Here is a 1153433-nt window from a genome sequence, read left to right as displayed (position 1 = left end):
TACGTGGAAAGTGGATCCAAGTGGTGCTAGGGCGTGATATTAAACTAAGGAAAAGTGCGTTAATTGCATAGATTCATTTAGCTGCTTTGAAATTCAGTTCCATAGAAGTGATCTGTTACATCTAAGACCTTCAAGCCTTCATTCTTCTGAACTGGGGACCTTCCAGAGTCTGAGCTTCAGCTTTCCTTGACACTGTGGTCCAGTGATCCATCTCTGGTATGAGATGACACTAAGTAAATACCTAGATACATGGACGACTGAGGACCTGGGGCAAAAATGAATAGGGGGCAGACATGCAAATATGTAGGCAGAATCAAAAGAGGCAGAAAAATCTCCTTAACTTGATGAGACGTTATTGGATGGACATGCATGGTGGGGGTAGGGATTTCAGCTTCAACATCCCTGCTACCACAACTCTTCTCCACAGAAAAAGGAAGCAGGACAGTTGTGGCTGCCTTGACGCAGACCCTGATCCCTGCTAGCCTGGGTTTACCTTCATGCTATCCTGCCCTGTAGGAGCTGTAGGACCTGTCTACTGCTGTGGTCTCTGGAGACTTTTCAGTCTGTGTAGCCCACCCAGGGAACTGCCCTCTGAGTGACGATCTGCAGGCATGACACAAGCTGTAGGATGCCCAGCTGTGCTCCATCCCTAGAGGAGCTCAGATACAGTTTGAGTCTTCCAGAGAGGAGATTTCATCACCCTCTGTGACCACGTGAAAACAGGCTTCACCCGTGGGAGGTTCAGAGTCCTCCCTCATCAGAGATTCAGAGGGAGCTGCTGGTGCGGCGACATTAGCAGGGATTATTCCAGAGATGAAAGGAACTGGTCCCGCAGACTAACCCTGATCTACCTCACCTTCATACCCTGTCACAGCCGGTGGTTCCGTCAGTTCTCAGCAACCTCAGACACAAGGTAAAATGTTCCCACACTTTGTGGAGAGGCTTTTCTCTTCTAATCCTCAGTTCTGAATGACAGAACCAGGCAGAAAGGATACATCCAGGATAAACACGTCCAACTTACTGTGTCCTGAATCGTTCAGGTTGTCATCTTCAGTACCAGCTCGCTTCTGCTGAAAAACCTCGCAGCACGGCTGAGCTAGCAGAGATCACAGACTTGCCCTTGAGGAAGCTGGCCTTCCCATGTGGGCACATCTGTATAAGTTCACTTAAGTCATCGCTTTCAGCATCAGTCTTTTGCTCAGATGAAATTCAAAGTGCTTTTCTCCACAGCCACTGACCCAGCCTTGTGAACATGGCCAGCTGTCAGTGACAACCCCAGGACATTAAGTAGATATTTTCCTCCATTAGGAAAGACGCAGATCAAAGCCTCTTCCATATTGGCCATATAGACTCTTTAAAAACTATCCATCTCTTTGGGTCCCGGCACTATACTCCACTATTCTTTCAGAGGAGGAAATGGCTAGGGTATTTGTGATGATCTGGCTGGAGCGTGAATTAGGTGCCTCTGTGTAATGCTGCCCAGTGGCTGTCAGCCACAGCTTGGAAAGCTGAAAGCTCTCCAGCTAATGCATTATTTTCTTGCAGTGATCTCATGTTTAAAGCATCATTTCCTTAGTCTTAGGCTTTCCCACGGGGTCAGTAAATTCCACATTCAAAGAAGATTTTAATTCCTTGGTGAGTGACAAGCTGGAATGGCGATTTGAGGCCTAATCTCACCCTTGAGTGATGAATGGAGCATCTCGTCATTAGTACATCAGACAGACGCAATCAAAGATATGATGGGAATAGCAAACACCAGCAATCTGAGCCAGCTGGAAAACGATAAGACTTGGGATGGTCTCTCCTCCACCCCATCAGCCTGCAGTGGTCTTTGCTGAGCCCTCCCGACCTCCCTTCTACTGGTATAGCATGAAACAGTAGAGATATCTTTCTTTTCCTTTCTCTTCCAGCTCTTTTCCTTCCTTCAGACCCACCATTCCCCAATTTGCCTGGGGAGGAGAAGGGATTAATATTTGAAAGTTGTTGCACTTTATTCATTCCTGTTTATTTCCTTCTCCTTTGAATTGCTTTCCAGCTCCTCGTCTTTCTGCCGAAACATCCTGACATGCTCCTCTTCAATCCCCCTTGCATGTACCACTTGGCATCAGCCCAGCAGAATAAGTACATTTGGGGACACAGTGAAATTAGGGCTCAGCAAGGAAAGGGGGTGGGTGAGATCCCAGAAAAATCCCAGATGCCCATTTTTCCCCAAGATTCTTTTGTCTTACTGAGGATTAATTTCCACCACTCCACCAACTTCTCTGTCTACTTCCTGCCATTATCCTGGGTTCAGCAGTTCCTAGGAATTTAACTTTGCACTTTGGCATAAGATCTACAAATCACCCAGCAACAGCCATGAAGCAACACAAGGCCACCCGTCCCTTACAGTGCCACTGCTCGCGGTGTGATGGAGAAAGGCTTAGTGACAGCGAAGAGGGTTTATCTCCTCAAATCTCTAGGGCACCTGGAAATAGAAATGTCCCCTGCCTTGCCTCTCCAGTGCTGACCCACTGCCTCTCCTTTGAAGCAGATCTCCCTTTCTCTCTCTCCACAGAGGGGCTCTACCTCTGCTTAGTACTGCTGGCTTTTGGCTCCTCTCCATTGGAAGTGATTCTTTAAGTAAGTGGTCCAAACCACTCCCTTTCACGACACCAAGGTACCTCTGCTGTTACCTAGTGGTCAGGCAGGGCTGATTCTTGGTTCATTAAGTCAGGGAGATGGAGGGGATGCATGGGATACTCTTGACTTTCAGGAATCACCATCACTGCCGGGGGCTTTCCTCACCCAGACACCCCACTCTGCATGTCCTGCCTTACCATCTCCCTCCTACACCTTTCCCTTCCCTATTTGTTTCTTCACCTCTCTGTCCTCACAGACAGATAAGACTTATTCAACAGATCCTTGGCAAGCAAAAAAAATTTGCACAGGTAAGATGTACGTGGACTAGTGAAGGTGGTCTTCAAGGGTCAACACCAGGTCTCTCTTCCTCTTGTTCACAGTGCCTCTTTTCCTTCTCGATGAGGTCCTTGAATGCTCGACCTCTCCCACAACTCTGATTTTCAGCAACCAGCACCGCTCTGCTGTCTTCAGTGCCCATCTCCCACACCTTTCCCTTTCACCGCCAGCCGCGTGCTCCCACTTCATCCCACCTGGTAACTCTTCACTCTTTGCCTGTTCCAGTTTCATCAAAGACTCTGCCTCCTTCCTCCCTGCCCTACTGGAAGGACCCTAAAGCTCTGCCATCCCTTTCTATTCTGTCGTCTCTGCTGCTCTGCCGGTCGTCACTTGCCACGGGTAGCTGCTTGCAGACATTTAGTCTACAAAAAGTGAGACAAGTGTGAGAGTGAGATGTTATACAAACAGATAATTAGGGCTGGGCCTCAGCACTATTTTTCAGAGGCAAAAAAGACAGGATTATGTGCAATCTAGCCGTGTTGCCAGCCACTGCAGTACAAGCCAAGTCCCACTTGGAAGCCTTTTGGCTATGAATAATGATTTCAAGCTGACATAACCTGCTAAGATTGTTTAAGCAAAGCACCCTGCTGACAAGGCTACGCAGCTTTAGCCTGGCTCAGGCTGTGAGTAGAACAAGTTCTTGGCTGCTTGCAACAGCCTTGACAAAGCCAAACACAACAGCGTTGCCCTCTGCCTTGGTGTTACAGAGCAAAGTGACATCAGCAAAGCGTGAGCTGGAAATGAGCAGCAAGAAATAACATTGCTGCAGGGCATTGTTACTTCCATTTTTCTGGCTTAGAGTGATTTTAATGATGTGATTTTGTAGTTGCATTAGCAAAGAAGGTTCCACCATTTTATTTATTTAATTTTTCTTCCACTATTTGTTATATTCCACTATAAAGAGAGAACGTTTCTCTGGTTATCACATCTGAATATACAGATGTGATACACATCCTGTATACATCAGGAATACATCTGAGCAGGAGGTGAGCTCTACTTTACCTTGCCCTGTGGAGCCAGAGGTTGATTTCCCCCACAGTGGATAACAGACCCGACTGCGCCTGCCCCTTTAATTTTGACCCAGGTTATCTCTATGTCTCTCAGAACGAAAAAATCTGAGCAAAGTCAGAGTTCAACCAGCTGGGTGAGCAAAACAGGGAAAAGCTGGGACAATAACAAGCGCTCATTCTATTCAAACCGTCTGATGGGATCACCTTGCCTCGCACTGCCAACCTCCTCCGAGCTGCGAGCTGCTGCACACAGCTACTCACAGCAACAGTCCTACTGACAGGGAGAGCTTTCACAGCTCGCTGCTCTCTAAAGTAACATCACAGAGCACTACAAAGTACAGTGTTTGCAAATAAATACAACAACATGCAAACTACCCCTTCCCCCTGCATCTCTTTCTCCTTGCAAACACCAGTGCCTAAAACTTACCTTCAGCTTTTTGCTCAAAGGAGTCAGAGGAAGCAAAAATGTTTTGTCTTTACTGAAGGACATGGGGTTTTTACTTCTGGTTAGCCACCCATCAGAGGTATCTTGGCAATTTTCTTAATTTTCTAAGGACTCTGGAAAAAAAGAAAGAACCTTAAAGAAATCTTCAACAATCTGTAAGCTCAACACCTGGAAGAAAAAATAAAGAACAGTTTAATAGTGCAGTTGGAATAATTTGCAATCCCCTTAACAAATAACATTATCATAGCTTTGCTGAAGTTCATGGCAAACTACCAGCCCAGATGCAAAATTTCCTCACCAGCTCTTAATATAGCAGTGGCGGGAAGGGAAGGAAATGTATTGCCACAGGTGCCACCATCTGCTCCACAGCCTGAAAGGGGAACTTTGTTTTGGAGCTTTATTGGCCCATTCCATGCCCTGCTTTCTGAAATTCAGTGTTCTGTTATTTGCTGGACTTTGATATACTTCAGTGCCAAAGATGAGAAACCGGCAAATAAGTAAAATGTGATGCGGGAGGTTTCTGAAGGCATAAAGAAGAGGTAGGCACCAAACTCCCATCGCTCTTCCCATGGGAGCTTTGCAACAAAGTCCTCTTCGTGGGTCTACCTTCATTTTTTCTTAAATGAAATGAAGCTAGATTGTTTTGTGTCCCTGTGACAAAACTACCTACCTGAAAAATGGTCCCCCCACTACCTCCTTTCTAGAGGCTAAGCTACCACTCGTTGCCTGCGGTGAAACACATTGAAGTTAAAGGCACAAAGTCCACTTTGATTAAAACCTATGCTAGACAGGCAACTACAGCCCTAAATAACAAGGTTAGTATGCCTGTGGATGTGGCCAAAATGAGTTACAACAAGGCCCTCAGATGGGCTGGAGCTAAATCTATGGGTGTAGTCACCTCTACCATGTCTTCCATCAATTCCCCAAGTTCCATCAAGTTCAACTGCTGGCCAGTCCTCTAGCCCTGAAGCCTCACTAATCCAGCACAGCAATCATTCAGCTTCCTCCATAGGGCCTGCTCTGAAGAAGGCAGAGACAAAAAAGCCCTCCAAGACCTCGCAGCAGAGTTCCTCGGGGCCAGAGATTGCGGCTGAGGAAGGAGAACTGCTCCTCACACTAGTACAGGTGGCATTGTGCAGAGGGATGTATTTTTAAAGCAAGTGCACAGTCTTTTATAATCTACCACAAAGCATAGATGCCATCCTGCCTGCAGGCCGGAATATATTACATATTTTTTTATACTGACTGTGTGCACATTATTTTATGGGAATATCAGCACTGCTATGTATGCATGCATGTGTGCGTGGGTGGGTGGTGGGAGACTTCTTTGTCCTTGCTGACTATGGCCTGTACATTGAAAGCCCATTCCTGTTTGGAGTTTAGGATTCAAAAAAGCTAAGAAAAATTAAGATAAAACAGCGACTATCTAGTTTAGACACCACAGTAGTAAAAAACCAACAATAAATGCTAACTTGACAGAGAGGAATGCAGAAAATGGAGCAGAGTCAAAGAGTCATCTTGTTGATTAAAAATTGTTGCCATAAAGATTAAACTGAGAACCCATAAAAGAGCTCCCACTCAGTGTGTAAAAAAGTAAGCAAATGAAGAACCAGAAGTTAAGTCTGTGTAATATTAAACTGATTAAAGATACAAGATGCTACCAAAATACTTGTGCCAGAGAGCAGAAGTCAGAACCTGGGATTCAACTTCCAAGGCGGCAGAGGATCCAGTGGTTCAGATTCAAGCTGTGGTTTAGTGTTTTCTTTATATAAAGGACCTCAGTCTTCTTGCGAAGAGGAGATTATCAGCAGTGGACAGGATATCGCAGAATCATAGAATCATTTAGGTTGGAAAAGACCTTTAAGATCATCGAGTCCAACCATTAACCTAACACTGCCAAGTCCACCGCTAAACCATGTCCCTAAGCATCATGTCTGTATGTCTTTTAAATCCCTCCAGGGATGGTGACTCAACCACATTCCTGGGCAGCCTGTTCCAGTGCCTGATAACCCTTTCGGTGAAGAAATTTTTCCTAATATCCAACCTAAACCTCCCCTGGTGCAACTTGAGGCCGTTTCCTCTTGTCCTATCACTAGTTACTTGATAGAAGAGACCGACCCCATCTCACTACAACCCCCCTTCAGGTAGTTGCAGAGAGCGATAAGGTCTCCCCTCAGCCTCCTTTTCTCCAGGCTGAACAGCCCCAGTTCCCTCAGCTGCTCCTCATCAGACTTGTGCTCCGGACCCCTCACCACCTTCGTTGCCCTTCTCTGGACACACTCCAGCCCCTCCATGTCTTTCCCGTAGTGAGGGGCCCAAAACTGAACACGGTACTCGAGGTGTCACCTCACCAGTGCCCAGTACAGGGGGACGATCACCGCCCTGCTCCTGCTGGCCACGCTATTTCACCAATAAGCTCTAAACAATCAAAACATCCCCTAACATACAGGGCTACCCCACTGCCTCTCCTTCCTTGCCTGCTCCTTCTGAAGAGTTTATAGCTGTGACGGGTTAACCCTGGCTGGACGCCAGGTGCCCACCAGAGCCGTTCTATCACTCCCCCTCCTTCTCAGCTGGACAGGGGAGAGAAAATATAACAAAGAGCTTGTGGGTCGAGATAAGGATAGGAGAGATCACTCACCAATTACCATCACGGGCAAAACAGACTCAGTTTGGGGAAAATTAACTTGATTTATTACAAATCAACCGGAGTAGGGTAATGAGAAATAAAACCAAATCTCAGAACACCTCCCCTCCACCCCTCCCTTCTTCCCGGGCACAACTTCACTCCCGGATTCTCTACCAACCCCCCAGCGGCACAGGGGGACGGGGATGGGGTTTACGGTCAGTTCATCACACGTTATTTTCCGCCTCTTCATCCTCCTCAGGGGGAGGACTCATCACACTCTTCCCCTGCTCCAGCGTGGGGTCCCACCCACGGGAGACAGTCCTCCACGAACTTCTCCAACGTGGGTCCTTCCCACGGGCTGCAGTTCTTCACGAACTGCTCCAGCATGGGTCCTTTCCATGGTGTGCAGTCCTTCAGGCACAGACTGCTCCAGCGTGGGCCCCCCACGGGGTCACAAGTCCTGCCAGAAAACCTGCTCCGTGGGCTCCTCTCTCCACAGATCCGCAGGTCCTGCCAGGAGCCTGCTCCAGCGCAGGGTTCCCACGGGGTCACAGCCTCCTTCGGGAACCCACCTGCTCCGGCGTGGGGTCCTCCACGGGCTGCAGGTGGATATCTGCTCCACCGTGGACCTCCATGGACTGCAGGGGGACAGCCTGCCTCACCATGGTTTTCCCCACGGGCTGCAGGGGAATCTCTGCTCCGGCGCCTGGAGCATCTCCTCCCCTCCTTCTGCACTGACCTTGGTGTCCGCAGGGTTGTTTCTCTTACATGTTCTCACTCCTCTCTCCGGCTGCCGAATACCGCTGTCCCAACTTTTTTTCCTTCTTAAAAATGTTATCACAGAGGCGTTACCACTATCGCTGATTGGCTCGGCCTTGGCCGGCGGTGGGTCCGTCTTAGAGCCAGCTGGTATGGGCTCTCTCGAACACAGGGGAAGCTTCCAGCAGCTTCTTACAGAAGCCACCCCTGTAACCCCCCCCACTACCAAAACCTTGCCACACAAAACCAATACAATAGCCATCCATTGCACCACTCCAGTTGTGCGAGTCTTCCATGATGGCAACTAATGTCATAGTTTTCCTGCTGCACAATGGCTTCCAGATCCTCCTGTTTGTTGCCCACACTGCGTGCATTGGCGTAGATGCATTTCTGTTGGGCTATTGATCCCACCACCTTTTTTGGGGGAGAAGCCCTAATTCCTATGTAACCATTCTCAGGCATTTCCATGGTTTCTAACACAGCAATAACCCTTGCGTCTTTGCTGCTGCATGGATCTCCATTCCCTACCTCCACTGAGACGGAAAACTGAAGGACCTCACTACCACACCATCCCTCAAACGCTGGCATGCTGCCCCAGGCTTATCCCTAGTGAGCCTGGTTTTAACCCTTTCCCCCTTCGCATCTAGTTTAAAGCTCTTTCAATGAGCCCTGCTAACTCCTGGGCAAAGATCCTTTTCCCCCTTTGGGACAGGTGTACCCCATCTGTTGCCAGCAAGCCTGGTATCACATAAAATGAACCATGATTGAAAAACCCAAAATTCTGCCGGTGAAACCAGGCTCGCAGCCAGGTATTGATCTGCTGACTTTTCCTGTTTCTTCCCTCATCATTCCCTGCAACTGGAAGGATAGAGGAGAACACTGCTTGTGCTCCTGAGCCCTTAACCAGTCATCCCAAGGCCCTGAAGTCTCTCTTGATTGCCCTCGGACTTCTTGTTGCAACTTCATTGTTGCCTACCTGAAAAATCAATAATAGATAATAATCCGAGGACCACACCAGGGTAGGAAGCTTTCTCTTCACACCTTTAACCCGGGCCCCAGGGAGGCAGCAGACTTCTCTAAGCAGTTGGTCCGGTCTGCATATTGGGCCTTCTGTTCCCTTCAGAAGGGAGTCTCCTATGACAGTGACCCATCTTTTTTTCTTTATGGAAGCAGTTTTGACGCAGGGCGTAGACTGACTTAACCTCGGCGACACCTCCATGCTAGATGAACCATCATCCTCGCTACTGTTGGGTTCCACTTGCAGAGCCTCGTACCTGTTATACAAGGGCACCTGGGACGGTGGGATCATCACAGACGCTCCTGCTGCGCCGGGTGGGAACTCGTCACCATTGCCGCCTATTCGTTAAGTCACATGTGCCCTTGTTCTTCAGGACTCTGCTCTCCAGCATGTTCTGTTGTCCTAGCTATCTCCAGTGCCTGAGGTTTTCCTCCAGGAGACCTCTTTCGCTTTAGTCCATACAACTTTCTTCACTCAGGCATCAAGGATTCCTTGCACGCAGTCCATGAGCCTTCCTCAGTGTAACATTTTCTCAGTGACCAAAATCCCCCTCAGTCTACAAAAGGTGACATTAGGGCTCTTCTGGGTTCCCCCTTCCATTTCGTCCACGTACCGTGTGATTGCCCCAATAGGGTCTCAGTCCTCCGTCCCCCCAGGGTCACCCTCAGCCCATTCCCCCTGCCCTCCTACTCCCCTGTGTCTCAGTTGCCCCCCACTTTTCCTTAGTCCACTTCCCTCCAGCATCCTCCTACAAACCCTATGCAAGCGGTTCAGGCTTTCTGTGTGCTGACCGGCCAGCCAGCAACCTAAATAATACAAAGAACCGATGAATCCACACCACGCTATTTTGTTCAGTCAGGGAGTCTGTCTCCCCTGTGCTGTCCAGGTTTTCTAGAAATGTAGAACTAAATAGCACCGAGGACTTCACTGTTTCATTAAATTCATTTGGAACTGATCAAAGGGATCTAAAGTTAATAGGAAGGAACTGACAAGACAGCACAACGCCCAGGGGAGCAAAAGCATCTGCATGAGGTCCCCTGATCAGGTCTTACATATGGCTACTGTGTCTACGCCGGTGTTTTTCTGCAGCTGATCTACCTTATATCAAGGCTGCTAGGTTCGGTAGAACCGAACGCTACAAACCTGAGTTTGTAATGTCTAACCCATACGCTTATATGTCAGTGCTCTCTAGACACAAAGGAAATTCTCAAGTGGAAGTTTTGAGAACGTGTGTGTGTTTTTTAGCAAAGTAAATGTTAACACTGGCAAAATTCTAAGTTTTCCATCTTAGATGCCATATTGCTACAAAAACAAATACGTAATGAAATGCAATACCTGTCCTACAGCAAGCCACTCTGAATTCTCCAAGGACAATGAATTTTGACAAAATACTCCTCAGTTTCACAGTCTTCCCCCGTCTCAGGAGAAATTTGGCAAAGCTTAGCCCAATTCCCTGAGACATCTGTTCATTCACATAAAAAGCAAGCTGGAACGGTTTCCCAGCCAAGATATTACCTTCCGAGAAACCAAGGCTCTTTTATTTAAAATCCATGTGAGACAATAGTTGTAGGGAGTTGAATTTCATCATCTCTGTCTGTTCTCATAGCAACCCTGATAAATTGGGCATGAATCCATAGCTGGGAATTGAATTCACACTTTACAGACTATCTGAACCATTTACCCACGTTGCTTTCTTCTGGGAAGGTTTGTGCATTGTCCAATTTTTAATCAGGACCCACTAAGAACAGGCTCATCTCTCCTGAAACCAAACGGCAAGGAGACGGGAACACGATCTGCAGTGCCCAAACCAGAGAAGAGCACTAATCCCTGACCGAGCCATGGAGCAAGGGAAGCTTTTGCACTCTTACGTCGGAGGTCTGCGTGAAATCTTTTTGAAAGACAGGAGAGTTTCCTTAGCATCGCCTCAGCGTGGTGCGGGGAGAACTATTTTCTCGCAGGAGTTATACGGTGCAACACAGGAAGAAGCGGCAGGAGTGACGTGAAGAAGGGGTTCGGGATGGAGGGATGGCTGGAGAGCCGCTGGGGACGTGGGACCTGCGGTGGGACCCACCTGGCCGGACACTCCGAAGCAGAGGCACGGCGGAGTTCAAAGACAGACACATGTGCGGCTGCAGCCCCATCACAGACCACTTAGGGCTGGCCTGACACGTGTCCCCGGCTAGGAGGGAGCCAGAGGGAAGGCGACTGCATGAGGGAGCTGCCAGGCACGGCTGGCGGAGGCGGCTGCAAGAAGAAAAATATTGTGGGGCAATGGAGACGATTGAAGGGCTGCACCTTGAAGGGCAATATTCTGTGAAAGCTGAGGGCTCCCTGGGCTCATGTTGTCCTGGTTTTGGCTGGGATAGACTTAGTTTTCATTCTAGTAGCTGGTACAGTGCTATGTTTTGGGTTCAGTATGAGAAGAATGTGGATAACACACTGATGTTTTCGGTTGTTGCTAAGTAGTGTTTAGACCAAGTCAAGGGTTTTTCAGCTTCTCATGCCCAGCCAGCAAGAAGGCTGGAGGGGCACAAGGAGTTGGGAGGGGACACAGCCAGGGCAGCTGACCCAAACTGGCCAAAAGGGTATTCCATACCGTGTGACATCAGGCCCAGTATATAAACTGGGGGGAGTTGGCCGGAGTGGGGGAATTGCTGCTTGGGAACTAACTGGGCATCAGTCAGCAGGTGGCGAGCAATTGCACTGTGCTTCACTTGTTTCGTATATTCCAATCCTTTTATTATTATTATTGTCATTTTATTATTGTTCTTATTATCATTATTATTTTCTTCCTTTCTGTTCTGTTAAACTGTTCTTATCTTAACCCACAAGTTTTACCATTTTCCTTCCAATTCTCTCCCCCATCCCACCGGGTGGGGAGGGAGCGAGTGAGCGGCTGCACAGTGCTCAGTTGCTGGCTGGGGTTAAACCACGACACATGTATTTCACTGAGGGGAAACTGGGTCGTGTTCAGTAGGATGTTTTAGCCACATCTATTCCCTCAGCATCACAGATGCAGGCAAGACCTCACCGCAGGATTACTGTGAATTAATTACACTGAGAGGAGCTGAAACACAGTGATGTTCCCCTAGTCACTAGGGATATGCTGTGCCTTACCCATCCTGATACCCAACTAAATCCCAGCAGAGAGAAACCTGATGATACTGGAAGGATTTGTGGAGGTGAGGAGGTAATGCTGTCATCCAGGATGGTTTAGATTCAACCCTGAATGAGGGGCAGAGGGTAGGGCAACTGCCTGAGACCATGAGAGATGGCAGGATTTGCATCGAGCTGACTGTGAAATGATGCAATGCACTTTCCTGAAAAAAAAGGAAAGAGCAGCATCAGAAGCTCAGCTGGTGCTGGGGCTTCTGGTGAAAATATTGTGAGGGAGAAAGGAGTGGAGGACGCCGGTGCTTCGTGAAAGACATGTTATTAAATGTCAGACGATCCTGATGTGGAGGAACGGCAGACAGCGTAGCAAGAGGCTATTGCAGCTGCATCCAGATGTCCACAAGTGTTTCAGAATCAAACGGGAGGCTTACAAAGGGGGAAACACAGGCATGCGTCTGAGGACAAGAGTAAAGGAACAACACACCCCGTAGAAAGGCTAAGGCAGCAGCGTAGCTTACTGCTATCAAGCAACACAGGACTAGTAATAAAAGTATTTGTAAATGCATCAAAAGTGAGAGAAGGGCACAAGGAAAGTGCTGGCTATTAGCAGGAAGGAGAACTAATACCAGAAAGTCTGGTAAAGACTGAAGTGTCCAGAGCCGTTTCGTTCAATCGTCACAAAAGTTAAATTTAACCATATTCTGAATGAAATTAATTTTATAGTGGAAACAGGAGTACAGGCATATGGAGGGGGAAGAAAAATTAAGACAGGATAACTAGATGTGGGCAGGTTTGAAATTCACCTCGGGGAGTTTAAGCACCTCTGTGAGCCATGATGTCTCTGACAGCACAGGCAGATGTGCGATGTCCCCGGGGAAGGGAGAAGGACAAACACAGAGGCCAGCCTTTCCATGGAAGAAATGAAGGCACTAGTAGCACTTTTAGGCTACCGGTAATGCCTGAAAGATATGAAAACTTCATCCAGAAATCAGTTGATAGACATGGAGTAGAAAATAAGATGCTAAAGGAAATAACAAGGTGGCAAGCCAACAAGAAACTCCTGCCCTCCCGAGGTCTCCCCCTACCAGACCAGTCTGGGAATGGAAGGAGAAGAGGGATTGGAAGTCGTCACTCATATTTGTTCCTATGCTCTGTGTATGTCTGATGGTAGTCTCCTGTTCCTACTTTGTTCTTCTTTCTCTTCTGAGTTTTCCTGCTCTTCACGGTTTCTTTGTGTCCTACCCTCTTCCCGCTTGCTCACATCCTTCTCTGGTCCTGCATGTTCCTCTAGTCTCCTCGCTTCAATCATGGTTCCCAACTTTTTGCAGCCCCCTTTCTGTCTGCATACATTTCTTCCCATTGTCCTTCCCCTTCCCTCTTTCTAGCTCTGTTTTTATGAATTCTGAATAGGATATTGTTTCCAAGAAAACGTCCCAGCTTTCCAAACCAGAACTATATTTACCTCAAAGCTGAAAATCTTGGTGCTGAAAATCTCACAGCTCAGCAACTCTAAAAGTGGCTTTTAGGAGAGCATTTCTCAAGTGTGGGCAGAGTTTCAATTATTTTTTATCATATTGACATTAATATAAAAAAGTGAAACTTTCAGATTCTAGAAAATAACCTACATGAGATTCTAATAATTTTAAGATACACAAGATCAAATTTTAAAATCTTTTTTACATTTATAGCTTTCAACATTTGAAAAGCCATTTCTAAGCATCTACTTAGAAACTAAGTGCAAACAAGTAGTGTTATTGCAAAACAGTTCTACAAAATATTTTGGTGGTTTTAAGAACATTTTAATCAATATAGTCTGTATTATTTTCTGATTTCCTACAACAATTGATTTATTTTATGGGCATTTATTTATGCTAAAGGTATTTATTCAGCCAGTTGATCATATCCTTTCTTCCTTCCTCAATATAAGGTTTATCTTGAGGATTGATATCTTCTTTTTTGCGATGCACAAACCCATGCGTCTGTCCAGGGTAAATTTTAACTTCATAATCAACTTTACAGTTTTGTTTAAGCTTCTGCTCCAGTAGAGTGACCTGTAACACAGAATGTTCCATGTTGGCCGAGTACGGATTTAACAGGTTATGTATTTATAGTCCTCAAATTGTCCTGGTTTTTTACTTTTGTGGGAGACAGACAGAGCACATCCTTGCTATCATTTTGTATTCTACTAATTTTATACCCAAGTGCATTTCTGTTACTACACTTCCTTTATTTAACTAGGCTTTTTCCTCCAGTAAAATAACAACATGGACTGTATCAAATTGCAAAAAAGTATATGGGTTACTGTAATAATACCTGTAAAGGTAAAAACACCTATTGCTCCGTGTCATGAGAAGGTTAGCATGTAGTGATCTCTGCACAAGTTAATGCTGATAGACCTCACCAAAAAAAAATGGGGCAAGATTTTAAATTAATTTGAAATTGAGGCAGGAGAGGCACAGATGATACAAAATGGGCAGTTCAAAGCTACTGGCATTTTTGGCAGGAAAATTGAAGCCAACACCACTCAGTGAAAGCGTCTCTTCCTCTTTGATCCCCTTGGTAGATAATCATCTTTGTCCAGTCATTCTCCACCTGGGCTCCCCAGGAAGGCTGTTGACAGAGTACCAGAAAGGAGAAGCTCTGCAGGACAGTGGGGGAAGGAAAAGGATAGTCACAGGATTTTTTAATTTTCCTGCAACTAGTGATTCTACCGGTACAGGTGGGGACTTGCTGCTGATTTTATGCACCATCAGTATGATTAAAGAGGGTCTCCTATCTTAAACTTGACAAAAGTCTTCCTTTGGATTCTTGCCCTTTTCCTCCTGGGAACTTTCATATATAATTCCATATTTTGCAACAGCAATAGAAAACATTTTTTAGTGTCACTGTAAAGCTTTTTGATTTGGGGATAAACAACATAAATTTGTGTAGAACTACTGTAAGAGTTAGTGAAAGAGGAAGAAAAGTGCAAATTAGTTTTCTACTTTCTCTTAATTAAATACCAAATTACAAAACAAGCATGAAAAGCATTAAAAAGATAAATATCTCTGATGGGAAACTCACCTGCTCCAATGGGATGTGCTCATCCTTTTCAGCAAAAATGAAGAAGGTGGGATGAAGCAAACTGGATCTGTCCTCAAAGAACCTGATCACTCCTAGGGAAGAAGGAGAGGCATATACAATGAGTCATGCCACTTAAAGTGGTTAAATCACTACCAAAGCTATACGGTCAAAATAAAAGACATTCTGATCAGTTAGAGCTGATCAGTTTGTAGTGGAATCAAACACGCTTTACTTCAAAGTCCCTTTTGCTGTGAAAACTTCCTGTGACTTGGGATGTCATTAAAGGTAGAAAGACCAGCTCTGTCTGAAAAAGTCAGGGAAGAATTGTTACACTTGCCCCATTCTTGTGGTTTTCTTTGGTTATCAGCTTCTGACCACTGTCAGAGACAGGGTCCTGTGAAAAATGGATACTTCAGAGTTGTTCGTCTCTAGCCTGGTATGGCCATTTTTCAGATAATTGTAAATATTCATCATTCCAGATACATAGTTAGGATTTCAGTGTACACATATTTACACTGATATAAATTCTTAACAAACTGATACTGTAATTTTGACTATTCAAATATGTTTAAATTTAAGTAACAGTAAAACTAACTAACTACCACCCTGGCCACTCTTTTCATTACTGAAATTATTACAACAGAAAAGTAAAAAATTAGCAAGTAGCATTGTTGAATTGACTCAGCTGATCAGCAAATCAGTGCAGCCAAATAATGCCCATAAGCTTTCTGGAAAAATACCTTCACCTCAAATGAATATAAATTGCTCTGGGTTATATAGAAGTACAGAGGTTTATAACAAAAATACTAAAGGTAGCGTAAATGCATTAAGAATGGAAGTGTGAGAGTGCAAGGGTCAAAACAGAGAGTTAAGAAATGGTTCATATTAGTAACGAGGGACCACTGCCAGCAGTAGCATTGAGGAATAAGTTATTCATGTCATGACCAGAAGGTCCGCAGCCTGTGCAGCCCCCAGCCCAGACGACTCGTCAGCAAAAGACCCTGCACTCTAACAGAAGGACAGCAAAAAGGTTGCAGCGTATCACTACCACCGTGCCTTTCCCTCTTAGCCCAACAGAGGAATAGCGTACAGACCTGTGCATCAAACAGGTCTTCCAAACAATGAAAACCAGACAGTGGGCAGCAACCTGTCCTGATGATGCTGACTGAGGTAAGCAAGATACTGTGGCAAAGATCCACCTCATAGTAACTGCTGGCTCCTAAAAAATATAAAAGATGTGCCCAGAAACCATTTTGTCATCGCCAGCCAAGAGGAACCTGAGCCATAGTGAGGTCTTGGCATTTGGTGTCCCTCGTACACTATGTTGCACGGAAGCGATCCTGGCCATGCCACTTGAATACGTAGATCTTGCTGGTTATGATTAAGTGCAAAAATGTGAGTGTGCAAAATCAGATTGCTTAAAGATTTTGTATAATAAAAGCACCTCGTTCCATAAGATGTTGCGCTGAGTTTTGTTACAGTAATAGTCCTACAGAATAAGTTCCTGCACCAGTCATACCTGTTTAGAACGTAATAGGTATTTGAGACTTACCATAGAGGGACACCCCCGTCTTTAAATGAGGATTTTTCAGCATCAGATGTTGTACTGCTGCTCCACCCCAGCAAAACCCAATGACACCAATCTTCTTTGCACCACATTGTTCCCTCAGATACTTCAGGATGACATCGACTTCTCTGAGACATGTAAATGAAAGTGAATTAAGGCTCTAGCTCTGTTCCCCTGGCCTCCAAGGTGTCTGCTGCTCAGAGACTGGCTGGGCATCGGTCTGCTTCTGGGAGGTGGTGAGTGACTGCCTTTGCACCGCTCCCGGTTTTTCTCTTTCCTTCACTTATCAAACTGCCTTTATCTCAACCCATGAGTTTTCTTGCTTTGTTCCTCCTATTCTCTCCCCCATCCCTCCTGGGGGGAGTGAGTGAGTGGCAGTATAGGTGCTTGACTGCTGGCTGTGGTCAACCCACAACAGTAGTTTACTATTATTCATTTTTAAAATACAAGAGAAATTCCAGGGGAGAAGACAAAGGAGAAAAATCAGTCTTCCTAGATGACCATTACTAGAACTTAAGGTGATTTTATAAACAGCAGTCCAATTAAGTTCACAAATGGCCATAGTTGCCTTATAGGCTAACACAAATAAAAGTTTAGGAGACACACAGCCAGTCAAGAGCATCCCATTATCACAAACGTGACTCTAGGTGAACTCTCTCTCATCAGGGAGAAAAATATTTTATGAAATTGTGGAAGTCAATTTGAAATTGTTGCTTCAAAATCAGCAGTAACATTAGGCAAGCAAGCTACGTGTCAGATGAAAATGGGAAAAATATAGCTAGAATGGGAAAGTAGTATGCTTTGAACTAGCTGGGATCTGATGGGGAGCAGGACCAATGTTCCCTAGTTAAAGGGTGTTTGGTGACTACCTTTGGACCCTATCTCAAATCCATGGAAGCTGTGCCTACCTGCGGGAACTGAATCAAACCGAAGTGGAATGAGAGAGCTGCACTTTCTAGCCTTTGCTGGTTCTTTTCTTTTGAGTCATGCATCTCAATTCTACTCTCTGCACAGGAAAACAGTGGGGACTCCTATTCTTGTTCAAAGTTCTACTTTTCTCCAAAAAGCACCCCTCACGTAACCATGAGCTTGACCCACGAGCTGCATGAATTTCTATCTGTGGACATCCAGCTGCATTTGACCCGTTAATAATTTAGGATCTAATCCTGCATCTTTACTGAGACAAAAATTCCTACAAAAGAAGGATGGCCACTTGCAGGACAAGGAACAATGGTTATACTTGTCTATTTTGCTGGCATTTCGGGTTTTCAGCCAGTCATTGAAAGTCGCCCAGTCATTAGAAAGTTTCCAAGCTTCTTGTCCCACAAAAAAATCCGGGCAGATGGCTCTGCAAGAAAAATGAAAACATTTTATGCCCATGAAATAGTAGAGAGAAAGGATTAAAGGGAAGTCTGTGGGTACTATACAACAACTTCATTTTGTTGAATATGCATAGAATTTTATCTACATCAAAAAACTATACAAGCAACCCTCACTATTTTTCTATGTCTAATAAGGACACTTAGCATAACTCCCAGATACATTTTGCCCTGTTAAAATTCATTTAGTTTGACAAATTGTTAACTTCAATTGAAAATCTTTAGTGGTTTCCTACCAAATTTAAAAAAAAAAAACAACTACAATTTACATGGTATGTACATTTAGGCTAGAAGGAATGTTAACCCAGTAATACAGGAAAGAGGATACCCAATATGCTTTTCACATATTTGAGAACTTGTTTCTTTCTTTGGCACAAGCTAGTACACTTTACATTCATGGAACAACTTTCAGCTTCTCTGGAATTTTTACCACAACAGCAAAGTTGCACAGGTGCTACATCAGGAGGGAGGAAGCAGGCTGCTTCGGGCTCAAAGACGCAGTGTAAGATTTTTCTCTCTTTTCCCTCTCTTCTTCTGTGCTTGCCTACTATCTTGTTATGGTCGGACTACTCAATTATTTTAGACTTCTTAGACTGTTTTAACAAACAGGAAACTCTTTAGAGAAACATGTAAGGGAAGCCTATGAAATTATTTGTGTTTGTATGGTTTATACAAAAAAAGGAAATAGTTGGTTCAACAAACTTTCTTATTAAAAAGACACTTTGAAAACAGTAGTATTTCTTACATGTATCCATGAGCAGCAAGCATATCAGCCATGTATCTGGTGTTTGGGAGTTGCCATCCAAATATATCATGAATCACAATCACAGCTTTGTCTGTGCTGGCAGGTGGTTTGCAAACGTACGCCTTGATGTGCTCAGCTTGTACTTCCTGCCCACGACTCTCATAGTCAAACCTGTCTCCGATATCACATGGGCAGGGCCTCGATTCGTTAGCCATGTGTGATACTAAAGAACAAAAGATATTCAGTTGTGAATACCACAGCATAACATATCAAAGATCAAAATACAGCGGTATCATAAACTGCTGAATTTTTGCATCATTACAGTCATATTGTGAACATGCTGATTACAGTTAGATCTAAAATGCAACATTAGTCAATAAGCCCATTGGGTTGGGTTTTTATAAATAATAACCTTGCTAGAATTACTTATGTTATGAACTCTTCAGCGGGTACCTGGTACATAACTAGGACTTCCATGCCCTACAGTAAGTAATACAGTAAAAATAAAGTTATGACCAACCAGCCAGGCAACCATCACAAATTAAATAGCGATGAAGCCAGTTCTTTCACTCTTCATCGTGTGTACATCCTTGTCAAGCATGCATAACTTACTTTAGTATAGACTGTAAAGGCTTAATACAGGACTTTGAAGGAAAAAAACCCCACAGCTACTGTGTAGAAAGATATAATTACACTTAGATTAAACGTGATATCTTCCTCCAGAGACTTAAAATATTCCATAGCTGACTTTTTCAGTGTCAAGAAATCCTTTTTCTAAACCAGCTTTAGCCTCAGATGTTGCAGATTTTTGAAAGAGGATACTTAAGGAAGGTGCCAAGAAAAATATACCATCGAAAGCCAGAGTATAAAATCATATCTGCTTAATATTAAATAAGGAATGCGTTCAAACTCCAAGACAGGAAAAAAAAACCTGAACTTAAGGAAAAATTCCTTAAGTTGAGCCAAATGTTTTATCAAGAAGGTAACAGTAGGGTATGGTTAATTTTTTACAAACTATTGCTTAAATGAAAATAAACAAGTAATGCACAAAGACCAAAAAATGTCAGCAGAATCTAACACGGATTTCTGTAGCTCCTTGGTCTCAAGTTAATGATTTTATGCCACCGACCTTAGGTTAACCAACTGGGTGAACTGACTTCATATTGCTGCAAAATGACCCGAATAACTTCTTTGAATATGCACAGAGCATCTCCAAATTATTAAAGAACGTGGAGAGAATTTAGATAAAGCTTTACCTAAACTCTCTACAGGTAAATCGTGTGTACTATCTAAGAAAACTTTGCTAGTGCAAGAACAAGGATGTTCAAACTTGACTATGCCAAATATACTCACAGAGAGAAATGGGAAAAAGCAGGTTACTGAACAGTCCCTGAACTAGTGGGAGTTAAATAGTTGTGGCACTAAAGGAACAGTTTTAGCGAAAGCAAACAAACAAACATACCACCCTACAGCCAGGAGATTTGCACAGATTTCAAGGGATCAAGATGTTCTGGATTTGCAGACTTTAAAATTCAGAATATCCCAAGCAGTGTGAGCAGGGCTAGGGCTGCGGATCTCATAAGACTGCATTTTCACAGATCAATTCAAGACAAGCTGTATCGTATTTGGAAGCTGTATTAACTCTGGGCACATATTTATACTAATCCTCTACTTTTTTTTTTAAATGAGCCACACCTACACATAGGTGGGGGGTTTTTCACATGTTGTACTCACATATAGGACTTCTAATTTAAAATAAGTCTACCAGGAAAAAATGAATTAATAGACGAGCATATAAGACAAAATACAGTTTAAATATATAACAGGAAAGTGCTGATAACTAATTTTCCATTCACAAACTATTTCATTTTGATTAGACTAAAATCAGAAAAGATACAAAACCAGCAACTGAATATTAAAGAAACATGTATTTCCGAACTCTAGAAACACAAACATGATGCCCTTACCAGTCAGTACATCCTTAAAGGCTTTAATTGAAAACATTTCACATTATCTGATAAAATGCAAAGCAACATGTAAAACATGAAATATTTAAAGACGCAGATATAGCAGCTGAGGAAAAGAGCTCCAGACACAAGCCTGCGAGGGGTGGTGTTGGCTTGTATGGTTTATAAGCCATATAGACTTGCAAGCTTTTTAAGCGTAGTCAAAATGTTTCAGTGTTTCTACATTAGTATGCATTACACAAAAACAGTATCTTTTTCCATTTCTAAGATGCTGCTGAAACATTCTTTAAAAATTAATCTCCCTCTCTTACATCCATCAAAGCTATTCTTTTAGGAGGATCTGTAAACCCACAGCCTTGGTGTTTCGCCATCTCCACCTGCAAGCACTTGAGCATTTATTTGAAGACCACACAATAACTTTAGTTTTCAGAAACTCAAACCTACAACCAGAAAAATATAAAGCTATGCTGTGCAGCTCTCTCACTTTCAACACTCTCCTGAGTCCTCCTCCTGAGAGGTCTTCTGCAACTCAGGAGGGAAAATAAAAGGTTTCTGAACCATCAACTCAAACAATTAGGGAAGAAAGTTGCCCCTGATAGCATTTAAATGAGCATGCACTCTTTAAAAAAGCACTTAGATAAAATGAAAGTCCCCTGAACATGCTGAGTCAGACTTGAGCATGCACTTGTTTTACATTTCTCAGGAGGAAAAGCCATGAAAGTTTAAAAAAACCAAACAAAACCCACACATACCTGTAGCACAGCAAGCGTGTGAGATAGTAGAGGCAAGTCGCAGGAGCTCAGCGGGGATGGTTACCACTGAATGTGATCCCAAAAGAAAGTGCTAACTCATAAAATGAAAGCTGTGAGTGCAAGGATCGGGTTTCTTCAAATAAGAGTTACGTAAGTTGCTGCCTTTATCTTTGCATATTGCAGAGTCACGAAGTTAAAAGTTCACTCTTTTTAAAGCCGTTAATTTTATTGGTAGCGTAGGCAGGGTGTGCTACTGTGAGCAGAGCACTGCTGGAGCTGAGTACCAAACCTTCTTTTTAACTTACACAAAATGGTATTAAGGATTGGAGGTCTTTTCTTTTCAGCTTAGGAAACATGTTTACTTAGCAGAGCAATTCATTCAGACAAAACTTTTTTTTTAAAAGAAGGATGTTCCTTTGTTTTCAAAGATGGGGGTAGTATCACTTTTAAAAATGACATTAGCATTATTATTATTATTATTATTATTATTATTATTATTATTATTTCCTTAGACTATTCATCCGTTGGTAAAAGACAGATCTAAAGTCATCAGCAGGGTGAGGTAGTGAAGTAGAGACATCGTTTCAAAGCTCTATACAAGACAAAACTTATTTAGTATAGGAAAAATACTTTCTCTTTCAGAGTGAAAATAAATAACATGTAAAAAGGTAAGTTTTGTAGATTGCTGTACATATTATAGTAAGTGCTTAAAATGCTGATGCATTTTTGTCCTATCACAGGACATTTTATACTTTTTTTTTCCCTTTTGAATTAAAAGTGACTGCCTGATCCTTGTATCCCTCCCATTCTCCTGATTTTCTTTTTATGGGATTATTAGGATTATTCTTTAAAGAGCTTTATCTAAGGATATTAGCAATCCAAAATTCACTCTTTCCTCAGAGGCACACCTAAAAAGTAGCACTAAATGCACATGTTACTCTACCACACTTTTGCCCTGGGAAAGCGATCAGCCTTACAATTTAGTCCCCATACATAAGCTTTGTCAATGCTATTTATTTACAATTCCTAAAATAAAGTCAAATTAATGAAAAAAGCCTACCAAAGAATTCCAGAGTGAAGCCATAAGGTTCAAAACCCAACCCTTTTGTTTCGGTTTGGTTTTTTGGCTTTTCCCACTTGTACACCACAAACAACAAATTATAGCACACAGGGAGCTTAGATACTCCATAGCAACTTCAAAGAACAGTAGTAAAATAAATACGAGAAAAATTGGCAGTTTAAATCATTCCTAGAAAAGAGCAATCACAGCAATGCTTGCAGAACCTTCTGTCCGCTGGAGCTGCTTAACCACATTTCCACTCCCTCCACGTGGCTCCGAAAATTCTTTATACATAAGACTATTCCCCTTTACCTTAATATTAAAATTAAATGTTAGAAATTAAATGGCTTTTGATTTGATTTCCTCTTATTTCATGTTCCTCAACAGGCAACCCATGCAGTTGTTTCACTTAGAGGTCACAACTGAATTCAACACATTCATGCACATGCAGCAGGTTGCACTTTGCACTGTGAACACAGACCTCTTTTGGGTCTCAAGCTTCCAGCTCTTACTCACTGACTTACAGTTTTAGCATGAGGGTTTGGCTGTTCTTGTAGTAACTTCCAGCTACCCTTTCACTTCAAACAAATGCTGCGTCTCCGTCTGTCTGTTGCTTTTTGCTTAGTCACGGTGTTAGTGTTACAGCACACATGCCGTCCTGGCGTGTGTGAATGACTGCTGTTCTCTAAATACATGACCTGATCGTTCTCTTGCACATTAGCTAACCTTCTAGTGCTGATGGAGCTCCATTACCCTGGAGTTATCCAGGTTTTACACAGGCGTCGATAAGGTACAATAAACTTCCAGACCTCTTCATTCTTCTCCTGCAAAAATGTGTTGCGAGAGCTGTATCACCCAGGTGACAGCTGGATTAATGTATTACGTCTAGATGGCATCATATGAAAAGCAACAGCTGGTCGGCAGTCGCAGGCCAGAATTCTCTGAAGACCTCCCCATGGGAAAGATGGGGGGCCATTAGCAGCATGTAAAGGAGAAAAGCATGTATGGGAAAAAGCAAAAGACGTTGAAATCCCATTGAGAGAGAGACGGTTAATGAACAGTTGACTGTTTTTACATGAGACATGCCACGATGTATATTTCTGTGGTAGTATATTTAATTTGAGAGATTGTCATTAGTAAAATTAAGACTTTCCTAAATTACATTTTCTCCCCATTAAATCACACAGAAGTCCTTATCAGTAGCACTGAGAAGGTGAAAAGGGACATACATTCTCATTTTTTTTCTTACAACTTTAGAAGTACCAGCACCCTGTGCAGATACCAGGCAGCTGTTTTCAAACTAATGAACACAAGCCTTTCTCCCCATGAGGCATAATTAAACCATGGAAGTCACTGTCACAGGGTGCACCAGAGGTCAGCATTTCAAGCAGGTTCAAAAAGGGACCGGCAAATCCACAGAGGCTCGGTCCATCGGTGGCCATTCGACGCACTGCTCCAGTGGCAACATCCAGCTCAGGAATCCCCTGAACGGCTGGCTGCCAGGCTGCGGAGTGAGAAGGGAAATTCCCTGCGCAGCCACCGCTGGCCACTGACGGAGGCTGGGTGCTGAGGTAGATGCAACCTTGAGCTGATGCAACACGGAGATTTTTGTTGTATCATCGAAGGAATAATTACGTAACAAGGTACATTATGCAAAAACATGTAACATTTCTTTAAGCAGCGACCATGGCTGTAAGCCACACATTAAAATGCCCTGGCTGCAGACTGCGTTGTACTTCTGAATTCCTAAACTAACCAGGAAATCATCTATAGGGTGTCACAGAACCAAAGGTAATCTGAGCAAGTAGTACCCCATCTGAATAACCTTACCCACAAATTTTGAAACAAGATACGCCCACTTACATCACCTGTTAAACACACATCTGCCACCAGGGTACAAGTCAAAAAAGCCTAGTCTCTCAAAATGAGCTTCACCAAACAATGCATTTGTGTTCCTAAATTTTGGACTTGTGATTTATGTAGAACTTAGATGAACAGTGGCCATAATACGCAAATAGATTAATTTACCATTAGTCTAATTTGTTTCAAGCATTAGGATAAATCTCAGGGAACTGGAGAATATTTCTCAGCTTATTAAAACATGACAGTGCTAGGTGAAGGCTGAGACTTCTTCAAAAGAACGTAATATGAAAGTATCAATTAGAATCTACTGACAAAAACTTCTAAACTATTCTGTTTGGTTATTTCTTTAATTTCTATTTCAACAAACTCTCCCCCCAATTTTCTAAAATGTGTTATCAAAAATCTCCCCAGTGTATTACATAATTGCATTACAAATTAAGTTGCTTGCTCTTCTATTAATGTATTTATTCAGCCAGTTGATCATATCCTTTCTTCCTCCCTCAATATAAGGCTTATCCTGAGGATTGATATCTTCTCTTCTGCGATGTATAAAACCATGAGTTTGTCCAGGATAAATTTTAACTTCATAACTGACTTTACAATTTTTCTTCAGCTTCTGCTCCAGCAAGGTGACCTGTAAAGTATAGCAGTACTGTAGTACTGTACTAGTAGTAGTAGCTGTATTAATATAGCCATATTCCATGCTGCCACTCCTCATCTTATTCATGATTCAACTCCCTAATTTATCAATCAGGCTAAACACTAATAATCAAGCTCCATATAGGCAAAACAAAAAGTGAAATTATATAAAGAAAAACCACCTTTGCAGTAAAAATTTGTTAGACTATAAAGGCAGGTCCAACAATCTGCAAAGATACGGATATAACAAAAGTATTTCCTATATGTGAAATATATGACAATACTAAATCAACTGAACAAAAAGCTTCTAACAGACGCCTATGGATGCCATTTGGCGTGTCCTACATGGTTTATGGGTTCCTAGGACCAATAGAAAATGGTGTCATACAGCAAAGGATAGGTCCTCAAGTAGGGTACTCCAAAACAGCAATGAGATTTTGATAAAACTTTGTTACCTGGATTACTAGCCATACTTTTACAAAAGAAAGAGACTTAAGGAAAAAAAAAAAAATCTAGTTTTCATTCTTTGCCTGGGTTACATTAGCTTTTCTATGTCTAGCTCCATTTTTCTGCTTTTTTTTTTTGCCCTTCAAGCACTGTTATGAGGCTGAGTTTTGACTCCCAATTCAGGATGCAAATTTAAACATGCAGAAATGAAAGAAGACGGAGGTTATCAGCATACTTGATGAATGGGAATGAAGTCATCTTTTTCAGCAAAAATGAAAAATGTAGGGTTCAGGAGATTGGATATATCATCAGAATCCTTGATTAGTCCTAGAAAACATTAAAGAAACCAAAAAGCTCTTCAATTGACTTTTAAGGTGAAATCCAGATTCAAATACAGCACTCTGCTTCTGCAGTGAAAAGTTTTCAAGTCTCATGAATATGTAGCTATACATACTAGCTTTACTTTCAAGCTACTGTAACCATGGCTCCTAGAAGAATACCCTCCTAGATCAAAACTCTATTTAAGCCGGTCTCTTAAGAGACAGACTGAATATCTGAATTAATAAGACTTGAAAGATGCCTTCTGTGCATACAAGCTTGAGTTCTTTTGAGCTGACTGTGAAAGTCAATGCTTTAGTAAGCAGTTCAAAATTTACATTCTGAGAACGTCAGCAAAGGGCAGCTGAGCTATCCCAGCTTCTTGAGCAGAGCATAAAAGGAAAGCTGGTGTTAAAATAACCACAATCTAACTTTACAGAGCACCTAGACCAAAAATAACACTCTCTGCTCCCGGGTGAAGTTCTAGCTCTGCAGCATGCAGAGCAGTAGTAAACAGGAAAAGGGAGCTAAACTGGGAAAGTGACCGAAGGGCAACATCTATGAAATAAAGATATGGCTGCTATGACCTATTCTGAAACTAGGAACAAATATCCTTACCACCATCTTCTTTGCATAATATCCTTCCTACTCTGCTGAAAATATCTCTCTTCATCAGCTGACAGCCTGATTTAAAGAAATAATGCTAGATCAAGTACTTAAGGTACACAATATACATATGCATGTATACCTGCTTGTATTGCATCCTTGTATTTACCTACCATTGTGAGATACACCAGCCTTTAATTCTGGGTATGTCATCATCAGGTGACGTACAGCAATACCACCCCAGCAAAAACCAACCACCCCTAATTTCTTTGCACCACACTGTTCCTTTAAATATTTCAGGACAGCATCAGCTTCTCTGTAACATATAAGCAAATGCAAATTAAGCACCCATAGTAAAACCAGTATTTGAAAATATGAAAAGAAAATATAGAGATGCATGAAAGTGTCCCCATATCACACTGCTACTATATTTTCTTTCACATACTTTAAACAAATCATTATTTCAGACAAATATTAGGGGTTGCTAATCTGAAATCGTCAGAGAAAAAAAAGAACTGAATGGAATTAAATAAAAACACAACATGAATAACATAGATGGAAGGAAACTTAAAGGGATGGAAAGTAGATGATTGATTAAACACCCACCTAAGAGTTTAAAAAGCTTAAAATTCTCTGAGAAGCTGGATGAATTTTTGCTTTGTAAATGTAGATAGAAAAAGTAATAAAGACCTCTCTAGAGAATACTATGCATTAGACAGCCAAAATGCTGACAATAACTTTAAGTTAGTATCTGAGATATTTCCTGTAGGAAAGTCAGTGTAGCAAACATGGTAGATGTTTTCAGAATTTACAGTGTAGCTTGAAATACACCTTGCCCAGAAGCTGTATTCTGAAAACACCCATTTACCCCTGAAGCAGGTGTCACCATGCAGAGGCAGGAAAGAGAAAGTAGCGGTGGGACAGAGGTAGCAGTTAAGTCTTTTAGATCACCTCAAGGCTATATTTTCAGCCCCGATTCCTTGCCCCCTGGGGCATGCAAGCTATGTACATCATCGATACATCAGCCTTGCAAATACCATGTTATCTGCCAACACACAAACACACACAGAAGCAAATTAAGTGCCAAAAAATTCTTTCTTCACTGGAGCTGACACTTGAAACATGTGAATCGCCTGTAAGAAATGCCAGGCAGAGCCCAACCCTTCCTTCCCATTGCAGCGGAGAGGGGACAGATTCCAAACTAAAAAGTTTCCACAACAACTGACCCCTCCGAGACAGGAGTTCTCTGGAAATGATTCAGTTATGTCTCCCATAACCTTCTCACCAAATAGCTAAGCCCAGCAACCTTCAACGCAGCTACTGCCAACAGTCCAAGACATTTGCTCTCCCAGGAAGTTAATTAATTTGGTCTAATTAGTCTGACCCCTTCTCAGTATTGTCTTGCCAACAGCTTCCTTCTGTGTTATTAAGGCAGCACAGCACCTCTGCCAGTGACAGGTCTTTGCTGATAAATGCGCACGGGAGGGGAAGACATGATACTCCTCCTGGCTCCCAGCGCCCTGTTCCCCAGGGAGCCGCTGGCCCTCACTGCGCCCCGACAACAGATGACCCAGCCATCAGCTACCTGGGGCCAGTTACACCGTGCTGGGCAAGTATTGAGGCACAATCAAAAACTCTTTTCTTCTTTCCGTACAACATCTTAAAGTATCAGTCTGTTACACTCGGTGAGACTGAAGATGAGAATTATGCTTTCTCACTGCTTGTGTCACTGGCCATTTTTAAACCACATTTTTTGAGGCAGAGGAAGCAACTTGCAGTCTCTGTTATCAACATCGGATGACAAAACTCTTCATGAGAGAGTTGTCCTTGAACGCTGTTCAAGGCAAAATAAAAGGTCACAGATTCCATCCACTTCTAAGGAGTCATTAAAAAAGGCCACTTTCACTGATAGATCAGCTGCATCCAATCTCAAACAAAAAAAAGGGGGGGGGGGGGGGAGAGCAATATCTGACAGCAGCAGGCAATGTGATATCCAGCTCCCTGACATCTTACTTGTTTATTTTCCTGGCATCTCGAGTTTTCAGCCAATCATCAAACTTGGACCAGTCATCAGAAGGCTTCCAAGCTTCTCTTCCTACATAAAAGTCTGGGCAGATGGCTCTGCATACACAGACACACACACAAAAGTCAAAATTGAATTAATCACACTGAGATTTTTGTGGCCCTTCATAGCATGGGAAGTTTCTATCCAGGCATAATTTTGTTTTGATTTTTTTTTTCCTGAGAAAGCAATGTTTTTAAATATCATTGTTAACTATTCTACAGAAATGCCTACGAGCTTTAGAAACATTTATGGGTATCTATATAGGCTTTTTGCAATGACTAAACTGCATAATACAATTTGTGCTACAAAGCTGGAAAATATGAATATTTTTATCCCTAGTATTTTATCTGTTTTGAGTACATAATTTGAAACTATACACAGTAAAACAACAGATTATCTTGTAAAAGATGATCAATCTAGGTCCTCATTACAACAATTTTGGATTTTGCATACAACATAATACCATTTAACATAAATCCATCATTAATGGCTTCCATTTAAACAATTACATAAAATAATTATTTACAGAGCACACCATGAGGCTTACTTATGAGCTAGGAAAAAAAAATCACAAACACCTGATGGACTGAGGTCGGCAAAGAAGAAGTGAAGGGAAAACATGTGGCAAGAAAGGGAGGAGTGTTTTACCGCGGACATCATTTGGTGACTGGAAAAAGGGAAGTACAGCAAGAGTCCACCCAGTACTAAAGAGTTCCAGCATCACAGGGTTGCCCAAACCCTGGCTCAGGATGACCTCGGCTGAAACGTGTTGTGTGACCAGCAGCAGAGTTGTGATAGTGGATAATTCAGTCTCCTCGTGCAAAAGGAAACAAGCAGGTACTCCGGTGGCTGCTGTCACTAGGTCACCCCCCGATGCTGCTGTGTGTTCTCCCAAGCCCAGCACACAGGGAAGCAATGGGATCCCTGGGAAACTGCAATCATCTTTCACTTATTAAATGCCTTTGGCTCTCTCCAGCCTCAGACACACAGCGTGTATATCAATGATCATGGTGAAACGACTGGATCAGTTTGGCCTGAAGTACACAAAAGTATGTTGCAAGCATTTTTATTTTTTTACTGTGTTTGATTACTTCTGTGAAAAAACAGTGACATCCACAGCATACTTGTGTTTGGAAAGGTATGGGCAAAATTGCACAGCCTTTGGATAAGTACCTGTAAGAAAGGCTACGTATTCCTTTGAAAGTGAACCTTCCCAAGCCCACATAGAAGAACAGGTTCTTCCCCACTCAATCTAGCCTGATAAGACACTACAAGCCATCAGTGTTAATGTGGTCTCTGAAATACAGCTCTCATGGCTCCTTATCCCATACTGCACTAGGAAAAAATCCAGCTATTTTCCTCTCAATAAACTTTGGTGCACCAGTTCAGCAGCATCTTGAAGCAATCAGGGAAGACACACATGGCCTCTCTTCATTCAGACACTGCTGCCTGAAGACTCTCAGCTCTCCTCCTGCCTAGAGCAGTGGAAACACCAGCCTTCTTTCCTTGACCGCTGCAGTATTAGCAGTATAGGTGGAGGGAAAGAAGGTATTACAAAAAGAAGTATGACGTGGCATGTATAACAGGGAAAAATTAGAGGAAGTAAGGTAGTGTGGAGAAATACCAATTCATCAGACACTGGGTACTTTTAACTGAGCAGACTCTTACTGTAATAAGGAAGCTCACTGTCATACTAGCTATTTGCCAGTATGCTGCACAGCATGAAAGGTGTATGTCCAGCCTCACGTTGAGAATGACTGCATTTGGTCACAACACAAACATACTTTCAATCATGGAGCAGAATAGGGGATGTCAAGTCCTCAGGAAAGACAATAGCAAGGAGCAGACTATAGACCAATTCATTGTTCCAGAGTATCAGAAAACCCTAATCCTCACAAAGGTAGTATCTTTCTCTCGCAGAGACACAGAGCTCCTTTCAGCTGCACAGACAAATCTCAGCCACATCGCAACTGTCAGCTGACATCTGACTTCCCTCATGCTTCATAGGCAGGGAGCATTAAAGGCAGCATCTCTCAAAACCAGAGCACTACAGAATTAGGTGGAGGTTTGCTTTTTGGAACTGCAGGCCAGTCCCAACCCTGTATGAATGTTTATAATGTATACTGCAAATACAGTAACTTGCAGCATACCCAGTTACTGCAAGATGTTGCTGCATTTTGGAATTTAACTGCTGTAGGGCACCGAAAACGAGTGGGAAAGATTTGCAGGGGGGGAGAGGATTCTATTTAATACCCCATGTGTGCACGTGAGTCATTCATATGCACAGATTCAATGTGCGTATTCAATATCGTATTCGAAATGTATGACATTCATTCATGTTTCTGCTGATAACAATTTTTTAAAATCCCATCATATAACTTAGCTTGAATGAGTTTATTTTAAAAAGACTTCTAAAAGCAGAATACACACTTCTGTTTCAGAACACACTATTTTTTAAAGCCATCTCACATTGCTGGGAAAATTATCAGAATTGCTTTTTACTGCATCATGTTTTCAATATTCTACACATTCTACATGTGCAGTCACTTCTTCTGTAAACAGCAAAGGATGAAGGAAGCATGCTGTGCTCTGCAACATTTCACAGCAATGTTCCTTTGTGGTTTTGTATTACGGAAATATATCACTCAGACTGCCCTGGTAATAGTTTCCTCTCGTGTATGGGAATAACACTTCTAATGTAAGGCTAGAAATCATAAAGAGTGGGATTTCTTGGAGAAGAAAAGATTTCTTACATGTATCCATGAGCAGCAAGCATATCAGCCATGTATCTGGTGTTTGGGAGTTGCCATCCAAATATATCATGAATCACAATCACAGCTTTGTCTGTGCTGGCAGGTGGTTTGCAAACGTACGCCTTGATGTGCTCAGCTTGTACTTCCTGCCCACGACTCTCATAGTCAAACCTGTCTCCGATATCACATGGGCAGGGCCTCGATTCGTTAGCCATCTAGGAATCTGCAGGAAAGCAAAAAGGAAAAACAGTAATATAATTTATTTGCAGTACAGCTGTGATTATGGGTCATAGTCTTCACTCAGTCCCCACGGTCCCCTCCAGACACCTAGTAACACCCACTGGATACTGCAAGGTTAGAAGTGAAAGTTCCAGGTGTTTATTGTAAACAGGCTCTTGACACCAACCCTCCCTGGTTGCCATAAATATTCATGAATTCCAGGTCAGTCAGCGTAACCCAGGAGTGCAGTCAGGCCAGAAGAAGGGTTTACGTCAGCCCACCATTCCTAGCTTTGTGCCTGGAGCAATACAGCATGTGATAACCACATTTCCATGTGATGTCCCCACATGCTGTGCTCCATAACTGTTCCTCTCATGTGGTCTTACAGCTCCTCCTCACAGGCTGGCACCTGGTAACCTCTTGCTGTTACTCCTGTCAGACCCCCCTGTCAGCATGCTGCTTTTCTGACTACTTTTTCCCTTCAAGTTTTCATTGTGCATGTCCCCTTTCCCTTCCTCCATGGGGAATCCAAGGCTGCTGCTGCTGCTGCCTACATGGACTTTGCTGGTCCCTTGCATCCCCTGCTGCATACAGCCCTTCCCCAGGGAACCCACCCATCATTAACCGGCATCTCTAAAAGTTCTGATAAATCAGCTTGAAGAAGGTCAATCAGCAGAGGGTATTCTCTGAGAGTTACACACTATGTAATCTGAACTGAGAGCCGTCAGAGGAATAGAGACACATACGCCAGTGTTGTGCATATAACATATCCTCGTACACCACAGATAGGTAACTTCTCTGGAGGTATACGTTTTAAAGGACAAACTGGAAACTACTGCATTTCTCCTCAAGCGAAGAAAGGTTTCCGAAGAGTTTATGATGTAAGAGGTCTTCTCAGAAGATTCCCTCAAACTCAGTTTAATTTCTTGCTCCTTTTGACAGGAGATAGGCCACTGTAGCAACTTTTTAAACCCAATTAACTTTTGGTGCCCCCTACTCTTCCCCCTCCACCAAGCAGCAGGTGGTCACACACAAAGCCTTTTTTCTACCCTGGTCTGAGAAGCCGTTTAACCTAGCTCTGCCGCCACTCTTAACCAATCAAAATGGCACTGTTTGCTTATTAACAAGAGCTAGTCTCTCTTCCTGTGTAAATGCATGCATTGGAACAATTCCTTGGCCTGGCTGGTCCCCTTACTAAAGTGAAATGCAGCATGCTGGCAATAAAAATCAAATGCACTCTAATGCTTAACTATTTTTTGTTAGGAATATATCTTAACCATTTATCCCCTTCCAGATTTTCTAATTCAAACAGATGCTAAATAAGACCTTTAATACACTTCCAGTACTCCCTCCCCTCTTCAGTTTCTCTGCTACAAATGTGTGTAACGTGGTACCAAAAACCAAACAGGAAAACACAGTGAACACCAAAACAAAGTACTCCAAATCCTGCCTCTTTACACCAGTTATGCTCTTTTCACAGGACAATGCACTTTGGGGCGATACATGGAGAGGTTCCCAGCACCGAGAACTGGTCCCCTTTAAGGAGATCTCTCAACGGTGCCTTTTTTGAACAAAGCTGGTCTCCTGACCTTCTGCAATCAATCACCACATAATCCCCAAAAGATGCAGCTGGATCTTAACCTGCCAGTTAGACTGACTGTAGCTTTGCCAGTGTTACAATGAGGCAGAAGGACCTTTTCCAAATCTCAGGCAAAGCAAAGGCATGAGACTTCAAAAACACTCTGTATAACTGACCAGACTTAGAACAACTCTCCTACCGTTGTGCTTGCTGACTGTTTTCCTCCACAAGCGGTTCATCTGAGCGGCAAGCTGACAAAAACTGATTTCTATTTAAGTAAAACACTTGTTCCTTTTAAAATAAATCTGTTTAAAAATACACGTTGAAGCACAAGCTGTGTTTAAACAAAAATAACAGTATTGCCAAGTTTTAATAAACAACATGCTGCATCAATAGGTTTTTTTAAAAACATAATGACTCAAAGATTGTTTACACATTATTCACAGAAAGGGGTAAATCATCTTGTACTGCTAAGGCTATCCCTACAAACATGTCAAAATTCACAGCATAACCTTTCTTTGAACATAGTGAATGCTTGGTAAAAAATACTAATTAAACTCACATGGATGCAGATTTTCAAAAGTATGTAAGAGCAGTTCACAGATGGGATTAATAGAGATATTGAGCAGACCATAAGGAAAACACTTTTTTCTCCCCACACCCCATAGAATTTATCTGGTGCAGCTAAAATACGTTTAAATAAAAATTGCAAGAACCTAGGATTTTAAAGGTTGCTTATTAATTGAATTCTAATTTTCACCTATATGTAATTCAATCGCCACAAATTTAGTGAGCAGAAGGTCGTTAGTTTAGGAATCTGTTTGTATTTGCAGTTTAGATCAGCTCTTTGCACTTCTGACATCAGCTTTTTGCATTTGTGAAACTTCAAATGAAATACAGTTCAAACTTGTCGCAGCTCAGACACATGAAGGCTTTTAACATATCAACTACTCAGGCTTGATCTCCACCTAAGAAATCAGCTGCATTGCCATCTCCTTTGACTTTTCTTTCGAAGCTTTATGAAGTGTGAATTTCATCATGACTTTAAAATGCTGCATGCCTTGTCTTTCTTCAAAAAATTACTCGCTACACTTCACAGTCTCACAGTTTTAGACACTTTGTCACATTTTATCAAGCCCACATACGACATATTTACAGCCCAGATCTGGCATTTCCATTGCCTTGATTTACCCTTCCCATTTTCAAGATTTAGGCTGTCACATAAGCCCCCTCTATAAAGTAAAACCAAATAGCAAAATGATTTTGGTAAGGCCCAGGCAGATAGTCCAACCTGTGGACTTCTAATACTGTGGCCATAGCACAACAGCATTTGTGCTGTTCTCCCACCCACAGTGGCGAGCCTGGGGCTACAGCATCAACACAGAAATAGGTAACAAGACTTAAAACAGCTCTAGTTTGAAACACTTCTCTGCCTTCTCCTTCATCCCTCTATTTATTCTTCCCATTGCTCAGAAACACCTCATCAACCCTTTTCCTGCTTCCCCGATGGCAAGTCATCAAGGTGGCAACTCCCTGTTTTCTCATCTAGCGAGCTGTGATCCTCAAGTGATAGATAGGAGTGCCAGACATGAAACTGGAAGAAATGGTCTCCACAATAGTCCGTACTATAGCAGAGGCTTCTCCTACCTTTAAAGAGCACTGGCAATGCTTGGATGGCAGAAGTTCAGATTTACTAGTTGCTATTTTTTGAATGCTACTTCTTCAGTGATGTGTATTTGGGTTGCCTAAGGTGCGTCCCCTCTCAATTGAGTTTTAGTTTGCTGAGTCATTTTAATGTGATTTTGCACTATTTGGCTGATCAAGTTAAAATAACAGAGAATTGCAAGGAGATTAATTCAGCATTTTGGAACTAATGCTGTTTGTCACGGTTAAAATTCCCTTAAGCAGCTCAGTACACCTCTATTTATATTTGTTTATAGGAGAAAAAAAATCTTACTCATGATGAGCAAGCAGAAACAGAATACCCTCAGGGTACAATTCAAATCATGCTTCTTCCAACTCACTGGCTTATCAAGTTTTAATGATTCCCCAAGGCAATCTGATTTTGCCACGTACAGGAGATAAACCTATAAACATTCAGTAGCGCGAAATAAAATGCAGGGTGTGACAATGTTGTACCACAGACAGGGCTCCCTCTGAATAACTACAGACTCCTAGGGAAGAGGTGACATTCCACCTTTTATCAGCTTTTATAGCTGCAGTGCCTCGCTGCACACAGAGACAACGTTCAGCAGCTTTGCTCACTACAGCTTCCCACTTACTAGGAAGCCAGGTTTCCTCTGACAGTGGTGTACCTTTACTGCAGGATTTGACAGGGACCATTCAGAGTGTTGATTATTGTAATTAGAGCCAAACTCGCTAAAGGTCTTCTTCGTGACAATCAAGGAGAGGGGCCCCATCTTGTGGACGTTTCTTGGAGAGTGTATGGCTGTGAAGCTGTTAACCACGGTGCTCTTAATGCAGTGCTGAAAAGCCAGCTATGATAGCAATCTGCATCAGATCTCACCTGAACTAGAGCTATGTCTGGGCCGAGCAGCTAGGGCTTATGCACAGAAAAGGCCTCCTTTCTTTCTCTGGAGTGAAACCATCCTCCCCTTTCCCGCAGGAGTGAGGAATCCGGCCTCAATCCGGTCATTAAACGCCTGGAGGAAAGCTTATGGACTGCCTGCAAACTCCTTACCTGCACACTGCGGAGGGGGGATGAGGGCAGAGGGGAATGAACCGGGATGAAGTCAGGGCATCCACCACCACCGAGGTCTACCAACCAAGCCTGGGAACAATTTATCAGGGGCCCCAGGAGCCGTGGCCGCATGCTGTGAACAGCAGGAGAGCCTGGATCCCCAGCGTGGCTGGAGACACCCTACACCAGCCCTGACGACCCAGGCTCAGCGGATTTGGAGAAGAGTACAGGCAGGCTTTCACACCTCTTCTATAAACTCTGTCTACACAACCTGCAGCTGCATCCCACACGTGCTATCCTACAGCTACTGCGCCCGGCTCGTTAGCTTCATCTAAGGAAACTCCCCACTGAATGCTTATTTTTAAAAAGCTGTGTAGTATTTGGGAAAACAAACAGGAGAAAAGCTTCTGCGCATGCGATGTGTGTTTCTAGCCCACTTCAAACAGCTTTTTAACACCAGCAACGCAACTGGCATTTTTCAGTTCAGGACAAGCTACAGCAGACGCTGCTTTCCCAGCTCCCTCAAATTTCTGTTTTCCTGATCAGCAAAAGCTTCATCATGCTCGCCCCTCCCCTCCTACGAAAATGACGTTACGTATGGCGCTGCCTTCACAAACCCACAATACTCAGAGAGTTTTTTTGAGGTCGTGAGGGCACACGGGGACAGGAGCAGTGCCAAGGGCCTGCAGCTCTCCTTGGGGAACGCTGCAGGATCGGGACCTGGACATTTGGCTACACAAGATACAGCTAGTGACCTGGTACGGCCATCTGGGGACATGGGCTAACACAGACTCAGGTTATCAGGCAGCAAGCACCGGGTCGGCATGGGGATTTCAGGGGGTCGGAGGGGGTTTGGGGTTGAAGGTGCCTCTACAAGTCACCTCATCCAACCTCCTGCCGTGGGCCGGGGCAGCTTCTAAGCTTCCCCGATTGCTGAAGGCTTCACCCTGAGGGGTTCTGGAACCCTCCAGCGAGGGAGTGATAGCGTATTTCCATACATTCTGTATGGTACCTCTAAATATTTGGATGGTTTTAATATTTTGTATCAGCTGTGGAAACTGGTTTGCTGCTAGGTAACTGTAAAAGTGAGATTTGGTAAATAATTATTAGAAATCTTATACTAACACTATGATTGAAACAATAGACAAAAGTATAGCCAAGCAATTAACTAGCAGAGGTAGTTACTCATAAGTTTTGCAGTTCTTTGCTCTTATGACTAGATGTTCCTGTAGGCTAGATGAGAACAATGCTGAAACTGACCACATGTGATTATTGAAACTGCGTTAAGCTTCAAGATCAAAGAACAAGGACAAGAATAAAGACTTCAAGGACAGCCAACAAGAACTTCAAATGGGTCGGTGGTCGCAAAAGCAGCCCTTCGACTCAAATGGATCCTTCATTGCGCATGATCGGATGAAGGCAGTCCTGAAAGAATCAGTTGCAATTATTTTTATGTATATGTATACTAATCTGATTAATAGGCAATTAGTTATTCTATATAATCTGTTAGTGCTAAAGCTGTGGCACGCACGCTAGGTGGAACTATCCCCCGTGCACCCAGCGCTGCAATGAAGATGCCTGCTTTCTAAAACTCCAAAACGAGCCTTGGAGAGTTTCTTCGACCAGCTTTGCAGTATCGGGAGATTCCACCACTTCCCAGAGCAGGCTGCTCCAGAGCTCGGCTGTGAAACATCCTCCCTGCCTCACAGCTCTGCGCTTCCCCTCACGCCGGCCGCCTCCTCCACCGACCCCGCGGAGGGCGAAGGCGGCAGCAGCCCGGGGTCCCCTCAGCCCCCCGCCCCCGGCCCGGCCGCCCCGAGTGCCCGGCCCTGCAGCCTCCGGCCCTGCTCCCCGCTTTCCCGCGTCTTTCTCCTCAGGAGGGACCCAAGCCGCGCTCCCGCCTGCCCGGCCCCTGAGGGGGGCAGCCCTTACCGCTCGCCCCGGCGGCCGGGATCCGGAGCGGGGAGGGCTCTGGGCAACCTCTCCCCCCGCCGGGTGAACGGCTTAGGGGAGGCTCTGGCGGGATCGGTCCCCGCTCCCAGAGCTTTGGGCCATAATGGCGGGTGGGCAGGCGGGCGCCGGAGGGGGGGGCTGCCCCGGCCTCGGGTGGCAAAGTGTGTGTGTGGAGGGGGGATTGGCAACACCTAATGAGAAGAGAATCGTTTAGGTTGGAAAAGACCTCTAAGGTCATTGAGTCCAACCATCAACCCAACACCACCATGCCCACTAAACCGTGTCCTGAAGTGCCACGTCTACACGTTTTTTGAACGCCTCCAGGGATGGTGACTCAACCACATTCCCGGGCAGCCTGTTCCAGTGCCTGATAACCCTTTCGGTGAAGAAATTTTTCCTAATATCCAACCTAAACCTCCCCTGGTGCAACTTGAGGCCGTTTCTTCTTGTCCTATCGCTTGTTACTTGGGAGAAGAGACCGACCCCACATCACTACAACCCCCCTTCAGGTAGTTGCAGAGAGCGATAAGGTCTCCCCTCAGCCTCCTTTTCTCCAGGCTGAACAGCCCCAGTTTCCTCAGCCGCTCCTCATCAGACTTGTGCTCCAGACCCTTCACCACCTTCGTTGCCCTTCTCTGGACACACTCCAGCCCCTCCATGTCTTTCCCGTAGTGAGGGGCCCAAAACTGAACACGGTACTCGAGGTGTCACCTCACCAGTGCCCAGTACAGGGGGATGATCACCGCCCTGCTCCTGCTGGCCACGCTATTTCTGACACAGGCCAGGATGCTGCTGGCCTTCTTGGCCACCTGGGCACACTGCCGGCTCATATTCAGCCGGCTGTCGACCAGCACTTCTCCAGGTCCCCCCAGTACCACCTGAAACCTGGTCTAGAGTCCCAAAGCATATCCAGGGAGGTACTTAAAAACCACACATGCGTTATTTTTCTCTTATCCTTCTGTCGCGGTGTTGGAGGAAATTTATTTCAGCAGGTCGGCACTTGGTTGCGGAAGCTGCCGTGGCCAGCTTGGCAGAAGCATGGCACCCCAGCGAGAAGGTCAGCCATGGGAGATACCCCTGTGCTCACAACAGGACAGCTCTCTTGGCTGTAACACAACGCTTACAGTTTCAAGTTTCATTCTCTCTAACTACAAGCATCCTCCATCAACATGTCTATAGCCATACCTCCATTGATACAGCTGCCCAAAAGGCAAAGACAGACGTGCTGATGTCCACGCAGGTGTTGACCGGCGGGCCAGATTGCTGAGCATCATGCAGTTTGTCCGGTGCCTCTGATTTCGTGACACCTCTCCTCACAGCAGTATTGTTTAACATACTCTGTCTGTTGAGGTACGTGGACAACCCTGACCCTATAGTTGCTCCGATAGGATAGCAATGTGTGAAACTGCCAAACATTCCTGCTGGCAAAGGGAAAGTAATATTCATGCAGATAGCTAGCCTTGATTTATGGCTACATTGACAGGGTGAAAAACTGAGAGATGCTGTAGAAAATAAAAAGGGACGCGGGTCCCTTAGAGGATTTCTGAGTAAACACAAGTTGCCAAGTCATTACCAAGGCAATGAAATAAAAAAATACCAAAAAAAAAAATACCAAAAAAAAAAAAAAGGTCAGCAGGTCAACAAAACTGGGGCCAGTGCGGTAAGAGTAAACAGGGATGTTTATTGTTGTTTATATGTTGTGTACTTGGGAGGAGATAAGGGGGATATAGGGGAAGAACTTGAGAGAGGACAAGGGGTATAATGTAAAGCAAACAATATAATCAGGACTGAGCGTGGGTACCTATTTGTCAGCCCTGTGCCTGATCACCACAGTTTGGACCAGGACAATAAACCCACTGTTTCCACAGCGTTCGTGCCTGGGTTACTTCTGCAGCCAGGAGGGACTGGTTATGTTTTTCCCTGATGTCGATGAAGGAATACTAGAAGTGCCCTCTTTAGCATTGCCAAGGGAATACCTGGAGGTTGCCACCTAACAACATCACTCCTTCCTAACTCCTTAACATAGCCAAGTGTTTGTTTCACGCCTGGGAAATTCTGCTCAGTACAGCAGTAGATCTGAGACAAATGCCCTGTAGTTAATAAAAAAAAAGTCTGTATGTAAAACCAGGGTATTTCCATGTTAACACCTATGACCACCAATCATCATACCAAAACAAAGCATGAAGCTACTCAGGTAAAGTCATGATGAAGTCATGCTCGCTAGCAAAGACAAATGGATAAACAGTATCGTTACTATTGATGTCATAATGCAGAAAAATGAAGCAAATACAAAGCAAGATAAATTCAAGCAACTTTTTAATGCCTAATCGTCCTTTAGTCCAGCTTTGATTTCACAATCGTGTAAAAAAATAATTAAGAACTTTAAATTAAAATGTTCCTATTTCTGTTTATGACAATTTTCAAAACCAGATAGTTCTCCCTTGACTGTTTTCTTCTCTCAAATCAAACACTGATATTGAAGCCTAGTATTACTTTATGCTTTTGTCAAATAAACATTTTGAGCCAATCAATCATATCCTTTCTAGCTTCTTCAATATAAGGTTTATCATCAGGTTTCATATCTTCTGGCTTCAATTGTGCAAACCCATGAACTTGTCCAGGATAAACTTTAATTTTATATGCAACTTTACAGTACTGTTTCAACTTCTCCTCCAATAAGGTGATCTGTAAAAGAAAGAGTTTTTCCATTATGTTATGGGTTTTTTCTATTACATTTGCCAAACTTGCTCTTTCTCCTATCTCTACACCTTTGTCTTTTCTCCACTGTCACACTTGAAGCAGGTTCTGTGGCTCAAGAGATGAGAAAACCCCTCTTTGGAATATAAGACTGAAACATTTTCTAAAAGTATGGGTGAGTCTAAGAACCTCAACAGTTACTGCAAAGATGGTTTGGTAAATGTTATTGCCATAAAGGAACAGGTCCATTTCTATTCAGAGACGTAGGCTTGTAACCTAATTTTAAGCTCTGATCTTGAGATAACATATTCCGTAAACCTCAGTGACTCTCAGTCCAAAATATTTTGATAGGCTTAGTAACAGAGTTTAAGAAAACAGAGGGGTTTTTTTAGTTTACTATATAACAAAAAGACACTGCTCCTGCACAATCTTTTGGTGATAAGTACACACATGCTTGCACACAGAGAGTACTAACCATATGATTATATACAAGTGTAGACACATTTTTGTGTGCATTTCCATTAAAAAGTCAGAAAATAGGAGGATGAACACTTATTTTGCCCCTGCAAGCTCAATTCTACCCATTGTGCGGATTAGAGTCAGTATTGTAATTTATTTCATGTTTACTTTTTTTTTTTCCTCCCACAGAGCTCTTTATTGCTCAGTGCAGAAAACAATGTATTTGAGGACTTGGGGGTTTTTTAATGCAAGAATTTTTCTTACACAGTCTGCGCAGGTAGCTCAGAGAGAAAGCTTCAGGAGAAAAAGATATAGTTTCAATGTGTAACACATGATGGAAAAAAAACATATTTATGAAAATTGTGCCCCTGGGAAAAAGACACTTTCACCATAAAAAGGGGACAGGGAGTGAAGGATTTGTTTTCCTGTGCAGAGGAGACACATATTTGAGGTACAGATCAACATCCTGAATAACACAGTTCGAAGTAAATACCATCTGGCTTCTGCATTCCCAGAGCACCCTGCCAGTTCCCCAGTAAGACCCAACTCCGTCACAGCCAACTATGCTAGAGGTGGTATGCTATCCTTGTCACTGAAGAGAAAGAATTTATGCACAGAAGAGGGCACCAGTTTCCTACCCATATATTTATCCAGCCTCTCAGATACACTTACAACAGGGGTTATATCAGAACGTAGCTGGCAGCCAGCAGTCAAAAGAGTGTCCACGAGTTGTCGTCATCATAGTTAAAATTCACGCCCACTCTTCTGACACAGTTAATTTTGTCGTCTCGTACCAAAATCAATTAGTCATTGGTCCACATCATCAGAAAGTTCAGTTACTAAGCTGAAATTACTTTTTTTCCATTCAGTGTCCAAATTCAGTAGTTTAACTACCTGTTCTCTCATCCATAGCATTAGTATCCCAATTTTTGAGATGTTTGGCTCATACCAGTTGGAACTCCCTGCCCAGTTTCACACTCTGCTTGTCCAGCCACTCAGAGACCAACAACTGCTCTTTACTGCATTTCTCACCTCAAAAAAGAAGCTTTGAATAACCTAAGCAAGGTATGGGGGAAATTGAAATATAAGCAAAACAATCCAGCCTGTCTGATTTTTCGTATCTGAAAATGGTTTCTAACAAAGTAGGATTTCTGTGTGGGATGAAAGAACTATGGGAAAAGAAGAAGAATTTCCAATACAACAGCTTACCTGGTTGTAAGAAATAGTGTGGTCTTTCTCACCAAAAATGAAAAATGTGGGATTTAGTAAATTGTATCTTTCTTCAGAGTCCCTAATAATTCCTACAATGTTTTTGAGAAACAGTCTGTTAGTGAGGTTAACGTTCTTGCAAGATAAATGGCAAATTAAAAGACAAAATTTCTATTTAGGTTTACTCATTATGTGCATTTTTTAGATCAGGACAGTTTCTATTTGGATGGAGAAAAAAAGCATTTGGAAAATATATTTCCCCACTCTCCAAGCACTAAAAAAAAAGATTAGAAAATTACTGTGCAAAAGGAAGCAATTTTTTTTCTGGTTCACAGCATTCTTAAATGTTTATACCAATATAGCATATTGCTGAAATAACCATAATTAAAATCTGCAACTCACCTTTGAGTCAAGCATTTACAGAAATTCTTACAAAGCAATAACTAGAGTTACAAACTATGCGTAGTCATGTGAGCCCATGTAAGTTTTCGTGTGTTCTACACTACCATAGAGGGACACCCCAGCGGTTAATTGAGGATTTTTCAGCATCAAGTGATGTACTGCCATTCCACCCCAGGAAAACCCAACGATACCAATCTTCTTTGCACCGCATTGTTCCTTTAGATACTTCAAGACAACATCAGCTTCCCTAAGACATATAAACAAAAGTAAACTAAGGAATCTATTGCAGAATCAATACTTGACAATTTAAGTAGTAAATTAAAAGAGATACAGGAATTTTTCTGCATCTGCACCCCCAATCATTTAAAACACAGAATACTTAAGAAACACATTTCAGCCCAGATCAGTGGCTTCTATTCTTAAATGGGAGTTAACAACCCTGGTCCTAGTTTAGGGAAGTACAGGTGTAGGTACTTAAATACTTACCTGAAGAGTGACCTGCTCCTTTGTTTTCAAAAGAAGCAAATTTTTAATTGAATCACTTTGTCTAGGACAGGACAACTAAAGACAAGACATATCTGCAAGTAGAACAACATCTTGCATTATGGATTGTAGGAATAGATAAGCTTCACTGTGCTATCTCTCCAGAGTCTACCTATTTAGATAAAGATTTATCTTGAGTATGTCATTCCTGTTGCATGAGTTAATATTAAAATATCCTACCAAGCCCACATGCAATAATACTATACTAAAGTAGCAATTACTCAAAATTAAACCATCAGTAACTATAATGTTTAAAAAAACAGGTATTGCATGAGGTATAATGCAAAAAATATGCAAATTTTTTTTTAATGTAGGCCAGAGCAGGTAATTTTTTTTTTAATTGCTAACTCCTTAGGTCTCAATAGTTTTATCTTTTTTATTATCTACCAAGTTTTAAATTAATTTTAAATGCAGACTGCATATACTAATAACTATATTTTCAAATATTATGCACATTAGCACGGTCGTCACAGGTTTGCTTAGGCTGACAAAAAAGCAGTACGAGAGTGACACAATCAGGAGATCGTGTCCTAGGCCTGTAGCGTGTGCGCTGTGAATGGATGAGCTCTCTCAGATTTGATTTGTTTGGAAGGGTACTAAGTCATGGGTGTGTTTCATTCTTTGTGCTCTGAAAGAGAGATGGATCTGACCTTGAGGGCAGCTACAAGCGAACCGCCAAAAGACAGCACAGGCATGTCCTTGAGGGCTTAATTAAGACAGTGCTCACATATCTGCTCACTCTTTGGAGTAGGATTTTTTACAGGTGTGTTAGTCATTTGTCTTTTCAAAAAATTCAGTCACAGCTTCTGCAACTATATGGTCAAAAGCTTTGCTGAGAGATGTTGAAGTTAGCCTGTGACCACTGGGATCTCTTGAAAAGTTCAGAAGAATATTTGTGGCTTACAAGACAATAGCTGAGTAATAGGGTGTCACTGCCTCACTATCATCTTCTGAAGTTTTAGGCTGTGGTGATAGATGCTGAAGAAACAGTAATGCCTCCCATAATTCAGGGAAGCCTTGTTACAGGCACTGCTGGGCTCTACAGATAGTGGGCCCTCTATTTCACATTGAGAAAAACAGTATCGTTGATCAGATATATCTTAGGTTTTGGGCAGTCTTGCAAAGCTTGATCTGGTACTGCTCAGGAGAATATCATCTGCACCTATCATTATCTACAAGGCAGAAAGCAAGATGGGCAAGTGACACCTGGCAGATAACATGAGCAGTTGTGGAGGAGTTTTCCTCTGTATCTTGAGGAACTGGAGGCAGAGTCAGCACTTGTGGGTGAGAGTGCTGAGTATTTCATAGCCTGTGAAACACTGGCTATGAGCCTCTGCGGTCAGTATGATATAGTTAGAAAAGGGGCCAGGAAAACAAGATGGGGACAATAAGCAGAGGGCTGGATGGAGCAGATGGTCCTTTCCAAATCCGAGCCAAGATAGTGCCCAGAACCACAGCAGAACCTCCCAGAATAAGCAATTGTGTGCGTGCAGGCAGCTTGCCCTGCTGTGAGATGCCACCTTTAACATTTCATATAAATTCCTCTCGTTTGCTAGATGCTCTTTAAAGTTCAAGTACAAATATGCATCTTACTTGTCTACTTTCATAGGATCATGATCTTTCATCCAGTCAGCAAAGTCAGCCCAGTGATCAGTAGTTTTCCAGGGGTCTGTTCCCTTGAAGAAGTCTGGGCAGATGGTTCTGTGTGAGACATGGAATCAAGTCAACTTTCACATCCAGGTGGGGAGAATCTGTGAACGTCTAAATGGGTCTTAATGATTTGTCTACTCCAGAGTACACATCTACATGGTTACTACCTGAATCATATTCTACTTATCCTGTTCTGGCAGTCAGCAGAGCTAAAAGTGTATGTCTTCCTATGAAAAAAAAAAAAAAATACAACCCACAAATAAACTCTCATTATTTCCTTAGACTTACTTAATACAAAAGTAAAGGGATTAAGCAGCCCTCCTGATTCTGTACAAACACATATATATCTCTTTGCTAGTAAAAGCTAAAGCAACTGTTCAAAAGGTTTGGTTCTGAAAAGCTTATACAACTTAAAGATACATACCAACATTTATCTTTTAATCACCCATGCTGCCACGTAAGCACAAACACTGGCACTTTGTGACTCTCCTTGTGGCCTTGTGCTCAGGTAGCCATTTTTCATGGGTCAATTTTAGTGGCTTTGATGGCCTCAGGGACACATTTTGTCCCTTTGCATTTTTACTTGCTTAGACCGAAATGGTATAGTTGCCCTATGTGTATGGGAAACACCATATGCTGTGCTTAGCTTTGGGCCTGGTGATCTATCAATGCATTTAAAAGGAAGATAGGAAAGACAGTCGCTTACATGTATCCATGACCTGCAATCAAATCGACTATGTATCTAATGTCTGGGAACAGCCATCCAAATATATCATGAATCACAATCACAGCTTTGTCTGTGAAAAAAGATGGTCTACAAACATATGCATTGATGTGCTCAATTTGTACTTCATGTCCAAGGCATCCATAAGGAGATCTTTCTCCAGTACCATATAGAAAAGGATCAGCCATTTGGAAACCTAAAAAAAAAGAAAAAAAAAAAGAGAGCAAGAAAGTCAACACAATCTGTTAACACAAATTATTAAGGGCAAATAAAGGCAAATACGATATGCAGAAAGTAGTTCGATAACTTCTGTAGGTAACATTGACATCCTTGTCTGAAAGGAGAAAGTAGAAAAAAGCAAAAGCCATGTTCCAGTGCCGAATGTCTCTTAGTCTGTTATCTGTCACTAAGCTGAGAATGAAGAGAAATACCAAACGCAAAGTTATAAAATTACAGACAACCTGCACATGTAGGTCCTGACTCTCACATTTGTTTTGCTCCCGTGCCACTCTGTCAGCACTGGTGTGAAGCAGTACGGCTTAAAGATGTCACTCTCTCCCCAGGTGTGGGGCCATTATGCATGTCTTCATGGGGAATCCCGTGCTGGTTTCTCTGAATTACGTGATGGGTGAGGACCACAGCACTCAACGGCTACAGAAAAGTACAGTGTTCAGTGCTTCTCTCAGTGCTGGCGCCTGCGAACTAACCTGCGATTTCAGTAGCAGCACGACAGCTGTTCTGGGAGCCCATGTATCGGGCACAATCAGTGAAGGACGGCAGTACAGATTTGTAAATTAAGATTCCAATGCCTTGGGCCCTTATGCCCTGGAAAGGGATTGCAAGAAAACAAGCAGATATGCAAATCTCATTCAAAATATGTGAGAGTATTTGGTTTTGTCCCATCTCCAAAAATAGCAATTACAGACAACGTAGCTCCGCTAGGGAGATTGAAGTCAAAAGCTGTTCTGACTTCCTGTGTCAGGAGCTTGGAATGGACTCTGTGCAAAAAGTAGAACGTGATCCTGTAATTAAAAGTAGTGTTATAATGCATCTATACTAGGAATCCAATTAAGTCTGCAGGGGCAGTGTTAATAGTAGCATTTCCTTGTCATCTGCTGACTTTGAAACTGTCCTTGGGGATGCAGTACACACACCTGCGTATACATTATGACTGTCTCTGCTTCATCATTTCTACATCAGCCTATTACTTCTGTTTGAGTTGTAACACATACTTCAGAAAGCTGTTTAGTCATCATGGAAGAATGGCAAATTCTGGTAAAAATGTATACCTTCCTCAGCTCTCCATTAGCCACAGCAGTGGAGAACTGAGTAATGGGAAATCTCACCAGGGCAATATGGACACATTTGGAACCATGGTGCAGTCAGACTGAAGAACAGAGAGTCGATGCCGCAGAGACTCACCGCTTGCTTGTGCCTACACAGCACTTCCCAGCTTGCGTGATTAATACAGGCTCAATAACAGCATCCAAATTTTATATGCATTTAGACTGCCTTATACCCAAGATAATCAGCCTTCCTGATGTACAGCGCAGAGACACTGCTCTTCTTCATCCCAACCCTGGGGCTGCTGTCACCAGATCTGGCAAGGCCAGCACTGAGTTTGAGCAAATATGCCTGGTTACAACCATAACCCCTGGCTGGTAGAGTGGGGTGTAGAGGTACAGGAACTGGGTGAACGTAGCTTTACTGCTAGAATCAAGCTGCTTCAGAAATAGCCATGAGGTGGATGATCTCACATCGTTAGTAATCCCCTGTGCTGATAACTGAGAGCTGATTACATTTGTTAATTGTTCTCCCACCTTTCTCAACATCTGAATGTCAGGGTCGGTACTAGGAAGCATAAAGTAGCCTGACCTTCAGGACTAAAACCTCCGTGGCTTTGCCATCGTATGAAAGTGGAAGTTGTAACACACATCGGAGAGTATCTCTTAGTTTAAGCTCCCCAAAATAGGCCTGAAAATGCTTGAGAGATGTCTGTTCATGCAAAAGTGCTCCCTACCTCTTTTTTTTTAGCCTAAGATGAATGAGCTTGTTGAAGTGCAAGAGACTGCCTGGAGAATTCACAGGCACTCCCAAAGATAGCTAACACTACTGGCTTCTGAGATGGCAGCCACAATCTTACTCCACTAAGGTCTTTTGTTCGGAAGGGCACAACCTATGGTGTCCCCTTCAAGGAAGTAGTGTTTAGGAGGCATTAAGTTTTGCAATAGTTGTGAAACAACCTACTCCTTATCTGTTGGTTGCTCCCCAGAAATCATTTCTTTAGCCTATCTTGATTGTTGCCTAGCCAGCTGGCTCTCCTCCAGGCACCAGGCTGCGGAGAACCTCAGTAATCGGCAGCCACACCTGAACTGCTTAGAAGTCTTTGATGGGATCCTGTTCAGTCAGCTTTATTTGTTCCCACCCACTTTGTCCCACGCAACATGGTGTGGCGAAGCAACAAGCCAGGATATTTCCTACCTGTCCTGTCTCACCTCATTCCCTCTTCCCACCAGTTTCAGCCATTACACTTTTCCTTTTCCTGCTTTCCCTGTGGCACACTTCCAAGCAGGCAGCATCTTGCCTTTATGCCCTGCTCCTCATCGCTAAGCTGCAGCACAGAAGAGATGCGGGGCCTGGTGGGAAGCTACAAACGGGAAAAACTGACTGCTGCGAACAGGGAAAAAAGACTCATATCCATGAGCCTGCTGTTATCCTTCTGCTTGTTAAGAGAAGGCCTTCTTATAGCTTCTCCGTCTCACCAGTGGTCCTGCTCTTCCTTGGGTGTCTTGACACCACTTACCTTTCGTGCAAGTAACTTAAAAACTGAGGAGAATTGTTTACTATTATCACAAGGCAAAGGTGGGCTCCCTTGGGTGGTCGGACAGATGCGAACTACATTTTTAGGGAGCAACAAATCACATGGTTAAATCCTGCTGTGTCTTAAGTTTTCAATAGGAAAAAACAAACCCCTATTGGAAGGTGAGGCTGAAAATCTTTAAAAAACAATCAGATAAAAACAGGGGCAAAGATAGTCCTAAGGATAATCCCCACTTCTCAGAAAGTGTGTGAGAGCACGTGATCTCAAAGTGCTGTGCTGTTTGGCAGGACCTTGAACTAGTGATGCCAAGATGTGACATCTCTGCCTTTTTCCTGGGTCCAGTGATAACATTTTAAATGCCAGCAGTAATTTATTTCAATCGTAAGTGCTCCAATGGACCAAACAAGGATAAGAATGGGAATTCATTACCATAAGGGCAAAAGAAATTATTATGGTCCTTTAATGTGGTCTTGCTACTGATGGACATAAAATGGTTACCAGTGTCTTCAGAACTATTGCTGTGCCACAGCTTGCAGCAAGGACTCAAAATAAAATCCAGTCTTTCCCAAAGTTGACACCCTTTATCTTCACCTTATCTGCTCCCTAATGCTTGTCTTTGTGCATTTTTTTACTGAAGCCAAAATAAAAGTCTCTCTCTAAAGGAGTGGATTTTGCTGAATGTTTCGTGCCTTCTCAAAGAGCTGCATCTAATTGCTTAGCAAATTCAGATTTCTCCCTTTCAGCACAGTTAAAAGTAGTTAGCCTTTCTCTGCTGCCAACTCAGCCTTTGTGGACCAGTTTGCCATCACATACCTGGAGTACAGGATCCTGTTTTATCCCAGCTCGCTGCTTCTGCTCAGTGAGATGCCAGCTAGATTTCTCTAAACACGAAAAGAAGAAAACCCGTTCTGCTGACAGCTGTGCTCCTGCTGCTGCCCATCCAGTTTCCAGGTGCTCTTCAACTCAGACTCAACTGCAGACTTTGGGATTGGGAGGTGAGGAGGAGAGGCTTAGCACAGGAGTCATCCCAACCGGAACGGGTGGGGACAGATCGTGCAGAGCGGCAGGGTGCAGCAGGCTCCATCCACATCAGGTGCCTCTTACTCTACCTTTTATTTATTTATTTTTTAAGGAGTTTAGAAAGCAAGATGCACACAAACACTATACTGCACTTTTTTTTTTTTTCCCATCTCTCTAAATATGTGTAATTCCTAACAAAGCAGTATAGAGAAGTTGCAACGAGGCTGCTGAGTCTTATTATCAGCACACTTCAGTCTTCTGGGAAAATTGCCTTTCCAGACCGGTACACTACAAAGCAAATGATGTGTGTGATGCAGCCATTTAAGACACTGAAGAATCTTTAGACCTCTGCATTTATAGCTGAGACTTTTAGCATCAGTGGTGCATTTGCTGATGCATTGTTAAATTCAGAGATGCATTTTCTTACAGTATATTCATGCACTTCTATTGTCCATCATAAATTTCTTTAATGGAATTTGTGCCGAATTAAGATGAATCTGTCCTAGCAAACTTGCAGCATAAAAATATTATGGAATTCTCCCTAGCACACAGATTAAACATATTACAGCCACACCCACAAGTATTCCCAACAAGTCCAAAAGTGTTCCAGGTAATTTCTGATTAGACTTGCTTTCAACAAGTTAGAAGCATTTGAGTCTGAGCTGGCTGTTATTGATGGCAGCTCGTTGAAATTTTCCATTTCTATTTCCATAACGGCCTTGTATGCAAGGAACATTAGCTTAGCCCTCAGGCTGATGTCTACTACAGCTTTAATTTTTTCTCTGCGTGTGCACGTGGTTTGTGTGTGTGTGCACGTTGTGGGGGAGGAATGAGAGAGACAAAAGTGCTCAAGGAAAATTATAATGTCATTTCAAGTCAAAGACCAATAAAGAAATTTTGATCCTAAACGTATATGACAAACAAGTGCCACAGTCACTCTCTAGATCCTCAGCAGTACTCTGTGTGGTAGTGACCACTGTGTAAGCTGAGGACTATGTAAAACAGGTGATGGTTGGAATCAGTTCACCAAACTTCAGACATTTACAATGAGGATGTCTACATGTCAGCAAGGTGTCTACACTCCCATAGCTGTCATCGAGATTTAGGGTATGATTCACACTTTATGGGTGTCTTCTTTAAAATGAAATGGATAGTCCCCTAGATGCCACCAACTGTGCTGATCTCGGAGTTTAATGGCAGCCTACCCACCTAGTGCAGGTGTACATTGCTGTGCTGAGTGCATCATCACTCAGGTAAGACGAGTCCCACCTCTGTGTGCTGCGGGAGCTACATGCAACTCAAAATTAAGGTTTATCATGACCAGACAGAGGGTGTTTGACCTGTCATACCGGTCAGTAGCTTTGCACAGCACAACTGTGTAAGAAACCATTAAAAAGATTGCTTGTGTTGCAAGGGAGGGAGTGGGGAGACTTGACTGAAAAGATCTGGTTTATACTTTGATATTAATGGCACCTTGCTTGAGCATGTCTAACCCCACCTGGGTGGCCTTGCTGTACTCAGATCCACGAGGCTGAAGTACTACTGTCCTCCTAACCCCCAGAACTTGGGTCTGGCCAAGCTGCAGTCCCCTGTGGAACAGACTGGGCCAGCAGAAGCAGACATCTGATCCCACGTGCGTCTCACGGCTGTAAATCCTGTCTTCGTGCCCAGCATCTCTAATTGAGGGTGGTTAGGGGGAAAGGAGACCAAAGGACTCGCTCTGCTGTAATGCAAGCCTTTGCCTGCACACTGTGATTATGTTTGACCTGCAAACCCTAAATCAATTAGATGTCCCATACTTGAAGAGACTGTCTCTTTCCCCATAAGATATAATCACCTCTGTAATGGGCTCAGGATTATGGAGTTCATTGCACACATGCATTTCCTACAGTCTTAAGCAACTTATACATTTATTTTTTTAAGCCAGCTGTGAACATCTCTATTTCTAGGGTTTTCAAAAATAAAAAAAAAAGGAAGAAGACAGACGAGGGTTGGAATGAGCACAAGAGATTCACTTGTTCAAACACACAGTGGTCAAATTTCTCCTTCGCCTGAAACACACAGCTGTTTTTTGGTTGGTTTTTTGGTTGGTTTTTTTTCCTGAAAGGTTTGCACCAATACTCCTCCAATTGCTCCCCCTGGTTTTATAGAAATTGGCGTGGAATAAAACCCCAAAGTAAATCCTCATGGCTGTTGGCTGCATTTCTAGCTGTATGTTAACATAAGAAACAAGATCCTAGGACATGCAAACCTGCTGTCCCCAGGCAAAATAGAAAGGTATTCTCTCCCAGACAACTACTGATAGGTAAAAACCCAGAAAGGCAAGTACTCTGCTGGCATCTAGTGCAGAAATGAAAGAGTCCAACAGAGAGACCAATGGACAGGCTTAAACATGTCCCATTCACTGTCACCTGGTATGGTATTGGGAGTGCTGCTGGTAGCAACAGACTTGTCAGAAAGTTGACATCATTACAAATGTTATATTTATGTTGTGAAAAACCTGTTCGAAGCGCCTGTGACGAGTGATGCTCTGCTTGCAACCTAGAAGCTGCAGACGAGGCAAGAGGGATGGCGAGGCTCCCCTCTCCTCTTGCGCGGGTCCTGCCAGCAATCGCAGCCTTGTTTCGGGGTCACCACGGCTGAGGGTACCTCGTGAGGAACGGGTGGGGAGGGTCTCAGGGAGGGTTAGCGGAGAGGCACGGTGGGACGGGGTCCGCACAGCTCAGCTCTGCGGGGCCAGCTGGAACGCCAGGGAGGGCTCTGTACCCAGCACCTGCCCTGAGAGCAAGAGGCATCCTTTGGGACTCGGGTGGCTACAGGAGGGGAGCATAGCTAGTCCCTCGCACACAACTTCACTGGAAAGAGAGGGCTTAATTAGCGGGCTTGTAATTTGGAGCTGGGTTTGGGGCTTTTGTTTCTGTATGTTATTCCGGTTCCTTTCCCTTCATCCAGTAAAAAGCTGCCTACCTAAACTTATATACTGAGTCATCACCTAGGAGTGAAGAAATACAGTTTTAACAAATCTGATTTCTTTTTCCAGGTTTCTAGCTTCGGTCTCTAGTCAGTGTTTGAATAAGATCCTTGGAAATTGAGCCAGCCTTTGTTATTGCCTGTGAAGGCCCGGCGGGAGGTTTACATGCACCGATACCTTCACTGCCATCGGTGGAAAACTAGTCTTACACTTACAGTTTTGTTCTCTACCGTTTACCTAGCGTTGTACTCTGGAGTTTGTGGCTGCCTTTGCCTGGAGCATTAAAAGAAATCTCCAGGAATCCTCTGATTTGGTTAGCAGTGAGCCATATCCCCGCTCTTTCCCATGCTTCCACACCGTGTGTCTAAGAAGAAAGGCTCCGAAGCCTCTCCTGTGTGGGAGTGACCTTATCTGCTTCATCTGGTGCAGCACTGGCAGGCATGGCTGTGTTCCCTGCACCGAGCAGAGCACCCGCCACTCCTCGCAGGGCACCAGGACCCGGCCGGGGTGATCGCTGCTTCTTTGCATCTCTCGACATGCTCCCACTCCCCTGTGCTTTTTTTAGCTGCTAAAAAATAATAGACCGAATCTGGCATCGTCTCTCCCCTTTGGCCATCCCCCCCTTTCCTGACTTTCCACTCCCTCTCTGCTCTCCCATCTTTCTGTCCTTTGCATTCCATCTCTGTAAGTTGTTTGAAGCTGCCGGTGTCAATTGGTTTCTGGTTGTCCCTTTTAATGTCCCTCTGGGTGTCCCGTTTTTCTTTTGGGTAGGCTAGGGTCAGCTCTCAGAGCATACAGCTCCTTTCCTCCCTCAAATCAAAAGTATGGCTCTGACCGCAGGGACAGAAGGATGACCTGCAAAAAAAATGTTTTCAAGACGTATGTTGCTAATTTGCTTGTTGGCATGTAGAACTGGTGGACCCAACAGCTTCTGGGTTTCTGGTTTGGATTAATTTTTACCTAAAATACATTGTAAATGTTTAGTCTCAAATTTCTTATTTTTTGCTGAAAGAGCATGTGGGATTTCAGAGGGTGTGTTTTGTGAACTTTATAGAAAAAGGGTGGAGTATAACTTTAATTATGCCAAAGCAATAACAGGAAAACTATTTTAATATTGCGGATGACATGCAAAGAGGCGTATTAAAATTACCTAACACTCTCCAGGTGTTTCTAGGTTATTTAGTAGCTCGTCACTGTATTGAAAAACACTTCTATTGGAATTTCAGTACAAGGCACACGATTCCAAATATTACAAATAATAATGAATATTAATAGCAAGATATAGGGAAAATAATAAATTTTAGAGCAATGTCTCAAAAACAGGTACCCAAGATCAGAGGCAGCATCATTGTTGCACTGCACACTATAAATAGAGACATGAGCAAGACAATAGAATTAACATTACATGGATAATTGCATGGATTAAGGGCTTATTTCCTTACCTAAAAACTTGAACATCTATTTTTCGCATGACTTAAGAACATGTCTAATTTTTTTTCTTCCGAGATATTTTGTCTTCTTCTCTAAAACTACGAAAATTTGGAATCCTGAAATGACTAAAAAGCATTTTCCTTTCAGTTATCCACCCTTCAGACTACTACCTTCAAGGATGAATTCATTCCACATATTTAGTCATTGAAAGCTGAATTTTGCATGCAGAATTTTCCCCATGAAATGTTGATTTAAAAATACATATATTTGGTCTGTTTTGCACCAGGGCACAAGTCCTTTTTTTTTTTCTTTTTTTTTTTCCCCCTTTTCTTGGTATGAGTTGTCTCCTTAAACAAAACTCATCTAATGCTCATTTTTTATTTCAGGAACTTTCTGGGATTAATGAGCTGGAAGAGGGTCATTTTGTTTGCTTGGAATTGAGGCTGTGTTTGCACTAAGATATAAACACAATTTCATTCTTCAGTACAAGTAAGTTGCCTTGGACAAAAAGCTGCACCTTGTGCCAGTAGAATTTACCCCGCTTTTCAGAAGAGGCAACTTTCATGAGTAGAAATCTGGCTGCTCCTCTGTAAACTCCCAGTGTGCACTTGAACAGTTTGATCTGGCTGAGATTTTTCCAAGAGATCCTTTTTAAAGCCAAGAGGACCCCCAGATTTCTTCTTACATATGATCCCACATAAGCTATACATCTTCTAGATGAACATGTAAGGGTTTTTTCCTAACTGGAAGAAGGGAAAATGCTTGTTTGCTACTGTCACTGATCAATCAACAATTCTGGCAAAAATTACTATACTAAATCAGTGTTTTAAACTCCAAAATTTTAAACAGAGTGCCAGGAAAAAAAACCCTTCTTCCCATGTTTGCTCGACTTTAGAAGTCCTGTTTTGCAAACGTGTCTATGCATTGCTAATCTTGGACTGGATCCAGGCAGCTTTGGACTGTGTCCCACAAAGCAATACAGACACCCAAGTGCAACATCAAAGCAGCAAGTTTAAGGGAAGTAAATATAAGAGGTCCTAATTATATTACAAAGTAATTACCACACATAAATCAGTTCAGAGCAATCAAGGTACTTTATTGAATATATTTGCAGAGAGCACCTGTTCTTACCCTTTATTCTGAAGCGAAATAATGAACTTTGGCCTAGCAGAAAGAAATTACATTTCAGTGTAATCCTGCAAATTGTCGAGTCTGTGCTGGCGGTGAGCGTACCTACCCTACGGTCCATGCCAGTTTCACAAAATCAGTTTCTACGAGTCCCTGGGCACGCGCTGGAGCAAACACGTAATGGAGGCTCTGGGGAGAAAGGGTCCGGGCAGGGAAGACCCCAGCCCATCCTGTGTGTCTCCTGCCCGGGGCAGGCACGGGCAGACACACGGACAACGTCGTGCGTTCCATGTGGAAGGGAACGCTTGGACCGGGGAGCCCAAGGAGACCGCAGCCCCTGCCCACCCTGCCTGGTTTGGAGGGGACATCTGCTGCGTGAGCCGTTGGGCATCACGATGTCGAAGGGGTTCTCTGCCCCTGCCCACCCGGACAATTAAAACTTTTGCGAGGGCTATTTGTGCCGAAGCAGCTGTGCCAACAAAGAGCGAACTCCCAAGCTCGCTCTTCCACGCGACGTTTGTGAACTAGCACATTTCAAATGGGAGGTTTCGGCAAGTAGAAAGCATGAGCTTAAACAGGACGCTTCGAGGCGTTATCAGATTTGTTCTTCAGGGCTGACATGAGCACCTCCAGTCCTGACAATTTCCAGCGTCCTACTTCCTCCTGGTCCGAAACAAATGGACCTCAGTTGCCTGACGGACCCATAGCAAGATCTTGGGGAGCTGACAAGTTATGGGCTGTGAGGCAAAAAGCTTACGGCCACCTTACTCAGTCCTTCAAGAGGTTCCTCGCTAAGGTGCTTTGATTTTCCCCTTTTTTTTTCCCCAGGAAGCTACAGAGATGCTGGCCTGTCCGTACTGGTCCCAGCAGCTGCTGTAAGGCAGGCCCCTTCCAGAGCCCTGCCTTGAGCTGCAGCTCAAACCTCGGGCCAGGCTCACCTCTTCATTACAGCCTGTTCTCCTGGTTCAGGAGGAAAAAACAACCCAAACCTGAAACCCTTCCCCAGCAAGCTGGAACCAAATCCCCAGTCACCCGCCTCTCTTCAAAGAGACCAGCAGTCTGCACCACAACATATTAGCTTCCCCAGATCCGCCGGCTTGCTTGTAGGTTTGCTTGGGGAGCCGAGATCCATTTTTTTGGAGTGAAATCACTACTTGCTTCTACCAAGCCAGGCCCCAGTGGGTTTCCTTTCCTCCTTGTGCAAACCTTCTTGTAAGCCCAGATACAAGCAACGAACAAGTTCTCCAGGGTGTGGGTGACCTTCTGGCTTGTTATCTGGATAAAGAGGGAGAGGGGAAGAAGGGAAATTAGCCATCTTCTCCGCAGAAGGAATTCATAGTGTGCCATCTCTACCATCAGATACTCTTTCTCATGAGAGAGTGATAGATTGACATTAATGGGATAGCATTTGTCTGAATGTCCATACAAAAAATAAAACTTGGATATAAAGGAGATGATAGGAATAACGCTGTGGGAGGAAGTCTTGGATAGGCTGATCCTGAAAGAAGGGCCCAGGATTTACTATTCAAGACATATGCCCTCAGTGTGGCCTTGAAGATTTAACATAAATATGCAAGGTCAGAGATCCATGTTCAAGCTACTGCTCCACTCATTGGTGCTCATTGGCGTGGAGACTGCCGTACCCACACGGCTACTTCTTACCCTCTGTCTTCTCTGGGAGATCCTGCCTTTGTACAGCCACCCGTGTTTTCATGTGAGCAGGAACCAGAAGCCTGATTCCTCTCGTTCCAGTCAGATACCAGTATACTATTAGCTATTCCAACACCCCCTCTCCGGTTTTAACGAGAAATCGGTGCCTGCTGCTCATCTCTTCCCCTGCAACTTCTTCAAAAGTGGCACCAAAACTGAATTTTGATCACATGGATTTTTCTGATGATATGTATTTATCCTAAAAAAAATCACAGCCAGCTCATTTCAGTTCCTCAGAGTTAAAAGCCATGGTTTAGCCGAGCACAACCGTTTCTGTATATTATGCAACTATCGTGATAAGTTCTTTCCTGTGAGAAAAGACATAAATGCCAGTATTTTCCAACTTAAAGCTCTGAGAGTTAAATTAATTCCCAGGGACAACTACATATTATGTGAGTTGAGAGAAAGAGTGAGCATGGCATGACTCAGAAGAACAGCAATGAAACTGCACATTCCTCAGTGAACTTGTAAATTATGCAAATAGAAAGTCAGAAATTAAACAACAGACTCCTGCCTTGGCATTTGTAATTAAGGCTCTTCATTACCACGCAACATGCTTTTATTATATAGGTTTGTTAAAAGGCCTGCTTTATGTTTTCTGCTTTGATGGGATAAAAAGATTTGCAGAGTTTGGGAAACAACTGGTTTCCCTAAATGCAAACTAGATTCTGCATGTTTCACCTGGGTACAGTTCAGAGTAATTTTTTATGTGTTTATGTTCACCTTTCAGGCAGTTGAACTACTGGCAGTCATGTTACTCACTCCTGGAAACCTCCCAGAGAATCTGCAGACTTCAAAGGCTGTTAAGAATTCTTCATATTCTTTAGATATGGTATCTTTTTGAGGAAATCTTCTTTCTGTGATCTCCCAACAGCAGCTGAAAGCCAATAATTATAACCTCCTTGTCACACATGTAGCCTTCTTGTCTCTTGTACTGAATGGCTCTCCATTTATCTTAACTACAAATTTTACAAAGAGGAAAATTTTTTTTCTCAATTTGTTTTTTTTCTGAAAACAGGGAATATATGGGGTTTTCCAGCTTGTTGTCTTCTGATTTAAAAAAAAAATATTAACATGACTGAGATGCTGAAGAAGCAGCCAAGCTCAGAAGAGCCAAGCCAGTACAGGTCCCAACTCTACAACACACACCACTTTCCCAAGGCCCCACTCACTTTATTCCCTGGGCTCCAGGAGGGACTTTGATTTGTCCGTGGAGCACAACACTAAATACATATGGTAATTTTGTAGGTACAATGCATTTAGGATGGACATCCAGGCAAGTGAAAAACGTGCATCTTTCAGCTTCCAACTTTCCTTAAAATATGGTCTTATTAAATAACTGAAAATGAGTAGGCAAAGAATCTTATTGAGTGTCTGTGATTATATGTGATACTAAAGTGCAGGACATTAGTAAATCCCTTTGAGAAATTAACAGAGATTAATATAGTAACTGGAATATAGCAAGTAGGGAAAGTGTGATGGAAAAAAAGATGGAAAAGTCACTGAACTGTAATTACATTTTAGTGTATGGTTTGTTGCTCTGCATGTTATACATGTGGGTTTTCAAAACCAGAAAGGGGTCTTTAATGTCTTTCTTCTCATGTGTCTTTTGGTGACAATGTAAATTCAACCCTTTTTTGGTCATGCTAGCTGATCTGTAATTGATCTGACATCCAAAATCTACAAGCAGATCAAAAGTATACTGCAGGTCCAAGAACATTTCAGGTATAATCATGAAAGACATAGTAATATAAATACATGGACTTATTTAACATAAGCATACATTTTCAAAACCCCATTTTGGACTGCAGTGAGAAAATCTAAAGCAGAAAACCAAGCGCAAGCTCTCTTTGCTGTACAGATTTCCAGTTCATCCACCTTCGCAGATCCCCGTTGCTCGGACGAACCAGAGAGCTCTGGGTCCCCTCTCTCTTGACCTGCTTGGATCTTCCTCCTGCCACCGCAAGAAAAAGGCTGCTGGTGAGAACACCTCCACTCACACAGGCGTGCTGCTCAGTCGGACTGTGCTGTCAGGCTGCCAGGCTAGATCTGATCCTTTACGGCCAGGCTCACACAACAGCCTCCACGCGTAAGACCATTCGGTGTGTCCGGGCTGGAGCGCTCCCGCACCCCGTCCCTGCCTCCTTCCTGGTGGGGACCTAAAGCCTCTCTTTTCCCCTTGACTTTGGACTGCTTGGTACTGCCAACAGGACGTTTTAGCAGGTAGCGGTTTAGACAGAATTTCCTAGATATGAACCAAAAATTCAGTGAATGCCATTGGGGCGACAGTGACCCCTCGTCAATAAGGCAAGGTTAGAAACTCCCGGCACGTTCTTCCCACATCACCCCGAAGAGAGGGACAAGGGCCAGTCCCTGGGGCAGGAGCAGGGACTGCTCCCCACAGGGGCTCAAGGAGGGGACCACTTTCTGCAGCTGACTGGAGGCAGAGACCCTCCGCCGCTGGCACATCGGCCGGGCGCTCCTGGGGGAACCGCTAAGTCACCAGATCTTTCTCCCCAGCCACCTCCAGTCCCAGCTGAGCCCAGGCAACGGCTGACCCAGCTCAAGGGGTTCTGGCAGTCGTGGGATGTGATCTGGGGGTTATTCAGGTGAAGATACAGCAAGATACGGCAGCCTGAGGCAGGACAGCAGATCGGCAGCCCCTGGCGATGTTCAGCTGCCACTGGTGCTGGCAAGGCGCGGGGCAGCTGTGCAAGGTGCTGCTTCAGATGTTGAAGGCTTCAGACACCCAGAAATGCCCTGGGGGCCCTCAGGTAATAGGCTTAATCACGGGGCAGCATTCGAGGCAAAAGGTTTCCCAACATCGAGGCAAAAGGTTTCCCAACATCGGCAGCTGCTCACTTCACGGCCCATCAAATTGCCAGATGGCCCCAGCCGGGTGCATACCACCATGGTCCCTGCCTGGCTGGCCCCAAAGATGCTCCACCTCCTCTGGCACCCTCTTCTCAAAGTCTCTAAACCACCTCCTGGGGCTGGAGCAGAGGAACCCTCTTGTGGCACCCATATGGAGCTCTGTCACCTCTCTGGATCTGCCCATGCTCCTGCTCCGGGTCTCCAGGTCTCTGTTGCCATGAGGGACTTTCACTGCACGTTCCATAATCTTTCTGGGGACTTAGATCAGGCTGACTGACCTGTAGTTCCCTGGATTCTCCTTCTTCGCCTTGAAGATGGCTGTGATGCTTGCCGCCTTCCCTTTTTCAAGGGCCTCCCCTATCACCCGTTCTTGACTCCCACTCTCTCCCAGCCCCTCTCCTCTCCAGCCCCCTGTACGCACACCCCTCCTGGCTCGCCACGCTCATCTTGGCCGTGCTGTTCACCACAACCCTTTCCACCACGCTTTGCAGCTGTACAGCTCCTGGCTGTTCTCCCCGCACCCCTGCACGGTAGGACGCTGCTACAGAGGAGAAACGTGATTTGCCCAGCTCCAGCTTACGCCCATCGGGAGTGAGATTGAGGGAGGAAAAGAGAGGTGTCCATGAGCCTTTGCTTTCCTTGAAGCTACTGTGAGGTTCAGGCTTCCTGGAGAACTCCCTGATCTTTGCTGCATAGAATTCTCCCCTGCCCTTCCATAGATGCAGGATCAGGAGGAACTGGCTCAGGGGAACGAGGAGATAATGCATCCCCTCAAAAGGCTATAAATAATTTGAAGACCCCTGCTTTCCTTTCTGCTAGAAGATTAGTGAGAGAAGAGGAGAAAGGAGGAAGGGAACCAAACCTGAAGATCCAGGGAAAAATGAAAGAGAAGGAGAACCCCATTCGCCACCCTGAATATAAAAGTCCTGACTGGAAAATTTCGTACGGGTTTCTGACAGCCATTTGTGTTCTCAGGGCTCAGCTGATAATGAATCGGAAAATACAGGCTCTCGGAAGACTCTTCCTTCTGAAGTGGGGGTAAACTAGACACTCACTTCTAAAGCAGGGACTTTCCCCGATGTTCTCATTTGAAAAGGACAGATTCCAAACAGGCTTGTTCTCAGGAGCTGAACGGGGATGCTGAGCTGAACTGCTCGGATACTCTTCAGACCCTCTGAGGACAAGGCTGTGAGAAAGAAACCCCACGCACTGCCATTTCTGTGTGTGTCATCATCCTTGTGAGATGACTCTTTCTTTAGCACCTTTAACCAGGCTGAGGCCCGGGCAGAGGCCCATCTGGACATCACAACTGCATTAAAAAATGAGTATAACAAAATGTTTAATTGAACCACAAAGAAGAGTCAAGAAAATGTCAATTTTGAGTACTAAATGTGTTTGATTTTCCATGTCAGTCACCCACCTGAAAATCTACGTCACTGAGCCAAGCATTTTTCTCTCCTCTTTAGACATCAAAAGCATTAAGTGTTTTTTTCACTGTATTCGCTGACCCTACGCTGAAGGCAGGACACACAGCAAATACGTTATTGCCATAGGGAAACATGCAAAAGCTGGCTTTCATGCCCAAATTCGCAGTGTGCAAGCTACAGTGAAGTGAATGTTAACTGCAGAAATCAGACAACCTCACAAAACAGAGGTCATCGACTCTGATCAACCTGTAATAACTCTGACCTTTAGACCATAGTTCACTTTTCTCTGGCTATCCTTTTTCCTGTTGCTGCAAATGTTTGAGAAAAAGTAATGTCGAGTCATTAGAAATGTAAGTTCTTCCGTATTTCCCTCTAGTCAGTGCAGGAGAAGCAGGGGCAGTAACACAGGTGTCATTACAGAAAGTATTTGTGGTGACTATGTGGGTCATTCTCCACAACAGACACATTCTCTTTTTGGCAACGCTCACACTTTTAAATGAAGTAGAACTGAACCCTGTCCTGAGGAGTTCAATTTGATTTGGTTGGCAGTCCTAACCTCTCATAACATCTGGAAGGTCCAGAAGAAGGTTTCTGGGAAAATAAGATTGCTCCTGCTGAATACTGAGGATAATCCCTAACTGCTGTCATCTGTAAGGATATTTTCACAGATTTTTAAAGACATGAGAACCAACATGTCCTCAGCAGTCATTTGACAATGGTAACGTGTTTCACACCACACCCTCTATTACCAAGGAGAACAAGGAGTATAAAAAAAAAAAAAAATCATTCTAATCTAATGACACAAATATCTATCTAAAAGGTTCACTTGAAGTTGGTGGAAGCGTTTTAGGTAAAGAACCGTATGCCTCCAATGATACTACAGTTATTAGGAATGGGATATTCCCGAAGATGAATACAGCCCTTTTTTTTCTTGTTTTGAACCCAGGAGTCCTTCACCGAGCAACAGCAGCCACAGAGCTCTGAATCCCAAGTAGACTAATAACAGCCATCGGCTCCACTCTCAGCATGACAGCGGGATCCCAACCAAGTTGATAGGGCCTATGTTTTAAACAGAAAATCCACTGTAACCAATACACATGGGAAGATCCCTGCTGCGTTTAAGCAATGTAGTTTGGTGATGCGCATGCTGCAGACATTGAGAAGAGTCGTGAAGTTCCGCAAATACTTTTTTTAATGTGTGGAAACAGGTATGTGTCAGTCATCCAAGTATTACCTAGCTTCCTGAAATCTAGACATATAGAAACAGCCTTGATTTTGTTCTCAGTCAAACCTGTTAAACAGTGATTTCTCCTGTAATATCATTTCAGACTAGGTTTCTTATACTCTAGCAAAACCTCACCTCTCACTGAAAATGCTAGCAGGCATAGTTTCTTTCTTGGGTGAAATGTTAATAATCCATAGAACAAACCCCGGTGCATAGCCAAGCATCTCCTCAGAAATGTTTTCTAAAATAAGCAGATCCGGAGCCTATGTCGTGGCTGTGTCTGATAGTGCTGAGCCATTCTGTCCATCCCTAAATTTCCGTTCGGTGCAGTACTGCTACGCGTTTTATAGCACAGAGCAGGTGTGCAAAACTTGTCACAAGTCACATTTTCGTTCAGGAAGCTTGATTCCTCAGGTAGCGACTACTGGAAGGAAACACAGCGGTCCGTACTGAGGCTTCAGAGCCAGGATTTAGCACCAGTGCACCAGCCCGGGCCACCCTCCCAGTGCAGGAGCAACCACCATCGCATGGGCAGCACGTCTGAGGCGACTTCTGTCCGTCTCCGTGCCAGGAATCCGCTGGCACAGCAGCTACCTGCGGGTTAGGGGCAGCTTGAGGAGACACCGTGGCAAAACGGCCGGTCACCAGGAAAAACGTCCTCCTAAGGTCCTGTGGCGGACGGGCAAGATCCCGGGTGGCAGTGGCTTTCACCGTGTGGTTTTGTAGCCCACAGACCTTTCTGCTTTCCGATTGCGCCGGGGTAATTTTTTGCAGACCATCCTTTGCGCCACATACCAGAGTGCCTGCTCTAACGGCTTCTCTCCTGCCGTGGAAAAGTAAGTAGACCTCCCTAGCAGTGGTGCATCGGTTATTTAGGAACCAGATACATGTTCACCCCAAATACTGCCTGTTTTTTTAAGATAAACTAGCGTCCATTTGGTTTTCCTTAAGATAATCCATTACTTTTTCCACATTTCTGTAACTTGCTGTTCATAACCAGCTGAACCATTTTTGGCGGTGAGAGTCAGACGGACAGCTGAGGAAAAGAACTAGGGCAGCACTGAAAAAATCAAACAACTGGTTAAGAAAATAAGTGTGTTTTGAAACGTTCAGCTAAAGAAAGACTGAAAAGAACCAGCTTTTGCTGTTTGGCTTTTTCAATGCTCCGAACTTTAAAAATAACGCTAAAAACTTAAGGGGATCATTTTTATGAAGTCATTTTAAAATGAGAGAAAAGATGGAAATGTCATAGTACAAATGCTGGATAGTTTCAATTTTGCAATATTTATTTCGTATTCTTTTAAGAGAGCTTTTGAAAAAAAAAGACAATAGATTTTCTAAGCAATTAAATGTTACAAAACCAAAATGTTTTACCGAAATAAAACCATGTTCAAAAGAATCTTGTCCTTTTTCTGCTCCTCCCACCCACTCTAAATATGGCCTTCCTTTTGCCATAACCTTCGGTGATTTGGGGTCACATCTATGACTGTCTTTGGTTTTCACCTGTAAAATTTCCATATTTCCCCTGCTATCCAGATAATAACTTATCTGGAGCAGATTTTTATTTTTTTTTCCCAGTATGTTTGTTCTGTGCCTGTTGGCACTAATTCTTGACCTTGATGACAGTCAGAAGCTAATAACAATCTCCCAACAACCTCCACTGTACCAAAAATGAAAAACTACTTAATCCGTGGGTATTTCTCAGGCGAAGAACACCTAACATATTACCAAATAGACAAGGATTAATAACATGTTCACCAAAAACACCAAGGAGGCTGAAGGAGAGAGATTTAATTTAATTTCACTTACAATAAAATATTCAATTTTTTTCTTTTCTGTTTAAATTATAATGGCCTGCCTTCAACTCATGTTTACTGTAAGCTGTTGCGTAGCCCATACTGCAACAACCAGTAAGAACAAAATTTTGGGATTAATTTTCTCTAAATGCTGATAAGATGGTATACATGTAATGTTTATTAGGTAATTTAAATGGCTGAATAGATAGGTACAGGCAGGAATGAAATTATTTGCTGGCAACATATAGTGACTCACTTCAAAAGCTTTCATCTAATTTAAAATCCTACCATGAAAGACCGAAATTGGAGAATTATATGCATTAATCTTGCCATGGCCTTTTGAATGTGAATGGTAATTTAGAGACTTTTATATGACATCTAATTTATATTTATCACAGTAGAGTAACAACAATGGTTACATGTTTGGGAAATAGAGAGTGGGAATTGCGAATGCACCTGGAAATTGAAGTGCCCCATTTCTTGTTTTTTTCATCTGTTTTTTTCATCAATTTTTCCTCGTTCAGACAAATTGAATATACTGGCATTTCTCATATCCTCAGTACTATGCTGGCACTTTTTTAATATCCCAAGATAATTTGTCAAGATGAAAGTGATAAACTGATTTTTTTTTTTTTTTTTGAAGTGGGAGTTTTTTCACCTTGCCTTTCTGAAAGGGAAGACACAGAAGAGCTGAATATGATAGCCTAGCCCACACAGGTTTTATTGCAGAACTTTGCAGCCACTGGAGAGCCACACTAAGCCACCACATTTTCCTGAATTTTTTTTGCTTACACAGGCCAGTATCATATAACCCACCAGCTTGAAGGCGGTAGTCCTGAAGGTACTACCGTGCTTAAAGTTGTTGGAAAAAAAGAGTTATAAAATTGTAACTTGGGCATGTGCCACCTCTGCGCTGTAAGTCCAGACTTGAACTACCATCCACCCTAGTGCTGACGTGATGGCCGAAGGCTTCGACTCGCTCATCAACCAGAGGGGTTAAAATAGCGGCCACGATGGAAAACTAAAATAATACACACAGGTGTTTCGTCAGTGTAGAATTTCTCTTTACCCTTAATAAAATGGACTTCTGTTTTCTTCTTTAATAAGATTCTTGCCAACTCACCAGAGACCATCTGGTGACTTTCGGCGCAGCCGGCAGAGTACAAGGCTTTAACGTACGCCGCCGCAGCGACTTAGGGCAGCAAGACCTGAAAACATCAATGATTAAGCTAAAAAGAGCTTTTTGTGTTTTACTGAAGAGTTTATTAGTTCTGTTGGAAATTTTGGGCTTGGGAAGGAGAGATGGGATTTGAAGAAGACCACAGGTAACAACATCCTGCCAAGGAGGAGGAAGAGGAGGAGGAGGAGGAAAGGGAGGAGGAGGAAAGGGAGGAAGAGGAAAGGGAGGAGGAAAGGGAGGAGGAAAGGGAGGAAAAGAGGAGGAAAAGAGGAGGAAAAAAGGGAGGAGGAGGAGGAGAAGGAGGAGGAAAAGGAGGAGAAAAGGAGGAGGAGGAGGAGGAGGAGGAAAAGGAGGAAAAAAGGAGAAGGAGGAGGAAAAGGAGGAGGAAGAGGAAAAGGAGGAGGAAAAGGAAAAGGAGGAGGAAAAGGAAAAGGAGGAGGAAAGGGAGGAGGAAAGGGAGGAGGAAAGGGAGGAGGAAAGGGAGGGAGGAGGAGAAGGAGGAAAAAAGGAGGAGGAAAGGGAGGAGGAAAGGGAGGAGGAAAGGGAGGGAGGAGGAGAAGGAGGAGGAAAAGGAGGAAAAAAGGAGGAGGAGGAGGAAAAGGAGGAGGAAAAGAAAGAAGAAGAGGAAGAGGAGGAGGACGTCTCTTTCCAGGGCCAGGAGAAAACACGCCCGCGTCCTGCGGGTTTTGGTGTGGGGCAGAAGCCAGAGCCGGTTTGGGCTGTACCCCGTCTGACCCCCGTCCTCCCCCCGGTACAGCCGCTGCCCCCACCACGGACCACTCCGTCCCGTGTCCCCCCCCCCTCCGTGGCCACCAGCCCCCCCCTCCCGCTCGCCCGCCCCCGCCCCGCCCCCCTCCCGCTCGTCCCCGCCCTCAGAGGCGTGGCCAAGAGGCAGTCGCCCCGCCCCCTCCCCGGGCCTCCCGGGTCCTCCACTCCCCGCCAGGCGGCGCCCGCGACCGGCGCGGCGCTCTAGCCCTCACGCCCGCTCTTAGTACGCTCTCCCCGGGCGCCCGCCCGGCGCGGTCACACCACTCGCTCTCCCGGCGCTGCGTCAGCCAGACAAAATGGAGACCGCTGAGGAAGGTACGGCCGTCCCTCGGCGCCCGACGCTAAACCTTCCCCAATCCTCACCTCCCTCCCTCCGGCCCCGAGCGGGGGCTCTGCCCCTGCCGCCCCTTAGGCCAGGGGGAGGGGGAGCCGCCCTGGGCCCGCTGGGCGGGCCTCGGGCTCTTGACGCCCTGAGGGGGCTTCGCGTACCGGGGCTGCAGGTGCCCGGGCCTCCGCGCCGTCCCCGTGTGTCCCCCCCCGCTCCCCTCCGCTTCCTTCACCGGGGCTGGTGAGCAGGCTGGGGCCCCTTATATAACGGCGGAGGCCGGGCCCGGCTGAGGGGGGGAGTGTCGGTTACCGGTCACCGGTGGTGGCCCGGGCGGCGGGGACCCGCCGGCGGCTTCTTCCACCGGCTGGGGCTTCGCTGGAGGGGGGGGTGGTTCGGGGGCGAGACGGAGGTTTTGTGAAAGGAAATGCCGGCGCTGGAAGGTAGAAGGTGGGGGGTGCTGTGTGGGGGCGGCGAGGGAGGCTGGGAGGGGGCTGAACCCCCCCCAAAACCCTCAAACCCACACCCCCACCCCCGACCCCAGGTCCGGCAGACTCTGTCGTACCCGGCCCCGTAACTCGGCCAGGTCTAAATTTCCACTCTACCGGCCGAAGGGCGATGGCAGCTGCTGCACCTTTGTCAAGGTTAACTTTGTTACCTGTGCTGGAAAACCGCCCTGCAAAAGTGAAATAGGAAAGCGACGCAGCAGCTGGCACGTTTCTCTGTCTCTTCTACGAGAGACTAGTACGTCGTAACTTGCCTTGAAAAAGGAAGTTGTCGGAGGGATCGCGGTCATGTTTTTTTAACGTGTAGTTTCCATCTTGAAGGGTATTGCTTTGCTTGAGATCGAATGTGGATATGTTTCGTCAGCACTTTTGCTCTGCTCAGATAATGTTGAGGAACTACGTAGTTCAAGCTGATAAGGCAGACCTTTCATAAACCAGGACTTCATATTGTAGCGTAAACCAAAATAAATACAGGATGTGCCTTGTGCTGTGTTTCTGGCAGTGTTTGAGCTTTGTTTGTGGTCTTAAGCGATAACTACAAATATATATTGCGGTAGCAAGACAGTTCCAAGGAAAGTCTTTTGTGTCTTGGCTTTCGTTACTTTGGCATCGTTTCGAATGTAGCTTTTTATCTAGTGGCGCTTGATTTTCCAGCTTGAGAGGATTAAAAAGGAAAAAAAAGCTGGAAAAATGTGAAACACCGGGTGAAATAAGACAGCACCTTTGTAGAAATGTCCCGTGGGCTGTGCTGTAGACATCTTTAGTACTTATGAAAACAGATGGTGTATCAAAATACTAGCGTTTTTAAAATCTAACAACTTTTAAAACCGCTTGCTGCAACTCTGTTGGGCCTGTGCAGACCAACAGTTACTTACACTGATGAATTCAGCACAGTGAAACTTGGATTGCTTGGCCTCTGGTTGACCAGAAAACCTGGATTATTGCACACTGTGAAGCGGATACTCAGAAATGACCTGCCGTTGAGTTCCCACCACTCCTTTAGTTGGTAAATCCATCTCGGTGGATTTAATTCGAACAGCCTGGTTGATAATTTGTTACAGGCCGTTAACAGTGGTGGTCTTTGGTCATACCTGCTTTTACAGGACTTAAGTAGGTGAACAGAGAGACCAGGAAGAGAAGGAAGAGGGGGCTGTTAGTTACATCCTAGGGCATAGTCTCCTTCAGCTAAACCTTTGCGTTAAACTCTACGCTTGGAATTTGGACTTTTCTGGTTTTATATATATATACACACACACACACAAGCACATATATGTGTAGCCTTAGATACTATATTCTAGTCTTATCAATGTTACCGTCAAAAGCTCCCAGTAGTAGGATGAAAGTAACTAATCTATATACTCACCTTCCATAAATACCACTAGAATGTAACAACTTCATCTACAGTTTCAAACTTCAGTTCCCACTATTAGAATTTCAGGATACTTGCCAGCACGCTGAAGAGGCTTCCCAAGGTTAGAAAGCTTTACGGACGAGTAGCAGAAAAGACGGCGTTAGCGCCTTAAGAAAGCGGAAATCCGTGCTCTAATCTTATCGTGCGCCTGAACTTCTGCTGCAAAGCATCAGATGGGCTTTCCTAACTATTGATAACCCATTGACGATATTATGGCCATTGTGTTTCTGAGGCGTTTCGTGCTTGACTGAGTTGTGTTGTGGAGCTAGGAAACTCAACTGGATGGTGAGAGCTCAGATAAGAGAGGCAGTTCAGGGTAATAACAGTCAGACCTAAGTGGCAGCATCTTTGCCTCGGAATGAATGTGAGAATTGCTTCTCCGTAGCACCTGAAAGCACCAGGTACCAGGTTTTGGTGATGAGAGGTACTTCTGTTTCTTTCTAGTTAAATCAGTTTGTTGCTAAATAACATAATCTTCACTTTTGGATATTACAGTGGTGAACATTCAGTCAAGAGGGGTGATAGGCAGAGAATCATTCTCTGGGGGAACAAAAAAGGGCTGTATTACCCAAGGTCATTCTTTCCAAAACACACGCATATGAAGAACGAGGTGCAAGTAGACAAATAGCATCTATTGCACAGTGGAATTCCCTCTGAACATGATGGTAGGTCATAAGGTGCATAGCTTTACATGTTGACCCTCAGCAGGGTTTATTGATTTGAAGCTATTGGCTGCTTGACAGTCCAGATTGTTACACTCATAATATGTTTATTTGGATTTACAAAACAAGTGGGAATATCTAGGAATTCTCGTAGCCTTTGAAAAAATAAAATTTAAGTTTAACTTATTTTAGTAAGCTAACAGAGGAAATCCTTTTCCAAATAAAGAATTAATTTGCTTTCAGTAAAGAAAATTATATTTTTTCCCAACAGTCTTGAGAGTAAGTGTCTTAAGAATAAGTCTGGTGAAAGCCAATGGACCATTAACAAGTGGGCTCAGAGAGCTATGGGGGTCTTTCAGAGAACAGTGTGCTTTTAACTTGCTTTCTTTGGTGCCAGAGAATATTCTTAAAGCAGCGGTTTCACATCCCATCTCTTGTGCTGGCTCCAGTGCTTGTCTGACCCTCAGTGAGGCTGATCCTGCGTACAAAGTTGTCAACTTACTGCAGCAAAATAGCTCTGTTCGAAAGAATGCTGGAGAGAGGTGGGCATGCCACAGCTAGTGGGTAGGTCCTGCCTGTCAGTTGAAGAGACCTGTCCAGTGCAGCCGTCCGGAAATACTCTTTGTGATAAAAGAACCATTTGTTAGATGATACAGCGGTTCTGGTTGTTCTTGTCGGCAGACAAACCAGGGGCTCCTGATGTTTGCAACGATACGTCGTTGCTCGATCTGGCTGTGGCAGAAGTACTCTTTATGTCTCTTTGTAGCATCATGGATGTGGTGTTGAATGCATGTTTCTGTTAATTCTAGGTTTTCGGCCTGCGTGGATGAATTCGAATATCTCTATAGATAGAAAATTATTTTTTTCTTTGGAATCACTTGCATTCTTATGCTCTATGTGTAGAAACTGTTCTAATACTGTGCAAACTATGGGTATGGTCATATTGTGACATCTTTGTAGAAAAACACTCATATTTTAATGTTTGATACCTTTTGGAACTTTTTGTAGGAAAACCTTAGCTTTCAGAGATTTCAACCCAGAACAAAGGTGATTCAGACTTGAAATTGCATATTTTCAGTATTCTTACATCAGCACTTTAAGCTGGTATTTTTCTAACAAAGATCTCTGATGTGTATCTGTTACACTCTTGCAGGTTTGCTGGATGGTGGTTGATAGAGAAATAATTAACAAAAGAGAAAATTCTAAACTTAAACCTTCTATTTTTTCTGTGACATTTTATGTTCATTTCCTTAAAAGAAGTAAAAGGAGGAGTAAAGGGAAGATACCATGCATCTGTCAATAAGTAAATAAAATACTTGATTTTTATTTATATTTAGTTGTGTGTTTAAAAGTTCTGGATAACTGAATGGTGTTAAAATAAACATCTCATCTTTAGAGGGAGAGGTTTACACTCACTTCTTTGTCCACAAAACATCTTGCAATCTTTATTTGTAAGAAAATGTTCCCACACCTTCTTTCTTCACTATTTTTGACTATTGAAATATTATTGAAATTGAAATAAGAAATAGAAAATGTCTTTCCTTTTGTGATTGGACTGTAGACTGCTAGATGGATGGCCTTATTCAACTTGGGTAGCAAACTCACAAAATACCTATTTCTGTTTATTATGGTGGGTTTTCTTCCCTTTCATCCAGAGCACTAAGGAACATCCATGTTAGGTTCAAGAGTAGCAAATGGCGTGTTTAAGTCATTGTTAGACATTAGTAAATCTCCTCTGCTCAGCCTCCCTTTAAATTGTTCAAAACTCAGATGGAATTTTCCCATTTCAAAGTCTCCACTTTCAGGAAGATTATCCTTAACAATCTATGTGTTGGTTTAGTGATAACTTTTTTAGGCAAAGAGCACCTCTGCATGTAGTTTTACTGTGTCTATTTCCTGGAAGTCTTAGAAATATAAGACGACATGTTTGGGGTTTTTTTATAACATGATCAGGCAGATAACATTCTTGTTGCTTTTTCAGGTGATCTCCCAGTCTTCATGTCTTGCATCAGATGAAATCTGTCTTTTCATCCTCTTCCAATTTATTCTGGCTTCATTTTGCTACATGGCAAAGTTTCAAGAATATAATTGTATAATTTGTCTTGTAAATTTGAGTTCTTTAAGCAGTAGTGTAATAAGCTTAATGTCCTTGTCAGCAGATATATGCAGAGTCTGTCGGTCTGAAGGAACGCCTGAGAAACCCCTGTATCATCCGTGTGTGTGTACTGGCAGTATTAAATTTATTCATCAGGAATGGTGAGTTCTGTGTTTGCTGAGGTTTTATTAATGTGTTTTATTAAAAAAAAATTATTATGTTTCTAAAAACAATACTTCCTAAGTCTTCACGTTAACTAGTAAGAAAATCCAATTTTCAGCAGAAATACGTTAGAGGGTTTGATGTTTTTACGTGATGGCTCATTACAGTTCACAAAGAATTTAGTAATTATATATGAAAAGAAACTACTGATAATTGTTTGTGTTTAGGACTACAGTTCTGCTCGTATGTCAGCTTTATGAAAACTAAGCAGAAAAATCAGTATGTTGGGGCTTTTTCTGCCCACTTTTATAGTTGTGAATAAAAAGAACATCTAACCTCATAGCAAGAAAAAAAAAATACCCTAGTACTTTTTGGTCATTTTGTGGTATATGTTGGATCAGGGAAATGCTAAAGTGAAAACTGTGTTTCTGGTCTATAGCACACATTCCTTTTGATGGTATTTTAATAGCCATTCTTTCACAAATGCAACAGTTCTAAATCTTAGCTGTGTGCGTATATGTGTCATATCTTGAAATATTTATAAGGATTTGTGTCACTAGTGGGTGTCTATGTCAGGATATATGCTTTGAGTTATTAGCCTTTTTAATAACATACTGAAAGAATATACTTTATCAGTAATTTAAGTGATGTAATTGAAGAGTTACTGTTACTTGTAGTCAGCTTACCCTTTTTACTTTTTGAAACTTACTTGATGGCCTAAATGGACTTAATAAACATGCTAATTTAGGTCCTGCTTGCTAGTACCAGTATCCTGATTTATGTTTGGAAACAGAGAATCGGTGTGTTTTCCTTAATGGAGGGATAAGGTGGGGAGATGTAATAGCGTGTATTAATACAATAACTTTTTATTGCAGCTTAGTTCAGTGGCTTAAACACAGCAGAAAAGAATACTGTGAATTATGTAAGCACAGATTTGCTTTCACACCAAGTAAGTATGTTTTACTGCTATTTTTTCAGAATTTCTTTTTTTCTCTTGGTACAGATGAAGTGATTACTTTTTCATTCAGCGTGATAGATCCAAACTTGTGTTTTAACTTCTATATTCTTGTTTCAATTGCTGTTCTTATGCATATTATTGCAGACTGTGTGAATTGTTTAAGTAATGGATAATCTGGTTCTTTCATAATCTTAGGTGAGCCGTAAAAGAAGTATTATTCTGTACGTTTTCTGACTGCCTCAGTCCCATTCTTTTGTTGCCAACATTACAGCGTATGCCATGTTTTCAGCTTCATTGATAAATTTGAGTGTTTGGAAGTCTGAATGTTAAGGTGAAACCACAGCAAAATTTTAATTTGAAAACCAGTGTTCAGTTACCTTTGAACTATCCACCTGCAACACTACCACCTGACTTTTGTCAGTTTCAGTTCAAACAATCTTGACAGATAATGCAAATGATAATTATTCCACTTGCATTTCAGTCAAGATACAATAACTACCCAGCACTACATCACCATTTGTTAGATTCAACTAGATAAGTTAGGCAATTTACGATGAAGAATGGCTGTATCTTTGTATAGTTCCCAGAGGATTCTTAATTCCATTTTAACCACCAGTAGCAGAAAAAAGTGAGGTCCTTTGCCTTGGTGGCGGACTAGGCTCATTATTTAGTATTGCCAACTTACTGCCTGTTGAACAGGTAAAGTGGTTCTTTTGCTACATATTTTTTACGTTAAGTTTATTTGTGCTGATTTATTCTTTACAGCTGCTGAGCTCGGTTCTTCATGGTGCAGATACGTAATTTTTTTTTTTTTTTTAACCTGATGAGTATCTGCATTGTAGAAGCTGTCTTGAGTTGGGAAGGATGATGAGGTTTGACTATTTTAGGTGTGTGGTACAATAAAAATCAAAGGTTCTTTTCAGGGTAGCTGGTCCCAGTTAGAAGGATGGAGGGCTCATCCCATCCCTGCTCCCCTCTCACCTTTTTTGTTTGTTTGGTTTTTTTACTAGTTTTGTACATTGGTAGAGAAAACTGAGGCTGAACAGCCAGATGGTTTAGTTCATATATCTTCTGTTCCAAAACTCCCGTAATCTACCTTCTTTCTGTATATTGAACCTCAGACTTTTCCATTTCTGCCAACAATTAATTAAACACATTAGACCATTTTTTAAATGATCAGCAGTGAAATGTACAATACTAACTCTGTCTTACCCCTGTGAGGGGAACAGCATATTTTATGTTGATCACAGCAATGCTTTCAGGTGATTCTTTTTAAATACTACAGAGACCTGCATAAGAAATGTAAGCTGTCATCTGCTTGCAGGTTTTATTTGTTAAACATTTTTATAAAGGCATTATATTGCTTCTTTTTGGAAGCTTTGCGAATGAAGAGTGATCCCTGGTTCTGGAGCTCCCTGCAAGCTAATTAACCACTTTCAAAATTGCTTTCTGATACTAGGTCCTCTACAGAATTTAGTGCGCAAGACCAGAAAACTGCATTTCACTGATTTACTAGCTGTTAAGAAGAAAGAAGACTTTCTAGTTTTGTATGAAAAAAAAGACAAAAGTGTAAAGTGTTGTGGTTTAACCCCAGCCAGCAACTGAACACCACACAGCCGCTCACTCACTCCCCCCCCCACCCAGCGGGATGGGGGAGAAAATCGGGAAAAGAAGCAAAACCCGTGGGTTGAGATAAGAACGGTTTAATAGAACAGAAAAGAAGAAACTAATAATGATAATGATAACACTAATAAAATGACAACAGCAATAATGAAAGGATTGGAATGTACAAATGATGCGCAGTGTAATTGCTCACCACCTGCCGACCGACACCCAGCTAGTCCCCGAGCAGCGATTCTCCGCCCCCACTTCCCAGTTCCTATACTAAATGGGATGTCACATGGTATGGAATACCCCGTTGGCCAGTTTGGGTCAGGTGCTCTGGCTGTGTCCTGTGCCAACTTCTTGTGCCCCTCCAGCTTTCCCACTGGCTGGGGATGAGAAGCTGAAAAATCCTTGACATTAGACTAAACACTACTGAGCAACAACTGAAAACATCAGTGTTATCAACATTCTTCTCATACTGAACTCAAAACATAGCACTGTACCAGCTACTAGGAAGACAGTTAACTCTATCCCAGCTGAAACCAGGACAAGTGTTTTCCCTAGAATATAGAGAAAAGAGGATGAGAAGATCTAAATGAAATGCACTTTATACGTGTGTTACTATTGATACTAGAAAGCTTATTCATTGCCCTTATCAACAGAGGTGTTCCTGCAGTTTAATCCTTGACTGACATAGCTGTTACCAGCACAGCTTGTAATGTAGTTGCAGATTACAGACACATAAGAAAACATAATTGAATTACTGTGGCTTAACAAGTTACCATTTGTCATAGGAGCCTTGAAACTGGTAGTAAGTGAACCTCTTTCTTCCCCATGTAATAGAGTACTTTCTCCACATTCAGCTGCTAGCAAAGGTCTACTTATCTTCCTGTCACACACTGGCCACTCCCCAGACTGAGCACCCTCTGCTGATAATGTTTTCTTCTTGGCTTTCCACATCGTACGACATGCTTTTTTCTTTTTTTACCAGGCTGCACACAGTGGTAGCGTGGGTCATGTACCCAGCACAGGTTCCTCCAGCCCTCTCTACCCAGTGTGTCCTGTTCCATTGTTTCCCTTGCACGCGACACTCATGCAGTTATGGTTTCCTTGGTTTCTCTTATCCCCCTTTATTTGGAAGATAACGTGGATGTCCAGTCTGGAAGCTGTATCTGCTTGTGGGAGCTGAGAGAGTGAGTCACAGGTGCAGGAGAGAAAATGATAAGGCAGAGGTGGGATTAATGTATATGCCAGTCATCCAGAACAAAGCTGGACCTGGCCTGTAACCATGCCAGGTTTAAAACACTTTCAGATAAGTTAATTCACCATGGGATGTGGTCAGATAAATGCATGTACATAATTGGTATCTGTGCTTCAAAGGACAGGCACTAAGTTGAGAATAACGGTGCAGTAATACCAGCAACTCTGCTTTTAGTTTAGCTTGGATGGTTTGTTAAGGCTGTTGCTGTGATTCTGTCAAAAGTGCTCCTTTGCTAATATAACTTTTTGCATATGGAGCATTCATAAAATATTCCTAGAGCATATATTCTTTAAGTTCTGTAACATCTTGTGCCTTCTTTAGCACCTGAACTACTAGGTTAGGTACTATTTGGAAGGAAGGAAGGAAAGAGTAGAAGGTTCAACTTGCATCTTGGCAGGAGTACAAAGGAACTGATTTTTCTTTTGAATAATAGCATCATTCTCTAAAAATGTTTGGTCATGTAGGCAAATGACTCGATTTTCAAATGCACACTTTGAAGCTAAATTTTATGTGTTTTAAAATTCATTCCTTTTCTGCATTTCTTCAAGTTATGGATTAATACAACTGTTTAAAAAAAAAGTAGCTTTGGACTATTTTTGAGTCAAGGGGCTTGTTCATTTTAAACTCATATGTTTTCTTTCTGAGTTTTTAAAGAGCAACTACTCTATATTTTTCTTCTCCCCACACATGTACTTTTCTTGATGTTACACTAAACATTCATAAGCACTGACCCGTGAAAGAAGGTGAGGCTGTATTTCCCATGAGAAGATAGTTTTCAAAACTTCTCTTTTCTGTAGAAGGTAAAGTTAACATAAATATTTTCAAAAATACAAACATGGAAGTAGACTTAGCCTGATCTTTGGCTGGAGATTGGGATGGGTTCATTCCTCTGCTTCCTAAGCAGCTGCATTGCTGATAAGTGGTCGATACAATGTCACAAGCTTAGTTAATACAAAGATTGTAAAATGGAAGGAAGCCACATGGGTAGGATGTTCTTGAGTTTATAAATTATTATAATCTGATAAAAACTTTTGATTTATGCATGCAAAGATACTAATTTAAGGCTTGCATGCACTTGGACCTTGCTGTTTGTATTGTTGTAATCCTGGTTTGTTATTGTTCGTTCTTGTTGTTTGCCATGTTTGTTCATGTGTAACAGTTAATATGAAAGTTTGTTGGATCAGGAACTATTTGTTCCTGTGAATCATTTGGATTGATTGAGCTCCTAAGCTATCCTATAGCACACTGAGATTCTCCATGTTAAATACTTACAGTTGTTGGTTTGTGGGTTTTTTTTTTAAATTAATCCATAAGCCTGGATACTTTTTTGATCATCTTAAAACCTTCTGGATGTGTCTAGCATATCTAGCTTAATGTGAAAGAGTTCATGGTTCACGGATTTTAAGGCAAAGAAAAATGAGTATTACTCTGACATAATTGTGAAATACTAAATTATATATTAATATATTTAAGTAACTTGTGCAAAAACCATCACTTAGTAATTGCATGTTGTTTGTAGTAACACTTAGTAAATTAAGTTCCAAACTTTTGGATCTTTAATTTTGTACAAAATTATCTGTAAGAAGCTATGTAATTATACTAAAATGAGTGACCCATTTTGTTGGGCTCATCATTAAAGTACTTAAGATTTTATTGAAAGATATAATGGGCTAATTTTTTTACCTCTTCATTTTGACAGTCTTTAATACAGTAGTTTGTAGCTTCAGCATTTCTAGGAAGTCTAGTTTGGAAAAACGTAAACTTCTGAAACAAAATACTACATGCTGGCACAGAATTTGACATGTCTGCTGCCAGCTCCAGAGTGCAGAGTAAACATGCAGTTGAGTTACATGTGAGTGTCGTTTTGTTTGTTTTCTTAGACCCATGGCTTACATGAGAAGGGGTGATGTTTTTCTCCTTTTACCTTAGCAGTCTGGAGCAAAGTCTGTATATGTCTCAAGAGTGTAAAACATAGAAACATAAAATGGTTTGGGTTGGAAGGGTCTTTTGAAGATCATCTAGCCCAACCTAAAGAATAACTCACAACCCCTGTTTTACCAAACCAGTGCTTTAACCCATGAGCTATAAAACACATGGTTTTTACTTATGAGTTATATAGTCTTATTTCATTATCAGTGCACAAGGATGGCTGAGGTAGCATATAAATGGCTTGCAGGTGTAACAGGAAATACAAAATCTGTGGGTAAGAGGACTGTAAATATGGAGATTCTGTGAAGTAGGCTAAATGACAGTTTTACCTAATCAAAGAAAGAGGTTTTGCTCGCTTCCACACTAGGCATGCACCTGTTAAGTTATGAGCAGATAAATAGGCTGACTTGGATGGGGAAAGAGCGAGAAATGAAATGGGATACAGTTGTATTGTGACAGCTGTGGAGAAAAATAAGACTATTAAAAAAATTTAAGCCTTCGTAATAAATAGTAGTAGGGTTTTTTTGATACAGCATATGTCAGAAGGCTGTTGCTTTTTTAGTGTCTTTGTGCAGCTCTGCTTCCCTCCGTGGAAGGTAAGATGATGCACTATAGGAAGGGACTCATGGGAGGCATGAAATCTGTAGGTATAACATAAACTGGGAAAATACATTTAGGATCTTTATTTCCTTCTAGGGGGAAGATTTGCATTTTCAAAATGCTACTGGCCAGTAACACGAAAACTACAGACAGCTTTCCATAGTATTTTATACTAGTCCATAATGATTATATATCTGATTTCTCCACAAACGTTTGAGCGTTTCAGAAAATATGACTTTTTACCTTGTGGCGGAACTAGCCATAAATGGGGGAGGTAAACATATTTAAACCTGCACAACCGATTCTCATTCATTGGGAGTAAGCCCTTAGGAGACAGGGAAGGTCTGGGACCGTTGCTTTGGGACCAGTTACAGGTTGCTGATGATTCGTTGTGGAGGTGGGTTTGTACAGGGATTCTACTGCTGGTGTGGGACAGGAAAGAGGAGCAAGAGAATTTCAGGATTAGGAAGAGCCTCATATTCTCTCTGCATTGGTCGTTTTTTCTGTTGTGCAGCTGGCATTTATAACTACAGAGAGTGCCAGTGCTCCTGATGTTGCTGCTTCTTTTTTTCTTTTTTCATTTTGTAATACAAGCAACACAAGTGAAGTCTGAAACGATCCAGGTTTACTAATGTTTATAATTATCATTACATACTACATTATCATAACAGAACATACAGGTATTCAAAAAGCCCCTGTTATTGCTCAGATACTGCTCTGATGAGAGCTCCTTTCTGTACTGCCCATGTCATGACTAAGTATCTCTCCTGTCTCCTTGCAAGGGAAATTGTGTGGGCAGTATAGTTTTCATTTGGATTAAGTTTTGGTACTTTGAAAAGATTGGGAAAGGGAGGTTAAATTGAAAGTGTTAGCTAGTTTGTTTTATTTCTTCATAAGTTTGGTGGGAATTATAGCATTCAGGTTCAGCAGATTGTTACTATTGTGTTTGTCAAAGTAGAGTTGTGTGATGTTTGTACTAAATAGCCTCTGAGGAAATTGGAATGATGAGGAAGCTTCCTGTAATAAACTTAAAGGTATCACTTTGGTAAGCTAGAGCATTGGGAACTTCTTTTTTCCACTTTCCTGTTATGGATTTTTTTTTTTTTTGTCAGCTGAAATCTATTGACAGACTGTTTCCCTGAAAACTACTAAATGTTATTGTCTGCTTTCTTCCTTATTTTTTCTAGGAGAAGGAAAATTTCTGAAGACAGCCTTATGTTTTTCCTACCTTATTTCTGTCAGCATAATAGCAGATTTTTGTCCTGAGCTGTCTGCTTTGGAGAAGCAAAATTAATATTTGTGTTCCTGAAAGAGTTAGGCTTACAGGGCGGGGGGAGAGGGTAGAACAAAACCCCACCCCCAGAAAACAACCAGCCAAACAAACAAATAAAACCCCACCCAAATCTAGCATTCACAAGTAAAATAGCAGTTATGCTGCACAGGTGTGACCTGAGTATCCAAAAAACTTTCTAGTAGTTTTCCCATGGCCTGGACAGCTCAAAGAAGTTGAACTAAAGTTATGAAAGCTCACTTATGCTCAGCCATAGTCTGTCTGAATTTCATGCTGTAAAAGAAAAAAACTATTGCTTTAATTGGCCTCTAGTAGAGAGATTTTTATTTGGAGGAACTGTGGTAAATAATGCAGTAAATTGATTTGTCAAACTGAGTTAGGAAAGATCACTGGGATGCGAGTTGAGGGATGGAGGAAGGATGAGGAGGACAAGTGTGCGAAAGGGAATGAAGAGGATGTATACTGCGGTGGCAGGGGTCAAAGTCTCAGGCCTCTCAGTGGTAGTGGGGGGTGGATAAAAAGGGGTGGAATGTGCAGAGAAAATGGCAGTAGATGACAGACACAAGTGGGGGGATTAGCCATGAAGATCACTGGCAGCAAGCTTCAGTGCTGTAGTGTGCTTGCACACCAGGGATTCCTGTCGTGCTGGGAATTTTTGCATTTCACCCACCTGAATGTTGTAGGACATAGAATGGCTTTATCTTATCATCGTGGTATAAAGCTTCGAGAGGTACAAGTGTGGCAAAGCAGAGGAAGAACAGCAGTCTTGCCCCCACACACCCCTGTCCTGCCCCCAGCTCCTGAAATCATCAAAAATCACCAAATTGTTAAAATTTGGGGGGTGTAGCTTGTCTTCTCTGAGTAGTAGCTCCATTGTGCATTTATTTGAATGCTCTGTTGTAATCCTAAAGCCTTTAAAAAAATGAGTATGTACAGGTGCTAACATTTATAACCACTTCAGGTGTACTGAGTTAGGATGGGCATTCTTTTTTACAGTCCCCTGTGTGAATGTTCAGAAATTCCTGAAAGATGCATTTTTAAAAAAACTTTAAACCTTCCTAACTTCCCCCTAACAAATAAATCATTAATGCAAAGTTAATGTTTTCCTTGTAGTCTCTGTTGCAGTTCCAAAGTGTTGATCAAAATATATTTTTTTGAAAATGAAAAAAATATGCCTGAAAGTATCTGCTGAGTTCAGTTTTGTCTGAGTCATACCATAAATGTGTAACAAATATACTGTAGGTAGGTATTCTTTTAGCACCCTAAACAAAGGTCTGCTTCTCTTCTGTCATAATTTTCCAGAACGTTTGTTCAGTGTGAGCTGAGAGATCACTAGTAAGTCTTCACTTGACATTTTCAATGGTACTACCAAATTGTATACTAAATCTGTTTCTGTAATAAGAAAATTGTAAATTGGTAGACAGTGTCAAAATACGTTTGTGTCCTGCTTTCAGTTTACTGCTCTGTGTTCTCACAGCTACACTTCCCTAGTGTTATATTTTTAGTCCTTTTTTTTATGAGTTCCAGTTCTTGCCAGATACCTGACAACTAAGAACCTTTGAAATTTAAAACCAGTTACTATTTGTCTTATGGTTACTGTTTTGTTGTTACTTTGTGTCAAATATAAATTTGTGGTTACTGTTTTGTTGTTACTTTGTGTCAAATATAATCTTATGGTTACTGTTTTGTTACTTTGTGTCAAATATAATCTCATGGTTATTGTTTTGTTACTTTGTGTCAAATATAATCCAGGTGGTGTTCAAATGCACCGAACTCTCCACATTCTTTGGGTACTTCTGCATGTTGATACTGCTTTTCTATGTTCTTGGGTTCACTTTACAATACAGAAACTTAGGGAAATGTCCCTGGAGAGAAAAGAAGTTTCTTCTCCTGTAGAGGCTTCCTCTCTGAGATTAGTAAAAGGATTATTAAGAATGTAGGTAAAGGTAGCAGGGATGTTCATTAGAGAAAAGGTGGGATGCAGGTAGATTGCATGAAGCAGTATTTCGCAGACTTCTAAGTCAAAGGATTGTCCATGAGAGGGGAGCAAAACTTTTCCCTAGTAGTTCTTAGAAAAATTGAGTTTCCTTATGTGGTTAAAAGTATGTGATGTTTTAAGAAATAGTCCATTAATTGAATGTGTTAAAGTCTTCAAGTTCAGCTGTTTCCAACATAGCTGTTAAACATCCAGGCAGCAACGTCTCTGTGCAACTCCTAACTGTAGTTTATTTTCTTTATTCAAATCTGATACTGATGCTGTGTATTAGCACTTCCTGGCATCCATATAAGTGTGTAGAAGCTAGCTAAATCTAATGAAAATGTTAGAGATAGGTGTTTTCTAATTGTTTGCAAAAGCAGCAGCCCTGTCAGTGTTTTTCTTGGCTTTTGAGTAGGGACAGGTTTATGTAATACATAGGTGTTGAATTTAAAAAGTCAACAAAATGTACTATTATGAAAATGTCTATGCAGGCTGGGAGATTTGCATTATGTTCTGTAACAGGAGTGATCTTAGAAGAAATCTTGCATGGTATAAAATAGATATCTGTTGAAAATAAAAGTCATTCTGTGTAAATTTCAATGTCTGTAGATGCTTAATCAATTCTCTTCAGTTTTCCTGGCTGTGTGGTGCTTTCATTTTGCTGATTTTTTTTTTTTTGTGCTGTTGCATTGCAAGTGGAATCTAAATTATCTAGCACAAACAAATTGACAGTATGCAAAATTGCTAGTTGCTCTTGTTCCTTGTGCTCTTTCCTTGAACTCAGTTTAGAAATAACAGACAGGGATATCTTTGAGGTAATGCTGAGTGGGAGGGCTACTGAATTTAGAATCTGCTTTTCTTTACAGGCTTGAGCTTATTTTGAGATAATCAGAGTTTACAGTTGATAAATAAAGCTATTAAGAAAACTTCTCCAAGTGAAAAATTAGCATGGAGTTTATTAATTTTCCCATTCCACTCAGCACACAATGTAACAAATGTGTCATGTGAAGCTTGGGGGTTTTTGTTATTTGTTTCAGGTCATCTCTTGGGAATCTATAAAATGTGCTTATTCTTCTAGTAAGCTTTTGCCAAATACAAACATTTTGCAGTTGTCAGGACTTCTACATAAATGCTTCTTTAAAGGAAGAACTGTTTCATAAGTGCCTTTTCTACACAGTTTATTCCCCAGATATGCCTTCACGGCTTCCAATCCAAGACATCTTTGCTGGACTGGTTACGAGTATTGGCACAGCAATACGATACTGGTTTCATTATACACTTGTGGCCTTTGCATGGTTGGGAGTAGTACCTCTTACTGCATGTAAGTATTCATTTTTTGTGCTGTAATACTATTATACGCAGGAAAATATGCCACTTCCTGCAACAAAGTTTTGCAAGACCATTGTTGGTTTATTAAAAAAAATAATCATAAATTCAAAAACATTATTTCACTTATTTTCAGTCAGAAGTTCTAGCTATTTGACTCTTAAGCCAGTGTGCAATGCAGGAAGGTGTTAAGAGATAGGAGAAAATGCATAAAAGGGCTTTTAAACTTATTCCAGTAAAATCCCTCTTTTCAAGTATCTTTAAAATCTACATGGAAGTTTTTATTTGATACAATTTAGTAATATTAGGGTAGAAGAATTGTCCTGGTTTTTCTAACCATCTATAAATGAAAGTGCAATACTTTTTTTTTAGTATGAAAAGTGAAATTCCTTTACAGCCATACATAAATTGATTAGTAAAACTCCTCTTAAAAAATAGTAAACAAAGGCCTATAAGTAGTAAAGGAATTTAGCAGAAAGAGAGCACACATTTAAATTGCTGTAGTATCCAGTTTGAAATTCACTTTTCAAATACAAATGGAAAGAGAACTATTGATGTTTCAACAAGCCAAAAATACAGAGAAGATGAAAAAAAGCAAAAGGGATATAGTGTTCAGTCAAGGAAATGATTGGAAGTGCGTCTTTACAAACAGTAATATACCCCTTGAACAACAGAGCAGAGAGCCACTAAATGCATCTCCCTAGACAGTTTCTCAGTATGTTCTGTGCTTTTATTTGTAGCTGTCACTGGCTTAGTTTGAGAATAGCACAATACTGGCATCAGTTATAAAAGAGTGATCCTATTTCTGCAGCCTGTCTTTCCTGTGCAAGAAAAAGAGTTTTTCTGGGCATGTAGTAAGCAAGATTTACAAACTGCTCTGCATTAAAATTAAAAAGTATTTCAAATTTCTTTCTTGGGTTTTTAGATGAATCTTGGTTTTCTACCATTGTCTTTCAAAATACAAATCTTGTACACTTTTCTCACTAAAGTGCTGAAGGACAGCAAAGTCATACTTAATAGATGAATTAAGGTAGTTACGTTTCATAACTGTCTGAAAACCTGATGCCAGCTCTTCAGTAATGCTGAAACGTTACCAGAGGTCACCACCTATACCTTAGTTATATAAGACTTGTTTGGTTTTTTTACAAATGTCATTTTTGGATTTTAATACTCATTTACTAAGCCAATGTGACTGACTTAAGATTTTTATTTACGAGTGACCATTTTTTTTTACTTTAATTTGTGTCTCTAACATTGCACCTGTACCCCTGTTTATGGATTCGTTTAAGGATTAATGTGTGAAGGGTAACATATTAGCACAGGAAGATACCCAACATGGTAGAACCATTCAGTCTAACAAACCTTGAAAAATCCATTTACTGTTGAAATTTGTCAGGGTCTGTCTCATGGATGTGATTTTGTATAGGTCTTGTCTTCTTACATTAAATGCCTTTAATGTAATCTTTAATTTTCTGTAATATTTAAATACTTCTTAATGTAATCTTTTTGCCTTCCCTGTTTCAGTCATATGGCTCACATAATTGTGTGTGGCTGGCTTCACAAGGAAGTATTCTCATAATTTTATATCCAGAAGAAAGAGGTGCAGCATAAAAAACTTGTCAGACATATCAAAGGAGATGTATGGTTGAACAAATCTGTCTTGCAGATTAACATGCTAGTTGTGCAATTATCCCATTGTGGGATAAATTCTACATTCTTTTTTCATAATTTCACTTCTTTATTGCATATCCATCTTATATGGTTGAGTAAAAGGAATTTATCTCTTACCCTCAGCCTAAACCCAGCAGGCTCTGATATGCTGTTGCTATTCTGTTAGCACAAAACATATTTACAGTAGTGGAAGAAAAAAAGCCAGTTATATAATTTGCTATGGTCTGTTCAGAGAAGTAGGATTAATTGGGCCAATTTAATCCAAAGTGGTTTTATTCTCTGTAATAATTGTATTTAGCTGCATGGTCCCTAGAGTGAAATACCTGAGGTACCTATATACAGTACGTGGGGTAAGGAACAGATGTGCACACTGAGTAAAGCGAATGTGAACGCTAAGGCAGCAGGAAATGCTGGAGTGGGAGTTGGGTTGTCTGAAGTGCCTCCTTTATCTCAAATCTGAGAAATCACTGTTCGCACTCCGATATGGCGTATGAATGTATTTTTCTGGAGTGATTCAGTTGCCATTTAAAAAAAACAAAAGACAATATAGCTGAAGAGAATGGTTGTATTCATGTTTCATGTAATTGTGTAGAGATTAAACTTGTAGAGATGTGTAACAGAACTACTTAAATTGGCACGAGTAAATTGGAATTGCGTATGTGAGCACCACAAGAACCATCAGAAGAAGGGCTAAAAGGAGTATTTGCTGTTTGCCAGAGAGCACTGTATATGTGATTTCATTCAAATCAAGAGGGAAAATAAACAGACTAAAGATAAGGTGTCAAGCAGATGAAGAACAAGACTGGGGTTATAAGATATACAGATAAGGAAAACAGGAGAACTGTGAATTTTGCCTCAGGCTCAAGAGGGTGAAGCAAAACAATGAGGCAAAGATCCCAAATGGCATCTACACATGAAGGGTATGAAAGGAAGTCTAAAATCAGTTCATAAATGCCAATCAAGAATAATCGAAGAGATACGATGAGGATTTACTAGCTGGTGTCCTTTGTCTTTAGTGTTGTCCACAAATGATCCTGTCCAGACCACTTGGACATACAAGTCTCGGTGCTTGTATAAGAGAGAGCAAGTGAAATCTGTGAGGGAAAAATAGCTTACTTAGAGATCAGTTTGCTTAGAGATTTTGCGTAATAAAATCCCCTTCCTATTCCATAACATCTAGCAATGAGTTTTGTTACAGTGGTTTCCGACCAGTGTAGTGTAATTGGAAGTTATAAGGCTTGTGTTCCTTGACTTTTTCAGCGTGGCAGAGTTCACAGCGGTATCTTGCCCCTTTGAAATTCCCCCACCACGTAGCTAGATGGTAGGCAGAGGCAAACTATTGAAGCTCACTGGCAGCAGAGGATCAGTATCATCTTGCTAAATTTGATTCAGTGACTGTTCAATATAAAATGTGTAAGTAGTACTGACTACAGTGAGACTGAACATTTTCATTAGATCAGCTACAGCCATTGTCTCTTTTGTGTTCTAACTTGCTCTAGACCTTTGAATTTGTATTATTATTTTCTGTCCAATGTCAGAACTTCAGTGGGAGGGGTGGATAGCACTGGGGATATAAGTGTTAACTTCTTCCAAGTGCTATATTATGTCCTATATAAAGGGTGAGCATGAACAGTAGACCTTTTGGGCATTTCTGGTGGATTGATTCATGAGAGAGATAGAAAGTTTATGTTTCTACAAGTTCCAAACAGGTTTATCCACGAGGTAATAACTGAGCTATTTATTCTAGGTCACAGAAACCATAGTGTGCCAGCATATACTTGGGTACCTATTCCACCTAAAGGGTGGAATGAGAATCTTAAAAATTGCATTTCTGGGTGTGGGTGCCTTACGTCTTCCCTCATCCTGTTCTGAGCCTCTGTGTCATCCTCCTATGAATCTGAACCAAATTTTCTGAAGTAGACTGTATACATTGATAACCTCCTTTTAAGATTAGGCGACTGAAGAATTGTGCTAAAAAGCTAACATTAACTAGCATCAAGAATTAATCCATAAAACAAATATTTAAAACAGATAATGAAATGGTGAGACTCCTTGCTACAAGACGTCATAATACCAAAAGTTTATATAGGTTCAAAAAATGATTGAACAAATTAATGGGGGAAAAAAAATCCATCAAGAATTAATTAGCACTGAGATATTATGGCACAGGAACTGAGCTGCTTTGCGTGAAGCATATGAGAATGTACTGAGGAAGTATTGCTGCAAGTATCTTTAACCTGTTTCCGTATTCTTCCTTGGGCATCTGTTGGTGTGACCAGTGCTGGAGGCAGGTCTAGATAAATCTTGGGTCTAACCTAGTATGGCAATTCTTACTCTTTGAATGTATACTTAATCAAGAACGTTCAGCTAAAATAAATACAGCTTTGTTCCGTGTTGTATATCGTCTTGAGTTCTGTTAGTTCACTGGAAGTTGACTTTTTTTTTTTTCCTTGTCATAAATTTAGTTAGGACACCAGATAAAAAGAGGATACCTGTGGTCCTTTCCAAGTGATGCTATAACCAAAATCGAATTTATACCATGCTTCTGTTTCTTCATGCAGGTCGTATCTACAAGTGCTTGTTTACTGGCTCTGTGAGCTCACTACTGACACTGCCATTAGATATTCTGTCAACGTAAGTACTTAAACAGTCTGATACAAATAACTTTTCTAGTCAGATTACTGTGAAAATGGTTGCTTTGGAACTTAGTGTCCCTTTCTTCCAGTTATGCTTGTTATCTTCCATCATCTTAGGCAAGCAGCTGCCTATCACCCTTTGCATAACAAGATGTATGGCCAACAGTATTACAGTAGAAATAATTTCACTTTGAAGTTCTGTTATTCAGGTGTTTGGAGCTGGAAAACTGACTTTACAAAATGGGCCCTGGTTAATGAAGACTTGTATTTGATGTCAAGAAAACTTACACTGCAAAATTACACTTAATAATTAAAAAAAATAATTTCCTACAGTTTAAATCAGATGCCACATAGTAGAATATTAATATATATTGCTGATAATGTTAGTGTCACATTCCGTTTGCATTGTTACATTTTTATATTCTGAATTTAATTTTATCTATCCTGGGTCTCTTAAGTGATAGGGATTTTTTTTTTAATCGGATTGCCGTCTAGCTGACACTTAGATTTTAATGCTTCAATCACCATATGCTATTGAATACTGTCAATCTTTGTCTTTTTCAAATCAATTTTACTTAAAGAATCAGTAAATACCAACACAACAGAGTTTCAGGCTGGTTCTTACTTTTTTCATTATCTTGAACCTGAGGAACTGAAACTCAGTTCGAGTAGAATCAGTTGCACATCAAGCAAATTTTGAATGAATGTCCTGTGTGGTTCAGCTAAGTCAACTCAGTTGGGCTATTTGATTTGAGACATCAGGTCATGTTACTTTTAGTTAATTTTTATTAATGGAAAGAGATGCTCACTTGAAATTAGTAACAGTATTTTTCCTGTTATCTTCGTTATCTTCCAGTAAGTGTAGATTTTATTTTTATTTTTCTGAGAAGAATCTGAAACAACTGAACCTAGAGCACCTCTTCTCATGTCTTTTACAGTCTAGGGAGAAAATAAAGGACTCAAGTATGTGTCAGATTTTAATGGCATGTGAAGCTCTGCTTTGACATGAATTTCTTTTACAGAGTCAATTTCAATACCGTCTTGTGTCATCTTTTCATTTTGGACTTCTTGTCCCCATGGTATTCACTGTGCTGTGCAGGCACGAGTGTCTGTGCGGCTGCATGGAGAGCCAGACTGATACCTCTTTGGGGATGGCAGAGTGCTATGGTGGCATATTTCTTACTTAAAGAACGTATGGTAGTTGGTTAGCTTCCCGAGTAAATTCACCATGGTCAAGGAGTAGTGCAAGGGTGGAAACAAGTGGGAGGGGGCACCTGGAATTAGGAACGAGGATTGCTTAAGCCAATTTAAGTATCTCTTGCATTGCATGAAACCCTAGTTTCAGTTGGCTAACTGAACTTTGTTTTGCTGCTGCTTTACAGTTATGTATGACTCGGTAGATTAGGATTTTTTAAAGTATAGAGATAATATCTGGGGTAAAAGACTACCTGAAATGTAGAGCAGTTCCATTCTTTCAGTTAGGGTAGCTCAGCAGATAAAATACTTCAGTGGACTGGATATTATGCATCTAGACATTTAAACAGACCTTTTACTGTAGCAAGTCATTTACTTAGTGACTGTTTGGTTTCTATTGCTGTTCCTGAAGATTGTTTTTCCTGAACTACTCTTGAAGCTTTTCTTCTTATTCAGTCAGATCCTGTTTTGCAGGAATATGTATGTTTAAACAGTAGTAATTTCACAAACCAAACCAGAAGGAAATAAAACCTTTTCCAAAATCAGTGTTTATCTTGGCACTTAAAACCATTTGTACACAGGTACATACAACCTTCCTAAAAGAAAGCACCTTTGAACAGATTTTTTTAAATTAAATAAAAATTATGTCTAGATACTTTCTTTACCTAGACATATAAATAAATACAGCTTTTTGCACAAATACCGGTTTATTTGTTGATTTGGACTAAGAGGATCTGTTTGTAGTAGTTAATGACTAAATTTAGTCTTATTAGCAAAATATATTTGTCATTAATATTTGGGGTTTATCTTTCTTTAACAGGGAGAACTTACTGGCTGACTGTTTGCAGGGCTGTTTTGTGGTAACATGCACTCTGTGTGCATTTATCAGCCTGGTTTGGTTACGTGAACAGATCGTCCATGGAGGAGCACCACAGTGGTTGGAACAAAATCAGCAACAGCCACTCAATGGCGTTGGTCAACAAAATGAGGTAAAACTTAACTGCTCAGTAGTTCATGATAAATTTAGAAAATGTTTTTTTGTGAATAAATACATTATCGGAACCCAACGGTAACGTTGTCTTACTGCAGGGTATCTTTATTTGCACATTAGCAGAAGTTGAACATGTGTGCCTGTATAAACTCAGCGACATCACTGTTACATTTTTGAAGTTCTGTAAAATGGAATGTTAATGGATTTGTTATAGTTTTTGTAAAGTAATTTTAACATTTAGATTCTTATGTCTGTATCTTTACACTTTTTAAAGATAATTTTGTGCATATAAAGCCACAGTAAATGAAGATGCAGCTTGCTTTTATTTTGTCTTTTTCATAACTATTTCAGTAGTTCATGAGGTAACAATTCACTGTTCTCAAAGCAGTTGGAGGTTTTGTTGAAACATCTGAAGCTGGAGCTTCTCTGCCCTCCCCCCACCACACACACATGCACCCCTTTAGTGCTTACAGGAGCCTCTTGGGCAGGAGAAGAGATGATACAAGGAATACGTGCATGGGGGAAGTAGTTAGAATTTTGTGTTCTTTTGTAATAAGTGTCAATTTTTTGTAGACAGAGATCCTCAGCTTGATGACTGACTTGAGTTGTCCTTGAATTATTGTCTTTCTAATATAATGATAGTTTTTATAAGATCAAGAGAGTTCCCCTCTACTGAGCACTGGTGAGACCACATCTGGAGTGCTGTGTCCAGTTCTAGACTGCCCCAGTACAAAAGAGACATGGGCATACTGGAGTGAGTGCAGTGAAGAGCCAACAAAAATGGTTAAAGGACTGGAGCATCATACATACGATGAGAGGCTGAGAGAGCTGGAACTGTTCAGCCGGGAGATGAGAATGCTCAGGGTGGCCTGATGGGAGGACGTAAAGAAGACAGAGCCAGAGTCTTCTTGGTAGTATTGAGTGACAGGACAACAGGCAGTAGCCTCAAAAAACAGGAAATTCCATTTAGACAAAAAAACCCAAACAAACAACAAACTGACAACAGATGGTTTGGTGGTTTGGTTTTTTTTTCTTTAAGTGTGATCAACTACTGGAACAGGTTGCTCAGAGAGGTTGTGAAGTCTCCCATCTCCGGAGTTACTCAAAAGCCAACGGGAAACAGCACTGAGCAACCTGCTGTAGCTGACCCTACTTTGAGTAGGTGGGTTGACTAGATGGTCTCTAGAGGCCCTTTCCAACCTCAGCTACTCTGTGAAGAAGTCTGAATGTTTCCCTTCCTCTTTTAAAAGGTTTAGTGGTCCCAAAGGTAATGCTTATCTAAAGAAAATACAGTATTAACATTTTTTTAATACTATTCATTTTTTCTATATACAGTATAAAAGTATTGAGAAAGGTTGATCAATTTGACTCAATACTAAATCCTGTTTCTGCAGGCTCAGGCTGTTGTAAATGGAGGTGTTGAAAACGCTGTGCTTGATCAACCTGCTAACGCAGCTGCTGAGAACGTAGTTGTAGGTGAGAACCCTGAAATTCAAGAAGAACAAGTAGATGAAGAGGAGGAAGATAATGAAGATGAAGAAGATGCTGTAGTAGAAGATGCAGCAGATGCAAACAATGGAGCACAAGGTAACAGGTGACTCAAAACAGTAATGTTCTAGTTCTTTTCAAATATAAATGAAACCATTGAAAATAGAACTGTCATAATTCAAGGAAGCTGTGTAAATTCCCACTTCAGCTTATTTATCTTGTTTTTGCAAATTTCATCTATTTGTTTTGAGTGCTGAAGCATTTGCTTGCTGAAAAGCTATCAGCAGTTATGAGTTGAATGTTAGGTACTTAAGTCTTTGTTCATTTAAAACATAGCATGGAGTTGTTACATCTTGTTTTGGGTGAGTCTAACAGCTGTAAAAATGGCCATTGTCTCCTCAGATGACATGAACTGGAATGCTTTGGAATGGGATCGAGCAGCAGAAGAGCTTACTTGGGAGCGAGTGAGTAAGAATCATTTTCTTGAATTGAATAATTCAGACTCATACTTGAGATGATTTGTAGTATTGCTGTGTTAAAATCCATTTGGGATAGATTTGGATACCGTTGTCTAGTGTGAAAACTATCAGTAGGAGGCTTTAGTGACCTAAAAAAGTCATTGTACTAAAACCAAAATGTGTTATGCTACTTGTTAACTATCCAAAAGGCATTTCTTTGATTTGAAATATAGTAGCAGCTTAAAACATATTTTAGCACAGACTATTCTGAAGTCTTCAACTTGGTCAGGTTTAGAAATGAATTTCAGCTTGCATTGAGGGTGCTCGGCCAGATTAGGAGCACATAGGTGTTGCATTATATATAGCTTAATGCTTAATTTTTGTATTCATGGAAATATTAAAGAAAAGAGAGAACCAGATATTTTGGTTAATTTACTTGATTTACATATTTGCAAAAGGCAAATGTATTTCTTAAAAAATGATGGAGCATTTTAATGTAACATTGCTTCTGTTTTGTTTATAGATCACAAATTCTGTAATTGCAGCATGAGATGCGTGTACACTGTAATCATAGAGTAGTGTAGAGACTCAAGAATAGTTTTTTGTATCTAGTTTAGAAGTAGCCAGCCTCTGAGTTCAAAGCTTACCACGTGCAGCAAAGTCTACCTGAAGGTAGATAGAGCAGCTTCATGTCATTTACCAGCGTCACTAGTGCCTATGGCATACAGTTGTAAAGCTAGTCACTGTATTCCTAGGCTGTGATATAGTTGTTGCCTTGATTGCAGTGTAGTAGAAATACAGTTTTCATCATGAGGGACAGGTCTTGATCTTTGTTTTGTATCTAGTGAAAACTTCTTAGTTTGCTTGAAAGAGATGTTGTGAAAAAGGGCATACATAAATTCCAGTTTCTGAACTATTCTACTGTATGTCTCAAGACAAGTGTGTTATATTTATGTGCTGGGAAATGTTGATGTAGTCCTAATTGAAAATATTTTGATGCCTCTTCATGAATACGGAAATCAACTTCAAACTCTCATAACTATTTCCAATCCTATGTGCTGGCATAGGCAATAGACATCTAGTTGGCATTGAGTATTGAACGTGGGGTAGGCTTTTCTGCTATTTCATCTTGTGATAATAGCAAGCAAGCTTTCCGAATTTTCAAAAATATTTGCATTTTGGTTTACTTTGTAAATATGTCCAACTTTAATATCTTGCAACTTAGTGCAAAATCCTGGTACAAAATAGCCTTGAACCTGGTACTTTATGGCAGTAATCATGGACTAGGAGTGTCTGGATTGAAATAGTAAGAAATGATTGAAGTGGGGGGGAAAGGAGTTGTTTGTTTTGTTTTTTTTTAATAGATGCTCTATTTTTGGCTGTTGGGTGGATGCTTCCCGTAACAGCTGTGCAGAGTGATGGAGGATTTGTTTCCTGTCTTCCCTAGCTGTAAACCAATTCTGTTCTAAACTTAATAACATACAGTATAGAAACATTATCCTGTTACTAGTTGCTTTTACACATTGAATGTAAAATACTAACCATAGACTTTTTGCAGTGCAACATAAACTGATACTTTGCAATTAGGAAGAAAAAAAAATTTGCTTTTGTATTTTAATATTGAGCTGTTTGAACATGTTTTTGAATAACAGTTCAATCACTAAAATCTTTTGTAAATACAAAACTTTGTCAGAGTCTTCAAAGTCTTGGAGAGAAATAGCCTATATATTTGTTGATTATATGTTTCATTTGCCATATATAAATACATGTATGTTAAGATATTCCACATGTATATCACTACCTTTGATCAACTGAGTTTACTCTGTTGAACAAGAACTTAGTTTCTATCTTTATCTTTAAGAATTTATGTCTAGGTTCAGTTGGTTGAGCAATAAAAAAAAGCTTTTGACTGTATTGGACATTAAAAGTTGGTGTGAAAGGGGCTTCTATGAGGCTTATTTTAGATGCATGTGGCTTAGTTTTTCTGATGAGTAAATAAAGTTAACTTTCTTATCCTCACAGATGCTTGGACTTGATGGATCTCTGGTTTTTTTAGTAAGTGAAATCCTGCATTTCAAGAATTTCTATAGAAGGCGCTTTAAAAAAAGTAAACTATATTTTTAAAAATTACATCATTCTATTTGAAATCCCTATTTTCATATGATATATATTCTTTAAAGAGACTTTCATATGATGTCATGTTCAAGCAAACTGTCTTTTTTAGGAGTTACACAGAGTAGAGTTGTGTGTGTGCGTGGCATAAAAGTGGAATTTCTTAAAAGACATAGGTAACTTTGGGTCACATACTCCACTCTAAATAAAAACTAGACACTGTAAAAAAGCATACACTGAAAATTCATATCTGTTCTAGCCTTAAGTTTTGCTCTTTGTTGCGATTAAAATAGTGTCTTCATTGAGACTTCTCTAATTTGCCCTAATACCACCAGAACACTACCAGTGAATTTTTAGTGCAGACTAGATTTTAAAATTTAAGATCCTTAGTTATGTTTCTTGACTTTATTTAGGGTTTTGTTTTGGGGTTGTTTGTGGGGTTGGTTATTTTTTTTTTTTTTTCTCCTCTTGAATGTTATTTTAATTGATACCAGTATCAAATCTTTTTTTAAAAAAATCTTCACAGTAGTCAGGCTGTCTTGTGGAGCATGGATCTTTTAAATTTGTTCCAAAAATCTTTTATGATGATGATAATTTAGCAAAGCAATCCTAAAAAGGCTATTGGCTTTTTAACACTTATTTGTGTGTGTTGATTATCTCCATGACAAACTCTTACATACATAATGTATATCTTCTAGTGGGCTTTCTTATAGTTGATTTGAAGGGCTCTCTCTGCTGCCCATCCTACCTGACTGCAGAGATGTCTAACTCTGACTTGAGGGTCAGGGGAGAGACAGTGCAAAGAGTCAATGGCAACAAAACTTGAACCTATCACAGCTATGTTCATTGGGTATATCATCTGCCAGATCACTTATTTTAAAAAGAGAAGTCTTTTATATTTTAAAGGGAGAATAGATCTATGCTCTTTTCCAGCAGTATTTTACTTTATTTAATACTTTATTTAAAATTTTACTTTATTTAATGTGTGAAGGAATACAGTTCTTAAATAGGAATGTGTTTATTAGATACTGTGGTGGATAAATGTCTCATGTCTGAAATAAATGTCTTAGTTTAATGTCTCCTGTTTAATATAATGTAGCTTATTATGTCATTGGTGATTTACCTTAAATATTAATATCAAAAGGATTAAAATTCCAGTTTACTTATGGCTGAGTTCACATCTTAGCTAAAAATAATATTAAAAGAGACGTGCTGTCATTTCTAGTGAGAGCTGTCAGTTTTGTTAATGGGTTTCCTGTGACAAAGTCTAGTTGTTAAAAGTTCAGATTAACATTTCCTTATCTGTAAAACAAATATCCACATACATTTCATGTAATTGTTTTTAAGAGCAGAACTATTTATATTGATTTTAAAGTAAAAGCTTATTTTTACAAAATAAGAGTGTTAAAGCTAATATAAGTGCTCTTATCTAGGTAAATGTCTGTGAATGTAAAAAGATGCTTTCATAATCTGTCCTGTGTGTTTTGGTCTTTGTGTTAGAGCAAATTTCTTGGCTCTAACCTGAGATGTGCGAGATGTGCAAGTTCTAGTAATAATAGGCAGTTGAAATAAGAAGTTTAGATACAAAAGTAAAGTCACTTATTGAAATGACTGATATTTATGTACTGTTTCCTTCTCGTATTCTTCCCTCCTTCCCCCATACTCCTTGCAGGAACATGTCTTTTGGGTGGTATCTTTAAATACGTTGTTCATACTTGTGTTTGGTAAGTACCATTTGCTCTTAGGTTTTAAAAAGATCCTTCTTTGTGAAGTGATAATACAGGTTAATTTCAAGGCTGTTCTCTCAGAGTAAATGAAGTTGTGACATCTGAAAATGGAACCACAAACAAACTGGGAATATGAATAATAAATCTTTATTGCTTCTAGTTTTGTCATTTTAATTCCTTTAAGTGAATAGGATTAAAATAGGAAATCTACCAAAATCTTAATGTTGTCAACCAAAGCACAGAAAAAAAAAAGTTTGCAATATTGTTAAATTGAAGGAGGAACCTCCTGGAATTTAATTTATGAGCAAATGTAAATAGTAAATTCTAATCAGTGGTGTATTTTGCTTTATTTTCCTTTCTCATTCCTGTAGATGCTGAGGCTGAAATGCAACTTTAAATGTTTGCAAGACTCTTTCTATTTCTAGTACAAGACAGGAATATTTCCATGTTCCGATTCCATGTATAGTTAGTGCTAGGACATAAAATTGTCACAACTTAAAAAAAAATTTAAAAATCCCCAAACTGTAAGTGTATATTTATCAATCATTTGAACCCTAAAAGAAAAGGGTAAAATGCCTGCCACCTTATAAATAGCAGTAAGCTCCCACTTGAGAGTTTCTGGAATTCCTATTTTATATTTACTGCTTATAATATGTAGGGTAAATTTGCTTTTCTGCTCTGGTTTTACTGCAGAAAGGTAATTGGTAACAAATTTAGAATATATAGTTTTTTTGTTTGTTTTTTTTTTTTTAAGAACCTCCTGAGAGGCAGTAGACTGTGATTCAGGTTTGTGGGGGTTTTTTTTGTACCTTCTACCTGTTGAGTGACATGGTAGAGTAACAGCTCTGCCCTGTGCCGAAGTTTTGCCTGTTTTGCTGCTAACAGAAGCTTTTCGATTATGGTGCTTGAGCTCATTAGTGTTGTTAATTTGACACAACTGTGTGCAGAAGCAGCAGCATTTTAGTGACAAGATAGAGCATTTTATAGACTTGAAGAGGTACCGGACACAAAATTTCACTTACTCTGAATTATCAGTTTAGAAAGGGATTGGTTATGTTGCTTTGGTTTTTTGAGTGGTCTTTCTTGGCAGAAGAGTTTGAGCCTTAAAAACTGAAGTTATACTGTAGATAAGAAATTTTTGCTGGCAAAGTAAAGCTCATAATACTGAACCAGTGATTTGAGCATCTGGTTACTGAAACGAATCAGCAGATCAAAAGGAAATAAAAAGAATTATCATGTATATTTGATTCACAAAAAATATAACTGTTCTAATAAGAGTTGGAAAATACTAGAATTATTTCTTTCTGATAATTAGTCTGTTTTAATCTGTAGTTATCAGAATTTTATTAGGTTTTTTAGCTGCTATAAAATTTAGGCTTTTTTAATAAGTAGATAATAACTATCAAATTTCTAAATCCTTGGTTTAAATTCAATAATAAGCGAGTAATAAGAATAATTAATAAGGTTGTCACATAGATGTGTTTTCAGTAGCTCTATGTGTGCTTTAACAGGTGGGAAACTAACAAGTAGAGAAGGGGAATGACTTTCCCAAGCAAGTGAGCAGGAGATCTGGGAATTTAATTTGTGCTGCTCAAGCCTATTTTTAGTATCTTTCCCACGAAGTAGTACTGCCTAATTTACAACTGCCAAATCTCTAGTTATTCGTAATTACAGTCCTGGTGAGTTCAAATGTCACAGGAGATACTTTCTAGAAGATAAAGCAGAAGGAAGGCATTTGGAACCTTAATTACAGGTCCAGAAATTCTCCTATGATGTTCTCTTGGACAAGTTAATTAAGTTTGACTTAATTCATATTTTCTATAGCTCATTTTTGTACTTGCAGAGGAGTTTGTACTGCTTCATACTTTTAAAGAAAAGGGATCTGTTAGAAATTCTCTTTTAAAGAAAGTTATTTAAAAAACATGATAAACTGTGCACTCTAATCTCATAAAACACAGTCAAAAAGATATGACTTTTAAGTCTGAGCCTGATGTCTATAGGAGTTATGTGACTTTTTTTTTTTTTATCTCACTTTTCGTTCTCTTGTTCTTAACGGGCAGGAAGAGCTCAAGTCCTCCTTTTATCTTTTACATTTTTGCTATTCCCAGTAACTGCTGGTTTCTCTGAGAGGGACATAGATTAAAACTTTCTCATCGTTGATTAGGGTAATACAAGTCCTGCTGAATCTTTTCCTAGTTTTTTTTACATATTGGTCATACAGGAATGAGGAGGATAGAAAAAATCATCAGGCTTTTCATTTGAGGGTATGTTTAGTCTACAGTAGTCCCCAGAGTGGATTATCATGATATAGTGAACGCAATATAGGTGAAGATAAAAGCTTGCAGTTACTGCCGCCCTTTACTTCCTATTGACTCCCTCCCTCTACTCCTGTAGGAAAGTGATGTTGAATTCTGTAGTCCTTCGTAGGTCAGTTAGAAGACCAGAGAGTGAGCTAAAACAACTACTTGATCCTGCAAATACACAGGTGTCCAAAAATGGGGAAAGTGCTGTGTGTTTTAATTCATTCCTCCTGAGACCGCAGAATTGGCGAGAGTTCGTTCTCGGGAATGATGATGGTTCTTAGTGCATTAATTCCAAGTAAAAGACTTCTCAGTTGCTCATCACCCCTTCACTGGAGCATCGTCTTGCTCTCCCTCATCTTCTTTTCCCTTTGCAGATTTCTGCAGGGCTTGCATTTTTCACAGTATTCTTAAGAACTAAAGCACTAAAACTGAAACCTTGCTAAAGCAAGTCCCATCTGTCCAAGCTGTAAAATGGCTACTTAAGTCTTTTAGTGCATGAGAAAGAGTGAATATACAGAACAGGTTCCTACAGCAGTCTGAGACCGATACCACCCTAGTACGTAAGACTGAGAAATTGAATTAATTTACACACAGCAAGATGAGCTAAGAAGGAAAAGAATGTCCTCTTATTCTGTGTAGTTTTATATTGTTTGTAGTCTTTCAGTGTGAATTCTGATCTGATTTTCAATGTTTGTAAATTTATAGAAATATAACACTTGCAAATATTAGCACAAAGTAATTTTTTTTAGTTGTTTTCACCAAATTGATGCAAAGTAGAATAATTACCATGTTACAATACACATCCTGCAAATAAGGCTCCATTTAGCCGTTTTCATGGCCATTTTTTCTGCTTCTTTCTGCTTATGTTATGCAGCATTTTGTCCGTACCACATCGGTCACTTCTCCATTGTTGGCCTGGGCTTTGAGGAATATGTAAGTACTGTTCTATAATCTCAAAATGAAAAAAAATGCCGCTATTTATTTCATCACAATATTTTTGTAGCATCCTTCCACTTTCATTTGTGATCACAAAAGTAACCTGGAGTGTCTCTTTTCTCCTTAAACCTTTTTAAATCTGTGACTAAAAAATTTCTGTCACTCTTTCCCACTTCCTCCATTATTTACATTTCAAGTGAGGTTTCCTCCTTTTACAAAAAAATGCATACTTTTTTTTTTTAACAGCCTCTTCTTCCTCATGTACATTTTTAATTTGTCTACTGAGTAATTTTCATAGCTGATGATAATAGGTAGTGAAAGCTAGGAGGTAGTGAGGTAGTGTAAGGTGACACTTTTTGTTTCGTATATACAGGTTGTTTCATGTTTGAAGAAAGTAGTTGTTAGACTTTTCCAGTAAATGTAAATATCTTCTACTCTTGATGGAGATACCAAAGAAGTAGTAGGTTATTAAAATATGTAAAAACTAAAGAAACTTATTGCCATTCTTGAAGAGTTGAGATAGGGAATTTATCTTAATTACATAAAAAGGAGATGTAATCTTTTAAGAGACTGATAAATTTTCCCTTTTTTTCTGTCCCCTCCAGGTTCAAGCATCTCATTTTGAAGGCCTGATTACAACTATAGTCGGATATGTTCTGCTAGCAGTGACTCTAATTGTTTGTCATGTATCCTTTTGTCAGTAATTACCTGGTTCAGATTTTACATCTAAATCATTTTTCTGGCTATATTTTGAGGAGACACAGACGTGATGCAGATGCAATTAATTTACCATTTTGCTCTGCTCTTTTGGTGAAATTAGAAGAAAAGGTCTCTCCTGTTTTCTTGGACATTTAAAAGTTGTCAGTGTGACTGCATTCTTCAGAACACTTGCACATGTTTAACAACACAAAATCATAGGCTTTTATGCTTGCTTGAAGGCCTCCAACTAAATTTTGAAGGTCTGTCTGAGAAGATGAGTGTAGAACCATTTTTTTTCCTCACTGCCCTTATACTATTGCTGTGGGCTACATAGTTGCAGTAGAAAGAGAAATGAGATTATGAAAATACATAGCGTACGATGGGAAATTTATTCACATCTGTTTGATTCTGCCAGATCTTTAGAGTGTGGATTGTTTCCGTTTCTCTTTTATGTCTCTGAACCACTGAGAGTTTGCAGCAAGGATTTCTTTCAGGTGGTAACCCTCATTATCACAGAGAAAATTAAGTCACGGCAGAGCTAGAAGGATATGGTCACAGGTAAAAAGTCTGCGTTCCAGGGGCATGTTTTTAAAGGGACTACGCCTACTTCAATTTGAAAGAATAAATGTTTGTTAGCAATTTTCTGTTCAAGACTACGCAAAGCTAACATCAACTTTAGACCTTGCTATACCAATGTGCAGTGCAAATGTGGTAAAACAGTTGATTGGCATGCCTCTGTTTTGCCTCCTAAAAGAAAACCAAAAAAAAAAAAACCCAAACTGTAATATGTATCCAGCTTTTCTTGGAAAAGGTGAGAATTTGTTTCAGATAGCATGAAAAGGAAAGCTACCATTTAAGGTAGGCCTTCAGTTTTGAAACTTGCTTACTCGCGGCAGACGTTTTCAAAGGCAACTCTTTGTTTCTTGATAAAACTTTCAGATGCTTAATTTAAGAAAGGTGGTAGTACTATTATTTATGTATTTATTCTTTTATTTTAGATGCATGTTTGGGGGGGTTATCCAGCACATCAGGTTGTGACTTCCAGAGTCACAGCCAATTTTGAAAATAGAGCCCTGATAAAGTAGATACTTCGTATTTCACTTTTGCCTTTTATAAAATTTCCTGTAGCTAAAAGCCATGTAATAATAGTGTTTCATATGAATCAAACCATGTTATAAAGTATTTTTCAGTATTATTTTCTTGACAAAACTATTCAGGGTTTGGCTGCACTTGTTAAGTTCCAGCGATCACGTCGTTTATTAGGAGTTTGCTATATTGTTGTCAAGGTAATCCTATTTTTTTGTGTGTAGGAAAAACCACTCTTAATTTAAGCTTACATTATAATGTTCTTAGCAATTTCTGTTAAACTAGTGAGATGTTCTTTTCTCTTTTCCTAAAGGTTTCCTTGTTAGTGGTTGTTGAAATTGGTGTATTTCCTCTCATCTGTGGCTGGTGGCTGGATATATGCTCTTTGGTAAGAATGGAAATAAGTGGGATAAAATCTTTTTTAACAGTGTTTATATTAAAGGAAAAAAAGTTCTGATGAGAAGAGAGTTGTTGATAGGAGTTTGACAGCAGTCTTCTGTTTTTATAAACAGCGTTTCCAGAGGGAAAGGGGTTTTTAGGTACTGCTTAATGCTAATTTTGTTTTCCGTTATGTTACTAAATACAAATTAACATGCTATGATTAAAATAACAAGATCCTGATCCTTTTTACTGCATTTACAAGACCACTGTGATAATGAACTTACAGGCAAACTTATGTACTAAATAAGCCTCTTTATGTAGCCATCTTATGTGAAATGGTAACAACTTCATATTTTAATATTTGTCCAATCTCTTTCTGTTTTGAACAAGATACATACTGTGTTTGGAATTGAGAAGGACAGCTTTTCTGTCCTGAAAAAAAAATTAAGTGATTAATTTCAAATGGGGAAAATTAATTTCTTCTAGCCTTAGTAGAAATAGAATTTTACTTAAGGGAATAAGTATTTGCTTCCATCACGACCACTTTGTTTGAACTGATTTATAACTTATGTAGTGTATGTTAGCGTTAGAGTTGACTTCTTTCTTCTTTCTGTCAGAAGAAAGAAATTGATCTTTATTTGCTGTTCTTACAGTAAATTATTCCCTTTTTCTAATTAAATGCTATAATTATTTATTAGTTAGCATGAGGCAGGCATTTAAATGCCTAGTAGTATATATTAACTACGGTAAACAAAATGAGTAACTGTGTAGGTTTGCCAAACTTTATTCATATTTGTTTATTACTTACCTTCTAGGAGATGTTTGATGCCACTTTGAAAGACAGAGAATTGAGCTTTCAGTCTGCCCCAGGTACCACAATGTTTCTGCACTGGTTAGTTGGAATGGTTTACGTCTTTTATTTTGCATCCTTCATTCTTTTACTGAGAGAGGTAAGTCTATAAGAACAGGATTGGTATGTAACATAGAGAAGCTTGCGTGTTGAACTTAGTTAAATCTTTCACATGTGGGTATTGCTGCTACTGTGTTTTGTGTGTGTATGTTGGATTTCAGCCTTATGTAAAAAAGGCCACACTGATACTGCGGTGGGAAATGATGATTTAGAGTATATTTTACTTAGATTTTTTTAGTTTACAAAGAGTTCTTAAACACGGGTGTTGCCTTCAAAGGAATCTAAATACATTTCAGTTGTTTAAGATTGATTAATACTTAAAAATTAAGCTTGTAATTGGTTATTGCTTCTCTACTTCTCTATGATAATGCTTCCTTTGTTCTATTTCTGTACCATATTGTTGAACCTTGTTCAACAAATACCCCTATTATGTTTAAAACTTATTTGCTGCAGCAGTGTTATCCAAAGTGAAAAACAAAGGATACAAAGATAATTTTCTCTTCATATATTGTTTTCTATTCCCTACTTCAGGTATTGAGACCTGGTGTCTTATGGTTTCTCAGGAATTTGAATGATCCAGACTTTAATCCTGTGCAGGAAATGATTCACTTGCCCATTTATAGACATCTCAGGAGGTTTATCTTATCAGTGGTAAGGACTTTTCTCAAAAATTTCTTTATTTGGAAAGAGAATTTCATACATTAGCTCCCGTATATGCTACTGCATATTTAAGGAAAAACATTTTCACTGTGAAGGTGATTAGACACTGGAACAGGTTGCCAACACATTCTGTGTCTTGAGATACTCAAAACTCAACTGGATAAGGTTCTGAGCAACCTGATGTAACTGGGTCTGCTCAGAGCAGAGGGCTGGGCTAGTTTACCTCTGGAGGTCCCTTCCAAACCAAATTTTTCTGTGATATCTTCTTATGCAAAATCACAGGAAATGTTTGTGTATTCAGACAGCAAGTGTTTATTATTATGGATATTGTATATCACGTAACTCTTTTCATGATGCTCTTAGTTATTGCACTAAACATTGTGCATCCAGTTCAGCTGAAGTAGTGCAGCAGAGGTAGAGTAACTTTCTGGTTAAGTTTTGATTTGGATTGTGCTGATCTAGCCAGTGGTGTCTGTTTCCAGGTTATCATTGTAAGATATTGAAAACAATGGAAGTTTTTCCTTTTTGCTTGTTTGTCTGAAGTTTGCCTAGCATGCAGTAAGGGAAGTGTCTTGGGCTGTCTTTGACATAAGTGTCATGTCAACTGTGAAAACTGATACATCAGAAACTTTATTATTTGATGTACTGTATTAATACAGCTAAAGTGCTTGGAGCAGTGAAAGCTCATAGAGAGATCTTAGTTCTATTAGAGAGCCCTTCAGTACGTGAGAGGAGCTGACCTGTCCACCTTTCAGAGTATTTTCTCCTTAGATAATCATAATGCTTTAGCTGCCTGAAACTTTTGTGTCACAGCAAGTGGCCCAAATATAAGCAAAGATCTGCTTGTTACTAAAAGTCTTAGAGATAGGTTCTCGTACTGTTGGAACTGGCAGTTACTTGAACTTCATCTTTTGATTTGCTTAGCTAATTAATTCAGAACTTTTACCAGCCTTATGCTAGAAAATGGGACCCAGAATGGTGATCATTTACAGCTTACCGTTTCAAAAAACAAGTCACATTTTTCAAGTTGTGTTTCTTTCTCAATATTTTTAAGAAATTTCTTGTGTAGAACATAAGCTATTAAGTTTCAAGAAGAACGGGATTTGATTTTTCTTTTTTACATAGTTAAATACACAATTTTTTTTGCATTTTTATTCTCTAGCAGTGTGTTTGAGAAGTGTAAAAATATGTTTAAAATGTACTTGATCTTTAGTTTGGTTCCTTAAGGAAACAGGGTTTATAAAAGTGCATGGTCTTCACGCACCTCATCTCCCCTACTAAGTTTTGATCTTTCAGGCAATTTAAAATGTGAGGAAATAGAAGCTGAAAGATCTTTTGAGGCTTCTACATGTGGCTTGAAAACTCAGCCACTAAGAAAAGAGAGGAATCCAAAATTAGTAATCCCAGTGCTGGGGGAGAGGGAAGAAAGTAGAACTGTCTGACATTATCCTAACTGTCAGCTGGCCAGTCAGTGCTTATTCAGCTGCAGTCCTGCTTGGCGAGGGCATCGCAGCGTACCGGTCTACCTGGGCTGGTGTGAATTTTCTTCACAGTGGCCCATGTCCTTCTGCGCTTTGGATTAGTGGCTTGAAACAGCGTTGCTAACATACCGGTCTTTTGGCTATGGCTGAACGGTGCTTGCACAGCATCAAGGCTTTTCTTCTTCCCTGCTCTGCCCTGCTCCCTCACCCCTCCAGTGAATAAGCTGGGGGTTGGCCAGGGGGTATACGTGGGACTGCTGACCCAAACTGACCAAAGGGGTGTTCCATACCATATGACGTCGTGCTCAGCAGTGAAAGCTGTGGGAAAGGAGGAGGAAGGGGGGGATGCTCATGGTTATGGCATTTGTCCTCCTGAGCAACTGTTGACATGTGCTGATGCCCTGCTTTCCAGGCGGTCGCTAATCGTCTGTCTGCTGATGGGAAGCAGTGACCGAATTCCCCTTTTTGTTTTGCTTGCGCGCACAGCTTTTGCCTTCTCTATTAAACTGGCATTATCTCAATCCACGAGTCTTCTTGGCTTCCTTCTATTTTCTCCCCATTCAGATGGAGAGGTGAATGAGCGAGGAGCTGGGTAGATGTTTGGCTGTTAGCCAGGCCTAACCCACCACACACAGGAAACACATCAGAGAGATGGGTGGGAAACTAGGTTTGGTTGGTTCTGCAATCTGGACTAAGTTGTTTAACTTCCTTGTTGCAGATCGTCTTTGGATCAATTGTACTGCTCATGCTCTGGCTTCCTATACGCATTATTAAGTATCTCCTGCCTAACTTTCTTCCATATAATGTTATGCTCTACAGGTAAGCATTTAATTTTAAAAAGATGGTTTTTTCAGTCTCCCTATAACTAGAAAAAAGTGTATTTTGGCTCTTTGAGCATTAATGTGACATCGTTTGGTATGTTATTTTGTTTGTTTTCAATTAATCTGAACTTCATTGTTCTAGAAAAGTAAAAAGATAAAGGATGTGGATACATCACACAATTTGTCAAATAAAAAGCTACTAAGAAAAATAGAAGGCATTTTGTATTACTTCCACAATGATAACTATTTGGCTTTTATATGCCCTCAAAACACTTTCCCCTTCAGCTTTTCAGTAGTGAAGTTGCTGCCATGTTTGTTTTGCACATCCATTCCTGACTATCACTGCTTCAAGAATAAAAGAATACCTGTAACTGCATTTCTTTTTAATGATAACAGTATCTTTCTAAGTAATAATTGAAACAGCAATGATAGAAGCAAATAGAAGAGCAAATCATATTCTCTGATATAATCTTTCTCCACATTTTTTCGTAAATTTCTTGTGCGCCTAAGTGCCTAAACACTCATGAACACTTAACCCGTGTGCTAAGAGTAGTATATAAGGAAAAATGTCTGCAAAAACCGAAGAATTGTTTCTATTGGCGTGCAATATGTTTTTTTATTGTGGTGGTGTTAATATGATTCAGTGTAAAAGATTACTATCAGAATGTTCCTTATGTTTGACTTTCTGCCCTCCCCATTCTTTCTAGTGATGCTCCAGTAAGTGAACTTTCCCTAGAGCTCCTTTTGCTTCAGGTGGTGCTTCCAGCTTTGCTAGAACAAGGTCATACAAGACAGTGGTTGAAAGGTCTTGTACGAGCATGGACTGTTACTGCTGGATATTTGCTGTAAGTACAGAAAGCCAAAGTCAACTACAAGCGTTATGTCCAGCTTAGCCTTTTAACATGAAAGCAGCATGCTTTCAAGAGAGTTATCCCAACAAGTAGCTTTAATAGCTATTTTACAGATAAATAAATGATGTAAAACTTCTATAGTGATTTCCTGTGGAAGTACCTTCTCCTAAGCAGTAGTTTTACCTACTTCCGGACTAGTCTTTGACAAGTAATTCTTTTGGCACACTGTTACAGCATTTACTTAGTAAAAAATCTGTAAAAGTATGACTAACAGCTTGTTGACTTCCTATTATATGGAAAAATGAAAGAGGTAAGTGTCAGCAGAGCATTTCCATGAGTTATCAAAATAAAACGTGTGTGCACATCTTGCATTTCTTACTGTAAGAAGGGGAAAAAAAAAAGGGAAAATTATTTAGCACATTAAGCTGAAGAAGTGAATACTTTTAAATTGAGGATTTTAAAGTTAAAAGTTCGGTCTCTAAAGAAGGATAAAACTGTAATCTTTGTCAGCTGAAGTAAATGATTATACACAGTGAGGCTCGCTATTTTACATTGCCAGGCAGAGTTCTAGCACTTGAAATTACTTTTTAGTTTGTATGTTGTTTGCCAAATTGGTCAAGAAAAAAATAAGGTTGATTTTGGTTTTGTAAAGTTTTAAATTTAGCTTCAAAGTATATTGGCATTCTCCCACCATTCCTTGCTCATTGTGGGTTGTGCCAATGCAGCACTATTAGGGTGAAGATTTATTTATTCTTTGCTAAGTTGTGTCTCTGAGACTCTGAGAAAATGAATGAAAGTCTTTGTTTTTCCACTGCAATCCAAAATGTTTATTTTAGCTTCTCATAAGGAAACTCTCCCCACCCCTGTTCTCTTAGTTTGCATTTTGCAAAGTTATTTTTTTAATTAATTTGTCCATATTTTGATAGTGTTTAAGTATGATGCAAGAAGAGAATTTTGGAGACGATGATAGAAATGGCTTTGCCTTCTCTCTTGCAGCTATTAAGAACAATTGTGAAATATCTCTTCAGCGATTTTAGTTGAGCAAAGATGAAAATCTTCTCCTCTGCTTTTTTTTAAAAAGCAAACTGCTGTGAAAATGTTTTCATAGTCTGCCAATAGAATACCTGTATGCGTCTTACTGGTAATGCAAATTCTGCTAAAGCTGAGGAAAATTAACTTCTAAATGTTCATACTGGGTTTGGGGTTTTTTTGGATCAAACTCAAATTTATCCATCTGCTAATGATGTATGCAGGAAATATCAACAGAATTCTTTTTAAAGTAGATTGACTCTTTCTAGGATTGATGTTCTTAGAAAGTTGTGAACAGGTTTTGAGCAATTTAGAATCTTCTTGAAAGACTGCCTGACTGTACTTTCAAAAACATGTCTATCACAATACAGTACTGTCCTTGTACAGTTTAGGTTTGAAGGCAATTGTTTCAAATAAAGCTTAGTAGCTGTAAAATAAAAGCTGTCAGTTGAGCTGCCTGCTTACATGAACTATCAATGCAATTTTCCTTTTATATGCACAACTTTAATACCAGATGTTATTTTTAAAGCAAACAGATACATGATCTTTATTTGTGGCTGCATTCCCACTGTTGTGATCTGCATCCACACTAGCATTTTTCTTCTAAATTCTGTTTAGGATGACATTGAGTACATTACCAGAAAATGGTTTATTTTACTTTATCAAGCTTCTGCCAGTACTCCCGAATAAGTTTTGTACAACTTGTAGTCATTCTGAGTAGGCCTGTCTTTCTGTAAGATCTCATTCATATCAAACAGAACAAAACTGAGATTTTGATTGTTACAGAGATCTCCATTCTTACCTACTTGGTGACCAGGAAGAGAATGAAAACAATGCAAACCAGCAGCCTAACAACCAGCATGCTCGCAATAATAATGCCATTCCAGTTGTGGGAGAAGGTCTTCATGCAGCCCATCAAGCCATACTTCAACAAGGAGGACCTGTGGGTTTCCAGCCTTATCGCAGGCCTTTAAAATTCCCGCTCAGGGTAGGTATATCTAACACATTAAGAGAAAAGGGAAAGGCATTTGAAAAACGGGTATAATTTTTCTTGTAAGAAAGATTTGACCCACATGTTATCAGAAGTCAAGTGCTGGGTCATGTTGTTTTGTGTTTCGTGCAGTTTGCACCTTTCTAAAAAGTAGACTTAGTTATTCTCACGTACAGCTTTTTTCAGCCCGTAACTTAAGACCTTCAGTTACCATTTTATTTATAGATCACATACGTGTTGTGTATTATCTATTAGTTCACGTCTTATTTTCCTAACGGTTAGTACTGGAGAGAAATATAATAACCCCCCAGCAAAAAGGTAGTTTGGGAGTGTCTTTAACAAGGTATGGCTTTCAAGAGGGCATACTTCAGTCTTGTAGCCGAAGTATATTTTAAACTATTTTGCTTTATTAGGAAATTAAATGGAGAACTTCCGTTGCATCTATATTAAACACAGGAAGATGTTACAATACTTGGAAAGTTCTAAATACCCACAATTAGGAAGGAGATGTTGTTGGCAAATACTTAAATTTCTAGAATAATGTATAGGTCAAACTAGATAAATTGTTTTGTTGTTACCAGAACTGTTATATTTGAGTTAATCAAATATACACTTAAACACAGCTCGTCTACAGTAGTTTCAGGTATAGCTCAAGAATGGGAGTAATGGCTAAAGTTAGAACAGTGTAGTATTGCTTCTGAATTTTCCTTAAAATGCTGAATCTACCAGAATTCTCATAACAGTACAAAATGAAGCTTTTTTTCTCCCCCCCCCCCCCCCCCAAATCTCAACCTAGTAGAACTGAAAGCAAATTTGAAAGTATTTTAGAATTTCAAAACTGCTGAGCTTCTGGGTGTTTGAAGTTGGGGTTCTTTTTGAGGGGTGGGGATGTTACTTCCCTCCACTGCTGTTTTTACCCTCTAAAATGGCTCTCCACAGGAATGCATGAGCTACAACACTGTTGTAGAGGAAACAGTGGGACGAAGTAGCTCAGGGGGTGAAAAGGCTAGGGAAGCAGAACAAATTTGCCCCTCTCGTTTGGTCATAACAGGAAGTCAAAGCACGCTCTCTGACTGAGACCAATTTAATCAAGCATAAATATGCACTTACTGCTGAAAGGAGCGGTGCCAGTCTTCTTTCCATGGCAATTGCTCGTTTCTTCCCTTCTTAGCATGAATGCCTGTGCTAGAACATACACATGATGAGCTGGAACAGGAAACTGGTCCAGCTGAAAACTGGGGTAATAGGCAGAAGGCATTGCTTAGACATGTTTGAAAGTTCAGATAAGCCTTTATAGTGTTATTTTTAAAGAAAATGGGATACTTGTGTGACATTTTCACTTAAACTGAGTCAAGTTCCTATGAAGCTGGACAGACAGGTTAATTGAAATTAGTTCCCTGATTGGCTGCTAAGGAGGTAATTAAAATGGATTCTCACTGTGACCTGGCAATATGTAACAACTGTAATGTGGACATGCTGTTTTCAAGGAAGGGGTGTGTTAACCTAGGGACTCATTAAATCCTTTCTAGAGCTACCTTTGCATGGGTTATTTTATTTTCGTGGATGCCTCTGGATAAGGACAGGTGCTGAAATTTTCTCCCTCTCTCAAACCATTGCATAGTATAAGCTTTCAGTAATTTGGGGTGCTGACCTTGAGCCCGGTGATAACTAAGCAGTTTCATGTTCAGCTGTCAAAGACTGTTTTTCCTGGTCTACTTACCTTCATCTAGACATTTTAAGTTCTTCTTTGGAGACTTCTGTAGAATGTAGAAATACAAAAAAAATCTGATTTAACTGAATTCCATTGTTTTCATCAAGAGATGCTTGCGCCATCTCAAACACATGGTAGCTCACCGATACGATTCTATGTCCCTGGTTCCACTTGTTTGAAATATGTAAATACTGGAATTCAGGATCACTGTAAGTGCTTCAGTTGTGATTTTTGGTATATTGACCTTGGTTCTACTTGGATAGGTTCATCTTATGAAAAATGTGTCTCCCGCACAGATTTCCACTATGGAGCAATACTGTATTTTAATTACTTTCTCAATTTGATTTTAAGCATTTGAGAAGGAAAAAAAAGTGTAAACATCTGATCTTTTCTACATTTTCATTAAATCTTTTCATTTTAACCAAGTTGTAAGAACCTAGAAGAAGGTGGTTTATATTCAGTTTTTATTACATATGAATGTTTTCCACTAGAACTCACTCATCATGTCCATATGGATTAAGGAAGCAATAAGAACTGATCCTTCATGTTATTTCAGTTACAAATAAGCATGTAAAACTCTGGGTTTGATTATTTTTTTCCCCCCCCCAAAATTTAATTAAGTACATACTGTTAATCTCAAACAAAAAGATCAGATTGGGGTTTTTTTAATTATTCTACATAAAAACCTATCATCGGTTTTTGTGGGTGGGTTTCTTATTGCCAACTTATTTATACAGTGACACATCAGTTCGTATTTAAACATTCTGGTTTAGCTACCTTTCTAGGATGGTTCATGTTTTTTTATATGTTTTTTTGGCTTTGGTTAAGTAACTTTCTTATAAACTGTTTCTCTTTTTTTTCCTCTTTCAGATATTTCTTCTGATTGTTTTCATGTGCATAACATTACTGATTGCTAGTCTTATCTGCCTTACCTTACCAGGTAAGTCTCTTATTGTAAAACAGATTAAAAACAACTCGGCATGTTGCTGTGCTCAAGAATAGCAGATGTTTTGAAACCATTGTTTAAAGTTAAAAGGAGAAAACATGGAAAATTGTCTCATTTTTAATGGTACATCATCAAATCATAATCATCTAGAATCTAAACAGTAGAGATAATACCTGTATTTAACTGACAGAGGTTGCCATTTCCTTTGTTTTGTTGTAGAATAATTTTCTTTTAAGGGCAGGGCTCCAAGCGCTGAGACAATCTCTGTAGTAGTATTGAGAGAAAGAGAGAATTGGAACTCTTGCACCTGCTTTACCATTTAGAGAAGGAAAATATATAGGTTGTTACCAGGTCTTCTACAGTTATCTTTTATTAAAGGTGTCGTCATGACAAGTCACTAGAAGACTTTGAATTGATGTACATGGCACTTCCCAAATATATATGAATAAGTACTTTAACCAAATCAAAAGCACTTTGTAGGGGTTTTTTTAAATAATTTGGAATAAATTAAGATGTGTAAACTCATTTAAATTTTATAACCTGGCTACCGTAGTACCATGTAATTTTTACTGCCTTGTATTAATGCTCCTAAAGTCAATAATGTGTTGAAATCAGAGTTATGAATTTTGTGATGGTTTTAATAGTAGCACATAAAATAATTCCACTGTAATACTAGGGAACAGAAACACTATTAAAAAAATGAAATGTGGCAAATGAGTCTCCCATTTTTGTCAGAGAGCTTCAGAAGCTCCATCAGTAAGACTTAAAAAATTATATGAGGCAGTGAAATAACCCAAATATAGCTCATAAGATTTAAGTTCAGGCTTATGCACTAATCCATTATTGCCTTTGCAGTTATGAAGATTAGTGTTTAGGCTCCGAACAGTGCAGTATTCACTACTTTGTTTTGCTGCAGTTCAGATCACGCTGCTGGTGTAATGAAATTTTGGGGGGGGGGGAAATTCTACGTATGTATTTGGCATCATCTCTGTAACTATTTACACATTTGTGCCTTATGGGTATAGTACCAAAATACTGTTCTATGCTGAATACCTTTTGTGCATTGATATTTAACAATAAATTTGATTAAGTGTTTTTTTTAATAGGCATCCTTCCTTAATAAATCAAAAAGCATTACTCTATTTAACAGTGTTTGTGTTTTCAGTATTTGCTGGTCGATGGTTAATGTCATTTTGGACGGGGACTGCCAAAATCCATGAACTGTACACAGCTGCTTGTGGTCTTTATGTCTGTTGGCTAACTATCCGAGCAGTGACAGTGCTGGTCGCCTGGATGCCGCAGGGGCGTAGAGTGATTTTTCAGAAGGTCAAAGAATGGTCTCTCATGGTGAGTCTTGAGAAAAATTTTTACTGAATTATCAAAAAAGTAGCTAACAAAACTTGTTTCATTTTTGCTTGCAGGTTTTACTCTGTAACATATACTACATTTTACTTCTCAGACCATTTTGAAGCTTTTGCAGCTTACATTACCGTTGCATAGGCTAACTGTATTTTTGGAAGCCATTTGGCACAATGCTAAGCAATCAGTGTAAATAAGTTTGCATATATATGTTTATATATACGTGTATGCATTATATTATCCCATATGTGATGTGTGCTCAAATGCATTTACATTTACACATATACTTGGAAGCTTAACTATTACTCATTTAGCAACTTGACATTACCAAATAAAAAAAACTAGTAAAGCTGATAGGTGATGATGGTGCCTCTGCAAAGTAGCTTGATGCATATTTTCAGAAAGATCTTTATGATTTGTCAGATCTTTGTGTTGTTCAAATTAATATTTTTAAAGAAAATACCCCTTTTTATTACCAGTTCAGATTCGTGCCATGGCAACAAATTTACATCCTACCTTTTTATCTTGGTTTTGGTTTTGAGGATTTCTATAGTAGATTTTTTGCGTAAGTATAGTACTTCTAAACATTCATTGCATAAATGGCATCTTGTGATGGACATTCTTGCGTGCTTATTGGACTATTGCAGATAGAAGAGCAGTGTAAGTGTGTGTTTCATGTATTGCCATGTTTCCGAAATATCTCTTCCATCATTTTCATTTAGGAAATCTTAAGCTTGTTTAAGAAAATTCAGAGCTAAAATGTAATGTTCTACTTGTCCTTTGTCCCTTCTCCTGATCATGTTAATAAAGTCAGACTAGTTTTGTATCTGATTTTTGGATGATGCATGTAAATTAAGAGAATTCTAAAATAAAGACTCAAGAGTGGTTGTTCTGAGTCTCTCATTTTTAAGTCAGAAATATTCCATTATGACTGAATTTTTAAGGTTTGGTTTCCACTAGAAAAAATCAGCAGTTTTGGAAAGATTCTTCTCTAATTTTCCAACGTACAAAAATACTCGATATAGTGAAGTGCCATTGGATAGTATTCCCTACTGATAAGTCACAGGTAATTTTATGGTTTAAAACTATGGACACCAGTAGTATGTACAGTCATGCCTTTTTCTGGAGGGGGCATGGAATAGGACCCAATCTTGACATGCATTGCAAAACTATGTATGTAATAAAAAAATATTTCTAGGGGTGTATATGTATGAATTAAAGGTCTGTGTAGTTTTATTCTCCAGCTTTATCTGTTTGTGTAGTTTAAGTTATATTTTGAAGTTTAAACAAAAAGAATCCTTTGATAAACACTAATTAGATGTCTTGGTTTTTTTAGATAATGAAGACATTAATAGTGGCTATACTGTTAGCTGGTGTGGTTCCACTTTTGCTCGGTCTTCTGTTTGAACTGGTCATCGTTGCACCTTTGAGAGTTCCTTTGGATCAAACACCTCTATTCTATCCTTGGCAGGTCAGTTGATCCCATTCTTCTTCTGCTGTTGATACATTTCTTTACTTAGAAGTAAGGAGTATGGTAGTTCTTGTTTCATGTTGATTCAGTGCTTCAGAGCATTTTCCATAATTATGTTTCTGTGTGGCAGAGAAAAGACAGCCAGCCAGTCTGGATGTGAGGATTATTTAAACCAAAAAGATATGCTTAGGAATTTTAAGTATGAAAAGCTGAACTTTGTGGGATGACATCAGAGGATCTTTGCATTTCAGTGATCAGATGGACACTTTTTCCAGCAGTATAATTGTAAAGTTATGTAAAGAAGTTAGTATAGCTGTATGGGCGTATGCACAGACATACATCTTCTCTCTGACCTTTCCGGAAAGCTCTCCGTCTACAGTTATGCGGCAAGAGGTTCAGCTGATCTTTTTCTTCCATACAAGGTTTTAATTCAGTGGTGATACACACTATGAAGGAATTTTGATATACTTTAGGATCATTCTGATTTTAGCTTGAGATGTCAAATCATTAATACAAGATTTTTGAGGTAGTAGCATTTTGTTTTTCTTCAGTCAAGTCTCACAGGTTAAGTAAGTGCAAACTTTTTTCCTGCAAGTTGGTGGAAGAAATGAAGGTACAGTGGATTGAGTGACAAATGCTTGCATCACCTAGGCCGAATTATGAAAGATCTTGTAACTGAAGAGAAGCCCCAACTGAGGGAACCATAACTCAAAAGATCTAGAATGCATATTACTAAACAACAAGAAAGTGTTCAGGGACAGTGATTTTTCTGAGCTGCCCACAAACAAGCTTTCATTTACTTTCAGTATCCAAATGTTTGAAAGCCATAATACAAAGAAGAATTTGACTGCTAATTTAGATATTCCGTTATTTTATAATACAAGTATACTTTGGAGGTGTCTGTTCAAGTAAATGACTAATAAGTCAGGATGTCATATGATTGCAGTGGTAGACTATCATGGTTTCCATACAGTTTTGGAAAGAATTTGTAATGCTAGAGATTCTAAAAATTCTTAATTTTTCATGTTACTTCTTTAAAAGTTTGGAATTAAATATACCGAAAGATTTTATTTTCATGTGGCAGAGCTTCCTCAAAATACTGGATTGGAGGGATTTGAGACTTGTTCGAAATTAACAAGGAGCTGTTGGTATTGAGAATAATCTCCATTTTTCACAAAAGAGAATAGTTACACAAAGGTTATATGCTTGAGAAAACATGAAGCAACTTTAACACTGACTCATCTTTAACAAGTTTTTAAATTTTTGAACATATGTGGGGTAATAGATGTTAACAAAGGCTGTCTTTTTAAATAATTGGTGAAAGAAAATATATTTCCCCAGCAGTTTAAGAAAGTTAATTAACCTATAATGTCTTAAGTCTTAACAGTTCTGTAGCTGTTTATTCTGCCCTGTCAACCTATACTTTGCATTCTATTTTTGGTGGTTTTTATTGAAGAATCTTTTACAAATATTTGTACTGCAGAAAGGATTGATTCGTGATGTGCAGTGTTTACTAGAAGCCTGTAGTTATACTGTGGTTTTTTTAATTCCAGTGCCATAATAATTTTGGTATATGTTAAAGCATAAATTTTCATCTGAATAGTATGATGTTCTTTTGTGAAGAGCATTGCCTTGCTTTGTTTAGCTTTTCTCACATCAGGTAGGGTTTTGTGAACAATTAAAATGTATAAGAAGAAAAAAATCCTTGTTCCCTGACTTGTGCCAGCATCTTTGTATCTTGTTTCACTTCATTTTTAAAGGAATCAAAGTAACTTATTTCTAGGTAAATGTTTCCAGTGTTAATTAGTTTGTACCAGAATGTTAGTCTGTTGCTTTAAGTAAGTGTAATGCTTTTATTTTGTGTTTGCCTTTGGTTTAATAGTAGTAGCTGATTTTCCTGGTTGCAGGGAGCTGAGTATTTTACACGTATCAGTTAAGCTTGAGAGCATCCTCTTTTTCGTAGGAGTTTGCAGAAGATGTCAGCTCTTTTTAACAATGTCCTGTGTAAATAGAAAAGTAACTATCTTTTCACTTATATGTAATATTAACAAGTTGCTCTAAAAGCTTTTGGTTGTCAAACTATTTAAAAATGTGTTAATGCTAACAGTCCATTTTTACAAAATTAGGACTGGGCTCTTGGAGTTCTGCATGCCAAAATAATTGCTGCCATAACACTGATGGGTCCCCAGTGGTGGCTGAAAACTGTTATTGAACAGGTAGGAAAAAATTGTCCATGTGAATTATCAGTATAATACATTTTGAATGTTTTTTGAATGTGCGAGTCAGAAAACGGAGTTACTGTTGTAGTAATGGAGTAATTTGAGTAACTGAGTAAAACTCAGCTAGTCTTCTAGAATCCTTTTAAATTGTGTAGCTTAATCCATTTAGGTACACTTAGCAATAAAACAAAAATAAACCTCAGAAATCTGAAATCAAGAAAATCCTGCATAAATGTATATCAAATTTTATCAGGTTTGTATTAAAGTGAGAAAGATCATTATTTCTTCAGGTAAATTCACATGTGTCCAAATATTGGACGTTATTTGTGTCCACCACTCAAGAACAGAGAACTTCTGCCTTCTCCAGAGCTGTAGAGATTTCTGCATTCATAGATGAGTGCATATGAAAGACACCGTTTCCATTCCCCTTTGATTATTAAGCAAGACAAGACAGAACAGTTTCTGTGAGCACTCTTGAGTCACATGGCCTGTTGCTTACTTTGACAGAAGTATTTTTTTTCTTGATTATAACCTTTAAGTTCTATGCTCGTCGTCTCAATAAGGTATCTCAGTTGTTTGTCGGAAAGTAACTTTTCAGCCCTGCACTGTATGTAATGGCCGTGATGCGTGTCCTGACCTCTGTACAAAAGGTGGCTCTCTTGGTTAAGTGTAGCGTGTAGTCCCAGTTATTAAACCATTTCCTGATCACTTTAGGTGTCACACTGGAGAAATGTAGTCTTAGTTCTGCAAGTACCTTTTGATGCATACCGCAGCTCTTCCTTCCAGTTTGAATGCTCTCTCTGGGCCTGTTTGTTACACACACACTCTCCTGAGCCATCCTTAGAGATGGTTACGTCCAGGCTGTGGGACGGAGGCCATCGTCTAGCTGTTTGTGGTAGCCATTTGAAACCGGTCTTTTCTCATGATTAGTCGTGTTAAGACCTTAGCCCCTGGTAGTAGCTGCAGCAACTCAAGAATTGTGGAGGCTCTGTCTTCAGGCACAGACTCCACATGCAGAGGCCCTGGCCTGCCCAACCAAGTACAAAACAAGATCCTATTTTCTGCCCGTGTTACCAAATTTAATAGATTTGCTCTGTTAGCATACACGGGATCCTCTTTCAGCAAGTTAACAGCACAAAGCGATCCCAGGTCACCCACAAAACCACCATCCGCAGCTCTATTTAATGATCTTTCAGCTGGTCTCTTGGACTCCTACAACCAAATCACAACACTATTCCAGATTAAGTTGCTCTCCTGGGCACTATTTAAATGATGTCCTGGAACCCTCGTGATGTAGATTGGCACAGAGTTTTTCCTTCTTTGACTGTGGCCATCACTGTTTTCCACAAGTTGGGAACACCTGTTTCCTCTCATAAGGAGACTTGTGTAAAACCTTGTAATTATTACTGTAAGCGCAAAGCATGGCTTTCTTGATTGATTCATTCTACTTCTAATTTCTTCTTCTTAGGTGTATGCAAATGGGATTCGTAACATTGATTTACACTTCATAATCCGTAAACTGGCAGCACCCGTAATCTCTGTTCTGTTACTTTCCCTGTGTGTACCGTACATCATAGCTTCTGGTGTTGTGCCTTTATTAGGTATGTATACATTGACAATACCTGTTTATCATCTAATGGTTTAGAGCAATGTAAATATATCTGTGGAAATAAAACTTGAAGCTCTAGGTTATTTAAAAAAAACAAAAAACCAAAGAAAAACAACAAAACCCCCACTATTCTGCCAGCAAATGTAAATACTTAAGGATTGCTGTATCATCTTAAAATTTTGGGATTTTTTTGAGAAATGCAATACATTATTCTGATTATCTTTTTAATAAACTATAGTGCAGAATACATCAAGAGAATGGGACTGCATAATATCTAACAGCAGAAATGTAGGTATCTAGCTAGTTTGGGAAAGGGATAGTTAATTCACTTCTTTGGACAATCAACATTTAATTTTAGTCTCTCTTTAAGAGCTATACTGAGCTGAGGACATCTTTGACTTGTCAGGTTCTAAAGGAAGCTTAGAACAGGTGAAAGTACTGGTTCGGTTTTGAGGTTTTCATTCAGTAATAAAATGTAAACTGTAAATATAGGGTGTTGGGGTTTGGGTTTGGTTTTTTGGGGTTTTTTTTTTTTTTACTTTCCTGTCTTCTCATAATTGAGGGAAATAATTTTATTAGAAGCAGGGTAGATGTGCTTTTTCATTGATAGTTGTCTTTTGCTAGTTGGTTTTGATGTTACCAACATGTTCAAGAAGTCCCATTTTATTCTTCAACCTCTCACTTGAATGCAGGTATTTATAGTGTCAACTTTTCTCTGATACGAGGTATACAGAAGTTAATAAGCAAGAAGAGCTGATAGGCCCAGTTCTTTTTTTACTGTGGATTTTCACTGTGTTAATGGAAAACTTTCAGCTTTAATGCTTCACGTGAAAAAAAGAACAGCAGCCGTCATGTTGGATCTCTGACATAAAGGGATATGTTATTTATTTCACAGCCCTTCTACTGAAGTTACAGTATAACAAAAAGTATAGAAGCAGATACAGAAGAAGAAATGTGTGTGTTACTTTAGCAACGTTAGATTACGTGAGGGTTGTGTTTTGTTTTGTAGGAGTTACTGCTGAAATGCAAAACCTAGTTCAGCGACGGATTTATCCTTTTCTGCTTATGGTGGTGGTTTTGATGGGAATTCTCTCCTTCCAAGTCCGCCAGTTCAAGCGCCTTTATGAACATATTAAAAATGACAAGTGAGTATATAGTGTGGGGTTTTTAATTTTTCCACTTTAAATTATGATAACTTCAGATTGAATTCAGGTGTTGTAGGTACTTCAGGCTAAAAAGGTTTTTAAGAAGCTTTCTAGACAACTGACCCTCTGAGGCAGACCTAAACCGTTCTTGGCAAATGTTTTATCTGTGGTTCAGGTAGACAAACACAGGAATAGACTGTCTTTACAAATGGAAGATACTCCCCTACGTCTAACTTGAATGTGTTCTACCACAAATGAAGCTGATTGCTTGTCTCCCCTTCTGTAGTTGTGAAGGACAAGTGAACATAATGATTATGACATATCTGGAAGTCAAATAGTCTCAGTCTACTGCTTAAAAACCATTTCTCCAACCTTTTCTGCATAACTGTTATTCTTCCTACTTGTTAGTCCAATTAAACTGTTAAAGAATGTTCGGTTGATTGGATAGTTTGTCCTCACCAAATTTTGTACTGTTTTCTGATGTTTTCAGTAATTATTACTCTGTATTACCCAGATGCCTGATAAAATACTAATTTTCCCAGTGTTTTTTCTGGTTATCCTGCTTAGTTTTGAAGCTTTTTTTGTGTTATCTTATTACCTTATTTTTTGTGTTACCCTAATTACATTATGCCTTGGTTATTTAGAAAAATAAGTTTTGGACCACAGCAACTAGTCTTCCTAGGCTTCTTTTGTATTGAAAAGGAGTAAATGAGTTTGTTGTGTTCGTGTCCTGAGTAACCCTAGAACAGTTTTGCTTTCCACTGACCACAAAAGGAGTCAAACCTAAAATAAACTTCTTTGAACCTTAAATGTTAGGAAGTGACTGATACATTGTGTTTGGTGTAAATGTGAAATTAATAGGCTCTAGAAATATTAAGAGAGTTGTAACTAAAATTAAACTGTCAGCAGATCAATTTTTATTTTAGCACCTTTTATTTGATCAGCTGATTTAAATCCTGTTCCCCACCTGCCTTCATAACATGTTCTGTAGTATTTGGCCTACTGTAATATGTGTAGCTGGTATTTATAGTTACAAATGGGTTTGGACTTAAACATTAGTATTTTTCAGGCAGAATGTGTATTGAATTGCAAGTTGCATTAATGTTACATGTTGCTTTCTTGTGTACATAAGGCATGTAAACAGTATACAAAGCTGTGAAAATATATCTAAGTGAAAATTACTTTGATATTAAATGAACTTACTAGATGTTATAACCATCCTTGTAGACAGGAAGTTTGTACAACTTAAGTTAATGATCTAATTTCAGGAAGTAAGCAAACGTAGTCATGCTAGCCAGTAGCAATTAATTAAATCTCTCATGTAACAAATTTCAAAACCATATAGAAGTTTTTGTGACATTCTAAAATGTACAAGAAATGTGTGATGGTTGGTTGGTTATGGTACCGTGAGAAGAGGAGCGGTGGTGAAAAAGCTTCTAAAGGAAATGGCAGGTTTCAGGGGAAGAATTCATAGGTGTATATGGCCCTTCTACAGGCAGAACTAGCATACAAGTAGGAAGCATGGAAAGAAATTTAGGTGGCAAAAAAGTAGGAGTGTGAAACAATGATATAGAGGAAGTAAGGAATAGTGTGAAAGGTAGGAAGACTGCGAAGCTGAGGAGAGGGTAAGATGTTGAAACAGAATTTAAATAAAGGAATCTCGCAGCCCTTAAGCTTGTCATGGAGTCGCGTGAGGATATTTTCTCTCCCTTTAAGAAAGATTGAGCTACAGTAAAAGTTCTTCCTTTACAATATTTACTTTTTTCAACCAGGGTGTTTTTCATTGGATATGTTTGCTGAGCCTCTCTTAATCTTACCCAATGCATGTTCTGCATTGTGGCAGATTCTTTTTTGAACTTAGAACCTCATTAGCACTCCTTTTGGGTTTGTATGTGAGTTGTTGTTCCAGATGTTCAAGTGGCAGTGGTTCAAACAGACACTGCGAAGATGCTCTTAAAAGTATCATCCAGCAAAAGGAGCTGGGTATATAAATAATGCAAACACACTCTTTGTATTTCATATCTTCATTCAGCTTATGTATGTCTGAATTGTATGGCTACCAAAGTTAGGGCTGTGAACACAAACCTGTAGCGCCTGTATTCCATTATGAAATGCCTGAATGTTGAGAAAAGAGATGAGGATGATTGAAGACCACTTAGGGGTGCGGGATCACTTGTAGAATAACTTTTATTGAAATGAAACAGCTACTTCTGCAGCAAAGGAGACAGAGTGGATTTGTGTTACAGTATTGTATTAACTTTTGTTAACTCCTCTCTGTTTTCACTATAATCCCAGGTACCTTGTTGGGCAACGACTTGTGAATTACGAACGAAAGTCTGGTAAACAAGGCACATCAACAACTCCACCTCAGTCTTCACAAGAATAGATGGTCATATTAAACATCTTGACCTTCCCTTTGCCTTTACATGTCCTTTTTTTCATAGACTCTTCTTCAGTCTTCGGATATCTCTCCCAGTAATACTCTCAGCAGTGTTTTGGCTTCTGTTAGTAGCATCCATATGGCAGTTAAGGCTCTGTTCCTTATCTGCATTTTCTGATGTTATCAATGCTGTCTGAGGTCTGTATATGTGTAAATAGAAGTATCCTGACACCCTAAAACCTTGGATTAAAAAGAATGTGCATTGTACATCTTTAAAAAAGTATATTAATTTATTAAATCTAGTTGTCACTTTATTTTGGACTGCTGTTCTGTTGACAATGTGCCACAAAGCAATAGTGCGAAGAGGCAAGATGTTTTTATAAAATTTGGAGCTACTTTATGGTGTTCATAACAGTTCTTATTGTAGTAATATAGTATGATTTTTCATGAGTGGAAGGGCCACACAGAGAATATCAAAAGTAAATAACTGTCTTACAGTCAGCAATGAAGTGGCTGTGGTGAGAACATAATGAACTATGTATCTTGCTGTCAAGTCTTTTTTATTATTTTGTATAACACCAAAGCTGTTGTACATTTTTCTATTGCCTGATTGTTTTTCATGTGTCTGAGTTTGTAATATTGTACAGTTGCTGTTAAATCAAGAAAATATTTCCTCTTCTGAGAATTCAGATATACTTGTTGAGGCTCAGCTGGGTTTTTCTGTTTGGCTGAGGGGTGGGGGGTTGGCTTTGGGAATCAGGATTTCCTGAATTGAAACAGTAAGTAAAAACTTTACTAAGGCTAGGTGATGAAAGCATTTAAAGGTACCAAGGAAAATTAGATAGTTTCACAACTTAAGTTGTAGCCAATTTCTTATCAATAACAGAATTTTTCAGGACCTCAAGGAGGGATGAACCTTATCTGATGTGTTTGCACAGAAACAAAGAGCATAGTGTAAGCAACATTCTGACGTGGTCCTTAATTAAAGAATTTGAAATCTTTTTTTCTGTAAGTTACCAAAGTTGCAAATTGTGGTATGAATTTTATATTGCACAATTACTTTTAAAAAAAAAAAAAAAAAGGACCCACAACAACAACAGAAAAATCTCTTTTGTTTCAGAATTGGTCACTGTGAATTTTTACAGGAATAATACTGAGGAAGTGATTCATCATGTACCATTTATTGCCTGTGAGGCAGGGAAATACATATGCTATTAAACAGGCAAGGAAAAGTTAGCAGATCTCTTTGCAAGGACACAGTCACACAAGAGCCACCAAATCAAGTCTGTGTTATTTCTATATGTAGATAGAGTTATTTTGCAGTAATGTTTGGGGGTTTTTTATGTAGATATTTTAAAGAAAATACGTAACAGTATCGCAAAGCTTTAAGTAGCATCAAATCACATGCTTAGATTGCAGTATATTTCCTAGATTAAATGGGGGAAATGTGAGTATCCATTGCAGTAATCAGAAAATTGATGGAACATTTAACTTGCTACTCAGTACACTGTCCTTCAGTATTCTGTACTTAATCATATGTGTATATAATTAATACTTGAGAATCTGGCAGGTGCTTTGAGAGTGTCATCTCCTTTTATTGATGTTGCATCTCTGATCTGATGTGTTTTGAGCTAATGTGGTCCAGGCTGTGATGGTGGTAGTTCATTTTTTGGTGTCTGGACTCATGTTCTAAGGCAGTGAGCACAAGCCAAATGCATCTGAATCTAGTGGCAGGGGGATTGGGCTGTCACTATCAGAAGGTCAGAAACTACTGTTTTACAGAATTACTGTTGTCCTGATGGTTTTGAACCACAAATATTACCCTTTGCAGTAATTTACTAGGAAATTTCCAGTGAAATGACATCATAGAAAAAACAGCCAAAATATTTCTCTCATTCACTGTTGCTGACTAAATGCTAAATTGAGTATTCGCCCTATATATTTTTGATGTGCATAGATATTGCATTTGACTACTTACAGTGGTGTACATTGTGGGACAGAGATATTTTCACAATATTAAATTTACTGGTAACATATGTTCTTACTGATGCCAAGATTCTCTTTGACCTATCTTTCGTAAACAGTTCCAAAATGGTCTTGCCACTCAAATATTGCGAGCACTACTGTGCATCATGCAGAATTTGCAGTAGTGTGGTTCTTGTAACTTTGTGTTTTTATCCAGACAAACTGGTCTTAACATTAAAATTTATTAAGAAAAAGCCTTTGTGCTGTTTCTTATTACTGTTATTTTACAAGTCATGACAAAAAACCTCAATCGGGCCAGTCATGTAATGTGAACTGTAGCTTTTTTAATGTAGCTTACATTATCTGTATTCGCTCTTTGTTACAGAGAACTCGTTTCAAATCAAACTGTTGTCCTTGCTTTTGCACTGCTTTACAGATCCCGGGCGAAGTGAAGTTTGTTTTTGAAACTGTCCATTGTGAACTTTCAAAAAAATCTCATCTCCTTATTTTCACCTGTTTTGGGAAAGAAGATGGAGGTTGTATAGAACAAGAATTAAATAACACTACTTTTTTTATTGTTTAAATTTTAATAGTTTGCCTTATTGTGCTGTGTGTACTCCTCTGGCACAGAAACTTGATTGTAAGTGAACTAACTGGCTGTTACCGAGACAGCTGATGAGCTCTGTACCAGTGGCTTCCACCTGTGCTAGAGTAATACAGCATGCAGTGGTCTTGCATTACTCTTCAAGTGGGAGAAATTCTGTGTGTGTGCGTGCTTTCACCACAATTTGTGCTGACCTTGGGTCTTGAACGAAGGGGTTGGAGGTGTGTACTGGCTTAATCGTGTCCCTTTTGCGATGGTGAGAATCTAATGCTGTTGGTAGTTCTACAGACCTTCACCCAAGAACTGTCAGATGGCTCCGTAGCTATCTTGTGCACACTGAAAGAAGTTAATTGCAGCATGGCTTTGACTGGTTTTTACACAGATGATTTTATATTGATTAAAAATAGTTAAAACTCTGCATCCTTCCTCTGACTCCCCCTTCTCCACTGGGTAAAGCCCAAGTTACTTGTTTTCATTTCTGAGGGCCCTCTGGAACCTGTAACTATTTTCTGTCAGTAACTTCCTCGGTAAGATGCCAGCTCCCAGCACCAATTACAGTATTCACGTCACTTTTCAGCTGAGTGCGTTAACTCTTTCCTTGCTTTCCCCTAAGCTTGAGCAAAGGTCTGCGTACAAATCTGCACAGCAGCCCCAGTATTCTTCAGAGAACTCTGTAAAAAGCCCTTTACCTTACAAAGCACGAATGACTGGTTTGTCGATTCCACTGCCTGGTGTGCTGATCAGTGTCATTTTGTTTCCTCGTGCTCCACTGCCTGTCCGTTCGTCTATATATAGGTTGGAAATTCTTTGTGGCAGGGTCAGTGTTCTTGCTCTGCTTGCCTTGCGGATGGGCACTGTACAGCCCGAGCAATGAGTGGGGTTCTTAGCAGAAATGATGATACAGATAATAAAAACATTGAGCAGGGAACTGAATCTTGGTAGTATGATGAAGTTCGGGATGGAAAAAAAGGAAGCTGTCTTCTGAAACAGATAAGGAAACAATTTTTACAAAGCTTAATGGTACGTTAGAGCTCTCTTACTCTGATATTTCAGTTCTTAATTAGATTAACTGGAACTAAAGAATTGCATAGTTAACAGCAATCTTAAGTCTATGATTATTCCACACAAGCTATGCTTCTGGTTTTAAGTGCTTCATTTAGAAGTCACCATAAATTGAGAAACGATATGCCAAAATCAGTTACTCAATAATGGGAATTTTTAGAAGGTGGTATTTCTAAAGGTCAAATACTGTTCCGAAATAAACTGAATTATTTGAATTCAGTATAATACTGAGGGATGGAGCGATGGCAAGGTAGTTTCACAACTCTGCACATCAGTTTTGCTGCTTATATGCTCACTTGCTGTTACCTCTTACTTGTTGAGTAGCGGCCAGCGCCAAAGCAGCATAGGTGCCTTCCCCCCCACCCCGTGTAAGGAGAAATCAAACATATCTGGAGTTGTCTGACATCAGGGCGGGGGGGGGGGGGCACTTAACGTTACTTCTCTGGTTTATGTTAAATCGCTTGGCTTTCGAGGAGTGTTTCTGTTCCTGGAAAACAACACTAGTTTTACCTAGAGAGAAGAGACTTCCTTGTTGCTTACGAAAATAGAGAACACTGCAAAGCTTGTTATTTATTTATGTTGAATAGAATTTATGTATTAGAACCTAAACAGTGAAGATCTGCGTTGGTGTGCCACATTCAGCAGGTGCAAATTCCATAAATGACCTGGGGAAGTTCAGTAAGGGATGTCCTGGATCTGAAAATGCCGCTGCATTAGAATGCAACATACAGGGGATATTTTGGCTAGTTGTGACCAGCAGTCGAGGAAGTAGGAAGCAGCAGAAGAATTTTGAAGCTTGAAATCAGGCAATGCTGCTATAAAGCAACAATAGGTCCATGGATATACTTTTAAATGCTCTTTATGTAACAGAGTAATTGGTAAAATGCATGGGGGGAAGTACTCGGTGTCTAGGAAGAATCTGAGATACTTCCACTGAAGCTACGCTTGGTGTAGTTACTACCTGTGTTTTCATAGAGTTTGATCAGCTTTTTCTTAAAGTAAATTGTTCAGGCCTTACTACCTTTATAACTTTGGGCCAAGATTCTCAATGTGACCCATCAATGTCTCTCTCACTCTGCCTTTCTGTGATCTCTTTTTCTTCCTCATTGAAGGGATTTGTTGACCTAATGGCCACATTGGCTGCATAATCCAGAGTTTTCTTAAACTACCTTGCGTTAACCTGCTTGTAATTTTATAACAACTGTTGTCACACCACCAAGCCTCAAAACTGAAGCCTCCCTGCCTCACCTACCTCTTGATCTTAATTGTACTCACCAACTATCTCGGAGGTAATTCCATTCTTTATTATTTGTTATGCTGTCTTAGTCTTTTCTCTTTTCTATCCATGAATTACTGTAAAGTTTAAGCAGATGTTTTAGTGTAATTACATGTGAGAAGCATGCTCCTCTTAGCTAAAAATAAAGAGTTCCCTGACCTTTTAAAAAGGACTCGATATCCCAATATGCCAAACTGAAAACAACGTGAGTGATTATGCACATACTTTGTGTACTGTTAACACAGGAGTAATGAGTAGAAAATGTGCGGTACATCTGGTTCTGCTTATAAACCAGGAGACTGCGTAGTAAGGATGATTGTAACTCATGTCACTGCAGGTTTTTGTCACCCTGTTCCAGCCCGTGTCCGTCCCCCCCCCCCCCCCCCAGTTAAATATATGATGATCTCTGGGCAGCTGGGGTCAAAGGAGAGAAGAGAGCAGTACCCATGCTCCTCTTTCTGCAAGGAGCAAGCAGCACATCCCCCAGAGGTTTTTTTATTACTTGATGCAGTATGTCTTGTTAATTTTTGTTACGTGTAAGCATTTATACAAAGATCAATTTAGTCAAGCCTTTATAGATTAAGCATGTTCTGGAGCAGCACGCGATTAATTGGTCTGCTATTTTCCAGTTATTTTTCACTCTTACATGAAAGTTTCAGCCTTTTGCTTTTTCCACCAGTTTGCAATTCTTATAAAATAACATGTTTTAAGAATGCACAGTTTTTCATTAAATACTCATAGAAAAACTTTCCACCTACATGCTGCTGTTTCTCATAATACCGTCTGGCAGCTTTATGCATGATTTTGCTGCGCTGGACCGAATAGTGGGAAGCATTGAGGGTATGATATTTACTTTTTGAGCATTTTTAGGATAGTTCCAAGTGTGTCCAAGGACTGTGTCTGAGAGAGAATATGAAACTTGCCATTTACCTGTTATCCCGAGACACCTTTGAAAAACTGCATTGTGAAATTAATTAAATTCCATTCTGTAAACCCCTGCAGGATAATGTTTTGCTACAGGTATATTTTGCTACAGAGTTCTTAATTGTTTTAAAGCATCTACCCGTTTAAAGAAGAGGTATGTCATGCTATGTCAGAAGCTTGCTGTTTTCATGTAGTTGCAGGAATCTGCGAAGTATTTCGAGGCCCAATACTTGCCGTGTAGCCTACGCAGAGTATTCATGGTTTATGAAAGATTAAACAGCTGTTAAAATGTGTGCTTTTTGTTTTACAGAGACCACCGTTTTATCTTTGTCCTGCGCGGCCTTACATGTTCATCGGCGGGGACGTAACGTGGATTAAGAAGAGCTGGCTTTGAGTCAGACTGCGTTCTTTCACAGTAACCGTTTGGCCTGTTTCAAGCGTGCAGCGCCTGCGTCCATGTCTGCGGAGCGACGAAGGCTTTCTGGAGCGGATAATCCTACGATGATGTTCACCCGAGCGCTTTTACGGCCCGCGTTGGAGGGGACGCTGCTTTATAACGAAGAGACGTGCTAGCGTCTTTACAGAGGACGCCATTCAGGTTACCGCCGGTGCTAGTTTTATCCGTCGCTGTGGGAAGAGCGGAGGTCTCGGAGGCTTTGAGGCAGACAAGGCGCTTGGCTCCGTGGTGTTTGGGACCGGGTTTGGAGCAGCGGGGGAAGCGGCCGGCCCCGGCCGTACGCTGCGCGGTGGGGAGAGTCCCTTGGCGGTCCCGCTGTCCTCCGCGTCCGGGCCTGCGGAGGCCGACCAGGAGGGGTGCCTGTGGCTGAGGCGTCCTTGGAAGCCGCAGCTCCCGTAACGGGAAATTTTAGGGAACGCGTTGCCCTATACCTCTTCCTATACATCTCATCCGAGCCTGGAGAGGAGGAGGTACGAGAGAGCCCGAGGCAGGGCGGACGCGAACCGAGGGGAAGCATCGCCATGGGGGGGGGGGGGGGGGAAACACACGACACGCAGGGGTTTGCTGAGGGGTGGGCTGAGCTGCCCGACGGGCTTCGACCCCGACAGGGTCTTTCTAGAAACTTCCCGAAAAGAGCTGGAAGGCAGCCGTTCCTCTTGCGTTTTCGAGAACGTTGCCAACAACCCTCCCTCCCCGGGGCGGGCCTCGGTCTCCTTTCCCGCGTTGCCCGGGCAGCGGGGCCGCCCAGCGGGGCGGGTGAGGGGACGGGGAGGACGCTGAGGAGGAGAAGGAGGAGGAGGAGGAGGAGGCGGCCTCTGAGGGGTCGCATCGGCCGGCTGGGTGCTCCCCACAGCCGCGGCCCGGCCCGCGTCCTCCGGCCGTTGTGGGCTCGGGCTTTGTAGCCGGAACGGCCGGGGCCGGTTTGGGGTGAGGGAAGGGAAAAACGGGCAACGGGAGCTGAACGGAGGGGGGGGGGGGGGTGTGAGAGAGGAACGGCGGGCGAAGGGCGGGTACGGCGGGGGGGGGGGGGGGGGGGGGGGCAGCGGCCTGCCGGCCCTCGCCAGGCCGCGGTGTGTGTGCGGGAGGTTCCCTCCGAACATCGGGAAACGCTTTTTATTTATCGTGAGGGTGACCGGGCGCCGGCACAGGTTGCCCAGGGAGGTTGGGGAGGTCTCCGTCCTCGGAGAAATTCAAAAGCCGCCCGGACACGGCCCTGGGCAGCCGGCTCTGGGGGGCCCGGGTGATCCCCGGCGGTCCCTGCCACCCTCAGACCTTCCCTGAGACTCTCTGATTAATGGCTTACTATGGAAAAGCAGGTCTCACGCTTTTTTTTTTCCCCTTCTCTCTACTTTTTCCGATTAGTTTTTTTACTCTTTTCTTTGGCTGCTTCCCAAGGGCGCGTGCACACGCACGTGTTCCTTCCTCAAGGCTTTTCTGTTCTCTAGCTTATCCTGAAATCCCCAACTTCTTGCTTTCAGTTTCAGTCCCTCGGCTAGAGCTGCGGTTTTGAATCGTTGCTGAAAGTGCGTGACCAATGTAGTAATTAAATGCACACTCTGAAGTCTGTCCCCGATGCAAATTTGCTGCACTGGAGTAATGAAGATGCTGTGCCCCATCTGCGTTTTTCCAGAAATGAAGTTCTAAGCATGGTTTGATCCTCAAAGGAGCCTTGAGTCACAGCAGACCCATTCCTCCATCACTGACTTTTAATTTTTTTTTTTTTTTTCCCCAATACAGGAAAATTCACATGATAGGGGGAGAAAGACACCTGCCAGATCCTCTTATTTTCATCTTAAAAAATTAAAAATAAAAAATCTAAAGGGATAAAGGATGCTGTTACATTGATTCCTTTCTCTATGCCGTTGCTTTTACTGCTTTTCCCTTCTGCAAACAGCTGATATGTTTTCAGCTCTTGTTGCTAAATCAACTGAAGTAGGCTGTAGTTTGTCCTTGAAAAGATGAGGAGAGTGCCCGGATTTCCCACCAAACATGCTCCATTGCTATAATGGGAGAAGGACCATACAATAACCTACGTGTCTCCCTTCTTTTGGATCCTGGGAAACAGGATTCCTTGCAGCAAATAAGTTACATCCTGAATGAGACAAACCTAACTCTAGAGCTGTATGAGCAAAGTGCTATGTGTAGTTGCAGCACATGTGAATGTTTTGTTCAGCACTGTAATTTTTTTGATGTAAAGTCTGCCAGGAGCACAAATTAGTAACTTTTTGCTACAGCGTTTTTTGAATACGTAAACACAGTAGGAACTTGGTAATCTGCAAGTAAGTCTGTTGGTTCTTTAGTAGCCCCAGCTGTCGAGTAGGACGGGAGGGAGTTTGGGTACAAACACTGTTGGCCCCCGTGTCCACATGCAGTTTTTCATTCGCATTCTGCATCTGTGAACTGCTGTTTTATTATTCTTTCTTTCAGGTCCTTGTAACTGAACACAAACGGACCATGCCTCCTCCAGAAACCATGTTTTGTGCTCAGCAGATCAAAATCCCCCCTGAGCTACCTGATATTCTGAAGCAATTTACTAAAGCTGCTATTAGGACTCAACCTCATGATGTTTTGCAGTGGGCAGCTGCGTAAGTATGACGTTCACGTAACGATGTAGTGCTATGCGTATGGACCCACAAAATCTCACTGCTCCTGTTTATTGTACGGTGGAGCTGGCTTTGAATGTTAAACCAACCTTGTTATTGCATACACGCTTCTGTTCATTAATGCAGCATGTAAATGTTTTAAAAACAGTGTAGTACTTGATTTGTTTTCTGTTTCATTGAGGTTTAGGACTGGCGTATTTCTGGAACAGTTTGATTTCCATACAGAAAAATGCATCTTAATTTTTTTGATATTAATTTCTCTGTCCTGAAGACCAAACTTTTTTTTTTTTCCTCTCCTCTCACGTGAGACTTAATTCTTGGAATTTAAAGGAAACCTAGAAAATAGCTTTCTAATTCTTAAGCTTGCTTAGGTTTCTTTTTTTTGTTTCCAGGAACAAAACTAGGGAGTCTCCTTAAATGTTACTGAAATAGGAAAAGAGCCTGAAAAGTTGCAACTTTTAGGTGATAGTCCCCATAATAAATCTCTCACTGTAAAGTTGATTTAACATGTTTAAATGTTTCTTCTTTAACTGCTTTTTTTTCTTTTACCTCAACCCCTCACTATCACTTTTTCCTGTCCTACGGTTTGTGTGGACAAGCTCTTGAAAGGTATCTGTGAGGTGTTCTCAGTTGGGGGGACTGAAAAACACCCATACTGTGTACATGAGGGAGGGGAGGCTGTTTACAAAGCCAGACGGGAGTCTGACTTGTCCATTAAAAAGAAAAACTGGGGCAGAGCAAGGTCTGAACCTGGGAGCCACGCAAGGCAGAGCAAAGCTGTGGTTTCACATGCGCTCTTGGTGTTGCAGTGCTTGACCCTGTGAATAATCAGATGGGGAAATGGATCCAGCTGAAAAATAGCCCAGGTGTTACATGTACATACATACTGTGCATTTATTTCTGTACAGTCACACTAACTCAGTTCTGCAGTGCTGCTTGCTGTGCATTTTGGCACGTATTTGCACAGCATGGGATAGCCTGGGCACAGACATGGGTGACCAGGGCAGACGAGGGAGGATGAGTGGAGAAACCCTTAAATGAGACCTACCACTGACTGAATGAAAACTAAGTTTTCCTTGCATGGTTCAGATTGCTGGCCAGTTACGGCAGAGGTGGTTGCTCTTAAGGCTGTGGCAGCCTTATAATTAAAAGGATGTGCATCTAATTCCCTGTCTGCTCTAGTCTTAAATTTTATTTTGGAGTGGACAGAAATAGCAGAAAGGCTGACAAGGGAGTTGCAGCATAAATAGCCAGTTGTGCTTTTCAGGCAGCATGTGAGGGGAATGTTAAGCAAATGAGCCCTCAGGTGCTCCTCAATCAAATGGGAAAAACCTGCATTTTGGTTTGCAAGCACACTCTGATGTTAATAAATCGTGCTCTGCCTTTGCCAACAAGGGCTGAGTCTATCATGCACAAAATAAGTTAAATGCCTTAAGAATTATTAGAATGTCGTAAAAAGGAGCGTGTAAAGCCTAAAGATTGAGGTTTCTGCTAAAAAGAAAGGTGGTATCTGGGTACGGGGAGATGGGAGTTGTGTGTGCGGGCAGCTAGCCGAATGCTGCCACTCCTGCACAGGAGCGTGCGGATTCATTGACTGAACTGTCCGAGCGTTCACTTCTGTGCAGCCACGGGCATTGAAGTGTGTTGCTCTTCCCATTCACTTAGGTATTTCTCAGCGCTGTCAAAAGGCGAGCCCCTTCCTGTGAAGGAGAGGATTGAAATGCCTTTAGCAGCAGAGAAAACAGATGCTGGTTTGACCCCAGGACTCCTTAAAGTCTTGCACAAACAGGTACAAACAGGCCTTTATCAAATGCACAATGCTATTGAGGAATGCTGATGCGTTGGGGATGATTGGGGAAGACTGAATGTCAAGTATTTGATATATTTTGGGGAGAGACTGCGTTCTTAGTTTCATTCTGGTTTTCAGAGTTCTTATTGCGGTACCATGATTTCCTTTAAAGCTTTCTCCCAAAGGCATGGTGAATGTTGCAGAACTGAAGGAAAAATGGAAGCACTTGTGCTTGCCAGAGGAGCAGCTGAAAGCCATCCTGCAGCTGGGCAACTTTGGCAAGGAGGTGGAATGGATGAAGGTTCTGGCACTTGGGTGCAGCGTGCTCGGCGGGGTACGTTCACAGCAGGAGCCCTCGTTTCCAAACGCAGACGGTCATATATGATCATATATGAGGTAGACCAAAGAACAATTAAGGCAAGTGGACTTTGGGGAATGGTGATTGCTTTTGCAGCAGCTGGCAAAGCAGCTTGCCTGTTTACTTCTCTTCCCCACCAGCTTTTGGTCCGGGGAGCTTAACCAGAGTGAGGGCTGAGTCCTCAGTTTACTGGGATGGCAGTAGAAGAGCAAGCATGTCCGTGGGGAGCTTGGACCATGAGAGAGAGGATGATAGAGGAATGATGCTTATGGCGTTGGTGTAAATGTCCGTAGAGGAGAACTGGAGGGAGAAATTAAAACATCAATTTTTAATTGATTGTGTAGTCAATTAAATTTTCACAGAAGCAGTTAATGTTACTAAATCTACATTTAATTCTTTTAATGTCAGTAATAGAGTCTCAGGAGAGCGTTTCAACAGAATGAGAGATTATAAAACACACTAAGCTGATGTTCTTCTGAAGTATAATACTTCTAATGATTTCTGCAGTAGGGAAGAAGGGGTACTAAAAAGAAAATCCATGTTAAATAATATTTTGAGAATGTTGCAATATCGGGAAGCCCTGAATGTTGACCTGTCCTGGTGATGCAATTGTGCGTGTGTGTATTTTTATTCATTTCAACTGTGTATTTCTTGATTCCAATCCGCCTCCCAACATGATTTTGTAATTTGGGCTCTTAATTTAAAAAAAAGTAACAGCAACATTACTAATTTAAAAAAAAAAAAATCAAAACAAAAACAGAGTCACAGGAACATCATTCTGATGCAGCTAGACAGACTAAATTTACATCCATCTATTCATCCTTTCAGATACTAAGTGAATGATTTGATTTCAGCTCTACAAAATGAAACCTAAACTTCAGTTTCCTAAACCAGAGAGGAGGACACACACACAAGAAATTGACGTTCATTTCCTGCAGCTGTAAATTGTGTTCATAGTTGAATAAGGTCACAGTTAAGATACAAGAGTAGACAGGTATGAACTACTTAAGAACACCAGTCACCTGAAGTATCTTTCTGTAAAGCACTGATGTGTTTTTACAGCCTTGGAGAAATGACCACATGGGTAGCCTGTTAAATTGTCTTTCAAAGGTGGCAAAATTAATGTGAATAAATAACTTTGCTGCATTGTAAGAGACAGAGGGTGGCAGCTTGCAGTGGCAGGAGCAGGAAGGGCAGTAGAGGGGTAGCAGACTGCGGAGGGTAGTCTGCCGTCACGTAACCAGCTGCCTCTCCTTCCCCAGAGAGGGCTCCTGGGAAGGAATTACATTGAATAAAACTGCTAAAGGGTTATAAAATGACACTTCTCTGGCCTGTGTTTGAGATCTGGAACAGGTATTGCATTTATTTCAAATATTGCTGTCCTACTGTTAGGAAATACTTATCTTTTTACAAAGTCATCGCTTGCTTGTTAATGAAGAGGTAAGGATAAATTTTGAAAAAATATTACTATGTGGGTTAAAAAAAGGGCTGTGGATCTGTTGGTTTTGGGGTTTTTTTTTTTCTTTGTTTTGATGGCATCCAACCAGTCTTTGACTCAATGAAGCTCAATGTTGAATTTTTCCCCACGTTTCCGTGTATAGCTCAGCATACGTAGGGCACTGGATTGTAGACACTATTGAATAAAGGATTTTTTCAAAGTAGATTTGGAACTAATACTTTGAGGCATGTTTGTTTTTAAGGGAACTCAGATGTTACTGGGCTTTGACTAAACTGAAATATTCTTGAAATGCTTTTTGCTTTTCTACTAACTACTAAAATGGAACTTGCATACAAATAGGGAGAACAGTAAATATCAGCACTCCTAAAAATTAATATCATAATAAAAATCATCAAACCCATATACATTTTCTGGGGTTTGTAGATTTGTCTGTCTTAAATGCTGCTGAGAATTCATTTAGATCCATTGAGATAATAAACACACAGACACATATATATATATATATCTCACTAGGTATAGTAGTGTTGGAGCTTTTGCAGTAGCAGAACAGAGCAATTGGGCCGTATTGGAGACAGACCTCAGATTACCCCATGCAATCTTTAAATATGATGGGATTATGGTATTTTTTACTCCTGTCTCCACTAGAACTTCGTTACTGTTTCCATCCCTGGACCTGCACTGGAGGGTAAATTTGGGGTTGAAAACTAGGTAATGATGATAAAGCCTTCACCTCATTTACACTCACTTTTAGTGGCTTACAGTGTGGATTTTGTCATGGTATGCAAAGGATGTTCATGGCTCTGATACTGTTCCTCTCATTTCTTGAATCCCCTGCAGTCCTTACTGAGTTCAATGAAACATGCCTGCGAAATCTTAACAAGGGACCCAGAAGGTGGAGCGGCTCGCGTTCCCTTCGAAACGTTCTCGTTCCTTTACTCGTATTTGGCCAGTATCGATGGAGAGATACCAGAGGAGAAAACTGAAGCGTTCCTCCATGGAATTAAAGAACAAGCGTAAGTAAAAATCCATGCATGGAATTTTACTGTATTGATTGCCTCTGGGTTCTCCATAAACCTTTAATTTCAGGTGAATAGTCTATCTTCACTTCGGGCGTAGCCATGATGACAGGAGTAAAGGTTGACTAAGGTTGTATCAAAAGTGTAGATGTTTCTTGTTAAGTGGTCAGCCTCAGGGTTTGAACTGTCAAATGATAAATTGTTATTTATCCATCTTTCTTTGAAATATTGAAATCACTATCTAGTGGTATAATTTTCCCTGTAGGAAGCAACTATATACAGGTTTGTATCACCTGCATATTACTGGTACTGGAACCAGCAGCATCTTACGGGCTGCTCTTTTGATTTAACATAGATCATAAACCAGAGAGAGAAATTGGGAGTTCCTACTTGAGGTCCGAAGTTTCTATTGTGTTTCTCCTGAATTACTTCTCCCTAGTAGTGTTCTTGAGAAAACATCTAGCATGCACTTGGTCTTAAATGGTTTGGCTCTTCAATTTTTGTAGTGCTAGCTATGGTAAGTTGTCCTTCTTGGAATGGTCTTGGTGTTGGTTGCCTTCAGCTGATTTAAAGGACAAAGGCAGGACATAGTCCCCCCTGAACCCTTCACCCTGGTTTGCTATTTGTACAGGTACGCTTCTAGTCCGTTGTGTTCCTCTTTCTGCTTGCTCTGAGGTTGGTTTATAGTTTGGTATCAGTCTTGTCCGTAAGTGATGAACTGATGCAGTTCTTCCCGGCAGCAGACGTGCGGGTTGAAGGTTAAGCAAAACCTCACCGCCTGGCTATGTTTCGCTGTCACTGACAGCTGTGTTCAGGTCTTCTCTGTGCAATCTTTGGCTTGCTTCATAATGAAAAGGCAACCCTGTTCTCACCTCTTGACTTCATTGAGTAGTTTGTTAGCAAATGGTGGTTTGCCCCGATATTATTAGGTGTCCTTCTTAGAGGATTGGGTAGAGAATCCCCTGTTGATGATCGGTCCGTTCAAGTGCCATTTTCTGATGTGCTATTGCCATCGTTGGTGCTCACACCTCATTTGTTCTGAATACTTCTGGACACCTGTGCTTCATGATGATCAACAGGGTATGCGCATAGTTTGGCTACCTCTTTTCTTGAGCACACCAACGCTATTCTGTTGCTTTAGACTGATGACGTTTTTGTCAACTTCTACAACAGCAATAACTTAAAATTCATAGGCTTGTACTAACAGCTCTGCTAACTAGGCCTAACTCATGCTAACTGCTACAGGTGAAAATCTCATCTCTAGTAGGCTTTGATTGGTTATGTATGTGAAGTCTCATGCCCACAAAATTCAGTGTCAGAACCTCTTAACTTTTGAGCAGATGGAGGAAAAGATCTATCAAGATACTGCATATATTCCTGCTAGAATTAGCATGGAATTAGCATTAGGAATGTATGAAAATGACAGTGTCTTCATGCCAGCTCTCAGTGATAAACTCCCACTCATTTTATCCATAGTCACACATAGGGGACACAAAATGCACTTTATTTTTTTAACCAATTTTAAAAGATCTGTAACAACAGGCTTGTCCTCTGAGTGCTGCCTGTGTGGCATGTTTGCATACAGATACTTACTCTTCCTACAATCTGGCTGGAATTGGTCTTTCTCTCTGTGGTGGGCTGACTCTGGCTGGAGGCCAGGTGCCCACCAAAGCTGCTCTCTCACTGCCCTCCTCAGCTGGACTTGGGGGGGGGAGAGAAAATATAATGAAAGGCTTGTGGGTCGAGATAAGGGCAGGGAGAGATCACTCACCAATTACTGTCACAGGCAAAACAGACTCCACTTGGGGAAATTAGCTTCATTTATTACCAATCTGTAATTTATTACAAATTTTAAAAACACCTTCCCCCCGCCCCTCCCTCTTTCCCAGGCTTAACTCCACTCCTGATTTTCTCTACCTACCCCCCCAGCAACGCAGGGGGATGGGGAATGTGGGTTGGGGTCAGTTCATCACACCTTGTCTCTGCTGCTCCTTCCTTCTCAGGGGAGGACTCCTCACTCTTCCCCTGCTAAACTGTGGGGTCCCTCCCACGGGAGACAGTCCTCCACGAACCTCTCCAACATGAGTCCTTCCCACGGGCTGCAGTCCTTCAGGCACAGCCTGCTCCAGCGTGGGTCCCCCACAGGATCACAAGTCCTGCCAGCAAACCCGCTCCAGCGCAGTCTTCCCAGGGAGTCACAGCCTCCTTCGGGAACCCACCTGTTCCGGCGTGGGGTCCTCCCCGGGCTGCAGGTGGAGATCTGCTCCACCGTGGACCTCCCTGGGCTGCAGGGGGACAGCCTGCCTCACCGTGGTCTTCATCACCACAGGCTGCAGGGGAATCTCTGCTCCGGTGCCTGGAGCATCTCCTCCCCTCCTCCTGCACTGACCTGGGGTCTGCAGGGCTGGGGCTCTCACATCTTCTCACTCCTCTGTAGCTGCAGTTGCACAGGTTTGGTTTTTTCCCCCTTCCTAAATCTGTTCTCCCAGAAGCACTACCACCGTTGCTGATGGGCTCAGCCTTGGCCAGCAGCGGGTCTGTCTTGGAGTCAGCTGGCATTGGTTCCGTGGGACATGGGGGGAGCGTCTAGCAGCTTCTCACAGAGGCCACCCCTGTAACCCCCCCACTACCAAAACCTTGCCACGCAAACCCAACTTAGATTGCTACCAGCTCCACGTCCACGGGAGCTCAAAAATGTGCAAGCACACAAATGAGCTGACTTGTTTTGTCATTACAGTTACCAGATTGACAATTTTTAGTAAGAACCACTTTTTAATCACACCGCTCTTCCTTGTGGTTCACATAAACCTCCGTTGTATCTTGTCCAACACACTAGGATTTACCATGTTAAAGTGTTGTTCTAAAACATTTGGTTTGTTCCTTTCCAGTGACCAACAAACCGGCATGGTGCTGCTTAGAAACTTTCTGACCCAGCCCTCAAGACTGTTTTGATCAAGCCTACTCTTCAGCACCAGGTGAGAGGAAAAAACCCAAACAAATAAATACAGGCAAGAAAATAATTTGTGTTCAAAGGACTGATACTTGCACATTACAATACAAGAAGATCCTCTTCTCTGGCACTGCTTTATCCCACTCCTGCAATCGCCCTTCAGTGGATGTTAATTGAATACGTGGTTATACTGTTCTCCTGTCTCCCAAATACTGATGCTCACACCTAGGGTGTGATACCTTCTACTCGGTATAAACGGGTGAGTGAAGGTATCTGGTATGGATCTTCCTACCTGTACTTCATAAGTGATTGATTGATTGTAAGAAAAGAAGTAAAACACAGGATTACATTGAGAGAAGACGGGACAGCTGTAATTGGTGCATTTCTCATTACACTTCTGGTAGCACTGACTTTTTTTTGACTCCTACACAAATACAGCTTGTCTTTTGACTGCCTTGTCTGCATGAACACACTCTACTGAACAAATAGTTTTACGAAGCCTTACTCAAGAAAGGACTGCAATGGTTCTGTATTGTTTCCCCTCTCATTAGGACCCTTTCAGAATTTAAGTATCTTTTCCCATTCTTAGATGGACTTGTCTAATTAAGGATCTGTTTTAAAGTACATCTTGTCTTCTGACAGGAAAAGCTACTGCATTTGTCATGTAGGTGAGGAATGCCTGCCACAGAGTTCAGCTTGGGTTTGAGTTGAACAGCTGTAGTAGACTTCTGTACCTAAATCAATTGGAACTAGACTAAGTAGTGACAGGTAATCACACTTAATTGCAGAAATGATTGAGGTAAGAGACAGGATACTAGCAGCTTACACTAAAACTGGAGAGTCCATTGCCAGGGAAGGCCAAACCCAGGAGCATATGGAGCACCGTTTCCTGGCAACTTGCTCAAAGAGAAGGAAGTACTGTAGGAAAGATGGATCTGCAAGCTTGTTCTTTTATAGTCGCTGACTTCATGGAGGTGACAAGCTTGGCTGATGATGACTGACCTTGCTGTAGTAGCTTGTGTGAGGAATTAACAGAACTAGAAGTTGGTATGATAAAAATCTCACTGAAGTTAAGTAAGTGGAATCCTCGTGCACACCCTTACTACATACCTGCACATCTTACATCTAACTGTTTTATCAGCCTCTATCACTAACACTTGTACGTTAGTCTACAGCATGGGAACTCCTCCTAGTTATTTCTGGAAGGAAATGGGTATTGCAGTCAGCAATATTACACTCCCCACTAGTTTCTGTGGAGAGCTAGGTCCTTGTCATCTTTGCCAGATGACACTGATCCTAAATTTCTTTGAGCATGAGCTTGGGAACAGTAACTTTCCCATTCTTGTCCTTTCACCACTAGCTGCAGCTGAAGACTCTGAAGTCTGCCCTCTGGTACCTACTGTAACTGGGCAGTAAGTGCTGTCCTTGCAGAACACAGCTCCCTGAGATGACAGTGTCGAGTGGGAGGGTAGGAGAGGAGCTCTCTTCATGCCCCTTCCATTTGTAATTGATCTGAGACTCCAGGGATGAGCTCTGTTCTACATCCACTAACTGTGGGCCAGGAAGGCAAATCAGTACAGCCTCTCACAGATTTCATTCTCAGTCTTATCAGACTAAACTCAAATAGATGAGATCAATATAATTTATGAATAGATGCATTAGTGTTACAGATTTACACACTTTCTGGTATATACTGCTTTCATCCTGACAAACCTTAACACGATTCCATTTTTGTCTCCAAGCACAGCTGTGATGCAACACCAATATTATGTACAAAGTGTTACTGTCCCTGGCACAACAGCAGTAACAGTAGTTCCTGCACAAGTAATTTTTTGAAAAGCTGACAAAATAATCAGGTTCTTGTTTCTACTTTCTTCTTTTATGGCTGTGATACTTGTCTTCATCCCTGAAACAAAACCACAAACATTGTGTGGGCTGTTAGGCTCAGACTGACAGAAGCTGAAGGAAAATAAAAAACTAATTTGGAAAATGAACCACTTTCATTAAATGTAATCATGTCCTCTTCTAAGGAAAGAAAGTAAACTACTTTAAGACAGTTTATTTCCCATGCTGTTTTAAGCAAAGCCTTGTTATGCAATGTCATAGTGGCAATTAATTTAGGATGAATCGCATCACTGCATAATGAAGCCAATTTTGAGAGAAGCAATCATCCCCATCCCTGCAGTAGTTATCTACAGCATTTCTTCTGCATGACATTTAAGTCTTTGCTCAAACCCAGGTCCCACACACCTACGGTCTTGCTGATACAAATGTGCCCTTGTTGATGGTATTAGGTGTGGCCTAGATTTGTTTTCTTTCACCTAAAAGTATGTCCAGAACTACTGAAGAGCAACAGCATTGTTTTGAAGCATCTGCCATGGAAAAGCTAGTCAAGTGATCGTACGTCTATATGTTATTAGTGAAACAAATAACCCTACTGACTAAGTCCCAGTGCAACCTAGAGCAGAAATCAGCATTAGACAGGACGAGCATACTTAGTTGGTTAAATGGACAATACGTCCCCCTCTGCGTATGCTAATCAAGGAGTAAAACAGCCTGTGACAGTACTGCGCTAATCCTGTAGCCTGCTGTTGGAAGTGTCACCTTTCAGATGTGAGAGTAAATTCTGAAGTCTGGATCACAGTTTCTGATCTCACAGCACGTTCTGATTAGTATCAGTAGCCTCATGACACTGGCTTGTTATACAGTATATGAGATGAGCCTAGCTTTTAAATGGGGCTAGATGCTCTAATTCTCTGCACTAAATTCTCATAGACAATGGCTACGGCTGCCTGATTCAGAAGCAGGAGTCAGCTGTCACTATTGATGCTCACCTCTCTCTTTTTCTCCGAGAATCTCTGTCTTTGCCTCTTTCACGACTCCGTTTTCGTTTATTTGGACTCCTGCTGGCCTCTCTCCTGTGTCTGCTGCGTTCAGTATCCTTACAGCTTCCTCCAGACTGCCGTGAGTCCACTGAAGCTGACCGCCGGTCTTCCTTTCTGAAAAAAAGGTTATTGATTTTATTCAATAAAAATAGTTTCACAGTCATTATTGTGTTCAGTATCAGTTTTGTAATATAATGACCTACTAACAGTGTAAGACAGAGGACATACATACCTTTTATTAAGCCTCTCTATCTCCCTAAGAAATACAATACCTCCCAAAAGAGGCCCCAAGTCCACGCTCTTATAGGTGCACATCTCGGCACACTGTTTAATCCAGTTATTTCTTACAAACACTGCCCCTCAGTCTCATCACCTCTGCTCATGAAAGAGACAACAGTAGAAGCAGTTCACTCTCTTTTGCTTTAAATCCCTGACTCTTCAACCACCTGCCTTAAGCTGCTACCTACAGTCAGAGAACCCAGCAAGCCTGATCTCCTGTATGTTTTTTACATTTACCTCCATTTTAATGCTGAAAACAAACAGCTCAAGTGTCACCTTTTAGTTAGTTTGTTTCAACAACACGTTCATCTCAAAGATCTCCTGAAGAAGCACAAATAGACTCTCACTAGGTCATGATTCCATTATTTCAGCAGCAAACATCTGGAAGAGCATGCAGCGTTGCTTGACACAGGAAGAAATATGTATACATAAACCACATTCCCAGTTAGCACAGCAGCATTCCCATTGATAAGAACTGTAAAGGGTCCCCAGATTTAGTAAGTTATGAAAACCTTTTCTCTGAGGTATTTCATATTATATCTACCATAGCATTTCCTGTCACATGGTAGGGAAGTGGAAGAAATTGTGTACTTGTATTTTCAAGTGTCCTTCTGTTCCCAGCTATCACATATATATGCAGCGTTTGGACACCGGAGGAGTGCTATTCATTCCCCAGCTCCACCAGAAACTACCTGTTCCCCTGGATCCCTTGGAACTTGCCTCCTTACCCCTGAAAGAAAGGTAGTAATTCATTTTTCCCCATCTTTCATGCAGCCAGAGCTTCTCAAGCAAGAGTGTAACAGAATTAGTATAAAATAAACCGTGCATATCTCTCAGCCAAGGTTGGTGTATGTCCTATTAGAAAGGGGTAATAGGATAACATTACAGGCTATCTGGCTGCTGACATCCTGGAGGAATTTGCGAACTGTGACATACCTTCCTGAAGATTTTGACTTCCCTCCTTCACATGTCTCTGCATTATCCAGCCTATTCTCCTCCTGCCAGTGATTGCTGAGTTCTTCCATATGCACACCAATCACATCCCGAATCACCTGCAGATTAAGACAGATTAAAACCAAACAACACAAAAAGCAGCATGTCATGGTAGTGGCCTGAACTAGCAACTAGACAGCAGAAGGTAAACATCTCAAAAAAACCCAAACAAACAAACAAAAACAAAACAAAACCAAACAAAAAAAACCAAACCAAAAAAACCCAAAACCCCACCAACCCCCAAACCCTATACATTAGATGTTTGAACAGAAAGTCTTATTTGCAGAAACAAGTATTTCAGCATAAATTTAAATAGCACCATTTTACAATAGACAGTCAACTGTATCTTGCTGGCATTTTCACATTCAAAATTTCATAGTCAGAAATGCTCCTGTTATTTGTAACTTGCTGCAACAAACCAAAAAGACTCCTCTGTAGTTTGCAACTCTATTAAGGCAGGGTACAAGAAGCAGAAAGAGAGACATTTTCTTTGTCTGAAAGGGTATATCATTGTTTATGCTAATAGACAACAAGGACTTTTGTGCAAAAAACCTCTTTATTTTCAGATCTCACCTCAGTGTAAGACTTCTTTGTTATATGAACATTCTTAGCCCTGTATGACTGCCGCCGCCTTTTGTAGTCTCGCATTTCAGCCAGAATTTCAAGATGGGACTTCGGACCTTTCTGACTATCATCTAGCAAAAAATTGGAAGTAAAACAAATGGTAGTTAGCAGGACATTAGCACCTGCAGGTACGCAAGTCTAGTGCTTTAGTACTAAAAGTCTGAAACATAAAATGTATTGTGTTCTTTCTGAAGTTTCTCTGGTATTTAGTAACTATTATGAATTTATCACAAGCTTCCTCTCCAACCTTCTTGCTAGCTGTTTACACAAAACTAAAAAGCCACCAAGCAAATGTTATTATGTGATCTCAGTCTCCCAGCAGTGATCCAAATCAATATATGGGCTTGAGATTTGGTCAAATGCCTACAAAATACCGGCCATAAACACAGATGCTTATGTTGCACTTCGTACAAACTGGCATGACACAACAGGGATGAGAGGCCTCAGTCCAATACACCCAACTGCCAACCTTTCTTGTTCAGCTTTTACTCTTAAGTGATCTTTAATCTCATCACCTCTTATAACAAATACTGTTCCAAGCTGCGCAGTAAGTTGGCAACATTAAGCAACCTGAAGTCAGTTACAGCAAAGACAAAAGATCCATCCACTCAGATACAAACGCATGTCCAGAGCAGAGCACTGAGGCTCAGAAGGAAAACATGAAGGATAGCAAACTAGTGTTTTCTGATGCCAAGTCTTCATTGTGGCTTTTAAGAACAGTATGCTTTTCACAATAAAAATAGCACAAGCAATTCTGTTTGGCTTTCGACAAAACTCATCTAACTACACAAAGTGAAAGTTCTGAGCCATAAATTCAACAACAGATTGTTCTTCAAACCTTGGGTGATTTTCGCTGCTAAATCCACAAAGAGATCGCTGTCATTCTCCGTTATTTGGGATCTAGACCTCTGTTTCTTTGTTTCCTCAACAACATAATCATAAAGAGCAAGGCGATCAGCTTGAGTCAGGTCACAGGTAAAACGCTTGTGATTTTGAGGAACTTCTACAGGCAGTAATGAGTAAGATCCTGGAGGTTGAACAGACAGCTGTTACTAGTAAAACAGCATAGTTATGCAGGAAAACACTGAGAAGCAAAACAAACAAACAATGCAGTAAACACCCATGCTGTTTTCATCCTTCCCCAACATACCTGTAAGAAGTTTCATCCTTCTTAATTTGAAAGGATAAAAATTGCTCAAAGAAAAAAAAAAAAAGGCCCAAATCCTTCCCCTGCCCCCTGCAGGCTGTATAACCTCTCTTGACTGCTTACACTGTTAGTTACAGGTTTACATATACTTTGAAGGGATCATACTAAATTAGGTCAAAAGGACACTCTGTATTGTCCCATCAATTTCAGCTCTTGGCTTAGATGATAAAGCAAGAGAGAGGAGGCTGCAGCTCTAACTTGTGGGTTTGTCTTACTCCTAAAATTTTCTGTAAAGTACTAGCTGCAAAATACCTGTTGTTCTGCCAGCAAGAATGAAAGCTTCTAGGAGATTAGATAACTGGGCACTGTGCAGATCAGTCTCACTCACACTGTCACTTTCTCTACAGAGCTTTTATAATAGACTGCCACAGAAATTTATAGCTAAAAGGGCCACAAAGGCACTTTCAAAACACTCCAGATGATTAGCTCAGATAACTAACTTTCGATTTACGAAAACAAACACAGTGACTGCACACTCTTCTTTCCCCAAATGATCAAGCCGGTACTCACTCTTCCCATTCCCCAGTTAAAACACATATCCTCCAAACAGCAATAAATCCATTCTCAATTCATTGCAACAGCAGCAAAGTGACTTCCCTACAGATACCGGTTGCAGTATTCCACGATATTGCCTGCAGAAAACCATTTTACTCGCAAACATTCAACTTCCCAGAAACCATTGACCCGACCTCCGTACTCCTGCTCCCCACAAGGCACGACCCCACACAGACATAGGTCTCCAGGCAGACAGAGGAGCCAACGCATATGACACGGTGTATGCAGGAGCCTTCCCAACAGCAAAGCTGCTGCTTCTCTAGATTATTCAGCACCTACTTAACAGAAGCTGGGCAATCTCTCACATCCTGCTTTCACTAAAGACACCAAAGAAGAGGAAGAAGAGCCACAATAACCCTACAACAACAAACCTAAAATACCAGATTTCCTCATTACTGTACTTGGAGTCTAAAGCAGAACTTTTCTAATCCGAACTACAGATTTAAACACGAACACTAGAATTTTATTTTCAAAATGTACTGTTCTGACAGGGTCATAGAAGCCCATAAAAGCACCCTAATAGTTACGTACTTGTGATTTTACAAGAATGTCACAACTTGTGATTAACACCAGCTTTCCTGTCCTATTATACGGCTATTCTAATAGTCTAAATATGGTTAGAATTTTTTAAAAGCAAAGAAAGAAAATTACTTCCTTTGATACAGTTAGTCAAAAGGAAATTTACAATGGAAAAATACTTTGCATTTGTTTCTGTTGCCAAAGACTTTAAATTAAACAAACAATTCCAAGTCAGCAAATCTTACACTAGGCCAAGACACCACAATGAAAACCACCCCAGTACAGTTTTAGTGTTATCTTCAGAGAAACACAAGCTTGCAGTGAAAACCGGATAGCAAACACTGGCATCTAGTGGCTCACTGATGCAGCTCTGCGATGCACCACCTGATAAAGGGTTTATCTGTTTCTTCTCTACTTGGATGTGCTTGTGTCAAATTAATGAGTTACCACTTCCCTCCAGAGGAAATGCACCCGACATGCTCCAAGCGCAGTGCCCATCACAGGAAAGCTCCTTCCCAAGCAACTGACCGTTAAGGCTCCATTTGCTATGCCAGCAAAACAAAGACAACATGAAAAACTATGCCTGAGCAAGCGCTGCTGTATTTGACTTGTCAGGAAAGCAGAACAAATGCACTCGTCCTCCTGCACATGTATGTTTACCAAACTAAAGGACTACAGACAGTAAATGCTGTATCTTTCAGGTGTTGCAGTAATTTCCAAACCATATGCTGCAGCTCTACACTGGTTTCTATAGGCAGCCCTACTTTTCTACTCTGTCTTGGTCTGAACTCTCAAAAAGAAGCATTGCTCAGTCTTAACCTGGTCCCCAGACTGGTCACAAAACCCACTGAAAAATGAAACATAAAGGAACAAATGAGCTGAGAGCAGTGGCAAAGGACAACATCATATTTGCAGACGTGTCAGCATATTTCTTATACAACCTCTTAAGACAGTCTTGAAACAATCCAACATAGGAATACGCATGTGTTTGGGTTTTGATCTGAGGAGTTGTGGACAAGCACATACAGCTCTCATCTAGCAATTAATCCTTAAACAAAACATTACATGAAGAACAAGGCTGGAGGCAGCATTAGAAGAGTTTGAGCCACAAAGAGCACAAGGATAATATCAGAAAATGCAGGCAGAAAGTAAAGCGTAGGTAGTGGGATGGGAAGTGAAGGACTAGCGCTTTAAGAAACGCCTGAATTTTGCAGTGGTGATTTTCCAGTCCTGAAAAGAACTATAGGCATGAGCACAACAGACTCAAATTCTCTCATCTAGTTGCCCGGAGTAGAGAAAGTAGTTATGCTCCAAAATAGACAAGGGAAGGAATATTAAAAATAAGTAAAAAAAATTCCTCACAGCAGTTCACAACTAGAACGAAGGAAGCTGCGAGAGTGGAGACAAGAGCAGCTCTCCACATGAGAGCTGACAAAGTTGTCTCAGTATCTGCTTGCTACTTACCTTCACTGTAGCCTGTGCCTTCTTTCGCACTTTGAGCTCTAGCTTGCTTAACAATGTGAAACTGTAGATCTTTATCTGCAGACAGAGAAGACAAAAATATCACAGAACTTTTACATCAAGTACTTGGTAGGGTTAGTCTTTATTCCCTAACGTCTATTATGAGATTTACGGTATGTTACGGAACATCGTAGTTTTATGCATGCATAAGGGACGGTTTGAACTAAAAATACCATTTTAAACTATTCCATATTTGAACTGAGGGGAGGGGAAAAAAAAAACGGAAGTATTTCTGGGTTACAGGGATATGAAAAAATAAATGTATGTATATTGCAACTCTGTTCTGTACCATTACTATATTCCCAAATTCCATGGCCAGTTTTTTCCACCTTCTAAGCGTGCGTTTTAATACACTCTGCGCTTGATGCAAGGAGAACATAGGAAGAACCTGGCAAATAACCTAAGAGGAAAAAAAACATCCTTGGACATGAAGATGAAAACAGCGAAGTAACCTACAGAGCAGAACTGCACAGCGACAGAGCATAACACGGGTAAATTAAGACAAAGTACAATGTTGAGAAAATAAACCTCCTGATGGAAACACTCGGGGTTTTTAGGAGGCCTTAGAGAGTTTACAGCTGACCAGGCAGTGGGGTGTGCTACTGCGAGGACCTGGACCCTGCCCCATGGGGTCTCCCCTCGGCCCCTCATCCTCTGCCCCTTCCCTGGGGTCTCCCCTCAGTCCCATCCTCTTCCCCCCCACCCCAGGTCTCCCCTCAGCCCCAGCTGCCCCCACACACACCCCGGGTCTCCCCTCAGCCCCATCCTCTGCCCCGCCGGGGGGGGGCTGCCCCGTCAGGCACAGCCCCCGCTGCCGCTCACCCATGGCGACGGTGGGAACCTTGAGGTTTTCGTAGAAGAAGCTGGAGTCGTACATCTCAGCCTGCCGGACCAAGCGGCTCAGTCAAGGCCCCGGAGCCGACACCGGGCTCCCCCCCCCCCGCCCGGCCCTCCGCTCAGCCGGGCGGGCGATACCCCCGGGCCAGAAGCGCCAGCCCCGGGCCGGGTGAGCCCCCCCCCCCCCCGCCCGCCCGCCCGCCCCACCTCCTCCTCGGCGGAGTAGCCCATCTTGCGGAGCCGGCAGGACGCGGCGTGCCTCTCTAGCGACGCCCGGGGGACGCGGTGATGGACGTCGTAGGGGCACGGCACCCGCTCTACCTGTGGGCGGGACACGGGTCAGCCCGCACCACCACCGCCGCCCCATTCCCATTCCCCGGTGCCGCCGCCTCACCGTGTCCCCCAGCCACAGGGCGCAGGGAGCCGCCATCTTTAATGAGGGCACTCCTCCCACAGAGCGGGATGTAGCTGCGGCGCCATCTTGCCCGCCGGCGGGTTGTGGTGGAGAAGACACGCTGCGGCCGGCAGCCCGGCTCCTTCCTAGCTGCGGGGAGTGAGCGGCAGCAGCGGCTGCAGCAGCCGCCCCGGCGCGGCTGGAAACCCGAGAAAAGAGCCGCCGGGGGTGGGATGGGGTCGGGGGGAAGGCGCCCCGGGGTGCGCTCGCTGTCTGCCCGCCCGTCCGTCCGTCCACCCGCCCGTCCGTCCGTCCACCCGCCGGCCCGCAGCGCGCCGAGCGGGGGGTAATGGCGCCGCCTACCGGCGGGAGGGGGCAACGGCGGCGCCCCGGTGCCCGAAATGGCGGTCGGGGGGAACGCGACCTCTGAGGGACAGCGGGGGCGGCCCGGGGAAGGGGCTCCGGCTGGCCGGGACCTGTTTCCTTTCCGAGCACAGCTCGGGTCTCCCCGGGCGCTTCAAGCCCCGTGCCTGTCAGCGAGGGGGCAGGGGGAACGTCGGCCTCCTCGACGCCATCCAGCCCCTGGCGCCCATTTAGCTCACGCAGCAGGAGGAACACGGTGCAAGATGGCAGCTCCCCCCGCTCCCTGAGGGGATCCGTAAGGAGCAGGCTGCGCGGTGCAGGGCCGGGGTGTGCGTTTCTCCCCAGCACCGCTCCGTGGGATGGGGGGAGCCGGGTGGCTGCGGCGTAGTACCTCAGGGAGGCCTAGCCCCATTGCTTGGCCAAAATGGCGACAGCCTTCCCCTGGAGACTGAGGGAGCGTTGGGACTCGGTAAGGCTGCAACGTAGGATGAGGAAAGAACGTCTGTCCTAAGGAATAAATTTCACATGATTGACATTTGTGCTTGCCTATTTTTGTCGTCGATGAGAAAAGCACATATGACTGGAAGGAAGAGCGGGTTTAACGAGGCAGCGTGGGGGGAAGCAGCACGACAGATGTAGCTGCCAGAATGACTCTTGTACATCTGCTTTCCTTAGCGGATTACAGCCCTTTCTCTCCTGCACGGTGAATTTGAGACTCAGCTGGGATTTTAGCCCTTTGAGAGATTTGCTGTCTCTAGCTATGTTTGCCTGAGGATCTTTGACTTCACGCGATACAGAATTCTTACAGTGAAGACTCCCCAGCTGCCCTTGCGATTTCGTCTGTGCTGTTCTAGCGTACGCTCACTAACGTTAGCACGTTCTACCAAAAGACTAATAAGAATAGCTGGGCAAAATTGTTCTGACCATCTCCACTGGAAAAATACCATTTCTTCAAAATTATGAAAGTCAAGGTTGACAAAGTATCCAAGCAGATTTTTTAAGAGTAAAGATTAAACAACATTTTGATTCTGTTTACTTATAAATTGATTGTTAAGAATTGTTGCCGAAATCCGGAATAAAACTCCTTAACAGCAATGAGAAGTTAAGAAGCAGGCACTCCTTTATTGCAGCGCTGGGCACACGGGGGATCGCTCCACCTATCGTGTGCACCTGTCTTGTCTAACGATACAGTTAAATACACACCTGTTATACATATTCATTAAGTTTCTGGGAAATGTTATACATAATCATCAACTTTCCAGTAAATCATTAGCATATGTATATGTCTCTTCACGCAGGCGCAGCAAAGGTCTCTGGTGGTCTTCAGAAGCCCTCTGGTGGTCTTTCATAGTCTTCCTCACTTGTCCGCTTGTTGACCTCCTTTAGCTGATTCTGCGCAGTATGATTCTCATCACTATCTATATTAGTTTGCATAAAAATGTATACTATGTTCTCTTTTGAAATCCAACCTTTTCAATGATTGGTCTTTCAGTTTGTTATCAAAATGGGAAAGGTGGGGAGTTTTCAAGAAGCGAATCTTCTTGGCTTCAGCTAAAAGTACAGTACTGCACATTCTTTAAGTTCTTTATCTACTATGGTTACACCCCACAACTCTATATTCCTAATATTTCAGTTGTAATCAGATTTGATTTCTTTTAAAATGTAACAGAATCACGATCAGAATAGATGTTTTGCTCTACTCAACAACAACATTTTGAAAGATTCAAAATGATCCTAGGTGTTTCTTTTCCTTTAAAAAAACAGTTCCCGGGGATCATGAAACAATCCAAAAACACTGTATCTTCTTTTTTTTTTCCCCTGGCCTTTATGGGTTTGGGGAAATGCCTGAGGAACAAACCACAGGGATGAATGTTTTCCTTTCTAGAGCTCTGGGAGAAGCCTCCGTCCTGTGATAGAGCACATCAGTTAGGAGGCAGCTTGCGCTAGGACGTCTGGCCTCCCGACATCCAGGTAACGTTACAGCTCACCCACGCTGGGCAGCAGAGACGTGCCTTGACTCATCAAAAAAAGGCTGTCACACAGAGACCGAGTGCTCAGCAGATAGCGTCTAGGTCGCCGTCTGGGGCCCAGAGAGACGTACCCACAATACTCGGGCTCTGGAGAGGAGCAGAAACCCTCTTCAGGGTCCTCAAAACTGTCTCACGGATGCATTAGCGCAGGGCCTGGAACACCACAGGGCTAAGATTAAGCCTCTGAAATGGGTTTACAAGAAAATCGAGGGCAGTACAGCAAGATGCTGTGAAGCAGGGGTAAGATCCTTCTTCCATGAGCTGCTTTGCCACTATGTATTCTGGCTGCAAACTTCCCAGGAGCAAACTGACTGATGGGAGACAAAGGCCATCGGCTTACCGCTTTACCGCTTTTCCTTCCAGGCAATGGCACGCTTACATTGGTTTCCCATCAAATAAGGAGTGGGATTGCCACAGGCTTTCAGCTACATCATCTTTGCCGGCTGATTGTCTCCAGTCTGTGGCATACCCTCTTCTGCACCCCAGCACCGTGCTGGCTGCAGCCCAACAACGTTGTGACTTTGTCATCAAACAACGTGGTTAATAACTACGAGGTTAATAAACCTCCAGGTTTAACACATCTTGGTCTCTGTGGTCCTTTCTGAGGAGGAAAGAGGAAACTCCACATCTGCATTTCCCCAGGCAGGACTGCTGCCTGGTCGCAGCTTCCCAGAACTGAACGTGAGTATGGCCCGGGCCCTTTGCAGAGCTGCAATGCTGAGCGTGCCGGTAGTGTGGTGTTTTTCTAGAGGCTCGCTCTGGGCAATATTGATCTGCAGAGAGAGTCTCTGTGGGAACCAGCCCCAGGTATCCTCACAGTGCAGCAGAACAGTCCTGAACTGCAGGGTAAGCAGAAGGTACAACAGGGAAGTAGCATATACGTTGTGCCAACGTAAAGACCATACAGCGCTCCTGGAGAACTCCTTAAACATACCGCCTTGTGTCCTCCTCCAGATGGAATTTATACTGCTAGATAATCTGGCTGTTGGCACATTGGGGACCACCTAGCTTGGGACCATACCCTGAGGCAGGAACACAGGTTCAGTGATCCCAACCCAACAAAGCTAGAGTGCCAGGCTGAAACCGTGCTGAAATCACACTGCTCTTACAGTCCAAACCTTTCTGATGGGTATCCACCGAGTGGGAGGCTCATCCTGAGCAACAAAACCCTTCCCCACACGGATTACACGGGGAGGAGCATCCCTCACCCACGGCTTGTATTTGTTTTTTCCTTCACTGATAACAAAAGCTTGCAGGCTTTCTGCAGCCACTTACTTATTTAGAAGTATGTTGACTCCTTGAATAAAATTAATTTTTCTCTAATGTGGAAGAGAAGACAGTTTTCATATTTAGCATTCCTTCTATTCCTTAGATACAAAGCTTTACTTAGAGTTGTGTTCACAGTTCCTCTTGGAAATGAGGGAAAAAAAAAAGTGAAAGCTCAAATTACTCATTCTTTTAAACATGCTTCTGGTAAAGGTAAATAAAATAACCATTATAACAGCTTTCTCAGGCCTTACCATGTTCAGCATGCACATTTCTGGATGGGGAAAGGGCCAGGGAGCAGGGGAAAGCAAGCTGAAGGACGAGAAGAAACTTCTCAGGTCTACCCAAAAGCCAAAATGGAAGCAGCCTGGCTTATGGCCCCAGACAGCCCATGCAGGCCTGGCAGACAGAAAAGACAGCTTTCAACTGTGACAGATTTTTGCTGGGCTCCACCCCAGCGTATTTGGCAAAGTTGCGACCAAGTTCTCTGCATCTAGCCTAGCAAAGGGTATGGAGTAAGCAGCCAGCGCCTGGCAGACCACAATCTGTCCTGCAGCAGGGGATTACTCTCTCAGGGCATACGCTGTGCAGAAACCGCCTCATCCCCAGGGGGGCTTAAACCGCAACCGCTTCGTTAACACCCGTTCGACCGCAGAAACAGGGGTCGTTGAATAGGGAGGCCGGGGGTCCCAGCACCCCGATGGTAAGATTGCCCGCGCTCATCTCGGAGCAGCTCTGCTAGTTTGCCTTTGCAGTGATGCTGCCTCTTCGCCCTTGCCCCCGGAGCCCACGTGTCAAACTCGTTTTCTCCAGGGAAGGGAGATGTGGCATCCAGGCTGATAGCATGGGCATCACTCAGCAAAAGCTACTCAACTAGAGAGAGATTTTGTAACAATGAAGCACACAGACACTTGAATTTCTTTTTTTTTTTTTTGTCATTGCTGCTATTACTCCCTGCTATCTTGTACTTCAGCTAAGACACCACACTCAAAATCCGTACCACAGATTTCAGCTGAATCAGCTTCGTTATCTGTGGTACGTGAGGTGAATTTCTGTAGCGCTCATGAACCAGTTTATAGAAATATTCTTCATGGCATAGGCAAATTTTTCAAGATTCCTTTCACCAGACCCCTGACCAGAGTTTAATTTTCATCGTTTGCCCTCTGAATTCTAGTTTTGTTACCCTTCCAGCTCGTCCCAAAGCACTGGTGTGGAGCAGTACAGGTGCTGCTGGCAACCAGAGAAGTCAGAGACTGCTCAGACCTCACTGATTCCTCTGCTAGGGGAACGCAGCTGATTTATTCCTTCAGCTGTGTACCACTCAGAGCCTGCTGCAAGTCCTTGGCTCCTGGATCTTGATGCTTATTCTTTCGTAGCTTAGTCCAGTTCACAATTACAGCCTGAGGTGTATTTTACAAACTGCAGTGTACTGGACGCTTCCAAATTGATTTACAGGCAGCAACTCTAGCATCTGTTAATGCTTTATTGATTCCTCTTTCTGTATCTCCATGTGATCTCTCATGGATTCATCAGATTTAGATCAGTTTATCAGGATGGTATCATCCTTATCTTTAAAGATAAAGCAATTGAAAGCTTGGTGTTGCCCCCATGTGCCAGATTCATACGGAAGCTACATAACCATCTGTGCTTAAACACAGTGACAAGACGTATTGCTGCAGGAATATTGATGGAAAACATTCTCACTTGACAGAGCTGGAAATTCACCGTTAAACAGCCAGAAGTAAATCCAATGTCTTCTTGCACACTGAAGTTTTAATATGTGCATTTTCGAGCTTGCGTGGGTTTTTCTGTTTAAGCCCTCGCACCTTCACAGTTGGTGCGCTGCGATCCTTGATCCTTTGCCTGCTCCCCCTGCCCTTCCATCGCTCTGCACTTTCCGACCGGGCAGTCCCTGCTGCCTGCTCGGAGCCGAGGTTCCTCACCTGCCTTTGCCTCCCGGGGTCGTTAATGGCCTGATGGGCACAGTCTGGCATCTGCTTTCAGCACATTCATTTATTTAACACCCGTTGTGATTAAGCATAATCCCTGCGAAGAACAAGAGCCTCTTCCACGCCTTTTGTCACAAAGACTACCGAGACACGAACCGACTAAACCAAAATCTGGCCGAGACTCCGTAACTGTGGAAACTGGCAACTTCTGGCTAGCGACTTGGCCCCTGCTCGTGCTTAGCCGTGCCAGAGCCCCGCACGCCGCAGGCTGGAGACCCTTCCAGCGCGGGGCTGCTTGCGCTCTTTGCCAGGAAGCACAGAGGAGCCTGCGATTTTCTTTTAAAAAGCACGCTGTCGATGCCCAATTGATGCCTGCTTGAAATTGAGGGAGAAGAATGTACTCATCCGCTTGCTGTTTCCATGTGTCAGTCTTCCTGAGGACTCTTTCCAGCTCCATGCTTGACGTGAGGCTGCGTAATCGTCCCAGCCAGGAGCTGGGATGCTGCCTCAGCTGCTGAGCAGCCTCGTCTCGCCTGGAGATAGCTCCCTGCTAGCGAGCGCGGGCTGAGCAAGAGAGACCGGGGCTGCAAAGCCACCGCCGAGGTCAGCCAGCCGATGCCGATGAAGAGGCTGCCTGACATCAGGCATAACTCCGACAGAGACACGCGTCCCTCCTGGCAATTCCCGCAGGCGCTCTGGATGACATGCAGCCTCAGGCTGCGGCCCCGAAGGCATCAGCGCCAGGGCAGGCGTAGCGGGTTTGGGAGAGGCGGAGAGGAAAGCTGGAGCGGGGCCTCCCGTGTCAAGGTCATAAAGCAGGATTTTAGATGAAGGTGCTGGGTGTGTTTGTCGGAGGTGGTCGCTTACCAGTGCTGCTTCTCTGGGAAGCTCCGAGAGCAGGGTCTGAGTGCCCGGCGGGCAGAGGACAGCAGAGGCACTGATAACACGCGGCCACCTCCAAAAAATACAGGCTTTACTCCCTCCGCTTCGTTTTCCACAGTAACAGGTCCGCACCCCAGAGCAAGAGCTAATGAATTAAGTCTTTGCTGATTTGTTATGTGGCTGAACAGCGTTACCCAAATTACATTTCCCTCCCTCTGTGAACGCATCTAAGGCTACAGCAGCGGATGAATGCTGCTCCACGTGTCACTGCCCATGGGTGGCCGTTGCCCCTGCCTGGCGTGCATTAATAGGATTGTATTTCCTCAGCACGGGGAACCTGCCCAGCGGATCACCCGCCAAAGATCAGCTGGAGCAAGCCATCCCCTCGCCGCCCACCCAACCCTTTGTCAACGGGAGACATGGAAGTGCCTTCCAGGGAAGGACACCATCCCTCCCTTTGTGCCACCTCTGAAGCACCTCGCGCTGCCAGGCGAGCCAGCTGAGTCGCATCCCTCCGTCGCTGCACCGCGGCCGGCTGGAGCCCTTCCATGCTCCGGCAGACGAACCGCCGCACGGGGCAAGGCGACGGGGAGCCGACATGGCACAGACCTTACAGCACTCTCAGCGCTTCGCGCCACTTCAAAAGCTGTAGAGCAACGCAGAAGACGCGTGCCAACTGCATGTTTCAGTTGTGCTGAAGTCCCCCTCGCATTTGCCATGTGGGCATGTCCTAAGCGTGTCCCACTCCGTGCTGGTACAGGGAACATCACCTCCTCCCTTGGGGGCCCCGTGTACGCCCCAGTCCCCGGGGAATCCTCGCCTGCATGGGGCCAGCGGTCGAGGTGCGGACACATGGATTAAGCTGCCTGCTTTTGCTGCATCTGCAGACTTGCACAGCTTTAGAGGTCGTTTTGAAAACGTGGCCTATCATGTTCAGCACTATTAGTGCAGTGAATAATGATAGCTGTCCCTAGGTATTGCCATTTCTTCTCATAAAGGTGTGTGAAACAAGCAATATTACTTTAACCTGAAGTAACATTTCAAAGGAAGTCCACAGGAAGGAGAAACTTGCTCACCCACAACATTTTCTTTGCAAACAAGAGTCAGCAGATGCAGTGAGAAGCCAGGTTTTATAACAAGCTTAATATTCTGGGTGTGGATTTGCAAGTGCTGCCCACAAGCATCCTTCCTCTTGCAGGAGGATTAGCACAGGGGATTACAGATGCCCTTTGAAGAGACTGGCATATGCTCAGATGGTCACACCATCTCAGGCTTCCCAAGCGCGTGGGGGTGGAGAGAAAGAGAAAGCAAGCACAGGGGAGAAACGGAGATCCTGCTCAGTAATTGCCAATGGGGAAAACACAGTGTGGTTTTAGTTCTCTCAGGGACTCATAATTCAAGATCACCATATTTGTTGAGCTCATCAGTGATGGGATTTCATCAGGCTCAGCACAAAAACTGCACCCCAGCGGCGTCACGTTTGGAAGCTCAACCTCTCGGCTGAGACACAAAACAGAAGTGCTGCTTGCTTGTGGTCAGAAACGGTCCTCAGGCACTCATGCATGCTTGAATTAGTGTCAAACTCCACGTCTTGGCCAGTTTCTCTTGACTCTACACACGCACACGAGTCATTACGAGTTTGCAGTTAAAGCACTGCGCTCACCACACACGCACTGCACTCTCCACATCCCTCTGTTCCTCGGTGCAGGCTTCTCTCCATCCTCTGTTGCTTCTTTGCAGGCTTTCCTCCATTTCCTCCCCGGTCAGACCCATGGTTTTGCGGTCATCCCCACCCATCACGCCAGCAGCTGCATGGTCCTGGGTCTTTCTGATTCTGTTCACCGATATTCAAAACCTTCACTGAAAAGCAGGAACTGCTCCACCGTGCTGTTACGATATCACCTCCAAACAAGAGATGTTCCCCAGTCAAGCAAAACACACCGTTTTGCTCAGTCCATTGTTATTTTTGCAGTTCTGAACCATACTGCCGCGCATCCTCTAGCACGCGCTTTGTCTCTCACAACAAGGCACGGCCTTGCAAAGCAAGCAGTGGTCTGGCTGTAGTGCGAAGGAAAAGCACCCACCCTCACCCACTTCACCAGGCGCGTCTTCCACCCCAGCACACGCTTCCCTGTGAGTAAGCATGAAGAGCATGAAGAATAAGGTTATTTTCTTTTAATGGTTGTTTACTCTGCTTTCCAGACACTCAGGCAGAACTTCGCTTGTGCTGTTCTTCATGCCTGTCAAATGCACTGTGCAGTGAAGCGTCTCACCTCAGATATATCTCTCGCGCACCACAGCAGAAGCAATATAGAAACACTAATAGGACATATCTTAAGACAACAGCTCCATTCACATCGGCAAAAGCTGTTAGCAAAGCCAAAGCACGTCAATAATCAATCCAGGGCCCACCTAATACATACACACAGTCGTAAGCTGTGTTAAAAGAGCAGCTTTAAAACTACAGCATTTCAGCTGCAAACTCTAAGGTAGGAAAAGCCAGATTTGTAGCTGAGGGTCCACGTGCGGTGCTGCAGCCTCTCACGTCTGCAGCACGCACGGAGAACGGCAGTGCCTTGGCGGGTGGGCGGCAGATCGTACCCATACCTATTGTACGTGGTAACGCCCCGGCAGAACGCGCTGAATTCAGATATCACGCACACGGCTGTGAATTACAAAATTATCTGTAAGGCTGCTGGGCACCAGGACTGCGCCAGTCTATTCCTGGCTCCGGCAGCAGAGTCTTCATGGGTACGGCCATGATTACAAGCAGGATAAGCGAGAGCCCACAGCGGGAAGGGCACCCTCCGAAAATCTCGGTGGGTGCCTCTGGGGGATTTGGAGGTGTTCTGCAAGCCATACCTCCATCCTGAACCTCGCAGGGACTGCCTTCTTGCTAAAGTGAGAGGAAGGTTATTTACACGTCTTATGTGAATGGAGATGCAGCCAGGGAAGTCAGGATACCTTAATTCCATCTTGCCTTTCCTAGGCTGTAGGTGGCTACGTAGGAAACCAGAAGAGTCGTCGGGTAGAAACACCGATTTAAACCAGATACTTGTGCAAGGTATAGTAGTGTTATCTCTGCTCAGAGTTCCTCACTCAGTATTGGAAAAAAGCAACTGCTTCTGTATACCACTGAAAAATGCAAGATCCTGCAAACCAGGCTTTATTTTTTGGTTGCAGACATAAACCCCAGAGCTGAAGATTCAGGATCCCATTCCCTGATACCTGGGCTTCTCCCTGGTTCCTCCTGGGATTCCGCAGGTGCAATTGCCCAGGCAGCAGCTGCAGGGCAGGAGGCAAAGAGCCCCTTGGGTACCTCCTCTGTCTCCTCGCCCTGGGATCTGTAGGGGCAGCAGTGCAGCAACTGGTAAGCACACAATTACTAGGAAAACAAACAAACAAACAAACACAAAAAAAAACCCCTTAGCTGTGGCTCATCTTGCTTATAGAAAGCAAAAGCATGCTTCAGGTTGCACCCAGGGCTCGTCACTGCTCACAGCCTGGTCACACTGATAAATGAGAAGGCTGCCACCAGTTTACCCCAGTAAGTAATACTTGGCGTAAGAGCCAAACACCAATCGATCCTTTCTTAGAAATCCTAGCTGTCCATGGCAGCTGCAAAGCTAAAAAGCATCTGGTGCCAAAGCTGCCCAGGGCAGAGGGCAGCAGTACTCGCCAAGCACCTCAGGATGCTTTCACAGAGAAGCAGCTTGTGTCAAGCATGAGAGGAGAAGAGCAGAGGGAGGTTTTGGGATGGGAACAGCTCTGGAAACGCTTCCCTTGCCACAGCCCGGCACCAGGTGGGTCCGTGAAAACTACAGCAAAGCCCCACGGCTCCAGCTGGCAGCACGGGGCACACCGAGGGGCTCCCTTTCCTCAAATAAAGTGTCTGCAGCTTTGTCTTGTGACCCCGGCTCTTCTTTGTCACATCCCTGCCTGCTGCAGGCAGTCGTAGGGGATCTCACACCTCGCTGCCTGGGAAAGGCATAGCAACACGGATGCAGTGATAATTCTGGTAATGAAACAGCTGCACAAGCCCTTTCCTTAGCTCCTGGAGGGGTCTGGTGTCTTTACATCACCAGGGGTAGCCCTCAAACTTCTCCCAGCATAAACCCGGAGCACATCCTTCGCCCTGCCTTTTCCCATTTTATTTTGGGGTTTTCTTCCCCAACCCCACGAGGGACCCTGGAAACTTTCCCTGTCCCACCAGCAGCTCAGTGCCCTCGATCTCCCACTGTCCCGGGAGCCCGGCAGAAGCCCCAGGAGCAGACGGGGACAGCGGGGCTGCAGGCAGGTACCGGCGGTCTGGCTGTAAGAGGGTGGGCAGGAGAGACATAGCGGCTCTCCCGGCCAACCTGAGCCAGCAGTGCCCTACTCCCAGCCAAAATGGAAACACTTCCAGGCTGACATTTGCATTTCGCCTGCGTTTTTCCTCTCTGGGGCTATGAAAAAGAGATACAAGAAGGTTTCAGCTGGAGGAGCTTGTGCCAAACTCGGACTGAAGGCACCGCGGGACAGGCAGAATGGCTGCGCTCTGGCAAATCCCACAGCAGTACCATGCCACGAGCAATTCTGCAAAACCCCCATTTCCTGCAGCCAGCAAGTGGACTTTTTGCGCCTTGAAAATTAACATCTCAAATTAAGATCGCTCCTGTGCTTGTCAATGGTTTGGCCTATTGCAACACTATTTCAGACAACACAGATGTTATTAGAACTTGTCAGCTATTCCTTGGTCTTCCCCCCCCCAGTTTGAAATGTGAATTGTTTAAAGCCCAGAGGATTTCACAGGACTCTGTTCGTTGTGACAAAATGACAATGTAAGTGAGGCAAGGTTCCTCCAGTTTGGCATTGCTCTTCTGTTTCTGAACTATTGCTTCTAAAAATCTTCCCCACAGTAGCAATTCCCCAGTCCAGCATTCTCTAGCTCTTGCTCAGTCTGAAATTAGTAAAAAAAAAAAAAACCAAAACAAAAAACACACAGCAATTTCCAGAAACAAAACAGGCCTCCAGGTTCATCTGTCTGGAGATATTTTTCAAGAGGCTCCTAGGAATTTTCTAATATCTCTCATTTCCCTTATACTTCTCCAGCCTCACTCATGACCTGTATGAGTTAGAAGCCAGAGATTTTTAAATTAAATAGAAAATCCCCAAGGAAATGAGACAGATTTTTCAGTATATATTATACACATATATATAATGTATATTTATAAATTATATATTATTTATGTACATATTTAAAAGGTCAACAGTGTGTATATATACATACATATGTATGAATGTATGTGCATATATGCATAAAAGGTCAACAGTATAAGTAAAGAGAGTCTCTGTATTTTTAGCTGTTCTGTCTAATTGAAAAAATACTGGAGGTCACCTAGGATGGCAGTAAAGGCTTGTAATCATTACCCTCTTCTGCAGGTTTTATAGGCTTACCTGCAGAAGCCTTCCAGCTTTAGAGAAAATCCCCCTACACCCTTTTTCCACTAAGCCCGGTAAAGTCAACAATACTCTTCTTCATGGGCTGTTTTCCACCTAATTGGGGGGAGTGGGGGGAACACCAACTGCAGATTACAGTATGATTTTCTCCAAACCACCCTAATTCAAAATGAACTAAAGGGCCTGTGTGAAACCAATCAAGGAAAAAAAAAAAAAAGTGTGGATAACAGATGGTCCCACAGTTAGGGGAAGCTCTGAAATGAGCTCAACCAGACCAAGCTATTAGAAGCTTCCAAACAAATAGGCCAAATTAGCTGCTGCTAAATACTGGAATCATTATCAAATATACAAATCTGCCTGTAAATGAGACGGTGTTTCTACTGAAAGCAAGACTAAAAAGTACAACCTCCTTATTCTGCATATTTACCATGAGTGCCTTTATGAAAAGCATACATTGCTGTTTGCTTAAGTGCCAATAGTGAACTTTTATAACATACTTTTTTGTCCTGTCAGCCCAATACAGGTGCGAAACCAAGAAATGCTTGGTTTATCCTTCTTACTAGGAGGTAGAAAAATCTGGTTGCAGTTAATCTTACTCATATTCCTGTATTCACACCTTATCTAAAGATCGATTAAGGCCCCGATCCAGCAAAACAACAAAAGCACACTTAGATTCAAACAAGCCTTGCTTTGTAGCTGCAGTGACTCCAAATCAATGGGACAAGACACACTGACAGCCCATGCTGGAGCACGTCTGGGCACAACCTGCCAAATTCTGTGTGTTCCAACATCCTCGGGAGAGCCTCAGGCTGCGCGGACAGCCAGCAGCAGAAGCAGGACTCGGCTACGACCGACTGTGCCAGAGGATGAACTTTGGGATTTTGAACAAAGTTTGTGGTCACTACCTCTCCCTCCTCCTGCAAATGTAGAACGGTCAGTGCAACGTGCCAAGTCTTGAATTCTCCTCTTGTTGCATTTTTTTTACCAGTTTCCTAAGGGCATGAGGTCACCGTGACCATAGTCACCATATTCAGTACATCACTGTTTTACCTCCTTCCCCCAAATATACCAGAGTCGTGATTTGAATTTAAAGTTGACAAATTGGAGAAACAGACTAAAAAAAAAAAAAGGATGAAATTTTGTCAAGACAAGTGCAAAGCACTACCCTTGGGCAGGAATAACCAATTTAATAAGCACAAATTGGGACCAAATAGCTTAGGAAGTGTTGAAGAAAAGTTTCTGGGGATTACAGTGGACCATAAACTTAACACAAGCCTGTGGCAGACTGCTGTGCAATAGGTGAGCACTCTGCAGGACTGTATGAACAGGAGACTAGTGAACAAGACCTACAAGTAATCCTGCAAGTACTTTTTATTTTCTGTTGAGCACTTGTAAGGCCCCTGCCAGAGGTACGTGCCTAGATTGGACGCTGTCCTTCAAAAATGAAGAGATCTGGAATAAACTGATGTCAGAGAGGCTGTAGAAACTCCAGTGCTAAAAACTTGTAAGTACAGATCAGCTAAATACTGAACTGACATCAGTAATGTTTACTCCTGCACTCATGTGGGTGGCATCCCGGACTTCTCATCACCTCTGTGGTGACCAACCATAAACCACGTGTTGGTGGGACAATGAGGCTTCATGTGCTCAGGCTATGCATGGAAACCCTTGCTTTTCGCTGGTGGTCAGAGCACAGTATCTTCGATACCTGTGTGTTTGAACTTCAGAAGACAGTATTATCCAGGTAACTAGCATCATCATGCTTGTGTTAAGGGGGTCAGAGAATCCCTTAAGTGCAAGAGAAAAATCCTCAGAGAGGGAGGAAAAGCAGAGTCACCAAAAATCTCTTCTCTTACAGAAACCTGGGAGCAGCATCAGGGAAAAATCTTGTTGGAAAAGAAAGCAATGCTTTAAATCACCTGGGCATTTGTTTTTTTTTACATGGAAAGCCTTTAGACAGTAGAAGCATGCTACAGCAGGCCCCTGTCAGTTCTCCTATCTCCATTTCACACGTTGTGATTTGGAGGCAATAAGGAAGATTGCTGTGCCGCTCCTCTGCGCGGGCACTGATGGCAGGGGTCTTTGCTGTGTTCCCCTGCAACAGGATTCATCGCTGCTCTGCAAAACACTGTGCAGGTAAAATGCAAAGGTACAGCAACGCAGATTAGCTAACGAGATTATGCTCTTGGTTTCCCTAATGGCGAAGGGTCACAGGAGATCAGGGACGTTCCTGCCTGACCACGCGTTGCTAAAGAGAGACTTCCACAAAACGGTTTCTTAACAACATGCCACCCGAGTCCCTCGCAGATGTGCTTGGCTTTACCCTTCTAATCTCAGCAGCAGGAAGGAAAATCTGACTGCAATTAATCTTACTTGACGAACGGAGAGCGGAGCCAGAGAGACAGCAGGGCGTGCTGAAGGGAGCGATCCGGCTGGGATGAGAATTCCGCCTGACCTGACCGGGACTCCCCGGGGAGCATTCCTTCAGGTGCAGGTGGGTTACACCTCCCCTTGCAGCCCTGAGTAAAACCACCACAAGCACCCATAAAGCAAGCACGCTTTTGTTCCAGTTCTTGCTCAACTCTGTAACTACCAACACAGTCAATAAATATTATCACTTTTGCAAATGAGTCAGATTCTGTATTATGTACCGTGTTACAGTGCTGTCAATGTCTACTCCTCCCATGCTGCTGCATGCAGGGCGGCACTCTGGCTCTTTCACACTGAAAAGGAGATATTGTGGTAGCAAAAAGTGAGACTTGGCGAGCAGCACTGCTATTGCGCACATCAGGCTGGACCGGGGGTAAGGAGAAAAGCAGACAGTGGGGAAAGTATAATATTGCACAGTATGAGTAGTATTCCGAGATCTCATCTTCTATGTATGTAGCAGTACAAATAACTTCTAAGTGCTGGTATGAGAGAAAAAATATTCTTTCATATATACATGCATGAGAATGTATATATGACAAAGAATGAGAAACAACATATCACCACATAGCACAAAGTAAATTGCAGTTGATACGTAGATTTTTTTTTTTTTTTTACAGGGAACAGAGAATGGTTTTATACCTATACTTTTATTGAAAAGACTATGAAGGGACAGACTAAACTGCTTATCATGCTCACCTTAACTATTCCTTTTCTTTTAAATGCACACAGTTTAAGTTGCTATATGTATTGCTTTATGTACTTTTCACTGATCATGTTGGAAGGTAAACTTGCCCTGGAATAATTGATTATCTCACCTGTAAGTAGCACAAAGGCTAATACAAAGATTTTTGCTCTTTTCAAGCTGTGATAACCAATATGATGGCTTTTTCTAAATCACTGTTTTAATGGTTTAGCCATTTCAAAATATGTTCAACTGTTTTGCTGTCTTGTTTTGAAGCTCGTTATTTCCCAGCTGGGAATATAGCAGGCTGTGGGCTGAGGCAGCTGGCAGATGGACAGAGAGGAAGAACTGCCATCCCTCAACAGGCAACACCCACACTTGCTGGGGAATTGGTTTCCTCAAAGCACAGCCCCAATTTAGGTTAGCTGGCAGCAATTCAGTTTTGAAGAAGTCCTATGATACCCAGTGTTAAAAGAAACAGAGTCAAGAGCTCCAAGATGTATTGCTACATCTCACCCACCTTCAGAGCAGCAAAAACCCCTACAATACATGACAGATTACCAAAACTCTGTCACAAGTGAAGATGCTATTTTCCCTCCTCACACTTCATTTTCTTATGTTTTAAGCTGTGCACATTCAGAACTAATGAAAAAACCCACACAGCTAATTTTCATTTTGGCATGATAGCTGCATCGAATGCTTGATACAGTGGAAATACCAGCTACTCCAGTCAAGCTTTTTTTTTTGGGGGGGGGGGTGGGGGGTGGGGGGGAGAAGGAAGTCCAGGCACTCTTTTAGAGGTCTAAGAAAAGAAGTAGTCAGAGTGGACTTCCGAGTGATGAAACATGGGGATTCCCAAGGGCTATTTTAATTGGTGCTATCTACAACAGCAGCAATAAACAGGGCTTATTCTGACCTTCCACTTCAGAAATTGTTTGACTACACAGCTGGAAAAGCGAGTTTCTTGTGCACATGTGCTCTGTGTTCCAAAATACAGAAGAAAGTGCTCACAGTGCATGTGGGACTTGACTGTGCAGTTTTCACAGAGGCAGCAGAACAAGGGAGCGGGCTGGAGGACCCCAAGGCTGGGCCATGAGCACTGCTGCTGGACCAGCACCTCAGTTTTGGCTGGGGTCCGGAGCCCCATCCCCGCTGCCCCTCATCCCCTCCAAGTGAGCCCTCATTCAGCTGGTGTCAAACTGTGGTGACAGTCCAGAGAATGGCAACTGCACTTTTAAAAACAGACAAAAAAAAAATCAGATGGCAAAATTCCCCTTCCGCTATCACCAACCTGTTGGCATAAAAGAAAGCAGAGTGTTGTGCCTTCACCAACATTAGCCACTACGAACGAACAAAATTCATGACTTCTCTTAGAGATCTATCCTGCAGTAAAGTTGGTACTGCTGAATTATGGTAATTATTTCCTAATGACAATTTTTAGACTGCTAGTAAGATCAGTGTTTTAGGGGCTTCTGTCTGTCCAGTCGGAAGGCAGAAACTACAGGCACTTTAGGCAAGTTGTTCATTTCTCTGTACTCTCAGGGCAGTTGCCAGCTGTAAATAACCATTTCCATGTTAAGCAAAAGGCCCAGTATATCCCAGAGACTTTCTGGGATTTACAGGGACTCATCACAACAGTATTCACTTGGCAATCACAGTGGGTTGTTGGGGCTGCCCTACTCTTCCTCAAGTGAAAGCTGCCTCGACGAGAAAATAAAGCATATTAGCTAAATTTAAAAATGAGCACTGGGTCCTCCTAGGCAATTTTCAGTTATGCTCTAGGAATGCCATAGTCCTGTGACTGACTGCTCCCATGCAACTGACTGTGTCGGCATTGCATACAGATTAAGAAATGCACTCATACGCTGTAAGTTACAGGACTAGAGCCTTAGACTTTAAATCCTGCAGGACAGGAGGCCCATTTGAGCAGGAGTTATATAGAATGCATAATAAAAGCCCTATGCACAGCATAATAACAGCCTACTATGTCTACTCATTATTACTGATGATCATATTATAGTATTATTAACAATTTGCTTTATGCCAAAGTTTCCCCAGAAAGCATCTGGATTGTTGAAGGCACTAAAGAGTTTTCCTTTGCTATCCTAACCTGTGGCAAACACTAAAACATTGTAAAAAAGCAACACACCAGCATTTGTCATCCTCTTATTAAAAGGCACTTTCTTAGGGGGAGGTTAATTATTTAACAAGCAATTTAATTCACCTCATCAACCCATTTCGCTTGGTCTTCTGCAGCTGGCTGCTCCAGGCTGCTATGCCAGCTCCATGCAGCCTCGGTGTCCCCAGCTGCTAGAGCTGTCACCCGCTCGGCCCCGGGCACCGGCCCTGCCACCATCCTGCAGAGCACCATCCCCAGCACCATCCATCCCCAGCACATCGCTCACCTGCACCAGCGAAAGAGCTCCCAGGCACTGGAGAGGCGAGTGGGAGACTGATCCCATCAGTCTGGATGCAGCCACGTGGTTTTGGGAGGTGGGAGGGAAGAACTGTATGCACGCACACTGGACCATGTCAATTAGGCTCAAAAACCAGGACTTGACCTGTTTTAGTGACTGCCACGGACGTTGCTCGTGGGTGTCGGTGCAGTGCAGTGCCATGCTCTCGCCTTCCACCTCTTAGCATCTGAGCACACTACCACCCTGACCAGAGCCCTCATCTTCCCAGATGTCCAGACCTGGGACACAAGTCTACATTTTGGCATGCATTTCGGCTTTTTATTCCCCCCCCCCCCCCCCCCCCCCCCCCCAAGCACAGCAGAGGGAAAGCTTGCATCTGCACTACGACCCCTTGAACAACCTTTCAAGCGAACTCCTCTCTGCAGAATTGGGGGAATGGCAACAGGTACGGCCACATGTCTCTCACCCGATCCTACCACCAGCAGCCCTTGCTGTAACATCACACAAGATGGCTCTAGGGTCCTTAACAGGAATAGATTTATTAAGAGTGATGTAGGGACCCTCACACAGCCAGTTTGGGATTGCATCTGTCCCCATTTAAAAAAAAAAACCCTCAAGAAAATATGTTTGCATGTAGCAGGAACCTACTTTCAGCAGGTGCCTGAGCCTGGGCTGCCCTTGGAGCAACGCAGGGACACCGCATCATACAGGTGATAGTCAGCAAAATGGAAGGTAAAGCAAGAGGGCAGCGATAGCCCCAAGCATGTTTAGGGGGGCATGGAATTGTAGCATCCCACCTGCTGACTTCTCTCCCATCTGATCCTTCCAGCACCTGCTCTGATTTTAAAACAGTTAAAATTGATCAGGATTTTTTTTATCCTCCCAGACCTTTTTCATAAGTCTTCCTTGATCAGCATGAGCAGACCCCTATCTTGTGCCTTTGCTGGGAAAAGACCATTTCTCTAAAATTTAGAGCAACTCTCTTTCCATGGAAGAGCACTGTTGACTCTGTGAGCATTGGTGTTCAAGTCCAACACAGAGTAAAAGGATGGATTAGGCAACAGACTGCCTTTCAAAGAGGAACCTGTGGTTTGAAAACAGGTAAGTATTGAGACCCCCAAGAGCAGTTTATACCCAAGCTGGACATAAATGCATTTTCTAATCCAATGCACTGTATTCTACTCCTAAACTTATTGTAAAAATTATAGAAAGGAAAAAATGCTTTAAACAGCCATTATAAACTGTTAAGCATACGTTAGCAAAACAGTATTGTGCCTAAGAGACAACCAGAGTCCTATGAAAGAATCAAGGGAAAAGTTAACAGCACCAGAAAGAAAACTCACTGCTGTGGAAATTGGTCATTAGCAATATGGCAGTACTACAGCAGTTCAGCCAGATGTCCAATTTGACTGTCAGCCTGCTGGTTGTGACCATTTTCAGGATGTGGCTGGTTGTAATAAATCACTTTTTTTTTCTTAACACTGTAGGTTAAATCCTGATCACTTTTAGAATCTGTTACCAGTAAAGAAATAGCATACTTGAACAGTAAAAATAAACCGTTACTCACAAGGTTCAAGATGGACCTATACATTATTTAGTTACCTTTTCAACAGTATCCTGAATTAAGGTTTATATGTTGTTTGTAACTAAGAGCATGTTAACTGCACATGATCAGAACATTTGTTCAAGCTTAGTAAAAAGCCAATGGACTTGATTAATAAGTACCTGCTGAAGTACTCTCTTTAATCAGAAACCTCATGTCAATTGTTTTAATACATCAAAGATCAGGAGAAACGGAGGTTCACCCATTAGCTTATTAGCAGCATTCAAACCTTGTCTGCTTCTGCACTACAAATGTCACTTCGGTAGATTAAAGAATTTCTTGGTTCCTAATCCAGATGTTATTTTCTCAAGGAGCTTTCAGGAAAGGAGGGCTTGTAGCTAGTGGAAAGGTCTTATCTGTATTTCTAAAGTGGATCATAAATATATTGTGTGCCCTGGGGGAGCTCATTATGCTGTTGGTTGCTTCACTTTCCTCAAAGAAACTGAGTACATCTTATTTACTGTAGGGATTATTTCATCAATACCTGTAAACAAAAGAAATCTTCAATGGAAGATAAGACCCAAGTACTATTTCTTTTCTCTTTAGAAAATTTTTGGAGCATAATGATACAAAGTTAAATTTAAAACAGATAAAATTTTATAATTTTGCTTCTAAGTGAAGTATATTTTCCAGACTTGGCTCTGTTTGCTGATGTTGAGCCTATGTGTCAGCCCCAAATTAACGTAAACTCACTGTACCATTGACAATACGGCCACCTCTATTTTTAGGATCATCACTCTAACGAAGGCCAAACCACTGGGGCTGCCAAGTGGCTGCCCATGTGATGCAATGGGACCATCTATAGCACATTACATGGGAGGCTACACCTCTGTGTTAGTCTCTCAGCTTGTGCTGTAGTCAGGCAAAGGGTGTTTTTAATGCTCTAAGGACTGCTTTTCAGACACACTCTTCTCTGTGCAACTAACAGGCTCAGACGGCTCCATCTGTAATGAGCCTATTCTCATTAGAGTATTGTCTCAAGGTAGCACGCTGCAAATTTACTTTTCTGATGCAGTCAAAAATTTGAAGTGAAATCAAACCGTGAAGTACCACAGTAATGTTTAATACATTTCTAGTCTGCTGCAGGGCTTTCTGATGGCAAGTAATGGGAAGAATCACAGAAGGGTTAAGGTTGGAAGGGACCTCTGGAGATAATCTGGTCCAACCCCCTGATCAAGACAGGGTCATCTGGAGCAGGCTGCCCAGGACCATGTCCAGACAGCTTCTGAATATCTCCAGGAACCCCACAACCTCCCTGGGCAACCTGTGCCAGCACTCAGTCACCCTCACAGTAAAAAAGTCTTTCCTGATGTTCAGAGGGAACCTCCTGCATTTCAATTTGTGCCCACTGCCTCTGGCCCTGTCACCAGGCTCCACTGAGAAGAGCCTGGCTCCATCTTCTTAACACACTCCCTTGAGATATTTATATATTGCTAAGATGACCCCTGAGCCTTCTCCTCTCCAGGCTGAAGAGTCTCAGCTCACTCAGCCTTTCCTCTTTTGGAAGAGATGCTCCAGTCCCTTCGTCATCTTCGTAACCCCTCCACTGGGCTCTCTCCAGCATGCCTACATCTCTCATACTGAGGACCCCAGCACTGGACAGTGTACCAGGTTTGGGCTCACCACCACCAAGGAGAGAGGAAGGATCACCTCCCTTGACCTGCTGACAACGCTTTGCTTAATGCAGCCCAGGGTACCATTTGCCACCTTTGCAGCACAGGCACATTGCTGGCTCACGGTCAACTTGGTGTCCACCAGCACGCCCAGGACCTTTTCTGCAAAGCTGCTTTCCAGCTGGGTGGCCCCCAGCATGTACTGGTGCAAGGGGTTGTTCCTCCCCAGCAAGGTGCAGGACTTTGCACATCCCCTTGTTGAACTTTGAGGTGTCTGTCATCCCATTTCTCCAGCCTGTCAAGGTCCCTCTGGATGGCAGCACAACCCTCTGACATATCTGCACTCTGCCCCATCACCCATATCGTTAATGATGTTGAACAGGAATGGACCCAGTACTGACCCCAGGGGGTACACTGCTAATTACTGGCCTCCAACTAGACTTTGTGCCATTGATCACCACTCCCTAGACCCAGCCATTCAGCCAGGTTTTCAATCCACCTCACTGCTCATCCAGCCCATCATCAGCTTCTCTATGACAGTCTTTTGGCAGACAGCATCAAAAGCCATATTGAAGTCTAGGTAGACAATATCCACTGCTCTGTCCTCATCTACGAGGCCAGTCCTTTCATCATAGTTTATCAAGTTGGTCTCATGGTTATAGAGCCCAAAACAGTTGCCAACACCAGCTCCGCAGCAAATTATTGACCTGTATTATCAGTGCCTTCCTCCTCCTCATGCCCTTTCCCCTCACCAGAAGGCTCTTAAGCACCACCTGGGCCACCATGCCTTTGACTACTACCCCTAGAGCTCTGTCATCACTTTTGATACCATCCAGGCTTCCCTGGCAGTATCATTTGTGTCCGTGCAAAACAACAGCAGGGCATAGTAGTCGGAGGGTTGGAAGAGCTTCAGCAGTCCCTCCACAGCGTCCCCAGTCCTGGTCCCCAGCAGCAGCAAACCTTTCTAGATGATGGGTCGGGTCAAGAGATGGGTGACTCTGTCCCCTGCAGCAGGGAGTCACCTGTTTACATGGACTCACCGTTTCTTCCAGGTGGTCTTGCATGGTTTAGGGTCAGGTGGACCAGATCCTTTGCTTGAAGGCATATCTGGCTCCTCTTCAACTTTGAGGGTGGTGAACATATTTTGCAGTTGTAAGCCCTTACATGGGGCAGGAGCCTCTCCCTTGGTGCCAGAGGTTACCAGCTTCCATCCTTCCCATTCCCCAGCAGCTGCACTTACCTTAATACTAGGGGTGGACACTGCCTATTTCTCTGCTGCAGTTGCGGCATGGGGTTCTTCAAGCTGCTGCATCTCGGAGAAGACCCTGTTTATCTCCCTTTCCATCCTCTCTGATGCTGCGCAGCCTGCTCCCTTCCTCCTGTAGCTCCTCCACTTGGCAGCACAGTTCCTCCAAGATGGCACGCATCCTGCAGGACATCGGAGAGAAACCCCAGGTACTCCCTGCGGCCCAGGACTTGGAGGGCTGCATCTTCTGTCCAGACCCCAGCCTGCACCAAAGCCTCTGCCCTAGCAGGGACAGCTGGGCAGACTGCCCCGTGGCACATCACCACCATAACCGAGACTGTCACAACAGCACAAATCCAACCGAGGTCCCCTTCCTCATGCTCCGCTGCACAAACCACTGCCTCTAGGAGCTGTGCTTTGGGCCACGGCTCTTTTATAGTCCTCTCCTGAGCACCGGCTAAAGGGTGCTTCGCCCCACCACTGCCCTAATTGGAGGCAGCTGCAACAAGGGCTGCAGGCAGCTAATCATGCTCATTAGAAGCTGCTAGAGCTTCCTCGGCCCCATACCCTGGTGGTTCCCCTTCCCTGGTCCTTGCCTGGCAGCAGCAGGCACCCTCCGGTTTCTCAGAGGGTTCCCAGGCGTACCCAATGGTCCTGCGACCTTGTCCCCCGAAGGTCCAGAAGCTCCCAAAGCAGAACGCAGAGACTGCTGCCCAAACAGCTGCCTTTGCGGTCTGCACCCAAGAGTATCTTGCTAAAATCTCCAGGCACTTGTTTCTACAGACATTTGTGTGCTCTGTGTGTCTTAAGTATGCATTTAATCTGTGTGAATAACCTAAAAATGTATCATGTATATATATGTAAATGTGTTTTTTATATATGTATGTAAGTCTAATATATATATACACATTTCAGGCCCCCTTACGTATTTGAGATGTAGGCAGCCTCAATCACTGATTGGTGTCCTCGATATGTTCAACTGCCCATTGTCAGAGCCGTGCATAAACATTTCGGGAGAGCGTGCTTAAACTCTCTTTGTGTTTGGGACCCAAAAGACAGCTGGGTATGCAAAAGGTGAGACTCTAGGGAGTTTAAACATTGCAGCGTAAGAATAGCTGCACTGCGTCAGACCAATGGTCTATCTGAAAGTGTCCTATAGCAGATGCCTATAGGGGAGCGCAGGGGCAGGGCGAGCAGGTATAGGTATTTCCTCAGCCTCCAGAGGTCTGTGCAGCAGAGAGGGTCTCCCTAACTCACTTTATAACCCCTCTGCCCAACCATAGAGTCAGGCTGGGATGCGTTAGGATTTATTCACAAATTCAGCTTCTTTGACCACCAGAATCATTCAGGGTTTACTGACAGCCATTAAAACCAAGCGAGCTACATGTTTTCTCTTTTAGAGCTATCCTTAGGGTATTTAATTAAAAAGAGGCTCCTGACCAAAAGAATGATCATCAGATTATCTTTCTTGAAAGCACTGCTGTGAAAGAACGTAATTGCTTGCAAAGACTTATCCCGTAACACGTTCTTCTATTATAAAAGCCATTTCCCTCCACATTCCAGGTATTCTGCCAAGGAACGAAGAACCATAGCTGTTTATATGGCTTTTTTCCTCTGTATAGTGTTTTAAGATGATTTGACAAAAAACATTTTTTTTGCTTCTTCATTAAAGCAGAAATTAAGCTCTTGTCTCTCATGAAAGGCTGTGATGACCAGGTTAATACTGAATTGTCAGTCACTTTCTTGAGAACAGAGTTAAAAAAAGAGAAGACTCAAACTGCTTATACGTGTTAGTTTGTTTTATTTTTATTATGCTTACTTAACTTAAGCGTGTAAGGAACACCGTGGAGAAATCCCATCGTCGTTAGGATCCAATTCAAAAAAATCATGTTTGTAGAAACAGCATTATTGGTGTTCCACTTGCCTTGCAATTCAGTCATTTGTCCATGACGCTTCCGCATGTCACATTCATTAATGCATTTCTCCTTTAACACATCTGTGAATTGCTATTATTCACTTGTTTATAGCTGGAGAAATGAGGTCCAGAAAGAGCAGGCCATCCACCTATAGCCACACAGAAAGTCTCCGCAGCGTGAACCTCAATCATGGTCTCAAGCTAATGTGTTAATTAACCGCTGGGACATCCCGACTCACCACCCACCAGCCCTGAAAACATGCTCTTACAACGGAAAGCCCAAGCTACTCTCTTCACAGACCTCAACCGAGCTGTTTGACAAATAGAATTTCTGTTCCACAATGAAATTCTGGCATTTTCAACTTTGAATTTTTATATTACTATTTAATACATAATACCACTCCTCTTGTTCTCCCGAGTGCGGTACGGTGGCTAGCGGTGTTCCCAGACCTCCCTCCGGTATACCTCAGTAGCTGTGGGTTCAGCTAGGTTACATTAACCTTGGCTTAATCCATCACCATCACTTGGGTAACAGCACAGTTATTATCAAATACTCAGTGTGGTCTTCTTTCTCCTGGAAAGAGATTTTTACTTTCTTAGATGGCCCCTTGGCTGATATAATTCTATAAGAACCTGGAACAATATGTTCTTCGCTAAATTTGTCATACAATAACCTCGACAACATTGCATCAGATCAATGTCCAGTTTCCCTCATTTATGCCCCCAAAACAGTGCCTTTGGGTAAACTGTGTCTTTCATCATTCAGCGTTTGACAACGGCAACTTTATTCACCACACTGAGAAGGAAACATTTTGGTTACTCCATATATAGCAAACATCCTAGAGAATTATTCCTAGATTAAGCATTAGGAAAGCTGGTAGTGAAAGGTCTTGTTTCACTGGACAACTAATTACACTTGCTGGGGATGGCAGCTTAAAGAGTAATGTAAACAAACAGCGATGCAGCAATTCCCTTCAGGACACGCCATGTGCAATTCTGTAGTGAACAAAGTCAGCTGAGACCCTCTTGGCCAAAATGTCATTAGTGACATTAAGAAAATGCCAGTGCTTACTGATTTATGCAAAGTCCAGGGACTCATCAGAACTTGAGAAAATGTTGCCTGTAAATTTTAAGTCCACTAAAATGCAGTTTCATATAGTTTTTGCAACTATTCTTGTCATTCCCACACTTCAGCCTAAAACAAACAAAAAAATGTCATGATTTCTTACTTGATTCAGCCACTGAACTATGAATACATTTATTTACACTGGAACAGCAGACTTCATGCCGTAAGGGTGCTAGAAGATTAAAAAAGTGACCTTTTTTTAACAATTTAAATCCCACGTGCCTCTACAGGGAGCATCTAGTTACACCAGTCTTTCTCGTTCACTCACAGTTTGCATGCGTACTCTTTAGCGCCTTTGCTCCCTGCCCTTAGATGAATCCTGAATAGTTCAGACCACCAGCAGCCCCCAAATAATTTGTACAAGAAACATGTCATTATCCCTCTTTTGTGCCACTGAGGTCTGCGGCACTGGCAGAGCTGCAATACTCCGGCTTACTGCTAAAAAGCTAGGTAGGGTTTTTATTCCTTAATTTTGGGTGGCCACAGTGCAGTACCTCTATCTGGGCCAGGTGTAGGATCCACCTAAAGCCATCGGTGGAAAGTGGAGTCACACCTAGTCTCCACTGACTGTCCTCGCAAGACTCCACGGGCTGTGGCTGGAGCCCACGTAATTCTCTCAGATGCAGATAGAGGTACCTCATGCCCTTGGGGACACAGCAGAGCATCCCACCTCCCTCCCAGCTGCTGTGTCAGAAGGGTAGGGGTATGCTGGGGGCCCCGTGTTGTATCTGACTACACATCATCTCAGGTAAAAATCCTAAGCTTCATGCAACGTGGATGTGGGGAGCTCATCGCCATTTAGATCACTGACTTTCTCCTGTCCCAGTGTGAAATCTTTTACTGTAGACACGGCCTATGCTGTTTGTTTCCCTAAAGTTAAATAAAAAGTATCCCATCTGCTTCTGCTCTGTTGATCTTATCAATCATATATAGCCACAAAGCAATCTAGAAAGGTTTTTCACAGCTATTGTTGGAGCTGGTTTGTGTGTGCTGTGTAGCAGGAGCAGAAAAGCTGCAGATGCCCTACCCTCGCTAAAACATGCCTATCTGCAATCAGAGAAAATTGAACCTCAAAGCAAATTCCCAAGTCTTTTTTTTACTCAACATTCGTTGTATTTCTTTGTGACTTCATGTCACGGCTTACTCCATTCTCCTCTACATCCAGATGATTCAGTTCTTCCCAGATTTCTTTACATGCCTCTAAATTGACCACTGGATGTCTGACCATACTGCTCCCACAGTTAACCACACCAGGGACTTGCTGGAGCATCTCTCAACCCCTGGCCTTCACACCCGTTTCCTTTCTAAAAAAACCCAAAACAGAGTCGAGGAAAAAACTGGTGCATGGCTTAGCCCCGTACTGGAGCAGATGGATCATGCACCCAAACCCAAAACTTCAGAACACTTCACCAGACTGAAACTCTCTGCTCTGGTTCTTGGAATGTTTTCCCCCATCAGGCACTACAGCTGATATTGCAAGATTGTCTTTTAAGCGGAGAAGAGAGAACAGTTCCCTGCTTGGATACACTCCAAAGGTAAATTGCTTTATTCTCACCTATAAACCAGACCTGAAATGGGGATGGTCAAACAGCTCTAAGGGCAATCCCTTTTTCTAGGGATCTCAGGCCAACACTAAGGTCCAGTGCATGAAGAACTGGGTACAATGGAGTAGCAACAGAGTAAGCAAACTCCATTTACAGCAGCCTTTCCAAGGAGCATGGTTTCTCCAAACAACTTTATAGCATCTAAATATTAAGAAGGCACACAATGTAGCTACTCATACATAAATTAAAATAATTTGGAAGACTAGCACCACCAGCCCATATTTGTCTCGACAGTCTTGGGTTCATCTTGTCTGTTCCTGAATCATTTTTCTTTACATCACAAAATCTGGAATGACTGAACATCCTTGCAAAATCTGTGACTATTTCACTAGTTGCTACAGCTTTTCCTTATTTTCAAAAAAATCCCTTTTCTATTCAGCTTCTACAACTTTAAGCAGAGGAACTGCTCTTCTTTTCCTTTTCAATTTTCTTTGAATGTCATTTACCCATGATTCTGTTAGGAATAAAGCATAGTTAAATGAATTTCTTTTGTCTGTGGTTAATATAAGCAGAATTAATATAATTGAGATGGGAGTTCCAAATCCAACGTGCCTTTCAATTCCTTTCAATTATGTTTCATTAAAATTACCCTATGTCATTGGTAACAGTTATGTCAGGTTTATATGCCAAGGAGAGAAGCCAGCTTCAAATGACAATTTTCTACCATACCAAAAACATAACATTTCTGTAACTACATTACTGAGCATCTATATTATTATTCATCAGATGCAAATTTCTTTATGTCATTCCAGAGTAACTAAATGCATTATTCCTTAACAAAAGTCTTGGATGCACCTCTTAGTTTGTGCATGACTTGCTTACATTGTTTTAACTTACAATCAGTAACCCTCTACATCTTCGCATTCAAATGAGAGACTATTTTTGGGACACCGACAGGAATTGCACATCACTTAATTCTGCTCTAGTAATATTTGAATCATTTAGGGGAGTAGTCATCTTGACAAAAACTGTGCAAATCTGATCCAGTCATGGTGTGAGGAATTCCTTTCCAGAGATGTCAAGGCCATCAGAAGCTGTGTAATTAGCAGCATTGATAATTTTTGGATTTCATGTTGCTTACACTTTTATGAAAATCTTTGTAAGAGCTCTCCATAACCTGTTAACAAAAGTTGTAGACAATAAGATTGTATGCATGCAAAATGAGTTTCGTTCTATTGTTTTCTCTGGTTTTATCACCTGAATCCTATTTCCTCTGAATCTTGTGATTTTCTAATTTTGTTTACTGCTATGGTAAACGTTCTCTTTTAATTACTTTCTCTCTACATGGCACACAGACATCACTGAAAAGCTCAATACAGAGAAGATTTGCAAGCTATTCTAAGAAAAAAACCCTGAAGAAGATCCGAAATCCAGTGAAGTCTGTGAAAAAACTCCCTCCCCCTGTCCTTTGGAACGGGTCCCAAATGAGGTGCTGCACTTTTGTGCCAGACTTCCCCTCACCAAAGGAAAGCAACAGTGACCTGCCTCCAGCTTTTGTTCGTTGCAGAAAGCACTGGAGAAGAGATGGTAACACCTCGGCTTCTCCCTCAAACACTCCAAATGATGAGCCCAACACGTTTATGCAGGAATGTACGTGAGCGCTTATACGCCAGCCCTGTTCTTAGAGACTCTCACTGTAGGAAAATGAGAAAATAAACTACTTAACTGTGCAAGTAATTTCAGCCGGAGACGATTATCCATCTGCTAATACAGTACAGCCTGGAAGCTTTGCCAATGACAGATTAAGGTCAAACGAATGATCATTCCTACGAGATACGCTCCTCTTCCTAAACGTATTTTTCTTTCATTATGTTGTGAAATGCTGATCAAAGAGCCTATAATAATGTTATATAAATTTCTTGTAGTGAAGCTACAGCAAGTTTCTGGAATCACACAGGGGTCCGGACAAGCCAGGCAGTATGTTTAAGACAGAGACTCTGGTCTCAAGAGCTTACAGGCCAAAAAGGCAAACCACAGGAAAAACTGCAGAAAGAAAGTGCTACTATTTCAATTTACAGGGGCAGAACTAAAGCAGAGGGCTTGTGGGAATGGGGCAGACAAGGTTTGCAGACACCGAAATGGCAGTGGCAACTCAACTTTAAAGCCTGTGTCCAGTGACAGGGTGAGGCTGAAACTCCCCCGTGGTATGCCTAAGAATATTTTCCCCGAACTTCACTTTGTGCTGACTTGTTTTTTTGCAAAAGCACTTTTTCTAAAAGGCTTTTAAAGATCAGCTTGAGACAGCTTTGAAAACCCCAACCTGCACGGCTGTGCACACGCACAGACACACACAAACTGCATGCAGCTGAAGAGAAGGTCTTAGTACGGAAAGTGTTAAGCAAACCGAGTGACAGGGACTGCTACTTCTGCAGCCCAAAATATAAGACATCAGAGACAGACAGGTGATCAGCAGTATTTAATTTTATGACTGGAAGGTTACACAAAGGTAATTCAGGCATGTTTCAGATTCAGACACAGGTCTTAAGTACTAAATAGGTAAGCCTCGTTCACTCAGGCACATTGCTCAAGAGTTTTAAGTCTTTGCACAAGCTGTCTTGTCTTTTACCACTGCTCTGACCAAGGGAAAATGCTCTTTCCTCAAAGCCAGCCACAGAATCTGTAAATTAAGGATTCTAACACTGATCTCTTTTTTTTTTTGTGTAGAGCAGTTTAATACCTACTGATGAGAAGTGCTGCCTGGAAGCTGGGTACCGTTACGTAAACCGAGCACCCTCATGCCAGTAATCCGCAGATGTCTCACAAATTCTTGTGTAACGAACTGGCAGGCGTGGTGCGTACGTTGCCTCCTCTCGAAGAAGCTGCTTTGCACAGAGGATAAGAGCCTACTTAGCCTGTCCACGGTAGCTGAGCTCCGACAGTGCTCCATCTGTGCCGCACACGGCACAGGTAGGAAAAACAATAGCATGTCACTGCCTAATTAGGGACCGCAGCGCAATGCCAGGCACATGAGGAATCATGATTAAAACCGTTCTGAGCTATGCTTTTGAAGGGGCGGGGGGGCTGGTAAAAATAGGAGTTTGCTGAAAGTGAAGGCACTCTGGCAGAAATTTGGATTTTTTTAAGGTAGTTCAGAAACTATTTTAGTTCCCATTTCTCCTCAACTTTCATACTTCCCGGTAAAAAAAGGAGAAAAAGGGAATAATAGGAGAAGTGAAGTAAAGTCTGACTTTTTAAAGAGACTGGTTCACTGTGAAACAAATTTTGTCACACACTAAAAAAAGTTTTTTCAAAGGAGATGAAGCACAAAGAGACAGGGGTCATGAGCTTAGAGCACACTGCTGGAGGTGCTTAGGACCTGGATTTTGTCAGTGCATATAAGGCAAACAATTTAAATGTATCTAGATACCTAACACACGTGCCTAATTACCTTCATCTTTCCCTTAAGAATTTCACAGGATGCTCGCTTTCTGCAGCATAGGTATGTTTCAGTTGCAGCAGTGAATGCTCAGTATTTTTGAAAAAATGGATCAAGGGCTTTGAAAAGAAGGAATCAAGACCCTCTGAAAACCAGGAACACACAGCTAGTGATCACTAGTCAGCTTGGTTCAAAGGGCTGAAAGACAACACTGCTGGGAAAAAGAATTCATCATAATATTTATGGAAAGTCAGCTTTCAGAGAGGATACCAGAGTTTTTTAACATGCCAGAACAGCAGACTTGTCCTTTCTTTTTTTCCCTTCTTGAAAGTATCAAACCAAATTAGGGTAAAAAAACCCCAAAGTCATAAAAGTAATCTTCCTAAAACCTAAGGAATTTGGCCTGAGCATTTAAAACTTGATGTTTTTTTAAGTAACAGAACAGGGTTCCTTATAATGGGCAAGTGTTAAGCTGTCTTCATTACCTCAGGAACCAAGAGGCCGAATCTCTGTTATGGAAGGCTTGATATTGATCTGAAGCTGCAGAAACTTCTCTCTTCAAGTCCTGCGCAGATCTACAGCTAATGAAACCTGTTCCCCACTAATGAAAGGCTCATCATATGAAATCACTTTATTATGTCCTTGGACCACACATGAAAAGCTTGCAATACAGGAACTGAAATTAAGGGTAGATACAGAAGAGTAGCCAAGAACTTGTTGGGTTATAGATGTTGGACTGCCTATTATTTCTGAAGATTATTCTGCCTATATAGCAGAATAATGGGGCAATACAGTGTGGGAGTGCCTGTTGTACTACTAACCCATAAATATGTTCCTCACCAGCACTGTCAGCCAGGTGTACTTCCAAACCACTGATTCCTAACCGCTAAATTTCAAAGTATGTAGAATTTTTACTAATTAATAACTAACTTGTGAAGTGTTGTGGTTTAACCCCAGCCAGCAACCAAGCACCACGCAGCCGCTCACTCCCTCCTCCCAGTGGGATGGGGAGGAGAATCGACAAAAAGAAGTAAAGCTTGTGGGTTGACATAAGAATGGTTTAAGAACTAAAGTAAAATAAAATATAATAATAACATTATTAATAAATAATAATAATAATAATAATAATAATAATAATAGCAATGAAAAGAAATACAACCAAAAAAAAGAAGGAGAAACAAACCCCAAGAAAAGACAAGTGATGCACAACACAATTGCTCACCACCTGCTGAGTGATGCGGGAGCAGCGATCCGCCCCTCCCGGCCAACTGCCCCCAGTTTCTATACTGAACATGAGGGTCCGTGGTATGGAATATCCCTTTGGCTGGTTCGGGTCAGCTCTCCTGGCCGTGCTCCCTCCCAGCTCCTTGTGCACCTGCTTGCTGGCAGACCATGGGAAACTGAAAAATCCTTAACTTAGGATAAACGCTACTTAGCAACAACTAAAACATCAGCGTGTTATCAACATTCTTCTCAGGCTAACTCTAAAACACACTGTACCAGCCACTAAGCAGAAAATTAACTCTATCCCAGCCGAAACCAGGACACGACGTCACTGAGATACTATCAAGCTGTAACCTTCAGCAAGCACTGGCAAAGTGGGATCTGTATCCCAGATTGCAGCAGAATTAGCTCAGACAGGCGACAAATTTGGGGGCTACTCCCAATCTGTGCATCGTTTTGTAGGAAATGTATCACAGTGGATTCACAGATTTCAAGGACCGTCACAGTGAAGCTTTTGAAGATCCTGTACTTGGCAACAGAAATCACCAGATCATCTTCAAAATCATCAGGTATTTAAAATAGCAGACTTATTATTCCTTTTACGCACCTTTCTAGTTTAGAAATGTGATTTCCAGATAAGCAGGTGATTTCAGGAGCTGTGACTTTCAGCAAAAAATAGGAGCATCACAAGACCCCATTGGAAACCGAGACAGCTGGTTATGTAGGACCATGGCCTATTCCTATTATTCACAGGGATTCCTCCCACCGGTATGTATCTCATTCTCAAAAGTTACTCCCAGTGGATTTCAAAGCTTTTCAAAGCCCATTAATGCGTCTTTCAACATCAGCCTTTGCTAAAACCTCCCCTGTAACCCTCCAGTTGTGTCAGCAGCCTCCCTGGCCACGTGGACCTGGGTGGTAATCCCTATTTCGGAGTCCCCAGCCTTGGGCACGTTATTGGTATGGACACGCAGAAGGCAGTCCTCCTCATCCTCTCCAGAGGAATGAGGAACCTTTGCCGGCACCGCGCCTTGCTTCCCGACCGGACCAGAGGAGCACCACCAGAGAAATGTGCCCCTGCTCCACATTAGCTCAAATGCTGTAATTTACAAAGCACGTATCTATTGACCTAACGAATGGTTAAAATTCATTTTCTCTCAAATCCCTGCTGACAGGGCAGGTGTACTCTGCTGAGTAGCCCCTGCCTGGTGTGGGTTTGAGCTGTGGTGCCGTGCTGGGGAGGTCTCCTTACTCAGCCCATCCCACCCGCTCTTCCTCCACCCCAGAGGAAGCAAACCCACCCATTGCACGAAGCCGGGTGTTTCGTTGACAGGGGCTTTGCACCATCCGTGCCGAGCCGACACAGCACCAGGCGGAAAGAGAAACGCTACCCATCGCAGCACCGGTGCCGGCGCGCTTGGCACACGCAGCCCAAAATGACTCACTCCGAAACATTGAAATGGGGAAATTATGTGTGAATGGAATTTGGCTCTCACAGCCCTCAGCTCTGTGTCTCTCACAACTCTGAAGTGTTTTAAAGTGTTATTAATGCATCTGCCTTACCTGCTAAGGGATTTACTAGGCGGAGGTAAGCCCAGCTGGGGTGAAGAGCATGGAGGATGCCACTAGCAGGAACGCTGAATCCCAGTAAACAGCTACTGCTGTCCCTCTGGAGAGAAGGAGGCTGTAAATAACCTGCTGAGGGGCCAGCCAGGAGACGTGGCTCTCGCCCTGGGTGCATGACGTGTCTGTCTCCCCTCAGTCCCCCTCACCAGGCTGAGCCCCAGCCCTCCTCCCCATCCCCGGAGGGACGGTGCTGGCCTCCCTCCTCGCTCTCCTGGCCGCAAAATCACCTGGAAAGCTCGCTCTGCGAGTGTCGGGAGCCTTCTGACTGCGCCATTCAGATTCTTAGGAATACCTTCTGTGGTATAAAACCAGTGACACCTGCTGAAAACACACGTACGATCCAAGGTATACCCATTACCCAAGACTCTGCCCATTTTACACCTTTGCGTCTTGCTACAGAAGTTGTCCCAACGGCATCAGCAAAGGATCGTCTCCTCAGAAAGACAGTGGTGCTTCGCAAGCATAAAAACAATTGAATCTCACCAAGATTGCTGAAGCAAGTCCTCATTTAAATGACAATATTTCTTAGCTATTTAAAAGGCATTTCATTATCTTTCACAACTATCATTCTAAAAAACCCAGGTTTTTTTACAGAAACACAGGGGATGCTTTCGGTTCTAACACAAGGAAAGCTTTATAGGTAGCCCAGTTCCAGAGTTAGGTTTAATATGGGCAAGAAAAAGACAAATTTGTAAAACTAAATGTTAGAACCCTACTTTTTTTCAGTATTGAAAAAGGTATTTTTAATCTAGCTAAGAACAAAAGAGAGGTGCAGCAGAAGGGTTTTTAAGCTGAAGGCCATGTCACTGGTTTTGGTTGGCAAAAACTTCTCTCTTGTTTAACTTTAGAGCACGCCGTACAGCATAGCACAATGCAAACTCTTGCAGTAGTGCCGACAGTTTTGTTATGGCTAGAATGGGTTGCCCTATGTCAGTAACCTTATTTGAAGATATTTACCTTTACCACAAAAATTAACAACAGTCTTTCTTTTTTAAATATGTTGTATCCTATTATTCCCGAAACAACATTTTCAGTAGAGTTTGCAATCAAACACAGCTCAATATACAAGTCCCTGCTGGTAAATTTCATTGCTAGGTGATAAGCAAGATGCCATTTTTATAAACCAACCAACAACAAAATTAAATCAGCTTGCTAGCAAGTTCTCAGTTCTCTCTTACTATTTTGTAAATAAAATTTCTAAAAAAAGTCAAGGTTTGTTTTTCCTGTTTGCATTCTAAAACGGCATTTTTTCCCAGATCAATTAGTTCACACTGAGCCCTTGTACCAATTATGCTTCATTATGGTGCTTGTACTGCTAATATGCTAACCGATGTAATGACACTTTTAAGAGTAATATAACAAAATGCATTCACAATTAAGGCAATGCATGTACCTTTCCTGGACTGCCAAAATACCGTCTCCAGGCTTCCGATGGGAGAATTATCATCTGTCTCAGCAGCGGCTCCCAGCTTGTGTTCCCCCTCACTGACTGGCCACGTGTGGGGCAGAACACGGTCAGGATGCTCAGTGGCTCCTGGCAGGACATGCCACCTCCAGGCAATAACCAGAAAGGAGATACCCGACTTGGCTCTCACTCCTCGGCCAGGGGAAGAGAAATAGGCAGCAGGAGCGGGAGTCAGATCACGTGAATGCAGAGATAAGGTAAAGGAAGCGCCCGTCTTCTTCCACACTGATTACTAAATTAGGCAGCATAACGATATTTTCTGTATCACGTCTGCTGAAAATGGAAAAACCTCTGCTTTGGCCACATGCCTTGATGTGGGGGCGAAGACTAAAAGGGCCAATCAGTCCAAAATATTCAAGTTTTACAGTGAAAACCCCCAACTTTTAAGAGGCCTACAAAATCCATGGATTCATGCGATGCATTTGGAGGGCCATGTGGTCAGCACTTCATTAACAAATTGCCCATTAGCAAAGAGAACACACCAGTCATGCTGCTCCTGGTCTGCATCACCGCTCGCCGCCGTACTCTGGACTCCCTTTCAAACAGGACTGCGTGGATGTGGGAAAGAATTGAGACCAAACCCTCTTCAAGAGAGCTGCATTGTCTGGCCCTGTCCTTGCCCTACTACTGTCCTCTGGAAAAGCAAGATGCTCTTTCTTCCCTCTTCTCCATCAGGAAAGTGCATGTTTTCTTCTCTTCCACAACTACCCACAAAGCAGATACCTTTTTTTTTCCTTTTGCGTGCAAGTTCCTTCATCAATGTGAGACAGACCGTAGTGAAGGAAACCGAAGAAACCGAGATACAACTTAAGAGCAACCAAGATATTTAAGGAAAATTTCCTCCTAAAATCTTGGTACTACACAAGTGCAAATAAACAGAGGGGGGTAATGTAAATGCAGATACCTACTGCTGAACGTAAGACAAAACTCCAAAACCTGAAGAGATGCAGGATATCTTTGACTGTGACCTAACATTGCCCTAATCATTAAAGCAAGAACATTTCACTTGGTTACAACACTTCTGGCATATAAATAAGTCTTCAGATTTCCAGGATTCCCGAGAATGTGCGGTCCTGTTGATTTTGTAGGTTTCAAAAGTTTGCAATTCATGTCACTAGCTATTGAAGTCCAACCACGGCTTTTAAATTGGAAGACGTTGACCTTGACCTCTTTATTTCAGTTTCAGCAATTGAAAAGCAGAGATAACAATATTTACCTATCTCAGTGTCTTCTGATTATTAATTGCTGCTTCTGAAACATAGTTTGACTATGGAAACGCCATCCCTCGATGCTGCCTTCTTCCAGAGGAAGTTAAAGACTTTCATGTTGCTGGACATGCAAGTAGCAATCAAAAGGAAATCACGCTAGACTCATAGGATGTTTCCAAAGAAAATACAACCATGCAGAAGCATCTATTTCCTTTACTGAATCAATAACAGACTTTATTTGGAGTTGTAAAGAAAATCCAGGCAACAAGAACAGTGCAGGAAGGAGATACTGGACTCTCCATTTGGTATTACTTGTTAACTAGCTCCGTATAGGGGGTCAGAAAGACCCCCCCCCCCCATGCCCTCTATGGCATAGTATGCTTTGACCAGTGACAGCTCTTCATTTTAATACACTATATCCATACGGAGGAGTATGGATAGTAACAGAAGTGAAACCAATGGAACTGCGTAGAATTTACCACAAAAGTGTAGTCAGTGTTATCTACTGACTTACCCCTCTAACTTCTTCTGTAGCAAATTAATGGAAATGTATGTTGATAAGAAGAATTCTGATAAAAAGAGATGCAAGAGAGTGAGTAAGATATTTAAAATTGCTTAAATAATGATCACATGTGAGGTATGGTTTCTAAAGAGGTGTGTTTTACAGGTAATCTGCTTTCACTTGAGCATCTCCTGGGATAAGTCCCATGATGTTTGTGATTTGTGAATATTGCATTATGAAAACACCAAGAAACAAGGGAACCATTGGGTGAGATAAGCATCTATTTATTTTTAAGCCGGCAGTATGGCAATTTAAATGATTTCAGGAAAACATTAAATAAATAATCTCCTTGAAGAGCATTGCATTTCTGCAAAGATGAAAATGAGTATGATCCTATTAAAGACAAGGAAGCCTAATAGATATGTGCACAGTATGAAAATAATAATAGCCCCCCCAGTTAGTCTGTAAGTTTCTAAAATGTTTTCAAACCGCACACATCTCTATCAGGGCACTAATTGTCTAAATCGCTTAAATACACGCACAAAGCCTTTCCAGAATATTTAAGCATATTTGTCTTACAATACAAGCCTCTAGTTAATCGTATGATTGCATACTCCGGTGAAATGCCAGTTAACATCAGAAAAAACAGTTTTCTCAGGAAGAGGTGGGAGAGGAAGAACAAGAAATCCTCCGAGCACAATCCATTGCACATACAAGGAATCACATTTCCAAATATAGGGTCTTATTATTTTGATGCTGTAGGAAGAAACAAATGCAAACTCTGAAATCCTGTGCTGAAGCAACAAACTGGTCTTGGATCCACGTGGCCTTGCTGGAGACCACTTTGTTTCTCAGTGTCCTGGTTTATATTTAAGAATGTAGAAGAAAGAGTCGGAGAAAAATCCAATATACTTAATATAATAACTGTGTTTGTCACAATGTGCCATTCATAGTATTTGCTGGCCAGCATTCATTATGTTCTGGAAAGAGAAATAGTTCCACGATGACCACTTGTAGCCCTGGATGGAGCTACACCATATGTATTTCTCCAACGGTCTCAGTGAGGAGCCATACCCTATTCCCCATCTGCCCAGCTATACAGATTTGGACAAGCCTTTTAAACCATGAGTCATTTATAGTATTTGAGTAGTGCCAAAATGAGACATCTGTATGTTTGACATTCTATTATACAATGCTTTGCTGCATTTGAATAGTCTCTAATTCAATTTCAGCACCTATAAAATGAGCATGGTATTCACCTTTACAACATGAGCTGAGAGGCTTTGCTGAAACTTGCCGCTCAATGCAAGTTATATTCTAAAGCATTCCAAAATTCTCACAGGAGGGCAGATAATAAAATGAGATGCTATATACGAATAAATCATGGCAGCAAAACTTCTAGATTTCCCCTTTAATTTCTCTACTTGGTGAAGTTATTTCCGTTTCTGATTTTGTATCAATGTTTCTCCTGTACTGGATTGCATTAGATAGCGGTGTCCAACCCCCAGTTTGAATTAGACAAAACTGAAATAGAAAGAGGATTAAAAACATAATATTTCAGAAATAGAAACTGGGTCACATATTACGGCTTTCTCTGGGGTTTGCCAGAAAAATTAGAATTAGGATGAATTCAGCACTGACTTCTTTACAGTTTACTGATGCGGGACAACAGTAAGGATAGATGGACATGTATCTGTGGTACTTCCACGGCCTGAAGTCAAACGCCACCTGACCCTCTATAAAACTGTAATGTCCTTAGGTCCCAAACATCCCAGGGGTAGACAGATGTACCATTGTTGTCATTCAGGAGCAAAACTTCAGGGATGGAAAGGCTTGAAGCTCCCACAGTTGTGCAGGAAATCTGTAGAAGCGGAGCGAACTGATCTTAAGCTTCAGAAGTGCAAGGGTAGATGTGCTACATGCTTTCTCCGTATGGAATAGCATCAGCAGGCTTATTCATACCAGTATCAAACCAACCTATTTTTGGTTGCATAATTCGCCAATAAAGGAAGAGGAATAATTTTAGGAAAATGTGAAGCAAATGCATGGTTTATGGCCTGTATGTGGAAAGAAATTCCTTTAGGGAGGAACAAAAGATTTTGGTACAAAGATAACATTAACTATTTATTTTAGATACCCGAGTGACACATTTTTCACACATGTATGTGGGGAGTCCTCTGCTACACTAGAGTTCAAAAATGAAATAACAGTTCACAAATAAATTCTCATGCACACTAATCCAGACAAAAAAACGTGATCATCCAATAATTATAATCTAGTAATGGAATATATATGGGATTTTTTTCCCCTAATCATTTTTATACATGTATTAATTTTTAGTATTGTGTTCTTTTGGTAAAAGATATCAAAATACAGGAAAAGAAAACTAAACTTTCCATTTGAGGAACACTTTGCTCTCCTACTCTCAATCTTTGTTAGTCTTCGCCCAATGAAAAAGAGAGCCACTGACATTTCAAACAATGACTGTTTCCACATTGTTATGTGCTTGTGTAGCATTTTAAGAAATAATATGCAAAGTAAAAAAAGAAAAAAGAAGTATTTTGAAGCGGAGATTTCTGTAATCCACTCTTCAGAGATAGCAGAGCCCTGGACAAAGATTTTATGCAAACTTCTGTTTTCCCTCAGTATTTTAATAAAGCAACATCTGAACAATAACCATAAATTTTCGTCAGTTGTCTCCTGACAAATTCGCTAAGTCAGAAACGAAGAGAAATATGAAAACAAAAGTTCCATGCTGGAGAATTCTTGAGAAGCCTCAAGGATCTTTACTGTCAACAGAGTCTACAGTAGCATATATTTGAAAAGAGCAGCTCTGTGGGAGGTTGAGGTCTATCCCTCTCTCCCCCCTTCACTTGCATTTGCTCCTCCACTGTCAGCCTTCTACCTACCACCTTCAAAAATATCAAAACAACATATAAAAGCACAACATGAGCATATTTGGTGTGCCTTACCAATGCTACAGCAGTTGTTCTTTACAGTCCTGAGGAAATAATCCAAAAAGAGTTCATTAAGTGGCTTCCAAACTTCCTCCTGTGAAGCTGAGCCCTGCCAACCAGTGCAGAGGTGGTAGGTGCACACCTTCCAGGTGCTCCTGGCCGTCAGGGACTGCCCTACCTGCTCAGAACTAGCACAATTTACCTTGAGAAATCTGCCTGCTGCTAACCGCTGCTATCCTCTGGGAGCTTAGCACTGGCAGGGCTTGCAAGGTTCGGCTACAAGCTAAGCCGAGATCACCTAGACCCAATACCGCGCCTTGAGGAAATAATCTTTTCCTAGAATAGGCAATGCTTTAGATTTCAAGTAGAAACAAAATACAGGTTCATACCAAAAGCAGAACTCCAATTATTTTCAGTCATAGCTAGTAAATGAAATTGAATGAACTAGTATCAACTTTTTACACTTAACGTCCCTTCATTGTACGAACTGCACAGACACACCAACGGGCTGGTATTACAGATACTTTAAACAACATTTAATCTGACTGAGCACCAGCTGGAAAATACCAGCAACTGAGAAAACACTAACATTTAGCAAGACGATTGCTAATATTTCTTATTCTCTGGCTCCACTCTCATCATTCAGCTCAAGCCTTTGGTTTCCAGGAAACATATTGCAACTTCCACCCGTAGCTCCTTAGCAGATGTTACTTCTCAGATCAAGCAGGATTTCACATCAAATCTTGGCCAGAGCTTAGGAAAATGGAGGCTCCAACTCTGCTCCTTCCAAAGGACTTTGTAAGTGGGGTGGTCTTAGCCAGTTCTGCTGACTCTGTTCGTTTGTAAGTGCTTCCCCCCGCCCCCCAAATCAGGTAAATACGAAACCAAATGCTGTCTGTCTTTGGCTCTTTCTAATTGACGGGAAACGTTTCCTCAGTGATCTCTTCAACTTAATTCTTAGTCTTTACCTGGAATGTCGTCTTCACGCGTACCTCACCAACAGTAAAGCACAAATACAGTACATCACCTGATGTCTTTTGGCTAGGTTAATTGCACTTTTATGCCTCACAGCAGCTAGTCTGTTTACAGCCCTGCTACAGCCCTAGCAAAGCATCCAAATCAAAAGTACATTATTTGGCATAATAAACAAGGGGTTGGATTTGTTAGTCTGCCAGCCCTGCCAAGAACTTGGCAACTCCAGAAACCAGTTTGCTTACATCTGTGCCTAAATATTGTATTGAGACTGACTTCAAGCAGCCAGTTTTTGAAGCTGCAACCAGTCTCTTTTGAGGACCAATGCCAGGTGTGGAGGCAGTAATGCTGAAAGTGCAAATTGCTATCAGTCTGTCCAGAAAAATCCAAAAGATGCTGTCAGTAAAAAGCAATACCCCATCCCTTTTAGCGCCTTGTTTCCCTCAGTGCCCATGTTTCCTCCACGGACCACCTGTTGGGACCCTTGGCATGGACCAGGTTAGTGTTGGGGTGATGTTGGCTTGGGTCACGCCACCAAACCCACTCCCCACATTGGCCTTTTGGGGGTTTCAGCTTCTCTCCCGTCAGTGAAGATGGGCAGATTGCTCGAGGGAGGTTTCCTTGTGCTCTGAATCATTCCTTTGGTAGCTCTGGTGGAAGTGCTGTGAAAGAGAGGTCCTAGCATCCACAGAGACATCTTCTATGTGTCTCAAAAAAAAAAAAAGAGCTTTCACAAGCTGTTCAACAGAGAAGGAAAGGAAGGGAGTGAGACGGCTCTTATGTTTAATAGTGTGGTGTTGCTACAACTGCTGGTGCTGCCAGGTGACGATATGCTGCTCCATCCTTTCATGTCCTCCCAGCATAAACCTACAAATCAATGGGCGAGGAGCCAAATGGCTGCAGAAAAACCTATCTATCTGAGGCACAAGCGAGAATTTATAAAACCCCCGAATCACTGAAACTGCTTAAGTTGCCGATTTGTGAGAATACACTGGGAAGGTACATAAACAGCCTTAATGCCTTACTGACAAACGCTACCTAAGCCTCAGAATCTTGTCTGGTAGGTTTTTACAGGCAGATAAACTAAGGAAGAGAGAAATACCCTCAGAATTTCAAAAGTGAGTGCATAGATGTCAGATGGGTAAGAATAAAATATAAACAGACTTCTTGTTGATCAGAAATTTCAGATACCTAAACAACATAAGCAACCAAAACTAAGTGGGGTTTTTTTATTTTATTTTATTAAGGAAACCAATGCTTTTGTTCTGACTAGATTTCATTTTTAAGAATACTGGCAATAGCTTTCAATGTGTTGTGAATTTTTTCCTCAGGTTAAATTATTGAATGTGAGAAGGACACCTAACACTCACTGAATCTTCATAGTAATTTTACTATTGCACATGAATCTCATTAAATCTCAGTCTCAGAACCGTTTATAAATGGAATGGCTTACAAACCTTAATGAGGCGAATTGGGGGCACCCGATGCTATAGTCATTCCAAAAATTGATTTCTTCAAGCAAAGCTTTGTCTGCGTAGGGACAGGTGGGATCTCCTCTGGATATTTTAATTTCCTGCCTTGTTAATTCCCAGCAATAAATTTTGATGAGATACTGATGATGATAATGACTAATAATTCTGGGCTATTTGCTTTAAGATGATAATGTTTATTTCTTTGCTTTTATTACAAAGTTTATAAATACCAGCATTTAACTTCAGTGATGTTAACTGGTATCTTTTCCAGATGAAAGGTTTGAGGCTGTCCTCTTACAAATGCCACAAAACCGGCTTTTTTTGATAATTTGAAAGCATTTGCAGACATATTCTATGGCCTTTCTTCGCATCGTTTTAATTTGATTTGCACACTGAAGCACAAATGACAAGAAACCCTGTTTGCCACATACAAACTGTGTCACTGAAAGAACCGAGAAACCAGGCATAATCTGTTTTAAATCCATAACCGTGCCCAAGCAGACTAGCCTTGGTGGGAGCCTCTATGCTGAACAGATAAATGGCTGCAGCACCACCTTAGGGAACCACGTCATGGTTTATGTCCAATTAGCTGCACCTTTCTGTGGTAGCTTATTGTCAAGCTGCACGGAGATCAAATAATTTGAACTACAGTCTCAATGGCAGTTGTAAAAGTGAAAAATTCAATGGGAAACACAGTATCTGCTCTGTACTAGCCTGACACCTTGCTTTGAAAGCTCAAGCAATATAGCACTATTCTTTCAGAGAAAGGATGAAAGTGTCAGGCTCAGGTGAAAGAAAACAGTTTCCAACTCTGAGGTCCCCACAGACTCACTGCAGCTGTGGGAGCAAACTGATTTCATTTCTCCCCCATTAATAAGCTGATAAGGTAAACACTGAACACAGGAAAAAACAGGATGAATTTTCATAATCAAAAATTTTTTTCCTATATGGAAATAACTGTTGTTTCCTTCTAATTAGAATTAGGGGTTTTCAGGGGTTTTTTGCTATTCAAAGTTACTCTGCCTGCATCTTTGTTCACATATCTAATAATTTTTTTTAAAAAACAATCCAGTAAATAAAGTAAATCTTTATTCTTGTCAAATTATTTTATAAAACAGAAGCAAAACAAGTACACCTGATGAATCGGTTCTTACAGGCGAGCTGAATCTTCATCCTCCCCCACCCCCCAATTTTTGCTCCCCTCTAGTTAGAATTATTTTTTTTTATTTTTCTGCTATTCAAAGTTACTACAAGCCAAAAGTCTTCCTGAGCTATTACAATGAGATCAGGCTGAGAACAACGCAAATGCTCCCTGCCAGCTGCAGGGTCTCAAGGAAAAATGAAGTTCTTCCAAAATACAAGTGCTACCCTAAGAAATAGCATCTGTTGAGCAGATCATTGGCCGCACTAACTGAGTAGGAAATAAAAAGTTAACTGAATGAGCCCTTAGGCTTTGTGAATGCAAATATTTAAGAAATTGATAGGCAATAAGAGTAAAAAGTTAATCCTTTGGAGCTCTCATGCTGCGATTAAAGCCAGCTCTGAAGCATTCGATTTGGGAACAGACACATACAGCAGTGTCGGTGTAAGGGCCTCTCTTTACAGAAGGCAAGAAGTGGAGACCGGCAGCATCAGCGTGAACGTGGCTGGTAATATACATCAGCTGTGATCTCAGAGGGCCTGGAGGTGAGAGAGTAGTTTAATCCCCTTTCTTCCCAGTTTAGCTTCTTTGCAGAAGCAGCCAATCAGGGAGCTATTTATTACTAATTCTGATTTCAGATATCCTTCTGCTGGGTGCTGGGCTAACCCCACCAGTTAGAGATCAGCAAGAAGCCACTGGGCTCTCTATCACCGGTGACGTCTGGTTCACAAGGCGTTTTCTCGAAGGACTGTAAGCACCTGCTCCTCGGGCCCCTTTACTCACAGTTACATTTTACTTTCCGTTCACACCTCCTTTTAACGTAAAAAGGGTCTATTGTACTCTGCCTTACCTCATGCAGAAATACCAGCTCGTTTCTCTCCCGTCAGACAGACAGGGACCTGGAGCCTGGACGTTCGCCTGCCGAAGCACATCATAGATGCGAGGTTCGCCCCAAAACGCTGTTGAAGAAACCAGAGAGCCTGTTTTGTTGGCCGAAGGGCTTTCCCCCACCGTTTCCCTGCCCGTGGACGGTGCTAATCCGTGGCGTTTGAAAGGGAAAAAGGTTTCAGAAGCGCCGTGACGGAGCGGGAGCTCAATTTACACGCGCATTATTCCTCTCAACCCCATCTCCAAAGGCCCCCATAAAAAGCACGTGTGCCTGACACCTCTGCAGCTGGCAAACTGCAGATTTAAACGACTGGCTTGCTCTAAGGCTCTCCCTCGAAGCACAGAAGTGCTGCACCATCACTTCCCTCAGTGTATTTGTCTTGAAAAGTGAATTCGAGCAATATTCGGGAAAACTTTCCCTGACACCGCTGCCGCCGCGGCTTTCGGGACCAGGCGACCCGCGACGGAGGAGGCCCGGCGGCCGCCTCTGCCCCCCCACACCCCCCCCGGGCCGCTCTCCCACCCGCGGCCGGCCTCGCCGTGGGCTATCTCCGGCCCGGCAGAGCTGCCGCCGCCGAGAGAGGCGAAGCCCGCCGCCTGAGGCGGGAAGGAGGCCCGGCGGCGCGGCGGGTCCCCGCCTGAGGAGCCTGCAGCTCCTCTCTGGAAGCGCAGGTGTTTTCCCGCCCGCCGCGCCTGAGGGGCGGCCGCCCGCCCGCCCGCCCCTGATGACAGCGCGCTAAGCCCGAGCCCCGATCTCCTCCAAAGAGATGCTGAGCGGATTACGGGGCAGGAGTTCGGCAACTCTCTCCTCTCCCCAGACCTGCCCTGCCCGCCTCTCCCCGCTTACCGCAGCCGTCGCTCTGCCGGTGGTCAACGACCCCCCCCACCACCGGCCCCCGGGGGAGAACCCCGGCGGCAGCATGCCCCGGCCCGGGGGCGGCCGGCCGCTGGGCTGCCGCAGGGCGACCCGCGGGAGGAGCCTGAGCCTTGCCTGAGGGCTGGAGGGGTCCCTTGCCCGCCGCCCCGGTTTGTTCGCGCGGGGAAGAAGCCGAGGCTCCCCGCGGCCGGCGGGCGAGGGAGGGAGGCCCGGCGGAGCCGCTAGCCGCGGTGCCGGGCAGCCCTCGGGGCGGAGGGGAGCTGCCGGCTCCCGGCCCCGGGGCCGACATGGTACTGCTGTCGGGGGACGGGGAGCAGCTGGCCGGGGAGCGGGTCTGCCCCGCGCCGGCGGCGGAGAAGGAGATGCCGGGCGCTGAGGCGGAGAGCGGCCCCGAGGAGGGGGCGGCGGGGACTGCCGCCGAGGGGCCGGAGGAGGAGGAGGAGGAAGAGGACTGCGAGGAGTACGAGGACTTCTCCGAGCTGCCCGACACCTGCAGCATCGCCTCGGACGACTCCTTCTACCCGCCGAGGGGGCTGGAGGACGACGAGGAGGAGGAGGAGGACCGCTGGTCCCTGGAGCGGGGGGAGCCCGACAGCCCCGAGGCGCTCAGCCTCTTCCGAGCCTGCTGCACCAACAACGCCGTCGTGCTCAAGGCGCTCATCCGCCAAGGCCCCGAGGAGGAGGAGGTGCGGGAGACCGACCGCAACCGCCGGGTGAGCATCCCGCGCCCTGCCGGCCCCCCCCCCCGCCCCCGGTCCGGTGTAAGGGAGGAGGGAGAGGCTGAAATTCCCGTTTTCCTGCCGTCAGGTTTGAGCTGGGTCTCGCTCTCCCGCAGGTTACTGGGGAGAGGGAGCGGGCGGCATCGCCGGGAGCGGCCGTTCTTCTGCGGGGCTCGGCCGTCCTCCTTGCTGGGCGGTCCGTCCCAGGCAGGACTGCGCGGTTCTCACCTTCAGAATTCGAACAGCTCGTCAAAGTTTGTGTTTCCCTTCTATTTTGGGTTTTTTTTTTTTTGTTTAGCACCCCCCCCCCCCCGAAATATAAGTTTTCTCCCGGTTCCTGGAACGCCAAGCAGGGCTCCTGTGCTAAAACCAGACTTTTTGGGGTTCTGCTGGTATTCGGTTTGTTGCTGGTGAACTCTTTGGGGGTTTTGTGTCAGTAGAAGGTTTGTGGCTCGGGTTTTGCCTGTTCCTTGGTTAATCGCAGGGACAGAAGTGTACTTCACTGAATCAGGTGACAACTTGGGAAAGATTTCCTGCTGAATGTGTAACTAACTGAGATGTTTTAGCAACAATATTGACGATTAACAAGGGCAACTCCTCTCACTACTATTACTACAACTTACATTAAAACTAAGAAACTTTTACTTGTAGTCTGCATGAACAGTCTCCAAAATATGTTCTGTGACTAGTCTGTGACAGGAGCTTTTGGAAAGAAAGTCTGAGTTATTTTAATTGGGCGAATGACGTGACATTCTGGCAACATAAGTGGTCTTTACATCACAAATAATGCAATAATTTGGGTTTGGTGCTGTTTGGAGAGGGGCTTTTCTTATGTCTTGGACATATGTACTTGTAGGATTTTTCCTACAAGTATCTTTACTTCCCCCCCTCAAAGGATTGTTTTTAATACAGGTTTTTAGTGATCTGATTCACTGTAAATTTCTGCAAAAGATACAAGTACAAAAAGTTGTATTAACACATCTGAGGGGGCAGCGACCTATGGCGTGGGGGTGGGAACAAGCAGCATAGGCTAGAAATGTTTTAAATCAACTTTTCTGCCCAGGACAACATACGATGTAGTTATCCTCTTAGTCGGTAACATGTGAGATCCGAACGTATGTTACAGGAGATTTTGAAGATCCTGCAGATACATCAATCCTATATATGAGGTCTAGGCCTGAGCTGGAGCCCAAACCCAGCCCTGACATTGCGTGGACACTCGCCCCTGCCGAGGTCCATCGATTCCCTGTGTCTCAAGCGTGCGAGGGTGGGGGAGGTTTGGCCCCACTGTACGTGTGGCATAAAAGACCAAGTCCCCCCATGGCTGCCCTTTCTGGAAGGGTGGCCCTCCCACCCAGCAGAAGGCACGCAACTGGCTGTGAAGCTGCCGGCATCCTCCGTCTCAGGGCTGGGGTCCTGGGGGACCGAGTCAAGGGGTACGAAGAAATTCAGCGTAGGCATCAGCCCTCATCCCCCAGCAGCTCCTTCTGCAGAGGTGTTCAGATCAGGGTGGTGAAAAGAGTGAATTTACCTGGTTGGACAGTCCTCCCTACACCATCCCACTTGCCCAAAAGCAAGTTACTACTCTTTATCTCTCCAGCTTCCCAGAAAAGAAACAAAATTGTAGCTTGAATCCAAACTGAAAGTTCCTCCTATTTGTTCATACTGTTAAAAAAAAAAAAATTCTCTGCTTAAGCAAATATTCCGTTTGACCTGAAATTAAACTTCGACATCAAATTCTGTTTTCTGCATTTTTTATGAAAACCAAGTAAAAGAAGTTCTGGGATTCAGCAACTTCTGGAAGCCTCATGAATGATGTGGGAGGCATGAGTTCAGTTTCTCTGTCTGCCTCCCTCACAGAAGTGCCCTAACCACAGTGGTACGGAACAGGACAATCTATCATTTCCAGACAGATGTGAATGGGATGGAGAAACCTTTCTGCTGGGAAACTGAAACTTTAGGTGTGACTGCAGTCCCGACATCCCCACAGGGGACATCAAGGCAAATTCACATTATTTTGCAAAGGAAAACCACCTTTTTCAGAGAACTTCACCTGGCAAAAGGGAAGTTTCGCTCAGGTCTTTTATCGTCCTTTCTGTGGAATTTTTGTAGCTCTTGAATTTGCCTGTCAAATAAAGTCATTGGACATTATCCATAAACAAAACTTAATTTTACTGCCAAAAAGTAACTGAACGAATTACGTATACCGCTTGTGCTAATGACATTTTTCAGTTGCTAAAACTTGTACTGTTGGCTTTCAGTATCTTCTTTCGCTGGGATAATGTTTTTTTGCAATGCTATCTTGCATGCATTTATTGGAAAGGTTTTTGGTTTTGTGGTTTTTTTAACACTGTAAACAAATAAGCTGAACTTTTGTTTCCTCTAAGTTTTTGTTTCTTTTCTGTGAGGCAGGAGAGGGAAGGAAGGATAACTTGCTTTTTGAGAAGCGGGATGGTGAAGGGAGGGCTGTCCAACTGAGTATATTAACTATTTTCACAATCCTGATCTGATAACCTCTGTTAAGTATGTACAGTATGGTTTCATTTTCACAATTTAAAAATTAGTTTTCTTTAAAATAGACGAAGCATGTAACAGGTTATGGTAGTAAGACAATACTGTATTTTGATTCTGAAAGTAATTAAACTCAACTCGCAAAACATAACATGAAGAAGAAACTTCCTAACGGTTAAATTCTTTAAATGAATTTGGGCACAAACAGCTGGAGTTTTACTATTGCTTTGTTTTCAGATTTTTACCTTGTCCCTAAAGTGTAAATGTATAAATTTGAGATTCAGAAGGAATTATTTCCAAAAATGCTAAGATCCATAGGTGACCTTACTTATTTTCCTCCATTATTTTTATCGAAATTCATCAGTTCTCTCTTTCGAGTCAACTTGCCAGGGCTGGGTAGTGGGTTTTTGTGGGGTTTCTGCAGAAGCGTATTTTTCCCATGGTCTGTTTGTGAGCTGTTGAACCTCCCCGCCAGGCACAGGTTTTCATTAAATTCACCTTCCTGCAGTAAGACAGACTCCACAACATCCGCTTTATTACTCACCACATGTAGCCTGAAGACCGCTACCTTCCCTGTCTCGTTTTCATTACCGTCGAGACAACAACAGTTTATATATCATTGTCTGTATAGGATCCCCAAAGGGTTGATCCCCGCGTCTTTGGTTGCACCGCTGTCTGCATATGGAGTCCCAAAAGGCTGGCTTGGTACTGCTCGTTTCCTCTCCTTGCCAAATCTAATACTGAAATATTTGGAAAAACAAGTATGACAGCATGTAATATACTAATTGTAGATCATGCAGGGCAGCGTCTCATTCATTAACGTTGATGGATTTACCTGCCTCACACTGGCAATGAAGAGGGATTTGCAAATATATATGAGAAAATAAAATCGTGGCTCCGGTAGAATCTCCTGATCTGGCTGAGACCAGAGTGTGATCCGGAAAACATCGCTGCTTTTCTCCACATGCTGAGAGGTCTGGTTTTGCCTCCTTACTAGCCACATTTCCAGAATTTCAGATATTTGCATCTCATAAGTTTTAACACCTCTTCATATTAGATCTTGCCTGGAGACCAGTATTATATATACTCAGAAAGACAGAGTTTCAAAATCTGGTGTTACCTAACCACAGAATGAAAGCAAATTTAGAAATTTGCCATGACAATAGAGGAGGCAATAAGGGATGGGAGGGAGAGAGAAGACGGCAAAGCACATTCTCATGCCAGATTGAAAATAATCACTTCAGCTCATCCATAGAGAGGTTTTGTGTTAACCATCCACGTGGTATAGTCTGTATTAGTAGGTATTCTGTAACTCTGTATTTTAGAGTTGATATATGTGCGAAAATACTCTATTGAGTCTTTTGCAGCTTTTCATTTTTTATGTCATTGTTCAATGATTCTTTCATCCAGTTCCATTGGTAGCTAGGAACCAATCTGCAGTTAAACAGTTTACTGTTGCAAGTATACCATTATATAGTGGAGATCGTACATTTGTGATCTTCGTTTTGCTGCTTTAAAAGGTGTGGAGACAAAATAACCTTTGTGGCTCAGCTTGTAAGCTCTTTCTTCTCCTTTCCGAAAATATTCCTAAGTCCATATATGAGCACAGTTAACTTTTCCCGTTAATGCTTTATACAGGATGCTGATGATCAGTACTGCTCTGCAGTAACTTTTCCTTTGAGGCAGGTAGTTCTGCAGCTCTGTCACCAAGCGGGCCTGGATTTGTTTGGTTTTTTCTCCTCTCCTTCTTCTGCTGAAGGAAGAAAACAGAGTTTGGAAGGCTATTATTGCTCTTCTTGATCTAAATTTCTTTTGATTTCCCCTCTTGTGATGCTTAGTAGAAAAAAACAAATGAAGAATTACCATGGGAGGGAGAACGATGCATCAAAATCTTGGAAGTTGCTGCTACTGAATAAACAAAAATAAAGTAGAGATGTCCTGGCTAGAAGCCTACTTGAAACGCTTGTGAGAACGTAGGGTTCTGTCAGCTGTGGAAGTAAGCCCAGAGAAGCAAGAACAGGAGGGAAGTTTCCCGGGGGGGGCAGTTCACACCGCAGGGTAGTGCATGAATTCGGAAGGTGGTTCCCCTGCTCTCCTTCTTTCCTCAGCAGGAGAGTTTTAGGGCTGGGCTCCTAAAATTGTGATGGGCTGAGAAGGACAGGGAGCCAGTGGTTCAGTTCCCACTTCCTGGGTGAGGGAACGCTGTGCTGGATAATGCTTTTCTAGAAAGCCACGTATCACAAAAAGCACCAGAGCTTGTGTAACACTCCATTAACCTGTTTTTATTATTTTTGTTATCTTCACAATGCTAACTTGTAAAAATAAAGAAGGAGGAGCGCAGCATTTTGTGATGAGGGATAAAGATCTCCCTGTCACATGTTGCTTTTCAGTTGTCATGGCACACAGCTTAAGTCATCCCATGTCAGAAGAAGGATTTGAAGAATGTCATCTGCTACAGTGCTGGGAACTTTTTTCATATTTTCATAGGCAGTTTCAGTTCCCTCATATTCTCTCAGACAAGGAATTCTCACGGAGGGATTGTATTGAAACTTAACATCGTGACACTAAAGCATGAAAGGGAATTTTTTAGGGTGGAAATAATTTTAAAAAGACCCTAACAGTAAAAGTAATCTAATTTAAATCCTTCCAAAAAGTACAGAAATACCAAAACCCACTAAAAAAAAGTCCCTGAAAATACGTATGTGTTTAAAAAGGAAGTGAGCGAGCAAGGCAAGGCAAGGAATAGTAGATGTCAAAATACAGAAGCTGCTCAAAACAAATTGGGAATCCTTCAAATACTGTAATTACAACTCGAGGGAAACCACCAGAAAGGAGTAGATAGAGCATGGAAAATATGAAGTCCGTTGGTTAAGAAGGAATTCAGTGAGTTAACCAGAGTGCGGACCAGATTGATACAGATAGGAGCTTGGAGGCGTTGTCAGAAGAGCGTGGGCAGGTTAGCTGTCTGCCTGCCCTTGTCTGTGTTCATCTGAAGTGTTAGGTGAGTAATGCCTTTGTAAATCTGGCACAAGAACATATCCTTTAAAATAGCTTAACTGAAGAAGAAGTATATGCACGGAACGTGATTGCTATGGAATAAAGAGAAAAATTAATAAGGACCATGGAGTGCTTAGACATAAAGAATTGAAATGCAGGTCTGTAGCAGACCCCTGGAAATGCGTGACCAGACCTGCTGCATCCTCTGTGCAGTTGGCAGGTAGTAAGGTATAATTTGTACTTAGGGTCAAAAGCGGCATTAGTTAACAGATGTAACTCTTACAGAAATTGATAGATACAGATTTGAAGACCTCATCCATATCAGAAAGTTGTACAAGTTTAATCCAGTTTCAAGTGACACAGCTTTTAGAGAAACCAAATGAAGAGCACTTTCCTTGAAGAATTTTGACAAATTGCTTAATGCAAAGTGTACGGAACAGAAGGGATGTTTTTAGCCTGACAGTAGCCCAGAAGTAAAGGTCATAGCAATCTTTTGTTCTAGTTTAAGCAGTGTTTCATGTTAGTATCTTAAATCAAGTGTTTGGACTTGCAGAGCTCTTCAGAGATGCAGCAATGACCCTGGTTACCCAGCTGAGCACAGGTTGGCTCCAGATATAATAAAATGTAGCTGCATTTAAAAATCTAATGATAGTCTAACAAAACTGGTTGTCTGGTCCATCTGTCATCAATATTTATGACAGATCTGTAATGGTGTCTTTAACAGAACGTGTCTGTAACACAGGTAAGAAACGTGACCTCAGGATGCCTTACTGCATTCTTCCAGGAGAATCGCTGAGGTTTATTTCACAGTGCACAATGTGACATGCTAATTCCTTCATCCCATTACGAAATGCAAATTTATATTCTTGTGGAGGAATTACTCAAGAAGGAATATTGGCACTAATATTCTCCCTTAAAGGTTCCTAAGATCCTTTCCCTGAAATTTTATTGAGGCAGAAATTCAAGATTTACCTAAATTTGGGATTCTTGTAGTTTGGTATTTTAAAAAGGTTATTTGGAAGTAATGTGCAGGCATTGTAGATATGTAGGCAACTTCAGACAAAAGTTTTGCAATTTTTGATGCTGAAGCTGCAAAAAAGAGTAGGTCTAAAAGAACTTAAGAGGGAGAAAGGAGCTTCAGAAAAGTCCATGAAGAGCAATCGTCTTTAGAAAAGTCAGGTTTAAATCCTGCAATAAAGGCGATAGAAGAAGAAAGTGACATTGCTCTCCTTATTGCTTATGGTGGGACTGAAGTCTCCCATGCAGAAGACTTGGGTTTTTAACTGCAGCCAGATTCAGGATAAGAAAACTCTAGAAACACCCTGGGACATGAAAAAGAACGTTATTTTTCCTTTTTTTTTTCTGTAAATACCAGTAAGTCATTGCCTGGTACCTCGTCTATCAAGGCTTTAGGTCTCGAGGCAGGTTCTCTGAGGAAGAAAGAATAAATGGTCCCATCTCAGGCACTGGGCTCAGAGCTGTCTGCTAAGAAGCACGGCAGGAGTGATGGATTCAGGTGCCAGCTGCAAGGGGCAGCAGATCCCCAGTGCTACATGTTTCAGCATCATTAGGATCTTAACTTTTGAGTTCCCTTCATGTCCTTTGGTCCCGCTGGTGGTGGAAGAGGTGGTGGGGGCTGTGGCTCCTGGAGGACCAGAGTCAGCGCTCGCTGCCAGGTGGAAAGGCAGGGATGGGGATGCTCAGCCCCTCGTTGGGTAGTGCCCTTTTCGGAGAAGCGGGACTTGCTTGGTTTTCACTCAGTCAGGCTTGTCACTGGGTTTCAGGGGATGTTTCAAAAAGGCTTTTGAGATAGGTTCACTTTGGCATATGCCACAGGAACCACTCGTCGTCTTATTAATTTTAGTCACATGGTCTTCTGTGTGTGCTTGGGAATAATGTAAACTACGAAAATAAATACTAACAAAAGTTGAACAAGGAGAAGTAATCAAAGTATCTATTTGGTTCTACCCAGAAATTTCAGCAGGTACTATTGCATTCAGAATCTGTTCTACTACTCAAGAAGATACAGACTGAAAGATAAAAAGCCCCAAAGCCCTGTTATACATTTTGGTAATGATTACCGTGTAATGGAGACCCAAAAAAATCAGGTGATTTATCGTAACACTATTATGTGTTGGGAGTACTTCATCTTCACAGAGGAGAACGATGGTGAGACTGAGTAGTAACTCTTGTTTGACTTTACAGGTGTTGGTTGCTTCATGCCAGATGAGCCTAATGTGCATCAGGTTTCTTTTAAATTACATTTCATTAAAACGCGTTTTTCTTCTCCTAAAGAAAAGTGATACGTGATCACTAAGTAAGACTCACTGTTAATTTTGAAATAAAGTTTGATTTGGAAAGCATCAGCAGCCTTTTACTTGCAGAAGATCCCACTAGATGAGCACGGGCTGTGAGGAAACCACCTCTGGCAGGAGAGCACGTCCACCCTACTCGGAGTTATCCTCTCAGGAGTGGACCAACAGTGTCCACACGGCTGGCACATGGCCCGGGTTTTCTGTGAGTCCCAAGTGGTTCTCCTAATTTGCCTTTTTTTTAGGCTTTTCAATTTAAAGTGCCCAAACTAGCATCATTTGAAAGGACAGGTGATATTTCCTGCTGTGTTATAGTTCTGGAAATCATTAACTGCGCCAATACTAACATCGGTATAATACTTATTGGCAAATGCTGTGTGCTTATTTCAGATACGATGAGATAGCTTTCAGGTAGGATGACATAGCTAACATGATGCTCCAGTTTTTCCCAAATTAGTGGTTCTGTCATTAATTTCGGTACCTTTTCCAATTCTCATACTCTGTTTATACAAGTCCTTCCGTTCTGGGTAGTTCTTTAGCAATTGACATAAAAAGTATATTGCCTGCTAAGGATTTTGCTGCATATTCTTCCTATATTGCCTGTCGTTGCTCTGTGGAATTAGGTTTAACTTTTGTGACTGATGTATCGTTGAACAAAGGCCACTTACTAAAAACTGCTAGTAGATTTTTTAAATAGAAAAGAAAATCTCTAGAGGATGTGGAAGCAATGTAGAACTCCCACGGGCTTTATTGGAGACAGGAGTTCACCTTCAATGTTTTCATAAATAAAGTTACTCTCAGAAGGTTACCCTTTTAAATTATCTAAAATGTTATGCCACATAGGTTTGAATTTACCTATTTCTAAGGGTTCTTTCATTAAAAACAAAAATGAAAACCCTTGAACCTGGGCTAAATATAATCCTGTAGCATACCTAGTGTGTCACAATAAGAAATAATTAAGTACCGAAGGAAGAGGATGGTTGTCACAGAGTCTGTAGTGGCACATCTGGCAGCGAATTAGCAATTCAAATTGTATCCACTGTGGGAAAAACCCACAATGTGGAAATAGTTCCCGTTTTTCAATTCTATTATTTTCTATTATGTCTGTTAAATTCCACAGGGAGCAATTTGAAAGCAAGCTGATGCAAAACGGGAATGACTCACGGTCAGGCTTTTGTTGCTTCACACATTTCAGATGTATAACATTTTGAAGCCTGATCCTGCAATACCCTCTCACATATGTGGGGTTTGGCGTTTTTTTTTTTTGTCTTTTGCCTCTTAGTACCTGAGGCCCAATCTTTGGGACAGCCTGTGTGTAGACAGACTGGCTGTTGATGACGAGAGATGCTGCCAGCCGCAGCTCAGAATTGGGCTCATGGGGAAGTTTTGTCTCTCACGTAAGCCATTGTTACTAGTTTTCTGAAGTGGAAAACTGGCAGATAACTGAACATATTGAACGCGTTCATAAAAGCAGCCTTTCAGGGGCATTTGGCTTTTTTTTTTTTTTTTTAGAAAACCTAGGTATCTTGCTGTTTGTAGCTCATAGGAAAAAAGGCTCAGCAGACCTGTTTACCATTTGATTGGGATATAGGGGAAGGCTAGCCATGTGTTCATAAAAGCGTCTTTAGGTGTGGGTGAGAGGAAAGGGAAGGCTGTCTTTGGAAGGAGGTAGGGTACTTCTGCGTATCTTGAAGTATTACATGGGTTTGAAAGGTTTCAAGAGAAGGCAGAGTCAAAGCTCAAGTCCATAAAGGAGTTCATCTGAAATATTTTTCTCTCTACAAAGAAAGACTTTCTATAAAGAGCATGAAACAGCAATAGCTTCTTAGACAAAGAGTATAGTATAATAAGTATTGGTTGGTTTAGGAAAATGAAATACCACAGATATTAATGAAACCATAGTGTCTAGACTTACAAAGCCCCTCCGAGCTCCTAGAAAGTGCGAGCACAATAGAATAGTTTTCTGGTTGCACTGAGACAAGCAGTGCTGCGTAGTAAATGCCGAGATGTACGGACCGACGGCAGCCAAAGGAAACCTTTGGCTGGGAAGCAAGATTTTTTTTCTGATACCCATATCAGAGATGATGCTCTGCGGCACGGCTTCAGCAGAACCCCCTGCACCGAAATTCCAGCCTGGAACGAAACCCACAGTCGTTCCCGGAGGGCAGCTCGGTCAGTGGTTTGATGGTGAGGTGGCGGTGAAACTGCTTGCCGTTTCATGGGTGACGGGGGAGAAAGCGCTTAATTTCAAGGACCCTGGGAATGGAGCAAAAACGTCTACCTCACACCGCAGGGGCAGAAAACCAGGGCAATGCCCCGAGCAGAGACCGTCCCGCAGGCTGCAAGCGGTGGCTGTGCAGAAAGGCTCGGGCGGCTCCGGGGTCCCCCATTAACCCCCCGCCAGCACCAGCCGGGGGTCCTGCCGTCGTTTATGCAAGGTGGGACTGAATCTTCCTTGCCAGCTATTGAAAGGAGGCTGTCGTTGGTTGTGCTTTGTTTTGTTTTTTCTGCTCTGCTGCTGTACAGTCCGTGGGTGTTTCCCAGCCTGGAAAGTTCTTCCTCCAGTGAGGATGCAACAGGGATGGCCACGAGTGAAGACATCCATGAGCAGAACTGCCTGTGGAACCCGAACTGAGTATAGGTACATGATAATCTTGTTAGCACCTTACCTGAATTAAAATAGCATGTAATGCAGTTTATTGAAGTCAGGTGTCTTGGTACATTTACAGTGCTTACCTCCATACAAGTTCCCATGAAGTGTATTGGATCCATTACATACATGTGGAAAACTCCCTGCAAAAGCAAGATAACTAAATGTGACAGGTGAGAGCTGCCTCACCAAATTCCACCTGTTGCAATAAACGCAGTTGCCTGAAGACTTTGAAAAAGTTGCTTTTGAATGTTAAAAATATAATCAGATACTGCAGTCCTTTCCCACCATCCGTTACCTCCCAATCACCCTGTTAGTGATACGCATGAATCAAACATTGAAATATTTAATACTCAGACGAGACATTTTAGAAGCAGTAAGCAGTATCAGCATCCCGGAACAAAAAGAAAGAAAAAAAGAAAGAGACGTGGTGAATAAATGTCAGGCCTTCTCTGAAAATTTATCACCCAAATTATTTTCCTCTAAGGTGCAAGGTTGTGAGATGTCTTTCACTTACTATTGTAATTTTTTCTTTCTGTGGGCATATTTAGCTCGACCTACTTTATGTTTATTACAGTCGGCGCAGTTGATTTATGGGCAGAGGCTCAGATGGGTGTGGGTAGAGCTGAGGTATTTTGGTGTACATCTATGGGATTGTTACTGTGCATTTCACAGATGACAAACGTGCAGCAAACTGGTCATCCTCTGAAGATCTGAGTTCAAGTAAGAAGGAAAAAAAAAACACCTGAAAGATTCTAGTAAGGCGATGCTGTTCCCCAGTGCTTCTCATATCTCAGGTCTAGCACCCTCTTTCCTGCTGTCATTAAAGCAGTGAAATCGCCTAGCTACCAGGTGTCAGCAAAAAATACTATGATCTTTCTTTCTTTGGGGTCTCCTTTGGCATCGGAGGAGCAACCTCACGGCGGGCTGCGTCGGCGCGGGACCCGGGGCACAGAGCCCCCGACCCGCGGGCGCCTGCTCGCCTCGCCGCGTCCCGCTCGGGTCCCAGGCACCGCGTCTGCCGGGGCAGAGGGTCGGGGGCTATGCCTGCTCGCGGGGCCGCGTTCACGGGGGTTATCACCTGAAAAGTACAGATCACAGTTCTGTAATTAATATCCTTTGTAAGCCAGTCTACCGTCATTCATCTGCCAACCTGCAGAGCTTGAAAATTTAGGTCAAATATATCCATGGAATAAAACTCGTGGTTTGAGAATTTAAAAATGAGAAGAATAGATTCATTGTTTTGAGAATTTAAAAAAACCCAGTAATCAGTACTAGTGTTTTTGTAATGCAAAATTGTAATTGTAATTGCAGTTGGTGAGTTTAATGTGTATATCGGCCCTTCCCTGTTTACTCCCTGCCATCCACAAATCACATTCCTCTGGGGAGGAGGTTTTTAAAATAGCGCTTAGGTACCCAGTTCAGACTTGTCTAAAAATACCATATTTTCCACTTCCTCATGTAATAAATAGTACAGTGTTTGCATCAGTTCTGATTTATCACTAAATTGTTAGTGTGTGTCTTAAAGGAAATAAGAATTAGAGCAAAGCCTATACAATTTGGCAGCTTATCAGTCACAGGGGAAAGGGCAAGTGAGGATTGTTCATGTGATACAAGAACTAACAAAAACTTTCAAATGTTATCATTACTTTCACAGACTCAATTCTCTTCTTCCCACAGCTGTCTCCTGTTGTTTCCTTTCAGATTTTAAGGTCTTCAGGTAGTGTATATGGAAAGAATCTACCTCATTATTGGCGCTACTGCAATCAATAATATCATTCCAAAATACATGATTTTGAAGTCTACCTGTATTGGCTGAATCATTTTAAGATCATTGCTACAAAGCGATATCTATTAGTATAATCATGTTATTTACAACAGTTCTACTGTGCAAATATCCAGTATGAGATTTATAAACATTAAGGAGAAGAAGGTGATTTTTGGCTGTAGGATTTTGATACTAATGTTAGTTAGTATCATCAGTTAATTGCAACAAGCCTTTATTTTGGATATTTGCTATTGTTTGTTTCTTTCCAGAGGTGGATTGAAGGAGTCGGACTCTGAAGGTAACAGGAAACATCCTGCCCATAATTTTTAGGTAGAAATCCAAAGACCAGACCTTCTGCTCTTAAAAATATTCCGTATCGGCAAGTAGCATTCTCTCATTTTGTGGCAGAGAAATAGAAAAACAACTCCAAACATGTAGCAAAACATTTGAAAATTATCTGTTTTGGGGGAAAACATGTTACTGCTTCCAGGTGCCTGAAAACTGAGGGAGAAAAATGTAAGTTTTACCATTCTTCCACTGCTGCTCTGTGATCTTTTTAGCTAATAGAGAGAGAGAGTTCTTAGAAAATCTGGGATAAGGAACTGCAACAGTTGGTCAGTAATTGTAAACCTTCTAAATATGTTAGCTTCCACTCCTCATGGAAAAGAAAAGAAGAAAAAAACCCCAGTATCTTCTGAGATCATGAGAAAGATGCTTTGCCTGATGAACTGTTAAGTGGCAGGTGATCATACTTGTTCATGTTTTTTGGATTTAATTTCACTTCTGTAAAATTTTGCCTTTCTCATCGGTGCGAGTGAAGGAAGATCTTAACAAAGCTTCGTGTTGTTTTTACTACACTGCAGCTTTTCTGCACAGACCTTAGTCACCTTAATTCCTATTGAATTAAAAATAAAAGCCAGTGGAAACTGTCAGCTTCACAGCCTATCTCCAGATCAAGGCATTTTGAAAGAGTGATGAATATTTTAGTAGAAGTGATGGGGAAACCAGAAATTACTTAGAAAATCGATTATATATTCTCTGAAAAGATTTTAAATCTCTCTAAGCTTGCTGGAGTTTTTGTCCTTAAGCAAATATTTAGGCCAGCGATATCTGATGCAGGAAGACACGTACTGATTGAGGTTTCTCATGCCACAAATAATTTGAGACGAATGAATGAAGATGTATGGAAAGTAAAATGCTATTAAATCAGTAATTTTCCAATCTAGGTGTAAAAGCTATTCTTGCATATGAACTTAAAAAAGAGAAGGAAATCATAAGTTGTCAGTCTTCCAACAGAGGCAAGACCTTGATTTTTCCTCCCTGTGCTTTCTAATTTCCAGGTGAGTAGGATAAGCTAGCACACACTTTTTTTAAGAGGGGGGGGGAACCCCTGACTCCAAAATAGAAAAGATCATAACCTGAAAGAGTCTTTGAAACCATTAAGGTATACATCTCCTTCATTTTACTGCTCCTGTATGAGTCATTGCCTTTGTGTACCAATGCAATTTCATCTGACCTGTATGTCTTTCCTGAGACATAGGAGGGGTTTTTGGCTCTCATTTGGTAGAGTTGGGCACAGTCTGGTGGGCTTTTGTAGCAAGTGGAAAGTTCTCAGTGAAATAAAGGGCTCAGAGAAGAACAGTTTCTGGATTGTTTGACTGAAACTGTTCTATAAAGTGGATATATTGTATTAATGAATTAGCAGTTTTTTACAACGGCTGGTCATCTCTAGTAATTCAAGACATTTGAATATAAATGTGAAATTGCTCCTCCCTCTTTTTTCCAGATATTTAGTTCTATCTTCTTTACTTCAAATTAACAGTATATTAATGTTCAATCCCTCCTTATGTTTCTTTATTATTTAGATGAATGGGGTGTATTCATTAGAAGATGAGATTCTTAGATCCAAAGACAGAGGCAGAAGATGCCTTCCTGCCTTTATTGTATGGAGCTAGACACTCAGCTTAGATAAACAGGGTAGTCACAGGCTCCGTAGGAGAGGAAAGACTACACCGATGGCAGGTAGAGCCTCACTTAGCTCTTGCCACCAGGTAATGACATACAGTACGAGCATGTGCTGCATTTGCTTATGAAACTTAAATTGCAGTACTGTAGTTGACTTGAGACAGATAAGATGGTAATGCTACTGTCTCTCACTTGGACATTCTAAGTATGATTTTCACCTTTGCCAAACTGCCTGCTCATACACTGATACCTGTTACAGCTGCAGTGGATGATGAGTCTGTATTTAGCCAGTAGAGATAACAAAAGAGAGAAATTTAAAATGGGAATGCACACTCTAAAAAAAAGCTGCTTTAGAACCACAGTCTTTGGGATTTTTAAAAAGTTCAATCTACAAAAAACAGTGAGCTACCAGAGGAAAAAAGGTCCCTCTGAACAGATTGATTCCATGTCACAGTGTGTGTTTTCTCAAACAAAAAACCAGGCCGAGCCTCTTGCAGATTAACATTGTTGTGGACGAGCCCATTCCCTAAATACAGCACTAAATTAATGTGAGGCTACTCAATAGGACTTGCAAGCCAGCAGCAGCAGTGTTCTTGATTTAGCCAAGTGCTAGTCTTTGATCTCTCAGAAATATAATTCTGCCTTTTGTTAAAACACATGCACTTTTCACAGGGTGATGCTAAACCTTCGGGAAGGAACCATTCTTTAATGGGAAGTCAGAGGCATGCTGGATGTTCTGTCCAGTGGCTGTAGGCAGCCTATCAGTTACTTTATTCCTAAAATAGACAGAGCCATAGTTTGATGGGTTTTATAGTAGGAGTTAGTTCTTGCTCTCTAACCAGCCATGAACATTACAGTCATCAGTGTAGGTCACAGGAGCGCAGCCCTCTTTGCCCTTGACCAAAGTATATTTACATAAAAACCGGAAAAGTCCTACTAAAACATAATCCACATGTTCTGCTGTAATTTAAAATGTGATCATAGTCATCTGTGTTTCTAACAGTTATAAAAGATGAAAAACTTGGGCATAAAATTTATACTCTTTAGTATTAGCAATGCTAGCTCAATACGCATTACTTGAAAATTACATACTTTGTTTGAAGGTAGTGTTTTTACCCAGAACTGAAAATCTCCAGTGTTCAGGGGCTGTGAATTTATCAAGGCTGTGTTTAAAAAATTACAGTTATTAGTGCTTCTTCTCTCTTTCTTTGTGGAGACCCACTTTTCAGTGCAATCTGTGGAGCACCAGTAATAAGCAGCCCATAGGTAGGAGTGAAAGACTTCTTACAAAGTCATGAACTGTGGCACTTTCCTCCAAGTTTCACAAGCCTGAATCCAAGGTGTAATACAAAAACCCAGGTTTTGGCCTCCAGCATGGTCTTCTGTGATATTCCACAGTAGCTGCATTGCATGGAGCTGGGGGATTACAGGATTGCAACCCTTTAGGATCACGAGAGTTGACACTAATCCCTACATAGCAAAATCCACTCCAGGTCTCTGAGTGAAAAACAGACACCTCCCATCGATTCACCACAGATGCACCTATTGCTCAAAAAGTTTCTTTTCTAGGGAAAAGCAGGAGACCTGTTTCATATTTATGCACAAAGAAATCTTTTGCCTTGTTAGAGCTGGGGAAAAAACAGGAAGGGGCATAACTGAGGTGGAAACCAGTCCAGGTAAAACCAGATGCATATCCTAGATAAAGGAAGCTCTTCCCTTGTGGAAAGCCTAATGATAAGGGCTTTCAAGAACCTTTTTGCTCTTACAGCTTCTGTAGCTCAAAGGGGGAGGAAATAGGCTGGTACTTTTGTGTGTGGTATTATGCAGCGTTGTGTGTAGCGTGCAGGCAGTCCCCCATCTCTGGTGTCCCAAGAAGGGTAAGTGGTTGCTCTTCTTGGTGACCATAGGGCCTCTGCAAGGAAGAGCTTTGACCCTGATGGGGTTTTTTGTTCATCAAGTTGATTTCCTTTTGAGGAAAGAGACCTTTTTTTTTTTTTTTTTCCAGTGGCAGATGAGCCACTGATGGACAGACCTCTTCCTGGGCTCACTCTTTACAAGGTTTGGGTCTGGTACGATTCCCCAACAGAGATGCTCAGAGAAACACAAGCAAAATGAATGTACAGAAGTTGGAGGAAAGGAACTGAAAAGGTTCCTAAAGGTACCTAAAGGTCTTGCGTGGTGAGAGTGCGCTGGTTCCAAGTCACATCAGGTTTGGGTTATGCTGTTATATGATCCATCTTTGACTATCATTTTGTTTAGCTCTTCGGGGTTTTCCCTTCTGAAAAGAAAACCAACCCCAAAATGCTTCAATGATATAATTGATAGGAAGACTATTACTGTAACATCGGATTTTGAAATGATCTGGGAATTGAGGGATTGTCCAAAATGTTTTCCATATAATTATTTCCACAAAAGGTACAGTTTGAGCCTTGTTACAAACTCTTTCTTTCAGTGGTTCTCAAACCCATTGCAGCTTTGTATAGCAATTGGCTGGAGGAGCAGGAGCTCCCAGCCTCATATTTTCACAGGAGGAAGCAGTCAGCGCTTCGCTGTTTTAAATCTATTGCTAGCTGGAAACACCTGTTCCAAGCAAAGCGTAATAATATGCTGTTCACTTAAGGCTCCGGAAATACCTTATCCTTGTTCACAGGATGGTTTACAACCCTTGGAAGCCTTGCTGAACATTGCATAGCAAGCCAGTGAAAGACAATGAAATGAAATTAAAATGAGCTCACCGTTTGCTGGGGCAGGATCCTGATGTTGGTGGGAGTCTGTCATGTTGCCTCCCCCAGCCCTCCTAAGTGCAGACATGGGATTTGTGGTAGAAATGCCTTCAGGGTTTACATCAGGCTCCCCCCTTAAAGTTCAGTACGTCATTTACATTGTTTTCTGAAGTCAGCCCTCTCACTTCTTTCTTATAAATATCTCTTCCCTTACTTTTAAGCCAGAGTGACCTGCATCTAGCACAGATATCAAAAAACAGGCATAGCAAAGAGGGATCTATAAACTTGGCTGCCATATATCATGTGTTATTACTGTCAACACTATCAAAACTTAGCACTAACATTTGACAGTATTAACACTGATTAGTATGTGCTATACAAACAGGAAAGCTAGGATTAGTAAGGCTGCATTATTTGTCAGGGATCATCACTATTTAGTAGTTGTACCTAACATGACAGTCTAATAAACTGAAAATGTGAAACTTAACCTGATAAAAATTGTGTTATTTCCCCTACCACCTTCCCACAGTATTTTCTGTCCTTTACAGCCAGGCATCCCATAAACAGAACACAAAACCCTTTTCTGAAAATGGAATCCTGGGCTGATTTGCCATGTTACTGAATCCTGAGACAACTTCCATTTAACATATGGATAATGATGATAAGTTCAACTAGGTGACCTGTCAGTTCATTTTATGTGTTATTTTTATTAAACGATATTTCCTTAAAGTTTCCTTACATATTCCTGTACTAAAGTTATACCTCATTCACTTCTGTTGTGACCAGATCTCACATACATTGCAAAGCTTAATTTTGGACTGATTGGACTACATCAAGTGTCACTTCTGTTTTCAGTTGTAGGGAAACGATCCCAGTTTCCTCTCTTTCCCTATAAACTTCTTTATTCTGTATATTGCTTTGTTGCACAACAGTCTGCTGTCACTAACAAAGGCAATTCTACCTGATGAAACTTCAGATGGGTGCATTCCTACTAAAGTCTTACCAGCTGTCACTGCAAAATGATACATTATTTTAACAAAATTGATCTTGAGCATGAATGTGTACACCTGCTAACATCCTGAGCACATATTTTTAAAAATATATACCTATATTTCAATGGAATTGCATTAAATTTCCTAACTCAAGCGCCTCAACGTTAAAATATGCCTGTTAGTTGTAGCTGCTACTAGCTCTTGTTCACATGTTCAGGTCTTCAATTCTTTGTTTCAAGCTGAGGTTCAGAGAGGAAAGAACAATAAAAGATTTTTCATGTGACAAGTCCAGTTGCTGCTGTTTTTAGAAGTATCACCTAGCGTCATCTTAACTCATAGCAAAACAGCTGGCAGTGCAGCCCAGGCCTCCTGCAACTCAGTCGACGCAGTGTCCCTCCGCTCATGTTTTTTTGCAGGGCTGTTTCCACTGCTAGATGTAATTAATCCTGAGTGCCCTCTGCTTCTGGCCGCCTCCTGCAGCGAAAAGGGCGGCCGCGAGGACGCGATACAGCGAGGAACGGAGTGGCCCTTTTCTCTGGTGGGTGGTTGGGAGAGGAGATGCCAGCGACCCTTGGCTGTGGGTCAGGCTATACAGTCAAAAAAGGTCTCTTGTACTTCGGCAGCCCTCCAGCCCTTTGGACATGGTGTGATTTGGGGGGAGGCACGTGTGGGGGATGCTGCGGGTGAGAGAGGAGCTGCCTTCTGCGGCCCCTGGAGCATCCCTGGGGGAACAAGGTGTGATGAAGGGCTCCTGAGCCCTTCTGGCTCTTCGGTCATCCCCTACCCCCAGCTTTGGTTGAGGGACCCCATCTCTCAGTATTGCCATATGATAAAAAAATCTGTTTCCTATATATCCCACCCACTGGAATGTCTCTGGTTACATGGCACGTGTTTATTTGCCTTGTGTGTCCCTTCTGGCCCCTGGCAGTAGCTCCCCGAGGTTTCTGCCAGCTGCTTACATCACTAGTGACGCTGAAACCGATTCAGACAACGTACTTGTTAGTAAACAAGGAAAGTCACACTAATGTTATTAACTTTTCTTGTTGGCTGATTTATTACACAAGTGGCCCTGGTTTTCTTTGTTGTGTAACGCGAGCTTTTGCAGGCAGAATAAAATGAACTTCCCTGGGACTATCTTTAGAGGTGATCACGGAGATTTGGATTAGAATAGATTAAGTAAGGACTTCTGCAGAGATGATACATATACTAAGGTATACGTTTACTTAAAAGACATGTGGCCTCACTGGTACAAGAGGCGTTTCCAAAATAAGAAAAGTCGAACATATCCCACAAAATATGGGGGGGAGAAGACGGGGGGTTGTCACCTGCGTGCCCACGGACTGGCCCGTGTTTTTAGCTAGCAGAGTGCAATTCCCGCTGCGAAACGAACCTGTGAGCACTCATAACGCTGTGAAGCAAAGGTGGCAATTTTGTGCCTTCAGTATTGAGGCCCTGGAAGGGGCAGTGCTGTTTAAGCTTGCTTTTGGATGCAGGATGGTGCTTCAGGCTACTGTGCTCCTCTGCAGAGGAGGCAAAGAGGTTTTTTGCACGCCGCTGCTCCGTCCCTGCTCGAATACTCTCTTGTCCTTGTCTGATCGCTTCCCCTGGCAAAATCAGCATCTCCCCCTTGCTCCCCTCCCAGGCACGCAGGCTTTTGTCCAAGCAATAGTCGGACAAAATTAATCTAAATTCCCAGCTCTTTTTTTGTCGCTTTCCCAATATAAATTTGTATGTGACTAAGGTGTTGCAGCCCTTTCTCTAAAAGGTCAGCCTAAATTATTTTGTGCAGATAACATTAAAGCTTATGTGCTTGATGGATTTCTGTAGCACATAAACACCACTTTTCATGGGACTGATGACCTGAATAATTACCTCATTTCAGTCGCCGTTGATCTAATCAGCTAAACCAATTATAATATAAGCTCAAGCCATTTATGAAAGTTTCTCAGATTGCTTTATGCAGACTGGAAGGTTTTGTGCATTATACACAAACTAGCATATAGCAGACAGTGATGCTCAGCGCTAAATGTTGCTCTTTTTTAGTACAGTGTATATTTAGAATCCCGTTAACCCAAGTTTCACAGAGTTGCAGAGTTTTTAGTGGAGATCAGAATTTCCCTCAAATAATTTTGGGAAATTTATTTTGAAATACTTGACATGTTGTGGGGTTTTTTTTTGCTTTGTATGTATGTGAATTATATTATAGTGAGTGATAGTTATATATAGTTCTAATAGTAAGTTACATATAACAAAATATTAAATGTATGAATTATTATTTTAGTAAATCAACAAGTTTGAACACAGCTTTGTATTCCTTTATGTTTTATTGGTCTTCCATTTCTATTACTCATGATATTGTTTGTGTAATATGCTTTTAACTTAGACATAATTTTCATAGCTGTCCCTGCATGTGATTGTGGATTACAATGAATCGTTATCTCATTTAATTCAATTGCATGCAGTTTTAATCATTGCTGTTAAACCAATCTTGCAGAACTGTCATTAATACTTACAGATGCGTGCAAAGCAAACTGGACAGTTGTTTATCACGATGCTTATGAAAAGCAATGGGTAATGTCAATTTAGTCTTTTGCCAGCCCCATTTTTGTCTGGGATAATAGGCGAAAAGCTATAATAAGCTGTTTTCATTCTCAACATCTTGGTGGAAAACAAGTTGCCTGAAGAGATCTTTTTAAAAGCTAAAATAATTGCATGCTGTATGTGATTTGCTCTGCTGTTCAGCTTGAGTTAGTTATTGATCCTCTAGTATTTCTTGTGATCTCTATTATCTGTAACGATCTGGTGTACAAATAGCCTTACATCTGTAATTTTGTCATAACATCTGATTTATAAAATTGTCTCCTGAAATTTCCATGACCTCACTTAATCAGACGCATTGTTATGTCATTAGCCAACAGAGCTGAGCAAAAAGTTTATTTTTATAGTGGCAGCATTATTCCAGGTTTACATGAAATCAAAGGCACATGAAGAAATAGCAGTTTAGAATGAATAAAGAGTTTCCCAAGACTATTTTACTCCAAACACACACATTTCAAGTTTATGCTTTTGTAGGGAATTTTAATACAATACTTTTAGTCTGATTATAGAAGAGCACTGTGAAACTCTGACAATTTGTAGGCATGACTTGAGGAAGATGTTGCTACATCTCATTAACTTCAGGTAGTTCCATGCCTGAAATGTCCATTTAAGTACACTGGGATGAAATTAAGAGAATTAGTTATACTTTATTTAGATACTTTATTTAGAATATACAGAAAATAAGTAATTTATCCCAGACTGACTGTTTTGCCATATACTCTAAATAAAGTAGTATTAAACTTGCTCTTCCATTTCAAAACAAAGGGAGATCTTTCAAAACTGTGCTGGTTACATAAAAAAAAGATATGTCATATACTATAGAAAACCTGTGGGGAAGCTCTGTGAAATGCCAAATATTCCACAGAGGAAAGACAGAGCTCTCAACACCTGGCAGTATTATGGCTTCTACTTGGAAAAAACTCTGTTACTGAGCTGAATTTCAACCCCCTCCCCCTCTTATGCAGAAAAATCTGTAGTAAATGTTAATGTAGTTGATGTGATGGATGACCCATGTTTTCTTGTTTGTCAGGCAGAGTCTGTATGTGATACTCGAAAAATGAAATAGGATCTGTTGCAAAACCCAGAGAAGCCAGCAGGCCCAGTCTCCTGTAATGAAGAAATCCCCTTTCCTACAGTCCAAAGGCATCAGTGCCTTTTGATGTTTAAGGTCTCTTCCGCGCAGAGGATCAAAGCAGATTCTTTTTGCTTGTTCTGTTTCACTGGGCTGGGAGAACCAGACGGGCAGCAGCCCTGGACACGGATCGGAAGAGAGCAGGTCTTAGCTAACGCAACAGCCCTTGGAAAGCAGGGATACTGTGCTTGCATGCTGTGATGTACATACAGTTATTCCTTCTAACAATTGATTATTATTAGATATTAATGGGAACAGTTTGAGTTGTTACCATGATTTAAAGTAAGTGGTGGTTTAGGACATATGAAAGGGAGGAGAGGCAAAGGGATGCAGTTGAAGGAGAAGGGTTGAAGTCTTAGGAAAAGTACATGCATTTAAGAATTATCAATCTCCTTCTAAAGCTTTCACATATAGTAAATATGTCTGAGAACTGATCTTACTGACAAAATTCAGTAATATTCAATTTTAAAAAAATATTTTTTTTTTTCCAAATACACTGAGCACTTCACAATAGCACTATGACCCTTCATATGAAGAACAGAATAATTGATGCCTTGGTAGAACACTAATGAGATGAAATGTCCTCCCTTTTCTGAGGATAACCAGATTAATCAGGTTCAGAATATTCTCGCTAAAATTCATTTACACTGCTTTACTTTTATCTTTTAAAAAAACATTACGCACACAGCTGTATTTTCCTGCAGACTGCTGTGATACAGGCTACTGCTTTACCAATTGCTTCAAAAAGCAGTTTGCTGAAGGCAGTTTTGCATCAGTTATATTTATTAATTGAGACTGTTGAAAGAGTTTGTAATATATTGTGGCTATGGATAATAATATTTATTGGTACATGGAGTTAAAGATTCCAGACTAATAACTCGTGTTGCGATTGATTGATTGTGCATCCTGGCTAATCTGCTTGTACTAACTTTCAGCAAGCAGAATACAGACAGGGCCAGAAATGGATGCAAAGAGAAAAAAAGAAAAAAAAAAAAAAGGCAACCTGAAACCACAAATTATCGTGGTATCATTGGGAAATAACCGTTGAATCCAGGGGTGTATTGCAATTTTCATTCTAAAGCTGTAGCCTCCTGGACCTCATTTCAATATCTGATGCATTTGGAGGAGTTACGCAGAGGAAAGCTGTCCCTTGGCGACTGGCCTGTCTCAGCCACCTCCATAAGAAACACACACAACCGGTGAGGGTAACCAGAGAGCACTTGCATCGGCTTTACGGCCCTGGATGGTGTTGGGAACCATGTGGTGGTAAAACGGCTTCGTTTTATGTCCTCCTGCGATTGCTCATTTTGCTTCTCAACCAGGGAGTGCTGGGCACGCTCCGTCAAACACCAGGTTCTCACACATCTTATCTGACCCACTTCAGATTCATACAACTGTCCTTCAAAAATGATTTTCCATGCTTCTGCATTATGTAATCCCTCAGAAAACTTCTGCTCTCCCTTGCCTTTCCTTATCCTTAAGCAAGCAGTTTTTAATAGCATTTTTGGAAAACAAACTTCAGAAAATATTGATACCTAAGTAATCCTTCTGATTTGTAAACTCCGAACGGTGAAGGAGGTTGGCTGTTTTTGAAGTCATTTGTGTCTCATGTCTGCTGAAATCAGAATGCCAGTGTGTGTTAGATGCGTTAGATCCCATCTGATGGAGGTACCCCCTAAAAATAGGACAGAAGTCCCTAAATACTGTAATGCAAAAGCCTATCGCAAAAAAGAGCTAATGTTTGTTGTTTGTTTTACTGTTTTTCTTTTAAAGAGAGTAAAAAATGAACTTTTTTTTTTTTTTAAGCATCTGGTAAATATTTTTAGAATACAAAAATGTCCTGTGAAAATATCTTTCAGATACTGAGTGAAACAGTTCTTCCATTAGAGATAACTACTTTAAGTTATTCTTAAGGCTTTTTGAAAATACCACTCTCTTCAAAAATGCTAGTTTTTTCAGTGAACAATAGGATCCCCCTTCTTATTTTCAAGAATTTTAGGTCTCCAAACTATTGTATACTTAGTTTTCTGCTGTCATTAGTAACTGACATTTTACTGAATGACGGGGTGATGTGTTAAATCTGCAGCATTTTTGGACTTGTAAAGACCTATATCCTGAACATCAAGTGAAAAATGGAATTATTAAAGAACTAAAATAATGCTCAAGTCCTTACCAAGTGGACACTGACACAATTTTTTTTAAAGCTAAGAATGATTACATTGTAGTAAAACTTGGATTAACCTGAACAATCCCACCAGGAGAGTACGTAGGTTTTAGTGAATGTTGTTTCAGGTCATACATACATACATACATACATATATATGTACGTATACATACATACACATATATATATATATGACTTTAAGCAGAATACTCTGTACAATTTCAATAGAATGGTTTGAAGTATTACAGGTTCTTCACAAGGAAATGGAGATGCTCTTCATAAAGCAGTGGTGGGTGTTGCTTCATACTGAGGACAAGAGTGAGTTGAGAATAAAAGAAATCAGAGTAATAATTTTATTAAAAGTTGTAATTGAGAAATACCCTACATAGGCTGTGAGCATCCCAAAGAGTTGGCATGGCCTCTGTATCTCAGTGAAGCTGTTTGCCACCTAAGCCAAAAGGACTATCCGGAATTACAATGACACAGGACACTGAAATATTAACTAAGTAGTTATAATGACAATAAATCAGAAGCCACATTTGTCATTTGGAGAACTTCTCTGTCTCAGTAGTGTCCATGGGGAAAAGAAATAAAGAGAATGTTTAGGCAAGAGCCGCGTAGAAAGATGATGGAGAAGTCAGGGCGGGCCATTCAGTTTTCATAACGAGGTTCTCCTTCTTGCTAGTCTTTTGTGGTTATGAACTTGCAGCATGTCCGCGTGAGTGCGTTTTAGGCAGCAGGGTTAGCAGAGAGGCTGAGATTTGTGTCTCTGCCCTTATCTTTTCCACAGTCAGATGCTGATGCTGCGCTCAAGAAAAGCGAGTCGTGCGTTGTCAGTGAAGAGGGAGCGCAGGGAGCACTGATTTATCTGCACTTGCCCTCCTCTACACCCATCAGCCTCCTGCACATGAACACTGGGCTGCCCGAGTAATCCTGAAGACCGGAGATAATGGTTTTAATCCTAGTGATCAAGTGAGCAGCCAGGATTAAGTACTGTAGTTCCATTTAATTAACGGCAAGTGTATTTTGCTGTATTTTAGGGAAGCTGTCAGTTTGCTGCTGTGGAGTGAAACGCTGTCTGGGTACCAAGCGGAGTTATAACGTTTACCTCCTGGCTTGACTTCCTCCTGGAAGTTTTACAGCTTCCAGCTGTCATAAAGCACATTAAACAGGAACTCCAAAAGCAATTTCATTTTATTTATGATTATAAAAAAGGTCTAGTTCTAATGGGAAACCTGAAGTATTTAAAGATAGCAACAGGCAGCATGAACACAACTCCTGCCTACCACTTCCCCTTCAGGGAACAAGTAGTTGTCTTCCAGAGAATTAATATTCAGAGCAGGTCCAGTTCCTCTTACCTGCTGGGTTCATTTTATTATATAATAAAATCTGATTTATTCTCATTTGGATATAGAGGATATAGCCATATAAGCATAAGCCATTTATAAACAGTTACTTTCCAAGTAGCGTAATATAATACCTACTCTCCTAGGTATTTCTGAGGAATACCAAATATTACTTGCCAAAGGACAGAGATAAAAAGCGGTGTTTTGGATCTGAACATTGTGCCTGGAGCTAATCCCTATTTATGCTGATATCTTTTCAGTTCTTCAGTCTGAAAAAAAGGATAAATAAAAAAGCAGACTAGTGTGCTCCTCAGTGAACTTTTCTGAGTCTGGTAAACCTAACTCTCTCTTTATATTTTACTTACAGAATGGTCTTATTGTTGCCTGTTACCAAGGTTACGTGGATATTGTAATAGCCTTAGCACAATGCCCTCACCTTGATGTGAACTGGCAGGACAACGAAGGGAACACTGCTCTCATTACATCTGCACAGGCAGGTAAGGCTCTTTGTTTCACCTCTTACATACAGGGTCTTAGGAAGAATGTGTGTTGTGGCTATTATTTTTAGGATTTTTTAAGAGCCCTAAAAGAAATTGGTCTGTGTAAAATAATCCTGGCCAAGCCTGCTCCCAAGTAAGTTTGTCATGATTTTCTTTGAACTAATTAATCTACAGTAATATTTATCCAATGGATTAAGACAGAAAAAGCTATACATTTCTAGTAGATGCCGTTAACTATTTTAACTTAAAGAAAATCTTGCCCCAAGTGTGCAGTACTATACTGCTTTGTTCCTTTAAGCTTATTTTCCTGTGTTTGCTCTGGCAAGCAACCAGTGAACGTTGTGCTCATGTAATGTGCTGTATTAATGCTGGTAGCATCTCTTTTCTCATGCTTGTTGCACCTACCTCAGTGGGTCTGTAGTAATTGCTGACTGTAGGAAAATGTATCATCATCAAGAAATATCTTAGCTGCTAAGACATCCTTCAACCACTCCATACTTAAAAGCCAAAAATCCCCTTTTTGCATAGTCTCAGCAGGATTCAGTGTTTGCCAATGCTGCTTTTATAACAGACTGATTATATTGACATCGACCATGTTAATCCTGATGCAGACTGGAGTGAGAGGAGAGTTTATCCCCAGGTTTTCTTTTACCCCACCCAGCATGGTAATATTCAGTGAACAAGTGTAACAGATCACATAAATGTAAGAGATGCTCCCAAAAGAGTTGCTACTTTCAAGTGTACAGTTAAAAAGCAATCAGTCAATTATTTCTGTTAAAACTGAAACACTGTGCTTTAACCTTTAACGGAAGCTGTAGTTTTCTCTTATAAGTGTTAACAAAGTGCTAAAGCATGTAAATCAGGAAAAATTTGACCAAGGAGGCCATCACTTTGTAGTCTAAAAGCTGTTCCAAGGGCTGCCTGGCTCTGTGTCCATGGTTTCCTTTGCATCCCTCAAGCGTGCTCCTCAAAGGCAATCACTTTACAAGGAAATGCATACCCGGTCTTTATCATGTCTTCCCACTGATGAAGAATATGGGATGTTCGTAGGAGCTTACGGGACATAGCATTCCCTCCCAGACCCTGGCTGGCTGGAGGAAGCAAATTTCCATCAGGCAACGTCAATGGACATTACAAGCCATGTGTAAAGATTGGAGCAGTTCGGTTTTGATGTTAATTAAGTAATATTGCCACTAGACATTACCAAACTTTGCTTTGTGTTGTACCAAAAAGTGAACTCTGCTAAAGAAGTCACTGCGAGATGGGTCTTGAATACTGGAATAAAGAACTGTGACCACAGGAGTCACATTGATAACAAAGTCATGAGTACAGTAGCTTTCCAAAGAAAGTAGAGAAGGCTCCAAAACTCTAACCTACTTTTATTTATCTGCCCTAATATAAATTTGGACTGTAAAAGGTTTAACTCTGACTCCTTCCTGACCTTTATAACTCATGATAATGAGCTCAGAGTTAATCCAGAGGGCTGACGTTGACTTGACACTCTCTGCCAGTACTTGCTATTGATCCCCAAAGCAACTGGAAATGCCTATAGTCAGCAGAAGCTTATATGAACTCCTAACAACTTGGATGTTTTCCCCCGCCTATGATAATCCTGAGCTACAGTGTTGACACCAGTTATTCAATTCATTAGCACAAGATACTGCTGTAGTGTTAATAGAGATTACTGTGAGGTTAACATTGCAACCAGAGGAGCTACAGTGCAATAGATGCTGCTTAATTATTGCTGAATGTTAAGTAATAACACTGAGCAGTGTATTACAAAGAACTGAAAGCAAAGCTTATGTGAGCTTTCTTTTAGTGGAGGATTTATTTGTTGGGGTTTTTTTAACTTTAGGCCATGAAAATAATAATATTTTTGCGAAATCAATTATTCTGAGAGATAGCTGTTATTTATACCAAAAGTACTGGTTTTCCTGTGGAAAGTCTAATAGCAAATCCACAGTATTTCAGTTAATTGTAAAGTGATATCAGAAGGTGCTGCCATTTTTGTTATGACCCGGTGACCAGGTAGGCCATCACGTACGGCCAGACCCTGAAGAAGAGCTGGATGGGAAAGAGGCTGCGGTCCTGAGGGATCCTTCCTTGTGTTTCAGAGGCTGCGTCCGTAACACGAGGTACAGATACCAAGGGAGATGACAGGGAGGCCTCTTTACTTTTGCTAGAGGAGTTTAAAATCCACACTTGCCTATGCCGTTTCATGACTGCCCAGACATAATGCTCAAATCTGAGCATCAGCTTGAATTAAATAGAATTATCTTAAGGACCAGCTAGAGTCTCAGAAGATAAGTGAATTCAGTTCCTCATATTGCTTTTGATAATTTAAGATTCTCATCCTTCAAAGAAAGTATCTAAAGCTGAGGTTTTTTGCATGGGCTGACCTGAGAAAGATAGGTTGGAGGGATCAGTGAAAAGCAGTACTAACTATTATTAGTATAGAAAAATAACCACAAAGTGCTCTGCTTAGTGTGTTTCAGGTTTGAAATTGGTCTGTTCACTTGCTTTCTCAGTATTTCTTACAGATGTGGGATCCCTTCTCAAAGAGAGCTTGCTTTCCAAAACTGTAAATTTGTTGCAGCGTGCAGCAGGTAGTGCCCAGAAATGGGTGGTGATGCTGTAAAAGCAGAAGCAAAATCATTAATCTGCAGTACAAGGACAATGCAGAAAAAATGGGAGTTGGATTCAAAGAAAAGACTGAAATAACAAGTGGAAAGAAAGGAAGGAAGGAGAGTGGTTTAAAAAAAAAAGAGGAAAATTGCATTAAAATTTTTTTCGCAGTTCTGCTGCTGCTGAGGATATAGCTACATCAGTGGCAGTGTACGGTGACTGGCACACACTGGTGTTTAGAGGGAGTCATATTTGCTCACAAAATATAGGTGTTTTATGTTACAGGGACCAGCTTGGGCCAAGGCTGTAGAGCTGGGAACACAAAATCAGAAGTTACCCCAGTTTCTGTTTATTACGGGAGACACAAGAACACAAACACCTAAAGCATCCAGAGGATAAAAGGTTCTGGATGTCTTCGGTTCCATCCATCCGTCAGAAAGCATTCACCACCCATAGACCAAACACAGACTTTTTTCAGGTACAATTCGAAACTGTGATGTTATATGACAGAGCATCTTCCTTAATATGCAGCTTATCCTTCTGCCTGTATTACATAGATTATTAGCTAATATTGTCATCATTATAGGCATTTCCTCTGTGGCAGCAATTAAGTGAATTAAGCTATTACAGACATCTGTGCTGATCTTTAAATATGGCTCACAAGGCAAAGAAGTGTACCCTTAGCATGCCAGTTCTGGTAGCAGATAGATCTGGCTTACAAACAGCAAGAGCCTGATACGAATTCAGTATCTCCAAACTGGCTGAGGCCAGGCTAATTTATTTTAGAGCTGCATACAGCTTTCATAGCAAACTTTAAATCACAGAATACTCACCTAGTTTACAATTTAGATACACTCTTCTAGTTCACCCAGATGAAGGAGAACTGCAGCAAACTTTATGGCCTTAAATCAAAAGCGTATGACAGGGTTTGAACAAAAACTTGGCAGCTCTGAGTTTTGCTTTGAATTTGATATCTGTTTGAACTAGAAATTTGAAGCAAACCTCAGAGGAGAGAAGCTCCTGCAGATTAAAACTGAAGTGGTTTTCAGGAATCCGTGAGACACAAAACTTCCGAGAATCACAAACCTCTTCGTTTTCTTTGTTACTTTTTTGCTGGTATTTTTTCTGTCTCATTTGAGGCCGTCCGCAGTCCCCTGGAGGGTTTTGGCTGAGCAAGGTCTTTCAGGATTGACTCTTAGGATCATCTCAGATTTGCAAAATGTCTCTTACTGCAGCTATACTTTTGGCAAAGGGAAGAACATCTTTAGTAATGTAATAACTGCTGAAAAATCTTCCATCTTACTATTTCTCCTTGTTTCAGTTCCTGTCTCTGGTTTCTGTGGTCAAAAAGCAGTATTTCAGCTGTTCCAAAACCTTCATGAAGACACACAATGTACATCAGTGAAACAGAGCATGTCCTGCAAAACAAGTTGGGCACAAAGATTCTCCCAGTAGTAACCGATACCCTGCTACGATTTGATATTATGCCATAAAGTCAGCGAAGCTGAAGCCTCTCTATTGAGTAAGCAGGACCAGGTCACTTGAGCTTGCCCTGAACCCAGTTCCCTTTTGCTTTGTTCAGCTTGTTGCAGTTTGCCGTATCTTTGTATTTCATTTGCATCAGACTGTGCAAGGTACAAGGAGCTCCTTACTTGGTTTTCTCTGACTCTGGCGTTGTTAAGCTGACCTGCGCTATCTCTATATCTGCTCAGGTTTCAGGAGAGTTTCCAGTTATGCAGCAGGGCAGCAGAGTCCAGCAAATTCTCAGAGATAAAGAGTAACACCTAGAAAGCATCTTAAATAACTGGTAGAGGTTCTATTAACTTGCTTGCCAAAGTGAATGCAGGACTGTGTTGGTACAAAGCAACTGCTGATGAAATCTGCACCAGATGTGACACTATAGACTTTTAAAATTGTCCCGTATGAATTATAATCTGCTTCAGTAACATTTCTAGGTGAATTTGAATGACATGCGTCACAGAATATTCAGCTGGACTGCAGAGTGAGATGAGAGAATATTTTTACAGCTCCTAGTAATTAAATTGTGATTGTTGCAGCTGCCTGACAGACTGCATTATTTTATAAAGCATCAAGGCATCATAAAATGAATGACAAGTGAAGGGAAAACTATTTTGAATGAGTCATAATGGCACTAGATATTTGTCTTGTTCTGATAGTCCAATTATAAAGACATGATGTTTTAATTGGTCTTCCAACCATTTAGCCAGAGATGTCTCTAACTACTCAGTACGCCCTTGCAGACACCAGTTGTCCTGGCATACAAGGCACACAAATGGCAACAACAGTTGCCTTTAGAAACAGAACTTAAGTAAGTCAGTCATTAATTTTACTACCAAAACTGAACATCATCCCCATTTTCCTGTCACTGGAGAGTAGACAAGTGGCTTTACACTATCAGATGTAAAAATAAAAATGTGGGCTTCTACACAAAACACTCCTTTGTCTCGTATCAGGCCTGGCATGGTTCATGCATATTATTGGCTGGAGTGTAATCGCTTTTAGTGTAATCACTTTTTAATGAAGCACCATGATTGTAAGGCTCAAATTTACCAGGGGAGGGAAAAAGCTGAACCTTTGCAGTCAGTTTCCCCCGGTGACGGGCCTTCCTTCCATAAGCTGTAGGAATTCCCTTTGCGGTGCAGCTCACTGAGTCAAGAAACTGAGCCCCTTTGCAACCTCAGAGTGACCATCTCTGGTCTTCATTTATTGCCTTATCTTAAAGTGGCTTTTCAGAGAGGAGAGCAACTTGAGAGAAGGTGGGAACCCAGGTTTCCAGTCTCCTATCCCAAGACTCTGGTCACAAGTCAGCGCCACTTAACCCTAAGGGTGATGACTGCAATGAGCAGGAGAAGATACAAGGAAAAGAGATCTTATTAATTATTGGCATTTTTCCAGTTATCAAGCCTGCAGGAGTAATTTTTGGTTTAACCTTGAGACAGCGCTTTAATTCTGTGACATATTTTCTCTGCTTTTTCATTTCTTCAAAGGGCACATAACCATTACAAACTATTTGTTGAACTATTTTCCTGGGCTTGATATTGAGAAGAGGAATGCGTTTGGATTCACGGCACTGATGAAATCTGCGATGCAGGGCCGAACTGAATGCGTGAAAGCCTTGATGTTGGCAGGTAGGCAAAATGCTTTGCTGCTTCTTCGTCATCATCTAACTGTAAATACTAGACAGCCACATGCAAACACCAAGAAGAAAATTGGCTCTTGTTTACTCTGAGAGGTGTGGTGCAGCCTCACCTGGAAATGGGTGCAGCTTTTAAATAAGTCATAGACAAGGCAGTGAAGCCACGTGCCGCAGGTGCAGGAGCGCTCAGTTTGCCTGATGCTGGCAGATGCTAGTTCAGAATTTTCCAGTGCCCATTATAAAGTATCACTTAAAATGAAACTTCAATCCCAAGACCTTATGATTTGCCAAATTGACCTTACAGTGTCATGGCTTTCTATTATTATCCCTGGAGATCTGATGGAAGCTTGTTCTTTCTGTTTTGGTCACTAGAAGCTATTTCATAACCTTTCCATCTTTGTAGATAACTCAGTCCTTGTTATGCTACTTCTTGTACAAAAAGTATTGCTATCAAAGTTCACTATGTGGTTGCTGCCTCTGGTATCTGAATAGCCACCTTCTCGTTTTCATGATTCATAAGAAAACAGAATAGTGGGGAAAACAAACCTTTAGCCAGCCAGAAAATGGCTTTGTTAGCCTCCATATCGAGTTTACCTACAGAAAGTTGTATCACCCTGTTTGTGCATCAGAGATAGTGAGGATACCAAAGATTATCCATTGGCTAAGGAGGTGTAGAGTTAATATACTCTGCATTTCTAAATTGGAGTTTGTATACATGTTTTGGTGAGTATTTTGCAGGTCCTCACATTTTCAGCTCAAAATAGGGGCCACAGAGGAAGTGTGGTAAATTGCCTGCATCCATTTTAATATCTGATTATTTTTTAGCACTGTACAGTCTGGTGAAATGTAGAGGGGGGGGGAGCTGTTCATTCAGAATGGATTTAGAAGCAGTTCGGGGCTTAAGGGATACTGAGTGACTGCTGACAATACAGTGCTAGTTTGCTGAAGAAGGTGAAAGAAATTGCTATGAAAAGATTTGGTGAACAAATCAATTTCACAAATAAACCAGCAAAATTCTAAGTTAAAACATAAGACTGTATGGAAATACAGGGGGAAAACACCCATAATCAGCTGTGGGTCTGCTTGCATAGCTACAAAGCAGGTATGTGTCTTTAAAAAAGAGTTACAGCCGGGAGGTTTTTAAACCCAGTATCTGTTTAGTGGCTTGGATAAGACCTCTGTTGACAGGCACCTACTTACAGCAGTGCAGGAGGTCAGTAAAGGAAAATAACTCACCTTTCTAGCCGCCTAAGCATGGATTTAACACAGTCAGATGGGGAAGAGGTAACGGCAACATGTGACAGATGGTTGGAGCTGGATTGTCAAAGTGACTGCTCTTTCTGAAATTTGAGTTCCTGGAGGGTGGCCAAGGTCAATCACTACAAGATTAAGGCGCTCTGAGACACTTGGCCATAATGTTGCTCTTTCAAAGTGAGTCTTTGGAACATGTGAATTTGCTATTCGTGAGTGCACAGCGAGTAAGGGGGCAACCCAGTCGCTCATCGGCAGTTTGTCACAGGCTGCTGCGCTGCCAGGACCGCGCTGCTGCCAGCATTCAGCAAGCGAGCCAGCCTGAGTGGGAGCACAGAAATGCCGGTTGTAATTCATGTGTCAAGCCCTGCTGTAATCTCCAGTGTAAACTCAGCGCTGCTTTAGTAAAGTCGTCGGAGTGGCTGTGGATCTGGAGACTGGGCTTTAAATACTGCGTATAAAACAGGTTGGTAACAGATGCCTGAGCTCGTTCACTCCCTGTCTTTAAACTCCGGATGTCAGTTTTGCATCTCAAGGGACATTAAACCTTCTTAATCAAATAGGATATTGATAACCCAAAGGAGCATGTGCATTCAAACTAGTTGTGCTGAAAATGATCTTCAGGGCAACTTTTGCAGGCAAATCAAGGCACGTGGCAAATGCAGTTTTCTTAAAAGAAAACCTGTAGGCTATACTCACACTGAAATGACAATTGGTTCAATAAGACTGCTATTGCATTTAAAAAGGGACGTGACTATTCATGTCTCTTCCAGATGAGGCATTCTGCTGAATGACAAGTTTGTTCAGAAATGTCTCCTGATTTGTGCAGAAAATCAATACCACTACAGTACATCACGCCTTAGAAGAGACTTTGTGATACAAGGTACAAAGTCAGCATCGATTTCTGTTGAAAGATCAGGATTTCAATACTCTGTAGTATTGTTTTCTGAGATAAAGTTTCCAAAACACCTGGGGATTCGTCTGTCGGGGAGCAGCAGGAGTGGGCTTCTCCTCAAAAGGAGGTGAGCCAAGGGTGACAGCAAGGCACACAGAGGCACTGGCCTCATCAACAAAGTCGCTCCTCGAAGAAACGGAATAGGGCTGGTGACAGTAACCAGGATCAGCCAGTACTGCAGTGATCGCCAGGCAAGTCTGTGGTGATAAGACAAGGCCGTGGTGACAAGGCAAGTCTATAGAGGCAAGGTAGGTCTGAGGTCAAAACAAGAAATTAAGTCTGTGAGTAAGGGTCCAAATCAGCAAGGCACGTGGCCAGGCGCAGGCATAGCTGCAACGTATCTCGGGCAAGGACCAGAGCTGAGCGTCTGAGCTTCAGTGCAGCCCCCAAGCAAAGGGAGGGAGTCCCCAGTGAGCGCTTTCTCACACAGCTCTTTTTGCACAACTCTGATCCAGGGTCTCACAGCTGCACCGTATCAGAGCTGGCATGTCTTTTTCTTGAAAAAAAACAGTAAGCAGCTGTCTATACCTCTTCCTTGTTTACAAGCAGAGCATACTGTCCATTAAAATTTATATTTGGGGACAATTCCACTAGCTGCTGTTCTTCCTTTGGTAAATCCTTGCCTGTTACGTGTACAACAAAGAAACAACTTCCATGTAATCTGCCACATTCCCAGTCGGCTCTAGTGGGAAGGCATGCAGACCCAGGCAAGCGTTAAGAAGGGGACAGGACAAGAGGCTAGCCTGAGATGGGAGAGATTGAGGGGTGGGAAGTTTGGGTAGGATGGTTCAAAACCAGGCTGGTGGAGCAGGAGGACATGTCTTTGCACGTCTTTGTTCCTCCCCTCACTGGTGTGTCTGTAGCTTCTGCAATCATGAACTTTGTCAAGCCCTGCTGCCTTTGAGATCTCGTAATCCTTTCTTCAGTCCACAGCTAACGAACTCTTTGATTTGCTTCACTCTTCCTCCTCTTGGCCTCCTCTCTGCCTTCCAGTCTGGACCCTGTGCTTGACTCCCTGCAGTGCCCCTGTGCTTTCTCTCTGAGTGGTCCTTTCTGCAAATATCACTTAAATTACACTTAAACTGGGATCAGCTTTTTTGCTTAGGGTGTCTCCATCCACATTCACTCTTGGACCGTGTCTTTAGCATCCTCTTTTTAGGGATTTTCTCAGAGACTTAGGAATCAACTAGTACTTAATGGAGTTAAAACTGAGCTTTTGATCACTTTCCCCATGCTCTCCTTTTTCCTCTGTTTTTCTGTAATGACAAAACATCCTTTGCGGGGAAGGTTATACTGGACCCATTGCAAACTGGTTCCCAGTTACCATTCCTTATATCTAGTCCCCCTTATGCTAGTTTGAAATGCTGTCACCGAGATAGTCCACCCTGAAAAAGATAATTTGTTATGATGTTTTTCCGGCCTTTTCCTCAGGTCTCGGTCTCTGGACATCTCCCTCTTCCAAAGCAATGGGAGAGAATGTCTTTTCTTTTGTGACAAGACCTGCGTAGGTCAGTTTTTTGTTGGCTGTTGGAAAATGGTGCTTCAGCTGACAGAGAAGCCCTTCAAGAAGTCAAACGTTGTAGCCTGTTCATATCCCAGCTTGCAACTCTTTCAAGAAACCCAGAAATTATCTACAGGGCAAGTGATAACGTGTAAACGACAACTGAATGTTAAAGAGCTCAGTTATGTTGAAAGCAGCTGGGCAAAGTGCCTGTGCCTGTCCCAGGGAATGTGCTGCAGAGCTGCTGAACAAAGTCTACATTCTGGAGAGTGCAAAGCTCCCTCTGAGACCAGCTGAAGTTTAAAGGCAGAATATAAAACAAAGGATTTGCAGCTTAAGAACGTGACTGCCTGAAACCAGAGAGTATTCACTCATACTCATTCTCCTATGGATTTCATTCACTCACCCACATACCCATATACTCTAAAACATGAAGATGTGTGTGCCCAGGTGGTATGTTCAGGATCACTTGGGTGTGATGCAGAGGATATGATGCTGGCTGTCAAGTCCTCGACACGTCTCTGAGTGTCTTTTTGATTGGTGACACCAAGCTAGTTTTTGGACAGATCTTTTGTACCCTTTCGCATTCACCAGCTGTAATGTGTTGGGTGTTTGCAACAGTGTCTTGCTGACTTCAGCTTCCAAAAACACTTGTTGCTGCTCGTTGTTCTGCAGCGATTCTTCCAAAGGTGCACTCTGTATTGAGCTTCCTCTGTCCTTTACAGAGCTCTTCTATGTGAGCAGAACTAGGCACGTGCCATCCTCATTGACAAATGCCCATGGTCCCACCCTAATACCATAACTGAGAGGAATTCCCTGCAATTTTCTGGTTGCCAGGGAATGTGGCAGCATTGGATATAGTACTACAGAAGTTGTAAAAGATACAGTAGAGCAGACTAGGATGCTTGCTCCTCCTGTTACTCTTGTACCCTCTCTTCAGGCAGCCAGATGCCCTGAAGAAGAATTGTGTAACCCCACTTGAAAGCAAAAGAGTGAAGAACAAGGGCAGAAGCCCATGTGAGGGGGCTTATAGGAACATGGAGAGATCAAAAGGAAGGCAAAGCTGGAAAAGGACGCAGAAATATATGAGAGGAAAGAATGGTGATGGGGATAGATGTCAGAATTGGATGGGTAAAGATCATAAACTAGGCATGGGGACACACAGGCTGAAAGATAATAACCACTAGAAATCATTTCCTTCCAGGACCTAACACTGTACTTCAAATGTCAACGCCTCCACTGTCTAGCGTGTCCCAGTCGCCTCTTATGGCTGGTCCACTTGGTGATAATAGCATGTTTTTGCTAACAAGTACTTCATTTCCTCGGGGGTGGTTCTCTAAGGGAGATGAGAACAGCTGTTCTGGGCTCAGACTGAAGGTCCATCTCGCCCATTATCTACTCTCTGACTTGTAGGGAAACTTTCCTTGTATTTAATCACTCTTGTCACCATCCTCTTGACTTTCCCTAATTCTGCAGTGTCCTTTCAGAGATAAGAGATCCTGAATTGTACACCTAGTGTTTTCTCTATTTTTTCCTTTTTTCCCCTACTTTTTCTCTATTTTTTAATGCTTTTCTAGAAATTCCTTGTATTTTATTTGCTATTTTCACCCCTAGTGAGCACTGTGTTGATATTTTCATGGAACTTCTGATGATTAGCTCAAGATCTCTCTTCTAAGTGGCAGCGATCAGTGCAAAGCCCATTATTCTGTATGGGAAGGATTTTTGTGTACAGAATTGTTTCTTTCCATGTTCCTCACTTTTCTTGCGAGCTCAAGTGAATGGATTTTAAAATGGCAGGCAACATTCAACACAGTTGAAATTCATTATGTCATTCTTTGCATTGTTTTCAGAGAATTTCATATATGCAGCCTGAATTTCTTTTTATTATTATTTTTTTAAATAAATCAGGAGTTCAGAAAGTCAGGAGCCTGATCTCTCCTTATTGCATGTTCATTTTGACACAAATATTATTGTGTGGCTGTCCTGGTTTCGGCAGGGATAGAGTTAATTTTCTTCCTAGTAGCTGGTATAGTGCTATGTTTTGGATTTAGGATGAGAAGAATGTTGATAACACACTGATGTTTTCAGCTGTCACCAAGTAGTGTTTATACCAAGTCAGGGGTTTTTCAGCTTCTCATGCCCGGCCAGCAAGAAGGCTGGAGGGGACACAGCCAGGGCAGCTGACCCAAACTGGCCAAAGGGATATTCCATACCGTGTGACATCAGCCCCAGTATATAAACTGGGGGGGACTTGGCCTGGGGGGGATCGCCGCTTGGGAACTAACTGGGCATCGGTCGGCGGGTGGTGAGCAATTGCATTGAGCATCACTTGTATATTCCAATCCTTTTATTATTACTATTGTCATTTTATTAGTGTTATCATCATTGTTAGTTTCTTCTTTTCTGTTCTATTAAACCGTTCTTATCTTAACTCAGGAGTTTTGGGGCTTTTTTCCCCAATTCTCTCCCCCGTCCCACTGCGTGGAGGGGGGAAGTGAGTGAGCAGCTGCGTGGTGCTGAGTTGCTGGCTGGGGTTAAACCACAACAGTGTTGTATGTGACATTTTCTTGCAGGGATCTGCCTGATTCAACTCTGATCATAGCAACAAAAGCGTGGGCAGTTTCATTAAGTAACACTAACTGTTTTTCTTTTCTTTGAGGGGCAAATGTTCATGCGACTGATCCAAGCCGTGGACTGACTTCGTGGGAATGGGCTTGTTACACAGGAAGATCAGAGTCTGCCTTCATCATGCAAAAGCTGATGGACAGGCCATGCCCGGAACAGTTTTGTGATCAATATAAACCAGAATGGCCAAAGATGAAGGAACTTCTTGCCAAGGCTGCAGAGCCGAAAAGCTGTTTGCAGAGGATTTCTGAGTGCATGAGGGCAGCTCTCCCATTCCGGTCTTTCTATGGCCCAGAAGAAGACGGGGTCCTCGACCACATGGTGAAGGTGACAACAAGCTTGGGCAGTCCTTTCATTGCTCTGTCATGCCGGACTGTGTGCCCAGGGAGCCCGCCTTCTGTGGGGAAACGCAGACTGGCTGTGCAAGAAATCCTTAGGAAGCAGAGAGCCGAGGAGATCCGATCTCAGGACAAAGATCACTTTAGCAGCTACGAGAAGCTGTTTCAGAACTCCAAGGTCACACTGATCCCCAAGAAGAAGGACCGGCGAGCCAGCTTGCAGCCCATCAGCCTTGCAGTCTCTCAAGTGAATACCATAGCTACTAGGAAAGCCAGCCTCTTGCCGCTCCACCTACTTAGACGGAGCAGCGTCAGGCCGGGATTTGTCATCCCCAAAGTCCGTATCAGCAAAGCTCCTCCACCCACCTTCCAGCCAGAAAAGGCGAGAAGGAGGAGCAGTGCGAAGGATGACCCTTATTTGCAGATTCCCAAATGGAGATACAAGGAGCTAAAAGAAGAGCGGAAGAAGGCGGAGGAACAGGAGAAGAAAAAAGCAGCAGAGGCTCAAAAGCAGAGGCAGGTGTCTCCTGCCAGATGCAGGACCTGATTTAAGGGCAATTGCTTGGAAGGTTTTAGAGCCGTTAGTCTTGTTATCTGAGCAAGATAACAGACTGAATGCCTTCGTGCATGCCCACTGCTCACGGAGCTGGAATACTGAGTAATGGCCTTTAAGGTGCAGAAACAGGGCAAGGGCTATGCCACAGTGTGTCTGATGGTGGAGCAGGAAGGTATTTTCAGGTGGAGGACTTAATAAGTTTACCTGTCTGCCGTTGATGGGAAGTTTTAAGTGGTGCAGTCCTTTTGCGGTTTCCTTTTTTTTCCAGTTCCAGGTGAATGACTGAGAAACAGCTTGAAAAACAACGTGGGTGTGAAAGGACCATATTTTGTGTTTGTTCATTTTGTAAGGGACAAAATTAAGGAGTTGTGCTTTTGACACTAGACATTCCTCCCTCTCCTTGCTTAGGTAGACGTATTGCAAGGTTTTATAGTAATAATGTGACATTTAAAACATACCACAGTGCTGGTGGGCAGTGAAAATCCAGGTCTACAATTGCTTTGAATATACTAAGCACTTTAATTCCAGTAATCAAAGTTTAAGGCAGGATAGCTATGAAACTGTACAGCTCCATACAGTCTGTATGGATGCAGTTCTTAATGCTATTGTTTGTTCTGTTGAATATAAAAAGGGCCGCATATGAAATATTTCTGTGATTGAGGTATTCACATCCTCTGCAGGTATAAATCAGGGGCAGGGACTGATTTCTTTGGAGCAACAGAGAAGCTGAGCTAATTTTTGCATGCTACCATCACCTAAGATTTGCTTCCCCCATTAAGTTTCCCTGTATCTGCTATCTGTTGTCTCCTCTTTAGTCTCAGGGAATTTTTTGTCATTGCATTTAACTGTGAAATAAGGGAGGTGGTGAGCCACAGGTGGGCTTTTTTTTAGGTTGAGGTTTAAGTTCCTGTGAAAAAAACACACCAGGTTTATTGTGAGCCTTTCCAGATTATAGCCAGGACAGGAAAATTATGCAGCTTCCAGAAGTTCAAGCAATTTTCCCAGGTATTAAGTCCAGCCATATGCTATGAACATCCAGTCAGAGATGCAGTATCAGGCAGCTTGGTCACTAATGTTTGGAAATGGTGGCCAGATGTTGTTGGGAGCTGTGGTAGTACGCCTCTGGGTGCCCAGAGAGGGCAGTACTTCACCCCTCTGTCTCAACACTGGGAGAAAACCTTCCGTAGTATGTAAGTGCATCTCAAAGTGGCAGTTCCCACAGGTTGCTGCAGGTTCTTGTGGTCCACCTTAAGGCTTCGTTTGGTTTGACCAGCAGTCAGTCTGAACGGCATGCCAAACCCCGGCAAATTCTGATAAGGAAGGGCTGTAAACCTGCTGCTTGCTGAAGAAAGACCACATTCATAAAAGTAGAGGTCAAACGCAAACAGCAAGTCACACAGCATGTGCTCAGGCTATGTTTTTGCTCAGGCTTTGCTCCCGTTTGAAATGAAACGTGCTGCAGTGTGTTCTCCTGATGGTGTTGCTCTGCCGGAGCCCAGGCAGACCCCAGCTGCTGCTGTCACCAGCTTCTCCCTTCAATTAAAGAGAGGGAAGATTTCTCCATCCTTTACTCCCACAGGACAAAGGCTGGCCACAGTCTCACTGAACTTGTAATGAAACTGTGCGTGTCATGGGAGAAATAAATTCAGTTGACTGAAAACTAGCACCCAGATTGGTATTGCTAGCCAGCATCTGCGGGGTCAGGGTTATGGCAGATGTATGAAACAAGGATTTTTCCACACAGCCTGTTCTTTGTACCTCTTGCTGGAATAGCTGTGCTGGCTAGGCTCAATTGCCAGGTAGCCTCCCAGGTCAGAGTTGGAGGAATATGCACCCTGCTAATAAACCTCCCCAGCCCTGTGGATATAAAGAGGATTTTAGTCTGTGACTGCATCAGTGCTGTGCAGTTCACAGGCACCAATTTTGTAATGGATTTGGTGTGACCAGAGTATAAGCTGAACTCATTTCTTTGGAGAGTAGGAAGACAATCTTTTAGCTGTCTGTGGCAAAGATATCAGGATGGATTTTGAATTGATACACTGGATTGAATGGTTTAACTATTAATTTTTGTTTACTGCCAACCCAGTGTACTGAAGATTTAGCATTCAGATTCAGTACCTGAAAAGCAACCTGTGCTGCAGGTGAACACTTGAATTTGCACTCTCAGTATCCCTTGCAGGAGACATACAATTGACAGGTGCTCTCAGGGATTAACGTACAGTATGTTAGAATTAGGGGCTGAAAATGAAGCCTGTTTTCTAACCCTTTGTACTTTACTGTGCATATATGTATAAACATGTGATATTTCCATTAAAAGAGGCACAAGCTGTTAAACTTATTTGGTGACCTTATTCTTCAGAGTGGTTTGGGGATGCTGCCTTTCACTTTTCAGTAGACCAAAAAGCCCACCCACTTTCACCAGTGGACTAATCAGCACCATCTGAAAGCAGTTTGGTTTCCCTGGAAGGAGCTATTGTGGGTTAACTTCCACTCCTTGTGAATTTTTCCCTAGGAGCAAAAGAAAACCACTACATTTGTCCCGACATAGGGCTTTGGCTGGCCATCTCGGTGGGGAGAGAAGCCATTGCTTTGATGACCCATGGCCACATTGCTCTGCTGCAAGCAGGCAGTCCCCCGGCATCCTTACGGACTGCGTGGCTCCATTTTGTGCATCTCTGTAAAGCTTTGCACGTGCTAGGTTGGGAAGTGCAGGCACAGGACTGTGTCTCCTCATTGCCTTCCTCCCCTGCTGCCTCACTGCCCCCCTGCTCCGGCCGTCTTACTCCTCCTCCTCGTCACCATCCTCATCCAAAGTGCTGGGCCTCTCGTTCGTTTTTTTTTTTATTGTCTGTCTGAAGGGTCTGCAGGTTGCAGCGGGCAAAGCTCCCGCAAAATGTGCTTCTAGAAACCTGCAGCAAATGGACCATAGTGGGGCAGGAGGCACGCCTGGCTCTCCTCCAGCCGTCCGTCCCCCTTGAGCTGCTGCTGCTGCCGAGGAGGATTTGATTTCTGTTGGATTTCAGCACAAATGGAGTGGTTTGGTTTGTGTTTTGTTGCTTTTTGTTTTTTTTCCCCAAGACAGCTGTAACTGTGAAATGCCAAGCGATACCAGCTGTACTTCAGCTGGCTCCTGGTCACTCGAACAGGACAGTTTACCTCCTAAAAAACAGCACGGGAACCCTTGGCAGCACCTCCTGGCAGCTGGAGCCCCTGAGGGAAGGCAGAGGTGCTGCTGCGGGAGGATGCTCCCGCAGAGGGGAAGGGGACACCGATTCCTAGGGCAGAGGAAGGTTTTCCACCTGCCTTCCTTCGGTGCCAGGCTGCAGTCCGGCATGTTAGCAGGAACGGTGCTCCTGAGCGTTGTGCCTGAAGCTGGAGCACAGGCTGCGTCTGCCTTCACAGCCACTGCTTGTCTCGGTACACTGCGAGCTTTGGCATGACGGCCAGCCTCTCGTCATCTGATGCTCACTCGCCGGGAAGCACCCAGCCTGACGGGCTGACTTCTGCAGTAAGCAACAGGGATTTAATATAGCGATGGTGGAAAATGAAATCCCAAGCGCTTCCCGATGCTCTCTAGAATGATATTGTGCTCTCCTCTCTGGAGAGCTATGGTGTTGCGAGGAGAAGACCACGCAAGTTTTTTCAGGTGGGAACGCAGAATTACGTGCAATTGGCTCCTCACGTCACTACGTGTTAGTCATTTGGGTTTTCTTTATGCCAATGAAAACTGTTTCTTAAGCCTTGACAAAAATCCTCCCTGGGCCTCTTCAATGAATGCCTTTTTCATAATAGTCCTGAATGCTCTTGCTCTCCTGCTAAGGGACAGGTATTAGAGCAGCCGGTAAAAAACCACACTGAATAGAAAAACGGCAACATTCTTTGAAGGTATTTCTTTTTTAAACACCTGCATTTCAGCAGGAAACTTCCAAAAGCTGTGACTGAAATCGGGATCCACTATGCAGGATATGCCACTTTGCAAACGGTCTGAACCGAAGCCTGCTCTTTTTTTGCCATAATTCACGCGATGCAGCCTGGTTTTGCTAGGTCTGCTCGTTGTGCCTCTCGACGAAAGACTCCCCAGTTCGGTTAGACACCCGGAGGCTGCAGGTGGGCACCAAGCTGGGAAGGGCAGTCAGGTCCCTCTGTCCTGCCCACGCATTCCTGCTTGCCCCCAGCACACCCGGCGTTTTGCTGGATTAGTATTCTGCCAATTTAACGAGCTAGACAGAACGACGGGAGCCGGTGCGGGGGAGCAGGGAAGGGAAGGGGCAAGATGTCGTCGCGCGGAGCCAGCGCTCGCCCCAGGCTGTGCCCGAAGCGGCAAGGAAGATCTCCCCGCCACAGGCTGGGCCGCTCCAGAAAACATCCCGCTGTGCGACACGCGGAGGGGACACGCTCTTTGTTTGTTATCTCTTCCGAACCCCGAGGAAAGGGGCTTGGACTGGTTTGCAGATGGTGAGGAAAATTACAGCCTGTAAGTAGGGCAGAAAGATTTGTAGGAAATGGGAATTATCCTCACATTTTTTCTTCCCTTTAAATTATCACAGGTAGAATTACAAACCCATATGGCCATTTGCTTCATTACTTAGATAATTACTCACCCAGGGAGTGTATTCAGCAGAGAGAGCAGCTGAGCGGCCAGGCCACCTTCTTCTTGAGGCAGGCGAAAACTGGACTGACAGTTCCGCAGACTCTCCATATATAGTAAATTTTGCAACTAAATCTTTGAATTCCAAGTCACTGAAAACTGCTAAACCAGCATTATCAGAGATAACAGCGGGCAGAGATAATCCCTGGAAGAGTGGACAAGAGGTAATGGAGGCAGTGAGGGGGAAAGAAAATATGTCAATGTCTATGGTGTGACTCTGATTTAAAACAAGATTGGCTTTTTGACCCAATTTTTTCTGACTGTTGTGTAGACAAGAGTTAAAAGCAGCCACAAAAGCTGCTCTGGTCTGCTAAGGAATATATTATTTAAAAAGAAAGTGATTCAATGTGACCGTCCTTCAGCATCTCCTCCATTTTTGGTGAGTTACCTTGCACTCAGGGAGTGCAAAGGTGTTGAAAATGGGTGCTTTAAGCGACGAGGAAAGCCAGTTTCCCAGCATTCTCTTTTGACGTTTTTTACTCAGCAATGACTTTAGACAGAGTTGTAAAAGACTTGCTCTGAGGTTGGGGAAAATGCCTCCAACAGCATCTTGAAAATAAGAAAGTCAGATAAACCTGTCACCCACCAGGCTGGCCACCCGGGACCCTCTCTAGACAGTAGAGTAACCCGTCTACCAACACGTTATGAGTCAAGGTGAGTACAAAAATCAAAATAATAACCCATAACGGGGAACATCATTTAGGTCCTCCCCTGTGTACCTGTGCTAAATATGTTCAAGGTGCCCAGGCCTGCCCTTTGGAGAAGCAGCGCTGGCCGGGGGAGCTGAAGACCAGAGGCAGAGTGGTGGCAGGCTGTCTGTAGGACACACACAGATCAAACAGCGAAAAACCCGAAATCGGCTCATTCAGAATAGGAAACGTCAAGCAGTCATTTTCATTATGGACATATTCCTTAAGTGAGTCCCAAGATTGCTCCTCTCTGTTAATAGGGAGGCCAAGAGGTCATTTCTAGGGTGGTAAACACAAACCAGGGCTTCAAATATTCTGTGAGGCAAAGGCTTCCTCAGAAATAAACCTCAGAAATAAAACTCCTCAGCTGCATAACTAACTCACACAGGGATAGTCCTGTATCAGCTCAGTTTGACTGGATCGCCCCCAGGAGCTGTAAAGGTTGTCTACCTGATGGTCCTGGAGACACCCTTTCTCGAGGATCTCCCCCCAGCCCAAATGAAAAAAAAAAAAAGCAAAAGTGCTCCTCATGCCCAGGTACCATGTCTCTCATACCACCTCTGCTTGTGGAAGGTCAAGGGGGGGGTTATTTCCAGGGAAAGCCAGTTTGGAAAGTCCACCAAGGAACAGGACAGGGAAATTGTATTCGGAGTCGTAGTGTTTGAAGTGTTTCTGACCACAGCTCTCAAGTCATCCAAGTAAACAAAAAATATAATATATTCATAGATACCTCCAAAGGTATTACAGGCTGTCATGGTATTACAAAGGAGGCCTGGCGAATGCCACGTGGCAAACGAGAAGGGCCAACTCCTCTTGCTTTGGAGAACAGGAATTTTCTTCTGCCTGGAGAATTCTGATGTACAGCTAAATACAGCATTAAGGAAAAAAACCTCATAAACTCTGGACCCTTTTTACTTTGGCTGTGGAGCTGCTGACCACTGAGAAGCATAAATGATGTCAGTCAGAGCTATGCTTAGACCAAGATGTGTTTTACAGTGCTAAATACACTAAATAAGGACATCCCAAACCTGGCAAACTGAATGCCCCAAATCAGTTCCCTACCTATAAAATACCTATATAATTAAGTTATATTAGTTATACATGATACTAAATTAAACCACACCCACAAAACCACCTATTGGTAACATAGTCATACATATATGTCATTCATAGATAAAGTAATAGATACTATATGTATATAACATTATATATATTCATATATGTTTAGAAATTTTAAAAATATATACATATAAAAAGCCTCTCACCTGCCAGTGATAATGTGAAGCACTCAAATACATTAACGATGGCCGTCTCTAAGAAAGCTAGTGTTAAATAATTGTTCTGTAAGAGGAAGAAATCATCCAGGGTATAATATGGAGGCTACAAAGAGAAAACAGACCAGCTGCCTTTTCACTGAACACTATGGAGCGCTTGCATGGGAAGAGGCAGGGGATTCTGTGAAAAATCGTACTTCATCGGGTAATTAAAGTTATTATGCATATTAATTTTGCCTAGTCAGGTTTAAATCTGGCACTTCTCTCGGCACATTTGAATTTACAATGTTCGTAGCATTCTTTTATGGCTGTAATACTGTGCAGAGGTTTGTGGATAATTAGTGGGTCAAATGCTGCTGTTTCAGTCCACTCCTGGGAAAACAGAAGAGGCTGGGAAAATGGGTTCAGGTAGTTCCTTTTCCCCTTCCCGTCATAGCGGCTTCCCACATGAACGATAGTCTGCTACTTTGCCCAAGCCCTTCCTCCCAAACAAATAAAAAATAAACAGAAACCCTCAAGAGGCAGATGTGAAAAATCCTGGATGCATTCAGTGATTTCTCATAAGGCACTGATCAAACAGCGAGCTCTTGTAAATGTCGATCAAGAAAGGGGTACAGGAACCACTGGAACGTCTCTGCTCCATCTGCGTGCCTATGGTATTCTTACTTTTGGTGCCACAGTAACCGAAATCTGCTCAGGGCGGTGTTAACCACCAAAGGTGCTTTCTGAATCTCGCTACGCAGCCTTCTACTGACAGAGCTGATAAAATATTTACTTTCCAACTGCATCCAGCAACAGGAGCTAAGTTTTCCTCGTGCTTGCTGCCATCAAACTGAAGGCAGCTTCTTGAAGGAGCCGGTAGCGTGGGGATGCTCTGCATTCTTGCGTGACAGTGTTAATGGGACACAAATCAATAAGCGATGCCGTTAAGTAATGGCCCCACTAAAAGTTCTGCTCCAAAACAAGGTGAAAACAGTGTTTCAAAAGAATATACAAACATAGTTGTATTGAAAGCAGGCGTGCTGTATTATCAGCTTGGCTGCTTTCCCAGGGAAGTGTAGCGGAATAGTTGTCACTCAGGATTCACCCAGTTTCCGTGCAAGGGATATGTGGTCTTTGACCACCCGGTATCCTTTTCCAAAAGCTGCAATCTCAGCGTCCTGAAGTGTATCATTGTAAGTGAAGTAAACCAATATTTGTTTGGTAAGCAATAGAATGGAACAGACCAGTCATGTTAAACCAAATTTTGCTTTGTTTTGCTCTCGAAAATTTGTTTAGCAAACTCAAATCTGACTAACATGCTCAGTTAAAAAAATACTTTGTGGATGTTTTACATGGTCACTTTTTCACCTGCGGTTTGTGAAAACCATGGGTTTTATTCTTCATATGATTGACTGTATTAGCCTTTTTTTTACGTTCATGGGCACAATGAGCAGTGTTTGCCTGTGGTTTCCCAGCCACCACGAGGCTGCCTTCTGCAAGAGCCTTTTTAGGCTTATGTAGGGTTTTCTGCACCAGCACTCCTGAGAGTCTGCATCTGCTCTTTGCTAGAAGAAACTGTGTCAGCCGGCGAGCCACGAGAACCAGACTTTGTCGTGGGACAGCGGTCGTCTCAGTCACGGTGACTGATGGGCACTAGTTTTTGTTGTACGCTGAAACTGGGTTCTCCACGTTCTTGGGTAATCACTTGCCCAACAACTTGCCCATTTATGAACCTTAAATACCCTGAACTGCCTTAGGGTTTCCATGACTGATAAGCTATTGTGCTCAAGAAAGCCAAGGGTAAAGTGCTGGACTTAAACTGCATGTCAGCTGTCCAAAGAAGAAATAGCCACGTATCATGGTGAGGTCTTGTCAAAAAGAGTTGAACTGGTCTAACTGAAAAGTTAAGCTGAACAAATGTGCACAGGTTCTCTTGGGTTGGCTTTAATCAGGCCAGTATTCACTTGGCTTAATCAGTCAGAACCAGCTTGAGGTTAAAGCAATGTAAATCATCCATCCTCAAATTGGAGTTTCCACCCAGAGAGCTGTGGCAATTTAACTAACCAGTTTTCAGCGGGGAGTGCTGCCCTGCCGCTGGGCCCTATCCTGGACCCGCGGGAAGGCTCTGTCCTGAGCTCTCTGCCGACCCATTCTGGTTTCCTTGCACCTTTCATTTTCCCAACAGGACAGTCTGGTACTTCTTTCTCTTCTCCAGCTCGTCGTTAATGAGCTCTCGCATGCACAGCAGAGCCAATGGCACCTCCTGGGGCAGTTCAGTGCCTCTTGCTCACCTTCGGCTAATTACCAGTCTCACTTTCATTAACGTGGCTCGCAACTGCCGGAGACCCTTCCCCTCGCACAGTCCCAGCACCACGCTGCAGCTTCACTCCACTGTTCGGATTTGGGAAACTTTAAACCCCTGCACGCGGCGCTGGGTGAGAACCGCACCGTCACCGATCTCCGCAGAGAACCGCTCTCTTCCCGTCAAGTAAAACACTGGCTTAATCTTTAATTCAGGGCTGTCTTTTGAGGATCACAGCCCCAGCTCAGGAACAAAGTGAGCCTGACAACCGTCAGAGGCAGAAGATGAAATATTAATCCATGCTTTCGTGACATCCAGGCTGGATTACAGTAATTCCCTGTCTGCAGGTCTTCCCAAGGCCGCCTCCTACAAAACACAGCTTGTACAGAAGCCAGCCATGAGATTGAACCATGTACTGCAGCAAACAGCCCACCTCCCAGACACTAAGTTGGGGCTTGCTTAGAGACCTCTGTTCCTTCTTTATCTCCAGGTGTGCTCTTCAGCTGCCAGGTGTAGAGCACATCCATCATAACTGTAGCTATTTTTAGTCACTAAAAAAAGTCTCAGCTTCAGGATGTGTCTACCTGCTCAAGAAAGAAAAAAAACTGCAGAAAATCTATAAACATGGTAAGCAAAATCTACAAACATGGTAGGCAAGCTCTGGCTCTTTCCCTCCTAAGCCCATCATCCCAGGATACAGGACATGTGCTATACTGGTCGCCCTTCTTCTTTCAGGGGATTGAGTGGTATTTCCTCGGGGCAAAAATTAGTTAAATTGAAAAAGCAACAAAATCAGGCTGTTGTGAAGAGCTGTGTTGTACACCAGTCAGCTAGGATATGACCCAAGTAAAGAGAATGTGAGGTTGGATGAGAGAAAGGAAACCAACACCACAGGGGGATACGGCTGAAGAAAACACCGAGGGAAGAAAACAGATTAAAGGCAATGTCACCGTCCGGGTATTTCCTGAAGCATCAAAGCTGCGGCTGTTCTGTGCTGGCACATGCTGGATCAAGGGCAGGGCTTGTTCTAGCCAGACTTGCTTGTCTCTCTGTGCCTCAGTTTCCCCATCAATTAAACAGAAATATTTTCCTAAATTCCAAGTTAACTCATAAGGTCAGCTCTTGGTTATCAGGTAATGAGGGAAAAGGATGGGGGAAACCCCACAGAAGCAAAACCACATAATGAAAACTATGTCAAGCAAATGGAGCACATCATCTATTGGGTTTGGAAAACCACGTGAAGTTCTTTACAGATGGTAGAGGCAGTTTGGACGGCAGGGGCCAGAGTGGAGCCTGGGGCGATCCCGATGGTGGTCTGCAGATGTCAACTGATGGCGAGGCCGGACACATCCAGAACATAGATCATCTGCTGCTCACAGCTGGAGCTGAACCCGTACAGCTTCTGAAGGCAAAGAAATGCGAGAGTGCTCACGCATTCCTCACGGTATAGATATATACCACTAAAGGTATCACCCTTCAAAACCCATAAAAAATTTAAGTACTTCCCTCGGAGTAACAGGAAGCCGACAGTCTCTTTGGCCTGTTTTTCCCACCAAGTGCTTTCCTTAGGTAAAGGAGTATTTGCTGTATGGCAAAAAGTAGACTGAAAGCTTTGCCTAGAAATGCAAGACTAAAAAAGTTTTGCATCATATACCACCGTCACGCCCTACTTTTCTGAAGACTTCCAGCTTTTGGAGATTCCAGTGGGCTATTTAACAGATTTATGAAGTTATGAAGGAGAAAGCCAGGTCCATGCAGTCTAAACGCCATTAAATCCCTGTGTCGCCATTTCCCGTTAGCTGGGCTTTTCTGAAAGCCTCATGCCAGCCGAGCGGACACATCAGGGAACGACACTTAGAAGGAATTTAAATGAACCCAGGGCAGAGGGGAGGAGGCAGAGGCAGCAGCAGCAACCCGGCAGCAGCAGCAAGTCAAACAAAGCCAATTTCTAATTTAACAGTGATAATCCCCCACCAGAGTTATTTAAAAATCACATTAATGTATGGACATGAATCTTCTCATACAATTGTGGGTTTGCACCCACCCGAAATAGCCTTTGGATTTCTAGGCTCAGGGAAGAGCAGAAGAAAGCAGAATTTCCTTCGCTCATGGCCTGAAGGTCTCTCCCCCGTGCCAGAGCAGGCATGCCAGTCACATCAGTTATCAAACCCAACCCAACCAGGTGATAATAAAGCTTATGAAATGAGTATGAGATGCTCTGAGCACGCATTGATAAATGCTTTTGGAGAATAGCAGCTATTTCACTACTTCTAGTCTGGGCAAGATTGCTTTTTAAACAGGCTGTGCAGTATTCAAGCATCAGCTTGTCTCAATTCCTTTGAACTTGTCCTTAAACGTAGCTGAGGCAGCTGATGTTTGGACGGGATTGTAAAAACTTCCCCGGCACCGAGAGAGAGTCACGAGTGAGTGTGAAGCAGAAGGTGGTAAACCAGGTACTGGGGACACCACAGCCGGCGGAGCCCAAACCCTGTCCCAGGCTGGAGGAAACGCAGCACTTTCTCATCCGATTCATACAAAGTTATTGAACTAAATATAAAAATAAATACTATGGTCAGTACAGTAGTCAGACATCTTATTTTGATACGAACTTGATTGTGTTTTACCCTGCTTTCAGCTTCAGTTTTAATGATACTGCTAATTGCCAACTTTGGGGTTCAGAGCCAACAATCCCATTAAGATGCCCGGAGTCCTTTTTTCTTAGAGTTTCAGGCAGCCTGCAAACCTGTGTATCGATGCACTGGTTACACTGCTCACATTTTCAAGATAGCATCAAGAAAACGCTAGCAGTGGGAAGGAGCAGAAGTGGAAATTCTTGAGCACCGCACTGCACCCAGACCCCTGCAGCAAGGTCTGCACCTGTGAAATACTTTGGGAGCCACTCATACCTTTCCTAGGATTCCTTGCAAATGGTTTCTGCTAATTTCAATTATATCGGCATCTTTCCTTCGAGATAATATCTGCCGAGTTAGGCAGTGAATGCTGGGATGCTGGCAGGGCATGTAGCTATTTAAAGGCTTTTTCACATCTGTTTTCACAGGCAAGCCCTATTAAATTGTAACAATAACCACATGCATTTTACTGATAAGCAATCAATTTCCATGAAAGATAACAAAAGCCTCCACTGAAACGGGCTAGAAATCCAGATCCCTTCAAATCTGAGTCCATATTCTAAACACCACGCTCTAGGCATGGCTGTAAACTCTGCTTATGGAGGGACTCAACGTGTGCTGTCGTCGGGTTCCTCGTAAGCATCACCGGCAGACGCAGTCGCGTGTGGTGTGTCACCCCCCCTGTTTTCTGTCTGCTGCAAACTGAAAACACACCCCGTGGTCCAGAACCAAACGCTTTTGTTCCCCCCTCTCCCGTCAGCTCCTCACCAGCAACAAGCCTCGAGACTCCCCTGCAGAACGGTGCCCGACAGCTGGATGCCGCGGCTCACCAGAACCGCCCCACGTGCTGGGGCTCCCCGAGCTGTCTGACCCCCCAAGACCACCCAAGGCAATAGCTCTCCGAACTCCTACATCAATAACACTCGGGTGTAAACCTCGGAGACCCTCACCGAGGAAGGGCGCAGAGATCAGAGTCCGGTCTTCCATGCTGGTCTCTGGCCAAGACCCGGGGCTGCCCACCGCATCATCCGTACCGCTGACTGGGACGGAACAACACAGGGAGACTCACCTCTGATACGAAAGGCCGTCGAGAGCACTCAAAACCACTTTCTGATACTTCATAACCTCTTCTAGGCTTTGTCGGTGCTCAAAGGCAGCCTTGAAAACTTTTTCTTTGAGTAACTCTTTGGTTTTTAACCTGATGTACAGATGTCTGTCGTGCCCAGACTCTCCCAACTCAGCCGACTCCAGGGGAAATTTCTGAGCAAGCCAAAGGCTCCTTGTTGGCGTTACTGTTTCTCCCTTGCCGAGAGGCTGTCTATCTGCGATGTCGGCAGCAGCGATGCGCAGCCAGGAGCATGCCTAGCTCCCTCCAGGAGCGCAGCTCCAGCGGTCAGAAGTTTCAGGGAAGCGGGACGGGGGAGTTTGAGACAGAGGTCACCAGAAGACTGTGCAAGACAGCGTGGTGACCTCTTCTGCGAGACCTTAAGGGAAGGGCGAAGATGGGATCTGTGCTTACAGAAAGGATGAGGCCAGGAAAGCGAAAGCCACTAGGCACTCACATGTGTATTTCTCCCTGTCGCAGCCGTTGCAGCCACAAAAATATATGCTCGTGATTTGCTCACTCCCAGCACCTTAGACAAAGCAATCTTGCATAATTACGTGAGCTGTATTCACTTCTGAATGGCACCTTCCTTAAGAGGTTTCATTTCTGCTCCTTCCAGCCCCAACTTCAACCTTTCCAGGGTGCGTCTCCAAGAAGGCTGTAGCATTTCCCTCTCAAAATATCAAGGTTAGATCCGCCCAGCCGCTACCATGATCTTTTGCTACTATCTTCCCCAAATTCTGTTCGTCTGCCAAACCAGCCCTCAGTGAATCCACAGAAAACGCCTGCGTGGCTCTCCGCATTCAGTGGCGGTTTTAGGGAGTGAAAAGCTGCACGTTCAGCCTGAGGGCTCTCCCCGGGATGCTCTCCCAGCCCCTGCTCCTGGTCGCCTCCCCACACCTGGACAAGCTCTCACCTCTAAGAAGCCTAGCCCACCGCAAAACAGCACCAGTCGCTCTACCAAATTTCACCTGTGAGTTTGCAAGGCACGCGCAGGAGCCCGGCCACGGCGCGGCACAACGGCCTGTCCCTGAGAGCGGCAGCACTGGCAGCGAGATGCCCGCAGATGGGACAGACCTCTGCGTTATACACGGCTGCCTCTGAGTGACTCCAGGTCCGACAGGTTTTTCTTACAAGTCCAGTCCCTCCTCCTACCCCTCGGCTGATGTTCTCGCAGAATCTTTCTGTCTCTCTTTCTTTTCTCCCTTGTTGTTGCTGATGGGAAGGGCTGTGAAGCCAGAAGAAGTTCCACGCAAATCTGCACTGACCACCCTGAAGTGATGCCCCGGCCAACGCCAGCAGATGCTGCGCTGGGATCAAAGATTTGCTCTTAAGAAGCATTTCTGTTAAGTTTGCAGAGTGAAAACAAGTTCACCTCTCCTTTTACACTTGAAGAGCTTTTGCTGCACGGGTGATGGAAAGCAAAGTCTTCAGCTGTGTTGTTATTAATGCCAGCAAATATGGCTGAAAATACACAGGGCTCATATTCATTGCTTGTAGCTTATATTACCCGTTAGAACTATAATGCCATCAAAGTAATATTCTCCATTTACATCAGCTCTAGCATTTTACCTTGAGTACATATTATAAGCTATCAAAATGCAGTGGCCCATAATGAACACAGAGGTGCCATCTTTATTTAGACACCTTTCAGGGTAGTAGTGCTAGGTCACTAATGCTATTTAGAATTGCTTCTCAGGGTAATTGGTACATCTCTTCTTCCTGAAGTGCTGCACTTTAATCTTTTCACACTACAATCTCAGCTCCTTACAAAGAGCCACAGAGATATTTGTATTTTCAGAACATAAAGGACAATAAATCAAGAGTGAAGTTCCTGCTTGATTCTGACTATTAAAAGCATTTCACTAGTATCTCCAGGCTGAGCAGATATCTTGCCAATTGCTTTGCAGTCTTGCTTGATTATAGGCAAAGCACCACGTAAGTAAAGGACAAACTGCAGAGCAGTAACCCTGGGACTGCTTTTGTAAATTAACATGGGGTTTACATCATTCCTCAAAGAGTGGCTGTGGTAGGGCTTATGTTTGCTTCTGCTGAGACGTACTGTACACTCGTTTATTAGGAACTGCAAAATTAGGATATTTTCCCCTAGTTATTAAAATCAGGTAATACTGAATTATACAACATGTATGTGTAAAGATGTACGTGTACACCTGTGTGTTATAATAGTGATTTTTTTTCCCCTTCCTATCTAGGAAGCTAATTGACTCTGAAGCGTTTTGCTCAACTGTTTTCAAAATAACTCAGGTTTTCACTCATACCATCTTTTCTTCTAAACTTGCTATTCCAGCAAGGAACACTGCACAGACAGGTGCTCCTTCTTCCAAGGAGCAATGTTGAATTCCAGTCCCCTATTTTTGAAACCATGGGGCCTACACAATGACAGGCTGGGCTCATATTTTACATGACAAATTTCATTTCACTCCCCAAAGCCAGGGCTTTACAACACATTTGTGAGTAAGCAAAAAGCCCAGAAACCAACGTTAAAAAAGCCGCAGAACTGAAGATGGGACATAGTCATCTAACACTGACATTCCTCTGCAGAGCTCCACAAACACAACTTGCATAAAGGAAAGCAAAGTCTTTTCCTCCAGCATCTTTCCGGCTGGTATGCCTTACAGTGTTTGAGAAGAGAGACATTTGGAGGTCCCTACCTCATGTAAAATATCTAGTTTGACACTCCAGTCCTGCAAAATAAATCTGAAGTTACCTTAATTTCTTGGAGACTGACACTGAAGTTAACAGGACTCTGTAAACACAAAGGAGAAATCCTCTCTGAAAGACTGGTGGCCTGCATGGGGTGGGAAAATAATCTGCCTTGAAGGAACCTACATCTGTAGGAATCCTAAATCTCCCAGGAGAGGTCTGCTTAGATGCCATTGGTAGCATTTTCTATACCTTTTAAGGTACAGATTCTGCCTTTTAACCTGCTCCCTCTGAATAAAGTCATACCTGTTGCAAAGGACTGTGCACGACGACAGCCAGGAAAAAAACTGTGTCTGTAAACAAACTGAACAGACGAACCTAGGAGAGAGGAATATTGTGAATCATGATAAATAATCAGATCACGCTCTATACTCTCTATAAATATTTATCTGAGCAACAACTGGCTAACAGTGAACCAGCTATTAGCATGCAAAGTAGAGCGCTCGTACTATGAAGTATAGGTTTCCAGCGTGTAGATTGTAGGAGCTATGTGGCATGGTGAAAAGTGAGGCCGTGTGTTTAACGAACGTCCTCATAATAAGCTCAGCTGAAAGGCTTATTTAAGGCTTCAGCCTTTCATTCCAGACCCTTCCAGCTGTCACAATTGTCACATCGGCAGCCGGCTAATGTTTATTCTGTTCTGGGTGATAAATCAGGCCCTAAAAGAGAATTCTTGCATTTGCTATTCATTATCTTTTATCCAGAGAGTAGGAATTAGGTAAGGAATCAGCTTCTAATGTAGGTTTTTTTATTAGCAACTCAGATTTAACATAGTGAAGAGGTGTTCACCCAAACTGTGTGTTCCAAGGAATCTGATCTCATGTTGCTTAATGCCTCTGGGATGAATAAAATATTACATCTTAGTTTCTAAAATTGACTGTTCTCTTTCTTTGTAGGTACACACACACCAGAATATTAATTAGGTCTCAGTTCAGTTAGAATATGTCTCAATTCCACATCCTACAGGCACATACACCCAGTGCTGGCTTTCGCAGAGAAGAGAGATGATGATACATATTTCTTTATGCTAAACCTTGTAGGTTAAAAGAACCAGAAGTTTGTTAAAATGTTTGCATTTGCAGATTTTCCTTATCCCAAGGTCTCTCCCATGCAAAAACATTCAAGGACATGTAGATTTACAAATCAATGAATTGTACTTTCAGTATATAATTAGGCAGTGGAAATTGAGGTCACTGAGCAGCATAAGAAACGGTCAGTATCCAGTTCTGAAACGAGATGATAGCTCAGTTTCTTTTCTCTCATCGTCTTCTAACGACAGTTTCACAGAGCACAACTGAATCCAGTTCTGTGCTGATCCACTTACTATTCTAGTTTTAATACTTGAGGGTTTACCGCTTTAGTCACAGCTCCTGTTCACTGCAGATTTAAACACATCAAGAAAAGATAAAACGAACTGTGGAACGTTCCACCAAGCACGTGCCACAGCCCGCTGGTCTTCAAGAGACAAAGCTACGAGACCTTTCGCATCCTCCGAGTTCCCCACCACCCCGTTAGAAACCCAGCCGACCACCCTGCCCCGCAGACAGACCGGCTCGGAGCTGCCCCTCGGAGCGGAGAACTGGAGCTCCGTGCGTCTGCGGTGCTTGGGTAACGCGTGCCAGGACAACAGTGGGAGGTGAAGACCAGCTCCGAACGTCTGCCCTGTCCTGCTGCCTCAGGGCTTCTATCCCCGCGTCGTGGTTTAACCCCAGCCGGCAACTCAGCACCACACAGCTGCTCACTCACTTCCCCCCACCCAGTGGGATGGGGGAGAGAATCGGGGGAAAAAACCCCCAAACTCCTGGGTTAAGATAAGAACGGTTTAATAGAACAGAAAAGAAGAAACTATCAATGATGATAACACTAACAAAATGACAATAGTAATAATAAAAGGATTGGAATATACAAGTGATGCTCAATGCAATTGCTCACCACTCACCGACCGATGCCCAGTTAGTTCCCGAGCAGCAGGACCTGCACCCCCCAGGCGAAGTTCCCCCAGTTTATATACTGGGCATGACGTCACACGGTATGGAATACCCCTTTGGCCAGTTTGGGTCAGCTGCCCTGGCTGTGTTCCCTCCCAATTCCTTGTGCCCCTCCAGCCTTCTTGTTGGCTGGGCATGAGAAGCTGAAAAACCCCTGACTTGGTATAAACACTACTTGGCAACAACTGAAAACAGCAGTGTGTTATCAACATTCTTCTCATCCTAAATCCAAAACATAGCACTATACCAGCTACTAGGAAGAAAATTAACTCTATCCCAGCCAAAACCAGGACACCCTACCCCTGTCCCCCACCTTCTGGGTCTTCCCTGGCAGCTGAAGGCTCGCCTCCCTCCCTCGTGAACCGCTTCTGTGGGCTCTGCCTTTACGCCTTGACCTTCATCAGCATTAGGAGTCCCTCAGCAGGAACCCGCTGTCCATGGCTCCCGTTTGTGAAAATCGGCTCTGAATTCACAGAAACAATCACGGATTAAAGCAGCTTTTTAGAGAAATGAACCACGAGGTCACAGCAGAACTCAAACAAGTGGAAGCTTAATCCTCACTGCAGTGACACATCACTTAAAAAATGAAATGAAGCCTAAGATTAGGTGTACATGACTTTAGAAATAAAGCTTTTTTTTTAAAATACTAAGCAGAGTTTTCAGATTTACAGTTTCAGTTTACAGTAAGTGTAAAACAGGACGTAAACTGATGCCTCTTCCTTCAGACCCAAACCCTGGCATGCTGGCACAGTTTTACTCAGAAAGGCATCGAACGTATCTGTGGTTTCAGTCACGTCTGAAACGTGACGAGACACTAGTTATTTCATCTGCTGGCAGCATGCAGAGATTACCAGTTAACTTTTGCTTTTCATTTGAACTAAAACCGCTGTTCTGCATTTAAGAGATGCTTCTGGTTTAAGAGGGAAGCCAGGTTAGTCGCTGTGCTCTCCAGTACACTTGCTCCTCTGTATGTAAGAAAGTGATGTCATTATCCTTCTCAACATGGTATCGGACATCCATTACACCCGAGACAGCCTACCAAAAATGGCTTGTAAGATGTTATTTTACATACCTTCATAACCTGCCACTTGTTTGCCAGCCAGAAAGAAGGATAAAAAACATTTTGCTGAACCAGCTTTAGTCACAACAATGTGAGAATATACCAAAGGTAATACATGTGTCCTTACCGTTGGCTATAGAGAGCTCGCAGCTCGTTAACAGCTAAACAATTTTTATAATCCTTAAAATCACTGTGGATTACAAATGCTTTTCTTTTTCTAAAGCCGTGAGTGACCTACAGAATGCCAGCCACTCGAGTTTTCTAAAAATACCTCCAATGCAAGCTGGGCAGCACAGATTATATTACAGAGCTTCTTTCAAGGTCACTTGCAAGATCTATGCTTGCAATAGCTTTACTATCTGCGTTTCAGTTTTGTCCCTGGCAGCATTGGGAGCGTGTTTTGCAAAAAATCATCAGCAACCATGCATGCCCATCAGCTCCAAGCAGCAATAAATTACATTTTCAGAAAAAGGCATTGTATTCTTTTTCTCACCTCCGATCAGCATCCTGAAGGGAAGGGAAACAGTCTTTGCAGCAGAACTGACTCTGTTCGTGGAGTGCTTTGTCAAATACAACCCATTCCACCTCTCCTCTCAGGCTTCCTATCTAAATACTAGTGCTACCATTTTATGAAAAGACTCAAAAAATAGTATACACTAGATGCAGTCTCTTCTCTGACGGGGGATGAGGAAAACCAATAAATACACGTTCTTGAAGGAGACCCAAGAACACAGCGACAAGCAAAATACAAACCTCCACCCTCCTCAGAAAAAAGTATGCATGCCAGAGACGTGATAGAGAAAAAAAGAATTCTTTAGGAAAGCCAATCATCAGGTACTTAGTAATTACCTTTACTAATTTTACATAATACAATCATGCATAGCACTTACCAAAGGTTACAACTACAATGCAGATCTATTTTACCCATCTGCTGAAGAAATCTGATGACTTACCGTTGTAGACTTGACTCAGTTTCTTCTCATTGAGGCTCCTCCACTCACTATGATCTGCATTCCTCTTTTACTGACAGAGCAGATAATGGTAGCTGTAACCAGTTATATTCAAGTGTATTTATCTTGTGAGGAAGATGTTTGTGTGCAAAGAAGTTCAACTAAAACAGAGATGTCGTCTTAAAATTCTTTACATCATTGCAGCATCTGACCAGCAACATCTCTTCCTGCTGCAAAAGTAACTGTACCCTTACTGACACCTCCACATTTTCTAAAATTAACATATCTTAATCCTATAGCTAAAGGCATTGGCCTAAACTTAAATCTCATTTTAAACTTGATATACCTAAATCTGAAGGGGACATGAGACGTGGTTTATAAACACACCTCCCCCCCCCACCCACAAAGATGGCAAGTATTCAGAATAACGTTATTCCAAAGGCACAAAAACATATGTCCAATCCATCCCCTTCACCTTTGTATGAAACAGATTGCTGTGAGTATTTTCATTAAACAGCCAGGAGCATGTGATGATCATACTACCATGGATAAAAGTACAAGACTTATGTTTCAAGACATCCAATGACAAAAAGGGTAAACCATACTGTTGAAACTAGAAGTAAAAAATTTCTAACTACTAATAACATTTGCAATACTGCTGACTGCTATCATGGAACTTGGAATTATTATGGACAACTCAACCAACAGCATGCCAGACATAGTGCACATGTATTTTCCCCCAAAAGACAACATTTTTTGAATAATGTAGCACGTAAAGGAGGCTGATGCGAGACCTTATCGCTCTCTGCAACTACCTGAAAGGAGGTTGGAGCGAGGTGGGGTCAGTCTCTTCTATTAACTAGTGATAGGACAAGAGGAAATGGCCTCAAGTTGCACCAGGGGAGGTTTAGGTTGGATATTAGGAAAAATTTCTTCACCAAAAGGGTTATCAAGCATTGGAACAGGCTGCCCGGGGAAGTGGTTGAGTCACCATCCCTGGAGGGATTTAAAAGACGTGTAGATGTGGCGTTTAGGGACATGGTTTAGTGGTGGACTTGGCAGTGTTAGGTTAATGGTTGGACTCGATGATCTTAAGGGTCTTTTCCAACCTAAATGAGCCTATGATTCTATGAGTGCACAGTCTAAGGATGTAACATTGCAATAGTCCCAGGGCACTAAATCTATCGTATCTGCACCATACCACACATATTTGTTGTATTATTTACACACTACACATATGCTAAATATAGGATGCCCAAAGTATCAGAAAGCTTCCAGAAACGCGGCAGTCATTTCTCCAAAATCTTTTGTGAATCACTTGTGTTATGGCATGCCCTATGTAATGTTAACTGCAGTTTGAGAAGCTTGCCACCTCTTCTGATTACAATACTTCCTTTTTCTGAAAGAAGATTAGAACCTGAAAAGCAATGGAAAATGTTAAATTTCATTTCCTTTACCGTACTGATTTATTACCAGGCTTAGATTCTATAGCTTCGCAAAGATAGAGTGAGGATCTTCAATTTCATAGTGGAAAACAGCAACTCCCTTTCTAGCTGGTAGCATCTATTTTTTATTTTAAATGAGACTGGACTATCTAAAACAGCTCATCCACTGCATCATAAAACTTCCTAATAAATTTCACTATCTATAAAACGTTGATTAGTCATGCAGCATACTGTAATAAGATCCCATAAACCCAACAAAACCGCACCCTGCTGATTTACTTTGTGCTTACAGAAAAAAGAGGCCAATATACAACTTCATGCTTTATTGTTGCATTATTGCCACATTGACAATTACAGAAAATTTCTTTTGCAATCATTTCAAGGTAACATCTGAACAGCTCCTGTGCTTGTATGTTATCGTAACATATTTTAAAAGCATCAATAACCATCAGTAGGCAATCCAGATCACCAGTTATGATTCTTTATTTTGGGCAAGGTAACGCTTTGGTAAGGACACCTATGTATAAACATAGATACCTCCCAACAATATACAATATGCTTTCATACAGAGACGTTTTCTAACCGTATAGGAATTCCTGCGCTCTAAAAGCCACTAAAGCTATCTTGAGAGTCATACTCCATTGTATAAAGTTACATATCCATCTAACTAATCAAAGACAAAATTCAGGTATTGTCTATATGTGCTGTATATATTGCATTAACAACCAGGAGCAGTAGTTCGTAATTCAAAAGCATCCATGTTCCTAACTTTTAGTATTAGAATGGAAATGTGGTGTTGCTTTCAGAAGCATTTCTACCAGCTACTACTAGAGACAGAGTAGAGGTACCCAGCCCCACCGAATTGTGTGCTTCTACGCTGAGGTACGTTTAGTTTTCCACTGCAGTCAATGGAGTCGAGAGTTGTCCAGCTCATCTTGAAAGACTTCCATTTGGTCAAAGACGCCGTACCTAAAGTCTACCAACTGTCTTGACTACATCACCATTGACTACAGCTGGAGTCTAGACACTACTTCAGACGTAGGCACAAGACCAGGAGAGCTCAGTCCCATCCAGCTCACTCTCCAGCCAGCAGCTACCAGTACCAAGGGACTGTGATGATCTGCTTCACTGCTGACGCAGCACACTGACAGCTACTGGCTGCACCATCAAGGAGATGCCACTGCTTTCTGTCCTGAATCTGCAAACGTTCCTGCCAACAAATTACCTCATGCAGATATTCCACGAGGCTCAACGATGCTACCCTCATGAATGAGTTACTCATGTGTGAACCACTTGTATGCTCATGAGCAGCTACAAACAAGGCCTCAGACGTACCGACATCAGAAACAGAAAGCCTATTTTAAAAATTATGCATATTCTAATACAGAATAATTCTTATAAACAATGCTTATTCCTTAAGGCAAGTACGGTTATCTAATTAAACTGACAATAAGGACTGCATACAAAGGTTGTACATCCTTCCTTAGGTGTAGAACAAATATATCCATGCATATCTTTTGCAAAACATCATTTCCATTTCAAGCCTATGAAGAGATGGAAATGCCAGGTCCCTCTCACCCCCATAAAGTGAGTTCTTCCATTTGTGAAATGGGCCATATTTCACATGAGTTTGTTGTTTTAAATCAGCTACTCAGGGAATGATTATTTCATCTGCAGAAATTTTAAAAAATACTATTTTTAAAACTCTCCTCACTGGTTTTCTATACTATTTGATTTTAAACATAAATGAACTACTAAAGCCCCAAGTGACCCTGAACTTTCACTGATTTGCCAGGGGAATGTTTGCAGCACTAGCTCCGGTACCCACTTTTTTGACGTTATTAGAAGTTTTATAAACCTAGAGAGTACTCAAGGCCATACCGTATTTATAGTCAGTTAAAAACAGAAGTACCCTCGAAAAATGTAGGTGGAATGTTTCGAAAATTACTTTCCTGGGTTTTACAGAGATGAGTTGCAGAAGGAAAATGATGGAGCTAAGTGACTTTGAACTGTGCAATCAAAAGATTTAATTATGTGGCCAAAACTAATCCGATTGCTCTATTTGAAAAGTAACTTTTTTATTCACTCATATCACTACTGTCCTTATTCACAGTAAGGCCACTAGGAAAAAATATGGTGTGTAACAGAGGTTGGGTCATAAAGTTAAACATATTTACTAATGGTATTTCTTAGTTTCAAACAGTGATCTCAAACTGTAAGTTAAAAAAGAAAACAGATTTTTCGCCAGTTTATTTTAAGTTCAATTCTGGAGGGTCCTGAGCTCCTTCAGCTTGTTATTGGAATTGAGAAATCACCACCTCATAAAAATACAGCCCACAGCGAGACCCATGAGATCACAAATCAGTTGCCTACAGCAGCAGTGTTCTTGTAACTCCAATTTCTTTCCCCTCTCCATACCCACAGATCTCCAAATGGAAGAACCTCAACAAGACTGTGTGAGTGCAAAGGGGTGTAAAGAAGATTCAGCCGGATCTCTGCCCACTTGAGAATGTTTTTGGGCCCTTTTATGATCTCACTAGTTGAAATCAGAGGGCACGGTCACTGGGGTGTAACACCGTAGCATACTGAAGATCTGCAAGGGTTCTACATAATCAGGACAACCACTGACTTCTGCCTCAACACACACGACAAACTCCCTCCAGATAGTAAAGGTACCAGTACAAAAGGGCTAGTCTTCCTTACCGGCTTAGCATAAAAACTACATTAACTATCTGCTATTGCGATGCCACAACTGAAAGTACAAGTTTTAAGCTCATTAATCATATCATTCATACTAAAGTTTTATCTTGGCAATAAGAAAATCTTATAAAAACCCACTCCTGATCAGCAAATACTTAATAGAGAATTTTCCATCTGGGGTAACAACTGAACAATGTCTTCATTCTTATTAACCTTTGAGAATTGAAGGAACAGCATATTATTTTAGAGGTCAACTTTATTGATTCGACAGTGTGAATCCTAAAGGGTTTTCACCTTCTCTTGAAAACTTATTCACTGACGGCAGTTTGGCTGAGATTTTGATGGAGAGCTCACTTGCGAGGCTGGTGGATGTGCTGTTTGACGTGTTGCGGGTGAGGAAGCTTTTCCACGGAAGGATGTGGTTTCTGATGAGCCACCTGAGCTGCAGCTGGAGGGAAGTCCTTATCACCCTGTTCAAAGAACACACCAGGAAAAATTTAAGAGATCTTAAAAGCGTACTTTCCCATCCAAGTGGATGTAAGTTTTTAGAAATGTGAAAAGCAGATGGAAAACAGTGTTGCACGTTACTCTGGTACACATCCTATCTCGCCATTCTTTTAGCCAACTTCAAAATTTCTCATACACAAGTTTCACTTCGTCCAAATTACACACACCATCCGAGAACACAGTATCTTAAAGGGATCAAAGGGAAAAAAAAAACCCAAACATTCCTATCTTCAGTGCTTAAAAGCTCCTCGTGCTAAGCCACTTTCACTGGCTCTGTATGGTCAGATCTCCTTGACCTGTTTGGTTTTCACAAAGCAACCAGAAAGAGGAGACTATTTTACAAATAAGGTAAGGCAGTGTGAAAAACTACCTGCACAAAAAACCCTACTGTAGGAATGCCAGTTCTGTAGGAAGAAAGGCAGGATCTAAAACTACTTTGGACTGAAATCTTAAGGGTGGCTGGCTTTTAAGTTTAACATGCTCTTTTAACCAGGTCTGCTAGTGTTAGTTCTCACGTGCTGCTGTTGGGCAGGCTCAGTTCGGGTGTAACCCTTAGGCCACCAGTTTACAACTGTCGTTTCTAGGGTCAGTCCCACGAGGTTTTCAAAAAGCAATGGGGAACAACTACTGCCAGTGCTCAGTGACAGGGGGAGGAGAACAGCACCACAACTTCCCTCTTTAGAAACTGGGACAAACATATCATAAGCCAGAAACTCCCTGCATTCCATCGGCTCATGGGGCGACAACCTTACACAGAGGTATTTTGTACAAAGCTGACATCTCAGATGGCCTGTTCCACACCTGACCCCATTTCGATCTACTCCAAATTCTTCCTTTTCTGTTCTAACTTTTTTTTTTTTTAATCTTGATAACTAGGTTAACTTTTTACGTTTTTTCACTTTTTTCTCTATTCCAAGTTGCTTCCAATTTTCAAAGATCTCCTCTTCTCAGACTTGACATTTCCTACTTTCTTTGGCCCTGATGCTGCTGTTTGCCTTTTCCATACCTCTCTGACCCCTCACACCTCGTTGTCTCAAACGGGTGATGTGAATGCAGCTCTTCTATGACTTGTGAGTACCGTAACGGTTGAGCAGATGACAGAGTCAGTCTGTAAACGTTAGCAGGAAATGCCTATCTTTGAATCGAAGCATCGTAGAATAATTCAGGTTGGAAAGGACCTCAGGATGTCTCTAGCCCAACCTCCTGCTCAAAGCAGAGCTAGCTTTGAGATCAGACCAACTTACTCAAGGTTTATTATCCAGTTTGGTCTTGAAAACCTCTAAGGACAGAGACTGAATAGCCCCTCCAGGCAACCTGCTCCATTGCCTGAATGTCCTCACAGTGAAAAGGTTTATTTTTTTATGTCTAGTCAGGCCCTTCCATTTCAATTTGTGTTTGTTTCTTGTCTGCCTGCCACGCACCACTCCAAACAGCCTGGCTCCATCTTCTTGATAACTTCCTTGTAGATGTGGGAAGGCTACTGTTAGGACCTCCCAAAACCATCTCTTCTCCATGCTAAACAAGACCTGTTCCCTCAGCCTCTCCTCCAGCTCCCTGAGCATCTTAGTGGCCCTCCACTGAACTCGCTCTGGTTTATCGACACCTTTCATACACCGGGGTGGCCGAAACTGGACGAACTATTCCATATGTGGTCTAAAGCCTGCTGAGCAGAGGGGGAGAATCCCTTCCTTCGATCTACCAGCTACTTCCCAGTTAATGTTGGCTTTCTTGCTGTCTTCCATGCAGCTGGTTCGTGTCCAGCTGCTGCCTGCCATTCTTCCAGCCTGTCCAGGTCCCTCTGAGTAGCAGCCCTGCCCTCAAACTTATTACCTGTTCCTCTCAGTTTGGTGCCACCCACAAACCTGATGAGGAGCCTTCTGTCTGATAAAGACATTAAACAGGACACGTCACAGTATATAAAGCTCTGCCTGACACCAATGAGAACTATTAAATACCAGGAATCTTGAAAATATAATTGAAAAATTATTCTGGGTTCAGAAAGGCATTGCTAGGTGTTGTTTATTACATAGAGAAGAAATTTTGATACATGTTTGGGAGCTATAAAGTCTCAGAAAATCATAGAACAATTTTGCTCTTCACAGGTTAATAAAAAAACCTGTAGCTGACAGCTTACTGAAGATAAGTATAGTACCCTATCAAGTAATTGATTAGCTAAAGAAGAGCTGAGTTACAAAATTAAGACAATAGTTTATTTCCATTTTGAATCTTTTGCACGCCTACTGAACTGGGGGCCTGTGTTTTTTATGTCTGAGATTTCCTAAGTCACTCATAAGAAAAATATCACTACCCTACAACTGTTAAAGTGCTATCAACATTACTAAACATTAATGCAGTAATTAGTTAGAAGTAATCAGGCATCTAAATGCCTAAATAGGTATCCACCTTGGTGCAGACGGAGGTCCAGGAAATACAGCAGTGCCTGTCTACTACCCTTACGGGCTAGGGAAAATGGCATCAGCTCGCTCTTTCCACCTACGTGACCTGACACAACCACAGCATCTTAGAGTAAACCACATTACACACCCCAGTGATCTAAGGCCATCACGGTAAAGGTACCCATCATGTAAAGCCACAATAAAAACCCTGTCACAACGCACAAGGCATGAATTACTGGTCATATGATTAATGGCTAGTTAATACTAATGATTTAGGTTATGGATTTGCAGGTCCTGCCTGCTGTTAAAATCCAGGGAGTAACACCTTGAATCCCAAGTACCTCAAGGCACATCTGGCAGCTGAAACACGTATCTTCAAACATGTCTCCTTACAGGCAGGAGTGTCGCTCCTCCTCACAGATCAAGCTATAGCAGCAGACTTAACATGCAACCGCTTTCAAAGGAAATGAATGCTGTAATATCTAGCTTAGATATGAAAAGAAGATCCAATAAACTTAAAGTGCTAAAATTCAAAGTAAAACGGTGGAAGTAATTTCAAGAAATAACTTCAATTTCACACAAAACCAAAAAGAATGCTCAAAGGGACTTAACACAAATATACAAAACACAAAGCCTCTTCTCATAAAAGAGGAATGGGAATGAAAAAGATTAATTTTGCTCTGATCAGTGATAATTCTGAAAAGCCATAATTTTTCTATGACTGAAAGAAATTTAATGATAATCTTACCCTAGCAATGACACCAGAGATGAAAACTGTTGGTTTAGGCGGGCTGAAAAAAATAAGAGGGATTATTTGTATAAATTATTTAGAAGGTAAAAATGAAAAATACATCACACATACAATGCAAAAAAGAGTGGCATTTCTGGCAATTAATGAATATTTCAAATAGACAAGACAAATTTCCTCTTCACATGACTATTGTCTTACTAGTACTTACTGCAGCCAAGAACAGACCTGTAGGTTTTGGCTGCTATTACTTCACATTAATTGTGACACAGCAGTAAAAGGCTAGTCCAACAACACTCTGTTCCTTACTTAAGGCTGAGAGTCTTTGTTTGTTTGCATTGGTTTCTTAATCCTCAAATTTTATATATAAGCTGCCAGCAGTACTTTAGGCTTAGTATATTTGTATTGCAACAATGAAAACTGTAGTTGGACTAAACTTACTGCTGTGATGGAGAATAAAATAAAATTCAAGTTTATATCTGTCAATCAAATGGATTAAGATTCTGAGCCTCAGAAAAAACAACACCCAGTACTTTAAATCATAGATTTTCAAGCAGATACTTATCTACTCTATTACATAGAAGGAGAATCATGTCTGCAATAAAACAGATGTTAAAAAACATAAAGCAAAGGCTGCCTTGCTTTTTCACTTGCAGCCCTCCCTCCATGCCAACAGGAACAGACTCTCCACAGGTAGAATTTGACTCTGAAGCTTGGTCAGCACGAGCAACCAGTTTCCCTGGGCCACCCATCTACTGAGCTGACCACCTCTACACGGAGACCAAAGCGCAGCCACGGCTACCAGCTCATCCCTGGTGGTGGGCATTGCCACAGTGCCTAAATTATGACTAGTCAGCCACTTCAGTGGTCTCCTGGGCAAGGAAAACCATAAATCTGCACGGAGTCTGCAGAATGATGGAGACCAGGAGCTCCAGAAAATCTCCACAATAGAGGTAATACTTCTGTGAGAAAACCATGTAACCTGGGGCATTGCAAAGGGAAGGAGAGCGCGGAGGTGAAGTTGTGCCTCCCTCTGAGCATGTCCATAACCAAGGACTGGGAGCAGGTGGGTCATTACCTTGGACCACAAGAAGGGTCCCTACCCTGTGAGATTATGGCTGATGAGGTTGGAACAACACAAAGCAAACACAAATCAAGTGATTTATTAGAGGAATGATACTGATTATTACGATGCATTTTACAACTACACAGCTTGTAAAGATTTATTAATATGATGTTATATGAAGTTAAGGTAACAAGCAGCACAGTATTACAACTTGATATAATGGTCTAATAAATATTACCTAAGCCCTGTTTAAGTCACGGTATTGCTACACAGTCTCTGAACACCCTAGTTATTTAACAAGCCTCATCATCCCTTCTAGAAATTTTTAAAAAGTCAGAAAGAGAAAGACAGGATTAGAAAAAAGGGAGAAAGGAAGGAAGTTCTGCTCTAAAATACCTCCATTTAAGAGTACCAGTGATATTTCCTGCAGTAAGAAAGCATATTTTGATAACTATATTAGACTTCTTCAATCTCATTTTCTGTTAGTACAAACTAGTAGCAAGCAAAGATCAATAGCAAAACACTCTCATTTTATTCTAATTGTACTAAGCCAATTAGTATGTTACAGCCTCCACGAGATTTCCTGGATGCCGAGTAACAAATAACTCTGACACAACACAGATGTACTGCAGTGGCTCAAGGTACCATTCATAAACAAACACCATGACATTATAAAGGAAATGAACAGTAAATGGAAAAAAAATGTGTGGCAAGTTACTCTTCAACTATACATGGAATCTGGCTTTAGTAACACTCAGAGAAACAATTATTTGTTTGACATTGCATTATTAACAATATTGGAGAGTGAGAAATTCAAATCAGATGGATTTTTTTCCTTATATTCTTACCATGACCTTTCAGTGTTCACTATTCTTGGATGATGCATGAAATTCAGATCAACATTTCCCAAAAAGAGCACGTATTTACCGAACGTGCTACGGCTTGTCTGCCCACCACTACACTGTATTATCTGCTGTGTGTTTCATACTTCTTGCTTTAAAAACAAGTGAAATGCTCCATTGTTTTGGCCAAAAATGACAACCGGAAGGAATCTCTTGCATAACGGTTGTTTCAAACACAGCTTTTCCCGCTGCAAATTGCAAAATCTTCTCAGAAACCCTGGTCTCTTGTTTGAAATGTCATGCTATTAATATTCAAAGGACCCAAACTTGCAAGTGCTAAGTTCCCCAGGTACACAATAGAGCTGGACAGAGTTAGAATATTTGGTACATTTCCGTACTTATTTTTACTTAGTTGTATGTTCTTTTGTCTAAGGAATTAGGCTGAAGATCCTATAAAGATCATTTTCATATTCAGTTGAGCTAAAATCCAGTCTGAGGTTTATGTTTCAGGTAGTACCGCAGAAGCAGCTAGCCTATCTTTATAAGGAAGACACAAATCAGCAATACCACCTTCCTGGTAAAAACTATATCCTTCAGATATAAAGCATTTATCTTGAACTCTGTCATGAAATAACGTATTTACCCTTGTTTATATGCAATTGTTCTGTGACTGTCTTCTTTAGCTGCATTGTCTTAGAAACAGGACACGAATTAGGACTATCCCACGGGTACGTGGTAGGCACTGAAACACCTCACACTAACTTGCCTAGGGTTCATGTGGAACATTGGAGGATAGCACAGGGCAATTCACTGACACATAGGGAGCAACCTAATGGGAAATCAGAGTTGCAAGAATATATCTACACCCAGATGCAGCTGGAACAGATTTGTCCTTGACTTCCACCCTTCTTTGTAATTTCCGTGGATTTTTGACCGGACTCTTCTCACTTTACTCTAGATTTCCAACTTTGAAAATGGAAGAACTGATGGGAATGCTGACCTGGCTTCCAGCTCAAGCACCTCTACCCTCCAGCCACAAAGATCTTTTACAGAAATCCTGGCATTCATTTCTGGCTGACCCAAAGTTCCCACACTCGGCTGTGGGCACACACTGTAATGAGGCTTCACCTCTCTGCTTAACTGATTTACAAAGGCAAAATGCTTCACTCCTACGGAAGACACACCAGCCTATTAGGAAGCTCATTTTCATGCATTAATTATTCCCCAGCAGGGAAAAAGACAGAAAGCTGGCCAGAAATGCGAATGATTGAGTGTGTCTGTATTTATGTTCTATGTTAAAGCCACTGGCTTTCCCCCCATTTTTACTAGATGACATTGTCCCAGAGAATATCTTTACAAATTTAATATTATCAGTTATCTTTGATGATCTATAGAACCAGAATCAGGCCAGAGCATATATAATCACACATCTATACTAATGAAGAATTCAACATATCAGAGAAAGGCCTGGATAATCAGTCACTGATTCACGCTTTAATTTCATTCTTAATGAGAGAAATCTTTCTACAGATGAATTTCTTCGCAATAAATTCAGTCTCTCCTGCCAGACTCCCAAACTATTGGCTTTTGTGGACCCATATTAGCTGCCAGGACCATAACTCCGTAATTGCGCTCTGGGACATCTACTGGGACTGCAGTGTTGCAACATCACTCATTATCTTTCCCAAGAACCTACCGAAAATAGAAACAAAAATGGGAGAATATGTGCAGGCTATCATCGCTACATTTGTAAAACACTTTCAAGTGCTTTAAATTCTATTGGTGTTTCATGCAAAGCACAACCTACATTTCCAGTATTTTGTAAGCTGTGATGGTTGCTTTGAGGATATACTTAATCTGATAGAAATCGGCTTGACAGATGTTGTTTTGAAGATGCAGCATTCCTTTGTCTCGCCGTTGGTAAACAAGAAAGCAAAAAAATTACTTTCTGACAAAAACCGATTTTGTTTATACGTGTATGTGCTTTACAGCTACTTAATGCACACATTTATTTAAAGTTAAACGATAGCCATAGCCGATATTGTGTAAGGAATACAATGGCAAGCTTGCCAAGACTGCCTAGTGTGTGTGCCAATACTTTCACAGCAAATCCTTATTTTATTATAACATATGGAGAAAAAGAACACATCTGTTAAGATCTGAGTGTTCAAAGAACTTACCCTGATTTTACATGTGCAGTGCTGCTAAGAACTGCACCTGTTTAACATCAGACTCTCTACTGGATTCATTTATCCCAATTGTAATCAAATAAAATAAAGATTTCTATTATTTCATAATACTTAGCTTAAATAAGATCTTTATCTGACATTGCAAGTAAATCACAAAGAAAACGGAATACTTGAAAAGATCATTAACTAGATGAAATGAGGCATTAACATTAATAATACTAAAATCTTATGCCTTCACCTTAGAGGGATTAGTTGAACTGAAGTCTGACAGACATACTGTAAAGACCAACACAGCAACATCGGAATTACTGTGAAATTTCCTACAGGCCACAGAACATACATATGGAAGATGAGTATTTATCCAACTGCGTTTAAAACAGAGAAACTGAACAAATTAGTTTTCTAAGTTAACAGGGAATTTTATAGCTATTAACTATCTATATATGCAGTCTATGTGCACACACACGTGCAGAGGCTATGCATGTATACATATATAGATTACACAGATTCACAGCTGTTTAAGAGCGGTCCCAAATGCAGGAAAGAGTGTAGCACGTTCCCACAGGTGCACAGGGGATGAACGCTTGCAGCCACTCTCCTGTTTGCAGCACCTGAATTGCCTACCGCACCATTACCTGATGGGATGGATCGGAATCTGATGCCAATGTCCAATGGCAGGTTGAATGGCAGATCCGATCTGGAGGAAGGACTATAAGCATCGCTCACAGTGCGATCCAAACCAAAAGCTTACGCTTAGCTTACCAGGAAATACAACGACGCATATGTATCATTCCTTTCCACGTGAGCTATAAAAGCTCCTGAAAAGGGAAATGGGTCTTCCTGCAGCCAGCCGGTATAGAAGGCTAGTGCTCCATGTTCACTGGTGATCAGAAAAATCAAAACAACATGCTAAGACAAATAAAGAATGAGAAAAAGCAATGGTAAAAATAGTACCTCACTGTATACCTCATTTAAAATACTGTATTCAGTCCAGGAACACCGTAAGTAAAGAATTAGAGCAGAAACAAAGGTAGAAAAAATAGCCGAGAGAGCATGAAGAACCTTCTGTATGAGGCAAGAGCTAAGAACTATTTACATGCAGTATACAAAAGAGGGGAGAATACTGTTCCCATTTACTTTCTCTATAGTGTAAGTAGAAAGTGACACTTGAAGAAAGCAGAAGACATACATTTAAAACTAATAATAGCAGATACCTTTAAAATACCAGAGAATTAAATGCAGAACCTCCTGAAAATAAGGCAACATCAAGATCAAGACTTTAGTGAGATTCAGAACCAGAATTAGACATTTATATGACACAAACCCATTCACATCAGTTAGGATAGAAATGTGTAAAAGTTATATGAATGCTGATGTTCCAGGGCTCCAGTTATCCTTGAACTGATCAGGACCACAAAGAAATCTCTTCTGTGCAGAAGTTAAACTTTGATATGTCATTACCCTTTCTGCCTTCAATTAAATATCATAAGAGATTATTTTCCCAATACATCTGATTCATTCAAAATTCACCTCCATACTATAAATCAGGGTATGAGCACAGTCTCAAGATTCCCATTATGCCAACATTTAAAATGGGTTAGCCTACTTTAAAAAGGAAAGAACTGCAGAGATGCAAGGCTTTTGTTAGGCTAGAAGATTTTTTTTGTCAAAATAGGTAAAAAAAAGTTAACATTATGGGAATGATTCATATTTGTCTTTTCCTACTCGTGGGAATTAATGATGTATCTTAGTGCTGGTGATCACCTTTTGCTGTTTAAGTGGGTCTGGCAAACAGACACATGAAATATATAAGTAACAGCATGAGGTGTTTTTCAAAGACTTAGGAACCACAAATCATGTCATAATTTTTAACTACCAAAGAGTAACGGTGGAGTATGTAATTCAGTGTTTCCTTCTTTTAATCGAATAATCCAGTGGCGTGTACTGCGACTCTTAGTTGGCCTCTAGCTGCGGAAAGCAAAGGAGAAATTTCCACGACAGGGTGTGAACCAAAGAGGTGCCTAGGCAGAACACGGAGCTGCGCCCAACTCCCCGAACGACCAGGCAAAGGCAGCGTGCAGACAGCACGCCCCTTGCCCCTCCAGCACCCCGAAACAGCAGGGACTTGAAAAATGAGCAGAACCTTCTACTGAGCAGCTTTCCCTTTATTTCCTTGCTCATTTCCAATAAACATATCACTCACTCTCATTAACAAGTTGCTTAGGCAAGCAAAATGAAAAATATATATGAAATAGCATGATCTGCAGTTACCCACTGTTCCCCAACCTGTTCCCTAATTAGAGCAAGTTTTGCTATTTTCTGCCTTGTCCTGGAATGATATTCACTCCATGAACAGAAAGTTCTCCAAATATTCTGAGCAGAATTTCATCTTCAGTCAACAAAACTTCAGACTTTAATCCTACCCTTATCTTTCTGGAATTAAAAGCATTTTGGCCAGTTGTTCGAACCATCCAGCTTAATCTCCAAGGTTGCTTAGGAATTCATGTTTTCTGGTTATGAAACATGAAAGCTAGCTAGTCTTGGTTTCAGTCTAATGCCTCCTTAAAGATGTCCAGATACTTCTTTATAGGGGTGCTTATCTGAATTTACATAGTTGCCTTTGATTTTGGCATTGTCTGTGAAAATACATTCCAAGATGATTAGAAACACACCAAGATGATTAAAACCACATTTCTCAGCAACAGAGTAAATAAAACTAACAAGCACACTGCTCATCAGCTTGCCTGAAATACTTTCCCATCGGTTATAATACTTCTGGTTATTAATTTTCTGGACAGAAAAGTAATAATTAGTCTGACTGACTACCATAGGGAAATATTCTAGCTGATTGCATGGGGACATACAGTAGCTGACATTCTATGATAATTTATCCTGTTGAGGTCATTTATTTATCTGCTATAGTTTTCCAACCTTTAAGATCACCCACAGGATGGCACTGTTGAACCTGTATCGTGTACAGTAAGTAAGGAACAACCTCAAAAAAATCCAGGTGCTGCGGCAAATACTGAAACAAGTAAAAAGCAATACTTCCCCTTGATGCCAAATCTTGACAAAATGCAGTATGTATATACACACACGCACACAAATTCATACACAAACCTACAGACATTACTTTTGGAAAACAATTTTTATGTCACTATGTATTAGTCTGTGCCCCGATATACCCATGAGACAGCTTCCACTCTGCTAAATTGTTCCTCTTCTTATGAAGACAAAATTAATGCAAGTTTGAAGGAAGAACTCAATGCCCTATCAGTAAATTTTAATGACTATTTGTTTTGCTATTCACATACAAGCAAATTGGGCATCCTGATCTTTTAATGAGGTGGTAAATCACTGGCCATTATATTTAATAGCAACTGATTGACATTCATTGTTCTCACACTCACTGTCAAGGTATTGCAGCATATGGCCTGATTAATCTCACCGGCCTCTCATTCATCTTTGTTTTTAGTACATGTGTTAGCCATAAAAGAAAATTATTTAAGAAAGATATCCACCATCTCTTATCTGTATTGTTGTACATGACACTGCTATCGGAGAATAAATTTCTCTTTCATGCCTTCTTCTGATCACAAAATGAAGATTTATGTATTTCACCTTTTCTGTAGACTCAGAGGATTTACAACTGCTGGTTCATTTATTAGGGTTCAACCCTGTTATTGCAGTATCTACATTAGCTCTTAGTGAACATCAATGACAAACTTCTCACAGGCAGTGACTGCAGCGCTAGCCCACTTACTTAATATCCATAGCAACTTAACTGTGGAAAAATGAGCGCTACGAAAACCGACATAAAGCAAGCAGTACTTAAATGGTGACACAACTCAAAGGAAACTCTAAAATAAGGAATGAAGTAGGGTAGACTTCAAGCATTTGCAAAACGGCCAGCAAAGACCATGGAGCAAAGGGGGGAGAGTTCAAGTGCTGAGGTATATCCCCGTGCCTGTTCCCATGACAGTAACACACTTCCAAACCAAGACTATCATGACCGTGGGCCTGCACTGCGGTGTCTCAGCTACAGAGACACATCAGCCAGTTGCAGCACTGCTGTAGCTCCTCCATCTCCCAGCAGATGAAAGATGGAGTGGAACTGGAAAAGCAGTATGACACTGTACTAGAAATACATCATGTCAGTGCAATGAAGGAGACACAGAAGGTAGAAGCTAATGAGAAGCTGAAAATCTTCTTACTCATGCCCGGGTGAATCTGTGTTTGTCTCGGAGACACACAGCAGTGGCCCAGAATTTCCCAACCTTTCCTGTTAGAGTTCGTACCTGGATCTTGCTTTCTGATGTCTCAAGCCATTAATCATTCCGTAGATGCGCACCTTTCACTTTCCTACTGCTTTGAACAATTGCAATATTGTTTCTTGTTACCCCAAACTACACTGCAGACACAAAGTCAAATGTGCATGCATGTGTCTGCACGTGCACAAATACCACATCATCTTCCACAGCCACAACACTGTTGTGAGGAGTCTTCTCAACCCAATTTTACACCACGCATTCTGTGTGGTTTCCATTCTGCAGTCGCACCCTACTGTAACGTGACACTCTCCAAAGCAAATGCAGGCTGAAATCAGCCTTTTTTCACTTCTGTGGCTGTTCACAGCTCCACCCACAGCAGAACAGACCATGATGAAGTTCTTGCCCATTTCAACAGGCCATTCCTGGGAAGGCTCTGAGCACGATAAAGGGTGTTGTGGAAGGTCATGAAGACACTCTGATAGTATCAGATCCTATGCTGAAGATTGTGTGAACTGGCTGCATTGGCCAGGAACTTGCTTTAGTTCAAACCCTGCCAAAGTTATCGACAATTCTCCCTGTTCTCTGGTGGCAATTGGCATTTCTAGAGGCATAAATCTTGTCATAGGAGTAAGAGATGAGTAAATCCTGGAACCTGGAATTCTTCTTAATTCAGACATAGAAAACAAAGAAAACATTCTTTCAGTATGCAATCTTGTTATTTAGAGGTCATAAAGGAGGACCAGAAGACAGAATTAAAACATGTTTTCAACTTAACAGTTTACTTCTAATAGTAAGAAGCCCCTTAATCCCTAATAAACTCAGCCCAGCTAGGTTTTTAATGGGACAAAAGACAAGGAACAAAGTTCTCTAAAAGGGATTCAGACACAAGTGTGTCTTTGTTTAAATGAACTTGGAGAAATTTAATTCCTCCACAGAGAAACTGACCTCCGTTGACCTGAGAGGAAGCAACCGCTTCATTCCTCTACTACCATTACTACACCCGCTGCTGAGCTGTGGTGGTCAGAAAGGCAGCATCTTCATTTTCCATCTAGAAACATCCAGTCACTTGAACAACCAGAAGAGGCTGTTTCTTCCTTCCAGATTTACCTTAAGGGTTTCATCTAGAAGGTCAACATCAGGTATTACGACAATCAGCTGCAAAACTTCCACTGTCAATGGGACTGGCACTTGGTACCAAGAAAATACACAGAAAATGTCCTTGAAGAAATTAATAGCAATGGGATTGAAAGCATTACAGTCTGAAGGAGTTCAAGAAGAGTTCTTAGATGGTAAGCTTTCACTCCGTGTGAAATAAACATCTAGCTTTTTAAAGTGATAATAAATGCCATGACAATGCAAATGGGTAACTGATCAATGCGCTGTTAAATCTGAATATAGTTCTATAGTAGTACCCGTTCAACTACAAACTCCTGAATGTCAATACCACTAGTGATTTTTCTGTTAATCTAACAAAGACTGCTAATTTCCTAGTTCAGTCTGTTAGATCTGTCACATCCTGGTGCTCCATTTGTTTGAAAGGCTTTTAATTGCTTTAATAACAGCTAAAGCAGTTCATTTCCTTAAAGTACTATAGCACCTGCAAGATGGCAGCTAACCGCTTGGCAACATCACCTTCTACCATACAGAACAGGGTTAGATTACATTTTTTCTGTTTGTGATGCACATGTAGCTTTGCTTCTTCACTTGCTTCTACAGGACAACTAGATCAGTCTCCCTGAGGAATGAAAACAAAACAAGCATACACAGCCTCAGCTGAGTTTACATTTCTTAAACAGCAGCAATGCTGTTGGTAGTTTATACTGGTAGTTTGTACCAGTATTTTATGCTGGTCATTTCCATGCTGAGCACAACAGAGAAGAAAAAGACACTAAAAATGACTCATTTTACTTTATCCACTACCTGGTGGCACAGTTGAGGCTAGAGTGCTGTCTAAAGTTATGTTTCTGTAGTTCTAGCTGAAGGGTGTCCTCAGCAAGAACACAGTTTTTCCGAACAACTGCCAAGTGGTAGTACCTCTGGCCACTGTCTGGTGTTATAACAAGTGACAATATAATAATAGGAGTTGACTTAAGAAATCATTAGCCTACTCACCTCTGAAATCAGGGACAATGGGTGTAAGTAAAATGTACTACTTATTTCGAAAATAAAGCGTACGTATCTAAGTATCAATTTAGGTTGGATTAACAAAAAAGAATTTTTTTCTAAAGATTCCTTGATTCCTCTGTATGCTTCAAAAAGCCATTTCTGTCATCCTTTGTGTACTTTGAGATATAAACATTTTAATTAATAGCTTTTTATTTGCTAATGAACCAGGATATACCTTTTGTAGAAATCTATTAACATGCAAATGCAGAGATCTCTTCTGATTAAGAAGGTCATTTTTACTCTACGTAGTTCAACAGAGTAATGGAGTCCCAGAACATCAGTGTGAAAATTAATGAAAATGTAAGACACCGCAATCAGATTTTCAAAAAATTTAAAAGTGGAAATACTAATTGCCACAATAAGTGCACCTTACAACCAAGTGTGCACATTTGTAAATGCTATACTGCATATCTTTTCATAATGTGGTATGACTTACTGACAGCTTATTCTTCTGAAATTTTCACATTTTGAAGAAACATTTTGTAAATATGAGACATTTCCACTACAAAAATTTATTTCCCATTATTTATCTGTTGGTTCCATTATATTTTCTTATTTCCCTTCCCACCATTAAGACTCCCCGATCTGCTGGGATGTACAGCTAAATATCTGTGTAACACTGACTCTTTATTTTAAGAATTCAGTATAAAACACATCCCCATTTAGCTTTCATTACAAAAGCAAGCGGTTAGAGGGAGCTCAAGATCTGCAGGAGCAGGAACCAGAGGAAATTTTATAATGGTACTTTTTGGCAGAGGGTACAAGGGAGGTGATAATCCTGTCCTCCTCTCCATCCTCTCCACCTCTAACTACCTCTAACAGCCTCTAAGCCCTCAAGGGCTAATTCCCAAACCAAGTTTTTTCATTTGTTTTTAATAACAACACATTAACTGTGCACAATGGCAAGTTCATCACCAAATTGTTAATTTTCTAAGGAGTGATGACTTTGGATAACATATCTCCAAAGCCGGTGCTTTCCCGAGAAAACATCTCTCTAATTTACAGCATAATCACTTCACATGTAAATAGAGAAGATCAGGAATTTGGAACCTGTAGCAACCAAATTTTGCTGCAGGCTGGAGCGTAAGATAATGCACTGCCTGATTCAGCTGAACTCTTCTGAATTCACATGATCTTAGAAGCAGCTGAAAACCTCTGCAACAAGAAGTCTTAAAAATACCTTAGAGGAACTGCACCATTTTGGATCTTAACTTTCTCCTTTTTTTATCAAAGACTTCGGGAGACAATTACAGATATACTGGCCTGAGATTGCTAAGTCAAAGAACACCAAGAAAGGATTCAAATGGTTAACCTGCTCACATCAGGAAAACATACCATGAAAGGGTGTGAACAGTGAGAGACAGAGACAGTAGAAATCATACTGATAGAAATACATGTATCTGAGAAAGGTCTCACACTCCATTAAGGCTCTAAATTCTGGTTTGGTAACTTACAATACAGATAAATCTTAAAAATTGGGCACCAAAAAAAAATCCAAGTTTTGATTTAACTGAAAATTAGAGATATTTGAATTTTTTATTCAGATGAGACAAAATTCTGAAAGATAAAATAGCAAAGGTCAACGGAAAGCAACAAAGCTAGATGTAACGATAATGTATTTTGGGAAATGGTGTCTATCTATGGTTACTTCTCCTCAGTCTCACGGTGATTCCCAGAGCACATACCACATGGTAGGTGCTAATCAAGCGGTGAGGCCGGACTATAATTCAGGCTGCTCCCAGACACATAAAGTTATGGTCCAATGAATATCTAGTCTCTGATAGGGGCTCAAAAAACCAATCACATGGATTACTACTGGTTTTGCTCACAACCAGATAGTTATGCTTAAGAACTTAAAATAAGAATACAAGAAGCCAAATTAATGCCCGATACATTTACTGCTTGTACTTGTTTTCACTTACAATCCTCCTTATTTCCAAAGATCACATTTTATAAACTGATATGTGTGAACTTTTGACCAGCAAGCAAATTTGCACACTCTTTTCATGTCAAATACCTACCCATTCATTCTGAGTTTATCACCGTGAAAAAAGCAAAAAGAGCAGTGTAAAGAGAACGTCCTTAATTTATCAAAAGGCCAAACCATTTTCTAATTTTCATCCTCTATATTTATGGCAAAACTTTGTATTAACCAATGTGGCATTCCTATTATTAACCCGCACTTTCAAGAGAGAAGACAGACCTCTTGTGTATACTTGCTCTGAATACTTGCTGCTATGACATTAAAATTGACAGAAGGGTATTGGGCTCCTGTCATATTTATTTAAAATCTTTATACAGAAGAAGTCCATGGAGACATACCCTAGGCACCCAGATGATAGCAATGCTATTGCTGCAACATAATGGCCAGCTGCAAACTGAAATTTAATTTCATTTTTGTCTATCAGAGGGATCTCTTGTAGCTACTTTCAGTTGCAAAGACAGACAAATTTCCACAAATTTTACAGCAGCAATCCTCGTTCATAACTAACACATCAAGAGAAGTAGAAAGTAAAAAAGCATACAGGAGCTTTAAACAAGAAAAGCAAGCTTTGTTGTGAAGCTCTGCTGTGAAGAATGGTAGCATTTCCTGATGCAACATGGAGAGGATAATAGCACAATCCACAGTTCAGCAAAAACACGGTGCAATCATGATACTTGATCTGTGAGTGGAAGTAAGAATAGAAGGGCCCATTCTTTCCAAGGACAGATAGTTCAAGAATTTTGTGAGTACTGGGCAGAAGTACAGTAGGAGACGAAACTGTAGAGGCAAGGGGAGGGAAAGGATGGGGAAAAGGGAGGGAAAAAAAGGGAAGAAAAAAGGGGGATCCTCTCCTTTGGCAGTACTGCTGAACAAGTATGAGGAAAAATTTCCCAAAACACAGTGGAGGTGTAAGCTCCTGTGACAGGCAGAAGAGACACCCAGGGACACACTTCATGTTACAAGAACTAGGTATCTTGTTTTGTAGACAATAGTAATACTAGAGAAAGCACGTGAAAAGACAATGCAAAAATGCCATTGATTTGCCCATGAAGTGCTTTGATGTAGATACCGCAGGGTATCAGTAACAGGCACAATGCCATGGGCTTACCGCCTCATGCACACAAAGAGCTCAGCTATGACCTCGTTAAGCGTACAAAGGGAGACAACACTGGTGCACAGATATTCTCTCTCCTCCCCCCTTTCTCTGTGGGTGGGATAACTACAGTCACATGTATGCGATTCCCCCCATCTCATTTTATTGATGTCACACAGAGAAATGATCCAAGAGTCTTGTAGCCTATGCAGAGACAAAGGAGTACTCTCATTCTCTTGAAAGAGCACCAAAAGACAGATTTGCAACTCCTATGAAAAGCACTGATACGACATCAGCAGTAATGAACCACCAGGCATCTACGTACGAGTTCTGGTACCTCTGCTATTTCCAGAACCCTAGCTTCCATATAGACCCGTGGAGATCCTCAATCTTGTATGAATCAAAAGTTTATGACTTGAGCATTTGAAATAGGAAGCCCACAACTGTCCACAGCAGAAGAAAAACACATGGGAAATTGCCCGCTGACTGTATCTGCTCTGTGCTGGCATGGTACAACCATGATGTGCGATAGAAATGATATACCCAGCATTGTGTCAAAGGCGGAGCTACGATGGTCCATGGAAGTAACAGAAGTCATGCTGATTTTAGTCTGCATTCGCTCTGCAGAGCTTCAAGTAACAGTAGGGTGTTAATGCAGAATGGAAGCACTACAGAAAACATGAGCTAAGCCAATTCACCATTAAAAAAGTCCACCCTGAAGTAATTGCTGGCTGTCTTCCTCTAGGTCTCACAGACTGGCAAGCAGCCTCTCGGAACTTTCTCATCAACCAATCAATGTTCAGAAAGTCTCATTTTGATTTCACTTAGTGTTATCTCACTGTCACTCTGGGCATACGAAGCAATTTGATCAGCTGTTACCCTTTCTTTTAGGTATGGTAATTTGAGGAACAAATTAATTAAAAACTTAAACCAGGCTGACAGGTGTGACTATTCAGTAGTGGTTTTTTAATGGAAATGCATATTTAGAACTTCAGGAAGGCTTGTAATTATTTCAGGTAGGTCAGGTTTTGGATCAGATCAAAATATTAACATAGCAATGTGAAGGTATAATTTGGTGGTGGTTTTGTCCTTGGAAAACCTAAGGAAAACCTATTCAGTATCTCAGCTATCGTGCACATAATGCAACAGTTTCAAAAGCAGTTTGTAAACTTGAAGCCTGGGTATTTTCATTAACATACAGTGCTGCGATTTCCAAAGGGATTAGGCATTCACAATTTCACTTGATTTAAACAGGAACACTGTACCTCTGAACACTGAGCGACGAGTATCAAGTGAGAAACCACTTCTGAATTTTCAGTAGAATGCGTCACTTAGCCTGCATAACCACTGTCAAAGCAGCATGACAAAAGGCAAACATCTGATATAATCCTTGGGGAAAATGTGAAAAGAATTTGAGCATGAATGCACAAATTAAACAGGACAGAGCAGAAAAGCTGGTTGTCCACCACCTCACACGTGATCTTGGTTTTTAGTCTATATAGTCTAGTTTTCAATAGCTAACCGGTATTTTTCTATAAACAGTTTGGTTGTAATGATAAGGAAACACAATATTGTGCAAAATGTGGACTTGGCAGCCCAGAAGATCATAGTCCTTTTAAGTACAGAACAGGCAATGCAAGCAGAGGCCAACTCAAACACCACTGACAATGTGACCTTGTCCCTGGACCTGCACTTCAGTATCTTCCCTCGTAGTTTATCTGACTGCAGCTTAGGCTCTGTTAGCAGTGCCCATAAACAGATGCCAGGCCACACGTAACACACTCATCACTACAGTGATGCACTGGTTCAGTCCTTAGGGCAGCCTATCTCTGGAGGTTCAAATGCCCATGGCAGTTGTTTCACTCTGAAGATCACTGGCTTTTTCTTCCTTTGTGGAGCATGTCACTGCATATATATATTTTTTGCACACCAAACGCACTCACCTGACACTGGCGGTCTGTTGATCAGAACTCAGATCAGACAGTTTGGACCAGTAAAGTTGTAGAGATAACCAAGAGGTGGTTCCCCGTTGCCCCATCAACCCAATTTGTAACATCTGGGGATGCTTGCGTAAGGCATCACTCTCAAAAGGCGAGGTGGCTCTCCTGGATCATCCAGTCTCCAGCACACGCTGCTTGGGTGGCTTCTCCCGGGCAGTGGCACAAAGGACAAGTGCTTCCTCTAAGACCACTCTTACTAAAGGTCTGCCACTACACTTTAGATTGATTTAAAATTGCTGTCTGGGATTATATCGCTCCTTTAATCTAAGTCTCTTAAGTCTGCTCAGAGCATTGGAAACACTCATTCCTAACCTATTCCCTGGACATACTATTTACAGAGTTCATAAAACAAAACTCTCTTCAATGATTGTGTGCATTTTGAGAACTAGAAGAGCCAAGCCTAAAAGACAAACAGCACTGAAAGAACTAGTAAAACAAATTACAGAACTGTAATTACAGAGCAGTCCACAACAGAACCACAGAAGGTCTGAGGTTGGCAGGAACCTCTAGAGATCACCTGGTCCTGCCCCCCTGCTCAAGCTGGGCCACCCAGAGCCGGTTGCCCACGACCATGTCCAAGCCGCTTTTGAGTATCTCCAAGGATCGAGACTCCACAACCTCCCCGGGCAACCTGTGCTTCGTCACTCTCACAGTGAACCTCCTGTGTTTCAGTTTGTGCTCATTGCCTCTGGTCCTGTCACTGGGCACCACTGAAAAGAGCCTGGCTCCATCTTCTTTGCACCCTCCTTTCAGCTATTTATACATATTGATAAGCTCTCCCTGAGCCTTCTCTTCTCCAGGCCAAACAGTCCCAGCTCTTTCAACCTCTCTTCATAGGAGAGATGCTCCAGTCTCTGAATCATCTTTGTGGCCCTTCGCTGACTGGATTCTCTCCAGTAGTTCCAACTCTCTCCTGTACTGAGGAGCCCAGAACTGGACACCATCCTCTGGCATACTAGCCACTCCTCCCAGTTTGGTGTCATCTGCAACCTTGCTGTGGGTACGCTCTGCCCCACCACCCAGACCATTAATGAAGATGTTGAACAGGACTGGACCAGACCCAGTACTGACCCCAGGGGAACACGGTAATTACTGGCCTCCAACTAGACTTCGTGCCATTGATCACCACTCTTTGGGCCCGGCCATTCAGCCAGTTTTCAACTGACCTCGCTTCTGCTCATCCAGCCCATACTTCCATCATATCCTCTCTATGAAGATCTTAAGGTAGACAGCACTGAAAGCCTTACCAAAGTCTAGGCAGACAATATCCAAGGCTCTCCACTCATCTACCAATCCGCTATTTTCATCACAGAAGTTTATCAAGTTTGTCAAGCGTGACTTCCCTTTAGTGAATCCATGCTGACTATTCCTGTCACCTTTTTGTCCTTAGTGCCTGGAAATGGTTTCCGGGATTAGCTGCCCTATCACCTTCCCAGGGACTGAGGTGAGGCTGACCAGCCTGTAGCTCCCTGGCTCTTCCTGACTGCCTTTGCCGAAGTGCTTATAAACATTGGGAATTTTCTTCTTTCCTTTGTTGAAAGAAATACAATTCTTACTCTAGGAGTTTCTCTTAAGTGCTTCAAGAAAACAAAAAAGCTACTGTAAGGGTGGGACTGAAATGTAAAAATTATGAATAAGGTATGTTCTTCTTCAAAAGATTTTATTTTCATTTATCTTTTAACTTACCTGAACTTTTAAGTGTCAAATACAGTTCTATATAGAGCAATCAAAACTTTTTAAGTTGAGACATATACATCAGATTATGCAGTGATTATTCTGCAATAAATACCAAAGATAATTACAGAACTATGAACTCATGAAGTGATCATGATATCCACATTTACTTTTTTATGGTTTAGAATTAACTATGTGCATGTACATTCCTTTATGAAAAGCAGCAGAACAGCGAATTTCAGCAGTATTACATTTGCCCCTCTAAAGAAACTTTTGATGTAGATAATAACTTTTAAGACCTTATCTATAAAAATAGTTTTTACGTAGTGCTATTTGCACAATAGAATTCCATTTCCTCCTTCCTTGCATTTATGAACTCAACTTCTGTGTAAAACAATTGAATGATTCTAATATCCTCATCTAACAGATAAGAGACTTCTGGGGTATGGAAACTTCAGGGATTATTATATGGAGACATATTTGAAGTAAGGGGTACATGTAACACTAAAAAAGTACTGTATCGCTGATATAAGGTCTAGATAAACCTTGAGCTCCTTAAACGTCCTGGGGAAGATTTGTGTAAAATTCCTGGAAGGTAAACAAATTGGGAAACATGGGCATCTACAGTAAACACTGTTCATCTTCACAGAAACTGTGTGGATTAAGAGACATTAAAAACTTAACAGAAGACTGGTGAACTTGTGACTCAGCAGCATCTTGGTCAAGTCCTGTGAAAATTAACCTGTAAGCTGATTTTTTTTTTTTCATTAGCATTTTCACCCCAAAACAAGGTACAAAGCTGCCCAAGGGTTGGCTGATTGCTGTTTAACTCCACTCCGTGGGAGACCAGAGTCATGACAGAGGAAGCGAAGTCTCTCTCAGAGTTACCACAGTAAATTACAAATATGAAGACTTCAAAAATTCAGTTCTGAGAGCAGAGAATAGGGAACCACTGATAAAAGTGACACCATAAAAATAATTCTAAAACTGCAATAAATACACATAGCCAAACAAATGAAATTATTGCCTAGGAACTGTCTTTTACTTTAGTGGGCCTGGGATGCTTCACCCTGTTTCTAGCTTGGACACAGGAACATGCAACATCCCCTTAAAAAGGTATACATAATACCCTTCACATCAAAGCTTACTCCGGCTGAGATGATTTCCATAGCCAGGAAAAAAAATGCACATTTCCTAAGTTAGACCAATATCAACACTTCAAATAACAAGTTTCTCTTACTATAAGACACAGGGCCAACTTTTTCCTATTGAAAACACAAAGCTTTGAATCAAAATTTCCGTCCATGACAAGTTATCCTCATGTTTACAGAAAGTCCAGATCTTTAGACCTTACTATCTGATGAAAAAACACACTAAGGCAACTGCAGGCCTTCTATTTTTCTGTGTACTCAGGTCTATTAATCCAATGCAAAAAAAAAAAAAAAAAATCCAATGCATAGCTGGACGGCTATGCCTGTGCTGTACTTTGGCAACATTAGTTCATGCACTGCAAATAACTTTCTTGAACTATGAGAGCTTCATCCAAGATAATGTCTGACTTGGTGAGAATGAATCCCTTATCCACGGCAAGAAGTGCTCTCTGAGATGCTGAACTGTTTGGTTGCAACAGACAGATGATAATCTCATGTTCTATATTACAATCATCTGAATTCCAAAAAACCCAAGAAAAATTACCTCTCTTTCTCCCAGGTACCTTAAGATCAGGGGACTGATTAGCTAGGATTTGTTTTCTGGGATCAACTGGTTCTTGGAGTTCATCAGCTAAGGGAAGATAAATGCAAAAAAGATAAAGACTTTGAAGAGATGTACAACAGAAGTCACGGGGTGGGACTTAAATGACATTACTCACTGGAACACCTCTAGCTATACAGAAGTCAGAGCATATTACCTCTTAACTTTTTAAAAATTCATCCTGACACTTCTTGAAATATTCATGCATGACTGACAGCAGAACCGAGGCAGTTCCCAGCAGGACTTGACTTCCTCCACAGCAACAAGGTTGCCTACCCTCTGCAGGTCAAAGAAATCTCTACCACAAAAAGTGATGATCCTCTGGAAAACAGGGATGTAGCCCAGTGGTTTGAATAACTAGCTTCAAAGGAAGGTAAGTTCTTCTGCCATACTGAGAGTAGAAGCAACTTCAAGAAGCAGTAGCATTGCCACAGCTTATGGGAGAGTCTCAACTGCCACTTCTTTGTCAAGAACGTTCCCTCTGGCATTTTGTGTGTGGCAAAAAACTGTGAGGTCTCGAGGTGACAGCATTGTTCCCATGCTGGCCTAAGGACACGGGCAAGGCAAGATGTGTAGGCATCTTCAGGTGTGTAACAGAAGTCTGAATATTTCAAATACATAAAGGTCCACAAGACCAAAAGCTCGTCTAAATTTCCAGCTATGTTAGAAGGTCTAATGAGATACACCATCTGTGCTTGTAGATAAAGCATTTCTGCTTGCACGTATTTGCTACACACGTGCTAAGGCAGAGCAAATACCGTTCACCCTGTACAAGATTCCTCAAAGCTTCATGGGCCAAATGGGACTGTCCTACAATTTTGGCAGACAGCAATATCCCAAAAAACAACACATAAAATGCCAGCTATGCTTTATCATCATTGCTTCTATGTGTTGTCCCTATTTTACACTGTTACAGAGGAAAATCCCAGGAGATCTGAGTGCAGAAAATACGAGCTTCACAGGCGAGGCAGGAACAGATGAAGACAAAAAAGACAAAAGATTGGGATTTGTGAAAGATAGGTAAAGACACCTGAAGCTAAAGCAGAGAGAAACCTAACACAGAGTGCTGAGTGATAAAACACAGGCTATAGATGATGAGGCTGAAGAAGAGATCAGACTAAGTTTTACAACAATACACCTCATTTCTCTCCTGGAGCCCTGGTGAACAGCAAGCTGAACATGAGCCAGCAGTCTTCCCTGGCAGCATTTAAAGCCGGCAGTATTTTGTGCTGGAGATTATCCCCCTCTGCTAAGCACTCACTAGACCACAGCTGGATTACTGCGTCCAGTTCTGGATCCCCAACATAAGACATCAATAAAGCGGAGTGAGCTCAGTGAGGGCCAGCAGGATGCTCAGGGTGTTGGACCACTTACCCTGTGAGGAAAGGCTCAGGGAACTGGGTTTGTTCAGCCTGCAGGAACGAAGGCTTTGGGGAAATCTAACAGCAGCCTGCCAATGCCTATAAGGAGGTTATCAAGAAGACAGAGCCAGGCTCTAAACAGTGGTGCGTGGTTGCAGGATGAGAGACGAGGAGGGTAAAGCTGAAAAAAGGGAGGTTCAGATTGGCTGTAAGGAGAAACTTACCATGAGGACAGTCGAGTAGTAGAACAGGTTGCTCATAGGGATTGTGTAGCCTCTATCTTTGAAGGTTTTCAAGACCTGGCTGAATAAAGCCTTGAGTATTCATTCCGGTCTGACTTCATAGTTAACCCTGCTATGAGCCTAGACTGGAGATCTCTTGAGGTCCTCTCCAACCTGAACTATCCTATGATCCAGAGCCCGGACTGTGTTCACAAGATGCTGTGGTTTATAAGAAGCTTGGAAGTATACTACTTTAAACCAAGCAATCTGCACCTGGCAATTTGTTTCTAACAGTGACCAATAGCAAACCTTTAGCAAAAGTGCTAATGACTAAAGAAAGGATACAGTGATTGTTTCCCTGCTATTCATCTCAACAACTGCTCTATGTCTTTGTCTATTCCCATCCAGCCTGGCAATCAGTTGAGAGATTTCTAAAGTCTCGCCATTGCCTTTGCTGTCAGCATACATTGGAAATCATCTCCAAAATTAACTTACACTCCCATCTAGCTTGCATCCAGGTAGAAAACAAAATTCTGCTAATGGTATGGACATTTTTTAAAATCAAAGAGGCTGTGAAACTGAGAGAAGAGTGGGATGAAGGTGTGTATGAACTGGATGTCACTTAATGGAATTTAGGTAATTCTACTCAGTTTGTCTACTAATAAACAGAATTCACAAACTCCATTGAATGCTCAACACATTTCTTTTATACTTTACCCTCATATAACCCTGTCTTGCTTCAGCAAACAGAACAGACCTCTGGTGATGAATGAGGATTATGCAGAAGGAGATCCCCTTGCTGTAACAGTTGGAAAGGGTTTAGCAAATAAGCTAGGGAATGCTCAAGAGAGAAAACATCTAGGGCTAACTGAGTCCAGTGATGTCCCAGAGAAGGTGCCAAAGCTATATGTAGCCAATCACACAACCAAACTTTTCACAGACTATACTTTTTTTTTTTTTTTATGGCGTCCAACTTGACATCCTCGATTGAAAGAAAGGGTGGCCAACGCAAATAAAGGCAAGAGGAGCTATGGTTGGAAGATACAAAAAGTTACATGCACGCTCAGTATTCTAATATGACTGGGTCTTAGGGTGAAGCTGGCCAGTCAATTAATTGCACTGTCTGCACTTTAACATTAAACTCAGCCTCTTCATACCTTAAGAATGTTTTAAAAATAAACTGATGCTGGAAGCACCACTTATAAGCACCATGAAAAAGCCCATAAGGAAATTATTCAGAGACTGCTGTGAAAAAAGATTTTTAAAGTGTAATAAATAGGAACTAGAGCCACAGGAAATTCAATAGGGATTATAAAAGGTTGAGTGGGTAGCTGCTTAATGGCATAAATTCTGTGAAATAAAGCAAGTTCCGAAGAAAACTTGGAGAGCTGATCATGCAGCTGAAGTCTGTCACTGAATATATAGATGGGAACAGTTTTAACCCTAATTCTTAGGTTTGGATTTTTTTGTGGGTGTTTTGTTTGTTTGAAGTCTTACTGTTACTTTAAGACAACTTTTGCACATATGAAGCTTCTGACTGGTATCATTTAAGTGTGATGGTCTAACAATTAAGAGAGAGTTAGGTCTGAAACAGTTGTTATTAAATTCACAAACGTGTCTGAAAGAACAGACAGGTTTTCCACAGCTCCTGCTGCTATTAGAAGCACCAAACCAAAGCTCAATGAACGTTAAGTAGATTTTTTTTAAGCTTAGTTGAATCTAGTAATATTACTCAGGCTATTTGAAATCTTTCTTGCACCAGGGTAAGGAAAAGGAAGATAGCTTTTTTTGTTCTTCTGAAGATCACCTTCACAAGGGGTGCGTGGTTGCACATAGCTCTTTGGATGGTAAGCCTGCATGGGATGAAATCTTCTGCAAGTTTGCTTTTAGAAGGCAAAGTGGGAAAACAGATTTCATCACACAGCATCATACTGACCATCACACTGATGAAGATTTGTAGATTGTTATATTCACTGAGAATATTAGTTACTTAAGCCAGAAAGGTAAGTGACAGTAGTAATGAGCTGTCATCCTCTGCACTGGCCAGCACTGCATGAGGTAAGGACACTCTGCTAATATCTTGTGTTTAGTTCCTGGCCACAAAGGAGCAGCAGAATTAGAAGCAAATATGCTTTTCTGCACTCCATTCTGTTTCTGAAGTTTAATCCCTTCTGCCGTTCCACTTTGAATCTTGATTTTGATCTCCTCCTTCCTCTCCCCCTTTCTACCTATCTCCCTATTAATTTCAGCAGGCCTCTCACTCAGTTTTCTGCCCTACCCAGTACAGTCCAGGTGTCTCTCTCATACTTAGATAACTCCACCTTCCCATTATCTTTTCAGACAATTACAATCTTTTCTTCCAAGAGCCGCCTCCTACTCCCTGAACCTCCCTTCTTTGTCCTAGAAAGATATTCATCCCCTCAGGATCTTTAATTCTTCCCCTTATTATCTAGCTCTGATAAATTACTGCTTGGAGACTTTAGTCCCTGGATATTTCTACAGTCAGGATCCTTTGCTGATTTACTTCTTGTTGCAGGATCAAAAAGGAACTTCAGGAAGCTGCCCTGCTGCCGCTAACCAGTACCCCTCCGGAGCTGACAGCAGATTGCAAAAAGAGAGAGAAAAAAGCAATTCTTCAGGAAAGAAAAAAAATGCCAACATGTATTTAAGTGTCAACTTAACTTGAAAGTTCTGCTAAAAATCTTTCTGGTACTGTTGTGCAGTTTTGGCCACTGTCACAAGGCAAGAGCTGATAAATGTTATGTCGCTTCAGAAAATCTAAACAACTGCTAGAACAAAGCAAAGATAAGAAACTGGTGGCAGCAGTAAAGACAGCTGCCTACAAAGACAGCACTTAATCCAGATTGGTGCCTGAAGTCTTACCTTCCTGAGAAACCATTGTCTTTTCTATTTCAAAGCCAGTCTCACAGCAGTGTTTGGCAAGCTTAATTCTGGAAAGAACCGACTGCATTCTGTGACTGCCTAAAAGGTAATGTCTAATTACACTAGTTTGAAGCGATAACAATAAAACTTTGATGATTCATACAATTGGTTCCAAGTTTATTTATGCCAGTTGCCAAGCAGTTCTTTTCAGTCTTTGCTTTGATCAGAGAAAGTGACCTTTCTGTCCTTTTAATACCAACTGTAACATAAGCTTGCAATTAGTTCTTTAAAGTTCAAGTGATTCTAATGAAATCTCTTATGACCAAAAATGCAAATTAATGCTTTAGTTCTACATCTTGATAGTTTAGGGAATTTGGATTGCTCTCTGTCCCAGATACACTAGAGTAGGGAAGAAAATATTAACAGGACCAAAACCATCAGGATAAACATACTAACATGTCACCAGAACTAGCAATATTTTTATGCCTATGTTAATTAGCAAAGATTATGAAACAGGAGTACAACAGTTTTTTAAAGCATTTGCTGAAAAGAACACAAAAACTTGCATTATTTCTACATAAGCAAAATTTATAGGCAGTTGTTCCTAAAAACATGCATGTTGCAGCTCTTCCTTTCGCAGTAAGTCAAACAACAGTTAAGTGATAGAGCTGAAACCAATTTTGGTACCAACGTATTTATCGCATTTCCCAGCACATCAAGCTGTCAGAATAACAATTAGTTTCATTTTGAATTAAAACTGACAGGCAGTCCCTTGGTGAAAGAACATGTGTTAATTTAACTAAAACACATACCTTTTCTCTTTCAAAATACCTACTCCATCAAGCATACAGCTTTTGCTAGGTGGTACTGCTCTTCCTGTCATTCCACAAATTCTTACTGTGAACACAGCAAACCTCTAACTTACCCTCAGGTGGTACACAAAACAAAGATTTTCTCCCGTCCCTAAAAAAGCAGACATGAAATCTGGACTTAGGTGTTCCTGTCATTCACTAGCGTAACTGCTAATACTGTATAAAAACAGAATGGGAGAGAGAACTTCTCTTATGTTAGCCTGTTAATTGAGGATGACAACATCCTCTGAGGAACTGACAGTTAATTCTTAGACAGATTATTCATCTATCCGTGCCCTTACCCTTTTGCAACTGAGGTCTACAAAGTGGCTCCAGGATTGAGTAACAATAACCCAAGTAACACGGTAAAGATGCTCGATGCTTAGCTACCAGAAACCAAGGACACCGAAGGACAGCTATCTTCCCATACCCAAGCAAAAAGAAACACTGAAAGAAATGCCAGCAAAATTAGCCTTGAAGACTTGGTATTTTTAATTCAGCATCAGCCAGTGTTCCTTCCCATTCACAGGCTCATCTTGCCTTAGGAAGGGGTGTCAGATACACAACAGTAAGCAAACCACACAAGAATCTGATTATAAGGAAATTTCTTCCTGCTGTATCACAGGGAGGCTGGCATTTTTTGAGGAAGATAGTTTATACATAAATGAGTCTATTAACATGGCTACTGTGAGTTTTTCTTTTTAAACCCTCCAAAGCTCTTGTTTGCAATGACATCAAGTTTTTAGGTCAAATGTGCTTCAGCTAAACATTCTTTCTTTGGTTGGACTTTTAAAAACACAGTTATAAGCTATCCAATGGTCTGAAATTTCACCCCACAAAATAGAAAACAACATCAGTAAAGTATTACCTGTAGACATAGAATCACAGAATGGTTTGGGTTGGAAGGGACCTTTAAAGCTTATGTAGGCCAACCTCCCCCACCACGGGCAGGGACATCTTTAAGGTTGCTTTGATGAGGTCGCTCAGAGCCCCGTCCAACCTGATTTTGAACACTTCCAACGATGAGGCATCCACAGCTTCTCTACGCAACCTGTTCCAGTGCCTCACCACCCTCATTGTAAAAAAAATTCTTCCTTGTATCTAATCTAAAGCTGCCCTCTTTCAGTTTAAAACCATGCCCCTTGTCCTGTCACTACAGGCCCTATTAAAATGTCTGTCCCCATCTTTCTTACAAGCCCCCTTTAAGCACTGGCAGGCTGCTATAAGGTCTCCCTGGAGCCTTCTCTTCTCCAGGCTGAACAACCCCAACTCTTTCAGCCTTTCCTCATAGGAGAGGTGCTCCAGCCCCCTGATCATCTTGGTGGCCCTCCTCTGGACCCGATCCAACAGGTCCATGTCTCTCCCGTGCTGAGGACCCCAGAGCTGGACACAGGAAAAGAATCGTTCAAAGCCAGCACCTCCAAACCTCTGCTTACCCTAAGAGTGTAACAGCAACCCAACTGCCTTGCAGGGCTCCTCAACAATACCTCATCTCACCTGCGCTGAGTCGAGGCCAGCCTGCTGTCCTTAAAACATGCCCGAGTCCCTGAAGAATTTGTTCACGTATTACCCAGAGCAGGAGACACTGCAGATACCCGTGGATAAAATCTAAACCCGCCCCTGGGGCAAAAGAACAATTGCCTGCAATTCCTCTTGGATGATCACGGAGAGGTGGGAACACAGTCCAACAGTATTTCACAACCCATTTTTTTCAGAGGCTGCTTATAGAAGTAAACATTTATGCTGCTTTTGTTTACTATGACGAGATCATAAATTAACACAGTTGTAGTTTCTAACTCACAATAGGGCTCGTATAAACAGAATTATTCACCTCTACAGAAACATGATCGGAGTGTCAGCTTTGTCCCCCCACAAGGCTCTTAATTCTTTTCTCCTCAAGAAGGTATCTCAAGTTGGAGTTAGCAGTATAGTCTGGAAGTCCAAAAGCACTACAAGCTGGTTCCTGGCTGGCCCGGAAAGTAAACACAGAGCTCAAACTCTGTCTGTCAATAACCTCAGGCCACAAATTCCTCCTAGCTGGTGGAAGTGGGAGAAGGAGGTTAATGCACATTCTGGCTGCAGCCTGGTCTTCAGTCATTTGATCTGCTAACCAGCACAAAACCGTGTTAGCCCACAGCCAGGGCTCCAGGGTGAAGCTTGCAACAGAGGCAGAGCTACCGCTACAGGAGAGAGATTTAACTGTTTTACCAGTTGTCTGACTCCACTGACAGCACACTGTCTCTACCTCCACCTTTCCTTCTCTCCTCACTGCCATGCCAGAGATGGGAATCTAGATGGCAAGGTACCACATGAATATTTCAGACAGTAACCAGACTGCCAGCCGCTCAGAAGTGTTTCAGCGTGTGAGGCGAGGCAGAGACTACAGTGCAAATGAAGGTTTCTTCATCAGTTTCTCACGCTGCTGTGTTATTCAATCATAAAAAAAACCATCTCCACATACACACGGACCAGTCAGTTTGCTGGAAGATCTACCAACAAAACTTCAGTGATATCTCTGTAGCTCAACTGAGAAAGGCCACATGATAAGTATTTCCTTTTATTACCTTCTATTTTCACTGGATGTTCCAGTCTTGTGTTATGGAAGAGGGTAAATAGAAGCATCCCACACCACCTCTCTACATGATTTACTGATAATTCTATTAGATCCTTCTTATTTCATAGTACTACGGAATAATCTTAATTGGAAGGACTTTGTAAGTGATCAGTCCAACCTCCTGCTCAAAGTGGGGCAACCTTGCTGTCCCTTGACCTGTCAACTTTTGAGTACCTCCAAGGATGAGGATTCCAAAACTCTCCGGGCACCTTTTTCAGTGGGTGACCATCATCATCAATATGGTGGGTTTTTTCCTCCTTGTGTCAAGTCATAATTTCCCTTGCTGCCATTTGCAGCTGTTGACTTTTACCCTTTCATTGTGGACTTCGGGGAAAAGTCCACTTCCATCTTCTCTGTAACTGCTACATTAAGTAGTTTATTTACCAGATAATGTGGTGATCAGGTTCCCTAAAAGGACTTACTTCTCCTTGCCTGTTTCAAATGCATTTTGAAAACACCGGTACAAGACACCAGTTCCTTTGACCAACCTCTGTTTCGCTGAAGTGCTAAGTAAGGTACACTAGTAGGCAAGAATAGCTTGACTTTCGCTTTCTTAAACTACTCTTTCATGTCATTTTATCACTGGTGTACCTGTGCCCAGCCTTGCCGCCCGCCGTCCCAGCTCAATGACCCCTCTCCCCAGGCTCTAGCCCTGTCTCGCTGCCTTGCCTGCTTCGGCGACGGCAGCCGCCCCGGGGACCAGCCATCCCTGCCGGGGTGCTGTGGGGCTGCGTGTTTTCTCCAGCAGCCGCTCCTGCCATAACTGCTACTCCACTTGCAGTATCTTTCACTAGATACCGCTAGTGCTACGAGTATTTTTCGACTAAAGAAGTTGTTGGATTCCCTGCAAAGGCTTTTATTACCATAGCTGGTTTCCAGTTTATGCCCAGTCCAAAAGATCTCTTGCTTTTGACAACATGCTATCCTCCTTAAGAGGCTTTGATTTAAGAGAATAATCAAGAGTAATTTTCCCACCTGAAAACCTACCCAGTGTCATGTAACAATGTCCTGGTTTCAGCTGGGATAGAGTTAACTGTCTTCCTAGTAGCTGGTACAGTGCTATGTTTTGAGTTCAGTATGCGAAGAATGTTGATAACACTGATGTTTTCAGTTGTTGCTCAGTAGTGTTTAGACTAATGTCAAGGATTTTTCAGCTTCTCATGCCCAGCCAGCGAGAAAGCTGGAGGGGCACAAGAAGTTGGCACAGGACACAGCCAGGGCACCTGACCCAAACTGGCCAACGGTGTATTCCATACCATGTGACGTCCCATCCAGTATAGGAACGGGGAAGTGGGGGCAGGGGAATCACCGCTCGGGGGGACTGGTGTCGGTCGGCGGGTGGTGAGCAATTGCACTGCACATCATTTGTACATTCCAATCCTTTCATTATTGCTGTTGTCATTTTATTAGTGTTATCATTATCATTACTAGTTTCTTCTGTTCTATTAAACTGTTCTTATCTCAACCCACAGGTTTTGCTTCTTTTCCTGATTTTTCTCCCCCATCCCACTGGGTGGGGGGGAGTGAGTGAGCGGCTGCGTGGTGTTTAGTTGCTGGCCAGGGTTAAACCACGACAAACAAAAAGCGAACTCCCACATGGATTAACAGAAATAAGGCTCACTGCTCTTGTCAGGCTTACCTTTATGTTGCAATAGTAGCCACCAGTTTTGCCTCTCCCTCCCCTAGCCATCAACTCCTCCCTTGGTTAAGACTGGGGAAGATTAGGAAAACCAAAATAATGGAGGTTCTCTCTTATTGCGCATCCTTACAGGGCAGAGCTCCGAACCGTGGTGGTGTGAGGACTGAAGTGAGCAGCCAGGTCCTTCCTGAGATCAGCTTCAGGTCGGGTTTGAACTTTGAGCCGGGTGGTCGTGATTGTGTTCCCAGAACGCAGTACCACCCACAGCCCAAACACCAGTCCACAGCACTCACCAGCCTTGCTGACGCCCCCTCAGTTAAATGCCCTACCAATGGTGAGGAACTCCAGAAGGACATCACTAAACTCTGCAAAAAGAAGTTCTGGACTACAAAAGCCCCTGGAAAATTCATGGAAAATAGTTTGTTGAGGGCTACTAAACACAAGGACACAAGAGGCCACATGTTTTCACAAGACTCTTCTTGCCTCAGGAAATGCTGCTATTGCTCTAGCTTAAAGAGATTTACTTTTTAACACCGTTGAAGAAGCGCCTCTGGTCCCAACTACTGCGTGGGCACGTGACAGACATCACTTCTGATTGTTTCAGGATTGTTTGTAATTACCAGCTGACGAGCGCTACCACGGAAGTCAATATTTATGCTGCCAATACTACTTGTACCAAATGTGAACTCTTCCAGGACATTGTCTCCAAAACATCACTTCCAAATTATTTCAAGAAGCCTAGCAGCAGATGGACCACAGACTTGCATCCTAAATGAAAATTATCACACCAGGAGTGCAGGGGGCTGAAGAGAAGCTCATTATTGAGTACGAAAAGTCACGAACATCAAGTACTACACACTGAATTAAAGCAACTCTACTCTGCATAAAGATTTTTCAGGCTTCTTCCCATACAGCCATATTTCACCTCTTCCAACAGTTTACTTTAGTGAAGTGAAAGTAAGTGACGGATGTACAGAACCGAATTAAACTTTTAGATCAATACCATTCATGTCTTGACATCTATCCAAAGACTGACTAGTCTCACTAGAATTTATTTGCGGAGACTATGCTGCTTAGACTAACATGTGGCACTTAAATTTTTCATCTATATTTACCAGGTTGTTTTCTCAATTTTCAACTGGAAAAACACAGACATTTCTCCACAAAATCTCTGCCAGGTTTGTGGTAAAATTCTTTTTTTCAGACAACTCTTACATTTCCTTCCTTTTCCATATTTTGAAAGCTAAAACATATTTTTTAGGTGGGGGGTTTTCCCCCCTTTTTAGTCTAACTGATTTTGGCAGACCATGAATCATCAACTAACACTGCAACTCTTATCTCCTTTCATCTTAAGAAAGAGGAAATCAAACTGAAAAATGTACAAATCAAGGCTCTTCTCCTCTCTTTGTTTTTCATTCTTTTCCTGTATCTGCTAGAAAAGCTCAGTCTATATGCCCATGACTATAGCCTGAAGAAACCAGGAAACAATTAATCATATCTAATTTATGCCACATATTACAGATAATGGATACAAATCTAAGCAAAGCCTAGGAGAGTTAAGGTGCTAACTCATACACTGCTATGCCAAAACTGAACTCCTGGAAGTATTCCTTGGCAATCAAATCTTAAAAAACAAACCAAACCAAACAAACTTATATGTATGTCTTGAATTCTACCACCCCCAGACTAATTCTCAGAATCTAGCTAGACAAGATTTCCTGAGGTACTGTAAACTGTATCAGGGTTATGTCTGAGCAATTAGATTTACATTTTCTCTAGCCCTTTTGCCTAGGGAATCTTGCAAGATTAAAGGTATTAATAATATCATGTGCAACAGCAGTGAATCCAGAGAATAACACTGCTTTTGAGGTGTTCCCTGAATTTGCTAGAGAGCCTACAGATATGCTACAGACTAAAAAGGCATAGGATACAGAGACCAGATCCTCAACTAAGGCTACGGCGGCAGGCCTGTCGACATCAGCTGAGAGTCTAGCCTACTCATGCTGCTTACAACAGGGTTAAGAAAAGCAGCAATTTGCTAGAATAATTTAGGATTCAGTTTTAAAATGACTTCCTAGAAGGTGCTCTGATGCAGGCTTCCAAATTTTCAAGTCCCTAAAAATCAATCACAAATGTTCTGCAAACTACTGCAGCAGCACTACTGGATTGCCTCCATAATCAACTAATGCTACCACGGCCACTGAGAAGCCAAATTCCCGAGTACTTGTCTTACTCAGGTTCAATACATCAATCTTTCATGAGATCACCATTTCCTCCCAACACGCATATGTCTCCCCTGAAATGGCAACTGATCTTAACTTCAAGCCAGTCTACAATTAGCTGTACAGCGTTAGACCACATATTCACCTTGCTGACTCTCAGCGCCCAGCAGTGAACACATGGGGAAGGAGATGGAGCATGCAGAAGAGTGCTCCTGAGAGCACTCTCCAGAAATCTGCTGCCCAGGAACTTCCCAAGCCAGAGGCTGTGTCCTTGTATTTAGTAGCCCTCAACAAACGATCTTCTGTGAATTTTCCAGTGGCTTTTGTAATCCAAAACTACTTGCAGAGTTTAGTGATGTCCTTCTGGAGTTCCTCACCATTGGTAGGGCATTTAACTAAGCAAAACAGCTCTGTATCACCTGCAGACTTGAAGATTTCACTGTTTACTTCCTTGTTAAGGTCACTGACAACAATCAATGCTTTCACTGTTTGCATATATGAAGTCATATGTCTACCATTTCCATGAATTTAGCTTTTGTTTATTCATTCAAATCCTAACACATGAATATTTCCCCAGAAGCTTGGCCCAACACTGCGTTCTCTACTGAAAGGTGAGATGGGCTATGGAATCTCACGGCAGTAAACACTCGTGGAAATTATGGCACGCTAAACATAAACCGTGAAGATTCAATAACTCCAATGTTCGCACACATCAGCATAAAGGCTGTGAAAATCTGAGATGACTTCTGATACAAAGTTCTTTGTACAGACACTTTGTCCCATTTGATCATCTTCTTTTTCACCACATCGTGTAGTAACATAATTAAGTTCAAACAAAAACAAATGAATGCCACTTATCTCACAGAAGCTATTTACTTGCCAAGGTTCTCCCTTAAATACATACAAAGAAATAACTTAGAAAAGGAAATATTAAAAACAAGCAAATAAAGAGTTAATTTGTTTCAGCAATGTGAATGCTGAATTAGATTCAACATATGATCTATTACTTAATTCCTTTGTTTGCATATTTTTGCATGCCACCTAGTGAGTGTAATAGTGTTAGAAAACTTGGGCTCAGCATTTTCTAGAAAGAAAATGCGTGGGTTTTCAAGGTAAAGTTACCCCAAAATAGAGGTTATATATGTTGGCTAAATTTTTGATGCGACTGGTATTAAAATCTGAACAAATGATCAAGTCAAGAAGAAACCTTCAGGCTATTTGGTATGCGCAGAATTAAAAAAAAATGCAAACAAGGCTCCTCATTAAATAAACTGAGTTACCATGGGATATGGCAGAAGACACTCTCGAGGATCAGAAACTGGAAATAAAGCATAGCAATAAATCAAATATCATTATGATGGAGGTTAACGGTGAGTTCCTGCAAGAATCTTGAAAAGAGATCTAAATAGCGAGATGACAATATATGCTAATGTTAGTGAATTATTCAGAACAAAAAAACCCCATAATGTATACAGTTACAAGGGATCTCAGACGAACGATGGAACAATAAAGTGAAAGATGGCACCTTGATAAATGCAGAATATACACACTGGGAAAAACAATCCTAACTGTATGTATATAATGATGGGCTCTAGAACAGTTATTAAACTGAAAAACAAATGTCGGAATCACCGTGAAAAGATTTTTGAAATCAGCAGCTTAATACCCTAAAGGCAGTTAAAAAGACAACTGGAACATAAGAACAATTAAGAGAAGGAAAAGAAATAGAAAAATCGAACTATGCCAGTGTGTAAGTCTGCAGTATGCTTTTACCTGCCACACTGCAATTCTAATTATCCCACCACAAAAACAAACAAAAAGATAAAAGAGAACTCGAGGAAAAATAAACAGTAGAGAGGAGAAGGTAAAACAAATACAGTTATTCACTATTTCTTAGTATGTAAGACTTGGAGAGCACAGGAAAAAGTTACCAGACAAGTAAAAAGAAAACACTTTCTGCAGCATACACTACTTAGACTGTGGTGCTACCTCCACAGGAAGACAATTATCAAGGTAAGAAATGTATGTATGCTCAAAAGAGGGCTTCAGAAATAGGAACTAGGTCCAATGGCAGTAATTTAATATGATTAGCAAGTTTCTAAGCAGTAATTTGGATTGCTAGATGCTGCGTTTGTTCATCGGGCTCATTCTACACCGGCCCTTCTTGTACACTGTCCCGAAGTACCATCTGCTGAGGAGTGCTGCACAGGCAGGCAAGAACAGAGCGAGCTCCGTGCTGGCCCTGCATAGCCATTCATGTTCTTTAAAACAGAAGAGGAAGGAAGAGGTTATAATGAGGTTATGACTCCCCCTTTCCTTCATTGTATTAATGTTCTTTATTGTTCTAGAAGACATGACAACAGGCAGGGACAAGTATGAACTATACAGCATCTTAAAAAGCCATTAGCTAATAACCCTACATAAATTTTAAAAAAGTGCCAGACAGGAAGACAAAATCTGGTGCATTAACTGTGAGCAGTTATCTTCCCTTTCCTCCTCCTATTGGCAGGGGAAAACAGTGTACATTAACTTGGTGAATTTCCTCTTCTCAGTAAAAGGCATTAAAACCTGAAAGAATCATCAAAGCAATAAAAAAAACCCCAATCTTCTAGCCTATTTTGTATGCACAGATTTTAAAAAACATTCCAGCAAGACCCCTCATTAAACTGAGTTACCATGGGATACAGCAGGAGACAATCTTGAGGATCAGAAACTGGAACAGCCAAACAGAAAAATGACATATCACTGCTTTAAAACAGATATGACTATTACAGATCTACTTCTATTAGAACTAGGCAGCTCCTAACCACCATTTTTATTTATTTCTCAGTCTGACACAGAAAATATAAGAGCGCCAAGTCCTGATCATCAGACCAGCCAAGTTGTTAGTCAGCTCTGCATAGGAGGAGGAACATGTACACAGAGGTCTCTCAACATTAGAGCTCTTTTCAGAAAAAAAAAAAAAGAAGTAATTTGAGGAAAATACAACAGCAAGAGGACAACTGGCAATCACTAACTAATACAGAAATAATTCCAAGGGTAAGACACAGCATGAAATAAGAACATGAAGACTGGGAAACAAGGTGTCATAAAGGGAGATCCCTCCAAAGGGCAGCAGCAGGAATAAAGAATACATTATCAGCAGAACTGCCAGTTTTCTGTAATTGTACTTGCTTACAAGCTATGAAGGAAAAATGTAGTATTAGCTTCAAAGCCACCTAGAGGTCATCCAAACCATCCCGATACAGGGAAGGAACCAGAACAGCCGGTGTTATCAGCCAGAAGGCCTATGTTTAGAGAAAACAGCAGAACGTGAAGCTCCACTCCTTAGACGCTTTTGAGGTTCTGGCATTTTTTTTCCCATTGTAAACTGGAACAAGAATAAAATCTTTCAAACACACCAGCAGAAACAGAACTGTGTAATGTCTGGAAACAGGAAATTAATTCTACAGCAGTTTTCAAAGCAGTAAATAAGAATGCTAAATTTCATTTAGTCAAAAGCTTTCTAAATAGCCTTATGTGGAAGAATATGTGGTAATGTTATTAGTGTCACTGTTGATATAAAACAGCATACACATAGCTACATACACTTTTCCTCTACAATCACAAGTTAGCCTGATCCCAGAAATAAAAGAAGAATCACAGAAGTGTAAAAATACCCAGTTCAGTTACTGAAATTTCATTCTACCACCTGCAATACAAAAGCAACATTTTAACAAACAAGCCAAATGGGGTTGTGCATTAACTGGTCAGTTAATTCATTAGTGCCCCACGAAGTCAAAAGTCTAATACATTGCATGCAAATAAGTTGCTTATTAGCAATAATAACATGTTGCTTATTAGCAAATATGCTAATATGTTGCATGCAAGAATAAAAGATTTAAAAAAAAAAAAAATTATCTAGCGATGGCAGCTTTCATAAGTAAAGCAATGCAGAGTACTCTTGATCATCCTAATAACCACCAAACAGTAAACACAGTTTATCAATGCAGGTTCTAAACGCTAATATGAGGTTACAGTCTCAGGAGATTGGCTATCAGGACTGGAGGACAATCAAGCTCAGTATCAATGTTTAAGGTGTACAAGGATATGCACACACAGTAATGAAATTTTGCTTACTGAATTATTTTGAAGACTTTCAGTAGTTCCAAATACTCTCAAAAGAAACACTACAACTTAAGCTGTTCTAGCAAAAAATAGCCTAGCTCTTCCATTGTAATACCTAGAGCTCTGCTTTTTTTTTTTTTTTTTTTTTAATCAAAAAGAAGGGTTTAGAGTAGGCTTTGGGAAGCAGTGACAAACGTTCAGCACTGCAAAGTACCAAAAAAAAAAAAAAAAAGCAAGCATCTGTCTTAAATAGAGTCCTCTGTCATTTTTCCAGAGTGAAATTGTGATGGGTTAACCCTGGCTGGATGCCAGGTGCCCACCAGAGCTGTTCTATCACTCCCCCTCCTTCTCAGCTGGACAGGGGCGAGAAAATATAACAAAGAGCTTGTGGGTCGAGATAAGAATAGGAGAGATCACTCACCAATTACTGTCACGGGCAAAACAGACTCAGTTTGGGGAAAAATTAACTCGATTTATTACAAATCAACCGGAGTAGGGTAATGAGAAATAAAACCAAATCTCAGAACACCTTCCCTCCACCCCTCCCTTCTTCCTGGGCACAACTTCACTCCCGGATTCTCTACCACCCCCCCAGCGGCACAGGGGGACGGGGATGGGGTTTACGGTCAGTTCATCACACGTTATTTTCTGCCGCTTCATCCTCCTCAGGGGGAGGACTCATCACACTCTTCCCCTGCTCCAGCGTGGGGTCCCACCCACGGGAGACAGTCCTCCACGAACTTCTCCAACGTGGGTCCTTCCCACGGGCTGCAGTTCTTCACGAACTGCTCCAGCATGGGTCCTTTCCACGGTGTGCAGTCCTTCAGGCACAGACTGCTCCAGCGTGGGCCCCCCACGGGGTCACAAGTCCTGCCAGAAAATCTGCTCTGTGGGCTCCTCTCTCCACAGATCCGCAGGTCCTGCCAGGAGCCTGCTCCAGCGCGGGGTTCCCACGGGGTCACAGCCTCCTTCGGGAACCCACCTGCTCCGGCGTGGGGTCCTCCACGGGCTGCAGGTGGAGATCTGCTCCACCGTGGACCTCCATGGACTGCAGGGGGACAGCCTGCCTCACCATGGTCTTCACCACGGGCTGCAGGGGAATCTCTGCTCTGGCGCCTGGAGCATCTCCTCCCCCTCCTTCTTCACTGACCTTGGTGTCCGCAGGGTTGTTTCTCTTACATGTTCTCACTCCTCTCTCCGGCTGCTGAAATACCGCCGTCCCAACTTTTTTCCTTCTTAAAAATGTTATCACAGAGGCGTTACCACTATCGCTGATTGGCTCGGCCTTGGCCGGCGGCGGGTCTGTCTTAGAGCCGGCTGGTATGGGCTCTGTCGAACACAGGGGAAGCTTCCAGCAGCTTCTTACAGAAGCCACCCCTGTAACCCCACCCGCTACCAAAACCTTGCCACACAAAACCAATACAGAAATTTATAATTTGAAGACACCGAACCCAGTCATACCCTCAGCGTATCATCATTCACAATCTTAATGCTACCTCCCCCCCAGCCTGGACAGGATCCCAAGGCAAGCACCAGGAACTCAGTCTGAACGAAAGCCTCGAGACTCGGGGAAGGCAGAGTCCACCTGCTGCAAAAGACACCACTGGGACTCTAGGACTGCCTGATTCGGTACTGCAGTCTGGGGTGTTAGACGAAGCATGCCATAGGTCTCTCCATAATTGAGCTAGCCTAGCATTTAATTATGGCTCTAACAATCTGTACAAAAAAAAAAAAAAAAGTTAGATTTCAAGATCATTAGGGAAAAGAATGAACCACTTTGGTTGTACCCCACAGCAACAAAACCAACTCCTCTTTGAACGCATTAACAGCCCCAGGCTCACCATGTTATATATATTCTAAGGAATGAGTCCCAGAGAAACTGAAACTCATCAGAACTAAGATTTGTGTGAATGTTGCTGAAGTGTTTTTTACTAATTGCCATTTATTTAACAGGATACCTGTGACCAAGATGCAATCATTGAAATGTTACAATAAAATCAGAAGGCAGCAAGCCTATTGCAGCGAACACTTTCCCATCAAGTAATGTGCTGCAATGAACAGCTCTATCAACTGCTACGGCACACTAAATAAGACTCTGATGATAATACAACAATGTTTTCAGCATCGTCTTTAATTAACTCTTGTGTACCTCCTGCTTCTAGTACCAGTGTCCTGGGAGCAGCCAAGTGGAATTCCCTCCTGTTTGGCCCAGTGACAGTTAACAAATGATAATTCTAAGTTTACTTTAATATTAAATTGCTTCAAAGTTCGGTGCCTGATGCAGCTGAGGCAGAAGAAACTTAAGGGAGAGGAAGGTGCTACTTGAAAAACTAGATCCCCCTCCTTGGCACACATGGTGTCAATCTCACACACCTCCTACTCATTTTCAGCTCATGGTGACTTCACTTCAAACATAGGTTTTTTATTCTAAATAAACGAGTAGCATCTGGTCCTCTGGCACCTTTTTCTAGTAGAAATTAATACCTTTAGCTTTAGAAATGCTCTCAGTGTTGCCAAACACTTAAATAACAGAGATTTGGGCTTAGCTGGCATAATGAAAAGGATCTGATTATACTTTGGGGTTTGGAAATTTTTGTGTTTTATAATGCCTATGTAATATCTGTTTCAATACTGTCTGTGCCTTTAAACTGGCATGGTGACCTTCATCCCATGCATTCCAATACTTCAGAAGGATACCAAGAGAAAAGCACAAAGCAAAATGGCACCACTCAAGCTATTAGCTTAAGATATTTTACTTTTCCGTACAGACGTGGAATGCTGTGCTAACTAAGCTGTGCCACTCACAAGATACTACTTCCCATCCATTTTTCTCTCGCATATGAGTAAGCTTTTCTCACTTTCCTCATCACACAGAATACAAATTATAGACTTTCATTCTTTTAAAATCTTTTTCTTACACCAGCTTGGCTGACAATTCAACTCAGCTTTCCAGCTAATTTCATAAGACAGCATATGTTTCTTTGGGACCAAACCCGGCTCTCGCTGAGCTGGATGGCATATCTTCTGTTCACTTTGAGGGGGGGAAATATCAGATCATTTTTAGTTCTTTCACACATGCACGAAGTACTTCAGGAATATGAAAAGAGCTATCCCTATAATGTCATAACTAGCACTTACACTGATGGATTTATCAACTTACTGCTTCAATCATCAAGAAATACGGGAAGCATGAAACAGTCTTTCAGAAGACTCACATCTTCCTGTATGAGAATGCTTCATTCATAATCTTGTCTAGCTTTTTCTCCATTCCCTACATTCACAGATATTGTCACTTCTTAAATGGAGATATTCGCAGCCTCTCTTCTTGCTTTACAGTAGTTCTGCATTTAAAAATCAGTATTACATATTCTATTCTCTGTACTTATAGTTAAATCTATAACCGTATATGCATTTGATAAGGTTCAACACAGGTCATAGCAATTACTTTGCTACTTCTCCAAGTAACCGGTCATCTGCAGAAGGTATTGTCCTGAAAATCACATGAAAATTGCTAATATTGGTTTTGGGTTTTATAATTAAACAAATTATGCATATATAAACTTTAGTAGACTTGAGCATCTGCTAGTCATAAAAACTCTATGCAAAAGATTAAGACATGAAGATGAATAATGAGGTGGGAAAATGCATTGAAGGCAATATCACTTATGAAAAGGAGAAGAGCATGACACTATTAAGAAGCTATTCCCTTAACTGTGAAGTGAATTTAAGTCCAAAATAATAAAGATAAGAAAGAGGAAGAAAAAAAAAAAAGGCACTATCCATCGAATTTGTTGGGAAAATAAAGATGTTTTGGAAAAGGTAGGAAGCTATTTCCCTCATTGCGCTATGTTCTGTATTCTGCTTAATATTACAAAAATACAGTTGCAAATTTTTTACAGCTCTTTTGCCAGCAGAACTTCCTTTTTGCCTTTGGAATATTTCATTAAGTAAAGAAAAAGTTACAGTCACACCAAACTCTGGTATGACAATGGGATAACGCCCAACGTTTTCATCTTTCCCAGAAACTGCAAGCATGGTGTTCACAGCCAGGTTGCTTCTTCATTGCATTTCCCCCAGACATTTCACCCTCTAAGGCCAACTGCCTCCACCTCTGAGTAATGAGAGCCCAAAGGCCAAAGACATGAATAAAAGCCCTCAAAAGTCATATCCATTATATTTAATCAAGCTTCAGCTTTTATATGGTCTAGCATAAAATGGCAATATACAGTCTGTGAACATAATCTTTGTGTAAAGGCACCTCAGCTCACAGAGGTAACAGAATCAGGCCCCCAAAAGAGGGGAAAAAAAAGAGGTGGTTAGAGAACTGGTGGAAGAAACGTGAATTCTGTCAAAGCAAAGGATCTGGACGTTGATGACAGATGCTTGTACGTGGTATCAGTTCACTCCTTCAGACCTGTCTCCGCTGTCACAATAGCCCAAGAGAGCTTTTAAGCCAACACGTAAGTGGCCCTGCTGCCAGAAAGGGAGACTCAGTCAGTCCTCTACCCACCAAAGTTGCACATTTCCTCTTCAAAAACTTAAGCAGAAGATGTAGCAGCCTATCTGTCCTGACCTGTCTCTTTCTTTTAACCTTAAATATTCACCATGCCAAGTCAATGCCTGCTTGCTTTCCCAGTATTTTGGTTTTATAGATGCATGAACACAGGTAAAGATGTGTTTATCTTGGTGAACTACACAGGAGAAACACTAATGGGCTATTCACTCTGAATATGTATGGAAGTACAAAGCTACCTGTTCATGGGGGTTTGATTTCCGTGTTTAACAAGCTGTAAAGTATCTTACTTTTTTTTTTTTTTTTTTTGCTTAGAACTCCCAAGATTTCCCTTTGACAAACACCTGTTGACTCTACAACAGACAACATTAGAACTAACTGGACTGAAACATCTTCATCCATGACAGAAACTACAGGACTTGTGTGCAAGCCAACCGAACACTGGACGTCATTTCCCAGGTCTTAGCTGTGCCGAAGGGCAGCTATTCCCAAGTTAAAGGGTCAGGACTTTGACTCTACAGTTTCTGCCCCAGCTAAATAACCAGAAAAACAGGGTGAAATACAAAGAGTAGAAATAGTTACAAGTGTTTCCATATTTGCGGTGTAAACAAACATGCAAACCTGCTCTAATGGCTTAGTTGTATAATCTACTTTCTATTTTTTAAATTCTGTCAGAAGTTTGGACAACAAGGGTCATTACAAGGCAAAAATTAAATATATTTCAATGACAGCAGAATCTTCAGTGGCAATTGAAAAATGGAAATAATGCCTGTGGCTTATTTCTTGTCAGTTGCAACAGAGCAAAGTGAGGGAAAGGAAAAACAAATTTACTCTTGAATGAAAGTATATACCTGCAGCCTAAGTTTTTGAGATTTCCACCATACTTCTAAAAGAAAAAAAGCAGGTGCAGTTTAACTAGCATATTCAGACTTAACAAGTAACACAGATACACCTGAAGGATAACAGGAGCCTTCGACAACTCCTCTCTCACCATGTAACTGAGTAAGTACCAAGACAGGCTCTTTGACATACGGACACCCATATGCTCATTAGCATGATTTTGCTTTTGAATCGCCACATTCTAAATTGCCCTCTTAATTTTTTTTTTTTTCTTTTGCCCAATGAATACAGCTAAGGCCAATATGCACATCCTAAACTGAATTAAAATCCAGGCTGTATGATTTATTCTTTCTAGAGCTAATGGGAAAGCCAGACATAATGCTGGATTCACAAGCTCCAGGTAAGTTTAAGATAGAAAACACAGACCTTTTACATATGCGTACTGAGAAACCACTCTACTGTATTTATAGTCAGTAATTAAATCACTGTAATTACCCACTTTGTTTCAGAAATATAACAAAAGAGAAGAGTCTTTAGACATAAAAGCTGTTGCAGTTTACCCTGTTTGTTAAAAGACAAAATGAGCCAGATATTTGCTTTAAATATTCTTTTTTTAAATCCAGATGCTGATATATAATTATAGTTTCTTCTTCTTGAGGTCCCAGAGTGACAATTAATGAAGCTCTCGTGCGAAACTGAACAAGCAGTTCTCACTTCAAATTATCTGTCTTTCAGGAGTATTTATTATGGCTAGAGTCAGATGCTGGTACAGGACCATGCATGATATTGCAAATCTCAGTTAAACATGCATTAGTGGGCTTCTAATAAAGCCCAGGACTATGAGCAGCCTACTTATTCCAGATACCTTCTATGACAACACACAGTCCTGAAAAATGATGTTTCTATTCATAACCCTACTTCCAATTATATGTTTCACCTTCATCTACCATCACAAAAAAAACCTTCCAGCAGCAATCGGAATGACTGTCAATCAACCAAAACTGCAACCATATCCAAAAAACAGATCAACACAAGTCTTAAGCAATTACAGAAACATAAGAAAATCAGTAAGAGATCAGACCAGAAGTTCATCCAGCCAGTATCCTATCTCCAACCAGGCTGATCAAAATCACTCTTGTCTTGAAGAACATGTGGGCCGAGGACCCCACCTCACACCCAAGTTTACCGCTGATGTCTTGACCACAGTGGTGCCACTGGCTTTGGATGCCACACACAGTTTTTTAGTTCACCTAACCCAAATGATGCAAGCCCTCCCTTCTTTCACTGAGTCTCCTCCATATAATCACCTCCAACCATTCCTCTTTAAGTAAAACTGTACTTATACCAGACATATAAAATTATTTCCATACTGCTCAAGGCTGAGAACTGCCTTGTAGGAAAAGTTTAAATTTGTATAAAATCATCTTACCACATATTGTTTTAAGGGATCACAAATCACTATTATGACAAGTCAGGCTACCATTTCACAAAATGGTAGGTTGTCATAACAAATTTATTTTAGGAAACAGAACTGAATAAAATACTTTGCAGAGTAAATTACAGTAACTGGATTGCAAGTTGCTAACCAAATGAGAAAAAGAAATGTCAAAGAAGATATACCTGGTGAATGTAACTTTAAAGTCACCTTTATCACAGCACAGTTAGCTACTTCAGGGGTGTTTACCTCTATCAGCTTTGTTTACATTAAGACTAGAAACACTGACCCAATGTCTTTTTCTGCACGCATGCTGCAAAACCAATGCCAGCTGTCTCCGAAGCCACAAATACTACCATGAACTCTAGCTGAAAGCTTTCTTGCTGAGCAGCTGCTCAGATCTGTGTCATCGTGGTGAGGACATGTGCTCTCGGAGCTCCCACGGAACCCTGGGAGAGCTTGAAATCTTCTGCCTCGATTTACTGCCAATTCCACTAATGTGTCCTCAACTAAGAGGACAATGAGATTAAAATAATCACTCAATCATCCTAGCCTCCCTCTTGACACACACACACACAAATTACTCTCCTCTGTTTTATTATTTTCTCTCACATCACTGTCAGCTGCTCCTATCACCTGATATGAATTGCGTGAAGGGCTGTTTGCTTCTTTTGACTTTGAATGCAATAGGGAGTAGAGATTGCATCATATCAATGATACTACCTTAAAATGGCAAGGACTGAAAACATGAGAGTAGAAAGTTAAAAAACCAGATGTCTCTGCATCTGCTTAGCAAAGGGACATAAAATATCAGCTAGCAAAGACCAAAAAGTACATATATATTGGTGCCAGAGAAAGCAGAACAGAATGCTGGAGGCCTCTTCTCCTCCTGATAAACCCATCCCCATCTCCTGATAAACCTCTGTCTGCAGGCAACAGAAATCCAAGTGTTCTAGAAGGGCACTGTGAATCACCAGGAGCTGACACAGAGACTCCAGGGGACTGCACCTTCCAACAAAAAAGCAGCTGACATGCTGCAAACATAATTTAATTTTGACAAACAACAACTTTATGTACTATGGCCTGTGGAGTTTGCTTATTCTGTCTATGGCTAAATAACTTCTTGCTTGCACTACAGCTTGTATCGCCATCGGAGCTGTACAAGTATTCTCACAGGGGCCTTCAACAGGCACATTAAACCCTTCCCCTCGCAGACACAAAGGTTCCCCAGTTCTACCAGGAAACAACTTCTCTCAGACTTGTAAAGCAACTTAACAGTTTTGTTTTATAATTCATGCTGGTTCCATCTAACTATGCTTGCTCCTTCTGTCCCTCCTGCCACTATCCTTCTCAAGAGGATTAAATCAAAGAAAGAAAAGTTCAGACCGATGCTTTTTGTGTTAATACACAGGCTCAAGAATAACTGTATGCACAAGTGCCTAATACAGACCGATAATGTATCCTCTACAAGAAAACTAAAGCAAAGAGCACATTCTAAGTGCACATTTTGACAATAAGCTGATGAGGTGGCCGAGGGAATGGATTTTATGAGGTGCAACAGCTAACTATTCCCTAGTTAGTAAGGTAACTCCAGAGCTCATTAAACTTTCTCCTCTGCCTTTAAAGCATAAAAATCGCCCACGGACCTGCTTTACAATATTAATATACAGTGCATATTTATTAGCATCTTAAGATCAGAAGCGCACTCCCCCTCCAAATCGTTCTGTTGGCCAGGCTTTGTTTTGCATTGTGGATTGGTGTCAGGGCACCTGACCTGGACTCCCTGCAGATGACGCTAAACTGGAACACGCAGTCCAAGGAGACACCTAACACATGCCAGCTGGGCTTGGTCTTTCAGTCCAGGAGACCAGACTAAGTAGTCTCCAAAACACACGCAGCATGAACATGAAGGCCTCAGCACTGACTGTTTCCCCCTGCAGACCTGCTTCTATTGTGCCACAGCACCTGCTAAAGCAGACACAGCCACAAATATCAAGGTTAAATTTTAACTTTTCCCTACACTATTTGAGTGAAAGGGGAAAATTATAATCTTGTTTGAAGAAAGGAATAAAGCAGATAGCTATATTGTAACAGAGATCTGTGAACAGGCCTAAGAAGTCTTCTCACTTGGATACTAATGAGATTCCCTCACCAGGAGGTTGGTATGGCAAGGAAATATAAGAATAAGCAGGTATATAACACTGTACTGGGTCTGGCTGAGATGGAGTTAATTTTCCCCATAGCAGCCCTCATAGTGTTGTGTTGTGTATTGGTAGCTAGAAAGGTGTTGATAACACACCGGCATTTCGGCTGCCGCTGAGCAGTGCTCGCACAGCGTCAAGGCTGTCTCTCCGACATTCTCCCCTCACCAGTAGGCTGGGGGTGGGCAGGATCTCGGGAGGGGACACAGCCAGGACAGCTGACCCAAACCGACCAAAGGGGTATTCCATACCGTATGACATCTGCTCAGCAATAAAAGCTAAGAGAAAGGAGGAGGAGGGGAGGCATTCGTTATTATGACGTTTTTCTTCCGGAGCAACTGCTATGTGTACTGAAGCCCTGCTTCCCGGAAAGTGGCTGGACATCACCTGCTGATGTGAAGTGGAGAATAAATCTATTGTTTTCCTTTGCTTCCATGCACGGCCTTTGCTTTTGCTTTATTAAACTGCCTTTATCTTGACCCTCCAGTTTTTTCCATCTTATTTTCCAGCCCCCAAAGCCCAGCTGAGGAGGGGAGTGATACAGCAGCTTGGTGGGCACCTGGCATCCAACCAGGATCAACCCACCACAAACACGCCTTAAATAAAAGGACGTATCCCCAAGCAAAGTTTAAATTAACCACAGGATATGATTCCTTCCTTTGGACAAAACTGGACTGCAGTACAGACTCTGTTCCAACTCATGTGCCACTGAACAGAAATACAAGATGACCAACGTGGTTAATGAAGAAATGGCATAAAGTTTTATTTTCCTGCCTCTGATTTGAATATATTAATTAAAATTACTTTTCCCTTCTCATAAACATGTTTCCTATTCAAGTTGTGATTTAGTAAACACGTTTGTTCTTGTTTATACAGACATTTTCACAATACTTATTTATTACCATTGTTTTAAATGTAAAATAAACATCATGTGAGTCAGTCTGCTTACCAAAGCACAAGAATGGTGCTCTGTTGTTTTTTCTTTTTGCCATGAGCAAATAGCAAGGACAAACCCATGCAGTAAGCTAGTACATAAAGATTTCAGGTAAATATAGTCTTGGCTACAAAGAAGAACAGCTAGCCAAGGAAAGCAGCACAAAACCAGGTGGTTTTTGTATGAACAGAATTACAGCAACAGTCCACTGAACCTCCCTGCTTTCACTTCTACACAGCAGTTATCTGATAAATCTAGTTAAAACTGCTAAGTAACTGCTGTCTATCTTGGTATCCTCCACTGCTAAAACTGCTAGATTCCCACCTAAAATAAAAGCAGATAATATTCATAGCATTTATTTTTACTTGTCTTTTAAAAAGCACCATATTGTCAAATACCTCACGGAGAAAGGAGTATGGGCCAAAGGGTAGAAGGAATCACCCAGCACACAGCAAGACCACCTCATACACAGATTGACAGCCTAATGCCTGTGTCCAAATGTGCCTAGCCTCTATGTTTCTGCACAGTCTGAAATAATGTTCAGAGATTTTAGGAAAGCTGGTGTTTTACTTTAACTGTACCTTTTTTTCTAACCTTCTCTTACCTGACAGGATCATTTAAAGGAAGCTCAGTAAGGTAAAAATTCCCAAACTCCCCAATTCTCCTGAAGGAGCGTGTAACTTGCTACCACTTTAAATTAATTTTATGATACAAACCCAACTGTATCGTTGGTTTGCTATCCGCAAGGAAAACAAACTGGTGATAAAGTTCAAGGTCATGGAAATTCACTGTAGCACATGCACCAAATCAAAGGGCTCACCTGCTGGTTTCCCAGTCTTGGTCATCCTTATCTTTTTCTTCTTTGGCATCAGAATTGTGTGGGTGTTTCTGCACAATCCGCATCCCACCAGCTTTCACTGGAACGAATATTAGAGACACACAACAAACCTCAGTCAAATCAGCATAAGTGAAGAACATTTTAAAGATGACCCTCTCCCTCTTCCCCCCTACTATTTTGCAGAGTAGTTTAATAGTAATCACATTTTGAAAACGGGGCCCAAAGTGTTTAAAAGTGGCGAGCCTGAGAAACAGCTACTTCAGGACCGCATCTGCCATTCTCCTTCACATCATGCCATCTTTGCTCATCCTGAGAAGTTGCAGCTCATTTTACCACCTGCTTCAAATACCATTTTAGAAAACTCAACTCTCTTTTAACTCTCCTACCAACACCCCTACCAACTTGCAGCAGTCAGAAGAAATGGAGGCAATGGCTTGCGTAACACTACACAAAAAGCCACAAACACAAACGTCAAATACTCCCACAAAACAAGAAGGGCTGAAGAACCTTACTTGTCATTTCAAGTTAAAACCTACAGCCATAATAACAGTATTTATACGAAGTACTACTTCACGAACTGTGTAATAAAAAGCAAAGTTAGGAGGACTGTTAACTTGCATTTAGAACAGAGCATTTTGTTTTGCAAAACATAAGCATTTACCACATTTCAAATCCTTGTCATGATTTAGTTTTAGAAATGACGCAAACGTGAAAACATCCCTTTGAAACACAAAACAAGAAGTGAAAGCAAATCCACTTCTGTTCATGATTTATCCCCTCCAGAGTGAAATATAAGGTAGGAACCAAGCCAGGCCTAACACTGCAGCTACTAAGCAGAGAAACAGGCAGGCTGCTCTTGATCTGCTTTCTGTTTTAATATTGTACTTTTTTTTTTTTTTTTGCTTCAACCATTGCTATACATGCTTAGAGGACAGCACAGGATAAGACGATGCATCTTGTTAGCTAATTCAACGGGTTACATTGCCCTTAGTAACCACATCAGAAAACTACTGTAGCAGTCAGGAGTCAATAAAACCACCTACAGATGCGTCGGTTTGTGTTTCACATTGCCGCGACACGGTAAGTCTGTGGACAGCCTCGGCAGAGATGTCACAGCCCCAGCAAGCAGGATGCCAGAGCAGCACTCAGGAGGAGCCGAAGCGGCTTGCCAGGGCGGCTCAGGGAAGCTGTACTTCTGACAGCCCTCCCGGTTCCAGTCCCCGAGGGATTAAGGCACCTCACAGCAGTTCAGTGCTAACCCCTGAAACCTAGGAACAGCTTTAGTTCTCAGCTCCTAACCAGGACAGCGAGGGCAAGGACACTCCCGTGCACGAATTTTACAGCCTGTGTGAAGGCAAGCAGTAAAGAGAAAGTGACCTGCCTTAGGAGAAAGTGACAGCTCTTGGGCCCTGGGATTTTTTATATAGATTTCAAACTTTGTGTAATATTTGAAAGATAAACTTCTGATTCAATAAAGGACATTAACTAAAGGCAGGCAATCAATAGACAAAACCAAAGAAACGCCTTTTAAAACCTATCAAAACTGTGTCTCCTTATCATGCATTAAAAAAAACCAAACCAAACCAAAAAAACCCACACTAACCATTTTGTGTTCTCTCTCCAGCATAAAACTTACAATACTTAAACTGGAAAGAAATGTTCCACATGGGACAAGGAAAGACAGAAAGGTTAGGCAACAAAGAAATGTACTTTTAAAAATAAAACAAAAATTAAAATTCCTATTAATTTTTCTTTATGCAAACTCCATAGAAATTTAAGGTTGTTTGCAAAAGCAAGCACTCTGAGTTCTGTCAAGTGCTGTCTTGTTCTAACATCTCAGTTAATCAAACTGATTGGTATGTTTTATTTACATTAATTCATAAATTTAACATCACTGCACAATCAGTTCTTATTAGTTTCCCTTCAAATTACTTTTTGTGGAAGATGCTGTCTCCACAGCAACGTCTGCCAGGTTACAAACAGCAGTTCTGGACAATGCACACAAGCTTTCACACTCTTCACCATTTAACAGAAAACTAAAGAAAACAATACCCGAAGGTTTAGTGCTAATTTAGCTGATCTAAAATCTCTCTCCTCTCATATTGTATATCAGCAGGCCACCAGCCACTTATTTTCTCTTTATCTGTCACTGGCAAAGATATGCAGCTAACACGTTCAGATTTGTCTGTAGAATTAACAGGGATTAAAAAGCAAATAACCAAACAATTAAAAGGCATAATAGTGACTGACCAATGCAGTAACTTAATAATTTTAATAATCTGATTTTTTGCACCAATATCAACAGGCAAAGAAAGTATGGGCAGCTAAAAGTATGCATTAGTGCATAACTGAATAACCTTTAGTAATTCAGGGTTACTGTGCAGATCTGGGAAACCAAACAAAGAATCCAGCAAACAACTGCAGTAATAATGTGTATTTCTGAGGCCAGAAGTGAAATAATTAGATCAGCAACCTGTACATACAGCTGATGTACATCTCCGCCACCCATGACACAGCATGCTCATACCCAATCTAGTTTCAAGAGAAAGAAAAACCCACTCCATTTGTGAGATTTTCTTGGGACTTATGAGGATTCATCTATTTCTTACTTGCCTAGCATTTACTACATAATTTGACAGATGCTTACCATGGTGATTTTGTCACTTAAAAGTCATCGGGGATCGCCTGCCAGCATGCTCCAAGAAGAGCAACTGCGCAAGTCTGTTTGCCTTACTGCTGGGTAAGAGCTGAGTTTTGGATTTTAATTATTACCTGGCATGTTTCCCTCCCAGCCCCCCAAGAGGCAGACAGGACTGTCTTGTTTGTCCTGTGAACGCCAGCCTGCGTTCCTCTTAAGGGTATGACTACTCCTTTTGGAAATGTATTAAACAACCGTGTTAATCAATTACTACTCAAGACGATCTGGAGTCGGTAAACATTCTCAGTCTATTTACCTTTTTTTTTTTTCCCCCACTGCTGTGCTTCTTCAGGACTGCTCCCAGTTTCTGAGACTGAACTCTGCAATAAACCCCGAGTCGCAGCAAGCACCAAGCACCTAGAGAAGCACCGCAGCTCAGCGACAGCTCTGGCCCCAGCTCGCCCAGGCTGCAGACCCGAGGCAGTCCTTCCCGGGGAAACCTTCCAGCTCAACCCAAATTGCCCGCTGGTCACAGCAACCGGACAGGAACTTTGAGAAATCCAAAGTATAACCAAGAGCTTTAGCAGCTTCCCGTTTTCCTTGAGTATAGTATTAAATATTAAGAAAAAATCTGTTTCTCATGAACTGTATAATAACAGACTGCATTACATCGATAAGATGTATGAAAAGCCAGGACTGAGGGAAACGCAAAATAGGCCGTTCTGCAAGCTGAAGGGAGTGGAGCATACATTAGTGTCTGACAAAACAGGAACAGAAGTGAGAGTTATTATATACCTTCATTTCACAGAAATCTTGGCTCAGAGCTATATTTTTTTAATGTAGGAAAAAGCACATAACTATTTTCACAAACCTATTGTAAAGCTTCATAAATAAACTATTAACACAATCACCTTGCTTTATTCCTCCGCAGTATCTACCAGAAGAAATGAACAGCTAAAAGCATAATTATGCAGACCTCTTTAGACAGGCTGCAAGCTGTACAAACCTAATCAGCAATGTATTTGATACATTGATCTCACTGGTAGACGGATATTTAATAAAGCTTAAGCTGGGGCCCTCTTAAGTTTCAGAAAGGAGTTCAAAGTTGCTTCATGCATCCTGTTACCAGCCTGAGGTCTTGAGGCTTCTTTCCATTTCATTATCCTTTGTCTTTTCAAGTGCTTTTCTTGTCTTCCCCCCCCATATGAAAGATCAATGCAGAGAGGAAGCGAACAGACTGCACGCAGTCAGTAAGCAAGGGCTAACAGTGCATATGAAAAACAATGGATTTGTCAATTCTGCTTTAATTTGGCGATCCAAATCCTTCCTAACCTTTATGTGTCCAATTCATACTCAGTGGGGTAAGACACATCCGTAATTACAGGCAGGGCTTGTTATACAACATACACAGCAAAACCAGAGCTTTTAAGCCATTAGTCAAAAGAGATCCCCTATTCACATCTTTCCCTTGCTAGGAACTTGCCTGGTTATTCATGAACACTATTACACCTGTATTTATGTAGTCATCTTTTATTAATTTTTTTAAGAATTTTTTACTTTCATTTTATTAAAACTTGCTTGCAAACTGCCCTATTGAATTATATTATCATCCAAGAATCTAAACTGGCTTGAGATAGAGGATTAAAACATAGCTTCAGCCCCCAGAGTAAATATAAAGTGTCTCTAGTCAGCACATTTATTGCGGATTTTCAAAGTATTAAAAGACCACAGGGCCACTTTCCTCTGCCAACCAGCTCAGAACCATCTTTTTTCAGAAACGACCTGAAGATACTGTAAAGCATTAGTTTTTTTCTGGCCTCAAAGACAGACTTGGTGATTGCCTTCCTTCTGAAGCTGAATTGGTGCATACTCCCAAAAACCCCTCAGGGATGCTAATGATCTTAAAAGGCATGCAGCTGAAAAAGTTCTTCAGTTCATATGTGGATGCATGTTTTACAAAGAAAAAAAAATAATAATACTGAAATACTCTGACAGCAAGGGAAACCTGTACTGTACTCCAGTTGTGCTTTTGTACCGTGCGTCGCTAGTTTCTCACATGGCCTACAGAGGCTCACTTCAGGTCTTTAAAAAATTCCACCTCTTTGAAAAGACAGGTTTTGAAGCAAAACTCTCAAACATGCAACAACATCTGAAAGTACAGTTACAAAGCATCTAAATGAAAATATCCGCCATTTATGCTTCGTTCCCTTACCATTGATGGTGCAGAAGGAAGACACAGCTAAACCACCCTATGGTCTTAACCATCCCTTCACACCGAAGCTGAAGTTTACCTGACCTGAAGGTGAGCCAGCTTGAGGAGCTACGGTGGCAAAAGCTGTCAACATTGGGAAAGGTGCTTTGGTTTGGTTCCCTGAACCAGCTAACCAGGAGGTCTGGTAAGAACTAATAATACCATGACACGGCAGGCTGCAGAACTGGGACGACTCTGCTCAGCCAGGAGATCAGCTTAACTGTACTGCTGAACTGTATTTGCCATGCAAAGCCAAGCCATTATTTCTCACTTCTATTCTCTATTTAAAGGAATTTCAGGTCCTCATTATGAGAAGAGCAGAATTCAATTAGGGTTCAAAAATTGTTTCCTAATGTAGCTTTAAATCCCATCGATCGATTTGAATATAAAACTGACACCCTGTGAATTAAGAATTTCACGATTTTTTTGACTGAAACACTTAAAAAAAGAGAAAAGCCAACTATTCCAGCGGGACACACTGCAAGACACATGAAAAGTTGCCGGTACAGGGACCAAAGTCCCCTTTTTTAAGAAAACTGTAATGAAGAATAAGAAAAACGAACTAGCGGAACGTGAAGGAACAAGACAACGCGGATACTGCGAGTCACTGAACCCCAGCCGCATACAGAGAGGAGCCGACGCAGACCGACGTCCCACCGAAGCAGCTCCTACCCCGACCACCCGTGACCACCCAGCAGCGGGTGGAAGGTGCCGGAGCTCCTTGGCCGGGCAGCTAAGCAAGCCGCTTGACTTGCTTCCGACCCTGCCAGCCTCCAGAATTAAAGCTAGGTACCTGCAGCCCGCTCTGGCCCTCGCACCATAACGCCCACAGGCAAAATGGAGGCACGGAGTACTACTATACATCTGCCGTTCGCCTGTTCGCAGGGCAGCTCGCCCCGTGGCCGTGAGGTGGCCGAGACCACTCCTTTCCCCTTCCCGCCCTTGCCCAGCCCCAGGCGGCGGTTCCCCGGGCCTCCACCGCCTTTCGAGGCCGGGATGCCCTCACGGAGGAGGACAACGCTATCCGCCTTACAAGCTGGCAACGCCGAAGGGTTTGTCCGCAACCAGGGAGCTCCTCCGGGGCGAGCGGGGCAGGGAGACTCGTGTGTCCCCCCCCGGTCACTGGCGAAGGCTGCCGGAGGGCAGTGAGGGGGGAAAGAGGGCGAGCAGCAGAGCAGAGATCCCGAGGGGACCCTCGCACACCTCCCGCTGCCGGAGGGCCGGATCAGTCGTTGCTTTGGAGCGGGGAAATGCGGGGAAATGCGGGGACACCCCCCCCTCCCTCCCCCGGGTCTCACACACACACCCGCCCCCGGCAGCAGCGGCTGGGGGACCCGGCCGAGCCCGCCCTCACCCTCCTCACCCCGGCGCCCGCAAGACTTCGCGGGGAACCGGGCTCTCCCGGAGGGGCTCGCCCCCCCCCCCCGCTACCTTCCCCCCGACCCCGTCCCGTCCCCGGGGAGTGAGAAGAGAAAGAGCGGAGAGACGGGAACCGGCGGCTGTACCAGCAGGAGGGTGTCCGGCCCGCGTCTCTGCTTTCTCTTTGGGAGGCGAAGACATTTTTTTACTGTGGCAGCGGCCCCGCCACCGGCCACCCGCTCCCCGACGCCGAGCAACGGCCGAGCGACCAGCCCGGCCTGCCCTCCCCTTCTTCCCTTCCCCGCGCGGCGCGGCCCCGCTCCCGCCCTGTCAACGTGGCCGCCGGGCGCCGCCGCCATGGACGCGCCCACCGAGGGCGTTCCCGCCCTTGCGCCTTCTTCTCCTCCTCCGCCTTCTCCGCCGAGGTGCTGCCGCCACAGAACGGGGCGGGCAGCGGGTGAGGGGAACCGGGGAATGGCCGGTGCGGGGCCGGGCTCGGTGCGGGGCCCTGCGGTCTGCCGCCTCCGGGACCCTCCGCCGCGGCCTGCGGCCGTGACAGGGCGCGGGCGACACGGCCGGTCCCTGTCACAGCGCCCGCTTGCTTGCTCCTTCGGTCCGGTTTCCAGCCCCTCTCTCTGTTTATTTCTCTATTTGTTTACCTGCTTGTTTTATTTTTTTAAAAAATTTCTCGTCATCCTGTGTGCCACCGCTCAGTGTGAAGTCAGTGTTGCGAAACTGCCGCCCGCCTGACGCCTGCCTTTCCTTTTTTTATTATTTTTTTTTTTTTCCTCCCCCTGAGCAATATGAATTCATCTTACTTCACGTAACCGGCTCCTGCAGCAGACTGCCTTCAAATCCCCTTCGGATAGCATGTGGAATTTTAGAGGGTAGTGGTACCTTGTTATTTAATTGCTCTGAGGAGACGGCGCAGGCAGTTAACAGCCTGAATTACGTCCTTGTACACTTCAAATAGTACTTTTCCTTAGTGACTAATTGGCAGTTCACCTCTTCCACTTTAGTTAGTTCTGCCAAACCAGGTGTGTGTGACGTGGCACGTATGGCACTCATCTCGCCTGCACTTCAGGTCTTCTTACCTTTTTCTTTGAAATCACAGTGCCGATTCGCACCGGTTTTAAGAAATTTTTCAAACGCTTCAGTTACATTTTCCGAGTGATGTGGAAAGACACAGAGCGTGATCTCTAAATTAATTATATTGGCAGCGAAGTGTAAACCATACAGGCTGTTCTGGTTTTCTTTTATAATTTGACATCAGGAAAGCAAGTCCCCCAACAGATGAGTGGGTGGTGGTTGGAAGTTGAACCCCCCGAAAGTGCTGTAGTAATGCGTCATCCCAGGTATGTTATAGGGAAATTAATGTAGTAATATTTTAGTTATTTGCTATCCCTCTTTGTTACAATTGTATTACCACCGTCAAAATATAAGTGATGGGTAAATATATGGGGGGTTTTTGGCAACAGTCCAAAATATAATCACTTCATAGTATCCTTAACAGCCTGCATGAATAAATGTTATAAAAATGCTGTAACTAAGTTCTTGCATTTTGCTGCTGGGTAATTTCAATTTCTTACACATATGGCACTTTAGAGTCTCAGATTATATTTTCAGCTCTGTCACCTTCTGTGTAGCCTAACACAAATGACTCCAATTCCCTTTCCAGTCTCTGTCAAAGTCTATTCAGATTAGAATTTTTTCTAGGGCAGAATTATCTCCTAAATGGAGATTTTAATGCTTGTTTGTCTACTGTCCTCTGGATTTTAATTCAAAGATTATATTGTCAGTTATTCTTGGTTTTCCCAGGTATGTTTGGTTTGATTTTCCTGTGCTGGTTACCGGAGATGGTATGAATTTTTGCTGTTGCAGGTTTAATCTAGACCAGCTGTTACAGAATTGAAATTAAAGAAGATGTGCTTTATGACATTGAAACCCCCAGAAGTTAATGTTTTTTCTCTACAAATCAGTAATAATTTCATCTTTCCATGCAAAGATTTGGTATGTGGAGGTGCACTGCGAGGAAGAATTACATCAAAGATGTGTTTTAGCTGTTTTTGCAAAAGCTGGCAACATTTCTTAACGTTACAAGACTTTGCATATCACTATTAACACAAGTACTTGTGTGAAGGCTCACTGTGGCTTCACAGCTAAAATACGACATCTGTCCTGAGTATGTCTCAGAAACGCAGGGCTGAAACAGGGTATTTCCTGCAAATGCAGCTCTGCATCGGGTTTGGAAGTTGGGATCCCAAGGCAAACCGTTCTGGCGCAGGAGGAGCAAGGACTGGAAGAGGGGAAGAGAGATGGAAACAGGAAAAAAACAAGGCGCAGGAGGACTTGGCCTGAGCGGACAAGGAGATGAGGACAAGAAGTTGAGTAGGGGGTGCTGGAGAGGTGACGTGAGAATTGCAGAAGCAGAGCGAGTGCCACGGTGGGAGATAAGAAACATCTTTCTCAAGCAATGAAGTGGAAGGCAGCCTGGCTGGGTGACACGAGGATGAGAAGCCCAGGGGGAGGGAGGAAAAACTGAAGGTAGGTCAGGCAGGAGTGAGCGCATAGAAGATCAGGCTTGCAGGAGGGAGAGGGAAGGATCTTCGCTGCCTTCCAGAGCCTGGAGGTTCTCAGACCTGGCTATATTTGTCAGTACATGTAATTACTCATTTCCTCAAGCAACAGGGGCCTGTGCAAATGCTAAGTTTCTGTGCTTGCAGAAGAATTATATAGGTGTCAGTATGATACCATAGGATAGAATTTCGTGTCCAGTTATTTATTCCATTATTGTTTTTAAAATGTTGCAAGAAAAGCAAAAAGGAGACCAAAATCCCAAATAAAAAAAAAAAAAAAAAAAAAGAGAGATTTGTAAAATCAAGCACCTAAATGAGGAGATGCCGTAAAGGTTGTCAGTGAGATTTCACTTTTGTGAAACAGTGATGGTTTCTTTGGCAGATCTAAGGCAACATGCATTTCTCTGGCTAGTGACGGTGCTGTAATATTAGTAGCAATGTCCTTCCCGATTGTGCCAATGTACAAGAAATACAGGGATCTTCTCAATTAATGACGGGCATTAAAATGCCAGGAGTTGTCAGTCACTTTGTTGTTTCCAGCAGTCTGTACCAGCATGCACAAATGGGAGCAACTGTGGGAAACTTAAGCGGAAAACAGGCAGAGATTTTACAAAAAGTTGGCCGTGGAGTCACTTCCTTTGCCAAATCAGCCCCGCCTGGTGCTGACACCCCTTTCCCAGAGACTGGAGCAAAGGCGAGTCTCTACTGGAAAAGCAGTGAACGACAGCATCACAAGACAGGGCACTGAAATGCAGCAGCACCGTGAGGGAAGAGTAAATAAATCAGGCTGCTTAGAATATTTTTATTTCATGTTTAAACGTGTTTTGAAGACTGGCGGATGTTTTAGAATAAGAGCATTTTTATGAAGCAGAAGCATTCCACAGCACAGGTCTTCAATTAGTAGGTAAGAGCTCATAATAGACATCTCAAATATCTGTGACATTACCCAGCACAACCAAGAAACAGTACTCTCCAGCTACTACTAATTTGAACTAAAATAGCAAGCAGAAAGAAGCTACGTCTTCTGTGGTGACAGTGCAGGCGAGAACCCAGCTCCCGCATTAAAAAAAAAACAACCAAAAATAGGAAAAAAGCCCTTTACAGATCCTAAAGGCTAAGTTAAAAAAAAACACGCAAAGAGTTTAGATAGGAAAGTATGCAAAAGCGTGCATATGAAAACTATTTTCAGTGGCAGTTGGCCCTTCACAGCACTTTTGACGGTAATACTAGGTTCTTATTTTTGTGCTTTATAGCCCAAAGTATGTTCAGTAAGCAGTCTGTTTTAAAAATAGGCAGTCTGTTGAACTATGGTTAGGACACCATTTATGTCTATTTTGAAAATACTTCACAGTACTTAACAGATGGCTGCAATTTTAGAGCTTTCACTCGGGGCCTGCAGCAAAGCTTTGTGTTCTTTCTGAAAATACTGAAACACATAGAAAAGATGTTTCTGGGTTCAAGTCAGAGGGAAATTATATTAGTGCAACCTAGGGTCACTCAGTGCTTAAAAGGCAGCTAAAAGTTTTGCCACTGGACTTCAGCTGTCCTTTCCAGCACACATATGCACACGCATGCTGTAAATCCCGGGAAGCATGATAAACTGCTCTGTGGTTAGCTATAGGGTGAGCAAAACTCTCTCAGTGAATAGGTTTTTGCCAAATTTATAGATAAGCATCAAGTCAATGAAAACTACTTTTATTTTTATAATGTATCCAAAATAGTTTTGCCTGAAAAGTTAGTTGTTTTGAAAGTTGGGCTATTTTGTTTCAACAACATGTTTTAAGATTCTGCTTTTTTGAAGATTAAAACCAACTGAGAAACTAAATGATTTTCCTCTTCCCCCCCCGCCCCAGTCAGTTAATAAAAATATCGGTTCTCCACATAGTTCTAATCCTTTGTGACATTTTTAGGGTAGCATGGTAGTTTCTGAGAAATGATAAACCAAAGGGTTTGCTTTGGATTTTGATCCTTCACTTTGACTTTTTGAGTTTGCAGATTTTTACTTGTATACGTCACTACCCACTATTTAAAACAATGGGTTTACAGTCTGGTACAGTCACAAGATGGGAAAGTTCCCTGCTTTTCTACTTCCATTGAAATATGTAAAGCTTTTAGCAAAAGCCAGATAATGGTTGTTTCAGTTCTGTCCACTGCTACTCCAGATTAAGAAAAGTGTGCCGGTTTTAAGACTATGGTTTGCTTGGAAATCTTCAGAGATTGTGTGGGCTGCCATCCACCAAAAAGGTGATTTTGTTATAATGTGCAGATGTGGGAAAACAGTTTGTGTGAGAAAATAAGCAAACAAATCTGGGGCAAGGAGTAACGTGCTTTAGTAACAATTTTCCACCCTTACCCTTACTGACTGTTGTTGCGTTGACTCATTAAAGTCACTTGGGTTGCCAGTGTTTGCTGGTTTCTCCGTATCTTGACGATCTGATTGATTCCATGTTGTAACTCTGACTGCACTGTTACTCTGACAAGGAACACAAATTTATTTGCTCACTGGATTTACTAATTCAGTTTTCCAGGAAAACCCATATAATTCATTTTTTTCTTTAGAATTAGAGTAAGTTCCCACTGGGGCAAAGATATAAATCTGTGGAGTGTTAAAAGTTACTGAATTGGATTGTAATGTAACTGTAAAACTCAAAGGCTCTTTTATCTTAGTGCTTTGTTAAATTTCCTTGGAAATGTTTCTGCTAAAAAGTGGACAACAGGTCTATCTCATCAGAAGGGTGGAATGATGTTTTCATGAAGAAGTGTTGCAACCTTACATTGCCACTCTTACATTTTATTGTCATAAAGTTCAGACTTCTAAGCTGTTACCAAACATTAAATCAGCACAAAAAGCAATTTCTCAGTATGATGAATTACTGCTGAGATGTGAATCAAATTCAGGAGGTTTGTAGCAAATTAAAAAGTTGCTCTGTGTGCCTTTTTCACAAAAGCATTCTGGTTTTCTGTGAATAATTATCTTAGATGCAATTACTACTTTTTATGTTTGCTTCTCCCCACTGTTGTTTACACTATTATTTTAGCTGTTAAGTTTTAGACATGGTGCATGCTAGAGTGACATAATTTGTAGGAGGTTTCTTTTCTTTCAAGAACAGTTACAGGTTGTTATTTGCCATACAGCTGAAGTAGAAATTTATATTTACTTCATGGGAGAAATCTGCCTTTAAGGAAAACCCAGATGGAAACCACTATCACAATATGGCCTCACATTAAGCTAAAATTTAGTGCTTTTCATTAAAATGCTTATAAACATCTCTACCACTATATACTAAAAGGAAAATAAAACAAAGTAAAGTTAATAAACCCCTGGAGTTTCCAGAGACCTTGCTCTTACAAAATACCGCTCTTCGTTCTTCCTCCAATTCAGCGCAATTCAGTTCTGCCTTAGGACACTACTCACAGTGAGAATACTATAGAAGTATTCTGATATGGAAGATTAATAAAGCAATTTATAGATTCAAATGAAGGAAGGGAGGAGGACAGAGGGAAGAAGAGAGAGGGAAAGAGAAAGAAAGAAGGAAAGTAAGAAGGGAAGGAGAGAGGGAGGAAGGAAGATGTCTAGTGCAACAGGGAAAATAAAAGCCATCCTTTGGAGTTTTTTCATCCAAAGATCTCAACATTCTGTATAAAGGCCATCATTTTCCTTATCCCCTGCCTTACAGTGTGTAAATGGAAGTACAGAGAGGTAAAAAGAAGTTGCCAAAGCCAAACTAGCAGCAGAGATGAAAACAGAAGCCAGGCCTCTTGTGGCACAGTTCTCTCTCCATTAAGCCTCATTAGTCTGGGACTTAATAAAGAAATTGCTTATTTTATCATTATAGATAATGGGCACATTACTGCTGCCTAGTTAGAGAGGGTCTTACTCTTCTAGCTCGGTAGACGACAAGGCTTCCCGCCACACAAGTGTGAGCACGCAACAGCAAACAGGGTTTTTGGAGTCACATGGCAGCTTCAGTGTCAGTGGGAACGGGGACTGTGATTGCTCCTGGGAGCTACTGGTACGGCTCCCAAATGAGGCTCAAGAGAATTAAGTGGTGTACTCAGCTTTGGGGCTTACCACTTCTCTGTTCCCCCGTTTCTCATCCCATTCTGTCTTTGAGATTGCAACCGATTTGGACCTGTGCAAGCTGTGCTATTTCAATAAAGGCAAGAATTAATATTGGTTCAAAAGTGACAATGAAAAAAAGTCAAGTTAATTTAAATTATTAGTGTTGCCAAGCACATTGGATTTGGTGTGGGGTTTTTTTCTACATTTTATTTCTAAAAACAGTTAACATCAGACTGCGGGGGTTTTTGTGGTTGTGATGGGAACCGAGAACCTGGCTGACTGCAAGCCTTGCAGTAAGCACTCGTTACAGAATTGATGGTTGCTTAGTGTCCGTATTTTGTATTTAGGGTCAGATACCACATCCATGGTAAATAACACCAAACTTCACTGATTTCAGTATCTTCAGGTTCCTTCTATTCTTTCATAGACACTCTTCCTGGCTTCAGAGGGAGTTTTGCATGTACCCAAGTATGGACAGTTGGCCCTAACTTCTAGGAAATAACCTTTTAAGACTGTCGGGTTGACTGTTACAGGTGCTGAACAGCTGCTGTTAACACCAGCTCATCATAGGTAAGCACTTTTCAGTACCTGACAGGGTGGCTGTCTTGGAGCTTAGGCACAAGCAGCCACTTCTAAGAGACGATTGAAGTTGGTACTCAGCTTCCCACAGTAACAGTGCCCGACACAGGCTTTATCTGATCCCGCTTTAGCCTCCTAAGAGATAGCCAGACCTATTCTAAAAAACACTTTTTCTTCTGGAAGAGCCTTAGTGCATTAGTTTCAGACCTTTGGTAGTTGACCTAAGATTTCTGTTAACTTTGCAGCAAATGTATCAATTGCAAAGTTCAGGTCTTTACCCTATGCATTATTTATTTATGTTCCTTCCAGAGAACATTAAGTCATAGGCAACAAGAAATTATATATTGTGGTGTATATTTAGTCCAAATGTGTCGTTGTCTAGAGTAATGTAGTCGGTTTTTAATCTTTGAACTGATCTTAACACATAGCTCAGTTGTAAATCTACCCAATAATTTTCCTTTAGAAACACTACTTTACGTTACAGAGGGAACTAATTGCTAAACAGCAAAAATCCCTTTTCAACTGAATTCTAGATGCCAGATTTCCAACTATAATTCTTCTTCATTCTTATTAGAAGGAGTCTGAGTGTGTCAACATTCTTATTGATGTTTTCTGCTGAATGCTTTGTTATAAACTGAACATAATTAAATGTAAGTAGACTGGTATTTCATCACAGCTCAAGGGTATAAGGCTAACACATTCTTTCTGCTGTTATCTCTCCAGTCCTCTTTCTTCTTACTTGAAAAGAATGCAAAGTATCAGCATTCTTTAGGGTTGGGAAGTCTTATGACCTCTCCTTAGGAAACTGCAGCGTTTGAACAATGGTGGAAGGGTTGTTTTGCTTCTCAGTTGTATTCCAGAATTATGTCAGTTTTAATGAGTATATTTTCAAAATACTTGCTGGCTGAGAGCTAAAGGTTATAGGATGTTATTAAAGTATGCATCTATATTTTATTTTTCTTTACACAAAGATTCGGTTTGTTTACCAGTTTTAAATTTTTTCCACTTGTCCAGACTACATAATTTAAATTAATTTATTTTAGTTGCTAGTATTACAATTTTTATACTTTTCACAGAAGCCTAGTTTTATGTTCAACAATTATCCCATGTTAAGTGTTTATCAACATATCATTAGAAGGTTTTTCATGCTTGTACTGGGTCTGGCTGGGATGGAGGTGATTCTCGTCATAGCAGCCCTTATGGTGTTGTGTTTTGGATTTGAGACCAAACCAGTGTTGATAACACAGCAGTGTTTTGGCTATTGCTGAGCAGTGCTTACACAGTGTCAAGGCTTTTTCTTTCTCCCACTCTGTGCCCCCCAGTGAGTGGGAGAAAGGAAGGGAGCGAGCAGCTGTGTGGGTGCTTGGCTGTTGGCCCAGGTCAGTCCACCACAATGCTGTACTCTGGGAAGCTGAGTACTGACTTCACTCGTCTCTTAGGAGTGGCTGCTTGTGCCTAAGCTCCAAGACAGCCACCCGGTCAGGTACGGAAAGGTGCTGACCTATGACAAGCTTGTGTTAATGGCAGCTGTTCCGCACCTGCAGCGATGGCTACGGACTGACTTTCTCTAGTAGATGTTGCCAGGCCCTGCTTGAGGAGGAAATCCGTATTGTGCTACATATGCGTTGTAGAGGTCATTTTCCTCCGCAATTACCTTCCCTGAGAACCTCAAAAGCTCCTCAGAATGTGCTTTTATAGGGTCTCCATATCTTTGGTGCAAAATAGGCCTGCATCCCTTGACTTGACCCTTACTGAGGATCCATAGGTGCAAAGGCGTTGCCCTGAGCAATCCACTGGCTGAGGAGCTAGTTTCCCAAACTGGCCTGAAACTGAACTGAATTGTCTCAGATAGATACGTTTACTCAGGCCTCCTATGTCCTTATTTGGAATAAGGTGTAATACCATCAGCACTGAACCACAGACTCCTTACAAGTTTGTGTTATGGTGAATCATGTTGCTCGTTAACAGATAAGCCTCTTTTGTATATGACCATCAAATTTCGCAGTGGTTAGTGCACTGTGCCTTTGTGCAATCGCTACAACTACGTGTACCAGATGTAAGTGTCCCCCAGCAGCTCCTGCAACTGCTTGAATGATCCTTCTTGGCCCCCTTGCCCTTCTAATTTCTGTCCGCTCCTCCTGTGGCACCATGGGTTGCGCCTATGTCGGCGTCTACCTTGTTTACCTTCCCAAGGCAGCTTCTGCGCAGAAACCTGCCGTCCTCTTATGTGGCCATAGGGACTTCTTACCTCCCTGCTACCACAGTCCGCTACCACATCGTTGCCTACGACTCTCCTTTCTTCCCTCCCTTTCCAGCAAAGTCCTGAGGACAGTAAGCTACCAGAGGCTTTCCACTTCCCATTTCACTGCCTGTACTGCATTTTGATGAATTACCAGAAGCTGTACTGGCCACTGAGCAACCTATTGACATTGCTTTCTTGAAGAAATACTGTCCCTGGATCTTGAATCCCAGCAAATTGAAATCATGATGGTGAGCTGGTAATAGCTGAAATACCAATTTGGTGTTACAATTTGCAAGCCATGTTACAAGGCCGTGGGGAAGAATGACTGATGCTGCTAGGTCAAGGAAAATGTGTATCAAAGAACTAATCGAGGGTCACTACCATCATTTATGGACACTGCGAGGGTAAGAGGGGGGCTGAATGGATCGTTTGGAATTCATCACATCCTTTTGTCAATATCTGTCCTAGAGGAGTAAAGGGACCCATAATCCTCTTTGCAGCCACTTCATTTATTATTTTTTTATAGGCCATTTCTTTCCAACCCTTTACTGATTTTAAATTCTTGGCTGTTAAAGTACTCCTGGTTCCCCCTCAAGGACAACTCTGCTAGAAATATTGTCTCTTATGGTCATCCTGAAACGCAGCCTCAAGTTCATTCAGATTAACTGGGAAAGTTCTGGCTCCCCAAGCTACCTCATACTTCTGCCCAAGGATTAGTGCTCCTTCCTTGCCCTTTTCATCTACTCCTTATCATCCTGCTTGCCCTTTTTCATAGCAAAAACTTAATCTTAGTTTCCAAACCTGCACAGCAGTGTGAAAGTTTATAAGCTGCCTAAAAGACAGCGCTCTACATTGAAACTGAACTTCACTTCTGCTGTCATTATCAACAGCCACAAGTCACACTTCGCTCCACTGTCCCCTCTCCATCAGTTAATTCTTGTCTAAATTCAATCACAGGCTAAAAGTGCATCCTTCAAAAGATTCTATAGGGCCTGCCTCTGCTTCTGTAATGCTTGTTGCTAGCTCTGGCTTCTCCTTTCTCTGCCCTATTGCTACCTTTTCCCAATGCGGCAGTGAAAATAGCTCTGTATGGTCCCGTTCCAAATGTCTTCCCAGAAGATTAGCCAGTCCTCCGTTTTGCTACCAACTCTGAACACCTGATGGCAATCCCTCCACCAACAGGTTATTCAGGAAGAAATGCCCTGTTTCTTTGCTCTGCTCAGTCCCATACGTTAGTTAAATACCTGTTGTTTTGCCTGCCTCCTGTTCCCATAATCTTGTTTGTCCTTTGGAGACAATGCTGGAATAAAGTTCTGCTGCATCAAACTCACCCTCAGCAAATGAAATATATATGAAAATGATCTAGCTGCTTTTTAGTCTCATGGGCACTTCTTATATCTCATGAATCCCAAGTCTGTAGGGAAAAAACAAAATGAAAAATCCCAAACAAAAAATCTCGCCCAATCATCGAGTGCTTCCACTCCATCTGTGGCCGGTCGCCCACACTCCTTGTCCCCCCTGGGCATCTCTGCTGTCCCCTCAGCTGTGAGGGGCTTTACCCTGGACATCTGCTCAGCAAATGCTGAGACTCCAGCAAAGGTAGCCTGTGCCTGGAGGACTCGTCTCTTCCTGCGGTGGCCTTGGGGTGCTGCTGCAACGTCTGAGAAGTGCTGCGTGAGAGCCTGCGTGCTGCACTGACCCCAATTCGCTGCATCATGGACCAAAAGTGAATCAAACCCCGTGCTACGAATGTAGCTGTCAGCTGGGGATGCTCTTCAGACATCCCGTGCCTGACTTACCCTGCGGGGTAGAGCTCAGTTGCCTCTGGTCCAGTGGTCATATCTGATAGACAGCTGTGGCGTAGAACCTTGTTATGTTTGTATAAAACATGAGTGAAGCCTTACGTGAAATAAAACCTTCTGATTAAAGAGATAATACACACTGACCTTCAGAAGTATTTTTGGTTTTGATGAGGGAGGAAGAGAATTGTATCGGTGATAAACTGATTAACAGTTTGCTAATGCTCAAGCCTAGGTGGCTATGTCTGGTTTGCCAAAAAGAAAGCAGCATTTTCAAAGAGGCAAGGGCAATTAATAGTCAAGAAAAAGATCCAAAAAGTGAAGGATCACCTTTCACTTCAGAAGTGAAGGTGCAGAATTTTGTGGGAGGAGAAACTTGATTTTGAACACATCCTTAAAATGTCTTTAAAGGAATGTATTATGAAAGGTAACATTCCTCCCTGAGCCAAGATCCCCTTCCACGACCCCAACCTGAGAACATAGTTATTTCAAGGCTGGATCCTCAGTCAAGAGGATGTGAATTTCTAACAGTCTCGCAGCTGCCTCGTAATGGGTGAGAAGAAACTTTAGACCCAATATAAATAATGACCGAAGATCTGCATGCGTTTTCCATTTCCTTTTGGCACTTTGACTTTAGAAAATTTTGCAACCACCTATTTAAATTCTGTAGGCAAACATTTTTCTTCTCTCTTACTTTAGGCTGGCTTGAATTACGGATGATTTAATGGTAAATAGCTAATGACTTAATCCCATAGGTGCAGCTAACCTTAGAACCAGTTTACTGGAATATTCTTGCAATGCCCAGCATCCCAATGCATTTTTTTTCCTTTCTGGAGCTTGTCAAATAGGGGTTTAAGTAGAAGAAGCATTTTCTGGTGACTGGTGCTAGTCAGGGAAGCAGCAGAATAGTGGAGGAGAATGCTTAACCCAAGAATTCTGCCAGTTTGGATGTCAAAGTATTTCCTAACACTGAATGAAAGGATTTTTTAAATGTCGAGTTTCATAAAGTGAAAGGTATGCAGCACTGTGAGAAGCAGTAGGAAAATGATCTGTTATAAATATTTGAACTCTTGCTGAGGTATCTTTTCTCCTTTGTCCTCCCTGGAATAGCTAAAACTAACATCTCTATTGAGCTTAAATAACCGGGTCAATCAACTATTGAACACAGAGCATTTGTCGCCTAGAGGAATAAATAATTAATGTAGCCTCACTCATCTGATATCAAAGGGAAGGGAATGTAATAGCAAATATGCCTATGCATAAGGGGAAAAAAAGACAATAGTAACATCCTATCAGGTCTGCTTAAGTGGTTCACACACACAAACCAGAGCTGAGGGTGCAAACTGAATTGCCTAGTGAAAATAAGCAGACTGAGAAACCAGAAGAATTTCTTTTGCTGGGAAGAGGAGTGAGATGAAGGCAGAAAAGATTTCTGAGCTTGTTCAAAAGGAAGCAAGGAAAGTATTTCCAGCTGAAGATTTCGGACTTAGAGATGAAATCACTGCTGCTAAGCTTGGCTGTTCTCTAAGGTAATGAAAGATTCAGGCTTGTTGTATTTCTGTAACTTCTTCAGTATATCCTGCCTCTGAATATAACTTAGGCAAATCTAGAGGTAGAAATCCATTTCATTTTCTACTCACTGTCAGAATATTTCTTTTTAATGGTTCTTTCTCTATTAAAAGGCAAGAATGTGTTGGGGGAAAAAAAATATATATTCTGAAGATATTCCTAGAAGCTTGGTTACATTTTTGAAGGGAGATGTTGTAATCTAAATGTTGAAAAGTGCTCTAGAGCCAGTACAATCCACAGAGACAGTGTGGAAAAAGCAGGGTAAAAAGGGGAACAGGAACTGGTGAATAGGAAGTGTAAGCACAAGAACATTTTTGGAGATAGTTGAGGTCCCCAGAAGATGCAGAGAAATTTATGCAAATTTCTGTTTTGGGAAACAACTAAAAAACTGCTTGCAATCAGAGACAGGAGTGTGGAAAAGATGGGGAACTGACAGTACAGAGGAAAAAATACTCTAGGGGACTGTATATACTTTTTTCTTATCTTACTGTGTACAGTTTAAAGCCTTTTCTCCATGAGAAAGTTGCGCCAGTCTGTTTAGGTATGCAGTTTTAAATAAATACGACAGACATTTCTGTTTGAGCTTAAACCAATTTCTTTTATTTTTAATTCAGGACAATGAAACATTTGCATATGCTATACCAAGTAAGAAGGTCTACATGAGAATTTACATTAGTTAAACTAGATTGGTTTAAAACCTGGTTTAAATTAAATCAGTGTATCTTTCTGTTGTAAAGAAGGCTTTCAGCATGTGCACTGTCCACATCAGAGACAAAGCTGATAAAAGTATTTCACTGCTGAGAAGGTACAACTGAGGATTCACCATTTTTCAGAGTATTACTTTGCTTAATTGTAAAATTAAGAAAAGTCGACTGCCTTATAGAACACCCCCCCCCCAACAAATAGGAAGTTCCGCATACACAGCATGAAATCGGACCACAAAATCAGGTATTAAAGACATTGAAAGACAGAAGGGCCCGTTCAACAAGCAGCATTAAGGAAAGCCAAGATCATTGATAGAGGCAGAGAAACATCACATTTAGCTTGGTGAAGAAACCAGTTGACAAATTCAGAGAATTTAAAGCATGTCATGTTTATCACTCTGAAAGACGAAGGAAGATTCAGCGACATGTCTTTGTTTTTAAGGGATTGAAGCAAAGTCGGAAAGGCTGCCGGGTTTGCGTGTCGTAGGCAAAGAAGAGCAGACACAAAGTCATGTTCATCCCTGCTCTGTTCAGCACGTAAGAGGACTGCAATCTGGATTTCAAAAAAATCAATGTCACATTCTGCTGCGAGGTGGGTGGATCATTGAAAATCTGTTGTAGGAGAAGGAAACAGAACTCCTTTTTCAATAGGCTGACATAGAGATTTTCTCTTCTCCAGCAGTTCATGTATCTTTGTAAAAACATAGTAATCAGCAGAAGGGAGTCTGGGTAGAAGGCAGACTGTACAGATCTAGGAAATAATGCGAAGTACAGAATTTGAGAAGAAACAAAGGGCAAATTTTGCAATAATTTTACTGAAAAATTTTCTCCTCTTTCAACCATTTGTATGTTGTAATGAGGTGACCATGAGAGAAATATGAAAAGGTAAAGCATATAGGATTCTTTCAGTAACACAGAATGGCAGTGAAGGGAAAAAAGCAACTCTGGTAATAAATGTAAGCTAGGAAGAGGAAGAAGGCATAGCTGAGAAATAAGAGAATCCATGGACTAAAAATACCTAGTGGTAGTAGTAGGAGACCATTACATGGCTGACTGCAGACTAATTGCATTTGTTCAGTCATTGTGAAAATGGATACAGATGGGATGCACAAGTTTGGAAATACCCTACTGTTAAAGAGAAAATAAAGCAAATGTTACGTGATAAGCCATTACCTAAGATGATGTTGTTGGAGAGAACTCAGAAGATCATATGTCTAAAATACTCTTTTCTGCTTTAGCAGCTCTTTTAATTAATTTTTACTGATTTTTTTTTACATCAAAAAGAAATGTAGGATGGTGATTGGGGGAAAAAAGGAGGCAGCAGACCTTAGTGAGATAGGTTTTCTTAGTCTGCCACTGACTGAAGTAACATGGCACTTCCTTGCTTGAAACAGAACTTAGTTTTGTGAAAATCTGTTAAGAGTTGGTTGCAGAGCTTCAGTGGCTCAATGAGTATTTTGCATTTTCTTCACCGTTGTGGTATTGCAAGTTCTTACTGGGATGCCTTTGAAGGCACAGTCCAGATTTTACAAGCTTTTTCTAAGTAGAAGCAGCTGTGGAAACAGCTGATATCAAAGTTAACAATTCCTCAGAGGTCTGAATACATTCCAGATTAAAAGGGAGAAAAAGAAAAGCCCAGACCAGTCTTTTGTAACTGGTTTTCATATACTGATAGTACACCTAGTGGCAACCTAGTGGACTCACAGCTGTTATTCCCAAGTGCTCTGATTTTATTACGTGGTTCCTGGAAAGTTACATCGGGTCCCAGCAAACCTTGTATTGGTCAGAGGGAAAGCATAAAGTAATAAAAACTCTGTTTCAAGCTGTGTAAACAACATAGCAAAGTCCTACTTAGTTCTCAAAATAGTAGGAGATGGCTGATGTATGCCAGCGAGGAAATCTTCCTTGCCAGTTAGTGTCCATCATTTCCCACAGTTCAGACAGATTTACCAGTCGGAGACACTGGACAGCCTTTGGGCCAGATGGCTGGCACGTCATTCTCCGCAGCTGAAGAAGGATGCATGTTACCTTTCGTTAGAGAAATCCTAAGATGCACTTGGCAGCGCCTTCCTCTGAGCAGGGTGACTGTGACATTTTGTGTAGGTCTATTACACTTTCCATCTCCACATCCGAGGTAAATCAGCTTCACTGCATGCACTTTTGTGTTTATTTGTCTCTGAGAAACACCCTGACACAAAACTAGTACAGTTTCTTGCAAAACCCTTTGAGGCTGCTGGATAAAAGCAGAAGGAAAATGCAAAAGACGTTTTGTGGATAGATTTAAGTCTGAAGATTAAAATACTACCGCATGGTGAGCAACACTGAGGCATTTATGGTACTTCTTTAGGCTCTGTCAGTTACCCAAATAAAAAGTTGGAAGTGCAGGCCCCTGAGCTCTAGTAATTTAACACAAATTTTCATTCATTTTGCCTAAATTGCTACAATCTTAGGCAAGCCACATTAATTAGATAAGCCTGGGGAACTCTCTGTATTGCAGCAGGAAGAACCTGTAAGAAAGGACCTTACGGCCTTTGGAGAAAATTCTAGAAAACCACAGGAAAGGTTAAATTCATACCGCAGAAACTCAGAAAATTGAATTGTCAGGGGAAAAAAGAGCTTGGGAAGAAAGGAACAATAGGGAGGGGGCGACAGAGGCAGTGATAATAGTTTCAATATCATTTAGAAGAAGGAAGAGGTGAGGCAGAGCAGTATACACCAAAGAATTGTGTCTGAAGCTTCACAAGTCAGAAGGAAAAGCTCACACACTTGCTACCAGCAATCCATGGTTCTCACATTTAGCTGAGAGCAACAGGGGAGACGGAAAAAAGCACTCCTGTGGGTACATAACTAAGAAAGTTTGGAGAGCATTACTATTCACTCTGTGAAAGACAGATATTAAATATTTAAATCAATTTAAATGCAACTGTTCTGTTCTAAGTCAGAGAAAATCCGCAAGCGCATCAAAGACGCATGAGGATTTTGGTAGCAGGCTTTCCAAGGAAAGGACCCAAAAAGCAATTACCTGAGATGTAATATTTAAGCATCCGTCAGCCATGTCTGAAAACCAGGTGCTTAAGCTGGTATGACAAAGCCATTGCCCAAACGTGTGGGCTGTGGCTGCAAAGGAGAGGCTCTAATTAGTATTCACTGATGTGTGTCCTATACAATCCCAGCCTCGGAGGCCTTCGTGTGTTCTCCCGTCTGAGCCTACAGCAGACTAAGCAGAGGTGCCTAAACCAGGCTACGTTTCTCACGGTGTCACTAAAACCGTGGCTAGTCTGGCCGAGCGAGAGCCGAGGTTCCCGGTGGGATGGCTGGAAGGTGGAGGTTGCTCGGCAAGTACAAGAACAGCATGTTATGGAAGTGTTGCACAAGCAGTCACCGTTAATGCTATAATCTTACCTAGTGTTTTATCGTTTATCGAAAGTCCTTGCGTCAAGATTTGCACGTTTACAGGAACCTCTTACTTGTTTCATTTTACCGTATTCAGCTGCCTGTATATTTTATTGTGTCTTTTTTTGCCCTGGAACGATGTGGTGGTGTGTTGGTTGGCCGTGTCCAACTTAACAGCTGGCTATTCCCTTGTGTTCAGATTAATTATTGCCCTTCATCAATGCACGGCCCAAAGTTACTAGCTGCTGGCTGGGCTGGGGCTGCCGGTTTCCCTGCTCCTCTGCTGGTGACCAGGCTTGAATGATGGCACCCACGGGTTCGTTACCTGCCTGAAAGCCCCTCTGCAAGTGATTAATAGGTGGTGACTGCCCGCCTGAGCTAGGAGGACCAGCTCTGCTCTCCCGCTGTCTCCCGCTGCTTTTATCCCAGCAAGGTTGTCCTTGCTGCCTCACTAGCTGACCCGGGATGGCCGGAGCTGCGGCGAGCCGTCGGTCTTCTCCCTCACGGTATTCAATGGTTGATTCTGCGACGTTTCTTTCGCCATGTGCTGCGTGTATGTTCAGAGCAAACCAAACTGCCGTTCAAGGCTCTGAACGTTTCAATGAGTGAGCCATCCCCTTGGGTATCATGTAATCTTTTCGTGAGTCAAGTTTATTGGTTGGGGGACATTGTTGGGAAGAAGATCCAGAGCAGCAGGATTCACCGTGTGACTGAAATAATGTCTGGGCAGAAGCTGCCTGGAAGCTTGACGTGATAGCAGCTTTAACTTTCATCTGGGGAGGTGAAATACAAGCCTGACAGTGTATTCTTGCCTGAGTCCAAAAGTTTATTTGGACATGGAGCCATGCTGATGATGGCTTCTGGCAGTCATGATAAGTGGTAGCTTGTGGTCAGGCTGAGATGCCTCCCTGCTGCGCATAGCTTCATCAGTTTGTGGTATTTACTAAAAATTCGCTCTTCACGATAAAATTTCATTTGTATCTTTTCTCATTATGCCTTTGATATTTGATTTATTTAGAGTTTCTGTACTTGAATATTTCATTGTTGTGCTTAATCACCCCTCAATAACTAACATTTACAGATCTTCAGGGACTTCCCTATCTTCAGAGAAAGCATTGACCAGCTGCATTTTTTAACATAGTACCACAGTCTCACAGAAGTTAATTAAATACCCAATTAATTTAAATTGTGAAAATATAAATGGGCCTTTTTCTCTCAAATTACTCTGCTAAGTAGTTATTATCTAGCAAAGTCGTTATTTAGTTAGTACATTTTATTTCAGAAAATTCTTTACAGTAATTGCCCTGTCTCATTTCAAGATGTAGTATATACTCTTAGTCTTCATATCTTGCCAAACATTTTTCTTGCTTCCATGACATTTCCTACTATATATATGTCCTGATAGTTGGATCATATGTCTGGTAAATTGAGCAGAAGCTTCGAGTGGCATGACTTACTTTTTCATGGCACCAGTCCTTAGGTCATACAAATAATGTGTCTTTCACTGGTTAAAAAAAGAATTGCAAGGGTGGCAGGTTTTAGGAGGGGTTCCTGAGACCATTATTCCTATTGTAAAGCACTGACTTTTAGTAAGACAGACTCTCCAGACTTTATGGAAAATTAATGAGTGAGAAATAGAACTGAATAGAAGATGAGTATTAGTTTGATATGCACTGCATGGCAAATTCCAGCAAGTTAGAAAGAAGAGCAGCTGGGTGGATGGCATATGTACCTACGAGTCTGGTTTAGTTCTCTGCACCATGATATCTGAGGTGGCCTTAAGCAAGTCACTTAAGAATAATTCTTTGGAGAGAATCAGTTATGTGCCATATTGCCTGATGTCATAGCTCTTAAGTTTGAGGTACGCAGTCACCTCTCACTAGGAGACAGAAATCAAAGATCCCACTTCCTCCGGTGCTTGAGGAAGGTTCAAATCCACATCAGTGGTTTTCTACGAGAATATTCCCAACACTGAACAGTTCGTTATCGTAATGGAAGGGAGCAGGAGAGACCGTTCCTTCTGGGACATGCCTCTTGGCTGTACTGGCTGGAGCACACTTAACTTAAGGATCCATATTATAGTTAGAGACAATTGCTCAGCCGCAGTGACATCTCTACCAATACACTAAACAGGGCTAAAGAGTATTCTGTGGCCCTGAACTTTGTAGACCTGGCCTGGCTTGGCCTGAGTGTATCCATGACATAGCAACTAGCCTTAAGGCTCTTCCATGGGGTGCTTCTGTGGCTCTGGGATGTAAATATTATGTTTCTGCCTATCTTTTAGCTCATAGTGTCTGCAACAGTGAGTGCTGTAACACAGCCTGTCATTGCTGAAATAGCAGGTATGTGTTGCATGCATTATGGTGTGGCGTGGCAGCATATAAAAATGTTTGAGATTGCACAGTCACCTGCAATCGCACGGAAGGACAGTGAAGGCCAGACAAATGTGGCACAGTCTTGTCCGTGCTGCCTAGTGCTCTCCTTCTTTGGTTTAGCTGTCTCCGAGGCTGCGGGTAGGCATGGGCAGCCCCATGCTAGGGATGCGCTAACAATGAGGCAGTAGGAACAGAATAAGGCAGCCACAGAGTGCTTGAACATGCCTCTAAATACTGTTCTAGTAAGATGCACTAGCATAGCCAAAAAAGGATCAGTCCATGTACGAGAGCAAAACTTTAAGCATCTGAGTAGCATGACTGCTGGAAACAAAAATGCTCATTGGAGTAGAAAGGAGCTTTTAAGAATTAGGTGCTTAAATTGATTTCTGGCCTTCCTGTGCCTCAGCTTATCAGCACTGAGGGTAATCACATGCCCCTCTACTCAGTGTTGTGAGGATGAATAACATAATGATTTTACAGGATTCAGGAAAAAAAAAAAAAAAAAAGAGGGCCAAACAAGGACTTCGAGTACTTTGACCATGAGAACAGTAATGCAGTTTGACTGCAGTAATATCCTGCAGTGTTGTAGACTATATCTCAGCTCTGTCAACCACAATTAACTGCAGTATTGTGAATTGACCATAGTGTTGTGTTGAAATTTTCCAATTCTGGATGCCTCCGTAGCCATTTGGATGGTCACTGAAGCAGTAGTATGTGCCTAAACCTGGTTCCTCTGATATGACTGTTGATGAGGGTACCAACAATTGATATACATCATTATCCTTGCCCTCCCTCCTTTCGTCCGAATCTCCCACATTACTCACCAAAGTCCTCAAAGTATAGCATGTTAGCCTCCGAGGTGCGCTGACGTCCCAGGTGGGCCAGGCTCTCTCTGCTTCACACTGTAAGCTACACGACAACCCTATGAAGTGGAACCCCCTTCAGCCTCCCAAAACTGGAGGTTCATTGCAGAGTCATGTGTTCGCCCCTTCCCAGGCTAGGCTTAGTTCACCTCATTGTATGCTGGATAGCAATCTGTCTGATGCCAGCATTTGACTGCTGTTAAGTGCTGGCAGAAATCCCAATTAGTTGTTTTTTCCCTCCGTAGACCAGAGAAAATACTTTAGATGTCCTCTAGTGTGTTGCTTTTGGAGTGCCTTTAAATCTTCTGAGCTTTATGGAGCCCCTCTCCTTCAGGCTTTGGTGCTGCTTGTGTAATGTATTACTGCTTCCAACCACCATTCCCTTTGAAGGACACACCATAGAAGAACTTGGTCTTTTGCCCAAGCACATAACATCGTGTTGTGGTTTAACCCGGCAGGCAGCTAAACATCATGCAGCCATTTGCTCTCTCCCCCGCAGTGGGATGGGGGAGAGAATCAGAAAAAAGGTAAAACTCGTGGGTTGAGATAAACACAGTTTAATAGGACAGAAAAGGAAGAGGAAAATAACAACAACAACAACAACAATAATAATAATAATAATAATGAAAGAATATACAAAACAAGTGATGCACAGTGCAATTCCTCACCACCCACTGACTGATGCCCAGCCAGTCCCCCCTGGCCAACTCCCCCCATTTTTGTTGTTCAGCATGACATCATATGGTATGGAATATCCCTTTGGCCAGTTTTGGGTCAGCTGCCCTGGCTGTGTCCCCTCCCAGTTTCTTGTGCACCCCCAGCCTCTGCTGCCTGGGCAGTATGAGAAGCTGAAAAATCCTTGGCTTAGTGCACGCACTGCTCAGCAACAACTAAACCATCAGTGTGTTATCAACATTCTTCTCATCCTAAATCCAAGCCACAGCACTGTACCAGCTACTAGGAAGAAAATTAACTCTATCCCAGCCGAAAACAGGGCACACGGCAACATTTTAGTTTAGAAACATGAAGGCCTTTGCTTGGGGTCACTGGCAACTTTGTGAAGTAGCAAAAGGGTTAATAACTTCAGTGTTTGAACTGGAGGATGTGGACTGTGTTGCGGGGAAACGGGATCTCTGGTTTTGGGAGCTACGTGCTCATTTCCAAGGTGACGTACATCTGTGAAAGTACTCTGTACTGTTCCTCACAGGAGCAAAAGCTACTAATGCTGGACCAACAGACTTGGAGTAAGGCCCTGGGCATGGTCTGAGACCTTTCCTCCCCTCCCCTGATAAAAGGCAGCTCCGCTTAAAGCTCCCTCAGACTTAAGCACCCTGGCAGCTTTGCAGCTTCACGGAGAAACGCTGCAAAGGCTGAGCCCTGCTGGAAGCCTGGCACTGCCGCCACCCAGAGCTCCTTGGGACGTCTTTTGGGGAGGAATTGTTCAGTTGTATGCGTGCCAGTCGTGCCACGACATCGGCCCTCGGGGCCAGAGCAGAGGGGATCTGGGTGACGATGGGGTCCAGGAATGAGAAAGAGTCATTACTGCACTGTGGTGGGCAGTATGCTGACACTGTAGTGAGGGCTGCGGCCGTCCTTCATCTCATCTGGTCTCACTCTGTCCCCCATGTACAAGATAGAGTTGAAAAGGACCTTACCAGTTGATTTCCAGACAGGGAATGGCCTGGCAGCAGGGAAGAGTGCCTTCTAGCCCAAATCATGCTTCAAGGAGCCAGCCTCCCTGCCGTGTCCCCCCCGCTCCTCTCCCAACCTCTATGCCCGTGTAATGCAGCCCCAGGACGTGACCCGACACGTAGCGGAGAGCGGGGACCCAAAAATCTGTAGCACTGGGAAGATTCATCGCAGTTACAGACTGGATTACCTTCTTGGAAACTCGCCCCTGCAAACTGAGCTTCAACAGCCATCATTTCTGAGGTTAACTTTTCAATGCTCCGATTTCCCACCTCTCCTGAAGTTGAAGGACTAGCTTCAGATTGGCTTTCTGCTTTAAAAGAGAAAGTTTCTGTACAGCAGCTCTGGACTGACTTTCTGCAAATGGGAGTTGTTTGGCGGCGTGACTGTCTTTGTGAAGGGAATTTTTGAAACTGTCATTGCTCCAGTGGAGAGATCTGGAGTGTAAATTGTTTAGCAATTGGTTAGTTGATCATCAGCTGGTATGCTTTTCAATTCTGCTCCCATTGTAATACTTGGCAGCTTCGCAGTTTAAATGGCCTCTGCTAGATTTCTAAACTATGCTTTAATAGAGCACGAAGTCTAGTCGTGGCCGCGGCAGTGCGGATTAGGCAGCTGTGGTTAGATAACTGATGCTTAGTCTCGGTGGAGTAAGTCTATCAGAAATCAAAGCTATCCGACACCAAGTTCAGTTTTATTGCTTTTTTTTCAAATGTGTGAAAAACTTCTTTGTACTCAGAGGCAATTTTATCAAATTTTCAGTCCCTCACTGCACAAAAAAAATCCCTCTGGCTGAAAAAAAAAAAGAAAAAAACATTCCGTAGTAGTATTTTCTCTGAGATTTAAGATTAACAGTTCTACTACAGGAACTGTACCAGTTGCTACTTTTCTACCATTAAACTGGGTGACATGGCTTTTACAGTTCAAAGGCAATTTTGGTATAATGGAGATAATTCCCCATAAATTTAATGCAAATTCAAATTTTTAATTAGCAGTATTTTATATTTTATATATCATTATTCTAGACAACTTCAGGAAAACCAAGTAAAATATAAGCATATAAATATCTTTATTTTTGCAGATAATATTATCAGAATGATAATAGGCTACGTGGATCACAGTAATGTATTGGTGTTATAATGTCTGTGGCCATTTCAGATGTAGAGTTTCAGGTTTTTAATAAGTTGACCTGAAGATCTTTTTAAGCTGGAGAAAGCTGTGTATTAAACATACAGTGCTAACTTAAGGATATAAAATGGAGTTACAGTCTTGCCAGAAGCAAAATTCTACTGCAGTGACAAGAGGCTTTTACTACTGTACATGTCCTACATTTTGTAAACAGTGAGAAAGATTACTATAATGATACTTGGTAAACTTGGCATCAGTATACAAATGAAAATTTAAAAGATAATGTATTGTTCTCTACAATTCTATGCAGTCTAATATATGCACTTTAGCCTTCCCTTTTGAATCTGTCTGCTGACTAACTCATCAATCCTCTGAAAATTATTGCAAGAATTGTCCCTCAAATGATGATAAATCTGATGCCTGTTATGCGTGGATGTTATTTTCAGTGTTTTCAATGAAAATGCAAGATGTTCTCCTAAGGATTCTGCAAGCAGTAATTCAGCTAAAAATCTGTTAAACACTGTGAATTGTTTAAATTTTAAGATGCTATAATATGACAAATATTAGATCTTACAGAATCTTTTTGTAACTAAAGACCGAGTCTTTATGGAATAGTTAGCAATGTTTGATAGAAGTTGTCGAAACCCCTAGACTCTTGATTTTGTTTTCATCAGGTACTACTGAATCATGTGTCTGCTTTTAGAAGTCTTTTGAAATAAGCTTAGCTTTTACAAACTTGGTTTACTTCAGCTTTAGTAAGGCTTTTGGCAATGTATCCCGTAACACCCTCATAGACAAGCTGATGAAGTACAAGTCAGACGAGTAGACAGCGAGGTGGATTGAAAACTGGCTGAACTGCTGAGCTGAAAGGGTAGTGATCCGTGGCACGAAGTCCAGCAGGAGACCAGTCACTAGTGGTGGGTCCCAGGGTCAATAGTGGGTCCGATACTGTTTAACCTCTTCATTACTGACCTGGATGATGGGACTGAGCGCACACTTGTCAGGCTTGCAGATAACACAAAATTGGGAGCAGTGGTTAATAGTACACAGGCTTGCACATCACAGAAGCAGCTTGTCAGGAACCTCGAGAGGAACCTCCTGGAGTCCAACAAAGGAAAATGCCATGTCCTACACCTGGGGAGGAATAACCCCATGCACTAGTACAGGCTAGGGGCCAACCGTCTGGAAAGCAGCTTGGCAGAGAAGGACCTGGTGGACAAGAAGTTGAGCACAAACCGGCAGTGTGCCTTTGAAGCAAACAAAGCCAACAGCACCCTGGGCTGCATTAGGAAGACCATTGCCAGCAGGTTGGTGGGGATGATCCTTTCCCTCTGCTCAGCACTGGTGAGGCCACAGCTGGAGTGCTGGGTTCACTTCTGGGCTCCCCAGTACAAGAAAGACACGGACTTACTGGAGCAAGACTGAAGAGCCACAAAGGTGATTAAGGGACTGGAGCATCTCTCATATGAGGAGAAGGTGAGAGAGCTGGGACTGTTCAGCCTGAAGAAGAGATGGTTTGGGGGGGATCTCATCAATGTATATAAATACCTGAAAGGAGGATGTAGACATGATGGAGCCAGACTTTTCTCTAGTGCCCAGTGACAGGACAAGAGGCAATGGGCACAAACTGACACACAGGAAATTCTACTTAAACCTAAGAAAAACACTTTTTTACTGTGAGGCTGAGTAAGCACTGGAACAGGTAGTCCAGAGAGGTTGTGGAGTCTCCGTCCGTGGAGATATCAAAAGCTGACTGGACATGATCCTGAGCAACCTGCTGTAGGTGGCTCTGTTTTGAGCTGGGGGTTTGGACTAAAGAATATTCAGAGGTCTTTCCAGACTCGGTGATTGTCTGATTCAGTGATTCTGATTTATCTCAGTTTCCAAGGTGTGTTATTGTATCTCGCAGGGACACTACAAGAGATGATGAAGGCTGTGAGGTGCTTAAACACTGCAGTAATAGTATGAGAACTTACCTATAAAGTCAAGTTTTGAAAATATAGTTTTCCCTGTAGTGTATTGAACAAAGAAGAGGCTGTTGATGTCCTCCTTCATGCTTAAATACATTGCTCACTGAACCCTGTGCAGTTTCAGGTGTTTTAAGTACAGTCATTTGCGATTTGCTCAGTAACGGAGATACGGTTCAGGCTGTCCAGGCACATTTAAGAAATGTATCAGGAACTTAAAATGACATGGAGTCAGTACAGTGAGTGCTATACTAAGAGTTTTCCATCTTTGTTTTCTGTCATGTTTTAGCAATCATTTCGTAGACTGCACTGCCAAAATTCAATTCTGGTACAAATGGAATCCATTTATTTATTTATTTGTTGTAAGAGAAAATTGACTTTGGTATATAGTCTAAGTAACACAATAGAAAAATTCCACAATTTGAAATCCTAATGTTAAGTTGCATTGTGTTATTGTTTTCCTGTCACAGCATATCTCATCATTGCCAAGCAGGGTACATTTCTGTAATGCCATGGCAGATTCTCAGTGGAATGGAGTTTTTATCTATCCATGTTAATGAATGGTTTAATAATACAGTAAGAAAGACTACTCTCATAAAATGCTTTAATGATGGATGTCAGAACAGTTTCTGGAATGGATTTGTTTTAACAAAGGCAAATGTGCTTCCTCAGGCATCTGTGGGATTGCTGCTAATAAAAGGAATGAACATCATTAAATTGGTAACATCATGTGCCTACGCTTTTATTATCCTTACTTTTTCTTTTATTACGTTTTACTAGATGTTTTTGAAACATGAATTGTAAAATACTCTTTGTCACATTTATCAGTAGAGTTGAAGAACCTGTGTTCATTGCAGTGTTGTTCCCCACAGCGTGTTCCCCTTGTAGCATGTATTTAAATGTATCTAAGCCACACGCACACAGAGGTGAGAAGATGGACACTGCCTATTAGACTGGTGTTCCCTGGGAATAATCAATAGCAAATGATGATGCTATTAAAAAATGCAACCACTGTTCTGTATTTGAGTGAGAGTGTCATAAGCTTTTTTTTTTTTAATTGTTTGACTGGTAAGTCATGGCTGCATTTTGAACCCAAGCTGGAATAAAGGCTCTACCAGGCAATTTAGATTATTATCCTAAAGTACTAAGGACCTGAACTTTCTTCTTAGTGTTTCAGTAAAGATACAATTAGAAAAGCTATGTGTATTTTTTTCTGATACCACACACAGAAACAAGATAGGTGTGGAAAGGAGAAGTCCTGAGTAAAAGTAGGAAAAGGAGAACAGATTTAAGGACAGTACAGATTTTTTCACAGTACTGAAACTCCTTAGGATTATAAAATAGCAACTTTTGTTGAATGTTTCCTGCTGTAATGTTACACTAGTCCCTAAAATCATGTACAAACCAATTTTAATTAGCAGTCAATACCTGCAAAATTTCTAGCCTTTCATTTGCTTGCTGAAGTAGAAAAAAAGTTGTGAATTACGTTTATCTTGTATAAAAACATATTTATGTTACGTATGTCCTGTGTACATCATAGGTGATGCACTTGGGAGCCAGTCTTTCCTCCATGCATGAAACTCTCATTTATTTGAGCATAGTAAACCTCAGATTAAATTATTTATTCAGTCTCCCATTACTGTGTTTTTGCTGCGTGGGAACCAAGCAGTTGCAAGATTACATGAAATATATTTCAGTTCAAGTCTGAAATCCTACCTCTGGCAGTGGCCAGCACCTGGTGCATCAGAGGAGGGCAGCAAACGAACAAAACAAAATCTGTAGTTCAGCTATCTGATTGTGTACTACTAAACATCTAGGGGAGAAATTTCATCTTCATTCTTGCTAAGATCATTATTAGACCTGGAGCAAGAGACATGAATGCCCCTGTTTCTAATATTTATGTCCTAATTTTGTCCAAAATGAATTTTTGGAAACCTACTGCTGGTAAAAGAAGGATCTAATGTAATATCTACATATAATATATGTACATATGTATGCCTATCAATTAAAAAATATATATATGTAGGTATATCAAGTAAAACACAAGCAGAATACTATATAATTTTAGTCAGGCATAAGATATTTATTCTGAGAAATCTTCCACATTGTTAGTTTCATTGATGAAAATAACATTTAAAGGTCAATTGCAAATTGTTTTTAAAGTATTCCATTTCTGCAGTTTTTTGCCTTGACAGCTGTACTCTAAAGCTTTGACAAGTTTCCAGGGGAACTAATGGCTACAAATGTGACTGATAATTGAATAACACAATTTTATTTCCTAATGGTACTACTAAATCTAATTGGCACAATGCACTTCCTGAAATCTTCGTGTCTTTAAAAAGTGACTCTTCTTTCTTCACTTCTATAAGAAACACATAATTAGTCCTCATTATTACACAGAATTATGATTTCTCCTTTCTCCTACCACTCTAGAAGGCTGGAAAAAGATGTTTACAAGCAGACCCACATAACTACTTGGACAGGATTTAGATATCTAAGACCAGTCCTCAAAAAGCTGTGCTCTGCTCACGCCTAACTCCCTCAAAGTTACTTTTTTTTTTTTTTTTTTTAATATTCATATTATGCACGGACTTCTGCTTGTGAGCAAACTTAGAATTGTCTCAGTCTTGACAGGGCAGAGCCTCTCAAAACCTATTAATGCATAAACCTGGTTAGCAGCCGTTAGACAGGTACTTGGCCACTATTTTGCCAGAGGGACCCTGTGAACAGGCACTGCCTAAGTGCGTTTAATGGCTGGTTATCTGCTCGGAGGACAGCGGCGGCTGCTATTTTTCTCCACTTCCACTCTCTTCTCCTCAGTGGCTCTACGGTCAGTGCATTGGCTCAGGCAATCTGAATTTAAGTCCCTGCTTTTGCTTCGCAGAAGCTGGTTTTTAGAAGCCAGCTTTGGCGAGAAATATGTTATACAATTTGCGCCTTTTCTGTATTTAAAGCCTCTCAAAAATGTCCTGTAATTGAATAAATTGAGCACTTCATCTTGGAAAATGGCAAATTTTTAACAGATTTTATGATTTCCTCTGGTATTTCATGTATCCAGAAACTCTAAGGCTTCTGTCATCCAAACAGGTTCCCTGAAAGCAGGAGTTATTCCCACTTTACTATGCTAATCTACCAATGCTGTTTTTCTTGGGAAGGTCATTTTCCATGACATCTTAAGGCTTGAGCTCCCCGCTAAAAATAGCAACAGGGATCTCAGACGTGCCAGTCATTTTTGCAAGGCAGCTTTTTAATAACAGACCAGCTGCAGGAGGCGCAGATATCTGCAGAGCAAACCCTCCTGCATCTTCTAGGGAAGGATGGGAAGGGAAGCCAAGACGGCTGTGCCCGGCGCGAGGAAGCACCGAGGTCCTAAAAGAGGCCTGGATGGGAGACAGGGTATAAACCAAAAGCCCTGGAGATAGGGGAAAGGAGGTCAGCCGGTGGCAGACGAAGAAGGAACCACTAGTAGGGTACCTAGAGAGGCATCAGACAAAGCGAGCTGGTGGCAAGTTCACAACAAACACATGGAGCCAATTTCTCATCCATCGTGTAGCTCACCTTCCAAACACCTTTCCGTCAGATGGTGTGAATGTTGGAAGTTTCTCTGAGTTAAGAGTCAACTGGACAATTCTGGGGGGGGGGAGAAAATTAATAAACTGAAAGTTATCGAGTATCAAGTCACCACATCTGGCTCAGGTGGTCCCTAAGTCATAAGCTGTGGAATGCTGGGAGAGAATTTGGGGAAACGGCATGCTGTTGCAATCAACATCTCGTTATAGGCATATATGTGGAACCAAGAATTTATTGTTAGCCCAGTTAATGTTTTAACAGTCTATTTGTAAAAATTATGTAGTTAATATAAGAAAGCCTCATTAATAATGCCGTTAAAATTGTTATACAAGAAAACTTATTGAAACCTACCCCTTTTCTCTGGTGTTGTGTTCACCCTTCTGATGTCCCTCCGGGTGCCAAAATAAAGACTTGAGCCTTCCTCCAGATGAATGGTGGGGGTCAGAACAAGTCATCAGCATCCTCAGGTCTCAGCTGGGCGCGGTGCGATGTCCGTGACGGGGGTGTCCCTCTCTCCTCAGTCTTGGGGTCCCCTCTGGGCTATTTTCATAAGTTTTCCTATCACAGCCTGCCTCCTTCTCCCTGCTTCCCAGGCAAACTTTAGTTGCCGCACGCTGCCCTCCCCAGCCCCGTTATCCCGGAGGGGCTGGGTTTTTTCCAGCAGGGACTAGGTAGGGATGCCAGCCCCCCGCCCCAGGCATTCCCAGAGCGAAGCCAGCACAGGGAGGGCAGAGGCACGTGGCCACCAGGCAATTGCGGCCACGGCTAAAACCAGCTCCTGCCAAGGCTGGGCCAGACATGTCCCGAGACGCCGGTGCTGCCAGCTGCCCACCAAGCCTCTGGCCTTCTGGGTTGCAATATGCTTGCCCTGTTTTCTCCTCTGCCCTAAGTTTTGGTCAATTTTTCCTAGTTTTGGTCATTCTCACAAATAAGATACAGATTGTTGGACTTTTGGATCAACCTAGTACAACTGCTCTTATTTGCCAACGCAAGGCTCCTTCTCCTGTTTATGGCTGATTAGCTGAGGGAAGGCGTCATGAAGGGTGAATCAGATCCCCAAAATTCACACTGGATCTTTCTGTTCCTTCATCCCTAGTCAACGGATATTCTACAGAGCAGCTGGAATGCTGCCCGGCAGAAAAGGACCTGGGGGTGATGGTCAACAGCCGGCTGAAGATGAGCCGGCAGTGTGCCCAGGTGGCCAAGAAGGCCAGCGGCATCCTGGCCTGTGTCAGGAATAGCGTGGCCAGCAGGAGCAGGGCGGTGATCGTCCCCCTGTACTGGGCACTGGTGAGGTGACACCTCGAGGACCGTGTTCGGTTTTGGGCCCCTCACTACGGAAAAGACATGGAGGGGCTGGAGCGTGTCCAGAGAAGGGCAACGAAGGTGGTGAAGGGTCCGGAGCACAAGTCTGATGAGGAGCGGCTGAGGGAACTGGGGTTGTTCAGCCTGGAGAAAAGGAGGCTGAGGGGAGACCTTATCGCTCTCTGCAACTACCTGAAGGGGGGTTGTAGCGAGGTGGGGTTGGTCTCTTCTATCGAGTAACTAGTGATAGGACGAGAGGAAACGGCCTCAAGTTGTGCCAGGGGAGGTTTAGATTGGATATTGTGAAAAATTTCTTCACCAAAAGAGTTATCAGGAATTGGAACAGGCTGCCCAGAGAAGTGGTTGAGTCACCATCCCTGGAGGTGTTTAAAAGACATATAGATGTGGTGCTTAGGGACACGGTTTAGTGTTGGACTTGGCAGTGTTAGGTTCACAGTTGGACTTAATGATCTTATGGTCTTTTCCAGCCTAAATGGTTCTGTGATTCTCTGATTCTACTTCTGCAAAGCCTTGAGCCAGCTCTGCCTCACGTTAGAAATGTGGGATTCATATCACGTCTTTATTCAAGCATCATCATCTATTTTACTCAAGCAAATTCCCTCAGAAATCAATGAAGTAAAAGCTTTGGAGTTTGCAATAGTTGCAATAAAAATAGCAGTTAATAAATAAGCCTTCAGGATGTCCACAGTGCTTTCGAAAAAGATGAGTCTTTCCTCTTTATACTAAACTTAATATTTTCCTTACTACAGAAGGCCATGTGTCAAAACAAGACTACAGCCTGCCACTAAACCAAGGCACACAACTTCATGAATAAAACTTTCAGAACACACAATTTTGATTGTGCAAGTATTGACAAAAGTAGAGAAGATAGGGAAGGGACATCAGCCTCCTCCGATGTACAGGGCAAGTCACCAGATCATGGTGAAGGATACTCCTGCCAGACCTCCTTCAGCATTGGCAGTGCTCCGATTTTGCTCCAATTTTAGTGTCCTTTGTCTTTTTGTCTTTTCTCAATCAGCACAGTATGTCAAACCCTCCAGGTGCGGAGAGGTCTACGGCCACATGTACACTCCTCTTCCAGGAGAGCTCCTGGGCTTCTGAGCCATAAAACCACCATGATTCTGCTTTGATAATAAGCTTTAGCCTCAGTAGTTTGCTACATTTTTCTCCATTCTTTGCTACTCTTCTTTAAAATCAAATTTAAATTAAAAGCAAGGAAAAGGAAAGACTAAATTTTTTTAGTTATTCCTGGACTGTTTGGCTAGAGTTATGCTGTCAAACCCAGATCAATAATCACATCTGACAACTTCAGGTGAAGGTTTATGCTTGACTAAGGGGAAATAAAATAAAAGTTAGTATAGAAGGAATTTATTTGCAGAATGATCATTTTTCTCCATTACCTTACATAGAGGTGTCACAGAGATAGACTGCATACAAGACACTGAAGAGTACTAAAAAGGCCACAAAGTGTTTATTTATAGACAGCTGAAATATTTCCCAGAGGCCTAAATTAACTGCAGTACCCTTTTTATCCTAGTGTAAATGGACTCTGATGTTAAAGGCAGAAGCTAGCCCCTAATATACATTTAAGTGATCTTCATCACTTCTCACATCAGAAAATTCCTCCTTTTTTATTTTTTCAACAGCACACAAATATCTTTCCATTTCAGCAGACAGCAGAGGCAGAAAAAAGGCTCAGGGGCAGGTGTGTGCCTGGCAGAAAGGACACAGAGTTGCTTTAGTGATTGAAATTTTGCCCTATTTAACAGCACTGAGAGAGGCTCAGCAGTGAATTTCCTTAAGAGCAAAACCCCTCACTCTGTCTAGATAAATTCCCAGCCTGTAAAGGCTGTAGAGGAATTAAAGTACAATTCCAAGTGGTCTTTAGATGTTTTTTTCTTACAGTTAGTATGTAAACTTTGCACAATAGCACTCCAACAAGTCCTGCATCTCACTAACTACAAGACACGGGAATACTACTGTTATTATTGCTACTACTATTCCGAGTGCTTTAACTGTTGACAAATTAAAATAGTAATCCCATTGCGTTAGTTTTGCACTGAAGTGTAGCGTTCAGGTTAAGATGATGCTTGATACATCTCTCTGGAATCAGCATCTTCCTTAATGTTTTGAAACGACAAACACAGATGCATTTCTTTTAGCTGATCTTTGTGCTTGCTGAAGGCTGTATATCTTCTTATTTTTGTTAAAAGGCATTTCAAGGTTTGCCAGTAATTATTTGTTGTTGATACAAACGTTAATGTTCAAAATCCGCGCCTCATTTCCAATGCATCTGCATACAACATTTTTAGAGCAAGTCCATAAATTTGTGAAATTTCTTGCTCTGCCCATTCAACATGGTGGGAACCAGCTACTTTTACCAGGCACTCTGCTTGGTAACTGAGAAAAGCAGTTCCTACATTGAGAAGCAGGCAAGAATTCTTTCTTCTTTTGAGGTTATTTATAAAATAATTTATTTTTCAACCCCATGCAGGCACTCAGGATAGAGTGAGGTTCTACTTTGTGGGAAGGTTTATGAAGCAGAAGTACATCCTATATCCTAAAAATATTTCTAGTCCAGTGCTCCAGCCACATTGGTATTTATGTTTCTACTTTGGTGGGGCCCTAATGTCAAGCACATGCAGGAGTGCTTGAAGGACCGGACCAAGCTAAAGTAAGAGCCAAGAATAAGCATAAAGATCAACAGAGAGGTGGGGAAGACAGGCAGAACAAAAATATAAGCATGTGGTAAGAGAAAACATCTGTGAGAAGTAAGATGGTTGGGTTTTATTTTTGATTTAATTGAAAAATACCAGATGTAACCTATGGAAAATGCTACAACTAGGAAAAATAAAAAGTTATTAATGAAAGGCATATTTCTGCCATGAGTTTCATCAGAAGTTGCTACAAATACTTGGCCTTCCTCTAACATAATTCATATTTTTATTTTCTAGGGTCTTGGCAGATACGTGAAGCAAATCGCAACCACACTGAAGCTTTACTCATTCAGGCGACCTTTTGCAAAACAGATGACATTGGAGATGCCCCAGATAAAAGAAATCCAATTCAATAAATGTAGCATGCTCCATTATTTGATGTAGTCCAACCTGAAATAAACAAGGTCCTGATTCTCTATCATTAAAAAAATAGTAATCCCAGAACACTTCTAGCAGGAGAAGAAGCTTGTGTTGATAATGTCTCACTTCTGCTTACCTATGTCAGAGAAAAATTAATTCAAGCTGGAACGGATGCTGGAAAGAAGGTCTATTAGAATTATGAGAAAAAGAAAGGTTAACAGACAGAAGACTATTCAAAGGGCATTGTTAGGAAAAGGAGTATGAATGTTCTCTAAAAAAACATCAGGGTGCAGGGTATGATATCAGGAGAGAAGAACTACTTAAAATATTGGACAAGTAGGAGAGGTGTTCACTGGAGCACTTGACCAGGATTCAAAAGACTCAGCTTCAGCTGCATCCCCATTGAAATGTGGATAGTGACCTGCAGTTTCTTTCTGCCCAAGCAGGTACCCAAATCCGTAGGTGAGAGGCATGTTTATTCTCTCTCCAGTAGTTTCACATGAAGCGGAACTAGTGTAAGAGAAGAAACAGAGTGTGCCCCACAGTCTTTTACACCAGAATGCTGCAGCCTCGTGGCTTCCCAGTTATTGCACCCCCAAAAATTATGAATGCTCCAGCTTCTTCCCAAGAAGAAGTTGAGAAAAGGTTGTTTTAGCAAAATATATCCTTTTACAGAGCCTTCATCTCCAATGCAATATAACACACTCCGCTTTGGTAAGGCTTGTATTTCTTTGGGGATTTCTGGAGCTGGATGGTCAAAACATTTTCCTTCATAAGAGGTATAACAAGAGAGAACTGAACCAGAAGCTCCCGGTTCAGTAACTGAGTTGTCACATACAATCTATTTCTGTCCTCTTTTTTCTGTGAGATACTGCCTTCGGCACCGGACCCTGGGAAAGGATGCAGGAGCCTGAAGGGAGCCAGGCACCTTCCTCTTCGTTAGGGAAAGGCATCCAGGCTCTAAAGAGGGCAAAATGTAAGACAGACATCTCTGCTTTTTTTTTCCTTTTTGGTTAGGTAAGCTAGCTGCCTGGCAGAGCCAGCCAGCTGGCTTGTATGGATCCCTTAGGCACGTATCCGTCTCCATGGATTATACAGAGAACCTAAGCCTGAAAAAACTTCTGTATTCTACCTTGTTGATGGCTTCATGACACCAGTATGCAAGATTTAAGAGTATGAGAAGAAAAAGTTGTGACAGATGTTAGTCAAGTTGCTTCATGCTCTACTGGAAGGTCCTCAGATGACAGAGTGTAGCCTAGTTTATAAATTTCTGGATGCTGATGGTAGAGATCATATAAGGCCATGGTTTAATGGAGGTTCTTGCTTACATAAATCTAGCTGTAAATCTTGCAGTCCAGTTGAGGTTATTGTACAGAACACATCTTTATTCTATTTTACAATCTATCTTATACTTTCGGTGTGTATATACATAGCCTGTAAATTCAATACATAGAATCATAGAATCGTAGAAACATTTAGGTTGGAAAAGACCTTCAAGATCATCGAGTCCAACCATCAACCATGCCCACTAAACCATGTCCTGAAATACCCTGTCCACTCGCTTTTTGAATACCTCCGGGGATGGTGACTCAACCACTTCCCTGGGCAGCCTGTTCCAATGTCTGACAACCCTCTCAGTAAAAAAATTTTTCCTAATATCTAACCTAAATCTCCCTTGCCTCAACTTGAGGCCGTTTCTTCTCGTCCTATCTCCAGCCACCTGACAGAAGAGACCAGCATCAGTGTTCAGATGACTAGAGGCCAAGATGTTCTGATCTCAGTATAAACTTTTCATTGTTTTGTCACAACAAACTTGTTAGTCTAAAAAGCAGACACTGAACACAGTGCCACTAGCTTTGCCTTGATGCTTTTTTTCTCATGTCCCATTTTCCCAAAACACACAGCAAAGTTATAAAAAATTGAAAAGTAGAACTATTAACGAGTCTCAGCCAACATGACAGTTTTTTCTTTTTTTTCTGTGCATCAAAGAACCATGCTTTTTTTTTTTTTTCAGTGTAGCACAGTTCCTTGAGGCATCTAATCATAGAAATGTTGGCTCCAGTCAAGGAAAGAGAGTGAAGTGTTTAGCCCAACCTAAGTCAAAACCTATCGAAAAATCTCTGTCAAGAACATAGTCTAATGCCGCATTCCTTGACCACGCTTTCTTTCTGAGCAGTCTGCCGGTAGCGTTGTAATTTGCAGCCAGATCTCAGAATTCCCAGAAGATGGCTGCCAGAACTGGTGAGCAGCTAAAAAGAGCATCAAAGGTAAAATTACTAACACTATAGTTGAAATGGTGTGTGAAAATCTGGAATAAAAAAAGGTCATTAACTTTGAGACTGTTGCCAGAGCAAAGGCAGTGTAACGAGCACTACAGATGATTCAAAATTGGGGGGTTTAGTTTTGTTCCTAAAATAGTATGCAGATTACCTTTTGAATGTCGTCTTTTTACAGTCTTGTTTGTGAGTAATCCTGTGAGCAGCTGTTTAGCCCAACACTTTGAGCAAAGAGCCCAAATGACCGACCTGATGTAACCTCTTTCCAGCTACTACCCCTCGTCTAGACTGAGGTCAGAGACCGACACTACTCTACAATGGCTGGAGTTAATGAATAGATTATTTTCTCTCCCTGTTTTTAGGACTTCACTGAAAAAATACCGGTGAATAGCCAAGCTGTAGATGAAAGTAATAAAGCCCTTACTACATAAAAGGACAGACAGGAAGTAATTCATTATGCCTGAGATGTGCAAGGCTGCATTGCAAATTAAACACAAAGGATTTTACTACGTGATATTTCACATGTATTTGATTCTTTCATACACACGCTTAAAACCTTTGGATGTTCCAACTTTTTCCTTACAGATAAGCCCATCTCCTGAATGTTGGATTGCTTTAGGACATGGGCAGTTTGTAGCTGGAAGTGTACCTTCCAGCCTGCACCATTACACAGACAACTCTCTAAATTAGACTTGGGCACGGTTTCTACGAGTGGTTTCTAGGAAAAGGAGAACATTGCCTAATTTGAATTTTGTTTTCCATGAGTTGACATTCTTTTGTATTATTACAGCTGAGGCTTCACAAATGTAGAAAGCACAATTTTGCTTCAGCATGTCAGAACACAGCCTCATATCTGGGTCCTCTTGTGCACTGCTGCTTAATTGCCAAATCTGTAGTAACCCTTCTTTGCTATAGTCAGTATATGCCTTACTACTATGCACTAATGACAGTTACAATTAATTAGGTTCTAGTGTTTCTGAGGGAAAGTAGACATTTTTTTATCTCATTCGAATCTTGAAGTATTCAGGGTGATGAGGCACTGGGCCAGGTTACCCAGAAGGGTTGTGGCTGCCCCATCCCTGGCAGTGTTGAAGGCCAGGTTGGATGGGGCTCTGAGCAACCTGGTGTGGTGGAAGGTGTCCCTGCCCATGGCAGGGGGGTTGGAACCAGATGATCTTTAAGGTCCCTTCCAACACAAACCATTCCACGATACTGTGATTCTATAAAAAGGCTTACGGGACACTCTGGAAGGAAACTTTTCTTTTTTGTGGAGCCTCATGTGGAAATCAACATCTTTCTTAGTCAATGTGTTTCGGTGGTGCATTTTGGATCACAAAGGCGGTCTAAGAGAACGGTTTGGTGCAGTTTTGGACCAAATCCCATTTCCATTTACCAGCTTTTGGTAATTTCTTGGTATGGCTTAGGTGCACAGAAAATAGATCTACTTGGAGAAAACTCAACTGGAAGCTCTTCTTCAAAAATCACTCTAACACTTAAATGGGGGAATCAAGTTCTGAACTACTGGGTGGGATGCGTCCAATTTCCCAGCATAACAATTTTTCTTTAGAAAGTTTTGAACCACACATGTAGTAAAAGCACTTGGGCCAGGGGATGAGGCTAAGTTTAATCTGAATTAAATTTCCTGTGAAGGAACAGCAAGAGCAGGACGCTCCACAAGGGAAGGCGAGCTGAGGATGATGGTGGGCAGGCAGGGGCAGCATCCTCAAGGATAAGAGGGGCAGAGTAATACACCTGAACAAGAAGAGCAGAGCAGTAACGAGGTTCAGCTGACAACGATCACCAAAACCATCTGTAGTGATGAAGCAGACCTGAGGTCTAGGCAGGAGGTCACATCAGCAAGGCAGGATCAGGATCAGGATCAGGATCAGGATCAGGATCAGGATCAGGATCAGGAGGATACATGGCTGGGCACAGGTGTACCTACCATGTAGCTCAGGCAAGGAGCAAGGGCCTGAGCTGAAACGCAGCTCCTGAGCATGGGGTGCAGCCCCAGACGAGGCTTCTCACAGCTCTTTCTCACAGCATAGCTGTTTTCACAGCAGAATAATGCAAGGTTTCAACTGCCACACCGTATCAGAGGTGATCCTGAACAGAAGATGCTAAACCCTGCTTAGTGAGGGAAGATGTTACAGGTCTTGTTGGTGCACGCGTGACCAATTTAACCCAGGACTTGCAGGTTCTTCCAGACAGGAGGAGGCTCTATGACCTTTACAAACCAAGCAGGGGCTGAGGTTAGTGAACTGTGAGATAGCGATGCAAAGAAGATTTGTAGGTAACTTCATGTTCTGTCCCTCATTCTCCTGTCACATTTGAGGACTCCCTCCTGACTCTCTTGTCTCTTCCTCTCTGTTGCTGTTTTGTTCTCTGATCACCCAGATATTTGTTTCATCTTGCCAGAAACTGATAAGCATTTCATTAAGCAGGTCGTATCTGGGGTTTTACCTCTTCTCACATGGAGGAAGACGCCACCAGGTTCAGGGGGCTTTTCCCAAGCAGTCTAGTTAGCTGCTCTGGGCCAGCAGGAGTGAAGGCTTTCCAAAGAAATGAGAGGACACGCTCATTTTTGTCTGCAGAAAGAAAGAGAGCCCTTGCTGAGTTTTCTGTGCCGTGAAGAATTTCTGCCTTAGCCTGAGATTAGCTGAGGCTCAAGTTAACTTTGTTCAAAACTTAGCCTGTCCCACAGAAATTCAGCCTTTTACAGGACTTAGGCCCATGTTAAATACTCCCACAACAGTCTCAGGACCAGACTAATTTTCCCTCATTCCTTATTTTGTTGTGAAGTATCATGTAATTCCAACTCAAGCAGTGTGCTTATGCTAGTAAACTGAAATCTAGATGAGTTTTTTCCTTTTTAAAGCGTCACGTAGGTGTGAGAGACTGACAGAGTTAATGTCTCAAACATTGTGGTGGGGCAAGTTCTGCTTAAGGACTAACTGCAGAATAACAAACTCTGCCTAGCAAGGAGCCCTGGGTGAAAAGAAGCCCATGAGCAGCAGGAGGGGAGGCTGTGCAGGAGGGTGCACAGCTCCCTGGTCTGATGTGCTGAGCAGGGCAGCTCACCATGGATGGCAAAAGATCACGTCTGTAGGGAAGGGGAAGCTACTCCCCAAATGACCCCCAAGCCCACGGCCCAAAGGCTACCTAATTAGCCTAATGAGTTTGAGTGCCCACCTGAAGGAGGGGCAAGGATGATAAAAGGACACCAACTGAAGCCCCAGGTGTGCAAGCCCACTGGAACTGGACCTGTTGGCTGACTGGACCAATGCCGGATCCAGGACTGGTGAAACCTTTTTCTTCTCTCTCTCTCTTTCCCTTTTCCATAATCCCTACGTGTCATCCCTTTAGACATAAACCGTTGACCGAGTCTGGGACTAGGAGTGGATCCAGCTGCCCCTGGGCTCCTCGCTGAGAAGGAGTCTAGAAAGCGAGGGGGTCCGCTCTGAATGTCATGACTCAACGGGAGGGCTCACCTTATTGACTTCCCTGAACTGATTCCCAAATAAGCAAGGCCTGTAGTATATGTGTGGTGATGTATGGTTAGCACATGTTACACAGTTTACCGACATAGTTTCATGCCAGTTTTTGTTGTGAGCATACCAATTTTGGTGGTGAGCATGCCAATTCTTGTTGTGAGCAAATAAAAATTGAGTTTTGTGAGTTAAAGGATCCCTGGTGTCGTTTCACCTTAATCCTGGCATGGGAATCGGCAAACCTGAGTCATCGTCCTGAGAAATTGAGATGTGACAGTAGGATCATGAAATCATTAGCATGTGAGATCATCTTGCTGTCAGTACATCACCTACAGTTGGCCTGGTTTGCTCTTTTCCCATCCACCATGGTAAGGTTGGCATTCGAGGTGCATGCCACCACACTCTTCTGACAAAATGCCAGTGAAGTAATTCCAGAGCAACTCCACTGACTCCAGTGGAAGTAGGAAGTGTCCAGTGCCTTTGAAAATCAAGCTCCTTATTTAAAGACTTAACTCCGGGCATGCAAGTCTCAGTAAAGCTTACCCTTCAGTCATGAAATCAGAGGATGATAAAGGGGTACGGAAGAGAAGCGCGGGAGAATGATACAGTGCAGAGACCTGGAAGCTGTTAGGCACACAAAGAAAAAAGAGGAAAGAACTGTGAAACTGGCTTTGAAAGAGGTTTGGGGGAATGATTTGAAAGTCACAGCCCCTCTTTCAGGCAAGTTGTCCCAGCTGGATTTCAAAATTTGATAGATACCCTAAATTCTTAAGGTTTGAAGTCCTTGTTATAGACCTACTGGTAGAAAAATTTCAGGAAGTGTTCCCAGTATTCCCAGCTAATCTAACTGTCTTGGGCAAGAGAGTGCCAGGCAATTTAGATTTCCAGTTCTCACTTAGGGTGAAGACAATTGTACAAAACCCAGCAGTGACAGAGATGTTTAAATGAGGTAATCTGATGAACAAGAATAGAAAATCTTTTATTATGGGTGGAACTTTCAGCCTAAAGACTGCAGTGTATATACGTGGGAAGGAACAGAGAGGATGATAAATAAGAGCAGAATTAATTCTGGTTTTGCTGTCCAAGTCAAGCTGGTGAATTTGAGAGCTGTTCTACTGTTTGTATTATTACCACATGCCATGATTAGATTCATTGATGTCAGGATGTCACAACAAATTCAGGCCTCTAAAACAAAGCAAGTTTTACTTTTAGTCTGTTTGTGATACAGGTAAGGGCCTTTGAAGTGCACCATTTTCTGCCACAAAGGTAAACAGGGTATAAATATATACACAGAGACAGACATTCCCTGGTAAACAGACCTTTTTGAGGTGGATCTGCCAACTGTTGATCATCTTAGCGGTGGAAGGTGTCTGTGGTCGCTCAATAGGCTTCAACAATTATTTTGTAAAGTGACAGCTCCTTCAGAATCCCCCTCACCTTCTGCGTGTGTTTGTACTCAGCTCTGAGTCATTGCTGCATGATGTGGTTTTTATATCTGGGAAGTCAGTCCGCTTCTATCCCATGACAGGCGTAGTCTGCCAATAGCATAGTGTGATTTCCCCGACGTGCAAAGGCCGACACGCCAATGACATCCCGCTTATTAATGCTGCAAGGACTGGGAAATAATTATTCTGGGTTTGCAGTTATTCGACCTTCTGCCCTACTCTTCTCCTCTGCGAGTGTGTGTACATGTGTTTGAGTGTGTGTGTGATTTTAAGGAACTTGGAAGCAGCTCCATTTGTGCTGAAGACTCGATCTGTGAAACAGGTTTCTGAATTAGCCCAGGCTAAGAAAGAGTAGATGAAAGATGAGGGGATGGAACAGCACAATTGTGAAATCTTCCTTTTCCTCCGTTGACTTAGTGGTGGGTTATGACTTCCCAGTCTGTTCCTCAGCCATTTGGTAGAGCTAATATGATGGCATATTTTTAGTTAATCAGTAATTATTATATTAATATAAACTGCAGTTTGTGAAATGTAGTGAAAAAGCTCAATGTGTCAATGTGTTAAACAAAGGTGCTAAAGCACTCCATGAGTTTGAAGCTTCAATTATTTCCTTATTTACTAGGCGTAGTACTCTCAGGTTAGGCCTGAAAAACAAAAATAATAGCATAGACTGATGTGGCTCATGCAGGGTAGCAATGCCCATGATATAACCAAGTCCTCACACTAAATACACAATGTCCTAGTAACATCTATGATTAGTGTGGGAACAAAAAAAAAAGGTGTCTTACCAGGGAAGGAACTACAGGCTAGTTACTAAATTGTTTTGTCTCCAGAGTCTAAATGGTTTTTGTTTTCAGCCTTGCTTGGTTATTAAGAAATCCAAGTAAATGTTTGATAATTCATTAATACTTGAATTATATTATTTTGCAACATATCGTTAGTTTAGATATTTAATACATTGTACATGCATGAGGTTGAAGGCAAAGACACATTTATGCTAGGAGAACAAATCAGATATTAAGAGTTTCTAGAATCATTCCCATGCATCGAAATCATAAAAGGGCAAAGTTGAAGTGCTCTGTAAGCTACAAGAATTTATTTCATAGCTAAATTAACACTTTAAAGCTAAAAGTATTATTTTATAGCGACAAATTTTTCTCTCCTGCTAAGAATTCTTTTGTGTGAATAGTTTGACATAGGAGATAACGGCCAGTTCAACAGCACCGGTGCTGACCCTGCTTCCCTTATTTGAGATGAAATAAGTCACTGAGGCCTGACCAAGCCTTCCTGCACTCTCAGGACTCCAAAGGATGAAATATGCTATTTGGCTGGAGTAGCCCCTGGCATTTACAGTTTTTGCAATCAACAAAGGCTGCTGCTGCCAAAAAGATTACTTTCCATAGCCTCGCTAATGCTTGGGAGCCTGTGTAGAACAATCTGCATCCTGCAGTACACACACAAGTCATGGCCACAATAACCCAGAGAAACTCTCTAGCACTCGTGACTTAGTGAAATCTTGTTTCAAGCTAATCTGCAACCAGAATGCGATCATCATCTTCACTCTCAGCTGCCCTGTCTCTGATAGAGAGTGCCAGGGACCTGAAGTGCACATCTGAGGCAGCTTCAGGCCAACGTGCAAAATTCTCTCCTACAGAAAATCCCTCTAATGAGAACTTAGTGACTTGCTGAACTTTCTGCTTGGAGGGATATTATCCATGTTTCCTCTTGAAAGAATTAAATCCTCCCTTTTGAAACTCTAAAGCCTCTATAATGCAGTAATCATCGCAGCTGTAAGTGATAGTGACAGATGGTCTCAGATGCTATGACCCTAAAAAGTAATAAATTCAAGGGTATCAGTGAGCCGGTCTTCTTAAATGTAAGGCTTAAAAAGTGGTAATTTGCCACTGACTTTGCTGTAGTTTCCAGAGGTTTCAAAATGGAAATTCCTGTTTAAAAATGCCTTCTTAAACAGTAAATTCTACCTGATCATAATTGAAGAATTGCCTTGTGATTCCAGAAGCTACAGTATCTGAGGAGGCTCTGCATGGCACAGAGTCTTCTGAGCATATCAGTTTGCAGGACCGAAGCTTTTCTGAGCTACCACTGAAGGGAAAGATTTGAACAGCCATGCAAATAACATCTGAAAGATCTGGTGTGCTTTGCTAAGGCACAGAGGTTTTAATGGCATGCTCATTGCCTAGGGGCCACATTTTTAGGTGCTCACTGAGCTGCCTGGATGTTGCCTTGCTACACAAATCTTTGCTCACAGACTCATGGGAGTCCTCTTGGAGAAAAGTCCTGCCCAGCAAAAAGCCATCAGTCTTGCTGCAATTTAGCAGCGACTTTGTGTCCTTGTGGCGACAGTTTTATTTAGGATACATTCATATCTAAAGATCTCGAAGTAGCTTAAAAGTAAAAAAAAACCCAAACTAAGAGAACATGTGAGGACCATCAAAGCAGAGAAACCCTGTGAAAGAAAAGGAAATATTTTTAACCCTTCTGCCGCTGAAGTTCCCCCCTTTTTTATGTGTCAAGCACAGAAAAGCTTTACATGTGGACTTTGCCATCTTCCTAACCCTTACCCTAACTTCTCAAAATCAACAGGGCAGAAAATGAGCGAGTATATGGCACCCGTGTTCCTAACACACCCTTTTGGGGTATGACAGGCTCCGTAAAGATGCTGTAAAATCAGCCGTAACTAGACAAAGTCCCACGGTGGGTACGGCCCTAGGCAAAGTAGCCGTCTGCCTTCTGGTTAAAGCCACGGGGAAGCAAAATGGTCACTGGGGAGGAGATTCACGGTATTTGCCTACGCTCAGTCCTAAAATGCCGGGCTGGGGGCTGCTGCTGCTGCCCAGAGGTACCAGTCTCTCTCTGTGGGATGGGGACCCTGGGTCCCCCCAGCAGTCGTGGTTGCCACCTCCCTCCATTCCTGCTCCCAGGCAGCCCTACAAGTAGCAAGCCCAACTCTGCAGGACTCTTTTTTTTTTAATGATGAGTGGTTGGTGTTGGTCTGTCGTCCTTGGGGGAGAAAAATTTGATTTTTGCGTATATTTCCTACGCCTTGAGCTACCCCTGCTTACGCGTGTCACGGCTGGAGCCTGATGATAGAGATCATTTAGAACTTGGAAGATACCTAGTTCATAAATAAAATATCGGCTATACAAATCTATGTAACGCTTCTCTGTGAAGTAGTTTAGATTGCCTGAGACAAGCTCAAAGGAAACTAAGTTGTTACATCACCTGTAGCGCATACCATAATCCCCCACAACCCCAGATGCGCGTCTCCCCGTGATCAGAGTTTTCTGGAGGAAACTTCAGCTTGCTGAGGGTTGTGAGCCTTCCAGAGCGTCCTTAACCAAACTCCCTGTGCTTCATACTCATATGCCAACCACCACTAACGGTGGTGTCGTGAAATGGAAAAATGAGGCAGGATACATCAGGCGTCCCCTGATGCTTCCCCTAGCCGTGCTCAGTGCCTCCTGGGGAAGGACACTCTTCTGCTCCATCCAGAGGCTCCTCCTGGCTCCGACTGCAGCAGGCTGTGGAATGAGGTAATGCACGTTGCGTAGTAAACCACAAACACCGCAGATGTCAACTGCCAAAGCTAATCGCTTCCTTCGGTTGTCTCTCTGCTGTTTTCGTGGGTCTGCGTGCAAGAAATGGCATGCATTAATACTGACAGTGTCTGTTAGAAATACTGATTCTACGAACAAAGGCCATAATAAACACCTGTGCTAACACACAGGTAACAAAGAGACTTCACTCACAGAAAAAGAGCAGGACAAATAATCAAGCAAACTGTACATAAGCACCTAGAAGATAGTGACGTGAGGTGGCACATCCAACATGGACTTCCAGTCTGTTTTTATTTTATGCCAGAATTACAGGTCTTGAGTATACGGAGGAAGCGTCAGATTTCATATTTCTTGACTTTAGGAAGATATTGCCTTCCATTACAGCCTATAAGTAAGTTAAAGAAACATGGACTACTACTTGAATTAATTTTATACGAGGGAAAAACTGTCTAGGAAATGAGACACTGGCATAACAACAATTCACTGTCAAAATGGGAGAAAATATGTCAAGCAGCCTCCCACTAAAGGTTGATACACTAAGGGTATCCAGTGTTTTTTAACATTTTCATGAATGGTCTGGATCAGGAAGTTTGGGAACAGATAGTGGCACGGTGGAAGCAATGGAAGGGAAAGTATGACTACTGAATCTGCAGATGGTGTCAAACTAGGAATGATGTTAGAGGACAAGTTTAGGATTCCAAATAATTTTGTAGAAGTGGAGAAATATTCTGCAAAGACAGGGTACCATTCAGTAATGAGAAGTAATACACTTAGGCAGGAACAATCCTTTATGTAAACAGAGGAGGAGCAAGAACTGGCAAGAAATCATTCTGCAGAAAAAAAAAGTTTTATAGTGAAGAACATAAGTCAGCAGTGTCATGTTATTGCCAAAAAAAAAAAAAAGGCACTAAAGCCACTATACTGAAAGGTATTTTCTATTCTTATTTCTCTATATATAAGTAGATAAAGAAAGGATTATAGCTTAAAAGACTGAATTCCACTGTAGTCAGCATTGCCAGGGTCTCAGCAGGAGTACTATGTCCACTTTTGGTGACATGCTTTAAAAAGGATGTGTAAAAAACCATTGCAGAGAGAACAATGAAAGCACTGGAAAACATCACCTACAGGAAAAAGTTAAGTCAGTTGAGGCTATTTAATCTAGAGAGGAAAATGTCAAGGACAGGCGTAATAACAGTCTTCGGATATGTAAAGATGCTGCAAAAAGCAAGTAACTAAGCTCTTCTCTATGTCTGTAATAGGCAGGGGATAAAGTAATAGGTTTAAACTCAGGAGGGAAGATTCAGGTTAGACATCTGGATATCAGGCATACTACATGTTCCCACAGAAAGAAGAAAATTTAAGTAAGTCAATCGAGGTTGATTTATCTCAGCAAGGGGACTGCACATAATGGGGACTCGGGGAATGATCAAAACTTTCCTGACAATTACTGAATTTGATGCTACTCTACTGATGCCAAGGAATGAGAGAAATAGAGGAAATAATACAAGTTGTGATGTGGAGAGAGGAAGGGTGTGGAGTACAGTGTAAATAACATTGCAGAAGGAAGATTAAAGAGAAGAAGTAGGAGTCAGTAGGTGAGAGGAAGCAATGGGGAATAAATTAAGGTGGTGAGGGGAAAGTGAGGATGCACGCAGAAGATAAAAAGGTGAGGATGGGGTTGAGAAAGAGAGGACCTGGCACAGAATCCAATCCTAGCTGGATCCCTTTAGAGGTCTGGGGTATAGACACAGAGAGATGATCAGAAAGATTTATTGCCTCCCAGACTTTGCCAGACCACGCTGCTTTCCAGACACTTCCCCACAGTCCTCTGTTTGCGTTCTTCTGCGTTCGGCGATGACCATGAAACCGACTGGCAAAGAGTTGCATCGCTTTCTTCTTCCTCGTTTTCTCACAGCAGTTCATTGCACAGCCCCGAGACTTCTCAGTCACTGTTCTCAGAGATCAACATTTCAGCAAACCCGGCCCTTTCTGTGCTTGGTTTTGGGTACCAAGGAACTAATTACTCTGGGAAGTTTAATAATGAGCATCACGTAGGAATTCTCCAGCAGGAGGTTGGGGGATACAGTACATTTCTCCATGGCACCACTCCACTGGCTCATCCTTTCTTTTTACTGCTGCAGGCCCCTTCTTTACCCACCCCATACTTCCCAAAAGCTGCAACATGGAAATCAAGGGTGCTACAGGAAAAAGCGTAGTTTGTTGGTTGGGTGCCTCGTCCATCTGCACACAGCCTGCTCGCGCTTCAGGCACTGCACAGCCACCAAGGCGCAGGAGCTGGACGTCCCAGTAATACTTCTGAGGGTCTGGCAGTACCACGCTAGTATCTTTTACTGCTACTGTAGTATAAATATAAAATAATCAGCATAAACTTGCAGGGTACAGTTATTATACTTGAAGAAAGGATATATAGGGAAGTCGTGGTTTAATCGCTGCCAACAACTCAGCACCACGCAGCTGCTCACTCACTTCCCCCCCACCCAGTGGGAGGAGAGAATCGAGGAAAAAAAAAAAAGTAAAATCAGGGGAAAAAAGTAAAACTCGTGGGCTGAGATAAAGACAGTTTAATAGGACAAAAAAGAAGAAAATAATAATGATAATAAAATTACAATAATAATAATAATAGAAGAATTGGAATATACAAAACAAGTGCTGCACAATGCAATTGCTCATCACTTGCAATCAATGCCCAGTTAGTTCCCCGGCAGCGATCCCCCAGGCCAACTCCCCCCAGTTTATATACTGGGCATGACGTCACACGGTATGGAATATCCCTTTGGCCAGTTTGTGTCAGCTGCCCTGGCTGTGTCCCCTCTTAACTCCTTGTGCCCCTCCAGCCTTCTTGCTGGCTGGGCATGAGAAGCTGAAAAACCCTTGACTTGGTATAAACACTACTTGGCAACAACTGAAAACAGCAGTGTGTTATCCACATTCTTCTCATCCTAAACCCAAACCATAACACTATACCAGCTGTTAGAACAAAAATTAACTATATTCCAGCTGAAACCAGGACAAGGAAGTATAAATAGCACAGAGATGGTTGCCTCTTTTATGCAGGTAGTTATGTGCTCCCACTTTTTCTGTGGGAGTGGAGAAGGATCACCAGCCATGATGATTTCTTTGTGCAATGCTAGTGTCAGTGGCAAAATGGCAGGGAGGAGAACCGTCAAACAGCATGCAAGAGGGAAAAAATGTCTGAGCAATTTGCTTCCCGTGGCACAAAGTGTAGTGTTGCATCTTTGGACTGCCAAACATTTTAACTGCTAAGATGACACAGAGGAGGCATTTAGAGTTTGTTGCAAAACCCACAAGTTCTTAAAAATATGTTTCCCCATTAATGTTTTCAGCCACATGTCTGTTATTCATTTATCAGCTAATTCTCTGCAGGTGCATTGTCTTGGAACTACAACTTGTCTCCCCCCCGACCCCTCAGCAACACTGCTTAATGTGATGAACAATGTTGTCATGATGAGTTTCAGTAATTTTCCTCTAGCCAATAATTCATTGAATTACAGCCAGACTAGAGGAACTTTATGGAATTAGAAAGAGCCCCCAACAAATCCTTCTGTGAGAGAAGGAACCGAGCACTCTGGTGCTTTATTGCCCAGGAAAGGGGTAAGATGATGGTGACACCAATTTAAAGAAGTCACAAGCCCAGACCTTCTAAGGTCATTGGGGGCTGGGGAGATGTTACTATAAGCCAACGTTTTTCATCATCTTACGAAAAAAATTATACATGAAAAATACAGAAGCCTCCAGTTTTTATGAAGCCCTGTTCCTCATGCCTTTTTTTCCTTTAGGGAATGCGTTCTAGCTGGATTACCATTAACATCAGTATACTTTTTCAATGCAGGTTGTTTAGCTTAGTAGCAAAATTCAGAGAAAAAAATCCTTGTAATGGACATTAAGGTCGGTCAGGCTGAAGAGGAAGTCATGAACACAAGCAAAACAAGGTAAAAAGGGCAAACTAATAGCCAACAAATAGCCTCCAAATCTTGTGCGCACTAAAGCTCTCAGAGGCTGAACCCAAAGCCCTACTTCTGTCATTCTGCCCTTTTGGGCCTGTTGTATCCTCACATTTAAGACTATTTCCTAATCACAAGGGAAGGAACAATGAAACTGGAGAACCCTGAGGTCCCAGCAACCATACAGTGCCTCTCCCCACATCCTGGACTGACACGGAAGAGCATCCCTAGTGTACAAAGAAAATGTGCTAATGAGCTTATTTCCCCCCCCTCAGAGATAAAAGATAGCTTTCCTGAAAGGGAGTTGCTGTTAGAAGCTGCCATTGAAGTAAAGCAGCAGCAAGCAGCAGGTTGCCATCATTTCTGGATTTCACTGAGACCAGAGGAAATAATTTTCTTGTTGTGAACAGCAGATAAAGTTCTGCATTTGAAAACAAAATTCAGAAGTCTTACAATATAAATGTAGCCCTCTGCTTTCACTTCGTTAAACAAGTTCTCTCCCCTTTCTTTTCCCCGCTAGCAAGAATGCACTGCTTTGCTAATACTTCCTCACACAGGGATTATGAACTCTCAGCTCTCAGCCTTCCTCCACTTTTTCAGCAGTAATTTTCAAAAAAAGATGAAAGCACTTGAAAGCATTTGTTAGATGTCCCAGGGTATTTCCTCCATGTCGGAAATGGGAGAGGTTCCAATGAGCACAAAATAGATCTTGGTTTCAACAGGGTCTTCATTAACAGGAAGGCTATCTAACGCTACCTTTTTTTTTTTTTAATTTAATTTTTGTCTTAGTGATGGTTTGTGTTTACTTTATACAGATTCAGCAATCCTTAAAAAGAAAGTTATGTTGTCTACCCTTCCCAGGAATGGAGAACCGTGTTTCACGACTGGAAAAAACCAAGCTACTCAAGGCTCATTGCACATAGCTAGAGAGAGCAGTTTTTAATATCCCCCAACACACTACTTGTCATTGAGTTAGACAGATTTTTAGAAAGAAGATGGTACATGAAGGAATAAATATGAAATAACAGTACAGCAGGCACAGTGTTCTCGCAAGGATGGCTCAAGTGAGCTACCCTGCATAACTAGCTATTTAAAGACGGAAGGCTGCGCAGCATTGCAGGATTGGTACTGGACAAGAAAGCCCAATGCTTCTACGTGTCAATGTGACAAGAAAAGCAGGGGATGGATAGAGTGACCCGGGGTGCTGTGTCCTGCCGTTTGCCCTGGCGGTGCGGTACAGCCAGAGGCTTCCCTGGATGAACAACGTCCAAGGACCCCGCTCCTTCATTTCTCCCGGCTGTACGACAAGCCGGTGGCAAGGATGCGCCCTCAGTCTACCTGCACCATCCCTGCGGTGCCTGCGGATCCCGTGACTGCATCAGGGTGTTTGAAATGATATACTTGCAGTCGATGACGAAGAGCTTTCTGAAGCATGAAGGTATTGCCTTGGAGCAGTAGGCCAGCTTGTGCTCTACACGCTCCGCTTTAGGGGTGAAAATACTGCAGAGACAGCAGACCTTGTGCTCCAGTTCACCAAAGAGTCCAACCTAAAGTACGTGAAGTTACTCTAGTAGATGAGCTTGTGCTGAGCAGAAGTAGAACCAGTGCCTGCTGCAGATGGAAGGAGGTATATCGTTAAGGTATATCAGGACAGCTCCAGACACTAAATCAACGTTGGAATTGACTCAGTAATTTCTGTACATATTTGAATCCGTTATCTCACCATTCTTTTGGAGTTTATCACATTTTTAACCTACATTATGTGGTTGGTTGCCTGCATGCAAATATGTCTTTTGATACATATTATGTAGATGTGGAATACTGTATAATACATAGTGGTACTGCTGTGCTAGGCAGAGATTTTCTTGTTGCACTTAATATGCAAATAGCAATTGATGGACTGTTTCAATACTACCAAACCCATTAAAATGCAAACTGCAATTTCAGTTATTACAGGAGACAGTACTGTGAAGGTGTTTGGTTGTGCAGAGTTTGCTCAAAAAATTAAAGTTCAACATAATGTTGCTTTCATATGAAAAAAAAAAAATCCCTCTGATTTTGTGTGAGAGAGGTTATTCACAAAAGCTTAAAAAACTCACTCAAGTTGTTTTTTGGTTGGTTAGATTTTTTTGTTTGTTTATTTGTTTCCCACCTAGGTTTCACTAGCAGGTGTTTTCATTAATTTAGGAAAATCAAATAAAGCTGTGGTTCTGACAGCCATTCACGATCCAGTATGGTCAGGGGCATACAGTTAGAGGGAGTTGGGCTTGTGTAGTCTGGAAGAGAGGAAAATAAGGGGCTATGTAATAGGTGCCCACAGCTACTTCAGAGAAAGTCACAAAGATGGGGGACACAAATTATGCATAGCAGTCACAGATGGTACAGCGAGGTGCAAAGGACACCCGTTGTGGCTTGGGATGTTCAGATGGACTTGAGGAAAAACTTCTTCACTAAGAGGTCAGTGCAGCACACTGCAGCTTACCTGGGAATGTGGGAAACCCTGAAGATTTTCGAGAACTGGCCTGGCAAAGCCATGGCTGACCTGATATTATATTGGTGATACTTTTGCTTTGAGTGGCATGTTGGACTAGACAGCCTTTAGAGGTCCCTTCCTACCAACATGACTCTGATTCTTTCATCTGCTTGCCAGCTTCTAGTACAAATGAAGGTTTTTGTACCATCAGCAATCACAAAGCCATTCTAGATCATCTATCCACACAGACTATAAGCACAATGTTAATTTCCCAGAAGAACTGTATTACATTTTCCCTGATTAGGATTATTCCAACAGTTCATTTTTCAATTTTACCTTCTCCTTTAGGCTCTTGAGGCACAGCATGTCCAAAATAAGGGTGCTTTCCTGAAACAAGGATATATACAATAACATTTCTGCCTTCCTCAAAAAGAAAAGTTAATATAGGTCTTCTCATGATTGTTGTTATATTGAACAAGAGTGACTAAACGCTGTTGGTTTTTTGCATAATGAGAACATTTGGCAGTGCCAAAACATCTTTCACTACTGTGTCCGTTGCTACCCATAGTAAGAGCAAGTCATTGCCTTAATGAATGGGCAGCCTAAGGCAGACAAAGAATGGAAGAAAGGGAGTATATATAGTGGAAAACTGAGATAGGGAGAGATGCCATGATTCACAGAAGTTTTCTTAGAATGGGGAAAGATGAGCTATTAGATAAATGCTGTTCTCCAAAGGTCTAGCTCAGTACTACTACAACATAGCTATCTTCCAATAATTGTTAAAACTGGTGGGTTGGTGGCTTGTTTGTTTTTTTTTTTTTTCCCAATAATGAATAGAGTGGAGTTTTCAGAAAATCATATTCTTCAGCCTCCGAGGGAAAATAGACACTTTCATAATGCTTTTGATGAAGTGTCCTGGGTCTCTGCCCCCGCTGCCTGCTGCACAGGCAGAGAAACTCCCACAGATTGTTTCATAAAGAACTGCAGACAAGTTTTGGTGACAGCTTTATTTCATTCACTGCCTTGGAGAGTGTATCCACATTGCCCAGGGCAGAGGCACAACTCAGTGGCAAATAACTGAACTCACAGTTCATGGTTGAATATTCTAACAGTGGAGTCATGCCTGACTCATTTATAAGTGGGGAAAAACAGTATCGTCAGCAAAAAACCTGTGGATGTAAAGCTATGGCTTGCAGTGTACAAATGCAGGAAAGAGTCCCCAGTGAGTCCTGAGCTGGTTTGTTTCTCGGGTTTAGCTGATCTGACAGATTTTTCTTGCGCAGTTCTGTAGTTGCTGTAAGCCAAAAGTGAACACCAAGGCCAGACATCTCACACATTGTTTCCTCCTTTAGGGATTCCAGATTCTGTTCAAAGCCCACCTCTTCACTTCTGCATATGGAGGTAAAGTGCTGCCTACAACTTAGTGCTTAAGTAAGTAAGTGCACCAGTAGTAGGTACGTTACAAAACCAAAATCAACTTTTCCATGTGGCTGGAGAACAGCATAGATAAAACTTTTTGGACAAGAGGAAGATGTTGGTGTGGGTACTGTAATAATATGCACAGTCATATGTTCTCACACATCCTCACAATTACGGAGAAGTTTCTGGAAAGCTTAATGAGAATATGGCAATTTCTATTTTTCTGTAATGTAAAGCAGAGCAGGTTTACGAAATCCACGTGCCCCAAAGCCCTTGTTCGGCTCACTAGTTCCTGTGAGAGAACATATGATGTATGCCTAACCTTGCAAGAGGAGTGATCTGCATGGGTTTAAAAAGCGACTGGACAAAATCATGGTAGAAACAGCCCATTCACAACTACTGACTCTAGAGACACCAGTTGTGCTTCAGGAAGTCCCTAGAGGGATGCCGATTTACTGGAAGATGTTTACACTCAGAATCTATTTCCACTCAAACCCTTGTTATTGGCAAAAAGGGAACACAGTTTAGCTTCAGCCCTATTCATGTTTTAGCAGTCTAATAGTACAAATTACTAGTGCGTTTACAATAACATGCACTCTGAGTCCAAATTTAATATAGAGAATCCTCATTGGTAATATAGTTAAAATTGTTTTACAAGAAGATTTATTGACATCGCCTCCTTTTCTCTGATGGTCTGAAGGACCTTCCAAGGTCCCTCTAGGTGCTAAGGTCAAGGACCTGAGTGTCCCTCATGAAAAATGGCATGGGGTTGCAACAAGCCATCAGTGTCCTTAGGTCTTTGCTGGGAGCGGTGTGATGACTGCGGCAGGATTCCCTTTCTCCCCCGTAAATACAGACGGAGCCAAGAGCCAGTGTCCTCTCAGCTCTACATGATGCCAGTGCCTCTCGTCCTCCTGCATTTATAGAACAACCACCTAAAAAGCACATTTTTAGCAGGGAAGCATCCTGGTTTGTGCTTCCTTTTGTCTGAGGGTCTGACGGAACACAGGCTAGTGGTGGACCTGAAGGAAGACGGGCAGCGTTAGTGAGATGTGTGAGAGAGTTTGCAGAGCTGAGGGCATTTTGTGGCAGGGTGAGGAGCATGACGTGCTGCTGAACATGTGGTGGGAGGCCAGGGAGGGTGAGGTTAGTGTAGGAGTGATGGGTAGGCAATGTGGGAGAGCTGAGATGGTGATGGTTCCTCATGTAAACATCACCTTATATCAAGAGGAGATCCATTACAGATTTTAGTAAAGTCTTTAACATATGCCCGATTGACTCATCATAGAGCTCTTGTGAGGGTACCCAATAGGAGTTTACATCTCTCAGCTGAAGACTGATGAATGCAAACCCTAAATTATGTAATAAAAATTATAACCTGAAAAAATAGGTTACATTGTATCCCGACTGAGTCTTTTTTTTGTGCCTGCTGAAACATGAAGGTTTTTATATAGCAGCATGAATCATTCCAATGTGGACATAAAAGTGACAACTTTTCTTCATTACTTTTGCCTTTCCTCTACTAATTGTAGTGCACTTTTAAAGAGTACATTTTAGCAGGCGATGACAGTACTTGTTGGGAAACCCAAATCCTCGTAGCCTCTGTCTCCTTTCTCTTCCTGTGACAACGTCGCGGTAGTGGCAGGATGTCTTTGTCCCGCTCCTCGAACAAGTGCAATCCTTTCCTTATGGAGTTAGGGCACTGACAAATTCTTACTCATGACTTTGCTTGTCAAGTCTTTTCTCCGCAGAGAATCATTTACATGTTGCAGAGTACTTCTTTTATTCTACAATGCATTCGCATGTCTAGGGATACATCCATCATGGGAATGAAGCGGAGTAGCTCCAGTGACATCAGTGATTCAGATTTTGTAAATCAGTATTAATCTGACCCATCCTGACTTTTTGATACATTGTGTATTAAAATTGTATATCGAATCCAAATATTTATTTTCACAGATTGGAATGGTAAGAAACTGCTGTCTGAATGCTTATTTTGGAATATGCTTTTTTGGAATACTTGTTGAAGCTATTGATCCAAAAAGAGTAGGGTGATAGGTCTGCATTTTTATATACTGCATGTTACCTCCGTAAGCCAATTGATCTAAACAATCTGCTACACGCTGAAGCATGACTCTTTCAGTGTTAACTGTTACTTTACGTCTGTTATTAAATTACTTTCTAAATGAGATATGTCTGATTAAATAATTTTAAAGACCAAACAAACAGCTCCAAATTTGATTAATTTGCTATTCATGAGTCACACTGAAGTCAGAAGAGGCTTTGTTTAGCAGCAAATTGATATTAAACAATGCAAGTTCATATTCATACAGTATCACTGAGAACCCAGTAGAGAATATGCCTTAGTTTCTGACTGATAAAGAATAAATCATCACGTTTGCCAGTTTCTTCTTGCCTGTACTGTAAAAAAGTTAGGAATATTTACACTGAATTCAGTGTGGTTGCTGAGATGCAAAACTTGTAATCAACAGAAGAAAAAGGTCCATACTCCTTGTAATGTAAACTGTCCCCTCATTTTTTTTGCAGAAAGATGAAGATGACTACAGTGGAATTACATTGATGTGTATTATCATGAGAGAAGGGTCAGGCCTTGACATTCCTGAGATTAATGAAAGGCAGCAGTTAAGGCTGCCATCAGTCACATTATTGTGCTTTTTTCTTGCCTTTTTTCCCCTCGGAAGTCTTATTTTGAAAGCCTCGGCTCCTGGAATCATGAGACTATACTAAGCTTTTGCCTTTCTTTTTAAGACAATTTTTAAAGTCTAGGAGACCGCTGGACATCAAGGGTTGCCTGTGGTGTTACTCGTGTTTGTAGTTAACACCACAAACAATGACCCCACAAACATAACGTCTTGACCCTTCCAGTTGGAGGAAAGGAGAACCAGCTCACATGGCTGCCTCCACTCAGTGATGCTTTCCAAGCTCACTTGAATGCCTTCTTGTTTGCCAGGTGTTTGCCATTATCTTGTCCTTTTCTTCCCATGTGAATTTAGCAACATTTGTGTTTTAAATGTCTATATCTAGCATAAGTATTGTCCTTTATTTTATTAATCCTGTAGAGTGAGATGGAAGGCCATGGCTAGCAACTGTACTGACACTGGATATCACTAAACATAATCATGGAATTTCTGCTTTATTGTCCTAAAAGACAGATCCTTGGTTTAAGGACGGTCATGTAAGCTCCCTTCATAGTTAACAGAAAAGAAAATAGGCACCTCCAGAAGTCAATTCATCCAATACTAAGACGAATCCCTCTTTATTACATAGGAAGCCTAAATAACTAACTTAAACTAAATGCCTCATAAATGGCTGCAGTTTGATGGGATGTGTCTCACCCCTGTGTCTGAGGAAGAAAAGAGCTGCAACCCCTACAGACTGAAATTCAACATGGTGCATAATATTCTTAATGGGGAATACTTGAAAATTCATCACTGATAACTCATCCAGAATTGCAACAACAGGTCACTGAATTGCTATTTATAGCGAAGCTTATTATCATTTATCCTACTCAGGTTGAGTGACCTTGGAATTTTTGCTCATCAGACCCTTGAAATTTCATTTATTGCCTAGTCTCTGGCAAGGGAAGGAGTCCAGCTACATGCTCTGATTGCTAATGCAAGCAGTAGAAGCACTATTCACTCCAGCGCTCCAGCTCTTCATTTTGGCTTTTTACCATTGCCCAATGTTGATAGCGAGGTGTTACTGACAGTCCCGCTTTCTAAAGAATGGAGGAGCTACTGAGCTTCAACCTAGCACAGCTGCTGCTGTCTAAAGTTTCTTCTGTCCTTCCCCCCTGCTTTTAATTCTTCTTGTCTCTTTCCATCAGGGGCACCATGAACAAAGCTTTCAAGACAGGGTGCCACAGCCCAGAATATAGATATGAAGATACAGCTATAGAAAACATAAAACTGTGTACCATGCAGAGAACTCCCTTCATTCTGATCAAAAAAGCGTAACCTCCCCCTCTACTCCAGGGAGACCAACTTTTGTTGTTGTTTTCTATCCAGTGCAGAGGACTTTTTTTTTTTTTTGTAAAATGATGTGATTTCCCACATAGTGGAAAATGGGGTTTCCAGGCAGTTGCACATGTAGTAGATAAATGTGCAGACACAGTGGTACAAGCTAAGGTGACGGGGCATTCTGGCTCTTGCTGACTTAGACGGGCATGACCTTGCAGCTACAATAACACCCTTCCTGTGAATGCATTTTGTGCACAACTGGCTATAGCTTATAAAATGCAAACATAAACATAAGAAAACCAACATGAGTAGTCCTGCCAGTGAACTACTGGTAGCATCAGGGGGCTAGAACTTTTTTCTCCTGAAGTTTCCCAATTTTGAGGCAATTTTTTAACTGAAGACATTTTTAAGCATTCTTTAGTCATACATGGCTATATTCTCAACACCTCAGTGCACAAAGTTCTTGAAGTTAATTTTGGTTTATATCTGATCTCCAAGCGGTCATATCACTTTTCTCCAGGACCGCAGCGTGCAACCACAGAATGTCCCATTTGTTCTTTTTGGGCTGCAAAGGCTTCATTGCAGGGGCCACGTGATGTGCCAGCTTAGCTCTTTCAGCTGCAGCCTTGGATGGAAGTGCGTGTTGACACAAATTTCATGGAGATATTCAAGTCCTTTTTGTGTGTAGACCAGTAACCAATTATTCAAGCCAGGATTCCTTTTGGAAGTTAGGCAAGGCTATCAAGACAGCAAGAACATAGCTGCTCACACTTACATATTAAATCCTCCAGTCTGTCCCAAACCTTCTTTCCAATTTTCTGCAAATTGGCTTTACCTGCTGGTTGTCTGCAATAATTGATGGCTTTTACTGGAGAAGGAAAAATATCTAAGAGGAAAAATTTTCTTTAAATGCTTCTAGATACGTCATGATGAAACGCAGTCAAGCAGACCTGAAGATTATCCCATAAAACTTTTCCAGTTTATTCAGCTTGCAATGACACTGAGCGGGGAGATGTAGAAGGATTTTATGGCCACAGCCAGCAAGAAAGGTATGAGTGCTTTGTGATTAAAACCGAGCCCTGAAAGCCAGGCTTTACATACAAAGCAGCAGCCTAGGTTCCCAGAAGGGACTGCTCTTCTCAGCAGCATGTGAAGCTTCCTTGAGGAAGCACTAAAAGAGCAGGACACAGAAAAAAGCCTTCCTTCCACACCACTAGTATTCCTGGGAAGTGCTCTCTTCTTTACTCGTCACACAAAATATACAGGTTAGCACACCAAAGGCTTACAAATAATACTGAGATTTTAATTTTACGAGGGCATTTACTCTTTCATTTCACACACCACTCATTTAATTCCTCAAAATTTTCACTTTACTTCTTCCCTCTTCTGCAATGTGGAATAGGTAGTATAAAAGAAAAATAGGTTCCTGTTATTTTCAGATCAGCTCTCTATGCTTTCCTTCGTTGTTTTAAATGGTATCCATTTCTTTGTCTTATGCACTGTGTAATATGCAGTCTCTGTGGACTCCGCAAATCATTTTCTGTAATGTCTACTGAAAGGTAAACTACTCAAAGTGCGGCATAATCTTTCCAAGCCTGACTCCTTCATTTTGAAAAAGCATATATAAAGATAACTAAATGGTATGCCGCATGGGGCTTATTCATAACCTAATCAGGCAGTTTCAAATTTGAAACACATTATTCCAACAGCAGCTTATGTAGGTAGTTGCTCATCATTAAGAAAATAGATATTCTGGTTGTTGCTGGATATTATGCCATCCACATTCTCTCTGCTTTGTGGATCAATGGAGAATTCCCGACTCCAGGCACTTCTTTCCTGTCCCATACAGTTTAAGCAGGTCAGCTGCTTGTAGGCTGTGTTCAGAGAATCTCATCTTCAGATGTTTGAGCTGCTGTGTGTTCAGAGGGAAGTCCTCCTGACGACCACCTCTCAGGAGATCCACTCAGGACCTGGGTAGATTACTTCAGACGTACGAGTGGAATCAGCCAGATAACAAAGTTTTCTGTATCTCTGGATGCTCTTCAGGTATTTTTTTATTTCATTCCTTTGATCATTATTTTGAAGACTCAGATTGTTTCCAAACACCCAGCAGTTATGCTCTTCTGCATTTGCAAATAACGTTTCATAACAACTTCAAATACCCAGTCATGTTGGGAAGAAACTGTGACCCTACAATGCTCTCTGCTTTCCAACGTACTATATTGAATAGCAGCTTTTAATTTTTCAGTGAGAGCCCAGACCCTTCATCTTTAGAGAGTCAGGACTCATGATTTGAGATGAAAGAAAATCACTGTTATAGATTGGCTTTATAAACCTCCTAGGCCATTTGTATTCTGCCTACATGTGCACAGTGTATCCTTGTCCCTCTTGCATGACAGCAAACATGCACCAAATTGCATAAATATATAAATACATAAATAATACATAAAAACATTTCTTCACTTTTTCCCTCACTCCTTTCAATCTACGCTTTGCATGTGCTATCTGTACACAGCTCCTAGTAAATCACTCTAATCCGAAAAGGCCCATGCATCATTTGGTGTTCACCAGCCCAGCGTGATATTAGTCATAAACATATAAACACATGCAGCTTCATGCCGCCTGCTGCTGCATGTAAAAGCCACTTTGCAGCAGCAGCGGGATACAGAGACAGATCCTTTTTTGCAAATGCACAGGAGACTGCCACCTGGACATAAGGGGAATAACCTTTAGATTTACAGCAGTACGTAACTTATTGTGGCTCCATGGCACAGATGCATATGCATATGAGACAGTACATTACAGCATTTTTTAGATCCTGTTTAATTTCCCTTTCTCACTAGCCAGGTTATTTGCTTGGTCATTGTAGCTATAGAACAGTATATGCTTATAGTTTTGAATTTCAGTCTCCAAACAAGATGATCCTGCTACAAGCAGATATGGAAGACAATATCCCAGATGAAAAAAAAGTATATAAAAGGAATACTGAGAGATGGGACTAGTGTTTGTTTGGTTTTTTGGTTTTTTTTTATTGACTGCCCTGCTCTGTTCATTTCTACTTTGCATTAATGGTAAAAGATAGGTATTTTCTTGCAAAACTGAGCTTATCTAGAAAGAGTTTGATGTTACACATTTGGTTTAACTGTATGTTTGACACCATTAACAGCTGGATGTTTACTGCTTGATATATGGTCCTAAAATTTACTATGAAGAACAGCGTAAGCGCAAGTCAAACTTTAACAAGCAAAAGGGCACGTGCTTGAGACTCATATTAGTCACATCTCGGCGTCCTGGAAGCTACATTGCCAATTCTTGTTCTTGGCTTTGGTCTCCTTCGTGGCATTATGGGCCTAAATACTATTTGCACTGCTGAAAGGCATTTTTTATTTTTTATTCATTTATTTTTCTCAGGAGCACAGAAAAGTGACATCTTTCTAACAAGTAGGCCTACAACCACAGAGCACTTTAAAGAGAAAATATGCTAAACATCGCCCAGGCTTAGCAGTAATGACATTAGCTTACTAGCAGCCCGCAAAAACATTCTCATATAACAATCTGTCCAGAGATCACAAATCAACGACACTTCACTTGAAAGCAGACCTGAAACTGTACCCTTTCAGCTGAAAATATGTTAAACATTGTTCAGGAAGACTGATTAGACTTAATGTCAGTAAACTTACAGACTAACTTAACCAGCTTCCCTGTCCACCAATGTGTTGCTCCATATGTCCGAACCTACAGCAGAGAAGTGTCTCGAGAGACAGCAACACGTTTTGTGCTCTGAGGCATCCGTCATGGCTGGGGCTGGGCTCTGCCTCCTGAAACGCTTGCACCAGTGCCTGCAAATCCGTTCCCATCCAAACGAGCCTGCCTACCAGAGTCATTCAACCACTCCGGCTGGCAGCAAAACGTGGACTTGGTAGTCTGAGGTCTTACAAATTGCAAGCCTTCCCTTGAAGCCAGTCGGTCGCCAGACAGATGATGGAAGGTGCGCAGCCGAGACAAGCTATTAGAAAGCATCTAATGGTACGGGAGCTGTAGCACTGTCAACAAACATCATATGCAATGCCTTGGTTTATTCTCTACGAAGGAAGACTTGATAAATGTGTACAAGAGCACTGAGACACAGCAGTGCCGTTTGCCTTGCTTTTTCACGGCACTGAATGAAAGCCTAGACAAGCAAGTTCCTTGGGAGTGAATGGGAGATGTCGTTACACGCATTCACATAGCTGCCAAGAGCGTTGATTTGTGCATCTGTTTGGTCCATGGCTAAGAGGCCTGTACTTGACTGAAAGACCGATCATGCTTTGCTTCTTCCCCAGAAAACTGACTTAAAAAAAAGCTTCCTAAAATCGTCTAAAATATAGATGAAACCACTTTTTGTCCCTGTAATAGGGCAGGCAATCTTTCTTCTTTAAGAGATAGTGGGGCTTAAGGCCAATCCCCAGTATGCTCCATGATGTGACCCCTTTAATGCAACAGATGTTTAAAGGTGCCATAGGCAAGCCGGGGAAGGAAAGCCAACGGTTAATCAAAGAGCAGCCCCAGATCAAAAGAAAAGTCCAGCTGGCAACTCATTTCAGAGGGGGTTTTTTTGGCAGTTGCAAGGCTATCTGTATTGCCTCTGCTCAGACACTCCTTCTTCATGCAAAAGAGCAGCTGATGAGTGGAAGTCAAGTTTGGGGAAAAATCTTGTGATGTGGAAAGACTAGCAGAGAAAGGATTTTCCTCAGCAGGGTTTGTAAGATGACTTCTTAGAGTAGAAAGTTATGTTGATATTCTGGATGCTGTTTCAGTATTAGCAAGAAATGGGTGTCAGGGAGCCTGCAAGAGTATGAAGTTGGACCATAGTCCCAGAACTGAACAGTATCTTCAGGACTGTATTTGGCTAAATTTGATGTGTGGGACCTGAACCTGATCCTCTTGACTAAAATGGCCTTTGGCCTCTTGATCTGTGTACTTGGTTGAACTGCCCTCCTCATAACTTTTTCTCCTGAAGTAGATAGAAAAAAAAATCTCTCTTGCTTAGCACCTCCTGCAAGACTGTGATCTAAAGGAAAACTTTGAATATTTGTTAATATTTTATGAAATATATATTATGAATATATAATTAGGAAATATTTGAATGTTGAGTTGTAATTATGTAAATATGCAATATACAAGTATGTGATATACTGTATATCTATATGATAAGAAATTACAAAGCTTTACAAAGAACAAAAAAACCCAGCAAAAACTCAGGCACCTTTGATTTGCTTTTCAGGTTATCTTTTATCAGTGCTTTTATTGCTTTCAACCTTCCTTGGAAAACAGTTCACAGCAGACCATGATTTCTAAGGCTTAAATGAATTCTTTTGAATACTTTTGTAACCCCTTTTTACTTCCATCTTCCAAAACCTGCTGTGGCTCCCTAGCCCTTAAAAATGTTTCTTGCTTTTTTAGACAAAAAATTGTTTCTAGGCACACTTTTCATTCTTTTTTGATTCACTTTTGTATATTCCTACTCTCTCTTTGATATACACAGTGTAGCTGGGCCAGGCAGGGGCTTCTTTGGGGCAATATTTATTAAACCTACTCATAGCCTTCATGCACCTGTTCCAGCACCTGAGTATTTGAAAGGATAAGTGCTGTGATAAGTGGTATAGTGTTTGCAAGAAGCCCTAGTTATGTATGAAAACACTTCTACAGATAAAGAACAAGGTAGAAATGCATGGACATGTATGCAGCTGGTCCCCATAGACCTGGTTGAGATTTTGATTGGTTTGGAAGAGGAATGGAAATGAGCACAATATGTCGCTCCATATTTTAGAAATGCTTGTGAAGAACTCCAAACTCTAGTTTGGTAACTCCGAAAGAATACAATACCCCATTGTTTCTGGATATTCTGAAATTTCATCAAAAACTGGGAGTAATTTTTAATGACAGAATGAAGCAGCTACTTCAGGCATACTTTGTATATCAAGCCCCACATAGTTTCTATATGAAATAAAAATTTCTGACTGGGAAGTTAGACTATACAAAGAAAAAGACAAGAGTGCAATATAAAAAAACTTTCAGAAATGCCACAGGTCTTGCTCTCCTTGCCTTGAGGAGCCCAATCAGACTTTATTACTTTGTTTCTAAAAGAACATAAGTGAAATAGAAGTGGTTGGCTTGTGAAGGGCAACAGGAGACCAGAGAGCTGGAGCTGCTGCCTGTGTGAAGGGAGTTGGAAATGACCATGGCTATTACTGGAAAGAGCATTAAGAGAAGATAGGACAAGGGAACATATAAAATAATTTTGCATCTCAGGACAGACAGCTACAACTCAGGAAAGACATCTTGGAGCCATTACTGACTGTTTTCCAAAATCATTGACCTGCTGTGCATCAGCAGCCAGAAAAGCCAGCACAACTCTGGGCATCATCAGGAAAAGTATGGGAAACGCCACATTTCGAGAAGGACGTGGTGGGGTTAGAGAAGATACGGAGAAGAGAAACAGCAGCGATCAAAGGGATGCAGGGGTTGCTTCATGAGGCGAGACTAAAGAGGCTGCGGCTCTTCAGTGAGTAGAGGAGACGAAGAGGGAATACGACTGAGGTTTACAAAATTGGCACAAAGGCAGCAGATGAGGCAAATGCAGGCTGTTAACCAGATCCTATGAAGTGTTGGCACTGGGGATGCTCGAGGAAACTAGCAGGAGACTGGTTTAAAACAGAGAAATGAAAGTACCTCTCTGGGCGGTGGGCCGTGAGCACCGGGGTTTGCTGCTGCGGGATGCTGTGGGGTCCAAAGGGGAGAGGGGAATTGCCAAATTCAGGGTCTGCAGGTCCGCGCACATGTGTTAAAGGGAACAAGCAAGGCTCTGTACCCTCTAACATCTCTTACACACAGTCCCCAATGCTGGAGGGGTGCAAGGAGGGTGGACAGCAGAAAGTGGCAGTCATGCGCCACTTCTAAGAGGTGGACTGGTATTCTGAACCCATCGGGCATTTTGTACATTCTTAATGCATAATATAGTAAAGGGTAATTGGGAGATCTCATTACCACCGTTTTATAAAATGTAAGCAAGGGGACACTTTATTTATTCCGTTATCAGCAAAATATAAACAAAAAATAGACATTGTTTTGCATATTCCAGATTCATGGGAATAATCGTGAACGACATGGAGTTAAGTAGGTCATCCAGCCCAGACACGAGCCTATCCACCAATTAGGGTAACATCAAGAGGAGTATTTGTCAGCTAATCCCTGAAGACAGGAAGAAATTCTTTCTGTGTATAATTTGTTAATCACAGTATGACTTGGGTTGGTTTGTTTGTTTTCTGGCACAGTTATTCTCTTGCCCATGTGGAAGACGGGAATTAATTCACAGCGTATTGCTGTCACTTTCTACAAGGGCAAAGACTTTAAAGGGCAGGCGGTGGAAGCTAACTTCCATAAATGCAAATGCATTTACTTCTGCTTCCTTAACTGTGGCAATTAGGAATTCAGGAAAGGTTGCTGTGTTCAGTTCCTTCAATGCACAGATTTTGGCTCACAAAAGAAAGCTGATGGACTTCATTAAGCAGGTATATTTGTAAGCTTCCTTCATGTAAACATTTTCTTGAGTCTGTATCTCTCCAATGGTCACGTCTGTCAGCTTTTGCTGTTTCTTATTATTATCTGCCACTGTATGGAGTCATTTCTCTTTTGCTTTTATATTAGAGCAGCTTGAGGACCCATACTGCCAGAGCTGAGCTCCGTGCTACTGAGAGACAATGAACCATGACCAGTAAAATCTCCAGTAGCACAAGTGAAGTCCTCAATCTAATGGTTGGAAAACATTTTAGAATTGCAAAACAGGAATGAAACCCCAGCTTGTGACAAGCTGGTTTTGTATGAATACACTAATTTTTACAACTTCTTACCCTGATAGAAAACCCAGGCTTTCAACAGCCAAATTAATAGAAGTTATAGGGGGTTATTGCTATTTTCTCTCTAATTCTAGATTGCATCCACTCTTGTATTTAACAAGATCAGGTAAGATCTAAGATGGCACTTCTAGCCACTTCATGAAAGAGACTTTTTAAAAAAACTTTCAGTTTCTAGTTTAATAAAGCCTTGAAGATTTAGACCTGTTTTGCTGTTCTGTTTTTCCTCCTCTCCATGACCCTCTTATTTAACACGGATATTGTACTATGAGAGCCTCTTAATGTGGGGCTTTAAAAGTTACTGCGCAGTAATGTTGCCAAGAGCTGTTCCTAGCACTGAATCTCTAACTTAAAAGGGAATGACTGAAAACTCACCTACCATATTACCTCCATGTCAAGTCACAACTGTAAGAAATGTTTTGCTGCAACTTTGATTTTGAGAGACTTTAATTGCTACTGATGTTTCTAGAAGACATGTGATTGTTTCCCCTGTAGCCTCAACAAATTAGTACTGGGGCAGGGGAGGGGGGACAACCAAAAAAACCCAGCAAAAAACCTACCTAGAGAAACAGCATGGAAAGCGTGAAGAAGCACTTAAAATCTCCAGCAAAGCTGAGTCTCTCCAGAAGCCTGGAGGACACCAGGGAGACTGAAAGCAGCCCCTTGCTCTGGGTCTGCAAAGAGCAGCTGCCAACACGAATGACACAGAGGGTGCCTTCAGTTTTTAATTCTGATGTTTTTACTAGTGTTCAGTTAACTGCAGATCTGTGTTACAGACACGTGAATGGTATTGCCTGTGTTTACACAAAACAGGTATTGCCTGTGTATTACAAACAAAATAATTTGCGACTGACTTAAGGCTAAGGAACATATTCTGCAATGTTGTCAAAAAAACCAAACAGCAAAAAAAGAAGTTTATCTTGGCATCCTAGTTACTGTCATCACCCAAGAAAAGCAAGAGAACATACAGGTAGCACAAGCGTTGTAGGGGTTCAGCCCACACGCAGGTGAGAGTCACGTCAGACAAATCCATTCTGCAAAGTCACAAGCAATGTCACCTCCAAATTCCAGAAAAAGGGGAGCAAAGGTGGCTGGGTTTGCCTGATGAGACCTTAGCAACAGCTGTAGTTTTGAAAGTAGAAGTCCCAGATGCACTGATGTCAGAGCAGAGACCCTGCAGTTTGTAAGAGGCTACTGCACAGATGAGCCATCAGGCTCCAGGTAATGCAAACTACGTAAGGACTCCAATTTTACAGTGTGACGATTTTTTTATTCTTGACTGCTGCTGTTAGATTCGTTCGTGAGAGAGAAGGAGAAGGTTTTTGTCACGAGCCAGCGGTTATAGGTCTCTGAGTTTTGGGGATGCTCACGATCTGGGTGCAGTGCTGTGAAAGAGAGCTAGCGCACTCCTTGGTTACCCTTCAACGGGAGCACAAGGTTGGGGGCAGGGGATGGGCTGAATGTTCCCAAAAGAAAGGCTGGAGCCCTCCAGATATGTTTCTTGGAAGCGGTGCTGCCCAGAGACATTACAGAGCAAGGACACGTAAATTGAAGTCTAATGGGACCAAGGCCCTTCAGCATTTACCACCTTATGCTCAAAACCGCATGTGACAGGACTCCAGATGGTGTACAAATGTGAGGAGGATTTGCCTGGACCCTTTCCTGCGGTGAATTCCCCAAGCAGCTTTAAAACTCAGAAAAGCCCGGGTTCATTACAATACAAAACTCCACTGCTTACGTTTGTGAATGGAGACGGCCCAAAAGTACCGATGGGGTTGCATCACCAGAAAGGGGACAGCCAAGGAGAAGGGTAAAGATGTGGCAGGAATAGTGAGTATTCAATCAAATTTGTGTTGTTTTTTTCAAGTACCTGTAAGATTTCAGCTGTCATTAATTTGAGTTGGTGTTGGAAATATTCCCCCAACTACTTCTCAATGTCTAAATAGTAGGGGTTTTTTTAGAGAAAACTTTCTGGTTTTAATTAAGCTCAAAATGTTGGCTTCAGGGCTGGTTTTCAACTCCTGCCTTCCTTCCATACTGCCCTTCTAAAGAGATCTTCCTCTAAGTAGCCTCACAATGTCATCATCTCCATGTTGTAAGACTGTGGTAATTAGTTGAATCTTTGCTGAGTTTGTGGAAATCTTGTGAGTGAAGTCATTATAATAGAGTTTAGTGTTTCAGCCCCTTGCTTTCATTTGCAAGATTATTGGCTTGATAAAAGAAACAGATTTTGACAATGTAATGGCTGTAGATACTTGAAAAACTGCCTCCAAGTTGTTTTCTTAGTTAAGTGTGCAGTAAATTGTGGAGAACAGTGACATTGTGGGTAGGAAGTCCAGGGATATTGTGATAAGTAGGTACCCTTCAGCTTACGTGATAAAGCACACACTGCCATCAATTTAGTTACCAGACCCCAGCTGTGGCTAAACTCATCTATTTGCATCTCGTTACCACTTTTTGTGGGTTCAAATTTGCTTTTAGTTTTTTTAACAAAAGGATCTGCCTTCTCTATTCTATTCAGTAGTGATTCAGACGAGGTAAAGTAAGTTGTGAATTTCAGACCCAAAGAAATTCAGTGTTATTAATAAAAGCACAAACTTAAGGATCTTTAGAAACAATGTCTTCAGTTTCCTCCTATGAAAAGTACAATCTCAGAAAGATAAATCCATCCCAGGCAAATTGGGCATCTGCCAATGCAGCTGTCTGAGTAGACTATTTCAAGTAAAATGCTTTGATAGAGTAGGTAATAAACTGGTGCTGGAAGGGGCACAATGAGAACAAAAGAAAAGGTGGATGTGTTTGCAATAAAAGCCAGATGATGGGGAAGCCAAACAAGTATTGAGTGAGTCAGAGCCTGGCTGAGAGGTATACCAGGTGTTAATGGGCTCCAGTGACTGAAGTGACTTTTGAACCAAAAGGTATGAAAAAGTCAGGCCAGGGTAGGGAAGGCTGCCTGCTTAACTTCCCCCTTAAGCATTGGATGATGGGAAAAGACAGACAATTAAAGATTAACTTGGATTCAGTATTGGAACTGGAATTCAAAATTAATATGTTTTAATTTCCAGTAATGATATCCAAGGATATGTAATGGTGTTTAAATAAGAGAGTCTGTAGACCAGTCTTGTTCATCTGTCTTGATAAGAGAGTTAATGGTGGGAGCCAAAGACAATTTATCTGCGTATCTGCTAAAACCTGTTTATTTCGTGTAGCGATTGATTTCAGACTTGAAAGTCTTAGAGCCCTTATGGCTAAATAAAATAACTCAGTGCAAAAGGTGAAGTATGCAAATGATTCTGTGACAATTGTAGCTCTTTTTCTGTTAGCAAATTATTTGCCAACAGGCTATGAATTTTGAATTTGTTCCAAAACCAATTTCAACATAATTTTTGCATAATTTTTGTCAGCTTGCCATGATGAGTATTCATTGTTTATTTGTGCCATATGAATATTCATTCAAATTTGCAATGATTCTCTCTACTGATTTGGCAAGTCATATAAGCAAATAATTCATTGAATATGTGTGATTTTTAAATACATCTTTGGTCTGAGGTCTACCAAGAGCATTGCAGCACTGAGAAAGTTTTTCATCCAGACACTCTTAGAAGTATTTGTGTAAGTGCCTCTGATGTTTGGCTTTTCATAAAACTTCATTAAACCATTATCCCCAACTTGCCACCTTGGTGCTACAGCACAGGGTCCATCACAGCTTTGCATAGCTGCTGAAGCTTGAACTACTGATTTAATAGTTTATTCATAGACTGAATAGCCTATAATATACATAATTTAAGATTTGGTAAACCATCTTGTCTTACCTATAGGCATGGCTGTGTTAAGAGGAGTTACACGCTCATGCAAGATGCAAGCTTTCAACTAAAGCTCTTAAAGGCAACTAGCAGGTTAGCAAGGAGACGCCAAGTATAGCATAATGAGGATTATGTGCTGATTATGTTTAATGCTGATGATTTTGATTTAATTATCCAATTTTCTGACAGAAAAAATATAAAAATGAAAATGGATATTCAAATGGAAATGGATTTCAGAAACAAGAACTTTTCAGTTTTCCATTGCCTCCTGTCTTCTTACTGTACTTACACATTTCATTTTGTATTTTAAAACAAGGGAGAAACTAGCTAAAAGTACATGTCTGTGTAATACTTCCTCTGCTGCCTTCACAATTTTTTTTTATGTCTGCCAAGACCACAAAGAAATCATAAGGCAATTGTGAGGCTTTTCTTCTGACTTTGAATTGGTAATGACACACAGATAGTCTCGTGGTAGCCTTTTCAAGAACATTTTCCATCTGAAAAAAGTGTTGATAAAAAGGTAGTAAAAGAGATCCACAGATATTGCAACGGGCTAGTGAGGTTCAAGCATTTCTTTGACAAAATTTTCAGGCAGCATATTGCGAAATTCTCTGCAATGATTCATTCTAGAGCTATTTTCCAGTTTACAGTTTCCACGACAGTTTGAGTAGAATAAAACCCGGGAACAAAATAAAAATAAAGGGACGATAAAATTTCTTCACCTTGGGTTATACTTAGTGTTTGGCAGACTGAGAAATTTATCGTGCAACTGGAATGATGAGTTTCTATTTTCATAATTGTCTGTGTGTGATAAGGTATTTAAAAAAATAGAACATGCTGGATGCAAAACAAATGCATTAGAATTACTGGTTTATATGTCTTCGGTTCACTTTGTTGGCCATTTGGTATAAGGAAAAATCATTAAGCCTTATGGCCAGGTTCATTGCTATAGTCTGCAGGTGAAAAGGGACAATAAGCATGGCTTGACTAACTGTTTAACATGATTTACCTTTTACTTGGATTAATGGAGCATATTGCTTAATTTCCTGCTCAATATCCTGCTTTATTCTTAAAGCAGGTAGGAACTGGTACTCAAAGCATGCAGGGGGTCTGGAACTGGCAATCAGACACCTGCTGTGTGTGGGACTGAATGTGTGTGTGTCTGTATATATAGACAAACATATATATAAAAATGTGTATGCATATATGCCTGTATCTGTGTGCACATGCATGTAGAAGCAAATATGCATGCATATTCCAGATCTTCAGAATAAAACCCCAAATTAACCAGCTAATACATTCCGCTTAAGAGTTTTCTCTGATTTCACTGCTAATATTTCCATGTGGGTTTTTTTGTTTTGAAAATAAGCAAGCAATCTCCTGTCTGAACCTCCCCCAGTCACATTATCTTGCCAGACAAGACAAAATTTCTCTTCTTTATTTTCCATGTCATGTTCTTTCTCAAAGAATCATCCCCATCTCCTTCTCCAAAATCACAGGGCTCTGACAGCTGTCTACTTTGAACTGATTTTTTTTTTTTCTGGAAATACAGCATTCCTGGCAGTCCAACACCCTGTACTGTGGCTGCTTTGTAGTTTTTAAATTCTTCTCCATCCTCCACACCCATTAGTCACATTCTCTTCCCTGTGGTGGATCTCTCTAAGTTTGTCTTGGTCACCATGATGAATTTACCCTGTGCTGGTTAATGATGTACTCACAGAGTCAATTCATAAAACTAAGTTAGGTATTTATTAAGAGCCGTGATGGAGAGGTACAATTGCACCTGCCTTCTAGCAGTGTGTACACAGACTTCAAATCATGCCCTCCTCAGACTTGGATTCTCCAATTCCCATGCAGCTCAGTAGCTGATTTGAAAAATAGCTTGTAAGGGCTTGGATTTCTCACAGTTCTTCTCCTATCAGTATATCACTATCATATCTGGATGGCACCACTATAAAGCCACCTGTGAAGCAATACGTATTTAATATTTTGCAGTGGGGCAACTGGCCTTAAGACAGCATCTCAAAAGTGTTCTATTGACCTGCGCAATTAGCGTGGTGTTTGCGATATAATCATCTAGTTAATTAGCTTTGCTAGAAATCCCATCGATGCTCCTCCTTCCAATAAAGAAAAATGCCTTGGAGGGAAGTCTTTCATCTGCTTTCCAACAGAATTAGTGAACATTCAAGCAATATTTTATGTATTGTTGTATGTGAAAGAAACGTGTCTTGGAGAAATTAATTGTAAAATCTAAGTAAAACCTGCCCAAGCCTGCGGCCTCCCACTTCTTTACTGACAGTTACAGGCTCAATAAGCAAAAGCACAACCGCACTCCTGAACTTAATATAGCTAAGAATGGTTGGGCTTGTGCATGGAGCAATAGCAAGGCCCAAACTCTTCCCTTCTCCAAAGAGAAAAGGAAAAGCCCATCTGTTTCAAGTGGTCTGAGGCAATTCTCCAAGGGTGGGCAGCGAGTGACTTCTCCCACATGATTGCAGCAAAAAAGGCAGCAAGCTGACAGCCAGCTCGGATGGATCTTTCAATTAAAAACCATGGCTTTTTTTCTGAAAATATAAATTGTTCTCTTTTAGACAGTAGTTAAGTCTTCAAAGCATGTGTTCAGAGAGGTTAGTAAAATCTATTTCTGTGCGAATGACATGAGACTTTTGCAAAGTGCTGAAAAAATATTTAACTACAAAAGAAAGCTGAGGACTCTGTCTTCTCACAATTATACCCAAGTCTCCAGAAGTTCATTGACTTAATTACTGTCAAGAACTGTTTGAACAGTTTTGAGCATAGGGTCGAAACTACAGATGATAATTGCTCTCGTTTGAGTGTGATACCGTGCTACAATCAGGATTTTTAGATTATGCAGTATAAGTGAGCAAGAGAAACTGAGGCTGTTTGTCAAGCAAAGGCATTTCCCAGCGTGTCCTGCTTCCCAGCTCTTCTTATTTCTCCCAACAGGGGTTGTTCAAAAACTCATTGCAGATTTCCTCTGTGTATCCATCTTGTTTTGCAAGGGCACCAGGACGTTGAAGCATCTTCCTGCTATGAAAGAGGGACGTGACCCTGGGGAGCAGGACGGGGCATACTGCAGGGTTGGCAGGCTAGACTGAGTGCTGTGACCATCATTTTCTCATTCTAGTATTGATCTTTGCAATCTTGGCGGTCCAAATTTCTGTCTGTGATGTTTTTATGTATCTGTAGATAACATGCATTAAGATCTAATTGGGTTGGATTATTAACAACATCAGAATTATGTTAAGACAGCTGCTAAAATAAATACTTATGTACCTAATATGCACACACACACATGAACTATGAATATCTATAAAATACATACGTATATGAATGACAATGCATAATTCCTTAATAGCACTCTTTAAACACTTTTAAAATGTTCTGTACTTAATTTTATTTTCACTTTATCTCTGAACGTCAGCTTTAACCTTGGCTTTCAATGTTTTGGCTTTCTTATTTCAAAAAACCTACAACTTTGTTGTAATGTTAACAGAGCTGGTTGTTGGTTGGGTTTTTTTTCATTAGAAGGGGAACTTTGCTTTGAAAATGAGGTTATTATTTATAGATTCCAAGCCAGGTGCTGTAAATAGACATCAACATGATATGATATAAAATGGAAATAAAATTTGAGAGAGCAGGAGCTCTGTTCTCAGAGAACTAGAAACTAAATCTTTTAAATATTTCAAAGTTTTTATTTTTTTGTGAGTAACAATAAACAAAGTTATACACCTGCATATTGGTCATATAGTCAAGTTTAGGACTGACTTTACGAGGAACCTGCCTATTGGTTTGAAATGTAATAATTAAATAATAATAATAATTAAAGTCAGCATTTCTGATGTTTGTGTTCGTATTATAACAAAAAGCATTAGGTTTAAGTCATCATTTATCCCTTATGAAACTCTGAAATGATTAAGCATCACCCAGTCAGGAGTCAAGCGCAGCGAACCCTCCAGCTGCAAGAGAGAGCAGACCACAACCTCTCCTTTAATGGAACGTGTTGAATGGTGCTAATTACACAAGACTTACCCAAATCTTAGCGGGAAACAACCATCTTTGGGTGGCTGGGGAGAATCAGTTTCCTTTCCTGCAAGTTCCTTATGGCTTTGATTTAGGTGGTTTCCAGGGTTTTCAAGTTTTCGGTTGGGAAAGAAACAGTTTCCCGTCCTGGCCAGCAAGAGCAACACCCAGAACCTGTCCCTGTTTTATGTGTCTGCAACTTCTCTGCAAGTGTTTTCAGCACTGATGGTCCTTCTGACCTGGGCTGTCACTCAGAACAGTTGGACCAAGGGTCAGACCTATGCAAAGCACGTGTCCTGTAGGAGACGTAGGTACAACACCTCTCCTCCGTGACGACACAAGAAGCGAAGACTCACTCAGATGGATCTTCCCTGGCAGCCTGAAAACAGTGACAGTTTCTAGACCCAAAAGGGGCCATTTCCCTGGAAATGGGGGTCTTAGCAGCACGCATTGCATGCTTCTCTCAAAGAGAAATGCCATTTGATTATCAAAAAGCGAAAAAGAAAAGCTGGAAATGGAGACCAGTCTACAATGCAGTGTTTCCATACTGAAATAGCATCCTCCACGAGAGACGTCGCTTGCCATGTCAGATGTTTTATGACTGAGGTGCTAACCTCTGACTGCGGGTTCTGTTGGAAAAGTCAGCAGACCCTTACCTAGAGCCAAGCAAGGTCACTTCTATAATATGTAGAAAAAAAGGAATGTCACTTGGCCCAAACTGGATGAGACTCATAAATAGTGAATAACTTGAAGCAAAATATTTTCTTAAGCTCAATATAAAAAATTCCCATCCTGTGGTCAAATACATGAGAAGTTCAAAATTTCAGACAAGAAGTACTTGCGCCCAGAGTATGTTATCTGTTGTCAGTATAATATACGTCAGATATCAGAGAAAGGACTGCTTGGTGAGCCTGAAAGCTATAAAAGTCTCAACGGAGAAATTACAAGCCTCTTTACTGAGCAGTGTCTAATATTACATCTGAGGTAACATAAAAGCAACACAGGAAAACCCCACCACATCGATATGCACCCAGCTGAGCTGTAGTGCCCTGCATTGCTCCACACCAGATTTTCATCATCGTCCCGTCTCTTGCTCCCGCTCGCTACCGGTCAGAACAACATTACGAAACAGGAATGTCATACAAAAGTTTTTGAGGTTTTAAATATCATGTCTGGCATTTGGGCTCAAGGGAGTGAACATAATCAGGTCAACTTTAGGGAAAAAAAGTAGGTTTAAGCAGAAATTCCACTGATTTACCTGAAAGAGATGGAGAAAAGGAAACTGTGGGCTGTGTTCACCTTCAGGGTCCAGAGGCACATTTTGCCCCTTAAAAACTGAGCCAGGAGTTAGGACTCTGATCCTAGAAATAGTGCACAGCCCTGTGCAGCTTAACACCTACAAATGGTCCCGCTGAGCCGTGGGTATCTTCACGTAGGCAGTGGTACTCACATGCAGAATTATCTGCAGGATCAAGCCCAAATGATCAGTGGCAGTCCCAGACATGGCATCCGTAATTCCCGTTTCTCAGGCCTAGTTCTAACCACCAGAAGGCCAGAAAATGAGCAAGCCTGCTGTCCTAATTATACAGTGAATTGTGCTCTTAATCACTGTAAAATTGTTTAAATCATAATAAAAAAACAGATTTACACAGCTTCCCCTGCCCCAAAACGTGTCTTATTTCATTTTTTCCTCACTGACCCTGAAAGCTGTTTCATCTTCATGTTTTTCCAGGCCCCGACATGCATTTGGAGAGAAATAAGTGTTCTCAAATTGGGAAAGCTTGGTCAGTTCCTATTTGCTGATTAAAACTGAAAAAAGTTTAGCCTTGACTTTGGTCCTTTAAAAATTAAGCTCTTGTGCATGAATGTTGTTGTTGCTGTTGTCGTTAAAATATTCTAAGTATGCCTCCAAAAATCTCCTAAAAGTGAAACTAACATCTGGTGCAGGAACTTCCACGCCAACATTTAGCCTCATGGCAATGCATGTTTTAGCCTGAATTTCACCTCAAAATGAAAAGGCAGAGGGGACAGCAGTGATTCAGGACCTGTCAGGTTATGCTTACCTGTCAGGTTTCTTTCTATCATCTGCCAACTAATTAAGGTAACCTTGTCAAAGAATTAAATTAACACTCGAATGAAATGACAGAGCTTTAGATGTTCTGGCTAGAGGTTATCCCATTTCTCTCTTCTTGGCTGCAAGTGGCTGTTGCACACATGCTTTCTGCTGCCCCACTGTAATTATTTTCCGTTGCAACACTGAGACGTTGCAAAGATGATTAATCTTTTCTCTTCTTCAGAAAGCCAATCTTTTTCTCTGCTTTCTTGTTGAATTTTATGCACCGTAGCCAGACAAAACAAGGGTTGCACAGTGGAAGGGTTTTGGGTAGTCAAAACACGACGTAGTGAGTCACGATATGGTGCCCAGTTTCTCTGGCTTTACTACAAACATACTGTGCAGCCCTCAGCTCTTTGGTAGGAGATGTATTTCATGAAAAAAGATCAGGGACCCATTTGTCAAAAGGAACTCATGTTTGCTAACGAGATCTTCTGAAAAATAAATCTGTCCATGAAAATTATATTTGAAGCTTTAAAGTGCTGAGCATTCTACAAAATTTGTTAAATGCTTGTTAGGCTTACCTGTGTGCTTTGCATTACCTTGATTCTTCATCCATGTACCAGTGTCTTGCCACTTACAGACATTTGGGGGAAAGGAATTCATTGCTATCTAGAATACCATCACAACCTCAGAAAAATCACTAAGACAAACCCATTGGGTGGGCAAGGACGTATCTTATTGTGTACATGTAACCCCCATTTTCCAGGCAGTCTTAACACCACCTCTGAGATCTGTGATCTGTTAAGTACAATTAAGGTAAATGGTACAGGCTAGGAACTATAGGTAAGTTTTCTGCAGAAAGTCCGCAGTGCTAGCACTGGAGCTGAATTGGATAATAAAGTAGACTTGTTTATGAAAAACTCAAGTAAAAGAGTCTGTTGAGTTGAAAAGATGGGGACGATCCCTTGAACAGTGAAAATATGACAAGCAAAAAAGGAAGCCAAAGCAGCAGTGTCAGCTAAAAGTGGAGTTAGCAGTGAATTTTGCAGCTCTCTAGGGAGGGGAAGACTCAAGACATAGAAAAAAAATCGTTTGCAGGCTTATCCAGGCAAGAGAACAAATGATAAGGGATATGAACACACTTGCTTATGTTAGAGGTAAATAAGGTATATTGGAAATGAATGCTGAATTAATTAGCAATGCTTGGAGTGATTATTTTGCAAGAGTAGCACATGAAGAGAATGCAGGAGAGGAATTAAATCATGTAAATCCAACTGGGATGAGGTTGGCTGTATTTAGAAGGAGCAAGTCATAAAAGCAGGTAGGACTATGAAAGTGAGGAAAGTCTCCTGATGAAGTGCCAAGGCTGAAGTGACTTGTTATGGAAGGCATGTTTGATTGCTTTCCTAAGTCTGAGAAAGTACTAAACCAATGTTGTAAAAGCTTTGCAGAGTATACATTTAAATGTAGAGGAGTATTAAGCTCAGCACAAATTATCCAAGTGAAATGGTGCTGCAGAATATGAAGTCTTGGCATAGACTACTGGAAGCATCTGTGGAGAGACTGAAATTTAGATGTGTTAGACAGTTTCATGGTAGGAAGGAGTGGAAAGCTTGCTGTATGTATTTTCTTGGAAATTTAGAGAAAAGAGGCAGCTACTAGAATGGTCTTTGTAGAAATGGGAAAGGGACACGCTCATGTAATGAGAACAAGCAAGCTGGTTTGTAGAACTTTGTATGTACCACCTCCACCCAAAAAAGGTGCTCAAAAGTGAGAAAATATGATGAGAACTAGCACAGAACATGCTATTACTTAGTGAGATGCAAAAGCTTGTGATGGCATATTAGCTAATGTTAACGACGGCAACACTTTCTTACGTAGACGTGAGTTAGAGAGAGTGTTGGTAAGACTGAAGCCTTGGTAGGTGGTGGAAGGCATCCTCTACAAATGAAAGCAAAGGACAAGACCTTAAAGGAAGCAGTTCTAATACTTCTTTCTGATCTCTTTCATTGCACCTTAGCTCTGTGGTGTAAGTAAGTGCAGCTCAGATTGACTATTCTTTAAAGATAGCCTCAGCCTGGGAAATCAGTAGACTTCAATTTCTGGAAAGAATGCTATATCTAGTTGATCAAATGGTTGGCTGCTCTGTGACAGGAAAAAGGAAGAAAAAGGGGATTTTAGTTCAGGTTGTTCCAGTCAAAGACAAGCGGGGGGATAAGAAAAAAAGGCTGAACTTTGTTTGGGTGGCATATATGCACCTCAGGACAGTATTAGTAGGACAGACCTAAAACGACAGTGAAAGAGATAATGGTAGGAGAGGCCATAGACCTCACATTCAGACAGGATTTAGCAGCAAGTAAATTTGTAGTTGGCTACAGACACATTAGAGAAACCTGCAAATGTTGCTAACTCCAACCAAGGAAAACTGTACGACAGAAGAACTTTCATGATTTTTGCTTCTTCTCTAAAAGGTCTGTCATTATCAAGAAGTACCGTACCCTTCCAGAATACAAAACAGGAGGAAATGTATTTGGCTGCTCCAACACAGGGAAATAACCTGTATTATAGACATGTTCAGTTTCCTTGTCTTTTCATAGGAAAAATGCAGTCTGTACGTATGCAAAGCATATGTGTAGACAGACAGTAGAGTGTCTCTTTGGTTCTCCCACCTGCCTTTTGAAGCATTCAAAGAGCTTTGTTCAACACCTTCTACACTCAAGTTTACGACCACATCAATCTGATTACGACCATCAGTCAGGCTGCGTGTTAAATCCTGCAGAAGACAGATGTCATATTGTCCACTTTAGCACTTTTACTGCTAGGGAAAAGGGGCTGAAAGCTGGGTCTAAAAGCTGGATTTTTCAAATGAAGAGTTTACAGCATTTAGCGTATCCTTGACTTGTTCTGCATACTGCCACCAAATATTGGCTTTGCGATGCTTGGGTTTTTGTGATGTGGTTTTGTGTGTGGGTAATCCATGCCCTCCCAGGTCAGCTCAATAGATACAGCATGGTATTTAAGTATTAGGTATTCTCGTGACGATTTTCTTTTACAGACATCTACTGGAAGATAAAAGCCTTTGAAAGAGAGCTCGCTCTTCAAGCTGTTAACCCTGTGACTAGCTACTGCCTTGTTAGTTCTCTAATAAGTTACATATTATTTTGGTCTCTGTAATTATTTTCTCTAACACTAATCTAGCTTACAGTTGGCATCAAAAGCCATGGATTTCACTCACACTGTTTTTCTACGAGAAGAAACAAGTCTTTAATATGCAAATTGAAGCAGCAAAGTTGGATGAACTTAGTCAGTGTGTCCTTGAAAGAAAGAAAGGCTTTTATGAAAACCTCAAGGTTACAGCTATGTTTCTAAGCACGATGAAAAAGCTACTTAACCCTTTAGAACAGATAAGGGGGAAGATCGTTTCCTCATGAAAAAGAAATTATTCTTGTGTAGGATATTAACAAAAAATGGGAGCTAAATTAGTGGGAGGGATGATATGCGGAAACTGAACTGTAATTTTGACAAATGCTACAGCCTTATCTTTCTTATTTTGTTGGACAAAATGCACATTCAACCTCTAGTCAAGATGGTAAAAGAAGCTGTCCTCATAGACACGTTGCAGGAATCCATCTGGAAAATGTCTTGACAAAAGAAGTCTTTCTATGCTAACATGTGTTTGTTAGAATCAGCAAATACAATTGACTTCAGGTACATGGCTGTAAAACGATAGTGGCCCATAAGCTTTGAAGCCTGACATGGGATACTGCCATACAGATTCTTCAGAGTTTGCAATGCAGTCCCAGGCAAGGAAGATTTTCCTAATGAGTGTGGTTTCCTTTCAGGACTGAAGAGCAATACTGACTTACTGAAATTTATAAAAACTCTCTTTGACAAGTCCCTGCATGTGTGCATTTCAAACAACACGTATCTAGCCAAAAAGCTCAATTAAAATGGAAGTTTGCCTTAATTCAGAACTTATTCCTCCAGCCTATATCGCGTCTGGGGAATCCAAAACAAGAGATGCTCCCTGCAACACGAAATGTTTATTGACCATGATCGACTGGATGAGCGAGTGAATTCTGGAACCAAGCTTTACCCAGGATGAAGAGCTCTAGGCACTCTCTGATGTCAATCCAGTGTTAGGATCTCATTTTTACTTTTATGAAGATAACTAAGACAGTCTTATAAAGAACAGAGCTCCACTGTCTATTGAACTTTATGAATTGATCTTTGATGCTTCCTGAAAGCAATAGCAAGCTAGTTATGCATTATTTGATTATCACTGGAAGGCAAAAATATCTTTAGCAAATTAATAGAAATTGCAGACAAAGGGTTTTTTTTCCAGAAAAATCAATATAGTCCATATTATACTACTTAGCTCTATCAACATTAAGGAAATTAAATAAGTAAATAATACAAATCAATTATCAAACACATAAAAGTAACATTCATCATCCTTTCAAGAGACAATAACAGCATAAAGAGCACAAATAAGAAAAAACAGTATTTGATCTCATCTACCTACACTGAATTCTGTCTCTGTTTTAAAGCATCTGTCCTAATCAGTCAGCTTCAGCAGGCCATAGGGTGCTCTCATTCTGCTTTTAGAAAACTGAGATCAAGAAGGAAGGCTGAATATAGCGAAATCCCCCCCCCGCGATCAATTATGATACTGTCATTGTCTCCTGAAGATCGCCTCAGCTGGACCTAGCCTTCAACAGGGCTTTTGCTCCACAGGCTGCTGAGTCCTTTCCCATCATATTCCAGCATGAAGGAATGCCATGCGGCATTTTCCTCTCCTGAAAGCCTTTGATTTGATTGAAGATTGACTCTGCATTAGCAGATGTGCCCAAGGAATTTTTCATTTCCAGCAAAAAGTAAGCCAAAACCAAAGTTGAGCAGCTGTGTGACTTTGACAGCTAAGAACCGACTGAAGCAATATCTTATTAAAATAATCTTTGAGGTCCTTACCTATAAATTCACAGCCATAGGTGTTCTGGGGAGAAGCAACTCCCTTTCTGGTGAGTTTTCATTCTGGGACGAGCACAGATGCTACGCTGTTTTACAGCTCTTGGGTACTGCCTGTGCTCCACAACAACCACTTGACGATACTTCTCGATTCTTGATGTAATTTCAGCAAGATCTTACACATGTGAAGAACAGCCACACGTTCAGAGCTAAGCTAATTTTCCTTCCTTTAGCTCGCCAGGCCTGATGAATGTCGGACAGGAGCTCCTTCCGTCCAGAGCATCCTCTTCTGGTATCCCTCCCGTGGGGGAAAAAAGCAGTATATCATCTCCCTCACATACCTGCTGTTAACCAGGTTAACGTCCAGTCCCTGTTCCTTCCCCCCAGGTTGCCTGGCTAATGGGCACATCCCTGCTCAGTAAAGCGTACCAGCTTGGCCTTGGACGCAGCTCATGTCCTCCTTTCCTCACTTACCACATGCCTTAATCTACAACTGTTTAATTGGTTATACCTTATCCCTCCTGTATTTGGATGAGTATTTTCGCTCGTGCTGGCTGCTGACACCGCACAATTGCGCAAGGCTCAGCAAAACCTCAGCTAAGACACATAAATACTAAGATGGCCAAAGAAAGATGGATAACAGAGTTGCTGTTACAAAAGTTTCTAGGATGATTTTTGCAAATATTGCTAAGATCTGTTCAAGACCAGACAAATCCAGACGAGGCCTGAGGCTTAATACATTCTCCTATTGTTGTAAAGCTTAAAACTTACTATTAATACAAATGCATCATTTCCTTTAATATTATTACTGCTTGACAGCCTTGCTGACCTTGGCCTATCTCTGTCCCAATGCCTGAGCTCCGTGAAGTCTTGGTTCCCCCGCTGCTCTCCTTATCTCCCGCACCTCTGCCACGGCCACCCGTGCATGGGACGAGCCGCGTTTCTGCCCTGCCACCACCCAGACGTGGCCACTCGCCAGGACCGTGCCGGAGGACAAACTGCAAAGCCCGCGTCAGTCCCATCTCCTCCGGGACAGTCGGAGTGGCCGGTGCCTCCCGTCCTGAGCAAAGGTACCGAAAAACACAGCAAACCGCCCGTCCGGCTTAGCAGGCAGCTGTACAGCCTTGTGCAAAGACCTGACAGACTCAGTGCACCTCTGCCCCTCCTGTATTCACGCTGCCTTTCGTCCCTCTCTGTGATTAGGGCAGCAATCTTTCCAGAGGGCACTTTAAAGGGTCTCAGGGCCTTTGCCTTGCAAGTCCCTTCAAACTGGTTTGACTTCATTAAGCCTCAGTTCGCTTCCCGGTGGCCGTATTTCTTATCTTGCTGATTGACCCAGGTACAATAACCAGCCAAGTCTGCAAGGACTTGATTTGCAGTAACTGGAGCAGCAGATACATTTAAGGGGGTTGCTAGTAAAACACTGGCTTCAGCACCCTTCAGAGGCATGGGGAAAAGATTTAAACTGAAAACTTTTTTGCAACCGATAAGCTAAATTTCTCTCTTTGCCATGGTGCACCCATTGCCTTCGAATATTTTATTGAAAGGGAGAAAAATGGGGACCTAACAAGGAGATGAACACAGCAACTAAGTGTGCCCCACGCTGTTCCTTGCTCTGCCAGCTACTCCAGCCAGCTCTGCTAGCTGTTTCTGTTATTTCACCTTGCCACAAAACTGATATATCGCTTAGGACCCGTGAAGTCCTTTTGCATAGAGGACACTCCTGGAACAGCTTCTTCACTTTACAGTTGACTCCATAAGCAAAAAAATACTGTGTTTGATACTTTTCTTTTTTTTAGAGTGTAGCTTTTGCATCCCAGGACTGGCTGCTATTGTTTTATCTTAGAGCAATTACTCACCCCAGGCACCTAACTGGCCTGGCCACCCACACACCTACAGCTACAAACCCTTCTCTGCTTTACCGCGTGTTATCTTTTTCAGCAGAAATGCCTCCCAAGCGCAGTGATACGACAAGTGCCAGCTATCCCTGGCCCAGGCCAGCCCCACTGGTCACTCCACTTACCTCTCCTTCTCTCTACCACATCTTCATAGACTACTTCTCCCTTTTTTAACTCCTTTTCCCCTCTGGAATAATTTTGCAGGCAGGATTGCTTGCTTTTAGGCATCTGCCAGTAGATCTATCCAGATGGCACAGAAGAGCAAGGAGCACCTGGCACATCATAGTTAATAGTGTCTGAATTACCCCATGTTTCCAGTGGGTTTGTCTAAGTTGAAATTGCCTCAGAGTGTTTCTGCTGTAAAAAAAAATTTCCTCTTCCATTGCCTTTGTAGCCAAAACCACATAAGGAAACCACATTGGAGCCCCCACACTGAAAAAACTCGAGCTAAGATGTCATGAAACAGTTTTAGATGCTCCTAGTTCCAGGCAGTGATTTATTTCAAATAGCGGGTTGGGGCAGTCGCATCCCCTTTCTGCTCTTGCAGCCCTGCGTGGGGGGGGGGATGAAGGTCTTGGAGGAAGGATTGTGGGTTCAGTTGTGGCAAGACACAGACCTGCTGTTTTGCTTCCCAAACACATACCTCTTTGCTGAGATTTCATGAAAATATTGTTGGCCATACTGTGGGGCTCCACCGGTGCCTTGATAGATGGCCTTGCGAGAGGCGGTAAGTGCCATCAGCAAGGCACAGAGTAAATCCCTGGAAGCAAAACAGTCCCAGTCTTTCTGGGATAATTCATGATTTCTGGACATGGTATTGGAAACACAGTAAAAGATCATATAGTTAATTTCCCAGTTTTTACATCCCTTAGTTCAGTGGGTCAGCCTTAGCTGTGACTGAAGTTGTTCTGGTTTATAAAACTGCTTTTATTTTTAAAATCAAAGTTAATACAGCAGACAAACATCACACTTGAGCTGTGGCATGGCAGAGACAAGACGAATGACAGTCATCATCTGTCACTTTAGGAAGCAGCTCCAAAATCCTCCTGTCTTTTAACACCTGTTTAACCTTAATTTTGCTGATTTGCACAGTCATTAATTAACTACATATAGTATACACAACTACCCTGATAGATCTGGAATTTCACAGTCTATTAGAGCACATAATTTGCTTTACATCACAGTGTTGTTAAACCAAATCATTATCGTAACCTACACATACACATCAAATTTTAGGAAGTCAAAACAACTTGTTGCCAACTGTTTTTCAATTATACATATTAACATCACATTTCTTTTTACTTTGTCAAAACACATTCCACAGATAGTTAACATCAAAAATGTTATTGCCTTAAACCCTAATTATGGAAAGTAAAAAGAAACAAGTCAAAAAAAGCCCAAACCACAGACCGTAGCTGTGGGAAGGGTGGCTCGCACTTTTCCCTATGTTAACAACTGCAGCTTTAATTCTCCTGGTCTCTGGCTTTACATTCCCTTCCTACTAATTGAAAAGACATTACTGATGCCCTCCCTGCTCAGGCAGGCTGCAACCTCCTGCGCAAACACCTTCTCGCTGTTTGCCCAGAGCTGAGCCCAGCTCAGGGCCATGAGCTGCTGCCCACGCTTTAATGCGCCGGCAAAGCAGACCTATTTAAAGTTTCCAGTGGTTTTTATTTTAAAATTTGAGCAAAAAGCAAATTTTGTTCAGGACACATAATTATTAGTTTTTACTAACTGAGGTTTTTTTTTTTTTTCTCCATCACAGATAAGCATTGACTGCAAGAGCAGAATGAGTTGCTGACACGCAAGCGTTGGCTCTGCACCTGGGTTTTGGTAGTCGGAGTGGATCATAACAACTGTTACATTATTAAAATGTGCCCTGGTTTCAGCTGGGATAGAGTTAATTTTCTTTCTAGTAGCTGGTACAGTGTTATGTTTTGGATTCGGTATGAGAAGAATGTTGATAACAGACTGCTGTTTTCAGCTGTTGCTAAGTAAAGTTTAGACTAAGTCAGGGGTTTTTCAGCTTCTCATGCCCAGCATGAAGCCCAGCAAGAAGGCTGGAGGGGCACAAGGAGTTGGGAGGGGACACAGCCAGGGCAGCTGACCCAAACTGGCCAAAGGGGTATTCCATACCATGGGACGTCATGCCCAGTATATAAACTGGGGGGAGTTGGCCTGCGGGGGGATCGCTGCTCAGGAGCTAACTGGGCATAAGTTGGTGAGTGGTGAGCAAGTGCATTGTGCGTCACTTGTTTTGTACATTCCAATTCTTTTGTTATTATTATTGTCATTTTATTATCATTATTATTATCATTATTAGTTTCTTCCTTTCTGTTCTATTAGACTGTTCTTATTTCAACCCACGAGTTTTGGGGTTTTTTTTCCCCAATCCCACTGGGTGGAGGGGGGAGTGAGTGAGCAGCTGCGTGGGGCTTAATTGCCAGCTGGGGTTAAACCACAACAAAAAAGAACCCAGAGGGAAAAAAAAAAAAGAAAACCCAAACAGGTGACCTCTTAAACTATTCTAACTGAAGGTAAATCAAACACCTCACAGGGAAGGCCCCAGGCTGAGCTGCAGCAGGAAGGCAAAGCAGTGGTGCCCGGTCGATGCCGAGCCCCCCGAAGCTGCGGCACCCGCCAGCACTCGCTCCTCACCTCTGGCACTTGGGTCCCGCCAAGGACTAAGATGCCTCTGCCCGATTTTGCCCCCCGTTGCCGTCCCTCGGTCAGCCACGTGCTGGCCCACGGGCAGCCACTTTTTTTTGTTTGTTTTTTTCTTTCCCACGCTGGCCATAACGGTAATAATAAGGTAATAACGGACTGTGTCTGTACACAGTAGCCTGAATTCTCTGCCACACATTTTTCTCTTCAGCCTTGATGTGTTTAGCTATCATCGTGACGTGTTTAGTCATCAACATTTTCTGCCTTTATAACATTCATGTAAAAGAAGTAAATTATGTAAAAAAGCAAGCCCCATAGCCACTGGGCTATGTATAAATGAAAAGGCTTATGTGAATTAATATTTTAATTGACTTTGTGAAAAATAGTGAATCAGCAAACCACTGCTATTTTGCTGTCCTAGCTTTAGTGGCAAGCTTCAGATTTTTGCCTGTCTGGAAAAGAAAGGTATTTCTGTGTCTGAAACTACTCATCTGGCTACTGAAATTAACTGCTACAGTCAGTCACTGCAAGTGCTTTTTATCTATGTCACTCTCTCAAAGCAGTGAAAATAAAATTACAGAGAGCCAAAGGCTCTACAGTAAATTTTGACAGACAGGTACTAGCAAATAACTTGGTTTTTTTCTCCTTTTAGCTATTAGAAGGTTGGAGCCTTTGGCGTGCTGGCAAGAGCAGCCTCGATGTGCTCATCCTTTGAGCAGTTTGCGCCAGTTCTTCACCTGTTTTCACTTTGGGCCTGATCCATGGCTTGGTGAAGCTGATGGAAGTCTTTCCAGGGACTTCTGTGGGCTTTAAAATTAGTCGTAGGCGAAAGGTTTACGCCTTGCAAGAGTTTAGTGTGCGCTTTCTTCTGGCAAAGCAAACCCAATGCTCACAGAGGAAGGAAACTGCTTTTAAAATTGAATTAAAAATACTAAGGTGAGTTCGACTGGGAATTAAGTTGAAGAATAATGCATTGGCGTGGTGTCTTGCTAGAGCACTGTGCCTGGCTACCACCAGTATTCATGCATGTGCCTTGCGGAGGATTGTGGCGTGCCAGCCCAGTCGAGATGGTGCAAAACCCGGGGCGGGGGAGAAAAACTGGAATTGCTTGCGTTAGATGGAGTTGTTCGGCTTGGTCCTCGGAGGAGCGGAGCAAGAGTTAGGAGCAAGTGCTCCTTCAACCCCTTTGCCTGGGGATGAAACTCAAATCTCCCGCTTTCAGCCTAAATGTCTGAAACTGGCTTTTGGCTGCTATTTAAAGACTGGCTCGTCCCCTGGAGAAGAGCCGGCACTGCACAGCCCTTCAGCAGATGTTGGTGCACATCTGGCCTCCAGGCAAAACGCTGCCCTTCAAGTGGCTGGAGCCGCTCCTAAGCAAACCCAGTGCCAGCACCGGCAGCGTTCGGCCACTCAGACACACACCTGTACCGGGTATTGCCCGGCTGACAGGAACGGGCCTTTGGAATTTGGGTCCTTGATGGGATTGTCCCTCGTGCGCACCGTGTCCGTGTACCTTCCAGGGGAGGGACCGCACTCTGCCCTTGAGGCTGGTGGGGCAAGGGGGGAGGTTTGCAAAAATTTGCCTCTGTTTTAGCTGCCTAATGACTTTTTGACCTAGTCTTAAAGTCTTGGACCAAGTCTTTGAGCAAGAGTCTCATCCCTCGCTCCTTCCCAGCAGTAAGCAGCCGCTGCCCTCATGCCCGGCATCTGCTGCTGGCTGGAGCTGGAAGTGCCCAACGGCGACCCGGGATTTCCCTCTGCTGCTCCTTCCCACTTTTCTAGCACAAAGCTTTATGTGCAGTGTGTTGCTGCTATTCAACGTTCAGTACATCAGCTTGTTAGTAATACTCGATAATCTCAGTGCATAAATCTCCCGTTGGGTCCATTCCACCGTTACTAATTATGGGCGTGTATCTGTCTTCATGCACAAGCTCCGAGTTTCTGTATTTTTAGCCTCCTTGTTTGTCCCCCCCCCCGGTTTGGACTGCTGTCTCCATCCCCCCCACTCCTCTCACGGCTCCCCGTGATACAAGCGGTAACGCTCAACTCCGAGCTCGCTCTGCCTGCTGGCAGGAGAGGATGAGTAACGGGGGCGGAGGAGCTGAGAAAGCCTCCCTTGCAGAGCCTGTGCGTGCCAAGGTATAAAAAAATTAAGTCGGCACTTCCGATTGGAGTTGCGAGTCTCCCTGGTGAGCCGCTTTTACGGCGTGTTCCTGTCCAGTGGCACCAGCCTTGGAAATTTTTAGTCTTTTCTACAGGTGTAGATAAACTCTCTGTCTCTGTAAGCGGTGGCAGCTGAGCTCTTGCAGCCATAATTAGGGGTGAATTGGGCGTTCTTCTCAAAAATACCTTTCCCTTTTGCTTGCCGTTGTGCTCATAAACCTGGTGGAGAGGGAGGGGGGAGTGAATGACTTGAGAGCTGAAAGTTAGCGATCCGACTCATATTTAAAATAAACACATGGCAAGGGTTTGTTGGCTGTGTGAAGCTAGGCATCAATCGATGGAGTCAGCTTCTGGGTTTAAACATATTGCACTATGACCAGCGATTCTCCACAATACAGTAGGATTTATTAATAGAAAATATGTCAATATGAGTTTGTCTTTGTACATGTTAGCAACATGTACAGTGAAACACATTTTTTTTTTATCTCAATCTATATTGTTATAGTTCTTTTGTGTTATCTGACATAACCATTTATATTTTGGGCTTAAATATGTTATTTGTCAAAATGTACTTTCAGTGTTAATATACCTTTAAAATCATAGTTTATCTTTTAAATAGTGAATTCATTCTTTTTTCAAATCAATATTGCTCATGTTAGTGCAAATTTGTTAATCTTGAGATAGGTTAACCATTCCTTCCAGACCATAAACAGCATTTAATAAAACAGTGAGATTTATATAGCTCTACACAGCTGAACAAGATTCTAATACGAAGCTTGTTAAAAAAAAAAAATCCGACATTTTACAGTACATCAATTGCATTTTATACATTTTTTTTTGGAACAGTTTTTTGTTTCTTCTCTATTTCTGTGTGTGATCTAGTACAAGAATGAAGGGAACAGCAATAGGTAATGATAATTTCCTCAATATTAAAAAGAATGCATCATATATATCTTGCTCGGTATGGCAGCAGTGTTGGATTTCCAAGCCTGGAAAGGAAGCCGGGTAATTCAACACCTTCTCAAAACTCAGTACAGCAAGAGTGAACGTTACCAGTCGGAGCACTTGCCACTACAGAAGAATGGAAACAAAACAACACAAAAGTATAGACAAAAGGTATTTTATGCCACTTCATCGATCCAGAATCTCTCACTTGAGCAATGGTCAACATTTGACTCCAAGTAATTCCTAAGAGCTGAAAGGGGGCAACGTGGGCACTTCATTAGTTTGAAGAACGGAAATAAATCCAACTTACAATAACCTCCTGTCCTAAGAACTTCAAACAGAATGACGGATCCCCTTGGCCTGTTGGCAATCCCGCGCCTGGAGAACTGCACCAGCCTGGTGGTTATCAGGCAGTCAAGAAGAACTTCAAGTTGCGAGTGACATTCTTTATTAAAAAAAAGTTTTTATACTGAAAAGGTGCTTTGTTCAAAAGAGCACTGCAAATGTCACTTATCTTATTAAAATCAATGTAATAAATAAAATATAAACAACTTGTGTCCAAAACTATGAATAATATTTGTATCTACCTCACTATACATCTGGCCCACTGTGCCCCTCCCCCCCCCCTTCCTTACATTTTTTAAAAATTTTTTTGCATGCGATTTTTTTCCCCGTTTACTACAAAGAGCAGATAAGGTTACATATCGTACACTGGGAAAAGCTGCCAAAAAGATTAAACTATAGTCCTAGATTACCAATAAACCAATTCTACGTCACAATACCCGCCTGCATGAACTACTGGGGCTGCATCCTATAGAGCAGGCGATGACTTGCGAGAGACTTCTCCCCCTGCGCACAGCCAGAAGTGTGCCAGGTGATGTTAAGACTATTACAATGACTAATCACAGAAATGTTTGCAACCTAAAACAAATTCCTTAACTGTCATTTAAGCAATTTACAACTACTCCGTTTGTGGTGGGTCTTAGGCTGTGAAAACTGTACGCTGAACTGTTGCCTGAATCAAAGAAATGCTAAATGCTTTTTTTTTTTACTGCCAGAATCCCAAGAGCTAAGATGAATATGCCAGCTCTTCTGGCCTCCTAGCCTACCTTCCTTTTTCTTTTTTATTTTAATTAAAAAAAATTCTCTGTCCCTTACATTTTTTATTTTTTAGGGTTTTACTTTAAATGCACAGAAATGGTCAGTATCTTTCACATTTGAGGAATGCATTCGGGGTGTTGGGTTTTCTTTTTGGTATGGGTTAAAATAAATGATTGTCCTAATGGTTCAGGAGTTGGACCCTTCTGTAGCCTGAATAGTTTGGAGACTCCAGACTTAAGTCTGTTGGGTCTTTGTTTTCCATTCCCTCAGGGAGATGGCAAGATCAAACTCTGCCTTCCTCGAGCACTTGCTGGTTGGTGGCTGAAGAGTAATGAAATTTCCTCGAGAGAAGATCAAGAGATGCTATTTTAAAGAAAATGGCATCTAAGGGTGAAGGAGTCAGTGAAAAATATCCGATAACCCCTTCCTTTGTGAGTATGTGGCCTAACAAGTTCGAATTGCTATCAATGGTTAAGAAAGTGAGTAAGAGAAAGCACATACTGGAGTTTCCACTGTTTAAAAAAACTGAAAATCAAACAAAAATTGAAGCTGGAACAAGGAAAACATTGGATGAAAAGAAGTCTTACGCCACACAAACACACACACTCAAACACACACACGCACACAGAATACTATGCATACGTGGACACACACAAGTAAGAATGTGTATTTGTATGGTAGGTTCTTGGAAATAGACATTCTTAGCAAATATGGATGACAGATCAATTGTAATTTATTTTCTTTTAACACTGTATCATCATAAAGAAAACTGGTATAAATGAAAAAAATCTATTTCAAATATCTACATCTAAAATTTTAGGCAGTGAAAAAGCACTTCGTTGACAAGGAGTGTGGAATGATGAATGTTAATTGTCAGAAACTGCTGAATGCCTTTTTTTTTTTTAGTTGCCACAAACAAATTCACATATCAGAACAAACAATACTGCTAAATATTCCTTTTTGGGTTTTTTTGATTTTTTTTGATTTTTTTTTTTTTGTTAAAACGCACCGGGGAAAAGAAAACAAAAAACTGGAAATTCATACATCTTTCAAAATTTGAAATTGAAGCAATATTTAGAACCATAGATGAAGAAACACTGTGGCATTGGTGTAATATACACAATGCACTTGTTTTTTTTTTTTATCTGTAATGTACATCAAATACTTTACAACAATGCATTAACAAAAGGCAAGAAACATCTTGCTGTACAGAGGAAACCCCAAATGCAACTTGAAGCCTAGATTCACAATGAATGAGGATATTAAACAAAGTGTGAGAAGCTGTTCCCCATAAAGTATGTACGCTGCTCAGTTACTTGTGCTTAACTCTTGACCCACATCCACTGTCATGTTCTCCCTCCTTCCTTCAGCCACATTCAACATACAGCACCGAACTTTAGACTCTACAGGCTAACGGTAAAGTTGCCCCACACTGTAAAATATATATATATATATTTCTTTCTAATTACTCCCAGGTTTAGCTTTCATATCTTTTAGCCCTCTAAAAAAATCTCTTAATTTTTTCCATACTGGCTATCTGGGCCTTCCTATGGAACAGGCTTTAACAAACTAAATTTGCAGGAAAAAAAATGTCTTGTGGTATGCATGCACATGCACAGTTCCTGGAGCTTTTGTATCTGCCCAAGTCTCAAACCCAGGAGTCGGGAGAGGCTGGATAGTGGCTTGTTTCATAGTTAAGTTCACTATAGGGACGAGCAGCTGAATAGAAGTCGACGTAGTTGCCAGTTGACTTTAGTCCCAGGTGCATGTTGTATTCGCTTGCAGGTGGACGATGATGCACTTGGTCCTCAAAGAAGGACTCATCGTAGTTTCTCGTTGAATTCTGAAACGGCTGATATGGTTCATAATCTTTTCTGCTGGGCTCCTGTGGAACTGGCTGTGTTGAAACCTGAAAGACAGTGATACCCACAGCTTGTTAGATACAACTTATTGTGGGCAACCGGATGGAAGAAGGAGTAAATCTCACATTTATCATGCTGGAAAAATCAAAGTTGTGCATTATCTTAACATCTGCTCAAGGTATTGCTTGGTAGGGAATTAATTCCAGACCTTTGCCTTGTCCTTCTATTTATTTACCTTTATTTATTTAATATTGTTATCAAATACATTTATTATTTAATATTATTGCTGCTAAAGATGCTGATTTACTTCAAAAGTAGTTCAAGCAGCATAGCTTACAGTTACTTTCATAACTATAATCTGTGTATAACTTTCTGACTATTTTGCAGCTATATAATGCAAACATTGGTGGCCAAAACTCAGCCTTGAAGAATCTGAATGGAAGTGATATACACTCCAAAGATGCTAAACATTTTGCAGCTGCTTTTGCCAGAAGTAAGATTTAGGGTGACACCGTATCCTTAAGAACCATTTATAGTCTTCAGGGCACTGACACGAGAAAATTTCAAGCTAAGTGCCCTGAAATGTGTTCTTCTGCTACTGTTAAGCAGAACCCTCTTCTTACCACCTCCTCAACGCTTCCTGCCGGCAATTTTGGGTTGCTGCTACATTCCAGCAAGTTGCCCTGAAGCTGAAATATTTATGATATGCAGAAAAAAAAAAATCTCAGGCGGTCCCCTAACCTAAGTTTGTCACAAAGTTTTTTTTCAGACAGCCCTAGCGAGACTCTGTTTTTATAGCTGGGACTTAATAAAAATCTGAAATGTATAAGCGCATGCTAAGTGTTTTAGTGGACCGCTACCTTTCGCTCTATGCCACCTCTATATATTTGGGCAGACTTTGTGACTGCAAAATGATACAGCCTTTCAATCCTCAAATGGTCGTCACTGGGAATATTGGTGCTCAGACACTTGTGTCAGAAGACTTTGCAGATTCTGCTGACTCTGCAAGAGTTAGTAATGCTCCTTCAAGAAGAGAGGAACAGTTGCACTGCTATGTCCCAAACTCTGCGATATTCTTTCAAAGCATGTCTGTATTGGACTCTACGCGTGATCTTACGAGACTGGGCCCAATACTAGAACTGCACAAGGGAGCATAACTCTTCTAGTTTCTATTTCTAGTACTGCTATCAAGGTGTACAGGACCTTCAGCCCCTCATTTCATTTTACATATTCAAACACAGGTGTTTAATTTTGGACACAGGAGAAAAATTCTATACGAAGCAACCTATTTATATGCCAAAAAGGTAGAGATGGTCGATTTTTGAAGTAGAAAACAGGGGACTGAAGTAGTATTTCTGGGTTCTTTTTAGCTAAAATCATTCTTTCTGATATGTCAATCATAAATCTGACATTTCATTGAGAAAGCAAGTAGGAAAAGGTGGAAAATTGATTTTGGTTTTGCGTTTTTTTTTGTTTTGTTTTCACTTAAACTCTCACCCACAAAATCAAATTAGTTGATTCATGACTGCAGTTAGAATGCACCTGCTGTTACAAAACCTTATACCCTTATTTTCTCTAAAAACTGTATTAACTAGAAGGGCTTCATCTCTTTAAATGCAATAAAAGCAGAAACACCTTCATGCACTGAACTGGCTCACAAAAAGAAAGAATATGGTGCACCACAGGAAATACTGGCTAATTAAAAAAAACAATAAAGAGAAATGGGGACAAACAATAGCGGAAACTCTCTTCACCTTAATTTTGTGGATTAAAACTGAAATACCAGTCTCTTAAATTGAAATTTCAGGTAACCCAGTAAAAATTTTCACAGAAAAATCTTTTTTTATAAATTTTACTAAATATTCATCTAGCTGTCTAATACTAGTAACAGTTTTCAGTGCTTTTCTTAAATGTTTTTGGCCTCATTTCTCTAGTTGAAGAATGCTGTGACCTTTGGATGTTACACAGGGAAGTTGTGAAAATATTAAGGAGTTGTAGTAACTAAGGATAAAGTAGCATTACATATAATCATTAAACAAAAGTGTATGGCTGCAGAAAATTGTCTGTTTCCCGGGGACTGAGGAAATACTATACTGGAAATACCAGCCATATGGACGCCGTACATGTCAGTACTGCAACAGCCCTTTTTCTGTGAGTGCATTAGCTTGGCACCCATGCTACCAATTACATTTTTGCAATGCCCACCTTATCCAGATGCACTTATTGCTTTCTGATTTTCAGGAACAGGACACTGTAAAAGAGTCCCAACGCTCTAGACTGAATGGCTTGGGTGTATATATGTGGGAAAGCATCCTTGCTGATGAAATGCTAGTTTTTCCCTTGCTCATACCCCAATGCATACATTAAAAAACAAACAAAAAGCCTTGTTGCAGTCATGCTAAATGGCAAATCTGAGGGCTGTACACATAAGTACAGTGCGCATGCCTCTGCAAGAGATACAGGGGTTCTTTCTCCAGGTCTGTTCAATACTTGAGTTTTTACTAGGATGCCTTAGCACATGAGCTGTGCGGTGTTAGCAGTGGTGTTGAATTTTAGGATGGCTATACTCAAGTAACGAGATGTGGCCAGACTTCACCAAATTCACTGACATGGGACATCACGAGGTACCAGAGCCAGTAAAAGTGCCCACTAACATTAGCTTGGGTTTTGTAGCCTGCGTCACGCATATCCAGAACTTTAGAGGCATGCAGGTCCCAAGCCCCTCTTGACTTCATTATGAGTTACAGTCTTAAACAGCTTGGATAATTTTTACGCATATGCTGTCATAACTTGTTGGACATTTTTGAAACTTGGGCTGAAATTATCCATTAGCATAAAGAACATAGCTTGTTTGAAGCCAGTGGAATTGCTAGCATTTGTGCAAGCAGGTGACTCAGTTCCTCTAATCTAGATTTATCAGTCTTTCTGATATTTTTCTTCACGTCCATATAAGATGTTACACCGGTCTTTTGCCATCTGAACAGTAACATTTTAGTCTCCGTACTTACCTGGTTATGTTTGATATCTTCAGCAGGTGCACCATACGAATTCCTGTACAAAGTTGAGATTCCAGTGTTCTGAGCTGGAGAGAGAAAAAATGGAGGAAAAAGCAGGTTTACCAAACATACCTCTTTGGCCTCAAAGCGAATTCTTAAGGCTCCATTAAATACATTATACAATGCCTGTTCCCACCCCCCCAAATCTTTAAAAGCATCTGCAGACTTCTATTTTCTCTTCCTCCCAATAAACTGTCATAATCTTTGCTTTGGTGTACATGCATGTACGTGGGATACATTTATTAATGGTAACAGGCGCTATGTCATGTTCATACCAATCTCATGCACTTCACATATAAATCAACAAAATAAGTTCATGTACAGCTAGCATTCAGTAATATATTTCAGGTTATATATGGGATTTTATATCACACACACTGAACAGGTAACAGTTGTAAATATTGAGACTAAGAAACATTTCAGTCCTTTCACTTCAGTTGGAAGATGTGGATTATTTATCCTACAGTGCTTTTGCTATACTATGAAATTATTCAAAGAAAAAGTGATTAAGTGCAACTGAAAAATGAGTTATGCTGAAGAGGTCTGGCCATGGTCTCAAATCCACGAACTGCTGTCACTTTCTTCTCAGATGTCCTACTACTAAAATACATGGACAAAACTGAGCCATGAGTTTGAAATCAGAAGTAATTCTAAAGACAAGCATAATATACAGTTTTGCAAAAATTTATCTCCTTCCCACCCTGCCCCCAAAAACCACATAAAAAGCTGAGGATTTTCCCTGCAAAGCTGACTTCACTGATCACTTTGATTTGGCTATCCAGCTGAAGCTTAGTTTGCTGGTAGAACTAGAAAGATTGTAGTTATTTCTCATATTTGAAAGAATATGAGGGTAGTATTTTGTGTGGCTGCTGTGCACTGTTCTTACTGGGCATGCGTTCTTAACTTTCCAGACATTATAACCAATGATTTGATGCTGTCGTGAGGACTCTCATTATAAAAGCACGTGCCTGAAAGTAAAAATTGAGCAGCTGTGAATCAGTCCTCAGTGGAACTGAAACACGTTGCTCACACGACTTCTCTCAGGTCTCTGTGCCATGATACAAAATCGGGAGGCACCAAGAGTTGCTTTTAATACCTTCACAACTCAAAAAATTTGAGGGTGAGGATGGAGCATCAGAGCTGAAAGCTGGGTATGGGATCCATGCTAGTCACATCACTGAGAAGAACCACAGTTACTGAAGAAGTAACCACTCTTTCTTCCTTCGGCAATCTGCTAGCATGGACCCCAGCATGTACAGCTGCCTCTCTGGAGAAGGGAATGGCACGGTCTTTGGTCAAAGTTGACTGTAATACGCCAATTCTGATCTTCACATCTGCCACGGGTTCCATGCTGAGGGTATAAATTTTGTCAGAGTTTTTTTGTCAGAGTCTGGTGCGCTGCTCCATGTTGCTGCTTTATAGATCTCAGATGGTGTTCTTAAAGATCTCCAGTGTGTTCCTGAAGCAGGATAGACGGCTTGTATGGTGGGGTGATGAGCCCTAACAGCTGGGAAAAGAGATTTTTCACTTCATAACCATTAACTAATAGGGGTGAAAAAACTCCTGTTTCTCGAAGAGCTGGATGCAGTTACTGAGACAGTGCATAGTCCTGCGTAGGAAATGGAGAAGAGCTCTGGAGGTCTCCAAGGATTGCAGCAGGATCCTTTCTTTGAAGGTGGGAAGAATACGAACTCTAGTAACAGATGCTGGTTGGTCTTTTCCAGTGGTAGGTACTCTTAATCCCACCTGTGTGCTAATAGGTGGTAACAGATGGGAATGATGACTGCTTGAGTAGTTTGTCTTTGGTCATGGATGTTAGTGCCGAAGGGTCAATCTGCAGAGGTTCTGTTCAGGCTGCATTTTGTCACCTAACTTGAGTGATGTATGAGACTTGGCTGTTATTTCAGTGGGTTTTTATATTCCAGCTGCATCCTCTGCTTTAGTGTTATGAAAATCTCCCTCCTGATGACAGTCTTTGGTATTAGAGGAGTCTGCATCAGCATTGCTATTTATGGTGCATCTCACAACAGCATGACTCTCAGTAGTACAACTGCCAGATCTTTCCTTGATAGCATCTTTTTAATGCTGTTTTTCTGAGTTTTTTGCTTGTCCCATGAAGTGCTGGCAGAAGTTGGGTTATACAAATTCCTCTTCTCAAGACCAGAAGATACTCAAGAGTTAGTGTTTCAGCTACCCATTTTGTGAAGTGCTACTTTTTGAAAAAAATGCAAGTGACATTCAGTGTGTTGGACTCTCATAAACAGAGGAAGAACTTCTTGTAACCGTTTTGTTTTCACCTATATAAATGGCAAGGTAAGTGGGGTTGAAGTTTCACGCATGCATGTTTTTAGTCAGGCATGACTGAACATACTCAGTCTAGACAGGACTTAATGGTTGTTTGATGTCAAGACTAAAAGACTGGTATAAGGTACAACGTCTGAGGGTTTTGTGAAGAATCTGATGAAAAACAGCAAACTGGACACATACTAATTTGTATGTTGTTCCTACAGGCAATCAGAGAGACTTTAAGGAGGGTCATGGCCTTTCCATCTTTTTACAGGTATATAAAAAGGCATATGGTACATATGTGCCACTAATAGCCATGACTAATAGTCCAGAGTTGGTGCATAGCTGTCCAATGCACTACTGTGACATTTGCACTGATGTGCTCAGAATCGTCACATGCCAGATTGAAGACTTACAGTCTCCCAGATCCCATATTCTGTGATGGAAAATGGATAGTATCAGCTTACGAAAAAAGCTGCAAGGTCTGCGTTGCTGATTTCACTGCAGTGGTGTGGATACAAATTCCTAAGCTTAAAATGCAAAAAAAAAAAGTGTAGTATTCTTTTCTTAGTGTAATAAAAACAAAGACACATCAAACGGTTGGAGATGAATGCCAAGAGTTCAAGAACAGGAAATCTTGGCTTAGTCTAGGTGGGAAGCTGAGATAATTCTGGCTCTGGAGGAAATGTAAGTCAAGCAATGTAGCTGCTAGCAACGCATGCAGCCCCGCTCCAGTACCTGCTTCTGAACACGCAGGCGGCATCCCTGGGAACTCCATTCCCGCTCTGCCATGCTTCAGTGAGCAGTTGACTCTTGCTGTCCAAAAGCAGAGGGCAAATATAAAAGAAAGAAGGGAGAAAATGAGCTAGACGGATGGACAGATATTGTGTGGTTAGTATCTGATTTTTGGTGTTAATATCGTATACGTACCATCATAGTAAAATTATCAAACAGAGAGGAAGAGAGGTTAAGGAAATAATATTCTTTTTTAAAACATGGCAAGAGAAGGGAAAGGGGTACAAGGAGTAAGAGATGGAGATTTCCAGCAGCCACCCTTCCTTACAGAGATGTGAGAATTGTAGCTGCAGATGAAATGATTTGAGGAGTGACAACTGCGGGTGTGTATGCGTGTATTTGATGCAGTATCTAACCATCAGTACATGATAGTACTGAAGAGGTATTTTTTACTAGGGAAAATTGTGAAGGTTCTAAAATGAGTACTGTGATCAACCTGTAGTACTTTGTGGTTGCACTGCATAAAGAACATTATAGAAAAATACCTTCCTTTTTTCCTTGTTCAGTTTTCAAGGTGATATTAGTTAAAAAAAAAAAAAAATCACATAGCTCCCCACAGCAGTTTTCTGCAAAGCTGACAACAGCTTTGAAAATTACGTCACTCAGTGGTTTATGTGACAAAGATATCACTGACTGAAGCCGTCCCCCCACTTGATTCATAGTTTAACATTCAGCTTTCAGTTCCTGTAAGTACTTATTCTGAACACGTTTACAGACACTTTGAAATAAGAAGGTGCTAGCCTTTTGCCCTCAGAAACACAGACTGATAGTAAGAAAGGAAAGCTCAGCTGGACAGGTAGTCATCCTCATCTGGTACTGCGTAACCCACTTTTTCTGCTATAAGCAGCAGGACCCCATTTTCTAAAATTTAGTTCAAGACAGTAAAGGAAAATGCTTCTGTGCCTCACCGATCTCAGCTAAGAGAGATCATTACTTGTCACTACCGCTGCCATCTTCCTGCATGGTGAAAGATGAGGTAAGGGCATGAGAAAAGATTACAGTGTATTATGGTTTCTTAAAGTAATAATAAGTTCCAAGTAGCCCGAGCATCCGTAGCTACTGTAAGATGATGGTGGTTGTTTGTGTTCTGAACGTGCAGGGACTTGCAAGTAAGTTTAAATAACAAAAGTAAAGATGATTGATTCTTGACAACCAAAAGAAAATGAATTAATCAGAAGGTGGTTTTGCTGGTAGCAGTGAAGATACAGGGTGCAGACCGTGATGCACATACTAGTTCAGTGAGGGAACTAACAAAGCAGAAGAAACTTTAGAGTAGGAGTCCCATGATAGGATACAGTAACCTTATCTTCCCTGTTCTGAAGGAAAACACCATGGCATAAATAACATTATCACATGCACTTATAGTTCCTGGTTTTTAAAAAGGAATATAATAGTTTTTTGTCTTAAAAATATACTTTAGGTGATAAAATTTTATTATTGGTTATTATTTTCTACAGAGAAGAGAAGATGGATAGTAAATATACAAGGCATCATAAACCTGCGAAGGGAAGAGGGCAATGAGAACTTTGAAATTGTTCCTCTATTTTTTAGCTGTCCTTGTGAAATCAATAGAAGTTATCATCTTCAGCCAAACTGTTTACTTCACAGATTCTCCATTTTTCCCAGAGGTTTCCTGACAACTCCCCACAATGGCAAGAAGCCAACATTTCTACTACGAAAATCCATCAAAAAACATTCATTCCAGTCCCAGCCAAGAGGTCATAAAACTTTTGAACTATAAACTGAGAAGAGCTTTGGAGAAGAGCATGGAGACAGTCATTGATAAATTGGGACTACAGCTGTGGCTCTACGTTCTGTGTAAATCCGTAAGTCAAGGAAAGCTTTGTGTAATACATCAGCTTGGCACAAAATACAGGAGCAGCTCAAAATATGTATACGCCAGGTGGAACCTGAAAAAACATTTATCTAAGTCCCATAGGCTCTGTGGATGTATTAGCTGCAATGCACTGTCTGATGCACAAAATGAAATACAGGCATTGCAATGAACTTGCTACACAAATTTATATTAGACCAGCCAAGTAAAGCCAAAATGTCTCACAATTAAAATCACAAATACCGACTTTATATTGTTCTTTAATGAAATATTTATTATTTAATGAGCTACAAATATGTTACACAAATTTCATGTTGAACGTTGACGAGCAATACTCCTGTCATTTTCTTCTGTTCTTAAAATGGTGCTTAATTTGAGCTCAGACCAAATGAGCAGAGATTTGGAGATCTGAAAGAGAGAGAAAGTGATTTGTTAATTCCATATTCATTTGTACAATGGTCATGTAAGATTGTGAAATATTATTACACTTTGATTTTGGTTTTGTTTTTTCTCACTGAGCTCAGTAGCTGGAAAAACAGTCGATAGCTGAGCATGATGCTGAGAGTTTCAAGTTTCCTTACTAAAAGACCACCCAAAAGATCAATAAAAACAGACAATATACAAGCAGATGTTAAAGGAAAACACGATGCAAAAATCAAAGTGGAGCAAAGGTTGCTGGGGAAGCACAAACTTCACACTCCAAAAATTATATTGAAAGAGAAAGGAAACAAGGGAAACAGGAATGGGAGAAGAAAAACACTGCAGTAAAAGACAAAATGAAAAGGACTGGGGAAAAAGAAAACCCCAATTTTTTTAATGTGTGGAGAGAGACAGGACTATCTGCAAAGAAACACATTTTTTCCACATGGAAACACTTTTTTGGTGAACCTTCTGATATAATCTGGTAGTCTAAATTTGCAGATACAGCTAGAACAAATACTAATGTTTCTGCCTTTTCAGCCTGCTGCTCTTACTCCTCAGATTCCCTCTTCATGGATCCTTGAGAAAGTGCTGAATAAACTGCAGTCCTGTCCTTCACAATCACACAAGTAAGGACCACTGAAGTGTTTTAGAGAACCACCTTGTGCAGCGACTATCAAACACTCAAAATACTACAGATACATAAAATGCAGTACCTTGACTAAATCTGCTGCAATCTCACGTAGTACCCTGCAGATGTTGTTCAGGACACTCATCATTTCTGTGGTTTCCAAACGCTCTTCACTGTCATTCCTCTTCTTCAGATTTTCACTTTCATGCTAATTAATGTTCCGTATTGCATCATCACACAAATTCAAAGGCTGGCCTTTAGGTTTTGATTACACAATAGCGTGTAACGCGGTAGATGCAGTATGAGTATCATCATATCCTGAATCCGGTCTTGAAAGCTAGTATGGATGGCTTGACGCTGAGTCAGCACGTTCCCAGCGTCCCCAGTGAGCTGGGGAACACAAAGACAACCCATTCTGGCATCCTCTGAGCAAGACCTCGACGGAGGGCATGGGTGAAGGTAACAGGCACTCAGAAAGTGCAGAGAGACTTCTCACTTGATTTTTCACTTGCCTGGAGGGAGCATTTGGAGAAGAGGACACCGTGCTGCTCGGCACTATATAAATCCAACAAAACGTTCAACAGAGGTTATGTAAGCCTGTGCAATGGTGATGGAGACCAACATGTGTTTTGCAAGAGAATTAATGAAGAGGTGCAGTACTGGGCAAAGCACTCAAAATCTTGTAATTACTGAAATGCTAACAGGTTAATGAGCTCACCAGGGGAGAGAGGCCTTCAGTGAAACCTGCAATAGATGCCATAACATACACAGAGAAAATTGTTGCATTTAAATCAGCCCAGCTGAGAAAGTAACACGGATAGACTTTACAAACAGCTACCAAATTTCCTAGGAATGAACGATGTGCAAAATAAGCTAACTGGACCTGGAAAGCCATTCCCTGCAAAAGACAGACGTTAGGGATCACTGCACGTGCTCAACCACTGTCAAGTTTGCAGAAACACTAGTTAATTCAAAGTGATGTACCAACTTCCTTCTGAGATGAAAACAAACGTAAAATTAAAAAGAAATGTAAAATTGATTTTAGAGCCTTTCTTCCATGAAGAAACATGGTCTTCACAAATCATTTTCACGTAGTATTGTATTCATTAAGATAAAATATCTCTTCAGCTGTTTTTCTTAAGGTGGCTACAACTTTGGAATCAACCAAAGCAGTTGACTCTTTTCTGTAGTACAGTAAACCCAGCCAAGCCTATAAAATCAGCGGTCTATCACAGCTGATTTTTACGTATGCCATGCAAGCATAATCTCACCTGTCATGGTGTCTTTCCTAGAAGTGTGTTCTCCCTTATTTCCATGGTAAGTGGCGTTTGTTCCAGTTGATTCATAGTCTGTTTTTCTTTCTTTTAGGCTGATCATTTCCCGAGGTGAGGCTGGGGCACTTGCTAGATCACAAAAATGGATTTATTTTTTCTTGCCACATATGACTGAATGTAGTGTTTAACTCTAGAGTAAACAATTCAGTAAAGTTTATATTTGTTAGCATACTAACAATAAGCTGTTTGGAGAAACACTACCACATTACAGAGGAAAAGAAAAGGTGCTGTTATTTCAAGTACAGGACAAATGTATTCATGAGACAATCAACTCCGACATAATTTTCTCTTTGAATGTTCTACTTTCTTCACTTACACCCAACATCTAAGATGACGATTATGAAAATAGTACAACAATAATAATTCTTTTTTCCTTTAGCTTTTCAATTTCTTTAACTTGTCAAAATTTTCTGGTATAGGTACTTCCATTTTTTTCTCAAAATGGTTAATTTATTTCTGTTGAAAAGACCGTTAACTTTCAACTGTGTGGAAAAAACCTTATAAAATGGTTTCTTCCCTTCTCTGTTGAAAACAAACAAACCAATTAAATTATTTTAATGGAGACGGGAAGAAAAGAAAGGTGTTTTTCATAGAAAACATATAGCAAAGAATGCCTAACACTTAAAGGTAACTCAGATAATTTCTCTGTCTTTAAATATCTATGTATGAACAATTGCCATTAAAACAACAACTGCTACTTTAAGGTATTATTAAAACTAAATCCTTCATCAACTCATAGTATGGCTGAAAGGAGGAAAGTACGAGGTGACTAGGAGGAGAACTGGGTTTGTACTTGATTCTCACGCACTGCAGAATTAAAACTGGGGATTGCTTTTAAATTGCTTGTCAATAGTGATGTGATTCTAAAGCTGATAATCCAGCAGATATAAAGAAACATGACATTAAATTACCAAATCAGCTAATGGCAACTTGAGTCTAACAGGGAACAAAACAGAATGCAAACCTTGAAAAAGTTGCTAACACAGGGATGCATTTTGTTTCGCATACTCTGGTAATGCTTTTAAGCACTCTGGTGTTTTGAACAAACTTGATTGATAAAGACAAAACCATCTCTCTCTGTTCCCTGTGGGAATTCTCTCTCTCCTCCCATGTGAGAACAACTGCTTTCTGGCAAGGGTTAAAATCCAGAGGCGCCCTCTTTCAGAGTTTTTACTAGAAGCAGACATAAAATCATTGGTTGACATTAGACTGAAAAGTGGTATCAAGTTTTTCTGCCTTTATTCTTAAAGGGCACAGAAAAGAAGACAGAGCTCTCTACGCTAGCTTAAGCATCTTATCACCAAGTCCTAGGGATGGATGGTACATTGTGAGTTCATTTACTTCAACTCTTTACCCCAAGGTAGGATCCAGTATACCAAAATAATTCTTGACAGATTTTCATCTAAAACTAAAGATCTCTAATGACAGAGATCACATAACTGCTCCAAGCAGTCTGTTCCAGTGCTTTGTTTCCCTACTGTTAGGAAATGTTCCCTGATGTCTAGCCTGACTCCTTGCTGCTCATTATTTCCATTTGTCTGCTATGAAAGTAGACAAAGTTCATGTCGTTCCTCTTCACAGCTGGCTGTTACGTGCTTGAGTACTTGGTGCGTACCTCTTCCCGCTGCCCCCATCTTGTGTCTCTCTTATTCGAGTTAAACAATTACAGTCCATTCAGTGTGTCCTCATATCCTGATTTCTCCATCTCCCGACTCGTGTGCAACTGACAAAATCCCTAAATCATTTCTAAATAACTTTTGTCTAGCCAGATATTCTCCTTAGAATTTATTTGTAAAGGATTGGATCTTTTTTTCCCTTTGGACAGTATCTCCAATTTCTCAGGATCACTCTGAGTTCCAATAATGTCCTTCAAGGTATATGAGTTTCTCCCAGGTTTATGTCACCAGCAGAGGTAATAGGCATCCTTTGTATATTATCTGGGTCATTAATGAAACCACTGAAGAGTACTGGGCCCAAGGCAAATCTCCAAGCAAAGCATTCTTCCATTTTGGCAATAAGCAATACCCATTCTTTGTGAATGGCTTTCAGTCAGTTTTGTATTTACCACACATGAAATTTTCTCGACTGTTTGCTAGCTTGCCCTAGCTTGCCTATAAAAATCTTGTGGGAAGGAGTCTTACTAATTACAGTAGATTTCATTTACTGACTTTTTCCACAAAGCGCTTTAACTATGTTGTAGCAGGAGTTCAGGTGGATTTTGTAAGAACAAGTTGTATCGAACCAATGTCTGGATTTGACACGGATACTACCAGACAGACTGTAACTTATACTACTATGTAGAAATAGATACTCCTAGAGTTAAGCAGTATCTTATGTTCTTACTAAATTTGAGGTGCTCAGACTGTGATTATTTGTTCCAGCAATCTTCTAGAATGAAGTTCAGCTGACTGGTCTGTAATTACATGGGCTCCTCTTCCTTCAGAAACAGCCACTATATTTGTCCTTTTCCAGTCTTAGGATAACTGATGATGGCAGTAAGTTTTCATCCAAAATTTAAGTATGTTCATAGAGTCATAGAATCATATGGGTTTGGGTTGGAAGGGACCTTACAGATCATCTAGTTCCAACCCCCCTGCCATGGGCAGGGACACCTTCCACTAGACCAGGTTGCTCCAAGCCCCATCCAACCTGGCCTTCAACACTGCCAGGGATGGGGCAGCCACAGCCTCTCTGGGCAACCTGGTCCAGTGCCTCACCACCCTCACAGGGAAGAACTTCTTCCTTACATCTACTCTAAATCTGCCCTCTTTCAGTTTAAAGCCATTACCTCTTGTCCTATCACTACATACCCTTGTAAAATTCCCTTCCCAGCTTTCCTGTAGGCCCCCTTTAGGTACTGGCAGGCTGCTCTAAGGTCTGCCTGGAGCCTTCTCTTCTCCAGGCAGAACAAGCCCAACTCTCTCAGTCTGTCTTAAATATGATGGATAGTGGCTTAGCCACTTCATCCACCAGTTCCCTCAGGACCTGCAGATGCAAATCCTCATCAGGCCCCATGGACTTGTGCACCTTCATGATCATTAGATGGTCTCGAACCTGATCTTCTCCTACAGTGGGTGGTTCTTCATTCTCCCAGTCCCTGCCTTTGCCTTCTGCAACTTGGGCGGTGTGGCTGGAGCACTTACCAGTGAAGACTGAGGCAAAAAAGTTGTTGAGTAACTCAGCCTTCTCCATGTCCCAGGTAACCAGGTCTCCAGTTTCCTTCTGGAGAGGGCCCACATTTTCCCTTGTCTTCCTTTTATCACCAACCTACCTATAGAAACTTTTCTTGTTGCCCTTGACATCCCTGGCCAGATTTAATTCTATCAGGGCTTTAGCTTTCCTAACCTGATCCCTGGCTGCTCGGACAATTTCTCTGTATTTCTCCCAGGCTACCTGTCCTTGCTTCCACCCTCTGTAGGCTTCCTTTTTGTGTTTGAGTTTGTCCAGGAGCTCCTTGTTCATCCACGCAGGCATCCTAGTGTTTTTGCCTGACTTCCTCTCTGTTGGGTTGCATCGCTCCTGAGCTTGGAGGAGGTGACCCTTGAATATCAACCAGCTTTCTTGGGCCCCTCTTCGCTCCGGGGCTGTATCCCATGGTGCTCTGCCAAGCAGATCCCTGAAGAGGCCAAACTCTGCTCTCCTGAAGTCCTGGGTTGTGAACTTGCTGTGTGCCCTCCTCGCTGCCCTAAGGATCTTGAACTCCACCATTTCATGGTGACTGCAGCCAAGGCTGCCCTTGAGCTTCACATTCCCCACCAGCCCCTCCTTGTTGGTGAGAACAAGGTCCAGCATAGCACCTCTCCTTGTTGGCTCCTCTATCACTTGGAGAAGGAAGTTGTCATCAACGCATTCCAGGAACCTCCCGGATTGCTTATGCCCTGCTGTGTTGTCCCTCCAACAGATATCAGGGTGGTTGAAGTCCCCCATAAGGCCCAGGGCTTGTGAATGTGAGGCTGCTCCTGTCTGTCTATAGAGGGCCTTATCTGCTTGGTCTTCCTGGTCGGGTGGCCTGCAGTAGACCCCCACTATAATGTCACCTGTCCCTGCCCTCCCTTTTCATCCTGACCCATAAGCTCTCGGCTGGCTCCTCATCCATCCCCAGGCAGAGCTCCATGCACTCCAGTTGGTCATTGACATAGAGGGTGATCCTCCCTCCTCGTCTTCCCTGCCTGTCCTTCCTAAAGAGCCTATATCCTTCCATTCCAACATTCCAGTCATAGGAACCATCCCACCACATCTCCATAATGCTAATAAGATCATAGCCCTGCAGGCGTGCACACATCTCTAACTCTTCTTGTTTATTTCCCATGCTATGTGTGTTTGCACAGAGGCATTTAAGTTGGGCCTCCGATGAAGCTGACTTACTGGCTGGAGGGGCTGGAATTCCTTTGTGCTGCTCTTCAGGTGCTCTCCCGCTGACCTGTGATCCCTCTCCAGGCTCTGGGCATCTATTGCCGGCATTGGCATCAAACTGGTAGGAGTGGGATGGATCGAGTTTCCCCTCCCCCTGCAAATTTAGTTTAAAGACCTCTTCACCAGCTCGGCAAGCCTATAACCAAAGATGTTTTTCCCCTTGTCCAACAGATGGACCCCATCAGCCTCCAGCAGACCAGGTTTCTCACAGCAAGTCCCATGGTCTAAGTAGCCAAACCCCTGGCTGTGGCACCAGTCCTGTCACCATTTGTTGATTTGCTTCGACTGGCCCTTTCAAACCCTTTGACTGGGAGGACTGATGAAAAAACTACCTGTGCTCCAGAGTCCCTCACCACCGCTCCCAGGGCTCTGTAATCCTTCCTGATACTCGTCAGACTGCTCCCGGCTGTATCACTGGTGCCCACGTGAAACAACAGCAACCGATTAATACTCAGTGGACCATAGGAGGCTTGGTAGTCTCTCGGTGACACCCCTGATACGAGCCCCCGGTGAGCAGCACACCTCTCTACGGAGCGCGTCGGGTCGGCAGATGGGTGCTGCCGTACCTCTTGGAAGAGAGTCGTCGTTCTGGGGAAGGCAATCTGGATTTTCCCTTACTGGTAGTGACGGACACAATTGCTTGAATGTTTTGACTTAGGAGGAGACTACAGGAGGGTTAGCGAAGGAAAATTGTCAGATAGGTTTTTTGGCGTAATTGTTCAGAACTCAGTATACTTTGGGTAGTATAGTGTTTCCTAATAATTTATATTTTTTCAAAAATCAATTTAATTGATTTCACCTGTTTTGACAACAGTGCCTCTGAAGGTCAGACATGAATAAATAAACCACCTCAAACTCCATTTTTTTTGCTCTTCTGCTTTGAAGATACTAATTTAGTCAAATTAATAGGAATTACAAAACCGTTGGTGGATGGGAGCCTACTGTTTATGACTGTAAAGATAAAATTCAGTATTAGAGAAGGGACAAGCTTCTGAAACACTTGGATAATTTAAACACTGCTATCAAACATTAGTTGTCTGAGGCAAATCTGTCGTTATTTGACTTTAAAATGCCTGTTGAGCTAATATACAGCTGAGCAATTACTAACTGGCCTGTGATGTAAGAGCAGTGGGATAACATGGAAATAATGAAAGGACTTTACTGTTGTTTGAGTGAGGTCGTAGCACTATGAATGGGAGCTACTGCACTGAAAATTAAGTGTCACCTAATTAAAAATTAGGCCCGACGCCTTGTTTTAGTTGTGCTGGTTGTTGTTCAGGGAGCGGATGGGGCTGCCTCGCTCCGCTCCAGTGTCTCTCCTGATGGGACGGCTCTTTCCTGTTCAGTCTGCGGAGCGGCGAAGCGGTTCTGCAAGGGCACCTCAGGCTTCGGGGAAAGTCTCTTCCCCCTGCTGCTCCTTGCCGTTGCAAACTTCCATTCTTCCGCATTATCAGCCCCCCCTCCCTTCCGTGTGTGCCGGTGGGGGAGGTTTTGGCTATTTGGCCGTGGGTCCAGTGCAGACTGCGTTTGGAACCAGCTTCTCAGCTTCCCCGATGTTACACAGCCTTCTCACCGCCTCCTGCAGCTCACCCTCCTGCTGCAGGGGGTTCTCCACCTGGGCGAACCCCCCCGGTCACCACGATCCCCTGCTCCGCTGCGGAATGCGCCTGTGCCGGAGTCGGTCGCCTCGGCCGGTCTTCTTTAAGCAATACAGTTCTTTAAGTAATAGAGTCACAGAAGTGAGGAGGCAGTCCTGGCAAGAGACAGAACTCGAGTGCCTTGCACTTACAGTCAAAATGAGATTTTGGAGAAGGATAAAAGGAACAAGAACCCTTCGTGGACGTGTGCAATGACAGATTTTGAAAACTGAATAGCAGCTCTTACTGTACTTCTGGCTACAATTTCAAATTTCCTCAGTGGTTATCCTGCAGGACTAAGATGCAGCTTTTAGATAATTAACAAAACATTTTTCTTAAAAAACAAAACTATGGCACAATGCTGATGGCAATAATCAGTTTGGCCAGTTTTAATCCCAAACTCTTGGTACACCTACGGAATGACAACATTTGACTGAACAAGTAGTAAAAAGCCCATTGAAAGGATGACTGTTTCACTCTGTTTATCTTAGAAGATTTTCACTCGGAATGGTTTTATCTAACCAAGGTATGTTCTACCTTAGAATAAGCTGAGGAGAAAATGCCCAGATTTCTGAATAGAAAAATTAATTAACACTGTGGCATAAGTTGAGATACTTACATTAATTCATTGTATGGATCATATGGAATTAATGATAGCTGGTGTAAATATGCCATCTACGTTACATGAAGACCCGTCGTTAACCTTTTGTGAAGCTTCTACATGCATGTGTATGCACACCTATATGCACATACACATACAATCAGAATAAAAGCTGACAAAAAAGTCATGTGGCTCCTTCAACTTCTGCTAAGTGCGCAGAGTGGTCATAAACAACATAGCGGTTTTCAGGACTAGCAAAGTGAGTAACAGAATTTCCTCATGCTGCTAATGGACACCACTGCCCTGAGATCTAGTCAGGTAATCCCAATCAGGAAAACACTGCATAAGAATGCATAACACAAAGTTATGGAATATTCTTTTTGCTGTAAAACGTTACAAGGTGTAAACAACAACAACAAAAATTCCTGTTTTGAACAGATAATTTAGGTAAGAGTAAAGAATATATTTTGTGCCCTTCCACCGTTGCTAACAACAAATCCGGATGCCAGTGGCATTGCTTAAAGAAGGAAAATGACAGTGATGGATTACCTCCGTCTTTACTTCAGTCCTGAAAGCCTGGTCTTACCTGAGCGGTTGTTAGGAGACATGCGCACGGGAGAGATGGAGGGCGTGCGTGATGAAGAGTACGGTCTTTGCCGATCCCTTTCTATTGTTGAAGATGAGGCTACAAAGTGATACTGCGACCATCCGTCCTGCAACATCAAACATTGCGACAGCAGTCAACGAAAACGCCATGCAGTTCCCCATTTTATGCACAGAGTATTTTCCTCTAATGTTTTCACTATGTATATACAAGTAGGCTACTGTCTTTTTCCTGCCACTGGGTGGCAAATATTCTTAGCAGTGCAGGATAAAACGTGCCTACTGTACTGACACACCAGAAGAAAAATTAAAATGCAGAAAGTTCTATAAAATAACACATTTGAGAAAGCCTCAAATTATGAAAGCACTGAACAACTTTTTAATCTACTTGTTTAATAGTTCTGTCTTTTTCCATGCCTCTATTTTCACATCGCAAATGGCATTCTGGCTATACAATAATCCAAATCACAAGACTGCTTGTTTTCATGGTGAAAATCAGTTTTTGCTTTAAATCATTTCTATCTTACGATGAAATTTTGGAGTAAGTAGATGGGGAAGCTCCAGGATTGTCAAAATTATTGCAACTATTTGGGTATCTATAGTCTAGTTACATTAACTGCCCATTTGTTCACATGTGAGGGAAAAAGAATCAATGCATTTTCTTTGTTGCATTTTTCTCCAAGATGTACAGAAAGAAATTCTATTCCTTCTATTTAAAACTGTGGTAATGGGGATGTATTTAAAAAAAAAAGAAACAAAGTAATACAAACACTAGAAACAGCTGGTTCAGAAATGAAAAAGGAGAGTTTAAATCATTCATGTTTTGTTCCTGTACCATAATTTAATGCAATAATCCAAAATAATGTACCTCACATTTTTAAAAGGATATTAAAAATAGTTTGCAAGTATCATGAGACAATAAATTGACTTTTGCTAGTGCTCTTATTAAATGACAGTATTTCAAATGTCTTAAAGTATTGATAGGTTTTAATTGTCTTTATCACTGCTTAATGTTAAATCTGAATCAGCACCACAGAGTTTTCCCAGTCTCGCACTGAAGGCATAAGCCTTTTAAAAATGCCTACTTTCTGTTGGGCTCAGTGGCAATTGAATCAAGTACCTGGCATGGCGCTAAACAAAATTTTTGCAATGAAATGCTGAATAGAAATAAACACAATAAAATATTACCAAAACCCAGTTGGAATTTTCCTCTTGCTTAAAGAAGAATTATTCTCCATTGAGGTAGTAAAGTCTATTCCCACGCCCTACCTCAGGCTACTCCAGACATCCAACGCTGAATCCCCCCCCCATCCTCTGCCTTTGCCCAAGGCATCTCTCTGACTTTGTTCTCTCCACAGAAACCACAGGCACCTGGCTCGTGGAATTGCATGAGAAAATGGCTTGAAAATCCCCCTTCCACTAAACTTTTAGGAAAGAGAACTCAGCAAGAGTGTGACAAAGGAGCAGGAAAGAAGATACTCATACTTGATGTAGAGGGAAATGTTATAAGTAAATTAGGATAGACAGAAGTGACACCTAACTACAGATTCTGAATATCTATACTCCTTACATAACACATTTGTATCAACATGCGTGTATCTCGGTCGTAATTTCAAAGGAAAAAAAAAAGGAAGAGCGAAGTCTGGGCCATGGCTTTCATAGCAGAGTCAGGACTTTCCCTAGAGTTGATAGTGAGCGATTGTCCACGGAGGTCACTCATGTTTAGGACACTCCACTGAACTGCACCTCATATTTCATGACAGTCATAGAGGAAAATATAAGGAAGAAAACCCGTTAATTAATAAAAAAATAGTAAGAGTAACTTGAAAAAAGAAATAGTTAATCTTTAATACCACTTGCTTAAACCAAAATCTTCTATATCCAGTCTTTCATTTCCAACAAGCAGCTTCTACACAAGCCACGTCCTCCAATCTAGAGGGAGGATCAATGAGAATGCAAACAAAAACATCTGTAAAGCCCTAACTTCTTAATGTTAAATCAAATTGGAAATTATTAGAAACTTTTCTATACATATATATAGTATGTATAGATAAAATATATATATATATATTTTTAAGAAGAACTAATAGTTTATAGCTATCATTATAATGAATAGCTTAAGTCTAATAAACTTATCCAAGCATTAAGACTGTAAATAACATAGTTAGCATTATTTTTACATCTCCTGTTAATAATAACTGGCATGGTGATTTCTCTACTATAAAAATGAAGTAGCAAACATGTGACAAGCCCACGCCTTTATCCCGATGAAGAAAAATGGTTCCCTTCTTCCTCCTTCTCTGGGGTCAGAAGTTCCTACCAGAAAGGTGACTATCTATAATACACTCTGTTACTTTTCTGATAGTTTATTTTCTTTTAAACAGACCGCTGAAGAGGAAGATACCAAGAGGACAGCCTCTAGATCTGATAAAAGGAGATGGAATGGACTATTTATTACTGTCTGCCTGAAAAAGGATACATCAGCCATGCTTACATTGTGCAAGTCAGAAATACTTCCAGCTTTGTGGATCTGGATACATGCATGGCCAGGTACACTCTCCTTTTGCACCCTTGCTCCCCTCAAATAAATCCCTGGCATGCGGGTCAGAAAAAAAGTGACCTGAATCTTCCCCTAAGCCTTTCTTCCTGTTGTCTAATCCATCTGTATTGTTTACATTAATACCTGGACCCTGGTTCTGATGGGAAGTGGATGAAATAAATCCCCGTTATCTGCATGGTCCCACGGACTCTACAGGAATAGCGCATGGCACCAGTTTTATTATGCAGAACATCCACAGGTACTTTGTCAACGTTGCTTCCTCAGAAACAGCGTTGCAGGGTGCCTCAAGAGTGAGGGAGCAAAACCCAGCTGTAGTTGGGATGCTGGCAATAGCATTCTTCCATGCAGCAGATGTTCTTCCTTCTCCTCCCTGCAAATTTTTGTTTTTTCTCTCTGACAAGAGTGGCCCCCATAATGAGGTCTTCAAATAAAATCTGCTACAAACTTTCAAGTTTGCAAGCCCGATCAGCTCAATAAAAGTCAGGCAAACAATAAACTCTAACACAAGTATTGCGGTGACTTGGCATTGCTTTGGACTAAACAAGCCATATTGCTATCACTGTACGACAACCTCTGTGCTGTTTTTCAACAGCATTACAGGCAGCTCCCAGACCTCACAGTATTTCAAAACCCTAATACTTTTAAGTCATCTATCTTTAGCTCTCTTCTGCCGCAAGGAACAAGCTTCTTTCCTTGGAAAGGTAAACAGTTTGTAACAAATTCATTAAAACTATCCCCATCAACAATTCCAAAAGCTATTAGTGTTAAATATTGAAACTAATTTTTAAGAGCCTAAATGGAGTATTTTCAATTTAATGCCAAGATAAATACCACCTGACGTGATGGCTGCTTTCATTAGTTTGTTTCAGCTCTAGTGCCTGTAATGAAATTTAATTAAATTGATTTGGGTACTTAAAGGTACAGTATATAGCAGTGTCCTGCAGAGAAGAAAGCTAACTCAAAAGCAAAGTGTGTGAGGCTGCATTTCAGAAACTAATTTACCAGCCACAAACATGATCTAGGAGAGGAAGAATAAGACAAAAAGATCGGACAAACTGGCAAGAAATTCAATGCAATTCTGTTACAGAATGGATGCATTTGTTAACTGGCAGCAATTAATTAATAGGTGGCAACTGCACACTACAGGAGGGCACAGAACCACCAGAGTACAGAAATACCATTATTCCTCCTTATTGTATCTTCCAAGGTACCTTCTACTGGGCATTTCTCTATATTTTGACTATAATGAATATATATATTCTCCCTCAGTTATACTCCATAAAGTCCAGATGTTAAAGCTTGATTGGCAGTGGCATGTTTCTGATGATACGTTCTTGGGAAAGCTGCAGGGATTAGATTTGGGGCAGGGGTTGGATAACCACTGTAGAAAACAAAAGTGATATTGTAGTCTCACTGATCACCTTTTACTGGGCTTAAGGAGTCAACAGGTCCTTTGTCTTCCTTTGGTCATTGTCTTCCTTTAAGTCATTTTGAAAATAAATAATTTTCTTCAAGTCCATGGGAAATAATTATTTTGCCAGGGTGACTAAACTTACTGTGCCAAACACCTATTGCATAGGTATCTTATGAAAATATAATTTGGGTTTTCCACATTATTCTTTTTGTGTTTAAAATACAGGGAAAAAGAGGAAGCAGTTTACTATTGTGTTCGCAAGAATTTCAAATTTTCAGAACTCCCTGGTAGCAGAGTCCTTGACCTGAGGAGATGATTTACAGAGGTAGGTGATATCAGATAAACCATTGTCTCACTTGCAGTACAGTAATGCTATGAGGACTGAAGGAAATTAAGCCCTGATGGGAACTGACACCATGATGACACAACGGGGAACCAGAGCTCCTGCCTGAAGAATTCACAGACAAGAGAGGAAAGAGAGGGGACCAGATACGCTGAGGTGGCCAAGGAATGGGTGCCAGAGTCGGGGACGGAGCACCGACGTTGCCAGCCTCGGTGCGGTGCCCAGCCTGGATGACCTCACGGCATCCACTCAGAAAGAAACCCCAAATCAGCTCGTATGCTAATAGCCATACGGCAAAAATAAAAAAAAGCCCTACCCTGACTGGTTATGCTGGCCAGCTGCTAAGAAGACACTGACTTAAAAAGCACTAATTGGTTTAGAAAAACTGTATGGTGGCTGCATGCACATCAGTATCTTTCAAGGCTGAAGAGCGTGGTCTGCACTGACTCCTGGCCACTGATGTCCTAACATTGTCAGGAAGAAAGAGGGCAACTTCTTGGAAGCAGAGAAATCCCACTAGGGAAAAGAAACAAAAATGATGCAACAGATCCAATAATGAAACAGCTAAAACCTGAGAAACTACAGAGAATGTTGTGTCCTGCCTCCCCCAAGTTTACAAACTCTCCAGCATGCTACTTCTTGCTTCAGGCCTGATCCTCTTGGGACTTGATTTAATAGACTTTTTTCCGAATGACGTGAAGCATACAGGTCCAGACTTGTTTTGGCATCCTAGTTCCTTACCTGTAAGCCAGCACTTTACTGGTTCCAGGATATTAATTGTAATAACAACTGCTCCTGTAATGGCAATAAGCTGTAAAAATGTGAAATTTTGATAGGCAACCACTTGCAGGAATTGGTAACTAGACCCACCATGGAGTTAGAAGTAGGTGACACAGCAACAAGGCAAAGTGCCTGTAAGTACGTAATGTAGGATCTACTCGCTTTGAAACTCAGCCAGACATTACTCTGAGTTGCTGGTGTTGCTTCTTTCACAAGCTGAAGCACTGCTGTCAGGTTAAATGAAACGTCCTCACTGGTGTGCACCAGTGTGACACTGTCTAGAGTAAAAGATAAATCTGATGTGAATTAAGTCAAGGCTCATCAGACTTACACAGGTCTGGGCAATTCTTCACTGGGAATTTGTTGTCACGACGCTAATAAGACATAACAGAAATTAGAATTGGATCAAATTATCTACATACATTGGCATATGAAAGTTATGTGCATGACTTGACTGCAGTGAGAAATCTAAAATGGTAACAAGGTTGGGGTGATCCATGTATGTATCTCACGGACCTTTTAAATGGGAGTTTTGAAAAACGTGGTTTAAATGTCCACCAACCACCAGACTTATCATTAGGCTTTACAACCTAATTTCCCAGTGCTTCTGAACAGAGATACCAAGCCTGACTTCTCTCCCTGTGCCAGCCCCATGGTAGCGGAGGCTAACCACCCCCACCAACACACCTGAGTATGGAGTGTGCTAGCAGGACTGCTCCCTGCGTGCCACCGAAGTAGCTGACGAGGAAATGTCAGCGGCTGAAGGAGAGATGGAGAGACGGCCGTTCTCTAAAAAAAGCCCCCGCCTTTGTACTGGACGTGTGTTTATTTTGGAAGAGGGATTTCAACTAAATTCTTATAACTTCAACAACTCTAGAATCACTCTTGAAAAACAAACCAACTAGTTTTAGGTAAACTATCTAATTTAAAAATGGTACTCTCTCATTTTTTCTTTGAATTTACACTGCCAAATCCTATTATCAGTAAAGGATTCCTGAAAGGATTGTCCTTTCTGGATTTGCTTGCGTTGTTTCCAGGAAAACTCAAAACCAGTAGAGAATTCCTGGGCATTGATCTGCTTTATGATGATACTACTTCCCTGATGTTTTTCTACTGTCATCAGCTAAGCTACAAACAATTATAAGCAGTATATTGACATTTTTACCTTTAGGATTTTGTCTTATGCTTCCAGAGTGGTAACTCAAGATATGTTGTTGAAGAGAGGAGTAGGGATTGAGCCCGGAAGATCCTGGCGTTCTCCCAGCTTACACATCAGCGGTTGCTGTTTGGGTTAAATCCTTCAAACTAATTCTGCATTAAGTCTGCAAGTGGAAATCTGGAGTATTTTCAGTGCCTTCAAAAGACAAAGGTCTGCTGACTCCAATTGTCCTGCTTCCCCTCCCCTCCCAGAGTTACGAGCCAGGCCCTCGAAATGAACAGATACAAAGTGAAGACGCGGATCATTGAAGCTCATCTTAATTTGAGGATTTTAGTAGTTATGTTTATAGTCTTATTTCCACAGCTTGTGAACACCAGAAAATTACCTAAACCGGAGAAATTATTCAAGTTTGGGGGATTTAAAAATATTGTAATAATTTGGATAAAAGCGCAGGAATTGCTCACGGTACGACCACTTAGCCGAAGTGATTAAAGAACACAGAGTTTGCTTCCCGTGCCTTCTGATGATGATGATGCCAGTGACTTACTGGTTACAGGTGACGTTGGGAGCACAACGCCAGCCACTGCGTGAGCCTGGGAGGAAGGCCACTCGCTCCTCCCTTGCACAGACATAACCGAGTTTGGAGGACGGAGACCCTGCGGGGAGCACGCCGGGAGCAGCGCCGTCGCTTGAACCAAGGCGAAGAGCACCCGTCTCTCCCGGGGGCTCTGGTCCCCCCGCCCCAGCTCCCGACGCTCCCTCGAATACACGCACAGGCACCGCTTCAGTCTCCTTTCTTACGGTACGCGGTGGCCTTGACCCTTTTTTACTCTGAATTTCAATGTACAAATGGCTTTTACTTATAAGTGACCACTTCTGCATCTAAGACACAGCAGAAGTTCAATTGCTTAAGAAGCTGAAAGAGAAATACGTATCTAGGGCAGCGGGAGGCTTAAAGAAGGGCTCCTAGTCAGAGAGTCATTAACCACAGCAAAACTGTCTGGCGCTGGATGAGGATTATTAAGTTTTCTGTAGGCTCTTTAAAATGACATTTTCAGAACCAGTGGTTAAACTCATTCTTTTCAAAACGAGACATGTACCTCCCAGCCTCCATCTCAGCTTCTCTGAAAGCAAAGCCATTCTCCTATTGTCCGCGTTCCACCCCAAAATCATTTGGAATATTTTCTCTCCCTGTTTTTTCTTTGTCATCGCAGAGCCTGAGGTACTATATACTTCTGAGAGTATCACCCAATTTTTTTCTTTCAAAATCCCACAGGTGGCCTTGGCCAGTTTTCTCTTTTTCAGATGCTTTTTTTTTGTGTGCAGCGTTATCATCTTCTAATCACGTATCTTCTACCATAATTTTACATCTCATCCCTTGATTTTAGCTATGAAAAGACACATGATAAGGGAGAGATATGTTAATTACTTGTCAAATCTATCCAAGTGAGAAACAGCTAGGTAACTATCCCTGGTTGTTTTATATAGTGCAACTCCAGGATGTTTCAGGAAATCACTGAGGCATTGCTTTACCTATCCATAATTAATTATTGATTTCGTGTTGTGCAAGTTGTGAAGATGACAAGACCTAATCTGATGAATAAAATAGCTATAAGAAAAGGGAATCGTATGTGAGGCAAAGCATGAAGGACAAGACTTCAGATACGGCAGAGTTCATTATTCATTTTGCTGAGGTTATATGCAGCTAGATAATAAACCTTTCAAAACACTGCAATAAAATGAAATAAATTCATTTTTCAAAGCATCACTTTGCCTCTTAAACAGAAATAAAACTGTTTTAATATATTTTAGAGGAAATGAAGGCAGTATTTGGCCCTTCAGCTAGAATTTCTGTTCTTCTCCTATTTTCCCCTGCATAAGGTAAATAAGCTGTAATTTGTTAGAATCACAAAGAACTAGTTTTGCTTGTATCTTGTATGCACAAAAAAATTTGCATCCAAGAAAGTGTTTACAATAATTATTGACTTGCATTGTCATTTTCATTCCAGTAATGCCATTTCACCCATCTTCACATGTTTATGCCCTAGAAATGCAAGCTCTGGCTCCTGGCCACAAAATCTCAGAGGCAGGACAAATACTACTTTATGCTCAGGGTCAGTTTCTTAAGCCTAATGTCCTTACAAAGTCTAGAAACTAATCACCACCTCTTACTCTTACTTTTCATGCATTAAGCCATAAAATCAACCAATTACAACTCTTCTATTATACCTGTGAACATAAAACATGAAAAAAAAATCATTATCAGAATAAAATTTGCACCGTTGTCTCTTATGGTGAAGAACATGGTAGGACTGATGATACTGACTGTGACCGAGAGCCACTAGGACTTTGTGCTTCCTGAAGAGAGGCACTGTGGCTGAAAATTGGGGATCATTTTATTCAAACGTGTAGCTGCCTGACAAACAAGGAATCAGCACCCCTTTGGAAAAATCACTAGATAAACTCATGCTAAAAGTTCTTGCATAAATACACTTAAATGAGGGAGTTAGAGATCTGAGTTTGCTAAGCTGTATGAGTTTTAAGGATATGCTGCTTTGAACATCTAGTTTACCAACACATTTAGACATTAATAATGAGAAATGCCTATTCTTTTTTACTGAAATACCTTTAAGAATTTTTGATTCGGTAAATAAGAGCTTTAGTATTGTCAGCTCAAACAGGAACAAACTATTGGACCAAAGCCTACAACTCTCATTTTAGAGGAACCACAACTTTCTCTAAAAGCACTTTGTAAAATTAAAAGTAATAAAAACAATTTAGAAACTGCCAGGGAAACTTTTCATTTCTACTTTCTGCAGGATGAAGAAGCTATAGCTCTTTTATCAAGACAAACTGTATCGGCTAGTAAATGAAGTAAAAAAACTCAGAACAAAGCACACATACTACAAAAGAGACTCATTTCAAAATACAAGGTTTCTTTCTTCGAGTCTGAAATAGCAGATATATTTAGGCCATTTTTGAGTTCTGTTAGCAGTTTTAGGAAGAGAGGAGGGTAGAAACGATAAGGACTTCCCGGCAATTTTTCCCCCACCCATTATTAGATCACGGAGAACATCAAAGTACCGAAAGTAGGATATTGATGCACCAGCTTAATATTTCATTGAACTTTGATTGAATTCACATGTACTGGCCATGTTAAACACTTTTAACCTCCTTACAGGACCTAGAAGAATGAGGATGACGATAGCATAAGTACAGCAACACAGAGGAGCATCAGCAAAAAGGTGCCCAGTTTTATGCATCAGACCATCACAGCTAGACTATTTACCTCTGAAAAGAAAATATGCTTTGATTCCCATAGTAATAAATTTAATTTGACTTCCATCCCCTCTGTGCTGCTTGCATATGCTATTACTAATAGTAAAAGTTCTATTGATCTGATTAATTTGCAAAACCATAAGCAGCCATCCAACACACCCATTCAAGTTTGCTGGCAGAAACTGAGTTTCTCGCCCATAGTCTTTACTACACATGTGTTTTTATCTGTGTCTGAACCTACATATGCAAACATCAAGCATACAAGTTAATTAAAAATGCTATTTTGTTCTGAATGGTAGAAATCATGTTCCTTGAATGAATTTTGGAGAAAAAGATTGACATGAATTAAAAATGGTTTCTCTTGGCATGTATCTTTAAAAGACTTTTGAAAGTCTTTAAAAAGACTTTCGGATTATTTTCAGTATTGTAGCTCTGAATCCAGCTAAACTTTGCTTGCCATTAATTAATGTTATTTATATTTGTTTTAAAATATTTAATGCATTATTTAAGTGGACTAAAAATGTTCCCAGTCCCAAAAGACATGCAGATAATCTTCTTAGGTATCTACTTTGTATTCAAATATTAAAATCCAACCTTATTCTGACGAACCGTACTTCTGAGAAGAAAAATTCTGTAGATGTGACCTTCCACCTATGCATAACCCTCCAGATTCTGGATGCCTACTCGTACCTCTACCCTAAGGATATTTCAGAAACTTCAGTTATACAATTCCCTTCAGAAAGAAGGCTCCAAGTCAAAGATATTGACTCTTGGGCTGCATTTTAAATTTTCTTTTCTTCAGAGAAGTTCAAAGGGTGGAGTACTTTAGAGACAGACTTTACACAACTATGAGATTAAATTTCTCTCTTCTAAATCTGTACTTAGCAACCTTAAAATGGACTTGGGTTTTCGAGTGAAAAACACCTAGTTGTTCCCACATAAGTCAACTAGACCTTACCACAAGACTCACTACCAATGCTGAGGATGCTTTAGCATCACATAAATGTATGGCTCATCCTAGAGAACTGCGTGGACAAACTTTGATTCTTTTTGTATTTGTTTAGCATCTCTTGAATCTAGTAGGTTTTGGATGAGAACGGTGTCAGCTTCCATGCACTTCTTACTGATAATTTAGAAGAATTACTGCTAAGTTTGGTTGTTGAATTACCGCTTGCTACAATGCTCAATGTTAAAGGAAAGCACTATCATGCCTTTAAGGCCCTTATGGGAAAAGCAACAGTCAAGCATAGCTGCAGATACTTTCTAAGCTCATACCTCACACCATGAAGGTTTATTCCTTTATGTATTCTCAAATTCCCTTTGTTCAGACATCATGCTTAAAGGCAGCATCCTCTACATCCATGCTGTGTTGTAAGTTTTACATACACCCTCCCCATTTGTGTATACATATACGCACATATTGGTATTTTACCAGCAAAAATGCAGAGACGTCATCACACAGACATACAAGTATTTGCAAGAAGTGCAAAAAAACACCATTAGTTTGGCTTTAATTGTGCTTAGTCATCATATCTGATTTTTTCAGATACCATTCAGGAAAAAAGCCCGCACCAAAATAGTGTAAGGATGGGTAAGGTCTGGCTGCAGCTACACAGCACTCTTTTCAAGAAAATACTATCACCAGTATTGAATCTTCAGTTCAGCACAGACTGTATCTTAGATTACTGCTACTATTTTAAATACCATAGTAAACATGGAAAATGTTTTAGAAAGAAACATATAAATACTGAAACAACTGAGACATGCCTAAAGGAATGGTAGGTGATACTGCATAGTACATAAACCTTTGTTGAGAGTATCACAAAGAATTTAACTATGTAAAATGCAAAATGATTGAAATAAATGATGGAATTCAGAAGCATAAAATGTTTGAAAATATCTCCCTCTAACAATTGATGCAGAAACACAAGTTTTGATACTCCATCATGTGTTGTCATTGTCCTAAAGGTAAGAACATCAGTATTTTGGATTCCAAAAGATTTTCTACCCTCTTTAGGCCAAGTAAAATATAAAAAAAAAATTGTAATTAAAGAATGGCAATCCCTTCTCTTTCTAGTATTGTCTGATACTGTTAATAAACTCAAAGTGGGTTAGAAGGAATGAGGAAAAATATTACTTGATATGATGGATAAGCTAGGAAAGTCAGAACATGATCTACTTGACTGCACAAGTGAAATGATAACTATTTGCATTAAAATAAAATTGAAATAACATTCAGTTTGACTTAGCATTTTGTAATATTTTAGATATAAATCTTGTCTTTTTTTCTAAATAGTTTTTAAAAACTAGTCAAGTGATTTAGAATGAATATACAGCTAGGTGAAGGCACTTAATATATTGGTGTTATGCCAGAACCCCTTTCCTCCTCTGCCCTTTTCTGTTTAAAAATTCCAGCACGGTTTATACACCATTTTTTCCATGTGTGAATACTTCTGAATACTTCTGCGTATGCCAAAGTTTTTACCTGTATAGCTCAGCTCAATTTATTTGCACAATTTCCTCTTTAGGCTTCATGCTATGTAAATTTCTATTGCATAGACAAACACGATATTATTTAAGCAGGCAACTGGCAATGACAGCCACAAATGTTAAAATTTACTTGACAAAGTTTTGAATGATTCTTAAAAAACCAGCCCCTTGGAAGGCCTATGCAGTCAAAAGGGGAAGTAAGTTAAATGATAAGTTTATACTATACAGTGATGCTGCCTAGTGCTAACGATGTTGAAAAAAGTAACATCAAGGTAAAGAGAAAAACAAAATTCCAGACGAATGTATCATTCCTCACTGAAGAGGTTTTGTGTCTCTAAGAAAGAATGTGAAAAGATTAACAGATTATTCTTTGGTCTGCAGCTACTACCTGTTATTTCCTGCAGAACAGAAAATACACCTTTACTTTCATGAAGAAATACTTCATATTTGCATGTGCATTGGGAAAGGCAAACCTATCTTACATGAACACTGGAAACTAATATACAGCATAAAATGTAGAATTAATAATAATTCAACACACACACATGAAAATACTAACTTTTTCTCCAGTACTGAAAGCAATGATGATTTCATGATTGAGTGTTTAACAAGATTGCCATTTGATAAAAAGCTGCATTTAAAATGCTCACTTAAATGTGAATAACATGTTTTTAGGCAAGGAAGACTGCAACAGAAAGAAAAAAAGAAAGTATATATTTGAAGACTGTAATTTTTTTTGCTATGTTGGTTATAGAATCTCTATCTTCTAAAATTACTCAGATGATGCTTTAAAAAGGCTTGAATATGTTAATTCCACAGAAAAGGTCCACATTTCCTTTATTTCAAATCAATTTAGGAATTTGCTTAATTCCTGATTAACAAAAGAAAGTAATGTCATATATAAAATGATGAAATGCTGGGCGTTTTAAATATCACATTCCTGTTAGCTAAAGATTAAAAGGATTTACCCTAACCTTGAAAGATATTTATGTCTAAAGTACTTAAATGAGATCTTCTGTGATGTCTTCTCTCTTCCAGGCAAACTTAGTAGAAAAAAAAAGCCCTGAAAGAAAGAGCATTACTACTGTGTCCTGTGTGACCAGCAAAACCATGTAAATTCCTATTTTCTCTAAATATTTTATCAGAAATAATGCACACACACACACACACACATAAAGGTTTCTCCATGGATTTACTTAATGTTGTGCATATGTAGAAGGTATTTTGTTTTTGCAATAATGCCACAGAGTGATGTTGTATTATGAAAAAAATATTAGGAGGAAAACAAAAGACTACACTTGGTTAAGGAAAAGGAATTTTAGTACCTAAAATGAAATAGTACCTATAATAAAAAAATGCCCAGTCGTGCTAATTCTTATCAACTGTACTTATGTTTGAAGGAAATCTCCATTGCTCTTATTAATAGAGATTTTTGAAAATTAGCATTTTAAGAATTTAATTGACTCCAGGACACACTGATTTTTCTACAGATATCCTAGTTTACCTGGGATCCTCTTACTGAAATATGCAGCTAGTGCTTTTGTCCTAGAGATGCCACTGGGCCAGAAAAGAAAGCACAGTGCTTGATAAATTCAACCCGCTATTGCGACATAGTGCTTATCAATAACTGCCTTTCTATTTGAAAGGTTCAGACAATCAAAAACGAGATTACAGAAATGCTAGAAAGCTTGTCAGGGAACTGAATGTAATGCACATGTCCCCCTCTCTGGTGTATGCTGTCCTCAGAGAGAGCAAAACTCTGCACCCCTTCCTCACGCAGCTGAAATGAATGGGACTGCTCTCCCGAGTGAGGCGAGACGCTTTCCATCTAGAACCTACAGCGTTCAGTAAATTAAACTGTATAATTTAAAAATATAATCTCTAGTAAGGCTTTGTTACTTTTGATTCCAACGTCGCCTGTAGAACTCTTTTGGGTACAAATCTCAGTATGCACGAAACACAACAATTCAACACTGGTCAGCTGACAGCCAGAATACCTGGGTTGGGGAATAGATTCTGGTTTCTTGGCTCTGGGAGAGCGTATGCTGAGCGTGCCATGACCCAGAGTGGTGGGTTGGTGAAAATCCTCTGTCATCAGTCACACTGAAGCTTGGGGCCGCCCACTGCCATAAATCAATCAATCAGTCAATCATTTATTAATCAGGTACTTGCATTTTCATAGTTAATATAAAAATGGGCTCTAGACAATGCCTTCTCTGTGATGATAATCTAGCTTTATATTACAGTGGGGGTTTAACTTAAATTAATCCATCCTTTTTCTGAAAGGGTGACATATTCATCTGAAAAAGGCCTTGCCAATTGTACAGAAATAAATTAAGCCCTGCTGAAAGATCAGCACTGCGAAATAGATATGCTCATGAACAATTTGAGCACATGAATAGTTCCTTCAAGTCAAGCCACTTTTTTTGAGGAACTATTATGTTCTGGATTTGGAATTTAGATCCTTAGTGTAGGGTTTAAGTTCTGCACAGACCTTTTCACTAGATAAATGTCCTGGTTTCAGCTGGGATAGAGTTAACTGTCTTCCTAGTAGCTGGTACAGTGCTATGTTTTGAGTTCAGTATGTGAAGAATGTTGATAACACTGATGTTTTCAGTTGTTGCTCAGTAGTGTTTAGACTAATGTCAAGGATTTTTCAGCTTCTCATGCCCAGCCAGTGAGAAAGCTGGAGGGGCACAAGAAGTTGGCACAGGACACAGCCAGGGCACCTGACCCAAACTGGCCAACGGTGTATTCCATACCATGTGACGTCCCATCCAGTTTAGGAACGGGGAAGTGGGAGGGGGCAGGGATTCACCGCTCGGGGACTGGCTGGGTGTCGGTCGGCGGGTGGTGAGCAATTGCACTGTGCATCATTTGTACATTCCAATCCTTTCATTATTGCTGTTGTCATTTTATTAGTGTTATCATTATCATTATTAGTTTCTTCTTTTCTGTTCTATTAAACCGTTCTTATCTCAACCCACGGGTTTTGCTTCTTTTCCCGATTTTCTCCCCCATCCCACTGAGTGGGGGGGAGTGAGTGAGCGGCTGCGTGGTGTTTAGTTGCTGGCTGGGGTTAAACCACGACAGTCCTTTTTGGCGCCCAACGTGGGGCACGAAGGGTTGAGATAACGACAAACCTGACCAGAGCTTGTTAAAACAAATTTGTTATAAGCATTCATTATATCGGTCTAATAGTCGCTGGTCATTATGTTGATTTATGTGTTCTTAGAGTTGTTGCTCTGGTTTTTAAAGTTCTGTTATGTATCACCTCGCTTGCTGTATATAGTCCCTCTTCTGCTGCTTATCATCCGTGGGAGGTGGATTAAGGTTTTCGCTTTGATGTATTGTATAACACTGGTTTATGGTATGATAAAGTCGTCAGCTGTGGGATTAATCCAGTACTTGCACCCAGCATTGTCACCTTTATACTGTGGAAGCCATCTGTGGGAAACTATTAATAATTATACCATTTACCTTTCCTCCTTGGAAAACCAGTCTATGGGTGGGATACCTTTCTTCCCCTCTCCTTTCTCCTTCAGTCCAGTTACAATGGTGTTTGAGAATTTTGAAAAATTTGAATACTCTTGGGATGTTGGGACCAGCACGGTCCTAGCCCTACTGCTAGGAATTAGCATGCTTCTGAATGTGGTTCAGCTCTCGTTTAAGGTTAAACAACTATTTAAGAAAATCACCCAGAGATCTGCCCCAAGGCTGGATAATTATGAGTGGCAGGGTGTGTGGGGTAGTATGGGCAAGTACCTAGAAAAGTGGGCACCTCCAATGTTTTGGAAATTCACCCCTGAACAAGTGCAGAATCCAGAAGAACTAGTAAAATATTTGGAAAAGGTATGCTGTCACCCCGGCAGCTCCAGAGAGATACAAATTACTGCAACGTGCTGGGGCCTGGCCCATGCCTATCGAGCCCTGTTCGACACCACTCAGTACCCTCAAGGGGAAGAGAAGGTCTCTGGACCTAACAACAAAACGATGAGCACTGCGGTCACTCAAACCTCGGCAACGGGCACTGCGGCCCCTCCAGCCCCGGCGACGAGCACTGTGGCTACCCAAACCTCAGCGACAGGCACTGCAGCCCCTCCAGCCTCGGCAATGAGCACGGCAGCTACCCAAACCTCGGCAACAGACACTGCGGTTATCCAAGACCCAGCGAGCGGTACTGCAACTGAACCAGGGGACCAACCTGCACCAGTATCAGTTGCCCCCGTACAGAAAAAGAAATATACAAAAAAATCAGTTCACTTAGCGAAGGATGAAGGCGAACCAGGGTCATCACGGGAACAGGAGGAAGAGGCAGAACCAGAGGTAATAACCCGGTCCCTATCCTTGAGTGAGCTGCGGGATATGCGAAAAGATTTTGGCCGCCGTATAGGTGAGCATATTATCACCTGGCTCCTCCGATGCTGGGACAATGGGGCTAATAGCTTGGAATTAGAAGGTAGGGAAGCCAAGCAACTGGGATCGCTTGCCAGGGAAGGTGGCATTGACAAGGCAATTGGAAGAGGGACACAAGCCATTAGCCTCTGGAGGCGACTCCTGTCAAGTGTGAAGGAAAGGTACCCCTTTAAGGAAGATGTTATATGTCAATCAAGCAAGTGGACAACCATGGAAAAAGGTATCCAATATCTGAGGGAATTAGCTGTGCTAGAGACAATTCATCATGATCCGGACAACCCACAATTACCCAAAGATCCAGACGAAGTCCAATGCACACGACCCATGTGGCGGAAGTTTGTACGGAGCGCACCATCGTCCTATGCCAACTCACTGGCAATAATGACCTGGAAAGACGAAGAGGCACCGACAGTGGATGAAGTGGCTCGCCAACTCCGTCAATACGAAGAAAATCTCTCCTCCTCCCTACAAGCCTGCATTTCGGCTGTGGAGAAGCTGTCCGAGGATTTCCAGCAATTCAAAGAGGAGATGTCCTGTTGCCCACCTGTAAGGACCAATGTCTCAGCTATTAGGAGTGAGCGCTCCTCTGCCCAAGAGAGAGAATATAGAAGGTACACACCGCGAGGTGCCCTGTGGTTTTACTTATGTGATCGTGGAGAGGACATGAGGAAATGGGATGGAAAACCTACCTCGGTCCTAAATGCACGGGTACGTGAGCTGCGAGGAAAAAACACCACAAAAGGGGATTCTACCAGGAAAAATGCCGCTCCGGTTTCCAAACAGAGTAGAAGGGCTGATCTTATTTCTGATCCTCTTGAAGGGACTTCTGAGCCAATTTTACGAGAAGTGAATACTGGATACTCTGACCGGAATTAGAGGGGCCCTGCCTCCAGCCAGGTGGAGGAAAGGGATAACCGGGTCTATTGGACTGTGTGGATTCGATGGCCTAGCACGTTAGACCCACAGGAGTATAAGGCTCTAGTAGACACCGGCGCACAGTGTACTTTAATGCCATCAAGTTATGAAGGGGCAGAACCCATTTCTATTTCTGGTGTGACAGGGGGATCCCAAGACTTAACTGTATTGGAAGCTGAAGTAAGTCTAACTGGGAATGAATGGCAGAAACACCCCATTGTGACTGGTCCAGAGGCTCCGTGCATCCTTGGCATAGACTATCTCAGGAGAGGGTATTTTAAGGACCCAAAGGGGTATCGATGGGCTTTTGGTATAGCTGCCTTGGAGACGGAGGGCACGGAACAGCTGTCTACCCTGCCTGGTCTCTCTCAAGACCCTTCTATTGTGGGGTTGCTGAGGGTTGAAGAACAACAAGTACCAATTGCTACCACGACGGTGCACCGGCGGCAATATCGCACCAACCGAGACTCTCTGATTCCCATCCACAAGTTGATTCGCCAGCTGGAGAGCCAAGGAGTGATCAGCAAAACTCGCTCACCTTTTAATAGTCCCATATGGCCCGTGCGAAAGTCTAATGGGGAGTGGAGACTAACAGTTGACTATCGCGGCCTGAATGAAGTTACGCCACCGCTGAGTGCTGCTGTTCCAGATATGCTAGAACTTCAATACGAACTAGAGTCAAAGGCAGCCAAGTGGTATGCTACAATTGACATTGCTAATGCGTTTTTCTCAATCCCTCTGGCAGCAGAGTGTCGTCCACAATTTGCCTTTACTTGGAGGGGTGTCCAGTACACTTGGAATCGATTGCCCCAGGGGTGGAAACACAGCCCCACTATTTGCCATGGACTAATCCTGACTGCACTGGAAAAAGGTGAAGCTCCGGAACACCTGCAATACATTGATGACATCATCGTATGGGGCAACACGGCAGAAGAAGTCTTTGAGAAAGGGAAGAAAATAATCCAAATCCTTCTGAAAGCCGGTTTTGCCATAAAAGAAAGTAAGGTCAAGGGACCTGCACGGGAGATCCAGTTTTTAGGAATAAAATGGCAAGACGGGCGTCGTCAGATCCCAATGGATGTGATTAACAAAATAGCAGCTATGTCTCCACCAACTAATAAAAAGGAAACACAGGCCTTCTTAGGTGTCGTGGGCTTTTGGAGAATGCATATTCCAAATTACAGTCTGATTGTAAGCCCTCTCTATCAAGTGACCCGAAAGAAGAATGATTTTCAATGGGGCCCTGAGCAACAACAAGCCTTTGAACAAATTAAGAGGGAGATTGTTCACGCAGTAGCCCTTGGACCAGTCCGGACAGGACAAGATGTTAAAAATGTGCTCTATACTGCAGCTGGGGAGAATGGCCCTACCTGGAGCCTCTGGCAGAAAGCACCTGGGGAGACCCGAGGCCGACCCCTGGGGTTTTGGAGTCGAGGATATCGGGGATCCGAAGCTCGCTATACTCCAACTGAAAAAGAGATATTGGCAGCATATGAAGGAGTTCAAGCTGCCTCAGAAGTGGTTGGTACTGAAACACAGCTCCTCTTAGCACCCCGACTGCCAGTGCTGGGCTGGATGTTCAAAGGGAGGGTCTCCTCTACACATCACGCGACTGATGCCACGTGGTGTAAGTGGATTGCACTGATCACACAACGGGCTCGCATAGGAAACCCCAGTCGCCCAGGAATTTTGGAAGTGATCACGGACTGGCCAGAAGGCAAAGATTTTGGAATGTCGCCAGAGGAGGAGGTGGCACGTGCTGAAGAGGCCCCGCTGTATAATAAACTGCCAGAAAATGAGAGGCAATATGCCCTGTTCACTGACGGATCCTGTCGCATCGTGGGAAAGCATCGGAGGTGGAAAGCTGCCGTATGGAGTCCTACACGACAAGTTGCAGAAACTGCTGAAGGAGAAGGTGAATCGAGTCAGTTTGCAGAGGTGAAAGCCATCCAGCTAGCATTAGATATTGCTGAAAGAGAGAAGTGGCCAGTGCTCTATCTCTATACTGACTCATGGATGGTGGCAAATGCCCTGTGGGGGTGGCTACAGCAATGGAAGCAGAGCAACTGGCAGCGCAGAGGTAAACCCATCTGGGCTGCCGCACTGTGGCAAGATATTGCATCCCGGCTAGAGAATCTGGTTGTAAAAGTACGTCATGTAGATGCTCACATACCCAAGAGTCGGGCCACTGAAGAACATCAAAACAACCAACAGGTGGATCAGGCTGCCAAGATTGAAGTGGCTCAGGTGGACCTGGACTGGCAACATAAGGGTGAGCTATTTATGGCTCGGTGGGCCCATGATGCTTCAGGCCATCAGGGAAGAGATGCAACATATAGATGGGCTCGTGACCGAGGGGTGGACTTGACCATGGACACTATTGCACAGGTTATCCATGAATGTGAAACATGTGCTGCAATTAAGCAAGCCAAATGGTTAAAGGCCCTGTGGTATGGAGGGCGATGGCTGAAATATAAATATGGAGAAGCCTGGCAGATTGACTATATCACACTCCCACAAACTCGCCAAGGCAAGCGCTATGTGCTCACGGTGGTGGAAGCAACCACCGGGTGGCTGGAAACATATTCTGTGCCCCATGCCACCGCCCGGAACACTATCCTGGGCCTAGAAAAGCAAGTCTTGTGGCGACATGGCACCCCAGAACGAATTGAGTCAGACAACGGGACTCATTTCCGAAACAACCTCATAGACACCTGGGCCAAAGAGCATGGCATTGAGTGGGTGTATCATATGCCCTATCATGCACCAGCCTCTGGGAAAATTGAGCGATACAATGGACTGTTAAAGACTACATTGAGAGCAATGGGGGGTGGAACTTTCAAACATTGGGATACACATTTAGCAAAAGCCACCTGGTTAGTCAACACCAGAGGATCTGCCAATCGGGGTGGCCCTGCCCAGTCAGAATTTTTACGTACTGTAGAAGGGGATAAAGTCCCTGTAGTGCACATAAAAAATATGTTAGGGAAGACAGTCTGGGTTACTCCTGCCTCAGGCAAAGGTAAACCCATTCGTGGGATTGCTTTTGCTCAAGGGCCTGGGTGCACTTGGTGGGTGATGCGAAAAGATGGGGAAGTCCGATGTGTGCCTCAAGGGGATTTAATTTTAGGTGAGAACAGCCAGAATTAAACTGTATATTAGTTGCTATATAACCCTGCTACTGTATGTTATCCTTACTATAATTATGTGCTATATCCATAGTACTATAGTAAGAATCACTTAGATCAAGCAAGAAAAGAACTGTGATAAAACTGAGCAAAGCGCAGTAGTGATGGAACCAGAACTGACTCCAGCATGCAACAATCCAATGGTACACACCATCCTCCTGCTGCGCCAAATGTCACCTGCTTGTCACACTGCACTGAAGCCCAATTCTGCTCTACCGACTGAGAGGACTTTGCACCATCCCTCCTGCCCAGAAAAGACTGGTATGACAGATGGAGCCCAGAGTCGGAAACTAAATGAACTCAATGAACATGACCCATGAACTAAAGGAATGATATCTCTGTGTGTGTATACATATATATATATCATTGCTCATATGTCTTAAAGGAATGGAAAGGTGATGATTGATCAGGATGTAACTAAAGGTATGGGAACTGTGCATGACGTCAATGGTATAGAATAAGAGGTGGATACTGTCCTGGTTTCAGCTGGGATAGAGTTAACTGTCTTCCTAGTAGCTGGTACAGTGCTATGTTTTGAGTTCAGTATGCGAAGAATGTTGATAACACTGATGTTTTCAGTTGTTGCTCAGTAGTGTTTAGACTAATGTCAAGGATTTTTCAGCTTCTCATGCCCAGCCAGTGAGAAAGCTGGAGGGGCACAAGAAGTTGGCACAGGACACAGCCAGGGCACCTGACCCAAACTGGCCAACGGTGTATTCCATACCATGTGACGTCCCATCCAGTTTAGGAACGGGGAAGTGGGAGGGGGCAGGGATTCACCGCTCGGGGACTGGCTGGGTGTCGGTCGGCGGGTGGTGAGCAATTGCACTGTGCATCATTTGTACATTCCAATCCTTTCATTATTGCTGTTGTCATTTTATTAGTGTTATCATTATCATTATTAGTTTCTTCTTTTCTGTTCTATTAAACCGTTCTTATCTCAACCCACGGGTTTTGCTTCTTTTCCCGATTTTCTCCCCCATCCCACTGAGTGGGGGGGAGTGAGTGAGCGGCTGCGTGGTGTTTAGTTGCTGGCTGGGGTTAAACCAGCATCTTTTTGGGGGATGTCTGACTGACGATAACCTTACCAGGAGAAAATCCAAATGATGTGTTCCAAATCTACACGATAGCACGATGTAATTAACATTTTTAAAGGGTGAGTAGGTATATTTTCCTTAAGAAAGGACTTTAGATGCTAAAACTCCCTGACTAGGGTTTTGAAGTTTATTGCTGGCAATTTTCATGGAACATTTAGCCATAAAGGACCTTCTCATAGAGTCATCATTTTATTATTCTGAAAGTCACATGAAAAGAGAGTCCTCTTCTGGATCTGGACTGGCTTAACTGCTTCTAAAGCTTCGGGCAATTCCAAATATCTTTTCCAGCCAATGACAGACAAGGCCATCTTCAGAGTGACTACTCTGACTTCATTAACTGCCTATCAGAATAGTTTCCCTGTTGTAGATGGCACACTACACGCTGAAGGACGATCACCTTTAACAGACTCCCTGGTTTCAAATAATTGGTTGTATTTTTATTCATATGGCAGGAGAATAGGACAAACATTTCTATTAGTCCATGCAGAACAGAAACCTACGATAAAAAATGGGAAAGAAAAATAATTTCTACGAATCCATTGTGATCTCTACTTATATACTGGAAGACAGAATAAGTGTAAACATAATGATAGAATGTAAACATATTTTGTTGGAGCCTAAGTGGTTAGGCAAAGCAAACCAATTAATAGAAAACATATTCTTCCTGACAGTTCCTCCAGCTCTTTAATATTACACACATTTAATGCTAATTGAAGCTTGCTTTTAGCTAATAAACTTTCCTTCATGTTAAGCTCATTTAGCACAACCCTTTTGCTCAAATTTCCTCATGTAATTTAACAAGCTATCTGTGTTTAAGAGTAGTTGGTTATTTTCTTGAATATTGAGACAGATAAGAGTTTACCAGCTAATGGAAATCTGCTCTTTTACAGTCACACCTGTATTTTCAAAGGTGTCCCCAAATCTTCAACCAGCTAATACCCTAGAGACTGGAGCAGGGTCCAGTGTTCCCGACTTGGAAACGGGTGTCTTCAAAGAATCACCATAGTAGCTCCTTCCACCTTGCTTAGGTGGCTAAACATAAAAGGGACAGCACCTCTCTCCAGAGACTGTAAGCAGCACTTGATTCTCCTGCTGACCGTAGAGGTTTACCAAGGTGCTTGAAGAAGAGGGGTGTACCATGAGTCTGAAGCACAGGGACAAGCAGGATAGATCCTCTACCTGTTTTTTCGTGAGTGCTGAGCGACTGACCCATCCATGGGGCTATGGCCCATGTGACCGTTAAGCACTTTTGAAAATCAGATTTTAAGTATTTTGGAATAGACTCACGAAAACAGAGGCAGATAAATGATCACTTATGAAAATACGTCTTGCTTGTAAAAAACAAGTTTTAAAATGACATGACATTAAAGTCACTCTTTGGGAGACAGTATTTCATCCACTGATGAAAAATGTTGATGATCACCTCTTTTTTACTTGTGAAGCTTTAGTGGTATTTAGAAATTAATCACACTAAATAATCTAAACGCTGTTTATATGGGACTGAACCCGAACCTTGTTTTCCTCTTGGTGGGACTCTTTTTCAGATTAGATTTCTGTTTCAGCTATTGCTCAGCAAACAGAGCAGTATATCCTGCGAACTCTTCCATGATGAAGGACCTGCAACTTAAACTTCTGGGATGGCTTGGCAACTCCCTTACTTCAAGACTAAATTCATTGCTTCCTCTTGGTCTCTCAAATTTTTTTTTTCTATAATTTTAGGACCAGAAACATTTCTGCATTTTGTAACTTTTTCTTGTTGGACTATGTTAGGATAGTGCCCAAGTAACCATACCAGGGAGTGAAATCTTCTTTTTTCCCTAAAGCACAAGCTTACAAAGCTTTGTTTACTACAAAGTAAACACTGTCACCTCACTCACAAATCTGAACGCTGACTATTTACCTTCTGTGCCTTTTCCACGCCAGTCCAGCCTAACAAGTCTATGTGTCCCACTAAAGCCACAACACAGCTATGAACTGGAAATCCTGGTACACGGGATAGAACGTCTCAGTGGTGGGTACAGGGCGTGAGATAGCTCTGCAAACACAGAGCATAAGGTATTGTGGACTTACAGAGCTTTCCAAGTGGAAACTGAGACAATAAAGGCAATGCCTCTTCCACCTTGAGCTTGCAGCTCAGGCTGTGAGAAGTTAGAAGTCTACCCATCATTCTCCTGAGCCAGAAAAGCTACAGTCTCCGCCTAAGCATGCTCTTCAGAGAATAAAAACCTATTTGAGAAGAGAGACCAACAGTTCAAAGAGTGCAACTCCTCTTGCATTAGCTGTTAATAAATGGGCACTATGTTCCTGCTCCATCAAACCGAATGAAAGCAACGCACAAACCTTCAGTCTTATTTTTTATAGGATCTTGGGAATCCCAGGACACGCTGGATGCTGCAGATTAGTGAGCCTGTCTCCCAGGTAATGTTCCAGCTCTTGCTTTTGGGGCCTTACAGAAAGGACCTATGAAATCAATAGGGCCTTCTCATTGCTTTCATTGGGAGCAGAATCAGCCCACTGCAGAGATGTTCCTGGGTACCAGAACTCAGAACTCCAGGCTGTTGGAGCTACGTTGCTTGCAGGGTTTGTTCTGTCCTCCTGCTCTGCCCTTCTGTTTAAACACAGCATATGGGCTAGCCTGAAACTCTTTTTCCAGAAACACTTATATCTGTAGCTTAACGTGGCTTACTAGACTTAATTTTCTATGCCTCTCATCTCACTGACTTGTAGAATAATTTTGCATTTTTCAGGATAAAAAAGATGGATAGGACCTTAAAATTTTGTGTTGTTAAAAGATACTGTTTGCATTCTTAGCCAGATAGACTATGACCCTGAGACAGGGTATATTGCTTGATTTGGTCAATGAAGTTAACTGAGTTGTTGCAGTTGCTGCTGCAGTTTTTGGCTTTGAATGGCCCAGAGGAACAGGCAATGTCTCTCAGACACCGAGCGGCACAGTGAAATTTGCGCGCACTACGATTCTTCTTAAGTACCACAGCTGAAGCTGGCACCCTGAAATCTGTTAAATTTGGGCTGCTTTTTATGCAACAGCCAATTCTGACAGTGTCCTTAGAGGCTGCTTCACTTAGGTTTCACTCCATAGGCATATTAATGTTATAGCCTTGGTTAAAGCTGAAGAGCTTGCTCACCCATGCTGGGACTGGAGCTTGCAAGAAGCATTGCATATACCCTGCTTAGGGCAGCCCCGCTGCTGTCAGCGGGTGGGGGACTGGTTTCGGACTCCCCCGCTTCTTTCCACTTCACGGCCAGCAGCTTTTCGGGGAGTGCTGCAAGTGGGAAATTGGTGCCTATGCACTTCTTGGCTTTTGGTCCTTCAGAGGTGCGGCAAGTCATTAGGTGACCACACCAATCCCCAACTCTGGATGGACCTTCTGTCAGTGCAGTTTATATTCTGCCAGCTATGGGATGATTCCTGTGATGTTGAGCAAAATTAGAAAAGTGAAAGAGGTTTTCATTTTGTTGCTGATGCCATCATATTTGGACTAAATATACTGACTGTTACTGTATCAGCAGTAAACATACATTGCCTTCTTTCCACATTGATACAAAGGATAATTCTTCTATTCTTTTTACCTCTCCTTACTTACTCTACTGTAAACATGTCGCTCTAAAATACACCACAATTCAAAATATTTCGTTACACTGTTTCTGAAACAGTAAGGTAAGTGCCGCTGCTTTTTCTTAAATGCGATGTGATGCCAGCAATTTCCTTGTATTACAGTACAAAACTGTGCCTCTCTGTAGGCCACCAATTCTTTGAAAGTAATTGTATATATACTTCAGTACATAGGAAGAAATTGCTGATGGTTATGCAATGGGATTTACCTGCACTTTAAAAAAGGCTGTGCAAGTGCAAGATACTGCCAAGTGCTGATCATATTATACTGTCAGCTGCATGTTCACTTGTTTTTACTAGCATACGTATCTTAATGGGACAAAATAAAGATTGCATTGACACAGTATCTTTATATTACATAACTAGCTGACTGTTAGTATAATGCAAACTTTTCTCATTTTCCTATCATAAAAACATTATTTTCCCAACAGTGGTGAAACTCAGCCAGCCAGCATAAGTCAGCCTACTATAGGCAAGTTTAATAAATATGATGACTTTATAAAATTACTGTATGTCTTTTAACAAACAGGAGTATTTTAAATTAACTATCTGAACATTTTGATTAAAAGAAACCATATCTATACAAGGCTTAGCAGCATGTATAATGGCATGTAATGAGTATACAAATACGTAGCAGAGAGTGACCTTCATTTTAAGATTTTGTGAAGCCTGTAGGAATTAGCCAATATAGAGAGTAATAAAATGCTTTCTGACAATATAGACAATCTGTCTGCTACGAATGTCCTGGAAGCTACCTCAAAGGCTAGCCTGCCCTATTTTCCATACCACAAGCACGTATTTGTGGCCACAGAAAATGTTCTTTTAAGCACGCAAGGTACTTAGTACCCAAGCATGCTTAGTACATAAGTACATTACCAGGCATTCACATTGGCAGCCAACAGAATGTCCTTTAGGTAGCAGTATACTCAGAAGCCATACAGCATACAGATTCCCTCATGCACGGAGCAACCCCAGAAACTGCTTTTCCGTCACAGCATACATATACAGACAGAAGGTTGGAAATGAGCCAGACACTGTAAGAACCTCTAAGAGATTACGGTGCAATAAAGTTCAGCCTCTCCGGTGCAGCCACCCACATGCACAGAAGTCAGGCTATGCACACTTCCAGTGTGTTACTGCCTTGCGTCAGGAAAAGCCTATTCTAGCTCATGTTTGTTCCCACCTCTTAATGGGACAGTTGAGTACCAGCTCGTTACTTGGAACGTCTTCGCATATGGTATCCCTAGGGCTGCCAAGGATGACAGAAAATACTGGAAGTGAACAATGGGAGAGACTCAATAATCATCTTCCTTACTCCTCAGACTTGACACAAGCAGGGCTGAGGCATGCAAAAGAACAGCATTTCAAACAGAAGGTCAGCTTCTGCCAGTCTGAGATCTGGTGCATATATTTCATGTAACTAAGTTCTTTTCTTGTGCAAAATACATACAACACAGACTACGCCACCGCGAACCTTCCCTACTTCACCATTCTTATGCCTCAGCCTTAACTAGGACCTGAGCTTTTGTGCCACACAAAGTCTTAGCTCTCTGCTGAGATTACAAATACAGATATCAATTAGATAAGCTGTGAAATTCCATGTAGCAAGAAGACCTCTGAGAACTAAATCTGCAGGCTGATACTCCCATGGAATGTAATTTAGTTTGGAAATACTCAGCAAGAATTACTTTAAATGTTGTCATTTACTAAGTAGACACTTATGTTTTAAAAGCTATATAGGATGTTGTTTCACAGAATCATATTACCATATTGCAATTCATTTTTAAGAGGTTAGCAGGCCTGTGGGAATGGGATGGTACTACAGACTCCATAGGCTGTCTGAAAACCAAGTATATGATGCTACTGTCTGCCAGCTGATTGAAAGTGAAGCTATCAAGTTTCAGCCCAGTGCCACATGTAACTGGTCCCTAAGCACCCCTCCTTCAGATACTCTTGTTTACAATCTCATGAGGAAATTTGGGAGCTGAAGGGCTGGAAATCTGGTAATCTCCTCAGGACAGGGTGGGGAGGTGTAAGAAGAAAAGGTACAGTAGGAGAGCTTGCATAGGTTTGTTCGCTCTTCGGGGCTGTCAGATCCAGCATTTTTTTGTATGAATTGTTTTGAAAATCAAATTCACATCCCCTTTTCACCACCACACATATTTTCGAAAGGTATTTCTATGTTAAAAGTAGAAATGAGAGAAAAACTCATAGCTCCAAGTATCTGAAATTTTAAACTCGAGGTGAGTTTCCAGTCACATAAATGTTTTGGTCTAAAGTCTCTCAGCCCCCAAATTTGGGTAACCATACAAAAGATGACAAAGCTAGAAAAAACCCAAGCCTTACCTTCTTGTAGAGACTTCTCAGGTCTCTGTACTGCCACATACTATTGAGGACCTGAGATGCTGCTTTCACCACTTTTGGCGAATGCCTGTTACACACATATATTAAAAAGGGAGAGAGAAAGAAAGAAAGAGTGAGAAAGAGACTGTTAAGTACAGGACTCCATTCACCCCAATTTTCAAATGCATCGCTATGGATTTAAACCCACAATTAAAGTGTTTCAAATGTACCATAAGAACTTTGGTTGACATCTTGGAGACCAATGTGTTTTTAAGCAAGGGCAATACATGTTATTTCTATAGTACTAATTATTCAGTGAGGAGCAAAACGTGTGCTCCTCCGACCACTGAGAACAAGGATTCATGCTGAGAGCATAGTAAGAAGAACGGGAGAGGTAGCAATTGGCAAAATTGTTGAGGAGCCAAGTGGTATTATGTACATCTAAGAAGACGTCCTGGCTACAACTTTTGGCATAAAGGACAAGAAGTTAGAGCCAGAGTTTCTTTCTCTATAAGCTGCCAAACTTCAACTCTTGACAGTGTGCTCAATGCATTAAGCGCCTCTTAGCAGTGGCCAAAAGAAACACTCTAGATGGGTGATGAGCACTGCTTTTGAAGTGCAGAGCCAAGATGCAGAAATACAACTGATTACAAAAAGTCATAAGAAATTTCATTAGGAATCCAAATTAGGACTTGCATCTTGCTCACACCATTACCCTTTAATGACGACAATACAATGTCATGTTGAAAACCATATATAACTTCACAGGGACTTTCTCTTCAGAAAGGTTTTGACAGAAGCTCTAAACTAGTGTTACAGTCAGTTGGAGTCATATATTCCTCTTGGGATAGGTAACTTTAAAAAAACTCTAAAAAAATAATATCAGAGAGTATTCAGCTCAGTGAAGAAGGGTCAAATAGAAAAGGGCGGGGAAGATAACCCAGCCCACTGAGGAAGCACACACTGTGCTGTACCAAGAATACACATAAAGCAGTAGAGCGCTAGAAAACCTTGCAAAGGCCAAAGTCTGGAGTGAGGCTTGATGGAGTTCAGGGCGGTCATTTAGGCGATTCATGTTTTACTCAGAAAAGGCACATGGATTGCAAAACCAAAGAGAAACCAGAAAACCGGCAGCGTATGTTACTGGTTTGGGCGGGAAGTCTTCTCAGGGGTCAGGCTCTGGGGCATCCTGTGGTCTCTGAGAAGGACCACAGGTAGGCTGACACTCACGCTGGTAAAGCAATGGTCATGACACAACTGATTCAATTACCTTATACAGTATTTTCCCAGTAATTTATCTGGTGCTTTTTTTTTTCCCTTTTCTTCCATTTCTTGCCCAGAGTACAGCAGTAGGTGGGTAATTGGTGCATAAACAGGAATTTGATGAACGCTTTCAAGCATAATTGTCTTTATTATACTCCCAGCTGTACTGGCTAGTGGGGTGCTGGTAGCACGGAGTAACCAGGAAAATAACTGCGCCGACCATATTGTGAGCGTTGAGGAGAAACATGAACTATGCAAAGCCGATATGGGCTTGGCCAATGTGACCTTACGAACACCAGTTCTCTCGTGCTGTCCTACAGGGAAAGCGCTCAAGCCCTGGGCATGTTCCAAAGGCTCGCAGGGGCCAGCCCCACACTCCTGGCACCGATACATACCAGGATGCATGGCCAGGGTAGTATCCTGCACTTGTAGAAGCAGAGGCTTCATACCAGACAAGATAATATCATACTGAAGTGTTTTACTGCATTAAAGCGAGCATGCCAGAATTTCCTGTCAGTCCAATGACCGGGAATTCTGATTTGTAAACAATGGATTACCTATAAGAAACCAAACCAAAGCAATAGTGCGCAATACTAACAACTCTGAAAGCTGAAAAATGGAACTTTCACTTAAGATGGGCATTTGTAGCACTGTGAGTTGACAGGTTTTCTTCTTCTAGAACTGTGTAACCTGTGCCAGTAATAACACAGGACCGCAACTCAAAGTACTTGAGAGGAGGGATACGTATCATGATCTGGGAGGGCGTTTTGGAATTACTCAACACTACCTGGGCTAAATACCTTCATTCAACATAGATATGTCTTTCACAGTTATGAGGGATACTTAGACAGGGAATTATACCCTTGGATCCTCCTAAAACTGCCCATGATACTCTGAAAATTCCAGACTCAAGAGGTATTAATAATCTCTGCCAGATAACGAACAGGTAGACAAATGCATTATTCTGAGGAAAGACACATTCAACTTAAGAGAAATGGATATGAACCTGCTTGCAATATCAGTACATTTGATCTAGAAAATATAAATCAAAATTTTAAATAGATTTAATAATAATAAAAATGCAAATGTAAATAAATTGGCAGAGCATGGGGAGCTCCCACAACTGGAATCACACACTTTGTTACGCTACTACTTTTTACCCCTTACAATTAGAACGTGAGAATGTTTCAATAATGAATTTGGTATGAAAAGAAAAGGGTGACAATAGAGGAAAAGAAATGTGATTAAATTATATTGGCAATGCTCCGATCACATAGGTGAGCATAAGTTCTCATACCAAATGTAGGGTGCATAAATCTTTCCTTCAGGTTGTGGCCTGGCTTTGTGGGGCTCTTTTAGAGCTCTGATGCTGCAGTAGGCTGTGTGATGACAGCTTCGAGTAGGTGGACTGATGGGTTTTGTGCACTACAGTGAAGGCTTTTTGTTTTCAAACTGCCATAGTCCCATTGCACTATACTTCTGCAGGTTGACAAATATGAGAACCAGGCTATCTGTTTTAGGCAAAAGAAGGATAAAGAGTGAACTCTTCATGAAGAGTGCGTACATAGGAAAACAGACAAGATGAAACCATAGCTGCTCTGAAAATGGCACAGTCGTGTGTAAGATTTTTGCATGTTTTGGTGCCTCACAAAGTAGCCTGCAGGTATCCTAACGCTCCCTCAGAAGCGAGGTGCTAGGAAAATCCACGGATCCATTTTTCTACTCTGCCCCACCTCACCAGCAAGCTGGTGGCAAGGAAAAGGGTGCTGTGAAGAGGGACAATGACTTTACATTCTTCACTCCCAGAGCAAAAGGAGCAGTTACAGAACTGCGGTGAGGTCCCTTCCTTTCACAGGATCCCTCCACCTGCATGTCACCCCTTCTGCAGGGTGCAATCCAGCAGCTCTGGTCCCTAATGTTTATCAGGATCTTCTGGAAGTGCTTAGAGGTTGTGGTTACTGTAGATAATTACTCTTCCTTAAACTGCACACGCGGTGCACTCCATGCACTGCAGATGGTACATTAAAAATAAACCACAGCAGAGACTTTTGCCATTGGTATTGTCTGTTTCTTGTCACCCTTCACACTGGGCATATGATTTCTGATGAAACTAAACAATTCAACTCACGATTGCACAGAGGAGGCAAACACATTCAGGACTAGCAATAACTACTGGAGATGTTAAAAAGGTGCAAGGTGATTTGCAAAACATACTTGTCTCCTTTACTCTTAGATATGCCAACCAGTTTCTCAATGCCGCCTGCGTCTCGTAAGGCCTTGGCATTCTCCATGTTTTTAGTGATGACTTCATGCAGAGTGCAGCAAATGGCAGTAACGGTGTCATCAGACATGGCCTTGCTTGCTGAGCTGTTGCTGTTGTTAGCGCCTGGCAGTCGGTGGACCAGATCCCTCATGGCATACTTGCCTTTGTTGAAAGAAAATGAAGGGAGAATTCAGAAGATACAGCAATAAAGGGGGACGGAGAAGAAGTACAGGGAAAACACGCAAGACTATTAGCACCATTTGCATCATTGCATGTAATCTAATTGGCTAGTGATACTACTTTGGAGCAAGCCACATTTATACGATTGCATGTTCAAGCATTTCACACATTAGGGACTCCTAATTTCCATACTACATCACTTGGAGACTTTGGATATGGCTACATCATGCCCTTAGGAGAATGAAACGATGATAGTAAAAGCCAAGTATATGTACAAAAATAACCTGAACCCCCAACTTACAGAACTTGGCAAGTCCTCATCTCCCACCACACAACTCGTAACTTGTTACGATAAGTAAAATGTGCATCAGTTGTTAAAAACACTACAGTGAATGCAAAGCCAATGACGTGGTTATTTGTGAAAAAGTCTTCTCTGAAGGAGCAGTTTCACTGTACAAGGTTAATTCTCTACTGCGTGCAGTAATTTAACTGGGTCCATTAGTGTTTCTTAGACTTTATTGCTCAGAGTGGACACCATCTTTTCCACACATCCTTAGTTGTATGGATGGTACTGACCAGAAAGGGAGCCTTTCTGACATCTATTCCCGTCTGATATTTAGTAAGGAGTTTATATAACACTAACCTCCAGAACTTAAAATATCCTAAAATGAAAGGTGTAATGAATTTTTAAAATGCTTACATTGAACTGAAGACATGAAAAAGAAATTCTGTTGATTATGGTTGCACTGAATGATCTTAAAGGTCTTTTCCAACCTAAATGATTCTATGATTATTATAACTTCTTTCACGTTTAAATGAACAAAGGGTTTTTTTTGCAAAAATTGTGCCTGAAAGAAATGTAGTGCTTGTGAAAAGAACACAAGAACAGCCTCTGAGAATTTTTTTATATATATCTATAGTATAAATGTAAATATATATAAATGTAGGGTAGGGTTAGCACTGCCACAGATATATGAGAAGCCTCACACCAGTTCTAGAGGGTCACTATTATGGTAAAATGGCTGCTCAGTCCTTCAGTGTGATGAAGACAAGATCAGAGAGGGCGAGGGCCTGGTGAAGTTGTTGCTGAGGTCAGTGAAACAACTCCAAATCACCTTCAGTGCAGCTGTGCTAGGAATTTGCATACAGCAATCATCATGAGTGTATCATGCAGGATGAAAAGGACAGGAAAACTGGGAAAAATAAATATAATTAGTAATCTAATCTACATCACATTTTATGAATGAAATAATCAGGTATGATTATTGTATATAATATGATAATTTAATCAGATTTGTTGATAAATTGAAAAAGTTCTGATCAATTAGTATTTATGAGTACTTATTAAAAATCTTATTTCTGAATTCATAAACTGAGTTGTGTGCATCCATATTTGAAAGCTGAGGTAAGAGGAAAATCACATCTTTTAACTACGAAATGTAAAACTATTTTTATTTCTCACAATTTTGCCTGCTGTGGTAGAAATACAGCCAGTCATTTGGAACAGAATATTCATAATACAGATAAAAACTAAAATTTCCGTACTGAAATGATAAACCTAAAGGCTATCAAATAGATTTGGTGGTAACGTGAGATCTTAGAAACTACTCACTCTTTATCACGTAAAAACATTCCTGATTATAAAAAGCATAACATTACCCACAAAATGTGTGCAGTAGGATTTGAATCTTACTGGTGTGCTGCAATACAAATACAAATCTTGTCCTCAAACATTTTTATTTCTTTGCACTTAATATTTAATTAGCCATTTGCATCATTAACTTTTCAGCAGTATTATTACTATCAGATGTAGTACAGATGTTAAGACCACTTTCTCTTTCAGAAATAGTTTGTCTGAGCAAACTGAAAATCTTTTTTTCCCCTACACATATATGAAACACTGTTCGAGAACAGCCTGAAATACTATTTACATCTGCATCTGTTTGATCTATGTGACATGAACACATTAATAGTTGCTTATCACTTACAGTGATTACTTCAGTCTGTAGCATATAGGAAATTAAGCTTGTGTATCAAAAAAATAAAATAAACCATGATTTGCTGTAGCTTTTACTCTTCTAATGCAGTGCCTGCCACCAGTTAGGAGTACGTACAAGTAGATAAACCAGATCAGTGAGACTTTCCGCTTTACTCTGTACGCACATCCAGAACAGACCAATGTTCCTTTTTCCTTTTGTACCTCACTTGAAGTGCAACGGAGTGTCTCACCACCTCAGTCCTCTGATGGAACCAGAAGACAGTGATCATTCCATCAGGAGCCAAAGACTGTGTCCCTTAGCACTGGCTGTAAGGAAATCCGGATGGCTGCCCCAAGCAGATTTCATTCCTGGAACTGACCTGGTATTCATACCAGTACACATGCCTAGACACACAAGATGCTTCTTACAATAAACAAAAGCTTTGGAGCTATCAGGAAAAGCTCAGTAGGAAAATGAAAAAAAAACCCCACCCCACAATCAAGCACGGTATAAGCATTCCGGACATGTTAATGCTCGACGGTTCTAACATTTCTGCTGCGCACACCCTTAAGTTAGGCATGAGAAGATCAGATCAGTATTAGATACTTCAAAACAATAAACCAGGCTTTTTATAGATGATGCATAACAGTGCGACAGTACAGCATCCCTTATTCTGAGCGGCTGTAGTAATTCCAGCTCAATACTACTATTCAATTCTTAATCGGTTGCATATTTAAACTAAAATATATTCTAAGTGGGTTTTTTTGTTTTTGTCACGCCCCCTGCCCCCAAGAATTGCATCAAATTTAGTCTTTGGCTAGAAAGTGCCAGAAGCCCCACAGCGCACATTTTGTCGACCGAAAACCTAGCCAGCGTATTGCAGCTGTGGCAGCTGTGCAAGCTGGTGTCCAGTTTGGAGACGTCCCTGTCAGAACCTGTAAGGACAACACCGGGCCCCTAGTCCTGCCCGGGGGGGGGACACGGGGTTCCTCCTCCCTGCCCTGTCCCCGCGGTGCAGCGAAAACCAGAACTGCCACCTCCCACCAAAGCTGCTCGCATGTGCGGGGAAAGCATCTGACCGCGCAGACGGGCGTCCCGGCTCAACGTGTCCTTCCAGAGGCTCACCAGAAAAAGGTGGCACGCCGGGCTCCCAGAAGAGGCGAGTGGCTGGGCTATAGCGATGATCTAAGCCGCTGTTTACATGGTCTTAAAATCTATTAACAAGTGTAACTGTTAACGTATCTGCTGTGGGTTTAGTACTTCAAACGCTTTGTTAGCTATTTGGAAATACATTTGGGATGAGAAAACCCCCTGCCTTAGCCATAAAAAATGTGTCTTTAATTCAAAACGTATGAACTTATATTGAAAAAGACGTAAATTTAATATAGAGTTGACTGATGAAAGTTAAAAGTTAAGGACTATTCTTTATAATGCTGAAAAGCTTCCACAGTAACTTGCTTGCATTCTAAATGTGTTTTCTAAAACTATACATATAGTTAGTTAATAAATTACTGTACTTCATTCACAAAAAAAAAAAAATCAATTGTCAGTTAACTTCTCTTACCTCAGTTATGTTCCTGCTGCTTTACAATAGACATGAAGGAGAGAAAAGTCATGTTTTCTAGCATTAGCGATAGAAGAAACCCTGCTCTAGTTTAGAGTGGTCTAAATGTTGAGTAATGCTAATGAAAGCACAGCTACTGCTACATCAGCCCAACACAGCTGACAACACAGGTGAGCCTTGACTTTGCATTAGCCTATGTTACAACCTGCAGAGCGTTTGCATTTCGAATTATTTTTTCAACGTTAAGAAGCTCTTCTGGAAGCAGACTGAAACGTATGATGGAAACTAGTCTTGTAATGTCAGCAAAGTTTTATCTAGCACTACTAGTAGGAAGGCTGGGGAATTCGACTTGCAGTTCAGGAAGCCTCCCTGAGCTGAAAGAAGAACTGATGAGGGTCCTGGGAAGAGAGGAGCACGTGTGTGAGAATGATATTAAAAATAAATAGCATTGTTAATTTTCATTAGGGTTCATACAGAACTGCTTTGATCTACAAATAAATTGATTTTTTATTTGAGCAACATTACACATTATAAGACCCAAAACTGATTTGATGTTTTAAAGAGGATTTACATAATATGATTAAACATAACCACCAGCTTGACAAGGAAAAAAGAAATCATATTTATTTGCTCAATTTCGCTCATAAAGGAGTGAATTTCACTTTCATAACGGAAGGAAGAAAGGCATTAGACAGCCATAATTTGGGGGCCGTGTCACAGGAAAGGGGTTGTCCTGTAGGTGTTTGGGACAGCATTTTTCTGATGCTATACAAGTTATTCTTCTAAGGCAAGACTTCCATCACCTTTATACTGAGAGCAGGATTCGTCTATCACTACACACTAAGTCTTTGACTGTAAGATGATAACGTTTGCTTACTAAACATTTCAACAATGCAGATTTAAGATCTTTTCCTTTGCATGATAAAGTCTCATTAGCACCTTAGTACATGCCTCCATTACTTAATTCAGGAAACTTTGTCCTTCATAGGATCAAACTGATAGCTGTCCTAAGAAAGATTCTGCCTTCGGAGGAAAACAATAGAGCAAGCTATTCTTCTGGTAGATTTAACAGGAGTAAAATCATTACAGGTAAGGTTCCACTTCTGGAAATATTTCCCTACTATTGCCTTGAGACAAAATCACTGCTGATGTAACCCCATTGACTTCATTTCCATTTTCACTCATCTCTGAAAAATGACTTTGACACATTGGCACATTTATTAAATAGTGGTGACATGGTTCCTAGTTTGAGAGAACAAGACTAGGAAAATTAACCTACTGATAACACAAGAAACCTCAAACAGATATTAATTCAAACTAAGAACCCTGTCCTTGAGGTAGAGCTTGCTCTAATAAAAGTAATACCTCACCATTTTTTTCCATTCAAAGATGCTCATTAATTCACATTGTGTAGCTAGATAATATAAAAATAGCAAAATGCCACCATATTTTGTTGTAATGCTACAGATATCCTATTCCAGAACTACTGGGGTCTGTATGTCATAATATATGTGAATTTTGTTCTCTTTGTTCTAACATGTGCGCTCCACTTGAATTTCCAGATGTGTGTGTTTTTGTGTGGTTTCATCATCCTTGTGTTTTTAATGCCATCCAACTTCAATATTTCACAGTCTTTATGCAAAGAATATTACTGGGAGAGCTTTTATTATTACTTTCAATCATTACTTAATAAATGTGCCAAAACTGTCTACTTAATTCCGATGGAACAAATTTTGATCGTGAGTCAGTATATTCAACTGATAGTCTAATAAATTAGAGCATATTTATCACATGATAGCAGTGGCAGACATACCACTACTGTATTTGATAAACAGTTCATTTGTGCACCATGCTTTCTCTTGTCAGATACTGTTGCTTTAAGGTGTAATTATCGATAATCACTATTGGCACTAGTGTAGCACCTGAAAGTGCCCCTCAGGGTCCAGCTGTCGCTGTTCCAGAGGAACCCCGTCCCTTCTCTGAACACTGCAAATCTTCTAGGACATACTGAGGTGCAAGACGGGGTGTAAGAGCCCCCCCAAAAGTGAATAGGCTTAGTACGATATGTAGCAAACTCTGGAGTTGAACCGCCTAGACAGTATGAAGTATTTTGTAGGCATCAGGGCAGCTGTGAATCCCACGTGATTTAAGAGGGTAAAGGTTTGTTAGTTTTCATAGGGAGATCTTCTTCTGCCACTAAGAAACTCGAGGGGGAAAAACTACCCTGAATTTTAAAGGCAAAATAGGTTAAGAGGTAAGAAATGCTGTCAGACTGGGTCTTGGAGCCAAACGCTTGTAGTTTTTTGTGGAGGAAGCAAACCCGAGAAGATGAAGCAGGGTAATGCCAGAGCTGTTGGGGCAGCAGCAAAGGCAGCAGGGGGAAGGAGACAAAGTTGTATTTTTGAAAGCAAGAAAAGCTGCAGTACTGGGGTTGAGACACTCGTCCCTGAGTAGACGATTACTCCTCAGACTTTGGGGAGCACCAGGAAAGGTGTAGGTCAGTCAAGAACAAGAAATAATCAACCTGATGTGGCAACGTTGGTTTATAAAGGAGGACCCCTATTCCAGAAGACAGAGCAGCACAAACTGAAGTAAGGGTAATTAGCCACCACAAAGTTTAATGCCCTCTCACTCAGCACTGAATGACCTGACTGCTTCCACACAGGTTTTCTACTACAACCACTGAGCCAGCGACTTTGCTATCCAGCCCACTCCATAACATATAGTCCCTAGCGCTGCCGACTGCAGCGTACATTGCATGTGAAGGAACTGTAAGTCCCAACAGTTTGTACACAGCAACTCTCTCTTCCCTTTGCCTGGTGACTTCTGGTCTGACACCATTTCAGCTGTTGGCAGAGCAGATTTATGAAACTCAAAGGCAGTGGCTACTGTCAAACCCACGTGGTCTGACCAGCGCTAGCTAACGGTCTGCGGTGTTGCTCACCACAACAGATCACTTTCTTGTTCCTAAGACCACCGTGCATGAAGTAGTATTGGAAGAGGAAAGTGCAAAAAAAACTTGAGCAGTGAGACTGAAAAGCATGTGCCCGAAAAGCATGGGCCCCATCACTTCTAGCAAGCGTCAGAGAACAAAGGATTTTGGATCAGTTTGGGATTTAGGTGTAAAAGGAAAGATAAAAGCATTTTTAGGCACGTAGCGGGCAATTCATGTGCCCAAACACAGGGGGCTAACGCAGTTTCAAATTCCCTTGGATACCTGAGATACTTGCACAACTAGTAGACCTATGGAAGATGCACAGCCTTCTGGAAAAGCAGATGGAGACAAGGTAGGATATGCTATCATCTTTAATGTTTAATGCTTATCTTTAGGCACCTGAATCTCATTCTCAATGTTTGGCCAAAAATGTTATTTAGGTACCCAAGTCCTTTTACTTCTTATGTTAGGGATGTGCACAAACATTTGTAATCTCTGCAACTTCAGAGTAAATGCACATGAGGGCATTTCACTACATAATGTTAACTGACTATAGTCCTGCAATTATCCCTATCCAAAAAATTATCATCTCAGCTCAATCATTTGTAAGGGAATGAGTGATGAGTTAACTTAGACTGGTTTGAGTAAGCATCTCAAAACTCATGGGCTGGAGCCACTGCTTTAGCTGCTTCACATTAAGCCTAGCCTGCCAATTAAGCTGGGATAATGAGTGCTTTGAGCTGGAGAACAATTCTGGGTTTCACCTCCTTGCAGGTTTATTTGAACTTAAATTTTAAGACTCTGTGGAGATAAATTATTTTTGGAGAAGACAGAAGGAATAAAACCCGTTACACACATATACCCTCCTGTGCCCCCAAGCACCCAGGTGCACTTTGCTCAAGGCTGCTGAGACAGAACAAAAGATCAGGTGGAGGTCTCAGATTCTCTCTTCCCCTCAGAAAAATGATACGCACTTTTCACTTTTCCACCACCTCTGATGACAGGCAGCGAGATTTCAAGATATAAGATTGGTATTCGGTATGGAGCATGACAAAGAGGAACAATATCTTCCCTGATGCATTGTATGTGATGTGCCATTCATTGGGTTTCTTTTTTTCAAATCTTTTTTATCAAGAATAAATTCAGCCATAGGTAGTGTAGCATATAAAGCCCTACAGGGAGCAGGAACAGTCATCTTTTACAGTTTCAGGGAAGAAACCCTCAAACTTTCATAGAGAGATGAAAGTACATGAACTACCAATATCTGTGTTGGCAATGTGAATTGAGATTTGCTTGTAAAAGAATCAAATATCTAAAAGGGTAACCAATATAGAAGCTTTTATCTTTTTAAAAAGATTAAGGATGCTGGTTCTATATTTTGCAAGAGAAAGGTATGGCATGAGAAGAACCAGGAATGACAAAGGGCACAGCCATAACAGGGATGGAAGAGCAGTATGTATAGAAGCTAGAAGCATTGGACAAACACAAAAGAGAAGCATTTTGCTATTTTCACCCTGAACATGCCATGGGAAATCACAACTGGGTGTAATGCAATCACCACTTTTCAGCAGATTGCTTTCTCACATCCACGATCCTTCACAGATTTTCTTTCCTGCAGCAGCATTTTAACCTAGCCACCTTCCTCCTTCAGCTTGTCTGCTTCCAGAAATGTAACTTTTCCATTTCATGTATTTCCTGCTTCCCTGTGGCTGATCATTTTTCTTGCTTTCAACTCACCTTCTCAGGGCTGCCCCCTCCTCCCCGTATTACACAACTGATATTTTTTCTTCCTTGAGCTGTACCCCCTCAGCCCTTTGGGTCTTAACCACTAAGCTTTCATGTTCCTTTGCCATCTCTTGCATATCCAATATTTAAGTGTATATCTCTGCATCTGCCTTGTCTGCCAAGCTTTTCCATTCTCTCCTCATACTGGTTTAAACACTTTCAGTTCGATGCTCAGCTAGATCCTGTTTTTGTCACACCCCTGCATGCCGATGACCCCCCGTCCAGGCTCCTGCTCTTTAATGTTCTGAACTAAAGGAAATTTTAGCTAGCTTACAAGCACAGATTTTAGACTTGAAAATACCAGTCTGTTTAAAAGGTATTGCTCTTGTACTACTCTTGTTGTCTCTCTTGTATAACTCAGTTCCGTAGACAACTATCTATTTAATCTACTGTTGCTCCTAATACTGATTTTACTCCTCTCTCAACGGAACACTTTCATATTCTGCGTTTCTCTCACACAGCAAGACTGCAGATATTCAGGCTTTATATTAGCAGTTGTCTGAAAACCTAGAGATTAAAGAACTTTCAGGGCTCTTTAGCTGGCTGTAAACTGCTAATTCATACAGCATATCCGTCCCAACACGTGCTATAAAGGCTAGATCCGTGTCTACACTTTGCATACAGAAGCACTTCAGCTGGCTCCATCGGAGCTAATGCCAAAACTAGAGCAGTGTATTGAGACCCTGCTGTACATCTCTGCCTCTTTCATCTTTGCTGCTGTCTTTCTGGCAGTTGTCATAGGACACATGCTGCCACAGAGAAGTGGATTCCTGGACAAACTAGCTCTCCTTTGGGGGAGTAGATGTTTGCAGCAGAAGAGCCAGAAAACTGGTACATAAATATATTTATGGGTACCATGGCCAAATGGAATTTCTGTTTCTTAATGGCACCTGTCACACAGCATAGTGGACGGCTTCTATTTTAAATGTTAATCCATATATCAGCTGAGCAACCTCTATCCCCTCTCTCTCATGCTGGAGAGGCAAACCAACCATCAAACACAGGCAGCCCAGCTCAGGTTGCATTCTCTGACTTGCAACCTGGTTTTGGAAGATGAATTTGGGAAGAGGTATAAGTGTTAATTTGTTGACTGTCTCACCCACACTGGCACTATAAAAATGAGTCAGTTCAAGCCCAGCTTGACCCGGCAGGTCTGTTGACCCAATAGGCCAAACAACTACTGGGTCCACAGAAGGAGAAAATTCTCCACCAATAAGCTTCTATTTGTCACCCTCAGCAGTGAAGGAAGCAGCATTTTTTAAGGTAAACTGTCACAAACCCACTGCTCTTTTGTTGTTCCCCCTCTGCTGGCCAGAAAAAAGGATTTGGGTGGTGGCTTTGGCTGTCCCCCTTGCAGTCTTAGCTTTGGTAGGTTGGCTGAGAACACAAATGACAGACCCAGGCTTTATTGTTCTTGGATCCAAGGAATCTGATCTCGCATGCTTGGGTTTTATATCCAGAATGGATGGAGGCCATGTGGGCAATCACTCAAATAATTTCCTTTTTAATTCATTTTGTTTACATTTCCTGCCAGATATACAAACTGGAAAAGGCATGGAAAGGAGTTGTTAGCCTACCTATTGACCCAGGTAGTGCAAATATATCTAATTAATCAGCTCCTTTACACACCGCCAGATTTATTTCTCATTTAGACTGCACTGTCATCTTTCCTTTCATCTTTCCACTGGCCCAAGGTAAAAAAGATTCTGCAAAGGGAAGTGGTTCCTCAGTTTAATTGCTGCAGGCTAAGTTTTCTGATTACTGGAGCTGGTTTCAGTCCCTTGCTATCCTCTTCCCTGCTCCCTGCAGAGAATAGAGCTTTGGAAGGCTGAATTTTAAAAAATGTAGTCATTTAATTAATGTTATGATTAATCAGTGTTTCTAAAGTGCTTTGAAGAGGAAAAGTGCTATGTGAGTGTTGAGTGGAATTTTAGTTTTATCTGTATTATTTTCTGAGATAGGATAATATTTTGTTAATAGTCTGATTCAAGGGACTTTAAATTAGGCCATAATGAAGAAATAAGAATGTAATCTCTTTTTGGAAAAATAAGTTTAGGCTTCAAGATCTATGCCCTGATCCAACACCCATTGAAATTAATGAGCCTGTCTACCAATGTCAAAAGGTATTAAACTGGATTCATAAAGAAGTAGCTTTTCTTTTCTACTTTGGTTTTTACTTCTTGTCCAAAACAGAACAAGATTCTGACAGGAGACTGCTGTAGCCAGAGTGAATTGCAGCTAGACGTTATCCTGCTTTAACTGTCCATGAAGCCATTACTCTTTATTTGCTACTATTTTTCTTCTTCTTCACACATGCTATAATATTGCCTGAAACTCATGAGCATATTTGTCCCCATTGTATGGTCTGAAAGACTGATTATTTTTGCATGCTTTTATATACAGTTATGACAACATCATGGTGAAATGTACAAAAATGTTTGGAGATGTACATTAAAATATTAAGAGAAATAAAACCAAAACGGATCCTCTTGATATATTCTGTTATTATTAAAGGTTAAATAAAATGCATAGATGTAAATGTGTTAGCTCAATAAACATAAATCTTGGTAAAGCGCTAGAGTCATCTGAAAACAACTTTTCCAACAAATATCAAACCCACTCCAGGTCATACTGCACTGTTCATATATTCCTTAATTACTGCAATGTTCAAACATTTCTTAAGTCATCACCATGAAAACTCTACATGGAGAAGTTAAGATAATTAATCTGTGCATGATGGCAAAACAACAATACTGAGGATACATATCAGTATTTCACATTGCTTTATTGTGCACCATACAATAAAATAATTTATATTTAATAACAAAATCCTGGTTAGTATCTCAGGCTCAGTGAAACCATACACTAACTTCACAGATGTCAATGTCTGGGAGAAGGACAGAAGGGAAAAGAAAAAGAAAAAGTATAGCAACAGAAAAAGTGCTAACTGTTTAAAAAATATTTTTAAAATCTTCAAAGACAATTTATCCATGAAAAGGTAAGAGTACAGTACAGTATTTGCTTTTCTCCTGCAATTTGGAATTGTTAGCAAAGACCTCATGAAGACACAGTGTCCATCTATTGAACTGCTAATGCATGAGTGTAACTAAACCAGACCATACAAAGGTCTGCCGTAGTAATGAAGGTATAGGTGCATTTATTAGAAGTAGGGTCTCTCACACTGGTCATGCAGTTAAGTGGGCAGGTAGTCAGTTTTACTAGGTATTTTTTAGAGGTCAATTAATTTTGCAGGTAGTACTAATGTTCTGACTCAGTTTAATTCCTGTTCTCAACAGAGTGCTTTGTGTTCTTAGCAACACAGTCACTGGAAAAGAGCAAATTATATTGCAATTTTATATTCTAATTCACCTGAAGCTACTACAATTTAAAGCCTGAATACAGTAGGTATGTAAGCAAGGATATGGTGCAGAATGAAAATAAGCTTTGTGTTCTCATGAGAAGGGCAAACATGCATCTGATAACCTTCCTTAACTAATGCATATTATTTTTTGTTTCGACTACAACATGACTAGTTTTTACATTTCTCATAAAAAACTTCCTCAGATCTTCTTAGTTGTACAGCTCATTATTACCTATGTTTCAAGAAATTGTGACAAATGAACCCTAGTCCCGACTCCTCCATCAGAGTACAGATCTACTAGAGCACAGTTCTGTTTGTGCTTCCTCAAGAGGTGGGAGTCAAAGGGTTCACAATGTGACTTGGTTTTGGGTTGTGCTACTGCTGTTCCTTTCAAGGTAACAGCTCCAGGTGGCATCTTCAGGCTAGTAGCTGATCAAGTCTTTTCTCTAGCGGCCCTCAAAGAAACCTTGCCTGCAGACATCCATTTGAACTTGCTCAGTGTCAATAAATTATTGCTTTTTTAACGTGAGTCACAGCTGCTCACCTACATCTGAGTAACAAAAGGAGGGAGGATTCTCAGGACTGTGCACTCACCGAATTTCCTTCTCTTACCTCCATGGGGACGCAATTGCCCACACGGCAAGAGTAAGAGAGTCCACATGTTAGACTTGATATGTTAGACTCGATCTCTTTCTTGGAGATCAAGTTGGACCGAGGAGATCTGCTTAAGGCAAAGCCCATAACCTCTTATCCTTCAAGTTCATCTCTCTCAGGCCTCTGCAACGTTGGCTGATCTCTTCTGCTCCCAAAGAGAAGAGGAGAATTGCACAAGTCTTCCAAAAGTCTTCTCCTCTCTTCAGACTTGGGGAAACGAAGAATCTGCCAGGGAGCAGCTGGCTCCCTGGCTCCACGTGCCTTATTCTAAATGATCAGTGCGCTCTGGAAGACTAGAGCAGAGCCAGAGTGAAAGTTTTACAAGTCCTCAGCAGCCTTGCTACTTCCCTGCGACATGGCAGAACATAAACTACACTCTGCATTGCAGGGGAAGGATGGGAGATCAGGGTTGAAGTGCTAGTAAAAGGTTTGACTTAACAACAAGAAAAAAGCAAAGCTGAAAAATAAATGCTCTCGGTCAAATAGAACAGGCATGAGGTCGGATACAATGATGACCTCCTAACCACAGGATATTCAGACGACAATATTCCCAAAGGTAAACTATTTCTTGATAGACTGCTCCACTGCAAATGATAAATTAAGTTTGCAGAATAACCTGTTCCCTTTGTGAGAGCAACCGTTGTTGTCTGTGTCACCTTGAAAAATTTTGCACACAAATAAATATATGACTTTGCATATACTCATGCTAATAGAACCATTTTCCTCTAATTAAAATTAGCACTCTGATTATTTGCTAGAATAATCCTGAGTTATGAAATCCAAATAATGTATAAAACATATCACTTTAAGAGCACCCTGAGTAGCACACAATCTAAGAGATCCTGTAACTTTTCTCCTGAGAGGAGTAAGTAATGAGGCAATTTATTTTCCTCATGTTGCACATTAGCTCTACCAAACAGCAGGTGAACTCTGAACACCACCACTGCACATTCTTTTGGTACATGGAGCTGAATTACTGCCTTATGCTGCAAAATCTGTAAACTTGGGCTAGGAGCTTTTTTATCTTTCTTAAGGTTGCAGAGGACTTCTCAGGATTTTGAGAAGAAAAGGAAATTCAGAGCCTGTATATTGAATAAAATGCAAGGACAGCCATAAACTAACAGAGTCAATCACTGATTAATTAAAAGACTAAGTTCCCTATGTTAGAAAGATAAGCCCACCTCTGCTCCTGTTCCCCAAAGGGCTAAGTGTATAAAACCGAGGTGCAACCATGCATGAATGAGGTGCCTAGCTTACTCATGCTTGAACTGTGGACCTTGATACTTCTGGTAGCAAAAATGAAACAAAAATTGATGCAAATAATATCCTTATAAATCATAGAACGCTTGAGGTTGTCAGGATCCTGTAGAGATTATCTAAACCAACCCCTCTGCTCCAAGTAGGGTCAGCTTAGTGTTTTCTTATATTCCGATGGAATTTCCTGCATTTCAATTTGTGCCCATGACCCCTTGTTCTGACACTGGGCACCACCAAGAAGAGTGTGGCTCTGTCCTCCCCACACCCCCCCACCAGGCATTTAGGCACATGGATAAGATCCCCCTGCGCCTCCTCTTCTCCAGGCTGAATGGTCCCTGACCTCTCGGCTGCTCCTCCCAGCAGAGATGCTCCAGTCCCTTCATCACCCTTGAGGCCCTTCACTGGACTTTCTCCACTATGCCCATGTCTCTCCCATACTGGGGAGCCCAGAACTGGACGCAGCACTCCAGATGTGGCCTCACCAGAGCTGAGCAGAGGGGGATGATCACCTCCCTCGACCTGCTGGCAACACTCCTCACGCAGCCCAGGAGGCTGTTGGCCCATTTTGCTGCTGGGGCACGCCACTGACTTATGGATTTTTTCAGATTTCTCTTGGCAATTAAAGCGATGGCGATATAGTCGGTACAGTGAATGCGAGACCATGTTTTTTAAGCCCTTACCCTAACCCCAAGCCCTCGTAACCCTCACCCCGGCACCCTCCTCTAATCCCCAACACCGAGCCCTGCCGCAAAGCCAAAGACCAAACCCCTAACCCTTTACCTTACCCCCACCCTAACCCCTTGCCCTGCTCGCTAGCCTTAAACCGCCGTCCCCAGCCCTAACCCTTGCTCTCACTCCTCCCGAATCCCCCAACCTACACCCTAACAGCTCACCGCGGTCCCTTCGCAGAACCCCCAACCCTCACCCGAAGCCCTTCTCCGACTCCACAGCCTAACCCCTCTCCCCGAAAGCCAAGCTCCCCCCCCGCCTCACCCTCACCCCGTGCAGAGGCTCACAACCTGAGCCTGAGCCGTTCTCCTTGTCCCTGCGCCTTCACCCCCTCTCCCGACCCCAGCCCTCGGGCGCCCGTGCCCGGGAGGTTGGCAGAGGCGCCGGGGGGGGGAGAGCCGCGCCGTCGAGGCAGAGATGGGGACAGGCGACCTTGTGGCTGCACGGATTCAGGTGAAGGGACGTCGACCGTGGGACCACGTTTGTTAAGCCTTTACAATAACGCTGACCGCTAACCCTAAGCCTGACTCCTAACTCCCACCTCGGCCCCCACCCCAATCCCAAAATCTAATCCCCGACGCCGGTACCACAAAGTCCGAGCCCGTGACAAAAACCAATAATGAACAATCTGGTAAAAGAAGAAAATAAATTGCCACAACAAATATTTATAACTGTCGAAAAAGACCGCAGTTTTTTTAGCGTGATCTTGCTCTCATAAAGCTGAGCCGGAGCAGCGAGGTGGGGCTTCATTTATTACTGTCTCCAGCAAACATTAGTCTTCGCTATGTGAGAAAATGAAAGATTTTGCTCCCGTTAGCCACGGTGTTTCTGCAGCACAAGCTGGTTCCCAGCTTATTTGACTTAGCAGAAACACCCAATTAAAATTCCTGCCTATGAATCAAATCCAGTTTAAAGCAGCTGGAGGATAGTGATGGATCTGATGCAATGCACTAGCAAATGGCACTGGTCCTCCCTTCGACAATTATGCTAAATACTCTATTTAAATGGCATCACTAAACTCAATGGATCTTAAGTATCATAGCCCTACTCTTCAAAAAAATTCCACTCAGATAAATGAAACTTCTGAGAAAAATATGAGGCAAGGAGAGAGAATATTAGTATTGGCATATCAGCTTTTGAATGAGATGCAGTTAGCAGCAATATCATGCAGCCACGCGTTTCTTTAAACATGAGCTCCTTATCTAATATAATCAGCAATACAGAAATATCTGCAGTCATGTTGTATGAAATTTATAGCGGACAAACCATACTGAAAAGATTCTTTAAAAATCATTAATATAAAGCACACTCTTACCACTTATGTGATATTCTATTGGATATTTCTTAGTTTTCAGATTTATTGACATGCATATTCTTATCTTTGAAAATGTCTGGAATATATCCTCAGTACATATTTATTTCAAATATTAAAAGTAAACATCCTGGAGAATATCTTGGAACCTGACCGACTTCTGAGCTATGAAATCCTCTTCTGAAAACAAATTAAAGTAGATAAATCTGTCATTTATGTTCAAGTTCTCTTTGTCCTGGAATTATTTTTCCTTTCAGAGACTGAGTCAGATAATGCTCTCCTTATAATTCATAGAAGTATTTGGGTTTAGATACACATGAAAGAATGTTTGTATTAGTATCAAGTAAATTTCATAATTACAACTAGAATCAGAATAACTGAGGTTGGAAAGGACATCTGCAGTTTGTCTAGTTCAACCTCCCTGCCCAAAGCAAATGCAAAACCAACGCAATGCAAAAACATCACAAGAGACAACTGCACTATCAGTAGGAGAAGACTGTTTAAAAAATACATGTATTATACCTGAAATAGTTGACATAATAGACTGGATGGCACATATAGTCCCTTTGCTGCTCTCCTCCTAAAAAGGCTAGCATACATAACAAAATAAATATTTAAATATCATGCATGTGTCTCTTCATGTATGTACATGCGTGCTTAGTCTCTTCTCCCAGAACAATTTTTAAACAGAATTTTGCCTACATAAAGACCACAATGGACTGCATTCTTTCTGATATGAATATATTCTGGGATATGAGGGCAGCCAGAGTATGCAAGTGGAAAGATTAGCTAATACAGAGCAGAAAATATGTATTTATTGATAGAACAGGAATAGAAATTAAGATGGTTTCTACGTATTGGTACACGCACATAGTACTACGCAGCTGCAGATGCCCTTAAAACCCAAATCTATCTTCAACACAAACCACTAGCACATAAAGTTTTTAAATTAATCCATGTTTTAGCTGTCTCAAAAACCTATGCTTCTTTTCTTTTGTCATGGCAGTTGAAACTTGATGCTACTTTTCAAACATTTTGTAATTTGGGAGAAAAGTGGGCATGAGAGTATGTCCCTGGAAGGAATACAGTGCTAGAGCAGCTGCAGTTTACTCTCACGATGTTAGTCTTTATCCCTGCAGACATGCAGCCTGCAGGAATGAAGAACAATACAGAAAGAAATGAAGAGCGGGCTATGCAAAATCGTGCCAGCAGTAACATGGGGTCCCTTATAAGGTTTCAAGAGGGTTTTTTGGGGGGTATTCTATTAGTAGTTTGCACTATTAAAATGCAAATGCAGCAGTAAAATATGGTATATTTGTGCATTTTGTGGTTAAAAGAAAATACCCTGTTGCAGAAGGTCCCATGGAGGAAAGCTCACTTGTCATGACATCATTGAGAGTAGTCTCACATAACACTCTCGTGAGAAAGCTAACAAGAACTGCTGCAAATAGGATGAAAAATGTTTGGATGGTGCAATTCAGAACAGTTACCAAGGTTTCATCATTGAAATAGAAGCATGTATCAAACGCATTCTGTAGAAAATGTATGAAGTAAGTTCTGTGGACAATCTTCTGTCCTGGGTCTATATCCATCCAGTGTCACAGTCAGTGGTATGGATGGTGAAAGAGAGAAGGACAGGGGCTGAAAAATGTTTGAAGGCTGGTTTAGAATTCAGTTCTCTTGATTTAAGAAGATGGAATTCATCAAAGGCAAATGGTTAATATAACACACTGGCAGGAGAAATACAGAATGAAGAACAACCCACTGAGTAATAATTCTGCAGAAAAGGATCAGAAAGCCTGAGAGGATGACGAGATAGGCATGTGTTACAAGATGGGTTGCTGTGAGAAAGACAGCTATACTGGAGTGTATTAACAATTATTCCTGGCAGAACATACAGAGAATATGTTCCTCTCTGCAAAGCTTATGGAGGAATACCACAAGTAGTCTGAATTCTGAACTTCGGGAAAGATAAGGACCAACTAGATTGAGTTCAAATGAAAGCAGCAAGAATAGCTAGGAAGACAGACCAAACTGACTGCTGTCTCAGCTTCAATAATATTTTCAACTACTCTCACTATACCTCTTCAATCTGTAAACAAGGTATAATGCTGTCTTCTTTGTGGTACCATACTGCAGTGGCATCATTCTTACTGATTGTCTTCACGAATGACTAGATATATGGCAGAGAAAGCTTCTATTGGAGGCTGCAGATGATAAAGACAAGAGAGAAAAAGCAGGGTACCTGAACATATGGCCCCATTGCATGTTCAGGATGAGGTCTTCATATGGCCTACTTAAAGAAGTGGAACAAAGAAAATTGAGAGTCAAGTGTCCAAAATCAGAAGATTTTAAAGAAATGGTTCAGCTGGTATTTTTTGTGGTTTCTGAATTTACACTTGCAAGCTTCTCTTTCTGGCCTTGAAATAGAGTGGTTCAGTTTGTGTGTAAGGTCCATCTCAGTTTCACATTATTTACTCGGTCAGCTAACTTAATATTTAGAAGTGGTTAATTAGGACTGAGACACAATTTGCTCCAACAAGGTAGTTTGGATCCCCAGGAAGAGACTTGTTCTGCCAGGTTTCAGGGTCACAATATGGCAGGCACAGCTCCACTGGCTTCAGGAATTTTAGTCCGTGAGGCCCACATATTACCAAGTGGCTAAGAAGCGTTTCACCTTTCTCTTTGTCCAAAGGTGGAAGTATACTGTTGCCTCTGCAGACTTTGAAATAGATTTCTTGCTCTATTCTCTCTGGAATGGCTCCTTGTGGTACAAAAATACTAACTCCAGTCTCTATGGAGCTCAATACACCACCACTGCTGTTAAATACACCTCTTGCTGTGGCTGCAACAGCGTGTCCGTCGTCTTCCCTCTCATCCTTGAATGCTGAAGGGCTTACAGGAATGGCTTTAGGCACAGCATTAACATTATTTGGTTGATATTTAGGCTTGTCAAACCTGTACGGTGAAGGTATCCATTCCACTGTTGAACTCAGGAGGCTGCTATGAGCTGTGTGCTTTCCAAATTGGTTGATGAGAATCGGGAGATTTTGATGGGAACTCTGATTTATGTTGCGCTTCATTTGTCAAAAGATTATGTTTGGGTTTAGGACTTTCAAACTTGCGCTCAAAGGGCCTTGCAGCACTAGTGTAAGGTTTTCTTGTAAAGCAGCTGTAAGAAGGAGTGACTGTTTTCTGAATCTGTTAGTTCCTTTAACAGGGCCTTTGTCGGTGAAGCTTTTCTGGGGATAAAAAGTGGACTGCACAGTGTCCTCTCTAGAGGATCTGAAAATTGCTGGGTTATTCTGAGGTGGAAGAGGGTCAGACACAGAGTTAACTTCAGAAAGTGCAGTGTGATGTGCTGGGAGAGACAGACCAGGACTATAAATTGAATGAGGTTGTGTACTGAAGGAGTAGGAAGAGGAGGGATTGGTTCATAGCGCTTTTCGCCAACAGGCCTATCCATTGATTCAGCAGCAGTAGGTTTCCCCTTAGAATACTTCATGAAATTCCATTGATTTTGCAAATGTATTGGTTCAGTGGGCTCAGAATGATGGCTGGCAGGAACCTGCGCAGACAGCTTATTTTCAGAACTCCTGCAATCAAAGTGTGAGAGCTGCTTTCGATAATACTCTTAATTTTCTTCAGGATCATAATGATTTGAGACCTTCACTTGAGGTCTCTGTGGTTCAGGGGCCCTGTAAATATACTTCTTAGATGAAGTACCCTTTTAGCTTGTGAATGAGTGTGATACACTGGCTGGAAGATAAGGTAACATGATCTTGCAAAAGGGATGAACCACTTAACTTTCTGGTATTGGGAAGAAAGGAAAAAAAGAGGTAGGTCCAAGAAAAGAAGTGAGATGAGAGAAATGGCATATTCAGCAACCTGGGTCACCAGATCCAGGTCTCTGAATCTGTTTTCTTTGTATTTTCAAACCGCACAATTCCCCAAGTTCATTTGACCACCATTCTTCTTTTCTTACTCTCCCTGTTGTCTGCTCCCTTTCCTTCAGGATCAGGAGAAGCAGAAAGCAGAGACATCTTATCTCCTTCCACTCCTCTTCATAATCCAGGGAATATTCTTTCTCTTTGTTCACAGCCTTCAGGTGACTTGGCAATCCTATCCCAGCCGAAACCAAGACACCTGGCTTCTGGGTCAGCTGCTGCCATTGCCAGATGGAGCAAGTGCCTGCTCTTACTCACCTATCGTGCAAGGGTTATGCACACACCGAAGGGCCAAAACTCAAGAGCACTGCTCTTTCTAGCAAGATTACTGTGTGAACAGCTCATCTTGAATGCTTTCTCTTGGGTTCCTGCTGCAATCTAATCTAGGCTGTGTCCCAGGACTGGTAATAAAGCAAGCTCATGTCATCCTAACTTTCAAATTAGTACCGCTGCTTCTGAAAGTACTTCCATCAATTTTGTAATAATGACGCGCTTTTTACAATGCCTTTTAGCTGATGATGTCTAGGCATTTTCTGCACATTAATTGTTCCTGACAATGACAAAGAGACATGTGATTATTCATTCACAGTTATGGAAACCAAGGCAAGACAGGCCAATGACCAACTCAAGAAGCCATCTAAGACTTCATGGTTTTCCTCCTCAGGAATAACTGAACAAACCTAGAGAACAAGTTAACTCTTCCAACTTCTAGATGTGATTTTATTGTGTTTTCTTTCTAAACCATTTAATTCTCTTACTTTGTTTACTTCAGTGGCAATTCTACAACAAATCTCCAGTCACGGAGCTCCTAATTGCAGTATCTTATTAGTACTGCCAGGCTAATAGGTACCAATCTCTTAAGTTTTAAGTAGATTTTAGAATAAAAAGGGTAATGAGAGAGACAACATTTGATTTCCGTAAGAATGTGGAAATGGTTGCAACAAAGCTAATCTCTGAGTCTTAATCAATTTTTGTCTTGTTTGAAGCTTGAACTAAAGGTGCAGTTCTCTTTCTCTTTTTAATAACTTTGCCTCAGCTTTGAAGTTTCTGTAAGCTGAGGATAGCTTATCAGAAAAGTCCCAGTGAATGAAAGATGCTTAAATAGGGCTACAAGTGAATGAGATGAATTTCAGTCTCCCTAGGAAGAGGCTGAGCTCTTCAGTATAAGGCATATACATATTCGATCCCAAGGAAGAAGAATGGATTTAACTACAGCGGATAATGCACAAAAATCCACCCTCAGAACCTCCATCTCAAAGGCTTTGCTCGTGATGTACTCGGTATCTTGGATTGTTAGTGCCTCACAAGAGAGAAGGAGACATGCCCTTTTCTTTTGGGCTTGATTTAGACATTGCAGTACAGTATTGTACAACAGGGGATAACACCTTTAACTGCTGAAGATTTAATACCTATATAGGGAAATTATACACGCTGGCTTGCCAGCTTATCTGATATCCTCATATTCCAAAGGAGCCTGCTTTTGTCTGGCTGAGGAACACAGCTTATCTGTTTTGTTATTCTAATTTTCAAGTAAAGACATGAAGGAATTACCAAAACTGGTTTTTTTGGGGGGGGGGTGGGGGTGGGGAAGGAGGGTTCATAGTAACGTAACAGTTTACAATGGTGCAATAATACTACGCTAGGACTCATGGTGGCTGGATTCTAACAAAATAAAACAACTGTCAGGGTGTGGGCAGACATCCAGTATGCAAGTGTGAAAATTTATCAGATAATGACCACATTTTGAGCCTCACAAGCACTACTGGGCCAAGTCAGAGCTTTCCACCCCTCAGGTCGGCTGCTCACGTGACTTGAGTTCGTTCTGTTTAACAAAAGTTTGCCTGTAAAAGGAAAAAGTGATTTTTTGCTCACCCAGCTCATTTTGACCAATAAGTCAGGCAGTGCTGACTCACACAAGTGGTGTGACTGTAGACACGATGTGTTAATGAGAGGCTGGGGGGAGCCTAGGAGCAGGAATATCTTCTGCCACTGACTGCCTCAGGGTGAGTTACCATGTCTTAGGTGAGGGAACTCTAGTTTCCTAAACATGCTAACTCAATCAACTGAGAACCTATAATTTTAGAGTGAAAATAGAAATTCCACTATTAAAAAAAGGAACTGTTTTACAGAATGTGTTTAACATGAATTTATTTCTATTAAATACACATAGTGGGGAAAGTGCAACACTTTCAAAGGATGAAAGTGACTTAACTGGCATTCAACTCCATTTTTCTGAATAAACTATTAGTCCCTTTAAAACAGTCTGCTTAGAGCCTATGTCATGACTGAAAATAGAAATTCAGACCTTTAATTCACATTAAGCACCTAAAAATTTTACCCAGATATTATTAACATGGTAAAAACCAGTTGTACTTTCACTTTCCCTGCTCTCATACTTAACTAATCAATTTAAAGTAGACCTCACTGTTGACATTGTTATGATGATTAGCACCTATGCAGCCTACTCACTCTACCTTAAGAATGCTGCTTTGTTACTCTGAGTTGAATCCTGCTTCTCAGGTATTTAATGGAAAAATTCCTTTTAGCTTTCATGAGAGTAAGATTAAGCTGACAGCTAGAAGATTTTATTCTGGTTGTTGCAATTGTGTGCCATAATATGTGTTTTCTAAATGAATGGAGTATGTTTCTATATGCATGTGGACTCCCCAACACAGCTTCCCTTCCTCTTTGGTGCAGGTAAAGGGTTGGATTAAAACCTACCTACCTACATACATACAAACACACACATATATATTTTGTGTGTATATATTCATGTATATAAAGATTAAGTTAAAGACACTCTATGTCAATTTAATATGGGGATAATTTTGCAGGTGATATACAGAGGTGAAGTTGAAGAAAGTTACATTAAAGGAGAGAATGAAAATGCCTTTGGACATTACAGTGTTTTGTGCTACATTTCTGACGATGACTAATTTTTTCCATGTATCTGCAATAATTTAAAATTCATGTTACTGCTATATAATTGAATTATATATCAGATCAGAATCTATTAGTCTACATGTGATTACTAACACTAGTTTAATAATGGGCATCACTACTGAACACTAGGGAAACTACATTTATTTCCACTGATTTTAAAGTAACCAATTCCAAAGACAAAGTTAAAGACATTCCACAGTATTACCCTTTTAAAATCTGCCAGTACAATGCCTTACTAAAAACGCAACACTTTGAGCTATTATTATAATTCCCTCTCTGGTAAATAAAGCAAACTTCCGTGTCTGAGTGAATTTAGTGGCAATTGTCCTATTTTGGCCTTGATTCCACAACAAGATGATTTGACTGGTCCTTATACATTGTCACACTGAAATTGTGGTTTAACAGTTGGTGAAACTTGTCCTGAAGTAACTTAAGTATATGCAATGATGTCACTGAGGTTAAACACATTTAAATCATGTTTATCCACTTTTAATTTAGGAATTACAGAGTTTACTCTGCAAGGCTTGAAATAACGAACATGTCAGCTTATCCATTTCTTGCTCACTATAGCATTCTTACTGAGATTTTGAACAGATAAGTGGATGATATGGTGGGTGGAAAACTGGCTGGACCGCTGGGCTCGAAAGGTGGTGATCGCCAGTATGAAATCCAACTGGCAGATGGTTACTAGTGGCATCCCACAGGTGGTGATACTGGGGGCAATATTTTTTAACATCTTCATTAACAACCTGAATGATAGGATAGAAAGCATTCTCAGAAAGACTGTGGACAATATGATGCTGGGACAAGTAGTCAATATACTGGAAGGCAGGACTGCTATTCAGATGGACAGCTGGACAGGAACCTCAAAGCTCAACAAAGGAAAATGTAAAGTCCTACACTCCAGATAAAATAATCCCCTGCACCAGCACAGGCTGGGGGTCAACTAGTTGGAAAGCAGGTTTTCAAAAAAAAAGCGAAACCGAGGGATGCTGGTGGACGAGTTGAGCATGAGTCCACAATGTGCCCCTGCAGCAAAGAAGGCCAACCACATCCCAGGCTGTATTAGATGGAGTCTAGACAACCAATCACAGAAATTATTCTTTCTCTAGACTCAAATGATTTTGCCTCTAGACTGCATCAAGAGTACCACATCCAGTTTTGGTCTCCCCAGTACAAGAAAGACATTGCAATATTGGAACAAGTCCAGTGGAGCACCGCAAAGACAGTCAGGAAGCTGGAACACATGGCATACAAGAACTGCATTTTCTGGGCCTTAAGAGAAGGTTAAGGAGAGATCTTACTGTTGGCTACAACTACTTAATGGGATGGTGTAGAGAAGATGGAGTCAGGCTCATCTGAGAATTCCACAGTCTAAGAAAAAGAAGCAAAAGACACAAGTCGGAACACAGGAAATTCCAACTGATAAAAGGAAGAGAATTTTTACTATGAGGGTGGTCAAACAATGCAACAGGTTGCCTAGGGAGGTTGAGGAATCTCCATCCCTTCACCAACTGGACAAGGACCTGAGCAACCTGCTCTTACTGGACCCTCCCTTGCCCAGGAGGTTGGACTAGCTGACCTCTCGAGGTCCCTTCCAAGCCCAATGGATTCAGTAAGATCAGATTCTGTCTTTTGTTGCACTGGCAGACTAAAGTCTTCCCTGCAGACGGAGACAGTGAGTTTATTTTTTAAATGCATTTTCTTAAGTTACCCAGTTAACTTACTTTTCTAGGCTTACATGGACTAAAAGGAGGCAAACTGGCACAAGATCATCTAGTACCCACATGAATTTCAAAGTATATGTATCCTAGACTGTTAGCAATTACTTAACAGTTCAGACTGCCCAGAAAGACAAGTAACTTTTGAATTGTATTGGTGATTCCTTCCCTGTACATTCATCAGGGTTTATAAAGCACCTGCAAAAAGGTAGATTTTATTTCCATTTCTTTCTGTAGGGCAGGGCTCCACAATCTACTGAAAATTCTCAAAGCGATCTCTTTGGAGGTGGTTCTCTGATTAAGTTTCTTCAAAATCTTCATTCTGGAGTATAGGAGGGATCATATCTAAAATATTCAATTATCTAGTTTCTTTTAAAAAAAGAAATGCCTTCAATTCTAAGTTTGAACAAAGTGCTGTATTCTTTTGTCTTAACCTGATCTTTCAATTTGCACTACACATATTACACTTCTACACAAAAAGCATGGGTTTAAGCAGTAATGCATGTAAATGCTTTCTTACATCAATTCCTGAAGTGTGATCTATCATTATAAAGTACTTCCAACCCAAACTATTCTATGATTCTACATTATACATACACAAAATTGCTAACTCTAGGGGGTAGTCACTGTATCTTTTTCATGTTCGCACAATCCCTTGCATAACGCAGCCACAAGAGGAAGCAAAGGGAAAATGAAAAACATAATAATACTAAAGATTGTATCAGTAATACCAGATTTCAAACAATTTCATAGAGATGCCACGGAGACATCAATGGGGCTTTGAAGCTGATTCTAAGGGTTCTCTAGGCTTTCCTTGGGAGGAAAACTACATTTCTTTATTTTTGTTTAATTGAGCCCATTGACATATTAAGTACCAGAATCACAGTCTTACCTTACGGAATTATGATAATAAGGCCCCTCAGCATATTGATTATTTCCTCACTTATCTCAGATGATGAGAATTTGTTACCCTTCTAATATTTTGTGACTGCATATTACAAAACTGCTGCTATTCAGTCCCATCAGTTATAAGCATGAAACAGCAGATTTGGATTTTTTTTTAAATTGCATGTTAAGTAGGGGTGCAAGCTGATTTAGTCTGAGACCTATTCAACTAGTATCCAAAAGAACCCCAGAAGCAAGCAGAAAGCTAACACATAGTGACAGTGCTTCCAGCCAGTCTCGGACAGTACCTTTTTAGAGATACTACACGCATGTAAAGGTACAATGTTCATGAGGAAATGCAAAAATTCATCTGTAAAGGCTGCAGCAAAAGACCATTATTCTGCTTCTTGTAATCAAAGTATATTTGAAGTTTTAATAATGTCATCTGAAACAAGAGCCTTTAACACTAAAACCCATAATAAATGATGGAAACAACTAGTGTATGACTTAGTTCTTACAAGCAAGCAAATCCTACATCAAAGTACTTAATGAAGAACAATTATTCTGTAAGAAAACAGCGGTATCTGAAGATGCCATGCAGAAAGCAACAAGTATGAGACTGAGTTCCCTTTTTATAACTGTCAAAGACTAAAATAACACTAGGATCACCCACATTTTGGCACAGAATGCATATAACCCAACAAAGAAATGCAGTCACCTTCTGGGTATAGTGGGGCAACTGCTAACAACCAAGAATGTTGTGTAAGCACCTAATGGTCAGGAAGGGAAAGAAAAACTAAATTCAATTTAACTGCGTTGAGATTTAGTTACAATGCCAATTGTAAGAATCCGGACATCCGTGCTGTTTCCTAATCTTGCATGCTTTGAACACCGACTCTCTGATATCTTTTACCTTTGTCATATTTTTATCCTGGGAAAAACGAGACATTTTACAGTGCAAATATTTATCTAACTGATTATGACAAACATCTGTGTTGCATATCCTACAGGTATTTCACTTCTGTGTTAGCCTGCATCATGTCAGCATAGCCCTGTGCAGGGGCACAGAAATCTTTTAGGTCTCTGCAATCTGAGTTTTCTACCAGTGTCACCTTTGTGAAGGGTGTTTGGGTTTTGTCCTTAACATTCTTCCTTTTTAAGCAACCACCACTCTGAAACATGCAGAAGACAAGTTTGGGGACACTGAAATAGAAGTCTGAGTGTCTCAAAAGCCACATGTGGGGAGAGGGACATTGTGTACCGCCACTTCACCTGTCAACGTCTAACTAGGGAACTAGGATTGTATGAAATTTTGCAAGAACAACCGCGTTAATTTAGAAAGTGCAAGGATGTAGATGCACAGAGAAAATTACTATTAATATGACTGGAAGCAATCTCTATATAGCTTAAATTTAACAGACACACATTCATCCCCCCCTTTTTTTTTAATTTTTTGCATTTCTCAGCTTCACCTCCAACATCCTTTGGAACTACAATGCCCCAGTCCTATTCCCAGGGTTTTCACATGTGAGAAGGAAAGGACGTTACTTTCCTCTGTCAAATGTTAATTCACCTGCCATGTTCTACTCTCTTTCACCGACATTTGTCATGAATAGGACAGGAGTTCTAGTTTCTTCAAAGAAAAGTGCTGTCAGTAAAAAATGCCATATATGTAATTTCTATCATTTGAAAATCACTTAAGTTGATAAGGATTTCAGGAGAAAAGGTTATTTTGCATCTTACATAGAATAAAACTAGATCACTGTTCCATGAATCAGGGCTGATACAGAACAGGCTGGAAACATCTGTTTTGATACACTTATCTGTTAATGTAAGGCTGTCACAAAACTTGGATTTTGAAAACCGCTTTGCAGATTTAGGATAATTCCTCATGGATTTAAAAGTACTTTTAAAATTACTTTGGCAGTTTGTGACATTTGTATTTCTACCTTTGCATGTTTTATGGAATATGCGACTGAATTATATGCACTTTTTAAATCGGAACTCTGAATTTTCAAAAGATAAGTAGCACTTCTCAGCATGAACATACTGAGAAACAGAGATGAAAATTAATATTGAATTGTTTGAAATGTCAATCTTCTGAGTGAGAAAAGTGGATACAGTTACAGTTTAATTGCTTTCTACCTTGTGCAGAAGAACAGAACCAAACAGAAATTGTTTATCTCAAAATGTAAGGTGCAGGTTGGGGCACTTTCTTATGTGTGAAATGCACATCAATGAAGCGAAAAGGCACATCTGTTGGCTGCTGCTTGTTTTCTGGTGGCGGTGTTTTAGGCAGCCACACTGAATCTAGGCTTTCCTGGGCCACCTCCATAAGATTTTGCAACTTTTGTGACTTGCACTCAGCATTTAACCTTAAGTAATACTGAATGTGAATACAAACTTATAAAAACTATACTAAAGGCCTTAAGGTTTATAAACCTTGTAACATTATATGGCATCATTTAAAATTACCACTATCATCTAGATAAGCTGTCATGGTGCAATACTGAAGATCATTCTCTTGAGACTCTGGCATTTAAAATAGAAACACGGGCATTTTCCAGACATTTACCCACAGGTTATTCTACTACGATGAACAGCTGACCTAGGGTTGTGCTTAGTATTTGTGAGGCATCTTGATCTTATTTTATGGAGGTGAAATGCTGCGTGATTCAATGAGTTGGCATTACAATGAAAAACAGATCTGTGAAAGTTATCCTAGATCTGAGCCTCTATACAGTTATTTCTGTTGTTTTGAGTGACAATGAAAAATTGTAGTGCTTTTTCACTAATTGCCCTTGCAAAATCTACCGAGCTAATTAAAGGGAAGCAGGACAGAACTTGTTCTGCATTATCAGAACACCTTCTGATGGGAGACTGCTTGCTTATATTGTCACCCCAAAGTTAGCCATCGAGTCTGTGGCTGCTCCTCTAGGTTCTCACACAGGACCCATTCCACCACAAGATCCAAGACTTTAGCTGATAGAGGTAAGTGGGATGAACACGTAGAGGTGCCATTTTCTCTGTGCTGTCCACAGCAGAAGCCTACCTGACTAGCTGAAACACCAGTTTTTTTAGATGGTACACAGTAGAGAAAAATCCCCCCAAATCCAGACAGTCATACTTAGGCAATAGAGAAGTTCAGATGTAAAAGACTTAATCTAGCCTTGAAAATGCTTGATCTTGACTTTGATACTAAAAATGAGAATTCATTTTTACCAATCCCATTTTTCCCCCTAAATCCCTTCACTTGAGAATGTTACTTAGAAAGAAATGACTGAGGAAGGAAAACTTTCCTAACCTCTATAACCACCAGGTCTGCTTGTCAGAAACATATTTGAGATAAACGGGAGCAAAAGGCAAAGCACAAGTGGCTAAAGGCACATGGAAAGTCAAAATCTCCTTGACACAAGGCTTTTACACTGTAATGGAAAAAATATTTAACATTTAAACTTTTATCAGTTTAAATTCTCAGCTAACTTTATGTATACAACACTAGAAACCAGGGAGTCTGGACTTTGCATATAGGTGTTATAAAACATCAAAGCTTAATTATGCATTTACCACCTTAACTAACGTGTTTCTCTTCATTGATACAGAGTAAGGAGCACCAGCTCTTGCTGCGTGACCATATCTTCCATTTCCTAAATCAACTTCTTGATGACAGCCTCTTCTTATTCAGGTATCTGTGTATTGTAATATAGGTTTTGCACAGCTCAACCATTAAACACAAGTGAAGTGCAATAAAAACTGTCACAAATTAAACAAATTGCAGCATATATTCTGTCTTCACCTTCTTCTGAAGAAATGTCTACGATTCCTGCTTAATGCTTTCTGGCATCTTGTGCATTGCAAATTTATGCCAATTTAACATTTCAGTGACTAAGATACTTTATAAGTCAATTAGAAACTCAACAAAAAAATTCATCTCTTTCAGATCCTTGAGATCTGTGTGTGAGAAATTCAGAAGTGCTCAAGTTTAAAAAGGAGAGAAAACTGCATATAGACACTCTAAGTGGGATGAAAGCTGCATATTTGATTTAATCATCTCCCAACCCATCCCCATATTCTCTATCAATGTACATTACTAGGACTTAGAATTTCTTACAGCTGCTGTTCTTGTAACTACAAAACTGAACACTGTTCTCACTTGGATTTATTACTAATACTGAAACAAACTTACGGTCTTAAAATGAGGCCATGTTCTAAGATAGGAGATCCCCATGTAGTTATTTATGCTCCAGAAGTCATGTTCTGCTGTGAGAATGCAAATACTTGTTTCTGACATGTTTTCAGCCTAACAGCTGAAAGCAAATCTTTCCAAATGTGAATCAATATCACACTTTGAAATAACATACCTGGCCCTGCTTTGAGTGCAAGGCTGGGCAAGATGACCTCCTGAGGTTCCTTCCAACCTGAATTATTCTGCGAGTCTAACAATTCATTAGAGGTGTGAATTCCTGATATATATTTCAATCCAACTTTCTCAAGTTTAGCAATAAAACTTTGAAACAAACACCAGTTATTTCAGGCACCCAGATAGATCCACATTGCTCATGAGATGAAAAGGCACACACTCAGCAGCAATTTACGTGTTCCCTAGAATTTTTTCATCAGTCAACAATAGTGAGACAGTAATATAGGGTGAGATCCATTTTATCGCATGTTAGATAAAATAAATCACTTTCTGGGAGTCTCTCTCTCTCAGTCAACTATAAGGGAGTCTAATACAGGTACCTTATATTGGACATGAACTTTTAGACACCTAGCAAGATTAAGCAGGTTTCAACACACATTAAGTAACAATTTAATTGATATGCTATCGTTGAATTCTGTGTATATCTTATAACTGCATTACCAACAGATGAGTAGTGAATTGAGAATAATTCAGTACTGACATCTTGTAGCCCCCAACTCAGGAACAATTATTAAAAAATGACCCCTGCTACAGGCCCTGTTTCAGGACTTGATTCAAAACCTTCTGAAGGCAGCAGAAATTGTACCACTAACATAACTATCTGAATCATGCTTTTACAGCGATAGCCACAAAAAGGATGTCTTAAGTATTGCAACACTTCCATTTATCTCATCAAACTCCCTAGAATCTAGAGCCCTAAACAGACACACGGATTCTCTACACATTTCAAGGGAAGAGACACATAACGACATATCTTCTACACAGGACAAGAAGTCAACAAAAACCTTTAAGTGGAATTGTCCTTTTTATTCAAGGGTGAGTGATCAAAATACTTCCAGTCTCTAAAAACATCTTTTATTTAACCACAAAAATACTGGCCAAGAGGCCAAGAGAAAGAATGGTGCTCTTGAATTACTAGTACAATACTTCTCTCAATCAACAATGACCCAAAATAGCATTAGAAACCACCGTCAGGATAAGAGAAAACTGATAGAAAGACCTGAAGCACAAAACTGTGTATTGAAATTTTAGAAATTTTACCTCCAGCTCTGCGTTCACCCCAAAGCCCGTACCCTGTGGGCTTATATTAGTATTGCATTTCATACGGTTTAGTGATAAGTTCCAAATTGTACTTCAAGAGGGCAAATCCTATATTGTACATATTCTGCTGTATATGAATAGTGACAAATTTCTCATCTGGGGCAGCTTGAAAAATCAGCTTAACTCTTCTGAAAGACCACCTACTGCACTTTAAAATGCCACAGTAATTGTAATTTAAAATCAAAGGTAAATGCTGTGCATATACAAGAACAACGCAAATGCAAATTTTGGGGACAGAGATTCATCCTTGAAAAATTTCACTGACAGGGACAGTCTGTACCTGCTTTTGTAGGTAGAATAACAAGTCACATAGTTTTCAATTAACTGTAGATTTCATATTCTCTTTTGTTAAAGAGGTCATGGATGGCAGCCGAGAGGAAAACTGCTGGCTGTGTTTCAGATAAAAGAAAAGACGAAGCTGGCTCGTTCCTCAGGATCAAATGGGGAATCTTGGTTCGGAAAGCCTTCTCCCATGCACAGTGAGGAGAGGGAATAGCAAGAAGGGAGGTTGCTGCACCAGTGCTGGCTGGGAGACTCTATGGAGGAAAAGAGATTTTATCTAAAGTAGGACACAGGTCTACAGTGTAGGCTCAGATGATGCACAGAAACTTTCCTAGAAGCCCAGAGGACTGTGTGGAAGGTGTCTGAATCAGAAAGCCACTGAAGATTGCTGGAGCAGGCTGCAAGGAAACAATTCATCCTGCAAAGATGTTGTTTACAGAAGACGGCTTTATTTTTAAGCCTTTCTGCTCTGCCCAGCTGATCCAAGTTTCCTCTATTTAAAGAAAAAAACCTTATACTAAGTTAGCAATTTTTTGACATCATTCCAAGAAAGTCTGGCTTTAGAGAATAAAAGTCTGTAGGTGCGCCTACTGTAGGGAAGATGGTGGCACTGCTCTGGTGCGAGGTGCTGGCACTGCCAGAAGCAGCAGGTCTGCAGGTAATCCTCAAGTTAAAAACGACATTCCTGGGGGAGGGAAAATAATGCCATATCCTCAAATTAAGGCACCTATATAGCGCTGAGGGACACAGAAGGGTAGGTTTGTTATTCTACTTTCCCCTCCTCCCCCCTTTTTCGAGAGAGAGAGGGGGAAACATAAAGGAAGAAGGAAGGAACATGGGGATGACATAAGTGCACAGAGGTCATCAACAAAGGTCTTAGAGGACCTGTGGGATAAAAGTGATTTTCTTCTATCTAAATGACTAATCAAAAGCAAAAAAATGTAGGTTTTGGCCAACTTGGAGGCATCTAGTGGGGCTGGGGGGGGAAGTTAATGGCCCCCTGGAGAAGCTTAGCAGGGACAGAACCTGCTTCGAGGAAAGAAAACAAGCCTTCCAAAAAGCTTAAAGAGCATGTGAGAAGAAGCAGGAAGATGCTGGGGTACCAGAGGGACAGAGGGGCACTGTGCAGCCTAGACCTCGGAGACCAAAGAAGAACAAACCAGGCACTATCAGTAGTGGGTCTTCTCAAGACCCACAGCACCACTTCCCTCCACTGTGGCACTGCTGGGAGACAGAGGAGGCTGATAAACCTTCCCATGGGGTGCACCCTTGGGAAGCAACACAGAGTGGGTACTATTTCATGCAGACGAGGGTCCTGAAAGGCAAGTGGAAAATGAACGTGGTCTGACTGTGACCAGGAATGCACACTGGGTGCTGGATTATCTAGTGCCAGTACTAAGTAGGCCAGGTTTGCCATGTCTTTGAGTGCGGTTTAATTTTGGGAAGGAGAAAAATGAATCTGCCCGCTGTCTCTGCCTAGAGACACACGGCATAATGCAAAAGCGATGGAGAAGGAGAAAAAAGAGGGTCCTTTTAAGGACATGGAGCGTGCCTGAAATGAAACCCAGGAAGAAGACCTCACTATGAACAAAGAAAATGCTGTTACAGGGATGGCTCAGATAAATTACAAAAGAAGCCTGACACCAACCTGTAGCAATATAACAACACACTTGATAGATCTGTGTGAAAAACAGACTGGTCAGTTCAATGAAGTCTAGAAAGAAACTTCTGGCCATTTAAAAGAAGTGTCTTTTTGTTTGTTTTGTAGTTCGGTACAGGTGAGTCTGGATTTCAGCAAGCTTTCTGATGTATTTGCCAGGTGCCTCAACACTGATTTATGGGCTGCTTGGCAGCAGCACAAAGAAATATTTCATTCTCTGGCACATTTCAGTAAAAATTTGTCAGCCGGGAATGGAGCCACAGCACAACTGAAAAGAAAGCTTTATAGATGCATTAAAAAACCCCAACCAACTCAATTCTACTTATGTAATTTTACTATATATACAGTTGGAAAATTCACCTTTAAAAAAGGTTATCTTAAGGGGCAAATTCCAGTTTGTGAGGCAGAGTTTGTCACCACAAGAATATGATGCATAAACAAAAACTGCAAAGGGGAAAGATAAACAGGAGGTCAATTCTGCTTAGGCAGAAAGATGCTGGAGCGACTAACCTGAAGAAGCCCCTTCTGAGTCCTCCTTTCCATAACAACAGTTAAGGCACTGTACAACGTGTGGAACTGTAATCACAAAAAATGGACCACCTACAACCTGAGTTGAAATCCTTGACCATTCCAGGTGTTTAGCATTTCTGAAAATCAGCACTATGATAGATCCTATTTGCTAAAATATATTCAGGAACAAGAGAAATAATGACTGTTATTACTGTTTCTTTGAAGTTCAATGATGAAAGCCAAAGAAATGAACATATAAAGATCACAGCTGAAATGGTTCAGGAATTACAGTCATAACTTCCCTGTCATATGGGCGTGTTTAAACTGCAGCAAATTTGTATTGCAGTTATGAAGTACAATTCCCCAGAATCACCCCACGAATAACTTAAATCTGAGCAGCACTGTACAACCATTACAAGTTGGCTACATAAATAAATTTATTAGGTAATTATTTTCAACAGACTTTTCCCACCTTTTTAAAATTCATCTTTGTTTATGTCACATGTTCTTCAAGAATTTAATAAAATATTAAAATGTTGAGGTTGTGCAAGCTTGCTATCCATAATTTATCCAGTATTTTGAGTGGCACATCATATTAAGACAGCTGAATTTCATATGTATAGCCTTACTTTCCTAAATGAAATTTTCAGATTTGGGAAGGAAATAAAACTTTCAATTAAAAAATAATAATCAGAGCACAGAAAAGGCAACCATATATAGTCTAACTCATGGCATTAGAAACCACATTTATACTCTGTAAATTCAACTGTAAAGAGTTTTTTGTGATGTCAATAAGTAGGGATAAGAGGTTATAGAAGATAACTCAGTATGAACGTGGTTTGTGAACCCTGTAGAGGAAGTCCCACAAATAAAGGAATAAGATGTTAAATAATAGAGACTATGACATGCTGTAGACTGAACGTGGAGGTGGGATCATGAGAGAAAAAAAAAGGGCTGTTATTAATCCAGATTAGACGGCCTGTTATACTTGCTTCAGCAGTAATTTCTACTTTAAAATGCCTAGAAAACAACAAAAACACACTAAGAACACATATGCAGCATCCTGCTTCCCAAAAGCTGAACACAATACATAGAACAAATCTAATTTCATGCCAATTTTATCAGCTATAATATGAGCAAAAGCTGAACAAGCAGGCTGGTCTTGAAGGTAAAGCATCAGTCTTGAGTTCAATCCCTGGGCAACCACAGCACATTTACACTACTCACCAACCTCTACCTCTATTTGCTTTACAACATTTTGTCAGTGAATTCTCTTTAGTTCGTACAATATGTGAGAAGAGTGATTGCCTTGTTTTAACAACTTGCAGAGCACTGCTGTCATGCAGCACTAACCCTGAGATAGCACTGGATACAAATAATAAAATATTATGATCAAAGTATCTATTTGTGGAATTCTGTAATTAAAAGCAGAGGAGGAGTAGCATGCTGTCATGATAACAAATTAACAAGTTAGCAAAAATGAATAAAAAATATGCTCTTAATGTACAGAAGAAGTAGAAATCATTTTGTCATGACTGTTGAAATAGTTCAAAATCAAGGAAGTGATTATTTTTCGAAGACAGAACATGAAATAAAAATTCAACGATCCACAGTGTTTGGATGAATTTCAGCTAAAAAACCCCACCAAAACCCCAAACAAGATAAAAAACCTCCAAACCCCCAAGATGTTTGCTCACCATACCATCAGAATTCAAGGGCAACAATGATTTATGTAAATTATTGTCCTCTTCCTTAACTGCATATGTGTTTGTGAATCAAGCATCTCCCACTTCTCTTGCTGGAGCTACTAATCTGCCCAGTAAACTCCTGGAACCATCTTAAAATCTTTATGATTTGTCACTTCATGACCCCAAAATTACTTGCGGCAGATAATCTGAGGATCAGGAGTGGCTGCTCTGCTTAGATCCTTGATCTGGAAGATGCAAGTGCTACTGCCAGCCTAGGAACGAAGTGCTAAAGCAGAACAAAGCCATTGCTTTTCTTCTGCAGATTACAGTATGACAGATCATGAAACATTGCATGATGTTTAATTAATTTAACAATTCCTTGCAATATAGCACTAAGCTGTCATATAAAACCTGAATATGACACATCAGAGAAAGAATTAAAGAAACTGTGCTAGAAATGTGAGAATAATTGTTTTCATTGTGCTCATTCTGCTGCAAACTGGAAAAAAAAACCCAACAAAAAAACCAAACCCACGGAATATATAGATTGTTTGGAAAGAACATACCTATTAACTCCTTATTTCTGACATCTAAGGCCATGTTTCGTAAAGCTGTAGCAACTGCACATACCACCCGGTCATTGTCTATTCGAAGCAGCTCCACCAGGATTGGCAATCCTTTTTCTTTGCGGACAGCGGCACGGATGTACACTGACCACTGTGAAGACACATGGGAGAGCGTGAAGAAGAAAGTGAGAAACCCACTACGGAAAGCAAGGCATCTGAGTTTCTAACAGATACAGAGTAAGGGGTAACAGACACATGTGGATTTAAACTCAAAAGACAGGAAATAATTGTATTTATGATGCTAGGCAACCACTTGATTTGGAAGTCTGCACTGATTTTTTATGGTGGCAGAGAAATTAAGTGATGAATTGACTTTACTCCTAGCACACCTGGTTACATTTTTACAGCCCAAGCCTGCAGGCCACTGGCTTTGCATCAGCATTTCCTATGCAACATCTAATGGTGCTTGTTCACTGCTAAAACAACAAAATTTATATTACAAAATATATATTACAAAACACTTTCAAGAGGTTTCTTTGTTATTAGTATAAGAACCACACGGTCTAAACCCATGAAAATGCTGTTGTAATTTCTCTTGTGATTGTCAACTTGTTCAGAAGGAAAAATGAGGACAACTATATGTCTGGTTTTGGCACCTGTAGTGGTCCTAACCGGGAGACTAATGTACGTCGAGGAGTTAGAGATTCACGGTAAGAGTTGACCCAAGGGAGGCGCAGGCCTGTGCTGTGCCGTCCTGCGTGTACCACATGGCTGCGGGATAAACCCCGTGGCTGATCATATTGGAGAAGCCTGTTGGCATCTCCCACTTGGCAGCTGGTCATGACACCACTGGCATGCCCTTGTCTTTATCTCAAAGCGAAGCAGCACGTTCTCAGTATTGTTTGACAGTAGAAATGATGAATAGAGTTGTTTAAGAACATCCTCTAAGAGCTCTAAAGACTATCATGCCAGTGAACCTCTCCATGGATGGGATCTGTGCGGTGTGCCGTGACTAGGAGGTCCATCCAATGCTGTACAACTTGGGGTTCCCAGCACCTGAAGGGATGAAAGACTAACTATGCTATCCTCTTTTTCATTCCACTGTTGGGTCCAGGAGTTGGAAAAAATGTAAACAAGACCAAAACTGTGACCTTGTGGTTTTAAAATCTACGGGTATTGCCAAATTTGAGATGTTTGAACACCTGCAGGAGGCGCAAGTCTTCTCAGCACAGCCCGCTTCAAAACAAGCCATCTGCTAGGCATATATTCCTCCCCACATCCTGAACTCCTCTCTGGAATTTTCATAAAGTTCACATTCGTGCCCCTTGTACCGATAGTTGAAGGAATTTACTGAAGCAGAGCTTCTCCCTCCTTTTAGTGCTATGGCATGGATGCTTATCCTACTATTGTACCTGGAAGGTGAAGACAAAATTCTGGAAGCCCTTAGCCTTTGAAATATTGCAAATATTTCAGAAACTAGGACGATAAGGCTTAGGATTTTCAGATCATGATGACCCTTCTCTTTTGACAAACCTTCCTTAAAGAACAGTTAGATCACACCTTAAAGAACAGTTACATCGCAATAGTGTTCCTCCATAAACAGAAAGAGTAAAAACAAATTCCAGGAGATAGAGCATTAGAAAAAGGTAAGCACGCTCACTGTCAGCAGACTATGCTTAACCTCGGCATAGGGCCTCTACTTACCACAGCTGAAGTGCTCACTTTAAATGCTAGCATCTGTTTATACTATAGACAGGTGCCCTGAATAGCAAAAGCCAGAATATATTTTATGATAAGAAAAGTAAATACGGAGACAGACAAGGGCTGCAGTGTTGCACTATCTGGAGTACAAATGCATTTCAGGTGATGTCATTCAGGGGAAATTGGGAAAAAGGAAAAGAAACCAGCATTTAAAGAATATTATTTTATTATTTCTCCTCTGTAGTAACTATGCATAACAAAAGCCAGCTGGCTGGACTTTGCTGTAGATAAAAGTGATAATGGTTACGATAAGCTTTCAAGTCAGGTAAATGGGACATGGGGTTCTCGGCATCACTGAGCACGGTAATGTAATACATCTAAAATGTAAATGTGCCATCATTTTCTGCAGCGAAGCAAATAGCTCTTAGGTGAGAGAAGTGGTAGCAGCATTCTTGATTGATCTTCTTCTGTGCTTTCTGCCCCAGTCTCTTCTCTAGAACCAGCGTATCGGATGATCATCAGAAAAAAACTAAAACACATCTTAAGGATCAGTGAGTTTAACAGAAAGTATCTGCTGAAAAATAATTTCTTTCCTATACCTTGATTTTAATGGGGTATTAAATATAAGGGATGCTATGAAACCACCAAATTAATCTTTCTAAGCTTCCTGTTTTAATAAACACATATTTACCTGCCAGTTAAACACACTCTCACCCGCAGCTGGGAGTACCCAAAGCAATAGCTCTTTGCGCTGAAAAACTCCCATCACTGTATTTCCTACGCCTCTCCCAGGGGAGGCCTCCGCCGTGTCTGCTGTGATTACAAGGTGACTGCCGGAGTGAGAGTTCGTGGTAGCAGTGAGACTATTCTGAGAAAGGAGTGAGCCTGTCTGGTTGAGTAAGAGTTCAAGCTAGCAGACAGTGTACTGAAAGGTGCTGTCTTCATTGCGAAAGGACATCACGGATGTAGCACCTCCAATACGGATTACATGGGGAATCACTTGGGGTGTTTGGTGCTTTAAAAAAACTTATTCGTGTCTATTCAATACCAGAGAGAATCTAAAATGATCTTACAGATTATTCACTATATTATAAAACCCTCCATATTAAACCCCTCAGTAAACAGTTTTCCTTTCATTTTTTTTAGTCAGCTAGCAAGGGAAAACACAAGCACTTGTTTTATGAAACCCAGGTTTACAATGGACTTCCTGGGTTGTAGTCTTTTCATCATCCATTCCAAAACAAAAGTTTAAAAGAAACAAATTAAGAAAGTTTTTTTAACTCTAGGGAGAGTAGAAGACATTGTAGGAGAAACACTGGAATAACTTAGTATGAAAAAAACAGAAAATATAAACCTCCTTAGTGAAAAAATGACATGCAAGCCTTCAGCATCTGTAATGAACCAATTATTTTGATCACAATAGTAAAAAATACAGCTCCAAAGTTTTCATAGGGGAAAAATCCAGATATAATGTCTCACAGACGCACATATGCACACACATACATAAACCAAGGGGAGAAAGAGAGGAAAGTATGTACGAAACCTCTCCTCTCCCCTGCACATTCCTCTCCCCCCAGCTCTCTTTTTCCAGAGGATGTCATCCGCTTGGGGAGAAGTTCACAGACTCCTCAATGTGTGATTTGCTATCATTTCATCTGCGTTTTCAAGTCATGCACCTTAGGCAGAAAGACAGAAATGTCTATTAATTGTTTCAACAGTCTCTGGAGAACTTCCCATGTGGAAAGTGGTAAGAGCTGTCTGTATCTCTTTCCTTAAGCTGCCAATTAGGACAAGTCTCTGCAAGCAATCACGTTGCGCTGTGCGGATTTCAGGAACGCTCAAATTGAGATGCCTCAAAACAGCTATTTTATTCTCGCAGAGAATGGAAAAATTGATTTGCTCTTGCGTATACTGATGATCCTTTTGTTTGCCTAAAGCTGTCATGAAATGCACCCGTGTTTCCACATTGCAGGTCAATTGCTAATATGAGCTCAGTGAAGTACAAAAGAGAAGAGATGAAAAATCATAAAAAAGAAGAGACAAAGGGTTTGTTGCCTTTCAGTAGGTAAATGAGGCACTCTGCCAATATACTTAACCATCCTGTTATTCCACAAATCAGTGGCAGTGTCAACGATCAAATAGCTGTTCAGTTTGTAAAGAGAAAGGGCTCCTATGGGAACAGCAAACACTTTAGAGGGAACAAGGAGCCAAAAAATAAAATAAAATCATTATTGTTGCATCAGATTGTGGCTAAATTATCAGAGACAAGCACGGGAGCCAAAATCTGTGCATGAATACTCTTAACAGGTAACTGAATTTGGGGGGCATAACTACTATACATCACTTTGAAGGTACCTCATGCATCTTTCTGTCCACTCTCATTAGTAGTTCCCTTTTTATTTTTGTCATAGTAATTAAGTAGAAAAAGACAGTAAACCGGAAAATTATTTTTTTAGTTTGTCACAGTTATTATAAAGGACCGTTTCCAGAGCTGAACGCCTCTAGGGATTAAGATTACATTAGGCTGAAACTCAACAGAGCAATAATTAATCTAGATAAGACTTACTTATTTTTTTCAGAAAAATTAAAAAGCATGTAGGCAGTTAACTCCTTTTAGTGTTTCATATGGTTTTCTTTATTCTCCTACGAATCACCACCACAGGAGACCAAACCAAAAAATGAAGACATTTCCGGCACAAAATGAAAAGGAAAAAAACCCCACCAAAATAAACCTACAATCCCCCTGCCAAGGAATACCAACAATTGTATATGCTTGATATTTTGAATGGATTCACTTTCCTGCCACTGACATCAGTGTTACTGGAGTACCTTGAGAATATTTCACCATCACATACTTCAGTTTTGACCAGAATTTGCATTGCTTTGGTACAGTTCAACAATGTGACTCAAAGACTATTGAGATACCAAACATTAAAGGGAATTGCTGCGGCATAAACTGCAAAATGAAAGCCAAATCAGGGCAGCAAGCATGACAAAGCAAACTAAATTACCAACAGAACCAGGAAGATTAGAGAGACTCAGAATTTGCTAGGAGAGGCTTAGAAAGGGGCTGCCTGCTAACAGTGGAACAATAGACCATGGAAGAGAACTGCATGTTAGTGAGTAATCAAAGATCAGTGAGTAATCAAAGATCAGTATTCCTCTTTGTCTGATCATACTTAATGTAATACATGCATCAGGAAAAAAAAGATAATATTTTTACATTTTTACATTCCACTTAGAAAATTACAGATCTACTTTACTCAAATAACTCTGCTGGGATCCCTGAGAAGTCACACCACCTGACAGAGAGCAAGGCTCTGAAAACTTGGTTATCTTTTTGCAATTTCTGAAGAGACCAAGCACTTCCCAGGGACTTTCTTCTCCCTGACTGCAGTGTTCTGTTCTCAGAAATGATCCCATCTGGTAGGCCACCAGTAAGTTCTCTACATCTTTGCACTGGGACAAGAGAAAAGTATTAATTGGTTACTGTCCTCTTGCTCCATGACCTTACTCAAGTTTAAAGAGAAAGGAAAAAATCTGGTGGGTAAAGGTATACAGTTAAATAAATAAATTAGAGAAAACAAAAATGGTGTTAACAGAAGATACCTTAAGTGTTTGAGAAAGGTAAAGTTCGGAAGGAACTGCCCTCGCACGCCATCATTCTTGGTTCTGCAGTACAAGTATGTACTGTGTATTCAAAATGATCTGAGAACCATTACAATGACTTTTCCAAACACTGTACCTAATATCATTAAAAAAGAAAGGCTTTGAGACAAAAGCGACACATCTCATGGGACGCAAACTGACTGAATGTAGTAAGGGGTTACTTTGAGCATGAATTGACCATGAGCTACTGTGCTCCTGCTCCACAAACTGATGTCCATGCTGATCTCCTCATGATGTCTGTGATAGGGGTGTTTGCAGCAGCAGGTCTTGCTTCTTGAATGTTGTCCTGTCCCTTGAATCTTGTCTTCCTTCCTATAGAGCCAATACATTTCCCTGTATTAATTGATACTGCTTCCTCTACGGGGGAGGATTCCACCCAGGTAAGAATTCCTGACAGAATAAAGGATTGGTTATTTTAAAAGTTTGCCTTTGTTAACTATATGATGTGTTATAAGCCGTCTTCTCCCTCCTATCACATAAGGATTCATAATATTAGTATTTTGGAGAAAATGAATGCAAGCCTTTTCACTATAATCCAAAAAACTTTCTTCTGGAATAGCCTGATGAAACTCCAAAGGGTTAATATGCAAATAACTAGAGTAATCAGAAAAGTCTGGCAAGGAACCCACAATATGTCCTTGCCTGATAAGAGGAAGATTGATAACCCAGATGTCTGCTATTTTAGACAATAATTACTCATTATCTGCAAGTGTCTGGATGGTAAGGAGCATGAAACTCTTTTCATACTACTCTTTGAAGTAGCTGCGCTGACCTTGTGACTGAATCAGTCCCTTTTATGTTTTCAGTTTCCTTATCTAATAATTTACTTAATGGAGCTCTTGCTCCCATGAGAGTCAGATTTCTCCAGGACGGAATTAAGAAAATAAATGTAGTTGCTTGCCTAAGGAACAAAGACCGAGATTGCATCTAGCTATCTCCAGAGATTAGGCCAATGACCCATAAACCCCATTCACATGGGTATTGTACCTGTTGGGGATCAAAGGCAGGGACATTCAGTTGTCTAACCAAAGAGCTTTATCATTCCCTGCTGAGTATGATCAAACATGGAAGTGAAAGGAAAGGAGGTAGAAAGAACTAGCTAAGGAATCCTACGGCCTCACACGACTGCAAGACTGAAATAGAGCAGCACTTGTTTCTGATGTTAAGGAGCCCAAGGAGAAGTAAGAAGGAGGGGTCAGCAGAACTGCCACCTCGGACTTCTGGAGGGCAGGCTGGCCAGTTTGGGGGACCCATTGACAGAGTCCCTTGGGAGGCAGTCCTGAAGGGCGAAGGAGTCCAGGAAGGCTGGACGTTCTTCAAAAAGGAAATCTTAAAGGCGCAGGAACAGGCCGTCCCCATGTGCCAAAAGACGAGCTGGTGGGGAAGATGACTGGCCTGACTGAGCAGAGAGCTTTGGCTGGAACTCAGGAAAAAAAAATAGAGTTTATGACCTTTGGAAGAAGGGGCAGGCAACTCAGGGGCAGACGACACCAAGTTGGGTGGGAGTGTTGATCTGCTTGAGAGTAGGAAGGTTCTACAGAAGGGTCTGGAAAGATGGGCCGAGGCCAGTTGTATGAGGTTCAACAAGGCCAAGTGCCAGGTCCTGCACTTGGGTCACAGCAACCCCATGCAGCGCTACAGGCTTGGGGAAGAGCAGCTGGAAAGCTGCCCGGTGGAAAAGGACCTGGGGGTGATGGTCAACAGCCGGCTGAATATGAGCCGGCAGTGCGCCCAGGTGGCCAAGAAGGCCAACGGCATCCTGGCCTGTGTCAGAAACAGTGTGGCCAGCAGGAGCAGGGTGGTGATCGTCCCCCTGTACTGGGCACTGGTGAGGTGATACCTTGAGTACCGTGTTTGGTTTTGGGCCCCTCACTGCAGGAAAGACATGGAGGGGCTGGAGCGTGTCCAGAGAAGGGCGACGAAGGTGGTGAAGGGTCCGGAGCACAAGACTTATGAGGAGTGGCTGAGGGAACTGGGGCTGTTCAGCCTGGAGAAAAGGAGGCTGAGGGGAGACCTTATCGCTCTCTGCAACTACCTGAAGGGGGGTTGTAGTGAGGTGGGGTCAGTCTCTTCTCCCAAGTAACAAGTGATAGGACGAGAAGAAACAGCCTCAAGTTGCACCAGGGGAGGTTTAGGTTGGATATTAGGAAAAAATTTCTTCAGTGAAAGGGTTGTCAAGCATCGGAACAGGCTGCCCAGGGAAGTGGTTGAGTCACCATCCTTGGAGGGATTTAAAAGACATTCGGACGTGATGCTTAGGGACATGGTTTAGTGGCAGATTTGGCAGTGGTGGGTTAACGTCTGGACTCAATGATCTTAAATGTCTCTTCCAACCTAAACGATTCTATTATTCTATGAACAGACTCTCAGGAAAATGAAGCTGGTCATACTGTCATTAAAGCAAATGAGGATAATTTGTAAAGCCTGCAAACTGGGACAGAAGACTGGGCGCACAGAAGGGACTAACCAAGGCCCAGAGGAGGTGTGCTGCCTGTTCTAATGTAAGCCATTACATTGCCAACAGAAACATAGCAGATCTTGTTTTCTGTTTTCAAAAGGTATGTATTACCTATACACGTTATGATAATATTTTAGAAACAAACCAGGACCATATGAATGAAGAAATTATTTTTAAGGGGTTGACAAAACTAAGGAAATCCTACTTGTGGTGACATCTCTGTGTTTTTAACTGCATGTAATAGAAAAGATAATATTGTAGGACCAGAGGCAATGGGAACAAACTGAAACACAGGAGGTTTGCACCAGGAAATGCTTTTTCGCTGTGAGGGTGACTGAGCACTGGCACAGGTTGCCCAGAGTGGTTGTGAAGTCTCCAGCCTTGGAGACAGTCAAAAAACTGTCTAGACAAGGTCTGAGGAAACCAGCTCTAGGTGACCCTGCTTGAGCACAGGGTTGGACCAGATGACCTCCCAAGGTCCTTGCCAACCTCACCCATCCTGTGATTCTATGAGTTCACAGCAGCAGGTATTGCAGAAATGTCTCTCGCAGATAAACTGACATCAGCCTAAATTTAGCTGTCAGATACATATAGACAGACATAGTGATATACAGATATCCTAGTGTCTCCTTTCTTCCTGAGAGGGAGATTCTGTTCAGAAGGGATGTAACCTTGGATTCTTGACATCATTAACTCTAGGACATTTTGCATATAACTTTTTACATGCTCAGTAGATTTAATGTATTAATAGCCTATTGACCAAGGTGAAAACTAAAAAGAACTTTCCACTTTTATTCCCACCATCTAAGGAAAAATACCAATGCCAGACTACATATAAAAAGATCTATGGAGATTTCCTTTTACGGGATGAGTCTTGTAATTTTATACCTTGTAATTTTTTTAATCCAAGGTATTAAAATAAATAATGATATGAGGTTGCAGAAAGGACTTCAGGTTTGAAGTGTTACAGTGAGAGAAATTTCTTAATAAGCAGGCAAGTATTTTCAGAATACAGCTGAGTGAGTCAGCAAACCTATTTTTATTTGTGTGTTTTTGCACAAACTTGGTTAAACCCAGATTAAGTGGCAAAGAAAACTAACAGAGCTCCCAATGAAAGTCGATACCTAATGGGAAGTAAAGAGTCTCCACTGCTTCCAAAGGTGTGTCTCAAGCCTTACTCGCTCAGGGAAAACTCCAGCTAAGCTTGATGAGGAATGTATTTGCCTAGATTTTTAATTCATATTGCTAAGCAGCTTTAAAATACAAGTTCATATTAACTATAATTAGAAAAAGTCTACTTTTGGAAAAAAAAAATATCTCGGAGTGGTGATGAAAGAAAGCAAAACCAAAAGCAATGGCCGGCCTTTTTATGTGTTGCTCCTTCTACCTGTAGGAAGTTTAGGATACAGCGAAATTACCCCGGTTATGATTTGATGGGAGAAAATATCTTGGGAAGCAATGACTCCCCTCAAACAGAAACCCACCCAGCCCCAAGGAGCAGCTGACTTCTGCAGAAGCGGGTAGGTGTCTGCACGTACAGCGCTGACAACCCGACCGTAGGTTGGATGTGTCCTTCCTTGGAGTGCCTACTGCTCGTGGCCATTGAGCCCAACCGGAGGGGGACGTGCAGTGACCGACCGCTAGTATCACAGACCACCGTGCAAAGCAGTAGTCAGACCTTAAACAAAGTGGTATCCTGGCAGCGATGTGGAAAACTAATTTGTCAAATCTCCCCCAAAGGCTTACATATTTGGCTGTCTCCATATATATTATTCCAGAAGGGCCATTTGTATTTTGCATAGATGCATCAAGTAAGCACATGAATAAAAAAAGAGAGATCTGTGAGGATACGCGTGTACTTTTCCATGAAAGAAATGGGTTTGGTTCCTTCAGATTCCAATACCGGTGTCCTCCCTATATAATGACATCTTGGTGCCGAAGAGCGAGATGAACGAATTTCCACATTCACTTGAAACAGCCTCTTCCAAAATGAGTTCTGCTTTGTGTATAAGCTGTCAATCTCTTCTTCAGAATATACATCAAAGTCAAGACACACAGATGTGATCTATCCCAGGTTAAATTCTCACATTGAAAATATCCTTCCTCACACCTCAGATCAGTACCCTGTTTTAATGGTAAACTTTCATTTGGACCTGTTAATGTATTTGTCACCAATATGCTCCTTTTTTGATTCGCTATAAATTGTCTTGGTTCTAACAATAATTGCACAGACAAAATATTGTCCTAGCCATTGTAAAAAAAACAAGCTTACTTTGCAGATAGGTAATATATGGCAAGACTTTGGTCCAAAGCTTGACATAGAAAAATTATATGCAAATATATGTATGTCACACTTTTTTCTTTTTTGTTAGTTTTTGGCTTTAGAAGGAATTCCTGCAACTGAAACAGTGCTAAATATGTCCTACAGATTAAGATTTATTATGTGCATGTGTTGATTTTATGTGTGTGTATCAATGAGAAACTATTTTACTTGAAATAATGAAAACTTTCAGCCTCTCTCAGCTATTAATCCTTAAAGCTACGTACTGCTGCTTTCTTTTTGTGTTTGAAATTTTCGAAAGCAGTCTAGGGGATTTAGAGACATATTATCTGTTAATTCTAGTGGCAGACATTTATCTAAATCCCCTACACAGTTTTTTATTTTTTAAAAATTATTCAAGCTTCCTTTTATCTGCTCACTTTCCCTTCATAACAGCATTGGCTAAGCTCTGCCTGTGGTAAAAGCGTTACCTCTGGGTCACCAAAGATGATTAGACAGCTTTATACCAGAGGAACCAAAAGGGTGAAACAGCTAGGAAAGAATTATGCAAGTGTATCAACGGCACTGTATTTTTTTCCAGAAGAGACCGTATCTTCGGAAGTGTGGGAGCATGCCTGGTACACTGGCTGCCTCATATATTCTGGGATTCTTCTGGCATTAAAATAATGCTAATTGGAAAAACCCCACAATTGCCATTGCTATTAATATTAATAGCAACGTTACTTATTTTCATGCAGTTTGCTCTTTTTCTCTCTTTCAGCCCATCACAAAGTTCTTCTTGAAAGATTTCAAGTTAAAAAAAAAAAAAAATCTTTTCCCATTCTTTATACAATTACAATTTCTTGGAGGAACTAAAAAAATGAAAATCTCCCTTTGGAATAACCTCTTCCTTTAAGAGTTTTCTGTCTTTTATTTCAGTCATTTTCTATCCAGAAGACTGCAGCAGTGGAAAAGAGAGGTCAAAAGGTGGAAACATCAATGCTTATGTAATCCCCAAAGAGGATTATTCCCCTCACAAAACTGGCTAGTATGACATGTGAAATTAAGGATATTCATTCTGTGTCTGCACATCACTTGTAATGGAATTGGTGAATCTTTAGAAAAACAGAGCAACATGAGAACAACTGAGCTCTTCCCATGGTATCAGTGCAGATAGTATTAAAGTTCAAATCAGTTTTTCTAACCCGGCACCTGCCAAAGATTTCTGTGGAGCTTTTCTTCTTCTCCCTGTACACTTCTGCCAACTAAAGGATGACAGGTATACAATTTATTAGAAATGGGAGAAGGGGCACCACTTGGATTTTAGCACTCCTATTAGTCCCGGCAAATATGTATGCATTGTTTTCTCATTTGGACCAGGACTACACCCATTCCCAGATGGATAAAACACATTTATCCTGTTTCTGTGCCAGGATTACACAATCTGATGTGGTCTACAATACGAGAATAATAAAAGCGTAATGATTTTCAGGCGCAGTGTATACGTAGCATTTCGTAGGACAAAAATCACTGGACAGATAATTTGTTACTCATTTCATGTCACTGAAAGCAATAGTCAAAGGCATTTTATAAGTTTGGTGGAACACAGTGCTCAAAAAAATAAAAAAAAATCACACGCCGCTGAAGATCTACTGAATGTGCCAAATCAACTTCCAATAAGACTTTATGGGAAAAAAGCGCAATTTATTAGCGTCAGGACTAACATTTCAAAATGAATGCCTAATTAAAATGGTATTTACATATACTAATGCGTAACTGCTTAAAATCAAACAGGATACCTTCTGAGACGTAACTTTGATAACTGCGTTTCCCCATACATGCGTGTTTTCATAGTAAATGAGAAAAATTCACACTGAGAGTTAACTTAAAATCAATGCATTATATTTATACAATTCACCCAATCAAACCAGTTTACCATGAGGAAAGCAATGAAAGAATTGCCCTAAAAAGAAAACCTGGCTCAACTGTTATCTTGAATTTTACTGATTTGTTCCAAATTTAGAGTATTTTCAAAACCTAATAAATGAGTTCTTAAATTTTTTTCTCAATTCACTGCAAATAATACATGAGAGAAAAATGGATCTTTTGAATATAATTGAAAAGTGGGATTAGATGGAATAAAGTGCCTTGATTGAGCATTTCCTTGCTCATTGTACATATTTAATCATATTGTCCATGTATTTTAATAATGTCTCATATTTTTAAAAAGTAGATGGTAAGATTACTTGTGCCGGTGTCACATCATTTATATTTTGCTCTCCTCTCGCCTGGTTTCTCTTAAGAGAGAGAATGTCAACCAGTTTCTGCAGTGACAAAACAATACGGTTTCATTTGATTGTCACTGGTGATATTTTTGGCTCATTTTTCATGGCTCTGTCACCCAGATTCATAAAGAAGTTGCTGCTCCTCATTTGGATATTGGTTTTCAGCGGCAATTTTTCATACTTGACTTGACCAATATGATTTTCACTGCTGTCTGCTGATTTCTGTTATGACATGACTATCTGTATCAATTCAGAGGACTTAAAATACTATCTCAAATCTGACTGCAGATAGTTCTGTGAAAACAGAAGGTTACTCCACTACCAGGAGCATTCAGATACATATTTATCACCAATTTGCTGTTATCTGTAGGGGTTTTTCCGAATTGAAAAAGAAATATGTATCAGGTTAACATTCCTACCTTCCAACTCCCAGCAGCCAAGTTCTGCAGTGCCCCTGCTGCCCCCTCCAGCGTGTCTGGATTTGAGCACTCAGAAAGAAGTGTGAGGTAGGGTTTGACTATTGAAGGGTGCCACAGCATCTGGATTCCTTTGGGTGGTTCTGCACAGTCTGGGAGAGGTCCTACGCCATCCCACTGTTGGAAAGTAGAAATCAGATTGTCAGCAAGGAACGGCGAAATACTCGAGAATTGCCTCAGTTGAGGCTGTAACCTCTGTGTGTGCGTGTGCAAAGGCATCTGCCTGCAAGCAGCCGTTCTCAACTTCAGCATATGTGGTTCTTCATAGAGAAACCAAATTTCCTACTCAACACTCCTTACAGAAGAGCTATAGCATTGGCAGAAATCACAGTGTTTTAGCTAGCTGACGTAACAAAACCACTTTTCACTGGATGTATTTTTTTGGGTGGGAACACAAGCCCAATGAACGTGAACGTATCTTAAGAGGCAAATCTAGAACTTGCATGGGAAGAAGAGATTTTCCTTTTCCACATCCTGCTCAGTTCTCCGCATCCTCTCTCTTCTCCTGAGGGAAAAAACAACACAAACCACTACTGTGGAAAACTAAATCATTCAAGGCCATGAGCCCTCCATCCCCTGAAAGGCCCAAGCGAGACAAGTCTTCCTCAACTGCGTAACTTCTTCTGGCTTCTCACTGCGTGAGTGCCGGCGGCATGCGACCATACAGCCAGCCAGCCGTATGGTCTGAGGTTCCGATGTAGTCAGCAGAACCTCTCACAAAACAGACTTTCCATCTCATCACATAGTTTTGCCATGAAAACAGTCTGATATCCAAAATGGGCAACATTAATACCTGGACACCAAGCAGGTTATTGCACGAACCCCACTCTTACCAGAAAGAGAAACTTTATTTCAGGAGAACAGTGACTCACTTCTCCAGTGGAACGCACAATACTTGCACCTAAGCATGAAACATCTTAAAAGAAGGAAATTCAAGGACTTTTTTTTTGTTTTTTAAACAAAAGTAAGGTGTGGAATGGACTTTTAATGAAATTTTAAATGTGATTTCTGTCTATATATGTAAAGTATATTTTGCTTTGCTTTGTACAGGTAAAGGGATTTAGAAAATTCATAGCCTTAATACCACTGTTAGGAACAAGCCTCGACTTTTTAATAATTTATTTTCTAACACCTCTGACATGTCCAGATTGTATGATACAATACAAAATAAACCTTTTAATGCTTTGGGTTAGAGCTTACTGTGATTATGTAGATAAAAAACATGTATCATAACATTAAACATCTACTAGACATACAAAGACAGCACAAGCCAAATTAATTCCTTGTTTAGATCTGCAACAGTTAATTTAATTAGTTATGAGTCAAACAACACAACAATACTTGTACTGGGAAAGACCTAGAATCTTTCATTTTCAGGAAGTATCAATCATAATTTTGTTTAAGCTAACTTTAAAAATCTACATATAGTTTAAGGGACAATCAATCAAGTCTTATCTAATAACAACTAACATAACTTAATTTTAACAAGGTCTTACCAGATTACTACCATTGAGAATGAAAACCACCATTTTTTTCTAAATTAAAGCAGAACAAACACCAAAGCGGAAAGCTAGTGGGTCCATTTAATACACAGGAGCAGAAAACCAGAAAGATGCTCAGTTATGAAACTCACTGCACTGGACAAAAGTTATCATAGTTTAGAAGAACTGGCACAGCAATACTCAGTGGTGGTTGAGAAACTACAGGAAAATTGCCTTCTGGAGAAACAATCCCTTTAAATGACACTATTATAGGGCTGTGCCTTTGAATTTTTTAATACATTTCTGCCTTTAAACCAATAGGTTGATTTCACTGCATGTGACTGTTCTCCTCTTTTCTCCATATAAATCACCATCCTTGCCAGAAATGACTTCTCCTCAGCTCATAAAAAATACATTAAAACCTGCTTCTTATTTTAACTCTCGGAATTCAATCATTTGCACTGTCAGAATTTCTTGGAAAACAAATGAGAAACATATCTTACAGGTCAAACCTGACCTCACACCAGATTTAGACTTTGTACCTTAGTAAGTCCACTAATGAATGACTTGGGATATCCAAGGGCACACATTCAGGTCTTCATCCATCTCATTCCAATCCATTGCACGAATTATGGATGCGTTATGCAACTGAGCAGTGTTTGCACAGGGTATTTACTATATTATTTCAGGGAAAAAAGTACATATAATGTACCAAATGTATCAGATCTTTTGTGCATATGTGGGGATGTAACTTTTTTTTAAACTTGGGTATTTACACTCTTACGATCCCAAGGACTGCTGAAAATCAGCTGATACAAATAGAGCTGTAAATATGTTCATGCTGTGCTGGTACATACAAAACACTGGAAATTATACTTGCAGATAAATTAATATTTAATATGGTTTTGCCATTCTGCCCAGTAACGAGAAAACATTAAAAAAAAAAAAAAAAGTGAGACAGATTACTCTATTTCCCTGCCCTTCTTGTGACTCACTTTTAGCACAACTGCATTAATTTATCACCAGCTGCGGAGGAATACCTTTTTCTCAAGACACTGTGATGCCTCACAGTCCCTGTAAGGGTGACGGAAGCCTTTGGTACCGCACATGCATGTGCAGTGATGACGGAGTAAATCCAGCGACAGCGGATAATGTCCCGTGCTATTCTTCAGACGTGGTGCCGCTGCCGACCATGCAGAACATACGTGCTGCCCCTACGGCAGCCTCTTCGAGGTCGTGCGATAAAGGGTGACAGCACTGTAGCCGCTTTCTAGGAGGTAGAGGGCACGAGCAACTGCGACCCGTCACGTACTCCTTGTCTCCGTGTTTCAGCTCCTCTCTGCTCCTGCACGTGTGGACTTGGCTAACTCTTCACTGAAGGGCTTAATGGCTTCTGGCATCTTCTGTGCCGAGACCAGCGCCTGCAGCCGTGTAGCCCGACAGTTGCAGGGCATGCAGGACTGATACAGGTCAGAAAAGAAGCTATTGCAAAGGAGGTTTACCTGATCTTCACCCATTTATTTCGTATTTCATAAATACAAGCATCAATTGACTCAGTGAAAAAAATATTACGAAACGGTATTACAGTCCATTTTCTCAAACGGTGGCTAAGGCAGGGCAGAAGTTGCTTTGTAGTTCACATTGCTCAATATTAATGAACCGAGGCAGCGTGCTAAACAACTCTACCCAGTGAATTACTGGAACAGTTACTGTATTGTTGCAGACCATCAGGAATGATCAGTAAGGTCTATTTGAGGTAGGCTGTGGATGTAATTACTCTTCCTAGCTTATGCTAAGGAAGAAAAAAAGTCATAAACAAATATTCCTTCCAGGCTTCCCTCCTTCAGCTGAAATTACCCACATATATTGTGGTAGAAGCTGACAAACTGTTTGTTATGTGGGTGAGATACAAATCTCTCATTTCCTGAAACTGGTGCAAAGAAAAGATGAAAGTCAAGAAGAATAAAAAGCCAAATATAAAGATCTTCAAGAACAACAGACTTTTGAGAGTAAGAGTACTCTAATAAAGATTCCAAAGTTTTCACGTTACTATGGAACTTCGAGAGGAGAAAAACATCACTCATCAAGATGCTCCTCTGTGCTGCACAACAGACTATCTACCACCTTCTTTCTCATTTTAATAAAAGCAAATCCATGTTTATAGTGTAATTGTACTGAATACCAGGGAAGGCTTCAACTCAGTAAGAGAAGTGCACTCTCTGTATTTTGGTTTTTGTACTAACAACCTCAAGTTGGTGGGGTTTGTCATTAAGGAGTATCACACAACAAGACGCTTTCCTCTGATAACAAGACAACAGTGTTATATTTTCATTTTTAAAATATGAGTACTTTCCCCCAGCCTGTGCAAAATACCACTACTTAAAAAAGAAAGTCTAGGAAAAAACTCAAAAAAATCCCAGCAATGCCTAAAACCATCTTTGTCTCTCTTCAATGATCCAGACATTTGAGATAGTCTGATAAGCTGTAGCTATGCTTTTTGTAGCAGCAGTGACAAAATTTATATCAGCAATTAAACAGTGGTTACCAAAAGCATTTTTGAAATGCCAAAGACTTTTAAACTACCAGGCCCCCTAAGAGGACAATGATTTCTCACCCTGCAGATCTTAGTGGGTGTGGCAGTGTATGCCAGCTGTCCTTAGGCATATCAGTCCAACAACCTCTTTTGGAAACCCTTGTCCAAGAGATGTGTTGACCAATGCTGTCAAGAGCAGAAATCTAAAGTCAAGCAACAAAAATTCATCAAAATCACAGAGCTTGCTTTCAGGGGTGATGGGAATCCATGCAGCTGATACATAAGGAGGCAGAAATGCCACTACTTAAAGCAAGTCAAATTTCAGTTTAGACATCCAGGCCTAAAGAAAGGTGGTGAATATAAATGAAGGTGTCGACTGACAGAGAGCCTACAGGAGTAGGGTGGGAGAGGGCAGAGCTGCTGCGGTCCAGCAACACGTAGTCCCAACAAAACTGGGCAATTTTTGGATACGGTTTATTGCATAAATAACAGTAACCTCCCCAAGCTGATGTAACCACAGTTACAATTTTGGGAAAGGTGTTTGGAATGCGTTCAAAGCATTCCAATGTTTTGAATCTTTATTATTAATCTGAGATAAGAATAAATCCAAATTATACTTCAGATTATATATTACATTCTTAAAATAATTGTCGATGCCTTTATTCAACTTTTTTTTATATTATTACGCTTAGCTAAGAAAAATAATTTTATTCGATTTGTGCATTTTGTCTTCGCTTAAAACCAGACCCCTCCCAAATAAACCAGGATGGAGTTCAATCCAGGGACAACAGTCCTTGGCATCTCACTACATCTCCTTCTCCTCACTCCTCTCCTCTCCATACAAAGCTGAAGCTAATGGGCTTTGCGCTGTATTCCACAAATTGACAAATAGAAATTATATTTAATAACCCCGTAGTTTTGACTTTGAAAACAACTTGGTCATACATGATACTGAGAGATTCCCAGGGTATATGAGATGTTTCTGTGTAGGCAAGCAAGAATTTAGAAATGGTCTCTAAGGAGCTCTGTAAGGAGCTGCTTGAGATGGCAAGAAGTCAACTAATCAACACTTGGCATAGCCACCTTGTGCAAGACAAGGAAGCAACAAGGGAAATAACATCCTTCCTGAGCAGAACATACTGGCAACACAGCCTTTCGTCCCTAATCTCAGTTTAGATGATTAGCTAAACCCAGATTGAAATATGCTTGGTAAAATAGTGGTCTCACCACATGAAAAGGTACATCTGACAGCTTTATTTTTTATTCTTTTTGAAATATTATTGCCTTAAACCTGCTATTTCACCTGGATAGAAGAATTTACAGCCCATTTAGCAAGCATGCTGAAGAGGTGTGCCAGTCAATTCATAATGATATATAACTTGAAATGTTGCTGTTATACCTTAAGGCTCCTGACAGAAGGTGAAAGAGAAGGTCAGGTTCATTTCAAAAGTGTCACTTCCAATCAAAAATCAGATTTCGGGCTAGATTCTGGGTTGACAAGAATGATCACAGATGGGGAACTCAAGAGGAGCGTGAAGCTAAGAAGTCAGCCTGTTTCTTCTTAGTGAAGAAAGGAAAAGAAATGACATAGTGCCACATGTGTATATAATGGGCTGCATAAGAGATAAAGTAAGGATTAATGGCAGCTCCCTGGTTCTTTTACTGAAATTGGACCATACACCTTATTTTCCCTAACTGCTTTTCGTCATAACCCTTGTTTCTCATACAGCTCGAAGAATAAACCTGTTGGCAGCAGTGAGCATACCAACAGGAGCGACAAAATTTTCAGCAGTAGAAAAATTAGTTTCCATCTGAAGAGTGACATGATACATGGCAGAGAGGTCAATGTCTACAATGTCCTAGTCGGAGATGAAGGCCTCTACAGCTGGGGAGCTTTGAGGGGTGAGGGCTCAGTAACAGCTGACCACAGGGTAAACAGCAGAGAAAATATATTGAACAGCAGCAACAGCAGGGAATTACAGTCCTTGGGGTCTGAGATAGGAATAAAGTCAGTGAGTCTCACTTATTTCTCCTGAGGCCTTTACAGAAGTTTTGCTTTCTGTTTTTCCATAGATAATACCAACACTCTACCTGGCTTTTATTGCAAATCTTTAGAAGTTCTTGGTCTCTTTCAGCATTAAACTTGCGTGACAAAGCTTATGCCTCAGGAACCTGTCTGAGCTCTGGTAAACCACCAAAGAGAGGAATGACTGTGGGCTCTTTTAACACCACCCACCTTTAGTTTGAAACGAGGAGAACACTTGTTTCCCATGATCCTAAGGGAGCTCCTTAAGTAAAGTCATTTGAAAGGTGGCACTAGACTTAACTATGACCTGAACAAAGAAACATCTCTTATTTGATTTCAAGATATAGAAAAGTTGCCATTGGTATAGAAAACTGATGTCATTAATGAAAAATATATTCCAATTTGTTCTTGAAAGGCCTTTCAAAGAAAACCACATTTTATATTACCACTCAGTTCTATTCTTCTCAAGTAACTTATGTGCGACTACAACTGAAATATTACCTAGAGAAATAGGGATAATTGTTTCCTAAATTATAAACCAAAGAAATTAACTTCTACTTTCTTTACAGAGAAAACCAATGAGAAAGTGACTTTAATGTTACAGAAAGTTTCTCCTGTTTTATGGTTTAAGAAACAAACTCCCTAGCTGTGTATGGGACTTTTTTTTTTAAGTATACAAAACTGCAACTGCATCCACAGCTGCTGTCTAAAATGGATACATCTGGTTTTACTGTCCAATTACAGTAGTTTTGCTACTAGTAGCTTTTAGTCAAGTTGAACACTTATTTAAAAATTAATGACCACCCCATTAATACCCATATCAGTCACTTCAGGAGGAGTTTAAGAAAATACACACTTGAGAGCTAAGTGAAGGACTGAAGAAGTATACTGTAAAAGGAAAATTTCAAAATTGCATTCACTAAAATCTGAACATTCTTCCCCATGCTATTTTGTAAACCTTATCTTCTGAGGAAGACTGAAACAGTCAATTTTATTACACGAGAACCCCACGCGCGGCCAAAAAAAGAACGATACCTATACCCTCAACACATATTTTCTGGGGACAAAGTGTAGCAGGCTGCAGAACTGGAAACTGCTCCCCTGTACTGAGGTGTCACAACTCTTAGAGATGTGTCTGTGCCCTGTGCTTCGCCTGACGGGAAAGGCAAAACTCTCAAGTATTAAAGGAATCACACAGGTAAATGACTGGAGTTTTAATACTGGGCTGAACTCCACTTTGTGTATCTGTCAGCGACAACAATAGTAAGCCCAAAGAAAGATTTGTTTTTATGTTTGTGAAGAACTTTTCTGCCAGGTAACTAGGTTTGTATTGTCTAGTGTGCACGATGTATTAAAAGTAGCCTGAAGCTCGATGCCATCTCTTCACAGGGCACCCGGTAACTGACTACTTTTAATATACTTATCATCTTCCATTTCTTTGAGGTTTCCTTCCACAGGTTCCACATCCATGGTGGTGTACAGTGCTTTCAGTGTTTCAGATGTGGATCATTGCATGCTACGAAGATTCCACAGGTATGCCTTCGTTATTTACATGTAAAGCACTGTCTATCATTAGCATCATCTTCAGAACTATATTATATTTCAGAGCATAAAAGCTTCCCTGCTGAGGCACTTAAAGGAATGAGCGCTCTAAAAATAGCATCCCGAGGAGAGCACGAGATCTCTTCTGAGGGACAGAACAAGCAGCAGGTAGCAGCTTAAGCACTGCAATTGAAAAGAGATTATGAAAGGCATTACCTGGAAAAATTTAGAAGTCTTGCAGAAAAAGATGAGATTACTGTAAAAAAGTATGTACACATGCAATACACGGGGCAGCAGTCAGCACATAGGGAGACAACCCATGGTGAAAGGACACGTGAAAATGTTCTCCTGCAAAAAGTGTTGATGAACTTAAGTTCAGATGGGTGAATTCTGACTAACCTGAGGAATGCAAGATGATCCTGTTGTTAGAGACTCTTGCCTGGAAAAAAACAATCCCAAAAGAACACCCAAGAATACTGATTTTTCTTGACACACACAGAAACAGTAACCAGAGTATTCCTGACTGTGACACAGTCCAGAAGAAGAAAATGATCTGGGTTTCCAGTTACTCCTACTTTTCAGTGGCATGAATCTACTGGGGTCCTGAAAAACTGCAAGACAATGACAGAGCCAAAGAAGCAGAAAGAACTTTTTTTTTTTTTTTTTTTTTTTTTACATAATCGGAGTGGGTGGTTTCCAGAAAGAAAGCCAACTTAATATACTTGGGTACTCATTTTTGAAAAAATAAATGGACAAAAAAATTACCTTTACCCTTACCCCAGTTTGAGTAGGAGGTCAAGCTCTACACTATTAATATAAAGGCACAGTTACATGAAAAACATTCTTCTGTTTTTCTTTTCCATTTATGAGGGTAACTTGGGAGAGCTGTTTCCGGCACGGTGATCTTGCCGATAGACCTCAGTCACATTTGTTTTTAGCAACATTCTAGTTAACTCGGTAACATTTTAAAATATGTTTGTTATGGTCAACAACAGCCAAGGATCATGGGGTGAGAATAACACACTCTGCAGAAGGCTCACAAGGCTCCCTTAAACTCCTGAACTGAATAATAGCCACAGGTGAGAACTGGTATATAGCAAGATGGGGTAGGCTGTCCAGATTTAAAGGAAATGAGATGAAAGGAGAAAAATAATTAGAAAAATATTTCTAGTGTTTGTAAGGCAAAGTGGTCCTGTGCACCACAAAATTAGTTCTGGGAACAGTTAATTTATTTCCTTGCCGCAGAAAAGCCTAGTGAACATAAACTGGAAAATATGTGCATAGTTTCACTTTTCTTTGGATTTTAAAAATTATATTAAACCCTTCCATTAGACAAACACAAGCAGATCTGAAGAGACCTTTACCATGCTGCATGCTGATAATGAACACTCATAGAAACAGACTAAAGATATCTAAGAGCAGGCAGAAGCACATATATTGTAAAGGAAATGAGCCAAAAGAGATTAGTTCTTTAGCCTGGAGGAGGAGAAAGATCTTTTATAGGGAACCTTTAAAGTACAGAGAAGCCTGACAGGAACATTGAAACAGGGGTACAGAGTTACAAGTATGAACCCGAGATCCAGAAATCACAGAAGGAATATAAAAGGAAGAGTTAAAAAAGACTTTATATAGCGTGTGTGCACACGCGCGCGTTGGTAAACAGAGCATCAAAGGAGAAAGGCGAGTTGCAGCGTGACCCATTCATATCCAGACATGCTATTTTTGTTCCCGCACTGCGAGTGTAGCGTGTGGGAACTGTTAATTCAGGAACAGGTATGATGACTGTTTTATGGGGTAAAATTAGTTTGCTTTGGCACTTTTTATCTCACTGTAGCCTAATACAGGAATCACAACAAAAGGCCATAATAAATTCCAGTTATCTGATGACTGCAGTGTTTAACTAGAAGAGTAGGTGAAATTAAAGTCTTACTAGTCATGAGTGCTGTGTTTTTCAGTTCCTGAATCTTAGCTTGTTAACAATCCTATAACTTTTCCACATTAACACAATTTGCCTTTACGAACTCAGGAATGTTTTCGATACTGGTTTACATAATTTGTTCAAATACCCTGTGCACCTAATTGCTTACTCAAATGAATATTTTCTTTGAGCAATCTGAAACAGAAATAAATGGCAATGGAAAAGACTAAGTCTAGGAAGAGATGGAGAACTACCTGTTGCCAGCACAAGCCATTTGAAAAAAGTTCATATATCAGTAGCCATTCTCATTGCTGTTTAGCATGTGTACTGATACAACAATGTCCTTCTCCATAATACCACTGTCAGCATTCCCCGAATTTTAAGTTGTTAATGGGAAAACAAGGAGATAAGCACACTTTGAAAGCCAACGCACCTAAAATAAAAACCCGCAGCACCTCAAATAACTTGAGGAAATGATCAAGACTGTACTTTTCAAACTTTGTTTGGTAACGACACTAAATATGTCAAAATATGCATGCTTTTTTAACACTCACTTGTATTGCTTGATTCGGTCCTGTACAGTTTTCTTTCAACATGTAGAGACAGAGTACAAGACTAACTTTGAAGCACGGAAGTATACAAATATAAGCTCGAATTTTGCTTGCATCAAGGCCTCTCTACACGCGTGTGGCTGTGTGTAAGTACAGTGTAAAGTACATGCAGATTACATCTGAATGTTAAGACTTACGCCTTTCATTATAAATGGCTTCCTTTAATAGACTGAGCATTTTGCAGCATTCATGGGGGTCACAGTGTACCCATGACTACAGTTTCCAGGTGCCACCATGTAATGTGCAACTTTCTCAAGCAAACATATTTTGTTAATCCAGAGCCATACTCTGCTTTAAGCTCTCAGCTAATTAACAAAGGTAATGGTTTTGTATATTACGCATCATGCGCTTTATTTCTAATACAGTGCATTAATTATTTATATTTTAAATGATGGGCACTTCAACTACTCACAATGCAGCTGCAAGTAACTCTCATTACCTGATCCTGTGATTTCTTTTTCTTCTTCTTCTTCCCCCAGCACCCTGAACTCTCTGCGTCTTTTCCATTGGCATCACCACAGAGTAATCCATCAAGTTCATCTGTTCCCATCTGCTGTCCCTGAGATGTTTCTGCAGCTAGCCTGTATGAGAGGTTCCTCAAAATGCACACACAGTTTTCAACGGTCTGAAAAGTGTGACAAAAAACCCAAACAAAACAGAAAACAAAACCAGAAAGAAGTTAAAATCCTTTCCTTGCTCACTCTGTATACAAAGCAGAAGAAATATCATCGTTCTTTGCACATACATTCTCCCAGCACAATTTTTATTTGCTCATTTCCGAGTGCTCCCCAGGTAATGACAGCTTAAGAGATTTAGTAATTTGTATGGAAAGAAACCCGTAGTCTGGACAATATTTTTCTGGGAGTTTTTTTTACTGTCGTTCTGAATTCCACACTGGAGCCCATGTGAAACAAGCTGGGGTAAAAAGTGATCAAGAGAACCTGAACACCCCCACACAGAACGACAGCAAATTCCCACCTCAGTGAACAGAAAATGCTACAAACAGAAAATGGCAATAGGTTCTCTGTTTGGTTTGTTTTTTCTTTTTTTAAACCAGAAATAACCTTTTTTCCTGGCATAAATTCTATGTAAATTACCAGAAAAAATGGGACCCGAATTCTGTTTCACAGGTACTTGTAGCATGAACAGATGCTGTTTCTCGAGTCCAAGAAGTAAGACTAGAAATCTCAGAGTCGTGCTGCTTTTACTGCTTCCAGCCAGGCTGCAGATACTCGTGGGCAGCCTTCCCCTTTCACCCATTTGCCCCCTAATAGGCTGTGCTGTGCCTTCTGTAGAAGATGCTGGCAGGAATCCAGACAGGGAGCGAGAGACCCAGTGGAGGAAGATTCACTGATAATTCAACATAATTTCTGCAAGCCTAAAAGAAGGTCAGTTCAGGCTTACTTGAAGTCTACCTCATTTAGTTGGTTCAAGTGGCTTGACTATTCCTAATATGAAGGATATGAGCTTAATTTTCTGGAGGCAGGGAAAGCATGTTTAAAAAAGCCAGTCTGTACCTACCTATATTTATTTCAACTGTTCCTAATGCTCCACAGAGATAAAAAGCGATAGTCACTACATCCCAGCTCTGTTGCTCCATTAACCCAGAACGGAATGACTGAGGCTTTCGGCTCTGTCTTACTCTGCCATGTTCACTAGCGAGGCAAACGCATGGGGCTTCATTTACTTTCATATACCATAGGAGCTTATGCCAGGTATGCATTTAGCACATAGGTTTTGCGATGACTTTAAGTTCCAGAGATGATATTGAACTCAGACTCATCTATGCAGGAGTATTTATTTATTAACATAGATGAAATCTCACGTTACACTTGTAACTAATTTGAAATCTCCAGCCAAATATATAAACACATATAGAAATATATATATGTGTGTGTAGAAAGTGCGCACCTTTCATACTTGAAAGCTTTGCAGACCTCATAGTGACCATATATTTTTTAAAAAGTTTGCCGCCTCTTTTACTTTTCTTTAACATTTCCATATGTGAATTTTATTCACTCTTGCTAATATTTACTTCTGCACAGGCACAGCTTGCTGAAGTTGAAGCTTTGCATTTGTTGATTAGGGTTCTAAATTTTAATTCCCCTTTTTACAAATAACAGTTTTTGCACTTAAAACACACATTATGTCAAAAACAAATAAAGCTGAATCCACTGTGAGGACAATGTTACCTCAAACTAAAAACTGATAAGCAAACTTCCAAGGCTCAAATGCAACTGACACCTTCTTCACTACGGTGAACTCCTACAAGCCAAGAGAGCTGGTTCTAGCCATGCGGCTGGACAGACTTCACTCCTCCTTCACTTGTAGCTTTGAACTTTCAAGGGTCCTTCTATTCCTCATTCCTTTTTCAGTTTCATCATAAGGGGACTAAATACGAGTTCAATAGTCTTTCTACTTTAATAGATCAAATTAAAACTATGAACAGTAACTTTGTCAGGTAAACCTAAGTCACTCACTTTCAACGCTTTAACTTGAATTAGCATAGCTTTTTCTTATTACACATTTATAAGAAACACTGCCGCTAAGATGGTCATAAGCTGCCAAGATTTACGCACTCTTAACTTTAACAACAACTCCGCATGCGCTTGCAAGTCCCCCATCCTCCGTCAGAGCCTGCAAGAGCAGGGACCTGTTTTTCAGCGTTTCAGTTTTTAGTCACTAACAGTACTACAAAATTATCTAATAGGGCAGTTGCTGCTTTCCAGATGCCATGATGTTTGTAACTTCATTTTAAAGTTCAATTTTTTGTTATAATAGCACTATTTTTGAAACTAGATTAAAAAGCGATTTAAAGTCAGTTATTTAAATATTTATTTAATTATAATTACATGCTAGTTTAGGATAAAGATACAAGGTAAGAGGCTACACTGTGGTGGTTTGTATTTAGCTGCACAACTGCTTTACGTCATACCGTTAGAAACCTGTTAGACAGGAGGTTAAAACTACTAAGGCAGGGAAAACACTTTTTCTCTCATTTCTTCCTCTGTGTATGACTTTGCCTGCAGTTTTTCCAAGTCATACCAGCTACAAATGAGAGTACAAACAGCACAGTCTATATCAACAAGATGAGGCAAACCAGGGAGCTTACTGTGCTCCCCATTTAGCCCTTCTAACAGTAAAACAATCTTGAAATCAGTTGGGTCACCTACAAAGAAACTGCTGAAAAAGGAGAAGCTGAGCTGTCAGATGAGGCATAAACTGACTTCCTCCCTCCTCCTCCTCCTCCTCCAACGAAGCCCCTCTAACTTCTCCGTTCTGTCAGGCAAGCCGAGCCGGGGAGCTTCAAAACAGTCCCCAGTCCAGCTCAGCCCACAGACAACTATCTGTGAAGGATCGTTTGGAAATACAAACCCAGCAGGCTTTGAAACTTTGCTGTGTAAAAGGCTGCGCTCCTGCGATTTGTAGGGGTTTGCAAATGGACCGAGGTTGCCCTAGAGCAGCAACAGTAATTAATTTAGCACCAGATACTGAAAGCAGAAGACATTTGAAAGTAGCCTTTTTCTCCTTCTCTGGAATACTTTAATGTATTCAAAATCTTCAATTTGTAAATGCTAGAAGTCTTTTTAATTAGGCCATGCCTTTCACCTTTGGAGAAGCACGTTCATATCCGGGTACTCTCAGAGAAGTAAAGTTGACATAAAAATGCATCTTAAAACAGTTGTTATTGAAAGCATTCATTGATTCTCTTCAAAGTAGAAATAATATTGGTTGTACTGCAAAACTGCCTATTAATTGCCCCCCCCCCCCTTTTTTGGGGGGGGGGGGGTTTGTTTGCCTTATAAGCCTAGCTCACTGTTATTAGATCTGTCTCATACTGGGTACTGAAAATCAATTTTAAGGCAAACTTGGCAGAGCAACGTAAGGAGCTTTATGTGTAATATGATGTATTTGCTCTTCTTAAACCAGTATTGTATTTTCTCCTTTAATAATCCAAGTGAGAAGATGACCGTGCACACTACACGGGTAGACACAAATCCAATACCTGGCACACAAAAATACACAGCTCAACAGAAGGAAAAGATGGACTGAGTTACGCTTTGCCAAGGCACCCCTCACAATGCATTTTTTAAAAAAACCCTGTCACTTTATATTCCTGATGTACCCTGTGTACCTGGATTTCTTGCTCCTGAAAAGACAAAGATGACAAACCTTACTATCAATTTCACTGCTCCCCAGAGCAGACTGGATCACGTACAGCAATGCATCCGTCAGGCCGTCACACTCCCTCATCCTTCTGCGGGCCTCCTCTCCAGCAGAGCTGACATTCCTGCAAGGCAACAGCAAGGGTCACCACTCCCCCCCCCAAAACCGCCTCGCAATTAACATACAGAGAAAACACTTGTTTTATTTTCTCCTTTCATCAGTTCAGAGCTGTGAATAATGAAGACAGCTGCGAATGAGCTCAGGAAAGGTAACGCAGAGGGGGACAAGTGGAAGTCATCAGGTCCTCCACAAGAAGGGGCTGAGTGGCCAAGCAGCATGTGCCCACCTCAGCTGGGAGACTCGTGGCCTGCTAAAATTTGGAGAAGGGCTGATCATTTTTCTTCCGTTTGTTTTTTTTTTTTAAATAGGTTTTCCAGTAGTGAGCTGTTTTGAAAAGGTGCATATGTACATATAAATCAGGCTTTAAAAAGTCTAGAGGTTTTGCCAAAGAAATCTCCTAGGATCTCAAGAGCCCAGTAGTCAGGGCTCTTAACCTGAGAGAAAAATATTATCAAAGCATAACATAAAACACCTGGTGTTGCTTGCTTCTCATTTTACATGAGTGTTTCCTTTTCTTTCTCATTTTGAGAGAACATTAATGCCTCAATCTTCTCTTTATGTAGTTATTCACAAGTTGTTTTACATTGCAAAATTTAAAACCTCAGCTTATTATAATAATTGTGTTCCTCAGACAGGGCCAGAGGGCCTTCTGAACACGTTTATAAAACCACAATTAAAACAAAATTCACTGCATAACATAATGTGTCATAAAGTTCAAAATATTGATATCTAAAGAAACAAATATGTATCAATGAGCATATATAAACAGAATCTATGCTTGCTAACATCAAGTCTCCCTGAGAAAAAACTGCATTCAAATTTGCACAGTGGTTTTGATTTGGAAATGGGTGAATTAGCCATCTCAGGAACAGGGTAAAACTTTTCACAGTCTCCTTCGGTAGGGGAAGACAACCCTCTGCCGAGGTGGTTCACCTGCAGCTCCTCTCTCCCCTCTACTGAAGTTGATACAAAGGAAGAACAGAAAGGAGCACACCAGCCCTACGTACTTGATGCCAACGTACGGAAGCGGGAGGGAGGAGGGCATCGGCCCTTTGATTTGGGAAGAAGGCAAGGCACTTTCTTCCTCTTACGCCATTTTCAATTGCCTTTGCATTAAAGATGGAAAAAGGACGAGAATCCTGGGAGGGGGGAATGAATTTTAGATGGAGGAAGGTGAGAGGACTTAAGGATAGGTTTCCTTTCAATTCTTTCTTTGCTCTACCTACTTCATCCTGTTCTGCCTCCCTATCACGTAAAAAAACCCCATTTCTGTTCCCCCAAAGCACCAAAGAGTTTTCCTAATCAAATAATCTTATAACTGGACAATCCCCCAGCCCCTCCAATGCAGGTTCCTAATTGATTCTGCTCCCTAAACACACACGATTTTCCATCTATACTTGCATCCCCACACAGCCCTCATTAGTTCTGCTCTCCCACACACCAGCTGCCCCAATTAACTCAACACTGTTCCCTTCACCTCTGCAGACAGCTCGACAAAATCCATACAGCCCAGGAGCACTAGAATGAATTCCTTTGTCTCCCTAGCACACAAATTCATGCTTTCCATTCTCCTTGAGACTCCCCAGTTCACCCCACATTACACATCAGAAGTGTGCCCTTCAGAATGGCTTGCAAGTTTTGTGTTGTCTTGTTCTTCTGGTCCCTGACCTCCATATCTCTTCCCCTCTCTCTCTGCTGCTGTAAGAGCAACAAAAGACAGGGTTTCCTCCAGCTCTGTCATCCAGGAACTGGGGTCTGGAGAGCATCAGCTGGAAAAAGTCTTCCACTGGCTCTCCCTTTGAAGTGATGGAAACCTTTTGACTCCCTTTGGGTGACAAAAATCAGAAGGGAATATTATAGAGCATGGTTTTCCCCAAACAGTGCCCATACCCTATATTTGCAGGGCTGTGGACTCTGCCTCAAGTGTAGTCTGAGTAGACTGTCCCCTTATTAAAGGCAACAGCTCCACCTGAAATTCCAGAAGGGCAGCACATGTGGGAAAAGCAGAATCATGGATCTGAAAAGTGCATTGCGGGGTGGGCAGTGAGGAAAAGGGGGATTAGTGGACTTCTTTTATCTGAAATTCTACTCTCCCACCCTCCAGAAAGACGAAGATAAAGATAGAGAAAGAGAGTGGTATCCAGCCCTGAAAGAATAACTGCACAAATTACAATAGGATGCTGAGGAAGTGTTCTCAGCACACTACCTTTCCTTGCACCACTATCAAGAAGAAAAAGAAAAAAAAAAAGCTGAAATACTACTGAATCCTTTCAAACAGAACTAGATGTAACAGTCTGTACTAACATCATGTGTCCAACTTCTCCATTTTCTGCAGTTACATATACTGAGTGCAAGCTTTCAAAATATATAGACTTAGACAGTGGTAGAAACAGAGATACATTCTCCATGATCTTTTCACTGAGGTGATTTCTCCTTCTCTCTAGCATGGCCAAACACATGTCACATTGACTCTCCAGAGCCTGCAGAGACTGGCAGCCTCTCAGCTCCTCTCCAAGTTCACCAGAAACTCCTCAGCGAGACAGCAACGCAGACACCCTTATAGTCCCTGAGCTGTGAGCTGTCTGCCTCATTCATTTCCAGCCAAACGAAGAATACGAGGCCTCTCTACCAAGTAACACAGACACACTAGGCGCTCATCTCGCGCAGACAATGCGTTTCGTTGCCCCGCGTGGAGGAGCTGTCGAGTTCAGTTCCTCTGTTTGTCATCCTTCCTCATTAGGCTCCAGTTGCTTCTGTAATCAGGAGATGGATATACCGAATTCCCATGACTGCTTTTCCTTTTCTTTTAAAAGTCTCTGTCTAGTTTCTGCACTGACTCATAGCTCCTACAGCCCTCCACAGATTTGGCTTATTTATTTACTCGGGAAACAGCTTAAAAAACAAGACAAATCCAAACCTTGCATCAACTTTTTGGCAGAAATAATCATTTGGTTATTTAAAAAGAAACACATCCCATTATCTAACTATTCCCATTTCAGCTCTATTGAAGGAATTGTTAACTAAGATCTTTCACAGAAGGTCTCTAATACCACCACGTTCAGGCTATGTCATTCTGAGAAAGAGAAGCAAGTTCCAGATTACGTGAGCTGTCCAAGAAAATGCACTGCCATCTTAATTTTCTTATTTCTCATTGTTAACTAGAACACGCTGTAGCTGTCAGTGTGACAGGGAGTAAAACATGGTATGTCATTTGTGAATTTACAGGTCATGGTGCAAACCTTAAACTGGAGCATTAGTAGTATCTACTGTTGGTAAAATGTCCCACTAAGTAAGCACGTATTTCTCCAGTGTTGGTCTGAAACCATGTTTTCTGGATTTTTTAAAGAGATGTGGAGATACAATTCACAGGTTTTCAGGAAAAAAAATATTTGTCTATCATAAAGGCAGCCCAGCAAAACCTTGACTGCCTGGTAAATTTTGATTCTTTGTGGAAACTCTACTCACAGGGTGTATGTGAGTTGTGGGCTGACATTTTTAATCTAACAGGACGAGGAGTCCTTTAGACCTCCATAAACCAGTAAAATCAATTTCAACTGGAATCCAGTCACACAGGAATACCAAGAATACAGAGTGCTGAAGAATAACTCTCAGTTTGGTCAGAAGGTCCCACTCAGACCTCCAAAAACCAGCTAACGTAAACAGCTTCTTCTCAGGAGAGGAACACCAGGAACAGATAGTCAGAACAAGAGCTCAGAGCCGTGGCTCATCAAACTGCTGTTTTCTGCACAAATGGCAGACTGATTTTGCTAATAATCTAGGAATGGAAAGAGAACTACAATAATCCAGCTTCAGTTTTATGGGTAGATGTGTCACAGCTATCATGTCATCACCTGATAACTACCAGCAGGCACGATCCCCCAAACATACCTAAGGGGTGTCAATCCAATGCTCTAGGGATATGACGTGGTATAAAGGAATGCAACACATACCCGATCCCTGTCAACCCTGGCACTTACCTCAGTTATTCAATTTAATTGGTGGGATCTGAGGTAGGGGAAGATGGGAGGTGCCAAGGAATTTCTTTGTCCTTTAGGGTCATTTTCCATACGCGCATACAAACCGTGGGAGGTTACGAGCAATATCCTGATGACTCCAGGATAACTGAGTTCACCTGCCTTATCCAGGGGAGGGACACAGAATTGTACGGAAAGATCATCCAGAAAGCCAGTGTGCTGAGAGACATGCCCTCTGGATATGGAAATATTTAGCAAGCTGTTGACATTACTCCCAGTGGCAGCTCTCAAAATCTGAAAGACAGAATTAAACTATCTACAGAAGCAACTGCCCTCCTTAAGCATGCTCAGGTCACATCACGTAGTATGAGTCCCAGCTGTTTCTATGAGCATTCAGGCTCTTTGCTGCAAGGGTCTAATATAGTAACACAGGCAGCAAAAACAAGCAACCAGCACCATGCACATAATCAGCAAGTGTGCTCAGAGTCATCAGCAGTCCCTTGACAGCTATACAATTTTAAGGGCTTTATATAAAGGAGTAGACCTTGAGTCACATTGGCTTATCTGCAAGTATTCAGTGCAGCCTTTGGACATAGAGCAAATAGATTAGCTGTAGTAGTTACGGTTACTACTCTAACTTTTAGACAAATTCAAATTTTTTTATCATTATTTGTACACTAGGACTTTTTAAAATCATCCTTTACTGCTGGAAACTAAACTAGCTGATAAGAGTAGCTATTTCTCAGACAATATACAAATTTAAACAAGGCAGTGAGACAAAAAGTAAGAAAACACAAGATGGTTCATCTTCATTATTAAGAGTTTCTTAGTGTTAGGCTTTTAGTTACTACAAAATCAGCTTATTGTTTGGAAGTAATAATAAATTAAAATCGATTTTTCAGTCACTGCCACAGATCTTCCTTGCAATTTTGCCTGACTTGAATGACAGTTCAATGCAGTATTAGCAAGATTAGCAAGATTTCTTCTTGCTAAATGTTCTCAGTACCAGTTATAGCCTTCTTTATCTATAAGTTGGTCTTCAGAGGAGTAATAATTTATCAGTCCTGCATGTAGATTAACACAGGTTTGGGGGCAAATTCTCTCTTATTAATTAGAATAGCTCAACTGTAATTAAAGAAGGATGACCATTTTATATCAAGAAGGAATTTGGCCCAGATCTTTCTCTCTTGGGTATTCATTTCACTTTAAGAGCGTACTTTGCAACTAGACAAACACCTGACAGTCCGAGGTGGATACAGTCTTGGTTATTAACCTTTCTATCAAATGCTGTGACAATGTGATTTAGCTTTGATTATTCAGCCATACCTTTCATTTTCAAAACATGAGAGCAATCAGCCTACCAAGTCAAGCACTCAACAGGTAGCTTTTACTGCTGTGCTTCTGCATGTCCAATCCTTAGGCTAAATGCGCTGTTTTTAACGACCGCTCTGTGTGATCTGTGAAGCAATTGACTTCTTTTGGCTATTTTGCTGTGTTTTGAAGAGATACATGGTGGAAAAGAACGTGAACTGCTATAAACATCTTAAAAGAAATTGTCTCCCTAAAACCAAACCAACAAAATTTTATGGCCTAAAATATTTCTGGGAAGCGTTCACGGTCCAATCAACCATAGCCTCATCTGAAAGAAACAAAAAATGTTTCCAACTCCCCCTCTCCCCTTTCGCTTTGTGGTTTCACTTGAAGCGCAACTTCGATTTAAATACGGCGCGCAGAACTACGTGTAGCGTGTTCGGGAAATGTGTGAAATCATGGTATAAAAAAATCCCGCCTGAGGCACGCTTCTGATTTGACATTGCACTTCTCTAAAAATCACTGCGCTCACGAATGCCCAGCTGCTTAAGCCCACGCAGCGTCTAATGCAGCCCCCGCGGGAGGCGGCCGCCAGTTTGGCGGCGTCGGTTCAGCTGGCGGAGCCGAGGCGCTGCGCCACGCACTGCCCTTGGGAGCGGCGGCGGCTGGGGGCGCGCGCCGAGGGCTGGCGGGGAACGTCTGCAGGCGGTCCTCTGCGCTCACGGCGGTGACATCGCCCGGCGGAGCTGTGCGTGCGTCGGACTTCGAAGGCACACGGGCGTGGGGTGGGGTGGGGTGTGGGGTGTGGTGTGCAGTGTGTGGTGTGCAGTGTGGTGTGCGGTGTGGTGTGTGTGGTGTGGTGTGTGGTGTGGTGTGTGGTGTGGTGTGGTGTGTGGTGTGTGTGGTGTGGTTGCGGTGTGTGTGGTGTGGTGTGTGGTGTGGTGCGTGTGGTGTGGTGTGGTGTGTCGTGTGGTGTGGTGTGTGTGGTGTGGTGTGCGGTGTGGTGCGTGGTGCGGTGTAGTGTGGTGCGGTGTGCGGTGTGGTGGGGTGTGCGGTGTGGTGCGATGCGTGGTGCAGTGCGTGGTGCAGTGCGGTGTGGTGCGTGGTGTGGTGCGGTGTGGTGTGGTGTGTGGTGCCGTGCGTGGTGCGGTGCGTTGTGCGGTGCGGTGCGTGGTGCGGTGTGTGGTGCAGTGTGGTGTGGTGCGGTGTGTAGTGTGGTGTGGTGTAGTGTGGTGCGGTGTGTGGTGCCGTGCGGTGCGTGGTGCGGTGCAGTGCGTGGTGCGGTGTAGTGTGTGTTGCACTGTGGCACGGTGCGTGGTGCGGTGCAGTGCATGGTGCCGTGCGTGGTGCCGTGCGGTGTGTGGTGCGGTGCGTGGTGCGGTGCAGTGCGTGGTGCAGTGTAGTGTGGTGCGGTGTGGTGTGCGGTGCGGTGTGTGGTGCGGCGCGTGGTGCGGTGTAGTGTGGTGCAGTGTGGTGTGCGGTGTGGTGTGCGTGCGGTGCGTGGTGCGGTGTAGTGTGGTGCAGTGTGGTGCGGTGCGGTGTGCGGTGCGGTGCGTAGTGCGGTGTAGTGTGGTGCGGTGTAGTGTGGTGCGGTGTGGTGTGCGGTGCGTTGCGGTGCGTGGTGTGGTGTGGTGCGTTGCATGGTGCGGCGTGGTGCGGTGTGTGGCGCGGTGCATGGCGGCCCCGTCCATCAGCCAAGCGCCCCGAGCTGCTGGCTGAGGGCCGGAGCCGGGCACCACCCCGGCGGGGAGGAGAAGCAGACTTCTGCTGGCAGCAGCGTCTTTCCTCTCCCCCTCACCCGAGGGAGCACAACACACCGCCCAGCCCTCAGACCTCCCAATGGCTGCCTTTTCTGCGGAAAAGCACCGGGTTGTGCGAATTTAAATGAGAAGGTATCCGGTGTGATTCAACCATCACTTTTGCTTCAGCGTAGACTGTAGTCGGCCGGTAGCGCCTCGCAGATCTTAGGAGGCCAGCATCTGAATATCTAACGGTAGCGTCCTAACCGTGCCATAACCACGGTGTACAGCCTCTCAGTCCAAACCACTTTGGTATCTCAGGACCAGAAGAATGTAAATACAACAGCATGTCGAAAAATGCTATAAACGATAGCAAGCCATAACAAGATGCAGAACTAGTGGACGTAAGAATAAAGAAGATATGCTGGGAGGAGTCAAAAGGGCTGATTCGCAATCCTACCTTTGCACTCTGAAGATGAAATGCATAAGCAATAAGCATGTTGGATAAGGGACAGGTTGATTGATAGCATTTATTTCACTTTTCAAAAGACTTTTGACAAGATGTCTAACAAACGCACTTTAACGAGAATAAGCAACCATGGGAAGATGGATAGATAATTGTTAATATAGGAAATAAATGGTCAGTTCTCACAGTGGAGGGTGGTCACCAGCGGAGTGATTTATTCCTAAACCTATCAGAAACAGGAGATGAACAATGAAATGAAAGTTTGCTGAAGATACTAAGTTATTCAGAGCAATAAGCTAAGTGCTAACAGGGAAGTACTGCATGACTTTAAAATTAATGCACATAAATGTAAAGTGATGTACATGAGAAAAAAATGCCATATATTCCTGGTTTTACTTACAATACATTGGTCTCAGAACTGACCACTGAGACCTCGGAATTATAACAGACATCCATGAAGAGATAGCTCAATACTTCAACAGCAGCCAAATGAGCAATAATGGACGGTAAGGCATATAAGGCAAGCAACATAAACTAAACCAGAGTATACCACTGTATGCACCGTCCTTATTGTGGTGTGCAGTTCTGATCACCTCATCTCAAAAATGATTCGGCAGAACTGGAAAAGATTCAGAGGAATCCAAACCACATTAGGAAGAATTTAGTAAGCCAGAACCCAGCAGGTTGAAAGAGTGACAGGTAACGGGATCCGGAGAATATAATAAAAATTCATGAAGTCATCATGGTCACGGAGAAGGTAGATAGAAATCAACTTTTAATTTCAGTTGAAAACTGGGTGTCACCAGATGGAACCAGACAAGGAAGGCTTAAAACAAAAAAGCGATGGTAGTTGAGTGAAGTTGAGCTGTAGACGTTGTGCCCAAAAGAAGCTGTGGCTGACAAAAGTGTATATGGGCTCAAAGGGAGGCAAGTTCACAGAAGAGAAATTTATGAAGAGTTATTAAATCCCCCCAAAATCACGTCTGTTTCAGGAAGACTGGGAGCCAGCAAGAAGTTGGTAGAGCAAAGGGGATAAGTGAACCTGAAAAGGCATCAGCCTCACGAATTCAGAATCTTGGCTTTAACCCTGAAAACTGCTTTGGGTGTCTTCTTTTGATCTTACGTACAAACGAAACACCAAGATGTCACTCAGTTTCCCAGCGAGAACAGGCAATCTGACTAGCTGTCCGACAGCTGGAGAAGAAAGAGGAGATTTCAGCATTTCAGCAATGGCTTCTGAATCGGTACTCAGAGCTGATGGTCTGAGAGACACATGCTTCCTAACTTGTGTTAAATGATATTATTTTGTACAGCAATAAACACAGCTGGGTGTGGAAGAAGAAAGGATGTGGACAGTCCGGAGAGGTTTCTGGTCCCCCGCTGCTCGTACTGGAAGAAATGGAGGTGCAGCTGGAAGGCACAGGAGAGCAGCCGGTGAGGACGCAGAAGGTCACTCTGAAGGAGCCACAAGAGCTGGCTCTCACCAGCTTCTCCTCGACGGCCTCTCCTCACGGCTGACCAACTCAGCACAGACGCCGGTCCAGCCGCGTTGTTTCTCGCACCTGAATTAAGCGTTCCAGCGTCAGCTCGGGCGCTCCTGTCCTACAGAACCGCTTGCCAGAGGACGCTGCAGCTTTTAACGTTCACGTGGACCCAAGAGCAACAGGACAAATCCATGGAGGAGGATGCCACCGAGGCTGTTAAATGCAGGCGTCACCCCCCCCTCCATTGCCAGCACCCGCAGAAACACCTACGTGGCTGGTGGGAGCGTACCCTGAGGAAGTATTACTGGCCTAATTTCTTCTGCCCTCGTTATCTACTCTGGTCACTGTGAAAACTCAAAAATATTGTGTCAGGTGCTTCAGTATTGTAAAGTAGTCTCTCCTGATTTTTCATTTTCCTGCTCAGCTTGTTATCTTATTCAGAACAAAACCGTTGATCAGACATAAACGGCCTTCAATTAACCTCATTCTACCTATTATTTATCAGATTATTTTCTTCAAATGCTTACAAATTGGTCTGTTTTGATGTTCTTAATTGCCTTCCTCTACATTAACTGCTCAAGCAATTTCTAAAGTATTAAAATTCAGGTTATTTGTTCATCATTTCTATGTCTATTTTTCTCCTCCACTAAAAGATGAAGACTGTATTTGTCCTGTGTAGTCCTGTGAGAAAGTCTCTGTCTTGCATGAGCTGCACTAGCAAAAATACTTCCACATGAAGAAAAATATCCCTCTTCTTATTTTTTGCAGGCCATATTCTCAGGAAAAGCTTGGCATTACAACTGCATTCATAACAACAATTGAAAAGAAGCAGGCAAAATGCTTTAGAGTTCAGAATAGGCATCAAAGAAATATACTATCTGTAAAACACAGTAATTTACTAAGTGTTTGAAAATACTATTCTGACTGTATTTATCAGCATGTTTTACACTGCTGAGATCACTTTATAAAATCCTTTGAATGTTACTTCTGTAATATAATTTTGATTTTGTAAAGAAAAATCACTCTCCTTCAGCCAAAATTTTAACATATACAACAGCTGGGGAAAAGGATTTTCTTTCATACCTGAAACTTGTGAAAAGGAAGTTAGTCAACTTCACATACTGTGTGAAATTTCTTGCCACTCTCTGAGGTATTTGACCTTGGTTTAGCTTAAGAACAACGAGTGCTAACAAATGGAAACAAAACCCTCTTGGTTTTGACAGTTCTTTCCCCTTGACTTATTCCCAGCGTAGCTCGTGTGCTTTTCAGGGATACACGCGAGCCCCTTTTCTATACACTCAGAAATATTTTGAATGCCTGAGTTGATTATGATAAAAGTGCAACTTCAGAATCCAACATGGGGCCAAAATGCATTCCTGACCTGCTTCCAGGTTTTACCTGAAATTGTTTAGTGCTAGCAGGCACGTCCTAGCTACTGAGGATATATTTGTCTCCAGAGTAGTAGGAAAGGACCAGACCATCACATAAAATTAACAGTTAAAAACAAGCACGATGCTTTTCCAAGTGGAGCAGTTTGCTTATTTAATAAAACTCCCAAATCAAAAAATCTGTGAAAAAGTTTCACAAGTATAGTTTTTGGAATCAGAAAAAACCCAGCAGAAAACAGACTTTGGGTTATGGTTTCTGAAGTTTATTTGTTAACTATCTTGCTTTCTTAAAGGACTAGTTTGTGCATCCTTTCTTCCTTCTGTCGAGAAATTATGAACCCAGGAAGTCCTGAGAGTTTATACTCTCTGGAGTCATCCTCTGCTCCATTTTAATAAGGCACTCAGAATCGGATCTCCCCTGTGCTCAGAAGAAGGCTTCACTGAAAGGATATGGCTGTGCTACCCCACAGAAGCAAAAAGGAAAGTGATTTGAAGCCTAATATCTACATTTAGATTTTCTCAGTCATTTGACTGTCTTGGATTCCGGTAATTCTCAATTGTTGTCCATGGGTTCTCTTAATTGTCCATTATACAAGCAAAAAGTATTTTAATTAGTAAAGTATAGGTCCCTATCTTGCTGATGTTATTACCTGGGTCTCCTTTTTGGTTTGTACGTACAAATGAAACACCAAGGAGTCAGTCAGCCTCCCAGAGAAAACAGGCAGTTTAAATATCCAATGAATAGCCTGTTACGTGGAAGAAAGTCCATATGCCAAACAGACCCATTGGCCATACATTTGAAGGACCTCCTGCAGTTTTAGACACACAAATTCAGCTGAGGGCAACCAAACTTGTGCCGTAAAAAGCCCTGTGCCACAACTGTCAAATTCCTTCTACAAGAGGACGCAAAAAGGACGAATCTGTGACTCAGGTATAAACCCAGTAATTTTACAGTCATCTGGGCAGGCAATTACATTCCCAAATAAGTAGACACTTTGAATTGGCAGCAAGCTAAAATGAGATCTCCTAGTTCGATGATATACGGACGTGAGTGCGCGTCTATGTAAATACAAAAGCTGTATCTTAAAAAAAAAAGAAAAATAACAACAGAGCTTATTTCATACATATTAACTCAGAATAGCATCTGTGTGAGGGCAAACTACTTTAAATCTTGGGACAGGATCTCATGACACTGTCACTTTGGTTTCTCACTCTGTGTTAGACAAGCATTCTACTTGGGCCAGATGACAATTCAGATGTGACTTTCTAGTTTTACAAATTCAAAAATAAATAATGCCATTACATATGCATTCTGGGTTCCATTTTGACATGAGATTGCATTTTTTATGTTCTAATTTTCACTTTTCCATTTGTTATGCTGATTTTTAAATTGACCCTTTTGTCACCGAACCAAACCAATGAGATTTGGATCAGGTATTACAACACACTGCATATTCCTCTTGTATACTTCAGTAGGCACCTAAGCTCAGTAAGTCTGTTTGCATGTGCCCTTGAGTTTGAGATATTTAAAAGCATTATTAGTAATGTGCTTCTTCTCAGGCCTTATAAATCAAAATATTGGTAAGTTATACAGTTCTTTTGCTTTGGTTTTAGAATGAAGTGAAAAAGATAATCACCAAAATCAGACCACAAACAATGTAAATAGTTATATTTAGCAGAGTTACCAGTCTGAAAATCCTATGAATAAAGATGAGATTTACCAGAAAAAAATATATGACTCGCAATAAGCAATCCTATCAACCTTAAGGAACAAACAAATAGGATTGTGATTGCTTAAGTAAGATGATTCCCCTAACCTACAAAGCAGTCTCCCTCTCACATCTGAGTTTCAAGTGCCTTCCTGCATCTATTTTACAGTCTTGAAAAAGCATTATCAGTGCAGAGCCTTGAGAAGAAAGGATGGTAAATCGGCTTTGGTTGTTGACTAATCAGATGAGCACAATTAATTACAGCACCAATCAGTTCATTAGATTATTAGGTTCATCTCTTTCTGATCAGCTACTTAGAAATTTTAATACAGAGGATAAGAAGTCACAAAGCAGAACACTCATTAGAATATTAGAAAGTATGAAACGCTACTCTGTATGAAACACATTAAGTTATGGCATAGCTTAGAAAAGTAGAAGTCAAGTGCTTTTCAACTGTGTGTATAGTGATACTCTCAGTGAATTGACTGCTATGGACATTTCTCTGGCTGGAGTCTCTCTCCAAACTTGAGAGGTGTCTTCCTCCTCTACCAAACTAAAAATCCTTAGAAATGCTGTCTTCTGTCTCATTTCTGCCCACCCCTAGTCTAGACTACTTACTAGTGTAATAGTTCTACCTGTTGTTTTACTGTCATTATCCACGTGCTCTATATTACCAGCACTCGCATCACAATTTTCAGTTAGGCATCTCAATATTCATTTATTATTTGCTCACGTTATTTCTTTCTAGTCACATAATTCATTATACGATACTGTTCCTGTGAAATTGCATTTTATTATTTCTAGAACAATCTCTACCCTCAATTTTCTTATTTTTATGCTTTAACTCCATTAAAAACATCAAGGTATCTATGCTGCTTCCCACTAATAACATCTCACAGTTTTATGATTTTTTTAAGCTAAATACCTGTAAAAAAAATCTTATTATCATAAATTGCCTAAATTGTTAAAGAAAATATAATGTGATGCAAACTAAATTATAATTCTTATGCTTTGGCTAAATGTGCCTTCAGCATAAGAAATAAATATGTATGTTCATGTCCTATTTTCATGACAGTTAACCTGAAATTGCCAGAGTGTGTATCCTACCTCAGAATATGTCACTTCATCATATCTCCAAACGGCTTTATGGGCATACTGAGAGATGATGAAAGAACTGACCCTCTAGGGTGCCCTTCAGCCTAATGAGTCATTGTGCATCATTGCTGCTTGAAATAACCTGTAAAAAAAGAAGGGAATCACTCTACCACAACCCTACTTATCCCCACCTAGTCCATGCCATATAAAACGATGAACAAGCACTCTCTGCTACTAGCACTGTTGTCAGTGCTCTCTACCCCTTTGGCTTATACCCCAGGGATGGTGTCTGACAACTTGGCTCTTCTGCCGAAACGAACCTCTTACAAAACCCTACGCTGCCCTGACGCTGTTGTATGTCACAGTAACTGCTCAGGGGGCAGAGATGACTTATTGGCAGAGATTTCATTTTTCCCTTTTCATTTTAACACATACCCTTTGAGTCAATTCACTTGTTCAAGTAAAAACCAAATTCAAACTTCCCATTGGTGCCTGAAGATGCTCGTGAAACTCTCGCATGAATAGCAGGCTCTCTTCTTCCACTTTGTAATCTGCTTTGCCATGAAATGTACTATTATGCTTGCCTTCAGATATTTTACCATCCCATCTGCAAATGTATACATTTAGCATGTTACTGTATTTGCTTCATCCTGATTCGTCCTACAAATTGAACCAAAACACTTGTATGCGGTGAAAGAAGAGGACAATCCCCCCCCAACCATTCTCCTCCCAAAAACAGACTTTGCAGGAGCTGTGTGTATCTGCCTGAGTAAAGGCTTCTGCACAATCATTGTGTTCATTATCTCGTGATCACTTCCGTGCATCCTCTTTCCATCAAGCCTCACCTTACACAGGGGCTTTACTATACATTTTTTGGGCCAAGGGGCGGAGTGTATTGGTGGTCTAAAAACCCACGACTGACCACCAACAAAAAAAAGACTGGGGGGAGAATTATACAAACTGAAAAACCAGACAAAGTTGAGAGCCGGTTTCAAGTACAAAGTTACTGATGCTGCAGCAAACTTCAGCCCCAATCTCACGATAATTATCCCACGTGTCCTGGGTTCAGCTGGGATAGAGTTAATTTTTACAGGAACCTGGGAGGTGGGGGGGGCGGCATAGCCGGGGCAGCCGACCTGAACTAGCCAAGGAGCTATTCCATACCATGTGACATCATGCTCAGTATATAAATGGGGAGTGGGCCGGGGGGAGGGCTGGGGACTTTCGGTGGCGGAGCATCTGGTTCCGGGTGGTGAGCAGTTGCACTGTGCATCACTCTTTTTGTATATTCTTTCATTAGTACCGTTGTTGTTGTTGTAACTTTTTTTTGTGTTGTCCCAGTAAACTGCCCTTGTCTCAACCCTCGAGGTTCCAGGTTTTTTTTCTTTTCTCTCCTCCGTCTCCTCCCTATCCCACCGGAGGGGGGCGGGAGGAGTGAGCGAGCGGCTGCGTGGTCCTTTGTTACTGGCTGGGCTGAAACCACAACACCCCGCTAAGGGATTTCTGCACTTGTGACTACTCTTTAGTTGACAGATAAGCACTCCCTGAGTGACAGATACTCAGCACCATCAGACTTGCTCCCGTGTGACCTCCTTTTACAACACACCCAGCGTACAAACCTCACCTCTAACACAGTGCTTCGACTGCAGTGGTGTTATGCCTGGCAAGAGTTTCATCCTTTGCATGCTTTGTGTGCCAGTCAGAGACCAAATTAGCAAAAAGGTAATTACAGCTTATAAAGGTGTCTGTTCTTTTATGAATAAACACTCATTCTAATTTTGTAATTATTATTTTACCGTTCTCCGTTAATTGTCAGTTACTCAACAACATAGCTTCCTCTGGTACAGTGCAAACACAATTCCCAGAATTACAGTAAAATTTGCTATATTAGGTGTAAAAGAGTGCAAATTATTTAATACAACTTTAGGAAGCTCAGTGCTTATTCCCCAGCTCTGAGCTGATTTCCATTGCCAAATCTTGCTGCAATAAATATGCTAATACCAAATACTAGTGGATATTTTTTTCCCTTCCTGAACAGGTGGCTCTGGTAAAATGACACTCCATCAAGACGGTAACTGCGTGAATCAAGTATCGCAATGTTCCAGTTCCTTGTGCTTGAGTTATCTTTCTGCCCAGAGCAGGAGGGATGCAGAAGGCCCATGTGATCGTAACTGATAAACTACCTGTCTGTTTTGTGCAAGATGATTCATTTACGGACACTGCACTGAGAAAGGCAAAATTACCCTGCAATTTATTAATTATTATTAAAGTCATTCCTACCACTTCTGTATTACTTGATTTACCTCATTTTTTTATACACCTACCTACTCACCTGCCAGCTTTACATACCAGTGCCCATGGCCCAGGACCCCCCTGCAGCCGAGCCCGGACCCCCGTCCCTGTCCCAGCGATGCTGCAGCAGTGCTGGTCCCCAGCCCTGTTTCTGGCTCGCTGTTTGGGTTTCCTGCCTCGACCTTGGACCTGGCTTGATCCCCGCCATTGCCCGATGCTCCCTGGAGTGCCAACAGGACCCACTGCTGTCCCCCCAACTCTGCTCCCCGGGCTGAGCCCACTGGTGAGGGCATTGCCTGTCCGTGTTGCAGCCACACTCAGCTCCCCGCTCGCCCACCCTGGGGAGCAGCCCTGCTCCTGCTGCTCCCTGACACAATTCATTAGGTAGCTGACTCTCAGTTTTGCTATACTGGTCTTGATATTCCTTCTCTTTCCGCTGCTAAAGCCACTGAGGACGGAGCAGTGCTTTTGGTTCAATGTCTATTATTCTGAATGCCCTAAGACCTGCGTACTTAACTGTACCAGGCTGAAATTCATTGGCCTCTGCGAGTGCAAAGTGTATGGTCTCCGTCTGAGATCCCCTGAATCTCAGCTCCTCAATAAACCAAAAGCTGTCGTGTTTAAAATCAGCTGTTCATATAATTGTATGTATGCATAGACTGGAAGGTGACGTCAGTCCCCTATTTTCCTCTCCATCCTGCGCATTTTGTTCTACGGGATGTTATGCTGCTGGGGGCCCTTCACCTTCCCGTACCACACGGGGTACAGGTATTGGAGGGGCCTCAGCCGAGGCTCAGCCTCTCTTCCCCACCGTAATCAGGATCAGATGGCGACTTGGGCTTTGCTGGGCACAAACGCCTCTCCCTGCATCTTTGGGTGCTGGCAGCAGGTCCGTGTCCCTCTGAGCACAGCTCTGAGAACAGACTTCTTGGCTGTATGAAACCACACCAGCGTTTAGATAAGGAAAGAGCTGTACACCCCCATCCAGAAACACCCGCTGGCACCGATGGGTGCCACCAAACACACCAGGAACATGCAGGCACTGTACGGACTCTTCTGCTGGAGGAAGCTTATGGAAAAGTTATCTGAATTTCATACGCAGTATTTATTTTGCACTAACTTCCTCTGGGGACACATGGTCTACCGTGACAGTATTCATAGGGAGAATTACTGAGAAACAACTATTCTGCAGTTCTTTGCTTTCTGCTCTTCCACTGTGTAGACAAGTCCCTAAGACAAAACTCTTGGTTACAACACCCAAGCTGTAACCCATACTCAGCTTCGATTTAATTTTTAAGCCTACTTCCCACCAACCCTATCTGCACTCTTGGCTGATCATTTCACCTAAAATTTTGCCCTCAGCATCATGGTATTAAGCCACCACTGTCATGAATGTCATCCGCTCTCTGAGAATCTCCATGGAAAGCAGCACCCCGGCAGACAGAAAACACAAGCCTCGGTGTTTACCCACAACTTCTGCGGCTGTGCCGGGCTGCTCCGACTACTGCCTCCGCCGCCAGTGGTACTGCTGAGACGGCTGCAGCCAGAGCCACTTGAAATCACGTAGGTGAATGCTGGAATTTCAGTCCACACAGTGAAATCTTTTCTCAGAACATGCCTAATTACGCTGAGCTGTTTATAATTCAGACAGCAAGATCTCGTACATCTGCCTTTGCTCTTTGCTATAGCCTCCTACAGCAATCGTTTCATGACATTCAGTATGCCTCCCTCCCCCTTTCCCCAAATAAAAGTGCTTTAGACCACTTAGGTCTTCAATTTACACATTTATAACCCAAACTCCGCTTGAGGAGTGGCACTACAACCTGCCCCAGAAGATTCAGGCAGCCTGTCATACCGTAAACTTGCTTTAGAAATCTACCCCATTAACTGAACGAAGCATGACAGCCAAAAAAAGCTGCCGTGCCAGAGAAGTTGATTGCTACTATTAATACCCAGAAAGAACAGCAGTAACAAGCATAAACTCTGAAACTACTTCAGAGATCAAGTGCAACCATTTTTGTTTATTTCGCCGAATGATGAAGTCAATCTGAAATAAACAGCAAGGAGTTCGGGAAGTAGTTCAGTATTCAAGTTCAGAGAACTCCAGAAAAATATGGAAGTATCAATGAGATCGAAAAATGACACCTAAATGTTCCAAAGTTATACTAGTTAGGAAAAGTAATTAATGAAAAATCCACTGGGTTTCCCCTATCTCCATTCTTTCAAAAAATGTAATATTAATATTTTGCATAGAATTTTGAAGTTTGATCCCAATTTTGAGGGGATTTAATTGATTTGAGAGACTTGCAAATAGCACTTTAGACACGGTGCTTGTAATGGTCAATACTTTTTTCTGACTGCAATTTCATCTTGATGAAAAAATTATGAACAGCAGCTTGTAACTGCAATTCTGAGATCGTCTATTTAAGTAAACTTCTTATTACATATGTCCAATGCCATAAGTACGCATTTCAATTTAAAATCCCATCAAAATACCACTTACTAATTCACAGAACTTTATTTACTTCATAAACTATTCTATGATTTAAGATTAGTCCTAACAAAAATGAAGAGAAACCAAATGAACACTCATTAACCTACACTACTGTAATTGAAAAACAACGTTTCAAATACAAATCTTTCTCTAGCTGTTTGGTTGACGTTTGAAAGTAATCATACTTGCAATTGCTAATCAGTTCATCATTATGAATTATAAAATACTTACATAACAGTATGGTTAGAAAGTCAAGCACTGGAAACTTAACACCCCAATGAAGCAGGCCTCTGCAACGGTAACTCAACCCCCTTTTACAGAATGATCGCGATACGTTGTCTACACTGTCACTTTTCACCCCCACAAGACTCATGCCACATCCACTGCACAGGATGGACTTTTTTGAGGTGAATCAGAGTTACGCTGTAGAAGGGGCTGGTTTCTGTTAGCCTGCTCGCCTCTGTCGGCAAGTTCTCCGTGCCAATGCAAGGGGAGAGAAGTAATGACCCTGAGAAAGGAGAGACGGGAATTTTGTTCTCTTCCAGATTTTGTTTCAGAGCTTCCAATTCCTGTATTCCTCCTTTTCCACGGGCTGGACTTGGAACTCTGGAGTCACTCACAGCATCTCAGAAATGTTGGTTGGCAGGAATGGGTGGGAAGTCATCCAAGTCCAGCCTGCTGCCCGAGGAAGGACTATCATCAACACAAGACAAGGTCAGTGGTTTTGTTAGAGAGCCTTGAAGACATCAAAGGATGGACATCCCGCCACCTCTCCGTTCCAGTGTTGCACTACCTTCCTGGTAAAGCAAAATGTCCCCTCTGAACCTTCCAAGCTGAAACTTGTGTCCTCTTCCCTGCACCCTCTCCAGTTTCCGAACATCTCTGTTGAACTGGGTGGGCCCAAAGCTGGACACAGTATCGCAGAGGTGGCCACACCAGTACCCAGTAAAGGGGGAAAAACTTGCAGGGACCTGCTGGCCACCGATATACCCCACTCTGCCATATGCATGATGAGAACACATTGTTGGCTCATATTTGGTTTGGTGTCCTCTATAAAGCCCAGTTCCTTTTTAAAAGGGGTGCTGCTCAGCCACAGGGTTTCCAGCCTGTACTGATAAAACACTTAATAAAGTGATAATACTTTGCATCAGTTCTCTCCCTTCATCCACATGGCCAGACACTTTATCGCAGAAGGCAATAGCACTCATTAACCATGATTTGCCACTGGCAAATCCATGCTGACTGTTCCCCCTTCACATGTTTGGAAATGGATTCCAAAACCCCATGGTTTCTCCAGGGTTTGAAGTAATGGTGGTCCCCAGACTGTCCTTTTTGTTCTCCTCAAAGACAGATAAATTTTTAGTCTTTCTCTAGTCCTCAGACACCTCCGCCAAACACCAGCATGATAGGTGCCTCACAACCGTATCGACCAGCTTCTTCTGCAGCACCCTTGGGTAAATCCCATCCAGTTTCATGGATTGGAATATATCTTTTTTTTTCTCCAAACAGTCCTTAACCTGTTGCTTGCCCATTGCTGGCTTCTCTTTCTCCTTCCTAAAACACGATGAAATGTACGGGAGTCTAAGAGCAGGACTTGCCTGATAAGACTGAGGCACAAAAGGTGGTGAGTTCTTCAGTCTTTTCCCTTTTGTCCATCATTAATCAGTCTTCCCCACGCATCAATGGACTCGCATGCCCCTCAACTTCTTTCTGCTTTCAGGATACATATGCCTGTAAAATTCCCTGCTGTGATCCTTTATGTCCCCAGTTAGCTCCAGCTGGGCTTTGATCTTCCTCATTTCAACCCCAAGGGCAGAACCAAGGCTTTTCATACTCCTTTGTTGTTCTGCTTTCCACTCCTTGGTTTCTTCTTGTGCTTCAGGAAGCTTTCTGTTTACCCAAGTGAGCCTTCTGCCATAATTCCCAGTTTTCCTGCACAACAGGGTGGTTTGTTCCCAAGTTCTCACTGAGGTGGCTTTTTTTCTTTTAAATTCTGTGAGCACCCTTCTCCTATGAAGCAGCTCCACAGAGGCTTCAAAAACCATTGAAGCTGTGACTGCCACAGATACGTTGGTGCTGCTGTCAGGAGGAATGATCAAAGCATAGGCAGGTATGGTTAACAACCAAAGCTAAAACGCAAAGTTTGCCACTACCGTTGAGAATAACAATCTAAATGCATAGTCCAGGCCCACAGGAGGTTCACACCAAATGCAATAGTCCGTACTGCTGGCTGAACATGCTGCTGTAGGTGTGCTCCTACCCCGTGCTGCCAGTGAGCCTTCCAGTTCTACGGCCGCCATCAGCCCTGCGCCCTGCCTGGGTACCCAGGACTGATGACGGCAGCGTTGCTTTGAGTGAGACGGTGGCAGGAATTGTGCTGAGGCCACTAAATTCATTTCGCACGAACTATGAAAAGAGCAGAGCAAACTCCAAACTGGCACCTGCTGGCCACTGTTCTGTTTCTCACTGCAGATTCTGAGCACGAACAAATATTTATTATTGATAAGATAGGTTAATCATTTATTTTTTACTGAACACATGAACTACACAAAGTAAACAGCACAAGGACAGACCTCCAACAGAGAGGAGTAAATGTGAAATGATTAAGCAGGAAAGGAATGAATAAGCTTAGATGCCTGCCAAGAGTCACATTCCCAAAATTGCTGCATGCCTCCACCAAGGAAAACTCCAGCTATTCAGATGGCATTGTAAACACGATCAATCTCCTCCTTTCTTGCTTTCTATAAGAATGAGAAAGAAGGAAAGAAGGAAAGAAAAGGTACTATTGGTATTATTGGAAACCAAGAAGAAAACTGGTGGATAGTGTCACTATTACCCTCATGATAATAAATTCCTGCACTTGATTTAAGAATGGGAGCCATTAGGTTAGCTTGGCTTATAAGGAGCAATGGAAGTCAATTACTTTTGCTGTGTGGCAGCTACCTCCAAGGTTTTTGATAGATGAAGGCCAGTACATGACAGCTATCAAAGTATTAAATATATTCCAGTTCCTGCATATTTGTTTTTACCTTTTATGTCTGATAATACCAGATGTGGTTTGAATTAGCATCCCCCAAACTCTCTGTGTACTAACTAGAAAATAATTTGAGTACCCTTACATAGAGTGAGATATATTTACTTTGCTAAAGCATGATCAATTAAAGTCCTCATGTACTTGTAGGAGAGGAAACAAAAATCATATCTAGGGACTATGATACTTTCACTTTGTAAACTCTAAATCTTTAGAGTTTACAGTATAAAGATCATGTACAATAATGATCTACCCAAGCCCTTGAAGAATGGCTGACTACATAACACATCCACTAGCAATAAAACATAATGATAGGGCTCGTGCTACAAAAACCTAATGTTTGTTTACATAAATTAGCCCCCATTTAGTAATTATACTGTATGTCTGCCATAAGGTCAAGCAAAATGTAACCCTGGCAGAAGCAATACTGCATGCATTATAGTCTAGACAGAGATATGTTGGAGAATTATGGGGGATAATTAATCAGTTAATGCTTTCCATGTGTTTCATGATGTGTGGAGCCATGATTCTAGAATAAAATTTTTGTGCTAATGCAGTCACTTTCCACTTTCTTAAAAGAAATACTACCAACTGCTGTTATTCAGGCCAAGGACTACAGTAAAAAGAAAGTATATAGCTATATAAACACATACAAACCCCCACACAGATGCATATATGTCTCTCTTTCTGGTTTATTAGGAAGTAATGATATATTTTCATTATAGATAATAATAATATCAAAGTATTTAAAGTACCTATACATTTGGAAGAGCAAATGGTAAAACAAACTGATTATTTAGAGGTCATCTGTGTATACACAAATGTGACGTATAGCGGTAGTATGCCTCTAAAGAACCAGTACTTCATTCAGGTGCCCTGTTAAGCAAACTACCTAAAACAAGTCATAAATTGCTTTTATAATCAAGGGAAGGTGATAGATTTTCTTGAACTCCTCCAAGGTGGAGATGCAGCGTTCAGTCAGCGGCGAGGCCTGCAGAGGCGACGGTAAGTCGGCGGCTAAGCGCTAGATTGAGGCAGACAGGGAGGTTCCCGAGGCCCGGGAGCGCCGGGGAAGGGCAGAGGGACCCGGCCGGAGCCGGCGGCTCTCGCGGGAGAGGCTGACGCGGCGTGGGCGTTGCCAGGGGCAACCGCGGGAGATTTGAACGGCCCTGAGGAGCGCGGCGAACAGGATGGGCAAACAGGGCGTGGCGCGTCAGAAAGGGCGTGGCGCGGCAGTTGGCGCAGGCAGGGCGTGCAGGTAGAGCACAGCCCCCCCCTCTTCCCAGCTCGAGCAGGCTGCTCAAGTGGTGGTTGTCGGCCCAGAGGGAGACCCAGGTATGGTTGCCACTCGGGGGAAAGCCATTGTTAGGAAAAATATGGCAACGCAGACAGGTCCCACGTAAACATGCAGCTGTCCAGGTCTCTGGCTGCAGGGAGTGCCTGAGTCTATCAGAAATGATGGAGGTCAGCGGGGACACCTCTTCTGTGAGGTGTGACCAGGTGAGTGATTTGCTCAGCCTGGTGGTAGAGCTGAAGGAGGAAGTGGAAAGGTTGAGGAGTATCAGGGAGTATGAGAGGGAGATAGATTGGTGGGCCCACACCCTACCATCCCTGAGGCAGGGGCAGCAGATGGAGACTCCGCAAGAAGCGGAGGTTCCCCTGCCCTCCTGCCACCAGGCAGGAGGGGACCTAAGAGATGGAGGGGAATGGATACAGGTCCCTGCTCGGGGAGGCAGGCGAATCTGCTCCCGGTCTCCCTCACCTTCCCAGTTGCCCCTACTCAACAGGTATGGGGCTCTGGAACTTGAGGACCAGGCCAGTGAAGATCAGGGTGTAGATGAAGCCCTATCTAGGGAGGTGCCTAAGCCCAGTCGGGCATCCCCACGCATTCTCACATCCTCAGAAAAAAGAAAAAGGAGGGTAATTGTTGTAGGCGACTCCCTCTTAAGGGGGACAGAGGGCCCGATATGCAGACCTGACCCATCCCACCGGGAAGTCTGCTGCCTCCCTGGGGCCCGGGTAAAAGACATTACCAGGAAACTCCCTGGTCTGGTTCGGACCTCTGATTATTACCCATTGCTGGTTGTGCAGGTTGGCAGTGATGAGATTGCAGAGAGGAATCCAAAGGCAATCGAAAGGGATTTCAGGGCGCTGGGACGATTAGTAGAAAGATCGGGAGCACAGGTAGTGTTCTCCTCAATCCCTTCAGTGGCAGGGAAATACACTGAAAGGAACAGGAAAACACACCTGGTCAATACGTGGCTCGGAGGCTGGTGCCATAGGTGGAATTTTGGGTTTTTTGATCATGGGGAGACTTACACAGCACCGGGCTTGCTAGCGACAGATGGTGTCCAGCTGTCTCAAAGGGGTAAGAGAATCCTTGCTCATGAGATGGCAGGGCTCATAGAAAGGGCTTTAAACTAGGTTCGAAGGGGGCAAGGGATAAAACTAGGTGCACCAGAGATGAGCCTGGGGGCAGCGTGCCGATGTTAGGGGTGGATTCGATGACCCAGCTCAAATGCATCTATGCCAACGCACGCAGCATGGGCAATAAACAGGAGGAGCTGGAAGCCATTGTGCAGCAGGATAGATATGACTTAGTCGCCATCACGGAAACATGGTGGGATGACTCCCATGACTGGAGTGCTGCAATGGATGGCTACAAGCTCTTCAGAAGGGACAGGCAAGGTAGAAGAGGTGGTGGGGTGGCTGTTTATGTTAGGGAATGTTTTGACTGTTCAGAGCTACACGATTCTGATGACAAGGTGGAGTGCTTATGGGTGAGGATGAGAGGGAAAGCCAATAAGACAGATATTGTGCTGGGAGTCTGTTATAGACCGCCTGACCAGGTTGAAGAGACGGATGAATCGTTCTACAAGCGGCTGGCAGTAGTCTCAGAATCGTGTGCCCTTGTCCTTGTGGGGGACTTTAACTTTCCAGACATCTGCTGGAAATACAACACAGCAGCGAGTAAACAATCTAGGAGGTTCCTGGAGTGTGTGGAAGATAACTTCTTGACACAGCTGGTGGGTGAGCCAACCAGGGGAGGAGCCTTGCTAGACCTGTTGTTTACGAACAGGGAAGGACTGGTGGGAGGTGTGATGGTTGGAGGCCATCTTGGGCTTAGTGACCATGAAATGGTAGAATTTTCAATTCTTGGTGAGGCAAAGAAGGTGGTCAGCAAAACCACCACTATGGACTTCTGGAGGGCTAACTTTGGCCTCTTCAAGGCACTGGTTGAGAGAGTCCCTTGGGAGACGGTCCTTAAGGGCAAAGGGGTCCAGGAGGGATGGACATTCTTTAAAAAGGAAATCTTAATGGCTCAGGACCAGGCTATTCCCATGTGCCGCAAGTCAAACCGCCAAGGAAAACGACCGGCCTGGCTGAATGGGGAGCTTTTGCTAGGACTTAAGAAAAAAAGGAGAGTTTATAATCTCTGGAGGAAAGGGCGGGCAACTTGGGAGGAGTACAGGGATCTTGTTAGATCATACAGAGAGAAAATTAGAAAGGCAAAAGCTCAGCTAGAACTAAATCTGGCCACTATCATAAGGGACAACAAAAAATGTTTTTACAAATATGTTAACAGTAAAAAGAATCCCAAGGAGAATATCTATCCTTTAATGGATACAGAAGGGAACATAGCAACCAGTGAGTGATGAGGAAAAGGCCGAGGTACTTAATACCTTCTTTGCCTCAGTCTTTAATAGTGAGTCCAATCATCCTCAGGGTACTCCAACTCATGAGCTGGAAGGTAAGGATGAAGAGCATAACATACCCCCCTTAATCCAGGAGGAATTAGTTAGGGACCTGTTACGCCATCTGGACACTCACAAATCTATGGGACCTGATGGGATCCATCCAAGAGTACTGAGGGAACTGGCAGAGGTCCTTGCCAAGCCACTCTCTATCATCTATCAGCGTTCCTGGTCAACAGGGGAGGTCCCAGAGGACTGGAGGCTTGCCAATGTGACTCCCATTTATAAGAAGGGTCGGAGGGAGGATCCGGGGAACTACAGGCCTGTCAGCCTGACCTCGGTACCGGGAAAGATTATGGAACGGTTTGTCTTGAGAGCACTCACACGGCAGCTCCAGGATAAGAGGGGGATCAGGCCCAGTCAGCATGGGTTTACGAAAGGCAGGTCCTGCTTGACCAACCTGATCTCCTTCTATGACCGGGTGACCCGCCTAGTGGATGAGGGAAAGGCTGTGGATGTTATTTTCCTAGACTTCAGCAAGGCCTTTGACACTGTCTCTCATGGCATACTCCTTGAGAAGCTGGCGTCTTGTGGCCTGGATAAGTGCACTATTCACTGGGTGAAAAACTGGCTGGATGGCCGAGCCCAGAGGGTAGTGGTGAATGGGGTGAAATCCAGTTGGCGGCGGGTCACTAGTGGTGTTCCCCAGGGCTCGGTGTTGGGCCCTGTTCTGTTTAATATCTTTATTGATGATTTGGATGAGGGGATTGAGTGCACCCTCAGCAAGTTTGCAGACGACACCAAGTTGGGAGGCAGGGTCGATCTGCTTGAGGGTAGGGAGGCTCTACAAAGGGATCTGGACAGGCTGGATCGATGGGCTGAGGCCAATTGTATGAAGTTTAACACGGCCAAGTGCCGGGTCCTGCACTTCGGTCACGGCAACCCCATGCAGCGCTACAGGCTTGGGGAAGAGTGGCTGGAAAGCTGCCCGGCAGAGAAAGACCTGGGGGTGCTGGTTGACAGCCGGCTGAATATGAGCCAGCAGTGTGCCCAGGTGGCCAAGAAGGCCAATCGCATCCTAGCCTGTATCAGGAACAGTGTGGCCAGCAGGAACAGGGAGGTGGTTGTTCCCCTGTACTCAGCACTGGTGAGGCCGCACCTCAAGTACTGTGTTCAGTTTTGGGCCCCTCACTACAGGAAAGACATTGAGCTGCTAGAGCGTGTCCAGAGAAGGGCAACCAAGTTGGTGAGGGGCCTTGAGCACAAGTCTTATGAGGAGCGGCTGAGGGATCTGGGGTTGTTCAGTCTAGAAAAGAGGAGGCTGAGGGGAGACCTTATCGCTCTCTACAACTACCTGAAAGGGGGTTGTGGTGAGGTGGGTGTTGGTCTTTTCTGTCAGGTGTCTGGAGATAGGACAAGAGGAAATGGCCTCAAGTTGAGGCAAGGGAGATTTAGGTTAGATATTAGGAAAAATTTTTTTACTGAGAGGGTTGTCAAACATTGGAATGGGCTGCCCAGGGAAGTCGTTGAGTCACCATCCCTGGAGGTATTCAAAAAGTGAGTGGACAGGGTACTCCAGGGCATGGTTTAGGGGGCATGGTTAATGGTTGGACTTGATGATCTTGAAGGTCTTTTCCAACCGAAATGATTCTATGATTCTATTCTATGATTCTATGCTGCCTACTTAACTTTGGGTACCTCAGTTTTCTGAATTAAAACCCAAATGAAGAAAAACCTCAATCAAAAAAAGAAAAAAGAAAAAAGGGTTCTGGGAAATGTGGGATTAATTCAGTGCCCAAAGACTCTTTTAGTTCACTTTTCTACAATCTAACTGAAGGCAAACCCCAAATTACTGGTCCTCTCAGAAGTAAAGCCAAACCAAAACAAAGCAAGTACATTTTTCCTGTAAAACCTATTAAAAATCCCCCCATTGTTCCTGTCTATCATGTAAAATCTCAGTTCAGAAAAACGCATCATTCACGTGAATTTCCCTCTCCCCCGTTTCAGCGCTGGTGATCCTGGAGGCAGCCACGCTCCAGCTGATTTTGCTGGCGGATCCTGTGCCTGCGTATCCGCTGTCCTCAGTAAGCCCCGCAACCTAGTGACAGGGAAGGGTGACACGATTGTGCCAAGGAGCGGGCTAAGGATGACTACGCTTGCTTTCAAGACAGATTATGAGATCTCCCTTGTTTCTGTGGGGTTACAAAACTTAAATACTTCTGAGGTGACAAGCTGTGCCCAAGGCCATCGACCTCAAGTGCTCTCCGGTGCAGCCCGGAGCGCAGCCAGACCGCGAGCACAAGCAGCTAACCGTAACACGTAAGTAACTACCAAGAGTACAGACGACATTGTGTATTTTCTCGTATTTGCATAGATTAGAAGACATTCCTTCTTAGCATGAAGGCTGGCAACCAAAGACAGCAATCAAAATCAATCAATTTGACCACTCTACTGAAAAACGACGTCCTCAACACAAATTAATTATATAAAGTGAACCCAGGGAATTAAACGAATATTTTTTTGGCAAATAAAATATTTTTATTTTCTATTTTATTATGTATTTTTACTTCATTAGGGGATTAAAAAAACCCCAAACCGCCCATATTTGTATATGCACAATACTTACGTTGTGCCCTTTCACAACTATCGCTTTTGAAACACTTTCCAAGTATTGTACTTCTGTGCATAGTAAATCAGATATAAAGATGGATGAATGACAGCAGGGGAAGAGGAGGAGGTATTTCACAATGCTACTGTCCTTCAAGAGAAAACGCTAAAGCTGTAACCAACTAACTGTAATAAATGAGTACCTGACAAAAAGAAATGAGCTGTGAAAGTAAAAAAGCTACATTAGGATGAATATTTCAGAAGTACTTTGTTACGGAAATCCTCTGTATGTAGTGTGCAATCCTAGCTAAAAACACGATCAGGCAGATGTTAAATATTTTCATATAGTACATGCAGATGCAGTTAAAAGACAGGATTATTATTATTTTTTTTTTAAAAGAATGTGCTCTTTCCAAAGGAAACTTTCTCAACAGTAGTAAAGAACTTGAAAATACAATATGAAGCTAATTTAGGGAAGGCAATAGGAAAAAACCCCTAAACCCCACAAACCTCTAATATCCTTGTTTCACTCATTTTTATAGAGGGAAGTCTTCCACCCTCCCTGCCGTATTAGACAGAAACTTAGCACAGACTTTGCTGGCAGAAGACGGGAAAATCCTCTCGTCCTGCTCTGTTGTTGCCTTTCTGAGGCTGTGTGCGTTATCAGTGAGCTGTAGCTGGAAATCAGCATCACCTCGCCCCAGCTTTGCACCCTCTCACTCCACGTGTGTGTTAGTTTTTTATCATGCCCAGAGAAATATTCAAATTGGATAAAACTGATGAAACTGAATTAGCGACGGGCATCACATGCTTTTTACTTCAGTCTTTATAAAAGTCTCCGTTTACCCCCAAATTAACTGTCCACTTTGCTAATCCTCTCAGAAAGGGGGAAATCCATTTTATTGCAAGTAATGGACTTCCTCGTTCTTTCTCAAAGTGTCCTTAGTAGATTGTCCTCTCTGCTCAAGGAATAATCTTACAAAGTGCTAAAGCTCCTCTATGGAGATGACAATAAGAGCACAAGCCCAACACTGGCCGGGCAAAGTTTCCCAAAAGACGACATCCAGAAACGATCTGCTCCTTTTCAGTCTTCAGCTCAGACATGGTGAGTGCACTGTAAACTAAGCAGGCTTGGCAGTCTGCAGCCTATTTCATCGCAGCCCCCAAGAGCTGTATTTCTATTTATTTACTTCATCAGGAGGCTTCCTGAGAAAATATTTCCAAACCAGATAAAAGTAACGAAGTTTGTAAGTGTGGTTAGTGGGGACGGCGGGTCTGAGGGGTTCAGTGCTAAGGACAGTACCGGAGAGCGTTTCTCACGAGCTCTCAGCAGCTCACCAACTTGTGGAAATGTGGAATGCCATCAAAGCCTTCTCGCAGGAAAAGACTTGAGTGCTGGCTCAACTTGAGCTGCTGGCATTAATTACTCTTGCGCTTGAAGTGAGGCAGTTCACATGCCCAAAACATTCTGAAAGGGGGTGATAAAATGTTTACCCTGAGATGTTGGCTGGCTTATCCAGAAGCACGAAGCAAGCTCAGCGTACTTCAAACAGGTATCTCTACTGAAAATCCTCAGACTGAGCAAAGAGACCAAATGATCTGCTCACTCCTGGGGGAAGTTTCTTCAGATTTGAAGCAGTCTGTCGTAAGATAACGAGGGAAAGCTGCGGAATTACACCCTGCCTTTCCTTCACTATGCAGAGCCGTGTGTTTTCACGTCTTCCTTTTTCATACTGCCTAGTAGCGCTAACAGTTTTAAGAGGAGAACAGCTACTTAATATTCAAATCAAGCGATGAGCACCGAAGAACCTGAACCTGACCCAATATTATTTTATTATCTGTGGTGGAATTGAGTGGGTATACAAACACTGGATGATTGTGTTTCTCATCTTCCTTGGGGAAATAAACCATCATCCTCCATCATCAGTCACCACGACCATGAGTGGTGCTACAGAATTGTCACAATCAGTTTTTCTCTCGTGCTGAGACAAATAATAATTTCTGTGGAGCCAGACTGTAGCAGTTTTTCAAAGTCCCCATTCGAAAAGGACTATCCAGGATTTTGGACAATCAGCAAAGCAACAACAGAGGTACACTGGGGTTCCCATGACACCTATGGCCCTTGTGATTCTTTCTTTCCAACGGGCCCAGAGAGAATTGGCTCCGTCTCTTCAGCTTCCCACGCAGTAACTGCACGGACACACTGACACGTTCTAAAATACACGCGGTGCCATGCAGGCTTGGGGACTCTTCCCAAACAGAAAATAGCTGTGCTGCTGTGATACCCAGCTCTGCAGCTGGCCAGCGAGAAAGAAGCTCGTTATAGTTGGCTGGGCTTGGAGTCAGCTCAAATCAAGTCAGCAGGCCACCAAGATTCAGATCGCACTTCACTACAGCGTCTGCCAAGCTGAACACTCACTGCTGCATAAACGAAAACTCTTCTGAAATGACCCCCCTCCCCCAGAATCTAAGCCCTTTCACAAAACAATTTCATTTTCTTCAGAGCATTCACATCCACGCAGCTGAAACCTCCGACAGAAGGAAATGTAAATTAACACTACCTAACCATGCAAATGTGAGGGGACATTTGATTTTCACATTGGGCACTTGTTAACAGCAAGCATTCAACCTGAAAGGAATTAAAACCACCAAAAGCTGGGAAAATAGTCATTCAAAACATACTTGAAATAGTCAACACATCTCTAATCCAAGGCTAGGGTCCACTATAAGCCATTCAGCCTAAGAGGCAGCAGTTGACGGTTTTGTCATCGTCGCTGAGCCTAAGAATATCGTAAGATGAAAGCAAAGGTACTGAGGCGCATCCATTCTTTACATACGTGTGTGTATAATTTCCAGCAACAGTAAATTAGTAAATTACAGGAAGAACACACTCCTGCCATAGCAACAAGTAAGTATTTATAACTGTATGCCACCCAGTTTTGGTTTTTTTCCCTAAAAAACCCACATACATTCATGTTAAAGAGAATAAAAGATCGTAGTTGAAGAATAGGAACTAAATTTCAGCTAGGTCCTAAATTATCAGACTGTGACATACAGGTCCAATATTTCTAAGTTGTATCCAAACATGAAGCCCCGTTGAAATCTGAATGAGTTTTCCTGTTTGCTCACGGATCACATAAATAATATTTTGAAGATGGATGTTGACAGATCACTTACCTCAGTGCAAAATCAATACACTGGGAGTTCCTTCTGCATTTGAAGGCAGATTTAGGCAGAGCAGCCCAGCATCTCTTATCAGATATAAAGATGAAGGAAGGAGGTATGCCGTCGAAACTTGTTAATGTGCTTTTCAGTACAGGAGAGCAAAAAGTGTCTGGAATTATGCTGTACTATTTTTCAGACCAAAGGAGATTACAAAAGGCATTCCATAGCATCAGTTTAAAAACAAAATTTCTGGTGGAGATTTTGATCAACTTGAGCCCACAATGAACTTCCAAAGATATGTGGAATCTGTAGCATCAGTTTGATAGGTTGAAATAATGCTTTTACCAGAAATGCTGAAAAAGCATTAAACTTCAGAGTGCTGTTTGAATACCACTGCTATAATTAATACAGTACGACCTTGTATAAACCTTATAAATTTGTTCATGAATATGCAGAGTGGGAGTAAGTGCACTGTGAAGAAAAAGTGGGGTGCTTAAGTATCTGACACAGCTACACATTTAATTCTGTTGGTACCTTTCCCTCGAGTATCTTCTAAATAAAAATATTACAGCAGCAATCAGAGTACACTGATCTATTCATACTAAAATCTCCCCCCCCCAAATCTTAACATTAGATTTTTATTTCAGCTACACTTCTGAACGATCGCAGCATTCAGTAAGGAACAATCTCTCTCATATCTTGCAGAAATTCGCCTCCGAAACTTTATGCTGAACTGGGATGCAATCATTGTAGCCTCTCAGACTGGTTTGTGACTTTTTTCTAGACTGGACCTTTCAGCTTCTTTGAAAAGGTGAAATACATTTTCCACTGCAGACTGGCTCTCACTCATCTGTGATTCTTCCCATTTTGGTTTGTGGTTGAAAGACTAGGAATATGGCCGTGAACATTTACACCTGAGCTAGTGAAAGTTTTAGCCTTTTTAAAAATGCGTTTTGCATAGTTCATGCCCATGAAAGCAGCCTGTCTGAAAGTTTTGAATCAGGGTGCCTGAAATTTGACACTTAAACTCATTATCAACAACATCAAAACTACAAATGATTTTCAGAGCTGGTAAGTCAGTGACAGTCTAGAAACACTCAAAGCCTCTAAAAACCAGACTCCTATATAGACACCTACTCCTTGATTAAAATGCCTGCCATTAGGTAAATGCTACTTAGAGTTTACTCCTTTCTAACTTGTTTTAAAAGACAAGAAACTGCAGTTTAGCTCATTTTTCCCCCTGTGAATTATGTTCCTGTATGGTACTCTGGGTGGCATTATCAAACTTACTAAAGACAGTTTTTCAAAATTCATCGTGTACAAGTAATATAGAACTTCTGAGCTAATGCATTTAAAAGTAAGCAATATGTTATTCAGCTTTAACCTGGAAAGACAAGATGTAGAAGCTGTGATCAAGATACCTTCATTTATATTAAATTGGAAATTATCTGGCAATCATTTGTACAGTACATGACAGGAATCCTTTTCGGTTTCTTCAAAATAATGGAGAGTTGACATTAGCCCTCAGTTCCACCACAGCTTGTTGTTGCTGGGACCAAGAAGCATGAATGATATAATTTTAATAAGAATTTAAGTTTTAGTGAAAAGGGATTGAACTTCACAAAATGAGACATTAAAGCTAAGCTTTTCCTTAGCTTCTTGACAAGGCTTTCCTCTGCACTTACTTCCAACTCCAGGTCCTAGAGAAATTCCCAAGCTGAGAAGAGCTCTCAGCAGAGCGTGGGTTTGTTTAACAATGGACACACCAGTATAGCCAGTATAACTCTGGAGTTTAAGAACACTCTAACTTGATTCAACATCCTAGTTGTGGCCGAGTGAGGTTTAACACATGGTATGCAACTCTGTAGACTATGTTAAATATAACATGTGTTTCACCACAACACGGCCATAGAATGTAGCTAGATAATTGGCATCAAATCTGCTGATCTGATGGTCCTTGGATGTTAATTACACCAGCTTTGTAATTTTAATAGCTCAAAATGCTTTAAAAAGACAAGAACAGTGGTGATCACCCCTTTCTCCAGCATAAGACTGTATCTGAAGAGGCTAAGAAGAGGAAAAATTGCAGGCTTGGATTTGGACAGCTTCCCCTCTACAAATGGAGAACCCTGCCCCAGTATCCCTCCAGGTACTTGTGTCTCTCCCATGGCTCTTGCTTGCTGGAACTGCTTGTAGTAAAAGTCCATCCCTTGAGTAGGCTGCCAGGGGAAATACACAGTTAATGTGAGTTTTGTCCTAACTTTGGATTCTGACAGGCCTCTTAATGGAGCGTGGGCTTTCTGTTACCTGATGCACAAGACTGCCAGGTCAGCCTGAGGAGAGCTCCTGGGCTCTGGAAAAAGCAAGAGAAAGACTGACATGGGTTGGCAAGTCCAACATCTCTGTATCCACTAGAGCATACACAGGGATGGACAAAATGTGACTATTCTCTTGATAGGAGAATCCTAAAACCAGCAGCAAAGGTCCTGGACCTACTGCAAGAAGCCGGCTCCATTTATACCCCACTGAAGATATTCAGAGCTTGCAACAGTCAGTAAAGACAGAAACATATTTTAGCTTCAATAATCAGCCCTTTTATATCTGTATGTATACACACATAAACACACACATACACATGCACATACGTACATGTATCAGTTCAGTTTCTTAAGAAACATGTTTCACACATATATAAGAAAGTTTCTTCATATATATGCATGTTTCTTTACAAACTAAACAGATGATGAATAATACAGTCTGTGCTATTTATTTTATGCTGCTCCCACATCTTCTTTTGCCAGAATGCAGCAGAACATTATATTCAAAACTGATTACAGAAGTTCCTAAGAATAGGGATCAATAGATGTTGGCTGCTTAGAAGTGAACTGGAGGAGAAATAAGATGGTGGAATAAATGCATTAGCTGTAAGTGTGTGTGAAGCAGATCATTCATCCACAAAACAGTTAAAAACACTTGATATTCAGGCTTCACAGTTAACACAAATTGTTTTAACAAGGTAATTTTGTCCTTCCACAAGTTGATCTATCCAGAAAAAAAACTACTGGGTCAGTTACATTCAGTTCATGTTTTAAAAGCACTTTTCCCCTTTGCTTTTCTACTCTTAGAGCTTCCTACATATTTTTTTCAACTGAAAAATAATTCATGGTATTTTGTGAAAGGTTTGACAAGCATGAAAGTACGAAGTATGAGAATTTGAAAGGTATGGGGCTTTATAAACAACATCTACTTGAATTACTCTCCCATACAATTTCTAATCAACTAATGGGGGGGGATATAAATATTTTAATAGATCTTTGATTTTCACAATTGCCCCTGTACCCTCAGTTTATTATGAAAAATTAAATGGAACAAGGAGGAAAGAAAAAGACAGCATTTTTATGATTGTGCATCTAAAACCAGATCAGAATCTTAAAACAGTAAATTCTTAAAATTCTTTTAAGTCCTCAGATGAGATTCTATTAACTTAAATTCATCGAAGAAACCCCAAGGTTCCAGACTGTACATCAGGACAAAAACTCTTGAAAAGATTTTTGTCTGGGATTCTTTCAGACTGTCTTTGTCCTGGACAGAGATCTACTTTTGTGTTAAGTAAGCTTGACGCTTCAGGTTAAGACAACATTATGCAATGTGTCTCCTGTTGATTTTTAAATTTCAGATTAGGGATTGTAAACACCCCCTATAAACAACTGGGATTCCAAATTCAGTTTTCACCTGACTTTCCCTAGTAAGTCTAAATGAATCAGAAACTATAAACCAAAGATACAGTATTTCTCTAACCCAAATAAAGCAGTCACAGCTGAAATCTGAAAGGAAAAAAGAAGTCAAACTTTCACAGAACCTACTGAGGTAAGGTACTAGTATCTCAGTGGGGAGGCAAGTAAATTGGGTGATTACTCTTAACACATGTCACACTGAGGTCTGGCAATTTATGAAAGATTAAGATTAAATTTACAAGTGATAGGTATAACAATGTACTTAGAGCTTTGAAATATCTAAACCATTTCAAAGTATTCAAGTTATGTAAAATTAATCAGTACAATATTGTATTAAAGCTATTTTCTTTTTTCAAATCACAAAAGTATGCAAAGTGCATTTTGTAAATAATGTCTTTAAGGAAAAAAGAAAACAGGAAAAGAAGGTCTGATGTTGCTGCTGTCTTTAATATGATTTCATACTGATTTCAGCTGGATTACTGTGTGACTGGAGTTGCAGACTTAAGAACTTGGTTAAGAATGATAATGAAAAAGCAGATGAGAGTACTAAAAATTGTAGTTAACAAGCAACTTTTTAACTGAAAAAGCATAAGAAACTCTCATCAAGAAACTGAGAAAAGGGAAGATCAGCAGAAAGAATAATAACTCAAATACTATAGTGAAAAAACACAAAGATCTGACTATTCCTATATAATGGCCATTGCAAACTACTTAATAGTATTGTATATGGGATGGATTCTACTACAGCACCTCTCAGATATTATGTAAAGTTTTCAGCAGTGAATGCATCAGAAAACCAAAGGCATGGAAGACTGACCGCCCTCCCACCCCAAATCCCCCTGGCATATTTGCTAGCATTAAACCTTATATAATACAACCTGATGTCCCTAAATCTGTCAACATTACAGATTCAGAAACATTTGTCAAGTATTCTAAACTACTTTTCCTGTGATACTGAGCATCATCCCTGATAATCCTGACACAAATGAATTTTAACCAGCGTCCCTTCAAAAACCAGCTCTCGCAAAAGGAGAAAAAGAAAACAGCAGAGGACAACCAAACCAAAGTCTTAGAAGAAATTCTGCCATGGAAGATGACAACGGACTTTCCCTTTACCAGATGAACACAGCACTACCTTAGCCAGCAACCACATCACATCTTCTTGATTTACATCACCTCCCTTGTCAGTGAGATCTTGAAATGGAAATACGAGGCTTGTAACTAGTCACAAGTGGCAAGTGTTGAGAGCTGTTCAGTTTATTGGGGGTGCTGGGTATTTAAGGAACGCTGGCTAAGGTACTACCTGCACAGAGCATGCGCTATTCCGGTCATCTCCACTCTCCAAGCTCTTCTTTCTGATATTCGCTGTTTCCTCCAGCCTACAGACCCATCACCTTACATGAATTCAACACAAGAATCCAGTTACCATCTCAGACGTCAACTTACACTTTTCTCTCTTGCACAAACACAAACTTGACGTTTTGTTCAGAGAGAGAGATTTTCAACAGCGACTGGGGAAAGGTAAATAAGCAAGTTCCCGCCGGTGTGAAGCAAAAGTAAGTTCAACCCTCTCCAAATGTTCTGGCTCTGCCAAAGAGCATCCACACAGACTAAGTGGGATGAAATTGGCTACGGAAGATGGATGAAGGCCAAATAAATACCTAAAGCTGTTAGAGAGGACAGAAAGATGCATCTGGGAAATAGGGAGGGTTTGATATCAGAAAGATATTAAAAAGCCATACTATGGTTGAAGGGCCTGGGTTTAGAAGGAGGACCAACCTGCTCAGGACAGCCGTTTGAGCTGCTGCTACAGCTACCTGGGAACGATTCAAGAGTTATAATATGCACAGTCTTTTGCAGGCAGATATGAGCTTATTTTGCACGAGCTGACCAGAAGCCATTCTGCTATGACAGCATACCATCAAGCACTTGGTAGTAAGCCTTGCTGCAAAGCAGTGTGTATTAGATCAGGCAACGTACCATTCTCACGTGGCCCCAAGTCCTCAGGCTGACCCAGAGTGCAGGCTACAGTAAGCTCACATCAGTTTGCAAATGGGCATGCACATACCCTCACACACAAAAAAAAAAAAAGAAAAAAAAGAAAAAAAAAAAGGAAAGATTTCAAGACCAATGTGCAACAAATCCATCAACTATGAGGTAGGAAGAACTGAGGTTTGCAGGATCAGGGACGGACATCAGTCCCTGAGAAGCAGTTGGGAAAAATTAACAGGCAGACAGAGCTTATGGCGTGGGGAGACAAACACCGGACATGCCCGTTCAGAGAAGGGGCACCGTGAAGCCCCAAATTTATAACGGACAGCAGCTCTTTAATTGAGACAGGTTAAACATCGGAAGTGTGAGACATATAACATGGTACAGGTCTTTAAGGAATGACTTCTGTCACAGTGATTTGAGTAACTTTTTTTCTAGCCATTTGAACGCAATGCAACACAATTATACTACCAAACTCTTTTCAAAATCAATACAACTCAGGTACAAATGCCTAGCTTCAGTCACATATCCCAACATAGCTGGTATTCACATATACATACCTGCATTTAAGTCCAATACAAGTATACTTGCAACATGGATGTAATTACCTTCTATCTTTCATTCTCTTCCGATTACATACAAACAGTCAATAATAATTACAACTTTTTCCCTTAAACTTTTCAAATATTACTTCTGAAAGGGAGACATTTCATTTGATGAAACAGCACAAAGACAGAAAGGGGCTTGCTATAGATATGTAAACAATACTGCTATTTTACTTTGCTTCCTATCAATGTTTTTCTATTTAGCTCGTTGATGGGTATCTGCTTTGGATGCAGCATACAACATAGATTGTATTACCGATACATACTATTCACCTAACAATTTTCCTGTGATGTATGTAAAAATATAACTAATCAATTTTCATGTCTCTGAGACAGATTACAGATTCTCCAATATATAAGGAGAAAAAAAAATCAATGCTTAAAAGAACTTGCCTAATATGTTAAAGTATTTCAACAAAATGATATGGATTGGAATTCAGAAATTGCTACGACTCAATCCTTTTGTAAGGTTTTGTCAGAACTGAAACTCCTCTTACTCATCCTATTTTCATTCTCACATCTACAGTGATTTTTACAGATCATATTGCACATATTTATATAAGTACACCTTGGTGTTGCATATACAAGTTTGGCATACAAATATAAACATAAATAAGTATCATACTTGCTGAGGATCTATTTAAGTATTCTAGCTGCACAATGTTAAATTGGTTGGTCTCTTATTGAAATCCATTTCTCATCTTCACAGAGCAGAAAAAATCCACTTTATATATTTATTGTAACTCCAGGAATGGCATCTGCAACCCGTAAGGCACGTTACTTTTTGTGAGCATCTTCATTCCTTTTTGTGCTGATTAAATTGGGTATAATAGTGAGAATATATTGACTTCATTTAAGCAACTAGGGAAATAGGACAAATCTACAGGAGAAAAACATCTGTAATATACAAGCTTGAATGAGAAGACTGGTCAAAGCTGCTAAGAAAAGAAAAAGAGGAAACGCACAGCAGCGCTTGTAGAGATTGTTTTTTGAATGGCCTGAGGCTTGTTTTCTAATTAATTTCCAACTTTAAGTTTACAGCACTGAAAGTCATCGTCTTTGCTGACACACAAACTAATTATTTACTTTACAGGTGCCTAAGCATGAGAAATACCAATTCAAGCCAAAGCGAGATGACTGAGGAAAAGCAAAGGTTTTGCAGGACTCACCTTAGGCACCCAGTGGCATTGCGCAGCACCTGCGATGAATGCAGTTGTATTTTATGATCATCCTGGAGCGGAGAGTTTTCCCATCCAGAGTGAGGGATGATCACTGCATTGGTCAACACTGCGAGGGCATCCTGGATGATTGGCATTTTCAGTGCATCACAGGAGGATAGATTCCAGAGAACTCCTATAAAAAAAGCAAATTACTAATAATTAACACTTCTGCAAAAAAGATTGAAGAGTTTTCGTTTTTAAAAAAAACACCACCACACTTCATAGCATTGGTGTGCTTAATGAGGCTGTTTCTGTCAAGGAAAAAAAGACTACATTGAGAATGGGCCTGAATGATACCTGCACATTTTTGCAGTGAGAATACAGCTTTGGATACACAACAAGTAATCACAGCAACATTGGAAATTTCTCAGAGCTAACCCTAAAAACTGAGCAGCTGGTTATGATCTAGGCCTATTTAGGCTGTGAACCACATGTGGAATGAAAGAGTATTACATGTCTTTTTTTAGGGCTTGGACTTCAGATTTCTTCCTTCTAAATAAAATTAATAAAAACCTAGGGCAAAAAATAGGTTCTGATTTACACTAAGACTACCACTCTTGATGGATATGCATCGAGAAAACAAACCCCCAACCCCGGGATCTTCAATGTAATGAAAGTAACTGTCTAGGCTAGTCGGTACCATAAGCAAAAAGACTTCCTTCACAACCTGATACAGTAGTATGGTATTATCCCGGCCTTCAACAAGTCATTTTTTATTTTGTAAATATTTTACCATACAAAGTGACAGAATACTGCTGATTTTGCACAGAAACAACAAGCTTAATGGTGCAACTCACAAGGAGATTTACTGGAATTTAAAAAAAAAAACCCTTCTGTTAAAATTCATAATGTGCCAAAGAAAAGGAACAGCAATCAAGAGCCAAGCTTTCGGAGCACGGCCGCAAGGATCAGGGCCACTGCAGATGTCCCCCCCAGAAAGCAGGCAAGCAGCTGCTGGGGGCAGAACAGACCCCGCTTTTCGTTCCCTTGTATATTGGCTGGAAAAGCGCGTTTGATTTTTGTGCCGCGCCAAGAGCCTGCTGCTGCCGGGCGGCTACTAGTGCTGGGGGAAGCCGGAGGGCAATACGCTGCTCTGAAGGAGCAGTGGGCTTTATTTTAGCCCAGCGTCTTCCCAGGAGCAGCTAGAAGAGCAAGCCTGCCTCTTCCTCCCCTCTCCTTGCCAACAAACGTCCTCTTCTCCGGAGTCCGACCCTCCTCCTCCGTCCTTTCCTTCCTGCAGTGACAGCAGCCTGGCCCCCACCCGACTTTGTGCGGCAGAATTGAGTTTTGCCTTTATGGCTATCGAGTCTTGAACCAACACAGACAAAGATTATCATCATCGTATACACGAGGTTACAAATAGGAACATGACACTATGAAAACCCAAAGCGAGTGGTGGCAGGAGGAAACTGCTAAAGACCTTACGAACCTCTACTCAGACATTTATAAATATAAACAGCAAGAACACCACTTGCTCAAGCCTTGCTTTAGCATTCTGTGTTTTGAAGGAGAGGTGTAATTAACAGGAATCAACCTACATTTTTAGGTTTCCCTTTAATTACCTCTATGGGGAGACTGTTTCAGTTATACAATTTCATGTTTTAATTATTTTATACGGAACTGTATGCAATGACAGTTATGCAGCTTAATGTAAAAAGTTTGCTTAGCATACTAATACCCCCCCCCCAACTTAAAATAATCTGTATGTGGTAAACAGGCAGAAACTGTCAGACTTTAGCTACAGACTGAAAAACAAAACAAAACAAAACAAAAAAGCAGAAATAAGAATACAGTTCATTTTTTAATTTAAGAATTGCTGCTTTAAAGGGAAAAGACTCTTTGTCTGAATTCTGTTCTCAATGCCTTTCTGAAAAGTAGTACCATATTTAAAGGAATAAAGATATTCATATTCGCTTTTCTATGACCTGTTCTTGGTAAGCTTTATTGGCACATCTACTGTTCCTGAAATACCTAGCATTTTGCTGGTTTTAGTCAGTACAAACAACAATGTGGTTGCCTTTTTTCTACTTTATCTAGACAGGTGTAAATGATGTGCATGGTATAGAAGTAGAGAATCAGAATGCAAATCTTTCCCCCTTCAAGGTCCAATTCAGTTCTTAGGCAAGACAATGTGTTGCCTCTTTGTGAAGAAGTCCTATTTTGGAATAGTGCTTTGATGGCAACAAAACAGTGCTTTGGGCTGCAAGAACTAGTCATAAACTGGAAAAGCAGAAAAAAAAAATACAAAAGAAGCAAACATAAGAGCCCTGTCTAGCAAAATGCTTCAATATGTGTATGTCTACGCTATTTTCTATTCACTCTAGGTTCTCGCTAATTAAAAGTAAACTCACATAAACATGATGATAAGTTGGTATTCAGCAATAGTTGAGATGCCCGGAACTAATTCTTCAGCCCTTTTTCTCTATTTAAAATCCACTTGACACTGCACACGAGCTTTTGCTCCATAAACTGCCACAGTAACAGGCGAGCTCCAAATCCAAATAAAAACCTACATATTCACCCAAGAGCCAAAAAGTGGGGTCTGGTTTCACTAACTGGAAATTAGTGAATTCCTCTTCACAGTAAGAGGATGAAGGGCTCACCAGACTAAATTAGCTGTCCTGCCTTCTCCTAAAATGATTGTAAGTCAAGGCAGAATCAAGCAAAACAGCACTGCCCGGTAAGCCTGACACCGTCTTCAAAGTTTGTGCACCACACACACTGTTTTAAGGAGTAAGATAATCTTCTTCTACCCTAGAACAATGTGTTTTATCTAGTTTTAAGTCTTTGAATACTACCAACCACATTAATGAAAAAAACAATTTTATTCTGACAAGTTATAATTTATTCTCACAAGCAGTAGAGTCTGCTACTTGCTGAGGTTGCCATTTTAAGTGCCTCCTTGTACCCTTCCTTAATTAAGGATTTGCAATTACGAAAGGGCACTGGCAATTCTCTTCCCATTACTTTTGCTGAGGATGACCTGGAGCTAGATTTATGTCGGGTCTAAGAAGATGATCCATTGCCTTGACTTTGCAAGGGAAAGCGATAAAAAAATAAGTCTTTTACCTGAGGCACCTTCCATTATGGAGCTACCTCTTCTCCATATGACTCTGAACATATTTTTCAAGCACGTATGCATTACGTGCCCTTTAAGACTATAGTAAGGAGCGGGTCACTGAGACCATTTGCCACCTTACTCTGAAAGCCCTGACTGAATCGGGTTTCCGAGCACAATAAGCAAGTCTGGAATAGCCTCAGAGGTGCCTCACCTGCCTCCCAAATCTTTTGTGTGTCATCAGCTGCCCACAGGAAGGGAAGGGACCGGACTCGGTGTACCAGTGGTTCCTCACGAATAGTGGGACCCATCCTGCTGTACATGTATTGGAAGAGAGCTGTTAATCCAACAACTCAATAGTCCAACTCAACAGTTTAGCATCTCTAGACTGACTCTTGGGAGAGAAGGGGAAATAAGGAACTAATCAGATCAGTGTTGAACATCTCTTACTCAGTCACTTGCGTTCATAGTATCTTATCTCCTCCTTGCTTTTAAGGTTGTGAGGCATTCAGAGTAGGCATTTTGTCTCCCCATTTGCAGATCACTTTAGGTTATGTTGGATGCTTCTCAGAAAGAGAAAAATAGCTACACCAGACTGATCATGTCTATTTGCAGGTTGAAGTTTTTCACCCTTACATATAACAAACTGAAGTGCGTGGAAAAACTATCTTGCAATCTCATTTTGAATTTAAAACTAAGGAAAAACTGGTATTGAAAGCATTCAGCTGGTTCCAGTTGGAAGATGGATTTTGGGTCTGAGTACCAATTACCAGACCTGCAGACATCAGATGACGGACTCTTAGAGCTCAGTCTAAGGGAATGCTTTCTATGGAGATCTTGCTGTACCAAGTTACATCTTCTTGAGTAGCTTACCAGAGGTCATCCATCTACTACGTTCAACAGGTTATTTAACACACTAAATAGAAATCATCTTTTCTAAGAAGATGTTTCACAGATAAAGACAATCAAATTTAAAAACTGGTTATAAATTTTGAAAAAATTTATCATCAACCTTTTCAAAGACATAACTGTATGGATATGTACAGTTCATAAGGAAAACTACACATAGATCTTAGTTAAGGCAATTTAAGTTTGTAACTACTGGAAGAGGGAACTGAGAAAACCTTCATTTATCTTTCTTTTAGCCAAAGTCCAGAAGATTAAAGACAAGACCAACCCTTTTAGAAGCGTAGTCCAGGCTGATGAGACTACTGCTGTTACTACCGCTTAGCACACAGCACTTATCCACCATGCTTTCAGCTTAGAAGCCACACTCATTTTTACATAAATTAATTTAAGCTATTGCAATAGATACCGCATCACTTACCCTAAAGAAAGCAGGTGAAATATTTTAAAAATCTGAAGTCACTCAATTTAATGGAGCAGTCTGAGCCAAAACACCATCATCTCTGACTCAGGCTAGAGGTCAAACTCATCCCGATTAAACTCTTCAATGCATTTTTTAACCAGTGTTTTACTTAGAACTGGTGCTCACGGATGCGTATCTGTGGTCAGATATAGTCAGATATAACTGAAGACTTGATGAGCCACATGTTATCACAGAATCATAGAATGGTTTGGGTTGGAAGGGACCTTAAAGATCATCTAGTTCCAACACCTTCCACCAGACCAGGTTGCTCAGAGCCCCATCCAACCTGGCCTTGAACACTGCCAGGGATGGGGCAGCCACAGCCTCTCTGGGCAACCTGGTCCAGTGCCTCACCACCCTCACAGGGAAGAACTTCTTCCTTACATCTACTCTAAATCTACCCTCTTTCAGTTTAAAGCCATTACCCCTTGTCCTATCACTACATGCCCTTGGTAAAAGTATCCATATTCCATTCAAAGTTAAGAGAATAGAGATCATATACTTCCACGCAAAAAATATCACCCTAGCAAGACAGCATTTGTAAAATCAGCAAAGTCTAAACGATTATTCAGTCCATGATTTAATGCTACCTCAAATTATGACTTTTATATATATAAACAAGCCTCTTAGGACAACTTAAGACTACAAACATAAATGGAAACCAAGAAACTGGAAAAGTCAGCTTTTCCAAAGAGCATTGCCCCTGCCACACTGCCACTACGTATTACATTTTTTTTATTGTGCTGCAAAAGACATACTTTGCCAAATAAATTATAGGGTAAAAGGACTGTAAGAAAATAAATATTACTGGGAGAAACAAGACTTTGATTCTTCTCAATTTGGTATATTTAAGTCAACCTTAAATTTATACTAAGATTTTGCTTATTTAATTTTCTTTGTAAAAATAAAAATCTGAAAGTCTTCCAACTCGTCTAGGTTTTTCTCTTCCATCTTAATTTAATAGTTTGGTCATGGACTGATGCAGAATGCCATTTGGTAGTGCTGGGAAATGCACCCCAGGAAGAGCAAACACGGCGTTGGCAGGCTTTTTTGTTTATACGCTGAAGGCACATGGGTACTACAGGGAGTTTCCCTCTTGAACGTGACAATTAAGATTGAAATCTGAGAGCTAAATACCCTGCACAGAAGCCAAGCACACGGGATCTTTTGCCGGAGTCCTTAGGAAAAGCATCTTCTACCCCAAGCTCTCAAGTGCCAGAAAAGTAATTTGCTGGCTCTCACGGCAGCTCTGGCACTCGGAGCCCCTGGAATTGCAACGCTGCTCCGCAGAGCTGGATCCGCTCCCGGGCAGCAGGGTGTGGGCTGCCAATGTATCCCAGCACTTCGCTGGAAAGATGCTGAATACCAACTGCAACACTGCTTAATACAAGTGCAGTAAGACTTCACACCCAGCTCAGCCGTCAAGGTGAGGAATTGGTCTCGGTAACAGACTTTCTGCAGGAAAGAAAAAGTGGCTGATTTGGATTCTGGCACCTGAACAATTCACAGCTCGTAAGACAGCTCCTTAAAAGCACACTATAAAAATAAGTTTAAAATTGGCATAAGAGAGGAGGAAGTTTCACCAATTTTCTTGAAATAATTTTTTATCTGGTTACTGAATGAATACCTATGCGTACTTTCCTGCAATTCACTTATTTACATGCACAGAGGTGGTTTTCTATCTGTTTATGAGATGACCCATGAAAAGTGCAAATTGTGGAAGAATGGGTTTCAGTAAAAGTCATAAGCAGGCAGGAGTTTAAGGAACAGTAAGCGAAGCTACAGCCAGATGAATTTTCTTCCCTTTGCAGCCACTCATAGCCTTACAAAACAAAAACTTCCAAAGAGAATAAAGATTATTGTTTGTTTTTTTTTTAATTACGAACAAACACAGCTTGATCTTGACTACATATAAGTACATGACTACATAAAATCTAAGTAATATAAGCATTTTTTCTGAAAAGCTAACTCTTTCTTTCTCAATTGCCGCTCTTTTCATTCCAAAATTACATCTAGGATTTTATTAAAAGAAAGAGGAGGGACCAGCTTTAATAGTGCTTGCAAACAAATTCTGTCCAAATGCTATTGCATTAAATGAAAAAGTCTGTATTCTTCTCATGGGACTGAATTTTGACCTAATGCTGCTCTCTTTCTGCTGTACACTTTAAAATAACGTATAACTGTGGAAGGGAAGAACTGTAAGACAAGAATGTTAGACAGTTATTAGCTTTACTGTTAGACAGTAGAGGAATTACTAGAAGAGTTGACTTAAGTTATTGTGGAATGACCAGTGGTTCCTCCTTAACTTGTTTTCCTAACTGATGAAATTAAACTGGTCCCATAAAACACAGAAGCCAAACTGAAAGCAATTAATTCTAAGTGAGAGAAACACAGGAAAAAAAGAAATCAACTGTGTTCAAACAAAATTTCACCCTAAGACACGACTAATGGCAATATCATTCCCAATTAAATACTTCATCAGAAAAATCTAATATCTAATCTAATATCTAAAATCAAAAATCTACATGCAAAATGAAAGGCTCAGTGGATGGTTGCTAAAAAAAAATAAAAAAAAAAATAAAAAGAGGAAACTCTTATTGACTAGCCAAATCTTAAAATTGTTATCCAAGATAAAGACAGCACTGAAAATAAGATTATCTGGGAGGGAAGAAGGGAGGTTGGTCTCTGAACCTAAAAATAAAAAAATAAAATTAGTGGCCACAGTGAAAAAAGTAATTTCACCACAAAATGAAAATGTTTCAGCACCTCCCGCAACGTTCCTTTTGTAAACAAAAAAGTGAAATATTCAGATCTGTTTCTAAACAAAAACTATTTTCAAACTAAAATTTAAGTATTCTGTGTTGCAAATGGCAAACATTTCAAACTACAGAGTGGTTTTAAACTGCAAGTGTTTTAATACTCCATCATTCAGGCAGGGGCATCAAAATCATATGCCCAGCTGAATTTTTCCAAAGGTTTACTACTTGCTGAAAAAGTTCAATGCAGCTGTTATGTCAAGCCATATGCTGCAACAGATGTCATCTATTTATCACTCCAGATTGCTGTGTTTGGTATTTCCTCTTAAACTTCGATTTGACCAAAGTAAAAAAAAAAAAGAAAAAATGAAAATCATTGATGTAGTATATTAAACGAGCAAATTGTGAAATCGGTTTCATTGCCATATGAATCAAAACAACTTGAATGAATTTTCCACGGAAGACGCATCTCACTGATCATACAAGGGAAAAATAGTTATTTCCCATTTAGACATGGGAGTTGATGTGGTTCATACATGGGAGTGATCCCAGTGCCAGAGAGAAAAGGAGAGCAAAAAGAAACCACCATGGGTTTTGTGCTGGAACTGGGTGTGGTAAATTCAGGACAAATGAATGGGAATTTGCCTGGGAAGCAGGCAGAAGCAATGGGAAAATTGCTGAAACCATCACGCTGCTCCCAGCCGAGCCCCCGGCACCCGGTGACTTGTTCTGGCTCTCCCCCCTTCAGGCACTGCAGGTTTGTATTGCTGTTGTATCAGGACGTTCCCTTTTACCTCTAACACTACTTTGAATGTAACACCTTACACAATAAATCGGTGCCTCAGCCTGTTGCTAAGAAAGCAGGGCGGAAGATTTTAGAAAGCATCTATTTTAAAACCTCTCCGGATTTAACCGGGGGCAGCAGGAGCTGAAGTAGTTAATCTGATAATTCGGAAAAAGTTGAGAATGACCTTTCATGAATCCAAGAAATCCTATCAGTGGGGTTTCCCATTTTCACAGCCAAAATAGTGACTGCATATTGAGAAAGGGGGCAAAGATTGTTTTATAATTAGACAGTAAATTGTAATAGATTTTGTACCAAACGATTCAGTTGAACTGTCAATATTGTTTGCATAAGTGTTATTTGATAAGACAGCATCACTTCTGAAGCAAAATTACACAATTTACTAAATTACTTTTAGATTTGCCGCTACATGTGAGCTATAAATAGGATGTGTTTTGAATGGCTCTGGAATTTCTTGAAGATGTCGTAGCCTACAGGTTGGAAATCAGCTTCCCAACAAACTATGGGTGTAAGCTGTACAGCCTTTTACCTTCCTGGTTCGCAAGGAAAATGGCTACGAAAATTTGGTGTTTCAGTAAATGATTGCAAAATGGGTTCATAGGAAGACTTTATAAAATGCCAGTTAATTACTGCTCTGAATTTGTTTGGAAATCACTCCCACATTTCTAGAAATGACAACAATGTTTTCTGTAGGTGATGCTAAAATCTAAAACGTAACCTTTGCCAGACTGCAGAACCGTACTGTGAAGTACAACGGTGTTCCTCCTAACACGGCTGTGCCTTGTTATAACACATGCACTGACTGTGAAATGTCAGCTTATTAGCCTGGAGAAGTACAAATAGGTATTTAAAATATTTTCTAAAAATTATGATGATGCAATAGTGATTTTTGAAGACTCTCTATAAACCTTAAAGTGACTGATTACTGGGGTGGAAAAGCAGAGTAGCCCCGTAGCCCACTACCCATGCCATCGCCGTTGCTAGTAAGAGGCCAGGGGGTTTGTACCACCGCGGGGAGACCTCCGAGGTTGAGTTGCTTGAAGTTGTGTTGGGGCACTTGGACCTTTAGCTTGATTAGCGACCGCTTCTGCAGACCAAGTGGCTTCCTTTGTTTTGCTTTTGCTTAGCTTTGCATAATGGTGTGGCATAAGCTTCATTTTATCAAGGTAGCACTAACAAGTAGTTCTTCTGCGTTCAACAAATCCTTGGTTTCCTTTTTACCTTATAACAAGATTTTAAATGTAACAGCAAGAAATCATAAGCTATTCTGTGCAAAGTTTGAGCTGTGAGATGAACGCATGTTTTTACTGCAATCTGAGACTTGCAGATTTGACAGAGTTTGGCGTTTTATATGAAATTCTCACTGGCTCACAAAACCCAGGGCAGAGGTTGAAGCATACCCTGATTAAAAGCATCTCGAGCAATGGGAGGGAGTAAAACTATTATGTAACCTTTGGGAACTGAAAAGGCTTTTCTACGTGAAGAAAGAAATCCCGAAGAAACTATAATATGTAATTCCTCCTTCAGCCTTTGGCTTCAATCCAGAGTAAAGAGATACGAATTTTCAGCACACACAGAATTTTGTTCATGTTGAAAACAACTGTTATTTAAAACACCTAATTAGAAATAAATTAGTACAAAAGATTTAATCAACTTTTAAAATTGATTGTGGTAGGATATTGTACTTACAATTATATCCACTTCAAGAAAGAGTAGGAAAGATTTATTAGAGCTACTACCCTTCAAATCTCCCTTTTGAATGAAAAGCATTTCAAACATACAAGCAAATTTTAGTGCCTAAGGAAGTTGATATGAAAATTGTGAATCTTATCCTAAATCTATTATTTAAAAAATAATTAAGTTTAATGTCTGTAAGTCACCTGCCTCTGTGCTTGGTAAGTTCCTCGAAGCACTCGTTTAAAGTTCTCACAGAGAATTTGCTTATCTGCAGAGGAGAAACTAAGCAAGAAATGAATGAACATCTTTTCTTGCCAAAATCAAAACAAGAACTTCTGAAAGCTGTGTTTTGTGCTAGCAGTTATCTATCTCCACGCTTCACCTTCCTAATTTCCTTGACTTGACAGGACACAGTGATTGGATGTTGGAGGCGGAGGAGAGGTTAATTCACAGAGCTGCATCTTAAGAGGCATTTGTATACTTTCTGCATTTATCCCATGTCTCCATTTTCTTTAACTACATAGATTATGAGCCCCAAATGATATTTGGCAGTCTTATTCTCTTAGCTAAGCATATATTGAACCAGATTTACGTCAACCTTGTAGCAGCAGTATTGCCATGGTTACGCCATCACGACAATTTAAGCACATAGATGGCTTTTCACGTTGTCTGTTCGAAAAGTTTGCGATATCCAGGATACGTTACCTGAAACTAAACCTATTATATCTTTATAATCTAATTGTCAGTTAATGTAATGCTGAAATCCTCTCTTTGGTTCCAAAAGCACCCCACTTTACACATTTATCTTCCTACCTATCTTTTTATACTAAATATCAAAAGCTGCTAATTAATTAGGCCTTTCACTGGCCAGGCTTCCTTACACTTGCATTGCTCCATTATGAAACTTGAATATAATTAAGAAATGGGATATTTAATATGATCAACACTAGAACGACATCTAATACAAACCTGCCAAAAAAAGGGATATAATAGAGATTTTAAGAATTACATCAAGGTGAAATACTGTAAGAATGCAACTCATGGAAGAGTTTAATTCTTCTTTACTGAAGTCTGTGGGAAAGTCACCTCAGAGTGGGATAAAACAGCCTTCACTCATTTTCAAATCAAATTTCCAAAGAGCAATAGGGTTACAAATAGTTGCCACCTCTAAATGAATGTTTATATCACAATAAAATTTCACATCTGTGTTTACACACTCCAGTAACTAAGCTAATGTCAAGGGCACTTTTGCAGAAAATTATTAAATTGATAAACTGCTTCAAGATCCTAAGTACTAAATAGTCAGCCCTTCGCCATAATATTGTTAAATATGATTTACTATACAAAAAATCACAAGTGTAATACCTTACGAAGTCCAATTAGAAAATAACATCACAAATAGGAAACAACTGCAGGTGTGTGATTTTGACTTTGGGACCCCCCAACAGAAGAATTGCCATTGTACTAGGAAGTTAAAAATTTTAAATTACTGGCCAGAATTACCTAAAAAAAAAACCCAAAACCAAACCATAATAAATCTTCCACTGAAGTAAGCCAAAAGGTCCATTTAAATAGAATACTCCCTTAAACCTGCTTTACACATCACTGCAGGCTCACTAACTTGCAATTACACTGATTAGCAAAGACACATGCAAGGCTCAAAGGGACCTTCTGGAGTGTCTTGACCAACTTGCCAACAATTTATGCACATACTAATAAACAGCATGCAATCAAAAAAAGGTTTAAACTGCAGCAGTTACCTCAAACCAGATAGATATAAGGAGGACAACAAATAATTGCTTTCAGTAACGCTGACAGACTATCAATAAGGTTATAAATACCTCATTAGAAACATGTGGCATCCACTAAAAATGGAACAGAAATGTAAAGCAACTACGTAATAATGTTGCATAACATGGGTGACAACAAAGGACCAACCAAGCCAAAACACAAACTGGCCACAGCTGAAATTAAAGACAACACTAATGAATATCAGAATCCAAAATCTGGGAAGTAAATGAAAAATTTTTCCTGTCCAACCCGACCATGGGCCAAATACACTTGGACAACTAGTGCTTCTTTGAAAGGAACATTATGTACAAAACATCTTATAATTTTTTGCAGGAATGGAATATATGCTTTTTGATTCAGCGAATAAAAATGTGAATGAAGTATACAGAGTCTACATCTATCTATCTACGTATACTATGTATGTATAGCGTTAGATAGTTTATGTTTTTTTAAGATTTTTTTTTTTTTGGTAAATGTGATAATTTTCATAATTCATATATTTTCAGTAGACAATAGTTAAATCTCTGACACCTTAATGTCAACCAAAATAAGCAGCAGGCTGGCTGCCAGCACAGGAAAAAACAATTTCCCCTGTCATTATTTATAGCCATATTTCTTTATCATCATGTGCTTTCTAAAAGTGGATCATCCACTTTTACTTTTCAATCAAATACAGTATATACAGTTTGAAAACGGGTGATACAGTCATATAAGAGGCCTCTTTAAACAGAGTTGTTTCTAATTCGGCTAGCTTATTGTTCATAGGCAGAAAGGGTTTCTAGTTGTGATGGATTTTGTTTGTCAAAATGAGAAGAATAGCAGTTTAAATCATTCGGTCTGAGACAGGTACCCAGTTGTCAGAAGGAGCTGATGGAATGAGGAGCAAGCAGAGGTTGAATCTAGCAACAGCTGCTTGACCTCACCTTCTCCGCAAGGCATCAACGGGATTCCTGTGTTATCCTTGCTAACACTTCACATTTTTCACTTTTTTTTTTGTTGTTATAGTAAAACAAATAGAAAGAATGCTAAAATAGAACTTTGTGGAAGGGTTCATAATTAACTTGGGAAAGGCAACAGAATCAGAAATCAGCTACTCATTGTCATTATTAACAAGTGAAAACATTTTTTTCTACCATCTGCAGGATCTGTGCTAATTTTGTACTGTGTTCTTGTCTATTTATATTTATTAGGAAAATGTTAACATTTAATTATTTTAAAATAGAAGCCTTTTCTTTTTTTCCCATTAACAGGAGCTACTGTGGGAACCAGTAGCACAGAGTTGGGGTGAAAAGATGGCTAAATTAAGTACGGGGCATCCAGCTTATACCAATTTCTTTTCATTTACAGACGAACATGAAACAAGATATTGTAATGCAGGTTCTCCTTGAGTCTCTGGAAATTACCAGAGGCTGTAGGACATGCTTAAATATCTAGCTCTATCAGAGTATTTCACTTCTGCATAAATGTATATATTCATTGGTATACCTCAGTTTATCCAGGTTCTTCTAGTAAAAAACAGTGACTGTGGAAGTGTTTCTGGAAAAGTAATCTTTCTGTATCTTAGGAAGTATTGCCTGGGCATTACCACCACTTAATTTCCTAACAGCCAGGCAGCACACTTCCCTCATGGCTTCTACATGGGAGCCTGCACCGAAACCGTTTGCTCCACGTGAGAAAGCCTCGAAGCTCTATCACTTTGCCATAATGTTTGGTTTGTGCCATCCAAAAATTTGAGCGTGGTAAGGTTTTCCAATATTAGCCTGAGACCTCTGCTACTGAGGAGGAAAAAGACGAGATAAAGGAAAAAGTGAAAAACTCTGTTTCGGAGAGATTATGGCAGAAAGAAATCTCTGGAAAAGAGGAAAAGCCACAAATGGTGCCGAAGGCAATCCTGACAAGCAAGGAGCTACTGGGATGGAAAGCTGGTCTGCAGGTTTAAATACCCTTCCAAAACCAGTCTGGAGATAGCTGGAAATTGAAATTATAATCTCCTTAGAGGAAAGCAACAAGAAGGAAGAAAATGTGCATGTTTGAGGAAGGAACTAAGAACTTTCGCTCTGGCGGGCGCGTGCGTCACGGTATGTGGGGCAGGCGATGAATGCTCCGCTACTGTTCAGACAAATTGAGCTGCTAAAAACCTCTCCTGCCCATATTTCTTCCCTCGCAGCTGAGTGCCTACTCAGAGTGATTCACACCTTCGTCTTGCCAGATTTCTGGACAGGTCATTTAGACTTGATAGGCTCAGTTCCCCATCTGTACAACCGAGATAATGACACTTCCCCAGCTAAGAGAAGCGCTCTGGGGACAAATGCTGGAGGAGTATTTCGGGGCGGCGATGACAGAGCCTGTATGAATTCCTGAGGCAGGAACTTTGTGCCCTCTCTAAAAGTAACAAGAAGAGCTTTTATGTAGACAGGATGCACAATGAACACGAGATGGAAAGGCTCAAGGTATTATGTTTACTCCTAAAACACCATTTGCTATTATCTTCTCTTCAGGCTATGGTGGCACTACTGAAATAATTATCTTCCTTGCCACCTCAACTCAGGAAAGCTGACGGAAAGCAGAAGGAACTTCTTTTATTTTCCTTTGTACCCACGACCAAGCCAATTTTTTTCATTACTGAGGCAGCTGCTGCAGGAGCTATCTTTCCTTCCCCAGAAAGGAGAGAGGGAAGGAATTTAACTGGGGTAGCTGTCACACTACAACACTTTACACAAAAGCAAATGAGAACTGATTCAGATGTGCGATTGCAGCCTGTTTCCTAAGAGATGGCAAGATGGGAGGCGCAGCTATGAGCCTTGCTTTGAAAAGGAGCTTTGAAAACGCTACCGCTACCAGGTTTGCATTTTCAAAGCAAGGGCCAGTGATTTGCATTGTTGAAAGGCACAAAACTCAGCCAGGGCAAGCAGTGGCCTTCTGGGATGTACCAACTACTAAAACCAAAGAAATGATACAAAACCAGGCCCAGGAGTAAAATCTTGAACTACCACTGACTTCACTCCATTCCTTGGGGTCACCACCTTGCTCTGCTCCCCTTTCACAGATGTCCAGCACTCTGGATGCTCACCATCCCTGGGAGCTGCATCTACCCGTGGAAAGGCTGGTTACTGCCTACCATTGACGGTCAGAACCTCCTCTTCTCGGCAGTAACAGTTTGAGGGCATGCTAGCACACACATCTCTTCTTTCTATGGGAATTCAGGGAAATTTAACCACATACTGTGCAATAAAAGGCATGTAAACTGTAACCTGGAATCTTTTCTTTAAATGACCTAATGACATGATGCGTTCCATCTACAGACAGCATGGGAAGTGCCACTGCGACTGCTGAGGTGTACTGCTGATGTTCATTAGCAGTTTGCCACTTACTACTCAGAATAAATCGGCAGAATGTTCCCTGGAGCCAGGACACAGACAACATAACCAAGAGACAAACAAGTATGTTGAATCCAAAGCGGTGGTTACACTTTATTAGATCTGTCAGTAATTCTGTCACTCTGCAGGAGGCACCATCCGAGCTTGTGTAACCCAGTAGCTCTGCCTCATTAATCCCGCCTAACAAGTACAAGGTGATAGTTGTTGTGACTAAGAAGCAAAATTAAATATAAAAATCTACATTTAATAAACGCCATGCAGTTTATTCAGACACCCTCAAAGAAGGAATCTGGAGTCAACCAAAGGATGATAATCTTATCAGCTCTATCTTAAATGAGGCCTGACCCACAAGGGTAAGTAATTTCTGCAGAAGCATAGATGATAGCATGTACTCTGATGCTTCTATGACAGAAATGAGAACTTCTCGTACATATTTTAGTCGGAAAATCATAATGGAAATACAGGCATTGTGAAATAGGATAATGAAAAGATTTTAAGATGTTTTATTTGTAGCATTAAACTAATCACCGCATTGATATTAGCAATCACATAGAATGAAATCACAAAGTGAAAAATCAAAAAAACCATCTAGCTTCTGTTTTGCATTTTAAATAGGATAGCTTAGGGGCAAGGGGAAAAAAATCTCCAAACACTTCACATCAGTGCTGTTTGCCAGCATTTCTGTGTTTCTGGGAAAAAAAACCAAAACCAACAACACCCAAACACAAAACACCACCCCGAATTTCATAAGGGAAAAAGTCTGCACAACCTTAAAAAGATCAGATTCTACTATATCAAGAAAAGAAACAGACTCTACCACTACCTGCACGCCCTGTTTCTAACATACATCACATAGCATGCTACCAAATTTCAGCAAAAAAGGCTCCAGAAGATGACGCTGTCCATCTCTCCAACATGCTTTTCCATTTTCTCATCAGAACCACAAGAAAGGTAACAAAACCCCAAACAAATCCTCCTTCTCACTATATAGGATATGAAAGAAACGAATAACAGCTTCTAAGAAAATTCAGTAAAATCTGACTTCTGCATGTCCAGCCTTACACCAGACAAGAGGGAGAGCAGAGGATTCCCACCACAACACATCTGTGTACTGAGCACATCTCCTGCAAAAGCATTCATGGCTAACCAAGAACAAAGTGACCAGCAACTTTAAGCATAAACCATGCCTACATCTGTAAATTGTCTGCGTGATACTGAATAACGCTGTTCATACATTACATATATCCAAAGGGCTTGAAAGTGTTTTGTTACGGCACAGAAGATGGTAATAACGTAAAGAGTTACCGATGGAGCAAGTGGCACGCAGCGCAGAACTGTGCTTGCAGGGCCTATATAGAGTTTGAACAAAAAATATTGAAAGATTCAAACCTGTGACCAGTTCTCTGATTTCCAAATCTGTAGTCTTGCGGAGTAACCGTACTAATGCTGGGATACCACCACAGTTTTTCAGAGCAATTTTGTTGTCATCATTTGCCTTCCCATAAACCAAGTTTCTCAAAGCTCCACAGGCACTACGGTGGACTTCTGTCATCCGATGGTCCAATAGGTCCACCAGTAATTGTATTCCGCCTTGTCTTCTTATCTGAAACAGGCCAAAGCGATAATCATAAAATTAGGGAGTGAACACTGGTATTATATATGCTATCCAATGTAATTAAGCGGTGGTTTATGCAGGCTATGCGCCAGCAAAGGTATGCTGGTAGCCCCGCAAAGCTGCTATGTCACACTGCTTTGAGTCCTCGTTTTATTTTTTCAGTGGCAACATAACTGTACAATGACAAACCTGAACCTCTGTAAAAGCAGCCAGAAGTTAGTCAACGGTGTCACGTCATCAAGATTTCTCAAAGTTCAGCAAGATTTGCCTTGGCAAGGGTTTCTCCTGTGCTGGAGAAACATCATCTGCTTCGGAGTGTAACACATCACAAGCTAGAGGAAAAACCACAAGACTATGGCAAACAAAAAAAAAAAAGCACTTACTGTAATAAAGTTTTTAGGAGTCCCTCCTTTTACATTTAATTACTGGGAATATGAGCAGCTACTGCAGTCTCTGTAAGGATGTTATATCAACAGAACTGAGAAAAGCAAAGATGAAAGGAAAAGGAGGAAGTTTGCACAAACATAAAGATGAGGATGATGGATAAATCATGGGAAGCTTGTTCTATTACGATTGAGGGAGACCCTTAAGTGATGCAGGAACAGAAGTCTTATTCATTCCTAAGGTGGCCTACAAAACAAATTTCTAACACAATATCTTATATAAAATATCATTCTAGAAAAAGCACAAAAATGATTGAGGCAAATGATCAAGAAGGTCAAGAATACCAAGAAGAATTTATTATAAAATCTGTTTGCAACAAATCTATCTTTATTGCTCTCTGGCACTATTTGCTCCTGAAACAGTAACCAGTCTTGGACCTAATTTTAAGAAACTAGATTGATTCGCAACTAACATCCAAGAAGTACAATGCTTTAGCTTCAGGCAAGTTATATAGACATCTCTGTCAAAAAGTTTCTCCATCTATGGTGTTGGCTAAGGTGCAAAGCAAGCCAGGCACTTCAGCTGGCCATTTTACCACCTCTAGTAATATTTTGCCTAAGACAGTAAAACAAAGACAATTAGAGAGTGTTTGCAAAACTGTAGGAAAAGGTGAAACATTAATTTTAGAATCAAAGTTTATGATGAAAAAGTTTTGAAATCTTTGTGAAGTTGTTCTTGCATGGGGCACTCTGCAGGGGGGAGGCTTGGGAGTAGGAAATGATTAAACAAAACATGCTAAAATTTATTAGAAATTCATGTTCTATCAACTAACTTCAAAATATTTAAGTACAACCGATGTATGGCGTTTCATGAATCTAACACATGCTTCAACAAGGCCAAGTGCCGGGTCCTGCACTTGGGTCACAGCAACCCCATGCAGCGCTACAGGCTTGGGGAAGAGCAGCTGGAAAGCTGCCCGGTGGAAAAGGACCTGGGGGTGATGGTCGACAGCCGGCTGAATATGAGCCGGCAGTGTGCCCAGGTGGCCAAGAAGGCCAGCGGCATCCTGGCCTGTGTCAGAAATAGCGTGGCCAGCAGGAGCAGGGTGGTGATCGTCCCCCTGTGCTGGGCACTGGTGAGGTGACACCTCGAGTACCGTGTTCGGTTTTGGGCCCCTCACTGCAGGAAAGACATGGAGGGGCTGGAGCGTGTCCAGAGAAGGGCAACGAAGGTGGTGAGGGGTCCGGTGCACAAGACTTATGAGGAGTGGCTGAGGGAACTGGGGTTGTTCAGCCTGGAGAAAAGGAGGCTGAGGGGAGACCTTATCGCTCTCTGCAACTACCTGAAAGTAGGTTGTAGTGACATGGGGTCGGTCTCTTCTATCGAGTAACAAGCGATAGGACAAGAAGAAATGGCCTCAAGTTGCACCAGGGGAGGTTTAGGTTGGATATTGTGAAAAATTTCTTCACCAAAAGGGTTGTCAAGCACTGGAACAAGCACTGCTTAGGGAAGTGGTTGAGTCACCATCCCTGGAGGGATTTAAAAGATGTGTAGATGTGGTGCTTAGGGACATGGTTTAGTGGTGGACTTGGCAGTGTTAGGTTAACGGTTGGACTCAATGATCTTAAAGGTCTTTTCCAACCTAAATGATTCTATGATTCACTGCAAATAAAGACTGAAAAATGATTCAGCCTTTGAGGTTCCAAAATCGAGCTGTACAAAATTACTCACTGATAAGTTCTCTCTTTCTTCTACCGGCTTATCTGGCATATTCCTGTTTTTGTAATAACAGCAAGACCCAGTAATAAAGCAGTTTTGTAGTTAAAAAGCGTATATACTGAGATATTACAGTATTAAATTAGATTGTTTTAATGTATATACAGTTACAACACAGCTTTCAGCTAAATGCCGAAGTGATAGTGTTTTAACTAAGATATTTTCCCTTAAATAGGCATTATATCAGTATATCATGTCCAACATTGAGCAATACGCAGGTCACCTGGAAGACTACAGTAGCTGGCACTACATGGAGAGTGCAGAGATGTAAATGGACATCGATAAAATATATCAAATTCAGGTAGAAAAGTTCATTAATCTTTTTGAGAGTCCATGCTTTTACTGCTCAGAGAAACCATGACATCCTTCAGTTCAGAAACCAGAAAAACAGATTAAAGGTGTTGCAATACATCTCACTGGTCAAAACTTTACCCACGTGAACAGGATGACTCGCAATGAAATCATTTGCCCTTTCCAAGTCGGGAACAATTTACCAAGTTTCTCTAGGAGGGGTAGGGAGTGAGGCTTGTTTGTTTGCTTGTTTTTACAATCCATCACCATTTAATCTTCAGATTAAAATACATTTGCTTCCCCTACTAAGGAGATTTTCAAAACCAAGCATACTACATGAAGAGCCTCCTACATGACAAAATAGATGACATTTACTGAAACAGACTAGGAACAAAAAATTATGCATCAGTTCTACAAAAGGTGAATCAACCACTGAGCTTCACACTTCAACCTCTGAAAAGAAACAAGATCTGATAGAAGAAAGAACACGGCTAAAAAATACACGAGTTGTTCTGGTGTGATGAGTAATAACAGGAACGACAGAATGAAAACATGCCTGCTGATCTTTGTGAATTATATTTTTAAAGCACAATATGCTGAATGAATATTTTAATTGCTTCGCTGCTAAAAAAAAGATTAAGAATGAGAAAAAGTATTAACTTTGTAGCAAAACTCATTCTGTGTACTACAATTCAGCTGAAGACTCAAAGGGCTCTGCCTCTGTTCAGAGGCACGCTGTGCCTCGGCTGTTTTCCCCACTCTCCCTCTTGGACACAGCCAAGTGGCATCTCATGCACCTCAGCAGTTTCTCTTGTGGATGCTCTCAGGTGACAAGTTTTGCTACCTTCTGCTCATTTCTAAGGGAAAATGTGTGGTTCTGCCACGTTCAGCCGGTATTCCTGAGCTGCACCTTCCCTCTTCAGTCATAGTATCTGACAGCACACTAGTATTCAGCTCACGCAGCTCCTCCTCTCCCAGGAACATAAAGTCAGCAGCAGACTGAAGTGATTCAAAACTACTTTCTTAAAAGCAAGCGCATTAAATATTCATCTAAAATGCATTTCTGTCAGAAAAAAAAATGGGTAATACAACAGAAATGAAATAGAAGTTACATAACACTTTACCTAACTTGACAAAATTTCTTAAATTCTACTGAAGAACGAACCTATTCTTGCCTGGGCAAGACAAGACTTATTTTGCAAACTTTCTTTGCATTTCTAGGCTCAGAGACTTGGCAAAGTAGCTGTGTCATGCAGGCAGAGATGAAGCCGATGCTTCACAACAGGGAGCTCAGTTCCCGATGCTGTTCTGTATCTGGACTACTGTCTTGCTTCGGTTTTATTTTTTCCAGTATCCCATTGCTCACCAGAAGTCTCACGCCATCTTTGTGTTTCCATCACATATCTACATAGCTGTTTAATTCTATATTCTCCAGGAGGTTTAACTATGCCTGACAAATTGTGAGACTGTGATGGATGTTACCACAATCTATTTACATTTATGGAAACTGAGGCAAAGGAGATGAATTATTCAAGTCCTTTATGGAGTTAAGAGCTGCAGCCTGGAGGACAATTCTGACCTAGCATGTCTCTTGGGGCAGATCTGAACCGAGCTAAGTTGTCACAGCTCCAGCGAGTTCAGCAGTGCTACTGCCAAATGTCTTTGCCTTGCCAAGGATACTGGGATGGGTGGATAAGCAGCAATTTGCACCAATGGGGCACCAAATCCCACTCCCCCAAAGGACTTTCGATAGATACTTCTGTCTCTCTCCTGACTTTATAGGAAGAGAACATTTCTTAAGGAGATATTTATTGACATATCAGTGGCTGCTGCCTTACTACATCTAGGAGAAAAAGAAAATAGAATATGCCACAATCTGCTTGCCTACTACAATCAAATAAACAGCATAGTACCAAGTTGTCAGGAGATACAGGGGATGAACCCTGTTCTCACACAGACCAATTCCAGAGTAGCCACTTATCCTGGTTTCGGCTGGGATAGAGTTAATTTTCTTCCTAGTAGCTGGTATAGCGCTATGTTTTGGGTTCAGTATGAGAAGAATGTTGAAAACACACTGCTGTTTTCAGTTGTCGCCAAGTCTTGTTCATACCAAGTCAGGGGTTTTTCAGCTTCTCATGCCCAGCCAGCAAGAAGGCTGGAGGGGCACAAGGAGCTGGGAGGGGACACAGCCAGGGCAGCTGACCCAAACTGGCCAAAGGGACATTCCATGCCATGGGATGTCATGCCCAGTATATAAACTGGGGGAGTTGGCTGGGGGGGATCGCTGCTGGGGAACTAACTGGGCATCGGTCGGTGAGTGGTGAGCAATTGCACTGTGCATCACTTGTTTTTTATATTCCAATTCTTTTATTATTGTTATTGTAATTTTATTATTATTATTATCATTATTACTTTCTTCCTTTCTGTCCTACTAAACTCAACCCACGAGTTTTACATTTTTCCTTCCGATTCTCTCCCCCATCCCACTGGGTGGGGGGAAGTGAGTGAGCAGCTGTGTGGTGCTTAGTTGCTGGCTGGGGTTAAACCATGACACCACTTCTGAAGTCAAAAGAATGACCTTCAACTCTGCAGCACAACTGAGTTCGCCCAGTCATATCATAAATTTATTCTTCCCATCTTGAATATATTGTCCCTTTTTTATGCCGTCTCTTCTCAAAAAAAAAAAAAAAAAAAAGAGAGAGGAACAGGCTAGAAGTATTAAAAATGCTGGGTGAATCTGTTGCAGTGTTTCTCATGACTCTTTTAATCCATGGACACTGTTAATTTCTGAATGTTCTTCCTTTTTTTTTTTTCTCACTAGAAATATTTTGTCTTCGGAATACGCAGTTAGAGAGATGTTAAATAAATAAAACAGGCTGCGTTCTTTCACACGTGGCATTATGGAGTGTATGGCAAATCCTATCAGGCCCAGGAATCCCAGCATGCATAAGCCTGAATTCATTCCGCTGAGCTTTCCTAATAAATTAGGAATCTACGCTGTGCAGTGTAAACCTATGCTGATCAAACTGAAAACTGAAAGAAGAGATACATGAATTTTGCCACAGAAAATTTTCCATGGAAGAATGCACGGAGCTGCTTTTGTTCGATGAATCACGTGTTTTCTTTTTCCAGGAAATTTTTTAACTTTCCTTTTAAAGTTGGCCTTCCACCATTAACGTTACTGTCTACTTGCTGGTCAGAAGCACTTGCTCTGGTCAAGTCCCGCGATGCCACGACAGACAGACAGGACAGGACAAGGTGCCAGACTCTCTGGTCCACAGACCAGGTGTCAGCTTGATATACCAGAGTCTTCTCCTCTGGCATCCTATGAAGTTTGTTTTTGCATTGCATCTGAGAACATATTTGTATCCACACTATGCAGATACAAAGGCAATTTGGACTTGAGAAAGGGTTCAGACCAGTGCTGGAGACAGTGAAGATGTTAATTACGTTCCTAGTAACGAGAGCGTGGATGTCTCATGCCAAGAGCCTTTGAGAAACGTAATTTATCAGTTTCGAGGCTGGCCTTTGATTCAATGGTGTTTACCACAACAAATTTTCCATTACAGTGGACTGTTAGATAATCTACCAGGAGTTACACGTGACCAGCCTGAAGCATATGCATTGGTAAAACAAGCCAATAATACATTGATGATATGTCTGAAACAATACAGATATACTTGATTACTGTATGATTTTAGCATATAAATTCTTTGACAGCTTGCTCTTCTAATTCAATACAAGAGATTGGATGGATGTGTGGAAAGAAAAGAAATGTAGGATGTGAAGGGTATGAAGATACCTGGAGAGCTATTTTGTGAAGACATCTGGTCAATGGCTGTCCAGCATATAAACAGAGATGAGACAGGAAAAGTAATGAACCACACTTAGGCACGCAAACCCTACAGAACAAGAGACAACACCAAAGACCAGGTCTGCGAGGTCGCTGGTTGACGGGCTGCTGAAGCAACCGCTTCAAGGCTCGCGGAGGTTCAGCCTGGGCTCTGTTAAGTGGTCAGGGGATGTGGGGCACGCAGGGAGGAATGAATGAGAAGGTCATCACGGGTCCTGCGGGAAAGAGCGTGCTCATGGGATGCTTTCAAGGGATTGTGGCAATGTGCAAAACTTACAGGATGTTTAGCAGAAGGGCAAAGGTAGGAAAAGGGAGACATCCAAACGCCTGGGGGAGGAACGGGATGAGAAAATGCACACAAGGGCGTGATGAAAGGGGCTGGTCATGTATAAATAAGTTGCACTTCAGTATGCTTGTCCAGCCAAACCCTGTGCCTGATCACTGCAGCCTGGGTTGTGTCTTCTTCTTAAACCTCATTCCTAACAATTTTCCTCGACGAGGACAGTCTACCTTCTGGATTGGCGTAATGCTAGTGAACCTCGAGCTGATGAGCAGGACAGGAGATGTGGGGAAGAGCTATCAGAGACACCATGGATCTAGGGGACAGATACCGGCGAGACCAGGGTCTGAGGATGTGCTACTAGGCAGACCAGAGGTCTGAGCCAGCTACCAGAGACCTCTGTGCCTGCCTGTGTGTGAGATGAGACCTGCCAGCAAGCTTTGAGCCTGATTAGCTGGATATCGAGCACCACGTATTATCGTTTGTGTTTGCGTGAGCGCTGCTTTCTGTGCATGGGGTGCCTGTGCAGGCATTGTTCTCCTGTTTGTTTGTGTTGGTCTGTTGTGTGATCTAAGCTTCTTTAATATATGTACCTAACAAAATTAATAGGGAGGCTTTTATTTCTAGGATGACCTGTATCTGATTAATTCCTTGTACATTTATTGTACTGGTTTTGTAGATATGTAATCTAGGTTAGTATATACTACACTATACTTGCAATTTTAACTGGGTTACATGTTCAGCCTTATAACATGTTTACTGAAGGATACAGAACAAGAGAAACCACCAGCTGGCTTGTTAAGCTAGGCTAACGGAGAAGTGCCCTCCTTCTGATGCAATGCCATAACACGTCCTGCTTCGTTTCCAAGCAGCAGTTAAGAGTTTGGTCCCGATCACTCTGAAGACTACCAACACTAATCCCACAGATGGGAGGAGATGGTTCACACAGCATTCAAGCACTACTCTTATACAAAGGATATGTTGGAGTCAGCGGATCAAATACAGAGCTCAATTAAGAAAAAATCCAGGTACCTCTCCCGAGGTATATTTAGCTCCCCTTGGGAAAGATGTCTGGATCTACAGCTCTCAACATATTCTCCCTGCTTTGTATTACACTGGTTAAATATAACCTTTACTATTTTTGAGACTGCTCTGGTCAAAGGATACTTTGCTCCAAAAAGAACTGACAGAAGGACAATTTATGAACATGGGACCTCTCAGGAAAAATAAGTAAAATACTAAAGTGTAAGTATTGTAAGAAATATTGCTGCCGCCTTAATTTACTTTTCATGACAAATGCATGCCAAAGCTTGCACAAATCGTAACACAGCTTGAAACAGAATTATTGTCAGATGTAAGCAGTAACAGCATTACAGTCCATGACCTTAATTGACAAAACATGCTACCTGTCACCGATTCAGCACGGAAGCCACGCTGTTCCTCCAGGCTCTGTTTAAAGTCTAACAATCAGATGTGAAAACCCGACTGACTTGCTTCCCTGGGGATGGGGAAGGTTTGCCTGAAAAGTGAGGATAACCAGGACTGTCAGACTGAGCAGAATTCATGCTTTGACTTACAATCAAAAGTATTATTTTCTCACATTTAGAAGGACAGAAAACTTCTCAAATGTGAACAAAATCTAGGTGGGTGACCTTTCTTCATATCAAGGTATGAGAAAACTGGCTGTGGAATCCGGCTGTTCCTTATGGCTTTGCAACAGCAGAAGCAAAGTCAAAGCAAATACACATTAGCTGTTTTGACTATTACTATGGTTTTGAACTCCATTTTGAAATAAAAATTATTCTATTCCTCCCAGCAGCGAAGAAGAGAAGCAAAACCCTTTCTTTCAATCACTGCATAATGGAAATTGCCTCTTCTATCCCTTGGAAGGCTGTAAAAATCAGAGCTAGAGATACAAAAAGGAAGAAAAGTGAAGCTTCAAGTTTTAAACAGTTTAGCCAAAGACTGTTAGATAACGAAGTATTCCAACACAGCCTAAAAATACTGCTGTGATAGAAACCAAAACACCCTTCCTCTTCTATTTATACTCAGCAAGTGGGTATCTGAGATATTGTTCAAGTTTTGCAAGTAGGTATAACTGGAACATCCTCTTCTGCATTTAATTCTGACTACCCTGCCTTACAAAGTAAAATATAATGGAAACAGAAGAGAATTAAGAATACATGACAAAAATTGTTAGACTGACAGAGTGATAAAGTATTTTTCTAAAATAACACAATCTCCTCTTCCCAATAAGACATTAAGCATTCAACTATTAACAGCTCCGCAGTCCTAATTCAAAGATTAATTCATGGTTAAATGCTTACTTGCCACAGTTTTCTTAATAATCACTTTTGAGTAACTCTTCATCCAAAGGAGGTGACAGAAATCTAACAACAATCAAGCCTTTTTAGACATCATAGATATTAATTGCCAGCTTAATTGACATAATGCACTGCATCATCCACCCCTTATTCTGTGACATTCCCACTATTAAGAAAGCATGTTTCAATATATCAAAAATACAAGAGTTTAAACCCATGGAATTACTTTTAACGCCACTGTGTTACATATGGAACAGAACTAAAAAATAACTGACTGCTAGCACAGGTGACGGTGTATATCCAACAAACCCCAAATTAAAAGGACAATTCAATTTAAGTCTGCTTCTGGAAATTTTTAGTAACAGTTGGTTTTAATGTTTTTAGATGCCAGTTTTCTAACTAGCAGAGTAAGTGCTTATTATTTCACAGGCAAATGAATTCCGATCAATTTTGTTCCACGGGTGCGGGAAGGAGAAGCTCCAAGTGAGCAGAACCAAATGTCAAAAGCATTCTGAAGCGGTGGCAGGCAGAGCAGCGTTCCGGAGACGCTCCTTGACCACCCTGCTCCCCTCAGGCTCAGCGTTCGAGCAGCCCGCAGTGCCTGCACAGAGCAGGGCACTGCAGAAAGTCCGAGCGCCCGCTGCCCACACAGCAACTCGACCGCGCTGACCCGTTATACGCAGCACCCATGAAATTAGTACATTTCTAGATTCCTTTACTGCAATTCCAAATCCTCTCCAGGAGACCTCTCCGTTACTTATCTTTGCCTTCTTTACACTACTCAAATGCCTTTCATCTAAGAGGAAAAAACCACTGTTTTTCAGAGAAGGGTTTGGAAGATGGGCAGCCTCATTGCTAGCTGGTTTCAGAGGGCTGATTCCTAAAACTTAAAATGGATGTGAAGGGAAGAAAATGAATCTCCATCAAAACAGAATATGGGAATAGTATTTAGTGCAATATGTCTCTTAAGATAAATGTACCGGTTCAAACTTTAAATCCTCTCCACTTTTTCTTCTGATGTGCCTACGGAACAGCAGGTAGGCAATAGAAAATCTGTACATTGCAAACACACAAGACGTATTACAGACAAATTTACCCGTAACATCATAGGGTAATTTGGTCTCATTAGCAAAGTAATTTGCTACAAGTTTAAAAAAGTGCTGAGCAATTTTAGCTTAAAATAGAGTGGAATGTTATGCGTTAGCTCCGAAGTCTAATTTGTTACAGGAATCTAAATCAGGGTTTGGATCTAGGTCCCATTTAAGAATGGTTTTGTCATTAGGGCATGTTAGATCAGACACAAAGGCAACATAAAGCTGTGAACAGGCATAACTTAAATAAATTCAACCACTGGTACATATACAATGTTCTGCTTTAAGTTAAATAAGAATTGTTCCCTGCGTGCTAAACTGCAGCACGTGGAGAAGGACGGGAATCTTTTTTCTGCGTCCGTAGAAATCAGGTAGGTGTTTGGAGGAATGGTTGTGAGACACATGAGGACACACAGCAGAGGGTCAATACTCAGAAGCTTTTCTTCTGGGAGTGGATATTCTATTTCTGTTACCCAGTACACATTTGTTTTTTCCCTGTGTCTCTTAAGTGACCTTCTTTAGATCCTGGGATGTATGTGTGGGGTTAACAGAGACTCGAAAACATGTTCTGAACAGGAGGAGACTCGAAATCATGTTCTAAAATTGCCCTGAAAAGGTACGAATAAACGTGCTGCTTTCTCAGTCAGTAAACCTTAATGTATTCTGCACCGTGATACATTTTGTTTTTCATGCTTGGTAGGAAGGCTATGCCTGTTATAAATCAAGGTTTTAGCATGATTTTATTTTTTACTAAAAAAATCTCCGGCTAGGTGGAAGTTACCTACAATAGTAAAGCAGTTTACCCTAATACTCTTAAAAACCATTAAATTTGTAGGCTGACACAAGCATCCTATTCTAAATCTAAACATCAAGCATTAATGGGATCATCCAACTAACACTCCTAACTGCAGGTGCAGAGATGACCTAAAGTGCTTGTCTGACTGTGAAGGTATCAGAAAAGCAATTTTCAATCCCAGTGTTGAAAGCAGCATCTCCTAAAATGAACAGATCGGCATTGTCCTGCTCTAACCAAGCTTCTCAGCTTTTTAATCACTGGGGGTATAAACTAACACCGAGGAACACACACTTACTTGATTTTAATTCGGAATCTTTGATTTTCAAAACACTCAAAGAAGGCACAATACTAAAGAAGGTTCAGCAGTATGCACTTTCTAGATAATGCAACAGTAATATTAATTCAGGATGCAAAAGACACTGGCATTACTCAAGCACTGATCTAGTACTGTCTGAAGTTAAATGAAAAATGATGATTAATGCCAAGGGTTTGGATCATTTACTTCCTGGTATTTAAAAAGAATTAAGTATCTATCTGAGGATGAAGGATTACATCTATTATTGGGGAAAAAAATCAACATACATGCTTCACCTAAGAACATCCTGGTATTCCTATAGCCAGATTTCTAGTGAAGTTAAACAAGATACAGAAAAAGTCAACAATTTTTTTATGTAAAGAAAAAATAATCTTTTTAGACAAATGCAGTAGGTCAGTACTTCAAATATTCTAACAGTAACAGAGGACATCAACTTAGTGTTAGATAAAAATTTCTGAAGCTGTAGTTAACTATATTCAGTTAAGTGTATTATTAGTGGGATTTAGTCAGTCTGAACATCAAATACCATCTTGGAACAAGGCAGTCACCAAGAAGACCACAGAAAATTCCTTTTTTTCAGTCATTTAAGCCCAAACAACAGAACAACTCTATCTGACATTTCAAAATTCAGAAAGACTGGAAATTCAAAAAGATCCTTCTTTGACGGTTGCTGTAGCTATCTCAGACAGCTATCTCTGCCTCCCAGAATAAACAACAGGCCACTTCTCAGATTAAAAATATATTTACAGTTTTTTAGATCAAGCACCATGCTGCCCCCCGACGACCTCTGCTCCCCTGACATTTTCTACTGCGATTTAAACAAGAGGTGTTCTCTCCTTATAACCGATGGATTATCTTCCAACGAATCTCCCAGTCACATGAGTATTTTCTGTCTTAAAGCTGAAGTATCTGGGGGGCCAGTTACAGCCTCAAAAGCTAATGAATGCATTTGCACAACATCTCTCTTTGGTAGGAATTTTTGCTAACAGAAACTCAGGCATATAAAATTAAATTATTTGCCTAAGGTCACAAAGGCAGGTTGTGGCACAGCTACAACTACGACCTGTAATTTAAGAGTTCCAGTGCAAAGTTGCACTGCAGAATCTTTCCTCCGTCTCCCCATTTACATGAGTATTATAAATGGAGTAAAAGTCAGCCTCATACCTAATGTACTTTGTAATACCCACAGTTCAATATGCAAAATTATCTCTATACGTATAAAAGTATGTATTGTAATAAGTATGTGTGTATACATACATATATATATTTGCACTGGTTTGAATATTATTTTTTTCCCCTTCATCTAGCTCAGTTTCTCTTTGCCTTCTAAAATCCACAACTTTCTTCTGTTTTTTTTCTAAATCTCCTATACTCTTTGAAATAGGGGAGGACCACAACTTCACGCAGTGTCCAGGACCTGTGTAACACAGACTTGCAGAAGGCTCCAGCAATGTTCTCCGTTTCGCTCTCTATTGCTTTCCTGACACTTAATCTTCCATTTGCTTGCTGGACTGCCAATAAGCTTCAGATGATGCTTTCCAAAAGCTGTCCAGCATAACTCAAGACCTCTCTTTTTCAATCACCAGAATACAGAAAAAGCATACAGAAATGAAAAATAACCATCAAAAGTAGTGCCACCTCACTGCCAATGGACTAACTCTGCTTAAGACTCTATAAAGCTTGTGAGTTGCAGCAATTTTTCCGTTGTTCCTGGACATAAAAATAGCAAAGTAGCACCCAAACCCCTGCAATACTTTTGTGTGTGGAGTAAGGAGCGTGTCCCTTTCTGCAGGACCTTGCTTGGTTAACCCTGTGCCTGCAGCAGTGGAGCGAACGGCAGCATTCCCACCCGCTCTCCGGCAACTGTGGGAGCAGCAACAGCTCAAATAGAAGGGCCTGATTCGGACCTACTGTGTCATTTATTGTTTTGCATGAACTACTTTATATATGTTAAATGAGCCTTATAGAGGGCATTACAATCCCGACTTTTTATATAGATGAGTATGCAGGAAGAAATCTAATCTCTCTGTGAAACTAAAAACCGTTATTATATTCCAAATAACTTTTCAAGCCATATCTCACAGATCTAATGCATTTCCATATCTGCCTGAACCAAGGTCTCTACGAGATACCAACCTTAGAAATGTCAGCCATTTATCAGTGAGTTGTACTTTTCTGGGACAAGGAGAAGGAGAGGATCTGGCCCACAACCAGTAGAAAATGTACAAATCTTCAGAATTTCAAAATAGATAATTTTTTATATCTTGTTTTTAATGGTATTCTTTTTTTTTTATTCCTTATGTGGTATGAGTCATACTCTGAGTTATACTGGTGTAAACCCTAGAAGAGCAGGATTGACTTCAGCAGCATTGCTCTAAGTTTACTCTGAGATTACATTAAGGACTCTGTTTCAAGCGACGTCAAATAGTTTTCTGCAGTGGCTGGATAGACAGGTAGGCATTTTAATTTTAGAGCCTTAGGTGTCCTTATGCCGCTACAAACCTGTGCCTTCTGCTGCAACCACTCTCGGTAGCTTAGTAACAGCCATCTCTCTGTATTTTTAAACTCATTTTGGAGATCATCTGATGGCCTTTACCTTAGAAGTTTCATTTGGCATGGTGTTTTTATCAGGACTACAATTCACCTTATTGAAATCATTCTGCTGCCAACCTTTTTAGTACAGATATGTTGAGAAAGCATCAAATTACAGATATTGATATCGATCTAGGTTATTTTATTTCTATATACAGTGTGCAAAGTCTTACTGTGGCTTGCTGGATGATGAGAACAGTAATAAAAAAAAATATGCTCTACAACAAGAAAGTAATCCTTTGCATTCACACATCAGCCTAATAAATCAGAGAAGCAATTGGCAGAAGAGTTATGAATAGAAAGAAATCCATGGCACATAGAGTAGAACATTATACTGCTTGAAAAAGTTGCAAATATATTTACTGCCCATTCAAAATGTGGGAACATCATGTCACTTATGTCAAATGACACTGTCTTTCAGTGTGTATTACCTTTCCTTCCCTACCACCTAATATTTTCAAATACAAAAGACACAGCTTTTACAAATGTTTTAATACGACCGGGACTTTTTCTCCTCAGACCAGTGGAGAGAGATTCACGACACAGTGCCATGTTCTTCCTGCATCTACTGCATACTATAGAAAGCAGCACGAAGGCATTCATCTTGCGTACATAATATCCTTTTTTTTCCCCTCCCTCTAAACTGCGTGAAAAGCATTATCACCAGATGTTCACTTCTGAATTTTCTGGCTAATTGAATTTATGGCCTAAAATTCTCCTCTATGTGGCTACTCATTCAGAGGCAAACTCTGGCTGTCCAGAGCTGCAGAAACTAGAAACGTTTAGCCAGTGTTCTCACCTCCTGCGAGGCAGACACTGCAGGAGCGAGTGCTAAACCCAGACAAACAGGAGATCTCGGCAGGTTTTGTTCAAGACCTCGCTCACTCCCTTCCACCCACAAGAAGATCAGTGCCAGGCCCCTAACCGGCCGCGAAACAGAGGTCAAACTCCAGATCCCCAAAATGTTTGCAGTGTAGCGCATAAACAGGATAGTCCAGGCAACAACAGCAAAGCTGCAATTACCCGCATGCAGCATGGACAGCCATCAATAATTTAAAAAAATTATTTTGGCTTGCTTTGGCTCTAAATAATCATTGCTGGCTATTTATTAGTATTATAGAAAAATGCATCTTAAAGAGGAACTTCTGGGAAGAGTGGGCAAAACTTTGTCCATTTGGCTGTTCCCTGGACAGGGAATAACTGGGCAGTGGGGGGAGGAGGAACATGAAAGCAGTGTAAAGTAGTGTGTGGGGTAAAAATACCGATCCATATTCTCAATATGAAGCCCTGCATTTTGTAAACTAATAATGTTTTCAGTCACTTTGTAAATTCATTCGATTCAGTCTCTGTCAGACGAGAGAGAATGATGTCATGTTACAAAACGACTGAAAAGAGGAAGGCAGCAAGCAGAATGTCTTTAAGTTTTGCTTATCTAGCATTAACTCAGAAAAAAACAACCACAACTAGACGTTCCACTACATTTATGAAATAATATACTCTTGCTTATTTATTTTTAAAAACGTCACTTTACAGGACTGATACTTTATTCCCAGTTGAGGCTATTTTTCAAAAGGAATAATTTTGAAATGTGAATGCAATAAACCCAAAGCATTAATCAAGATCCTTAGCAGAGCAGAGGAGTAAAAGACAAGAACTGGCCCTCGCAATCTGCCACTGCTTTGCTGTGCAGGCTTCAGTTAAACATCCTAACTCTTCAATTTCCTCTTTTAACCAAATGTTCCTCCTGTGGGGCTTGTCATTAATTCATTTATTGAACAACTGTAATATTCTCCCAATCTTAAATCAAGTGAAATATATGCCAGGTGCACAGTAAATCATTATTATAATTCAGGCACAGTATCCTGATGATGAAATCAAGAATAACCATGGTTAAATGACCCCAGAGGGATCCCAGAGTACAAAATGCCACTCCTTCTGTGCTACAGAAAGCGGAGATTGTGGGGCCATAGCACAGCACTCTGTGACATCCATTAATACTCAGTCTTAATAAATGTAAAGACTGTGCACAAAACAAAGACATGCACTCTATCATCAGAAGAGATAAATGTCATAAAATGAGAATGCATAAATTAGATGGTGGAACTGAACGGAGAAATGCATGCAGAAATGCTGTTGAAAGCAAGACTATCAGTTTAAGATTTAATTCCCTGATAGAAGGTGGGCTTTTATGACTTTTTTTTTTTTTTTTTTTTAAGTGAAAAGGCCTATCATTTTATAGATAACCATGTTTCTGGAATTTATTAGCAAAGTAAGGACAATTTATTAGCAACAAAAACCCAGACATATATTCTGCTAAATATTATTTAGTAACTCAGTGTTGGACTCTAGATTGTGAGAGAAACGGAATTACAATACTTTAATGCTAGTGAATAAAAGCATGGGTTTTATTAGCATTATTCTAAATAATAATGTTTTAAGACCATTAAGGGTGTAAGTGGACTTAAAAACAGTGTTAACATAGACTGCTGTGTCAAGACCAATGCAGCCATTTCTGCCTCATCTGTTATAGTTAATATTAAAGAGGAAAAATGTTCAGCCACAGGCTTGTATGACAGGCAATGAGTTGGTGCTTCTTTGATTCACACAACTCAAACTAAAAGCAGAGAGAGGGTATCATGGAGATAGCATAAAGGGACATCTGAAGCAGAGATATTAGACACTTCAAACTAGCACTGTAGTTTCTGAAATGCTATCGAATATACTCTCTTGGACACCTATCAACAGAGAATGGCTTGAAGTGCAGAAATCATTGTTTTACTCAGGAGAAACAGACCATACATCTGCTTTCCTTAACACAGAAAAACATCTCAAGCCGCTGGCTGCTGGAATAAATAAAATGGAAAGGAGCAAAGAGATTACGAGAGGTTACATAGGTCCGAAGATGGGATCAAAGGAGGCTGATGATTTAAAAAACATAAAAAGCAAGCAGCAATAGCAGAAAGCAAAGGTTGCTTTCAAAAAATCTTCTCCTATGGAAAGAAGGTGAGACAAGCCATAGTTAGTCTATTGGAGCAATGAGATCTTGATCATGGGATAAAAAGGGCTTTGTTTCTATAAATCTAACAAAGTAGAGGATTCATCCTTCATCTGTTCCAGGTATGTGTTTTATGAATCTTCCAATGGGCCAGGGGAAAAGATGCCTTCAGCCCCTACATCCCACTCCAAATTAACGTGACTGCAAGAATGCCGCAAGATGCACGGTGCCAGGCAAACTGGAGACAGAAAGACCACCGGGACACAGCCTCGCACCCTCCCCTCTCAACCCGAGGGATGGGAGAAAGCGGTGATTTAGGACACCATGTAAGAGCCTGCCACCGGCGAGGATCCAGCATCGTGTGTCCAGCCCCGTGGAGCGTGAACCACTGCTGTCTCCTTCGGGCACCTTTCCACCTCCTGAAGCAGCCGCTGGTGAAACAAGAAGTACCCGAGAGCCCTACAACAGACGACCGGGACAATCCTCTTCCACCTTTGCGGCTCCACCAGGGCACACCTCTGCTTTCACGTACATCCATGTCAAAGAGCAGGATTTGGCATTTTTGGCACTGAGTACATCATAAAAGCGGCCAGAATGAAAGCAAAGACGGACAGCCCTCACAAATGTTTTCAACCCGAAACGGCACAGGCGTTCATATTGACGGGTTGTTGCCAACTTACCACCCTTGAGAAGAATAAAAGGAAATAATCAAAGTAGAGTAAAATTCTCATCCCCATTTTACAGGGTCATGCAGGGCCAAAAATGGACCTAGGGCTTGAAACTTAGTCAAGTGCTTTCAGGATAAACCCATTTTATTTCAGGTATATTCAGGTATACAGCTTTCACTTAATCTGTTCATCATTTATGACATCTTCACATATTTACCCCATCTTTCTCTTCTCTCTCTGGCTACAATGAAACATAAATAGGTAATTTTTTCCATCACAGCATCATAGAGTGGATTTGAACCATAGGTATGCTAGAGAAAGGTAAAATAACAGATACTCAAATTGATCAAATTAGCTGTTCTTGTCACAGTTTGGGTTTGTAATTATTATCATTTCCCCAGTTGACCAAGTCTCCTTTGACAATTACAGGTCAGTTATTTTACATTTTGCAGTTACTTCTCATGTAAGCTACATGCAGTACACCACAAATACTGTAACAGTGTAGCCTCTGTTGGTTGAAATACATTCTTCAAGTGCCACCAGTTCAAAAGCTCTTTGCAAAAATAACATTAAAAAGATAAGTAAGCCTTGAGGAGGAATGAAAAACGGCATTCCTCATGCTAAAGAAAAAAAAAAATCTTGAACGAAATGGGATAAGAAGCAATCATAAAGTTGTTTGTGTACTTTGTCTTACTGTGAAGAGTAAGACTCTGCAGTGCTGTTGATGGTTGTGCATGGAAGTTACAGCTAACTTTCTTTCAGTGTAAAATCATATCCTTGAATGACAGGGTGCAAGGAGTGGAATGTCTTGTTGGAGAAACTATTCCAGTAATGCAAACTAAGACAATTTACAAAAGACAAATTAAAGGGTCATTTCCAAACATACTTTGAGAGTAAAATAGTAAAAAAACCCCAACCAAATAGCATTTTGTATATGAATAACAGGCAGTAAAAACCCCCAGCCTATACTGCAAAACAACACAGCATCTGTTGATTGACTTCTTAGAAAACAGACTAGAGGTCAGTAAGAACCTGGAGGTTAGGTACTGTAAAATCATCATTAATGAGGCTTTATAAAATAAAAAAATTAAATTCTTACATAAAGACTGTTTCTGGGTACATCACTGGGTGCTGCTTTACTTCATTAGAGTAACTTCTACCAGTAAAAGCTACACAAAAAGTGTATTTGAAAGGGACTGTTTGACATTTACTTGCACAGGTGAGTACAATTGCCCAGGGTGATGGGGAGATAGACCCAAGCTGTCCTGCATGCAGTAATCTCAACATAGGTAAGCGAAAGCACGAACATCTCAGTGCTCATTTTGAGCATCAGGTGCAGGCATGCACCCCTACATATAAACAATCATCGTTAAAACAGTAAATTCCTTGTGAAGCCATTTAGGGAAATATTTCTCACACTGTGAGATTTTACCTGTACAGATCTTTAACATATGAAAATTATGGTTATCAAAGTACTAATAAAATGTTTATAACTGAACAGGGAAGTATACTTTCTCCAAAAGTATGCAGTTATTGTCTGCACTAAAATGCACTCTCAACATATGTTTTAGAGTCTCCCTGCAATTTTTACGTTACTTTTCAGTATTGCCTATGAGATACTTCTTTCATTTAAATTAAATACCATGTCTATATCATCTTGCATGCAGAGATTAAAGGAGTTTACCTAAAGTCTTTAATGGAAAACTGACAGTATCATCACTGGACAAGCCGGATTCCAGCCTTTAACTGAAGAGATTTTAGAGGAAAAAGAAAGAGAGAAGAGGAAGGATATGGGAAGGTGAATGCAAAACAATGATTCTTCTTCAAACGTATAGGAAAAGAAAGGTACTCTGTTTTCTCTGGGACCCCTTATGGAAACAGAGGTGAATCTTGCAGGACACTGTAGAAACAAAATCAAGATATCCTTCAAGGACGAGGAGAGCACCTCCACCCCCCCTTCTGGATCCTTCAAATGTTACGGAGTGAAGAATTCTGTCGGTGTTAGCCAGCAGGTCTAAAAGCAACATCACGGACTGTTTCTCCATCACCCCACACTAAGTGTAAGTATTCCTTGGGAGAAAGCCATGCTAGAAACAGGCACGTATGTATCCTTGCCCATCATGGATCTAGCAGTACTATGGATGACATTGAAGTTACTACAACACTGCAATTATGTGAATTATAATGAAGATAAACAAGAGGTTAATACACTCTATGCCCGCTGCCTGACATGTGAAAGAGCGGTGGTACTGTGTTGAAAGAGTTCTGGGCACACTCTGAAGAACTCACAAAAGAAGATGCAGAAATACCTTAAGTTTAATGACAAAAATGAATGTGAATGATGGTTTTGAGCAAGTTGGGAAAATAAATGCTTTCAGCGTGCAATCACTGAGTTTTTAGAACTCCATGCAATAACGTCTGGACTGATACTTTTCTTCTGAAGGGAGTGTATGGGAATGCTCTTCAAGATAAAGAGGAAACTGTCTGATCCAGTGATGTTTATTAAGGATGCAAGGGAACGCTTCAGGCAGGACAGTTCAGCAGTTACTGTTCTTTTATTTGGCATCCCTGCACGATTTTCCTGAGAGAAGAACCTCAAGTGTTGTGGTTTTGATGGCAAAAATTAATTTCTTAGCTTGCAGAAAGAAGTCATTGGTGCCAAAACCCCCGAGTGACCTGTTACACCTTTGCAGCTGATGGCAGGCTGCCGTCTTCCAGAAGGGCAAAACGGTGATGGCGTGTGAAACTGCACAACTCAGTCCTTTGATATGGTGACCTCATACAAAGGAGTAAGATGTCATTATAGGAAGAAAAAATGCTGTGGAAGAATGAATCCTGTGTTTAATAGAATGTGCTCTTTTAAAGAAATGTTCTCTGCTGAGTATTTTAAAACGCTTCTCTTTTCCTATATCCCCTGTCTGTTCCTCCTTGGCATCCAGGACCTGCTACTCTGGCTCTGCGCACAATCCCACCGTTGTTGGTGTGTGTAAGAGCCCTCTCCTAAGGAGAAAATACCATCTGAAAGGGCCTTCTTGTGCTCTTCTGCCTGAGCAACTTTTCATTTGCCTTCAAACATCTGACCAAAACTTCTTCCCTCCTTTCCTTTTCCCTTTTAGTTGCACTCTTCACTGGCATCAGTGAAAGAACAACTTATATAATGAATTGCTAAAGTATTCTGAGATTCTGAATTTCAGAATCATTATGCCTAACTGTAATGGGCTGCCTGGCAATTTTTACAACCTTTAGCCTTCTGCCTCCCTATGTCCCTTTTCACATAGGTGAGACCTTCAGCGAGGATTGGTCACTGCTCGACAGGAGATGAAAAATCCAGCTATCAGACATTAGCAGAAATAATCCCATTTCTTCAACTCCATTCTAACGTCTGCTGCACCACCTAACCAACAAGGACCGGGAGTAAAGGTAGAGAATGAGAAGCGCTACTGACAGCAGATGTAGTGCCTGCCTTGCAGTCAGCAATGCTTAAGGAGACTCAGAAGTAGCACTTGCGGAAAACTTTCAGGTAAGAGCAGTAGTTACAATCATACTTTAAAATAAAGACTAGCACTGAACGGTTTTGAACAGCATAGAAGCGGCAGCATCTGCAAGAAATCACAACACCCTCTCTATCAATGGTCAGCGTCTGTCTCATTTACCTGTCACTGTACTGGGATGTTCAAGGCTGGAAGGGGAAAAATAAAAATTCTACTAGAAATACAAAACCTAATTCAATCCAGAAGTTTTTTTTGTGAAAAAGTAAATGACTTCTGTCACCTTAGTAGCCAGCTTGAAGCATCTTTACATAAACAGTTAACAACTTTGTTTGAAAGTCCTTTAGGTTAGAAAAGGGCACTTGCAGACCTCATTGCTACGTAAAAGACTGAGCAGGGCATTTACGCTTATGTAGCGATAAAGGTACATTTAGAGTAATGTAATCAAATTCAGAAGTACACCTGTGATCAACATGTGTTTTAGAAATAACGCCTAGCATAAAGAACACAGTCACGAAGGGAAAAAGATCTCTCATTTCCCTAGCCATACTTCAAGCATTTTTGACTGAATTTCTTTTTCATAGTTGTCTTCTACAGAGTACTTCCACTTCTTTTTCTTGGGGGGGAGAGAGGAAGCAAGGGGTAGTGTTCCACACTTCAGTCACAGAAATTAAAATATTTTAGAAGAGAAAAACATAATGGTAAAACCATGAGGTGCTAGGAATCTCAGAAATGCATATAGTCATAGCTGCTATTTTCTACTTCTGTCTGAATTTTAGTTGATACTGTTCTACTCAAAAGGAATATAAAGGCTTTTGTCCTACCGAGTACACGAGGAGAAATTTTGTACAAATCCCACTAAACTATTAGGAGAGCAGGACAACTTTACCACTACGCAAAAACAAAACTGGAAGATGGAAAGAATGGTCAGGTTCAGAGGACAGATCATTAATCACCCTTTTGGTAGGCAACAGTATAAATCATGCTTAAAATAATCCAAAAAAGTATTTCAGGTGAGTTATTTCCAGAAACTCTGGATAAAATAGCCATTAATTGCAGTGTGACAATTCGATGCTCACCAGTGATAAAGGTAAATGAATGTTATTTTTTTTCTGTCAGATAACTCCAGAGTTGAAACTTTAACAACTGCATTACATTTCAAATTCAATGCAACCAGTAAACAAACTAAGTTGTTGCATAATATTACTTATTCTGTGTGTGCGTACGTTCAAGTGCATGTTACACATTAACACTTAACAAGTTATTTAGTGAATTCAGTTTACTCTTTCTTCAGTGCCTGGCAGGAGTATGAAATACCAGCAGTTTTCTGAACTTACATGTTCCTATGTTTGTCCTTTCTCCAGGGTTGGAAAGACCACCAACACAGTTTTCTCTCTTTAGTCCAAGTCATTTGCTATGCTGAAGCTAGGCATTTGGTAAATGAGCAGTTTTCTGCGCTTCAAAAGAATTGGAATTTTTCAGCTTTGTAATCACAAACTTACACCTGAACTTCCAAAATTTGTGATTACTAATTTGACAAGAGGTTGCAAAGAAAATAAAAATTAGGATGTGTCCTGGTGCTTCTTTTCCCTGCACCTTGTGTCCGAGCTGGCGCGTCTCCCTGCGACTGCGTGCGGCAGGACACGCGTGCTGCTTTTCGTGAAGAAGGAATCGGATATTACATGTGGTCATTCTCAGACAGGGGAGAACTGGCCACAACACACAACTGCGACACAAATGCTTTGCAGAAGAGTGAATTTTGATAGCAGTTCTTATTATTTAGGTGTTAGTTCAACTCATAATTCAGACACATCCTTAACAGCTAGCACAGGAGTTGTCCCAGGCAGGTTTAACAGCACCACTCGAGTTCCTCTGGCTAGGCATAAGCCTAATAAGAATCTGGGATATCTGCTGTGATATCCCCTGATCAAAAGGATTTTGATCGAACTCCTCGCACAAAAGGTTCCTCAAGAAATTCTTATTCAGTGGAGAGCTCAAGCAGACCCTAAGCTCACTACCGAGCCCTCTGGGTAGATCCTGATTCCAATAAACAAACAGAAACCATGTAAGCACTCTGCTGAATCATGGCCTAAACACAACAGGACTTATCGTTAAATACTATAGGTTCGTAGATAGATAGATACAGATAGAGATAAAATAGTTTGCTAAGTTGGATGCTGTAGTCTAAAAATCTTCACAAAGCATTAGAAAAGTATACAATACATCTCATTTTTTGTCATCTTAGAGAAATCCACATAGCAGAAGTTTGAAAGCATGTTCGCAGGTGGACTGTTCAGAAAAAAAAACGTATTTTCACTTGTTTCCAAAGACAGTTTACATATTATTGAGTGAGGAATATATCAAAGCCCTGAATAGTAACAAATGAACGGGGGGAAATCCTCATTTTATCTGTTATCCTCTTTCAGAGAAGAAGCTCAGAGAGCTGTCTGCTGCTCCACTGTTTTATATACTTACCTTCACCCTCCCAGCTCCTGAGCCTGAAGCTTACAAAGGCTGATGTCCTAGTGGGATGGGTTAGATCAACAACAATCAGTCTTCTTTTTCCATAAGTGGTTAGCAACAAAAATCAAACCATCTTCTCCCCTCAAATGTCCTAGCTACCTAAGGGCTCTCAATCTATGGCTAACAGGAGGAAGCACAGATTGTACAGTGAATAAATTGCTCTAGTCATTTAACTGCCTTTCTCAGAGATTAATCAATTCTTTTACTGAAAAACCAATTTGTAAATAAGGATGAGAAAAGAGTATGGGGAAAGTGTGTAGTTAAAATTTTCAGCAATTCCTGTAACAGACTTCTCTTTTCCAGCACACAAACGTTCTTCATTTTTACATTCATGTAAATATTTTTTTAATTATTATTTCTAAGATGTCTGAGGTGATGTACGCAACCAGTGCAGCTCTGCCAGTGCCAGCAGACCCCATATTTACTTGCTCACTTGGGAATTTCCTCAGCATGAAAAAGCCTAGAAGGGAAAAATGCTGTAGCCGGATAGATCCAGAGTGGTACGTGCTGAGGGTGAGGATAATGAAGCACTAGCAAGCCAGCATCACTGCTCAGTTCTGGCAAATAAGCAATAGCAGATCTTGATCTCGGTTTACCTTTACATGCCAGGCTAAAAGATGCCAGTACAGGCACAGATTTATGTGCACGCCACATGTCCCTGATTAGCAGTATCTCTGAGAGGGCCAGGGGAGGCAGCTGGGGCTGGTAACAGCTTCACTCATTCAATTTTAATTGACTCCTGCGTGTTTGTCAGATCCTTCAGAGCTGCCTTCCTTCTGTTTCAACTTGTGCCAAAAGCTGAACTGGTCCCATTAACCGCAGGGAACAAGCAAGCAAGAAGTACCGATCAGCTACAGGTACAGAACAAAGTCTATATTGCTGTTTGAATTACATTTTAGATACAATCTGCACTGAATTTCAAGATCATAGACCAACGATCACAGTTCAAGCTGCAAACCCAGTGAAATTAAACTCTATTCACACAATCATACATTAAAGCAGGCTTTGATTCAGAATCCTTTTGCTTAATTTTCATCTTCTGTGTATGTATTTAGTGTCCAAATCTCTCTCTCTGAAAATCCTAAGGAAATGCCCATATGCTTCAGTAAGATCAAGACTATACCACTAGCTGTTTACTGAACAACTATTGATACAGTGTTTAAATGGTATGCAATCAATCAAAATATTCAAAACGAAACAAAAAAAATGAGTGACAATAATATTTTATGCATTTTTTACTTTCTCTGATGGTAACAAATGACTTAAGTGAAAGCTTGAGTAGAATGGGTCCAGACATATACACATGATTTCTCTTGTAACTCTTTTTAAAGTACATATAAATAATTGGTGATGGTAACTGGCAGAAAGCATCACTGCTGAAAAAAGGGTTTATAAATCTTACCTCTGCTTTTATTTTATTGTCTCCAAAACAGAGGTGTTGTAAGTAGGCTGCAGCATTGGACTGTACTGAGGGAAACTGATGCTGTAACATCTGTATAACTTCTGGAAGCTCTGGATCTCGCCATCCGAACTCTCTGTGTGAAAACAAACAAGAATGATTCATCAAAAATTCTGCTATTAGTGGATAAATGTGGCAACAGTTGGGTCAACGAAGACGACAGACACGTCTAAGTAAAATCTTGATTTTTTTTTTTCCCCATTATTTTAAAGCAAACATTAAATCAAATAGAAGCTATTTTTCATTTTAAAGTGTACTTGTCTGCAAAAAAAAAACCAGGTTACATAAAGTTTAATTACAGTAAATAACTTTATGGAGTTAGGTCTCTAGCTGCTAAAGTTTCCTAAATAAAAATGGCTATATGAAATCTTAATATAAGAAAAGAAAGAAAATACATGCTCATACCATTATACTGTCCTCTATTAAAATGTGGAGGCTGGAATCAGAACCACAAATGATTTTCTACGAAATGCTAGTTTGTCAAAAAGTCCTTTTTACGTACTGCAGTCTTTGTTTGATATAAATTGGTATCTTACATAGCAAGCAATGACCGATTTTGTCTTCTGGTTTATTTTTTCCAGATACGGTCCATGCTCAATGTAAAACTGTTACACAGTTCTGGCTGTGCTTGAGCAGGCGGTCGGACCAGATGACCTCCAGAGGTCCCTGCCAACCTCAGCCCTTCTGTGATTCTGTAATTTTACAATTATACAAAGCACACTTATACATCAGATTACTTTTAAAACTTCATTCATTCTACTCAATCTAAAGCAGCTAGGCAAATATAAAGACTCGGTCTTTGCACTTTTCTTTAATCCTACAAAGCATGAAACACCATTAGCATCAAATCAAACAACTGAATCCAAGTGTGTTGAACAAGTCCCAGCAGGTATTCTGCAGCTTCCAGAACTGAACTTAAAATCAATCTGTCACTTCAGGTAAATTTCCCCCCTTCTGTGTTTAAGGGTAAAAGCATTCATGGACTTTGTGTTCCAAGAGCCAGAGATGCACGCAGCCACTCTGCATAAGATACTTAATTCTCACACGCCTTTTCCCTAAGAGCTATTTTCTTGTGCGATAGAAATATTTTGACCATCTTCCATCTAATGCTACACATACAAGGTAATAGACGGAAATCAGGGGAAAAAAGTGACTTGTGAAAAAGTTTGTAGGTTCTCTGTTGCAGTTACCATGATCACCTGGGAGTTCATTGCCAAAAAACCCACAAGAGCTGTTGCAGAGTCCAACTATAACATTTGAAAAAATACTCCTGATTATTAGTTACCTTCCCAAATTCTAGGGATTCTGCTGCACTGAGGCCAAGCATACATCACTGGGGGAATTCACAGTAGCTCTGCAGTCTGTCTCAAGTAAAATTAGGCATCTCACACTAAGCACAAGAGTTCTCCAAGACATTTCATTGAAACAAGGGTCATTTTACAATAATAATGAATTACTACAGAACAGAGGTATTGTCTGTTCTCTTCTCATACGGGTTGTTTGCCAAATTAAGAATTGTCATTATAATTGCATCTTTATGAAGATCCAGAATATAAATAGGAGATATAAAAAAATACACTCAGAATTTCATCACCTATTTCTCTTCTGACATAACAGATGTTAACTCATGAATATTAAATTTCACATTAAATGTTTAATACAAAGAAACCATGCAGATGTAATAATAAATCACATACGGACTATTCCAGTGAGTCTTTAGATGATATAGACTGTTGGGAAGCTTCTACAAGAGACCTTTTGCATATGTCAGAAAGATCTTAACATTGAATTGGTATTTTGAAAAGTCAGACAACATTGTAAAAGGTATCAGGGAAGGCTAGAAACCTCGGCAGCCGAAGATGGCAAACACCCCATTTTCTGTGTATACCAGCTTACTATGACTCTGTTAACAGGTGAAAAGGAAGTGATTCTTTGGTTGAGCACTTATTGCTGTTTAAGAATAGCTAGTACAATCCCATAAACAAATCATAAATTGACAGAGGTGATGGAAACAATGTTATTTGATGTGTTAGCTTCCTCTTGTATTTGCTTTCTTACTGTTAACCATGTTAACACTCGTTAATAGGTTCTTCAAACATATTAGACCTGCTGCATATATACATGGCTCTCAGCCAACCAAAGACACCTTCCAGAATATTTTTTAAAATAAAAATAAAAAATGAAAACCCAAAACCCACCAACCTTACTGAGGACAAATTAATTATCCTACCTCCACTTCTAATTTATTCTCATTTTCAATCCCAGATGCCAAGTGCAGGTGTTGGTATTTTGGAGACGATACAAAATAACTGAAGAAAACAGCTTGTATGACAAGACAACGAGGAAGAACATTTGAAATGAGTTGTTTTACACCAAATAACTATACTGCAAAGTGTTGGTACTTCTATCACCAAATTCTCTTCCAAAGGAATTTTCCTCCTTCATAATATGTGTATTACCTGAACAGAAAACAACCAACCCCAAAGCCCGTGACCTGCAGCAGCACAGCACGGACCCTGACAACCAGCTCTTCTGCCTCTTCTCCTGGAATCCAGGCCAGAACAGGCAATGAGGGGGCAAAAAGGAAAAGGTCCCTTCGTCAAAGCTACAGTTAATTGCTCTGATGAACCTCCAGTCTTAACGTGGTACTTACATATGAAAACAAGACTGTGCCTAGTCCTCCCCTCTGATCTCCCAGAAGAAAAGTTAGCAAATAAGTGATGTATGAATACTTGTTGGAAATGATTGCGTGCACATTGCACGTAAGTAGAAAATTAATTCAGAAAAGTAACCCTTAGCAATGAATACTGAGTTTGTCATGTAACCCGTTTTAGGAGAGATAATGAACAAAGCAGGGAAAAAAGTTTAAAAATTTAGCCCCAGTATGCACTGCCATTTCAAGCAGATGGTCTCTAAGATGATTATATTTTTAGCAGTTTCTAAATGAAATACGGTAGCTATATAATACAAACAAAAACTTCTGTCAACAGTTAAGGCTGCTTGAATAATTGTGATAATTTTAGAAGCCTTCAGGGCAAGAAGGACTAGTTTCCAAGGGTTTAAATTTTTCATTTGTTTTATACAAGTCTCTTATAGGTGGAAAAAAAGTGAGCTAGAAAAACAAGAGGCTTTTTTTTTTTTTTTTAAGAACTGCAAGCTTGTGGCTCTATTAACAACATTTACTTGAAAAATTGAAATACTGATTTTTTTTTTTTTTTAAAGTTGGCTTATTTTTGGAAAGTTAGGAAGGCTACTTAATGAAGTCAACTGGCAGAAGTCTTGAGAAGGGAGGAAGACTGGAATTTCTTGAAGACAAAGGTACAAAACGATCTGGAACATTTTGTATACATGTGGGGGAACTTTTAGGCCATGACTCCAAGCATACCTATATGACAAAAAATACATATTAAAATAGAGAGTCAAACAAAAAGTAAGATGAAAAAACTAGTAGGGAAGGGAGGTGTGTTATAGAAGTCAAGAGCGGGAATAAACTGGGTTGCACCCTGGAAAAGTAATTGAAATTAGATAGCAAAGTATCTTTACTGCCTACCAACAAAAAGCAGTAGTAGGGTCAGTACTTGATCAAGATAAGGGTCAGATTAAAGGAAGGGAGAAGGATAATGAAAATCAAATCTACCTCCAATTCTGAGGAACATCTGATATTGTGCCACATGGAAATCAGTTAAACTGGCAACATACGAGGATCCAATCCCTAGCACAATTATACAGTAGAACTAAGCAAAATTTGAAACTGTAGTGTATATCCTAAATAAACACTAGCTGAGCCTGTGTCCTTTATTAACATCCCCACGCTTACAAAATCTGAGCAAGGCTATCCACACAGATGGTGAAACAAGCCAGAAGGCTGGAGTAAATCAGAGGAGGTGCATGGCATGCAATTTCTGAGAATGCTAACAAAGCATCTGTGTAGTTGATCCAAAAATGAAGAGTAAGCTAGCATCTGCACATGCAAGACCTTCTGCTATTGCCTACGTTTCCCTTGGAACACCAATGCCAAAGCTGTTCGGGTCAGCTAAAGGCTTCTGGTGGTGGTGTGGGTTTTCCACAAGAAAGTCACAGCTGTGCAAGAACTTCAGCATTTGCCGTGCACTCCAAATATTTCGGCAGGTTGTAAAAGTGCATTATTTCTAGGAAGCGTCCTCATCTGAGGAGACTGACCAAAGAACGCCAAGGTGTTCCACCTTCTTTCTTTGATGGAAACTGTGCTCTAGGAATGTAGGATTGGTCTCGTTTTGAATCCTGCAGAAGGTTTTAGCTTGAAGTGGTGACTAAGGCAGATGTTCCATGGATTACAGCAGGCTGCTGTTCCAGGGCTGGAAGAGGACCCAAAGGGGAACATGGAGTTATATGTAAGCTGGCAATATGTATGCCTAGAGTATCACAATAGGCTACATTTTATCTGTGAACAACTGAAGAGAATCAACAAGGAGCTGGACATGAGGCACAACTACTCCGAAATTAAGCAGCAGAAGCGGTAGCACCAAGAAATCCAGGCTGACTTGGGTACAGCAAGTATTGCATCGAAACCAATTCCTCCTCCTGCAGTCATATCACATGCACATGTCAGAAAGTAAAGCAGATGCAGACTTAAAAAAGTTTGTTAGTAACACAGGTGAGTGCACTGGCTATGTGGATCACTTAAAGGTGCTGCTGAATACAGAGTATGTACTGCATCTGAATATTTGCTTGAATTATGTCAGAATTTTCTTCTTCTGCTATAGCAAATGCTGATGACACACAGAAAAGCAAAACCAAAACTCCTGCTACATCTATACCTGCACTGATTTTAAAAAGGCTACAAAATAAGTTTTAAAAGCATAGGTCTCCAACTGGTAACTAAGGCGTTTATGCAGCATTGGAGAAGCAGGTGTGATGGCTCTGTCCACTCTCCATCCATTGGTCACAGGGAATCTCACGAGAGCTTGGGTTTTTATTTCTGATTTACATTATTAGAGCAGAACATTCACATCTAATCAAGCAGTTGGCACAGGCAAGCACTGACACCCAGAGCTATTCCCGTCTCAGCAGCATTCCCCAAAGGCAGCGCCGTGAAGACGCCTGCTATAAAGAACCATATGCTTGACAAAGCCTGAACTACCACCAAGCATTTATCAAAGAAAGAGAACGCACAATTTTTAGTTATACTTATTACAAAACTGTATGTTTAAACCAGACTGGTCCGTATGCGCCCGCCTGCCTCAATACGCATGCATATATGTGAGACATTCTTAGACTGGTGAGGGAGAGGTTTTCATATATGAAGTGCTGCTCCAAGGCAAAGACATTACAATCTGATTGGAAGGACTGGAAGGATACTTTTCCTAGATTTCTAACTCGTATACATTGTGGCATTGCTAATGCCAGTCTTCAAAACTTTCTGCTGAACTTCTGCCTGCAGAGATGTACCCTTCTGTTTGCTTCGCCCCACCCCATATTCAATAAATAAAGCCTGAAAATCTCTTTTGCCTCGTTTCTGAAAGGAGAGCTGCGAGAATGGTTTTCTGGTAGTACTAGGAAAAAAACAAACTACATGTAGCTCAGGATCAAACACGAGGAGAACTAATCAAGAGCCAAGAGGAGATCAAAGAAAGAACTATCTCCCATGTTTAAAGGGAGAAATTTACTTCTATTAAAAATATTTGGAAGGGAATATACCAATACTACAGGAATCTCTCTCTCAGGAGTTTATCCTAGTACATTTAAAAAGAGCAAAGACAAGATGTTAAATTTAACTGGTAAAAAAAATAAAAAAATACTTAAACATAATCCACAGACAAGGACTATGATATAAAGAGGAAGAAGCCATCTAACAGCTCGTTCCCTCATTTTCTTTCTGTGATTCTATAACAGCTGGTCAAACAAAAGTGAACATGTACTTATTACACTTAATTTATTGGGAGTTAAATTTGAAGTATTTCCTTAAAGTATTTTCCCTTTTCAAACATACTTTATGATATGCAAGCACATACATAAACACAGATCGTCAGCCCTGTCTGAATGATCTGCTACACTTCAAGAGGAGGCAGAACTACTATATTTGCTTTGAAAATGTAACACATGAACACTGGGTACCTTTAGCACACAATTTTAGGAAATAAAATACAGAGATGTCAATCTCTGTTCCACTCACCCTGGAAAACCCTCAAAACCCTTCACCATATTGTCTTCTCTAGTCAAACCTGGCCAAAGAAGAGTACAACAAGCAACAACAGCAGGTTTGGGCTTAATACAACCCCCTTAGGGCAGCAATGAAGCCTCCTCAGCAGAGAGCTCCCTGTACTTCTCTTTTGTCCTTTCAAGAAAGATAAACCAAACCCAGACTACTGGAAAAGTTAGGAACGAAATAATCTGACATAGTTAAGGCTAAATTTGGAAGCACCAGAAGTAAGGACAGAGAAGAGGCACCGCAGATGTATCTTCTATGAAGAAAAATGTAAGTTCTAATGAAACAAAGAAGTCCATCTGTGCTGTTGTTTATTCCAACCTGAAAACCGCAGCCTGTGTGGGGTGCTCTGTATGACTGACGCAAATGCATCCAGTGTCACACGATCAGAGTAAATGTAAACATCTCGCCAAACCTGCCATTCTTGAATCTCACAAATCTTCACCATTTGTTTCTTCCTCTAATGGAGTTCTAGACACTTTCTGAAGAGCTGCTGGCGCTAGAGCAGCATGCTTGCCAAATGGCTTTGTAACATGAAAAAACAATTGCAATAACCTCTTCATTGCTGGATTGCTTAATTTTTTTTTTTTTTTAATACATGCACAACTGTAAATTTGATTTGCAGGCAAAAAGTTGTACGAATGGTACAAATGGAATCAGAAAGAGGAGAAAGCATTTCACTACAGATTCTAATGATGCTTGAGGTATGGGAAACATTTATTTCAGAGCTTGTCAGCATTGAGCAGGCAAACGTTAGAGAGATATGCTTGGCCCAACAGTTACTGATTTTCATTTGAGTAACACACCGGAGCTACTTACCCAGGCAGACTGTGACCTGTTAGTAGGCGCAGTGTTAGAATATTATCTGCCATACCTGGCCACACTTTACTCGATCAATAATTTCACTGATGCAAATGGGGAACACTTTGCATTCTGGCAATGTACTATTTAAATATTTAAGTGTATAATACATGAGCAGTCAACAACATTTGACTGCACTTCAATATATACTTTATTTTTAGCTAAGCATGTAGCTTACATCTTCCCTTGATTTCAAACTTAGCACAGCTGAATGTGAAACAGCTGTACAAATGTTTGGCAATCCTGCAGAAAACCTGGGTGCTGCTCTTGGGTTATGACATTTCCCTTGGTTTACGCTTCTGTGTGGCTTAAACTAGAACCACCATGCAGTAGTGCTTACACAGATTCATCACAAATGTGGTTTTTACAATGTATTTGTGTCTGCTAACGAGGTGCAGAGGAGGCTGTGCTGTGGCAGGCGCACAGGATTCCTGCCCAGCGCTGCCAAGCAGCGATGGAGATGCTCAGCGTGTCCCAGGTCTTCACCAGAAACATAAACCTGAGGGCTCAGGGCTCATCCAGTACTTCAAAAAATCACCTCTCCGATACAGCAATGGGCTAAAACTGACTTGTACAACGGCAAATATACCCTCCTGCAGTTCTGCCTTTGTGTCCTTTATATGTTCTCCAATAAGGCATCACTTTTCTGTTTTGACATTACTACCTGTGATTTAGACTTTAAAATAAGAAAACCATAAGAAATGAGCTTGTGAAGAGGCAAGATGAGAACTGCTTCAACATAACAAAAATGGTCTGGAGCTGAACTGTCTGTAGATTTCTTGAACATTTTCACTTTAAGAGGAAAAGATTTTGAAGATGATACAGTTGAGTAAAGATTACCTGACACTGGCCCACGTGGTAATATTTACAGCTCTAGGTTACTGCCTCCAATTCAACGTGATTACATTCAGAGGTACAAGCATTATCTGCTCAAGGTTACCCCGATTTCTTTTACAAATGTCTTTTTAATTGAAATGTATTTATGAACCTTTATGAAATAATCTTTCACGCTATTGGTACTGATCTATAAATATTTAATTCCCTCACTCCCAGTGAAAAAAGAGTTGCCTGTGTCCTGAGGTAGCCATAACCTGCTGTAGCTGGTATAATTTTATCTCTCGTCTAGACTGTGGGGTTGGGAGCAGAGAAAAATTAGGGACTTTGGTGCTTTAGGACACCTTTAATTTTGCCATTTTTACTATTTGGTTTGTTTAGTGTTTTGTTTGTTTGTTTGTTTTCTGTTAGAAAGTGGCATTTGTATTTTGGGGCTGCTGAGCTGAAACAGTCTTGAAAATCTTGTTTATCTCTTCCTCTGCAGGCATTTGCATATACAGGGACTGCTTCTGCAAAGGCGAGTAAGAGGCGAATTAGGTAAGCTATCATGAAGTCTTTAAGCTGCCTAATTTATCCCCTTTCTCCCTGCAATGCATAACATTTTTCTGACCCCCTATTACAGATGGGCCTTACAGTAGCTTAATACATTGCAGCTGTGAAAATATGCCAAGTTAACCCTTTCCTGAGAGACCAGCTTACACTTGCTCCTCTCCATCTACAGGAGTTCACACTTCACAGGGAAGATTTCAGAAGATTGTGAAATGTTGTTCACTGGCAGAACAGCTGCTACAGATGTGGATATGTTTTCCTCATAGATCAGAAAGGTGGAAATGTAGACAGGAGATTAAAGCAGTAGACAGACCGGAGGGATTCCACAGCCTTGACTCTGTCATTGACTTACTTTGTCAGACACAGTCATTTACTTTAATGCCTTTCTCTGAGGTTTGATAGATTCTCTGTCTCTGGAGACCTGTAAATCAAAATTGTCTCCTTTTCTAGAACTAGTGTTCCCATCCAGAGGCTCTTAAACCTTTCTGTATTTCCACAACAAAAGAAAAAAGCTTTTGAGGTCCTGCTTCCATCTGGCCATATAGAAACGTATGCTTTCTAAAGAACAAACATTACTCCACAGAACCCTGAATTTCCTAGGAAAATGGGAGGAGCACTTTAGAGAGGAAGATACTTATTTTATTTCCCTACATGCATCAGAACACCTAACCATTGCAGCTATAAAAAAAGAGAGCAAAAAGCAGCAGGAACACTTTCGCATTAGCCTAACAGCACCAATGTTAACAATTCAAACCACGCTCATCTGCAGGAGAGGAAGCTGGCACACACAATACTCCCTGAAAGTCTCAGAGCATCCATTGTATTTCTTGAAATAACCAGCACCATAAGAGTTCCTAAAACGTTTTGGTGCATTCCACCTCTCTCGAGTCAAAGCTTTTAATGCCACATTATTAAGCACAATGAGTTTCATGATAACCGACGTGACAACACATGGATTGTCTCTCCCCGTTGCTCTCTTTGCCTGATCAAGCTTCTGGCCCCAGCAGATCTCCCGAGTTGCGTGGCAGTGACAGAAGAACTGCTTCTATGCTTTTCCAGCAGGGACGACTGAAAATCAAGCTTTTTCAAGCTTGGCAAAATAAAAAAGCAATGAAACTGCATGTTTCCCTCCTATCTGCAAATAAAAAGCTTGGACAGATCGCCATCTGGGTAACCTGCAGACTGCCATGGGAAAGCAGGGACCGCTACCACCAGAAACTGGGTATTTTCTATGTATGCAAACAGCAGACAATGGTAAATGCCAACGGTGCATACGGTTGAGCACAAGCTGCAGAAGTACTTTTTACAGCTGGGGTGGGGGCAAGAAAAGGGTGTCCATCTGAAGTATTAAAAAGTATTAATCCTAAATATCTCATGCTATCTCATTCCTTAGTGGTCACTCCATCGAGCACACTACTGGCTTCCTTTGTTGCTGCGAAGCAGCAGCTCTCACCTTATCTCCACACATAGATGCCCAGGCATCGTTCTTATCTATGTAACACTTTGCAGCACTCCCTGTCTTCCCCAGCGCAGTAAACTCTTCAGAGAAGACATTCTTTTGATGCTTAAATAATGAATATTAAATGATAAAACTTAAAAGTGACTCAAAATATCATACAAATTGATAAGCCCCAGAATTTGCCAAGAAACACCAAGTCTGGAAAGCCAAGAGAAAAAGCCGCATAAATTTCTAATACTGAATTAAAAAAACACAAACAACAAACCATTCTCATCTTCTTTTCTTACAACTAGACTCCAATCTTTTAGAGAAACAGAGGAACTAATTCTGTTCATTAAAGTTGCAAGCTGTACAGTTCTATAAATGCACTTGAATTTGATCTTCTTGTCAAAGGGAAATACAGACTAATGGCTTTTCCTTGCTGCCTTTATTTTGGTTTTCATTAAGCATGAAAAAACTGACCTCTGGCACGCTAGCTTGATGCATCTCAATGTGCAACCACCAAAACAATGTAATAATGCAAGATACACTTGACGCTCAGGAGACAGAAAGTTCATGGGATCAATAACGAGAGTCAAATTGTTAAAAAATTGCTCAAATGGAAAGCTGTTGGATGGAAGGAAAAATATCCACCAGTAATGAGTAGTGACAGTCAAATATTGCTACTTCCCATCACATGCTTTTCATCTACTTCAAAGCACTGTAGAAATTCTAGGGAACTCTCCTAATGCAGATATCATCATCTTCATGTCAGGCATGGGTAAAGAGAGACAGCGCTTACGTGCCTCTCTCACAGGGGAAGAATCAAAAAAATTGGCAAAAGTTCGAAGAGCCACTATTAAATCCTCAGCCCTAGTTTTAAACTCTCTGAACCAAATACACTGATTCACTGTTAGCTGACTGCAAAAGGTTTTCAAGAATATAAAAATGCAGAGGATCTGGTCAGCATTTCAGGGGAGCGCAGGACAAGAAGAGACCTTCGGGCCATCAAAGCCAATTTCTGACTGCCAAGTCACCTGCTACTCGGCACGTATGCTGCAGCATACATTGCTCAAGCTAAAGATGGCCTCGTGTAGGGAAATTTTAACCAACCTCAGATTTTGTTGACCCTAACAACAGTTTCAGATTGTAAATGAAAAAAAAAGACAAAAAAGTTGTCACACATATCCACTCAGAAGGAGCGCTTTTTTGTTGCTGTTGTTTCTAACAGGGTATTTCAATCTTGTCCTATTCTACTCAAAGCACCAACAAACATAATACGTATCCCACTTTTCAAAGTACTAAATCAGAAAACAAGGCTGTATTTCTGCACTTGCAGGGGGAAGTAAATGGAGAAAGGATGGTTTCGAGCTGGGTATCTAGCATGGTAACATCTCTGTTCAGGCCACAGGATAACCCAGCGAGTCTCCACAATGACCCAAAAGCCAGCAGAAGACTGACGAGCTCATCAATGGACAGATATGATTAACAGAAAGTACTACCAGTGCTCTACAACACCAGGGAAATCCACAACCCTCAACTGCTGTGTCAGAGGCAAAACCAGACCAAGAACAGCGTGTCTTACCTAAAAAAACAATGCAAAGGCTGAACCAGAGAAAAAATATTTTCCATGGACGATACTCAGAGTTTAGTGCAGAAGTAGGCTGTAGATTTTAAATAAACGTAAAATAGACATCTCATGTATATTTGATAGTTTTACATCAGTAAAATGCAACTCACAGAAAAACATCCTTTGAACGGGGAAAACCAGTTCCTCCCTTAGCTGCCATCCTATCAGGTTACAACTGGGACATGACTTTTCTATCCTTGACAAAAAGAATGCGGCTGCAGACTGTTCTGCACAGCACTTCTACAGAAATATTTCCAGCTGAACTGTGAAACACTGTATATACCTAATAAATCCACGGCAGAAAATAATCACGCTATTGATTCTGGGCAATTGCCCTTATTAACAAATGAGAGAAATACTGCCAAGGATCTGTCATTTAGAAATCAGAATCAATATCTTAAAGAAGGTTTTGAAACTTGAATATATTAAGGGAAAGTATGTGCCTCAATCTATCAGAAATCTTTCCTCAGCCTGTGGAAGTACAGCTACATACAGAAGGACGGTACTCGTACGGTACTTACTTGTATGGTACTTATTTCCATGCAACACGTTCTGGGTGGGATTTTTCATCTGATACACTGAATTCCAGTGTCTGTTACCTTCACCTATCCAAGAATTTAGCTGGTGTGATACCCTGCAATATATTCTGCCAACCGCAAGAACTACAGACTGTGAATTGCACCTTTCCCTTCTTCACTTCAGAGCTAATTCCTTTCCAGACTTTGGGTAACCTTGTCCCCCTAAATTTCCTTATTTAAGCTGAAAGGACAATGCCACTGCTTCCGACTTTGAAACTGTCCTCTATGTGCTCAGCTTACAGCATCGACTCCAGCTACAAAACCCTCCAGTATTTACATCCTATAGCTCTAACATGAATGATCGCCTCAGCCATCAGCGACTGACCTCAGATCATGGTTACATACAACTAAGCAACTGATACCACAGCTGTTTATAAAATAGATTTCTGGTACGTTTAGAATTAAAAGTAGTTTAAACTGTGGTTAAAGACTTGAGCATTGATTCTGCAGTATGCGCAAGTTATGTAGCATGTGTACCCTATATGAATCTATTCACTTTTGAGTAGATTATCACTTCAGAAATTAGATTTTGCTCTAAAACGCTCCCAAAAATGAATAGTGGGTTCATTTGCTAGACTGATGAAAACTATAATGAGAGGCGGTTCCAGTCATCTCTATCAACCCTCACTCACAGACACTGAACCCATTCTGATAACCATTTATTTCCTTCCCTCTCCTCCCGAGATACACTCAGATCAGGGGCTGGACAGCATAACCTGTGTTACAGAAGACGCGAGCGTGCTCGCACAGAAAAGACACAAGGACTCTCTGTCTAGGCTGGCAATCAACTCCCTGTCAAACACGATACAGAAGCAGCCTTTGATTTTTTTTTTTTCTCCCCTTCCCTTTCCTTTTTTAATAGCCACTGATGTCTGCAGGCAGAAAAAATATGTTTCTTACACATGCTTAATTTTACATTTCTGGTCATTTTAGGACAAATCTGTATGATTTTGAAATTCATATTTCAAATTGCTACTGCAAATTTCAAAGTCAAGTTCAAACACAACTAAGTCCACAGATTTTCAGCTGTGTTGTCTGCACAAGGGGAGCCTGGGAGTGGGAAAAGTCTGAGATATTTTTAGGTCCGTGTCAATACTTGCCGTTCATAAGTTTTCTTCTAATGGCAAATATGAATTCACATAGGAGCCGGTGTTCTTGATATAATTTGATAAAAATGAAACTGATATCTATTTTCATTAAAACTCAGTGTGGAAAAGCTGTGGAACTGTTCTGCAACAGAGGATATTATATCTGGTGTTATTTATTTATTAGTGGAGAAATCACTATATAGGCTATTGAAATGATTTTTCTCCATTTCATAAAAGTATCTCCCTCTTCTAGGTTTTTTCATTTGAGCAGAAAGGAAGGTGATCATACAGCAAAGCTCTGTAGGCAACATTGCAGACAAAGTTCAGAGCACATCACACTTCAGTTTGAGATTGCACTTTTTAACCACCACTTTAATTTATCCTGAAGTCTCTTTCACTCTTAAGTCAATGAAAGAAATATTATGCTCAGAGGTGGCCTATAAAGAATTTCTGTATATGAATTTACATGCACAAATCAAATGACTATATTAGATTTTCCCAGAAGCTGATGCTAATTTACATAAAGGAGAATGTTCTGCAGCCTTCTTTTCACACTCGGGAATGTCTGAGACGTACAGCAAACATGGGTATTTTTGGAAGACACAAAATTACATGTTTGTTGGCACACTCCTCAAGGCTTTCAGTCTTCCAGATAGAGGTCAAGTAATTCTGCGTTCTTTGGTTTTCAGTACTTTATCGCAACTATGCACCTGCAATATTCTAAGTGGTATTTAGTGTGTAGAGTGTCCAGTGTGTAAGTGCTTAGCTCTTTCCCCCCTTAAAACATACTAAATACAAATTTCAGCTTGCTGATGAACACAAAAAATAGCTATGCACAGCAAATAAAGTCTCTACCTTCATTTGCTAGGTAATGAGATCCAAAATATTTTACCTTTTGTGGAGAGCACAAGACACCCTGATGTTGTAATCACTTTAGTATGAATTACAGATACGTTAACTGTCAAACTGTCAACCATACATTTTACTTGTACAATGTATATTTTAAGTAGAAATAAAGTTAAGTGTGTTAATTAGCTACTTGTGCCCTTTGTAATTTCAGAATAGGAAAACTCAAAAAAATTCCAGCAAAACAATAATTAAAGAGAGATTCAGAGTACACATCCTATTGGCTTTACAATATATCCATTTCTCAAGCTTTTGTATAACTGATTACATCTTTTTTTTTTAACTTCTGTGAGTAAACAGCAAAACTAATTAGCTGCACACTATTAAGTTAATGCACATTTATCTACAACAATTCAATTCTGACTGTGAAATAATCTTTCTAGACCATAATTACACTCCAGCTTAATTAGCATAATTTCCACAGCACATTCTTCAATAAAGAAGCTGACATAAGGGTGAGTCTTAAATACGAAGGATATTCTAGACAAGCAGAATAAAGGACACAGGCAGAGCTGCATTAAACACCTACTACATTATCAAGATAGTACACTTAGAACACGAATTCCATACTACCATGACCTATCACAAGCATCTGAAGATGCTTTCGCAGAAGATAAGCAAAACACTAAAGGGCTTGAGAAGCCCCTCAGCCGCTTCACTAGAAGCGGTCCCACGTCCCTCGCAGCTCCTTCGTCCCCTGTCACTGCAGCTCATCCCCCTCACCGAGGGCAGCCGCGGATTACTCGTCGTCATCCCATCCAGAGTACTAGCTCCCTTCACAATGAAAACGCACGTGGTCTTGCATCTCTTACACTAATTTCAGCGCGGGCCATCAATTCCCACTGAAGAGGGTCGCTGGAGGTGAAAAGGCAGATGGGTCTCCAGGCTCGTTGAGTCTTCGGTTTGCTGGTGAGGATTTAGCAACGAGAATCCCAGTTAGTAGCAACTGGGTCTCTTATGGAGACTTTATTCCCTGGTACTCGGGCTGACGACACCGAACGAGTTTTCTATGGGCCAAAGTGGACAACGCGTACGTGGAAGTATGTGGACAACCCGAGAACTGCTGTGCTTGATGTGGAGATGAAGTTTTGGAGGACGGGCCCTGCATCCCCGCAGCGACCCTCTGACTCATCTTGTTCTTCTCGCGCCTAAGCCCGCAGCGCGCTGGCTGTCGGCGTACGTCAGATTTATACGTCTGGGCTATGAAATGTAACCTCGACCGTAACACAAACGGCCGCCAGCCTCTCCTGACAGTCAAGAACTAAAATGAAAAAACCACCTCCTTGTGTCTTCATCTAACTGTTTCTAACTAATGGTAGTTTAAAATGAACTGTTATCTGAAGGGCTCTTGGCTTCTGTGAAGGATTTTGACTAAATATATGCTGTTGGTGATGATGTCCTTGTGCTATTCCACAGTTACGAATGGTATAAAGATAATTTCACCTGTGAAGGATTACCATTTATTGTGTGAGACGATGAAAGACACTAAGATTTTCAAAATCACCAAGGTGATTTAAAGCCAAAGTCCTATTTTTGTGTAACCTCATAAAGGATTTTAAATTAATCAGGTTTCCAAAATGCCTAAGACTCTCCTGAAAATGTAGACTTCAGCTTTTAAATCACACAGGCAGTTTTAATAACTTTACTCGCTCTAATTAACTTTTTATTTTGAGGTTAGTACTATAAAGCCAGACCAGGACCAAAACGATCTCTGCATACTAATCAGTCACTGACTCCTGCTGCTGAAATGTAACATGTGAGGAGATGTCCTAAAAATTCACCACAAATTCAGAGCAACGGAAACCGATAAATCAGTTCTTGGAGAAAAGCAAATCGGCAATACCTATTTCAACTTACTGTTTTCTTAGGAATACATATAACTAGGCAAACTCTGCTTGATTAGAATTTAAGATAAGGAAATACATCATAAACGAGGTTATAAAATAACTTTTATTTTTATTCAGACGTATAACTGATGCATCAACTACTGTCTCCAGACTATATAAACGCACCCAGTTCAAGGGGTGTCAAAAGCACAAGGAAAACTGAAGATGCTCCAGAAGCTGCTCCGCTGCTCGTTCTGCCTTTCCCCCCCTCGGGAGTGATGCAATCTGATTTTGAAGCAGCCCCCCCTCTTTGGCAGAAGCAGGGAGAGAGGCAGCGAGGAGGCCACGGCAAACTAGTTCTGCACCTGCAAAACCTGCCTGGCCTTTGAGCCCCGGGCTGCTTAGGAGGACGCTCCAGTACCAGCCAGGTCTGCTTAGGGCCACAGCTTTGCAGCTCCCACTGGTTTGCAAGACAAAGCCAACAGCGGCTGAGCCGTTTCTTTAAAGCCACCCCTTCGAACTGGGAACTAAAAGCTAGCTTGTCAGAAGCCAAGTAATAACCTTTTCTAGACGGTTAACTTTTCTTGTTACAGTTAAGACCAGAATACACAAGCGGTAAAAATAGTCCTAATTTTCAACAGACTTTAATTACTTTTGCTAATAAAATTTCACTTTAGCTATCTGTTTAAAATCAGGTTATCTAAAAAGATACTAAGGTAGCCGAGGTTATCAAAAGATGCCAATGATTTTGGCTGCCAAACTACAGGGGCCTGGCTGTAAGTGGGTCTTTGTCAAACTGTACACCCCAAATTAGCGCACCTAAAATTACTAGCCAATTTTGAAAATCTTGGTCTGCTATGTTTGTCGTCTTTTTTCTCCTTGACAGTTATTTAGCTCTGCCAATTTCTCCTTCCAGAGCATCAGAGCACTGAGAAGAGAAGAAAGAAATTCAGCTTCAGCCTTCAGTCCTGCCGCTTTGAGTCAGGAGATAGAGTTATGGCTTGAAGACATGAGATAAAAGCAAAGCAATATACTCACAGTCACAAACTCAATGAATTAAACTAAGAAAAAAAACCCCTGTAGGTCAGGCAGAGATCATGCAGAGTAAGCACAGCAAGAGACAAGGAAATAGGAGGCATAAATGCATTGTTATCTTTTCCATGTCATTTCATCTCTCTATACGTCTGGTTTGCTACCTATATAAAAAGGTCCTTCTGAAAGGCTCTTCTGAAAGATTTTTGAGAGCTTGCTATAAAAATCACTAACTCCAGGGCAAAATGTTATTACCAGTGCTGCCATAGAGGTGCAAAGTATCACCGAGACTTGGATGGTTTTAAAGAGGGTAAAGATCTAAGACAAAAAGAACCATCAGGAGTACAATTTGTTAAGCAAGCACTGTACAAAAAGAAAATGAGAGAAGCTTAGTAAGAGGCAATTTGTTTCACATGCCCAAAGAGGTTCTGTTTTTCATTTATGTTGTCGGGTGTTCTCCTCTTGCCCTAAAAATTGAATTTCCTTGAATAGGTTCCTCATATCCCTGTCTTGAGAAATGATGCTGATTGGAGAATATATACACAATACATATCTAAAGAGAGGCTTAAAAAAAATTCCCCAGCTTATTATAAAATAATCCCCGTGCATGCAGCTGCAAGAATGGTCAATCGCAAATACTCACTGAGGATAGCACTTAATAAAATGACACCTTAAGTCAGCATTTTACCTGTTCTGTTACCAAGATGTCAATAAAATACATGAATGCCTCTCACAGCTGAACTGTTGCGGAGGTTTCATGACTTTCAGCAAGTTAGACTTGCTCTTGGTTTTTAATGTGATAATGGAATGACTCCTCGATGCCGAGATGTGAAAAGGAAGACCCATCTGCCTGAAAAGTTGGATTTTACTTTACATACTCTCAATGGCAATTTTATGGCAGATCTTGAACGGGTCTGGGATGTGCAAACGGTATAGCCGAGTATTTATCTGATACCACTCACCAGACTCACCGATACCCATCAGTCTTTATTGCCATCTATTCAGCTCATTTGTTTACCAACGGGTATACATCTAAATACTATTCCCACCACCTTCCACAAAAACACTTTCACCATCCACTATAACCAGGTAAGAAGCTTACGTTTCTGGAGAATGCTGCTAGCCTTGGCAGTGATCTCTCTCTGGGTCAACAAGGGATAATAACATTTTGAACTGTCAAAATTTTAGCTATCAACATGATTGCTCAGCACTAGACTTACTTTTCAGACATTTGAATTTTTATGTATTGAAGCCATATACTTACATGGCATGTTTTATTCTATTCTAAGTGATAACAAAATTAAATTATCAAAAGAGTTTCTTTTTTAATTGAAATTCATTACCGAGTATTTTATTAATTGCAATTTATGTGTTAGAGATTGATACTGCATTTTGTCCAATGTACTTTTTTCATAAATGGTATCTACAAGCATACAAGGCACAGCATCAGACTCTCAGGGGCCTGCTTCATGGGGAAAGTACAATGTCAATGAGGGAGAACCAGAAACGCGATATGTACTTTTCTGTTATCCTGGAGAAGACTTTTGAGAGTTGGAGACCAAATATGCTGCGTGCCTATTTCATGAGTAATTAACCGATCCTGGAAGGAGGACACAAGTTAGAAGTGCTCTGGGGTATTGATTAAAAAGTAACACTAAACCAGGAAATAGGTAACTGAACTAATCGAGCCATTTTCAATCTTCTTTTATTGACAGTTCTGGTAAGTAATTGTTAAGAACACATTTATTACCGCATTAAACCTGCTCCTGTGTCTTTCCAAAACTATCTTCAGTTGACTGTAAAACTCATGAGCCAAACAAAGTTTCCCTAACTTTAAGAGTAAATTGACAAACTGCAGGCCTACATTCTTCCTGCCTTCTGCACATTTCAGAGTAAGGATTTGAAGGAAAAAACTGCTCAAAAAGGCACGCTGTGAGGTAAAGTTATGAGCTTTGCACATTTAAAACATACCCACTGCCTGTTCCTGTGGTGGGTTGCCAAATGCCCATCATCTCCAGGTATGACTGACCTGATTGACAGGCAGTTCCCTACACATCAAAGTGTTAAATCCCAGAACTATACCATAGTTTGCTGTGATAATTCAGCATAATCTAACCAGTCCAAAGCCCCATTTGAACTCAGGAGAAGGCAACACTCAGACAAATTACCCTCCATGACTACCTCATGCCATGGGAACTGCAGAGAAGAGGAGAAGTCAGCCGGGAGCCTGCCCAAGCTGCGGAATGTTCCTCCAGAAGGAAACCTGCATCTGCCCACCCAAACCATGACTGGATCAGAGATGCACTGACTGAAGTAGCTGCTGAAAAGATCAGAGCAGTTTCAGCAAATCCCACTTTGTAGAGATAACAGCTCATGAAATTTTAAAGAGCAATGAAATTGCTCTTTACAATAGAAGAAAAAAAAAAGGCATGGCACCCACCGCTATGTAACACCAAAGCTGCAGAATGTCACATCTCTCCCTCTATTCTAAAACCTTCAGAGGTTTTCTAGAGTCATGTAAAAACCTTGAGGTGTTTTTAACATTTGTAATGAAGTCTCAGAAGTTAAAAATCCATGAGAATTCAAACACTTTCTAGACCTGTAATGGAGGTAGAGTACTAAGCAATAATGATGAATATTTTCATGTTGTCTATTTTGAACCAACACTGCATAATGATGTCTTAAGGCTCACCGTTGCGGAAACTCAGATGGGGTATCAGAAGTGAGTAAGACCATCCAGCACACAACTGAGTGACAATGACAGTGATATACCTTATAAAACCTTATGGTTCTCTGTGAGATTCATTTGGCAGTGCTGGAAGCTAAGGACTAGCCAAAGGACTATACAGAAAAATTAAATAATGACTTGCTTTCTGTAAAGACTTGGTTTAAGGTATATTCAGGGCAAGCTGGCCTTCAAGTATCTGTTGATACCCAAATTCCCATTTCAAAGGTAAGCATAGAGATGGTAAACAGTCAAAAACCCCCCCAGCTATTCTCCCTTCCCCAAAAGAAAACAAAAACCCTATATAAGGACCTGCTCTAAGAATGTTGTCCTACCACTGGTAGATGAAAGGACCTGGAAAAGATAACAATACATTTATGCAGAGCAGGGAGTTACCAGATTTTAACTCTGTAGGATCCAGTAAGAGAAGCAGTGATTAGCTGCAGAACGCTGCAGTCCTGGGACAGCTTTCTGAACCACGCAGGCAGAGGATGCCAAGGCTGCACCAGCAGCTCCTATGAAAGCGGTGCCAGAAAACATCCCCAAGGAGCACTGAAATGTGCAGTCAGCCTGGAAAATGCATGCTGCATGAAGTTTTCTTCAGTTAATCACTAGGATTTCTGCATTTCCCTATGACCTTCTACTCTAGCTTTTAGTCTTTAAACAGAGTATTTGCTTTCCATATAGTAGTTCTGCTACTGTTTTTATTTCAGTAAAGGATGTGAAAGTAGCAGAGATCAGTTTTCTTCTCCTTTAAATAGTGATCAATCTTAGGTACAGATACAGAAAACCTTAGAAGTTACAGACACTTCATTCTTTCTTTCTAAAATCTTTCCACGCACATTGAAACCGACAATTAATAGTGGAAATTTTGTGGAAATATCAGTATACTAGAAGATAATGAGGTCCAACTGCCTAGTCAGGCACAGAAATAGGGGGAAAAAAATACAGCATCACCAGCTTTACCATCAACTAGCTTTAAAAAAGCAGAAACCTGTACACTGGAGGTTAAGCAAAAGAAGAACAAAACCAAAAGATGTCTTTCTGCACCGTTCAACTGGACCCTGCAGATCTAAAGTTTTTCTAACATATATTTAACATGTCTTTTCTATTTTATGAGAAAAATAGATGTAAAAACATTTATTTTAGTTTATATATGACACTGATACTCAAACACTTTTCATATTTTTAAGCTAACTCAAGAACAGAGAGTCCTCTGAAGTGGATGAAAAAACAGCATCTAATACATACAACACGGCAGTTAAAAAAAAATATCTTTGCAACAGGAAGGAGGTCAAGCTGATACTACCATTGCACAGAAGAGCCGTGTCCGTACAAAGCATTCTAACACGGGCTGTTGACACTCAGGAACAAGAGAGCTGTGTCCTGCTTCACAAAACTGAGTTAAGGACAGCCAGTTTTTGGAAGGAGGCCACAGCTTTGCATATGCAATATTTATTAGAGAGTATTCTGAATTTGGAATTATTTCAGCTGTCTGTTGTTGATACAGCACGTGCTTATGTAAGTTTTCTTTTTTCAATGAGAAAACAAGAGGAATGGTATATGCCATTAACGCTTCTATATCCAAATTTTTCTTTCAGACTGTACATTTGTGGCTGTGACCATGAATTCAAATCAGGTTTAAGACACTTGCATAGGGAGCTATTTAGCTCTTAAATGTTTCTTAGCCCTGGCTATATATGAAGCATAAATGCAAGTATTTACAGTTCTTGGTAATAAAATGAAAAGTCTGCCCATTAAATTTTTTGTTTCTTTCTCACTGTAATAAAATAATATACAAACCTGATATAACTAATAAGATTTTTAAAAACATTATCATTAAGTATAGCACAGAAGATATCAACACGTTTTTATTTGAATCAGTGCAATATAGATAGTATCAGTCAGTCACAGTATGGTAACCACTGAACTCGGCAGATTTTAAGCTTCTGACAGCTTACCAGGTATTTTTCTTAATGGAACTTCAGTTCAGTTCAAGTGTTTGGCCACACAGCTCTTTCGCCACCCAGTGCCAAGGAAAATTTGGGATCAGCGTATCACACTAAAACCTGCAGTGGGGTAGCTGCTGGCATTTCGCCTCAGTGGGGCAACGCGTGTATTTTAACTCCCAGAGCTACTCAACGCTGAGCACACGCCATTTGTGTGCAATGACATTCTGTTAGCAAACTGCACTACTGAGCAATCCCAACTTTATTAGATTCTTAAATCCTAATTTGTTTCAGGTTGACATGACATAGTATGTTTCGGCTCCTGCTGTTAGTGATATTGTTGCAATGAAGAAAAAAACTCCATCTGTATCTTCCCACACAGTCAATGACTGTGAGAATCTGTGTGCTAATGGATTTTTTTGCTGCTCTGGAGTGTGAAGACATTAAAATTTCTCTCTACCACAAACAGCATGAATGAGTATTTAGATTTTCTAGTAGGGGTTGGGGTTTTTTTGGTAGTGTTTTCATTGTACAAGCTTACATTTTATCTAGACAATTATGTTTTTCTAAAATCTTCAGTCTTATCCTACATTTTTAAATGTCGAACGCTGCTGTGGATCACATAGCTGGGTCGTTGTACTTGTTTATAAATCAAATGTTTTAAGTTAGACTGGCACTGTTGGGACAGTATGGGAAATGGCCGTTGGTCGTGGAGAACCACAGATGTGATCCGAAAGGCTATTTGGGGCACACTTGTTAACATCATTTAGGGCTCTTAAAGCAAAAACTCAGATGACAGATGTAAGGACTAACACTTCCATGGAAGAAAGGACACCATGTGGTAAATCTGGATAATTGAATTTAATAAAAAAGGTCTAACTTTATGAGTGGAAAGACTCTTTAGTAAGAAAATATGGCTTAGTGGTGGGTTAGATTTTAAGAAGACTTTGTGAAGTCTGCATATGGACTAAAACCTTTTATTCCACCAGAAACTAAGGCCCATAGTTTTGACAACAGCAGTAGCAGAAGAACGGGCACTCTCTGATTCTCTTGGTGCATGACATAACAACACCTTTTGCCTCTAAAAATAATATGAAATATATAAATTAATCCACTGCTTATTTTACTCGCAAATGGTAATATTAACCCACATTATGTTCAGAATGATGAAATGGTTGTCATCAAGGTTTTTGGCTTGAAGATCTCGGTTACTTCAACAAAACCAAGATCTCTGCCTATTCTCTGGAAGTTTTCAGTAGGAAGGTCTGATGAAGAGAAAGAGACCTGCAACAGGCAGATATTATTGGCAAATTCAGGAGGCAATTCAGGACTTACTATCTGAAATGCTAAGGAACTTGCTAAGCTAAATCAAAGCTGTCAAAAGCGCCATGCTGAGTTATATGTTACAAAGTAGGAAAAACCATTCTGGGTCAGGCTAATGGTTCATCTCAGCCACCTCTTCCAAGCACCTCCTTCTTTTTATTGTTGTTATTGGCCACTGAACAGCCATTTTAATGGAGCGACCCATTACCACCACAAGATCCTTGTTCATGCCTGGTATCGGGTTAAAACACACCACTGTGTATATGAAGTCATGATTTTTTTCAACATACATCACTTCATATTTACCCAAAATTAATTTCATCTGATTTTGGTGTGGCACCACAATTTTTTTTCTTTAAAAAGCATATTTACTTTCTCACACCACATCATACTAATAGGTGAGCTCATCACTTCTGTTCTTGATTGCCACTTCTATTAGTTTGATGCAAATGTGATACAGATCTGAGCTGCCTAGACCTACTTTGAAGCCCGTTTAGAAAACAGGCATCCCATGAGACATTTTCTGGGGGCTAAAAGAGCAACACACCATAGCCTTCAGTGTGGCTGTTTTGTTTCTGAGTGCTCTTACTACTCTTGAATGAACATCATCTAGTCCTGGCAATTTGTTATGCCTAATTTGATATTTGCTCCCCATGTTTTACCACTGATACCAGATTTTGAGATAGGTCCTAGGATAAGCTCTTTTCTCCCTCCCTTAAAAAGGACAATGAGGTAAAGTGAAAACTTTTCACTTGCTCTTCAGATGTTTTGATGGAAATTGCTGTGCTGGCAGGGAAATTCAGGAAGAAATAAATGTTCCCCTAGTGTAACAAACACTGTGATTCACAGGTTGAATTGACTATTGGCAAAGTCTGCACAAGCAATCCAACAGTGAGAGCATTTTCACTGAACTGCTTTATTACATTTCTAAGCTTTGCCTACCTTGATTTCAGGGTGTCAGACTCCAAAAACTTGTATCATTTCAACTGATCGCAAGCGATATTTTCCCAGTTAAAGACCTGGCCATAGATTGGGAACTGGTATATACGTCTATGCCATTAAGAACTGGGAGGATCGGATCCGAGGCAGTGCAGGCTAAGGCAGCAATTAAGTCAACAGCTAGCAGTTACAGTGCTTACTGTTTCTCAGAGCTACATGACCGAATGGCGGATCATCTCTTAAGCAGCAAAGGAAACCTGGAAATTTTCTTTGTAAATCCGAGCATATGAGAGAAGGGGAAACCTGGAAGCCTTACAGACCAAGATTACCCTCTCAGTCATTGTCACGAGAGGAGTAGTAAACCAAGAGATTGAGATGGATGCTTGGAAATGTTTATCCTGTATTACAGATGCTATGATGTAAAACCCCATACCAGACTCACCGAATCTAGCAGGTTTAGTGCATCACTTTGTGGACAATCCCCAAAACCTGCTTTTTTTTTTTTTTAAAAAGTATTTTAGTAAAGGTTAGGACTTGCTATTATGTCAGAATTTCAAGTTAGTTTTCATAAAAATGCATTTATTGTGAATTTTAAAATTTAACAAATAAAAATTCTCATTTCTTATTATGTTCTATCTCCTCCACAAGTGACAAACCACTTTGACATATGAATCAGTCTCACATCTATTCACTATGCAGATTCACTTTGTGATTAATGATGTTTAAATGTTGCATTCACATTCTTCCTACTTCTAAAAATTGCCTAATTATTACAGTTGTAGAAAATCTTTTAAGAAAAATCAAAATCAGAGAAGACATCTCTGGTTCGGAATTTCATTGATAATTTGAGAAATACTTTGTATCCACTGGACAATGGGCTGGGATTAGGGAACCAGTTTCCAGATTTGAGAACACTGGTTTCATTTATGGCTCAGTGCATATCAAGGAAAAAAAGATCAAATTTAATGTGGTGTCTAAAAAATAAAATTTATCAAGATTTTTGAATGCAAAATTTGAAACAAAATTCAAGGTTAATGGCCAGACAATGAAAAACACTTTAATTCTAAATACTATGAATCAGAACATCTTACTAGTCCTGTCTTGTGCTTCTTCACATAAAATTTGGAAATATTATAGGGGAGAGGTAAAAAAATGTGTAAGTCGGATTGAGGCACTTGCAGCATTCCAAGTTCTTCTGTCTCCTCAAGGAATTATGCAGACGCAGATCATGTTCAGCACACAAGTCTTGGCAAACCTTGCTGTCTTAGTAAGAAGCAGATTCTTTCCTGACAGGATGTATAATGCGGATTAACAACATGATGAAAAAAGAGCTAGCTAAAAGAACACAAGCACAAGACTAAACATTATGGTAGCTTCTGGAACAATGTATTAAAAGAAAGAAGAAAAGAATCTGATTTTTAGAGGAGCTACGCTCTCCGTATTGAGCTGTGCAAGCATGTGGCACTTCTGGAGTGTAATTCCCTTCTAATGTACTGTTCATCTCTTCACTAATAGCTCACTTCTCATACATTGAACTTTGGCTTTGTTTTTCCTGCTTTGGTCTTTTCATTGAAAAATGTCATGAACTGGATTGTGAGAAGTTAAATTATAAAAGTAATCCCAATTACATATTTTAATACTCATTTTAAGTTAATGAGAAACTTCATAAATTTCTTTTTGAACAGCAACAAAGGTTTATGTGATCTGCTTCTCCATTATTTTCAGATTTTGCAATTTGCTTCTTCAATGAAGAGTAAAAATTTGATTTAGATAAACACAATTATTTACATTCTTTCAGCAAATGTTTCTCAGATGAACTGGAAAACAATTACACTCTGGAGACGCAAAGGAATAGTAAAATTCTTCCAAACAGCAATCCATACAGAAAATTTTAATTAGCTTTTGCTTTACTGTGTTAAAGTTAATGCAGAGAGGGTGCCTGTCCATCTTCTGACTAATTCTGAAGAATATTTTCTTGCATGTTATCCTGTTTAGCTTTCAAGTAATACATTTTTTTTGCACATGACCATAGAAAAGAGTCTTGCAAACTACTGTAGCTCAAATATCATACCTCTAAAATATCTGATTTGCTGTCCACTACCATTTGTCACCATTACTTTTTCACATTCTTTTTCAAACACATTATCAATTTGTATGTAAATATGAGTATTTTACTTATTGACTCTTCTAATTCTTTTATATTTCTCTTTTATTCTCCTGAGGTACTGCAAGGAAGGCTTCCAAACAAGAATCGTGCATGGCTTTCATTGCTATGCTTCCTCACTCCCTCTTCCACTTTGTTAATAAGGACATCTCATTTAGAATGATCAGATACAGATATTCTTTTCAAAAAAAGTATTTTTCCACAACCTAAACCACAAGCTTTAATAATCATGCCTAGTTTAAAGCCTTTCAACAAGCTCTTGGAATAGATGACAACACTCGAACTGAGAATATGTGAATTAATTTAAGTCACATTTCATGAGGCACAGTATGAAATGCAAAACTAAATCCTAACAGATTTCATATAAATATATAAACCCCCCAACATACTACTAAAATATTAAAATTGCCAGACTGAGGATTTGGAGGCTAAGAAACACCAAAATTAGAGATCTCTATGCAGTTTTCTGTAGTACAAACAAACATCAAGACAATCATAATGAAACAATGGTCACAGAAGATTTATGATTGCTGGAAATTTATAATTAAAGTCTGAAACAGTCTTTTAGGAAAACATCCAGGCTATGAATTAATAAGTATAGCAAGTTAAACCAGGGATAAGTAAATGAATTGATGTTTTAAGTCTCATATATTGGAAAAACTCATGTAATTTACACATCTATATGTCAAAGTCTGTTCCGTTGGAACACTGCTGAATCATTCAGTGTTCAGCAGCTACATATCCTTCCTTACGCAAAACTCATTCTGACACAAGATATCTTTGAAAACACAAGTCATCTATTCTGAGCAGAAGAAAACAGAATAATGCACTATTATACTGCAACCGAGCACAGGTATGTAGCCACACTAATGGAAAACAAAACATGGCAGTGAAAGCTCAGGAAGATTTTCTGTGAAATACCTGAAGGACCACAATAGCTACTCACAGCTTAGGATGCTTCAAGCCAATTGCAGAATTAACCCACAGAACTGCCTTTAGTTAAACTGGGAGTTTCTTGGTATAACAGGGTAAGAGCGCGCATGCACTTTGCTTATTTGTGTCAAGGATGATGGAATTTTGCTCCAGTGGTCTTAAGTGGTTAAAGCTATCCAGTCCAGTGAGGCCGAGGTCAGTTTCTGGTAGCAATAAACTGTCCAGAATATCCTCCATAGTCTCACTCAACTTCAGAGAAGGGAACTACAGAAGAACAAAAAGACTGTCGTACTAAAAAGGGTAGCTAAGATACTTAATGCAGTATGAATGCTCCCTTAGGACACCATAAGGAAAGCACTATGGTAGGGCAAATCACCTATCAAAAGGAGACTGACGAAAGGTAAAAAGGAGCTAAAAAGACGAGAAAAGTTAATTTTCAAGAAGTGCTTCTGAGGTCTTTGAAATCTGTTCATCTAAAAAGCACACAAGCTAGTGAAGCTGGAGAATGAAGGAGAATTCAAGAGTGGGCTTAGATTATCAGCTCGAGATAAGCATAGTGAAATGACGTGATTCTACCTACAGGCAGATAAAACAGCAAAACCTGTCCCAAGTGTGGTGTAGTGAAGGGGAATTCAGAAGGCATCTGAAGCACTGATTGCATCACATCCATGAGATGACTCAGTAATGGAAGTACCATTTGCATAGAGGTGAAGGATAACAGCAACGTAGTATTTAAATTGTTTTGTGACATGCCAAGTCAATAAGAATCTATGAATGGAAAGCTTTAGGAATTTTTGTGCATTTCTCATTTTGTTCCAAGAGCTGAAAACACTTTATAAACATCAATTTACTGAGATGGATAAAAAGGTATAGTTTAAGAACGAAGTCAACATCTGAACTAGGACTCAACAGTTACCTAACACAGTTTCCAAATGCTCAGAAGAGCACATCATTATTTCAGTGTAAGGCTAGAACAGACTTTGGAGCTAGCTAATAATCTCACAGAAGGAACAAATAAAGCCAGAGACTGTTAATGATTAAAAAGAGTCAGGGCTTTGGATTTTCTCTCTCTCTGCTGCCCCTCCCCTACCATCACTCTGGGCTCAGAAGCTGACTCAAAAGGCAAAGCTACCCTCACCCGTTGCGTTCCCAGCACCATTCTTAGAAAGGCTGCACCTGAACATGCATCTGGCACATGCCTGCAAAAATGATAAAATCTGAAGAGATGGAAGCACGAGCTGGTAGGAGGAGAAAAAAATAGTACAAGTTAAAGTGAGAGTCGCATTAAGAACTCTTTGCTGAACTAATCACCATTTTCTAATCTTTGTTATTCTAACTAGTGACTGTATGCGGTAAAATGAGATCACTGGCATACATTAATCAGTGAATATAATTTAGAAAAAGGCACGCTGAAATAAATGTCTACTGACCATCATGAATGACTATTAACAATCACAGTATTTTAACTACTTTTTCAACCCTCTAGTAACTACTTTTTATTGAAATCATAACCACGTACTTTGTGAAACTCAAACGTATGCTTCCAAAATACACTCAGATTATACTTTAATCCCAGCTAAACGCCCTTTCCATACCTCGTATTCAAAAAAGGCCCCAAATCCTCTTTGTTACTGAACAAGTCATCAAACTTCTATGATAACAACTGGGCGACCAGTTGAAATGCCAGACAAATTACTGAGCCATTTTTGTGGATTTCTGGCACTGATGCTACCTCTATCAAGTTGATGTTCACCAACATCAATTCAGAGTGAGAGAAAAGATACCAAGATCATTAGGTGCCATCTTGAAACACGAAATCACCTGTACTGCAGCTGAGTTAACTTGGATAATATCTGGAACGCTCAATACGGAGCTAGCACACATTTCTGAAGTACGTAAGCCTCTGATTAAAATGATTTTGACTTGTTAGATATGGTCACATTTGATCTTCTGTATTTAGTCTACTTTAGTGAAGTATGTGGAAATAAACTACACATAGGTAAACAACTAAATCCAAGCTCTACTCTATTTTCATAAAGACTTCCTATATATATTGTATGTTAATACATTTTTATTTTTACCCCAAGTAAATCACAACACATAGAAACCTGAAAAGCAATTCTAACTTGGGTCATTGCTTGAACTCTCTTTATTTCTTTCCTGTTGAATCAGGCTGATGTGATCTTATGTCCAACCACTGCAAATGTGGAGAGGAGACTCTTGGTTACTCCAGGGAAAATACCAAGACACAAAAATTCACCCATAACAATACTAGAGAGAACACTGGGTCCCTGATATTCTTTCAACCGTCTGGGATTTTTCATCCTAAGAGGCAAAAATCTTACTGATACTTTAACATTTTCATAGCGACTGAGCAGTTTTGGCTTGAGGAATCATTGCATTTTGAATGACAACCAAAGAGATTATAGAAAAAGTAAAAATATGAAACTGAAAACTAGCACATATCAGGTAAGTTTCTTAATCTGACTGGAGAAAAGGAATTTTTTAAAGCTAACCTCAAAAACTGTAAAACCAACTAAGAGAAATTTCCAGATTATCTGGATTATCTTTCAAAATAAAGAGGATTACCCTCGTTAATAAATGCACATGAAGCTTGCCTTTTCAATAATTATTTGCCTATTGTTATACCAGCTGATCAATTTCTTTCATTTAATTACTATGGTGCTAGATTTTTTAAGTACATTTTCCAACTTCTTCACGTATTACCCCCACTTAGATACAATCACAGCGAGATGTTCTAAGATGCCACGCAACAGCTCCTCAAACAGCAGCTCCATGATTTCAAGCAATACAAAGGTCATGTGCAATAGAAATGAAACCACATCAGAAATTTATTATTAAATCTGTAATCCGAAGTTGTTTTCTTAGATATACACTCCTGAATCTGTAACTGTATTATTATTGTGAATTAAAATAATTTCTTAAGTGCATGACTATTATTCTAGAGCAAACCCTACAGGAAGTAACTCATAGAAATGTTATGTTACATGTGCTATGTAAAAAGCTGTCCAGCTTACTGTGCAATGACTGTTTCTTTAAAAAAAAAAAAATATTCATAAGAAATTGTAACAGGAACACAGCATGCAATGGCTGTTGAACTTTCCTGTAGGATTCGTTTAAAATAGAAAAACAATTTGCTATCAACAACAGCATTATATCTTCATTTTCTGAATTGGTATTTATTATTATTAATTTAACATTTAACGAATTCGTACTTATTAAATCTTAAGCTAACATTAGTTGCTAAATGCTAAGAAGTGCTTGTTCAATACATATTATAGAAGCAAAGTTTTAAGATGCTATAGGGAGTAAAACCAGCAAGACATAATAGCAAATATCAAGCAAATGTCAAGTACAACCCCAAACGCAGCAGAGAGGTTATTTAATTATTCTCTATTTTTTATATCTACTGACTGTTTGAACAAAAGTTTTAAAAGAAATAGATGAAAACACATGCGAGGAAAGTAGATCACAGAGTTTAAGCTCTGAAATTATTCTATTGGGCCACTGATTTATTTTTCATTTTTTAGAAAGATAAAACCCAAATCACTCTTCCGCACAGAATGGAAGTACTAAGGAAGAAAGGCATATTATTAGGCACAAAGATACCTGTTGCTGAAATACAGCACTTCCCAGACAGCAGACACAAGGGAAATTCTGGTCTCTGTCTATCCCCCAGATTCATTCACCACAGTGTTGGCAGGCAAGTACTTGATGCCTGAAAGAATATCAGTGCAAGAAATACACTTGGCATTCTGAACCGCTGTAAAACCGCTCCAGTTACACTGCTAGCTAGCCTTGTGCTGATGAACTGCTGTGTGACTTAGCTTTGTTTTCCTGTTAACTGCTCTTCACATTTTTAAACGTGTTCAGATGCCATTTTCACATTGCAAAATGGCCAAATTCAACAGCTGCCTGTAGCCTCTGTTCTGCTTAAGACTCCAGATTACTTTAACCGTCCTGCTAACTTTCCAGAATGTTCTTACAGCAGTGGCAGATTAAGCCATATGTCAGTTTTCTTTTTTCCCTGTGCAGTTTTAACACAGCCCTTGAACTTTGATTTGTTTAAGCGGAGAGCAACTGATTACTAACATTACAAATCACTACAAGCACAAAGTCTATGTTCGCTCAGAACTGTCCCAGGGCCTCGTAGTCTTCCTTAAATCCCAATTTGACCTGCTTCCACCCTCTGCAAAACAGCAACACGTCTCTGCGGTGAAGGGCAGCTCCTTCTCCCCTCATCCATGAGCGGACGGCTCTGGAAGGCAGCTCTCTGTGCTCCCATCCTGCAGCCAGCGAGAAGGAATCCCAAGGGTCTCTTCTAGTACCATTATTTCCTACATGACTTTCTCTGTCTTTAAATAAATAAATTTGGCTCATTTCCCCTTAATTACATTAGTTTGTAATTTCCAAGTCAAATACTATTTTGCCTTTTTTTTTTTTTAAATAAAAAAATAATTGTGCCAAATCACATTGTCCTCTGCCCTGACTGGTAACTTCAAGATTCTTCAATTTATAAGATTCCATCTATGCAAAACAAAGCACAAAATTAAAGTTAGCATATGTTTGCGTTCTTTCCGAATTAATAATGAAGACAGAGAGTGGGATTGTTCCCAGCGTCGAGCTCCTGGCACCATATGCTTTGCTGTCTATCCCTACATCGCTGTCTTATCTTTTATTCTTTAAACAGTGTTTAGGTTTTTTTTTGGCCCTATGAGATCAAATTTTTATTTCAGCTACTGTGAATTCATGACAGACAGCATCAAACGCTACACAGACACACAAAAACTACATCTCCTCTATCTATTCCAGACAGTCCATATTTTTTTCATTTTTCTCAGGTTTGAAGAGTATCATTGAAAGAGTCTTCAATCTTTCAGTACATGAATGTTACAGGCATGAATTTTACACAAAGAAACAAAGCACAAATGAGATTCAGTTATCACTGGAAACCTGGTTCAAGTTCCTCAAATTCCAGACATATGTCCTTATTAATACTGATCTACTTGTAAAACTAATAAACAAGGAGAATTAAGGCTAATCAACTGATTTATTGTTGGCATTTGATCCTCAGCTTTTGTCACAGGACAACAGCTGCAACAACCAGAAAAAACCCTCAAGTTTTAATACTGAACGGACCTCAAGCCAAGATTACTTATGTTGGTGTAACAAACAGTAAGTAAAAAGCTTGAGGAACTCACCACTGAGCTCCAGCATAACAAGGATGGGTACATGAGATGGAAGTGAGGACAGGCTATGGAAGGAGGAATGCAGAAATACTGCCTGGACATGCATGGGTGCCGTTAGGAAAGCTAAAGATGGGCTTGAGTTGAGATGTGCAAGCACCGTCAACGGCAATGAGAACAGCTCCTGTTGCTACATTAACAGTAAAAGGATGAACGAGGAAAATGCAAGCTCGTTGCTAAATCAGTATTCACAGGCACAGACAAGGTCGAGGTAGCCGATGGCTTCTTTGTCTTAGGCTTCACCAACAAGGTGAAGGGTCCTATGGGTTCCCAGGGTTCTATGTCTGGAGCAAGGGTTCAAGGAGGAGAGAAACTATCAGCAGAAGAGGAGGATCAGTTCAGGGATTACTTGACAAATTTAAACCCATCCAAGCCCATGGGACTAGAGAGGATGCATGTGATGGTGCTGAGGGAGCTTGCTGATGACACTGGAAGGCTGCTCTCTGTCGTGGCATGGAGATTGGCTAAGGTTCTCAATAACTGGAAAAAAGAAAATATTACACTGGTATTTAAAAAGTGGCAAGATGACAAACCAGGGTACTACAGGCTAGTAAGTCTTTCTTTGGCACCTGGAAAAATCATGGAGTAAGTTGTCTTGAAAGACACTTCTAAGAACATGAATTAGTAGTACTTTATCCGGAATAGCGAGTCAAGGGTAATCATGTTTGACAACATTACCTTCTGTAATGAACTAACTAGATCTGTGGATTAAGAGAGCCGTGAATATCATCCACCTTGATTTTAGCAAGGCCTTGACATGGTGTCCCACAGCATCCCTGTATCTAAGCTGGGATGCTATCCGGTTAAGCGGAAATAATTTGTACTCAACCCGAAAGCTTGTTACAAGTGGAGCTTCTCAGGGATCTATTCTGGGACCTATCCTCTTTAATCTTTATTAAAGACATAGAGGAGAAAACAAAATGAACTCCCATCAAGTTTGTGGACAATATCAAATTGAAGAACAGTAGTCATAGAAACACAGAAAACTAAGTTGGAGGGAAACTCGGTAAGTCATTTAGTCCACGCCCCACTCAAAGCAGGTCTAGTTAGACCAGGCTCTGCAGGACCTTATCCAGCTGAGTCCTGGATATCTCCAAAAGATGGAGATTTCACAAATGCTGTGGATGTGCTCCAATACTTGAACTGCATGACAGAAACATAAGTCTTTGTATTTAATCCAAAATTCCTGTGTTCCAACTAGCGCCTGCTGTCTCTTATCCTATCTGGGTGCAACTTTGAGAGCTGCATGGACAAACTTGAGGGCAGGTGTGCCATCCAGAGGGACCTGGACAGACTGGAGGAACGGGCCAGCAAGAACCTTATGACATACAAGATAGACAAATGCAAATCCTGCTTCTAGGAATAAACACCTGCAATGGTACAGGCTGGGAAATAGGTTGCCTAGGGAGGCTGCAGAATCCCTGTGCTTGGAGCTTTTCAAGGCACACCTAGACAAAGCCCTGAGCAACCTGGTCTAAATTTGGTGCTGACCTTGTACTGAGAAGACAGTTGGATTAGGACCTCCCAAGGGATTCCAAGGGGAAAAATTCTACAATTCTAACTAGCTCTTTTCAAGAAAGCACTAACCTGGTCATTGGAACAACAACAAAAAATACACAACAACAAAAATGCTAGTGGGATAGCCATCTTCTATTTGGCCAATATAAAGTTTTTCTAGTTAGAATTAACATTGCATTACCAAACAGTCTTAGTGCTCATATACTGCAGAGTTATTAAAACAGTACTAAGTTGTTTCCACTTTAATGATTCAAGGATTTAACAGTGTTTACTCCATGAGATATAAAGCATTGATTTCTTTCTATCATGGCACATAATTTCTACAGCAACATGTAAGTAACAAACTCAGCTCTTCATCCTTTAGTAGCAGACATGGTGAGAATATGCCATTTTTCTGCTTAATAGAACTGATAAAAAAGGACTTAAAATTTTGTTATTCTTCCTTTTTTTGAGAGAGAACGGAAGATTTTCTTAACGTAGATGGCCAATCTAACCATATCACATATATGCTTCTAGTTTCTTGGACAGCACTAGTACAGAAATAAAACTCATCGAATGTGTTTCATTTACCTTTAATTTCAGAGAAATACATGCACCAATTCCAAAAACCTCATTAGCATTAATGAGTCTTTGCAGAAGCAAATCTCTTGAACTGATAATGACTAGTTGTGTAAGAAAGGACTAGTCACATGAGAAAGGAACACCAAATACTTTCCATCTCAAATGTTTCGCCTTAAGAAGTATGTTTGTGTCATCTGATGATGACTGAACAGGGAAAGATTTAATGTGAATGTCTTTTTATAATTAAGCAACAGGCTAAGCAATACAAACTGTTTCTTCATATTAAAAATATTTTAAACAACCCAATTATATTACATGAACCACTCAAGCTACTCGGAAGCTCTGTGTAATTGCAGCTACTCATAGCACTAAGGTGACTTGCTCAATGGGATTAGAGGGGCAAATGAAAACATTAAGTAGTTTAAAACATCTTTTTGTCATAACAAGCACTTGCCTCTCAAGGATTCCCTGGCCTATTGAAAAAAAAATAATTTCAGCAGTGATTAATATTTGCCTATTCCCATACAAATAGGAAGAAAAACAAGACGTAAAAGATGCTTAAGCCTCTCTTATTAAGAATATTTAACTTCTGAAGTATTTATAAAACAACACGTTTATGATGTTTAAGAAAAAAAAAAAGAAAAAAATACCAAAGTGAAAATTTTATTCCAGTTTATGGCAAAATTTCTATTAAATTCTTTCTTTGATCAGTACCAGCATGAAGACACAGGACAAAAAAATTATAAACCCAATTACCTTTCCATAATTAATTACTGCAAGTAGTTGATTTTAGAAATGCGTAATGTACATTAAATAGTAAATCACATAAACTATGTAAACTGATTACTATTTGTCATTCTTTTTTTTTTTTTTTTCATGTAAGTGGAAGGTTATTCAGAGGTTTCACACGACAGAGCTACAGGTTTTCAGCCCCTGAGGCTAAAACATGGGCTTTAGGTATAGAGATATACCCAATACTCCAATTTCAAATTTGTATTTAGTAGTGATCATCCTTAAATTGCCTTTTGAAATGGAAGACTGTCAATTTTTTTTTTAAGCATATTTACCATTTAACTACTACTTCCCTTATAAAATACTCAGATGCTTTATACATTAGACATTTCTACATTAATGGAAGTTACCAAAGTGCTTTGAACATGTAAACTATGATGAAATATGACAATAGTACACTTCAACTTAATCTTGACCTTTTTTCTCTCTGGCCTCTGTCCCACGTTATGCCAGTAAGAAAGAATCCAATGCGGTTTTCCTAAAGCATGGACAAATTTTTCTGTCAGAACTGTGTGTTGCACTTCACCATAATCTACTGTGGTAGTGGAATAAGATGTGAATTATTGTCCTGGCTTTGGCTGGAATAAAGTTAATTTTCTTCCTAGTAGCTGGTATGGTGCTGCATTTTGGATTTAGGATGAGAAGAATGTTGATAACACACTGATGTTTTCAGTTGTTGCTGAGCAGTGCATGCACTAAGCCAAGGATTTTTCAGCTTCTCATACTGCCCAGCCAGCAAGAAGGCTGGAGGGGCACAAGGAGTTGGGAGGGGACACAGCCAGGGCAGCTGACCCAAACTGGCCAAAGGGGTATTCCATACCGTGCGACGTCATGCCCAGTATATAAACTGGGGGGAGTTGGCCTGGGGGGCTCCATGGCTCGGGGACTGGCTGGGCATCAGTCAGCAGTTGGTGAGCAATTGCACTGTGCATCACTTGTTTTGTATATTCTCTTATTACTATCATTATTATTTTCCCTTCCTTGCCTGTCCTATTAAACTGTTTTATCTCAACCCCTGAGTTTTACTTTTTTTTTGCCCCGATTCTCTCCCTCATCCCACTGCGGGGGGCAGTGAGCAAGTGGCCCCATGGTGCTTAATTGCCAGCTGGGGTTAAACCATGACAATTATGAAATGACACTATCTGACAAACACGTCTGGAGCTGTCAGCTAGCTACAATAACAAGTACTTTGTAACATCTGCCTCATACGTGTTTCCTGGTTTGCTCCTTAGAGATAAAAAAGATTATCAAGGATTTGCAGTTCTGTACATTTAGTTGCCAAAAGTCTATTTTAAAGAAAATTTGGCTGTCTTTGTTCTATTAATCCCTAAACACTATTGGTATTTCAGAACCAACAATCAGAAATGGTAAAGCAGAATGTCAGTGAAAGGACAGCAGTACCATGAGCTCTTTGCCAAGCGTGAATACTAATTTCACAGCATCAGTCCCTCTGGGAAAAAACATATATTATATATAGTTATAGTGTATACATGTAAGATATAAAAATACATATACTGTATGTATATTAAAATATATGCATACAACTATACATATATATGCATGTATGTATAGGTACAAACATAACTATATACAACTTCCTGCAGTAGTATGTATTAAGAGGAGCAGAGTCATCAAACTCTATGGTACTTATGCATCTGTTTACTCTGCTAATATGTGAAAACTTATCCTGGGTGCTGGATTTGATCCCTTCCTTTAACATGCCATTAGGATTCATACATTAAATTCATTCTGCAGTGTTCTTATAAATACAAGATGCGTAACAGGTGATTATTATCTACCAAAATCCACAAGTAGCAGGGAAAAAGCCCAAGCCCTCTATGAGGAAAGAAATGCATTTTGATACTGAGTCCATAGCATAAACCTGCGTTTGAAACTTGCTATGATTTGGGCCCACAATCAGACTAAGCTTGCATTGTAGTCAGTCAATTCTAAATAGAATTAAAAGCCCTGTTACTAAGGAAAACCACATACTGTGATCCTAGAGGAAGGTAATACATCTCTAGCTGAAACTGCAGAAAGGTTTACTGTATCTTTGTTTGAAGTGCTGATCACAGCTGCTGGGACTTGTCTCGCATCAAACACACAAGAGTCATTTAGGTTGGATGACAAAAACCTATTGGGTTACTTCTACAAGATGAAACACTGCAGCAAGTAGTTATCAATGCTGGCAGAAATGTTTTGCTTGTTATTTTGTTCAGAGGGGACCAGGGAACCTCAGATTCATCATTATTTGTTCCATAGTCCACGTTCTTTGTATTCAAGGAAAACTGCGAGTAACATATCCAGACTGAACACATTCTTTCATAGATGTTAAATTAAACTCCTAATACGTTTTAAAAATGAAATTAGAAGATGTAATTACTCTTAAGTTAATACTATGTTGTGAAATAACTATTAGGTACACACTCAGAACGGGCCTTCAAATAGATTGGTCATGGGTGCATATGAGACTGACAAATCCTGATGAAAACTGCAGTGAAATAAAGACATCCGTAACAGTGCATTAAATCTCAGATAACCTTAATTCTGTGGAATCTTAATGAAGATTTTGCTTTTTCGCCTGATGTTAATGCCTGCACAGAATGGAATTTACCTTTCATGCTCACAGTGACAGCTGATTCTCCACCCCTTTTGGTCACCCTGTGGTCCTGGTGAGAGATGTTAGAGCAGCAGGCTGCACAGTGAAGTTCTCGCTAAGATTCAGGGGAAAAAGCTGTCTCTGGTCTCCCATACGTGATCTGGAGGAACCAAGCCTATGGATCGGAGGGCAGCTCAGAAACCAGATCCAGTCACATCTCGCATGTTTTCCCCGTTCATTACCCGAAGCACGCTGCAATACCGTGTCTGAAGCACGCTGCGATATCATGTCTGGAACTGAACACCTCTTCTAGGCTCCTAGTATTACTTGACCACCTAGAAAGCAGCTGTGATTCTTGACATTAAACAGTACCCTCCACATCCTAGCCAGCAAGTGAGCATAGACCGTAACTCTGCTGCTGTCAAGTACCCATCAGCTCAAGTGCTCGAGCACAGGCAATTCCCGTCAAGGGACATTATGACTCCCTATGACAGAAGCCCTCCCGTCCCCCTGCCAACGTTGAAGATAAGCCTTTTAAAAAGATAATACCAAAAATTATTTCACTGAAAAGCATGCGGCAGCCTGTATGCAAACAAGCAGATGGAGAAAGGAGGCAACCTTCATTTGCATAACAACTTTAACTTGAAATGCTTTGCAAACACAGCATTAACAGCATGTAATATATCATTGTTACTATAGTGGCATCCCCAAATAGCACCGATGGGATCTAGGCCTTGTTATAAGATGTACTCTATAAATGTATATGCAGGCACATAAACCACACTTTAAAAAACCTTTCACCTATTACAGAATACCATCTACCGCAACTGACTGCAACATAAGCAAAGAGAACAGATGGCAACTGTAAACAAATTTTACAGATAGCTAAACGGCTCCTAATTATATCAGTTTTGAGATCTCCTGTCACACCTTCCCAATTTATAGTACAGAGCCCCCTTAACCTCCCTGTAAAAATATCTATAGACTCCCTGCTCTCAGTCCAATGCTTTCTCTATCAACTGGAGTTTTTCCTTGCTCCCTCTATTCTTCCAGAAGGTATGGAAAAGGGTTTCCCTTAGCTACCACCCAAATTGGGAAAAGACTGGACAAAATAGCAGCTCAAGTAAAATCCACAGTAGCAGTAAGGTAATGTTTCTCTGCAGTCTTGCCTTAATATTGCCTCCTTGTGCAGCAGTACCTCATTAAGTCTTGACCAGCCTCTCAAAGAGCCAAGGAACTGGGGCCTCAGGTGGTCACTGACTCAAGTCTCCTGCCATGGGTAAAGGTGGCAGGACAGCACCCGAGTGTTGCCGTCTCCCTGCCTCCTCATCTGGGTATCGCTGTTCCCTACTACTCCCCCCCACCAGTTCTAATAGACAATTAGTGATCAGTTACGAGAGACTACTTCAGCTCTTATTATTTTCATTGTTTGTCTTTACGGAAGAAAGTCTAAAGCTAACTACTATCTTGTAGAGAAAAAAAATGGATCTTTTGTTACCTACAAGGGACGTTTCTAGGTGGCGACCATGAGTAAAGTCCTGAAAAGCACCATCCTAATTTAAGAGCTTGAGTCTTAGCTTTCAGAAAACTGAATGTCTAAGAACTGCATCATATATCATTATTATAATTGGGGGTTCTATGCTCTTTTCCCCCAGAAAAAAGGAACATGCACGTTAACAGGAACCACATACACAGATCCAGGTTGGAAACACACTCCTTTCTGTTCACAAAGCGAGCGAGTACATACACCTTTTCTTGGCGCCATGACACAAAGCATCAGTTACATGCAGAAAGAGAAAGAGCGCACACACCTTAGGTCCAGTGCTGTCCTGAAACAAGATTATGCTGAGCTCATTCACTGTCATACCTATGCGAAGCCTGCAGCTGCGTTTGGTTACTAATCTTCAGTCTAGTTCAACAATGGAAGTTTTTCTTTTATCTGTCATTGTGAAAGTGTACATAATTTGAATCATACTCTTCATTCTGAAACGCTTCACAAAGAGTTTGTTTGCATTAAGTCCAAGTTATTATCATAATACCTTTCATTTCATTATCAGTGCTGTGTTCTAGCAATAGTTTTAAACTGAGACATTACGCTGACGGATGTATTCCACACTGATTACTTGTGAGACATAGAAACACAAGAAACCCAGCCTAAATGAAACACACACATTAGGGAAAAAGTGCTCAACAACCTTTAAGCAAGCAGAACAAAAAAATGCTGTTCATATACACCAGCACTTGTGTTATGCTTATTTCTTTTCTTAGCAGGTGTATTAGGAATGCTACGTCCCTGAATTGAGTTTAAAACCTAGTACATCTTATAAAATTCCATCAAAGCCTTAGTAACTGAGGGAAACATTATTCTTCCATGGGAAGCATTGAAAAGTATCAGATCTGAGTCTAGTTCAGGGACTCTCTGTCTTCCCGTGCCAGCCTTCCTGTCCAAGGACAATGAGAAACAATAATGAGTTGGGTTCAGATTGTAGCAAGGTGAACATGAAATCATCTGAAATTTAAACTGGTTTAAGCTGCAGCTGATTAGAAAACCAATGGATATAAATAGGGAATACAGAAAGTATTTAAAGAGCACTGGAAGATGATGGATGATGATCCAGCAAGGAACAGAATGCTTTCATGAAGAATAAAGACAGAACAAACAACTGTGCAGGGACAAAAGGGCAGCTATCAACAATCAAAGTCCAAGCTCTTGGCACATTTGCCCACTGCTTGATACTGTGTTAGTTCCTTGCTTCCCACCTTGTTCTCCTTTTTAAGAAAGTTTACCCTGCCTTTGAGTACTCCATGTAAGAATATAAAGTATAGCAAAGAGGCCTTTGCTCATGGAACAGTAAGCCAGTAACTATTCTCTAGCAACAGACTGTAACAGCCACAACTAACTGCTCTGTATTTCACATCATCAACACCACTTTCTCTCCTAGACTCTAAAAAACTTCGATTAATATATCTCAAATTCTTCAAATACATATGTGTGTGTATATACACACACATGCAGAGACACATAAAGTTGTAATTTTTTCTGAAATATATCAGTCCAGTCAAACAGCTGACAAGGATGATTGGAGTCACCCTTGGATCAGTGTGTAAGCAAACTCATCAGAAAATTAAGGTTGGAAGTGACATCCGAAGATCATCTAGGCCTACCTCTTGTTCAAAGCAGGGTGAGCTTCAGACCAGGTTGCCCAGGGCTTAAACTTGACATGTCTTGAAAATCTCCAAGGATGGGAACTGCAGCACCTCTCTGGGCAACCTCTTCCACTGCTGGAGTCTCCTTGTCATAAAAAAGTTTTTCCTATATCAGGTCTGCACCTCTCCCGTTTCAACCTTTGCCTCCCTCTTGTCCTTCTACCACACACCACTGTGAAAACTCTTCTCAGTAAACACCCTCTTAGGCACTGGAAAGCCATCTTTAGGTCCCCCCAAAGCCTCCTCTCTCATGCTGTCTTCATCGGACACATGTTTTAGCCCCCTGCCCATTTTCGGTGCCCCCTCCGCTGGACTCACTCCAGTTTGTTGATGTCTCTCCTGTATCGGGTGGGTTGTGTGGGCAAAACTGGGTGCAGTAGTTTACATGTGGCCAAACAAGTCCTGGCTAGAGAGGGATAATCACTTCCCTGATGTCCTGGCTGTGCTCCTGTTAATGCGGCCCAGGGCACTGCTGGCCGTCCCCGCAGCCAGATGCAGGACTTGGCATCTGTCCTCCTTGAATTTCCTAAAGTTCGGCCGCTGGGCCATTCCTACAGCCTGTCTAGGTCTCTCTGGACAGCAGCCCTACCCTCAAGGCTATCAAACTGGTCAGCCTAATTAGGTGTCACCTGCAAATTTGAGTAGAGCATTCTCTGTTACTTCCACCAGGTTACCGACAAAGACATTAAGCAGGACAGGTCCCAGGATATCTCACTTGCTACTGGTCTTCAGTATGTCCTTTAATCACTGCCTTCTGAGCCTGATCATAAAACCAGCTTTGTACCCATCAAGCTCTTGTCCCATCCAGACCATAGTGTCCTAACACAGATAAAAGAATACTGTTGGAGACAGTCTTGAAAGCTTTGCTGAAGTCAGAGTAAATGACATGCACTGCTATTCTCCCATCCTCTAATCTAGTCAGTTTATCAGGGAAGCCAAGCAGGCTGGTCAGGTGTGATTTACCCCAAGTAAATCCATGGTGACTGCTTCTAATCTTCTTTTCCTTCACATGCCCATCACTTTTACCAGAAAGACCCACTACATGAGACAGGTCACTTCATAGTCCCATTTCATTAACTCCATGGGCACATAATTTTAAAAACACCTAATCTAAAAAAAAAAATAGTAATTCTGATGACAATGGATGTTTTGTGTGGCGAATACTCCCCCCAAACCAATCCACTGTCACTAATTAACTTCTCTCTCAAGGTTCTAAAGCCTTTTAAGAAACAGAAAATTGTTCTATAAAAAGGCAGGCAATATAAGAATGTATTCTACAGACATAGAAAATAGGCCTAAAAGTTCTAAAAATTTATTCAAAAGCCAAGTAAATATAATATATGAAAAGAAAGTACTTGTTCTCTGTTTATTTACAGAAGGTAAACACAATATAATATTCCCCACATCTCACATGAACAATGCAAAAAAGTTATATAGGCTGGAATTCTCAGCCTCTGATTTTTGTTAGTGTTTTGTTTCTAAATATATATCCATCAAATAGATATCAGTAATGGAAATACTAAGACATGCCATTTCTTTTGTCTTTCCATGTGACTCAGTGTTAACATTAAGTAAGACTGATCTTTGAAATTCAGTGCATAATTTAAAATATCAAAAAGATTTAAACAGCTTGCAGATAAGCCCCTTCCCTATCGTGCTCAGATAAACAGCATAGCTCTATTCATCTGTTGAAGACAGGTTAGACTCAGACCAACTTGAACTATGTCAGGCAGTGACATAAAACCACAGGAACCGAAACTCCAAGCCCAGACAGGGTGGGTGCACTGTTAGGACTACACTACCAGTCACCAGCCAGAAGGGTGACAGAAACTGTGACAGGCACAGGAAAAACAGAAATCCTGAGGAGGCAAACCCCACACTCCTAACAAGCTGTACATCTAGACCATTGAAAGGGGGAAGGTGGTGCTAACATTAATTTTTAGACACCAGCAAAGTTATCACATGGAAGGGCCAGTCTTTGCTAATCCACGTAGGGAGTGTAATGTCTGTGTTGGTCCTCACTTCTGCAAAGGTCTAGTCCACAATATCACAGTCAATAAGCCATCTACCAAGAAATCAAGAAGTATACACAGATCAAATATCTTTGCAGGAGCAAAACCCCAAGAAAATCACTACAGTTCTGTTTGATTTCAAGGAGAGGAATCACATTAGAATGAAGCAGCTTGCTAAAAAGAGGTTAAGAAGAGCAGCTAATGGTCTCTCTACCATCTGTCAAGATTTAGCACTGTTTAGTACACTATACTGAAGTTTGAGATAAGTTAATATAAACTAAAAAGAAGTTACTATGGCTAAACAGCAGGGAAAAGGGCATAATTAGAGACGAAGAAAGCAGTCTTCAGAAAACCTGGAATTGTATTTAAATGAGGAAAAGAAAATATCAGGAACTAACAGGTCAAATATAGAAAATGAGGCAGGTCAAAAGAGCGGCCAAAACAGTAGCTCAAGAACAACTTTCAGAAGCTATAAAAGCCAATGATAAATCCTTTTTCAAGCACACACCAAGAGTTGAAAACACTCCTGAGGAGTATGTGTCCAAAATGCAAGGTATAAAAATAACATTTGTGAAGAGGAAGGCAAAAGGAGAGGAACTGCACATGTTATTTCTATGTTCAATGTGAGAAAATTCGACAAGCTCTTTCAAAGGAACTTGCTAAGAAAATGGTCTCAAACTCAATGCCACAGAGAAGGGAATGGAACAGCTGGATGAAACACAGAACAACAGAAGTGCCAGGTCCAGCTGTTGAAGGAGGTAGTTGAGAGGACTGCCTGGGAAACTGCCCTCAGGGACAAGGCAGCAGAACAGAGCTGGCAGATCTTTAAGGATGCTTTCCATACAACACGAGAGCTCTCGATCCCCAGGTGTAAGAAGTCAGGAAAGGAAGGCAAGAGACCGGCATTGGTGAGTCGAGACCTGCTGGTCAAACAAAGGGGCAAGAAGGAAATGCACAGGCCATGGAAGCAGGGACAGGTATCCTGGGAAGAGTATAGGATTGATGTCCAGCTGTGTAGGGATGGGGTGAGGAAGGCCAAGGCGGAGCTGCAGCTGAACTTGGGAAGGGATACAAAGAATAATAAGAAGGGCTTCTACAGGTATGTCAGCCAGAAAAAGGAAGGTCAAAGAAAGCGTACCCCTCTGATGAACATGACTGGCAAACTGGTAACAACAGATGAAGAGAAGGCTGAGGTACTCAACTTTTTTGCCTCAGTCTTCACTGGCAACCTCTCTTCCCACACCTCTTGAGTGGATGGACTGCAAGACGGGGACTGGGGGAGCAAAGTCCCTCCCACTGCAAGAGAAGATCTGGTTCGTGACCACCTGAACATACCTAAGTCTATGGAACCTGACAAGATGCATCCTAGAGTTCTGAAGGAATTGGCTCATGTAGTTGCCAAGCCACTCTCCATGATATTTGAAAAGTCATGGCAGTCAGGTGAAGTCCCCAGTGACTAGAAAAAGGGAAACATTGGACCCATTTTCAAAAAGGATAGAAAGGAGCACCCTGGGAACTACCTACCTATCAGCCTCACCTCTGTGCCTGGGAAGATCATGGAACAGATCCTCCTAGAAGCTATGCTAAGGCACAGGGAGGACAAGGAGGTGATTTGAGACAGCCAGCATGGCTTCACCAAGGGCAACCCTTGCCTGACCAACCAAGTGGCCTTCTATGCTGGAATGACTACATCAGTGGACAAGGGAAGAGCTACAGATGTCATCTATCTGAACTTCTATAAGGCCTTTCACACGGTGCCCCACAAAACCCTTCTCTCTAAATTGGAGAGATACGGATTTGACAGACGGATTGAAGAGGATGAGGAAATAGTTGGATGGTCGTATGCAGAGGGTAGTGGTCAACAGCTCAATGTCCAGATGGAGATCAGTGACCAGTGGTGTCCCTCAGGGGTCCGTATTAGGACCAGTACTGTTTAACACCTTCATCAATGACATAGACAGTGGGATTGAGCACACCCTCCGCAAGTCTGCAGACAACACCAAGCTGAGCGGTGTGGTTAACACACCCGAGGGATGGGATGCCATCCAGAGGGACCTGGACAAGCCTGAGAAGTGAGCCCATGTGAACTTCATGAGGTTCAACAAAACCAAGGGCAAGGTCCTGCACATGGGTCAGGACAACCCCTGGTATCAATACAGGCTGGGGGATGAAGGCATCGAGAGCAGCCCGGCAAGGAAGGACTTGGGGGTACTGGTGGATGAAAAGCTGGACATGAGCCGGCAATGTGTGTTTGCAGCCCAGAAAGCCAACCCTATCCTGGGCTGCATCCCAAGCAGCGTGGGCAGCAGGTCGAGGGAGGGGATTCTGCCCCTCTGCTCCGCTCTGGTGAGACCCACCTGCAGTCCTGCATCCAGCTCTGGGGTCCTCAGCACGGGAGAGACATGGACCTGTTGGAGTGGGTCCAGAGGAGGGCCACCAAGATGATCCAAGCGCTGGAACACCTCTCCTATCAGGAAAGGCTGAGAGAGTTGGGGTTGTTCAGCCTGGAGAAGAGAAGGCTCTGGGGAGACCTTATAGCAGCCTGCCAGTGCTTAAAGGGGGCTTGTAAGAAAGATGGGGACAGACTTTTTAGTAGGGCCTGTTGCGATAGGACAAGGGGTAATGGTTTTAAACTAAAAGAAGGTAGATTCAGACTAGATATAAGGAAGAAATATTTTTCGATAAGGATGGTGAAACACTGGAACAGGTTGCCCAGAGAGGTGGTAGATGCCCCATCCCTGGAACCATTCCAGGTCAGGTTGGATGGGGCTCTGAGCAACCTGATCTAGTTGAAGATGTCTCTGCTCATTGCAGGGGGTTGGATTAAATGACCTTTAAAGGTCCCTTCCAATCCTAACTATTCTATGATTTTAAGATGGCATGTGCCCCGACACAGCAAAAGAATGCAAGAATGAAATAAGGGAACCGCTAGCTGGAAAGTGCAACCTCCTGCTTAAAAATATATGTGTATTAAGTAACTGGGAGGCGGATAAAGTTATGCTAATTAAAAAAGAACAATGTCGCAGGGGATATGTGGGGAACCACAGGCCTGTAAAACCCTGGCCAAATTTTTAGAAACTATTCTAAAAAACTGAATTAATGAGCACATGCAACCACACGAGACACAGGAATCTTGTGGAAAAGCCAAGGAGTGCATTATTACTCAAAAAAGAGCAAAAAACATGGATTATAACAGAGTTCTAAGAAAGTATCAGGTCAATACTCAAACATCTGTGAAATCAATAGCAATGTGAATTATTAGGAAAACAATATAAGACAAAGGAGTCATCATCATTATGTTAACATACATATCTATGGTACACCTGTATCTTGAATGCTGTGCATGGTTCCAATCTCCCTCTCACAAAAATAATGAAGTAAACCTTAATAACAATAGAGAAGGCTGGCAGGGAGCACTAGAAGTTAAGGAACAGCTTCTATAGCGTACACTACCAAAAACACAGGGAATGCCTCAACCTGGAAAAGCAGTGAGTTACAGGATGTGTGGCAGAGACCTACACAATTATGAGCGACATAGAAAAGGGGAATTTGGATCTATTTTTTATAGCTATGTGCAGTATAAGAACTAAGGGACATCAAATGAAACTCAGGTGGAAGTTTCCAAAGAAATCTTTACACGAGGTGCATATAAGCTGAAAAACTCCTTGCCACATGATGGATGTTAAAGTTTACACGTGTTCAGAGAGCGATTAGGCACGTTCAGGAATAACAGGTCAATAAAGGAGCACTAAGTGTAAAGCTGCCAGGTTCCTGGCTTATCGTACTTGGTGGGGACGGCAAAAGCATTCTGCATAACAGCAGCAGGCTTGCTCTGTCCTCTTCCCCAGGCACCTTAGTGTTGGCCTCTGTCAGAGGGGATACAGGGCTCAACAGACCTTTGATCAAACTTAGAATTGTAATTCTGATTTTAGGTTGCTTTCTCTTCAAGAACGCTACAATTGTACAGACCCCATTTAAAATTTCAGATAGAAGTCAACAGCAATTTGAGAGGAGGGGAAAAAAAAAAACCAAACCTCTCTTGCACACTTAATAGTGGTATAAAAAGCATAGTGTAAGCAGCCACTGTGTAACAGATGGATATATATCCACTTTAACAATACTGCTTTGGGTACTGTTATTTCACACCAGTTCTTATAACCTCAGCTGCCCTTGCACCCTATGATAAAGGCAAATCATGCAGTACATGCACATTTAAAACCTAATGAAGACAATCTCATTAAATAAAAAAGGATGCATAAAAGATCTACACTGGAAAATAATTAGGGAAGTTAGCACAATATTTAATTGTGCACTTTTTAGATGTAGTTTGATTAGCAGTACCTTGTCTTAAAAAGGGTCTGTAAGTCAGCTTCTCTCTCAGCTCTTACGTGGCAACTGATTTTACCAACATCAGCATTAGTGAATTCAAAGCCTTGGAGAGCATGATGATGCTCTTCCTTGGCTACACTTATAACTTTGGCCAGTCAAAACAAATGCCGGTAGGAAGACATTCCTGGTGAAAGGTGAAGAAAGAATAAGAAAATAGCATCCACCCTTTTTTAAAGCATAAGTTATTAATGGAAATTTTTATGTGGTTTAAAAATTATTATTCAAAATAAATGGCCTCCATCAAACCAAATGCTATTTTTTAAAGTGTCCACGGTACCTGATTACATCCACTCCGAACACTGATCACAGTAAGTGTCCAAGGTTCTCACTTTCAGTCCACCTCCACAGTCCTTGCAAACACCTCAGACAATCCAGTCTTATTCTTAGGACCACAGAGCTGGGTCACACCCTCTTTATCTTCTCCCTCCAAGAAGGCCTAAACCAGTTTCCCTTCTTCTCCTTTCACTAAGGGACCGGTCTACAGCGCACATACCTCAAGCAAACTTCACAACCAGATACACCATACATACATCCAGCATGGTGATGCACGTCAGCAAAGCCTTCTGAAGAGAAACAAGCTTAATACCTCAAGAATAGCCCCCTCCATACAAGCTTATGCTGCTTTCAGGATTGCTTCTTCCTTATTTATCTTTCTATGACTAGCGTCGTGCCCATAAGTGTAAATAAGCTGTAAATGCTGCTTTTGCATCTAGCTGTGTAGATACCACTAGTGTATAGAGTAATATTCCATCCTGAAGGTCCTTCAGAGAAGGATTTTCCAGGAAGATGTCGTGTTCTTTGCCACTTTATTACTGCCTACATATGAATTTTGGCTAGGAGTCTCTTTTTTTGCTGAAAAGTGTGAGGTACTTGAAAAGATGTTTTGACTCTGGCCTGAGAAAATGTCTGGTCGGGGATGGCCCTGCTTCACTAAGCTCCAAGCTGAAACATGCTGACTCGACTCACTCTACAGCAGCTATCATGGGAGATTTATACAGCAGTGAAGTAACGACAAACCCTCAACATCATCTTCCCTGAGCAGAATGAGGGTAGACAAGCTGAGGAGCGATTGTAGCAAAGCTGTTCTACTTCAGGTTCTGAATCTGCACAGAGCAGCTCTTCTGATTGATCCATTAACATTCTTTAAAGCTGCTGGCCGAGCAGGAAAGAGAAGTTGTCCTAGAACAGGAGGTCTCAGTGTCACAGTAGCTCACCTTGAGGCAACCACACAGCCACACTTGTTCTTTCTCAGTGAAGAACAACCTTTGTAAAAAGTCAGAGAGATACTATGCTACCTGGTTTCCACGTTACGCACCCAAATTCAAGTCTAGAGATCCAGTAATTACGTCGGTCGAAGCTGAGCGACAGGCAGCGTAGCAGGCATGTATTTCAATTGTGACTAAGAGAGTGCAACCCTGCCAGTGTAGCTTGGAGCCCTCAGGTCATTCGGACCTTACTGGGTCCCCGTGCAAACCAACCAGGTGGTGCTGACTTACAGGCAGCTTCACTTGCACCAGGGCTGAACTCCCTCTGCTCATTTTGCCAGGGGTAACGCTTCAGTCTGTAGCGCTGGACTTGTTTCCTCTCCCTACAGCAAAACAGCTTCTGGGGCCAGGATCTTTAGATCAGTCACATTGTTCTTAAATGACGCAATCAAAATAGGCAATCTAGAGATAAAACTCAGTGAAGAATAATGTACTAGAAAAACTACAGTAATTTTAAAAAGCATTCCCTAGTAACATCTTGTAATAAAAAGACAGGAGGCCACATAGCTAAAAAGCTTCCTAAGAATTATCAGTCTAAAAACCTTGAAGATTTATTTATTTCGATTTGTGTATAATATAATAAAAATAATTAACATTTTGGAAGCTTATAAACTACTTTAACCTATATAAGGTAAGAAATGCTAAGAATCGACACGAGCCATTTTCCCTTTTGGGTTTTATACAAGCAAAGTCTGTAAGCAGGGCACAAAAAAAATACTGTGGTGGGAGGGTGTAAGAGACAGATGATGGGGAAGCCCCCTTAGGGAAGCTGATTTTAATACAGATCTTGCACTGTACTCCACAGTGTTAGAAAAAACGAGTAAATTGTTTTATCATCTAAAAGCCCAGATGGCCACCAAGGAACAGTTGTTCAAGATAAACTCTAGTATCCCACAGGATTTTCAGTTTAATAATAAGAAGCCAATTATAAATCTGAAAAAGCCAACTCTTTTTTTGATCTGAAGTCTAGTTCATCTTTTTCAGTGTATGGAGAGAGAGATATAGGTATCAGAAGAAATTAGCACACTACAACTCATGGATAATTTTCAGTGTGCTGTACGACAAACATGAAAGTCTCGTGGTGGCTACTTTTCAAATGAGATGATATTCCCATCCTGTATGGCAAACGCTCTTAAACACCAGAACTTGTAACAAGGAACATAATTAAAACCGCTGGGTTTGTTGGGTTTTGTTTTGGTTTGGTTTTTTTAATTCAAATGACAGTGTTCAGCCTTTTCACCCTTAGATTTTTTTTTTAAGGAGCAATAGCCTACCTGCATGTCTGCATTTAACCTGTGGCCAAAATGATAGGCATATAGCATGAACCCAATAGGTTTTTTGTGGAAGCCAGGCAACAAGATTTCATATGCAGTACAGTTGCTTTTTCGCCACGCGATCTTACAATCATGCATGGTTGAACAATGCAACTACTTGGAAGGCTACTCACAATTCATTTGTACAAAAGACAGTACCGCTATTCCCAGACCTCTATGGAGACAAAGCAGGTAATTAACCACCATAAAGCCAAGCAGACACAGTTTATAATCAAACTCTGTCAAGCAATCTAAAAAATAAACACAAACACACACACACAAAAACCCAAGCAAAAACCTTTAAGAAGGCACTTTCAACCAGTGAAAATAAATCCCAAATAAAATATTCCAGGTCAACCCCTTATCCCACTTTGAAAAAAACTATCAACAATTACAGGACGAGTTCACCCTGAGGCATCTCTCTAGTAAAGTGCTGTATGTGAACTAGAAGTATGAGGTAATATGAATTCCTGCCTGTTTCAATGAGTTAAGATAATATTACCTCAAGAAATTTCCAAGGAATTTTCCAATTAGCAGATAAGGGAATTAAGGACAATAGGTAAATGTCACTGGGCCTGAAGCAATGGGTGACAATAAAACCAACATGGATCATGGCTTTGCAAGCATGGCTGTGGAATAACTAGCAAGAACACATGAAAGGGATGATGTAAAAAAATATGACTTATCTCAAAGTACTGGAAATAAAATTCCAATCTGTATCAAAAATTAGTGTTTATAGCAATCAGAAAAGCAGCGTTTTGTTTCATGGGTAAGGTTGAAACAGGAAAACACCTAAACAAAAACTATTATGTACTAAATCATGACTGATTTTTACAAGCCAAACTGGATCAATATATGCTGGGGCTGCACAGCAGCATGAAGGCCATCCTGTGACATGACACAGGATGAGTTCTGTAACAGACAGTACAAACGAAAGACGAGGGCTGCCACATGCCTTTTTTAGGCCCCCTTTTCCTTCTCTGTAGTTTCCTTCCATCACATCCTTTCTTGGACTTCTAAGTTAAGCCTGTTTCTGTGATACACACACACGCACATACATACCCACACGCATATGTGTATCACTCCCCTGAGTACCATCGGTCTTCTGCTGAAGACAACAGTTGAAAGTAAGGTTCATAGAATTTGCAGAATCAGAACCAACCCACGCTAGAAATAATATACTCTGTAAATGCAGTTGTGCATTCAAATACTGTCCTCTGGAAGTCCCAGAGACAGGTATCTTTCTTTCACATACAGCAAATAGATTTTCTTGACAATCTATGACAACTTTCGTTGGAGAATTCAGTAATTTCAGACCGCTCACAAGCTAGAGTTTATGCTCACAATTCAAACTAGCTTTCAGCTATAGCTGCCTCACCTACCCACTGAGACAGCAATTGATAGCTGAATTTTTCGGATTGCTTTGCAGAACAATCTTGGTTCTGCATATTGTTATCAAAATTCAGGCTGACTGGCTCAGGTTTGCATTATATTATTCACGCTGCCTGCAGAACTGTTACCTGTAATGTACGCTTACCTTTAGTGAAAAGTGGCATCATCTTCAACACGAGGAACTTAAAGAGGGGTTGAAAACAATTTCTGTTCTGTTTTACATCTGTGGACCAGTAAATTTTAGAGCGTTTCTTGTGAATCAGATACTATACCTTCCGTTGCAGGTGAATTATGATCAAGTATTCAAACAAAAAAGGTAAATTTTGTAAATAAAATGGAGATCTCTTCTCACAAGATCTGTGAAACACTCAGGCATTTATACAATCTAACCTCCTTTAAAAAAGCTGGGTAAATTAAATTCATATAAATATGTTGGTATGAACCAGTTTAAATAAGTAAATGATTACAATTAATTAATAAAGTCATTAATTTTCAAGCAATACAGGTTGCTCTGATAGGGACTTACTGGCAACAGCTACACCTCAGCAATATGTAAACCAAAAAGTAACTCTGATTTTACTTATGTAGCTTATTCTTAGCTCTGCTATCCTGAGTACTCATGACACTCACAAAACCTTTACATCAGTATGATCAACTTGATATCAAAAGAATTACTCATGTAAGTGACTGCAAGCAGGGATTAACCTTTCCTTCAAAGACATCTCAGACGTGGTTTGTTACTGCATCACTTTTCCCTCCCACCCCAATCAGGTTCCATGGAAATGAACATCTGATTGCCAGAAACTGCAAGGATTTAGAGGTTTGCCCCAGTTTTGCCTATTATGTCTTATTTACTACACCAGAAACAAAACTTTGGCAAACAGTGGATGAAATTTCTTGTCAAGTTAGTAGCTCCTACTTCACAGAAAAGTGTAAACTGTCATCAAAACAAACAGCAAAGTTGAAATTATACAGTAAATCAGCTTGCAAAGAAGAAAGCTGTCGTATATGAAAGTATTGAGAAACCTCCTCATCTCAGCATTTTATACTCTAGATACTCCTTAGATACTCTCTATGCTCAAATTCTATTAAACAAAAGCTTTATTCATGTATTTGAAAGCACAGCTTAATATTTTAGAATGCAAAGATTGAAATGCAATTATATGACTCCTCCTTTAGTCATAAAAAGCTGTAGAAGGGCACATTCCTTACTGAATGCATCTATGTGCTTCTTCGACCATATAAAAATAAAAAGACAAAACATAGAACAAATTGAAATTTGTTTGAAATAATTTAGAATATGGAAATTGTTTTGTAAATTCAGAATGGAGACGCAAAGACAATTCATCTCAGAACACATTAAAATAACTTTAAACCAGCAAACATTCAGGAATGCCATATGTTAATAATTCATGGGTTTGTATTATCTTCAACTTTACTAATCTGTTGCAACGAGAACTCTTAGACCCCTCAGTGAGTACCCTTCTGTGGGGAAAGGCAGACTTCATCTCTTGTTCTTGTTTTTTTTGAAGTGTAGAATTCTTCTGCAGGATTTCCAAAGTTACTGAGACCCTCAGCTTGATATAACCTAAAGCAAGTAACTGTAACGTCAAGTCATTGCTTTCAGGTCAGCCTTAATTCTGAAAATCTTCATTAGCTTTCCATGACAGAAGATTCCCGATTCCTGCTTTTTTTTTTTCTTTTCCATATGGCATTCCATATGGCATACCATAAATTGCACGTCTCTTCAATTCTGCTCCAGCCTTATTACAATTTGTGGCATAGACGGGGGAGGGAGGAAGGCAAAAAAAGGCATCCTAAGCACTCCCAGCTAGCTTAAAGACCAAGTAACCTAATGTGAAAAAAATTATTTCCTACCTATAAAATAAACGCCAACCATGTTATGATCAGGTTTTGTGTGCCTTTTTAGTTGTCAATATAATATGCCTACACTCACTAAACTCTAAGGTGAAGCGAGGATAAATTTTTTAATTATATAATATACAACCAGTAACTTTGATAAATGAAATCCAGACATCGTTTCCAGTGTTGTTTCCCAGAAGTCTGATACACCCAAAGGGCTTCTACCATTAACTAATCCATAAATAATTTCTCAACAGCAGCTTACTGTCAACACTCACAGCTTCTTCTACCAATTCCAACATGGTTCTCCCTGTTAGACCTCCTCCTGAAAACTTCAGGCTCCTTCCAGCTAGAAAACTGCCAGTAAGAAAAACTCAAATATTAAGTCGGGGACCAAAGTTTGATATAACATAGGCATACTGCGTGTAGTATAGCAAGGAATATGCCCCCAGCGAGTATGTGCCTCTCTTCCGCTATCAAATTTAAGTTGTAACTTGCCTTGTGAGTTATTCTGAATGATGAGGCATTAAAGTCTTACACTTCACAGCCGAAGTACCATCACACTGCCTCTTCCACCCTTCCTTGCATGTAAGCAAATAAGAGTTCAGCTTCACTCTCCTAGCTCCTCACAGCACTTTACGTAGCCATAGTGAAATTCTGTTCTGAATTCCTCCTCTTTCATCAGAGGAGTTAGTATTTATACCAAGAAAAAATAATTTTGCATCCTGCTTTGTGAGGGGAAAAAAAAAAAAAGGTACGCACACAAAACAAAGGGATGGAATTCCCACTCGAAGCAGAGAACGCTTTAGAGTCAAAACCCATGGCTGGCGAGATGGCCGCACACCCTGGCACACTGCACATTACTAGAGGCTCTATAAATGATAAGAAAGGGGAAATAAAGGCATACACCAATTGCCATTCCAAGGAAGCATTATTTGACAGGACACATGCATGCTACAATTCCCCCAAACGTTAGATAGAAATTTCCATGTCCTGCAGGTCATGCTTCAAATTTGAAGAGTTCAGAAGCCTAGGAGACAGAAATACCTCTTAGGATTAATACAGCAGGAAGCAAATTTACAACTAGGAATATTGCTCTTGGAGGTCACATGCAAGTCTACTTTACTGTAGGTCTTAAGCATTTTTCTGCTTTTCCCTTTGACAAATTTATAAGAAACATATCCATGTCAATCTTCTGACCATTTTAATTCATACTAGTTTTATATCTGTCACTCTCCTACATATTTTTAGTTACTTGTTAGAGATCACTCAACGACGTCTAGTTAAAGTGTCAAACAAGAGAACATGACAGGAAGAAAATATCTATTCTAAGAACTTCAGAGACTAAAGTCCTTGGTTTGCAGGTGAGGTAACACACAAGCAGGATTCTTCACTTGACTCTTATTAGGTTTGTACTATGACACGTTTTTTGAGATTCCCCAGCATTACCCAAAAAACCCACGGAAAATTTGCTTTTATTACTTCGCCTAATTTCTCGAGCTTTCATGGAGAGTAGTCTTCTCTAATAGGTTGTAAAACATAATTCTCCATTAAGCATGTTGGGAGTCTGCTTCCTACCCAAAAGAAGGAAGCATCTTCTTATGTAATGCAACATGCAATCATTTTAAGTTATTCCACAACTCCTCAGCCAAAGTGATTTTAGCCCTAAAAAGTAAAATTAAAACCCCAGTCAGGAATAATTGTCCTTAACCCCCCCTCCCTCCCTAGTTCTGCTCAATTCAAACATAAAGCCAAAATGAAACAGTACCATGTCAGCCAACAATTAAATGTCATTTGAAAAATAGTAACTTTGCAGTCCTATATGGCAAACTGCTGTTTTCACAAGGAAAGATTTGGTCACATATATGTATTTAATACAAAGAGTATTATTACTCTTTAAAAAGTAATAAATGTTAGAGTATTAATACTCATAAAAGTTTAGGCAAGTTCAGGTCTTATTCATAGGTATTCCAAGATGAGCAACATCTCCTAGCAAGCTAGGACTAAACCAAAACCTATTTACTCCCTTACCTCTTTTGAACTGGAAAGCTACTTTCTTTTTTATCATAAACTCAGTCATGAAACAGAGAACTTCAGTCTTACACATTGGCTCTACTGGGGTAGAGCTTCCAAATATCACACCCCTAGTAAGATGCCAGGCTTTCTTAGACATACCAGCTGACATAAACCAAGTCAGAAGAGTCCTTGTCACTTCAGAATTACACTTGCTTATCACATATTTTGGTTCTTCATATAATATGCATGCAGAAGTAATTTGGCGCAGCAGTGTTGGTCTGGTTGATCACCGAACCAGATTTGTGTTAGTGTACGCAGTGTCTGAAGTGTTGAGCTACAACAACTCAGTAAAGTGGAAGCAGGGCAATAAAAACTATTCTTTTTTAAATACGCAAGATTACTTTTATTTGTTTTAAACAAGCATCCATACTTACACTGTATTTGAAACCATGGAAGAGACATGAAATTGTCTGCAACTTACCTGTTACTAAAATACTGAAAACAAACACGTCTGTTCATAGAAATGTCTGTCAGTGAAAGGTATAATAAATACAGCCGAACCAAAACGATACTGCTGTTTCCACTTTATAATCAAGCAAATCCCAAAGGCATCAATAAAACTAACTGCTGCAATTGAATTTAGGTATGTCAGATTTGCAGCTCCTGAGCTCATAATTCCAAAGCAGACAGAAAAGGTACTTTGGACTGACCAGTACGAGTATATGGGCAATGACTCTACCTGAAGTAAACACTAATAACAACCATATATCCTTTCTGAAGATGACACTGGACAGACCGTGTCCTTTGAACATGAGGCTGCTGCGTGAAAAGTGCTGGAGAAGCTGAGGTCTACATCAGGCCAAGTGCTTACCGACACTTACACAATGAATTTCAGCAGCAGCCAACTGTATTGGCAAGGAGATTCCACTCAACGCTGTACCTATAATACTGTTTCTTATAAAACAAAGCAATCTGACATGCCTTGGAACAAAAATCACGCCCTGCTCCTGTGCCCCATATCCCCACCTACACACACACGCTTCATGCCATACAGCACTATGCCATGTATACGTGGATTATGGATTCTATATATGTATACATAGTATATATAATTTTTTTTACTTATATATGTGTATTTATACTATATACACAAAGACTGAAGTTCCTACAAACTGCCTAAAGGTTGTAGGTTGGGTAGAGCCGGGAGGTCTTCCAGCGTCCTGTCACTGTGGAAAATCCTGTGCTTTACGTTTCTGCTTTCCAAGACATTCCACGGCCAGCATGTGCTCAAGCTAAAAGCCCTACTTAATACTATATACATACATATATACACAAACATATATTTTTATGTATATATAGTAAGCTAAGCTTAGAAAATGCTAAGTGTGGAGTGGTAAAGAAAACAGATTCCCCCCCCCCCCCCCCCAAGTTAGTTAACTAGACTTAATACTTGACCATTTAGATTGTTAGCCCATTTGAAAGATGTGGGTTTTTGTTATTCTAGCAACCAAGCTTTAACAGACATTTTGATTTTTACAAGATGACAGCGTGAGCTTGTTGAGTATAGTTGGCTACACTTTCCACACAGTTTTCATTGATGTCCAAGGTCCTTCAGAGTTCTGCCTTCTGCTGCACTCTTTGAAATGCTCTTTTAACACCAACCTTGAGCACGTATTTGTCCACACCTTCCAAAAAGATTTTTGCAATTTTCACACAGCATCCTTCCTACAGGCTTTCACAGTTGACCTGTCCAGAAAGAAACTACCACTTTTCCTAATCCTTGCGTTTTCTACTGAGACACACTTACCAGAATAAGAGTGAAATATGACTGCATTAAAAGCAGTCCGGGGATACCAATAATTATTTGTTGTGCAGAATAAAAGCTTTCAACTGATTCAGAGGAGTAAACCATAGAACCATAGAATGGTTTGGGTTGGAAGGGACCTTAAAGATCATCTGGTTCCAACCCCCCTGCCATGGGCAGGGACACCTTCCACCAGACCAGGTTGCTCCAAGCCCCATCCAACCTGGCCTTCAACACTGCCAGGGATGGGGCAGCCACAGCCTCTCTGGGCAACCTGGTCCAGTGCCTCACCACCCTCAGAGTGAGGAACTTCTTCCTTACATCTACTCTAAATCTACCCTCTTTCAGTTTAAAGCCATTACACCTTGTCCTATCACTACATGCCCTTGTAAAAAGTCCCTCCCCATCTTTCCTGTAGGCCCCCTTTAGGTACTGGCAGGCTGTATAAGGTCTCCCTGGAGCCTTCTCTTCTCCAGGCTGAACAGTCCCAACTCTCTCAGCCTGTCTTCACAGGAGAGGTGCTCCAGCCCTCTGATCATCTTGGTGGCCTCCTCTGGACTCCATCCAACAAAACCATGTCCTTCTTATGTAAATCTATTGACATAATTAAACAATTTATTAACCCTGCCTTCCTTTCTACTTTCTCTTGTTCTTCATCAGTCCACCTTTCTGCATTTCATTTCAAATTGAACACGAGTTTTTTGGAAGAAAGATGTGCAATTTTATGTAACCATAGCATGTACAGCAAAATGAAACCACTGGACCATTTAAATACGAGCAAGATGTGCAGAAACAGCAGCACAAATTGATGTTTTTACCTTTGTTTTACATACTAAAAAGTAATGCAGGCCAGTAATTCACCAAGCACTTTTCATAGCCTCCATTCCGAGTTGCACCTTCTCACGGGAGTTGCATCGTTATTGCTATCACGTGCATATATTGAAAGAAATACATAAATCTTCACACCAGTCTCCTTTTCAATGGGATCCTGAGAGAATTCAGTATTACAAAGCCTAAATTTTACATGGGTTTGGGGAGAACAAGGAAGCAAATGTTCTTTCCCAAAATGTTCTTTCCCAGAGGTAAACGAAACGAAGTCAGAGATCGTATTTTTTACAATGCTACAACACTCAGCTGAAAGCAGCCATCTCTCTTCCCTCTGAGCTTTCTGAACACTCAGTCGGTCTTTGAATTCCCAGAAAACTCAAAAGCTACATCTACTCTGTTTAGTTTCCATTCTTTTTTCTGGCTTTTATTTCAAAAGAGCATTATTATTCTTCTGAAGTTACTAACCAAACCCAAATGCCAGCATGTGAAAACTACTACTTGCTCTACTAAAAGTTTATTTGCTTTTCTTTTTTACTACTCAGAAATGAATTCAAACTTCAGTTCTCCTAGAAAAATCTAAAACATGTTTCTCTATAGGTTTAATTAAAATTTTAAAGCTGGATCCATGATGTCCAGATTGAAATAAAATCCTTACTCTACAGAGATGTTGGCAGTAAAAAATACTTCTCTTGTTACACTGACATCTTCACATTTGAGTGAGAATTTACTTTAATAGACAGTTATTATGCAAGAAATGTTATTTTCTTGTTTGAATAAAGCAGTTTTACCTGTTTGAAAGTAGAAAAAAAAAAAACCAGAACTGCTTCTAGCTGTTGTGAATAGGCTGAGAGACTCAGCTGTTGCATTTAACAGAGGTACAGGGAAACTACAAGAGCATTTTAGGGGAAACAGGCCGAGAAAGTTTTCTCTCTCTATTTCTCATTGCACATATTTCTTGAACTTGACAACAGTGCCTTTTAAACATTTTTCCCCTACATAAGTGGTTTCACAAAGTGGAGAAAAATATATTGGTAAAACCCCAGTCTCTGCCTCTACTGAGAACAAATGAACAACCTCAAACTACCATCACTGAATTCTGAAATTCACTAGTTTTCATCTTAATCTAATAAAATGTCATTTGAAAGTTTTATCACCTTAATTTTCTTATGAAAACTAACAGGGCTTCAAAAATAAAAATTTGCCTCAACCATCTGTTGATCAAGACTCACTGTCAAATTTCCATTCAGAAATTTCTTTGCATTGTTGCGTTTACTCCAAACTTACATTACAAAGTAAATGGAATTTCCTCTTTGAAAAGACTGCAAGATTTAGCTTATATTGCTTATATCCGGCACAGCTGAGACCGCCATGAGCTCAGCTTTCCCAAAAAGCCTGCGATACCACGGAACTAAATCAATACCACGTGCAGAGAATTCCATTTTCCAAAGAAGTGTAAAATGTTAGAGAAGTGAGCTCATAAATAGTTTATTTTAAAATGTTTCTGAAACTATTTTGTGCATTTCATTATCCTTCAGGCTACACTGAAATTGTCAACACAAGCGTGACGGGCTACCTTCACTATTTTGCACGTCTCAGCTGTCACCCACCAGCTTTATCATTCCTCTGCCATCCATTCTAGTCTTAATTGTATGGAGGCAATATAAATAATGCCCTGAAATAAATTTTAGAGAGATTGATGCATACATTGGTTTCCTGATTTTTTTTTCCCCATAAACACTCCTCTGAAGGAAAACAGCTCCATCAGTTCTTCCCTTCACCCTTCCAAAACACTTTTTTTTTTCCCCTTTTAGCAATGAAGTGCAGACTTTTCCTCCTCACAGATTTTTGAAAAACAGCTCAGAAGCTGATGACGCCTATCCCATTCTTACTGCTAATTAAAAAAAAAAAAAAACAAAACCAACAAAAAATATCCCCAAAACCACAACACAAACAGATCACTGAAACAGAGTGAAAATTAGCCATGTTTAACATGGCTAAAAAGCAAAATCTAAACCAAATTCTGTTTTTAAAATAACAAAAGGAAAGAAGATGTAAGTTCTACCAGACAGCTTTATGTCAATGAATATGTAACAGAACAAGAATAAGGCTTCTGCATTCACATTTCAAGTTATTCTGAGAAGCTGTTCACTTTATTATTATGACGCAAATCTGGCTTAGTAATAAACCTCCTGGGGATTAGGAACTATTAGGCTCGGTTTCACTGTACCCGTGTGTACAACCAATATGATTGCAAGCATGTATGGAGTGACAAACAGGTTCCTCACAGAAAGTATTTCCACCTAGCTGACTTGAAAACTGAATCAGCGAGAACCCGTAACTGGAAAGGAAAAGGTGGAGAGGTGTTCAGCATGCATTTTGAGACACCAGCTTTTGAATTTCTCTGTGAAAGTGACATGCGCACATTTGCGGACGAGGAAATTTCATTTAGGAAATTCCCCCTGCGAAAAGGCAGCCCCCCTTCTTTCTATACAGCATAACCAAACTGCTCGAAAGTCTCTCTTAGCAGACCCAAGAAGTGGACCCCCACTTTTACTGAAATAACTTACATAATCTTACATATTTCGGAAGGAAGCTTGGTGCAGCACTTCCCTCTTGTGTGGTTTTGTTTGTTTGTTTGGTTTGGTTTTTGTTTTTTTGGTTTTGGGGGTTTTTGGGGGGGGGGGTTTGTTTTTTTTTTTGTTTTGTTTTTTTTTTTGTTTTTTTTTCAGGAGGGGAGTAAACTGGGCAGAAACGGGAAGGTAACAGATTGTTGCTGGAGCCGTGCCACAGAAAATGCAGCGGCTGACAGGATCTGTTATCCCTTAGCTGCTGCGGATAAAACCTTTACACAGTTTAGGATGAAATTTCATTAAAAAAAATGTAGCTGCTGACAAATGAAAAAAACATCCACTAGAGACGACTATGCAAAGAAGATTTCATCCTGCAGAGAAGATTTTACATATTTAAAAGAATTTCTACATACATGAGAGGAAAAGCTTTGCCTAAACAGAGGTTCTGCAATTTGGCTACCCATGGCAAACTCCGTTCTCAGGTAGGATGGTAAAGCCAAAGGAGACATCACACCCCCTTCTCCCACTTTTTCGTGAAAAAGCTATCTAACATAAAAACATCTAACGGATCCTCTATGCGCCAATTTGCTTGCAGCCAGAGCTTTACAAGACATTTGGCAACTACTCCGATGCAGAAAAATGTCAAGACTTCCCTGTTAAAAGCTACTGGAAGGAATCACAGAACTATACAGAAAACTCCAAAGGCATAAAAAAGGTAACCCCTTACAAAAGCCAACTTCTTGCAGGGAAAAAAAAAAAAACAAACCAAAACACTGCCATCCAGCCTCTCTCTGCTGCTGGCGAGCCGCTGCCGGCGATCCCCGGCTCCGCAGCCAGCACGGCTCTGCCCTCGCTAATACACGGGGCACGGGATCAGCAGGTCTCCGGTCAGCGCTGTTGCCCCACGCGGTCAGCTCCACGGGCAGGTCCCCTGCGAGGAGCACGCCAGCGGGCACCACGGTCATGGCCCGTCCCCATGTCACCTTGTGGCCGAGGAAAAGTAGCGTGGCTGTTTTCCACCCGCCTCAGCACCTCACTAGTGGGAAAATCCCAGGTCACGGACATTACACCCAACGTCTTACACATCCGACCCAGGTGACTTAAGGTCAGTTCTTTGCCAGAAATTGTTTGATATGTGAAGGTCACGCGATATTCTGTGCTTCGACCATCTACAAACCAAGAACAGGAGAACTCCATACTGCAAAACTGTTGTGGGAATGATCTTGCTGATTTTTGGAGGCATAGAGAAGTCCCGGGTAGAAATCATATTGGTGTTTCCACAAGGAGATAGCCAGGACTGTGGAACTGCAAACACTGCGGTAGTTTGCAGTGGTTTCAAAGAAGTTGTTGAGCCTGAATATCTCAAGGACAATGAAATTACATAAAAAGCAGCTATAGAAAATTCAATTTCTGAATCTTTCCAGGGCTCACAGGGAGTCAAGAAGAGGGACCACTTTTCATACCAGTAAGAAGAGCTGGAACAAGGGAGGCTGACTGATCAGCACAGCTTCTGAGAGAGGGTAACACAGAAACGCGACACGATCCCGACTAACAGGAAGGTAAGAGAGTTGCGGGTACTAAGAAACTGCATTACACCTCTGTTGTCAGTATTCATTCCTCCCACCTCCACCAGCACACGATCGCTTTTCTTTAGCCTCATCAGCTATCGGGGCCAAACTTTCAAACTAAGTTTTTTCATCAAACAGCACAAACCCAAAAGTCAGCCCTCGTCTTTGAAATGTAGTATATGAACCAAATACATCATGTCCCAGTATGGAACAAAAAAGCTAACTCCGAATGATTTTTAAAGAGTAAAAAACTAAATCAAAATACTTTATTCTTTAAACTTATGTATCTTTTGCTCATTTCCTGAAGTAAATTACTTGTTTTACCTTGGGACAGAGTTTGCACAGCTCTTCCTTTCCCCACACATGCCTTCCTCCTCCATATTTTTATCTTTGGTATATTCAGGAAATCTAGAGACCTCACTCTGTCCTTCTTTGGGCTAAGAAAACCTTCCCATTTCTTTCCAGGTCTTCAGCTATCCAGATCCCTCCACTTCATTGCATGGTAAGGATAAATGTGACCCCCAAATTATTAGAGGCGGGTGGAAAGCTGAACAACAAGTGATCCCACTGTTGCTGCAGTGGCTTAAAGAAATAACCAACTAACCAAAAGAAAACCAAACCAACAAGTAAAAAGAACAAGTATTTCACAGTAAGTCTAGAGACTAGGAGTTTCCTTGGCAACAATGGCTGTAGGATTTCTATGGGATCAGTGGTGGCTTTTGCTTCCTAGGAAACCACTTGCTTAATGCTAAGAACTGTGATGCACCTCTGAACCTCACTTGTTCATCGAGCTCCGGGAGTGGGGCAGTGGAGCGCGGTGAGGAAGAAAGATCAAAGTGAAGGTGGTGGAGATCGCCAGAGGAACGGCGATGCACCAGAGAAAGAAAGGCTAGGGACTGGACTTCACGTCAGGCTCTGATCCCGAGTGAGCTGGCAGAGATCGGTCTATTCCCATCTAACATATTTAATCTACACAGACCCAGGGTTCTTAAAGTCAGGTTCTTAATATATAAAAGCTATAAATTTCTGTTAGAAACTCATAGAAGTTGTTGATCATTCTTTCCCTTCATTTTTAGCTCAACTCTACACTGGAAACATTATTTCGGCAAACTCTTGGTGTTACTCTCTTACACAAATCTCCTGCACTCTCAATGATGCATTTTGTACAACAGCTACAAAATTAGCTGGCTTTTGTTTCCTGCTTATAAAATAGTTGTGCAACACCACACAGAGGTCCAGCTTCAGAAACTAACAACCTCTGCATAGCAGTTTATGTCTCAGTGTTGAGTATGATTTTTCCATTGCTTTTTTAAATGAGAACATTTGAGACTGTGTGTCCTGGTTTTAGCAAGATTCTTCAAAATTTTCCCCATTCATCTTCTGCACCTAACACATTTCCCTCCCCTCCCTCCTATCATGTTTCCCATGGAAGTAAGAGCAAGATTATCCCTTGAATTTCAAAGCACCTTACAAATTTAACTTACTTTCAACATCCCTGTAAACAGTAAGATCATTATTACCCATTTGGCTGATGAGATGTCCAAGAGCTACTACTGAGAAGCTTCTCATGTGGTTTATCTTGCCAGGAGATCGTAACAGCTTACATGAGCCCACTAAAGCCTGAAAGTATGGTTCTTCCCCATGTTTTTAATGTCTGGTTGGAGAATATACTTACAACATTTTCTGGCTCTTACAGTCTGTCATCACAGAAAGGCACCACGCAGATTTTGCATCTGTCAAAGTTTGCAAATGAGCCACAGGATACTGAGCAAAATGTGTGGCAAACAAAGGCAGAAACTGCATTGAGATGTATATTCACCATTAGAAGCTCCGTTATGCCATTCAGGAAGCAGAAGCAAGCTATGGACAGCATGAGGATGAGGTACACTGTCCACCTGCTTCTTCCTGGATGAATGAAGCCATTAAAATATGCAACGGATTAACAAAGAAACAGTGGAAAGGGCTTTGTTGCTGTTCTTCAAGTGACAGACCAGCATTATTGGAGGGGTGGGGGATAAATAATAAAATTCTCTCCTTTTTGGACATTGGTCTCATCTCTCCCCCAGTTATTAGATGTGCACTTAACAACACTACGTGGAACTCCTGCCACTGTCCTCCTGAATGCCCTGCATCATTGACAAGTACCTAAGTGGCCTTTCACTTCTCTCCCTCCAGCAAAGGAAAGGAATTACCTTTCCTCTGGTGGAGGGAGAGGATTGCAAGAGCTAAACTTCCAGATCAAAACAAGAGACGAGGCATCATCTCTCTTAAAATTATACCCTGTATACCACATAAATAACCTACCAAATAAAATGGCTACATATAACCTGTTCTACTCTGCTGATGGTTTAGGAACTGTAAGCACTTCTGGACTGACTCATTAATCAAACTACATAGACCAGTACCGCCCGTGTTACTGTGATATATGGAAATTGTGATGTTCTGTGATTACAGTAGGGCAGGTTTGTTAATGATAGGATCAGATTTCTTTAAAGATAGGATGGCAACAAAATGGAGTGGCCTCCTGCACTGTCAATACAATGCCATAGAGGAGAGAAAGTGGGTACTAGTGCTTCATGAGCTAAAAGCACAGACACTTTATTCCTGTACAGTACACTTCTCTTTTTTTTTTTTTTTTGTTGTGGGTGTGTGTTTGTTTGTTTTTTCCAAGCACTTCTCTCAGAGAAAGGAGGTTGATAAACAACACGGGGCAAATTCTAGAGAGAAAAAAAATAGCAAATACAGGTGGATGCTTGTGTGCATACTGAATTGTATTTGCTGCACCATGAAATAACTCCACCTATGTCCAGTGCCTCCCCAGCCATTTATAAACCACCTCAGTGTAAAGAGTGGAAAGACAGAAACTGTTGGCATATACAGCAATGTGCTCAAATACACACAAAATTAAGTTTTCCAAGTTCTGGGTACCACTCCTACTTTACCACAAGTTGACACTTGTGCGGACCAGCTAGCTCCTCGTTTATTTTGCCAAAAATGCTCAAGCCAGAACTAAACATTCTCTAGGAAAGTCTTTTCCAGCCAAGGTTTCCAGCTCAGTAAGTCTCCTGAAGTCCCAAATCCCAGTTAGCAGATTGTAGGATAGCCTATAGATTTCCACCTCACCTATTATAAGGAATCAGGCTTCATCCTTAGTTACCTACATCAGAAAGCGGAAACAGATTGCTGTTTATTTTATCATACCCGCTACATTTTCTCAAAACTGTTTTGTGCACTAAGTAAAAATTCAGGCTTTCTATGCAGAAAGGATCTGTATGAGGAATTGCAATTTGCTCCAGACTTGCTATTCTTGAATTGGGTGTATGTTTGCGCTCTTTAGACGCTCCAATTTTCTTTTCTTTTAGGGTCAGTCTTTCATACTTAGAGGAGTATAGATTAAAGCCTGAGAGACTGAACAATTTTTATGTAATGAAAATAAGCCAGGTATTTCCTTGCTGAATAAAAGATATACTTAAACACAGAGCTACAAAATGAGCACTCTCAAACACCTTCCACTTGGTTCTACCAATACAAGGGGCCTGGCCCATGTAAATTTGATGCAAAAAATTCTTAGCAGGGTGTTAGTAGGACCTAGGAAGTTGAATCATTTACTTCTGGAGGTAAGCCTATATTGCCGAACATTTACACGCTCCGATACACTAGAAGTATGTTTCCCATGGCTTCCCCACCACCTTTGGAGAATCACCTCCCCCTTTACCCTTCATTTCAGATAAGGGTGAGAGGGAACTTTGAAAACTCTTGAGTGAGAGGAGAGCTGCCTATCACACATTGTGTCATGCAAAAGCAGGGAGGTACATCTGCAAGCCCTGTTCTGTCTCATCCAGACCAGGAATATGAACTTCAGTCTTCTACCTCCTGGGTTAGAGAGTCATGCCAGAGACCCACCAACACCACCAAGGGCCCTCCGGATTCTGAAAATCCAAGCCCACATCTCAGGACTGACCACAGCAGTGCTGCACAGCATTGCCACCAGCTGCACTGTAGTCCCAGCAAGGCCTTCTACCCCGCCAGAAGTTTCTTTCTGAAGGTGACAACCCTTCCCAAAGAAGTTACCAGACATGTTCCCACCAAGATGTCCAGCCTCCCACACATGCCGGTTTACACTACTATTTGCTTACCTCGTTACACTGTTCGAGTGCCTGGTTACTATTCAGATTTACAGTAGATTAACTCTATTAACACTGAGACAATCCTTGGAACAAAGTGAGATTAAATATATGGTGAAGACTCCTGCAGAAACATTTATCTTTTAACAGGCCATGTTCCAAACTCTGTGTGCTAATCTCATAAGCAGTTTTACCAGAGCACAGAAATTTATCTAGAATTTATTTTACTTCTATCTCTTTTCCTACAGAAAAAGAAAGATCTCTAGCTTGTATTTTGCAAATGGAGCATATTGGGCATGGGGGGGGGAGTTAAAAAAAAAAAAGAAAAAAAGATGAGTTTTGAAACTTGTAGTTCATACAAAATGTTCTGATCTAATTTATTTCCTTTCATAAGTGGAAAGAAAACCAATTTAAAAGTTTAGAAGATAGACAGCACATCATCTTCTGCTTAGGAGGAAATTAAGGCCAGCAGAGGTAATGAAATGGAAAGTTGACTGTGAAAGTGCAGAACAGAGCAGAAACATCGCAGGGTATTACAGTTAAATCATGCAATACCTGAAAAACTCTGTCTCTATGCTGACCAATACCCAGACAGATCTAAAGGTGCGAACCACTACGAGATAGCTGGTTTAAAATTATTATTTTTTCTTGTAAAGTTGCTCCGTGATTCTACTGCTAGTGGGTTCTTGCGGGGTGTTTTTTGTTTTGGTTTGTTTGTTTGTTTTTTTAGAACAAGAGCCCAATCATTATTTCAGTCTGCTCTATAATGAAGAATGAACCCTTTACAGTTTCATTCACCAAATCACCCCATTTCTTCTGAATAAGTAGTTTTAAGGGTTCTGAAACACATATCTTGAGAAAGGGGATGCCATAAAGGAAAATTGTAAGTGTGGATCAATGTAATTCAATGCAATATGAAAATGGACATTTGAAGTCTGAAATTCATTTTGGTAGCCTAAATGGAGTGTATTCCACATAATTCTTGCTGTTAACTTGGCTTCTTGACAGCTTCTTTGCAGAAGATGTGTGCATACTGGCGTGTAAATAAAAGCAGGTAAGAGAAAGTCACAAAACAATGAAGGAAATGTGTTGACTCAACCCATCAAACCAGACACAGTGAGTCCGTAAAGAAGCAAAACCACTGTTACCACAAAACTTCATTGGCATGTACTGAACTAAAGGACGTGAAAATTACGTATTTTTCATCTGTTATGCAGCAAGTGTGATTTATCAGCAGTGGAACATGTACATAGTTTCTTAGTAGGTTAAAAACTCAAAAAATAAGTAATTTACACACATTTAGAGTAAAAATTGGAAGGCACACAGACTGACAAATGGATACCAACATTTCCGTTTTTAGGGCTCACCAGTTCCCCTGAAGTCTAGGAATGGACAATCCTTAGATAATTTGTTGGTGCCAAGAGACAGATTAATCTTTCTAAAGTGAAAGTAGGCTGGAAAATATCCCATATATTTCCAATACTTTAAAATACTCATGACTTCTCTCATTCACAGTTCATTAGCAACCAAAAGCAAGACAATAATTAGAAAATAAATATTGTAGTCTTTTCCTCCCTATGCCACTTTTTCATGTAAGAGATTATGGCATGAAACATTTATATCACAGCCCTACTGCATACTTCTCTTCCTTCTCTGACATGAAGTAAATATAAAAGAATGCTCTGAAGAATCAATCTGTAAATTATCTTTGATATTCAACCTTTCCATTTTCCATATGCAAAACTTAAGTTTCATTTCTGACCGGTGATAAGGGGCTTATTTCCTTTTGAAATAATAAAGCCTCAGACTCTCTGCCAGCATAGATGTATAGTTTTTACTACCTGTTATATGAGCTCGTATCAGCTAACAGTCTACCTGCATAAATTAAAAATTATCCCCTACCACAAACTTGATAATAAATATCCTGATACTTTTTAAAAATAGCTTTTGTCCTAAACTTTAAGTTAATGAACATTAAACTGCATTTTATGACAGCTGAATGATGCAGAACAGATGTTGAGCTAAAATTTCATTTGCCGAATGTCGGCTCAGAACACGTAAGTAAAACTGGAGTATTAGTAATCCAAACTACATGGTAAAAACAATGGAAAAAATTGTCAACTACATCTGGGACTTCAGATGGAAATTCTGCCTGAACCAAAGATTCCAGAAAATAATGTTCAGTTTTAGGAACTCTAATTGCTTATTAGGATGAGTACGTTCTCTTCTGGGTATCTATTTCTCATCTTGAGCTGACTGACATATAGCAAATGCTAATCAAAAGCCTGCAATTAGTATATGTTTGTCTTGCAGGTTTTCCTCTGCCAGTGAGCCGTTGTTTGGACCTCTGATTGGACAAGCAGGCTCAGTGTCTGAAAATGATGCCTGCCATCCCCTTCCACGATTCATGTCAGTCACAAAAAACCCCAACCAAGCAGCCAACCAAAGCAGCAATACGTCTGCAAGGAAACTCAAAACTTAACAGTTGACAAAGTCCATCTGCTGACCAACATAATTTTTTTTTTCTTGCTGTGTAAGGTATAAATGATAACCCTTTGAGGAATACAATGCAATGTAACACAGCCATTGGAAGTTTTGTATTTGGGCCATGTTTTCCTTTTCCTAATTAAAGCCAGTACTTCTAATTATACCTCCCACGTGCTATCCTAAATAATTTCTGTCCTTCTGTAATATTTTTTCAAGCATCTGGAAAGTCTTCTGTCCTCTCCTTTCCACACATGTCATTTATCCACATTTTTGCAATCTATCCATAGAAATCACCATGTTAAAAGTCTCCTGATTGCTTTTGTTGCTTTTCTCCAAACTCCTTCCAATTTTTCAATGTCTTTCCAACAGCTGAATGATCAGCAACTGCTGGAGGCCACAGATAGTTTCACAAGCCAGTCTGCCTAGGTGGACTATACCTTCTGGGGACTACAGCATAACATAAGCAGGTGTGCTTTAAGAATTATTCAAACCAACAAGTCAAGGCAGCAATACTAAGCAAGAGACACCACACACAGTCCGTGGATCAAATGAACCAGATGAAGAGTAATGCAAACCTCTTTTACAGAAGTTATTTTGTGCGAAACTCCAATCCATCTAACAGTAATTAGTAATAATATTTAATGATCCCCTCTAAAGAGTTTATGAAGTCCAATTTATACCTGGATGACTGCTTGCTCCTATGTTACCTACCAAAATCAATACTCATGAATGCACAAATGGTATCACAAGACAAGAAAGAACCAAAAAGCAAGCAAATGAAAAATTTGCAAGAGAAAATCTTCTTTTACAAGCACATATCCTAAACATTAACTGACTAACAGTTGTGAAGTGATAGCAGATAACCTATTCTTAAAAAGATATTATGTCTAGGACCTGTCGAGGTACTGTAAATATGTCTTTCCTGTCTACAGGGAATAGTGCCTTCGACATCATCATGCTTTTCTCCCAAGAACATTACATATAGATTACAGTCATTTCTCCTCTGGTTTAGTGCACTTCTAATATAATTTTCTTTAAGTTTGAACACAAGACCATTATAAAGCAAAGCTCTTTTTCCTCCACAGGCTTTTATATTCTGGAACACAAATATATCAAAATACCAAGGTTTCCGAAAGAGACTATTTCCCTCTGGTTATCAGTGTTTGCTCTTGGACAGGGGGAAGAAGGGGAGGAATTCAATTTATATTTTTTCAAATTTCTGGAGGAAAAGCTAAGGAAAAAAAAAAAAAGGTTGAAGACAGAAGTTTTCTCAACAAGTAAAAGTGCAATGGCAGAAGTAGCTGCAAGCAGTGATATTTCTGATGTAACATAAAATTTAGCTGCAGTTGTATTCCCAGTTTGAGAGACGGAGAGAACTGCTATAATGCTCAACCAGTAGAGAGATCAGGTTGTGAATATTTGGGGTTTAATGCAGGGAAAGAAGTCTTTTCAAATTGTTGCTTAAACACCTCCAGCATTTTTGCTGGAGGCAAATTTTATCATTAAATTACACATAGCAAAAATAAATAAGTCATACCATCTGCCATAGAAAAACCTTGTATAAATTAACACTTTCAACAAGTTTAAACTTAAGTTACAAAAGAGACTTGCTTTCTTTTCCATCAGAAAAATAAACAAAATCACCAAGTGCATTGAGGATTACAGTTAGCATTTCCATTGCTGTTATCATGGAAGTCAAATTATTTGCCAGAAAACCCTCTCTCTCTAATCCATCTGCCTGCTTGGGCTATGTATGGCTATAAAGTTTCCTCCTTGCACCTTCCCTAGGTATACGAGGATGGTCATGCCTTGCAGCAACATTAAAAGTTGTGTTATATATTTAAAAAGCATGCACAGTAACAACCATTTCTGCAAAGCTGTAATACATACATTCTTATTACCACATACTGGCATTGCAAGCCTGCACAATACACAGCATAAAGCACAAGCCTGATTACGTGTAGCTTCCACCTTGCTCAGTCTCATTGCCCAATACCAAGATACCCTTTTCTACAGCTTTTATGAATATTAACTGCAGACAAACCAAGAACTGTAACAACTTCTGCTCAAGGAACAACTTGAAAATTCAATCCACAACGCTTACAGAGCCCAAAGAGTCATACCACTCCTCCCATTTTCAGAGAGAATTACTTTTCATATGCTTTTGAGGGGTGGCACTACTGAAAGCAGGCTAAACACACACGTTCAAGACCACACCTATCATTTTGTTTCACAGAAGAGCTCATGAGAGCCTTCTAAGGTAAAGCATTAGGACAAAGCTGTTATGCATACAAAATCTTTCATGTACAGTCACAGGGTTTTGTTTTTTGGTTTTCGTGTTTTTTGGTTTTTGGTTTTTTTTAATATTCAACAGCAGAAACATACAAAGCAAACCGCAATTACAAACCTCTGCACAAGCAAGAAATAGTAGACAATGAAGGTTTCACCCACCTGGGATCTTTCTGAATGCTATCAATGGAAGGTGACCTAGCCAAGGTCCCTTCAGGTGGGATGGCTGGCCCAGATTTGCTGTATGGTGATTCAACAGAAGGACAATACTGCAGCTGTCGGTAGGGGTCTGCGTAATTGGAGGCTGGGCCGGCCGCATAGCTGGCCCTCTGGAAGGTCGCTGTTGCGTTCTGTGTGCCGTGTTGACTGCCTGTGCGCTGTAAGGGTACGGAGTCGACACCAGGGGAAGATGGGGCTACGACAGGAAAGTAGGGACAAAGTAAAAAATTGAGGACCTGTTCACAGAAATGGTTAACCAGGTCTAGGCAGAGGAAAAAAAAAAACCAAACCAAAACACACACATATAAAACAGGGGTTCAAAAAGAATGAGAAAAAAACAAACAAACAACATTATCATTTTCAAAACCATTGAAGTAAATAACTGTCAAATGAATTTCTAAATGACATGCCACTTCTGGACTAGAAGACCTTTACACCAGTTAAACAGACCGTAGCAGTGCTTTTCGCTTGGGGTTTTAACTGCACTAACCTGAAATGAAAAAAGTGCAGAAAAAACATGGCAATAGTCAAGCTAAGATTCACAACCACCACCGAGTGAGGCTTTTGCAGTCCTTACAGGGGTGGAAGTCAGTCAGATCCACCAGTAGAAGGAGGGTCAAACCAGGCTGAAGAGTCCAAATTGAGACATATGGCTCTATGGCAGAAGCAGCAGATAGCCATAGCCATCCCAAATTTGTAGTCCTGGTATCCATAAAGCAGGTAAAACCAGGCACCTGCTACTGAGAGTTGCTGCATACGCTTTGTTAACTCATTTTCTGCATATTTCACCCTAAGGAAGACTTAGGGTGCTGCTAACTCAAGTCTGAAAAAGAGCTAAGCACAAGGTGATCACGTAGATGTCTTAATGCACGCCTGCAACGGCTGTGCTCACACACCGCAGCTCAAGATTAATGCATTACCGGTTTTGAGCAGCTTAACCAATAGATTTAAACTGACTTAATGCTTTTGCGACTCAAAAATCTTATTAATCTCTCTTGTAGCCCATTATCTTTCTGTTGCAGCACCATGTACTGGAGATCCAGTCTGCTTTCTGGTTCTTATTAAACATGCAATGTTTTTGAACCAAAGTCCAGTTAATGGCAAGTGGATTATCACTGTAAAGGTCAGAGGACCAATATCCACATGGTCTTTGGCCTGGAAACAAATACAAATTAAATGCTGGCTCTGCTCCGAAGGAAATTCAAACTGTTTGAAGTGGCACGTGAACTCATGGTGCCTCCCATTTCCCCCTGTCCCAAGACAACAAGAATACTGTCACCAACAGGAGTGGGCCCGGGTCCGGGACTATTTTTAGCTGCGTCAAATTCATATGCTAAATTGTAGGCAAAACCGCATATTCAAGAGACAGGTTTTTCGTAATAGATTTCCCAATCATTTTTCATTAACATGCACATTAAAAAAAAAAAAAATTAATATATTATAGGTCCATGAAAGGGACTTTAAGCATTTTATCTCAAAGTGTCATCAAATGAAATACAGTGAGCTTTAAACACAATTACAGCAGTTTTGTCTGACCTAGTACTTGTCAAAGTTACAACACCTGAAAACTTTAAATTTGTATCAAATCTTTGCCTTATTTGTAATTTTTTCTTATGGTTCTGAAATATATAATTTTACTGTAACAAGTATCTTCTTACAACTTTGTTACAAACATAGATAAGTGGGATCACCCTCTATCTACTGCCTCATCATTGGGAGTGTTGAAGGCCAGGTTGGATGGGGCTCTGAGCAACCTGGTGCGGTGGAAGGTGTCCCTGCTCATGGCAGGGGGGTTGGAACCAGATGATCTGTAAGGTCCCTTCCAACCCAAACCATTCTATGGTTCTATGATTATGTTAACTTACTTATATACCAATGTTTTACAAGTATTGCTTTTGTTTAATTGCTAGTAAATATTTCCTTAATAAATGAGCAGTAAGACACATACAGAACTTTTCATAAAACTGCATCAGTTAAAATGCAATAACAGTATTAACATATCGAAACATCCCATGCACAAATCATGCTAAATTCAGTGTTAGGAAGACACAAGGAAAACATCACATTTTAACAGAAAATACACACAGTTCAAAACCAAAATTTGGTGCCTTGTGAAAAAAAGAGTAAAAAAACAAGTTAGAGAAAACACTGGAAATATTTTCAAGTGAAAAAGCAAAAATGTAATTGTATACTGACATAGCATACTCTTATGTACTGTCACTCTGCAGAATATGCTGCTAGCTTTTGACACATTATATGGGGAATTGCAAAAAACCCTACAACACTAATACTGCTGAAAACAAGAACTTCATTGTAATGTAGATTGCTTTGCAAAATATTCCACTGTATTTCCCTTCCCCTCCTTTACAAGACAGTTCAATGGAAATCGTGGTTTTTTTTAAATTATTTGAAAACTTTTTTTTCTATTTTCTCCTTTGTCTTGTTATCAAAATAGGTATTTATATGAACTGAAACTAGCTGTCACCCTAACACTTACATGCTTTTTGAGTCACTCTGATTCATTTCTCAAATTACCTTCCTAGCAGACTGTTACTTCCTTTTGAATTTTATCACAATGAACACAGAAGTGCTATAGTCAGAATATAAGAATGAGATAAATCTATGACTTAGTTAAACATCCACAAATAAGCTTGTTCGGCTAGTGTTACCCAGGTCAATTAAAAGACAAACAAAAAAAACCCAAACAACTAACACCTCAGAGCAACTTCTACATCTAACTTGACTACAGCCACCTTCATGGACTGTAAAATGGTTAAGCTTTAGCAGACATTTTTACATGAATAATTTCACGTAAAACTAAAGCAAAGCCATCTACTACCAATACATTACTCTTGCTTAAACAAATCCTTTTGGCAGCCAGACTTACTGACTGAAGTGTGATTCTTTAGGCTATGGCAAACTTTCCGGCTATCGAGATCTCCCTTCTCTTTAGCTATTAAAACAGCTGTAGTGATTATGTCCATTAAAATAAATAAATTCAGAAGTCCATTTGCCTCACCCAGCAACAGTAAATCTTCAGTGAGCACAGGGGCATCCAGAAGGCACACACTTGGAGTGGACCAGAAAGTGTTCGCGTACCAGCTACGTTTGCAGATGGTCACGCAACCTTTTTATGTGGTTTTAAATGGAAGACACCCCTTTCTCTAACTTCCACATTTGACTCCTCTCAAATCCAAGCCAGCTACACCTTGCCCAGAATCAGCTCAGCCTGGGTAAGACACAACACTGCTTTGACTAGGATCAGGGGTTTGCCCCAGCAAGGGAAGAGAGGGGTGGGAAGGAGTTGTAAGAGAAGTGCTGTTTCTGGAGAAATGGGCTGCTTTCCCTTCTCCCAGCACCAGCCCAGCCTTCCTGAGGTCTGGCCTGGTTGAAGCAGGATCATGGCCGAGTCATGTTCTTGCCCTGGGTCTACGACAGAACCTATTCTGCCTCTGCATAAAGGTAAAACCAGAAGTCATAACCAGACTGTCAAGAAGAAGGTCGAGTTTTGTGGACACCTTGACACCTCATTGATTTAACAAGAAGCTTGGAGGTCAAGGCGCCCACAACACTAGACCTGCTTCTGGTCTTCAAAAGTCCCAAAACTGACAAGGAGATCAAGATTAAAATCAAAGAAACAAAGGGCCTCAAAAGCTTACTTACCTTGTATCTTGCTTTACCTAAGTGACCACCCGTGAAAGCATTGTTTTTAATAGTGACTGCTGCCCCCACTTTTTAAAACCTACATGGAAATTCAATGGGTGATGCCAGGTAAGTAAGTCTCTGGAGTTCTGCTCTGCTCTTTTTGCAGTGGTCAGCCTACCTGCGGCTCCTTCCCGGGACTGCTCTGCCTTGCAGCGGCACGGGGAGCGGGCGACTGCCATCCAGCTGCCCCTTCCAAGCGCCCGCTCCGCACAGACGAGTGGGGCTCGTAGGGACCGCAACCTGCGACCCTGAGGTGGGCTCACACTGGCGGCAGGGTCACGGCACCCGCTCTCTGCTGCGGCGAGCAGACACCGAGTGGAGCAAATAACATGCTCAGCAGTAGGCCAATAAACCTCTATACGTTCATGAAATTTTAAATTTCAATGTAAGAACCATGCTTGAAGAGGAGAATTTTAATTTGGGGTTGAGGAAAGGGTTTCCTTGAGAATTTCCAAAGTGAACATTTCACACTGTGCAAATCAAGAACTATAGTCTCAGTGAAGAGATTTCGGTTTGTCACCTAAAGACTTAAGATCTTGTTTTAATTTGCAAAATCATTAATACCTTAAAAATACCGTATCGTCTTCAACCCTTCACTACTGCAGCACCAAAACCACATCCCCAGGAAACAGAGCATCTGAGGTACCACACAGACATTTAATATGTTCTTACAAACCTTTGCCAAAGAGAAAGAAAAGCCCCTGTTAAGTACAGTGAAAACCCTCCAAAGACCTGATGTGTGCCCTGATCATGGTTCTCTTGATTGCAGAAATAGCATATAGAAAAGCCAGCCTTTATAATTTTCTACGGCTTTTGCATAGTATTAACAAAGATACAGCAACTTTTATATTAATGCTGAAAATTTAGGAGTACCACTAAATATGCTCACAGGCTCACAATGAGATATTCAACTTAGAAAGTCACTTTCAGATTTTGTATCTTCTTTTTAAATCTATGACATCTCTAGAAACAACTAACAAAACCCCAAAAGAAAGAACACATCAAGGTAGGCAGGGATACTATAGCACCATACCCAAGTTTCTTAGGGAGACCAAATTCACATAAAAACTGCTTAAAAGTTCAGACTTTCTAGAAGTCAGAGGCCATTTTGCCCAGTTAACATAGATAGGATCAGACCTTCAAAAAGGATAAACTCATTTATGAGACTTATCTTGCTACGCTTTCTTGCTGAAAATTACTTGGCTGATGCTGCTGTTTGATTTGTGGGTATTACCTTGCAAAATTTTCCTCTTATTATTCTATATTAGACATTCAGTTCCTGTGTTAACCTTCTCCTTGGGCCTTTCATGCAGATTTTACAATTCTTTACTTTTATTCTTCACTGATTTGCACCTGCAGTTGATTCTTACTGTCATGTGAAAAGTTGAAAATTGAATCCCAGTAAGATATCCCTTCAGTGCAAGGTATGTCCACCATCCCTTCATGAGTTCATAAATGATACAAATGCAGTGCATTCTGTTGGTAGCAAATATATAGGAAGATTTATAGAACAGATACTTTTCCCATCTAATACACCATAAAAATAACAGTGCATTCTCTGGCAATTAGAAAACAGAATTCATCAAGTTTGGGGGATACAAACACTTTTTATCTCTAAGTGTTAAGTGAGTGTTTTAGAGCATGCACCAGCTTTTTTGCAATAGGAGTTTAACAAAATAGATTATGATCAAGCTAGGAGCAAATCAGCAATCCAAAGTAATGAGCAGAAGCAGAGAAGTTTAACACTGTTCAAGATGTATGATAATATGTATATAATAATAATAAATTTGCTTAGCAGTTACTTTTAGCAGCACTTTCCCACATTGGAAGTGTAAGATTTTAGAGAAATACATGGTTGGGGGAACCTGAAAATATTTACAGAAATAAAAAAAAATAAAATTTAAAAAAAAAAAAAAGGAAAAATGTTGGTATTAGCAACCACCTCCAAGGTAGTTAAGATTTTATGAAGGCACTATCATATCCTCTGTTCAAAGTACAAATGCACAAGGAATTTCATACTTTAAACATGCAAACCGAGAGCAGAACAAACAAAAAAACACTAAAGGATTTCAACATACAAGGCTCCAATTTAGATTTAAAATACTGAGGACCTTACGCAAATATCAACACCACAGAAGTCCTACGTAGCTTGGCAACTTTGCCTCAACTTCTCCTAGTCGAAACAGGAAAAACACAGTCAAAACTACCACAACTTCCTATTCCTCATTTTCCATTTTCTCCCCCCTCACTTCTCTGCACTTTTTTTTTGTCCTATTTAGTTGGAGCTTTGATTGTAAGATCAGCAATCTCCAAATTCTCAGCCAGAGAGAAATAAGAAGAACGTGTAAGCAAATCTTCCCTTGCGTCCTCACAGGACAGTCTCCATCCAGCCAGCCTTTGGCTCTCAACACATCAACTTTTTAGGGCTTCCAGGATCTCATCGAACTCCACACAGTCAACTGGAAAAGCCTCTTTTCACTCTATTAGCTCCATGTCCTCTCCCTCTCTCAGGGATTTCTAGTTATGCTTCAAAGACTCAGCTAGTCTTGTTTCCCCTAATTTTCTGCTGGCTCCAGCTTTCTCCAGATGCTCATATTTTGTGTATATCAGGGAAAATACAACCTCCTTCCCTTCAGTCAGTTCCACCATGCTCAGCTCAGCGCCTTCAACAGCCGGGCATGGCAAATAGCCAGTCTCCCTGCTGTCCCAGGTATATCTTTTTAAGGGAACGTAACATGCTGTACAGGGCAAATGCAAGGAAACAAAAGAAATAGATACTGAACAGCATGGTACTTAGCAAAAAAGGTCTCTTTTCCACCCACAAACATGTCAGTCACAATTTCCTCAGGTACTGGTTATACCTGGCTGTCACACCTACTTGTGTGTCTACACTCTGGTGCAAACACATATTCAGTAATACTTTTATCATCAGGTGTTTCCCTGACATGGTAAGAAGGAAGCTTTTTGTCATGGCAACATCCCTGTTTCTTCCAGATGGCATCACAGGAGGTTTACATTGTTCATACTTTCCTATCCCATCTTCAAAACCAGGGGTAGCTGTTTAGCTGCTATGCTATTATTTCTACGGGAAATAGTCAGTGCCTCTCTGAATTAGTTAACAGGTTCCTTCCCACCACTGGCAGCTGCAGAGTACTAAGCCTAATGAAGATCATAAACATACTCAAAGTGATTGTACGCCCCAGTAATGAATTATTACCCATTCACTATTTGATTCTTTCAAAAATCTTAAAATCATCTCCTGACCACCGCTGTATTTACACGCCACTGTTTTGCGGGAGAACAACTCCTTGCTTCACAGAAACCAAGGAAACATCACTCGTGCTCTGCATATTATCGTGTTCAATAAATCCTCTTCCAATGCAAAACCTGACAATCTTTGAAGACTGAAGAACTGAAGTTACTACTGCACTGATGCATCCTTTCATTTTGATTTTCTAAGAGCGTTCTTTAGATCTGACACTAATTGTTACAATAAGACTGAACATTCCTTTGCTTAGAAACTGATGTTTTTCCATAATGCAGAAGGAATTAATTGGTGAAAGAAAATACTGCTTCCTCAGTTTCTGAGCTATTCCTCTGTTTACGGAACAGCTGGTATCTGGTTACTTTGAAGGCTCTTTTTGTCTGTATTGTTCCACTTCAGTTTGCACATTCTCACATTGTCTGTGTCTTAGCTTCCTTTTCATGCTTATTTTTTGTTAGAAATACATACCTTTTTCTCCTTTTATTGAACAGTTCCATTGGGGGAAGATGTATAACTGCCATTATCTAACCCTTAGCATATGGAATAATTTTCTTAATCACCAATTTAGACTTGACATTTCTTTACTAGTAATTATTTTATTTATGGGTTCAAGTATGTGATTAGCTGGTATCAATCTGAAATCACCTAGTTCCATTAGGGTCAGCAATGGAAGCAAATACATACCTTATGAACAGTCATCTATAAGGATTTTTGTACCTCTAAAGCAAATTTTAATGAAGAAATAGGTAGATGAGTAATTCAGTGAGCAGCAACGGTGAAAGTTTGTATCTTAGAAATTTGTATTCCAGTTCAATAGATATGGTGCCTGAGATGAATGAGTTCCGATCCAAGTTTATTTGCAGCTGTGTTTGATGTGACTTCAGTGAAACCTGAAGTCAAAACTTCCACTAATATATGCAACTTTCATTCTCAGACTCAGCTTGTAGCATGTTTCAGCGATGCTGCTCTGCACAAGAAAAGCGGTGCGTTCACACGATGTGATAATCGGATGCCAACTTTGGCTGCCAAAGGTGTTATGCCAAGATCTTTTCTCAGACTGTCTCTTGTCTCTCTGAGTTGCATCCCTCAATTTGGGGAGAACATGCAGTTTAATTCATTTGTTACGTGAGCCTTTAAACAGAGAAAGTAACAACTGTCAAGGCCCTTAAAAGCAACTGCCCTTCCAGAATTTGAGATGCTAAAATTCATCATGCTAGTTTTCTCACTGGAGTCAAAACTCAACTCTGAGCAATGGCACTATACAAAGACATACACATCACTTTCCTCCTCTTTGTAGTACTACATGGTTTCACATTGCGTGTGTGGGACAATGACCATAACAATTATAAAACCTGATCACAGCAAAACCACACAGACCATACCACTGCGCACAGACTAGCCCTACTGCAACTAATTTTCTGGTTTCACTCCAAATTCACCTTCTCTTGAAATCCCTCTGTTAAAAGTTTCCTGTCCAGCTGGCCAACATAAAACAGAACACATGGAGGAAAGTCACAATTGTTATTAAAAAAAATGTATAAATATTATGAGACAATAACAGATTAACAGCCTGCACTGCATCATGCTACAGCCATCAAGCACACGGATGTCTTCTCCTTCAGATTTTGACTTCTCCCTATTTAGTACACTATAATCCCAAGTAATAAAATGGTTACTAACTGGTATTTTTTAGAACACCTCACTGAGCTTCAGCTATTTTAATTAATAGTTTCCATTCTGGAGTAGAGAGTTATTTTACTATTAAGTTAACCACATTTGTATTCCAGTGCCAGACCATGTGATATGTACACCTTAAACATGAATGTAAGATCTGCCAAAGATAGTTTGAAAGTTGCTGGACCCATTATAGTAAAAACTAACATCTTTGAATACTTGCTGTACTCGTAGAAACTCCAAACCTGCATGTAAACTGCTGAAATTATGATAGAGGAAGAGACTATCTCTAAAAGTAGACAGTCTTTTATATATATATATAAAAAAAAAAAAGATTACAGCTTAAGTTAAAAAAATGAAAATAATGGGCTGGTGATTTTTAAAAGAGTGCCTTTAAATAAAATGCTGCAGAAAGAATGATCCTCTCACAAAAGCATTAGTTGTCTTGAAGGCATTACTGGGTAGTTACCTCAGGCACAGCATTGTGTTTTTGTTCAGCAAAGATTTACAAGAAGGAGATTTATGAAAGGTGTTTGAATTGCTTCTTATTTCATGAATGACAACCTTGTTTTTCTACACAACACCGAAGTAAATAAAAGAGAATGGACATAGTCCTGCATTACTGAAGTCTAATGTGACCAGGCTTTAACCTGAGACTACACCTGTACAGTAAATAGATGATAAATACACAGACAGTTTCTGGCACAGAGCAGACACTGTATTTTCTTGAGAGTGGCAGACGAGATTTACAGGGTATGTACTTCCCTGACCAAGATTTTATAATCACACTTCTCCCTCAACAGGTGGCAAAAGTCAAGGGACATCCAAGAAGCATTCAGACACGCTCTAAGCTGTCCTTCTATCAAAAAAGAAGACTTAGAAAATACATGGGACAAACCAGAAGCCTCTGGAAGTATCCTGTTCATGGACAGAGGAAGGAGGCTGCAGATACTGACCATCTTGAAAGGTTTCTATTCTGAGCAGTGGGGAAATCTGGGCTGCCTTCAGATGGGTACAACTCCTCTATGGAACCCAACCATGGGCTCAATACTTTGAAGCTACAAATATCTTATAGTGGAGAAGCATTTCTCCAAGTAAGGGGGACATTGCTCACAGATTACAAAGGTGGTTCTGCAGGGTTTGCACCTCCTGCCGCTTCCCTCCTCCTCACATTGCTCTTGTTCACCGCTTTACAGCGACCACTAGATACCACTGAAGTTGATAACAATGTCTGTTATTATACTCCTGCCGAAATTTTAACAGGAAGGAAATTAGAAGAAAGTATTATTTTTTTTTTTTCTCCTCAGATAAGATGCCACTGTACCTGGAAAAAGAATCACCTAAATGCATATATGCAATAATATAACACAGATAAGGCTATACCAGACACCCTGGATCCATTGAATGAAATGGGATTATGACTTCGCATTGCTTTGAGGTAACTTGTTATTCACTATGTAGACCACTAAGGTATTTTGTGCTCAATTTACTTTGTACTGAAGATTTGTTCCCTGCTTGTTTCCTATAATTCTGCCTCCCAAAGCAATGTTATCAAGTAGACGTCAGCTAGGAATACAGGTCTATTATCATAACATTACCAAACTAATAGAGAGGCAGTGGTAGGAATAATTTTTCTTTTTAATTTCCCTGAAAACATTATGTCCTATAGCCGGAACTCCATGCTGTGTGATGTACCAGCATGATCCTCAATTTATCTACAGCTGTGGCATCACAGTATGCCCCTGCACAGCACATCACCTTGTGACAAAACAAAAAACAAACCAAACAAACCTGTCCCCCAACCAGAAAAAAAAAACAAAAAACAAAACAACCTAAGCAAAAAGAAGCGATGTTTGGTATTTATAACCTAACTATTGCACTTTAGGACTGAACAAAAACTAAATAAAGATTTGAGAAGCAGTGTAATGGACAAAGGGTTTAATCCAAATGGGGCAAGTCAAAGCTGATTTTTCTGTTACTCCTCCTTTCTGTCTGAAGTGACAACTTTAAAGCCAAATAAAGAAAAATATATTTGACACCAAGGTTGCCTTTTTACTTTTAAATGAAGTATTTGTAATACAGGAACTAGCACATAACAGGTAGCTTTTTATTAATAGCTAGATGATGCTCTGAAACCAAAGTAAAACGATATCAACATGCTCATTGCTGCTCACTGTAAGAATCTGAAAATACCTAACTGCATGTATATAGGAAAAAATTTTTTTTTTTTCCTCTAACCTCCTTAAAATTCCTTTTATGCATTAATCTGAAGTCTAGGGAATGACAAGCGATATATCTGGTTAACTAAATTCCAGTCCCATGCCGAGAGACAATACTAACACAACCTGAGAAAGGATGAGATAGTTGTGGGGCATCCAGGATATGAACTGCCCTGCAGAACCTCTCACTGGTGATGTGCCAAGGCTCAAACTCAGACTCTGACTCCCAGAACTGAAGTTATGTTTGCACACCTTGCAGGTGTACAAAGCTGTGAACCAAGCCCTCTATATAGGATTCATCATGACATTAAAATTGGGAGTCCCACAAAGTCATTTCTACAACGTCTCATTTCAACATAAGAATGCTGTGTTAATTTTCTAAATTTTTTTCAGCATGTTTAAGTCATAGACAACTTCAGTGATTTGACATAGCTAAAGAAAACAACTTACCAAGGGACCACTTCCTATAAGGTATTGTAAATGACTATCCAAAAGATCTCTCTCAAAGTTAAAAAAAAACCAAAACAATTCTCATATTTGTTTAGATGTCATCTGAATACTGAATACCAAGGGCAAGGTCCTGCACATGGGTCGGGGCAACCCCTGGTATCAATACAGGCTGGGGGATGAAGGGATTGAAAGCAGCCCAGCAGGGAAGGACTTGGGGGTACTGGTGGATGAAAAGCTGGACACGAGCTGGCAACGTGCGCTCGCAGCCCAGAAAGCCAACCCTATCCTGGGCTGCATCCCAAGCCACGTGGCCAGTAGGTCGAGGGAGAGGATTCTGCCCCTCTGCTCCGCTCTGGTGAGACCCACCTGCAGTACTGCGTCCAGCTCTGGGGTCCTCAGCACAGGAGAGACATGGACCTGTTGGAGTGGGTCCAGAGGAGGGCCACCAAGATGATCCAAGCGCTGGAACACCTCTCCTATCAGGAAAGGCTGAGAGAGTTGGGGTTGTTCAGCCTGGAGAAGAGAAGGCTCTGGGGAGACCTTATAGCAGCCTGCCAGTGCTTAAAGGGGGCTTGTAAGAAAGATGGGGACAGACTTTTTAGTAGGGCCTGCTGCGATAGGACAAGGGGTAATGGTTTTAAACTAAAAGAGGGTAGATTCAGACTAGATATAAGGAAGAAATATTTTACGATAAGGATGGTGAAACACTGGCAGAGGTTGCCCGGAGAGGTGGTAGATGCCCCATCCCTGGAATCATTCCAGGTCAAGTTGGACGGGGCTCTGAGCAACCTGATCTAGTTGAAGATGTCTCTGCTTATGGCAGGGGGGTCGGACTAGATGGTCTTTGGAGTTCCCCTTCCAACCCAAACTATTCTGTGTTTCTATGATACTGTTATAAACTACTTCATAACCACTAAAAAAGAAAAACCTTAAAAGGCTAGAAGTTTAAGGTTAAAAACGGTTAAAAACCAGTTTATCTGTAAAAGCAGATACAGAAAAACACTATCAGTTTGTGATGCCACACAACTGCAATAAAGCAGGTTTAATTCTTGAAAGAAGAGTAAATCACTATAGGATACAGATGTCTAACTTTTTTCACCTGGCTAATTTTTCCAATATTAGAAAATTGTTTCACAATATGAAAAAATCTTCACCTTGAAATAATGACTCCTAAAAATATCAAACATATCCAATACTTTATTACATATGAAGATAAATATTTACAGTCTTGTGAAGATGACGTACTTTGGCTCAATTCACCCATCCTTTGTAGCCTCGTGCTCCTTTTATAAGGGACAACAAAAGAGCTAAGAGACATGACAAAATGTTGAGAATCAAAGAAAGCTTAAGCTGGACAAACATAAAAAACACGCAGGAAGTGAAGTACTTGGGTATTTGGAAGCAGCATTAAGCAGCCCATGCAACACCCCTCTCCATCCTTGCTGCAAAAATTTCAATTGGGAAAAAAAAATTGACTTGCACCTACCCAGCAGTTACTGTTCCCACAGCCCGCTGGCTCCCTTGCTGGCAAGGCAGAGCCGTCCGGCAGCAGGGCAGCACTCCCTCCCAGGGCAAGGCAAGGGTCTGCCGGCAGCAGAAGGCAGGCAGGGCACAGGCAAGGAGCTGGCAGCTGGTGCAGCTTTCCAGCAGCAGCTCCACAATGCCAGACTTCGGTCTACCAGGTCAACGGGATGGAAGTTCAAATGGGTTGAGCGTGCGGGTGCCTTTCCTACAGGGAGGGAGACGCCGGGGAGTGGGGGCAAACGGCATGTGAACCTGGCACTGAGGAGAGGAGGCGATCGGACACCGAAGAGCTGGGACTGCCCTGCTTTACTTGTGCCACACAAACGAGGAGAGGAGGAGGAGGAGGAGGAGGTCAGAGCCATTTGAGCACCCACAAGCAACAAAACTAGCAACCTCCCCTCCCTGCAAAAAACCAAACCCAAACAAACGAACAGTGCAATCAATTTTGTATGGGCTTTTCTTGTCTTGGGTGGCAGAAAAAGGGGGTTTTGCTTCTCCCTCTCCTGCTTCTCCTTTTAGGTCCTGAATAGAGACCTGATCCTCACCATAGGCACCTCGTAAGATGGAACAAGGAGGCAGAAGAGAGAAACAGCGCAGCCGTGTTTTGAGAAAGCCACCAGCTCAGTGACAAGAGAAGGAATGCCAATTTTCCTTGTAAATCTTCCCCTCAGACACTGCTTAACCTCCAGGACAGCAAAAGCCCAGGCCAAGTGCAGCAGAGGCAAAGCAGCAAGCACCAGCATGGCCGCCTGGGTCCCCTTCCTATCCCTGCATCACAGCACATCTGGTCTCTGAAGAAGGACTGGACTCCAGGAGCAACGGCTGCCCCTACCCCACTGAAGCAAGACGCACATTTACAGGAGAAGGACAACGTTACAAATAACCAGGCACAGTTCTTGAAATAAGGCATCCCTTGGTGCAGACTCCTTTCCTTCAGCAAATGAAGAACCAGGCAGGAGCAGGAAGGCAGGCAGAGAAGAGGAGGACAGCATCTATCCAGAAACACAACAGTATTTCTCACCTTCAGCAGTTTTTCCCAAGCCACATCACAGCACAATGAGATACAGTTTTTCCCTGCCGCTGGTAAGTGCTCGAACAGAAACCGTGGCCAGGAGCAACCGATAACTTCCCTCTGAAAACTCTTCCCTCCCTCTTCACTCTCCACGGCTCTCCTGACAGCTCTCTCCCTCTGCACAGAAACCCAGCTTGCAAAAAGCCACATTTCTGGTTTGCACCTGCCATCACGAATTTCACAGGCCTCTTCTCTTCGATCAGCACTCTCCACCACGGCACCCAGGAGGCAGCACAGCCTGCGGCAGCACAGCTTTTGCTAACAGACAGCTCAGAAATGGCGATGCACTGGTGGAACCACCCAAGCATCAGCGGGAGGAACCTTGGGGAAACCTGGCCTGAAGAAGAAGAGGCCAACAGAGAAGCTGGAGGCCAGCCTGGCAACCTCCTGCACATGCAGGGACATCAGGCAGCTTCGGAGGCAACAGGAGAAGTGCTGCAGGAGTGCCCCTGCCCCAGGCACGCTCCCCGATGGATAACCCGCTGCAAAAGCATGCTTGATAAACCCTTCAAGTCCTGCACTAAGCCACTCTTCAGAGGCAATGCAACCTTTGACTGCTTATCTTTTCACTCTTCAACCTCCTTTCAATAAATCTTCCGTTTCAAGGTCCTATTTAATTTCAGCAGTATCAACCACAGACCCTACTCATCTTTTCCTAACCCTTTCCCCCTCTCTCTGGGAAGCACAGAAGAGTCCTCACGGTGCCTTGCGTGCCCTGTCTTCATCAAGGAGGCACTTCAGCTCTGCACACCCAGCTCTCAAAACTAAAGCCAACTGATGCCTAACCACACAACGCTGCCGGACTTCCCACGATCGGGCTGCGTCACGAAGGGGCAGTGACCTTCAGGGGCCAGAAGCAGAGACCGTCCGCAGGCCGTGCATCCCTTGGCAAACCTTGAGCTTTCTTCAAGGCCGTCAAGGGTCCTCTGGTGCCAATGAGATGCGTACGTCCTTCCTTCGCAGAGTTGAGGAGGACAGGTTCGCTCCTCCAGTGTAACTGCTGGTTCATCCTTCCCACTTGTGTGAGGTTAGGGACAAAGATACTCACTCGCAGTCCCTGAAACCAGTCAGTGCTCTTAAAGCATGAGCACTCTACAAGTTTTGTGGTCTAAGTGTCCACAGCTCACCAGCAGCACCAGTGCGTTTAAGCAGCAGCACTTACTTCATCTGATAAAGCCCCAGTAGGGAGTTCAGAACAAGCACAAACCTCCCATTCACCACCCCTCCCTCCCAGACCACTGGAGACAGCACTCTTTCAAGGCTTTTAAATAACTTTATCTGGAAATCACATCCTTTTTACAGAAGAGGGCTCATCTCTTTCACTGAGGGATCACAACGAAAGCAAGTGTCATTACGAGCATCCAGACAGAGTGCTGGCAGCCTCCGGAGCGCGATGGCAACCGGTCCCACAGACTCCACGGCTGCCGAAGCCGTGCTCGCCTGCTGCAGGTCAGCACCGACAGCCCAGAACCCGAGCAGCAAAGCCGCTTTCTCCTCAAGGCAGCTACGGAAATCCCAGGCTTGCAACATAGTGACATTTTGCCTGCTTGGACTTGTTTCATGTTTAATGTGAATTAAATGCCAGTAACTAAGGACTAAATCCCTAGTCCAAACTTCTAATTCTGCAAACAAGCGAACCATCGCCGATTCTGTGTCCCACTCTGGCTGAAAGGCAAACCTTCCCCCATCTTAAGTAATAGCCCTCTTCAAATTCCAGCGGTGTCCGTGTAAACATCCCATCAGATAAGGTTATCTCTACTCCTATTAACTTAGGATTCAAATTAATAATGCAAGGCCTTTAGGTTTATAAGGAAAATAAGTAACGCACCTGCCTGGACAAATATTATTAGTGTTATTTAGTTGGGTTACAAATACAAGTTGTAAGGTGCTATTCAGTAAGTAAATTAATTCATTATTTATATTATGTCGGATTACTCCCTCCAAGCATGTCTTTTGTGGATTCCCATTTCAAAAGGAGAATTTCATGTTTCTTGCTACTTTTAGTGCAAAAGTTTGGGCTGGTACTTTTTAATATGAGAGAAGGCATTACCCTTTGAAGGCCAAAAGGGATTGTTAAGTAATGGTTACCGACCAAAAAAGCCTATGCAGCTACTGCTGTCAAGTTTGAAGGATTATTTTTAGCTTAGACAGCATGACAGCAACACACCCGGTCATAATTTAAACCACAAAGTGATGAAGAATTCATCCTGCCCCTATCTAAAGTTATGCTAGTAAGGGAGATGTTCAGTAAGCTCCTACTATTTTGTACCTTCTGCAATATGTAGCCCTTACTGCAGAACTATCATCATGCACTTCATTCACGAGTGAAATAGAGGAAAATACAAAAGTTAAAAAAACCCCAACAACAAAAAGCCCCACCGCCACCCAAAAAACACTGACTAAATAGAACAAAGTTAATTTAGTTTACCCCGTGGAGAAATTTTAGCTTATTGAATTCTGCTCACTGAATGTTGATTCACCTAGAGGATGAAAAACTCTGAGTGGGCTTTATCCTTAGTTGTGTAAACATTCCTGAATGTAATAAGTATTTAAGAGCTCACAAAAGAGAAAGATGTGATGTCTATATTAAAAAATAAAAAGTTTCCATTCTGTGAGTCACTTAATCTTCCACATTAAGTGAAGTTTTCAAATTCAGGAAGAATGTTCTCTTTTTTAAAAAAACAAACAAACAAAACAAAACACAAAAGTAAATGGTTTGCAAGTATAACTACCGTAATTTTTTTTTTTTTTTATAATGGGCAATGTTAGCTGCAGAGAAAAAAAAAAATGCAGGTTTTGGACAAAGTCCTTAGACTAAGTCTGCCTTCCCTTTTTTTTTTTCCCCATCAGATGGGGAAAACCATGCACCATCTTCATGATTAAAGGTACTGTGGTAATAGACAAAAGAATGTGAACTATTGTCTACAAAGGAGCACACTGAAGTCTTAAAGCTCCCCACAACCCCCTCCCACCCCTGTGCAATTCACACACACAGAAGATACAGGCTACGAACCCTTGGCACACGCCTTCAAGGAGTACACGGCAATCTACATCCCTTATAGCTGAGATCAAATAGTCAAGACAAATAGCTATTCAGCCCTACAATAAAAAAACCCACTTAACCCAATGAAGAAATAAAAAGTTCTGTGTGCCAAACTTCAGCTGAACTCCTTCCCCTCCTTTCTGCTAATCCCAGAAAAATTGTATGGTCTCCACCAGAAAAGATATGTTCCTACAGGCCTCTGTGGTAGAGGCAGGAGACGACCAAGAGCTGATCCGATCCAGCCCAAAATTCCCCCTGAGCGCTGACAGCTCTTCAGCCTGGCTGTGTGAAAGGCTGACAGCATTTGCAGCTAACAGCTATTGATGGGGCAATGGAATAATTGGCCTGGCACTCATCCACCTGCTTTTATTTCCCCTGACCCTGATGACAGGGGTGGAGGGGGAAGGCGAGGGAGGATCAACCCAACACAAAGCTGGACTGATGGGGTCGTTCTTCAGAACGAGCCTGGAGCAACGTTCAAACCCATATCCCAAACGCCAAAACAAAATTCACCTTCATAGGGCACATTTCTGCTACCCAAATCAGCATTATTTTTTTTAGCTTTTCCTCTTCCCTTCTGAAAACCCATCTTCAGGTATTACCCACTAACATCCCGCATCCCAGTTTCATTCACGATAATTGTGATCTACGCTGACAGATTTTCCTTCCTTATGGAGGTGTCGTGAAGATAACAGTCACAAGACCGCCTGCTACCTCAGCACAGAGAACCGAGGGATATTTTGCAAGCAAAACAAGAAACCCTCTTCAGGGCATGACTGGGAAAGAGAGCACCATATAGCAAATATGAGGCAGCCACATGTGAAACACAAGGCTTAAAAGTTCAATATAAATAGATGCTTCAGTCACTATCACTACCTCCACTGCTCAGTGATTTAGGTAGAGGTCTTGTCCCCTTCATGCAAAGAATAGCAATCTGTTCTCATATACACATATGACTCTACACAAAACATATACTATGATAGTTTCTTTAACAGGAAGGAAATGGTGTAATGGTGTTCTTCAAAAAGTATAAAGCTGTTACAGGTATTTAACTATTCTGTGGAAAAACTTCTTTTTAAGGATTTTCTCCTGTACCTTTAACACCCAGAACTTGTGTAAAGCAACAGAAATTTTTGGACATGCAAAAACTGCCAGCTTTGCCCTTGGAGAAACGGTTTTAAAAATAAAAAAAATAAAGTTTTAAAAGAAAGCAAAGTATCTTGCTCCAAAAAGTACCCTTAACTTTTTCTTGATGAAAAAAGGGAGTGACCTGAGGATGGACATAATCTTCCCTCTTTGATCAACACAAAGATAAAACACCAGAAATACTTACAATTCCTAAGGCAAGTTCTTTCTACATCTGCTTTAGGCTATTTTGGCTGTAGCATTTATGTACTCTAATTATTTTGTGCATTAAATACCATAAATATCCTTGTTGATTTGTGATCTATTTGTGGGTTCCAACATACAGCTGTATTTCATTTGGTTGAGAGGACATTCTGCAAGTAGGACTTGTACACCAATGCATTTCATGGACAATCATTATTATTTATGGATAAACCAGTGATGCTAACAGCTTTTCTCTATGCCATCGTTCAATTTTATGTCTGTGTACCTATACCTAAGTGTTCCTCTGTAGGAGAGGGGAAGAACATTTACTTATGATTCACTTCGAAAGCAAGTGAACAATCCTTTAGCTTCACGTGGAAGGAACTTGGCAGTCCCTTTGCAACACACAAAATACCTTTGCAAGCAAAAAACCCCTGGCAATTTCTTCAGAGGCAACAGATTTTTCTCAAAGACAATACACAAGATTAATAAAAATATTCTCTCTCTCCTTATGAGTAAGCCCCCTCCCCAAATTAGCTTAACCTACTGTACATACTGCACAACATTAAGTAGTTCTCCATTTTGTGCATGCCTTTGGGGTTCTATTGATAGCTGTCATCTGCACGAGGTATTTTGTTTGACTGGCATGCACGTAATACATTTTGTTTAGCACATCGGAAAGAGAAGAAGAATTAGTACTGAAGATTAAGGTATATTTCACAAAAAGACAATCATGCAAGTTACATCCACCTACCTGTACTAGTGCGATATGTGCCTGTGTGTGCTGGTTGCAGAGGGTCCCCCTGGCTCTGGCTGAGACTCCTCATAGGGGGCTTCTGATAAACTCTGTCTTCGTAAATAGGATCTATATGGTGTTCTGGAGACTGCAGTGCCCTTAACTCGGAGCCAAGGTGGCTGTGCTGGCTGCTGTAAGATGCCCGAGACCCAGCTGCAAACAGATTTATGAGAGACATTTAAGAGCGAGAAAAAAAAGTGACAAATACAGGATCTGACTTTATTAAAAGTTTACTTGAAAGTAGCACTTAAACACAAACCCCAAACAAAAGAAAGAAATAAATATTTTCAATATACAAATAGAAACAGCATGCAAGGGCAGCAACAGCTCCAGTTAATCACTTTAGTTGCATCATCCAGCTGCCTGCCTCTACTCCAAAACCTCATTTCCTCCAAGGAAACTACATATTTTGAAGAGATAGATATCATGATATCATCTCTTCTTAAACAGAGACCAAAAAAACCCAATGCAAAAAAATTTTTAAAAACCCAAACAAACAAAAAAACCCGCTGCACAATCCAGGAATGCCCAAGAGCAAAGGGGTCCACAGAAGAAGGGAGGAGAAGAAAGGAGCAGCAGTCAGAACTAGTTACACATGTTATCCCCATATCTTAAGACCTACAGATGAAATAAGCTAAAGCTCATGAATAGATGTAGTTACATGAAGGCTGATCTTTTTGCTGCTTCACTACAGTACAATGGAACGGTCGTGCCTTATCAACATTTTGCCGTCAACAGTTTAAAAAAATCATATTGTTAAGACTTTCTACAACTTAAATATCCTTGAGGATGAATAAATTAAATGTGCCTTCTGGAAAATGTATTTTAAGGATACAGGTTTGGGGTTTTTTTTATTTTTTTGGTAAATAACAAGATTAACTGGGATTGTATTAAAACATTTTCTTATTCTACTATTAAAAATATTATTTTCTGTCATGATCTTTTAAAAAAAAGAGATTTGTATATTTCCAGCTGTGGTTACTTTTGTCACTTGAATCCCTCTGTCACTTAGGTACTTAAGTTCTGTGGTCCATTAGCAAGGTTCCCAAGGAGCGGCACGGGGAAGCTATACAATAATTACACATTTTGAAGGCAAGAATCAAGCAAGTACGCAAGCGACACCTGACAAAGGTTAGGTCTATATCACAAAGTGGTAACACGTTATTTAAATGTTTAGAAAAACAAAGATAAAACTACTACACCTCTTACTGATACTCGCGTGAGGTTAAAATCCTGGATGTGGGTGATGTTCTACTAGCTTAGCTTGTACTGCTCAGACCATCAGTGTATCCATTCCTACCTCATTCATTGTGTCAGCAGTGGTTTTGTTGCATAAACAAACACTAAATATTTTTAAAATGTAAAGCACAGATATAAAGTAATGTGCGATAGCAACATAGGATAGAAACGAGAAAGATACAGACATAACATTACTTAAACTTTAATACAAATTGTCTGGAGGAAAAGAGTAATTTATTCCATTTCTTTCTTTCTAATCAGCTTGTGCCATATACGTGTTTTCTTCCGAATTTTTCAACGTACGTGCATGCTTTCACTGCAATACCCTATTTGCATATTTTTCCCTTCAAACATTTTTCAGACTGACTTGCCATTAGCACACCACTGAAAGTAATTCTGTTGTTCCCCTTACTAGAAAGTCTGCCAAGAATCCCAAAGACATATTTTATCTGTAACTACTGCAATTACCCAGGAAGTTGATATTACTATTACAGAATTAAATTCTTCATGGTCCACATTTTCAAAATGCTCTTTAACCCTGCATCTCTGAGAATGAGTCTCAGAACAGCTGAACAGCTCCACCAAAGTCTAGTATCCTTCAGAGTGGCCTAAAATACAGCCTGTTATTATTATGTCCAAATTTCACTGTGCACTTGGTTCAATCTGTATTCAGAGAAAAAAATATGGAAGAATCGAGGGCAACATTTCAGAGGTTTGACAGCACATCAACAAACCAGACTTGCTACAGAATAAAGAATTATACCCCCTTCTGTAAGTACGACAATTCTTTTGTCCATTTACAAATTAATAATGCTCTTTGGAACAATAGATTTTCTTAATCCTGCTTCCAGTGAACCGAAAGATTTTTCCCACCAAATTTAGTGGCAATATAACCCAAATATTAAAATGTTCTCAAACACTTATGCTAGTCTTCTGGTGAGGTGGGGTTAATTCAGTCTCCTTCGTACTCTACCAATAGTTCTGAATCTGCAAGTGCTAATACCAGTCTAATACTAAATGGAAGCTTAGTATTAGCTTATTATGCTAATATTAAACAGAGGTTTATTTGCATACTGCACATGTAACCGTAACACTACTGTACTAAACAATAAACATATGTAAAACCTGAGAAACTTCTTGACGAAAACACATTAATGTTCAAGGAAACACGGCAAGGAAGATGTGACAAACAATAAAATAAAACCAGCAAAACTTGCCCGAGAACAGCTAAATGGCAATCTAGAAATAACTTGAAGCCACCTGAACAACAAGATTATGCGTAAACACCCCCAAAAAAGTTTGGGAGTTAAAACTCTATCAGTGAGTAACTGCCACTATTCCTCTAACATTTCATGAAAACAAAGATTTCAACAGGTAACTAAAATATTTTCATGTTAAAAACATAGACGCTCTCAAATCTCAGAGATTAAGGCCATCAGAACATGAATGTACTTGTTAAATCATGTCTCAAACACCTTTAGTTTCAAGCAAAAGTGATGCTTCTCTACAGACCACAATATGCAATTTTACTACACTACTTCCAAATTATCAGATATCAACACAAAACACTAGCACCCTTTAAAGGTCTTAAATCTAGTTTTAAAAAAAAAGACAAAACCCAGAAAATTTAAAAAAAGATGGAACAGTACCATCATTTTTAATGGTTCGTTTAAGTTGGTATTTCAAAAACTGGAATAGCACATTCTGTTTTCAATTAAAATCTCTGTTCCATTGCTCTTAAAATTTGTACATGTATTAATTTATTCAAGTTTCAACTTAGGAGCAACAGGTTTTTATTGCATGTTTTATTTAAATATTAAAATCAACTAACCAATAGCTATTATACCAACAGTCATCTTTGTTGCCGTGCTGTATCATATCCAGTAAAGCTCACACAGATAACTTTAAGAAAAACTAACACACTATTACAGCTGAAGTCAAGAAAAGAGTTGTGGATTTTTATATCAATAAAAAAAAGCGGGGGGGGCGGGGCATGATGGATTTCAGACAACTGCATCCTACCTCATGTACACACTCAGCTCCTCCACCGTATTCTGCCGCTACTTTGGAAGACACTGGGAAGACCGGTAAGATAATCGATCAAAACAAAGACTGTGAACTCAAAGAATTGATGCCACTGAGAAAGCGAGAGGTATAACATGCCTCCTGCCTGCATCTTGGCTTAGCAGCAAACAGCTACATCCTTTACAACCTGAAGCTGCAAGCTGATCTGTATCACCTGCTTCAAAAAACCCTGTATTAATGCAGTCTAAAGCTCACAGAGGTCAGAAAAGCAACAAGGTCAGAACGGAAAAGCAGCAATCAATATACTACCAGGAAGCAATAAAACATCGGATTACCAAGGCCCGTTAGCGTTCTCACGTTCAAGGAGGCTCATCGCCCTCAGAAGTGGTTTCTTGAAGGCACGAACACATGCCATGAACACATGGCTGGCCCCAAACTGCATGTGTCCAAACCCTGTTCTCAACCAGCCGTCCCCCCTTCACCCCACTAATCACGCTGCACCGCTCTGGGCTGCTGGAAACCGAAGCCGCGATGTGCATCAGGGCCACACACAACTCCCACGTATTTTGGAATTGGACTCGTCTCCCCTCCCTGGCCAACCTGTCGCTAGCAGCAATGCTATTTTTCCCTTGGGGAAGCAGAAGGCATCAAGCCCATTTCAAAGACAAGCCTACGTACAAGTTCAAAGACAACTCATTATTAAATTTACAGTTCTGCAAGCCATTACTTACAGATGATGTATTTAGCATCAGAGTAGACACAGAACTCTTATGATGATAGTTGTGAAGGAGTAGGTTTTTTTCTCCCATCTAGATTAAAAAAAAACCAAAACCCCAAAACACTGAGAAGAGTTAAACCATCATTTAGGGACTGAAGAAACCACTTGAAAATTAATTCCTCAAATAGCCCAATCTGTAGTTTGACAAAAGGCCAAGAAGTTATTTGATTGCAATTCCAGAGATGCATCACAGCAGAAAGTATAGAGAAGACTAAAAGGCTCTGAAATAGCCGAGAGGCATCAAAAGTGAAGCAGACAAAGAGAAAAAAAAAAATAATCCCCTAATTAAAATAGGGTACATTTATTTTTTTTAAACAGAAACTGATTAACTATAAGAACAAAGCATACAGAAGAGAGAGTCTTCTCTGTCTTCTGAAGTCTCCAAGACTACAACCTGATAGAAAGTGGAATGCCCCTTCTCCTGCGTCTCTGTGGAGCTTGTAAAAGTGGACTGTGGTCAGGCTTCAGCATGGGTGTCTTGTGAGCCCCAGCCAGGTGAACCAGATTAGGGCAATGATGATAACCTAGAGCTGGCCAGTTTTACCAGATGAAGATACCACATTCCTACAACTTTTGCTCTCCTCCCACATTCTTGAGGGGCAATAGAAAGAACCCAGAAGACTGCAGTCCTACCTAATGGGATCAAAAAGACAATCTCCACCTTTTACACTTAAACCCCCCCCCACCCTACTACATGAAGGTTTCCAAATTATTCAGATATGTTCCTTGGTAGTATAGGGAAATGGTTGTTTCCTAGGAGAATGCTCCTTTTTGACAAAGTCTCACTTTCCACAGGAAGAAAAATACTGTAATCAGACAAGTGTAACGTGAGAGAAATACAAAAAATAATCCCTAATTGCTCTTCAGACCTTGTGCAGGCTGTCATGGAAATAAATACAACAGACACATCTGAAAGACGCTGCTAATCTGACACTTTAGGTTAATAAAGTAAACCACTATATTGACAGCATTTGTCATTTCAGGAAACCAAAGACATTAAAACTATTCAAATGAATGGATACATAGGCATTTGCATATGCTTTAATAAAGCCTGAACAGTTTTTATTTGTGCCCCTTGTGAAAGCCTTTCCAACCAGTCATCCTATCTTGCTGCAGCGCTAAGAAGGAGCCCCACAAACTCATGATACTCTCTAAGCATCTCTAACAGCAAAAGCATACAGTACTGCCCTCATTGGAAACACGAAACATGGAAGTGATCATCTCAACATGAAGAAAAACATCCAGATTTGACCACATAAACCATTCAGCCCTCATTTAGCAATCCTCCATCACAAAATTTATCCATCAAGAGTCCTGTTAAGCAGTCCCCTTATGTCTATGACACAAACATCATTAATGAGGTATGAGCTGAGAATGAAGCTCAATGACCATTCTATTACCATTTACCAGTAACATGTTTACACTACTTAACTTGGTTAAAACCCCACACATTTCAACACAGAGTAGATCTCTGGCTACTTGAGGCTCTAAGTATCAAGCTCTGATTCTGAACACACTACAACACATTGCACTCAGGAGATTTGATTTTCTAACAAAGAGGATTGACCATCCACAACTGGCTGTATAGATTTTTAATTTCAAATATAATGACAACATTGCTCATGTACTTTGTACCGAGTTTTCCTTAGATTACAAGTTTTTGAAAAAAACAAAACAAAACAAACAAACAACAACAAAAACCAACCCCACATGATGGTAAAATTGTAATCTGCCCATCAGTGAGATAAGAGACTGCAGGCACAGAAACTAAAAGAGAACCACAGCAATTTTGTAGCTTTGGTATGTTGCATGCTTTTCAGAGGACTGAAAGAACTTTTTGATTTAAATGGCACATCGGGGCTGAAAACCCATTTTGACATTAATTTCTTAGATGCTTGCCCTGAAATGCTACTGTCCTTATAAAAAAAGTATAAATTATACAGTACATCAGGTCATAGCTTCACTGCAATTCTGAAAAAGCAGCATGTGAGAAAGAGGACATGAACAGTAGGATTTTTACTCTGAACTCATATGTAATAAAACCTATTTTACAGACACTAACCTGGTTTACTTTACGTAGTAAAGAAGTTGATGTGAACCCAAGTGCAGAATTAGAAGTGAACACGGCGGAGAAGGAGAAAGAAGTCAAACATTGATAGAGTTTTGATATTGACCTTTTTTTGCCAGTAATTTATGCAAAAACATCTTCAAAATGCTTGTCTGAATACATGCATCTTCTACTCACAACGTTGGAAAAGGACAGTATGATCTACAACAAATGTTACTATAAATAAAACTAATAAAACTCAGATAATGGGAATACACCAGCACTGTGTGATGAAAAGTTCAGTACCGAAAAGAAGAAAACATATCTAACCCAAGTACTGAAAGCAAATACAAATTGTTAAGACATGACAGATGGTTAAATTAACCAGTAAGACATGACGGGCCATATGGCAGTACCAGCTAATGCACACCTTGGGTATGTCAGCTTCTGCCCCTAGCATACCAACGATCTGCATTCACCAGAACCAAAACACAATCTGGAGTGAATTCCTTTTAATTGGGTTTAGATTTGTCTTAAACACAGGTTTCTCACCTGTTCAGATTCTACACACACACAAAAAGTATCAGTTTGGGTCTGAAGTTTTTCTTTCCCCAAATATTGAAATTAAAGATAAACTAATGAAAGTTCAGAATTAAACTTTTTTTTGTCTTTATACTCTTTTTCCATTCTCACTACACTATTCTGTCTGTGAGTCAGGACAATTTGTAGAAATAAAGAAGGAAATAAAACCATCACTGAATTGACTGATTACACATGGTGCCTTTCAACTTACACCAAACTCTGGACACCCAGAAAAAACATGGATGTGCTACTTCGGCATCCCCGGTCCACACTACAGGACATCACCACAAACCAAGTATATGCTACAACATACAAGCCCCCAAAACTGAAAGAACAGACTTGCCTCACCTGTCAGTATCTTAGACTGTTTTTCTTCAGTTTTTCTACTTAAAATATTGAAGTGTAATATGATGCGTGGCCTGGAGCGTTTCTTGTAAACTATCATTGCACTGGCAAACTTATTAGCAGTTTCACTGTCAGGATACTGTCACGTTCAGCAGTATGGCTCACACTGTGCCGTTTCCCAGACATAATTTGTCCATTAACCAGATTAAGTATCTTAGGAAACTCTCCTCAAAACAGATTGGCTTTGGCTGCTTAAGGGACAGTGCAAAACCAGCCTCTGACCTAGGGTTAGCACTTTTCACATCAGTGCTAAAAATAAAGAAGGGGGGAGGGGGTGGGGTGCAGGCGGGAAGGATTACACTTTAAGTGTAATAAACAGGCCCAAAATAAACTTTAAAAATCATTTGATAAAGCTTACTATGGCTTCTAAGAACTATCTGGATAATTTTTATTCCATTTAAACTAGTTTTTAACCAAATATTGAAATTAATTATACTCTTAAGTATATTTAAAAGAGAAATAAAGCTGAAAATATTTTCTTAAGCTGTCCATGTTTACTTTTTAGACATGCAATGTGACTGCAAAGTACTGTATCATTTATTTTAATTCTACAAGTCTAGGAAAAAAAGAAAAAAAAAAACCCACATCATAAATTTATGTTTCCTCACAAGCATTTTCTTTTTCCTGCTCCTGTCCTTATTCTGTTGAAAAGCATGCACCTGCTTAAAACATTTTATCAAAAAATAAATTGTTAGTGGAAGAAGAGAAGTGTGACTGGGAGCAAAGAGATAAGAGGCAAAGATAGCCAGGAAGAAACAGCAGATTAAGTGTGACAGACAAGTTCAGGGAGATAATTCCCATTTCATTTCTGATCTAGGGAACTGTCACTGAAGAAAGAACAAAAACCAAGAACTCCCCCAAACCAATCGCTACCACACAACAACAACTTGCCTTCAGCAAGGCAGAAAAATGATAGATAATTTTTTTTTTAAAATTTTTTTTTAATTCTTAACTGAATGGTCACATTTCGTGCTTTCCCCCGCCCCTCCCTCTTCTCTTAAGCTCTGCCTCTTCCCTTCCCCTCAACCCTGCAAATTTTACAAAAAAGGGGAAAGAAGTCCTATGCACGAATGGGAACAGATACCGCTATCCAGCGCTACAAATCACTGTTCCCAACTTTCCTGCTCACTAACCGCTTCAGGGACTGTGGGTTGAGTGCCTCAGCAGTAGCATGACATTATCAAGCGACAATGCCAAGCAGCTGCGCATAGGCTGTTTGGATAGCTCAACACAGCTTCACGACAATTGAATATAATATCAAGCCTTTGTAGCAGAATAGATCTTCTTTGAAGTTTTGCTGAACATCTTCACCTTACAAAAGATAAAAGTTTATTGTTTCAAATTTTGAACTGTAAAAGCTTGTGTTGCACCATGGGCTCTATGCTAAAGCAGGTGTTGCGGCAAAACTTTCAGCTCAGCAAGTAAAGGAACAGAAATATTAGTGTATCTGGTGAGACATGCCCCAACAGTAAATATCCAGAAAAAAACCCCAACAACTTCCATGGGATATTTTGCAAAACCCTACAGTTAACACTTCTCTGACAAGGATTGCAAATCAAAAGGAAGAACAGTGCATCTGAAATTCCCCAAAGCTTGGTCCTCCTTCCTCCCCGAGGCACAAAGCTGTACCCAGGCAGACTTGGGGGCCCAATTTCTGCCTGCTCAGCAGCAATGTAGACTGAACATCCAAAACCCCATAGGTCTTTGTACGGCTAGAGACCGCTTCCAGCAGCATCGGTGATATGCTAAAAAGCATTGCTGCCTCCAGCAAAACGAATCAGGCACTATTCCGCTGATGCCCGCCAGTGAAAACTTACATTTTCTGATCGTGTTTAACATCGTGGAAAAGCACAGCATCTAAAAAACCCAGCAACTCGCAACCCTTCCCCCACACCGAGCATCAGCTCAGTCAACCTTGAACAGAGCAAGTTCTCACAGCAGCTCTGGTGCAGGGGGAAGGGGAAAGCCTTTCCGCACCGACTCCTCCCTGCATGCGGAACAGAAAGAATATCTAGAGCTTAAATCCAGCTAGAAGTGAAAGTCTCAAGATCAGCACAGAAAATTCATTAAGGAGCGTGCTCTGTGGGACAGTGGTTCCCAAAGGGCAAACGGTCGCTGTGTAACACCGTGGCAGGGGTAACACCAGAAAACAAAACTCACTTGGGTAATGAAGCGTCAAGTCCATCCAACTACAGTATTCCTCAACTGGCTTTTGCTGGGCAACCTGAATTTTTGATCTAATTGTACTGTCACTCCTGGGAGTTCACAGTTCCAACAGGTGGTATTCCTGCTAACAGGGAAATGAATCCTGACCATGCATGCATCTTAATTTATGACGAATATTGCACATACTTCTTTTGCAAACCTATGTTCCAGTCTCTGATACATGCAGTTGAAATCCAAGACACCACATCTGGGGTTTGCTCACAGAAGAGTGTTTGCAACTTAGCTTTTGTAATTCCTTTTACAATGAGATTGCATATTATTAGACGCGTGAGCAATATTAACTTCTGGAGATTTTTATCTCTAACACTTTGTACTCAAACTTGCATTTCACTGAGAGAATGGAGAAAAGCATCAGATAGCATTTGTTCTTTTATGTAAAGTCATCTTTGACAGAATATTAAACACTTTCTGCTCCCAGCGGCTTTCTCCTCCTCAGTGAGCATTTGCTTGCAATCCCCAGTTTCTAGAATTCACCAAGACCCGAGGTATAAGTCTGTGACGTTCCAGCAGAAAAAAACCAGTGTTGTCTTTCTCTCAATGCCACATTCAAGAAAGGGAAGATCTCTTTGGATATTCTGTAACACACTGTATTACTCCTCAAGCTTTCATTACCCATTTGAGACTCATCGCATTTAAAATACGAGAGTGAAAACATCAAGCTTTCATTAAATGTATACATTATCAATCTGAATACAATCTAACTAAAGAATTTAGTTATGCCTGTAAAAAAGTTTAAACTGGCAATTATCCACTTTTACAATTATGTTCAATAGATTATCATTGCACTATTCAAGCTGGTTTTAGGTTGTTCCCTTTACGTATACATCGAGACCTCTGCTAAAACACTTAAAATAATCTCCTATTATTAAAGTCATTATAACCTAAAGCAATTCTAACAGGCTTGCTCTAAATAAAAGAAATAAAAGAAATGCTGAATGTAGAGACAAAGAAAAGAACACTGTTAACACTATGATCATGAGGAGCTTAAGGACTTAAGCAAAGTTTATGCTGGAGTAGTCATCACATCCCACAAAATAAAGTTTTCTCTTTCAATATCACACAACAGTAAGCATTTAGCATCCAAATTCCAAAAACTCAGAAAAATATCTTACGTAAATCCTTCCACAATAAGCAGCAAGTGAAAAAGAAAATGTATGGCTATGGATTTTTTTCCAGGAACTTATTTAAAGATTTAAAAAAAAAAAAAAAGAGAGACAAGAAAAGAAAAGAAACAAAACCAGCACAACAGACTTCGCGATGTGCCATTAATCTCACAAATTCAGATTATCCCTGAAAAGCATGGCAAGGAAAGGACCATAAGCTGAAAGAGTCCTGTCACTCAAGCAGAGAGTCCATGCTAAAAAGAAACGGCTGTGACAAATGCTGCATGAGACAAATGGTGACAGAAGGTCACCAGCAAAAGGAAAGCAGACCTAAGATAAGAAACATAAGAAATGTGTTCACAGCAGTTTGCAATAAACTACTGGGAAGGTTCAGCTTCAAGAAGGGCTTTAACAGTACCTTCAATTAGAAGGATGAGATGCATATTACTCCAAAGGCGACAAACACTTGAGGGCTTCTGAACTGTCCTACAATTAGTTCCTGGTTATTCATAAATGCAAATTGACATAATTTGCATGTCAAACGGATGTCTCACCTGTGAAGCCAACACTTCCAGGATCACATGGCTGGCTGAAGACATTTGCCCCAAGCTTTGCCTGATTTTACAAAAGCAGTCTGAAACCTACTGCAGACCAAGAAAAGCAGTGATGTGCAATCCACCACAATCTTGATAAACTTCAGAGAAGAAGAGATTCGCAGTTAAGACAGTTAATTCTTGAATTCCCAGACTCACAAGATAGGATCTTAAGCAGGGCAGGGCACAAATTAGATCACTTTGGAGAAGACCGCTCAGTTATGGTCAGCGGTAGCTTCAGAGCTTGCCAAAAGCAGCTCAAGGTGCAACACAGACAAGGATGACACGAGCTAGACAGGAACTGCAACTTCAGACTGAAAGAAATGCAAAATTTTGATGAATAAGCCTTGAAAACTTTGAAGCTTGGTCAGAGACCAGACAAAGTGCAATCATGGCTCAGGGGTCACTCTATCTTCAAGATGGCTACCAGTTTTAATTCTTCGAGGGAAAACTGAAGAGCATTAGCTCACAAAGATCCTCCAGCCAAACACATCACAGCTGGTTAGTCAAAGCCCTAAAAGCAAAGCGTGCTGGTGAGAACAAGCCACATATATGATACCTTTTGTCCTCAGTCCCTCCTTAGTCTGGTGCTACTATCTTAAAAGCTGCCAGGGACTTGGCTGATCTTGTCTTTGGAAAAAAGGCTAGCAAATCCTTCAACAAATTACTTATTCTTACCAGGATTCAGAGTCTTGATGTATAACCTCCATTTACTAATGGCAACTACGTAAGCTAGCAGCCTTTGCTCTGTCAAGAAAAGAGGGAAACACACCAAGTCAGGTCTGTGTACAACAGGCTTCTTAATTTCTTGATTGTCCAGGCAGATCAGTTCAGAAGAGAAGAGGGCTGGAAAGAGTTCCACTTGCCCAGAGAGGGTCACAGTTACCGTATGCAGTTCCCCAGACGAGCTGCTAACGGTACGTAACACTCCCAATTTTGCTTGTTGTGTGATTAGGCCATAAAATATTCTATTAAGTTCCTAATATAGGTGGCTGAGATGTAGTGTAGTCAAGGTCACCCAGGTCTTTTCCTACTCTTGTTTTCAGCCAAAGATCCCTAATTTTTAACTAGCTATTAGGTGCATTATTAGCTCAGCTCCAATTCTGTTCTTTCCCTCTGATCTGCAAAACTCTTTCTACACAGGATTTATCTTCCTTTCTTCAGAAAATGCCTCCTAATATTCCGCTATCAAAAAGTTTCCTTGGCATATTTCAGGGTTTTGTGCTGAGATAATAAAATAAAAAAGTATTTTTCAAGTGGCCAAAAGAGTTCTCCTTGGGGGACTTTATTAGTAGCATCCTTCCTTTCCATTAATTTGATTTTCAAAATGACAAAGTGACAATGCTCCTTTGCCCAGGACCTTGCCCACCTACACTCTTGCAAGAAAATCCATCTTCTCCAGCTTAACTAAACATTTCCCAAGTGGCACTACAGAGAATGAGTGCTCAGAGCCCTGAAAGGAAATAGAAAGACATCAGATACAGCCTAAGAAAAGGTCAGTAAGGAGGTTATTCCAGTACAATCCGGTTTTGGTGAACTCATGTTGCAAATTATCCCATTAACCATTTACCACCTTCATGTCTTGCATTATCCTTTCTATCAGTTTTTGTTGTAATGTCCAACAAAGCACCGTGATTAGCTGGTCTACAATTGTTCTTTTACTCAGTCCTCCCTTTCTTCAGGGGATATTAAGCCCAAACATGCAAAGGAAGGGCTGTTGTCTCATCTCCCACCACCTTCTCTCCCCCCCCACCAAAAATACCTGAAAGAGTCCAACTCACCCGCTGTGGCAGATCATGCTCCCAGCACTTTCATACAAAGCCTTTGAAGAGCTTATGGCACCTTTTGGTGAGCAATATAAACACAATTGCATCCCTGCTGAACCGGGATGCTCAGGGAAGGTAAAGGTGGGGGAAGGACCCCGTGGAGAGGAGTCCTTTTGCTCTCCAGTCGCAGGAAATCTGTCCCAGTATCAGAGGGCCACATTGCTCCTTCTCCACCCTTGCTTTCCTCCCAGGCAACACTCTTTAAACCCAGAGAGAGCTTTAGTCCTATGATCAAAAGGTTTTACTGCCCGAGAGCAGCACAGCTGGCTGTCTGATAAAAAGGAATGGTTTGCACCTGGGTTGGAGGGGGAGGGTAAGAGGCCGTAAGGCAAGATGCAGACACACACTATGGAAGAGATAAATACAGAAAAGCGTATGCAAAAATTTCCTCAGAAAAGTGAGGGTTGCCTGAGATTTAAGACCACTTACATTCAAACTAATATGGCACTTTTTTTCTATTCTTCACTCACACGCTACAAGTTGCAACTTGATGTACTCATTAAAAACCTATGTCATCCAACTGGCACTTCATATGCCGTGCCTTATAATTGTAAGATTAGTCATCACTTGGTCCTTCTCATTTCAGCATATTAAATTCTGACTTTTGCTTCTACCCACTTATGATAATACACAGTTCCGTGAATTCATTATCATTAGACAATATCTCTCTGCCCTCCGTAATATCATTTTTTATAAAAACAGAAAGTAACCTGTCTGTTCTGGGTCCATACCTAGGTGATCTTCAAGTTTGACCCTACGATTACAGAAAAATTGCCTCATTTATCTCCCATGATTGCTCATGGAGTGAATTTGGACCAGTGTCGTTTCTGGCAGCCACCACTGATGGTTAATGTATTTCACCTGTGAGCACTCTGCATCTCAGCATGGGCAGCTACAGGCACCTCCCCACCCAGTTTTTGGCCTTAAATAAAGGGAGCCTTCCTCAACTCCGCCCTTTGCAATCTTCTTTCTGCCATAGTTAATCACTTTTGATCAGAGGCACCTGCACCGCTTTAAAGCTGGTGTGTGCACACAACCACTAAAAGTCTATTAGATATCCCAAGAAATGAAGGCTTACCTTACTGACGAGCTGTGTACTGACTTTCTAGATCTCAGCTACTCCATCTACTGCCAACAGTTTGTGTGCCACAGCGAGTGGAAAGGATGAAGTTTTCCACCACAGTAAAAATGAAGGGCAGGTTCCCACTTCTATTAAATACCTGAAGACCATGAGGCACTAAAGATTTCCGTTGCTATTTACTGAGACTTTAGTGACAAATGTTTCCAGGCTATTGGATAAGGCCTTGCAATGGGGTTTCAGATCCCGAGGGAGCTACAACTTCCACATGTGCCTTCTCTGCCCAGTGCACAAGCCAGACAAACATAAACATCCCAAATTAGATCATACAGGACAAGCAGCTATTTTCACCACAAAGGCCTGAGCATCAGAAATTTGAGTTGAAGGGGACCTTCCCCTTGCCCAATACTCCCTGTCCCGTACAACAGCACTCCCTTCCACTCTGAACGAGCGAGTTCAAGGCCAAAGACATTTGGGAGGTCCCAGAATCACGCTCCTGGCAACTGAAGAGAAAAACAGGTACGGGAGGACACTGTTCAGACCTGATGGCAAAAGGGGTGGTAACGGGCACAGACAAGACTCGGCCTCACTAGCATGCCCTCAAGACCCAAAAGTTTGGGCATATCATACATAGTTCATGAGGCCCCAGCCTCCTCCTGTAATCTTACATACTAAAAATAATACAAATCAACATAAGAAAGACACGGCTATATGAATCAGGAGTGCCAACACTGGCTGTTGTATTTCCATTGCTCTGGACAAAAGTTCCAAAAAGTTAGGTTCCCAAAACACTGCTCTTTGACTTCATATATTTCATTGGATTTCAGTAGCCAAGAAAAATTGACCACAGAATTCCAGCCCCTTGGATTAAGCATCTTTCTGCTACAGACACTGACTCTTCTCTGCTAGCTTTTTGCCAACTTCAACTCCTTCTTGTGCTTCTTTTCAGCAGGTATATAAGCACAGACTTCTTAAACTCTGCTCTGATGCTTAAGAAATTCTTTCCGGTGGCTTGCAGGCTTCCATTTGAATCCTGGCCTTCTTAGGTACACTGCTAAAGTTCAGGACCAGAGGCCAGAAACTGCACGCCAGGTTGTGCAGTTACAAGAAACAGCACAGGCTTCAGTAGTGACCAGAAGCATATTGGATGTTACATTCACCTAAAAGCCCAGAAACAGCCGCTGCCCGCTCAGTTTCCCACAGTCATTCAGTCAAAATACTTGCAGCTTCATACCAGTTGAATTTATTTTCAGCAATGCTGCAGACTGGTCGTCTTTGCCTAAAAGCTCGTTATTTTGCAATGTTATTTCATTTTACACCCCTCGGAAAGATCATCGGGAGGATCAGTCAAACAATTTCCCTTACCAAGAACAGGAAGCAAAGGGAAAGGTTATCCTCAGTACAAGAACAGGACCTGTTTGTAGCGTTTGCTCACACGGGAAGTCAAAGCTCAAGTTCATTAGCTCAGAAATGTATCCACGTACATGGGGCCTCCGTATTTGGAAAAATCATGGCAATAGTATGATATTTCAAAGACATCCATCTTATTCCTTCTGCTTTGGATTTTTTGACTGTCCATTTTGGATACCTTGCCCAAGCTGGAATTGAGCACTATTGTAAATGTTTCAGTTGTAACAATTAATGACATAATTATCGCTGAAGGAATAGGGAGAAGTAGAACTAGCAGCAAAGAAAAGCAAAGTGAACATCCAGTTGTGTATTTGTATCAGCTCCAAGACCAACATCAGCACTTCTAACCTCCAGGTTACAACACGGAAACAAATAACTTAGTATCAGAAAGATACCAAGTTATAAGTCTCTGATTAATATCTGAAATATTACTGGATGCCTCAAAATCTTCTGTTTTGTTTTCTCATCTGGAGGAAAGAGTCTCAAAACAAACAAGGAGTAGAAGGAGAAAAAATATCCTAGGACTGCACTGTCTGTCCCAGAAAAAAAGGGCATTAACAATGTTCTCATGTGCAAAGGTTCTGACAGCAGATAAAGGAATTTTCTAGCTAATAAAAACAAACAAAAAAAAAACTTGGAAAAAAATCTATAGAAAACTATTTTGGTTAAAAATAACAAAGCAATTTTGTTCACCCTATAAAAGAAATACTCACAGGATTCTGTAAAAAACCAAGAAAAATAATGAAGAGAAACAACTGAGTGTCCTTTTTGTTATCATCAATCACATTGATAGTCCAAGTCCCAGAGCTTATCTTAAAGCCAAAAAATCCAAAGATTTTCCTCCCTTACCTGTCCAAAGAAGTACAACTGCACATCACACCTAGACTTTTTTATTAGCTCAGCCCTGTGCGTCAGGTGGGGATTTTAAGGCATAGAGAACTTTTAATTCTGGGGTGACTCAGATCCTCTTTGGTGTGGGTTAACACTTTGCTTGTACCTTCCTTACCCATAGTGCCCTGCCCAAAAGCTGAATGATGATGTACGTGGTGAAGTCTTGTCTGCATTTGTGAACGTCGGTGGGAATTCGGGTTTGGTGCAGTCTAAAAAGCAAATTTTACTTTCATACAGTTTAAATCCCTCAAAGAGGCTAATCTGGACGGAAGTTAGCACTAACATTGATTTTAATACTATCTAACTCTGCTAAGAGTTATTTCTCCCCCATGTAGAGGTATGAAAGAAGGGGGTGGATGCTTGTAATGCTCATAAGCAGTAATGCAGCCATTCTAGCACAAATATATAGTACAGCGTGATTTACTGGAGAACTGTGACACTCAACCAGACAATTTTTTTTGTGAAGATGTCAATGAACCAGTGATATATAGATGATCCAATATTTTCATGCAGTTGAAAGGAAATCTAAATCCATGCTAGTGGTAATGTATATCAGTTATCCCATACACAGTTGCATAAGCTGATCTGTTCTGTGCCCATATGATTGCACACTGAAATGCTAAAACATGTCAACACTCACCATCAAATAGCAGTCCTGCCATAAACCTCAACAGGAAACCAGGGTTCAACATGTCATATGCAATCAAAAGCGTACAGAAGGAGAAAGGGCAAAGGAAGGTCCCCAGCAAAGAGGGAGAAGAGTGAGACAAGACAGATGAAGGAGCAGAAGGAACCGGTTAAGACTCTGATAAACTTAGAACCCTTTCCTCAATAAAGAGTGGAAAGCATATTTTATATATTAACCCATGCCACATTTTTATAAACCAGTGCTATTTTAGTATTAATACTACACATGCATACAAACAGTCTACCTCAGAAAGGACAAACTCCTTTTGATTTCACAGAGGCCTGAAGGAAGATTCTGTTTGCAAACACGAGGTTGAGCACTGAAGTTTTCAGCAGTGGCACAGGGCTGTCTTGAAGGATGCTGCAGCTCTTATTTCAGCGGAACATGTCACTGCTACATGAAGAATAGCTGTGTGATACTCTTTCCACCTAACATTACACAAAGTGATTCACACCAACACTCATTTCTTAAACCTAACCTTTTAGTACAGCTGACGGAGCATGATGCACTCTTCAAACGCACTTATTTTCTTTCTAGTTTCCTGTAATAAAGCGATGTATAAAATTACCTGCCATTGCCTCAGGTGTCCCTAGTCTTCCCTAAGCCAGGATGAAGAGGCAGGAGCGGCTCTGCAACACCAGGGCAGCTCCCCTGTCGCATAACCTGCGGCACAAACTACCTCACCAACACCCTTTCACCGCCTCCTCCGCCTTTGCTCCTAAGCAAGCCCTCTACTCCTTTAGTACCATCTGTCTGACTCTGGGCAGCAGGAGATGCTTCGGAGGACCGTGAAGACTGTGAAGATGACCTGCCTCCTGAAAGGGTTTTCCCATGTTTCTGCCGCTTGCTGTCCTACATGCTCCTCCTTCCAGGCAAAACGGGCTGCTTTGGTGAGTTTGGCTCCCAGCAGCGCTCTGCAGCTCGGTCCAGGTCTGGAAGCTGCAAGTAGGCATTTACAAACTGTGCTTTCTGGATTCAGATTCCTGCTTGAACAGACAGTCGAGTATGCTTTGGAGCAGCGCGGATTGGAAAACTACTTCCAAAACTGTAACTGCAGCTCATAGCAATGAAACAGCTAGACTAAGAACAAACACGGCAAGTGTACACTCACAAGAACCACTATATACACACGTACACACATACCCCTAGACGCACACGCTTGGCAATGGTAACAGCTCAAGTATAACTAGACTAAAACCCGTTTCTGAAGACGTTTCTAAGGTTACTCGGTTAAAACTGAGTCACTGCATGCTGTTGCATGTCTTACTTTAAATTCAGGATGCAGTCTAAGAATTGCCATTTTCATAACTTCAAGTTGTTTCATAATCAAGTTTGTAGGAAATTAATATAAATAATGCCATCTCATCAATTAAGTCTTACACTGATTCAGTTTTGGGCAATCTATGTTGCTAGTGTACATTTTCAGTTACAATTTTTTTTTAAAATTGATCATATCTGAAGGTCTTCTCTTTTAAACATCTAACCCCGGTACGGCTATCGTTTGGTTTGTTTAGCACACTGAGACCCAGTAGTATTCATGAACTAGATAGCTCCAGTACAAGTTTCTAATATCATGCAAAAAAATTAAAACAAATGCATTATTTGTATTACAAATAATTATTTTTGCTTCCCGGAGACAGAAGAAGATTACTTTGAGTAACATCATCCCTGTGATGACACATACATACCAATGCAACTTCACATTAATCACAGTAGGCAAACCATCAATCAGTGCTATGTGACAACTATTCTCCACTCCTCCTCCAAACAACCCATCTTTGGATGTTGTGAACAAGAAGCAAAAATCTCATTTATTGAACATTAGCTTTTCAACATACAATTGCTCACTCTCCTTCTCATTTGGGCTTGATTTCTAACACAATGACTAGAAAACTCCTGCGATAATATCATAAATACTTACAGCTTAAATACCAAACCTGTTATGAGCAAAAATGCCTATAGAAAAAAAAAAAATTCAGATTGCCTTAGTAGTATCCATAACATCTGATCCTGGCTAACTCTAAAGCATACGTTACTTTTAAGCCTCTGTGTAGTGCACTGACTTCAGTGAATCCAGTGAAAGTCTGGAAGATTAGTCAGGCACTTAACACTGCTAGCAAATGTGTAACTCCGGGAGGGCGGGAGGCCATGAGGAACATGCTAAAGAATGGCAATGGAAAATAACGGGTAGGAGGACACAATAGGGAACTTTTGCAAAAGAATGGGTCATGTGATAGAGCTCCTTTCAAGGACTAGTTGAAAGGCATGTCACCACTGTGGAAAAAAAAGTTGTTTTTTTTTTTTTTAAAGTAGCACAACTATCTCTGCATGTCTGTCACCTAATACTTATTCACGTTACAGGACTTCCCCTTTGCTATGAAATAAGACACCGAGATTTTTTTGCATATCTTAAAAGCAAATCCCTATGAGATACAGTAACTCAGAAGCTCGTTATGCTTGCTCTGACCAGCACAACACTTGGAAAAGTTAGTGTTGCTTTACCAATTTTTACAAACTTAATAGCAAGTTCAAATGATCAATCACTATTCCCCTCCCATACTAACATCCACACAAAAACACACCAGTCATTTCCTAAATGCACGTATCTATAAGCTTTTCTTTCACCCGGGCCGTAATCAGTGACAAGCAACTCCTCGCAGCGGGTCCTAAAAAGGGGCAGGGCAGGAAGTACCTACCTTACGCAAGACGCAGAAGCCTTATCAAAAGCTTTTATTTAAAAGGAATCCAAAAAAATGAATGCCAGTTTCTTAAACTTTTTTTCAAATCACAGTAGAAAACCCCATTAGGAACGCCTGTACAACCATTATTGGCCAAAAAGCCCCCAAAAGTCCAAATCCATGCCGCAACTTGGGTCTAGCGTAGGACGAACAGCTTCTCTAACACTGTAGCACTTCAGAGTCATTATGATGGGCCTTAAGCCCTACAGAACAAGTTTTGACTCAGGTGTCCTGACAGCTTTAATGCAGCAATGCTATAAAAGATGCCTTCTTCAAAAACCAAAACCAAAACCCCAGCACAATACAAATTCCAATGCTAAAAACTACACAAAGAGAAACATGGACTGTGCCTGTTTGTTAGAAACTTCCCGAAGCAAAGACTTCCACCCTGGAACAAAGGTAAAGAAAAATCAGGGAAATCACTGGTAGTTCATACCCACAGGTATGCAAGTTTGAAATTGAATTATCCTCTGTTCCTTTGACGCTGACAGTTCCCTCCATGCCTATTTAGGCTCAAACAACTCTTGCTACAGGATGAAGTTGCAAAACCCCCTCAAACACAAAGTCTGTGTCAATTCTACATTTCCGCTTTACTCTACAAAGGCAGTGTTTAATACCTGTGGCCAACAGTGTGCTGGGCCACAGCGGGGAGAAGTTATACTAATATAATTGTTAAATAAACCACTTTGTAATTTGAGACTGAATAATTGACAGCAGGCTTGACACAAGTGCCCCGAGACCTCGATTTTGGCATCATTTAGCGACACTATCTCTTTACACATTCCGAACTTCAAAAATAGTGTTAGATAAACAAACAAACAAACAAAAAGTTTTCAAATCCCTGCCCTTTAAATAGGAAACAAAACCCCATCAAACAGTTCTTACAAGGAGATATGTTAATACTATATTTTATTATCAGTTAATTTAATCTGTATGTTTAGACACACTGGAATTATATAGGATGCCAACAACTGCTGGAGCGGGGGGGGGGGGGCGGGGGGGGAAGATGGGTGAGAGGAGAAAGGGGGGATGAGAAGAGGTTTTAACTCCGGTGCGAAACTTGTGTACCTGCCTGATCAACACAGCCAAACCTCCTTATGTATCCTATTTATCTTCAAATCTATTTATGTCACGCAAGAGAACATATGAGCATAGCAGCTGTTACTATAGCAATGAAACTGGAAATTTTGAGAACACAAAAAAACCCACCCCTGAAGGATGCTCAGTTTAGCAGAGGGATGGTTTAGGGAGCAGCGCACCAGTATCTCACTTCCAGGGTCTGTTCAAAGTCTGCGGTTACAGGGACGTTAAATCAGCCGTAACAGCCTATTCCCTCAAGAGCACTCGGAGACAAATAACCGCTGCTTATTACTCGGCACAACTTGGAACACCGGGAGCTCCTGCTAAGTAACCCCAAACTTGTCCAGCACCCCAGAACCGCCCGTAAATGCGGGGAAGAGTGGTTCTCTGCCAAAGGCTCACGGTTTTTGATCGCGGCGGCCGAGGGATTCACCATAGTAACATACAACCCCCCCCCCCGCCCCGAACCGTGGGCAGGAGCTCGGCGCCCAGCGCTGCCAGCCCCGCACCCTCCTGACACCAGGGCAGGGCCAGCCCGGTACCGGGCAGGCGGGACGAGCCGCCACAAGTCGGGGACTTTCTCAGGGAAGCAGGCGGCCGGCCGGCCTCTCCCCACTTACCGCTGCCGGCATCACAACCACCTTCGTCCCCCAGCCCCCCCAAAAACCGCTTTCTCTAGCAACCCCCCCCCCCCCCCGCTCCTCCGCCTCCTCGCCCCGGGAAGGGGCCGCCTTCCCCCCCCCTCCAACCTCCCCTCCGCGGCGGCACCGCGCATCCCTCCATCCCTCCCTCCCTCCGCATCCCCCGCTCCGCTCCGCGGGCGCGGAGCCGAGGCGCTGCCGGCCGCCGCTTACCTGCGAGGGAGCCGGGTCTCTGCAGGGTGGCGGTGGCGTACAGCTCCTGGGAGTGCTTGCTGTACTGCTCGGCAGCGTGAACCAGCCGCTTGGTAGGCGACAGGGTGGCGTAAGTGCCGATGGTGGAGCTTAACTGGTGGATAGGAGAGGAGGAAAGGTTAGACTGGGCGGCGGGCGGGGAGGTCACTCGGATGGGGGACGGCGACAGCCCCGCCGAGGAGACGACGATGTTGATGGGCGAGCTGGTGCTGTAGGACTTGGCCAGGCGGCTGGGGGACTGCTTCGGGGAGGAGGAGAGGCGCTGCGCGCCGGCGTAGGCGGCTCCCTCGGCGGCGGAGCCGGCCCGCGGCAGCTTGGTGGTGGGGGAACCGCCGGGCTGGGCGGGCAGCGGGGAGCTCACCCGCTGCGCCGGCAGCGTGGAGCTGGCGTAGTAGAGCGCGGCGGCGTGCTGGGGTTCGGGCAGGTGGAAGGCGCTGCCGTGGCTGGGCGCGAAGGGTTCCCGCGCTTGCGGGGCGGAGGCGGCGACGGCGGCAGCGGGCGGCAACGGCGGCGGCGGAGGCTCCGGACCGCCCGGGTGGGCGCCGCGGCCCCCCGGGCCCTGCTGCGGGAAGGAAAGGAGAAGGCAGAGGCGTCAGCTGCGGGGTTGTGTTTGTGAGGGAAAGGGGGGGGGGGGTCGCTCGGCGGAGGACCCCGTCCCCGCGCAGCCCCCTCTTCAGGCGGGCCGGCGCCCCGGGGGAATTCAGGGACCTGTTCAATCTGCGAAAAGCGTCCCCGGCCTCGGAGGGGAAAAACCGGCGTCAGGACTGCGCCTCACGGCGGACGGCGCCGGGGAGGGGGGGGGGGGGGGGGCTCGTCCTGGGAAAAGGCGCTCACGTCCCTTCTCTTAACCCAGGCACAGATCAGCCCGCCTTTGAGCAAATAAATAGGTAATAAACAGATACACACACACCCCCTCCCGCTCCCCCCCACCCCGAGTTTTACTCTGCGCACGGCAGAGGAGAGCAGCTGAAGCCACGGAAAGGGGCTCAGAAAAGCCTCACAGAAAAGCCACCCGTGTCCCCACCAGGGGAGGCCCCACGCCGCCCCCGCCTCAGCCCCGTCCCGGCGGGAAGGAGCCGGGGGGGGGGGCGGCAGCACGGCGGGCGGGGTCGCCTGGTCCTGCCCCGGGCCCCAGCCAGCGGGGGAATCTGCCTCGGGATGGCGGCAGCGGAGCGCACCGCGCCAAGTTCCCCTTAAGACCCGTCATCGGGGGCGGCGGGGAGCCAAAAAATCTGTTAGGAATTGCAGTTCGGTGCCTGAGCCGCTTCTGGAGCGGCGGAGGACGGTGCTCGCCCTCCCAGGCAGGCGGCTTCCCCCTTCTGAGGGGGGGGATCTTCGGCTCAAGAGATCGGCTGCGAATCCGGAAACATTAAAATCCTCTAGGAAGCGCACCCCGCGGTGAGCGAGGGCTCAGCGCTCTGTTGGAAGACGCGCTCCCGTTTCGGATACTCTTTTCTTTTGGTTTGTTTCTTTCTGGTTACGCAGGGGGTTTACTTGACACCTCAAAGCGCTCCGGAGCCCGGGAGCGGACGGTGCAGTTCCAATCGGTCTGACCGGTGCTTCGCCCAAACACACACCTCTTGGCTACTGATCTCCTTCGCCAGAAAAGCCTTGAAAATGCGAGTAATGAATTTTGTGACTCTGTTCAGAGAGGTGTGGTGAATGCCGACAGCAGCGTTGTTTCACATTTAAAGAGCAATGTGGTTTCTTAGTAGCATCCTACAGGCAAAAAACAAGTAAACAAAAGCACCATGTTCCTGGTACGAAACTTGATTCATTTTCACTGGGATACCCAATGAAGGATTTGGTCAGGAACTGAGGACAAGGTAAGACGACTAATCGGAGCAAAGAATAAATGAGGTTCAAAAGGCCAGAACCGTGTAATTCTCCCTATGTACGCCCACTGGAAATTTTTCTGTCCTTTTCTTTCTTTCACTTTTGAAGCCCCGCCCCTCATCTTAAATGCTTTGCATGGGGGGGGGGGAAGAACATGTATTTTTCTAGAGATGGACAAGAAGCAGGGCTTTGGAGGAGCTGCTCCTGGTGCTTTGCTACCCGTTGTTAGTAGCATGGAAGCTACCAGCACTCACAGCGTTCGGGCATCTCGAAGGGAGCGCTGCCAGACCCAAACCTTGCTGGCTGCAGGAGGTTTTGCACCCCAAAGAGCAGCAGCCTTACAGAGAAATGTCACGTAAGCTGTTCCCTCCAGCTGTTCTGTATAGTAGGTCCCCGGCGGGCCAGGGGATCACAGACATAAGTAAGTAGCCTGCTTGCTCTTGAGTTGGACTGTCCTGATTGCGGCCGCGAGTTACAAACACCACAGCATCAAGTACGAGCCTTGAAATTTTCATAAATGGCCAACGAGCTCAAGTGGCTGATTTGAAAGACTCCTAACAAAAACCAGGAAGGCAAACTGTGGGAACGTCAATGAACTTTTAAAAGCTGCTTTGGTGCTGAGCTACTTACCGTCTCTGCTTTAAACGGGAAAGAAGGGCTAATCTGCAACTGACTGTCCAATAATGTATTTGACAGGAGTACAGTTTTCATTTTCCGGGTTTAACAAACTGTAACATGGTAACAACTTTTATAAAACATAAACAGGCTGGCAAGATTTAAGACAACATGAGACAGAGCAAGTTTTGCACACGATGGAAGGTCGTTTGAACCAGCTACCTTATCAATTGATACTCGTTAATAAATTTTACTTTTTGGACTGTTAAGTGGCATAATAATGTATTTTGTAATATTCAACATTGTTCCAAAATACAGTCTTCTGCAATGTTACCAGTGTCTTCTGCAACACACTGCTAACACACTGGAAGCTTAGACAGTTTGTCATTGATCACAAGGATTTTAGGCAAGCACTGTCACCATGTATACAAAATTTCTTTTTCTAATCTACTTCTACGCTGCTTGATGTGTCAAGGATTTAGAGTAATTAATTTCAAGTAAACCAGTATTATCCCATATTCCTAATAAACCTCTATAAAGCTGCAGGCATTCTGCAAGTACTAATTCAAAACCCCCCAAAATCCCCCTTCACGATTGTCTGTTATAGGGCAGAAGGTGTAGTGGCGGGACACAAGAGTTAAATGCTTAATTAAAAATGCAGTGTATAGCACTTCCTAAAAAGCTAAGCATTTGCTCTGTGTGAAGGAGAGAACTTTTGGATGAACAGATTGCAATGAAAACATTAGCATGCAGTATTTTCTAGGATGTGACTAATCTCAGACCCGTCTTAAATTTACTGTGAGGTTCTTCTGTTTTTTTCAAAGGGCCAAGTGTACAGTCACATTCTCCACTCGTGTTTTCAGATGCAAAATGTGTTTTAGTTTCTCCCTGTGTTTCTCCATGTCTGTTGCTTAAGACAACCACACAGACCTGTCATGGTTCATCCTGCAATGTGGCATTATACTTCATGAGGAAGAATGAAATGGTACAATGGTATTTTTCCCTTATTTTTCCATTTATCCATTATTGTTGTCAACCTGATAATGAAGCTGTGTTTAAAGTAATAAACCAAGAGCAAATTTGCTTCCCATTTGTTATATCCTCCTGCATCAATCTCTTTCGTAGATGTGAACAAAAATCAAAAACTTTCTTACTACAGCTCTATCAGTATCTATCCTAAGACTCAGAGGTTTAATTTTCCCAAAGAAAAGGAGCCCGATTTGCTTATTTGGATTCAATATATGGATGCTGATATATACTTTTTAACAGCAGAAATGTGTGGAAGAACAGGAGAACATTAACAGAGCTATGAAAATATTTTCTTTCCCATTTAATCTTACTAGAAAGATCATTCTCTACTTATATGGACAAAACAAGATCTGCAGAGCTCTGTACAGAAAATTACTGAGGGTGTCCTGTTAGGTTACAGAAGACTAGAGAACAGTCTAACTGTTGTTTGTCTGCCATAATTCATGCATTTAATGTGCTACATTTCAGGACATCAGCTTTTTTTTTTTCTTCTTTTTACAATTCCAATTGAACACTTAAATCAGGACTTTAACTGGAAAAGATTAAATGAAAGACTGCAATACAAGATTTCTGCTTTATGAAGTGGAATTGAGAGGGGCACATGACGGTGTTGAATTATTTGTTCTGCCGAAAATTTTTTCACGGATAAGGAATTACAAAATCCTAGATGGCTAGACAGCTTAAGCAAAACTTTGAGGCCAGCTGCTGATTACTGAAACATCAGCATGTTGATTCTTGGAGATTGCTCCCAGAGGGAAAAACGGTGTGTAAGACCAGCAAAACCTGAATGGCAAAAGTCTTAGAGAACAAGATAACTGCTATGAATATCTTAGCAGGTGCAGCAGATCTGTTCAGTGTATCATCTAAAATCCCTTCAAACTATTTTATTCTTGGGCATGCCAAAACACAAAACCAAAACCTGGTAGGTTTTGTGCATCTATGCTTCATAATTCACAGGTGCTAAGGAACACAACTTCTGTCAGTGGAACCACCTGAGTCTTAGAAACAGAACTCAGAACAGAGAAGGCTTCAGAGTCATTTCTTGGGAATGAGATAATGATACAGTTTCCAGAAAAATGCTGGAAAATTTGAATCACGGTACCAGTTACCCTTAAGAAATGCCAATTTGCGCTCAACGACCTGTATACTTCTCTGACAGATAATAGAAGAAACTGAAAATTTATGTTACATTTGAGTAAGTCTGCATGCCCATCTTAGGTCTGGATGAACTTGTATTCACAAGCATTTTTAGTTCAGCATTAAATGCCAGCACCAGTTTTTAGCTCGTTTTGCTCGCTGGAACTTTCAGGGATCGCTTGGCCCTTAAAATCTCAAACAAGGTCATCTCTGATGAATATGAACATAGTCATATGCAGTACACTGTTGCCCATGAGAAGAGCCTTTCTCTTGGTTCTAGGGAGGATTTTCCAATTGGATGCTGAAGTTGTGTCAAGGACATCCTCCAGGCTGCTTTGGCTTCTTGAATATTGGCAGGTGTTGCCAGCCCTAAGCAGCAAACTTGATCATCCTTTCTAGGGTTTTTCGAGAGACACAGGTGGTCTTCTAAGGGTCCAGCTCTATTTCACAAGCTCAGTGATCCTCTGTGCTCTTTCAGTGACTGCAAGACTTGCCAGTCTATTGAGGGCTATTTTTTTTCTGTCAGCCCAAAGAACCTTCCATATGGCTTCACTCGAGGTACCACTCTGCTCTGGTCCAATGCCTCTATCAGCACTCTTCTACAAAGGGCAGAAGAGGGTATGGAAAATGCTTAACATTCTCTAGTCTTCAGGATGCAGACATCAGTCCTTGGGCAGCACCTGTGGAAGGGTCTTTCTTCCGCAGGACGGCTTTGCTGTCATTTATAAGTTCCTGACCTAACTAGGATGATGCTACCTATGTTCAAATGCACTTATATGGTAATAGATGCCAGACTATACTTTTGGATCCCTCAAATGTGGCCTATTCCATCTGTTTCTCCTGTTTTTATCACAAAGGTCATGGCTACACTGTGTTTGCAAAATACACCCCAACACGGTTATGGAAACTTGTCAGCCTACCTGATCCTAGTTTCAAAGGGCATACGTATAGATTAAGGTAGGTAATACCATTGTAGTCTTCTACATCCACAAACAGAATTGTGTGAGACCCTTTCAGAGTGTCCAGAGATGGTCAACCTCTGGTTTTAAAGCAGCAATGAAAGCTGAATCATTACCTACTGTAGGATCAAACCAGTATTACGCAGATCAGTTCTTCCCTACCACAGCCTCTACTAGTGAATTGTTCTCTGTGAGTGTCATAATAAGAGCGATCCGTCTAAGATTTCATCTGCTTCCTTTGATGACAGAAAAATTCTCATGTTTGTATTTGGAATCCAGTTTTAAACACATCATCATCTGCCACGTCCTAACAGAAGTGAAGTCCTTAGTTTAGATTTTGTCTGGGTAGATGATCAAGCAGCCTATCACCTTGTGGCACAGATGACTGACGGTAGGAAGAGCCATGAGTCTAACTGAAAAAGGCCAGTATACAGTTTTTGCTTGACAACTGAACATGTTCTTGTACTCATCTACTAATATTCTAAAGAGGGCTCGTGAGGTGTGGTGGTCTGATGAATGACAAACTTATGACTTGTTTATAGGAAAAAGGAGACAAATTAGAAAATGAACTGTTAAATGATTTTTCAAGGCTTTTTTTTTTTAATTACTTTTATTTTTCACCTACTTTTTGTTTTTAAGGGTTTTCAAATTCTGTGCGAGCTTGTTCAGCCCAGAAGCTTCAGGAGCATTGGATAATATGCAGTAGGGATTTACCTCTGTTGCTGCGTCAGCCTCTGAAAAGACCTCAGCATCACCAGAAACTATAAAAGTCCTCATCCAGAAACGTAAACTAGTTTCACTTCCTTTCCCTTGCCCTTGCAAATACAGGGCAGAGCATGTGGAAAACCACTATTTGTAGTGGTTATCTACAACATAAGCTGACCATTCTCAAGATGACAGCAGACCCAATCAATCAGTTGTTCACAAATGACGTTGTCCAAACAGAAGATTCACTTTTGACCAACTCATCTGCAAAATCTGCTACTTTTTGTAATAAAAGCCACAACTGACTCTTCACAAATAACCTTAATCAATTAATACAGGATATATCAGGGTCTGGACACCAAGTTTGAAAAGGTGTTTTCAGTGGGGAAACAGTAATTCCCTGCCAGAGGAGCAGTTGTTGCTAAGAAATCCTATTCCAGTAGCATTCAAAAGACAAGTTTTGTGTTCTAAAGTACTCAAAGCAGTGGAAAAACTCTATGATCTATAATGAAGTCCTCCAAATTGACAAAAATGTTAGATTGCACTTTGCAGCACTATACAGGAAGTCCCAAGACTAATTAGTTTCTCTTTTTTATACAATTGCATTTTCAGAAATTGTTCTTGCTGTCACAGCTGGTCTTGGGACTATTTACATATTTTTTCCATGCATTTGGGCTATCGTTCATGTTCAGAGATAGCTATATTCCTTGCACACAAATACCAAAGGAAATTATCACAATCTGAGCAGTTTTGACTCCTGAGGCTTGTTTTAATTATAATAGGGATAGCAAAACAATTCTAAGCATTGACTTTTTTTCTCCTTAACTGTGGGATCAGCAATGGTCATATTCAGAACTTTTTAATTTTAACTTTTGACTCTTCCTCTTCTTGTTTACCTCTTTAAAAACTTCCTTTGTATGCTTTTTATGGTATTAATTCATAGTTCATATGACAGTTTGTTAATATTTCCAAGATACATTTTAATTGACCTGAAGCTGTCAAGCATCCTTTGCAGGATGATGGTGTGAAAAATTATTATGTTCTGTGAGTTATTTTCCTGTAGGAACATGTACCATACAATCTGGAGGAACACAGGAAGAAAACTTATTTTCTGCCCTCTCGTGCCAAGAAAAAAAAAGGATAGGAAAGGTTGCCTTATATACTTACTAGTTACCTTTCTGAAGGTAACCAGTTCTTGGTGAAGTAGATGGTTCATGAGAGCTTTTCAGATCTAAGCAATGGCTGTTCAGTGTAACTTCAGTGAAAGAAATCTAGATCATTAATTTTTTCCCCTCTCCATAAATCCAACCTTTTCTATCAATGAGTATGATAAAATTTATATTAAGAGTATCACTACTTCTAACCCCTAGACAATTGCACACTTTGCTCCCTTCCTGCCTTTTTTTTCTTCTTTTTTTTAGATTCTTTCTCCTTCCCCTCTCATTTCTTTTTTTTTTTTGTTTCTGTTGCTCTGTTGCTCTCATAACCTGTTCCTTTTCCATCGTCTTACTTTTTCTAGCCTCCTTGAAGAATGCATCACACCCTTTCAGGCTAACCCCCAGGGTACGATGCTTTTTACAAAGCACAAGTCCTGATGACATCTGCCCAGGCTACAACTGGATATTATAGCCTCCTTTTTTCTTTCTAGCTGGAATCTTGCTCTCCTGCTGGCCCCAATCCCAAAGAACATCAGGGAGGTCCTCTTTGGTAAACACAGAAAAACCCTGAGGCCTTACCACTATGCAGGCTCATTTTAAACCCTTTATAGAAGAAAAAAAGTACCTACTCAATTTGAAATTAAATTTAACTGTGCTTTATCTCATTTTTCAGTCTTAGAGGACAGGGAGCTTTTCTGAGCAAATTGAGAGAATAGAATATTGTATGTCTCTCGGTATCCCACAAGCTGTGCAATGACTATATAATACTCGAAATCTCTTTGCAATTTACAGCTTTGAAATTCAAATAGTGCTCACTTCTACACAATCCTGAGATACAAAGTGTCCCAGCGTCACACTGAGATGGTCTGCTTTGGTGGGGTGGTTAACATCCAAACAGAGAAAATAACCTGAGCTGACCAACGAAACCCAGTCGGACTTTATTTACGTACAGAAGTGTGAACACTTCTAGAAATTTTTGTCTAAACTGAAGCTTAACTTCCCAGTGAGAGGCTTTGATGTTGCAGTGAAAAGCACAGAAGGTGAGAGGGTTACGTGTCAGAGCCAGGAGGGATCGTTTAGACAGGAAGAGAGATTGATAAAGTTTTCATGAGTATCTGAAACAATCTTTCAAAATGTTTGAAACATACAGGCGCTGTCTGGTTAAGTTGCTTGTCTTACAATAAGGGGGGAAAAAAAGGCAAAAAACGTGATTCTTACCCTTGGGATTAGGCCACGGCACCAGGCGACACATGGTATCCCAAGCAGGTTTCACATCTGGTGTCAGCCTGGCTGTGTTTTTGTTTGCTGGCACTTACTGCTTTCAGTAATATCCCGATACCAACGCAGGGAGGTCCTAGACCTCAGTTAGGGCTCCTAATCAGCAGCCACAGAAATTTTTGAACCTAAGTGCCTAAACATGCTAACATCAAAGTACATGTGCAAGCAAATAAGTAAAACTGGCATGTAAATCTCCTTTTTAATCAGGATCATTTTATTACTATGCAAATCAACCCGCTTCAGACTTATGAAAATCAAGGCGGTAACTCCACCCCGCTGCAGATGCGCTGAACAAGACAGAAAGTAAAGGCAGACATTCACGCGCCGGCGGGCACCGAACAGCTCTGTTTAAACTGGGAGCCAGCCCACACCATTTCAGGTGCGAGAGACCCTGCCTGCTGAGGACACGTACCTGGCTGTAGCTCTGGATGGCACCTCTGGCCTGACCGCTGCGGGCCGGGAGCTGGGCGGCTGCTGTTTCGCCCAGGGCGAGGGTCTGGTTGCTGTGGTAGCTGGCCGAGTACTGGAAGGATCCTTCGGGTTTGGAATTGAGCTGGAGCGTGCTCTGGGAGAGGAGGCTGGGCCCTGCGGGGACAGGATTTGAGAACAGTCAGAAAGTCTCAGTGAAGGAGCATACCTGTATTATCTGTTGAGCGAGCCTCGAAATTATCAGATGTATGTAGCTTCAGCTTTTCAGTTTGGCTTTTCAGTAATAAAATTCACATACATCAAATTGTTTCTTTACCACTCGGTCGTCATTATTATTGTGTTCAAGTTACAGACCACATTGCTTTCTTTGCAAAAAACGTATGGTTTTGACCGGTTGTGCTGGTTTTGGCTGGGATAGAGTTAATGTTCTTCATAGTAGCTAGTATGGGGCTATGTTTTAGATTTGTGCGGAAAACAGCGTTGGTAACAGAGGGATGTTTCCGTTACTGCTGGGCAGTGCTTGCCCAGAGTCAAGGACTGTTCTGCTTCTCCCCCCACCCCACCAGCGAGGAGGCTGGGGGGGCACAAGGAGTCGGGGGGGGACGTAGCCGGGACAGCTGACCCCGACTGACCCCAGGGATATTCCACACCATAGGACGTCATGTTCAGTGTAGAAAGCTGGGGGAAGAAGAAGGAGGGGGGGGATATTCAGGGTGGTGTTTGTCTTCCCAAGTCACCGTTCCTTAGCATGCTGGAGCCCGGCTTTCCTGGAGGTGGCTAACACCTGCCTGCCAGTGGGAAGTGGTGAACGGATTCCTGGTTTTGCTTTGCTTGTGTGCGCGGCTTTTGATTTCCCTATTAAACTGTCTTTATCTCAACCCACGAGTTTTCTTCCTTTTACCCTTCCGATTCTCTCCCCCATCCTGCTGTGAGGGAGGTGAGTGAGCGGCTGTGTGGGGCTTAGCTGTCGGCTGGGGTTAAACCACGACACCGGTGAAGAAATTCTAACCCTAAACAATCCCAACCATACTATTTGATAAAGAAGTCTTGTTTTCAGCTCAGAATAGTTGATGAGTTTTCTTTTTTCCTAAGAATAAGCCTTGTTTATTTCACTTAATTATATCCAGTCGTTCTGCATGGGAAATACTAACTTGTCCCTCCCTGGGCCCCCGGCACATTAGATCTATTGATTACTGCCACTCCGTCCTGTACACACGGTGACGTAATACTTTGGTGCCTGTAGGGATGGATGGCAGCCTTTAAAATATTAATAGCTCCTCTCATCATGTAGGACTCACCCGGATCTCAGTGAATCTTTGATGACTGTTTTCTCAGCCTATCCTATCTTCCCCATCACAGCACTGCGCGGCAGGAGAGCCAAGTGCAGGCAGCGAGCTTAAATTGGGGCTGCCAGACTGAAGGGCATGTCGGGAGTGTGAACAGTAACACTTTCCACAGCTACTTCGTTGTTCTGTGAAAGTAAAACATGTTCTAATATTCATTAGGTTCGCGTACAATCGATTTAGCTGATGATGTGAGTGTGTATCAGAGAGGGAAAGGCTCTTCCCACACTGCGCTCTCGTGTGGTTTAGACACGACCTCCCACAACCGCTTTAAATGGTGAACTCATTCCGTCTCCCTACACGAAGAGCTACATTAAAGAATACCCACCTAATCCATCCCTATGCCTTCACTGATCTCAGCCTCTTCTGATTTTAAATAAACTAGCTTACTCTTCCACGGTGTCTGGGCCCAGCAAGTGAAATCCAAGAGGAGAGGAAAGAAGAGGGTTATGCCTTGGCCACTGCACGAGTTACAGAGAAGTCCACCTTCGACCCAACAGCTATAATCTACAGCATACTCAGCGGCTCCATGGGGATGGGAGGTTCATCTTCTGGTCAGCACTTAGAAGCTCGCGAGAGCATAGAAGGTGACACAAACCTCAAGGGATGCGAAATGATTATGTTGATTTTGCTCCTACAGAACAGTTCAGTTTTAAAAAGACTCACAATGGCAAAATTCCAATGAATTTTACCAGAAATAACTCCCAGTAGATTCCTGATACAAAGGCCAAATTTTATGACCTTTAAGTCTTTGCTACGAGCAAGTACAGCTGCTGCGAAAAGATTTCCACTTAGAAAACATGCAAACAACCCCACCCCCAAATTAACACAGAGAGTATTTTTCCCCCTAGCCTGTTTCTCAGAAATGGGAGAACCATTATAACTGGTATTTTCCAAAATCCAACCCGAACCGCTTGAATTATAAACAAGTCGTAGTAGGCTATGTGATGTGGAAGTGTTTGCATCTAAGTGTAGTCTGGGATTATGACACTATTTTACATATCAACACAATTTATACTGCAAAATCAATTGCATTCATCAGAATATTCCAGATATAGGACCAATTTAGAAAGTAAGTTCTGGTCCTTGTATTTTCCTTACAAGTACAGAAGGAGGCAGGGCTCCATGCATGCTGTGAGGTTATTAAAAATGTATCACAGCCATAGGAGAGCTGAATTTAATCCTGCATGGGTGCTTATAAATCCAACATTTGGTAGCTTTCCATTCCCTGACTCTGCAAATAGGGTTTACTAAGCATTTTCCATTTAACTGGTTTTGTTGCAAATTTTGTTCTTTAATGAAAGAAATATTTTCACAGATTTTTTTAAAGAGCGTAAAGAAAATACAGGCTTAGTTTTAAAATATATCTGTAGACTTTATTTTAATCTTTTGGATTTTGAATTTTCACTGAGAATTTGCCTGTGATCAAGTGACATGATTAAGTTCAGAAAATTCACAAAAGCATAACTTTCCCAGGAGGGGCAAAAGTTGCAGCAGGAAAGCAATTTTTGTGCACGAAAGTGTTTGTACTCATTCTGAAAGCAATTATGCTATGACATTTCTAAAGCTTAAATAATGATTAAACTATCACATGCTATGAACCCAATATGTTTAAATTTTCATTGCATCTGGCTTTCAAGTGTTCCTTTCATATTAACTATGGCTCACTAGGGGATTTATGTAGCCAGCTAGAATCACATACATGGGTTCCCTGCACCATTTAGCCTAAACAATTCCATGCACTTTAAGAAACTTATCCAAACCATAGAAGAAAATTCTTAGTAAAAAGTTTGGAGCACATGGTTTTTAAGTTCACTAACTACTGCATAGCAATTTTTATTTTGTACCTTAACAAGCAGTAATGAACAATTAAAACGTACATACATTTCAATAAAGTAATTACAAAGTCATTTGAGAGAGAGAGATTTAAATTTTAAATAAGCCCACATTTCTCAAGCAAACGTAGAATAGAGCTGCGGCTGCTCACCTATAAATAACTCAGTTTAAGCCAAGTGTACAAACGACAAGATACATTTGAGATCAATCAGCATGATCTTGAAAAAGCACAAGTTCCTTTTTCAGGATTTAGGGACTACAAGTAGTCCCATCTTGTCTGATAGGGAAAAGATGGATTGCTTTTCTCATTAACATTCTTGAGATTTCAATTTGAAGGCAAACCCAAACCTTCTGAAGAGCTCGCAGCTCACCCAGAAGAGATGTGGTTTGTCTGTGTACTTCTATATACTGATGGCTCTTGACAACAAACTGCTGTTTCTTCCTGGCAAAAATTTAAACTCTGTTGTGTTGATGTAAGAAAGTGTCCATGCAACTATTTTTCCTTTGTTTTCAGAAGAGTTAAGGCAGCTGGAAATTCTTTATTTTCAGTTAGGGACTGGAAATCACTAGTTAACTACTAGAACAATTCAGTCTTCTTTGTTCCCTTAATGCTACATAATTAACCACCAATCTTCAATTTAAAATAAGCTTGAAAACAAACACTTCCAGCTTCATAAGGTTTAGTTTAGCAAATACAAAGGATTTGTAGTATTGCTTTAAAAATTCATACTACATTTTGTTTCTATTTGGGGCACGGGGAAGACATAACTACCTGTTTTCACCTATGTTTTTTCACCACCACATAAAAAAATCTATTTGCCTTGTGAAAGAATATTAGTGTTGGATTATTCATAGTGGATAGTACCGAATTTTCACTGATTCAGTCAGGGCCACTTTCCTCCTGTATTAAAATAGTACAGATATGAGTACAAATTCAGGAAACTAAGTCAGAGCCATCATACTGCAAGAGACGCCACTGTGGACTAACTTCAAAAGATGGAGCAGGGTATAGTAATTAACTCTTTAATTTCTCTCCAGTTTGGTGGACACATACTGCAGACAATACCTTCCTCTTCCTCTTAACCTCGAGCAGAGCAGTGTGCAAGGCTCCCCGTCTTCCTCACCGTGGCTGCGGTAACCCGTCTCAGTAAGGAGCTCGAAGGAGAGGGAGAGGGAGTGCATCTTGCTTGGGATGCAGACAAAGTGCACTTAAGCTGGGGAAAGCCTGCTGCCTTCCTGCCACACCGCGTTCCACGAAATAACCATAGCCCGGCATTACACTGAACGGGCCGCGTTGCATATGGCCGTAAAGGTCAAGTGGTGAGTTACGGGCTCCATCACGAGCCGTTGGAGAAGGAGAGCTTCCACAGCATCTTCCTGCTCCTCTCAAGGGGGGGTCAGGGAAGCGGGCTGGGGCTGCTCCGGGGCCCCTCACCTGGCAGGGACAGGATTTCTTCACGGCCCGCTGTTTTTCTGTCTGAATAGCGATACAACGTGCAATGCCACAGTAAGGTGCAGGGTAGCTATTTAAAAACCAAACCAAGGAAGGGAGTGGTCTTCAACAATGAGCTTATTATTAATTCAAGGACATCACAGTAACAGTTGATTACGGGAAACCAAAGGGACACAAAGAATCCAGGTTACTACTATCATCCATGGCTGGGTCAAAAATGGGATAAAAATTGAAATTATGAAAACATTTGTCCTTTTATTTTAAAGAGCAATATTTTCTTTGGAAATAAAATCTTTCGCCTGTTGTTTCTGCTCTCTTCAGACCACCTCCTCTTCCTTCTTCCATCATTCAGTGTAAACCCCAAACCAACCAAGCAAAAAAAAAAAAAAGATCACAACCTAAAACTTTCATTTTGAATATTTTTTTAAAATAAATTATTCTTGAACAGCAAGTGTTTGCATGCAGAAATACTTTATATGGCTGTTTCAGAACAGCAGAATACTAGGATGCTTCTCAGTACCTGCATGTACTACTGTTCTAGCTCTACCAGTGCTTGCTTAGGCAATGAAAAATCAGTTACAAGTATAGAACAAATACACATAAACTTCTAATTATTCTACTTCATGCAAGCATTGACAAGATATTACAGACCAGTAAGTAAAAAAAAAAAAAAAGAAAGAAGAATATTAATACAACAGTAAGATTCCACCACTATAATTATTTTACCTTATTTCTCTATTTAGGCCATCCCTTAGATATCCCTTTTTTCAAACCACACGTCGCAGCATACTTAAAACAAGACAAAAGAACCTTTCCATTATGTGAAAAAAGTGTATTTTGCTTTTAAATAATATCCTGTTCCTCTGCATAAAAATTTATATTCACTTGTGCAACTGACTTTATACCTACATTTCATCAGAACAATCCAACGTATACATTGCAGAAAAAAAGGTCCATTTTTGTATGCTCAGAAACTGCCAAGTGCTAAGGCTACTATATTCAAATCCATCGGAATATGCTTGCCTGTTTCAGTAGGAGTCAAATCAGCTTTTAAGATATTCCAAGTGTATTGAAGTGGTGCATGCTAACAGAGAAAATGTACCAACTGAACGTACAGTATAAAATCAATTTTTAACAAACACAATGCCGGTAAAAGAGTAGCTATATTATTAGAAAAGTTTGGCAGATCAACTATGTCAGCAGCACTGCTCCAAATTTTGAAAGCATGTTTCTTTCTGCTAGTCCTCCTGCGACAAGAGGGGATTCAATGCTCCCTGGCATTGCCAGACTCCAAGAGTACAGCACGTAGCTTTCCTCACTTGCTTGGAAGCAAACCCCAAGAGAAAGAAGCTGGGTGCTCAGCTGCCCACTGTGATCCACAGCCCCGGGCGACGTGATGCCCAAATTAAGCAGAGAAAGGATTACATTTAAAAATGAAAATAAAAAAAAAAGGCAAGAAACAAAGACCAAAGTGCACCGGCACAGTACTGCATTTTGATTCAACAAATAGTCGTTAATGCCGACTGGAGCTTCAGTGAGAGATTACAAAAAATAGGCATCAGCACTGACAGTCATAGAAAAGCCAGGGAACTTGGTTGGGAATCAGAGCCGGCGAGTCATCACATGTTTTCTTCCCTTCCCCCAGAGGGTAGGTAGGGCCTTTTCTGGTGAGCATGCAAGGAGCGGAGCTCACCCGAATCGTATCCCATAGCGGTCATAAGCAGAAGAGTATCTCACGTAAGAAACTCAGTAGGAACTTGGGCTCTAAGGAGCTTACCAGCGTCGGAAGTTAAGCAGTTTTCTAAGTGCTGAGAGACTGGTCCAGTACCCTTACACCAATTAGGGATGGGGGGGCAAAGAAGAACATCCTATTAAATTTCGCTATTTGTAATATTACTAGGTTATGAGTGAGGATTTAAAAACAAACACACGATGTAAAGTCTGACAAGATTTAAGTACAATCAGTATTTGTGATATGTATTTTTACCTACAGGACAGCAAGTTAAGGTAGTAGGAATCTGTGGATTAACTCCATTATGAACTCGGAGAACTTTGTATTTTTTCTGTCTTATACTGCACTGCCATTGCTGGGTCACAGAGCTAAATAGCCAGATGAATGTGAGATTCTTGTAAAGGAGGAACTCCCAAAAAGAAACCAAAGGAATTGTTCCCTGTGGGGATATCAATGGCAGGCTATCTCTAGTGTCTGCCAGTCAAACAGCTGAAAAGTTACTCCCGTTTCCTAAGCCTTAGACTGCAGTATCTCACAGAATGCCTCACAAATCGTAGCTTCGCAGTATGTAGTAATCAAACATTATACTTAGCAATAGTATGGTCAATCTTCAAAATAACAACAAAAAAGGTTGAATTATGAAACAGGACTAATATATCACATTACAGAGCAGAATTTATCGTGGAACAAGTATTCAATAATACATTATCTGCTAGTGGTACAATTATAAAATAATTACCATATAATGACAAGTTACATACAGTACTATATTATTACAAGATAAGGGCATGATTAATTCAGTATTCTGAATCTATGCAATAATTATTTCTGAATTGGCTAAAATAATTATGCTACAAACTACAGAAACATATACCTAGTCAGCCTCCATGAGATAATTGCATGCTTGTTACTTGGTTTGTCATGTTAACTTCCCAACACAAATATCATGCAAGTGAAAGGAGAATGATTTTTTTCTCTCCTTAAGAGTTGAAGTCAGTTGGCTTACCGAGGCACATTTCCTCCTCCAAGTAAGTAGTAAAGTGGAACACTACTATTGTGTTACACATTTCCATTTGGTCAGTCATCTATTGCGATGCCAGTTCTAATTGACAAAGGAGATAGACCAAAACGTGCTTGAACGAATATTTAATTAGCTCCCGTACCAATTATAAACAACACTTCACTCACCTTTGATCAACTGATAGAAGTAGTAATGATAAATTATAGAGTAAGTGTAAATAAAGAGGGTTTAATTAGTGTAATTAATCACTTCACACATTCTTCAACCTGCTTTGCTCATTTGGGTAACAGTTGAAAGAAAGCATGAGCAAAACTCCTTTAATGTCCTTTAAACTTTCATTTACAGAGTTAATAGGTTGAGGTGCCTCACATCCCAGCGAGAGGAACCATCTCCTAACTATTAGTATATGCCTAATTAAGGATTTCAGATACCAAGAAGTCATCACTTACTGTTTCTTCTGCCTCTCAGGTCACTTCATTTGAGCATGAAATATTGATTCCTATCCTACAACCTACTTTTTTATTAGTTCATTTAAGTGTGTGTACTCACGGTAAGTAGTTGCTAATCGCTCCTAAAGCTGGGTTGTATTTGTTGCCCAGTTTTGCAAAGGAATGGATGACTAAAAAAGATGTAATAAAATAAAAGATCATGTTAGGTGTCTGTGAAGTGGTCACTCAGTTTCTGAGTGTTCAGCTGTATTTGGGATGCTGGAGGAATCCTGGAACTAGACTGAAAGAACAATAAAACCAGGAATAGATCCTGATGGTAACCTGCCAGCGTCCTTCCACAGTATTTGACAGTAAAGAAGAGGGGTTGATGGTTAAAGACAAGGTGGACGGACCCATTCCTAGCGATACTAAATTCTTTGGCATCACACTGGTATATGCTGTTTTCCAATTCCTGCTCCCAGAATTAAGCTGCATATCTGGCTGGGACCCAGAGTAAACTTTCCCTCCAAATCGGAAGGGTAAGGAACGTACGTTTGTTTGTTTTAAACCCCTCCGTTGCAGTCTGGCCTATTTTTGAGGTCATCTGAAACATTCTTTGAAGACACTCTCTCTTGCTGAGATGATTTAGGATGGTTTTAGAAAGTGGAGGAATTGAGTGAGGGGAAGGGAAGCCCTACAAGTGTCCAGGGGGTGGCAAGGAGCAGCCACCTTGCTGCTGAAGTACAGATCTCTCTCCCCTCTTCCCCATTTTCTAGTCTCCGGGGAAGCTGCAAAAAGTGCAGGCGGAAGCAGTGGCGGCAGGGGGCAATTGTGGGGGAAAACCCTGGGAACTAGATGAGAGACCTTTGTGGCTATCATAAAAAGAAAACCCTTTCTTAATTACAGGCAGAAAAAAGGAGAGGTTAAACTAAAGCAAAACTTAAGGTCTGCAGATGAAAACAAATCCTGTCAGCGACGACTGGTCAAACAGATTCTGTAGGAAAAGGACTTCCAAGCCAACTGTAAGTCAGATCTCAAACAGAAGATAACAAATAGCTATAATATAACAATAGTAATAAGCATTGCCCCCATTCTCCCTCCAAATCTAGAATAGTACTAGGAAAATATTTCAAGATCTACCTTCTAGGAGATATTAAATATTAAAGATATCAGTACCTTTATATTACAAGAAAAAATGCCAAGGCTGCAATATAACAAAGGTATTCCATACCCTAAAAATGAAGAGAGTTGGAAAAAAAAAAGGGGGGGGGGGGACAAATGCATACTTAAAATGAAGAAATAAAGGATAATACTTCATATGCTAAATCACAAGCAGCTCCCTTGTTACGAAACAAACACATCTCTTTAGATGAGAGGCAGCAATTCTTAAATGAGTACACTGAAAACAAACTTGTTTTACAAAAACCACAAGTAATTTGTATGCAATACCATGCTCTACCAGCATTAAGAGGGCTATGTTCTACCTACAAATACAGAAAAGGGCTTTAGTGTTGCTACAGAACCTATTCTTAGGTACTGGAAAATAGGATTTGGTGGAATGCATTCAGAAATGTAGACTAAGTTCATTTCTATCCAAGAATTCTATATATGATATACATCTGGAGAAATGATGCAAAAACTAGGCTGATACCATTATGTAAGGGAACAATACAAGGATATCCCTTCTAACTCTCTTTCCGACCTAATTACTATTGGAATGAAAGATGAACCCTTTATTTCAAGAGTAAGTGAACTGGGAATAGAAAATAGTTTCATTAGATGCTGATTATCTTCTGCTTTTTACACAAGATACAGATTCTGCCATTATTGTAAGAGGAAAACAGAGGTGTTGGCTAGGATTTGAAATAACATCACTACTCCAAGGGATAGCAAAGCACCACAAATGTCCACAAGAAGTAGTAGAAAAACATAAGACCTGAAGTGCATAGAAAAAAATAAGGCCTGCATCCCACCCCAAGAATAAATGGTTCTTTTCTGATTACTGAAAGATTTTTTTTTTTGATGGTCATATTGAAATCCCAGAGTCAGGGCAGGGGGGATAGCACCAATGTCTAATTCAGAGAGGACGCCTGACACTACCATGTTTCCAACTACTGCATAACACTAATTAAGTGCCTCCAAATAAGAGGAATCCCTGTGCAATTAAGTGAGGACTACAGAGTAGGAAATGTGATCTCCTTTTAGTGTTTGGCAGAATCATGTTTCAAAACTTTGGCACTCGCTAAATATTGCCCGGTGGTTAAAATTTGCTAACTGTGCACCTGTGAGGGACAGGAAAAAAATCAGAGAGAAATAAGTAGCTCTTCAATAGCTGAGCTTAGTAAGGAAGTACTTAACGGGGAAGAATTTCATTAGGGATAGATAACTTTCATGGCAAAAATTTGTAGGCAATATATTATAAAGCTAATAGAATTTCCAGTGAGTTTACATAAAAGTCTTCTGGAGGTTAGGAAACATGTTGCAAATATGAAATACTAGCAGACTCATGGAACAAGGCAACACAGCAAAGCCTAAGCAATCCTGACGTAACAGGGTAACTTCAGTGTTATTTACTCAGATAGTGTATGTTTTGTTTTCTATACGGTACCACACATCGCATTACTCCAGATGTTTGTATGAAATATAATACAGCCAGATCTTCTTTCATAAGCAATACTTGGTAATGTTTGACAGTAGGAAAAAATCTCGAGTTCTGTTACTAATGAGATAAATTACTGAAGATGCTAGAGAACAAGCCCTGAAGACATGCCCTGAGCAAGAATAGGTTTATACATATTTAAGCTCAGAATACAGAAGTTGCGCTTGTTTTCGGGGTTTTTTTTAATAGAAAAAGCTGATTAAAACCAAGGATAACCTACTACTGCAAATTTTAAATGACCCCAGGATTAAACAACTTCTTTTGTAGAAGATTAATCATATTTTATGAAATCGCTTGCTAAACTCAGCAGAGATACCGAAATCAGATAGTCTCTGAAAGAGATAATTTATCATTGGCCATTAGGATGATGTGCTTTACAGGAACAATAGATAGAAACAACGCAGGAACAAGATGGGCAGCAACGATAATAACTAAATTACATTTCTGCGCTACGGAGGACACAAAGAGGAAAAATAATATCCTCCAGCCTTACACCTAGGGATATCTAAGGATGATCTGGAGCTCTTTTGGCAGTAAAATTTCTGCTGGCACTTGTTACACCTCCGTGAGAAGCCTCTGCCAACAAAACCCTGTCAGTGGCCTAAGGTAGACGCGATGTGAATTGCATGAAGAATATAAATCACTTCTTTCCACAAATGGCGTGATTTGCTGATGGTGATGATGTTACTTCTGTGAAACTCTGCAGGTGGTATACAATACTAGGAGTGCCAGAAGTCACACAATACTTCACAGTAACAGAATTTTGCTATCTGTTAAAAGATCAGACTGTGGAACCACAGCAGAACAGTACCTGAACGGGGCTTCTGGATGGGATTAGATACATTTCTGAATGTGACCGCAAGAAGAAACTTGCATGCAGGAGGAGGCATTGCATGCAGCGACAGACAGCAAGCTCCAACTCAGAAGGAACTGTCATGTCTCCATTTGGGAAACGCTGAATTTTGGCATAAATAATTCTTATTTTTTAATTTCTGTTTTCATTATCAGTCTCCCATTTTGCAAAGAATAACTACATTTAAAATGGAATGTGTGCTTTGTTTACAGAAAAAAAAGCCAAGTAAATTAAGAACATATTTTGCATGATTAAATCCTAATCTTTTGGAAGTATTTTATACCTTTGAAGACCAGCTGTGAATGTCAAGTGTTCCTAGTCACCCTCTGTGCCTAGCACAGCCTTAAGCTGTTATTCATAGTATTAAACTAATGTGTTCCCTTTTTATTTCTAGCAAATAAAATCAGATGGTTATAGACATCACACAAACAGGACTCACATGGAAGCTGAATGCATTATCAGAAATTAGAAAAATTAGACAAATCTCTTTGGACAGACCTAAATTAGACTGTTGAAAAATAGCAATAATAATTAAAAAAAGCGCCTACCAGCTTCTCACTATAAAGCACATAAAACTACTCATAGATATATGGATCTAATACAAAAGGTATCAGTAGATCTATTACGCTACTTTGTTGTTCTATGAACTTAACTACTAGCACAAAACAGGTTTCCTCTTCTCGTGCAAAGTAGAACTCCATTTTTTGCTGACCTTTGACAGGCTTAAGTCTTGAATCTGTTCTGTCCACAAAGGAAAATGGCTATTTGGTCTCTGAGGCGAGCCAGTTCAGAATGTGTTTAGCGCTGCCTCAGAAGTCAATTAAAAAGTGAGTCAAAAAGGTCAAAATTTTATGACAAATCTTCTTCATCTGCCGAAACCTCCTCTGCCATAAAGCAGAAAGTACACCCTTTTGCTTCTGCTTTCTCTTTCTGTGTCCACAAATGTGCACTACTCTCTGCTCTCATGCTGTACTCAGAAAATGCACTTCTCTATTTATAAGGCCAGAATGGAAAAAACAGAGGAAACTCCCTACTCTGCGTTACAGAAGTCACAAAAATCCTACTTTATTGAGAGCTACGTAAACTGCACGTAGCACAAAAGAAATCAAACCTAAACCCATACCTGCCAAAATTTTCTGTTCCGTGTACCTCGTTTTACACAGGCTAACAAGCCAACTACCTCTTTTCCAAGGCTGCATCTACACACCGCTTATGCCCACGAGCTGGCATTGGCAGATCCCAGAACGACGCGGCTCTTGGCACTCCTGACTGTGCCGAGCGCGCGGGCGCTGGCGTGCCACTAAGGCAGGGGTAGGGTGAGCGGTTTATCAGTCTGTCGTGAGGATGTGGGTGCATTTGTTTCCTGGCCCGTACTACAGGCACAATATTTACTGATGTTCTTTTGCGTTGTAGGTTTGGATGCCAAAAGTCTTTCTTTGTTCTGCTCCTACAGACGCTACCATAAGTCACTGTCATTTTCTAATGAGTTTCAGTAACTGCTTCCTGCGGTGGATGAGGGAACACCTGGTTGCCTGTGCAGGATTTGTGTTTGCCACAGGCTAAGCATTACAAGCTGATTGCTACCTCCTCTCCATCTTTGATGTTGCTACTAATTGTTCCTGCTTTCCTGGTCTCGACTCTCACCTTTCCATTTCCACCCTCCATGTATGTTTTACCTGCTGTTACCGCTCCTGTGTTAATCTGACATTCACATTTTGTACTACAGTGATAAAGCTAGATTGTGAGGGGCTGTTTTCTTTAGGCAAGGATTTTAAGTCAGTTGCGCAGCACGAAATGACACCGGGTTTCAAAGTCGGATTCATCTCAGGACAAGCAAGCTCAGAGATATGAAGTAATACTGTGATATCAGTATGGAATTTATACATAAAAGCACATTTCATCATGTAGACATAACCAGAAAGAAGAAAACTCCAAGAAACATGCTGCAGGTGAAAGGACATTGAAACAAAAAAATCAGCCTATAGGCTGCTGTACGGAAATGGAGGGAAATCAGAAATGACTTACTTGCAACGCTGTCATAGTGTTACCTCTGGACTCCTAACATGACACACCAAGAAGCAATGTGGATTCGCTTGAAGGAATGTAAGCATGTAAAAAGTGAGGCTAGCAAGGCCACTCTTACACAGAAAATTGCGCTTGGGTTTTGGGAGGTTTTCTGCCTCTGAGGATGATTCATCATCTGTTTTGGGGACAAGACACTGAGGCTTTATCTCATGATGTGTGAGGACAGAAAAGATAAAGGAACCGGAGAAAGAAAAGACGGAATTGAAACAAGAAGGGAAGCAACAGACATAAGGATGCCGTAAGACAGTAATGGGTGGTTTAGGGAAAGATGGGACAGCAAGAAAAGGCGAGAGAGCGCAGGGGAGGAGAGGCCTAGGGAGAGAGACTAAGATGGCGTGAGCGTCCCTGGCTGGAGGTTCCTTCCTGAGGAGAGGAAATTGCAAGAGGCAGCCTGGAGCAGTTTAGGTTCAATCACAGGGGCACGTACGGGACCGTCACATTTTGGGCAGTACTTCTGCCAGGGGCTTCTAGCGCTTTCTCCCTAGAAGCCTATCAGCCCCCCCCCGACACCCTACCAATCTACAGGAGGGCCGCAGAAGAATGGAGGCAACTGAAGCTCTGCACAGGAGGGTGCCCACAGCTGCCACCCCTGAGGAATGAGGGAAAGCAGAAGCTGCTTCCCTGAAGGCTGATGGTTCCTTCAGCCCTCACCAGGCCTCCTGCTTGCGAACAACCACGCGTGAACTTGAAGGCCGGCAGCAAACCAAAGCAGAACGAGATCAGCTGGACCTGAGCCACAGACCCGAACGCTCCATGCCAGAAGCCCACGGTGGACCGTGGCTGGTGAAGCGGATACCAAAGCCTGCCAGGAATCCCGTGGTGAGAGCCCATCCTGGGGCTCCGCACCTAAGGTTGGCTCTTTGCAGTGGTCTCCTCCTGCCTGCATAAGGGAAGAGACCGAAAACTTCACTCACGCTCTTAAAGCGAGAAGACCAACATGAATTTAACAGGATGCGATATGTCAGCAACAAAGACGTGGCTGTTTTACCTGGCCCTTACCATCCTGATACCCGTGGCAAGAGCAGAGGTGATGGAGTACTGAATGACAGTGTTTAGCTACATCTTTTCATCCGATGCTATTCTCGATACCTTTGAACTCTGCCTCTGACAGAGGATGAAAACAATAAAGTCCAAGTGCAGGATGCTCAGAATTGATGGAGCATTTCCTGAGGCAGCGCTGGCTATAAACACTGATGCTGAGATGTAAGAGCTGGCTCTCAGGTCAAAGCAACTCTTAATGTCTTAGCGGGGTCAGTGATGAATATACAGAAACTTTACATATGTCAGCTATTTTGTAAAGACATTAATCACCTGCTGAGGACCACTCCTGGAAGCAGGTCTCGGTGTTTGCTACCAGCCAGTGGCTATTACAATGTTAAATGACATGATAATTATTTCATGCTCACACTTAGGGTGACTAGGGCCAGAAAGGGGAGGTGGATGAAGGAAACAACATCTTATCCCCATTTCTCAGAAATCAAAGTATTTAACAACAACTTCAAAAGACTGAACTCGACCCACAGTTGAGACAATTTCTGTACAACTTTCTCTGTGAGAATATACAATGAATAATGGTGAAAACAGCCTTTAACAAAGGGTGTTCACCTTTCAGAAGATTTACCCCATTACAAATTGGGCAAAGATGACTTCAAAACCCCAAAGTTTTGAAGCCAAGATACTGAAAAGGCTTGTATTAGAAGAGATGGATGGAATAGAGAGAGGCATCCAAAATGTCCAACCATAAATACTTACCCTCAATATATTACAATACTGACAGAAGTTTCATCAATAAATCAAAATTTCCTCAGACCTCATAGTCCGAGAGATTTATCTGGAGCTAAGATCTGCTGAGCCAGACAACTGCCAGGTCTGCATTAATGCAGCAGAAAGAAAGGTGCTGTGACCCGTGTTATGCACTTCTGCAGCTCCTACTCCAAAGACTCCAGTCCTAAAATGAAAGAGGGGCACGCACATTTCCTAGGTGTTCTTCAGTTCTGAAACGTACTCAAAGAGCACATGATTTTATTAGTGTGTATTGCCAGTACTCCAGACAATACTCCAACAAGTAGTGTTTACCAGGAGATCCCATGAGAATACCTCCTTTGTGTGCCCAAAGAATGACTCAGCTGGATCGCCCAGGCTTTCAGAGCGGATAATGAAATGGAAATAACTTCATCTATCAACAAATTGTGAGGTCCACTGATGCCAAATTTCATCTCATTGAGCATGTCAGCCATCTGACAGGTGGCAATTTCACAAAGCAAGGGCTATGGGATGGGAAACACATAAACACACATCCTTTTACACATTCATTGTGTAAATAGTGCCTTTTTGTTTCAATCCATTTTCAATATCTGAATAAAGCAGATGATAAAGGATGAAAATCGGAAAGGTTGAACAAGGAGTGCTCTTTCAAACGGGGACATCTGCTTTCACACTGAGTAAGGAGGATCTCTTATTGTAAAAAATTGCTGAAACAAAACTGAAATAAGAGCTTAGCCCATTTTTTTAGCCTCAGAATTAGACAGGTTATTTAAGTGAAAACCACATCTGTCTAATAAAACAGCTATATATAATTTCATGTGATAAAAATAATCTGTTCTTGTAACATAAGTCATTCTTCAGATAAAAAAAATCAACATCTAAATGGTACTACTACCCATTTGTGCTGCATTTTGGGCAAACAGTTTCAAGTGACTAAGAGAGTTAATATGTTGTGGGATTGAGTCCTTAGTGGTGAGCCATGCTTTTTTCTTTCCCAGAAGGACTGAGACATCCTTAACTGCCTGCATTTCTGTCAACATGTAGCCTCAGTTAAGTGCACTCTGAAATGGTGTTAGCTAAGAAGACAGTGTTATTTAATCTACACTGCATTTATTCCCTTATCAGTGCGCTGAATTCTGTAATTAATCTGGAGAACCAGGACAATAGGGTCACAGATATAAATAAAAAAACATTCGGAAATTTAGGGGGAAAAAATTGGACTACTGGCAATGTCAGGTGGGAAAAACTTCAATTCCAATATAAACCACTTATTTTTAAATTGAAATTTAAAATGTAGCATTTTAAAAATATCAGACAATTGGAAGACTGATTCAAGAGGTTTTCTGATCTATGTCAACAAGAACTCTGTGGCTGCAGTCTGCAGTATCGATTTAGAGAGCAAAGAAGGATGGTTGCCACATGAAGTGATTAAGCAAGTGAAAAATAGTGAAACGATTCCGTTTCAGTTAGAAACTTAAACACCAAAAGCTCCATAAATCTGCCCCATAATCCTTTTAAGACCGGTCTTATGCTCATTTTGTGGAGACGGAAGCAAAGGAAATAGCATGAAAGATTTAAGTATAGATACCTTAAATTAAAATTAGAGACTTCTGGATTAGGAGACATTTGAGCCTGTGGTTTAAGTTAGGAAGACAGTGCCAATGGATTTGCTCAGTAATCTCAGCAGTCCATCTAACCCTCATTTTGCTAATGCCATGACAGAGGGAATAACCGTTGCCTCTCTCCACTGCTGTAGCCTGTAAGGATTCAGTGTAGTCTGTAAGGATTCAATGGGCTTCAGCTAATTATCTCAGAAATAGTTTTGATGCTGGTATCACGGCAGTCCTCTGCTGTGCCATGCTAATGACCCACAGGGATAGGGGTACAGGGGAACTAGTAGGAGGGAAAGAAATACAGGACCAATACATTCCTCTTGTTCCACATTTATCTCACTTGTACACTAGCCATCTGTAAAATGCAAATTTACAAACATTGGCAGGAAAAGGCAGTTTGGTCCTTAACGATTGCTCAGAGGCCTCCAGTTTCTCTGTGTGGAAAAGGATGGATGTCTGTCTGGGGGCCTCAGGCAGTTCATCAGGACCTTTCCCACTTATCTGCAGGCCAGACTGTGACCTTATCAAGCCTTAATGACAAATCTCCTCAGCAATCACCCTTCTTCACTCAGAGACTTGTGTACCTGTGTTTACTCTCCTTCCTTCCATGAAGCTTTTCAATTGTTCTTACATGTAATGGGGAAAAAAGAAGAAAACAAAACTAACAAACAAAAAAGGAGGTGTACTGACTAGGTAATAAAAGGAATGAATCTGAAGTAGTTGTGTGATTTTGAGACAGTGGTGATGGGAAGGGGAGGAAAAAAGTGTCTTGTTTCCTTCATCCCCCATCTTTCCAAGCTCTCTAATGTGAAATACTAATTTTTGATCTCCACAATACGTACTCAGCCCTTGCAAAATGTTTTTTTTCCCCATGTCTTTCCCCACTAAATTAACCAATTCTGCCACGAAAATACCTTTCCTGAGCTACAGGCACTATTCAGTACCACTGTGTCTTATGTCTGTCTGAAACTTCCCTAGTATTATCTCTGTCCTGAACTAAATTTCGCTCCCCTGCACGTTTCCTTCCCCAGTGATTTCAGGACCTACACTTACTGTGCATTCCTGTCTCTCTCCCGTGGCTCATCTCCAGTGTCTTATATTGTGATTAGCTTGGCTCTCACATGTCCGGTCTTTCCCCTGATCCTATTGAAAGTGACAGTTATTTATCTTCATTTGTGCAAAAGCAGTATTTTTGAGTTCCCATCAAAAAGAGATAATGGTGGAGGGAAGAAATAGTTTCAGGGAGGAGCCACCAGCTCTGCAGTCAGCTCCAGGCTGCCATGCTGGCTGTTACAGCGATGTACAGCAGGGAGGAGGATGGATCGGATCGAGTGCCCTCACAGTGACACGGAGGGACCAGGCTGGTCCCTAGGACACACCGTAGCTAATGGCTACTGCCGCTAGCAGCAGCCTGTACCTGCCCACCCTCAGGGACCAAGGGTACGCGTGGACCGCCGTCGTTCTGCTGGTGACATCCCCACAAACACTTAGGACAAGCTGAAGTCCCCTCTGAGTCCACAAAAACTATGCCAGGTCATGTTTGATGTAAACTGGAGTGATGCAGTTGTGGCAGATCTATAGGACCGTAAAGATAAAGAGAAATCACGGCAGCACAGGGAACTGGACCACGGAGATGCAGGTTCAGGTGTTAACTCCGCTGCAGCTTCTTGTGTAATTCTGGAAGTTTCCTTACTTTTTGTTTGTTTGCTTGTAACTGGAAACACATGGTTTTGGGAAGCCAATTTATACTGAGTTGGGACAGAAGAAAGAGATGGGCAACAGTGCAGGAGTTCCCCTCAGATGCATATGACCTTGTCCCAGGGTCAGCACAACCACAGAAAACTTGCATGAGAGCATGCAGCAGTTATGAGTCTGCCCATCTTTGATAATAATTACTTTAAAAACAGTGATCGCTCTGCTTGCATTTTGCCAAATTAATAAAAGCTTTATATGTTTCTATTTTTTTATTTGCTGATTCACACTCAGTAAAGATAATTAGTGAGCATCTCTATTAGCGATACAGAACCCCTCCTGTGTAAGCCCCCTTCATGTGACTTGTCCCATTAGCCTTTTTTCATGGCTTTTATTTGCTACTAAAGGAATAGCACATGTGAAGTGATGTTTGGGATTTAGAGTATTATAAAAGCTGCCTGCTATGTCATGACTTTTGAAAACTAATTCTGAGAAAATCAGAGTGCATGAAACCAAATCGTAAGGATTCTGACTACCACACTAATCCTCTACAAAGGCAGAGCTACCGATAGATTAACTCATTAGACTAGATGCACACCGTTCAGAAAAAGAAGCTGTGGTCACATCCCTGGGCAGGCTTTCATATGATGGTTTAAAAGTCTGCCTCAACCAGACTAGAATTGCCACGGCAGGCTGGAAACGCTGTCCTCAGAGTCTGCCTTGTTACTTAAAATACAGCTATGCAGTCAAGCTGCAGAAGTAAACATAACTAAAATTGTAAAATTAAGAGCTCAAAAGTTAGGAAATGCCAGACTAAGCTGCCTTTTCTGAATCATCGCTCTTCCCCTCCTTCCTTGTTTTATGGCCAGTCCACACAATACAAAACAAAACTATTCAGTGTTTTGTAGTTGCCTCATTTTTTACTGCATGACCTCAGACCTTCACTGAAAAATGTCCAATACAAAGAAAAAAACAATAACAGCACCCTGCTGGATTATTCTATGACACTCAACGTTTACTTCAAATACATCAAAATAATGATTTTTAGAATACCTGTAAAGTGGGACATTTACATAGATCTCATTTCCTATTTGGAGGTTGAAGGAATTAAGACCTAAAGTGTCTATGAAGTACAAATGCTGTGTGTGAGGCACTTTAGAGCGAGTTTTAAACTTCCTTTCATATCATGCTTCATGTACCTGAGACTGGTTCCACAGTGTCCAGTTACAGCCGTTTGTTCTCAGCACACCTGTGAACTAGCAGGGAACACCTAAAACTAAGCGTCAGTAGAAGATACTTTGAATGATTTCACAACTATAACATCAGAACTTCAGGACACGAAGGAGGGATACAATTAAATTTTAAGTGCAGAGCTGAACTGTTAAATACGAGATTTTTGTCTGCATTTAGTATGTGTGTTCTACTCATTGCTTAGAGAAGTCAGAAGCACTCCAGATGAAATCCCCCTCCAGTCTGCTGTGCAATCTGAGCCTTAGCTTTGGGGTAAATGAGGCATGGACAAAAAATGTACAAAACAGGGCGTGATAATAATTGTGTTACAATGCAGTCATGAGAAATTTGTATTACGTTATACAGACAGCCTTGACTTTGGTACTTTTGGCTTCGCAAACACGGTAACATTTTAACTGTCTGATGTGTTTGTGATATTTTACTCTAAATTGAAAAAAGACCCCCAAACCAAAAAGAAAATCCAGTATATGACATCCTAATTACATTTATGAGTGATTAGCAGAACTGCAAGTGTTAGCTTTGGCATGTATATCTGATTCTTAATTAAAACCATAAATGGCAAATAGCAATCTAGTTTCATTACGCGGTGGGCCTGGAGCAGAGGAGTATGGGGCGCTGCGACAAAAGGCTTCACAGATATTTCCTGACAATGAAGCAGATCAAGCTTGCGGCTCTGTGGGGGAGCCTGCTCCCTTGTGAGCACACGCACCTGCCTGTTCTCTCCAAACCTATGTTTCTTAGGGACAGCTATTGCCCTGTCCATAAGTCTATCACTATTTCCTTTCTCGAATGTCGTTCTCATCACCCTGTTGTTCCCTCTCTTTGCACTTAACTCCTGATCCCATGAACAAACCATCCAACCAAGCAAATTCAGCTTTCAACTTTCTGACTGGACCTCCTGCCTCAACAAATCTCATTTCCTTCCCTGCTGGTCCCCCACACAATGCATCTCTACTGCTCCTCTTCTCCATCACTCTTTTCCATTTGCCCACGTTCCTTATTCTCCTTCCCATCTATATACATTCCTATTTGTGTCTTATCTTTTTGTGATACTCCCCAGAATTTGCTTTAGTACTAGTTTTCTTCATGTACCCAGACTTCTCTCCATCTACCATCTTCATCTTTCCCTAACATTTTTTCTTAGTTTCCATCTTTTCAGCCAGTTCCTGCCAGTTTCCCATCCAAGCTAGCCCCTCCCTGGGCTTTTGTAGTGGTGATGCTGAAGTCTTGTGACATGACTTTATAGTATAGTACAGCAATACTGCAATTATAAAATATTTTCCTTAAAATATATGCCATGTTTGGTTTTTTACCCCACAAACTAGCAGTGAGATTCTCTCACAAACAAACCCAGAAGTTAACTTGCAAAGGCGAGGAGGCAATTCACTGCTCGCAACCACTTTTTCTCCTGCCGATACCAGAAAATAATCAAGAAAAACACTGTAAGATATGCATTCAGTTTTAAAGCATGACATGTTACAAATATGTCTGGGTTCTAAAAAACACGTTTCTAGCAACTTACTTTCACTGGCTGAATAGTCTTGTGGGTCGAGTATCCCTGATTCCTGCAGTGATCTAATACAGGAGTCCACCAGCTCCAGACCAGTGGTGAGTTCATCTTCTATATCCTTCTGACCATCTGTAATAAAATTAACAACATAAAAATGTAGAAGAAAGGCAAAAGGTGAAATCAGTTACAAGACAAAAGGTAAAACCAGTTACATGTGACTAAGCATTCACAGCTGATGAAGGAATGGAGAGCACACCAAGATCACATATTCAGAGGAAACTAAGCATATTGAAAATTACACCACCCTTTGCAAGCATGGCCTTGGGTTAATAAAAGCAAAATTAGAAACTTCAGGTCTAGTCTTAAAAAAAGTTAGAGACACGGTTAGCAATGCCCCCTCTCAAAACTCTACGTTAGTCTTGGTGTTCTTTTTGTCAACCTTAACAACTTTTGCAAAATTTTGCCAGTTTTTAAGTAGGGCTTTCACACACTAGCAATGAAAAAAAAAAAAATACTGCATAAATAAATGTTGTTTTCTCCTCCATCTTTGTTAGGGAATATGATCATTCTGGGAGAGAATAAATGTAACACATATATGTAGATAAGAACATTACCTTGTGTTTGCCAGTGAAACTGCTCTTCTGTTGAACTGAAAAGAGAAAAAAAAAAGTGTTAATTTCATATTAAATGATTCAGTAGTATGCCATCAATATTCAGATCTAAGTCTGTTCTGAAGGAACTGATTTAAGAATAAAGAAACTGACTTAAGAATAAATAACATAGTTAAAATATATCAAGTATGATTTTACATATTTTTGTAATGAATGACTTGCACAGCATTCATTCAGCAGGAGGGAAGCATCTTCACTTTTTAATTAAGTAATTTAGAACATGCATATAGAAACTGCCCTCTTAGTCTTGATATACAAATTAAATTATTTCAAAGCAAAAATATTAACATTTTGCAACTTTTTTTGATCCTTCTATTTGTCTGATTTTCTATTTTTATAGACAAAGTTATAAATTGTTTTCTCAAGTGAACAGTTACATGTGATTTCTAAAAGAAATTACGAGTATGACTCCTGGTTTTACTGATCATTATGTGCATTTTTATATTATTCAAATGTGTAGCTAAGTTAATTCAATTGGCCTACACAAGAGAGTAAATTTAGATGTGTTTGTGCTTCTATGTACAAGCACTTAAGCAATGGAAGGTCTTAATTTTAAAATAATGAGCATGCACACCAGAGGATGGGTTAGGTAGGGGTTTGTGCTATAAAATGAACGATATAGTCAAAGGAAAGATAAAATGAATAATATATTCAATTAGGCAATGAGTACACTTTCCTCCGAGGCATGATCTGTTTATGCTTCAGTATAGGTCTTTCTCACATGCCAAGAATACAAAACAGATCGAAGTTACTCAGTAATAATCATTCTTTTGACAACAGTGAACTGATTATTGTAGTCATAATGAAAACATTTTTCTGTACATTTTTACAATATATTTATAGGGGAGAACAAAATCACCTGTTACATTGGTAAAAAAAACAAAGACAAATTATTTTAACTTTTCAAGCTATAAATGTATTTCTTTCTGATGTTGAGAATAAATGCTCTTTGTAATGGGTAAATGGATTTTAAATCTTGTTTTCCCTTTTCCCAACAGATGCTGGATCTCTTATGAATATGTGAGTATAGCTCCTAGTATCTATGTTCTGAACAAGGATAATGCTTCTTTTTGGAGGTCTCTTCTTATAGGAAAAGAACTTGGGTGAAATATTTATCAGATTTGATAAGTGTTAAAAAAAGGATAATTGCCTAATTGGCATATAAATAGTTCTAAAGGACAACTTAATTTCTAGCTGGTAGCAAAAGTGTTAACCTGACAAATTCAAATCTATACATCATTATCTATTTCCAAATATCTACCATCTGTGGTTTATATTGACTCACTGTAGTGGGATTTCATAGATTAAGAACCCAGCCCTTTGATGAGATACTCAACTAAAATGCTTGCATTCAAGTCCACTGAAGTTAATAATATCGAAGATAAACATAGCCAGAGTCCTCTGGCAAGTAATAATGGCAAAGTGCTAAACTGGAAGAAATACTTTAATTTAAATTACCTTTTCAAATGGAGCCCTAGTGGGTGGTGACTAGGTATGGTGGCTCTTTTTGAAATATTACTTCTTCCAATTTGAAATTCCTTTTGCCTGATTTTCAAAATCATTAAACAACTGCAGCTTCAGCTGACACACCGGGACTTGAGAGCGATCTTCCTTTCTGGAATTCACATCATCTATAATAAGCAATTTATTACTTTCCGCTATACAGTCCCTCTTCTAGTATCCAGATTTCTATGTGATAGATACCACCTCAAAAGACAGAAAAAAATGTAGCATCTCAGGTGGCATTCTTGCAGAATGAATTACTAAATGTTGCTGGCAAGAACATACTGATGTAAAAGACTGTGCCACCTCATCAAAATCAGTGAGAAAGGAAAATCAAGTCTCTGCATAAAGAGTGAATTATCATTTCCAGGAATTCCAGCTTAGCCCTTCTTAAGCAGTAAATTTGTATAAAATGTAGAAGTTCATTACTGACATAGTACAGACAGTATTAAATGAATCACTAGTGGCTGATGAATAGTGATCCCTAATATCACTAGTCTGACTTCCATAGAAACAGTTTAATGTATTCACCTTAACAACTCTTAGATGGGAAGGTCTAAAAAAGGATTGCAATAAATTTTGACTATATTTTGGCTTTTCCAGTTTTAGTCAGGCTTCTCCTCACATCTGCTGTAATGGTCTTTTAATAAATACTGTAACTTTCATAGTCAATGTAACGGATTCACCATCAAAATTTTTATCCTAATGCTACCTTCTTATTCAACATGTGGAATATGGAACAGGCTGCCCAGGGAGGTGGTGGAGTCACCATCCCTGGAGGGATTTAAAAGATGTGTAGATGCAGCACTTAGGGACACGGTTTAGTGGTGGATTTGCCAGTGTTAGGTTTACGGTTGGACTCAATGATCTTAAAGGTCTTTTCCAAACTAAATGATTCTATGAGTCTAGAATAACAGTGTATTTGCTCCTACAAGATATCAATATATTCTGGTATGAAAAGAGTGCTGGTCTCCCTAGTTAACTTCACACTTCTTAGCTTTTGAATGGTCCGATGTAGTTGCCCATTACAGTTCCCATTTCTTGGTTACAAAGAGATGCCTCGGTCTTGCAGACAAACATGTAAAGGGTTTCCCTAGAAAAATCTTATTAGAATTTGACATAGTTTAAATTTAGATATGCTGCTTTTTTTCACTTTTTTTTTTTTAATCATAACTTTTTTTTTAAAAATGAGCTTTTCCTGCTTTTGGCCTGAAAAGGATTCCCGACTGAAGCAACCTGACGTGTCTGTGCAGGAAGCCTTTAGGCTGTCACACAACTGTGCCAAATCTGCTTGAGAGAATAAAAGTGCTTTTTTTTTGTGCTTTTCCAGCTTCACAAGAGATCAGTACAAATGACTGTATACTCACATCAATTACATGAAAAGACCAAAAAAAAAAATTAACTGAAGTATTCCCCCTAATAAATTTTTCAGCACATTCAGCAAAATAAAGCTTTCTGCTTCATAGTTTTTCTAAAGAAAAGGTTTTAAATTCATTATCAACTGCTTTTCTGCACATTCCTATGCCTCATTATGTAAGTTTGCAAACTCTACCAACTTCGACTCAGGAAGCTGAGCAATAAAATACTTTATTGAGAAGTTGTGAATTATGGAAATCTGCACCAACCTTAGAGTTCGAGGAGGGAGGAGAGAGTTTTTAACCAGAATTACATTAGTATAGTATTAGAAAATGATAGCATAGAACATAAATGAGCTGAGAACTCAGGCAGGTATAATTATTACCTCCCTTAACCCAAAACCAGGAGAATAATTATGATTTATTTGCTGTATTCTTCTTTCATTATTAATAGTCGTTGCATCCCATACCTACTTCAAATGTTCTAGTACAAGTAAGACGACCATTCTACTTAATTCTATTTGAGTGATATAAAGAATCCTGCATCACCACTCAACTATACAAAAGTTTGATTCTTCTATACTGATATTGTCTTTGGAAAATAGGATTTATTGAAGGAAAATCCCAGGGAAGCAGAATAACTTAAGAATGAGAAGCTAATGCTAAAAAACAAACAAACAAACAAACAAAAAACCCAACCAAGCAACCAAAACAAGAATGTTGTCATATGTTTAGTTCTGGATGTTCATCTTGAAGCTAATGAACCTATCTTCTGTAAGGATGCACCTTTAATAACCACTTATGCAAGGAAATATTCCAGTAAAAGTCGTTTTATCTCCCTCGGCAAGGATAAGCAAAGTAAATATCCACAGAGTGGTCATCTTGATTCCAGCTGAACTCACATGTTCCCTTTTCTGCATGCATGTAATAAAAGCACTGAAGTAGCAAGAAACCTTCTACGTGTGACCTTGCATGCTAGGAGGATGGAAGGCAAATGAGCACAGCACGCTGCAGGGAGCTTGTTTTGGGGAACATCACATGAAGAGAGTGCTCGGGGAGCTCTACCTGCCTCTGCACAATGTGGAAAGATCAGAAGCACAAAGCGTTGCAAAAATGCAGAGTTTCTATGGCCAGCAAAGGATGTCAGACTATTACCAGCAATCTGGTTACATCAAGTTTATCCCTTTTCAGGCATGGATAAAAATCCCAGTCTGAGCTACAGTATGTCTATCGACAAGCAAGAAATCGGGCATTTGGGAGCAAGGGCAACTTGATAGGAACCCAGAATGGCAAGATGGTCTCTGTGGAGACAATGGTACCGTCGCACAACTGCCAGCACCAGCAGAACAAGGTGAGCTACATATGACCATCCAAGGCCTCTTCCCACAATTTACGTGAGTCAAAAGCAGGTTTGGTGGCGTACAGGTGAATGCTCACAGTGACACCAAAATACCGCTTTCCTGGACCACGCTCACGAGCCACGTTTCTGTAAGAGTAACCAGAACCCTCAGGGGAGGTAACTCAGAGGTGCGGAAGGCTGTTGAGCACTTAGGGAGGAGAAAAACTGCCTGAGACATCCTCAGACAGCATTGCCACAGAGCTTGTACAAACACCCAAGGATTTGCTTTCAAAGCAGGTGCCGGGGAGCAGCAAGGGCACCTTGGACTCCGCTGACTCCGGGAAGTCGGGATGTGCCCGTGGCCCTGGCAGCAGGGACAACGGTGGGGCAAAGGCAACTTACATCAAACCCCCAGTCCAACACGCGCATTTTGCACACTACCGGGTCGCAGCGCTACCTGCAGAATCGCTTGGGTTTAGTTTTAGACAACACATGGCCTAATGTGAGATCTGACTCCCTTTGGATGAATGCCTCTTGATAGCTTCTGAACCATTCAGGGCAAGATGGAGGCGCACTGCGCTGTACACACTTCTCCTAGCATAGTATTTATTACGCAGCCTGTGGAAATTCATTTTTCTTATCCTGTGCACCAGTATACATCAGTGAACGTGCACATCGGGTCATATGATTTGGTTATTCAAGTCCTGTGCCTTACTGCTGCTTGGAAGAGCAAAGACCATAGGAAAGAAACTCAGTTCCTGCTGGGAAGGGATGTAGGTCTTCTTTCATTCTCTCTTTCTGGCACACATCTTGATTTGTCATGGACCCTGCATACAGGCTGCCACAGCAAACTCACACTTTTGTATTCCTTTACTTATCCAAGAAATGTCTGTGTGCCTCTTCTTTTTGTGAAGTCATTCAGTTTACAGTTGTGACTTATTTTTGGAGAAAGTGCTATAGCTATCTGCTACACAAAAATATTTCTTTTTATTGTTTTCTAAAACAATTCATGAAATTATATCTAACACCACTATAGAACAGCTATGAAAGGATTTTTACAAGGACTTGTATCAGCACATGATCTTTTCAATTATTTCTGCAATGGAGCCACACAAACATCACTGTATATAATTACAGGCAGATACTGTCTCACTGATTTTTAAATTGCTATTCTGTTTGTGGAACGTGGAAGAATAAAGATTCAGAAGCATTTCACAAAAAGCAAGGAGGTTGAGAAACTAATATTCCATCTAAAGCAAAAGAGAAGCAGATTTTAAATCAGCAGTATACTTCAGCTTATCTGCAAAACAGTAAACAATCTTTAGTATCAACTATCGGGGGGGGGGGGAGACTTAAGAATAAATTTTACATGAAATAATCCCATGAAAAAGTACCAACCCCTCAATAAATTGCCACAGAAAAGATCAACCCCCAAGTGCAATTTTTTTTTGTTGCCCAATTTAAAATTACGTCAAAATCTCTGACTTCAGTAGTCACCTCTATAGATGTGACACAGTAACCTCTCTCAAATATTTAATCACACTCTATTAGTCAGCTGTGGTATCAGCTCGGCTACCGTATCAAGAAGTCCTTTTGATGTTCCAACAAACCTCATCTAATACCCTACAATGATCCTGGAAAATGTAAAAAAACCCAACAAACCTAAATAAAGAAACAACTACCTCCACAAATCCACACATATTTTACTGATGGCTTCTCTTCTGTACCCTATGAATTTTAAACTGACTTTTTAAATTATTACAAACCACTTCTTAGCTGTAGATGCCAGAAAACCATTCAGGTGGTTAATTCCCACCTTTATTAGAAAGGCCTTGCTACAAGTTCCTACAGAGAAAGAGAATTGTCTATTTTTTTCCCCAGACAAATCATTGTTACTCCCTAGGTTTTACAAAATCAATAGCAGAACCTTATGTCTGTGGTATGAACGTTTTGTGCTTCTTTCCAATGAAGCAGGGAAATATTTGCAGCCAAATTTTCAAAGAGGTCCCAAAATCAATGCTTTCCTCTTCATTTAATACTTGCAGAAGTTTGCAGACATGATTTTCCTTTAAAAGCAACTTTTTAACTGCTCTAGGCCTATATATCCTATTTTCCTATACTGATTGTGCTTAATAATAACTGTTCTATTTCTTCTTATTTAAATGTGGTTTAAAGTTCAGTGGGCTACACTGCTAAGAGCACAATTTAAGTACAGAGCATGCACAGAAAGCCAGCAGCAGTCCTGCGTTCCACACAACGCGCTGCTTATGTGCTCACAAAGCGGGCAGCAAAGGCTGCTATTTAATGGAGAGAGCATAATAGAGTCTGTTTCCCTGTAGTTTTTGACCGTCACTCCTGAAACGGTCAACAAGTGTATCAATTATAGCAATTATTTTTTTTTGACTGAATTAATTTCACACATACCAACCCCCCAAAATCATTTACTGAAGTCTTGATTGAACTTAGCCAGCTAGAAACAAACCCCTTGCTACTTAGCTTGCAATACCAGCCAGTTTCCTTTAGTTTCAGTTCTGCAGATAGTTACTGGTGTGACACTGAAGACAGAGAATCCTTTCACAGCGGGAGCCTGCGAAGCTCTACTATTCCAAGGAAAAGAATTTGCAGGACAACACAGGCGAGTACTTGTTATATTCAATTTAACTTTAAACTTGGAAGCAATGACAGCGTTAGGGAAACAAGTATTATAGGATTGCCCTATTCTTACTCTTCCCTCTGTGTCCATTTCTTTCCCCTATGTATCCCAGACAGGATACTGGGCTAGACAGACCCTAACTCTGAATCAATACAACCATTCTTTTATTCTTATTTAGAGAAGATAAAATCAAATCAAATTACTTCATTTTGTACTTTCCTTTGATTAACTAATTAAGAAAAAGGATAGTGGTTTACAAAAACAATGAATTAGCTCAGGGCTGGATTTCTGCTAAGGTAATAATGTTAGTTCTTCCTGTTTGCTTCAAACCTATTTTTATTTGAGAAAGAAGCTCACTTCCAAAAAAACTGAACTACCTCAACAGCACCAGCTTTAGAATAGAATAGAATAGAAAAGAATAGAATAGAATAGAATATTTCAGTTGGAAGGGACCTACAACGATCATCTAGTCCAACTGCCTGACCAATTCAGGGCTGACCAAGTTAAAGGATGTTGTTAAGGGCATTGTCCAAATGCCTCTTAAACACTGACAGGCTTGGGCCATCGACCACCTCTCTAGGAAGCCTGTTCCAGTGTTTGACCACCCTCTTGGTAAAGAAATGCTTCCTCATGTCCAGCCTAAACCTGCCCTGGCGCAGCTTTGAACCATTCCCATGCGTCCTCTCACTGGATCCCAGGGAGAAGAGCTCAGCACCTTCCTCTCTACTTGCCTTCCTCAGGAAGCTGGAGAGAGCAATGAGGTCACCCCTCAGCCTCCTTTAAATTTTAAATTTTGCCACTCCTCCAAAGTATAGCAGTTTAGATAGTAGTGTGCTATCATATTTCTTCAGCCCCAGTGGTGATATTTGGATCTGATCCAAACCACACAAGCATCTAAAATAATATTTGGAAGGAACTTAAGTGCTCAAGAAATAAATCAGAAATTGCAAATTAGAGAAAGGCAATAGTGGAAAGGTAGAATCATCTCTGCCTTGAGGCAACTGAGCAGTTTGGTGCCTAAATCACAACACAGCCTATCAGTACCCATAAAACTGTACTCTTCAAGCATGCCTTACAGACAGCATTGCACAGAAAATATGGTAATGGTTGTCATGCTTTAAAGAAAACAACACAACACCCTGAAAGATCAAATGAGGTCTAGCTTCTTCTCTCACTCTTCCCCCACTAGTTCAGTTATTAAAGCACTTGTGCACAATGTGATAGAACTAGATACAATCCTGTTTTATTCACTTGTGAGAAATCAAAGCAATATCTAAGCTGAGTGTGACCATCAGGCTATTCTCTATCTTTCCTATGAATCCTCAATCCTGTATAGAAAACAACACACTATTTTAGTGAAGGAACTCCATTATAAAAGATGTCACCGCTGCTACCTTCTCTTTGCACCAAGTTTTGAAAGATGGCTTCAGAGAAAGGGTGCAAGGCAGTAATACCCACAAAAGGAAAGACAGTTTCCCAGTGGAGCAGAAAAAGGCACTGAAGATCCAGAGATGAGACTGAATTTCATGTAAGGTACCTTAAAGATCCTGCCCAACGTTTTGATGTAGGGTAAGAAATACTCAGTGAATTGAGATCGATTCTGTTCTGAGGCACACAGTTCCTTGTGCACTGTATGAGCACTATAGGAACTCAACCCTAATGATGGATGCATGCAGACAATCACCTAAAAATAAGCATTACAACACACTTTTTCAGTACCTTTTTGGTTCTGGTCTTTGGTACCAGAACATTCATTTCTAAAGAAATATGCTGCAATATAAATAAAATTCCTTTACGGAAACCGACTTCTGTACCTGAAGATACTGCAATATTTCTTCCTAGGATAGCTAACTGCTAGAGCCGGTAAAACCCAGCAGTAACATGAAGTTCCTCATCTTCTCATTACAAACTGCACAAGGACACCCCTTCAGCACAAGACTTAATCCTTAACATGCAGATCAAGCCGAGAGCCTCATGCTGACCATTGTTTCAGGTAAATTATTTTAAGTATGACCATGCTTTTATATGACTATTTCAGCTACAATATTTATTCTGTGTTGTCCTTGATAACTAATAAGAAAGTGATTTTCTCTAGATTTTGAGGGATGATTCATTTCGAGTTCAGCACTTCCTTAGGGAAATGATGCAGACAGAAGCCAGACGGCCTCTACCTTGAAGAAAGCGCATTCCACACAGGAAACTCCCAACACACACATAGCCTGTCACTGTGTGAAATCACACATCACAGCCCTTACCAGTTCCTCTCCCCTACAGCCTCTTCACATTAGCTTCACTCAGCTCCTTCCAAGAAACCCCTTCAGGGCTCTTCACCTTCACCTCTTTCCATGTAAACAACTCTCTCCTTTTCTTTCCATTCCTTCTCCCCTCCTACAGAACAAAACACTGAGCCAGGATGTTTCTTCTTTACTTAGCTGATGATTTTGCTATTCCCTTTCCTGCAGCTTATGCCTGTTTGGGCCAGGAGCAAACTTCTACCGTGCTGATGTAGTAGCGGGAAGTCCCCTGCATCTAACAAAGAATATTCTTAATGTTAATATTACAGTTTGAATTTTGACACTGCATGGTAGTCACCTCTACCTTACATGTTGTCTTTTATTTCTGTATTCTCCACCAGATGTCCGGACATGAAACATTGCCATGAACCAGAAGAAGACTCTGCAGGGAGCAGGAAAGATTTTGTTGATCCTTTTTAAGGGAAGATTAAGTAAACGATTTGAGGTGTACATTTAAAAAGCCAAGTTTAATAGATGTGTTGAACAAATTATTTTCTGTTGAGATGAGGGAGGAATAATCATAGCATAACTCAGGTTGGAATGACCTCTGGGCATCATTTGGTCCAGTCCCCACTTAAAGCTGGGCTAACGTCAGAGTACTATCCTGCACATAATGTTGTAGCAAGGCATGCGACAGACTCCTTCAGTATTGTGCTGTTCAGAATTTGTTTAGTTATTTCTCATTTTTTAAGAGAGAACAGAAAAACTGATAAAAGATGGAAGTTAAAAGAGTTTGGTGAGCTCTTAGATGAGACAACTGAAGTCTGAAAAGGGAGCACAACTGTCTTTTATAATGCAGCAAGGCTAAAACACAGGAGAAAAAGAAGTAATCAGAGGAAGCATACAGGTGGGACAAGAACAAACAGGTTTAAACTGGTTGTTGAAATTTTTGGTGGAAATTTAAAAAAAGTACTAAAACATCATGGAAGGAGCCGTCCCCACCCAATTTGAGCTGAGGTGGCAAAACCATTTGTGCTCTTAGAATGCTGTTTGGTAAGTTCATTAGAAAGAGCTGATGTTAGTTTCAGCTTCGAGGAACTGGACTACATCCCAGGATGGTCCCTCCAGTTCTGTATTTGAAATAATCTTAATCTGCGATGCTGGCAACTTGGTGATTGCTACATAAAGTACACAACTGCATAAATTAATGCCTCGTACCACCAGAAACAATGGAGAAACACAGTTGTTCTAGAAGCAGGCAGTACCAAAAATCACATAAGCAAAAAAAGATGAGTCTTCATTTAACATTTCAGCGGATGAATGTAAAGGCAGCAGAGAACTACTTTCTAACCTAAAATGTTGGATGAATGTAAAAGTAATTTGGCCTATTAGGTGGGTGATAAGCAGCTGGGTCAACCCCTGAACAATTGCTATTGATTTATGATTTTAACTATGGGAGTGAAAATTCTTATTTGTAAACTGTCTGTTTGTATACAGAGTTGACAAATTATCCAAGTAACTAAAATGGCACATGGTAATAACAGCTATTTAGCTATATGGATAACCTTTAATCACACATTCATTATGGAAAATGACTAAAATTATATTAATGCAAGCTGACAAAAAATAAATGTAACCTTTAGACAGATTTGGAGCTTTGCTGTAAGCACATAGTCTTTTTATTCTGGCTTTTTCCACCGCTAAGGCTCAGAGGGGAAAACGAGAATCAGTTCCCTAAGAAAATAGTATTTGTTCCATTATTCATTGCCTACCAGTGACTAAAGAAATACAACACAGGAGACACCATGCATGTAAAACCAGGCTCATAAGTCAGAAATTTGGTAAAGACAGATGTAAGAAATACATTATAATTCTATTTTTAAAAAGAGAATGTAGGCATTAAAGAGAATATTCCTAAAGAGTAAAAGGATACCTTTGTAGAAGCTTGAAGAAAATGATCTTCCAGATATCATACTAGCAACGCTGAGAGCAGTAATATTTTGAATTACCTTTATTCTTAGCAGAATATTACAATATAAAATGTTGTGCAAGTTACTTGAAACAGTCCTTTGAAATTTTGTTTTGTTAACAAAAGGATGAAATCACCTTTCTACTTAAATATACTTTACATCCAGAACATGAAGTTTCACAAGATAGTTAAATATTGAATCTTTTCATCTTGGTATATGTACATAATCTACACATTTCAATACTGAGATAAAACTTTGCAAGAGAACTTTGGCAATGTGATTTCCTGATCCTGTGTGCACCGATGTGTACTTTAAGGTCTGCCAGCCAGGTAAACCATGAAGGGCTGTACTAGTAGTAAGAGTTAGACTGAAAATCAGATAAAATCAAAAGACAAGTGCTTGGAAGTTCTACTCACGACTTCTTTCTTCTGTTTGGCTTTTCCATAACCTATCTATTGCTCACTGTCTGCATATCGAAACAAGTACCAAATTCCTTGTCTGCGCCTATTATCATGCAGCTGATTTTGCTACAGCTGAGTGGCACATTTGTTTCCTAAACCTTGTTGTACTTCAGCTCTCTCACTCCTCTTGTGTGCAATCCCACTAATATTCACGAAAAACAAAAGCATACCCCTGAATTTCCATATTATTGTTCCTTTAAGCTGCCCAAAAGACCATCTTTGTCTCCACAAATTGGGGAGACCAAAGCGGAGAGGAAATTGGACCAGTAGTGAAAGCTACTTGTTACTTAATTATTGCAAAATTTTCCAATGCAAATCTGGCCCTAATATAGTAGAAGAGTGACTTCACAAATCTTAGAGGTTCTCATGTTGCGTTCCAAAAAAAAGATAGGAGGCTTAGCTATATGCTTTTATCACTTGTAAAAATTTCAGACACCAGTTAGTCTATCACTTAGGGTAGCACTGAGGTCATATCTCAGAACCTCTCAATAGAAGAATTCAACTGCTGAGATGGCTTGCTTGATAAAACCAAATTCTACCTACTGCAGTCCTCAAAGCATTTCAAATTAGAAAAGTTGTAACACTTTAAAGTGTTAAGATAGGGCACTGATCTTCATTCTGCTCAAGGGGCCATCTACTACTTTCTGGAAGGTCTGTATAATTATGCAGAAAAATGTTAAACTGTATCAGGTTAAATAAAAGCACTAATTTTCTCTGCTGACTCTGCTGAAAAAGCAGACAAGGGAAATTAAACACAGATCTCAAGTAACTAGCTGAGCTTTACATTGGCAGATAGATTTTTTTAAAAGCCTTTTGTTTTGGTGAAAAGGTTCCTGAACCATAGAAAAATTAAGCTCTTGGCCACCTATGCAAATCCCTCTCTAGGATACCTCAACACCACTTGTTCAAAACAACTCATTAAAATTCTTTCTTCCCCATGGCTGATAGATCCAGAATCCAGTTAGTTTTAACTAGAGCTCTTGCCACCCAGTAATACTTTTCCCTCTGTGCCCATCCTAATCACATGTTCCATCATCAGAAAAATTACATATACATAATGTAACAGCTACCAGCTTTGCATTTATTTTAGCTTTCTTTTCTCTGATTACACTAAATCAAATTTTGAGGGGTTCTGTCGTGGTTTTGGCTGGGATAGAGTTAATTTTCTGCTTAGTAGCTGGTACAGTGTGTTTTGGATTTAGCCTGAGAAGAATGTTGATAACACGCTGATGTTTTATTTGTTGCTAAATAGCGTTTATCCTAAATTAAGGATTTTTCAGTTTCCCGTGCTCTGCCAGCAGCAGGTGCACAAGGAGCTGGGAGGGAGCACGGCCAGGAGAGCTGACCCGAACCAGCCAAAGGGATATTCCATACCACGGACCCTCATGTTCAGTATAGAAACTGGAGGGAGTTGGCCGGGAGGGGCGGATCGCTGCCCCCGCATCACTCAGCGGGTGGTGAGCAATTGTGTTGTGCATCACTTGTCTTTTCTTGGGGTTTATTTCTCTCTCTTTTTGTTATCTTCTATTATTATAATTATGATAATAATAATAATAATTATTATTATTATTATTACATTTTTATTTCAGTTATTAAACTGTTCTTATCTCAACCCATAAATTTTACTTTTTTTTTTCCAGTTCTCCCCATCCCACCGGAGGTGGGGAGGGAGTGAGCAGCTGCGTGGTGCTTAGTTACTGGCTGGGGTTAAACCACGACAGGTTCTCAATTGAGATATCCCATCATTTTGCTAACTCTGCAACTTCTTTCTCTTTAAATATCTTAATCTAGGTTTAAAAGCTAATTGTAAAATTGACAATTTTACAGTACTTGTTCAGTGAATCTCAGAAATAGCCTGATCAAAAAGCTAAATCTGTTTTCATTGGCAAAACAGAGCTAATATGAAAAGTGAGGAGACTGATTTTTTATTTTTTTTTTTCTCCCTGAATATGAATCACATAAAATCTGTTCTGGACTTGACTAAATTAATTTCTCACACTATAGAAATGCTAAAGATCATAGGTGAAAACAATTAAGAAAGCAATGTGTTTTGTGGCCATTTTGAGGAAGAACAGTATTTGTAAGTTAGCTTAAGGGCAGTCAGTGCCAAAAGCAGAGACAGACTTTTACTCCCAACCATGTAGTTCAAACCTCTGCTCAAAGCAGGGTCGATGAGCACTGATTGGGAGGTATTAACAGTCTTCAACTCTTAAAAATTGTGTCCAGATCTTAATGTTTTTCCATTTTAAAGAACATAATGAATAAGGAAAAAGTCTATAAAGAAAACATGAAAAGACCCACTGATAAAGAAAATTTTAAGAATCTCTAGTGGTCTAACAATTTCAACAATTTTTTGTGTTGAACAATATAGTTCAACACAAAACTGTACAGGACAACTGTAGAGTTTTGACTGCAATACAGGACAATGTTGCAGTTAGGATGGGACTGGAATAAAAGTGACCTCTAGAGCGCCAAAAATTGTATCTGGCCTGTTTTCAGTAAGAACGATGTTCTACTGAGGGATCATAGTAAGGAGAATTCAAAGAATACAGTATACTCTACATCTCATGATGAACTATATAATCTCCAGTCCAAAATTGAAATAACTATGATAATCGTGGATTTTATTCATCCATCAAGCTTGGGATGGCACTTTCCAAATAGACATTACAAAGAATTGTACCTTTTTAAGACTGGGGGAAAGAAACTAAACCAACCAGAACTCAAGCCTAGGCTGACTTCCAAAGTTAAAAATGTGCTAATAATTCAAATTGCAATGGTCAACAGGAAAAGAAATAAATGCACTTGATTTTATTAAGGTTTCACACAGCACATAAAATGGTAAATTTCTCTCGAAGAGTAAAAAAAGGAAATGTAGATCTAATACATCTGGAATTCCATCAGGCATTTAACCCATTATCAGATGACATTGCAAAGTTAATAGCTTAAAAAATAAAGTGTGAAACAGTACAAGATTTGAACAGTGGGCGTAAAAAAGGCCAGACAAGAGACAACCGGTGGTGTTAAACTGAAGCTGAGCAAGGGAAATGATGCAGAAGTACTCAAAAATCAGTCCTGGGGGAATATACTTTTCCACAGGAATGTGTAAGACAAATTCAGCCAGTTTGAAGAGGAGGCAAGATCAGTACCTGAAATGTATTAAAGCAGTCTTCTGATACCAGGTAAGACTGAATTTTTGTTCCTTAGGTTAATTCCAGCCTCATCTTACCATGACTTGGATTCAATTTTTTCACGAAATTAAGACTGAAAATTGTCTTCCTTCTCCTTGGACAAGTACTTATTCTTTTTTTGCTCCATAATGAAAAAGAAGGAAATGTTTTATGAGCAGGTTGTTGAAAGAATGCAGGAATTCTGAACATACTTTATGGTCATCTATGAAATAGAACTTATAATAGCAATACAGTTTCTACTATTCATAAATAGGTCTTTAATGAACTACTCCAAAATGTACTGCCAATAATATGGATAGTCAAATGGAGAGACATTGAGGAAACCCAGCTTTACTACAATTACCACTACATGCATAAAACAGTAAGTTAAAACATTAGTTGGTCCAGTATATTTATTAATTTTTTTATTCAACATGGAAACATTGCAATTGAAAGAGAAAAAACCCATAGGACAGCAAAGAATAGGCACAAAGCTGTATTAGAAGCATAGCTATTTGTTTCTATAAGCACCGTAGTATATGCACATGTCCCATCTGCACATTGCAGCATATTTTCATCCTCCAGGATGACAAATACAAGTTAGTTTTAATTCCAGATTCCAAGCTTCAAGGAAAATAAATGCCTCTAGCCTCAGAGAAAGCAGTTCTTCATCTCTGTATATATATGTGTGTACAAACATATAGGTACATAGGCATAGTATTGACCCATTCAAGTACTTGAGAATTATACATCTTTGTATGAATCTTTATATTAAATCTAATGTTTTTTTATATATATATTTTTTTTAAGTGCCTGAAACAAAATTTGGCAATTATAAACATTCAAATGATTCCCTAACACGCTCATTTACAGAAGTCAACATTTTAATTATCATGATGTCAATATCTTGTAGCTGTTTATAAAGACTTGTATCTAAAAGTAAATACTATTAGGCAAATTGCATGTGAAGTTTAGGTGATGCACACTAATAGTGGGTAGAAGTTTTCTGTCCTATTTTTCCATCAGTCATTGTTTTCACCACTGACAGATTAAATTTGAAAACATGTTCTTCTGCAGCACTGTGAGCCCAAAACACCTTTAATGTTTCCATACTACAAGGAAAAACTATCTCCTCAAAGACTCACGTGCCCTACGAAGTCTGCTTTACAATAGCAGAAGCGCTTTGAAGAATTAATGCACAATTAAAAAAAAAAAAAAAAAAGAGAGTAGTCTGCACAAGACTACAGGTACCGCTCCATCACAGCCTGACTCCGCTGTGTGCCCGGTGAGTGCCAGGCAGCTGCAGAGCTGGAGACCCCGGGAAGAGACGGGCTCAGCATGACTGCCGGCACCCTCGCCTGCCTTGTGAACAGGGCAAGCTGACCCGGCGCTGGGGGAATCCAGGAACACCCAAGCACATGAGTGAGCATAGCTAGCATCAGTACTAGGGGAGAAGGATCAAGGACTTCCCAGTAAATCTAGAGGAGGAAAACTCTCCTACAGCAGACGGGGTTTGTAGAAATGGTGGCTTGACTGCCTAGTTCATTCCTGTCCACCCCAACCCAACCCAACCCAACAGGGTCTTCTGACAGAACTGCAATTCTGCTGCTAACTGCACCTCTACTAGAAGTGCTATCTTTCTGAAAAGCTTTAACATGAGTTGTTTCAGGGTTTTTTAGATCTTTTGTGTTTTTAGAACTATTATCTCCTCCTCCCATCTTCTGCCTATTACAAAAAGCATTAATGGAACCTGTGACAAGACCGAGCACACTAGCATCCCAAACACTATTTATCCAGTGGATAAATACATTTATCTCAAACAGTTCATGGATCGTTTCATTTCTTCCTAAGCAGTTCAGATTTTACTCAAATCAGTAGGAGCTGGAGAGGGCAGCGTACTATGCAAGTGAGGTTGCCCATAAAACATGACATTAAAAATGGTGATTAAGTAACTTGACTCCAAATACATGAAGCAGCTATGTTTTGAGCATGTCAGTACTTACATTAGACACATAAATTTAACTTCTGTAAACTTAGAGCCAAAGCAGCTTGGAAAAAAACAGGTGGCTTGCTCTGGCTTGTACAGTGTGCTCAGCATCACTGCTGGTGTCCTCCTAACCAGAACACTACGGCTAAGAAGCCTGGCTGCATTTAAAATCCAGTCTGAAGTTGCGTTTCAGACAAGAAAAAGAGAAGCAAAGTGTAACCCCTATTTTTACTTCTAAACTGTGAAAATATAACCTGGAATCACTGGGAAGCAGAAGCAGCAGCCCATGATACCATCTTCTCGGGGTTGAAGTACATTTTTGGCAAAATATTTGAAAGGAAAGGATTGTTTCAATATCCTCTTCAGCAGAGGGCAACAAGACATACATGGCATCGCCTGAAAAGCAACTGAAACTCGACAGCAAGCCTTCCTTCACTGCAGTTCACTCTTCAGAGCTCTGACACAAGGTATGCATGTGACACATAGGGCAACCTTTCTCACAGCTACAGAAGAAAAACCTGCCCAGAACAAATGGGGCACTATCTAAAGTGTAGAGCTATCTGACAGAAGATGGCCTTCTTCCCCTTTTTCCTTCAAGACATTTATAAGTTTATATTAGAGCAAAGAATAACCTAAGACTTCTGTAAAAAAAAAAACCAAACCAAAACCAAAAACATTCCTTGTCAGTCTATGACTTGCTACAGGGCACTTGACATAGTTACCGTGTGTGGCAAATTCAACCGCACGGGGACTGATGACCACACACTTATTCTGTAGTTTTCACTTCCTTCCAAAGGGCTCAAGCTTATCTGTTTACACAAATGAATTCATGACACCTGCCCTGTTATTTTATGAAAGCGTTGACCACTTGAAAATGAGTCCACAGAAAGCCATGCCCTACCATGACGTGGATTATACCTGCCCTCAATTCATCCTTCCTTCTCTCCATATCCCCAATTGCCCCGGCCCTATTTTGCATCTTACCTGCCCCTGGCAGGAACCCCCCAGTTCCCACTGTCAGATTCCATATTGCTCCACTGCAGTGTACATTACTTGGGTGAGCATCTTAACTTACTGTATCAGAACAAAAGCAAAATCATACATTATGCAAACAACTTTCAAAAGAAAGATCCTTTTTGCAGCGTGAACTGCTACTTGTCATCTAACCACCTCTGTTTTATGTGGGAAAAGAGTCACTACATAGCAGACGGAATTAATTACGATATAGCTTTATTGTATGGCGTTGCTGACAGCATTTTGTAGAGACACATGGAAGTATGTGACTAATTTGGATTTATACCTATGTCTACTACACAGGAAAGTAAGTTTGAACCAAACAAAGGCAGAACTGTGGACAAGACCCATGAGAACTGTTTTGACACTCTCATAATGATGTGCTTCTGGGGAGTATGAAGATCTAACAAGTCACCATCGGGGAAATGGAAAGGTCCCTGTTCTCCACCAGCAGCCCAGCAGAAAAAAGCATCATAGCTTTTCTGTGGCAGCATTTCATCCCAGCTCACTGAAGAGAGCTGTGCCAGAGAACTGCGATGGCGGGCTTCTCCGTCAGCCAAGGGGAGCCATCGGCCAAGGGTGACCACAGCGCAGACACTGCACTACTGCAAATACTTTTCTGAGCCTATCGCACTTAATTCAATGCATTTCCATTTCCTTCTCGTTCAGTGACAAACTGAATGTGGGTAAAATGCTCTCCACTGGAGTGCCAAATAATAGTGCCTTCCTTACCAGCACGAACTCCTCTCAACTTCTCAGGCAAATACACTGGCAAGGGCCAGCACACCTTGCTGGTCCCACTCATGCAGTATGTACCAGCAGCTAGTCTGCATCACAGCCATACTCTTTGGCTATGGAAGTCACGGGCTGCTAAACCTAACACAAAACTATTTTCCCTTCAAACTGGCCAAATCTATGTAGCAAGTTCTACACATACTTACAGCAGGAAGAATATTTGAATAATTCTGTAAGACTAGAATATGGCCCAATCAGTAGCTAAGAGGGTTTTTTTATTGTTTTTTTTTTAAATTTATTTCTGAAGCTACCATTACTCCACACATCACAGTGTGAATCATATTTAAAATTAATTTAACCTTATAAATATTCCAGTCATAAACATTTTTTTCTCTCTTTCCAGTTTTAAATTCTAGTCTACCATTTTATCAATTTCCAGCTTTAAGGTTGTGAGTAATACTTTGATTTTTATACAAATGGATTACTGGATCCACAGCTGTCAGCACAATTATGGCCAAGACCTTTGTAGCCTGAACCAAACTACAGAAACATTTAAATAGAGCCTACTTAAACAAATAACTAATAGATGACTATTCTTGACAAAAATAACATATCTCCAAGAAGATGGTTATTTAATAGGCTTTTATTGTCCATTAAGTATGAACTCTGACATTGTGAACTATTATGTATAGACATATGTAGGATACAGTTTAAGCACAGCAGCAGTAATTTCAAGATGTATGTCCTAAACTTTCTCTAAAGCAATGCATATAAAAAACATTTAAACAGAATGAGCTACATACTTCACTTCAGAATCAAATACAGATACTAGTAAATTTAAGAGAGGTTACGTGTGTGAGGTAGAAGGCGCATATAGTGAAAACCAGAAACACATGGTAGAGGTTATTTCCTTTTCAGTGAGCCAGACCCAAACCTAATAAATTTGGTGCTTAAAATGAAGTCACAGTGAAACCTTGCATATGGAAACCCTACATTTATATATGTATTCATAACTAGTCTCACCTAAGTTTCCAAGTCCAATATCCTTTACATCCAAACTGCTGTTCTGGACCCCTGTGTCAGTCTGTGGGAAATTAAGAAGCACTCTTCAGTTGTTTGTGTGCAGCACATCTATCCCCTCTCTTCACCAATTCAAGGGAAAGGCAGCTGGGTGAAAATACCACATGGATTAGCACCAGTGTGGAGATGAGCATTTTGACCATCGAAATTTAATTATGTAGATGTCGTGGTTTAACCCCAGCCAGCAACTAAACACCACGCAGCCGCTCACTCACTCCCCCTCACCCAGTGGGATGGGGGAGAAAATCGGGAAAAGAAGCAAAACCCGTGGGTTGAGATAAGAACGGTTTAATAGAACAGAAAAGAAGAAACTAATAATGAAAATGATAACACTAATAAAATGACAACAGCAATAATGAAAGGATTGGAATGTACAAATGATGCGCAGTGCAATTGCTCACCACCCGCCGACCGACACCCAGCCAGTCCCCGAGCGGCGAATCCCTGCCCCCCCACTTCCCCGTTCCTAAACTGGATGGGACGTCACATGGTATGGAATACACCGTTGGCCAGTTTGGGTCAGGTGCCCTGGCTGTGTCCTGTGCCAACTTCTTGTGCCCCTCCAGCTTTCTCACTGGCTGGGCATGAGAAGCTGAAAAATCCTTGACATTAGTCTAAACACTACTGAGCAACAACTGAAAACATCAGTGTTATCAACATTCTTCGCTCTGAACTCAAAACATAGCACTGTACCAGCTACTAGGAAGACAGTTAACTCTATCCCAGCTGAAACCAGGACAGTATCCACCCCTTATTCTATACCATTGACGTCATGCACAGTTCCCATACCTTTAGTTACATCCTGATCAATCATCACCTTTCCATTCCTTTAAGACATATGAGCAATGATATATATATATGTATACACACACAGAGATATCATTCTTTTAGTTCATGGGTCATGTTCATAAAATGTTCATTGAGTTCATTTAGTTTCTGACTCTGGGCTCCATCTGTCACACCAGTCTTTCTGGGCAGGAGGGATGGTGCAAAGTCCTCTCAGTCGGTAGAGCAGAATTGGGCTTCAGTGCAGTGTGACAAGCAGGTGACATTTGGCGCAGCAGGAGGATGGTGTGCACTGTTGGATTGTTGCATGCTGGAGTCAATTCTGGTTCCATCACTACTGCGCTTTGCTCAGTTTTATCACAGTTCTTTTCTTGCTTGATCTAAGTGATTCTTACTATAGTACTATGGATATAGCACATAATTATAGTAAGGATAACATACAGTAGCAGGGTTATATAGCAACTAATATACAGTTTAATTCTGGCTGTTCTCACCTAAAATTAAATCCCCTTGAGGCACACATCGGACTTCCCCATCTTTTCGCATCACCCACCAAGTGCACCCAGGCCCTTGAGCAAAAGCAATCCCACGAATGGGTTTACCTTTGCCTGAGGCAGGAGTAACCCAGACTGTCTTCCCTAACATATTTTTTATGTGCACTACAGGGACTTTATCCCCTTCTACAGTACGTAAAAATTCTGACTGGGCAGGGCCACCCCGATTGGCAGATCCTCTGGTGTTGACTAACCAGGTGGCTTTTGCTAAATGTGTATCCCAATGTTTGAAAGTTCCACCCCCCATTGCTCTCAATGTAGTCTTTAACAGTCCATTGTATCGCTCAATTTTCCCAGAGGCTGGTGCGTGATAGGGGATATGATACACCCACTCAATGCCATGCTCTTTGGCCCAGGTGTCTATGAGGTTGTTTCGGAAATGAGTCCCGTTGTCTGACTCAATTCGTTCTGGGGTGCCATGTCGCCACAAGACTTGCTTTTCTAGGCCCAGGATAGTGTTCCGGGCGGTGGCATGGGGCACAGAATATGTTTCCAGCCACCCGGTGGTTGCTTCCACCATCGTGAGCACATAGCGCTTGCCTTGGCGAGTTTGTGGGAGTGTGATATAGTCAATCTGCCAGGCTTCTCCATATTTATATTTCAGCCATCGCCCTCCATACCACAGGGGCTTTAACCGCTTGGCTTGCTTAATTGCAGCACATGTTTCACATTCATGGATAACCTGTGCAATAGTGTCCATGGTCAAGTCCACCCCTCGGTCACGAGCCCATCTATATGTTGCATCTCTTCCCTGATGGCCTGAAGCATCATGGGCCCACCGAGCCATAAATAGCTCACCCTTATGTTGCCAGTCCAGGTCCACCTGAGCCACTTCAATCTTGGCAGCCTGATCCACCTGTTGGTTGTTTTGATGTTCTTCAGTGGCCCGACTCTTGGGTATGTGAGCATCTACGTGACGTACTTTTACAACCAGATTCTCTAGCCGGGATGCAATATCTTGCCACAGTGCGGCAGCCCAGATGGGTTTACCTCTGCGCTGCCAGTTGCTCTGCTTCCATTGCTGTAGCCACCCCCACAGGGCATTTGCCACCATCCATGAGTCAGTATAGAGATAGAGCACTGGCCACTTCTCTCTTTCAGCAATATCTAATGCTAGCTGGATGGCTTTCACCTCTGCAAACTGACTCGATTCACCTTCTCCTTCAGCAGTTTCTGCAACTTGTTGTGTAGGACTCCATACGGCAGCTTTCCACCTCTGATGCTTTCCCACGATGCGACAGGATCCGTCAGTGAACAGGGCATATTGCCTCTCATTTTCTGGCAGTTTATTATACAGCGGGGCCTCTTCAGCCCGTGTCACCTCCTCCTCTGGCGACATTCCAAAATCTTTGCCTTCTGGCCAGTCCGTGATCACTTCCAAAATTCCTGGGCAACTGGGGTTTCCTATGCGAGCCCGTTGTGTGATCAGTGCAATCCACTTACTCCACGTGGCATCAGTCGCGTGATGTGTAGAGGAGACCCTCCCTTTGAACATCCAGCCCAGCACTGGCAGTCGGGGTGCTAAGAGGAGCTGTGTTTCAGTACCAACAACTTCTGAGGCAGCTTGAACTCCTTCATATGCTGCCAATATCTCTTTTTCAGTTGGAGTATAGCGAGCTTCGGATCCCCGATATCCTCGACTCCAAAACCCCAGGGGTCGGCCTCGGGTCTCCCCAGGTGCTTTCTGCCAGAGGCTCCAGGTAGGGCCATTCTCCCCAGCTGCAGTATAGAGCACATTTTTAACATCTTGTCCTGTCCGGACTGGTCCAAGGGCTACTGCGTGAACAATCTCCCTCTTAATTTGTTCAAAGGCTTGTTGTTGCTCAGGGCCCCATTGAAAATCATTCTTCTTTCAGGTCACTTGATAGAGAGGGCTTACAATCAGACTGTAATTTGGAATATGCATTCTCCAAAAGCCCACGACACCTAAGAAGGCCTGTGTTTCCTTTTTATTAGTTGGTGGAGACATAGCTGCTATTTTGTTAATCACATCCATTGGGATCTGACGACGCCCGTCTTGCCATTTTATTCCTAAAAACTGGATCTCCCGTGCAGGTCCCTTGACCTTACTTTCTTTTATGGCAAAACCGGCTTTCAGAAGGATTTGGATTATTTTCTTCCCTTTCTCAAAGACTTCTTCTGCCGTGTTGCCCCATACGATGATGTCATCAATGTATTGCAGGTGTTCCGGAGCTTCACCTTTTTCCAGTGCAGTCTGGATTAGTCCATGGCAAATGGTGGGGCTGTGTTTCCACCCCTGGGGCAATCGATTCCAAGTGTACTGGACACCCCTCCAAGTAAAGGCAAATTGTGGACGACACTCTGCTGCCAGAGGGATTGAGAAAAACGCATTAGCAATGTCAATTGTAGCATACCACTTGGCTGCCTTTGACTCTAGTTCGTATTGAAGTTCTAGCATATCTGGAACGGCAGCACTCAGCGGTGGCGTAACTTCATTCAGGCCGCGATAGTCAACTGTTAGTCTCCACTCCCCATTAGACTTTCGCACGGGCCATATGGGACTATTAAAAGGTGAGCGAGTTTTGCTGATCACTCCTTGGCTCTCCAGTTGGCGAATCAACTTGTGGATGGGAATCAGAGAGTCTCAGTTGGTGCGATATTGCCGCCGGTGCACCGTCATGGTAGCAATTGGTACTTGTTGTTCTTCAACCCTCAGCAACCCCACAATAGAAGGGTCTTGAGAGAGACCAGGCAGGGTAGACAGCTGTTCCGTGCCCTCCGTCTCCAAGGCAGCTATACCAAAAGCCCATCGATACCCCTTTGGGTCCTTAAAATACCCTCTCCTGAGACAGTCTATGCCAAGGATGCACGGAGCCTCTGGACCAGTCACAATGGGGTGTTTCTGCCATTCATTCCCAGTTAGGCTTACTTCAGCTTCCAATACAGTTAACTCTTGGGATCCCCCTGTCACACCAGAAATAGAAATGGGTTCTGGCCCTTCATAACTTGATGGCATTAAAGTACACTGTGCGCCGGTGTCTACTAGAGCCTTATACTCCTGTGGGTCTAACGTGCCAGGCCATCGAATCCACACAGTCCAATAGACCCGGTTATCCCTTTCCTCCACCTGGCTGGAGGCAGGGCCCCTCTAATTCTGGTCAGAGTATCCAGTATTCACTTCTCGTAAAATTGGCTCAGAAGTCCCTTCAAGAGGATCAGAAAAAAGATCAGCCCTTCTACTCTGTTTGGAAACCGGAGCGGCATTTTTCCTGGTAGAATCCCCTTTTGTGGTGTTTTTTCCTCGCAGCTCACGTACCCGTGCATTTAGGACCGAGGTAGGTTTTCCATCCCATTTCCTCATGTCCTCTCCACGATCACATAAGTAAAACCACAGGGCACCTCGCGGTGTGTACCTTCTATATTCTCTCTCTTGGGCAGAGGAGCGCTCACTCCTAATAGCTGAGACATTGGTCCTTACAGGTGGGCAACAGGACATCTCCTCTTTGAATTGCTGGAAATCCTCGGACAGCTTCTCCACAGCCGAAATGCAGGCTTGTAGGGAGGAGGAGAGATTTTCTTCGTATTGACGGAGTTGGCGAGCCACTTCATCCACTGTCGGTGCCTCTTCGTCTTTCCAGGTCATTATTGCCAGCGAGTTGGCATAGGACGATGGTGCGCTCCGTACAAACTTCCGCCACATGGGTCGTGTGCATTGGACTTCGTCTGGATCTTTGGGTAATTGTGGGTTGTCCGGATCATGATGAATTGTCTCTAGCACAGCTAATTCCCTCAGATATTGGATACCTTTTTCCATGGTTGTCCACTTGCTTAATTGACATATAACATCTTCCTTAAAGGGGTACCTTTCCTTCACACTTGACAGGAGTCGCCTCCAGAGGCTAATGGCTTGTGTCCCTCTTCCAATTGCCTTGTCAATGCCACCTTCCCTGGCAAGCGATCCCAGTTGCTTGGCTTCCCTACCTTCTAATTCCAAGCTATTAGCCCCATTGTCCCAGCATCGGAGCAGCCAGGTGATAATATGCTCACCTATACGGCGGCCAAAATCTTTTCGCATATCCCGCAGCTCACTCAAGGATAGGGACCGGGTTATTACCTCTGGTTCTGCCTCTTCCTCCTGTTCCCGTGATGACCCTGGTTCGCCTTCATCCTTCGCTAAGCGAACTGATTTTTTTGTATATTTCTTTTTCTGTACGGGGGCAACTGATACTGGTGCAGGTTGGTCCGCTGGTTCAGTTGCAGTACCGCTCGCCGGGTCTTGGATAACCGCAGTGTCTGTTGCCGAGGTTTGGGTAGCTGCCATGCTCATTGCTGAGGCTGGAGGGGCTGCAGTGCCTGTCGCTGAGGTTTGGATAGCCACAGTGCTCGTCGCCGGGGCTGGAGGGGCCGCAGTGCCCGTTGCCGAGGTTTGAGTGACCGCAGTGCTCATTGTTTTGTTGTTAGGTCCAGAGACCTTCTCTTCCCCTTGAGGGTACTGAGTGGTGTCGAACAGGGCTCGATAGGCATGGGCCAGGCCCCAGCACGTTGCAGTAATTTGTCTCTCTCTGGAGCTGCCGGGGTGACAGCATACCTTTTCCAAATATTTTACTAGTTCTTCTGGATTCTGCACTTGTTCAGGGGTGAATTTCCAAAACACTGGAGGTGCCCACTTTTCTAGGTACTTGCCCATACTACCCCACACACCCTGCCACTCATAATTATCCAGCCTTGGGGCAGATCTCTGGGTGATTTTCTTAAATAGTTGTTTAACCTTAAACGAGAGCTGAACCACATTCAGAAGCATGCTAATTCCTAGCAGTAGGGCTAGGACCATGCTGGTCCCAACATCCCAAGAGTATTCAAATTTTTCAAAATTCTCAAACACCATTGTAACTGGACTGAAGGAGAAAGGAGAGGGGAAGAAAGGTATCCCACCCATAGACTGGTTTTCCAAGGAGGAAAGGTAAATGGTATAATTATTAATAGTTTCCCACAGATGGCTTCCACAGTATAAAGGTGACAATGCTGAGTGCAAGTACCGGATTAATCCCACAGCCGACGACTTTATCATACCATAAACCAGTGTTATACAATACATCAAAGCGAAAACCTTAATCCACCTCCCACGGATGATAAGCAGCAGAAGAGGGACTACATACAGCAAGCGAGGTGATACATAATAGAACTTTAAAAACCAGAGCAACAACTCTAAGAACACATAAATCAACATAATGACCAGCGACTATTAGACCGATATAATGAATGCTTATAACAAATTTGTTTTAACAAGCTCTGGTCAGGTTTGTCGTTATCTCAACCCTTCGTGCCCCACGTTGGGCGCCAAAAAGGACTGTCGTGGTTTAACCCCAGCCAGCAACTAAACACCACGCAGCCGCTCACTCACTCCCCCTCACCCAGTGGGATGGGGGAGAAAGTCAGGAAAAGAAGCAAAACCCGTGGGTTGAGATAAGAACGGTTTAATAGAACAGAAAAGAAGAAACTAATAATGATAATGATAACACCAATAAAATGACAACAGCAATAATGAAAGGATTGGAATGTACAAATGATGCACAGTGCAATTGCTCACCACCTGCCGACCGACACCCAGCCAGTCCCCGAGCGGCGAATCCCTGCCCCCCCACTTCCCCGTTCCTATACTGGATGGGACGTCACATGGTATGGAATACCCCGTTGGCCAGTTTGGGTCAGGTGCCCTGGCTGTGTCCTGTGCCAGCTTCTTGTGCCCCTCCAGCTTTCTCACTGGCTGGGCATGAGAAGCTGAAAAATCCTTGACATTAGTCTAAACACTACTGAGCAACAACTGAAAACATCAGTGTTATCAACATTCTTCGCATACTGAACTCAAAACATAGCACTGTACCAGCTACTAGGAAGACAGTTAACTCTATCCCAGCTGAAACCAGGACAGCAGATGATAGGACAGAGTGCAGCCTCAGCAAGTTTACAGATGACGCAAAATTGTGTTTGGGAGACCAGAGGCTTGTGCTGCCGTTCAGAGAGACCTCGACAGACTGAAGAATCGGGTTGACAGAAACCTCACGAAGTTCAACAAGGGGTGTGCCATGTAAAAAAACACCTGGGGAGGAACAACCCCACGCACCAGCACAGGCTGGGGTCTAATCAGCTAGAAAGCAGCTTTGCAGAGAAGGACCTGGCGGTCCTGTTGGATAGGAAGCGGAACATAAGCCGGCAGCGTGCCCTTGCAGGAAAAGGTGGCCAACAGCATTAGGAAAACCATCAGGACTGGGCTGAGGGAGGGGATCCTTGCCCTCTGCTCAGCGCTGGTGAGGCCACAGCTGGCACACTGCGTCCAGTTCTGGGCTCCCCAGGACCTAAGAGACATAGACATACTGGAGTGGGTCCAGTGAAGGGCCACAAAGATGACAAAAATTGCAGTGGAGCCTCTGCCATACAAGGAAAGGCTGAGAGAGGTGGGAAGGCTTCAAGAAGGGAAGGCTGAGGGGGATCTTATCGATGTGTGTAAATACCTGATGGGAGGGAGCCAAGAAGATGGAGCCAGGCCTCTCAGTGGTAGCAAGTGAGTGGACAAAAGGCAACGAGCACAAATTAAAACAGAAGGAAATCCACTTAAACATGAGGAAAAACTTTTTTACAGTTAGTACATTAGAACAGGCTGGTCAGAGGGGTTGTGGAGCCTCCATCTTCCAACCCAACTGGACACAACCTTGAGCAACCTGCTCTAGTTGACCCCGCTTCGAGCTGTGAGGTTGGAGCAGAAACCTCCAGAGGTGTCTTGCGACCTCAACCATTTGGTGATTTTACATCAGAATTCCAAAAAGATGGAGCATATTGGGATCTCTATGTGATTTTGCAAATACCTGGTTTTGTAAAGGAACAGAGAGAAAGTGAAAACAGTTTCTAGATTGCCTGATTACCTGAAAACAATGTTACCAAGACCGGATAAATTCTGAAACAGAATTTAAACCCAGGTATGGTGAAAACTGCAAAACAAAAGCAAATAAATTAACAAAACCCCTGAAGATCATCATCTTCAACCTCTACATGCAACCTTGTGGCCAGGTGCAACACAAAGAAAGTAAGAAACTTTACACTCTGCACTTAATCCCTGCAGCTATTGTAGAAAAGCTGAGCTTACCTACCTGGCTTCTTATTAGGCACAATGAAAACTAAAAATCAGACATCAAGAATGTCTTGTCCTTTCTGTAAATTTCACTGCTTCAGCTTTCCTCCCGAGGCACTGAAAGTAAAAGCTGAAGTGGAGTTGAAAGATACTGGAGTCATAGCTAAACTTACCCTAAGCGAGTGTCCCCGACAGCAGCGGTCTTTGACCCTCCAGCCCGGGCCCGGTTCAGTTCCCGGTTCCCCAGCACGTGTCCCTCAGCATGCAGTGAAGAAGCGTGGTTCCCCATTACTCGTTCGAGCAGTCTGCAAATTCTACCTGTCCCGTTTTCCCCTGGCTGAAGCTGAAGTGCTATTTGTCCCTGCCGACATACGTATGTAGCTATACATCATAAGGAGTTAATGCACAAAACTGCACTTGCCATTAGAATACGGGGATGTTACCGGCAGGTACGGCACTCTCAGACTACTTAAGGACATATGGCTTCGTTTCAATCTAGTACTGAGGTTCCATACAAGGAAGAAAATGTCATGTAAGTTATCCTTATAAGCTTTTCTGAAATAAGACTCTAACTTTGCTATAAGTACAATGGCATATCTTCATTTAAAATAATATTAATGTCATTAATCAACTATAGTAATAATTTTTAATCACTTATTAATAAGTATACAGTTTTGTAACTATGTATTTTATTCAGCTGTCAATAACCTGCTCATATCTAAACTTGTCTTATTTACATTGTTCTACATGTTCAAAGAACCACAAATTTTCTTATTTTCCATCTTAGCTATTGTATTTTTCCACAATTAAGTCCCATCCCTTCTGCCTGCTGTCTTGCTGTTTGCTATCACAATCAGAGACCTAATTAAGAAGACTTTGTATCATTAGTTTTCAAATTAAAAATATTTGGAAGACAACATAGAGACATTTTTCAGAAGACAGAAAGTGATGTTCACAGTTGCAAAATAAAATCCAACCCCAAGCAAGTCTTAGAAAAGAACCTGAACAGAACCACACTGTGCTGGAACTCAGGTTCTTCTGAGTTTCAGAACTCAAAAGGGTGATTGCCCCATTGTCTAATCGTCAACTGGAAGGAAGAAAGGGAGATTTGACTTCAAACTAAGAAGACATCCTGAAAATAAGAGATGCTTGCAGCTCCCAAAAAACCTTGCCAGCATATATCAACTTAGCTGGATCATAAGCAAGCATCGGAAATACCATTTCTATTTTCAGAACATCATGCATCCAGGATGAAAGCTGGGTTCCTCCCACATCTAAATTGCTCAGTAAATCTTATATTTCAAGAACAGTCTTATGATAAATGTCAATTTTGTGCTAACTGCATTCTGCAAATATTTAAATTGAGACGTGTACAAAAAACAGATAAGGAAGATTTTTTTTAAACTGAGGATGCACCTTGGCCAAGCAAGAAAAACATTTAAGCCATGAGCTACAGGTTAACATTCAGTCCAGACTGAGTTGGGAAAAGATATTTTTGCATACCTTTGAGATGTGTCAAAAAAAAATATTTCATACAAGTGGAATGCTTAAACATGAAGCTATGTGATACTACAAAATAATTACAGTTGGAACTTGGGGAAAAAATTAATAGACAGATGGTCTCCACTTTCTACTCTGAAAAGTAAAAAAAAAAAAAAAAAAGATGATGATGATTCTAATCCCTACACAGGAAACTATTTTTAAATTACAGATTTTTCTAATGTATTAAAAAATAATCTGTTCAAATCAGATATACACAGAAAACAAAAACCTTGTAGAAATTTTCTGCAAATGTTGATTTAAGTTAAAATAATCATTATCTGACACTTGTGCTATTAGAAATCTTTTCTTTCATGAAAAGCACGGTGCCAGCACTCCCTTCCCGTCAGAACAGCAGTTGCTACTAAATAGCATCTTTTGTATCTGAGTTATGTCAGTATAGAAAAAAAAAATTTACAACTCTGAGACAAACTTGCTTATCATTTAAAACAATCACAACATTGTACTATTAGGTTCTAAACCTCAGAACTGAATAAATACATACCATGATTACTCCTTCTCTAAAACTGCCTGATTTTTTATAGCTATGTTCTTCTAGTGCACTCAGCAGGGCACAGGCAAATGATAGGATAAGGATCTCATTCTATTGTCTAAATTGGAATCCAAATTGGAAAGACTGCCTCCTCAGCTAGCTGGTCTGTGGATTAGAATTGAGTGGGTAGTTTCAGATCAATTTCTCCACAGACAAAAATAATAATAAGTAAAGAAAGATACCTTGTTTATCAGTCTTAGTTCAGCACATGGCAGGCCTGGAGATGTTCTCCGTCTCTATCACAAGACATCCCAGAGTATATTCTTGAAAATAATCATGCTTACCAAATAGTACATGAATATTCAGAGCATTTTCATCTTTCCTATACTTTATGTCCTCTTTATAAAGTCAATATATTTCTGTTGTTTCTGGATATTCGTGATGTATTAAGGTAAATCAGAGGCAATTAAAACAAATACTATACATGGAAATTTCCAGTTTTGTAGCTGAATCAAGTAACAAAGGCCGAAATCGGAGTGGTACATAATAAGTATTGCTGGTAGAAAGGCATCTATCAGAAGTCAGGAGAAAGCTACCGAAGATGCAAATACTGAGTTTCTCTCGCTTGCAAAATATTGTCAAATCAGTATGACAGTGCATGCACAGCTGTACATAAATGTTTAGTAATGATGCTGGCAACATTGCAAGAAAAAAAACAGTAAGGATGGAATAAGTGCCTCCAGAGTTAACTTGACAGAAAAAAAGGATTTTTCTGCAGAGATCCATAGATATTAAATATTACAATTGGTTATTGAATTTTAATTTTTTTAAAGTATCTGAAGGCATTTTACAGCATAATGATTATGAGGAGGCCAAAGAGAATTTTGGCTAAAAAATTCAAACTGCGTAATCGGGTTGAGAATAAATATAAACTGTCTGAAGGGTTTTTTTTAAATGAAAAAAATCAAGGGAATATTTTTTGGAGAACATTACTTACTACCCAGTGTTTCTTAAGCTCCAACTGCAAATATCTATAACATATTCAAAAGATGAAACCATCACATTTTATTTGCTCCACAGAATTCATGTCTCTCCTTGGGTGTCATTTGCTGGATTAAAAGATTAAGGTAAGAAATTTATATTTGAACTAAATGTTTCAACAGGCAACTTTGGACAGGGTGGGAATCTTGAATTCCTCTATCGCTAGAGAGAATAAACTCCTAAGAGAAGTAACAAGCATTACTCTGTGGTGGATCAAAATTTTGAAGGGAAGAAGCCAAGCTCTGCCAGTGTTCACAAGTGTTTCCTTAAAGCTAAGGAATGGTGAGATATACCATCACTGTATGTCTTATTCACAAAAGTCAGAAAACTGGCATTTACAAGTAACCCCATCCTGTTTTACAAAGGCAAAAGACCATTTGTTGAACAGTTACCAGCAAGGACATACTGAAGGGTAGAAGCTATGCTGTTCAGATGAAAAGCCTGTTTTCTCCGGCTCATGTCTCTGAATATTATATATTTTTAAGTTACTTATTGTGAGTACCATATAACTTAATCAGGCTAATCACCATTGAGTATCACAAAGTGCTGTGATGCTGTATTGTTTTTTCCTTATGAGCACACTCGCCAGGAAAAATAAAAGTGATTATATGTAGAGTTCCCACCAATGTGAACTATATGCATATACAAATACTTTAATTGTCATATTTTATTTTTGCTAGAGCTGTAATATTGACACTAGCATTATCTACCTGTTCCCAGTTCCTTAAGTATTTTGGACAATTTCACATAAACAAAAAGAATGGTACCTCATCCTGTTAAATTGGCAAAATTGTGCTTTTTTTCGATGATGGAAGAAAGAATGTCATTGAAAAAGAAAAAACAAAAAGGTCTTGGGTTTATTATAAATTACTCTAACAACTGTTCCTCTCAATGTCAAATACAATATCACTTACCAGACTTGGCAAAAATATGCAAATCTTTGTATTTACAGTTTGGGGGGGATCATGACCCTATCAGCAGCCTTCCAGAGAAGTCCCTGTACCCTTTCATCTCTAGATTTTATACCGTGTGTTAATCCAAGCCATATGGCTCCTACCTACATCTCCTTAGCTGAACTCCTGAACAGGGCTGTCAAGTAAGGACAGCCTGCTTAGGTGTGTGACCCCTCCACAACGGATCCTCAAGTGTAACTCAGTCAAGCAGTAAATATATTACAGGCTGTAGGAATTGCAGAACTTACTGCTGTGTCCCTTTGTCAAGCACGGTATAGGAACTATGGTCTCCTAATACTATGTCTGGTGGTTAAAAAAAAAAAAGGAAACTGGCCTCCTTTCCCCTCAGAACTAGATACTGACACCAACATTTTGGACACCGTGCACTCCTGCAGGCGTATTACAAGCTACAGAAACAGGTTTGTCTCAACTGAAAAGCAATTATGACACTCTCTGATTTGAATGAGAGAATCTAATATATTATACAGTCCAAACTATTTGATAGTTTGAATAATGAAAAAGAGAAGATTGGATTTTTTAATGGAAACAGGAAAATTTAATACAGAAAACCCTTTATTCAATTAACAGGTTAATTTATTCCAGGATCTTTTAAAAAGAATGCTGAATTATTTACAATGGATAGACAATGCAACATCTTACAAAGCTATAGCATGTGAAGGGCAGTTACAGTAATTCCAATCCTGGTTCATTTGCCTGTGATCGCAAATGCTGATTACAAAGCCCTGCTGTCTCAATGAATTTCAAAAAAGCTCAAGGTTAATCTCTTACACAATTTACACTTTGAAAATGTTAAGATTCACAATGAAATTTAAACCATACAGTCTAATTAGTAACTTATATTTAAGCCTGTATCCTGGTAAAACACTTAACAATTGTAAACCTAACGACTGCAAGTTTACTTAGCACGTAATATTCTACAAGATACAACCTCAACAAAAAATTACATCCCAACTCATGTTTCATCCATATGTACTTGGAATCTTAAATGAAGAACAAGTTACTGGTATGTCCTGGTTTCAGCTGGGATAGAGTTAACTGTCTTCCTAGTAGCTGGTACAGTGCTATGTTTTGAGTTCAGTATGCGAAGAATGTTGACAACACTGATGTTTTCAGTTGTTGCTCAGTAGTGTTTAGACTAATGTCAAGGATTTTTCAGCTTCTCATGCCCAGCCAGTGAGAAAGCTGGAGGGGCACAAGAAGTTGGCACAGGACACAGCCAGGGCACCTGACCCAAACTGGCCAACGGGGTATTCCATACCATGTGACGTCCCATCTAGTATAGGAACAGGGAAGTGGGGGCAGGGATTCGCCGCTCGGGGACTGGCGGGGTGTCGGTCGGCGGGTGGTGAGCAATTGCACTGCGCATCATTTGTACATTCCAATCCTTTCATTATTGCTGTTGTCATTTTATTGGTGTTATCATTATCATTATTAGTTTCTTCTTTTTCTGTTCTATTAACCGTTCTTATCTCAACCCACGGGTTTTGCTTCTTTTCCTGATTTTCTCCCCCATCCCACTGGGTGGGGGGGAGTGAGTGAGCGGCTGCGTGGTGTTTAGTTGCTGGCTGGGGTTAAACCACGACATGGTACAACTCAACAAAGTACCCTTAAGTTTCTCCCTGCCTCATCAGGCTTTAGACTCTGTAGCTACTTTGTTCACATCACTTGTAGTCTAGTTATTAGACCATCTCTTGGTTCAAACTGCAAATTGGTCTAGCAAATACCGGCAAAAAAAAGTATATTATTCTAAGCATAAATTCTGATGTAAATGATGCCCGATTAACAGCTGTTGAAGCTCAAATTCTGTTGTGGGGTTATATACAAGAGCCAGGAGAAACAACAGCAGACTAAGATATCTGTGCTCTCCTCACATTGGGAAGACAGATCAAATCTGGATGAAAGATTTTTACAATTTTTGCTTTAGTCTACCTTATTATTCTTCCATTTGCTGAAACTATTGATGGGTCTATTAAGATATTTTCCGTTTGCATTGACCAAGCAAGAGCTGGTCCCGAATGTCAGTCAATATGACTTTACTGAGAATAGGTATTATCAAACCAATTTGATTGCCTTAGATCTAAAGTTCCGATTTTTAAAAGTAACGGTAGATACGGTTTCCACAATGCCACTTTGATTAATATTTTCAGTTAAGAACTAGGACTGGGCAGAATCAGAGCACATGTAGAGAAATGGCCGACATCTTCAGTAGCAAATGGCGACAGTTTTGGGATAGCTAACATTATTTTCATTGATGAGCTGGAACTAAGCATTATAATGACTTTATAAAGCCTGCTGATGACTGGAATTGGCAAAATTGTTAGATACAACGGGAACAAGTAGAAAGACTGATTGTGATTACTTTCCTAGGTATGAATGTGTTTTATTACAGCCAAAAGAAGAATAATTCATTAAACAATAATGAATTCTGGTCTTTCCTGCAGAATGGAGAATGCATCTTGGAAAACCAGTGACAGAGGATTTTAGGTGTCACGGTTAAACATCTAGCTAGTTGAGAGTGGTATGCTGTGGCAGAAAGAGCTAATATAAAAACCTTGGATGTAAAAAGAGAATACAAAATACTGGAGAAAATTCTATTTTGGGAGAAGGCTTTCAGAAATATACTTGGTATTTAAATATTGCTTACAGAGATCAAATTCAAAAGGGGTCATTGAAAGGACTGGAGAAGAAAGTGAAGAATAATACAAATTAAACTGACGAAAATGCCTCCGTATGACCTGTATGATTAAAAAGCTTAGTTTAATCAGTTAATCAAGAAGATTGAGAGGTTGTCTGATTACAATATATATGAAACTATTTCTCCCAGTCAGGGCACTAGGGTTTTCTTCTAGCACAGAAAGCGTAACAGGAGAGCATTACAATAGCAAACTCTTCTTTTGAAAATCTGACATAAATATTCATGAAGATAGCTAACTACTAGAGCTACAAACTACCAAGGGCACTAACAGACTCTCCATCCCTTAATGCCTATAAACCAGGAGTTTGCATTTCTCTGAAAATTATGTTAAGGTAAACATGTGTTACTCAAATACATATAGGCTGACTGAAATTAAATGACTTAAGGTAAGTGAGAGGTCAGATCCGAACACTTAAAGGGTCATTTCTGTCCATGAAACTTTTAAAGACTGCACCCAATGCATATCTGTGTATCAGGGAAAATGGTCTATCTGTGCACAGAATTTAGTGATTATGCTGAAAACCAGAAAAACAAAGTCAAAGGTTAGATACAATTTTAGCCATTGATACTTAGTAAGTAGATTCTTGAACTTCAGCAGCATCTATAATGTTCCGATGGACATGGCCTAGACTTCACATTCAACTTCTCTCCTGCGTCTCCTCCACCCCACCAGAATTCTGCTCCACCTGAAAATCCAACAGCCTGAAACTCGGTCTTTGGGACTGACTAATTGCATAAGAAAGGCAATTAGTTTGTACACTATAGTGCCCAAGTGCTCTATGAACACCCGAACAAGCTAGACCTAATTTATAAAAAAAGCTCAGTTTCTGCTCTATAAAGTATCAAAATGATATGACAATGGATGAAGGAGGAGGGAAGAGGTGAGAAAGGAAGGAAAAGGGGCACCATGAAGTGGCTTTTCTTATGCTGCCTAGACTGTCTTCCAGTTCTCTGTGACAGTCTTCCAGTTCTCATTATCAACCTTTTCTCTAACGATCAGAGAATGCTTTCAGTTCTATACAGTGACCATAACAGAGTACAAGGAAGTCATCTGATTTTTGCAGCCCCCACACAAATACAGCAGATATCTGAGCTGACAACTAGATAAGCTGAAAATTAGACTCTGGACCTTAGCAAACAGCTTGTCCTATCCCTCCGCATAGAGTCTTATATGAACATTTTTAAAGGACGAAAGTGCAACAATGCATATGTTGGAATCATTTAAGTCTTGTACGTACTTGCGTAAGAGGTTTAGACTATTTACATCAAGTTCTCTTAATTCTCAGGTAGATACAGAATGAATAAATGTTTTTAGCTGCCATAGGAAATTATGAATTAATGGGAAATCAGGAAATAATGATCAAATAAGGTCCTAAAATTCATAGCTGCAGATTAAGTGTCTATTCTTTATTTCTGATTTCACTTAAAGCATTATTTTAATCACAAACACATACGTATGCTCTTCCATGTAGCTCATGAAATTGGCTGGATGATTACAAAGACTTAAAGATGAAGTGCACTACAACGGATTATTCTAACACTTCATTGGTTTCAGATAGCTGCAGGGCTTTGACAGCTGATACTTGGCAGATGTGCTTCCATTTTAATACTGTTTATCTCCAAGTGATCTACTTCAAGGCATTTGGTCTTTTATTTGGAATGTGTGATTGTCTTCTGTAGGATCAGGCTAACCCTATGTAACCACTAGACTGAATGCACTGAACTAGAACTGTTAACTGTATAAAACCTGTAGACTTAGCTTGTAAAACCTTAAAAACAGGATTCATAAGGATAATTAATCTTATGGCATCTGGCTTGAATGCTAATGCTTAATATTTTGCAGGCTTTGATTTTCTTTTTCATGCTAGAGATTTGTGTGCTGTCACATGAGCATTCTTCTCTGTGATGTTCTTTCTGTGAGAGTAACTACTAACTTTCTGGTTTGTCCTCTTCTCATTTTAGAAAAAGCTGGGGGTAGAAGGAAATTACCATTCCTCCTCATAAGCCTTATACTCACTCCAGTCTGCTGTCTTGAGCAACTAAAGTAATTTCTTGGTTAATTTATTCTTACAGCCCATGCGAAGCTAGGTATACTTGTGGGTAATGGGCACAGCTCTCTGCTGTCCTGGACTTCAGTAAAAGACGTGTTTGTCTAAGTCACAATTACCTTTTTTTTCCCCCAAGGGCCACAAGTGCCACTTGAAGAATATTCTTAAAACAGGAATACTCAAGTCTGACATTTGTGTGTTGCCACCAGCACACTAGCAGTGATGTGTAAGAAAGACCACACCCACGGGTCCATGGCTGATGATTAAAAGAAAAAACACAAACCTTCTTGACAGAAAGTCTGTTACTTTAAAAAAATCACCACATTTGATAGATAAAAAGTGGTTAAAATCCTAACCACTACTTTAGGATATGAATATTTTGCGCAGTAAAACTGCTTCAAATTCTGTAAGAGCTGAGTTGAGAAAACTCCCTTTACTTCAAGGCACCCTGGATAGAGGCTAGAAACTTTCGCCTCACCAGGCCACTTTTACTGAACAACCTTCAGAGAAACAGTAACCTCTAACAACAATTTCAGTTACACAAACCGTATTCTTATCTTCCCACAACAAAAGACCCACTGTTTTCTTTTACCTAGGATCAGAGCAATGACAATTAAGACATCTTTCCATTTATATTAATATATTTGTTTACCCAAATAAAATTTCACTTTTAGCAAACATGGGGTTGGCCATAAGGAGAGGGGGGGAGCTTTACATATTAAATGTTGATGTCTCAGTCCTTGAAACCACGGTACAGAAACAGTCCTGGAAGCACAGATGGGAATACAGGTACCTCCCCAGCTGTCAGAATAATGTTCCTTGACCTCTTTCCACTCTAATGAATCTTCAGTTCTGTGTATAGTAGAACAGCCATCACAGGAAGTATAAAAATAAATCTCAGTGAAAATAATTTATATGTCTGGCCATTGGAAAATTTTCCTAGCAGATTGGGGAAATGAATTGAACTTGGCTCATGCATTTTCTGCCTCAAGCACCAAACACCTTTTCTGGTGGCCTTTTGGAGATGTGTGGAAGGTATCTGGTACATTTTTTAATAGACAGGAAAAGATTTAGGCCAGTGTGCCTCAGGCGGACAGAATTGACCTCCTGAAGCTTGCCGTGATGGTCCTAAAATGTGACTAGATGTGTACAGCTGCGTTCTAATATGCTGTGAATTCAGGTGATGCCCCATTCAGTATGCTGACTGTTTCAGATCACACTGAGAAGCTCTTAACCTCATGTGGTTTAGCTCACAGCCACAGTAAATTAAAGACAAGTTATGTCCATAGTAACCAGCACTTACACTCTCCGGGGCTCAGCGCACTCAAGAAAAACTCCAGACATAACCAAGGACACTCAGCAGACGCCTGAGAGAGACATCCGCTAACTCCACTGCTCTATGCATCTATCTGTCCAAACCACAGACGCCAAGATGAGCTTACAGACCCTTACGTACATGAAATTAAAGGTATCAACATAAACATGAGTTGCAATCAAATGTAAACACACTAAAAGCTGTGAACCTTTCCACAGTTGTCCAAAAGGTTATCATTATTATTATCATTATTATTATTATTATTATTATTATGGCCTTAAAAATATTTGGCTGTGTGGCCTCAGTATAACAACTTATCCTGAGTTGGACTTACACTATTTTTCTGGACATTGAGAATTACAAAGAATCTGTTTTTAATACCCTTCAAGCATTTCATGACAAATCTTGAAGCCAAAACTGCATTTTTACTGAGCTAAAATTCCACTCATCCTCAAAGCTTTTATCAAAGCTGTAGGATTTGACCCTCAGCTAATAGATGCCAGAAGAGATATGTGCACAAATTTTCAACACAGGAAAACAAGACAGGTAAGTCCATGACAGCTAGGCAGAAAAAAATGAACAGATCATCCCTTAGAGTTATTTTGAGAAGCAAAATGGAAAAAGAACCAAAACTTTTGTTTTGCTTTATACTACAAGTTATTCAATGTTACACTTAACTTCATGACCACTATACAACCAGGAACTATAGATTTTGTCTCAAACTGGTGTGTTCTACCACTGTGACACAGGTTCTTGCATCAGCTGCTTATTGTTTTTAAGGTTCTGTGTGAATGCAGTGTTTAGACATCAGGTCATCATATCTATGTTAAAGGAAACTTACATATCATGGTCATCCTATCTATGTTAAAGGAAACTTTGGGGAGAGCCAGCGCATTTGCCTTGATTGTTCCAAAACAGTAATTTGGTATTACTAGGTAAGTTTTAGATAACACATTCCTTTTCTATCTAAAGTTTCTTTACAGGTGGACCCTCTAGCACTTTTACTTGATTTTCTGCTGTGGTAGCAACGTTACTTGAATTAAAACGTTAGAAACTTTGGCAACCTTATGAAGACTAAAGAATTTTTTTCTTTCTAAAGCATAAATCCATAAATAGGATGTGCTGTGATTTTAGCCTTCAGTACACAGATATCCAAAGGTCCTGCACTTGAAACATGGGATTTAAAAGTGCTCTGAACTTTCAAATCTCCTGTTGAATGCATTTGTGATTACAGACAGTTGAATGCATATAATGAATACTTGATTCCTCTTTACCACTTTATACTCTGCACTAACCTGTGCTTAGTTATATTATTTCTGCCAAAAGGATGCTTCATGATATTACCCCAGTCTGAAGTAATTCAAACCTTAAAGCAATTACTAATGCTGCTGTCACTTCTATAATGTTTGTTATAAAAATTAACAGTTGCTATATATGTGTTCTCTTAGATAAACAGGTAGGAATGTTAAGATTATGAACCTAGTAAGTATTAAAATGAACGTATACTAAGACTTAGTTGCTCTGGTTAAAGATGGCACTTTTTTAAAAAAAGAGATAGGAGAAAACACATTAGAATACATTGATAACTTCCAAGTGACTTGGCAGAGGAAATGGGTTTTTGTTTTCGTAATGAGAAAAATCACCCAGCTGTATTTTAGGCCTATTTTTAACTAACTGCAGACAACAACAACTTCACTTCAAAGGATCCATTTTATGTCTTTTCGTATGTAAGTTCTGGGGAAAAAAATTGGACCTGTGATGTAAAGAGCAAAAAATACCCGTAAGCATATTACCCTCTCTCCCCTAGCTGAACTTGAGATTTACTTTCCAACAAACTTTCTTACATCCTTCCCTATCTCGAAAGTCTTAGACCTCAGTCATAGTCCTACATTTATAATTCATTTAAAACTGCTGTAGCAAATCTTTTGGGAATTAAGAACCACAACGCCAATGCAGTCATTTCACTAGTTTTCCTTGTATTTAAAAATTTTAATTGCAACGGGATATAATTGTACTATTCCTGCTTCTCACCTATTTACAGAACAGACTGATGTAAGAGAACGGTCCGATATGGTACTTTACATAGAAGATAGAACGTCTTCCACCATTTTCAACATCTGAGAAATGCACCTTCTTACACAATAAATGAATAAGAAAATATTTTAGGCTATTTTAAAGTTAAAATTAAGCATTATATTGAATTGAGAAACAATCATTTTTTGTTCCAATAATTTCTATGTTTTCGATACAGCTGTATTTATAGGACCACAGAGCAGGATTGTTGAAACTGGCTTACGTTAATATTCAAATGATGCCCACTTGATTTACCTCACTAAATAAGCTCCCATCTTTCCACACTACAAAAGAGAAGGGGTGCTGTGGTTTAACCCCAGCCAGCAACTAAGCACCACGCAGCCGCTCACTCACTGCCCCCCCGCCCCCAATGAGATGGGGGAGAGAATTGGGAAAAAAGTAAAACTTGTGGGTTGAGATAAGAACAGTTTAATAGGACAGAAAGGAAGAAACTAATAATGATAATAACAACAATAATAAAATGACAATAATAATAAAAGAATTGGAATATACAAAACAAGTGATGCACAATGCAATTGCTCACCACTCGCTGATCGATGCCCAGTTAGTTCCCGAGCAGCGATCCCCCCCAGGCCAACTCCCCCCAGTTTATATACTGGGCGTGACGTCACATGGTATGGAATACCCCTTTGGCCAGTTGGGGTCAGCTGCCCTGGCTGTGTCCCCTCCCAACTCCTTGTGCCCCTCCAGCCTTCTTGCTGTCAGGGCATGAGAAGCTGAAAAACCCCTGACTTGGTATAAACACTACTTGGCGACAACTGAAAACATCAGTGTGTTATCAACATTCTTCTCATCCTAAATCCAAAACATAGCAGTATACCAGCTACTAGAAGGAAAGTTAACTCTATCCCAGCTGAAACCAGGACAAGGGGTTAAAAAAAAAAAATGTTTCTAACTATCATTTCTCTTAGAAAGAAAGACCACAGAGGGAAAGTTTGATTGCTATTTATCAGCAGGGCTTTTGTTCCTGTCCCTTCTAACAGGACAGTGGCCGAGCATTCTTGCACCTTCTTCTCCTGGAAAGTCACTGTTCCCCCCAGAATACTTTAAGCATTTATTCAGTTATCACCTGCTCTTCTTGGACTTAAAAAGTAGAAAATTAGACCTGATAGAATATCTCTTTTGGCTCTAAAGGGATAGCATCCAGACACAGCAGACCTGAATCTCTAGTTTCTTGGCTCATTTGAAGACATTCCCTTGAATAGGTGACAACTGTACCTTAAGCACAGCGCATCATTTTTATTAGAGAAGCAATGTAATTTCCAACGGGATAAACATTTGGCAGCATAGATTTTGTAATGTTTGCTATGCTGTGGTCCTTTCTACTAACGCAAGGGACATCTACAGGCATGAACATGAATATGCAGTGTTCACTCTTAACCACTTTTATCCTTTCTGGAATGGAGATTCCTATCCCAGTTGTAAACATACTACTGCTCGTAGAAAGGAAAATTAGGAACCATAAACACCTTCCTTTATACATTTCACTGACACACATCAATGCTTGCCTCGAGAAGTGAAAGAATGCCATTTACTTCAGCAAAGTAGAGCTGGCAAACCTTACAGCAGTAAGCTATTTTGTTGTGGTGGAACTGTTTTCCCCTCTTCTTTTCCAAACTATTGCCTATTCTCACAGATAATTAGCTTGACATTTCCATCACAGTATTAACATGAGTTGCAGCCTGGGAAATAATAGTAAGAAAAAGAACACAAGCTGAGAATGCAAAAAAGCTGCAAGAAGTGTGGCTCGGAGAGTAACTGTTGGAAGCACATGTATGAAACATGAGGCCACAGGGGCCAGCTTACAATCAGTAAAATGCAGATCATGTTTAAGCTCCAGACAAGGTGACATCAATTTGAAACACGTGTTCATAATTGCAGAGGGAGGGGAAAAAAGAGCACTGGGGTTCTACAGCTTTTTTAAGGTATTACTCAGATGAATACTGTGTTCTGCTACTTGAGAGTCCTGCTAACTGCACAGCTAAGCTGAAAAAGTACTGGGTCTAAGAAGAAAATGATTTATGGCAATACCTTACTGTTATTATGTACCAAAAGTGACTGAGTATGCCTTGCAGTCATTTCTTAGGGTATGTAAGAGACATGAAGATTCACATTGAAGACCAGCAGGAGACCAGCTTTTATGACAATCTTTGATCTAAACCTCACCCTCTAAACCATTCAGATCCTAGTACAATGTCTATTTTTCTGCATTCAAGCAAGGCACGCTTTGAGAGGAGAGGTAATTTATTAGAACAGCCATTGCAGATGGCACAAAAGCCCCGTCTTTGAGTCCTACACCACCACTTCCACTTTGTCTTCACAGAACCTTTCATGTTCGTGGTAGCACTCCCGGTAAATGAAGTTAAAATTGCCAAGAGAACTTCAGCTGCTGACTGGGTGACTTCACTGAAAGCTTTCAGATCAGAACAGAAGTATACCAGAGATCTTAGATGGTCTTCACATTATTTGACATTTCAGCCCTTAGAATAGGATTTAAATAGTAAAATTCTAAGGAAAATAATTCAGAGAAAGGTCTCAAATCTCTCATTAGCTTTCTTAGATGGAACAGAAAACTGTTTAAAGTAAATGCAGATTAGGAATGCGGGAGTTTCCGTGCTAATTGATTTGGAAGAGGTACTAATGCTAGTCAGAAAATCAAGATTTAAGACTACATCACACTTGGATATGTAAAAGCCAATGAAAAACCCAAGAACAAACTTACCGCAAATTGTTCAAGTCCCAGAACTAATTTTAAAGTAGGTTGAGGATGAAATGCATTAATCTTGAAGGAAGCTAGGGGGGGTAAATGCACTCCACTTGTTTACTGAAATAAGAATACTTGTCTGTAATTTTCTGACACAGTAACATTTTATTTTGGGAACTAAGTACATCACTAACCATGATTACAATTACTGATCATCAGTGATTGATACATCACTGATCATGATTGCAACTATTATAAACTGTGATATATTTGCCAGAAGGGAAAAAATATTTGAACAGCAAGTCCATGTATGATTTTTTTCACCTATGGCAAATAACTTCCTGAATAAAAAGAGAAGGAGCATTTGTTGCTCAGTTTACAAATAGATTTGAGACACTGGAATACAATACTCTGAGGAAGTAATCATAACAGTATCAGGTCATCTGGTAAGCAGCTTTACCAGTACTAAATCGATTGAGGTTAATAATTACTTCACTCAAATCGACACGTTGTATTATTTGTACCAGCAACTATTACAATTAGTAGGATTTCCCACACATGCCATCCCTTTAAAAAAGTTACTTTAAAATGTTTCTTTCACTGTTTGCATATAAATTATAGGAAGGAGAGAACATCTCTTTTCACTGTGTAATAATTTGTGGATATTGAAACTTGCAGGATATCCTGATATTTTTATTGCAGAGGCAATGATACTGACTTTCTGAATTCTAGTTAATTATTTCAGATCTTACAGCTCTCTCAATGATTTTAAAGCATTTCTATGCATCTCTTCCCTTTCTGTAAACCTACTGTTTCCTCTATCTTTATTTTACATAAATTTCTTGCTCTGAAATTAATAAATGTATTTTATTTTTTTTTATTTTACCAACCCTCTAACCCTAGGACTAATCAGTCTTTCAGGTAGCATTCATACCTGTGGCCAGGTACAGGATTTGAAGCCAGTGTCCTCAGTTAAGGACACTGTCCTTTAGACAGTCACCAATGAACTTTCCTTAGTAAAGGTAAATTGGATTATGGATTATCCAATCTCATTTGGGAGTAGCCCATTTTATTTCCATAGTGAACAGATCAACAATGCCTCCCTAAGCCCCACTCCTCCAGTTCAACTACGTCAAATTAAAAAGTGGAAATCACACCATCAGACAGTTTGTCACCTAAAGTAATACGGGATCAAGAAGAAATTTCCTTTTGAGACACTAAAACCACCTATGTGAGATTTATTTGGTTTTGTCTTCCCCTTCTGTCCTTTTTTCAGAGCAGCAAGAGAATGGAAACTGTGCAGCGAGACAAGCAGCATTATACATTGCACTAGCTCTTTTGGTCAGATGGCCTAAGGAAGCTCTCAGAGGAAAGCGTGGTTACAGGCTGCAACCTTCGAAGCCGTGGGAAAATGTGCAGAGGCCTTCACACCCAGCTGAGACCTCAACCCTTTGACCAGCTCATTCCCTAGATGGATGGTAGCATTTCAGTACTTGTCTTCAGTCTGCCCTAGACATGGCTTACATCTTTATATGGACATACTGTGTTACAAATAAATCTGCAGCCGATCAGTCACTCCTGTAAGACTCTTCATTTCTGCCCTGGATCGCATCTCTGTTCCAGGCTCTCCCCTCAGAACCTTCCTGTTACACCAAAACACAAACATAACTTACTGAACCAACACAACCTTATGCAGGTCAGCATTTCCTGCATCCCTCAGTGAAACTGAAGATGAATGCAATGCAGGAGAAGCCCTGGCAGCTGCTTTGTCAATTTGAAAGCCAAGTGAGGAGAAAAAATAGCTTAGGAGTTTCAGATTAAGAAATAACACAGTATTTTTGCAGAATTAGTTGGATGTGGATTAATTTCTTACACAGCAGTCTACATTTTTTTCTTACAGTAAGGAGATGAATTGTATGTGATGACTATATATATGAACATCTCTTTTATATTATACAACTGAGATCTACATAACCTGATGCTGACTGCTACATCTTAGTAATATATGTGCATGTGAGTGTGTAACTGTGTTTTCAAGGCCTATCATAAATCTACAAGTCACATTCAGTGACAAACACGCCAGGAAAACACTGCTAGGTACGCCACCAAGAACCTACATTCAATTAATTCTTCTCTTTGCTAAGGCTTCACAGCTGAATCAGAGTAGATGTAAGACATCACACACCACACAGACATAATTCAAAGCTGTCGAGACAAAGCCTTTTGTAAGCTAGGAAGAAGTAGACAGACCTACATAAAAGCCTTGACTTGGTGGAAATGTGCTTCCTCCTGTTAACTTTTCCCTTTCCTCACAAGGGTGTACGGGACACACGGTAATAGCGGACACAGCTATCGAGTCCTGCCTTAGGATCCAGCTTGCCCACTTCAAAGGTCGGAGCTTATGGTTGTAGTGAGCGACAGCAACGCTTATTCAAGTATTGCTACTGGCGAATCCAAGAAAGCGTGCACCCAACCAATTTTACCCACTTTAAGATCAAGAAGGAAGCCGGTGTAAGACCAGGGCCCTGAATGCATCTTTCATGATGTAAGACCTTAGTCCCTGAACCCAGCCTGCATCAGCTCAGTACTAGAGGCCTCAACTTTCTTTCATTGAAGTCAATGACAAAACTTTTCAAAACATGCAACAGTCTACCTAAAGATAAGAAAATCATAGCACATCTTTTTCTTTTGCATTCTGTAAGACTTTGTGACTTCCCATATTTTTCTCTCAATTCTTTCCCTTTAATCATGGCAGCTATTTAACTCAGATAAATAGATTTTGTACCTGTGATTCCAAATTAGCAGTATCTAATTTTTATGTGGTTATTTGCTATGAAATTCAAACATTAACCATTTATGGGACACCCCTGAGGAGAGTGACTGTATACATATTCCAGAAAACAAAATGATTCACATATATGGACTCAAATATATACTTCTGTACTTCATATCATATATAATTTTCTCTTCATAGTCCTAGTATAATTCACATTTAAAGTCTTAACTTTGTTCTGCAAAGAAGCCCTAGAGCTGCAAGAGAGGGGATGGTGACTTCTTCCAACCACAGCAACAAATTAAATTGCCTAAACCCCAAACGTATACTCCAGCAGTAAAAGGCTGCCTGCAAGAAAAGTGAACAAGATCACACATACAGAGTTCTTTCCATTCACTTATTGAGACTGGACTACTAAGATTTATGTTTTGTAATTAAATTGCACGAGAGCTATTAGAGATTCTGGGTAAGTAGCTCCAAAGAGTTTAAACAACTGATGAAATCTTTCCAACTTATTATGATTCCTCATAAAGGAACTTTATGACATACTTTTTTCTGAACTTGCACTGAGGGAAGATGAACCAGAAATCACACTGATGACGTAGAAGACATTTGAGAACTTGACTTCTCTAAAAAGAGAGCGTGCACAATGGTTGATTTAACACATAAGATTGTGTTTACAGATGTTACTATGGGGTTTATATTTATTTATTTATTTTTAGACTATGCCTAGCCAAAAATTGCAAAGAGTGCCTGAGAGACAGAAGGGAAGTGTGGCTATTCCATAGGCATCCATTAAGCTTTTTCCTCTCAAATGGCATAGTCCTGCTGGAGTGAAGAATACAGCATAACTGGATTAATAAAATTTTAATATGCCTTACAATTAAATAACTTGTATTGAAGCTACATTGTGGATAAATGTATTTTCCACTGACTTCAGCATTAGTTTATGCTGAAGTTTCTTTAGCCTAGTGACATTTGAAAGCAGCAAGTTTTATTTCCGAGAGAAATTGCCAGAGCTTACTCTATTATGATTTGACATTTACATCGCAGCCATAGCCTGCAGCTCCAGCCAAGATCAAATCCCCACTGTTCATGCACATCTAAATGTATGGTCCCTGCTCCAGAGAATTTAAATCTGAGGTCACTTGCTAAGCCAGCTACACAAAACCAGAGAATCTAAATAACAAATTACCAACGTAGCCATTTAGACAACTACAACCCCGAGGTTGGTTGTGCTGGTTTTGGCTGGGATAGAGTTAATTTTCTTCATAGTAGCTAGTACTGACACAGAAAAGCCTGAATAAGGATTTTTGCTCCCCACAGCGAAACTACTGTTTGTATGCAGCCCACATAATCTGGGTAAATATGCTTTCTAAGATGGAAACCAAACAACATAGATTTGTTGTGTGGCCTAATATTTGAATATAGTAGTTTTTCCTGTGCATAAACGTCATGCTATGATTCAGACCACTGAGAAAGGGTCATTAATTTAGAATTCAATTTATTTTACTTGTACATGAAAGGTTTGCATTACCGATTTTGCTGAAGTTTTATTATATTTGCTTTGATGAAGGCATACTTCTTAGAAAGATAGGTTTTCATTTTCCATTTTAAAAATGCAGGACTTGTTGAAGCCTGGACTCGTGCCTGTCTTTCGATTGTGAAATATACCTTCACTTGATTCTTATTTCACCAAGACTGTACAAATTTTGAAAGGCTGTCTGCAAGCCAAAGACCTTGATATTTTTCTTAATGCCAAGGCAACTAAACAGTGAACTGTTCAGCTCTGCTTCTGTATTTGTTGCTTTTAGCCCCTTCTAAGATCCCTTTCTCATCTCCTACCCTACAATATGCTCACATATATTCAAAAATTAAAAATACGTATCAAACACACAGCTGTCAATACTTAATCCTTTAAGTTATTGTACCTTGCCTAAAGTCTACTGCTTGATGCAATTGTGCTGCCTGCCAGAGTTGTGAGCACTCAGCATCCAAAATTCCATTGTATCCTACTTGGGAAGCTCACACAGTGGGATGCTGATGAGGTTTCACAACTCTCCTGCATTCTGTCTCCCATGCATAGGTGTTCTTTGCAAGAAATTCTCTGGTGTCAGGTAAACACCTCCAGGCACTAACAGCATTACAGAAGCAGTACTTTCTCAATCAGTGTAGCAGCAATTGCTGGAGACCCAACCTGTTCTAATTCTGCACCAACTAAAGTAAGACCCATTCTTTCTTACGCAAGATTTCCTTAAGCATGTTAATGAAAGATCTTGCCATCTGAAACACTTTTTGAAACAAAATCTATTGCATCTATTGCTTCTTTCTTCGGAAGCATATCACATATAGAGGTTCTCTACAGTATGTATTTTCAACTGTTTTCTTCAAGACTGTTAGACTGCCACTATATACAGTATTCTCTTCTGTACTCAGCTTGTTGTTTACACGTGGAAAGACAGTGGGGCTTTTTTGTAATTGTATTCATATTTTGTAATTTATTTGCAAACTACTTCTCTGAACACTTAGGAGAATCTAAAGACTTGTTTTTTAAGGCTGGAGTTTTCACTTTAACTCTCTCCTTTTGCTTTCATATGCTGCATTTGACATTCCTTCATCACTTCATATCAGGAAAAGAAAAATGAGAAAGGTGGATATTTTGCTCAAATATAATTTTGTAGAGGTTTGTATTTTTTTTATTTTTTCGGGGGGGGGGTATAAATGTTAGAATTTAATCCTACTATCTATAAAGAGGCTAAAAAGTTTAGCCTAAAAGCCAAAAAACTTTACATTCCAGTATTTATAATGTGAATTTACTTATTAGAATTTCCTTTTCCTTCCTCTGCAATTAAGTTTGCATATTTTCTGTTAAAAGAATGCTTTCTTATTAATCCAAATCTAAATTAAATTCTTGAGTTAACTTTTACTGTTACACTTGGAATACCTTTTGCAATGCTATTTAAATTCCTTTAGTGCCTGACTGCACATCTCTGTTGTGAAGGACTTTATTGGTTAGTTGGACATACTTCAAGTCCCATTAAAGATTATTCAGGATTTTGTTTCACTAGTTATTCTTCCACCAGTGAACACAAACTATTTTGTTGTACCTTTCACCGATCTTGATTTGATCAATTTTATGCTTTCAGGTCTTTGTTTCAAGTCATTTGCCAATTAAGTTGCTCAAATATTTCCTTATTTATTAAAAGTGGCTGCATTTTCTGCTTAGTTAGCAATAGTGGATGAACCTATTATGAATACATAATGAATTAAAATAATGACTGAGTCCTTAACTATTATTATCATTTACTCTGATTTGGTTTATATCAAGACCCTTAATTAGCCATAGTGGAATCCTTTGAACTCTAAAGGTTATGGAGAAACTGAGATGCCACTTTCAAGTTAGTGAAGCTCTGGAAGGCTTTTAGGCTTCGTGGTGAATTTAAAATCCAGTATTACTGTCACAAAGCTCTTGTTACTATATGGTCTGAATACATTTCAAACACAGCCACTAACAGAATTGATGTCTCTGTCCCTGGCCTGGCCTGCAGACAGGCCTGTTAACCTTCGTTCAGGTAAACACCTTCCAAGTGTTCTCCCACTTGTCTTCAACTGTGAAAGTCTGTTGGACTCTGAAGTCCTTCAAAAGGTTCAAATTCTCCTGAGGCTTCTACTTCATTAACGATAGCACCCTCCCACTCACAAAAGAGGGAAGGGAACGTCAAGAGGAAAAGACAGCATCTCTTCAGCCCAATTGCAAACAGTTCTTTTTTGCAAATTTTGGCCTTTTCGAATGCAGAAAACTCAGGTGAGGGTCACTAAGGAAAGAAGAGTTGCTCATTTCAGTTGGCCTCCCTACTGTCATCCCTGTGATTTTACTTCACACATACCCACAGCAGTGTTAAGCCATGGTGACCCTTCTTTAGCGTTGCCACTTAACGAACATTGATTGCATAACAAGGCTTTTTGCTTCATTTTCTGCTTCGTTTTTTGAAAATGTACCTAAGGTGTACAAACATCTTATTATAATGCCTGTAATATCTACTTGCAGTTTTTTCAACTAGATGCTGCTAATAAAGTCTTCTGTTAGCATGGTTGGTCAATTTATGAGCTGCCCAGACATGTCAGGACCACAAGAGGCCTTGCTGTCCCTGACCAGTCTCCTCTGGGGTTCCCCCCACCTGCCCGGCCATGGGCCCCGCTGAGCCAGGCCCACCCATGGACCCACGTCCCAGCCCACCCATGGGCCAACATCCCAGCCCACCCACGGACCCACGTCCCAGCCCGGCTGTGGCCCATCCCCATCTCCAGGGAGGTGCCCGGTGCCTGGGGCTGGGGTTGCCCCCCCTGCCCCCTAACTGCCCTGCTTGATCGAGCAACTTGTGAGTTTGATACCAGCCCTAATCCACCACCTTTTTGCTGTCATCAGTGCAAAGCCAAGCCTGCAACAAGAAGCTCACGGGCAATAGGCCCCCTCGTAATTTGTGCCAATGAAAACAGCAATAACGCGGTAAGGCACAGATGCTACGGTTCTTTAAAAAACAACCCCAAACTTATCAATTCAGCCGTTTGCCTTGGGTATCACTCCAGCACATTATCTCCTAACTACCTTAGCTTTGTGCAGAAGACTTCCTGGCGAGACCATTTCTGCATCTGAAGAAACGGTTTTCACTGACGATTTAAAATTATCAGTGTGCAGTTTGGCAAATTTGACCGTAGGAGCTGCCTGGTGACAGCCACTTCCACAGCAGTTGCAAAAAGAAATGTTGAAATAGCATGACTCTAATTCTGAATACGGCTAATCATTTGGGTTATACATTTTCTGTGTAAGAAAAAACCTAAGTGCTTATTTTAAAATAATGACGGTCTATTCCACTCAGCAGCACTGCTGTAAGACCAAGTCAGGTGAGCACTGAAAGACCAGTAGTGCCAGAATAGGCATGTTTTCTCATGACAATACTGATTTCTTAGCAGATATGTGGTAAGGTATTTTGTCAAATAATGCTAAAAAAAAGTTCAGGCCCATGAACTTTCACCTTTTTTTCTGAATGTTTAGGCGTACACAGATATGTGATTCTCATAATGTCACTCAGAATGATAAGTTTTTTGTAATCTATCTTGGCAAGAGTGAAGGTGCTAAAAAATTAATTGCAACCCCCGAAACTCAAAGATCAAGCAGCATATTGGTTGTTTATTTTTTCTTGCAAAATGACAGTAAGAGGTGATCTGAAGGTCAGTTTGCTAGAAATGGATGTTAATTCTAGGAGGGTCAAGCTAAATTTTCTTGCTTTTCAACATGACCAAATCTGGAATGAGAAATTTTCACACTGCAGCCATATGCATATTATTGACTTCTTTAAATATAAACCAAAAAATGCTCACGTTTATACGCAGAATATCAAACCTCACACTGTATCACAACCTGTTTCATTTATTATTCAAATACTTCATTTGTAGTTTGAATTTTTATTCTGTCATCCTTTGCAGATGTCTACTACTTGCTAATAAAATCACTTAAAAATACAGTATGGAAAGAAAATTAGTTAATTAAAAAGTTTTGAGTCTCTGTATATGCACAGTGGTATAACATGACCATTACAGTGTAAGAAACAAAGTTATTTTATACAGCCTATGGACAATTACTAAAACCGCTAACAATCTCTCGACAATGTTAATAATTCTTTGATGGATATGTCCCCTTGGGTTTTTCTTTGGATTAAACTGAAGTGATTAATGTTCATTTCAGAGAGGTAGAAGGCATTTAAAACCACTGGTAAAGAAACCACTAGATGTGGACAGTTCAGTGTCCTATATTCTAAAACACCTTGCCTGGAGAGGAAAAAAAATGTTTTCTGGAGTAAAAATGGAATAGAAATAATTGCAGGGCAGCAAAGCAAATAATGAAGCGAGATTGCTCAGTCACACTGATCAAAGCAGCCCTGTGGCATTTAAATATTCACTGGCGTTCCTCTGTCTGCTAGGCTTTTCCTGCTGCAGAGATGACACAGCATTATGCAAATCTGCAGTGGTAAAAGACAATTTGCATTAGCAGCAAGGCTGCTAACTTTAATAGGTCTCTTGTTAAGAAAGACCTATTCAGTGAATGGTGAAAGTGCGTACCAGGTATGATGGGAAAAGTTCAATACTGTTATTGACAGATGTACCACTTAGTGCAGATTGTGCACACAGAATATTAAAAGCAGTGCTGCCATCTCTTGGTTGTTTTTGGCTGTAGTAAACATGTACTTATTCACCACATATTGAAAAAAAACCAACCTGCAGAAATGAATGCCACACGACACTGGTCACGCAATGTCCAAGCTACAGGACATGAAAGGGTAACATTCGCATAGTTCAGTAAATGGGGCTACCCCCACAGACTAAGCTCATGCCTCCCTATTGGCCATATAGATGTTTATACAGTGGTGGCGTTTTTCTCCTCTCTTCTTGCCTCTGGGGTAATTTTACTTCCTAAAAAAAGATCACATTTGGAGTAGACAGAAAGGAAACATCTCAGAGAACATTTAAGATGTTACCTGTTAAATTATAAGCCTAAAAGCATATGAGTCCTGCAGGGAAGATATCTGATGGGATTCAGGTTTTTTTACTCAGGAGAATATATAAGTGTTTTACATTTATATTTAAAATATATACAAATTTATTTATAGATACAAGAATGTATAAGCAATATAGTGGCCCTGTTACATTGGAGGAATAAAAATCAATTTGATCAATACTGCACAGACATTGGGTCCCGCCCTTCTGGCAGAATCTGAAAGGCAAAATTTGCCAATGAACTGCCAGGATCAGAGCCCTGTAGTCTCTTTCCTTATAGATTTCAACCCCCCTGATATGCAAACAAGGGTTGTGTTGTATTTCCTTCCATAGGAAAAATATAATAAATCATGGTGCAACAGAAACCTGCATACCGTCTCTCTTACAAATTAACACTCCTAATACTCTTAAAATAGATGCTTACTGCTGTAGCCCTATTCACCCAAATTTTTGCTTGGATATAAAGTTTTGAGACCCCTAAAATCTTTCAGTCTAAATTACTTTTTAAGACACTCCAAAGAAACAGAACTTGTGTATATATAATACTTGTGTTGAGCATTTTATTCCTATAACTCAGGCCTCTCATATGTCCTTAGTTGTAAATCTAAAGCTTGAGTCAGTTACTGGTCGTCCTAAAAACCTGGTTAAAATGTTTTCAAGAGCAAATTCAGTAGGCATACAAATAGCGTAAGTCACAAAATTCAAAAGCACTTTCTGAAAACTTTATCTCATTTAGGTTTGATTTCTTCATTTAGATTGAAAATTATATACACGAAAGAAAAAAAAATCTGTTATTCTTACTTCAGCAATGAAATGAAGGTGGACCATTAGCTACTTTGTTACCTTTGTGGGGCTTGCCTTTGCTTATCATGAAACTGTAAAGAAATTAAGGTTGGAAAGGACCTCTGGAGATCATTTAGCCCAACTCTTTGCTTGGAGCAGGTCCAACTAGATCAGGTTACTCAGGGTTCCGTTCAGGTGAGGATTCAATATCTCTGACGATGAAGATCCCACAACCAAACTGTGCACTGTTCCCAAACCTTACCACTCTTGTGGTGAAAATAAAAAAAGTCATAATATCTAATCAGAATTGCTCATGTTGCAGTTTGTGTCCATTGTCTTTCATTCTGTCACTGCTGGCTCACATCTCACATGCTGTCCACCAGGTCCCCCAAGCTGCTTTCTATCCAGGCAGCCCCATCCCGTACTGTTGGATGGGGTTATTCCATTTCAGATGCAGGACTTAAACTGCGTGCAAAATGGAGAAAATCACAGGACATAAAGGACAATTGTCACAAGTGATTGAATGGAGTACAGGGTGGAAGGGTAATAATGAAACATAGTCTTTCCATTGAATACCCACATTTTTACAGCAGCTATTCAGCAGCTCAGTTCTTTGTAACCTAGGGTGCAGATGCAGGATGGCAGAGGCATCAGATTATCACTTATCTGATGTAGCATGACACCCAAGTAACGAATCGCAATTTATAATACAACTCTGTCACAGCTTACTCCTGCTTTGTTTCTGCATGGGTAACTCACGACTCCTCAGCTGCTTTTAGATTTGGATATATGTGATGCAGGTAAGCACTCTGTGGTACTGGAGCCCCTCTGTATGTAGTAAGGGAAAGAGAAGCCAAAACACAAAAGGGGAAAAAAACCCCCATGATTAACAGCATTTAAAATCTGCCATTGATCAAACTAAGACATTCTGCCTATAGCTGCAAAAGTAGGCTAGCAATTAATATGTCAGGTACCATAGGAGTAGGAGAGAAATGCTCTGGTACTGAGCTGCATGGAAACAAAGCCAAAAACTTCGGTACGCTGTCCAAACTTAACTGATTAAAACTCTTTATCTCAATATCAGGAAATCCTGTATTATATATCAATATTGATACAATCGAGCAATTTAACTGGTGCACAAAGTCAGTAATTTATTTTTTTTCTTTCAAGATTCCAGATTTTTTATCTATGTGGACGTAAGCAAAGATTGCCTTTATGTGAAGAAACTCATACCTAAGGCTGAATGGAAACACCCACCTACTCAGCTGAGGTTTTGACCTGACATGAGCAAAATAAAAAAGGATCCTTAAGTCCAAAGTTTGCTTAACTATTTAAAACCTGAGAAGTTGCAATGGAATCAAGAAAGAGAGGGATATACCATTCTGAACCTACTTTCCAAATATTATTACACCAAATGTTCAATAATAAAAATGGTAAGTGGTCCTTGATCAGATTATATTGACTAGTCACACACATGACAACAGAAACAGATAAGCTGTGGAAGATGTATTATTACATTATGTTACGTACAAATTTTACTTCTAGGTGACCATTAAGAAGAATATATAATCAGCTTTTCTAGTCAAATAAATAATGTTGGTTAGGAGAACTGTTTAAAATAATTTAAAAAGAAACCATGAGTAATGCTTTTTAAGATATTATATGCTTGTTGCAATATTTTACTATAAAATTCAAGCACCATTTGCTCTGCAAATTAGTGTTTCAAGTTAACAAGTGGCACCCAAAGGGCATAGCCTTGTAGTAAGGAAGTCACCAGATATAAGAGCTATAACTGTTCAGCCTGGAGAAGAGAAGGCTTAGGGACGATCTTATCAATGTATATCAATGCCTGAAGGGAGGGTACAAAGAAGAGGGAGCCAGGCTCTTTCCAGTGGTGCCCAGTGACAGGACCAGAGGCAACGGGCACAAACTGAAACACAGGAGGTGCTGTATGAACATCAGGAAACACTTTTTTTGCTATGAGGGTGACCGAGCACTGGCACAGGTTGCCCAGAGAGGTTGCAGCATCTCCATCCTTGGAGACATTCAAGAGCCATCTGGACATGGTTATAGGCAAGTGGCTCTAGGTGGGCCTGCTTGAGAGGTCCCTTCCAACCTCAACCATCCCATAATACCACGTAGGCAGAGGATAACTTGCACATAATATGGCACTGGTGTCACAGTACCAAAAGCAAGCATACTGTACTAACCCTAGGGAGCTGATGACAATATGTAACCATCAAAATATTTGAAGACATTCTCCAAGCTATAAAGAATCATTTCTGTATGACAGTTACTTCTGTAGGTTTCCAGGGCATTATGTTCACTAGTTTCAATAACATTTGGGTCATAAATTAATCAATTCTCTGGAGACGGACACTAGAATTGCCATTAACAAGAATGGTAATTACTACAGTGTTTTATGTACTATTGACATTCCACAAGTATATAATCTATCTAACTATGAATTTTTATAATAGTATCAGTCTCTGACAATGCTTTTGTCTTGCATCACTTTAGTTACAATATCTAACCCTGGTAGTTTATCTGATGGAACCACCAATAACCTGGAACTAAGTTTTCTACTTACTTTTTGATGAAACACCTCTACTCTCACCAGTGCAGCGACATACTGTCAGGATTGTGACTGATGGTCATAATATGGAATTATCAGTGTCCTGTCACTCTGTCACTTCCTTTACAAAACATGCTAGACAGTAGAATTTGCCCAGTTGCTCACCACCCATACAATGTTTGATATATAATAATCATGATCCTCTAAAGACATCTTTCTTGTCACTGAGGCACTAGAAAGGAAAACATTCCAACAAAACCAGTCCAGAAATGTGAGCAGGTAGAAATATATAATGCTCTAATGATGTGTTTCTGATAACAGGTTCTTCTTCCCTGAAAACCAATGCAGACAATACTGAAAACGTGCCCTAGAACTCTTCAGAAAAGGTTTCTCAAAGCTTTGCTCATGGAGGCCCATTTTATGGGGGGGACAGTGTGCCAAAGGGTAATGCAGTATTCACCTGTAATTTAATACTGTGGGGTTTTTTCCAGTACCATCCCTAAAAGCTTCTCAGGCTGCAATATGGGAATGCTTGATAGTTAGTATTACTCAATACTTTTACTGAATCTCATTTTTCTGTAATGTGTTATCATTGGGGATTTTCTTAGGAATCATATTGATGATTTTTCCTATTTTTATTTAGAAAAATGGGGACATCCCCTAATTCAAGGGACATTTTCAGAAATTACACAAACACATTTATTTATGTAAGAGAAACATCAAAATACAGGTTGAGGGCAGAACTGCTAAAAGGGAGAATAAAATGCAGTATCTCTGTTACCGCTCTTTTATTCACAACAGGTACTATCTCACTGCTCTTCGCTAATATACATTCATGGTTTTCTCATCTTGTACCTAAACTAAGACTGCCTTGCACAATGTATAAAGTTCCATTAATGATGGTTTTGTCCTATATAAGCTCGGAGGGAATATTGCTCTTCCTAAATAAAGATGTCAATAGTTTTGAGTTTAAAAGGTTTAAACACAGCAGTACTTTTATCATCCATGAAGTGTCCAATAATAACGGCTTAGCTATTGAAATGATTAACATGTGAGAGAAGACAGAGAATGTTGCCCTCATGAAAACTTCCTTAGTGCAGCCCATTTCTCACCTTAAATTCACAAAATGTCCTATTTTAGAAACCCAGCATGGCTTCCAGGACTCAACACAGCTCTTGGCTATGCTGTAAACCCTATGTCCACATGCAGGCTCTGGAGTCTCTGCATCCTCCAGTGTCATGACTCCAATCAATCCAGGCAGTATCAGTTCTTTCTGTCTGTCTGTTAACCACAAGAGTTTCCTTAAAAAGAAATCGGTTGGTATGGAGACATCTACAGAAAAGGAAAATCCATCAAAATTTTGTCACTTTCTTTCACATCACCATTATAAGGCTAATAGAGAGTGGTACATTTTGTACTATTTATCCCTATCCCTTTCTCTGCACTTCTCACAAGTGAGTTCCCCAGCTATAATGAAGATGAAAAATAAGATGTGGTCCTAGAAATTCCAAGATGAAAGAGTCTGTTAGAAAAAGATGAAATTTTCTTTAATTTCCAGTGTTAACCCATCGTAATATACTATTTGAGGTCAATTCACTTTCCTAGAACATCTGGGAGGCATGTTCCACAGCTAGGAACCTTTTACAGACAAGTTTCGACAGGCTTGCCACCTTTAAGGATGAGTTTTAAGCTTAAGAGCTTATGTTATCCACAGCTGCGATAAGGATAAAAGTAATCTTTCTAACAGCTAGGTACCAGTCCTCTTTGATAGTGGCCCCATGGTACATTTTCTCCTAGGGCCTCATTTGAAAAAAGATCTGAACCTGTCTCAGGCAAGGTTGCTAACTGGAAGACAGAGAAGAAAACCTGCAAGAAGGGAAGTGAAAACATTTTCAGGAACGTGAATGAGGCCCATTTTACTGCAACATGTGCCTCCATCCTCCAGGACAGAAAGAAGTGTTTGCCACGGATGTGGTAATGATTTTAACATATCTATGTATTTTCAATGTTTTTGCTCTACAGCTGTCTTATCCTACTTCCCTACAGTGCTAATGTACAATGTGCCTTTTCAGGAAAATACATGTGTCCAGATCTACGGAGCTTAAATTCTAACTGTGAATCAAAGAGGAAATTATAGTTGCGTTGTGGCTGGGTATCAGGGCTCTGTCTGTGTGCGCACCCAGGACTTTAGTCGTCAGTTCCCTGGGATGACCAGGAGCTGCCAGACTTGGGCAAACACAACTGAGACCCTGGGCTGATTTAAGCCAGTGGACTGACTGATCTCCAAGCTGGCTGTTTTTTAACAAATGTCCTGTCCATGAGTATCTGTGCAACAAGTATATCCAGCTGATCAGATACTCTGGAATCAGGAAGGAACATTTCTCAATTAGGGTGAAAATTGCTAAAGGCTGTTTTCTCTTCCCTGCCCCACCTCCCTGGAGAACAGAAAGACATTTAGATTACTTAACAGAGATGTATTAGTATTCTCAACCAAAATGGCTTGTCTCAACTTACTGCTACACCCTGTACAGAAAACAACTATTCTCAGATGAAAATACTGCCCAGAGTATTGCTGAGAGAGCCCTCTGACTATCCAGGAAGACCTCAAAGCATCACATGGGGGTGACCTTTTCACTTACCAGAAGGAAAGAGGACAATTAAAAGACACATCACAATCACATGAACTGGCTGATTTTGACAAAATCACAGCCCACTGCTTAAAACCTGTGTTAGTATCTAAGACTTCAACTCTAAGTCCAGTGCAGACTCACATGCTTAAATGTAAATTGGGAGTCAAGGTAGCACCAAGAACAGCTGATTTTTGCCGAGGAACTGGAAAGTCAGCTGGTCACTTCAGGTACAAGAAACCCATAGCAAGAGGCTGTCCAAGCAGAAGCTAAGGATCTAATTGAAGAGCCTGAAGCTATCATTTCTTCAAAAGAGATTGTTTCATCAAGGCAATACTAGGTGAAAGATGAGACCTAAACCAATATGTAATTCAAAACACAGCAAATAATAGATTTACACATTTAGTCCAGAAGGAGTAGTTGAACTAAGGCTGCTTGACAAATCACATCTATCACCGGACTGACCACATAATCAATGGAGAAATAAAATCCTGAAATAACCATTAACCAGAAAGGGTTAAAAGAATCTCCAGACCGGTATGCATACTTAGATGCAACTAAAGCTGTGTTTGTAACATTATTAGGCACTAACCTATGCAGAGGAAAGGTCTCAATAGATCCTCATTTATATCATCCTCCACTAGGCCAGGAGCTATTACATCTTGCACATCTTTAATAGGCCTTGTAATCACATAAATCTTCATTTTTTTCTAAAACTCTAAAGGGCACATATATAATTATCTATAGTAGACCTATAATGAAACAGCTTTCTTTAAAAAACACTTCCAGTTCAATTTCTAATAAACCATTTTTCTTACGAAATTCATGAGTAGCAACTTCACCCTTTACTACGTACACATCATCCTGGATCATGTGAGATTATTCTACTGTTTATTAGACATCAATTGACCTTGGAATAACACCCTCCTCAGAAATAATTTCAGTGAATGAAATTATGTTTAGCAATACATGAAAGACCTAGACAGTTCTGATGAGAGAGAGTCTACAGCTTAATAGAGGTCCAAGTTTGGGGAATTGCATTACCACTTGCATCAGCCTAAATGATCCTGCAACAGCCGTCTCACATTGACTCAGCTTGCAGATTTATGCACTCTGTAGCAAAGAACCAGTCTTATCACAGCTCATCCACTATCAAGTGTTTGGAAAAGATAAGAATGCATTTGCATTTTTAATGATGGTTCAATGTCTTGACTTCTTTGGAGATGCTACACTGACAAATACAAATTATAGCTGCAAACATTCACTTCCTCTAGGCTTACTACATATATTTTGGGGATATATTTCTTCAATAAAGATCAAGTACTTGTATGGCACCAATTGACACAGGTGAGTAATTACGCGGTATTTAAAGTTATATTAGTTCTTTGACGGACTATTTTATTATATCCTACAACCTCCTTGGTCGAAGGATTACAAGCTTTATTTGCATTCCAAGTCCACCCTTTCGGTAACAGAGATCACTAAAAAGGGTTGTCAATTGATATCCACAACATAGAAATTAATTTTCTCCACTCCTTCTTTTCCTCCTTGTTCTGCCCTCATCAGGAAAATATGCATGGAAGTCTGAAATAGTCCACATTCATTTGCTAAATTACCTAGTTATTACTGATAGCCATTGGGCACACTTTTATAGGGCTATGTGCTTTGTTTGGTTTTAACAGATCCCCACCATTTGACCAAACGTCCTTGTTCAAAAAACTGTAATAAAATGAATATATGACAGTCTGATAGAAAAACATTCACAAAAAGTTGATCTAAGATACTGTGAATGACCTATGCACTACATATTTGCCTTTAATTTGCCATATATAAATATCAGAATACTACTTTCTTACTACAAAGGTATCTTAAAAAGTGATGTAAATCTCCTGAGAAACTAAGCTGAGGTGAAGAAGAATTAGCAAACATAAGGGACTTTCAAGGTGTTTTATGTTAATTAAGCATTTCGTTCCGATACATTTCCAGGAATGTACACTGAGTTTATGTGATTTCTTAAGTCTGTACGCATAGTTGTATATATCCTGAATTAAACACTAGTCACTCACTTTAAAGATGTCAACTTCTTATACTGTGTGACTATGGAACATTAACCACCCCTGCTCAAATCTCAATTGATTAACAAGGCACCACATCTTTTGAAGGATTTGTTAAGGCATGGTAGATAAAGGCATTTATCTAAATTCCACGCTGACATGCGCAATATGCAACTTCACTGAAGGATTTGTATTTAAATCAGCTGAAACATCTTGTATCATCACATGTGTTTTACAGCAGCTATTTCAGAAGTGCAACAGCAAATTCCTGGAGGAGCTTCCATAGAAAACAACAGCAGCAGAAGAAAGAGGTTGTGCAGCACTCCTTCCACATGGTTAACTTATTTACAATTCCATTATACACTATAGTATGTTCCACTATACTGACAGCTATATGTAATTCTCATTCACACTAATGCTTTCGTTTTATACCAAAGACACAAAAAGTGGAAGTAATTCACTGTTGACAGAATATACTGTAGGAGACTAGACTATGTTTTGCTGTAACAGTGATGGACAAACAGTTCAGTGGATAAGGAATTGGCTGGATGGTTGTATCCAGAGGGTAGTGGTCAACAGCTCAATGTCCAGATGGAGATCAGTGACCAGTGGTGTCCCTCAGGGGTCCGTATTAGGACCAGTACTGTTTAACACCTTCATCAATGACACAGACAGTGGGATTGAGTGCACCCTCCACAAGTCTGCAGACAACAACAAGCTGAGCAGTGTGGTTGACACACCTAAGGGATGCGATGCCATCCAGAGGGACCTGGACAAGCCTGAGAAGTGAGCCCATGTGAACCTCATGAGGTTCAACAAGGCCAAGGGCAAGGTCCTGTACAGGGGTCGGGACAACCCCTGGTATCAATACAGGCTGGGGGATGAAGGCATCGAGAGCAGCCCGGCAAGGAAGGACTTGGGGGTACTGGTGGATGAAAAGCTGGACATGAGCCGGCAATGTGCACTCGCAGCCCAGAAAGCCAACCCTATCCTGGGCTGCATCCCAAGCAGCGTGGGCAGCAGGTCGAGGGAGGGGATTCTGCCCCTCTGCTCCGCTCTGGTGAGACCCACCTGCAGTCCTGCATCCAGCTCTGGGGTCCTCAGCACGGGAGAGACATAGACCTGTTGGAGTGGGTCCAGAGGAGGGCCACCAAGATGATCGGGGGCTGGAGCACCTCTCCTATGAGGAAAGGCTGAAAGAGTTGGGGTTGTTCAGCCTGGAGAAGAGAAGGCTCCAGGGAGACCTTAGAGCAGCCCCCCAGTACTTAAAGGGGGCCTACAGGAAAGCTGGAGAGGGACTTTTTGCAAGGGCATGTAGTGATAGGACAAGGGGTAATGGCTTTAAACTGAAAGAGGGCAGATTTAGGTTAGATGTAAGGAAGAAGTTCTTCCCTGTGAGGGTGGTGAGGCACTGGACCAGGTTGCCAAGAGAGGCTGTGGCTGCCCCATCCCTGGCAGTGTTCAAGGCCAGGTTGGATGGGGCTTGGAGCAACCTGGTCTGGTGTGAGGTGTTGGAACTAGATGATCTTTAAGGTCCCTTCCAACCCAAACCATTCTGTGATTCTATGATTCTACGATAATGAAAACTAACAGCTGAATGTGACTTGTGAAATTTAAGAAACTTTCACAAGATATGTCTGAAAATACAGGCATACATCAGGATGCAGCATTTTATTACAGTATAAAACTTGCCCCAGTATTACCTACTCTATTATTAAACACAATACTTAAAGCAGTAAAACAGTGCTATTTCACAAGCCTGTATCTAAATGGAAAACTTGGTAATACCCAGTTAGGCTAATTAATGTGTGTTCATCAAGAGTGGATTAAAAAAAAATACATATTTGTTGTGATGTATATTTAGTATTTGCTAACAGCATATTTGTTAGCAAACAATGTACTTGTTTCCTTAGACTTCTATTTCTTAATTTCTAGGTTTTTCCTCAGAACTGAAACCTTTTCCTTCAGTTCTATATCCTATCCTCCTACCACATAATTTTATTTATCATTTATTATCATTTTATTTGCATTCTCAGACATTCATATCTTACATTAAAAACTTCATATTTCTACAACTATTTTTGTTTTCTCATGAGAGACTCATTTGCATCTAAGATGATATATCAAATTCTCTAGCTTCGAAAGAGGCTTAAAGTAATTAGGCCTGTAACTCTTCCTTAAAATCAACAGGAATTGATAAACTTATCAAGACTTCATTGAAAATCTTAATCAGAAGATTAATTTATTAATTTTAAAACTTTTTCTTCATTTACCTAATGTACTTTGTATGTCCAATTTTAGTTCTTGATCACATTAGCCATAATCTTTTTCTCCCATACTTTTACAACTCTTTTTTCTATTTTACATCGTTTTCTCTTTGCGCTTCCCCATATTTTTTACATTCGCTCCACATTTCCATTTCATTTATGCACAAGACACAATGACAAGTGTATGCCTGTGTATGTAGCACATGTGTGTGCCTGTGTGAGGCAGAGAATATGCTCATGCCTTTTAGGATAACTGAGAAAACCATTTCTCTGGCTCAGTGCTCTCAGCTCCACACAAAATGATATCACAAACTAAGTCTCTATTCTTCTACATCTTTCCAGCAATGATTAGACAGATATCTTATTGCTGTACTGAAAAATGGTTCATCCACAGACATCCCTCCCCACCCTGCAAAGAAAAGAAAGAAAGAAGAAAGTACAGACTTGGAATTGCAAAACTGAAGTTAAATTGCACAGTTCATTCCAACTTGTGAAACCAGTGAAGCAAAACCAGATGCTTTAAGCATTTTCTTCAGTTCCACACTGAGCCCCCGCACCCTTTAGACCTTTGTGCTGCTAGTAGATCTATTCTTGGTTGCTTTTTATCACCAATGCATTTAATTTTTTTTTTTAAATTTATTGAAGATTTTTTTCTACTGGTAGCTTTTGCATTCCTCCAGACTGATGTTAAATAAAGAATGACAGGCAATGTCCACAGTATAGTACACATTACCGTATGTATCAGAAATTTTTATCTGTAAGGTAAACTATTCACAATACACTAGAGACCGTGTAAACTTAATCTGAGTCACTGTGGCAATAATACCTCCTTATTTTGGTCAAAATATTTCAGTGCAACATTTGAACTATTTCAAAAATGCAATCAAAGAAGTCTCAGTGGTTGCTGTCAATGTCTTCTGCTTTTAGTAAAATATAGATGGAGTCATTCATGTCCGATTATCTGACTTGAAAGACAACAAAATTACGCATAGCTCTGGTGTCCCAATACCTCTTCAGGGTGCTGAGGAAGGTTGCCTTCTTTCTGAGGCAACCAGAACAGTGCTGCTGAAAGCCTCTACCTCCACCACTTAGTTAACTAATAGGTTTAAATAGCATTGGTCCCTGCACTCAGGAGTTTTTTGAATTAATTCAATTTCCTCCCTTTGACCTCTATGATGGAACATTAGTAAGTCTGCAGGGGGTGAAACAAGGCATTAGTATTGTTCTTCAACCGTTTTTAATTTTTAAGCAGATTTTAGACAGCCAACCTTAAGACTGCAGTAGCACATCTTTCTGCATTCAAATGCAAGTATTGTACCCAAGCACTAACTAAATACATTGATAAAACAGAATAAAATTTGACGTTTGGGAAAGGAAGAATTGCTACTAAATAAAATTTTTAGAGTGGCATAAAATTCTGACTTTAATAGAAGGAATAAATCAACCAGTGTATATTTTGATATTTAATTGTGTGCCCTGCAGCACAGCATCTGCGTACAAACTAGAATTTTACTAGAAAACAAGAAAACACTTTCAGTAAACACAAGCAGTTAAGAAATATGAAAATCACTTATGGAGAAAGGAATTATACACATTCTGGAACCAATAAAAAGCTGGTAGAAATGAAGTTTCCCAAGCAGTTCTTAACAGTTGTCTTGATCGAGAGAGTTTGAGTTCGGCATACCCAGTAGCAGATGTATGAAAGACAACTCTCTTTCTCAGACAAACAGGAGTCATGAACAGAGGTTTAAGTTTCCAAGAATTTAAAATTCCTTGAAACCATTTCATGATTTTTCTTGTCACAGTATCTTCCTCTACTTCCTGATATAACATTTCGGTATTTTAGAACTTCAACTGAGATATAAAATAGATATCTACTGTTCACTTATGTTTCACTCATTTAGGTCCTCTAGAAGAAGAGCAAAATTTTTACTGAGATACTGACAATACAATGGAAAGGACAAATAAATGAAGTAACAGGAAAATAAACAGCTTCAACCATTTCCCTTGTGTGTTCTTTACAGTATTTAAAAATTTGAGATAGCTTAAGGGTCCACATTGGATAACCAGTTTTGCATGTTACTGGTGGAGTGTCCTTCAGATCCTCAAAAGGAACATGTTTGTTATGCTGCAAAGTGTGTTTTTCAAATAAAAATCCTGCCAGTCTGGGGCTTCATGCTGAGCATACACACATCAGTGATGAAGTTTCAATTAACTGATCCAGGACAGAGCTCCTAAGGAGGTCAAGATAACTCCCTGTCTGATGGATTTACTTGAAGGCTATAGACTCAATGGCCACCAACACATTTAATGTCAGTATTTCAGTGTTTTGGAAGTGTCCCAAATTCACTGCTGTCAGACACAGCTATAACTTCAGTGAAATCCACAAACTTCCATGCAATTTTCAGTGGTTAATTTGTTACCTTGACAGACAAGAGTGCCTGTTGAAACATGACTGAGTTTTGTAATGTCCACCACTAATGACATTTACAAGGCAGCAAAACCACAAAATGGGATTACACAGTAAATAACATCACAAAAACTAAATATTGCTCATGGCAGTGGAACCTCTGTGTACAGAGAATAATGACAAACTGAAGTCAAACAGTCATGCATGAAATTTACTACAGCTAATTTCTCAGAAATGTAAGGTTTTCTGTTTTCTCCTCAATACAAACCCATTGCTCCAATTACAGTCCACACTCACAATTTACACTTCCCCTCTCTTGACAACCCACAGTCAGACAGCGTTCTTGAACTAGTTTATTATCTTGAAATATGGATTTTAAAAAATCCTCTTTCTTAAAGCCATGACACTTCTGGAAGTCACTACTGGCAAATAAATCAGCTATTCCCCTTGAGGCATGTGGGCTGAAGAGCAAGATTTTGAGTTGTCAGCTGTAGCCTCAAGAGTGATAACTGAAAGAGTTTCAACTTCTGTTTGATTGTAACTGCAGGGTTAAACCAGGAAAATTCCAGCGCAGAAATAGCACTCGAAGATACACTTAACTTGAAACAAATGTTATTAGTTCTTCTATTGAATCAAGGCCTTACTGTTTCTCTCCTGAATTACAGAAAGGATTACATTCAAGTCCCTTTGTTGCATCCATCACTGGGTGTAAAAGTAAAATGAACAGCAGTTAATCTTTAAAGAAAGAAAAGTTTCTCAAAACTAAAGGCATTCTCCATACATACTCATACCTATTTCTCTTTCTTCTTTGTAGAATCACCTCAAGTTGTGTGACTTTAGAAGTTATTCAAACTCATTTTATCATATCACTGTCATGCTGAAATAGACAGTTACAAGAAGCATAATTTTATATTTTTTCTGTTGTTACGTTGTAGCCATTCTCAGCTTTTCTCCTGCTGACCCCTAACATATAACCGGAGCAGTCATCAATAAATATTATAGCTATTTCTTCAAACATGAAATACAGCCATACACTACTATCCCACTACTTGTTCTTTTGAACTAGACATTTTTAGTAAACTCCTTTTTTTTCTCCTCTCAAGTCAGAAAAATTACTACAAGCAATAAGCATAATCTACAATATGCATAATTGCATCCCATGTCATGGGTCAAGCTGCTATTCAGTCAAAGGTATTTTCCTAATGTCACAGGATCATAGAACGGTTTGGGTTGGGAGGGACCTTTAAAAATCATCTCGTTTCAACTAGGTGACAATGAGATGGACTAGATGTCCAGACTGATGACAATTACTACTGGCAAAATTAAACAGATGGATATTTACAGAGACTTAAAGGGACAAGAAATTAAAAAAATAATAAAATTAGAAATATTTTTAAAATGAAAATTCTTTAAAAGCTGAGCAACTTCTATCAACTTTTCCTTGTAATTTTGCCTGCTCATCTCTTTATCTAAAAAAAATTATTTTTTTCTCTTCTCCTTTTGAGTTTTCATCTTCATGCTTTATTCTTTTTCTGCATATGTAAGTTCCGATCCTGCTGCAAAACCAGGATTTATCGACATACATGACAAGATGAAGTGGTCATCTTGTACAGGTATGGTCAAACACAAGCCAAGCCGATTAAAAATAATTCTTCACTCTTCATAAAGGTGAAATGCTGCAAATTATATGCCTGAGAGCCTCCCTGAACCTCTACTGGCATGGAAGAAAACATCAGCACTGGAATTAAAATGGGAAGTCATACCTTCTGAACTATTGTCATGGGGTGCCAAAATACTCACACATTAGTTACTTTTAATAGGCTTCTTTTTTTTTCTACATGTCTGTAAGCACTGATGCCCTTTCCTCTGAAAGACGGTTCAGAGTCCCGGTGTAAAATGATGAATCTAACTGATTTCCTGGATGTCTACAGTAGCTGGTTGCTCAAAAAAAATTCTAATGTTTCCCAAGAGCTTTGGACCTATTGCATGTTCAGAGTGCTTTTGAAAAGCTTTGGCCCTACTACACATGTGCAGGTACAGACTAGACTTCATGTACTGTGGATGTTGTGTGTGACTTCCTCTTGATGAAAAGAGCAATAATGCTAAATATAGGCTCAGTCACTGAAGCACAAAACCAACTAAAATGTGCATTTTGTAAGGAACAGCATTATCACATGTCCACCGTTTCCCAAATAAATGTGGAATTCTTTTGAAGCATCAAGTCAAAGAGGGTATGCAAAGAAAGTGAAGGTAAAAAGTGTTGCAAAAAGAGTAGCACATTTGAACGCTTCAAGCCTATCATTCAAACACTTGGCGAAACATTTTTTCTCTCCTTCAAATTGCACTATGCCCTTTTGCCTTCATTTCCATACTGCACTTTAATATCTTTGAAACTTAAGTGAGTCTGCAACCTAATACAGGGTTAACAATGAGTATTTAAGAGACATTATCATGGATAACCATTTGTTCAAATAAAAGCAGCATCAAATAAGTTTGTTGCACCTTTCCAAATTGGGTCCCTAAAGTGCAAACGTTCAAATCAAGAACTATTTGCCAGTGGACTTTAATCTCTTCCAGAGGATGCTATCACCTTAGAAGACAAAGTGGCCGTTTTTGAAAAAGACCTGCTTTGTTAATAAAGCAGGACAAGGAGAGAAAACTGAGTAGAAGTGGCCTAGAAATCCAAGCTATTAAGTTCAAAGCCCAAGGGCTTCAAAACTGATGTGTACAGTGGGGGAAAGGTTAATTTCTTCTGTATATTTTGTATCCCACTTTTTCCTGGTCTAGTTTCAGAAATCACTTCACAAAATCTGAGCTCAAATTTTTAAAATACAATTGATGTCTTCAGAGAGTAGACTGGCATCTTAGTTTCTATTTGGCCACTTTGAAAGATCTAGATATGGCATAAAATTTATAGTTAATTGTTAATTAACAATATCAAAGAGCTGTTTAAAAAAAAAAGAAACAAAAAACCTTTCAACATATAATTTCTAGAGTCGTTTCAATTATGTAGCTATGTGGGATTTCTCTCCAAGTGAAGAAACCCTTTCTCTTGTTCCTTGTTTTTGAATGAGCTGGCATCACCTTGTCTTCAGCAGGGCAGCGTAAACTAAATGTAAAAAGAGGCCATTGATTTTTACTCTGTTTTTATAGTATACTCTTTTGCTCAAGATTTTACACATGCAATGCCTTACTTTAGCAAAGGAGCAAAAAACATTTCAGGAAATTTCAAAGATAAATTTTTAGACACATTTTTGTTACAGTTTTCTACTTGGCTTTGTTGCCCTTTTGTTGCCCATTCTTCTGTACTTAGAGTTCAGCTGAACCTTCTTTTTTTGTGGAAAATTAAGCCCATGCAATTCTGCTTTTTGCTTTGTCTCCTAGTGTTATCACAGGTAATGGCAACTACGTAGCCCTGAAGATTTTATAGTTTAAACATCACTGATGGAAATCACAAAATATTTTGTTAAGAGTTTAGGAAAAATAAACAAGAGAAGTGTTTTCTTTAAACATCAACCTGAAATAGGGCACTGAATCACTTATTAGTTTGAGTAGCTAAATAATATCTTTTTCAGAATATATATGAAACTGATCAAATGGTTCAATTACCATCAGGATCTAGACACACAGTCTGTAAGTAAGAACAAAAACAAAGAAACATGCAGGGAGTCCAGGTGTCCAGTGAGGTTTTAAAAACAGATGCTTAAAATTAATACTGTGGTAAATATTATTTTTGCTTCAACAGTTTACCAATGCTTAATTTCTTTTGAATGCAATAACATTTAAACTGTACCATGTGTCAGAATTCAAAAGAATCTTTTAAGCACATTAAGTTCTGTTTTCCAAACATTTGCGGGGTGGAGGGTATTGGCAAGGAGCAGGATAGTGGAAAAAACTTAGGATTAAAGGGCTTGTATTTTACTTTTTTAAAAGTCTATTCTATGAAGTTTGTTAGCAACAGGTAATAATTTTCTGTACTTATTTAAGGACTTCTGAAGTTAAAAGAACACTGCCAAACTAACAATTCGAAAATGTGCAGACAAAATGGGGGTACCAACAGACACTTTGCTCACAGCCAAACTGTAAAGTAATAAAGGAGAAAAAAAAACCAGCCAAGCTAAAAAGGTATGCAACTTGAAGTATTTCTACCAATTATTTACCGGATAGATATTTGACAAATTCATCTTACTCAAGTTGTGAAGATGTACAAAAGATTCAAAACGTAATGTCGGTGTCAGCTTTCTAGTGAAAAACCCATCAAGCCGCAGTCCCGACAGCCATTCAAGCCGCTTCTGCCTCGGCTGGTGAGACACTCCGAAAAGTCACTCCAGCAACCATTCAGCACAGGGCACCTTTTCTCGTTTCCCCGCACTAGCAAGTTTCTGTAGCACACAGACCCTTATTAGCAGATGTGGCGTAACACCATGCAGAGGGCAGTCACTGAGAAAAGCTGTCGGAGTTGCTCTGGGCCACTGAGGAAAACCTTCTGTAATCCTGTGCTCGGAATTAGGAATTTTTCTCCCCCATTTATTGTCTCTGGAGAAGCAGTGTGAAATTACACAAAAAACTAGGGTAGCTTGCTCGAATGAAGAAATAGCAGCTTTATGAAGTGCCAGTTACCAGCAAACCCATATCACGAGTAGTATTAAAGTGTTCTTCTCTCTGATTGTCTAGTGCTAACAGTAGGCCTTTACATTCAAGAATAATTAAGGCTGCAGCCTGTTATTCCTGAAGTCAAGGGCAGCTTTGTTCTGCCTCGGCCTGAACTGTGATTTAGAATTGCTGGAAAGCAACAAGCAGCTGCACGCTAAGTAATTCAGCGGCTGTTGGGGAAAACTATCATCATATACCTCTGCGAGGCTTCAGCTCGGGGGGTACGCCAAGCTCGCTGAAGGGGCCGGGCTGGCCAGGTAGCGGGACTGCAGCTGAGGGCTGGAGGCTCTGCCTCCCCGCCGGGACACCCAGCCACGCTGCTGAAAGACAGATCACAGCGGGACGCGAGCTGTGGGGGCAAGGGACCCCGGGGCAGCCCGGCATCGGGGGTGAACAGAGGGGAAATGCAGCAAGCCATGGTGTAGGGGGGGAATGTTCACAGTTCCCTACAACGCAAGGTCACCGGCTGGCTTAAAGCAAGCCCAGGAGGACTAATTCACTGTACCACGACACAGTGGGAACCACTTCCATTTCTATGCTGTTTTTCCCAGTCACTTGGAATTTTCTCTATGTATTTAAAAGATAAGTATTCTAGCTTGCCCACCCCCCCGCATTTAAAAGCCTTTTTGGTCTTCTTTGGAGAGCTCATTTTAAGGAAGACTAGGCTTATTCATGTCACTCGAGATCTCGTCACAACCTCCTACAATGCGCATCTTCCAACGGCAAGATAGCTTCCGTAAAACCAAGGTTCTGTTCTGATGCGCGGTTTTCAAAACAGCTACCACATAATTTTTGGCTTAATGTCTTTTCCTCTAGGAAGCTACAAATGCAAAGATGGGGTGGTGGGTTCTTATAAAACAGGAGTTGGAGTACTGGAATGGTATCATCTCATTGTCAGAAAGACTTTATCCTGCATATGCATTTCAGGACCCTTATCCTTGACAATAAGCTACTACTTCTACGAATCATTTGGGTGTCTAAACACTTCCAGATTTTGTAGAATTTTTTCCAAAAATAATTGAGGCTGCATATCCCTTAACAACTCTTAAACTGCTAAAACACCGTTTTCACAAATTAAAGTCAACAAAATGTTCTGTATTAACTGTAATAATCCTGGAATTTGGCAGGCTTGCTTGAATGCACTCACCATTTCAAAATAAAACTTTCCAAGTGTACTTAAGTGGAACAGTTAAAAAACCACACATGCAGCAAAAATGTTTTAACTTGGCATGCAAATCATGTACCTCTCAGAACAAGTACCTAGACAACAATTTTACAGCTACAAATAGGTTTTCTTCATGCCCTGTTTTGCCTTTGGAAAAAAAAAAAAAGTCCAACTTTTATTCCTGACAAGTATGTATTAACCTAAGTATCAAAGTAAATTGTACTATATAAATATCTTGAAATTATTTTCCTTACTATGAAATAACCTTTTTTTCCTACTCACTCCTTTCCAGTGCATCATTAATGTAGTCAGAAAAATAAATAAATAAAAACGAGTGAACAAAAATGACTGAGACATCCATTGTAGATCTCCACTGAACATACAGACAGTTTTGATTTAAAGGAGTTTGTGTTTGTACTGAACTGCTTTGTGCTGTGTCATTGCTCTGTGCTGCTTTTGGCTATTTCTCGCTACCTTTCTGCATGACGGAAGGGCTGCTGTTACAGTAAATAGATCTCAACACCTGCCAGAGTTCATGTTGATCACAAAAGTTCAACATTGTCCCAAGACATTATCAGAATAACTGGAAATCTCTCGTTAAGGTAATTATTGAATTGCAGAGGAACAACAGCAGAGAAAATAAGAAAAAAACTGAGCCTTAACAGCAGCCGGTGCCTTTAGCTGGGGTGAACGCCTTAGAAACTTTGAAGCGGAAAAATACCCCAGCAGTTCCCTGCAGACTCCCTGCCGAATGTCCCCATTATGTACAGAAAGCTTTGCACAGGCCTTACATAAAACACTGCCTTGATTTGAGTAATGAGGTCCACAAAAACATGACACTAAATATCTATTCTGTTACGTCCTGGAGGCAAGTCACACTTGTCAGCAAGTGCCAAAAGAGGTATCGTTACACCTCCGAAATTCTGCCCGCTGAAGTATGCCCGGGCCCCAAAAATCTTCAGGTCCAAGAGCTGAGAGCATAAGCCCATCAGGGCAGATGAGCCCGCTCCAGCAGACAAAAACTACCCCATGCTTCCCAGCTGTAGAAACGGGAAGCCCTTCCCAATGCTAGTGTGTAGAAGCAATGGCACGGGAGGTGCAGCTTGCCCACAGCAATGCAAGGCATCGCAGTCAACTTGCTCTGCTCTAAATGCCCACAAGACACTTCCTTGAAAAATCTTCCTCCAGCATTTTTGCTGCTCCACGAAATTTACTACTAAGGTGTTAGACTTGGAGGGCTAGTCCTAAAAAATGAATACATAGGGAGCCTTCATTTATCCCTTTGGTATTTTGTTTCAGACCACATGAATGGATGATGTCACTTGTGCTAATCCTGAGGTCAGCATCTGTGCCAGATCCGGTAAATTCAATATTCGAGGTCTCGTTAATGGTTTACGGAAACTTCTTTGCTGGAGGTATTTGGAGTGTAAATAAGGAGAGGGGAGGAGTCCCTGTCCTACCCTGAGCTTTCATGGGTTGCCTTGACCTGCATGAGTCAGGAAAGTGATTAACAGAGGCACCCCACAGAGACCACCTGGCTTGCCTTCTACAATTCCTTACCTACTGCCTTCCCCGTGGCAGAAGAGGGCGGGGTGGTCTATGGACAGTGATTTTCTGTAAGAAGAAAAGATACAGCTTTGCTGATAAAAGCACATCCAGGGGCCTGAAGATCTTAAAAATATTTCCTTTACATTTGCTCTGTGGCAGGAATAAGCTGCTCTGCCTACAGGTACTTCAAAGAAAATGGCAGTCTCTGGAACACAGTTTCATGTCTGCCTTGTCACTAATTGACACGTACGGTCTGCCTCTGAGTTCGTACAGAGCAGAGATTAAATGTCATAGATTTGTGGATAAACAGTATGGACAAGCAGGAATATACTTGTCCTATATTGTTGTTTTAAATTTTTTAATAGTTCTTGCTCATTTCACATGCTACAGAAGATATCCCAGTAGATTGTCTTTGGAGGTGTATCAGGAATGTTCTTACTTGGTTAATACTTAGTAAAAAGAGCATATATTCTCATCACCATTATATAGGACAGAGAGATGTCCAGTGAACTGCCAGGACTGCCACGCGCTCTAGTCCAGCTTTGTGCTGCAAAGGCCAGCCCTGAGACGCCTTGGCCAGGCTTGAAGAGCTTTTCAAGAGAAAGCTGGAAGAAGACTCAGCGGCTGCCCTACCCTTTGCGCAGGAATGGCTCTTGAGCTGAGGTTGTCGTGCTTGACCCTCACCTGAGCTACGCTGCAGCTGCACTGCATGTGCCTCTGCCTGGCCAGGTACCCCACTGTCCCAGACCCAGACTAACCTCCCAGTTTGACCTGGGAACCACCTCATCACTGGGATCTTGCCTGGTGATCACTGGACTCCAGCTGACCCGCGTTACTGTCTCTGGGCTTACCTTGACCGCAACTCGCTGACTTTCGTTCCCGGCTTCACCTCAGACCTGCCTCATCACCACAAACCTGTCCGACCTCTTCACTGAACCTTGTGTGATCTCTCCTCTCCTCTGAATCTCCTTCCTGCCTCCAGACCTGCCCTGCTTGGGTCCCGTGGGATCGGGTCCCGTGGGATCAGGTCCCACGGGATCAGGCCCCGGCTGGCGAGCCCCCTGCTCCGCCGGGCTCGTTAGCACGCTCTGCCCCCGGCTCCCCACCCCTGAGGGCCAGCCGTCCCTCGCCGGGGCTGACGGTAATGCTGGAACTGGGAGTACAGACCGGATACCCACAAAATAAAGGTCTGGCAGCTTGTTAGAGCCCTGCTGAGTTGGAAAGAGAATCCAAGAGCATCCTGTTAAGTGGTAAGAAATACTATTTTGTACTCAAACACTGTAGCCTTTGTAAGGGATGCTGGCAGAGCAGCAAAGTAAAAACTCTCGAACAGTCATTTCAAAAGCAGAATTTATACTCCTTCAGCTTGACATTGAGCAAAAAAGAACCTCGGCTCCCCGCAACTGTTTGTGGTGTGGGATGATCCCACACGACAGGAACAGACTGCCAATGCACTGATTAGCCTCATCACAAAGGAAGTCTTCTGGGGATCAAATTTTAGTACCGGGCCAGTTAAACAGCAATTGAACATAACCACTGAATTACAGTATCACCATCTGAATGACATCAAAAGCAAAGTCACATACACAAGAAAACTGTACAATATTCCCTCCACCCTGAGCAAAACTTAACATTAAGGAGAAAATACAATAATTTTGACAAAGAAACAAGTGATACGCTGTAGCACACAATACAGAGATGAAGATAGCGTCCAAAATCCTGTTCCAGTCAATCAAAATATTCAGAGCACTTTAAATTCTTAATAGAGAAACAATTTTGTCAGATAAAGAGTCATCTAGAGGCAGCGTGGTCCTGAGCATTGACTGTGAACACTCAGTGCCACGCAGTAACTAACATTTACTGTAGATTATAACACCTATCCCGACACTGGCATTTGACAAGTGAACAATTTGACAAATTTGCATTTTCTGATTCTGAGTTGCCAATTTTAAAGTTGCCCCATACAAGATAACAGAATATGTTCTTCCCTTCCTTCTGTTAGTTCACAACTTAAAATAACACCATAGATCAAATCCTGGTACTTGACGTAGGCATCAAAACTTTTATCTCCCACAGCGATGGTAGGAATGCACAAGTTCTTAGAACCATGGCTTGACAAAAGAAGAAGGGAGAAATCGGAGAAAATATGGGCCAGCTAATTGTCCTTCATGCTTTTCCACTGCAACACATTTGAGCTCATTAGATGCATCTCTTAGCCTACTCTGGATACATAAAACCAGAGCCACAGGTACAGAGCCCTGGAGACAGCTGCTGAGCTGACTTTGTGAACCTGTTCTAGCACTGTCCTCACAGAACAGCCTGTGGCTCCTCTGCTACCACTGTACGTGACAGCAAGTACAGCCAAACATAGCACAGAGAAGCCCAACCTCACTGAGAGTGGTGTTTCTATGGTCAGGGAAGAAATGAGAAAGCTCAGCTAGCTCAAAACAAAGGCACAGCAGCCACCGAGGAAAGGGGGGCCCTCGGCCCCCAGAATGCAAGCAATTCAAGTGCTTGGGCAGCAGGTCAGCAACAGGGAATGCCTTCAAACATTGCCACAATAGATTCTGAGTTATAATTTAAACTTTCTCCCTCCCCTTTACCTTTCTTGGTCCCTTCCCCCAATCTCGGCATTTCAATTACAGCTCAATAGGAACATCTTTTCAGCAATTTCAGAGCTGAATTAGCCTGGCTGTGCTTTCCATGCCCAGAGCAAAAAGACCTAGACAAGGGAAGAGCCAGTATGTGCAAGGTACGTGTCCTCTTCGGAGATTTAAGTATTGAGTTTGAGCAGTCGTCCCTGGATCACTTACTCTGCCACAATAAGCATCCTTGAGATTAATCTAACCATCAAAAGAAAGCTGGATATGCACTAGGATTTTTCCGAAAAGGCACAGCAGTGACCTTTTCCTAAAAAAAAAAAAAAAAAAAAAAAAAAAAATTTAACAAAGCCTCTCCATCAGTGACACTTATATTACTTGGTATTTTCACACAGAACCTAAAATATGTGTGGGTATTGAGTCATATTTTTTGAGCTCAATTTACCAATAAGTTAAAGTGATGACTGGGGTGAGAAATTAATCTTTTCTGAAAGATAATCAAAATGCATCTAAGTTAAGTACTTGCTTTACTGTACCAATATCAAACAAAATTATTATTACTTTTACCAGTCATTTAATACAGTGGAATCAAAATCCCTGCACTGTAGCCTTAATGCAAAACTTGTTTCTCTCATTTTGAATACATGTTTTGGCTCATCTGTTATTTTTGCTGATAAATTCTTCAACTCCTAGAAAGGAAACAGCAGGAGGCTACAGTCACAGACTGAATACCAAATTCAACTGTCTTCTCTTAAGTTTATCCAAAATATAACAAATGCACAGGTGAAATATCACTTTTCATTATGATGTAGCTTACAGGTGCCTTGATGTGACACAACAAAATCTATTACCGCAAGGGAACAGGAGTGGAGAGGTCTGTATGCTTTCAGAGACATATACATAACATGATTAGGAACTTCTTTTTGAGAATATCTAGCATAATACAATCCATTTATTTATTTTTACATTTAATTTCTTAATACTTTAAACTGCATAATAATTTTGAACCATTCTTAGAGCTGATCCATCCTGTTTACAGAATGACACAAACGTTTGTAGAAAAATATCACCTGACCATGTTATTAAGGATTGTGACTTATAAAGTATAAAATACTGTTACCTTGGGTAACCTATAACACAGATGCCCAACTGACTCCATAAATATGGCATCAGGCTGAGATCCATGCAGATCAACAGTCTGATGGGGCTCTCTAAATCGGCTCTGCAATCTTCTGAATTAATAGAGTAGTTGACAGATTTGAAGGCTGGTACGCTCTGCCTGTATCAAGACTGGACATACTTTCCCAAGAGACACTTGCTGACGGCAAGGAATGGGAACGTGCAGGATCAATCCTGGACTCCACCCCACTCTCTGGAAGGATATTTGTTCCTACTCCACAAAGCTCCTCTGCCTTTTCTCCAAGCCTGACCTCCTCTGCTTTATAGTGCCAAGCTGTTTTTCTCAGTCCTACCTCCTCCCCAGCTCTGACTTCTTAATCCACAACTACTCCATACACTTAACTGACTCTGGTATTCATTTCTCGGGGTGGGGAGTGTCAGACCCCATCTCCCTGCATAGCAACATGTAGGTTCGCTTCTGAGCATTTTCCTCCAGTCTGATTATAACTCCAGCGTCTTTGTCTTTTCCTTCAGCCTTTCTCCCATAGCTATGTAAATATGATTTTTGCCATCACTAGCAGAAGGCCAGAGGCTTGGTGGGCAGCTGGCAGCACCGGCGTCTCACGATGTGCCTGGCCCAGCCTTGGCAGGAGCTGGTTTTAGCCGCGGCAGCAATTGCCTGGTGGCCACGTGCCTGTGCCCTCCCTGCGCTGGCTTCGCTCTGGGAATGCCCGGGGCGGGGGGCTGGCATCCCTACCTAGTCCCTGCTGGAAAAAACCCAGCCCCTCCGGGATAACGGGGCTGGGGACGGCAGTGTGCGGCTCCTAAAGTTTGCCTGGGAAGCAGGGAGAAGGAGGCAGGCTGTGGTAAGAAGTTACATAAAAATATCCCCAAAGAGAGCCAAGACTGAGGAGAAAGGGAGGCCCACCATGAACCTCCCCCAGCAAAGACCTCAGGCTGCTGAAAACTAATTCTAACTGTCCCCTCTTTCCTCTTCAGAAAGACTGACACTGGCAGCGCCAGGACCCAGAGGAACATTGGAAGAATGCACATAGCAGCACAGTGAAGGGGCAGCTACTTGAAAGCTTCTCTTGTATACAAATTTAAAAGATATTTTAAATTAGTTTTTTTCTTATCTAGTTAATTTGGACTTTTAGACCATTGAAATATTTATATGGCTAACAAGAGGTTCCTGTTTGTACATATATGGTGTTTTCCCTTTTGGTGATAACAAGATTTTGAGTCTAACATTCATCATTTTGTGCTGAAACACGTTTTCCCCATCTTTAATCTCATATGCCTACCCACTTCCTTTGGCTCCCATCCACCTATCCCAGTTCCTTTTATAATCTCAGGTTACTTTTTTCTTAAGTTTTGGTACACCACTGGCTTCCTGTGTTTGCTCAGCCAGTCCTACTGCACCCTCTCCTGCTCCTAACTTACCCTCCTTACCCTGCTGCTGCATTCCTGAGCCTCACACTGCTGAACATCCCTTTACCTTTCTCTGCCTCCTCTTCATTCCTAGTTTTGCTCTATTCAGTTCCTTGTTTCCCCTTTTCTCATAAAATAGTAACAAAACACAAGGAGAGCCAGATGAAGACAAGTAGGAGAGGTCCGGAGGCCTGTGATTTCCACACAGAGCAGACCCTTCTGAACGTCAGAAAAAGGGTCACGGGCTGCATCCACCCTCCCCACGTTCATCAAGGGGATGCAAAGGGAAGGGGGGTTCTCCTGCTGCTTTGGAGAGGCTGTAGCTATTAGTGTGAAGGATCAAGAGCCTAGGACAACCAGAGATTGACTTGTTTGCTCAGGTGAGAAAGAGAAAGGACTTGGGAACAAGGAATTCATCAATTCCGTCTCATAAGTTTTTGAAAGATGATATTTACCTATATTTAAAACCAGGTTTTCCTACAGTATCTGCTCTTCCTATTTGAACTGTAATTGATCCACATGCCTTTTTCCCACCTAAGCCAGATGCTACACTTACCCATGCTGCAGTCCCAAGCCCATGACGTCCAAAGGGTTTAGGTTTGAGAGTGGCAGTTTTGCTTTTTTCAAATTTGAAGAAAAAAAAAATCATGGCAGAGAAAGAAAACGTATATCTATTAGGAGCAAATCGTGTTCAGTGAAAAAAAGATGTAGAATTGGACGTGGAACCCTCCAAGCAATTCTGCTCTGCCTTCAAGAACAGAGAAGGCTGTCATTAAACTACTCCACTGAAAATGATTTATACTGGCCATTATAGTAAAAGACCAGGATGCAGCCTTGCAGCTCTACACCCACACTTCCTCTTCTTTCTGTTTAGAAAAGGTTTGCAGAGCTGTAACAGCTCTACATAACTGTCCCTTTCTTCCCTGTTCCTTTAGGACCCTCCAAGGGGCCTGAGATTCAGTGCCCATTGGTGCACATCAGGTGTTAGTGCATCGGTCTTCTGGAGAAAAAAAACCAAGCCAGACACTGCACTGAGCAGCTAACGCAGTTGAGAGCACAGTTTCAGACGAAGTTGTTCTGCGTTTGGAAACTCTTCTTTGAAAGGTAACCCTGAGAGATAGGACAACGTGTGGAAGTTTTTGAAAACATGAGTCTAGAAGTCATGAAAAACAGGAATAGGACACCTGGACTGTAGGCCCTCATCAGAGGTCCCACAAGATGTTTGGGCGTTCGGCCTATTTAGTTCATCATTAGAGGATTTCCACCATACTGTATGGTCGAGAACTGGCTTAGAAACTTTTCCTCAGAGCTGGCTCCTACACCTGTAGGAATGGCCATGCCCCTGCTGTCTCCTCTGTAACGGGTACATCAGTCAAACCGAATACATCACGGAAGTACCATCACTTCCCACCATATTCACTCCTTTTACATAGCACTTACCTCTTAAATGATGTCAGTCCTCTGACATGCCGTACTATTTTGCTGCAATTTTAGCTAAAGGATGATGAGAAATATGAACTGTCAGGTTTTGAACGCGCCTATTTTTTTTTAACTGAAGCAACGGCCTCAGCATTATTTAATTACAAATTTTGTTTTGGTTGTACCATCAACGTATATTCTGGAATATACCCACATTTACTGACAAAGTAGCTGTTTTCATTCATGTCATGATAAAATGGCTTCAATAAAAATAATTAGGTAGCTATGGCACTTATATGCACAACATTAACATTTACATATACACATTCAGATGTGTTATTCTCTACAATGAAGCAAGAAACCCTGGGATCTTATAACGGCTTCATATTGAGGGGCAGCCAAAGCTCAGACCAAAACAACTGGAGAGAAGCAGGTTTAAAGCACTGAAATTTCCTACCTAAGGATAATGTTAATGATGATAATGATTTATACTGTACTGCAGGGACATGTATATTTCTATGCTACTAAAATAAGAAAAGAAAAATTATAGTTGGCTCAGTTTTAATTTTTCAGACTTAGCTCTTTTTTTCATCTGGTTTAGGAAAAAAATTGTTAATATGCAGGAGAGAGACTCCGAAGCAAGCTGTAGAAAGGTGTGTAGTAGCTTTGGGATTGAAGCAGGGAGCAGCCTTGGATCAAAAACGATTCTCTGTGAATAGTGTATACATACACACGCAAAGGCAGGAAAAAAGAGGAATCATCCACACAGGTTCAGAGGCCCAGCTATGCTTTCCATTGCCCTGATTCTGGAAAATGGGAAAGCAGCCGCACGGTGGTCACTGCCCGGTCGGTGCCAGCAGCTGGGTTCCAGTGCCCACTCACAACAGGGGATAAAGGCGCAGAGAGGTGCCTTGGGTTAGTTTCTTCTTGGACTACGCTTGAATTGTTCTGCCATGCTTACGCTGCTTTTTCAGTTGGATGAAACTCAGAAGTGCAACCAGAAGAGGCCCTTAGAGCAGTGTGACCCGACACTATGGGGACAGAACGGTTCTTCGGGGATCCTAGGCAGAATGATGATGGCACCAGGGGTCAGGAGCAGGGGGTACCAGTCACAAATAAATGTAGGTCCTCCTTGAAGTCTGCAAAATTTAGCCTGTGCTAAAATGTTATGTATGCAAATTCTCTGTAAATTATGACCACATAAGGGGAATGTTTTTTGTAATCCAAATATATGATGACTCTAAAGCTTGTTCTAGCACAATCCTTAAGCACTTTTCAGAAGTACTGCCTTGGTAATTCCTGTGTAAAGCTCCATCACACAAACTAATATACTTCGATATAACCTGTCACAACCTTGCTGGACATACCCACATGGATATTTTCCCCTGGAGAAAAATCATTTCGGTTTCATGAATGGTAACCATGGAAATATCAGACCAGCCAAGGTTTCAGAAGCCAGATTTGTTTATCAGATTTCAGTTTCCTAAAGCATGTTTAATATAACGGATATAACAAACATCAAGTACATTAAATTGTCCAAGCATTTAGTTATAGTCATTTGACAAAAACCTGAACTGTCCTAGCTACAAGCTCTCAACAAGTGCAGGATATAACTAAGGCCAAAGGATCTTCCTCGGTATCTGCTTCTTTCCTGAATGCTCTATCAGTGTGTTGGATGCATTGTACTGTTGAACACAATGCATAAACATTATCTGCTATTTTCACTAAACGTGTGTGTGGTTAGCTATCTTTCCTGGCTGCTGCACTCAGATTTAGAGCAATTATACGGAGGGAGGAGGAAGGGCTTCCAGGGTGAGGCAGAGAGAGAGAAATGCACAGAGGGGAAAGGCCCTGCTCAGAGCAGAAAGCAGACCTCAGCCATACTGCAGAGAAATCCCTGGAAAAAAAAAAGAAAAACCCAAACCCTTAGGAGCCTAGAGGGATTGTATGGTATCTCTTCAACCCAGAAAAACCGCTGAAAGCTGCTAGTGTACAAGCAGAAAGAAACAACTTACAGTACATGAATACAAAGGGCAGACTTGATTTTAGAACTTTTGACTTTAATCTGCCTATACACCAGCACTGAGACTTCCCAATTTCGAGAACTAACGTGCTCTAATTAGATAACCTTATTTCTAAACAAAATGTATATTTAGGGAATAGAATACTCTCCTGCCTTTTGGTATGTTTATTGTAAAGTAAGGTGAGAGGAGTTCCAGCAGGAGGCTCAGATTCAATCATAGACTGAGCAGTGTTTTAATATGGTATTTTAAGTAGGGTTTTTTTCCCTTAGAAAAAGACAAGTGGATTGGGAAGAAAGCAGAGAATGTGAGTTTTGTGAAGAACAGGCAGAAAAATACAATGTACAATTTCTATTTTTATCATCTTTACCAACTACAGACAGACAAAAACAAAAAATAGGTAAGAGAATTGACTTCATAGTAAAACTGATCTAAAGATTTTGGAAAGACCAATAAAAGAAGCACAACCTTAGTGGTACATTTGCTACTTTATCTGCCTATGAAAATCATACTGATATATAACAGTTTGCTACTACTTTCTGAAATTCTTCCATTCTTTCGAGAAGGTCAACAAACAAAATGAGGACAGCTAAATACAGAGCCAGTGTTTGTCCATTTGTCAGGAAAGACCTCCACAAGACACCTGAAAACATTTATTATCACTGCAAAAAACCCTGAATGATTTGGGGAATTCCACCACATTTTTTAAACAGTGAATCCTCAGCTGTGTGAATTCTCAACCAGCAGCAACAGTGATAATCTTCTCTGAATAAACTTACATGCTTCTCCTTCAGGGTGTAGTTTCATATTATACTTAATTCAATCTAACAGCAGGCAGAGGCCAGAGGGGGTGGACCTGCTTTCTCCCTGCTTTTCTGCCTCTTCCCTTCTGTTAAATTTAGCAATTGTGCAACTCTATAGTGACTCCCGTCAGCTTGCTGATCTGAGGGAAAACTCGCAGGTTTTCATGAGTTAGCTTTCCCTCCAAGCAGGGAAGATTTACTGTGACAAGTCAAACTCAGAAAAGGAAGCAGAAGGAGCACACAAAAAGTGATGTGAGACAAAGAACGCTATCATAGGTAACTTAAATTGCTCTGGATAGGGTAATGAAATGGAAATGACATTAAAGATACTACTGTATAGCAATGTAATGTTAACACATTCATTTCGAGCACAGCCTACCTATACATTTATAGAGTATCATAAGCAAACTGAAAAGCAAGTTCTGTGTCACTGTCACTATCACAGCCAGTCTGCAAGTGCAGTCATCTCGTTCAAAGCTCACAGAGAACAAATACATTGTCACTTGGCTGCAATACTTGGTAAAAACTGACAATGCTATCTATCAGGGAAGCAGTATACATTTTCTGCAGGTGAAGCACTGGAATACATTCAGAAAGGCTTTTCAGGTCTAATTATTTCAGAGAACACTTAAATAGTCGCCATTAAATAATTCGTGGCCTTTTGATTTATACAGTTCTCCTTTAAATGTACTCTCTAAAAATGTCTGTCAAAGCCTCATATTTACAGTCAGTAGCTTCCATTGAAAAGTGATCTTTCCTCAACACCAATTACATTTTATTACACAGTTATCCTACGTACAAGGGAGCAATGATTGGTGCCTTGTTACAGTACAGTAACTGTCACTGCTATTTCTTTATCATTATACAAGAACAACCATAACTTAAAAGTTTCAAGTGCAAAACAAAGATTAAAACAATGAAAAATTTGTAACTGAAGCAGGAACCAAAATGAACAGTTGGTGTTCTTAGCAGAGTTTGGAGTTAGGAGAGATTTTTGTACTTTCCGGATGATAAACAGCACTTCAACACTTAAGAACAGTCGCAGAGGCCCACAAAACCACAGAAACGAGGGGTATATCAGAGCCTGTGGACCCAGGAGTGTTTCCTAACTGTTGGGACTGACTGCAACCAGACTACCGGTTACAATGAGATAGGAACGCGTGCTATGAGCCCACACACCTTGGCTTCCACTTCAAAGAAACTTGGCTAAATGAACAGTGATAGAACTACAACCAGACACCCAGAACTCCATGCCTGGACAACTGGTGGACAAGTGCAATGAGACACAGTGACCCTGCAGGGTAAATACAGCCAGTCACTACAGAAACCTTTAAGTGGCTGACCACTCTATTCCCCAAAACAGAGTTATCTATCAGCATGCAGCCTGCAGTTAGTCTCAGTGTGTTCAGACTCTGCAGGGCTGAAACTCAATTTTCTCTCTAAACTGCCACAGGAATCAGGTGTTCAATAACAAGACTATTCTAAAAGTATACATTCAAAATATTAGTAATTAAAAACAATGAGTTCCACATGAAAGATATTTTATTATAATCCCTTAAATTAAAAAAAAAATAGTTTGCATTTTTTAATCAAGAAGACAGCTTAAATATAATAACGTAAATTTCGTAAGGGGAGCAATTCACAGTATCCAAAATATCATAACTTTGAATGTAATGAGCACTATCTTTAATAGTTATGAATTATTTGGAACACTTGAGCTTTTAGCTTTATTTAGTTACTACATGTTCAAAATCTCAGAGGAAATCTGGAAATCACCGAAGGACTCACAATACCCTTTTAAAGAAACACCTGATATTATTTTCATTAATTAAAAGCATGATTTTGATTCTGGGAAACAGAAAAGAAGCAGCTATTTATGTAAAATATATTTCCTGTAGTAAATATTCTGTAGCTTATGAACTTAGCTGAAATATTAAAAAAAAACATATGCTGCCACACTGAAACAAATTTATTTGAGCAGTATGACATTTCTCTTCTTTTAGTAATACTCTGAAATCCCTACGGTTGCTATAACTTCTAATAATGTAGTGACTTTGTTTTAATCTTGATATTCCCTGTATTTCTTTTTTTAAACATCAGCACTATTTAAAAAATCCAATGCAGTTGAAACTGGCATTTGAAGGCATTGAACTGTGTTAAAAAAGTAAGCAATGCCATCTTAGATGCTCTATTTTCCATAAGAGTCTGTTTGTCCTCATGTATTTGAATCTTTTTTTCTTAACGTTAATAGTTTTGCCCCCTGATACTACCAAAAGGCCATCAAGATGACAGTGGAAGAGATAAGAAAAGTTACACTGACTGTGCATAATGTCCTGTCAAATATGTAAAGGAACTTCATTCCACGTTCATTGCTCCTTCCCCATTTCTTTCATTGCAAGCTTTCTTCTCGAAGAGAATAGGCCAAGCTTTTCTGAGCAGTAGTTGACAGTGAAGCTTTCCCATCAGGCTTCATGCTATCATATAGCAAACCCATAGACCTAAAAGATCCTAGTTTTAGAAAGTCTCCAACTTAAAAATAAAGGAGGTATCATAGTGTGACAATCTTGGCAGAGCATTGATGCCACAGAAGAGAATGGATGCCTTGGCAGAACTGAATGCTTCATTCAGCCACTGAAATCTTCCCTTCCTCCATGCAAATAAAGCTTTTTTTTTTTCTTTTTTTTCTCCCATTACACTGCATGCGAGACCATCTAACGAAGGAACTGAAAGAAGGAAATCAACTTGTCTCCATGGGGTATGACATCTAGGTCCCATCCTTTTAAGAAGCATGACAATTCAACAGAGAAGTAAAACTTCAGTATCTATCTCTGTACAAACTGTGCCATAAAAAGCAATTAAGATTTCACCTTTCTGATATAAAAATGGTCTAACAGAAAATTACCTTGAATTTCTGTCTTGAAACTATTCAAAATCTTATTCCTACAGATTTGCAAGGGGCTGAAGTTCCACAAAAGAGAACTTGTAATCTAATGCAGATCATTTAAATTTAGCTGTGATTGTATTGGCCTTTTCAAAGCATCTGCATTCTCTTGCAATTCCATCTTATGAGAAGGACCAATGTCAAACCAATGCTCTAAGGTGGTTTTTTTTAAGATTAACCTCTAACCATGGCATAGTAAGTCAAAGTAGATACTGCCAAGCTTGTGAAAATCAATATAGAAGCAAATCTACAGAATGTACATTTAACCATACATTTAGTATCTTTATTTTTACTTCCATAGTTCTTTTCCATAAGGATGATGCAACAGTTCCACTAGCAATTTCAATAGCCAAAATCAAAGGTCATTTTCTAAGTTCTTTACCCAAGCAATACCTTTGAAATTAATGAGAGTTCACTGAATTAAAGACCAGCTGCAGGATTTGTATCTTCCATTAAAAGGCCTCCTGCCTGCTTACAAGTCACATTGCACAGTATTCCTCTTTGAGATTTGGCTGCAGTAAAATTAAACATCACTCGAAATGGATTTAATGATTTAATTTTTTTAACAAATTACTTGCAAACTTTAGCGATGTTGGTGCAATACTTTCAGACTGAGCAATTCAAAGGAGCCTAAGGGAGGAAGGCAAGCACATTTCATTGAAACGGATAAATGTCAGCTGCAATAAGTGCACGTGTTTGCATATGATATTCTATTATCAAGAAATATAGCATGTAATATTTCTGACAGACCTTCACGGAAGTACTTTATTCACTGAGATTGCAAGCACCTATGAAAGCGTTATCATCTTTTCCAAACTTTACTACCTCTAGTCTTGCAGCCCCAGATTCTGACCTGGGAACAATTATTGAATGGAATATGTTAGCAGAGCACAGAGGAGACTATGTACATATTTTTCATCGTCATGAAGTGATGATAAAGCTTAAGGACACAAAGTGATTGATTATTCCTGCAGAAGCAAAGAATGAGATACCTCCAAAAGCCAAAAGAGAAAGACAGAAGGGGATTCTGATTTAACTGAAGACAATAGATTGGAAAGTCCCCTATCTATTCCTAAATCAGCTGAGAACCAGAGATGATCAACAGAGAAAAAAAATCTCTGTCCTTTTAGACACATCTTATTTTTCAGAGAGGGTTAACTGGTAAGGAATTACAGTAATTAAGACTTCAGGGCCCTTGGGTCTTGAAACTCATGAATATGACATCACTCTGGTAAAATAAATTATTTACCTCGTCAGACATTCCAGGGTGGCAAAACCATTGAATCATACAGAATAGATCACTGCTCATCAAAAGACCTACACCTTTCTAGTATCAATAAAAGAGAAAAGGAGGGAGAGAAGGAACAGCTATAAATATGACAAGAAGCTAAATCAGAACTGAAATGTTAAGAAAAATATCTAAGTAGTAGAAAATATTAGATTGCAAGAGGCCAGAAAATTATATTAAGAATATCAAGTCATGTTTTATACCCCCAAAAAAGTAAATAGCGGATTAATTATAATTCCTCCTTGCTTCCACCATCAGCTATGTTGAATAAGAAACAAAACAGCAGCTCAGAACTAAAGCACAAGGATGCCTGCTGGGGGTTTGTAATGCAAGAATAGGTCAATATGACCAGCTGATGCAGCACTGGAGCAGGAAGGTCCTGCTCGACCCAAGGTCATTTCAGTTACTATCTGTCTTGGCGCAACCAGTCCTGATCCAACTACCAATCTGATCTGTGTTAGACTTCATCCTACATCACGCACTAAACAGGAAATGCTTCTCGAAGTTTCTCTGATGAAAGATACCTACAGTTATATTTCGCAAGCTAAATTCAAGCCACTTGAACTCTGAACAGCAGAACAGTAACATCAAAACAACTTATTCCTGTGTACAATTTGAACAAAAAAGCAAAATAAACCTTTAAAATCCTATCTTAATCATTGGATTAGATTAAGACGATTTAACATTATTACTGCTTAGCATCACTTAATATAGCTTTAAATTTTAACAGCATGAAGTAAAAAAAAATAGTAGATCCAAAAATCTATACCCCAGGCTGGTTGCACTCTTAATTAATGATGTGCTACTATTAAAATACTCAGATAAATGTACTACTGTTTTTCACTAAAGTCAGCATTAATGCAGAAAGCTGTACATTAACCATAGTATCTTTCTAAATGACTAGCCACAATTATATCTCTTCACTGTGTATATACTGCGTTATTTTAAACAAAACAAAAGTCATCCATAGCCTATATTTTCAGCAAATGCTTTCAATAATCAAAACCTGACAAGGGTTCTATTATGCATGGTAACAGGGCTATCTTTAACTTTTACTCATCGAGGAATAAAAAACATGCTTATTTAAACATAGTTGATGTTAGGAGGTTCATGTCACAGATTCTCTTAACAACGTGAACAAGGGCATTTAGTGTAACTACATCAACATCCCTTTAGAATCATAGAATCATTTCGGTTGGAAAAGACCTTCAAGATCATCAAGTCCAACCATTAACCATGCCCCCTAAACCATGCCCTGGAGTACCCTATCCACTCGCTTTTTGAATACCTCCAGGGATGGTGACTCAACGACTTCCCTGGGCAGCCCATTCCAATGTTTGACAACCCTCTCAGTAAAAAAATTTTTCCTAATATCTAACCTAAATCTCCCTTGCCTCAACTTGAGGCCATTTCCTCTTGTCCTATCTCCAGACACCTGACAGAAGAGACCAACACCCTCCTCACTACAACCCCCTTTCAGGTAGTTGTAGAGAGCGATAAGGTCTCCCCCCTCAGCCTCCTCTTTTCTAGACTGAACAACCCCAGATCCCTCAGCCGCTCCTCATAAGACTTGTGCTCAAGGCCCCTCACCAACTTTCTGATGTTAGGTCTTTTTTTTAAGCTGAATATAAACTGTCTTCTAAATTCATTGCAAAGGAATAAAGCAACATATTATCAGTGCCTCACTGCAGAAACAGAGATTAATCTTGAAACAGCTGTGTATGTTAATAATGTAAATAAATAAATTTAGAGGCATTAACGGATTTTATTGTATTTTTATTTTGTTCCTTTCTCTGCAATATGGATAAGTAAAGACAAGCTAAGTGATTTAAGTGGAAACCTATGTAAAAATTAAAGCAGAAGGCATGGAAAAGATTTTTAGTTAATTCTTCATTTCATAGGCGCTAAGAATAAAGTTTTATTAGTAAAGTCAGCCGTAGCAATGTTTACACCGATTTAAAACACAGTTCAGAATCAGAACAAAATTGAGTTGTAGTACAATAAGATTCTTATAGTGGTGAGGGTAACACACAATCTTTTGCTATTTCTATAACTTCTGATTAGAGGCAACAATAAAGACTCAAGGATGGTGAAGGCCTTGAAAAGTCTTTAACTTCAAATGTAAATGCTACTGCCTTCTTAATTACAGCACTATTTGAAAACACTGCAGGAAGGGAAGTCGAGAGGAAAAGAAGGGAGAAGAGGTGGAGGAAAGAAGAACACCCAATAATAAAAGTACCTACTTTTATTACTACTCTTCCAACATCTAACGTCAAGTATTTTTTAAAATCAGAAAAAAAAACTGGGAAACTTAAATCATAGAACCATAGAATGATTTGGGTTGGAAGGGACCTTACAGATCATCTAGTTCCAACCCCCCTGCCATGGGCAGGGACACCTTCCACCAGACCAGGTTGCTCCAAGCCCCATCCAACCTGGCCTTGAACACTGCCAGAGATGGGGCAGCCACAGCCTCTCTGGGCAACCTGGTCCAGTGCCTCACCACCCTCACAGGGAAGAACTTCTTCCTTACATCTACTCTAAATCTACCCTCTTTCAGTTTAAAGCCATTACCCCTTGTCCTATCACTACATGCCCTTGTAAAAAGTCCCTCTCCAGCTTTCCTGTAGGCCCCCTTTAAGTACTGGCAGGCTGCTATAAGGTCTCCCTGGAGCCTTCTCTTCTCCAGGCTGAACAACCCCAACTCTCTCAGTCTTTCCTCATAGGAGAGGTGCTCCAGCCCCCTGATCATCTTGGTGGCCCTCCTCTGGACCCGCTCCAACAGGTCCATGTCCTTATGCTGAGGACCCCAGAGCTGGATGCAGGACTGCAGGTGGGTCTCACCAGAGCGGAGCAGAGGGGCAGAATCCCCTCCCTCGACCTGCTGCCCACGCTGCTTGGGATGCAGCCCAGGATAGGGTTGGCTTTCTGGGCTCCGAGTGCACATTGCCAGGTCGTGTTGAGCTTCTTGTCAACCAACACCCCCAAGTCCTCCTCCTCAGGGCTGCTCTCAATCCATTCTCCACTCAGCCTGTATTTATGGTTGGGATTGCCCCAACCCCTGTGCAGGACCTTGCACTTGGCCTTGCTGAACCTCATAAGGTTCGCACAGGCCCACCTCTCAAGCCTGTCAACAGACTTCTGGATGGCATCCCTTCCCTCCAGCATGTCGACCGCACCACACAGCTTGGTGTCGTCAGCAAACTTGCTGAGGGTGCACTCAATCCCACTGTCCATGTCACCGACAAAGATGTCAAACAGTGCCGGTCCTAATACTAACCCCTGAGGAACACCACTCATCGGTGGTCTCCACTTGGAAATCAAGTGCAATCATCCAGCCAAGTCCTTATCCACCGAGTGGTCCATCTGTTAAACCCATGTCTCTGTTTCAGACTTAGTTCTGTAATTTACTGCATAAGCTACACCTCCCTTTTCAAGAGCAGATTTATAAACACCATTATGTGTGGATAAGCTATATCTCTTTTGCTCGTTTATTCAACAGGATTAACATGGACTGGACAGAGAAAATTAGAAAGCTTTTTACAAAAGCTTTTCATATATGAAGTCACTTATGCCCTGACGTTTACCTATTCCTAGGAAGGAAAGTGTAATATACTGTGATGTAATATATTTAGCAGACTAGGATAGAAAGTGGAGGTGATGATTACTTTGAATTATTAATAGGGTCTTCTGTTCTCATCAGCAACTTGCAATGATTATTTCCTCCTAACGGCTACATTTATCAATTCACCTCCACTACATTTCGTTGACAAATTATTTGGCCATGAACTTCCAAAGATCTGCCAGAGCTTTCTGTTAATCAACTAGAAGGGGAAAATTGGATAGTTGAACTACAAAGCACTGATTATAATTGGATCAGTCATATAAGTGTAATAAAGAAAATTCTTGTAATGTTCTATATCTACTAGTCTAGCATTTTGACTAAAAGTGACTCTATATAGACTAATTCTTCCAGATCAATGTTGTTGAAATGCTGTTATTGTATTAGGTTGAAGTGGTTGAAATGGGTTTAGATTAAAATACTACTTAGAAACTGGTTTTTAGAATAAACAAATTTCATGATGAGTAATATAAAAGTAAAAAGGAATGATTAACTGCATTATACCATCCCAACTACATATGCCTCAGCTTACAGAAGGGAAGGTATTCCAGCACAAGCAACTACTTGCCTTTGGAGGGCAAGATCACATAAGTACTAGGAATTAAATCCTAGGTGCAACACTAACTTACTGTGAAGATAACTGTGCATGTATTATTCAGTAAACCCATAAACCTGAGCCAAAAATTAAGGATTAATGATGTCTCTCTTTTACACTGGGAGACTGGGGAAAAAAAGGCAGTAACAGAAGGGGGAAAAGAAGAAAACTACAACCGTGGTGTGGCTGTTGCTGCTGCATTCTCTATACAGTGTCCAATACTGTGAAAGGAAGACTGCAGCCTTCAGATGGCCTAGATGAGGGGGAAACTCCCATCAGCCCCGTTATCCTTCCCTCACGGCCCTACAGCTTCCTTGCCATCAGCCGGCAAAGGTATCTTGCCAACGCTGCTGTCTTTGACTCCTTTCTTGCAGGGCCTGTCCTAAAGCAGGGTTGCTTCTACCAGGTTTCAATCAGACACCTCAGCGGGAAAGTTATTACCACTGTGAGATTAGTAGTCCTCCATCCCAGTGGTCTCCAAAGTGGGGTGTGCACACGCCAGGCATTGTACAAGACAAGTCACTGGAATGCAGGAAGCAAATATTTTTGTACCATAAATACATAAAAGAAAACAACAAATAGTGTTTATTTCATTTTTCTCATCCCTTTTTAATTTCTGCTTTTGTTTATGTTTTATAAGGTTGATAATATCTTAGTACGGTTGTACATGTATATATATAATCTATAAATACCTATATATTGTGGGTACATGCTCAAAAATGTTTTACTGATGGGGTGCACGATCAAAAACATTTGGAGAGCACTGCTCTAACCCAGCAGGGAGGCTGGTGCAGAAACACTGGCCAGAATCCACAGAACCTTCTACCAAGTTAGTCCTCTTGAAACTGGTATCTGATTTGGGGGGGGAGGAATGCCATTGCTGTGAAGCTAGCTGAAGCCCCCACTGAAGCTAGAACATTTCTACCAAATATTGGAGACCTATAATTTTTTTCTTTTTTCTGATAAGCTTTGAAGAAAGTATTTTTATCATCTAAGCTAAAGACATGCCTTTCATGCTAGTCACTGGCTCCTGTTAGCCATTCATGAATATAGTCACAAACATCAGTAGCTATATTGGAAACCTTTAAGGTAACTTTCACAGGATATTTGAAATTCGGCAAACTTCACACTGTACTCAGTTTGATGCTAATCCTATTGCAGCTATATTCACAGCCATCTGTGTGATAACATTTATGGTGAAGACTTTCAAAATAAAATGCAGAAGGAAGATTTAAATGAAAACAAAACACAACTATTTAATCTTGATCTAGTTTTTTCAAGGTAACAGAGCAGATATAAATGTAAAAGTTGTACTATATCTTCCTTCTCTTTACCTGGGGAGTTGGAGGATATTGCTCTATAGAGAGTGAAGAAGTAGAGAGCTTGTGTGCAAGAGTCTTTTTTAAATCTTTCTTTGTGCAAACGAGCAGTGTGGAGGATCAAGGTGAAAACAAAAGGGGTAGAGGAAAGCCAGAAGGAGGCAGAGTATTTATTCACAATTAGCAGTAACTGAGACTACATCTACTATGAGCTGAAAGCATGAGGTATTTATAAGACCCTTTCAGTTTAATGTATTAAAATCTATAAAATCTTCCTTAACTGCTGAAATGGCAACATGCCTAGAGAGCATGTAACATTAGCCGTTCAAAGTACGTTGCTAACCAATTGTGAGACGGCTGTGGAAACAGAACTGTGTTCATTCATGCCATTCCTGGAATTCAGCTAAATATATTAGTACTACTTCCTGTGCACTTTTGATATTCAATATGCTCAAGTATCAAGGAATGTATAGCACAGTTTCTGCTACAGAGCAATCACAGTTGTAGCAGCACCATTAAGATGTTTATGTCAGTCTCTCAGAAGAAGCATACAGACAACACAAGGAAAATCAGACCAATTCCTGTGCAAATTATCACATATGAGCAAGGGGAAATTACCTAATAATTAAGAGTAATAGCACTGTTAATTTCTAAAGTAAGGGAAAAAAGACCAGAAAAAACCCGAACCCCAATCTTTTCAAAGTGAACTGGTAAATCTTAAATTTCCTGTATGAAACACTACAGCTAAATACAACAAAATGATTTTTTTTTATCAAGACAGATCGTGGCAAGACACAGGATCCACTTTCAATGTGACAGAAGAAATTACTACTGTTGAGAGGAGTATATTTTTGAAAGCTGTGACTGACGGGAAGTCTACAACTTCCACCAGTGCATTTTTATTGAAAATCCTCAGTTTCTTAAAAGATTGCATCAGAAAACAACTATGCTTTTATTAAAACCAAGAACCCAAACAAAGCCAGCTTAATGCAAAAGTAATTTAGTCATTTGCTAGGGACAGATAAACTAGCCTGGATGACGCCTTGGCAGGAAGCATTAGTAACTGTTCCCGTATCTGGATTGGTGAAAGGTGATCAGGACTTGCCAAAGCAAGGAAGGTGCCGAGAGCAGGAGGTAAGGGCTTTATTTTGGCAAATTGCAGTGTTTAGTGAGTTAGGTGGAATATAAACTTAGGCAATGGAGAAGAAAGGTATCAAAAGAGAGGATGCTCAAGACAGAAGTCAAGGTCACCTACACAAGTTCAGATGTTGAGAAGCAGAAGATAGGGGTGGTGATGGGAGATAAAATACTATGCCTGACTGCAATATTTCTCTGAAAAACAACACAAAATTGAATTTGTTTCCTCAAGAACAGAAACAAGATAGGCTTTGTCTTCATCTGTGGAACGAGAAAAAATTGGTTTGTCTGGAGTTCTGGGAAGCCTCCAGCTGGCTGCATTTTGACTTACTCCTTGTACAAATGCATTGTTACACAACTTTTGTTTCATGACAGTTTCATTTCTAAACTGCTCTGGGGATAAATCATGTTTGTGTGGAGGGACGCTGTTGTCTACAGGACCAATGGAGTTTTATAACTTGCAAAATGTGCATCAGAAAAGAACTAGCTATCTGCTTATAATAGCTGAAGGCAATCCAGTGGAATTGTATCAACTTCTGCTGCCTAATTCTGTTGTTGTAAAGATTCGTTTGAATCCCTGTCAGGTATTGTCTGCTTCTCATTTCTCTGTACAGCCCTCCAGATATGCAGGGATCCTAATAACCAGATCAGGAACTGACATATAGGTGTGATGACTACTCATAGCAGCAAATGAAGCCAGTAAGAACGCTTCAGCAATTAGTCCTAGATTTCTCAGATTGAGTAGCCAGGATAAACGAGTATTTTCAGCTTTCATCTTTGGTCCTCCAGCTGTAAGCAGGGCATAAATATGGTTCCCTGACTCCTCTACTTTATCCTCCTGTCCTGCTCTTCTCTAGACTCTGCCCCTGTTTCATTTTCCTCACCCTGCACCATCCCAGTCTTCATTTCTCAGACCCTCTGGTTCTGGTGTGTGACCATTAAATACAAATCTTCAATTTTTAGACTGAATCTGGGTTCTTCCAGATGCCTCATCCATGTTTTGAATATAGGTTCCTCCCTCTCAACTTTTCCCCCCATACACGCATGTTAACTGGGATGCTAAATGCACCTGGAGGTCTGCTTCTTGACCTCTTGCCGTTGGACTCGGAAGGACCCCTCCTTACCCTGACAACACGGAGGGAAGTATGGGATAACACTGGAGAGTCTTCCATCCCAGCTCCAGTATTCTGCCCCATCATACACCAAGTAAGGTAGATGGCACCAAGCGTTGCAGGAAAATAGGGATTTATCTCTGTAACTATGTGCAAAGGTGTGTTTAGTTCCTCTGTTAATAGCAAGGCCTTTTGGTATAAATCTATAACAACAACAATGAAGATGATGATCAGTTGAAATCCCTTCAAAACCTCAGTATGTGCATCTTGAGAAGGAAATACTCAACCTGGAAGGTGCGGCTGGGCAAAATAAGGAACAACTGAAATCTTGGTTTAATAAAAACCAGCAGGCAACATTAATGACAGATACTACTACAGTCTCTGTCCACGATTCCTCAGGACTGACTCCTTGAAGCACCTTGGATACCTTACTTCCATTTCAGTGTTTGATGTCAAGTGCCCGTGGCCATTAAAAACTGTCACCATGTTACAGAATTTGTTCTCAGCCGTGAACTGGCTACTTCTAAGATACCACAAAAATGGTATCTAGTACTGTTGACCCACAAGCTGCAAGCACTAAAACCGAACCTTCCTGGCCAAGTTTTATCAAACTTTCCTGCAAACACTCTAAATTCAAGAACTTTATAATAGCAAGGCACTTTCCCTCAGCATTATCCTCAATCTTGTTTTCCTCCAAACCTATCCAAACCCATTTCAACATCTGATAAATAAGGATGGGGACAAAAAGAATGCTGTCAAATTATTGAAGTAGAGCCCAGCAAGGTATCATAAAAAGGAGAGCTAGAAGGCCTGTAGATAAATAGTCTTGCCATTCATGTCCCATTGTTGGTAGATATTCTACATGTCCTTAAGCTTCAAATGATAGTTTTTATGGTCTCCTTAGGCAATCTATTACAGTGCTTATCCATCCCTAATGGTAAACTGTATTGCTCTAATTTTTCAACAAATGGCTTGTCAAAAGTAGTCTGAACACAGAACCTCACTCTGTAAGACATAACCAAGTTTTACATTAACAACAACGTATTTCCCAAGATCAGTACTTCCATGTTTATTTCAAATCAGTGCAATAGTCAAGTGTCAGGCTTGCAATAACACATTTAAATTGTGAATGCAATAATTGGGAAGAGTTTTCAGGTATCTTAGTGTCATGCCAGAAGTGCACTAAGGTAGAGAATACACTGTTAAGTACAGTCTTCATTGGCTTACATATCAGTAAATGTTGGTATGTAAAGTATCTGCTGTTTTTTCTGTTGTCGTCATTCTGCTTTTTTGTGACTTTGTTTTTTCTTTTTTCTGATATTAGTGAAACAGAAGAAATAATGAAAGACTTGAGCTAATTCAGAGAAAATCTAAGTGACATCTGAATCTGGCAGCTCCAGATAAGGCTTTCAGCCTATATGACCTTTTCTTAGGCCACTAGAGAGAAAAATATCTATATCTTTATTGTCATAGCTTCTCTACAGTAACTTTGATGAGATTAAAACAAAATCTGATACCTTAATTTCATAAACATGCCAGTGTTAGGAGTTTGGCAATGCTGAATTTTACTGTGTTACTGCTCTCATAGAGGTGATATCTCAGGAAGGTGCTTGGCAAGCAGAAGAAGAGGGAGAGCATCTGTGGAGGGGGTGTTTTAAAAGTCTTGTTGGAGTTGGTGCCTTCAGAGACATATCTCTCTGGGAATGATATGACCCATAACACTCTTGTAAAAGATATGGATGTACAGTAAAAAAAGAAAATTACACCAAACCTGATTGCTTGGACATTTGCTGGATATTTGCCTTTCAGAAACAGAAGCTTATCTGCTGCAAAACTGTGAAACTCGTTAGTTCCCTGTAGAGGATCAACAGGACTAATCTGTTTTCTTGATGTGCCTCATTGTGGAGAACCAGCACAAAGCCCCCACAAATGTTATATTAATGGAAATAAAAAAAAGTTGTACAATCTTTTACTTTATCTCATTTTCTTGCTTTCTTCTCGCAGTATTTTTTTTTTTAACCATTTCCCTAAATACTGGACTTTCATACAGTGAGTACGGACAGGCTCAAACTTAATCTTCTATCAGGTTGCTCTGAATGAGCAGTTCACAAATCTGATATTTTAATCCAATAATCTGTCAATCTGCGCAATACAATTAACTAATCACATTATTAATATGAATTGTACCAACTGTTCTAACCACAATTTATTTTCTTCAAATCTTCCTTTTTTGGTAGTGGTCTCAAACTAATTTATTGACCAAGTCTAACAGGATACAGAGTTCATCACCTTTCAGGTCTCTACATCTCATAGCCAAAAGATCAAGAGATAGCAAGTACAAGGTGAAACAGGAGTATTGAAAATATTAACCTCAGTATTTCCCTGATCACTTTCTCTTAATTCTAAAACATATTCTTTGACCTGGACACTTTTACATGTGGTGGTACACATGAAGCTAGCAACATCAACTATTGATGTCAAACTGGCATAGGAAATTAGGCTTGGTACATTGTAATAGTATCACAACAAGCAGAATCTGTCCATTCCATTTCTTGACAACTTACTGTATTTCACAAAACTCTTATTTCTAAGTAAAGATTTCAGAAGTGTCTAACTGCTGTGTTTAGGCATGTAAATCAGTAGTCTGGTTTTCAGAAGTGCTGGGTTCCAGCTATGACCTCGCAGACATGCATTAGCACAGTGACCATCACCTATCAGCTAGCAACCCAACACCTAGAAAGTTACCAATGATTTTTGTGGTAGGTAAGGAGATTGCTGGAGAAGATGAATGGTATGGCAGAGAATCGCTAAATGACTTAGCTAAGCTATAGACTGAAAACTGACATGGGAGAAAAAGGTCACTGTAATAAAGTGGCCAAGCATTCAAACCACATTGTTCATTCTTAGTTGTGGTCTGACAAAGGCTGCTTCAGTTTCTTTTCTTCTAAGATTATCCAAATGAACTCCTTAAGGATTTTGAATGTAACAAAAATACCATCTCTTCAACTTCTAAGAAAAACTGTCTGTTGTTTATAACCCACTCTTCTTTAGCCCATGTGTCTTCATAGCTGGGTCCTTGCTTTGTTACTTGGTCTTAGCCAACTGAAGAATATTTTGAGTTGATGCAAGTCTAGACAGTCACACTTGGCCCTTAGAAATTTCATTCCATGACTCTGAGGTTTGGCTGGCTGCTCCTTCAAGTTCAATGCAGACTGTGTACAAACTCATGTATCTCGCTAGTCTGCATACAAACTAGAGATTTCCAATTTTTTATTGCAATTCCTTTGCCTGCTGTACCCTGAATTCTCTGACACCTTCCCTTCTTGATTAAGTGTAGTTGCTCTTCAGGAGTGGAGCAATTTGCATCTTTCTTTCTAAAGGGTTCCACCTGACCTGGTCACTTCCAGCAACATACAATTGTTGTGAGATAATTGGGGGGGGGGGGGGGGGAACCACCAAACAACAAAACCCTCCACAAAATGCTGTCTTACCACAGCTAAATATATTCAGATTTGTCGAAGTTGTGAGGCACATTTTCAGAAATTCACATTTTCAAAAACCTCCCTGCTTTTATTGCCATTTTTTACTTTATTTCAGCTAAACTTTTTTATTAATTCAGTTGACAAAAGTTTGTCCAAGCATGTCTTGTTAAGCTTTACACAATCCACAGTGAAGATGAGCAACAGTGTGTGACAAAACTTTAAGTTTATTCAGCTTCTGAACTACTGAGCAAACACACATTCCAGAATGAGATTAATTTTGGAGCTACAGCATTTGCTGTCAAAAGCTTAGTCAAAATCTTCTCTGTCCACTGGTGAAATGCCAATCTTCTTAAAGAACATCACTTTTAAAAATCTGACTACATTTCTTGAATGTAGTGACTACTAATACCATGCTATTGGCTTATGTTTAAAAAAGCAAGTACAAAAATTACACTTGGCATTTTCATAAGTAATGGTAAATTACGGATCCCTTTTATTTCTGCTCTGAAATAACTGTTGTGCATTTTTTTCTTTTTAGAAGTTAACTTTCTAATTTACATTTAATTAAAAGGGGGGGTTAATTTTTGTTTTAAATTTAGAAGCTTCCCAGTAGCCCTTGGAGACATCACTGTAAGCAAAGCAATGTGAAAAAGATTAACATGTTTAACTGATAACATGTTGAATTGATGAAGAACCACAATGCAGGCAAAACAGTTTCTGATATGATGGTGTATAAATTTTACTTGAAAGCTGTATTATTTTCTAAATGTGACTGTTGATCAAACTCTTTGCATGTGAACAACTGTTCTGCTTTCATAATATAACAGAAACATATCTTTTTCTTTTGGCTCATATTTTGCTCTATAGTCCACACTAACCATGTATTTTTCAGCTTTGGTTTTTTAATACTTACATTCACTCACAGGGAAAAGCAAACCATGTGTTCATTAGTTTAGATTAGAGAGAGGTTTTTTTCTGAAACACTTGAAGAATTTGATGTAAAAAAAAAAAAAGAGAATTCTAATACAACTATTTTGCTAGTATTTATAATAAATAATAATAAAAAGCAGAGACAAACTTAGGTGGGAAGAGGAAGTCATGTTTTTAGTATCTCCAAGGACGGAAACTCTACAACCTCTCAGTGCAGCCTGTTCCAGTGTTTAACCAAACTCATGGTGAAAAATGTTTTCCTTATGTCTGGTCAGACATTTCCGTGTTCCAACTTGTGTCTGTCACCTCTCACTCTACCACAATGCACCTCTGAGAACAGTCCCACACTGTCTTCTCTACGTCCTCCCATTACCTGGTTGTAGACAGAAGAAAGACCCCTACTGACCCTTCTGTTACGGCTAAACCCCCTTGTTCCCTCAGCCTCTTCTCACACACCATGTGCTCTCTAGCCTCCAACCTTCTTGGCAGCCCTGCACTGAACTTGCTCAGCATGCTAATGTCTTTCTCATACTGGGGAGCCCAAAACTGGATACGGTACTCAAGACGTAGCCTCATGAGTTTCAAACAGCAGAGAGGAATCACTTGCCTTGGTTTGCTGGCTACACTTTTGCTACTGCAGCCCAGGATGCAGCTGGCCGCCTTTGCTGCAAGGACACACTGCTGACTCATGTTCCGTTTGTTGTTGAAGAGGTCCTGCAAGTCTTTTTCTGTAAAGCTGTTTTCTATCTATACAGCCCCTGGCTATGTTGTGACATGGGGTTATTGCATCCTAGATGCAGGAATTTGCATTTGCTTTCATTTATACGTTTTAACTTCGTAAGGTTCCACTCAGCTCATTTCTCCAGCCTGTGCATCCTCACCTCTACTGGGCTACTGGATTTGTCAATCCCTAATATTAAATATCTACAAAGACTATTATATATACTTCTACCATAAGTAGCCTAAATTAGATCCAACACCTGCAGCTGGAAAACTTTAAAGGAAAACTTTATAACTGCAATTTTATTTACTTGACCAACACAGTGAAAATTGTCTACCTATGCCACAGTGCATTCCATCTCTCTCTTCAATGTTCTTGAAATGAAGGGTCACACGGGCTTATCAGTTAGACTTGCTGGGCATTTTTTCAAGGAATTTGCAAAAATTGTATCCTCCTAAGTAAAACACCAGTTTCCCTAGTACTAAAGTGTGAATAATATATGCATCTCCAAGAGAGAACTACATTGAAGAAAGCATATACAAAGCAGGTAATGCAATTCAGTAAATCAGATTATATTTTTGCTACCTGTAAAATACAGAAACTTTAGCATGTTGCTTAGGACACTCATGCACAAATACCAGTCTTTTCAGGAGACTTTTAATAGCAAATGGCAAATCACTTCTACTAATTTCGGGGCGGGGGGGCAGTTGAAATTCAGTTGAGAAAAATTCTATTGCCTGACCAATTTGCAAACTGTATGTTCAAAGAAAAAGAGTAGGCTATGGTTGAGCTACATTCCTGACTTCAAACAGTAAGGCTCCATCAAAAAATAAGTAAACAAACATAAAACAGTGACAAAGAACGCAAAACAGAAACTTATTTTAAAGTTTTAAGGATTTACTAACAAGTAAGTACAGTTCTTCAATGAAGTCCAAAGAATATTTGTTTGTGTAAAGACACAGATTCCATATATGTTACATGTATATGCATGCAATCTATTTTCTTGCTTGTTCAGTCTTTCCATTCTGTGGCACTATTTTGCCTGAATTTTTTCAAAAGAAAACATGAAAACATGTAGCTGAGTCTTCAAAGTGCCTCAGAGATTTTGTTTTCATCTCTGGAAGGCAAAAAAAACCCAAGCTGAATTTCATCAGCTTCTGTTTTGAGGAACTACATGATGTGGTCATGGGAAATCCAGAAATTTGAAATATATTAATATGTGCTTAAAATTATCAGAGACCGAAGACCTCAAAGATATGCAGCCATCTAATTGCCTTCCATAAAAAAGGGAGTGACAGACTGATGGATCTGGCCCAGAATGAATAAGCACCTCAGCCAGAGGGATGGAGCAGTGTAGAACATGACTTGGCTCCTTATGCAATGTGTGATGAAATTTTAATATTCAGCAGGCTGAGTAATGAACTGCTCAGAGTGTGCCAACAGGGAAACACTGTGGCATGGAAGAGTTCCCTAAGTTTTGTCCTACTTCATGGTCTAAGCATTTTATTCAGCTTTATCAGAAGCCATTAATTCTCCCTTTGATTCACAGCCAAGAACCTGTTCCTGAAGAGAAGGCACTCGAGTTCTTTTGGTACAATTCCTAGTGACTATATTCCCCTAACCCTCTAAAAAATGACTACCGAGCAAGGATATGACAAATAAAATTTACTTTGGGTATTGTGATGGGGCCCAGCTGTGAGATCGGTAGGCACAGAAATGATGAACACTATTAGAGCTGTAGTGTTTCCTTGCATGCCCAAAATCAATTCAAGGTTAGCGAATGGTCCTGTGGAAGAGCTGAGCGTTTGTGTCCCTTCAGTTGAGCAAGACCTGTCGCAATCAGAGCTTTGGATAGAGCAGTCAGTTCTGGCTAATCCAATCTCTTCCGAACAAACCGGCACATCTACAGGCAAACCACAGTACAGAGAGAGCACGTTGTATCACAGAACTCCAAATGCCAGATTCCTTCCTGGCTGCTTAGACCTGCCTCTCACCAGGCTTGATCTATCTGAGCTATGGAGCTATACCAGTGTGAGATACAGTGATTCCCGCTATGGATCTAGGCTGCATAATTCTGTGCAGAGTTGCATTGTGCTCTGCAAATTCACCTCACATTACTTTCTGGATCCCGATTTCTGTGACAAGAACAGGTTATGTAGCAGGTCCTTAAGGACTGAAAATTGAGCCACATGGAGCTTCACGGTACAGCTGGATACACAAGTCCTTATGGGCAAGCGTCAAATATGTGAGATGAGTACAGAAAGTAAAATTGAAGCCAGAAATAACAGCACTTTAGCATGTTCCTAAAAAGCTGGTTTGAAGGGCACAATCTTAAGACATACAGGAAGACTCCATGAAACTACTATCCCAAGGAGGTAAAGCTGAGATCGTTTTTCCTGATATCTCCACAATGAAGGGCACTATAAGTACTTGTTCTGTATATCTCCAGTTGTTTTAAGATGTTAGACCAAGATATGGCAGAAAACACCACTGTAAGCTGTTTTAGCCCAACTAAAATTGCAAATATGAATAGCTGCTCCATGTACTAGTTTTAGATACTTGGGTACTAACAGACGTAGGTAACAAATATTAACAAGAAAAATTCCTTTTAGATATTTTGAGTGAATTATTTTACAGCAGAAAAAAAAAAAAAATCCTAATATTAAAATATGCTGATTACAATCAGTCCAGTTTGATTATTCCGTGATAAGGAAATGCATCTGAATAATAAACCTAGGTGTCATCAGACAACAGTGACATCACTGAAGGATGTATATTCACTTTAGCTGGAGACCTACAGGTAGGACTTCACTTTGAATAATGACAGTATTTAAAATAAATGCAATTGATTCAAAGATTGTTTTAAAAAGCTCTTTATCAGTAAAAGCTTAGTAATAACAGCTGTAAGTTCTGATTTTAGTTTGTGTTCCACCACAAAAGCATGCTTAAAACAGTTAATTAATTATTCGGTAGCTGAATAAAGATGGCAAAATCTTTGAATTACCCTGTATCAGTAATAAACTTATTTTTAAAGGATTTACTATTTGTCACAAAATTATTCGCCTTGTTTTAAAGCAGGTATGTCTAAAAAGCTTAGCTTCACAGGGGGTCATATCTATGACAAAAAATATTTTTAAGCAAGCCTCTTCTGCCCCCACAGACTCCAAAACACTTTAAGAAGTTAGATGCTTTCTTCTTAACACATATTATCCCACTACATAAATCTTCCAAGTCTTTGTCTTACTTTACTAGATCAAAGGAACATTCTCAAATCTGGATGAGCACTGGAAAGCCAGCACAGCAGCCAGACTGATTGATATTTGACTTCACTTAATATTTGTGTTAGTTCTACCCTCTCCCATAATGATTTAGTATTTTTAAAACTAACAGAAAATTAAAGCTCATTTAATATGTATGGGAGAAACAAAAACCCAACACAAACAATATTGGATTATTACTGATTTCCTTTTTAAATTACTTGTGAAGTCTAAGAACAGCTACCTAATTGTAAGCTTTCGATGTTATCTTTTGGACAACAGTATTTCAAGTATTTCTTAAAATGTTTTTAGTTGAAATGCTACAAATTTTAAACACTCATACGTAAAACATTTCAAAGGTGAATTACAGACATCGAAAATTTGCATGAGATCTCCTCACTTATTCCAGGTACTAGTTTATTCCACAGTGAAATTAGCAGTCAAAATACTAAACTCCTCAAATAACTGGAGTCTCTTAAGAAACAGCTGAATGACGTTGATATGACTGATGACTCAAAAATATAACCTTACCAATAGGAAAGAAGATCCCCAAGAGAACATTTCCTTCCAAACAAGAAATTTCCCAACCTCCATATCACTGGCTGGAAGAATCCTAAGATAATAGTATTATTCAAACATAGTTCAGATAGCTTTTTTGAAATGCAGAAATCAAAAGTGCTGGGGGAGTCCACTTAAGGTGCAAATACAGTGCTGTAATGCATTGCCAAATATTACTTACCCTGTGCTTAAATAATTCTAAGTAATATACTTTCTCTAATGTTAATATAAGTCTAGTTGGTGGGGAAGATTACATAGAATAAAGTAAAATTTTTATCTTAGGGAGTTAATTATCACTTGATTTATTAAGAATGTTTATATTTAAGTCAACTTCATGTACAGCTTCTGCTGAATTAGTGAAAGATTCTTCTGACTTCTACCATTTTAATTGAACTGTGACATTCAGTATTTTTGTTGCATATTTCGCATTCTACTGAATAATTATTTCCTACTTATCATGGAAAATAATAATTTATTTGATTGAAGTGTAGTCTGAATTGCTTAAACTGAGGAGGAGTTTCTTCCAGTAGTGATAGATACTTTCTGTAGTTTTTCTACTAGTATCACACAGAACTTGGCACTAAGCTTGGCATATCATACTTAATCTTATGTACTCAAACGATATCACACTTAATGTTTCCACTGATAAAAACAGAAGATGTGTCTATACAACATATTTTTTTCTTGATCCTTGAAACTCAAGTATTATCATCTTTCATTTATTAGGTTTACCTGAGAAAACAAAGAAACTAGTATTGAGAAGCTCAAAACAACAAACTCTTTACTCGCACCAAACTGACCAAGACATCAGCTTCCTTTTGTTACAATTTCTTAAATAATCTCACCATCATCCAAACAATGTACCAGGACAATTTCTTAAATTGAAGAAAGCCAATGTTTAAAAAAAGAGAGTGACTCATATCTTATCATTACATTTTTATGTCAGGTCAGTAGCTTTAAGTAATTATCTCTAAAGCTTTTAATACCTTGAATGATGAAATTATGATAAAACAGGTTCACAAAACTTATCAATACATCTCTGCAAATATGAAGTTAAAAAGCTCTGGGCAAAAATGACAGCTGTATTGGTAGTGGAAACAGGAGTTTTGCTGTCAATCCATTCAGACTACAGCAAATCAGTGAATTCCAAATGTGACTACTATTTTGTTACTGGACAAACCAGACACCAAATTGCATGAAATTAAGCCTCTTGAAATTTTCTTTTTAAAAAGCAGATCGAAATGCAAATTTTCAAACTCTACTAAAATCTCATGCTCCCTGGTGTACAATTTTTTTACAAGAAGATGATCAATCTTGTTCTCAGTGATAATTTCTAACAGCAACAAAATTCATTACATTACAAGGAAATTAACAGTTCGTACATTACCTAATGCTGCTCATGCTTCCAGTTTCTGATCCAAGCTTACATCTCTCCAGCTGGCTAGCTACAATCTGACGTTCAGCCTCAAGTTCCCGAGTCAGTCTCTCGAACTGCAGTTCCTGAAAAAATAAATGAAACCATTTGTTTTGACTTCTCTTGAGATTAAGAAGGAATTTCAGTACATAAAATTATAATTTGTGCAGGAACTCTTAGTATAATATCTTATAGGAAAGCTTTTTTTTTTTTTTTAAACACATTCACAGTTAAAATTTTTGTGGTAACACCTACTGGTTCCTTCATTCACTGTAATGATATATGTCGTAGAATGAGACGGTTTATCAGGAATGGAATTTCCAAATACATTAAACAATTTAGGCCTACATCAAAATCATTCGTGGTTCATATAGAACTCTTAGTAGCATACAAATGTGTTCTTAACAAGCTGATCTAAGTATGATCACAATGAGAACAATTTGTGTTACTGAAAAAAGATATGAAGTTCTGCAGATGATCATGTGGTGACAAAAGCTTTTGTGCTCAAAAAGACACCATCACAGTGCACACTAGTGAAATAAACTAAACTGAAGGTGTGTTGTTATGGTCTGAACACAGTTTAATTTCTGCATTTAATGATGCGCAGAAGGGAAACTCAAGTAGTTTTCAACAAAAGCCGTGTTATAAAGCCTACCACTAATTGAATGTATTTCCTTTTATTCTGTCAAGGAAGCCAAACTGGTCCCGCCAGATAAGGTTTATCCACAGAGCTTATAAATGTACTTCTAAAGAGGTTTTGGTTTTATACACAAGAGAATATTTTTTTAATTAGAAGGAAAAAAAAAAAAAAGAAGCAAAACCAATAGAAGTATAATCTCCACTATTCCTTAAAGAGCTACGTTTCCCACGTATGGTTGCAGTAGTTTTATCAAATACAAAATTGAAGCACTTTTAGGGAATTATGTTTGTGGTAAATTTCCCCAAAGTTGCTGCCCTTTCATTAAGTCATTTTCACAGGTAAACAGAAACAGCTCTTGCTGAGAAGAGAAGGGAAGAACTATCTGCTACCTAAAACCTCTGACCAAGAAGCCAAGGGTAAATGGAGGCACTAAACTTTTCAAATCTCTGAAATGAGGCAAACCATAACTGAAATGGAAGAAGGAAATGGCTGGTGGTTGTTCTACCTAATTCAGCTGGATCAGTCCTCTTTGTTTCTCTTGTTATTGGCGTGGAATAACTTCTGTCCTGCACTATGAGTAAGGGGGGAAGTCCACACAGTTTATTATGTACAGCACGAAATAGCCAGCGTATACTTAAATGGCCACTGACTATTTGACAAAACCTACTTAATTCTGTATTCGTTATTCTAAGCAAGACTATCCAGAGTACAAGAATACCATCAAGAGTCAAATTGATGTAAAGAGCAAAACATCACTGCTCACTGAATGTTAACAGTACATTAGTAATCATAGTTAATAATATTCTCTGCACGTTCTTCTAGTACTCAGAAACGTTTTTCATTGTTGTTTGTAGATAGGACTATTAAAAATCATCTAATAATAAACACCTAATTCAGATATGCCTACTTCAGAGAGAGCATTTGTCTCTCACCTAGTAGAATCAATTGTCTGAAAAGCTGAAGAGACCGTTGATCAACTTTCCAAGAGTTATTATTCAAATCCTGGCCTTGTTTGCATAAAATCCCTTACTGCAGAAGGGATTATAATAGAAATATTACTAAAGTTTTGAAGAACATAAAATCAGAGTGGTATAGTATTTGTTATGCTAGCATGCTTATATCAAAGCATGTAAGCACTGAGAAATTTTGATAGTATAAAACACTGAACATAACCAAACAAAGCATAAGTTAACTTTCAAAATAAAAGCAAAAGCTTTAACAGCTATTCTGTTCCACTGCATTTTTTAAGGTACTTGATTCTATCATGACAATGACATCAGTGCATATTTTGACACTTAGCATACGTTTTCATCCAGCCAGCTTCACCTCCTACCATCCCCGGTGAGGCAGGTCAGACGTTCTTTGCCATGGCCTAGCAGAGGGCACTTTTTTTACCTGCCTAGTGAGAAGTTGCAGCTGTCCTCATAACATTACTAAGGGAACATAAGAATCAAGGACTCGGGAACTAATGCTCCTGACTGTCCATGCTGTCATTTGCCTTTTCCCAAACAGACAAGTGTAGCTCATTGTGCCCTTTTACTCTAGTAGGTGTGCAAACAACCTCTCTCCAGCTCCCTCTTGTCCATGCTAACCCAGGTCAACTAAATATAGACATGCCCACAAACCTATTTTACTGAAATACTTTAAAAGTAAATATTATTTTGCCTTTTTCTTTTCTTCTGCTATCTGGATTGTACATCTTCTCACGTATTTTCTACGCTTTGTATTCCTTCAGTTAATCACTCTGGTTGACTACTTTCCAGACACTTCTGCATTTTCCAAACTAACACCCTTATGTCATGATTACTTTGTCTACAGAACATTTTCTGCACATGATTCCAGTCTCCAAAATATACTTTTCTACTCTTGACTGTGTCATTTCTCTTTCTTTCTTACTTACACCTTTCTCTTCTCTTTTGTATTCCATCTTTCTTTCATTTCCCAGCATACTTCATGACTCATCCTCCACTAATCTCTTTCAGTCCTACTATACAAATTGCCACTCTAGCAAATGCCCTAAAATGATCAGTTTAAGCAGCGTCTCTCTCTCAATAATTGGTTCCTTATTGAGGGACCTCTGCTCTTCTACAAGATGTAGAAATTAATGTTTCTGGTTTCACTGCCCCCATTATTTAAGTCCAGCCCTGCAGAGATGACTGGAAAAGGACAGTTCTGTGTATGCTCCTCCTCAAGCAGGAAGCAGAGATGTGGTGTATCACTTAAGAAAAAAATAATCTTGGGTTTCTAATGCATGAAAATGGCTAGAATAAGTTAAAAGTAACTTCATTACTAGCTTGATTTAATTGCTGCTATTTCTCACTTAATTGTCTTCTGTCAGGTGCCATCAGAAGTTAGGGATGGAAGGAAGGAGATGAAAACTGGAGGGGGTGGGGGGGTAGGATATGTGAAGGGGCAGAGCCAAACAATTATTACCTCAGAATTATCCTCTACATTAAATTTAACAAACTGTGTTAGGTATTTCCTCACATGATGACAAGGGTGCAGGTCCACAAGGTTGCCTTTGGAATGAAAGAAAAGAAGAATTCAAGTACAAGTCTGGAGTGTCTGCTATCCCTCCATATTAAGAATCCCTGGCAGAAAACAAATAAGCTTCCTTCTCTTTCTTTGGGAAGCAGTGAGAGTGACTAATATTTGAATAAAGCCATATGTTTAGATTTCAAGCAGCTGTCACAGCGCAAGAAGACAGAAACTAGAAATAGTATTTGCTTACATTTTATAAAAATAACTACTGAACCTGACTCCATCATTTGTCTTATTCGTTCTGTTTACAGTCATTTTCACCAGTTCATGCCATGTTGTGTTATCTTCACCACCTTCTATTATTTATCTGAATCAAGCTAATCGGCACATCAAAATTAAAAACAAATTCCTACCCACTGATTATGCAAATCTGTTGTCAAGACAATTGCAGAATGAAGAACTGCAGAAACTACACTGTAACATCAAAATTAAATTAAGTAATGCCACATCAAGGGCAGCTTCATGGACTGTGCTACAAAGGGCAATGATGCCAAAGCAAGCACACATGCAAAGGCACTGCAAAGTGAAATGACCAGTCTGGCAGTCTTTAGCCCTTCGCACCATAAAGGGTGTGGGACTGGGAAGCCAGCAAAAAGACTAGAGATAATGATGAGAGTAATCCAAAGAAATCACTCAGGAGAGCAGCTTGGAAAGGGAGGAACTTCATGATAACTTTATCAAATTGTTTTGAAGTGATAAAAAGAGTAGGTATCTGCTAGGGCCTGAAGCAATTTATGTTTAAAAGTGGTATTTGTCCACTACCATGAGTTTTTTTGTTAAAAATATTCATTATTCCACAGACAGCAATTGGATGTATTTGCCTTTTCAGTATGAGATTTGTGTTTTATCTACCCTCTGCAGCCACCAAAACTTCAAGCGTTAAGACTTGAGTCAGGTCATACATTTCACAGTGGTCCAAAAACTGAGTAAGCCTGATGCAAATCTTCACAGCCTTCGGACAGGCTATGAACTCCTGAGCTCAGGGCACATCAAGTAAGAGGGGTTTTGGTTATTTTTATGCTTTGTATCTGCTGGGTGGTCTGTATAGACCCATTTGAATGTTGGGAGGGGTAAAACAGGTCAAAAGAAATTTGGCTGATATTCAGAGCTGATCTCATTTTACTCTGTCCTGTACAATCTTGAAGTAATCCTTCAACCCTTTCACAGAGAGATGTGTATTGATGCTGAGCAAAGACACAGCAAAATCAGTAGAGACAGTAAAAAGCAGCTGATATAAAAAAAGAATATATCTAAATTCAGGCTGAAGAGCCTTGCGGATTTATTGAATTCCCAAGAATCTTAAGGTCGTAACATTAAAAGAGGAAAAGCGTTTAGCTTTTGACTGTAAATATGCTATAGAAAGCCAAATTGGTGCACTGATGATCATTTGAATCTTCAAATACAGACAAATAACAGCACTGAGGTAAGGCTGGGAATCCCTGGTGAGATGAATAGAGAAAGCCTGATTACAGCTACACAAACAAATAAATCATCTCCTGGATTGAAGTCTTTCACAGGTGTATCTTAGAAACGACAGAACTTCCTAAAGTACATAGGCTGTAGAAACGTACAACATTGGCTCTATCTTGTTGTAACCTATTAAACAAGAAAAACCGTACCTCAGTTAACATCACAAGTAGTATGTGTATATCGCCATGCACATCCTATGGCATCATGCATAATTCCATATACCGCACATCTATAAACTCCAAGTAAATGCCATTACTTAGAGTGGTGCTGGCAACAACTTTTCTTAACCTATTGTACCAGACACACATGACCAGCTAAAATTGGGGCACATACTTTCTGAGGAAAACAGCAAAAGCTAGGGAAGTTTAACTTGGTGGAAATCTAGGGACAGTATCAGACACAAACCAGACCTGACAGTCCATCCTGTAACTAGAAGGAAAACAGAATGTCTTGATGCTTTCAAACAGGATAAAAGCATCGCTAGCAATGCCCCTATCCATCTGACACTGAATGTTGTTGAGAAGCTTCAAAACTTGGCTTTAGAATGTACCATTCGATTCTTCCAGCTTCTCTACTTTCTCCATTGTTAGACTCTGTTTTCACTTGTACTGTTCTTATCCTTTTTCACTGGATTGTTTCATCCATCCCTTTCACTGAGTAACATGGAGGCAAGGGAAAAAGCTCACAACAATGTAATAATCAGACGAGCATAGATGTGCCAAATTCAGAAACTCCGTGGTGGATATGTTGTTGCAGGATCTTAGTGGAGGCCAAAAAAACATTAAGATTAAAAAAAAAAAAAAAAGACTTGTTAATAGCTATGACTGCACCTATATGCAACTGCAAGTTTGCAGGTAACATCAACCTGAAGGAAGCAATTCATACATTGGAGGGCAGGACTACCATTCAGAGGAACCTTAACAAGTTGGAGGAACAGCCCAACGATAGTATCATGAAGTTCAAGAAAGAAAAATGAAAAGTCCTGCACAGAGGATGGAATCCCATGTAACAGTACAGCATCTCCAAAGAAAGGACCTTGGGGCCTGGCGGACAAGTTGCAACTCAGTAGTGCATTCCTGTGGTGATGGTGGCCAACCATTTATTTCACTGCACTAGCAAGAGAGCCGGTAGCAGAACAAGGAAGTAATTATTCCCTTTTATCTGGTACTCCCAAAGCTGTATCTTGAGTACAGCGACTGGTTTTGGGCCACCAGGACAAGAGGCATGACAAGATTTTGAAGCAAGACCACCAGAGGACCACAAAGATGGCTAGAAGATTGAAGCACACATTGTACAAGAAGCAGCTGAAGGAATTTGGTCTGTTTAGCATGGAGAAGAGAAGGTCTAGGGAAGATGTAATTGCAAACTTTTACTTCTTAATGGGGGATTATAGTGAAGACATCAGCAGGTTTTTGTCAGAGGTATATAGCAAATAGACAAAAGCAACAGTCACAAGCTGCAATGAGGTAAATTCTGACTGGATATAAGGAAAAAACCCACAAACAAACATAAAAAACCCCAAACCTCAAAACCAAACAACACAGCAAGGGTGGTTAAACACTGGAACAGGTTGCCTGGTAGGTTGTAGAATCTCCATTCTTGGAGATTTTGAAAGTCAGCTGCACATCTGATCTAACATTGAAGTTAGACCTGCTTGGAGTAGACCTCCAGAGGTCTCTTTTAACCTAGCTTTCCCATGATCCCAGAACTGATAAACTCTAGAAATCTTTCCAAGGCTTTATGCCAATCTGTATTACGGATATCAGTGGCTATCAAAATCTCTGATCATCATCACGCTTACATAAAGACACATTTGACTTGATGGAAGTGCTAGTATTTTATCAGCCTGAACCTGTTATTTCTCTAGCTTATTCCCTTACCTGATTTGAGGGTTTTAGCAATCCCATGCTTCTTTACAAGAGATTAGCATGGCATCTGGGCTATTATGCATATGGATTATTTATGGGGTAAAGAACTAGTTTGGCTGATTATGGTGTTTAAAAATAAACTATTCCTTCTTTTTCATGTAAGATTACTTCAAAGAAGTCCCTTTCAAGCCTTTAACAACTTTTTTAGAGAAATCAGACCCTATTTTATTTTCTATTTTTAGGACCCCCAATACAAATGAAGTCACAATTGCATTCAGTTGCATGTTTCAGCTCTCCAGGCACACTGCCCTGTTCCTCTGTGAGTTACAGGCAAGCCTTGCTCTCTGAAGGCACACTGCCCAATTGCCTGGTCTTCTGTTCCTAGGGAAATTGTATTATTTCTTCTCCAGCACAATCACCAAAGTTATTCAAATTATCTCTATTTTTCTGTTACAAATTGCCTGGGCCTTTTTTATCCCATTTTTTTCTTCTCTCTGTTTTGTATTCAGCTTTAGTCTTTTAGCTTACTCCTTTCTTCTCCTTCTCACTAGCTTTTGCATCCCTTGCCAACACTCCCAATGGTTTATCACCCAACATGATTGCTGTGCTATTCCACTTCCTGCCATGCAAACTACTTCAGTCGTCAAAGTAATAAAGTGTAAGTAAAAGCCTTGGACTGTTAGGACAGGATTAGAACTGCTAAGAGCTTTCTAATCTCCTACTTTTGCTTCTCCACCCTCTGCAGCAGCAACTTAAGGAGGATGTAAGATAAACTGACTTTCTAACTCACTAGCTTTGACTTGCTTTAGGGCTTATTGTTATTAATTGTAAAGTTCAATGTGGGAGCAAAACAAAACATCTGAGATGGTGGATCTTCTCCAAGGAGAGTGAGAGAAACAGAGCTGGAGTTTAGTAACAGACCCTGACTCTTCAGTGTTACACTGGCCCAAGCTTGTAATTCTCGTTTACTTCTCAGTTGTCCAGGCACAAAGACTTACTTCATCTAAGTGAAAAAGAAAAGGGTAATTCCATTTACAGTAGCAGTTTTTGGAGCCTGACTTTGCATGTTCAGCAAATCTAATATAGAAGACAGAACTGTGGACTGATGCCATTTACCTTCATTTTCCAATACATCTCTGTAGGGTAACTTTGTTCTGAAAAGAGCAACACAGTCCTGTTGCAGCTGCAAGATGCTTTATTATGATGTAAAAAATGTTTGTATGGTTTAAAGACATGTGAAAAGCTAAGAAAGTGAAACAACGTGGTTTCAAAAAGTGAAACTTCTAAAAATGTTCTAGACATTGAAGCACTTAAAAACCTTTTCTGATTGTGGCAACATACTCAGCTTCTAGTCTCCCTTTCTCCTCTGATCTGTGGTCTGATGCGCACTATGCCAAGATGCTAACAATCGCTACAGAGGTGTCAGTATAAACACCAACATATGTGAATACCAGTAACACGCAACACTATTTGCGCACTCTATCTACATGTTTAGAGACCAAAAGTTTTCTCCATCATTTTATTCACGGGGTTCTCCAGTTCCCTATTTATACATCTCTCAACTAGTTCTTCCTTCCTGAGTTTTGAAGATACCTGTCATCCTAGGCATTGCATACAGATGGAGAGCCAGTGTTATAAATCATTAGCTTTACACTTGTTCAGAATGGTATAAGAGAGCAGAGACATCATCTAGTCCCTTCCTCTTCTCCTGTTTCCATTGGAGAAATTAGTCTGGTGAACAATTTTCTCCTTTGATTTTCCTTGCCTTGTAAGAGAGACTGATTTCTCAATCCATACATAGACTGTCAGTGCAGCATATCCAAGAACAGACTCGATAATTTGCAATTATCCTTTAATCTCTGAGTTAATTAGGATACTATATCTGAATATTGCCATGAGTAGCTATTAAAGAGCTAGTCATTAGCATGTCAGTAAGGGATTCAAAAGTTATCTGACGAAGCAATATGGACTTAATTTTTTTTTAGGACAACATACTGCAGGCAAATTAATACCTATAGGATTTTGTTTTTTCTTCTCTTACAGCTAACACCATAGAAGCTTGATTTTCTGCATACTTGCAAGACTTAGTTTGCTACACTAACTGAATGTGGATGGACTTTCAAGTAAATAGATTACAATGAAACTAAGGAAATTCAGCACAAATACAGCAATGTTCGTAAACAAAAAATTCTGGTATTCTAGCAGACAGCACATTGATTAGTCAAATAATTCACTTATTTCTACTACTATTAAGTACTAAGAAAAAAAAAACAGGCTTTCAAACAACATGGGCTAAAAAATATGAACTGAAGGACTGCAAACCCTCGAGATTTGCACATTTTCTCTCACAGATGATTCTGTGCCAGTAGCACTTAACTTTAATAGCCCAAACTATGCTTTTGAATCTTTCCTCTTTTATTACATCTTTTATTACAAAGAAGAGAACTAGTAAAATAATTAGGCAATTCATTCCTTTTCTGGCTACCCTGCAGAAATACCACAGATTCGGGAAATTCCCAACAGATTCATATTGTTCCTTATGAAAGAGAAAAGCAATTAGTAATGAAAATGTTAGTTTTAAGAAGTATCATTATGATCTTATTCTCCTAATTTCTGGTATGAATAGCTTATCTTTTGAACAAAGTAAAAAGGTTTTCATAATGAAATTACAGTCTAAAAATTACCTGTTTGAAAACAGATAGATAAGGAACATGCAGTTCAGGAACATTTGTAGTATGGGCAAAGATAGGGAAAGAGCTTAGAATCAAATTAAATAAACAATCTCATTGAATAAAAAGAACTTGTATAACTTGACATATGGGTTAACACAGTATGGAGTTGGCAGCACTGGCTGTCCATCAAGACAGAGACATATTTTGAAAGAAGGGTGCAAAATGAGATAGTTCTGGGTGTCTTCAATTACCCCTGTAGTTTGTACAGTCACATAAAAAAGGTGACAGAAAGACATGGCACACAGACTGAATTTTGGATACTATCATAGACAGCTGCTTAGGGTGCCCACAAGAAAAGATGCAATTCTTGAATTGGTCTCGGGTAATGCACAAAAGATGGTTTGACATCTTGCAGCTGAGAAGCCACTCTAAGTGATCATTCTGTGCTCAGATCCAACATCCCTACAGAAGGCAGAAAATCTGCCAGTTTTGAGCCACATAAAAAGAGAAAATATGTAACAAAAAATCAAGAAGTTCGTTTAAAGCTAAGAGTTAAGTCCTCATAGGCAGCATGGAGACTACTTGATGCCACCACATTGGAAGCACAGAGTCAATGCAGTGTATCAAGAAAAGCTTAAGACTTAACAAAAAGAAGTTAGCACAGTTAAACAGGAGGGCAAAGTAAGCCGTTAGAAACAAAAATGCTTTTTTTTGAAATCTGAAATCATCTTCAAATGAAGAAAATAAAGGACCATAAATGCTGACAGATTAAATATGAAAACATAAGAGAGCACAATATGGTTCTAAGGGACAAATAGCCAAAGGTATCAAAGCAAACAACAAATCTTTCTTCAAATGCATCAGGAGCAAGAAGTTGCCTGGAGAGTCTGTAGAGCCACTGAGTGATCAAGATATAAAAAGGTTCATTGAAGAGAAACTAAATTAATCCTTCAGAAAGGTTTCTACTATTTCATGGGAAATTCCCATGCTAAGACCTCACTGAGGGAGTCTTATCAGAAGATCTGCCTGAAATTGAAGTGACTGTAGAATAGGTCATGAAACAAAGTGACAAAACAAACAGTAACAAATTGGAAGATCAGATTGTATCCTGAAGGAACTAAAAAATACATAGCTTAAAACAGATGTAGTACCTGAGAACCGAAAGACATCGAATGCAATGCCAGTTTCCAGGGAGATCTATAAGACCACAGAGCAACAAGCCAGTCATATCAGGCAAATTAGTGGAGTCTATAACATGGAACAGAATTAGTGGACACTGACATAAACATGAACTACTTATCCAAAAGGTTTCTGTATGGATAAGTACTTTCTTCAATATGAGGTCAAGATTAGAGATAAGTGGTAAATTCTCACAGCTGGAGGTGTCTACCAGTGAAGTTCCAGTTCTGTGTTCCACACTGTTCAATACATATATAAATCACTTGAAAGAAAGAGTGAATAACAGGGTAACCAAGTTTGGCAACAATATAAAATTATGCAGGACAGTAAGGCTGAAAGGTGACAACAGAGAATTTTAGAAGGATGTTTTCAGAGCCTGAAAAAGCAGGACACAAAGTGGGAGATGAAATTCCCTGTAGATAAGCAGAAGGTGATCCTTGTGGAGCAAAACTGATCATAACTTCGCATGCCCTTCAGCTGCCTGGAAATGCTTCCATGAGTTGTATACTTTCTCCCAGAAACATAAGGCTGACTGGTCTGTAGTTTCCTGGATCTACCTTTCTGCCTTTTTTGTAGATGGCTGTAATACTTGTTCTTTTCCAGATATATGGGATTTCCCCTCATTTCCATGACCCTTAAAGGGTGCTAAGGAGTAGTTTTGTGATGCTATCAGCCAACTCTCTCAGCACCCTCAGTTGCTTCCCATCAGGTCACACAGGAGTTGTACCTGTCCAATTTTTGAAAAGTGGATCTCTTCACTCAGTAGATCATAGTCCCTTGATTATGGAAGGGGAAAGACTGTCAGTGACACCAGCTACACAGTTAGCTGTTGACCTAAATAATATGCCTGCTTCTGCCTGCACCCTTCCCTGGCAAGACTGAGGAGAAAACAAACCCGAGCACCTGTCTGCTTTACTTTAACCCCAGCGACTCTGCAGTCCTGGTTAATTTTTTCCATATCACACTTTGCAGTATCATTGGGGGCCACATGGGAGAGTAGCAAGTCCTTGGACTTGATGAGTCTTGGCTGTTTATCTGTGCAGGATTTCAGCTATATTTTGACTCCAGGCAAGCAGCAAACTTCTGCACATGACTTTGTCTCATGTCAGCAGATGAGTACCCTCAGTTTACTACGACAGGGAGTCTCCTGCTGTTAATACACTTTTTTTCCCTGACAAGTCAAACCTGTTGAGCTGTTGGCCTGGTCTCTTCCTGGGTAATGGGTTCATCCTTCCAGTCTATTCCCAGGACTCCATATCTGTTCTTCAGCTGATTTTTTCCAGATGAGGGGAGAGCTGCTGCCTTGCTGCCGCAGGTCACAAGCTTCCAGGGTGCCTTGTTCCCGCTGAAGCTTGGTTCTGGTCTTCTCTTGTCTGAACACCGAGGCCTTGGCCCTTGCCCCTGCAGCACCGCTGCCTGGCATCCTGTTAGTTTCCTTCTCACCCCCCCTGCTGCAGCACAGCCTGCTGAGTTCTGCCTGCAGGTCCTATGCCTGCCAGCTTCGTGGTCCATCAGGCAAGTCCCATAAGGTGAGGTCCTCACCCTGCTCAGCCCAGCAAGGAGTACCAGGTCCTCCCCACTGTCCCTCACCCAAATGGCCACATTCCCACCCCCCAGGAGTTCTGGCTGGTCAATGCCTCTGTCATCCTAGGAACATCCCCGTGGGCCACCACAGGAGTGTCATGTCACTACTACTCCATCACCAGCTTTCCTACCAAGACACAAGCACCAACGGTCTTATGCTACTGAATAAATTCACGGTGTGCTAGCGTCTTGAAAATTGTGTGAAGTTCTGCTCTTCCCATGTCTGAAAGGATGTGGCAGAAATGAAAAGATAGAAGAAAGGGCTACAAGGATAATTAAAGGTATGAAATGGATTCTGTACAAAGAACAACGAAGTTAGGAACCTTCAGTCTGGAAAACAGCTTAGGGATAACATGGCAGAGGTCTACAAAATCCCACGCAGCATATTCACTAGCTCTTCCAAAACAAGAAGTAGGACATAGCAAATGATGCAGCTAAGAGCCAGACTTGAAAACGGATGAAAGGAGATGGTTCTTTATGTAACAGGTATGCTTTTGATGGTTACTAAGCATATCATAACTTCACTGGGTTGTGAAAATCTGAAAACAGGTGGCTTTTGAGTATTAGGAGATGGTATCATATATTCTTGCCCTGTTCTTACTCTTCCTTCAGCATATAGTTATGGTTATAAGTGGAGACAAGTTGTCCAACCAACAACAGCCGTTCTCATTAGTGAAACATACATTTATTGCCACAAAACAGAAACCAGAAAACATAATGAATCTTTTTTATATATATATATATATATATATATATAAAAAACAGATTTTCATCTATGAAACATCCAGATTTGGAATCTGGCCCATTCTTCCCATAAAACACAAAATAGTTTTGTTATTGAGTCCTCAAATAAACAAACAAAAAGACTCCCAGATTTGCACTACTCATTCTAAGTAAAACGGTGAATGGAACAAAAGAATTAAATATACTGGACTGGATTTGTGGTTATTGCTCTGGGAGATCAAACACACAATCAACACTTGCTGCATTCCAGAATTACCAAGCCTCACTAAAATAATGGTGCTGCTTCCACAATTACAGGACAGATTTCAGTTCAAAGACAGAAACCAAAATGCTGTTCAGGAAACTGTCAGTAGATTAAGATGGACAGAAGCATCTCTACAGGGATGTTCCTTACAGGAAGGATATCAGAGTTACTGCTGTGATAAAATAAGACAGCCATAGGAAACATTGTTACTTTAATTGAATTAGGGGAAAGCAAAAAGAGGCGGGGGAAAGAAAATGAGCAAAAATAATGAATGAATTAGCTTGTTCCATAACTGCAATCAGGATATTTCATTGACATTACTGTGGAAGTCACCTGAAATTCAAGTCTTTATTACAGCAAAACACAGTGATCAAAACCATATCTATGCCCGTGTGATGAACACAGGAATCTTCTAGCGGTGTTGATAACCCCAACGATTTTGTCCAAGACCTGGCCCATACAATACACATCACTAAAGCCCCCCACCCTGCGTGCAGAATGAGCAGGTAGGAGTTCCAACTCCCTTTTCAGAACATACCGGTTCATGACATCACAGTATTGAAAAGGAAAGGCAAAGTCAATAAAAACAAGCCAGCACATAATGAATTTTAAATTTAGTGCTTTAAGCAAATTTAATGGTAGAAAGGGTGTTCAAATTGATTTCCAGCCATGGTTTCTGAGCTGCTGTTTAGAGTCATATCTGTTCTCTCCCCTGCCCCCCATTTAAATCCGACATCTCTCCCCTCAGTGGGAACTTGGACTGGGTAAAATGCAGGCTCTCTCCTCCCCACACCTGGCAGCGGCTGAATGCCACACACATTCCCTCTTCTGCAGACTGCAGGCACCGTTTCCATGGCAGCACCAGGAAAACCAATCCAAACTGGTCAGGGAGGGAGGCAAGGAGAACCGCTGGCCCCAGCAAAGCTCCCTTTCACCTCCCTGGACAAGGCACTCTGAGAAATCAGGGGCAGGAGCGATGCTGATGGTGCAGACTGGGAGGCCTGGGAGGGATGGAAGGCAAAGGCAGCACCACACAGGGTGGAAACCTCCCTTCGTGTCTGATGAGAGCTGGTTCAAACTCGCGTCATACGACAGTTTGAGTGCCCAGTTGTGCAGGTAAGTGGAAGGAGATCTGTGACAGCCAGAAAGCGCTTGGCTCTCCTCCCCTCCCAGGTCCTCCAAGAGTACGTTGCCTGCAATTCTGTAGCAGATGTATTTATTTCTAGCCGCTCCCTGTTTAAGGGGAAGTAGAGATGTGCACTTCCCATGAATTGAAACAGCACGAGGGGACCTCATTTTCACTTCACAAATCACCAACACCAAACCTGTGGCACCAAAGTCTTCACTGGATTTTTCAGCATCTCAGGACCGTTTATGTGTTGGGACTATTTTGTCAAAGCCATATGATTTGCACAGCCCAATGTCTCAGAGATAGAAATGAGATGAAATGTGACACTTTGGAATGATCTTGGCTAGCTTGAAATAATAAGAATACAGAATTGCAATCTATGCTTGCACAACATATCAAAGAGGCAAGATTACTGTGGCCACTTCCAAACCCCAGCCTGCTCACAAACCATGATGCAATGTATCAGCACCAGACGTAGGCCCTAACGATGCATAGCAGGCATCTTCACAGGATCACAGAAGGGCTGACATTGGCAAGGACGTCTGGAGGTCATCTGGTCCAACCTCCTGCTCAAGCAGGGCCACCTGGAACCAGTTGCCCAGGACCATGTACGGGCAGCTTTTGAATATCTCCAAGGATGCAGACCGCACAACCTCTCCGGGCAACCTGTGCCAGTCCTTGGTCACCCTCACAGTGAAAAGGGGTTTCTTGATGTTCAGATGGAGCCTCCTGTGTTTCAAATTGTGCCTGTTGCCTCTGGGCCTCTCACTGGGCACCACTGAAAAGAGCCTGGCTCCATCTTCTCTGTACCCTCCCTTCAGGTATTTATCTACATTGATGATATCTCCCCTCAGCCTTCTCTTTTCCAGGCTGAACAGTCCCAGCTCTCTTGGCCCTTCCTCCTAGGAAAGATGCTCCAGTCCCTTCATCATCTTAGTGGCCCTTCGCTGGACACCCTCTAGTACGTCCACATCTGTCTCGGACTGAGAACTGGGAAGCCCAGAACTGGATCCAGTGCTGTTCCAGGTGCAGCCTCAGCAGAGGGGAAGCATCACTTCCCTTGACCTGCTGGTAACACTCCCGCTAAGGCAGCCTGTGATAATGGTGACCTTCTTTGCCACAAGGGCATGTTGCTGGCTCACGTTCAACTTGGTGTCCACCAGCACCCCCAGGTGCTTTTCTGCAAAGCTGCTTTCCACCTGGGTGGCCCCCATCATGTACTGGTGCCTGGGGTTAAGGGGCATACCCCTGTCTGCAACTAGCATTACCAAGGTTATCAAGGCAAACACATCACTCCAGAAGCAGAAAAATTTGACTAGACAGCTGCCACGCACAGTAGTAGGTAACTTTCTGTGCCATTAAAATTACTCTCCCTCCCAGAACACCTCCGCAGTACAAGAGAATTTCTATGACTTCTCCCATTCTGACCAGCGTGAGATGTATAACTTCTTCCTTTTGTGCCTGAGGGCTAGGAATGGATAGGATGTCTAATTATATGAAAAGTGATATGGGAGAGTATTATTTTATTTTCTGAATTGATCATGGATGGTCCATCTCGTCTTATCTTGCCAGGTTCATTCCTCTCTGTTCACAGACACTCTCCAATTTCAATAATAGTCTGTCCCATGCAAAACACTGGCTTCTCCTACTCTACCTGAGAACTACACTGGATATAGTCCCGAGAAGCCTCTCTGCTGAATAAGTCTGGCTCCTTTGATTCAGACCCTTTCAAGGGGAGTCTCAGCAGTCTGGAATACACAAGTACCAGCAACATTTGCAACGTTAAACTGTAAGAACAGAAGAAAGACTACTTAATTTTCTGGGCCTGATCTGTTCTCTATTCCTTGCATATTTTAGATTATCCAACCACCTGACAAGCAAAATGTGACATCAAACTGATTACTTAGCAAGTGATGGAAATTTATAAAGTAATTTCCTCTTTGGCTTAAAAAAGAAGAGTACATATTTAGTGTACCAAAGTCAGGATTTTAAGCCAAATTTCACCTCTACTGAAGCTTTCTTATTATTCTGTTACTTTCCCATTTCTAAAGCTTGATTTCTATTTGGCAAAGACTGATTTTTCATATTACATGGCTGGCAAAGTGTATATAATTTCCAAAAGCAAAGTCACTGGAATTAGAATGAAAGAAATAATTTAATGGGATGGACTGACTGTAGTCACTCTACCCTACTTCATTTCCTCAAACAAGAGACTGCATTGACCGAGAGAGACATGTCTCTGGCTCATGTCCACTGCAGCGCAAAGTCAGAAAGAGAAGGGCAGAAAGAAAGAAATACAGCATGCCCTCCCTTGCATACATTCATGAAAAGCGGGCAGAGACCTTGCGACAATGTTTGGGATGTCTTTGACAGCATCATCGGAATATAAAGTGTCTCTAACCACTTTCCACATCTTTTTTGGGAAGAGCAAACCCCTCCACAACAGTGTAATACCACTTAGAGAGAAGGATTCTGAAAATTTAACCCTTATAAATTAGCTCCCTTCCCTTTAAGCAGCTTCGTGTCTCCACACTGCAAACAGTTTCTACCTTTTGTTCTTCCAGTTCGTGTTCAACACAGAAGAGTAGGAGGGAGCCCTTTCAGATTCAATGCTACCGTAAGCATAAGGTACAGTCTCTACAGCAAGAGGCAGCCCGGAAAACCAACCCTAATTGTGTTATGAAGTTTGGCAGCTTGATTATTGTCAGGACTGGACAGAGGGGAGCATAACCTCCTGGAGGTGTGCTGAAGTGGATACTGACTTTTTGTTTTAGGATTTTAGTTTCCTTTCCTGAATTCACAGTGCACATCTCTCAATCCAGTGAAACAGGCTTTGTGCCTGCTAGGGAGTTTAGAGACAGTTTTATGCGCACCACTAATTTGAGCGTGTTTGGTACCATGCTCATCTGTCTATTTCTTGGGAAGAGAGGATGACAGGTATCTCCATAGCAACGGAATACACATGGCTATCGATACAGGACTTCAGGCAAATAGCTCACAACTATGTTTTACCTAAAAAAATACCCTACAGTTAAAATCCCACTAAAATGGAGACTACAAAATTATTTACCCGGAAAGAAACTTGAGCCTGAGAAGCAGTCATGTGGGAAATAACACTGAAAACAATGGTTAGCATGACGAGAATTATGTGACCTAATTTATAACTTTAAATATTTAGAAATGGGAAAGCTTTGGATAACTCAGATACCATGACTTTGTAAATACTGAAAATGCTAACTCTTTAATGACAACCGCTGTATGCAAGTGATCTAATTACAAACATCAACACACAATGCCTTGTTGAAAAACAGGGGGAAATGTTTCAAGCAGCTTAGGAAGAAGAAAAAATTACACTTCCAAAATATTACTATGTATATGGAATAATGAGGCCTCATAATAGATGCTGGATCTTATTTACTAAAATTTTGCTGTTTGATTCAGGTGTTAATTTCATGCTGCATTAAACGAGTAACAGATAACCCCCCTTTTCTTTAAATGCTCACATCAGCTTCAGAATTACATTTTTTAATTAATCTTACAAAGCACTGAATCTAAATTTGCAAGCAGTGATTATTTAGAATTTGAAAGAGTTCTAGTAGTGGGAATGAAGAGACTGGAGCAGATAACAGACATGGGATGCTCTATCCATATCTGCATACTGACAACAGGTCCTTCTGATTACAGGTTAGCTGGATTCACCACCACTTTCATTTATACATAAATGGACCCGACGAACAATGACTCATAATTTAACAATCTGACTAAACATTTTTTGAATAATTATTGACCTATTTTAATATTCTATTGATCAAGTTTAGTCAACGTTCTATTTCAGTTATTTCAGAATTGACTATACTCCTAACACACACAGTAGAAAACCAAAACTAAAAGTAAAAATCATTCAGTTAGATAAACCTAGAGGCATTTTTTTTTTTTTAAGGGTGAAGTTCGAAAAGTGTGTAATTTATCTTCTTTCTGTCTGTGAAGGTCTGAGGTATCCAATCTCACTGCAAGAATAACCTGCTATATGTCAAAACCACAAAGCAATTCATCCCACTGTAGACAAACCTAACACTCAAATATGTTTGGAAAGAAAGATTGAAGGAAAAAAAAAAAGGTCAAAAAATCTACAGCTAAGACACTGCAAAATATGGCTGCTGCAACAGGTGAACTGTTTTGTAAGATTAGCAGCCTACCATAAAATCCTTCTCTGTGACAGAACAAACCACAATGTGACAGTAGATAAACTCCATTAGAGTGAATTTAAGTACATGTAACCATGTAGACAGAATAAGCCAAACATCTGCCCATGTTTTTTTCTATACTTTGTTGATGTTGCTATCATCTGGACACATTATCCACATGTCCCCTGAAACCATGTATTGCAATTTCCATCAACTGGTATTACACCTGCTGAAGAGGGCAGAACTGATCGACTATAGCTTCTCCTGCTGTTGAGCTCAGCCAACAAGCTGTTCATGAATCCTGCAGATGTTTTGGTAAACTGGGCCAAACTGATTTTTTTTAAATCAGTTTTCAACCTAATTAAAAAAAAAAAAAAAAAAAAAGAAAAATACTGTTTTTCACAGTTATACTGCACCTTACTTGTATGTGTTTCAAAACTTCAACAGAGATCAGCGTGAGGTGAATGACAAAAATTGTAATGAACGTTAATTATGTAATATATAAAAAATATTATGTCATGACAGAGAAATGTTCTGAAGCAATAAGGACAGTGCTGGCAAACAATAACGACTGGGCTCCCATCCCCAGAAACACTTTAAATCCCTTCACAACATACAGATTTCATTTTTTCCAATTTCCCTTCCAAGATATATTGATTTTTAGATGGAATAGTATGTTTGTTTGTTTTTTAAATAAATCTACTCTGTCATTCAGAAAAATCAATCACAAATTGCAAAGTCCCTATGCCGACTGTCTCAAATCTGCATCTGATTTCTCCCCCCAGATAACCAAATGGCTAATTATTCTTTTAAAGCATTCCATGAACATTAAAAATGACAAACTCGCACAAGTAGGTTGTGTGAGAGGTTGGAGAATGTGCCTATGTCCAAATAGGAATTCCACTGATTTTACGAACAGCATTTCTGTTTTTCCAAGAGCCAGTATTAATTAAAACTTGGGTTCAGTCTGTTTCCCATCATAGACATGTAAAGATAGGGCCAGGAGGCCCAGGAAGGACAAAAGGTTTAACCATCAAGCCTTTTAGAGTTTGTCCAAACAGATAACCAGCATCTATCTGGAGGTCACAGCCAACCAGGCAGTTTATTTGTCTGCTCTATCTTGCAGCCATGCCACAGCCATCCCTATTGTATGAGTTACTAACAGAAGGAAGTTATTTCCAGAAACAAGTGTCTGGACACCTTGCCTTTACATTTGTCCAAGCTCACTTCCATTTTGAGGCAGTGTAACACTGATGCCAAAGAACTGAAAGTAAGAATAGGAAACAAAATTATTGCTGCCAGACTTTCCAAGTTGAAGCCGTGCAGTACCCCCATGATTTCTGAACACACTACAGAAAGAAATAGACTAAAGGCATACTGACAGTCAAATAATGTCATAGGAGATTTTAAGCATTCAAAACACTGATTGGTAGCAGCCCACTAACTAATAGCGCGATTCAATAGTATCTGAAATAATAAATAAACAACGTTTGTTTGAAAAGAGTTAGCAAATCAGGAATATACAAAAACTACTTTAATCTGCATGCATATACAGACAAAACAAAGCCTCACTCACTTAGGTGAGCACAGGTACTACTTGTCTGTGCATTTCTGTTTAGGAGCAAATGAGTCCTCTCACGCATTTACCACAGCCATGTGTGCAATTTCTAAGCACTTCAATAACTAAAAAAGAACTTGGAATTTAGTCAGAAAATAACTTCTGCTTTTAGATGGGCTCATGCAATTCCTAATGAAAAACTTACCGTATGGTTTAATACATAATATCAGATAAGAGAATGACACCCCTGAGTCAGAGTAGCCTTTGAGAACTCAGCAAGTCTTGTCCACAACAGGACAGGATGGCAGGAGTGAACACAGAGCAAAGGTTTAAGAGAAGGAAGAAAGCGGTGCAGCACTGCCTGAATCATTGCCACACTTGGTTACTCCCAATGCAACAAGCTTTATTCCTGGTAAAAAGCCAAAGCGACAGTAACGTCAAAGAAAATGTTATGTTTCTGAAAGTTGTGTAAGCCACAGAAGACAACTCTTAGAGTTAGAAGACCCAATGGAAGTAAGGCCACCCTGCAGCCTGCCAGAACAAACACTCTCCCAACTGCTTGAGACTTCCTCAATGGAAACACTTTAAATTCGAGAACACTTAAACAACCCCAATATGATTTTGACAGCTGCCCTAAGGATAGGTTTGTGCTTCCATGGTATATTGGACACATATCACTTACTCAGCTTGCTGTTGTTTGTTATGGATTATGGTAACAACTGACTGTTTCCTTGTCAGTCCTGTATTTTTGAACCAAAACATGGGTTGCATATACCCAAACTGTTTGAGAACAAATGCAAAAATTCATACAGCATCCTCTTCAGCATACCCTCCTGGTATCCTTAAAACGCTTTTACTGACTCATAACTTAGATATGCTATGCTGGAGGCAGTCAGTCAGCACTCCAAGGAGTAGATCTAGCCTGCGAGGTAATCCCACCTGGCTTCCAGAAATGCTGGCTGCTTAGCAGACTTACCCGAACCTGTCAAGTTGCTTCTGGATTTGTACTTTCTCAGAAAGTGCAGAAGTGCAAACTCCAGTCAGGGCTGTCAAGATTCTTTACCTCAGATGCTGCACCGTACAAACAAACTTACTAGCCTGGTACCTGACCATCCAGGTAGGAACAGAAATGGCCTTCAGTTGCACTGTAAGCTGCCCATAGCTGTCCTCTGCTGTTGTGAGCACTTGCAAGTGATGGGTGGCTGGTTTGCAACTTACTTGTCTACATACGGTAACAATGGCTTACAGTCACGTAGAATGTAGAATTTTGTTACTATTTAAAACAGTAAGCATCTTATCTTACGAAATACTACCACTTGTGTCTTAATGCCTGCACCTGCAGGAAAATGGATGACAAAGGAGCCATAGCCAAAGTTATTCCCCCTGTTTTTTCTCAAACATCACCAAGTATATCGCCAAGCACATTCACAAGGCTGAGATGCCTTGTGTCCTTCCAGATGGCAAGGGTATAAATACACATACTTAGTAGACTATTGGTGTTTCCAGGATACTAGTACAGGTGACATTTTCTGCAAAGAGAGAAATTCACACGTGTAATACATGTCCTCTGAAGCAATGCTATTGTATTTGTATGAAAGTCATCACTGACACATGAATAAACTGACAAATTTTTAAAAAATCCTGCCATGATAGGCTATAGACGACAGCCTAAAGATACAAGTTTCAGGAAGGTGTTATCACAAGAGCTTATCCATGAAAGGAAATCCTGTAACTTTTAAGGAAAGTTTTCAGGTAATCCTCCAAATAGTGTATTGCCATGGCCCTGAGGAAAAACAACTTTTCCCCAGTCTGTTGACCCATTCCATTTCAGTGGAACCTACTATTGAGAAGCATACAAGGACACTGGAATGGTGCTTTGGGTCTCATTCAACATGTGATGGATCTGTAACCCTTCCTGATTCGATCTTTGCTTGAGACTGTCTATGTATTTTTACTGTTCTGTTAAAATAAGAACAGCCTTTTCCTTTGGTTGGAAGGACCGATATCTGACCTAGATGTCCAAGTGAAAAATGTACCCCCAGCACCTTTAAGAATTTATACATTTTTTCCCCTCTTTCCCTCCCCTCCCTCCCTGAAGTCGTGACTTAGCTTTAGGTCTCCAGCATAAAACTACAGCTACAAGGCAAATGAAGTTCTGGCCTACTCAGTCAACTGAAAGGGATAGTTTGGCTCCTCAGAACAAATGAATGCATGTCTGATTTACAGCAAGTCCTCAGTGTACCAAATTTTTTTACAATATATGCCAGTCAGCTCCTACAACATTAGAAACAACTTATTTATGAAGTGCTACACAGGTTCATTATGATAATTTAATACTAAAGACATACTTTAAATTAGTATTAAACGCAGTGAAAATAACACAGAGCGTCCAAGTAAAAGGTACTGTGAAACTAACACGTTGTTAGGAATACTGTTGTGCAAAACATCATTCTTCAAAGACAGGCAACTTGTGCAATGAACACTGGGATAGTATATAGATGCATGCTGCAGATAAAGATCCTATTTAAATGCAGAGCTAATTTTGACATGGCTAATTTTGATATCATTGTTTATGTAACTCTGCACTGTATGTATATATACATGGGCTTTTAAACAACTGCAGAAGCTTACTTAAGAGGGACAGTGGCACTTGAAAAACCAACTTAAAAGTACACTAAAAATAAAAGTAAACTTTTTTTGGTGGTAAATATTTATTAGAAATAAAAGTACATAGGGTACCTAGAGCAATAGCAAAATTATAGCTGAAAAGCTAACAAAGTAGTAGTGATTTCACCTATGAAACAAAATTAGAGCAATGGTCTTAAGACAAAAAACATGGATTTCCAGCACATCAGGGAATACAGCTGTCTGTACTAATGGGAGATTGGAGGTATATCCAGATCTCCTCTAAAAATGGATGTGAGAAATATCTAAAGCCTAAGCCCTATGACAATAATGAATGAGAAATCTATGTACCCCATTAAGTTACTGCCGAAGAAAATTCCCCGCCTCTGTAACTACAATTTCACTACATTTCATATTTTGGTAGTGAATACATAGTCTCTCTTACAGAAGCACTATTATTTCTGATGAAAATTACATAGCATTGCTGTACCAGAGCATATAGGCTTGAAGTGAACTGAGGCAGAAAAAAATTATGAAGAAGGAAATACGATTAATGCAGGGGTTACTCAATATGTATATGTAGTATTCATCTTGTATGAGAACAATTATATTAAAATAAAACTGCTCTAAATTCTTTTCTGTATGTTTGTTCAATTAATAGTTTGGGGAACACAAGCTATTCATCTAATCCTAGCACCACCATATCATTTATTGGGAATGACTTTTTAGGCATCTGTGCTTGGTAAAAATTAAACCAAAAATATTTCAGTGTTTGAAGCTTTATGAATGTTGAGCACATGCCTTTCCCATGCAATGTCTAACCTTATGACTGTTTAGAAGGGAACAAACACGATCAGGATGCTGTAAATTTATTTACGAAAGCTGAAGGGCTTTCGCAGTTTATATATGAATTTTTTTTCCTCTTTTAATTACATCATTCCGAGTGAACGATTTCCAACACAATTTACATAAAGCTGCTCATGTTTCACCTCCTGCATCGAACATGCCAATATGTGGTTTAGTTTACTATGCCTGAAGTTACTTAAAGCAGTTGTGTAACAGTTTCAGCAAAAGCACAACAAAACCTATGAATTCTGGAAGCTCAGGAAGTCTCTTCCACAGCTACAAGGGTACCATAAAGCAACCCAACACAGACTTACCTCCTCTAAGTCAGCCAAGTTCTACTAATTTCAGCAGATCTTGATACCTCATTTTAAACCATCTGAGAACTTGTTCCAACTTTCACTGCATATCATTGATTTGATTAGAAAAAAAAGAAAATACTAGAGACAAATCACCAAAAATATTTCCTCTGACACAGCAGCCACAAACTTTCCTCCCTAGTGGCACTGAATTTCATACGAGAACCAAGGACTGGTTCTCTCCTTGGCTAATGGCAGAGACTAGGCTGACAGTAGCTTTTTTGAAGGACTCAGGAGTAAGTTTTTACCCATGTGACTAAATACCAGTTAGGTAGGAAAATTATTTAAAGAATCATAGCCTACAAGTACAGGGCTGTGCACAGGTAATGGCTTTGAATACCAGAGAAAGACAGACAATGAAAAATAACTGAGCCACTGTGCAGTGAAGCTGGAGAAAAGGAACACAGCCCAAGCACAAAGATGAGAACTTGCTCCTCACAGAAAGCTGACATTGAGCCATTTCTATGTTTGACTCTCAATCTGAAATTTGGCTATTGAATTTTCAGCACATCCGAAGACAGTTGGGAGAGTCAGCTGTGGAGCCAAAAGAAATCTGATCTGAAATCAGGGCAGGGCAGACACATAACACTGCAAACTTAAAGAAAAGAAAAACAAGAAAAAAAAAATTGCCAAAGTGTTTGTTGGGTTTTTGTTGTTTGCTTGTTTAAAATCTCTGCTAGCAGAAGTTTTTCTTTCAATTCTTTGTCTTTATTTATTGACAATTAATCATCTCTTGCAGGAGAAGAATTTTCAAGGTTTTCTAAGTTAGAGGTTTCTAGCGACAGGCTGACTTTTCTATTGCTTGAAGGCCAGCTTGTGAGAACTAACAGCTTCTACTGTCTAAATGATAAAAGCATTAGAAGGTTCATGCTAGACTGGCCCCAGTGATAAAATATTGACCCTTCTGAAGATAAGCCATTAAAATAACAGCAAAAAACCACAAGGGTGTGTAATATCACCTCTTCACTTTTATGTTGTTATCTACATTTTAGTCAACAGCACCCCTCTGACACTATTGATGATGGATTAATCTTAATCCTCTACGCAAGAGAATTTGTATCAGGTTTTGGCATATCCCTTTCGCACATTCATAAACTCTGGCACTTAAGAGAAGTTGAAAGAGTTGGAAACACAGGAAAGCAAACTCAATACTGGACGAAGTCAGCTCAGGTAAGAAATCAAAATAGAACTGCCTGTTACTGTTGAAATAAGGTTACCAATAAATTCACTCAAAAAAAAAAAAAAAAAAAAAGAGTGAAAAGTCAAGCGGCAGAGGCTAACTCAACCATGTTAGACTTCAGATTTAACACCCATTCCAACTGCGTAGTGGTTTCACAAAATAGAAATGAGCAACTGCACAATCAAGGACGTAATGAAGATGCTGTTCCTTCCTATATAGTCTGCTGGGCCATCCTGCAGGCCGGACAAGCAGTCTACCTTTTTCTCACCGCGGCAGCCAACATCATCTTCGAGCCACTGTTTGTGCAAGTCTAACAAGGAATGGGTATGTGTTTCAGCTGAAAGAGCCCCGTGTATATGCCAGAATGAGAACCTGTATGTACTGGAAAGCAAAGGCATCTGCCCTCAGTTTCCAAATGAACCATTTGCTACCACTCCAGATGTAGATATCCTTAACCAACACTTGTACAACCCTAAGGGAATGGTAATAATTAGTATTAATTTCTTTATTACACAATCAAAATATCTTAACATGTGATGCACACATGCTCAGTGATACTACTATTTGGAAGAATGCAAGTTTTCCTTTAAACAAAAATTATCAGTATTCATCACTACCAGGAAAACTGAGGCCACAGCTAGGAAAAAAACCCCAACACGATGACATCTGTCTGAGTGCCTGTTGATCACCAACTGATTTAATGTTATAACTCAACAGTTCAAATAGATACTATTTATCTGCCTATAGTTTCTCTGCCCATAGTTTTAGCAGAAACCGTCAATGAATGCTTATTGCAGTCTCAAAAGGCTTTTACAGCCTTTCCTAGCACAGAAGGGAGAGGTGTTCCAACCCTTAGCCCCTCTGACAACTTCTAAAGCTGTAAAAGTTATTTGGCTTCAACATGTTTCAGTCCACTGAGAATAAAACTTCTAGAACTGGTCTAAATACAAATTACACACAACTGTGATAATTCCAAGGTAATATACTAAATATACTAAATGTATAGGCATTTTTCTTATCGACTCCCATGTTCCGATTTGCTCCACCACACTGCCACAAAATCAAGGACCTTTGCTGAATAACTCGGCCATACACGCTGTCATTAGAACGTGTTAGACACAAGGGTGTGTTAAGGACAGCCTTACTTCGATTGACATGTAGCTGTGTTTCCAACTACTTTTTCTTCCAGATCCTTAAAACTGCACAGTTTTGTAGCACTCAAGATTGACAGAGATGTGTTGCATGTGTTCATGGCTGGGAGGATGAAGTTCCTGCTTTAATTGTCAGGTTAGCTTTTTCAAAAGCCAATTAATGGAATGAACATCCCGAGAATGTCATACAAAGGTCTTGACGTCTGGCAGAAACTATCTGTAACAGCGTAAACCCCACGCTAAGAGTTTTCTGAAAGGATCTCTTTGGATCTCAAAAGGAAATATTTTAAATTTCTCATTAAAATTATCCCAATTATTTCCTACAACATCAAGCTCTACTAAAACAAATAAATAAAATCAAGAAAAAAAAAAAAACAAAACATAATAACCGCTTTCATACACCAGACTTGAATGCAGGGACAGTAGCTTCCATCACATGTATTATCTACTCTGCCATCTGAACGGCCTGCCCAGCGTCAGCATTTTAATTCTAGTGCATGCTGTTAGATCAGAGTTTACCATTTTCTGTTACCTCTGCCTCTCCTCATAGGTTAAAAGCAAATCCCTAATATATTTTAAGTACAGATATATATACAGTTTGTATACATATGCATTTGTATATGTGCGCACAAACACAAATGTAGCATGTGTTAGTGTCACAGACCCATTGTATGGAAAGTTGCTTAAAACACAGAGAGAGAGAGTTTCTATTTTTAAGCATCATGCTTCAAAAAAGTGTGTCAAGACCTTTTACTTTAGTAGGTTGTTAGGATGAATTTTTACCAATGACAGAAAGCTGTTTTATCATATCTCTCTGTCAGTCACTTTAGGATTCAGCAACTAGAACACCAAACACGTTGGTTTGGGGGTTTGGTTTTTTGTTTGTTTGTTTGTTTTTTCTTCAGAAAAAGGAGAATAAAAAAATAAGTTATACCTTCTGCTTACAATTATTCTAATGAAAGAATGCCTAAGCTACTGAACATCATTAGTTAGTACATAAACAACTATTACCTGTATAATAAAATCACTGAAATAATTCCAACTTTGCCTTGAACTTCCACAAATCAAGATGTACACATACGGCTGAATTAGTTGAGTAACTCAGAAATCAGTGGAGTAATACCAAAGATAGATTTGGCCCATTATCTACCTGTACAGCACAAATGAATAATGCAAATGTGTATGCAAAGGACCATGAAGTATGTCAACTTAGCAGTGCATTTAAAATGTATCACTAACTTTCAGCTTCTTGAAATATTTATCAACCACAGGAGGTTCCACCGAGGGCACACTCTATTAGGGACTTCACTGAATTTTTATTTCTACACATGACTCAGAGGACTTTAGAAAAGGAGACTGGAATTAACTGCTAAAACAACTTCAGGTACTGCTCTGTCACCACAGGCTCCTGGAGTCCCTGCATAATTGGTTCTGAGTCACTTTAGTGTTCTTCCCGCAGCCAAGACTAACTAGGGTCTTTATGCAGTGCATCTTAAAGGGAAGAAGAGGAAGGTAACAAGTTTCTGGACACTTAACTTCAGAAGCCACTAAAATTAAACCGTATGCAAATAGAAAGCTACTGAAAGAATCCACAGTAATGAGCATGCTTTAAGACACCACAGTCAACCCAGAAGTTACACATAACAAGTTAAGCAGTCTTATTAAAATCAGTCTAGTGGTGCAAACTAGTTAAAATGACTAGTTGGATCAACTAGGAACAAGCTTGGATCAATCGCATACAGCATTTAAACTACTCAGTGCCAGTCAAACATTGAATTAGTTTTACTAAACTTTTTCTCAAATAAAATTAGTTCCTGATCTTGAAGTAATTAAAGTAGTTTCATTGGTCTATTAAAGATCAGAACATCTGAAGTAGCATTTTTTTCATGCTGAATACTCTGGAATACACGTTTTTTTAAAAAAAACCAACACCCAGCCCTTAGCTCCTTAGCTTAAGACTGAGCAGTTAAACTAGTCTGATCTAGAAAATCTTCTGTTTCCAATTTTAACTAATAAAAACTAACAGTTATGGTTATATCAGAAGAGAATTCCCTCAAAGTCATACATTTTATTCATTGTGGGCTTTGGGAGGGTACATGTTTATTCATTTAATCTGACAAATGCAATTACCTACTAAACAATATTACTCCACCATAACATATTCCTGCAGTGCCTTGAGTCAGGAATAATATGCAAAAACCAATCTGCTCTAAAGCCCCCTACCTCCCCCCCCCCCTTTTTTTTTTTTTGCTTAGGAAGCACTAGCCATGGGAAGGGGGGGATTGTTTGTTTTTACATTTTTGTTTGTGTTTACATTTTAGATATTTCACTCGATTTCAGCCAAAAGATCAAACTAGTAAATAAACTGTTACCTTAACAACTATCCGGATCTGTGTCAGAAAAGACTGTTGGGACTTTTTCACATAACTGACTTCCACATGAAACTCATTTATTTAATCTCTTGAACAGTCAGTCACATTTCCCTGGAATTTGAGCAGCACCAGATGAAACTAGGAGGTCATCACTATGCATTACTTTCACTAATCTTCTGTAACGAATTTCAAATTAGCTGACCCATCTACACAAAAAAAAAAAAATCTACCTGGAAAGCTTACTAAAGACTTAAAGGTTAAACATAAGAGATGCAAATCCCATTCTCACCTATTTATAACCTGAAAAAAAGATATCACTACATTTGAGTACATGGAACTTATTTGGAACATTTTCTAGGGTAAAAGTACAAAGCAACAGGTCTGTAAGCTCAAAGCATGCACCTACAAAAATACATTTTTGCACAAGAAAGATTAGCCTGTTAAATTATTTTATCTCGGTGGAATTACCGATCTTCTTAAATCTTTGCTTTAGACAAGTTGAAACAAGAAATGACCACAGTCAGATACAGTGTTGCTGAATAAGGACATGAAGCGTTTTGGGGAAACAAGACACTTCCACTGAAGAGTAACATTTACTTCGTTGCCTTTAATGCACTTTCAAGTACCCATTTCTCTCTTTTTCTTTGAGCCAAGAACTCGTTTTTAAAAAAAAAGAAAAAAGAAAAAAAAACCGACCAAAATCTACCAGGTTAGAGAGCATTTCACGTGGACTTTAAAAATCTAGCAATTCCGGTACCTATATGCCCTTGCGTAACGAGATTTAAAGCATTTTGAGGTCCAAAAATACTTCTAAGCCATTGAGAAGCGACGTCTCCAACAAGTTACACACCTTTTCACGAAATCTCTCGTTTCCTCTCAAACAAACCAACTACAACGCAGCCCCAAAGAAGCGATCCCCCACACACACCCCCACCCCCCGTTACCTTTGTCGCCCGCTTGTAAATTAAGCTCCTTAACCACTTCAGTATTCGCTCCGGGAAGCCCCCCCTCAAAGCTGAGCTGAGTTTCCCTCCTCTCCCGAGCAGCAGCTCAAGCAAGTCTAGTCATTTTTTTTTTTTTTTTTTAATTTTCCCTTCCTTTTACCACTTTAGATAAAAGAAACTTGACCAAAAACACGAGCCGGCGGAGGCTGCCGGCCATCCCGAAGGCTGTGGAAGAGGGCAGCCGGCCCTTCTCCTCAGATCCCCGCCAAGGCCCGGCCTGGGCGGGGGCGGGGGGGGCGCGAGGCCGGGTGGTTGCCGCCGGCCCCGCGCGGGCAGCGCGAGCTGGGGGGCGGAGGAAGGCGGGCGGGCTGCGGCGGGCACAAAGGTCTCCACGGCAACCGCCCGGCCCGTGTGCAACACCTCCCTCACGGCAGGCCCCGCCCCTCGCGGCCCCGCGCCGCCCCTGCCCGGGCCCACAACTCCCCCCCCCAACCAAAAAAACCCGCAGCCATCGCGACACGGCGCCGCGACATCCCTCGCCCACACGCGGCCGGGAACCCGCCGCCAAGCAGAAGCGGGCGCAGCAATTGAAAGGCGGGCTGGTAATGGGCGAAAGCGCGGAGCCGGGCAGAGGGGGCTGGCCCGCCCCTGCCCCGGGCTCGCAGCCTCTTCTTTCGTTTTTTCCCCCCTCCCCGCCCGAGTGCGGATCAGTCTTCATACCTGTGTGTATTTATTTAGGTTTTCCAACTGAGAGCTGAAGTCGATGTGCTACTACAGAATCCCCGCGTTAGCACAACTTCACCCTGAAATTAATGAAAACCCGCGTTCTTTAGCTCATCAGCCTCTTACAATGCGAAACACTGTATTTTGGGGCACGACAAATTCCTACCACCTCGTGTAAGACCCCCGTAGATGTAATTATGCCTGTGAAAGATCACTACTGTTCTTCGGCACGGTGCAAATGTTTAAGTAATTCAATTATTCTGCTGAAGTCACAAAGGCTTAACTTGCGTCTGAGGATTTTGTGCTGAAGCGCCTTGTTCGTTCTGCCCGCTTCAGTTGGCCAACACCCGCCTGATCTGAACACCGGAGGAACGCAACTGTTTGATTATTTGGTGTACAAAGATCCTGTCGGGAAATATCGCCTTCCCTTTGACATAAATATGAGCTTCATATTCAAATACGTCATGTGGATAAACTATCAGCTTAGACTCCAAAATGAGCCCTTCCCTTCCCGATGTTTTTAATGAAACGAAATGTGATTATTATACCCGTTTTAATTAAAAAAAAAAAAAAAGTCATAGCACATAGCCTTCATTATTTGCTGCCAATGTATAGGTAAAAGGCTGAAGGATCGCACTAGAGGCTCGCGTTTTAGCCTTTTCTTTAAATTCCGTATTCGATCCAGATCTTAAAGAAACGGCTCCTTTCTACCTACAAAGAGCCACCCCCCTTTTCTGAACCACAACGACCAGGTGCCTAACATCCGCTATCATTAATATTTACCATTACTGACCGGAAGTCTTAAAATTTCAGCGCACATTTCAGTAGTCTTCTCTCGAAATGTCACAGTGAAGCTGAGGTCAGTTTTACTTGATTTGATAGGACACAGTACATGCACTGAGTGAGGGAGGAAGAGTGACATTTCAGGGTCTGAAGGGGAAAAAACGCTGACTCGGCTTTTACCAACCTTCCCTCAGTTTATCCGCTTACAGGGGTTGCCCTCAACTCCCCCCCAAAAGTGGACAGAGAGAAGAAACAGAAAGTAGCTACGCAGGTGCAGAGGTTTAGCATTAGAAACTCCTTTTAAACACCTGCTGAGGCCAATGCAATAATAATAATAATAATAATAAGAAGAAGAAGAAGAAGAAGAAGAAGGATGCAGTCGGCTGCTTCTCCCAGAAACTTTTGGAAGGGGAAAACCCAACAGTTAACTGTATTTCTAAAATTTCGAGGAGGTAAAATGTTGCTGGGGGCACTGGATGGAAAATTACGTTGCAAAGCCCTTTATTTTAGCTCCTGAACGGCAAACCTACTAGCTTCCGTGTAACTCTGCCAAGCTGTGTCATTTAAGGAGAGCAATGCAACAATTTCTTGTTGTTCTCCATTGCTGCCCAGGAAGTAGAAAGAAGACTGTTTATGATAAATTAAAGGTCACAAATAAATGGCAATTTAATAGAAGAAAATCTACTCCACATGAAATAATATCTCCAAGGGGTAATTAATTACACAGCAGTCTGAGCATGTTCTCTTTCATTGCAATATTGTGAACGGCCATCCTGTTTCATTTCAGTGTGCTAACATGCATCACCATCTCAGGAAAGCTCTGTTGAAAAAATAAGAAAACAGGTACTAGAAAGTCATTGCAACTATTGCAGCAGTGCACAACACACACGCAATTTTGCAGTATATTTAATAGAGAAATTTAACCTAACAATAAAATTCAAAGGGATTTCACTCTCATTGCCAAGATCAATGATTGGTATTAAAATGGATTGCCACATATTCATGAAAGAGTTGTTCAATAATCTGACATTTGTTCAGATTGCCACCTTTATATAAAGGGATCCTATCTCATAAAACTGATTGATGAAAGTGGAAGAAAACTATTTTCATTCCAAAGCCATATACCCTTCCTGTCATTAGAATATGTACTTTTTCTGAATCACAAAAATTTCTATCCACTTAAAATTGATCAAATCCTTAAGTGCTCTGTAGATGTTTGACTTATTGTATGCTGAAGCTGGGCAAACTTTGAGAGTTTGGACAGGAAGAAGTAGAAGGAAATCCTATAATGTATTTTAGGCTTTTCAGTAATACTTAGCCAAGGAAAACTGCCTTTAAGTTGGTATACTGAGAAAGGAGGTTAAGTGCAGGTTTCTTCTATTGCTTATGCAGCAAATGAACCGTTATCTCTGAACCACAATTCAGTGTTTTTATGCTAACATCCACAACCTCACTTTAACCTACACAAATGCACATTCGCATCCTTTTCACACTGGTTCCTCAAGAATTATTTAAAACACCTCCAAACATCAAGAGTGTAGCGACTAGGTGGATTCTTTATAATTTGAATGAAAAACATCAATACTCAAATCTATGTTTTTCAGAAGAGATAAAGCTGTAAACATTTCAAGGCAGTCGTACTAAGGCCAGAGTTAAGGGTTAGCTTGTGCTCTCCTTAACGTGTCTAGTGAGCCAGCAGGATGCATGCACAGGATAAATTGCTGTACAAAGCAGAAATAAGATTATTTCATTTAAAATCACACAAATATTTACTGGATTAATTTGGTAGTGGTTTCTATACTGGGTTGTGTGTGTTTGGTTTTTTACTAAATCCTTTCTAGGACACATTTAGCTGTTCCTCTGCTTGACAATCTATGCGTATGCAGACAAAGGTTACTGCAGAATCTTTCCCTTTTCTCTACTAACATTTTCTGGTTTGCGACATTAAAGTTACCATGAAATTGCACTGCAAGTACTGCAAAACCTCAGATGTTTTTCAGAAGCTCGTGCCTGTGTCACAATCTCTTATTGTGTTTTACTCATGTTTCTCGCTCGATTTGGTAACCCCGTGGGGAAGACCACTCTAAGAACAAGTAAGAGTTTTGTGTGATACTGTGCACGGTGGCTCTGCAGATCCCTGCAATTTCTCTTCCATGATATACTCAGCTCAGGCAAATAATGTAAACAGGGAATTTTGTTCTTGCGTAATAAATGAGAAAGCCCTTCTCGGGCTCTGAACAGAGTGTCGTATATAGCACTTTTTTCCATCAACTTCTGCTCTTTATGTTCTGCAACACTAATGAGTAGCAGAATTCTTTTTAAAAAATATTACAGGCCACAAGAGTCTTTAAGACTTACTCTGTTTCACTGTCTGTGGGAATAACCAATTCAGTAACATTAAGAAAGAACGTGCCTAAGCACTTGAAGATTTGCTAACCAACTTTGTTAGAAGAGCTACCAAGACATTTCCTACCATTTTGTATCAGCTTTGTAAGTATTCCTGAAAGTTTTTCAACACCCGGCAAGAATTTTGCAGAATATGAGCCACTTTTAGGTCAGACAGTAGAAAACAAAACAATTTGAGAAGGGTTGGACACTTCCGTGACTTCCTGGAAACCTGAAGTACAACTCACTCTGATTCCAGTAGGCACAGATTTAAGTCAACTAGAATTACCATGGAGGGCTAACGCTTATGGAAGTACTATACTTAAATCCCAACTAATTGGGTTACTGGTGGTTTCTCTGAGTTACAAAAGGATTTTCTGGATACATTGTTCAGAAAATTTTTGAAAATGAAGATCTGCAATTTAAAAAGTTCATTGGAAGCTTCTTACCAGATTTCAATAGCTACACAGTTTAACTAATTGTATGTCATGTTTACTGTTTTAAAAGTAAGGTTATCCTTCCTGACAATCAAATCTGAAGTGTGATCTGCTGGGGCAGCATGATAAAGTCAAACATTGAAAATACAGCTGAATTCTGAAAAAAAGAAGGATTTTGCCTTCTGCCAAAATTTACATTTATCCATGTAACAGCTTTTCGCCTTTCAGCTGTTCTCCTATTGTGGAGCCTGTGCTTGTGATACCCGAGAATTCTTTTCTATTTCTTTTTTGTGCTGATTGTTTTAAAAACAGCATGAAACAACTTATGATTTCGCTATGAGATAGGTATGCTAACATGTCCATTTGCAACATGAAAACACTTCCCCTACTACCTTCAGCCAGCTTCATTTCCAGAATTGGTAATCCGGAGGCAATATGTTTTACCATTCCTAGACTGGCAAGCAGTCCCTTTTATAGGGTTCATAAATACCACTCATAATGATGGGAATGACCAGCAAACCCTTAAAGGAGGTTTATATGTAGTGGAAATGGCAAGCACTTGCCACAATGAAACCTGCAGGTGTCCGACAATGACAGAGCTATGGGTAGACTGGTAAATGCACAGGCGTTAGAAGCACTTCATGATCACACATACAATTTTAGCTTTATTCTTGGTAATTGACTTGGCTGCCACCTAATTTCTGACTACCCGTGATTTTTAGATCGTACAGAGTAGTTACTTCTGCTGCTGTCTGTATTTTGAAGTATTAATAGAAAGTAAATGGGATTATATTTTGTCGCCCCAGCCTTGGGGCGCCATATCTCCTATTTTTCTTTCCTATCTGAAGTTAGAATTACTCTTATAACTCCCACTTTCCCTTGTCCCTGTCCAAAAGGGACCATTCATGCACCCACCTTCTCATCCTTCTATAAATGCTAACAAAATAGAAGCAAATCCATCTTGGATAAACTCTGATAATGTCACTGGAAACTGTACTGAAACAGGCACGCTGAAGGTAATCCCAGATTCACGGAGAGAACATGGATGCCTGCAACATCACCTGGCCTCTGCAGAGCCTAGTTACAGAAAGCTGCTCTGAGCACTTTATTAAATAAAGAGAGGTGGGATGGGTAAAAAAAGGGCAAAAAAGAAGCAGGTGATTCCGAACAGTATAATCTCCATATTTTTTTCTGTTGCTGATTTAGTCACCATCAGAACCACGGGGCCTGATAGATAAACTTAATCTCAAGAAACCCATACCACCTGCCTCTCCTAGGCAAAGCTCAAAGGTCAATTTTATTCTATACTATTTAGCACTCTATACTATTTAAAGGCTTTAATGCAAGCATGAAAAGGGGGCACAGAAGCCATGACACTGGGGACATTTTTTCCCCTCATTTTCAAATCTTGGTTGTTGACCTATGCAGTGAAAATAGGAGAAATTGAAGAAATTCCCCCCGCAAAGGAATATTCTATTTCTACAGTCTATGTGCATTTATGGCTGTATTGCTATAAGCACAAAGGAGACTAGTTTGCAGTCTGTAAGCTGTTAACGATATTTCATCTTGAACTGCTGTAGTTAAACCAGAAGAAAATCAGTGCCCTGATATGCATGACAGCTGGTTAAGTCTTCCAGAATGAATCAGTTGCCTGTTCACTGCATCAGAAAAATCCACCAGATGCCCAGCAATGCTGAATGCAATGCATTAGGCTAAGAAGGAAGACTACCACTCACTTCCCTTTCACATCAAAAAGTTGCTCGTAAAGATTTCCTGATCAACCAAAATTTTACCATCCATGCCAATTCAGAGCTCAAAGTCTCACTTCACATCCTTCTGACACATAATGCTAGCTCAAAATATGAGAGGAACAGAAAAAGAAACATCACATCGTAGGCAGTGAAAGACTTTTTTTTCCTAACTAGCAATATTATGCTAAAGAACTGATGAAGAAGGGGTGCATGGTATGTGAGGAACGATCTTTCTGCATTAGCAGAGGAAACCCCGTTGTTAGATCTGCTGTTCTAGGAGACCAGTATTTTGCACAACAGTAAGGAATGAAAGGAGGGTAGGTGCTTCTGCCACAAGTGCATTTTTATTACGTCTCACCTCAATAGCTTGCCTGTCACACTGGCAACAGAGAACCATGGAAAACCAAATTAACGAGAAGATATGCTCGGTTGTATCAAATCTTGGAGGACTAGGTAATGCGTGCTATTTTCCCTTCAAATATAGGATCTTTTTAGTTAAAAGTTATTCTTCAAATAAAGGAACCTCAAAGTTGCTTTATTTAATAGCAATGTAAGTCCAAGGGAAAAAATGGTGTATCAGAAAAAGATTACATCAATATCGGAACTAACAAATGGAATGTGAAAATGTGTTATTACAGCTGTGTACTCCACTGCTAGTGTGGTGATCAGTGACAGAAATAATTCATCACCACAACACAAAACAATGTCTGTAACCCAATTTCACTTGCTACATCTTGTATGATGTATACAAACGTCAGGTAAAGTTCAACATCTGTGGCGCTGAAGCTTTGTAATTCAAAAAAGTCAAACATTATGATAGGGTTTCTGTCAAACTAAAAAGAGTTCAAGAACCAAAGGGGTACTTTGAATCCGCAGAACAAGCACACAGCAGCGTTGTGTGTCATAGACAGTCTTACACAGTGACACTTCTTCAGCCTCCGAGTCACTTTAAACAAGTAGAAGGTTTTTTAAGTCTGACATTGTGTCACAAGGCACAGAAGAAATATATCCTTTCATCTGGGAATTCATCTCTGACCAGGAATAAAGACTTGCTGCTCACAACAGGTTATTTTTCTCCTCTTTCTCAAAACATAAAAGTACTCCACTGGTCTGGTAACATAAGGCTGCTATCTGCTCCCAAAAAGATCTTGAAAATGAAATTATGCCTTTCGCCAAAGAGCATGGAGCGATATAGAAGAGGAGAGCAAATGGGATATTTTGTACGGAGAACAAAGACTTGAGGCTTCGAGCGAACCAGAACATAAAGAGGTCAGGAGCTAATAATCAAAATAAAAACATAACAGAAATCCATAGAAGGAGCGGGGAATATTGAAAAACACGCTTTTCATTAGAAAAGACTTTTTGTGTCAATTTTTGAATTATGAAAATCAATCAGAAGTGAAGATATACCAAGAGCAGCACTAGGAAGCAGCAGAAGCTAAGTTCAACAGAGAGAAGCTCCGCAATAAATTTGACCTTTCGTCAGACACTTTAGCAACTCCGCAGAAATGGGATATTAAGCAAATAGCCATAAAATAGGTTGAATTATTTAGCAAGTGTGGGACTTCTAAATCATCCTAGGCTATGACCAACCTGTGTCAGCGAATCCAGCTGCACTGGAAAACAGAGTCTCCCAGGATGCAGCCATGGTTTGATGAGAGGGCAAGAATAAGGAGGAGCTCTTCAGGAAAGCCAAAGTCTGTGTTCAATTCAGTTAGCAAGCAGATGTAACTAAAATTTTAGAGGGAAAATGAAAGTTGTTTTAAAGTCAAAGATACGGAGGGAAAAATTGGGGGAGGGTGTGAGGGGTTAAAAAAGCTGTTTCAGGCTTCTCTTTTGATAGTTTCAAAACTCCACTTTTTGAAAATGGCTGTATGCTGCTGATTTTTTTTTCCACTTACATTTAAAACGGACATTATGAAATTATTGGGCACAGACATAATGTTAACAACTTCTCTTTTTTCATGCAAAATTTCTTTGACAGCTTGGCATATAGTTAATCACTTTTTGAAACTGAATGCACCCCAACACAGTGGACCTAATTTTTCAATCTGTCAGCCAGAATTTGTCATTAACAAACTTTACAAAACAGATTAAATACTTCACTTTTTCCTCAGGCTTGTGAATTGGCAATGGGCTGAAGAAAATGTGTATTTCCAGCAAGATTAATGAGTAATTATTAGTTGAGATTAACCTGTTATACAGATTTAATAGATTTCTGTATTGGCTGTGGAAGTTCTCAGAACAAATTGATGAATGATTGCCACAAATGAAAACATGTTAACCTGATCGGAAGGAGTCATGGAGGCTGAGGGAGAGAAGGAGAACAGATAAAAAGCAGGGAGCGAATCTGATTGATGTTCAGAAAGTTACTTGAGCCATTGATACTAACAGAAAAGAGAGGGGCACTCATTAGTGCATCCACCATTCCTTTTGGGGTGACAGGCACATTAACCTTCACTTGCTGCAGCAATCGTATCAGGTACAAAATAAATCTATTTCAGAGAATTCTTTCAGACAATCATGACTGCTTGTCTACTGGGATTTTAGTTTAGGCTTTTAATCAGATAAAGATAGAGGTGTTTGGGGTTTGTTTTCTCCAAAAAGCACACAGTGCGCCTGTTTCATATGTTTTATTAAGGATATAATGATTTTGTAGAACAGGAAGATACAGAAGTATGCTCACATACTATCATAGCAAATATTCAAGGCCTCAAATTCTATCTGTAGAACATTTATTTAAAAATATTTGCTGCAAAACCCAAGAAACACTGTTATGCACACCTGAGAGAAAGCACCTTGGCCAGTGATTAACAGACCAATTAAGTGACTTAAACTTCTGCTAACATTCTCCAGTCAGTCACGCATTCCTTCTAATAACTTACTTACCAATGCTACATTTAGGTAACATCCCTTCCACACTGTGTCTTCACTCTGCAGCTCCATCTTTTTTCTCCTCTCTCCCCAATCTCTCCCTTTACCTTTTCCTTCCCTTTCACTTTTCTCATGCCTCCCTCTCTTTACAATAAGTCCAGTTCCCTTAAGAAACAACACAAAAATGCCAGCAACCCTCTGCAAGCACACTATTCTCTCTGCTGGCATGTTATCTCTCTGCCTGTCCCTCAAACAAACCCAACAATATTTTGGGGAGAAAAAACACCTACTGCCCTTTCAATAGGCACTATTGGAGACTATGTTTCTAGTTGCTCATAGTGTAGTAAGCACGAAGGGCAGGAGTCTATTTTTTTTAATCCAACTTTCTTTCTAATTGCCTCTTTACGCTTCAAAATATGGCACAGGGCGATTAGCACCCCAAAACCCCCATGCCCCTAAAGCATCCAACCACCCCAATTCAGCCTGGAAGCCAGACCTACCATTTCCCATGCAACACCAACAGTGCCAGACCTTCACTGCCCACCGGGGACCCTCACCCGCACCCCTGCCCATGGGTCCCAGGGCTCCATTTCGGCTCTGCCTGGGGCACCCAGTGCTGGCCCCAGCGACGATCAGGGAGCAGCAGGCCTGGGGCTGCACCAGGAGGAGGGAGAGGGTGCCCCCAGCATTGGCAAGGCAGTGTCCTCCCCAAGGGGGGTACAGCCCTACAGCATCTCTTTTATTTTTGAAAGATGACAATACGTATCACTGTCTACAGTATCCTTTTCCCCACCTTTACCTGCCCAGTCAGCCATGAGTAACTTTGACCTAGTGGATAATTATTTTTCTGTCCACAGAGTGATCCACCACCCTATCTTCTTCTCCCCAATCCTAAATCTCAAGAGATTTTGATCATTGCCTCTTCCCATGCAGGGATGCAAATTTATTATCTTTCTTTTTTTGGCAACACATTTTGCAAGAGTTTCTGCTTGTGCCCTGACCCATGCTGAGCTGTCTGTCAGCCTTTACACCTTGCCTGCGGGTGTTAAATTTAAAATCTGTTCCCAAGCTTTTCGAGTAGCTGCACTCGTGTGATATGTTTATAGCTACCAGTAAACCAAGCTGATATACTGTGTAGAAAACATTAGTGGAAACTACTGAATGATCACTAAAAGACTGTTTGGTCTAAGAATTTATTTTGATATTTGAGACCACATTATCTCTATAAACTCGAACATGCAAAGTTACTTTATGTTGGCCCACATAAGAGCTCAAACTGACCTACATTCAAAATATCTGCTGGAAGTGGGCAAGGAAAGGTAGAAATGCATTTCCCAGGATCTCTTACCAGACTAAGCAAGCTAACCCTCCTAATGAGAACCTTTTCTGGCTGTATAGATTGATAAAAAGAGTGGCTAAAATCTTCCCTAACTCATGCCTCCTGAAACATCTTTAAAGTACCTGACAACAGCCATATCTCAGGGAAGACTTGTCTCCTTCCCTTGGCCTCCAGAGGAGAAGGGTTGGCTTTTAGGTGCGTTCACAAAATGGTCAACAGGGCATAATTACCACAAATGAAGCTGCCTTCTACGCTTTGCTAGTGGCAAGGACAGAATTTCTCTCATCTAGGAAGTTACGGACACTCCGACTGAGGGTATGACAGAGAACTGGGGCTTGCTGCATGAAGAAAAGCAATTGTATCTGCCTCAAAGAATCTTGAGACATATTCTGCATGAATTTGGGGATATGACTTTTTAAATTTCCTTCATGATGAGGAAGGAGATGCCTACTGCACATTTTTTAATTAAAGAAAACCTAAACTGGCACATGCTGTTTTTCTGCCACTTACAGAGTGGGTTGCGTTTCCCGTGACCTAGGGAGAGCAATTCTCCTCTCACTGACATGCAGGCATATCCCATACATGTCAGCTGGAGCTGTTTTGGAGAACAAAAGAAGAACTGATTCTAATAGACCCACATGGCTTAGACAGCATGCAACTTGGCCTTTACTTATTTTACCAATAAAAATCAATGCAAATAAACTTTTAAACTCAGAATAAATGATCATGGAAAGAAGTTAGACTTGCACATTTTGAAAGGTCTGAAACAGGTAAATGTTTATGCAATACTGGTATGCACACACAGCTGCCATACACATCCCAGGAGTAAATATACAAGCAGAAAGTGTTGCACCCATTTAAATTACCTTTTCCATACGTGAAAAGAAATCTTTATGCAAAGGATACCTAGAGATTAATCCAGCTTAGAACTTACAGAATATTATACTACTTATAGCTGGAGGTAGTACAGCTTTCTAGCAGGTAATATATGACAACCACCCCAAAATACCACGTTCTTAGAGATTGCATTAATAGAGCAAGTTGTACCAAAAGAATTACCAAAAAGTGGTGGGGTTTTAATGAAAAGATTTATTCTCATACTGAGCAAAACAAGCAGACTTCTCAAGCATCTAGAATTTCAAGCAGATGTAAATAAGTGATAATCATAATTGATAATTATGTCCACGTTTCTGCTCCTTCATGTTACTGAAGACAGAAAATGAGGAATGCTTCAGTTAAAAGAAAAGTCTTTTGCCAGCTGTTTAACAGTAAGTACTGGAATAAAGTCAGTCTGGAGATTAATTCACACTACTTCATGAGCCTAAAACAAATTACTTAGCCTATGGGAACGTAATTGAAAGCAGTGAGTAAGAAGAGCGTAGACCCCAGCAAGGCTATTTCCCCAGCTCCCACAGCCTGTGGGATATTCGCTGTTGGGGTTACTGCAAGAAATCACGAGCAAGTGCTCGTGGAGGTGTGCTTGTTGCCTTGCACATGTGTAGTCCTTCACTGAACAGGACGACGACTTGGAAACACCGTCTTAGAGGTCAGCTGTGTTCCCTAAACTGTTCACCAATTCACAAGCAACATCCTTTTTTGGGGTCCGTCATGGGCTTTGAAACATTTTGGGAACCTGACACCAAAGATTGTGGAAAATCATGGAGAAGAACATGAATGAGTAAATCTCAGTCATCCAGAAGGGGAAAGGCCTTTTCTGGGGTTTTTGTCTCTTGATGACAGCTGGTACTGTTAATGAACCAAAGAGGCGGGAAAAGAGGCAGGCAGCGTTTGCTACCGAACGTGAGGCTAGCTGCAGAAAACGTTTGCTTGCTTTGTTTTTCCTGACTCTCTGCGACCTAACATTTTGAAGCTATTTTTCTTATTCTGTTTTTTCCAGTTTCTTTCCCCCGTCTCTCACAGCTTTTGCTGTTTCTATTGGTGTCCCTCTAATTATTTTCCTGCATGCTAAAATAAGGGCAAGTATGCTTTTCCTTCTCTCAGATCTAAAATTGTATAAAGTTCACATGGAAGACGAGAGAGCTACGACGCAGTATTTCTTCTTTTTAATTAAGATAACTACTTCACAATTAAATTCTATTGCACCTAAAAATGCCAGGTAGTTTTTCATTTCGGGATTTTGCATAAAACAAAGAACCCCCAAGCATACTGCTGAGTACCTCATGAAGGAAAAATTGCTATGGCATAGAAGATTCAAAGAATTTTTTTTTGTGTGGCCCATACATTTTGTCATCTGCTGCTATATCACTGGAGATAGAAGCCTTGAATACCTTCATAATTTCTTCTATAACTAAGATGTTTTGATTTAGCTAAGTCAAGCATCCAAGAGAAAAAAAAAATCATAGAAAATACTGTGTGCCATATGTGAGACAAGTCATATTTTTCTCAATGTGAAGATATTTTTAATTTAATAAACTATGATTAAACTCATAAAGTAGATGCTGGCCATATCGAGCAATTAAGTGTCAGTAAGGAGCTCTGTTTAAAAGTTGACAGTATTACATGGCCTTATAATATGCATGCAATTGTAGATTTAGAGAAAATGTCTGAGTATTGTTTATCTGACTATAGATCAAAATACACTGATTCTTTTCTGGAAAAATACACTTTAGAAACAGGAATAAGTTCATACGTTCAGACCATCCCTATACATTAAAAAAATAATACTTTTCTATTGAAAACTGAAACAGGCGAGAGTCACACTTCTGAGCTAAAGAAAATACTCTAATATAAAAACTTAAAATTATATGAAGATAAAAGTAACAATAACAAGAACTGTGTATCAGCTTGGAGCATATTTAAAAAGAATACACAGAATGTACAGAAGAAATTTTAAAGTACGAGGCTAAACAATGACATTTCCTTTCAGTTCTCCCATTAATTCATATATTTATAACTAAATATGTGAAAAATATAGACGCAGTATACAGTACTTTATGTAAGACTGTTGCAGTATGAGAGAAGTTAGGAATAAACTGTTGTGTAGAAGATAAGGAGAATTCACGTTTTGCTCTGTTACCCAGAATAATTCTTTACTCTCCAAACACAGAATGCTCAGTGTGCCAATGCCTAGTATAGGTACCAGGAGGTTAACATATAGTTTCATCGTTTCAGTGCTCCAGTTGATATGACTAGTGCCAGTCACATGTATCTGTACAGTTCAACAGTTAGATATCATGGCTAGAAAGAGTTACACATCCCCTTACAGTTACATTAAAACAATTAAAACTTTCATTCTTTCAATGAGAAGGAATTTGGAATGAAATTATAAAATGTCAGTTAACAAAAATAAAGGCAATAATACCATTGAAGTAGCAGACTATGTTTTCAACTTCATTAAACACTACCAAAATAATTATGGCACAGTACATTTATTATTTTCAAAATGGCTGAGATACAAAGAATAGTACTATGAGAGTATGACACACGCCATGTCAGGCTGTGATTGTTTGGAGACAAACCATTTAATTTAGAAAAAAAAAAGTTACGTGGCTTTAGCACTGTAATAGCCTTATGTATTATAGGTTTTGCATCAGCACTCAAGCAAAATAGCACTGCCACGCACTGCACTTTGAAGTTATTTTATGGAAGGTTTTTAAAAACAAGCCAGAAAATCTGCTGTTTGATAAAGGAACAAAGCTCTCCTAGAGTACTAAACCCACCAATGGTACGTATTTGAGACTTAGCCTTGGAGAGAAGGATGGCAAAGAGTTAAAAACCACTTGTGTATCTATCTCTTGCATAGAAAACTTTGTTGCCTGAAGTCCAATCATATGAAATAAATAGTAAGAAAGGAAAGTTTATCTGTGTGATGAAAACAGTATTCAAGCCAACATCAAAAGAGAAATGTACTCTGAAGGCAGTATTTCCTGAAAAAATGAAGCTTTCCTTTCTTCCCTCCTTTCCCTCTCATGGCCTGACCTCAACAACTGTGAGCACTCTCTCACTCTCTCAAAAACAAACACTAAAATACAGTTTCTCCATATTTACAGGATAAATGCTGCTAGAAGAGATGAAGTGCTTGGAAAAACTACAGTAGACATGCAATGCCAAGAATTTGCCATGCACAAAATAAATTTAAATATTTGTACCCCAACCTTGTCCTCTTTTTATTTCAGAGGCTCTTTGAACCTCTGGTGTGCAATCTATACACACAAATCTGTTTGATACGGTGAGCTCCAGGTACCAGGGCTTTGGCACATGGCCATTCAACATCTTAGATGCTTTGCACAATGTTTGCTGTTCAAGTTATGAATGAAAGTAAAGACTGAGGTCATAGTAAAGCACTAAGGAAACTGCAAAAATCTAAGAAGTTCTGTGAATTATTGTCACAACCACATACTTCTAAATTCTCCATATAGTAAAAATAATTTTCATAAGAATGAATGAAGCAGTGATAATTCCTATGCTGAATCGGGGCCTCTGGCCCTTAACAGCTCATATCACAACAAAAACATTATTAGCAACCTAATCCCTCTGGGGAAAAAAAAAATAGAGGGACATAATTTCATTATTATGTACCTCTTGCATCATTCACTTAGCACGGTGCTACACATGGGTTAGCAATACCAACAATTGCAAAGGAAAAACAGCTTCCTTCACACCTTTTAAAAGAAGGTTAGTGGAAAGATTACTTTAAGAATATACTTGTAACTTCAGATCAAGCAGATCTTTTAATTTTTATGAAGGCTTCCAACAGCATTGTGCAAAATTTTTCAGTCTTTTAAGTTTTTCATCCATTCATTTTTTACTGTCATACGGTGCTTATTATTTCACAACTGAATATTTAAAGATAAATTTAAAAATTAAAGTAGTCACCAGTAACCTTGCAGGATTTTAGTTCTTATTATTTCACACATTATATTGCCTTAATACTGTTGTTCTCCACCTTACCTGAGACATAACAGGAAAACTTGTAACATGGGCTTTCCATCTCTGTACTCATCTCCAGAGTCCTGCTCTAGTCTCAGCCTGACTTCTCGTTACATTGAATGTGATGTCATGTTACTTTGACTTATAAAGGTGAATAATGCTGGGACAGACTCCTCTGTGCAGTTTCTACTGACAGTTTCTTTCTTGGTTATTATGTTTGGAGTTGAAGATGGAAAGTAACATAACATTATTAATGATGTTGATGTTTCCAATTGGCACTGCAAGCTTTATGACTGGGGATGTTGAGTCAATTTGGACAAAAACACTGACAACAAAAATACAGTGATGCATGTACTAATCACAGACACCAAGGGCCATGCTGCCTCAAAGGCTGATGCTGCTTCCCAGCACGTCTCAGAGCATTTCATTGCACAGAACAGGGGTAAGAAAGCCATAAGGAAACATTACAGTGCCAGGACCACCCCTGATGTAACTCAGCACCCCTTTGTTTTCCCCCAGAAAGGTTTTGCTAGCATACAAGGAGAACCAGGGTGCAGCTGGGGAAAGGAAGAACTTCTAGGACAAAGTTATAGCCCTGCATCTTCTGCAGCCGTATATATAGAAGTTGAGAGCTTTGAGATGTTGTTTCTCACTGCCAGGAGAAGGTACGCTCTCCAGAACTGTCAAAAGACCAGGCTAGAAAGCCTGGCTAGAAAGCAGGCTAGAAAGACAAAAATTAAGCCAAAGGCCATTTAGGCCAAATATCTCCTGAATGCAGTCCCCAATTGCTATATTCAGCTGAGGTCAGATGAAAGATTTCAATTATTTCCATTAAGAACTAATAAAAACACTGTAACACTGTAAAAATATTCAGAAAGTCATTGAGTGCTGCTTCTGTACAATCACAAATAAGCTGGATGCTAAAGCTATGACTTTTCCTGTGCAGCTCCTGTAATATTTACTCTTGGTGCCATCTATAGGTAGTCCTTACTGTAAAATGTTAGTTCAGTAAGACAGTGAAAGGTGTTATGATCACTGATACATATTTTTTCTACTACAGATGCTGTTGGGCTCTTATTAAGCAGAATTAAAATTGCAGTTGTTTTTAAATTATGTCTAAGTATGACTTACCTAAACTCAAGACTCCAATACATTTTCATTTCTTCCCATTTTTATAATTCACTCAAATAGCCATTGAAAGGGTTAAAATTGAAATTGTAATGAAAGCAGAAAGTGAAGACACAAGACCCAATCTAAAATAGCTATAAAAGTTGAAAAACAATTTCTTCAGTCAGCATACTGTAAAGATGCAGTATTTTGTGCAGGCTTTGTTAGCCTGATATGAAGAAATACATATTTTGAAGTTGTACCTAGAAGAACAGCAAACCAAAACCCTCTAATCCCTCCTTCCAAAACTCCTACACAGAAAAAAATCATCCTCCTCTGCCCCAGCAAAATGAAAAGGAAAGGGAAAAGACATGCTGTATTAATAGGCCGTGCAGAAAGAAGCACAGTAAAAGAACTTTAACATAAGCGTCTTGCACACTTGTACCATCATGATAACTTAGCTGTTATATGATGGAGAATCTATTCTTGAAGTCTAAATGCAAAACCTGTATTTGCCATAACCTAAACAGAAAAAAAAAAAAAAAAGATTCATGTGCATGTGGTGTGTACCAGATTTCAATTTGGTTTACGAAATCTAAAAGCCTTAAAGGTAAAAGTAATAACCAAATCCATGACACTTCCCCATATTCAGTTCAGGATCATGCTTGGCTTTGGTCTCTCAGCTGAACTAGAATACTTTTTACAAACCACTAGCATTTCCCGAACAATTCTTCTGAGTTGTAAACTTTAGGAATTACCTACTTTATTACTTGGAAGAAACAGTATGAAGTGCTTTAGCTATGGTATATAAATAGAGTCTGCATGAGAAGGAAAAACTCTTTAGTTGACAGTTCATCTAGGCTCAGCTGAAGGAAAGCAAAACAAATTGAGAAATAAGATGTAAGCCTTTAACAATAAAGGAAATAAAATATTACAATAACTTCCCAGCATTGTACTGGATTACGCATCACTTCCTATTTTCAGATTGACTGTCCTTCTAAAATGATTCAATAGATCAGCCACAACATTTGAGACAAATACTAGGATTGTTGGCTGAAATCTTATGGCCTACAAAACACATCATGGATTATCGGAATGGCCCTCTTTATCCTTTCAATCTATTAACTCAAAATCTGAATGGATGGCAGCAGAGACATCATATGAAGACAGTTGTTTATAATCATAAATGCAAGTGGGTAGGAGGACTAAGCAGATAGAAAAGCCTTTTTTTACCTCACTTTACACCTTTAGAAGGTGTATCACCCTCAGGATGTGAGTGTACTCAATTATTGCATGTGTTCTGAAAGGTACTGATGTAAACAGTAGGTTTTTCATGGAAATGTGTAATCAATTTCATTCAACCAGAAACCATTTAAGATGTGATAGAACTAGAAAGAGAAAGCAAACCAGGGGAAAAAAAGGAAAAAAAAGTATTTTAATATTACCACAAAAAGAAAATCTTAACTGTTGTGTTCTTTTACATCATAGCCAACAATAAATACTTCTAATGTCTCATTATTGGAGTTGTAATGTATTTGCCAAAGATAGGCAAAGGTATAAGACATTCTGTTTCCACCTGTGGTATAGTGTACCCAGTGAATTGTTACAGTTTACACAGTGAATTGTATGACGAGCCTCTACCAACATTTTCATGGCTTCATCAAGCCCTATCAAGCACCCTCCTCTGGTATCCTTCCTACCTACCATCTATGCCCTGTTTTATATCTACCCCGGAGTCCAGATTATTTAATTAGCCAACAAACTCTAGCAGGGAAAGGTTTGCCTATTGCTCCTTTTGACTGTTCAACTGCATGTTATAAACCGATTTACTTGTTGCCCAGTGATGCAAACTGATTACCTGATTTAAAGCCGTTAATTAAGTAACCATTCATTAAACCCACAGTTAAATAGAACACGTGGTATTTTGTAATTAAAACAAATTGTTGTACACAATATCTTTTAATTCAATAGATTTATATGACCTGTTAACAGTACATTAAGCCTGAATACAAAAGAAGCACTGTGACCGAAGTGAAAAAAGGATATACCATATGCTTCGAATGGGAAATAGCAACCAATAGCAAGTTATTATTTATATTAGCTATTATCATTTTATATCACTTTTAAACTAGCTCACAATTATCCCACTCACTGGGCCCAGTTTTTAATACCTGTATGTATACTGTGTGTTTTCCATGAGGTGATTGCTGCTCTCCAAACAGAGTATTTGAGTGGGGCTGCCACCTACTATTATTAGAGTGAAACAATTCAGGTTCTCCTTGTCAGAATATAAATAAGCACAAAATCATTCCAATTCAACATGAAAGTATTTGAAGTTGTTTCCCTTCCCTGGTAAACCAGTTTTTCCTTCCTAGTCTTTTCCCAACGTCACCATTCGCTTTTTCACCTCCAGCGCCGCTTCCTTTCTCTCTCCTCTCGACGAGAAGCCCAGAGCTTTCTGGTTTCATCCTTGTCACTCGGCCACTGCAATCCTCCTTCCAGAACTACTCCGCTCCCTTATCCTTAGCCATTTGAGGCTAGTCAGGTCACACTGCTTTTTCAGAAAGGGAGCTATTTCTTTTTCATCCTCCCAGGACAGTACATGGACCACTGGGACTAGACATAAGATGAGAGATGGAAGGGAAGTGATTTTTATCAAAGCAGGGTAAAAGGTAAGATAAGAACTGCTTATGCAACTCAGTGCAACAGAAAGAATACCACTATGAAATATCTGGTTGCCTTTGCCCAAGATACATATGAAAAACAACGGCCTTTTTTCAAGGGGAAAAAAAAAGTTATCTTTAAATCACGAGGCTTTTGCTGGTTTATTCTTCAATAGCCCCTTCACTGCCCTATTGCACATAGGTAGATTTTCACCCTCTTATGGGATAAATCTGGATCAGCAGTGTGAATTCTGCCAGTTTTCACAGATGAAGCAGGAAAGAAAAAGAAGGAAGAAAGTATAACACCTTTCCTCTCCACACTCAAAATCCTCGTATTATTGAGAATAATGACCCAAGAAATTCAAGTGAAGTATGTTTCAGGTGATTTTTTTATTAGAGGGCCCAGGAAAAAAAAAAAAAAATTGAATGCAGTTTGCCTAGCATACTCTCTGTATAATACAAAGTACTTGGGTTTTTTATATTCAAAGTAGACAAATAATTTCCTGGTTGGAAGCTTCAGAATAATGGCGCTTTCCTCTATTTTGAGTTCCTCAATTATTTTCTTCTGTCAATTAAAAATAACTTGATAAAAATAACTTTATAAAGAATAACTTCATAAAATGCTTATAGTTTAATCCTCTAATGAGAATTAGCACAGAGAACCAATTTTATTCAAGTGCATTTAAAAACCTTACCTACTTGCTGCTAAAAATTGAGTTATCTGCAAGTCAAGTGAATGTCAAATTAAATCTTGCTTTTATCTTGCAACAGAAGGCTCATGAAGATCCAAAGAGCTGCAAGATTAAGGCAGCATAACTAATAACTGATATAAAAGAAAAATCACATTGGATTTTACTTTTGAGGTACAGCACTCTATGCGCACTATGGAATTGGACTTGCACCTTAACCAAAATTTTCAAGCTCCATTAGCACAGCTGCCTATGCTAGGGCTAGAGCCATGATCATGAAATACAGATCTTAGTAAAGCTGCAAATCATATTTGTTACATGACAGCACGGATGAAATTTTTTTACTCACTTTTGTAAAACTGAAGGCAATTCTCAGACAAATAGTCGTAAAGAAAGAGTTACGGTCAAGAACACGGTCTTTTAAAATAATATTAATAGAATATACTATTCACAATCCATCCTGACTACTGATAACTGCTATTAAGTTGCAGGCACAGTACAACTCCAAACTTAATCAGTCATCATGAAACCTACCCTTTTCTCACCTTTAACTACAAACATCATCTGAAAGGTCTTGCTACTTGCCTTTTATTTACAATATTCCCAAGCAACCTTTCAACCCTACTGGATTACTTATCAAGGAGATACGAATCTGCCGCGACAAGAAATTTGTCTGCGTAGGCATCAGACTCTATGAGAAGTGAGAAGATTTGCACTGATTTCAGGGGTCTGTGTATCTGTTTCTAAGCTACAATATTTATTTCCACACAAGAAGTAGTTCTGAGAATATCCCAATTCTGCTGGTAATGGCATATATTATTTAATACTCCTGAAATTGTGGCCTGTGCTAAAAAAAAAAAAAAGACACCATTTCTCAAATGAATTTATTCCTGTGTAAGTGCTGTGTTAAAAAATGATTATTTTCCATTAGATAAAAATATAGTCCAGTAACAATCACGAAAGTTCTTGTAATTCCCTCCCCTCTTTTTCCCCAGTGAAAACTGCAAGAAAAACCAAGCCAAATGGTAAGTGGAGTAGCCAGACCAGACCTGCCCTGACTCCCTCTTCCTTCATTGTACCCTACACTTTTATCACCTTCTGTTTTTCCTTTCTACCATCATCCCTCTCCCTCTCACTGTTTGTCTCCATTGAACTACTTCCCCAGTCAAATAAAATAGGATTATGGAACTTCCACAATTTTTCTTCTATTACTCTTGTTTGGTGCACCCCCTCATGCTACATATGCTTTAACTGTGTGGCCAGTAAACTGCTCAGGAAAGGACGGGAACTCTTTCCTACTTTCTGTCTGCCCAGTACCTAGCATGACAATGTTCATCCTTGATTGCCTAATCAATGTAACGAGGAAGTTTAGGATTATGATTTATGTGGGGTTAAATGATCTCTGTTACAGTAATATGTGAGTATCTAACAACTTTTTATGTATTTCTCCTTACATACCCCATTAAGTAGGGAAGTGTGGGGAACTGGGGAACAGAGAAATTGTCCTAACAGCAATAACGCACCAAGAAAAAAAAAAATCACATAAGCATCTAGTACCTACTGCCTTGTCAATTGTGTCTCAGCACCAACATCCAAAAGAATCATTACCTCTTCTCTCAGGATGAAATTCAACCTCTGTATCACCAATATCCTTTTAAGTGCTCCCATTGGTCTTGCTTTTGATGCCATAGCATCTAAAACTCTAAATACAGTATAGTGTATCAGTAACCACTCCACGCCTCCAGCCATTTCAGTAACTGTCACAATGAATATGGAGAGCAGCTGAACTGACCTACATCACTACTCACTAATACAGTTAAGTTATTTTTACAGCATTGGCATAATGGGTTTGTTTGCTATATTTTAAACCTTTATTTTGTTGAAATAAGGACAATCTTTGCATTGTATTTTCACTTATATGCATGCGAAAAAAATCAAAGGCCTTTGTTATCAACAAACGTTTTCAAAAATCTGCAGTGCATTCAGTTTCCATTCTTCTCAGAGTCTGAAATATGAGTTGCTATTCACATCTGGAATCTCTCATTGGGTGCAAGTGAAAAACTGCTAATATTTCAATGTATTAATACAGTGGATTAAATTATTCATTAGGAAAATATAGTAACCACCTAAAACTAACTTAAGTTGACATAAATTTGCCAGCATAAAGGAATGAATGGAGTATTTTCATAATATATTAAGAAAAAATTGCTTAAAGCATGAAAAAAAATCATAAACATCTTTAATGAGAACATTGATCCACTTTCTTCTGGGCACCTGATTTTGAGACATACAAGGCCTGAAGTCCAAGACTACAAGCTAGAGCAGGGCTTCTTGGTAAGGTAAAAAATGAAATAGTATTATTTCAGTACCATAATTATTCAGTAAAAAATTGTCCAATGTATTTTTAGAAAACAGCTTATATTAAAGCCATGGATTTTGCTTTCCAGAATCTGACCTTTCAGAATCCAGTATGGACCAGAAACATGACAGCAATACAGATTATGAGATACTTCTTTCAGAGATGATAAACTGCATTTGTGATTAAGTTTCAGTTACATTCTACCTAAATTACAATTAAGTATATTGATATGACTAGTACATGAACACTGGCAGAATTTTTTCATGGTCCAGAAAATGTGAGTTCCTGTAATGGGAATTGATAATGTATTTTGCTACTTGAGAAGGAATGCCACCGTCTTCCCCACTAGATGAACTTGCAATGGAAAGCAGCTGAGAGACACAACAGAAGTAAAGAATGACTTAAAAACTACCCTCTCCATCTGCACATATAGGTCCTCAGAAAATGCCTTCTTTGCACATCAAAAATCAAAGTTGTTCAAAGCTCTTAAATAAAATTACTCAATGAGAGATTGTTTGAGTCCTTTGCCTCCACTCACAGAAACAGAGGAAACAAATTGTTATAGATGTACTGCTGAACCCTACTAACCCACTAACCCATCCTTTGCAAAAAAGATTGGCTTTTGTGTGGTAAGCAAAGTGTGTAAATTTGTGTCCTTGAATAGCTGAGCCTCTTGGCTCACATGATGACAGTGGGTTATGACAGAGTGAAAGACTTGACCAAGCAGACCTGCATTTTGACAATCTGCTGACCATCACCTAAGCTTTTTATATTGTTCAGGGATTTCCTACGTAACACAGTCTAACAGATGAGCAATCAGCAAGAACTGACTGGAGTTGATTTAGCAAACAATTAAAATAACAGAATTTTTAAAGTGGTCCCAAATAAATTCATTTATCAATCCTGTGTGAGTCTCACCTATAGCAAAAGCTACAGAACTCTAACGGAGATGTTGATATTAAAAGTACGAGGACACCCTAGGAATGGGTAACTGCCCAAGCCAGCACATTCTAGCATGGCTGCAAAGGATGACAACACCAATTAAAGGGATCGCTCTGTGCACTCTATTAGATAATTATCTAGATAAGGTCAAGGCTCACATTCTCCTCAAGTGCTTTGATAATGGTTTATTACAGCAGCCCATTTCAAGTTACATTAGGCTGACAGCTGGTGTATGGAATACATTTCGGCACAGCTGCAATGGAACAATCTGGAGGTTAATGGGGGGGCCCAGCAGTCAGAAAGGCAGGCTTCTCCTCTCCCCACTTCCCCCACACGGGCTGGGAAAGTGGCACGTAAAGCTGCATTTTCTGTGCAATCCCAACAGGATACGCGCCCCATGTGCATCGCTTCTGTAGTCACAGGAGACCCGGGCATTGAACAGACAGCTTCTGCATCCATGGGGTTTCTGCTGATGGACTTCGAAGACAAAAAGTCTCCTGCGGCATTAGAGTCCACCCCTGGGATTCTTGTTATCTGCACAAGCCTTGCATAGATACCATAGTCAAGCCCTACATACTAAAGCTATCTAATCGTTTCAATGAAGTCCTCTTTTCATCTATACTTTATTTATAAACCTGACTTTTCAGAAGCATATTGTAATGATTAAAAAGTACTTTAACGTTGTTATTTAATTTTAAAATTAATCAATGCATATATGCACTTGTAAAGCTCTAGCTAAAATATAGAACTTAATAAAAAGATATACTTTTTTCTTCCACTGATTTCAATGATCTTTGAATTATGCCTATTGGTGCCACTCTTTGCCTTTCAAACACTTTGCTGTAGCTGCAGACTCTATTCATTTGATATTAAGTCCTGCTTACAAGAGTTTATTTATGGATGAAGTCTTCAGAGAAGGCACATTATGACTTCCCTATATAATGAAAGCCCTTCTTAAATGTTTTAATATTCTACAAAGCCAAGATAACCAAAGTTAGCTTCTCAAATCCATACTTGAAGCAGCTGCTTAAGTGACCTCATTTAAAACAAAAAAAAACCCCAAACCAAAAAACTTTGCACATTTCCTCTTGACTTTAGTGAGAGCTGCTGAGTACTCAGAACAGAAAATCAAGTCACATATTCAGCTGCCTTACTTTGATTTAATTCATCATGCCACAGTTCAGAAATCATGGTCAGATAGATTTTAAATCAAATTTTCAAATGCAAGCTGTAGAGGTTTTTCACCTCCCAGTATTTCACTTCCTAGATTAGAAAAGGAATTTGGCTCTCTGACGTCAGTGAGATTGCTCAGATAAAAACCAAATAGATTGTGCTCTCTCATGTCTTAGATTTTACACTGTCCTATTAACCCTCCTCTCTGAAACTCTTTCTAAATGTCAAGTAATTAATCCTTACAACATGGTGGGAAGAAAATACTCCATTTTACAACTGGGAGAAAAGAAGCAACAGCCACACCTGCAAAAAGAAGTGTGTAACAGCAGGCATGAAAGCTCAGAAGTTCTGTTCTCAATCCACATCACTAGATCTGGGCGCCCTGCTGCACTGTGCACACTGGCCTGGTAGGCTGTCCTGCTCAATTGTTTATCAAGAGCATAAAGTAAGTGGTGGCAGTGCACATGCATCAAAGGTCTTGCTGTTACTGCATAATCTTTTGATTACAGCACTCTGTCAAGTGACTCAAATAGCTATCTCGAGACAGCATGCTATCTGGCAGGACACCTTTTGAGGTCTTGTAGTAATTCCCTTTGTAACAAGAAAATTACGCTCTACCTCCAGCGAAAGGACACTACCAGAACAGGTGGGCCAAGGAAAGGGCTGGCTTCAAATAGTTTCATCAGTCAGCCTTTTTTTTCTTGTTGGGAATTCGTGACAGATCATAACTGTTTGTTAGTTCACAGTATGCTTTATGATTTTGCTCGTGTGCCTAGAATGTCAGCTGCCTAAATTGTGCTCATCGTAAAAAAGGAGTAAATATTTAGCCCAATGCAAGAAGCTAAGATGCCTGGACACACCAGACATAGGCCCTAACCGTGCACGGCAGGCATCTTCACAGGATCGCAGAAGGGTTGAGGTTGGCAGGGACCTCTGGGGATCATCTGGTCCAACCCCTCTGCTCAAGCAGGGTCACCTAGAGCTGGCTGCTGAGAACCATGTCCAGGCAGCTTTTGAATTTCTCCAAGGATGGAGACCGCACAACCTCTCTGGGCAACCTGTGCCGGTGCTCAGTCACCCTCACAGTAAATAAAAAGTGTTTCCTGATGTTCAGAGGGAACCTCCTGTGGTTCAGTTTGTGCCCATTGCCTCTGGTCCTGTCACTGGGCACCACTGAAAAGGGCCTGGCTCCATCTTCTTTGCACCCTCCCTTCAGGTATTTATACACACAGATGAGATTCCCTCTGAGCCTTCTCTTCTCCAGGCTGAACAGTCCCAGCTCTCCCAACCTCGACCCATAGGAGAGATGCTCCAGCTCCTTAATTGCCTTGGTGGCCCTTCTCTGGACTCTCTCCAGTATGTCCGTGTCTGTCTTGTACTGAGGAGCCCAGAACTGGACACAGTGCTCCAGATGTGGCCTCACCAGTGCTAAGCAGACGGGAATGATCGCCTCGCTCGACCTGCCGGCAACACTTTGCCTGATGCAGCCCAGTCTACCATTTGCTTTTTTTGCCAAAAGGGCACATTGCTGGCTCCTGGTCAACTTGGTGTCCACCAGGACCCCCAGGTCCTTTATTTGGCACGATACTAGTGCATTTGAGAAATAACAGTGATACACCACAGCAAAATTCTGTCCAGCCTGTAATGATGATGGATATTCAGAAAAATATGTGAAAAGCTCTCATCAGACAAGCTAAACTGCAGTAAGCACTTGTTGAGGCTTATCTATATTGAGACATTTCAATGGCTTATTTTTTTCTTAACAACTTGTTTCCCCAAAACTGCGTAACTGTCTGTGGAAGGTATTTTCCAGTATTTTCAGTCAAGTGAAATTTGAGTTAATTTGTGAGCATAGAAAGCATTACTAAGACATTTAAGTCTAGCAAAGACATACTATGTGTTCCATCCTTTGTCATGCAATACTCCAGCCAGTATCAGTACACAAAAGTAGAGGTTTAATGTATACACATTTAGAGTGAATGCAGCATGAAGAGAGGTTGCCGCATGCATATATATCAAGCAGCAACATTTTTTCTTGAAGCTTAAGATACCTCAGCCATAGCAGGTTTTCACTTTTTTTTTAAATGAGTTTCTCCCTTTATATTTGTGACTGTTAAGCAATAATTCACTATATAATTTAACAACAGTTTGATTTTGAATTTGAAAGCAAGAATACAAAGCTAAGTCCTTCAAGTGTTGAGTAATAAATCCAGCAGCTGTGCCCATGAGGCACCATTTTGAAGATTTGACTGTACCAAAAGTGCAAAGTATGCTATCTATGGATGAAACTTTTTGAAAATATTTAGATGACAACTGTCTGGGATCTTATATGTGAAATATTTTGTCCTTACAATGGTGAAAGAGCGTGAAAGCCAGTGTTAAGAATAATCCAAACCAAAAACTTTTGAAGTACCTTTTAGACCAAAGTACTTCTGCTCTGCAGGGTCTCCCTCCTCACTCTTCTCAGCATGTCAAGCCTGACACATTCACATTACAGACATTCTCCTTATAAATCATGCCTGCCCACCCACCAAATTTGCACAAGATGAAACGCCTGTAAGTGCAGCTGCTCCCTACTCCAGCCAAGACCCTTTAAAAAGAATGGTGTACAGCAAGCCAGCTTACCTTTTAGACTTCTTCGATCTTACTTTATATCTCACTCTTATATCTTACTCTATTTCTACAAAGATTTCTTACAAAGATACTGTTATTCAGCTTCCTTTCACTTCTTTGGGGGGAAAATAGTACAATTTTTTTTTTTCTCACGCTAAATTAGCTTAACACAACAGACCTTTATCCTGAGGAATTCAACATATTACAAAGTGTTGGAGATGATCCAAGTTTTGATCTGTAAAACGTTCACAGTAACGATCAACACCATACACATAAAAAATTTAGTGAGAAACAAAGCCTAAATTTATGTTGTACTGTAAAGATAGGGTTGAAAATCCTGTGAAAACTGCTGGTATTTCACTGTTAAAGTAAAAATTACAGAAAAATACATTATCCGGTATACTTAAAACAGCATGATTATTTTTGACTCTCATAAATCTCACTCCAAATGTTTTGCAAGACTTAAGACTCATCAGGACACAGTCACATAATGGCATCTGCTGAAATTGTCAACAAATCAATTAAACAAACAAATGAAAGGATGAAACAGAATTAGGCTAGGACAAGAGTGAAGCTTAGCTTCCTTTCTTTTGGATGGGCAAAATATAACTTGAAGACACTGTTGCTAGGAAATGGAAGGATGGAAGGGTAATGTAATTTCTCTTATCTTTCTTCTGGTAAGGACCAATTATTTATTTGCTTGTATTTTAGTAGACAGAATTTCAGGCATTCAGTGTTACGGAGACAGAAGATGAGAGAAGAATAAAGTTGTTTATAATTATTAACAGAACAAATCTATTTCATATTGAAATAAATTATCTAATATTACAGAAAACATTACGTTCAGTACCACTGCTGATTATGATATCCCTGTATTATGTGGTTATGTCGGCAAGATTGAGGTTTACATTTCTCTTCTTATTGATTATTCCTTGGCTGAAATAGTTGTTATTGTAGCACACAATAAACCTACCTTTGTCTTGGGAGGGTCTTACATACAACAAATTCCCTATTTACATCACTAAAAAGGTCAATGCGTATCCTACTTCACAACAGTGGCATACTGCATGATAAATAAAATCTGGTTATAAAGCTAGACTGTAAGACTGATTTTTAGCCAGGAGTCCTGCATGATTGCAGAGAGAAGGTCAGCTTAACCACAAATACCAGTCAGTATCTATAGTGACTAATCTGGCTGCTAAAAACAATCAATCAAACAAACAAACAAAAATTACTAAATGCTAGAACTGACTTTTCTCCCATCTGACTCTTCCACCAAAGTGGAGCCCTCACCAGCTTACATGGGAATTGGAGGAAGAAAGAAGTAGCAGAGACTACTCTTACAGGAGTTTTGATCCTACCTCAGAAAGGAGTAAAATCCATTGAAGTCAAGGAAATTTTTGACAATGAAGGTAGTTAAATGTACAGGAAATGAGTTACTTAAAAGAAAATTAGCTACAAAAATATTGTGAATTATTTTTGTCATATTAAAATATAAAAAGCATGTCCTATTTATCAGGTACATTTTAATTCAAGGAAAAATTTTGCATCCAAGTAGATGACCCTTGGTTAAAATGTTCTAACAAATAATTTTTCATCTCTATAGCTGCTTACAGTTCAAACATGCTGTAAGGGTTAACACTATTATCAGTACCTATGGCATTTCCTCACTGTAAATGCACAAAATAGAGAATATCGGTTCCAGTGGTAATAATTATAAATTTGAATGAACTTTTAAAGTGGATCCATTGCATAGACTGTTGAAATGTTAAAGCCATTAGAACAGCTTTTTTTCAGCAGATTAATTCAGGAAAAATTCCAAGCATCAGTGAAGTAGCTCTTGGGAAATAATTACTAAAATAGTCAATGGAGTTCATAATCAACAAAGATGCTAACTTAATGAAGCACAGTTTCCTCCTGAATAGATGACATATCGTGTCACCCTAACCAACCTATGATACAGGTCACCTGAAATTGTATCTCGAGAAAAGAAAACAAACTGCTACAGAACACTGGCATACAGATCGCATTCCTGCTGGAACTGCTTTAATTTAGAGAAGCTGCAGCTACTCATCACTGCAATTTACCCTCAAGACAACAAAAGATGTAGAGATAAAGGGAAGGAAGGGGAGGAAGAGTTCTAGTCATGATAGTATCATGATAGCTGTGAGAGAAATTACTTCAATAACTAGTTCCATCAATTTAAAACAGCTCAAATGTTCTTCTAAATAAATGCTCAGGCAAACTTTAAACAGTAAAAATTTGGGCCTGTTGTGTAGGCTAAAGCTAGGAGAGATACATGGCAGATCACATTTGCTATGTATGAGAAAAACTAGAATTTTTGGATCAATTTCGTGGTATATTTAAAATCTATTTTGTTACAAAACAACAAATTGCCATATTGTCTAAAATCTGTAGTGGAATTTTTTGTTACCATCCAAATACAGCTTGGATGCTGCCACTCAGCATATTGCAGAGAGTTTTGAATCTCTCAACGTATCCAAAAAAGGGGAACCCAAAGTGCCGAGGCAAAAATACCACATCTGAAAGCTAGGCTGCAGTATTTGATTCAATACAACTGGGAGGACTGAGGGGTATCGACCAGCCTGAAAGTTCATCCCTCTCCAGTTGAGAGGTGTCCTGACAGACAAAACCAGGTTGCATTAGGAATCTGCTCTAGTACCAGCCCTTCTCTATCTCAGCTGGATGCCACCATCTATGTCCGGAGCTGCTGTAGCTGGACATGCTACAGTGGCAGAGTTACACTCAAAATGTTATTAGTCCATTTAATATTATAACAGTCTAACGAAAACCTACTGCTTTTCTCTGGGGCTGTGCTCACCCTTTTGATGTTCTCTGCATCCTAAGATTGACAGTTTTGGTCAACTTCTTCAAGAATGGGGGAGAGACACACAAGTTATGGGCATCCCGAGGTACTTGCTGAGAGCAGTACAATGTTCACAGCTGGGGTCTCTTCTTCCTAAGTCTTGGGGTCTGCTTGGGGTTATTATAAGTTTTCCTATCACAGCCTGCCTCCTTCTCCATGCTTCCCAGGCAAAGTTTGGGAGCCACATGCTGCCCTCCCCAGCCCCGTTATCCCGGAGGGTCTGGGTTTTTTCCAGCAGGGACTAGGTAGGGATGCCAGCCCCCCGTCCCGGGCATTCCCAGAGCGAAGCCAGCGCAGGGAAGGCACAGACACGTGGCCCACCAGGCAATTGCTGCCACGGCTAAAACCAGTTCCTGCCAAGGCTGGGCCAGACACGTCCTGAGACCCCGCGCTGCCAGGTCAGCACCAAGCCTCTGGCCTTTACTGCTAATGCCAAAATCATATTTACTGGATTACAGGGTGGGAGTGATGATGGAGAATTCAGCTCCAGCTCCTGTGGAGTCTGCTTTTGGCCTGTTTAGCCAAAACAAGACTTTAAATCTTGTGCAATACAGGATCAGTCAAAGGCAGGAAAAACATCAGTCTGATTAGTGTTTTTAATTTGAGGAGAATGGCTGGCAGAAAGGGAAAGACTGCTCCCACAGCACCTTGGCTGTTGAGCCAAGTTCTCAACAGGGACAAGGTTTCAGCTGCTGATTACGACCTCTGACGGGGAATATTTTCTGAGGAGATGCCTAGTGGACTGCCTAGGAAAACTGCCTAATGGGACTTGCAGAATCCAGAGCTAAGTGCAGATAATGGGGTGGGCACTGGGTTGGGGTTTTTCCTGGCCAGAGGCATAGGACTACAAGGCACATATCTGCATGGGCAGCTCCTCAGCAGCAGCTCTGTCAACATCCCTGCTCAGTGGGGTCAACAACAGATGCTCGGATGGAGACTGCAGCTGCTGCAGGGAGGCTCCAGCATGTAGAGGCCACCTAGGCCCTGGCAGATGACTCTCAAGACAAGGGTCACAAAGAACATGCTCTATTATACCAGACAGCACAAAGGCTGGCCAACAGTGACAGATCCCGGACACCCAGTCTGGGGTTTTGGGGGGCTGCACCCACATCCTGCAGCGTAGTTGCTCAGGGGGCCAAAACCAGTTACACCAGCTACTTACTGCTGGGGATGGAGTCCAGAGTCTGGTTTGGTTGCTAGATACAATCAGCTTCACTAGCCTTGACAGTGGTACAAAGGAAGATGCTGCAGGTCAATATGTTCTCCGTAACTCCCTGGCACAGTAAAAACACAGTGATACTCAGTTTATGAGACCCATTTCAGGGGGTGTCAATCCCAGCTTGGCTGGCTGGTGACCTTACACAAACTACCCAACATACGCTCTTTCAAAAACAGTCCTGGTTTATGCTCTTTTAAGAACAGCTGAATTTAGTCCACTCTAACCCAGGCAAGAAGTTCTTTGCTTAAGGCACTCTACCTCCCTCTTCTGAGCTGAAGAGTAATTGCTTTTAAAATAATTTTTTTCTCCTGCTTCTGGCAGACATTACTGCCAACTCTGAACTCAAAGATGAGTAAGGGAAGCAATAGCAAAGGATAGTGAGTTGCCTTAAAAAAGCTCATTGGCTTCCAGATGTCAGTGCCCTGAGGGCACTAATAGGGCTTAATGGCCCTGAGCAGCCTCACCTGGGGTCTTCACCCACACCCTCTGTCCAGGGCTCCGTTTAAACTCAAGCTGGGGCCTTCAGACCTCAGTCCATAGTCCCGCCTGGACTACCAGTAAGACCTGTTGCTGTCACCACTCTGCTTACTGGGCTCCAGCACCACGGGGTCGCACGCTGGGTGAGGGCACTGCTCGTGCAGTGTTGCAGTCACTATTGGCTTGCCAACCCTCGGGGAGCAGCTCTGCTCCCCGACACCACAGCCCAGGTGTGACAGACAGCCTTAGGCCAAGTAAAGAACTGCCGTTCTGGGCTTGGTGCTATCTGAGAGAAAGTTTCAGGTCTGGGCCAGTCTTGTGATCCAAAATAGGCTACAGCTTTTGGTGGTCTCTGTGGCTAAGGCATTGAAGCCTACCCCAGGCAAAGAACTGTGGTGAGAATTATCCCTTCAGGGACTTTCTGGTGAAATACAATGGCTTAAAAGAAAAAAAGTAACAGCTGATGTTGGGAATAAATGGATGCATTTTCCCTTTCAGTTAGTACAGAAACAGTAAAAGAAAAGAAGAAAGAGCAGTATGTGACAGTACAGTATTGACAGAGACCACTATGGGTCTTTGTAACTGCGTCACTGCCTTCTGTATCTATTCATCTATGTAACTCGTCAAGCTACCCAAGCCGGCCAGTTCATGTTTGGGGACCATGAGAATATTTTAAATTCTTTTGGACATACAGCTGGATTAAGATATGATTGAAAACAAGTAAGCTTGACCTACTGACCCAGGAGGCAGGAGTTTTTCTACTCAAAACTAAATTTGACTGTGATGTCTCCACTGTTTCAATTCTTTATTTACTGATGCTCACCCAAAGTCCTTGCAGACAGGAGTGTAGGGCAGCACATTCAAAGACAGAACAGGATGGGAGAGAAGAGGCTCATAAATGGGATCCAGGTGACAAGGGAGGTTGGGATGGGAAGCATACAGCTCCAGTACCAAGGAAGAAGACCTTTTCAAGTCTCACACGGAAGAAATGGATATTACTGAAAATTTCACATATACATACGCATATTTTTTCCTGTGTTTAAACATTGGGTGTCAGCTTACCTACAAATTTGAAATCTGCCGAGGAAGTTAAGACATGAATTCATAAGGAAAATGAAGGGAGACTTCCACAGAGAAGGTTTTAGGTTCTTTAAAGATTTAGGTATTCAGGACTCCATAAAGTTGTTAGCCCTCATGGCAGTAAGCTCACCCATCCTGGCCTTGCTTCTGTGACACGGACTGTTACCCTGAGCTCACTCCAGGCCAGGCTGGTGACAAGTGACTGACTGTTTATAATCCACGCAGTATCAAACCAAGTGGCTACGGCAGGTTGCCCACTAGTTTGTGATGCTGTCGTCTTCCTGGGCATGGCCAATTTTGCCGAGATGCTCAGTGCAGACGGTATAGCCAAAGCACAGTCAATGCCTAGCAGTAAATTTCAGATTTGTGCCCAGCAGATCTTAAGATTACAGGGAAACAGGTTAAAGTCTTAAGGAACTCGGCAAAACTCTTTCCCCTACATGGTTTCTATGAGATTGGGGAATGACGTTTCCCAACCATGGCAGGACATCTGTACCTATGCAGTAATTATGACTGGATTTTTTATATTGCAAGCTGTACCTTAGACGTTGCTTTCTTGTTTTCATGACAACCTTTTGCAGAACCTTGGGATCTGTATGAGTCAGCCACAGATTCAGTTAACAATCATTTAATAATTTTTTATTATTATTCATTTTTCTGTTTAGAAATTGTTCCGGTATGAATTTGGCCAACTGAATTCTGGCAACACAATCCTGTTATCTAAAGACAAAATATTATGATATGGAGGAGAGATACAATAATTTGTGAAACGCTGGGAAATTCGGCTCATTTATTCTTTGTCATAGTGCAGACCTACAAAAATATGAGGGGTTAAACTTTGCCATTTAATCTTTTTCTTTCCTTTAAGAGAAAACCAGAAATAAAAAATACCATACAGTTGGAAAAATAAGTGCTTTGCTTTGGATCCTCCTCTCCATAATAGGAAGATCTTCATTAAAAGTTAAATCAAGAGATGAATCAATGAAAGACAAGGAAAATAACTTGATTAATAGGATATGAAAGTCTGACAGATTTTGCCAAACCAGAAATGGGATACACATAAAGCACCACTTCACCTAGCATGTAACCTATTGTGGATTTACCTAGTTTCTTTCACTGTTTCAAATATGGATATTATTTTTGGTTGGAACAAAATGTCTGCACTGAAAAGTATCCAAAAAAGTCCTGCTGATTTCATGAAACTTTAATTGCAACAGTAATTGCAAAGGCTTATCTTATTTGAAAAGACTATTTTACTCATCCGTTCATGCAAAAATTAGAAAGTTCATCCTAAATTGTTGTAATACCTATTACTTACCTATGAATTAAATCCAGGAATAAAGAGCAAGAAATATGAAAATAACTGTAGCTTAATCCAGCCCTTTGAAATGGTGAATGAAAAGGGTTTTCTTTTTAACAAACTTATGCCAGGATAAGATGACACCTGTACGTTCAGCTTTCTGAACTACTGGAAGGATTATTCATGTTTATTTAAGAACAGACTGTCATCTTCATTTATAAAGGTAATTGCTTTTCTAGGCAAGTAGTCTAAGTCTTTCTGCTAGAGCTTTAATGTGGAATAAAGTATAAGACACTGTGAATAAAGATGGTAGGAACTGGCATAAAGTCAGCATTTTCATTTCCTTTTGTGAGGAGCCAGATCTCATTTACCATATAAATTATCAACCACCTTTTTAATATGGTTATAAATTCATCACAGTTATTTTTTTCTTTAAAAAGCAATTGCAACTGAATGTTAACAATTGCAATAAAACTAATTTTAATTTAAGCGGAAAGGAACTTTGTTGACACTTATCAGTAAATCCTTTACAAAAACACAGTTCTACTGCAGAATACATGTTCTGTGAAACCTAATGACCTTCTAACATAATAAGAAATGAACACAATATGCATAAATCTGGGATCAAGTTTCAGCACAGAATTCTTTCTCATTGTTCTAACTGAAGTTTTTCAAAGATATAATCTAACGATCAAACACATTCCATGATCTAAATTCATTAGAAGTTTTCATTAATATTCATTCATTACATTTGAAGCACTCAGGTAGAGAACTGCAAGGACACTCAACTTGCAAGTGATCAGAAAGCAAAGAAGTTTTATTTGTGCCATATTTCAACCAGATCAGATAGTCTTAAATTGCATGAAATACATTACCTCAAATTAACCCCTGCTGCTGCAGGAAATCATATCAGCCCCTCAGGAGATGGCATCCCTACGCTTACCGAAGTGAGCTGCTACCAGACTGATGGCTTCCGACTGGAGGCCAAGATAGAGACTGCAACCGAGGGGACAAAAAAAAAAAAAAAAAAAAGCATAATTGCAAATAATTACTGCTCTTTTAGCATTATCTTCAAAGCTGAGAGGGAAAAGTTGGAACCTTAGTTCAATTTCAGCACTGGCAAAATATTTTTCACTCAAATGTCTTCTACTTCATTCTCCTTCAGAAAAGACAGTTGATATTCACTACTTCTGATGTACAATCAATCATATACAAGGGATCCTGTTTAAAAGGCTTATAATTCAGTGTTAGGTTGCAGTTTGGGATATTGAAACTCCTAAATCATGGAAATACTTCACCACACATTAGGTGAGAAAGATTAATTTTGCCATTTTCTTGTTAGGTAACAAGACCTAAATAACTCAGGAAATGCTGAATCCTAGCCTGGTGTATTAGCTTCCCAGTTTATATATTAGCTTGTGTATTATTTCACTCTTTCCACCAAAGAAAGAAAAAAGGCAATAGTACATGTTTACACATGTACAAAAATGAATTCACCGTGTCAGTTGCCACAGCTGAAGCACTGCAATTTCTCAAAAACTGAAATAAGACCCCCCCTTACACAGATTTTATTCCCCCTAGCTATGGTCAGTTTACTTATTAGCTTGTGCATCTGCCCTGCCCCACAAAAATCCAGAAAGTCGACGGACTGTACGGATGCATTATCACTGAAGGGAAAAACTTGCTTGGACCAGCAATACTTTGACCATTTCTTGCACCAGAAAAGTAATCAGTTATCCTTGCTAGAAGATGCCAAGAAGTGCGGTATATATTTATTAGAACAAACCCACAAGCTGCTAGCCAGGAAACCAGCCTCCTTGTTCTACAGTAATAGGGAAATAAAGGGAAATATACGCTGGTCACTTTTGAACTCGGGTTTGTATTGCTGAACCTCGTAGTGGAACTGAAGAGAAGGGAAGAATTCAAGTTGCTTTTGCAATGCTTTGTTCAGGCCAGAGAAACTTTACAGGCCTTCAGACAGCCTGCCTCTGTTCCTTCAGTCTTCCTTGCAGCAAAGCATTTAAACACATAGTTAGTTTCAATTGGCTTTATTGGGATTTAAGGGTATGTTAAAGTGCTTCTAATTGTATTCTGAATGGGCATCTCAATGATTAACAGACCAAGAATATTGTCTGTTGCCATTACTGGGAACCCAAAGGGATTTCAGACAATAGAGTGCCCTGTCAGGAGATGAGAAACTGCTTCACAACAGACTGGAAGACATTCCAAGCATGACATTTTTAACTTCATCACTTTAAAACTGGATCCTATGTCCTAGGAAATCAACACACATGGCAGTATTTCCACAGGCTTCTGAAATACCTCTTATGCTATAATTATTTTTTAAATTCAAATTAGAAAAGGTGATATTGAAAACACCATTAACTAATTTTATCCCCCTCCAAGTTAATTACAGCCATGCTCCTGCAATTTACAAGATCCTGTAAGAGAAAAATCACTAGATTTGTGTTTGAAAAATATGTATTTTATAATTACAAGTAACAGCTGAGGTAATTCTAACTGAAAGAGATCTGTGAAAGACTTCTTACATGAAGATGTGAAGGGACTTTACATCTTGCAGCTTTCTCTTACCAGGAAGGAAACAGTCCTCCCACCCCACATTGAAACCTTTCTAGGTAAACAGAGAAAGAAAAACAGGAATTATCTGATATTTTTTTTTAATTTAAAAAAATTAAAATATAACCATGAGGGAATACTATTTCAAGTAAGAACCAGTCAAGTCTATGGTTTGAGGACAGCTAACAGTATGAAACTTAAGATTGCTATTATGTAACACTAAAGGTGTTTAAAAAGGCATTTAAGGAAGAAATTCCCTATTCCAGGTTTACAAGATACTCGAATTAAATAAATTCCCCAGGAAAATAAATACTATTACATAATTTTTTAAGTGAATTCTTACTGACCAGGAAAAAAATTCTTTGTGAATGACAGGTAACTGATGCATTACAAAAGTAGTCAGGCCGTTCATAAGCTGAGAAGTGTCATAGAAATGTTACATCACAGTCCAAGACTACTAAATTTTAAGACCCTCGCAGTGACTTTTCATGTGAGATTACCCAGTATTGCAGTGGATGGTCCAAAGCAGCCCTGTCTTTGCACCTTATTCCTGTAACAGATGTGGCTTATTTATAATAACATTAACTTATTTTTAGACATTATTGCAACGTCCACCTGCAACACTAGCTCCTGCAGGTGTAAAATTAGAATCCGTATTTCCAGGGTCAGCACGTAAGGCTCAGATTCAAGAAAGCACTTAAGTAAATGTTTTACTTCTAGCATGAGCTCAAAAGCTTTCCTGCAATTGTTAATGGGCTCTGGAGCAGATTTTAAAAATATCCTCTTTACTAAATGAAAAAAAGCCTACCATGTGGACATTAGCTAGCAGAAAATGAAGCGCCCCTGTGGAGTGAGAACTGCTCTTATATTAAGCTCAGCAGGGAAACTCTCAAGTTCCCTGGCTTGCTGGTACATTTCTCACTTTTTGCCAATGAACTCCATACACTTGAAAAACCTGATAAAAATAGATCACCATTCTTAAAATAAAACATATTAAACTGATTCCCATCACACAAGCCCTATGACAAGACAAGCAGTTAGGTAAATTTTGACAAACTTTTAGAATACTGGCCTTGGTCGCAAGAACAACCCTATGCATGGAAAATTACTGCAACAAACTATTTCTTCCTGACTACTGAAAAAAAAACACTGATTCCAGTCATCTCAGTATCTTACAGCTGACAAAGTTTTCCCATGTAAATAAAACTTAGTTATTTAAATATCTACACAGGTTGGAGTAAAGAGAAAACTTTCCTTATTTAAATGTTGGCGGTGTTCTTGCGCAACACATTTCCAATAAAAAGTGAAAGTTTTGAAAAGAAGGTTACATGGATATAATTTTATTCAACGTACTTCTCTTCATTGCTCAAATAACGATGGGTTGCAATGACATGGAACTAAACACGGCTTATCTGTAGGGGAAGCTGTCCGGGGCCTCTGCTAGGGCACTGGTGTGCGATTACAAGCTGGAGTCTTTAGTTCAGTTGAAGCAATAATATAAAAAGGTGAAATACACACAATTCAGGGGCTTATTTTCATTCACACTTACAACTTTTATTCAGTTGACTACCACGGTCATGCAAGCTCGTAATACTGGTTTTGCTTCTTACTTCTGAATGACTTCTTGCACATTTGAACTGTGTGTCAATGTCCACTAACTTTAACAACCACTCATGTCCAGGACGGTTCCACTCTCTCGAGCCATAGTCACCTTACTGCCTCCTACTTAGCCCAGACGTCCACTTCCACTTCAATACATAAAAGAGGCTTATAAGAAAGACAGAGAGAAACTTTTTACTGAGGCCTGTAGTGACAGGACAAGGCGCAAAGGTTTTAAATTGAAAGAGGGTAGATTTAGATTAGATATAAGGAAGAATTTTTTTACTATGAGTGTGGTGAAATACTGGAACAGGTTGCCCAGAGAAGTTGTGGATGCCCCATCGCTGGAAGTGTCCAAGGTCAGGCTGGACAGGACTTTGAGCAACCTGATCTAGTGAAAGACGTCCCTGCTCACATCCAGGAGGTTGGACTAGATGATCTTTAAGGGTCCCTTCCAACCCAAACCAGTCTATGATTCTATGATTCCAATTCTGTCTCCAAGGTATATGACTGTGGGTCCCACACAAATGAAGGTTTTGACAGCCAGTTCATCAGGTGAGGAAGTATAGTCATTTTGGCCTTGAAATGCTTTATTTTCTATTAATGGGACAAAAGAGAATATTGTACTTTTGTCGATTGTTCTGCTTTTCTTTTAATTGACTTTAGATCTGGTCAGTCTTTCCCATTTCTGTGTCTATCATGAAATGACACTGAAGCCAACTGAGTATTGTCTCATCATCACCCTTTTTATTTCTTCAGGTTTTTTAAGCATGGGGTCAGTTGTACCTGTTCATGCCAACCTTAGTTTTGGTTCTCCTTTTGCAGGGAAAGTAATAAAATTCAATCAAACTCTTTCCTAACAAACATATTTGGAACTAAATATTGTAATTGCACTTTTCTGGAATACAGCAAAATAATTTGGTTTCCTGCCTCAGGCAGTTATTGAGCTAATAATTTTCTAAAATCAAAATTGGGACTGCTGAAAAAGTCATCTCCCTTTCTAATATTGCTAAAGACCTTCTCTATTAAAAAATAAAAAACCCTCTTATTTTCCAAAGGCTCCCTAGAGGCAAATTGTCTTCTAAACTTCAAGAAGAGTTTCTTTTATAATACAAAGATGACATACTCAATAAAATCTTCCTTCTACACTCTCAGTTTTTATTTAAACAGACATATTCCATCAAGCAGCCTCCAAAAATTGACTGGAAAAGAAGGCCCTCTCACCTGACTGAAGTTTTCCAGCTCACCAGTTTCATTGCTAAAACTCATCAAGTCTAACCATTTTCCTTATTTATAAAGAAAGAAAAAATCCCCTCACTTTTTACTGCTTCATCCTTGAAGAGAGCTTTACTGTTTAAGCTTCAGTGTCTCAGCCCCATGGGCTGCCATCATCAACCCATGTAGAAAACAACAATAAAAAGAAATCACCCATAGAGGTCATTCCTTTTGTCCTGTGATAATATGAAGAACCAGAGGACTAGCAATGAATTCCAGAACTTTAACAACCTGAATAAATTGTTCAGTACAAACCAGAATGAATATAGGATGTGACATTCATTTCACACAGAGGTGCAGTCTGAAATCTGCAAAGATATCTTCCTGTTTTTACTGAGAAAAAATGACAAAGGAAGGGGATGATTGTTTTTTATATACATCTTTTTCAGTAAAAAGGCAAAATCAGTTTTTTAAGATCGAAAACAGTGTTTTGAAAGACTAAATTAAATACCATCTGAATGAGAGCACTCCAAAATTGTAACTGAAGACCAGTGGCCGGCCCAAGGCTTCTGATTGTTCCATTTCTTCCCTCCTTCCCTCCCTCCCTTCCTACCTCTTTCTTTTAATTTCATTTCTTTCGCTCTCTCCCTCCGTGCTTCCCTTCTTTCCCTTTCCCTGCCTCGTCCATTTTGTGAAAACCAAAACCAGCAAGCCAAGCCAAATCCCCAAACCCGTACTCTAAAATTTGTTACACAGCTAATTCTTAAAATAGACTTGCAATGACTCAAGCTGGATGATTACAACACAAATACGTATTTAACAGCACTATCTTTTGATTGGAAAAAAGCTTCAGTCAAGCCCAATTCATTAAAACGGTGATGTGACTGACAATTTTCATTCATAGATTTTATATATATTTATAACTTAAGATAAATACTAGCTTTATTGATGTGATAGCACAGAACTCAACATCAAAAAAACATACAAATGGTCAAAGTGTCCAAGCCCTCAGGATGATCTCTTAATGACTTAACTTCAAGGACCCAAGCATGACTGTCACTTTAAGCTTCTTAGATGAATATAAAGAAGTAAACACAACAGATCTTGTGGATGCCATAACTACAGCATCCTCAAGGCTTTCAAGTTGCTAATGCTTCCTCACAACCTGACCCCACATCTGTTTTTCTTTTTTTCAAACACCTACAATTGACACCTTTGATTCATGTCTGTTGTAGAAATACACATTGTCTCTCTGTCTGAGCATTCTGTTGCCAATTTGTAATTTAAAGAATGTTAAACCTGAGTTGGCCCAGGGAAAATTCCATAGCAAATATGCCTCGAAGCAAGGGAACACAGTACATAAACAGTCATAATACTAACATATTTCTGAGTAGCTGTTTGTTTTATACACAATCTTTTTTTTTCCAGAAAATAATGTTTTATGGCTTTTGATTCATTTGTTTATTTAATTCAGTTCCTGCATTAAATAAACCAGGAGACATATATGCCACAGAAGTGTAAAAAATCATGCCCTGTTTAGCCTGTTACATATTGCAGTAAAATAATATTTTTCAGGTAATAATCTCTCTCATGACAGAACTCATTCAAAGACAGAAACACAATTTAAGTTGGACAGATAAAGATTTTACAACAAAAGATATGAATTAGATGATAGTCAAGGAACAGGTATCCATGACTTAGTATCTTAAGCTTGAAGGAGAAGTGATCTCTTTATACTGCTAAACCCAATGTTAACCACAACTGACAATTTGATGAAATCAAGCTTCTAAAAAACCAAAAAAACTCCCTTTGGTTTACATGTTTGTATCTCCTGCTCATCCTGTGCTGACATAACACCACCATTTTTATTATATAAGTTCAAAGGGGCTTTAATTAAAATCAGAGTTCGAGTTTGCCAGATTCAATTTAAAGATATGAAAGAAAGTCTTTTTCTTTCAGATGCTGCACTCCAAGGAGACAAAGTCTACAGACTTACTGGGCGGGACAATGACAACATTTCAATAGAGTTAAGCAGAACGGTTATTAACCAGGATAATGCTAAAAATACTTTCTTCCAGCCAGACCTGGAATTCAGAGTGGAAGAAGATGATGATGCAATATCCAACAGTTTTTCTTTGTAAATAAGAAACAGTAGCATTTTCTTCTTGTAGAAACTGAAAGCGGTTACATCACATTACCATGGGGCCACTTATGCAAAGTATGCAGGAATAACAGGAGAAATAGTAATCAGAAAATGTGTCACTGTCTTTGTGAAAATGAAAGCTACCATTTCCTCTCGCCTCAACATGCAAAAAAGCAAGTTCTCAGCAGCGATTGTATGGCTCTTTCTAACTTCAGAGATTTTAATACCTTGCGCTTTTAAAAATGTTCCATATTATCTTCTGGAACAGAAGAAGTGTTACATTTCAGAAATCAGCAGTAGCTGAACTGATTTTCCTACCTTTCTACAGAATCACAGAAAGGTTGAGGTTGGCAGGGACCTCTGGAGGTCATCTGGTCCAGCCCCCTGATCAAGCTGGGCCACCTAGAGCCCGTTGCCCAGGACCACAACTTTTACTAACTCCAGGGTGGGAGACTCCACAACCTCTCTGAGCCAGTGCTCGGTCACCCTCACAACACAAAAGTGTTTTCCCCCTACAAAATAATAGTGTTAGATACAAATTAAGCATGATAGGTATCAGATTCAAGGAACATTTTCAAAAAAATCTGACAAGAGAAAAGGTCTGGAAATACCCCTCCTTACCAGTTTCAGCATCTACTACTGTTACAGTTAACAATGCTACTTTAAAGAGGAATTTTCCGGAAAGAAAGAAAGAAATCCTGTGCTTTTCACCTAAATTTTTATGTCTCCAGAAGATACCTGTATGAATAAATCAAGTTTTTCGAGAAAATTTTTACATATCTCTTCATCAGCTACGTTTGAGAATGAACCAAAATTATCACAGAAAACTCTAAAGTGCTTAGACCAGAGTAGTTGTTCTTCCATCCTCCTCACTTGAAAGCCTTTCTTACTCAAGTGGACTACACTGACACCAAGGGCAATTAGCATGATTCTTCCACACAAGTTATTCCCCCTTCTGGCAGGGAAAAGAGAAGACTACTTGCTGCCTTTCCTAATTCTACCTTCCTGTCTTGTTTAAGCTTCCCTTGGGCCATTCTGATGAAGAAAACCTCTTATACTCCCTCATATGTAACATACATGTGTCTAGGAAAGTGAAGGAGAAGGAAACCAAAGCCCAGCTCCCCATGCCAAACAAGTAGGTAGCTTCATGAAAAGCTCAACTTCAGTAAGTCCTATACAGGAAAGACATCACACACTACGAAAAAACCTTCCTGAAAGAAACAAAATGGTTCCTTTTATGTTTGTCAGATTAAGTATGAGAATCCCTCTAAACAATCTGTACAGATTTTTTTCTTCAAACTTCAGTTTAGGAAAACCAGGAAGCTTGAAAATTGTTTTAAAGGGAATGCTACTACATAAATTACATTAGTCAGAACTGCAGTAATAGAAGCTTTATTCCCAACACTTCAACTGGTAACCCAAATAAGCTCTATTATTTGGAATTTCTAATGAACAAAGATGGTGACTGATAGTAGGAAGGAGAAATACATCAGCAAGAGACATCGGCAAAGACCTAATACATCATCTTGTATTCTGTCTTGTATAAACTACTGTGGCAAGCCATAAGGCTGTGCAAAGAGAAAAGATGTGCTGCATCTCATTCAGCAGCTAACAGCATCAGAAAGAGGCAGGCATCTTGTCCAGCTTATGAACTGGCCCTGCCTAATCCCAGAAGATAACAGTTCTCTGGCACAGCAAAACATCATGTTTATGTGGTTTGTGCCTGCGCACGCTAATCACATAATCCCATGTAGGTCTTGGAAGACCCTATACACCTGAACATCATCAGTATTTCATCCATCTGCCAGGAAATACCCAAGAAATACCTATGTCCTCAGTGCTAATCTATGCATAGAACTGCAGTTGCCGTCAGTTGCCTCCTTAGCTTCGGTAAGAGAAGCCTGTGCAGGGGATGGGACAGTTCCAGCTCTACAGGTGTCAGCAGGTTGCCCCATACTGAAAGGTACTTTCTCACTTACCTTTGGAAAACTTTCCTATCTATAAATGGAGGAAAGATACATCAAAATGCTATTATCAAGACTGCAAAGCAACTCGTTCAAAATTAGGAATTATCACCAAAAAATGCTCAATGAGTTATAATAGTTCTTTTTTTTTAACAAGGGAAATCTGCCTATTTCACAGCATGGGTTGGGCATATCCTGGGGATATATCAGTTCTGCAGTCAGTAAGGCTATTTTCTTCCTTATTTGTTGAGGAAATTATAATTTACAGTCCTTTCCTTTAGTTTTAACACATGAATAGACAGGATAGCTAGATAGTTCAGGCAGTCAAATGCTGTAAATTTAAAGCTTTACAGAGGGAGTCACCACAAGTTTTGTGTTCCTCACTTACTGCTTCATCCTAAGTAAACAGAAGTTGTGCTTTGAATATATAAAATGCTGTATAAATTAAGTACAATAAAAGGTCATGTTCTAGGAACCTCAGACTGATAATACAAAATAAGTAGACACCTTTGACTGTAATTGCTCAGTGTCTCTGTTCCCCACCACTGAAAGATGGAACTTATATTCCTCCATTGTAGTACAGTGTGTGCTATTGGAAACCGTCATGGAAAAGCCGATGAGGAAATTAAAAAATCTATCTCAAACCACAAGTCAAGTGATAATAATTAATAGGACCTGAGGCTGAACGAAGGTAAAGCAAATTACCGAATAGCCAAGTGAATACTAAACACTTCATACATTAAAGAGGGCAAATGCTGTGGAAAACTGTGGTGTGATCACATAACAGGAGATTATCTGAGTGTGAATATAAATAGGTTCCTGACAAATCTTAATCCCAATGACTCAAGTTTTGAGCAACTGATTTAATAAACCTGAGTTACTTCTGCTCTCTTTCTTCAACCATTTTAAAAATTAATAATATCATATTTGGTCCTATTGTCCAAGTTTCATGAAACAGAATGACCAGGGGAATGCCATTCAATTTCTCTAAAATTCACAAAGTTCCAATTTCCTTGCTTTCAGATAATTTTCTACCAGCATCTTCATTTACCTCCTACTCCAGTGTTCTTTCCGTAGGCATTTATCTCTGATGTGAAAGCCTGTCAAATTCTTTTTGAAATGTAAGGATGCTACATCCTCTAAATTCTCCTTATCTATCTTACACTAATATCTTCAAAGAACTCAAACAGATTAGTTCAGCATGACCTCTTCTGCCTGAATTCACGCTGGATATCTTTTATCAAACTGTTTTAGTAGGTGTTATTCTGCCACATCTTTAAAATAGATTTCCAAAAATTTTCAAAAAATACGGGCTTTGGGATATTGTTTCTTCCTTTTTCTCTCCCTTCAGATAACTATTGTGCCATCTAAGAAACCTCAAGCATTGTATCAAATATTTAATTAATCTTCAAAACATCAAGTGAGAGTTGAGCAGGGTTTTTTTCAACACTAGATACTTTGCAGATTACATGTATATTTAATTAAGGCTATATCTATTCTCACTGTACTGCATCTCAGGTTTCTGCACAGAATTTCTGTACTTATTTCTTGCATCTTTTGCTAGCACCATATAGTTTCAGGTAGTAAGTTGGCCCACATTCTCAAGAGATACCCAAGCCCTCTAGCACATTTTCTCCACATGCAATTTTTAAGCAGCCGAGGGTATTTGAGTTAGTGTTAGAATGGAAAAGAAAATGAGAAGGACCCATACTCAGATCACCTCTCAGTGCCTGAGATTTTTGCAACTCTTCTCCTGAGTTGCGTCTCACTACAATTATACAGGACTGCCAGCAATTTTGAGCTCTTTCTAGCAATAATTTCAGGGCAAGAAACCTACCTTGACATACATTCCACCAGATGGAGGAGCACACTAGCATTAAAATGCACAGAAGCAGAAGGCAGGGTTAGTAGGAGCATGGACAGCTGACAGGACCAAGACTACTGATCTTACAGACAAGAGAGCGAGCTCGCATGGAAAGTCAAACCACAGCAACAGATTTGGTCACTATTATGAACTACTATAGTTCTCGTTCTTCTCTTAAATTGTGTGATTGTTTATGTGACTTTAGCCGCTCGCCTCTCAAAACCAATATTTAACTTGCAATAAATCTGTATTTATCCTCTATAAATAACAAACCACCTCACACCACATCTTCAGCCTTAATAATACACATTTAGGCCTCTTTAGGTGGTGACTAGCTTTTTTTCTCGGCCTCTCCTTCCAATTAGAAAATGTACCTCTCATGGTTGCTGTGATCAGTTTACTGGTTCTGTTTCATTCTTTATGCGTATTCTACAACATTAATACTAAATAATAGTGTTCAGCCACTTTCCTTATGTCTTTGCATTTTAATGTTCTCAGTGTGTTCTTAATTCTACTAAGCCACAATTATTTCTGTTCTTTTCTCAAATATTTTAGGTTTTTCAATATGACTTCCAAGTATGGATTACTTAACACTTTCAAATATTTCTTTACCTTCCAACACAGATCTTTCAGATGTTACTGAGTTTTCCTCACCTCATTCCATATTCTTTCAGAGTCTGTTTTTCTGAAGTCAAGTATTTTCCTACTATTGCTTACAGAACCCGTTTTCGGTTTATTAAATTCTAGGTGCTCTCACAGATGAACTGTATTTATCATACTTGACTCACAGCCAGTAATTTTTTAAGTCCAGTGTAGCTTTTGACTTTATTGATCGTTCAGCATTCTGCATCTGAGACTGAAATTGCATTTGTAGCTTAGGTTATACTGTCATGATGTCCGGTTCCCGTTTCTGAGAGGGAATTTCCCTGCATAAGAGGAAGCCACTTCTGGCCTTTTTTGCTCCCCTGTATCTGCCTCTGCCAGAGAATTCTGCCAGCTTTGATTAGCACCCAGTCAGGACAGGACATTCACTGGCATCACTGGAGGCGAGTCCCAGACCAAATGGCAAAGCTTGCTTATTCTCCCCTCACACATTACTCGTCTCTCTCATTACTCTCACTTGCTTTTCATCGCACCGTTCCCTTCGCACGCTCCTGTTAACTTTCTCCTTCCTTTTTCTCTATTTAAAAACAAGAAAACACTCTCTCCAGCTGTCATTCTGCTCAAGAGGATGCTATCCAGCATCCAACACTGCAGTAGGCTGTAGCTCGGAGTCCCATCTTGGGGCTCACTCGGGACATCTTGCAGTGAAGTGGAAGATGCTGGCAGTGCCCTCGCACGGCCTCTTGAGCAGCACATTCTTGGTACCAGCTAGACCCCGCTGTGTGTACCGAGAAGCTCCTGCTAAGCTGTTGTGCTTATGAGACCATTTGTGGGAACATGGTGAACAAGAGTTGCTTGTCTTTGTCCTTATTCTGTGTTTAGCTCTCACAAACAGGTTTTTTGTGCCAACTGTTCAGTGTTTGAAGCCACTGTTCTTTTTTCTAATTCTGCTTCCTGCCAGATTTTCCTATTACTAATTATCTATGTGAAGGAATTTTTTATTACCAAGGTATAATAGACTGGTTTAAATTACTAAGTCATCACACAATCCAAAGATCGAACGGGTTAAAGGTTGATTTTATAATACCTATAGCTACATTTGTTGATGATTATACACATATTTTATAATATGAAAAAAGAACTACAAGAACCTCATCACAGTATCTAATCCTTAAGCATGGAAGCATTATATTATTTTCCAATCAACTTTAAACACCTAAATCAAATGAATCTATCCTGGGCAACTAGCCTGAATATAATGAAGTGTGACACCTGCAGGAAGAATAGGCCTTTTGGTATTATTCTTTATCCCCCTTTGCAGAAAGCAACTATAATAGCAATGCATTCTCTCCATTGCTTGTGTTTTTTCAGGGACAAACTCATATATATGTAGATCTAGTGTCACCTTCCACACACACACACGATATATCCTCTTTACCAATTTTATATGATGGCACAGGCTTAATATCATCAGCACAGGGTTTTCTTCAAACAGTTCTCTTACCATTCTTTCTGGGTTGCTATGTTGCAAAGAAACAGCTGAGCTCACCAAATTTATGATCTAGGGCAAAACCCCAAATCAAATCTCCACCGGGGACGGCCTGATTAAAGGAACAATCTTGCATTCTGATTTCAAAGGCAAACATCAGTCCCCACTTCAGTATAAGTGTCAGAAGTGTTAAAAACCCAACCTCCCTATCTGAAGTGTAGATTACATTCCATTCCTTGTTTTATTTTGTCTTTTATTGAGTAATTTTAAACACCTGAATTCCCAAAGAAACAAAAAAAGCCAAATCCACAACTAAATATGTTAATAAAGATGAAAAAATCTTGTCCAGAATCTATTAAACTTTATTTTTTTGGTAATCAGATGAGGGGTAAGATTACAAAAAGATAGCAAATCTTTTTAAAAAGGGGAAAAATACATCCTTGATTTGCCACCTTCTTAAAGCTTCGCAATCTTTTTGTATGGACAGAAACACCCTGGCAATCAGACAAATTTTGTGTAAAAATCAGAGTTAAAATGTCATTCTTAATCAGATTTATTGTTCCTCTTGTAATTTATCACATTCAAAATGTAAACTTCCTAATGTACTCACTGGGTCAAAAATAAACAGTGTTTATTTATTTATTTGCCTTGTACAGGCACATTTGGATCTGTTTGAATGCCCATAGCAGTTTGTGAAATATGCATGTAAAAAGCAAAAAATCCCTGCACCAAGTATCCACACATCCACACACACACAAAAAAACCAAACCAAAAAACCCTACACATCAGGCTTATCACTTCTCTACCATTTGCTGTGGAATAAATAGATAAAATTTTCACTTCTGTCTCAGCCAAGATTGCCAATTCAGCTTGTAAAATCTAAAAACAAACTCGTGTCTATTTGAAGTTCTAAATAATTATTTAAATTGCCCTTTTTTATGTTCCCTCTTAGGCATTCTACATCTTTCAAACACCTTTATGCATAAATATCGATTGTGGTATACAAAGGACTCTTGTTCTTCTTGTTCATGGTTCTTTGATTTAAATCGAAATTAAGTCACTAAGTTTTAAAACTCTTTTTCTATGGTTTTTTTATATCCTTCAAAAGCGTTTACTTCCTTTGGTCGGTAACCATTAAGACATATTTCATTTTCACTTTAAAATAGCTAAATATGGATAAAACTACTAAATACAGAAATGAAAAAGGAAGGTTTTACATAGTGAGGTTGGGGACAAAATTAAAGGCAATCAATATATGGCTTAAAAACTAAATGAGTAATTCACTCCATTTTTAGTAAGGACAACTGTTTAGGAAGGAATGAAAGGAGGATGTCAAGTGGAACGAGGATACGGAAACAAATGGTGATGTCCAAATTGGAAAAAAAACACATTAAAGAAAAAATCATAGAGCTTACCAGGCTCAAACCTAGAGATGGTATAATCTCATGACTGAATACCAATACAGCTAATATAACGTTACTCAACGACAAGTAGCAGCAAGTGACTGTAAAACATCATAACTAGGCTTCAGAAGGGGAAAAACATCTTACAGACAACTAGAGATACATTAAATACATCCGTTTATGACAAAGACCAAGAGGTATTTTCACATAGTGCTTTTGGTGCCTCGCCTTTTGTACAGCTAAGAGCCCTTTAGCTGCGGCTCTGTATCCCTTTATCCAAGCTGCCAGGAGAGTGTTTTCTAGAGCCTCTGCGGCAGCGATTTTCCTGCTGTTCTCATGCAATTGCTCTCATGCTGTTATTCCCATGGCCTTGCACCTGCAAACGCCAACAGTGTTGTTATGGTGGTTCTCAAGGGAAGCGACTGCCACTGGTCGCTCCTTCCTTCCCCTCTTTTCCTAGCCCTTCACTGTAGCTCTTGGTTTTACATTTGGGCAAGCAATATACGCATGCAGAGAGCTTAACAGCCAAACAGCGTGCGGCACCTTCTGCTGGTCTAAGCGTGCTCCAGTCAGCATTAACAGCATCATATGCAGGAACGATCAGCTGGGAGTCTGAGTGGGTCCTGAAGAAAACAACACAGTTACTGTCGGAAAAATACTATGGGGGAAAACACCTGCTGCACTAGAGGACACACAGGGAAGGATGCTCGCCTGGGGTCCCCGGGCACTTCTCCTCCCAGTTGCCCACTGGGGGAGTTTGCCCTCTCTCTCTCGTTCTCTCTCCTCTCCTCTTCTTTCCATTTTTCCCCAAAAGTAACCTTCACCGTTAGAGTCAATATGTGCCATCAGCCACAGATCCCTGCTAGTAAATCTTCACACATGTGCACTTATCTCAACATTTTTTGTGTAACAGCCTGGTTATCTGCCCCAGCAGAAGACTGGCGCTTCGAACTCTGAGAGACGCTGCCACTCTCGTGTCCCTGCTAATAAAGTTTCAAGGTGACCAAAACCCTTCTTTGCTAGTGTTCTTCACTTCTCATTTTCTTAACCACCCACAGAAATAATTTTATCAAGAAAAGTGTTTGAACCAAAAGCCAAGTAGACCCAAACATGATTTTGCTAAAATACAGATATGAGACTTTCAATACACTCTTTGGTGCATTCAGTGTATTTTGTACTTATCCTGCAATTTCAACACATATTCCCTTATTTTTTATACCTAAAATTCATGAGACAATTTAGAAGCCCAGTTTGAACCATTACAAAACCATTGTGGTAGATGGTAAGTGCTCATTTCCTTTCTAATCTGAATATGACAAACCTTATGAGTTGTCCTAGTTAGGAAAAAATTAGTAACGGAGTGCTTCTCTCATACAACCACATACACTGGCAAAGATGACAAATGACGGACAACAGTATCCATGCTTTCAACATGCAACTTTTTTCCTCCTAACATCGAAATCAAAAGTCTTTTGCTGATATTTGCTTTTATTAACATTCCTTTGGTCATCCATCATCACAGTGATTTCAGCAACATCATTGCATTGGGTAAGAATTTAGCTTAGATTATTGAAATATGCAATGAAAATAAAATTCTATGAAATCTTCCTTATCATAATTGTCTGTTGTCATCATAGAATGCATCAAAACTTGCTTTCTGAGATTCTGGGCCTTCAGCTGTTTTGAGAAATTACTGTGGCTGCAAAAGTCTATTTTCTCCATAAGAGGAAGATCTGGCTCCCTAGGAGTATTTCTTCAGCTGTGATACAAGCTTGAGGTCATTACAACTTTTCAGAAAATATTTCAAAGAGGATGCTCAAGTTTTTTCTCACTGGCAAGCAGTCAGGAAACTCAACTGGTCAACTTGATTACTATTCAGACCTGGTCCCCTCTTCTTTCAAAAGATGAGAGACCATAACATCAGATAAGTAATAGGAAACTCAAAAATGTAGAACTAGTATTTGAAGAGTAAGTAAGCAAGATAGAAAAATACAATGACTAAAAAGGAAATATGACTGCAGAAGAGTAAATAAGGAATTTCTCTTCCAGTACAGGACCAAGAGATCATCAAATGAAGAGTTGTGGCTGATTCAAAATAAGGTGGTGGTTCTTCTGACAAGACATAGTGAAGCTGCGGAAGACTTTGGGATATAGTAGCTGATAAAAATGTACATGAGTTTAAGGGGAGAAACATTTGATATGCACCACTTCTGGTCCAGGAAGTAAAAAGCATCCTGGGAAAGTATCAGTACCTATTTACTCTCTTGTATTCCTTTTTCTAGACGCATGCTTATAACTGGTTTTGAAGACAAGATACTGAGGTAGGTGGATCTTTGTGCTAGCTTCATGTAACATTGCTTATATTAAGTACAAACTGCACTGCTGTAAATCAGTGAACCTAATCCTTCTGTATTATGAAGGATTACTGTGTAATAAAAATTACTTTGAACAGTGACATTTGAGATTTTATTAATATTACTTCTCAAGTTTGCTGGACTAAAGAAAATATATTGTAACAAGTAACTATATCCACTTTGGCTTCCAAAATAAAAGAACTTACAATGTTCTCTGCACTAAGCACTTTCATTTTTAAATACAGTACACATAGTAGAATAATCTCTATATATGTGATATATATGTGATAATTTTTACAACAGTTTACTAAACCTTATTTACCTTTACCATTAACAATTTGTTACCTGAGTCTGAACTTTCGTCGCTTCAATTTCCAGAGTTTGGGCAATTTACTGCTGGTGGACTGCAGATTAACCCTGTTACCAGATATCTTTTTCCATAGGCAGGTACCTTTAATCACCTCCTTGATAAGCTCATCAGATCAGGTTTCTTGAATCTTTCACCACACAGAAAGCTTTCTAGACCTTTGGTCATTCTCATTCTCTAAATACTCTTAAGTTTATCAGCATCTTTCTTGAATTATTGACACATAAGAACTAGTTAGCATGCTCTCATAGGAGTTGAATTAAAAACAAAGACCCTGTTAAAATAACCACTCCACTCCATCTAAATAATCTCTCTTGGCTTCAGAGTCACACTAGGAACTGTCCCATCATGACTTCCAATTTTTTCCACAACAAAGCTGACTATTTTTAAGTATGGTCTGAAATCTTTGTATACACAATATACAAAGATGTATCTATATATCAATATAGATATATATGATGTATGGCTTGTTCTTTGTCCCTTCTGAGATAATACTGATTAACCTGTCTGTAAATTTACTAGTCAAGACTGCTCCTTTACCAACAATAAGTCCTTTTCAACTGTAGTATTCATCCTTAAGGTACCTGCAAATATCTAAAGCAAGAAGTTTATTTTGTCACCTGGGACACTACCAAAAAAACCTTACAAAAAGAAGAGCCAAAGTTTTTTGCTGTCCACTAGACATTAATGTATTTGATAGCTTTTCCCTAATTATTTTGAAATTCATCAAATATCTGGTTTTTAATTTATTTAATGCATGCCATTTTGATTTCTCAGTACAGAGGTAATATCAAAGTAAGTGTATCAGGAAAGCCTGTTCTACCATTGCTGTTATCTTTATTGATGCAATTTGAATTTCACACACACAAAAAAAAAAAAAAAGTACACTCATCTTGCTTCTAAAATTCTGGATTACATAGCAGTGATTCTATTTCCCCTTTGAAATGTGGTGTAGTAGTAGTAATAACAATAAAAAACCCCTGGTAATTGAAGTAACTTTTTGACTGTGAACATGCTGTGTAATACCAACTCCTATTATCTTTCAAAAACCACTTTTTTGTTGCCTTAACTTAGCTACACTTCTGTTTATAGTTCTTACCACCTATTAAGTTTTCTAAATTTCTGAGATACCTTCTGATTGTATTTACATCCAATAGCTTGAACTTTTTATCTATTTGGATGTGTATACATAGACACACAAATATTTACATATTTTTAAACTGCCTTCAGATTGCATTTTTCTTGCTGTTCTTTTCTATCCCATTTCATTTCTAACCAGCATTATTTCCTAGCTATCCTGAAAATTAATTGCTTCCCAATTATTATTTCCTTTTCTTGTTTAAATACTTTCTTCCAGATAATGTGCCTTAGAATGGTTTTCACTGCTATGAAATCAGCTATTTAGAAACAGCACCTATCATTCCTATTGACTTAGATTTTAATCCATTTCAATGCAATAATTAATAATCCAATATTTTATACAGATCACTTCCTTAAGCTTTATCTAACAGGTCAGATGCAGAAAGGATCTCTGAATCCCCAACTCAAGCTTAAAAAGTAACCTCTCCACGCTTATGATCTCAGACCTCTGTACATACTCTCTCTTCCTTTTGCCAGTCAGTATTTGCCGTGGCAGGAGGGTTTTTTTTACCTGTGATTTTCTGAGCTACTTGTAACTCTAGCAGATGATCATAGATGAAAGAAACCTTAAAACCTATCTCCCTCACTGATATTTCAAGTCTTTGCATTTCTTTTTTGTTTCTCACTCATCTTGATAGGCCTTTCTTATTTTTGCTCTTAGCCAGCTTCACAAGATGCTGTTCTTTTTTGTGCCATGGAAATCTCATGTATCCCATCACGCAGGTAAGCAGGTTTTTACTATTGCAAATTATTCACAAGAATAAGTATCAGAAAAAGAATGGCATAAGTGAGAATTTCCATTTTAATAAACATAGTTGATACAACATGCATCCCTATTCCAACGGGAATCTGCCATTAAAAGTAAAATTAATCCAGCTTCAAGTTAATTACTTTGACAAGTAATATGCGGGGTCACAAATAACAAATGTAGAACAGATCTTGGAAAATGAGTTGTCTAAAACATCAATATGGTATATGTATCACAGAGAAGAGATTTTAGAAGTTTTGCAGTCAATGGCAAATCACTTGCACAACTCTATGAAAAAGAACCCCATGAAACTGAGTTAAAATATTTTTAAAAAAGAAAATAAGCATTAAACAAGCTTATAGTCTTGCTGAGGACACCATAATGCATATTATGAAGCTGACATTTTAAGGAGTACTCCAATAAGAAAAATAAAAATTAAATTATGACAGAAGAGATGAAAATATTCCTTAGAAATTTATTTCTGCTGTAGGGTGTTGCAGCCAAAATATAGAACTGACCAGTTATTCCTGATGTAACAAATAAAAATTATTAAGACTATTTCACTTCACTTTTACCACTGAAGAAAACACCTGAGGTGGTTTTTGTGCTATTCTCAAACATACTGATAAAATATCGCAATTCTGGTGTATTACACTTCAATTGATTAGGGTCTTCATTCTGTAAGCTGTACGGCCCTGGAATAAGTGTGCTTATTCTGAATTTCTGTAGCCAAAACACGGTAAAAATCTTCCAATTCTGTGCCTAGCTTGAGAAAAGGAGGGGGAAGCTAAAATATCTTTGAGTGATTTTAGGTTTATTCCTGTCTTCTGAAGGCATTTGAGATGAAAACCAGTTAGAAAACACAGAGTGGGATGAAAGAAGATCAATGAAGGCTGAAAAAGGATTTAATTGATTGTCATTATGAGCTGCAGTAAAATAGAGGTCAATTAAATGAGTGAATTGCAAATAAATATACTTGTAATAATAATATTAAGCATTTATTTAACACTTATCTGAAAAGTGCTTTGCAAACAATTAATTAGTCTGTACAAAGAAAAAGTATCAAACAAATTACATTGACTGGGGGAGAGCAAAGTTATGAAGGCCAGAAAGTTGATTTAATTCCATTTTTTCTTCAGTCTTTATTTTAGAGCAGCATTTGTTTTATTGCTATACAAAACGAGTTACCTCAGAATAGGAAGTCAAGAAGACAAGGAGTGAGAATTGGCCATGGCTCAACAATTTTGAACTACTGCCTCATTTTAAAGCACTCTTTTTGTCTCTTGACAACTAGCTTATATACAGCTGACACTGTTTTCTTAAACAAATGGAGAAATTCAAATGTCAGAACAAAGATGTCAGATATAAATGAAGTAACCTTTTAAGCTTGCAAAGTATTTCATGTTTGTACCGTAAACTGTAAAGAAAAAAAAGACAAATTTATGTAAATGTAGATTTTTAGTCATGCATATTATGATCTGAGCCTGTGATTCAAATGAAATTTAAAGCTGTGTAAACCCATTAAACATCTTAGATTGCCAGAAACAATTCAGTGAATGCAAGAGTAAAGGAAACAAAAGCAAAGCAAGGGTGTTGGAAGTCAAACACTTGAACATGTATTTAAGAAAAATAATATCTGGAAAACTTAATTAAACAGAGATGTTTCATGTGTGTTTGTTGGGGGTTTTTTTTATTATTTACAACAAATGGTAACTTGTCTATTCTGTTGGTAGAATATAAGCAGACAAGCAGAATATGCTTTTTTGCCCCTTTGTGTTTTGTTTTTTGTTTGTTTTTTTTTTAAAGAGGCTGTGAATACATTAGCAATCCCATTTGGACAAACAGTGCAGTCTCAAACCAAATTCTCTGATTTACTTCACTGCATTTCCTATGTGCTTGCTCAGTTCTCAGAGCAGTTTTGTGAACAGTTTAGGTTTTAGAAAACTAAACTAGAAGTACTGCACCAAAGTGCTCTACAACTCCGATAGGGATCATTAGGTCCAGACTCAAATAGAACTGACACCACCACGTGCGACTTCAGCACCACTAAAAGTTCTTAAACCATAGCAAACATGAGGAGGTTCCTCCACCATATAAACTGACTACCAATGACTGAAAGTCCTCAACTAGTTCTTCAACTCTGCTGTTTCTTCTTCAGTCCACACATTTCTGGTCTGAAATCCTTTCTTTTCTTTACCTGCCCTTTCTTCTACTGCAATCAATCCTTGCTAAACTTCATTTTTGCTACTATAACTTATCCCTTTTTACTTTCAACTCTCTTCCGTCCTATCAGTCAATGGCTACCTCTTCCCACTCTTGGAGAAGCAGAGGTGTGACTTGGTGCCCCAACAATATGACACTATTTATGAAGCTTAACCTCTCTGAGAGGGCTGCAAGTGTCTTGGGCAGTAGCTCAGCTTGGTGACAGCACCAGCAAGTTTCTAACTTATGACTGCAGTCTAGTGCAAGAGGAATGCTTCATTGAACCAAAACAGATGATGCCAGGTTTCTTGAAAACCAGGAAGAATAATCATACTTTGAGGTTGCCGAGGCAGGCTTTAATCTATAAAAAAAGGGCTTCAGATAGGAGCACATCACTGCACCCTCCAGCTTATTTGCAGCACATCCCTGAGCTCTGCAGGTTGTTTGAACTCAAACTGCCAGGCTTGCCGTGTGGGAGAATGTGAAAAGGCCACACCATCCATCACTGAAGTATTACTCCTACACGCCTTCCTTACATGTTTATCCCTGGGGGCGTGGGAACAATGTGGGGCAAGTGGCTGACACAGAAAGCACAGACCAAAATATGTCAATGGATCATCGTGAATTGGGAAGGGCACGGTCACTCAGTAACTCCCTTTAGTCTCTGCATAGTGCTAGGTGCACCAGGGCACTTGGCCACTAACTGCTTTGTGTGCAGAAATACTTTCTAGAACAAAAGTTGTTCTTCTGTGAGGACTCTTCAGACCACAACTATGACCCTTTGTATGCTGATGATCCATCATAAGGTGGGAGAAGCATAGCCACTCATAGGAGAGACAGGTGTATCCTGAGAGTTGGATACAGCGTGGAAAGTAGGATGGAATCTCTTCTCCCACTGGGAAGAAGGGCAGAAAAGACTTCCTTGTGGAGAGGGTTCTTTTCCATAGGCCTGATTAGCTGGTTCTGCCCTTGGTTTTAACCCTTACTAAGAAGTTGCACTCTCTCTCCCAAGCCGTGGCCACTACTTTCACATCCTTTTTCAAGTCTCCTACTTTCCATTCTCTCTCACAGCACCTACTTGCAGATCTGCCAGCAACCAAAGCCTCTCCCTCTTACTCCTGAACAGTGACTGCTGCTCTCACAGTTCCTTAGGTCCCTTTCCACTCCATTCTCCTTTCCCACGATAGCGACTTGCAGAGCTCCCAGTTAGCTAGACCTTCTACTGCTACATTAAAAGTCTAAACAAAGAAAACGTGGGACTGTTATTGAACGAGGTGGGTAATTAAGTGCCAGTGGACACTGCTGAGGCTCCTGGGCCTCTGTGCTGAGAGGCAGGGTTCAAGGAGGACAGGAATTACCAGCAGTGAATGATGCTCAGGTAAGGGATTACTTGTGAGAACTCTACTTATCAAGTCTGTAGGACCTGTTTCACACTATCCAAGGCTGCTGAAGGAGCTAGCCAATGTCACAGCAAAGCTAGTCAGCCTCACTTCAGCCCAAGGGAAAATCATGGAGCAAGTCCTCTTCGATCAAGTTTCTGGGATGCCTGTTTGAGTAGGAGGTCTGAGTAAAGTCCTCCTGAGGTGCCTTCTAATCTGAGTATCATCTGGAAAATTTACAGACCTATGCCAACAACAGCGTTTTCTATATAGGAAAGTAAAAAGGCATTGAAACAAGTGTGCAGATAATGGAAGCATAACAAAGAATAAACTAATATTACAGAAAAATCTAAGTACAGAAGACATACGGAGTGCACCAATGACTACAATTTTTGTAAGAAATGCCAAGTGTAACCTCATTTTCTGAAATCTTATTAGCAATCTGCACAAACTAAATCACAACTAGAAAGAGCATTGTATCAGGAGGGGCACTGCACATCTACATGTATAATCGTGGCAGGTAGCATGTACATATTGTGAAGTAATGTAAAGCTTAAGATTAAAAAAAAAAAAAAACAACACACCAAAACTTACAGGGCTTTTTTATTCTTATAAATATTACCAATACTGAATACTGTTCCTCATAAAGGAGCCTTTTCAAGTTGAAATTTTCATTATTAGAAATGATAAGCACTGAAAATTCTACATAGATGAGAACAGATGACAGTAATATAAAAACACTGAGCACTTGCATAAAGCTGATATAAAGAAGCCTTAGACTTCTGGAGACAGTGATATGACAGTATGCCACTACTAATGTGTGTACAGACAGCTGAAGTACAGTAACAGCAGTCTCTAGGATTAGATTTTGCACCACCGACACTGGATGTCTGAAACCAAATGTGATTAATGAAGGAAGGCAAAACGTGGGGGGACAGAAATCCAGGAAACGCTAAACCCCTTTTTATGATATCCAAGAGAATAACATCCTACGTGTTAGTAGGCTTCCCACTAACACTTTCACATGACATTTGAAGTGTGATTACATAAAGATACAACTGAAAACAAGACTGAGCAGCTCTTTATTGTCCTTTCACCAACAGTGCTACTAACTCTTCCTTCATCTTTTTGGGTTCTCCCTGATACTACAACCTAAGACAAGACAAAAACTGTTTTACTTTTCAGGGAGATTCCTTCTTGAATTGACTCACAAACTCACTGCCTAAGAAGTGCATACACTATGTTCAGCAGCCCCACTCATGAGCTTCTTATACTGTTACTAACAACAACCTTTTTGAAAATATGAACACTTCAAGATGCCAAAACAAGCTTCCTTCTACATTTCTTCTCTCATTTGATCTGACATTCTCCTGGTCATATATTTTTCCATGTATAACAAACTTCCTATTTTCCCTCTTGGTTTTTTTTCATTGGGCTTTTGGGGTTTTTTTTTTTTTGGGGGGGGGGGGGGGGGGGGGGGGGGGCTGGTACCTATTATCATGCCTCCCATTCTCTCTTTCTGAGAGCACCGTTTTTTAAAAAATGAATTATCTTAAAAATACTGCCTTTTTCTCCTTGGCAACAACCCCTCCTTTTTTTCCTTCCTTCAGTTGCTAAATTCAGAATTGTTTTGTTTGCCTTGACTAAGTCTGCAAAATCTGGGGGGCCACCAAGGTATGGGGTTTTTTTAGGTTTTATGAAGTACTGGGAACAGAGTGCCAGTGAAACAATGGTTATTATAAGCAATTATGACTGCATAATTATATTATTATTGTTATTATTATTGTTGTTATTATTATTATTATTATAGCAGCAGAGCTAAAAGGCTTAGGCTTGGCTAAGTATTAAAAATATAACGCTCATATGAATTCTGTGCCCCCCTAATAATTTACTGGAAGATAGAGACAGGATGAATACATCTCTATCACTCACTGTACTAGTTGGAAACACAGCTGAGGCAGAATAACTTAAAACTGCAGTACTGCTGATACTGTTACATATGAGAAAGAACATGCAAATTGGTTACTATCGAGCTAATCAAACATTTGTGGCAGGGGAAGTTTGAATTGAAAAGTGGCATTTTACTTAATGGCAATAATAATTTAGTTGTAGAGTTACTTCTGCCTTTGGACTCTAGGGATGAATGAGATGACCTCATAGGTCTCCTCTAGCTCAATTTTTTAATGATTCTATGAAACAAACCAAATGAAACAATGTGAAATGACAGATTATATTAATCTTTAAATGAACAATAGAAACAGTATCCAATACTGTATGGAATTATGTTAATACAGAAAAAGACATACAAACTAAATACACCGTGAAAGCTTATAATATTAAATCTTTGCCAACAGCAGCCTCCCTCTTACTGAAAGGAGCTACTGGCATTATTGATAATAGGTCTGGCTCTAGAATTCCTACATGAGGGGTTAAAGAAAAAATAATGACCTTCTTTTGAGAGCAAGCTATCATACTGCATCATCTTACTTGGATATTGCAAATGAGTGTTGATGTTGGGTTCCCTAAAGCAATTCAACAGAAATAATCAAGCCTAATGCTGTGGAAATACAAGACAAAAAAAGTCTGAAAAAAAGACTGTAACCATCTGCAGCAGCTTGGGGGGAGCATTTTGACTATGAGAAAAAAAGTGAGAAGAATATGCTAAATTTTACATCAGTCATTTTCCACCATTTTAAAAAGCTTCTTACATTTAAAGTCATTAGCCACAGCTAACGTGCCATCCAATTGATCACCCTCTCCAAATCTTCATGCCTTAAACTGTGATTTTTCAGACAATAAAGTAAAACAAAAGGCTTTAATCTACAGTAAAATATTAGTTACTGTGGTTCCAATGAAATAAAATACATAAGTACATACTATATGCATCTGTTTGGCTCAACATACTATGCACAAAGTGGAATTCGGGGCATGTGCTTAATATTAAATTCATACTTAAACTATGAAATCAAATGTGTGATTGAATGACATTTCTAAGCAAAGAATAGAAAGAATATGAGCAGTCTTGTACTGTCAGATGTTGTTTACAAAAAGAGTTTCAAAACACAATGAATTATTTAAAGAGAGAAAATTTGGGTGCACCTGTTAACATTGCACAGGACTGCGTAATTCTGCCACTTGAGCAAACTCGAGGGAATGTGAGACCAAATTCCTCCACCAGGAGAGACAGAACTGCACAAGCAGTCAGTCAATAAAAACTACTGAGTGATCAGGCTTTCTGCTGTTTTCTAACACAGAAGACATCCTGAAAAGCATCTTGGGGAGTTTGTTCTCCCACAGACATTTTTCAAACAGGTAGTCAGACTGCCAAAAAGAAAACGAGTTTCTGTAATTCATTTCTACTTAAATTTTGAGATAAAAAGGATTAAAATTATAAGACACAGTCATCAAAATACATTTAAAATGATGTGACAGACCATCTTCCCAGCTAATTGCTTAGATGTTACCTTTTATCAAAAATAGTTCTTTTCCTACTCAATTGTAAATTGGGTACAAATAATTATACTTTCTGTTGTAATACCTATCATTGCTACATACTTGTTTCATCCTTCTTATGATGATTGTTTTGTGAAGTGCTTATCTCTACTGCAGTTAGATTAGAAATACAAAAGCACACTACGTGAGAATGTATCAAAAATTATAAAAAGGACAAAAAGGTATTTCGCCTGTTAGATACTAAGGTAGCAAAGCATGTGTTTCACTTTTTTTTCCGCATGAAACTGCTCACATCGTATGGTGAGATGCTACATACATGGTTATGATCTTTTGTGCGTGTTAGCTTTGACTGTAACTATTTACATACTGTCTGGAATCCTTGGTATATAAGTAGAAATTTGGAGCATGCCCTTAATGGGCTCTCAGTCTATGCTAACCCATCCTGAAAGGGGCTTCTTTTTCACAGTTGCCTCCCGATTAACAGTAAGTGAACAAAAAAAAAGATGTTTAGTGTGCAAAACAGTAAGGCTGCCTCACACGGAACTAGCTCTGAACAGCTTGCTGGCCTCTGTGCAGGTAAATACCATAATTATTGTCCCTGCCTTCCCACCGTTACTTTGTAATTCAATAATAGACCACCTGTAGCTCACTGCTGGTGAATCATCTTGCATCTTAATGCATCGTTTGAATTATCTTCAAACTATGTAGCAGAGTGACGTAAACACTATAAGCAAAATATTTAAGAAAGCTAGCTGGGTATCTGAGTAGCTGCTCCTTACACTACTAAAGGAAGGTTTATAAAATAATCTAAACCAATCCTATTTAGCAGAAGTACAGCTTACCACAGAATGCTTCTACATAGCCAAACATATTATTTGCTATTAATAAACTGATGGCAATGAGATGATATTGCACTTCCCCTATATCACCAAGAATTTCAGAGATGTCCTTGCAAGGGAAATATAAACCAGCAAACAGACAACTAGCTAAGTTCTCAAAGCAGCCCATTGCCCTGATACCTCTATCAGATGCCAAACTTAAACCACCTAGTTAAAAGTACCAGAACAGTGTACTATTTCTCTAGATACCGTCTCTGGGGGAAGAAGCAGGGAGGAAACAAAAAAAAAAAAATAAAAAGCCCCACATAAAAAGCACAGCAACAAATAAAGTACAGAATCCAAAATTTCCTTTCACAGACCTAAGCTATTAGAAACACAATTTATAACAGCCATTTCCAAATCTTGGTAACATTCTCAAGAAAATGTAAATGCACTACAGAAAGCTGAATTTGTCTGGGCCTGCAGCTTGCTTTCCATAGCTGCTTGCGATTTTGATCTGGACTTTTATTTCACCCTAGTTTTATACCCATATTTTCCACTCACCTCAGCTACCCTCCCTGCCCCGATACACATTAGTGTAAAATGGTAATCTTGCCCTGTGGTCTCTTCTTTCAGGCATTTCTTTCCTTCAGAGAATTGTTTAAGAAATTGAGGGGAACAGCCAACAGCTGTTGTTCATACGATAAAGAGCAACCATGAAAAAACAATAAATCAGAACCCTTCCAGTTAAAAAAAAATATATATATATTCTTCAGCAAATGCTGAGTGAAAATAAACTTTAACCTCAGCAGTGGCCAGCAACAGGAGGCTAATAAGGCTAAGGTTGGAGTATTTAATTTCCTCCCTATTTTAAATCTATCAAGACAGCTTTCTGATACACGCATTTCTTTACCCTGTTTTGTTGTCGGGCTTTAGGTTATTTGGGGGGTTTGTTTGTTTGTTCTGTTTTTTCAACAGTCCACATAAATAGGTTGAAAGCTGCAGAATAATATAAGCAGAAAGAGCACTGGATCATCTTCCCCTAATGATAATATATATTGTTATACCAAGGAAACACAGAAGTCCAGTGCACCTGCAGTACTTTGGAGAAACAACATCTGTGGAATATAACCTGGGAAGAGAGTAAGAGAAAGGATTATTTTGCTAGAGGCTCAAAACATTCAATGTGTCTCAAGTCTACCTTGCCAAACTCAGAGAACAGCTTTATATTCATACAGGGCACCAGCCTCCTCTTTACTTAACTTCTGCTTTATCATTCTGGCCCTTCCTGGAGTCACAATTCCTGTGTGATTCAGCAAATCCAAAAGAGTGTCCAGATGCTGTTAATTACTCTGAACACTCAGTCTTGTATTCCATGTATCATTTGCACTTCCTCTCCTGTCCCATGTACTATAGCTATCAGCAAAAGAACGCACGTCTGCCTGCCTCAGTTGCTCTTCTTCTCTCCCCCAGAACAGAAAGCCTCTGGCCATTCATTGGCGACCTCAAACAAGTAACCTAAACATTTCCAGAAGCCACTAGCCAGGGAACAGATCCAAGTGTAAAACCCCAGGGAACACATGTGGAGAAGGGAATAGAAGGCTAGTGCCGCTGCCTCCTCATGCATCTGGCAATAAACACCAGCTTTTTGTAATCCACAAAGGTGGTAACAGAAGGCCAAAGGGGAAGAGGAAGGCTGCATAATGGTAATGACGCTGCAGAGCAACTCCTGAAACAGAAGCAGTAAACGAAAGGACACCAGGCTCTGGAGAAGTCCATGTGATATCAGGAAATAAAGTGACTTCAAATCTTCTTGTAGAGGTCATAGTAAACACTCATGGGGACACTGAAGCTTCCAAGAGCGGAAAGTCCGGTCACCAGCTGCCAGTTTCAAAACAGTCCTCAGCTGGCAAAAGTCAATGGAACACAAAAGTTCCCACAATCACCTTCAGCTCAAGCAACCTTCCCACCCAAGCTGTGTATGCTGTACGCTTCTGCAGAGCAGCTCAGCCAAAGAATGTGGGTGACGCTAACTCCCAGAGACAGGGCTCAGGCCCAGCAGAAAGGAAAAAAAAGTGATTCACCCTGAAGTAGTGGTCACCTCGTATACCGCCAAGGACAGATTTCCTGCTTGGGCGATGCAGCTCGGTGTCACACTCGGTACCAGGACTGAGCCTCCCTGCCTCTCTCAGAAACTGCTGCAAAATTAGATGACAAACTAACACCTTTTGCGTTACAAGCTTTTGTAGCACAGTCTTTCCCTGAAATGATACTTAGGAGGAGTTCACATCAGCCATTTGAAGTCACAAAACAGCAAACCGGGAAGCAAGGGCAGCTGTGGACATCCTTGAGTTAGCTTACCCAACAGTACTGTTTGGTTTTTTTTTTTATTATATAAATCAATTTCCACTTTTAAAATTGGTACTGAACCACATTCTTTGAGACTTAAAAATCAAAGTTTGTACTTCAACAGATTAAAAGAAATTTGCATCATAACAAAAATAAAGCAATTTTCTTTTGTAATTTGGCCACAGAATTAAAATATAGGGTTTTGAATTTACTGCTTATTCTCAGTATGAAATTGGGAAAAAAACCACCATCCTTACTCTATTGACTTACTATTGCATTGAGTCATGAAAGGGAAGAAGCTTCCCACCAATTTTGCAAAGATCTAAACAGTGATATTTCTTTTAACACAAAAAGACCCTTCAGCAGGAGTTACCACTCAAAAGTGTGTAGGACACAACCAGACATGTTTTGTTTTTAATTTGGTATAGTGAATATACAAACTAGCTACTCCTGGCTTACGCCAGCTCTCTTCTTAACTATAAGACTCAATTGGTAGCATTTTCTAGAAGCCCAGTGAAGATGACACCAAAAATTGACAGTTATTTTAATGCAGAATTTCTGAAAGTTTTAATAAATTTTACCACATCTAAGCCTCTTTATGATTACACATATGGGGCTTGAAATCAGGCTTTGCTGGGTTTTTAAGTCATTTTATCAAGCCCTTCTCTTCTAAAGCTGAAATTTAGGCCACCTGTAAAGTCACCCACTAAATCTTTGTATTGGCATATTTAGAGAATTAAAATTTTCAAAATTACATAATATAAGTAGATTTTAATAAATCTGTGATCCTGAGATATTTTGCCTCCTACTTTGATTTGACATCTTGCTTAGAGCTGATCTGAAAAGGTATGATTTTCTCTATTCTGAAGCATTCTTATTAACTTGTTCTATCAGTCTACTTTATCATTTGCCATTGTATTCAGGTCTCTCCTGAATGTGTTAACACTCTTAGATGACACATGTTCCTTGCATCTTTATTAAAATTAACACACCCCATTTCTCACCTTGCTTCTGTGTCAGTTTTTGCAATATCTTTGCACATGAAAGGCTTTGGTAACTTCTCACAATGTCCCTATTTATGATTTCCATTGTAGTTTATAGGCCAAATGTGAACAGGTTGACTTCAATGTGTATAATCTGCATTTGATTTGAAGCACTTATACTTGCAAGGAGCAACTATATATTAAATATTATCTAAGTGTTTAGGAAGATAATTAGTACCTAAGGCAATTACTTCAGGCAAATTATGTGAGCCTAACACAGGAACAGGAATCACAACACCTTGAACAACTGTGTCAACTCGTACTTAGAAAAGTTAAGAGTAATATTTAACAATGAAGTTTGATCGAGTGAGACTCAGGAAGACATGCTGAGGTTGAGGCACGCAAAATGTGTAAGAAAAATGTGTAAAATACGAGGGACCTAAGCCAAGTTCAGAGAGCACTAACTCACCTGATCAGAAGTAATAGTGTTGAAAGATGGAGGAAAACAATGACCAGCAGACCTAGATTTGACAATACATTCTATCAAACATCTCCAAGACCTAAACTGGTTGATGCTTATAAAAGACCAGAAGACAAGCAAAGGCTATGAAAAACAGAACGAAAAAACAAGAGTGCTATAGCAAGCTACCTAAAGAAGAGCAAGATAAGAAACACTTCTGACAAAATAAAAGATTTTTTATTTTTAACAAATCTCAGCAAATTCTACCTACATGAGGCTTGGGGGAAAAAAAAATAAATGTTACACCATGTAAAAACATAGTACTTCGCATTTTTGAGAACAGAATGCTATGATCTCTCTAAGAAGAAAATGTTGTAAGGTAACATCAGATCATTTGAGTGTCAGAATTACAACACATCTTTCAAAAGAAAAGAGGCAAAAAACAATGGTCCCTAAAAAACTCACTCACTGTTTCTTCACACTAAATGTTTTATTTTAAACAGAACAGATGAAGCAGACTTCTCAAGGTTGTTGTTTTTTCCACACTTTTACAGGCTCCAGTCCTACAGTTATGTAAAATCTGTACCCATTATAGTATAAAATAAGCTTAAGGGAGATACAAATGTTGTATTTTTCTTTATAATTATTTGCTAAGTTATTAACTCCAAAGTCTATGGATGAGTGTTGCCACTTAGGTTTCCATTCTCCTTTAGCTCCATGTTACGAACAAAATCAATCTATGTTCCATAATACCTCAGTACAACACCATTTATATGGGTCACAAAATACGAGGACTGCAGCAATCTACTCTAATGGGAAGACTTCAGGTATGTCCAACAGACCTCTCTTCTTTATTATGGGGTTAAACATAACTTTGACTTTCACAAAGTGTTTCACTAGACTGCTACCGGGCAGTAACTGATAGATATATAGAGCCCTACACAATCAACAGTTCTATCCACACACTGGGTAGCTAGAGCAACTTTTTTTGTTCATTTGCTGGCTGGTCTTTTTTAAGACACAGAATGGTCAAAAGCAGTCCCTTCTTCTAACAGGAGAAATGCACTGTGGTTATGCTGAACATGGGCACCTATAAGTCAACCAAGTGTCCCACTCTCCAGAAGCTTCCTCTGAACTTCTGTTTGAAGCTTGTCAGCTGCCTTCCAGCATGATCAGATAAAAGGGAAGTTTACCTGTGGGAAGCAGCTATGCAGTGAGAATGGGATGTTCTCTTTTAACTAGTTCTGGAACCAAAAATAGTACCATTAAAAATTTAAAGCTATTTGGATTATTACTATAGAAGTCATGAAAAAGAGAGAGATCGTGAAGAAATCTAGTTGAAATCAGTCTTAAGCAAGATGCAGAGAGCTGGCAACATGGGAAACATCACTAAGCATAAAAATAACAGAGAAAAATCTCAGTTTACTCTCTTGTTCTTCTTTAACTAGTTAATCTGTTTTCCCTCTAAAACAGAACACCATTTTAATTCTAGCTAAGAAATCTTAGACAAGGTTTGCATAGACAAGCAAAAAAAATTCAATTTCTATTCCTTCTTGTCTGTTGTGTGATCTTAGACATGCAACTTTAGAAGGCTGTTTCCCATCCCCTAAGAAACGCTGAGCAGTTGGATTTCCTTCACAGGTAGTTGTTCTTACATACAGACAAAAAATTCTACAATAAGGGCTAGCTATACCTCAAAAAAATGCATGAGTAGCTTCAATTACATGAGGAAGCGAGAAAATTTAAGGAACTAAAGTATGGATTCAAGAAACTGACAATATTTTTAACTTGAAAAAGATCGCCTATTCCAATGACCTTGACTTGCTCTTGTCATGACAACTTGAAACACTGTAACTAAACAAGGGGGGATTTCTTTTAGAATAAATGCACATTCTCCCATACAATCCTGGAAATGAATAGTATAGACTTTCCTGAAGTCTATACTACACATAACGAATCCCTGAAAGTCAATCAAAATCAGACACGAGTCCTACAGGTTGTGAGTGTTGCTTTTTTTTTTTTTTTCCTGGATCCTTCTTCCTTCATGAATTTAGTATCATCGAGTGAGAATAAAAGTGTCGGTTTATTAAGCATAATTTTGACACTGAGAATTAACATGTAGATTACTTTAGTTCATTAGTTTACAAGGTACACAAAGTATGGGGATGTACATCGCATGTCTTAGTCATTCAAGTAGAAAGAAAATTGTATTTCCTTCCTGAAACAGGTTTCAAAATTTATTTTATTTATTATGCTGTGCCTTAGGATATTAGCCTTTTTAATTCACAACTGATTTGACAAGGACAGAGTTCAAGTGATAATTAGATTCTCTTTTATTGATTTTTGGCTGGCAAGTAAGCAACCTAATCTTGTTACATTCTGCCCTAACTTTGAGCCCTTCCATGATTAACTACTCTGGACACATATTTGAATTGTGTAGCGGCAGAAGTAAATGGGACTCATATTCTGGCACGTAAATTAGTATAACAATTTAGTCAGTCCAACACGTATGCTGAAACAGTTGCATTTAGTGTGTATACCTTTTGCTGCTACACAGGAAAGGGGACCTGTATTGAAGAGCATTTGGGAAGCTTTTGGGACAAAACCATTTTTTCTTTCCATTGCCTTTTAGTATGTTCTTTTTAAGAGAAGATTCAGATTACACACAAACTCTTAAGATACTCACATAGTCCAAAAGCAGAAAGAAAAACCCAGATTATTTGTTGAAATATTTGGTAATATACACAGCTTACACAGTTAAGATTGGCTTCTTCCTACCTCAGATGTGTAATTGTACTCTTTAAATGTTGGGCAGAAGGAGAGGAAAGATAAGCCATTGACAGCTACTGAACTCTGTTGCATGGGATTCAAACTGATAGATTAAAGGAACAAAAACCCATACCTGTTTTCTGCATCCACCCCACATGGAAGGATGCAGCTTCAGTTTATATGAGGGGATGGTTGCACACACGTGTGACTCTGCCACATGACGCAAGAGCATCTGCTGTACCAACCAGTGTTAACAAAAGGCAAAATCACCTTAGTCCATGTGGTGAACCTGTATCTACCTCACACCTGCCATGCCATGCTCATGGCCCTGAGACCCCCAGTCCTTATTTAGAAAATGCTTACTATTTTTTTTCTTGGGCTGATACTGCAATTTAAGTTCAGCAAATTATGTTAGCTTATCATGAAATATGAATCTATCATAATCTTAAATCATCAAAAGTTATAAAAATAAAGGAAGAGGCAACAATTTTCTGAAATCACAGAGAGATTTTCTGAATCTGCTCAAGAAGCCAAAAAGCTGAAGTCTCTGGCATGCTTCCTTAAATTAAAAAGCCTCTCAGGAAAACAGAATTCACCATGATTACACCATTAGAGGCAAACAACAACAACAAAACCCCACAACAGATAAAACCAGAAGAATTAAGAAAGACACTCCTATGCAAATTCTCAAAGTTAGAAAAGTTGTGTTTTTTCAAACCTAGGGCATTGAGAAACCATTTCTAATGCAAGCGAACAAAGCAATGGAAATTACTTTTTCTGTCAAGCTTCAAAACTATTTGTACTACAGCTTACTGGCAGAAATTGTGAATCTTTAGAAAAATAGTAAGGATATGACTTTAAGGAGAACTGATAAAAAAATTTCTGATCAATTTGAGATGTACAAATAATTTAAAAATCATTCCTAGGCAGCAAAATAAACAGAAATGTTCAGCTACAATAAACCTTATATAGCTAGATACTTTGAGGTCAGAACATGATACAATATCAACTGTAGTGTGGTCTTAAGTACAGCATTACTAACATTAGTTGATAAAATGAAATCTAAAGAATATTGAGTGGGTATTCAGTGTAGCTTCTAAACAAATTCATTAACAAAGCAACAAGATTACAAGACTAACCAAAATAAAAAGAAGACAATACAGATACATGATAGCAGTTCTGGAGTCAGTCAAACACACATCCTTTATAAATAAAAAACCGATACATGATTGCAGTTCTGGAGTCAGTCAAACACACGTCCTTTATAAATAAAAAACCCTAAATAACCCTGGTGTTTTCATTACAGCCAAGATGCATATAAAAACTTCCAGAAACCAGATAACATGAAACTATTTTGAATCTTTAACATAAAGACAGATAAGACAACTCTCTTAAAAATATCCCCTACAAAAATATCTAGCATTATCACCACCACTGGACATACTATTATATCTACACACGTATTGTATGTACCGTTTACATCACATAACCTCCATTTTGAACCTCTTTATATGAAGGAAATTTATCACTTGCAAACAAAGGAAGAGAATGAGCATTCTACTGTGGGATACTTGGAAAGTAATGGGCACATAGTGAACAATCCAGACTCGATGGAATTGATCAATTTGTGAGCCAAGGATGTTTTGTAGGCAGCAGACTTCAAGGATGCTTTGCTTGTGGACACATATTTAGCTAACGGTAGTAAGAGCATTCCAGATGCCTTTAGAAGGCCTTGAACAGAATAAACAAGAAGACAAAAAAAGAAAGATGCCAATTAGAAGAACACAGGTGCGCATTCCACGATAAAGGAAACTTGGCAGAAAGAACCTCAATTCGGCAGCTTATCTTGACCAATTAGACTGAGACAAGTTTCACATGTTTTAGTTAATACAACCAATTATGCCTTATGTTTATGCGCATGTACAGTGTTGTTATAACCAATCATTAGGTGTAACTAGGCGCGTGGACAGCTCATGCTAACCAATCTCTAATTTGCTTATGCATGAACAGTAACTAGAATGAACATATAAACCGAGCTATCTTGGCAATAAGGTGGCATCTGCTTGATCATATTGATTGTGTGCAGTGTCCGTGACTTCCGTGTCAACATTCTACCTCTCAGCATCCTTAGGTATTGATGTCTCAGCCTTTAAAGACAGTATGTTTTAGGAATAACACAGATGCAAGGGTCATTTAAACTTTCTAGCTGAGAATACAGGTCTCCCTTTTTGGCAACTTACAAAGTTGGCAAAAAAACTTACAAAAGTAAGTTCTCTTTGGTGGAAGGAGTTAACTAGTGAGTTAAATTAATCCATATTAAAATAAAAAAAATCTTGACCATTGAAGAAAAACACAATATAGGAGAATAACTCTTTCACTTCATTACCTCTTATCTTGTTTCCCCACACTATGATGCCTGTCAGTCAGTGCTATAGAGGTAGGATTTACTCTCTAATCCCATTTTATTCCAAACAATGACTCAATGCCACTCTGTGACACATATTTTATATCCCTTCTTCCCACAGAGTGTCGAAACATAGTTGCTAACATCCAAGATCTAGCTATCATCCACAGTAAGGCAAGCAGGAGCATTTACTTAGTATATTCCATGAACAACTATATTACATCTTTCACAGAAGGGTAAAGATAGTGCTCTTTGCCAGATTTAAATGACTGGATCAAGACATGAAATTTAACACCTTCTACACAAAATTTTATGTTACGTCTTTTTAACAACAAATTAACTCCTCTATCAATACTTTCAAAAATATCTCCTGGTTTTATGTAGTTTAATCCTGCTCTAATTTGCAACATATTGCAATGTATTGCTATGGAGGTACTGTTGCTGGCTGGGATTAAACCACGACAGACAGTTTGATAACTGGAATTTGTATGTAATTACTGTCAAAATAACAAATTGCATGGGTGTTTTTATTGTAAATCAAACATATGTTTTTGTTAGTTTTTACCACCCTTCAATATGTAAACTAGAAAATCGATATATAAAGTATAGTTGTAGCCCCTTTCAGTAACGGCTGGCTGACTTTATCAGAAGACTCAACAACAGGACAGGGTATCAGAAACTAGAAGAGGAGCTAGGAAATATCCTGCAAGAAGAGCTCATTTTACTAGTGAATCTGAAAGGAGCAGACGTCAGTGTGGGATTTGGAGAATATGTTTTATCAGAACATGCCTGTAGCTACACAATAAGCACAACAAGTGAAAAGAATCTATATTATCTTCACCCAGAATTTTCAGAGCTTGATACCTCAATTTAGGCTTATAGATCCTTACTCATTCCCCAAGTATACAGGTTGATTTTAAAATGTGGAGCACTCGAAGTATCCACCGACATCAATACGATCAGAGGGTTCACTAACCAAAACCAATACCTTTTTCTGAATGCAAATATTTCAGTACCTACACAGAGGCTCAGGACTTTAGAAATCAAGTTTGAAAATTCCATGTTTTCCTTCAGTTTTTGCAAAACAGTACGTTCTCAGTTACATGAATATTTCATTTTGCTTTTATTCACGTAGTTACATTATTTTGTATATCCAAGTTATTTCTGACTCTTATGGATAACAGTTGTGTTTCCTCATTAACAAAGCATATGAAGAAAACTTGCGAAATAAAAGCAAATAACCCCTCATCCAAGCCTCGCCTGTATGTAGACTAAACAACAAGTTTTAGCAGAAATATGTAAAACCAAATCTAAATATGAATGTGGGTGTGTTAAGAGAGAAATGCCAAATTTACAAGCCAACATTATACATCATGTATTGGAAATTTAAAAAGAAATGTTGTGAGGCCAGACCTGCACTCTGCATTCTCACAATGTAATGATTACCAATAGCTATGAATAAACTTTAAAATCTATCAGGAAAAGAAATTTGGCATCTTTTTTGACTTCAAAAATAGCAGTAGTTTCCTCAGCCTTTAATGGCATAGAGCTTGACAGCAGAGAACTGAAGTGGTCTCGTTTCTCCACAATATGACAGAGTTCAGATGAATCAATTATCAACTGAATTTAAGGTATTCTATAGCTGACATATAGCTGATACCTGCACTTCAAGAATATTGGCATATGCACTGCAGTTCTAATATTAATACGAGTAAATCCTAAGGGAATATCGATACCAAGGATCTATCTACACACTGCCTTGCTTTTAAGCCCACTCCCCCAAGACATCTCTGTATAAAACACTTACTGTGTGTGTTTATATGTGCTCACCTATACTGGTCTATGGATGAGGTTACCAGGTTTTATTTATAAAAATAGACTGTGACATCCACTTGGCTGCTCAGCAGTGCAGCTGCTCAGGGGTATCAGCAGTGACAACTCAGGATTTTGGAACCACTCGGTACCATGCTGCTGCTCTTCAGGTATTCCTGTTACTTGAATTAACACCTGTGTGACATTCAAGAGGCACACCTGGACAAGCTCTTTGCCCTTTATTTGACAATGTCTATTCTATTGCTGCAGTACTCTGGTCCTGTGTCCCAAACAGTGCTGGAAGGCGTTACCCCATCACACTGCTGTCTAGACAGGACATAGCATCAGAGCTTCTAGTCAACGTATAGGATGATTTCAGCATAAATGGGCCTGTAACGTCTTAAGCTAAATTCTTAACTTTCTGTGAGCTAAGCTTGATTTAGCACACTGAGTTGGTGCTTCGATATCCAATTACCAGAAACTGCATTCTCAAATACCTACCCCTGCTATCTGTAGATTAAAAACTGCAGTCAGGTTTCAAAATCTGTCTTTAAAAGCACAAAGCAGAATACCTTTTAAGATCTGTGGATGATGGTGACTTACCAAAATGTTTTCAGTTATATAACAACCAACTTGTATGTCTGACATAAGCTTTGCTATACAAAAATAGAATTATTCCTACGTTCAAATATATTCTGCCTTGAAGATTTCAGTGAAATGGAAGCATACATTCAGAAAGCAGCTGTGATAAAGCAGTTAGGGTTGTGTGGGCGTTGGTGATAGGGCTGCTAAGGTTACATGGGTGCCCTAAGTGTACATTTTCATATCACAATATGGCTGACCTAATTTTAGAAAAGAGAGGAATAGCTGAAACTTCATGTATCTAAATAAGGCACATATCTTGCCATATGTAATGGGCTTGATTTGATTCACTGAATAGCTCTTCTAAATTACTACATTACTACATAACTCCCCTACAACTATGAATTCTGGAATATTCAGTATCACTTATTGTCATCTGTATTTCATAACAAATAAACAACATACTCGCTCTGTTGTGAGTGGGTAGTAACAAGATGCTATTAAAAGAAAACATTTGATCGTCGTGTGGATTATAATTATGATCATATTGAATACCACAAGATAGTAATTGAACATCACTTAGATTATTATAATAAATATTTGGAATAGAATAACTGGTGATTCTTTAAGACAAATGTGTTACTACAATGGTAGGTAGAGACACAGTAGATATGAGAAGTTACTATAGAAAACAACTACAAATGAACATAACTGATATTGTTCAATGTTTTTCCTTTTCAGTATAGTCTATATTTAAGATTCAGTGATCATACAATATATAAAAGACTTGTGAGATAGTTGCAAATGTTAAAAAAAAAAAAAGTCTTTCAACATTTTCTACATAGGTTTTCCAGTTTGCTAATGTAGCTCTCTTTCTGAAATATGTTTATTTTCTGTAACATTTCCAAATCTATGTCAATACCTAAAACATTTTAGTCCATGAGATTTTTAACTGAAGAAATTATATTTTAAAAATTCATTCGCCCTCAAGAACTCAACTTCGCTGTCCATCAACACAAAACACATATATAGGACTTTTGAAAACAGAATCCAAAGAAAGCCATATTTTTCTCCAAGATAATTATCAGTAGTAAGTTGCAGAAAGAATGGAACTGATTCTGAATAATTTTATTACTGACTGGAATGCTAAAAGCACTAGTCAAATGCAGCTTTGTTGTACCCCGTCTATAAATAAACTGGCCTAAATTAGTCACTCCAGTGATGCTGAGGGCAAATGATAACAGAAAGCAAACATTTCACATTACACGTATCTCATCCTTCACACAGAAGCATTTAATACTGGTTTTTCACATAGTAACTGTTACGTAGAAACTGATGAGGGAAAGCCCATCTAAAAGTCTCCTTTGCACATGTGAAAGCACAAGCTGGAACTGCTTCTAGTTTATATGCAGTTCTGCAGTTTTCACACACATGCAGTGAGCATTCACATAACTAAAGCTAAATATTTGTGGAATAAAACTCCCTCCTCTGTCAGGAGATGGAAGCAGAGACAAGCTACAAAGGAGGAGTTTGAAAACACTGCTGGGCATGCAGGGATGGCATTAGGAAAGGCCACAGCTGAACTAGAGACAAGATTTCCAACAGAAATTGAATACAACAAAAAGACCACAACATTACTAGTAAAAAGTGGAACAAGGAAAATGTGGGACCATAGTGGAATAGGGTGGGTGGTCTAAGGACAGCAGATAACAGATACACATTGAGGTCCCTGATGCCTTCTCTGCCTCAGCCTGAAGGTGAACCAACAAGGTCTCCCAGGCCGCTGTGCCTCAGCCGGGTTTGGAAAGGAGAGGAGATACTAGCAGTGAAGGAGGACCAGTGATTACATGAGAGAGAGATCTCCACCCACACGTGGGACATGATGGGCTTCACCCAAGCATGCTGAGAGCTGTCTGATGTCCAGATCCAGAAGGATAGCTGGACAGTGGATCGCAAGTTAACGGGAAACATAAAGGGTGGGTACAATTCTTGGGTTTGTGCTCCTCAGAGGGTGGGGGGTATCTCAGCCCGATCAGCGTGTCTGAGCCCTTTCCATTTCTGCTTCAAGGGACTTGGATCTGATAGCCCTGTCCTCCAAAGGCTTAGGTTCCTTGTCAGTGTACTGGGAAGGTGAGCTCCTCCCCTTGTCCTTCCACATTTGAGGTAACACAGCCCTGTCCCACTGCGGATGCGAGCGGTCCTGAGATCCACCCCTGCTCCTCTCTGAGCAGAGCATGAGAAGTCTACTGAGGGGCACTCCGGGTGGAGACTGGGATGAAGCGTGGAAAACAGGCATGACTGGTACCTGAGAGAGGTGTCCCCAGCACTGGGAAAGGAGATGTACAGTCACGGAGCTGAATAAGCCTTTGCACCTTCCAGATCTCTAGGTAAAGCATTCTCATCCACCTAAGAACCCTTTGTGCCTCTGTCTTTAGTAGAACCAAGATTAAAACTAAGAAGAATTTATAAGTCTTCTGAAATTTGCATGCTTACTAATATTCAGAAGGATGTGTCAGTGATCCAAATTTGGGAGGTGGGTGGTGAAGGGAGGGAAGGCGGGGGGAGGAGGAGGAAGGGAGGAAGAAAGACTGTTAAGAAATGATCGATTTTCTATTGTTTGGGGGTTTTTTACTTGTTTATTTGTTTGTTTATTGGGTTTGGAGGGTTGTGTTGTTTTGTTTTGCTTGAAGGCTTAAGCAAAGGCTCTCACCATGTTCTAATTACTAGATACATATTATAGACACTAACATGATTCAGGTACTATAAGGAACGAGCATTCAACAAAGAAATATGGCCTACAAACCAGTGGGATGTAACTGTATTCAGATTTGCTCTACTCCCTGATTTCCTATGTGACTAAGACTTCAATGTCTTCCTTTCCCTTTTTTCACTTCATTGCCATATGACAATCATAATCCTCTGTGGACTTACTAAAGTGGAAGAAATGGTCAGAGAGATGAATAAATCCTAAATTTAGGCTGTGAGTGAACAGCTGACAACATGGTAAATGGGAGAGCATAATTTAACATATAAGCTGAGCTAAATGATGAATTAGTTTTTGCTGTCTGCATAATACACTGTTGTGATATACACACACAGCAAAAAAGAGGCACAAAAGAGAAAAAGGACAATGTTTCAAGCACTATCAGCTTCTAAAACGACTTAAAAATGTTGTGGGTGAGGGAGAAGTTAAAAGTGATGGCCCATATGTTGAAAGGGATGAGAGATTAGGGAGTAGAGCAGGGTAGTTAATCAGCTTAAACTTTAGAGTTATATGCTTAAAATTACTTTTCCCCACAGATGTCTAAGCTGCTAAGGCTGAAACCAAAACTGTGATTTCATTCACGAGTCTCATTAAGTAGTTAGGCTGAAAAGTTTCAGCTTCAGCCACTCCCACAGCACTGCAGAGAAGTGACGAGCCCTTTGTAATTGCATATTATGCTTGATTAAACCATGGTGAGAGCACTGCCACAACCCCTGGCTGCAATCCTCATATCTGCCCTATGTGCTCATGGCCTCCTGAAAGAAATACTTGCATTACATCTTATATTAATGACAAGATACATGGTTAAAGCGTACTTAAATTTGGTCAATGCTATCTATTGTCTTTGCAAACCATATTCAATTACTTATATACTCAGAAATCTGGCATTCAAGTTACCTGTCTGATAGCCAGCACTATTCCCCTTCTCCAAGACTGCTTCCAAACCTACACATTTTTACTAGAAAGCTGCACTGAATTAATGACTGAAACACACAGCTTACTATATATAAAGAAAATAATCTGCTTACGCTTACACTGTTTTCAGCCCACACATTCCCCCCCATCATATACATGATGCCATCCACCACAGTATTTGTACTTATCCAGCATGACACTTAAGGACCACATTTAACTTTCACCTCACTGCTAATGATCTCTAAGGAAAAGGCCACCTATGTCTGAATTGTAAAAAAAAGAATTTGAGAAAAAAATTCTGGGTACATTTCTTTGTTGTGTTTTTGCTTTATTCTGACTTCAGAAAAAATAAAGGTACTATCCATATAGCATTCACCTAGCCAAAAAAAAAGTAATGAAATATTGTTTAAAATGAAGTAAACTTGAGTAAGGGAAAGAGTCTAACTCTTCTAGATTTAACCCAAAATGTGAGAGTCTATGGGTTGTGGTTTAAATCCTTGAAAGAGGTAAGTGCTGAGATTACTTTATTCCATTCAGAAAACCTTCTCATACATAGGATACTATATAATTATGATGGGACAATTTTATACAGCAATCTTTCAACAGTCTAGAAGAGACAACTTTGTAAATATTCAGTGAATATAATTTTACTAATAATCGTAACTTTTGCCTTTCTACCATGCGTTTCTAGAAAACTGAGTATCAATGAATAAATTAAATTTGTATCCATTACAAGTCTAACTAGTTGAGCATAACTTCTTTTACAACAAAGTACTTGTGAATGAAACAGGTCAAACTTTATGGAACCGCAACGCATAGTTCAATTTTGTACTGGTATTTTAGGTTCACCTGCTTTTCACAAAAACTATTTCAGTAATCTTTCCTTTACATACAAATCAATGTAATAGTTATAGAGTTAATATCTCATAAAATACTGTGTTTAACAAGGAAAAGCCCAGAGTTATTGCACCAGTTTTCTTTATGAGATGATTACTATTCAAAGGTCTAAACAGTTTATGAAATAAGGAAGAATTAAACAAAAGCTTTATCTTTTTAGTGCTGTAATTAAAAAAAAAAAGCATCTCTTCTGTAATTTGAAATGAAGAGGTTTGGTGGTCTTTTGTTTTTCCTTTTAAAAAAAGCTTAAAAATTAATGACCTCAAGTTGAAACAGAGCCTGGAATAATTTCAGCCCCCTGAAAAGCACTTGAGGAAGTTACAAGCACTTAAAAATCTATGAGCTATGTAATGAAAACTGCATTTCAACATGACATTTCCTTATTAGCACTGTCTTCCACAGTCTTTCAAAAACTGTTTAAGCACCGTCTGAGGTTTGTATCTATAAGCTACAGACACGCAAATCTTCCTCTACTTCCCAGCGATACATCGTGAACAACTAGACACACAGGTGAGATTTGCAGCTGTATTCTTTTTTCAGATATGAACATACTTAATTGTGAAAACTGCGAAGAGAGTAAGCATCGTACTGACTAATCTGTTTTCTATAGGCAGGTTTAACTGTGTCCATCAGCACACAGCACTAAGATAAACAGCTCATAACAGAGACGGCTGAGAACCAGGAACAAGGTGCCAACTTTCTTGAGGGCCCCTCTACAAAGGCCAGCTCCGCTCCAGTATGGTCAACACTGAAACGGAGCCAACAAGGTGGCTTACAGCCAAGCTGAGCCTTAATTAACAAGTTAGGTATTTGAACCATGAAGCCAAAGTTCGTGTCCATGGAGATTTATCAGAACAGTCTTGTTGCATGTACAGGTGACCGATGAAGTTGAAAAGCTACATGCGAGCAAATAAACTTTTCTGGTTCCCAGAGCACTGTAGAGCTTAACACACAGAAGTTATGTAGGAGTCACCTTAGAATTAGCCACTTATGCTGCCTTATTCAACATATACCGTGCTATACACGGGCTATTCTACTTCTGTGCAGTCACCAGGATGTGTGTGGATGCTTAAATTCCCTGGTGTCTATTTCTACAGGTGTTCCAGGGGACAGCTGCATTTCCAAGGGTACCCTGACACAGGATAGTCCCATCGCATCTCAGGTAACAGGAAGCTGACTGTGTTACAGAAAACTGCATGCTCCAAAATATGTTTACTAAAGAGGGGGTATAAAAGCAGAAAAAGCAGAGAATGCACCTAGGTTAAAATAAATTGGTCTTTACTGCCACAGTAAAGAACTAATTTTTGTTCATGAGTTACAGTAACCGAGAACAACTACAAGTGTTGGAAGACACTGATTTAGCTTTTGTATTTTCAAGTGGCTACTTCCTTGAGTCAATACGGTCATTTGAAAAACATTCTCATGAATAAGAGCATCTGAAAAATGTGAAGCCTACCCATACAATAAGTAGGCTACACAATGAAGATCCAGCTTATATAAAGTACATTTTATCTGAAATATAATATGACATGGATTTTCAGACAGGAACGAATTAAGTGGAAAACTGCATTAAACATCTGTCATGAACTTTCAGTGTTTCCTCTACAGGGGTTAGTACACACAGGATCAACGCATTAATTAAGAATGAGGTGATAGTGAGTATTTCACATCATCTGAGCCTCAGTTACCTGCAGAGAAGGCTGCGGCTGAGGAAACCAAAATTGCAAATTGAATCATCCATCAAATCAAAATATCAACTTGCTTGTATAATATAAGTTGTATTACAGGAAAACAACTCTCTATAACCAGTTCTAACTATGACATGACTATAGACTTCAGCTGGAAGTAGTTTTCACCTTACTCCCTATCACGCCATCAGAAATAGCATGTGGCAAAACCATGGTATTAAATTGTTGATTCTTACACACACAGTGTCTCTACCAGACATGGTTTTGGTGCTTAAAGGAACTTAAGACAGAGTCCTATATAACTTGATGCATTTTCCTAACTCTCAGAAGGAGCTAACAGTAAGCCTTAGAATTTCAGAATTTTGGATGGGAAAGAAAAAAAAACAAACAAACAAACCAAAAAAACCCCACCCACACCACAAATACTTCTGACATTTTTTACAATAAGAAAGACTACATTTTCCATCCCCATTTTCACAAATTCATTTCTCCTTTCTCTCTCAGAAATTTTGTATTCAGTTATTTTTGTAATGACTTCTTTAAGCAAAGGAAGTCTTTGTGCCTCAATGTAGATTTTATTCTTACTGACTGTGATGACATGACGGATCAAATCCTGAACTACTATACCACATCATCAAGGCTCCTTGATGTTTTCACACAATTTAATAGGTATCAGTTCAGATCACAATGGGTATCCACTCAGTTTTCAAAGTAACTTAATGCTGCACTAGGGTCTCTCAAAGTTATTTGTATACGCCCCTTTAGAGGACTATTTTAGTAGTTAAGGAGTACTGCACCACAGGGTGTATTTCTGCTGACAGCTCTTTCATTCGTTTACTAGCACAAAGCTGGAATATGTTTAAAAACAACTGTAATAGTCCATACCACTTGGACACTCCCCTACCTCAGCAAGAATCTTATACTACCTGCTACTACTACCAAGCACCACCCTTCCAGGTGCTTGGATCACTGGGGTAAAACACCACCTAAGGCAACACAAATTGCTTTTAAGCTGAATCAAGCTGAATTTGATTTTTACAAGAATTCAAATACCTTCATTTCAGTGACACTCAAAAAGCCTCCCAACTCTTTATTGTGCTTCTTGGACAGGTTGAGGTCTATCATTTCCCCATAAAACATTAGCAAAATGGTATTGGCAGAAACTATTGGTACCCATTTTCACTTCGCTTAATTATTTTCTAGCCTATCCTGAACAGGTGTCATGCTATTTTTATTTATTTTCTCCCAGGTAAAATTCTGCCATTTGTGCCACTGGATTCAGGTTTTGAGATTTCTGCACAAGCACAGCAGCATCCAGAAATGTAGATTAAAAACTGTACCTGTGCTGGCCTGTCAGCATTTCTAATAAGACTGTTATTTAAATTTAGCTTTGACAGCAAGTTAAATATTAGTTTAATTGCAAATTACACTCTAAATTAAATTTTCTAGTAGGGGCAATGAATGTTTGCTATTGAGTGATGGTTTAATTTATTTCTAACAGGGGCTTCAAAGACTTCTCTCGCAATTGTAACTGGAAACAAAGTGGAACAGACTGAATGAAAAAAGAAATCCTTTGAAGATATAAGTTTAAAGGGAATTTTGGGTATTATAAAAATGCCAACTTAAAATCTTATAGAGACTCAATAGATTGTGAAATGCAAAGACCAGAAGTACCTTTTGAACTTTCTAAACCACTAAAGGAAAGAAAACAAAGTGATTGAGCAGAAACAACATTCGGGAGATTGCCTTTATATTTTGTTTTAAATAACTCCCTGAATATTGTAAAAAATTTCTGTGAGTCACTTAAGAGTTTGAGGCCAATCCTCTCTGCTGCCACATGCTGTTACTACAACTATTAAAAAAGACTAGATTCCCCAAAACATTCAAATATGAATTGACTTTTAGTGATTGCTAGATGCTTAATATGGCTAGTTTCGAGATGTCCCACCACTCTTGGATATTAGATAATTTATTTGCACACTCAAACATGAATTTAGTAGGCCAATATTAAGTTTAAAAAACAAAAAAAAACCCAACACACACACACACAACTTGCCACACACACCCCCCCCCCCGCAAAGGAGTACTACTAAAATTAATGGACTCTATAATAAAGGGAGTGGAAGTAATAATGCCTCATTCTTCGGCTTCCTGAAAGCCAAGTCCAACTTTCATGTACACACCATGGCTCACTGCTTCTGGGTGCAACACTGTTCATCACAGATTCTGCACTTCAACAATTTACAAGATGGGGATATCAATTTGACTACCTGGCATATGGAGTGTTATTTACTGCCTTTTTAAGCAGTGGTGCCACTGCCACTCTTCTGATGATACAAAGATTTAGGTCAATGATAAAAGGGGGCGGGGGGGGAAATATTCTTTCGCCCACTACACTGAAGATCATGTTTATTAGAAGCACTAGAAAGTAACAGAGAAGACTTGAAAACAACTTAAAAAAACCCAGTGGTTCCAGTGGCTGTTTTATCTTTCTTTCCCTGAACATTCCAAGAAAACTTCCACAAGCAATCACAGTAATTTTGCCTTATTTTATTTTTCCATCAAAATAAATGGAATTCAAAAAATATGTAGTATCCATAAAAATGCCTAATTCTTTAACTGAGATAAGAGTTTGGTTAGACATATTTGAAACTAAACTAGGAATTGTTTCTCATTCTGAGCCTAATTATTTTATTGTGAAAGTACTTCACAAACAGGGGAAAGTAAGTGTTATTTCTGACAAAGATTTAATAATGTTTTGTCATTTACTACTCATACTGTTAACTGAAATAAATGCTAGTTTTATCCTTTGTGTTTAATCTAGAGAAATCAAACTTTTTACTGTATTTACATTTGTACAATCTATCTGTATTGTGGCTCTTAAATGAACCCAAAAGTGGTTTACTTACACTTCAACCATACTCAACCTCTACTTCAAAGAAATAATTTTAATAAAGTTAAACACACACATTAAATAAACTAAATATATAGTACCTGCTTATTTGGTATACAAATCATCATAAATACAGATGGTTATTCTAAGAATTCTAATGTTTGAGAAAAATTAGCTAAGCTCAGACATTACAGGCTATTTCTTAGTTTAAGATTCTGTAATGAACCCCGAAGAGTTACTTCCCCTGTAAATCAGAATTCTTTTTGAAGAATTCTCAAGAATATTAAGAAATCCTACTGTTATTGTTCCTAAAGGGAGGCAGCAAACTTTTCCACATACTTTGTCATTATCTACTACAAAAGGTAGGTAAAAATGGAAGCCTTCAGTCATTTTGTGTCACATTTCCTGAAAGCTCTACCTTCTTTGCCCTCTGGTAGTTGCAAGAAAATCCCATTATTCATCAAAAAAGACATGCCTATGTTTATGTGGAAGCATGAAAATGCAAATTCCTAAGTTCAAAATCCGAAAGATTAAATAAAATCCATCCAAAATAAAATGCGAGGATTTTTGTTGGCCTGTCTAGGAATAGTCACGTGTTTGGTACTGAAAATCCTGTCTGGGGGAAGCTGACTGTCTCCCACATGGTACAAAAAAAGAAATCCTTACGGTCTTGTTTCTGTAGGTACCGCTATGGTGACACAAGGCAAGAGGCTGTCTTGCTTCCCTTTCCTACACTGAACAGCTTGTAGGAGTCAGAAGAAGAAGTTTCTCTCCTTATGAGCTACTATATAACGTATCAATGCCATTGAAAACACTGTCATTTTTCCAATTAAGTGTAAAGAAATACTGTAGAGTTCCAATTTTCACATTCTTTATATCACATTTTGCTGTATGTAATATAATAGTGATATAAAAGTGTTTCTTGCAACAAATTATTAAATTAGTTGTTTCCACGTGAATCACGACAGAAAATATACTAGCTTCAGTGTATGCACAAAACTAGCATGTGTGAACTTTGAAACAAGCCATGCAGACCCTTTAGGGATCCAAAGGCATATTTTAACACTTAGTAATACCAAGAAGTTCAAGTCAAAACATTTCAGTGCTCCTCATCCTCCAGAAAGCCAGCTGCATATTGATCTTCCCAGACATATTATGGTTGCTCCTTACAGGTTAGCCAAAGAAGAGATGGTGCTATACATTATATTGCAAAAAGAGAAAACACAATGCTTAGTGTAACACCAAGTCAGCAGCACGTGTGCACTGTCTTGCTTCCTCTTCCCAGGTAGCTTGTAAGAGGCAGTCAAGTATGTGCTGTTCTCAGTGCTAAACCATTTACTGTCATACAGTGTATCAGCAACAGCCAGAGATAATGGGTTTAGCTAGCAAAATTGAGGACTGTACCAGGTATTCACACAGGAATTGAAGCATCAACCTTATCTTACTCAAAGACTTGAAACAAAGAGTAAAATTCCAAATTAAAAAGAAAAAAGGACACAGTATTATTTTTTCCCCTCTTGAGACAAAAGCACATTATCTGTGTAAACTTCCATTTTTATTTATATATCCATGTAGGAATAAACTTACCCTACTCTCCAAGCAAGTGAATACAACCACCTTTTTCCTACAGTGGAATAATTTCTTATTCTAACAAAACAAACAAACAAGGATTGATTTCAGCAACTGAAAGCTTTCACCCTATTAAATTTTGACAGGTAGGAGGAAAGCATTTTTAAAAACTGTTGACAGGTTTACTTGGAGGGTACACAGGCACATCAGGCAAGAACATAAAAAAATGACAATCAAATCAGGAAAATATAATTTGAATTCTCATGTTTTACTAAGAGCAAAGTTAAAATATTTAGATGTTATTTCAAAATGCCTCATGTTTGTTTATCCCTATATTTGATTGTTTCACTGAAATTGATACAAGGCAGATGAAATACAAATACATACGAAACCAGAATAATCCATAACAAAATACTGGAAAGATTTGGATGGGAGACATTGTTCCTTCAATCCTCCTCTTTAGTTTCAAAAACCGCCGTTAACAGAAGCTAGAAAGGGATAGAATAAAGAGCTGCTCAAATTGTCGTTTGGGGTTTTTTAAAGTACTAAACTAACAAAACATTAATTGCATTACCTTGGGAATTAAAGACCAAAAAGCAAATAATAAATTGTTACAGATTCTTTTCTTTACAAATTGATTTGATCATTAGTAGCGTTCTGGGGAGTCTAAAGCAAAAATGCAAAATATATGTTCAAAAACTGTATTATATTTCTGCTTTGTCCAAAATCTATAGAAATGCTGTTGACAGAAGGAAGCCACAGGGACTGAACTCAATTCTTTTGCTTACTAATGCCTGTTCCTGGTACTGTTACCATGGTTCACATAATAACTTCATGTGTATGCCCATAAAAATTGCCTTCCTGATTTTTAGTTTTATCAGATTAAGACAAGTACCTTTGTTTTAATGAGTGTACGACTGGAAGAGAGGCCTATTAGGTAGAATTACCACCAGTGCATTATTAATGTATTATATTACTGTCCTTAAAGGTGTGTTATACTGTCATAGCCCAACAAGAGTGGTTTGAATAGTTCTATTAAAAAAATATATACATAGTGTGTGTGTATATATATATATATAGTACAAGAAAACCCATAGCTAAGGAAGAAAATTCTTAAAATTTACAAATACAATTTAAATACTTTTAAGACTAAATATTAATACCCTACAGACACAACACCCCAGGAAATATTGCAAGTATGAATTTTATCTTTTAAAGACTTCACAATGTCCTTCTGACAGACAAAAAACTGTTCATAAAACTTTAAAACTTTTTGGAATGAAGGCAAAATATGATGTATGGTTCTGAACAGCACGTCCCTTCAGCTGTTCTACTGCTAAATAGTCTTTTGTTACCTTCAACCTAGGATGGCTCTGCACTAAAAGTACCTGATGTCCTTTTGTGCCTAACAGACTATACGGTCCTTCCTGGCTATATAAGCTGAAGGTAACTGTATTTAATGGCAGATACCCAGCCCCATGACTTCCTTTAATGTACTTGCCGTTCCATGTCTCTATCAGCTATTTGCAAAGCCTAACCTACACTGTGATTTTGTGACGCCGTTGGAGTAACAAGACTGGTACACAACTCAGTACAGACAAGCTGCACATGTGAAAGCATACATTGTCTTTTGAGCTCTTACAAGTAGTTCCATTCTCAAAAGACATACCACTGCCACATGTTTACAACACTACCTTGACCTGTGCTGCTTAAGTCAACCTGCACCCCTGCTAAACTCAGGGCAAATCAGCTTGAAATCTTCAGGCATAGTGTGTGTGAACCTGTGAAGTAGGAACCCAGAAAAACTATTTATTAAACAAACACACAGAAGAGTCTCAGATGGATAGACTTCTTTTTCTAGAAGAAAAAGTTAGCAGTCGCCTGCACTAAATATGAATTACAAGTAGCGGTTGAATAGGTACAACCCCAGTGGAGAGATGTCTTTTCACTCCACTCTTTATGCCTGCTGTAATACTGTGGAATTACTTAACTGCAGAGTACAAAAGGGCTCATTCTGGAAGTTTAAATTATATACTTCTATGTACACAAAACTAAATGGTTTTATTGTGATAGCCGGTATCAATTTTCAGCCACAGCTATTTCTGCCACAATTACACAAGCTCAACTAGAGTGCATTAAGATACACTTCTGTTACAGTAAGATAACTTAAATATCAACAAAGCTTTCTGCATACTGGTCCAATTTTTACAAGACAGTGGGAGCCTACACTTCTCATTGACTTCAGAGGACAAGGAATGCTCAGCATCTGTGAAAAAAGAGACTATCTTTTCTTTATTTTTTTCAGGTTTTCCTTTTAAGATTTCTAGTGCAAAACGGCTCAGTTTTGAGGAAACCAGTTGTACATTAGTTCTGGCAAAGTTCCTGAGATCTATAATCAAGCCCATTTTTTTCTGTTTGCATATTACTGCAAGTAAGGATGATGATGCAGTTCAGCCTAGTATCACTGCAGCTGTGCAACTCCTTTTATTTCGTTTGGCTTGCAGTGACAACTAATAAAATTCAATGAACTTGTAAAGGAGAAAGTGAAGACAGAACACAAACATTCAGAACCCAGAGAAAAGTCAGACAGCACATTCATGAGAACAAAAGGGATTTTGCTCACTCTTCCACAGCACTACTACGCTACCAGGGCTAAAACAACCTTGCAGTTTTCACTAAACGCATCAAATTTTTAAATGCATTTAATGAGTAAGATCCTTGAAAACAATTTTATTTTCATGTTAAAGGAACAACCGTAGCTCTTTTATATGAGTAGGTTGGTAATATTTATGATCCTCCCTGTGTATATTACACTTGCTTATCATATCGGAATTGGGTTGTGTAAGTGGTCTAGAATTGCTTTTGCAAAGTGATTAGATAACATGTAAATCTCAGTTCTATTCATCATTAGCCTCACTTCAAAATATTCCACTGAAATATTTTCTTGTTGGGAAATGCTGATTAGTCAGGAGCAAGATGTTACCTTGAAAGACAAGGGTCACAGCTGGACGGGGGGGGGGAAGAAGGGAGAAGTATTTCAATAATACCAAAACATTTGATCTTGAGCATTTTTGGAAAATAAAAGTACTACTTTGGTTTTGGAAAAAAAAAACCACAAAAAAACCAAAAAAAACCCCAGGTTTTTGCACAATTCTATTTGGAGCCTTGCATTATAGAGCACAAGATTACGCAGAGTTTAATTCTATATTACTATATCATAAAACAGGAAAACTAACCTTGTAACTCAGTGACAAGTAATTCTCAAAACATTAGCTGAGCCTACACATCACACCACTTTCTCTTAAGTCATGAGTTGTACACTACCTAACTTTCTATTGATACACAGATATTTTAATAATAATCTCCTAAAGTAGAATAAATTTCTAACATATTTCAATTTTAAAATTATTAATTTGGATACTTAACTAATCATTTGCTTTCAGACATTTCTCTGTAGTTTTCAGATATTTCTTTCTAGCCATTAGGAAAAAAAAAAAACAACCACACTTAAAAAACACAAAACAAAAACCTTGAAAGACAAAAACAAAACTACTTTTTACCAAGAGCGAAACAACAAGTGCTCTCATTCTCAAAACTCTGTTGAGGCATTAATTAATTTCTCGGTTTAGGGGTTTTTTTCAGCAGCAGATCAGCCTTCTCACATTCTACTGGCTTTTTAGTCTTTTAAAATATATAAAGAATAGTTCTAAATTCTCTGCAAGCCTAACAGATACAGGTGTCTTAACTATGAAACTCATCTTAAGTATGAAATATCTGAAAAACTAGACAAAAACCATCTGAAAGCCAAACAACATACTACATACTTAAAGGTACATAACATGGGTTATGAGTATAAATTATTTACAGACAAGTTATTTGCTGTATTTAAAATCATGTAAATACAATGGCCTACTTCCTTTTCATATGGGAAAGTAAGTTCCAGCAGTATTAAAAAAAAGAAAGGTGGTGTAAAAACTCATAGGATTTGGATATTACATCATTTACATTTGGAAATTTATGTTAAAATTGCTTTTATACTTTCATATAAGGACTCATTTTTTATAATTAACTTCTAACATCATTTGAATCCCAGTCTTCAAAGCCAACTCTTCAGAATTAAAATCAGGATTCAACTCATATCTGTAAGCCCTCTGACTTGCACATAACTCATATGAATAACTTAATTAGTTGTAATATGACACTCAGGTGAGTATAGTTAGTCATGGTCAAGGATCTGCAGGATTAGACCCCTTTCACAATCTTATTTACAAAGAAAGAGGTTGGATATTTAACTTTTAGCTATTCAAGTGAATACAACTGTTTATTCAACAGTTACATTAGTCTGTCTGTTCTCCACATCCTCTGTGATACGGAAGTACATGAGAAAGGACTTCCCAGATACACAGGCATAGCAAGGGTATGACAGGGAGCTCAGACAAAGAACCAAATAACTCTTTCCTGCCCAAAAGGTAAGATCATTTTCTAGTTGCCATAACCAGACTATGACCTCCTTTCACACCACTTCTTTTTTGTCCCATTTCGTTTTCTAACATCCCTGTAGCTGGAAGCCTTTAGTACCGTGCACAGCTCAGAAGGCTGAATACAGCTGGGTCCAACAAAGGCACCAAAGCAACTTTGGAGCATGGAGAAAAGGTAGGTTTTAGGGAATTGAATCCCAGAAGACAGAAATATAACAAGACAAAGTCTTGCACCTGAGGTACTGTGAAAAGATGAGAGGTCAAGAAGAGACAGTTCAGACAGACTGGATTTTATTCATTCAGGTACAGCACCAAGCTTCTGTAAGCCATTCAACACCTGCTGGGTTCTAGAAGCAATTAATTTCATTTCTTTCATTTCTTTACTTTTGAAACTGCAAGCACTCAAAAACATGGTGAATTCATCTGATCACATGAAGCCAGCTCAGGTTTTAATTGGCATATTAGCACAAGCTCAGTACTAGCCTTCCCAGGCACTGACTGGCTGCCAAGCCACCAAGAAAGAGCTACACCTGTATTATCTGTGTTGTTCCATTACACAGGGTACACAGATAAAGAAAACTTGTCTAGGACAACTTACTTCTAGACTTTGTATTAACTTACTATTAAAGTGTCAAAGATACTGAAGATTAAGTTATTCTAATTCGAAAATTGCATGACAGCATCCAGAGGTCCCAGTAGTAAGAAAGCATTTTACTGTGTTGGGCAAAAAAATGCTAACAGAGAAAAGTGAGGGTTTTATACAATACACGTTCCTTCTACAATAAAATAAATCTCACTTAAGAAACAAAATTAAGACACAGACGTGGTAACTGGGTGGCAATTCTTGCGCTGCAGAACTATGGCTTCATTAGGCCTAAAATTAACAAGTGCAGCAATTACCAATACATCGTAAGTAACAAGCTTTAAAAACCTAACCCTGATACAAAATCCTTCCTTTAACAAGCTCCAAGTCTTTATTCAACTATTTTAAAATGTGTTCAGAATAGCACAACCTACTGAAAAAGTAACATCAGATGACATCTGTAATCCAAATCTAGGCAGCATCTAGGACAGAAAGCATATTCATTTGTGTGGTAACCAAGAAAACTATTGCAGAACTACTTTAAACAGCCAAAATTACATAAACTCACTGAAGACAATACAGTTTTACAAGCATATGAAAATGCAGAACATACTTCAGTTTTACTGATAGTGATGCAACAGAAGGAATTGGAGAATGTAAACTTTAACGGTAAACAAACTGCTGTAGAAAATGCTGGTACGTAGTACATTAGACAATATAAGCTGCAGCAGGTTTTGTAGAAAACTTCATTATTATTACATCCCCCTTCTGGGACCTGCTTAAATACGTTGAAGTCAATAGGGTACAGCACAAAACTGAAAGAAAATATCCATTAGAAGTAGCACAAAAGCTAAAACAGTACTGTTCAATGTTGTCTCAGTAAACTACAAGATACCCACCAAAAGCTGTTAAAGTACAGTTTTTCTTTAAAGCACCACGCATTTCTTAGGATTTAACATGGAAGGAAGGAGGGACGGAACAGGTATTGGTAAATGGCTACTGTATAAATAGTCAGATAACGTAGACAGAAACAGGCCACAATCCCACTTGTGTTGCACGAAATCCGCATCTGGTATTTGACACTGGTATTCCCTCTAAATAACCCTGAAAAGAACAAGAACTGTCTCTGACTTGAACAATCATTTATTTTCATGGCAACCACTTCAGTATTATCGAGATAACAATCAACGTACTCTATCCTAAAATCCATTATTGCAACTATTACATAGTATTTCTCCCTCAGCTCTAGAGAGAGCTGAACAAACACCAGGAAATACCTTGCTGAATCTGAGGATTAACCCAAAGAAGTCTCCTGCAGACCTGATCATGCATTCAAAAAGCGTTGACTGTTCTCTGTGCCACTGAGATCAAGCAGTCAGAGACAGCCAGCTTATTGCAGCAGCACGAAGTTACTCAGTTTCCTTTACAGGGAATATCTTGCCCTGATTTCCGGTCTATTTACTTATATGCTATGCACAGACTATGAGGTGATTAATTTTCCTGCTGAAGGCATAATTAACTTGCCTGGCCTTATTTTATGTGACCTGAGGTCCACATCACATGGGGAGATGCAGGGCGTCTATGAATGAGCTCTGAATCCTCTGAAGGGAAGGTTCAACCCTCATGAGATAGGAATCTTCGCCACATTCAAGCATGTAACATAGTGTTTGTACCTATTTTACTCTTCTCCAGCTATTCAATCTGTTACAAACAACTGTCAGGAGAAAAAGCACCCTACCTCCCTTAAGGGACCTATACTAGCTCTCATCATGTACATATACACGCAACCTGTCCAAAATTTAAGTAAATGTTACTATTCCTAATTCAATAAAATAGGAAGCTAAAGGATTCTGAAGAGAATGGATCAGTCATATAAAGTTTGATAAAAAGGTTATCAAATCTAAATGTGAGGCTTTATATTATTAACATCAAGAAAACATTATTAATTAATTAATTAATTAATTAATTTACTTATTTATTTCCACATTTTGCTCTCTTGCAAATATTAAGGTCTGGTAGAGTTTCAGAAGTAATAGCTTGGTCTCTAAAACCTGCTTAGAAATCTTTATGTAAAAATAAAGATAACCTCTATCTCCGGGGGGGGGGGGGGGGGGGGGGGAACTAAATCTTACCAAAATCTTCCAAAATTCCATTCTGCGCTAGCTAGTTTTCCCCTTCATCCACCAATCCTGTTGGGTGATCTGTTATTTCAGTCCTTACCACTTAATACAAGCATTGAAAAGTAATAAGATTATTCTTCAATAATCAGCTATCCTCAGTTTCTAATCTTATTTTTTAAAGCATTAAAAGCTAAGTAATCAAATTGTGGGAATTTTTAAGCCACACTATCCTCCCTCAAAATATATTTTCCACAGTCTACATACAAAGGTGTAAATTATAATTTGAGTGAAATTGTGCATTATCATTGAATTACTATAGAATCATTATAGAACCATAGAAATTCTGGCTGGAAATCACCTAGTCTCACCTCCCACTAAAAGTACGATCATTTCCAACATGAGATTGGGATTTGTGTAGTTGACTGGGAAAGATCAAACTCACAGCCTTTCTGGTCACCTCTTCCATTACTGCAGTATCCTCTTCATGAAAAAGTTTTCCTGTGTCCAGTCTGAATTCCCCAAGCTGCTATTTATGGTTATTGCCCCTTGCTAAACTGTATGCCACTACTGAGAAAAGTTTGGTGCCATCACTTTTGTCACTCCCTTTTAAGTTATTGTGGGCTAACCTAAGATCACCCCCTTAGCCTCCTCTTCACCAGACTCAGCTCCCTAAAAATCTCAGCTCCCTAACCTCTCCCATCACATCATGTGGTCTAGGCCTCTGACCAGTTTAGTAACCCCCCACTGGACTATTTCCAGTTTCTCAACATCCCTCTGTATTGGGGGTTACCAAAATGACACACAGTTGTCCAAGAAGCAGATTTACCAGCTCCAAGTAGGGGTGCTAACAGCTTCCTTCAGTCTGCTAGTCATGCCTCTCCTTCCTTCTAACGTACCCCAGTACACGGTTAGTTTTGTCTGCAGTGAAAGCACACCACTGGTTCATATTCAGCTTGACGTTCTTAATGATTGCAGGTCCTTTTCAGCAGGGCTGTGACTCATCTGGGTGCTTCCCGGTCTGGACTGATGCATGGTGTTATTCCACCTCAGATGTGGAATTTCAGTCTGCTCTTTTTTACACACATGAGTTTCCTGTTGGCTCAGTCCTCAGTTTGTTCAAGGTCTCAAGATGCTTTAAGACTGAAGCTCTACTTTGGGTTTCCAAGCATCACCTTAATTTAGTATCATTCACAAATTTGCTGAGGGTGCATTCTGTTCAATTCTGTCTTCCAAATCACTGAAGAATTGAATAGCATGAGTACCAGAATCAACCCTTGAGGTATTTGCTTCTTACTGTCTGCTAACTGGTCGAGCTATTGATTACTAACTACCCTTTCAGTACAGTAGTCCAGTCAATTTTCAGCCCACTCAATACCCAGCCCATGCTTCTCAGCTTACTGTTGACAACAGTGTGGGAGAAAGTGTCAGAAGTCTTAACAAAGTTACAATTGTACCATATCACATGTGCGTCCCTCATTCACATTGTCAGACATTTAATCCTAGAAGGCAATCAGATTAGCAAAACACTAACTGCACTTCAGAAATCCATGTTGACTCTTCCTATTTACCCTCTTGCCCTTCACATATCTAGAAGCAAGTGCCAAGACAATGTATTCCATGATCTTTCTGGGGACTGACACTGACCTGACAGAGCCATTGGACAGCCATTGGTCCAGGGATTGGACTGTTCTTATCTTTTGTAAAGACTGGTATAAGGTTAGCCTCCTTCTAGTTCTCAGGACTTTCCTCAATTACCATGTTTTTTCCTGGATGACAGCTGCCTTGCAATCCTACCACCTGAATGAGCTCTTGCAAATCTTGGCATAGAGCCCCAAGAAGCTGAATACATCCACTTTCTCTAAACAGTCCTTAACTTGCAGCTCCTCCATGTTACTGTCCCTTGTCTGGGGACAGTTAAGAAAACAAGGGAAATTTCTGCCTTTTCTCTGTTGTCCACCATTAGATTCCCTCCAGCATTCATCCATGGACCCACATTTCCCTGAGTTCCCTTAGGGAAATATTTGCAGAATCCTTTCCTGTTACTTCATGCTCCCAATTTCAGCTCCAAACAGGCTTTAGCTTTCCTGATTTCAGCTTGCCTTCTCCAGAAATAATGAAGGAGAAATTAAAGTTACCATATGAAGCACTACAGCAGAATTACATTAAACTTCTAGATCAGAATATGCATAAGGTTAGAAATCAAATTCTATATTCTTTGAAGGAATGGTGTAGGCTTTTTCTTCACTGTCATAAGGCATTGCATGTTGAAACTTTCATCCAGCAGGGAATGCAGGTAACAAATTTCTGAAAAGTCTCAGGAAGCTTTGCAGAAAAAGAAACAAAACCAGATGAGTTTTTCCCTACTAGAAAATAACTAATATGCCATAAAAAAGGAATGCAGCTGATTATGATCTTTTTAATTCACTTATTAAAGTGAATGGAATTGAAGTAAGCTTTCTCATACTATGCTTTTCAGTAATGAATAGAAACGCTTTGAAATTTGCACGGTATTGTATTATCTAAACCAATTAATCTTGAACTCCAGGGAAAAAAGGCAGTATTAGACCACAACTGCAAGGACACATGTGCTCCATAATTTGATGACTCTTTCAAGCACATACTGAGAAAACAAATGCTAAGAATAAACACACTCAACAAGGAAGGAATATGTCAAGAATATTCAAATTAAAATCAGAATTATTTTAAGTAACTTGTGCATCTTTGTCAATGTTAATACAATCTTTTTCAATGTTAACCTGAAGATCCACACTTTTCTTAAGTCAGTCCATTCATCCCTCACTTACCACAATCACTGATGAGAGGAAGAACGCCTATGCCTATTTCTCCCTTTTCAAGTAATGCTGATTCTTAATGCGTATTAAGGATCAAAAAAGACAACTGAAAAAAACATTTGCACTTAAGTTGGACTAAATAGAAATCTTCACAAATATCTAAAATACTGAACAGAAGAGATACAAATTAATATGCTTTTATTAAAAGACTTTACACCTCTGTATGCATACATGTGCGCTGCTATACGAAAAGGAGCCATTGACTGTATTCATACAGGCATGAACTATGCAAACAACGCAGGTACAGCCCGCGTATATTAACAACACAAGATTCATGAAACAACAATACTTTTTTTTTTTTTAAATATTCTACCACATGAACCAGAAAAACATTAACACCTATTATCATATGACATCTTCACATCAGGGAAGGCTTGTAATGAGAAGGAGTATATGCTATTAGAACAACTAACGGTGAAAAAATTAAAAGGGCAAAGATTCAGCTGCATAAGTTAGACTCACAGAAAAGCTTGCATATTTTTTCCCTATAACAGTTGGCCTCATAAAAGATATTAACTATGCCTATAAATCTTGCATTATAACTGCAGACTAACAGGCTACCTTGTTAAATCAAAGGCAACAAAAAAAATCATCAAGGGACACTATATGCCATTCAAATTTACAGTAAGAAACCATAAAGTAGCTCTTTGCGTGACCACAGATAAACTGAGAGGGAGCAGATACAGTTGTCAACACAAGAAAATCAGAAGCTAAACTGTATGTGGTGGGGAACATGGAGAAGAGTAAACTTCACACATATCTCATCGCAGATGAAAAGGGGAGGGAACACACTGGTTTCTGTTCAGACTACACTGATGACAACCAGACAAATTTCTTTCAGTCCTTTTATTCCCAATGCATAAGGAAACACAACTACGTAGGGTCTTCACAAACCGAAGCGCACTAAAACTACCTGACAGTGGCAATGCTTTCTCTCTCTCTCACACACACTGAAACAATCTAGCAAGGTTTTAAGTATTGGACAATTTGTCACACCAAATTAGTGCATAGAGCTGCATATCACCCACATACCACTCTTGCAGAAAGTACTTTCTCATTTATATTTATGCTTTTACGCATTCATGGAATAAACTGTATTTCACTCTCTAAAATTAAATTAAAAGCGCTTAGTGGACTTATCATCAGCCTTTAAATATTCACCTATTACTAAAGAAACAACTGTATTGGAGTCATTAACTTAGCTTAGCACTTCCGCATTTTAGTAGGCATCACTACGGCATACGCTATCCATGAATTTATATTTCTGTGTCTGACAGTGAATCTGGCACGTAAAAGTACAGCACCAGTAGCAATGCTGATTCAATATCAGCAAACAGGCACTGAGTCAAACCTCAGTTTGAGTGGCTATCAAATTTATTACGGACAACTGTCCATTTTCTACAGTCCATCACCCAGCCTCAGCATGAAAATCCTCTAAAGGGGATGCTGGTGCTGCACATAAGCTGTGGGGTGCTTACAAATCTTTATAGGCTGCAGTGGGGAGAAGTCACTGTTATGTACACCGTTTACAATGCTTTTCAATCCCAATACGCATCACAGTGGCACATACAGTCCTACTTTCAGAGACAGAGGCACTTATGTAGTGTTATACCTGGTTTTGTAACACATTTGTTGTGCACACAGAAAGGGCATAGGATGAAACTACGTTGTTAATCTAATCTCAAGAATTTATTCACTATTCAAATAAGGCTTTAAAGCCTACTAGAGAACGTGAAACAGGAACAAAATGTTGGTTATTGTAGAGGTGCAGCAGCATACATAGCGGTCAAAGGTTTCAGAAAGGTGCCCATGCACATGTTGCAGCCAGACCTGCACCTAACTCCCCTCCTGCGGTTGTAGCTGTACAGACAACACAATCTATCACAGGTTTTTCCATGCCTGAAAATCTTTAGCTAGTAGAACACCATCTTGGAGCTGTACCAGAAGGCTGCCTTACACTGTGGCAAGAACGCATACTGTTTGGTTGGTCCCTGCCACAACTTGTGGTAAACAAACAAAAACCTAATGCAAAGAATCATCTATTTTCGCAGCACAGGTTACTGAAAACATATAGTAAGAGGAACAGCATCCTCTATCTTCTGTGACCTCAACAAACAGAACAACATAAACTGTGTTGGAACAGGTTTTCATGTGCAAGCACTGCTTTGTGAAATAAAAATAGAAGTTGTTTTGGTGTTGTTTTGTTTTAAGAAAATAGGTATTTTAAAGGGTCCATTGATCCCTTCCAAACAAAATCAGTAATCCTGTGTTAATTCAAAATTATTCAATTCTGGAATGTCAAAGTTTTTATGCTACTGGTTGGCAGGAGAATGCAGTAAATCTTCCATTTCATCAAACCTAGTACAAAACTGAGAATTTTCAAATGATTCTGCTGACTTGCTATGAAGAATCAACCCTATTTATAGTATCAGATGCACTTACCCTCAAATGCTCTGTCAACAAAAGCTTCCAATAATGACCTAGATTGACAACAAAGTGAACAAAGACGGGTGTAACTACATATAGGAAAGATAGTATTAAGGGAAAAAGAAAAAAATCTTCAACTACTTTGAAAAAGGAAAACAATATTTTCCAGGGGTACCAGTTGTAACACCTGAAGCACAGATGTACTTCAGTGAATAGCTATACACTAAAAATATAAACAGAATTTTACCAAGATGTGTTGCTATGCTGGAATCAGATGGAGTTAAAAAAACATTTACCAGTTTCAAGGCAGCATACAGTACAATTCTTAAATATACCTATCCACATCAAGACTCTGAAGACTATGAAATATATAGAAGTGAAAGATAAAGTCAGGAAATTTTTCCATTCTGTCTTTTTTTTTGTTTTTCACTGAAAAATTTTGTTGAAAAATGCTTAGCAATATGAACATAATCTAAAAGACCTCCTAGATGAAGAGGCTGGTAACGGCATACAAAAGGCTCGATTTAGAGCTTAAATTACACAGCCAGGCACATAATTGCACTGTGTTACTGTTGGGGTAGATGGATAACCGTGACCATGGGATAACACTGCAACATGAATTGCAGGTTAGAGTGATAGAATACCACACTAACCAGCAAAATGTCATTCCAGATTAATCAGATCATTATATTGGAGGGTGCCGGATACCCAAGGAAGGAAAGCTCAACACAGACAGGTACTAGTTATGCCTAAGAGATGGGAATGTCTGAAAAATATAAGAATAATGTTTTACAAGGACTCAAGGAAAAACAAATGTGGCAACTGAAGAAACAGAGATGAATTTTGAGAAGTACAGCTCACATTTTGAAACAACTAAGTAAACAGACTACAAGCAGCTGTTTGCTATATGACAATCCAGACAGAAGAAATTGAGGGAATACTAATAGAAATAGAAATTTTACTTTGTATGCTGCCAAGTAGATAATCAGTGGCAGTTTTTCACTTACAAAAGCTGGTGTCACAAGTTATTATTACCCAACAAGGTAAATTTCTGCACATGAGAAAACAAGATTTCATACCACATTATGTAAAACAAGGGGACAAAGGGCTGTGACTGATCAAAGACACCCCCGCCCCACGCAGACCCCCCCCCCCACCCACCCACTTACCCACAATGAAGGAATGCTCTGAAGAGATAAATAGAGGCTACATGACCTGAAGGCTCAGCAAAGAATAATGACATGATTGATCACAACTGTTGAAAAGGAAGCCAAACTCAGCTCAATGCCAAAGGAAACCCAAGGGTGCCTTTGTTTTAGACAAACTGACTGTATCAGCAAAGTATTTCAACCGTTTGCATAACGGTCTGTCCCTGAATGAAAGGAATGCAGACCCAGAGCAAAACAAAACTAGGTTTAGGGGTGCTTCTGGTTAAAATAACATAACTTCTATACATATTGGATCTACTTATAAATTATGATCCTATAACTCTAATCAAGAGTATCTTTTACTCTTATAACTGTAATAGGTATTTAGCTTACTATTTTATGCTTTTCTGCAGAGCCCAGTCATTCCCTCAGCAAGCGACTTCTTGCCTGCTGTGATTCCACCTACAATTACTGACTGATGAACTCGCAATGCAACAGCGCAGACTCCAGGCAGGTGGGCTGAGCTGGGATACACCTCCTGCGAGACGAGCCTCACTCCCCAGTGGTTGCTGGCTTGGAGCTCCAGGCGCGTAGGACAGCTCTCTGTTGGACTCAGAGAGTGATGGAGGAAGGAATATGTTCCCCATCGTGGAGCTTGCTGGATAGCTTTGTATGAATTATATGGAGCACTTAATGAACCAAGTAATGGCTCGGCTTTGTACCAAGTTTGCAAGACCTCAGAACTGAGCCTGGCCAGGCTTTCTCTGTCTGAGCTCTTCTCCATCTGCCTGTAGCTTTATTTCACTTGGTTTAGCTGTAACAGCAATTTTTATAATCAAGCAGGTGCCTATGGCTAATTTGTTATGACCACATAGAAGTATCAAGCAGTCATTCTGTGTACAGTGAGGTATTTAATGCCACTAACATGATGAGATACAGGCCTCTCATAATAGCAGTGGCCTTCAGAAGTGAAGGCAGAGTAGCATAGTACAGGCACGAAGGGAGAAGAGATAGGCCACCAACTTGGCACGGGAGACCCCAAGGCTACAAACAACTCAGCCAGACCAGCATGGGGATTGTTTATGTGGTAAAGCCCGATATAAAAAACAAACAACAAATAGAAGAACTCTGAAGAGAGCTGAGGGCTTCAGCTGACTTCAACAAACACATTGGTTTCTGATCGCTGGGGAATGCTCAGCGTCATGATGGTGAGCATATTCTAGATAATTTCACATTTATATTGTGTCACGTGTATAGTGCAACTGCTATACTCCACCAACTGTAATTTCTAATTAAATTGTGATTTGAGTGCATTCTTGTCACTGTGCTAAATCAAAATCCTCTGTAACTGCAAGTACCATCAAATTAATTAAACTTTGTACTGTACATTAAGTCCCCTGCATGTGGAATATCTAAAAGAACATGGTCGAAGAGTATTGCACTATGACAAGGTCTCAACAACAAAAAAACATTACATCCTAGAAAAGATACTTCAAAATTTAAGCTGCTATCATCTCATCATATCTACCCCTTAACATTAAAAAAAAACCCAACTAAAAAAAACCCCAACAAACAAAAACCAACCAAACCAACCAACCAAAAAAAACTTCCAATGAAATCTTTTAAAAAATAAAAAGGAGAAAAAACTCTTTGGGCCTCAGGACTTGGATTTGCTGTTTGCATAGAAAAGGAAAACGTATGTATAAAGAGTAGCAGCAAACCCATACAAGAATTCTGGCTCCACCATTAAACATGTTACTGGTTAGACATGTAAAGCCTCCCTCTAAAACAAAGTGACTGATGTTCTACCAAAAATGCAATGTTAGCCTTGAGGGAAAGAATTATGAATTAAGCAATTAACTTGTCTAGAACTTTACTACGAATCTTCAAATCTTTTTTAAAGATCAATGTCTTTTGCTAGCCTTTTATCCCTTCACACTAGAAAGGTTCTCATCAGAGGCAACTATAGGTTTCTGTCACCAAAAATTTCAGAGCTAAATACTTCATTTTCACTACAGAGGAGGAAAAAAAGAGAAGTACATGCTATACATTACTAAAATCAATTTATTGTGTGATTCTAAACTGGTTTAGTGTTGTCATAACTACATAACTCACAGCCAAAGTTAAGCTTATGTGGGTAGTAATGTACTTTAACTCCCAGGTGTAGACTTCAGTTAAACTTAGCATAGCATTTGCTGGGTTCTAGTTTTCTTGTTTGGGGATAAACAGAATTGTAACATATTTTATGAAAGTGTAACATGCATAGCATTCAACTACCCGTTCAGTAGCTTTTTCTACAAATACAAAAGATTTAAATTACCCACAGAAAGATACAGTTCCATTTAGCAGTAAATGCATCAGGAGTAGAAGATGCCATCATGTGAGAAAACACACAGACACAGATGGGAAAATAGAATAGGAGTATTCAAGTTTTCAAAATGACATGAAAGGAATAAAAAATGCTAAAACAATGACAAAAATTAATCTCCTTCAAAAATCCCTTTCAAAACTGAAGTTGTAAGAGCAAGCTGCATGAAAAGTACTGGCAAGGCAAGTTAAAGCAGAAGGGTCACTGTGAAATCTGGAAAGTGCTTTTAGCGGTTTTCTTTCATTTCCAGAAAAGAGAAGACAGAAGAAATAAAAAAAAAAAATCACTAACTGAAGTGTTCACAGTTTGGTCTTTTAACAGCACTTTCTTTTCTCTGTAGAAGAGGTATGCTGGTTTTGAAAGCCCTGGGCCTCACAGCTTCATATATTTTCTATGCAAATGAAAATTACTGTTGGAAGATATTGCTTAATTCAAGCACAGAAAGAGAAAAATATGGAAAATAGGTAGGATAGCTAAGTCTCAGGAACATAAAGTATACAGAAACATGCTTGTGACTTCCTTTTAGACAAGTGGGGCAAAGTTGGGGGAGACACACCCAAACCCTCCACTCCCCTGTATATTTAAATAGGGATGTTATGTTGGACTGTCTGAATCATTCCAAATACTACAAAAGACTTGACAAAACCCATGGCTTGAAGCATATTTTTACAGCAGCTATGCTAAAAAGCCCAATCCTTGAAAACAAGTTGGCAAATTGATCCAACCACCCCTTGCCAAAAAAGAAAACAACACACTCAACCTTCCATAACACAAAGCTGCCTTCTTATCTTTTCGGATGGTTATTTTCAACTCGCTCAGCTCCCCAGCAGCATTCCCCAACGTGGCTGTGTAAGTCCACATTTGTCAGTACAATGGAGGGAGCTGCATCTGTACAGGAAAAAGCACAACTTGACTAGCCACTTCTATTTTAAGTTCATTTAGATCTCCCTCTCCAGTGACTTTAAGGCAAGATTGAGAATCTATTCCACTATGCTGATTAGAAGACTTGGGTTTAGGTGTGAAAATATTTTACAACTAAAAAAGCCCCAGTGAATGATACTGGTGAAAAAGAAATCAATGCTGTTAAAATGCCGCAACATGTTAAAATGTTAGAAATTTAATACACTAAAATTTAAATGCTATTGAAATTGAGATCAATTTTATTACTTTCTTAGGGTATCTTATTCCAAGTTTGAAATTCTTCCACTAATGGCAAAAAAACCAAGTTAAGGCAGAAGTGCCTGTGGATCAGCAAAAGTGTGTTCATATACTAGCTGCATGATAAGAAAGGATATTTTGCCTTTCTTTGTGATGACCTTTAATAGCGCTTTAAATTAGCATTAGACTGAGCTGTCACTAAGTGGCATTCTACCCAGCTTCTCTGAAATTATTGGCTTTGAACTACTAATTTTTCAACATTACCTTAAGTCAAAATAGCATCATATTTAACTCTAATTTTATTCTGGTAATTGGCATTTTCTTCCCTCTTTTCAAAGATGGTTTTGCTGGGAGGATATATTCTCTCAATACTCCTTATCAGACTAAATCTTCACAGAAGCCTTTCCACTCCAACTCATTTCAAACAATCCCAAAAATACATATTTTGGATTATCACCACATCCTTTTATCAGTGAAGTAATTCTTAGTTTCTTCATACTGCATCTACTATGGCTACTGCCTTTTTGGCATGACTTGCAGGATATGTGGTTCTGAATAGGAATTACTTGTCTATGTCTCCATTCTTGTAAACTGCCGTTTCTTGAGAAGCACAACATGAACACACTCACAGCTGCTCCAAAGAGCTATGTGAAACCAGTCCCAGACTAAATCAAGAACTTGAGAATCCTATAGAGCAGGGCGTATAGTAGGCATAATAAATTATTTCCTTCTTTAACAGCCACTGTGATGACACTCTTCAAAACTTCTCCACTCAACTCTCCATTTCCAGTAGTGGAATCGTACATCTCAAAAGCATTCCCCATCAACTTGAGGATCTACCTGGGAAGAACTAGCTGTACTTACAAAGCTTCTTATTTCAATAATATGTTGGTCCATCCAGCAACTTAGAAGTATGGTATCCATTGTATAGACTGGTGCTACTCAAAACATATCATATAGCCAAGTCTAGTTCTTATCTAAAATCAGTGTATTAATGAAAATAAAAGATGGCAAAAAGGAAGAGGAATATCCCTCTGGAATATTTTAAAACCTCATTGGAAACAAGGGAGTTCTATAACTAAGGAAGTGAATATATTGACATGCTACTTAGAGAGATGATAAAAGAAATATGTATTGATTGAATATAATTAGCATGGTTCTGAAATAGAGTGGCTAAAACTTTTAAAGGCAGAGATAGAGCCTGATGTTTGAGGGCAAGCAAGACATGAATATATCACAATTGAACCTATTTAGAAAAGCTACATAATACTTAAGGTTACTAGAGTAATTACTAGTTCCTGTAAGGCAAGAATGAGATTTTATTTTGGTGAATATCATGTATTGTAACAGCATGCATTATCTTAGGCAAAACAGCTGCAGAAGTCATTTTGTGATCAGACTTGGGGCTCAATACTTGGATAACTGTATGAAATGTCATGACCTGCTGGTCAGACTAGATGATTTCACAAGTGTCTTCTTAAAACCTTAAAAAATAGTCTGAATTGAAACATCCGTTTTGTTCTAAAACTTCAATCATGATATAAAGACATGGGGAAAAACAATCTGGAAGAGCCAAGAAAAGAAATTAAATCTTTCAACTTCTACAGCCATTTCTATCTGCAGCCTTACTTACATATACATATATATGATGTGCATGACATACGTAACACTGTTTCCAAAGAGTACTAACACCTAACATACAAGTTCACTTAAGTCATGTGTATTATCCCTATTTAATACTGACATGCATTACAACACTTGGTCATTATTAGCCTGTCTGTGTTTATTACTCTAGTTTTAACCACAATTTCTTGACAAACAAGTAGCTTTTTAATTGGAAAACTGGTAAATATTTAAAGTCAACAGGAGTTACTTTAGAAAAAATATAAGTTTTATAAAGCCAGGATGTTTTTAACCCTACAGATGACACTCTCATTCTTGTTTTAACAAAAAAACCAACAACAACAAAAAAGCAAGCTCTCAGCAACCATCTCAAAGCCAGACTTCTGTTTTCTCTGGAATCAGCACTATGATTTAAAGAACGAATTAATCAACCAGAATTAATCAACCATTTATTTAAACAGTGTGAGAAATATTCCAAAAGTATTAGAGCCTAAGCTTTTTCTGGAGAGAGGGGGAAATGAGGACAGGCATCTGGAAATAAGCATCTTTATTTGAAATAGGTAGGTTTAAAAAGGACTTAAAAGAAGTATTAAACATTACACAACTCATACTTTGCATAAGTTTTCTGAAAGGGAAAGAGCTGTTCTCTGAAACAGGCTACTACTAAGATAGTAAAGGAAACTAGAGTCACAAAGAAACTAAAATGAACGTATGATACTATTTCTGAGTTGAATATAGTTGTCAGTGCTTCAAGGTGAATCTCACTTCTAGGAAATTATTTTATCTCATGTTCTCCAAGTGTTTTTATTTAAAAAATCTGCCAAAACAAGCTTCTGCTAGGTCATTGTCACTACATTCCTCCTCAGCTTCCAAGGGAGCAGTTTCTGTGTGCCAAGAACCAAAGTACTGTGAACGTCTGGAGACTTCCAGGGAAAGCATCAGCTTTACTATGTATTTACTCAAAAGGTTCTCCAGCAGCTCTTCCTATCTTCAAAGCAGCATTATCAATAGCTCTCTTCCCAGGAATTTTTTAACACTGAGAAGTCACTTGCACAGGTGGAAATTCCCAATCAGAAACATATCATGCTTTTTGCAGAAGAAATAGTTGTATATGTCACATACGTTCTCACTAATCATTGAGTCCTGATATTTCACTCTGTTGAAGAATTCTTCCCATATTTACAGATACGAAAGCAGATGACAAAGCAGAAACAGAAATGGCCTTATGTTTTCTAAAACCAATGAAGCATTGGGTCAAATGTGTTTGCCAGTATATCATAAGAAAGAAAAAATCCTTCTTCATACACAGATATTTAACCACATTTTATACAGCATGGAAAACTGAAACTATTTGTCCAGTTGTTAACACTACTTGATGATTTCTCTTTAAGAACTTGATTCTGACTGTCTAAAAACAAACAAACAAACAAAAAAAAACACCAAAAAAACCCAACAGCTTTCACTTTCACAGAAGTTATTAACCCTTCCTCTTCATGAGGACAGCTTGAAAACACCTAAGCCAAAGCTCACTGCCTGGCATCTCACTATTTCTTAGACATACGATGTATGATCCTGACCTCCCCTCCAGCAGTGCCTGCTGACCTTAAGAAAGTTAGCAGCAAGGGGAAAAAAAATGGATTCATATTCCTTATCCATCACATCTTCTCAATTGCATCTCAGAAGTCTGAAACCCGAAAGCAATTCAGCACACTTGTCCAGAGGTAAAACACAAATAAAATAGCTTATACATTAAGGCAAGGAGTTCAGGATTTGAATTTCCTAAAATCAACCTAACACCTCAGCAACAAAATACAGGCTTTAATTTCTATTTTGACAGAAATCCCCACAGTGAAAAGCACGTGGCTAAATCTTCTGATCCAGTCATGACCAGCATGAATGCCATTTTACATTTGACATATCAAGCACAATTTTTTAGACCCAATAGATCTGTTCCTCAAAATAGGACAGTATAGGGGTATGTGTTCTTCGAACTAAGCACAGCAAAGCTTCAGATTTTCTGAATAAATCGTTTATGTTTCACATAGGAAATGTAAGTAGAGCAAATAAACATCTATGACTTCTTCTCTGTCTCCTTCTTTCACATAACCTGCCCTCTTCAAAGACTGCAAACACCCATTACAGTCATCAATACCATAAATCCCACAGTTTACTCTGTTGCAGTCACTTAGAGACACTGTTCTAGTTATTTCATGAGAAGTAACATATGAAGTTGCCACAAGTGTTCCAAGAGAATTAAAAAAGTATGGAAACTTTTTAAAGTTAAGCATCACCACAGATAAAGAAAACATTAACATATTTGATTTATTAAAACATACCTTAGTTATGAACTCAATCATCTTTTTTCTTTATTAGCAGTAATTTTGAATAATTGTCTGTGTTTCTAAAACGCTAGGTATATTTTCAGGTACAGTCAAAGGGCACATAAAGCAAAATCACATACCAGGCAGTAAAGTAAGTCATTCCTCCTTCTAAAAAGCAGAGGGCTACCCATCTGAACAGTCAATTAGAAACATACTTCATATACTCCCCCTAATGCAGAATCAGCCTAACGCATTGCACCTGCCTGAAGCACAGGATGGTGGTCTTATCTAGAATTCTTCCAACAGAACACTAAATAATGGAAGTCTGTCAAAACACACAGTAATGTGGGGAATAGAAAAAGCCCAAAAGCAGGTTTGGTTTTTTTGGTTTGGTTTGGTTTTTGTTTTTCAAATCTTTACTACAAAAAAAAAAAAAGAATATTGGAGTTACATGGCTTTCTCAGTAGTGAGTGTGGCTGAACATAAATGTGTGCCATTAAGCCACATTTATTGAAGTCACCATATACTCTGAGGAATGCATTCAGGTCCAAAAAAGAATCAGTCTCATTTTTGAGCTTAGTACAGTCTTCCAGCTTCAAGACAGGTCTGATTAGAGATCACCTGTCAAGAAAGAAGTTTACTTAAGAGAATACCTGTGAAATTTTGGTACCCTGTACCACAGTAATTCAGTTCAAGAGATTATCTTGTTAGTCAACAGTACCTTAGGTTAGCTGGCTAGGCTGTTCTTGGTGAATGCAAAACTCCTTTATTACAGGCTCCTTTTTGCTGTGGTTCACAGGAATCAGAAAAAGCTTTGCTAATATTTTACCACTTAAAATCCTTTTCAGCTAGTGGATTCAGCACTGATTCCCTCTAGTACTGCATTCACTGATATATGGGGGTGGGAGGTTCAGTTGCAAAATACATGACCAGGTATAAACTAGCAGTCTCATCACAAAACCCAACAACAGAGAAGGACTTCTCACTATTCAATACTGTGTTTGACATCCTAATAGGCACGTGCAGTATATCTTCTACCTATGTAACTTCCCTGTACATTTTTTCCAACATCAGAGAGTTAAAAGCTAAGGCAGGTATTTTTCTTCAAAATAATACAGCAACACAGTCTGAAACACTGGTACATGCCCAAGTAATGCTATTGTCCTGGAAGGCAATAGGCATACAAACATCTAAACCATGGGTAATTCCAATACAACAACGTGCCACAAATCTTAAGACAAAACTCCAAGTTACAACCTTTCTTTCTTGCGCTCCTCTTTTCAGAACCAGAAAATATGACTAACCTTTAACAACCAAATGAGAGAACTGGTACATATCAAAGAGAAAAAATGAAGAGCAAGGTCACAATTTTTATAAAAGCCCAATGACTCAACAGCTATTACTCCAATGGTGTTAGATATCATAAGCTGAATTCATGCATTAATTTTAGTAAAGAAGCAGTGAATGTCTTAGGCAGGGAAAGATCACTGCTTTATAATCACAGAACCAATTTAGACACCTTTAGCAAGGAGAAAGCTGACTAAAAGCAGCTATCTTTTAATGTCTCTCTTTGGGATACCTGTTGCTGCTGTTGAGCCAAATGAGGTAGCAACAGAGACCAGGTGTTTTTATAAACTGGAACATTAACCATCTCCGAATGTACAAAGAGGCACTAAGCAAAATCTCAGACACTTTGCCCACAAAAATTTACATTAAAATGTCCAAATCTGTCTTATTAGAATCAAGCAGAGAATCACACTAAAGACCTTTCCTTCAAAAATTTCTAATACTTTTGGGTTTAATCACACAAGGCTGAAAGCCTCTGTCCCTACCCAGTGTTGCCCTAAAATAATCTCATATCAAGTTTGACACAAAAAAAAAACCCCAAAACCAAAACACATGTATGTTAAATGTTAAAATCCTAGGATTCTTATAAATCTTTTCAACTAAAAAGTCTAGGATAACACATCTTCTCCATAACTACTCATTTGTCTATAGTTCAGATATGCCATGCCTATATGCTGTAACTCCACATGCAGATTGCCAACAAGAAAAGGAGAGGTCTCTGAAAACCACCATTCACAGTACAGAGTGAAAGTGGAGAATAAAATGAACAAATCCATTAAAACTTATTAAACTTATTGTAAGACAGCAAATGGAAGTATACTAAGACATGAAGAAATGTTTAACATTCTTTGCAATATGCATTTGTGAACAAAATTATTCAGATACCACCTATGAAACCTTTCTAAAAAAACACTAAATGATATTACTGTTTTCTAGCCTGCAGATGCAACACTTGCATACCTGTTCTTTAACTGAAGCTAGAATGGCAGAAGTTGTCTCAGTTTCAGAGCCATCACCATTGGATGTGTTCAACACTGGACTAAGAGAACTTGTCTTGTCAGAAGACGAGGGCTGGTCTGGAACAGGCATAGTTTCTGCAGTTTGTGGAAAAACAAAAAAAAGACTTTGTTATTAGAAACCTGATACATATCAGAAATCACAGGCATATAAGAATAATGCTATTAATGTAAGGAAAAAACTGTAGAACGTGCTTCTGTTCTGTAATCTAGAATTAATGTATCACTTATTTAAAACTAAAACTAGTTCTAAATTAATTATAAAACCAAATATTAAATGATCTCCCAGTCTTACTCCACAATACTCACCACAGTACATTTGGACAGGATTCAAATCATTTACAGCTGTGAGTTTTGTATAGTATTCCAGTGGCAGCAGCCAACATGAAATTACAATATCATGAAAGTAATGAATCATGAAACACTTTGCAAACAGAAAACCAACAAATGATACATGAGAGAAATATAAGATATCTAGTACTGACTTTCTAATGTGCATGATTAGTTAATATATGTTATATTTTAGAGCCTAGGTAATTAACTTTGCCCTTCTTCTGGTCTAGAAGGTGATTTTGACAACGTTTTATCAGACTATTTTTGAGAAAAACAGCACGCTGCCAGTTGTGAAAGCCATTTTTGAGACCTGTTACAAAAAAAAGATTCTTAGCACTTGAAGGAATTTCTGGTATTCTTTTTTAGAAAGCAAAATGGTGGTGGTGACTGTGGAAAGATTTATCTTTCTGAAGGCTAAGCTATAGTGTAGCATCTATGTTTAAATGTCACTATCAGCACATCTCTGCAGGCAAGTTGTGCCACATTCCAGATGTATAGGAGCAGAGAGGCAGCTTGCATGGTTATGCGCAGGCGAGTTAGGATAAGATCACATTCATGTGGGAGCTGGCCAGAATTATTCTGTGGAAGAGAACTGGGCCACAGGCTGCCAGCTGGACAGGCCTCCTAAAAAACAGTGGGGATATTCAGAGGGATGTCATCAGGGGGGGTCGTATGTGAACAGCGCTTGCCATTCACATCAATGGCAAACCTCCTGCCTTGGCTCCATTCTGCTTTTCAAAGCCCATGTTTTTATAAAATAGAACTTTTTCTGGAAGAAATAAGAAGTCTGAAAAGAGTGGGAAAGGGCAGTTGGTAAAAGCAAATATAAATTCAATACCCACAGCAAGCATCCCCGCACCAGTTTGCCATGGAAATTAGGGCTCTAAAGGAAGGGGAGATGACATTCTATAAAGCTTTGGCTCTGAAGCCACAGTGCTGCCCAAGAGCACTAATTCAGCCCAGCTGGGTAGCCTTTTCCAAAAGCTTCCTGAAGGTCAGGACACTGGCATACATACGTAAGACAAAAACATGAAAATACAGATTATTCATAAAAAAAGCCAATTATTTCTCATACGAGAAATCTCCCTAAATCTCAGGCTAGATTAGTTTATATATTGATAAATGACATTATATATCATTTTAATTAAAGAAGCTACATATTTTCCTACGGCTCACTTTTTGTAAGCAAATCACTGAAAGTGGTAAATACTGAATCTTCGGCTCTGCTAATGTCCTTGCTCCAGATACATACACTACTTGAAGTTAATCTTTAAAAACTCAGGTGATATACTTGTCTCCTCCTATCACAAGTACACTGTACAAAACTTCTATATGATTCCAGTACGTTAATCTAAAAGGACTTTTGAATTATATTTTCTCATTTTGTGCAACAAAGGAACCGGCTTCTATTATAACAAGTTACCTCGTTTGTGGCATACAATTAAAGTTGCTATTCTCTTGTAAAATACCACAGAAAAGACATGTACACACATACATGTACACACTTATTCTATTACCTTACTTTCAAACCATCTAATTATTTTATATTTTACTAAATTATTAATTGCAGTATCATAATGGAAAGAAAATTCATTTTCTTTTCGGTATTGCGATTTACCGGAAAAAAATACAAAAGGCCTAACGGTTCGTTTTGTAGCCTAATAGTTCATTTTGTAGAGCTGTATTTGCAGAAAACACTGGAGCAGAACACTCCTTGCTATCAACTCCATAGCTTGTAAAGTCCAGCTGAAAATTGTGCACAGGAACCGAGAGAAACCCCAGGATTCAGGGAGATGAGTAAGGCCACGTGAAGCGGTCCTACCGCCCTTGCAGACACTCACTCTGGGTGGTGGGGAGCCACGCTTCCCACTCCGGGCGGCTCACCAGGGAGACACGTGGAACTACAACAGCATGAGGCGCAAAAAACTGCCTCCCCAAGACTGCACTGGGGCGGGAAGAAACACCAGGGCTGTGAATGAGGAGCTGGCTAAATAATTTCAGACACATTGGCTGACAGTCGCTCCCCTGCTGCAGGATTGCTTTCTCTGCAGTTGCGAAGAAGCTTCCAGGAAAAAGCCCCTTTGTCCGTTTAGCTGGTCCTCGTGCTCCTCCAGGGCTGCCCGACCCCCGGCAGGGAGAATCCGCTGAATCGGCTGTTTCATAAACACTAGCCCGAGGAGGTAAAACCCAGCATGACTAAACCAGACTAGGAGTCAAAAACTGCTTGGTCCTGCTCCCAGCTCTGCAAGTAATTGTCATTTGAGGTCCATTTAAATTCTCCTCTTCACCTGACAAATTAAGATGACTTACCTTCTCCCCCCAGTAATTTAAAGCTTACGTTAATTGGCAATATATCTAATTAAGTGAAATTCCCTCACTCAAAGACTGATTTGGGCCTGTGACGCTCCCTAAGAGCAAATCCAAATGAAGCCCACTGAGGCATGGTGGTGTTCTGTTGATGTTAGGTTTTCAGGAAGATGGGGGGAAATGAGCCTGCCTGAGTTGGTGGAAAAAAATTATCTGCTACACAAAATGCTTGCCCTGGCACAAACACTCCAAAATACTTCAATTGCATTTTAGAGGAAGAGCAAGGCCATACAGTCAAAAGGAAAGCTGCTTTGTGACTGAAAAGATGCTACTGATAAGACGACACCAGTTTCCGCGTGTTCAAAACGTTTACATCGGTGTGATACAAGCAGCAGCTGCCTGCTGCTATTCTGAACTTGTTTTGGGACTGTATAAAGTTCAGTAAATTTTAATTTTTAGGGTGTCAGTTTTTGTAAACACTCTGTTTCCACCAAAGACCACTTCAAAAACTGCTTTAGTAATTTACAATTTTGCAAGTATCGGTTTACATGGGGGGGGGGGGGGGGGGGGGCGGAATTACACAACCAACTGCTGCAATAAACTGTCCTTGCTTCAAATAGGCTCACATCTGGACAGAACAGTAGTTAATATTCTACAACCACTGCATGTTTCCAGGATTTGGGGTTTTTTTTAAAACACAGATCTTAAAAAAAAAAAAAAAGGGGGGGGGGACACGACATTAAAAAAGACACACTGTATGTCCTTTTCATCTAGAAACAGAGAAATCACAAGAAATGTCTCTGGCATTAAAAGTAATGTTTTGTACACCTATTAAAGTACTTCTTCTGGACAGAGAATATAATTTCTAACATCTATCTCATTAGTTCAGTTTATTACTACAGTTGTTCAAGGGGGAAAGATTGCAGCCCATTGCACTTTGTAAGCTAGTATCATTGAATCCACAGCACAACGTTATCCAGCTGAGCTGTTAACATTATATACTTTCACATTTTTTCATTACACAAATTGATACGAGAAATACCATACAGAAAGGAAGCACAGAATGAGTTCTCAAAAGCAAGAGAAGCTACTATACTGAAGGCAGTTATATTAAAAAAAAATCATACGTGAATCAGCAATAGCGATTCAACAGCAAACACCAACGTAGCAAAGGCCCGCATTTGCACTAGTCCATCTGCTCAGAGATGGACTTTTAGTTTAGCTCAGTCTTCAGTGTAAGAAATTGGACATTCTCAGGTTTCAATGGGACTGAAAACTGCCAGTACTGTAGAATTACAGAAAATAAGGCTGAAATGGGCCTCCAAGCTCCTAGACCACTACCAAATCTCCAGACAAGGCAGATTTTTTCCTAAGTCATCCTGGATATTTAATACACATAACCAGTCCTTCACAGCTTCCCTCACTGTAGCTTCCCTTGGCTGCCTCCCTTTGTTCAGGGCTCCTCCGGCCTCACCAGTAGAAAAATTGCTTTAGTGCTTAATATAATACATTCAAGCTTAGTGTTTCCTGTACTATCCAGCATGGACACAAACCCCCGATTATTCCATCAGTCCTCTTCAAAAAAGCATTATCCCACATGAAGATGACCACAGTATCTTTCTTTCTGTTCTGGCTTCTCTTCTCTAGAAAAGCTACCCCAATTCTTTTCATTTTTCCTCATAAAATAAGCTGGCTGATAAGTGGCCTTTTAACCCACACTCCTGGGAGCTTAGCACTAAAAACAAAAGGAAAATTGGAGCAAGTATGAGAAGAAAAATAAAAATTAAGCAGCTTAACAGAGTACACCATAGCTGAGTAACTACGACACAAAAGTAAATCGGCTGCATTTAATTTCCACAACAGCAACAGTATTTCCTATCGGTGTCGCAAAAATACAAATGAGATTCTGTAAGTCACAGCATACACATGCTCCTGAGAGAATCAAATTAAAATCTTAGATGATCATAGATAGATGAACTGGAAAAATACTACCAGCCTTTTGGGAACATACTGGGAAGTCAGACATAAATAATTCATGGCTTCCCGTACTCCACAGCACTGGCAAAATTCTATCTGGAGTTTGACACCCCCCCCCCCCCCTTTTTTTTTTTTGTTATCTTTCTAAGAGCATCTAGAAACTTTACTTCGCTTCAATGAAGAAGAACCCCAACCCTATAAATCCAAACAAAACCGCCCTCTCCCCATCTACCAGGCGCAGGTGCCCAGGCGCTGGCAGCAGCAGCAGCCGCTCCTGTGAGGAGAGATGAGGGGCTGCCCCGGGCCGGACAAATTTCCATTCCAGCACAAAAGGTACCCTGTATTAATACTTATAAAAGCCCCAAAACTATCACTATGAAAAATTCACAGAATTCCAATGAAAAAGTTGTTTCTAAACAAACATTTTTGCGATGCCTGGAACCTTACCATGATAAGGTCATAACTCTCAGAGAGACTAACCATCAGTAAAAACGAGACTACATTATTTTCATTTTTCTAGCTAAGGAGTTAAAAAACAGCACAGAAAAAAAGAAAAAAAAACCAATAAAAAGGATAGATTATTTCAAGATGGTCTTTTCAAAGAGCTGAAATAGAAATACAACACATTCAGAGTAACTGCACTTTTTCAAATTACTTGCCGATTTTCACCGTTAAATTACATCTATGGTACCTGCTCATAAAACTTAAGGGGGAAAGGAAGAAAAGGGAACAGGAGGAGGACCTCTATTTTAAAGCTACCTTAGAATCCTAGAATCACAGAATATCTCAAGTTGGAAGGGACCCATAAGGATCATTGAGTCCAGCTCCCTGTTCCTCGCAGGACCACCTAAAACTAAACCATATGACTAAGAGCGTCATCCAGACGCTCCTTGAACTCCGACGGGCTTGCTGCCATGACCACTTCCCTGGGGAGCCTGTTCCAGTGACCGACCACCCTCTCGGTGAAGAACCTTTTCCTAATGTCCAGTCTGAACTTCCCCTGACGCAGCCTCGTGCCATTCCCTCGTGTCCTACCGCTGGTCACCAGAGAGAGGAGATCAGCACCTCCCCCTCTGCTGCCCGCCTTGAGGAAGGTGTAGACTGCGAGGAGGTCACCCCTCAGCCTTCTCTTCTCCAAGCTGAACAGACCAAGCAACCTCAGCCGCTCCTCGTAAGCCTTGCCCTCTACACACACTAAAAAAATAAGAGGTTTCACTAACTTTCAAATGCTTTACTCAAACTAAGCACTCAATATAAATTTCAAAATGATTTTTTAATTTCTCTTGAATTTCTTTTGAACATCTGCAACTTTTTCCAGTGAGTTCTTGGGACTCTTCTGGGATATGGCACTTGGGCTGGTAGCCCTTTCTTAGTCCCTGAAATTCTATTCAAATGTAAATGAATTATGAGGTGGTTTATATATCTAATTCCTTTCTTACAGATGCATCATGGACATTTTAGCAACATGTAAAAAAAAATGGATACAAATTTTTATGACTAGATCCCACAAATGTCTAGCGACAGTAGTAACATGACATTCAGAACTGGGAAATAAAAGATTGCAAGACCACATTCCTTCTGCAACTCTTGGGATGGCAGTGGATGCTGGATGGAGACACCCTTCCTCTTAGCAGGACTTCATGCCTTCTCTGAGGTAATACAACCAACTTGGCTAGTTCCAAGGTCCAACTGCAAAAGTGTGTTCAGGCTGAACTCAGGCACAGAGTTACGTACACAGTAAACAGAGGTACCTTCTACACCATACATAAATCCTTAGGTAAAACAAAATATTTATATGATTTACAAATGCACATGAAAATAGCAATGTCAGATGCTGTGGTTTCACTTGAAAATTTAATTTTGCACACACACTTTTATGTAGATTTTAATCATACTGAGAAGGGATTTACTAAGTAGGGAACTAATGAGTGAGCCATGAAGACATCACTGGTAAAAGCATTTTGGTGGCATAGTTCACCAATGACATGTTGCCACTCTTTCTCAGGTGGGGTGGCTGCATCTGCCTTTCAATGGTCTTACTCTCCTCCTCCTCCTCCACATCAGAAATACTATGCGTCATTCACTGCATCCATGTAGAACACTGAAAAAACCCTCTAGAACTGAAAAAGCAGCAGCATCGACTGTAAACTGAGCATTTCATTCCTTTTCCAACTTAAGCTGCATTGTTTTAATAGGTTCTTTTATAACCTGTGCTTAAAGAAAAAAGGAATATTGCTTAAAGAGGCAGACTTTCATTTTTAAATATTAGATTGATATTCCTTTAAAAGTCACTTTGTTAATGCTGTTTATATAGTCTAATGTTACATCACCCTTTCATGAGTAGAAAGTGTAGATAGGTTGGAAAAAAAAAAAACCCAAACAAACAAACAAACAAAAAAGCTCCACAGTGGCTGGAAAACTATGGTAAAGCCAAGTTATCCACCACACTGGCAACTGCAGCACATCAGTGGAATCAGAAAATCCAAATATATTTCTTTAATAAAAAGATACTGCAGTAAGGAATACGTACTCCCCAGTGGGTTCTCCCTGTACAATGAACCATTAATCAGAGCATTCATTATAAAAGTGTAAGTCATGCTGTCTTACTGCATAGCAATCAGATTTGGCTTGTTACTGAGCTAAACTGGAGAACCATGAATGACACTGAAGTAGACTTGGATAAGAACCAATCACTTAAAACAATCCAATATGCAATTATGCATCTAGAAATATTTTTTTGCTTCCTCTCCTCTACCTTAGATATGCTATATAGAGATTACAGTATGACTACCATTTAATAATATGCATTTCTATTGTTCCTATTAAAGTTGCTCTTACTTTTTTTGCTATTGTTTCAAAATTATGGGGACTTACTGTAAAATTAAAAATACTTGAATCCTTTTTTTTTTTTTACCTAAAACTGCATGTTTATGGATACACTTTAATTTACTGTTTATGATTTCAGTAACTCATGTCAAGACTGCATAAGCAAGGACTAATGCTGATCCTGTTTCTAGCTGGTTTTAATTAAAAAATAAATACATAAAATACTCCAGTGTTCTTCGTTATAATAATTGCATGATTGCCATAGGGAACCTCTATTTCTCCTTGCATATATGAACAACGGTTGTTATTTGAAAGCCTAGAGTTGTGAACAGCTCCAACACACTGGCTTCTAACAACTGTGGTAAGCAAAAAGAAAGAAATAGGTTTGGCATGGTATCTATGAATATGAAAACCACCAGCTTTCATACTGTTCACCAGGTCATTCTGATAAGCTAAGAATTCAGTGAGTGTAAGTTAGAAGCCACAACAATATAGAATACTATAGCCCTGGCCATTCTTGCAAATTATTACCTACATCACAAGTCATATTTGGTGCAGATATGGAGGGAAAAAATACCCAAAATAATAATTCTCACTATTACATATTGTAAAGCCAATTCAAACATTATCAGATACACATGACTATTAGACTAACCAAAGTGTTTACAGTAGGTTTTTGGAATAAAATGCCAACTGGAAGAAGTAGAAATTGGCACTGCCTGAGAATTTAGACAGGCAAGGAATCAGCTTCAGCAGAAAGACAACCTATTGTATTCCTTCAGGAATGTCAAACTATGGAGGTGATTGAAGGCTGAGACAGCACTGGCTCTAGGCAGCAGGATACGTATCTACTGGTGTTGCATTAAACTTTTCTGCAATGAAGCTGAATCCTTCAGCTGTGCGACAGTGAAACAGGATGGGAAGGAAATCTGTAAAGATGGACCTTCCCTTCTGCACACATAACCATTGAAACTGTAGATTTCCTTTATTGTCCCGTCTTTGCTGACAGTTTGGTACAATTTCTGGCTGGGTGAGTATTCTTAAAAATAGGTTGATGATCTCTTGAGTCAAGATAAAAAAAACTGCCAGACCCTGCCAGATACCTCAAAGAGGAAAATGTCTTCTGATTGCCTAAGTAGTTATGACAACATCCTAAAGCATGTATCTCCTATGTTGAAATTACTAGATGGGAAAACAGATTAATTAAAGAAGACATGATATCTTAAAGACCTTTGCAAAGGCTTAAGCTCAGCTAGGGATCAGGGATACAGGGAATCAAGTCAGCACTCTTCTTATTCTAGCTAACTCATCATGGGGCTTTCCAAAGAGCAAGGGCTCTGTTTTCTTTCTCGGACTGTTCTTTGTTCATAGACCATCCAGTTCCCTGTTCACTAAGACAGGCGAGCTTGTCTCCTGCCTTCTTTTGTGACTCCAACTGTTGCATTCTCAGTTATTTCAACCATACAATTTAGGTATTTAGGGCCTCTAAGTGGATGAAAAAGAATCCCCTGGTTTTAAATTTTAGGCAAAGTTGAGGGTCAGGTTCAGTAAACCATAAAATTTCCCTTTTTTTTCTCCTGCTCTTTGCAGAAGTGTGGTAGAAGATACAAAAGATCCCAACTGTCACAGTAAAGGATAAAGACAACCATATTCTAAAACCTGACTGAGGAGAAGCTGTATTGGCAAACTTCCCCCAACACTTTCCTTGACTTATCCTACCCTAAAGTCCTACAGATAAATATGTAATACCTGAAGTGGAAACCACAATTGTTGGCATATACGCAGCCAGTACATATGAAACTTCCTATTCCCTTCTCTTCCATAGATGCCTGATTCAAAAAGGCATTTCCTGAAACAATCCAAAGAGTACAGCTCAACAGGAAAAAAGTTTTTTCCTCAGGGACTCTCTACTCCTGACCTGAGTCTGATTAAAACATCTCTATTTTCCTACTCTCCAAAAAGGAAGCAAAATGAAGGGTCTTATGCACGCAGTAGCCAGTACGAGGTCTCTGCAGGCTGCATCGAATATTTTCCTACCGCTATCTACATTAACCAGTGTCACAACACTGGAAGCCATATGAAACCTGAAGTCTTGCCTAGAGCTTAAGCCACCTGCGACGCTTCCAAACTTTTTACTTCAATGTGATCCTGCTAAGTACTATTTTGCTGATGTAATATGTTATAAAACAAGGCAGTTTTGCTTTTTCCTATATTTAAAATTTCAAGTACTTTGAATTACTATACAGCCTTCCTCCTTAAAATCAAACAAAAAAATTCTGAAAACATTCCCATTGATTTTAGCAGGATAACTCAGAAGTGCTTATGAGAGAAAAGCTACAGCATTTGGCCCAAAGGGCTTTGAAAAAAAGGCAAGAGAAAGATGGCCCAATTGTAAATCCCTTGGGGTTTTTTTGTCTCAAACTTGAGTCAGCACCACTGCTGGGTGCACAAAGATTTAAAGATCAGACCCAAACCACAAAGACAGAGCTGTGTCAGTTAAGTGCCCCCCAGCCCCCTTCTCTGTCAACATATTATAGCAACTGAATAAGTGATTAATCAGGACAGATAAACTACATGCTGGCTTGAAACTTTTTACTACTTCATTGGTACTGAAACCACCTACCTAATCTGTAAGAATTTACCCTAACCAGCTAGCATGCACCACCTGAGAACTGAGCAACCTCCTAAAATGCTCATGAAAATATTTCACAGGTGGAGTCAGCAACACGATCACAAAGAGAAACCAGCATAAAAATTCATACTCCTGTCAATATTTTAGAGATCTCAGCATGAGCATTTACAATAATTGATTTCAGTTTTGCTGAAAAGTCTATTCATAAATCAAGCAAAATTGTTCCATTCATGGAATCCAGTAAGAGAATATTGTTTGCCGGTGTTACCGAGGGAACGGGAGTTCTTATTTCAGTGACAACGCCAATATCCTCAAGCATACAGAGCAAAATGCACACCTACAAACAAAAGCCAGAAACACTCCTACAGTGAATTCTTAAAATCTTGTATGACCTAGATACCATAGGAGTAGGTGATACTAGCATACTATGGGGTGTTCCTTTCTGAGGGTTTTTTTTTTTGTTGTTCACTGGTCATTTAATGACTGGGAGTGACTTGAACATCTAAGTGATGTCATGTTCTGGGTCTGGTTGGGATGGAGTTATTTTTCTTTATAGAAGGCTCATATGGTGGTGCTGTGGTTTAGATTTGTGATCAAAACAGTGTTTCAGCTAGTGCTGAACAGCGCTTGCACAGCATCGAGGCCCTCCCTGTTTCTCACTCTGCCCCTCAGTGAGGTTGGGAGAGAACACGGCTGGGACAGCTGACCCCAGCTGACCAAAAGGATACTCCATACCATATAATGTCATGTTCAGCAATATAACTGGGGGGCAGTTTCTCCAAAGCGGCTGCTGTGTGGGGACTGGCTGGGTATCAGTCTGCTGGTGGTGAGTGAGTGCTTTTGCATCACTTGTTACTTTTTCTTTTACTTATTAAATTCTCTTTATCTTGACTCACTAGAGTTTGTTTCCTCACTTTTGCCAGTCCAATTCTCTCCCCCATCCTGCTGGGGGGGGGGGGGGGGCGGTGGTTAACAAGCAAGTGGGTGGGCACCTTGCTGCTGTCCAGGGTCAACCCACCCCACGCCATGACTCAGTAATTCCCCCCAACATCGCCAACAGCAACAAGAGAAAAAAAAAGTTTGTAATGCAAGAGATGGGGTCAGTGGCAGCAACACCTGAGGACACTTGTTCATTACAAAGAACAGAAATAACGAGGCAAAAGCACAGCCCTTTGAGTCCGAGACAAGTAATCCACTAAGGTTCTGTGCCAAAATAGACTGTTTATTACTACTACTTTAAATTTAAACTGCAGGCTGATTCATGCTGACTACTCTTAATGTTTCCCATGGCTCTGAACCTGAAGGAGGATAGACAGTTCTGGTATTGGTGTAATCTCAAGACTAATCTACTTCCTCACTAATTCCTACAGTTAAGGAGCTTACTTATATATATCATACTGAATTGCACAGATCCTCTTTGCCTCACGTCTCACTCTTTTATTAGAGCCAGACAGCAGAATGCGTACTTCCAAGCCCCATACAACACTATGCAATGCACCTCCAGACTAATCTTCAGAGACACAAACAATGTCTAGCAGTTAGGGCTGCACAAGGGAACCAAGACTAGGGAACCAAGTCACTCTGGGACTACTTTCCTGGCTGTATCCCTTAAACGGAGAGCTGGTAGAAGAGCACAAAGTCTCCTCACTTGTTCGCTACGTGCTGAAGTAGGGACCTGCTGGGATAAGGATGTCTTCTCTTTTAAATGGCTGGATCCACCTCCCCCAGCCCGAGATGAGCATGACAATCAAACATTTCCTTAGCATTTTCCTGAAGAGCCGAGGTGTGTCTGCTGGTGGAGTGACGGCCATGCTTTTCTCTCTCTCCACATACAGCGTCCTGCTGGTGTGATATTGGCAGAGCTGTCTGGTGGATTGGCAGAGTACTGAGCAGTACTCCTAATGGGAACTGTGGCCACTTGTCTCCTCACTCCTTTTGATATGGGCTCGTGAATACAGCCCAAGCCCTACAAAAAGTACCAAATCCTACATCAGATTCCTGTGTGGTAAAATGAGCTCAGAATCCATCCTTTTATAGGTAAAGTTGGGATGTTGTACTCTCCTCCGCAAGCGCATCATTTTACATTTATCCACGTGAATTTTTATCATCCGTTACTTTGGTTTTTTGGCTTCATAAACTCTTTACGGTATTTTGAGACCCTAAGGCAAGCCCACAAAGAATGTTGCGGTATGGGAAGCTCCCTGAACATCCTTCGTGGCCAAGAAATATGAAAAAACCCCTATAGTTTTTTCTTCACTCTCTGTAGCAGTTAGCTTGAGTCATGCCTAGACAGGATGGCCGTTAGCATGAGACAGTAAACGTTAACCAACTATTTACTGTGGCAAAAGCAGATGAAATATAGTCAACCACTTGTCCTGAAGAACAGAATAGTTTTTGTGTGCTAAAGAAAACAGATAGCCAAGCTAAGCAAACAGCCTGTTGATCATCAAAAGTGCAAACATGTCCAGAAGTATCTGGAACAAGCAGACTGAGAGTGGCAACAGCAGCAACCGCGAATCAGAAAAGATCACCATCTGAAAGGACTAATCACCAACACGGTATTCCCTGCCCAATCCTGTATCTAAGGATACTTAATATTGTGGGAAACCAGAGTACAAAAGAGAGAGGTGAGAACCTCATGACCCTGCACAAGGTTTTGGGACCATCTCACCAACACTCAGAGGACCTGAGAGCACCAGAGAGCACCCAGGAGACCCCATGACCCCGCACCAGGACCGCACACAGCCCAGCTGGAAACACTGGGCTGACCCACCTGACTTCTCTCCTGGACTTCGCTCTCTCTCCCCCATGGAAAAGGAAAGGTGTGTGAGGAACCACTGCACTAACCTGCACAGTTTTTCTCCTGGACCAAGACATCTATCCCATAGAACAGCGAAATCATGTAATTCCTAAAACCGCGTATATGTGCGATGAAGGTGTTTTGGTATCCAAATCCATTTAGCTTCCATATTGTCCTTTGGTCTTAAATGGCAACAATCTCTAACTGTCCCTATTCACCTACAGACTCGCTGCCAAGCTTCTTGCTTGAGATATGAAAAAGTTTTCATTAACTTTTTATGCCTTTTCTTGTTTCTTAAGCTTTTTCTCATCTGCTTATTATGTTTTACATTTATCCTGCCAAAGCGCAAAATCCTTTCTGTTTCTTGCATGGGAACTCCACCTCAGCACTTGATTCTGCTGGATACCCATACCAGCTTTCTTCGGCTTTCTTGTGGTACTCAGTTGTTCACCACTTCAGAGTAATGTCCTTCAAGTAATCTCTGTGCCTCCTTCAAAGAATTAGTCTTGTTACTGACCACTTTTAGCTTCCTTGAGAAATGTTCTTTCCACATGACCTTATAAAGCTGAGCTCAGTATGGTAGATATTTTGACTCTGCCAATTTCATGAGCAGTGGAAAAATTAGATTACAACAAGCGGGCTAGTACCTGCTTTCCTGACAATAGGTTTTCATCGTATATACTTTTAAAACTGAGGGGTTTACTGCTCCCAATATACTGCTTCTAAAGTCATATCTGTACAGCTCTTTGCATTTTCTGTGCTTGTTATAGTAAGTCCAGTTCACTTTCTCTCTCCTTCTCTCACCTAATCAGCAGGTTAATAAATAGTCACAGTTGAGCAGTGGTGAGTGAAGATGTTTTAGTTAATGTCTATAAGAAAAATAAATTTTCATTTTGCATAAATAAATATAAATGTATGCAAATTTTCTTTATAAATAAACCAAACTTTTTTAATAAGAAAAATATACAGCTTTTAGAACAGAAGACACATGAAATGTTCATACGAAAGCAATGCTGAGTATAATGCTATGAAGTCTGAGAGAAGACAAAGTAACATGTTACCCACACAGTTCTGCTTTAGGATATACATGGATTTACTACCAATGCCATGGTTTTCTTTGTGTGCATGACTGCTCATAAAACTGTAACTCCTAAAATACTGACAAGAGAAGGGAAACGTACAGCTGAAATTACAAGTTTACAGAAGCACAAAGGATAAAATAAAAACTTCTCGTCTAAGTAAACACGAAAAATAAACTACTTCTGCTACCGAAACCAAAACAAACAAAAAGTTAAACCATTCGTATGAGATGGCACATTTGTAAGGATCTGCCCAGTTTTTCCACAAAATTCAACAGCATTCCTGACACTGTGTGCCCCTGAGATGCCAGAAAACTTTCTCTGTGTAAGTAATTTATTTGCCCTACCTCATTATCTTAAAGTGGGGGTACAAGGAGTGTTACTGTATCAGCCAGCCCAGCACTCTAGAGAAAAGAAAATGCTACTGTTCCCTTTTTACAGAGTGCAGAGGCACAAAGAGGCAAAGTATCTTACCTAAGACACAACAGAAATCTAAAGCAGATCACAGTTGAATCCAGCTCTCCCAAGAGTCAAACTTTTTTGATCTATATGACAGTATGTACAATTTAATGGAGAAAACAAAACAAGAAATTCCATCAGTATAATCCTAGCTATTTTTCTAAACTGCATACAGAGGAATATTTTATGTGCTCCTGAGCATGGAATCTGGATTTTCATAGAAATAAATGCTGAAATAAATTTCTGCTGACATATCCAACTAATAAAGTGCATTAGAAACACAATCATAAGAAAAGCCAGCAGAGTAGAGACCCGTCTCTGGAGCCCTGCCTGCCAGAAAGCAGAGGCCCTAGTCCTTGCATTAATGCATAATTTTTTACAAAGTATACTTTACATACACAAACCAAGTTTGAAGGTTTGGATTTAACTGGTATACATTTAAATCAACAATGGCAATCATCATGAGAATGTGATGACAAGTCTTCTAAATCTGGTTGGTTGAAAACCTATAGCCATATGTTGGGGAATTAACTGAGCAATTTACAGTAAAGTACATAAAGTAAGAGATTATATGTCTACTTGTATGTTGTGTCTTGTGACTTTGAAAGAACAGTCATTTGCATTTTCTTTTCAGTTAGTCTGTCTGAGAGTTTAGAAATTACTAATCCCCTCACATAGTTGTTCAACTGAACCCAGTGTCCCTACATAGTACATATCTTCTATCTTAGTTTCCTTCTATCCAAAACAATATTATCCAGGAGATAGCTAATTGACAGAAAAGAATAAAAATATGTGTGTTTAAGATGTATAAGACTGTAATTAGTCTAATAGTTTCAGTCTTCACTCTGTCACACTAAAAGGGTATCAATTTACAGTGCTATCTTTATACCCATATGTTGAGCACATTCTTAAAATATATCGGATAGGAACACATCACTTGCAAGACTTATAATAGACTGGCTATATTAAATCTTTCTTCTTCTTCTTGTTTTCAATACATCAAGGTGGATAACCTGTTAAATGATAGCAAAAATTGCTGGGGGAAAAATACAGACAAACCTTGCATAACTCCCTCAGAGCCAACTGTTTTAAGGGTCATTTAAGTATTCCCGCCCACCTTCACCACCAGCTTGGAACTTCTCACCCTTTGATCCTTCCAGATAGGGGACTTTGAAATTTTGTTTCAGGAAACTAATTGATCTGGAATGTACAAAATAAAATCTAATGAATTTCCTAATACTTCGAAAGACTACAAAGTGTACATAAGACCAAAGAGCACAATACAACATATAGAATCTTAAACATCAACAGGAACACTCAGATTAGCGTATAAAAATAGCAGAGAGAAGTTAGTAACTGTAAGTGGTAGTCACAACGTGCAAGGTAGGAAGCACAGAAAATGTTCACTTAAATATTTTTGCTGCTAAATGATAAAAGATGGGAAACAGTCTAACACAAGGATTCTGCTGTTGCTTAAGAAGAAAACATGCAACATTTCTGCAAACACAAGCTGAATAGACTTAAGTGTGAGGGAGACTCAGACTGATGGCTTGAACTGTGTTTGTGAAGAATGTACATCATGTCTTGCTTATCCACAGCCATTTTGCCCACAAGACCACAAGTGAAAAGTAACCTCACCTGGCATCAACAGACTACTCAAGTGATTCTTATAGCAGTGAAGTACCATAGCAACTCACCTAAGGAAATGATCCCACAGCACTATCTGAAGCTCAGTCAAATTTATTTCAATGTCAGGAATGTGTTGGCTGAAGAGCCACAAACTTTCCTAGAAAGAAGATACTAGACCCTTTTTACAGTGAGGATACAGCTGAACTAACATAGCAACATTACATTGGCCTTTAATTATGATTACTTTTTTATTGCACCTACAAGTATTCCAGACAAGCAAAGTTGCAACTATTTTCTTTAAAAGCCTAAAACTAGGGCCTTCTTTTACAATACTAGAATATCACCATTTTTTTCTTAGGGGCCTGTTTACTTTGACAGGACTTATCAAGAACTTATGCCAGAACACAATTTGGTTACTAAACAACAGGCCCATTATTAAAGGGTATGCTAAGGTATCAGAAACAATAATGAAGTTGTAGTGGCAACTAGGCATAAGAAGCAAGTCAGCTCTCCCCTCAATAACTTGGCTTTAAACTAGCTAGTTGCATAGAACTGAAAATTACCTGTGACTTGTCTGTGCTAGAATTTTATTATACACTGTGTAACTCTATTTTCCTAAATCAAAGTTACTAGCGGTAACAGAAAAGAAATTAATATATTCGATTCAGTACATATCCTCCAGTATCTACTTCTTCCATTTACGGTAGCCCCACAAAGATACACTACCTTTTTCTTTTTTTTTTTTTTTTAAAAAAAACCTCTGTCATGGATTGACTACTTCCATAGCATTCTATCCCAGTCTCCATGCAGATGGACTCCTTTTAACCATTCCTTCTTTTCAGATTATTATTTTCAAAGAAGAACTATTGTCCAAGTCTTCAACAGAATTAATGCCAAACTACTGCAATGTGCAAGTCCTTAAAATTGCCTCGCTGGGTAAACTGGAGCGGTGCAACAGCTGCTGTCCCCCATTTTCATTGTGAGGTAGACTGAAGACACCGCTGAATTTCTCTGCGCTGTCAAGTGGCCGCAGCAGCAGCAACGTCCACTCAAAGCAGATACATTTCACTGCATATGCAAAGATGTGCACACTATTGCTTAAAGTTATACACGTTTTTCAATGTCTGTTTTGGCTGTCTACATTACCTAGTTTTAACTACCTACATGCACACTATATAAATGTATTTACAGGATGCTCTAATCTACTTGTATCTACAGAATCTAAATTGTATTTATGATTTTATTTACAAGCTCATCCTGTCAATTTACACATCATAACAGAAAATCCACTTTCTTTATCCTAAAAAAGTTTGCTCAAGTTAAGCAAACTTGGCATTCAGGGATGTGCTGCCAGAGATACATCCAATGATACCAGGGAGGAGGCCAAGGACGTGGGCAGGGAGCCAGGAAGGTCGGTGCTGCTCCTGCCTGGGCCTCCTCTTCCTCTCCCACCCTCGACGAAGGCGAGAGGTGCTGCCAGCGCGGAGGTGGAAGGTGCGTGGCACGGACCCGAGACATTGCAGCGTCTAGGAAAGCGGTCAGCAACAGCAGGGCGACAAGTTTGCTGGAAGCAAAAAAACTGCTTTGGTGGAATTCACTTATTTCACAACATAAAGCTGGTGAGAAAGTTTCACAATTTTCTTTCCAGCTTCCTCTTTTAGTTACAGGCAGAGCTAGCAGTGCTTAGCACTTCTCATTTTAAGATCCTATTTTGAGACACTTACACTTTTCATAAGCTCACTGTTTGGGCTGAAATACTCCATCCAAGCAGCTGTCCCTTAATTAAGCACACACACTCCCCCCACCCCCAAGTCTTAAACAGTTTGGGCATTTCCAAGAACTGTATTTCTGGAAAGTATCTTTTTCTGTTTGCATTATAAAAAAAGTCTCTCAAAAAAGTGGAATCTCTGGAAGTGTTTATGTTCTACAGAGCAAAATTACTATTTGTATTTTAGGAGCATCTAGATCCTTCAACTGCAGCTGAGGATCCAATGGCCTACAGGCTGTACAAATTAATGCAAAAATATCATAAAAACAAAACACACAGATCTCTACTGAATTCAATATGCTCAATCAAACAAGAACAGAATTTAACATATGCAATTATTTTGTGACTACAAAATAAATTATTCAAAAGCATTATTCAGAAGTTATTTGATACTGTTATTTGATAAGAGACTTGGGGCTTAGTCCAAACATGCACAGGAAGGAGAAATTCAGCTGGAAGTTTACTAGCCTGCAATAAAGCCAGCTAGGAGGAGCAGTGGGTATTCACAGTTCTGAAGCCCCCTCATACACTTTACAGTGACTTACAAGCTGAAGCAGTTTGAACTTCATGATCTCTTTATGACCACTTATTAATGAAGATTGTTTTCCTCCTCGCCCATCACTGAAAAAAAAAAAAAATAAACAAACAAACAAAAAGAACCCTCCACAACTCTTTAAAATCATTAAAGCAGCACTTAAAATCATTTAAAATGTTAATGTTCTATGATCTGCAAACATCTGCAAGATTTACCAAATGAAAATACTAGACACAAAGACTGTACAAGGCTAGAAACAGATAATCATTTGCTGTATTCGTGATTATCCATTTCCTTTATTAGTGATGTTAGAATTTGCTAGACATGTTTGAATATACAACCCCAAAAGAACAGTTATTCTAATTAATCCTCTTGACTTAACACTTAGTACGCTGTTGCCCACCAAAGACAAATCTTAACAACACAGATGGCTGTTTCCTGTCCTATACCTTAAATTATCAGATACATGCAATATATTGAGCTGATCCAGTATTGCTTTCATTGTCCAGCTACAGGCAGTCTTTGAACGCTAAGCATTATTACTATCACCTTTAGCCCAGGAGTTCAAGTTGGGCTTTTAGAGGTACTCATGAATTACATGAGTTTTCTACAAAGTATGCTCAATTCTGCTGCTAGAAGAAAGAACTTGCTTTCAATTACTTTCTGAAAGAAAAGAAAGAAGTAATACTTCAGATTTCATCTGATTTAATCTGAAGTGGATACAAAGTCATATATATATGACCTGTCCTGAAGAGGACTCGCATATTGCCAAGGGAAAAGGAGAGAGGCACGTATCCAACATCAATCTGTTGGGTCTAGATAGTAAGAAAAAGAAGCAAAAGAAAAGGAAATTCCAGAACACGTTTGGAGATTTATCTTGCACACATCACTTCTACAGTTTCCACAGAGTCTCCCAATGATACCTACCCTGCTTAAATATATCTCTGGCCCATGAAGTAGAAATATTGCATGCAGATGAGCCTATGTTTCTTACCATTGATTAGAAAACAAAAGACAGAAGTAAGCTTAACAGAAGTATGAGCACTTCCTGCATTAATTTAGCTCTTAGTATATTGGAAGAATCCTGTGGCCCAAGACGAAACATTGCTTCACTGTCTTTTGTTGACAACTCTGAGGTTGCCACTAGACTCCAGCACTGAAATAAGAAGGGAAGTAATGTCTCCTGCGAGATATCCAGAGAAGGGGAAGATCCAAAAAAACCCACACACACACACAAAACCCCCAACCCCAAGACCAAGCACCCCCACTCCACCACGCCTGCAAACAACCCACTCTGTGTATCTAGAAAAAGAGAGAGACCTATGTTACCGGCTTCACGTTTGCAACGAATCATCATGTCAGGTACGTATCTGCGCTTCGGGCTCCAGCTGGGATACATTCCAAAATGCTAAGCAGAAACGCAGATTTGCATCAGCTACCAACAGCCCTAAGATGGATTTAAGGAATTTAAGAATTTTTTTTTTTTTTTTTGGCCTCACTTCTATGCCTCCAAAGTGTTTAAGTGATGTTTGGGAAGGGAAACACAATACAGAATGAGTCTGGTTATAGATATTTGCAAAATAAGCGTATAAAACTAGTTGTCCAGTAAGAGCGAGCTGCCTATATTCTCCTCCTAGTTAGCAGGGTAAAACAGGTGCTTCTGCAGAGTGATTAATTCTATCACAAGACAAGCCTCAAAGGCAGACAGGATGACTCATGTTTGGGGAGAGGAGGAATCATCTCTATTACCTGTAGCGGGTGCCTAGGCAACTATTTTAAACTCAATGACTACCTTTTCAGGTAGCTAAAATTAGGTAAGATGAATTGCATCTGAGATGTAGAATAAATATACCAACAAACAAGCTCATCAGGGAAATGCTATATAATCAAAAGGTTATTCAAAACTTCTTCTGGAAAGATGAGTATAAATATCCAGTAGTAGAAATTGTCCCTGACATGAAAACATCCAAGCTTTTCCTATGCCTTTTCTGTTTCATACACAGAATTAAGTATCATCGGAGATTTTTTCATACCTTATTTTCAGCAGAAATACATGCGCATGCAAATTCAGTACAAAAATAATTATGCAAAGTATGCAGCATATATGATAGAGTTGACTGGTTTTTTTCCTTTTGAAAAGGAGACGATATAATACTCCTCCAGTGCAGGGGAGGAAAATTTATTCCAAACTAGAATCCCTTACAAAAATGACATTATTTTTACCTGTTCTTTAGTTATGTCTGTGTATTAAAATCTAAGAATTCAATCAAGTGAGTGCTGAATGACAGTATGAACAAATCTATTCTCCATAATTTTTTTTTAAAAAACATGATTTTTTTTTTTTTAGCTGCGAGTTGGATATTAATAAACATGCAAGTAAGAAGGTGGATATTAATAAATATGCAAGTATAAAATGAACAATGATCATACAGGATTAATTCTTCAGGTCAGAAGGGACCTCAGCAGGTTTTCTTATCCATCATCTGCTTTGATCAGGATGATCTGCTTCAGGTAGATGATCAACCTTCAAGACACGGTTGTTCGGGGCTTTGTCCAGCCGGCTCTTGAAACACCCAAGGACGAAGATGCTACAGCAATCTCTTTCACTGCTTAATTACACTTATAATGAACTTTTTTTCCCTTTAAGTCAAGTCAAAATATCTCCTCTCAATTAATGATTCAACCTCCAGCCATACACCTCAGCGAAAGAGCCTGCCTCGGTCTTCTTAATAATTTCCTCACAGATACAAGAAGGTGGCTCCCGGGTGCCCCTAAGCCACCTCTTCTCCAGGCTGAACAAGCCCCATTTCTCAGCCTCTCCTCACGAAGCAAGCGCTCCTGCCACTGACCAGCCTGGGGTTCTTCTGCTGAGTAAAATGAATAAACTTTTCCCTCCATCTACTGGCTGTGCTCCTATTAATGCCTGCCAGGACACTGTTGGCTGCCAAGGCATCCCGCCAGCTCGCGCGCAGGTTGCTGTCTACCACGACCTTCAGGTGTGTTTCAGCAGAGCTGCTCCCCAGCCAGCAAGCGCCCAGGACGTACCGATGGTGGGAGTTTGTCCATCCCAGGCTCAAGAGTAAGTTCTTTGCCTCGTTTCACAAGGTCACTGTCAGCCCTCTCCTCAAGCCTGTGTAGGCTTTTCTGAATAGCAGCCAGGCCTCCGAGTGCTTTGACTGCACCTCACAATTTGTTGTCATCCACAGACTTGACGAGAGTGCCTTGCATCTCCTCCTCCATGTCACTGATGAAGAATTAAGGGCACTGGATACACCCCTGGTCTGACGACCCAGCCAGTTTTTCAGCCATCTAGTAGACCACTCATCTGGGATGTAATGTCCCAACCTGGATACAAGGATGCTGGGACAGCCTGTGCCAAAGCCTTTCTAAAGTCCTTCATTGAAAGTTTTTGGGCAAGCTAGAGAGATATTACATAGGATGGAAGGTCCCTTTGTGAAGTGACTAATCACATAAGAGAGAACAAAAAAAAAAGTAAAGAGAGAGTAAGCTCTTCCTATAGAAACCACTGACAGATTCCTGGAGATAGCTGGGTTGTGAGCTGGGATGTTGAACATATTCATACTGCTCATTCCCTTTTCTGGATCACAGGTGGTGATGAAAGTTGATGACAATACTAAATTGAAAGTATTACAGAAAATGGTCAGTCAGGGAGAACTGTAGAGGACCTTACAAGACTGAATCACTGGGCAATAAACAGCAATACTTCTCCTGCATCTTGAATATTGTGAGCAGCCCTCGTTCCCCTTCGTTAAAAGGATACAGCAGAATTGGAAAGGCAGAGAAGGGCAACAGAGACAACCAGAGGCAAAGAATGGCCCACACACAAGGAACAAGGATGCATGCCAGAACTCTTTGGTCCAGACAGACAGGGATGAGGGGGTGAATGAGAAAACTCTCTAAAATCCTGGGTAGCACAGGCAGAGTGAAGTAGAGCAAACTGGGACAGCAGATGAAGTGAGCGAGCGGCAAGTTCCACGCAGACAAAAGGAAAGGGGTCTTTGTACATCACTGAGCTGTTGAAGTCCTTGTGAAATGATCCTGCAGTTGCTAAACATGTGCATGGTTTCAGGTGAGAAACATGCACCGAGATTACCAAATAAACACACTGAACCACGCTGTGTCTGAAAAGTCCCTGAGGCCAAAAAGATAGGTAATGTGCACTTGCCTTGTTCAGATCTTCCTTTCTGATCATTCGTCTTTGGCAATTGTTAGGGGCAGGACACTCAGATCCAATACAGCAGTTCTTCATTTTTTATGTTGAGTTCTCACAATACTCAATTCAAAAATAACTACACTAAAGGTAACCATGGGTGTCTACTGCCATTTGAGAGGCCTTTGGGTAATCCTGCCTGGACTCCAGGTGGCACTCCAGGAGAAGTCTCTTGTAGGTCCTGTATCCGATCTGGAACTGCAAAAACTAGGGCTGTCTCAAATGGCATTAGGCACCTATGTCGAGGTAACTGAATTGAGCCCTCCATTCCTAGAACACAGTGAAACAAGAGAAAAATGCCATATAAAGAGCTTAATATCGGCAAAATTTACATATTTTTCACGGAAAACCATTGTTTTCACAGTGCACACTGAAATCAGAGAAAATTTATTACAGCAGAGCTTGCTACGGAAACAAGACATTTATTTTTACTCCATGCTGTGGAGATACAGAATCGACTTGGTGCATAACCAAAGGAGCACTGCAACCCCTCAGTCGTTGCAAGTTTAAATGAGATTTAAGCAATGAACTATGGAAAGCTGCAAAGGCTCAAAACCAAATCTTATTAACCAAATGGACAAAAGCCCCATGAGCTCATGAACAGAAGTCAAATTGAGCAATGTGAATATGAAAAAAAATAGAAAAAGTAACCTTGATACTGGCAAGCATGTTGACTTAACTTCAGGACTCTGCCAGTGACAAACTGATCTATTGTGAGCAAGGAGACAAAATGATTTCAATGAAAGTAAATTCAGACTTCTACTCCTTTTTTAAAGGGTCTGACAGGGAATGTGAATGTAATTTTGGAATGATCCCACACAGTTATACACTTTGCTAGATTAATAATTTAGAATTACTTTTTGTACAAACCATGTTGCTTAAACAAAATAAGAATATCTGTAAATTCAAGTATACTTGGAAAAATACTATTTCAAAATTGTGCTTCATTTCCTAAGTTATTTTACAAACTTCTGTAATTTAAAAAGAATCATGTAAGACTTTCACTCTATCATTTTGTTAAAACAAATTTGTTTTTCCCTTTCCTATTTAGGCATGCAATTTAGCCAGCATATAGAAGCGGATCCTTGACCTACTAACAAATGCTAGGTGTTGCAAGTACACAAAAAGGAAGCAAAAAAGATTCCCAAACACTCCATGCCACAAGAATGTCAGAAGTGGCCAGCAAAATACTCAGAATTACTGGCAGGAAGCAATGGAGTGTGGCCAGAGCACACACTGAGTGAATCAAAGTTGTCTTCTTCAGAAGGGCTGGTGTTCAGGAGTTACAAGGCAAAACGCCATTAGTCTGTCACATTAGACAAGCACACCAACTGGAACAATCGCACATTATTAAGCTCTATTTGAGCTGGTGGATGGGAACTGAACTCTTTCTGTACAACAAATGCTTGACATAACTTTCTGTTCAATATTTTATTTTTGTGTTCAGGTGCAATTGCTTTTGAGACACATATCGCAGGACAATGTATATAATTAAAAAAAAAAAACAAATCAGGATAATTTCTGAAATTAGGATTGGATACCTTGAAACTAAGGTCCAAAACAAGAAATCTACAGCAAAAAGAAATGTAAGTAATATGCATAATACTTAAAATTCCACTTTTACATCGCACATTCAGGGTAAGTGAAGTTACATGTACACAGAGTACAACTAACAAACTGATTATACTATGTTACTGAGAATACAGATTTAAATTGATAGTTGTAATGCCAAAGGTTTCCTCAGAAGTGAGGTTTTGCTTGACCACTTACATGAAGAATTTTTATACTGAAAATAATAATTCTCTGAGCATGAAGGTAATTGAGCATACATAACTTACACAACAGACTGTAGAAGACCAGACTCATCATTTCTTTTTAAAACTCTTAGCTGCTTTACAAAGCTTCTGCCTATCTGAGATAGCCCATACACCCGCTATGAAGGAAGGCGCTGTGTTCACTGAGCAAGAAAACAGTTCTGTCTACAGTCAGTGAACCTGTGGCCTCTTGAAAAAGATTGGGAGAGAGGTGCATCAGGATCAACAGTGGTACACAATCTGCTGCCTGCTCTGTACTGTCCTGCACATACATTCATCAACATCTGCCAACTGATAAACGATGGTCAGCTAGATCCAAAGTGCTGGACCGAAAATAAAAGAGCACTCCATTATCAGAGCTTTGAATCATTCCATTTAATATGAAATTCTCCTCCTGCACGTCAGACATCTCAGTACAAGGAAAAAAAAAACATTATCAAAGAGAGGTGATACTGCAATGATTTACACAGCTATGGAATTGGTACCATATGAATTCTCTCTTCTGGAACTAAATTTCTCACTCGTGAACAGTTTAAAGTATGAAAACAGGTACACCAAAAGATGCATACCAAAGATGATGCGTAACAAAGATGACTAGATGCCATGAAGCCTTATTATAAAGCTAAGCTTTACAAATCCCTATGTAAATGTTTTGTAATGCATTGAGACATGCAGTATTATTTTTTTTCTTAATTGAAGACAATTTGCAATGCGACACCACAATGTGTTGCTTCAGAACACCTTCCTTTTTTTTGTTGTTTTTTGCAACTTCGTTAAGAAAAGAGAAGACAAAACCCAGTCTTTTTACCATGCTTATTATTTGCTTATTGGCATTGACAGTGCTTCATTATCCCTTACAACTACAAGCCTTGAGATCACCTGGTTGGGCAGACTACATTGAATAGAAAAGAGAATTTCAGCAAAGCAGACATAAAAATTGGTATACTGGAAAAAAGAGTGATTTTGGAATGTCTTCTCCAATACTGACCTCCAAAAGCAACAAGAAGCAGTTACCTTAGAAAAATATAAACAACACAAAGTACTGCAAATTGTGCAAAAGTCTTCTAAAGAAAGATTCTTCCCCAGATATCAGATTTTACTGTAAAACTTATTATACACTTTTATTTTACATAATGAATTCTGTGTTTCTGTGAACTGATAAAGCACCACACAAGTTTAGAAACCCTGCATATACATTTAAAAAAACCCACCCTTTGTCAGTAAATGTGTACCTGTATGAAGCAGTTTTTCCAGTCCAGGCAGAGAAAGGTTCTGTTATGTACAGAGTTAAGATTTGTACAAATATTATCTGAACTTCAAACCTCATATTTCTGCCCTGATTCTAAACTGTGCATTATATTTAATAGCACATAATGATCTGGAAAACATTGGTGTTCACAGCCATAAGAATAAAGCTTATCTCCAACATGAATAACAGCAACTAGATCTGAGGGAAACATGTCAGGAAATCAGTGTTATCAGAGATCAAGAAAAACAATACATAGCTCACTTGAAAAGAACTAACTAATATCCAATTAGCAAAGATCAGGAGAATAGCTAATGAAGTCTAGGGTGTCAACAGTTATAATCTAATTTCTTCATCAGATATTAAGACAAAAACATTACTGGACAGAAATCCATATCCTTCTGTATGCCAAAACTGTACTTCAGGAACCTAAAGGAAGTGCTTACAAAGTCAATTTTTGGTGAAAATCCATCAGTCCAGAGATTGTAGAACTGTAAAGGAGTCCACCTGGGAAGTTTGTCAAGTCTGCTTGGAAATCGTACACCAAATAAACCATTTACTGAAGTAATGCAGCACTTATTACCGCCGTGAGGTGACTTGCACTTAGTGTGCTCAACAGATTGTCACAAGACAGAGAGAAATAATGAAATTACTAGTGACAGCAGCCAGTCATTTTGAAAGTTGCTAACGAGACCAGGCAGAGAGCAGGACTGATCAGACCAATAAAGAATGCACGATTTCCACCAGACCTGACACACGGAGGCCTGGAAAAGCGCCTTCCTACGGAAGAGAGAGCTGAAGCAGGATGCTGTTGAGGAATACAGCATCTGAAAACCATTTCTAGACTGTTAACCAAGAGACTGAAAGACAAATGAGAGAAGGAACAGGAACCCATAGAAGATGACCGTGGCACATTGGCTCATAGCCTTTCCGGGCAAAGGATCCGCAGACATTAATGTTGGAGAAGACCACTGAAGAACAGGGATTTGTCTGTGTACCTCCAACAGTGAATAAGATTCACTTTCACAAAAGCTTTGGGTTCTACTTTGAGTCCCAAATGTTCACTAGGCCGAGTATTTTCTCAGGGAAATGCTGAGCTGTGGTATATTGGGTAGACATCCACCATTATCATTCACTACGCAGTGAGAACCTCATTTACCTTTACTAAAAGGATGCTAGTTTTCATGCATTCATCTTCAAGGAATATTTAATCTCTAAGTATCTTCTCAATGAAAAGAATTAACAGCAGCAATGTCTAGTGCTTCCATTTAACGTTTTTGAAACATTTAGCACTTTCACACAGTTGCAAGGCAGATCTGCTGAAATACAGTATATAACAACAATGCTATTTCAGCTATCTACAGGAAATCACTTTCCTGGCTTGTTTAGTGCAATGCTAGTACTTCCCTTTATCACTAAGACTGAGATAAAGAAATAATTTTCTTTCTCCACCCTCTTTCACAGCGTGGGGATATAGATGAGTCACGTAATTCACACAAAAATCCATTTTCCAAGGTACCTTGTACAGACCTTACCAGTAAAGAAGCTTGGCCGGGAAAGAAATATTTTCTGCTTTTTTGGTTTTTAATTACCACAGAATTATACTTCTGTCCCATAGCTGGAATGAAATGAGATTCACTGATTATTTATTTTACACTTTACAAAAAGTAATTTCCTCTTTTTAGAAAGGCTTCTCTATTACTACTTCATGGTTTGTATTTAAAGAGCTTGTCCGGCTTTTGTTTGGTTTTTTGATTTGTTTCTCCTTCCTCCTTTTCTTCATACAAATGCAATCCTTTCTGCTTTTGATCATTAATTCCTTATTCCACGGTGATCCCATGTTCTGTCTGTTACAAACCTGTGTTTGTGAACCGCAGCCATATTTTTTACTTTATCATGATTTAGCTGTACCGATGCCAACAGGTAATGTGCTTCACAAAGAAGCCTGTTATCACCTTGTAGGCTAATAGTCCCTAATTAGTTGCATGATGCCCTTTTATGATCTCCCGTTGCCTTGGCTGTCAGCTCCTGCACTGTGCCTTGCCCTCAAATCTGAGAAATTTTCCTCCTCAGCTAAGACTACACAAATACTTGAAGTACAGAGTTGTCCTGTAATTAGGCATTTGTCAGATGCTTCACAACTGCCTCACACTCAACCCAGAGAACAAGAAAGATCCTCAAAAGCTTTCATCTAAGACTTCCTTTTAAGTTTTTCACCACTGGGGATGTCCCAGCCTGTTTAGACCTTCACCACAGCAAGTTCAGCTACCCTGTGCCAAGCCCCTGCAAGCGCAGGGAGCTGGGGCTGCCTTTCAGATCTGCTCCACAGCATCACCATAACCTGGTGTTTGCTCTTCATTTCAACAAGAGAGCTTAAACATACACCTGCCTGTCTTATCTTCCTTCTTCCAGATCTAATGTTTACCCTTCTCATCCTCCTATATTTATTTCAGAATAATTCTGAAGTATCGAGGACGTGCATCCCCTTTCTAAATGCCTTAAGCTACTTCATTATGCCTCTCTCAAATGCAGTTTTTCTTTGCCTTATTCAAAGGCCCATGTACATTTGCCCTTCCTATATACCCTCCAACAGAATTCTCATCATATTTTCTTCAGCAATTAATGCCGCTCCCTTCTCTTTGTACCTTCTTCTACATCCTCTATGCATAAGCTCATCTAACATCTGTAAGATCATCTAACATCCATAAGCAAAGTCACATCCAGTGACAGCAAGACATAAAAAATATTTCTAAAAAAAGAAAAGATTCACACATTTTGTACTTATCCCAAAAAATAAGTTTTAGTGTGATTAAAATTAGAGAGCCTGTCTCATTTTTCTCCTATGAAACTCAAAGGCAAGTATCAAACTATTCATTTGGTTAGGAATGGCACAAGCAAAGTTACACAATCATTTCTAGTTTGACTTGAAGAAATTTTTCTAAAACATTTCACTGATGTTACATGTAATACTATGATGGTTCTTTGCCTGTGGGTGGCTTTAAAGTTTCTTTGGCACTACTCTCTTATCCTTTGTCTATAAGTGGGTAAGAGAATATATGCTACCCATGTTTTATACACCTACAGACCCTTCTTACAGGCTAACAGCTTACTTCCCTTAGCATAAACTTTATCCATGAGCTGTGTTTCAAGAAAAATAGGGATGGAGTCCTACTTATCTTAAAATCCACTTGAGCACTTCTTACAGGTGCAAGCATAAACAAACGTTTCAGGAAGGTAAAAATGCACTAAAAAACAAACTTCAAAAATCAATCAGAGATGTGGATCTCAAGATACCCAGTACTATCACTGATACTTAAAGGGCTGTGTCTCATACAATGGATAGCAATGCTCTCTTTCAGAGGCATATACAAAAAGGGAGAGGGGAGGGAAAGAAAAAGAAAAAAATAATATTTCTTTGGACATGATCTCAATAGAAGTAGAACAAGTCAGAGATTTTGCCTTCATTTTCTACTCTGTGTAACTCCAAGTCTCTTTACTGCCCTTGTCCAAACTCCAATGAACATTATGTTTTGACTTCTGCATAATTTCTTATTTCTATGCAAATTCTCAAATAATCAGATACATAATTTGGTTCTCTGATGTACAAGATGTTCTGTTTCCAGCAAAACCCCAAAATTTGCTTCACTAAGCTAGTTTGAATAAATTTGTAGTTCAGCTTTTACCGTCTATGGATTCATTCCATGAGATTAGAAGTCCTGTACTCAGGGCATAACAGCCTATACCAGTTCCGCTAGAGGATAAAAATCTTACAAAATTACAGGTAAAAGATAAAAATGTTAGCACGTGATAATGCTACATATAGAGTTGCTTTCTTAATAATGCTGAACTTAAGACCCTGCCCAAGTAATCCGAGCCGCATGTTTTGAGCACAAACACTTGCAATTTAATTTTTTTTCAAATTAAAACAATAAATCCCTAACCTCTGCTGAAGGGTACACAATCTACTCTGCTGTTCTTCTCCTGCATTTCTGCTTACTTCACATGCTTATGAGGAGGAGGCACTGACAGCATTTCCTCCTCTCTTTTTGAAGTTCCCCTGCTCTCCTCCTGCCCCCAGCCCCGTCCCTGTTGCGAAGGGCCAGCCACCGCGCCAGCAGGAACGTGGTGATGCGCTGTAGGCACACGTTCTCGCTCACAACAGAGCGGGTACCTATCGGATCAACCTCCACCTTTAAGGGAGGCTTAGACTGCTGATGTAATGCGGTGACGATTACAATGCTGTAACTCCAAGCACGGCGAGGCAGGCATCTGCCAAGCTGAAGTATGCTGGCGTCAAGAGAATTACTTGAGCGGTCGTTAAGCTTTGACGTCTGCAAGGCCATGGTGAGGATCACCTCCAAACAACACCAGGTTATGACGCTTCGGGCAGATAAAAGTAATAATTTCCTTAAGCTGATGTGAAAGCAGCGCTTACACTAGGCACTGATGTTCACCATTCGCTTGCAGAATAAACTTTACCACAGTTTTTCTGCAACAGCTCTGCACAGATGGAATTGTACTTGTAGAAATCATATAAAAAAAGAATGCTGAAATCTACACTATGAAGCAAAAATGAAGAAAAATGTTCTTGAATACTCCTGCCCTAAGTTCCAAAGAAGCCACTGAAAATCCTGTATCCAAACAGAATACATCTCAAAACTGGGGCGATGGGGAAACAGAGGAAAAAAAAAAAAGCAAAAAAAATTTTGAAACTTCAAAAGATCAGTCCTATCTATTGCATCCAAGTGAGGCAAACGATGAACCCCAAAATTACACATGAATTATTAGCACAATGTCTCTTTTCTGCAAATCAAAAATACGCCTTAACGTCTTGCACAGAATTCTAACAAACAAAAAGCAAACTTCATCATATTTTAGTATATCTTAAGAATAATTTGCTTTATGTAAATTTCTGCACCAGTGCAAGGAGAGATACGGCAACAAACGCTGGACCAAAATCATTCTCACCACAAGAGTAGCCAAACTGGGTTCTTTAAGCTGTCACTTGGATACTACACACGCGTGCAAGACATAGCCACATTTTCTCCAGGGAAATTTGCAAGAACAGAAACTAGCACCAGAGCCGCGTTTAAAAACAAAACAAAAAAATCCCCCAGAAATCAGGTTTCCTTTCTCGTGAAAGCAATTTTTCGGCTCTGTATCACTGTGCCAGCTGGTAACATCTGCCATCAGAGCCCACAGAAGGTACACAGCCGATAGGTTGTTAAACTATAGTTAATGCAACGGACTCCATGGACAGTGTTACAAAGGCATCTCGTTCCAGTGGCATTAAAATGTCAGTGGACGTACTGAAAGTCTACCTCCAGTTTACCTTTGTCCAGTTTATCTTCTTTCAACAGAGAGGCTCAACACAGATGAAGAAATTAATCTCCATGCTGACATAAAGTAGAAGGAAGGGTGATGTAGATGTTCCAGGAGGATGGCTATCAGTAATTGGAGAGGGGGAAAACACACCTATAATCTAAATAAAGTGATTAATGGAAGGCATTGCTAGCAACATTTTTTCAGCTAACTCTAGGTAGGTGAGTCCATAAGGATCCTAACTGATATGGCTACTTTGCATCAATTTCTGACTGGTAATATAACAACAGCAGTACTCTGTGACAGGGGATGTTGAGTTAAAATCGTCAGTTCTAATCAAGAAGCTCCAGATTTACAAGAGCACTACCAAAGGCAGAACAACAGAATTTAAAATCCAGATCTTGAATTCAAAAGCTCAATCCTGAACCAGAAGTGTGTACAGAAGGGCACATTCACATTCATCCCTTTCGAAGGGGGGAAAAAAAGAAAAAAGAGAAAAAAAAATAGAGTATTGAGTAACAGTCTTTAAATTTCATATATTCTATTGGTTTAAATATCATCATATCTTTTTCAAGCTTGCACAAAAAGAATAACTGTTGTCGGACATGCACTTCAATGCAAAATAAATGGAGGCATCTTAGGAAACTGCCTCTCAAAGACAATTCTTTTGAAAAAGAGAACCATGATTTTGGCTTTTCACCTAGCATATATTTACAGAACATCAAAACATAAACAAACTGGGCAGATGCAGTTTCCTTTGTCTCCCTTTAGCCAGGATACAGTGGCATAAAGCAGTGAACCAAAACATACTGTTCCCCTGACTTTGCCACCTAAGCTGACCTTTACAGTATTCATATGCAGTAGTAATAAAAGAATCACACGTGCATCATTAATTCATAAAAGCATCACTGTAAAAAAAAAAAAAGAAGTGGAAAAAGGAGGGAAATTGTTTCAGAGCAGTTTATGATCCCAGTCTGATTAGAATTTGGCAGTGATCCCTGTCCCCCAATTCTACTTCAGTTACACGGTAAATCCGCAGAATTTCAACCAACCACGTCAGTGAGACAACAAACAGATGTCCCTCTTTGTCATTACTTCCACAGAGTTTGAGTAACTCTGGGGGAAAAAAATATTTTGAAAGTTGGGGCACCTACTGATAACAACTGTTTGGGAAGAAAAAGAAAACCTCAAACACTTTTTTCTTCTGTGTTGACCAGAGGGAGAACTTCTCAGCTATATAAATGCTGGTACAGCAAGAGCCTAGTGCAAAGCCCAGCATGGCCACCATCCACAGTGTGCGACGGGCTTTGCTTAATGTTCAGGCTTCACTTGGCTTTCTATTATTTTCTTACATCACTTTGTCTGCTAACATTCATTCTTCAACTACCAAACTCCATGGTTACATTCAGCAATACCACCAGGATGGCTTGCTAAGAGGAAGAGATTTTATTATGACTTAGAGCATAATGTTTTGACCCTGTTTTACTTTTCCACCAGCAAAAATAGTTCACATCATCAGATTTCATTCTGATCATGGCCATAGCTACTATGCTTCATATCAGGAATAAATGAGAAGTCATTGGCTTATATACTTAATAAAAAAAAAAAAAAAAAATGTTTACAGTATACTATAAAGTATTTGTTTTCCCCTTCCAGGCTTTTCTTTTAACAATATAAATTAAAAAGTTAAATTAGCTCTGCAGTTCTTTACAAATATGTACTTGCTTCAAATAATTAGTTTTTTAAAAAAATATTTCCCACTGATATTACTCCAATTCATCATTTGGCAAATATATTTTTATTTTTAAAAATATAAAAATCTTTTAATTTTAACAAATCTATAATTAAATTATGTATGATTGTAGACTTTATAGCTACAATTATTTTTAAGAGGAACTTAAACTTGGTACAGTTGATCAGCCTATTTCATTCACTACTTGAGGAAAAAAAGCATTCTCCAGAATCGTTGTGCATGCCAAATTTGTCAAACATTGTTATAATGAACACTTCCCTAAGGAAGAAAGACTGAGGGAGTTGGGGTTGTTCAGCCTGGAGAACAGAAGGCTCCAGCAAAACCTTATTGCGGCCTTTTATATATAATAAGGAGGGCTTATAATATAGAGGGAGAGAGAGTTTTTCCAGAAGGAGGGTAGATTTAGAGTAGATGTAAGGAAGAAGTTCTTCCCTGTGAGGGTGGTGAGACACTGGACCAGGTTGCCCAGAGAGGCTGTGGCTGCCCCATCCCTGGCAGTGTTGAAGGCCAGGTTGGATGGGGCTTGGAGCAACCTGGTCTGGTGGAAGGTGTTGGAACTAGATGATCCTTAAGGTCCCTTCCAACACAAACCATTCTGTGATTCTTTGACAACATGACCCTGTTCATTCTCTGAGCTATGACCTTGGCAGTGCAAGAAACCCAAATTATGGACTTGCAGCTTTTCACAGGGGCTAGTATTTTCCCTAGTTTTGTTTTTCATGTGTGTGTGTATATATATATAAGTATGAATAAATGAATGAATGTATAAACACGCACACACACTCCCAAGTGCAGACTAATTCTGACAACCTCATTAGTCCTGACTTTAGCTCTCCAACCTTTGGCTCTGAGAGCCCTCTAAGAGAAGAAGATCCCCCTGAGCCTTGCCTTCTTTTTCCTACTATCCCTCAGGAGGAAGAAAAAAAAAAAAAAAAAAAAAAAAAAAGAGTGACAAAATCCTGGACATATACCCCTCAACCCACAACAATTTCTGGGTTGGATCAATAACTTTAGGTAGCAGACCAGCACACCAACCTTTGTCCCCTCCAGTCATTTTTTCTTAAATTGGAAATGAAACAGTCCATGCTTTGGAAACAGAACTTTCTGAAACTGTCATTCTTGCTCCTGTGGTTTAGTTGAGACAAGGTATGGAAAGAAGGCAGCTGTTCCTGCTCTTCTTGGCATCCTTGTAGCAAATGAGTAAGATTTTCACCGTCTTACAAAGCTAACGATAGCTGGTGATGGCTCTCTGCCACCTCCCATTATTCGGTCTTTCCAGGACTCCAGTGGAAGAACTTTACATTCTGAATAAGCTGAATTTAGAATGCAGTCTTTTAGGACTAGCGACAACTATTCGAACCAAATGCAAAATGAATGCCATATTAAGCCATATGGTCACAGAACAGTACTAAGAAAGCATCAACAGAAGAACATACTTTTCTAATTTGATGCATATACAAGACCTTGAATTGCCAAGGAAAAAGAAAAAAGAAATATATATATAAATAGGTAACAAAGAAAGGGAAACAGGAGAACAACATTTATTGCTTTCCAAAACACAAAGGAGACAAGAGGATGCAGTATATCTATCTGGACTACTCTGGGTCTGAGGGTTTCTTATGATGCTGGTACTAAGTCTGGGGGCATGTGAGGGAAGCCAGCTTCAGGCATATCAGATTTAAAAAGAAAGATACTGGGTTTTTTCAGCCTTTTTTTGCTTTTTTACACAGAACTGATTTCCAAACTGAATGGGATTTGTGAGTTTTATTTATTTGCCTTTCCAGGAAACAGATCCCTGACAAGGTCTAGTGTTTCTCCCATGGATAGTCTAAAACGCAGTCAGCTTAGTGACATGGGATTCTACAGGACAGCTCACATTGCTACAGCCTATGAAACATGTAAGGATGATGACATCAACAGCACTTCAAACCTCATTCTCTCTGCATCACAGGGAATGCAATGGAAATGCAAAAATAACTATCAAGTATGACAGAACTACTAAAGATAGGAAGATAAACAAAAAACATTGACAATGGACCAAAGAAATAAATACTCTTCACCAGCCCAGCACATCGCTTCACATTCTGCCACCTAAAGAACACTACCATCTGCAGCCCAAGAACTTTCGGAGACATCAGTGATGAAAAGATAAGCAAATAAAGTTTAAAAATCAATCCGTAACAACAAGCCACCTATTATGTAAGTTGCCTCAAAGAACTGACTGGACAGACAGAAAAATTATAGAGAATAAGGACAGAAAAAGGAGTATTCAATATCACCCCTAAGAAATATCAGACAGCAAGAATAGTTTTCCTTCTGAGACGCCTTATATGAGGGGGAAGCAAATGAAGATGCAGAAGAGAAATAGGAAAGAGTATTAGCAGTAGTTCAGCGGTTAGCATTTCACAACAGAATTATGCTTGAAAATATACTATAGCACATCTCTTCAGCCTATATGGGAGGAAAAGGAGTCATTCAGAGCTGAATCATATGCGGAAGAACACTGAATTTTGCCAGCCCTTTTCAAGACAGTCAATTAAGAGAACAGAAGGATTTTTTCCCCTTAGGAAAACCATCATTCTTTTCCCAGTCTGGAAACAAGCAGTTCTCCGTGTATGAGACTGCTGAATGCTTTAGATGCACTTTATATATATTCTTTTTTATATATATATATATATATATTCTTTTATATATATATAAATATATAAATATTAATTGAACAGCTCAAATACAGGATGCCAGTTGATCATGCTCAATAATATTTTAATATCTTAACAAAGAAGAAAGTTCTCACAAGTAGTTTTGTCAGTGATGCTCTTAAAAGTAAACTCAGTAATAAACTTATTGATCACCTTCATGCAAAGGTAGCAGGTGTAAAAAAAGTCTTACAGCAGATGAGATTCTCTCTAAAAACACATTTTCCCAAAGAAAAAAGTGCAAACAGAAGTCCTTATAATACAAAAATTACAGAAATTTGTACCACAATTCCAAAAGTGGAGTGAGGAGTCTCACTTCTACTTCTGTCTAAAGGTCAGACTTTTGGCTCCAGCAAGACTTTCCCCGGGTTTAAGGCACGCTGAAAATACTCACTATTCCAGATGCCTTTCTAACCTTGTCACTCCTCTACTCAAAAGTCCTCTACTTTTCTCAGAGCATTACTACTACACAAGCCATTCTGATTGTTGATTTATACTACACTACTTCTTTCAAAAGAGGTAACAGTATTGGGGGGGGCAGGGCTGACCATGAGGCTATGTGTGTTTTAATTCTAACATCTATGTCATTTAGACTTCTGCTATGATTCTGAAAACAACATGCAGCACAAATGAACTGCATATTATACAGACCTTACTCAAGACCAGTTAATTTTTGTACTGTTTTGTCTTCATTTTCTCTATTTGTTCATAATTTCTTTTACGTACCAGTAAGTTTAAGGCCATTTTAACACAGACTCTAAAAATAATACTGAGTATGGATACATACTGAAGCACTTCATGGCAAATTATTCCAAGCACACATTAATCAAACGCAAAAGCAAAGGTTGTTCAAATATATTCTTTGTTCGGTGACTACCCTTGTCCCAAAAGTGAAAGATCAATAAAAAGAAAGTCAAGACCTTGACCACAAAAAAACCCACATCCTAACACTAAATCAACAGTCATTCAACCCGCCTTGCATACATTCATTTATTCAAAATCATGCCTGCATAACTTTATGACTTTACATTTTTGGTATCTTCCTTTACACTTGCTTGGGAGAACGTCAGTCCATATTACAGCAGCCCTGCCAAACTAAACACTGAGGTTATGCCCTAGACTGGGACTTAGAGGAACGGGAACACAACGGATGATGACTTTGAAGGCATAAGCAAGGGGAGCAAGAGCAAGGCATGGGGTTTTGGAAAACAGAGTCTAAGCTTAAGTGGGCGAGGAGTTGCAAGGAGTGCCTTGATGAGGGCTGTTCTGCCAGGCAATCTTGAGGGGCAAAGAAAACAAGCAGACAAGGCAAAAGAAAGCAACTTACTCTGGCTTGTCTGAGACAAATCTCAAAGCAAGAAAATTCACATTGTACCTGCTTTTTCTCACAAGGCCTAGGGCTCTTTCCTTCTTACCATCTAGGCAACACACTGCAAGGCGGCATCCCAGTTTCCAAGGGACCAAATCTTGTAGGCTCTGCAGAAGGAAAAACTTTTCCTCTCTCAACAGCACCAGTATCTTCCGTTGAGGATGTAACGCTTTCATCTAAATGAGACCTACCCAGCTCCACACAGAAGCACTAATCATCAACAGAGGGAAGTTCGCAAGTTTTCCCAAAAGAAGGGTAGGGCACTGTGTAACAACCACCAAAAAAATTCACAGGCCAATCTAAGCTGAACATAGGATAAAGTTCAGATACCTAATTCAAATGTGTCCTGTTTACTGGAAGAGCACAACAATGATAATGATCTTTGAATATTTTTATCTTAATGTCAAGGAATTTAAGTTCTGCTTATCATGCACTATTCACAGCCTCCTTGACTACAGGAGCGACGGATTTGTTGTTTTTTAATCTAAATGATATCTGCCACCTAATAAATAACTCAGGTGCTGTTCAGGAAGATAACATTTCTATGACAAATGAAGAAATAGCAATACTATTTAAAGTCAACATAGCAAAGCAGTTATCACTGCCAAATAGAATACCAGTTTTGTTACTAGAGTATTTAAGGAAAAGTAGTCCAAACTCATATCCACATATCATATTAAAGTCTAAAATTTTACCTTTAGAAATGTTCTATAAAGCATTTTGAATATTGATAAAATACAGCCAAATTTACAATAAAAAGCATTGCCCGAACATAACGAAAGCTTAGGAAATATCAAGATATTGGTTCACTGCTTTTGAAAGCTTCCATGTACTGCTTTTACACCTGACATTTTTTGCCCTGCTTGCTAAAGCCGAATCTGTCTCCTCTACTTTGGGAAGGAAGGCAGAAGACAAAAAAATCAAGCATCACTCCATCCTTGGTGAGTACTCTTCGAGGGCCCTGAACTTCACAGCATTCATTATTGATAAGAATGTCTGACAGAGGTTTGTTGTTTGGAGTGATAAAATGTTGACAGGAAAATGAATTTGTTCAGCCTAGATCTATACGTATTTTTTTTTAAAATGACAAAATGTGAAAAGACTGCACAATTATCTCTAAGTCTGGGATGGGGTTTTTTTTTGTTTGGTTGGCTTTTTAGCACACAGAAAAGTCACTGAAATGTGACTTCTGATGTTCTAGCCTAGGACTTTGCCGTAAAAACCATACCATGCTATCTATTACACGCTATGCATGGGAGGTAAAAATACAACACGTGTTTTATGCTGTGCTGCTGCTCTGTGACAGCTGCAATACATGTTCTATGTGAAATACCCAGTACCGGGCAGTCAATACAATCTCAAATCACCTGGATGCAATGTTTTGTCGAAGACCGACTACTCTTCCCTAACCCAGCCACCCAAAGCGTTTGAAGGGTTCCAAGCATTGTATTTTCCGCAGCCAGGAGGAGGGAATTCTTGGCAGATGATACATATCTCTGGGATCTGCTGCTGGCAGAAACGAATTCCAGAGCAAACCTGGCTATAATCGGAACAAATTATAAGACATCTCTTCACCGGGTTTCCTTCTGACTACAGGCTATGACATCCTGCAGCTACGTTCACTGGCCAGATGCTATTCTTGTCCCGATCCTTCAAGTTGTAGGCAATGTGGGCAGTATCTTGTTTTTTTCTTCTAACAGGAATCATTAACACCTAAAATTTATACTACTGAGAGGTATGCACAAATAGTGTGGTGATTGTCATTTTCTAAACGTATCCAATACACATCACCTTATGAAATACTAAGTCTTACGAAACATCTCCCAAAGATCCAATTATCTACTTACATTTTACATCATAAACTGAAAGGGGTTAGAAGTGTGGCCCCTTTCAGAAAACTAATTTGCCTAAATTAAATATTGCTTCCAAGGAAAAACATAATGATTTTGTAAGACTACAATGCCACTATTAAAAAAAAAAAAAAAAAAAAAAAACACAAACCAAAAACAAAACACCAAAAAACCCACAATCAAACCAAACAAAAACCCAAACACCTCTCCACCCCCCCAAAATCCTACACCAATGACAAAAATAGCTAAATTGGATGCTAAACTAGTTTTATCTTTTCCTTGTTTTGAATAAGCCAAGATGATTAAAGCAGTTATTTATGACTTTTGTTTAAAAGGAGACAAAGAGATTTAAAAAACGAGCTTGGGGTACCCTTCAAAACTTAATTTTATAGCAATATCATCCAACAAAACCTCATGGAAATCAAACATCTACTGTACCTTGTCAATCATAATTCTTTTGAAACAGAGATCAATGATGCTGCAAACTAGGATCCTGTAAAATAATTCGTACATACATCATTCTTACATAGTGGCCTGGAAAAATCTTAACTTTTTTTTTTTTTTTTGAAGTTTACTTGAAACTGTGTGAAGGAGATCTCTGAAAACACTTACGTGAACTAATAGGAAATAAAGCTGTTTTGCTAGGAAGACAATCCTTGCCTAAAAATGTCATATATAGATATATATAGATATAGATATATATAAAAAACACAGACGGGGCCTTAAAAGTATTTAAGTCTCATTATGAAGAAAGCTTCCCCCCACCTTAACTCAAATTTATCAGATTATGAAATTACCAGAATTAATCCAATACTTTTTTTTCAACTAAGACTGTCAGTTCTGTACCACTATTATTTCAATCAGTACTTTGTAATGCATATTAAACATGAAATATTGTCACAGAGGTATATAAACCACAAGCTACCAGCTTTTAATCAGACCTCCGACCTTCATGAAAACTGCCAATCCTGCACCACCACCCATTTTCTTCCCAGCTCAGCTGCCAGCTGAGGATGTAATTTCTTAAGGAAGACACATACTTTTACGATAGGTATGTCTTTTGCTACATCTACACTGCATTTTGAGCATGACTCTGAGCCTACGTACATATCCAAATTCTCCCATCACGTATGTCTTGTCAACGTAAGGTTGCGCTGCAAGGAGACACGAATGGGCACTGCTGGGTCTGGCAATCACACAACCTCAGTCCGTGCTCTTTAATCATGAAGGCAAAACGAGAAATTAACTCTCCTAAGGAACCATCATCTTAAAGTGCTTACCCTTACTGCAAAAATAAGCACCTTCCACACTCATGAAGAGATAATTTATTGGATCAATATGCACATCAGCTGAGGCCTGACATTTGTTTTTGAAAAATGTCTCATACTCTAATGACATTTATCTGGCAGCATCATTATCTATAGTAGCATCTTTATCAAGCAGAAATCATTATGTTGCTACAACTTTCACTGGCCAGCATTTTAATTAAAAAAAAATTAGCAGGTTAGCAGTCACAAAGAGTACATCATACTCATTTTTTATACTTGGAATTTAAGTGTTTATAAAGGGGTTGTTTTAATTTAGATGGAGATGGATATAAGACTGCAATAGCTAAAACGACATCAGAACTTAGCTGAGACGACCCTCACAAGAAAAAAGAATGGGAGAAGAGATGTTATGGCAGCCAAAACCAGATTTTTCTTTTTTTACAGGACTCTGATTTACAGGACTCTCTGACCTAACGTCATTACAAGGAGGATCTTGTCATCTGCCCAAAGATGACAGAGACATAACCCGTAAGGTAAAGAATGTTACACCAATCTCCAAACTGGTATCGATTTTATTTATTTATTTTTATCCAGGGACTACCATGTGGATTATACCAATTGTACTTCACAAAACCAAAGTATGCATTTCTTTGCTACTCCTAAAGGAAGAAGAACGGGAAAAGGACAAGAAGAAGATATGAAGGACCTAATTGGAACTCCTGAGTATGGAAAGTGCTTTATCATAACACAGCTTTGAAGTAAAAAAATAGAGGATTGTTTGGGTTTTTTTTTTCCTCCTCCATAAACACAAATCTCCCAAGAAGGTCTCCAAGAATTGCCTACTTGACATCCGTGGTGAAGTCAGGAGCTCAGAAAATTCCCAATTAAATATGAAGTTAAAAAGTAGACTAAATGCAAAACCACAATAAACCTATGATTACTTCTGTTAAGAAAAGCTTGTGTTATTTAATGCTCTGCCATGAAAACAACAAATATTTTCTGTTCTTTATGCTGGTCTCGGAGCAAACGCAGCTAATTAATGCATTAAAAGCACTACTGTTGAAGGTACCAACAGACTTCGTAATTTCATTTTCCTCATTTAATTACGTAACAATAAGGTGTCATATCCACAGATTTACAGATCGCAAATTTGCTACAAGCTGCCATTACTGTTTTTCAACATTATGACACACACTTAGACTGCATCTGCAATAAGATGTCATTATAGTACATACAAAATGGTAGGGCTTTTAAAATTTACCTAAAGAAACCTAACAGGCCCATATATCAACAGAGAAAGACTCAGCAACTCGAGTAGATCTTAGTGATCAGACTTTGAATCAAGTATCAAATTATCATCAAGTGACTTTTTCTTTGGGGCCCGTTTCAAACCACATTAGTTTTTACTTATTATATTTTAAAAATAGATCAAATTTATTACAGGAACAAAAGGAAAAAAATGAAGTGCTGAAAAAAAAAAAAATTTGAAAAGCTACTGAAAGAAATCAAAGGTAACTGCTGCCAGATTTCAAATGAGCATTTTTAGGAAGTCTGGGCAGGGAAGAGGAAGAGCTTGGCAGGTAGACAAAGGCCATTTTTCTCCCCAGCTTTCAAATGAGCAATAAACTAAAAGCTATTCACTTCCATCTCTCACTTAACATAGCCACAGTCAAAGCAATGATTTCTTTGCTCAGATGAAGTGCCCCTTAAGCATGCCCTAGATTTGCAATGAATTCAGTGTGATTTTAGCTATACAGCTTCCACCAACTTAAATGGAAAATGCATGACAAAAAGACTGAGCAATTTTATAGAGAACTTCTTGAAATGATCGCTATACTCGTAAGTCAGGCTTTGGAAACCTTAAGGCATCTTTTTTTCCAGTTCATACCACCAACAAATTATAACACATGGCATTTTAATTTAAGTACATGCACATAAAGAATTACAGTAACTGTACTTTGACTGCAATAAAATATACCCATTTAGATGATTAAATAAGATGGGATACTTCCATTCACTAGCCAATTACTTTGCTCAATTTATTACATAATATTAGACCTGGAACAAAATTAGCATCCCCTTTTATATTTAATTATCTAGAAACATACAATAAAAATAAAGTATACATAACACAGCAGTTGTTTCTTGCATAGATCCCAAGAGACCAGCTTTGAAATCCAGCTTGAACAGCTAACATCATATTGATGAAATGCTTCTGTATTAGTTTCTTTATCTGTTTATGCTTTTTGGAAAAAGGGACTGTGATTACTTCAGCAGAACTATGGAAGTTTTAAATAAAGGTAAAGGAAAAAAAAAAAGTGGGTTTTGGTTTGGTTTTTTTTCAAATAACACACGTAGGCAAAAGATTCTAAATAAATAATACCATCAGTTTGGTGCTGTTCAGCTAAAATTGCAGAGGACTTAGTCAGATGAGAAGCACCAACAGTCAATCAAACTACATGCATGAATGAGGGCAGTATAATCAGTCAGCTAAAGCAGATCCTTTATTATATTTTTTTATAATTTTTGCATAAGGTCAAATACTAACTTAGAATATTTAATAATTGAAGAAATAGTCACATTAAATACTAAATTTATTTTCGAAGTCATTGCATCAGTGGAATACATTTGATAACAAGTCTTTGTTCACTGCTGAAGCATTAAGAAATCTTAAAACTTCTCCTAAGTTGCTTATTTTTTACAAAGTTTCCCATCAGAAATGGAAATACTTTAAGACAGAGAAAAAACTTAACCAGAGATGAAGAATAATTTTTCATAACTATTACATATACTTAGGCATCCAATATTATTTTGTCTAGCTTCTATTAAGAGAGTTTGACTGAAAATAACTACAGGGGAAATCAATGGGAAACAATAGAAAACGTCTGCTGGTCAGCAGCTCAGTCTTGCTGGCATGGCTATCACTCTTACCTTTGAATTTCTGATGGCAGAAAATCCTAAGGGAAATGTACACCCAATGTATAAGAAGGAAGCAATGGGAATGTTACTTTCATCTGGTAGAAGACGGAACAATGTAATGAGAAATATTCCTTCTTTTTCATTGCTTCAGTTTTGTGGTTACAATATACAGCTTGTTCCTGGAAATAGTAGCAAGTGTAAAAATAAAATCACTAAGACAGAAAATGGATGACTAAAGAAGGGGAAGCATATGTATTCACCATGCAAGAGGGTTTTAAGTTTAAAAAACCTGCACATATATATGTAAATACACCCTACATATTACATACATGTTTATATGCACATATATATGCATACGTGTGTGCATATTTACTTTAAAACCCTCATTACATAGCAATCCCTACCCTGTGACCCTTAAGATGACACAGACTCTTGGGAGTCCTTCGTTGCAGGCTGCTTCTCTCTGTGGATTGGACAAATTCAAACAGGTATATATTAATGAAGTGCAAAGATCTTTGAATTTCACCCTTCCCCAGCAAGGAGGCGGCTGCCAGAAAGGACTACCAGGAGCGTCCCTCACTTACGGATCAGCGAGCTACCTCGTCTGAGCAACTACGGGTTAAGAAGATCGTGGTTTGGGAAACTGCAGTATTGGCGTCCCAGATCTCGCAGGCGCCTTGACGGGCGGTGGTTTGTTCTTGAGAAGCTGCAGGACCACACGTGAACTCCTCAGGAAGAAAAGCAGGTCCCCAGGAAAACAGCTGGGAAGGAATGGTTCTTGGAGGCTACATCCCTTCTCGAACCAACACGCTAGCAGGTTTACTTTCCTCTTGCATCTGCTTTTAGGATCAAAACATTATGAAAAGCTCAGAGATACTGGCCTTAAAAATAAGACCTGTGCAAGTTTTCAAAAGGCATCGGGGCACAGGTTCTCTGCTAGAACCAAAAAGGTGGGGAGAACACTGCAAGTGTGCTTTTCTCAGCACAGCAATAGAAAATAAATGGCTTTCAGTAGCAAAATACCAGTGAATTAGAGAGTTAAGACCCATGCCTATTAAGTCTTTCTCTTGCAGCATGCCTTTTCTCTGGATGCTAAACCCACCTGGATGAATAAACTGCATGTTCTTTGGAAGAAACCTTTTAGACAAAAGAGAGCTGGCATCCCAGGCTTTCATACAATGAATATCGTGTGGCAGACTGGGTCACTCTAAGTTTCCACCTCATTCTCTCACCGTACCATAGCCCAGTTTTCAGCCTACAACTAGGACTTCAGGTTTCTTCCTAGAGAGCAGTGAAGCTGATGAAATCTCTTCCTAAAGGGATCAGCTCAAGTGAAAGTAAATGGAAGCCTACAGAAGAGCTCAACCTTCACCTGCATTAGTAACTCCCTATAGTCGGTCTGTGTGAACCTGTTAATGTGAATCTGCTTCATGCAGAATACTGAATCCGAATAAGCCTCAATTCTGAAAAACACGGAGAGAGTCTGAAGTAGCTTTTCCACTTTTTGAACTACACAAATTTCTAATTTTTGCACAGTTTCTGACCGGGACAAGAGAGCCCTGTGGCTCCATCCAGGAACCACGGTGCAGGTTGTATGTGAAACACAGCTGACCTCGGCTCGAAACACGGCTGATGCTCGCATGCAAACAGAGCACAGTGTGTGACTGTTGGGAGGGTTAAATCGTTGCATCCAGCATTTTGTATCACTTCATTAGGTTTTACTGTGTATGAAACAAATGCATATCCTATCTTTAGAGTGAATAATAAAATAAAGAGGAGTAAGATGCTGCTTATATACAGCCAGCTTGCAAATTCAGAAAGCAGAGAGGGAAAATGCCAAGACAACAAAGAACAGCGAAGGGGAAGAAAAGAAGATGCAGCTCCTTAAGCCAGCTCTTCCTGAAGCACAGTGCTGAAGCAAATGTTAGAAAAAGTGGTTTGGGTTGGGGTTTTTTTGTTTTTCTTTTTTAAATCAATGTACGGTTTATCACAACCATGCTTGGATTTAAACTGCTAGCCCTTCCTTAGTCCCCGGCTCAATTTAGTGGTGCTGGAAACTAACACGGCCAAGACCCCAGATTACCAAAGACATAAAAGAAATGCCTCAAAAGAGCTCTGCAGATAGCGCAAGCGGTGAGCAGAAGCAGATGAAAGGTGTTTTATCCCCTCTAGGAAGAGGGAAGGAACTGGCCAGGGATAAGGCATATTGGTGAGACTGCCTAACAGAGGTAACGCTGGCCGTGCTCCATCTCCGGAGAAAAACAAACCCAACCAAAGAAACAAACCAATGCACTTCCACGACACATCTGCTGTCCTCTACCTCTCAGATGATTAACGTCAGCTGGAAAAGTAATTTCAAAAGAAATTAAGGAGACAGCTTTAACTTTAGTTCCTTCATAAATTTCGCAGGGACTGCAGGCAATCTGAAATACATGAACTTTAGGGCAAAAGGCCTGCTTAATGCCCACCTCGCTGTTGCCTCCTAGTGCTTGTAGTTTTCCATTTCCACTACTTTAAAAGAAAAAAAGTCATGGCGCTGGAGCGCAGCTCCTGCTCCTGCGACTGTTGTGAAAACCTAGTGGACATCAATTAGTCATCCCAACACACAAACATATGCTACAAATTTTAAAACACTATGTAATTAAAAAGACTACTTTAAAATGCTCACATATGGTGCTGCAGATTCACTTCTAAGAAAAAGTCAACAGTTTTCAACTGCTTGGTTCCAACAGCCTCCCAACATTACATTTTCTCCTCTTCTTCCTTTAAAAGACCCACCCCCCCAGAGTCATACAATTGTCTGAACTCCCTTTAGACCACTGCTTGTGGATGAAAGCCTGAAACTAGAAACTTTATTATGTTTAAACAAAACAAACAAACAAACAAACAAAAAGAACCCAAACCAAAGCACAATATCACATAAAGCCAAATCTGTTACTTGAGTATTTCAGGATGATAACAACAATATTTTAGCATCAAAAGAGAGCATCTGAAAACTTACTATTTTCTAATTGTCCCAAATGGTAGCTTCCATCTAGCTACACTTCAGTCACAACATGTATGATTTTTCCAAGCTATCAAGTACTGTATTTAAGCAATTTTTTCCCCACAATTAAAACTGTTTTGTTGTTTTCAGATCCCAAAAATGTTTAAGGGCAGACTAGTCATTCAACTGGGGATATTTTTGTTTGTTTGTTTGTTTGAATTTGGAAATCTCCTTTAGAACACAACTAGCATTTTTATGTTTCAGAAGGGTTCAATAGAAACCAGTGTCCTTAACAATTAAATAAACTGGAATATGAAATTACATTATGGTTTATAAACAGAATTTAAGGTCCTGCTGAAAGAACTCTTGACATCCTTTTCTCATCTCCCTAGCTTCTTAATGATACCGTAATGAAGCTTAGAGATAGGTCTAGTTCTATTTAATTAAAACTAACACTGCTTGAAATGGAATTTGATTAAGAATCAGGAAGGTCATATGACTGGGACTACAGAGACCTGGGTCCTATCACTGCCCTTCTTAATTCACCTTGGGTGAATACTTTTTCTCTTCTCCTCTTCATTCCCCTATCTGTAAACTTGGGAATTAAAGCGAAGGAAGAAAAAAAGATACAGACCTCTGTCACAAAGTATCTAAATACTAAAAATACCTTTTTTTAAAAAAAATTATAAAGGCACAGACATTTCAGATAACAGGGGTCAGAATGGATTTTAGATACGTCAATTTGCACATCCAACTACTTACATACACATTAACATATAAACATTTCAATCAATGTTAGCAACAAGCAAGGTTGAGTGCACTTCAGCGTAAGTCCAAAGTCATTCCAACGATTTTAAAGGCGCTCCCCTCATTTCTAGCAGGGACCATGTTCTGTGCTGCAACCAGTGCTATGCATACCAGTCAAATGCAACTTCTTTCCTCTGCAAAGAATTTTTCTTCAGTAAAAATACTTTTTTTAATTGGAAGTGCACATGACATTTTCCAGAACCCAGGGGAATAAAAACAACTAGCTTTCTATTCTTTTTTTAATGAGTAGACTGAAGTCCCCTGAGAATAGTCCTTTGTTTACAGTGACAACAATAAACATTGCAAGAAAATACAGATAGATAAATGCAATAAGATATATCAACTTTATTGTAATGTAAAAAAATCCTCTAATTAGAAAGTAAGCTGCATTAAAATAGACAGTAAACTATTCTACTGAAGTCATCTAGGGAGGACTTCCAAATCCCGCTTAATATCCCATTTTTAATTAAAAAATGAAGATACAAGGGAGAATTTAAATGATAAATATCATAAACAATCTTAAATTTTTAAAATATGTGCATTCTTACATATATATATGTATGTGTGTGTGTGTATATATATGTATGTATATTCTTAATGAAGAAGCCAAAACAGTCTGGAGTGTTAAACCTAATCATTAAAACCACTACAGTACTGAAAATTATCATCCTCCAGACAATGCATTCTGCTGTCCTTGCTGTATACAACCACCACAAATCTTGAGTCAGCTGTGAAAACAGTGCTTTTGGCAGGAACCTAAGCTTTGCACCACATGAAATCTGACAATCAAAGTTTGTTTTTAAGCTCTGGGAATCTTACCAGCTATTTAACCATAATAATTTGAATATAATAGTTTAAAATAGCATTTCACTGTCCACTAAGATCTAGTAAGTCCACTGAAATCTTCATAGTACTGAATGATGGTATAGGCAAAACACTTACATTAGCAAGTCCTGTAAATGATACTATGTAACTTTATTGTATTTATTCACTCATTCAAAACCCACGTCTGAGTGTATACAATGCATCTTTGCCACTAATTCAGATGAAAAAGCCTGTTTCATTTAAGGGAGACATTACACAGGCAATTCTGAGCTTCATGTCACAAGAATTACAGCAGGAGAGTATTGAAATCTTAAACTTAAAAGCCTTTACACTTACTCTTTAAGGTCACCTTCACAAAAATAGCACAGTGGACTTGGTTCAGTCCATACCATTTTTCTGTTAAGATTCTGAATTGGTTCCATAATCATATAAAAGCAAGCTCAATACACAATTAGAGCTAACTGTTGCCCTTGCCACTGAAATGCACAAAGCAATTTGTGAAGAAAAAATAATTTTTCTGTTCTGAGGTTCACTGCTTAAAAAGGTATTTTCCATAGTAAGTGACATTTCTCAGCATAATTCTGAGAACTAATCAGATCAGTTTCAAGAAAATGTCAAAGCATTGCCCCAGGCAATGTTCTGAAAATTAAACTTGCATTCAAATCAAAAGAAATTAATTACTTTTTTCTAATGAATGCTTTTCTGTATATTCAAAAAGAGCATATTTGCTCTTTAATATAAATATGCTTTCAATTACAATCAGCTTTACTGTCTGGAATATCTTCAATGTGATAACCAGTAACTTTGATTCTAATGTTCTACATAACAGGCAAGCAACAAATGTATTTCTGATAATGTTGCATTTTAAGAAAACTGGTCTTTTACTTGACAGTTTGCCTGAACTAATTTTCATATGAATGTGTATCTTTTCTGCAAATTCCGCACTGCACTTCTGAAGGACGGGACAAAACCATGTATTTCGAGCTCACTAAATGAGCTAGAGACCTGAAGCGGCAATATTTTGGAGCAGAGAAGATAACAGCAACCCCAAAAGATTTTTGATTTTCCCCTTAGAAATCAACATGGCTGTAAGCACAGTGAAAGAGGCCCCGGAATTATCCGAACAGAATCAAAGTGATCCCTCTACCATCTCACATCATCATAAAATAAGTTAGAGAAAGGTGGTCTAGATAAATTAAAAAAGGCAAATATAAAATTGTTCAGAAAACAATACTGAGAATAGTTGTCAAGGATAACTATCACAAGAGAAGGGTATTTTGAGCGCAATTCCCATCAATCTGATCTGCTATTACTCCCAACACCTAGATGCTCGACTGTGGTTATTAAACTTGCAGCTTGTGTTCTCCTGGACCCGACTCCGTCGGGTGCTCCGCACACACATACCCGGCTCCCAACGCACTTAACCTACTCGCCGGCTAGAGCCGCCTCGGAACGCCCTTCCCTTGCAACCCAGAATGTGCTCCGTACCCCTGGGCAGTGACCCCCCCCAGCCACACTCCGAGGGGTGCTCCCGAGAGCCGGTCCCATGGACTCACAGCGATGGGAGTCAGCCCGAGCCGTGGGGCTGGTGGGGCAGCCCTGGGATGGCCTCGGGCAGGGGTTCCCTCCTCTGAGATCCCGGGGTTCCCTCTCTGTTCCTTCGTGCGCGCAGGGATGTGTCTTTCGTCATGGAACTTCATCTCTTGAAAGGCAGAGTCATCAGAGAAGAAAGTGTAAGCAATGCATACGAAAAAGTGAAGCACAGAATAACAAGGAAATAACCTGAGAACATTGAAATAAGTAACATGTAAATAATTCAGTTAGAAACACAGGAGTATAGAGAGCGGAGAGTTTAGTGACAAAACCCACTAACTCATACTTTGAAAGATATTTAAAAGTCTTGTAATTCACCAGCATGAATTTTTCAACATTTAGAACCAAGCAGGTGGTAAAAAAAAGCAGTCGCACTTTATTCTGTGTTTAACAGTTTATAAATATCTAATCTGTTGTTTCTTCCAGCAAGTCAGTCTACTGAGCTAGGATCAAAATGTTGTTTTCAAGGTTTCTAAGCTCAGATTTGCCAGGTACCAAAGATATTTCATCCCCACCTCAGTTCCCAGCCCACCCCATTCCAGACTAAGGTATTGGTTGCTCCCATGTACTTGCTTTCTGTCTAGGCTTTTTGGTTGATTTTTTGTTTTCGTTTTTTAAAGAAAAAAAGAAAAAAGAGAGAGAGTATACATTGCCCAGAGGCATGTGTGTTACTCCAACAGCATCTTCACTTGCTCGCTTTTTCAGGGGCTCTAAAGCATGGGTCCATAATATTTACAAAGACAAATGAGAATGGAAAAAAGAAGGATGAGGTGGCCGCTAAGCTGTAGTTTCCCACCTTTGCATGTCAGGGCCGCATTCACTACCCACAAGGAATTGTTGCAATGGAATGAAGAAGACTGCAAGTATTTTTATGCCACTATCCAGCACCTACCCGCAGAAGCAGCCAATTAATTGCCAAACACAGACCTTACCCGTTCACCCTCCCCAAGCACCTAGACTCAAGGATTCTGTCCATTTGGTTTTAAACACCTGAAGTTTTTAAAAAGTTAAAATACTTCTCAACTCACCAAAGATAATCCTTGTTACACGACTCGGAATTCCACCAACTGAAAGTCAATCTCTCATTAACGTGCTTTAAAAAAAAATATTTTAAAAATCATTCTCTTGTTTTGCAAGAAACTTGAAAGTCTTTTCCCACAACTGCTAGGGAAGTCCAGCCAAGGCTTCTGAGAAGCACAGTACTATATCGAAAGATTCATTTTTTGGAACAGATATAGGAACCATTCTTTTTTTTCAAACCAGCGGCATGTTAACTCTTTTTAATATGCAATAGAAAACTCTCAAACATAAGTATTTTCTCAACTGATCAGTGAAAACACTTTATTCAAATTGCAAATTTTAAGACGTTATGTTTTCTCTTCTCTTGTAAAGGACAGTGTGTTAGAGATCATACCAGACATTTCTAACAAATTGACAAGACAGCTCATTACCTTGAGAAGCTAAGTGTAACACACAGTTGCTAACTTATCTTAGCCTACTTGATTGATCTTGCTGTTTCAGGTAGCAAAATGTTCTGAAAAGCCTCTGGCAGCTATATATTGTGCTAAAAATATGAAGGCCCTTAAGAAGTATAGGCACAGACTAATACTAAGTGGCAAAAGTGAAGCCTGAGCAAAGACTCAGACTAGATGTCAAGATATCTGTAGCACATTTTATTTATCCTCTAATAACTTCTATGATATTTTCATCTATTCAGAAATACAAAGCAGCCTGTTGGCAACCACAGAAGTACGTCTATATTCACAAAGCGTACAAGCACCAGAGTTACAGGATGGAGCAAGTCAAGGGGCTGTGTACCCCCCCGTGGACAGCAGGAGCTGGCATCTCCCAAACCATCAGGAGACAAAAAAAACAGACAGCTCTTTCAGGTTATGGGGATTCTTTCCGAGGCCACCCCTCCTGCTCACAAAATTCTCCCAGTGCCCCCAACAGTTTCGGGCGGGGGGGGGGGGGGGGGGGGCGGCAAATAATGTGTCCTTTTTCCTTCCTCTCACTCTTTGTATCCTACTAGACCAGGGCTACCACAGACACTCTAATAAGAGTAGTAACAACTGCACTAAAAATAAGGCAACAGTGATCAACAAAAACAAAAAGCAAAAACCTGCAACCAAACCCCTGGGAGCTCTTCATTGCCTGTGCAGATGGCCTTAGACATTTAAATAAAAGAATGTGAAAACTGTTTCTTTTAAAGAACTCTTTATGCATATTGCCATTCTTGCCAAGGGAAATTAAGTAAAGTTTTACACTATTCTAAATATTCTATAGCCTGGGCTCCAACTGCTCTCCTGTTTACAAGAAAAATACTTAGTGCTAGACTGGGTGGCTAATAAAAGTAAACTGTGAACACTGCACATGAGCAAAACTAAACGAGAATTGCTAAAAATGGAATTTAAAGATCTCAGAAAGTAACTCCATGCATATCAAGTAAAGAGTGAGTTTATTGATTTTCCAGGCCCTTCCTCCTCTCTTGGTTTTCTGGACAGCATTCTGCAGCAGGCTCTTTGAGCTCAGTACACCTCTTCGTAACATCTAGAAATCTATCACCTTCCTCCAGATATATCTCAATTCCTATTTGTTTCAAGTACAGCACACGCTTTTTCACCAGAGGACTGCAAAGACGCACCTTGACCTCTGACTGGTTAACCCATCCTTTCACAAACTGGGAATCAATAAACTCCCTTTATTTGCCTGATGAACAGCAACATTTTGGGGCCACCAAACTTTCCTGACACCAGAGGGCAAACTGGAAAAATCTGAACATTCAGGGCTGAAAGGTTTCCTGCACTAAGCACTACGTCTTGTTTCTTCCGCTCTCCCACGTTCCTCTTTCTTGTGTCCTACTCCCACTTCAGCGATCTTTGTAGAAGGTACAGCTGATTAAAAGAGAGCTGCATGTGCTACAACACAATTACTTCATTTTCAGTAGCAGCAGGTGACCTCATCTGAATTTCAGAGACTCAAAGGCTAAATGAGGTTGAAAGGGGCCTCAAAGTCATCCAAGGCAACCTCCTGCTCAAAGCAGGGTCTGCTATGAAATCAGACCAGGTTGCTCAAGGCTTTATCCATCTGGGTCTTGAAAACCCCCAGGGATGGAGGCTGCCCAACCTCTCTGGGCAACCCGATCCACTGCCTGGCTGTTCTCATGGTAAATTTCTTTTTCACCAGAAACAAAATTCTCCTAAACTGTGTAAATGATGCTGGATTCATTATTTGTGGCAACAGTTGTATGATGATGGTTGAATCTGTAAGTTAATCTATATAAAAGTTCTTTGGAATGATTTCTTTTAGTTGGTTTCAAACAGTATTCGCTTTAACCTTTGGTATTTAAGCTACTCATCTTTCGGTGACCAAAAATAATGCCATGTTTAGAAGCTCTTGTTGAAAAAACTAATCTGTCACTATCACAGGATGATTTTACAGAAAATTTAAAAAATACCAAATGTAAGGGAAGTTGGAAGACAGAGATAGATACATTTTAATAACACTTAACCACATGGATTCCACTGTGCCAGCTACCATCATACAAACGAGCTTGAAAAACAGCGTTTAGTGTCAGCTCACCAAGAACCTCCAACAGCAGCCTAAACCGACCAAAGGCTGGAAAGTAATCAGTTAAAGCTGAAATTACTACAGCTGCGGAGACAGGGGAAACACTTGGAAAACATCATTTTAAAAAGTTGCATCTCACACTTGGAACCATCTGGACTGATAATACCCGATAGCAAAAATCTCCTACGGGAGAAAGGAAACACTGCAAAATTATGCATGCAGTTTGAGAAGGGGACAGCCCTTTAACTAACACAGGCCTGAGTTATCTGAACGCTTCACTGCTGCCAGCCATATACGAAAACAAAATCACATGTCTCAAACAGGATCTGAATAATCCAAAATACGCTAGCTCATCTACTTTGCTAATAATACTCACTTCAGTGGCCATCTACTAAATTGTGTATCTCAATGAAAAGTGAAGCAAACAAAAAATTAAGACCACACCTGACGAGCTAAATCCTCCTTTTAAAAAAAAGGGTTTCATTAGGTTATCTATGGCAACTAATAAATAATATGGCAACTAGTAAAAAATAATCTGAAAGTATTAGATCATCTACTTCGAGTAATCTATTCACAAGGACAAACAAAACACTTGTCTACAAAATGACTAGAATAAACATTTTAAAAAATCCCATCATTATAAAAACATTTGTTACTGCATTTATTACTCTCTTCCCTCCTTTCTTTCTAGCAAGGTCAAATGTCACTATCGGGCTGTGGTAGTGATCTCCTCGCATTAACTAATTGCTGAGAATGTTTCTACTGCCATAACAAAACAAAACAAAATAATCAGGGAATTATCAATGCCTGAAAAAACTTACACATTCATTAGGGGAAAAAAAAAAGTGAAGGATAAAAGGCACTCCTGGATTGTTTGGGAGATGCAGAGATTTCAGTTTACACTACAAATTAGCTACAACTTGATTAAAGTCATCTGATTTCAGACACAACATTTAAGGGACTAAGGTTAGGGGAATACACACTGTCACCATTTTCTCTATAAAGTGTATAGGAAAATATATGCTCAAAATACATGCTTTAACCATAGCTTTGGCTAGCCATTAAAATGGAATATGCAGTAAAATTCCCTGAGACCTTAATACCATCTCTTTCTGCTGTGAACATTTGTCAAAATGAGGGTTCCATTGATTTAAAAAGGTTGTTCAGGAAAGCTAAGATACATCCAGAAATATGATTCAAAACTGATGACTTGGAATGAGAACATACATATATGACAGTCTGCAAATGCTCTGAAGAAAAAAATTACTTGAAATTTCATTATTTGAAATTACATTATGCATCCAGTTATGAATAGGTATAGGCCCTGATCTGTGGAAATAGATTGTCCTTCAGAATTATATAATGATTATTTTATCTGTCTCATTTATAACTACATAAAATGGGAAATGTAAAATGTAGCTTTTTTTTTTTTTTTTTTTTTTTTTTTTTTTTTTTTTTTAACACAGCAGTTCAGGATATAGATTGGGACCCGGTTCTAGAACTCTGTCAGTTTAAATTACTGGATTAAGGTTTACAGCCACAATTTTATTTCAGTGATTTCAGTGTTATCTAGTATTTGAACATCCTCCAGAGTACTGATACGTGGACTTTTGAAAACAATTTTATTACACTTAGACCTAAACCCCTTACAAAGAGGGGATTACTTTTCAAACTTTTAAAATGTGAATAGTGGTAACTTCTATTTGTGCAGCAGTCCCCGTTTACAAATGAAACACAATACAAAATTTAGGTGTAACTACTTTTACTAAAAATTGTATTGACTTAAACCTTATAGATGTAAGCAGTCAACTTAAATATGTGCAGGACTAAGCTACATTAAAGGCAGGAGGGAGTGTGCCAGATTTACAGAAGCACTTATATAGCTAAAATTACTAGCATAGGAAGAATGATGTATAAATTCAATCCCCCCAAAGACAGAACAGATAGTCCCACATATTCTTATAGTAAAGGCTGCCTGCCTTCACACCCTGAGGTAATCCTGAATGCAGATCTAAATCCCGACCTGCAATTGTAATGCAAAGCAATCTCAGTGCAGCGTAACTGTTCTATAGAACAGATCAATCAATAAAACCCAAAAATAGCTGTATAAATTGATATGCACAAGTTAAAATGCCACTTAGAATTTTTCCCTGAATAGCAGGTTTGATTTTACTGTGCAAGTGAAATTACTGAGAACTGTTCTTAAGATACTAAGTAGGCTGAATAAAAAGAATACTCCTGTAAATGCTCTATTGATAAAATAATTAGAGTAATTATGTGTCTATCAAGATATTATTTTATATGAAATAAGGAACAGAATACAGAAGGACAATTTTCCTCAGCTGAAAGCAGCAGTAATGTTGTTGTTCTTCTCTAAGGACACATGCCTTCAAGTCCATTGAAATGTTACGAAAATGGACCTAGAAGTCTACCATGGTACACACTAAATGGACATAAAGCTACCAGGTATATACAGATGTGAAATTTTCTGTTTAATGGGAAAGCACACAGATAACACATATGAACTGAAATGACAGTGAAAAGACAGCTAATAAACCCAAACACATGGTGAATGTGTTAAGCTCTGATATCCATAGTACAAAGAAGGTGCACTGAAAGAGAGCCCCAGGAACACTTCTAGACTGAAAAAAAGTCTTAATTTTTAGACCATTTATCAATAACCTAGTAGGTTACAGAAAATGTTGATCTCCATAAATATATGGCAACAGATAAACAAGACAGAAATACTATCTTTATCTGCTAGATTAAGAGGTGGACCTCAAGAATAGCTAGATTGATATTCTGAATCCGTTTCAAGCTTTTAACAAAGACACTAATCATCCACAGCAGCAGTTTATCAAGGATGTTTATTCCCCAGTGGACATCTTGCTTTAAAGATATAATAATGTCTAAATCAGAATTTTTCTGAATGTTTCAGGGAAAGACAACTACATGAACTGGGTTGATCTCCCTGTTTCCTGAAAGTGTCTCCTGCAAAAGGTTTTTCCAGTTTTCTCATTCTATTGCTGTACTTCAAAAAAGGCAGTTAAAAAAAATAAATAAGAAAAAAAGAAGGAAAAAAAAAATCTAGGCTACAGAATGTCCCAAACTTTCTGCTTCATTTACAGATTTTTAGAGTAATTTACATTCTGGACCACATGGGGCTATGCCCAAAGCTACAAGAATTTGAGTGTCTGCAGTGCCCTTGGAGTAATTAGAACGTAAGTATCCAACTCTTCTTGACCAGGACTCTCAATTCTTGGGTAAAATAAATGCATCTTAGTAAAGGATGACACTATTACTCAGGCTCAAGTTATTTTTCCCCCAAGACATATCAAATAACTTTCGATTTGATAAAAAACATAGTTAACAAAGTTCCCTCTTTTGTAGTGAGCATTAATATCAGAATTACAATATTTCAGATTATTTTGGTTATGGCTTAGCAATAAAACTGAAAATAAAGTTTCATATAGCCTTAAAAAAAATCAACAAGAGAAAATAAAGTTAAATGATTACATTTAAGTCTATTTTATTCTATCTCTACATATGCAATATGCTGTGCAATCCCACGAAGGCACAGTCTTGGAGGAGATCCAAACTGCTGATTAGATGAGATTAAGGATAAATGAGAGGCTAAAACGTAGGCATTTTGGAGGTTTTTGGTTCAGGGGCTTTCTTGTTGCTGCTTTTGAGCTTGTTTGTTTTTTAAAGCAAACATACATCATATAGCAAAATCTGCACTAGTCTCATCCTTACCTCCCACTTGAACGAACAGAATGATCCATTACCCTAAGAACAAGTATTTGGGGATTATTTACCCATGCAAACATACATTAAAATAATTTCCGCACCACAGAAAGCAGATTATGGAAAAGCATTATATTCTGTCATCAAACAGAAGGGATTTGTGCAACCAGTATTGGGTCTTTTTTAAGCAGAGAACCCTGAATCAGTGCAGGTGTTTCAGATATTTACTGATTTAGAACGCACTCTTCGAATAATAATGAAATTCACATTTTCTTCTGCACAATTACACAGATCTACTGTGTTTAGCGGAATTCAAGTTCACCAAGTGCAACAACAAACAAGAAATATCTGTCTCAAAGAGACTGAGGAAAATATCTGATTGGTTGGTTTAAGGAAAAAAGGGGCACCTAGTAATGTTTTTGTTTCTTTCAACCATAAATTCCAAGTAAAACCATCTGCAAGGTGCCAGGCAACATCCCAAGGAATTCCCTAAAGTACAAATCATTGTATTGATCTTGTACCTGTTGAGTCATGGGCAATTCTGAACATTCAGAACAGATAACATCGAGACCAAGATATCTGTGCTTGTGGTCTAGTCTGTTCCTTAATTTTAACCAGTAAGTGGAAAAGTCTTAGGTCATCCCCATGAACATTTAACTTCTGAGATTCTGTCAGAGCATGGGTAGATGGCTGAAACCATCACACAAGTCAACTGGGATCTTCCATAAAATGTTCAACATGCAAAAAGACAAACAAGAATCTCCAACATCCCACACGCTTCTTCAAGTATCTCACTCCAGGAGGGCTGTGACAACATCCAAAAATCAGGTTTGCCTGCTCCCTTTTCCCCACTCTTTACCTCAAGACAGACTCTCTGCTGAGTGAACCCTGACATCATTTATTTTCTGTTGACAATCCTTATACTTTTTTTCCCCCTGTAAATGCCAGCTAATTAAAACTGAGAGGTTTTCATATTGTGTTAAGTCTCAGGTAAGGATAAAAAAGTTCCAGATGCCTTGTTCTGATGCTTCTAGTACTCTGTATCATCCTTTCACTGCTAATGTTACACTTTCATTTTTCACATGCAGTGCATCCAGTCTTAAAAAAGAAAACACAAAACCAATACACCCACTATCTGGAATAAAGACTGTCTTGTTTTATAGATCATTATGCTGCTGACACAGTGAAAACACAGATACTCCCTAAAATACATATCCAACATCTATGTGTACATACTTATAACAATTAAGAATGAATAATTTTTCTAACTTAAAATTCTTCTGTATTTTTAGAGTTGAAAACACTATTGGTTTCAGCTGGGGAGTGAAGTAGGGGAGAAGGGGAAAAAAAAAAAAAATCCACTCCCTTTCCTATTGATGTTTGAGTACATCATCCTGGAATTAAAACTAGACTAAGCATGAATAGTATTCATCCCACTATTGCAAACAATTGATGGAAGCAGTGATTCAAGACATGGAATACAGCATTTTGCCATCAAAAACAGGTGTCTGATTAAACATTCATTTTATTGGAACTTATCAGCAATGGGGATGGGAAGTAAAGTTTTGAAACTAAGTCCACAGTGCAACAGGAGAAGAAGTAAGAAGAGAAGAAAATTGTACAACATGATGTTTGCTATATCAGCAACCCACACTTTGAATTTGAATCTTCCTCACATAAAAGCAAAGTCTGGAGAGTTTTATCTTTAATACAGATTCATTCCTGTCATCTTGTAATTATCCTCCAAGCTGCCTTTATGCTTCCAAGTTCCTTGAATTGACATTAGATAGAAATAAAGAACGAAATTATCTCCACCATCCCCATCCCCAATTCTTTTAACATCCTTTGCTCCCTCTTTCAATGAGAGTTCTGAAAATATTGAAGCATTGTCCTGAAAACAGTCATAATGAAAGATTTGCAAAGTCATCCTTCTAAAAATGGGAGTCCCTATCCCTTTTTTTCAGAGCTAGAAAGCCTTCAACACTGCATTGTCTAACATCCTCTTCTTTCCCTTTTGTTTTTCATTACTGATTTGACTGATATTGCAACATCTTGTCCCTTTTGGTCTAGATTTGTTTGGTCTGGACCCTCCTTTTCATAAAGGAAATTCTACTTTTGCTCCATCACGGCAATGCTGCAACAGAACACTGTTTTCTTCTGGTACTGTAATGTGGTAATTTTATTATTTTTGTTACCATAGTAAAGTGCTGAAATGACAGATTTTAAGGAAATTAATGAAGAAGTAGTTGTGCCACTAATTCATTCAGTCAGCTCTTCTCAAAAAAAAAAAAAAAAACAAATTAATGTTCAGGTGAACTTTTAGGTACTCAGAAGCATGATTAGCAGGGACACAGAATCACAGAAGGATTGAGGTTGGCAGGGCCCTCGGGAGGTCATCTGGTCCAACCCCTCTGCTCAAGCAGGGTCACCTAGAGCTGGCTGCTGAGAACCATGTCCAGGCAGCTTTTGAATATCCCCAGGGATGGAGACTGCACAACCTCTCCGGGCAACCTGTCCCAGTACTCGGTCACCCTCACAGTGAAAAAGTGTTTCCTGATGTTCAGAGGGAACCTCCTGTGGTTCAGTTTGTGCCCATTGCCTCTGGTCCTGTCACTGGGCACCACTGAAAAGAGCCTGGCTCCATCTTCTTTGCACCCTCCCTTCAGGTATTTATCTACATTGAGGAGATCTCCCCTCAGCCTTCTCTTCTCCAGGCTGAACAGTCCCAGCCCTCTCAGCCTTTCTTTACAGGAGAGATGCTCCAGTCCCTTCATCATCTTCGTGGCCCTTTGCTGGACTCTCTCCAGTATGTCTATGTACCTCTTGAACTGGGGAGCCCAGAACTGGACGCAGCGCTCCAGATGTGGCCTCACCAGAGCTGAGCAGAGGAGAAGGATCACCTCCCTCAACCTGCTGGCAACACTCCTAAGGCAGCCCAGGACACCATTCGCTGTCCTTGCATCACAGCCACATTGCTGGCTCACACTGAGCTTGGTGTCCACCAGAACCCCAGGTCCTTTTCTGCAAAGCTGCTTTCCAGCTGGGCGGCCCCCAGCACGTACCAGTGCCTGGGGTTGCCTTTCCCATTTGTGAGTTATGTAGCCAGGAGACATCTGTAATCTCACAGGACAGCCTTTTCAAAACATGACAGGAGTTAACTGGAGTAGTTTTCAGGCAATAGCTGTAGAGTGGTGAAGCAGAGCTTAAGTTCGTTGTACTTGCTTAACTCCTCAGCTTCTGTTATAGTTCAGGCAGTCAGGCTTCATTTTTACCTAATAAACAGGCAGCCAACTTGGTAGCCCTGCCTATGCATTCCTCATTGGTTTGTATCTCTGTTTCTCCTTGCCCTTGCTGCTTTCCTTCTAAGTACTTCCATTCTTCTAGCTGCATTCATGATGACATGTAAGGTAACGTAAAACTGGAAGAATTTTTCTAGACCAACAGTTGGAGAGGCAAATGTTACTACTACAAAGCAGGATGTAGGAAAATAGACACGCCACTAAACCCACACACACAATCTGTGGAGAACGCATCAGTGTTCAAAGCAGAGCAGCTTTCCGCTTCCCCAAAAGAACTCCTAGGATTTGTCATAGCAGATCACATTGCTGCTCTGTGAATCTGGCATGCAGCCTCCAGCACCGGCCAATACCTGATGCTACACAGAAAAGTGAGTAGCAGCATATTGCACCTGGCTGATCTTGAGAGATTTGCTCTTTAATTGCTAAGCAGAGCAGAAAAGAAATGCACTGAAGTTCCTCTTGGGCTATGTAAGTCATTTTGCTTATGTTTAAATTTAGGAATATAGACACCTTCAGGTGACAGTGCATTAAATGCAGTCAATTAGAATTAGCTTCTTGCATTTAGTTGATCGAGCCAATTTAGATAAAAGTTCAAGTAGCTACAAATAATATAGCCACGTCTCCCATAAAAGCTAAGTTACTGATGCGACATCCTTTGTCACTACATGAACAGGTAACGCTAAAGGGTTTGTTTCATTTTTTTTTTCCCATAGGCAACAGGAAGGGTGCATTCCACAGGCACACAGGACTGCTAAAATTGTGGTCTGGGCTTGTATAAAATTACTGTCCTTAACAGTAAGGAGGTTAGTCTCTTTCTGAAACTCTGGAATATCCCTATGGAACAGAGTGCAGCAAACAACAACAAAAAAAAATAATCATTAAGGTTATCACATCTGGTTCTGCAAAATTTTTCTCACCTTTTTATTGTTGCCCTCCCTCCCCCTGCATCCCCAGCTTGCCCCCAGTCCTTCTTATCTCCTGTTTCTGGCTCTCCCAGAGAAAACTCATAACAGATAAATTTCCACAGAAAATATCACTCGTTGTAGCCTGAAATAATACTCAGGCAGTGATAAGAAACAATGAGGACAGAGGAGCCACATTTTTGTAGTGAATGGTTACAACAACTATCTTTGACAACACAATATGAAAGTCATTTATTCAACCCAACACCAACATAATGATTTCATGGAAAAAAATGAGAACCCTTCATAAATTACTTCTTATGACTAAATTATGCCACATTCAGCTCACATTTTTCTCAAGTTATCTCATTTGCTTTACAGATTGATGATGGTCTTCATGCCCAAGCCTCCATATTCTACAGGATAAACATTTTCAACCTACTCATCAATCTGTCACATTCCTCACGTTTTATGACCCTCTTCAATTTAGTCAAACTACTTTTGTTCGCAGAGCAGGATACAGTGCAATTGGATTTCTCACCATTTGAGATAAACAAGATGGACTTCATCCCTCCTTTCTCAATTCTTTCAAGCAGCTTTGTACAGATATGATACTGTATATGGTCTTGGTAGGCTGCAGGTTTTTTATAAGACTAATTTTGGTAATTTTTAAATGGACAAAGATTGAATTTGAAACCAGAAGGAAACAACTAAGCTTTAACACATATTCAGGTCACTCCCACTAAGTATTTCGTGTCACAAGTAAACTTCCTTTCACTCTAAACAAATCCATCGTGGACAACTTCAGCTTACCAACTAAGATCCTTGGACTCAGGAAAACAAAATTCAAAGGTCTTCTAATTCCAATAACTGACTTCAGTTTTCTGAAATTGGCATCAGAAAAGGCTACTAGCAAGGAAAAGACTGAGAATGCCTACTAGCTTAAAGCAGTGTTATCTCACTATGATTTTCCCCAGCAAGGTAGTGGCAGCTAGTATGTGTCCAAATAAAGAGGGATTACTATTTAGCATCGGTGGTTTTATTCTCACTGCTGCTAACATTTTCTTAGTTGTCAAACTACTGCCTACTTTTTCCATCATGTATTTTGGAAAAAGCCATTTATTATTTGGTGTATTAGTCATGTAGTAAACACACACTATCCAACTCTTTCAGATGTTTGTCATCAACAGAGAACTTGATATCCAGCCCATTACAGAAACAAGAGCTATTTCCAGTTCAGCACTTCTCCCTTCCCATCTCTGCTACCTATTTTGTTTACAAAAGTTCTCATTTGTAAACGCTTTTATCTACTAAATGTTGCACTAAGAGATAACAAGCTACTTGACTTGACAGAGAAAAACTGAATAAGTTGTCAGGAACCTCTCACTCATCCTCTCTGATATGTGGAATTTGAAAGGAAGATATGGTCCTCCAAATATGGAGGATATGGTCCACCAAATCAGAACATTTTCAATAATCTGGAACATCTTTAGCTGGGCCATAAATATGGTTCTGGGGTTTTCTAACCTTTAAGTGAGGAAGTTTAAAAGTTTCATATTCACTACATCTAGTGAAGTATGAATTACACGTAAAAATTAAGCCAAACTAAGTTGGAAATTACAATGCAATTAGTAAAATCTAATCCTCACATCGTCACAGATGTGAAGATTTCTTCACAGAAATACCACACTCTGTATTCTTCAGCTTGATACATTAGTGAGTAGCAGTGCCAGACATAGATACTAGATAACTAACTAGCCTTTCCAAGTTCATGTCCACCCAACTTAATTTGAATATGTTTAAATGTACAGGACTAGAAACTCAGTAGAACAGCCTAATGTCTAAATGTCTACCTGTGTTTGCATTACTTTTTTTGGCTCATGCAAATCACAGAATCACAGAACATCTTGAGTTGGAAGGGACCCATAAAGATCATTGAGTCCAGCTCCCTGTTCCTCGCAGGACCACCTAAAACTAAACCATATGACTAAGAGCATCGTCCAGACGCTCCTTGAACTCTGACGGGCTTGGTGCCGTGACCACTTCCCTGGGGAGCCTGTTCCAGTGACCGACCACCCTCTCGGTGAAGAACCCTTTCCTAATGTCCAACCTGAACTTCCCCTGACGCAGCTCAGATATTATAAGCTGATATGAGTAGACAAATTCTTACGCCTGTATAAAATCCACAAGCCTGGTCAGAAAGCTCAGCCCTACAGAGTCTTGTGTCATCAGGTAGAAATGTACAGACTTTATCTGTCAGAAGTCTATAAAACACCATAGTTCTTCTGCTGACAATTAAAAACTCCAAAACACTAATGATTCAATACGGTGCTCAACACGGCTTGGTCTGTCTTCAACAGGATCAGGAAAATTACAGCTGTACACTGCTGAATTTCCCCTTCTCCTACACTCCTCCTGACCCCCCAAAAAAGAAAGACATCCCCATTTCAACACTTCCAGCAAACTTCAAGACCCATCATCATTGTTCTGCTTCCCATTTTCCTTTACAGCCATCCCCATCTCCTTAAACTGTTGTTGTCACTTTGGCTGTCAGCACTGATCACTTCAAATATCCTCCTAGAAACGGGTGCATTCAAAAAGGATGAAAAAAATAACATTACAAGCTAAGATACTGAGAGGAAAGGACTATATTACGTTTATCTTCTAGGAAACAGAATCCTGGGGGTAAACATTCAAAAACTGCTTCTGGAGCTCTAGTGACACAGACCTGAAGTAACCCTTGTTTGGAAGCAAGACGGGATCACATTTTGTGTGGCATCACCTGATCTCAAGTAGGATCAGCACTGATAACCAGATGGGAAGCAATAGCTATCTTGCCTCTGCAGTGGAAAGCCACCAAAGTACAGCACTTTTGAAGGGATGTTCACTTTTCAGATTAAAAAGTTACTTGAGGCCTGAGGCTAATTTCTTTAGCACTTGGGGGGCGTAGTGGAGAGAATCAAACAGAGGCAGCAGTGTTGTTTACAGGCTGGACTTCAGTAGCCAGGTTCCATTAAGCTGTTGGAGCCAGGTGACCGATCCAAGACTTACCCCTCTTTTAGAGAGCAAACCTGTACCAGTTTCAGGGGACTATGCTATTTATACATTAAGACTGCAGCACAGATAAGACAGCATTACATTTTGCAGCAAAGTGTAATTCATCATGACATATTCCAAGAAAAATTTAGAAACACAAAATTCAGTGAAAAATCCCACGTTGCATTTCTTAACCAAACCTGGAGACAAAAGAAAAACCTGATCATAGTCATACAAAAGAAGATAAACTTTTTTTATAGATCAATTATTTTCCCCATTCTACTGAACTACATATTTGAAATTGTATAGACTCCTACACAGCTAGCAGGAAGTTTATTTACTTTCCAGTTGCATACTTAGTCCTATTCATTTCTTCATATATAAGGACAAAGAACAGTGACAGAGATCCAAAAAAAATGGTCTCCATCCTAACTGCTCCTGCCATCAGAAGAGATGACTATGCCATACTCGAGCAGCTCTGCAATTGCACAGCTATCAAGGAACTGGCACCGCCGCAAGGCTGCTCTAAATTGAGCCAAGGACTGAAGAGGTCTGCGATACAGATGAGTAACAAAATGACGCTGTAGTTTCCGTATTGCTCCTCATCACCCTTCTGGAGTTCTCAACCTTGGAGCCACTCATGTTCAGGGTAAGAGACAGCTAGCCTTCCTCTCCTCCCGTTGGGCTGCAAAAGTAACTATGGGATACATTCTGAGTGAACAGGATTCAACACCGTGCACAGGCAGCTTCTCAGACAATTGCTTCTTAATTTTGCTACCTAGTTCAAACCATCAGTCCTGACCTTCGCGTTTCACTTTGAAGCTCCCACCCTGTTTCACTCCTCTTGCATCTGTTACCATTACAGAAGAATTTATAACTTTCCATGTCAGTGTTATTCAGCAATTCAATAGCTCCTTAAAAAGCTAATTTAGGATTAAATACCCTTTCTGTCAAATGTTACATAACTTTTCCTATTTAAAGGCAGTATCAGTGCAAAGTAATTTATGATTTCAGATTATGAACACTTCAAAATAATGTTTTTATCATTAAATTCCACACTCATAAGCTTTCATGATCTCCTTAACGGACTTGCTGCAGATAACCTGGAGTTCTCCTCTGGGTGGTAGGGGAAGAGAATCTGTTTTCCTCATCTTATATGCACTGCCTTACATAACCTTTTAGAGGTGGTCCCCACATCAGTACTGATGGCACCAAAACATTTGAAATTTGACTGTAGATGGTCTGACGACAGTGCTGCTATTCATGAAACAGAGTCCAGTGGCCAAACTGTAACAGGGAAAATGTAACCATTTTTATTATTCTTTTTTGGGTAAACAAAACTCAAATACCTTGAGTGAGGCCTCCGTGAAAGCATACTTGAATAGGTCAATGCTCTGCCATCAGCTTCCATGCTAATCTCAGACAACTATCTTGCTAGATAAACATCATAGTAGCAGACCATATGCATCAAGTTCTTTCCCCCAAACCAAATCCTATTTCACTACCATGACATATGTGGACAGCTCCTAAATCAAATCAGAGCATGTTCATGCTAACGTCTCTTACCACCACAGTTATTTCCACTCGCTGACAGAACCAAAACAACAAACTCCCCCCACCGTAGCAGCAGTTATGCAGGCAGAGTTGCCCGTCTGCCAGCATAACTCATTCCACAAAGGAATACAAAATTGAATTTCAGTCTACAGTAGACTCGCCAGCAATGTTTCACTGCTACAGTCACATCACAAAGCTTCTTCAGTTTAGGCATGTCCTTAGGAACCTTTTTAGCAGAAAAGTCACAACATATGCCTTCGAAATAGGTGTCAATAGTTATACTCAAGCCCCTTAGAAACTCTAAACTAAAAAGAGCCATCTTCTAATGGTAGCAGTACACACATCTTGTTCAATGTCTCTCTGTAAAAGCCATTTCAGTGGAGCTAGCATGCTGACCCTTGCGACATAAATATGCAAAGCGATCCATCTACCTGCTGAGAAGTCTTAAGGAAGGCTGATAAGAACTACTAATTTCAGTAAGCTCCCCCTGAAAGGAAGGTCATGCCTAAGGCTAAGTGCTATCTTCTGATACATATGCTCAAACTTAACAGTGTCTTCCACAAATGTTTGTGCTGCAAGCCTACACTGAAATATTTTGAGTTTGTCTCATGCCAAAAATAAATCACTGATTCTACTCTATGTAAAAATAAATTAATAAATAATTACATACAGAATATCTTTTGTGCCAGGAATATATTTGTTCCTGTCTTCTCTTTCTCTTTTCTTCCTCCTAGGATCAGGGCACTGACTTTTGAAACTCAGTTGGGGAATGGGGGGGGGGCTGGGCTGGTTGTTTAGGGTTTTTGTTTGTTTTTAATAGTGTCTCCTTTAAATGAATTTTGCAAATAGCAGAGACAATCCATTGTCACATAGCAGAAATTATTTACTTGATGATGGATAACCAGTTCCAGCCTCATGCTTGGGGTGTGGTGGGGAGCTGCAGGGGAAGAAGAAAGGAAAGGAAGAATATTGGAAAGTTGACTGAAAAGTAGGCTGTACCAATAACACCAATAATTTAAGAATAAGCACTATCACATGTTTTGATAAAACTATGTTTACATTCAGTTACGGGTTTGGAATTCTGAGGAGTTTCTGATACTATGGGGAAACAAGCTGAAAAAAAATTATTCACATAAGACTAACTTGTCAAGTGTAAGTTTTATGCATAATAAAGGTATATGCAAAGTAGGCAAAGACTCAAGAGTTTCTTAAAATACCGTATTTTAAAGGCATTTAAAAGAGTCATTCTGATAACAAGTGTGAGGTTCTGACTGGGAAAGAATTTTCCACCTCATTTACAAATGTTCATTAATTCTCACAACTAACACATCATTTAATTAAAAAGTTTTGGTTGTTTGGGTTTTGGTTTTTTTTCTTTTAATTGAAGCATTTAAGCCCCAATCCCTATGTCCACCCACAATACTATCCATTGCCTTAATCAGTTCTGGGTTTTAACCTCTGAAAAATAATTATCATTTCTAGCCTTCTCTTACTGACCCTTAATTTTTCTTCCCTTGACTAAGTGGCTGGTTGCAAATACATGTTCTATAGCTCCACTTATATACACAGTGAAAAAAACCTTCTAAGATACAGCAAGATTTTTTTTTTTTTTTTTTTTTTACTTGATGTTTACAAGCTTTACAAAGGTATGGTATTAGAATAAACTGACTGGGAGGATGCAGACCCCCTTGGAAGAGTTAGGGTAATCTCAATTTTTCAAGATTCTTGGCAAAGAGCGGGAAAATGGACTTGATTCTTCTGTCTGCGTGCTACCTAATCACAAAATGATAGAATGGTTTGAGTTGGAAGGGACCTTAAAGATCATCTCGTTCCAACCCCCCTGCCATGGGCAGGGACACCTTCCACCAGACCAGGTTGCTCCAAGCCCCATCCAACCTGGCCTTCAACACTGCCAGGGATGGGGCAGCCACAACCCCTCTGGGCAACCTGTGCCAGTGCCTCACCACCCTCACAGGGAAGAACTTCTTCCTTACATCTACTCTAAATCTACCCTCTTTCAGTTTAAAGCCATTGTCCCTTGTTCTATCACTACATGCCCTTGTAAAAAGTCCCTCTCCAGCTTTCCTGTAGGCCCCCTTTAAGCACTGGCAGGCTGCTATAAGGTCTCCCTGGAGCCTTCTCTTCTCCAGGCTGAAAAAGCCCAACTCTCCCAGCCTGTCCTCATAGGAGAGGTGCTCCAGCCCCCTGATCATCTTGGTGGCCCTCCTCTGGACCTGCTCCAACAGGTCTATGTCTCTCCCGTGCTGAGGACCCCAGAGCTGGACGCAGTACTGCAGCTGGGTCTCACCAGAGCGGAGCAGAGGGGCAGAATCCCCTCCCTCGACCTGCTGCCCACGCTTTTTTTGATGCGGCCCAGGATAGGGTTGGCTTTCTGGGCTGCGAGTGCACATTGCCAGGTCGTGTTGAGCTTCTTGTCAACCAACACCCCCAAGTCCTCCTCCTCAGGGCTGCTCTCAATCCATTCTCCACTCAGCCTGTATTTATGGTTGGGATTGCCCCAACCCCTGTGCAGGACCTTGTACTGGGCCTTGTTGAACCTCATAAGGTTCGCACAGGCCCACCTCTCAAGCCTGTCAAGGTCCCTCTGGATGGCATCCCTTCCCTCCAGCGTGTCAACCGTACCACACAGCTTGGTGTCGTCAGCAAACTTGCTGAGGGTGCACTCAATCCCACTGTCCATGTCACCAACAAAGATTTTAAACAGCACCGGTCCCAATACTGACCCCTGAAGAACACCACTCGTCACTGGTCTCCACCTGGACATTGAGCCACTGACCACAGCTCTTTGAGTGTGACCGTCCAGCCAATTCCTTATCCACCAAGTGGTCCATTGTCAAATCCATGCATCTCCAATTTAGAGACAAGGATGTCATGCAGGACAGTGTCAAATGGTTTGCACAAGTCCAGGTAGCTGATGTCAGTTGCTCTTCCCCTATTCACCAATGCTGTCACCCCATTGTAGAAGGCCACCAAGTTTGTCGGGCACGATTTGCCCTTAGGGAGGCCATTTTTACATACCTTGGGGGTGAGGAGTAGATATAAAGAATTTTGAAGATTTCAATTAAGACCCTGAGATCTTAATTTTGAGATTTAAAGAATATTTAAGATTTTCTCACTCAGCCTTTTCTGTTTCTTTAAACAGATTTATCTAAACTGAAAATCTGTTGAGTGCTAGTTAGCTAAAGTAATTATTCCACCTGCATAAAGTAATGGAAATACTCCTTAGGTAAGTCTAATTTGGAACATAAACTTGAAAGTTATTCATCTACAAATTTACTGTCTAATTTGTGGTTAAGTGGTAAACCAATTAAATAAAGATCCCTTGCCCTGTTTTCAAAGGGCAGTACTTCCAAGTCAGAATGATAAAGCAATCTGGGATGGGAGCTAATTAGGTTTAGCATCTTAATAATGCTTGAGTTACTTCCAAAGGAGAAAGTCCAGCTGTTTTCTTGGTCAGAAAATAGGTCAGAAATCTAGAGGCCATACGTGCTATATGTCTGCTGTGATGTATTGGAGCTTTTTACACTTTAATAACTATAAAGCTGCATGGGAAAAGATACCCAGGTATTGGTTGTCAAACCTGTTGCCTAGTCCAAATAAACAGCTGAGGCAAGCCAAACTCCATGCAGGGTCTTCTGTATTTAAGCTTCAACTACACGTAAATCTTTCCAACATGTAGAAGACATGGCCCGAGCTTGCATTGGTCACTCATGACTAACAACTCCATAGCTGCTGCAACATGTGCCTGGAGCACCACTTAGATAAGCAAGCTTCAGGAGACCTTGCTGTTAGCTGGTACAGTTAACTGGTAGTCTAGCTATTATCAACATAGGCTTCAGTGATCTACTTCTCTACTTTATGACTGTAAGTGTCAACATACACTGACTGTGATGCCCTGAGATTTATCCCAGCTAACAGACAAAAAACTACCACCAAAAGCCACTTCACCGCTGTGCTCACCAAGTGACACATCAATAGATGTCTCATTATCAATAAAATCCTGCATTTCCTTGAGAAACTTCACAGCAACTATATGTCCACCTCAGAATTGAGCATATCTTCCAAAAGGATTTGTGAAGGCTGCTCAAATGGATTAAAAATGGCAACATGACCTTATAGGTCTCAGGCCTGGAACCAGTAGTACAGTCTGATCACTGTTTGTGCTCAAGAGCCCGCAAAATGGGCCCTGGGCTTACAGCTGAGAAAGATAACCCTTGTCCCAAAAAGGTAGCACAGTCACTTACTTGAAAACTCTGAAATTAAGAAACAACATAGTTTTGCAGGGAAAACAGAGCCATAGGAGCAATAGCAGAACAACCACCTCTTTATACAAGGATTAGCGATTATACAACACTAAGTAGTGCTTACGTTAATCAGCCAGAGATGTATCACTGTACCAGGCAGCTCTGCAGCAACATACCATGACAACTCTCAATCTCTCATTTTCACAGGCTTGTTGAAAGGGAGGGGGGAAATGTCTCCAACTGGGCCCTTTCCAAATAAAATCTGAAAATGAACGGAATATAGCTGATACAGAGATTTACGCAGGCTTTTTAAAGACAGCTTGTGTAAAAGTTATCAGGCAAAAACTGCTTCAAGTATTTCAATGAGATATGGAGACTGAAAGAAAGATCACTATAGCATTGGGGGGGGAATCAATACAGTCTGCTTAGAGTAACCTTTATTTAAGACATGTTTGATTAAGGACACTGTCTCATTTTCATACTTCAACCAGGCAGACTTTTTTTTCCCCGAACGGTGGAACTGATGGGGGGGCAGAAAGCTTTAACAGCATTTTCACAAGGCTTGAAAATTTCTTAAAGTAGATTATTCTAACACTTTAGAGCTCTAAACTGCTGAATCAAGTTTGCTACACAAGGTTAAGTTGACAGATATTTGAAAAAAAAATCTGTTAATGCCTGAACTACACTTGGTTAGGGAAATAAAGCTTAGATCCAGATTTGGTTTTACTTCCTTTAAAAAATTAAGAATGAAGTTCTTCGTATATTTCTCTCATAGAAGAAGTATAGTCAATATTAAGTCATAGCACTAAGAAACCGGCAAGATTTTTCCTCCATCACATTTGTACAGAGCTGCAATTAAAGACTTATTTAAGCAAAAGATCTTATTAATGGGTTGTTACTCTCTATAAAATCTATTTCAGTTCAGTAGCCCTGATTAAGTCCCAATTTATAAGACTGGAAAGAGGCCAAAATAGGAAATTAGTATAACTCCTTAACAACATAGTTGGGTTTTTTTGGTTTGGTGTTTTTGGTTTGGTTTTTTTTTTTGTTTGTTTGTTTTTAAGAGCGCAGTTCTGAAACAGATTACAAAGCCTTCTAATGAAAATCAATGGCATTTTAAAGTTAAACGCTTAAAGTGCAATCAAAGATTTAAAATGCCAAAAATAGCAACGTGTGCCTCAAACTTTGATTTTCTCTTGTGTGCCCAAATTGGCCTGGTCGGTTCATAAGGTTAAGGCAAAAAAAGTGACTTTTTGAACTGCTACTACCTAGCCCAGGCTAACGAATGGTCATCGTAAACCCCCATGCGGAGTGCTAGGTAATGTCTTCTGATAGACTACCCATCGCTGAAGCGAAGTCTCATTTTCTTTGTGCTCGCCCTCGGCATCCTCTCCCCGAGCACCTCCTCTCCTCGGCTTGCACAGTGCTCGCACCATGCCCCCCACGCGGACCCTTCCTCCTTGCAGCCGATGCCCACGGGCAGCTGCACGGCTCTGGCCCAGGGCTTCACCAGGGAATGCTTTAAACGGTCATGGGTCTGCTTTAGCTGTAACTGCAAATATTGATAAGGGTCAGGGGGGTTATTTCCTATAGCTGGATGCTGACTCTGCAACGACCCATTTTCTACAGCTTAACAGGAGCTTCCTTTGCCACAACTTAATGCAGACTCTGCCATGATGTGCTTTAACCATCTTGGGATAAAGGTCTAAGGGAAATAAACAGTCCTTGTGCAACTACCCTGTGAGGCATTTAGAAAAGAAAGAGTGGCTGAACAGACTGCAAATATGTAAAACCAGCCCCAAACGGACCTGAGACCAAGGGGGAAGCTTCCCCCTCACACAGACAGTATCACACCACCCCCAGAGAAGAGCCAAGGGTGCCAACGCTGCCCTGCCCCACCGTCCTCAAGGAAGGACCCAGGGGAATGTTTCATGGTTGAGCATGACACAAAAGGGCTTGATGCAAGGATGGTTATGAACAACTTTAAGCGTATTGTTGATGCGGTTTTTTGAGTCCAAGATAACCTGGTATTATTAGTCCAATTAAAATGACACTTCTTGATTCTACAACTTGATTCTACACTTCTTGACTGCTACAACTTCAATTAGAGTAACAATAAATTCTTGGCTTTTCACGTAAGGTGTGCTTCTCTGACCTACAAACTATATGAGGTGTAGTCCAACACTGTACACTTCTAACCATGATTGCTTAGCTTCTGCTTTCTGAATTCTCTAAGACCACACAGCCCTGTACTTTCCCAGCAGTGCTCCCCTTTCCTGCTCTCTCTTCAAAGTAGCATCAGTGTCCTCCCTCTGCCTCCTCTCTGTCTGTTGGCCAGAAAAACCACCAAAAAAACCAAAAACCACACACCACCTGCATGACCCCCCATTTTTCCATCTGCAGCTAGCACAAGCACTGATCCCGAGGTGCTGCCCAGCACAACTTTACCAGGGAAAGAAGGGAAGCACACTGCATCGATGCAGTCAAATGTAACATAGGGGTGCGGTGTGTGAAAACAGTATAGATGCTTTTTGCAGGCATTCACTGCACTGAAAATATATGTGCTTGCCTGCTCTGGATAGACATCCTAACTTCATAACATGACTTCTCATAACTCTGAATGAACAAACACTGAAGTGAACACCAAAGACTAAGAACATATAGAAAATTAACTTTCAGGAATCACCTTTACCTCAATATCAGGAACTTTATGCAGAGTGCAGTACCTAGGACCCTTTGGAGTTTCCTTTACAGAATTACAAATTTAAGAGATCAAGTAAACTGTGTTAGCTTAGGAACACTATTCCTTCCTGTATTGTAGGAAATTGGTAACATTAGTGTATCAGCCTGACACATAAGTAGTTTTTAATCTCTATCAAATCTCCCACCTGCAGAAACAATTAACATTTTTGACCTTCATATCACGGATTGAATTCATATGAATTCAAACTGACCCTTCTCTGCTTGAACTCATAATTTCCTTTACTCTTAACTATTTAATGTATAAAAATGTTATTTTAAACACAATGTATGTATCCATTACCAAATAATACCATTGAAGTAAGTTAAATTTACTTTGCTTATTCAACTTGTTCATGTACACACACTTAAAACTACTCTGGCCTTAAGTACAAACAGAAATCAAGAGTGGCAAATATTAACATTCTAGGTCTTCCTTGATCTACTTTCCATCAAATACAACAATAAAGAGAGGTTTCAAAAATTTCCTAGTAAAAGTATTTTTTCTGATCAGTTGTGAAGGTAGAGGGCTGTTCTGCAAAACATGCACAATCTCAGGTAATTTACACCACTGTGTCATCAAGGAGAAAGTTCAATTTTCAGCTGTGAAAGACAAGTGCGTTGGCTTCCCCCCCCCCCCCCGCAATTCTATACACAGCAGCAACACCCAGACAAATTCAAGATTAGTATTTGTTTAGGGAAATACTTGCACGGCATCAAGTAGCACCCCAAAAAGTAATTTGTCATAGAATTTTGGAAATAATCTAAATTTTAAGGTGTTTTAACCCATCAGAGAGCTGTCCCCCTACACACTTCCAGTTCTTATTATTTGTAACCAAAGATGTATCCATTGTTTTCACTCCCTGCAACAGAAGGCCCACTGTGAGAACAGAGAGTTCTTCCAAACTCACTAAAAAGACAGATGTTATCCTATAAATACTCTTCAGCCAAATCATACCAATGCTAGAGAGTACACTACATGAAATTTCACCCTCCCAAGATAATCATTTGTATGTCCATAAAATATTGTAAGTAGGCACTTAGGAAAGAGGTGACAAATAAAATCCTGAAGCATTTTCAAAATAAAGACCACAAACACCCCTACGCCAAGTTCAAATCATCAAGGCAATTCCCAGGAGAGCTTGCAGTAGCACCAGCAGTACCCAAGCACCTTCTCCACTAAAAGGGGTAGAACAGAAAGGAAATAAAAGGAACAAGACACAGTCAATGGACTCCTAGATATGGGTCAAATGTTTCACCCCTAGTTCTTCTCACTTTACCCCCCCACCCCACTTTTCATCCCGCGGTATCTTCCCAAGCACAGCAGAAGTACTATCAATTTTAAACAGTACAGGAAATAGTCATACAGAAGTTGAGGAAATTGCAATACTGCTCCCCCCCCAATCTCTTAAATAGTATTGTCTAAAACCTATAGTTTCTCCCCATTTAATTTACAAGCTTTATCTGTTGCAACTGATTAAAAAGCCTGCATGTGAGAACAAGAAAACGATATCAAGATAATCGTATACTATTGCATATAATGAAACTAACTGAAGCCCAGGCTGCTTAGATTTCTGTTTAAATACATTTTTTCCTTAAGAAGCAACAAATAGCCTTTTCCTTAGACATAATTTGAGGCAGATTGGAACCTCCTTGTTTTATTTTCAGATGACACCCTAAATACAAATTATCATTCTTTAACATCAATCCATCACTACAGTGCGGACCTAGCAGCCGCCTTAATGCTATTGCTGCAAAAACAGATACCGGAGACAAGTCTCTGCATCAGCTGTCCCCCAGGCTGCTCTCGCTCCCTGAACTGCTCAGAGAGAGCAGTAGTGACAGCCCTCTCTGTTGATATCATTCCTGGAAGAAAGGGTTGAAGAGAATAACATAAATAGTGACAACAGTTGTCTCCTGGTCATGCTGCTGAATCTCCAAGGGGAAAGGGCAAGCTTGAAAACTTAGGGACTATTTGCATTCCCAATGCTCCTTTTTATTTTTACTTCTGGCAATAGACATGCACAACACATTCATATATTTAATGAAGGAATAGCATGAAAACAGTGATAGATATCGTGGTGACCTTAAAAAGTTGTGAACTTCAGCAGAGTTTGTTTTTGTCTTCTCATCCCCAGCTCTGTCTGTTTCTTAAACCCAGCTGTAACAAGGTAAGAATTCTTACTCTCAGATTCACCCAGGCAATAATTACTGGGGATGCTACACTGAATAATTTAGTTGAAGAGAGGGAGGAAGAGAGGGAGGGAGGGAGGGAGGAAGAGAGGGAGGGAGGGAGGGAGGGAGGGAGGAAGGGAGGAAGGAAGGAAGGAAGGAAGGGAGGAAGGAAGGAAGGAAGGAAGGAAGGAAGGAAGGAAGGAAGGAAGGAAGGAAGGAAGGAAGGAAGGAAGGAAGGAAGGAAGGAAGGAAGGAAGGAAGGAAGGAAGGAAGGAAGGCAGGCAGGCAGGCAGGCTTTTAAAAACATAAAATAAAATATCGTCTATTTCACCAAACAGAGTAATGAGGGGAAAAAACCCTGATCCCACTGAAAATCGTCCAGAGGATATTTATGCATTTAAAGCAAGCAGAAAACATAACGAGGCCTGTAGTGTACTATAGCTTGATCCTGCTCAAACTACTTCAATAGACCTCTTCCCTTAGGGCACGCAGTGAGGGACAGCCCTGAATCTCTCCATTAACAGGTTTTGCTTCAATTGTTTGTTTGAGTTTTTTCTTCCTTACAACAGGAAAAGAGGTGGATACTTAAACAAAATAGCAAAAGACAGGCAGAGATTATGTATTTTAATCTCACTAATGAGAGCTGCAATAGTATCTTACTAAAAAAAAATAAATGGAACGTATCCATACAAAACCAGCATATTCATGTAGAAGATAACCCTTCATTTTTCCTACAGAGAAAGTAAATACATCTATCTAAAACTTTGGAGCTCACATTCCATATAATATGGTCTTAACCACAAAGCTGAGCAATTTCAGTGTTGTATATCTGTTTTCAGAATAGATAAAGGTAGAGAAGTACCATCTGTTTACTTCTCATGACAGATCAACCTATTGTTTCTCAGTTTTGATGTGCCTCCATACATAAAACTAACATTTACAAAAATTATTCTAAAACCAAATGTTTACCCCTTTTGCTCTCCATTTCACTCCCCTAGGACGTGCCGACTCCTACCCTCACCTCTAGCACATATTGCCAGCCAGAAGACATGTGCCAAGCACCATTTGACTGGCCTGTCTCACAAAAAAACACACAGGCAGCCTCTGCCTGTACATCTCTTCTGTGTTCCTTGGTTCTAGGAAATACTCTTCTCCAGAAAAATGGGATGCTCCTAGGGCATTTTTTCCCCAAAAATTACTCCACCAGTTAGAATGACACAGAGCCGTCATGCATATTTGCATTTTCTCAGAAATGTAACCTACTTTAGGCTGAGGAAAAAGCAAAACATTCAGGAAACTTAATTTTATTGGACTAAAATATTTTATAATTAATAGTTCAGGATTCTTTTTCTCCTGTGTCTCCTTACTAGCAATATCCCTCTTGCTCACCAAACAGGTTACTAAATTAAATGGAAATTTCTCATAAATGCTCAACCTGCCAGTTCTGCAGCACTGCTTCTTCTCCACAATTACATTTCACAGAGAAAACGCTTTGTTTTACCATCTAATTTCTATTAAGTGGCAACGAGGAAATATTAATTATATATTCACGTTGCAACTATGAAATTTGAGCTCTTCTATTCTTTCACAGACAAATGCTCTCTCTTCTAGGTGGAGAAAACACTTTTGAACTGTTTTAAAATCTGGTATTACTAGAATAAATGGCTCTGTAATGGCTTTAAAAGAAGAAAAGCAACAGTTCCAGCCATCGTGCAGCTTTCCTTGGGCGCTGAGAAGTTTGAGTCAGCCTATTAAAAAAAAAAAAAAGTAATTACTGGCAGATTCCTGACTAGGTGTTTGCTTGGAAAGGTGGTAACTTTTTTGCTAACTATACAATCTCTTCCTATCTGTCAAACAGACTAAAAAAAAACCTGCTAAACCACAGAACACTTTTTGTCACACCTGTGCGGTAACTGACAGCTCAGACTAGCAATTTGTGATTAAGGCACAAGTCCCACAGCAGTATATGTTACATATATAAAAATGCAAGACGTAAGGAAATACCTCATGATCATTATTCAAGTACTAGAAACAACTGAAGATCAGAAGTAAGTGCTGACAAAAGAACAAGAATTTTGCCAAATGTTTAGCGAGGGAAAGCAGGCAACAAGAAAAAGTGAATTAGGTTCTGCATATGAATTTCCAAGATATTTCTCTATAGTACTATTTAAAGGACTGTTCCTGCAACCTGTTTCTCATGCCAGCAATCCCACTGATTCTTTTTAATGTCCCAGTTAATAAAACCAATTCCAGTTAATAAAACCAATTCCTCAAACTTGGTTTAACAAAGTAGGAAACAAAGAAACATCAGAAAGAAACACCAAGAAAAACAAAGATAGGAAGAGGGAAACAGATTGTATACAAACTACAGGCAAATGAAGGAAACTAATAAATGTAACAATACATATATTGTTCCTCGATACTAGAAACGAAAGATTCTTGTGCGGTATAGCTAGAGAGCTATGCTGATGCCACTGCTTAGCAGTAGTTAGTTCTATGAGGATGTGCCTTATCGCTATAACAGAAAAGCTGCCATCAGGATCAAGAAAAGAGTTACAGAGATTAATTTCCAGTTCCCCTGTTACGACAAGCTGAGGATTGTCCGGTCTTGAAGTATTCCTTTAATGATGTTTCTGCAATAGCCCCTGTAAGTCACTGTTTTCACAGTCATATTTGACATCAAGGAGCAAGCTGAAAAATAAATTGAAGTCCTGATACGACCGACAGCAGCTTCTGTATGAGGTCAAGCATGAATATTCTCACGTGCACGGCTCTGAAGTGTCAGAAAGTTACAGAATGAGATATAAACATGTTTAGCACTGAATATTTTTTTTTAATAATTTTTTTTTCAGCTGATGATTGTACATATCCTAAACTGCACTTGAAGGGGCAAAGGAAGTGAAAGAATCTGACCTAGGAAGAATGTTCAACCACCACCACCTTCGTTTGCAAATCTTTCAGAGTTCCTTGTCCAAAACACCACTAAACACACCCAGCAACCCGTAGAAGTTCTGATGGAGGCATGTGAGTAGCACACAGGGTCCTCCTCTCCTTGTGACTGACACAGCCACTATATTACAAAAAATCCAACCCACAACACCAAAGGACTTCAAAACATCTCATCTGTGCTTTGCCCTGCACAAAGCCTCAGAGAACCAGTTCTCAGCATCCTACAATTATAATTGCAGATCCCTGTAAAATGGACACAACCAGTCAGTTGCAAGCATTACGATAATCTTGCAAATTAGTAAATTAGTTTTGAACACAAGAAGATTTTTTCAGTCCTCTAGCAACTAATTTCTAAAAGCAAAACTAAAAGTATTTAATGAGTGCCCCAGTACCTACTACTTATCTTCTCTCATTGACACCTTTCCAGAAACCGGTGTTAAAAAAAAAAAAAAGTGTCACAGGCTTCCAAATGTGAACATTTTCTTCCAGCATAATTGTGACTTTGGCTATGTTATTGAAACTTGTCACATTTTTGACAATCAGCACATACAGAAATATTACACTAACTTACTAACATCTCCCATAAGCAATTGCTTCACTGTGCCTTTCCCCGCATTCTAGAGCGGCACTTGCAGCGTTTAGGGCTACTGTAACATAATTTAATAGACACTGACAACACTACCACATCTGCTTCAGTTACAAGTCATCTTCCTGTGAACAGTGATGTCATTTTTGATCCTCACTAATAAATTATAGTGAAGATATTTCAGCAGCAGATACATTCAGATGTCTCCTGTTGTCTAAATCAACCTGTTAATGTACCAGCAACACTCAAGAGTTGGGTAGTTATTTTGCCATTTAGCACATGTACATAATATGAACTGGTTCATAAGAATTATGTCACTAAGCACATCCTCATCTGACATTAGCTGTCTGTCAAACTTCTCATCACCTCTATCACTGAGACTATTTCATTATCCCCAGAAATATTTTAAAACAAGCATTTGATCATTCAACAGGAACAGATTTCGTATGTGAAAGATGACATTGCTCAGAATACTTCATCTTCTATCTCCAAATGGTTTCAGAGTATTACCACAAATTCCCATTACACCATTTCAGGCTATTTATTAAATTCTTATTTTTGCTGCTTGGTGGTTTTGTGTATGTGGTGTTTTGTTTTGTTTTTAATGAAAGCAATTCTAAGTAATGCATACAAATAAAATAATGGCCCTCTGAGTTGAACCAGATATCATTACATGTAGATGTTAGGGACCACCAAGAATCACTTAGTGCACAGAAACTGACACTGAAACAGAAAACTACATATGGTATGGAGACCTCCAATACAGAGACAGATAAAAGTCACCTAAAGTCTTTAACACATTTTCTATATAATACAATTGCATAAAGGATGCTAAAATTAGGAATGAGTGTTTGCCAGTTGATTATTCACAGCTGAACACAAACCTCTGAGCTTACAGCTTTGGGAAACAACATGTTGATACAAATTTCTTTTTTTTTTTTTTTTTTTGGTAAATAAAAGTTAGTACAATGTACCTTATACATTCCAGCCTTTCATTTCACTGCACGTGTTTTCAAGTAGAAAGCATGAAGTGAACACAATGGAATAACTGTATTTAGGTGCTCTTAAGTCGATACAAAAATAAAATTTTATCAGTTATGAACCTCTGTGATCCAGTAATAGACATAATCCTTTGTCATTGACTAGATTTATGGGTTTTTTAATGGATGATTAAGTATGTAAGACCAAAACCGGCTGAACAAGGGAGTGTTATTTGCTTAACTGCATTGCATCTTTAGTTTTACAGTACACACGCATAGGCACTTGTTTCTTCCAAGTATTACTTCTTTTGCTTAAAACACAACGTAACATTGCTTTTTGTCATGCCATGTAAAGACTGTACTAAAAAAAAGCTTTGAGGATAGTTTAAAACTTCTATATTTATTTGTCAGCCAATGCCAATGCTGAAATCTGGAAATCCGTTTGTCTGTTTTCTAGGGATAGCAACCTTGGTAAGACTTCCAAGCTTTCTAAAACATGGTCTCTGAGTGTTTAAGTGGATAAAGACCACCAATAGGTAAAGCCAAGCCATCAATTAAATAGTAGGCATATATGCATACGCTTTCTGGCTTCTCCCTATATAGATCAATGCAAAGGATGCAGCATGTGGGAGACAACCATCTTCCAGCCGCAGGCATAATATGGTGACTACTAACATTTGTTTCAGCACTGAAGGGAAGATGAGAACCGTGTGTCAAACACCAACAAAGAGCATGCCAAAACACAGCCTAAATTCACTTGGAAAACTTATTACAGAAGATAGTCATATGGTATGGAATATCCCCTTGGCTAGTTCAGGTCAGCTGTCCTGGCTGTGCCCCCTCCCAGGTCCTTGTAAAAATTAAAAAAATAACTCTATCCCAACCAAATCCAGGACAGACCTGTTTCAAGTTTTCATTTTATGAAAAATGTTCCTGGCAGATGTAGTCAGGCCCATACTTCCCTTTCACTGGCCTCTCCATCCCATCCGCATGCTTTCCAAAGGCAGCTGCTGGATGCTGTACCCACAGAGCAGATTTAATATATATCGCACCAGAAGTGGAAAAAAGTGCATAAAGCTCTGGAAGTTCATTAGTATTTCTGGAGTTCTGCTCCTACATCTCAGGCAGTCATCACATATTTGCTATTAACATAAATTTATTCAAATACGAAGAAGCTGTTGTAGCAGTTCTCTATCCACAGTTCTTGAAACATGTTGTGATGATTAAAAATCCCACACACATTGAGAAAAAGTTACAGTGAATAAATTTGTTACAATACCCTCATACCCTATGCTCATTTGCAGCGTTCAAAGCTCATTATGTTAAATTACATCCCCTTGATTCTGTACTGGATATTTTCCATCGACTATTACGTACTGCCACCAACCACATCGGACTAAAGTTTGCTAATTTAAAAAGCTCGCTTTCTTAGCACTTGGACTTCAGTTGCCTACTCAGATTGTCCAGTAAGACACTGGATCTTGAATATTATTGAATGTGATTAAACACTGAGTACTTTGTATGCAGACATTCATTCGTGCTTGATGTGTTGTCCAAATGATAAAGTACTCCAAGTATAATTTTTTGCACTCTGAAATAAAGATTCCTTCTGACCTTATTACATCAAAATATCATAAAATTACTGAGCTAAATACTGCTACATATATGATAAGCCTATCGACATCTTCAAAGGACTTTTCTTTATTTTCTTACCCAGAGAAAAATAAGCTTACAGCAAAATGCAAATTCTGTGGAAAAGATCCAATGATAAAACATTTTTTTGCCAGAAGGAACGCTGAAATACTGTTGAAAGTCAACAAAACAAGCAGCAAGGTGGAAATTGCCTCTGTGCCCTCTTCCAGTAAAAAATTTCGTTTTAATTTCATGCCTTTATGATAATTCCAGGCTCTCAGATCATAGGTATATATATTTAGGTAATAGACTATTCCTTGAACCAGGACATGGCAGTTCTAATAGTCAGGTAGAGTGTCCTCTCCTGTCTCCAGCACTAGGCAAAACCAGGTGTTTTCTCTTATATACTCTTCCAAGTCTATGGCAGAATCCTGTCTAACAGCATTCAACTGATTATTTTTTTTCTTCCATTATTTTTTCAAAATTTTTTTTTTTAACAAGTGAGGATTATTTATTTATTTATTTTTAAATTGACAGCTGCAGCAAGCAGTTCCACCCAACTACCTTTATTAGGGGAGAACCATTTTCTTATGTTTTCAACCTGTTTCTTGGTTACTGCATTTGATGATCACGTTTGCCTACTAGTGGAAGAGAGATTAAGAGCTCCCAGTTCATATCTTCCATGCTCCCTGGGATTTATTTTAGAGTTATTCAGCTATCCCTTCCCTAGGTTGTAGATCCCGACCAGCCACCACGCCTCACAGGGAAGCTGTCCCATATTCAAATAATTATTTCCATTTTCTGTACTTTCTTCATCACTGCCATACTTTTGGATCACTGCATAATTCTGGTGGTCAGGGGGATGAATCTCTCCGAAACCTGATATGTGGCCTCTTGAAAACTATTTGACATCTTGTTCTTGATCATCTACAAGGAAGTAGGCCTATCTTCTATAAACCATGATCTTTGACAGTAAATATTCTGCTTCCCAGGATCTTCCTTGGTTCATAGAATCATTGTATAAATCACGTTGGAAAGGACTTAGGTGGTCATCTACTCTAATCTGCAGAAAGCAGAGTCAACTCTGAATTCAGACCAGGTTGATTTCAGCACTTGAAAACCTGGAGGACAGAGATTCCACAACCTTGCTCGGCAACCTCTTCCAGTGCTTAAATATCCCCACAATGAATGGGTATTTCTCCTTATGTCTGAGCCTCTTATCTTGATTTACGTACATTGTTTCTCATCTGGCCAAGCACCTCAGTGAAAAGCCTAGCTCCATTTTCTTGATTGCATCCCTGTCTGTATTGGAAGGCTGCCATTACGTTCTCCCCTGTCCTTGAAGCATCTTCTCCAGGCTGAACAAGCTCCATTCCTTCCACTTCTCCTCAAAGGACATACACTTCAGCATTCAACTGTTTTGGTGGCCCTCCACTGAATCTATTCCAGTCAATCAATGTCTGTCTTGGACTGGGCTGGGGGGAGTTGGGGAGGTGATGTCCAAACCTCGCCAATATTCTAGGTGCGCTCTGATGAGTGCCGACAAAAAGGGGAATTAAACACTTCCATCAGCGTGCTGTCTAACATAGCCCAGGATGCTGTTAGCTTTCCGGGGATGCTGCCAGAGAATGCTGCAAGACCCTGTTTTAGCCTACTGAACTTGAAACAAGTTTTCTCATCTCATGCCCACCTCTGATGAGAAGTTTGACACAGTTCCGTGGAGACAGGCTGCACTTTTTCTGATGCATTTGTAACAGTGTCCTTGACCAGACTTTCTAGGTGCTACTGCAAGATCACTTGCTATTGCAAAAAGATGAATTAAAATTCCTCCTTATCTTTATGGCTTAACAACATTTAAATACAGCAGGGAAACATGCAAGTCACTTTCTCAGCTCAGCGTCCATAACCATGCCTGAAGCAGTGGAGAACAGCTTAACTTGATGATTAGGGACAGAGGGAGAAATCACAGATATAAAAAAAGCCCTGCCTCACCATGGAGCCACCCTCCTTGTTTTTCCTACAGTGATGGAGGAGCAATTCTACTGTTCATGAGACTGAGGAAAATGAGATTGTAGAAATTTGATTTTGGCTCTGACAGGTATTTGATTGGGGAGATTACAGGCTCTAAAATGTTTGGAATAGAGATTGTACTTGAACATTGCCTATGTTTAGGGAATACATTTGCCAGACAGACAGTAAACAGTGCAGAAGAAGAAAATCTCAGCTAAATAGAATAATAATTTAAACAGCAGAGATGCTTGTCTTAAATTTTGTCAAAAATGCAATTGCTCGCTGTAGTCTGACACATTAGAGGCTAGGTTCTTTTGCTTGAACTGTTCTTGACAGATTTTAATGTTAATTGGTCTGGGGAAGATGCCAGGCAACCTAAAACATTTGCCGCAAAACAAATGTGAAGGAAATATGGCTCAGGGTGGGGAGTCTCACAATTCACTTACAACTGCAGAGAACAAGCACCATTCTCTACAGAGAATGACAGAGCGAGCTGAAGAGAAAAAATCATTTTAAGAAGTGGCAAGTAACAAGCAACTCTGCCCCAGAATTTACTTCCTGTACATTAAGCAGCAATAAAACATTAATTTCACTATAGTAAAAACGCTGACTAGAAACTCCAGCAAGATCTCAGCAGAAATACAAAGCAGTTGCAGTCAGCAGGATCTTTTCTGTACACAAATTACCATTTATGGCTAGCCGAAAAAAAATACTCCAGAAGGCAAAAGCAATGGAACCCAAGCTATGAAGGAGTCCCTCAGAGAAAAGGCGACAAAGGTCAGTCATCTCATCCCACGTACTTAAACCACTCATCTCAACTGCTCATTCCCCACGCCACGGCTGCAAACACTGAGCTAGAACAACTGAACCACGGACCACCGGCTTTCACGGTGGGATCTAGCAATGTCGTTGTACCCTGGCACATTCAACAGACCTACGGTAACTACAGATTTTTGGCCAAGTCAGGGCCACCATTTCTGAAGGAAGAGACCTTTGAACAACATCGGCACGCAGCACAGCTTGCGTTGCTTGTGAAGCCAGCGGCACTTCAGACTCCTCAGGGCACGCTCAACCAACAGCTCTGCAACTCCAGCAAAACCCCTTCTCACGTGATACAAGCATATCTTACGCTTCGCGAAAGGACTCAGTATCACAGTATGAAATGGAGGGTGGGGACTTTGAATCACCCAGTATGCTGAATACCCAGTTCTCATTCATTGTCATTAGAACCGTGTGCACTTGGCTATTTAACAGACTCACAAACTGATTAAAAGTTGAAAAAACGTATTTGAGTAAAGCTGCACAGACATGGAGGTTAGTTGGTCAAGGAAATCTTCTGTCTGGACAGGGACTTGCCTCCCAGACCCGTTAAGGACACGTGAGCACAAGCTGTCTGCTGCGCATTCTTTATGCAATGCAAAATTTTAGTTTCGCACAGTCTTTCCATTTGCTCTTCTGTCTGCTCCTAAAGACCAGCAAGAATGCACCCTTCTCTTCCTTCAAAATGAAGGGGTAAAGTATTTCTGTAGTCATAACAGGTGCCACAAAAAAAAAAAAAAAAAAAAAAGGAAAGGAGTGGAGGAGAATGAGAGTCTTCATGTTGTACTTTTGAGTAACAGCTAAACTAAATCTGCTTCTCCAATGAGGAAGCAATATATCAACTTTAAGAGGACTCTGGTCAAAAGGAGAATCTCATTTGTGCCATGTGCAGGAGCATGGAGAAAAAGTCGGCCCAAGCGATCTAACTCTTCAGAAAGAAGCAGTGAAACACAGACACAACCAACTGCAAAATACTATCCTTCTCTTTAAGAACAGCAAATAAGCTACACAGACTATCAGTCTCTCTACCATTTACAAAACAAATCAGCTTTGTATCCAAACACAAAGGCTCAAATGTTAACACAACCCACTGTTCAGCAGACAGAGGAAACAGAGAGGTGACAGAAAAGGAACAAGACTTTTGTAATAGCAGAGAATGAAAACAGAAGTGAAAGGCTTCATTTCTCTTAAATACAACAACTTAGCACACACAGATAAACAAGGAAATTCTTCCATATACCCAAAAGTTTAAAAAAACAAACAAACAAAAAATCTTTATGTCTAAATCTTCCAGTATAAATAGCTTATAGTAATAAATTACTGAATTAATTATTTGTGTCTACAATTCTTACATTTCTTTGAAAGCTAAAATTCATCATTAAAAAGTTACCCATTTTGTATCCTCTGAAGTTATTCCCATCTTCAAAATCAGGGTAATTTTTAAACCATGAGATTAAATTTAAACATAAGTATTAAGTTTAAAAAAAATAATTAGCAATTAAAGAGTTTTACATAGAACCTTTGACATCATGCCACCTGTATTTAAAAAAAAATGTGTACTTAAGAAATTGTACTGACGACTTTCTAAAGTCTGTTACAGGACATTCTTCTGTAATTTATTCTTTATATAGTACCAATTAAGCATTAATACTTGCCATTATAATGAAATTGTGTCTAAGTGTTGTAAAAGTATCATCTTTATCACAGAAAAAAGTCTAAAATACAGCTTACTTCATGAGACTGCTACTAATGCACTATTACGAACTACTGTGAATTCATTAATGCTATTAATTCCCCCTGCCCCTCAATACAGTAGCACAGAGACACACCTGACCTTCTTTCCAGAACCATATCCTAAGAAAAGGCATCTTCCCTTTTACAGGGAACTACTCCAATGACCAAATCAAGAAGACACCCTCTCACTCAGCCAACACCCTCTTCCAAAACCAATCTCCACTCCACTGCCACCCATCTCAGGCTGGCTTGCAGGAATTGCTTTGAAATGTTAAGCAAGCTTACTTGTGTAATCCAACTACTAAATACAGTGGTTATTTAGCTCTGCACTTTCTTTAAAAGAGTCTTTCAAAGAAAACAATATTGAACCCAACAAATCATGTCCTCTAGCGGAGATGTAAACAGGATCCATTCTGCTCAAGATTTGTCAGTAGAGAGACTGGAAAATACAGACATCAGTTTCATCATTTTCTCCTTTCTGGATGCAGTTGTTACACAGCTGCTACAGAAGCTTGTAAAAGGGTTAACAAGTCTCATATACTTGAAGATATACACACTTATTGCATTACAACATATACCTCTCTGCTCTGCCAAGTGAGACTGAACAACTGGGCTCGCCCACGTGTTGCCAATATGGCAAATGTTTTACAAAATCATGCTACAAAACCACAGAGCAACATTTCAGGAATTACCTGGGAGACAGCTTTTTCAGACAGGTTTCCCTGACCAGGTTGGGAACTCGAGCCATTGCCCACAACATTCTTAATGCTCAGGTTAGCGTGCAAGCCATGAAACCCCAGTCATTCTTCAACCTATACGGGCGTACCTCTGAACTAGAGAGATGCAAGCCTAAAAGAAACGAGGCTGCCTCTGGAAAGGCAGGCAGGCAGCTGTGGTTTCATCTTCCCATATGCAGAGTCTGCAGACCAAGAGAGAATCACTCTCCGCCCTCAGCAAAGTGACCCTGATACCTTTCAGGGCTTTTCAAGGAGCCATTGTAAGAAATACAGCACCATACTTCAGACTGCTATAACCAACCTGACAAAACAAAGATTAATACAACTAGCACCCTAAAGAGAAAAGCTCTATCCATGTTAAAGAAATATTCATTGAGCAATTTGTAAAACCAAATCTTTCAGCAGGTAAAATTTGATTATGGTACCAAAATTCACAGAAGTCTCCTAATCTAGGAGAAATACAAATTCAATACTTGATCATAAGTATTGACAAACACAATTTTATAAAACAAAGATTTTACACTGTCGATTCAATGCAGGCTTTTTTTTTTTCCCCTCACTTTTTTATGGTCACTTATTTTCCAAGAAATTAGAACATACCATACTAAACTTTATGTGTCCCATCCCCCCCCAAATTAGCAGCACAAGAACCCTCTTAATATTCATATACTTGCACAACAAAAATACGAACTTAATGTTTTTATCCAAGATTCAAGTCCAGAGATGCTCTTCTCAGCCAGCTAGTCAAGTCTGCCAAGGCTAAGCAATTTCTGTCAGCCTTGGTTTTCACCAAGGAAAATATTTTTTCCCAGTACAGTTGGTCCGTGCCATTCTCTACGATTGAGTTTGACTGCCACATGGGGACAGGCATGCCCTACACGACAGTGGTATTATACATCCTTCTAGAAAGTCTGTACTTGAAGCAACAGAACACCAGTACAATGTCAACAGCAATTAATAGCATGCATACTACATCCTTTTACTCCATCCTAAATTCTGGCACTCACCAAGAAGAGTATAATTTTCATTAGCAGCCTCGGTGTGGTAACAGCAGACTCCCTCCCACTTAGCATCCACGAAGCTCAAGGAGATATTTGGCCTCTAAGACGGAACAGCTCCTAGTATGTCCCTTGTACAGGGCAAATCAGTGCTTTGCTGAGCATCGGTTGGGGAGGGGTTGGTTTAGGGTGTTGGTGGGGGGGTTGGGGTTTTTTTTTTGTTTTTTGGGTGTGGTCATGGTTGTGGGTTTTTTTTAAACTTCAGAGTTGCTCAAGTAGGGACATAACACAGATGCAGCAGCTACTTCTCCATCTCCACTAGTGCTGACTGGTCCATGGATTTAAATCCTGTTATTTGGGATATGACCATGTCTACATTAATCTCTTGTGCCTTATCTCTCAGATTCCCCGTCTTGGATAGAGGCTCTGTAATTGATCAGTGGGGAATTCAAGAACAGAGTAAGTTTCAAACAATCACCTCACAAGAAATATTACTGCAATAGGACTACTGTATAGGATAGATTTTTGATAGGGCTCTAAAGTTCATTATTTAATGAACCATGCTGATATACCATACGTCAGCATCTGAGTAATTGGGACACCCTGCCCAGTTAAGAACAAGTTCAAAGCCCCATTGAAGCCAGGCTCAATGACTCTAATTAGTGTGCAGGAAATAAGTCAGCAATGCTGAATAGCATGAAAGCTATACTGCTTCAAGTAACATGTATCATTCCTAGAGACAGCCATGCCTTTCCATTGAAAGGTATCACACCATTTTTAAATATAAGAATTTTGTAGACTTAAGACCTTGATAAATTACATTTCATCAATTTTTTCAAAACACCCAAATACAGGAATTAGAAGATTCTTAGCATTTGTTGTTTATTTTGGACAGTAAAAGGAAAAAATAATTGCTCTTTTTTTTTTTGAATACCAACTGTGTTTCAAGCAATTTACAAATATTTGGATTGTTTTAAAACAAAATGACCTAAAATTTGCCAGATTTCCAGTGTCAGAAAAAAAGATTATGTGCAAAAAGGTTTGAGGGATTATTAAACTCATGACATTCATAGCATTAAAACAGCACAAACAGAGCTCAGTATTTTGCAACACAGCATTAAGAACAAATGGAAAACAATTGATACCATGTAGTAACAGAGACGCTACTACAGCTTTCCACCTCTGCAAACACATCAGATATTCCGAGCTTCACAACACTGCTTAACAAAACAGGTAGTCTACAAGAAAGGTAAACCACTAAGAAAGAAAAACTGACAAGTTTTGCATAAACTGTGAGAACAATTCAACTCCCAGAGTCACCTGGTACACCCAAACTCAGCAGCCAAGAGCCCAGCAGATGAATAAAAGCTCTGGATCCAGAAAAAAGCATTAGCAAGGCACTATCTGTGCAACATATGGCTACTGCTCAGTCTTCAGCAGTAACTACCTAGAGTGTAGAAAATAAAGATATGTATGGAAGAATCACAAGCAAGACTTAAAGATATCAATGCATCTGTCCATAAACATGCAAGTGTCATGAACAGATAGGATTTATACATTCTAAACATCAAAAAGACAGGATTCATTTTAAGTAGTATTTGACACACAACTCTGCCCCAATTAAAATGGCCAAAGCTGTTCTTGTCTGGCCAAAGCAAGGCCAAGAACTATATTCCTGTTTGTGGAGAAGTATTCTCCAAAATCCAAAATTATTTTATGATTGTCAACATTTTGATGTATCTGGGCTTACGTGTTAACACCTCTAGCAAAAGTAATTACAATAAAGAAAACAAAAACGTTTAGTTAAACTAGATTAATTAAATTCAAAACTTAACACGCTGTCAGCCATATCAAGTAGGAAGCTGAAGTCTGGCTGCACAGGATGTTTTCCACAAGATCTGGAACTCATGTTGCACATAATTTGTTAAGCATCACCACACAGTAAGCCATTTTTCTCATCTTCAGGTTCTCCTCAGTATCATTCAGTGCAGAGCGCCAGACATTTGCTTACAGAGAAGTTTCCCCATTCTGTATTGAATACAGCTCCACATTCTCCTCAGCACTTCCTTCACCATCTAAGGCCATTTGTTTCCACCATACCTCCTCTCCCTCGGATAAAATAACGTTGCGCCATCTATACAGACTGGGAGCTTAAAGTTAGTCAGGTTTAGTTGCATTAAATGAACCACAGTCTAAAGGCATACGCTCGTCTTTTCAGGGGGAGCAAGCAGAATCGTGAAACTCTTGAGTCAGTAACTTTCTAAACTAAGTTCTATAATACACAGTAGTTTTCAAAAGGAAAATAAAGTACTTGTATAAGCACCTACTTGGACAATGGTTTTTTCTACCTAAACTGTAGAGTTTCTCAACTGCTGAAAATTAAAAAGCTTTTAATTTTGCTTTCAAAGTAAAAACTTGCCTTTTTTCTAAACCTGTGAGGAAGCAAGCCTTTGTCACTGCTAAAATGTGGGGGAAAGATAACGTTTCATCAGTTGCTGTGGGTTATAAAGCATAAATCAATACTGTTTCAATACCATATGCATGTTAAATGGTTTTTCTATTGACAGTCATATTTTATAATTATTTGATGGCCATATTTTATTGTTATTTGTATATTATTTCAAGACTAGTTTGTGAACTTATAATTTCTGCTCTGTAAGCATTTCAGGAGAAAAACTGTGCTCACAAAGCAACACAGGACCCCCTATTCTTTGTACTAGTACCCATGGCACTACTTTGGATCTTCACTATCAAATTCATTTATTAAACCTACTTATATTACAGAAAGATCAAGTTTTTCAGAGATAAAAATATAAAAAAAGCTTAGCCTCTTTATCCTGCAATAGAGTCTCCAAAGAAAAACAGAAACAGGATTCACAAGCAGCAAAATCTTTATCTTAAATTCTTATGGAAATGTTTTTGCAGTAATTATATTAAAAGAATATTCCAGTCCTTGGAAGTGCAAAATATTGATTTGTTCTAAAGAAAGCTCACTTTTCAGCAGGAGATACTAAAGATGCAGGAAGTGACAAAAAAAATTTTCAACATTTTCATCATGCAAAAAAGACTTAGGAGGGACACTGTTCTTATTTGCCTAGTATTGACAAGTATGTCATTGGTGTGGTCATCAACAAAAAGCACTTAGTCAATGGGATTAAGCTTTTCTGGTATATTTTGAAATAAACACATTTCAGCCTTTACAGCAACAAAGAAATAGATTGGTAATTCTGTGCCATCCCTGAATGTCACCAGCAGATTGGCCAGTCTCCTTGAAAAGCTTTCGGTGAATCAAAGCAAGTCAAAAAAAAAGACAAACCAACGAACAGCAGTAAATGCAACCAATAGGGAGGGTATATGTTTTGTTTCCAGGGTACAGTTTTAAATATGATCTCATTTATTAATACTCCTACAGGTTCGCCAGAGCTGACTAGCCATTCACTTAATTCATTTATTTAAAGTTAGTTTAAGTCTGCAACATGAGTCCTCTTAGTATAGGAACAACTGGCAGGAAACCAGCTGAACAGTAAACTTTTCTGTTCAAGTGCAAAAACGATAGATCAACTTAACACTAGTTCTGCTCTGTGCCCCCCATCCTCCTTCAGGATCTAACTGAAATAACACACAACTTCTTTCAGAATCCTGGTATAATAATGAATAACTATCCTGATAGAGTAACTGTCTTGAATGTTGTAGGAAATGGTGTCTTAAAAGAATTTAAAGAAAATATGTCAATTCGTGGCAAAAAAATAGGAATACCTGAAAGAACAAACAATGAAAGTATGTAAAAGCTTAGACTTCATAAGGTTGCCAGTGTGCTAATTATCAATTTACCTTGAAATTTTTACATCTTCATAATAAATGTATTATTGGATGGATTATCCATAGATTCTTTCAGACAACTGAATTCATTCAGCATCGTTAGGATGTACTTCCAATAAAACCACTTAAAAAGATCTCTCTCCTACTGAAGAAAATTTCAAGTCTACGCCCCTGTAGCTAAAAGAACAGATGACTAGACTCAGACTAATAAATGATCAGTTTAATGCTGGTGAAAATACATTTAACACTTTCAGGGAATTATCTGGAATCAAATTTTCAAGTTAATTTCCTTACATTAAGTCAACATCAATTGATGTAAACAACAGAAAATTTTTCTACTGCCTATTTGCTTCAGTAAATTCTACTCATCCAGGCTGATCTACGATGCCAAACAATATTCTGCATCTTGCTTCTAATACTGTTGCTGTGTTACAGTGTCCAATCTCTCAGATTTCTTCACTATGCCAACATGCACATCCACGGGACACACTTCAGCAGTCTTGGGGAACAGTGCATATATCAGACCTTTCACCTCTGAGCTCCCACAATAGAAAGGAACGTATAATTCCTCATGCTAGGGCTGTAAAGTCTTTGCAACTGCTTAAGGAAAAAAAACGCAGGTAGAACCATGGCATTGTCATGACCCCTGTGCAGACCTGTGAAACTTCTGCTACACGTGTCCATGGTATAAAAAACAACTACATCTTGTTTTGACAGAGCAAAGCATCTTCACATGTGCTGGAGCATGGATGTGAGAGAACCTGATGAGCGCCCAAGTTAAGGGATAATTAAAAAAAAAAGTAAAAAGACTTCCCAGAGCCCAACAGGGATCAGTGACAGAGACAAGGATTCTCCACACATGAAAAGTAACTTGTTTTACAGAGAGTACCATGGAAAGGGGATGCAAGTCAAACCACTGAATATTTTTTTCCTATTAATTCACCCGACCCATGGCAGGAGACAGAAAAAACAGAGCAAGAAATTAACACACTCTCAGTAGACCATAGATGACTGCGAAATACACAAGATTGTGTATCATTTATCTCCAGCTTTAATTTTTAAAGAAGCATGTAGCTATTCAAACAAAAAGAATGGAGTCCTGTAAAGCCCACAGGCCACCCAAAGCTTTTTTCAAAACATACGAGGACGATACAGCAAAACCTTCTCCTTTCTTCATTTAAAACAAAACCACGAACAACTTTTGTTATTGCTCTGACCTGACACTTACTGTACAAGGGTCTCCTGCAGGACGACCCACACCAGTAAGACCCCCTGGTCCCTCGCACCCCAGCCAAGCCCACCAAGCAGCACCACCCACACAAGCAGCGCTCCAGGACCAAAGCACTGAAGAAGCGTAACAACATCTTGGTGATTGAGTTTCTCTGTCTGGGGTTTTTTTTTTTTTTTTGGTTGGTTTGGGTTTTTAAGTGTTTTTCCAGTACTTAACTGCTCACAGATGGGATATTTGCGGAGAACGTATACAACCCCCCACAGAGACCCCAGAAGACTCCCATAAGCTTTAGTTATGTCAGGAGAAATGCATGCAATGCTTCACTGGCGAGCAGATGCCGATTGCTGCCTGTATGTAGGACGTGTCGCTGCATTATCGCAGTGTTACTGTGGCAAGCCTTACAGGAGAGGAAGGTGATTTTGTTTTAAAACAAAGCCGTCTTCACTCACGCTCTCACTTTCGCACCCAAATATTGCCCAACACGTAGGTGCGCGCAGCCTGCCCAGCAGCAAGGCTGCAGGGTCAGCGTGCCATCCATCCAGGACCCCCACGATGATTTGGGAACCAAGGGGCTCCCAGGATGAGCCCTCCTTCTCCTGCCGGGATGGCAGCCACAGCCTGCTCTGGGTGGGCTTTTTGCAGCCTTCAGGAGCTGGCAGCGATCGGTCTTTCCATCCTGAGGGTCATCAGGGCTTAATCACTGTCTTTTGCCTCCTGAGCCCGGTCTCGGGAAAAGCTGTATTTAGACCTCTTCGTTCCTATAGCCCCTTGCCTGCAATTTATTCCTCCTGGTGCTTCTGCACCCATACATTCCTAACCAGATCTCCTTTAAGACTGCTACTGCAATCCTCTACAGACGCAATAGGAGAGATCAAATCCCACTGATTTATTCTAGCCACATCTGAGTCCATGGCTAGTACAGGAGACTATGGGAGGATATCTTCTGAAAAACAAAACCCATTCTGGGTGAGCATGCAGCAAATAGCCTTTTACAGAATTTTCTTCTTAATGCCTTTGTACTTAGCAGACACCCTAAAGTCTAAGGATGTATTTTCTGTTTTAATCCCATCTAAGGAAACATTTTCTTGTACTTACAGTTTTTAAGGCCTGGTAATCTTTTTCCCCTCCAAATCTAATTTTTTTTACACAGGTTTATCACCAGTTACTTATGCCTCATATAAATAAGTTAATCAGCCTTTTTTATAAGAAGAGATAGGACTTAACAACATTTTAATGTCCATTATTTTGTTCCAGAAAGATATCAGCCAGGCACTAGAGAGCAAAGACTTCCACAAAGCTGACTCCTACTGCATTCCCTGCTTGCAGCCTACTTACTGTGCTGCTTTTGCTTCTCGTCTCACATTAGGGGAGTAGACGGCCAAATGCAGGACAGTGCATTACACTGGAGGAAGCAGCAGCTTTATGTTAAAAGTTTTACCACCATCTGCAAATTTACAGTTCCTAGCTATGTAGGTATTTTGGTTTGCTTGATTCTTTTCCAAGCGTTCCTTGATATAATTCAGAATCAGCCTTCCAGCTGAACTGGTTTCTTGTGCAGCTAGCTGATGCATTTATTCATTAGCTTTAGTGAAGCCCTAGGCACAGTGACAGCATGAATAATATAAAAAGTAAAGCCCAACATGCTCAACAGTTTATTGAGGAAAGTAAATAAGTTGGGGGGGAGGGTTGGGTGGGCTTTTTCCCCCCTTTCTTTTTTTTAAGAAACATATGCAATCTTGATAGACAGGATAAGCAAGCTCCTTATTTTTCCCTAGATGTGTGCTTATTTGGCCATAAATCAACTTAAAAATGCATGGCATGTTCTATTCCAATGCTCCCATAAAACTACGTACAGTCTATTAGTTTAGATTTAGAGAAATAAAATGCCTGAATTTCAGTTCTAAAGTTTATTCATTCTCTGTGATCTCCAATAATTTTGCTCATAACTCATAAAGGGGAGAGGAGGTCACACAAACCCTGTCAAAACATAATTGAAAGCAACAGCCTGAATTCATTAGCCCTATAAAGTTGAATTTAATACTACAATGCAACATAAGCAGTAACAAGTATTCTTATCAATCTTAAACATCTCTAAACTTTTCAGCCAACTACCTTTTATGTGTAGCGTGGCTTACCCTCTAGACTAGATGAGAAGAATCCTGACCCGGAATACCTTCTCTACCCCCTCCTCTGCCTCATAAAGAACATTTTACCCAATATTTTTCAGCAAAGTTCAGGTGGTATGGTCATTCCAGCAGTACTCATTTGGTGAGTTCAGGAGTAGGGTTTTTTGGGGGGGTGGGAGGAGGGATTTCTAGTGTACTACCATTTAATACTCATTTAAAGGAAAAAAAAAAAAAAAAGCTATCAGCCTGTTTCATCTTCTCACTAATGTCTCAAAAATAAAAATCAAAATGGACACAGTCCTTCACTATAAACTAAAACCATATATAAAAGGTTCTGGACAGCTATAAAAAAATACACAGTTTCTTTTTTCCTTTTTTTTTTTTCTTAATTAATAAAGAGAAAGGAGAAAATATTTTGTACACAGATCATGTTAACATACCAACTAATTCACAGGATTTCATATTTGCTTTATGACTTATGTTCATTGTAAAATTACCCTTAAAAGACCACAACATAATTTTTGCTAATTATATTGTGGTACTCCTTTAGTCATAGTTGCGTAAATTTCAATTTAAGAAGTGCACAGTGGAGTTAAGTACACAGCAAAAAAGTTAAGAGTCTTGATGACCCCTGTACCACAGTGTTCCACAGGTTTATTTACCACAAGATCCCACTGGACACAGAAATCACTGACAAATAAGCAGTATTTTTTCTGAAGTTTACAATAGAAACTTTGTACAATCGATGCACATACTAGCTGATGAAGCTGGTCATTGAATCAGCCATTTCAAAAGATATTTTAGCATTTTTATACTAGTTCTTAAACATCTGAACATTATATGACCATCTCAATATATAGACCGCTTTTTCCCCATAATGTATAATGTGATTTTTCTGATTTTTTTTACTATTTACAGAGTAAATAGCAACACCCACAATTATAACTGAAGTGCCTGAGATCATTAGGCAGTATATACAGTCACTCCTCCATTAGCTCTCTCTTTCACTTGAACAATGAAAGATTATTTACAGATGCTAAGAACCATCAGCAGCCGCTCTTTACTTACTATAAATTGCTACCATAAAAAGAAATGTACTATTGCAAACAGAAAAAAAGAAGAGGGAAAGACAGACAAAACATTGAAGAAACTGGAAAGAATGCAGCAAAGAAAACAAACAAAAAGCACCCCACACAACTAAAACACCCAGTAAGAACAAAATTGTATGTATCATTTTACAATAGATTAAAAAGCTTGTTCCTTACTTAGCCTCCGAATATATTGTCTCAGCTAATCCAGCACTACTAGTAAACATTTAGTAATGACCTACCAGTCATTACTACCATATACTGAAGGTCCTTATGACAAACAGTATTTCTTCCGGGGTTGTAAAATGGAAAAAACTTCCCCAAAAATCAGGCGGGACCGTTGCAGTTTGCTGCCACAACAGCTAAGCCCAGCAATAAGGGCTCTCCCTGCCAGGACACACTCCAACAAAAAAGTAACACACAGTCCTCCTCTTTTATTCCTGTCTTACGCCCATCACTTTGCTTTTTTAACCACGGAAGTGTCTTTCCTCCTAGTAAAACTTGATGCCTTCTTAACGTAAAAGTGATCCAGGCTTCTCTGGGGACCTCCTAAGAGGGAAGGGTGTCGGGAGATGTACGTCAAAAGCTCTGGGCACCTCAGAGCTACATGGTCAAGGCAGTCACATTCCTTTAACTCCACGTGTTCTCCTTTCATCCTACATGCACAAACAGTGAGGCAAACGCATCTGGGTTCACTGTAGGTAGCAGCATACTCACAGCAGGTCGGATTTACTTTGGGTGTGCCAGAATTGCAGGATTACACGCAGAGACAACTTCCACCATCAGCAAGAACCTTCCAAAATGCTTCCATCTTACACTTGAGCACCACTTGTGGTGGAACAGGACATGCAAGGGGAAAGCCGGTCAGAGAAGCCAGAGTACTTCCAAAACCTGGCAGTAATCAAATACACCAGATGGGTAATTCACAAGATGAGACCACCAGCTCGGAGAAAAACTCACTTTATCACATCCTGAAGAAGGCAAAGGCCACTGGGACTTACCAGGGGAAGAAGAGAAAAGGCACATTCAAAACACATTGCTATTTTGTTTGCAACGTGATAAAAATACAAAGAACCCAGTTTATACCAAGTATCTACATCCTTTAACGTGACATAAAAAAAAATTATTAATACAATGACACCTTTCATACAGTGAAATACACCTCAGCCAACAGGCCCGGCAGAGAGCTGGCGCTTCACATAAGCCCTTGTAAAGCCTTCAAAATATTAGCAAGTTAGGATTCATACGATCCATAGACTTTCTGCTGAACATATGAAAAGGGCGTATTTCACAGCTACAGCAGAAACCCAAGTTCCTCACATCAGCAAAAAGCCCAGCAAAACACAGAAACGCAGAGCTGGCCTTTGCTTGCTGACTCCAGCTAAGGCTCCTGACTGCATTGATGGACCATGTAATAGGCTTGCTGCTTTGATGAATATTCACCCTCACTGTCTTTTGCTTCACCTTCTCAAAAAGTTTCCAAAAATACCATAAGAAGTTATTTGCAGCACAGTTCCTCTGCTTGGTCAAGAATTATTTGCTAGAACACTAAAGCGGGATTTAATTTTTAGAGTGGGGGACAATCTGGATCTCAGTGAAAAGTCATGTTGAAAAGAGAAAAAACAATGTTTCAAAAGGATTTGTTGCCCATGTTAAAAATCATATAATACACAAAATGCAATGTCTCTGCTATTGAAACAAAATGTTTCATTTAACTTTTCTATTTTATCAAAACTTCAGAAACTCCACATCTCAGAAGTTTGCCTCTTCCATTCCTTTTCAGCACCTGTGATACTTAAGCTTACTAAAATGTAAGTTAATATCTGGTAAAGGTCATTTCAATTTAAAAAAGGTTGAAAGTTGAGAATGAGTGAATTTATTTAATGGTATACTTGAAAATTTGTATTGACATTTGAAAGCAAGTTTACTACGTGCACACCAAAATAGCTTGGCTCTGTCACCTAGACACCTGAGAAATCACACACTTCTAAATAACAGCAAGCAGATGGAGTAATTTCTATTTTCCAAAAATTAGCTGCAGAAGCTTATTAAAGTTGTGCAGTAACGTGCAACTTCACGTTCTTCCTCAAACTTCAAGATAAATATGACATTAAATGAAAGGACATATTTAAATTTAACATTTAGGAACTAATTCTGACTAATTTTGACTGACTTCTGAACAATGTCTGAACTGGATGCAAATGACAAATAGTTGGCATTTATCTGCAAGTGTTGTTCCTGTATCACAGATACTCTCATCTGAGACTGGAAAAAATACACTCCATGTCTTCATAAAGTGGAAGCAGCTGCAACGACAACCAATTTTTGGCAACTTCAGTCCCTATCTACTTGTAGGTACCAGAAGCAGCCTCAATCACATATTACAACTAATTAACAAACCCAATAAACTACACCATAGCAAATACAAATGCCAGCTTCATCAGCGAGAGCAAATATCTAACTCTTACATTGCATTTCCACAGCAATCCTGAAAGCATTTTATGGAAGGAGGTAAGCAGATCTGTCTGTACATCTCAGATCTTCATATGGATCCTTCACTCAATCTTTTTCATTTCATTACAAAGGCAGGTAATGCGGGCTGTGGACATTAGACTACAGTATTAAAATAAAACAGAACTAATTATTGCAGGAGCATCACAGCTCAGCAGATCCCACAGTATTGAAAACAAGATTCCATCCTTATGCAGTGCTGCAGAATAGGAGATTTATGCATTTTCTTCCATAACATCATGCTAAGGAGAATTTTCTGCTTTCATGACAGGAGAGCACGCTGTGATCGAGCCCCCAGAACAGGGGCAGAAAGAGTGAAGTGCTGTAACAACAGCATTACCAGTACGACACAGGCCACAGAGGGAAACAAATCCTTTTCATGAGACTTTCTTGCCCTCTATAGTTGAGGTATTCGAGAATAAGAGGGTTGAATAGATCCTGGTTCATGAAGGATAAAAAACTAAGTGTCTTCTTCAGAGGGTCTGAAACAGACCACATCTTGAAATATCTGAAAATGACGATTCTTGGTCAATCAGCACAGAGCACTTCAAAAGCACATTCAAAATGAGGCAGCTGCTGTACAGCGAGACATCCACTAACAGCAGCAAAAATCCTCCTGAGACTTTTTCTTTTGTGCCCTTCCTCCCACTGAGGAGGGAAATATGCTGCAAGACAGAGCCGTGAGATCAGGACACGGATGCAACAAGTCTTGAAACCTTAGAAAGAGTGTGAGAAGCTGGAAAAGGAAGACCTTTTCTAAACCAGGGGCAGCAGTTCTGGTGATCCCATAGAGAAGAGACCACAGAGGCTGCCCGGGGCGGAGAAGCAACTGCTGGAGTTTCTACAGGGAGAGAAAAGAGGCTGCACCCTTTCTCAGTAACGGACTTGAGAAGGGCAGCAACTAGTTTTCCTTTCCTGTGGACTAGCGGCAGCACACATACCCTCGCTACTTACAAAAGCAACATCCATAGGAATGTTTAAATTAAGCAAATGTGGCTCATTTGCAGGGCTAGCTTTTTCTTGACTCAAGCCCTACTCAGTTTGGGATTATCACTAGCATCACCACCATATGCAGTCATTCTCCCAGTAGGAATCGGGCAAAACTCTTCCACTGATCAGACTACACAGCACAAAGAGGTTCCTAAATTTATATTTTACTTTGCTAATTATCATGAGGTAGAGGCTCCCAAAGCAAGCCAAGCAGCCTGACAGCTTTCCCGTGCCAAATTACTCCTTAAAAATAATAATAAAAATAAATCCTACTACATCATATAATAGTCAACCTAAGCTTCCTAACGCAAAGTGCTGTAATGCTGTCCCAAGTCAGCAGACGGAAAGCTGAATTAATCTCCACCAATACACATGGGCTTGTTAAACCGCAGCAGAGCGAAAACAAAAAGACCGTGTTATTATCACTCGGCACTGCCACTGAGAGCCCCGTGGGGAGCCACGACACCTCGCATGAACCACACTCATTTCACAGCGCTGCTCTTGGCAAGACCCTGCGAAGAGCATCCAAGACAAGTGGTGCAGTTATTCATGAGCTAAATGGATGCCAGAAACGCCACATAGAGGATAAAGGGATAGCAGAAGAAATTTGCACTTCTCTTTTCCTCTGACAGGACTGTAAAATTGGGCTTGAAAACAGAGAAGAGCCCTCTCACTGCCTGGAGAGAGAGAGAAGGGAGCTAAGGACTTTTCCTGCACTTCCACGGATCAATACCTATATCCTCGAAACACCAAAAACCAGAAGCAGCATAAAATGGAGCAAAGCCATTTTACAGGAGATGATAACCTTACAGCATACACATAGTGAAGATACTTTCTATAACAATGACCTAGACAGATATTAAACCACCAGGTGTTTAGCATACATCTATCTGGGAGACAGACAAAGCGCTATTAATCTCAAAGAAATATAATGCAGCGTGATAAAGTGACATATGGCCATGCACAATAGAAACACTGTAAAACACTTATTCTTCCCTATTTGCTAAGTAAGCAATGACTCTTTTAATTATCCACATCAAAACCAGGTTCAAAAGATGACAATGAAAACATTTGAAACATCTGGGAGAGACTGTATTTTATGCTTAGTGAAAAAGGATGTTTGTGCTTGTGGACCTGATTCTGTCCATGTTTATCAAGTTTCCTCCTTGAAGTCAATGGCTATCTGTGCACAGGAGAGAGCACATTTGTATAAGCAGGATTCTAAAAGTGAAAATAAAGTTCTACCAATGTCATTCCAAATCATGTTTTAATCTGGCTTTGTTCCTTTGTTCTCCTCTTGAGCATTTCTGTAGCCTTTTTGTGAGTTATTTGCCTGTTCTTAATCCATTCAAAGAAGAGATGATCTTAACATATCTTTAAAAAAAAAAAACAAAAAAAACCCCAAACCATAAGATGCAATGACTCTTTGCAACTGCACACAGCAAGTGCCTATGCGGAATTAGGTGTCTTTGGGCACCAAGAACATAAACATCAATTATTCTGAAGACAGAAGCAGTTTATCTTAGACTAAGCCAGAAAAACAAACAGCCAAAACCAAACAAAACAACCCCCCCCACAAAAAACACCCCAAAACCCCCACCCTAATAAATCTAAAATGCCTTTCTGAACTAGTCTGAACTCCACTGATAGCCAAACACATTATATTAATGGGTGTTTATTTAGAACTAACAATTTGGATATTTAAACAGCCTTGAACAGAACTCAAATTATTTTTTATAGTGTCTAATGTGCTTCCAGCTGAACTTTCTACTATATTTCTGAATGCTAACAAAATATTGCTTAATGTTTTCCATAGATCAATAAATTTCACCAGTTTAAAAATTAAAAAAAATATATTAAAAAAAAAACCCTCACAGGGATATTTTTGGAAGATGCGTATTTTATTTGTATGAAATTATTAGACATACCTTTTCACTCTGAGGTAAAGCTAATCTGATAACACTAGCAGTTAATCACTAAGTCCACTACCTCCTCTGTTAAAGTCAGAGTGAATTTTGATAGATTTACCATAAGGAAGGATGCAGAAAGCAAACTTTCAGCAAACTGGACTAAATCTTGTCCTGATTACTTCAGCTTGGGGATGTTTCAAGACCCCTTACATAATGCTCTTTTATTTCACCTGACATTGCAATTGCTCTTTCAAGCACGATTTGTACAAATCGAGAAAGCATCTTCAGTTCCCCTTTCTGAAAGCCTTATCTTCAACACAGCAGTTTCCCCCAAAAAGTGACAGTTCTAGACCCAGACCATGGTGCAAAGCTGGTCCTTGCACCTTTCAGAAGACACAACTCACCCAGACCACACAGCCCAACAGCAGCATAAAAACCACGTCTCTCTTGACGAAGCCCAAAATGGCTCAAGCAAAGTTACACACCATTTAAATGACTTCACGATTTATCCACTGCTTACGAGAGAAGCTTTGATGCTTTAGCCAAAGCCCTTAGAGAACAGCTCAAGAGGCAACAGAGAGAGTAAGAGCTTGACTTTTTGACCAGCAGGTAGTTGCTCAAGGTCCACCAGCACAGAGCCCTTCAGAAAACGGTGGAAATTACTTTAAGACTTCAAGACTCCACTTCTGCCTGGAGCAAGGAAGAGACCAGAGTCATAGTAATTCTCTGACACAAATATTTGGGCGCATATATTGCTACCAAAAAAATAATAATCCAGAGATAAAGAGTTTATTTTAAGAGGCCAACAGGTTGACAATCCAAATAGAGTGATTACAGGACCGTGTTAGCAGCCCCTGAAAAAAGGGAATAAAAGCGCTTGAGTAACCAAAATACAACTGAAGGCAATGCCACATCTCTCCAGGCAAATACAGAGCACTCATGCACCAAAACACTGTTTGCAACATGGAAGTAGTAGTCCAGGGAGAAAATCAACTCAGAACTTTATTCTTGTGATAAATAACCCAACGTACTTTTTAAAACCCCAGAAGCAATACTGCCTTTAAGCCAGGCTTCTAATTAGCCACACATAATTGAAATATGCAGCTGCTAAAACACCGAGTATAAAAATAAGCACAAGAATCATTTTCTACTTGCACGTGCACTTCTCTCTCAATTAGTTATGAGATGCTCTATTTCTGAACTCCAAGTTCACTAAAGAGCTGTCACTACTATAATTGAGGGAAAAATACTGAAGCCTCATTATTATCTGATCCATTTCAATTTACAAGTGTAAATGATTAAAAAAAAACAGAAAAAAGTGACAGTTTTGGTCATTACGCTCTTACAAGAACTACCTTGTTCCAAACTACATATCATCATATAACAAATCATTTCTGCATCATTTAAAGGTGCTTAGGTTACATCAGTCATTACTCTTCAGAGAAAACATAATCATGAATTGCCATTATATTTGGGGGGAAACCAGGATTTAAAAGACTAATGCATGCTGTCTTGGAATGAGCTGGGCACAGGCACTCAAAGGGCCCATGCGTTTCCTTTGTTTAGGAAGCAATAAAATGCAACACTACAAGTTACAAAATTATGCTGTTTGACTAGCTTCCCATTATTCATAACGAGTACTATAATTTCCCAAGAAACATTTCTAACCACTGAAATCTTACTACATTCCCACAAGTGTTTACTTTGACAAGATATTTACTAAAGTAAATCACGAGAAGTTACCTTGTCAAAGGAAACATTCGTGGGGAATCTAGTAAAATTAAAACGTCTCCACCTTAACACTTATATATATTTTATTATACTATAAACATCTTACTGTCATATTACTAATAAAATATACTAATAAAATCAGTATAAACTGAGTTCACTACTACAGTCATAATTCAGGTTCTTCAATTTCAATTCCAATGTCAAAACTGTTAAAAAAACAAACAAACCAAACAAACAAACAAAAACCCCCACCACTACAAAAGCCACCCAAGTATTTCACACACACACACACACACCCCCCGTTAAGAGTTTATAATTCCAGCACCTTCTTCACTACCTTGGAGATTTAGATTGTTCTTCCTCACACACAGGTAAATGACATCAGGCTGCAGTTACCTGATGGTAGGACCAGGTGTTTAAGTACCCATCTCCCTGCCAATAAAAAAAATAGTAACAAGACTCACTCTTGACAAGCCACAAAATAATCACAGCTGGATATTAACACTGGGAAATGGACTAGAAGGTAGATACAAAATATTACCTATTAATCAGCGCTACCAAGAGTAGAATGCCAGGATATAAGGATTTTTACACCAGACTGATATGGCAGAAATTCATGATGAAGAGAGAGCTATCACTTTCTATTGCTAATAAATCTATTTCCATGCATCAAAATTGATACAAATTACCCTAAATATAATTCTCTATCCTCAAGAAATAAAAATCCAGTGGTATAATATATGAGACACATCAAGGCTTGGAAAAGAAACATTAAAACCCAAGAATGAAAGTCTAACTTTGCTAGACTCGGTTGTTAAAAACCAGAAGTTACTCACTAGTCTGTAACAGCTGGATTTTATAAAAGTTGTCTGTAGTCTTTACTGCAATCTTAGGCAGTGATCTTTAAGTAACATTTTTGAAGGAGAACAAACTAGAAATATCAATCCTTTTTTTTTTCCCCTCTTTAAAACATAAACAAAAGCTCTCTTGCTCCTCATAACATGGTTAAGACATTTAAAATTAATAAAGTTTAATTAGCACACCTGAGAATACTAAATCAAGTTTCAGAAGTGCCAGTCAGATAAGTAATCATAGCTGCAGAAAAGACACGCTTACTCTTAAATTGCAAAACCAAGTATCACCACACTTCAAGGCTGTTCAAAACCCATGTTCTACACAGTTGTCTGAGCCTATGCTGTACTGATGCACGGAGGAGCTTAAGCCTTAACACCAGTTGTTTATATTAAGAAATGAAGTGACATGTATCATTTTAAGTATTTGAATATTCAGGTATTGCCAAGTACCAAAATAATTCCTAAGCCTGTACTGATTGTAGAGTCAGGTTTAGGTACAAGTTCAGAAGTTACCACAACAGGAAAGCATTACATAGAGTAATCCTTATGCTAAGGTGCAGACGTGCTTGTGCCAGTATCTGAACAGAATGGCATCATTTTAAGGCTAACTCACTGAAGTAGCTGAATTATTTTAGAAAAAGATCACAAACATTTATTACAAGAAACCCACAGAATTTGACACCAAGCTCTGTCTTCCTATGTTCCTCAGTCTTATTTGGTGACATCATACACACACCATGAAGAAATTCACCTCGGTAGCTTAACGAACAACTGTAGCAGAGACAAAACTAACTTCAGCTTCAGCAAATTTTGTTACCAGTTACACTTCTTTAGTTTTCCTTCTAAAAACACTCTTAACTACGTTCATTATGCAGTAAGTCAATCAGCCAAAATTTGGAACAGACATTTATGACCATTAGTAATCCGTATTCAAAGACAGATTTCAAAACAAATTGACAAACAGAAGACCAAACCAGGGCATCATCAAAAGCATGCTTCCAGTGCCTTTTACCGTACATTAGCAAGGATCCTATTTAAACCAAACTCTCTCTTATACTCTTAAGAAGTGGATAGAAGTAAAAACCTAGAAACAACCAGAAAAGGCAATCAAATTATATGATTTGCATTCTGGTGCTAGTTTGAGGAATATTTAGACAGCAAGATGGAATTCCAGTAGTTCATGAATTTCAGATAGAGAAAGAACCAGGTCCTTTGGGCTGCACATGAGATTTTGTTCATGATTTTAAATTTGATAAGATTCTTACATTCCAGCATCATGACATGAAAAAAAATTGAACCAGGGTTTACTGTACCTATAAATATATGATTCGCTTGGAATCATCCCAGAACCAGTAGTAATATAAGTAATACCATCAGTAACATAACCAGTGGTATTACCATTGGTAATGGAAGTAGAAGTAAATGAGCTTCAAGTTTTTTTTCAAAAAGAAGGACAGAATATTTAACTAGTACACTAAACACTAGTGAGCAACTGAGAACAATTTAAATAATAACCTCTGAAATGCATTAGTTCAGTAATTAATTCATTAGTAAGGCCAGAAAATACTACCATTTGATCTGATATCCACAATAGAATAGCTTACCAATCTATTTATGTATTTTAAATATAAATATAGCATTCAATAAATATATTAAGACTACTGTCATTTGACAGTTTTATCTCCATGATGAACTACAACCAGTATTAAAAGTCTAAACTAATTTCTAAAATCAATTTGTTTAGTATTCACCTCCAACTCTCTTTGTTCTATTTGCTACAAAATTAAAAAGCCCTCCAACAGAAATCACTTCCCTGTGGGGTACTAGCAGACTGCAATCAATTTACTCCGTTCAGCTGGCAAAAGAAGATAGCTTAAGCTTCTTTATCATCTTCTGCAGGTGTGTTTTCTAGATCATGATCCACTCCAGTAAGACCCTTCTCAATATACTTGCAGTGTCTCAGCTGATTGCACTTAAGGGTAAGAATCCTTAAACTCTTTTTTTTTTTTTTTTGAGATCATTCAACTAATTTTTAATCAAATGCGTACCATGTGATTTTGTTTGGGATAGATTCATCTCTCCTCCCTTTTCCTTAATCCCCAAGTTCTGCTCTTTCCTAGAAATGACATCAGATTTTCTCTGCTCTCTCATGAGTAGCTTCCTAAATAAAACTATCTTAACTTTTTGGTAAAACCAATTGATTCCATCAGTTGTATCCATTAGTCTTGCCATTCTAACAAGTCTCTATGTTACTGAGACAACCTTTTCTCTTTAGCTAGCCTCTTCTCACCATTTTCACCATGTTTCCCCAGCACCCTATTCAAAATGAGCATCTCCACTTAAGAATATATGCTGACTTTTTTTATGACAAGTTTTTTCAGGTGCTTAATTTTGCAATGTTCTTAAAGTCCTCTTTAGGCAGGTCACGTAATTAATTTATACACAGTACAATTTCTGTCGACTAAATATTAATCTTGATCATGAACCACTATAAATGCTCTGTTAGTACACATAAATTATCAAATTCATTAGGAGATTATATAATTTGGGACAAATCCCATTGGTTTCACTCATGTAAATAGTGCCACTGATGTCAACAGAATTTTGAGATTAAATATGAGCAAGATTTGATTGTGTTGACCAGAATACAAATACTTCTCATATCTTGAAGGGTGGGGGAAACAGTCCTATGTCATATACAAAACCCCAATCAATCGTATCTTATAGCAGAAGCTTCCAGATACCTACAAAACCCCTAAGAACCTTCTTCCCCAATTTTTAATCTGTGTTAATGACTCCAACTTTGATATACCATCTTATTTTTAAAGATACACATCGTTACTGTCTACAACCACTTCAAGACTGTTGAGGTTGTACGCAAGGCTGCAGCTGAGAATAATCCCTAGGAATATTTTGAACTAAAATACGTGAACATATCCACGTATTTTTGGCACACCTGTACAGAGAGAGACAAGAAACAAAGCAAATTTCATGTCTCTGACAAAGTGCAGAAGGAGCAATTACTAGCCTGCTGCTTCTGATAGTGTCCTCTTCACCACTAGCTGCAGCTGATTGGCAGTGACACTGCTTTGTATATATATATTTTTACATATATATATATATAGTCCAGCTGGCAATATTTTGTCATGCTGTACATGTTTAACTGCTATTAAACAGTGTTTCTTAAAAAAATCTGGTCTAGTTTCTCTGAAAATGTGGTTACATGTCAGCAAGTCAATTAGGAGTAACTATTTAGAGAACCTGTTCCTGGAGCTTCTACCCTGTACCTGTCTCCACTATTGAACACCTCCCCTGCCTCCCTCCCTCCCTTTTTTTTTTTTCTTTTAAACAAAGCTATCTGGGGCTTTTGAAAACCTGGCAACAGTGAAGGGCACAACGATGGTCAAAATTAAAAAGTTACAAAGGAATGGGAAAATCTATAGTTTGTTGATATCTAGACTCTGCTGTTACAGGAAGCCTTGGTCAAAGAAACAATATTTAGCTCAGTGTATGCTCTGTGTGACATTAGAAACTTTATGTATTCTTCCCGTTTGGAGAAATTATGAATAAAGATTAAGTATGTTTTTAAAAAAAAAAAAATCCAAAACCAGTCCTGTCAATCATACAGTTAGTGCCTAGTATAAAAAAAAACTACAAAAAAAGACTATCATAACAGAGTAGAAAGACTTCAGAACCAAAATTAAAGAAGGCATTTTTAAGGCACCTGAATTACTGAGAGCAGGAAGAGCTTTCAGGAACTGAACTTTGCACTTCTGCACTGCAGGCATTAGTAGTACTGGACCTAACAGCTTTTTTAACCAAAACCAGTTTTTGGCACCCTCTAGAGGTTTTGCTACCACAGAGAAACAACTCATAAGATAGGTAATTATAATTGTCATAAAATTTGGGAGAGCTTACAATCCAGAACTCAAGCCTGTAACCAGTGCAGGCCAGTACAAAAAGGTTTACACGAGAATGCGAAACCAATACATTAGAGGATCAATACTGGTTTCATTCTGTGTGATCAGATTGCTCATCTCATTCAAGTAGCCCAGGACTTCTGGGTCTGTAGGAGCAAAAAACTAGAAACACACATCACAATTAATACTCCCCTGTTAAAAGACGGGGAAATCTAGTTTCCACCACATAACTCTGGAGCCTTATAAAATTTAATGTTTCACTTAGTTTTCGAGAAAATAAACCAAACCCAAAGACAGCTAGCAAAATAATAGATCACCCATCTATGCAACACTGTAAAACGATATTCCAAACCTTTAGTGTCACATGGATTTTTTTATTATAAAGAAGTGGCATTTAAATCTTATTCATGTTCTCTGAATAAAAGCAGTATTAATCATCCAATTTGCCACCATTTGCCCAGCCACTTCTCCCTTCCCATCAAACCCTGTCCATACGAAATATGGAGGGAAAAGGACCTTCTATTACAAAACTGCCTTCTGACTTTTGGATCAAGTTGGTATTAGGATGCAACTTCCTATAGTATGTAATGAGGAACCACCTGTTCAGATCTCAGTAGATCATGCTCTCCAGGTCCAAGACAAAAGTGCTCAAATATTAAGCATTAATTTTCTGCTGTCATCACCCCGTAAGTCTGAAAATACAGGGTGTTCCAAGCAGTTGTGCAGATTTAAGCAACTTCCTCAAAACAAAGAAGAAAACAATAGTTCATTTTAGAGGCTTCATTCTTAAAGAAAAAAAATTAAAAAACATTCTACAATCTGAATATTAAAGAGGCGTTTCCTATCATCAATGATACCACAGAAATGTAAATTCCACCCATGAAGTGTTTATTTTTAGGACAGTTTGAAATTGCAAGCCATTCATCCACAGCTTTCCAACTCAGAGACTACTGGTCTTCTGCAGCAAACATCTCTCCTTGTATTGTTGAGAAAGCAAATACATAAAAAGCCATGGATCAGGGTGTCCAGGGTATCCCAGGAGCAATAGAAAAAAGGGAGCACACTACATATACTTCTTCAGTTCCAGTATCAGAGTAATTTGAGACATACACATCACTTTATTCAAAGTAGACTGCCGTATCAGTGACTGGTGAAATGAAAGAAAGACCAATTGCTAACAAAATCATACAGCGTCTGCTTCAGAGAAAACTGTAGTGAGACTCTTGAAATATCCTGACGATGGCTCCTCAGGGATCCAGCTCTAGCTACTGTGAATTCTGAATTTCAGGAGACTAGCTCTTGAGCGTAGAAGAGTTGGTGTCAGGCAAGGCTGAATGGTGCTACACAGACACCCTGACTGCAGGTGTACCGGCCCTACTTGAAACCGTGCAAAGCTTTGAGCTCCTTTATGTCGTTATGTCTATGTTTTCAGGCAGCATCAGAACATTCATTTGCCATCTGCCTGCCAAGAAACTTCTGCACACACATCCTTGGGATGATCAGCGCATCCAATGCTCAATCTGAAGACTGCACACAGACTACCATTTGCAGAGAAACCAGTTGCCTACTGAGTCAAAAGCAAGTGTCAGTGGGGACACATCAGGCCCTGGTCCCAAACAGCTTCCATTCCTAGCTTAAAGCCTTGCTCCTCATTCGATGTTAAGTAACAGTTGAACTGATACTAAAGCCCAATAATATCTGAATTTCTTTGAGACAATGCAGATGCCAAAGCAGAAGCCAAAGAACAGCTGTGAATGGTCTAGAAATGCAGCAGAACTGTGCACAGCTCTCCAGATGTGGCCTCGTCAGTGCTGCCTAGAAGGGAAAAGTCACTCCCTCCACTTCATGGTGATGCTTCTCCTAAGGCAGCCCAGGAAGCTGTTGGGTCCGCTCTGCCATGAGAGCACACTGCTGGCTCATGTTCCACTCCTCCACCGAGAATCCCAGATCCTTCTCTGCAAAGTTCCTTTCCAGCCAGCTGTCCCCACCATGTACTGGTGCAAGAGGTTATTCCAACCCAGGTGCAGAACCTGGCATTTTGCCCTCGTTCCATTTCACAAGGTTCCTGTCAGCTCGTTTCTCCAACCTATTAACATGTCTCTGAACGGCAGCACAATCCTCTGGCGTATCATCCACTCCTCCGAGTTTTGTATCATCTGCAAACTTGCCAAGTGTAACTCTGTCCCACCACTCAGATCGCGAACAAAGACGCTAAACAATATAGGACACAGTATTGACCCCGAGGTACACCGTTAGTGCCTGGCCTCCAGCTGGACTTCATGCTGCCGATGACAACCCTTGGAGCCCAGCAGTTCAGCCACTTTTCAGTCTATGTCACTGTCCATTTATCTAATCCATACTTCAAGAGCTTGTCTATGAGTATGTTATGGGAGACTGTCAAAAGTCTCCCATGAAGTCGTAATAAATGACACTCACTGCTCCCCCTTCACCCACCATAGTCATCTCCTCGTAGAAGGCTATCAGGCCGGTAAAGCATGTCTTCTCCTTCATAAATCAATGCTGACTACTCCCAATCACCTTCTTCTCCTTCGTGTGTTTGGAAATTATTTCCAGGAGGATTTGCTCCGTCACCTTCCCAGGGGCTGAGGTGAGGCTGACTGGCGTGTAATTCCCCAGATCATCCTTCTTGAAGGCAGGAATGATGTTCGCTTTCTTCCAGTCCTCAGGAAACTCCCCTGATCGCCATGACCTTTCAAAGATAATTATTAGAGACTTTAAATCTCCTACAACTAGTACAAAGTAGAATTTTTAATGTGGGTGATGGGCAGATGCCATGATCGAGTGGATCAGTACAAACTCCTCCACTCTTCAGCGAGCAAATGTACCGTTGCCTACAAGCTAATTCTGACCCCCAAGTCAGCTGTTTATTAGCATTTCATCAGATACAGTCTTGTATCTGTAATGGGGTCCACACCAAAATAAAAGGAAAAGCCCTGCTGCAACCATCCTGAGACAGCTTGATAGTCACAGGCCGATAATGAGATGCCACAGAATTTCATGTTACCACGGTCATGAGGAGTGAGCTCTGGTTCTGTCACTAACAACAGCCTGTGCCCTAACTCAGCAAAAAGCAGTATCCAAAACAAGTCAGCTAGTGGCTGAAAAAACACGTAATGAAGCCTAGAGCAAAGCTCATGAGAGCAGGAGACTGAGTGATGTCAGGGAAGAGTGCTCAGCTGTGGAACAGTCTATTGGAAGAAGCAGCAAAAAAACAGAAAATAAACAAAGATTCAAAATCCAACCATCCTCTGAGCACAAAAAAAAAATTCTCTCTACCACAGATAAAGGAGATAATGTACTCTGCTATATCCACACATACCGGTAAACAAACTTATCTCTTAGAAACTATGGTTTTTAAACTGAAATTTCTCTTCAGATTATATCTGTAGGAAATACCATTGTCATTCACGTTGTATTTACCCTTCTGAGGTGTAAGTGGTTTGTTAACTCCACAAGTCTTGCTGATTGTAATCTGACAACCTAGAGGAACAATGGATAAGAAAAACAAAGACATGCTTTGAGCAGCTCCTAGAATGGAAAAGTATAAAAACATAAGGAGTAATCGCCTTATGGACATGCAGTTAGGATAGTGATATTTAGAATAATTAGAGGGCAGATGTTCTAAAATTCACTGTACATTTCAACAGATCATAATATCAAGGCTGACTACAAGCATATAAATGGATCAGAGTTGTGAAAATTAGATTTTTCCAATAAATTAAATTAATTTTGCTCAGCAAACCTTTTTTTTAATTATTATTTTAACTGAAATAGCAGCAGCTACAAAAGCTACAATTAATGTTTCATGGAATTTTTTAAGTTTAACAAATTTTATTTTTCAAATTAATATTGCATTAAATGTATTTTTGATTGTGCATTATATTACTACCTGTAAATTATTCCAAAACAATAAATACAATCCATAACATGGCCAAAATCATCATTATACATTCTCGCCACCAAAGTCATTACCTGTATTTTTGAGTTATTTTACTTCATTTTAAACACACCAAGTGATAAAGGCAACTTCTGCCTGATATACAAAGTGGAAAGAAAAGGCTATGGTGACTTTCTGATCCACTGAGTCAAAGCCTAGGGTGCTCAGCCACCTTGGCCCCTTCCCCTTTTGCTTCCTTTTTGTTTCTTTTGTGTTTTGTTTGTTTGTTACTTTCTCCTTACAAAATGAATGTCAAGAAAAACGATGTCCGAAAAGACCGCTTTTGAGAAATCATCTTACAAGCTCTGAGATATTTTTAAGACAAGCAAAAAGTAGACGAGTATTTAACGTTTTTTGAAAGCGAGAGAAAATTGCTGAGAGATTGTCCAAATATTCTAGGGCTTACCTATGCTAATTATTTCGCTGAAAGCATCTTTAATTACTTCAACATCAACTTGACCCCTATTTGAAGAAGACAACCTACGGATACAGGAATTTCAAACATTTGTCCCTCATCTTCCTGCTCTAACTGAGTCTGCTTCTTTTTGCTTGAAACAAAGAAGTAAAGGATTGGAAAGAAATTATTACTGGTACCACAACAAGGCTTGAACAGAAGCTGTCTGTCTATTTCCCTCTCTTAGTACATGATGAAACAACAGCAACAGACTATTGCTCACAAATTAGTTTACTACCATTCCTTATATACTCAGTGTTAATACAGTAGTATTAATGCTGTAGTAAGGGACCAGCAGCAGAGTATTCGCTGATACTTTTTGTACAGCTTCATTATTCTTGCAAAAGCAAGTTCTGGTTTTGTTCTTTAAACTTCTCATGGAGAAGGGACCTAGTACAGTTTACCTTCCCCCCCCTCCTTCTTTTTCCCCCTCCAAATGACTCCCTTTTTACTTATTTTCATTTTTTTTAAAGAAGGGACAAAAGCTCAGTAACGACATTTTCTGTTTTGGAAAAAAGCCTCTTGCATCACATAAAACATGTTGTTACCTGCTTGGGAAAATGTCGTATGAAGTCAAGCAAAAGTTAGTTTTTTGCCACCCGTGCACTGAGAACAGCATAACAAGACACAAGTATTTGCTTAAGCAACACAGAAAGGGCTACATGTGCTAGGAGACAGAGCACATAAGCAACCAGGATCCTGTTTTCATGCTTGTACCTGACCTGTTTTCAACCTCTCTAGACTTGTTTTCCCTTCAGCAGTTGTGTTAGCTAGGTTTTTGAACCTTTCAGCGCAAGAACCATCTGTGAGTATGTTTTGGACAGCACAGGTTTAACAGGGTTGTGATCTAAGTTCAGTTGTCAAAACACCAATGTAGTACAAAATAAAGAGCCACCACTATGTTTGATTGCTTAGATGATTGATAAATTAACATTACAGTCTGTTACTCCATCTGCATTCTTGCATATGGTCTTTCATATACGGTACAGTTAATGAATCTACAGTACCTGATTTTCTAAACATGCCCCAGGAGGGAATTGGTTATACGCCACTCCGCATAGGCAGAGTGCTGAAGTGTAGTCCTGACTGTGGTTCTTGTGTTTGTTATTGCTTGTAAAAGGTCACGGATTAACTTGGAGGCGTTGAGCTCACTCCATATTTCAAGGTAGGAAACAGTGGGATGTTTACACCTAGCTTCAAGGTCCTCTGGTAACCTAGGTCTGAGGTCCAGTTTCATAACAAAATTAACCTACTGAAATTCAGTATCAGTAAGAAGTGAATATACACTTCCACTTCAAACATTGAGAAGTTTGGTTTCATGTGAGTAGAACAATAAGAAAGTTTGAAACAGGACCTGCGAACAGGATGACTGAAGGAGTTTCCTGGGGCTTCCACCACAAGCTAGCCAGCACCTAGAGATAGCAGCTTCAGCCCCTTGACAACACCTTTTTACACCATAAAATTATTTCAGCTATAGTGTCATGAACTGTAGAGGGATGAAATATGTAACGCATGCACACTTGTTAACAAATGATAGCACTCACATCCTGTCAGAGAGCAGGAGAGATCCCAGATGTTTAAAAGTAATTTAAAAAAAAAATAGGCAACAACAGAATTCAGGAGTACACAGAAACTTCCATGATATTCTATTTAAGCCATTAATGACTGTTTCAAGACAACTGAACAAAAAGTCTTTACAAAAGAGGAAGCCTGCCTGACAGAAATAATTAAGAGCGAGGCAGTACTGCTTTATATGTCTGTTATGTTTTGGGTAATATTTGAATCTCATATTTAGGTATTATTAAAAACTCTGCATATATCTTCAAACTCCAAAAGTTTGGGACGTATAAATGCTCAGACCTTAAATTGCAAGTCCCTTTTTATTCTTCTCTTCTACACGTATATGAAAAAGGTGAAGATTGAAACATCAGAAACATTACACAATGTTCTATAAATTCATTCAGCAGGGTAAGTCACCTTTTTGAAGAAGCTCTAAAATGATTCATGTGCAAAGAAGAAAAAGCTTTGTGCTGGCCTTCCTTTCTCCAACTGTTCCTGTGAAATGCAGATGTATCGCTGTGCTTCAGAAATACACTTTATATCTAAAACCTGGTATTGTGAAATAAATCACAAGTCTCTAACCCTTTCACATAAACTACTATAAGTTGCACGTTGAAGGGAATGGAATACAAAACAAAAATTATTTTAGCTATCCTCAAACTCTGTTGAAGTAGTAGAGGATTTATCGCAGTGATGTTGCCTCCTTTAGCTGATCCAAAATCAAACATAGGTCTCAACTCATACCCTTCCAACAGGCAAGGTGCTTGATGAATTACACAGGCAATCCAAGGTGCTGTATCTACCACTGACTGCTGAGGTTGTTTCCCTTCTGAATGGGAGCAGCCACTGAAAGCCCCTACCACGCTTCTGCGTAGACATTTCTACCTTTAAGTATGTCCCACCACCTTGATACAGACCCTGAAGTATGTCTGTCTCTCTTATACCATCTACTTGATTTAGTTCTACCATAACTGTTATTAAGTACTGTAGCCTTGTTGTTTCACTCTAACAAATATTTTTGTTTTTAAAAAAGTAAAGAACTTCATCTGACCTGAGTTTCAGGTGGCTACTACACTTCCTAAGAACGGAAATTTACAGAGTTCAAATTCTCTCTCACTTTTATTTTACAACTTTTATTCAAATGACAATGTCCCACATATTAATATATGTGCATTCAACAAACATACAGAAGAATGGGTATTTCTAAATGTGTTCTCAGTATCCAAAGCTTGCACTTCTATCCCCAGATGAATAGAAAAAGTTGAACCTGAAGTCTGATAGCTTATTCCAGACCTGAAGACTGAATCACATCATGAAAATCTCTAACAAACTCATTAACCCTATTTTCAGTGTAAACACCAATATAGCTTCTTTGTAGGGTGACAGCACCCTAATGCGTACAATACATTTACCAGCACATGGTTTTGCTGGATAGGTAGGTAAGCATGAAAGAAGAGTGGAACCAAAAAGAGCACAAGCTAATATTACCTTGAATGTGCGCAGGGGAGGAAACCTGGCACCTACTTCTCTAGAGAGAAACAGTTCAACAGACTATATATAGTAAGGATCCACCTGGATCCTTATAGTCCACTGTGTAGGACTAGTGCATTTCAGAAAGTGGATCAACAGGTAGAACAGTTAGGGAAATACTTTTAATTTTGTAACCTCAAGAGCAATCACTCTTTTCCTGGCCAACTCAGCTTTTTCATACCAACCACTCACTCTCTAGGACTATATTGCATAACACTACAAATTAGACACTCCTAAATAAAACCATGCGACAAAATATCTTAAATTTTGGCCACCTGCCAATACTATGTAGTTATTAAATCCAAAGTAGAACCAAAAGACCATATCTAAATAAAGATTTATTAGAAAAGTATTTGAAAAACATGGATACTTAAATGTTATGATGAGAATATTAAGCCCTTCAAAAATCAGGAGTCCTTGCTTCTTTATTACAGTCCTGGTATTTTACCAGAGGCATGCTAAATATATTATGAGTAAGTGAATTTATAAACAGCGGAAGGGGAACAAATAATTGCTTCATTCCAAAGAACACATATTTCCATAAACTTAGTTACTTGTTTTAGAGGTCTATACAACTTCCTAGTAAGCAATACCATTTCTTGACAAGCATACTACAGTATCAGGTAAACAAACCTTATACTTCCAGAACTATACTGTTCTACAAGTCAGGAAGGATATGTCTCTAAGATAAGGTAGCTAAACAAACTAGCGTTCTGATTTTTTCCTTCTCTTTCCCACTCCTCCACCATTTTTTCCGTCACCTGGAACTCGTATATTGATCAAATCTGGAAAATAATAAATTAACCCGGTATGGCAAAACTTATGAGTTCTAAAGTATAAAAATTATAAACTACTACTGAGATTACTTATCCTGCCTGTTTTACAATAACACTGTAATACCTGCAATTTTCTTAAAAAAAAAAAAAAAAAAAAAAAAACAACAAACCACAACTGTGTCATAACAAACATTAGATTGTGGAATTATTGAAGAGTCCAGTGAAAGAAGTTTGAATAAAGAGATAAAAATATTTTTACTAAGGTACATCTTGTAAAGCACAGGTCTCCTGTTGAATCAGTTGGACTTCTGTTACCAAATTCAACAAGAATACAATTGAGTTTTGCCTGGGGGAAAATAAAAAATTACATTGCTTTTGAGGCTAATATGCAAGTTATGTAACACACACTCAAAAGAGGCATTTTAACATTTGACACAGGTGCAACTAATTCTATACCTGCTTATAGCATAGAAGTAGAACATATGCATGTTTTGCTGCTTGTATCTGTGCAAGATGTCCTGTGAGAACCGATATGCTTTTGTAAACAAAGCACTCCTGAAAATGTATTTCTAAAAGTATTTGCTAGAAATCATCAGACTGGCTCAACTACCTATGTTAAAAGATTGAATTAGCATCTTTCCTATTCATTGACAATACAGCAACTGTGCCTTCCAGCCCGTCTCCCTGTCCCCACCTTCCTCCCCTAGCCTTTTTTTGGTTTGCTATTAACAGCATCTCAGATCTCTCTCTCTGCTTTGGACACTAGATACACAGTAAAAAAAAAAAAAAAAAAAAAGCTAAAGCAATTTATATTGCTGAGTCTTTGGCTCCTTGACAAACATTGTTGCTCCAAGTCTGTACTGTCAATAGATCACCAGCAATCTGTCATTTGGGGACCTGAAATATTGTCATCACCACTGATCAAAAGCCAAGTAGCTCCTCGCTGGATATTTTTAGAGGGGAGACCATGCTGAGAGTCTCAGACAGAGTGATCCATCAGCGATGCCAGCCTGAGTACTCCGATGGGCTGAGCAATGTCGTAGAGGAAACCCCTGCTCCCCCTCGCCAGCCAGTTCTGGTACGAGTAAATATATATTAAGGATTTCACACACAAACAGGAAGATCAGGTTCTTTGAAGTGACTTTGCCCAGCAGGCTTTCCAATGAAATGACACCAGCATGTTCTGGAGGTCAGAGATGCCAGATCTCAAAAATTCAAGATGTCCTAAAAGTAGGTCAAGTCTATGTGGCACTTAGCTGGCATTAAGCATCACGTATAGCATATTCCTCAAACACTAAAGTTGCACTTGCTAAAATAAAAAAAAAAAAAAAACAACTTATTTTGGAAGTCAAACTAAATTGCTTTACTTAATCTAACTGTGCAAAGTTTTAGCCATTCTAAGCTAAATTGAAGCCATAAAACATGATCAACGCCTAGAATTTTGGTTTTACCACTCAAAACCAGGTGTCTTCTCGGTTTAAGTCTTTTTATACTAATACACATGAAATAGAAGAAATACTTATTACTTACCACCAAAAATTCACACCTCTTCAACCAGACTGGGGAAAAAAAAAAAAAGACAGCAAGACCTATACATGCACTGTACCTCCTAGACTTATAGAGATAGAAAAGTAAGAATTACAAAGCTGATTAATCTTGGCTACTTTTCATTAAAAGGTATTTACAGAGAGGGAACATTTAAGACAACTGATCAAAACTCAACCTCAAAAAGGCAAAGATGAGATGTAAAGGTTAACTTTTACACCATATCTTTGCATTTCACCCACATCAAGTAACTGCTGCACAGACCTATGCTACATAAGGTGACACAGAATACAAGAAAATGTTTGTTCCTTTCTGAAATGAGGAGTATTATCCGTCCTTTGAGTGCTCGTTGTGACAGTCAGCATTGAGAATTAAGTGTGCAGGATCCCAGTGGAAACACTCAGGGGCTAACAAACTTCCCTAATTTGAACAGAAATGCATGCTTTGGAATGTGTTTTTATTGAAAAAAAACATGTAATGACACATATTAAAAAGACCTATTTACCTAAGAGTATTAAACAATTGCTTAACAGAATAGTGCCTTAGGCTTCTCAGATATACTACGGCTTCTGTTCAATGCTCCCATTTATATGAAAAAGATTCCTCGGTATCATGACTCTGTTTCTAACACCAGTTCTTAAAACTTGTGATTCTAAATTTACCCTTTGATTAGACATGCATGTTCCTAATTAAACTCAACCTATCCATCCTTCTTTGAAGAGATTAAAGTCAGAGTCCCCCAACACCCTTGAGGTTTTGTGCGATACTTTACTTGTTCTTGGTAAAGACAATAGAAGTCAGAAGTGGAAAATAAGTGCAATAAGCTGCCAAGCTTGTCAGAAACACTTTCAACCAGAAATACGTACTTGTGAACCTATAAAATCTTTAAGGGACCATCATATTTATACAGGAGAAAAAGAGGAAAGGGTGTTGCGCAATCTGATACACATTCAACCATACGATGCTGTATGTCATCAGCAAAATAAAAGCATGTGTAGTAGTTAATCCTTAATGAGGTCTGTGCCAGATTACAAATGCTATTTTTCCCAGAGCGAAACAAACTTTACCTTCTGAAAATCACGTAGACATAGCTGAGAAGCATTTGGGAATTAACTTGGTGATCTCTAAGCAGGACTTCCAACTCTGTTACTCAAAATCCTTCTGTTGGGCATTAATGCTATGAACGTGGTTCAATGACAGAAATAAACAAAACAGAAGCCAGCTGTCTTCTGTTGTTCTAATGGTAATGCTAATTTTGAGAATGCATTAGGCCTTCTATATTATTGACAGTTACAAAGAAGAGATGTGCTATCATGCTTCCAAGTTTTCCCCTGTACCACCAGATGACATACATCAGCACTGCAGTGGAAATCCACATATAAAGTCACATTGTCACATTATTCTTGTAACTCAAGCTTCAAAACCGTTTGCAGTAAGAATAGAAGGAATTATGCGATTCATCAATTACTGTCAACCTCCTTCATTAAAGCACAAACTTTTTTAAAATTCCCAAAGCTTTTTTGTTCTATTCACTGCATTTCTAAGCACTCTAGGTCAGACGAGGTTAGGCACTGAACTGAAGGTTCAGCTTACCATCATGTGGTGATCCAAGGATACAGGTACTTCATCAGAAATGTTCAGAAAGTGTCAAATATCACCACTTATTTTGTTAAAATTTGTCAAAATGCTCATAGACTGACCTAGATTTTGATTGGTAAGAATTCACTAGATTATCCACTCTGTATTTAGCATCTACACCGTTTAGGAGCCCAACTCCCACTTTCCGTGAGAATTCGGCTTCTAGATCTCACAGAATCTCACTCTCAGAGGTATCACGCCATTGAGAAATGAGATGATGCCATTAGGCATGTTCAAAAGCTGTCCTGAAGTTGAGTTGTTGTAAGAAATATAAGTGAGAAAGAGATGGCGTTAGGAATGCCTTCAGGTATCTGCTTATTTAAAGAACTCAATTTCTCTAAAAATTCTGGCATACAAGAGAACAACAAGGTTTGCCCAGGGATTGGGCTTTCCATGTCTAACCTTGAACCATTTCCATTGTTGAAAACCTTTAAGCTGTTGTCTCCTCAGATAACCCGTTCTCTGACCTAGCCTTCTGCCTTCTCACTCTGCTTTTCACTGAATGTGAACCTCTATATCCAATGCCATGCCAAAAAAATGAGTGTGGAAAGGCTTTTGCCTTCCCATATGCCAAACAGGTAAAGCAACAGTCAACCTCTTGGCAAGAAGAATGACTATTTTTAAACAAGCAAATTTGACTGGGACAACAACAACCTGCTTTCAAAGAACCTGATTACTACCTAGCCAAGTACAACATTAGCAGAAAACACCAGAATGGCAGGACTTGATTCATATAATTGTGTACGTCATCTTCAGAGAAGTCAGACTCTTCACACAGAGAAATCTAAAATAATGTAAATATTTAAAAAAATAAAACAACCCACCTGTAGATCAGCTAGCACACCAGAAATACACACACTCATGAGTTTCAATATTTTGGTGGAAAACTATAAACAAAAATTGCAAGGTTCACATGTTCTGTTTTCAACATCTAGCGCATATTTTCTCACTTTTCAGATACCCAGCTTCAAAAATTGTAGAAGTACTCTCTTGGGAAGCAGGAATTAAAATACAATACATTCCTTGAAATTCATTGTATGAAGGGAGCCTTGAGTTACCTCCGAGACCTTTGCTAGTCACCCTTCCAAACCGCTTGCTGGTTGTGATGGAAGGCGTATAACTTTACAGGATGCAAATTTCAAGGTTTAATAATTCTAGTGGTGCTAAAAGGTACAGCAATTTTCTACCACCACACTGAAACTTATTTCTAATTAATTCCTCAAACATCTTCGTAATTTAAAAGAAATTAATCCTATATAAATGAATATGTAAGACTTAAGTCTCATCCAGTGAGTTTAAAACAATTAAGAACCCCATCCGAATCCCTGTTTACGTTATCTGCCTAATTTCATTTGGCTCCCTTCAAAAAGCCAGCCTTAAAGGGATATTTTGGTGTTACTTAATTGAACAATGATTGACTGTGTTAGGACAGAAGAATGTACCTATGGCTGAAAAAAGAATACGTTTACGTTACACTAAACAGACAAATTTAAGTTTTACTGTCAGTTTCCGAAAGTAATTTTCCTGACCAAAAGGAAATTGCTGTACTGTGAAGATTTTTGGGAGCTGAAGAAATCAACTGCAAACTTGGCAAGAGAAAGAAGGCGGGGGGGGGGGGGGCAGGTCAAGGGGGGAATGTAGAAGAAACAGGGGAAAAATGCAAAATCTTCCCCTAGAGAACCTTTTATGAAAAGCCCCTTTGGCTCTCAGATGTTCTTGATTTTGGATGTTACTACTCAAAGTGGAGTCTGCGTATTTCCAAAATGAATGAAAACAAATGGAAAATAATGGTTTGTTTTACAGTAGAACTATTATGGCTAATGCAATAAACCACAATAAAATGTAACATCAATCATGGTTATTTTATATATGAATTAAAAAAAGCTACCACCTTTTTGGTAGGTCTGAGAAGTACAAAGTTTTAAAGTTTCATTAGAAGTCTGGTTTTTTTCCAGAAACGTCAATAAAATAGGCAGTGGCCAAAAGGACAAGCTCTTCCATGCTTTATGTCTCTTGAAGCTATTGCTTATGAGTATAATTGAATTTTGTAAAGTAGAATAGGCAGATTAAGAGCCAGTAGGATGCACTAGAAGTTAGCATGCCAAGAGCAATTTAAACAAATATTAAATACTTGCTCTCATAGATAATGAGATGTTTCTCCGTTTCTTAGTTTTACACTAAACTGGCAACTAATACAAGAAAAAAAATTTATCTATTAACATGGCTATCAGTTTACATATAAACAGATACAATATTTCCTTTTCAATTTTATTGAACTTAAATTTTGTCCAGCATACTGCCAGAGAATCTGGTCAGGCAATCTGCTTTTACAACCCATTCATGACACCAAGTTAGCACATCCCAAGGGGATAGAAGAAATTGTTTCAACGTGTCATGCTGCATTCAGACTTCTCTTCAAGTGAGCCTAACTACAGAAGAGCCATTAGCCAAAGGGTCATGTGGTTCTGCACTGCCTGAGCAGAGGACTGCATACCTGTCTTGCATGGAGACTTCCTACTGACGTAAGAGAAATAACTTTTCCCATCGTGCCCCCCCCCCCCCCAAAAAAGAAAAAAAAGGTCAGAAAAATAATGGTTTTGCAGGTGTAATGACTTTTGTCAGGAAAAAAATCAATCTCTTATTTAGAAGCAAATGTGTTTTAGTCCTATTTGAGAGTCATTCTGTGATTTAAAAAATAAATGCACCATATTTAAAAATGCTGCCTCCATTAAGGTTTATTGTTTACTTGTATGTTATTAATAATTAGACTACTAAATTTAATATTGTGCAGTTAAACAAGCATCCAAAACTCATCCTGTAATAAGATCTTACTGAGACCTTCAAAGGGGAGAAACAATCAATTTCATTTTTGTCAAACCTCAGCTGTAACCTGAAATATCAAACTCTTCATGACTTACAAGTGCAATCAATAAGCATCAAAACCACAGGTCCTTATTTAAGTAAAGAGTATTGTAATAATGTATTTTCCTTATCTTGCTGATACTCCTGAAAACAGTTGCTTCTAGGAATTGTTGAAATGTATGTTTGAAATCCTAACAAAGATATCCTGGAAATTCCACAAGTGATAAGCTCTAAAAATCGTATCACACTGAACCATGAAATAGAAAATGTATCTGAAATTTAGTGCAAAATTTAATACTCATGAGTTCTGCTGATTCTGTTACCTGCTCCATTTACAGCCCTACCTAAAAATGCATTTCTTAAAACCCTTAAAATAAGCTGCTGCGGCACTTCCTTTGTAGCATAAGTTGATTTTACACGTGTCTTGAGAAACAAATACTTAACACCGAACCACAGCCATTAAATTGATACCATCCATCAGCAAAGGTAAATTATGCAAAACAGAATTATGCAAACACCTTTTTTTTTTTTAGTTGCTACTATTTCTGTTTTGTGCAGCTGTCTGCCAGAGTTCATTATGTGAGGATGAAATTATTTTAGTAGCATTATTCAAAAAAACACAGCAAAAGTCACAAGCTTGTGTCACTGATGAGCTATTTATTGCTTTTAACGTCCGTTAAGGTACCTGACAAACAGAACTCGAGCACGGTAGCTGGAGTTCCCTCCCAAAAGCATCTTTCTTGCAATCCACAAAAAGTCATGCAACTGACATTCAGAAATAAATACTTTGCTTGCTACCAGCAGCTCTGAGGGGTATTTCCTTTGGTACGTACACACAACACAGCCCGCTCCTCTTTTTTTTTTTTTTCAAGCCTCTCTTACATAACAGACTGCAAAAACCATCTCTGAACAACGTGATCAAGATGCGATCTCCTCTTTCGGTACTACAACATTCAACATAATAACATTCAACGCAGTCCCGAGCCATTAATCAACTTCTTACTAATGAGGATGATCTATTGCAAGTTCTCTGCAGTTTTGCAGGATGCAGACCGATAGCCAGTCAAGGCTCCCAAAGGGTCAAGTCACTCACAGACTGAAAAGAGACAGCTTTACCAACTTGGCTCACAATGAGTCTTACAAGGCTATTTGATCATCGTAGAATGTCCGAGTTTTGTTTATATAGCACAGTCTTCCTAGGTGGTTTGGGTTTAGGGTTGGGGCTCCTCCCCAGATAACCTGTGTAAAGGTACATAGGCTCACAGAACCCCTAAAGCCGCTGGAGTCTCAGAGACCCACAAGTAGGATGTGCAGCAGCTTTCCCTGGAGACCTGCACCTAACTCCCTCACGCCATGTCATTTATACACTGACCAACTAACTAGGCTGTTTGAGAAATATCAACCCAGCCTACGTGAGTTAGACTATCAGTTCATTTTTTAAGACAGGATGAATACACCCCTAAATACAGGATGACGAAGATATTTCTCCCTCTCTTGATTTTGCAAAAGCCCACAACAGACTTACATAAACTCCATATAATTCTGGGTAGTCCTCTCGCTGTCTTGAGGTACCTAAGCCTTGACGTACCCTATGGAGAGGTTTGCTCCAAACCACAGCTCGGGCCGATTCACTGTTTTCCCTTTACATACAGACTACCTATACAGACTGTGAAAATAAACCTGCAGTGTGAAGTTTCTACTTTATCTTGTTATTGCCAATAAAACGGCATACGTGTCTTAAGGGGCACGAGTATCAGTTACTACAGCCGACAAAGTTAACAGCTGGGTGTTTAATAAAGGGGCTTATTCATTTCTAAATATTTTCTGCAAGTTTTGGATATTTTACTATAATGCGTAGGGTTAATCACGACACCCTGAATCAGAACAAAGCACACCCTAACACTTAAAGTGTGAGAAAGAAAATGCCTCTGCACAAGATGCTGTATTCCAGTCTTTCATGGAATTCCAGTCTTTCATTTGCAGGGGAAATTTAACATGGTTTCTAAAACGATCCCTCTTCAGGGGTTTTTTATTTTCCTCCAAGATCCCCGGCCAGATGAATTTGTGTATTACACGTACTGCCTGTGCTGCTGCACCTCCTCTGTGGCGACTGGATTCAGCTGAAGCTACGCTTTGACCGATCGATGCAAGCACATTACACACCAGAATAAGAGTAAGGTGAGGGTAAAGGGAAGAAAAGCATCTTTCCTTTCAGCCATTAAACATAGATCAACGAAACATCACAGTGCACATCCCGGCTCGCCCCCCCCGCCCGCTCCTCGAGCGCAGGATTTCGCAGACGGTGGCTTCAAAGGAAGAAACACACACACACACCCCGCCGCACACACAGACAGACACACACACACACGGAGGCAGCAGCCGCCGCTCGGAGCCGCCCCAGGGCCCGGGCCATCGCGCAGGGCCGGGCGCTGCCCCCGCCCGCGGCTCCCCCGGCCCCTTCTTCTTTCTCCTCCTCCTCCTCTTTCTTCCTCCTCCTCCTCCTCTTTCTTCCTCCTCCTCCCCGGCCCACGACTTCGCTGCCGTAACGAGCACATTAGTGCAGGTCGCCGGGAGACACGGTGCCGCGGATGCCCTACATAAGCCACGACTAACGTAGAAAGAAAGGGAGGAAAGAGATAAGGGGGGGGGGGGGGGGAGGCGCGGGAGGAAGAAACAAGGGAAAATAACGCACTTTTTGTTACCTCTCCGCTGAAGGCACAGCCCCAGCTCCCGGCAGCCCAGCCCAGCCCGGCTGCCTCGCCGAGGGGAGCGGTGCAGGAGCCCGCACCAAGAAGAAATATCACGCAAGCGGGAAGGGGGTGTGTGTGTGTGTGTGGCGGGCGGAGGGGGGGGGGGGGATAACCTGGCACCATTACGGCGCCTGTCGTACTCACCGATCGGCGCCGATTCAGCCTCCTTTCTCCCAAACATATACCAAAACCCAACAGCAAATCCTCAGTCCGCTAGGCAAGGGTTGAAGGGGGGGGGGGGGGGCGAGCGACGGCCCCGGGCTTCACCGCAAGGTCCTGACCTTGCCCAGCTGCAGCATCTTCGGCTTGCCGCCCCCCCCCCCCGCCGCGGGGCGGGCGTGTGTGCCCGCGTCTCCCCACGTCCGTGCGAGCCCGCTGCTCCGGCTCCGAGGGGGGGCTCCTCCGCAGGACAACTGCCCGCCGACCGCCGGGGCGAGGCGGGCTCCGCATCCACCGCCCCGCCGCTTCGGGCGAGGTGCGGGGCCGCTGCGGCGGCGGCGGCAGCGGCTTGGGGCAGGCTGCTCGGCGGCAGCCGCCGCCGTAGCGCAGCGCGCCTGACGGGCGCACCGGCCGCGGGATGTGGCCGAAGGAGAGACAGCCGCCGCCGCCGCCGCAGCATCTGCCGCTGCCTCCCCGCTCCCTCCCTCCCTCCCTTCCCGCCCGCCCTGCCTCCCCGCCCGCCTCCGCCCCTCCCTCCGTCCCCTCCCCGGCAGGAGCGCGGCCGAGCAACCGGCGCCGGGCGGGGCCAGGCCGGGCCGGCTCCCCCCGGCCTCGCACCGCACGGAGCCGCGGCCTCGCCGCAGAGGGGCGCGGCCCGGTGTGTGCCCCCCCCCCCGCTCCCGGGGATGGGGTCTCTGGTGTACGGGGCGGCGGGAACTGGCCCCTTCCACACACCACCACCCCCCCCCCCCCGTCAGTGACAGCGGCTCCCGCCGCCTTGGGCCGGGTGACTGGAACTTGAGGTCTGCCAGCCCGAACGGTAAAAAGCAAGAGGGAAAGCGGGAGCCGCGTCCCCTGCTCGCTTCTCCCTCCCCGGCCTCGGGAAGCCGGGGTGGAAAAACCTCCCGCCCCTTCGGAAGACTTCTTGCCGGCAACGAGGATAAGGAATATGGAAGTCGTGTTGACTCCCGTGCATGCTTAACCCTTTGCGGAGAAACTTGTGTAAAACGCAGTTGCCAGCACTCACCTGAAAGTTGCCATTCCATCGGTCCTCCTAACTCGCCGCGCGGAGTTTCGGCACCTGAGGGAAAAACACCCGCTTTTCCTTGCCGTCGCCTGAGGGGACTGCCGCTAATTCCCGCTCGCAGCCAGCCGAGTTACCAGCGCAGCGATCGGGAAAAGCCCCTTTACCCGGCCGAGGCGGCGGGGCGACGCCCCCCCCGCTCCACCACCCGCCTGCCTGCCCCCAGGGCCCGGACCCCCGCGAAGGGGGGGACGGCAGCCGCTTCCCAGCAGGCGCTTCCCGCCCACCTCCCCACACACCTCCCCGCGGGGCCCTCAGCGGCGGCCGACCGGGCGGCCGCCCCCCCCCCCCCGCCTCAGGAAAAGGCGCGGGTGCGAGCGCGGCCTTCGAGCGCCCGTCCTCCTTCTCCGGTCGCCTCACCTGGTGCGTTTCCCGCTAGGGAACGGCCGCGGAGCTGCCTGAAGAAATCATGGCAGGCGGGCGGTTTCGCAGCCTGCGGGCTTCGTGAAAGGCGTCGGTCGGTTGCCGGCGGGCTGAGGCGGCTCGCTGGCGGTGAGGGGTGGCCGCCGCCGCCGCTCGCAGAGCGACTCGCTGCTGCCACCTCTCGCTTGGCCTGATGGCAGCTTTCCCGAAGGCGGCGGGTGAGCGGGAACTTCACCTCAGGCAGGGCCGGGGGGGTCACCCCGCCGCTTCGCCGCCGCGGGAGGAGGCCGGGGGCTGCGTCTTCCCTTCACCGCTGTCCTCCTGCTGTGTCCAGCGCCGGGAAGGCTTACTTTCTGCCCGTGGCCTCTCTTTTTTTGGTTTAATTTCCCTACGTAACTTGTCTTCGTTCTACCTCTGCCGTTTACCCGGGGAAGGATTAAAGGCAGAATTTTCTGCGCGCTGCCTCGAGGCCGGCTGGTTTGTCGGCTGTCTCTAGCCTCGCGATAAGCAAGCTCGTCGTCATCTGCTCGAAGATGCGCCATAGGAACAGAAGAGAAAATTAGTGTTGAGAAGAGCCTACTTAAGCGATTCAAGAAGCCGTAACGGTAAATAGTTAAACAAATCTGTAGTAGTTAAGAGTTTGTCCATCCGAGTCTTTTCCGCATCTGACACAAGAAGCAAAAGTTGATTCCCCCGTCTTTGTCCAAACTTGTAACAGCGGTATCGGGCCTGCCCTGGCCATCTGAGGCTGGAAAAATCAGCAGCTGGAGGGCATAAAAGCTGCCTCCGTAGTAGCCTAGCCCACTGTTTGATGACTTGACTTGATGATCTTAGAGGTCTTTTCCAAACTTAATGATTCTGTTCTATTCTATACAGATTTTTTGGAGACTATTTTGTTCTTACCCTGTTTCCCTCTTCAAAGTACACTACGACGGCACTTAGGGACATGGTTTAGTGGGGGACTTGGCAGTGTTAGGTTTATGATTGGAGTCGATGATCTTCAAGGTCTTTTCCAACCTAAATGATTCTATGATTGTGTGATTCTATGATTAGGGCCCTTTGCAGGGAAGCAGACTGGTCTTCCAGTCTGAAACTCCTCATCAGACACGTAACCCAGCTCTCCCATTTCTTGACCGATGTTCTATCTTCCAAAGTATTGCAGAGTAAGGAGACACCCACTGGCAGCTACCCTTTCACAGGACGAGAGAGAGGGGAAAGAAAAAAGCAACTCATCATCTGCATCTGGAGGAAGAACGTCATGTCTGTTAAGTGCAAGACATTGGGTTTGTGATTCCCAGCCTGAGATAGGCATCTAATTCTGGACTGAAAGTAGTGTATTACCCAGTAGATACCTAGAGTCACTATCTTACTGTTAAACCCCACGATGTACTTGATAATAAAATTACTGGGTGTCATAGCATCTTAGATCCACCACAGCATCATATGATCCACCTTCTGCAGCCCAACCTCTTCTCTTCTTCAGAGCTGAAAGGTCTTTCTGTCAATAAAGGGAGAGGAGACAGAAGGGCTAGAAACAGGCTGTGTCCTCCTTTCCTTCCCGCTGAAATGCAGCCATGTAATAGGGGCACTTCATGGCCCTGCACATTGTACGCATGTGGCCTAATTGTAGGCTGAGCCGAGTGTGCTAGTGAAGGATGCACCTAAGACACCCGATTCTCCCCACACTGTAAAGGTTGCTCGGGTGCCTGTTCTGATGTGTAAGTACTAGTCTGGCAGCTGTTGGCCTGGAAGTTAAATACAGTAGTGATAAAGGTATATAGCAATGAGGACACTCTGTAAGGGAAGTGAGGGTTGGAGGCAGAAGGGTTTGGGAGGAATCTGGGAGGTGTCTGAAGACATCTGCTTTTCTCTCACAAAATTTCCTCCTTTGCCGTCACTATCTTGCATGACAGGGCATTCATCTTAAGACATCGCAGGATTCACAGAGCCACTCCGTCTCCTGCTGCTTATCTCCCCTGATTCTCCCTGCATCACCTTTTCAACGTTCCCTGACACCAGGGGAGGTCAGAGAAGGGGCCAGGACTGAGCCCTGCTTATGGAGATGGAGAAGGAGTGGGACAAGGGAACTAAACCAGATCTCCAGAAATGGCTTTTTGCTCCCATTGCTGCTGTCTCAGAGGAAGCATAAGGGAGAGCAGTGAGGGGTAAGAAGGTAAAAAGGAGTGGGACTGACTTCTGGAAGGGGTTGCCCTTCCAGGGACTGTCTGCCTACTTCTTTCTCAGTTACTAAGCCTCTTGTTCTGGCAAGCCAAAAGCATAGATAGGTGGAGGCTGTTCACTGTTTTGTCGGTCCCAGCCTTCTCAGATATAGGCAGTCTGTTATCTTAGGCTTACCTGGTCCGTGCCTAGGAGCCGTGTATCTACCCTAATCCTCGGTTAACTTCTTTGAAGGTTTGTTTGAGTTTTTTTTCTTGAAAAAGATGGATAAAGAAAAGGAAATTATTATAATATCAAGGGAAATATTTTCAAGCACAGGAGCATCTTTGCCATTTATATTTGGCTGTAAGATTTACAAAGGTTCTTGAGGACTTAAGTTTCTATTTGGTCAAAATAATGACAAGTAAAAATTTTAGAAAATAAAAAATGTAGTAACATGAATAGATTTAAATCCAGTAATAGAATTTCCAGATAATTTGTCTTCTAAATGACTGTATTATAAAGAACAACAACAACAACAACAAATTTTTTAAGCTTAGGCTCAAGAGTTGCATGTTACTATAGTTAGTGGCCAGTGATTCTTTTCCCATCCTGTTAACTAGAAACATGGCTTTTCTTTCTGGCAAGTTTCATCTTCAGGTAAAGGATGAAGCTAGCAGTGGAGGAACACAGAGAAAAGTCCATTGGTCAGCAGTTAGACAAGGTATCTAAAATATGGGATACCTAGACACAAGCACTAGTTGTGTCTGTATGTTCTGTCTCAGTGTAAACCATATTTAATCTTGGTTTAATCCTTCTTGGAACAGAGCTTGGGGCTTTGTTTTCTGAATTTTTGGACAGACAGGAAAGCATTTCTTGGCTGGTTTGGCTTGTTTACTTTTAGATCATGTTTAAAATTAAATGTATACTTTAGATGAAGATTACTGAGATCCTCTGTCATGGTCAGGGTCCAGCAGCCTCCTTTGTCATGCTGCAGTCAGTGGGAACTGTCCGTGCTAAGAATGTAACTGAAGTAAAACTAGGTCTATGAAACAGGTTAATGTCTCAGGCAATCTTTAGCAAGTCTGGAATAAAATCAGGAAAACATGCTTTTCGCCCTTTTTAATAAACTGAAAAATCATCTAAGCATAATTAGTTTTTCAAGTTTAGAGCAATACTTTAAAAAGTTATTGAAATTATTGTCTTATCACTTTCTAAGAATTATTTAAAGATGGAATTACTAAAAGAAGTTGACAACATCCATTGAAAAGTATTTCAGATAAGAAAGAGCATGTTTCTGGAGGCACACACTATAGTGTCTTAATGAAACCAAAATGGGAATGAATTTAAATAACTGATTCAAATTTCTTCTCTCTTATTTGACTATGATATTATCTTCAATAACTCAAGTCAACATTGAATTACAGTAATATGATTTGTGTTTTCCATTCTTCCTAAATCGTTACACAATATTACATACAAAGTTGCTTACCTAACAGCAAAGTACATGTAAATCCTGGGATGAGGATGGCTTTCTATGCAACAAAAATAAAATGGCAAGAGAAGGTTTGCACGGTTGTATTTGCATAAGCTCATGTCCTGAGCTCATGGAAATATTGTTTTAGCAGTAGTCTCCTGAAGAAATATATGGTATTTTCTATTCTGAGGCACAGCTGGTTTTGACTCAGTCTGGTTATGAGTAAATCACTGTTGAAGTACTAAGCTTGACTGGCAATAGGAGGATACAACTGAATTTGCAGTACCTGCAGATTTTGTAAATGAATCTATATTTGCGTTGGGAGAGTTGGATTGTAGGTACTGATGGCAACTCTCAGTTCCCTAGGACCTGACTGGGATTTTCTTCTTTCCAGCTTCATCCAGAGGTAATCAGATAGGCAGTTATGAGCAAAATCTGTCTGAAACAGCTGGGTTAAAATCTTTTTTGGACCTGCTCAACTTTTAAAAAGTCATTTTAAGAATTATTATTTAGCTAATAGCTGCCATTAGTTTCCTAAGCAATTTGGCATTTTCCACATTTTGGATTTTCATGTAAAATTATGTAAAAAGGTAAAAATTCAGTTGAATTCAATTGTCTGTCTCAGTCACAAACAATCAGCACTCTTATTCAAGGTAGATTCAGGGGACTGCATTATTTAATAATAAAAAATCTTTATCTAAGTGTTCCTGATTAATGATCCCATTGGAATTTTACTCAACTCCAAGGGAAAACATAACGAAAATACTAAAGGGGTGAGAAAGAATGTGCCTGATTATTCCTATCAGTTAAACACATCTGAATTAAAGAGGGTTTGGGTTTTTTTATGTGGTGTTTTGGTTTCTTTAACTTTGTCTTTTGGAAGACGGAAGGCCAGAAGTTGAAACAAAATTTAGTGTAATGTAAAAATTGTTCTTTCCAGCATCCAGTAAAAGAAAGTTTGCTGTTATAGATTCATATCCTATACATGCACAGGCTATACAAAGAGCTGAACATTCTGAAACATTTTCTAAACCCTAATCCCATGAAAGAAAGTAATCTCAATCTGTCTTCATGTGACCCAGTCTTATGAGCCGTACAATGTCAACTCAGCTGAAAATTACAATCTAGTTTTAATAGTTCAAAACTCGTTTATCCCTATTAGTGTCGGTTGAAATGCCAAACCATTCTCAGAATGTATCTCTTAATACATTTAGAGCTGCAAAAGCATTTAGGATTAAGGTATAACACTTACAAAACTGTATCGTACCTATTAGATTCTTTTCCCTTTCCACTGTATTTGTATACACTGTGGGTTGAGTAAGGCCATCTCAACGATAAAGTCCATCCTGGAAAAGGCCAAGTAGAAATCTTGCCACAGATTCAGGAAATTATGCTCTTTGAATAACAGTTAGTGAAACATACTGATTATCCTTTTCTTTAATCCAATTATGTGTGAGTTTTACTTCATATTTTTCCACAGTGTGAAAGACTGTTAGAGTTCAAGGAACCAGTAGATTCAGGATCTACTTAGACCTCAGTAAAGACTGAGATATTACTTACCCCGAAAGCAAAGTGAATGACTTGGCGTATCTTGCAGTTACGGAGCGCTGGCTCATTTTCTAATCTAGTCTCTATTATATTTAGTCAGTAGCAGGAAAGATGAAGCTAAATTTACTTGGCCATTAACTCCATGAACATTGCACTCCAAAAGTCACCTGCTTCTGCTTTGCCCATCCAGCACGGCTTTAAGTTCCTGGAGACTGTTAATCTGTTTTCCCAGTGCTGAGGAGTCTAGGGTCTCATCTGACACCTATTCAGATCCTTTTTCTCAGTTGCATTCCATAGTTACACTAGCAACTGTTGTGAAAACCCAAACCATTGAAGCTCTGTGTGTATACAACGGTTAGCAAGGACTCCTTGCAAGAATTTTCCTGCTCTTCAAAGCTTTTTCTTAGTCTTCTTATGTCACATGTACATTAATGTTTTAGTGTACAGGAGGACACTTTGTAATATTCCTTGCATCCATACCTGGAGTTTCTGGAATATGCTCCTGGTGCATTCAAAGTGGTTCCCCCACCAGTGGCACCAACGCTGAAGTCACAGATGGGCGCTGTCTAGAGAACGCTGTTTGCAACGTGGACCTAAGGTCCTGCAGCATGCCCTGTACGTACTGAGGCCCCGCAACTACTGTGAACTTTAGTGCTGATATAGATGTCATGTGAACACAGAGTCCTGTAACCTTAATAGATCTCAGCAAACTGAACCCCAGTTTTCCCCTCTTTGCACTGTACCAGTGAGTAATGTAGATACTCCCTGTTGGAACAAAGGCATTCAGCCATGTGGGCCAAGAAACTACTTCATTTCATTTCTTTTTTCAGCTGAACCCTTCTGTACTTCATAGCTGTGAAGCAGATGCCTGATTGTCTCATGCTTTGACCTGATAATTCCCTCTGTCAGACCCCAGAATTAATTTGTCTAAAAAAATGTTGGACTGTGTCAGATCATCTGGTTCATGTGTGTTAACCAGTCTTACCACTTTTTCCTACAGGCTATCCTGCATAATTGGATTATCTCTAGTCCTATACGTGATTTGTACTAGAGAGGGATATGTTTGTCATCATCCCATGGAGTTTTCAGTAGTCATCTTACTTATTTAGAAAGAATAATTTTCAGCAATTAAGGAACATAAATTGCTGCAGTTTAAATGGCCATTCACCTAAGAGTAGAATGGATGAGTGTGCAATGGATAGGGACAATGCTGAATTTTTCTTATGAAAGTTTTCCACATCACAGTTTTCTACCTGGGAAATTAGATTTTCACAATGATGTTGTAAAAATGGAAATAATGAAAAAATGAGTGAAACAACCTTTAAACAATTATAAATTGTCCAGCTTGGTACCTTTGTCGAAGGCTGTTGCTATCCTTCTATGTTCTTTGTGATAGTTTTCAGCATGGCTTTTAATTGCATCAAGAAAATATGTGGAGCACATGGGGCAGGATGTGTTTTCCCTCACTTCCCATTCTACTCCTGCTCCTTTGGTTTCAGGGTAACAGCTGTTGAAGGAAAACTTGAGTTTCTTACCCTATGCTTTTTCAGCAGAAAAAGTAACTGCTTATTTTCGTCTAATCCTGTTACTGAAATCTCTGTATTTCTGCACACCTGACCTCCCTTGTCTTATTTTTAACTTAGTGGAAAACAGAAAGATATGTTTTATCAGCACCACCTGCTTAAATTAAAAAGGAAAAGATAACTGAGTTTAGTATTCTCTTACCTTTCATGCAAGAAGAAAAAAAAATGGAAGTAATAAGCTGTAAAGTAGTACAAAGTACTAAGAGGGAAATAAGAAGATGTTTCTAAATCCTAATGTAAAGATTTCCTTTTTTTTAATCAAGAACTTATTAAAAATGTATTTATATTGAATTTATTTAGCCAGTGACTTTGCCTGGATTTTGGAATTCCCACATCTTCTACTGTGGCCGTACACCATGAGAACAGGTGTAGGTGTTCAGAAGTAGCCTAGTTAGTCCTAGCATCAGTCCTTTTGGAGAGATGTTAAAAGTATACTGTGACAGCTCTGATGATAAACTCAACAGCAAGAATACTTTTAAAGTGGTAAAATCTTTTAACTGAGTTACAAAAAATCTTTGACATTTCCCATGTCAACTGTGTCCCTAAAAAAAAGCTACTATTGTCACATACAGAGTTCAGATGGCAAATCTTTTCCTTTTTTACTCTAGGATATCAATTTAGAAAATCGTATTAGATTCAGTGACCTTTGGTTACGTTTATGTTATTTTGTGATGCCTGGGAGATTTTTCAGCTGTTATAAAGCAGCAGAGAATAGTACTGTGCTTTTGGAAGTTTGAACATATTCTGTAGAAAAATACTGGTGAGCAACTATCCATCTTTGGATTCTGGTTTCCTGTTGTTTATTCCAATGAGTGAATGACAAGGCAGTTGCCAATCTAACCTAATACTGCGTCAAGGAATTGTGTGTGACACAGTGTAGACTCTGATCTTCATGCCCTTAATATGAATTTTAAGTTTAGAATGGACTTTCACTTTGTAGAGCTGGCTCTCTGATTCTTGTAAAAAAATCTATTAAGCCACAAGACCAAAATGTGAGGGATCTCATCTTGCTGCCGTGTCATTTTAGTAGTCCACAGTGGCTAAAAAAAATACTTTTTAAAAGCTACAGGTTTTGGGTTTGTACACAGAGCTCGGAAGACTAATGCCTCTTTATAGAATGCAGTGTGTGTTTGTAAGTATTAAAATGGCAAGCATTAATTTGAACAATATATACATTTTATCCTTCACTTAGGTTTCATGTGTAGAAGTAAAGGTCAGTGTATTACGGTGAAGAAAAATACTTTGATATGTAAAGGATATTTCATCAGCGGTTGTTTAGTGACTTGCTCTTCGGGTATAATACTGCATTAGTCTATTATAAGAAATGTGATCTGGAACTTTAATATATCTAATAACAATCTCAAGATTGTTACAGTAGTAGGGATAGTAGACCATTAGTATGTTGCGTTTAATATATATATGAGACAGTCATTAGAACAGATGATTGAGGGTCAGGAAGCTCTGTTATGAGTCTTCACTGAGTCAGGACATGTCCGTAACTTCCATACAACTGGTTTCTACTTTTTCACTTATAAAATGGGGATATCACACACACTAATGAACTAGACTGAGGTCTTTGCATGAGGGACAAGATATAAGCAAGGTACAAAAATCCTTGAAGATAGCCGGTATGCTCCAGACCGGGCAAGTACAAACAGCCACCACAACACGAACTGCAGTGAAAGGCAGACTGCCCTGACTATGGCAGTTATGCTGGTAGGCTTCTCTTCTTCCACTGGTTTGTCAGGTGGTCTCAGCTTTCCCTCTTATGAGTATCATCAGCAAAGAAACATGATGTTACTGGAAGAGGTGAGGTTGCCAACCATATACTGCAAATTCCTATATTTTGTTGTGGAGAATGGCCAAAACGACGTACTCCTGACCATTATGGTGACAGCCCTGACTATTCTTTCAGACCAACGCAGACGGTGGAGCTTCATTAGCCTTCCAGAGCAATGGTGAATACTCTTTCACAGATATCACAGGTGCCTCCTTTGCTCTTGATTTCCTGTCTCTGTAGATCCATCATCACCTGATTTCTTTTCACCGTTGTTGTCTACCACAGCCAGCTTTGTCATCCTTCAAATTTCTTTCCTTTGTGCTACTGAGCTCTGTACAGACCTGTAGCTACTTTCAGGTCAAATTTCATTTCCAGTACCCTATTGACTCTAAGCTATACTCCTTTATCCTAAGAGGCTATAGGGACTTTCATGCTTATTCTTAGGGTCCCTGTTTTTGTTTTCTGTCCATCATCACACTCCTATTTTTCTTAAGAAGATGTAAGAAACTATGACTACTTAGCAATACATTTAGACTTAGCTCTCTGCTTTCCCTGAAGCATTTAGTCCATTGTCTGTACCTAATCTTCAGTGGCTTAATGGCAAGATGGTGTATAATTAAAAGGCGAGAATACAAGAAGATTATACACCTGGCAATTCAGAACTGCTGCCTCTTCCCCCTCCTCCCCATCATTCTTGAACAGAAGTTATAATATAGCTATTACTTGAGGAATTTCAGGGTATGTATGAAGGGTTGCCAAATCCAGTGGAGTTTAAAGCCCAAGAGATTTCTCCTACCCCGTCTGTTTTCTGGTGTTCCTGTTAGAGGGATCATTTGTTAGCAAGGTTTAGCACGCATTCCCAATAGATGCACAGGCACAGTACGCACACACAGCAGGCCACACAGATGGACAAAGCATGCACTCACACAGCACCAACACCACTCACACAGAAATGAACAACACAGTGCAGTCCCGTCCCCCCTCTCCACAGTTTACTTGTGGACTTTCATACACCTTCACTCTTCATTCACAGTCACTCCTAAATTCATGGGTCCCTAGAACCCATGACAGGTCTGCCCAGGATCCATGTCCAAACCCATGGCCCCATTTAACCCATCTCCAGGTCTGACCTTGTATCTTTCCAGATTCTGGTCTCTTCCAACTTGCCAACTAGTCCAGCTTAAAATGTGCTAGTGAGTCATCTCCACACACCTCCACACAGAGAGCAAGGTCACACAGACAAGGGTGAGAAACGGGGTTCAAGGAGATAGGACAGACTGCAGCACTCAGGTGTGGAACTCAGCTGGACAAGAGTATTGACCCTTTCCCTGCCTTTGGTTCTTTCCCCTAAACATCCTGTAATAAGTTTCACCCATTCCCATAAGCCCCTTAAAGACTCTGAGAATAGGTTTGTTTTTTCCTGTGAGTCCCATGATACTCTTGTTCCCCCTCTGGACCCCTTCTTATCAGTTACAAAAAGCTGGTGGAACCAAGGCTTTCAGTGATTCATTCAGTTGTGTTCCCTCAGTCTGTGACCTGAGAGATCTGGTCTTTGATACTGTCTCTGTTATCTCTTGTTCCTTAGGGTCTGTGTATCTAGGTGGGGTTTATTACTTTTTCTGTCTCTTTTTGTTTTTCAACAATATTCTCAAGAAATGTCCTTACATTACAGGTATCTACATACCCTTTACATTTCATGCAGCTTTTACCTTCCACGTATCCTTACAGTACTTATTAATATTCTGTCATGTCTGAGCAACTAGAGCTCATCTGCTTGAGAAAACTGATCTACAACCAAAAAATAAGCCAATCCTCTTTGTCAGAGTCACTTATTAACAAGATTCTGAGGATAACATCCCCCAATGTTCTCCTAAGCAATAAAATAAGTTTTTTGCAGACTCTGAAGAGAGCAACAGCTACAGAAAATTACTTTGATTTTTACATGATATATTACTGGTAGAAGAAATACGCTGATATTAAAAGAAAAACACCTCTGGTAACAACAAGTAACTAGCCACTTGGATTATATCATAATTTAACATGAAGACTCAAGAACGACTCCAGTCCTGTGGGCTTTTAAAATACCCAGTAATCTTCAGATCTTTTACTGCTGCCTTGACAGCTTTTCCACAACAGCAACTGAGAGAGTCTGCGTATTCTGCACAGGACTCCTAGTATTCAGCAAAAAAATGGAAAGCCACAATATTTTAGCTGCAACACTCTACATTTCCCAGAGTATCTTGTTGAGCTGTTTCTTGGCAATTTCAGTGCTGTAGTGCCTTATGTGAGAAGAAGTTGCACATGAGACTTCATTTCATATGATGTTCTTCATCTGCAAATCTGAAATTATTGAAAAGCTCAGTTTTCAATAATTATTTTCTCCTACAGAAAGAGGATACTTGATGAACACAAACTGTTACGTTGTCATGGTTTAGCCCCAGCCAGCAACTAAGCCCCACACAGCCGCTCACTCACCTCCCTCACAGCAGGATGGGGGAGAGAATCAGAAGGGTAAAAGTGAGAAAACTCATGGGTTGAGATAAAGACAGTTTAATAGGTAAAGCAAAAGCCGGGCACGCAAGCAAAGCAAAACCAGGAATTCGTTCACTACTCCCCACCAGCAGGCAGGTGTTCAGCCACCTCCAGGAAAGCCGGGCTCCAGCACGCTAAGGAACAGTGACTTGGGAAGACAAACGCCATCACTCCCAACGTCCCCCCTTTCCTTCTTTCTCCTTCCCCAGCTTTATCTGCTGAGCATGACGTCCTATGGTCTGGAATATCCCTGGGGTCAGTTGGGGTCAGCTGTCCCGGCTGTGTCCCCCCCCCAACTCCTTGTCCCCCCCCCAGCCTCCTCACTGGTGGGGTGGGGGGAGAAGCAAAACAGCCCTTGGCTCTGGGCAAGCACTGCCCAGCAATAACAAAAACATCTCTGAACTATATCAACACTGTTTTCTGCACAAATCCAAAACATAGCCCCATACTAGCTACTGTGAAGAAAATTAACTCTATCCCAGCCAAAACCAGCACATATGTGAAGGAAAAAAACCAAAGCAACTGAACAATTTTGTCTCAGTTTTGATTGATGAAAAAATTTTTACCTGCTGTAGCAAGCCTGTCAAGATATTCCATAGATCCCAACACCTTCCCAGAGGCAGCTTACCCTTCCCTGTTGTGTCTCCGTGTGACACAAGCCAGATCTGTTCCCTCACCTTGAGTCAATCAGAATTTTGAATGAACTATGGATTTGAGGGACTTCTTCCATCTAGAGCTCAAAGCAGTCAAAGAGTGGGGAGGTGGGATTTAAAGCCGTTTTGTCCTTTCCAAGAATTGCATCAGAAAAGCAGAAACTTTCCTGTATAAGGAAAATACATGCATTAATAAAAATGGTTTCTGAATGAAATGGTATAGACTTTTACAGCCTACAAACTTTAAAAAATCCTGCGGAAAGGACCAGTATTGCATCTTACATAGAACACAAAAAAGAACATATCTTCCTAGGACTGGTGACAATTTTGTTCATTGCAGATTCCTAAGAGGTATAGATTAAGGTAACTTCCCTCTAAAGTCCATCCCCACATGGCGAGACAGCCAGCCAATCTAGAGGTCAAGATATCTACCAGGTCTACTGCAGCTCCACATTGGAAAACCCAGGGAAGGAATGGTTGCTTCTGGAGACAATCTTTTAAAGGATATGTATCTCTTGCTCAGGCTCAAAATCCTAATAAAGAAGCATTATTGTCCAGATAACTATTGTTTTCTGGTGTTATTTTTCCATAGAGTAGATCTCATCCTTTTCCCAAGTGTATCTAAAGCCATTAAAAACTCTAAATTAGATCTTACCTTGCCTAAAATATTCAGTACACATAGTTGATACTAAATTTTCTTCTCCTTTCCTGCTATATGGAGAACAGGACTCGATAACAAGTGCACAATGTGGACACATGGGTGTCTCAGAAGAGTGCCGTCTTTCAAAAATGATCCTCTGAGAGTAACTTTTTTGTGCTCACATTGTTTATCTCTTCCCATAGGACTGATTTCCAACAGGTTGCTTTTCACCTTTTACTTGCTTAACGGCACACTGCATTTCTTACCGCTGAATTTCTTGTTTTGTTGGATCATTTCTGCAATTTGTCAAAGTCATTTTGAATTCTAATGTTATGTTTCAACATACTTGCAGCCTCACCTGGTTTTCCATCATCTGTGCATTTAATAAGCTTGCTTTTTACTTTAGTATCAATTCATTAAGGACAAGATTTAAGTAAAATCAGATTCTTAGCAGACCTCTTCTACTGTGGATGGTAATTCATTGATAGCTACCATTCTGATTACAGTTTTCCAACAAGATTTGCATCCACGCTGTTCCAGATTTTATCCAGATTGTCCTGCAATAAATTTTGTCTAGATCATGCCTCCCTAACCTATTTATCAGAGTATCATGCAGGACATCATTGGAAGTTTTATTATTGTCATGATAGGGAATATGTTTCTATGTTTCTGTGTTTCCATTCCATCCACAAGTCTCATTACCCCACTGCAGAATAAAATTATATTGATTTGACACATTTAATTTTTTACAAATCCACATTAGCTGCTATTAATCCTGTAATCTTTCAGTCTCTTCTCTACTTGCAAATGGTTTAGTTACTTGTATCAAGGTTACTCAGGGTCCACAATGAAGCTGAAAAATCTGTAAAATCCCCATGAAATCCTCCAGCTTGCTTCCTTTTACCATTCTTAGGGTTAACCTGCATTAGGCTGCTTCTTGTCCCTATGAATTTTCAAAAATAACTACTAGTGAATGTGTTTATTTCAGCCAGTTCCATAAATATTTTAGAATGAAATTTATCAGGGCCAAACAGTTATCTTACCTAAATGTATTCAATACCAGTTTTCCTCTTGCTCTAGGCTGAGATCTTATCCCACTGGTGTGAAGTAATCAATTGTGGAAGCCAATGCTGACAGATGGGGGATTTCAGGGAGGCGAGATTCAGAAAGGGCACGAAATACATGGGGTTTCGTAGCCGTTAGTAGTTTCCTTCTCTGTTGTGTAATGAGCCAGGATTTTTTTCTACTCTTCTACTAGAATGCTGTGCGTTTGTAATTGTGGTATGTCTTGTTGGTTTCATGGGGTTTATGCCTTGGTCTTTTGTTTCCACATGCTTGCCTATGTTATTTTGTATTCATCTTTAGCAGTCTGATGTAGTCTTCACTTCCTGAATTCTTCTTTTGGTTGAAGTAACTGAAGAATTCATTAGTTAAATCAATCGCTTCTTATCCTTCCCCTTCACTGCACTGTAAGATTGTATGAAAATATGACTCTGGCTTAAAAGTCACGTGCAACGTGACATTCTTTCAGAATAGGTGATGCCTACACAGAAGTAGATGAGATGGATACAAACTTAACAGAGAGAGATATATAGCTAATAAAATAGAGTTAGTTAGCTTTTTCTAAATCAGCTGTGTATCTTGTTTACATAGCATGCAGTCATTGGAATTGTTGGAGTTTACCAATGAAATATTTTAAGATTAATGCAATAACCTTGTCTAAGAGAGCATTAATGCCTATTTTGTCTCTCACCTGTTTTTATAAAGTCTGTTTTATAACCCTACAACTAGTTCATTAATGCTGTTTTGCAAACAGTGCTAATACTAGTCAATTATACTAGCTAGCATTTGACAAGACCTAGGAACACCTTACAGATTACCGAGTGACTACATGAGCAGGAATTTATAGATACAAACAATGCTGGCATTTCCATTTATAAGTGTTTCTGACTGTTTTTGTTTTGATTACTTACACACACATGCACATAAGCGAGACTCATCAGCTCATTGTAGCTTGAAACTTGACTCAGTCTGGCAACTGATGCATCTACAGCAGATCAGCTATTCCTTCGTTAAAAGCTGTCACTACGGCCTGTAAGAATTATTATAATTAACGTTGCAGAATTCAGTATTGCTGGACAAGGGTGGGTCCCCTTATGCTGAAAGCATTGAATAGCCTCAGTGTTTACATAATAAATGACATCTGGCAAGTCACAGTATCTTGGTCCTTTGTAATTAGTAACTTTTTCTATTAATTCTGGAGAAAAGATGACCATTCACTCTACAAAAAAAAATTATCTAACAAATAATATGCAAGAAAAATAAAAGAACTTAAGTTTGCGCTGTCATACATGCAAACGGTGAGCACCAAGGGAATGTCTGTATTACATACCTCAGACTGTGAAATATCACCACATTTTATCTGAAAAGAAAGGCTTCGAGGGTCCATCTGACCTCCCATTCTTCCTCTGTGATTTGGTCAGAAGAGAGAATTCATCAAAACTCCTTGTCCTGTGATCCACAGTGAAACTCCCATAGCACTACAGCACCTGCTTGTAGCCAACAAGATTTTTTACAGTATCTAGAGTCTCAAGACCTTTTGTAGCCTTCTTTTTATATTGGATTCACCTCTGATGTGCCTGATTTAGAGGTGCAGTTGCTCTTGTGCAGAGAAATTCCTTACCATTTCAGGAGAACATGCCATTGCACGAAACAGCTCTCTATCAAACTCCAGCCCCTGCTTCACAAAGCTTTCCCCACACTGAGAAGAACATGAGGAACCTTTATATTACTGACAGTTGAATATGTATTTCAAATTCACAGAGCTTAGCTTTATAGAGCGGAATGCTCCCACAGGCACTGACTGAGAGTAAAATGGGCTAGGTTTAATTCCTAGTGTTAGTTTCTTACTCATACACTGAAAGAATATGCAGGGGAAACTAGTGACTAGCTAGTCACCGCTCTGCAGGCACAGCAGAGGGGGTGCTCCCGGCTGCTGTTTGTAGTGGTTTTGTTGTCTGCTCCTCTTCTGCTCTGTCAGAAGCTATCGCTATCGCAAGGCAGGAAAAGGGTTAGCCAAGGAAGGGTGGAAATTGTCCATTCAGCGGGTGTGTGTGCATTTTAGAAACCTCTTCTGTCCTGTTGGTGATGAAGGTCTCTTAAAACCATGGGGGCCAAAACTGTTTCTTCCTACCGCATGCCTCTGCCCACGCAAGCACGCACACGTGTGCACCTACATGTAACATGCCAGGAAGGAAGACATAGGGAAGCATGGGGGATAGCATTCTCCTATTATTTCAATGGCAAGATAGGGACCTCGAAATCCTTCACCCCGCACCTGTGTATGAAAAGGGAAGGAGCGACATGGTTCTAAAAATGCACCTCAGTTAGTTAGGCAGGTTAAAAGTTTCTGACCCCACCCCAAAGGTCCCGGAAAGTACGTCTTCTCCTCCAGTTTTGGAGCCAGGGCTGCCCAGTCTCTTCTATTGGCAGACAGTAACAGTGGCCAAGAAGAAAAGCAGGAAGCAAGGAGCAGGGCTCAAAGCGGGGGACAGAGCACCCCAAAATGACTGGGGAGTGTCCAGCACTAACTAACAGGTCAGTGTCCCCCACGTCACAGAGACCTGGACCATCCACATCGCATGGGTGCTCTGACTGTACCTGGAAGAAGGTAAATGAGCTAGGAGAGGGCAGCAGAAGGGCTGGGGTGGAGGTATGGGCCATATGTGCTCTGGCCGTAGTCAAACGGTGGGGCGTATGCAGCCTGCACGAGAGCTGCTATCACTTCTGCTGTAGGGCCTGTTCCCCTCTTGTCCAATGTTCGATGCAGTGGCAGGACTTGCTTCTGACTGCATTAGAACAGGTATTTTTGTGTTGTAAGATACAGTCAGGTATCATTTTGGACACCATTTGGCAGCTCCTAGGAAACAAATAAGGGTTTTAAATCTAGACACCAAATGAAGCTAGTGTTATTTTCAAAGGGAAAAATGCTGACAGGTTTTTCATTTTATGTTTGAAAACCATCTTATCAGAATGTGCCAGTGGTTAATTTTCCTAACATTTTATGTGTGTAACACAAAGGGACAATAAAAAATTGGGAAAGGTAAAAACAATCATAGATTGTTAGATAGACCATATGGTGAGGGCAGACCTTGAAGAACAATAAAGTCATCATCTTCTGGCCTTTAATGTTCATTTGTTTTCCTGTTTGTTTGTAATGTGCCCTGTGGCAGCATTATAAATCTTCTTCCTGTGTAATAACTCTTACTACTTCTTTTCTTGCAATTACAAAAGGTGTTTTATGTTTATCAGCCATTCCAGATAACACAAATCCTATCTTATGTATATCTAGAGCAGTAAAAAGATTGTATCAGTGCCTCATATAGTGTGATACATAAAATCAAACATTAATAAAGGCTTCTGACAATCTCCATCTGTTTGATCTTCACACTTCTCCCTCTGCTTTTTTAAGAGATAAAGTCTTGAAATATTTCAGTATTTCCTCTAACTCGTCTAGTCTGCCAATTTTTGTGTAGATCAGAAGATCTCGATTTATGAGTTACTTAGTCCTATGACCAGAGCAGAGAACAGTGTTTTTGTTGGGGTCATGGGTGTTACTTTTGTGTCTCTGGAAAACGTACAGAAAATATCTTGGGGCGCTTCTGAATCTGAGGATAAGTTGCTGCAAAGAGTTGACTGTAGGGTCATGGAAAGCCGTGGAAAGTGTGATTACATATACTGAGATGTAGGAGGAAAAAAGATTGAGAAGCTCTTGAATAGAATATCCAGTTACAAGGCTCCACTTGAGCTGAAAATAGAGTTACCATTTCACTGTTACAAGCATAAAGTATCAGTGCATTTTTTCATGATGCGGTTTGTTGATTGTCCATCTCAGCAGCTAAAGCACAGGAACTGCAGAACTTGATAACAAGAATTCTCTCTTCACAAGTGTAACCTTCTCTGACATAAATTAGATCAAGAAAATGTAAAAGTTAAGTATCTAAATCGATATTTATGTCTCTATATTTAGACCCCTGACTTAGCAACTACATTTCATAATTATGCTGTCCCCCAGTTCAAAACTAAATTCAGAGTTTACCAGGTTTAAAAAAACCCAGAAAATAGGAAGTATGAATCCATAGGCTGAAAATGATCAGGTTTTCCTCAGCTCTGTTCTTGCTTGTCTTCCACACATTACTTGCTGCTTTCCTGTAAGCACAAGCATTAGGCTACAGTTTCATGCTCTCACTGAGTTTAATGTAGAGGAAATAGATCTAAGATTCATACAGGAGAAAAAATATTAAAACTGTATAGTTTGATATGTGAGGAAATGGCCTTGCAATTAAACACATCTCAAGAATTTTCATGTAAAACGATGAAATCCTTGAAAGGATTCAACCTTTGCCTTGTATTAGTTCTCTTTTATATAAGTAATTATTTTCTTCCATTTGCTAAAAATAGTGTTAATCTTATTTTTGAAAAGATGAAAAAACGATGAAAAAACAGTAATGGGAACTTGTTCACATCATGGTATGAGTAACAATTTAGTGGTATTATGAACTGCCTTAGCCTAGGTCAAACTTTTATTCTTCAGGAAGATGTAATCTCATGTCCCACAGAGATGAAAAATCACTTAAATGATTGTACTCTACTGTGCTTTTCTAGGTGATGCCATATATGTCACAAAGAAAGTTTTCTTACCAATTTTCATTTTTTAATAGATCCTAATTCTGACATATGTTAGCAAGGGGGAATGTATTTTAAGAAGAAATAATAGAAAGTAACTCTATCTGTGTAATAAATGTATTATGAATTCATTTAATCAAATTGTTTCCTGTATTTTCACAGTGTAACACAGCACTTCTTAAGAGCATCAAAGCCAAGTAGTTCCAAAACAAGCATCTGTCTGCTGTTTATGAATGAAGATCAAACAGACAATGTTTTTTGTTAATTTCCTTAAGGAAGAACTGCTTCCCTGAAACTGTAGCCAATGGTTATGTCAACAAAACAACTTAGCAAAATACTTACCAATGGACTACGGGTTGATGTCAGTGCAGGAAGCATGTTTTGATAAAATAAAAGCTATGGGTATTTCTATAATTCCAAAAAGGAGCCCCGCTAAAGACTCTAGAGATCAAAGAACCATGATAGGTGTTCAACAGAATGTTTCTCCCACCCCACCAGTGTGTTCAACACTGGTTCATAAACAAATACAGACAAGTAGGACCAGGTAACCTATTCACATTTCCTTGACCGGAAAAGTCTCATTGCAGTTCTGCTACAGTGATATCCCCTGGAAAATTCCTGAGGAACTTCCTTGCTGAACTAGCTCTGAGGTAATCTTTTTCCGAATCAATCCAGAAGGAAATGTCCAGAGTTCTCACAGCACTTTTACTGGTGTTCATATCACAGATGTCTCAGATAGCTTTAAGGAGGTTTTCAAGACCTGGCTGGACAAAGCCCAGAGCAGCCTGGTCTGTATTGAACATTGACCCGGCTTTGAGAAGGAGTAGGCGGTCTCCCAAGGTCCTTTCCTAACTGGGTAAACCTATCACTCTGTGACCTCAATCTGATTTTTAAAATGTTTATTTACAGCCAAAAACCTAAGCAAAAGTGTGATAAAGTATTCCGTTACTTATGAATCAAAATTCATTTCAGGAGCCTGCAGCATTATCTACTTTTGACATATCAGCATAGTTCAAAACTGGCTTCTGGACCAGATGTGGCTTACGGGATGCCTCTGGCTGACTGCTGCTCACCTAGAGAAGAGGGAGTAACAATTGTTCAGAAAAATCAGTGCCACCTAAACATCCAGATACCTCCATATGTATTTGGTCTCTCCTTCCTCTGTATAGCAGTCTGTCTCTCTTTTTTATATGATCTACTAAAATGTCTTTTGTTCTCAAGCGATGCTTCCATATATTCTGCTAGGTCAAATTTCATTTCCACATTCTTTTACTTTATGATCATTGAAATTCTTTTATTCTTTAATGAATGGAAAGAAATTGGGCAATTGTCATTCTATCTTAGAAACTGCATTAAACTAAATTTTCTTTAAATTCTAGATCTGCATATCTTCTCCCATATCTGTTAAGACAAAGATTTTATGGTAAAATGATGGTTGGAAAAAAAGATGAAACCATGTGTTCTCATAATTCGGAAAAAAAAAATGTTCAAACTCAGATTTTTCTTCTTTTTATGCACAACTTTGATATCATTGTTAAAAAATGTAGATTGGGGTGGCAGGGGGGAGGAAGGGGGAAGTTAAAATTCAAGGGTATTTAATGAAGCAATTTGCTAAACCATCAGATAGTATTCTGCTGTTGAAGCTACCATCCTTTTTCATACATACACTGGGGATGATCAAACTGTAATTTTTTCTTGTTGAGTAATTAATGTGTGCTAGCACCTTTATTAAGCCACGAGGAATTCTCATGGTAACAAGATCATTTCTCCAAAAGACAATGAAACTTCATATGCACTTCACTCGCTGCACTGCTTTTGTCCATCATCCACCTGGATATTCCTCACTAATGAAAAGAGGTAAAGAAAGACCTTCTTGTGTTGTCTGGGCAGGCTCTTCAGTGAGAGTAGATGCACGTGGCAGCACACCAAAGGGTCACTTCTTCTATCGTCCTTGACACTTCTACCATCATGCTTTAGTATAGGGCTCACAAGTGGACTTTACCTAGCCAATCTACTCATTATTATTATTTCCTTCTCATCTCTTTAGGTCTTATATTCCATGACCTTAAAAAAGGCCTCATACCCACATTCTTCCTCCCAGGGCTTTCCCAACAGATGGCACAGGATAACCCTGATTGTTTTCCTTAGCCTCCTTCAGACTAAGCAAAGAGCCTCTCCAATGCTTTCCTCCCATTTTCTTGTAATCCCTAACTCCAGTGTTTGTCGGAGGGTCCCATTTGTACTACCAGTCCCAAAAATGCTTAAAATATGAGTACTCCTGATTTATCTGAAATCTATCTGAAATTATTCATAAACTGATAGGCATAAACAGATGTGTGTGTACGTGGCTGTGCATGCATGCATATGTCTGTGTATTAGAGGTATAAACAAAGGAGAGATTCTTATAGGAACAGCAGTGTTTCTAAGTTCTTGAAAATGGAGAAAACTGAAATATCAACAACTTTCCTGAGCAAAATAAAAATTTGCTTTTTATTTATGAATGCTACTTTTTGCTTAGAAGCTTTACGGGTAACAAGACAGCCCCTCTCCTGCTAACTGCAAATCTCCTCTTTCCTGTTTTTAAAACCAAAACAAAGACTAAGAACAAAACCAGTAACTATCACAGAAGAGTTTTTCTAGGTGAATGGTTTCTGTCAGCTCCCTCTGTACTCTTCCAGACTAAGATGGCCTTTGTAGCAACTTCCTGAAAGCATAATCTGAATTGTGTTACAACCACTGCATAAATCCCTTCTGTGTTTAATCAGTTGGTTGCCGCTTTACCTTTTTTCTGAACCATGATGTTTGGTCCATTATAACATTCATTTCAGCCAGGTGGATAAAAGTCTGAGGATCCCTATCCATGAATGAGTATATTCCTATAGCACCATCATGCGAGTGCACTGCTGAATCAAAGATCAGAATTCTTGTGGAAAATCAATAAGTTGTTTCATTTGAACTGAAATATCACCTTAGCTTCCATTTATGTAAACCTCAATGCTCTTTGGAGGTTACTTTGCACAACCTTTTTTTCAGAATATAATGAAAAATTAATTCAAATTGGCTAAGCATTGTTAGGAACCAAAATCTGGTTGAAGAATTTTATATACAGGAGATAATACTGACAATAAACTTCAGGTATGAGAGTGGCTGGTCATACTGCAGAGAAAGATTTTACCTTATTTTCAGTCTACTTAAGTCATTTAACTCTATCATAACTTGCAAGTATCAGGTACAGAAGAACAATAGGTTGAAAATAATAAATTCAGAGCTAATATAAAGCATTTAATAAGGAATCTAGTTCTTGCAACTAAAGAATATCGTACATTTTGAGCATTAGAGGCTGAAAAGTGAAATAATTTCAGTTGAACAACTTTCACAATGATTTAAAAACATTAAGAAATGAACGACTCATGGCCAGTTAGTACTTACATTTTACAGTAATACATACTTTCAGGAATATGAAACCAAGCTGCCTCATAACATTAGTTTCAGAATACAAATGTACTAGCAACTAAATATATCATAGTGTCAGCTGATAAATAAATACTGCGTATCCAGCTTGTTGAAGGTTCAATAATCAGTAAATATCAGTGCTATTTTACTGTGATGAATGACAGCTGAACAACTGGCCAGCTGAACCCCCTTCAACCATAAAGCAAGCTATCATAAAGCAGATATGTTTATTTAAATCCTTGTTAACACAGGATCTAAATAGTTGTGTCATCTAAGGAGGAGACAAGCGATGTATTCATATAATAAAGAGAACTGTGTATTAATATAAACTGATACATGATATTATACTGGGTGATGTAAAAATTACCCAGTGATGCATCTGACTCAAAACTCTTAAACTTTACCTGCTAAAATGTACTTAAATTCTTAAGTTGAATCATATGCCCTGGAATGAATTCTATCTAAAATAAAACATAAGAATAAATGGTTGAATGAGGTAAGAAATAAGACTATGGCAAGACTCTGGGAAGTGCATGATAATGTAAAAGGAGGGTGAAATAACCTGAATCATGTATTCAGTAGGCAGTGGGGAACATGTCTGAAGAACAGAGATTTGTAAATAATTCATGGAGAAATTACCTAAGCGTTAACAAGATCATACGATTTCAGAATCATTTCACTTTGGGTTCTATTTGTGCTGCAATCCCACTACATATGAAAGGAAGAGGCATTTTTCATATACCATTTCATATACCTTTTACAGTGAAAAATTGGAAATCTCCTTTAACCCATAGAAATTATTATTCAGACATGATCAGTAAGACCCTCACTGTTTTGCACTATTCATATAAAGGTAGGTATACAATGCATAGCTCTCCATAAGCCCTGCACCCATTTATCAAATTAAAATGTATTTTAAGCTATCCTAGGGCTATTTAAAGAGAACTTATATTTCAGTTACATTCTCCATCAGTAGTCAGGGGGGAAGCACAGTGTCTGTGGTTCACTTACAGCAAAATGTGGTTATTCTGAGCAGCATTCATTAGTCAGCAGCAGCTGTATTCTGGCAAGCAAAGCAAGGGCAAAAACTTTTCCAGGAATGGACAAATGTAGATTGGACAACAGCTGCTGCAGTGTGAACAGTGTCCTTTGTCTCCGTGGTCTGATGTCCTCTTATATCTCAGCCAAGTCTCTGCTAGCTCCTCAGACCTTCTGCCACAGCCCATGAAGGGTGGTTTGTTCAGTGGCATGATTTAGCAGATCTGGAGTCACATTGGATTGCTCAGTTATACTTGAGCTTCTATACAGCTGCCTTTATTCCGAAAGGATAAATAAGCCTAGTGAATTATCAATATTCATATGGCAATTCCATTGTAGCGGTGTGTCGGATAGTAAATAGGTTTTAAGTAGAGATACTTGTACTTAGTTAACATTTCACAGAAACTAGGAAATACATGTTAAAATAAGAAATAATGATTTAAAAAAGTAAAAGAAAAAAAATCAAACCTGATTACAAAACTGAAAACTATGGCCAAAAAGCATCAAAGATCTTTTTTGTGTAACAATCTACTAGTTAACATCTGATGTGTTGTCATAGGGACATATATCATAGGGAAAAAAAGGCTATTTCTGTGTTTCAGTTCTTTGAAAGATGGTAATTTTCCTTTTTTTTTTTTTTTAAGAAAACAAACACATATGGGGAAAGTGAAAGCTGGTAATGGAGGAGAAATGGAGGGGGGGGTGTTCATGATTTTTAGCATCCAAGGCTGGAGCTCAGTCACAGTAGATTCTATCACCAAAGTCCTTCCCCTGGATCCTGGGAAGATAACAGAGAAGGAAGGCCTCACATTAATCAGGAAGGAGGTTTTGCTAACTTTATAATGAACTAATCTGGTAACAACTTTAAGGAGGGGAGTTCAGGGCTCACAAACAAAGGCCAAGGTCTCTGGAGTGAAAAAAATAGTTATTGGCCTTCCTAATGGTTGGATTCTGTGTCCACCTGTTCCTTTCAAACTTTTTAAAGACCATTAAAAAGGCAGTGATTAAGGGCAGGTGTTGAACAGACTATGTTCCCAACACACCACTTTTGGTTCATTCATTTCCACGCTGCTTTTTTTTTACCAAAGGTAGCTTCGGTGCCGTCCTTTTGTGGTATCCACAGGCTGATACAATTTGTTCTTAGATTATTTATTTCTTCTCTCTTTTCTCTCTCTTTTGTACTTTTCCCCCTCAGTATATGTTATTAACAGTAATCGGAACATTTTATAAACTTTCATTGACTTTGCAGCACTCGAGCTCACAACTGGGATAGACCTCATGAGCCTCAGTTATTACAGTTGTCAGAAATAGATCCGTTATTTTCTCAGTGTAAAGCTGATTCAATACTACAGTTAACAAAATTGAAAAAACTTAAAACACTTGCTGCTGCATCGCTGGGCTTGACATTTCTAAATAATCTTAGAGGTTCCCTTGTCATTTCCACTGTTGCTCAAAGGTCCAGGCTCTGGGAAGTTTAGTCAGGAAATTACTCAATTATGCAGGAGACTACATAGAGTGAGTAAGAAGGGGCAAATCTGGACCAAAAGGAACTTCTCATAAAAAGTGAAGATCGTTGGTTATCTTTGTGGAATTGCATAAATATAAAACTTCATATTATATCTCATGAACCTAAGCTACTATGTTTGCTGACTAAACTCTTGAGTTATAAATAAGAGTTTAGTGAAACTCTGAAGTAATGCCTGACACTGGAAGTTTGCTGGGACTTAGCTAGATAATGGCCTCATCCCTTTTGGAAACAGAACTGATTCAGTAATGTACTCAGCACGTTGCCTCTGTAGGGAACCCTAGAGCACAAACAAGTTGTTTAAAAATGCTTATTACAGTTGGTGTGGGAATCAGTCAAGATACAAAAGGGAGGGAACCCAGCTATTATTTCTCTTGTACTTGATCTTGAAGTCTAGAAAGGAAAAACTTGGAGAAAAGTCACTTTAAAAACTCAGCAGGAGCCTTGCCTAAGGCCTGCATTGTTAGGCACATAATTGCATAAACTGTTAATTAAATAAGACAACTAATGACAACTGACTGACAGGAGCTAAGCAGAAGTAAAGAGCAGCTGCTTTTTGGGACTCTGCCATATGTAGTCTTCATCCTGCTCCAGTGGCAACTTCCCATATTTCCTTCTCTTCACTGCTGAATGCAGGCTCAAACCAATAGCTCACGATTCTTCCCTGGTCTGGCTTGGCTAATTCCTGAGATAAAGAAAAACAAGTCTTTTTGTTCCCTGAGGAACAAGCTTTGCTCTGCTGGAGAAGTAAAAAGAGAGTCAGGTAGGAGACAGGGTGACAAGAACAAGGAGAAAGAAGACTCTTTCCAGCAGAGGAGAGGAAGAAGAAAATGGAGGCAGACAGGGGCAGGAATCCCCCCCAAAAAGGTGAATGATCTCAAAGAGACTGTAAGAGAAAACTGAAAGTGAAATACTTGGGAAATACGTTGCAAACGTCACAAACCTGTGTACGTTTTTGGTAGTGGGGACTGCTGTTCAAGAACTGACAGTCCTGAAGCCAAAGCAGAATCAGAGAATGGAAAAATGAATTGCCTGCCTGACAGTATAAGAATAAGAAAGGTGGATATAAAGTGAAAAAAAAGGAGAAAAAAAAGGATTCTGGTGGAAACAAAGAAAAATCTACTAATTACTATTATTGAGGATAAATTTTCCCACTGAAATGGTTCAAGCCTGACTGAGCTAGATATTAAAAGGAGCAGAGACCCTGAATTAATATTTTAGTCAAATTAATTTTGGGGAAGGATTGCAAAAAATTAGTACCACTGCAACAACATAAAAATATTCTATGGGTTCCAAGAATTTAAATCTGTGGTTCTTCATATTATAAATACTACAAGTATTTATATTTGTGTACTTACCAGATTTTTAATTTCCTAGATATGGATAGCAGAAAAAATTATTAGTAAGAATAGCACTGTCATTTCTGTTTGGGATAGCTAAGAGATTTTGTCAGTGATACAATGTCAAGAAATAAAGCTATTCCAGAAGGGTGATAAGTACTGAGTACACAATCCGATACCTTGTACTTGTTCATCTTAAATTAAAAGGAAGGATAAACAAACAGGCTGCTAAATAATGTTCTCTAGTTCAAAATCATGGATTTGAGGTATATAAAGGAATTGAGAGAGGTCAGACTGAAAAGATTTGTGTGTCGAAGGCTCTGAAAAGATTTGTGCGTCAACGATGTGAAGGGAACATACACAGAGCACTTGGAATTTGTTGCCAAGCACAAGGGAAATTCTGTAGGGGAGAGCTCTAGGTTTAGCTGGATAACTACACAGCTGAAACAGGATAGTAAGAAAAAACTGGAAACCTGTAAGGATGAAAAAAAGAGAAAAGATTGATCACCAAGGAATCTTATCAGGGAGATCAAAAAGTTAAGAAAGATGATAATTAACCAAAGTCGAGCTCATCCTGATCAGTGATGAAGGGGTCAAAATAACTACAGGTGTGGCTCCAACCTAAATTAGCACTCTGGTTCTGTTTGCAGAAATGGGACATCGCTGAATACATAGCAGGAGTAAAATGGCTATGAGAATGATGGTATGGAAGTGGAAACTGAGACATAAGAAATTACAGGAAAAATTGAGGTCAGTACCTTCTCATCAGGTACTTCCTCAATGTAATGAGTGAACTACCTGGTGGGATGGATTACCTCCAGTTTTTGACTTCTGACTACAGAAACATAGGAAAGTACACAAATGAGTCTGGTAGCAATGATTTTTACTAAAAGTCCTATGTTGTATGGCATCAAAAATAGTTCATGAAGTAACTTCTCATAAGGAAAAGGTTATCTAGGCAGCTGCAGATAAATTACTTTGACCTCTGCAGCGTGCAAAACTTGGAATGTATTGTCAAAGAAAAAGCAATTAAGACTAGAGAGGCAAATAGATATTGGTATGAAATGCAAGAACAAGAAGGTCTTGCTAGTAAGGACTGATAAAAGAATTTTCTTCTATAAATGAAAGGTTCATGAAAAGGAAATGACAGTGGAGGAGAAAAGTTTGAGTTCATCAAGATGAGTTATAAGTTATCAGTGTGATGTGGCCCAGAAAAAGAAAGTGCAATTAAGCATATCAGAAGAATTTACAGGAGAGTAAGAAGTATTAATGCAGGGCCCTAGAAAATTATCGTGAAGAATACTGCATATATTGTGATCATCCACATTCAAGAAAACAGAATTTGTATTAAAAGGAGTACAGAGACTGCTCAGAGAAAGGGCATAATTTTCTGCAAACAGTGACTAACAGAATATGGTTTAATAGTCTCACTAAATAAAGACTGAATGACACACACTTGATCCCTCTGTGGGAGACCTTCACTTCCCTCCCTACTTTTCTAGAGCAAAAACTGTGGAGGAGTTTCTAAAGCCAAAAGATAATATTGGTACAAGAAAAAACAAACAAAAAAAACCCCCCAAACAGCTGTATGCTATGCACATGGAACTAAGAAGATATTCTTTAACAAAATGAGACTTTGAACCATCTTTCCAGTAGGAAGTGGGGTGAGAAAACTCAGGTTTTCAGAATGGAATGTGGTTGCTTTATGAAACTATTCAACCCAGCTGCTTGGCATAGTTCAAGACTAATGATTTTTTCCTCTTGATATTTTTATGACCTGCTTTTTATTGTACCAACAAATCATTGGTTTGGATTGCCATTCAATTGAAATGGCCAAATATGATCAGGTATTCTTCTCAATATTCATCCTTTTCATCTTACCGCTAGCATTCATTTATTTATCCCTAGCAGAGATGTAAAGTTTATATCTGAAAGATGTGACATTGGCCACTGCTAGATCTAGAGTGCTGGTTGGTCTAGATAAATTTGAAATGGTTATTCCCATGCTTCTCTACTCTTATTTGTAACAGAAAGCATTTGTTTGAACAAGGGAAGAAGAACATAAGCCTTCTGATTGTCACAATTATTAGATCCTCCACAAACTGATTCATAAAAATCTTCAAATACCTATTTTTATTCCAGTTGTCAAATGTAGTGAAAATGCACTGAAATGTTCACTGGCCACATAAGATTAAATAGATCCCTGTTATATTTTAGTAAGTGAATTGAGAAAGTATAGAAGAAGTTGAATTCTTATAGGTCATAGTTTAGTGACAAGAAGTAAATAACAAAACACCTCCAGCAATATATGTGTATTAAACTGACTACCATATACCTATATATAAATAGACTGATTGATACATTCATGTAGGCTAGTTCTTTTGCTGAAGCTTGCCATCAGGAGTTACACGTTTCTCAAAGATCTTGAGAGTCACAGAAAGATGTGTCCAAGTGGCAACTAGATTCTTATGAAGCCTTTTCCTAAGCAGCAATAAAGACTGACTTTTGTGTCAGTGGCAGCATAAGATGCGTTCCTTGCTTAAAAAATGAAATGAAATATACTAAAGCCGTGCTTAGTACCTTCCATTCCCCAGAAGACACTTTTAGTCGTTTCAAGAAATCCCAGTGATACTGTATCCTATCAAATAGTGAAGACGAGTTCATAAGCCAAGCTTGACATAATGCACTTCTTATTGCAGCATGTGTACGTGGTGGAGAGAAGTATTTTAGATGCAGTCTGTCTTTCTGTTTTTTCTTTTGACAGCCAAGCATTTGGAGCCTCAGCATCGGATGGCTGATCTTCTGTCTTGGCCCTCAAAGGTCATTAGAAGGAGACGGCCAGGTCTGTAAAAGACGCCAGCGCTAACAGGTTAGTGACTGCTAAATGCGTGCTAAGCAAGTAGGCCCCAGGAGCTATATCCGTTGCTCAGTGGTAAGCATATATACACACACAATATTTATGTATGTCCATGTATATATATGGACTGCATACCTACATATACATATATACCTACACACACATGCATACTGCATATGTCATTCAGGCAGAGATGGAGGATCGTGTAAAGGTGATCCAAAACACCAGAATACCAACTGAAAAAATGCTTTCAGACAATTCTGATGTCACCCAGGGTCTGAAGCAGCCACCTCTTTACTTGGAGCAGTTTCTGAAGCATCTGAACGCATTGGGCCGCACTAGCTATTTTTTAAGCATGCCTGCAGAAGCCTTATGTCCTGCTTCTTTCTTTATGAGTTTTTGTTTGCTCAGACCAAGACCTGAGTCACAGGCCTAAATGTTTAGCCAGGCAGGATTAGCTATATGCATTTCTGGAGAACTTTCAATTTAAAAAAAAAGAAAGCTCTAGCAAGCTTTGTTTGCTCCAAGGCTATCTGGTCACCTGGGTGTCAGAATATGCCTACCTCTGTTGCAGATAATTACAGGGTAAATTAAAATCTGAATTAAATTATGATAAAGAAGAATATTGCTTTAAAAATGAGTGCAAATGTATACCTCTTTTCCCCTTTTTTTCCTTGTAATTAATTTAGATCCATCATGAGGACAACTTTATTACAGAAATTGTGCATTTTGTTTCTGTTCCTGATTAGTGAAACAAGCTTTAAAGAAAAATAAGCCAAAATTCATTGAAAATTAGTAGCAATTTTAAGTAGACTTCTGAAAAGTAAATGGACTGTGCTGTTCTTTGAATAATTTGGTTTGATAAGTACTTTTTTCCTTCACACTTAGTTTATTATTTATTTCATGTACTTGAGTTAGTAAGAATTATCACCCACTGTTTAGTAAAACAAAACAGGCCTCGTGAATGGAGATATTCTTAGATCTGAAAGAAGTTAAAAGTCAGCTGAGACTTACACTGTGTTTTTAACACAGGACACATTGAATCTCATATCTGTAGTTGCTCCAGGACATGAATTCATGTAATGACAAACTTCAGGAAAACTTTCAAGTCTTTCAAGACCGATGCTGAGTACCATTAGAAACCTCCTGGTCTACAGTGTGGAGATACATGGAAAATGCTCTACTGTAAACAGGCAGAAGCATTTGTAGCAACTATAAACTACAGGAGCTTTCGCACCGCTCAAGCGCTAGCTTATTTTTATTTGTGCTTTTGTGTGACTGTGTCCCTATCTGGCTTCGGTGGCTGGCTAAGATATGTGTGTGTTACACCTCTTTTAGGGAAAAAGCTTTCTTTCAGTGCCTTCACTAGCCTCTCTCTACCATCTCCATAGGTGTGCCTTAATGATACAGTCTGGCCTGGAGTACTACAGCTTTCAAGACCTCCATTTTGACATTATAGTTGTTGAAATTAGAACGGGCTCTGTGCTACATTAAATCCTCTTACATTCTACTGCTTCTCGTTTTTTACTATATCGCTTATTGGGGTGGCTAATTTTAATTTAACACATTTATCCAAAACAAAGTATGGCATAAATAAAAGCATAAAAAAGAGAGACATATTTATAAACAAATTAGATAATGTTTGCAAAGTACTTGAAATGTGGCTTGCTAAATCAGCAGGACATATTATCAACCTGAAATAATTAAATCATAAATAACTAGGATTTCTTGTAATTCTGCTTCACATTATGTAGCCTGGCAAGTTGTCAAGAACCATGACTGATTCCAGCTCTTCACCAAAGCATGGCATTTACCATGCAGCAGGAAATTAAGTTACTTCTGTTTTTCACCAACAGGTGGTACTCTGAATTTCTATATTCCTTTAAATACTGATATTGCAATATGGATTTTACTTAATGTGGAACTTACTCTTAGGGAAACTACTTAGGAACTCAATAATTTTGTTAGAAACTTTAAATAAATCTGTACTTTCTAGTGGAAAAAAAAAATAAAATGCCCACATATGTATAATGGTTCTGCAAATTTTTCTGGTTTGCTGACATTTTCATGGGTCCTCCAAAATGTTTTTGCATACCATAAAGCACAGCTAGATACTTCATCAACAGCTAGCCATGATTAGCTGCTAGTGTATAATCTTTAACGTCCCCTCTTTTCCTCGGGCAAGCATATTCTGTATTTTGTGCCAGATTCATATAAATTCTGAGCCCTCCCTACTTTGTTCGGTTACAAAGTACCTACTGCCTGAAAATATCAGGATATGAAGAACTAAAAGATTAAATTATAGTCCAATTCAAAACTCACAATTTATGCTCATTAAGTACAACATACAGTGGGAAATAACACATAAGAAAGTAGAAACCAGAATGTGAAGTAAGAGGTGGAAGTAAGAATACGCGGAATTTTAGTTTTGATTTAAATTGACAGTAGACAGCAAAACATTCTGAATGATGATTCTCCTGAAAGTGTTCCAAGTTTTATGTTACAAATTTGGGAGAATTTGAAAATGCTAACTGTAGTAAAATTATGCATGTAACAATTGTTTTATACTGACAGATCACTCATGAGGAAAAAATAGCTTAAATGGACCTTGTCCAAAATAAAATTCTTACAATTCAGGACAGGGACTCATATTGTTCATCACACTTACATTGAGAAGTTAGTATACTCCCCTGGTTCCATAGATTTCAGGGTTAGGTAGTTAGGAAGATGTGTGCATTCAGATGAGCTTTTTACTGATTTTTGCTTCCACAAATTCGGGGAGTGCAGGTTCAGACAATCATTCATAGGCACAGAATGGTGAAGCACACAGTATTTTTGCAGTCCTTCAGGCCCCAGAGCAGCTTTTGGCTGAAACTACCTTATATTCTGGAAGTGAAAAGAGCAGGCTGAAAATAAATTAAGGAAAAAATAAATCATACTTGTCCTAGCATTACACTTTTGATTTATTGCTACATTTAAAGACCATACCATGTCTTATAAGTCGTCACATCACTGAGTAAACTATAGAAAGTGATTCTCAGTAATGTGGTGTTTACAAGACTTCATCTTTTATTTCAGAGACTCACGTGGTAATTTATGGATTCTATCATTAACTTTAATGTACGAAATGTATTTGTGCAAGAAATTTCTTTTTAAGAATATGATGGTCATTGCACTTCTGTTCTGCAATGCAGTAATTAAAGTACATGACAAAGCTTTCACACAACAACTTTCAAGTATGGGAACTGTAAGTGTGTAAGTCTTTGAATCTAGAGACCATGGGTTCTGTTTTCAGTGTACATGTACTCACTGGCAGTTGAATGCTTATGGATAAGGTTACATCACCATAATTTAATTTTAATACATCCTGTCTAATTGTCTATATTTGTTGCAGGAGGAGAATCTAGTTCATGCTAGATCTACATGAACCTTTCAGAGATAAAACTTGGAGGTAGTTAAGTGGTCTGTGTTTTGGGATTTCGCTAAGAGTTGTGGAATCAGGCTAGACTTGCTGTACTCTTAAGTATTAAAGAACCTACCTTAAGTTTGGGGCAACCTGGGGCAATCTTCTTTATTTCTGATGCATGCATCATAAACTGAAATATTAGACACGTTCAGCACCCAAAGCATCTTCCCACAATGCAGTTTAGAAACATGCACTGTCTTGAAAAAGTAGCGGCTTTAAAAAGTTGCTTTCTTGTATCGTGGAATCATTCTTATTCTTGTTTTATTTTTTTGGCATGTGTTTTCCATGGGATAGCAATTTGTATCTCTAAAAACCAATGAGGAAACAGTAAGATCTGCACAAATATACACTAGTTTATCTGCAGCTGATCCATGGTATCACACAACATGGGTACTTCAATGAGCAGGGGAAAATTGGTCCACATTCTTTCTTTTTGTATCCTTTTATTTCCTCTGTCCAAAATGCATTTTTCTTAAGGTATGTTATGGAGTGAAAAAAATAACAGGTAGATGTAGCCTGTCTCATTGATCTGAAGACATACAGGAAGATGAAATTACTAGGTTTGTGTGCCTCCCTGATGACCACTTGTAGCCATACAAGATACCTAACCTACCTCAAACTGGATGACTGTTTAGAAACCTTTGGGTTCTTTTCAGCACATCTACTATATGCTTTCTGCTAACATGTATGCATTTTTCAGACTTGTACCTGCTGTATGCAGCATATCACAGACTATCTGCTTGGAAATCACGTGGTTAGCTGAGTTGTCACCCTGTTTCCAGTCTCCTGTTGCTATCTGCATTGCCAGGTTTCATGAGGATGCTGTGATTTTCAAGCTATTACTTCATTTCTGATCTCTCAGTCTAAACTGGCAGGCATCTGATTTAGCTGATGTTTCACAGAGGGAGATTTTCCTAGACAGATAGTAGCTGAGAATCAAGATTCCCTGCAATGACTAAGACATCATATGTAGTTTCATGAGGATGATGTGGAGAATGAAAAGGAAAAGCACACTTCAACAGGGTGGTGGCATCTAAATCTCTCAGGTCCTGAATGCCAGTACTGGACAACAGAGGGTAAATTATCTCAGGGAAAGCACTGCTCTGGTTTTCCTGTGTTAATTCCAGTACTCAAAGTAATTTGGGTATCTGTGTCTGTATTCCATTATATCCTGGAGTGTGACATTTGATAGGTGCGACCAAGGAGAGCAAAGCTTTGTTGATTTGGGGTTTTTTCTTTTTTCCTGTACAGGCTTGTCAAATGCCTTGACTACCCGGGCAGGTTTTTTTCGAAGGGTCTTTGAAATTCTCTTCCCTTTAAAATAAACAGGCATTTTGCCACTGCTTTTAGTAGATACAGGTATCTGCAGCCAACTAATGAAGGCTTGTGAAAATAGCAATGAACTTTTATTTTCACTTCTCTTTCTCTTTCTTTGAATGTGAACTTTGCTGAAAAAGTGATAGTAAGGCTATTATTCTCATCAGTTTTCTTAGTTGCTCTCAGTTCCTCTTTCTTCCAATTTAGAATATCCTTGACTATGCGGTAGCTTTTTTAGCAAACTTTTTTTTTTTTTTTTAAGAAAAGATCTTCTGAGAAGCTCATTTTTACTTTAGATTCAGGTGGACTCTTTCTATGCAATTGTAGTCCGTACAGTCAAAAGCAAGCGTAGATGAATCCTCTTGCATTCCCTGACAATATTTGTGTGAACATTAGTCTTAAAATTGGCTAACCAAAAAATATGCAGGAACTAAGAGCTAATAAAATCTTTAATCCCTGAACATGCAGACTATATCAGTGCTGTTCTGTAATAAATACCATTTTTATAAGCTCAGCATATGACCAGGTTTTCTTGAACTCTTTTTATCAAGTGGATTAAAGAAGCAAAAACAATCTTGGTTGTGGGTTGGGGTTTTTTTTTCCATGGAAGAAAATATGTCTGTTTCAGAACTTGTTGCTGAAGTTGTTTAACAGCTTTTTACAGAAAATGTGGAAAATTATCCACCAACAATCTCCCTGATGGTATACCTCAGTATTGGACATTGTCTTAGAAAAGATCTTAGAGGAAAAAGTGAGTAGGGACAAAGAGGGAAATGCAGTTATTCCAGTTACCGGCATGTTTTTAGTAAAGGTAGATCATGACAGACCATCTCTTGTCTTTGGGTTTTTTTCTCCTTTTTTTTTTTTTTTTTTAATATCTCCAATTTCTCAGAGATGGGATCAAATCCAGAGAATGTCACTGATCTAGGTTTAGGTTAAGCATGTGCTACATGCCTCCTGTGCAATTATAAAGTGAGGTGTGGATGACAGAAATTGCTAATGAATTGTGAGGCAGGTAAAAAAACGGCAAAAGGGAGAGTTTAACAGTTGTTGGAAAGGAAGGGGATCGTCTTTTGACAACGCTGTTGGGACTGATCCTGCTTAATAGATGCAGTAGTGGCCACCAGGTAAGGAACAGGCATGGGTTCATTTAATTGTGGAAACAAGAAAGCTGGAGACTATTGTTGCTATTGTGATCTACTGTTCTAAGAGATGTTTGGCAAAGCAGAGAAGCAGAGAGTTTGGACAGAAAACTTTGTCATCTGATAGAGATGTAGAATTATCAGAACTTTTCTTTGAGACATTGGCAGGACCTCCTCTGGAATATCATATAAAGTTTAGGTTAGCCTTTTTCCAGAAACAAAAATTTGATCTGAAGGCAGCCTGTGGTTTACTAGATCAATTAAAGGAGAGGAGTATCTATCTAAAGAAGTGCGATTAAAAGCAGGTGGCTTGTTTACCGTAGCAGAACAGAGTCTGAGCGGGACGTTGACTGTTTAATAAATATAAAGATAAATTTCAGGAGAGGAAGACAGCCACAGAAATGCAAATTTTGACGTAAGATTAGATTTAAAACATTTTTATTATTATTATCCAAAGGTTTATGCTCAAAAATAATCTTCCAAAACAGCATAATACGAACAAATAATCTTAATTGTTTTAAGATAGAGGATGACAAGTTTATGGAAAAGTTGGCAGAACACGAGAATTTTTGAAGTTTGAAATGGAATCTGGCTATCTGATGTACTGATATCTTCAAAGAGGTTTCAAAGGAGACTGATTGTTCTTTGTATATGCTATATGTGGATTGTTGTATTAACATGCTTCAGGAATTTTGCCTGTTGCCAAATGAAGCCAGGGGTTTTTTTTCCCTTCCATGCATAATTAATTGGGTTTTTTTTTTCTTTCCTAAAGTTTTTTTCTTAATTGAACACAGTGGCAGACTGGAGACTAGTCTTCACTAGTACTCTCAGCAGCATCGATTTATCAGGTGCCTTGCTATTGAGCCCTGCTCACATACTCAGGATTAGAGTGATGACCATACTTGAAATCAGAAAGACTTTTTTTCTTGCAGATCAAATCACAGGGAGCATTCCCTTTCTTTTTAGTTGTTTTGCCTTCTTTTGTGCAATGCTGTGAGTTTTGCTTTTTTCACTAGTTTGAAATTCTGTTTAAATAATCATTCTCTAATGCAAGAACCTGAGCCTTGACAGTTCTCAGTCTCTTCCAGTATTTTCCTGTGGCCATTATAGTTATGAATATTGATTAGAGATCTTGAGATTATTAGAAGATTTTTCATAGATTTCTGTAGACTACTGTTTTCTGTGTAACTTGCTGAAATTAATTATTTCATTGCATGGTTGCTGTGGTACTAGAGGGGGACTGATTACTGAGGTGGTTCTTTCCAATTCTGCTTAAAATCTCAGGCAGGGCTTAGGTAGGTGCCAAAGTTTTAGACAGGTCACAGATTTGTTGTAGTTCATGAGTCACACTTGTAAAACTGCACAGCTTTATTTTATAACTGCAGAAGAACCGGTGCTCTTTCTTATAAATGTTTCATTGGTAACAGTGGGGAATCATTAGAAATATTTATTTTAATTGGCTTTTCAGTATCTTGTCAGAAAAGTTATATGCCTAAAACTCCAAAGTTTTCTAGTATTACAGTTTTATGATATCATATAAATATGAAATTCTTTAATTGTACAATGTAGATCACTTCTCTAGTACAAAGTATAACACTAGAGAAAAATAACCAAGTCACTGAAAAATTTGAGCAACAATTTCTAGAATAAATGCGTAGTCTCACAAAAAGGTGGTGGTGGTGGTTAAAATCGTTTCCCCTATTCTATAGTGTTTAAGCATTTATACCTGTGGTTTCACATGTCAACCTTTCAGCCCCTCCTTTTGTTATCCTGAGCAATCTAGGCATTTTTTCCATGCTATATATTGTTGTTTCCATTATTCTATCCTCACTTTTCTTACTTGATTCCATTATCATCTTTTAATATTTGGCTATACTTCATTATTTTTATCCTTAATCTCATGCCAGTCTGCAGTACACTGGTTTTACAGTTCTTGTTCACTTCTCGCTTTATGACTAAAGAAAACATTAGTGTCATGTTTTCATTTTCTTTGCAACATCTAGGTCTGCAGTAGGTTGTTGGTCTTTTCTACATCTTTAAACTGCCAAGATGTAGAAAACTGCTACATTCCTATTTCCATGTTTGCATGCTCTGTTCTTACTCTTCATCTCTGTAAAAACTTCTTAATCATCCTAGGAAGTCTGTAGCCCTGTCAGGGTTTTGGTTTGTTGTGGTTTTGTTTCCTGAAATTCAAGCACCAAGTGATGCTAGTACTTTGGACACAACAGGATTCTGCATCCTCTTCAAGTTCAAATTCTTGAACTCATCATTCTAGGCAATCTTGCTAGAAAATTTCCAGTATTTCTCAAAGTTTGTTTTTCTAAAATTCCAAATTAATTGAACTCCTGACTTACTAAGCTGAAGTTTCCTATTACTTTTGTAAGATTTTCTCTCACTAAAATAAAACTAGCTTCATATTTTGTCATTATGACTTCACTATTTGATAAAGGAATATGTTTTTTAATCATATCAAGGAATGTGATATCTGCCACTACAGGAGCATTCATTTTTCTAGGTCTAGGTTTGGGAAAATTTACTACTTATACTTCCATTTTCACTGTTACTTATTTGTCTTATAATCTGATAAAAATTCCTATCCATCCCACGACTCAGTCCTCTATAGCGAACCCCCCACACTAACTTTTGGGACATTTTTACCATATCTCATAAAAAAAGACTTGTTTTGTTCAAGCCTGAAATTCTATACAATCAACCATTTAAATAAAATGTTCCTTTGACTCTACTTTCATTTAAGTCTTTCCATAAAAGTCGTATAGGTATAGGTTTCTGTTACACAGGTCGCAGATCTGCTTCCTGTCTTGACTTGTTGAAGAACTTTTTTTATTTGTCAACATTATTTATTTATTTAGGACATCGTACATGCATTTAGGACATTGATGTGCATTGTACTGCAATGTACAAGAGTGTGAAATAGACTGTCCAGTATAAGTTGTGATCTCAGGCTAAAAATGAGGTTTAAACAAAACATTAAATATTACATTTTTGTTTTCATATTTTGCTTTCCATTTTTTACTTAGTTGAGGCTGTTTACCTCTATGTTTATTAAAACTCAGTCTCAAATACTTACAAAATCCTGGTTTTGCAATGGCCAGAGGTACCTAATTTTAGCTACTGAAAATAACATTAAAGTAGTTAGACTCAGTATGCACTCATTAATCTATCTAATCTGTCAGCCCTAACACTGTACTCAGGTCTCTTTCTTCCTGTATTTTCATTTCCTTTGCCAGTGCTTCACTCCTAAAATTTCCCTTCTGCTGCCTTCTGATTCCTCCAACTCCTTTCTCTTCCTGCTGCTCTGTTTTTACTCATATAAATCCATTGACTTATTTGACCCCTGCTTTGTTCCACTGTCTCCAACACAGTCCCAACATGTTTTGCTCTTCCCTCACAAGCTCTCTGAATGCATCAGTTTTCCGTCTGCATCCAACATGAATCTAGTGCTCACAACAAACATATCTGAAAGCATTAGAATGGAAGGAACGCTTCATTATTTTGCCACTCTTCAAGTAAAAAAAAACTAGCAGTGTTTTCGTCACTGAAGTTTTATAATTGACTCATCTGAAGTATTAGAGGCAGAATGGTAATGTTGTTCTCCTTTAGGATGCACGTTCTATGGTACATTAATCTTGTGGGTCCTTGAGAACTCCAGCCTGTACCTAAGGAAGGGTAAAAGTTAATTATCCAGTAACCTAAAAAATATTTTTAAGAGAACTGAAGGATATGAAAGGCAATTTTATGTAATTCATTATAGCTTTCTTTAACAAGCAAGATCTTACCTCTAATGGATAGTCGGAGAGAATTCAACTGACAAAAATCTACCACCATATAGTAATTTATATAACTAATAAATAAGTGTATGACTAAATGAAGATACAATAGAATACAGAAGACTACAATATATTGCAAAATGTTGTATTCTAAGTAAAATGTACATGAAATCTAAAGCACCTAGCACGCATACAGTGAAAACAGGGACCTAATAAAATCATCTTACATAATGCTATTATAAAACAGGGAGTGAAATTGATCGTATGATTAAAAGAAAACTATGCCAGGCAGAGAAGAGATGAGATAGGAAATAAATTGTTCAACTTGCTTGGAATATGATATAGAGGCAGAGGAATTGTGTATTTTGGTTTTCAGCTTTTTCAATATTCAGTTGTGTTTTTCAGTTTTCAAAACAAGGTGTTAAATCAGTTCAGTTTGTCAAAGATATTTTAATATTCTTAAGCTTAATGGAGTTTTCATGAACAAAACAAGAACCATGTTTATCTCCTTTAAATGTCGTATTCTATGTGTGTATACCTGCATAGTCATTGATAACATGTATTGTATAATGCTTTTATATATAAAGTTTGTCAATGACTCTGTAGTTATTCCTGGATAACTCCAGTATTTGAAAAGTAGAATGAATTAAAAATAAGTTCCACATTTGGGAAGGGAGTAAATTTTCTCTTCCTTTTCCTTTTTAAAAATAATCTTTGGCATGAATTCTGCTACGTTCAGCTGGGATTGCCATAAATCACATGTATGTCACTCTGGATGTTCATCTACCAGCTTGCATAAGATAGCTGTATAAATGAGAATATCAACCTTGCCATTCAAGCTAGCAGTCTGAAGCCTTTCATTCTGCATCTGTTTGCCTAGTCCTTGTCTAATACATCCCAATGAAAAAGATGCAAAAGCCACTATGTACTGAAAGTTGTGGGTCCTGCTTGCCTGCTGTGTCTGTAAGTCACCTCTTCCTTTTGCATTTCACAATACTCCTCCCCAGAGCACTTAAGGATAGGGGCCATTTAAAGAATTAAACAATATTTTCTTCTCTCTGCTCTTTCCAAAGAGGGAAAAGGGTTCCTGAAATAGAATAAAGGCAGAAGGAAGAATGAGCAGTACAGATAAAAATAGGTGAAAAATTAAGTTAAAAAAAACAGGGTGAGGAAGTGTAGAAAAAAGTGTGGTTAATCAGTGTGCATGACTGGTCATAAATAACCTGCAAGCAGTTTAGAAAGAATCTGTTATCTTATGCAGGTGGTGTCCAACCGTCTCATGCGACAGGAGAGGCTAACCTGTTGAAATATGGAACGTCCTTTCAGACAAAATTACAAATGACAAGCTAGTCTCTGTCCTTTCCATGAACGGTTTTTTGTTGGACCTTGAAGCTAGAATCCTCGCCATCACCTTGATATACACCTCGCAGTGAGGAGGACGGAGGGGAATGGGGGAGGAGGGAGCTGAGGCTGACAAGCAGATGAACAGGCGAGAGCGATGTGGGAGTGATGGAATGAAAATCAGTGGCAGCCCAGTTCTCTCCAGGGCATTTGGGCATTACACACTCCCTTCCCTCCCTCCCCGCACCCTGACACCCACAGCCACCCCTGGCCAAGCAAAAGCATCCGTTGTGCATTTCAGGGGCCAGGCTGGATGGCTCTGCTGTGAAGCAAGGAGGGCACTGCATATGTTTTATAATCTCAGTACTGGTGCCACATTAAATCCTTAATGACTTTCTTTTTAAAGGTTCGGAATAATCACTTGGCATGTGATCAGTGCTAGTGCTCGCAGCCAAAAGTTTTATAACTGGTAGTAGATGCATTTGGGTTTGTTGAACTGATTTTTTTTTGCTCCTGTTTTCTCCCATAAGCAATAGGGAGTTAGTTATTCTGGTACCTGAAGGTGGGTTCCTGGGCCATTTTAGCACAGGGTATCCTGGTTAGCTTCCATTTGCCACTCCAGAAGGAAAACAGGCCCTGTGCTTATCCCTGTCTGTCTCATATATATTTCTCAGACGCCTCTGGGCACATAAAAGGGGCTAGATCACTATGTTTAAGCACCTAAATAGCCACTCATTACCTATGTCTAGGGTAGGCCAAGATCATTTGTCAAATCCCATGATCCTTTGTCAAACAAAATGTGGATTTATTCAGTGTTAATTTGGCTTGTTTCAAGAATCAGATCTCCTACCAAAATGTTTGGTACTACAGCTCCTTCACAAAACCATATATATACCTACGTATACCCATTTCACCCTGAGGTGACATCCAACATGGTTAGTCTACTGTGAAATAAGGAAGACCAATATCATTTACAGGTCATGTAAATGTCAGACTCAGCAGTTCCTTCCATAATGAAATATGCTGGGCTAGATTTACTGCTCCAGTGGGATACCTCTGCAATGCTCCGCTGGTGCAAAATAATCTACTACCAACTGGTATATCTGCAGATAAGCTGGAATGGGAGATCCTCAGCTTGCCCAGTACCACGAACTGCAGGATGCTTTCCCACTTCCCTGTTGTAACCTTCATTTAAGAATACCTTAGGGTTTATGGAATTAAACAAACCTTTTGGCTGTCTCCTCTAGGGCACTGTCCCTTGTGCATCTGCCACACGGTGCAGTGTGAGGCTGGAAGTGGAGATCTGTCTCCTCAGCTTCCTTCCTCTGCTGGGTAAGTCCCAAGTGATGCAGAGCGTGTGTCCACAGGTTTTTTGACTGTTCAGGGCATTCTATTCAAAGCAAGTCAGTCCTCTGATCCAGCTAAAGACACAACATGGATAAGATGAGCAACCTGGCTTACAGTTTTCTTTTGCTGCCAGCCTTCATTTCTTAATGAGGTTTTCATTTTCCAAAGAGTTTGATTTGCTTTCTCACTCAGATCTTTTCCTGTTCAGAAAAGGAAGCTTTTCCCTTCAAGAGTTGTGTTTTTTGCGAATCTCTCTGCTTCTTTATTCTATAGATGCTGCCAAATTTGGCTTTCAAGACTTTGATCAATGAAATAATTCGACAAAATTTTGTCATGTCAGCACTTGCTTACCAACATTTCATAATTTCTTCATTCAGAAAGTCACAATCTAATCAGTGTGTTCGCTGTGCAGAAGTAATAAAAATGTCTGTTTTTCAATTTTATTCTTGGAAGTACTGACTCAAAGTTGTTACCTTTTCCAAGTTATAATGCTTAGTTGAGTACAACCAATTTAAAAGCGTTAACAGAGAAGAAGAATACATATCCGATGGAATTACTAGTTCGTGGTAAGAAACAGACAGGAACAAATCTATAGGCAATACATATCCATTTATATTGTGAAATGAGAAATATCCATGACAGGGGGTTTCTAATCTCATTACATTTGTTCAGCTCAAAAACTGCAATGAGGCGATTTACTGTGAAATCAGGCTCATGCTTTCCAGATCATAGAATTTTAGTTTCTGAAGCTTATTAATGCTAATGCAACATTTTTCATTTACTTAGTGGGCTTTCAATGAACCCAGATCATCAGTTCAACAAATCACTCCGGCACATGCTTCATTCTGATCAGACCCAAGGAACGTGCCTTCCCCCATGGTGTAGGGCTATGAGGAGAATAAGCCCATGCTTCCATGCTTTGCTACTTGAGGGTTAAGATATATTCAGCTGGTCTCCATTTCTGGTCACCTTGCAAAGCTGCTTTTCGTTTGGGAGCTACACAAACATGGGTTCTCCTCGATGCTGGGCAGAAAATGTGCAGAGGTTGTTAATGCCGCTCAGAGACATTATTTGCACCCTAGGAAGTTTTCACCTGAGATGTACTATACAGCAGCTCGTCTTTCAGCTTCAGTCCTTTCCTATCCTGTTGTAATTCCTGCAGACCAGCTACAAAGCTTGACACAGCTGCAAGCTGGTTGTGAGACTCTGTGGTTTCACAGAGAATGAAACACAGAGTTGCTGTTGCTTCCCTTCCACATACTCCTGCCAAATTTCACCAGCTTTAGCTTTTCTCTGCCAAAAATAAAAAAAAAAATAAAAAAAAAAAAAAGGAAGAACTTCATTCTCTGTTTGTAAAATAGAGCTAAATACAGCATTGGCAAAACAACTTGAAAACATGTACTTTTTAAAACATCTTTTCTTCATTAGGCAACACTCATGCCATTTAGAACATGCTTTTGACGCAGCACCTAAAGATAAGCAGACCACAGGACATGACTGAAAAGCTCATCCCTGCATCTGCTAGTTCAGGAGAATACTGCACATAAAAAGATAATGGGCATTGGAAGGTTTGGTGCAAACCTGAATGGCTGTTAAAGAAATTGTTTGATTTCACAAGTATTTTTGTAAAGATCCCAAGCAGTATTATTATATGAATCAAACACTTAAAGAGGAAAACTCTGTAACATGGTGCCATAAAGAGTGCTTGCAGGGTAGAACGAACAAACAAAAAATTCTTCGGAGACATTTGTTCTATGTCAAATTGTCACTAACTGATTACTAAAATTAGGTATGCCCAGAAGACAATCTTTGCAGAGAGGTTTTTTGATTTCTGAGTACGACAATATATTACGGAACAATATTTTAGATACTAGACGTTAAAATAACAGTACAGGTAGAATACAGGTAACAGTACAGGCACAGCTGACAATGTTATTGCAAGCTGACAAGCTCCTATGGACCTTGATGTAGAGCTGATTCAATCATGTTTCAGAAAGAACAGTTAAAGAAAAAGAACAAGCTAATTTTCCTCTTCCATTTGCTAATCACTAAGGTTGTGATTTACATAATTTCCTCAATATTTCTTTGAATGCTTTTGCTGTTATTTGTAAATATTCAATATTATAATTTTAAGATGGACGGGTTTTCCATACCTTTGTCTAATTCTGTACTTCTGTTTCCTGCATGGACACCTAACTTTTAACAATTTTCTTGTGGCGACACTTACATAACTGAAAATTTCCTTTTCCAGAGTAAGTTGAGATACACTATTAAAATCAGTACTTGGAGGTATTCCTAAGATAATAATAATTTGCTAAATGTTTGTAAAGAATGAACATAGTGTGATGTGAAAGGAGTCAAAGTTATCATCAAAAAAGATGCTCCAAAGAACATTTAAAAATGGGGATTAGACAGTTATCTCTTCTTGACCTTACTACAGGGATAGAAAATGAAGTTTTGAAAGGTGTCATCTCCAGAGACCAAAAAAACCTGCTATCCTAGAGATCTTTGCTAATTTTAAAAGTATAGGCTTTTCTCCATTGCCTAGAACTTCTCCTGAAAATCTATGCTCCTGATCTTTGTCAAAATCGTAATACATTATCCATACTTACTTATTTTATGCTTAGCACGTTAAAGGGATGTAATTAGTGCCTTTCATTAGACTCATTCCTTGTGATTATAAATCTGAAATTAATTCTATTTTATTCACTTTGGACAAGTACAACATAATTGTGATCCTGCACATTACTTTTAATCTGTTACTGTAATTCGTTTGAGATATCACCCTTATTTGTTCTGCATACAGATAGAAGAGGGAGAAGGAATTTGCTAGTTGAGAAAAAAAGAAGATGTAAAGGGCTCATAATGGAAGTGTTAATGCACAAGAACACACGGACTTTTTCCTCTGGAACCAGTGATGCTATTACGCTCTAAAAAAGTCTTATTATGCAGACAAATATATTAGAATAAGGCTTTCTACAATGTCATGTGGGGGTAGCCATTTGATTTAAGACATCTTCCACCGGCGATTCTCCTACTTCCTCATGTTAATCTGAAACTCCACAATGTTGATCCAGGGCTAGAAATCCTACAGCTGGGTTTTAAAATGAACCAAGAATCTCATGGAGGAAGAAGGAATGTAAAAATCTGTGAAAGGCCTAAAGACCAAAGTTGATAAAGTTGAAAGTAGCAGTTAAGAGTACTAGGCTTGCATGTCAGTGAGTAATCAATAGCATGTATTATTTGACTTGATTTTAAAATGCCTAGAATCATAAAAACTCTACTCAGTCTGGTGCATGAAGTTTCCTTTCCTTGCTTCCAGAAGCCAAACAACACCCGTGCATTTCCAACAGAGAGGAGAAAAAGCAATTTCCCGTTCAATGCATTTAAAGACATGGGAATACAAAGAAGGAAAAAAAGACACCTGGTTACTTTGGAGTAATCAGACAAAAAAAGAGTCATAGACAAAGGATCGTAGGAGCTCTACTTTTATGAAAAAAGCAAAACAACAATAGAAAACACCTAAAAGGATCTCAGCTTCTATCAGCTAGAAAGAAACCTGGATTACAAGAAAAAAGTAAACAGTTTTTCTCATAGCTTCTCAAATGGAAGGCTTTGACGATTCCCCAGTTATCAGAAGATTATATATCAGTTCAAAATTTTTTGTTTCCCTCTTCATTTTTGTGGGGTTCATTTTTTCAATTGTAAAAATGTGATTTTTTTTCTTATTTCTGCATTCTTCATGCCCTTGTTTTGTAAACACACAAAGGATCTACCTAAGTGGAAATATTATTCACAGTTCTGCAGCTGGGCAGGGCACCTTTCCTTCTGTCCCTATTTATCTGTCTTCTTTGTGTTTTATTGTTTTGTAAGGAGAATGTGTTTTGTCACATTCATGAATTGCAGATCAGTTTCTCATGAACTGGCAGGACTGATAGCAGTAGTTTTTCTTCTCAGCAGTCTATAATTCCACTTCTTTCTCATTGCTTGTCTTTTATGTTTCCCCCTTATCTATTTCTTTCTCCCCATAGATGGGCAAAGCTGCCTGGAATACTAGATGGCAATTACATTCTGCAGATGATTTCTGTAAATTGGTCTACTTTTCAAGCACTTATAAGCAAAATTATTTTAGCTGAGAGGACATCTACTTAAGAAAAGGAAGGAGAAATGTATGCGTTGTTTACATGGTTGAATATACAGGGTCCAGATTAGAAAGTGTCAATACTATTTACATATGATAGATAATGTTCATTGGCTTTATTCCTTAAAACTATTTTTTAACATTCCTGTTATTTCAAAGCATATTTTTCTAGCTGGTGCTTTTTTTTTTTTTAATCTATTTGTCCTCTGCATGTTTGATATGCATTTAGCTATCTTATTTTTCTTCATTTTTAGCTGCAATAAAATATGACAAGCAGATTTTTAGAAATGCTCAGTGTAAATTAGTCATTGATAAATCTGAGAAAGATTATACAAAAGTGAGCATTCGGGGAAATCTCATTATTTACAATGCTACTGTGTGTTTCATCCTAAAGAACCAAAAATTTGTTGTATTACAAACTAAAACAATCATCACTTTATGGATCATGGAATCATAGAATCATGGAATGGTTTGGGTTGGAAGGGACCTCTAAAGCTCATCCAATCCAAATGCCATGGGCAGGAACATCTTCTGTTAGATGAGGTTGCTCAAAGCCCTGTCCAACCTGACCTTGAACACTTCCAATGATGAGGCATCCACAGCTTCTCTGGGCAAACTCTTCCAATGTCTCATCACTGTTATTGTAAAGAAATTCTTCCTTATGTCCTCTTTCAATTTAAAGCCTTTGCCTGTTGTCCTATCACTACAGGCCTTCATAAAAAGTCTCTCTCCATCTTTCTTCTAAGCCCCATTTATTTACTGGCAGGCTACAATAAGAACTTCCCTGAGCCTTCTCTTCTCCAGGCTGAACAGCCCCAACTCTCTCAGCCTTTCTTCACAGGAGAGGTGCTCCAGCCCTCGGATCATTTTTGTGGCCCTCCTCTGGACCAGCTCTAACAGGTCCATGTCTTTGTTGTACTGGGGACCCCAGAGCTGAACACAGTACTGCAGGTGGGGTCTCATGAGAGCAGAGTAGAGGGAGACAATCACCTTCCCTGACCTGCTGACCACGCTTCTTTTTGTGCAGCCCAGGATACAGTTGGCTTTCTGGGCTGCAAGTGCACATTGCTGGCTCATATCCAATTTTTCATCCACCGGTATCCTAAAGTCCTTCTCTGCAGGGCTGCTCTCAATCCATTCAACCCCCAGACTGTACTGATGTTGGGGATTGCCCTGACTCAGGTGCAGGACCTTGCACTTGGACTTGAACTTCATGAGGTTCACATGGGCCCACTTCTCAAGCCTGTCAAGGTCCGTCTGGCTGGCATCCCTTCCCTGAAGCACATCAACTGCACCACTTAGCTTGGTGTCATCTCCAAACTTGCTGAGAGTATATTCAATCCCACTATCTATGTCATTGGTGAAGATATTAAATAGTATTGGTCCCAGTACGGACCCTTGAGGGACACCACTCGTTACTGGTTTCCACCTGGACATTGAGCTGATGACTGTGACTCTTTGGACATGGCCATCCAGCCAATTCCTTTTCCATCTAACAGTACATCCATCAAACCCATCTCTCTCCAATTTAGCAACAAGAATGTTTTGGGGGACCATATCAAAGGCCTTACAGACATCCAGGTAGATGACATCCGTAGCTCTTCCCTTGTCCACTGATTCAATCACTCCATCATAGAAGGCCACTAGATTAGTCAGCTAATTCCCTCAAGACCCTGGGATGCATCTCATCAGGTCACATGGACTTATCTATGTTCAGGTTTCTCAGGTGGTCTCGAACCTGATCTTCTCCCACAATGGGAGGCACTTCATTCCCCCAGTCCCTGCCTTGAGGTTCAGGGGCTTGAGAGACGTGGGAAGAGAGATTGCCATTGAAAACTGAGGGAAAAAAATTGTTGAGTACCTCAGTCTTCTCCATGTTGGTTGTCCCCGGTTCTCCTGTCTTATTTATCAGGATGGATACAGTTTCTTTAATCTTCCTTTTGTGGCCAATGTATGTACAGAAGTCCTTCTTATTATTCTTTGCATCCCTTGCCAAATTCACCTCTAACTGTGCCATATCTTTCCTGATCCCATCCCTACACGTCTGGGCAGCGTCCCTATAGTCTTCTCAGGAAACCTGATGTTGGTTCCACTGCCTGTGCGTGTCCTTCTTATACGTCAGTTTGACCAGGAGGTCCTTACTCAGCCAAGCTGGCCTCCTGCCTTCCTTTCCTGATTTCTTACACATGGGAATTGAGAGCTCTTGTGCTCCAAGAAAAATATTCTCAACAATCTGCCAGCTCTGTTCAGCTCCTTTATCCGCGAGGGCAGTTTCCCAGGGGGTCCCATCCACTAACTCCTTAAACAACTGAAAGTTTGCTCTCCTAAAATCCAGGGTCCGAACTCTACTCTTCAGCTGGCCCATATCCTTCCAGATTGTGAATTCCACCAGGGCATGATCAGTACAGCCGAGGCTGACACCAGTCTTGACCTCTCTAATTAGTTCATCAATATTCGGATGTGTTTGTTACTTACAATGCCTAAAATAATCATGAAGCAATTATAAGAAAATATACTTCTAGAAGCTCTGAGCAACTTAAATATGCATGTACTTGGAAGATTTTGCCAATAACAGTAGTCAACTGAAATAACAGTATATACATATTAGAAGAATTAATGTTTGACATAATTGAAATTCTAAATCAGCAAAAGTACTTGGGCATCCTTTGTTTCTAAAGCCATCAAGTAACTTAATAATTTTCTGTAATATCTGAGACCGATTCAAAAGTTGTCCAATATGTACTAACTTGTTTGGAGGAAATGAAATTAGGTGACTTAAAATGAACAACATTGCAGTTCTATAGTTCAAAATTCTCTTTTAAATTTTCCAGTGTTTTCCCTAGCTCAGGCTTTTTTTCATGGTGTCTTCTGAATTTGACAGATAGTTTGAGTTAAGTGTCATTCCTGAAATTGACAAACTCATCAAACTGAAAGACATTTTAAAAAAAAAGCTGATTATGTTGCAAATAATAAAGCCTGATGGCCTCTAGTTTTTTTACACTACATTTCAGGAAATTCCTCTGAAGTAAATATTGATAGTTTAATTCAAGTTTTGCAAAGCTATAACTGATGTATTTTTTAAGTGAAGAGAGAGACAGAGAGAGAGGAAGAGATAACGGAGATAAAATTATTATTTTCAGTCATTTTTGTTGTCATATATTTATTGTGTTGTCTTAAGTGAACTTCTCAAGTGTCATCTTTCATAATTACAAATTTTGTAAAGGCTTCAATTGGAATTATTCAAATAGGATAAGGCCAATGAAAGGCTGCAGTACTAACGTTTCATCATATTACATGCAAAGCAACTAACTTCATTTTTTAAAGCTGCAATACCTTAAAACTCTGTGATACAAACTTGATAAGGTATCTGGAGCGCTGGCATGACAGTCAGACACTGTTATGGTCCCAAAAATCTTCAAGAGATGCATAAATCTTGTTAATTTTAGTGGCAATTAAAGATGCTCAGCATTTTGAACTCCGTGCATGCGTATCTCTGCTACAGAAGAGGAACCAGAGTGTATTCTTACATTTAGAGAAAATGATTGAGGAGGCAATTAGCAATTGTTTGAATTTTACCTGCATCACTGAAGAAAGACAGGAAAAATTAAAAAAGGAACTAGAGAGCACCAAAAAAATCTTGCTACTACAGCTACCTTGCTACCTGAAACAGCAAAAATACCTGCAACCAATCACATAGATAATGTAGATAAAATATTGAAAGGGTATAATAAAATAGGAAATTCCCAAATTCTCAGTATAAGGAGAGGATCTCTTTGCTCTCTCAGTCCCCTAAATAAAAAACGTGATGACCTGACGGAAAAAGGGGAAACAATGTTCATCTGAGGATTTTTCCTCATCAGACTTTGCTCTCGTGCCCTTGTCTTCTTTCTGTACAGTGCCCAGCCTTGACGGAGTTATGACAACAGCTTGGGTGCTGGATGTGGCCCCGTGCCTGGAGAGGTTCTGCTGGCATCACTTTTGCTGCAGATACATGCATTCCTCACGCTTGTGTGACTTGTCTGTGACCTGCAGCTTCTTCAGTTGACCTAGACAGGTAGGCATCTTTTCTCTTTTTTCCTTCTTTTTCTCCTTTTTTGTCATAAAGGAATTTGCACATAATCCTGCCTAGCTGTTCGCAACTGCCTGCGTTGTCCCTACTCAGAGGTTAAGCAGTGCAGAAGGCTTTCTGCAAATTCTCTGAACTAAAGCTATTCAGAAAGAATTTACCAAACTTTTTTTTTTTAGGCAGAAAAATATGCATAAACAACAGTTTCCATGAACTCATATTGACTGAAGTGAAGTGCCCTGGGGGAGACAAATATATAGAAAAGTTTCTCACGTTTAGTTTTAGGAGATTTTTGGCTTTAGGTTGTATTCATTATTTTATGATACGTATTAGGTACTCTTACTGTTGGCTTGGCTTCACAAAACAGTTCCAATATATTTCCTTTAAAAGATCATTACAAGTTGCAGCAGCTTAATGATGATTGAGACATTGTTTCTGGATCTTTACATTGGAAAGAGATATCAAATGGTTTATCCATATTTAAAATAAAAATTAAATTATATCATTACATCAGAAGTTTCCATCGCTAGATTTGATTTAATAGAACAGAAATCAGATGTTTCAGTCTAGTCCGTTCTGTCCAATACCTGAAAATCAATGGAAGCATATTTGCAGATACTAATTTTGAACTGAAACAGTATTTTGGAGAGTTTTCTAAGGGTTCCATATTGTTTCTGAAATGGGTTGATGACTTTAATTTTGTATTTAACTTCTATAAACTTGATTTATCAACAGATTAATTAAAGCACACTTAAGATAATAAAGTGGACTCTGCTTTCTCCTGTACAGTCATCCACCATTTTGTCCCCTAGTCAGTCACTACTATGAAGTGCTTTTGCGTTTTTCACAGCCATTGCTGATATGTATTGTCCCAAATAACTTATTAACATTGACAGACTTTTCCACCTCACTGCTCAGCTTCTTTTCAAGATCATTAATGACTAAATTAAAAATTATGGAGTCAAGTGCAAATCTCTGAGGAATTCTTCTGATAATCTTCCTCCCCTGTGAAAACTAACTACTTCTGCCACTTGTTTTCTGTCTCTTAATGAGTAATCCCTATCCATTTTAGTCCCCTTCTCACAGTCGTCTTCATCTCTCTAAGAGCCTTTGGTAGAAGACATTGTTCGATGCCTTTTCAAAGTCAAGGTGCACTATATCAGCCTGCTTGCTCCAGTCTGGAACCTCGCTGACTGCTCCAGAGAACTGTATATTTCTGAGAAGTGCTATTCCTTTGCAAAAGCCGTGTTGCTCTTCCCTAATCGTTCATATTTATGAACCATAATAGTTCATATTTATTCAGGTGCACATTAATTCTATTTTTCAGCCAGTTTCAACTAATTAACCTGGTGGACATGATGAGCTACTGGTCAGTCCTTGGATTCCCCTACAGCCTTCTGAAATAATTGGTGTCACGTGTGTCAGTCCTCTGCCTCCACACTGTTTCTGAGAGAGAGGTTTGTGATTTACTTGCTTCATCTTCAAGATGAGCCCTAGAGCCCAAAGGTAAATATCAGTCTTACAAATTTTTTAGTCTTAATTTTATCTATTCCTTCAATAACTTCTGCTGACAGTTGGGCATATCCTTTAATGTGTCTATAGCTGAAAAAAAGGTTCAGCTCAGAAATCTCCCTGAACTTATCCATGTTAAGCAGGGATATAAACAAGTAATTTTTCTTCTCTGCTATGGCCTCCTTTCCTCTGCATGCTCTTTTCATCTTTGATTCATTTCCTCGTGCTACAAACTACCTAGAAGGCTTCTCCCTCATCTGTTTGAAAATGGATTTATTCTTTGGGTTTGTGATATCTGCAGATAGTTTCTCAAACACTTTTTTTGGTGCTGCCATTTTGTGTTTTTACATATAACTGACCTCTTAGTGATTATTATTCCTTCTATTATCCAAATTTCAATACAGTTTAAGGTTTTTAAAGGATTTCCCTTTCTAATGATACACCCTAGCCTGTTGGATTTTCTCAAGTCTTTGCTAGTAGGTTGTATTCCTTTACTTTGAGAAGCCATATGGTGGTATTAGATAGTCACTGTGCCACTGGGAATGATTAATCTCTTTAACCTTTTTCTAACAACTTTTCTCATTTATATGTGATTTCTTTTTTTAAAGTCAATCAGCAGTAGACCTTTTGATTTAGTAGCTTCAGGATTTTCGAATCCAAATGTCCTACGGTTATTCATTACGCAGTGACTTCTAATGATATCCCTTGATATCCTGCACATTGGTCTGGGCCAAACCTAAAAACCTGTCATTGACAGTGTCTAGATATTTAATCTCAAAATCATACACAGATGTGATGTTCAGCCAGGCTACCAGAGAGCACTTTACTCTCTTGCCTGTTGCATTTCCTTTCAGGTTGCAAACTCTCTTTTAGTACTGTGAAGCCACTGTCAACATCTTTGTCAGGTGAAATAATATATTCCCAAGAGGTTTTTTTCCTAAAACGGTCCTGGAATGTTTCACCAGATGGATTTTGCATTCAGTACAGAGAATGCAGAGTTTGGCTAGTTCAGTTCTGTGCAACTTTGCAAATTACAAATACAAGAAAAACATACAATAATAAAACAGATAGTCCTGTGATTATGGCTTCCTCTTCTGTACGCACTGATGCGTGATAGTTTGTAGTCAGTTTTCGGCTGGTATACTACTGTGCGTACATACCTCTTGGTATTTTAAAATCACTTAGCTCTCTTAGAGCAAGTGCTATCCATGTGGACATTTCCAATATTCCAGTCACTTGCATCTCTGAATCGCACACCAGTGACATACAGGAAGGTTTGTAGCATAACAAATTTTTGAGAAAAAACTGTAATGGTTTGCTTTAGTGTGGTACTTGGTATACTGCAAGATATCCCACTTTCCTGACCACATAGATCTTTGCAGTAGTTTTTCTGGGCTGTATTCAAGTGAGAGTTATACTGGTTTAATTGATATCAAACTCTTTCAAGTCAATATCAGTGCAATATAGAATTGAATTGGGGTTAATGCTTTAAACATATCCTAGAATCCCCTTGAATCCTTTCAAAACAAGAGACAAAACCCCTCAACGAAAGAAATCTGTAGAAGGTTCTTGCTCAGGCTTAGACAAGTGTGGTGCCGTAAGCACTAATAAAAGTCCTTTAAAACTGTGAAATACCAAGCATAAAACCAGGTTTATTTCCAAGGTGTATAACATAAAGCATTATATTTATATGTATTATATGTTGAAAGAGTTCTAAAGTGAAAAGCAAACTGCTGGGTGAATCTATGATCAATATGCGCTATTTTTAAATGCCTATATTTATATTTACCTAATATCCTGAGAGTCCTAATTTAGTAAAGCTCTCTGGCCTCTTCCCCTCTTCCCCTAACTTGCATCTTGAGAGCTGTAGTCCTCCAGGCAGATCATCCACACAGGAAAAAGAAGATGAGGCTGACTTTCACGCTGGATGCCTGTAGTACCTTGACCGACCCCTTCAACCTGAAGCACCCCCAGAAGTGAAAACCCTACTACGTTGTGGGTCCAGAGGGGCCAGTCCCTCTGCTCTTGGTAGGCTGCACAACACAGCTACCACCTCACTCAGCAGGGAATCAGATTTTTTGTCTCATTAACTGCCCAAGAGGTTATTCATCAGACAAAAGCCTGCTTCACATTTGCTGATTTCATATGTGAACATTCTCCGTACTGGTGGGATATGGCAGACTATTTAAATGCCTGCTGCAGTGTAGGTGTCTGTCATTGGAGAAGACAGCAAGAGCTGGGCTAGGAAGTGGCTATAGGTTTTTAAAATGTGAAGACCATGTTCAGTAAAGCTCTCGGGTCTCTCCTTCACTAAGGCGGAGTCACAAGATTATTTTCCAAACACCTCCCTGATTGTTACGTTATGTTAAACCTAAAACCTTGCACCATGCAGTGCTCTTTTGGGTGACAATAAATATAGACAATCACATCTTGTCTTCCTGAGTGAGGATTCAGATGACTACAGGCTGCTATTAAAATCTAGCTTAGTGAAGCTGTTGTAGATTAACGAATCGTAGAATCATTTAGGTTGGAAAAGACCTTTAAGATCATCAAGCCAACCAATCAGTTAGGCTATATGGTTGGAGTGTACTAAAATTATGATTTCTAGTTCTGAAAATAAGCAAAGGTATTGCAAATTTGAAGTTTACTTCAGTTATGATCACTATATTGGAGTTGGTAAGTCTGAGTTTATGAGTTGAAGTAAGAACAGGTGGTGAAATAAAAGGAAATTAGATCATTATAAGCAGGTTTGTTTAGTCCAAACCCAATAGTCTATTAACATATATCAGGGTCTAAACATTCATTATAATGACAGAACTCTCCCAGTTTATTCTAGTACTTCATGACTTGTACAGTTCCTGTACTTCCCATTTTCATAGTATCCATGCTCCAAAACCTTTCTAAAGGGTGGGTCATGACTTTATTAAACACAGACTGATATGAGATATAACCATTTCAAGCTCTTTTTTGTTAAAATTGTTCTGCTGTTACTTTGCGCTTTCTTAGATAAATCTGTGTTTCAAGTGCCGTACTTGATTTTCACAAGTATTTTCAAAGCATTCTGATGATCCTTACACCTTTTTTACACAGTGGAAGATAGTGTGACCATGCATATTCTAGAAAACTCTTCCAGACACCTTTTTAAAGTAAATATCATTCAGGCCTACATGTTAGTACTGGTTGTCTCTAATCCAAAGGAAGTTACAGTCACTTCATTAATTTGAAAATATGTTCAGACACTCACTTGGATAACACTGAAGATTTCTGGCTTAATGAACAAAGTAATGCACGAAGACATTATTCATACATCTGTAGGAAGAAAGGCATTGTTGAGTTACTTTAAAATATTTACCACACATGGTAAATCAATGTTTTCCCTTCATCTATCTTTCACATAAAATTGCACTTAAATCTGAGGTTTCCTTTTGTTCAAGCAAAACCTGTTTTGTTTTTTTTTATTTTGCTGTTATCCATGTCACTCCATGGGCTAAAACAAGCCTAGTAAAACAAAACAGAAACAATCTTGGAATAAGGGGTGTCTAGTTTTTGTACCATTTTACAGGAAATATCCCCAAGGGTTTAAGCCTCAGGTTTCCATTGTATCAAAAGTAGTTGTGTTTACTAATTTAGGTCCTGCAAAACTTTCAGCTGCCCCACCTCCCTTACCTTTTGTTGTGCGGTGCACAAGTACAAATACAGTATTGACAGCATCTGTTATCTTCCTCTTGAAGAGTTAATAAATTCATTGCTGTTGCAGAGTGAACACTTTTCTTTTTTACTCTTCCAGCTGTGTTTTTCTTCACTAGTTTCAGATGAATAATCTTTCAGCTTTTCTTTCTGTGAAGTTTACAGGGAATTTAAAATTCCCAAAGGACGGCTGTTAAAACAATATCAGATATCCTATTACAATCCTTTTCTCTTTCTTCCTAACTTTTAAGGTATACATTTTGTACCTGAGTTATCTTTTTTTTTTTTTTTATTTCACCACTTGATGCTGATTGCTTCAGGGCCCAGAGGGAGTCAAGCTACTTTGTGTGAGATGAACTCCTTGGCAGTTTCTCTGACTTTGCTCTTAAAGTGAAGAAAATGATGGCTGAGATGGGGCACTGCACTGACAAGCACAGCCTCTCTGGAGTTGCATGAAGCCACAGAGCCTCAGCAGAGAGCTGCAAACTCCTTCAACAAGTGGTTAAAAGCACATGTGTCTACTCTGGGCTATAATTAGAAGAATAAAGTAGAGTAGCAGCATTTAATGTCATCTCCATAGGCATTTCATGCAGGCAATGCTTATTATTATTTCTTGGTATTTGTTCACAAGGCCAGCTACTCTTGTAGGGGAACAACACAAAAGATTTTGATGGGAGTGGCTAAGAAAATAGAAATTCATTGCAGAGGCAAGAAAGATTTTTTTTATTCTTTTGAATTATGTTTTATTTTTCCTCCCCTCTTCCTCTGAAGCATCAAATATTGGCCATCTATGAATGCAGGGAACCCCAGAGAAGACAGCACCAGTGTTCAGATGGCATTGAGTGAATCCGATGGCCCAAAAAGTTGGCTGTGCTATTCTTGCTCTTACACTGCCCTAGAGGGAATCAGAATCGAATGGACATGAGAACAGAACCACAGCACTCAGTGACACATGAAGTTAATTTTATTAAATAAGCTTTAGAAGGTGACTAATAAGTTCTTTTCTAAGCTTTATGTTCCCCAGCACTCACAGACTTCTCACCCACAATAATCAAGGCCCTCCAGTGGAGCTCTGACCAGCACCACGGATCTAGGGGAGCATGACACCAGTCTAACTTCTCAACATGTCCAAGTCTGCTGGCAGCCTGACCCCTGGGCATACTGGTTCCACCTTGGACTCAGTCTTCTTCATGGGATCAGACATCTATGTACAGAGTTCCCCTCACCTCCCCAGAGGCTATTGTTTTCACTCTTTATTGCTTTCTAAAATAGATTTTATAAGCTGCTAATCATGTAGATCAAGCTAATTTCTTTAGGTTTCCCTATATTGAAGGCCAGTTAGCATCTTCTACCTGGATTTCTATCACACTCTAGTATCCTGCCCCCAAATACATTACAAGGGTGTGAATTTGGCAACAGTACTATAAGGAAGTTTTTCTGTCCTTTTTTATTTTCCAGGGTAGACTGGATTGATATAGTCAGTCAGACCTGTGAAGATAGTAAAGATCTCATTTACCTGAGCAGTGCTTTCAAGTAAGCTTTATTTTCCCCCATGAGACAGACTCTGTGGAATGTCAGTTGCTGGGTTTGGAGTGAGGAAGGACTTTTCTTCCAGACCAGACTGGCTGAGACATTGGGCTTTTTTTCATGTTCCTCTGCAGTACTGAGCAATGAATGTTGCCTAAGACCAGCACCTAAGCCTGTTTCTCTAAACGCTTTCTGCCGGAGCATCAGACAAGAGTGTCCTCTTGCTTTCCCTCCTCCTAACCTCTGGAAACCGCTTTCGTTTGTGACATGGTTGTCTGCACTGCTTAGACTAGGGAAAGAACTGGGATTTTTTCATATTTTTGAAAAAAGTTTAGCTTAAAGCATCCCAAAGAGACAGAGGATATGGGGCAAAAAGTTGCCAGGACCCTGGGGTAGGAAAGTTTGGCCTATAGTTCAGGAAAGTATACTAATCCCTCAGTGTGCTTATTTGCTTATCCAACTGAAAATAGTTAATTAGGAAAAAAAATTGCTTTTGCAAAGATGAGAACTCCTCTGATGGTAAAATATGGCAAATACCCTGGTAAAAATCAATATGGCCAAGCTATTAAACCCCAAACGATATTTCTTATTTAAGGGGTTTTTTTATTATTGAAGCCTTCTCCCTTGACTATACTGTCACTTAAAATATCACTGTAATACAGGAAAAATATGGTTTTTCTATACTATTGATTGTGCTCTGCATGAGTATAAATGGTGTCACGAGATGGAAGGCAGATCAATAGGTCAGAACTTACTGATGATATAAAAATTCCTCCAGGTTTCAAGATAAATACATCAAGTCTTTCAACTATGGTTATAAAAAACTGCCCATTTCCTTTTTACAAGTTGTCTTAAAGAACTAGAAAACAGTTACTTACCTTGCAGTCTATTCTGCTATGGCAGTTTTATTGTCTTCTTTCTGGCATGCGATGGAAAGGGTATATATTTTCAGCATGGAATGGTTTAAGATATGAAAGCACTAAGCTCTGAATAGCCCTTCATCAAAAAGAAAATCTCACATCCAAGGTCTTTTAAGAGAAGCAAAACACTGAGATGCCATTGGAGCAAATGGATGCATACAAGCAAGAGATGAAATATATATATAAAAAAAGACACACAAACCTCCCCGCCCCCGGCCCTGTCATGAAAAATGGCTCTACCTCAACTTTGGCATCTCCTCTCTTATTTGGACTTAGTAGCAAACTCATTCAAAAACTCTAGCTGAACTGAGTTAGGTGCAGGAATACATGTCATGCCTCTGTAATCAGGAAAGCCAATGTAATGATGAGTGTTAAGGGATACTAAGGGTACTAAGGGGCTAAGGGATTAAGGGATATTAAAGGACTGGCTTCAGATATAAGGTAAGCTGATCTATATTGCGTCATTTTTAGATTTTGCCCAGAGAAGATCATTATGATACAATAAGCCTTCTCCAGTGATGTAAAAAAACTTTGTTCAGTATTCCAGCTTGCTGCTTGTTATGAGAGAGACTAAAGCACAACAAGGTGATAAGGGCAGAACATTTGAATTCTCCGTTATTCGAGGGTACAGTTGCAATGCAATTATACCAGGCTTTTCATCAGCAGATAGAGAATTTTCTTTTGAACTAATGAACACGCACCAGGAATAGAGAGACAAAAAAAAATGACAATCAATAGGTAAGAATAGCCAACGTTATTTTAACTAAATGGAGAACTTCATTAACTAAAATATTCCTTTTTTTTCCCCACTACTGTCCTCACAGCTCAGCTGTTCTGTGCTTGACAATTGCAATACAAAACAGTTCATAAAACTCAAGCATGTACAACTTCTGTCGATGACAATAGAAGTCTTTCCATAAGCATA

At 40.5% G+C, this 1153433-nt stretch overlaps 9 protein-coding genes and 1 long non-coding RNA gene across 26 annotated transcripts; 4 read left to right on the top strand and 6 right to left on the bottom strand.

The window, feature by feature from the left end:
• Positions 1–13587: 13587 nt before the first annotated feature.
• Positions 13588–21535, bottom strand: LOC128139440 (carboxymethylenebutenolidase homolog). The gene is made up of 6 exons (XM_052781819.1): positions 21404–21535; positions 18685–18907; positions 17801–17908; positions 16546–16688; positions 14994–15085; positions 13588–13981 (listed from the first exon to the last, which is right to left on the bottom strand). The coding sequence occupies exons 2-6, from the start codon at positions 18897–18899 to the stop codon at positions 13802–13804; spliced, it is 738 nt and encodes a 245-aa protein (XP_052637779.1). The 5' UTR covers positions 18900–18907; positions 21404–21535; the 3' UTR covers positions 13588–13801.
• Positions 21536–24741: 3206 nt separating this feature from the next.
• On the bottom strand, positions 24742–31377 carry LOC128152181 (carboxymethylenebutenolidase homolog). The gene is made up of 5 exons (XM_052810262.1): positions 31155–31377; positions 28350–28457; positions 26510–26652; positions 25648–25739; positions 24742–24960 (listed from the first exon to the last, which is right to left on the bottom strand). The coding sequence occupies exons 1-5, from the start codon at positions 31367–31369 to the stop codon at positions 24742–24744; spliced, it is 777 nt and encodes a 258-aa protein (XP_052666222.1). The 5' UTR covers positions 31370–31377.
• Positions 31378–39905: 8528 nt separating this feature from the next.
• LOC128139442 (carboxymethylenebutenolidase homolog) lies at positions 39906–49167 on the bottom strand. The gene is made up of 6 exons (XM_052781833.1): positions 48925–49167; positions 45273–45486; positions 44510–44617; positions 42478–42620; positions 41972–42063; positions 39906–40291 (listed from the first exon to the last, which is right to left on the bottom strand). Exons 2-6 carry the CDS (start codon positions 45476–45478, stop codon positions 40112–40114), a joined length of 729 nt encoding a protein of 242 aa, XP_052637793.1. The 5' UTR covers positions 45479–45486; positions 48925–49167; the 3' UTR covers positions 39906–40111.
• A 16674-nt stretch (positions 49168–65841) lies between these two features.
• MARCHF6 (membrane associated ring-CH-type finger 6) lies at positions 65842–121717 on the top strand. 7 transcript variants are annotated; one of them, XM_052781758.1, is made up of 26 exons: positions 65842–65956; positions 70705–70801; positions 71678–71751; positions 81602–81745; positions 85983–86055; positions 88072–88240; positions 89637–89829; positions 90133–90194; positions 92211–92243; positions 93973–94024; positions 97205–97263; positions 97872–97952; positions 99183–99251; positions 99365–99439; positions 100248–100382; positions 100874–100993; positions 103202–103302; positions 104012–104149; positions 105971–106172; positions 108757–108826; positions 109998–110179; positions 111528–111662; positions 113789–113878; positions 115350–115482; positions 116500–116635; positions 118931–121717. In XM_052781758.1, the coding sequence occupies exons 1-26, from the start codon at positions 65938–65940 to the stop codon at positions 119019–119021; spliced, it is 2733 nt and encodes a 910-aa protein (XP_052637718.1). In that variant the 5' UTR covers positions 65842–65937; the 3' UTR covers positions 119022–121717. The 7 variants fall into 7 exon arrangements, with proteins under 7 accessions (XP_052637718.1, XP_052637676.1, XP_052637729.1 ...); XM_052781716.1 differs by having other exon boundaries at positions 109983–110179; XM_052781706.1 differs by having other exon boundaries at positions 65848–65956; positions 70702–70801; positions 109983–110179.
• Positions 121718–125395: 3678 nt separating this feature from the next.
• On the top strand, positions 125396–135992 carry ROPN1L (rhophilin associated tail protein 1 like). 3 transcript variants are annotated; one of them, XM_052781920.1, is made up of 7 exons: positions 126102–126230; positions 127731–127888; positions 129572–129695; positions 129868–130029; positions 132350–132525; positions 135417–135503; positions 135917–135992. In XM_052781920.1, the coding sequence occupies exons 2-6, from the start codon at positions 127758–127760 to the stop codon at positions 135478–135480; spliced, it is 657 nt and encodes a 218-aa protein (XP_052637880.1). In that variant the 5' UTR covers positions 126102–126230; positions 127731–127757; the 3' UTR covers positions 135481–135503; positions 135917–135992. The 3 variants fall into 3 exon arrangements, with proteins under 3 accessions (XP_052637872.1, XP_052637880.1, XP_052637861.1); XM_052781912.1 differs by lacking the exons at positions 126102–126230; positions 135917–135992 and adding an exon at positions 125396–125444 and having other exon boundaries at positions 135417–135738; XM_052781901.1 differs by lacking the exon at positions 135917–135992 and having other exon boundaries at positions 135417–135738.
• Positions 135993–137119: 1127 nt separating this feature from the next.
• Positions 137120–188763, bottom strand: SNRNP48 (small nuclear ribonucleoprotein U11/U12 subunit 48). Of its 3 annotated transcripts, XM_052781792.1 has the most exons (13): positions 188651–188668; positions 178021–178124; positions 167207–167394; positions 159595–159740; positions 146047–146162; positions 145106–145219; positions 144884–144944; positions 144005–144079; positions 141098–141286; positions 140209–140330; positions 139579–139694; positions 138313–138477; positions 137120–137384 (listed from the first exon to the last, which is right to left on the bottom strand). In XM_052781792.1, exons 3-13 carry the CDS (start codon positions 167254–167256, stop codon positions 137345–137347), a joined length of 1194 nt encoding a protein of 397 aa, XP_052637752.1. In that variant the 5' UTR covers positions 167257–167394; positions 178021–178124; positions 188651–188668; the 3' UTR covers positions 137120–137344. The 3 variants fall into 3 exon arrangements, with proteins under 3 accessions (XP_052637752.1, XP_052637760.1, XP_052637768.1); XM_052781800.1 differs by lacking the exon at positions 178021–178124 and having other exon boundaries at positions 188651–188763; XM_052781808.1 differs by lacking the exons at positions 146047–146162; positions 159595–159740; positions 167207–167394; positions 178021–178124; positions 188651–188668 and adding an exon at positions 145293–145544.
• Positions 188764–189527: 764 nt separating this feature from the next.
• On the top strand, positions 189528–231288 carry ANKRD33B (ankyrin repeat domain 33B). The gene is made up of 4 exons (XM_052781693.1): positions 189528–190278; positions 215810–215939; positions 221576–221716; positions 228091–231288. Exons 1-4 carry the CDS (start codon positions 189853–189855, stop codon positions 228939–228941), a joined length of 1548 nt encoding a protein of 515 aa, XP_052637653.1. The 5' UTR covers positions 189528–189852; the 3' UTR covers positions 228942–231288.
• Positions 231289–250055: 18767 nt separating this feature from the next.
• DAP (death associated protein) lies at positions 250056–308364 on the bottom strand. Its single transcript, XM_052781679.1, has 4 exons — positions 308189–308364; positions 301777–301873; positions 256099–256141; positions 250056–252917 (listed from the first exon to the last, which is right to left on the bottom strand). Exons 1-4 carry the CDS (start codon positions 308241–308243, stop codon positions 252798–252800), a joined length of 315 nt encoding a protein of 104 aa, XP_052637639.1. The 5' UTR covers positions 308244–308364; the 3' UTR covers positions 250056–252797.
• Positions 308365–320537: 12173 nt separating this feature from the next.
• On the top strand, positions 320538–342405 carry LOC128139390 (uncharacterized). Its single transcript, XR_008234366.1, has 3 exons — positions 320538–320830; positions 322017–322166; positions 340840–342405. It is a non-coding gene; the product is annotated as an uncharacterized LOC128139390 (long non-coding RNA).
• Positions 342406–393478: 51073 nt separating this feature from the next.
• CTNND2 (catenin delta 2) lies at positions 393479–1096102 on the bottom strand. 7 transcript variants are annotated; one of them, XM_052781625.1, is made up of 24 exons: positions 1095984–1096102; positions 1095567–1095620; positions 970316–970449; positions 834523–834635; positions 730489–730523; positions 729887–730003; positions 708618–708790; positions 699451–700051; positions 677846–678040; positions 658754–659072; positions 587712–587844; positions 562707–562920; positions 546434–546617; positions 508370–508487; positions 504636–504821; positions 494029–494202; positions 481237–481387; positions 445709–445919; positions 442235–442319; positions 428636–428761; positions 414597–414723; positions 407297–407428; positions 400012–400085; positions 393479–397050 (listed from the first exon to the last, which is right to left on the bottom strand). In XM_052781625.1, exons 2-24 carry the CDS (start codon positions 1095583–1095585, stop codon positions 396790–396792), a joined length of 3882 nt encoding a protein of 1293 aa, XP_052637585.1. In that variant the 5' UTR covers positions 1095586–1095620; positions 1095984–1096102; the 3' UTR covers positions 393479–396789. The 7 variants fall into 7 exon arrangements, with proteins under 7 accessions (XP_052637585.1, XP_052637575.1, XP_052637595.1 ...); XM_052781615.1 differs by lacking the exons at positions 1095567–1095620; positions 1095984–1096102 and adding an exon at positions 1094525–1095002; XM_052781635.1 differs by lacking the exons at positions 1095567–1095620; positions 1095984–1096102 and adding an exon at positions 1094525–1095001 and having other exon boundaries at positions 658754–659006.
• Between the last annotated feature and the right edge of the window lie 57331 nt (positions 1096103–1153433).

Source organism: Harpia harpyja, chromosome 1 (assembly GCF_026419915.1).
Source record: "Harpia harpyja isolate bHarHar1 chromosome 1, bHarHar1 primary haplotype, whole genome shotgun sequence".
Classification (NCBI taxonomy): domain Eukaryota; kingdom Metazoa; phylum Chordata; class Aves; order Accipitriformes; family Accipitridae; genus Harpia; species Harpia harpyja.
Note: the sequence above shows the minus strand (reverse complement) of the source record. Positions and strands in the feature narration are given on the sequence as shown.

What these genes read in the sequence shown, in the direction of transcription:
- LOC128139440 (XM_052781819.1), bottom strand. Translation starts at nt 18,899, where the DNA reads ATGGCTAACGAATCGAGGCCCTGCCCATGTGATATCGGAGACAGGTTT. An exon ending in CTTGCTGCTCATGGATACAT is followed by an intron (nt 17,909 to 18,684) that starts GTAAGAAATACT and finishes TTTTTCTTGCAG; the next exon opens with AGCCATCTGCCCGGATTTTT. An exon ending in GACGGGGGTGTCCCTCTATG is followed by an intron (nt 15,086 to 16,545) that starts GTAAGTCTCAAA and finishes CTTCTTCCCTAG; the next exon opens with GAGTGATCAGGTTCTTTGAG.
- LOC128152181 (XM_052810262.1), bottom strand. Translation starts at nt 31,369, where the DNA reads ATGGCTAACGAATCGAGGCCCTGCCCATGTGATATCGGAGACAGGTTT. An exon ending in GATGCCAGGAAAATAAACAA is followed by an intron (nt 26,653 to 28,349) that starts GTAAGATGTCAG and finishes TATATGTTACAG; the next exon opens with AGAAGCTGATGCTGTCCTGA. An exon ending in GGCTGGTGTATCTCACAATG is followed by an intron (nt 25,740 to 26,509) that starts GTAGGTAAATAC and finishes AATGTTTTCTAG; the next exon opens with GACTAATCAAGGATTCTGAT.
- LOC128139442 (XM_052781833.1), bottom strand. Translation starts at nt 45,478, where the DNA reads ATGGCTGATCCTTTTCTATATGGTACTGGAGAAAGATCTCCTTATGGA. An exon ending in ATTGCAGGTCATGGATACAT is followed by an intron (nt 44,618 to 45,272) that starts GTAAGCGACTGT and finishes TGTCTCACACAG; the next exon opens with AACCATCTGCCCAGACTTCT. An exon ending in ACACTATTTCTTACAACCAG is followed by an intron (nt 40,292 to 41,971) that starts GTAAGCTGTTGT and finishes TTTCTTTTACAG; the next exon opens with ATCACCTTATTGGAGGAGAA.
- MARCHF6 (XM_052781706.1), top strand. An exon ending in TTTGCTATATTGTTGTCAAG is followed by an intron (nt 99,252 to 99,364) that starts GTAATCCTATTT and finishes CTTTTCCTAAAG; the next exon opens with GTTTCCTTGTTAGTGGTTGT. An exon ending in CTTTAAAATTCCCGCTCAGG is followed by an intron (nt 106,173 to 108,756) that starts GTAGGTATATCT and finishes TTCCTCTTTCAG; the next exon opens with ATATTTCTTCTGATTGTTTT.
- ROPN1L (XM_052781920.1), top strand. Translation starts at nt 127,758, where the DNA reads ATGCCTCCTCCAGAAACCATGTTTTGTGCTCAGCAGATCAAAATCCCC. An exon ending in GTTTTGCAGTGGGCAGCTGC is followed by an intron (nt 127,889 to 129,571) that starts GTAAGTATGACG and finishes CCATTCACTTAG; the next exon opens with GTATTTCTCAGCGCTGTCAA. An exon ending in CATGGAATTAAAGAACAAGC is followed by an intron (nt 132,526 to 135,416) that starts GTAAGTAAAAAT and finishes GTTCCTTTCCAG; the next exon opens with TGACCAACAAACCGGCATGG.
- SNRNP48 (XM_052781800.1), bottom strand. Translation starts at nt 167,256, where the DNA reads ATGCCGCAACTGCAGCAGAGAAATAGGCAGTGTCCACCCCTAGTATTA. An exon ending in GGTTCCCACCGTCGCCATGG is followed by an intron (nt 144,080 to 144,883) that starts GTGAGCGGCAGC and finishes CTCTGTCTGCAG; the next exon opens with ATAAAGATCTACAGTTTCAC. An exon ending in CAAAGAAGTCTTACACTGAG is followed by an intron (nt 139,695 to 140,208) that starts GTGAGATCTGAA and finishes CTTAATCTGCAG; the next exon opens with GTGATTCGGGATGTGATTGG.
- ANKRD33B (XM_052781693.1), top strand. Translation starts at nt 189,853, where the DNA reads ATGGTACTGCTGTCGGGGGACGGGGAGCAGCTGGCCGGGGAGCGGGTC. An exon ending in CATTACATCTGCACAGGCAG is followed by an intron (nt 215,940 to 221,575) that starts GTAAGGCTCTTT and finishes ATTTCTTCAAAG; the next exon opens with GGCACATAACCATTACAAAC. An exon ending in GAAAGCCTTGATGTTGGCAG is followed by an intron (nt 221,717 to 228,090) that starts GTAGGCAAAATG and finishes CTTTTCTTTGAG; the next exon opens with GGGCAAATGTTCATGCGACT.
- DAP (XM_052781679.1), bottom strand. Translation starts at nt 308,243, where the DNA reads ATGTCTTCGCCTCCCAAAGAGAAAGCAGAGACGCGGGCCGGACACCCT. An exon ending in GGCCGGACACCCTCCTGCTG is followed by an intron (nt 301,874 to 308,188) that starts GTACAGCCGCCG and finishes TATTCGTTCCAG; the next exon opens with TGAAAGCTGGTGGGATGCGG. An exon ending in CAAGACTGGGAAACCAGCAG is followed by an intron (nt 256,142 to 301,776) that starts GTGAGCCCTTTG and finishes TATTTTTTTCAG; the next exon opens with CCCGCCTAAACCAACAGTTT.
- CTNND2 (XM_052781615.1), bottom strand. Translation starts at nt 1,094,561, where the DNA reads ATGTTTGGGAGAAAGGAGGCTGAATCGGCGCCGATCG. An exon ending in GGAAGCATGAGCAGCATTAG is followed by an intron (nt 730,524 to 834,522) that starts GTAATGTACGAA and finishes TTCTCTTTTCAG; the next exon opens with TTCAACAGAAGAGCAGTTTC. An exon ending in TCTAAGAGTAAAGGAGACAA is followed by an intron (nt 442,320 to 445,708) that starts GTATGTTTTGCA and finishes TGTGTGTAACAG; the next exon opens with GCATTCGCCAAAAGTGGTGA.